Raw genomic sequence first — 1,153,433 nt, forward strand, 5'->3', positions numbered from 1 at the left:
CTGCGTGAAGCCCTGGTTTGATTATGGTTATTGAAGGACCTGTTGGACAGACACTAGGGGAACTAAGAAAGTATAATAATAGTCATAAAAATTTATGGCAGGAGAATTGCTTGAACCCAGGACTAGGAGGTTGCAGTGAGCTGAGATGGCGCCACTGCACTCCAGCCTGGCGACAGAGTGACACTTTGTCTCAAAAAAAAAAAAATTATTATTGCTACCATGCTAAACTATTAGTCGTAAAAGTATTAATGGCAACAAGAACTGTTCAATTCTAAGAGATAGACATAGTATTATTTCCCTTTCCCTTTCATAGATAAGAAAACTGAGGCACAGATTAGTTGGATTGATTTCCCCAGGGTCATACAACTAGCAGTTGGCAAAGCCAGGAATGGAACCCAGGTGCTTTATTTTATAGAAACCACTGGAACCAAGATTTTTACTAAAGTATAGGGTAGTAGAGGATAAAATTCAAAGTACAAATTCTTTTACTATCTAATATTTTATTTTCTAAGAAAAGGATTATATTCAATGAATACTTAATGTATACACAGAAATTCTCCTTTTAAGTTGGAAAAGTGTTATAATGTAAAGAGCAGTGTCATGGGGGGGGGAGGGGCACCACCATTCTTTCATAGACTAAAACATTCTTTTCTCTCTCCCATGCACATAGTACCAGGTGCAATGTGGATTTTGAATCAGCACTAGCTGAATTGACATGTTCTACAATACAATTTGCAAGGCACTGTGTGCGTGGCTGCTCAAGCATGGTCACACAAAGAGATGCCTGCATTTATAACTCCAAGTTTCTAAAGCCACTGGGTTAGTCTGCTTCATAGTTTCCTAATTGAAATGTATGTTTGCTTTTTTTTGTTGTTAGACAGTCTCGCTCTGTCACCCAGGCTGGAGCACAGTGGCCCACAATACCACAATATCTTGGCTCACTGCAGCCTCCGCCTCCCGGGTTCAAGCAATTCTCCTGCCTCAGTCTCCTGAGTAGCTGAGATTACAGGTGCACACCACCACACCTGGCTACTTTTTTTTTTTTTTTGAGATGGAGTCTCATTCTGTCATCTAGGCTGAAGTGCAGCGGCGAGATCTTGGCTCACTGCAACCTCTGCTTCCCAGGTTCAAGTGATTCTCCTGCCTCAGCCTCCCAAGTAGCTGGGATTACGGGTGCCTGCCACTGCACCCAGCTAATTTTTGTATTTTTAGTAGAGAGAGGCTTTCACCATCTTGGCCAGGCTGGTCTTGAACTCCTGACATCGTGATCCACCCACTTTGGCCTCCCAAAGTGCTGGGATTACAGGTGTGAGTGAGCCACCATGCCCGGTCAATTTTTGTATTTTTAGTAGAGATGGGGTTTCACTGTGTTGGCCAGGCTGGTCTTGAACTCCTGACCTCAGGTGATCCACCCACCTCGGCCTCCCAAAATGTGGGATTATAGGCATGAGCCACAGTGCCTGGACTGTTTGCTTTTTTAAAAAAACCAAATTCCTTGATTTTCAAGACTGCTCATTCAAAATAAACTCATAAAGAATGGCTCAAGAATAAGTACTTTCGGTAAGTTGTAGCCCTATTTGGGGGTGTGTTGTTCACTCAAGTTTTGGTGGGTGTACATGTGTTGTCATTTTGTGGGCTTCTTCTTTTCCTTGGTCCTCTCACATTTCTTCACTCCACCTTGGTCTGTCGGACCCCTGTCCTGGGATCAGAAGTTGAGGAGTGGGAGACTTACTGGATCTAGCCAGAGTTTAAACTCTTCTGTCTTCCTTACCTGGATGGATTTCCAGGTAGACTGGTTGTCATGTTTTTAAGATATAAAAGACCCTTTGGGTTTATGCATACATATCCATAGCCTCTTTGGTGTATTAGGAAAGAAGGCGAGAAATAAGCTGTATTTGCATTTATGTGTAAGGATTTGTGTAGGATTTCCTCTCTCAATCAGTAATTTCTTTTAGTCAGATGCTAGACCATGCCTTGTAAAACATGCCAAAGGTTTTGCTGCATATCTTTTAGTCAAATTTAAAAATGGAAATACTTAATGCAATTTTTTTTTTTTTTTGGAGATGGAGTCTCACTCTGTGGCCCAGGCTGGAGTGCAGTGGCACCATCTCAGCTTACTGCAGCCTCTGACTCCCGGGTTCAAGCAATTCTCCTGCCTCAGCCTCCTGAGTAGCTGGGACTGCAGGCGCATGCTGCCACGCCCGGCTAATTTTTTGTATTTTAGTAGAGATGGGATTTCACCGTGTTGCCCAGGCTGGTCTCGAACTCCCGAGCTCAGGCAATTTGCCGGCCTCAGCCTCCCAAAGTGCTAGGACTACAGGCATAAGCCACCATGCCCGGCCTTTTTTTTTTTTTAAAAAAAAAAAAAAAACAAAAAAAAAACACAGGGTCTTGTTCTGTCACTCAGGCTGGAGTGCAGTGGCAGGCTCATGACTCATCGTAACTTGGAACTCCTGAGCCTAAGCGATCTATCTACCTGCTTTAGCCTCCGGCATAGCTAGGACTACAGGCATGCACCACACTCCCAGCTAATTTTTAAATTTTTGTAGAGATGAGGTCTCCTTATGTTCCCCTGGAACTCCCGGTCTCAAGCAATCCTCCTGCCTCAGTCTCCCAAAGTGCTGAGATTACCAGCATGAGCACCTGGACCTGGTCCAATAAATATTATAAATTCGAATTACGCATTTCACTTTCATTTATATACAATATCCTTTCACAGGATTATTTGATAGTTATTAATGTATATTATGATTGAGTTTTAATAGTTACTTTGGGAAAACAGAAATTACTGTTCCAGTACTTACTTGTAAGTTGTAAGTCCACACAATGCACTTAAACTTTATCTTGTTCAACAGATTCTGTAGCACATGAAACACTTGAAATATGGAAGAGTCACTTCTCTGGGCACTTTGCTCATTTCGTCTGCTATTCATTCACTGATTCGACATTTTATTGATCGATTACTATCTGCTTGGCAAGGTGCTACAAATAGGAATACTAAGAAAAAGGTCAAGGTTCCTGTCCTCAAGGCCCTCTCTCTCAGTCCAGTGTTGTCAAGGCTTGATGAAACACACTAGTGGCAAACAAGCACGAGGGGCCTTATTTCACCGGTGTGCGGCCCTTCTTCCAGCTCTGAAATTATGTCTATCCAAACATCCTAAATCAACAAATCAGTGTTTCTAAATCATACAACTGCAGCTAACAAACTGGGAATAAGGCTTCGATTATTCTGACTTGATTTAAAACGATCACTGCCAATTCTTTGCCCTGCGAATCCTTTCTTTGACTACTAAGTTAAGCTTTACACACCTCACTTGCAAGAGGCTATGCTGGCTTTCTGGAAATCCGTAATTAAGTTCAGTGTTTGTGGGATGGAGTGTAATTAACGACCATTAATTAGAGAGTTTCGTTCGTGAGAGCCTGCCAGGCTAAGCAGCAGAAACACGAGAAACTGATAAAAAGCTTTCCTCATTTTTAAACAACAGTCGCACGGAAGTTCCTGGCGGGACAAGGGAACGTGGTCTGTCCTTACTACTCCCGTGGACGCGGGTGGATTGGGACGCTGGACCGTGTCTCCCCGCCCCCGCCCCCACGACTCCTCCGGTGCTCAGCCTGAGGCCTCCGTCCAGGAGCGCTGCCGCTGACCCAGGCTCAGGAGCTGGGGGCCCCGGCACAGACGCCCAGGTCTCGGGACAGGCGGCGACTGCACTCACGGAAGTGCGCTGAGCTCTCCCCTGTAGAAGGGCGCCTCTCCTCCCCCACTTCCTCCTCCAGCTCCACGGCAGCCTCCCGGGCCGGCTCCTCCTCCTTCCAGGTCTCCTCCCAGTGCCGCCGCGGCTCTCAGGCCCGAGGTGCGGCGCTCACCCCGGCAGTCCCCAGCCTCAGACGCTGCGTGGAGCGGCGGAGCCGGAGGGAAGCAAGGGGCCGTCTGCGCTGCTGTCCCCGCCCCGCGCGCTCTGCGCCCCGCGTCCCTGGCGGTCGCTCCGAAGCTCAGCCCTCTTGCCTGCCCCGGAGCTGTCCTGGGTTAGCCGAGAAGAGAGCGGCCGGCAAGTTTGGGCGCGCGCAGGCGGCGGGCCGCGGGCACTGGGCGCCTCGGTGGGGCGGGGGGAGGTGGCTGCCGCTCCCGGCTTGGCGTCCCGCGCGCACTTCGACGATGGCTTCTCCGCCGCGGCGACGGCTGCGCCTCGGTCCCCGCGGCCTCCCGCTTCTTCTCTCGGGACTCCTGCTACCTCTGTGCCGCGCCTTCAACCTAGACGTGGACAGTCCTGCCGAGTACTCTGGCCCCGAGGGAAGTTACTTCGGCTTCGCGGTGGATTTCTTCGTGCCCAGCGCGTCTTCGTAAGTGGCCGCGCTTGAAACTGGAGCCGGCCCCCTCCCCCACCGCGCGCACCCACCCAGCGTTTCTCCATCGGGATTGATTTCCGAGAGATCCCGGCGTCTGTCTGTCTCACCCATCCTACCCCTCAGAGTGGTTTATATCCTGGGTGGAGGAAATATTTGGGGAAAGGAACTCCCTTTGGTACCCATCACCCAGTTACACCCCGCTCCTCACCTCTTAAAATTGGTTGGGGGCAGCGGGAGAGCTTTGAAGCAGACCTGTGCTTAAAAATCGGGGAAAGTGGGAAATCAACAAAGGCTGGTCTTGCCGGACTCCCCGCCTCCTGTGCCAATGCTGAAGATTTGGTCAATATCATCCCTGAACTTCTTTTTCTCCTCTACCAGTTAGGCTTCTTGGTAGCCTTTTTCTGCTTTACAGGCTTAACGCCCGTCCTTTTCAGTCTCCCTAAACAAGCCCTCCCCCACTCTTTCCGCCTCTGTCTGATTCTGTTTCTCCTCACTCCTTTTGCAGACATTCTGATGACTTAAAATGACCATACTGTCCTATTGAATTCATTGTGTCTTATCTCTGGGACTGTCAGACATTTGCACATTTGAGGTTGAACAGATGAATTGAATGTGTCATCTGTTCTTTTTATAGTGATTCACTATTTAGGTCATTGTTCAGAAGGAACAAGGGTGTTTGCTGAGTTTTCACTCACTGCAGGTCATTTGAATACTGCAGTATTTAATAATTCAGTTATGTTTTCAAGTTGCCAACGTTCCGCGTTGCAAGGGCCGTCAGGATTTCTAACAGTTATTGCCATTATTGTGTTAGAAATTGTCTCCGACTTTACTGAATGCTGACATCATTCTCACCACCCCACCCCCATGTTAGCGTTAGGAGTACTGTTCTAATGAGTGTTGACTGTTTTTTTTAATGATGTTTAAATCTTGTTTTCAAGAGAGAAACTGTTCTTAGGGTGCCTTCTAAACGCTTAGACATTGTAACAACATATTTTTGTTTCCACATTTTCTGTATAAGATATCCCTTCGGGGTGAAGTGGAGGATAATTTTGACGGTTAGTACGTGGATAGGACCATCTTCCACTACACACATGCCTAATTTGAGGGTCGTCTCAATGTTTTTCTATGACTGTTAGGACACTCAGCAGAATTTAGTCTTAGTGTTTTTCTGAATGTTACTGAGTATCATTCATTTTGGTAACAACCTTTGCAGCAATACATAGATTGGATGTAGTTAATGGAAACTTTGTTAGTGGAGACATTATTTTATGTAGCAAGCTTAGTTTTATTTGTTGTTAGCAGTTACAGTGCTTTCTGTGAGACCTGGAGCACAGATTTTCCAACATGATAAAAATAATCATTATTTAGGCAACATTTACCAATTTCACATTCCATTTAGTCATTTTAGTCAGCATTATCTTTTTATTTATTGTTTTTAACCACAGGGGTGAATACCAAACGTTATCTTTAAACATTTTTGTTTCCATATACTTTCAAGTGTATACCTTTATGAGACAGAACATTTTAGTTGCTCCCAAGGGTTCAATTTTATATATAATCTGTACAGAAATTCTAATGATTTTGAAAATATATGCCTTCAGTCAAAAATTAGCATTTAAATACTTCAGGCCAGGCACGGTGGCTCACACCTGTAATCCCAGCACCTTGGGAGGCCAAGACGGGCAGATTGTCTGAGCTCAGGAATTTGAGACCAACCTGGGCAACATGGTGAAACCCCGTCACTACAAAAATATACAAAAATTAACTGGGCATGGTGTTGCACACCTGTAATCCCAGCTCTGCGGGAGGCTGAGATGAGAGGATTGCTTGGAAAGTTGAGGTTGCAGTGGAGATTGTGCCACCACACTCTGGCCTGGGCGACAGAGAGAGACTGTCTCAGAAACAAAAAATCAAAAACAACAAACAACAACAACAACAAAATAAAGTTGATGGCAGTGTTTTACAAATGTTACTGTTAATTCTTCAGCAATGCTCTGAGTTTAGTGTAAGATAAATGAGAGGGTGATAAACTTTTAAGTTTTCTTTTTTTTTTTCCATGGAAAATGCAGTAATGTTGAACTGTTCATGATATTTGCTACTGCTGATTACAAGCCAGGGTGACTAATCTTTGGCCAGTCATTATAATCAATGAATATGTTATGACCTCACAGGCTTACATGACTTCACTCATAGACCTTTAATGATAAAGTAAAATTGAACTTGGGTTTGGTTTCATATAATACTTTGAAATATTCATCAGCAACTTTGTTACTGATAGACTAGAGAGCTGTAGGTATAGGTAACTTAAAAAATGGAAACCAACCTTGAGTTTTTTTTCTTTGTTTTTTTTAAACAAAACGTATATAAACAAAGATTTTTACTTAGCTTTTCAGATTTAACAAAAATTTATGTAAAATTATGCTGAATTTTCTAAAAGGGCACTTTAAATTTAACAAGCATTGGAATCCAAGGTACATGGGATGCCATTTCCACTATTACCAGTTGGATTTATTGTTATTTGGTATTACCATAAACTTTTAAAAGAAAAAAAACCACATAATGAAAAAGTATTTGTCAATTCAAGAGCGCCTTTCTTCTGAGGGGAGAAGGATTCGTGAGGAGCAGTGGTTGTGACGTCCTCTCCTGTTGCTTTGTCCGGTTTTGGTGTCCACATACCTTGGGGAAGCTGTAGAATTATTTTACGCCTAATTTTTCTCTTTATAGAAAATTATTATTGAATTATCTGCATAGTTCATAGTTTTGTTGTGAAAATTAATGAATCAATATTTATTAAAGGGAAGGACAAAGTACTAAGCAAAATGTTAAGGCGGCCCCTCAAAAAATCACTCCAGAAATGAGTCAGGTTCGAAGTAAAAATTCACAAAAATAGTGATTTTCAAAATTATGAAAAATAAAACATTTGCATTCTGTTTTTTTTTTCTATAAGCATTTATTTATGCTATGTTGTAAAACACATAAAATTTAAAGATTGTATGCAGGCTAATAATTAAAGTCATACTTTTCTTGTGGAGACTAATTGGAAAAATTAAAAATTACATCCTAGGTTTAATTATAATGATGACATCTTATTTTGGTAAACATATTTTATAATTTGCTAAGCACTTATATCTCGTTTCATTCTATAGCCCACACCACCGGGGGGAAGTAAGGGGAAGCAGATATACTCATTCTTACAGATGAGGAGGAAACGGAGGCAGAACCGTTTGCAGTCTAGTTATTTGAGTAGGTTGGTGTGAGTAGAGGGTAAGGAAGGGAGGGATCTGAAGACAGGGTGTAAAATTCAAATCCCACTTTTTTTAATTCAAATATTGAATTTTTAAAGAAAATAACTGAACAATTTTAAAATTCATTCTTCAAATATATGTTATACAGTTCTCATTTTATGTATTTCTTTATTTTAAAATAATGCTATAATGAATAACACTGGATTCTTGCCTTTCCCCCCATTAAACGCTAATGGAGCCTTGTCTTAGTTGGCAATGTGTAGATGTGTGTGCCTTAGAAGCAGAAGGTCCTTCAATGGTTCTCAGTCCTAACTTCATGTTTGCAATATCTGGAAAGCCTTTTAAATAAAACTCTTGCCCTGGCTGTATCTTAAATCTAAAAGTAGATCTCTGACTTGATATTCCAGGGGCCTGGCCTGTGAATCATTTCTCGTTCACTGGCCTGTCTTAACTCAATTTGACTAAAAACTCTTCACCAAGAGATGTTAGTTGCACCTCTGTTTCTATTAATGGTGGCATCATTTTCTCTGTCACCTTGGAAATACTTTCATATTCCTCCCTCTCATGTTCTATTTTTCTGTGTTTCTCCTACTTCACCACCTTAATATCAGTCAGTGATTAGTCAACAGGCAGAAGCTCCTAGAAATTCTTCCTTTTTAAGGTTTTCTTGATTCCATCTCTGCTTTCTACTCCTTATTTCAGTATAGTTATGACAAGCACAGTCAGTGGCACTCAGGTCCTCCCCCATCCCTCTGCCCATCATTTGGCTCTTAAACCTGCAGAACGTCTTGTCTGTTTCTATTCATTTTATCTTTCTGTAACATCCTTTTTTATCCTGGTATTCTGTTGCAAAAATTTTCATAATAAAGCTTCCGTTGCCAGCAAGAAAGTTCAAACCGTTTAACGTGGATTAAGGTCACTTGCAATCTGTCCCAACCTGTGTGTATTTTTAAAACTTCATGTACCATTTCTACTCTTACCATTTTAACTGTTTTCACAACACTTTACAAAATGATGCCAGCTCATTTTTTTATAAAGTTCAGAGTAGCTCTGACTATATTGGTTGATTTTTCTCATCATAAATAATATACATGTATATTAAGGGACATAAAATTAGACTATAGTTTTGTTATTTAGAAAGCAAATCCTATATTGATTACTTCTGATTAAGGACATATAATGTTTTATAGAGCATTATGAAAGACAAGGGAAAATATGTGGAAATTGTAGTTACTGCTTCTGTTTTACATCATGTAGTTGTTGACTGGCATTTTTGTTTTTCTTTTGATTCAAAAAAGCGTTTTTTAAAAAATGAAAAGTTAATCTGAAACTGGAATTGTAGCTTTGAAATAACATTCAGTACTATTTCATACACATTTATTTCTATATACATGTGTGATAGTTTTTCAGAAGTTCCTTTTGGTGAAGGCTCATTGGTCAACTCAGAGTCAGCTAAATTTATTAAACATGCTTTATCTTAGAAAGGTCAGTGCTGAAAGCAGACAAACAAGTTAGTTTATTTGGAGGGTTTGAAAAATGGACTTGTCATTGTTTGGCAGGTTGCCCCTCCTTGGTTGTCAAGGTCACATTCCGTGAATCAACTGCCCTTCAAGTACACTTTGGATGGGGAGTGCATCCAAAGGCCATCCTCCTGATTGGTTCCTCTGAGCCTCTTGTCTGTCTCCCTCTCACTGCCTCCTCTGATACCTCTCCCTCCCTGTCTCTCTCTCTTTTCCCTTTTTCTGTCTCTTGTCCTTCCTCTCTTTTTCGTTTCCTCTATCTCTTTTCCTCCTTTCCATCCATCTTTCTGTCCTCTCTCCCAAACTCAATCCTTTATATTTTAGCACTTCTTGGTATGGATGTAAGCCTTAATTTTGAAGTCCCAGAGAGTTATTTAATGGCAATGTTTCCAGTCATTAAAAAAAAATGTTGAGGATGGGGATTCTGATTATGTTCTTGGACACACTTTTTGGAGGGAAATGGAGTCTATCAGGAGAGAGTTGCAGGCATAGGAAATTAAGTCACTCAGCTTCAGATTTACACTGCTAATCAGTGAAAACTCTTGTCAACCTTGCCTCACCTGGTGTGTTCTCCCCACCTCTCCACCATTGATAAGAAATGTTTAAGCTGGCTTTTCTACCCTTCTTTCTCTTTTTCTCCTTCATTTGAGTTAATCACTTGACCACTAATGGCCCTTTGAAAAAACTGAGGAAAGAAAAGCCTTTTTAAAGACAGAATTTAAGTTTTACATTTTCTACTCTTTTAGGGAATAACTTATTAATGGCATCAGTTGTTTTCAGGACCAAGATGATAATTAAATCCCAAAATCTTCTATTTTCATGGTGTTTCAGATTTTCTAAGTTTGCATTTATTTATTATCACCTTCAGAAAATTTCTTTTTAAAGTATTTACAGTGGGCATTGTTATCTCCATTCAATAGAAAAGGGAACAGAGATTCAAAGTTACTCCTTCAGTTGATTTGCAGTGTTTGTAAATTTTAATTCCAAAGTGTTTCCATTAGATAGTGCTGCTTAGATCACAAACTTTTTTTTCTGGTCTGTCAGTTCTCTTACCCTAATTAAGCTGTTGTACACATTCATTAGTCATTCTTAGATGAAATTCAAGTAACAATTATTTTTATGGAGTGTTTTATTAACTTTGTTTTTTGTAGTATGTGTTGCTTTTTTTTTTTCTTTTTTTGAGATGGAGTCTCGCTCTGTTGCCCAGGCTAGAGTGCAGTGGCACGATCTTGGCTTGCTGCAAACTTTGCCTCCTGGATTCAAGCAATTTCTGGCTAACTTTTGTATTTTTAGTAGAGATGGGGTTTCACCATGTTGGCCGGGCTGGTTTTGAACTCCTGACCTCAAGTGAGCCGCCTGCCTTGGCCTCCCAAAGTGCTAGGATTACAGGCATGAGCCACCGTGCCTGGCCTGTGTTGCTTTTTATTCCTTAATTTTTTTATGTAGCATCTTTTATCACCTTGTACCCAGTTTTCTATGCAAGTATTTCTTTTTCACTACACAACTCCCTCTTAAGACTTTAACATATGTCTAAGGTCATTTTACTTTCATTGTTCTCTTCAAAAAACTTAAATATCTTAATGATAGCTTTAATATTGATATGGCATTTTGGATGAAAAACTTCATTCATCAGCTTTTTTCCCTCACAAATTTAGCATGTAGATATTGACACATTCCTTTTATATTATTCTGCCATTTCTGTAGCATTTCACCAGTATGCAAGTCTGCACATGAAGGTATGCTTAGGAAAACTTAATGAACATCCATATTTGTACACCTGATTACCATCATTTCATGCCTGAAATGTGCAGATAGCCTGATGAAAAGCAACAGGCTTGTTCCTGGTCTTATCCAAGGAACTCAAGCTATGTGCTGCCAATAGAGTGGTGTTCTCATTCTAAAAACTCTCCTACTGGGCTCTTTTTCTCTGTCTTTGTTGAAGGCCTTCTCCTAATAACTTCCGAGCTCTCTCTGTCTTATAGTGCCAAGTAAAGAAAGTATCTGAAACCCAAAATTAAGTAGAGATGTTACATAAGGAAATTGTTTTAAGGATAATTTAAAGAATTGGATGTTTAATAGAGAATGCTTTCTGCATTTTTGAGGGGTTCAGACATAGTGGAAATGACTTATTTATATATGGATACTTTAAGATTGAGACATAGCTATTGAATTTACTTTGCTACTCCACTGTCCATTTAAACTTTCCTTGAGTTCTTATAATGTGGCAGGCGCAAAAGATGAATTAGAGTACCCTACATTCAAAGAAGCAATTTATCATAAGATAGGCAGAATAGTTTTGACCAAAAAGTTATAAAATATATTGTAAGACAGGGGTCCCCAACCCTCGGGCCATGGACCAGTACCAGTCCATAGCCTGTTAGGGACCATGCTGCACAGCAGGAAGTGAGCAGCAGGAGAGTGAGCATTACCACCTGAGCTCTGTCTCCTGTCAGATCAGCGGTGGCATTAGATTCTCATAGGAGCAAACCCTATTGTGTGAACCCTGCTGTGAAGTGTGCATGCAAGGGATCTAGGTTACATGCTTCTTATGAGAACCTAATGCCTGATGATCCGAGTTGGACAGTTTCATGCCGAAAGCATCACCCTCTATGTCCAGGGAAGAAAAGGTTGGGGACCACTGCTGTGAGCTACTATTTGAAGACAACCCAGAAGTGATTTTTGCTTGTAGGTTTCCAGGCAAAGCTTGAGAACCAGTTCTCCTATCCTGATGTAGAACCTGGTATTATCTACAACACTAAGAACGTGTACATACCTGTGCTTGTATTACTCTCATTAGGACTACTGTGGCAATGTCCCAAGCAAGCACTATTCAAGATATTGACTCTGAAAAGCAAACTTACCTGAACTGTTCTTTTGTTCTAGTATGCGCTCAAAAATCATTTAATTCTGATGAAAAGGGGTAGTTGTGTGATTTTGGGGTCAAATTTTAGACCTGTAGAAAAAAAATTGTATATGTAATAAATTTACATGTTATAATTTATACACACACACACACACACACACACACACACACACACACACACACACACAGAGTTTCACTGTGTTAACCAACTCTGCTCTAGAAAAAGAACCGATGGGGTTTTGATGACGAGCTACTCTCTTAGTCATGGGAGGTGGGGATTCTCTTACTTATAGCCTTTTTTTTTTTTTTTGAGACAGAGGTTTCCTCTGTTGCCCAGGCTGGACTGCAGTGGCGCAATCTTGGCTCACTGCAACCTCCACCTCCCAGGTTCAAGTGATTCTCCTGCCTCAGCCTTCCGAGTAGCTGGGATTACAGGCTCATGCTACCAAGCCTGGCTAATTTTTTATATTTTTAGTAGAGATGGGGTTTTGCCATGTTGGTCTCAAACTCCTGACCTCAAGTGATCTGTCCGCCTCAGCCGCCCAAAGTGTTGGGATTACAGGCATGAGCCACTGTGCCCAACCTGTTTTTTTCTTATGAAAGATTTTTGCTGAATGAAAACTAAGTTATTTTCTACCCAGAATCATTTTGCCGTGATGGGAGAGAGCCAACATTGGTGTTTTACTGATGCCAAATATGACTGCATGAAGCTCTATTAAACAGGGCGTGGTTTGGTTGGGAGTTACATCTTTATTTTGAATTTGTGGATTTTTAAGATAAGTGTCAGAAAGCAGGATTCTTTGTAACCCTGCAATTCGTACAGCCAGCTTTTGTCTAGTGTAGATGAGATTTGGCAGCTGCTACCCAGAATAAGAAATTGATTTTAAAAGTTCAAGTGAATGCATTCCATCTTTAAGATGTACATTCGTTCTAATTTCACAAAAAGGTGAAAAGCAATTGTAAATGTTTCCTTTGCCAGAATAATTTAAGTGACTTAGTATTTAATGAAACAAAATGATTATGGTGATAGCATTTTAGGACTGTTTTTGTCTGCCTGTATCCTGTTTTATTTCCTCTTATATTTCAATCAGTTTCTTGAGAAGAAAGACGAAAATCTTTTTTACTTTATCTTCTTTCTCCTTGACTCCTAAATGTTGTTGTCCCTGAGAACTCACTCATTGTCCCTCTTCTTTCGACGCTTCCCCTGGCTGAATAACCCCATCTGTGTTCTGATACAGCGTACTGTCTCAGGCAGGGCTTCAGACTACAACTGGATGACTCACAGATATCTCAAACATATTGATAATTGAATTCATGGTTTTCTGTAAATACTAATTTTATTTTATTTCCTGAGACAGGGACTCATTGTTTCACCCAGGCTGTTTGCTTACTTTGTAGCACTTGTAATCACAGCTCACTTGCAGCCTCAACCTCCTGGGCTCAAGCCATCCTCCTGTCTCAGGACCCCAGCTCCACCCCCAAAGTTGGGACCACAGGCGCATGCCACCACACCTGGTGAATTATTTTATTCTTTGTAGAGATGGGGGTCTTACTATGTTGCCTAGGCTAGTCTTGAACTCCTGTAAGTACTTAATCTGCCTTCTGCTTCTCTGCGCTCTAGGCTTTTCTCCCATCAATGCACTCAAGAAGGAAACCTAGGTGGCATTCTTGAATGTCTTTTCTCTCATATTCAGGCCTCCAGCAATTGCTGTTCTACTCCAGGTGTTTTTTTTCCATCTGTCACCTATCTTTCCACCCACCCTCCTGCTGCAGATCACACTCACCTGCTCCCTGAGCTGCGGCCAGTCCTTTGCTTTCCTTGTTCCATTTTTTTCTCCCTCTCCCTTAATGCTTTCCCCATAAGGCATAACATTTAGTTTTCTTTAGTAGATGATTTCATTCTTCTCCTTAAAATACTCAGTGGCTTCAAATGAACCTTGGGATAAGATACAAAGTTTAACCATGGCCAAAAGGCCCTGTTTGACTTAGTTATTGCCAGGTTCCTTGACCTTATCTTGTGCCACTCCTGGCTTGCCCTCTCCTTCAGCCATAGCTCCTGGAGATTCAATTCTTTCTTGCCAGGGTCTTTCTACCTCTGCCTCACGTATTTCCTCCATCTCTTCATTCCACTTCCCTCATCCCCACCCCCCACTCCCCTCCATCCTCCATACACAAATGCTCCTAGGCACCCTCCTTCTGATCCTGTACATCTTAATGTTGTGGTGAGTTCCTTAGAAGTAACTTCTCTGTCTACTTTATCTAAAAGAGAACTTTCTTCCCCATTCTTTAAAGATGATTTCCTTAGAGAGACTTCCCTTTACCTAGAGGAAATCTTTCCCCTCTCATCCTTAGAGATAACTGGTCTGTCTAAAGAAGGTCTCCTGTCTCTATTCCCAAAAATCTCTGTCAGCTAATTGTTTGCTTGCTTGGTAGGACTTGTAATAGTAATTTATTTGTTGGCTAGTTTCTTGCCTCTAAGGGAATGTAAGCTAAATTCCTCCATTAAGAGCAGGAACCAGCTGAGCACAGTGGCTCACACCTGTAATCCCAGCACTTTGGGAGGCCAAGGCAGGCAGATCATCTGAGGTCAGGAGTTCGAGACCAGCCTCACCAACACGGTGAAACCCCGTCTCTACTAAAAATACAAAAATTAGCCAGGCATGGTGGTGGATGGCTGTAATCACAGTTACTTAGGAGGCTGAGGCAGGAGAATCGCTTGAACCGGGGAGGCAGAGGATACGGTGAGCCAAGATCATGCCATTGCATTCTAGCCTGGGTGACAAGAGCAAGACTCTGTCTCAAAAAAAAAAAAAAAAAAAAGGCAGGAACCAAGGTTGTTTTATTCATCTGGTATCTCTAGCACTTAGGACCTTGCTTTATGTAGAGGAAACACTAATTCATACCTGTTATGAATGAATAGAAAACAACAAAAAAAGATCTCTAGAATTAAAAATTTGACTCCTGATTATTGTGTCATCGGTTTATTTTACCTTAATGACAAAGAAATTGAATAGTGGTCCTAATCTTTGACCAATAATTGATTAGATTAATCTTGTGATAAGAAATTTTTTATTAAATAGTCAACTATTAAAAAAATTAAGCCTAGGCAATGTAGCGAGACCCCACCCCTACAAAAAATTTTTAAAAAAATTAGCTGAGAATGGTGGCATATGCCTGTAGTTCTACCTACTCAGGAGGCTGAGGTAGGAGGATCGCTTGAGCCAGGAGTTGGAGGTTGCAGTGAGTTATGATTGTGCCACTGCACTCTAGCCTGGGTGACAAAGCAAAACCCTGTCTCTTAAAAAAAAAAGAATAAAATAAAAATTACAGCAATATTTCTAATGCAGGATAATTTTTCTAAATGGGAAAATAATAATATTTATAATTATACTTTGGAATAATTTACTTAGAATATATTTATTTTTTTTGCTCAACATTCAGAATATAGAAAATGCATAGTAATTCTCTCTCATACACACACACACGCGCGCACACACACACACACACACACACAACACCAAAACAAAACTTTCCTGCCTCTAGGCAGCATACATTTTTAACAGCTTTACTTAGATATGTGCCATACAATAAACTGCACATATTTAAAGTGTATGATTGACCTGCATAAATTCCTAAATGAATGTAACCCTGAACTTGCCTTATAAAGTTATCAGGAAAAATAAACTATATCAAATAATGTATGCATGCAAGACAGTACCAAATGAATAATGAAGATTATGCCCTCAGTGAGTAGCAAATGGTTTTAAAAAATATTTGTAGATAATATCAAGAGAATGATTGCTCCTCATAAATCAGAAGATATTGCTTACGCTTTGTTTCATTTAAACTTTGGTCTGCCCCTTTTGTATTTTAGCCGGATGTTTCTTCTCGTGGGAGCTCCCAAAGCAAACACCACCCAGCCTGGGATTGTGGAAGGAGGGCAAGTCCTCAAATGTGACTGGTCTTCTACCCGCCGGTGCCAGCCAATTGAATTTGATGCAACAGGTAAATATTGACGCGTGATTTTCTTTTCATTGATTTCATTTGATTTTTTCTTTTTGCAATTGGTTTATTTTAAATGTAGCCATTTAATACAATAATATAGATAAGCACCTCAGCTCCACAGGGAAAATTATATGAAGACAAATGATTTATTATATGATTTTTTCCTACAATTTTTGTGGTAGATGAAAGTATTAAAAGTACGTTGTGTTTCCATTGGTTCAGATGTCTCCTGCCGTAAACTGATAGAATCAACCCACAGAAATTTGGGGTAAACCTGTTAGGATGTTTTTGTACCTTTTCTGAGAATAGGGAGCTCATAGGCACAGAAAGGCATTCTGCTGCTTCTCTGTCAACCAAATTGAAGCATGACTCACTGATTATTGTAGAAGATCAAATCTCTGATAATGAATATATCCAAGGATTGGGCTGTGCTATAAAAAGCAGTTGAGGAGGCTGGGCGTAGTGGCTCACGCCTGTAATCCCAGCACTTTGGGAGGCTGAGGCGGGCAGATCATGAGGTCAGGAGTTCCGGACCAGTCTGACCAACATGGTGAAACCCCATCTCTACTAAAAATACAAAAATTTGCTGGGCGTGGTGGCACACATCTGTAATCCCAGCTACTTAGGAGGCTGAGGCAGGAGAATCTCTTGAACCTGGGAGGTGGAGGTTGCAGTGAGCTGAGATTGCACCACTGCACTCTAGCCTGGGTGACAGAGGGAGACTCCATCTTAAAAAAAAAAAAAAAAAGAAAGCAGTGGAGGAATCTTTTGCATTCAGGTAGACTTAGGTGACGTAAACAACACTTATCAAGACTTTATTGGGAAAATTATGTTTTATGGTTCTGATAACAGGAGAATTTTATCTTAGGGATAATTTTCAGTGTCAGGATTGTGGTAGCAAGGAGAAAAATAGCATGTGTAAGATGAGAAATAAGTTTTACATTTTTGTCAGTGAAATAAAATATGCAGAATTCTGTATACATTTATATTGGTATATTTATATATATTTGTGAAATCTTAGATAATCCTTAAGGAAATAGTGTGACATTCTTCTAGTACGATAGTCTTACGAGATTTTTTATTGATTCTGATTTGCTGGCTTTGACAGAGTGCTTTAAGATAAACCTGCACAAAATTAATCCTTTTTTCCATATTGTTATTTCCTGCCAGTACTAAAATATATTGATTCTGGGAAATATATCAGTGAAACAGGAATCATGATGTGGACTATTCCATTTGACATTGTGATCAGTGCCAAAATGATCGTTAGTCATTAAGCCAGCTGTTAATGGGAACCAGATCACATGCACACGTTTTCAGGGTTTTTTTTCCATTTGAAATTATCTACATTAAACTCTGTTGTTGTATTTTTCCATATATGGCTAATACTTGGAAAACTCCAAGAGTTTGTAAAAAGGCCCAATTTTACCATAAATGGAGAAATACCTGTGACTCAGAATATGATAGTTTTAGGGCATTTATTGTCTAACAAAATATGAGAACTAATAAAAGGAAACCACAGTTTAGATTTTGATAGGTCAAACTGTTCAGATGTTTCTGTACTTAACACCATAGGTTTTTGTGTATTGCAAGATAATTTATTGCTTCAGGTAATTCTTTGTTTATTGAAAATAATATATGCACATGGTAAAACAAATTTTAAACAGTCTCAAAGGGTGTACAATGAAACATACAACTCACATCAGTCTTCTCAGAAGCAATCACTTTTTTTTTTTTCTTTTTGAGATAGGGTCTTGCTCTGTCACTCGGGCTGGAGTGCAGTGATGTGATCACGGCTCATTGCAGCCTCCACCTCCCAGGCTCAAGAGATCTTCCCACTTCAGCCCCACGAGGAGTTGGGACTACAAAGGTGTGCCACCAGCCTGGCTAGTTTTTATGTTTTTTTTTTTTTTAAAGAGATGGGGTTTTGCCATATTGCCCAGGCTGGTCTCAAAACATCTGGGCTCAAACAGTCTGCCCCCCTCAGTCTCCCGAAGTCCTGAGACTACAGGTGTGGCCCACTGTGCCCAGCCTGAGGCAATTACTCTTAACAATTTCTTTTATCCTTCTATAATTTTCTTATTTCTGTATATGTATGCATCCTTGGAAAAAGGCAACTCAAAAATCTGATGCCTTCCTGCACTGTTCTAACAATAGAAATCTCTTGTAGATCTTTCCTTATTGGCATATGAATTTACCTCATTTTTTGTAAATCACTGATACTATTCTATTGTATATGTGTACTTAATTTTCTTAAATTATATTTTCTACTAGTGGATACTTCGGTTATTTCCAGTCTTTTATTATGAACACTGCTGTAGTGAAAATGCTATACACAAGTATTTGTACAAATATGTGAATATATCTGTATGATAAAGGAGATTTTTGGATCAAAATGTATGTATATTTAAAGTTTTGTTAGGTATTATATACTTTCCCTCACAGAAGTTTACACCCCTCCAGTTCTGTTTTGAAACCCATGGCAACCTCATTTATTACCGTATTTTTAAATCTTTGTCAGTTTTATAGGAGGAAATAGTATCTGTTATGTTAATTTGCATTTCTTTAATTAACAGTAAGACTGAGCGTCTTCATATTTGTTTGTAAGCCTTCAGTATCCCTTTTCCTGTGAGCTACTTTTAGTATATTTGCACATATTTTCTGTTAATTTGTGATTTTTAAAAAATGAATCTCAGTTTATGGCACTCCATCCTTTCAGTGTTTAGGCCAGAATCTGGAGCCATGTTTGATATTGAATCTGTCAGTAGGTCAAAATTTAACTGCTTCTTATCAGTCCACTGCTAATATCCTGGTCCAAGCCACCACTGTCTCCCACCTGCACTATTGCCCTAGATTTTTGAATTAGGGCACTGCCAGGAACGAGATGGCACACTTAAATTGGGGTAATTTGACTATTTACAGAGGACTGTGCAGGTACCTGGGGATTGATCGTATATCAGCACTAGTTAAAATGTGACCTCTAGGCCTGAAGGCAGCAATTACCAGAATCCGAAGACAGAATACTAGGTGTAGAGAGCCACGTGACAGGAGCTGTGGCTTTTTTCAGAGGGCAGGAGCCAGCCCAAAATGACCAGGGGATTAAAACAATGAGCTCACTCTGCTTCCTCCCTTTGATTCTCTGTGCTGTGCTGTGTCTCATAAACAGTAGGCACATTCCCACCTCACCCTTGCCTGGGCTATGTTTCCTGCCTGGAACATTCTTTCCCTAAATATCCACTGAGTATCTGCTTCACCATCGTTTTGAGAATTGCTCAAATATTATCTTCTCAGTGATGACCATCTTATTTAAAATTCCAACTCCCCCTTCTCACCTTGTATTTCCATCCTCTTTATTTTTCCCAGTAATGCTTACATTGTTATATGTTATTTATTTGTTTTTAGTGAATGTCTCTTTCCCTCAATTAGAATGTAAGTTCCATGAGGACGGTTTTTTATCTTTGTTCATTGCTGAAACTCCAGGGCCTAGAACATTGTCTGGTGCCCAGCACAAGTTAGTGCTGAATAAATTGAAGAGATGAATGTACGATAAGAGGTTTTTGTATAGTAAGGAAATAACTAAAGTCCTTTAGTTGTCGTAGATGTACATATATATATATATAAATATATTTATATATATAATACATATATTTTTATGTATATGTATATCTTTTGTCCCTGTTTATGATATTTCTGTAATCCTCTTGTGTAACTTCTGAGACCTCCCCAGTGGAAAAAAAATTAAGACTTCAGTTTTTTACATTAGTATTTTTATTCAAATCGTGTTTATTTGAATGTAAGAGGACAACATAGATTTAAATAATCCAGTCAAGAAAATGTATATCTAAAACAGCCACATTAAACTATATGGTATTGAGTTTCAAGGAAGAAATGCTTATAGCTTATCGCATCCTGCTAAACTTCCTTTATGTCACTCTTCCAAGGAACTCTTCATCCCATCTTAGCCCAAACATATAAGCATCCCTACAATACAAATGTCTTCTCTCTTTTATTATCTCAAGGGAGACAGAAGCTGAGCAGATATATGGGGTTTCTGAAGGCAGCCTCCCTGGGGCTCAAACCCTGGTTCTGCCAGTTACCAGCTGTTGATGTTGCATGGGTTACTGTTAGATTACCCTCATCTCCCTAGTGCAGTATTCTCATCAACCTGCTCCATGGGTGTGGATTACACTGCATGAGTTAACTTACATATAGGTGAAGACTTTTAAAGTGCTTAGGACAGGGATTGGCATGTTGAAATGGCTCAGTAAACATGAGCTGTTTCATGTTGCTATTCCTCCCTTTTGCCTTCTTAGAGACCCTCCCTATTCCTTCATTTGCTTCTGTATCCCTGCTGCATTCTCCCTTTTCCTTTCTTCCCCAACTTCGAAGTATGTTTAAAGTTTTTTTTACCTGAAAAACTAATGAAAAACTGTTTTCCCTTGAACATGTATCTTTTCTTAGTCACATCTTTCTCTCTTCTTTCCTTTACATCCATGATTTTTGAATACGTATTGTGTCTTCATCACTTGCCATGCTTCAACCCAATAGAATCACTGTTGGGTTGTGGCACCGACCCAACCCAGCAGTGATTCTAACTACGATTGTTGACAGCAGCCTATTTGCCAGCTTCAGTGGATGCTTATGGTCCCTCATCTTTTTGGAATGCTCTTATACAATTCACCCCATTGGCCATTCCCTCCTTAAAGTTTCTGCTCTTTGTCTGCTTGAAATGATCACATCCTTTTATCCCTCCTAAACTTCTTGATACTATTGTGGACTTTCGTCTTTGATTCTTTTTCATCACTCCATTATTTGTTAAACCTCATGGTGTCATGAAAAGGAATAGGCCTTGTAGTTAGACAGACATGGGCTCAAATCTAGCCTCTGTCGTTTTTTCTAACATTACCTTGGGAAAATTACCTGCCATTCTACATTGTATAATACATTCCAGGGGTGATCACGAAGAGTATAAATTGGTTAGTTTATTTACTTTATTGTGTTTCTGAGCCCAGAACAGATTTTAGTGCTTAAAAGTGCCCTGTCCTCATGTTTTTAATATTGAGGAAATAATTTAGTTTATGAAATAGTCTCAGGAAAATTAGCTGTAATTATATGATGTGGGAGATATTACAACACTTTGTCATTATTCACATTTTTTTAAACTTCTGGGAAGACCTTTGGTATGCCCATGTGACTTTTTCTGGCCCATAAACCATGAGCAGAATTGTGTCATTTCTGGGTGGCAGGGTTTAAGAGCTGGGGCATTATTCTGCCCCTTCCCAGATGTCACAGGGAGTAGTGATAGTTGAAATGGTAGAACTTCTGTCAACCTGAGGCCTGTGGTAAAGAAGACATAAAGCTTAGACTCTTACTCATATGTGTGTGTACAAAAAAAATCTATTGTTATTTTTAACTACTTGAGATTTGGGGGATGCTTGTTACTATAGCATAATGGGAACTAAACTGAATAACACATATAGGGATATTAAAATGGAATATTATCAATAATCATCTGCTGGAAAATGGTTATTAAAACCGCTTTCTATTCTGCATGCCAGTTTGATCTTCCTTTAAGTTTCTAGTCTGACTTACTGAGTATCTGAGTGACTAAATGACTAGGTATCATTGCTTATGCTAAAAATGGCCCCTGATGTTAAGTTGCATTTGGATTGGGAGAAACTATAAATAGACTAAGTACCTGATAGGGATATCATAGCTTTGGGGTTCCTTGAGTATAGTGACTTAAAACTGGCATGTGTTTTGTGGCGGCTCTGGAAGCTATGGCTATGGAGTTGTTACAAAAGATACCATTTCTGTGGGGGCAAGAGGCTTTGAAGCCAGAATGACTCCTGTGTCTACCAGGTTTCGTTTCTTCATATCTGAGCCGTCACCTGGCGGGGCAAAGAGAAGTACTTTGGACAGCTGGGTGGACAGCTGTATAGGAAAGTTCATGTAAGGATTCTCACCAAAGAGGGTATGTCTGGTTCTGTCCTGCTGGAAAGCTGTGGTTCTGTCCTACATCCTTGTAAATAGATTGGTGCTTCATATGGCCTTTGATAGTTTTGTGAGTTTGAAAGTTTAGTTGAGCCTTAGGAAGCCCCAGATGATTGTTGCATCAACATTTGAAGTTTGTAATTGTATGAAATACTCTAGGCTGGTTGCTGCATAGTCTGTTTCTCCTTTGAAAAAATAGAATAGTAACTGTATTCCTTCCTACAAAAAAGAACAAACCTGAGCTAGCTCTAGAATCACAATAAAAATTTTTACAGTAAAGTGCTTGGAGATACTATAAATGCTTGGCATTAAGTAATATTTTGTAAAATGGTCCTTTCTTCTCCCATTCACCTTTTAGGTCAGGTTCTGCCATACTGATAGTCTTAGTGCACTGAGTCTTAGTGCACTGAGTACAGTTCTCTTTCTTTATTAAGCTGAATTTTTTCGTTGATTTTTTTTTTCTTACTGATGTTATAGTATGTTTGTTTTCCCGAGTAGACTATAAGCTATCTAAAGGCAGGGAACACTTTTATTTCCACTCACCATTTATTCCACTTCCATATGGTGGGTTGCCTGTGTGTATGTTCCATGCAAGTTTTGGGCTCTTCATGAAAAGTAATAGAAATAGACTCTAGCTAAATTTAACAGAACAAGAATTTATTGGAAGAATGTTGATAACTTAACCGTTATCTGAAAAAATAAGCAGGAACCAAGAGAAGCTAACAAAAGAACAACTAGTGGATTTTATTGTTGCTGGAACTGCTATTGCTGAATGTGGAATAGCACCATGAGAATAATTTCTTATCCGTCATGCCTCTTTGCATCATTTTCTAGAGATTTAAAACTTTTATAGTAGTGTCTGTTTGGGTGAGTCTGAGTCTCATATCTGTGAAAGACCTGGAAAGCCTGTCTTATCTTGCACAACTAAGAAGATTATGAGCTTGTAGAGGGAACTAAAAGGTATAGGATTAAAAGGGTGCCTTTTTCTCCTTTTGACTGGAAAACAGGGTAATAGGAAGGAAACATCCCCCTTTTTATCTGATGGGCTAATTAGTAATTCATGAACTAATTTTACTTTGTGTTTACCAGTGAGGTCCCTGGATATTAGATAGTATATCATTTATTAAAAGGCTATTTAACTGTTGCTTGCCACATGCATTAAGACATACACTAGTAGCTAATTAAGAAAATCTGGATTTTGCTTTTAAGGTATCATAACACAACTTTCTTAGCTTTTAAAGAAGACAGATGGACACTTTAGATGTGCTTTCCTATCCTGTAACATGATTTTGGTGGTTTGAGTTGGGGGTAAGAGAGAGGCTTTCAAAAATATATTTGAGAGATCAGTCTAAAAGTTATTTTACTGTAATTCTGAAAAGCAGACATAAATAGATTCATACCAAAATAAAGGAGGCATAACTGGAAAGTATCTAACTTTGCCTGGGGACTTTGAAGAAGGCTTTCTAGATTAGTTGGTGACATTTGAGCTAGCTAATGAAAAATGAGATGAAATTCCTTAGATGTCGAAGAGGGTTCCAGCTTGAGAAAACAGTATGTGTATGCTTAGTAAAAGAAGTTAGTGAATGATAATCAAGTAATTCCATGTGCCCTACATATATGTATATGTATGTGGGCATAAGGGTTATACGTGTGTGGTGGTGGGGTTATGGTGTTGAGGGCATGATGAGGAATAAAACTGAAAGTAGCTGAGGAAAGATATAAATGAGTTTTTAAAAACATACTCTAAAGGTCTAGCCAAATAAATTTACCATTAAATCTTAATGCATATAGAGTATTATATTAGAGATAGAAGGATCTAGAGCTCCATAGGGACATCTTGGACTCCTGGTTCCTTGTAGATTTCACATGAACATTGCAGATGAACTAATACTTTCAGTACGCATTTTATTAATTTTCCTAGTCACTTTTTTGGTAAAATGATAGAAGTTACATGAAATAATGAATATTATATACATATATTCAAAATATTATAGACATGACTTTAAAAAATGTGGAGTTTCATGATACAAAGTTTAATTTAGTAGAAGGTACAATCCAGGATAGAAAAGTTACTCGCCGCTTTGATTTTTGAATAATATTTATGCTTTAGTGAGCCTTCAGGAGTAAAAGGAAACCTTAGTCCAAAATTTAGATTTGCAAAATTTATCTCCAACATGTGCTACCTTGTTAATTTTCTTTCAAGATCTTGACTCTGGCTTGTCATCTTTATTCTTCTTTTTCCCCCAGATTTGCTTGATAGAATGTATAAACAAAGCCACAACTAAGATGTTTTAAAAAGTTTCTTATTTTATATGTTTATGCAATGATTGAAATATTACAACTTGCTTTTGAAATAGCAGTTGCCCTCTTGGATTTGTAAACCTTTTCATCCAGTGACTCTTCATAATTTATAGACTTTAAGCAAGGTCTGCATAATGACGGAATAGTTTTTTTCCCCTAAATTGAAAGAATAATGTGAACTTTGATATGCTGTGGAATTAGTGAAAATGAAACAGTTATTTTGGGTATGATTTCTTTGTTTTAGTCTAAGATGATTGATAGGTAGAAAATTCACAAGTGGATGATTTAGTTTAGGGATTAATGAGCTATGTATTTTCAGTAGTAAAGTTATTCCAAACTATAATAGATTGCGATGCAAAACAATATTGAGACTATTCATGTAGCAAACCTAGACTGCTCATGTAGTCTGTTATCTGTTTTGCCTTTATGGCCGCATTAGTTTCCTGTTGCTTTTGTCATAAGTTACCAAAGATAACACATCTGTTATCTTTAGTTCTGGAGGTCAGATGTCCAAAATGGATTCACTGGGCTAAATCAAGGTGAGAAACTGTTTCCTTTCCATTTCCGGCTTGTAGAGCCATTGACATTCTTTGTCTTGTGGTTCCTTCCCTTATCTTCAAAGCCAGCAATAGCTACCGGGGTCGTTCTCATGCTGTATTACTTGAACATTGACCCTACTGCCCCCCCAACCTTGTGATTATAATGAGTCCACCCGAATAATCCAGACTTACCTCTTATTTCAAGGTCCTTAATTTGATCACTTCTGCAAAGTCTTTTTTTGCCTTACAAGGTCACATGTTTATGTGTCAGTTTCTGGGAATTAGAAGTTGAATATCTCAGGGATATTATTCTGCCTACCACGGTGCCCTTTTATGTATTTTCTTTTTTAATTATTTGTTATTTTTTTCTTTAAAAAAGAGAGATGGGGTCTTGCTATGTTAGACCAGGCTGGTCTCAAACTCCTGGCCCCAAGCGATCCTCCCATCTCAGCCTCCCAAAGTGCTAGGAGTACAGGTGTAAGCCACAATTGATATTGGTTATACTGCAAGCTATGCTGAGGCAAGAACCATGCTTATATAAGTAGGCATTGCTGTCTCGTTCTTTTTCCCTTGGCAGCTTTGGTTATAAAGAATGCAAACTAGATTTAGAAGATGCAGGCTCAGATTCAGACTCTGATACTTATTAAGTGTGACCTTGGGCAAGCACCATCCACAATTTCCCCATTTGTCAAATAAGCATAATACCTACCTCTCAGGGTTGCCATGTAGATCAAATGAGGTAATGTCAGTCAGGCATGGTGGCCTGGTGGCTCATGCCTGTAATCCCAGCGCTTCGGGAGGCAGAGGCAGGAGGATTGCTTGAGTCCAGGAATTTGAGACCAGCCTGGGCAACATAATGAGATCCCATATCTGATTTTTTTTTAAAAAGGTAATGTCTATGAAGGTATTAGGTTGGTGCAAAAGTAATTGTGATTTTTGCCATTACTTTCAATGCTTTGTAAACAAGAAAGCATTATACAGGTGAAGAAAGGATTGTTTATGTTTTACCCATACTAGAACTGTAGGGAACTAAATAAATATGGAAAAGGAAAGAAATAAAGATAATTGTGGATATTCTTAAATTGATTATAGCTTGGTTTGCATTTTAACTTCTGTTATTGTGACATTTGAGAAAATCCTCTTCTTATAACATGTTTTCCTTTTCTAGGGAAGCAGATACTACTGACAGACTGATCCTTGACCATGTTTCTTAGTAATGTGTTTTTTTTTCCTCACAAAAAGATAGACTGCTAATGTACATTGAGAAAAGAGACCATGTATCACTGCCCTACGAAAGTCTCTTTGCTTAGAAATGCAGGCTTACCTACCTGTTTAAGTTTTTTGTTTTTTGTTTTTTGTTTTTTTTTTTAAAAGGAGAAGCTCCTACCTTTATATTCCAAATACAGTGAATGGATGTCACCTACCACTAACCATTTCTGTCATACAGAAGGGCAGAGGTCAGATTACTCTTCTTCCTACCCAGAACAGCTTGCTGGAATGCTTGCCATTCGTTCCTAGAAGGGCCTGGCTGTAGGTTGAGAGCAAACCTTGGCTATGCCAGTTCTGTGGTCAAGAAAAATGCTGTGGAGTATTTTCTGGGTATAACTAGGCTTTGTATTTAATAGAGAATATAAAACATTTAGCTGTTTTCTAGCCTCTGCAGTACAGTTTCCATCTTGTTGCAATTAAAACACTCAGGCAGACCCTAAACTAACTTCCTTTAAGTTTTACTTCCTCCTGTTGATGAATTTTCTGTCTTCCAGAGTTGTGTCTCGGTATTTCTACAGTTGCAACTGTCCTGTAAACTAAAAAGTTAAAAAGAAAAGTAGTTTCCCTTCCCTTGTTAATACAAAACAAATTTATACTAAGGATTTTTTAAAAATAAAAATGTTTCTCCTGATATAATCTGTTATCCCCTGTTACAGAATTACACAGAGATCTGGTAAGCACTTTAGAAATCTTTTAGTCTAATTCCTTTATTACTAACTGACAGTCATACAGTTAGTCAGTATTTTAATGTTTTCAGTATTTTACTGAAACCAAACTCACAAGCTCTTTTAAAGTCTCTTCCTTTTCCTGCTCACTTTGACCTGACTCAACCCATTCTTTAGGACTTAACATGGGATTGGCTTTTTTTTTTAAATCCCCAGTAAAGAGGTTTTGTCTTAAAATGTTAGATGCTTTCAGGATCATTTCCTTTTCATGACTAGAAGGAAACAAACCAGCATTGATAAAGCAGTGAGTGTTTTCAAAAGGCCTGTATTCTTTGTGCTACACTCCAGCAGGACCACTGGAATTGCGCATGGAAGAAGAGGGAGATTTTGATTCTTTATTTGCTGTGGTAGTAATAACTAACTAACTCAATGAATACCAATCCCAGTGAAATGGGCTTCATTCCTGTTTTCCTCTGGTTGTGCTTTTCTGACTCTTTTTGTTTATTTTTGGGAAACAGCTGTATCTTATTTTATGTAAAAGATGTTTCTGGATAGTTCTATATAAATTAATAACACTTTTGCATGTCCATGGATTATGGTTGCAGAACTTATTTTTGTATATATAAATGATTTATTTTTCGAACACTTTGGATTTAGGGACCTTGGTCTCTTGGCCATTTTAAGTCAATACAGGTAAGCTTCAAGAGACATTTGAAGACACTTTGGAAGTTTATAAAGCAAATTGTCCTTTCATTAATAGTACTAGTTCTAATATCTTACCACTACTTATTATTTGTCAGAGTTTCTTAAATAAATTAACAAACTGTATTTCCTTACTAAGTCAACGAAATCATTAACCACCAGTTTAGTCTTCAGTAGTATCTAGAATTTTTATTTTTTAATTAGTTATTTTATGCAATATTCTACTCTAATAGTTTAATTCTTTAATATAGAATAGAGGTTCCTAGGAAGGTTAGTGCTTAAAAAAAGAAGGAAGAGGTTCCTAGGAACGCTAATGCTTAAAGAAAGAAGAGCTTGTGTGATTAAAATTTTTTCTTGAATTTTATGAACTAAAACTCCTTTACATGTAAGAGATGAAAATGTAAACAAAGTTAATTAAGAGGGGATGTGGGAGCTTCAAACTAAGCTTTTGTATATGAGGATTGAAGGATATTTATCCACATTACTTTTTAAAAACCTTTAAAACATTTTATAAATAATGCATGTCCATTGATGAAAATATGAGAAAACCAGACCTACTTAAATCTCACCACTCAGGAAACCAAGGGCCATAGGATATACTTTTGTGTGTGTATTTGTGCATGTACCTTATGGCCTGTGTATATTCTCTGTGTGTGTGTCTGTGTGTAAATATACAAAGTACATAAAGTTATAATTTACTCTGTCTCCTATTCTGTTGGACATTCTGTTTGATATGCTTATTAGTCTTAGTTCATATTACAAAAAGTTCTTTTAGTTAATTTTTAAAAATTAAATTTAGAAGTCATAGGAATGTGTTTCAGGATTTCTGATACATATTTGCCAAATAGGAAAATACTGACACAAGCAATCTTTGAACGAAATTTGATACTATCTTCCTTTGCCTGACAGGTGAAAGATATATCTTGTTTTAATTTACATTTCTGTCATTTCTGGTAAGCTTGAGTCTTTTTTCATATGCTTATTAGCTCTTTCTGGGTTTTTAAATTTTGTTTTCTATTATCCATTTACATTCTTGATCTATTATATTATTCATTTTTATTCTTGGTCTATTACTCTTCTGACACATCTATTTTTAATTAATTTTGAAAAAGTCATTGTATATATATATATATACATTTCTGTTCAATGCTACAGCTACTTTTTCTCCTGACAAATTTGTCCTTTTTAAAAACAGCTTTATTGAGATATAATTTACCGTAACATTGACCTGTTTTAAGTGTACAATTCAATGAATTTTTACTATATTTATAGAGTTTTATAGCTATTACTACAGTCTAATTCCAGAGCATCTCCATTACCCTAAAAAGAAATGTGTCCAACATCAGTCTCTCCCCATTTGTACCTCCAGTCCTAAGCAGCTAGCTATTAATTTACTTTCTGTGTCTACATATTTTTGGTTTCGGATATTTTATATAAACGGAATTATATGATACATAGTCATTCATATTGTAGCATGTATCAGTGCTACATTCCATTTTTATTGCCTAACAGTATTCAACTGAATGAATAAACATTTTATTTATACAAGCAGATGCACATTTGAGTGTTTTCTGCTTCTTGGCTATCATGAATAATGCCACTATGAACATTCATGTGCAAATCTTTGTGTGGACATATGTTTTCCTTTCTCTTGCATAGATGTCTAGGAGTAGAATTGCCGCGTCATATGGTAATCTATATTTACCTTTTTTAAAAGCTGTCAAACTATTTTCATAAGTGGCTGTACCATTTTACATTTCTATTAGTAATGTATGAGGGTTTCAGTGTCTCCGTATCCTTATGGACGCTCATATTCTCTTTTTTATATTATAATAACCATCCTAATGAGTGTGAAGCCGTATTTTATTGTGGTTTTGATTTGCATTTACCCGATGATGAATAATGTTGAACATCTTTTCTTGTGCTTACTGGCTGTTATTTCTTCTTTGGAGAAACATCTATTCAAATTCTTTGCTCATTTTTCATTTGGTTGTTTGTCTTACTGAGTTGTAGGAGTTTTGTTTTGTTTTTATATTATTTAGGATACAAGTTTTTAATCCAGTATTTGATAAGCAAGTAATTTCCCCAATTTTGAGGTTTGTCTTTCCACTTTTAAATGGTGTTTTTGAAGCACAAAAGTTTTTAATTTTAATTGGCTAATATATCTACTCTTTTATCATTATGCTTTTGGTTTTCTAAATCATTGCCTAACCCAAGTTCATGAAGATTTATTTCCTTGTTTTCTTTTAAGAGTTTTATAGTTTTGGCTCTTACATTTAAAAATGTCTGTGATCTATTTTGAGTTAATTTTCTGGTATGGTTTGAGGTATGGTTCCAAATTTTTTTTTTTGCATATGGGTAGCTAGTTGTCCCAGCATCATTTGTTGAAAAGACTGTTTCTTTGCCACTGAATTTGCTTGGCATCTTTGTCAAAAATCAGTTGACTGTGAATGTAAAGGTGCCTTTGATGTTAAAATGTACTATTTATGTACTACTAAAAATACTAAAAGTGTCACCATTATAAATATATCACTGTTGACTATTGTACACATTCAGATTTTAGGCATGCTAATATCTGAATATTTGCAGCTCTGAGTCAATGATATACCTTATTTCAAAATAGCATTGGGTTACAAATAAATGCATGATAACAGTAGTTGTCTGACCTCCAAATCATTTTCTCTCAAATTTCCCTTATAGTATTTATTGCTCTCTGAAAATATTTTATATAATTATATATTACTTTTCTCCTTGAAAAGCAAGGACTTACCTGTCTCGTTTAATGCTATATTACTAGCATGTAGACACAGGAGGTACCCATGATTTATGATTTATTTAAATAAATTAATGGATAATCTAAGAGATTTCTTCCACTCACCTGTCCATTTTTACCTAATAAATAAGCATGCTTTATTGGATTTTTTTTTAAGCAAATTTGTTATAGGAAGTACAACTAAACAAGTGATGTTTGAAGTAAAAAGCTGCTTAAGAAAGTCTGTGAATTGTCTATGAATGCAGGGTGGTATTGTTTTAATAGACTTTTTTTCCTTTTTTTTTTTTTTTGTTTTTTTTTTAGCAAAAAGTAAGTTAAGGACCTGAATTATTTCATTATTCATACAAGTCATAGTGATAAATAGGAACCAAGTGCCTAAAACCACATTTAGCTTCAAAATGGAAGTTTACTCTCTTGCTTTTCTAATGCTTTAGCATTCTTGTTCACTTTGGCCGTTTAACAAAAAGGTGACATAATCTTGATCCAAGGGATATTCTTTTGGCATGAAAAGAAGAAACAAAACATTTCGCTTAGGGTAAGAAGGTAATTGTATCTTAAAAATAAGCACTGCCCATAATTGTCCAGCAAGTTGAGTGCCAAATGTGTTGACAATGCCTTTGGAAACACCGGGGAAAAGAGTTGGCTGCTAATAAGGAGTAGAGTCGAAAGCTACGACAATCCATTTTTCTCATTTGCTTCTGTCCTCAAGCATGCAGTCATGGGAGTTTGATAAAATGCAAAGGACAAGTTTCAAAACCTGGCAAAATAAACATGAAATTTTCAAGTCTCTAGTGATTTGCTTTCTTATTAACTTCAAGTTTCTCTAGCAAAGTTTTCCTCTGTATTTTTGAAAGTGGTAGCATAGAGCCTTATGTTAATTTATATAATACAGAGCAATTTCTTCTCAACTTTATTAGAGAAAGAGATTTAAAGATTATTAAATAAAATAATATTTAAGATTTAAGTTATTTAAATACTTTTATTTATTTAGATAATTAAATAAAATTATTTTATTGTGTGAGATACTCTTTTTTTCTTTTTTATTTATCTGAGTGAACAGAGCTAATCTTCCAATGGGTTTTGTGACTATGCACAGAAATCTGTCTATTCTTGGCTGTTGCCGGAGAAAGCATTTCTTCCAGCCCTTGAGTTTCTGCGGTTGTCTGTGTCCTGTTTCCTTTTCAAGTGTGTCAGCATAGTCCGGGCTATCTGAGGAGGTCCAACATCATCCTAAATGCTGACTTCAGGGCTGTGATTCAAAATATTTACTTCACTCATGTGCCTCAGGATAGCTGCCAGTTTCACCCAGGTCATGAATGAACTTCTTGTCAGTTTGTCTGGAGAGCAGGCTTTCTTTTGCGTTCTCTTCACCCGCTCTATTTACACTTCCTCTGGGTGAAACACCTATGTAATGTTGAATCAAGGATTTTAAGACTTGGTCTCCAAAAAAACAATTTTAATTAGTAAAGAAAAACTTCCTAATGAGCAAACTTCTTAAAAAGATGGTAACATGAGGTTGTAACACTGTTGCAGCTGAAGGCATTGAAAGCACTGGATGATGTTATTCTTTTTGAAGACCATTGACTAAGTTTTGGGTGCCAATGTATGCCAATGCATTATATCCAGTTATACTGGACTACTTTGGTTTCCAAAAAGATATGTCAAATTCGTACTGATTTTGCATGAATTTTCTAGCTTAAGCTAACCCTGATGTCCACAAAGACAGATATCCATAACTGTTAGGGCAAGGGATGTTTTTGATACTTTTTTAAAGAAATAGAAAACAGAACATGGTAGCTTTGCAAGCCTATGCTGCTTGACAGTGCCCAGCAGCATCTTGTGCCACCGTATACAAATTTAAAGAGAAGTAACGTTGGTTAAGAAAAACATTCATGGAAGTAAATTTTCAAAGTGGTAGGGAGAGATTGGATAACCTTTAACAAAGAAGAAATTTCACTTTTCAGGAATATAATAATTAAGAAAAAATGCTTAGCATAGAAGGCAACTCAAAAATCCCATAAAGCCCAGTCTTAGCATGGCATAAAAGCTCTTGACAAAAGTGGGAATGTAAATTAATACAGCTACTATGGAGTACAGTACGGAGGTTCTTCTAAAACTACAAATGGAACTACCATATGATCTGGCAAACCCACTACCAGGCATTTATCCAAAGGAAAGGAAATCAGTATATCAAAGAGACATCTGTGTCCCCATATTTATTGGAACACTATTCACAGTCGCCAAGATATGGAATCAGTTCAGGTGTCTAACAACAGATGAATGGATAAAGAAAACATGGTGTGTGTGTGTGTGTGTGTGTGTGTGTATGTATGTTGCATGCATTAAATACATTATATATAATATATTTTATATATATATATATTTAGTGTGTACATATATTCCTGTCTGTGTTCAGGAATATGTATACACAGTGGAAAAATGTGGTGTGTGTACGTGTGTGTGTTCAGCCCTAAAAAGAATGAAGTCCTGTCATTTATAGCAACATGGATGGAACTGGAGGATATTATGTTAAGTGAAATAAGCCAGGAACAGAAAATTAAACACTGCATGTTTTCACTCATAGGTGGAAGCTAAGAAAAAGTTGATGTCATAGAAGTAAAACGTAGAAGATACTAGGAGGCTGGGAAAGGTAGGGAGAATGGGAAAATAGAGATTTATTTAAAGACACAAAATTACAGCTAGACAGGAGGAGTAAGTTCTAGTGTTTTCTACCACTGTAGGGTTATTATAGTTAAAAATAATGTATTATCTAATTTCAAATAGGTAGAAGGAAGGAATCGAATGTTCCCAACACAAAAAAGTGCTAAATGTTCAAGATGATGAACATGCTTATTACCCTGACCTGATAAGTATACATTATATGTGTTGAAACATCACTATGTACCCCATGAATATGTAAAATTATTATATTTCAATTAAGAAAAAAAGGCTCTTGGCCGGGCAGGGTGGCCCACGCCTGTAATCCCAACACTTTGGGAGGCTGAGATGGGCAGATCACCTGAGGTCACGAGTTCAAGATCAGCCTGGCCGACATGGTGAAACCCTGTCTCTACTGAAAGTACAAAAAATTAGCTGGGCGTGGTGGCATGTGCCTGTAATCCCAGCTACTTGGGAGGCTGAGGCAGGAGAATCTCTTGAACTCGGGAGGCGGAGGTTGCAGTGAGCTGAGATCGCGCCACTATACTCCAGCCTGGGTGACAGAGCAAGACTCCATCTCAAAAAAAAAGAAAAAGAAAAAAAAGGCTCTTGATAACCACTCCCTTCCTGACCATTCTTTCTAGTTATAGTGAACAACTCACCATTCTCTTAAAAAATTCAAGATTACCCACTCTTCTGCCTGTTTGCACAAGATTTTCTTTTGGCCCAGAAAACATTTCCTCACTTGTACTCACTTGTACTCATTTCCTTACTTTCCTATAACTCTTTACGGATGCCTATACTATTTTCCACCATAATTGCTTGTTCCTGTGATTATCTCTTGTGTTAGAGATATGTTTCCATAAGAGGCAGACTACCATTTCATCATGGGTTAGCATCGTGAATAGACAGACACACCTGAATTTTCAGTTAGGATTTGAATCAAGAGTGGAGGGAATAAAGTTTCCGGGCAAGAAGACCTTGGACACAAATGCCTGCAGGTGGGAATAAGCATGACTTGTTTCAGAGACTAGGGACGAAGGATAAGAGAACTCTTCCGCATAAAAATGAGTATATCAGCCAGGCATGGTGGCTTACACCTGTAATCTCAGCACTTTGGGAAGCTGAGGCAGGTTGATCCCTTGAGCTCAGGAGGTCAAGACTAGCCTGGACAACATGATGAAACTCTGTTTCTACAGAAAATACAAAAATTAGCCAGGCATGATGGCATGCATCTGTAGACCCAGCTACTCTGGTGGCTGAAGTGGGAGGATCGCTTGAGCATAGGAGGTTGAGGCCACAGTGAGCTGTGATCACACTACTGCCCTCCAAAAATAGAAATATTCCTAAATTTGAAATTGAGGGAGATGTAGGGGATTGATTAAATAAAGTATTCTATGGCTGTTTAATGGGCTACTACACAACAATGAAAATGATACTATAGGTCTGCCTTTATAAGTGCCATATTAAGGGAGAAAAACATACATATATTTATAAAATGATAATTTTAATGTTATCTTAAATATTGACTTAATATCAATTTTACATATAAAAAATATGCATGTATTCATGAAACAAGTCTTTAGGATAGATACTAATGTGTTAACAGAAGTCATTTCTTTATGGTGGGGTTGTGGTATTTAGATCTATCTTTATGGCTTTGTTTTATGTTTTGGTTTGTTTTGTAATGAATAAGACGTCTATAATTAGAGTAAATACAATAAAGTGTTAAAAGGGCGAGAAGGTACCATTGGTCTTGTACATATATTTTGTACTTATTGATTGCTATGTCTTAAAAATTATTTTGAAAATTTTCAAACCTATAGAAAATTTGAATGTCAGTAATACAATGAACAACGAACAATACACTTGTTCACCTAGCTTCACCCATTGTTGCAGATATTGTTACACTTATCCCTAAATACTTCAGCATGTATCTCCTAAAAACTAGGACATTTTCTTATGTAAGTACAATATAGTCATCACATATTAGAAATGAATTATTATGAATAATATTAACAGTAACAATGTAACTATTGCTGAATTAAACATTATTACTGTTACCTACTCTAGTTCACAATTCAAATTTCCACATTTATCCCAATAAAGTCCTTTGTAACTTTGAAAAAAAAATTATTTGGACATAAAATTCAATCAAAGATCACATCTTGCATTCGGTCGACATGTCTTAGTGGTCTCTTTTAATCTAGAAGTGTTTCCTACTCTTTTTGTCTTTCATGATATTGACATTTTTGAGGACTCTATCCCAGGTGTCCTGTAGGCAAGTATACTTATATTGGTAAGAATATAGTGATGTTTGGTCTATCCCAATGTATCGTTTTGTTTTGGACACTGGAATTTTAGTGTATAGAAATAATTTTCTCAATAGTGAGGGCTGAAGTAATAAAAATAAATGTTTGATTGTAGTGAGCCATATTGAATTCTTTTTTCTACCAACCAAATCAAGTTTCCTGGATTCTAATTCTTGCATTGTTATGTCATAGGCACACGTCTCAGTCTTGTCTTTTATAGCATTTTACACAAAGATGTTTCATAGCATTTAATTTTCATAATTGTCTTTATGCCCCACAGAAAGATCTTCTGGGGATAGGCGATCATACGTATTTGTTTAATAGTAATTATCTAACAGTTGAGCAACTGGAAAACTTTTTCAGTCGTGTATTATGATAATTAATGGGGCTAATAATAACACTGAGACACTTCTGGGTCATCATGTATTCTATGTTTCTGATTAGTTGAAAGTCTCTAATGTATATAAACTGTATATGAGAAAAATAACCAGTGGAATGTTTGATTAATCAGAGGTGTACTATTTCTCAACCTAGCTGGGGATAAAAATAAACTGTTATATTAAGAATAGTATATTCTTTGTGAGTGTCTTACCACTCACAATATTCTTTTTTAGGCAATAGAGATTATGCCAAGGATGATCCATTGGAATTTAAGTCCCATCAGTGGTTTGGAGCATCTGTGAGGTCGAAACAGGATAAAATTTTGGTAAGTCTTCTGGATATTTACTCACAGGTGAGTTTAGTCAGTTTATGTGGAGACACAGAAGGTTTTATATTTTCAGGCTGATAGTAAAATTCAGTATGCTCAAGGGTGCAGGGTATAACAACATAAGATAGCTCTGATCAAAGGCCGCTCTGTCCAAGGAGGCCATCTCTCTTGCCCTTCTTGTACAGGCTTTCACATTTTTTCACCCTCATTCCTACTTTGTTTTACCTGCCCCACTTGACAGTTCCTATCAGTTTATTTCCACCTAGCCAAGTATAGGAATAGTGTGGCTTTTGTTAACAAGTGCTTTAGTACTTCCTCTCTCTCTCTCTTTTTTTTTTTTTCTTTCCCCGAGACGGAGTCTTGCTCTGTCACCCAGGCTGGAGTGCAGTGGTGCGATCTCGGCTGACTGCAACCTCTGTCTCCCAGGGTCAAGCAATTCTCCTGCTGCAGCCTCCCGAGTAGCTGGGATTACAGGCACCTGCCACCAGGCCTGGCTAATTTTTGTAGTTTTTAGTAGAGACAGGGTTTTGCCATGTTGGCCAGGCGTGTCTCTAACTCCTGACCTCAGGTGAGCCACCAAGCCTGGCCACTTCCTCTCTTTGAAAATACGACACGATGTTGAAGTGCAATACAGAACAAAGAAAAAAAAATAACAACCTTCCTTCACCTCATCTCCCCCTATGCCACTGTCCATTCCTCTGCTCCTCTTCTCAAACACTTTCTGAAATGTTTTCTATGGTAACCATCGTAGTTCTTTACTTCACATTCCCTTTCCTATGTCATCATTGACTTTCAGGTCACTGAAATCCACTAGTGTTTATACATATGTGCATACATACACACCATTATGTTTTGTTTTCTCTGCTGGTATTTGTTTTTATCTTTATTGCACTCTCAGCATTATTCAGAAAGGTCAACATCCTTTTTTTTTAGAACTAAATTTTTCTTCTCTTGGTTTCTGTGAACTGTATTTTCCTGGTTTTTCTCCTATCTTACTGGCTGCTCTTTTGTAGTCTCCTTTAATGGCTCCTCTTACGTTCAGTTTCCAAATATTGGGGTGTCCTTGATCTCTATTTAGCTTCCTTTGCTTCCTCTAACTACAACTTTTACCTAGAGGTTCCTAGCCTATCCCATGGCTGTAAGTATAATCCCCAAATCTATACTTCTAGCTTTTAATTCTCCCTGGATCCTTAAAGACATATTTCCAGGCTACCTATTTGGCTTCCAAATGAACGTGGCCAAAATAGGACTCTTGTTTCCTTCCATCAAAGAAGAAAAACAAATAAAAAACTATTATTATATATATTTCCCAATTTTTTAGGAGGCCTGGCTTTCCGCCCTATTCACTGGTGAGCACTCACAATCTGCCTCAAAAATATATCTCACATTTATCAGTAGATCTACATGTCTGCTGTTTCTACCGTGCAACAAGCCACCATCATTAGCCCCTTGGACCACTGCAACGGCTCTTCTCATCCTGCTGCTGCTTCTCTTACCCTAACTGCAAGAAGGACCAGAATGAACCAGAGCATTTTACCTTCTTGATTAAAACAGTCAAGTGGCTTTCTGTCACTCTCTGCATAAGTATGACAAGCTCATACTGCCTTAAAAACATCTCCAAAAACAAGTCACTGGCTATGTCTTTGGCCTCCTCTCACTCCATCTCACATACTAAAGCCAGGCTTGTCTTTATTTCTTATACATTCCAAATCATTTCAGTTAGTACCTTAGTGTTTGTGTTTCCTCTGCTTGTATTAGTTGTCTTTATGATTTCTACTTGGCTAGCCCTTTGTCATTCAGATTTCAGCTGTCACTCAGATTTCAGAGACCGCTCCCCCTATTTTAATTATTTACATAGTATTTATTATTGCCTTTATTTTTTCATCTAATTATGCTGCATAGGGAAGGATTTGCTTAGGAGGTGAAGTTTCAGCAGACTTTAAAGGATGTGCCACATTTCAGCAATTGGAGGTGAAGGATGGGGTTAAGAGTGGGGATGTTCTAGGCAGAAAGAGGTGCAAAGAAGCAGGAGTAAGTAAAAGGAGCACGCCACCCACTCTGGAGCGTCAAGTACGTGTAGAGAAGTAGCTGCTATGACCTACTTTCACTGTTTTCAGGGTATATATACAATAAGTCAGTATTGATGTTCTGCAGTGCTTATGTTAGCACTTTGCTTCAAAAAGTATTATAGAAAATCAACCTTTTTCACTAAATGAATTGTTACACATTTGGTAGATTACTGTGTTGTTAAAGCATTCATTACTCTACTGCTGTATGTGGTATTACAGTCTAGAATGCTGAAAATAAAAAGGTCATGGTTTATTTGGAAAGTAAATAAAAGTACTGCACATTATTTTACTCTCTTAATAAACTATTTTCTGTATAATTTAGGGGGTGTATTCCATATGCATGAGTGTTACTTAGTTCAAAAGCTAATTTTGTCTCTACCTTTAGCATAGCATATTACATCAAGAAATATACTACCTGAAATAACAATTTTGCTAACTATTTTGAAAAAAAATTGGACTACAAATATGGTCTTCAGAATAATGTGAGAAAAAGACTTCATTCAATATCTTTATTTACCACTATGATAAGAAATTTAAGGTATAGGATAGGTTTGATTAATTTCTATGAATGCTTTGAAAGTTGGCCAGGTGTGGTAGGTATGGTGGCTCACAACTAGCACTTTGGGAGGCTGAGGCAGGAGGATTGCTTGAGTTCAGTTAGAGACCAGCCTGGGAAACATAGTGAGACCCCGTTTCTACAAAAAAATTTTTAAAAATTTGCCAGGCATGGTGGCATGCGCATGTGGTCCCAGCTACTCAAGAGGGTAAGGCCAATTACTTGAGCTCAGGAGTTCAAGGCTGCAGTGAGCCATGATCACATCACTGCACTCCAGCCTGGGCAACAGACTGAGACCCCATCTCAAAAAAGAGAAAGTGGTATTATATTCTGAAGTAGTATAGAGCATCTGAAACACTAAATTTTTAGAAAATCTTCATGTCATGGACTAAACCTTTGATTTTAGGCCTGTGCCCCATTGTACCATTGGAGGACTGAGATGAAACAGGAGCGAGAGCCTGTTGGAACATGCTTTCTTCAAGATGGAACAAAGACTGTTGAGTATGCTCCATGTAGATCACGTATGTATAGGATATTGTACCAGCTTTTAAGAAGAGGGGTGGGAAGCCTAGTTTGTTAAAAATGTATGTATGTGTGTGTGTGTGTGTGTGTGTGTGTGAGAGAGAGAGAGAGATTAAAAGATATAGACGTATTATGATGATAACAAAATGAAAACAATCCTACTAATGTAAAGATATTACAAATGTGAAGTAAACAGGTTTACTTTTTCTAAGAAATCATTTTCATCTTCCTTCGTTAGTATAATAATAATTACTACCTGATTTTAAGAACCTGTATTTTTGATGACTAATAGTCAAAAGATGCTCAGTTGAACTTCTCTTAACAGAGAAAATGTAGACCCCACAACTAAAGATTCTGATTCAGTAGGTCTACGTCAGGCCTGGGTACCTGCACTTTTAACAGACTCTACAAGGCAATTCTGATAGATACCAAAGTTTGCGAACTCCTGCTTTATATTAACAATGATGTTGAAAATAAAGAATATTATGTCTTAAATAGCTAAAGTTTATATAGGAGGATGAACATTGAACTCAGGAGTCTTGACTCTGAATTTTCCTGCTCTTAATCAATTTCTTTGTTAACCTGCTACCAAGCCCACTCCTTTTTGGTGATCCAGAGGATTTTATGCTCTTTGCTAATATTACTTGAAATTTCAAAAGGAATTAATATCATGGCTAAAGATGACTTCAAGCAATTATAATTTTGATTATGCTTTTCCAAAATCTCTGCATCTTCTTCTCTTTGGAGATTCCAGTCCTTTTGTGCCCCGCTACCCTTTGTTGAATTGGATACTGCTTTAGATCTTCCTTGTACCAGAAGCATAAAAATAGATTACTGAAATGCAGTATAGTGTTTATGCCTAAAGCCCTTAGGCCATTATTTTTTGGGTTCCACTGGTCACCACATAGTTTATTAGAGAAAATTAGTAACAAAAGCACAACATGTAAGACTCTTACTCCTACATTTGTTTTGTCCATGTTAGGTGACATGTGACACCAGGTCAAAGGAACTATTCTGTCCTCCAAATTCTAAGTAGCTGAACCTATGGGAAACTGCAGATTATTTCAATAAACACTTATTTTCTTAGCCCAACACTTTGATCCTACCTGTTATAAGTGGGAGGTGAACATTAAAAGAGTGATACCTACTCAGATCTGTACTGTGTGTTAGGAAAGAGAAAAAATCAAGTTAGAAAGCATACACTGCACAGGATGAGGGAAATTGAGGCTTTATCCTCAGTGCTTGGATGCCATCTGTACTGCCATCTTTATGTTGGTATTTTGGTTATGGTACTGTCATCTTCGGTGGTATGTAGAGAATCTGAAGATTAAATTTGTATTTTTAATTTCTATATTGCAAAAATATTCCTATTTGAGAAGATAATTTTATAGCTATGAAGAATGAGTTAACCCTTGTATGCCAAGTTTGTTACTTATTACTTATATGATGTACACACACACACAATACACTCTTATTTTCATTTGATGCATGTGGGAACTGAGATTCACATAGTTGAAGCAATTTTATTTCCACATCTCATGGGGTTGAGAGTGGGGATATTCTAGGCAGAAAGAGATGCAAAGAAGCAGGAGTAAGCAAAAGGAGCAAGCCACCCACTCTGGAGCATCAAGTACATGTAGAGAAAGTAGCTGCTATGACCTACTTTCACTGTTTTCAGGGTACATATAGAATAAGTCAGTGTTGATGTTCTGAATGGTCAAATGAGGATTTAAACCCAAGTTCGTCTATTTCAAAAGAACCTTTCCTCTACATTATTCACAATAGAAAATGTTTTCCATTTCAGTTGCTTCTGTATTAAGCACAGCTTTTCTACAAAGAGTACCTCCTGCTTTCATGACCTAGGTTTGGATAATTCCTGATATGTAAGAATACATGGAACTCTCCTGAAAACATGCATTCTAACGATGATTCCCTTGTTCACAGAATGCTTTTATTTGGTTTAGGCACAGAAATTATAAAGTCATTTAAAGCCATATTTTCTAAGGTATTTAACATCCAAATCAGGTCAATGAACTGTGGCTTGTGGGCCTCTTTTTGTGAATAAAGTTTTATTGGAATACAGCCACACCCGTTTGTTGGTGTGTTATCTATAATGATCTAGTACAGTTGTGAGAGTTGAGTTGCCACACCATGTGGCTCCTGAGCCTAAAATATTTACTGTTCAGCTTTTTACAGAAAAAGTTTGCTGAACCCTGATCTAAATAATAAAACCTCAATCTTAGGAAAAGCTTAAAGAACAGTCTCAAAAAACAAAAAAGCAAAGTGCATGCCTTTGTTTCTAATAGGCCTGACACTTTCAGTAACGCTTGATTATTGTACATGCTTTTTGATTCAACCTTTGAAATGTTAAGCCACCTATAATAGGCCTAAATTGTGAGGGGCATCTTGTTCAGAGAAGAAGACTCAGGAGTGGAAGTCTGAGAACCTGGGTTATATTCTGACTTTCTGCTGACAATTCACCTATAGCTGTGGGTAATTCACCTAACCACTCTGGTCCTTTGTTTCATCATTGGTAAAACACCAATTCACACAAAAAACTTCAGAGGTATAAATTTAGTGTTTTTTATCTGTTTCATACTTCAATAAATTATGCAAACCAATAATTGGTTTTATGATATGATGTCAGTTTTGTAGGACTACACTGCTAACTTTTTAATAACTTTGCTTGTCTTGTGGGTTGTTTTGTTTATTTGATTGTTTGCTTTTGGGTTTTTTTTTTTTTTTTTTTTTAGTGGTTAGTTAGTTTGGTTAGTTGGTTTGTTCTGTTTTTAACCTGACTTATATGGACACCCTGGACAAGGAACTTCACTGTCTGTCACTAACTTACCTTATTACTGATTACATTTGCTTTCAGCTTTTCATAACTGCATGATAAAACCTCAGATCTTAGGAGAAAAACATAAAAAACAACCTCAAACAACAAAAAAGCAAAATTACTTAGGGAAATTAAGTAACTTGACCGTGGCTAACCAGCTAGTAAATAAAAGAGTATAGACCTGACCCCACGTGTGTCTACACCACTATACTTCACTATCTCAAATCAACAATATACTTATCATTTCCTGAGTAATGACAAAGGACATTATGCAGTAGACCAGATGTTCTTCTGTTCTAAATTGCCTAGCCACGAATCATATGATGTGAATACCCTTTCAACTCCATGCTCAGACTGAATCTTTTGTTCCTTCTGTCTGCTTTCTGATGCTAATATTATTTGAACATAGATTTTTCTCAGTAATGATTTCTAGTTGGCTTTTCCTTTCCTTTTGTCATTACTCAGGGAATGATAAAGATATTATTGATTTGAAACAGTACAGTGTAGTGGTATAGACACACCTGGGTTCAGATCCTACTCTCTTACTTACTAGCTGGTTGGCCATGGTCAAGTTACCTAATTTCCCTAAGCATCAGTTTCCCTATCCGTACAAAGTATTGAGTAATAATGGTATCTCTTATCGGATTGGTATAAAGACTTAAAAAGATAATGTCATGTAAAATGCTTTAGCATAATACCTGACTCAGAGTAAAGGCTTAATAAACCCTAGCTGATCTTACTGTCAGAATCAATAATATTACTATTTGTAATATAATTACCAGACTTAACAAATGGGAGAAGTATTAACCATCTGCAGGAATAAGTACCAGAGCCTGCATCAAAATAGTTTATATTCAACATGAAGTCTTTAAATTGGCAACAGCACTCAGTTTAATATATACCTGTTAAGAAAATTTTAAGAGACAGTCATGCTTTTTAGCTGGATACTCTGGGAAACCAAATAAAGCAGATAATTGTACAGTATGATAATCAAAAAAAGGATGTCTTTATAAATAGCTTGAAATAGTTCCCCAGATGCAAATTGAATAAAGGAAATAAATAGCCGACTTGATCTAACTTGAGGTTAGAGCAGAATTCCTTAGTCTGATTCACTGGACGCTGGAAACCCCAGCCCCACATTTTCCCACTCCCTCTTGGTTAGAAAAATTTACGTTGGTTTAGCATTATACTCTTGAGGCTATTTTCTTTCAAAAAAAAAAAAAACTTTTTAAAAATTTAGATATTAAGTGTGTAATCTTTGGGCAGTTTCCAGGCTTTAAAAATGGGTTCAAAATTTCTGATGGGATTATTTGGCAGAAGTTCTTAGAAGTTTGTCCTTATGACTGAAAACAGATATTTTTGGTTCCTGTATTTGGGTGGCAAACAAAGTAACAGTACAACTTTAATGTATTTGTAACATTGGCCACAATAAGTCTTTGATAACTGAAGGATAGTGTTTTCCATTGTTCTGTTTTATCCTCAAAGTAAAATAAGGGGGAAGTGTTCAGATTCATCCTTACATGTGTTCTAGGTACTGTATTGCTCATGATTAAAATTAATTTAAATTAATTGGCTAATTGTTCAGAATTAATCCCTTTCTATGAGAACGACTAAAAAGGGAACAACTACAAAAGAGGAAAACTATTGAGCCTACTATGGTTGGAAAATACTTGAAAGTGTCATTTAAAGATGGTTACTTTAATTAGATCTCCATACTAAACGTGTGAGGATAGCTTTATATTTTACTTTTTGAAGAGCATTAAGTTCTGGTCTGTCCATTTCCTGAAATTCTGAGCCATGTTATTCATCTCTTGTTGTTGGCTCTAAAACGTATGTATCTATTTGCTGCTATTCATAATAACAAAGATCTTAGCAAAGACCTAGCAATCTTAGGGTAATAGGAAGAAAGAGGAATTTCAGATTGGAATTTTTAACTTGCAGATCACAACTTGTTAGTGTTTTACGAAATCAGTGTAGTGGGTCACAACCACTATAGTTTTTCTAAAAAAAAAAAAAGAATGAAATAAAATAGAAAATGTCAGAGTGTATTCTATATAATAATACAAATATTGTTTCGTAAGATTTTAAGTTGTTATCTATATATTTTATACACACAATGTGTGTTGGGTTGTGATACAAATTATAATCTTTTTGTGGATTTTGGTTAACAAAAGGGCTTAAAATTTATCATTTTAGTTGGTTTATTTGTTCTCTGGTGACTGGTTCAGGTATTTAATCTTTGTTTCCGTATCTGAGTAAATGGTGCTGATAAACATGCATACTCTCTTGGAATGTGGTAATAACTAAGTGCCCGAGTGAATGACCACTCTCAGAAATTGGTACATTGTCTTATGGTTCTAGTGATACCAGGTTTTCTCATGTTTTGTTTTGTGTTGTTTGTTTTTGGGTTTGTGTATATTTCCAATCTTTTTATTTTAGAAGATATTGATGCTGATGGACAGGGATTTTGTCAAGGAGGATTCAGCATTGATTTTACTAAAGTAAGTTGTCATTTAAGACCGAATGAGATTCACATCTACCTTATTGACTAAACTGTGGTTAAAAATAAACTGGTCAATACCTCAGCTCCTTTACAGCTGTTACATCTTTAATGAAAACAGTTAATAAAACGATCCATTCATTTTGACATTCTTTGTCTTATATTATTCCCTCCCTAGTAAACATTGCTTATTTGAAATAGGGAGACATCCCCCATCACTCTGGGAATGGAGGAAAGTAGACAATCTCCTCAGTAAATGATAGGTAACTATTATGACTTAATATTAAAATTTCCAGTTACATGAATTTATGGCATACTAAAGTTTTCTATTTTTAATTAAAGTTGTTTTTCTTACAAAAGCTATCAATGAGAGCTTTATTATAAAATTAGAGTTACATAAAAGCTGGGAAACATGTATGTTTGCCATCTATTATGTGCCTATAGGCACTATGTGAAGCTGACTTCACTTACATAATGTGTAATAATTGTAAGAAATCTCATAGGCAGGGCTCTATGTATTTTTAACTAAATTAATATTCTCTTCAGAATTGATATTTTTAATCTATTTTTTGAAAATAAGACTTCCATTTAAATGTTCAAAGGTAAATTTTCTGAAGTACTTTTCTTTATTTACTTTTCTTTTGTGTGTTTATTTATTTTGGTGGTGGGGGAGTATGCACATTTTGAATATCAAATTGAGAATATTTTTTCTAGAGAAGTCTAAAAAATATGTTGATTGATTATAGGTAGACCTTCCTTAGAAAGCTTATATGTAGGCTTTCTTAGAAATGTGAGCAAAGAGGAGTGCCTTAAATGTATGAAAACAACTGAAATTGAAATAATATGATGCATAAGAACTAATAAAGCATTTTCTTATTCTTTAAAAATTTGTAGGCTGGGTGCAGTGGCTCATGCCTGTAGTCCCAGCACTTTGGGAGGCTGAGGAGCAGGATCACTTGAGCCCAGGAGACCAGCCTGAGCAACATAGTGGGACACCATCTCTACAAAGAATTAAAAATTAGCCAGGCATGGGTGACATGTGCTTGTGGTCCCAGCTATTCGGGAAGCTAAGGCATGAGGATTGCTTGAACTGCAGTGAGTGAGGCTGCATTGAGCCAATGTTCATGCCACTGCATTCCAACCTGGGCAACAGAGCAAGACCCAGTCTCAATTTTTTTTTTTAATTTTATTTTATCTGTATTTTTATTTTATTAATTTTTTTTCTAGACTAGGTACTGATAATTATAATTAACTCTTCTTACTAGGTAATTTGTTTTTAATACTCTAAATTTCATACTATATTACTCAAAATTCAGAACGTAAGTAAGCCAAAGAGAGATAAAGTATATTAATAAATGTTAGGTTTAAACTTGTATGATACATTTCCAAATAGGTATTATATATTTTTAAAATGTATAATGTCCATCTTTTCTGTATTTATGCCTATACAACCATAACCCCAGAAGTACTCTCATACTGTGAAAGTCATTGCTAAATTAGGTGTTCACTTTCTTAAACACATTTCTGAGAAAAGGGTGTCTTTTTAAGGCAGATGACTTAGAAGTGTCTTTTATGTAGCCAAGGCAAAAGATTGTCTATTGAAAGCTTGGAAGGGCTATATGTACATTTGGAGGGGAAAAAAAATTTATCTTACCTCCAGCAAGAAGAGATTTCTTAAATATTGTGCTCAAACACAATATACCTAGAATTAGACACTTTTAGTTAGTTAAATATAAGAAATGCTAGGCATAATTTGTATATATATAATAATACACCCTGAAAATTTTATTCTCAACTTCACTTCTGTTTAGATCTGAGACACTAAAAATATTTCCTTTAGCAGAAAATTCTTCAATGATTATAGAAAGAAAATTTGCTGTATATAGTCACAAATTTAATATACAAAATTAAGAAGTGAATTTAAAAAATTGTAACCTGATAATACTTTGCATTAGTGCCTCATTTCAAATATGTGAAGCAGCCAAGATCCACAAAAGTGTATATTTTCATATACTGAATGAATATATTAAAACGTTTCTTTTAAATTTTATTTTAGAAAAGATACAGTGAAAACCACTGAAACTGAGTTAGATGAATTTGAGATTTATGATTTTGTTTGCTTTAATATATATTAGATAGATAGATAGATAGATAGACAGACAGACAGATAGATATAAATCTCAGCACTTTAAGAGGCTGAGCTGGGAAGATTGCTTAAAGCCAGGAGTTTGAAACCAGCCTGGGTAAGGGAAGACCTTGTCTGTACAAAAAAGAAAAAAAAGAGTATCTTATTAAATTTTAAAAAATATAATTAACCTGGTAATGATATAAAGATACAATACTGTATTGTTCAGTCATATATACATATACATATATATCTTATGTTTTTCATTGATTTCTATTTTGAGAGATATTTGTTCTTTAAATATATATCTTTTTGTTGTGTGATTTCATCTAGGCTGACAGAGTACTTCTTGGTGGTCCTGGTAGCTTTTATTGGCAAGGTAGGTTAATATTTTTTAAATTACAATTGGTGACTATGTGTCGCTGATTCACCTGGCTAATTGTATGCCTATGACATTTTACAAATTATTTTAAAGAAAGAAATGGAAATACAATTAAAGTATATAAACACTCCATTTTACACAGTGTTTTTTAAAATAATATATATAATATATATTAAATATGTGTATATTCCTAGAAGAAAATAAACTGAATATTTAAAAAGTAAATACATACTTTTATGTTAAATATATTTTAAAAGTAATTATATAAAGTAATTTATTTTTATTGTGTGTGATATATACTTCTCCATGTCTGTACTCTAGGGGCCATGACATAGTCATTAGGCAGTGTGCGAAACCAATCTGTATAGGCCAGCTGTGGCATTCTAAAAGTTGAAGGTTTTGAAAGTATTTTGAAGTTGCTCATTAGGATATTTAAGTCATTATTTTCTTATTACTGATATTGAGAATGATCTCTAAGTGTTTGGGGACTTCTTAAAAATTGAAGCTGGGAATGGTGGTGTAGGCCTGTAATCCCAGCTACTCGGGAGGTTGAGGCAGGAGAATCACTTGAACCCAGGAGGAGGAAGTTGTAGTGAGCCAAGATCATACCACTGTACTCCAGTCTGGGTAGCAGAGCGACACTCTCTCTCAAAAAATATATATAAAATAAAATAAAATTAGAGGATCTTAATAGGTTTTTAAAAAATAGTAAACTGGCATTGATATAAAGATACATTATTATATTATTATATTCAGTCATTCTGGGAGGCCTAATTAAATTACCATTTGAACATATGTACAACAGATTATTGTTGACAGTTTGAAAACAGATAACTAAAACTTTATTTGCTTTCTTTATGTTTCTTTATGTATCATTAGAGATACACAATTATTTATCTCATTAATATATTGACATGTTTAGTTTCTGCTAAAAAGTGGCATTTATGAGGTGTGAACTATTTTGTATTAACATTCTGATATTCAAGCATTGTCAGTGTTTGGAAGAATTAGAAAACCTTTGACTGGATTGATTTGAAAGTTTCAAATTTTACTCTGTTTTCTACACTATGCTTTCCTGACTTGCTTATTTGTAGAAAAACTCATGCTTGCTTTTGCCTTATGGAGAGGGAAGCTAAAGAAAGAGATTTGCTGGAGGATGACAGGATGGAAGGAGAATAAGAAGGAATGAAAACTAGGAATACGTGAAATATTGAAAGGGAAGGCAAATGAGGGAATAAAAAAATAGAAAATTCAGGCATCACAGACAGGGATCAGAATGTGAGACATAGCAAAGCTGAAAAATTGGAATTTCTATGCATTATACATCTATTGGGAAATAAAATGATTTAGAAAAATTATAATTGAGTTTCACCATTTTAAAACAAAAATAGCAGTTCTAAAGTACATATGAGAAAATAGGGGATATTAATACTTTCTAGTTAGATATAGAAATATGGGTTTATTTTTCTTCTTTATTGCTGATTATGTCATTCAGTGGAGGGGAAGGAAGTATCTGATGAGCATGCCTGGGAACCAAAACTGTCAAGGAAGCTAATTTTGTGATTCTCAGTTAGGACTACTTGTTAACTCTGTCTTTTTAAGAGATACAGCTGTGAAAATGTATGAACTTTTTTTTTAATGCCATGGGTATTGCATAAATAGGAATAATAATAAATAGGAATGTGTAATAATTAGGACACAGTAATAAATTAGGACAGAGAGGTACTATTAATATTATATTTATTAGAATTTTATTACAAGTTGTCTGTAATATGTAGCTAGCAGACTCAGTGAATTGGCAGATAGTATTTTGTTTTAATAAGATTAAAATCAGCAGATGTCACCCTGGATAAGTACGTTAGAATGAATTTTTTCACAGATCGCAGAATTGTTGTTGTTAGAATGGAGAAAAGAATAATGTTTTATTCAGAAGAAATAGTGAATTTTCCTCTGTTCTTCAATTCAGGAAATGTTTATTGAATTTCATATGTTCTTGGTACTGCTTAAGCCCAGATGATAAAGTAGTGACCCAGACAGAGAAAGTGTTTCTGTGCTGTAGATCCAATCTCTGTGACTGAACAGATGGGAACAGGACTGAAAATGTTAGCTGTTACACATTTCTTTCTAAAACAGCAGAAATGATAAGAGATTATTGTGTCCATATTGTGGAGACAACATTTGATAAACGAGCTATCCTTTCTTGGCATGGAGGGCAGGCTGATTTTTGTGTAGTCATCTAGATTTCTTGTCTGCTTAATAACAAGGTTGTGAACGAAGGTGAACTCATCCATTCAGGTTGTTTCCTAAAGATGTTTAAATTACTGGTTAAAAAAATATCAATTGAACCAACTATTCTGATTATAAAGGTAACAGTATTGTTTCAGTAAATTTTTCATGTTTTAATGCATTAGTTGGGTGATAGCCTTTGATTTTATTATTCCATGTATTTAACATTGCTTTCTAGTGATTTAAGACAAATCCTGTTTTCTTAAATTTTTATTAGCAGAGACTGCTTTTAAGTACTGGCTTAAGCAGAAATAATTTTAAGTTAAGAATATCCATTTTCAAATTGAGTATGATCAACAAGAGTTATGTAAGGCTAATAATTAGAAGTACTAATGTCTAATATTGTTTTCCTTCATGCAGGTACCATACATTATCTGTATGATAAAGTTCCCATTCGAAGGTTATTTGTTTTATATATACACCTTTTTTTAGGTCAGCTTATTTCGGATCAAGTGGCAGAAATCGTATCTAAATATGACCCCAATGTTTACAGCATCAAGTATAATAACCAATTAGCAACTCGAACTGCACAAGCTATTTTCGATGACAGTTATTTGGGTAGGTAAAACCAAAATTTACTCATTTTTGGAATTGTGGTATATTTGTCTTATATCTGCATATGGTCTTTTAAGTAGAAAAATATTTTATGTGAAATAGATTAGGATTTTTTGAAACATACAGAATATACAATTTCAAATTGTTAATGAGTACTTTGGCTATGTTATGTTTCAGTAATTGAAATTGAAGACAGTGATTATTTGTGCAGTGATAATAATAATAGCTAGCCTTTAAGATATGCTTACTGTGTTCTCGGCATTGTTCAAGGTGACTTGGTTTGTATTCGCTCATTTAATCCTCACAAGTCAAGCATACTGTATTATTGTCATTTTGTAGGTGAAAACACTGAGGCACTGAGACACAAAATAACTTGCCCAAAGTCACTCACTTGTAACTTGCTGTTCAGAGATTCAAATGGAGGCAGTCTAACTCCTGAAGTTTTATTCATGATGTTAAAGTTTTGGTCTTTAGGACTTATTAACATGTGTTCTCTCTTTAAATTTCTTTCTGATATATTAAAACAAGTCATATATGACAGAAATAGTACTTGCTGATTGAGAGAATTTATTTCTTCTTTCTTTTTGATGAGTTGTAAATTTGCCGTTTTTAACAGACTCTTTTGTAAAGTTAATAAGACAATTGTAGTTTTGTAATAAAAATAGCCTATTAGAGTATTTAACTCAGTTGTTTCATTTAAAATTCATGTGTCATATACATATGAATCTGTTATGACTAGGGGACAAAATATTACATAATTAAAGGAGTTTCTTGAAAATATTTTCAAGGAATGCTTACTCAGCAAGCCTGCTGAAGATAACTTCCTTGTCCTGATGGTTCTCCCCTTTGGTTTCCTGTTTAGGTTACTCTGTGGCTGTCGGAGATTTCAATGGTGATGGCATAGATGGTATGAAGTACTTGAACTATATCTAATCTTTAAAAAAAATAGATTAAGCATTTGAAACATGTGGCATTGAAAATTTTAAGCAGTTTGAGTGGCTGGGTGCTGTAGCTCAAGCCTGTAATCTCAGCACTTTGGGAGGCCGAGGCGGGCGGATCCCTTGAGCCCTGGAGTTCAAGAACAGTCTGGACAACATGACAAAACCCTGCCTCTAGAAAAAACACAAAAATTAGCTGGGCGCGGTGATGCACACCAGTGTCCAGCTTCTCAGGAGGCTGAGGTGGGAGGATCTCCAGAGCCCAGGGAGGTTGAGGCTGCCGTGAGCTGTGATTGTGCCACTGCACTCCAGCCTGGGCGACAGAGCCGAGATCCTGTCTCAAAAAAAAAAAAAAAAAAAAGAAAAGAAAAGAAAATTTTAAGCAATTTTAAACCATTGTTATGGAATATAACAGAAGAAATGAGGAAGATGTTAGCCACTGGTGAGAGTCCAGGCTAGGTAGGTGCTGAACTTCCTCTAGTGGCTGCTGAAATTGAGACAGCTACACTTGGCTTCAGTGCCTTTCCTTTCTGCTTCTTTTTAGCCCCCAACACTGTTAGTGATTTCTTTAGCATTTTCCTCCTTGTCTTCCCCAAATTTGTTCCTGTGGGAGAAAGAATTAGTGTCTTCTTTCTTTAGGCATCCTTTGTTACCTTCTGGGCCATCTCTGTATGGTTATTATCCCATCCTCTCATTGTCCATCCATCTTCCTTCAGAACTCTGTTTAGGAATCATAGTCTTTACCTGATTTTGATCACATTTTTGTGCCACAGCCACTTCTACCCCACTTCAGTTTGCTCTGTATTATTTTTCATTACTGTACTACTAAACTAAATGTAGTTTTTCTTCATTCTTAGGTTACTTTATCTTGTCTATTCTTGTTTAACAATATTACAAATGTCTTGAGGGCTTATTTGCATATGTTTGAGAGCCCTCAATAATTTGTATTTTGTAAATTTTGATTTTATAGTTTAAAAATGCTGGTCTGTTTATTACAGAGTAGCAATTTTTCTAAATCGATTGTTTTGAACTGAAGTAGTAAAACGTAAATCTTGCTGACATAGTCACTTGTGGTCTGCAACTTCCAGTGTTGTCCTAAAAAATGAATAATTTGTTTGTTTGTTTGTTTCAGACTTTGTTTCAGGAGTTCCAAGAGCAGCAAGGACTTTGGGAATGGTAGGACAGTTAAAAGGTATTTTTTAAAAAATCTCTAAGTTATCTTCTATTTTACCAGATTTCACATACTTCTGTTTTTCCTTCACAGGTTTATATTTATGATGGGAAGAACATGTCCTCCTTATATAATTTTACTGGCGAGCAGGTATGCTTCCAAAATATGATCGCCGTCTCCCACTATAAAAGCAGTATCTACTCATTGGAGAAAATTTGCGAAATAAAACTGTAAAAGTGAACTATAATCTCATCAAATAGATAATTCATTCAACTCTTATCATTTTGGTCAAACTATTATCATTTCTCTTTTGAGTGTGTGTGTGTGTGTGTGTGTGTGTGTGTATGTAGTATATAAACAAAAATTGGTTTACTCTGTATTTTTCATTTTTTCTTGCCTTTTTCACTCAGTATTTTATCATCAGAGTTTCTAATGTCTTAAAACTTTCCCTGGCAGTATCAGAATGGTTTAATGATTCCATAATATTCAATATTCTAGATATAAGATGGGCTTTAAATATTTCATCTTTGTTTTAACCAAAGTAATTTGGATATTTTGGCTTGTTTTTGTCTGCCTTTTTTTTTTAGGAAATGCAAAATCACATACATACAAAACCACAAAGACTTCCTTTTTCTTTACTGGTAACATTAAATTCTTTTTTAAGGATGATCTATGCCTTATAATTTTATTAGATGCAACAGAAAGCATGGCACAGATGTGTGTATTATAGATATTACAAGCGAACTTCATTTGTACTACATGAAATAAGATATTTCTCAGCAAAAAAAATGCTAGTACTTTTTAAGTATTAGACATTTCTCTGCAAATACAGGCATTTTATAATATTCTCTGTTGTATGTCTCAAAGAATTATACCATAAGTTGATAATGATGAATAAACATTTAAACAGTAGGTAGAGAAAAATCTTTCTCAAAGTTTGCAGATCTGGGATTCAAGCCTTTTTGTTCAGTTGAGATTGTTGGGCTTTGGGATAGGATTGATAGGCTGGCTGACTAGACTCATGGTCCCCAGAAACATCTTCCCATTTGCGTGGCAGTCAAGATTGATGCACAACCTGGAGGGCCCTGCAGTTGACAGGCAGTTAGGGTTGCTGCAGGGGTGGTCCCTTTGTTCCGTTTTGACTTCAGCTCGAGCAGCTTCTCCTGTCTGGTGACCATGTATGAGTCTGGATCCTACTGCATGCACTCAATGATACTTGCTTTATTCCTCCTTCCACTATTGGGAAGTGGGGGTGTCTAGAGAGGAGTGGGAAATGTAGCTTTTAGATGAGGACAAACCTAGGTTTTCCATGCTCAGTCTGTTATTGCATTGGATAAGGTATTTGCTGCTGAAAATCTATTTCTTATTTATAAAAATAGGGATGCTGGCAACTTCCTCATGGGACAGTTGTGAGAATCAAAAGAAAACATTTGAATCACAGTGCCCAGGACAAAATGTGTCTCAGTAAATGACATCCTTTCTTTACACTTCCAAGCCAAACACCGTAGGTGACTAAGGCCCATGAATATTACTCTGTTACATAGTCGGCACATCAACCTTGTACCCCAAACTCAGTATATTTTATTTCACAAGCTCTGATCTTGTTATTTAATACAGAACACACCTTTCATTTTCCCAATTACACTGTATCAACCCAAAATAGATAATGCAGGAATCTCCCTTACCATTCTCCCTTGATATCTGAGCCAATCAAATTTGAGAAGCATTGCTAACTTTCCTTTTTTGGTTTGTTGACTCATTTTTCACCTTACTTTATATTTAACCTGTCATCTCTTTTAGTTTTGTTTTGCACTTTCGGCTCTCTTTAGAGCTTTCCTTTTTCCCATTTATTTATAGCTAACCTGATCATCCTATGAAAGCCTGTGGTCTCCTGTGGTAGGGAAAAGGACATTTCTGCTCCCGGTGCATTATAAGCTCATAATAAACCCAAACACATTTGGACTGTGTGTGATTCAAAAGCAAAATCATGTGGCAAGTAATCGATAGAGATATGACACAAAATGAGCTCCTTTCCATATCTTTCCAAACAGTAATTTTTAAACAGTAGTAGTAGTTTCACATAGGGGAGCCAACTATTATCTGTTATTAATAATTATTATCTATTATCCTCATGACATAGGCATCCATATAAAACTTGTTGGGTTCAATCACAACATTTGTCTGTGACTATATATCTTTGTTAATGTGCTTGTGTCTGGTATGTTTTGGGAAGTAGAGAGAAAGGGAGATAATAGTGTAGGCCTGAGAAGGAGAATTGATAGTCCTTAGACTTAAATGTCGTATATCAACAACACCGGAATGATAAACATGTAATATATTGTGTCCATGATCTAGGAAAACAACAAGCCTCATTACCTGATTGTCATTGTGTTGGTAGAATAAACAAAAGACAAGACATTTAGATTGAAGCACTATATGCAGAGAAAAAAAATAACCCTTTCTATTTGGTACATATATTACAAATGTTAATTGTCTAAACTAATTGGATGAAATATAAACATTTCATTTTCATCTTTTTATCCAGATGGCTGCATATTTCGGATTTTCTGTAGCTGCCACTGACATTAATGGAGATGAGTAAGTTTAAAAAAAATGTTTCCAGAAAGTTATCTTCTCATGTTTACGAGTACTTTACTCAAACTACACATGTTTTTCTTCTGTTTTTGTATTCCTTTTCTGCTAATCTTTCTGTTTAAGGAAACAATTTGAAGCAATCTTAATCATGAATTCTAGAAAACCTCATATGTTTGTTCTGTTTTTTTTCAGTAGCTTATAACATGAACAAATAAAGTAATTTTATGAATTACTCATAGTTTCTTAAAAGAATTAAAGAAAGGTTCGAATTTGAAATGAGTGCTCTGGTAATTATTTTGTGTTTCACTGTGGGTGTGAGAGATGCTGAAAGAGGAAAACTGAGTTGTAGTAAGAAAGAAAATGCCTACTAAGAGGCATTTGATCTTGCTTTGGTGAGAAGATTCTGTTCTTCTAGTTATGCAGATGTGTTTATTGGAGCACCTCTCTTCATGGATCGTGGCTCTGATGGCAAACTCCAAGAGGTGGGGCAGGTCTCAGTGTCTCTACAGAGAGCTTCAGGAGACTTCCAGACGACAAAGCTGAATGGGTTTGAGGTCTTTGCACGGTTTGGCAGTGCCATAGCTCCTTTGGGAGATCTGGACCAGGATGGTTTCAATGGTAAGATCAAAGTTTAGCAGCTGCAGGTCCCTGATTATCTGTGTCCACCTGGAAAAGTTCTGTAAGTCCATCTGTAGGAGTCTACATGAGCAAATCTCCTTCCTGGAAAGGTGGATTGTGTGTAAGTGAGTAACACACCAAATTTAAAGACAGGTTGCTATTTTTCTTTAAAAATCAGAGCAAAGATTTCAAAAATGGACTCTCATGAGTTATTATTCACTCAGCCTCAAATTAGAAGGTCAAAATGATTACTTTCTGAAAGGAACCTTCATTCCCCTGGTGCCTACTGCTAGCTGGTGGCTTTATGTGTTTCTGCATCCTGCTTAGCAGCAGTGCCCTCTTCTGTTCATTTGGCTACAAGTGTTAAAAAAAAAAAAATGCTTCCAGGCACATTGTCAAGGCAATGCTGACTAATGCATACCTCAAAGGTATGATTTGCCATTAATATTTTTAAAGCCATAACTTTGTTGTAGCTGTCCAAAATGTTCTAAGAGATGTTATATCTCCCTTCATGGTGGCATAGTAAAAGTATAAGCCTATTCTTTTATAATAGTACCATTTTAATAGTTGTCGATATCTTTAAAAAGCAAAGTTAGCTTTTACTTTAGAACTCTTTTCAGAAACATGAAATATAGGTTACAAATTACCAAGTTTTTTTTTAAAATCTGTTAAAAACCTTTCTAGAGATCACAGAATGGATAGTTGAACTAGTTTGTGTAATCAACAGTATAGTAAGCCTATGCCCCCTTAAAACCTAAAGGAAAGGTATACATTAAGAAGAAAACTTTAAAAATACAGATGACTTGTTGTATGTCTCAAATAGTAGTGGAAAGGTAAATGTTGTTTGCCCTCAAGATTTCACACCTGTCTTGTGGGTAAGTGCTATCATTTACTGGAAGTGTCATCTGGAAGATTAACCCTAGACATTTCTTTTTCTTTCTTTTTTTTTTTTTTTTTTTTGAGGCAGGGTCTCACTCTGTCACCCAGGCTAGAATGCAGTGGTGCAATCATGGCTCACTGCAGCCTCGACCTCCCAGGGTCAAGAGATCCTCCCACTTCAGCCTCCTGAGTAGCTGGGACTACAGGCTCCCACCACCTAGCCCAGCTTATTTTTTTTTATTTTTAGTAGAGCTGAGGTCTTGCCATGTTACCCAGGCTGGTCTCTAACCCCTGAGCTCAAGTGATCCTCCTGCCTTGGCTGCGCGAAGTGCTGGAATTACAGATGTGAGCCACTGTGCCTGGCCAACCGGAGAAGTTTCAGTGGTAGGGAACATCTACTCAGAGGTACATCTGCTACCTAAAATAGAGGGCTTAAAGATTTTTACCACAAAGAGAACTTAGCATAAATCAAATGGCGCTATGGTATGAAGTTCACAATAAAATGTGAAAAGAACACTATATAACAGACCAAATCATTACTTAATCATAACAAAATCTACATAGGAAATACAGGGCTAAGTTTGAGGTTCCATCATGAATAAAGTTAATGAATTCTTTGCTATGTAGCTGGGCCTCTGTCTCCCAGGTTTTCTAGGAAGCCTGGTCATGTGTGATCTTCACCTTGTCTTGATGTTATTCCAGTTACTTTAAAGAAAGTTTTCACATTACTATGATCTAGCCAACATCTCTTCCAGCTTTCTAAGTTTTTGTTATAATATGTTGTCTGTCAGTAGAACAAATATAGACAACAGCTTAAAAAAATGTGAAGTTTTACAATGATTTTACAGAGGGGTAAAATATAGATAAAATCATCCATAGAGGATGATTATGGTCTCCCAAGGTTTCTTCTTGGGTCTTACTGTAGCAAATAGTAGATTGTGAATGATAATGTCTTTAGTGAAAAATTATCTGAGCTGTATTTATGTACAGTATTTAGCACATATGTGTAAATATAGTTACATTATACATATATATGTTCTATTAGTTATGTTAGATCTTTTGTTGTTGTTCATACATGAAGACATTGTCATTGTTCCTGTATTCCTATATTCCTCTCTTTCCACCTACCCCCACCCTAGGCAACATCAAGAGGGATATTGAAAACAAAACAATAAAGTTATGTTCCAAAATTTTATATAGCCCAAAGGTAATTATGTGCAGTTTTTATCAGTACTTTTCCAGAAAAAGCAGAGGAAAAAAGAAAAGCAGGAAAGAGCATCTAAAATGATCAAAGTAAGAAATCAATTGCATGAATGTATAGGATTTTCCAGACTCGACAGATGATAGTGAAGAGAGAAGATGATTAACATGTATAAAATAATGAAGAGTTTAGGAAAGTTACAGATAATTTTTATTAAACAGTCACTCAATGTTGGAGCCATCTTTTGTTGCAAAATTATATTTTAACGAATACTTTATTTATTATTTGTTGAGACAGGGTCTTGCTCTGTCACCCAGGCTGGAGTGCAGTGGTACGATCACAGCTCACTGCAGACTCAACTTCCCAGGCTCAAGCAATTCTCCTACCTCACCCTCCTAAGTAGCTGGGACTACCAATGTGCGCCTCCGTGCATGGCTGATTTTTGTATTTTTTGTAGAGATGGGGCTTTGCCATGTTGCCAAAACTGGTCTCAAACTCCTGGGCTTAAGCAATCTGCCTGCCTCAGCCTCCAAAGGTGATAGGATTACAAGCATGAGCTACTGTGGCCAGCCTGTTTTAATAAATACGTTATTAATGCATATGTCAGTAGAGAAGTTATGCTTATCTTTGGTTTTTTTTGTTTGTTTGTTTTGTTTTGTTTTTCGTTTTTTTTTTTAGACTGAGTCTCGCTCTGTCGCCAGGCTGGAGTGCAGTGACACGATATCGGCTCACTGCAACCTCCGCCTCCCAGGTTCAAGCGATTCCCCTGCCTCAGCCTCCTGAGTAGCTGGGACTACAGGCACCCATCACCACGCGTGGCTAATTTTTGTATTTTTAATAGAGATGGAGTTTCACCATGTTGGCCAGGATGGTCTCAATCTCTTGACCTCATGACCCACCCGCCTCGGCCTCTGAAAGTGCTGGGAATGCAGGCATGAGCCACCGTGTCCAGCCAATTTACCTTTAAGGCTTAAAAAAGGATAAAAAGAATACTTTTACATAACTTAGGTACTCATTTTTAAGGATAACAAATTCTTAGTTGGTGTTTACTGCAGGCGAGGCACTCTTCTAGGTGGTAAAAATGAGCATAAATCAGAGTCTACTCATGTCTTTAAGAAACTCAGCATCCAATGGGGGCAGCATATATGTTTTAAAAAAAAAAAAAGCACCTCAACGTGATCATCACAGTGTTTGAGATCCCAGGCTTAATGGTCTCATATAAAGGATGAGTGATCAAGGTATCTTGTTGTTTCAGGGAAGCCATGAGACAATGAGGCATGGCTTATTAAGGAGCTATGAGACAGCTCGTGTACATTAAGGAAATTGAGGCAATTTGTTATGACTGGTACGTAGGGTCTGTGATAGGCAAGATACGACATGTCCTTGGTCTCATGAAGCTTATGTTCTATAGCTTACTTACTTTGTGTAGTCATAGAATAAGTAAACAATGGGGAAATCCAGATAGTGATAAAGATGGTGGATTTTTTAGAAGGCAAGGTAATATAATAGAGTTTTGGGATACAGAGGGTGATAGAGAAAGTAGGGGGTCGAGAGGGGTGGCGCACTGCTACGTAGGGTGGCTAGGTAATAGCTTGCTGACAGAATGACAGCTGATCTAATGACAGAACGACATTGATCTATCATTTGGACAAATAGAAGGAATAGAGTTGTAAAAGCTCTGGAGCAAAAGCTGTTAAGGCAGAGAGAACAGCAAATACAAGCCCATAGTTGGAAACTAGCTTGGTGTGTTTAAGAAACAGAAAAAAAAAGCCAGGATTGCTGGGAAGAGTAAATAAGGGTAAAAAACTGGATGGCGTGGAGTTGGGGATGGGGAGAGGAATGAGATTTGCATGGTAAACAATGGAAATACCAGGTAGGGTTTAGAACTTACTCTAAATGCTTTGGGAATTGATTGAAGGATTTTAACATGGGGATGGGTGTGACATGATATGGTGAATGTTTGGCCCTTTTGAAGAGAAAGTTACAGGCAAGAGTAGAAGTGGGAGGCCACTTAAAAGGCTGTTTAAGGCCGGGCGCGGTGGTTCACGCCTGTAATCCCCCCACTTTGGGAGGCCGAGGTGGGCGGATCACGAGGTCAGGAGATCGAGACCATCCAGGTTAACACCGTGAAACCCCGTCTCTACTAAAAAAAACAAAAAAAATTAGCTGGGCATGGTGGCGGGCGCCTGTAGTCCTAGCTAATCGGGAGGCTGAGGCAGGAGAATGGTGTGAAGCCGGGAGGTGGAGCTTGCTGTGAGCCAAGATTGCGCCACTGCACTCCAGCCTGGGGAACAGAGCAGGACTCTGTCTCAAACAAACAAAAATAAAAAAGAAAAGAAAAGAAAAAAAGGCTGTTTAAGTGCAAAATATGGCAATGACTTGTCTAGGGTGGCAGCAGCAGAGAGAGAAGAGGGCAGATTGGTAATATATTTTAGAGGTAGAAAAGATAATTTGGTGTTTGGGATTTTTTAAAGATTTAAAATGTTATTTATTTATCTTCTTTCAGTGTAAGTTGAGCAAGATCAAGATGAAGTCACAACTTACGAATTTCTGAGCAGATTGGCTTCTGTTCAGAAAAAACAATACCATCCATAAATAAATTATCTAGAATTTTGAGAGTGAAAATAAACTTTAGATGAATCTTTTGATGTATCCTCCTCCATCCCCTACCCCTAGTTTTAATGAGGAAGCATTTGTGGTCCAGAAAGTTTAAGTGATTTGTTTAAGGTCAGAGCCAGATTATCTGGCTCTAAATTAATGTCTTTTCTGTACAGTTTTGCTTGAGTTTCCTTGAATTAGATTATTGCTTGTGGATAAAGAGTACCCTACTGAACTTTGAATTAGTATTTATCATGATAAATGGGTTCTATAAATATTAAGATCTGTACAAATAATTACAAGTACTGAAACTTTCTTCTCTTCATCCTTGCCCTCTTCCCTTCCTCATTCTTCCCTTTCTTTTCCTCCTTCTTACTTCTGTCATTCTCCTTCCCCCTCCTCTTTTTTTCCCCACAGATATTGCAATTGCTGCTCCATATGGGGGTGAAGATAAAAAAGGAATTGTTTATATCTTCAATGGAAGATCAACAGGCTTGAATGCAGTCCCATCTCAAATCCTTGAAGGGCAGTGGGCTGCTGGAAGCATGCCACCAAGCTTTGGCTATTCAATGAAAGGAGCCACAGATATAGACAAAAATGGATATCCAGGTGCTTTCTTATCAACTCATAGAGCCCTTAGATTTTTCAGTCCTAATAGCAAATAGTATTAGTTACTGTTCTTGATTTATATTATAAATTATTGCAATTCAGTATTTCATATGTTGATCAAACCTCTAAAATATTCAAGGCATCATTCCCATCACCTAAGGGGATATGAAGAAAAGTCAGCTGTCTTTCCTGGGAGTGTACAGTATACTCTGAGTTTCTCCTGTAGTCTTTAATGAAATGAGAAGAGTATTACAGAAGCTATAAACAAAAGTTAAATGCTCATTCTAAGCTGTTTTAATGTTAGCTATCTTTTTTATTTTTTTAATTATGTAGAATGTATGTACTTGACTAATAGTTGTGATTTTTTTTTTTTTTTTTAAGACAAGTTATGGCTCTGTTGCCCAGGCTGGAGTACAGTGGCACAATCTTGGCTCATTGCAGCCTCCACCTCCTGGGCTCAAGCCATCCTCCCACCTCAGCTCCCGAGTAGCTGGGACTACAGGCACGCACCACCACGCCTGGCTAATTTTTGCATGGTTTGTAAAGGGTGGTTTTTGCCATGTTGCCCAGGCTGGTCTTGAACTCATGAGCTCAAGCGATCCGCCTGCTGTGGCCTCCCAAAGTGTTGGGAATACAGGTGTGAGCCACCGCACCTGGCCTTCATTGTGATTTTTTTTAAAAGTATATTATTTTGTTTAATTCTGCCATTAATACATGAGTTAATATAAGCTCATTTTTATAGCTCATTATTATACCATTTCTGAATGTAAAAAGAGACTGAGAAAGGCAGTTTGCCCAAGGTTGCCCACTGCATGGGTCCAATAGAGCAAGCAAGACCTTTTTCTCGTTCTTATACACTTTGGAGCATTATAAATGGATCTAGGATCAAAACAGATCTTTTCTTTAAATGAAATATAGTGTAGAAAATTTAGATGACCTTTGTGTTGAAACACTTAATATGAGCTCAATATACAAGTATGTTGGTCTGTTTCCAGAAATAAGACATGAAGTTGATTCTCATAAATTAGTATTATTTTAGAGTTTTTTTGTTATAAATGCAATATATTTGTTATAGAACTTTTAGAAAATACATCAAAGCATATCTTTTCAATGTTTTTCCTGTGCAGTCACACACATTTTTTTTAAAAAGGAAATCATGCTTTTATATGCTATTCATAGTGTTTTATTCAATGTTTCAGAAACATTTCTTTATTATTCTTCTAAAACATGAATTTTCTGTTTCCCTTTGTAACAAATAGCTGTATCGTATCTTACTTACCTTATTTTGTGGCATTTTTATCTTTCTTTATAATTCTTTTGCATATCTCTGATTGTGTCATTAGGACAAGATTCAAGAATCACTGTGTCAAGTGTGTGCACTTCTTTTTTTAAGGTTGTTAATACACGTGGTCAAGTTACCATCCCACTCCCTCCACAGGAAGGTTTTTGTCAGCTTTTTAAAGCACTCACCAGCAGTAAATGAGTCATTGTTTTCCCACACTTGTGCTTCTTTTAAAATAATTTTTAACTGTATAACAGGTGGACAGTGTATTTTAACTAACGGTTTGTGATTCTAGAAATAAGGCATGAGTTTGATTCTTTTTTTTTTTTTTTTTTTTGAGACGAAGTCTCGCTCTGTCACCCAGGCTGAAGTGCAGTGGCGTGATCTCAGCTCACTGGAACTTCACCACCCGGGTTCAAGTGATTCTCCTGCCTCAGCCTCCTGAGTAGCTGGGATTACAGGCAGGCGCCACCATGCACTGCTAATTTTTGTATTTTTAGTAGAGATGGGGTTTCACCATGTTGATCAGGCTGGTCTTGGTCAGGCTGGTCTCGAACTCCTGACTTCGTGATCTGCCTGCCTCAGCCTCCCAAAGTGCTGGGATTACAGGCATGAGCCACAATGCCCAGCCATGAGGTTGATTCTTAACTATACATTAGATTATTAGTAAAAATAATCATTTTTATTTGTGTGTGTGTATATATATATATTTACTTCTGTGAATTTCCTTTTTGTGTCTTTTTTTTCTTTGCTACTGGGATCGTATTTTGCTTTTCTTTCATTCATTCATTTTTTTTTAAACTTTCACAGTGCCTTAAATGTTGCAAATATTAACTTCTTAACTCTTGTATGTATTTTCTAGTTTGTCACATTCGCATTTTGAGCATAAAGTTTTAAACTTTTATGTAGTTAAATCTGTTTTTATGTTTTTTTCATGTGCTTTTCTGTTTAGAAAAGACTTCCTCAAATTTAGGTTGGGTATACTGTGAGATAGCACTCTCATTTGACTTTTTCTGAATCGTGAACCAGTTGAACCAGTGGCATATGAAAACTAATGTGTTTCATTCTTGCTGATTTGAGTGCTATCTGCTATCATATTTTATATACATATATTTGTATATATATACACACACACATATTATATATAGGAAATAGAAAAGAAATAGAAAAGAAATTTTATAATAAGATTGTAAAATCTACAGCCATCTATAAAGCTTTTTCCTTTGGCAGTATGTATGTTTGGCAGGTGTATGCTTATCGTTGCTACTTTTTACTAAATATTCATTTAAAAGATTTATATCCACCTAGATGAAAGTCTACTTTATGATAAGCATTTTCCACTGGTGGTAGTTTGTTTACAGTTTTCATATATTTTAGCCTTTTATATGATATCTTACAACCTCTTAATGAATAGTTTTGAGAATTTGTTCAAGCCTTTTTATGTTCATTGAAAATTTTATAGAATAGTATATACATTTTAAAAACCATTATCATTATTAACATGTTTTTCCACTCTTTCTTAAGACTTAATTGTAGGAGCTTTTGGTGTAGATCGAGCTATCTTATACAGGTGAGCATTTTCTGTATTCTGTAGTATAGGAATATTCTGAATTATCTGAACATTTTTTAATTAAGTGTCAGTGTTTGAATTTTAGTTTAATTTTCTTGAAATAATGATAAAATTTGTTCTTTCTATTCATGATTTGCTGCAGGCAAATAGTATTATTTTTACTGATACGTAATAATTGTACATATTTATGGGGTACATGTGATATTTTGATACATTCATACAATGTAATGATCAAATCAGAGTAATTAGGATATTCATAATCTCAAACATTTATCATTTATTTGTGTTGGGAACATTCAGAATCCTCTCTTCTAGCCTCTCTTCTAGCTATTTTGATTTTTTATTTTCTTTGGAGACAGAGTTTCAGTGCAATGGGACCATCTCGGCTGCCTGGAACCTCTGCCCCCTGGGTTCAAGCAGTTATCATGCCTCAGCCTCCCAAGTAGCTGGGGTTACAGGCACATGCCACCACACTGGCTAATTTTTGTATTTTTAGTAGAGACAGGGTTTTGCCTGTCTGTTCCTGAACTCCTGGCCTGAAGTGATCCACCCGCCTCAGCCTCACAAAGTGCTGGGATTACTGTCATGAGCCACTGTGCCCAGCCAGCTATTTTGAAATGTACAGTAAATTACTGTTAACTATAGTCAATCTACGGTGTTATTGAACACTAGAACTTCTGTCTTTTATTTATTTATTTATTTTTTGCCCAGTCTGGAGTGCAGTGGTTCAATCTTGGCTCGTTGCAACCTTTGCCTCCCAGGTTCTAGTGATTCTCATGCCTCAGCCTCCTGAGTAGCTGGGACTACAGGCATGTGCCACCACACCTGGCTAATTTTATGTATTATTGGTAGAGACAGGGTCTTGTTGTCTGGGCTGGTCTTGAGCTCCTGGGCTCAAGTGATCCACCCGCCTCAGCCTCCCAAAGTGCTGGGATTACAGGTGTGAGCCACTATGCCCGCCCCTTCTTTGTCTTTTAAATTATGTTCAGAGGTATTCTCTTGTAGTTTTAATCTCTCTAAAAATTGTCTGGGTTTACATTTTCCTATAAGAAACAGGAAATTAACCTCATGCTTATGTCTTAGTATTCTCTGACCACAAGGTCAGTATGTAATGAAACCCCAAATGAATATTTTTATTAGAGCAATATGTATGAATTTATATATTTCTATTTCCCAATTTCTTATGTATCCCCAGTTATTCTCTGTATTTCATCAATTCCTCATGACTTAGAATATCAGTTGTCATCCCAAGTAGTTAAGATGTTTACATATCTGTGATCTGAGTTTATACATGGCAGGAGCACTAACATTAGTGCTGTGTAGCAGTTTGTGATGGGTCAATTTAATTGTAACTATACAATACTTAACAGATTTCAGAGATTTATCATTTTGAGACAGGCACATTGACTTGAGCCAGCTGTATTTTTGTGTAGGACTTAAACCTGTGTATCTGAACTCAGGAAAACTGTATTTATTTTAATTTATTGTTTTTAGTTTTTAAAATTGCTGTTAATTATATAATGTATGTGGTAAAAATGCAAACAGTGTAAGAAGGGTATATAAAAAAAATGTTTTACCTCATACCAGCTAATAATTTATTTGTTTCTTCTATTAGAAATATTCTATGCATTAAAAAATCATATTATGCATGTATGTATGTATATCAGTAGACATCCTTTGTACTTTTTGGGTTTTTTTTTCTCTCCCACTAAAACTATATGTTGGTTATGTCTTAGAGGTCATCCCACTCATTTTCTCCATGGTAGTGCAGTGAATTCGGTAGATATCTCACAACTTATTTAGCCATTCTGCTTTAGTGACTGAATTCATATAGGCCAGCCATTGTCCCACTTTGCCTGGAACTGAGCAATTTCCCAGGATGCAGGAGTTACTGTGCTAAAATTAGGACAGTTCTGGGCAACTGAGACAGTTGATCACCTATGGTTATGTTGTTCCTGTTCCTTTTACTATTACAAACAATGCTTTTAGTAGACATTGTACTGTATATGTAGTGAATATGAACCAAAAATATTTCAGTCAACCTAACTTCTTAAATAATTTTTTTCTTCATCTTCTTTTTTCCCCCCCTAGGGCCAGACCAGTTATCACTGTAAATGCTGGTCTTGAAGTGTACCCTAGCATTTTAAATCAAGACAATAAAACCTGCTCACTGCCTGGAACAGCTCTCAAAGTTTCCTGGTAAGGGTATTTGTTTAATAATAGTTATTATTGTGATTATTATTCAGGCATTGTAAGAACAATTGCAAATGAAGGTGGTAGGGCTGAAGTATTGCTAAAACAGTTTCTGTGAGTATACTGTTTTTTCTATTTTTTATTTGAAGCAAGGTCTGCCTCTGTTGCCCAGGCTGGTGTGCAGTGGCACAATCATGGCTTACTGTAGCCTCGACCTCCCAGGCCCTAAGTGATCCTTCCACCTTGGCCTCTCTAGTAGCTGGGACTACAGGCGTGTGGCACCATACCTGGCTAATTTTTAAAATTTTTTGTAGAGATGGGGTCTCCCTATATTGCTCAGGTTGGTCTCGAAGACTGCTGTGCTCAAGCAGTCATCCTGCCTCAGCCTCCTAAAGTGCTAGGATTTACAGGCATGAGCCATTGCACCTGGCCTTACACTCTATTTTCATGTTATAAATTGGATTATAGAAATAGTGCTCCAAAAAAGATATCTAAAGGCTGTAAAGATACTCTATAAATTAGTATGAAATTAATTTTTGAAGAATTATGCATGGTCAATGAATATTTTCAAAAAGAAAGAAAAGCTAATAAGATCTCAGTTCATTTATATGTAATTCCAAACAGGCCCATGAACACTTAAATTTTTAAAAGATATCTTGTTTTTCAGATTTAATATCTGTGAACAGCTGTATGAAAAAAATTATTTTGCTCTAATATATTAATTTTTTGCTTATTCCTTTACTAGTTTCCAAAGAAAAATATAATATTTTTTCATAAGTTAAATATCTGAATTCTTCTCTACTCCATTCTTTCTCTCATCTTTGTCATTTGTATGCTACTTGAGTAATTTTTGCTCTATTTTCATTATAGATATTTTTTAAGTTGTCTCATGCTTTACTTCACAGTATTTAAAAGCAAAATGTAGAAACCAGTATCTTTCTCATACATATCAATATAAATATAAAACTAATGAAAAATCTTGACCCGTATACTACCAAAATCACCATGAGTAGTCATTCATGAGTTCCCACTTTGGGAAACACTATTCATGTTCCTTACTTACACAGAAGAGTTGCAGAGGACTTATGATCAAGGAGAAAATGATTGGTACCTAGAAAAGTTTTACTTCAAAAGAGCCAATTAAAGATATTTTTCCTGAATTTGTTTTTGAATATTTTTGAATTATTGTTATGGTTATTAAAATTTTGAAATTTTCATTTATTTAATTGGATTACATTTAAAAATTCAGTAATATTTGGTCTTCATTTTTATGGATTGGCAGTGAAGTTGTTTTCAAGATTTTGCTGTAAGTTTTACTGCTTTTCTATCCTGCATATCTCTGTGAAGTTGCCAATTATCTGCTTCTAATTATGTTAGTAATTCAAAGGCTTCAAATGCACTAACTAGAGCAGTAACATCATATGATTTTTGAGTATGGCACATAGTAAGAAATACATTTTGCATTATAAACACATAAAAGTAATTAAATCAAGCATTTCAGAAAATCATGCTTACCTTTGGTACCTAAATCAGTTTTATTTATTTATTAAAAAATTTTTCTTAAGATGCTGAACACAACCCATTAAACTGATTTCAAAACCTGTTAATAAATTGTGAAGAACACTGCTGTAAAGGAGGTTGCTAATTAAAGAAAGTTTTGGTGGGTCCTTTTATCAATGAGACAGTTTTTAAAATCTGAACCATTGACTAGGCACAGTGGCTCACTGTAATGCCAGCACTTTGGGAGACCGAGGCGGGTGAATCACCTGAGGTCAGGAGTTTGAGACCAGCCTGGCCAACGTGGTGAAACACTGTCTCTACTAAAAATACAAAAATTAGCCGGGTGTGGTGGTGCATGCCTGTAATCCCAGCTACTTGGGAGGCTGAGGCAGGAGAATTGCTTGAATCCAGGAGGCAGAGGTTGCAGTGAGCCGAGATCCTGCCACTGCACTCTAGCCTGGGCAACAGAGTGAGACTCTGTCTCAAAAAAAAAAAATCCGAATTGTTATTTCCCTCATTTAGATTTATCAATAGGTTCTATAAGCTTGAGAGGAAGTTAGGACATTCTTTTTCTTTTTCTCATCAAGGTACCATGAAAGGAAATGTGCTTAAATTACTGAAGGATGAGTTAGGTTAGTGTATATAGTTTCATGTTTTTAGAATAATATTAAGACATGAAGAAAGATGTAAGGCTTCACAATACAAACTATGTATTGGAAATATGAGATGTGAGTGATAATAAAAAATATGTCTAAACTGGATTATACAATTTATGTATGTTTTTTATTTTTCCACAGTTTTAATGTTAGGTTCTGCTTAAAGGCAGATGGCAAAGGAGTACTTCCCAGGAAACTTAGTAAGTGTTCTATGAAAAATCGTATGATTTTAATGATACTGCATGCACAGCACTTAAAAAATATTTTAAGATATTCAAATAGTTACTTGAATTGTTATTATAATTTTTTATTTGAATGTTTATGCTTAAATACATTTAAGATTTCAACATAATTATATTCTTTGGTAACTCTTAAGCTAATTCAAAAATAATACACTTATTTATGGACATTATGAGCTAAATAGCCCACGGAATGGTAAACATGACCTTTAGAAGGTTAAGCAGTTATGAATGTGAGATAATGAACTCTGGGGAAATATGAATATTATTGTTTAGAAGTAGATGATCTGCTGAGAAGTCTGTATTTTATGTCTTTGAGCAGCCCCAAGCAATCTCAGGAGTAGAGGTGGTTTAGAAATAGTGAGAAGGAGGAGAAAAAGTTTTGGTCATGCAATTTAATTCACACAGCAAACTCTACTCTTCTTTTCCTAAAATGGTTGATGTGGTCCTGAGAGCAAGGTAGGAGTGTTAAATAATTATTGCCAGGGTTTGTCTGTATGTTAATGGCAAGTGGTAAGGAATAATAGTAAAGCAGAGAAGAAACTGAAACTGTTGGGTGTGTGTTTGTGTGTGAAAGTTTACATAGGGCAGCCAAGCAAGGTCTCCCTAGGAGACAACTTTTCAGTAGAGACCTGAAGGAAATGAGGGAGCTATGGGATGTGTGGAGGAGTGTTTGACACAGAGGAACTGGCAGTTTCAGCAGGCCTGAAGCAGAAAATGTGCTCACTGGTTGAGAGATAGCATGGAGGTCAATATGGCCTAGTAGAACAGAACATGAAGCAAAATAACCCCAGGTATTCACCCAAATTTGAAATAAAGGTCAACTTTTAGAGAAACTTGTGACGCGAATTCTGGTTTTAAAGATTTGCACTCTCTTAAGAAACTATTTAAAGAACTGAGTCTTACAAGGCAGTAATCCTAATTGCTACATCCTTGTTTTACAATGATTCTTGATGTGTTTAACTCTGTTTGATCACTTGCTTCCTGAAGGCATATTCATCTGACAATTTGATATGATAGCTTCACTGGAAGCAGGAGTTTCAAGTGGGGCAAACTGTTCATTCATCATAGTGTTTAATATGATGGTATGAGTACATATGAGCAAATACTTCTTAATCAAAATCAGCAAGACTCTTGCTACTTGAATTTATGGTGGAAGTCTTAATTCACATGTTTCATCCTCTGGATTTCCTCCTCTCAGCTTAAATTAAAAGATAGCATTTCTCCTGTCTGATAATTGGCTTACTACTATTCATTTTTTTGGGAATTATTTATGACATTACTTTAGGGAAAGTTTGATTAATTATTTAATTATTATTAAATATTTTTTCAGAATTAATATGTTGTAGTCTCATTACAATGTAATAACATTTTAAATTAATTAGAAGCAATTTACTTCTTAAGGAATAAAGACCTCTGTTTACATGAAAACTCTAGAGTAGGATAGATAGGTGTCCATAAAGAATATGTTGGTTATAAATCCTTTGGTTTACATAGATTTCCAGGTGGAACTTCTTTTGGATAAACTCAAGCAAAAGGGAGCAATTCGACGAGCACTGTTTCTCTACAGCAGGTCCCCAAGTCACTCCAAGAACATGACTATTTCAAGGGGGGGACTGATGCAGTGTGAGGAATTGATAGCGTATCTGCGGGTAAGAGATAACTTTTCCGCTACCTTGTTGTTCCTTTTTAGTCATTAGCTTTTCCTTTTTATCTAAATGATTTTCACTTTCTGTAAATTAGTGTTAGATCAAAAGGAAAAACAGAAAAATACATGAAGGAAATTTAGCTTTGTAAAGCGTCAAACCTGAATGATGGACTTCTACTTCTGGCAGATTGGATATTCCAAATGGCCTTTCCACAACAATACTACTGAACAAATTATGATAAACATATTTCTTAAATGCAACTGGACTTTCAAGACAGTAAAAGAAATTGCCAGAGTCCAAAAAAAAATGAGCAATCAACTAAAAAACTCCAGTGGCAAAAATCTGAATTGTGAGTTATAAGCAAATATATGAGCCAGAGTTGCTGGCAAAGGATGAAGCCTAAGGAGAGGGCAGGTAGTAATTGCAGACACCAGCACAGGAATTCCGACAGTTGTATAAAGCTAAGTGTTCTTAACGACAGAGGTGCATCGTGATTCCAGCAAGAGCCAAATGTAAAACCTTGCTGAAGGGGAGCAATCCAGTACGGGCCCCAGGATTTCCACAGGTTAAGTTTGATCAAATATGAATTCGTTAAACACACACACACACACACAAACATAGAAGCCACTAGAAGAAGCATCAGATTTTAGACCCGCAAAGGCCAGTTACAGAGCACAAATTTGTATAAAATGTTTAAAGAAATAAAGGGGCTGGGCACAGTGGCTCAAGCTTATAATCTTGGCACTTTGGAAGGCCAAAGCAGGAGGATCACTTGAGGCCAAGAGTTTGAGACCAGCCTGGGTGAGACTCTATTTTATTTAAAGGAAAAAACAAAACAAGACAAAAACATCAGTAAATATTTAGACAACAACATAATTAATGAACTTGATTTAACAGACTTATATAGAACCTAGGGACACCTAACAACTAAAGAATATGAAAACTGACCATGCATAGGCCATAAAGGAAGTCTAAACAAATTTCAAAAAGTAATTTTATAGAATACATGCTATCACAGTGCAGTTGTTAGAAATCCATAACAAAAAGATCAACTGGGAATTGGAAAGTGTGATTTTGAAATAACTTATGGGTCAAAAACAAGATCATAATGGAAATTTACTTGCAACCGTATTACAATGAAAATATGACATCAAAATGTATAGGCTATCACAACAGTAGAATGTAAAGATAAATGTATAGCCTTAAATGCTATTTAATTTAAATGAAAGTTAAGAAAAAATGAAGGTAAGAAAGAAACACCACAAAATTAAGAATTGAAATGCGACATTACAGATAAGGGAGGAATTAACAGAATATTATGAATAACCTTGGGCCAGTACATAGGAAAACTTTTAGACAAAACATGGAAATTCTTAGAAAAACAATACAACTGTCATAAGAAGAAACAGAAAACCTGAATAATCCTCTAAACACTTAACAAATAGAATTGGCAGTTAATCTTTACAAAATGACAAAGCCCAGATGGTTTTATAGGCAATATCTATCAAACATTCAAGAACAAGACTTCTCAATTTTAAATAGCTCTTTGAAAGAATAAAAAAAACAAAATATTTCAAAGTCAATCTCTGAAACTAGTGTAATTGGTTCCTGGACTGGTCGAGAATAGTACCAGAAGGGAGAATTTCATTCTAGTCTTACAATAGATGTAAAATTACTAAGCCATTATAAGCAAATAAGTCTTAGCAGTTTGTAAAAAAAGATAAATAAACCAAGTTGGATTTATCCTAGAGTGGGTTAATATTAAGTCTAAAAATGTAAGTTACTACATGAATAGATTAAAGAAGAAATATGTGACTGTCTTATTTAAGTACAAAAAAGTTTTAGAGTAAATTTAAAAAACTTCATGATTTAAGAAGCAAGACAAATACCCCAAGTTATGACTATGAAGAAATAGAATCTTACATTTAAACAAAGTCCACCAATATCTATTAATTGGTCAAGATGTGAATTAAGAATTCTTATACATTGCTGACGGCAGTGTGAATTGTTTTGAAGACTTTGGAAAATAATGTGGTACTACAAAACTGACAAATATACTTGTCACTATGTATAAGAATAATCACAGCAATTTCTAATAGCCAAAACAAAACCCATAAACAATCAAAATGGCTTTTGACAGAATGAATAAATGAATTATAGTATATTTACATGATGAAATAGTACTCAACAGTACAAAATTAACGTAGGCTACATGCAATAGAATGGATGGATCTTAAGAGTGTAGGACAGAAAGCAAGTCACAGAAGACTACATGTAATCCTATTGAGAAGGAATGCAGAGGGAGGAAGAGAAAGAAGTATTTGAGTAGCTTAAGCAGTATCAATAATGTTCTTATTATGTTGGGTGTGTGTGTTTGAGTGCTTATGTTGTTAACATGTCTCGTACTTTCATGTGAATCAAATAGTACATTGTAAACAAAAATTGACTAAAGGTTCTTACTTGATAAGGATAATCTTCTTTTGGATATTCTATTTCTACATAAGTATAATTTTCCAGAGAATTTTGTTAGAATTGAAGGCTCAGAGATGAATACAGCTGGCTTTGTAATGTGCACTTATAGATTTCTCCAGATAATTTAGGTTGATGTTATCATTAATTCAAAGCGTTTCCATTTCTAGGATGAATCTGAATTTAGAGACAAACTCACTCCAATTACTATTTTTATGGAATATCGGTTGGATTATAGAACAGCTGCTGATACAACAGGCTTGCAACCCATTCTTAACCAGTTCACGCCTGCTAACATTAGTCGACAGGTACTGTACTCAGTTTACCACTAATGTGATATTCTGTTATTTTTTTTACAATTCATGTTTTTAAATATTAGAGGAGATTTCCTTTATCATATTGATAGATGTTTAGTCAAAGTCAGAAGGTTAGGAATCTGAATTTTCTATTTTTTTTTCTTTTTTCTTTTTATTTTTTTGGGAATCTGAATTTTCAAGTCAGAGATATTTAAAGCCACTCAACATGGAGATATACAGAGAAAGACATTTCATATACATGAAATAGGAAAATAATTCAAGGAGAACAGCAAAGTGCCAGTTTGTTTACATAGTATTTTAGTATTTTGCTAAATATATTTTATATCTATGTTATCTTTGATATTTTAATTTTAAAAAGTGCATATATAGTAAATAAATAATTCTTTTCAGAAAACCAAAGCAACAAAATTTAATAGATGGTATTCTAGTTTTAGAAAATCTTATGTGTAATGTATTTAAATATTGTTAATTCTAGTTACTATTTCTTTTTAAATTACATGTTCATGTTTTTACATTAATATTTCTTCTTTCATAACTCTTTGCCCTAAGTTTAGTTTGTCATTTTTTTTTTTTGTCTTTCTAAGATCCCATAAGCTCTTTTTTTTTTTTTTTGGCTTGTTTTCTGTATATGTGACAGTAGCAAAAGGCAAATTAAAATATTTTTAAAAGTCTTTTCTAGTTTTTATATTTTAACAATTTCATATTTCATCCTGTACATTAATAATCATAGTATATGTGCCATTTTCTAGTATTCATTAACATAGAACTTGTAACCATACTTCTGTGTTTATATTCTTTACATTTTTTATTTTTAATGAATGCACAATATTATGTTGATTAATAGTTTCATAATGACCATCTGAGCCTCTTAATGTCTGTCATTCAGTATTATACTTTCTTTAAAAGTTAATTGTTACTTGTCCCTTTATATTATGTGCTTTCATATATGGGTTATGGTTATTTTCTGTTTATAGTTTTATAATTTTTTAGAAATCTTTTATTATCATTGTTATCACTACTTTTGATTAATTTTCCAGACTCCTCATCCAATTTCTTTAATGCCAATACCACGTTAAAACCAGCTAATCAAGTAGGCTAACTTTTGAAACCCCTTGGAGGGCAAGAATAACTGCAGTAATATTTGACTTCCTTTTTTTCCCACCTATTCTTATTCTTCATTGTTTGAAAAAAAATTTTTTTGGTCTCCTCTGTGTCCTACATTTGTTCCATTAGTGACATTATTAACTTTTAGGTATGTTTCTTTCTGCATTCTTAGCTTTGTTATTCACTCTTGTTCTTATGTTAATTACTTACCCACCATTTTTATCATTTCCTTTTCTCTAAAAGGGATGCTTCATTTCGCTGGTTACATTACAAACTCTTCTATGCACTCTCTTTTTGCTGTCAAATAGAAATACAAAGTTTTAGTTGTAATTTTAAATTTGTAATTTTTAATTTGCTGGTTAGCAACATTTTTTTAAAAGGTAGAAAAGGTATAGGTGAAATTTATTTTAAAAATATATCTATATTAGTTTTCTAGGGCTGTCATAACAAAGTACCACAGAATGGGTGGCTTAAACAACAGAAATTGATTCTCTCCTAATTTTGGAGCCTAGAAGTCTGAGATCAAGAGTCAGCAGGGCTAATTTCTTTCTGAGGCCTCTCTTCTTGGCTTGTAGACAGTCACCAGTCACCTTCTTGTGTCTTCATATGGTCTTCCTTTTGTGTGTGTGTCTGTGTCCTAATCTCTTTTTAAGCATCAGTCATAGATTAGGGCCCACCTTAAAGACTTTTTAACTTAATAACGTCTTGAAAGACCATATCGCCAAATACAGTTCCATTCTGAGATACTGGGGATTAAGGCTTCAACATATATATTTTGGGGGGACACAGTTCAGCCCTTAATGATATTTAAAATATTGTCATTTTTACATGGAATCGATTAAAAATTATCAGTGGAATATTTTGCATTCTGTTTCTTACTTTCTTCAAAATCCAGAATGTATTATATACTTTTAACACATCTAAATTCAAATATTTAGGTTTTATTAGAAATTTTTTTTGTATTTAGAATCCATGTAATTCACAGTTGAAAAAGTAGATTCAAATACTCAAGTTATTCTAAACATACTAAAAGTTTTGCAGTAAGAGAGTTAAGCATCAGCTTTTAACATTAAATTAATTAAAATTACATAAAATTTAAAAATCAGTTCCTCAGTGACACTAAGCCCATTTCAAGTGCTCAGAAGCCACATGAGGCTTGCAAGTGGCTGCTATATTGGACAATGCAGTTCTAGTGTTTCCCTTTCTGCTCCCTAATCCTTTGGTGTTAGAGATTTAGTGTTTTCTGCAGAAAGAGTTGGGTTTTTTTCTCTCATTTTTTTCATTCAAATACATATTAAGTTTTTTTTGTGTTTTTTTTTTTTGAGACAGAATCTTGCTCTGTTGCCAGGCTGAAGTGCAGTGGCGCAATCTTGGCTCACTGCAACCTCCGCCTCCTGTGTTCAAGCGATTCCCCTGCCTCAGCCTCCTGAGTAGCTGGGACTACAGGAACCCACCACCACGCCCGGCTGACTTTTTGTATTTCAGGAGAGACGAGATTTTACCATGTTGTCCAGGACAGTCTCGATCTCCTGACCTTGTGATCCACCCACCTTGGCCTCCCAAAGTGCTGAGATTGCAGGCATGAGCCACCGTGCCCAGCCTCAAATACATATTAATTTCTTACTTTGTGCAAGATGTAACATATATAACTGTAGAGATTTGGTTGTCTGAGCATGGAAGACATTGCTTTTCCATTTCTGAAACTATCTTTCCTGACAGCATATTTTAACACTATGGCTGCTTCAATGCCAGCTGAGTCCTTTTTTTCCCCTATAGAGTGATATCAGCCAAATATCTCTATATTACAGTTTTATTAATATTTTATACATACATCTCATGCAAACTTAAGATACTCATCTAACATTCTAACTGGGAATGTTATACATACCTTATCACTAGTTAATTTGTTATCTGCAAAGTCCACACGTCCTTCCTGATCTAATCAAGTGTTGATTTATATTTGGCATGATGTAAAGAATCACCATATAGTTCTTCTAATAGTCCTTTTTTAAAAAGGCTTATAGCAACTGCTTATATCTAGGTAATTGAATTAATTTGCATATATATTTGTGTTTCCTTCAAATTAAAACGACAGTTAAGAATCTCTGTCCAATATATAGCCACTTGCAAGCCTCATGTGGCTTCTGAGCACTCGAAATGGGCTTAGTGTCACTGACGAACTGATTTTTAAATTTTATTTAATTTTAATTAATTTAACGTTAAAAGCTGATGCTTAATTCTCTTACTGCAAAACTTTTAGTAAGTTTAGAACACCTTGAGTATTTGAATCCACTTTTTCAACTGTGAATTATATGAATTCTAAATACAAAGAAAATTTCTAATAAAACCTAAGTATTTGAATTTAGATGTGCTAAAAGTATATAATACATTCTGGATTTTGAAGACAGTAAGAAATAGAATGCAAAGTATTCCACTGATAATTCTTAAGTGATTCCATGTAAAAATGACAATATTTTAAATATCATTAAGGGCTGAACTGAGTTCCCCCAAAATGTGTATGTTGAAGCCTTAATTCCGGACATTCCTTGTGACTTGGAAGTTTACAATCATCATCCTTTTTCTAAAGGACTCTATTTTTCTTTTCCTTTACATCCTTTTCTCTCTTCTTTTTGTCTGCTTCTGTGCTTGAAGCCCTTTGGATGTTACCAATAGACAAAGCAAAAATGGCCTCATCTTTATTTTCCATTCTTTTCTTAATTTTTATGTTTCTTCTTTCACATCCTATCCAGCTCCTCTGCTTTTTTTCCACTTGTTTCTGTCTTTTGGGTGTTTCCATTTTGCTCTAGCTGAAACATTCTCCTGGCCAGATCTAGTGGGGAAAAAGTTCAGTTCTTTGCTTTTTTCACCTACCCTGATTGGCTAACTATAATGCTTCAATTTCCTTTTCCTTCATCTTTTTCCAAATGACCATGCAATGCTGGACTCATTTTATCCAGTTTCTTTTGCCCCTTGGTCTCTCTGCCTGTCTGAATGTCTACAGCTCCTTATTCTTTTATCCTCTGCAGCCCTATTTCCTGATATTGGTAGAGGCACAGTCCATAATGAGAAACTCTAGAAGGGAGTCTATTTTGCCCAACATCTCACAACTTAACTAGCAGCAGGGTAAAAATGAACCCTCATTTCTTACCTATTACTTTCTTTTCTACACCAGTCTTCATTCAAAGATGATAACAGCTTAATCTGAGATAAAACTGAAAGGTTCCAAGGAACTATATTATATTCTATGAATCTTTTTCTTCTTTCTCATTCTTGACTGGGTACACTGACCTGTTTAAAAATAAGTGGCTATGGTCTCTTTTGCGTTTGGGTATACAAACAAGCTGATGAGTATCTGAAAATATATACATGTGTACATATAGGCTTAACCACATAGATGTTGATAAACACTGCTTATGCCACCTGCATTGGTATTTTTCATGTAGAAAAATAAAATGTTTTTTTCTAGGCTCACATTCTCCTTGACTGTGGTGAAGACAATGTCTGTAAACCCAAGCTGGAAGTTTCTGTAGATAGGTAAGTTTTGCTTGAAATAATAATGTAGTAAGAAATTTAAATGGAAGGGCACATTTTTCTATTCAAAGGACTAACGTATTTTAACGAGAATTAGTTATACTGGAGGGTAATGCGTGATTTTCTATAATACTAAAACTATCAATATTGAGCTTCTAAAGAAAATATCCACTGTGTTTTCACTAGTTGCCTAGGTTGAAAGAGTTATTACCATTCAACTTTGGGTAATATCACAAAGTAATATTGTATCATTTTAAAGATACACTTCATCGTAAACACTCTTTGAACTCAAGGAATATCCTTACCATTTTGTAAGGCATATGAATTATAAAGAATATTGTGAGAATTATGACACATGATTAATTTAGCTTTTAGAAAAATATTGGGGAATTACAAAGTACATACAATTCACTTCAGCAATAGATATGAATGATAGTGATATATTAGTGGCATCAATGTTTATTTTTATTGAGAGAAGCATTGGATTTGCACCCAGTGTGCTCTTTTCTGTTTTCTATCAAGCTGTGAAGTAGTCTTAAAATATCTTGAGACGATGTTGAACATGTCAGTGCTGTGTATTTATCTCTTGTTTCTTTGAACAGTCATACTTTCCCCATGTAGTCTTTTTTTCTCAGTCTGGATTTGTATTGTTAACTTGTAGTGATCAAAAGAAGATCTATATTGGGGATGACAACCCTCTGACATTGATTGTTAAGGCTCAGAATCAAGGAGAAGGTGCCTATGAAGCTGAGCTCATCGTTTCCATTCCACTGCAGGCTGATTTCATCGGGGTTGTCCGAAACAATGAAGTAAGCAAGCTGCCTCTTTAAAAATTGAAATGCACTCACAGATCTTATTAACATTAATGAGCTGTTCCCCTATTTAGTGAAGCACAAGCTTAGCTATTCTGCCTAAGGCTAAATTGCTAGACAATGGAGTGCCTATCTTACATAATTCCTTTTAAGCCTAATACTTTGCATAATGCATTGATACGACATTTTTAGAATTGCAAGCCAAGTGCCTGGAAATGAGGTTAGATAGATAAAGTGTCTAAGCCTGTCCATCAAATTATTTGTCAGAGGCTGTATGGTTATATATGGTAGTCCTCTAGGGATCTTTCAGAAACACTTCTGCATTTCCATGTGGCAACTGTACCCAATTCTGGCTTTTTCCTTACCTCCTGGTTTGCTCAACTAGATTTATTTGCTTAGGACAAGAAACTGAAATATCTAACTGCATGATACTTTATTTCCTTTCATATCCTTTTTTTTTTTTTTTTTTTTTTTTGGTCTATCAAAGGCCTTAGCAAGACTTTCCTGTGCATTTAAGACAGAAAACCAAACTCGCCAGGTGGTATGTGACCTTGGAAACCCAATGAAGGCTGGAACTCAAGTAAGACAATTTAATTAAACAGTTTTTTCTCCCTGGCAAATAGAAAAGCATATTGTTCTCTGGGCTCATAGTAATTTTTAAAAATAAACACTTCAAAACAATGTCCTTAAATTGGTTTCGATATAATAGTTAAATGATTAGCAGAGTTTTGCTTAGTTTTAACTAAGATACGAAAACAGTTGGTTGTGCTCCTACACGGTTTGCAATCAGCTGCTCTTTACGCCTCCTTCACTTTAGTGAATGGATGAGAACGTGGTTTAAACTAAGGACTGAAGTAATAATTTTTGCTATTTTACACTGATGCCTTAATGGATCCTGAAAAGCTACTCTGGCAGCTACCAAGACTGTCAATCCTAGGTGAGCTAGATTCCATCACAGGCCCCACACAGAGGATCAGAGCGAAGGTCAGTTGAATCAGGCTCCCTTCAGATGGTGGAACAGGGTGCCCAGGAGCTTGAAAAGCGGCAGCCAATGGCTTGCTTTCCGAATCCTCTAAAAAGTAAACAAAATATACCTTGTAGAATTTCTAGTAGCAAGGACAAAATGGCAGTATATGTTGTGTGACTTTTTCAATAGAATTTATTTAATGACATATTGATACTGGTACTTTGAAGATCTGTAGTAATACAGGTCTAAATATTCCATATTTCTTTAGTATGTTTTCTATTACAAGTCATTAGTATTTCTAGATGTACGGTATCTTAAGGATGAGAACTTGAACAAATTACCCTAAGTTCAGTTTTTCACATGTATTCAATGTTTTATTAACAATGAGCATGCCTTTTATTTTCTCATATTCTCATTCTCACTAGCTTTCTGGTTATTATTTGGTTTCTGCTTATTCCAAGTAGCCAGCTCCAGGTTTTGTGGAGTGGGAGGCAGTACCCAGGAAGTACTGTTTTTATATGTCATTTATATGATCCCCAAGAAGCCTTCTTTTTTGTACCTGGTGGTTCAATTGTTTTATTTAAAATCTACCGATTTTCTGCCTGCAGGAATTAGGATATTTGGTGTTGGGAGTGTTATGAGAGGTGTGTGGAGAAATTCTGGTTGTGGCCCTACTCATGCCTTCTTTAGCCAGGTTCCCTTACTCTAGTAAACCATCCATTTCTTCTTTCCTGGACTATGAACACAGCACATACTTTGGTTGTTAGCTTCGTGTTATCAAATTATTGTACCCAGTTGCTCGACTTTCACTGGATCAACAAACATTTACTTTTGCACTTTTTAGAAAGATGGTTAGTATTATAAGGAGGTATAATTATGATTAATAATTGTTGTTAAATAGGCTCTCTTATGGATTGGCCCAGGTATATTAAGTAAAATAGGTTTGATAGAAAATAAGATTTAATTATCTTTGTTCAGTTTTATTGTAAGCTCAGAAAAACCCCATTTTAGAACATTATTTTTTATTTAGACATTGGATTTGAAATTTTGCTAGTTAGACATTGACTAGCATTACTATCTTTTCCTCTCTCCTTCAGCTCTTAGCTGGTCTTCGTTTCAGTGTGCACCAGCAGTCAGAGATGGATACTTCTGTGAAATTTGACTTACAAATCCAAAGGTATGAAAACAACTTATGTTCACTTATAACTATCAAATAAATATTATTTGTTGTAAATATACTATGTAATATACTTTAAATATAAAGTAGTACAGATTAAATTTTATTGCTTGATTATAGCATTTTAAAATCAATATTTACATTATAAGAATAATTTTATTGTCAGATTTGAGTTTGTAAAACAAAATTTAAAATCCAGAAATAAAATGTTCATCTTCTTGGAATTAAATGTTAATGAAAATAACTATTTTGAGGTATAAGCTTTACACTTGTTTCTTTTGTTTGTTAATTTTTAGTTTCACTGGGTTTGCCTCTGTATGTTTTTGGTGGTTATGCATAATTCATTTTTAAGTTTTTTTTTTTTTTCTTTTTCAGCTCAAATCTATTTGACAAAGTAAGCCCAGTTGTATCTCACAAAGTTGACCTTGCTGTTTTAGCTGCAGTTGAGATAAGAGGGTCAGTATGAATACTTAGTTGAGTATCTCATTCTCATGGTTGCTTTTTAAAGGTAACTATCAGGCCTTAGCCTCTTCTGGACAGTAGACCCTGCATGTTTAGTGGTGGTTTTACTAGGGCATTAGCTTCTGTAGAAATAAAATCCTAGGTGTGTTCCAAACCCCCAATACTGGGTGATCCTCAAAAGGAACAAGACTTGGCAACAACATGCACAAAATAATGTTGTTGAACTTTTACACAAATTGTCAATTCACCTGTTACATGTACATTTCATAAAAGCAGTTTTTGTGCATGTGTGTGTTCATTAGTTTTCTTTTAAAGTATTTTTTAAAATTAGATCTAATTTTATTTATTTGAGTAATGAATATGGGGTACTTTTGAAAATGAACTGACTATATCATTTTGATATTCATGGTAGGTTTTCTTTGGTCATTGTTTAGAGTCTCTAGTCCTGATCATATCTTTCTTCCGATTCCAAACTGGGAGCACAAGGAGAACCCTGAGACTGAAGAAGATGTTGGGCCAGTTGTTCAGCACATCTATGAGGTTTGCAGTTGTTAGATTTTACTCAAACCTAGTGAGCAAGCCAACGAAGAGAGGAACAACTAAGCTACCTTTAAAAAAAAAATTCTATGTAATTTTTATGTAAACTCTACATTGGTTAAGTATGTGTCAGAGATTTCTTTGAATATTTTCCCTATACATAAATTCATTTTTATTTGACAAATATCTTTGTTTAAATAAAGCAGTTTATATAATTTGTTGTTTAAAATCAATTAGTTCTACTTGAGTAAAAGAAATGTCATTGGTACTTTCTCATGGGCATTTTGTAGTTCTGGCTAAAAATTGAAAATACCTATGGCAAATAATCAAAACTATTTCTATAGGAAGAAATTTTCTTTGTCATCCTTCATTAATAACTTTTAAATATTTTGCCTTTTGTTTATTCATATATATATATATATATATATATATTTTTTTTTTTTTTTTTTTTTTTGAGGTGGAGTCTCGCTCTGTTGCCCAGGCTGGAGTGCAGTGGCGTGATCTCAGCTCACTGCAAACTCCACCTCCCGGGTTCAAGCGATTCTCCTGCCTCAGCTTGCCAAGTAGCTGGGATTACACGTGTGCACCACCATGCCCAGCTAATTTTTGTATTTTTAGTAGGGACAGGGTTTCACCGACAGGTTTCATCACGTTGGCCAGGCTGGACATGAACTCCTGACCTCAAGGGATCCGCCCGCCTTGGCCTCCCAAAGTGCTGGGATTACAGGCATGAGCCACTGTGCCCAACCTTGTTTATATTTTTATCCTGACACATATTACTCTGTGTTAGAGACAAATGTTGAGTTTGATCATTTTTGCATAAAAATGGTCACATTGTAATTAGAGGTTAACTGTGGAAACTGCTGTTATTCAAAACCTATTGCTAACATGATTTCTAAAGTTGATGTAGGGGAAGGATTATGGAATAGATTTTTGCCCAAGGTGTAGATACATTTTCTTTTTTCTCCTTAGCTGAGAAACAATGGTCCAAGTTCATTCAGCAAGGCAATGCTCCATCTTCAGTGGCCTTACAAATATAATAATAATACTCTGTTGTATATCCTTCATTATGATATTGATGGACCAATGAACTGCACTTCAGATATGGAGATCAACCCTTTGAGAATTAAGGTAATATGCTTAATAGCAGCTCTTCATTACAATGATATTTCATTGCCTTCTTTCTAAACCTATAAAAGAAATTCATAAAATAAAACAACTATTTTAGTATAAAACCAACTCTGCAAAAAATGGTTTAGTTCATAAGCAGTACACTTAGGATAAGTTCATTTGTATAATGGGTAAGAATTGATTCTGTGACGTCCTAGTGAACCACATCTTCATGGAGTGCTTACTGAGCCTCATGAGATGTCCTTCAGTGACTCAGTTTGACCTTGGCTCCATCACATTGTTGTTTGTTCAGGGCATAATATCACATCAAGGGTGTTTTGTTGTTAAAATTTCTACCTTTGGGATAAGCTATACCATTTTACTCATGATTATCTTGACTTTTGGATATAGTCATCTCCATCATAGATTTGCACTAGAAACTATTATACAGTGTGGTCTAAGGAAAGGTAAAGAAACAAAATAAAAGATATACCCATGATGGACATCACAAATGTACTGTGGAATTGCAGGCCATTTCTGTGTGTTTCATCAGTTTCTGCTCTAGCTAAGCAAGGGCTGAAAATAATGGTTAGGGAGAGCTAACTTTTTTGGTACAGATTAAAGACTCTAATCTTTATTTTCTGTCCTTACTGCTCACCATATACTGAGTGGTAAATATTCTGTCATACTAAATTTTCATTCACTATTTTTTAATCATATCTAAAAGTTTATATCAAAATGCTGATGTAAAATGTTTTTCATTATCATTTACCACCATTTTGTTAATGTGATTGCATTAGATCTCATCTTTGCAAACAACTGAAAAGAATGACACGGTTGCTGGGCAAGGTGAGCGGGACCATCTCATCACTAAGCGGGATCTTGCCCTCAGTGAAGGAGATATTCACACTTTGGTAAGTGCCATTTCAAATATGTGCACCATAGACATTTAAAAATATGTGACTATAGAACTGATGCCAAAGAACATTTCAAAAATAACAACAGCTGTGCTTGAACAACTACATTTATTTTTATACCATGCATTCCTCTTACTTTCCTTTTTCCTAGTCAGATTAATGCCATATTTTCTTCAAATGATCTATTTTTGTAGATGGCTAATAAAACTAGTTTATGTCCCAACTTGATTTTCCTACTCTAGTTCTTTAACTGTCCTCTTTCTTGGCCTCCTCCTAATCTCTGAGGCTTTAGTATGATACTAAAAAATCCAGAAGGTCCCAACAAAAATACATTGGAATAATAATTAGCACTTGATTAACCTTTGTTGAGTTAGCCTATATAATGGCTATAATGTTTTTAAAGGCAATTGTTTTTCTTTTTTCTTTTAATTAACAAACCTCCAGATCTCTAGTAGAGAACCTGGTATAGTGTTTTTTGTTTGTTTGTTTTTTGACACAGAGCCTCACTTTGTCACCCAGGCTAGAATGCAATGACACAAACACAGCTCACTGAGGCCTTGACCTCCCAGGCTCAGGCAATCCTCCCCTCTCAGTCCCCCAAGTAGCTAGGACTATAGGCGCTCACCCCCATGCCCAGCTAAGTTTTGTATTTTTTGTTGAGATGAGGTTTCACCATATTGCCCAGGCTGGTCTCGAATTCCTGAGCTCAAGCGATCTGCCCACCTCAGCCTCCTAAAGTGCTGGGATGACAGGCAGGAACCACCATGCCCAGCACTGTTTATGTTCAATAGTGATCACTAGTTACTTTTACATCACCAAATTCTGTGGTTCTTGTTAGTCCTCATCCATTCAATTGCTTAGTGGCTTTGGTTCACTTAATCACTTCCTTCTATTAACTCTCATGGCTGTAAATACCATGTGGTGTAGATGCTTTGATTTATATTTCCAGTCTGATCTTCTGCATTGAACTTCAGATTGCAATATCCAACTGCCTACTAGAAACTGCTTTTAAATATCTAATAGGAATCTCAAACAATTCTAAATATATACCCTTGGGTTTTCCCAAGTCTGCTCTTTCCATAAAGTTCTTAGTTGATTTTAGTAAATATCAACTTCATTCTCTAACACCTGGACTTCATGCTTGACTCCTCTCTTTCTCTCAAATCTCACGTCTTGTATTTCAGCAAATTGTATCAATATTTTCTTTCAAAATACCTAGAATCTGGCCCCTTCTCACCAGTTTCATCACTAACACAACCTAACCCAGGCTCCTTTCCCTTCTCGATTGGACTATTGCCAAATGCCTTGTTGGCCTCTGTATTTCTGCCTTTCTCCCCACTATACTTTGTGTGCTATAGAAGCCACAGTGATCCTTTTAAATATAGGTCAGATTGTGTCACTCCAGTGCCTTCCCATCTAACTGAATGAGAAAGCAAGAGGCTACAATGACCTTTAAGTCCAACATCAACAGGCCCTTCCTGCCTCTCTGCTTGCATCTCCTCTCCTTGCTATTCTCTTTCTCAAATTTTCCACCTTGCTTTCATTGAACAGATAGCCCCAAGCATATTTATTCCTCCATGCTTTGAAAATTGCTCTTCCATGTGCCTGGAATTCTTTGTCCAGATATCCTTGTGGCTTATTTTCCCATATCCTTCTCATGTCCTTAAAAGTAAAATTGTGTCAGAGAACTTCCCTGACCAACCCATGTGAAATAGAAACTGCCTTCTACCTCCCAACCCCACTTTTGATCTTGCACTTTCTGTCCTCCTTCAGAATGTTTTCTTTAATTGAGACAAAACTTACACAAAATTAACCATTTTCGTGATTTTAAAGTGTATAATTTAGTGTTTTTTAGTATAATTACAACATTGAACCACCATTACCACTATAAATGTAAACATTTTTGTCACCCCAAAAAGAAATGCTGTACCCATTAAGCAGTTTATCCATTCTCCCCTATCATCAGCCCCTGGTGACCACTAATCTGCATTCCTACTGATTTGCCTGTTCTGGACATTTCATACATATAGTATCATACAACATATGGCCTTTTGTGTCTAGCCTTCTTTCATGTAGCATGTTTTCAAGATCTACGTTGTGGCGTGCCTTAGTACTCCTTTTTTTTGAGACAGAGTCTCGGTCTGTCACCCAGGCTGGAGTCCAGTGGCGCCATCTCGGCTCACTGCAAGCTCCACCTTCCGGGTTCATGCCATTCTCCTGCCTCAGCCTCCGGAGTAGCTGGGACTACAGGCGCCCACCACCACACCCGGCTAATTTTTTTGTATTTTTAGTAGAGATGGGGTTTCACCGTGTTAGCCAGGATGCTCGATCTCCTGACCTCGTGATCCGCCCGCCTCGGCCTCCCAAAGTGCTGGGATTACAGGCATGAACTACCATGCCCAGCCAGTACTTCATTTTTATGCCTGAATAATACTCCATTGTGTGGACATACCACCTTTTGTTTATCCGTTCATCAGTTGATCAACATTTCGATTATTTCTACTTTTTGTCTATTTTGAGTAGTGTTGCTATGAACATTCATGCATAAATTTCCATGTAAACATGTTTTTCAGTTTTATTGAGAATAAACATAGGAGTGCAATTGCTAGGTCATGTGGAAATTCTATGTTTAACTTTTGGAGGAACTGCAAAACTATTTTCCAAAGTTGCTGCAGCATTTTGCAGTCCCAACCAGCAATATATGAGGGTCCTATTTTCTCCACATCTTTGTCAACGCTTATTATTTTCTGCTTTTGTTTGTTTTAAAATTTTTTAATCATCCTGGTTGGTGTGAAGAAGTAACTCATTGTGATTTTGATATGCACTTCCCTGTAGACTGATGATATTCAGCATCTTTTCAGTTGTATATCTTTTTTAGACAAATGTCTATTCAATATTGTATGGAAGGTTCTAGCCAGTGCAATTAGGCAAGAAAAATTAAGGCCAGGTGCAGTGGCTCACTCCTGTAATCCAAGCACTTTGGGAGGCTGAAGCAGGCATATCGCTTGACGTCAGGAGTTCGAGACCAGCCTGACCAGCATGGTGAAACGCCATCTCTACTCAAAATACAAAAATTAGCCAGGCGTGATGGTGGGCACCTGTAATCCCAGCTACTTCGGAGGCTGAGGCAGGAGAATCGCTTGAACCTGGGACGCAGAAGTTGCAGTAAGCCAAGATCATGCCACTGCACTCCAGCCTGGGTGACAGAGCTAGCTAGACTCTTTCTTCAAAAAGAAAAAAAAAGTAAAAGGTATCCAGATCAGAAATGATAAAGTAAAGCTATCTCTTTGTAGATGACAGGATCTTACATATAGAAAACACTAAATATTGAGTAGAAATGGCTTGATTTCTATTGTCTTATTCCTGACATTAGGGAGAAAGAAGTATGAAGTATGATATTAGCTGTGGGCTTTTTATCAATGCCCTTTCTCAGGTCAAGGAAACTCTTTTCTACTCCTAACTGTCAACAAATGGTACCACTACTGGATAGCATTGTCGTGAGGTGTATATATGTGATATGTCTAATACAGTGTGATCAGCATGTAGAAGGTGGTGAATATTTATTTCTTTTGGCTGCCAACCTTGAAGTTACTGATTAAAACATTAAATGTGTCAGAGGCCATCAGCATGCGATTTGATTTCTGTAGGCCCTCCATGGAAAAACCATTAAAAATTCTGTTTTCTTTTCCACAGGGTTGTTGAGATCTGGTTATTATATCTTACAAATATCACCATGTTCTGGGTTTGCCTAAAGAATATTGAGTTCTAGTCATAGAATGAATCTTTTAATATTATGGATCTTATCTTTCTATAACAAATCACGATAAAACCAACCCTTTCATTTACAAGGAACTACATGTGTGGCAAAAGAAGAAAAAGAAAAGAAACATACCAACCCCTTCACAATAAAAAGCATTCATAGACTCAACTATTAGCCTGTTTATTTTCGAGACAAAAGAATCTGGGTAATCTCTTTGGCCATCACACAAAAAGAAAAAAAAATGGCGAATTTTCAAATGTTGAAGAGATGATAGAATGACCTTTTCTTATAAGTAAAGGATTTGTTTTGGCAGGGTTGCGGAGTCGCTCAGTGCTTGAAGATTGTCTGCCAAGTTGGGCGATTAGACAGAGGAAAGAGTGCAATCTTGTACGTAAAGTCATTACTGTGGACTGAGACGTTTATGAATGTAAGTAGACAGGTGCAGCATTTAGCAAACATACCCAGTGTTTTCAAATAAATATAAAAGGCCTGATATCTGGGAAATCATCTAATTGTTATTTCCAAACAGAAAGAAAATCAGAATCATTCCTATTCTCTGAAGTCATCTGCTTCATTTAATGTCATAGAGTTTCCTTATAAGAATCTTCCAATTGAGGATATCACCAACTCCACATTGGTAAGTCATTGGTTTAGGCGAATAGAATAAATTTACTCAATTCAAATGCTGTATATGTTTTTATTTTGTTTTTAAAAAAACGACAGCTTAACTCTTTTGATAATTTAAACTAATGAAGTTATATGATAGCATTATAACCTAGGTTAATATTATCATTTTACTCCTCTACCCCGAAATGATTAAAGCTAGACCTTTTAGTTTAGCATCTTGTCCAGTGTAAGAGATTTCTTAGTATATACTAAATTATATTGGGGAAATTTTAGGAATTTTCCTTTACAAAGTTAGAAAGTTGGAAATTAACTGAAACAAGTGAGGCATTTTGAAGATATTTAAGGAGTAAAAATGGGATCAGCACATGATAAACTGGATTGGATTATTTAAAAAATCTTTTCAAGCTGGGTGTGGTGCCTCATACCTGTAATCTCAGCATTTTGGGAGGCTGAGACAGGTGGATCATTTGAGGCCAGGATTTCAAGACCAGCCTGGCCAACATGGTGAAACCCCTTCTCTACGAAAAATACAGAAAAATTAGCTGGGTATGGTGGTGCAGGCCTGTGATTCCAACTGCAGGGGAGGCTGAAGCATAGAGATTGCAGTGAGCCGAGTTCATGCCCCTGCATTCCAGCTTGGCCTACATATTGGGCAAGACTCTGTCAAAAAAAGAAAAAAAAATCATTTCAGATGCAATCAGAAGTCAGCCTATCATTGGGAGTTTCATGTGTGTATGTGCATGCTCTTGATATCAAATGTGAAACCACTAAATTATCATATGCAGGAAAAGAATATACTGTGAATTCCATTAAAATAAAATGTAATATTTACTCAGATATTTGTTGATTAAGTCAACGGACTGTTTTTAAAACTAAAAGCTTTTTTCCTCGATAGGTTACCACTAATGTCACCTGGGGCATTCAGCCAGCGCCCATGCCTGTGCCTGTGTGGGTGATCATTTTAGCAGTTCTAGCAGGATTGTTGCTACTGGCTGTTTTGGTATTTGTAATGTACAGGGTAAGTAACGGACTTAGAAAGAGAGAAAGAAGGAGAGAGGGAAAGCAGAAGAAAAGGGAAAGGGAAGAAGAAAAAGAAGAATGAAAAGTAAGGGAAGGAAGAAAGGGACTGTAATGATGATACTTGATGAGCATTACTTACTATATGAGGGAAGATAAATTGTATGAAATACAATTTAAATGTTCTTAGTGGTAATATAGTCACTCAAAAAATACTTTTCGTATTCTACACTGATGTGACAGTAATAATGGTTTTTCTTCAACTGACAGATGGGCTTTTTTAAACGGGTCCGGCCACCTCAAGAAGAACAAGAAAGGGAACAGCTTCAACCTCATGAAAATGGTGAAGGAAACTCAGAAACTTAACTGCAGTTTTTAAGTTATGCTACATCTTGACCCACTAGAATTAGCAACTTTATTATAGATTTAAACTTTCTTCATGAGGAGTAAAAATCCAAGGCTTTACTGCTGATAGTGCTAATTGGCATTAACCACAAAATGAGAATTATATTTGTCAACCTTCTCCTTATGAATAAGTTCAGACATACATTTAATAACATAGGGTGACTTGTGTTTTTAGGTATTTAAATAACAAAATCTCAAGGGATAGTTTTTATTCAATGTATATAAGACAGGTAGTGCCTGATTTACTACTTTATATAAAATAGTACCTCCATCAGTTACTGTTTCTGATTTAATTTACGAAACTTTATTTGTTGTTGTTGTTGTTGTTGTTTTAAAGCAGTCCAAATTTGGACCTTAGCAATCATGTCTTTTGTATAGGTACTTAACGTTAATACATATTACACTACAGTTTACTTTTCAGGATACTAAAGACTTTATAACTGCATGAACTTGGATTTTTTTAATCACTTATATGGTAGAATTTTATAAACACTTACATGATACCATCCAAATTCTTGCTTTTAATAACAAAGGTATAATATTTTGTTTTAATATGAAAATCTGGTAGATCCTATTACACTTTTGTTTACATTAAATCCACAATATTTTATTACATTTTCAACTTGTTTAAATTTTATGTCAAATCCTTCAAGCCAACCTATACTAAAAATTAGTTCCATAATCACAAATGCCGCTTTTGTGTAATTGTTTAATTTCACCTGAATATCATAATGCTTAAAGCCATATGGAGTTGGAAATTATTTCCAAAGCATATTTATTCCATTGTTTTAGTCTGGCTATTTACAGTACAAAAAAAAGCATTTTTATTAAAATACTGTGTAGTTCTTTGAGATAGTTGCTTATGCCTATAGTATTATATTCTTAGAGTAGAGCAGAGTTTTTAGTTAGTATTAATTTATTTTCCTCCATTCATGTACTTTTCCTTATATTTCCAAAACTGTTACTGAGCATGGGTCAAGATCAATGAGAAATCTTTACAGTTGACAGGAACCTGGACCCCTTACCCCAACCTTATGAGTAATGCTTGGAATAAAAACTCTTAAGGCAACTCACTGATTTACTTCTAGCAATAGCATGATGTTACAGGAATATTACCTCTGTTTAAGCAAGGTAATGTGTAAAATCAGTCTCAGCTATCAGAATAACTTCTAAAAGGTATTTTTATAAGCAGTTCAAGTTATTGAAAACCTTTTAAAGCTTTCTGAAGTTTGTTAGTATGAATTACTTTTCTAGGATTATTAATAAAAGCCACATAGGTGGCAAGTTGTAGTTTTATATGGCTCTGTAGAGTGGTGAACCTTCTAGAGGAATATAATTTATTCACAGTTCCTCAAGGCCTGGGGATGATGATCAGTTATACCTATTTTTGTGCAATTACATCATGTTGTGCATTAGAAATGGAGAGTTTAATAGCTCTTTAACTGCTGTCCTCATTAGGTAATGATAAATATTTCCCTTAAATAATTAACTATTTTGCTGTGTTTCAAAAATGATTGAAATTTATCTTGCCATATCTCATAATTTCATGCACAAGTTGACTGAGCTAATCTTGAGAATATATTCGTAAAATAGGAGCACATTTAGTTGAGGTATACAAGGTAGGACTCTAGACAAGACTCTATTTTAGCTTTAGTGAATTTCAAAAGTAATGGGTCTTGGAGTATAGATTTTTATTAGTAGCTTGAAAGAGCTTAATCATATGCAGTAAGTATTTTTATTACCAATAAATTTAAAACTTTTTAAGAAAAATATTTTTATCCTAGGGCCAAGTGTTGCCTGCTACCAATCAGTAAGTTAGTCTATAACAAATTTTACCTTAACAGTTTTACCACCTAGTAACAGTCATTTCTGAAAATATGTTGGATAGAAAGTCACTCTTTGACAAAAGTGTTAGGATTTGCTTTTGTGCCATCTATTCCTTTTATGGCATCTATCTTGAAAGTAATCTTGTATTGGAGATTGAAAGATGCTGTAATTTGGAAATTAACATGATTTCTTAAATTACCTTTATGAAATATAGTTTTGTATAATAGCATAGATTTTCCTTCAAAAAATGAACATTTATATATCTACAAAAATATGGAGAAGTGTAATTTGAAAGCCTACTTTCTGAAGAACATGGTGGGATTTTTTTATCATGATTAAATATCAAAAAATTGCCCTATGAAAACTTTAAATCTCTAAAACATTTGAAATACTACTGTATTTGTGATTTATTGAGAATAAAAATCCATTTTGAAATGTAAAATTCTTATGATCTGATTCAGTTTTAAGAAAACATGAATGAACTAGAAGATATTAAAAACATTTGACATTGGTAAGAAATGTTGATACTGATATTGATTTTTATGTAGGTATTTATTTCAGAATTGATATTTTGAGAAAAATACATGAGTCATTTTTTCTTTTTCTTTCTCTTTTCTCTTAACGATTATCACTGTAATTCTGAATCTGAAAGGTAAAACAATTAGTCAAAATATTATTGCCATCATTCTACCTGTCTTATGAAACTACTTATTCATAGTTAATTCTCATTAACACTTACATTTCCATAAAGAAAACTCAAGTATTAGTAAAAGAGACTTTACTGGCTTAAGAGGGCTATGAAAGATTTTTGATAGTGAATCATGACCCTAAGGGAGAGATTTGTGTGATAAAAGTATTGTATATAATAGATCAGCGATTTTTGTAAGGCAAACAGAATTTGTAAGTTGGTAGATCTTTCTAAGTTGCAAAATGTAATGATGAGCTTGGTGGAGAAGAATGAGTCGTTCTTGGAATACCTATGTGCAGCCACCACCCATCTCAATGTCACCTTGTTTGTATTCTTGGATAGCTTGTATATGTAGTAGTTTGATGAATAGTTTAAAAAAAAACACCTAAAATTTGAAAAATGATTGTAGGATCAAAAAAGATAGATGAAATTACTTAATACTCAGTGTTTTGGAGAGTATTCCTTTTAGTTTGTTGGTTGGCTGGTTTGAACAATAGAAATAGGCAGCATGCAATATATGCTTATATTTCATTTTAATTTCTGATATATAATGAACTTCTTGGGAGAGGTACTGAATCTTTGATGTTTTTTGTCATTGTTCTCAAGTGCAATATAACAATGTAACCAAATCTAGATAATTTCAAAGTTGTCATTAATTTAGTAAGCCTAATATAAACAAATGTTTGTATTATTTTTGTTAGCAGGAAAGAGTGATTAAGTGAGGTTATTTACCCCTAAACGGTCCATTCTGCATTGTATTTCAGGCTGGAAATGAATTATTCTTTACCAGTTTTGAAACACTTTGAAATATCCTAAGGTAACTTGGAGGCTGTGTAGTATATCAAATTAATTTGCTACCTAATAACATAGAAAGTAAATATCTTTGTGGTCACCCACATTGGGTGAGACAGAAAATGAATCTGTTCTAAAATTTGTAATTTGCTAACTTGATTTGAGTTAGTGAAAACTGGTACAGTGTTCTGCTTGATTTCCAACATGTAACTTGTGACTGTACAATAAACATAAGCATATGGTGCCACTTTTGTGTATGGGGTTTATCCATTCTGTGATGTGTTTTTGTTTTTTAATTACATGAGCTAGCAATAATGCGCTAAAAGGATGACCTCAGAGGTAACTTTCTCTAAAACTTCAAATCTTGAATGTCAGTTATTTGATGAAAAGAAACACAAAAAGAGCAAAATGTACCACATTAAAATTCATCCTTAGAAAAGCACATATGTATTTGCCTGAAATATAAGAATTATTTTATTTATAAACAAACATTTCTAAATTCATTACGCTAACCTTTATTATTTTTACGTTATCAGATTGCTTTTAAAATGCGCATTTACATCTTTCTTTTATAATTTTTAATTATAGTGTATATATGTCATTGCATATATGCACCTGCAATATACATATGCAATTCTAGTATATAAATACCTATTTTTATAAATGAAAAGTACTGAGAAGAAAATTAAATGTTGAGATGCTTGGGAAATTATACTGAAGTAGCATAATACACCACCGTAAATTCCTATGGAAATAAGATAAGAGTATTGCCAGCATCCACAAGCCCCCTTCTGTCTCTTTCTAATCATATCTCACCCTGCCCTGCAAAAGTAATCACTGTCCTTACTTCTAACACTATATGCTTAGTTAGATGTGATATTTCCCCTGGACCAGCAAGTCATAACTACCCCTATGCTGACCACCATACTTGATGTTTTGGCTCTAATTAAGATGTAAAATGTACAGCAACTACACATGGAAGTATTTTGAGTGAGAATTAGAAAATGGGCAGAGCCTTTCTGTCCTGCCTTACTAGTTGCTCTTTAGGATCAAATGAGATAACACATATGAAATGATTTTATTTTTTTGAGACGGGGTCTTGCCATGCTGCCCAGGCTGGTCTCAAACTCCTGAGCTCAAGTGATCCGCCTGCCTTGTCCTCCCAGAGTGCTGGGATTACAGGCGTGAGCCACCATGCCCTGCCTGAAATCATTTTGAAAACTGTTGAAACCACTTGGGTTCAAAGCTCTTCCCAGTCACTTACAAATTTACCCTCTGTGGAAGTATCTTGGGCCACAGAGGGTAAATTTGTGAGGGTTTTGTGAAAATGCAAGAAAAGGGGTCATCAAAGGCATATGTTGAGTGCTTATCCAGTAAGTCTCTTCCATCATTCACTTGACTGGTCCAAGAAGAAAATTTTGAGCCATGGAATTCTCTTTTCCCAGATTAATTTTAAACATCCTTCGAACCTTATAATGGTGATAAATCATTAATGAGGCAAGCCATTATAGAGAGTTGTATTAGTCTGTTTCACACTGCTATAAAAGAACTGCGTGAGACTGGGTAATTTATAAAGGAAAGAGTTTTAATTGACTCACAGTTCAGCATGGCTGGGGAGGCCTCAGGAAACATAATCATGGCTAAAGGCAAAGGGGAAACAAGGCACCTTCTTCACAAGGCAGCATGATGAAGAATAAATGCAGGTGGAACTACCGTCAGATCTCGTGAGAACTCACTATCAATAGAACAGCATGGGGGAAACTGCCCCCATGATTAAGTTACCTCCATCTGGTCTCTCCTTTGACATGTAGGGATTGTATGGATTATGGGAATTACAATTTGAGATGAGATTTTGGGTGGGGACACAGCCAAACCATATGAAGAAACATTCTTGAACAGGCCTGAAATATGATAAAATTCAACCACCGGCAGCCATGTTGGCAAAAAGTGACAGAACTGTATGCATTTTAGAAAAAGAAATTATACTACTTATTTCTAAGTAGTAGCTTTGGTTTTTTGCTTTGGTGATATGTCTATTTATTATGAATAATTTATATAATAGCTAATATAGATACTATATTGATACCCATTTTATTGATTTGAAAATCAGCTCAGAGAATGATTATCAAAGCTCTCACACTAGCATGTGGTAGAGCTTTGTTATGTCCCCAGGATGTTCTCTCTTAATGTGTTCTACAGTAGTGTCTTTCCTTGCACAAACCACCTAGCCCCTTCATACCTTTTTATTATATCCTATATAATGGACATTGTAATAGCTACCTCATTATGTAGTGTTATCTTTGGAAATATTAAATATATGCAAAGTACTTACATATATTAGTATATTAACATATTAGAAGACAGAATGATGGCTGGCAATATTTTCATATTACTGCCAAAAATAGGTGATAAGGGCTTAAATAAACCAGGCCAGTAACAATGGGAATGGAAAGAAGGAGACATACTTAAGATAATGTATGATGTAGAATCCATAGGTTTCTGGGTTGGGTGATTGGCTGGACTGAGAATTGAGAAAGGAAATAGGAGGAAAGGGGCAGAGATTTGGGGAAGAGCAGAGAGTTTAGGAGGGGAAAAGGTACATTACATTTGAGGTACTTATGGCATATCCAGATGGAAATTTCCAGCAGGTTCTTGTAAACATAAGCCTTGGTAATCAGGAGAAAGATCAAAGCCAGAGAAATAATATAGGTATTAGTAGAAGCTAATGGATGAGATTGTTCAGGAGAAATGTGTAAAGTAAGGAGACAGGAAGAAGGCAGTGCAGTGAATTTTTACATTTAAAAGGAGGATGGGATGGCCAGGAGCCAGGAGGCTTGGCTATAGAAGTCAAAAAAAAAAGTCAAGAGAGACTGTGACACAAGACCATAGAGAAACAAAGTACGATGAATGGAGAAGAGTAGGTTATTGGTGACCTTACAGAGAGCCATTTCAGTGGTGTGGTCAGGCACTAAACCCAGAATACAGTGGGTCAAGCAGTGGATAGGCATTAGGCTTGGCTTGGCTTAGAAAGGAAGAGAACGGGCTGTAGTTTGAGGTGAAAGCAAAAGTAGGAAAGTTTGTTTTACAGATGGAAAATTCTTGAGCAGTTTTATACATTAAGGGGCAAAACACATTTTAAAGGATATGATGTAGATAAGGAAAGAAGGAAAACTTCAGGAGAGCAGATCTAGAACATATTGGGAGAAGGAGGGTCAGGATTAGCATCAAGAGATGAGATAGAACAATCCCAGGGAATATCTTGGATCAGGAGCAAAATCACAAAGTTGCAAACAGTGGCCTGATGTTGTTTTGTTTGGCCTCAAAGTATTTTAAAAATAAATGAACTAGTTGGCACCATTAATGTATTATAAATACCCCCAAAGACAGAGATTCTGAATTCTAAGAGCCACAATATTCTTGAGGATAGGAGCCTGTGTTCTTGCTTGGATACAGCATTGGAACTGAGTAAGGTCTGCACTAAGATGGTCAAGCAATTTTGGGGTTACCATAAATCCTAGAGAGACTTCCGTTTATTTCACGAGACTAAGTTCTCATTACTCATTTGCCTAGCCATTGTAGGAATTTGAGTTTGTAACTCCTGATGAAGAGCCTGCTGAAATCATGAATGGATCAGAATTACCTGCTGAGTTTACCATACCAAACACTCTTTGGCTAGGTTATACCCCAAATACCCTTTGCATTTGTTCAGTTTGTTGCTTGTACATAAGCTAAATCTAAAAACAAGGCAACCAGCTGGGCACAGTGGCTCATGTCTGTAATCTTGACATTTTGGGAGGCCAAGGTGGGAGGTTTGCTTGAGTCCAGGAGTTCTAGACCAGTCTGGGCAAGACAGTGAGACCCCCATCTCTACAAAAAAAATTTTTTTTAATTAAAAACTTTCTTGTAAACAAAGCAACTTGATCACAGATATCCTAATACTTTGACATGCTTGATTAGAAAAAAAGATTATAAATAATTTTAGTGACCAAGAACAGAACCATAGGCATTTAAAGTTTAATAGGGGTTTCCAATTTCAATAATGGCAGGATAGCTTTTATCAGATAACAATGATAAATTCTTAACAAAATAGGGTGGAAAACAATCCTTTGAAGACATTGAAGTTACTGAAAGCAGGCAGAAATTGGAGGGGATTTAACTGTTAAAAAAGGCAGCTACACTTACCCCTGAGGTTACTCCCTATGGAGCGGATAGAATACAAGAGAAAGCTGTCTTTCTTTCTGGAATGATGAGACTGCCACTATGGCTAGAAATTGAGGAGAAAAATCCAGGAAAGGAAGCAGCCACAGGGTGGGAGGTGGGAAATATTTCCGTCAAATCCTTGGCTGAACCCAGCACTGAGTGAGGCTATAAGGGGCCCAGAGGAAAACAACAGAGGGAAGGCTGAAAGAACGGAGCAGTTATTCCAGCTACTACCGTCCACTGCACAAGAAACAAGAGATGAAAGTTCAAGTCTTACTCAGTTACAGGGCTTCAGTTACAGGGCTTCAAAAAACCCATCTTTCCATTGAAACCCCATTGGATCTATGCCTTAGGAATAAGTAGTACATCCAAAGATTAATTAATTCACCCTAGGATGAAGGACAAAGCCAAAACAGGCCCACCCTAACAAACCATAAAACCAAGCTTCCCCAAGTTTATGATACACCTGTAATTTAACTGACTGCTGGTAAAGACTTACTTTCAGAGGAAGATGACACAACATAGAGACTCTGCAATGTATCATCCACAATGTCATGGAGGGGAGGAGGGTGGGGAAGAATGGGAAGAAACAGGAAAATGTGAGAAAATATAACCCAGAGTTTTGAGAAAAATCAGTCAATAGAAACAGACCCACAAACAATTTAGCAGACATGACTTTATTTTTTCTGTTATTTTTATATTTAAAAATATTTTATTTTTCAATTTTTTTTTTAAATTTCAACAGCTTTTGGTGTACAAGTGGTTTTTGGATACACGGATGAACTGTATAGTAGTGAAGTCTGAGATATCAGTGTACCCTTCACCCGAGCAGTGTACATCATACCCAATGTGTAGTTTGCCATCCCTCACTCCCTCTCACCCTCCCCACTTCTGAGTCTCCAGTGTCCATTCTGTATGCCTTTGTGTACCCATAGCTGACATGACTTTAAATAACTACGATGAAAATCCTCAAAGGTCTATAGGAAAACATGAATATTATGGATGAAGAGATGGGCATTTCAGGAAAGACTGGGAAACTAATTAAATACACTTGAATGGATATTTTAGGATTAAAAGTAGTATCTGAAATCAGAAATCCATTGGAGGGGGATCAAAAGTAGAGTGAGGTAGCATAGAATAAAAGATCAATGAATTTAGATCAACAGAATTTATCCAAACTGAAGCACACAGCAGAAAAAAAAAAGAAAAAATAATTAACAGCCTCAGTGACTTGCAGGACAATCTAACTAGGTGAAAAAACAGTCTCAGAGAAAGAATGGGGCAGACAAATTATTTGAAGTCAAAAACTGCAAATTTGATTTAAAAAATAGCAACCTACAATTCTGGAAGCTCAGTAAACCCTAAACAGGACACCTTTTAGGCACATCAGGGTCAAACTCCTAAAAGCCGTAAGTTAGAGGAAGTTTGCCTCAACCCCTTCTTAATGTTAACAATGCCCAGATAATTCATTACTTGGCCAAGGCAGTTACTAGCAGGATTGGGACTAATGCTTACACATTCGAACTCCTGGTCCAGTATGCTTTCTGTTGTGCAACATCACCTAGATTACTAAACATAGCTCATAAAATAGAATTGCTGTTATCTAGTTAATAGGTTGCAATGCCCGAATATCAATTTGTGCAACAACAATATTTTTCCAAGTAATGTTTTATTCACTTTCTAAAGTGTTCTGACTTTCCTAGAAAGTTATTTGGTTATGGTCCCTTTCATACCATTTCCTTGTCAACCCTATTTTCCTGAAGCATAGCAAATATATAATCAGTTTTAATAAAAGTAGTGTTTAGGTTTTGACTTCGGTCATTACATAGTAATTTACCTTCATCACGTTATTTAAAAATACGTACTTTGTTTCAAAGTAATTAATCTTAAAGTTATTTTACTTCCTTTCTCAGATATTAGGGTGTTAAAATGGAGCCTTTAGGCGTTACTCTTTAGTTAATCCTGTATTCAGAATATTAATTAGTTATCACTAAGTTATTCAAAAAGTGTCAATTGATCTACATTATTATTAGTAGTTTTCAATTTGGAGAATTATGCTCTTCACCCGAGTAATAGAAATTATTTTTGATCTTGTGTATGGTACATGGTAAATTTTTCATAGAAAATTCTGGTGGCTTATACTTTTTTTCATCTTTGAACAATGCAGATAAAGTTGTTTTTGAGATTATAACAGACATAAACATCTTTAAAATTCAGGGATATTATCACCTAGTCTGCAGACAAATCAGTAATTTTGAATTTTTCAGTATACTTTAGTGAGGAACTAAAATTAAAGGAAAAAATTATTAAATAAGTAAATTTCCTATTTGATACTAATACCAATTTTGACTTTCTGACTTGCACCTTGACTATTAAACCAGACCCAGGCATTTCACCTGGTGCTAAATTACTAGCACAAACTGAACCAGAAAGGTCTTCTCTCAATCATCCCACAGGTATTTAATGATTCCCAACAAATAGAGATGACATACCAGTAACTAATTTTACTTTATTTCCAATGGACAGCCCTAGCCTTTCAAGGGAACCCTAAAGCAGCTGCAGTATAGCAGTGATTCAATGACAGAACTGAGAATCTGGTTTATTTACCATACAGAAATAATCCCGTCTTCTCACTTTTAATTCTCCAAATCCAGCTCTTCTCCCTACCGATTCTCTATCCTCTCCTAGTTGCATGCAGTCTTGTCACTGGATAAGCTTCATTACTTTATCATGTATTGAATGATAAATTAGTTTTACATTGCTGCCAAATCCTTTTAAGGCACTTTGGATTTTAAAGTCCAAACTATCTGTAAGGTAACATATTCACAGCTCCTGTGAATTACCTCATGGACATCTTTGGGGGGCATTTTTATTTCTACTGAAACCAGGCCAATTGTCCCATAGAACTGATATTTATTGTTTATTTTTAATAAACATAGAAATAGATCCTACCAGTCTTAAAACTTGAAAAATTTACATTTGTGTTATCTGAGTTCCTTTCTCAGGAAAGCACCAGCAGGCCTCCCAGAGAGTCAAGGAACTGAAACTTAACAGATCATGGCATCTGGACAATGAGATCTCAGACCTCTTACTTGTCATGATTGCCTAACCAACCATCTGTTTCCTGTTGATGAACTCCTCTTTCTTACTCTTCCCTAATCCCCGTTTTCCAACACATAGTTCCATTTCTTCCCTGCTATATAACCCTTAATTTTAGTCTAGTTTTTGAGGAACTGCCAAATTGTTTCCAAATGTAAACAGCAGCTGCACCAGTTTACATTTCCACCAGCAATGTATGAGGGTTCCAATTTCTCCACATCCTTGCCAACACGTGTTTTCCATTAAAAAAATTATAGCCATCCTAATGAGTGTAAAGTTGTATCTCATTGTGATTGATTTGCATTTTCCTAATGACTGTTGATGTTCAGCATCTTTTCATGTGCTTATTGGCCATTTTTATATCTTCTTTGAAAAAAACGACTATTCAAGTCCTTTGCCCATTTTAAATATTGTTATGTTGTTTGTCATTTTGTTTTAAGTTGTAAGAGTCCTTTTTATATTCTGTAGGTTGTCTTTTCACTTTCATGATAGTGTCCTTTGATGCATGAATGTTTTAATTTTGATAAAATTCAATATATATATATTTCTTTAGTTTGTTGCTTGTCCTTTGGTGTCATATCTAAGAAATTATTGCTGAATCCAACATCACGAAAATGTATCCCTATACTTCTTTTAAGAGTTCTATAATGTTAGTTCTTATATTTATGTCCCTGATCCAATTTTAGTTAATTTTTGTAAATGATGTGAAATAAGGGTCTAACTTCATTCTGTTGCATGCAGCTATGGAGTTGCCCATCATGAACATTCCCAGCTGAGGTCAAACGAGAAGATGCTCTTCCTTCTTGTTCAGCTCTTAAACTGGAAATGTGTCCTTTCTGTGGTCTATTTAGCACCATATTTTTCACAGCTGTGTGCTTTTTTTCCTGGTGATTTTGTTGTTTAAAATGGCTCTCCAGTATAATACTGGAGTGCTGTCTAGCGCTTCTTAGTACCAGAAGGCTGTGATGAGCCTTGGAGGCAAAATACAAGTGTTAGGTAAGCTTTGTTTAGACATGAGTTACGGTGCTATTGTCCATGAATTCAATGTTGTTGAACCAATGATATATATAATAAACCTGGTGTCTTTAAACAGAAACACACATAAAACAAGGTTATATATTGATCTGTTGACAAAAATCTCGTGACGAGAGGTTCACAGGAACCTAACTTGTATTTCCTCTAGGAGGAATGGTTCAGTATTTGCTAATTCAATGTTTACGGTGACTTAATAGATCATTGACTACCGACAAGAGGTTCACAGGAACCTAACTTGGTATTTCCGCTAGGAGGAATGGTTCAGTATTTGCTAATTCAATGTTTATGGTGACTTAATAGAACATTGACTACCGAGAAAAATGAGAAGTGATTGCATATAACATGCATTTTGTTTTGTTTTTAATTTTTTTCTTTTTATCTTCAGATGAGCATCATGATCTAGAAATTGTATATACGTATAAGATACATATAAACAAAACAGAACAATCATATACAAGTTTAACAAAATAAATAACAGTTAACATTTACCGAAGACTTCCTCTGGGCAGAAATTCTAAGTATTTCACGTTATTTTATTTTGTTAGCTCCTTTAGGTTCTATTATTTCTCCCCCTATACAGTTGAGGAAATTGAGGCCTAGAATCTCATGTAAATTACATCACTTGTGAGTGGTTGATACCAGAGCAGTCTGATGCCATGGTCCTCCACCCTTAACCAACAGTTCTGCCTCTTAAAATTGTTTTATTGATTTAATCAGCCAAGTAATCAATCAAACAAGCAATGTCAGGTATCATGGTAGGAGCTGCTGACACAGCTGTGAGCATAATGGTCCTGGCTCTTGTGGGGCTAGTAAGTGAGGATACAGACAAGTAAATGCCCATTTTAAATAATAAGATCAAAACAGGAAATGTGGGTTGCCACGCAAGCTCATAACAGAGGCACCTAATCAAACTAAGGGTGTTAGGGAATGAAGCCTGGAGGAGTAATATAAAACCTGAACTCTTCAGGCTCTAGGGGAACCTGCCAGTTAAACGGGTAAAGGAGTAGACTTCTAGGCAGGGAAAATTACATATTTAAAGGTCTAGGGGCAACTCAAATCTAGTTCAAAGGAATAGAAGAACCTCGTGTGTGTTTGTGTGTGTGTGTGTGTGTGTGTGTGTGTGTGTATGCAGGAAAATTTTTAAAATGAACCTGAACCTAGGTAGTCAGGGGACATATTGCAAAGGCTTTGTAAATCATGTTAGGAATTTTGGATTTGTGCTAAGAGTAATGAGGAGGTACCAGTAAGTTTTAAGTGGGGAAGAATTATATGTGTATAGTATTGTGCTTTGCTTTCTGATGGCTCTTGGGGCATTTTTCTAAAAATGATGAATTTCTAACCTTAATGATTACATTGTGTTTAGCATAAACTTTATCATGGACTATGTACCTGAAAATAACTTGCTGGATTAACTGGCATTTTTCATTCCTTTGTAAAACACACAGACAAACATTTAGGGCAAATGTAGTTATCAGCTTACATCTTCCTGAATGTCTGCCTATGTTTAGTCCTGTCATTTGGTTGTGCCTGTGCCAAAAGTCAGTTGTATTTTTCACAAACTTTTTCTTTTTTTTTTTTTTTGCCAGTTATATGTATGATAAGGAATATATACAATATGGATTTGAGATAAGTAAATTTTTCCTATTAAAACTAAGTTTAGGCCAGGTGTGGTGGCGCACGCCTGTAATCCCAGCATTTTCAGAGGCTGAGGCGGGCGATCACCTGAGGTCAGGAGTTCAAGACCAGTCTGGCCAACATGGCAAAACCCCGTCTCTACTAAAAATACAAAAATTAGCCGGGCGTGGTGGCATGCACCAGTAATCCCAGCTACTCAGGAGGCTGAGGCAGGAGAATCGCTTGAATCCAGGAGGTGGAGGTTGCAGTGAGCCAAGATTGTTCCATTGCACTCTAGCCTGGAAGACAAGAGCGAGACTCTGTTTCAAAAAATAAAATAAAATAAAATATAAGTTTAATACTAAGTATATGAGAAAATTCTACAAGCTTGGGAAAAAAATTGAACATAGAATGACTTGGCACTCTAATTGTGTGGCAAGGGTCTTTGAGAACTTCCACTTAAACTAAATCTGCAAATCATAGTGGTATATCATAATTGTGGTTTATGACTTCAAACTCTAGGATGTGGTTGAAATTCTTGGCCCTACATCAAAAGATTTGTGAACAAATATATATTTATTTATTCTAGGGTAAAATATGTGGCTTAAGATATATTTAGGATGTATTGACTTTGGTCTTTTGATGAACTTTTTTCATTTGCCAAGTACTATCCCCAATTGAATCAGATAATATGGCTTTTTTATATTGCACAGAAATTAAGCATAAACTACATGAATAATGAAGCACTTAAAAACTATTTAAATACTCTTGATTGACAACACTTATCTCTTAAAACAGTCCACAGTATTGAAAGATTTGAGGTCCACCCTCTACCAGGGTCCATGACCCAGTGGCTTTGCCTCCAGAAGGTCTGCTTCTACTATATTAAAAATAACTTGGCTACCCCAAGGCAGGATGACAGAAATCCTGGCAGCATTCCTTTCCTTCTGATCCACCAGTCAGGTTTTTGGAGCCATTTCCATTTTCTCCTTTCTTCTCTCCAGGAGCAGAGGTAACTTGGAAGAGATTGCCATAAAAACAGCTTGATGAGACTAATGGAAACTTGCTGCCTTCAGCTCTGGAGCCCCCTCCCCCAATGGCTCCTGCCTCACACAGACCAGGGAAAGAAAGTCCTGATGGAAAAATGATGTTTAGTGTGAGGGGCCTCACTTTAGTATCTATTTTCCCCAAAATTATGTGGTCCACATACCTTATTTTTGTTTTAAAATCACTAAAAAAGCAATACAAACTCATAGCAGAAGTCTCAAACAGTGCAGAAAGGTAAAGTCACACACTGTAAATGTAGCCTCTGGCAAGACACGGAGCCTCTCTGATCTCCAGTGTTTCCATTTGCTAAATAGGATAATGAGAGCTAATTTGTAGAGATGCTCTGAAGATATAATGAGATAATAGATGCAAAATACCTACTGTTATTTTATTTATGGTTATTGTGTCAGTCCATTTGCATTGCAGTAAACTTTGGGTGACATAAAGAAAAGCGGTTTACTTTGGGTCAGTTCTGCTGGCTGTACAACACAAGTGTGGTGCTGGCACCTGCTCTGGTGAGACCTTAGAAAGCTTACAATCATGGTGGATGGTGAAAGGGAGCCAGCGTGTCACATGATAGGAGAGGGAGCAAGCGAGAGAGAGAAGGGAGTTGCCACACTTTTAAACAACCAGATCTCTTGTGAGCTCAGAGCAAGAATTCAGTCATTACCATGAGGAGGGCACCAAGCCATTCATGAGGGATTCTCCTCTATGAACCAAAGACCTCCCACTAGGCCCCACCTCCAACATTGGAGGTCACATTTCAATATGAGATTTGGAAGGGACAAAACATCTAAACCACTAGTTATATATACACTATTTTCATTTGCTTAACCAAAAAATACTTTTCCAGTACTGAGAAGTTTGTTGTTTTCCAGCATATTGAAAACACTGAGAGGGACAAGGTAAGAATGATGAGGGTGGAAAAGGACAATGAACTACAATGGTAAATGGGGTGATGTCACAGCAGGTGACATTTATATTGCACTATGAGATGTCCCATGGGTACTCCAATTACAAAGAGACCACAACTGAACAAGCCAGAGCTCATTACTCTAGGCCAGTTAATGTTGATAAGATCATAAGCAGCCACCTAAGATCTCAATTTGTCGATTTAGGTGTCACACTAGGCATATCTCCTCCTCTTCCAATTAACCGTATCTGTTTATTGTAGTCTTATACACTGTGTCTCCTACTCTCTTCTTCTCCTTTTCAGTTTCAATGACCTTTGGCATCTCCTATGGGTTTTGGCAAACACCTCTAAACTGGCATCTTCTCTTCCAATTTATCCCCCTTTAATCCATCTGCCATACTGAGAGCAAAGTGATCCTCCTAAAAATGCACAACTGGTAGCAAGTTTCTTCCCTGATTAATTTCTTTCATTATCATCTACAGTGTAAATTTCAATTTCTGTATACAGCATGTAAGTTTATTACAGAAGTTAACAAATGTTAAGTACTTGAGCACACAGTAAGTACTATAGAAATGCTTATTATTATTTTTTTAATGACCTGGTCTCCACTCTCCTCTTCAATCTAAAACACTGTCATTCCTCCATTAGAATAATTGCTCACACTTTTCCAAGCCCACTGTGCTTACACACATCTGGGCTTCACACACACACACACACACTTCCACGTTCCTGATTTCTCCTGTGTGGAAGTCTTACTCTTTTTTATATTCTACCGCTCCTGGTGTTTCATAGCCCCTACATACACAAGATATTTTCTTCCAATCCTGAGACCTCTGGACCTGTAATGCTTTTCTGTCTGTAGCCACCACATTGGGTTCTAATTTGTTCCTGTGTTCCTCTCCCCTAATAGATGGTGAGCTCCTGGAATGCAGGGATTGTATTTTACTTATTCCAAGCACCTGAAGAAATGCTGGCACATGGTAAGCAACTAGTATTTAGTAAGATTTTTTTTTTTTTTTAACAAATGAAAGGGATAGGCTAGAATTAGACAAAATGTAATTAAGAATATTTTATGATATGGAAAGAAATTCCCACTAGGGCAGAGAAAAGAAGTTTAGTCAAAATCTGGCGCGCTGCAGTTTAACTTCTAGCTAAGCAATGATGGCGGTGATGCAGCAAAGCCTGTTTGGTTGAGATCCTGGCTTTTTGATCCGTTGGTGCCACCCATGCTATGTGCTGGATGGGGGTAATTAATATACCACCTTCTCTGCTACTTTGGGCTCAGGTGGAGGGAATTTTATTCCACTCTCTGCAAATCTTCCCGGTGCTTCAGTAGGAAGTGGAGGCTGTGAGGGTCGGCCAGCTCCCAGAGGGCCTCCCCTTTCTGTTTCCCCTAGGGCCCTCCACCCGGCCTGCAGCCCCAGCATCGCGTCCTCTCGGAGCAGCCTGGCCCCAGGTGGCTGCGGGGCGCGGCACCGCAGGGCCCGGCTCGCCCCTCCCCGCGCGTCACATGCGCGAGGATGCGAACTCCCCTTCCCTCCTCCTCCGCCCCCTCCGCCTCCCGGGCCTCTTCCTCCTCCCGGTGAGGGAGTGCTTGGCAGATTGCGCGAGGGGGAGCGAGCGAGCGGGCGCTGCCGGGAGCCCGCAGCCCTGGCGCCCGCCGCCGCCCGGAGCCCCGCAATATGCCGCCGCGGCCGTCTGGCTCTAGGCCATGGCGAGGCTCTGCCGGCGTGTCCCTTGCACCCTGCTTCTCGGCCTGGCCGCGGTGCTGCTGAAAGCGCGGCTGGTCCCCGCGGCCGCCAGAGCAGAACTCAGCCGCTCCGACCTCAGCCTCATCCAACAGCAGCAGCAGCAGCAGCAGCAACAACAACAACAACAGCAAAAGCAGCTGGAGGAGGCTGAGGAGGAGAGGCCAGAGGTGCCTGGGGCAACCTCCACCTTGACGGTTCCAGGTAGGTCCTGGCTGCCCAGCCCTGTCTTTCAGTCTCGGCCGGCGATCTCTTAGGGCCTCGCCGGCTTCCTCGCCCCTTCCCTGGCCATTCCCATCCTCGTTCGTTCCTGTCACCATCCCTCCCGATCTTTCTCCCCAGACTGGCTGCCCAGCCTTTGGTCCCTTGATCTGGTGTCGAGAATCTGCCCTTCGGGTAATGAGCTTTCTGAGCAGCTCAGAGCGCTGCGGTGGGTTGGAGAGGGGTCGGGAAGGCTGGGGGTGGGTGACTGCCTGGATTGATCTTTTTCTTTTCCCTCCCTTCTTCCTGAATTCTACCCTCCGCCCTGGGAATAACTGTACACACACACACACACACACACACACACACACCGTTCTTAAATCTCTTAAGCATTTTGTTCTCTATCCTTTTCTCTCCTAGAGACTGAGAAATCTTGCCATGGACACCCACACACCCCTTTTCACCATTTCTCCATGCCTGCTATATTTAAATTTAGCCATGAAGAGAGAAATCTTTATTTATTTTATTATTTATTTCTCTTTCTCCTTACCCCAGGAAGGGTTTAAGGGTTCAACTTATTGCAAAGAATGCTTTTAGTACAATGAGATGAAGCAAAACAAAATAGGAGTTTGTAATTGAAGGAAAGGGAAAAGGAGGGGGACATATAAGGTGAAGTCTGGAGTGTTATTAGTACAGCAAAAGCCTATCCCTAGAGAGGGAAATCTCCTTACTTGTTAGTAGAACTTAAATGAGGCAGATTCTTGACACTGTTCAATGAAGGTGTAGAAATACGGCTGTAGTACAGGTAGCTGTAACAGTTCTGCAGTTCCTCCCTCTGTGCCCCCATTAAAGCTCCATCGGTAAGCAAATAGCTGGATTATCCATGTATATTGCATCTCCCTACCCCGCAACCCACTTCGCTTCATGGCTGTAGATTCTGTCTGCTATTTGGAAAGAAAAAAAGCCTCCAATTTTCTGGCACGAGGGCTTAGGTTTTGTGAAACCAAAGTGAATTTTATTATGACGTTTGTTTTTGTTTTAAAATCCTGCCTGGTAACACTATATGAGTGCTGAAAATGAGATTTTAAAGAGTGGAATCAGCATCACATTTCGTATTGTTTGCTCATCATCAAAAAGCAGTACACAGGCATGCCAGCTGCGATTCATGACACAGCCAGGATGATTTAATTTATCAGAGTGCTCTGAGCATAGGATGAAATCACCAAAGTGTGCAGGAAAGCATGTGTTTCTGACACCCTCTTAAACCAATTAATAACACTCAAGTGTGGCTAAAAGTCTTGAAAGGTATACAGTGTATGGTGGTTTTCCTACCCAGCTTTTAATAACTGAAAGTGATAATATGGTTTGGGTGAGGCTGCTGTTAGACATACTGTTCGCTAAAGTTAAGGAAATTGGATATATCAGATTGATTGGCCTCATTAATAGAGATATTTCATAAATTCACTATGAAGCAGAAGTCTGAGAGAGTGTTGGTGGGTTTTATGGTTTGCAGTATGTTTTTATTTCAATGTACCTTTCAGGAATATTAAATGAATTTTGACTACTGTAATATATATATATATGTTGTGATTAGGGTTATGAATAACTGCAATAATATGAAACCTGAATCCAGCATGCAAATTAAAATGTTTGCTTTCTGATATTTGTGAGGGAATATTCTGAAAAAGATGATTGGGAAATTAGCAGTTTTTGTTTTATTTACCTATTAGATTGAAATAAAGGAACCACACTCTTCAATAGATCAAACTAGAACCTGAAAAGTAACCTATGATGATGCTTCTTCCTCAAAAACTCTAATTACCCAAGCCAGTGGCAAACAAGGGAGTAATTCAATTGATTGCTGTTTTAGCTATTGGAATATTGAGTCTTACGATGCAACACAGCTTATAGACAAATGAAGTTAAAATATTCCTTTGAATGCATTGTGATCTCTCCATTGAACTGGTCTTCCTGTTTCAACCTTTGTTTCCCTACTGTCTTTTCTCCTCACACAGCTAGCGATCTTTTAAAAAAAAAAAAAAAACATTAAATAGGATCACACTCCTCCAATGGCTTCCCGTCTCTCTCATACTAGATGCCCAGATCGTGAAAATGGCCTACCAAGGTCTAGATCCTTTGTATCCTCCTTTTCCTCCGGTCTCCTTTAGCCCTTACCCTAACTCTCTCCACTGTAGCCACACTAGCTCTGTTTTCTTTAGCTTGCAAGTGGACCCAAGTGTTTGGCCTTTGCACTTGCCATTTTCCCTGCCTGGAATTCTGGAACTTCACATTTTTCAGGTTTGCTCAAGCATCTCAGTAACTGACAGACCTTTTCCTGACCAGGTGTTTAAAATAGTAATCTGCACATCCTTTTTGCTGTTACCCAGATTCATTCTTCTCCATGGTACTCATTATTCTCAGCTGTTCTAATAAGCCTGTTTTCCCTTGATAGAACATAAGCTCTGTGAAAGCATGGACTTTGTTTTGTTCACTGCTATATTTCTAGTATCTCGAAGAGCACCTGATTGGTACCCATAGACATTCAAACATTTGTTGAATGGATGGATGGACGGATGAATGAATTCACTTTCTCAGCATTTGTTCTTCTTCATTGGAGAAATTCTCCATTGGAGTTTAGCAGGGGATTTATAAAAATAAATGTTATATAGGAAAATTTGTAAGTAGAAGTTATGAAGTATGTAAATTTTGGATCTTTAATTTTAGTTAATTTCAGTGTTTATCTTATGCTGACTACAGAAAACTGTTTGTTACCTGTACTTGGGCCTACTTATTAGGTTCTGTCAAGAATTTTGGGTTTTTTTTTTTTTGAGACAGGATTGAGTGCAGTGGCATGATCATGGCTCACCTCAGTCTCAGCCTCCTGAATAGCTGAACTACAGGTGCATGACACTGCGCCCAGCTAATTTTTAATTTTTTTATTTTTTGTAGAGATAGGGTCCTGCTTTGTTGCCCAGGCTAGCCTCAAACTCTGGAACTCTGGGCTCAAGCAATCCTCCCACCTCAGCCTCCCAAAATGTTGGGTTTACAAATATGAACCATTAATTCTTTACCTGAGTATACTTAATCTTCTTATGACCTAGGAGGATTTTAACATATATACCTTTAAATAGCTGTGATTGAGCTTGCGTTCATTCTTTACCACTGTATGATGCTTCTGATTCTTTGGACGTACCATATGAAAAACTGTAGGACTTTTCTCAGGCAAAATTTAGAAAACAAATATGACACATTCAATGACTGATATATGACTAAGCCTTATCAGTCCATAGTAGAGAAACTCACCATTGCCCTTGCTTGGTATTCTCTGGATTTTTATTCTAAAAATTTATGTCTCTGTATTGCTGAGAAACAAGAAAGCAAGATTAAAAAAAAACTTGAATGTGAAATTTTTTTAAAAATCAGGATTTAAAAAAGTACATTTCCATTTTCTCATTAACTTATAAAAACACCATCTTCAGAGAGCAGTGAAAATAAAGACTAAGGTTGGTATCCATCAAATCAATTGTTTTCTCCAGTGTATACAACAGCTCTTATTTCTCCATCTGTACCAGTATTTGTTAGAAATAAATATTTGAGGGTCCCGAGAAGAATTAATCTGGGGGCTATTGGTAGTTGGGACAACCATATTATATTCATTCTGATGGCCCATTAGATGGGAGGCATGCTGGGGCTGGGGGAGAGAGGAGCTGGGGAAAAATAATGAGCTCCATTTAAAATTCTCCATGTGAAGCAGAGACACAGGGAATCTCCAGGGATCATAGAAATGTCTTTTCGGTACAGAGAAAGCTTCTTGAGAGGCATATTTTCATGGTGTGAAAATTTTTGATTGCGTATTTCAGTGATATCTATTTTTAAACTTTTTATTTTGCAAGATGTTAAATATATAGAAAGTAAACAGGATAGTGTAATAAAAGCCTATACCTGTCACCCAGCTTAAACAATGGTCAAAATTCTGCCATTGTTTTTTCAGCCATACTTCTACTTGTTTCCACTACATGGGATTTGTTTTTAATTTTTAATTTTTATGGGAACATAGTAGGTGTATATATTTATGGGCTACATGAGATATTTTGATACAGGCATAAAATGTATAACTATCACATCAGGGTAAACATTTATCATTTGTGTTACAAGCATTCCAGTTATACTTTCAGTTATGTTAAAATGTACAATAAGTTATTGTTTACTATATTTACCCTGTTGTGCTATCAAGTAGTAGATCTTATTCGTTCTACCTGACTATATTTTTATACTCATTAACCATCCCCACTTCTTCCCCACTCCCAATACCCTTCCCAGACTCTGGTAACCATCATTCTAATCTCTATCTCCATGAGTTTAATGGTTTTATATTTTAGTTCCCACAAACGAGTGAGAATATGCAAAGTTTGTCTGTGCCTGGCTTATTTTACTTAATGTCCTCCTGTTCCATCCATGTTGTTGCAAATGAGAGGATCTGATCCTTGTTAATGGTTGAATAATACTCCATTGTGTATATGTATCACATTTGCTTTATCCACTATCTGTTAATGGACACTTAGGTTGCTTCCAAATCTTGGCGATTGTGAATAGTGCTGCAATAAACATGGCAGTACAGATATCCCTTCAATATACTGATTTGCTTTCTTTTGGGTATATACCTAACAGCTGTATTGCTGGATCATATGGTACCTCTATTTTTAGTTTTTTGAGGAACCTCCTACTGTTCTCCATAGTGGTTGTACTAATTTACATTCCCACCAGCGGTGTACAAGGGTTTCTTTTTCTCCACATCCTCATCAGCATTTCTTATTGCCTGTCTTTGGATGAAAGCCATTTTAACTGGGATGAGATGAGATCTCATTGTGGTTTTGATTTGCATTTCTCTGATGATCAGTGATGTTGAGCACCTTTTCATGTACCTGTTTGCCATTTGTATGTTTTCTTTTGAGAAATGTCTATGCAGATCTTTTGCCTACTTTTAAATAGGATTATTGGATTTTTTGCCTATTGAATTGTTTGAGTACCTTATATATTCTGGTTATGAATCCCTTGTCAGATGGATAGTTGGCAAATACTTTCTCCCATTCTATGGGTTATCTCTTCACTTTGTTGATTGTTTCCTTTGCTCTGCAGATGCTTTTGATGTGATCCCACTTATCCATTTTTGCTTTGGTTGCCTGTGCTTGTAGGGTATTACTTAATAAATCTTTGTGCAGACCAATGTCCTGGAAAATTTCCCCAGTGTTTTTTTGTGGTAGTTTCGTAGTTTGAGGTCTTAGATTTAAATCTTTAATCCATTTTGATTTGATTTTTGTATATAGTGAGGGATAGGGGTCTAGTTTTATTCTTCTGCATAAGGATATCCAGTTTTCCCAGCACTATTTATTGAATAGACTGTCCTTTCCCTAATGTATGTTCTTGGCAACTTGGTTGAAAATGAGTTCACTGTAGATGAATAGATTTATTTTTGGGTTCTCTATTTTGTTCCATTGGTCTCTTTGTCTGTTTTTATGCCAGTTACAATGCTGTTTTGGTTACTATGGCTCCACAGTATAATTTCAAGTCAGGTAATTTGATTTCTCCAATTTTGTTTTTTTTTTAGCTCAGGATGGCTTTGGCTATTTGGAGCCTTTTGTGGTTCCATGTAAATTTTAGGTTATTTTTTTCTATTTCTGTGAAGTATGCCATTGGTACTTTGATAGAGATTCCATTGAATCTGTAAACTGCTTTGGGTAGTATGGACTGGCTTTTTTTTTTTTTCTTCATCAGTCCTTTTAGAGGTAAAATGTACATATGTGAAATGTACATATTTTAGTGTACACTCTTGACAAATAGATATACCCATGTAAACATCACCCTATTGAGATATAGTTGTTTATATCACCTTAGAAAGTTTCTTCATAGCCCCTTCCCAGGCAATTCCTGTCCCTCACCTGGAGACGTCTGACGTGTTGATTTCATTTTCATCATAGATTAATTTTGCATTTTATAGAACTTCACAAAACGGAATCTATAGTGTGTGTCCAGCTTTTTCAGCTTAGTATAATTTCCACAGATTTTATTCATTTTGTAGCACATTTAGTAGTTTATTCCTTTTTATTGCTGAATAGTATTTCATTGTATGAATTACCACAGATCAGTTTATTGATTCTTCTGTTGAGGGGTATTTGGGTTGTTTCCAGTTTTAGCTATTCTGAATGAAGCTGCTATATTCTTATACAAATCTTTGTGTGAATATGTTCTCATATCTGTTGGATAAATGCCTAGGAGTGGAATTGCTTGGCCAACTTATACACTTTTGCGGTGAAAAATGTTTTTGTTCCCCAATATTCTGTGTAGCAGGAACTTACCTCTCTTAAGATGATTACTTTAAAAATAATGAAATTTAATGTATAGTATTACTGTATACTTTTCCTTAAAATAATTTAAACTTCTTTTTAACTTTTTTTTTTTTTCATACGGACTCTTGCTCTGTTGCCCAGACTGAAGTGTAGTGGCACAATCTCAGCACTCTGCAACCTCCGCCTCCCAGGCTCAAGTGATTCTCCTGCCTTAACCTCCTAAGTAGCTGGGATTACAAGTGCCTGCCACCATGTCTGGCTAAGTTTTGTATTTTTTTTAGTAGAGACGGGGTTTCACCATGTTGACCAAGCTGTTCTCGAACTCCTGACCTCAGGTGATCTGCCCACCTCAGCCTCCCAAAATGTTAGGATTACAGATGTGAGCTACTGCACCTGGCTAACTTTACTTTTTAATTGTATATATTATATTATAACAACATGATATTTTAATAGGCTTATACATAGTGAAATAGTTAACTATAGTCAAACAAATTAACATATCCATCCTCTCACGTAGTTACCTTTTTTGGTGTGGTAACAACACCAAAACCTACTCTCACCAAATTTCCAGTATACAGTACAATATTCTAACTATAGTCCTCATGCTGTACCTTAGGTCTTTAGACTTACTCATCTTACATATCTGCTACTTTGTACTTTTTGTCCTACATCTCACCATTTTCTCTTGCCCTTGGTAACCACTTAAATCTCCCATCCATGAAAGCACTTATTTACTTACTTTTCTCTGTTCAAGGAATTTGAAAAATCAATAGGAAAAGTGGGATTCGAAATTAACCAAGTAATCATGACTCAAAGGCCATATTCCCAGATGGGGTAATTATGATTTGTTTCCAGGATTTTAATAACCAAAAGGAGTTATTTCTTGGTATTGATAACAGGTTGAAAAACATATGCCATTGTGTTGAATTTGAGTCCAGTTTGTTTTAGTAGCAGTTTTATAGTGTTCTTAATGTGAGTAAGTAGAAACTGTACCAATTATTTTTCTGAAACAAAGCTCTTCCCCCAAGTATATAAATATTGAACTTGATTCTGTTTCAATGTTCTGTCTGATTAGTTTAGCTCTGGTATTGTTGTCATTCATTTACTTGGCTTAGTGTAATGTTTCTTAATTTCCTTTTGTCCAAGTTGCCTTAGCTAGGAAATGGATACACTATTTTCCATTTGCTATTGGTAAAGTTTGCTTTGAAATACTTACCTGGAAGAGTCTAAAACCATGAAAGGTATGTGTGGTAGTGAAATGCAGTCCTGCATTATTGAACAATAAGGACATTTTCTGAGAAATGCGTCATTAGGTGATTTTGTCATTCTGTGAGCATCATAGAGTGTACTTACACAAGCCTAAATGGTACAGCTGACTACACACCTGTTCTGTATGGTATAGCCTATCACTCCTGGGCAACAAATCTGTACAGCATGTGACTATACTGAATACTGTAGGCACTTGTAACACAATTTTAAGTACTTGTGTATCTAAACATAGAAAAGGCAAAGTAAAATGGTATTATACTCTTATGGGACCACCATTGTCATATATGTGGTCTGTTGACCAAAACATTAATTGCTATATAACTGTGTGAGCATAAGAAAACAGCTCTGTTTGCTTTGAAGATTCTGTTTGGAGATGCCTCTTTAATTGGCGTTTTGCATCAGCACAATTCACATGTCCAAGACATATCAGATTCTGTGCCATTTAATTTTTTTTTTTATGATTGTTCATGTCACAATGACTAGGCTATATTTTTACATACTTGTTAATAATGTCTGTGAATATAAGGCCAGTTTATTTGGGCCTAAAATGAGTGAGTGATTCAGAGTGCCATTTCAGGTAGGGCAGCGAGTGTCAGGGAAATGGTAATCACTTTCCATCATTATTAATCTGTCAAATATGCCTCAGGGACCTAGTGAAGCAGAACTGTAACATGCCTCAGTAATGTATTACTCTTCAAACCTTGAGTTAATAATGCCAAAGTTCTCCATATTAAGGTTCTATATCTTACACCAAAAGTAAGATTTAAAATTAATTTCATTTATATGTGACATTTCAATTTCTATTTAATGTGCTTCTTTTTTCCTCAAGCAGATTTCTATATCATAATAATTTAGGGAATAATTTAAAATTTAAGTAAATATTTCATTTGCCAGTATAATCACTTCTTGTTAGTTCAGTTTTGTTCCTGTTCAGTAAAGAAATATCATTTATAAATTATACAATATATATGTGTGTGTGTGTATATATATATATATATATACACACACACAAGATCTCACTCTGTCCCCCAGGCTGGAGTGCAGTGGTACAGTCTCAGCTCACTGCAACCTCCGCCTCCTGGGTTCAAGCGATTCTCATGCCTCAGCCTCCCAAGTAGCTGGGATTACAGGCATGAGACACTGTGCCCGGACAAATTATGTATTTTTAATTCACTTGTTAGCTCTGCTGAGATGTAGAACATTTACTTGGCTAAACCAACAGCAATTCATATGTGTGGATCCAAATGCTAGCTGGGCTTTACGTGAGCAGTTGACCAGTCAACTGGTAGAAATGTTCAGCTTCAACTCATGGCTCATGCTGTGAGGACCCTGAGCTCCGAAGACATTACAAAATTCCATATCCTTTGTCCTTTCTAAAATAAAATAAAACCAGTGTTTATGCTTTTATTCCCACTGACCTGTTCCTCTGCTTTTTAATAATAGGAACATGACACAAACAGAAACAGGATGGGTAGGTAGGTGATTTGTTTTTCCTGATGGATTAGCTATAACCAGGAGTTAGCGACAGCAGAAGTCCTGGAGTTTGTGACCCATTCCACTCTTGCCTCCTTTCCTGTGTTTTGGGAAAGGGTAAAAATTAAGATGTCAAATTATGGCTCAGTATAATTAAATGAATTATGTTTCTTTAAAACTTGAAACATGCTGCTAATGTTCTTTGACATTTGCATGAGTAGGGTTTGTTTATAAATGTCTGGGTGACTGAAACAAGATTACCAGAAAAATATCCATTTACTGTAAGAATGAAATAGATGAAGAACATGCTTTTGTGTAAGGGGAAAAAATATCACCAAAATAATGGGCATAGTAGAATTTATTTAACTATTTAAGTAAAACGAACCATTCATGGATCAATGATAAGGGTGTGTCATGCAAGGGATTATGGTTAATTCAGTTTGTATACCTGAAGTTAAAAAACCCATTTACTTATTTATATTTAAATGAACTGGTATTTTCAAATTATTTGTATTTAAAGACAAATAACTTCTCTTCATAAAATAAGTACTTCCTGAAGTATATTTTTCAATATATTTGTGCTGTTTATTTCTGGAGGTTTAGCAGAAAAGCTATGACTTAATACTTCTAAAAATTTCACTTTCTTTATATTAATCAGATTTTGACTATAAACATTATTTTTATAGTATTGTATGAAACAACTAATCTGATCTAATGCTATTTACAATAAAGCAATGCCTAATATTGATTAAAATATGTAATAATTTTTTTAAAAAACAAAAGTATTCCTTCCCAGGTTATACTAATATCTATGCTTTATAATAAACTTTCTTGGAATCATAGGCTCTTAGAACTAGAATGAGGTAGAAATGACCTTTTCTTATGTTCTTTGCACTGACAGTGTTTGAAAAGTGTAAGACACGAGCTAGAAACTCTTAAAAGACATTCTTATAAGGTAGACACCCTTAAAAGAAATTTTTCATTTTTCATTCCAGTGTGGTAACACTGGAAGTTACAAAGTCTCATAAAACTGTTAGTTAAAGATAATTTGCTGATTTCCTTCATAGCAAGTTTGACAAGGGTTGAGCTTGCTCATAATCTAAAACTTTCACTACCAACTGCTTCAAGTTTGTGAATCAGAGGAGTCAAAAGAATGTATATTTTAAAATTGCTTCTGTACCATAGTGTAGTATTTCAAATAGGAGAGAAGTCTATGCACCGATAAAGCTTGGCAAATGTAGGATGTAAAGATGTTGGGAGTGAAGACTTTGGAGGCTCAAGAGAAGAGAGAGGGAGTCAGGTAAGTCAACAGTCCGTGGAGGAGGAAGGGCCTCCCAAGTAGTGAATCTTTTTGCCCCCATGTATATGTAAAGGACTCTCATTCCTTTATACTTTATTGATGCAGAACAGGCAGGCCCCAAAGTGGGGCTTAGCCTGTGAAGGTTCTTGGCTTCGCCCAGGAAGGAATTCAATGGTGAGTCAGTGGTAGAGTAGAAGACAGCAGCTTGATTAAACCATCAGTGTTACAGCTCCTATGGTGTTATAACTTTGTGACTGCTCCTGCAGCACAGGGCTACCCCATAGGCAGAGAGTAGCAGCTCTGGGCAGTTTTGCAGTCATATTTTTACTTACTTTTAACTACGTATACATTAAAGGATAGTTTATGCAGATATTTCTAGGGAAGAGGTAGTACGTTTTGGGTTGTTGGGTCTTTGCCATGGAAAGGGGCGGTAACTCTGGGTTGTTGCCATGGCACACTGGTGGGCATGTCTTATGGAAAGCTGCTTCTGCCCTGTCCCTGTTTTAGCTAGTCCTCTGTTTGGTCTGGTGTCTGAGTCCTGCCTTCTACTTCATGGCAACGCAGAGGTTCTAGGAAGCCAATAGGGGGTTCCTGGGAACCCTGAAATTAATTAGACAATCTGCAATTATCTAATGTTCAATGTGCTTTGAGATTTTCAAAGGCATCTCTGACCCCTGAAAGGGGTCAGAAAACCTACCATGGTTAATTAAGCCTTTGTAAGTGGACTCAATAAGAGAACAAAGGTAACATTCAGACTCAAATAACATTTAGACTCAAAAAACATTGTGTTTTCTTAACATGTGAAGGTTTTTTTTTGTTGTTATTGTGCAGATATGATGGGTAAAATTAGCAAGCATGACAGCCATATAACCAATCCAACTAGAAGGCTCTAAAGCCTTAAAAGATGTGATTGCTTAGAATGCACGTATCTCAGTCACTTCTTTCAGCATTAGTTTCTCCATTCTGTTGGTGGAATGGCTGCCAATATGTAATAAATATCTTCTGATAAATCACATGACTTGGAATTGATTCATATCTAGGTTTTGTTATACAATACACAGGTGGGATACCTTATACCTGAAAAAACCCTTTGTTCAGAATTCATTGGCAGTCAATCCAGAAACTCTCTGCATTTTGGCTCATGGCTCTTCCACTGAAAGATAGTCACTGAGATTGAGTTAATCTTAATATGGGCTCTGATGATTTTCCAGTCATCTATTCCCTCCAGGCCTGATTATAAACCTCAATCAGTTTTAGCAGATGAGGGCTTACCCTGGTTGTTAGTAATTCCCAAAGAAGGCATTTATAAAACCTAAACCTTTTCCTCTCTCTTGAGATAAGTATTAATCTTTGGTCTCTAAGCTGTTTTGGGGTCAAAATAGTAATTTCAGTCTACAGTGATTTAAATGTGTAATTTAACTTGCTATTTTTATCACCAAAGCTGTTCCAGGCTTTTGGAATTAATATCATCTCTAAACTCAGTGAAACCCATATTTTTCTTTTTTTGATTCACACTTCTCATGATGTCACTAATAACTGATTACATTGGAAATGCAAGAGCCTATGAAGAGTGAATGGCAGAGAGAATTTCTGTACTTTGAGCACTAGCTCTATCTTACAAAATTTATCTTTCACTTGGAAATCCAAAAGGAGAAATTTGTATCTCAGCACATTCTGATGTTCCAAAGATAAATAATAGCATGTGTTGAGTTTGGAAAGCTGCAGCTTTAGAGAACAAGCTAGGGCATAGAAATGAAGGTGAAAAAGATATAGACACCCCTGACAAATCCCAGTCCTGTTGTGGTGATTGTGCTTTCTGTTTATAAGGAGTGGCTTAAAGATCAGGACACTCTGCAGCGACTGTACATGGGCCCATCATGGCTCTAACAACCTTGGCCCAATTTACTTCCCTTTCTTCTTTATCAATACTCCTTATCAATAGTACAGTAGAAAGTCTATAACTCAATTTGTTCTCTAATAATTACATTATATTGAAAATTATATATTAGTATAATCATAACATTTGAAACTAATATACAGGTCATTAAAATATCCTTACATTCTAAAACATGAAAGTAGAAACAAAATTTATTTTTCTGTTTAACATTCTGTGACTGTCTTCTCAGCCTCCTCTCCCCGAGGTGGTCGTATCCACTCCAGTTGCTTTAAATATCGTCTATATTCTAAGACTCCCCAGAGCTCACTCCTGAATATATCTACCAATTATTTTGATATCTTTATGTGGATATATCACAGGTATTACAGTTTAATAATAAAACTAGACTTTTGACTTCCTACCATGCCAGCCAAAATAAATATTTCCTTCCTTATTGTTACTAAAAACCAATAAAGTGCTCCAGCAGCCAGTGAGTGAGAATAGTTGGCGCTGTGCTTGCTACCAGCTCTACACTCCTCTTCATCTATCAGCAAACTCCATTTAGGAGTCTACTTTCTAAATATATTCCTCATCTGTTCATTTTTCCCCATCTTTACTGCCTCTGCTCTAGCTCAGGTTACTCTTAGCACTAGCTCATATTAGCACATCAACCGGCTTCCTTATGTCCATTCTTGATGCTCTGAAATCCAAACTCCCCATTGAAGCCTTGGGGATCGTTCCCCACCCTGCCCTTCTATGCTGATTACTATACTGATTATTTTTAAGTACACATTAGTTACATTGAGAACCAAGTCAAACATCGTAATGTGACCTGTAAGGCTTTGCATGATTCACTACTGCAGTCTCAACTCCAGCTTCTTTCCCACTTCATCACTGCTCCAGTTCTCTGTTCCTTGGGAGTGACAGGTTTTGTGCCTCAGTGTCTTAACACAGGTTGTTTCTCTGTTTTTAACACTACCCACATCCAACACAGGCAGTTCCCATCCCCCACCCCAGTCACCTGGATAATTACATTCAAACTTCAGATATTAGCTTAAATACCACTTTTTTTTTAAAAAAGGTTTTTCATTGACTTTCCTGTCTGAGCTAGGTTCCTCTGTTATGCACTCTCAGAGGCACGTCCTACTTGTGAAAGGTCTGTAATTAATTGGTGGCTAAGCATCTGTTCCATATTTCCATATTTATCTTTTCCTTTAGTTTGGAAGCCAGATCAGGCCAGGTGCAATAATTGCTTTGCTTGGGGCTATATCCCTGTATAAATATTTATTGAATGAATAAATGAAGGTCTTGGTATAGATAATTATTTGGGTAATTGAATATGTTCTTTTATTCACATGCTTGAGCTGGCTTCTCCAGAGTATATAACAAAAGGATCTTATGTAGGGAAAAGGCTGTAGGACCTTGGGACTGAAGTGGTCAAAGTATACAGGTTTTGGATGAAGAGCAATACCTGCTTTGAAAAGCAAAATTTGGCGTTTATGCAAATTTAACACATCATATGCCAGTTTATCCATGGGGTTGGTGAGAATATACAAGATTCCTACAAGACTGATTTCACTATTTTTTTTTTCTTTTTAAACAAAACTCATTGAATGTCTATTTGCCAGATACCATGCATGGTGCCAAATATATAGAAATAAAATACATTGTCACTGCTTGCAGAGAACACTCAGTTGGGACATAGATAAAAAGACCACACATAATAATAGTGTGATAAGTGTATTTGAGGCGTATATAGGCTACTGTGGAAACAGGTTTGGGGGAAAGTAATTTGGCCTGAGTTTCCCAGAAGAAAGCACACTTAAAGTGAGTCTCGAAATTATGTAGAAAGGAAGAAAAAGGAAATGATTTTAATTTTTGACTGAGATCTATTTTATCTTTCTGTGACAATAATAAAGTGGCAGACTTAAGCTCTGACATATTAACAACTATATTAAGTATCAGTGATCCAAATGCAGCACTTAAATTACAGATTGGAAGACTGGACAAAAACCAACCAACCAAAAGAAACATAACCCAACAATACGTTGTCTAAGGGAAACTACTTCAAATATCACGATATACTTAGGTTGAAAGTAAAAGGATGGAAAAAGATACACGGTGTATATTAAGCGATTCTTGCACTGCTATAAATACCTGAGACTTGGTAATTTTTAAGAAAGGAGGTTTAATTGGCTCATGGTTCTACAGGCTGTACAGGAAATATAGCAGCATCTGCTTCTGAGGAGGCCTCAGGGAGCTTCCAATCATAGTAGAAGGCAAAGAGGGAGCAGGCTCATCACATAGAGGAAGAAGGACCGAGAGAGAGAGAGAGAGAGAGTGGGAGGTGCCGCTTTTAAACGACCAGATCTTGTGAGTACTGGCTATTGCCAGGACAGCACCAAGGGCATGGTGCTAAACCATTCAGGAAAAATCTGCCCCCGTGATCCAGTCACCTCCCACCAGGCCCCGTCTCCAACACTGAGGATTACATTTCAACAAGAGATTTGGGCAGGGACACACATCCAAACTTCATCAAGTAGTCTCTAGAATTTTATATTTTATTTCCTATTTTTAGGGCTTATCATTCCCTATTAGAAAAGAAAAATAAGTATAGCTTCTTCCATAGTGCCCACATTTCTTGAAGAAACCAGACTGGTAATGCATCTTCCTTTCTTAAATAAGGAAACTGAATTCAGAATTCAAACATAAGCCCCATTTCTATCAATTTATTGGGATCTACTGTGAGCTAGCAATTGGTATCTTTTGCCTTTACATTGATATATAATAGAAATACTTTCCCCTGCCACAAAAGCAGTAGGAGTGTCACCATCTTGACCAGATTGTGCTGTTTTCTGAACATGTCAATCCTCAACACGAATACAACACAGACCAGTTATGTGTTGATGTCTCCTATAACCTCTCTTTCCCACCTGCATTAGCCTCCTGGCCATTTCCCCCAATGTATCATGAAACGACTTCTCTTCTTTCCCCTTCAGTGACCTCAAATTTCATTTCCACACCCCACCACAAGGCAGTGAATGATTTAAAATATATTCTGTTAATTATTGTGGTTGCAATATCTAAATTGAGACTTTTAAAAAATGTAATTGCACATAGCAGTTGCCTGGGCTTCTATTAAATTGGAAAGTTCATGAAAACTAATAAATATCAAGAATTTTAAATATTCATGAAATTTTCTTTTTGGTTAGCCTAGAGATACACTCATAGCAAGAGGCCACTTAGCTGGAAATTACTGAAGCAGAAGAAAGGGCATCACATTTATTTTAAGCTATATGCATTGATGTATTTTGTGGATGCAATTGAAGTTTGTTCTTATCACATAAAGCACCTGTCATGCAGTTTTTGCATTTTTAAAAATCCCTGAAATTCTGTAACTGTTCCAGGCTGGGGGAACTGAGACACTGAGACAGGTGGCTTAAGAGGAGAAGCATATGGGCTGACTATGGCTGTTCTCCCTCGGGCTCTAGCCCAGTGTTCTCAGGGTACTTGTGTGGTGTGTTGTCTTTTTGGGCTCTTAGAGACTAAGTGGGAGATTATGCCACTTGCACCACCATTCAGAGTGTGAATTGTGAAGAGGCAACGTATAAATCTGTTTAACGAAAGGTACTGTCTCAACCCAACAGATTTGCTTCCTCGTTAGACCTTATTTATTTCCACCATTTCTATACTCATCCAACTTGGAGGGCATGGAATCTTCATTGATTCTGTCTTCTCCCTCTTTTTTAAGTGTCCAATGACAGTGTTTTTAGTATCTGTTCCTGCTGTTTGATTTTTATGGCCACTTTCCCTGTCTAGGCCCCAACACCGTCTGTTTGGATGATTACATCTGTTAGGGATCCTCATTTTTTCTTCCCTGTAACTCAAACCATACCCTTGCTGCATCATCTTGCTGAAACATTGTTGTCTTTCCTAAATTTTCATTTTATTGTCATTTAAATTTGAAGTTTCCATGAGGCTTCTATCTGCCTCCAATTGTTTATAATGAATACTTTGAAATACACTGAAACACTGGAATTGGGTAATGAATATCCATATGCCCTCCACCAAGATACAACAGTTGTTAAAATTTCATATTTGCTTTATCTCTATTACTATCTTTACACACACACACACACACACACACACACAAAATATTGCAGAACCAACTGAAGCTTACTTATATACATGGAGTTTTCATCTCTAAAAGCTTCAGGATGCCTTTCTTAAGATCTGGATAATTTTCAGTGTACAAGTCATACTTTTTTTAAAAAATGGTAATGGTAAAACAATTATTAATAACTTTTAAATAAGTGATGTAAAAATGTGGAAAAAGTATAGAATTTCAAGTAATGAATGAATAAATGAATCTTATAGACTGGTCTGTGGCAAAAAGAAGGTTTACTTTGGCCTGTTTTATTTGTGCAAATAGCATACTTTATTTATATTAATATTATATGTAAGTCCAAGTGTTATATGAAGATAACAATTTAGCTACATACTCTCTTCCAGGCTTTCCATTTATTTTGTTCTTTGGTCATTTCCTACCAACCTGGGGTCATTTTCCATTGGTCAACTCTGCTCTTTGGCTGTAACTTTTATGGTGAATGTATACAGCATTGGCTGTCTGCTGCTACTTCCCAACTTTATTCTGATTATACCACCATCATCCTTCCATATTTGATGATGGAAATGGAAGATGTAAAAACTGGGAGTTGTCATCTGCCACAGTCCCAACCCTGAGGAGAAAACCAGCCAGGCTATTAATGGAAAGGATGAAGCCAGTACACAGAAATGGAGTTCCTGGTTCCAGTCATTCCCAAGATCTGGATGGATAGTTAACTTCCCCTGGCCTGCTTATATAACCCTTCCTTGTATTCCATGACTTAATAAATTAGTATTTTTTTTGGCCTCAGCAAATTCTGGTTGGATTTCCATAACTTTAAACCAAAAGTCTTAACTAACTCTATATGTTATTTCTTACACTAAGACCCAACTTCAAGCAAATTTTAAATCTGCTGACACTTTTCTCTCATTGACACTGCCCTACCTCTTTTATATTCCAAACTCCAGCAGAAACCAACTTAGCTGTGCTTTCTCCATGAGGCTTTTTTGGTCCGTGATTATCTTTATCTAACTGTATCACTTATAATCTGTATTTGGTGAGTCAATATTTGATAATATGTCATTTTAAAATTAGCTTCTAATTGTTTCTGGTGTGTTTATCTTGTCTTTCTCTTGAGCTTATGAATTTCTTTAAGGCATAGGTCCATTTTATGTCCCAGAATGCCTTGTGCTCAGTAAGTGCTCTATAAAAGCATGTTGGTTCATAATATGTTATGAATATATATATTAGGGGAAGTATCCGAGGAATTAAGTGTCTTTTGTTGTTTATGTATTTGCTCCCAAAATGTTCAGGATAATTTAAACAATATTTGCTTGACTTGTTATTATCTTCCTTTTTTTGCTAATTTTCCTAGAGTTTTATAATGTTTAATTATCTAAGTGCATTGCTATGAAACATAATCTCTCATTCTGCCTTTTTCTTTGTGCCCATAGTATGTCCCAACATACGTTTAAATGGGACTAATGGATAGTTGTCTGTCTCCTTGTGAGAGTAAGCCCCATGGACTGTATCTCTTTGTTCTTCTGCTGTATCCTCATGCCTCTCACAGTGCTAGACACATAATAGGTATTCCAACATTCTTTTTCATTAAAAAAAAATTTAAGATATATGAGTTTGGGGTAAATGCTGATGGTGTTAAAATGAATGGGAAGATGATGACTTGAGTAATACCGTAAGATGCTTTGAGTTGGAGAACTGTCAGTCAATCATATTAATATACTGAAGTATAATTCTTAAACCTGGGGCACTTTTTAGAGTCACTTTCTTTCCCTGTTCTGTACTTTTGTTTCTTTCCATTTCTGTCTTTATTTTTGTCTCTTATTAGCATGGAGTTTTGTCACTTTTTGGTCCGTGATGATAACCTTATGCCTTCTCACTCCTGCTCACATTCTTTTTCTCACTTTCATTTATTTGTTCACTTCGCAGTACTAATTTAAATGTCCTTGGATTCTGTCTTCCCAACATGAATCCTTTTTTTTCTCCTCAAAATACTGCCCAAGGGCCTCTGACTTATAAAAACACATTTCTAAATCTATATTGCAAACAAGTACATTTAATTATTCAGTCTTCAATAATTATCAAATGAAAGTTCTATTTTCCACAAATAGCATAACAAATGAGGGCAATCATCAACTGCTTTTTGGTACTTAAAAAAACTGGGTGACCAGCTAAACCTCAGTTCACGGTTGTGATGTTGGACAAGAAAGACCTTAGTGAGTTTGAGACTTGAAGGAAGGCCTGTGCGGCTGCCCTAGAGAGCATGAAGTGAGAGGGTGGTGGTCTGAGGGGTGGTTAAGGGAGGTGGGACTCAGGGATGGTCAGGGTTCTGTGCACTCACACGGGCATCTGCCATTCATGTAACCAGTAGGACTCATTCTAGGGCTGCATGGTTTGGTGGCTAGAGCATGGACTTTAGTGTGATGGCAACTGTAGTTTAAAATCTATTCTTCCCCTTCTGGGGGGTAATCTTGGGGAAACTCATTAAACTTCCTCTGGGATAGAATTACACCCTTTAGAGTTATTGTAAGTATTAGAGATAATATGTGTAAAATACCTAATTCAACAGATACTTATCAATAATTATTAGAGATTAGTTTTAGTAAATTAAATCAGAAGTACAAACCTTTTATTTCATTGATTTATATACTATTAGGGTTGAATAGGTAGGGAGAGAGAAAAGGTATATACCCATTTTATAACTTTCTAATAAAGGAGGCCAGATTTGTTTTTTAAAGAAAACAAATTGTGCTTCCTGTAAATTCACTTTAAAAAGTACATATGTTTCTGTAGTAAGAAGTATTAAAGCATATTGTGCAATAAAATTACTGTTTTTCTTTTAAAACAACCTAGAAACAATATTGTCTTTGGAACATTATCTAAAGCAAGAAAGCGAGAAAAATATATTTGAAAGCCAAAAATCAGTAAGGTATTCATCTGAGCTTTGACTTTTCACTATTGTTGATGCTTTTTGTTTTGAATTCAAACAATAGTTTTTATTCTTCTGTTCAGAAAATCTTAACATGAGCTAGAATATTCCCAGCATACTAATAAGCCAACAAATACTGGCTGTGGTCCTGTGGAAAACTTTTTATTGAAAAGATAATGTTCTTCTTTATGCGAAAAACAAGAATATTTTACAGCTGTCTTTTTCCTTTGCTAGCCTTGGCATTGTGTTGGACAGTGTGACTTTGAACAGTCTTTTTCGAATTCTGCTGTGGAGCAGATGAAATCTTTTTTTTTTTTTTTTTTTAATACTTACCTCAAAGGAGTAGTAAATTACGTTTGTCTCTAGTATTGCAGTTACCACTCCACAACAGAGAAGGGCATTAACATTATAATGGAGGCAGCGGATTGATTAATATATTGATTAGATCTGGAAGATTGTGTTCTGTGAAATTTGAGGCTGGTTGAGTTCTCAAATTGGTAGGGCATTTCCATCTAAATAGTTAAAAAATTTCCTAATGTTAACGATATTCACAAGTAAAACAACACTTTATGTGACTTTTGTTAAAAGATGAGATGAAAGAAACTACACGTTAAGAGAAAAGTGTTTGGAAATTATTTACTATTTATTCTCTGTCTACAAGTAGGAAGCAGAAGAAAGTCATGAATTATAAAGGACAAACAGGATCCATCAGGAGTTTACTAAAAATTCCTAGTCATGATATAAATTGTGTCCAAATTAAAGTAATACATCAAATGAAAGTTTAGCATTGGTGGGACAAAAATAAATCAGAGTGTTATTTAGGAATTATTTTTAGTCCACTTTAGTTGTAACTGAAAATAAAGGATTCAGTCACATTAAAATGATCTTTTTTCTCTGTGCTTCCAGAGCCTAGCTAATGGCAGGAAGGCATCACCCCTGGACTTGTATTGAGTTCACAGTAATTGCTTCCTGAATAGTTAGGCCAATGGATAAATATTTGCTTCTTGATCAGTTAGGTGGAACTGATTGACAAGTGTGGCAAAGGCTAATAAGGCAGCCGTGTCTAGATAGCCAGCTAAATAAAAGATTTGAAGATTGCTCAGTTCTTAACCCAAAGCAGTTTGTGTTCTCTCAGGCTTTGTCAGAAGAGCAAGAATTAGAAAAATTTACTTCAGAGGTGGTAATTCCTTAAAGTCTATAACATCCAATAATTTAAAAAATATGCCGAACTGCAGAATGGAAAATTATTCAATAGTCAAATAGAGAGATGAGCATAGAGTACAACTCTCACATTCAGTACAAGGGCAGGTAAACATTTACTACGCCCAGAATCTCTTTGGCTTGCTTTTTGAAGGAACTGAGGGGTTTTGTCTGTGTGTGTGTTTTGTTTGTTTGTTTTGAGACTTGAGTTTTGCTCTGTCAACCAGGTTGAAGTGTAAGTGGCACAATCACAGCTCACTGCAGCCTCGACCTCCTGCACTCAGGCCATCCTCTCACCTCAGCCTCCCAAGTAGCTGGGACTACAGGCACACGTCACCATGCCTGGCTAATTTTTAAATTTTCTGTAGAGGCAGGGACTCATTATGTTGCCTAGGCTGGTCTTGAACTCCTGGGCTCAAGCAATCCTCAGGCCTCCCCCTCGCAGAATGCTAGGATTACAAGCCACCACAACTAGCCGGGACTGATTTGGTTTCAAGGTACTGTTTATAGGCAGAGAGGACATAAACATAAAAATATAAGGCAGGATGTCATAATATGCTCTGTTAACATTTAAAAGTGCTGTGGGAACTCAGGGAAGGAGAGACAAACTTTCAATTATAAAGAGACTGATTTCCCAACAATTTACTATGTAATTACCTGCTTTTTGATTACCATATTTTGATCGCCTACATAACAGGGTGGCTGGAAAGTAATAGAAATTTTCTTTGCTATTTGTCTCTAGAGAGAAGTGTAGCTAGTAGAATTTAAGCAGGAAATAGGAACTAAGATTGGGTTTGTATTTCTATATTTACATGTTCAGCATAGTAATGAATTCTTCCACTTCTATTTTGTTTTTATTTTTAAATCTTTAATATTTCAAACATAGAAGCAAAGTTGATATGTAATGGGTACCTATGTGCTCACCACTGAGATTAATCAAATATTAGCTTTTTGCTCTTTTTGCTTCACATTTGTCTCTCCCTCTTTTTAAAATCAGAAGTTTAAATTTAAATTGTTTTTTAGAGATAGTCTCGATCTGTCTCTCAGGTTGGAGGGCTCACTGCAGCCTCAAACTCCTGGGGTCAAGGGATCTTCCCACCTCAGCATCCTCAGTAGCTGGGACTATAGGTGTGCACCACCACACCCAGCTGATTTTTAAATTGTTTTGTAGAGATAGGGTCTCACTATATTGCCCAGGCTGGTCTTGAACTGCTGGCTTTAAGTGATCATCCTGCCTCAGCCTTCCAAAGCACTGGGATTACAGGTGTAAGCCACCTTGCCTGGTCTCTCTCTCCTTTAAGAAATAAAAATCAAAGATAGAATCAAGCCTCATTTTCATCCCTTTTCCTTCCTTACCCAGAATTAATCACTGTCTTGAATTGGTGTCAGTCATTTTCTGTTTAAAATACTGTAATAGATGTATACATATATTATACATATCCTATTGCAGTTTTCTTCACTTAACATCATGTTTGAAGGACTTTCCCTATTGATATATTTGCATCTCATTAACTTACTATGATTACTGCATAATATTCCATTGTATATATAAGCCACACTGATTGTCAGGTAGGCTTTATCTTTGGCTTTGAAGTATGCTGCGTGCAATGATCTGTTTAGTAGGTATCTCCTTTTAGAGGCATATAACAATTTATATAGGGTTCATACAAAGAAATGGAATTGCTGAATTATATGGTATGTACATTTTCAACATTTCTAGGTCTGTTTAAGTTCCCCTCAAAAGTAGTTGTACAGTTTGCATTTTCATGGTTAATAGTGCAATATTTTTCATGTTTTTCCTCTTCTATTTTTCTTTTCTGGGAGTTTGTTGTTGTTGTTGTTGTTGTTGTACTTAACTGTAGTAATACTTCAGGACCAGTTACTGTTCTAAGCACATTGAGTATCTTATTTTATGCAATCTTCTGATAACCCTGTGAGGTATATCTGTTAGGCAGGTGCTGTCATTATCCTCATTTCATAGAATGAAATTCAGGCAGACAGGTAGTATAACTTGCCACGATGATGTGGGTAGTGAGAGATGGAGCCGGGATTAGAACCCTGTCTGTTTGGCTCTTAAAATAGACTATACAGCCTCTCTGGGAAAAGGGCCCATCCTTACTCATGAAGTCAGAACACATTTTTGAAAGTAGCAGTGGTACTTGAAACAATTACTCTTCTTTTAAAAAATGTGAAGAAGAGAGCATGATTAAAAATAAATAAAAAATAAATATTTAAAACCTTAGTTTATGGGAATCGTTGAGCCCAAGAAATTGCATGAAGAATTTTTGTGTATTTATGAGTGCATGCTTTTCTTTGTTGGGGGTGCAGTTGAGATGGGCGTGAGGAGAGATCCATACATAAATAAGATTCTCAAAGGGATTAAAGAATTACTGTTCTGGTATTAAGAGGAGAGATCTTTTACATGGAGTTACATCACTAAATCACCAAGATGGACTGACTTTAAAAGTTCATTTATGTTTCCTTCCAGGAGGACAGTAGATGAGTCTACTGTAATGGATGCTTCTGATCAGATGCCCCTCCCACTTCTCTGTCTCCTCTCTTGTATTCCATGCTCTAGTCAGGCTTTCCTCTCTGCAGTTTCTGCCAGCTGCTATGTTAGGCCTCAGTATTTTTTCTCTCTCTGCCTGGAAGTCTCTTCTGTCTGGACAGCTTCTGCTTGCTAAGGTGAAGAGCGACTTTCTGGTGTCACCTTTCACTTCTATCAGGAATCTTTCTGGATTTTCCCAGTCTGGGCTTTGTGTCTTGCTATGTGTTTCCAAAGCACATGACTTATTAATGCAAACTTTCTTCATGCTCAGTTGTAATGACATACGGATGTGTCTGCAACCTCCTGCTAGACTTTCCAGTCCTATGGAGTATGGTCTATTGCTATTTTGCTGTTTGGCTGATGGTCAGTGCCTATCACCTTGATTGACAATTATTAGGTGCTCAATAAATGATATTATAAATAAATGAATATTATTTGTTTACCTGGTTATTGAAACTCAAAAATCTCAGTATCATTTAAAATTTTCCCCATCTCGATATTGTGTCATTTGCCAGATCCGAAATGCTTTTGCTTCTGATCCTCCTTTGTCACTGCCTCTACTCTAATTTTGGTTTTCTTTTCTTGCTCCTAAACTATTTCAATAGCTATATCCAGTTTCTGACTGTCTAAGGCCATTTTACAAATTGCTCCCAGAGAGGTCTTTCTATACCAAAAAGGTCTTGTCACACACGGCTCAACCTTCCTTACATCAGCAGCAGAATGAAATCCAGTCATCTCCATTGTTCCCAGGCTTTTTTCTTGCTACAGCTGACTGTCATTCCCTTAACATGGCATTTATTTTTTCAAAACTTTTGTGCCTTTTCTCATGCTGTTCCTTCTTTCTGATGTGCCCTTGACTCAACTGTAGGTTTTCAAATCTACTCTTTCAAATTCAGTCTCAATTATTTGCTACTTGAAAATGTCCCATATTCTCTCATTTAGAATTCATATTTCCCTCTTCTCTATCCCTATAATACTTTGTTTATATAATTTTGTATGCCTTTCCCATTGGATTTTGAATTAATTCGGGCTTGAAATTGGGGAATATTAAATATACTTACATACACATCAAACATAGCTAGCTACTAACTCAAAGAAGGTGTTTAATAAATAGAAGCTCTTATGCCATATACTCCTACTGGACCTGGCATTTTACTTAATTCCTAGTCAGTATTCATGTTTACTGAGGCAAATTTAATTGATATCTTAATTTAAAAAAATACTGAGATGCTACCTACGGACTTTTATTTCGTATGAAATGTGTATTGCACATGTGTTGTGTCATATCTGCTTTTTCCTTTAATATTTTTCTTATTTTGCTTAAAATAAGAAAATTTAATATTTTTCTTATTTTGCTTAAAATTTCCAGGCCTTCCTGGCAATATAGTTGCTGTCTGCTAATGCTGTAGACTGCGTCTCATTCATGCTCTGCTATTCATGCTGTGCTACTCTTTAAGGCACTCAATGTTCTCATAGCACCTGAATTTGTATTTACTGGTCAGTATTCCTTTCAGATGTTAAATTACAGGGAAAACCCTACAATTTACTAAGGTGTCAGAGAAACATTGGAGAAAATGCTCCATCTAATTCTGTTTAAATCTAACCACTTTCCCCACTCTCCCAGCATAGTGTGTCTCATCTGCTTAAATGAAATGCTGACAGAAGGTTTCAAACCCTTTCTAAAAGACATGCTGAAGCTTGTATCTTGCAGTTTCTGAGTTCCATTTTTTCTTCATTGATCTAAATATACTTTGCGCATTGATAGAACAAGGAGAGAAAGGCTTCTGTAAAAGGGAAAAATGGATATTTCATTAAGTTTTCCCCACTTTATTTCACTGTAAATAAATTATGTCAGTTTACCAATGGAATCCGAAAACAAAAAAATAGTATATGGACTGTTGTTGCTCTCTATTAGGCTATTGTTTGTGTGTTTAGTTTTCTTTATAAGAAGCTCTCGTAACCTATCAAGAGACTGTTGTGAGAAAAAAACAAATAAAACAACAATCTTGAGAATGAAGGCTAAGTTAACGGAAAATATAATTATTTCAAAGCATACTGAGCATTAATTTCCCTGTTGACTCCCTGCGGAGACAGGAGCAGTCACATTGATATATTGACTACAGTAAAATAACGTAGGAATACTCTCCTGTTTACATTATAATTTGGCATCACATTCTGGAAAGCATTTTAGCAATGCACATCAAGAAGCTATGAACAGTTCACAGCTTTGACCTATTATTTCTCCCCCCCAGGAAACAATTGTAAATTTAGACAAAGGTATATGAAATATATTTTGATTAAAGCATTGTTTCCAAATGTGAAAAATTAGGTCTGAACATACAGTAATAAGAAAATAGTTAATAATAACCCATAGAATTTTCTTAAATAAGAAACAAGATAATTTTAGAAATATTTAGTACCATGGTTGTATGTTTGCAATATAATCTTAACTGAAAAACACAGCATATAATATTCTTTTTTTTTTGTTGAGATGGAGTCTCGCTCTGTCACCCAGGCTGGAGTGCAATGGCGCGATCTCAGCTCACTGTAACCTCCACCTCCTGGGTTCAAGCGATTCTCCTGCCTCAGCCTCCCGAGTAGCTGGGATTACAGGCACCCGCCACTATACCCGGCTAATCTTTGTATTTTTAGTAGAGATAGGGTTTCACCATGTTGGCCAGGCTGATCTCGAACTTCTGATCTCAGGTGATCTGCCCACCTTGGCCTCCCAAAGTGCTGGGATTACAGGCGTGAGCCACCACACCTGGCCATAATATTATTTATTGGCTAATTTTCTTTTTCCCCTCCTACTTAATACATGCTCACTGTAGTTGTCATACATTTTGGTGAGTCACGTAGTATCCGCTCTCCAGAATGGCTCCTACTGATATAGTCAATATTAACAATTTGGTGAGTTTCTTGAATACATTACCGTGCTTATACAAATGTAGACACAAGTAATCACAGGGACACAATATGATTTGAATTTTGTAGGTCTGCTTTTTTCAGTGTGCTTTTAAAAGTGCTGGATGGAAATCAAGTTAACTCTGAAAAATGGGATTAGGAAATATTTTTATTTTTCTCTATAGTTTTTTGTATTTTCCAAATTTTCTGTGTAGATCATGTACAAAAAAAAACCAAAAAACAAAAAACAAAAAAACAAAAAAAACCTCTCTAATTAAACATATTAAATGTACCCAAACCCTGAGTTAACCAGACATTTCTAATACGGGAAGGACACAGAAATAAATGAGCAGAAAATTGCAGATAACAGTAATTTGTTTAAAAAAATAATAATAACTATCAGCAGATCTGGTAGCCATCAAAGGTCAGCTTTCATTTTTGTCAGTATCTTACCTCTCTGATTCTCTGGGGTGCTTGTGCCTCTAGGGGTATGCATCAGGATTTGGGAGTAAGCCATAAAATATCAATGATATTGAAGATAAGCAATTTCAATTCTTACTGTTTTAGTAAGAGAAACAGAACAATTAAATATGAACCGAAGAAGATGGCTTTAGGTCATAGCCCTATCCCTTCAGGATATTACCTATTTATCATTTTAGGTCAGTGGTTCTCAATCTTGGCTGTGCACTAGAATCATCTGGAATCTTTCAAAAATATGCTTCTCTGGACTCCATCTGCAGTGATTTTGACTTAATTGGGACTTGGGTGGGGCCTGGGAAGGTGGCAAAAGGTTAGTCTCCTAGGTAAGTCTAATGTATAGCCAGGGTTGAGAATTGCTGTTCTGGGCCAAGAGAGTTAAGCATTCTAGAGAAGGTTAACAATAGTAACTCATTATGAAAATTGATAATCTTGAGGTTTTATAAGATTCTCATTCAACATTTCATTTATTCAAGCAATCAGTCATGCATTCAGAAAATAAACGTGTATTTAGAATACTAAATGTTTTTTTCAAAGAAAACATGTTTTCTAAAATGTTCTTACTAAGACAATAAAGTGAACAAGCACCTTTTAGATGTACACTAAGAGTTCATAAATGACTGATTTCTTGCTTAACATTGTTAGCCAGAATAATTTAATTATACAATTCTCTAAACTCTCACTTTACCTGTAATTTTCTTGGTTCTATCACTCTCTCCTACTGACTTGTAAACATATTAAAGGCTACTAATTTATTTGTGTCTCTCTCAGTGCCTAGTACAGATCTTGCCTATAGTAGGTGCTTAATAAAGTATGTAGCATTAAGACTGCACAAAACAAAGGCTCTAAAACTTTCTTGGTACACAGCCCCCTCAGTGTCTCAGTAGTATTTTGGTAACCAGACAACTTGATGTCTAACTTAGTAGTCATTTGAAAAAAAAAAAACAAACATATTTGCTAATTGCTTAATGGGATATGTATGCACAACTTTGCCAACGTGGAATAAGATTGAACATTTCCACCTTCATTTTCTGCTCAAATTTATTTTCATGAAGTATTTACTTTCTATCAGAGCAGTTACTGAAAACACAGCTTTACAAAGAACAATGTCATTTAATTGAACATAGTATGATCTAATGCTGAAATTGTAAATTCCCTGGAGTTTATGATGTCTAACAGATGTTAGTATTATTGTGCTTGCATGGAAAATTTGAAATATCTTCTGGCACCCCTGTGTGTTCATTATATCACCTTTGGTAGCTTTGAGCATAGTTTGGGACCTGCCCCAAATCTCAGGCTTTTGATGATTTTCTGTTCTAGGTATGACACAGAGTTTATTTACTAAGTTTTTGTCCATTATGTTGTTCGTTTTAGATGTTCAACTGACAAGCCTGTATACATTCTAAGAAAAGATTGATCACACTGTTTCTTTTCGGCATTAAAGATATGGAACCACTAAAAATAGGTACTTAAAGAAAAAGGGACTTAACTAGATTCAAGGCACTGTGCTTATATATGCTTTACAGTACCATTTTTTTTTTGATTCTGTGATCAACTGTTTCACATTTTAATATTTTTGAAACTTGAATGCATGATACACCATGCATTCATGTAGTAAATGAATGTTTACCAGGCAGTAAAGAAAACTTCCCTGCTGCAGGATAGAGAGGACTGGGTTGCCCGGTTGCATAGGGCATAGATAGAGATGATGGCCTTTGGGCTGTACTAAACAGTTCTCTTGGCAGGAGGTGGAGGTCACTGGCCATCCCAGTTGGTACAGACAGTTAACCCTATCTTAAAGCTCATTCTATTGAAAAGTGTTAACATGGACTCCAATAATGAGTTCAGTCTTACCCCACTTCCCCTGGCTCAGAGTTGTGCAGCTCAAAATGGTAATCACACTTTACAATTATTTGGTGTTGAGGATATTGCATCCTTTTTAGGAACTTTGGGGGAATATTTTTTTGTGGGCATTTTCAGTTTTGGACAATAAATCCTTTTCAGGGTATTAATTATATAAATAGTAATAGCTTGATTCTCCTTTTGGCCTGGAGATGATATAGTCGTCTCCAGACTTCATTCATCAATTATACTAAATTGGGAATACTTAGGGGCATTGAGTCATTAAGTTGCAAAGGAGGCTAGGGTACTCTGTATCCAATTCAAGTAATTCACACTTAATTCATCCCCAAGGGGGTATTGTACCCTAGCAAATGGATCTAACCAGATTTCCATTGTTACATTCATGAGAGGGAACATTCAGTAATTGTTGATTCCCCAAAGGTCCTTTTGTCTCTCTCATATAGTTTTATCAATAATTTGAAACACCTGGAGGACGAACAATACTGTTAAAAGATTCCCAACAAATGACTCTTTTAAATAGTAACTTATTAGAAATAGTCTGTGTGAAATAGATTTTGTAATTCTATATTCAAAAATTTGTTTTCTCAAATGAGACTTTCCCCCTTATGTCTGTTTTTTTTTTTTTTATTATTTTCAGCTGTATTATTCTCATTTTTATTGCCAACTTCAATTTTGGTTCTAGCATTTTTCCAATTAATTACTTAAAGTTGGGTAACAGATAAATGATGAATTTAATCTTCATATGTTTGTTTTTCTAAGGCAAAGCAACAATAGTGGTCCTAATCTTGCATTTTAAATCCTTTTTCAACCTCAAAAGAATTAGTATATTTACGGAAGAAGTTGCTGAAGGAAGAAATGGTAAAGAATTAAAGAATTTGTACTTTGCTTAAAGTACAAAACTTACAAATGTTCTGTGCCAGAAATGATTGCTTACCCATATTCTTGTCCCAACCTCTACTTCAAGGCCTTCTACCTCATTTCACACATTTGCATCTCTCCCTGCAATTATTAAGTGGTTTTGAGCCAGTAGTCCCATCTACTGGTATAAGAGTAAGGAGTTCATTCATTAATTCAAATATTCATTCATTCAGAAATAAGTATTGGTATTTGAGGATACAGTAAATAAAATGAGAATGTCCATGACCTTATAGAGTTAACATTCTAGTTGGGGAAACAGAAAATGAACCTAATGAGTAAGTTATATATGTGTTAAGAAGGTAGTATGGAAAAATATTATGGAAAAAATAGATCAAAGTTGAGAAGTGGATTAGCACAGCAAGTTTGGTTGCTCTATCCTTGCTTGTCATGAAGTCTGGAGCTATGATTGTCCTTGGCCGGCTTCTGGGAATGTGGCCCTCAGAGTGTTCTTTATTTTACTGATTGATGATGATATTTTATATATCTGGAGCAACGGGGTATGCTGTTCCAGCTTGTCAAGACTTCTTAGGATCATTTAGCAGGATCATGATATACACATGATTTATGCTGGGGGTCCTGTGTTTTTGCTGCCCTGGCTAGTTATGTTACAGGAATGTGTCCACATGACCAATGGCTTGACAGCTTTGGACCCTAAGACTCAATTGGCCTTCCCTATGCAGAGACACTTTGCCTGTGTCCCTGCAGCTCACAGCTAGAAGAAATATGTTTTTCGTGTTGTTTTACTCTTCATCCTTTACTATAATAAAGCATAGTTGTGAGTATAACCTGTCAAAGGACATTTGATTCCTTTTGGTGAATCACCAGCCTTAAGGTGGTCTTGGGACCCCTGAAACACAGGAAAGTCAGATTGGGAGGACAGGAGTCATGAGAAGTGTCATTTTGACAAAGACTTTTAGAAAGTGAGGGAGTAAGCCATTTGGATTTCAGGGAGAAGACAATTCTAGGAAGAAGGAATTACCTATGCAAAGACTTGGAGGTGAGAGTGTGCCTGTAGTGTTCAAGGAAGTGTAAGGAGGCCATTGTGGATCAGAATGGATGAAGATAAAGGAGGGGAAATGAGCTCAGAGATGCAGTGGGCTCAGAAAAGGACATTGAGTGCAGAGGATGATGTCAGTTAGCACATGCTTGCTGAATGAATTGCTAAATTCCCATCTTTCCTCTAAGGAGGAATATCTTCTTATGTTTCATCAGCTTATGTATTTCTATTTTTGGCAAAGCTGTTACATATTCTTCTTAACCTCTTTGTTCTTTCCTCAGTTTTTAAGAATTTTTGCTGAGTAGGCCGGGCGCAGTGGCTCACACCTGTAATCCCAACACTTTGGGAGGCCGAGGCAGGCGGATCACGAGGTCAGGAGATCAGGACCATCCTGGCTAACACGGTGAAACCCTGTCTCTACTAAAAATACAAAAAATTAGCTGGGTGTGGTGGCGGGCGCCTGTAGTCCCAGCTACTTGGGAGGCTGAGGCAGGAGAATGGTGTTAACTCAGGAGGCGGAGCTTGCAATGAGCCGAGACCGCGCCACTGCACTCCAACCTGGGCGACAGAGTGAGACTCCGTCTCAAAAAAAAAAAAAAAGGAATTTTACTTTCTCTGTCTTCTTTTCATCTGTTATGCCAAACATGACCCTGATCTTAGGTAATAACTCAGTTTGTGCTATTTCGATTCAAAGGAAGGGGAAATCAGTCATACCGTGCCTCAGCACAGAGAGGATATCTGAGCTGAGTCTTAAGGATAAGTATCTGTGACTGAATTCCCAGGTTCAGGGAGCTGTGCTATTCACTCCTTCCCCTCACACCCCATTTTCAAAACTCAATTCTGATTTTGTCTTCACAGAGGAGCGCTCTCACATTAATCTGAGGTAGGTGCTCAGTACTTAATGGCAGTGGTGACCAGTGCTTTTTCAAACACTTAAAATTATCTTGAGCTTTCCTCACTGGGCTGAAGCCTCTTCTGTCTCTCTCTACCTAGTGCCATCACATGCAGTATCCTTAATAAATGTTGAATAAGTGTCTGAGTGAGTGAATAAATGCTTGTGATTCTAAGGAAGGATGAAAAATCGGGAAGAAAAAACAAGTCAGGATGACAAATGCCTGTGGAGTGAGCTTGGACAATCTGTTTTAGGAGTTTGGGTCAGATTGATTGACTTCCATTGAGGAAAAGGGTCCTTTAGGTAGGCAAGAAGGACCGGAGTCCAAATAGTAATGGCTCAGCTCTCTCATTTGTTCTCTGTTGAGTTGTCTGTTGTGTGCTAGTTCTTAAGTTGTAAAGGCTCTTTTTATGTTATCCATTTCATTAGCTTTGGTGAATCACACTTATTTAAGCCTTCGGTCCTAATGGATAAAAAGTGTGTTTTATTTGCTCCATAACATTTTATACCTTTGGAGATCATGTCTTTATTCTCTCTCGTTAATTTCTTCTTAGAATTGACATTTTCTCTGTAATAAATATTAGTTTACTGCAAGTAAATTTGTTTTTTATTCAAACACGCACATATTTTTTTCTTTTTCTTTTAAACTTCAAAGCCAATAAGAGTTTGGATCCAATCTGGGGCTTAAGCAATGAAAAGGAGGCTTTTCTATTTTACTGATTTTTTTTAAAATTCAGCACCCTTTTGTTTCTTTAAAAGAAGGAGGCTTGTGTGTCCATATTTGAAATGCTGCAGAGAGTAAACTGATTAAACCCTTTCCACCCTACTTTTCAGAATGCATAATAATATGGTCCTTTTTCTTTATAAGCTCCTTCGTTGTCCTCAACTCCTTTATGAACTTTCAGCCCTCATTCCAATTAAATAGGGAAATTGTGCTAGTACCCCAGGACAAAGACTCGTAAAACTACTTTGATGATTTTTTTTATAGTGGTAAAAATGAAATTTTTAATTTACTGTTTGCCAGAATACATTTGCCTTATATTTATTTAGGAAGTTTTGCTACTCCCTAGTATCATTCTTTAGTCAAAACTGTTTTTTCTAGTCAAAATTTCCAGGTTAAATATTCTTATGAAAAAAATTAGTATTAATTTCTGAAAGGAAGAGGAATCTTATTATTTACTTCTTGCTGTAATTATTATAGTAATGTAAAATATTTTTCACTGTCAACTGTGGGATTAAGCTTAAAATTTTGTACCCAATACTGGGGCTGGAGAGCTGGCTGTAATTTCTGGTGGCCCCTGCCGAAATCCTGCAATTATCATTCCTTTTTTCAGGTGCTTGGCCACTTCTGATCTTTCTCCTTTTTCTACCTCTCTCCCTTCATTCCTTCTCTCTCTGCAACTTCTCCTCTTCCCTTTCTTCCCCCCGCCCAACCCCTCTTTCATTTAGTAAGTATCCACATGCTAACTCTTATTTAGCTCAAGCTCTAGTATGACTCATGGCTGAGTTGGAAATAATAGGGGCTGTCAAGAACCTGACTTTTGCAGAGAGAAGATGCACAGGAAAGGAAAACATACCAGAATATATCATGTGTCATTAATCTGGTCAGTAGAGAAGAGGAGATCCCATTTGGTTGGGCTAAGGGGACATTTATTTGAAAAGAGGGCATTTGACCATACTTTGAAGGATAGGTTAGGATTTTGACAGGTAGAGATTTTTAAAAGGGTATTTCAGATGCAAGAAAGAGATGAATAATTATGTTGTAGCAGGCAAGTGGGTTGTCTTGGTTAGTGACCAATGACCCATTTATGAGACAGTGTAGAACAGGGTTCTGCAAACTTTTTCTGTAGAGTGCCAGATAGCATTGTAGCAAACTTTGCCATTGTAGCAAGCGTAGCCATAGGTAATAATGTATAAATGAATTAGCATGACTGTGTTCCAGTAAAACTTTATTTACAAAATCAGAGTGGGTCAGAGTTGGCAGGCAGGCTATAATTTGCCCATATCTGATATGAGTATAATGAGTGGGGAAAAAAGACTGGAAAGGGAGGTGGTGGTCAGATCTCAGAGGATTTTGAATGCTAGCCTAAAACGTTAGAAAACAATTGATATTATGTTTAGTGAAACCATGATGGTTATGTTTCTACTAATGGTTTAAATACATAGACATTTAAATTTGGGATTAAATTAAATTAAATTTGGAACCAGATTTCTTCAGATATTTATATATATATAGTTATATATATATTATATTTATATAGATATAGTTTACAGGTATACCTACCTCTAAACTAAGATTTCTTGGTAGCTGAATATTTTGTGTGAAAATGGTGGGTAGAGAGCAAACTAGGCCTCTGAATAGATCCCAAAGAAGCCTGATTTCGGAGATAAGCAGAAGCCTGGTATCTTTTGGGTTCCTACCACAACATCTCCACAGAAAAGTCAGATCATGAAAAATAGGTGAGAATTCATGGGCAGGCCCTCAGATGATCTGGACCCAAAATGTTGACATTCTTCCTGTTAAAAAAATGATAGTGTAAACTGATAGCAAAGTAGATATTAGTGTCATTATTTTTTGATACTTAGAGGAATTTTTATACATATTCTAAATTAATTTCTACATAATTTCTAGAAAATTGTGTTAGATAGTATAGGAAGTTCTCTTGTCTGTTTCGATATTGCTTTTCTACCTCCTTTATTGTAATATCAGAAATTCTGTATTTTTCTTCACATGTTGTTTCCCCTCAGAATTATACATCAAGGAAAGTCTGTTTTCTATTGCTGTCTGTATCCCCAATCCCCATCTCATGTAGATCTGAGGAAAAGTAGGTAATCAGTAAACATTTGTTGAATGAATTCATGTAAATGAGCATTTCTATTGTTTCCAACCAACTATTTTATTCCACTATATTTTTGTGTTCTTCATTTTTCCTAGTTCTCAGGATACATAAACCTCAATAGAAATTTTGAATTTATCTCATTGAAATATTGTTTTAAAAATTTGACCTATAGTCTGTTTATAAAATCTTTATTTTAGCAATGTATTCCTATAGGAGATAAAGTTGTAGGATATGAAATGAAATTATTATAGATACTTGCTTTTGAAACATAATGGAAACAAAGTAGGTGAGTTTTTGTACTGGATAAATCTGAAAATGAGGTGGCTTCTCCATGTGTATAGTTGTAACCTACATAATGGTGATAACATAATAGGATGATGTCAGAGTCTCTTGAAAAGAAGTGGGATTGTGATATTTTCAGCCCACCTACATAAAGATGTAAATGTCACCTAAATATATGTAGTTAGCAGTATTTTTAAAGCCCTTTTGGACTTTCAGTTACCTATTCGTATTCTATAGGAAAACCGTAATATAGTATTGGTTTTAATATTTTTTTCTAGAATATTCCTTTATACCTATTTATTATTATTTGAATTTTAGTGATTCTGACTACTTAACGATGCTTGTAACCATCTGCTAAATAGTTAAATCTTCTCCAGCAACCTCAGGACCTAGCTCACTGATACGTATTTTATTTTTACTTGTTTCTCTCAACATTTAGATTATATGTTTTCTAAGGGTGCACTTGAATCATTTAATATTGAACCATTTTAAAATGAATAGTGATATGTTGAAAAGATGATTATGTGGGCAAGACATTATGATTATAATTAAGTGACAGAGAAAATAAATATGCTCATCGAAAGCTAAAAAAATACACTGGAGAAGGGTAGGTAGACAAAAGCACCTCCGGCTGAAAATCATATATTTAATCATGTAATCTGCCCTGTCTGAATGCCAAAGTATTTTTTTTTGGAGAGGAGAACTGGTAGAGGATTATTAGGGATGTATATTGCTTCTGGCTGACTGTGCTGCTTGCTTGATCAAGCTGTTGACACCGTGGAAATCGGAAGCATCCTGTTTAAGTCATAAGCTGCTAATTCTTTATAACTTTTCCTTTTACTTGAAATAGAAAAGAGTTGTTCATACCTCATTAATTACTTTGACCAGGCTTTCAGCTGAGGTTTTTTTTTTTTTTTTAAATGCTGCTTTTGCTGTGGCTTGTGCTGGGGTGAGAGACAAACCGAGTTTGAGGATGGGGAGAAGAGGCTCAGAGAGTCAGTGAATGAGAATTTCCTTCTGAGCATTGGTTGTGAGAAAATAAGTTAGTAAATATGATGAAAACCAAATCCCTAATGCTTTTCAGTAAGAGTTAATGTGGAACATGGGACATGGAGTCAGAGGGACTTGCCTGTGAATCCTGGCTATAACCTTATTAGCTGTGCAGTTTTTCGTTTTTTGTTTTTCATTTTGTTTTGTTTTGTTTGTTTTTGAGACAGAGTCTCTCTCTCTCTAGCCAGGCTGAAGTGGAATGGCATGATCTCAGCTCACTGCAACCTCTGCCTCTGGGTTCAAGCAGTTCTCCTCCCTCAGCCTCCTGAGTAGCTGGGACTACAGGCACGTGCCACCACACCTAGCTAATTTTTGTATTTTTAATAGAGACAAGGTTTCACCATGTTGGCCAGGATGGTCTTAATCTCCTGACCTCGTGATCCACCTGCCTTGGCCTCCCAGAGTGCTGGGATTACAGGCGTGAGCCACCGCACCTGGCCAGCTGTGCAGTTTTAATCTCAATTTCCTTGCCTTAAAATTGGGAAATGTCTTACAGGTGTGTGTTAGGATGAAATTGGACAATATGTGTAAAGTTTCCAGCACTGGGCTGGATATGTGTGTGTCACACAAGTAAACATGTATGTATGTATAAAACCTGTAATTTATTATGTCAGCTCTAACTGTGTGAGATTAAGGAGGAAACAACTGCAAGTCAGTTGTTTCCATTTTGAGCTAGAGAGGACCCTGTTGGTCAGGCCTGTATTATGCCCTGAGTCTACTAAGTACTTTGAGATATAGATATAGACGATCTCATCAGAGAGGGGGATTGTGATTTGGATCATCAAGACTTGACCTTTGCAAATCTATTTTTTTCTAAATATGATATTTTCTCACCAGATTTATATTAACATTATTGCATGTGAAAAAATAAAATCATCCATTCTGGATTAGAAAACGTTTTAGAAAACATTTTATAAATCAAATCCAGCTTCAGAATGTCAGGAGGGTTTTAGTGTGTCTTATTTTGGCAACTGTACTTTTACAAGGATGAAACAGATGGAATATGCAGTTTTTTTTTTCTTTTGCGAATTTAACTTAAGATCTTACCACACATTGGGATTTGTCTGTAAATCCAAAGGCTCTGAGAATTTCTGAAATTGATCTTTGAAACAAATGAATTAATAAAAATTCCCTGTTGAATATGCTGTTGAAGGAGCCATTGTAGGTACATTTGGTTTGCACAAGATCTCTTATTGAATTAGAATAGAGAATCTCAATTCCCTTATGAGTTAGTTATGTTCAGTTTGTCTCTCATATGGTTTATCATGTTTTTGGTACTCAACATTATCCTTAATTCCTTCACATTCTATAACGGTATCTATGTCTATAAAATAGTGGCCTAGTAAATATTATCCTTTATTTACAGTTGTACATATTTAATGTGCTTACTTAAGGAGCAAGCAACAGAAACAAACTCTGGCTACAAGAAATGAAAGGGCTTTCTAGGAAAGATTATTATGTAGTTCACAGATCAGCTGGAAGGGCTGCACAACCCAGCTTCTGGAAGGAGAGGGACTAGGGAAGCACTAGAAAGCACAATGGTAAGGCCTCATAGACTTTCCAAGGTAATTCAGTTCCAGCAACCATTAGCATCTCTGTAACTGTATTCACATTTTGAGGTCCTGATAGAATCTATCTGGCTTATATTAGTTGGGTGCATTATGCTGGTGGCTCAGTAAATTTTGACTGAAGGATTAGGGGCTGGGTGGCTGGGGGAATTATTTCAAATTGAGCAGCAGCCACTTTTTCTCTACACTTATAGTTTTTTTGTACTATCCAACTACTTATCCAAGAAAGCCCATCACGTCATATATATCAGGGGTCTGAGACCCCTGGGACATAGACAGATACAGATACTGAGACCTATCGGGAACTGGGCCTCACAGCAGAAGGTGAGCAGCAGGTGAGTCAGTGAAGCTTCATCTGTGTTTACAGCCACTCCCCATCACTCACATTACGGCCTGGGCTCCGCCTCTTGTCAGATCAGTGGCAGCATTAGTTTCTCATAGGAGCATGAACCCTATTTTGAACTGAGCATGTGAAGGATCTAGGTTGCATGCTCCTTATGAAAATCTAATTCCTGATGATCTGTCATTCTCTCCCATCACACTGAGATGGGACCATCTAGATGCAAGAAAACAAGCTTAGGGCTCCCACTGAGGGGAGTTGTATAATTATTTCATTATATATTACAATGTAATAATAATAAAGTACACAATAAATGTAATGCATTTGAATCATCCTGAAACTATCCTGTAACATGGTCCATGGAAAAATAGTCTTCTCTGAAACCAGAGCCTGGTGCCAAAAAGGTTGGGAGCCACTGATATATCTTACTATTATAACCTTTTTTTTTTTTTTTTTTAAAAACCCAAGTGTTATATTTTCCATTTGAGTTTGAGGACATGGTTTGGCATGAGTATGTGTGTATATGGCTAGGGGATGCTTTTTCTTTTTAATTGATGTTTTATAAGAATTTAAGTTCTCAATGATGATTGCAATCATATATTACTTGAGTTAATTTAGTAGTGTCACCCCAAGCCCCACTGTTCCATAGTTCCAAGATGGCTTTGGAGTCCTTCGTGGTGTTGGCAGTGGTGAATCCATATGGGTCTGCAGCCACCTCAGTTCTTGCCTTCTCAGAAGAAAGAATTCAACTGAGGGGTGTAAGGCAGAGAGAGACCAAGGCAAGTTTTAGAGCAGGCATGAAAGTTTATTAGAAGGTTTCAGAGCAGGAACAAAAGCAAAGTGCACGTGGAAGAGGGTCAAGCAGGCAACTTGAGATTCAAATGCATGATTTGATATTTGACTTGGGGTCTTATGTGTTGGCAGCTTCCAGGATTGCTTTACTTCTCTGATTCTTCCTGCAGAGTGGGCTGTCTGCATGTGCAGTGGCCTGCTAGTACTTGGGAGTGGCTGCATGTGCAGTGTGTATATTGAAGTTGTAAACATGCTCACTTGAGGCATTTTCCCTTACCAGTCAAGTGTTCCTAGAGGAAGGTCATATTTCAGTTAAACTCTGCTATTTTACCTCCTAGTGCACATTCTTGGGCCCACTCACCCAACCCCTGAGATCTCATCAGGAAGCTGCTGATCACCAGTTTCAGATTTTTTGTCTATTGGGAGACTCCCCTTCCCTGATGCTGGCTGTGACCAATTATTATTATAGAGAGACAGTTTAACAACTGCCTGACCATTGCCTGATGTTTGCCTGACATTCCTGGTGAGGGTGGGTCCTCTCCTGCCTTGCTCATGTCTGACTATCGACTGTAACAGTGGGTGTATTTGAAGGCTGATGTGGCCTCTTACCATCTGTAAGACTTTGGTCAATTTTCATGACCTATCTGAATCTTCATTTTTTAAAATCAATAAAATGGATTTGATGTTACAAATTTTACAAAGGTATATTGAGATTTTTGTGATCTATACATACAAGACTTGGGATATAACTGACCAATGGGTTCTTCTTGCCTGCTTCCCAGATAGAGCCGATTTATCAAGGCAGGGGAATTGCAATGAAGAAAGAGTTTAGTTCACACAGAGCCAGCTGAACAGAAGATCAGTTTATTTATTACTCAAATAAGTCTCCCCCAAGAATTTGGAGGTTTTTCAAAGACCATTTTGTCACAGGATCCTTGGGATGTCACTTTGCCAGCCAGAAACCTTTGTGGCTGGTGGCTCCTTTGCCCAAGTTTTGCTCAGGCCGACTGGGCTCGTTCTTCCCACTTGGCCCAGGAGGCTGCATTCAGCTCACACTACTGGCCTGGATCCCATGCCTGCCAAGGGTGAGCCAGGCACAGAGCATTGAGGGGTGCATGAGCGAGTGAGTGTGGGTGAGTGAGCGGTGTGTGAATGAGTGAATGGCCATTGCACACAGCCAGACATACCAACTGTGACAGGGCAGGCAGCTCCAGGTGCTGGCATGGGTGCTAGCTCCCTGCAAGGCTGTGGCTGGAACAGGTGTACCTCAAGTGGCTTCCACTACAGGCACCAGGGAACACAGTGGCACCTGGGAGCTTGGAGACTCCAGGAACCACAGAACCTCAAAGAGGGTATCTCAGCCTTGGCTCAGGGAGTTCCTAGGTCTGGGCTTCCTGAAGGACTGCAGCTCTTCTCTTTCCTTCTTGTCACCTGCATTGTGGTGAGTGGAGGGGCATATTTCAGCGCTGTATGTGTTACAGCTCTTTCAGTCCCACCATTCAGTGGGGACTGAGTTCTTATACCATATCCAGGAAAAATGAAGTACACAGACAACTGGAGGGTGAGCAAGGTGAAGAGGTACATTGTTAAGCAAAAGTACAGCTCGCAGGAGACTGTAGGATGGGTGTTATCAGTGTAGGTATAAATGATACCCCAAAGTGGGTAGCTCCTTTCCACAGGCAGGTCATCCCAGTAAGTACAGCCCTCAGCAGAGAGGAGACCTAGAGTGGGTAGCTCCTATCCAGAGGCAGGTTGTCTCAATGTCTGTAGCCCTCAGCAGAGAGGAGACCCATAGCAGGTAGGTAGCTCTTATCCACAGGAAGGTCATCCCGATGAGTACAGCTTTCAGCGGAGAGGAGACCTGGAGTGGGTAGCTTCTATCTGCAGGTAGGTCATCTCAATGAGTGTGCAGCCCTCAATGGAGAGAGGATACCTGGAGTGGGTAGCTCCTATCCATAAGCAGGTCATCCCAACATATCTGTGGCCCTCAGGTGAGAGGCAATCCAGAGTGGGTAGCTCCTATCCCCAGGCAGGTCATCCTGTCCTCTGCCTGAGTCTGGCTGAGTCCAGTGTTTTTATGGGCTTCAGACGGGAGGAAGTACATGCTGATTGGTCCACGAGTGGGCCAGGAAGATGCGCTGTAAGTTCTCATTCTGGTCTGTGGAACTGGCAGCCTGGCCCCCATGCTTCAGGCCATACCTGAGTGGTGCTGAGGGGTACCCACAATCCCGTGTGGAGCCACCCTCAGCCTCTGTGGTTTCCCTCCTGTGGCCCCCAAAGTCCGGAAGGGGCCTAGGCGGCAGGGGGCTGGCCTATCATTGCTGCCCCGAGTGTGTGCACTTCCAGCTGGATTGCAAAAGTGCCTGTTCTTGACCACAGCTTTGCTTTGCCCCAGGGCTGGCACCGGGAGCGGGGAGAGGTCAGACAGTGGAAGCAGGCGCTTTCAAGCCTGTGAGGGAAGGGAGCTTCCTGGGCCCCTGAAAGCAGAGGGATGCTGGGATCTGCAGCTGCAGCTGCAGCTGATAGGCTGCAGCTGTGCCCAGGAGTGTGGGCTCCTGCCCCACCAACTCGGTGGGGGCAGGGCTCCCTCTGGCCTTGTGGATTGTGCAGCCCCAGCTGTGCCTCCCCTGCTGCAGCTGACATCCTCACAGTGGCTGCTCCACACGGGCTGTCACTGCCATCAGTTTGGGGGAAGCAGGGGGCAGGGTGGCAGTGGCTAGGCAACAGGTGCTTTCTGCTGATTGGTTGGGTTAGAGATGAAATCATAGGGAGTCAAAGCTGTCCTCTTGAGCTGAGTTGCTTCTGGGTGCTGCCACTGGAGTGGTGGAGCCATCAATTCAGACATTAAAAAACCTGAAAAGACATCTCAAATGGCCAGTCCCTTAGGTTCTACAATAGTGATGTTATTTGCAGGAGTAATTGGGGAAGTTGCATACCTTGTGACCTCTGGAAGAATGGCTGGCAATCTACACCTTAGAATTCAGGCTCCTCACATCCTCATAACCCAATGATCTCATTAGCTTTACAAAGGCAGTTACATTTTGAGGAAGGGCTATTATTATTTTAACTATAAACTAAATGTCTCTCAATACTAGTCCAGCCTTAGCCCAGGAATAATTAAGGCAGCTTGAAGGCAACAGGCAAGAGGAAAGGGGTTGGCTAGATCAGATCTCACTAACTGTTATAATTGTGTTATAATTTTCGTAAAGGCAATCTCAGGCACATATGTTTATTCTTTACCTTCATCTTTTGATTTTAAATGGTTACAAACATTTATTTTATAACAAAATACTATTAATGGGCTGAATTTATGATATGATGGAAAAATAGTTTGAGGAACAGCTTAAGACCCAAAGCTTATTTGGCCTTTTATGACTGAATGTTCTTCAGTTTATCTCTTAAAAGTAATGATACTAATGATTACTCAAAGTAATTTGACCTCTCACAAGGTTTTCTATTATCATTAAAGATGCAAAGCAGATGTGTGGATAAACTTTACTTATCTCTGTATTACCTTGGAATCTCTTCCTCATATTTACATTTGAATATATATGAGATTGTTGTTCAGGAAATTCAGTGTTTCAGACAGACTAATGGAACCTCATTTTAAGGTATGATTTGATATAATCTTCTCTTTGCTTTTCTCAATCAATTCTTCCCATCTCCACACTCTAAACTGAGATGATAATTGCTTTTAAGAGAGTAACCAGGCAGATGTAGGGCAATGGTTTACAAGCATAAGCTTCGATGAGAGGTGTCCTGAGTTTATGTCCTGTTTCCTCCATTTACTGAGGGTTAGCCATGGTTCATTTTCAAACCTCTGCAACTCTCAGTTACCAATATGTATAAAATAAACAACATTATCTCTTCAATGAGGTTTTTTTGAAGAGTAAGTAGAATAACGCACTTAAAAACTAACACAATGCATGACTCATTACCGCCAGCACATTTTAGTTCTTATTATGGTTAAAATTTTTATAAGAGGAGGTATACTGAAATATGTTTGTGGCTGTGTATGTGTGTGTGGGGGAGAGAGAGAGAGAAAGAGAGAGAGAGAGAATGAGAATAGTGTTTGGATAACATTTAACGTTTTAGACCCTGGAAGGGATCAGATCTTTTTTTTTTTTTTTTTTTTTTTTAGTTTGGTGGATTGAACCTTCTCTAGGACTGGGTGATTATTACAAAGGTTATATTTGTATTTAAAATGTCTTTGTTATGATCCAGAAGCAATTTAAGGCCCAGTTTAACAAAGAACAGACAAGGTATCACAATATTTCGATAGCAATATTGAGGCTCAGTCAACATTGACTGGAATTTTTTATCTGATGTGCTGTTCTTGATACAAATTTTGGGTAAAAATAGGTTTACGCAAATGTATTGCAGCATAATCTTTATATTTCTTATCAGTGTACTCTAATGTTTGTGAAGTGCTCTCTAATTGTGGAACAATAATTTTTATTACCAATCACATTAAGTGATACACAAACTCTGTACTGGACACATTATTTCATTATCTCAAAGTAGCTATTTTCCTGATTTTACATATGAGCAAATGGACTTTGAGAGCTAACTTACCCAAGGTCACATGTCTAGGGAATGGCAGAGGTGGATGGTGACTGACTCCAGAACCCATTTACAGGGGAAGAAAAAGCATCTTTCACAGAGATGTGATACATGCTTACAAAGGCACTTTCATGGTGGTACAAGCTCTTAGGCAGACGTTATCAAGATCTGTACTTAAGGAGTAAGACCAGAGGTTTAAGTAAAAACAGGCTTTAATTTTCATTTTCCTCAACATATGTTAGTTTCTTTTCTTTCTCTTTTTTTAGGAGACAGGGTCATGCTATGTTGCCCAGGCTGGAGTACAGTGGTACGATCATGGCTCACTGCAGCCTTGGCCTCCTGGGCTAAATCATTCTTCTCACCCTCCCAAGCAGCTGGCATGTGCCAGTACACCCAGCTAATTTAAAGTTTTTTTGTAGAGACGGTCTATGTTGCCTAGGCTGGTCTTGAACTCCTGGCCTCAAGCAATCCTCCTGCCTCAGCCTCCTAAAGTGCTGGGATTATAGGCATGAGCCATCATGCTCAGCCTTGTTTTCTTACATACCTAATGGATAATGCTTTTTGATATTTTAGAGAAGGATTTTTGACATTTTGTATATTTGGAACTGAAAAACATCTTCTGCTTTCCAGACGACAGAAAAAAATAAAAGAGCTAGCTATGCAGTAGTGGCATTTTATTCTAAGAACTTTGACTACATTTGGAATGTGTTAAATCTATGTAACTTGAAAGTGTTACAAGATTCCTACAGTGCTGCTTTGACAACCAGAAATCTCTGCAGCTGCCTCTGTGTGGGTGTTGCACAGCCCAGCAGGCTGCGCTCGGCTCGCGCCTGCTCAGATCCCACACCCGCTGTGGCTCCACGCTCAGCTTGTGGCTGGACTGGGCATGCCACAAGCGGCTTCTGTGTTGGGTGCTGGCATCCAGACTAGGGGAACATGGTGGCACCCAAAAATTTAGAGATGCCAGTGATCACAGAGCCCCAAGGATGTTACAGCTCTTGCTTGGGGAGTCCTGAGGTCTGAGCTTCCAGAAATGTTGCAGCTTTCCACTCCCATAGCTTGGAGAGTGAGAGCATGTTACAGCTATTTTATTCCCACCGTCCACAGCCCATTGGGCAGAAGTTAGGGTTACAGCTTGTTTGTTTCTGCTGCCTGCAGTTTGGTGAGTTCCAGGTTCTTGTCCCATGCCCAGGAAGAATAAGGTACACAGACACAGGAGAATAAGTAGGGCAGAGAAGAATTTTATTGAGCAACAAAAGGAAAGCTCTCAGTGGAGAGGGGACCCTGAAAGCAGGGTAGCCATCTGTGAGGCTGAGTCTGGAGTTTTTGTGGGCTTAGAATGGGGAAGTGCATGCAGAATAGTCCATGGGTCATCTTGGAAAAAGAACCATTCAGTTGGTTGAAAGGCATCATCCAAAAGGAACCAATCAAGAGACAGACAGTAAGACAAAGATAGAAGTTCTCACTCTGGTCGTGGACTCTGTCCAGAACTGGCAGTTCAGTTTTCAGGTTTCAGGCTTTCTTTGGCTTGAAGGTTGGCACTGAAAGGGGCCCCATTTTTGACTGTCTAGGAATTTGTCTGTCTCCTGTTGCTATTGATAGCATTAGAGTTAGTGAAACACAATAAAAATATATTTTGCTTAAGAGAGAACCTCAGTCTTCCCATTATTCACTGCTGTCCTTTCTTCTTTTTTAATTGATAGGAAAAAATTGAGTAATATTGTGCCTTAATAACAAATACAGCCATGTGTAACTTAACAATGACAATACACTATGAGAAATGCATTGTTAGGTGATTTTATTGTTTTGTGAACATCATAATATACAAACCTAGATGGTATAGCCTACTGCACACCTAGGTTATATGGTATAGCCTATTGCTCCTAAGCTACAAGTCTGTACAGCATGTTACTGTACTGGATACTGCAGGCAACTGTAACATATTTTAAGTGTCAGTGCATCTAAACTTGTCTAAGCATAGAAAAGGCACAACAAAAAGACCATACAAAAGACTTTTTTTTTTAAATAGTACACTTGTAAAGGGCACTTACCATGAATACAGCTTGCAGGACTGGAAGTTGCTATGGGTGTGTGAATGTGAAGCCCTAGGACATTACCGTATACTACTGTAGACTCTGCAAACACTCCACAGTGGTATACTTAGGCTATATTAAATTTAGAAAAAAAATATTTTTCTTCAATAGGTTAACCTTAGCTTATTATAAGTTCATAAACTTTTTGATTCTTTTGTAATAACACTTGGCTTAAAAGAAACACATTGTACAGCTGTACAAAATTTTTTTCTATCCTTATTTGATAAGCTTTTTTCTATTTTAAAAATTTTTTACTTTTTACTTTTTACTTTTTAAACTTTTTTTGTGAAAAACTAAGACACAAATATAAACATTAGCCCAGGCCTACACAGGGCAGGATCATCAATATTATTGTCTTCCACCTCCACATCTTGTCCCACTGGAAGGTCTTCAGGGGCAGCAACATGCATGGAAGTGTCATCTCCTAAGATACCAATGCCTTTATTTTTTTTGGAATACCTCCTGAAGGACTTGCCTGAGTCTTTTTACAATTAACTTTTATTTTTGTATGTAGAAGGACTGCATTGTAAAATAATGATTAAAAAGTATAGTAAATTAATAAACCAGTAATGTAGTAATCTATTATCAAGTTTTATATGCTGTACCTAATTATATATGCTATACTTTCATACAACTGGCAGCACAGGTTTGTTTACACCAGTATCACCATTAACATGTGAGTAACACATTGCACTGCAACACTATGATGGCCATGATGTCACTAGGCAATGGGAATTTTTTAGCGCCATCATAATCTTCTGGAAGATTATATATGTGGTCCATCATTGACTGAAATGTTGTTATGGAGCACTTAACTGTATTGAAATTTATTTTGTTTAACGAAGAATAATGAATTCTTCATTATTATATGTATTTATCTGTAGTTCCTAAGTTTAACAACAGTTTTGTACTGTTATTTAGATATGTTGAATGACATTTAAAGACTATGACATATGCATTCTAGGATACAACATGCTGCAATTTCTACCTTTTTCTCTCCAGTGTCTGTATTTATGTTGAAAGTCCAGGTGAATGACATCATCAGTCGTCAGTACCTGAGCCAAGCAGTTGTAGAAGTGTTTGTAAACTACACGAAGACAAATTCCACAGTAACTAAAAGCAATGGAGCAGTGCTGATAAAAGTACCCTACAAATTAGGACTTAGTTTAACTATTATTGCTTACAAAGATGGCTACGTGTTGACCCCTCTGCCTTGGAAAACCAGAAGAATGCCAAGTAAGCACTTAAACAGTTTTTTTGTTTGTTTTTGCTAAATGTAAATGAATTTTTTTCTGTGTTTGGGGGATATCTTGTTCTGGTAAGCTGAAAATGGGAATGCTTAAGTCAATATAAGGAGGTTAGAAGGGAGTGCTACTTTGAAGAAAACATGGTCTTAGTCTTTTCGGGCTGCTATAATGAAATACCCTAAGCGGGTAGCTTGTAAACAAGAGAAATTTATTTCTTGCAGTTTTGGAGTCTGGGAAGTCTAAGATCAAGGTGCCAGCAGATTCTGTGTCTGGTGAGGGCATTTTTGTTTATAGATGACATCTTCTGTGTCCTCACATGGTAGAATGGGCAAACAAGTTCTCTTGGGCCTGTTTTAGTTCTGAGAAGCTGCTTGCAAGCAAGGGTCTTATGTCCCAACAGGTAAACTATCTGAAACCTCCCTAACATATTATTATAGATTTATTTTTAAAAATTGGCAAAAATAATCTTTAAAGAATAAATGTGTAAAGATACATGGGAATCTTTTAAAAATACATCTCCTAGGGGCAATTTGCCATTACAGACAACTAAAATATTATATATCTACAAAATTAAGAGTGAGTGATATTATGCTATAAGTTGTATTATGGTACAAATTGGACACTTAGTATTTATAAAATGTTATCTATGATAAGATGCCATTAGAAATCATTGAGAAAAGGTTGAATAGTCATTAAATGATAGATATATTTTGGTTAACTATTTGGAATAAATTAATTAGATCCATATGTGAAAATATATTGCTTAGAGAGATCAAATGTGGAAAATAATTATATTAAATATAAGAAAATAAACTATTTGACCTTTCAGTTAGGATGGTCTGTTTAAACTTAAAAGCAATAAAAGATGCCGTAAGCTATATATGAACATATTATTTTAATAAACTCCTGTATGTCATAAACATAAAAAGCAACTGAGGTTGGAAAAATATTTGAAACAGCAAGGCATAAAGTCCTTAATATGTAAAGAAGTCATACAAATCAATAAGAAGATGCCAAGACCCTAACTAAATAAGGTAAATGGACAAAATCATGGCCTATCAATTTTTGAAACAGGAAATACAAATGGTTAGTAAATATGACAACATGCTTTAATAATCTAACATCAGTACACCAAAGAAATACACACTTAGATTTTTTTACCTTAAAAAAGTTGTTAAATGATTATCTTTAATATTGTCAAACAAGATAGGATCAGTATTCGCAAACATTCTTGGTAGAAGTACAAACTGGCAAAATTACCTGGATAACAATTTTCGAAATGTATGTGTCAAAGTCTTCAAAATCTTCATAAACTTTGACCCAGTATTCCACTTTATGAATCTGCACAAATAAACGTATGTTAAAATATTAAATACAGTGGACAGGCGTTCATGCACCAGGAAGCTGATGCAGTATTTTTGTAATAATAGTGAATGGAAGCGTTCTAAATCTATGGAATTAATGCAGTAAATAAGTGAATCTTGATACCTTAATAAATGAAATATGTGGGTTAAAAATGTTATGAAAAGTATCTTTTGAGAGAAATACTTATTAAATGAAAAAGGCAGGGTAACAGTATTCTGTATACAATATCATAATTCACTATTTTAAAAAGTCACAGGAATACCCAACAAAGAGCTATAATAAAATATTATTAATGATTGTTCCTGTGGTGGTATTGCAATGATCATCACTTTCATCTTATTTTCTGTGTTCAAGTTTTTCACAGTGGGTATTATATCCCGTTTATAATAGGAAACAATTTTCACATGAAAAGAAATCTGAATGTGTTTGAGGTTCAGAAAGATTCTCCTCATGTTTAATAGAGGTGTGACTGAGAAAGTATCCAAATATGGAATAATCACCTTGAGGTTCAAACTGTGACCCTCCCACCTCTCCAATTTAATCCATTAATCAGTCTAAATGTTAATATATTCTGAAATTGAAATTACATTTTTATTTGGTAGTTCTCTTTTTCTATGAAAGGAGAAAAGTATATTTCATTTTAACTCCACCCATCATTGTATACTTTGTGTATTTTACTTTTTTCCATATTTTCTTTAAATTCTTTGAAATATCTCAAAATAATAAAAGTATTTCCATGCAACTGTGTTTTCTCTTAAGAGATTTGAGGATGCCATGCTATTTCTATTAATTTTAAATACACAGCATAGAGGAAAGATATTAAACGAGAACTCGTGCTTTGGGAACTCCTCAAAACTGATTTTTCTTTTGGAGGATTGAGAACTCCTCAAAACTGATTTTTCTTTTGAAGGATTGATAAGTTTGATTTGATCTTGCTTATAAAATGGTCTTTTGTCCCAGCTTCTTGCTCCAATCTTGAAATAATATCATTCAGGTAATCTGCACTTAACTCATCCCAACAGGTCGTTCAGCTGCCTATGCTTGTAGGCAGGTTCACCTGCATCCTGCATTACTACTAAAGGTTGCCTTTGAATCATTTTATGCATTGAATTGTTTCCTTCTCTGCCAACTCAGGATCCTTTTGGCAAACCACACCATGTGCAGAAGAGCATTGTGCTTTTATGTGGGAAGGTAAAAATGAAAAGTGAATATAGTTTGTATCTAGAGAAGCTTGAATCATGGAGCCAAGAAAAAAAATTTTAAAAAATCTTAATAAGTAACAACTAGAGAAAATGTATCAGGGGGTTATTCAAGCACTTAACTTGATCATTTATATCTGGGGTTACAGAACATCATTCATCACCTTGGTATAGACTACTACTGTCAAACAGAAAAGATTAGTAAAATAAATAGTGATAACCAATGTTTTCTTCTCACTTTATTGTGACCTTTTTTCCTCCATCGTATTTTACATTAATTCTTCCTCTGTTTTGAATTGTTCTTCCCATCAAGCATTTGTTTCCCCACCCACACACACTTTTTGAGACTTGCTGTTACAGAACTATATTTGTCCTAGTTTTTTTCCCCCTCACATTAAGTAAAATATTCTAATTGTGCTATATTTCACAGTATATTCATCAGTTACACTTTCACTGTTCCCGCAAAGCCAAGCAAATATATGGCTATTTGAAGACACTGTTTTAATTACTGGAAAATTAGCTGGTAAGTACCATACTTCTTACTAAGTAAACACTTAAAGTTATTGTTGTATAACTATACTTCTTCACTAAGAATCAGTGTGAATTATAACTTGAGAAAAATCTAAATTGATCAGTATGATTAGCACTGACTGTAAGTTGATCTGAACTGATACTTATTTTACTGTCAAATGAATGGTGTGGGTTTTTTGTGTAGCAGGAGTCATTTTTTCCTTTACTATTTTAGCCCCTCAAATAGGCACACTGTAGAGAACTTCTGTTCTTCTCTCCAAATCACATTTCTTACTGGGGCTTCCATGGCGGGAGAAATTGAGGAAAGGGCAGGACACATATTGCTCAGGCCTTTGGGGCTAATTTACAGATTGCCTCCTTCTTGCCTTCAGCATTAAATTTGTCGCTTTTTGGGAGATGCCTAAGACTTGGTAGTTAAGTATCTGCTCTGTAGACGTGATTTGCCTCACTTGTGTATCCTAAGGAGAAGGGTGCAGAAATCATATTTTGGGTACTGATTCAAACTGTGTCCTCCAATTCTGCTTTACCAACCATGCAGATGATTGTTTCATCCTAACTCCCCACATGCCTTAGAAACCTCAGAATTCTGTAACTCTTTTATTGCATATTTTAGGAAACCTCTATAAATGACAACAATTTGCTTGTTTGTTTTGTATTGGTAAATTAATGTTTAGGTCTAAAGTGTAATAGGAACGACTGATAAAGTGAGAAAGCCCTCAAGGTAGAGTCCAGTAAGAACGTCATGGTAAAAAGAACTCTCTGTGAAAGTTCTTTTCATTTTTAGATGCTGTCTTATCTATTCCTAAAGTATTCAACCAGAAAATTTACTATTATTTGGGAAAAAAATAAACTAGGGCTTGATGAATCTTGAAGCAACTTACTGAGTGAGGCTGTAGAATCTCTTACTTATGAAATACCAAGACATTTGAAATACCAAGACATTTGCCAGATTTTTTTTTTCTTTGAGACGGAGTTTCGCTCTTGTTGCCCAGGCTGGAGTACAATGGCACGATCTCAGCTCACTGCAACCTTTGCCTCCCAGGTTCAAGTGATTCTCTTACCTCAGCCTCCCAAGTAGCTGGGATTACAGGCATGTGCCACCACACCCAGCTAATTTTGTATTTTTAGTAGAGATGGGGTTTCTCCATATTGGTCAGGGTGGTCTTGAACTCCTGACCTCTGGTGATCCACTTGCCTCAGCCTCCCAAAGTGCTAGGATTACAGGCATGAGCCACTGCACCTGACCAGCATTTTTTTTTTTTTTTTTTTTTTTTTTGAGACAGTGTCTGGCTCTGTCACCCGGGCTGGAGTGCACTGCTGCAACTTCTACCTCCTGGACTCAAGTGATCCTTCCACCTCAGCCTCCCAAGTAGCTGAGACCATAGGCATGTACCACCACGCCTGGCTAATTTTTTATTTTTTGTAGAGACGGGGTTTCACCATGTTGGCCAGGCTGGTCTCAAACTCCTGACCTCAAGTGATCCACCCATCTCAGCCTCCCAAAGTGCTGGGAGCTACCATGCCTGGCCTTGCCGGAATTTTGAGCTAGTGATTTTTGCTGTGTATGGCAGAATGGTGGATGTGGAGCTGTGTGTGAAAGAATGGAAAGTAAATAAGAATCACAAGTATACAGAGAGGCTGTGTTTAATGCTGTTGGGGCCTTAATGAAATTAGCTTCTTCACAGTCCCTCTTCAGTGTTTGTTTTGATGCATCTCTACCCCTTACTGGCATCTTCAAACCCCATTAGAAATCATAGTTTCTGCTGGAATACATGAAATGGATCTGTGTGACCATGTCCCGTACCAATCCTTTACCACTGTACCAAGCAATGGTAAGCACTCATTTGTCTGGAAAGTACTGGCCATGCCTTGGCAGGTTTCCATGAGAACACTGTGAGTCCTCTTGAATTCTCAGGTCACTTCCTTTTACTGTCTCATTTTCCTAAAAGGTGACCCATTTGTAAGGCCAGGCAGGAAAGTATGACTGTTTCATAATGATGTTAAATCTTTCTGTAAAAAAGACATATCCTTACTGCTGAACTTCCATAACGTGTTTCATTAGGTTTGTACAGTGAAAATTAAGCGTGTGTGTTTATGTATTTATGGCAAAAGGAGAAACTAGAAAATTTAGGAATGTACAAAACCTTACAGAAGCTCAGCTAGACATTTTGCTTAGTGTGCATGTATTCAGTTGTAAGAAATGTGGTCTTCAAAATAATTAAGCCACATATTTTAAAAGAGCAAGTCGTAGGTAGTACCTGTGAATGATCAGAAGTCTTTAGATTGTATCCTCAACAACCAAACAGCATGTAATTATGTTACTTTTCTTAACTGTTTTCCAGGTATTATTTTTCTAGCTTCACACACACAAAAACTATAAACTGAGAAGTCTTACATTGTTTCATTTATCATTTATTGTCATGTAGCTCTTTAAAAACTGATGTCTTTTCTATTCTAATAATTTAATTGATTGCTTCCGTCTTCATCAGTGACCTTGCTGAAGTTCAAAGCAAAAGCTGATGTTTTTGATAATTTTCAGGTGTAAGAGCTGATCTTTGAATTATTAAATTCAAAATCTGTTGATTACAGAAATATCAATATTGTCACTGAATTCTCACTTGATAAATAATGTTAGAAGATACTGAGATATTTATACTTAGGAAAAATTCAGTTACTGAGATATTTATAAATTGAGTACCTGGCATTTGAAAGGCTTTTAATGCATGGTTAGTTAACTGATAGAGAAACTTACCCACTTAAGTATGTGACTGAATATCATCAGAGACTTTCTGTTGCAAGTTACTGAAAACCCAGTCCTAATCTAGCTTAAGCCCAAAAGAAGCATTTATTTATTTCTCTTATAGATGTTAAGTGTAGGAATAGGACGAACTTTAGACATGGCTCGATCAGGACTTCAGTAGAAATAATTGAAAACTGGTTCTCAATTACTCAACTCTCCACTTTTTGAATGCTGCCTTGATTTTTAAACAAGCTTTCATTTTTGATTGCAAGATGGCTGTTACAACTCCTGGATGTATACCTGCTCACATAAAATCCGGTCCAAGCAAAACACACATTACATCTCATTAACTGTGCTTGGGACAGGGCCCATCATTGAACAAATCACTGTGGCCAAGAGAATGAGATGCTTTTAATTGGTTTCAGCCCATTCTGGCATGCACCATCAACTCCACTACTGTTACAGAAATGAGACCCCAAATGAAACACATGGGCTAGAAATGGTCAGTGTGGGGTTCCCCAGAGTGGAAAGAAAAGGGTGAGGAAATTCTGGGCAGCAGAATCAATCAGTACAAAGGTGCCTTGTGTCATCTAAAGAAAGGAAAATTTCTTAGTTCTGCATTCAAAATAATTACATAAGAAGATGCTAATGATGTTTAGCAATAATTATAATTGCTTCTTTTAAAGTAAAACGTCCTAACCAATGCTGCTATGCTTAACATGCCTTTATCTCTTTGTTAATGAGGTTTCCTTTTTTTCAGATGCCAAATCTCAACCAAGTGTTCAGTTTTCAAAAGCCTTAATTAAACTTCCCGACAACCATCATATTAGCAACGTTACCGGCTATCTTACAGTTCTACAACAGTTTTTGAAAGTGGACAATTTTCTGCATACAACTGGAATTACTCTCAATAAACCAGGTATTATCTACTTTTTGCATAATATAGTTATAAGAAACATTAGTACACAAATCTTTCATCAAATATTTAGCTATTTATAATAGCTTATAATATATAAGCTATGGATAATACACATCATTTGAGACATAAATCTAGTTATTAAAATGTATATAATAAAAAATTCCCTTTAATGAAATATATATTATTCAATGAAGGAAAAATTCAACATACATTATTTCAAATGCATGGAAATTTTGATTTCTTTTAAATTTATTAAATTTTATTTGATCCAAAGCAGGTAAGGTATAGAAAATAGTTATGATTATTGTATAGCTTTGAAAATTTAATACATTTAAAAATTAAAATTCAGTTTGTATTTTTTTCATAATTTGATGTATTCATTTTTATCCAACTGATGAGAAGCATCAATAATTGAGATAGAAAAAAGTTTATAGATTGGAGTAAGCTATTGTAAATATTTGCTATTCTCTGTGTAAAATATAAATATTGAAAATATATGTATTCCAGAGTCAACAGCACTCATATATTTCTATAAGGCTGTCATAATATAAAAGTTAGTGGAACAATGGAATTTTACATTTAAAAATACATTCATAAATAAACCCTTTAAAAACATCATTTCCCTCTGTACATCCACACTTGTTCCACCTTTCTTTTTTTCTTTTGAGACAGGGTCTTGCTCTGTTTCCCAAGCTGGAGTGCAGTGGCATGATTTTGGTTCACTGCAGCCTTAACCACCCAGGTTCGAGTGATCTTCCTACCTAAGCCTCCCAAGTAGCTGGGACTACAGGCGTGCACCACCACACCCAGCTAATTGTTTTTACTTTTTGTAGGGATGGGGTTTCGCCATGTTGCGTAGGCTGGTCTTTAACTCCTGTGCTCAACAATCCACCCACCTCAGCCTCCCAAGGTGCTGGAATTACAGGCATGAGCCACCTCGCCAGGCCTGTTCTACCATTTTTACCACTCATTGTAACCTAACTGAAAATCCACTCTTTAAAATCACCTCAAACAGTCTATAATTCTGGTAGTTTCTTTTTTTTTCAGATATTTTGTTCATTTCATTTGAGGAACAGGCAGCAATGAGTGATAACAGGAAATAAGTATTTTGGTTAGATAGAGTTTTGTTTTGTTTTGCCTGTTGGAGTTGATGCTATCAGTGCCCCAGCCAGATGACACTTATTCTTCTGTTACAAACCTGCTTTTCCTACTGTACACCTCTGTGACTTTCTGAGGGCATTCCTTGGTTCCAAGAAGCAGACTTGGCCATCACATGGGGCAAGCTGTCAACCAATGACAGACAAGAATTGGTGTGGCTAGGACAACTCTGAGCCAGTGTATGTCCCCAGTGGAACTGAGCTGGAGTTACCACAGTGATAACCTGCTTGTTAACACATCCTGTATTGGCTGCCTTCCTTCCTGCTGAATTACGCTTCTGTTAGTGATAGGTGCTTCCTGGGATTACCTACCAAATAAACTATTTACACTCAGATTATTATCTCAGCTTCTGCTGCTTGAGGAAGCCAAACTAAGACATCTGCCAAGATTTTCCAGATGTAACCTACAGGATGCTGTAAATAAAAGCATTTACTAGAATGGTATCTGTATGCACTATCACAAATGAAGCTCATGGCGCTGGAGGATGTTCATGGACAAGACTCACTAGATTCAGTGGGAAAGGGTCAGAATGAACTCTGTTCCCCAGCACTCTATTACCTGCTTTTGAGAGTATTCATTAAAAGTTTTGATTATCCTGAGAATGCTACTATCGTTTAAAAAGTTCTAGAGCAGTGCTGCCAAATGGAAATATTCTTCTCTGTCCAGCATGTGGCTGTTGTGCTCTTGAAACATGACCAGTGCACTGAGAACTTAATTTAAATAGCCACATGCAGCTAGTGGTCACTCTGTTAGATTACACAGTTCTAGAGTTCCGTGAGGATAAAAATGTGCTTTCATAAAAGTTCTGTTCTCCGTCTCATTGTTTTCTTCAGTCGTTTTTTTCCTTGCACCATTCTTTTCTCCTCAGACTTGACTTTATCTTAAATGCTGGTGTGTCAGTTTCAATAGTTTGTAAAGCCACTGACTGCACGGAGCTGAGGGGTGAGGTTGAAGCAGGCACTTCAGAAAGCCAGCCAACTGGTTTTACTGAGTAATTTGATGTAGTTACTTAACAATTTATATAACATTTGATTTGTGCTTGCAGTGGTTGACTTACCAGCAATACCAGCCTATAAAATATGTATGGCACTGCTTTGCTCATTTAATATTAGTCTTTCAGGTAATTTAGTACAGTTAATTCTTATATTTAATTGAAAATTTTCAATAAGCCACTACTTGCCCTGTTTGACGGCTGAAGCCATTCCAGATGATAAGCAGTCACGATAACGAGGACTCTTTCTGTGGCTGCCAAGGCCCTCCACTCTTGCCTGTCTCCCCTGCTGCCCTCTAGCCCTGTGGCCACCTTTCTTTCCTGTACCTGCCAAGATCCCTTCTAATTTGGAGGCTTTGGACTTGTTTATTCTGCCTGGAAAGTTCTTGAAGGTTCTTCCCATTTGGCTGCAGCTCAGATGTGCCCTCCTCAGAGAGGAGGCCTTTCTTGACTGCCTAATTATGTTCCTTTTCTAGATTATCGTGCACTTACATTTGGGTGGGGGAAAAAACTGATGAGGAGTAAATACATGGGGGGAGAAAAAGGATATTTGATAGGAATTATTATGAAAAAAGTATTGCAGACAATATCAGAAATTATATATTTACTGTGTCTTTGGGGCCCATATGAGTGCATGGTGCTGGTAGGGACTTTGTAAATATTTGTTAAATGAATGAACAGAATTCTAGTTTTGAAGCCAAAGATTCAAAAGTGTAGACCAAAAGCAAATAGATAAAAAGTATACTTTCTCCATCTCTTTGTAGAATACTGTAATTTTAACATCTATAATATTTTTATTCTTCATAAATATTCTGGTATATATTATAACTTTGTTTGGCATTGCTAATATTTCAAAAGCAAAAGAAAGGCACTTTCTGCTCCCTCTCTCCGCCCAGAGTAACAGAAATCTATAGATAGTTCCTGATATTTAAGAAAGCATACTGTAAATTGTATAATTAAATCTTTAAAACCTTAGGCAAACAATATAACCAATTCTGTTATCTCCCTTTCTCCTACTTTTCAAGCTTTGAAGTCTAGTATTATGTTTAAAATCTAAGTTTATATTCTTTCAGTTGTATGAATAATCAAGTATATTAAGACAATTTTTATCAAGTAATATTACAGTGATTTTGTTTCACGTTTAATTGCCAAACCTATCCATTAAAAATTGTACTTTTAATCTGAATGCTTTTTATGTAAGAAGTGCAGCTGGATCTGTGGGTTCTAGCACTCGTTGAAACAGATGGTCTTGGAAAAGAGAGGGCGAGATATTTCAAATCCACGTCTGCATTGATGGTGTATGATAGAGCCTTTATTGAGTATGGTACTATAATGAGATGGGTTTTTTTTGGTTGTTGCTTTTTAGATTTATAAAAATATTGAATTGGATTCTAGTGCCCATTACATCAGATGACTTAGATAACTTAGGCTCATATTGATTTGTCAGTGTTACATTGCATAGCCTATATATTATATTATTTTATTATTATTATTATACTTTAAGTTTTAGGGTACATGTGCATAATGTGCAGGTTAGTTACATATGTATACATGTATATGTATACATGTGCCATGCTGGTGTGCTGTACCCATTAACTCGTCATTTAGCATTAGGTATATCTCCTAATGCTATCCCTCCCCCCTCCCCCCACCCCACAACAGTCCCCAGAGTGTGACGTTCCCCTTCCTGTGTCCATGTGTTCTCATTGTTCAATTCCCACCTTCCATAGCCTATATTTAGACAATATTTTAAAATTACGTTTAAAAAATCCTTAATGTGTATTCAGTATCTATTTGATATTAAAATAGATAACCCTTGGTGAAATAGAGGAACTATTTATTTTAGACCTATAATAATTAGGTAACTACCACCTCTGTTTACATATGATTTTAATAAACTGTCTTCTTTTGTAGGTTTTGAAAACATTGAATTGACTCCTCTTGCTGCAATATGTGTGAAAATATATTCTGGAGGAAAAGAACTAAAGGTCAATGGCTCTATTCAGATTTCTCTTCCTCTTCTACGTCTGAATGATGTAAGTGCAGGGGATCGCATACCTGCTTGGACATTTGATATGAACACAGGTATGTGAGCTAGGTTAAAATATTCTGAATATTTTACATATTTGTCAATTGACTAGCTGGATGTTTTATCTTAGAACTTGATACAGCTCTAGTTTTTTAGTAACATCACAAATGTATTTGTTAGGGACCAAAATTGACTTCACTTTGATTAATATAATACAACCATTGGGGAAATGATGGGAATACACATGTCAAAAAATAGCATTATTTATTCATTCCCTTACCTTTTTGTAACACCACCATTTTGAGGTAGAAATAATTTTTTAAAATTATCTCCCTTCTTAGAAGTTTGTTTTTCTTTTGATAAGCTCATAATACCTATCTAAAAGTGTGGTTTAAGGCAATTGGGGCTAGTTTCATGAAAATAAATAACATTATGTTATTAAGAGATAGAAAAAGTAATTGTTTTTCCAAAGAAACCCCTTAGATACTAGTTTTGTTTTCTGGGTTTCGCCTTCTAAATAGCAACTGGAAATATATGTATATTTTCATCCTCAGCTTCCCTTTGTTTTTGTTCATGAGTTCCCATGTAAATAAGGTAGGAGTGTAAGTTACCAAAAAAAGAAAGGAAAAGGAAAATGATCAGCCCACAACTGAAAAGTTTAGAGGTAGGACTTCCTTGGGTGAGTCATGCTACACTCTAGATAGTTTCACAGGGCTTGGGCTTGGTGTCTCTCCTCCTTCACTCTCATCTGTTTGCTCTGTATTAGCACCTTTCTAGGATAGGATTTCCCTTCAGACTGACAAGAAGGCTGTAGGTGCTCTAATGTTATACTTTGCCAGGTTGAAGGCCAGTAGAGAGATTTTCTTAGGAGCTATATATAGCAGAAGCCCTTGGACTCACTGTAGTTGTAGAGTGGAGTTTGCATGCCCGTCTTAGAACCTGTCTTTGTGACCTGCAAATTGAATGCACAGATTTATTTAGACTTCAGGTCACATGTTGAAGCTGGATGGAACCCTAAACTGATCATGTTGGCTGAGAATAGGGCACAATAGATCCTCAAAACTTAAAACAGGATTTCCTGTAGGTAATAAGTCCCCCAAAACACATACGTTTTCACTATAGAGAATATAAGCACTAATATATCTATGTTTTAAACAAAGAGTGGAAACTATATAACCACGATAGTATGCTACTGAAATCATTAGATTAAGAACTCTAAGATTTGGAGTCTAGTCTGTTTACCAGCAGTACTACTTGGAATAAGTCATTTAACTTATTTGGGCCTCAATTTCCTGATTTGTTGAATGAGGAAATCATGTTAAGGCACTTAAAAAAAGAATATCTGCTGTTTGAGTCCTAGTTGCTGATTGTTCTTTCTGGCCAAGGCATTTATCTCTAATGTACCTTTCAGTGACAACATTTTTTGAATTGATTTATCACTGATATAACACTTGTGGACTATTTAAAAGCAATAGATTAATCTTTTTTACATGTTATAGATAATTCACTATAATAAATCAATAAACCATAATACAAATATACACCAAACTCAAATAGCTTTGTTATGCTATTTATAAATAAAACTTCATAAAAGGTACAGGTTTTACTGAATTTTTTCTTTTGACAGCAAATTTTACTGGATGAGGTAACATTTATTGAAAGTTTAGAAGATCTAGTTCTGTAAGAACAATACCAACAGTACTAGACCGAAACAATATTTAGTAAAAAATTAAGACCATAAAACAGTATATTTAATCAGAATATCAGATAAGAGCTATCTTAATATGCACAGTTTAAATAGAATCTGGAGAGTCATGATTTTTCTAAGTATGTCTATGTCCTTAGTTTATTTTATTATTATTATTTTTTTTGAGACAGAGTCTTGCCCTGTCACCTAGGCTGGAGTGCAGTGGCACACTCTCAGCTCACAGCAACTTCCACCTCCCAGGCTCAAGGGATTCTCCTGCCTCAGCCTCCTGAGTATGTGGGATTACAGGCATGTGCTACCATGCCTGGCTAATTTTTGTGTTTTTTTAAAATAACTATTTTGTTTTAATATAAAATGACAACTTTTTTGGAATGACAATTCTTAATTGGTATGCCAAAAACATGTATTAATATCAAGAAATGTGAAAATTTAGTACTTTTTAATTTTAAAACTCACAAAATTAATAGATAAGTTTTTCATGAATTCCATGATTAAGGCTTTGTGATCCACTTATTTGAAGGTCTGATTCTAAGGTGAGTTTATTTCAGTACCTATTAAAATAATAGGTGTCATAATTGATAATTTTTGTGTTTTTAATAGAGATGGGGTTTCACCATGTTGGCCAGACTGGTCTTGAACACCTGATCTTGTGATCCACCTGCCTTGGCCTCCCAAAGTGCTGGGATTACCGGCTTGAGCCACTGCACCTGGCCATCCTTAGTTTATTTACAGTGTTTTTTGGTCACAACAAATCATTCTAATTATTCTATTACAGTATATACTATATTATAATATGATGTGATATATATTAGCCTATGATTATATATTGCCACAGTTTTCATAATCTTTGAAAAAGTCCCATAATGTATTCTATGCATGACCATCAGTTCTTAAGATATAACTGTAACTAGTATTTTTTACATACCTTTTTAGGTGCTTGGGTAAATCATGGTCGGGGAATGGTCAAGGAACATAACAATCATTTAATCTGGACATATGATGCACCACATTTGGGCTACTGGATAGCAGCTCCACTTCCAGGAACTAGAGGTATTGTAAAAAATGAAAGTAATTAAAACATGTAATCCAAATAGTCTTGCTGGAACAGGGATAGCAGCAGACCTCAGTTTTATTCTTAGCACTGCCACTTACCAGCTATATGAAAATGGGAAAAGAACTTCATCTCAGCTTATATTTTTTTTCATGTGTATAAGATTAAGCTCCACGAACTCTAAGGTCTCTTATAGTTATATCTGATGAATCTGTGAAGAATGAAGTTTGTTCAAATCAAGTATTTTCTTAGTTTACTTCTTTTTATGAATAAATTCTGCTCAAATCAGTTAGAGCTTTTGGTTGCAAGCAACAGAAAAAGATTTTGACTAATTTAAAAATATGCTATATTAGAAGGATGTAGGGAGTTCATAGGATCCTAGGCAAGGCTGAAGAACCAGATGCTGAAAAGCAGGACTCCTTGCCATGCCAGATGGCCTAGTTAGCAGGCCTGCTTGACTACCTTTGCCAGGTTGCTGCTGTGTGGTGGCTGGCTCTAACCCTTTCCAGTATTTTCCTTATACTGTTCCTGATCATTCTAGAGCTGAAGAATGATCATCCTATTGGCCCACTTTTGGGTCTCGAGCACACATGTTACTTGGTGGGGATTGAGGAGGAGAGGAAGGGCTCTTGGAAGTCTGCAGACACTATCATTCAAGAAAAGAATGAGGATGTATTAAATCAAGCTTGTCCAACCCCCAGTCCACAGGCTGTATGCAACCTAAGACAGCTTTGAATGAGACCCAACACAAATTTGTAAATTTCCTAAAAACATTGAGTTTATTTATGATTTTTTTTTGAGCTCATGAGCTATCAATGTATTTTTTGTGTAGCCCAAGGCAGCCAAAAGATTGGACACCCCTGTACTAAATGAAAATTGGTCTGACATTTTGAACAGAAGGAAGTTGGAGGCTGGGGAGCAAAACCATGAATTGTCCACTAGGGAAGATCTGTTCATATTCTAGGAAAAATGAGCATTTTATTTCCTTATATTTAACATATTGTCAAATTATCTAGATAATTTGTACCTCAGGAAACCCTACATTGATCTCAAGTTGTGTACATTCCTCAAAATATTCAAACATTGCATATTTTAGCCATTAAATTTAGAAAAAAGAAAAATTCTCTAACCTGCGGTAGTCTAGACCGGTTGCACTGTCAGCCTGCTACCACTTCCGGGGCCTTTTCAGTATGCGTTGGCATAAATCAAATTGCTTCTTGGCTTTCCCTACCACCGGCCTTGGTGAGTCAATTATGATAGCTTATTTTCCTTTATTCTTGTAGGTTTGTGTTTTTACAGAATAAAAACAAAGCAAAACATTTAGTGTTATTTTAGTGAAGATTTTAGAGTAAAAGTTGAATGCATGTATATCATAATCTTCAGTCATTTTTCAGAGATAATTCTTTTGGTTTATCAAGTGTTTTGGCTCACAGCTGAGGGGTAGTTGCTACCTGGGTATTTCATACTAATTAGGAATAGTCCTAGTACTTACCCTGATCCAGAACATGGATGACATTTTACATATGTTTATCTGCAGCATTTTGTCATCTAACATTATTATGACTGTCTATTATTTTGAAGGCTATCGGTTTTCTCTAGTTTTTAAAATCCAGTTTGATTTTTATTTTCATTCTGTGTTGGCAAGTTTGAATTTTATTTTTTGATTGGGTCTTGCTATGTTGCCTGCTCAGGCTGGGCTCAAACTCTGGATCCTCCCACCTCAGCCTCTTAAGAAGCTGGGACTAATTAGCCATATATGATCAAGAGAAATGTTATTTTTATTTCTATTTGAACTTAGTGCTTACAGGATTATTTATTCAGAAATCAGAGGGTGGTTACTTTTGCTTTTCATGATGCAAAATATCATACAATCTTGCCAGCTGTCTGGCCTTATCCCATTCTATATTTGCAACTATAATGAAATATTGATGAAAAACAATATTTAATTTCATACAACTCACTATGTTTTTAATAAAAATAACCTAAGGAGCATTTGAGTTTTATAGAGAAATGTACTTAGACTAAAAATATATCTAAAATAACTGAATTATATAAGATAGCTTTATGAATTACAAAAGCCAAAATTAATTTCTAAAACCACATGGAAGTTCTGTTCCAGATTATTTGTTGGAAAAGATGTTGTTTGGATGAGTACTAAAATAAAAGTATGGGATTCTTGTTTAGTTTGAATTAGAGACCTTCTAGTGATGCTTTTGAAGAATTTATTCTGCAAGCATATCAGTCAAAGGAATACTACATTAGAACTATGGATAACTTGATGATAGCCCTTACTTTGTCTGTAATTAACTGAGTGAGCTTGAAATAGGTGCTTACCCAACTGAACATTAGTTTTCTTGTTTTTAAATTGGGAGAGTTGGATATTGTGTTAGTCTGCTCAGGCGGCCATAACAAAATAACTGCAGAGTAGTAACTGGCTATTAACAGAAATTTATGTTTTCACAGTCTGGAGGCTACTGTCCAAGGTCAAGGTGCTGTCAGGGTTGGTAAGGCCTCTTCCTGGCTTCTAGATGGCCGCTTTCTCAAGATGTCTCCACGTGGCCTTTCCACACACCAACCACTTCTCCAGTTTTCAGTGGACGTTGATTATATCCTATAATTCAATTCAATCCTGACATTATCTACCTACAGTTAGCATCAGACCCCTCAGGTTAAGGGTTTAATCTCATAGGACTGCCCCCATTTCAGGTGTCCATTGCAAGCAGCAGGTTCTCAGTTTACCCATACCATCTGATTTGGCTTCAAATGGGGGGTCTGCACAATTCTCTCCTCAGGTTTGATAATTTGCTATGATGGCTCACAGAAATCAGGGGAACACTTACTTACACTTACCAGCTTGTAATAAAGGATACGGATAAAGAGCAGATGAAGAGGTACATAGGGCAAGGTCTGTAAAGGCCCTGTGTACAGGAGCTTTTTCCCCCATATAGTTGGGGTATATCACCCTTCTGGCCCATGGATGTGTTCGTCAACCTGGAGGCTTTACAAACCCTATACTTGAGGAATGTTGATGGAGGCTTCCTCGTGCAGGCATGATCAATTATTAACTTAATCTCCGGGTGGTGCTGAAAGCTACAAGCTTCTAAGCATGGCTTGTTGGTCACCAGCCCCCAAGCATGAGCCTGCCCAGAGTCAAGTTAGAACAAAAGATACTCCCAACACCCAGAAAATTCCAAGGGATTTAGGAGCTCTATGTCAGGAAACAGGGTCAAAGACCACATAACAGAACAAAAGACCCTCCTAGACTCCCTGTTGCTCAGGAAATTCCAAGTGTTTTAGAAGCTCTGTGCCAGTAACTAGGGACAGAGACCAAATATATATATATGTTGATTATGACACAATCCCTAATGTCCCTAAACATTTTAGGATGTATTACTATAAAAACAAAATTGTTCCTATGATCAGCTAGTGTTTGCAGAGCTGCTTTAGTTATAAATATGGTTAATTTGTTTTTTAAAGTTTAAATAGAATTCTAGAATTCCTTGGAAAAAATATTAAGTGCAAGAGATTAATTTTTCAGATTGCTGTAGGAGAGTAGGTGGTTGAGTACAGAGTTTAATAAACAAGTGTTTTAAATGTGCATTTTAAATATACTTGAATGAAAGGAATGCTTTTCTACCTAACTCCTTCTAGACATGCATGCACACACATGCACACGGATACAGATACATTCTCTTGCTACTGCCATACATATAGGATTTGGGGCAAACTCAATATGTCAACATCCTGTTTCCAAATGTGAGTTTTGTTGGATTCCTGTGGAGTGAACATTGTTAGCATTACTCCATTCTGGAAGCAAACTCATTTATGCCTAATTATAATCAAACCAGTCCTCCATACAAATCTACAGATAGCAGAAGGTTACTCTCATTTCTTTTTTGTTTGACAGAATTTCATATTGTACAGTGCTGTGCTTGTTTGCCTATTAAATAAGATAGAACAGTCACCATCTGTGAAATCATGGCCAATATTAGAGTGCCCATTTTAATATAATCTTAAAGCTTCATTCAACAATAGTGTGGTATAGCTAAAACTGAGTGCTTATCATGAGCCAAGCAATGGTCTCAGTGTTTCACAAGTATTTACTCATTTAACCCTCAGCAGCTCACATGGGTTAGATATAACTGTTACTGCTCTGCAGATAAGGGAACTAGATACAAAAGAAATGAAACTTTCCCAAGACTACATAAAAATAAATGGTGAGGTGAGAGTTCCAATTCAGACACTTTGGCTCTAAAGTCTACATGCATAACTGCAATACTGTTTCTCCAAATTTTTTATCAAATTAGTGCAAAATTTGAAAGATAAAATTAAAGAGGTGGTGGTCCCTCAATTTCTTCAGTGTCCTCAGTGCAGGTGGGAGCCTCATGCTGGATGTTTTCTCATGGTAAAGATGACCAGAAACCAGTTGCCCCACCACTCACTCTTCTTACCCTATCTCCCTGAATACATATTAGAATGTAATTGATACTGATAAGTAGACTTATTATATACCTTTTTGAGCACAATGAAGTCTTTGTGATATTGAAACAGATTACCTCAAGATTAGCTGCCCAATAGCATTCATTTTTATCATGTGTTTAAATTTTTTAACTTTATGGGTACATGAGCTATTTTGATACAGGCATACAGTGCATAATAATCATGCATAATAATCACATCAACATGAATGGGGTATTACCTCAAGCATTTATTTATTATAAATGTTTTAATTATACTCTTTATTTTTAAATGTACAATTAGTACATTGTCTGTGTTCACTCTGTTGTACTATGAAAATACTAGATCTTATTCATTCTAACTAACCATCCCTACTCCTCTCCCCCAATCCCACACTACCCTTCCCAGCCTCTGGTAAACCATCATTCTACCCTCAATTTCCAGCTGTTTCAATGTTTAGCTCCCACAAAGGAATGAGAACATGCAAAGTCTGTTTTTCTATGCCTGGCTTATTTCATTTAACACAATGTCCTCAACTCCCATTCACGTTGTTGCAGATGACAGGATCACATCCTTTTTTATGGTTGAATAGTACTCCATTATGTATATATATCACATTTTGTTTATCCATTCATCTGTTGATAGACACTTAGGTCACTTTCAAATCTTGGCTATTGTGAACCGTGCTGCAATGAACATGGGCATGCAGGTATCTCTTTGATATTCCTCTAGCACTGCTGGGTTAGGGTCTTCCCGACCGAGCTGGTCTCGGCAACTGAGTTCCTTTCTTTTGGGTATATATCTAGCAGTGGGGTTGATGGGTCATATGGTAGCTCTGTTTTTTTGAGGAACATCCTAATTGTTCTCCATAGTGACTATATCAATTTACATTCTCACCAACAGTGTATGAGGTTTCCCTTTTCTCTACATCCTCACCAGCATTCATTATTGACTGTCTTTTGGATAAAAGTCATGTGAACTGGGATAAGATGATCTCATAGTAGTTTTGATTTGCAGTTCTCTGATCAGATGTTGAGCCTCTTTTCATATTCCTGTTTGCCATTTGTTTGTCTTTTTTTGAGAAATGTTCTATTCAAGTCTTTTGCTCATTTTTTAATGGGATTATTAGAATTTTTCCTCTTGAGTTCCTTATATATTCTGGTTATTCTGGTTATTATTTTCTCCCATTCTGTGGGTTGTCTCTTCTCTTTGTTGATTGTTTGCTTTGCTCTACAGAAGCTTTTGATGTGATCCCATTTTTGCTTTGGTTGCCTGTGCTTGCAGGGTATTACTCAAATCTTTGCCAAGATTTATTGGAGAGTTTCCTCAATGTTTTCTTTCGGTGATTTCATAGTTTGAGGTCTTAGATTTAAGTCTTTAATCTATTTTGATTTGATTTTTGTATATGGTGAGAGATAAGAGTGTAGTTTCATTCTTCTGCATAAGGATATCCAGTTTTCCCAGCACTATGTATTGAAGAGACTGTCCTTTCCCAAGTGTATGTTCTTGGCACCTTTGTTGAAAATGAATTCACTATAGATGTATGGATTTATTTATAGGTTTTCTGTTCTGTTCCATTGGTCTATATGTGTGTTTTTACCAGTAGCATTCATTTTTATGTTGAAATCATCCTAGTCAGCTTTTACTGCAGTAAAGCTTATCACAATGGCATTCGTATACGTATGTTCTCATAGCAGGAGGATAGTGGGTCAGTTGTGCTCAGTTTACTCTAGAGCCCAGGTAGAAGGAGCTGCAACTCTTAATCCTTCAAGTCTTAGAATTTTTGGATTCTATTTCTTTAGACCCCTGCTTAATTTGGTAAATCCTTTTTTTGAATTTGTCTTTAAAATATTTAAAGATTAAATATCTAGATAAAAAATAAATGCAGCTGATAATCAACATTCTATCTTAAAATCTCTTTGCACAAAGCTCAAATTAGTTAAAAATATTTTCGCCCAGTTTATTTTACCAATTTTTTTTTGTTACTTGGGTCACCAGTTTTACCACCTCTTGAAACAGTTTTCTCAATGCCTGGCCTAGAAGCCAATGTCATATGTTTTAAGCTTTCTATAGCAGCATCTCAGCATCTTCTGTCATATCCATTGCTGCAGTAACAAACAACCCTGCTGTCTCAGTGGCTAACAGTATCAAACGCTTATTTGCTACTTACATTTCATGAGTGTTTCAGGTTGTCTGCTGCACTGTTGGACTTGGCTTCATTCAGTTCAACAGATATTCTCATTCTAGACCCCAGGTTGAAGGAATAACAACTCTCTGGGATATGCTATTCACATATTAGAAGTCTTGAGCAAGAGGGCAGAGCCACACCATGCAAACTCATTTAATATGCTCACATTTCATTGGTTAAAGTGAGTCAGTCAATTAAGCCAAAGGATAGGGAAGGTTTATTTCACCCACAGGGAAATCTGTCATGGGAGGGGAGCAAACAAATAAAAGTGTGTACACTTATTCAATTTGCCTCACCCAGGTTGTGACATAGTTGAGAATTTGATCTAAAATAACATTTTCTCTTTGTTTATATTGAACCATGTAGGTTCAGGTATAAATGAAGATTCCAAGGACATAACTGCCTACCACACAGTGTTTCTTACAGCCATATTAGGAGGAACAATAGTCATTGTCATTGGATTTTTTGCTGTACTACTTTGTTATTGCAGGTAAGAAAATGGCCATAAACACAGAAAACTATCAAGTTATGGTATCATTTCAGTATATTCTGTACATTGAAAAGTTTATTTGTAGAAATGAATTTAATCTTACAATATATCCTTTTTTATTTTTAATCTACATATCTCACAATAGCATTGCATGTATGATATGTAGATTGTGGAGTGATTTTTTAAAAATGAACCATTTGTGTCATAACTTTTAAATATTTTTTGCCTTCTCTTCTACTCTAGGGATAAGTGTGGTACTCCACAGAAAAGAGAAAGAAATACCACTAAACTTGAGGTCCTCAAGAGAGACCAGACAACTTCAACAACACACATAAATCATATCAGTACAGTTAAAGTTGCATTAAAAGCTGAGGACAAGTCGCAGTTATTCAATGCCAAAAACTCCTCATATAGTCCTCAGAAAAAGGAACCATCAAAGGCAGAAACAGAAGAAAGAGTTTCCATGGTAAAAACTCGGGATGATTTTAAAATCTACAATGAAGATGTTTCATTTCTATCAGTCAATCAAAATAATTACTCAAGAAACCCAACACAGTCTTTGGAGCCCAATGTAGGGTCCAAACAACCTAAACATATTAACAACAATCTATCTTCATCTCTAAGTGATGCTCAAGATGAAAAGAGGTATCTCACAGGTAATGAGGAGGCGTATGGGCGTTCCCATATTCCTGAACAGCTTATGCATATTTACAGCCAACCCATTGCCATCCTTCAAACATCTGACCTTTTCTCCACACCGGAACAACTACATACTGCTAAGTCAGCTACTTTGCCAAGAAAGGGACAGTTAGTCTATGGCCAATTGATGGAACCAGTAAATCGAGAGAACTTTACGCAGACCTTGCCCAAAATGCCAATTCATTCTCATGCACAGCCCCCAGATGCCAGGGAGGAGGATATCATACTTGAAGGTCAACAGAGCCTGCCATCCCAGGCTTCAGATTGGAGCCGATACTCAAGCAGCTTACTGGAATCCGTCTCTGTTCCTGGAACACTAAATGAGGCTGTTGTAATGACTCCATTTTCATCGGAACTTCAAGGAATTTCAGAACAGACCCTCCTAGAGCTGTCCAAAGGAAAGCCCTCTCCCCATCCCAGAGCCTGGTTTGTGTCTCTTGATGGAAAGCCAGTTGCACAAGTGAGGCACTCCTTTATAGACCTGAAAAAGGGCAAGAGAACCCAGAGCAATGACACCAGTCTGGACTCTGGGGTGGACATGAATGAGCTTCACTCAAGTAGAAAGCTCGAGAGGGAGAAAACATTCATCAAAAGCATGCATCAGCCCAAGATCCTTTACTTAGAAGATTTAGACCTAAGCAGCAGTGAGAGTGGAACCACCGTCTGTTCCCCTGAGGACCCAGCTTTAAGGCACATCCTAGATGGAGGGAGTGGAGTGATCATGGAGCACCCTGGAGAAGAGTCCCCAGGAAGGAAAAGCACTGTTGAAGATTTTGAAGCTAATACATCCCCCACTAAAAGAAGGGGCAGACCACCACTAGCCAAAAGAGATAGCAAGACTAACATCTGGAAGAAGCGAGAGGAACGCCCACTGATTCCCATAAATTAACTCCAACGGGGATTGTGTGTCTGCTGTCTCGTGCTGTTTATTCTTGCTTCTTGTTGTAAATTGCAGTATGAACTTAAGAAAATGAGACTGAGCAATCTCATGGTTCTTGGACATGTCTCAAGCAGAGTAAATGGTAATTCAGTAATCAGAGAGAGATACCAAGGAGTGCTCTTTCTGGCCTATTCATTTATTTTTGGGTGATGAATTTACAGTATCCAAGTTTTCAAAATGTAAAATAGCATCAAGATGTTAGTTATCTGAAAATGTTGCTCACCCAGCCAGTTTGGCCTTGACTCTCTTAAGAATAACAGTGAAATATATACTCCTCAAGTTGCCTCCAAAAATGTTGCCTCTACCATGGTGACTACCCCATGGAACATTTAGAAACAAAACTGACTTCAGGCATCATATTATTTTAAATGTTACTATTACGTCTTCTTCTGCCTATACTTAAAAATAACTTGATAAATGACTCGGACTGATGTTACTCTGGAGTTACCACAAAGAAAATGTTGTTTGGTCTTTAAAGAGCATGTGTATTTTCTCATCCCAAACGTAAATCCTACATTTATATAAGATGGGCAAGAAGCTACTTGGTCATTAGAGAGGGAGACACCAGCTCTTTGGTTGTTTTTGGATATAACTTTACAAAATAAGATGTTAATTTGTAATTTAGAAATTTGAGAAATTAATGCTCTAATACTGAGTTTTTATTTAAAAAGTATTTTTTCTTCCCCTCAACAATGAAGCAAGCTTAGCTGTCAAGGAAAACTTTTTACAAATCTGAAAAAAACAATCTATGACTTTGGTTTAAGGTTCACTGATACTTTTAGGCTAAATTGGTTTTAATATATTTCTTCTATTCTAAAAACCTGAACTCAGTCACTTAAAGGCTATGAAATTAAAAAAAAGAGTCAATGATGTGAAAGTTTCTTTTGAGCACTAAAATAAAATATGTGGAGATAAAATAAACATTGATTTATTTTTCTTAAATGTTGATGAGAAGAAAAAGAAATGCCATTTTCCTGAGGCTGAAAAATACCTTCAGGATAGTAGTTGTATATCCAGATACTGATTTTCTTAAAAGATGTTTAAGGAAAACAGTTTCAATTTCAGGGGAAAAGTAAAAGTTTTTCCCTAAGTCACTTACAGCCTTTGCAACTTCTTTTTTCAGTTTTGTAAGTAATATATCTGTATTCTTTTCATCATAGCAAGCATTCAATGTGAACAACTTTTTAATTAACTCTGATTTACCATTCATACATCCTAAAAATAAAAGCTCATTATTCATTAAAATCAACTGATCCCATTTTTCTTAAAATTTCCCTGAAGGCAAATGTCTGAAGCACCTTTCCCTTGTGGGGGTAAAAATCCTAAATTGCTTTATTTTTCATTCCCTAGTATTCAACATGGGAGCAACATAGAAACCCAAACCACGTAAACAAGTTCAGTGAACCAAAATAGCCACATTAGCTTCAGTAAAATTATAGCTAGATGTGCAATTTTTTCCTCCAACTTCTAACGTGTCAAATAACGTTCCTACTGTTCTGTGTTAACCCAAAGAACATAAAGACCGTAGGCAAATATTGCTATATATTACCCCAATCCATAGAAGAAATAAATGTTTTGGGTAATACCTAGGCTTCCTTTTTTTTTTTTTTTTTTTTATAGTGATAAGGCTCATAACAATTAGAGAAGGCTTCTTATTGGTCTTACACAGAAAGATACATCAAAAGCAGCATGACTCAAAATGATTTGGAAAAGGTTAAAGTTAGTAAGTTAGTGCTCTGCTGAAGTGCCTTTGATATAGACTTGCATTATTAGAAGGATATAACATCTTTTTTAAGTGTGCATTTTCTTTCAGTTAACCAAATTAAACAGATGTGCAGTTTTATTAAAAATATAGACCTAGTGTTTCATGTTGGAACAATAAATATTGCATGTGAGTAGTATTTCTTGTTTTTTGAATATAGTATATATTGATAAATTGTTTATGTGGGAATGAAGTTAGAAACTATATAGCAAAACATTATATTTTAAGTGTTTATTTTTCCCACCTTTAAATAAAAATGTTTCATCTCAGCTTGGTAATGAAATACACATATTGGTGTAAAGGTATACCATTCAGGTATGCCACTTATTTTATTCATTTTTGTGTAAGGGAAATGAGATGATGTATCCCAAGGGCTTTTCTAGAACTACTTGTTTGGTTTCAGAATAAAACCTTATTATTTTTTACACTGCACATGCTGTTCTCAATTGGTAATTATAGGCAATTTATCTTTTCTAATGATCAAAAGAGTGTGACTTCTCATTTGTGAGTAGTTCACAAATTTCCTGTTAAAAAGCTGAAGCCATCCATTTTTTCTTAACTCAAGTGATAATAAACAATATTCACAACTTTCTTAAATTTTTAAATTGAAAACCAAGGTTTTTTCAAAGATAAACCTAGATGATTTTGGTCACAAATTGTTAACATTTGTTGATCCTTTGTATATACTTTGGATATATATTAAAGGCAAAACTATCTCTCAACTAACTGATGGATTCATTTACTAAAGCACAGCTATATGTATTTTTGAATACATATTATGATCTTGAGACTTTATAGATCAATTTTTATGACTTTATGCAGTTGTATAGGGATTATGCCCTTTTATAATACATAATATACCACAAAGATCACAAATGTTGAGGAATGAAAGCACTTCTTTGCTTTGGCAATCATTTTTAGACCACTATGTGTTTGAATCCTCTGGTATCAATACGTATTATAGGGTTTTAGAGATCTGTGGGTCAAATGATGTCCCTCAAAACTTCCCAGAAAGGTGAAGCTCGAAGTCACACATTCATTTATAAGGCGCATGAGTTTCTCATTTTCCCATGTACCAGCACTGTAAAGGAATTCAGCTGTATTAATTTCTATTTCAGATCTAGAATTGACATTTTGCCTTCTTGTTTCCAGGTGTTTCTATTTTTTGTATTCTTTCAGAGAAATCTCATATTTCGGTGTATTTATTGCTGTTACTACTATATTTACTGCTGAAAACTAACAACCTGAAGATTTGTAAAATGTTAAACATAGTTCATTAAAAATAATAAAATAAATCTAAAATGTACTTGGTGCGTTGTTCAATTTTTGGTGAACTAGAAAACATTCCTCCCTACATTGCCATTTAATCTAGTAAATATTCAATTATTACTTTTTATTTATTCTACAGTAAAATAAACCCTTTTGTTTATATAATGAACTTGGTATTTCTTTATATTTCATGTCTCCAAAGTTCCCATTTTTACTATTAGAGCTGAGTGTAGACAAATTGTTTTCCATCCACTGAGGAGACTTAAGACAATCTGATCGAATCTAAAATAAATTACAAATCCCAAAACACCTAAGTGAGAAAATAATACAGTAAACCTTCAACCCCCTTTTAAAATATTCTTTGAACTCTAAACCTGAGTCTAAATGATAACACAAAGGCTGTTTATACTTAAAAAGAGTTAGCTCTTCAAGAACCTTTCTGCTTAATCAATTTAACAATACTTAAGTTCATGCAGTTTGTATTAGGGGACTTTAGAATACTTTGTAGAATTATCTTGACTGCCATGTTTTTAGACATTTCCTGTAACTTTTATAAATTAATAAGGTACTAAAAATAGCTTTGGTCAGTTCTAATAGGAATTGGACTCTGAATCCACTCACCAGTAGACATTGTAATTCCCAACACTGGCTTTATGATAAATACTTTCACTTGGATCCCTGCATGTGCCAGCCAAGCTATGGCTACCTTTGTTAGGGAGCCTGGTCTCCATCCAAGAGAGTCTTAGTCTTACCAGAAATGATATAGCCCCTGGAGGAGCCATAGGGGACCCTAACTCACATGGTACTGGTTTGTAACAAAACTATTCACAAATCAGAAACAGCTGGCAAACATGATGGTCATGAACTGATCATCACATTCTCATCTCAGAAGAGAAACTAATATGGGAAGACTGAAATGTAAGAACTGTAAGACAAGTAGTTGGATGTAATTAAGAGACATTTTAATCAGTTTATCAAAAGTGATTCACCTCTTGGTACTTAATAACTGGCAGATAATCAGGGATCCTTTCCTTGAAGTAAATGTTGGAAAAATATTTAAACTACACCACAGTGTTTGTTTACCTAGACCCCATGAAATCACCTTGTGGACCTCTCTTTATAGGTAGATTTCTTGATAGATGGATACACAGTGAGACAGCTTATATCGGTAAGCTCTCTCTAAATCAACTAGAGGGCTAATTTCTTCTGAGAAAACTGCCTTATTTTCTTAGTTTTGAATTTGTTTGCTCCATCAAAATAAATATTCTTTCTTTGACTTGTCTTTATTCTTTCATTTTGAGCTTCAGTTTATTTGGGGACTGTAGATTCCTGCCTATTAAGATTTTTAAAACATAACATCTTCAGAGTTTGACTAGAAGAAAATAGTCTAGAAGTCAACCACAATTTGCCATATTAAATGCTGAAAGCTAATAATCTCAATGACAAATTATGGAAAAACATTTTCATCAAGTATATAATGGTACATGTCTTAGAAAAACATAACTATTTTCTTTCCAAAATAGCTAAGCTTAAAGATTACATTTTAAAACTACCTGTGATGTTTGTTAAAATATTGCAATAACACGTTCCTGCACTTTGTTAGCTATAGTAGATGAATAGCTTCCTATTTCTTTTGGGAAAGTTTACATGATGATGTAAACCCACAGATTATTTTTAAAAAATAAAATTCACATCTTTAGAAGCATAGGCTATTTTATCCCCCTAGGTAACAAAACCTTTCTTAGTTGAAACCTATTATTTCCTGGTTTTGTTTTCTTTTTTTTAAATTTTATTTATTTATTTTTTTTATTTTATTATTATTATACTTTAAGTTTTAGGGTACATGTGCACAATGTGCAGGTTAGTTACATATGTATACATGTGCCATGCTGGTGTGCTGCACCCATTAACTCGTCATTTAGCATTAGGTATATCTCCTAATGCTATCCCTCCCGCCTCCCCCCCCACCCCCGCCACAACAGTCCCCAGAGTGTGATGTTCCCCTTCCTGTGTCCATGTGTTCTCATTGTTCAATTCCCACCTATGAGTGAGAACATGCGGTGTTTGGTTTTTTGTCCTTGTGATAGTTTACTGAGAATGATGATTTCCAATTTCATCCATGTCCCTACAAAGGACATGAACTCATCATTTTTTATGGCTGCATAGTATTCCATGGTGTATATGTGCCACTGTAAACTAGTTCAACCATTGTGGAAGTTAGTGTGGTGATTCCTCAGGGATCTAGAACTAGAAATACCATTTGACCCAGCCATCCTATTACTGGGTATATACCCAAAGGACTATAAATCATGCTGCTATAAAGACATATGCACACGTATGTTTATTGTGGCACTATTCACAATAGCAAAGACTTGGAACGAACCCAGTTGTCCAACAATGATAGACTGGATTATTTCCTGGTTTTCAAGCCTACCCCTGCTATGGTTCTGAATGGTATTCCACAGTCTTGCAAGAGTACCACAATTTTCCCATGAGTCGATTTTTTTTCTGTTCTTCAGGTTGACTGGGGTTTTCATAATTCATATGTTGACTAGTTCTAATCCTTGTAGACCTTATTAAAACACTAGACTAACTGCAGACAGTCTGATTCAAAACAAATAAGATAATTACATTCCCAAGAGTCTCTGGACTTATTACACTTGAACAGCTTAGCTAGAAACCTTTTCTAAATACTATACGGAAAGGGTAATAGTGGCTATTAAGCAATGTAGAGTAAATATCTCAGAATTATTTTACATATTTCCATATTTCAATCCAATAATGTAGATTCTTTTTTCATAGAAAAATACTTTTAAAAAATTCAGCTTAAAAAATTAGCTTATCAGTATCCAAAATTTTATAATAAAGACTATTTCAAAACCCTGATTTCTGATTTAGATAATTTCTGAAAGGTTTGTGTCCATAAAATACAAAAAAGGATAATTATTAACATACTTTTGCAGATATTTTCTCATTGTTACTTTTAAAAATTTAGTATTTCTGATTTTTAAAAGAGTTGCTTGTCATTATTCCTTGGATTATTTAACAAACCACTATTGATGTGAATATTGACCATTGAAGAGGATGTTAATGACAAGTAGACAAGATCTATAATTAAGGAGTTTACCAATTATTTCTAAGGGGTGCTTATACTTATAAAAGGAAGGGAAAAATTATTTCTCTGAATAAGTCTTTTTCCTTAATGTTTAAATAAAATGACAAGAAAAGAATCTCGAAAGTGAGTTTCATGCTAACAATCTTTAATACACACCTGTTTTCTGAAACTCTGGTTTCTCAAAAAGTAATGCTTGCTACTGTTCTATTATTTTCTTTTTTCACAATGAGACATAAGAGCAAGCTGTAATGAATCAGTGATAAGAGAATTTGTACTTACTCTTCTTGAAATTGGGACCTGTCTTTCCTGCCTTTTTTTTTTTTAAGTCAAGATGAGATTTGATACTATTAAAATTAGCCTTAGTAAGAAATTAATCTGAATCAGGAAATTTTGAAAATTCCATCTGCCCCAAGATGAGCTCGTTTCACTTCTAAAGAAAATACTGCCTGATTGCATGTACAAAATTGTTATGTTGATATCTTATGTTTGTCTTCTTAGACCATAAGATCCTTATGGACAGAAACCATGCTTTACAATTCCTCCAATTCTTAACAGTAGTATGTACTCAATAAATATTGATTAATGGAGTTATGAATCAGATGAATGATGATGGATTTTGTTCAATGGAATAATTAGAAGTGTTTTGAGAAGGGGAGAGAGTGACATCAGCAGGATGGTAAAATAGGAGCTCCCCTGCTTGTATCCTCTCAAGCAACAAAGGCAAAAGTGCCTTTGTGGGAGCTCTGGAATTCAAATAGGAGTTTGTGAAAACCTGCTGGAGCTCAAGACCTAGTAAGGCCATTCTAGAGGGTAGAACTGTGCCCACATAGAAAGCTCACAGGCTATGATCCCAGTTCCAGACCTGGAAATGGCCCTGTCATCCTGAGGACTCAGTTGCAGCCATGTTTGGCCTTGATCCTGCTACCACAATCACCCACCAATGAACCGAGGTAGAGTCACACCATTTATGCTTTGAGTGACAGGCCTGCTGACTTTGTTTCTTCCTGTGGACCCTGAAATGGCTAAGACACTTGTCTTCAGCTCTGTCAGCTGCAGACTGCAAGCAGTCCTGCCCCATGAGGTCCCCAGTGGGACACATGCTTGTCTGAGTTCCTGGAGGCAGGGCTGTCAACCTTAGTCTCAGCTGTAGAACCTGAAGCAGCCCTGCAACTGTTTAAGTCTCTCTCATCTGTGGGCTGGGGACAACACTGCCTGTCCAGAGAACTACTCAGTGACCCAGGGGGAGCCTTCCTAGAAACCCACAGGAAGCCACACCAGTCTGTGCAGCTGGTGATAGGCTAGTTGTGTGAGCGAACTTGAAGACAGGTAAGTTGAAATTACCCAATTATAAGAAGAAAAAGAATGAAGGAAGCATAAGGGACTTATGGGACACCATCAAATACAAATATATTATTAATTATGGGAGTTTCTGAAAGAAGAGAGAGAGAGAAAGCTAAAGAAAGCTTATTTCAAGAAACAGTAGCTGAAAACTTCCCAAATATTGAGAGGATCCAGATTCATGGAGCTCAGAAAACCCTAAACAAGATTGACCCTGTATTAGGCTGTTCATACATTGCTATAAATACTTGAGGCTGTGTAATTTATAAAGAAAAGAGACTTAATTGGCCAGTGGTTCTGCAGGCTTTACAGGAAGCATGGTGCTGGCATCTGCTCAGCTTCTGGTGAAGCTCCTCAAGGAACTTTCAATCATGCCAGAAGGTGAACGGGGAACAGGCCTGTCACATGGTGAAAGTAGGAGAAAGAAAGAAAGAGAGAGAAAATGGAGGCGGTGGGGAGAGGGTGCGGGCACAGGTGCCACATACTTTTAAGTGACCAGACCTTGTGAAAACGCACTCGCTCTCATGAAAACAGCACCAAGCCACAAGGGATTCACCTCCATGATCCAAACACCTCCCACCAGTCTAAGAATTACAATTCGACACGAGATCTAGGCAGGGACAAATATCCAAATTCTATCAGACCCAAAGAAGAATATTCTGAGACATATTGTGATCAAATTGTCAAAAATCAAAGACAGAATCTTGACAGCGCCAAGAGAAAAATGCCTTATTACACACAGGGGAATCTTCATAAGACTATCAGCAGACTTTTCAACAAAACCCTTGCAAGCCTGGAGGAAGTAAGATAACATATTCAAAGTGCAAAAAGAAAAAAACAAACTGTCAATAAGTAATACTATACCTGGCAAAGCTGTCCTTCACATATGAAGGACAGAGAGACATTCCCTGACAAAGAAAACCTGAGAGACATCATCACCAGCAGACCTGCGTTACAAGAAATAATGAAGTTCTTAGAGTTGAAACAAAAGGATGCTAAATAGCAACATGAAAACATATGAAAGTACAAATGTTTCTCAACTTATAATGGGGAAACATCCTGATAAACCCATCATAAAGTCACAAAATTATAAGTCAAACCAATGTAAGTTGGGGACCATCTGTACAAAATTCACTGGTAAAGGTAAATATTTAGTCAAATCCGGTATACTCTAATACTGTAATAATGGTGTGTAAATGACTTTTAACTCTAGTACAAAAGTTAAAAGACACGTATTAAAAATAACTATAGCTACAATTAGCTGATAAATAAACAAAATAGAAAGATGTAAAATGTAACATCAATAGCCTAAAATGTGGTGAGGAGAGAAGTAGAAGTGTGGGTTTTGTATGCTATTGAACTTAAGCTTTTAGTTCAAAATAGAATGTTATAACAATAAGGTGTTTCATATAAGTCCTGTGGTGAACACAAAGAAAAAATAAACCTCTAGTGAATACAAAAAGATAACAACAACAACAAAAAAATCAAAGCATGCACTCCAAAAATCTAACAAATTACAAAGGAGGAAGAAAAGAATGGTATAATGGAAAAAAGGAATGATGAAACAATTAGTAAACAACAAAATGGCAGAAGTTCTTACATATCGATTATTACTTTACATGCAAATGAATATATTTTCCAATCAAAAGACACAGTGTTTAAATGGATTAAAAAATATGATCTCAGTTGGAAAAAAACAGCAGATAGGAGACAGGACTAACTTCCAGCTCCCACTCAGAGCAGTGTGTGGAGGCTCACACTGTGAACTTTTGCTCCAAGGATTAGTGCAGTAAGATACCAAGAAAGCCAGAGACTCCACAAGCCCTTTGAAGGAAGCGGCTTGCTGTTGCAGGTTCTGTGAGACAGCCAAAAGAATGTGAGTATTCAAAGTGTAAAAGAGGGAACATCCACCCCCGAACACACATCCTCACTGGGAAACCTGAAGGTTCAGATCACAGGAGAAGGATTTGACCTTACCTGGAGCTGAGACAAATTTAGAGAGCTGAGAAAAATATGGGGGTAGAGGAAGCACAGGAAAGAGTCCTGTGGGCACTCTCAGTCCCCAGGGAAGCCATTTCTGACTTTATCTCATAGGGGTCCTTGGGGAGGGCTGGCAGTGGAATTGGGGAAAGATGACAGGGAAAGTAAACATTCAGCTGAACTTTGTAACAATTTCAACTCAAGGTGAAGTTTCCCGGACAGAAACTGGGGGAGGGAGTGACCTGGAGTACAGATATGAACATAGAAGCTGCAGAAGGTGGGGAGGCATGAAACCTGAAAGCCATGTGTACTTTCTCAGCAGGGAGGCTTGTAGCCTGGGGCAAGTTCTCAGCCCTGCTCACTGGCTGCCTGGAAATAAACTCAGTGTGGTTACGGGACACAGTGGGAGTGAGAGCAGCCTTTCCAGCTGCATGGGAGCTGGGTGAGGCCTGTCACTGCTGGCTTTCCCCCACTTCTCTGGTGACCTGTATGATGCGACAGAGGCAGCCATAATCTCCGGGGGAATGTAACTTCATCAGCGTGAGAACCGCACTCCCATCCCCCACAGCAGCCTAAGCATGCCCTGCCCAAGGAGAGTCTGAGCTCAGACACACCAGACCCTGCCCCCACCTGATGGTCTTTCTTTACCCGCTCTGGTAGCTAAAGACAAAAGACATAATTTCTTGGAAGCTCTGTGGCCCCACCCACCACCTGAGACACCCAAATACTTACCCAGGTGACCTTAGGGCAAGCTTGTATACTCCCTGTAATACTGCAGCTGATACTCTCTTGAAAGCATCACCTCCCGGCCAGAGGTCAACCAACACAAAACCAGTGCACTAAGCAAAACTACAACCAAGGACTCTCACAGAGTCCACTTCACTCCCCTGCTACATGCAGTGGAACAGGTTCTGGTATCCACGACTGAGAGACCTGAAGATGGATCACATCACAGGACTCTTTGCAGACGCTCCACAGAACCAGCCCAGAGCCCACTAGCTCTGCTGTGTGGCTGGATCCAGAAGAGAAACAACAGTCACTCTAGTTGAGCTCTCAGAAAGCCCCATCCCCAGGGGAATGAGGAGAGCACCACATCCCCATAAGACAAAAGAATCCAAACAGCAGCTCTTGAGCACCGTATCTTCCTTCTGACATAGTCTATCCAAATGAGAAGAAACCAGAAAAACAATTCTGGTAATATGAAAAAACAAGGTTATTTAACACCCCCAAAAGATCACAATAACTCAGCAGCAATGGATCCAAACTGAAAAGAAATCTCTGAATTGCCAGAAGAAGAATTCAGAGGGTTGATTTTTAAGCTACTCAAGAAGGCACCAGAGGAAGGTGAATACAAACTTAAAGAAATTTTAAAAATGTCACAGGATATGAATAGAAAAATAGATAAACAGCATAAGTAAAAAATAATCACAACTTCTGGAAATGAAGGACATACTTAGAGAAATGCAAAATCCACTGGAAAGTCTCAGCAATAGAATTGAACAAGCAGAAAAAAGAACATCAGAGCTTGAAGACAAGGCTTTTGAATTAACCCAACCAAATAAGGACAAAGAAAAAAATTAAAACAGGAGCAAAACCTTCAGGAAGTTTGAGATTATGTTAAAAGACCAAACCTAAGAATAATTGGTGTTCTTGAGGAGGAGAAATCTAAAAGTTTGGTAAACGTATTTGAGGGAATAATCATTTCACTATGGAAAACAGTGTGGAGATTGCTTAAAGAACTAAAAGTAGAACTACCATTTGATCCAGTAATCCCACTCCTGGGTGTCTACCCAGAGGAAAAGAAGGTATTATACAAAACATATACTTGCACATGCATGTGTATAGCAGCACAATTCACAATTGCAAAAATATGAAACCAGCTTAAGTGCTCATCAATGAGTGGATAAATTGTGGTGTATATATGCATTAGTCCCTTTTCACACTGCTAATAAAGACACACCGAGACTGGACGATTTACAAAAGAAAGAGATTTAATGGACTTACAGTTCCACGTGGCTGGGGAGGCCTCACAATCATGGTGGAAGGCAAAGAGGAGCAAGTCATACCTTACATGGATGGCAGCAGGCAAAGAAAGAGAGCTTGTGCAGGAAACCTCTCATTTTTTTAAATCATCAGATCTTGTGAAACTTATTCACTATCACAAGAATGGCATGGGAAAGACCTACTCTCCATGATTCAATTACCTCCCACCGGGTCCCTCCCACAACACATGGGAATTCAAGATAAGATTTGGGTGGAGACACAGCCAAATCATATCAATATATATCACGGAATGCTACTCAGCCATAAAAAGGAATGAAATAATGGCATTTGCAGAAATCTAGATGGAACTGGAGACCATTATTCTAAGTGAAGTAACTCAGGAATGGAAAAGGAAATATTTTATGTTCTCAATCATAAGTGGGAACTAAGCTATGAGGATGCAAAGGTGTGGAAATACGACCTTCGGGACCTAAGGAAAGGATGGGCAGGGAGAAGGGTAAAAGACTACACATTGGTACAGTGTACATTGCTTGGATGTTTTGGTGTATCAAAATCTCAGAAATCATCACTAAAGAAGTTATTCATGTAACCAAACACCAACTGCTCTCCAAAAACCTATTGAAATAAAAAAATTAATAAGTCAAAAAATATGATCCAATAATATTCTATGTACAAAATACTCACTTTAGGCTTGAGGACACATAGAAAGTAAATGAATGAAAAAAGATATTCTATGCAAATTATAACCAAAGAGAGCAGGGGTGCCTATACTTATAAAAGAAAAAAACATACTAAGTCAAAAACTGTAAAGCTGTAAAATTCTAATGTAGTAGTAAATGCCTGCATTAGACAAAAGTGTTCATATATAATAAAGATGTCAATTTATCAAGAGGTTATAACAATTGTAAATATATAGGCACCCACCATCAGATCATCTGAATATAACAGGCAGATATTAACACAAAGGAGAAATACACAGCAATATAACAGTGGCGGACTTTAATATTCCACTTTCAACAATAGATATGTTATCCATACCAAAAAGGAAAAAAGTCAATAAGGATGAAGTGGGCTTGAAGATAAACCAAAGGAACCTAGCAGACATATAGAGAGAGCATTTCATCTAACAGCAGCAGAATACATACCCTTCCCAAATACACATGAAACATTCTCCAGGATTGATCATATGTTATGTCATAAAACAAAACAAATTTAAGAAGATTGAAATCATCTCAAATATCTCTTCTGACCACAATAATATGAAACTAAAAAGTAATGATAGGAAGATTGAAAAATTCATAAATATGTGGAAATTAAGCAATAGGTTTCTGATCAACTAATGGATCAAAAAAGAAATTAAGGCTGGACACGGTGGCTCATGCCTGTAATCCCAGAACTTTGGGAGGCCAAGGCAGGTAGATCATGAGGTCAGGAGATCGAGACCATCCTGGCTAACATGGTGAAACCCCGTCTCTACTAAAAATACAAAAAATTAGCTGGGCGTGGTGGTGAGAACCTGTAGTCCCAGCTACTCAGGAGGCTGAGGCAGGGGAATGATATTAACCTGGAAGGCGGAGCTTGCAGTGAGCCGAGATCATGCCACTGCACTCCAGCCTGGGTGACAGAGCAAGACTCCATCTCAAAAAAAAAAAAAAAAAAAAGAAAGAAATTAAAATAGAAATTAAAAAATATATCAATACAAAAGAAAATGGAAACAAAACATATGAAAGCTTGTGGAATGCAGCGAAAGGAGTAAATGCCTACATTATAAAGGAAAAAAATCCAAATATGCAAACTAAAATTACACCAAAAGGGTCTGAAAAAAGAAGAACAAACCAAGAAAAAGTTTATATAAGGAAGATAATAAAGATCAGGCCAGGAAAAAATAGAAATTAGGAAAACAATGGAAGAGATTAATAAACCTAAGAGTTGTTATATTTTAAAAGATAAGTTGATATACCTTTCACTAGAAAAAAACAGAAGACTCAAAATCAGAAATAAAAGAGGAGCTATTACAACTAAAGACACAGAAATAAAAAGGTTAATAAAAAGACTATTACCAATTATACACCAACAAATTGGATAACCTAGAAGGAATGGATAAATTTCTAGATACACATAACCTACTAAGACTGAATTATGAAGTAGAAAATCTGAGCCCATCAGTAACAAGCAAGGAGATTGAATTCGTAATTTTAAAAAAATCACTCACCAAAAAAAGCCCAGGATCCGATGGCTTCACTGCTGAATTCTATGAAACATTTAAAGAAGAACTAATACCAATCCTTCTGAAAGTCCTCCAAAAATCAAAGAAAAAGAAATAACTTTCAAGTGAATTATATGAGGCCCTGACACCAAAGCCAGACAATACCATTACAAGAAAATTACAATCCAATATCTCTGATGAATACAGATGCAAAAATCCTCATCAAAACACTAGTGAACCAAACTTAACAGCACATTAAAATGATTATTCACTGCGATAAAGTGGGATTGATTAATGGGATGTAAGGATGGTTCGATATATGCAAATCAATAAATTGATATGCCACATTAACAGAATATAGGACAAAAATCATATTATCAATGCATCAAGAAAAATTATCTAACAAAATTCAACATCCTTTCATGATAAAAACTACCAATAAATTAGTTACAGAAGGAATGCACCTCAACATCGTAAAAGCCATATGTGACAAGCCCACAGCTTACATCATACTCAATGATGAAAAGTTGAAAGTGTTTAAGATCTGGAACAATATTCACTCTCACAACTTCTATTCAAGTAGTACTGGAAGCCCTAACTAGAACAATTACGCAAGAGAAAAAAAAAGTATTAAAATCACAAAGGAAGTAAATTGTCTCTGCAGGTGACATAATCTTATATATTAAAAGCTTTAAAGGCTTCAGAGAACTTTTAGAACTAATAAATAAATTCAATAAAGTTGCAGGATACAAAATCAATGTACAAAAATGAGTTGCCTTTCTAAACACTAACAATGAATTATCTGAAAAAGAAATCAAGAAAACAATCCCCATTACAATAGCTACAAAGAAAATAAAATGCTTAGAACTAAATTTAACCAAGGAGGTAAAAGATCTGTACACTGAAAACTATGTAAGATAATGAAAAAAGAAGACACAAATGGAAAGATATCTATGTACAGGGATTCGGAAAATATTGTTATAATGTCTACATCACCCAAAGAAATCTACAAATTCAATACAATCCTTATCAAAATTCCAACAGCATTTTTTTACCAAAATTTTAAAAATTCTAAAATTTGTAAGGAAGCACAAAAAACCTTGAATAGCCAAAGCAATTCTGAGCAAAAACAAAGCTGAAGCCACCATACTACCCAACTTCAAAATATACTGCAAAGCCAAAGTAATCAATAGAGCATGGTGCCAGCATAAATACACAGACAAATGGAAAAAAAATGAAAAGTTCACAGATAAATCCAATATTTATAGTCAACTCATTTTTTACAAAGGCACCAAGAATAAACAGTGAGGAAAGACAGTTTCTTCAGTAAGTGGTGTTGGGACTACTGGATAGAAACATGCAGAAGAATAAAATTAGATGCTATTTTATATCAGAAAAAAATTAACTCAAGATTAAAGACTTAAATGTAAGATCTGCAACTGTAAAATTACTAGAAGAAATCATAGGAGAAAAACTATGACATTGGTCTTGGCAATGATTTTTTGGATGACTCCAAAAGCATAGGCATCAATAGCAAAAATAGACAAATGGGATTGCATCCAACTAAAAGGCTTCTAATGGTAAGCAATCAACACAGTAAAGAAATAACTTATGGAATGGGGAAAATATTTGCAAACCACACATCTTACAAGGGGTTAATATCTAAATACATAAGGGATACAAAGAACTCAATAGTGAGTAAACAAATAACCAGATTTGAAAACTGGGCAAATGACCTGAAGAGAAGTTTTTCTCAAGAAGACACACAATTGCCAAAAGGTATATAAAAATATTCAACATAAATAATCATCAGAGAAATGCAAATTGAAATTACATTGAGATATTACCTCACACCTGTTAGAATGGCTGTTATCAAAAAGATGAAAGATAAATGTTAGAGAGGATGTGGGGAAAAGAGAAGCCTTGCACATTGTTGGAAGGAACGTAAATTGGTAAGCTATTATGTAAACCAGTATGGAGGTTCCTCAAATTAATAATAGAACTATCATATAATCCACCAAGTATTCTTCTGAATTTATAATCAAAAGAAATGAGTACATTGAAGAGATATCTGCACTCCCATGTTCATTGCAGCATTATGCACAGTAACCAAATTATAAAGTCATCCTAAGTGTTCATGGGTGGATGAATGGATTAAAAAATATGGTATATATACAAAATAAACACTATTGATCCTTAAAAAAAAAAAAGGAAATCCTGCCATTTGTAACAACATAGATGAATCTGGAGGACATTTTGCTAAGTGAAAAAAGTCTGGCACAGAAAGACAAATACTGTGAGACCTCACTTATACATGGACTCTAAAATGAAACTCATAGAAATAAAGAGTAGATGGTGGTTATTAAGGGCTGGAGAGTGGGAGTGGGGATTGGGACATGTTGGTCAAGATACAAAATGGGAGTGACATCAGCAAGATGGCTGACTGGAGAGGCTTGGTGCTCATTCCCCCTGCAAGAAAAGATCAAGACAATGGAAATACAGCTAAGAATTGACTTGGGTGTTGAAGGGAGAACACTGGAGTGCAGCTGGGGAGTGGAGATGTATCTATGGTGATTGAAGCTCAGGAAGGCAGTGTGGAGGCACCTGGCCTCTGAAGTCCTGTCTCCCCCACCCAGATCAGATTGGTTCAGACAAGAGGGACTTCCCCTTGCAGGGGCAGAGGAGGTGAGGGAGGAAGGTAAGCAGAAAAATCCCATCAGCCCCTACTGCCACCGTAAATACTTGAAGTCCTTAATACAGGAGTATCACACAGTTCTCTCAAAGCCCTGTGCCCAATTGAAAGAGCTGTTAGGGCTTCACATAGGTGCATTGCTCCAGATTAGGAGCACAAGATGTATACTCCCCACCCTACACCCAGTCAAGCCGCTGCAGCACAGTGCCATCTTGAGACCAGGGCCACCTCTGGAGTGTACCTTCCTCTGGGGGCAAGTAGCCACTGCACTTCTGATGCACTGGGGCTCCATTTTCATTGCATCAAGCCCACACCGGGTGGTGGTGGTGGGTGGGGGGCACTGACCACCACAAACCCAGCTACGTAGAGCTTGGGCCCAGGATCAGCTGTGATTCCAGTCCTGCAAAGCAGGGAAACAAACCAGCCACCACCACCTACACTTCCAGTTGGAAAAAAGTCTTGCAAACCCACCCAGGGTGAACTTACTCTTGAGCTAGCAGACTGCTGTGTGCCTCACTCCTCATTCCCCCAGAGGTCCCCCACTGAGCATGTGCCATAGCCCTAGGCTGGCAGAGTGGCTACATGTTCATGCCCAGTGCCTGAGAAACAGCCCTATGGCACGCCTAACCCCCATAGAAATGCCCCTGCCCTGGATTGCCCAAAAACTCTGCCTGCAATTCACACCTGAGAAACAGCCCCTGGCAGAAATGTCCTCAAGTTGACCAGTGAGCTATGCACCTGTGTTCTAGGCCTGAAAAACAGCTCCACATGCCACCCCTGACAGACACGCACTCAAGCCAGTTGAGTAGCTGTGCATTGACATCCTGGGCTTGAAAAACAGTCCTGAGGGCCATCCCTAAAACACACACCCTTCAGGCCAGCTAAGCAGCTGGGTGGTCATGTCCCAGGCTTGAGAAACAAACACATAGGCTACACCTGACAGACATGTCCCCAGGCTGGCTAAGCAACTGCATGCTTATGCCCCAGCCAGAGTAACAGACCCTCAACCCCAGTAAGCCAGACCCCTTGGCTGACCCATCATATGCCCTGACCTGAGAAACAGCCCGGCAAGCCTATTTCTGGCAAAGCTGCACTGCTACCACTATGTTTCTCAGCTTAAGCCACAGACACACTTGCAAACATTACTAATATAGATTATAGCTGAAGAAACTATATAGAGCCTACACTACTGTGTCCACCTAGAACCAAAGCCAACACACCTCACCAAACCAACAGCCCAATAACCATCTAAATGAATAAGTCTTTTCTACAACATCTACTTCATAAAACTGGAAAGGGTGACCCTTCTGCCAGATGCATAGAAATCAATGGAAGGACACATCAAACATGAAAAAGTAAGGAAACATGACACCTTTGAGGGACCACAATAATTCTCCAGTAACAGATCCCAATCATAAGGAAATATGCAAAATGTCACAAAAAATTCAGAATAATAATCTTAAGGAAATTTAGTGAAGATACAAAATAATACAGATAGACAATTCAATACAATCAGAAAAACAATTCATGAATTGAATGAGAAATTCAACAATAAAGTAGATATTGGATAAAAAGATACAAATATGAATTCCACAACTGAAGAACTCAATGAGATAAAAAATATAATTGAGAGCTTCAAAAACAGACTAGATCAAGCAGAAGAAAAAAGTCTCTGAACTAGAAGACAGTTATTTTGAAATAACAGAGAGACCAAAGAAAAAGAGATAAAGAAAAAAGAATGATGAAAGCCTACAAATTTATGTATAGGACACCATTAAACAAACAAATATTCACATTGTGGGCATTCCAGAAGGAGAAGAGGAGGGAAAAAGGTAAAGAAAACATATTTAATAAAATAATAAATTAGAAAGAATTTGAGTTCCAAATTGCTGTGCTAGCTGAAGCACTGCCTACCCTCTCTCTCTCCCAACCAACAGAAAACCAAAAATACATATATACAGCACTGAGATTAACACCAGAAATATCCCAGAACTCAAATATGAAGATGAGACAGTTTCTGGAACCATAATAAAGTGAAAAAACTGAGCGGCTCATTAAGAGAATTGAATTTCCACATGTATCATGCCCCTCCTGCAATTTTGCTGGTTGTCTACCTGATTCTCACTTTTTCCAAGTATGCAGAAAATTTTTTCTCAACTGTGGTTTCTAAATTGGAAAAAGTGAGATTGAGGTAGACAACCAGCTTCCCCATCATCTTGGGTTTCCTGGCAGGAGACCTGCCTTGTCTTAACTCACAGGAAGCATCAAGGGAGAAATACCCCTGAAGACAGAGACAAAGGGAGAAGAAAGAAATATCATCCCCAGCCTTGGAAACTCTGCCCTATAACTCAGCCAAAGAAGCTGTGAAATCGGAGTGGCTGTTCAGCAGCACTATGAAAGTTCATCCCACAGGTTCCCTGGGCACAAACCCCTAGTCAACCTTCTCATACTGCTAGGATATCAGGGACCTCCCTCATTCAGGAGAGGCAGAGCTCCACCTGAGGCAAACCTCAGCCTAAGATGCCACCTAGAGCCAAAAAGGAGTTAGGGACCTAGTGGTAAAGAACGTCTGAGTAAATACATTGAATAAAAACCAAAACAAACTAGAGACGACTGGAATAAATAATGAATCATTCAATGTGAATACATGGACATACAAGCATAAGAAACAACAGCAAACAGGGAATCACGGTCGTTCCAAATTAACAAAGTAAGGAACCAGTAATTGACCCTAACAAGATGAGTTTGTTTTTTGATTTTTTTTTTTAAAGCTCATCAGCTATCGTTAGTGTTTGTGTATTTTATGTGTGGCCCAAGACAATTCTTCTTCCAATGTGGCCAGGGAAGCCGAAAGACTGAATACCCCTGGTCAAAAGTCAAAGATAGGCTGGGTGTGGTAGCTCACGCCCGTAATCCCAGCACTGTGGGAGGCCAAGGTAGGCAGATCAAGAGATTGAGACCATCCTGGCCAATATGGTGAAACTCCATCTCTATAAAAGTACAAAAATTAGCTGGGCATGGTGGCATGCACCTATAGTCCCAGCTACATGGGAGGCTGAGGCAGGAAAATCGCTTGAACCCGGGAGGTGGAGATTTCAGTGAGCTGAGATCACACCACTGCACTCCAGCCTGGCAACAGAGCAAGACTCCGTCTCAAAAAAAAAAAAAAGTCAAAGATAAATGTTTGGTGTACTGATATGAAGATGAGAGAGTTTCTGGAACCACAGCAAAGTGAAAAAATGGAGCAACTCATAAGACAATTAGATTTCCACATCCATCATGCCCCTTCATCAATTTTGCTGGTTATCCACCTAATACTAACTTTATCCAAGTATGCAGAAAAATTATCCCCAACTTATCGTTTCTAAACTGGAAAAAGTGAGATTGAGGTAGACAACCAGCTTCCCCATCATCTTGAATTCCCTGGCAGGAGGGAATTGACCACATGTGACAACACAAAACAAGTCTGAAAAAATTTTAAAAACTGAAATCATATCAAAAATCTTATCTGACCACAGTGGAACAAAACTAGAAATCAATACCAAAAGGGACATTTGAAATCATACAAATACATGGAAATTAAACAACATGCTCCTGAACAATCCATGAGTAAGAAGAAATTGAGAAATAAATTTTAAAATTCCTTGAAAGAAATGAAAATAGAACACAACATACCGAATCCTATGGGATAGAGCAAAAGCAGTATTAAGAGGTAAGTCTAGGCCAGGTGCGGTGGCTCACACCTGTAATCCCAGCACTTTGGGAGGCCGAGGCAGGTGGATCACGAGGTCAGGAGATCGAGACCATTCTGGCTAACATGGTGAAACCCTGTCTCTACTAAAAATACAAAAAATTAGCCTGGCATGGTGGTGGGCACCTGTAGTCCCAGCTACTTGGGAGGCTGAGGCAGGAGAATGGTGTGAACCTGGGAGGCGGAGCTTGCAGTGAGCTAAGATTGTGTCACTGCACTCCAGCCTGGGTGACAGAACAAGACTCTGGCTCCAAAAAAAAAAAAAAAAAAAAGAGGTAAGTCTATAGCAATGAATGCCTATACCAGAAAACTAAAAAGATTTCAAATAAACAACTTAATAATGCATCTCAAGGAGCTAAAACAGCAAAAAAAAAAAATCAACATATTTGACAAATATTAATAAAAGAAATTAAGACCAGAGAAAAAATTAACAAAATTGATACAAAAAGACAAAAGATCAATGAAACAAAAAGTTAGTTTTTGAAAAAGATAAACAAAATTGACAAACCATTAGCTAGACTAAAAAAAAAAAAAAAAAAAAAAACAGAGAGAAGATCCAAATAAAGAAAGTTAGAAATGAACAAGCAGATTTCACAATTGATACCACAGAAATACAAAGGACCATTATAGAGTATTACAAACTATATGCCAATAAGTTTGAAAGCCAAGAGGAAATGAATAAATCTTTGACACACTCAATCTACCAAGATTAAACCAAGAAGAAATAGAAAAGTTGAATAGACCAGTAACAAGTAATGAGGTTGAATTAGTAATTAAAAGTCTTCCAACAATGAAAAAGTTCAGGACCAGATGGCTTCACCATTAAATTCTACCAAACTTTTAAAGAAGAATTAATACCAATTCTTCTCAAACTATTCCAAAAATTGAAGTAAAGGGAATGCTTTCTAATTCATTCTATGAGGCCAGCATAACACTGATACCAAAACAGATAAGGACACAACAAAAAAGAAAACTGCAGGTTGATATTCCTGATGAACATAGACACAAAAATCCTAAGACAATATAGCAAACTAAATCCAACAACACATCAAAAAGATATGCCATGATAAAGTGGGATTTATCTCAGGAATGCAAGGATGGTTCAACATACAGAAATCAATGAATGTCCTCATTACATAAGCAGAACGAAGAATAAAAATCATATGATCATCTCAATAGAATAAGCGTTTTATAAAACCCAATATCATTTATGATATAAACTGTCAATAAATTAGATATACAAGGAAATTAGATATACAATGTCAATAAATTAGATATATAATAAAGGCCATATATGAAAACCCTACAGCTAACAGCATACTGAATGGAGGAAAGCTGAAAGCTCTTTCTCTAAAAACTAGAACACAAGGATATCCATTCATACCACTCTTATTCAAGATAGTACTGGAAGTCCTAGTCAGAGCAACTAGGCAGGAGAAAGAAACCTAAATATATCTAAATTGGGAAAGACAGAAGTCAGATTGTTCCTGTTTGAACAATCTGTACATACAATAGTATGTACATCTTATAGTGCTGTACATACAATAGTATGGTCTTATATATAGAAAAACCTAAAGGCTCTATCAAAAAAGTCTTCAAATTAATTAATAAATACAGTGAAGTTACAGGCTACAAAATCAACATACAAAAATCAGTAGTGTTTCAATACATGAATACTAGTTGAAAAAAAAAAAAAAAGTAATCCCATTTACAATAGTTACCAAAAAACCCTAAAATACCTAGAAATAAATTTAACCAAAGAGGTGAAGGACCTATACAATGAAAACTACAGAAATAGAAAAATAATCTTAAAGTTTGTGTGGAACCGCACATTTTTAATTGGCACATAATATACGTATTTATGGGGTACATAGTGATGTCTTGAGACATATAATGTATAGTAATCAGGTTAGGGTAATTAACATATTTATCATCTCAAACATTTGTTATGTCTTTGTGTTAAGGATATTCAATATCCTTCTAGCCATTTGAAACTATATATGTTATATATATGTTATATTAACTTTATATGTTTTATATATATGTTATTATTTATATATATGTTATTAACTATAGTCATCTTATAGTGCTATTAATCTCAGCACTTTGGGAGACCAAGGCAGGTGGATCACGAGGTCAGGTGATTGAGACCATCCTGGCTAACACAATGAAACCCCGTCTCTACTAAAAATACAAAAAAAAAATTAGCCAGGCATGGTGGCAGGCACCTCTTAGTCCCAGTTACTCAGGAGGCTAAGGCAGGAGAATGGCATGAACCTGGAAGGAGGAGCTTGCAGTGAGCCGAGATCACGCCACTGCACTCCAGCCTGGGTGACAGAGCAAGACTCCATCTCAAAAAAAAAAAAAAAAAAAAAAAAGAAGAAGAAAATAATTAAGGTGATAAAATGTGCTTTGATCACTCTGACAGTAGTGTCAAGAATGCAGGGGAGGGAAGGGAAGATCCAGATTTTTTCTAGCAGAGAACCAACTTATACAATTTTAGGGGTTCTTTTTAAATAAACAAGATTCCAAATGTAGATATAAAATATAGGATGACAGAAGGTGGTCAACTAGAAGCAGCTGCAGTCTGCAGCTCTCATGAAGAAAAATGAAAACAGTGAGTGAATTCCACATCTATGACTGAAATTTCTAGGTTCTCACATTGGGACTGACTAGGAAGATGGCTCAACCCACGGAGACTGGCAAGAAGCAAGGTGGAGTGATGGCCCACCTGGGAGCAGCAAGGAGCCAAAGGAACCCCCACTGCCAGCCAAGAAAAGTGGTAAGTAATTGTTTGGCCCCACCTGGGAAACCATGCTTCTCCCATGGATCTTTTCAATCCACGGATCAGGAGATTCCCTTGTGAGCCCACACCACCAGGGCCTTGGGTCTGATACACCGAGCTGTACAGAGTTGTGGAAGAACAGCCATTCAAGCTCATACAGAAACCCGGGAGTTTTATACACTCTGGCCCCAAGAATCCTGGCAAGGTGGGAGATCTATTCATATACTCCCCTAGGAAGAGGGCTTAATACAGAAGCCAAGCAGCAACGTTCTGTGGGCACCACTTCCATGGCACCTCATGAGTTAAGACCCACTGGCCTGGAATTCCAGACAGCCAGTGCAACAGGATGGAAACTGCATGAGATGGATGAGTTCTCAGGGGGAAGGATGGCCGTTGTTTCTAAGGTTAGGTCAACTCAGCCATTCTAGCTTGCTGGCTCTGGGGAGTCCAGGCAGTCTGGATGAGAAGGGATCCCCCACAGTGCAGTACAGCTGCTGTGCCAGATTGTGGCCAGACTGCTTTTTTTAAGTGGGACCCCACTTGATTTCTCCTCACTGGACAGGGCCTCCCTGTGGGAATTTTAGCAACTCCAGTTAGGGTTATATAGACAGAATTCTGATCTCTTTCTTGGATGAAGCCTGCAGGGAGAGGGCCAGCTGACATCTCTATAGTTTAGTCAACTCAGCCTTTCCAGTTTGCTGGCTCTGAAGATTCAGGTGGTCCAGATGAGGAAGGGTTCTCCCAATGCAGCACACCTGCTCTACCAAAAAGCAGCCAGACTGCTTCTTTAAGCAGGTCCTTGATCCCATTCTTCCTGACTGGGTGAGAATTCCTAACAGAGGTCTCCAGACAACTCCTACAGGAGCATCTGGGCCAGCAACAGGTCAGTACTCTACCTGGGATGGAGCTCCCAGAGAAAGGAGCAGGCTGCCATCTTTGCTGCTTTGCAGCCTTCACTGGTGATACCTCCAAGTAAGGAAAAAACCAAGGCAAGTAGGGTTTGAAGCCACTCGCCAGCAAATCACAGCAGCCCTACAGAAATGGGGCCTGACTGTTAAAATAAAAACAAACAAAAAGCAACAACAACAATAACATCAACAAAAAAAGACCGCACAAAACCCTCAAAGGTTAGCAACCTCAAAAATCGAAGGTAAATAAGCCCACAAATATGAGAAAGAATCAATGCAAAAATGCTGAAAACTCAAAAAGCCAGAGTGCTGCTTCTCCTCCAAATGACCACGACACCTCTCCAGCAAGGGCACAGAACTTGGCTGAGGCTGAGATGGCTGAATTGACAGAAGTAGGCTTCAGAAAGTGGGTAATAATGAACTTCACGAGCCAAAGGAGCATGTTCTAACCCAATGCAAAGAAGCTAAGAATCATGGTAAAACATTACAGGAACTGATAACCAGAATAGCCAGTTTAAAGAGGAATATAAGTAACCTGATGGAGCTGTAAAACACAATACGAGAACTTCACAATGCAATCACAAGTATCAATAGTAAAACAGACTAACAGGAGGGAAGAATCTCAGAGCTTGAAGACTATCTTTCTGAAATAAGACCAACAAAAATAGAGAAAAAAGAATGAAAAGAAGTGAACAAAGTCTCTGAGAAATATGAGACTATGTATAAAGTCTGAATCTACAACTGATTGAGGTACCTAAAATAGACAGGGAGAATGGAACCAAGTTGGAAAACATACTTCAGGATATCATCAAGAAGAATTTCCCCAACCTAGCAAGACAGGCCAACATTCAAATTCAGGAAATCCAGAGAACCTCAGTAAGATACTCCATAAGAAATTCAACCCCAAGACACATAATCATTAGATTCTCTAAGGTTGAAATGAAAGAAAAAATGTTAAGGGCAGTGGAGAGAAAGACCAGGTTACCTACAAAGGGAAACCCATAATACTAACAGTGGATCTCTCTGTGGAAATCCTACAAGCAGAAGAGACTGATGGTGAATATTCAAGATTCTTAAAGAAAATAATTTCTAACCCAAGATTTCATATCTAGCCAAACTAAGCTTCATAAATGGAGAAAGAAGATCTTTTTCAGACAAGCAAATGCTGGGAGAATTCATCACTACCAGGCCTGCTTTGCAAGAGGTCCTGAAGGAAGCACTGAATATGAAAAGAAACCTTATGAGCCACTGCAAAAGCACACTGAAGTACACAGACCAATGACACCATGAAGCAAGCACATAAACAAATCTGCAAAATAACCAGCTAGTATCATGATGACAGGATCAAATCCACACATATCAATACTAACCTTAAATGTAAATGGGCTAAATGTCCCAATTAAAAGACACCAAATGGCAAGCTGGATAGAGTCTAGACTCATCAGTATGCTGTCTTCAAAAGACCCATCTCATGCACAAAGACACACAAGCTCAAAATAAAGGGATGGAGGAACACTTACCAAGCAAATGGAAAACAAAAAGAAGAGGGGTCACAACCCTAGTTTCTGACAAAACAGACTTTAAACCAACAAAGATCAAAAAGACAAAGAAAAGCATACATAGTAGTAAAGGGTTTAACTCAACAAGAAGACCTAACTATACTAAATACATATGCACCCAATACAGGAGCACCCAGATTTATAAAGCAAGTTCTTAGAGACATGCAGAGACTTAGACTCCCACACAATAATAGTGAGAGACTTTAACAATCCACTGACAATATTAGATCATTGAGACAGAAAATTAACAAAGATATTCAGGATGTGAACTCAACTCTGGATCAAGTGGATCTGATATCTACAGAACTCCCCACACCAAAGCAACAGAATATACATTCTTATCACCACATGGCACTTACTCTAAATTTGATCATGTAATTGAAAATAAAACACACCTCAGCAACACACAACATCACAACTAAAAGAACTAGAGAACAAGATCAAACAAACCCGAGGCTAGAAGGCAAGAAATAACCAAGATCAGAGCAAAACTGAAGGAGATAGAAACAGAAAAATGCTTCAAAAAAATCAATAAATCCAGGAGCTGGGTTTAAAAAAATCAGTTAATAGACTACTAGCTACATTAATAAGGAAAAGTGAGAAAAATCAAACAGATACAATCAGAAATAAGGGGGATATCACCACTGACCTCAGAGAAATACAACCAACCATCAAAGAACACTAAAAACACCTCTATGGACATAAACTAAAAAATCTAGAAGAAATGGATAAATTCCTGGACACATACACCCTCCCATGACTGAACCAGGAAGAAACTGAATTCCTGAATAGACCAATAATGAGTTCTGAAATTAAGGCAGTAACAAATAGCCTACCAACCAAAAAAAGCCCAGGACCAGATGGATTTACAGCTGAATTCCACCACAGGTACAAAGAAGAGGTGGTACAATTTCTTTTTGTTTTTTTAAAATTTTACTTTAAATTCTGGGATACAAGGGCAGAATGTGATAGTACCATTTTTGCTGGAATTATTCCAAACAATTGAAAAGGAGGGACTCCTTCCTAACTCATTTCATGAGGGCAGCATCATCCTAAGACCAAAACCTGGCACAGTTACAACAACAACAAAAAACTTCAGGCCAATATCCCTGATGAACATTATGCAAAAATCCTCAATAAAATACTGGCAAACGAAATCCAGCAGCACATCAAAAAGCTTATCCACTACGATCAAGTTTGCTTCATCCCTGGGATGCAAGGTTGGTTCAACATATGCAAATCAATAGATGTGATTCATCACATAAACAGAATTAAAGACAAAAGCTACATGATTATCTCAATAGATGCAGAAAAGGCCTTCATGTTAAAAACTCTCAATAACTAGGTATTGAAGGAACATACCTCAAAATAATAAAGTCATATATGGCAAACCCATAGCCAATATTATACTAAAGGCAAAAGCTGGAAGCATTCCCCTTGAAAACCAGCACAAGACAAAGATGTCCTCTCTTACCACTCCTGTTTAACATAGTATTGGAAGTTCTGGCCAGCGCAATTAGGCAAGAGAAAGAATTAAAGGGTATTTAAATAGGGAGAAAGGAATTCAAATTATCTTTGTTTGCAGACGGCATGGTCCTATATCTAGAAAAAAATCCCATCATCTCAGCCCAAAAACTTCTTAAGCTGATAAGCAACTTCAGCAAAGTCTCAGGATAAAAAATTAAATGTGCAAAAATCACTAGCATTCCTATACACCAACAACAGGCAAGCAGAGAGCCAAATTTTGAATAACCTCCCATTTACAATTGCTATAAAAAGAATAAAACATCTAGGAATACAGCTAATAAGGGAAGTGAAAACCTCTTCAAAGAGAACTACAAATCACTGCTCAAGGAAATCAGAGAGGATACAAATGAAAAAACATTCTATGCTCATGGATAGAAAGAATCCATATTGTAAAAATGGCCATACTGCCCAAAGTAATTTATAGATTCAATGCTATTCCTATTAAACTACCATTGAAATTCTTCACAGAATTAGAAAAAACTATTTTAAAATTCATATGGAACAAAAAAAGAGCCCAAATAGCTAAGGCAATCCTAAGCAAAAAGAACAAAGCTGAAGGCGTTACACTACCTGACTTCAATCTATACTACAAGGCTACAGTTATCAAAACAACATGGTACTGGTACAGAAACAGACACACAGACATTGGAACAGAATAGAGAACTCAGAAATAAGATCACACACATACGACCATCTGATCTTCAATAAACCTGACAAAAAATAGCAATGGGAAAATGATTCTCTATTTAATAAATGGTGCTGGGAGAACTGGCTAGCCAAATGTAGAAAATTGAAACTAGACCCCTTCCTTATGCCTTATAAAAAAATTAACTGAAGAGGAATTAAACACTTAAATGTAAAACCCCAAACTATAAAAACCCTAAAAGAAAATCTAGCAATACCATTCAGGACATAGGTGTGGGAAAAGATTTCATGATGAAAATGCCAAAAGTAATTGTGACAAAAATCAAAATTGACAAATGAGTTGTAGTTAAACTAAAGAGCTACTGCACAGCAAAAGAAACTATCATTAGAGTGAACAAAAAAATCTACAGAATGGGAGAAAAATTTTGCAATCTGTTCATCTGACAAAGGTCTAATATCCAGGTTTTACAAGAAATTTAAATTTATAAGAAAAAACAACCCCATTAAAAAGAGGGCAAAGGAATAAACAGTCCCTTCTCAAAAGAAGACATTCGTGTGGCCAATAAACAGATGAAAAAAAGCTAAACATCACTGATCATTAGAAAAATGCAAATCAAAACCACAATGAGATACCATCACACGCCAGTCAGAATGGTGATTATTAAAAAGTCTAGAAACAATAGATGCTGGTGACGTTGTGGAGAAAAACTAACACTTTTATGCTCTTGGTGGGAGTGTAAATTAGTTCAACTATTTGGGAAGACAGTGTGGTGATTCCTCAGAGATCTAGAGGCAGAAATACCATTTGACCTAGCAATTCCATTACTGGGTATATATGCAAAGGAATATAAATTATTCCATTATAAATATACATGCATGTAAATGTTCATTATAGTGCTGTTCACAATGGCAAACACAGGGAATCAACCCAAACACCCATCAACGATAGACTGGATAAAGAAAATGTGGCACATATATACCAAGGAATATTATGCAGCCATAAAAAGGAGAAAGATCATGTCCTTTGCAGGGATATGGATGGAGCTGGAAGGCATTATCCTCAGCAAGCTAACGCAGGAACAGAAAACCAAACACTGCATGCTCTCACTTATAAGTGGGAGCTGAATGATGAGAACACATGAATGCCTGGTGGGAAACAACACACGCTGGGACCTGTCATGGGGAGGGGTGGGGGAAGGGAAAGCATCAGGAAGAATAACTAGTGGATGCTGGGCTTACTATCAAAGTGATGGGTTGATCTGTGCAGCAAAACCACCATGGCACAAGTTTACCTATGTAACAAACCGGCACATCCTGCACATGTATCCTGGAACTCAAATGTTGAAGAAGAAAAAAAAAAAAGAATGAGAAAGGAAATCACAATATATTACAAAATTTAAAATCTAACACATAACACAAACATCACAAGTTCCAGAAAAACAACATTAAATTCCTGACCACATACACTCTCTATCCCTCTATATTTTTTCCCTTGGCCACACCACACAAGTGTTGGTTTTTTGTGTTTGTTTTGTTTTGTTTTTTTCAGAATTTTTCAAGTATCTTTTTCATGTCTATTTTTAAAACATTGCTGGGTATGGTGGCTCACCCCTATAATCCCAGCACTTTGGGAGGCTGAGGTGGGTGGATCACAAGGTCAGGAGATCGAGACCATCCTGGCTAACATGGTGAAACCTCATCTCTACTAAAAATACAACAATTGGCTGGGTGTGGTGGCACGTGCTTGTAATCCCAGTTACTTGGGAGGCTGAGGCAAGAGAATCATGTGAACCCAGGAGGCAGAGATTGCAGTGAGCCGAGATCGCACCACTGCACTTCAGTCTGCTGACAGAGCAAGACTCCGTCTCAAAAAAAAAAAAAAAAGAAAAGAAAAAAAAGGAAGTCATGCACAGTGGCTCACGCCTGTAATCCCAGCACTTTGGGAGGCTGAGGCAGGCAGATCACAAGGTCAGGAGTTCGAGACCAGCCTGACCAACATGGTGAAACCCCATCTCTACTAAAAATACAAAAATTAGCCAGGCATGGTGGTACATGCCTGCAATTCCAGCTGCTTGGAAGGCTGAGGCAGGAGAACTGCTTGAACCCGGGAGGCGGAGGTTGCAGTAAGCCAAGATTGTACCACTGCACTCCAGCCTGGGTGACAGAGTGAGATTCCATCTAAATAAAAAAAATTTAGTAATGTTTTATTTATGCCAACAGACTCAAAATATTACCATTTCAGCAATCAATATAATAATTATGAGTTATTTTACATTCTTTTTTCTTGTGTACTACGTTTTCAACACTTGATGTGAATTTTACACTTATAGCTCATCTCAATTTGACCTGGTCACATTTCAAATGGTCAACAACCATTGGTGGCAAGTGACTTCTATAGTGCACATTGCTGCTCCAGAGCATGGCCTACTGGGCCAGCTGGTCTCCCTATAAATATAATCAAGTGTTTTATGTTTTACAAACTGTACTGCTGAACAATAATAACCACAAAAACTCCTCTACTGCCCCCATTGAAAAAAAAAAAAAGCAGACAACCAAATAAAAAACAAATAAAGATGCATTGCTGGCAAGATGGCCAAATAGGAAGAGCTCTAGTCTGCAGCTCTCAGAAAGATCAACACAGAAGGCAGGTGATTTCTGCACTTCCAACTGAGGGACACAGTTCATCTCATATGGACTAGCTGCACAGTGGGTGCAGTCCATGGAGGGTGAGCTGAAGCAGGGTGGGGTGTCACCTCACCTGGGAAGTGCAAAGGGTCAGGGAATTCCCTGCCCTAGCCAAAGGAAGCTGTAAGGGACTGTGAACGGTGCACTCCAGCCCAGATAGTGTACTGTCCCCATGGTCATCACAACCTGCAGACTAGAAGATTCCCTCCAGTGCCTATGCCACCAGAGCCCTGGGTTTCAACCACAAAACTGGGCAGCCATTTGGGCAGACACCGAGCTAGCTGCAGGAGTTTTTCATACCTCAGTGGCACCTCGAACAGCAGTGAGACAGAACTGTTCACTCCCCTGGAAAGGGGGCTGAAGCCAGGAAGCCAAGTGGTCTGGCTCGGTGGGTCCCACCCCCCCATGGAGCCAAGCAAGCTAAGATCCACTGGCTTGAAATTCTTGCTGCCAGCATGGCAGTCTGAAGTCGACCTGGGACACTTGAGCTTGGTGGGGGGAGTGGCGTCTGCCATTGCTGAGGCTTGAGTAGGTGGTTTTACTCTCAAGGTGTACACAAAGCCTCTGGGAAGTCTGAACTGGGTGGAGCCCACCACAGCTTAGCAAGGCTGCTGTGGCCAGACTGCCTCTCTAGATTCCTCCTCTCTGGGCAGGGCATCTCTGAAAAAAAGGCAGCAGCTCCAGTCAGGAGCTTATAGCTAAAACTCCCATCTTCCTAAGAAAGAGCACCTGGGGGAAGGGATGGCTGGGGGCACAGCTTCAGCAGAATTAAATGTCCCTGCCTGACAGCTATGAAGAGAGCAGTGGATCTCTCAGGACAGTGTTTGAGCTTTGCTAAGGGTCAGACTACCTCAAGTGGGTCCCTGACCCCCAAGTCTCCTGACTGGGAGATAACTTCCAGTAGGGGCTGATGGACACCTCATACAGGAGAGCTTTGGCTGGCATCTGGCAGGTGCCCCTCTGGGATGAAGCTTCCAGAGGAAGAAACAGGCAACAATTTTTGCTGTTCTACAGCCTCTGCTGGTAATACCCAGGGAAATAGGGTCTGGTGTGGACCTCCAGCAAACTCCAGCAGATCTGCAGCAGAGGGGACCTGACTGTTAGAAGGAAAACTAACAAACAGAAAGGAATAGCATCAACATCAATCAAAAGGACATCCACTCAGAGACCTTTTCCAAAATTCACCAACATCAATCACCAAAGGTAGATCTAAGAAAAATCCACGAAATGGGGAGAAACCAGCTCAAAAATGCTCAAAATTCCCAAAACCAGAACACCTCTTCTCCTCCAAAGGATCACAACTTCTCACCAACAAGGGAACAAAACTGCATGGGGAATGAGTTTGATGAATTGACAGAAGTAGGCTTCAGAAGGTGGGTAATAACAAACTCCTCTGAGCTAAAGGAGCATTTTCTAACCAAATGCGAGGAAGCTAAGAACATTGAAAAAAAGTGAGATGAATTGCTAACTGGATTAACCAGTTTAGAAAAGAACATAAATGACCAGATGGAGCTGAAAAACACAGGATGAGAACTTCGTGAAGGATACACAAGTATCAATAGCCAAAACGAGCAGAAGAAAGGATATCAGAGATTGAAGGTCAACTTAATTAAATAAAGCAAGAAGACAAGATTAGAGAAAAAATAATAAAAAGGAATAAACAAAGCCTCTAAGAAATATAAGACCATGTGAAAACACCAAATCTACATTCGATTGGTGTATCTGAAAGAGATGGGGAGAATAGAACCAAGTTGGAAAACATTCTTCAGGAGATTATCCAGGATAATTTCCCCAACTTACCAAGACAGGCCAACATTCAAATTCAGGAAATACAGAGAACACCACAAAGATAATCCTGAAGAAGAGCAACCCCAAGACACATAATTGTCAGACTCACCAAGGCTGGAATGAAGAAAAAAATGTTAAAGGCAGCCAGAGAGAAAAGTTGGGTTACACACAAAGAGAAGCCCATCAGACTAACAGCAGATCTCTCTGCAGAAACCTACATGCCAGAAGAGAGTGGGGGCCAATATTCAACATTCTTAAAGGAGAGAATTTTCAACCCAGAATTTCACATTCAGCCATACTAAACTTCATAAGTGAAGGAGAAATAAAATCCTTTAGAGATAAGCAAATGTGGAGAGATTTTGTCACCACTAGGCCTGCCTTACAAGAACTCCTGAAGAAAGCACTAAACATGGAAAGGAACAACTGGTACTGCCCACTGCAAAAACATACCAAATTGTAAAGGCCATCGACACTATGAAGAAACTACATCAAGTAACAGGCAAAATAACCAGCTAGCATCATGATGACAGGATCAAATTCACACATAACAATATTAACCTTAAATTTAAACAGGCTAAATGCCCCAATAAAAAGACACAGACTAGGAAATTAGATAAAGGGTCAAGACCCATCAGTGTGCTGTATTCAGGAGACCCATCTCACATGCAAAGACACACATAGGCTCAAAATAAAGGGATGGAGGAAGATCTACCAAGGAAATGGAAAGCAAAAAAAGCAGGGGTTGCAATTCTAGTCTCCGATAAAACAAAATTTAAACCAACAAAGATCAAAAAAGACAAAGAAGGGAATCACATAATGGTAAAGGGATCAATGAAACAAGAGCTAACTATCCTAAATATATATGCACCCAATACAGGAGCACTCAGATTCATAAAGCAAGTTCTTACAGACCTAGAAAGAGACTTAGACTCCCACACAATAGTGGGAGACTTTAACACTCCACTGTCAATATTAGACAGATCAACGAGACAGAAAATTGGCAAGGATATTCAGGACTTGAACTCAGCTCTGAACCAAGTGCACCTAATAGAAATCTACAGAACTCTCCACCCCAAATCAACAGACTATTCATTCTTCTCAGCACCACATCACACTTATTCTAAAATTGACCACTAATTGGAAGTAAAACACTCCTCAGCAAATGCAAAAGAATGGAAATCATAACAAACAGCCTCTCAGACCACAGTGCAATCAAATTAGAACTCAGAATTAAGAAACTCACTCAAAAATCACACAACTACATGGAAACTGAACAACCTGCTCCTGAATGACTACTGGGTAAATAACAAAATTAAAGCAGAAACAAAGATATTATTTGAAACCAATGAGAACAAAGACACAACATACCACCATGTCTCTGGGACACATTTAAAGCAGTGTTTAGAGGGAAATTTATACCACTAAATGCCCATAAGAGAAAGCAGTAAAGATCAAAAATCAACACCCAAACATCACAATTAAAAGAACTAGAGAAGCAAAAGCAAACAAATTCAAAACCCAGCAGAAGACAAGAAATAACGAAGATCAGAGGAGAATTGAAGGAGACAGAGACATGAAAACCCCTTTTAAAAATTACTGAATACAGGAGCTGGTTTTTTGAAAAGATCAACAAAATAGATATACCACTAGCCAGAATAATAAAGAAGAAAAGGGAGAAGAATCAAATAGACACAATAAAAAAAGATAAAGAGAATCTTACCACTGATCCCACAGAAATACAAATTACCATCAGAGAATGCTATAAACACCTCTACACAAATAAACTACAAAATCTAGAAGAAATGGATAAATTTCTGGACACATACACCCTCCAAAGTCTAAACCAGGAAGAAGTTGAATCCCTGAATAGACCAATAACAAGTTCTGAAATTGAGGCAGTAATTAATCGTCTACCAACCAAAAAAAAAGTCCAGGAGCAGACAGATTCACAGCTGAATTCTACCAGAGGTATAAAGAGGAGCTGGTACCATTCCTTCTGAAATTATTTCAAACAATAGAAAAAGAGGGAATCCTCTCTAACTGATTTTATGAAGTCAGCATCATCCTGATAACAAAACCTGGCAGAGACTCAACAAAAAAAGAAAATTTCAGGCCGATATCCCTATGAACATTCGTGCAAAAATTCTCAATAAAATACGGGCAAACCAAATCCAGCCACACATCAAAAAGCTTATCCACCCCATCAAGTCGACTTCATCCCTGGGATGCAAGGCTGGTTCAACATATACTAATCAATAAATGTAATCCATCACATAGACAGAACCAGTGACAAAAACCACATGATTATCTCAATAGATGCAGAAAAGGCTTCCAACAAAATTCAACAGCCCTTCATACTAAAAACTCTCAATAAACTAGATATTGACGGAATGTACCTCAAAATAATCAGAGCTATTTATGACAAAGCCACAGCCAATATTATACTGAATGGGCAAAAACTGGAAGCATTCCCTTTGAAAACCCGCACAAGACAAGGATGCCCTCACTCACCACTCCTATTCAACATAGTATTAGAAGTTCTGGCCAGGGCAATCAGGCAAGAGAAAGAAATAAAAGATATTTAAATAGGAAGAGAGGAAGTCAAATTGTCTCTGTTTGCAGATGACATGATTATGTACTTAGAAAACCCCATCATCTCAGCCCCAAATCTCCTTAAGCTGATAAGCAACTTCAGTGAAGTCTCAGGATACAAAATCAATGTGCAAAAATCACAAGCATTCCTATACACCAATAACAGACAGAGCTCCAAATCATGAGTGAGCTCCCATTCACAACTGCTACAAAGAGAATAAAATACATAGGAATATAACTTACAAGCAATAGGAAGGATCTCTTCAAGCAGAACTACAAACCACTGCTCAAGGAAATAAGAGAGGACATAAATAAATGGAAAAACATTCCATGCTCATGTACAGGAAGAATCGGTACATGAAAACGGCCATACTCTTCAAAGTAATTGACAGATTCAGTGATATCCCCATCAAGCTACCATTGACTTTCTTCACAGAATTAGAAAAAACTACTTTAAACTTCATATGGAATGAAAAAAGAGCCCACATATCCAAGAAAATCCTACGAACAAAGAACAAAGATGGAGCTATCATGCTACCTGACTTCAAACTATACTACAAGGCTACAGTAACCAAAACAGTATGGTACTGGTACCAAAACAGATATATAGACCAATGGAACAGAACAGAGGCCTCAGAAATAACACCACACATCTACAACCATCTGATCTTTGATAAACCTGAGAAAAACAAGCAATGTGGAAAGGATCCCCTATTTAATAAATGTGTTGGGAAAACTGGCTAGCCATATGCAGAAAACTGAAACTGTACCCTTCCTTACACCTTATACAAAAATTAACTCAATATGGATTAAAGACTTAAACATAAGACCTAAAACCATAAAAACCCTAGAAGAAAACCTAGGCAACACCATTCAGGACATAGGCATGAGCAAAGACTTCATGACTAAAACACCAAAGCAATGGCAACAAAAGCCAAAATTGACAAATGGAATCTAATTAAACTAAAGAGCTTCTGCACAGCAAAAGATACCATCAACAGAGTGAACAGGCAACCTACAGAATGGGAGAAAATTTTTGCAATCTATCCATCTGACAAAGGGCAAATATCCAGAATCTACAAAGAACTTAATCAAATTTACAAGAAAAAAAACGAACTGCATCAAAAAGTGGGCAAATGATATGAACAAGCACTTCTCAAAAGAATACATTTATACAGCCAACAAACATATGAAAAAAAGCTCATCATCACTGGCCATTAGAGAAATGCAAATCAAAACCACAATGAGATACCATCTCACACCAGTTAGAATGGTGATCATTAAAATGTCAGGAAACAGATGCTGGAGAGGATGTGGAGACAGGAAAGCTTTTACACTGTTGGGGGGAGTGTAAATTAATTCAACCATTATGGAAGACCATGTGGCAATTCCTCAAAGATCTAGATAGAACCAGATATACCATTTGAACCAGCCATCCCATTACCAGGTATATACACAAAGTATTATAAATCATTCTACTATAAGGACACATACAAACATGTTTACTGTGGCACTATTCACAATAGCAAAGACTTGGAATCAACCCAAATGCTCATCAATGATACTGCATAAAGAAAATGTGGCACATGGAATACTATGCAGCCATAAAAAAGGATGAGTTCATGTCCTTTTCAGGGATGTGGATGGGGCTGGAAACCATCATTCTCAGCAAACTAACACAAGAACAGAAAACCAAACACTGCATGTTCTCATTCATGGGTGTGAGTTGAAGAGTGAGAACACGTGGACACAGGGAGGGAAACATCACACACCAGGGCCTTTCAGGGGGCTGGGGGCTAGGGGAAGGATAGCATTAGGAGAAATACCTAACGTAAATGACAGTTCAATAGTTGCAGGAAGCCACAATAGCACAGGTATACCTATGTAACAAACCTGCACATTCTGCCCTTGTACCTACCCAGAACTTAAAGTATGTGTGTGTATATATATATATATATGGCAGACTGTGTCAGGCCAGATTGTGTGAGTCTAGGGACACATCAGCTAGCCCAGAAGGAAGTAACCACAGCAGGTGCCTAAATGAGGTAGTACAGGCTGGGAGCAGGTGCTACCACCAGTGAGAACCTGGGCCCTAAGCCAGGCAGGAAAAAAACAAAAACAAAAGAAAAGCAAACAAACAAACAAAAACAAATACAGTTGGCTTGATTATCACCAAACTTGAATTCGGTACAATGGGGCCCAGAGGTGGGCCTTGATGATAATGGCAATCTTCACAAAAGCTTTAGTAACGATTTTGTGACGAACTGTACTAACCAGTTTAACTCTCTGTGTATGCTCCAGGTTAACAAGAGCAATGCATTAATTTATTGCTGGTTAGAAGTTCCAGTAAGTGAGGTAGGAAAAGCCAGTCAGTTTTCATATACCAGCAGCCGCATAGATCCCTCACAGTGGGACAGACAAGTGGAAGAAGAGATAATTAAATTTATTTTATTTATTAAATTAACTTTTAGTTTCAGGGTACATGCACAAGTTTGTTCTACAATAAATTGCGTGTCATGGGGGTTTGGCGTACATATTATTTCATCACTCAGGTAATTACATAGTATTCAATAGGTAGTTTTTCAATCTTCACCCTCCTCCCATCCTCCACCCTCAAGTAAGCCCTGATGTCTATTGTTTCCTTCTTTGTGCATATGTGTAACTCAATGTTTACCTCTCACTTATAAGTGAACATTTGGTACTTGTTCTTCTGTTTCTGCATTAGTTTTCTTAGGAGAGTAGTCTCTAGCTCCATCCATGTTGCTGCAAAAAACATTATCTCATTCCTTTTTATGGATGCATAGTATTCCATAGTGTATATGTACCACATTTTCTTTCTCCATTCTACTGTTGATGGGCATTTAGGTTGATTTCATGTCTTTATTATGTTAATAGTGCTGCAATAAACATATGTATGCATGTGTCTTCACAGTGGAACAATTAAGATTCCTTTGAGTATATACCCAATGATGGGACTCCTGAGTCTAATGTTAGGTCTGTTTTAAGTTTTTTGATAAATCACTAAACTGTGTTCTGTAGTGGCTGAACGAATTTACATTTCCACTAGCAATGTATAAGGATTCCCTTTTGTCTGTAGACTTGCCAGTATTTGTTTTTTTGTGACTTTTAATAATAGCCATTTTGCCTGGTGTGAGATGATGTCTCGTTGTGGTTTTGATTTGCATTTCTCTAATGATTAGTGATGATAAACTTTTTTTCATATGCTTTTAGGTCACATGTATATCTTCTTTGAAAAGTGTCTGTTCACATCCTTTGTAGGGACATGGATGAAATTGGAAATCATCATTCTCAGTAAACTATCGCAAGAACAAAAAACCAAACACCGCATATTCTCACTCATAGGTGGGAATTGAACAATGAGAACACATGGACACAGGAAGGGGAACATCACACTCTGGGGACTGTTGTGGGGTGGGGGGAGGGGGGAGGGATAGCATTGGGAGATATACCTAATGCTAGATGACGAGTTGGTGGGTGCAGCGCACCAGCATGGCACATGTATACATATGTAACTTACCTGCACATTGCGCACATGTACCATAAAACCTAAAGTATAATAATAATAATAATAATAATAATAAAAGAAAAAAAAAAGGAAAAAAAAAAAAAGAAAAGTGTCTGTTCATATACTTTGCCCCCTTTTTAATAATTTTTTTGCTAAGTTCCTTATAGATTCTGGATAAAAGACTTTTGTCAGATGCATGGTTTGCAAATATTTTCCCTAATTCTGTGGATTGTCTGTTTAGTCTGTTGATAGTTTCTTTTGCTGTGCTGAAGCTCTTTCGCTTAATTAGGTTCCATTTGTCAACTTTTTTTTGTAGCAATTGCTTTTGGAGTTTTTACGACAAAATCTTTGCCAGGGCCTATGTCTAGAATAATATTTCCTAGGCTTTCTTCAAGGATTTTTATATAGTTTTAGGTTTTACATTTAAGTCTTTAATTCATCTTGAGTTGAGTTTTGCGTATAGTATAAGGAATGGGTCCAGTTTCAATCTTGTGCATATGGCTAGCTGGTTATCCCAGCACCATCTGTTGAATAGGGAGTCCTTTCCCAATTGTTTGTTTTTGTTGTCTACTTTGTCAAAAATCACAAATTTATAGGTGTGTAGCTTTATTTCTGGGCTCTCCATTCTATTCCATTTGTCTATGTGTCTATTTTTATGCCAGTACCATGCCATTTGGTTACTGTATCCTTGTAGTATAGTGTTAAGTCAGGTAATGTAATGCCTCCAGCTTTGTTCTTTTTGCTTAGGATTACTTTGGCTGTTTGGGCTCTTTTACTGGTTTCATACGAAATTTTGGAATAGTGTTTTTTCTAATTCTGTGAAGAATGTCATTGGTAGTTTGATAGAAATAGCACTGGGTCTGTACGTTGCTTTGAGCAGCATGGCCATTTTAATGATGTCAATTATTCCTATCCATGAACATGAAATGTTTTTCCAATTTTGTCATCTCTGCTTTCTTTCAGCAGTGTTTTATAATTCTTGTTGTGGTGATCTTTCACTTGCCTGGTTGTGTTTCTAGGTATTTTATTTTTTGTGTGTGGCTATTTTGGATTTTATTGTATTCTTTATTTGGCACCCTGCTTGGGTGTTATTGGTATATAGAAACGCTACTGATTTTCATACACTGATGTCGTATACAGAAACTTTGCTGAAGTTATCAGGTCTAAGAGCATTTGGGCTGAGATTATGAGTTTTTCTAGGTACGAAATCACATCATCTGCAAACAAATAATTTGACTTCCTCTCTTCCTATTTGGATTCCTTTTATTTCTTTCTCTTTCCTGATTGCCTTGACTTGGACTCCCAGTACTATGTTAAATAGGAATGGTGAGAGTGGGCATTCTTGTCTTGTTCCAGTTTTCAAGAGGAATCCTTCCAGCTTTTGTCTATTAAGTATGATATTGGTTATGGGTTTGTCATAGATGGCTCTTATTATTTTCAGGTATGTTCCTTCAATTCCTAGTTTGTTGAGGGTTTTTAGCATGAAGGGATGCTGAATTTTATTGAAAGCTTTGTCTGCATCTATTGAGATAATAATATGTTTTTTGTTTTTAGTTTTGTTTACATGATGAATCACATTTATTGATTTCATACGTTGAACCAACATTGCATCCCAGAAATAAAGCCTGCTTGATTGTGGTGGATTAACTTTTTGATGTGCTATTGTATGTTTGCTAGTATTTTGTTGAGGATTGTTTTATCTATATTCATCAAGGATATTGGCCTAAAGTTTTCTTTTTTTGTTTTTGCTGTGTGTGTCTTTACCTAGTTTTGGTATCAGAATGATGCTCGCCTCATAAAACGAAATAGCAAGGAATCCCTCCTCCTTCATTTTATGGAATAGTTTCAGTAGGAATTATACCAGCTCTTCTTTATATGCCTGGTAAAATTTGACTGTGAATCTGTCTGCTCCTGGGCTTTTTTCTGGTTGGCAGGCTTTTTATTACTGATTCAATTTCAGAACTCATTACTGGTATGTTTGGGGTATAAATTTCTTCCTGGTTCAGTCTTGGGAGGTTGTATGTTTCCAAAATTTATCCATTTTTTTGTAGGTTTTCTAGTTTGTGTGCCTAGAAGTGTTCATCATAGTCTCTGAAGGTTTTTTGTATTTATGTGCATTGGTAGTAATGTACCCTTTTTCATTTCTGATGTTTACTTGGATCTTCTCTCTCTCTCTTTTTTTTTATTAGTCTAGCTAGTGGTATCTTATTCTTCCAAAAAAAATTTCTGGTTTTATTCACCTTTTTTATGGTTTTTTCATGTCTTAATTTCATTCATTTTGGCTTTGATTTTGGCTACTTTTTTTTTTTTTTTTTTTTTTTTGAGATGGAGTCTCGCTCTATTGCCCAGGCTGGAGTGCAGTGGAGTAATCTTGGCTCACTGCAAGCTCCGCCTCCTGGGTTCACACCATTCTCCTGCCTCAGCCTCCTGAGTAGCTGGGACTACAGGCACCCACCACCACACCTGGCTAATTTTTTGGTATTTTTAGTAGAGACAGGGTTTCACCATGTTAGCCAGGATGGTCTTGATCTCCTGACCTCATGATCTGCCTGCCTTGGCCTCCCAAAGTGCTGGGATTACCAGAGTGAGCTACCAAGCCCAGCCAGTTATTTCTTGTCTTCTACTAGCTTTGGGGTTGATTTTGTCTTGTTTTGTCCTAGTTCCTCAAGGTGTGATGGTAGGCTGTTAATTTGAGATATAAATTTTTGATATGAGCACTTACGACTATAAACTTTTCTCTCAACATGGTTTTAGCTGTGTCCCAGACATTCCGGTATGTTGTATCTTTGTTCACATTAGTTCTATTTTTTTTTAATTTCCACGTTAATTTCATTATTTACCCAAAAGCCATTCAGGAGCAGGTGGTTTAATTTCCTTGTAGTTGTATAGTTTTGAGTAATGTTGTCATTGATTTCTAATTTTATTGCACTGTGGTCTGAGAGTGTGATTGGTATGATTTTTTTCAATTTGCTGAGAATTATTTTATGCCTGATCGTATAGTCAATTTTAGAGTATGTGCCATGTGCAGATGAGAAGGATGTATATTCTATTGTTTATGGGTAGAGAGTTCTGTAGATGTCTTTTAGGTCTATTTGGGCAAATGTGGAGTTCAGATGTCAAATATCTTTGTTTTCTGCCTTGATGATCTAATATTGTCAGTGGGGTGTTGGAAATCTCCCATTATTATCATATGGTTATCTAAGTCTCTTCATAGGTCTCTAAGAACTTGTTTTATGAACTTAGGTGCTTCTGTGTTTGGTGCATATATATTTATCATAGTTAGGTTATCTTGCTTAACTGAACCCTTTACCATTATGTAATACTCTTGTCTTATTTGGGCTTTTTGGTTTAAAGTCTGTCTTGTCTGAAATTAGAATAGCAACCCCTGTTCCCATGGTTTTTTTTTTCTTCTGTTTGCTTGGTAGATTTTTCTTTGGTATTATTGCACGTGAGATGGGTCTCTTGAAGACAGCATACAGTTGGGTCTTGCTTCTTTATCCAATCTGGCACTCTGTGCCTTTTAATTGGGGCATTTAGTCTGTTTGCATTCAAGGTTAATATTGATATGTGTAGATTTGATCCTATCATCATGTTGTTAGCTGGTTATTATGCAGACTTGGTTGTGTAGTTGCTTTATGGTGTCAATGGTCTATATATTTAAGTGTGTTTTTATAGTGGCTGGTAAGGTTTTTCCTTTCCATAATTAGCACTCCCTTAAGGACCTCTTGTAAGGCAGGTCTGTTGGTAATGAATTCCCTTAAGCATTTGCTTATCTGAAAAGAATCTTATTTCTCTTTTGCTTATAAAACTTAGTTTGGCTGGATATGAGATTCTTGGGGTTTCTTTTCTTTAGGAATGCTGAGTATAGACCTCCAATCTCTTCTGGTTTGTAGGATTTCTGCTGAAAGGTCCAGTGTTAGCCTGATGGGGTTCCCTTTGTAGGTGATCTGTCCCTTCTCTACAACTGCCTTTAATATTTTTTTCTTTCATATTGACCTTGGAGAATCTGAAGAATGTGTGTCTTGGGCATGGTCATCTTGTATAGTATCTCACTGGGGTTCTCTGCACTTCCTAAATTTGAATGTCGACCCCTCCAGCGAGGTTGGGGAAATTTTTGTGGATGATAACCTCAAATATGTTTTCCAAATTGTTTGTTTTCTCTCCTCTTTCAGGGATGCTAATGAGTCATAGATATGGTCTCTTTACATAATCCCGTGTTTCTCAGAGGTTTTGTTCATTCTGTTTTACTGATTTTTCTTTATTTTTATCTGAGTTAGTTCAGAGCACCAGTTTTTGAGCTCTGAGTTTCTTTCCTCAGAATCTATTCTGCTCAGAGTCTATTCTGCTGTTAATGCTTGTGATTGTATTATGAAATTCTTGTAGTATGTTTTTCAGCTCTATCAGTTTGGTTCCTTCTTAAAATGGCCATTTTGTGTTTCAGTCCCTGTACTGTTTATTGCAATGCTTAGATTCTTTGGATTGGGTTTTTGCTTCCTCTTGAATCTCAATGATCTTTGTTCCTATTCATATTCTGAATTCTGTGTCATTTCAGCCTGGTTAAGAACCATTCCTGGGGAACGAGTAGGGCTGGAGAAAAGACGACACTCTTGCTTTTTGAGTTGCCAGAGTTCTTTCACTAGTTCTTTCTCATTTGTATGAGCTGATGTTCCTTTAACTGTCGTGTCATTTGAGTAAAGTCAGTTGGGTTCATTTCTGGATGTTTTCAGAGAGCCAAGGCTTTGTGCAGGGTCTTTATTTGTAGCTGAATTCTTGCCCTTGGTTTCAAGGGGTTGTATATTAGCAAAGTATTTTTGGTATTGAAGTTTGGGCTGTGATCCAGTATGTGGCACTTAAGTGTAATCACTGGTAGGTAGGCTCTTGCTCAGCTATGATTCTTTTCTATTTCCTAGAATTTGCAATTGTGCTCCTTCTCAGTGCTCCGAGACTGTGGGCTCCTCTCCCACTTCAGTGCTGGTTGCACTCTTGGACTGTACACTGCTTCCCTGGGGTGAGATCAGGCTTGTTACCTCCACAGAGGCAGGGACCTTAGCAGTGGTAATGGCAGAAGACCTTTCACTTGTCTCTTGGGGCTCCACCCCAGAGAAATGCTGAGCTGCTACCAAGTGAAGGGACCACCCTAGGGTGGGGCTGCTGTGTTGTGGACCCAGGCTGGAGGGCCCTGCCTGGTGATGAGCAGGGGGTTTGCAGGGAAGATAGACTGGTCTCTTCTCCTTGGGGTGGCTGCAGTGTGCTAGAGGTATGAATAAAGCACTCAGGGTCTTTGTTCCTTCCCCAGTCTAATGGCAGCAAGGACAGAACCACTACAATGGCAGAGGTGCTGTCAGTTGCCTCTGGGAGCTCCATCCTAGGAAAACACAGAGCCACTACCAGTAGCTATGGTCAGTGGGAGGTGGGACAGCTGCCTGCAGTCCCCAGCCAGGGGTCCTATCTGGTGAAGAGCAGGGGGTGGGTGCTCACAGGAAAACGAGACTGGACTCTTCTATATATGGTGGCTGCAGTGAGCTGGAGGTGCCAGGAATGCAACCAGGCCTTTTGTTCCTTCCTTAGCTGAAGGGCAGTAACAGTGGTACCATTGCAGCTGCACTGGGAGAGGTACTGTGGGTGGTCTCTGAGATATCCTCCCTAGGGAAATGCAGAACTGCCTCTGGACTCAAGTGTTCAGGCAAGGGCAGAGTGGTTGTGCTGGGGGCCCAAGTCAAGAGGCCCTGCCCTGTGAGGAGTAACAGGGGCAGGTAACTGTGTGGAAAAGTCTGGCTGCTTTTCTGTAAGGCAGTTAGCTGCACTATGCTGGGGTCCTGTGTTAGTCCTTAATCACTTTTCTCCCTCCTGAATCTGAGGGCAGCAGGGGCAGAAGCTGCAGGGCAGTAAAATGGTGGGCCTGCCTGCTACCACTGGGAGCTCCATCTCAGGGAAGTGCAGAACTGCTACCAGCTAGAGAGCTCAAGTAGGGCTGGGGTGGCCATGCTAGGGTCCCAGGCCAGCTGGCCTCATACACTGAAATGCAATGGAGGTGAGGACTGCAGTCTGTCCACTCCTCAGCCCTGTCATTTCAGCCCTTATCCTGGGGATGTGTGATGGAGTCTGGCCTCCCCTGTTGCTGGAGCTGCAGTCGCTGGTGCCTAGAGGTCCAAGGCCCCTGGGATTTCACGTGTACCTGAGTGGTGGTTATGCCCAGACTCCACATAGTTCTCCATGTCAGTCTGGAGGTCCTGGTTGGAGGGGAGTTCACACAAGATCTCCTGAGCTCAGGGTTGCAAAGGTCCATGGCAGAACTGTAGGTCCCTGGGGGCTCTCATTCATTCATCATTTCCCCATGCTGGGGAGCCTCCACTGGCTCCACGCCAGTCCCAGGTGGGCAGCTGTCCTGTCTTGCTTGTCTCTGATCTCCATGGGTTGTATTACTTTCTTGATGAATCCCAACATGTTCATCTGGACAGTCTAGTTCAGGAGCTAGTGTTTACTCATCACTCCTTCTCCTCTCCATTAAAGCAGCACACACTAGCTGCTTCTAGGCAGCCATTTTGGCCAGGAAATCCACTCTATATTTTTTTCCTTAATTTTTAGCTGTGCTTTTCACATGAAAATTTTGTAATACATTCTACAGATAGAATAGGAAGATAATCCAGTGTTTCTTCTAGTATGACTGCTCAAAATTTATTAGTGGTAATTGTGATTCATAAAGCATGATTTGAAACACATGTTCTCACACTTCGTATTACTGATACTGAGTTATATTCTATCAACACGTGCATTCTATTAAACATTATTGCTGCCTGCTAATCCACTCTCCCCCAAAAGTAATGTGTTTATAAATGTATGTGATGTATTTTTGAATATATTACTGAGAGGACACCTTCTGACCAGCCATTGTTTAGGACAGAATCCTCTGCTTACAATTATATATGGCTCAAAATTGGGGGAATTTTCCACAGAATAGCTTTTTGGCTTAGTATGTTTAAATTCTTTTGTTTCTTCCTCTAAACAGGCCGTTCTGAGATGAGGCATAGAACAACAGATTCAGACCATGCTATCACCTCTGGATATGAAATTTGATGTCACAAACTTGGGTGAGTCAGCACTGGGGTGGCTGGCAATACAACTCAACCTCCACTTACCTGGATCCCAAAAGTACCTTCAGCCACTCCAGTGCCTCTGACAAGTTAAGTATGATGAGTGAAAGTCAGAGTGGAGATAGTAGTCTTCTCACACTCAAAATATTTTTGCAAATTTTCTAAAATCTATTGCTATGTGAACAGAACAGTGCCCTCCACAATGTTGGAAGTGGTTTCTGCAAATGGAAGGCCCTGAACCTATATATCATTTGCTTCACAGCAAACACCCCTGAGGAGGGAAGGGATCAGGGAGGCAAGTCAAGACCATTTAGGAATCTCCTGAAATAACCTAAGAAGTGATGCTAGGTTCCTAAAGGAATGTCAGTGACAATGGCAAAGGTATATCAATTAAAATTTCCTCAGGGAGCTCCAACTTTCAGGACTGGATGTATTTTATGAAGTTAGTAGAGACAGGAGTCACAGATGACTTCCATTTTGTCCCTGGGGGTAACTGGGTGAATGGGGAAGTCGCTGATTGACTGTGGGGGAGAGCTTTCACTTTCTTTTGGATATTTCAAGTTATAAGTAGCGGTGGGGATTCTAGGAAATTTTCTCTGAATCAATCTTGGGTTTAGATGTTATGTGTGATGCAGGCAATAGAAATTTGGGAAATTCCAGGCAGTTCTTGAAGTTACAGGTAAAGAGTATGTAAGGTGATAAAATATTTCTGTTGATATTATTTGTTAATAACTTAAAATATTACTAAAATAGTCATTCTATTTAAGAGTATTGAGTTTTACAAACTGATATGTATTTGAGTTGAAGAAAAAAACAGTGACTTCACTGTCTCCTTTTAAATTTCATAAATATGACCATTTCACCTTACATCTCAAGTTCAATTTTTTTAAGTAGACTCTTATCTAAAAATAAGTGGTAAACAATTTTTATGTTAATTTCTCCCCTCATTATTCATTACTCAATTTTGATTTTTTTTCTATATTGCATTTTCACAGCTTTAGCACAGTGTAGAGCTTCAGTAAATATTTGACAAACAGGGGAGCAAGTTAGGAGATCTGAGTCTAAGTTGTGGTACTACTTCATCTCTCTAGTAAACCTCAGCTTTCTCCTCTGCTATATGGGTTTGACATTGCTCATGTTAGTTAACACCTCCCTTACATGGCTGATGTGATACATAAGATGGTACAAAAAAAAAGCATAGGCTACATAAATATTAGTGATTGTTCTATAATACTAAACTTGCTTACATACAAGAAGTCACTCATATGATTCAACATTATTAACCAATGGGGAAGTCTTCAATGAAGATCTAATTATCGTTATGCTATCAAACATCTATATCAGTGATAGTTATCAGAGTGTAGGCTTCAGATGTCAGATCATTCCTCACAGCCTCTTACCTTACACTTTTTAATCAGAAATGAGAACTATTAAAAATATTCAGAGGATTTATCAGGATTGAGATAAGTGTTGCTTAGCTGCTGTCATGCATAGTTTGTCTCCCACCCTCACATTACATGTCATATAACAACAACTGCATGGTTTTCTAATGATTTAGCAGCAACTGTGTAAGAAGCATAAAGAAGAGGGTTTTTACACCCTGTTATCAATGGCTCATAAATCAAAGGAACTGGAGTTATCCTTAAATCATGCCCCTGTAGCAGTTTTGCTCTAATTTTAAAAATAGAAAGTTTTAAAATGATACAATTTTATTTAGAAAAAAAAATGTTTCCAGAAAACTTTTCTTAATTTCTTCACTGATACTTCGGATGTAATAAAAAACTTGTAAGACAGCGGACCAAAGCGTGAGTAGGAGCTTTCCTGTTATCTTGGAGACTCAAGTCCATGGAAGAATAGTCTAGAGAACCTTCAATTATCAGGACAGCCACCTCCTCAAAAAGTTTGCAGAGAGGTGCCTTTTCAGCAGAATTGGTGCTAATCACTCACAGCACCCCAACCCCATTAATGTAAGAGGGGGACTGGGAAGCAGTTGATGTGCCCTCTGGAGAGGGGGTGTTGATGGAGGAAAGCTATCACCTCCCCTCACTTCCCAGGTGGTAAGTGAAGAAAGTGCTATATGGGTATCACCTAGAAACTTGTTAAAATTATAAACCCTTAACTGCTGTGCCAGCCATATTTAATTCATCTTTGCATTTTAACAAGTTCCCCTAGGTGATTTGTAAGCACAGTACGGTTTGAGAAGCACAATTCTAACAGTCCATCTCTGCTAAGCAATATCTTTTAGGATCTCAACTACATGCTATGGGAACTCGATTAATTATCTAGAAAAGGGATTGCCTTTCCACGTGAGCTCCACAGTCCTTTCTCTCCTTGGCCCATAAGAAAACCTTTCTTTCTACAACAGTTTCCTTCACTGAAACATTATTCTAGGCTCACAGTTTTTTCTGATCCTTGAAACTTCCAAGACTTTTTTTAGCCTTGAGATGTTGCTTTTTGTGTGTGCTTCCCTTTCTTGCCATGCTCCTGTTTCTGGTCTTTGTTATTTAGATCTTTGTTGAGTTCCTGAGACCTTCTCTCACCGTATCTAAATTGGCTTCTGATCCTCAATCCTTAGGTACTTCCTAACATATTATGTTCTTATTTTTTTCTGTTTTCTTTCACTATCTGAAATTAGCTTGTTTATTTTTCACCTTTCCTCAGTGGTAAGGTCCTTGAGGATAAGGATACTTTCTGTCCCTTGGAATAGAGTTTCAATCATATGGTAGACAGCAAATTTGTCTCCTGAACATTTATATCTTCTTATTCCTGTAGTTACTTATTTACTTCTTTAATACTTTCCTGAGAGCCCAAGGAAAAGTTTCAAAATGTATGTGTATACACACACAGTCTTTTGAGTTAAAAGTGTTAAGAAGCATGGAACCTCAGTGTAATATACTCAATGAAAATTATTTCAGAAAAGAAATAGTTCTTATTATATGAGATACCTTTCCAAGGAAAAAAGGACATGTCTTCAGTGGAATAATATTCATAGAAATGAACTACTATGTAAACTTTCTGGAAATTTATAATAGGCCTCCATCCACAACAAAGATGTTGTAAAATTTAAACTAAAATAACTTCATACAACCCATTTTGTAATTAAAATAATCCTTTGAAATCTTGTATAAAGAGAAAGTTAATCTTTAGTGCATTGTATGGAAAGCTACTAGGAATCATACAGCTAAATTACCATACAATACATTAGAGGTATGTTCCTTCATATTCCTTTGGTCACTTTTCCTCCAGAAAACACTTTAAAAAAATTAAATTATACAATTGTCATTGAAATGTAGGACTCTCTGGCTCCTGGTTAATCAGGTACTGTCAGTTTTATATTATCCTTTAAAATGATGAAGACATTTGGATAGCTAGAGAATAAATGTAGATATGATGAATTTCAGATTTTATATACACATATACACACATACATATATACACACATATTCATATATACACCTATGTAGAAATACACAAATATATACACACACATACACACACACATTTTAATCTGTAGAGGTGTGATCTTGCTGTGTTTCCTAGGATGGTCTCAAACTCCTGGCTTCAAAGGATCTACCTGCTTCAGCTTCCCAAAGTGTTGGGATTAGAGGCGTGAGTTACCATACCCGACCCAGATTTAATTTTAAAACATGTTAAACATCAGATAAAAGACCACTTATCCAGAAGAAATTTGGGTGAATTTTACACTGTTTATAACATAAGTAATATAATTTAAATTTTCCTATTGTCAAAATAATCAATTGAAGGTAAAAAAATATTACAGTTGAGAATTATCACTATCATATTCACACACCTTGTATTTTTTGCTCACAATTCCTTAGCACTCTACAGTCTACAATAAAATCAGGAAGTAGAATATTTTTAATTATGATTTTGAAAGGAGTTTTCTTGCAAAAAATTATTATAAATCAGTGTTGGTGTCATATTTTTCAAAATTGATGCCACATTTACAATGGTTTTATTATTTTATTTGAAAGTAACTACATAATTACCTTGATCTAGATTATTTCAATACATTTTGAGTACTATTTTAATAATTTACATTTTTTAAAAAATAACTTGTTTTATGAAATTTCACATTTGAGAACCATGACCGTTAGATTCTTATTGTATTTCTTCTGTAATGCATCTTTAAAATTTTAGCATCTTCTAAATCATTAGTTTTGTTATCCATATATCGAGAAAAAACTCATAAGAATCAAGCTGTGAAGATGTCCAAATAGGAACAGCTCCGGTCTGCAGCTCCCAGCAAGATCAATGCAGAAGGCAGGTGATTCCTGCATTTCCAACTGAGGTACCCGGTTCATCTCATTGGGACTGGTTAGACAGTGGGTGCAGCCCATGGAGGGTGAGCTGAAGCAGGGTGGTTGCATCACCTCACCTAGGAAGTGCAAGGGGTCGGGAAACTCCCTCCCCTAGCCAAGGGAAGCCGTGAGGGACTGTGCCATGAGGAACAGTGCACTCAGGCCCAGATACTACGTTTTTCCCAAGGTCTTCACAACCCACAGACCAGGAGATCCCCTAGGGTGCCTACACCACCAGCGCCCTGGGTTTCAAGCACAAAACTGGGCAGCTGTTTGGGCAAACACTGAGCTAGCTGCAGGAGTTTTTTTTCATATCCCGGTAGTGCCTGGAATGCCAGCAAGACAAAACCGTTCACTCCCCTGGAAGGGGGACTAAAGCTAGGGAGCCAAGTGGTCTAGCTCAGCAGATCCCATGCCCCCAGAGCCCAGCAAGCTAATATCCACTGGCTTGAAATTCTCACTACCAGCACAGCAGTCTGAAGTTGATCTGGGATGCTGGAGCTTGGTTAGGGGAGGGACATCTGCCATTACTGAGGCTTGAGTAGGCGGTTTTACCCTCACAGTGAAAACAAAGCCACTCAACTGGGCAGAGCCCTCCACAACTTATCAAAGCCACTGTAGCCAGACTGCCTCTCTAGATTCCTCCTCGCTGGACAGGGAATCTCTGAAAAGAAAAGGCACCAGCACCAGTCAGGGGCTTATAGATAAAACTCAGGAGAGCTCTGGGTGGCATCTGTGGGTGCCCCTCTGGGACAAAACTTCCAGAGGAAGGAACAGGCAGCAATCTTTGCTGTTCTGCAGCCTCTCCTGGTGACACCCAAGCAAACAGGGTCTGGAGTGGACCTCCAGCAAACTCTAGCAGAGCTGCAGCACAGGGACCTATTAGAAGGAACTAACAAACAGAAAGCCATAGCATGAACATCAACAAAAAGGACGTCCACACAGAACCCCATCTGAAGGTCACCAACATCAAAGACCAAAGGTAAATAAATCCATGAAGATGGAGAGAAACCAGCACAAAAAGGCTGAAAATTCCAAAAACCAGAATGCCTCTTTCTCCTCCAAAGGATCACAACTCCTCACCAGCAAGGGAACAAAACTAGACAGAGAATGAGTTAGACTAATTGACAGTAGTAGGCTTCAGATGGTGGGTAATAACAAACTCTTATGAGCTAAAGGAGCATGTTCTAACCTAGTGCAAGAAAGCTAAGAATATTGAAAAAAGGTTAGACGAATTGCTAACTAGAATAACAAGTTTAGAGAAGAACATAAATGACCTGATGGAGCTGAAAAACACAGCGCGAGAACTTCGTGAAGGATACAGAAGTATCAATAGCCGAATTGATCAAGCAGAAGAAAGGATATCAGAGATTGAAGACCAACTTAATGAAATAAGGTGTGAAGACAAGATTAGAGAAAAAAGAATGAAAAGGAATGAACAAAGACTCCAAGAAATATAGGACTATGTGGAAAGACCAAACCTACATTTTATTGGTGTACCTGAAAGTGACAGGGAGAATGGAACCAAGCTGGAAAACACTCTTCAGGATATTATCCAGGAGAACTTCACCAACATAGCAAGACAGGGAACATTCAAATTCAGGAAATACAGAAAACACCACAAAGATACTCCGCGAGAAGAGCAACCCAAAGACACATAATTGTCAGATTCACCAAGGTTGAAATGAAGGAAAAAATGTTAAAGGCAGCCAGAGAGAAAGGTCGGGTTATGCACAAAGGGAAGCCCATCAGACTAACAGCAGAACCCTCTGCAGAAACCCTACAAGCCAGAAGACAGTGGGGGCCGATATTCTACATTCTTAAAGAATTTTCAACCCAGAGTTTCATATCTAGCCAAACTAAGCTTCAAAAGTGAAGGAGAAATAAAATCCTTTACAGATAAGCAAATGCTGAGAGATTTGGTCACCACCAGACCTGCCTTACAAGAGCTCCTGAAGGAAGCACTAAACATGGAAAGGAACAACTGGTACCAGCCACTGCAGAAACATACCAAATTGTGAAGACCATTGACACTATGAAGAAACTGCATCAACTAACGGACAAAATAACTAGCTAGCATCATAATGTCAGGATGAAATTCACACATAGCAATATTAACCTTAAATGTAAACAGGTTAAATGCCCCAATTAAAAGACACAGACGGGCAAATTGGATAGTCAAGATCCATTGGTGTGTTGTATTCAAAAGACCCATCTCACGTGCAAAGACACACATAGGCTCAAAATAAAGGGATGCAGGAATATTTACCAAGCAAATGGAAAGCAAAAAAAGCAGGAGTTGCAATCCTAGTCTCTGCTAAAACAGAATTTAAACCAACAAAGATCAAAAAAGACAAAGAAGGGCATTACATAATGGTAAAGGGATCAATGCAACAAGAAGAGCTAACTATCCTAAATATATGTGCACCCAATACAGGAGCACTGAAATTCATAATGCAAGTTATTAGAGACCTACAAAGAGACTTAGACTTCCACATAATAATAGTGGGAGACTTTAGCACCCAACTGTCAATATTAGATCAATGAGACAGAAAATTAATAAGGATATTCAGGACTTGAACTCAGCTCTGGACCAAGCAGTCCTGATAGACATCTACAGAAATCTCCACCCCAAATCAACAGAATATACATTCTTCTCAGAACCACATCACACTCATTCTAAAATTGACCACATCATTGGAAGTAAAACACTCCTGAGCAAATGCAAAAGAGCAGTAATCATAACAAATTGTCTCTCAGACCACAGTGCAATCAAATTAGAACTCAGAATTAAGAAACTCACCCCAAACCGCACAACTACATGGAAACTGAAAAATCTGCACCTGCTCCGTTATTTACTGGGTAAATAACAAAAATAAGGCAGAAATAAATAAGTTATTTGAAACCAATGAGAACAAAGACACAACATACTAGAATCTCTGGGGCACAGTTAAAGCAGTGTTAGGAGGAAATTTATATCACTAAATGCTCACAAGAGAAAGCAGAAAAGATCTAAAATCAATGCCCTAACATCACAATTAAAAGAACTAGAGAAGCAAGAGCAAACAAATTCAAAAGCTAGGAGAAGACAAGAAATAACTAAGATCAGAGCAGAACTGAAGGAGATAGAGACATGAAAAACCCCTCTAAAAATCAATGAATCCAGGAGCTGTTTTGTTTTAAAAGATCAACAAAATACATAGGCCGCAAGCCAGACTAATAAGAAGAAAAGAGAGAAGAATCAAATAGATGCAATCAAAAATGATAAAGAGGATATCACCACTGACCCCACAGAAATACAAACTACCATCAGAGAATACTATAAACACCTCAATGCAAATAAACTAGAAAATCTAGAAGAAATTGATAAATTCTCAGAAACATACACCCTCCCAAGTCTAAACCAGGAAGACAAGTTCTGAAATTGAGGCAGTAATAGCCTACCAACCAAAAAAAGTCCAGGACCAGACATATTCACAGCCGAATTCTACCAGAAGTACAAAGAGGAGCTGGTACCATTCCTTCTGAAACTATTCCAAACAATAGAAAAAGAGGGAATCCTCCCTAACTCATTTTATGAGGCCAGCATCATCCTGATACCAAAGCCTGGCAGAGACAGAACAAAAAAGAAAATTTCAGGCCCATATCCCTGATGAACATTGATGCAATAATACTCAATAAAATACTGGCAAATTCAATCCAGCAGCACATCAAAAACTTATCTACCACGATCAAGACGACTTCATCCCTGGGATGCAAGGCTGGTTCAATATATGCAAATCAGTAAACATAATCCATCACATAAACAGAACCAATGACAAAGACCATATGCTTATCTCCATAGATGCAGAAAAGGCCCTTGACAAAATTCAACAGCACTTTATGCTAAAAACTCTCAATAAACTAGGTATTGATGGAATGTATCTGAAAATAATAAGAGCTATTTATGACAAACCCACAGCCAATATCATACTGAATGGGCAAAAACTGGAAGCATTCCCTTTGAAAACTGGTACAAGACAAGGATGCTCTCTCTCACCACTCCTATTCAACATAGTATTAGAAGTTCTGGCCAGGGCAATCAGGCAAGAGAAAGAAATAAAAGGTATTCAAATAGGAAGAGAGGAAGTCAAATTGTCTCTGTTTGCAGATGACATGATTGTATATTTAGAAAACCCATTATCTTAGCCCAAAATCTCCTTAAGCTGATGAGCAACTTCAGCAAAGTCTCAGGATACAAAATCAATGTGCAAAAATCACAAGCATTCCTATACACCAATAACAGAGAAACAGAGAGCCAAATCATGAGTGAACTCCCATTCACAATTGCTACAAAGAGAATATAATACCTAGGAACACAATTTACAAGCGATGTGAAGGACCTCTTCAAGAACTACAAACCACTGCTCAAGGAAATAAGACAGGACAGAAATAAATGGAAAAACATTCCATGCTCATGGACAGGAAGAATCAGTATTTGAAAATGGCCATACTGCCCAAAGTAATTTACAGATTCAATGCTATCCCCATCAAGCTACCATTGACTTTCTTCACAGAATTAGAAAAAACTACTTTAAATTTCGTATGGAACCAAAAAAGAGCCCATGTAGCCAAGACAATCCTAAGCAAAAAGAACAAAGCTGGGGGCATCACACTGACTTCAAACTATACTACAAGGCTACAGTAACCAAAACAGTGTGGTACTGGTACCAAAACAGATATATAGACCAATGGAACAGAACAGAGGTCTCAGAAATAACACCACACATCTACAACATCTGATCTTTGACAAACCTGACAAAAACAAGCAATGGGGAAAGGATCCCCTATTTAATAAATGGTGTTGGGAAAACTGGCTAGCCATATGCATAAAACTGAAACTGGACCCTTCCTTACACCTTATACAAAAATTAACTCAATATGGATTAAAGACTTAAACATAAGGCATAAAACCATACAAACTCTAGAAGAAATCCTAGGCAATACCATTCAGGACATAGGCATGAGCAAAGATTTCATGACTAAAACACCAAAAGCAATGGCAACAAAAGCCAAAATTGACAAATGGGATCTCATTAAACTAAAGAGCTTCTGCACAGCAAAAGAAACTACCATCAGAGTGAACAGAATGGGAGAAAATTTTTGCAATCTATCCATCTGACAAGGGGCTAATATCCAGAATCTACAAAGAACTTAAACAAATTTACAAGAGAAAAACAACCCATCAAAAAGTGGGCAAAGGATATGAATGGGCACTTCTCAAAAGAATACATTTATGGGCCAGGCACGGTGGCTAATGCCTGTAATCCCAGCACTTTGGGAGGCTGAGGCGGGTGGATCATGAGGTCAGGAGTTCCACGTCGGTGTGGCCAATATGATGAAACCTCATCTCTACTAAAAATACCAAAATTAGCTGGGCATGTTGGTGTATGCCTGTAGTCCCAGCTTCTTGGGAGGCTGAGGCAGGAGAATTGCTTGAACTCAGGAGGCAGAGGTTGCAGTGAGCCAAGATTGTGCCACTGCACTCCAGCCTGTGTGACAGAGCAAGATTTGGTCTTCAAAAAAAAAAAAAAAAAAACATTTATGCAGCCAACAAACATATGAAAAAGAGGTCATCATCACTGGTCATTAGAAAAATGCAAATCAAAACCACAATGAGATACCATCTCATGCCAGTTAGAATGGTGATCATTAAAAAGTCAGGAAACAACAGATGCTGGAGAGGATGTGGAGAAATAGGAATGCTTTTACACTGTTGGTGGGAGTGTAAATTAGTTCAACCATTGCGGAAGTCAGTGTGGTGATTCCTCAGAGATCTAGAATTAGAAATACCATTTGACCCAGCAATCCTATTACTGGGTATATAGCCAAAGGATTATAAATCATTCTACTATAAAGACACATGCACACGTATGTTTACTGCGGCACTATTCACAATAGCAAAGACTTGGAACCAACCCAAATGCCCATTAATGATAGACTGGATAAAGAAAATATGGCACATATACACCATGGAATACTATGCAGCCATAAAAAAGGATGAGTTCATGTCCTTTGCAGGGACATGGATGAAGCTGGAAACCATCATTCTCAGCAAACTAAAACAAGAATAGAAAACCAAACACTGCATGTTCTCACTCATAAGTGGGAGTTGAACAATGAGAACACATGGACACAGGGAGGGGAACATCACACACTGGGGCCTGTTGGGGGGTGAGGGGCTAGGGGAAGGATAGCATTAAGAGACATACCTAATGTAGATGACGAGTTGATGGGTGCAGCAAACCACCATACACATGTATACCGATGTAACAAATCTGTATGTTCTGCACATGTACCCCAGAACTTAAAGTATAATAATAATAATAATAAAGAATCCAGTCGTTATTTTAAAGAATTAGTGTCATGGGTATGTAAAATGTTGGGGAAATTGTATTTTACTGGCTTTTTAATGTGTAAAAGGAACCTATTATTCCTAGCTTGCACATGTTTCTCCTAAAGTTATAACTCATTGTAAGGAAAGAAATTTTGTCATTGTACCTTATCTTGTTCATATATATTTTAGAGACAGGATCTTGCTCTGTTACCCAAGCTAGAGTCCAGTGGTATGATCATAGTTCACTGCAGCCTTGAATTCCTGGGCTCAAGGATCCTCTCACCTCAGCCACCCCAGTCCCTAGGACTACAGGCATGTGCCACCATGCCCAGATAATATTTTCTATTTGTTTATGGAGACAGGGTCTTCCTGTGTTGCCCAGGCTGGTCTTAAACTCCTGGCTGTAAGCAATCCTCCCATTCCAGCCTCCCAAAATGTTGGGATTACAGGCATGAGCCACAGTGTCAGGCCCAGATACTAAATTATCATTGAAACATACCTCTAGTCTATTATTGACAGTTTTCAAATAAAAGGAACTATTCAAAACTTTTAAATTTTCTTTGTCCTTTTGCTCCTTTATACTATAAGAAGAATGCACTAGCATAAAGCTACTGTTAGAGCATCCAAGGCTCAAGCTGATCTTTAGTGTTATATCTCACTATGCTTTCTCAGTATTTTAAGTGTTTGAACCATACATCTTGGAAATGTATTTTAATTATAAAATAGATGGCCACAAAACAGAAAAGTTTATTTACAAACTGAAATTAAACTTCAAAACATAGAGCCTCTTTAGTGATTTAAACTTGTGTCATGCCCAATTGTCTTTTATGTGAATCAATGTTTCCTATTTTTAGCTTGAAAAATGCTCCTTCCACCCAAGAAAGACACCAATAATGATATTTTAATTTTAGAGAAATTGGTCAACTTCTTCAAAGAACACAATAAAAGTAGAACTTGTTTCACAGTAGTCACTTTCTTTTTTTAAAAAAAAAGAATTCCATCAGCTTTAAATCCTCTGATTGCTTTTGAAAATGTTCCTACAAATATGTACCTCTAAATATTTCATTTAATGGTTTCTTTGAATAAAATTTATCATATGTATAAGCAACAAACATTATCTATGTAGTATTTAATCGTATTAGTCATGGAGTATTTGCTAAGTATATTATTGATTAAATGTTAACTATACCTCATACTAAGAACAGTGTTTTGCTTCTGTGAGCTTCAGAAAACATTCTCTAGCAAAATTATCAGCAAAAGATTAGTTTAAAATGGGGTGGTACAATATTCCCTCAATTAAAAAGCTGAAAGTCAGACTAGGAGCAAGGAAATATGATTTTTTCTGTAGTTTTGGCTCCTCACTTGTTGTGTGACCATAGATGAGACGGTAAAACACTTTAAACCTCACTTTCATCATAAAGATAACAGAATTATCTCCAAAATTGCTTTCAGCTCTTAAACCCCGTGATTCTGATGAAGGGCTAAGAGAAATTCAGGGAACACCAGAAACGTATCTTAGTACTTTTGCCTAGATTCTTCCCCTCTCAGGAATGTTACCAGATCAATCATCACACATATCAGCTGTGTCTTAATGACATTTAAAAATGGTCATCACAGCTTTAAAAAAATATCTGGCTTTAAAAATATATCTGAAACAGATATTCCCACTTACAGCTATTGTTTTCTCTCTCCTCTCATTCATAATCCCCCTTCTTGAGTTATGTATACACCCTGCCTCACCTGCCATTCTCTCTTCAACCCAATCTAATCTGGCCTTTGCCACTTAAACTCTCCTAGTTATAATCACTAAAGCCTTCCTATTGCTAAAGCGAAACTGCATTCTTCACTCCCAAATTAAAACATTTCTCTTTCTCAACCTCCTTTGCTAGCATCTTCTCCTACCATTTTAAATGTTGGGGTCTTCAGAGCTCTGTCTAATGTCCTGTATTTACTCAGTATGCACTCCTTGGTTGGTATCAGCAATTCACATAGCTTTCGTCTACATGCTGTACATGCTTGTGACCCACAAATTTATATTTGCATCTAAACCTCTCTTCTGAGGTCACAACTTATATTTATAACTGCTTACCTCAAGGATGCAGGCTGATAAAGTCTCCATTATTTTGTTGATGTGCCATCTGTGATATGTGGCTCCCCAGTTACGATGGCTGGGGAAGAGTGGCTGGATTGTACAGCAGCTTCTCACCATCTCTGGCCGGAAGTAACGTTCTTCCCTTTCTCCCACATTTCATTGGTCAGAGCGAGTCACAGGGCTCTGCGTAACTCCAACAGTGCTGGGAAGTATAGTTTCTCAGACACCCAGAAAGGAACTAGATAGTATTGGTGAGCACAAGTAGTATCTATCAAAAAAAGAATTGTATTTGACTTCTTTTTCTCCCTTTTCCCATAACCATCACTTCCTAAATGTTTCTTTAGTATGTCTAATTTTCTCTATCTCTACCTGTGGCAGATGAGAGATGCACTGCCCAGATCAGCCTTCAAGAAAGGGCTTTTTGCCTCAGCTGCTGAAAATGCTTTCAGCAGACAGCCTGCAGCTGTCTGCTTTTTGAGGGTCTGTCTCAGCTGCATGGCCTCGGCTTGGGCACTATCTAGCCCAAGTGCACACGCTTCTTGAGATGGCCTACACCCCATGATTTATTTGTAGCAGAGTATGACTGGTGCTTTCCAACTCTCCTCTCTCTGTGAAATCTTGTTTTCTTTCTTCGGGGAAGGGATTAGGGTGAGGAGAAATGAACAAAATATCAACATTTTAAATACAGATAAGATCAAGCCCCTTCTTTGCACATGTGTTAATGTTTAATGCACAGCCTGCATAACAAATTCTATTTAAGTATCTGTTTTTGGAAAAAACAACCTATGCAAGTTGATAATGAGAAGGGTCTGAGAAAGTCGCTGATAAGATAGGGTTTAGGAGCAAGATCACTTTCAGCATGCTGCAATGGGGACCCTCTCTCTGGTAAGTGGAACATAGACATCTCTGGGCATAAGGTGGGTGGATGCTCTGTTATTAAAACTCTCTAGATTAGTGAGTCATGAAGGTGTGCCATTGGGGGTGGGGAGGGTACACGCTAGCTGGTGTGAAGTACCAGACCTTTGAGAAGCACTGGGGAAATAGTTACCATAATGATAACAAGAACAGATGGCGATTGCTAAGCTCATTACAACCCAAGAAAAAAATAAGGAAAAACTATGAGCAATTGAACACCAAACATGAAATCCAATGCACCTTTATGATAGCTTACGAAAACACTCTTGTGCTGCAAGAAGGCAGAGGAAGCTGAGGATCAGGAGTGAATGGTGTAGTAGAGCTCCAGATAAGGTTAAATGCCCCATTGAGGCAGGTCAGTTATGACAATATCAAGGCATGGCTGGGAAAAATGGGACCCTGACACTTGAGAAGAGAACACCTGGTTGTGAATGTCCCTAGAAATTTTGAACCCCAAACTCTTCTGAATTCAAAAAATGCAGAAGTGGGCCACCCCTTCTTCATAAGGGCTGTCCACCCACCTTACTTGAAGGTAATGAACAGCCCTCTCCCTCACAAAATAACATGTGCCTCCTGATATGGCCACTAGGCAGTAACACTAGGGTTAACTCATCACATAACCCAGCCAAAAAATGTGCTAGTTCTAATAGGGCTTAGTACCTTAAAGAAGCTGCAAGACCTAGCCATTGTGTATTGGCAGATACTGGAGGGGAACCTGTAGGTTTGATTCCTGAAAGTACTTAATCAAGCAGCCCCAAAAATAAAATTAGGCAAGTGAGAGTTTATTGATATGGGAGCATTCTTGTGAAATAGGATTTAATGGTTTGGTAAGGACTCCAGGTGATGGTACATACAAGATGGCTTCTGGAAGCATAGAAAAAGCAATGACCAATGCTATGTGAAGTTGCAATGTAGACAATATTTGCAGACAGTAGATAAAAGGATTTAAAAACCCATGGAAGTGGGCATGCTGGAGTAAATATACTTTGTAAAGCCAGGAGCCCCACCTGATGGTAATGTTCTATGGGAAGGCCTATAAAAGACACCAATTACCAAGGTCATAAACAATGTGCTGGTGTGGGGCACTGACATCAGTAAAAGTTCAGTGGTGGCTCTCTTCTATAACCCAGGGTTGATGGTAGGAGAGGCTCTTACTATTAAGTTCACTGATAGCAGTGGGTTGAACACCTAATAAAGGCCAGGTGGTACCATTTAACTGCCAAAATCTAAGTGAATGCAATTACTGTAATAAGTGGCAGGGTCAGAGTAGCAGCCAGGAGGCCTGACCCACAGAGATGGAAATAGTTTATTAAACCAATTGTCACTAGGGGCAAAACAGATGGGACTACAACAAAGGTACTCTAGCTTGCGCTGTCGGAAGAAATCAAGGATGAATGACCAGGAGACCAAGGGCAACTGCACTGGTTAAGAGTCATAATCTAGTGCCAAGTTGCTGGACATGAGGTAGCTTTCAGACCCAGAACCCACTGACTGAGGAGGCCAAGACTCCAGCAGGAAGGAAATGGAAATACATTAGCAATATACTTAAAAATGCATTTCCCACTCCTTCCACAAAAGTAATTTACTTGGATAATTTTTTGAATAATTGGCCATCCAGATTTGCCCAGAACTGAGGGGTGCCTTGGAACATGAGACTCTTGTCTTAAAATTAGAACTCTCCCAAGCAAACTGATTTGAGTTAGTCACCTTAGTGCCATACATTAAAAGGGGGACAGCCAAACATTTAAGGTTTGTTGGACACAGCCAGAAATGACAGTCATACTCAAGACTTGAAGCATCATTATGCCCCCTCTAGAGTGGGGCCATATAGAGAGAGACCAGGTAGTAAATGGAATCCTGGGAAACATCTGGCTTTTTTTGGGCCCACTGTTTCTTCAGATCTCTTAAGTGGTCATTTCCCTAGTCCCTGAAAGTATAATTGAGAATAACATACTAAATGCTACAAGCCTCACATTGGGTTCTTGGCCTGTGGCATAAAGGCAATCATAGAAGAGGGGGAAAGTGTAACTTTAAAATTGTTACACAAATTCAGCAAATATAATAAATCAAAACCAATATCACATCCCTAAGTGGATGGTGAAAATTAGTGCCATCCTCTTAAGAATCTAGAAGATGCAGAGTTGTTGGTCCCTATTAAATCTCCATCAAATTCACCAGCATGGCCCTTGCAAAAACTGGAAGGATTCTGAAAGATGAGAGCAGAATACTGCAAATTCAATGAAATAGTAATCCCAATTGCAGCAGCCATGCCAGATATGGTATTTTTGCTACAGGAGATCATTACATTCTCAGGTACATGATGTAAGTCCCTTAATTTGGTGAATGCATTCTACTCTGCTAAGGTCAGAAAGGGCTCTTGTTCACACAGAATAGGCAATATTATATATTTGCAGTTTTGACCTAGGATTATGTCAACTCTTCTGTCCTCTAAACTATTTGAACATCTTGCAGAACAGTACATTGATTTACTGCATCAATGCTGTTACGTTAATTGGGCCAGACGGGCAAGAAGTTGTTATCACAATCCTCGTTAAGACACAAGTGCTCTACAGAATGGAAGGTAAACCCTACAAAGATTCAGGGGCCTTCACATTATTAAAATTATAGGGTTCCTATGAACAGGGACATGCCAGGATATTCATTTCAAATTAAAGACAACTGATCACATCTTGTACTTCTCACCACAAAAAAAGAAGCTCAACATCTTTGAGTTATATGGGTGTCATATATCACTATCCTACATGTGGGATTATTGTTGTGGCCCATATGCTGGATAATACCAATGGCTGTCAGATTTGGGGGGACCCAGAACAGGAAAAAACTCGGCTGCAAGTCTAGACAGTGGTATAAGCAGTTCTGCTGCTTGGGCGATGCATCCTGGTAGACTCTATGGTATTAGAGGTATTGGTGGTAGGTAAAGATGACTTTCGGAGCTTCTGGAAAACCCAATATGGGGAATCACACGTATGTACCTGAAGTTTTGGAACAAGGCCATGCAATATGCCTTTGAAAAACAACTCATGGCATGCCCTGGTGGAGATGGGACACCTGACCATGGGATACCAATTGATTATTTATCCACAAATGCCCATCAGCAGCTGGGGTCTGTCAGATCAATTGCATCACAGAGCTGGCAGCAATCCATTATAATACAGAATTGGTAAGTCCAGATGTGAGCACGAACAATATCAGAAGTTAAGATGCTTGAGCAGAGAGCCCAGACTCCCATGTTATCCACCAGTGTTGGACACTGCCCCTTCTTTGGCTCATATCTACAATAAGCTTACACAGAAGGAAAAGACTTGGGCTTGGTTTCTGGATGGGTCATCTGGGTATGTGGGTACAATCTGAAAATGGATGGCAACTGCCATTGGTTAGAGCTAGTCCCAAAATCTGCCTAACTCCAATGATGCTGGAAAGTGTAGTTTCTCAAATGCCTGGAAAGGAGCCAGACACTATTGGTGAGCACAAGTAATATCTAGCACAAAAAGCATTTTTAGACTTGTTTTTCTTCTTTTCCTTACTGATCACCTTTCTAAATGTTTCTTTGTCTAATTTTCTCTATCTCTCCTTATGGTAGATGGGAGATGCATTGCCCAGACTGACCTTAAAACACAGTGGTGAGAAAATTTTTTTCCCATGGACAGAGCTTTTGGCAGTGCCTTCTCCCATATGTTCATCCACATGCCTTTACGCTAGACTTAGTTGCGTACAATCTTTCAATTTCTCCTCTTCTAGGCCCTGACCAGCCGGTCATATTATTCACCACTACCCAGAAGTATGTTTTATGCTGATCTCAGTCCATTTCCTTTTCCTCACAAATAAGGTAAACTTTATTCTTAGAAATCAGACAGGTTTTTTGCAATTTATTTTGTCTATTTAAAAAACTGAAAAGTTGTTTAACTTCTTGTTGAGTCACCTAATTTATATCCCCAACTCTGAGCAAACCTTGCTTATGTGGTCAAGGAATCATTACTGTATTAGTTAATTTCTACTCTCCTTTTATAATCATGAATATTTGGTATATTGTATATTACTGCAATAATAAAATTAAAATAAAAATTGCTGAATGATCATTAACCAGTTTGACTAGTGTGAGAATAGTATCCATATTATATCTTTCTCATAACTAAAAAATGAATTTTATGGCATTGTCTCAATTAGCATTCCAACTTTTTACTGTTGATAGCCCTATATGTTTTTTTTTCTAAAACACTGTCTATCCTTTTTGAAGGGTTCTTTTAAAAAGAAGAGTGAGAAACAAGCAATGGGGAAAGGATTCCCTATCTAATAAGTGGGGCGGGGAGAACTAGATAGCAATATGCAAAAAATTGAAGCTGGACCCTTTCCTTACACCTTCTACAAAAATTAGATGGATTAAAGACCTAAACATACAACCTAAAACCATAAAAACCCTGGAAGAAAACCTAGGCAATACCATTCAGGACATAGGCACGGTCAAAGATTTAATAATAAAAACACTGCAACAAAAGCAAAAATTGACAAATGGGATGTAATTAAACTAAAGAGCTTCTGCACAGAAAAATAAACTAGCATCAGAGTGGACAGACAACCTATAGAATGGGAGAAAATTTTTGCAATCTATCTGACAAAGGTCTAATATCCAGAGTCTACAAGGAACTTAAACAAATTTACAATAAAAAAAACCAAACCATCCCATTAAAAAGTCGGCAAAGGACATGAACAGACACTTCACAAAAGAAGACATTCATGTGGCCAATACATATGAAAGAAAGCTCAACATCACTGATCATTAGAGAAATGCAAATCAAAACCACAATGAGATACCATCTCATGCCAGCCAGAATGATGATTATTAAAAAGTCAAGAAACAACAGATGCTGGTGAGGTTGTGGAGAAAAGGAAATGCTTTTACACTGTTGGGAGTGTAAATTAGTTCAACCACTGTGGAAGATACTGTGGCGATTCCTCAAAGATCTAGAAGCAAAAATACCATTTGACTCAGCAATTCCATTACTGGGTATATATGCAAAGGAATACAAGTCATTCTATTATAAAGACACATGCACATGGATGTTCATTGCAGCACTATTCACAATCGCAATTGGTTGATTTGGGAATCAACTCAAATGCCCATCAATGATAGACTGGATAAAGAAAATGTGGTACGTATACACCATAGAACACTATGCAGCATAAAAAGGAATGAGATCATGTCCTTTGCAGGGACACGAATGGAGCCAGAAGCCATTATCCTCAGGAAATTAACACAGGAACAGAAAACCAAGCACTGCATGTTCTCATTTATAAGTGAGAACTGAATGATGAGAAGACATGGACACCTGGTGGGGAACAACACACTGGGGCTTGTCTTGGGGGCAGAGGGAAGGAGAGCATCAGGAAGAATAGCTAATGGATGCTGGGCTTAATACCTAGGTGATAGGTTGATCTGTGTAGCAAACCACCACAACACGTTTACCTATGTAACAAACCCGCACATCCTGCACATGTTCCCTGGTACTTAAAATATAAGTTCATGAAAAAGATTAAAAAATAAATAAGGAGAGTGAAATATCTACGGGAACATAAATAATATTTTATTAATTGGAAAATTATTTTGCAGTTTCCTTAACTCTATCTTTCAAGACAAACAGGCTAATAAAATTCTGAATTGCTGACAAATATATTTGGCCATCCATCTGTATGTCAGAAGCAAGACAAACTTTCATTCAATTTTCAAATGCAGCTCATATTATAATTAACTTTGTTACTGTTTCTGAATTACATTTTATTACTTTCTGTTTGTGATTAACCTCAATTTAATCACTTATTTAAATGCAAATGCTCTTTTCAAAGAATTTTGCTTGACATCTTCAATATTTGTTTCATAGACCTATGTATTCCATTATTACCATGATAAAAAATATCATGTGATATTTTTTCCTTGTGACAGATAATAAAAATCAATATAGCATCAATAATTTTAAAAATATTTGAAAAGAAACTGGGCCATATAATTTAAAAATAAAAAAAATGTAAGGGTTACATTTTTTCAAATGAACACTTTGAAACAATAGTTACTTTGAAAATAGAGCAGATTTTAAATAACAGATCCTTCGATAATAGTGATTGTATCAAGAAATTTGGTAGTACTTATATAAGTTTCCTGAAAATAAAGCATTAAGACCATTATAAATGTGACATAGCTGATAGTATTTCATTTTATTTTCATTTTATGTATAAGAAAACTCCTTTATGGAGTTTTTTAAGGTTTTTTTTTTAATAGGTTTGTGGTAATTACTAGTGCAAGAAAAATGCAAAAAGTACAGAAGTGCCAGGGAGTAATCCCTGCATGTTATGTGCTACCATGAAAAATATGTGAAAACAGTGACTCAAAGTAGGAAAAATCTATTTCCTTAATTTAAGTAAAACATTTCTAAAATCAGAGTAAAATAAGATAAAGTCTCTAAAAATTATTCATTATTTATAACATCCTGAATATACTCATGAAGACACCCAATGCTGTAAGTTGTACAAGTAATAGAATCATTTCCTTTAAGTGTAGTGAGCTGTTTATAGGTAAGTAGGCAAATTCCAACAGAGAATTTTATATACACTTGTCAAGACTATATGTGCTTTTTATGTTCTATAGAAAACATTTTTTTATATTCAACATTCAAATATTTTCAGATAGTAAACTTTTTCACAATTGAACTCCTTCTATTATTAAAGACAGCTCAGTACTTTTTGTATTTACAGAGTGAGACACAGGCTGTCTTGATAGATGACTACATTTTCGTGTAATTTCCCCCATACAGTTATTATACCTTTTAGACAAACTAAGTTTAGCTGTGCTCCAATTGACAATATGATTGAAATCCTCTGGAAGTAAAGTTGATCTCTTGTTGTCCTCTCTTATTTTAGTGCCAGGAGTCTTCTTTAGGTGGTGGTTATTACATTTACAGCCTTTGGTCATCTGGCTTTGACTAGTGTGGTATTTTCCACTGATGCATGGACTTTCCATTGCAGTGGGACATACAATATTCTTATGAACAACAGGAGGAAGAAGTGTTTGAGATGGTATTTTCCCAAATGATACAGTGGATAAATCTTGAAGATACCTGGGAAAATGTTGGCTAATTTTATATTCATAGGTTAATTTTCTTGAATTTGAATTATCTAATTTGATAGAGCATAGATTATCTATTGTTATGTTCTCATAGGCATCTTTTGGGCTTTGAGATGTATTCAATTTATCAAAATTACACTGAGGTATGCTAGGTAAAATTCCAAGTCTATTTTGTTTTAAGACTAATCCGGTACCAGGAATAAAAAGATCTGGTTCTTTCTGCTTTGATAGATGAATGATGTCTCTGTTTGAAACAGACTGATGTGCTTGTCCATTCACTGCTGAATTTTTCCAAGTTAAAGGGTTATATATAACTTGTCCATCAATAGGGCATGAATTGCACTTGTGGAATAACCAATTGTCAATACACTTCCTGTGAAACTTTAAAAAAAGATAAGCTAATCAGAACTATACCAATCTTGTTTATAATATTATTCAAGTAAATTTCCCCCAGTTTTATAATTGTATGATTAAAAATATTTAGCAAAATTGAAAAATAATTATTTATCAAGTTTTATGAAAATATTTTGAAGAAGTTAACTACTAAATATAACTATGTAGGGACTGATTTCCATTTTCAATATTAAAATGCAAAGCCTTTTATGGATAGCATTCATAATTTTGTTAAAAATTCTCTACTTAAAGCTATTAATTTCACTGCTAATTATTTCTAATGAAAATTATTTTAAAAGTCATAACCAACTGGGGTTGAAAATGGATCTGATAACAGTAAAATATAAAATAACAAATTAAATTTTTGGAAATGAAACAATTAGCCATTTTAAATAAGGATGACTCTAAAGCTTTATTACTGAAGCTGTTTGTTTAGTGAAGCAACTTCATTTCAGAAAAAAAGTTGGTTATCAACCACTATACAGTTGCTTATCAATTATATAGTGATCAAGTAGTATTATGCTGATTCTAATGACTTCGTGTGAAATAATAATTATGTCAACTTAAGCATTTCTGTTTCATCTTAAGAATCATAAAAATACATAGCAAAATATTAGTACTCTATAACCTTTTTTCTTTTTACAGATAACTAAAGTAGATAAAGGAATCTAACTTAAAGTACCATTTTATCTTTCCTAGATAGTATATACAGAAATGAGTACTAATCAATATAAATACATTCTCAGGGAGAAAGCTGCCTTCTCAATAGTCTCTGTGGTAGTTCTTTCTATATGTGCTGTGCAATGTGAACACCTCTGTACAGAGTACAACTCAAAAGTAAAAGGACAGACTTAAATTGTCACTTCATTTGTGAAAATTGACCCTACAGGGAAAGTAAAACTAAAATGATGTGACTTTTACCTTGTGAGTACATGGTAGCAATCTTGTATGTTGACCAAGATGAAATGCCTTCAAACAAAGTAGACACTGGTAGCCTGGAGCAAGCAGCTTACTATTCTTAGTAATCAGTTGGAGAGGCAGTGATCTTACAATGTGTTTTGGTGTGTAAACTTGGCTGAATGAGAATAAGCAGAGACATGAGTGTTTACATGTTATTATAGATCAGGAAGTGATCAATAGCACAGGTAAATAGCCTCTATATAAATAATGCAATCGAACCCTAGGTTTTCTTGAACTAAAGACAATAAATCTCATACATTATAAAGTTAAAAAATCTATTTTATTGATCCTGAACAATATGGATCCAACTTCATAAAGAACAAAGTTTTTGGCTGAGCGCGATGGCTCGCGCCTGTAATCCCAGCACTTTGGGAGACTGAGGTGGGTGAATTACCTGAGGTCAGGAGTTTGAGACCAGCCTGGCCAACATGGCAAAACCCCATCTCTAATAAAAATACAGAAAAGTTAGCCGGGCATGATGGTGGGTGCCTGTAATCCCAGCTACTCAAGAGGCTGTGGCAGGAGTATCCCTTGGACCCAGGAGGTGGAGGCTGCAGTGAGCCGAGATCACGCCACTGTACTCCAGCCTGGACAACACAGTGAGACTTCACCTCAAAAAAAAAAGTTTTAAGTAGTCATATCAAATAAAAATGCTAACCTAAAATTTTTGAGTTTGAGTTGCACTTTAATGTCAATAAAATCAGACCATATACTCAAATTATAATATTTTAGTCTGAGCCAACAATTGGGCAAGTGTTTAGAAAAATACAACCCAATTCACTCTGTATATTGGAGTGTATTCACTCTGTGTAAAGTGTATAGTAAGCCACATTAAATATTCCAGGCTACTATGATAAATTGGTAGATCATAAGAGATAAGGAAATTTGTTTTTGTTTGGGGTGTATTCTTACCACTTCAATATTGTTAGACTATGTTAATGTAACTCTAAAAATACCAGCTCTATTTTTTGTACCAAAAATACTGACATAACTAAGATGATATACTATGAATTAACTGCTATTTGATGCCATTGCAACTAGTAAAACAGATACAACAAATCTTTAAGAGAAAAAAAAGTTTGGTTAAAAGGTCAGATGTATTCCTATCATTCAAAAGTCATTCAGAACAAAGTTCAAATATATTCTTCAGAAAAGTTTGTACTTCTCATTACTCTACAGATATAGCCTCAGCATATTACAGAAATTGCTTTTACCAGGGTCCTCTAATTTCAATTAAAATGTATATTTTTAGTACTCTTTTAAGGTTGTTACCTACTGTTTCTTATCCTGACATTCTCTTTTTATGTATTCCATTTTCTCTGCCTAAAATGTCCTTCTTCTCCTAATGTTCTCCTTCTCAACTCCCTGTCCCCTAATATCGCCTAAGTCCAACCATTAGTTATACAACTTAGCATTCTAACAGGATGAAGTATGATGCCTGTGCAGGGAAAATGGAGTTGCAAAGCCTTTGTGTAGGCTCATTTTATGCCCCACAAGAGCTCTGGTCTCCAATGTGTGTGGAGTACCCACGGGCATGGGCTATATATCAACTGAAGTTTGGATACAAACTTACATATACGTGTGCATGTATACGTGTATGGGGGTACAGGTGTATTATATGTATATGTATAAATATATATATATATTTAATGAGAACAAGCACATTTTTTGTTTAGTTGATTCACTGAAATTATTATTTTTAGTTTCTATTTTATCCCATCCTTAAAAAGTTGTCTTTTTTATGTGTTTCATAATGTACACAATCTCTTAATATTATACAACATGCTACATTTTCTTTTTTCTTTCTTTTTTTTTTTTTTTTTTTTTGGGGGGATGGAATCTCACTCTGTCGCCTAGGTTGGAGTACAGTGTTGTCATTTCGGCTCACTGCAACCTCCGGCTTCCAGGTTCAAGCAATTCTCCTGCCTCAGCCTCCCGAGTAGCTGGGATTACAGGTATGAGCCACCACACCCTGCTAAATTTTTTTTGTATTTTTTTTAGTAGAGGCATGGTTTCCCCATGTTGGCCAGGCTGGTCTCGAACTCCTGACCTCAGGTGATCACCTGCCTTGGTCTCCCAAAGTGCTAGGATTACAGGTGTGAGCCACGGCGTCCAGCCTAAATTTTCTGTAATTGAACAGGACTGTTGCAAAAGGTCTGGAGACCTCTCCACTAATAATGTTCTTAGTCAGTGTTCTGAAATATAACCAATCTGCTCGGCACTCTTCTTCCAACAGGGTGAAATAGAGGTTAGAGAGAGGGGGAATGAAGCAAAAAAGACTTTCTTCCCCCAAAGGCCAATTATTTCAAATGAAAATTTCAAATATCTTTGAATCTTTTTTATTTAAACATAACCGATGTCAGTTTCAATTTTACATTTACGTCGATGATTATGTGATTACTGAGGAAACTATTGTATCCCTCATATCTAGTATAGTTTCTGGTCAAATTAAAAATAATAGATAACATTATTTGAATATTTATTGTGTGTATTAACTCATTTCACACTCACAAAATTCCTACAAGGTTGGTTTTAACAATTATTCTCGTTTTAAAGATGAGGAAAATGTGGCAGATAGAAGTGAAGTAACTAGTCCACAAGTCACATAGGCAATGTGTGGTTGAACTATGATTGGATTCAAGCAGTCCGACTCTACAACCCTGCTCTTCAATTGGATGGTATAATGCCACCTAGTATCTAAGTGCTTAATAAGAATTAAATAATAAATAAAGGAATAAATAAAACTTATTCAAATTGAAAAGTTATTCAAAGATTCTGTCATACAAGAAATATAAAATTTACTGGGAACCTCACCCTTGCTTTTCTTGAAAATGTGACATCTTTTCTTCTATCTCATTTTTAGTATCTATGTATTTTACAACTTCATCTGCTCTTTTTTCTAGTGATCTCCATTTTTGGTTTCTTTTCTGTAATAGGTGAAAAGTAGATGTTACTTTGCAAAGTCATGGATATTTTCATTTTGTGGATGAAAATTAGTTGGTTGCATATCAATAATGTGAATAATGCACAATATTTTAAGCATATATATTATTTTTCAACATGTTAAAGTACTTACAAATTATTAGTGAGTCTCGTATTGCATAGCTACTATAATGGCATTACTTTTTAAGGTAAAAAATAACAATAATTGTATATGTTTTATTTTATCTTGTCTGGTAAGTAGAAGGTAGTATTATTATTCAGCATCAGGAGATACTTTTTAAGTGTACAGTTTAAATTATTCCAGTAAAATTCCATGTTTCATTATTGCTTATGTAAGAAAATTTAAGAGAAAATCATAAATGTTTTGGTTTTACATTATAACCCAATTTGTAATGTTGAGAGCTTTTTAAAAACTAATATTCAAGTTTGATGGCTATAATTTCTGTTCCAAAAATTTATTCATAATGTCATCAGATGTTTCTTATTGTGTTAGATTTTATAAATTACCAGTGTAAGAACTGGTTGCTTTGTGCATCCTTATGAAAAAGAGTTCTCCTAAAAATATGGCTTTAGGTTTGTATTAAAAACCAATCAGCTCTGTTCCACAGTGTTATGTATTCTTCTTATTCTTACACTGACTTAGCTCTACAACAGGACAAATAGAAACACTGTATTAGATTCAAGATGGATACTGTACCTCACGAAATGTAAATGTGTGGGAAAGATGGCAGCAGCTATCAAAACATTCCTGGCATAAGTGATATTCTATGCATTCGGTACACCTAAAAATACAAAACATCAAAACATGCAAGGAAAAAAAATCCAATTATTTTGATGGTTTGGGGTGAAAAATTCTGACCGAAACTTCCTGGGAACAATCCAAACATGACAAGGTTCATCTCAAGTCACACTGTGTATTAGTTTCCTGTTGCTGCTGTAAAAATTTACTACAAACTTAGCTTAAACTGCACAAATGTATTATCTTACAGTTCCACAGGATAGAAGTCTGAGATGAGTTTCAATGTGCTGAAACCAAGGGGTTGGCAGGGCTGTGTTACTTTTAGGGGGCTCTAGGGGAGAATCTATTTCCTTGCTCTTTCCATCTTCTAGAGCAGGGGTCCCCATCCCCAGGCGCTGACCTGATCTGTGGCCTGTTCAGAACTGGGACATACAGCAGGAGGCGAATTGTGGGAGAGCAAATCTCCACCTTCTGTCAGATCAGCAGTGGCATCAGATTCTCATAGGAGTGTGAACCCTATTGTGAACTGCGCACATGAGAGATCTAGGCTGTGTGCTCCTTATGAGAATCTAATGCCTGATGATCTGAGGTGGAACAGTCTCATCCTGAAACCATCCCCCAATAACCCCTGTGGAAAAATTGTCTTCCACAAAACTGGTCGCTGGTGCCAAAATGTTTGAGGACTGCTGTTCTAAAGACTGCCTACGTTTATTAGCTTGTGACCCTTTTCCTCCATTTTCAAAACAAACAACGTAGCATCTCTCTGCCTTTCTTCCACAGTCACTTTTCCCTCTGACTTTCTTGCCTCCCTCTTCTACTTTTAAGAACCTGTGTGATTACACAAGGCTTATCCAAGCAATCCAGGATAACCTCTTTATTTCAAGGTCAGTGATTAGAAACCTTAATTTCATCTGCAATCTTAATTCCTCTATGACATACAAGATCTGGGCATAAGGATGTGGACGTTTTAGGAAGTCCATTATTTTGTCCACCACATACCCCTTCCATGATGCCTTCTCAGACTACCTTAGCTTTAATTTACCTCTTTCTCTACATTCTTACAGGATGTACAGTCTATTAGATATTCTGTCATTTGATTATCCAGTGCTGCTTTCCAGTTGTTTCATGAATGCCAGAGTTAGAGTTGGCAGCGTACTTCTTGAAAATAAAAATTATATTATTTTTTCCCCACAGAATGGAAAAAGGTAAACATATAAAAGATCTCAATAAAAACTATTGACAAGTCAAAAAAAACCCACTTTCCATAAAAGCCCAATCTCAAGGTTATATTGTTTATAAAAATTTTGTCACAAGTAGAGGATTTTAAATTACTTGCAACATAATTTACCAAACTGAAAATATTCTGAGCAGTAGTCAAGTAAACTTATTATTCAAGTTATCAAATATTTAGAAGATTATTGCCATGAGAAATTTAAGAAAATATGTCCCTCAGACATCTTAAAAGAAGCAACTGCTAATTTATTCATTATTACTCTTTGTACATACAGGGAAGATTTTAATAATTAACACCAATGGGTTGGACAAATGGTGCCATTTATTCAATACATCAAAGTATGCTGGGCTAAAAAAAGTTAAGCATCTCTGTATTTTAACATATATCTAGTAATTTTGGAATTAACCTCTTAAAAGATGAAGTAGTTAAATTCTGAAATTCTAACGAAGAAGGAATGAAGAAACTTTCTAGTTAATCTTGTCGTCTCCTACTCAATGTGTTCCTAAAAGAAATGGAAATAGTTTTTCAGACTGATGACTGAAATGTCAGTACTCGAGGGAATGGAAGATGGATGGAGTCACAAATATTGAAAAGGCATTCTTTAATTTGTAAAAGAGAATGGAGACAGAGATGAGTAATTGTTAGCCAGATCCGTAGAGGAGAAGTTATGAGACAAGAAAAGATTCTCAAAGGAGAGTGTAGGGTCCCTAGTGGGCAGGGGGCAGGATAGTGGGCCATGTGTTTACTTAGTAAGAAGAATAATGCCCCAGGACAGAAAGAGCAGTCAGAAAGCTCTGAGTGACAGGAGTGCACTGTCATCAACAACATACCTAAAATCGATATTTGTACTAAAGCTGCCTGTAAACCATTTGGGGAACATTGATTGTAAGCACTGAGAATTTTACACTGTGGCCGTCACATGTCCTTGTTCCCCCACATGTCCCAGTCCCCTCTTTCACATGTGACCTTAGCCCCTCCCTGACTGGTCCTATCCACCCCTCTTGAGAAAATTTAAATTGCCCATACGATGGCTGCTAATACCAAAGATCAAGTCCTTCCTTTTCCTGGAATCCTCTTTAACCAACATTCCTGAACCTAGCCGAATACCTCTTATTAAAAGTTTGTAAAAATTCTGTACTTCCTCCCCAAGTTAGAATCCTCTGTAGGAGCCTTCTCAGGCCAGCCATTTTCCAGGAAATACTTTTGTTAATAATCAACTTTCTTTTGTGTAACACATACAGAAAACAAAACTAAATTCAAAGGAGAAAGATATAATTTGCTGTTGGATGTGATAATGTTTTATGGTTTTATGAGAGAGTTTTAATATATATGTAAATTAAATTGGGCTCATCATAATGTAATTTAATAAACTGATACATTTCAAAAAAATGTGACAAAGATTGAAATAATGTTTTCTTCTTAATGTACTGTTAACTTAAAATTTTAATTAAGAAAATACAAATTTCCTAGGCATAGCAATTAATTTATGTTTTATCCTGAGAATTGTGGGAAAGTTTGGGGGTTACTCACAGTGAAAATTGTTTGCTCTAATAATTACTATGTTTTTGTAGTTGTTGAAGTATAAGATATGAAAGAAAACAAAACCTGTACTCATTGCAATTTGGAGTAGGGGGGACTGGATTAAATATTCAGTCAATCTAGTCAATGTCCCTCTGGCCCAATCTTCAGAATTTTTGGCAATGACTTCAAAGGTAGTTCAAAGAAAGTTGCAGAGGGTGAGAGATCCAGCAAGGCTCTGAGCTTGGAAATTTATCTAGGCTAAAGCCACCTATCCTGTGTCCAGAGCTTCTAGGACGGGGTGCTACTTCAGACCCAATCTAGACCAGAGCTCAAACCAATACCCTTGCACAGGAGAAGAAAATAAAATGATTGGAGTTCCTGAGATACTGGACTGAGATAGAGGTCAGTCTGTGAGTCCTAAATAAGCAATCGTCACACAAGTCAAACAGTATATGCAGGAAGAGGGAGGCTACAGAACGGGTACTTTAATGCTCAAAGTTTCCTGATGTAAAAAAATAAAAAAGAACACATGCTTATAATTTACGAATAACACTTACTTATAACACTTCCCCTCAATTGGAAATTGTTTGCAGTTGTTACAGGGAATCCCAAGGTGTTTGTCCAGTCTCTCTTTCTCTGCTGCAGTTACAAGTTTGCTAGAGTTTTTGAATTCCTCCAAAATCAGTTTTAATGGTGCAAACTCTTTCCTGCACAGAGGACATTTCAACATGGAAGTGTTTGATGTACTCTGATAATTAGCTAAGATCTTCATGCATTTTATATGAATACTGTTGCCACAGCCAAACCTATGAGAGATAAAATTGAAGTTTACCATTTGTATAGAGCAGTTTTATATATCCATTGTATATATATATTACATATATATTTATATAAATAAAATTTCCTGTGCTACCATCTTTATTCCACAAAAAAATAGATTCTGAACTGATTTTCAGCTATAGCTTGATTACATACACACACACACACACACACACACACACTCACTCATTCTCGTAATCTATCATCTTTAATACATCAGAATTCCAAACTTAAATTTTCCTTTATTCCAATGAAATGGTGAAAGATTTTGCATCATTAAAATATTTTCATTTGTAAAGTGAGAATGAATATAGGCTTAACACAAAGGAAAATAATAATAATAATTATTTTAATAAAATGCTTCACTGAGAGCAGGGGTGCCACCATACTTTTCCAGAAGTCACACAATATATGGTAGTACCAAAGAAATATCTGCTGAGAGAAATACTATTTTGGAAAGTAGTTAATAATTTTACAATATGCAATAGAAAGCAGACACATGAACAACTACAGTGTGGACAAAAGTTTTGTTAAATTATCAGAAGAAAAAAGAATGACCAGGAGAAAAAAATTGCAATGGAAAATGGCTGTCCAAATTTTTCAAGTCCAACTTTGTAGTGCTGTGAAGAAAGGTATGAACAATAGACTCTCAATAAAGATTTGTGCATATGTGAACATTGAATTATTTATGTTTAAAGATAGAATTTTGAAAAACTGAAAATAATTTTTGTAATTTCAAAGTAAAATAATCTTTACTTTCAGAAAAGTCTTTATAACTATAATAAACCATCGCATTTATTCATGTGTATAAAATAAAAACACAGGAATTACTCTACTCTTGTTACTTAAGGTGGGAAGAGGAATAATTGTGGAATTATGTTTCAGTTTTTACCCTTGTAGTGTAGCTCAGAAAGATTTAGAGTAAGAGCATATATTTAGCTCATAACATATATATACACACACATATATATGTTGTTTCCTAACATATATGTTATATATAATATATATATTTCTATTATATATATTTATATATAATATTATAGATATTATATTTATATTGTAATATATAATTATATATTATATATATATAATATATATGTGTGTGTGTGTTAGGAAATAAAAGAATGTTAATTAAGTATAAATTAGTGGTAGGTAAAGTTGTCTATTTTTTCCCTATCATGTCTCCTAAGGTAATAAATCACAAATATGTTTTAGAATTTTTAATTAGTTTTAAGAATCCAAATTAAAAATACATCACCTGCAAAAGGTGACAGGAAGCTTTTTCTCTAAAAGTAGCTCTTGACAAATAGAGCAGATATCCTCTGAATCAATTTCCTTCTGTTTAATGTACCCATCTTCTTCAACATGTTCATTTTCGTCATTTGTTCCTGGTTGGGGAGTTTGAACTCGATGTATCCCCCGAAGCAAGTCACTTATCTCTCTTTCTCCAAGACCCAATTGTAAAGCAGCTAGTGAAAAATCCCAAAGTATTAAAATTCAGTCACAAAATTGGAGCTACAGAGAGATAACAACTTATGCTGAAAGTTAGAATTTTCTTTCAAATATCAGAGAGACAGTTTTGATTGAAGTATCACACTGACATTGACCACTTATTTACATTTTTTTTCAGAGCCAAAATGTCAGAAAAGAGTCATTTAAAAAAATTTAAAAATTATTATTTTTTCTTGTAACTAAAAAAGAGTCAATGCAAACAGTGCACTTGAATATGATAGTGTTCATCCTTGGATTGGTGTTACAATCATGTCTTATACTTCGATCTGTTCACTTGTCCATAAACAAATATTTTGTCAACATATAAGAATATTAAAATAAATGGGACATGAATACATGGGGAGGAAACTGATATCTGAGTAACTACTGTAATTATTTGTTAGATGAATAAGTGAATTAAATAATAATGGAAGAGCAAGACTTAATTAATTGTGCCTATTTTCTGTTTCTGTTTTGTGTACCTACAAAAGAGTGTCTCATTAGTCTTATCCTCAACAGATTTGGTCAGTGTTTCTCAGGACAATCTATTAGTTACTATATTGCTTGCACCACTGGCATGTGCATTTTTTGAATTCTGAATTTTCTCCATCCTGTAATCCTTAAAGGAATGATGTTCTAAGTGCCTATAGTTTTGATCAGGGAATCCTAGATTCTTCATTCCTTGGCCCATCCCTTTGCTGCTTCCCCCTTCCATCTCCTACTCCTGAACATGTCATAATTTAAATGCTAGTTGTTATTGGTCCTCTGCCTTCTAGTCATTTTATGTATCTTTTTAATATATATGAATTAAAAATCATTTCAAAGATAATGAAACACTCTGTTTTTCTGGAAAGATCCCCTAACTAAACACTAAAATACTGAAAACATTACAGTTACATTTCAATACAGAAATTGCGGTTCCCTGTCTGAGGTGGTATGGCAAGTGGACTGTGGGAGGGCATCATACATTAATTAACCATTACTTTGGGGAAGAAAGGCTATTTGTCACAAAGACACAGCAACACAGCAACATCTGCTCTCTAAAATGGAGAGAAAAATAAAGAACAAAATATTGTGCTTTGGGGAATAAAGATGCACTGGGGCAGCAGAAATACTGAAGAATAAAATTTCATAAAAGAAGCTGGCCACAAACTGTTCTGTGTGGTAAAATGTGAATTGGAAAATAAAAGGAAGAAACAAACTCTTCTAAAGTGAATTTGGAAAAATTAATGTATAAGACTATGCAGGAATATTTTGAAAGAGAAGAGCAAGACAGCTAACCTGGACTGACATCACAATGTGTTGTACAAGTAATAAATGTAGTAATATATGAGATGCTCTAAATAATAAACATTGTTAAACAAAGAGGAAAAGAAGGATTATCCAATAACTGTTACTGAGATAACTGGGTGGCAATATGGAGAAAATTAACTCAAACCAAATACCAACCTCCAACTTATACCAAAACAACTACACACTGGTGCTATTATATAATAAAGAACAAAAATAATAAAATGAGCAGAAAAAACTCCAAAGGACTATTGATACTATGGAAGAAAGACAATTTTTAAAGGGTTGAAACAATAAATATGAAAATAACAGATGATCCGATTTAATAACACAAAAACTCCTATGTATAACAAAATTTAATAAAGCCATAGAGAAAAAACTTATAGCAGATTAGAAAAACATTTGAAAAAAGTAATGCTTATAATAATTAAGAAATGTTTGCAGTTTTATCCTAATAAATACCCAAAATACAATTCACATAAAACACAAATAGTAAACAAGGCAGTGGAAGATGTTCAATTTTATTTGCATCAAAGGCAAATGAGTTAAAATAAGAATAAAGCACAGCCACTAAAACTGACTGAATAAACACTGATAAATGTTACGATTTGTTTGCCTTATGTTATTTCTTTTGTATTTAAAAAAGTTATTTGAAGGCATTTTAGATCTTCCATAAAGGAATGTTAAATAAATATACCAGAGAATAGAAACGATTTTCTTATTTAATTTACCAGGCATGGATAAATTACTTTGAACCTTGTATCTGGTTTTTTCCTGCTTTGTGTGGCTTTCTTTCCAAAATTATAGAAATATTACTAACATGGCAAAATATTTCTATGTGTCTTTATTTTCATATTTCTTAAATATGCTGTTATCTTTCTTTGTATGCTTAAGTACTATAGTTAAAATGTGCCAAAAACATGAATCCAAAAAACATATAAAACTTAAAGAAATTGACATATTGCTGAAATCACTGTAAATCAGCAAAAGTATTCTGAAAACATATTTGGCAATACATGGGGGGAGACATAAAAATATTAACACTTCTACTCCAAAACACAATAAGACTTTAGGCTAAGGAAATATTTGAAAAGAACAAAAAGCTTCACGTACAAAGAATATAACAAGCAGTTAGAAATAAATGCCTAATAGTGGAAGAATGTTAAATTGCTTATAATATACCATATTTAGTGAAATATTAGCTAGCCTTTGATGACTTTCATTACAGAGATTATATAGCATGAAAATATAAGGTAACAGTGTGAGAAAAGCAGAACACAGAATTCTGACAGGCTATTAGGCTGTTTTATGATATATATAAAATCATAAAAGGAAAATAGAAAATAAAAAGTTTACATCTTTCTGGTGAGAATTTAGAAAAATTTCCTTTAATGAGGTTTTAATTTTATTCATAATTATTTAATTCCAAAAAGAAGATAGTATTCACTAGTTATTGTATTTAAAAGGAACTATCAGGTGGTAAACCTAGCTTTTGTTGGGAAAATGTTTATGAAAAAAAGAATGTTCAGTGTTCAAAAATTAACATTTTTCATAATAATATTCCCATATAATCATTTTTGTCAGTCTTTGAAAAGAGTCTCATGTTTCTTGTATGCAACACTGGAATGTAGATAATTGCTTCCAGATTCCTTTTAGAAAAGAATCTCTGAATGATGTTCAAAACATACCTCTTCCATTACAAGTAACATTCCCTCCACACTTATTTAAATACTATACACAATCCTAATGAGTAATTATTTATAGTTTTCTTTATTTTTCATGTATGTTTATTCTAGCTTTAATTTAAATGATAAATTCTAAGATCACCAAGACTTTCTTTGAATATTATTACAGTCTCTAGTATTACATTGTGCACATGGGATTTTCTCAATGCTTACTAATTGAAATTTCTTTTAAAGACAAAAGACACAAAAAATCTTTATTTCAGAAGGAAGTATAAACTTTCAAATTATATAGGATTAATTTGAAACATTAAAAAATTCCCTACTGTAGACTGAATGGTTGCTGTCTTCGATAAGTGCAAAGAATAATAATACAATGTAATATATTAAATTGATCAATACAAAATTGCTGTGTTTGCAGATAAAAGACATTCATATACTAGCAATACATACGATTCAATTTATAAAAAGCACCTAGCAGAGCTCCTGGCTAATATGTGGTACAATAAATATTTGTTGAATTTAATTGGGTAGAACTGCACTGTTGAATATGGTAGCCATTAGCCACAGGTAGCTATTGTGTACTTGAAATTTGATGAGTGTGACTGACAAAACAAATTTTAAATTTTATTAAATAAAAAATTTAGTTTTTAACTTAAAGCTGATAATCTATAGTTACAGAAAAATGTATAAGTATGTAACAATTTGGATATGTGAATCTATTTTTCAACTAAAAAGTTTGAGGAAGTCTATATACAGATCAAATATTTCCATTGAAAATATAGTGTCAGAGTTGAGATCTACTGTAAGTATAACAAACACGCCAGATTTTGAAGACTTAGTACAAAAAAAGTAAAATAGTTCATAACTTTTATATTGATTACATGTTGACACAATAATATTTTGATGTACCGGGTTAAGTTAAAATACATATTAAAGTTACTTCCCTGTTTCTTTTTACTTCTTGTAATATGGCTACTAGAAAATTACATACGTATGTTATATTTCTATTGGACAACCTCAGTATTGAAGCTTGTGAAAATGATATGGAAGAATAGTGTAGAGAATAAGACTTTGGAGAGATGGTCAACATTTAACTTCAGTGAATACAATGGAGAAGTCAAAAAGAAAACAATATGTATAAAGCCATACAACCTAGTCATCAGGCATGAAGGGACTGAGAGAGAGGCTTAAGAAGAGGCTGACATTTTAGAAAGAATCTGTCTATCTAGAGGGTGAAAGACAAAGTGCAAAGTTCAGGCACTGGAAACAAGGAGGCTACACAGAATGGTACTAAGGGCTGAGGAAAGTGGAACAAAGGTAAGAATGAGTATGGAGAAATAGAAACACTTGAGAAATATGTAGGATGTAAAACAAGCAGGATTTGTGGTATGGGTAGATATATGGCAGAAGAGGACGAGAGAGAAAAAAATCAGAGAGAATATCAAGGTTTATAGCTTTGAAGAGAAAATAAAAAGGAAAGCCAGTATGTGAGGTAGGGAAGCTAAGAGGGGAGCACAGATGGAGAAATTAGTATTTAAGATGCCCATGGGACCTCCAAATTGAGCTGCCCAGAAAGCAACTGGAAATATTGGTCTGCTGGTAAGATTGGGAATCACTGATACAGAGTTAACAGCTGGAGACATGGAAAATGGGAGACATTTCTAAAAAAATATGTAGAGTGAAAAAAGAAAAATCCCTGTGAAACACTAATGTTAATTTATTATCTGGTATAATTTTTAAAATATGTCTACTGTGATTGTAATTCTATAATAGCTAGGGGGAAATAAACTTGCCTAAATAAAACCAATTCTTTTTGAATAGAAAAAAATTTAAAACTAATTATCACTTTAATTATTCATGAATATCAGAAACATTTATTAATACTTTTAAAAATGCAGTTGTTAGATGGGTCTAGTATTGGTCAAACAATTCCTTAACTGCAGTTAACCCTTTCACAATGACAGTATCTTTATTATAAGATGTACAAATTTAAGTGACCTGTATTGCAATTATTTTTCTTTCTTTCTTATTTTTGAGAACTCTGGAATTTAAACTTATATAAATATATAACTGACTCTAAACTCAATTTAAGTACTCACTTAAAAACTACATTTTACTCTGCTTTTGTTTAGCAAAACAATTTCATTCAGCAAACATTTTTGAATAAAATAATGTGCCATGCCAACAGTCTATTTCTGGGATCTAAAAAAATCACATTCGCTATTTTTCTCACAATTAAAATAATTTTAGACACAGAAACCACTGTAACCTTTTCTTAGAATACGTAAATGTTTTTCTACTTAATAACTGGCCATTGTTTCATACCCGTTTTTATTAAGTGCCTAAGAGTTTGAAAATGACATATAAAGTTACATTTTTTTAAAGATGAAAAATGTTCCAAGTGTCTTAAGTTTAACAAGCTGAGCTACTGATAGTTACCAGATTCCCTAGAAAAGTAACCATCTAAATTTAGAAAATGTTTAATAAAAAATTCTTATATTTGTTAACTTCAAATTAGTAAAATAAAAAAATAAAACAAAAAACCCAAACCCCAAAACTTACATTCATGGTTCCTTGGAAGCTTGAATTTTTTCAACAAGACCCTAACATTCACAAGTAGAAAAAAAATTGAGACATTTATTTTTGACATAAACTCAAAAGACATTTAAAAATATTTAGAATAGAAATCAAATTATAAGATTTATATTACGGAAAGTGTTATGAATAAACTTAAAAATCATCAATTTTCTGTTATAATAGTTGTTAAACTTATGTTTTAAAATAAGTATATGTGAAAAAAGTATGATTAATGAAAACAAATGACATCTGGTGTCAACAGATTTGTCAGAGAGAGTCCATGTATTTCTTACGACATACAATTATTCAAAGGGAAAGGATAATGAGGGGATTTAGGTTTTTATGGTACTGCCTTTAAACTTCTCTGGAAAGGGAGTAATTTTCTGGATACTGTACCAAATGGCTGTTTTCCTACATATACCTCTCTAACGCATGATAGAAAATTTTTTTTTTTAATTTTACCAATTAAAATGGAATGCGACTTTTTTAAAAATGTGGGAAATGCCTATTAAATTATTATTCAAAGATACTAAATATACTTTAGTATATGAAACACTTTGATTATATTTCCATTTACTTAGTGGTTACAATATTGTATAACATGAGTTATATAATAATCAAAAGAGAATACCCTTCCCCTGACATAAAATGAAAATGGAAAAAAAACTATTTTAAATATAATCATAATACCAAATTGTAAGTTGTGAAAGGACTATATTTTATTTTTATGTCAACTAGAGTAAATAACTTGTGTTACCAGATGCTTAATAAAAAGTGATCAAAATAAAAGAGCAGAAAAGTTAGTAAAAACATTAGAAATAATTATATAACATTTTTTACTTCTAAAGAAAAGCACTAGAAATGTGAAAGTCAGTCATAATCTTTTCTTAATTTCTTATTTTTTCATGTTAACTATCAAATACATTAAAATAATATTAATAATTTGTTAGTATGAGTATAGGTAGGCAAAACAAAATGAGTTGATTTGTATTTAAACTTAAGGAACTTTTTTTTCATTTCTAGAGGTCAATTACCCTACAAATAGATTCTGACACTAGATGAAAAATTTCAGATTTAATAGACATCATCTTCAATAGAGTTCTACTTCTATCTTGAAAGATTTATAGTTAAAGTCAACAAAATTATACACTGGGGAAATGACATCCTATTCAATAAATTGTGCTGGGAAAATTGCAGCCATATGCAGAAGAATAAAAGTGGATTCATAACTTTCACCATATACAAAAATTAACTCGAGATGGATTAAAGACCTAAATGTGAGACCTTAAACTACAAAATCTCTTGAAGAAAAACTAGGAAACTCTTCCGGACATTGGCCTGGGCAAAGAATTTATGATCAAGTCTTCATAAGAAAACGCAACAAAAAGAAAAATAGTTTAATAGACTTAATTAAACTATAAAGCTTCTGCACAGCAAGTGAACAATCAACAGAGTAAACAGACAACCTAAAGAATGGTAAGAAATATTTGCAAACTACGTATTTGACAAAGAGCTAACATCCTGAATCTATAAGGAACTGAAACAACTCAACAAGAAAAAACCTAATAACCTCATTAAAAAGTGGGCAAAGGACATGAACAGACATTTTTCAAAAGAAGATATACAAGTGGCCGACAAACATAATAAAATGCTCAACATCACTAATCATCAGAGAAGTGATGATTCCACAATGAGATATCATTTTATACATGTCATAATGACTATTATTAAAAAGTCAAAAAACAACAGATGTTGATAAGGACCTGGAGAAAGGGGAATGCTTATATACTGTTGCTAGGAATGTAAATTAGTTCAACCTTTATGAAAAACAATATGGCAATTTCTCAAAAAACTAAAAATAGAACTACCATGACCCAGCAATCCTATTCCTGGGTATATGGCTACAGGGCAAGAAATCATTACATCAAAAGATAGCTGAACTCATATGTTTATCACAGCACTATTCACAACAGCAAAGATACGGAATCAACCTAACTATCCATAATGGTGGGCATAAAAATATACCACATTAATAAAATGTGTGTATAAACATATATATATATAATGTAATAGAACTCAACCATAAAAATTAATGAACTCATGTTTTTGTAGCAGCATGGATGGAACTGGAGGCCAATATCCTAAGTTAAATAATTCAGAAATAGAAAGTCAAATACTGCATGTTCTCAGTTGTAAGTGAAAGCTAAACAATGGGTCACATGGACACATAGAGTGAAATAAGACATCAGAGACTACAAAAACTGGGAGGGTGGGAAGGGAGTAAAGGCTGAAAAATCACTTATTGGGTACGATGTTCACTATTGCGGTGATTAGTACACTAAAAGTCCAGACTTCACCACTATGCAATACATGCATGTAAGAAACCTGAACTTTTTATAAAAAATAAATAACCTGAACTATTTATAAAAATACATGAAAATTTAAAGTGATTCATAGTCAAATGTTAACTGAAAAGGAAAATATTTTGAAACTTGACTGCCATAGGCCAATACGGAAAAGGTGAACACTTTCAACCTGTGTATACATGTAGAAAATGGAACATTTGATATTCAAGAAAACGTGATTTTGGAAACACAATTTGTGGAAGCACAGCAATATCTCAAATGAACCATATAATTATCAGCAGTGATGGGATCAGGATTTTTCCCCCATTTTATAGTTAGATTTCACATTTGTACATGAGAATCTAAAATTGATTTTTTCTATTTAAAAGCATTAACATTATAAAATGGTTCTCAATTTAAATGTTATTCAATTTTCAGAATAAAATGAAATACTGAAAAATTATTGGTAAGCTATGACCATTTTAACTTTATATTCCCCAAACACCAAATTTCTTTAATTGTGTTGTTATTGAAACCATGAAAAAGGCAAAATATTTAACACACCAAGATGTTCCTTCATGGAAGATCTTCATTGAAAAGTCACTTACCAGCAGATATGCTTACAAAGTTCCCCTCCTTTCAGAAATGTGGAACAGTTACAAACATGAGGATTTCCTAGAAAAACCTTTAAAAGAAAAACGCATACTTAAAAAGACCAGTAAAATTTGAGAGTTACAGCAAAACTGAGTTAATAAAAGAGATTTGAAGAGGTAATTTAGTTTAGGTGATTCAAAAAGGTTGAATAGATTCTACCGGAGAATCTTAACTCTTAATACTAGTCTCTAGGCTGATTTTTCATTTCATTATTTATCTTTGTTAGCAAATTAACAAATTAGGATGGTTTTAAAGTGACCTGCTCTTAGGCAGGTGAAAATAAATCTAATTCCCAAAGTCAAAGAAGAAAAAAAGCAAAAATCAACCCATAAATTCCTCACTGTAAGGAAATTCTACTTTGGGGTGAAGCTAAGCACCTTTTGTAAGGTAGCTCATTTTGGATTTTTGTTTGGTGCATTTCAGTCGGTGAATTTATTTAATTTTATTCAAGAGGACAAAATTTATTCACCAAGACTAGTTTGGCTAAAACAATTAAATACAATAAGTATTGAAGCAACAAAGTAAAAAAAAGATGCTTTAAATAAGCACAGACTAGTAAATTGCATTCAACTCTTAAACTTCATGGCACTAACGTAAAATTTTATAAGTCAACTCCTAGGAGGTAGTGCAGTGGCTAATTTTTGAGTGGTTAAGGATGGGATATGCAATTATGAAATATCTGTGGTCTTTCAGTAAACTTGAATTTTTATTCATTAATATCTTTCCAAGGTATTGCCATTTAAACCATCCTGTAATAGGGCCTTCATATAGTTTCAGAGTGAGCAAAGAGTAAAGGGAAACCTATTCATTTATTCAGAAAATATTTACAGTATGCTAGCAGATTGTAGAATTTTCATTTCGTTTGATTTACAGGACTAAGGACCACTAACAACAGATCCAAGAACACATGTAATGCGAACCAGATATTCATATAAAGCCTTTGACATTTTCAAGCCTAAAGATCAAGAGCCATCATCTTTCACAAGAGTTGCAGTTTGAAGTCTTAACCTCCAAAAAAGAAACTTCTAATAAATACTATTTCCTTCTGTAATTTCACATATTTTAGAGTCTGGAACACTCGTGGGAAGGCGCTTTCGGGAGTGAGGCAGCAAGTATCCGCAGAGATTGTGTTGGTGGCTACGCACATTGGGTATGCCAGTGGGGGAACCTGGTGGGCGGGGATGGTGGCGAATTGGGGGCGGTAGAGGCGGTAGTTACTCGGAAATCCATGTATTCCGGCTCCTCCTCCCTCAGCAGGAAGCCAGTGGGGCCCATCTCTCGTAGGAGGTAGATGCTGCTACTCAGCGCCTCGTCTTGGTGCCAGCTGAGCCTCTCGCTCAAGTGTCTTCGCCTTTCAGAGGCCTTATAGCCTCGGCGAAGCATGCTGGGTGCGGGCGGAGGCGGCCCCTCTGCTCGGCTCACTGAGGCGCCAGCCGGTCTCCAAGACAACGGCGTGCAGGCTGGTTGCCTTGGTGACGGTGGTTGGGCTCCGGGTGTCCCGGTGTGCCCTGCGCCGAAGAAGAGCGGGCGACAAAGGTGCGGGATGGCGTGGATTCCGCAACTCGCCCCAGGCTCCACTGCATTTTGAAGCGACGCCCTTGACTGAGGTGTGTTTTTAATAATCATCTGGCAGACTTGGAAGCTGGCGGCCGAAGGCATAGCTGTCAATTTTCTTGCGTTCCTTCTGCTTCCTCCGGGCAGAGATGGTGAAATCTACTTGTTAGGACAGTTGCAAACCCGATTGCCGTCTGGGCTCTGGATGCTGAAATTATACTGTGATGATTCATCATCTTTAACAGAAAGCCGAGGTTACAGAGCCCAGAGTGATTTTTGACGTTCCACAATATTCCACGAACGTTTTCTGATGGCTCACTATGAGCATAGAGTGACTGAGTCTCTGGGGGAAAGATGTAGAAGACAGGAGTTCTAAATCCTAGGAAGTGCATCACCCGTAGTGGCGCCGGCTGTAGTCCCAGCTACTTGGGAGGAAACCAGATACTTAAGTCATTTCTCTCTGCCTCTCTCTCTCTCTCTCTCTCTCTCTCTCTCTCTCTGTGTGTGTGTGTGTGTGTGTGCGTGTTGGAGGGGAAATGGTCTTCCAAGTGAGGGAACATTTTTTACTTGCATCTTTGGGTAGGGGTGGGTGTTGGGGATGGTACAGCCAGAATGATGGATGGTGGTACATCCTGAATGGTGGCACAGAATCCATTGACTGTGGGTACATGAAACTTACAAAGCTGTATACTAAGGAATAAGAGTTTCAAGGCATGCAATATTTGTACCTCCAATAATTTGAATTGTCTCTGAGGTTTGTTTACCACGTTTTAGGGGGAAAACTGTAATACAGTACGGGTCAACATTTTGAGTCATAATTACTGAAAAAAGAAGCCATATTAATAGAATCTCTGTAGGAAATTAAAAGCAGGAGACAGCACTACTTGGAGGCCCAGTGACCTTTGCCTTGGTGGCCAAAGATAGAGCATATTTGTCCTATTTTATCATGGGCAGAAATCATAACTAGATTATGTCAACAGCAGGAGAGTTCTCAGAAAATGGCAAAGGCAAAAGATGAAAGAAGATGATGGTAATGGCAGCTTTCACAGGTGAGACACCTGGATAAACATCATCCAACCCTTAAAATCTTAGGTCTAAGGTCTAAGGTTTTAATTTACTAAATTTTATTTTTACTCTCCTATTCTGACTATTAACAACTCACATTCATACTACCATACTCCCAACTTTAGAATCAATTTAATGGTACTAGATGTTAAAGAAATACATTATAACATTAGAAAAAAACTCACATATCAAGGGCAAAAGAAATTATAAATTGGATTAAATTATTTTACATATTGATATGTATAATTTTAAAAACTCAGTAAATTAATGACAATCCATATTTGCTATATAATATGATGAGTTGGGCTTCAGAGTGAAGACATTTTATTCAACCATCAATTTTTTTCTCTCTCCTTATATATATGTGTGTACATATAAAATAAAGTTATAGAATTTTTAAAAACAAACAGCAAAAATTGTTAAAGCTGTTGTGTTTTAGTTATAGCTAGATAGTGATACTTGTTTACTTGCTCCATGTATAAGTGATAAACATTTTCAAAGGGTCACATGTTTAAGACACAATAGTCATTATATCAATGGAATATAGGTTCATAAATTCCATTTTGGGGAATGGTAAAAATAATGGTGTTTATGCTTTCACAGAAGTTAAAAAGTGAAAGCACAGATTGCTAGACAGAACTTCAGTCTATTTGTAAGACATTTGTTTTGATATCTGTCTGTTATGACTTTAAAAACATTTTTATAGTCAGGTGACTATCCCATATGTTTGCTTCATCTCTTAAGAGTGTGTGATGGGGGTAATATTTTGAAAATATTAAATTGGAGAATTAAGTATCCTCCTTAAGGTATATTTTGTGGCATATTGCCCCATGTGAGAGGGAGGTGGTTACTGCAAAAAACAAAGCTGTGAGGGGCTGGGTGCAGTGGCTCATGTCTGTAATCCCAGCACTTTGGGAGGTCAAGGCTGGGGGGATTGCTTGAGCTCAGGAGTTTGAGACCAGTCTGGGCAACATGGCAAAACCCTGTCTCTACAAAAAAATACAAAAATTAGCTGGGCATAATGCATGGCTGTAGTCCCAGCTACTTGCGAGGCTGAGGTGTGAGGATCACTTGAGCCCGAGAGGTGGAGGTTGCAGTGAGCAGAGATTGTGCCGCTGCACTCCAGCCTATGTGACAGAGTAAAAGACCCTGTCTCAAAAAAAAAAAAAAAATGTTGCTTGAGTTTCATGGATTGATAAGCCTGAGTTTCTTGGATTAATTTTTAGCCTCTTTAGCAATACAATTGTCATGAAAGATAGGTATTAAAAAGTTATGATGGCTCCCGTTAAGACAGAAAAAGCTGAACCTAGAGTATTAGACCTTGGAATTATATGGAAAAGAATGCTCTAGGAAGTAGGAAGAAGAGTGATGGAAGTCACTAGAAGAAGTCAGCTTGTCAGTCTCCAAATGGGCATGTATGAGTTGGGTTGAGGGTGGAATATATAGAGTGATGGATTGAAACATTGAGATGAGTTTAAGATGACTGAATACCTGGGGCAAGTGTGTGTGTATAGCATACTTCTGTAACGGTGTTAGAGAGTTGCAGGCTACTAGGAAACTTCAGCTTTTTGCCATGTCTAACACATGGCAAGCAATATTCAGAGGTGCCTGTGGAAGACAGGTAAATGATCTGGTTCTCAAGGATTAAAAACATGAAATGGATACAAGAGTTTGTGTTTCTTTCTAGAGATTAGGCACAAAAGAAAGGCAGAATACTGGTATCTGACAAAGAAGATACAGAATTAATTGACTTCAAGACTGGAAGCAAATAGAACTAAGGATTCCAGAGGGAGGCACCAGCACAACCACCTTAAAAAAAGTCAAAACTCGCAACTCAATGTTCACTAACAAGGAACAATTCAGACTGCCCATATTGCAGAAGTGACCAGCAAGAGTCTAGGGGACACTGTGTGAATTTAAGGTCATCATCTTTTGTTATCAGACACGTGTTTACAGAGCTTTTATTTCCTCATACACTCATATACCTTTTTGAGATGAAATAGGGAATGAGTGGAAATCTAAAAGTCTACGCATTTTATCCTTAATAATGATTATGATGGTCTTAACATTCCACTTAGCTTGACTAAACTTTAGACAGATTTTTTTCTCGACTGTAGATTCTTGACCTCCCTTTTCTTAAAAGTATTTACTTCAGAAAACTTGGAATTATAAATTCTTTCTCTACCCCTTTAAGATGTAAATATTCTTGCAGCCTCTTGCAGGTATGACAACCAGTCATGTCTTTCTCAAGGACCTGGGAGGCATTCTTTGAAATAGAATCATCAATAAAAATAGTGCTCTCGTATCCTAGTCTTTGCAGCAGCATAGAAGCCTAATTTAGATAAGTGCCAATTAGCAAATACAGATGGCTTAATCACATTGGCCAACCTTCACCCTAAAGTCCTCCAGTACTTTTCCACTAGTTTACCTCCGGATGCAGCAAACCACCATGGCATGTGTAAATCTATGTAACAAAACTGCACGTTCTGCACATGTACTCCAGAACTTAAAGTATAATAATAATAAAAAATATAAAAACTGCCAGCTTTTGTTTCAGTAGTCATGTTTAATCTCACTCCATATTGCAGTAGACTTTAATAAAGTCTTCCTTGCTTGTTTAACTCCATCCAATGCAGTTTTTCTTTGATAGTGAACACCGTTTATCTAAAAGACGATTTGGTAATTAAGTCAGGTTAAATTATATTTTGCTGAGTTTTTTTCTTGTGAACAAAGAGAGTGAAGTCTATCAAAAGTGACTGGACCATTTATAGAGAAAATATTTTTAAACTTTTTGCACATAAAAGTGTAATATGAATAAATATATAACCCACTATGAGTGTGATTGGGACTTTAAGATGCCAGACTAAGTAGATAATGTTAGTTTCTCCCCCATTGACTAGCCTTAAAAAAGTCAGGTTTCAACCTCTGACAATGAAGAGAACTAAAGAGGGCTGAGGTAGGCAGAATTTTCAGAATGACCCCAGTGACCCCAATGACCCTTACCCTTGTATAATTTCTTCCTCTGTGAATATGTAGTGTTATGTGGCAAAAGAGATTTTGCAGGTATAATTGTGGTTACTAATCAGTTGACTTTGAGTTAATTAAGAGGGAGATAACTTTGGTTCGCCTAATCTGATCTCATAAACTCTTTAAAAGCAGTTTTCTCTGGCTGGTGACAGAAGGAGAAGTCAGAATGGAAGCACTTTTTTTTTTTTTTTTGGCCAGCTTTGAAGATGGAGGGGGCCATGTGACAAGGAATTCTGTGTCCTCTGGAAGAAGAAAGTGGCCTCTGGCTGACCACCAGCAAGGAAAAGGAGTCTTTAGACCTTGAGCAGCAAAGGACTGGATTTTTGGCAGCAACTTGAATGGGCTTGAAAGCAGATTCTTCTGCAGAGCTTCCAGAGAAGAGCACAGTCTGGATAACACATTGATTTCAACCTTGTGAGACAGTGAGCAGAGAGCCTAGCTGAGACTGCCTGTCCTTCTGACCTATATATCTGTAAACTGGTAAATGGATATTGTTTTAAGTCATTAAATTTGTGATCATTTCTTTTGCAGCAATAGAAAAAGAATATGGGGCCATTGGCAAATTAACAATTTCAACAACCTACTAGAAGAACAAATATGGGTGGAAGAATGCTGACTGATAAAACGGGGAGTAATTGATGGCAAGAACATGGAACAGATTATGTCTCATCTGCCAGCATTGAGTTGGACAATAGAATCACTTTAGCTAGTTTTACTTACAAAGGAATTTACTATAGGATGTATGTTAGCTTGTAGGCTGACTAGAAGGGCCCAGAATCAAGCTTTAATTCCACCCTGAAGTGAGGCATTCAGGAAACTTGTTCACTTATACCATGAGATATTTCCAGTGGAAATTCCTCTGAGTCGTTCAAAAAGCTAGGGACTAAACATTGTACCTTTATTCTCATTGTTGCAGTGAAAACAAAGGACTTCATAACTGTGATTGCTAGTTGGGCTGCATGGTCTCAAGAACTTTATTATTGCCTTTTAAGTCCTGGCAGAAGACAGTCATGTATTTACAATCTAAAAGTTAAAAAAATCTGGAGAATATGGAAAGGTGGTAGAAAAAAATTGGAGAGTTACCAAAATGGGTAAGGGGGCAGGAGAATTAAAACAATTTGACAAGCCAAAAGACCAAGATATTAAAAAGACAATCAGAATAAGAAGGGTTTTTTTGTTGTTCTAGAAATGATTTTTTAATTAAGGAACTCAACAGAAATTTTGAAAGATAATGTCAATTATCTAGATGTAGAGCAAAAAGAAAAAAAGATGAAAAATATTAAAAGAAAGAGGGCTAAGCTAAAATGTACAAATTTAGACCATTGTGATTTTCAAAAGGCAGAGTGAAGGGAAGGAAATTATCAAAGATGATAATAGAAAAAATTTCCTAGGATAATTGGGAGAACTATATCTTCAAATAAAAAGGGCTTGTCAAATGCTGAGCAGTACAAATGGATAATGATTCATACCTAGATATGTGGCTGAGAAATTTTGAAATGTTGAAAATAAAGAGAAAAACCTAGCCATTTACAAAATGAAAAAAAAGATACAAATGGGCAAAAACGAGATAAGAATTAGAGTCTTTATTTGCATCAGGGATCCTAAATGACTTGGAAAAGTTCTGAGGGAAAATGATACTGACACTAGAATTTTATGTCTAGCTATGTTATCAAACAAATGTAAGGACAAAATCAAGTCATTTTCAGACATATAGGATTCAGAAAGCTTATCCCCCATTCATGAATAACGAGTAAAGCACAGGGATATATGTGAGAAAAACCAGGAATGTATAATTTTATGTTTAAATGGTTCTTATTATCACCAGCTCTCCTTTTTATATCGTAGCTTCTCCATTCTCTTTATTTAGCAGATTCATTTCTTGGTTGGTTTGAATAACTTCTTGAATAATTTTTTGCAGAGAAAGCATGAGCAGTATACTTTTTGTCTTGAAAAACCTAAATTGTTTAAAATTGCTTTCACACGTAAATGACAATTTGGCTGGTTACGCAATACTTGGATTAAAATCTTTCTCCTACAACTGTAAAGATATTGCTATATTTTTGCAAGTGAACCATAATATATAGGGTATAAATCTGACACCGGCCAAATTTTTTAACCTTTTTGTATTGATAACATGTTTCTTCCTGGAAGATTTTAAATTCTTCATTTTTAAGACTTCAACCAAGATAATTTCACGAGTTGTCTTTCACTGATTTTTTCTGATATGTCATCAACTGACTTTTTTATTCGGTGACGTTATTGATTATTGCTTCTGTTCTATTGCTTCAGATTCTTTTTAAGGAACCCAAATTATCTTGTACTTTGTTCCTATTTTATTTGCTTGTTTTTAGTTAGTCTTATCTATTGTTTTATTCTTCCTCATTTTTTTTCTCAATCTTCTGCTTTCTGGGAGAGCTTTTCATGTTTTTCCTCTTTATCCTGATGCATTGAAAATTATGTCATTTGCATATTTATTTTAGAACACTTTAAAAATTATCGTTCTTTTGCTATCTTTGCCTGTCGCTCATGCAGTTTTAAAAAATCTCAGCCACTTGTTTAATTGCAGATAGTTATTATATAACCTTTTTAACTTTTTTATAGAGGCTATGTTTTAGCTAATTTTACTAATCATATAAAACAGATGTTATTAGATATAATATCTTTTTTAAAAGCACATGCCTTCTCTGCCTCTTGAGTGTTATGCCTTTTTGTTATTGTTACAGAATTTTTCCTAGTTGCATTTTTCTTTTTATTCATTTTTAATAGGGTCAATTCCTTCCAAGTCTGGTATTTGCCCCTAAAAGAGGACAGATGGAGTCTTCTTGTTTTGCCTCAGTTTCCACTTGGGATTATCAGAATCCTCTTGTAGCATTTTAGACATGTGGAATTGTTCGCAGTTCAGTGATCTGGGAATAGGAAGAAGCTAGGACTGTGGTCAATACTACTTGGGGAACTTGTCTCTGTGAGGTTTCTTCTTGTATTTTGTGAAACAATTTTTTCAGCGGTTTTACCCACTGTGGTCCAAGCTCCTTTCTAAATCTGTTGCCCACAGCATCAAAAAGAGGTCTGATGTTAAAGGGCAAAACTCCTTACTAATGACACTAGTATTTTGTTTTGTGTGGCTTTCTTTATCTTTAGGTTCTTGAAGTCATCTTGCTGTCCCTGTTGCTACTACATTTCACATAGTCAGGGTTCAAGTCATTGTTTTTTGTAGACAAGCTCCTTGATTACTAGCACAGTCTACATCAGGGGTGTCCAATCCTTTGGCTTTCCTGGGCCATATTTGAAGAAGAGTTGTCTTGGGCCACACATGAAATACGCTAACACTAATGATAGCTGATGAGCTAAAAATATTGCAATAAAAACCTGATAATATTTTAAGAAAGTTTATGAATTTGTGTTAGGTTTCATTCAAAGCCCACCTGGGCTGCATGCGGCCCATAGGCCATGGGTTGGACGCGCTTGGATGGTGTATCTTCCTGGTTCCTCTTGCACAATTCTCCTCAAATAATAAATAATGCAGATCAGTGTTCCAGGTTTTCTTCTATACTTTGCATGTAGTTCATCTTTATGTCATAAAGAAGTCAAGTAGGGTCAGATTCTTTTGTTTTAGCTGCCAACTTGATTCTGGGAACTACTTTTTTTTTTTAAATTGAGACAGGGGTCTCGCTGTGTCACCCAGGCTAGAGTGCAGTGGCACCATCTTGGCTTACTGCAACCTCTGACTCCTGGACTCAAGAGATCTTCCCACCTCAGCCTCTTGAGTAGCTGGGACCACAGGCTCACATCACCACACCCGGCTAATTTTTTTGTATTTCTTCGGTGGAGATGGGATTTTGCCATGTTACCCAGGCTAGTCTGGAACTCCTAAGCTCAAATGACCTCCCAACCTTGACCTCCTAAAGTGCTGGGATTACAGGCATGAGCCACAGCACCTGGCTTGGGCACTATATTTTATGAGGGGTTCTTAGAACATTTAAAAGGGCATGCATTTTAAAAAGACACACATATGAAAGAATACAATTTTGATCTATGTCATTCAAGAGGGCTTGATGTTTTAGAGAGACAGGCTTTGGCTCATTATAAAAAGGAACTTTCGAACAATTTCAGCTTTCCAAAAATGAACTGGCTCTCTTAACGCTGCTTGTAGTTTCCTATCACAGAAAACATTTCATGGCATTCTGAATGCCAATATTCAGGGATACTGTGGAAGGTTTTCTTGCCCAGATGGGAAAGTGTCCTAAATATCCTATCTAAAAGACATTTCAGCTTTAAGAGTCTATGATTATTTTGTTTTAAATTATATGACAAAGCTTTAAATGTTGTTTTGTTGTTTTAAAGCTTAAACTAGTTGCCTCTCATTGTTTACTTGCCATAGAAACTGTGTCTAATTTGAAATTTATACAAGTTTCAGTAGTATTCATGAATCTTTTCTATAAATATAAAAATGCAATATTATCTTAGTTACCATACTAAAAGAAAATCAATGTGAACGCATTTTGAGAGTTTTCTAAACATATACACAACTTCCAAAATTCAATGTGTAAATGTAAGTATCTTATTCATTGGAGGATCTTTCTTGTGGAACTCTTGGGCCTTAATGTCATCAGTGTAAATATTTGATGTTAGGGTCTATGTAAATAAAAAACAAATTAATGTTAAATAAATTTGTGTATTTTTTTGTCTTAATTGTTTAATCATTATCTTGGAAAATACATCCAGTCTATTTCTTCTCTTTACCATCCAGATGGTGATTTTTCTGATACTATATTGGTATTATTCTCAACTGCAAAACAGGGGTGAGTAGCTGATCTATAATTAGAATATATTATTGAATATTGCCTTTGTAACAAATGACAACACCTGCAATTCTCAGAGAAGAGCCAAAAGAATATGATTATAAATAGAAAAATATGACATTCCTTAAGCAAAAGGAACGGAAGTGTGTGTGTGTGAGTGTATGTGTTTGTGTGTGTGTGTGTGTGTGTGTTCAGAGTCAGCAAGAATACATTGTACTTTGACATGGGAGAAATGTTTTTTTTTTAAAACTAACTTCAACTTCTAATTTAGATGCTGGTGGTACATATGCAGGTTTATTATATGGGTATATTGCATGACACTAAGGTTTGGGGTAGAAATAATTCTGTCACCCAGGAAGAGAGCATAGTACTTAATAGGTAGGTTTTCAGCCCTCCCCAGTTACTCTGTCTCCTCCTTCCAGTATTCTCCAGTTTCTATTGTTCTCATCTTTAAATATCTAAAAGTACCCAATGTTTAGCTTCCACTAATAAGTAAGAACGTGTGGTGTTTGGTTTTCTGTTCCTGTGCTAATTTGCTTAGGGTGATGGCCTCCAGGTGCATCCATGTTGCTGCAAAGGATATAATTTGATTCTTTTTCATGTCTGTATGGTATTCCATTGTGTATATATACTACATTTTCTTCGTCCAATCCACCACTGATGGGCACCTCGGTTGATTCCATGTATTTCCTGTTGTGAATAGTGCTGCAATGAACATATAAGTGCGTGTGTCTTTTTTGTAGAATACTTTATTTTTCTTTGCATATATACCCAGTAATGGGATTGCTGGGTCAAATAGTAGTTTTGTTTTTAGTTCTCTGAGAAGTCTCCCTGGGAGAAATCTTAAAGTGACATGATGCCTCAGAGCAAATATTCATGTGAATATTATCCCATCTTTTGATTTCCAAAAATTATTTCCTGAGCTCCACTGATGTGGTTCTACATTGGTCTGTGCAATGTTGGCATAAGTAAGACAAAGAAAAAAAAAAGAGGGCTCTACTGAACACCTATGCCTATTTCTCGGTAACTCTCTCCTTCTCGAATCTCTGGTGCATAGGAGGTAGCATGCATCATTTTACCTCTGTTTACGGCTACTTGGACCAAGAGTGGACATTGTATTTAATGAGAGTTCACAGACTAGTCTGACTTCAGTGGCCTGGCTCACAAAGATGATCTAGACTTCCTTTGTTAGAAACCGAGCTAAGATTTGAGGAGAAGGGTTGTTCTCTTTTCTGGCAGGGGGTGTTGTCATGGGGGTATAGTAATAAGCAGATTTGTGAAGTGCTGCATGGTCACACTAATAACAAAGCACTAAAGTAAAGCTTTTTGGACTCCTGCTGCCAAAGTCACCAGAGCTACCATGAATATATGACACTCTCTAGTCCTAACCTCACTGAAGTTTATTTCTATTGTAGTCCCTCCTCCCAGATTATTGTGTGATTTCTTAGTTATTTACTACTGTAAACCTGCTTGTTTGAACTAGTTCAAGTGAGTCTCTGTTTTTTTGTGATCAAATGAGTAACAAAAATGATTCTCTGCATTAATTTAATGCTTGTAGAGATGTAAAAGAAATAATGGGTTTAAGGTGTAGAATCAAAATACCTTAGAAATCCATAAGATATGGATGATAGGGAGAAGGAAGAGTCAGAGATGAATCCCAAACCCTTGCCAATAGGTAACACAGAAGACAGAACAGGAATTGAAAGAAACATATCAAAGCCCAGGTTAGACACGTTAAGACTGTGGTGCCTGTGATTTTTTTTTTGTTGTTGTTTTTTGTTTTTTTTTAGAGACAGGGTCTTGCTCTGTCACCAGGCTGGAGTGCAGTGGCATGATCTCGGCTCACGGCAACCTCCACCTCCCAGGTTCAAGCGATTCCCCTGCCTCAGCTTCCCGCATAGCTAGGACTACAGGCATGCACCACCACGACCGGCTAATGTTTTTTGTATTTTAGTAGAGACAGGGTTTCACCATGTTGGCCAGAATGGTCTCAATCTCCTGACCTCGTGATCAGTCCTCCTTGGCCTCCCAAAGTGCTGGGATTACAAGCGTGAGCCACTGTGCCCGGCCGACTGTGAGATTTTTAATGGAGATGCATATTAAAAAGTTGGATATGTAAGTGTGGACTCACCTTCATGTGCTACTCTTTTTTTTTTTTCCAGGAAAGAAGGCTTAGTTGATATAAAAATCTTATATTCAATTATTTGTGATTAAGGATTTTGACAACTGAAGGTTTAACTGGTAAATTGACATAGACTGCGTCAAACTAATATAACATCATGCTATTAATGAGATCTCATTCCTTTAAAATAACCTCATTTTGGAGGCACAAATTTTGAAGACTTAGTCATGAATTTATGATGTCTCTAAGGTAATTTAGGTGTGGAAGTGCACAGCTAGACTCTCTAAATATCATCTTTGGTTCTATTGCATTGGAACTCTTATAAACCAATATCTTTAGTGTATTTTGGCTTTCCTCTCAGTGACCCAAGTGGCAAAAAGATCTATTAGCTAAATAAGCACACAAGGTTGCTTCTTGGTAAATTAAACATATCAATCTAAATAATGTATTTTCCAAAACCCCACTGAAGCTATAGTAAAGGAATATTATGAAAGACATGAACCCACAAGTCAAAAGGAATCAGAGTGGAGACAACAGCAACATAATTTTGGAAAATGAAATGATAGATAAGTGGTAAGCATTATAGCAAACTTGTGAAAGCTCTATACTAAACTTGTGTTGCAAAAGGTAAGAACCAGTTCAGTTTGCTTTGAAGAATTTTAAAAGGGCCAAGGATTTATGTGATTAGCTACCTCTGGCAGTTGGAGAGTCCAGTGGGATGTATTTTATAAAAAGGAAAACTGATTGAAAGCTGCTTAGGAAGGAGTTACATTCCCGGTTCTCCTTTCTCAGTCTGAAAATTTAGGTAATTGCCTCCATCCAAGTAAATCAGCAGAGATTTGTTCTCTGGAGGAGGTCAAACAAAAGGGCATTGAGGGATACCAAGCATAATTAGTGATATCTTTACCAAAAAAGTGGTATTGTTAACATGCATACTGGAGGCTGAATTCCAGCCCCTCCTTATTCTACCCTATAACTAGATTACTGGTTATCAGAAATTTGTCTTCCAAGAAGAAAATAGTAATAGTCTTCTCTAGAGAATCTGATGAAAATGTAAATATTAATTAGAGGGGCTCCCTGATGGCATGGTCCGGCCAGATTACCTGCAGTGATGTTTACAGTCAGAAAGCCCCACCTGCCCACTCAGTGTTTCAAACTGGGGTTTTTCGTCACCCACTCTAAAATATGAGCTGACAATCAAGGCTTAGAAATCTAACGGTGACCTTTAACATAAAAGATGCAGATCAAATAGCTAAAAGTAAAAAACTAGAGGTAGAAACAGAGATTCTGCAGAGAGAAAATCATAAAAATTTGCATAATCTTTTTAGAGAGATGTCTATTGAAACAAAGGAACAGAATGCTATAATAAAGACATATTAAGAGAATAAAAATGAGATTTTAGTAATTTAAATTATTACAAAGAAAATTCAAGATAATGGTAAGAGCTGAGAAAATTCCCTCCCAAATAATCAAACAACGACAACAAAAGACAACAAAAACTAATTCATCATCACCATCACCATCAACAGCAAAAAACAGAATAAGAATTGAAGTGAGGAAATATTGGAAGAGAGCACAACACTTTCACTACCCAATTAACAGAAATTCTGGAAAGAGACCAGATAAAAGAAATGGGAAGAAAATGTTAAAAATAATTTTGCAACATTTCCTGGAACTGATTCGAGGGCTCCTCAAGTATAACACATTTGCTGAGTACGGATGTATAGGTTGGGCATGGAACCACTCCAAGGAAGCACTCTGTATGCGTAAGTGAAGTCATGCAGTTCACACCTACAGGTAGTGGCTCTGTGTCCTACCAAGACCGATGGACATGAAATTTCATAATTCTGGGGAATCACAGAAGATCCTACACTCTGTGGGGGGTGTGTGTGTGTGTGTGTGTGTGTGTGTGTGTGTGTGTGTATGAGAGAGAGAGAGAGAGAGGAAGATAGGGAGAGAGGGAGAGAATGAGAGAGATGAAAGAAGCAGGAGGGAGAGAGAGAGAGGAGAGAAGGAGAGGGAGGGAGGGATAGAGGAAGGAAAGGGGAGAAAGGGAGAGAAACTAAAGGATCTAGAATCAGAATTGATTTTTACTTCTCATCAACAGCAATGAAACCATGAGACAAAGAGTAATGCCTTCAAAATTCTAAGGAAAAGTAATTTCTAACTTAGAGTTCTATACCTAGCCAAGTAGTATACTTACAACCTAGGTGACAAAATTATCTGTAAACCAAACCCTCATGACATGAAGTTTACCTATATAACAAACATGTATATGTACCCTTGAAACTGAAATAAAGGTTTTAAAAAAGCAAAAGCATAATAAAACAAAATCTTACATGTTTGAAAATGTTTCTTATCTGCATAATGGCAAGTTTGGGGAAGGGGAAATGGGATGTAGAGAAGGGAGGCCCATTTTTGTCTCAACAAACACTGATTATTTTAGCTACATTTAAAAAACCAATTTTGATTAAAATAAAAATGAAGAAAAAGCTACTGATTACTTTTAAAAACCAAATTTTTATAGAATTTGGTGAGGTATTATTTGAAAACCAACAGCATCTGCTTTCAATCATTTCAAGCAATTTTTCACTAAATTGGCACCAAGGCCGTCTTGCCTTTTGGCATATTTATGATATGTATGTCATATGAGTCTGTGTGTATGTGTGTATTATTTATTCTACAGCTTAAGGGTGAAAAGCTTAAAAATAGATTTCTTGGAAGCATTGAGATTCTATTTTTATTCCACTAGGTGTCAGCGTAGTACCGTGAACCTGAATGCTGTTGGGTTAGCAATCATTAAATCATTACTTGTTCATAAACATGTTTTTATTTATCTTTCCAAAAATGATGATATGAAATTTAGATTTAATAATATAATCATCTTCTGCATTGTAATCATTATTCTCTACTCAAATGTTCCTTTTTCCCCTACCTATTCAGATTAGTATGAGCTGCTTAAATTAGTTAACCTTTGGTGCTAATCTACATCAAGGGAATAGAAAAAGAAAACAACTGCTGACAGAAATGACAGCAATGAATGTGTTTCCTGCATCTGAAATTTGGGTTTTCAGTCAGTGTTTTTTTTTTAGTAGGTTAAGAGAGACATTTGGCTGACTGGGAAGATCAAAAGTATAACATTTCCACCATCTGTTATCTAGTTTATAAATATGCTTTAAAGGATATGAGCAATAATTGACTAGTTTAGTGCCATGGCGACTGATAAGCATTCTTGTTAAGAGGACATGTTGGGTAATTATTGTTAGCTATTTTTAACTTATTTATTCCCCCTCTGACTAATCACTGTAGCATCATTGGCTTTGGCTTTGTGTTGACTTGACCTTGACTCATCTCAACATCAGCTATACATATACCTATATGTATATATGTGGATGTATATATATACACAAACATATATAAACTCACATAGACACACATATAAATATCAACAAATACAAGGAGCATGTCTATCTTTATCTTCTCTTTATTATAATTAGAAAAGTGGCTGAAACATAATAGGTATGCAATAAATATTTGTTAGACAAATGAATTATTTAAAGACACAATTCGATAATATACATGTGTAAGAGATTTAATTATTAAGACTTGGTCACTTATGGATGCAGATAATTAGGAAATGAGAAAGTCCCTTGGGGTTTCTAATTTAGAAGTCTTGGTGGTGGCATTCATAACTACATGGGACTCCAGGAAGTGTTGTAAGTTCAGCAGGATAGATAATGAGTTCAGATTCTGCCATTTTGAGGCAGTGGAGTAGACAGCAAACTGAAGCTGTCTGATAGGCATTGGCTATAAAGCCCATACGTTTTGTAAAAATATTTGAGCTGGAGATACAGTAATTATCATGATGTAGAATGGGTCAGAGAGTAGATAAGTTTACCCAGGCAGGGTTTGTTCAATGAGGAGAGAAAAAGGCCAAGGGCAGAAGCCTTGCAGAATAACACTTTAGGAATATTGTACAATGAACGGGAATCCTGAAAAAGAAGCTGGAAAGGAAAGAATAAAGTGTTAAGCATAAAAAGTAGTGAATTTTGGACGGGCACAGTGGCTCATGCCTGTAATCCCAGCACTTTGGGAGGCTGAGGCAGGCAGATCATGAGGTCAAGAGATCGAGACCATCCTGGCCAACATGGTGAAACCCTGTCTCTACTAAAAATACAAAAATTAGCTGAGTGTGGTGGCACGTGCCTGTAGTTCCAGCTACTCGGGAGGCTGAGGCAGGAGAATCACTGGAACCCAGGATGCGGAGGTTGCAGTGAGCCGAGATCACACCACTGCACTCCAGCCTGGCGACAGAGCGAGACTCTGTCTCAAAAACAAGAAACAAAAAACAAGAAACAAAACCCAAACAACAACAACAAAGTAGTGAATTTCAAGAAAAATAGAATGGTTACCAGGGTCAAATGCTGCAAAGTAGTCCAGACATATAAGCAATAAAAGATAGCCACATATTTGTGCATTAGGAAATTGTTGGTGACTCTGCTATGGAGTTATGAGAAGAGATTACTATTTACAATATGACTGAGGATGACATAGGACATGAAACAGTGAAGATAGTGAATACAGACTGTAGACTCTATTTTGATGGGATGTGACTATTCAAAGAAAGGGAATAAAGAACTTGGCAGCTCAAGGTTTGCTAAGGCCAGCTGACCCAAGGTTGAGATTTTATGGAATAGTTAATCAGCAGTCTTCAAACTGAGATATGTACACTTCTTGAGGTCCATAAAGACTTTACCAAGTACATAGGGTTGAAATAATTTAGAGATTAATGTCTATATCCTTCATTCCACATACACTCTTTGCTAATATTAACTGGCCTTAGAGCTTTAAGTTAAAATATCACACTTGTTTTCTTTTCCTACTTTCCTTTTGCAACTACACTTCTCTTGCTTTATCAAACAAAATCACATATTATCTAATCTGATGTTGATCATCCCAGGGTATAAAATCATGGAGACATCAAACAAAAGAAAAATTTGTATTGATGATGAGAAAGTGAATTTCCTCAATGATTCAGAAACAAAATTTTTTGAACATCAGGGAGTTTTTAATTTTTTGCTTTCAAAACAATTGAAGGAACTGATGTATCATTAAAGTATAATTTTTGATAATACATCCCTAGGTGACTTTTGGCATATAACATGAAAGGATTTCAATAGTTGATTTATGTTGCTAATACCAAAACATCCATTTCCATCTGTCCTATCCCGCATTGTTACACAAAAAATTTTTCTCATATTTATAAAAACAACCAAATTAGGAATTAAATTTATGCTGAACACTGTCCTTCATCATAAGTAATATTTAGTCATTGCACATAATTAGAAATGAAACAAAAAAAGAAAAATAATCTCACAGGGTACAAAGAAAAGTGGGAAAGAGAAGAGCATTAGTACTCAGAACTGAAGGAGGATTGAGTAGAATGGAAAGGAGAACATATGAGAGGTAAGGTCAGCAAGGGGCTTGAATTCTGTGCTGGGCTGGGTAGACAGGGACATAATGGAATCAATGATTCTAGGTTTGAGAATTCTCAGTAGGGGTGGACTGAAGTCTCAGGTGATGTCCAACGAGGCCAACTATCTGTGACTCTAGTTTTCCCTCAGGATTCATGATTTTAGAAAGGCACTTAGGACAATGACTGTGATGGGATGAATCCTGAAGAGAACACTCTCATCAGATGGTGGGAGGAGATTCAATGTATCTGAGAAAACTCATCTCTTGAGGAGTAAGAGCTTGACTGCTTTCTTCACTACAATATTTTTAAAGCTTAGAACTCTGCCTGGCACAGGGTGCTCAGATATTTTCTGTTAAATGAATTAGCAATGACTGGCAATAGCCAAGACTCCTGAGTCTTCACTTAGTGGAACTAGAGTGGCCTTTTAACAGAGCCTATTTGCATTTACACATTATGTGTTCACGCTGTATAGAGAGGAACAAAAATACGCCAAAATACATATTTATGTTCATATAATTCAGTTTGAAAGTTCTCTTTCAAATAAATCTCACGTCTTTCATTAGCTAAAATAAGAGATAAAAGTGTTACATGTAATCCCCCCAAAAGAAAATAAATCATAACTCAAATTATAATATTATTAATTAAAATAAATTATATAAACTAGCATTAAATTATTTGCTATGGCAATATACATAAAGAAAAAAAGTGGGTGACAGCAGACAAAAAAGGGCTAAAAGCATTACTTAAACTTGGTGCCATGAGGTGATGTTGTCAGAGACTTAGCTTTTAATAGGCCAGAATAATCATGTAAGATAAAACAAGCAACAATCTTAAACTGACGTTCCGGGAACATGGGAATGATTTTGAAGTTAAAAACTGTTTTTAGAATAACAGTCTTAATGATATTTTCTGCCAGTTAAAAAGACTATAATTGACAGCTGTTTTAGTCAAGAATTGTTTAGTTGTATAGAAATCCTATTTTAATTAGTTTTAACCAAAAATGGGGATTTATTGGCCCCCAAAAACTGCACCCTGGAAGCCCAGGGTACACGTAGCTTTAGCACAGCTGGATGCAGGGGGGGTTAAATGATATCATTAAGACAATCCTCTTTCTTATTTTCTTGGTCTTGTTTTCTTTTGTGTTGCATTTATTTCTAGGTAGACTTTCCCTACTAAAAGAGCCTCAGGAGTCCAAGCTTGTATGGTACCTGAAGCTCTGAGGGAGAGTATACATTTTCCTGATAGCTTTAAGCAAAACAGCTGGGAGGGCTTCTGTGGGCTTGGTGTGGGCCATATATCTAGCATGAAACATTTATGATAGTCGGTACAATGTAGTCCTCTGAGTGACCAGAGCTGGGCTTTTTGTGTCCCTGGGGAAAAGGTTGGTGTCTTCACCTGTTTGTGCTGCTAAAACAAAATACCACAGACTGGGTAACTGATAAACAATAGAAATTTGTTTCTCTTGTTTCCAGAAGCCAGGAAGTCCAAGATCAAGATTCCAGCAGGTTTGGTGTATGGTGAAGGCTGCCCTCTTGGCTTCCAAGGTGGTAGCTTGTTGCTCCATCCTTTAGAGTTAAGGAATGCTGTCCTCACATGGCAGAAGGGAGGGAAAGGCAAGAAAGTGCTCCCTTTAACCTTAAACCTTAAACCTTTTTGTATGGGTGCTAAGCTCATTCTTGAAGCCAGAGCCTTCATGACTTAATCACCTCCCAGAGGACACACCTCTTGATACTGTTGCATTGGGGATTAAGTTTCAACATGAATTTTGGATGGGACACCATCATTCAAACCATAGGAGCTGGTGATAGAGGCATCCCTATCTGAACCCTTGGACCCTTGGATTAAAAATCCCACCCCTGCCCACCTCCCCCCAAATAAGATTGTCTCTGTAGAAGAATTCCAAAGGAAGGTAAGAAGTTCAGGGACTGTAGGTGGCTCTTCTCCTTAAGGTCAATCGGGATTTGAAGTTCCTTCCATTTTGTTGTTTCTCTGTTCCTTAATGCTGAAGCTATCTCATTGGCACCAGCCCATAAGAAAGGGGAAGGAGGAAGTAGAGGAAAGATAAAGAGGAAGGTAACTTCCATTCAAGGAAACGATCTGGAAGTTGTTGACATTAGTTCTTTTTCATATCATATGACCATTCCTGATCGCAGAAGAGGCCAGGAAAAACAGAGTTCTGTTACTAAAAGGAGGAAGGTCAGGATGTATAATAGGACAAGTAGTTGTCTCTGTACCATTTACTTCTTTTAACTTTCAGATATACAAACATTTAAAGATTAAATTTAAAAATTACTTTTACAGGAGGACATAGCTAAAAATGTGTCTTAATATGGGAAAATGGAAAACGAAATTTCTGTTCCGCATTAAAAGAATCAGTTGCAGTATAAGTGGTTAGTATATTTTAAAGTCTTTCACTTACGGCTGTACAATTGAGAGATGCTTTAATTTTTGACATTATTATGTGCATTCTTTCAAAAAGAATGGATTTTGAAAGAATGGTTATTGGTACTTTCAAAAGAATTATAAATATTTTTGTTTTGTTCTTTTAATGTCATTGGCTAGTATATCAATATTTTTAGAAAACAAAATTAAATATCTTGATTTTACAAAGAACGAAATTGTTCTACTGTAAAAGAGTAGACTAAAAATTCAGGTCTAATAGAATTGGAAGATTTTATCTCTTTCTAATGCTAAAAAGTTACTGAACTGGAAAAAGTATAATTTAATATGTTACTCACTTGCCAAAAAAATAAAAGATGCCTGCCTTGGATTTTATCCAGGAAGACATCTGTTTGCCTGGAACTAATAATAGCACAATCCTAATGATGTGCCAAACAAGTTATTTTAATAGAATGCTTTGTTTTGGGAGGTTAAGTTTGGTTACTCAGCAAAATGCTGTGTTTGTAAAGGTATTGTGTTTGAATCTTCAACTAGGGAAGCTTGGGAAAGTTGGTGGGAGATGCTGCACATTTTAAAGATAAAGCTAAACTGATAGGGTATGCTTCATTTCTAAATGACTTTTCAAGATTAGAGAATGGATGCAAGGTAGTAGCAAATCACAATTCAAGTTTTGGAATTGATACTGGAGATTCTCCATTGTTTCAAAAGGCAAAGATATTCATTCCAATGTCTAGTGACTGTTTCTCAAAACTTATTCAAAGTAAAAATTCTACTTAGTTCAGTTTGGTCCCTTTATTTTTCACCTTCAGCATTTCCCTAAAATTATAAAACATCTAGATGGAGGGAAGAAGAAATAGTTAAATATTTGAATGTTTGGTCTATATGACTTAAAATAGCTAGATGTTTAAAATCATAGAAATAATTGAATTTTTGATTTTATTTAAACTTGCTATTGTATATACTTAGCACATTAGCCACTGATGTAACTGATTAGTAACTGTTTTTTTGTATTACAAAAAACGTTACCATGTGAACTAAATTAAAAGAAATAATGTCATAGGGAAAGTCATTTATAAGCCTTTTTGGCCTGTTGAGTAATTTTTGTGATTGCTCTGTTCATTCTCATTGTGCCAACACTGCGTCCATTTAAGCATTAGGCCAATGGCCGATACTCATTAAAGAAATATGTCTAAAATTTCTTCCAATATGGCCTTAGGTGTTAATTCAGAGGCATCATCTAACCCAAAATGAGAGGCTAAAATGCTTCTTTTAACAAGATTAAGTACTAGAGAATAACTATTGTAAGAAAATACTAATTTATATTTTAGTTTTTTGAACTAGAGTATTAATGATATAGTTGAAGCAGTATAAAGAGGCTAATGCCTTAACAGTAAAATAAGGTTTTCTATGTAAGTAATTTCTACACAAAGAAATTTTGTAAGATTAACATTTTCTGAAAATTTTTTAGACTGAAATATGACTGCTATGATGTTTTATATAATAAATTTGTATTAATTAGCCACCTTCTAAAGGCACATGAAATTCTGAATGATGTATACAGAGAACACAGCCAGAAGAACATTTCCTGGCTAAATCTGGCTTCACACATTGCCATTGACCATTGGAAACAGATTTTGGTGAAAACAAATACTAAGAATATTCCAGGAACTTTCTGGAACACCTGGATTTTTTTCCTTAATTAACTAGTCTCTACTGAAATGATTTTCTAGGCCTAGGCTACTTTAGGGGTAGGGTCTTTAAAATACAATTTAATTCTAGTTCCCCAGATGGAGTTTCAGACCATATTGAATAGTCTCAAGGAGAAATATTAATGTAGGAAGTTGTAATATACACTACTAGTTGCCTTTGCCAGAGAAATTGCCCAACTATTTTTTTAAATTTAAATATAATATACACGTAGTAAAAGTAACCCCTTTTGGGTGTACAGTTCTATGAATTTTGGGAAATTTATACAGTTGTATAACTATTACCACAACCAAGACAGAGAACATTTCCATTATTGGAACAATCTCTTTCATGCTTCTGTAATCAATCCCCTTCCCCAATCCGGAGTCTCTGAAAACCACTGATCTTATTTCTATCCCTCTAGTTCTTACTTTTTTTAGAATGTCATAGATTGAATCACATAGTGTGTAGCTTTTGAGCCTGGCTTCTTTCACTTAACTTAGCATGATGCTTTTGAGATTCATCCATGTTATTATGTGTATCAGTAGTTTCTCTTCTTCTTCTTCTTCATTCTTTCTTCTTTCTCCTCCTCCTTCTCTTCTTCTTCTTCCTCCTCCTCCTCCTTCTTTCTTCTTTCTTCTTCTTTTCTGGAGACTCACCCCCTCTGAATGCTAAGGGAATCAAAGATGTGTTTGTGCAAACTTAGAAGCAGTCTGAGCCAGCTGGTCGCCGTGGCTCACGCCTGTAATCCCAGCACTTCGGGAGGCTGAGGTGGGCAGATCATGAGGTCAGGAGATTGAGACCATCCTGGTAACACGGAGAAACCCTGTCTCTACTAAAAATACAAAAGTTAGCCGGGCGTGGTGGCAAGAGCCTGTAATCCCAGCTACTCAGGAGGCTGAGGCAGGAGAATCGCTTGAACCCGGGAGGCGGAGGTTGCAGTGAGCCGAGATCGCGCCACTGCACTCCAGCCTGGCGACAGACCGAGACTCTGTCTCAAAAAAACAAAACAAAACAAAAAGAAGTGGTCTTAGCCAATCATGGCAATCCTATTTTCCTTAGTCAAGGAGTCCATTTCTCATCATTCTTTTCACCTAGGAATCACCATGTGTCTGTTCAGACAAAGGAGAAGCAAGGGGAAATCTGTTGGAGAACATTTAGGAAAGATGTCTCTTTCTCATATTAAAAAAAAGGAACAAATACAAACTTGTCATACTCCAGTCCCACTGGTTTCTCCCTCCCCCTTCCAGATTCCCGCTTCTAGACAAATTAAATCTGGAGCTATGGTAGCCATCTTGCAAGTCTAAAGGAAAGGCCAAGAGAACTGTAGAAAGCCCCCGAACTTTGTCATCATTAGCTCAACAACAAACCTTAAAACTGCCCACCTTCAGATTATTGATTATGTGAGATAATTGAAAGTGTTTGTTATTTTAGACACTTTATTATGTTATTTGTAGTAAATGGCATTCCTTGCTGAGAAAATTGCCATTCAGTCTAGAAACCAGTTCGGATTGCAATTGCGGCACACAATTATAGAATTTTGATTACCATAGTTAGAAAACCTGTACCACTACTTTCTACAGTAACTTCATATTGTACTTGAAATGAATTGGTATCTAAGCATTTTCCTGAGGAATTCCAACCTATCCATTCACTTGAATGATTACAGTTCCACCTCTTTGGGATTTGCCTTGGTGTTCACTTACTGTACTTGCTCCAATATTTTCTGTACTGGTTTCAGATCTCTGAAAACTATATTATTCACCGATTAAGATATTGCAATTATCTTCTGTAGTCAAATTTAGCATGATTTTTATATTATTATCTAGAAAAGAGGAGAGACTTAACTAGAAAATTTAAGGAGTTTAGATCACAATGTGTTAGCAATGCTATCATTAGAGTCTCACAATAGTTAATAGACAGTAACTCAAATAATACATTTTCTTAAGTTAGGCATAATATATAACCTTAAAATGAATAATAGGATATATCGTTTACTTTGTGGAACTGGGGAAACATGTTAATACCTTTAAAACAAAATAGAAAATGAATAAAAATAATTTCTTTAGGTAGACCCACATTTTTATTTGTAGTCTATTCAATATATGCTATTATTACTTACTATTAAGTACTTGGCTCCAAGTTATTCCAACCAAGGTCCTTGTAATTTTGCAGCAACTGAACAGGAAATCCTGTGCTTAAAGAATTGTTCTCTTTGGCATTAATGTAGGGATGCACCTAGTGGGAATAGCCTGAGAGAGTAATTGGCCCTACAGAAATATTGGACTAAGATAATATGAAACTATAAAAAACTATAAGATGTTTTTGTTAATGAAATGTACTTATGCTAATAATTTAGAGGAAAGAAGATAATTTCAGGTTTAAGTCTGTTTTATATTAAACTCTTTTTCAAGGAGGGCGGGGGGCCAATGTTACTGACTAAAGCAAGTGCCCATATGCAACGAGTTTATTTATCCAAAAATAAACTAGAAAGATATTTTAAATAAATTATTCTTCTGTATTTAAGACATGTTATGAAATATTTCTTGAAATAGTGCTAAGAATAAGAAAGTAGATTATATAAAGGATCTTTGAATTTGTCTTGAGCTTGTCTTGATTTATAACTCAGAATCAAAAAGGTCTTAGAGACGTCTATTTTTGTTGTTTCAAGTGCTCTGATTTACCCAATGATGTGCATACTTTTTTTTCTGAGTTGGAAGAAAAGAGGTGAAGTTACAGAGAAAGTAGCTACAATTGCCCATAATCTATTCCCATATCTCATCTGTGCTACAGTCCACAGGAGAGTGTTGCACTTGAGAGCCACCATCTGCTGTGGGTACATGGAGATAGAGTTTGAGAAACAACAGATCTACTGAAATTACACTACATATTTGAGAAAACCAGTGGTCAGAGAGGTGAAATAAATAACTTGCTTAATATAAAATAGCTATTCAGAGACCTAGGAAAAAACATCCTCAAGTAGAAATAAGTACACTTTGGACCTATTCCTATATGTGCCATTAACTTGTTAGAAATGGCAGTAGAAAAGTGACTCTAACTGTGACCAATGACTTACCAAATGTATGTAATTTATAGATTTGGGACACTGTGTCCAAGAAAGGTCACATTCCCTGTGTAAATTTAACATGGTCACATCTTCTATCTCAGAATCCTGACTGCAGCCAACAATTATTTTAGTCATTGGAGGAGAGTTAACCAATATTAACCAATAATTGTTTGTGCTGCATGACTCAAATAGGATGATGAGCCAATCAGGGAGAAGGATCAGGCAGCTGTAGAGTTTAGAGAGTTTAAGGTGGCAGCCACAATGAGAGAGAGTGATTCAATGTAGACACAGAAATAAGAAGAGACAGTCATATATGGAACACTTATTACATACTATAAGCATCATTCTAAGCACTTTACATCTCTAATGTCCCAACAGCTTTATTAGGAAGCTTCTGTTTTGATTCCCATTTTTCAGATGAGGAAAATAAAACTTATTTAAACTACTAGTTTATCTAAAGTCATATAGTTAGTAAATAGTAGAACAAGATTTTGGACTTCAGTAGTCTGACTTGAGGCCCATATTCTTGGGCAGTGAGAGAAGCTGAGATGTGACGAGCAGCCTGATACTACAAACTTTTCAGTTTTCAGGTCTGGTTTTCTTAAAGGCTGTGTTTTCTTCATTTTTTGTGTTCTATGAGATTTACCCTATACCCTCTTTCCACATTTTTACAAGAGCTAAGTTTGTTCCTTAAACAAAAAGAGCCTGTGCTAAATGTTGGGAAATTAGGTGCTGAGAGTAGAAGACTGCAGAAACAAGCTATTGGAGCTATTTACAGTGTATGAAATACCAGACAGGGTAGCATTTTAACAAAGACATCTCCAGCTGGAGGTAAGAGATATGGACTACAGAAATAATGCAAAGATGGAGAGAGTGAGGATTTACAAGTAATGATTATATTGAAATCCTAGAAATTCTGAGCATTACTATGTGCCAAATTTAGACTCAGAATTTTAACACTGTTCTAGAGTCCCAAGAGCTGGGAGTGGAGTGAAACGTCAGTTTTAGAAGGTTTCTGAAAAAATCTGTACTATTATCTGACACTTGTAAGATGGTCAAAATATGTTGAGTGTTGTACATTCCATGAAATAGATTTGTAATTTACCTGAGTAATTTTGAGAAAAATGGACAAGTTGATACAAATGTTGTCCCAATGACTATTCTTTGAATTTCTTTTTTTTTTTTTTTTTTTGAGACAGAGTCTCCCTCTGTCGCCCAGGCTGGAGTGCAGTGGCACGATCTCGGCTCACTGCAAGCTCTGCCTCCTGGGTTCACACCATTCTCCTGCCTTAGCCTCCCGAGTAGCTGGGACTACAGGCAGCCGCCACCATGCCCAGCTAATTTTTTGTATTTTTAGTAGAGACGGGGTTTCACCATGTTAGCCAGGATGGTCTTGATCTCCTGACTTCATGATCTGCCCGCCTTGGCCTCCCAAAGTGCTGGGATTACAGGAGCGAGCCACGACGCCCGGCCTATTTGAATTTCATCATTAGGTTGCAATTATATCTCAAACAAAGTGATTTGTGTGCTATGAAACTATAGTACTCTTTTTTTAACTAGCTTAACAATTAAGTACACAGTATAGTACAGTTAACTAGAAGCACATTACTGTAGAGTAGATCTCTAGAACTTTTCATATTGCATAACTGAAGCTTTATGCCCATTAAAAAGCAATTCTCCATTTCCCTCTCCTCCAAGTTCCTGAAAAACATCATTCTACTTTCTGCTTTTATGAGTTTGACAACTTTACCTACCTCATAGAAGTGGAATATATTGCAGTATTTGTCCTTCTGAGACTGGCTTATTTCACTTGGCATAATGTCCTCAAGGTTCATCCATGTCACATCTGACAGATTTTCTTTTTTTAAATGGCTGAAAAATATTTCATTGTATATATATATAAACCATATTTTAATAAACTTATATATTTTTAACTGAGAAATAAAAATTACACATATTATCACATAAAACATGTTGTTCTGAAATAGGTATATATTGTGGAATGGCTAAATTGAGCTAATTGATATATGTATTACCTCACATTCTCGTTTTTGTGGTGAGAACACTTAAAATCTAATCTCTACGAATTTTAAGAATACAATATGAGGGGACTTCAAAGAGTTTGCGAAAAATGAAATCAAAAGATAAAAATTAAAAATATAAACTTTATTTCTCAATATAAGTTCTATCAAGTTTAAGACACTTTTGTCGTGATAATACCAGCCGTTTAGTCCATCCCATTAGAACTGAGAGTCCTGGGAATTTAACCATATCAATGCAGTCTTTTTTTACATTAACTGATGAAAAATAAGTGCATTTTAAAGATTTTTTAAGATTAGGAAAAAAATAAGCCAAAGAAGCCAAATCAGCACTGTGAGGTGAATGACTAATGAACGGAATGAGCAGGAACATTGTTATGGTAGAGAAGGAATCTCTGGTGAAGATTTTCTGGGCATTTTTTGGTTAAAGCTTGGCTAACTTCCTCAAAACCCTCTCATAATAAGCAGATGTTATCATTTTTTGGCCTTTCAGGAAGTCAACAAACAAAATGCCTTAAGCATCTCTAAAATTGTTGCTATGACCTTTGCTCTTGACCAGTCCCCTTGTGCTTTGACTGGAACACTTCCACCTTTTGGTAGCCATTGCTTTGATTGTGCTCTGTCTTCAGGATAATACTGGCAAAGCTGTGTTTTGTCTCCTGATACAATTCTTCAAAGCAATGCTTCAGGAGCTTTCTTCTACTTGTTTAAAATTTCCATTGAAAGCTTTGCTCTTCTCTGCAGTTGATCTGGGTGCAATGGTTTTGGCAACCATCAAGTGGAAAGTTTGCTTAACTTTAATTTTTTAGTAAGAATTGTGTAAACTGGGCCAACTGAGATGTCTATAATGTTGGCTATTTTTTCTGTTTTAATCATTGGTCTTCTTCAATTACGCCATGAACAAGATTAATTTCCTCCTTGCAAATTGATGTGAATGGTCTGCTACTGCAGGCTTCATTTTCAACATTGTCTGATCTCTCCTTAGAATGAGTTATCTATTTGTAAACTGCTGATTTCTTTGGGGCAATGTCTCCATAAACTTTTCATAAAGCACCAATGATTTCAGCATTCTTCTACCCAGGGTTCACCTAAATTTGATGTTTATGTTTGCTTCAATTTTAGTAGAATTCATGTTGTTCAAATAGGGGCTCCTTTCAAACTGATGTCCTTCCTCATGCCTGAAACTAGGTCCTGTTCAGACATGCCGTAACAAGTTAGTATGAGTTTATTTTGGTGCAGGGAAACTTTGAAATCTATACATAGTTTTTGATAATACACATCTTCCATGAACTTTTAAAAGTCCCCTACTGGCCGGGCGTGGTGGCTCATGCCTGTAATCCCAGAACTTTGGGAGGCCAAGATGGGCAGATCATGAGGTCAGGAGGTCAAGACCATCCTGGCAAACACGGTGAAACCCCGTCTCTACTAAAAATATAAAAAATTAGCTGGGCATGGTGGCGGGTGCCTGTAGTCCCAGCTACTCGGGAGGCTGAGGCAGGAGAATGGCGTGAACCCAGGAGGTGGATGTTGAAGTGAGCCAAGATGGCACCACTGCACTCCAGCCTGGGCAACAGACTAAGACTCCATCTCAAAAAATAAAAGGTCCCCTCCTATGCTGTTATTAAATATAATCACCATGTGGTACACCATATAGATCTCTTGAACTTTTTTTCCTATCTAGCTAAAATTTTGTGCCTTTTGACAAACATCTACTGCCACCCTCAATCCCTGCTACCTACCATTCTGCTTTCTACTTGTATGAGTTCAACTTTTCTAGATTCCACTTCTAAGTGAGATCACGCAGTATTTGTCTTTCTGTGCTTGGTTTATTTCTCTAAACATTATGTCATTCAAGTTCATCCATGTTGTTGCAAATGACAAGATTTTCTTCTATTTTAAAGCTGAAAAGTATCCTATTGTGTATGTATATCACATTTTCTTTGTTTATTTGTTGATGAACACTTAGGTTGACTCCATATCTTGGTCATTGTGGATAATATTGCAAGAACCATGGGATTGCAGGCTATCTCTTCAACATACTGATTTCATTTCCTTTGGATATACCCAGGAGTGAAATTTATGGATCTACCATATAGTAGTTCTATTTTTAATTTTTTGAGAAATTTCTATTCTGTTCTTTATAATGTCTATACCAATTTACATTGCAACCAACAGTGTGAAAGTATTCCCTTTTCTTTCCAATCTTGCCAAAGACTTGTTATCTTTTTTGTTTGTTTGTTTTAGTGATAGCCATTCTAACAGATGTGAGAGGATTTATCATTATGGTTTTAATTTGCATTTCTCTGATTACTAGTGATTTTGAGCATTTAAAAATATACCTGTGGGCCATTTGTATGTCTTCTTTTTGAGAAATATCTATTTAGGTCCTTTGTCTATTTTTAATTGGGTTATTTTTAAATTGGGTTATTTGTTTTTTTTACTACTGAGTCTACTATTTGTTTTCTTACTGCTGAGTCTGAGTTATTTATATGTTTTGGATATTGACCCCTTATCAGATGTATGGTTTGCAAATATTTTCTACCATTCTGTAGGTTGTCTTCAATCTGTTGATTTTTCTCTTGGCTATGCAGAAGCTTTTAGTTAATCTCATTTGTCTATTTTTGCTTTTGTTGTCTGTTCTTTTGGGTTTATATTAAAAAAATCCTTGCCAAGGCTAATTTCATGCAGGTTTTCTCTTGTTTTCTTTTAGCAACTTTTACAGTTTCAAGTGTTACCCTTAAGTTTTAATCCATGTTAAGTCGATTTTTGTATCTAGTGTGAGATAAGGATCTAATTTCATTCTTTTGCATGTGGATAATCAGTTGTCCCAAAACCATTTATTGAAGAAACATTCCTTTCCTCATTGTATCTTGGGACCTTTGTCAAAAATCAATGACCATAAACATGTGGATTTATTTCTGGGATCTCTATTCTGTTCTCTTGGTCAGTTTTCATGTCAGTGTCATGCTGTTTTGATTACTGTAGCTTCATAGTATATTTTGAAGTCAGGCAGTGTGTTGCCTCCAACTTTGTTCTTTTTGCTCAAGATTGCTTTAGCAATTCAGGGTCTTTCATGCTTCAATAAAATTTTAAGTTTTATTTCAATTTCTGTGAAAATGTTATTGTTATTTTGGTAGGGATTGCATTTAATCTGTAGGTCATATTAAGTAGTGTGGACATTTTAACAATATTAATTCTTCCAACCTATGAACACAGGATATCTTTTAGTTTATTTGTGTCTTCTTCAATCTCTTAGATCAATATTTTAGTTTTCAATGTACAGGCCTTTTGCCTTCTTGGTTAAATTTATTCCTAAGTATTTTATTATATTATATTTTTAGCTATTATAGATGGGATTGTTTTCTTGATTTCTTTTTTGGATAGTTCATTGTTAGTGTATAGAAATCCTTCTGATTTTTGTATGTTCGTTTTGTATCCTGCAACTTTACTGAATTTGCTTATTAGTCATAATAGTTTTTTTTTTTTCGTGGAGTCTTTAGAGTTTTTTGTACATAAGATCATGTTATCCAGAAACAGGGACAACTTAACTTTTTACTTTTCAATGTGGATCCCTTTTATTTCTTTCTCTTGCCTAATTGTTCTGGCTAGGACTTCCAGTACCATGTTGAATAGAAGTGGTAGGTATGGGCACCCTTGTCTTGTTCCTGATCTTAGAAGGAAAGCTTCTGTTAGCTGTGGGTTTATCATAGATAGCTTTTATTGTGTTGAGATATGTTCCTTCTGCACCTAATTTGTTGAGAATTTTTATTATAAAAGAATGTTATATTTTGTCAAATGCTTTTTCTACATCTATTGAGATGATCATGTGATTTTTGTTCTTCATTCTTTAATGTGTGGTGTATCACATTTATAGATTTGCATATGTAGAACTGTCCTTGCATTCCTGGGGTAAATCCCATTTTATTATAGTGAACAATCCTTTTAAAATGCTGTTAAATTCAATTTTCTAGTATTTTGTTGAGGGTTTTTGCATCTATGTTCATTACAGTATTGGCCTATAATTTTTATTTCTTCTAGTGTCCTTGTCTAGCTTTAGTATCAAAGTAATCCTGGCCTCATAAAAGGAGGTAGAAAGTGTTCCCTCTTCTTCAGTTATTTGAAAGAGCTTGAGAAGAATTGATATTAGTTCTTTTTTTTTTCTTTTTTGAGATGGAGTTTCACCCTTGTCGCCCAGGCTAGAGTGCAATCGTGTCATCTTGGCTCACTGCAATCTCTGCCTCCCAGGTTCAAGCAATTCTCCTGCCCTGAGTAGCTGGGATTACAGGCTGGTGCCACCAAGCCTGGCTAATTTTTGTATTTTTAGTAGAGATGGGGTTTCACTATGTTGGACAGGCTGGCCTCGAACTCCTGACCTCAGGTGATCCACCTACCTTGGCCTCCTGAAGTCCTAGAATTACAGGCATGAGCCACCGTGCCTGGTGATATTAGTTCTTTACATGTTTGGTAGAATAGAGCTGTGTAGTCATCAGTTCCTTGGCTTTTCTTAGATGGCAATCTTTGTATTACTGATTCACTGTCCTTACTTGTTATAGGTCTGCTTCAGATTTTTCTTTTTCTTCGTGAGTCATCCTTTGTAGGTTATGTGTGCCTAGGAATTTATCCACTTTTTTTTCTAGGCTATTTAATTTGTTGGTATATAATTATTTATCAAGAATAGTCTCTTGTGATACTTAGTATTTCCGTGGTATCAGTTATTCTTCTTTCATTTCTGATTTAGTTTGATTCTTCTATCTTATTTCTTAGTCTAGCTAAAGATTTGTCAATTTTGCTCACTTTTTTGAAAAACCAACTCTTTGTTAATTTTTTTCCAGTTTCTATTTCATTTCTATTTCCATATATTTGTCAATTTTCCAATTTTTCTACTGCTATTGATATATAGTTTCATTCCATTGTGGTTGGAAAAATACCTTCATATGATTTCAATCTTCTTAAATTTGTTAAGACTTGTTTTGTGACCTAACATATGATCTATCATGGAGAATATCCCATGTGAACTTGTCAAATATGTGTATTCTGGTGCTGTTGGGTGGAATATGTGCATATATATATATATGTGTGTGTGTGTGTAGATGTATATATATGTGTATGTACATATATAAATTTAGTGTGCTAGTATTTGCTTGAGTATTTTTACATCTATGTCAAAAGTAGTATATTGAAGTCTGCTATTATTATTTTGTTGCCTATTTTGCCCTTCAATTCTGTCAATGTTTGCTTCACATACTTAAGTGCTGTGATGTTGAATGCAGATAGATAGATAGATAGATAGATAGATAGATAGATAGATATATCTTCCTGTTACAATAGTAACAAGTTGAACTTTATCTTAACTTGTTATTATTATATCCTTCTTTGTCTATTTGTGACACTTTATTAAAGTCAATTTTAATAAAGACATTTTATTAAAGTCAATTAATTAAAGTCAATTTTGTCTAAGTATGGCTATTCTTGCTCTTTTGGTTACCATTTGCCTGAAATATCTTTCTCCATCCTTTTATTTTCAGCCTATGTGTGTCATTAAATCTAAGGTGAGTCTCTTATAGTCAGCATATAGTTGGATCTTTTCTTCTTTTTAACCACTATATCTACTCTAGATTTTTTTATTGGTGAGTTTAATCCATGGACACTTAAAGTAATTATTGATAGGGAAGAATTTACTACCTCAGTTTTGTTAATTGTTTTCTATCTCATAGTTCTTTTGCCCCTCTTTTCCTCTGTCGTTGTCTTCCTTTGTGTTTCATTGATTTTTTTTTTTTTTGTAGGGACATGCTTTGATTCCTCTGTCATTTGTATATCTTATATTGGCATTTTCTGTGTGGTTACCATGATGCTTACATAAAACATCTTATAGTTATAACAATCCATTTTAAGCTGATAACTTCAGTTCAATTGCATACAAAAACTACATTTTTGCCCCCTCTTCATGTTATTAATGTCACAAATTACATCTTTTAATATTGTGTATCTATTAACATTTTAATACAGTTGTAGTTATTTTCATACTTTCGTCTCTTAACTCTATACCAAAATTAAAAGTGATTTTTGCACTACAATTACATTATTATTGTATTTTGTATTTGTCTATATATTTACCTTTATCAACAATCTTTATAGTTTTATATAATTGTATAGAAGTTGCTGTTGCTGTTTTATCTCTTTTATTTCAACTTGAAGGACTCTTTAGCATTTCTGGTAAAGCAGGTCTTACAGTGGTGAACTGTCTCAGCTTTTGCTTATCTGAGAAACTTTGTATTTCTCCTTTATTTTTGAGAAAGAGTTTCACCTAATCTAGTACTCTTGGTTGGCAGTTTTTTCATTTTAGCACTTTGAATATACCATCAATACCATTACACTCTCTTCTCATCTGTAAGATTTCTGTAGAGAAATATGCTGATAGTCTAATGGGAGTTGTCTTGTAAATCACAAGTTGCTATTCTCTTGCTGCTTTCAAAAGTCTTTCTTTGTCTGAATTTTGACAATTTGATTATAATGTGGCATGGCGTGGATTTCTTTGGTCTTTCTAATTTGGTTAGATTGGGCATCTTAAATCTAGATGTTTATTTTCTTCCCCAGATTTGGAAAGTTTTCATCAATTAAAAAAATACACTTTATGTTTCTCTTCCTCTCTCTTCTGCAGTTTCCATAGTGCATATATTGGTCCACTTGATGGTGTTCTATAAGAAGCTTAGGTCGTCTTCACTTCTTTTCTTCTTTTCCTTTTTGTTCCTCTGACTGGATAATTTAAAATGACTTAAGTTTAGTTATTCTCTTTTCTTCTTGGTCAAGTGTGCTGCTGAAACTCTCTAGTAAATTTTTTAGTTCACTCACTGCATTCTTCCTCTCCAAAATTTCTGTTAAGTTCTTTTTTATATTTTCTGTTTCTTTATTGAAACTATCTTTTTGTTCATGTATCATTTTTGCTCAGCTCATTGAGCATATTTATGGTTATTTCGAATTATTTGTTGGGAAATTTACATACCTTCATTTCTTTATGGTTGGTTTTTGGATTTTTTTTTTGTATCTTTGATTGGATTATTTTCCTCTTTTCCTTCATGTTCCTTGTAACTTTGTGTTGGTACCTATGCATTTAAAAAGACAGTCACCTCTCCTAGTCTTTACAGATTGACTTTATAAAAGAAAAAGACATTCACCAATCAGCTTAGTTAGAGATTTTGAGAATTTCTGAAACATTTTCTATGGATGTATCTTCTCTGAGCATGTTGCTCAGCTTGTTCTTGTTCTCAGTGGCCCGCAGGCATCTAGAAGATATTGGGTCTTATCAGCACCCCAAGTTTTACTAAACAGAAACCATTGCCTCAGGCATCCCCTCCAAAAGCTGGATCTTTGGATGCATATTCCACTCTTCTCTTTTCTCCCTGAGGGAGAGTCCACTGAGCTATATTGGCTTCTCTCTGCTGTACCATGGGCCCTCTAGAGCAGGAGCACATTGCTCAGCTCGTTTTTCTTTTCATTGGTCCCTAGCCATCTAGAGTATGCTGAGTGCTGTCCATGCTTTGAGATAAAAGAGACAGAAATCAATCCCTTAGACAGCTCCCCCAAAAGCCAAAACACCTGTCCTGTTCTTTTCTTTGCACCCTGAGCAACAGACCATAAAGTCATCAGCGTCTGCCTGCTGTACTATGGTCCCTCTGAAGCAACAGCATGCTATTCAGCTCGATTGTTCTTAGTGGCCCCCAGGCAGCCAGAGTATTCTGGGTCCCATCAGCATTCCAAGAAAGATCAGACAGAAGCTGATCCCCTTGGCAGCTTCCACTAAAGTCAGAACATTGGGCATGTATTTCCATCTTCTCTTTTACTCCCCAGGAAGAAGCCAGGAGCTGAGTGTTTCTTCCTGATCATGTGGCATTGTGCCAGGGAAAAGTACTGTGGCAAAAGAGAATAGGATGCTATGAATTTTTCTACTAGCTTTGATACAATTGGTTTCCTGTTTCCCTGGGGATAAAAAGAGCCTTTTAACTGATTTCTAGATTTCTCATAAAGGGAATGGGGGTAGGTATTATTGAATCAATATCTCCATGAGAGGAAGGAGGGTCTGGGGCTTTTTATTCTGACATCTTGCTGATGTTACCTATAAGATTTTTTTTTCTGTGAATGAGTTTTTAAAATATTATGTGTAGAAATTAACATTAGTGTTTATTCATTGTAAATAATTATATATACATTGATAAATTCGGTACTAATTTTACTTCTAATCATTCTCAAAAGTTAATGTTTATATAAAGCTGCTAGTTTTGACTATTCATGGACTTGATGAATTAGAAAATAGAAAATATTAGTAAAAAATTTATACATTTAAGGTATTATTATTAATAATGTATTTAATTCTCCAGTCTTAGATTTCAGTGGGGAACTCCTGTAAATTTTATCAGCACTTGAATCTGAAACTCACATCCCTGTTCAGTTACCCTTTGGCCTATCACATGTAGTAATGGAATGACGTATGCCTAAGGGATGCATTTGACCAACATACAGTTCTTTCTATGACCATGATTTTTAGCCCAAATCCCAATATAGTTTTCTTAGTGAGCAGAACTAGAATTCAAAGCAGTCTCAGAAGCACCTCTTATCCTTTATCCCAAGGTGCAAAATAGAATTGGCCTAAATTTCCCACTCTGTATTTCTTTTCTACTGGAGTTTTCTCTGGTTTCATCTGGCCCCAATCCAAGTAGAAGGAACCTCTAGGACCTATCTTACCCCATTAGCTTCAAGATACAAAAAACTCACAAGAAGTAGAGACACAGTTTACTTACTTACCACAAACTCAATGCAATGCTGAAAGGATGACTAATTGTGTGTCATTTAGTTCATCCCAGACTAGAGGTTGCAAAATGGTGGCTCATGAGCCAAGTTCAGCTAATAGATCTGTTTGTTTGTCTAGCCCAGTGTTTGTAAAAAGTAATTTCGAATATGTTGTCACAATTTTAAAATTGGGTTGTTTTATATAGAAATCTGGATTCTAGATTTCTCCTGAAAAATTAAAGATCCGAAAGAGTGGACTCAAATTCCTTAAGGTAATAATAAGTTGAAATTGAATAGAGCTGCCTTCTTTACCTGGGGAATACTTTCTTCATTTTGTCCAATTTCCCCTGTCAACTATATTCATTTACGTTGTCTTTCTAGTGCGGGTGGCCTTTTGGTTTTGTGACCCTGACATAACACAGCAGCATAGTTCTTTCTCTTGGGATAGTTTGAATAGAAGGATGTACATTTAAGGGTGGGGATGGGGAGAGGGCAAGGAGATTTGAATGGGTGACTATCAATATTCTGCCTAATGGAACCTCCTAAGAGACTGAATTAATTCAGTTGGGAATAAACCTATTCCCAACTGTAACTTAAATGTAGATAATCCATGTATTTGTATTTGATTAAAAAATGTATAAAAGTTTACATTAGTCTTTGACCTTTTTAACACTCAATGGAGTTGAGAATCAAATTCTAATAATTATAGTGAGTAAATTCTTTTGGTAAAGGGCATTGCAAGAGAGTAATTTACTGCCTGTTATGGTTTTCTTGTTAGTTTCTTCAGTTTCCCTTAGTATGGTTTCATTGTCTGGAAGGACTGAAATTTGCAGAAGTGATTTTCTAGTGCCATAGTAAAAAAGATTAGCAGTGACAGTTTTCTAAAATATATGTTTCCTACCAGAAGCAGCCTTCTCAGCCCATTTCCTTTAATGATATCTGGTGAGGATCTGATAAGCTTTCTTCTACTTGACAGAGGTCAAAGGGCATTGTCTTCCCCTTCAATCCAGCAGCCAACAACAAAACCAGGCATATGTTATCACCATCACACAGGAAGCTGCGGGCTTGCTTGTGTTAAACAGAGCACAAATACAGGAAAAGTGTCAGCCGGGTTAAAAGCTGGTAGAGCTGTGCTAGGAGAATACTGTGCTAATAACATTACAGACAGAACTGAAGATATATGATTAAATTTCAGCATACAGTAATTAGAAATCCTTAAACATTGAAAAAATATAAAAAGTGGCTGTGGCCATATTATTTTCCTTTATTTGAAATATAAGCCCATTTTAAAAAATAGGAAAATAGTTAAATAAAAAGTTATGTCTGGAAATAGCACAATTTCACAAAACATGCAATTAAAAAGTTGTTAATAATTTTAAAATTGTTTCCCTCTGTTTTGTATGATAAAAATTCCTAATTATATTATCTTATTTCAAAAGAAAAGACAATTTATTTTGTGTTAATGTTTTGTCATAAATACAAATTTGTGCCTTTTAAAAACTAAAGAACTAATTTCACTGAGGAAGGGGTGTGTGCCTGGTTTTAAGGTGTTACCTGGGTCAAGGTGGGTATATTCTAGAGATATATACCAATAGAGTTTTATGTTCCATATTGGACTTCTTAAAAAAAAGATCTGAAAAGTTTTGCATAATGTTTTCTAAATTCCTTCCATTAAAAATATTAAAAACTATGAATTACAAAAACCTCTAAAGAGAAAATAAACAAAAATAATACTATATAGAACTCTGCATTAACACAGTGACTGTGAACATTTTAATTCATTTCTATCTATATTTTTCAATATATTTTCAAGATTTCAGTCCATTGCATGTGTGTGTATAGACACATGTATACACACACATATATACTCAAGCACAAACATATAGATACACAAATACATTTATAAGTTTGAATGTCACCTTCTTTTAACAAATTAACATTATATCAAACATTTTCATGTTTTTTGTATTTGTTATAGTCTTCATTTTTAATAGCTGTATCTGGTTTCATTGATTGAACATGCCATAATTTATTTATTCAGTGAGCAATTGTAGGGGATGTACAAATATTTTTCTTTATTGGGACACTTACATTTCCTGAGTACCTTAGGGATAGTGCCTCTCTATATGTTGTATCTTCTAACGGCCATGATCAGGAAAGGCCTTGTCATGTGAATAAACTATTGGACATAGTGGACCTGTTGTAATGCACGTGCCCTTAGTATAAAGTAATTAAATAGTAAAATGTAAAGTTGCTGCTTCTAGGGAATAGTTAATGGTGTTGCATAGGAAGTATTGTGGTTCTGTACAAAAACATGACTCAGTTCTAGTTTGGATTCAAGAGTGTAATCTGTTGAAGAGACTTAAAATAGATATTGTCCAGTTAGAACAGAATTTTGTAGGTTCCCTGCCAAAGTAAAGACAGAGAAAACTCATGTTTGAGATAACACCAGGGTTAAAAACTCTGTCTTAATGAGTGCTTTCTTGTTTGGGTATGTTACATACCCTACTTGGGATATAAGTGATACACGTATGCCCATTTGTATTGGAAACACTATGCTGGTTTTGCACTTTTGCTTTTAGGACCCAAGAAAAATTCTAATAGTCATACATTGATTATTTTCTCTGAATGTCACTCATAAAGAACAAAACACAAAAGTCCTAATGCACAACACACCTTTATCACAGAGTGCTTGTCATCATCCCCAGGAATATTATTGTGTCTTTTCAGACAATAAAGAAAGAAAGTATTATTGCTTTACTGTCTTTCTCTCCCCCTTCACCTTTCCCTCCCTCCCTTCCTTCCTTCCATTTTTTTTTTTTTTTTTGCTTCTTCCTATTTTTGGTTTCTTTTCTCCCTTGCCCCACCTACGTGTCTTTCTTGGTTTAAAGGAGAGGACTCAAAAACCAGACTTTTTTAAAAAACATACTTTTTAGCTACTGAGTATCTTATGCCACAGAGGATAATATGAAATAAAGGATTATTTTGATCTTCATAGGAATAATGATGTTTTAAATAATTCTATTATGACTCTAAATTTCTGTTGACATTATCAGTTTTTTAACATTGGAAAATTCTATTTTTTCTAATTGTAGCATTGAGTAAATATATTTAATGTTTTTTCACAGAGAATTTTTCTTGAAAAACCATAATATAAAGAAAAGAGAAGCCTACTGCCCCAAAATAAACTCTGCCTATTTTTATTTAGGAAAATCATACACTGAAATATCAAAAGGAAGACAGAATATGATTTAGCTAGTTTAGTTTTGTGTTGGGCTGATGCTGGACATGACAACAAAGAGTCTTTCTCTGCTGCATCCAGATGTTACGAGGCGATTAAACTTGGGTTTAACCGACCCAGGAGAATCAACTGGCTGCTAGAGCAGCCCTGCTTCTGGCTTTGTGGAGATCAAGGAAAGCCCTTTCAGCATGTCTGAGAGCCAGATCCAGGGTGTCTCAGGCAAGCTGGGGAGCACGTTGGCAAAATCTCTAGGATTGTGCAATCTCTCTGTTTTTTTTCCCAACTTTTTCCTCTCAAGAACATATGCCTAAATTGGGCCATGCAGCTGTTTGAGGGTGGAGTGCTTACACTTAGAGCTCTTAGGTCTGAGGGTGTGGGGTCAATGGTACATTATTTCCTCCTCTCACCATCACCCTGAGAAACTTTAGAAGTAATCCCTTGAGGTTTGTTCGTAACCTGATTTTTCACCCTAAATGTTAACATAGGGCTTGCCTTTTCTTGATATTACACATATGTAGCTAGCAGCTCTCAGACAGCTTGAAAAATGTTTCACTTGCTTTCAGAAGTCTAATGACAAATGGCAGTGACAAATGACAAATGGTTTATTTCAAAGAAGAAACTTAAGTTTAGTTGTCAGTTTAAAGAAGTCTACATTTCTATAATATTATTTTAAAGTTTTACAGATACTTTATTAATCAGAGTATTGATTATAGAAAATGCAAAAATCTCATATAATTCTGTTTAAAAACACATTTTGAAATAGTCCCAACTATATCACCACTGGGTTTCTTTGAATTATAGAACAGATGTTTCAACATCCTTAAGGAAGAACTTGATTCTTGGGGCAAAGTTAATGTTGCAAGAGCAAGGAACAATTTGTTAGAGTACTTATCATGGTCCTCAGGAATATTATTCTGTGCCCTCTTGGACCCAAAGACATTACATTTTGTTATTACTGAGTCTGCTTGATTCCTCCTCCTCTTATTTTTCCTCCTCCTTTTCCTTATCTTCTTTCTCCACCTCCTCCTCTTCATCTTCTTTCTCCTTCCTACCCTTCACTACCCCCATCCTCCCTTAAAGAAAATACTTGATAATTAAATTTAAAAACTTTACATACAATGATGCTATTGATTTCCAAAGTATCTTACTAGGAATAGAATACTACAATAAGAATAACAAAAAATGTAACAGATTATTGATGATATAGTATTTATGAAACTATTGTAGTCAATATAATTTAATCTAATAGAATTCTATTTTTATAACTATAAAAACCAAACTTTAGATATTCTTCTTTCAATTTATGTTCCACTAACATATTTTTGTCACTGATGAATGGAAAAAATAATTGCTACAATTGTGTTTTCAGAATGGTGCATAGACATTTATTTCATTAGTGAGTTTCTTCTCATTAGAAACTCGGGGTTTTATACGTAGTCTAAGGTAACTTTTCATTGTCTATGAACCGGCTCAAGTCAAACCACAAGGGAAGACTATAAAATGGAAGATTAATCCAAACAAATTTACCTCTCGACTTTTTAAGAACATAATGAATACTTGTGTGTGTGTGTGTGTGTGTGTGTGTGTGTGTAACACAATTAACGAAGCACATTTACCTTTATTTGTTCATTAAGTCTTTAGCAAGCATTCTTTAAACAAATATTTATTGACCACTGTAAATTCACTTTGAGGCACAGAGATGCTTCAAAGAGCTGACAGTACTTTGAAAAGTTTCTCTCTTTTAATCCTCACAACTTTTTGAGATATATAAAGCCTCTCTGTAACCACGACTAATATTAGAGTTCCAAGTGAATGAAAATTAGTGGAATAACGGCTGAAGTTGTGCTTTTACATTTCCCTTAAATGATCATATTCTTCATATTCTAAAAGCAGTTACAAAGTAGTTAAGGTAGTTTCTATTATTATTATTACTGAAAAGAAAAAGATAAGAGAAGACAAGGAAAGTAGTAATCTAGCATTCGATGAGTATCTTAGAGGCTAGGTACTTTATAGATGTTTCATTCAATTTTTCCCACAGCTCTGAGAGTTATATACAATTTACATTTTACAGATGAGAAATTGAAGCTGATTGTGGTTAAATAACTTATCTAAGTCACAGAGTTGGAACCACAAAATGAATCTCACATTTTCTGATTATAAACCCTTTTTTTGTGACACACATTTTTCTTTTGGGATCTCTTCATATACAAATACAAACATGAAAGAAAGGGAAATGATAGAGAACAGAAGCTAAGTAAAAGTTAACCGTGAATTAAGGTTTCCTCAAGTTTAATCACACGGAGACATTCTGTACTGCTGTCTTAAAAACGAGCTACTAAGGGCATACATTAGTAAAAGAGTCTTGAATTTCACCATTTATTGTCGACCAGGAGCCTCTGGCAGAACAGTTCTTAATTTCACAATTCTATGATGAAATAATCTGATGCTCTGCAACCTTTGGTGTGACTCTAAATCCCAGGGGATGGGAATGTTGAATAAAATTCATATTCAGAAAATGAAAAAAGGCTTGTATATATTTTCATGACAAGGTAATAAAATGATGTAGTGACTATGACTAACAAAATTTATCTCAATTAATGTAGCAGATTGAATACACATTTGGTATGACTAGACTGATCCCAAATGAATATTCTTAGACACTCCTAAGTATTGATGAAAGTGAATATATGTGAGAGAATGACTCAGTCCTTAGATAATTATAGAGAAATGAAATTATTAGAATGATTTTGGTAGTAAGTAAAAGAAAATGATACTTAAGTGAAATATTTTAAAGCTATTTTTAGTATAGAAAACATGCTAAATAAATAAATATTGAGCATAACAAATTGGGTCTTTTATCTGTTAGATGAACCCTCCTTTAAACAAAGTATGTGTGATCAATAAATTTTTCATATTTAGTAATAATAACCATCTATTATTGAGAACCCACTCTGTGCCAGTCACTATTGTTTTGATTTTTATTTAATATTCATAATATTCCTAGTAGAAATTACTATTCACATTTCACAAATTAGGAAATTGAGGATCATATAGAAACCATAAAGCCAATTAAGAATGAATTAATATTGAACTCAGATTTATCTGATACCAAAGCCTGAGGTTTTTCCCTTTACACTGTGCATGAGGGGAATTTTCAGCTGACCTATTCTGTGCCAATCCTGCCTCTCCATGCTCCTTTGACTACCCAGCACCCTTGACCACTCATTACTCCCTCACCCTGTTTAGCCACAATTAAGTGGGCAGGGTCCCTGTACCTTGAAAGGTATGAGCCTAAACTCTGCTCTCTCTTTCCTCTTTCACTTCATAAACTCACACAGTAATTGCACCCAGGCCAATTCCTTCTTTTCTCAACTTTATCCATACAGAGTTATGATTCAGAAAGTGGCAAGATCTCAAGGTTTTTACTCAAGTTTGTTCGTATGAGTGGAGGGTGTGAAGGATGAAGATCACGGTAAGCAAAGGTGGGTGGCTACATGGCTTCTCCTTGGCTTAATTTCTGACAATATAAGCAGAGCACACCAATGGGTGTTCCTGTGCTTTTCTCTCTCTGTGTTAATGAAGTCATCCTTTGATTCTCATTCTCCTCTTGATCCTGGCATGCAGACCCCTCCTGCCATCCAACCAAGAATGATGCTGCGTAGTGCAAGATTTGTCCATTTCTGGGTATGTGCCATAATACCCAGGATATTAAAGTTTTAATATCTTAAAACTATTAAAAGATATTAAAAGTTTTAATATCTTAAAAACTTTTCTTCAACTACATCACATTGTCTCTCATTTTCTTCATTATGCTTGAAATGATTTCACTTTTAGAAAACTCAATGATATTTATTGTAAAGGCATTATTACAATAAAATAATTCTGTAACTACAGTAATTTATTCTGACTTTTTCTGTGTAAGTGAATTGGGCGGGGTAAGGAGGGGAGTCTTGATGTAAGTGTTCAATTATAATGTTCATATATCAATCACATGGAGATATCTTGACTGGCAGAAGGAGACCCCATTTACTTTCTGTGTTGTAGCTAATCTCTTCTTGTAAATACAGAATATCATTATGGAATTTTGGAAGCTTTGAGGTTGGGGAAGCCAGACAGTCAAATTCCAAGAGGTCAACAGGTCACACAGAGTAGAATTATGACATTGGTGACTTCACTCTGATCCAGCTTTAAAGGCCTAGAGACTCAATCTTGTCAATACCCTATAATTAGTCAGATGTGTTGGATGACTCACACTAACTAAATTCACAGGAGATTGAAGTGTATAAATCAGAAAGGCAGCATGTTATTTGACAATAAGGACTGTAAGAGCCAACATAATCCAACACTCCTGTCCTCTTGCCAGAGTGCTTTTTTCCCACAAATAACCAGAAATAGATTTTATGTACATGGGATCAGAATAAGTTACATATTTGATCTGAGGCTTTACTAGCATCTCTACAACAGAAATAAGTGTGGGCTAGTAAACAGTGTCTACTTATCTCTGCTTGGATGGACCACTGCCAACATTTGTCTTTCTGGTTATGTTGCTCATGATTAATACATTTTTCCTTGTGTTTCCAAATACATTACTCTAGTTACAATCTAGTCTTTTTTTGAGCATCTTTAAATAACATTCTAATATGTGGTGGATATAATAATGAAGTTCCATTTGAACACTGTAGGGAAAGATTTGTGCTGATTTAGTTTTTAACAACTATATTTATCCCGTGAAAACATACTGGGGAAATTGGATTCTATAATTATTGTTAGTGATACTTTCTTAGTCAGTCAAGTCATAGGGTATCAATGGATACACAGATAGAATTGACACTACCAAAAAGTCCCAGAGAAAGAAAAATATTTTAAAAATGAATGTAACATGCAATTTAGGAAACAAAGCAAGCGAAACATATCTATTATAATTCCAAATTGTGCACTACAATTTAAAGAGAAAATTCCAGGATTATATCAACCACATAAAAATTTTGTTGTAAGATGAATCAATCCTGAACTTCAACCAAAGCAATTTGTTTTCTGAAATGCCTAAAGGACCTCATTAGGATAGTCTTACTGAATGAAATGGTCATGTAAAGAGCCACAAAGTCACATTCTAATCTAAATATAAGCAGTTGCTATTATAGCACTGTCAAATACTATCTAGTGTTATATAAATATTTTCTCTCCAGTTGACCAACTGGTAGGAACTAGATGAGTATAGGACCAGATGAAAAATTGCTAGAAATATTTTCTTCCTTTTCACTGTTAATTTAGATAAAGTGTCTTGAGGTGGGTAAATAACAGGGAAGAGGAATACTCAGTTTCTTATTAGATAAATATAAGCTCTGAAAAAAGGGTAGGCACATTCATTTATGTTAAAAATTCATACCTGCAAAATGTCATTTTCCTATACAGACAACTGCTTCTGTTCTGTATTCTATGCTTTCTAGGTCACAGATGCAATACTACCTTTTTCCCCACTGAAGAGGTCAATGAAGTCCTCTGAATTGATTTTATCAATACCACCGATTTAGCTTTGCAGTTTATCTCATTTTATATTTTATACATAATAATATGAAATATATTAACATTTTATAAATTCGTATAAGATATTAAGTTTTAGATTTGTTTAAGGAGTTGTGTTATATAATTTGTAAAGTGAATCATCAACTTCTGGTTTCTACCTGTCTTTTAAATCAAAGATTAACTTAAACTAGACAACTGACTCCCCACTCCAAGTTTGGCCGTCACCTTGGGTAACATTATTTTCTATGTAGATGGCCCATCTGCTTCTCCACTCAGGTCTTTAATCCCCACATCTGTGGTGTCCTTTACTTCCACAGTACTTCATCCAGCTATTCTCCAAACTACATTCTAGACTTTTTTAAAAAAATAATTCATTACTTCTTCTCCTTTCCAATGTTAGAGCCAAACAACCAATTATCAATTCCATATCCATTACAGCTCAATGGTTCTCAGTCTTGGTTGCACTTTAGAGTATCTGGAGACAATTTCAAAATTTCTGCATTTCAGATTCATTAAATTGAAATCTCTAGAGGTGGGATCCAAGAATCAGTATATTATACAGCTCCCCAGGTGATACCAATATGCAGCCACAGATGAGAACCACATTTTAAACTCTTGCATTCAGTTATTCTCCTATGCCTGTTATGGAAACACTGAACCTTCAGCTGTCTTCAAGCCTCATTTTCCCCTGTTCTTTGCTCCACTGACTTCTTGTTTCATTCACCAGTGCAGCATCAACCCTGGATTAACCTGAAGGTCCTTGCATGCCTCAGCATGTGGCTGGCTGAGCACTGGTGGTGACAATCACAGAATAGATCAGGACAGTGCCAGCACTGGTTCTTCATTTTCAATTGCACCTGGGTTCTCAGTGTTAGTTATTTCATGTTCCCATTCTCCACAATACATATTTGAAACATGCTTTACTTTTCTCAGACTACAAATTACCTGGCTTTAAGAATTCAGAGTAACTTTATTTTTCCTGACATATCAAATGTTCTCATTTTTCCTCCCTTCCCAGCCTTAAACTTTCTACTTTATTGTTTTGTATCTCACAACTTGTATTTTCATTCAGTTACCAAAACCCAAACATCTCCTCTGAGTTATGTTTTCTCTCCCTCCTTATATCAAAGATCTCAAAAATCATGTGGTTTATATATTTTAAGACTTTGTCAATTTCTCAGTACTGCTGCAATTATGACCTTCAATTGGGCATCTACTTATTTTCTTGATTGCTGAAATAGTCTCCAATAGGTCTCCCTGCCTCTAGTCTGGCCTCTTTCTGAGCAATTCTCTAGAGTGATATATCCAAAACGCATACCATATTGTGTCTTTCATTTGCTAGTCAGTTTATCAGCTTTACCTTTATTATAAAGTCTAAATTGCCAGACACACTGGCTAATGCCTTTAATCTCAGCACTTTGGGAGGTGGAGGTGTGTGGATTGCTTTGAGCTCAGGTTCAAGATTAGCCTGGCCAACATGGTGAAACCCCATCTCTACTAAAAAATACAAAAATTAGCTGGGCATGGTGGTACCTACCTGTAGTCCTAGCTACTTGGGAGGCTTGAGTCATGAGAATTGCTTGAACCTGGGAGGTGGAGGCTACAGTGACCAGAGATCATGTCACAGTGAAGCAGCCTCATTGTCTGGAGTAACACTCGAGGTTTGTTGTCTCATAGCCATGAGAACAAGGATGCAGACACAAAGAGTGAGGTTGACAATGGAAGTTTAATAGGCAAAAGAAAGAGAATAGCTCTCTGCTGCACACAGGGGTCCCAGAAAAATGGGTTTCTGGATCCACAGTGAAATGCAGGGGGTTTTATAGATGAGCTGGTGAGGAGGAGGTATTTGATTTACATAGGGAATGAAAAACTGGTTGGAACAGGTGTGCCATTTGCATAGGTTGTGAATCTCTGGTAGCCCCCACCCTAATCTTTTATTATGCCTCTGCCTGAGCTGTGCCATGTTGCCCATTTCTTCATTACTATACACGTGGTAACAAAAAAGGGAAGATGGAGCCTCTATGTTGGACATGCCTTGCCCCTGGGTAGCTCTTTTCTATTGGCGTAGCTGCCAGCATTCCCCCGTGCAAGCTTCCAGCTTGCTTATCTATGTTTACAGCTTGATTTTTTTCAGGCTGCTCTTGTTAGAAAAGAACTGATTTGGGGGTTGCCTTTTGTTAGAGGGGAAGCTCTGCCAAGGACTCTTTTGCCCTCACTATCTGCCTAAATCCTTTCTTTCTACCTCCTGTATCAACTGCACTCCAGCCTGGGCAACAGAGTGAGACGCTTGTCTCAAAAACAAACAACCAGTTTAAATTGCGGACTTGGGCTTAAAGGTTCTCAATCTGTCCCCTATCTTTCTGCTGCTTCATATCAAGCATTGTACAAAATCCTGTTGCTTGTATATCTTAAATATTTGTTCATTTGTCAGTACGGTTCCCTCTGCCTGGAACATTCTTTTCTCCCCTCCTTCATTGGTGCAGTTTGGCATCCCTTTTCCTAAGAAGCCATTCCCTAAATAAGTCTGGGTCTAGGGGCCCCTCTACTTAGTGTCATTCTTCCTGGTTCTTCTACATCTACCATCATGATTATCCCGTTGTTTTTGAAGATTTTTTTCTCCATGTATATATTCCCCATAAACTGTAAGTGCTCTAAGGGTAAGGATGACAATAATGTTCACTCTGTCTCCAATGTTTAGCATATAATTGGTTCCTAATAGGTTTTAATAAATAATTGGTGAATAAATTCAAGTAAATGTTAAAATACTTCTAATGGTTATTATATAATAAGGTTCATTAAGAACTCCACGGAATTTCATAATGCAATAAAAAACTCAATAGAGAACTATAAATAACAATGAAAATCCTGGGGCTTGAGTGAAAATTAGGTTAGTGATCTCATGTTTATATTTTTATTTTTGAGAACTTTTTCCATATTTGATGCACTAAACATGATTACCAATTCACCAGAAAGATCATTAGGCATACATAGATACAGAAGAATGCAATATTTATTTGAGGTCTGAAAATCACTTGAAAAATCTGGGCCAAAAATATGTCCTTATTTGCTGAAGGTGAGCAACACAGGCTTTGGAGCTAGACAAACCTGTTTGTGAAAATTGAATCCACTATCAACCATGTAACCTTGGATGAATTACTACTGAAGCCTTAGTTTTCATTTATTTAATTTAATTTTATTATTATTTTTGAGACAGAGTCTTGCACTGTTGCCCGGGCTGGAGAGCAGTGGTGCGATCTTGGCTCACTGCAACCTCTGCCTCCCGGGCTCAAGCAATTCTCCTGCCTCAGCCTCCTCAGTAACTGGGATTCCAGGTGCCTGCCACCACACCCAGCTAATTTTTTTGTATTTTTAGTAGAGACGGGATTTCACCATGTTCTCCAGGCTGGTCTTGAACTCCTGACCTTGTGATTCACCTGCCTTGGCCTCCCAAAGTGCTGGGATTACAGGCGTGAGCCACTGCACCCAGCCTGAAGCCTTAGTTTTGTGCTTTTGTTTTTGTTTTTTCTTATACTTTAAGTTGTAGGGTACATGTGCACAACATGCAGGTTTGATACATAGGTATATATGTGCCGTGTTGGTTTGCTGCATCCATCAACTCATCATTTACATTACGTATTTCTCCTAATGCTATCCCTCCCCCAGGTCCCCACCCCTCGACAGGTCCTGGTGTGTGATTTTCCCTGCCCTGTGTCCAAGTGACAGCATTATTCAATTCCCACCTATGAGTGAGAACATGCAGTGTTTGGTTTCCTGTCCTTGCGATAGTTTGCTGAGAATGATGGTTTCCAGCTTCATCCATGTCCCTGCAAAGGACATGAACTCATCCTTTTTTATGGCTGCATAGTATTCCATGGTGTATATGTGCCACATTTTCTTAATCCAGTCTACCATTGATGGACATTTGGGTTGGTTCCAAGTCTTTGCTATTGTGAATAGTGCCACAATAAACATACGTGTGCATGTGTCTTTATAGTAGCATGATTTGTAATCCCTTGGGTATATACCCAGTAATGGGATGGCTGGATCAAATGGTAATTCTAGTTCTAGATCCTTGAGGAATCACCACACTGTCTTCCATGGTTGAACTAATTTACACTCCCACCAACAGTGTAAAAGTGTTCCTTTTTCTCCACATCCTCTGCAGCATTTGTTGTTTCCTGACTTTTTAATGATCACCATTCTAACTGGCATGAGATGGTATCTCATTGTGGTTTTGATTTGCATTTCTCTGATGACCAGTGATGATGAGCATTTTTTCATGTGTCTGTTGGCTGCATAGATGTCTTCTTTTGAGAAGTGTCTATTCATATCATTTGCCCAGTTTTTTGATGGGGTTGTTTGTTTGTTTTTGTAAATTTGTTTGAGTTCTTTGTAGATTCTGGATATTAGCCCTTTGTCGATGGGTAGATTGCAAAAACTTTCTCCCATTCTGTAGGTTGCCTGTTCACTCTGATGGTAATTTATTTTGCTGTACAGAAGCTCTTTAGTTTAATTAGACCCCATTTGTCTATTTTGGCTTTTGTTGCCATTGCTTTTGGTGTTTTAGTCATGAAGTCCTTACCCATGCCTATGTCCTGAATGGTATTGCCTAGGTTTTCTTCTAGGGTTTTTATGGTTTGTAGGTTTAACATTTAAGTCTTTAATCCATCTTGAATTAATTTTTGTATAAGGTGTAAGGAAGGGATCCAGTTTCAGCTTTCTACATATGAATAGCCAGTTTTCCCAGCAACGTTTATTAAATATCCTTTCCCCATTTCTTGTTTTTGTCAGGTTTATCAAAGATCAGATGGTTGTAGATGTGTGGTGTTGTTTCTGAGGCCTCTGTTCTGTTTCATTGATCTATATCTCTGTTTTGGTACCAGTACCATGCTGTTTTGGTTACTGTAGCCTTGTAGCATAGTTTGAAGTCAGGTAGTGTGATTCCTCCAGCTTTGTTCTTTTTGTTTAGGATTGTTTTGGCAATGAGGGCTCTTTTTTGGTTCCATGTGAACTTTGAAGTAGTTTTTTCCAACTCTGTGAAGACAGTCCTTGGTAACTTGATGGGGATGGAACTGAATCTATAAATTACTTTGGGCAGTATGGCCATTTTCACGACATTGATTCTGAGCATGGAATATTCTTCCATTTGTTTGTGTCCTCTTTTATTTCAGTGAGCAGTGGTTTGTAGTTCTCCTTGAAGAGGTCCTATACATCCCTTGTAAGTTGTACTCTTAGGTATTTTATTCTCTTTGTAGCAATTGTGAATGGGAGTTCACTCATGATTTGGCTCTCTGTGTGTCTGTTGATGGTGTATAGGAATGCTTGTGATTTTTGCACATCGATTTTGTATCCCGAGACTTTGCTGAAGTTGCTTATCAGCTTAAGGAGATTTGGGGCTGAGACAATGGAATTTTCTAAATATACAATCATGTCATTTGCAAACAGGGACAACTGGACTTCCTCATTTCCTAATTGAATACCCTTTATTTCTTTCTCTTGCCTGATTGCTCTGGCCAGAACTTCCAATACTATGTTGAATAGGAGTGGTGAGAGAGGGGATCCCTGTCTTGTGCTGGCTTTCAAAGGGAATGCTTCCAGTTTTTGCCCATTCAGTATGATATTGGCTGTGGGTTTGTCATAAATAGCTCTTATTATTTTGAGATACATTCCATCAATACCTAGTTTATTGAGAGTTTTTAGCATGAAGGGCTGTTGAATTTTGTCAAAGGCCTTTTCTGCATCTATTGAGATATTCATGTGGTTTTTGTCTTTGGTTTTGTTATATGCTGGATTATGTTTATTGATTTGCATATGTTGAACCAGCCTTGCATCCCAGGGATGAAGCTGACTTGTTCATGGTGGATAAGCTTTTTGATGTGCTGCTGGATTCAGTTTGCCAGTATTTTATTGAGGATTTTTGCATCAATGTTCATCAGGGATATTGGTCTAAAATTCTCTTTTTTTGTTGCCAGGCTTTGGTATCAGGATGACGCTGGCCTCATAAAATGAGTGAGGAGGATTCCCTCTTTTTCTATTGATTGGAATAGTTTCAGAAGGAATGGTACCAGTTCCTCCTTGTACCTCTGGTAGAATTCGGCTGTGAATCCTTCTGGTCCTGGAATTCTTTTGGTTGGTAAGCTATTAATTATTGCCTCAATTTCAGAGCCTGTTATTAGTCTATTCAGAGATTCAACTTCTTCCTGGTTTAGTCTTGGGAAAGTGTATATGTCCAGGAATTTATCTGTTTCTTTTAGATTTTCTAGTTTGTTTGCATAGAGATGTTTATAGTATTCTCTGATGGTAGTTTGTATTTCTGTGGGATCTGTGGTGATATCCCCTTTATCATTTTTTATTGCATCTATTTGATTCTTCTCTCTTTTCTTCTTTATTAGTCTTGCCTAGTGATCTATCAATTTTGTTGATCTTTTCTAAAAACCAGCTCCTGGATTCATTGATTTTTTGAAGGGTTGTTTGTGTCTCTATCTCTTTCAGTTCTGCTCTGATCTTAGTTATTTCTTGCCTTCTGCTAGCTTTTGAATGTGTTTGCTCTTGCTTCTCTAGTTCTTTTAATGTGATGTTAGGGTGTCAATTTTAGATCTTTCCTGCTTTCTCTTGTGGGCATTTAGTGCTACAAATTTCCCTCTACATACTACTTTAAATGTGTCCCAGAGATTCTTGTATGTTGTGTCTTTGTTCTCATTGATTTCAAAGAACATCTTTATTTCTGCCTTCATTTCATTATTCACCCAGTAGTCATTCAGGAGTAAGTTGTTGAGTTTCCATGTAATTGTGAGGTTTTGAGTGAGTTTCTTAATCCTGAGTTCTAATTTGATTGCACTGTTGTCTGAGAGACAGTTTGTTGTGATTTCTATTCTTTTCCATTTGCTGAGGAGTGCTTTACTTCCAATTATGTGGTCAATTTTAGAATAAGTGTGATGTAATGCTGAGAAGAATGTATATTCTGTTGATTTGGGGTAGAGAGTTCTGTAGGTGTCTATTTGGTCTGCTTTGTGCAGAGCTGAGTTTGGGTCCTGGATATCCTTTTTAACCTTATGTCTCGTTGATCTGTCTAATATTGACAGTGGGGTGCTAAAGTCTCCCATTATTATTGTGAGGGAGTCTAAGTCTCTTTGTAGGTCTCTAAGGACTTGCTTTATGAATCTGGGTACTCCCATATTGGGTGCATATATATTTAGGATAGTTAGCTCTTCTTGTTGCATTGATCCCTTTACCATTATGTAATGCCCTTCTTTGTCTCTTTTGATCTTTGTTGTTTTAAACTCTGTTTCATCAGAGACTAGGATTGCAACCCCTGTTTTTTTTTTTTTTTTTCTTTTCATTTGCTTGGTAGATCTTCCTCCATCCATTTATTTTGAGCCTATGTGCGTCTTTGCATGTGAGATGGGTCTCTTGAATACAGCACACTGATGGGTCTTGACTCTTTATCCAATTTGCCAGTCTGTGTCTTTTAATTGGGGCCTTTAGCCCATTTACATTTAAGGTTAATATTGTTATGTGTGAATTTGATCCTGTCATTATGATGTTCTCTGGTTATTTTGCCGTTAATTGATGCAGTTTCATCATAGCATTGATGGTCTTTACAATTTGGTTTGTTTCTGCAGTGGCTAGTACCGGTTGTTCCTTTCCATGTTTAGTGCTTCCTTCAGGAGCTCTTGTAAGGCAGGCCTGTTGGTGACAAAATCTCTCAGCATTTGCTTACCTGTAAAGGATTTTATTTCTTCCTCACTTATGAACTTAGTTTGGCTGGATATGAACTTCTGGGTTGAAAATTCTTTTCTTTAAGAATGTAGAATATTGGCCCCCACTCTCTTCTGGCTTGTAGGGTTTCTGCCGAGAGATCTGCTGTTAGTCTGATGGGCTTCCCTTTGTGGGTAACTCAACCTTTTTCTGTGGCTGCCCTTAACAATTTTTCCTTCATTTCAACCTTGGTGAATCTGACAATTATGTATCTTGGGGTTGCTCTTTGCGAGGAGTATCTTCGTGGTGTTCTCTGTATTTCTGGAATTTGAATGTTGGCCTCCTTGCTAGGTTTGGGAAGTTCTCCTGGATAATATCCTGCAGAGTGTTTTCCAACTTGGTTCCATTCTCCCCATCACTTTCAGGTACACCAATCAAATGTAGGTTTGGTCTTTTCACATCATCCCATATTTCTTGAAGGCTTTGTTTGTTTCTTTATACTCTTTTTTCTCTAACCTTGTCTTCTTGCTTTATTTCATTAATTTGATCTTCAATCACTGATACCCTTTCTTCCAGTTGATCGAATTGGCTATTGAAGCTTGTGCATGCTTCACGAAGTTCTCTTGCCATGGTTTTCAGCTCCATCAGGTCATTTAAGGTCTTCTCTACACTGTTTATTCTAGTTAGCCATTCAACTAATCTTTTTTCAAGGTTTTTAGCTTCCTTGCAATGAGTTTGAACATCCTCCTTTAGCTTGGAGAAGTTTGTTATTACCAACCTTCTGAAGCCTACTTCTGTCAACTCGTCAAAGTCATTCTCCATCCAGCTTTGTTCCATTGCTGGCAAGGAGCTGCGATCCTTTGGAGGAGAAGAGGTACTCTGATTTTTAGAATTTTCGGCTTTTCTGTTCTGGTTTCTCCCCATCTTTGTGGTTTTATCTACCTTTGCTCTTTGATGTTGGTGACCTACAGATGGGGTTTTGGTGTAGATGACCTTTTTATTGATGTTGATGGTATTCCTTTCTGTTTGTTAGTTTTCCTAGTCAGGTCCCTCAGCTGCAGGTCTGTTGGAGTTTGCTGGAGTTCCACTCCATACCCTGTTTGCATGGGTATCACCATAGGAGGCTGCAGAACAGCAAATATTGCTGCCTGATCCTTCCTCTGGAAGCTTTGTTCCAGAGAGGCAGCCACCTATATGAGGTGTCTGTCAGCCCATACTGGGAGATGTCTCCCAGTTAGGCTACACAGGGGGTCAGGGACCCACTTGAGGAGGCAGTCTGTCTGTTCTCAGAGCTCAAACGCCATGCTGGAAGAACCACTGCTCTCTTCAGAGCTGTCCAACAGAGACGTTTAAGTCTGCAGAAGTTGTATGCTGCTTTTTGTTCAGCTATCCCCTGCCCACAGAGATGGAGTCTAGAGGCAGTAGGCCTTGTTGAGCTGTAGTGGGCTCCACCCAGTTCAAGCTTCCTGGCTGCTTTGTTTACCTACTCAAGCCTTAGCAATGGCGGATGCCCCTCAGCAATGGCAGACGCCCCTCAGCAATGGCGGACACTGCTGCCTTGCAGATTGATCTCAAACTGCTGCACTAGCAGTGAACAAGGCTCTGTGGGCATGGGACCCAGCGAGCCAGGCATGAGAGAGAATCACCTTGTCTGCCGGTTGCTAAGTCCTTGGGAAAAGCACAGTATTTGGGCGGGAGTGCCTCGTTTTTCCAGGTAGTCTGTCACAGCTTCCCTTAGCTAGGAAAGGGAAATCCCCCAACCCCTTGCACTTCCTGGGCGTGCAACACACCTCCCACCCCCTGGTTCAGCTTGCCCTCCGTGGGCTGCACCCACTGTCCAACTGGTCCTAATGAGATGAATCAGGTACCTCAGTAGGAAATGCAGAAATCACCCGTCTTCTGTGTGCATCATGCTGGGAGCTGCAGACCGGAGCTGTTCCTATTTAGCCATCTTGGAAATTCCCCCACCCCCTTAGTTTTTAATCTGAAAAGCGAAGACAATTAAGCTTGCATCACAGGGCTGTCATGTAGGTTAAATGAGATAATGTATATAAAGTTCCAAATAAAGTACCTGCTAAAGTAGATGGTCAATAATTTTGTTCCTTTACAGTGGCACCGAAAATGCTATCATTATTTTGGATTAAAGTATATCTCCAGGAACTCCCTGTTAAATGCAATTATCAAACATGGCAAGCAAACATTTGTGTTTGTGCATGTGGTGTGTTTATTTATTCTTCTCTATTGTAATACAATTCTGACAGTTGGTCACAAAAAGAGTGAATAGAGTGTGTTATGGCCTTTTAAGAGGCATGAGAGATGGTGTGATAAGACATTGACTAGGGTGAGGTTTAAGCCTATACCTCAGTGCTAGGACTGTATAGAAAACATTGGATCCTTGGAAAAGAGGGAGATAAAGCCTCAACGCTGAGGCAGACAGCAGGGCTGTTGGACAGGGAAGAGTGCATCTAAGATAAGTTTCAACCTCCTTATATTTTAATTCAGACAAACTGGTTTATCTCATTTGGCTTTTGAGAACCCAAAAGGAGACATTTATGTTGAGGTTACCAATCTCTGCATCCTGGAGCATTTCTGTGAATCTGGGCCTTTCAATGTTTTCAGGTTAACAATTTTTTACTTCTGTCACCTCTCTTTGTTCATATTAAAGTACAAATACCCTGTGGAAACTATTCAGTAAAAATGTGGCCCTTTGAAACAAGTGATTTCTAGTTAAAATCATCTGAATAATTTTGCTGCTTAGTTTTTATCTTGCACTCTATTTTTGTGCATCAAGAAATTTAGACATTTAAAGATATGCTTGTTGAATTAAAATAAAAAAGAAACACAAAATAGTAAATTTTTGATACTAAGTTATGATGAATTTCTCTTTCAATACTTAAAATTCTCTTAAGAAGTGTGAAGTGTTTTCTATTAGCTGAATTGCATTTACATTTATAATCTAGCCAGGTTTGGGAAATTTCATTAAAAACCTTGTTAAAATTCTTATGCAGCATTTACATTTCACTTAGCTATCACAAGAGGGAGTAAGAGCTCTGCTTAATTTTATATATTTTCAAACTTTTCCCAAGATAAGTTGCATAAAAATAACCCCCTTGAGTGCTAATGATGAAATTATTTATCTTTTCCCTAATTCATCTAAGAATTCCTTTATTAGCACTTAATTTGGAACTGACATGACAGTGTAGTCAAACAAATAAAAGTTAAATTCATGAAAATATTAGAATCTTTGCATTTAATACATGATCATTTTGCAAAAGATCTGAGTGTATTTTATATACAGATTGACTAATCTGCCTGAGTTAGCTATCATGTTTTTAGCATTTAAGTTATTGCAACAAAGCTTTTTATTGACAATGATGCAACATAATAATGAAATATGTTTCAAAGGTGAAAAATAAGCTTTTAGGAGAAAAACTTGAAATTCCTTTTCTAGGATTTCTGTAACTTATGAAAGTTCACTGTTTTCCCTTCTAATTTTATTGTTTTCCTGAAAAAGCTGTGTGCTAAAGTGCACACAATCACTTCATATACTTTGACATTCCACACATCATTAGATGGTTTTGAGAAAAAGTGTAAAATATCTCCTATGGAAAGTACAACATTGCTGATCTTTGTAAAGTTTCTTAAGAAATGAAAATTTATGAAATCTCTTTTTCATCAGTATGTTTTTCTTATATTCTTTAATAGAATAGGTATAATTTCCCCAGAAGATTGCTTCTTCCAGCTTAAAAATAAACGGCTAAGACTTGAGAATCTGTTGCTATTTAAGAGCTTCCCAAACTTAATATTGAATGGGTAATGTATATGTTTTGCTTTATGAATATAAGACAGACATTATGATGAACTGATGCTACAACACGTTTTTAATTTGATTTATTTATTTTGATAGCTTTATGGGTATGAATGGTTTTTGGTTATATGGATAAATTTTCTAGTGGTGAAGTCTGGGCTTTTAGTGTACCTATCCCCTGGATAGTGTACATTGTACCCATCCATTCCTGAGGTACTTCACTTAGGATAATGGCCTTCAGTTCCATCCAAGTTGCTGCAAAAGACATTATTTCATTCCTTATGGCTGAGTAGTATTCCACGGCATGTATACACCATATTTTCTTTATCCACTTATTGATTGATGGGCACTTTGGTTGATTTCATCTTTGCAATTGTACAACTTTTTTTTAAGCTTGAATGTAGCTGTGGATTGTTTTCCTTATCTAAAATTCCCACAAAGATGTGGGAGCAAGATATTGTAGAACAACATGTGTAGAGCAAGATATTTATTAAAATAAATTATATAGCTTAATATATAAATCCTTTCTCACTTCTCATTAAATATATAGATATTAAATGACCTAAAAATTTTGTTTTTTGGAATATCTATGGAAAATATTCAATAAAAATGTGGGTCTTGGCTACAAGTCATTTCTAGTTAAATTTATCTGAAGAATTTTGCTGACTACTTATCATTTTTAAACTTTGATTTTACAGTAGGAACTCTGACCTGCAGAAGAAACACTTGTTATTGTTTTTAATGCCTTAGCTATTAACACATCAGCTAACTCCATTCAAACTTCTGGGAATCCTGAAAAAAATGGCAGAGCTTCCCCACCCCACCCACTGCTCCCAAAGTTTCCCACAGTTTTTTTTTTCCCTCATGTGGTTTAAGCTTATTAAAGTATGATTATGATGGGTCATTTGTAATAAAAATTCAAAAGAAGTGATTCTAAATACATAGCCTCAGAGCAGTTAGATCACAGTTATTTTACAGGGAGAAATACAAGTTATACTTTTATTTTAAATAGCACAATTCTAAAATCTCATATTAGTTAGTGAGTTGCTGAACTACTAGAATTAGCCTCTGGAAAAATTTCTTTTCATGTAAAATAGTACAAATATAAAATATAATACCTATGAAAGGAAGTTCTAGCACTTGGTCTTGTTGGGTCTATAACTTTTGTTATTGAACTTGTATTAGTGATAGAAAGTTAAAGAACACATATTAATTTACTTAATGTAAGGCAAGAAAATTTTACAACAGAAGCATATGTATAAATTCAATTTAAAGTTCAATAATGAATTCCATTATTTAATTATTGAAAAGATATTTGTCGTACACCTACCATTTGCTTAATCGTTTCAATCTAGCTTGTTTAAAAATGAATTTAAAGTGATTTACATCAATGTAAAAGATCAGAGAAGAGGAAATAATTGATATTAATAGAAGGGATGAAACAAATCAAAATATGAAAGAAAAAATAAGTGTGAAACAAGTAAATGCCCTCTCATCCTACTTTTTATTGTTTCTTTTTCTTCTAACAGTCAGTGGGACAGAATAGAACACAGTCAAAAATTTTATTGGTCATCCATTAAAAACAATCCAATTTCTCTAGAAAATCCCAACTATGGTATTGAGAGCAGAGAAAGTATTTTTCCTTTTGGTTTTTACAGAGACAACACTGTGTAAATGAACGAATAACTCTCCACGACATTTTTACAATGAATTACTACTTCCTTGCAATTGTATACTAAGCACTGGGGATTCAAAGATGATTTTAATCCAGTCCATGCTCTCAAGTTGTGATTTAGCTAAGGAGTTAGACATAAATGTATAATTAAAATACAACACAGTGAGTTATATGATACAGGCAAAATCAAAATATTGTGAGTACAAAAATATCCTGTGGGTGAAAATGTTTTTAATGAGGAGTTAAATGATATTCGTTTCCATTCAATAACATATAATAACAAAAGAAGTTCTATAGGTCATAACGTTCTCATCTTTAATATTTATTCCTGTAGCTACAGACCCTCATAGCTTTATTCTTGAACTAGTGTAATTGTGTCTCATCTGGTCTTATCCCCTTCAAATATTTTCTATATTGGTTCTAGATATTCATTGAACTAAAGCTCATAAGTGATCCATGATTTAAAGTGTATTAAGAAATAAATTGCAATCTCTTTATCTTCTATTTAATTTTGTATATGATCAGACCACAAAGTATACCTATAAATTATAACTTTTTTGAGAACAGAAAGTATTTAAAAAGGTAATCTTTGTATTTCTTCTATTTCCAGCATCTATTCTAGCATCTTGCACATAATATATGCTCAAAAATACTAGTAGAAAGCATTGGATAAATGAATTCAGCTGGTTTAATAATGGAACACTCCTTTAACCTTTCTGTTAGTAGGCATTTTGAGAAAATACCAAAAATTCAATAATGCTCTTTAATTTTGTATTGAAAAAATATGTCCATTAAATACAGTAATACATAAATTTTACTACAGTACAATTTTCTTAATACTGTTTGGTGAATACCTATGAAAGAAATTAATATTAAATTTTGATTTACTGGAAAAATCATGTATTATTTATATACATATGAAAGTATCCTATGAGATCTGTCATTTCTATGTCTATCACTATAGTATGTTTGTATGTATGTATATATATATATATACACACACATATATATAGACATTTCAAGCATTATCAGCTTGCTATAAAATCAAAAGACTTCAGCATGATTTCAAGATCCATTCAATGCAGCAGTATTCTATGTAAATCTTAATATGTTTCTAGGTGAATCCATGGTTATCAATAGCCATGATCTTAGCAGAGCAGCAAAATAAAGATCACATTCACATATTGGATATATGAAAGTCATATTAGATATTTAATAGCAATAATAATCTAATGTACTATATTACCTTTATTTCATAATGCTTTTAATATTATCTATTTTTAAATGATAGAATTACCTCATAGGTAGATTATTCAGAGAGTATTGAGCAAAACAGAGGTGGCAAACCTTTGATTAAAACTTGATTGTGGCAAATCAAAGCTCGGTGACATTTTTGAAGAGGTTAAATCAGAATTTATCCATTTAATTATGCTTTGTAGAATGCTGCAAGTTTTTGGAAAAACACATTTTGTGAATTTTATTTAATATCTAATATTAACTAAAATATATATACATTTATATGACATTCAGATTAGAATTAGCTATTCATTTATTACATTACAACTACAGCTATTGGGTATCTTTTGTGTGCTAGGCATGAGACAATTGTTGGAAGTAAAAATGCAATTTATAACTTCATGTCATCTTCAGTTCAGTTACAAAGATTTTTCACAGGGTATTTTATAATAAGAGCCTGGAAGAAGTGAAGAGAATTTGGGGAAAGCTTCCAGTGTTCTAGAAGCATATTAAAGGAGGTGTGGGAGATAACCAGTCAAAGAGGAAGAGAAGGGAAATGCAGGGTAAAGCAGCCTGGACTGCTTGGAAAATAAGAGGCCCTTTGATCTTGCCAGAGAACAAATTGCTAAATAAGGAGTGGCAGAAATGAGACCATTCCAGTTATTCATTTACGTAAATATTTAGTCAACAAATTTTATTAAGCGATATTATATAATTTGTTTAATTTTAAGACATGTTTATTATTAATATCTGCCATCATGGAGCATCTCTCCGGTATTAGATGACAAAGGCGTTTGAGTAACATATTAAAGAGGTTGTAATTTATCCTTTTGGCAATGGCACGTCATTCACAGTTTAATCAGGGATTTGAGTGGGTCAGGTTTGTGTTTTAGATAAATTACTGTGGTAATTGTGCAAGGCACACAAATGCAGAGGGAGAGAATTTACTTGTGGGGCTACTATCTGCTGTAAGATAGTCAAGACATTAACTAGGGCAGGGAAGGAATGAGAATGAGAAAGTAACCTATTTCAGAATTATCATATAGAATGACAAGCTTATAACTGCTTGGATCTGGGATATGATGGAGAGGGAAGAGTTGATGATACCTGTGTGTTTCTAGCTTCTTTGGTTAAATGGATTGAGGATGGCACCACCAACTAAGATAGTATAAGACAATTCAGTTTAGAAAGAAACATTTTTTTTTCTCCTAATAGCAAACCTATGGAAATCAAAAGGATATTCTTAAATCCATATGATATTCATGATTTTCCAGAACACTGAATGTTTTTGTTATTCTTTCTTTTATTCTCCAATTCCATTAAACAGTGTGAAATAGAATGGCAAAAATGAGAGAAGAACAAATGTAAGTGATAAATGGAGAGCTTAGACTTCCTATTATCACCCATAAAAAATCCACTTATTTGAAAATTATTTAACCAGGCCTTTAATACAAGCATCTACTATTGCATTGTAATTTGCTTATTGAATGTGAATTTTTCATTAAAATTTTTCATTGAATGTGAATTTTTCATTAAAATTACATTTTCATTGTAATAGGCAGAAAGTAGAGAGAAAAATATATTTTGCAGTGTAAGGATGTAGGCTTTTAAGTGCCATAGCTGGGGTCAGAATCCAAGTGGCCCGGCTTCTGCTTCATTTCCTTCCCCAATCAAAATTAGCTGCCTTGCTACCTTATAAACTGCATATTTGCTTGCTAATTTTTATTTAAATTATATAACCAACCCAGAGTTTGCAGTCCTTATGTTTGGATAAGTGACGCAGAACAGTTTAAAAGTTCATTCTTGTTTTTAATGATTTTAGTCCAAAACAACTCAAAACCTTTATACAGCTCTTCCAGTAGCTTTCATTTTTACCTACAATTAACTTGTTTCCTATAAGGATTAATTTATATAATGCTCATACAATAACTGATTACTCTGTGTAGCTTCTATTACATGAAATATTTGGAAATATTTTCCTTTTAATCTCTGAAACAGTCCTGATGATCTAGTTGCAGTTATTTAATAAAGTGGAGAGTTTAAATTTGAGACTGTAGAAACACTTCCATTTTTCATCTCTTCCTTCCTACCATAGAAATTTTTGTGAAAGGGATTCCTGGTGCTATTTCTGCCATTTGCTGACATACGTTTTGTTCCAAGAGGGCACACCCTGTGAGTGTGGGAATAAAACTCTTCTGGGCAGAGACTCTAGTGCTGCAATTATGGTAGATGAGGCTATGGGTTGCTTGATTTCTCCAGGGAGTCTGGTAATGTAGCTCAACCTCTCCTGTTGCACTTCCAGCGACATTTGTTTTCCAATGTGCAATCCTATTGTAATTATCTCACCTCTAACCTCAAATCACATGAACCTTCTAATTCTGACCCATCGCTGAAACCAATTTAGGAAAGACTTTATAATAATAATATTAGAGGGGAAGTTATGCTTTCAATGCTGCCTGTCAGTTGTAATACTTCTAAAATTCAAATAGAGATGCTATGAGAGACCCTGCTGCATTATAGAATAGGAAAAAGTTTGTTAAAGAGAACCAGTCAATGCTTTGACTTACAGTTTCCATTTCAATTACTGAGATTTTATCTTTTTTTTTTTTTTTTTTTTTTTTTTTTTTGAGATAGGCTCTTTCTCTGTCACCCAGGCTGGAGTGCAGTGGCACGATCATGGCTGACTGCAGCCTCAACCTCCAGGGCTTAAGTGATCTTCCCACCTCAGCCTCCTGAGTAGCTGGGACTACAGGCACATGCCACCACACCCAGCTACTTTTTTTAAAAAAATTTTTCTTGTAGAGATGGCATCTCACTATGTTGCTCAGGCTGGTCTCAAACTCCTGAGCTCAAGTGATCCACCCACCTGGACCTCCTAAAGTGCTGGGATTATAGGTGTGAGCCACCATGCCTGGCCTCTAGATTAAGATTTAATTGGACTGGATTAGTTGGACATATTTCTAATGCTGTACACATTTGAATACCTTTTAGTGCCAAGTTTAAATGAGCAATTCCCAATTCATCACTTTCAGCATTAAATAAAAATACAGAATTGTCAATACTTGGTATTGGAGCTAAAACTGAACTCTTAACATGATAATAAGCATAACTGTCATCTGCAGAAAGCTTACTATGTACCTTACTATATAGTATTTAGCTGGGTACCTGCATTATCTTCTTTAATCATCACGTTATGGCAATATTGTGGGTTCTGGAGCCAGTCTGCTTGAGTTTAAATTCTGGCTCTACCACTTATAAGTTGTGTGACTTTGATTAAGTTATCCAACCTCTTTGTGCTTTAGTTTAAGTAGGGTAGCAACACTTAGCTCACAGAGCTGCTAGGAGGATTAAATTAGTTATCGTATGAACAATGCCTAGGATACAGTAAATAATAAATGTTAGTGATCATTTTTCTTATTTTACTTATTGAATAGTTTAGGTACCTTACTTAAGATTAGATATTTCAAAAATGTTGATTTTGGGATATTGGGAGTTTGAGTTCTTGAACTTTATAGCCAGTGTACTTACCCACTAGGCTTTGTTATGCCAGTATTACAGAATTGTTTGTTTTGAGAGCACCTTCGGATATAAAATAAGGTGATGTAGCAAAATAAAAGAACAGATAGACAAGACTGGTCTTTTCTCGTCATGTTCTACTTGACTTTTTCTGATGTCAGTTGCAATAGAAATCTCTGTGTGCCAGGGATGGACAACCTCTGAGCTGAGAATATATATCAATAGAAACTTCAAAACTGTAATTCAGTGAAGTAATTGATACAATGGAGGGTCAGTGAAACATTTAGAGGGAACAAAGGAGAAGCATTCTGTACTGCTTAGTGAGCTCTGGGAAAAGCCACAGCAATTCAGCTGAGATCTGAGGGATGAGTAGGGGCTCGTCAGGTGGAGACGATGATGGAAGGATTCCAGCAGGTAGAAGAACATGTGTGAAGCTGAAGAGTGGGGAGCGAGCTTGGCATGATGGGGTTGTTTAGAATCACTTAGAATTGTTTAGAATCACTGGAGAGTAGAGACTATTCTGAAGAGTGATACGTGATGCAGGAAGTGGCAGGAGACAGTCAGATAGGCAGGCTAGTGTCAGATAAAAGATGTTGTATGCTATGTGGTTATGTCAGAGTTTTACCGTGAGGGGAGGTATTATGCAATAGAAACATAACCTGCAAAGGCAACTATAGATATAAACCAAGTCTGGGACACCACGTAGAAGAAATTCCCAGGCAAAGTTTTTGCTTGGCCACTCAATGGATTATATTTTGTGTCAGTATCAGGAATTGTGGGAAACAATAACACATGGTTACCATCTTTAATATACCAGTAACTCAATAGAGGAGCCAGGAGAGCAGCGGAGGCAAGGACAGCCAACGAGGCTGTGGGTGGCAGAGCCTGCCTCCTCTGTGCCCTTTAACAGCTTGGTCCTCATCAAGTCTGTCTTTTAGAGTGTCTGTATTTCATGGCAGCAGCTGCCTTCTCTCATTGTCTCAGGTTCTTAGAGGAGGAGCAGCCAACCTCCACTGGTCTTGGGTGACAAGAAAAGCCCTTGGCACAACCCACTGGGGGGTCCCGGTTCCATGTTTACACAGGCTGTGAAGACGGTGGACTTCAGGCACCCACCCTACCTTGGAATGCCAGGGAGGCCCTGGTTCTAGTATCAGTACCATGGAGTCCCCTCACCTTGTCCCTCCTCAGCCAGCAGGGGCCCAGGCCAGGCAAATGGAGGAAGTGGCTGGGGCCCTTCTTCACCCCAGAACCCATAAGTTAGTCAGGGCTCAACCCAGAGGCCTGTGACAGTGTCAATAAAGTTTAGCTTTGTAAGTAAAAGAAAAAGAAGATTGCGTATCATAACAAATAAATTGTCTTTTTATTCTACTTCAATTCCCCTTTATTTGTATTTCCATTATTTGGTTATGAGTCGGCATAACTGCTAACTGAGGATAAGTTTAGGGTGAACAAGAAGATGATATATTTAATTTACTGGAATGAATTTCTTCATATATAATGCTATTTAGTTTTCATATGAAGGATTGGATGTGGACAGGCTGGCTAGATTAGCTTTGTCTTAGATTTAATAATATTAGCAAATTTGAGGAAAGCAGCTTAAACAGAAGCTGTAGTTTAAATACTAGCAAAGTTCCACCGGGCACGGTGGCTCACAGCTGTATTCCCAGCACCTTGGGAGGCTGAGGTGAGTGGATCACTAGGTCAGGGGTTCGAGACCAGCCTGGCCAACATGGTGAAACCCTGTCTCTACTAAAAATACAAAAATTAGCTGGTGTGGTAGCGGGCGCCTGTAAGCCCAGCTACTCACGAGGCTGAGTCAGGAAAATTACTTGAACCCGGGAGGTGGGGGTTGCAGTGAGCCAAGATTGTGCCACTGCCCTCCAGCCTGGGTGACAGAGCGAGATTCCATCTCAAATAAATAAATAAATTAAATAAATAAATAAATACATACATACATACTAGCAAAGTTTGATAACATGGGCAATGGTGAGACTTTGACAATTATCTTCTAATCTACTAATGCTCTCTTTGAGTGCAGTCTAGAGTTTATTTTGACACTAGAATTTTTATCAGCTTAAATTTCTGATATCTAGTTTTTTCTAGCTGATTCTTCATGTCTACTTGGGTTTATTTTATTGCAGTCTATTTTTGTTTTAAACTTTTTTGCTTGGTTTAAATTGTTGTATTCTTTTGTCTATTTGAACACACAAAACATACTTGTTTTAAAATCTTCATGAGTCTGTTCCATAAAATTAATTTCATTTAGGGTGAATTCCTGTTACAGATTTTTTTTTGGTGGGGTTCTCTGAGTGTCTTAGCATTAATTTTGAATTGTCTTTTCAAATTTAAGATTGCAATCTAATTTTGTGTGAGAGTTCATGTTTTTGCTGTCTTATTTCTCTCTTTTTTTTTCTCTCAGATTCCCACTATTTGTTTTTCATGCACACCTTAGGCTCTGAGTCCAGTATGGGATCATATAATGGCATTTTGGGCTCTTGTTCTTCAGTGATGTTGGAGACATTACAGATCCACACACGGAGGAATTGAATGGCTTCAGCTCAGTTTCTGTTTGCATAGCTAAGCCTTCATTCCCTCTTCTGCCCCAAGCCAACAGAACAATAATCCATTCTGTTTTTCAGCCTCTTGTCATTAATGGACAGTGAAGCCACACTGCAGCCCCTACCTGCAAATAGTAGGCTGTTCTTGTCTTACAGAGGACACTTATAGTACTTCTCACCCTGCAAGAGCCCTTCTGAGCTGCCACAATCTACTTTTGGTCCATGGAATTATTTGTCCTGTGTCTGTCTCAGTGGGATGTCTTCTTTGTTTTCTCTTTTAAATTTTATTTTCTTTTACATATTCCTGATTATTTTTAATAGCACCGATTATACTAAGTACTTATTTATTTATTTCCGGTCTTTATCCTCCACTAGAATGTAAACTTCTATGGCAAGAATCTTATTCATTGTTAAATTGCAGATTTCTAGAACAGTTCCTTGGACATAATTGGCTTTGTAAATGAATTTCAACCCATCGCATGTTTTCTTTATAAGTGGGAGAAATAACTACCAGAAGAAATACACAAAAGCTTAAAATGAAAAAAGAAATTTCATATTTAAAAACATTTTTAGGAGATAAATAGTTTTACCTTCAGTTTTTGTTCTCACATCACCAATCTCACCTTTTTTTCTAAGTCGTCTCAGAATACATGACCTACTAATTCCCATCTTAGAAGGAAAATCTCCCTTCATCTCATATTTCCACATTCCTCTCCAGCTGCTCATATAATTTCTATACTATGCTTCACATCAAAATATTCCCAAATAATAGTATAGCCTCACTACACTTTTTACCCCATGTGTATTGTTCAACTCTATAATCTAGCTTCCTTCCTCATCCCTCCATTGACACTATGCTTGTCCATGTCAGCAGCAACCAGGGCCTCTTCTCTGTCCTCATCAGGCAGTAAGGAGCATCTAACACAGCATTCAACACAATTGATCACTGCCTCTTTTTGGAAGCACTTATCTCTCTCAGGTCCCTATAGTATTGCACTTCTCTGGATTTTCTATTACTTCACTGGCTGCTCCTTTCCAGTCTCTTTTCTATTACTTCACTGGCTGCTCCTTTCCAGTAGATGGTTCCTCATCTACTATTGGACCTTTAGATACTGAAGTTGCAGCCAGGCATGGTGGCATGCCTATAATCCTGGCACTTTGGAAGGCTGAGGCGGGTGGATCACCTGAGGTCAGGAGTTTGAGACCAGCCTAACCAACATGGCGAAACGCTTCTCTACTAAAGATACGAAAATTAGCCAGGTGTGGTGGTGCATGCCTGTAATCCCAGCTACTTGGGGGGCTGAGGCAGGAGAATTGCTTGAACCCAGGAGGCAGAGGTTGCAGTGAGCCGAGATCATGCCACTGCACTCCAGCCTGGGCAACAGAGTAAGACTCCATCTCAAAGAAAAAAAAAATAAGTAGACACAACTGGAATAAGACCATAGAGAAAACAAAGAAGAAATAAAGAGGGAGAAGTTACTTTCAATTAGGTGATCAGAAAAGTCATATCTGAGGATTCTTTAAGATGAATAGATATTTAACCTGAGAAGTAAACAAACTGCAAAACAACATTCATATAGAGATTTTAAGAAAACCAAATTGATACTCGGTAAAATGCTAAATTTTGTTCATTATGTAAACTCAAGGATTCTATTTTGCTTGTTTCTTCTGATTTGCTTTTCACACCAGTTAGCTCATCCATAGATCCCTTAACTGGCAAAAATTATACTACATATACAACCAACACAGGAAAGAATCCTTCGCTTTCATATTAATTGATACAAATTCATAGCTGTGAACTATATTTCTTTACAGATGTTGGACCTCAATATTTTTGTGAGTGACTAAATTTTTGTGACCGTTTACAAATTTATTAAAACCTTTAATTTATATTCTAAGATGGAGATTTATGATTGTTTTCAAAATGACAGTTCATTTAAATTTTAATTTATAAATGTTTTAACTGAGTAATTTATTTTTGTCAATACAAGCTCTCATAACTGGAACTTAGATATAACATGAGAAATTTAATGCTGCTTTTTAATTTAAACATCTCAAAAATATGTTTATAAAAATTAGTCTGTTGTTTTATAATGTTTAGATGCTTGTTTCTTCCTCTTGAAGACCTTTTCCTCCAGTTGAGTGTTATGTTTTGGCAAGGCTTAAATAAATTGAATCATCTGAGATTAGATTCTATTAAAAGGTCAAGATGATTTTAGATTTTAAAAGTTATGGCTTGAGCTATAATTCTATTAGAAATTTATTAAAATTCTTTAAAAAATGTATTAAACTAAATTATATGTTTATCCTGTATCTAATGATGGGAGAAGCTGCTCTTACAATACTATTAACTATTGTTAATATCCAAAAAGGATATATTGTGAAAACACACACACCACACACACGTGCACACACAAACATTCACACACTCCAATTTGTAGCTTTAAGGATTTCTTGTTTAGATGAGTGCTTTCAATTTCTAGGAGCTGGAAACTAACTAGACAATAGAGTTCTACATTTTGATTCAGAAAGTTTTCTCCTGCATAAAATAATATTGTTTTGTTATTATTTTATAAGTGCCATTTGTTATTGTTGTTAAAGCACTATTTAATGGATTTTGTCATCCAGAACCATATTCTTACAAGCTTTTATTTTAATAATGCCAAAATCAGCCAGGTGAAGTGGCTCGCACTTGTAATCCCAACACTTTGGGAGGCCAAGGCAGGTGGATCATCTGAGGTCAGGAGTTCAAGACCAGCCTGGCCAACCTGGTGAAAATTCGTCTCCACCAAAAATACAAAAATTAGCTCGGTGTGGTGGTGGGTGCCTGTAATCCCAGCTGCTCGGGAGGCTGAGGCAGGAGAGTTGCAGTGAGCCGAGATCGTGCCATCACACTCCAGCCTGGGCAACAGAGTGAGACTCCATCTCAAAAAAAAAAAAAAAAGAGAAGAAAAAAAAAGCCAAAATGTGAAAATACTCATGCCTCATTAACTAGCTACTGTTTTTATTGAGAAAATAATTTTAAAATAATACTTTTCATTTAATTTATAAAGCATAAATATACTTTATATAAAGTATACATTTAAATATACTTATTTTAACTGTATCCTAGTGTATTAGTTCATTTTGCATTGCTATAAGGGAATACCTGAAACCAGGTAATTTATAAAGAAAAGTGGCTTATTTGGCTTGCAGTTATGCAGGCTGCACAAGAAGCATATCAACAGTGGCTTCTTCACTTGAGGGCCTCAGGAAGCTTTCAATTACAGTGGAAGATGAAGGGGAAGTAAGCATGTCACATGGCAAGAGAGGGAAAAAGAGAGAGAGAGGGAAGTTCCCAGACCTTTTTTAAGAACCAAATCTACATGAACTTATTACTGTGGGGAAGGCACCTAGCCATTCATGAGGAATCCACCCCCATAACCCAAACACCTCCCACTAGCCCCCACCTCCAATATTGTGGATCACATTTTAACATGAAATTTGGAAAAGACAAATATCCAAACTATATCACCTAGTGATATAGGTAAGATACTTTTGAAGCAATGCGGTGAATTTGAGAAAAAGGGAGTATTTTATTTGAGTAGAAAATAGAATTGAGATCCAGAGAGTTCATTGCTATGCCACTGCCTGGCTTTCAAGAATAACATATGCTCAAGTAATCCATTATGTGGTATCCTTTAAACATCTGTTAGTAAGTCCCAGCTGCCCTGAAATCTCCTTCAAATTTGGAATTTGGAATGTTACTATTTTTCTACTGTTCAGACTCTAGATGTTTTTTAAAATAAAATTCAAAAGCCTCTTGAAGTAGTAAGAACTAAATAATAAGTGTTTGTTTAGTATGCCACAGTTGTTAGATAACAGCTCACTCAGGATTAGGACAATTTTTAGGCCATAGGGAAGGTAAATGAAGGTGGGGGAAAAAGTTAAATTTTGGGTTAGGATTAACCTTTTCTATGTGTAAAATGAAGATAGGAATGAACTGAAGCAAAATTTTCCCTTTCATCTTGCTTTGTATAACATGTGGCTGTGTTTACTTGGTGTTTCACACAAGAATTTTGTGAACTTCATAAGAATTCCTCAGCATGTTTTTAGGATTAGAGATATTATGATAACTGGGTATTGGAGTGATTAACTAATCATTCATACGTTTTCATGTGTTTGCCCTACATTTGTTAACTGATAGGCTTCCCGTTTAATTGAATAAAAATGTATTTTTTTGATTGACAGCTTCTGTTTGTGTAGCTAGATTGTAAGATATTATTCAGGGAATTCAGACATGTCATCACCTTGACCTTGGTGTCTATCCTCTTATTTGAAAAGGTTGATTGAACGGGAAATGTTTCAATTAGAAGAACAGATTTGGATGGAAGTACAATTAAAGAATCTAGTGTTTGAGTGGGAAGAATAACTTTTCTGCTCAATCATGAATCATGAATCCTGCTTTTCATCACTTAAAAAAAATAGGAAAGGGCAAGGTGTCTTACCCAGAAGTAGTATATTATTTATATAGTCCTTGATGTATGACCCAGAGTTAGTAGTTAATGTTCCATGAGCTGACCTAACCAGTTGTACAATGGTTTTGGTTCAGTAATGTGTGCACTTACCAACCTGCATTGCCATCTTCCCTGTAAACAAAACGACTGCGTCATGGTATGACGAATGCAAAGGAATTTATCTTTGCCACAGGGTTGCAAATCACATACTCATCCCAGATCTTCATCCATACAACTTGTTTTGTGAAAAGCAACTACACAGGTGCGTTATGCTGAACCCAGACACAATTGTGACTGTACCAGATAAATGGAACTAACAATTTTCTCAAGTGTTTATATTGAACACAATTATCTACTCAAAAAACCACAATAGTAGGAGTGTGTTTTTACAGAACCTCTTTCTATTTTTCATTTTTGAGAATTTTTTAAAATTCAAATGAATATCAAAGATTCTCATCTTTCTTACCTATGAAGGACTTGCCACTTATCTGTCAAATCATATTGCTTTTTCTCCAAAACAGTGACAATTGTTTATATTAGACCCATGACTAGACTGTCTTCCTCAATAGAGAATTCAGTACTAATATTTACGGGAGCATACTGCTACCTATGCTGATTTATTATTAGCATTTTTACTGTTAGACTTTTATTGACCTTTAAAAGTTTTTCCTCCCTTCTAATTGCAAGCTTCCCAGAAGGAGAGGGTTGTATATTCTGATCTAATGTTCATGGTTCTCATACGATGTAGTGCTCAGTTGCTTCCAGTCCCTGATGCCAAAAATATTGGGGACTGCTGTTGTATAGCATTCCTCTGGGGTTCTATCGTAACTCTTTCCAGTCCCGGTTGTGTAGCAGAAATGCTATTTACCTTTGATAGTCAGTGTCAATGTGGTCAACCAATAGCATACTTGTGATTTTTAGCTCTTTACCTAGAGACAAGAGGGAATCAAAATTATCAATAGTCAGCCTGTGTTTCTGATTCAAAGAAAGTTTTATTATGTTTATTGGTATACACATATCTTTCTTGGGTACTAAAGTTTATAGGAATGTCAATTCCTCAGCTAAAAAGCAAACAATTTATAAGATCCTTAGATATAATTATAGAAACTTCATTTGCACGTTTTCTCCTTCATACTAAAATTTGTGCATTTTCAGATAAACAGAAGCATATATTAACAGAGAGAAAAATGCATCCTGTAAGTTAGCATCCCAACTTTACAAAAAGTCTTGTCTGCAAACTGGTAGTGCAGCTAAGTTTATAAACTATCCTATAAGATTACTGCCCTTGGACATGAGCTCACTGATTTAAGATGTGAGGCAGGTACCTGGATTGGAAGTAATATTTTTTTGGAATGCTTCCTTGGCAATGAAAAGGCCACCCTTTAATTAAACAGTTGTCAGGTAGCTGTCTAGTTCCCTTAGGGTATCACGTTTGACCACCATTGCTGGCAAATTGGACATTCAGCAGTAGCAGCAGTTAACTCAGCTCATGTATAATGATCATTCTTGTTACCATAACAACTTTGTTTATAAACCTGAAGCCAACTGTGGAAGGAGTATGACTCATATTCACATTCAGCTTATACATCTGGATTAAGCCTCCTCTTATGTGGAGTAGAGTGTGTTCTGGTTAGAATCCACATGGGATACAAATATTTTTATGATTTGGACTTTTTTCAAGTATTCCATCCACATACTCCTTTCCAAGCTTACTTGTCTCTAATTCTTCTTCTTCTTCTTCTTTTTTTTTTTTCGGTCTCCAATTCTCAATCTCACTCTTTCCTAATTTATACTAGCAATTGCCCAACTACCCAAAATGAGAGTTAATTCTTACATTTAAGTGGGTGGACAAGAAAATTGTTCTGCTCAATGCTTTGTCCACTAGGAATATTACAAGAGTTATACTATGTAATAACAACTCAAAAGCTTTCAGTAATGTCTCTCTCACTTAATACTGAGAATATGTAAACATATGGGTATGTCTCTATGTGTCTATGTGTATTAACATGCACCATTAGGATCCAAATAGAACATTATATAATCTAAGGAAAAAAATCATCAAAAGAAATAAACTGAACTTTGAAATCAGAGAATTTACGTGATTGTGTTTCTAGCAATAGTCAAGTAATTTACATATACAAGTAGATGACAGAAAATCCACAATTAAAATATGAAAAAGCAAAAAGTGATCTTCTTTTACAGCCACAAAACAAGCACATTGGATATTAGCTTACCAGTCTGTCACTAAAGATTTTTGAGAGCTTAAAGTCAATGCATCCGAAGGCAATTTAAGCCCTAAGAGCTATGGAACAAATTCTTCGAATTAAATTTTACTTTTATTCTAGTTCTTACTTTCCCAGCTCACAATTTATTTTAATCTTATTATATTTTTTGAGCTCTAGACTCATTGATTACTCTTAAATTGTGTAAATGCTTCAAATAATCTTAACATATCACTTCTCTTACAGAGATATTTTCAGGCCAATGTGTTCTAATATTTTAAGATATCTTATTTAGAGTGGATGAATCACAACTGCCAATGCCCAGAAAAGGTAAAGAATTCCCAGGCAGAAGGGCAATAACTGTGGTGTCTCCACATCTTAGTTGTTCTTTTCTCTCCCTTGAGCCATTCTATAGTAATTCCATTCTGTGCAGGTAGAGAGTACCTGCTCAGAAACACTGTCCAAATCAAGAAAGAATAAGAAAAGTAAGATCCTGTAGTGAATAGTTTTTTGGGTAATATCTTTACTGAGATATATAATCCTCATATCATAAAATTCATCCATTTAAGTGTACAGTTAATGATTTTTAGTTTATTTACAAAGTTGTGTAAACATTTAATTTTAAAACATGTTTATCACCACAAAAAGAAATCTCCTACCCTTTTGGCTTTCATCCCCCAACCTCTTGATTTCTCCCTAACCCTAAGCAAACACTAACCTACTTTCTGTCTCTATAGATTTGCTTATTCTGGACATTTATATAATTGGTATCTGATACTATATTGCCCTTTGTGATTGACTTCTTTTAGTCAACAGTTTTGATTAGCCCAGAAAGCACTAGGTTAACCAGTCATTTAAAAAGTGTTGATTTAGAGCATTGTGTGGATGACATTTGGAAGCTATTGAAGAATTGTTCTTTCTTCTTCTTCTTCTTATTTTTTTTGAGACAGAGTTTCACTCTTGTTGCCCAGGCTGGAGTGCAATGGCATGATCTTGGCTCACTGCAACCTCCACCTCCCGGGTTCAAGCAATTCTCCTGCTTCAGCCTCCCGAGTAGCTGGGATTACAGGAACGCACCCCCTCACCTGGCTAACTTTGTATTTTTGGTAGATATGGGGTTTCTCCATGTTGGTCAGGCTGGTCTCGAACTCACTCTCGACCTCGGGTGATCTGCCTGCCTTGGCCTCCCAAAGTGCTGGATTACCGATGTGAGCCACCACGCCCAGCCAGAATTGCTGTTCTAAAAGGTCCCGCTCAGGCCGAACGCGGCGGCTCACACCTGTAATCCCAGCACTTTGGGAGGCTGAAGCAGGCAGATCACAAGGTCGGGAGTTTGAGACCAGCCTGACCAACATGGTGAAACCCCATGTCTACTAAAAATACAAAAACTACCCAGGGTGGTGGCATGCGCCTGTAGTCCCAGCTACTCAGGAGGCTGAGGCAAGAGAATGGCTTGAACCCGGGAAGCGGAGGTTGCAGTCAACTGAGATCGTGCCATTGCACTCCAACCTGGGCAACAGAGCGAGACTCTGTCTCAAAAAAAAAAAAAAAGGTCCAGCAGCTCAATTTCTACCTCCTGCAGGAACGCTTTGTGACTGCCAATCCCATTTGTAGTCAGCGTATCATGGTTAATAATCCTAATTATTACTATTAATTAATATTCCAGGTACCATATGCTAGGTACTGTGCTCAGTACTTAACATGCTTATTTTATTTAATCTACACTGTGAAGTAAATATTATTATTTCCATTTAACAGTTGATGAAGCAATTTTTTGAGACAAAAAATATATATATATATTTCTCTGCCAACCAGTTTAGAGTGCAGTGGCACAATCATAGCTCACTGCAGGCTCAAACTCCTGGGCTCCAGCAGTCCTCCTTCCTCTGCTTGTTGGACTGCTGGGACTGCAGGCACATGTCACCATGCCTGACTAATTTTATAATTTTTATTTTTAGTAGAGACAGAGTCTCACTATTTTGCCCAGGCTGGTCTTAAACACCTGGCCTCAAGGGATCCTCCTGCCTCAGCCTTCCAAAGTGCTGGGATTACAGGGATGAACCACCATGCCTGGTAGCGGAAACATTTTAAAAGAATCTAAATGGTTTTCCTAAGATTTCATAACTCAGGGTTCCTGGGCTGTTGGGTATGCACTATGAAAAAGTACCCACTTGTAATTGTTGTACCTTGAGTTCTTGTTTCACAAAGTTCCAGGAAGAAGCTCAGCCCCAGAATAACAAAAACAGGTTCAAGTCAGAGATGCATGAGTTGGAGATTGACTTTAGAGAACTCCCCTTATTATCACATGAAAATTCCTGTCCAGGGAGGAGCTTATCCGCCACTTTCTATACATAATGACATATGTAGAAGCAGAGCAGTGCACCTGCGCTGCCTTTACTCCACATCTACATAAAAATGACTCAGCAAAACAGCCCAATTAAAAACCCTATGTTGGCCCAGCATGGTGGCTCATGCTTGTAATCCCAGCACTTTGGGATGCCGAGGCAGGTGGATCACGAGGTAAGGAGATCAAGACCATCCTGGCTAACACGGTGAAACCCCATCTCCACTAAAAACACACACACACAAAATTAGCCGGGTGTGGTGGTGGGCACCTGTAGTCCTAGCTACTCGGGAGGCTGAGGTAGCAATGGCGTGAACCCGGGAGGCAGAGCTTGCAGTGAGCCAAGAGCGCGCCACTGCACTCCAGCCTGGGCGACAGAGCGAGACTCCATCTCAACAAAAAAAAAAACAAAAAAAACACAACCCTATGTTCACCATCGTGAGGCACTGCTTTAGGAACTATCCTGGGCATCCTCCTTACAAGTAATAGAATCCCCTTGTGAACTCCACCCTGGTTGTGGTCATTGGACTGTCAGTTGCCAAGTGATCGAACCCACTGGTTGTGTGTATCCAAGAGTTTTATAATAAATCATGAATTTTCAAGCCTAGGTCTATCTGATTACAAAGTTTAAGCAAGTGATTTTCAAGCCTATGTCTATCTGATTACAAAGTTTAAGCAAGTGTTTTTCAAACTGTAGTGCATATCAAAATCATCTGAAGGGCTTGAGGAAACAAACAAACAAATAGAAAACAGATTTCATGGCAACCCATCCCCAGCAGGTGTTACTGGGGTCTTAGAATCTGAATTTTAATAAGTACAGCAAGTGTTTCTGATGTTGATGGCTCACTGAGCATACTTTAAAAATTATTGGCTGCTCTTATTGTTCATGTTATACTACTGATTACTATTCTGTATAGCTTTTTTGATTTTTATTTGTACTACAATTTAACTTTTCATTAAAATATTGTGTGTGAGTGTGTCTATTATATTATAAGTAGGCTTTAACTGCTACAGTTGTCTTATACTTATTTTTCTATATTCTGTAGAACCCAATGCCTATCCTTGAAATATTGGGGCCTCCTAAATATTTGAACTGAATTGATACACGGCAAGAAATCATAATTTCCAGATGTTTGTTGTTTAGTAGAGCTATGTACCTGAAATCTGAGTATTTCAATGGCAGAAAGTAGTGAGGGTACATTTTTGGATAGACCTGTCTTGGTAAGGAGGTAAGACTCACAAAGCAGATTAGCAATATGAAGATTATATATATATATATATATATGAAAGTAAATATGAATAGAGTATAATGGCTATGTTTTAAAATGAGCTAAAATTGGAAAATTTGGAATAGAGGGTTCTTGATAGAGGACTTTGAATGCTAGGATATGGAATAAACACTTTATCTTAAAAGCCAAAGGTTGCTACTACAGGTTCTTGAGCAAGGAAATGAAAAGTTGAGAGCAGTGTGAGAGATTATGTTACTAAACTTCTGCAGTATTAAAACAAGGTGAAAGAAACAAAACTGTTACAATAATTTAAGAAATAGATGATAAAAACATGGAATATAATGATGTTTAGAAAAACACATCTTCAAATTTGGGGTAGTACTTAAAAGATTTGTCAGGACTTTGGTGTATTATCTTTTAACTAAACACTTTTTTTTTAAGTCGAGAGGCAATTTAGACCCTCAATTCATCTCTCAATTTTAAGGGTTTTTAAGAGGTAATTATGAAGCATATATAATTAACTAGCCATGGTGCTAGATAATATTGATTCAAAGATTAATACAGTTCCTGCATTTAAGAAGTTTACAAGTTGGGGGCTGGGCATGGTGGCTCACAACTGTAATCCCAGCACTTTGGGAGGCCGAGGCGGGTGGACCATTTGAGGTCAGGAGTTTGAGACCAGCCTGGCCAACATGGCGAAACCCCGTCTCTACTAAAAATATAAAAATTAGCTGGGCATGGTGGTGGGTGCCTGTAATCCCAGTTATTCAGGAAGCTGAGGCAGGAAAATCGCTTGAACCGGGGAGGTGGAGTTTGCAGGGAGCCGAGATTGTGCCACTGCACTCAAGCCTGGGCAACAGAATGAGACCCTGTCTCAAAAAAAAAAAAAAAAGTTCACAAATTGGAAGGAGTCAGACATTCTTAAGACATTGTGCATTATATATGTTTAAAAGAGAACATGAGCTAATTAACTAGACTCACATAAAAGAATTATCTCAAAAATGATATATTTTCAATGACATATGTAAAACATTTTGTCAAATTACTATTTATAAATTTATAGTCATTTGTATGCTTCAAAATGTTTTGAAATATACAATTTAATTATATATTAGTGGGTTTCATAGGCAAGAAAGAGGGAAGTAGCTCCCTTTACAGAGACAGAAGGAAGTGGGCTCCAAGCAGAGAGAGGGAACCCCAAGTGTGGGGGCGGGGGGTGGAGAGCAGCCAGTTATATTAGGAAGCTGGAGGAGGTGGTGTCTGATTTGCATAGGGTCCAGGAGATTGGTCTGACCAAGTATGTCATTCATGTAGCCTGGGAAAAAACTGGCCCCCCAACCTTGCCTTTTAATGTGCAAATGTACATTAATATGCTATTTGCAATGTGCTATTGCAAACCAAATATACCAAATCTCTTTTCTGATAGTTTTTAAAAAATGAGCTCAGGAAAATGTGAATCAAACGATAAAACAAAGTTTTTATTGGTCTCACTGATCCAAAAGCTCTTCCTATTGAAAAGTCTACTATTTGTATATTTTCATTATATGCTTCTTAAAAATGAAGTTAAATTGTAATAGTGAATGTACTCTGCTTGTCTTATGATTTTGTTGTTTAGCTTAAAACTTTTAAATACATGTAATGAGGATAAATTAATATTAAAATGTGTTTCCATGTTAGTAAACTAATAACCTGATAGGTCAATGTTTTAAAACTTTTAAGTTGGAATGAGACTTTATACTGTTTGTGGTAGAGAAACTGATTTAATAATTTAAATGAAAAAAAGGTTCAAATTCTGGAAAATCAACTAGATCAATCTATGTAAATAACTTGCTCTTAAAAGTTTAGTATGATTTAAATTTATGTACTAAAATTGTGTTATAAAATTATAATAAAAAATCTAAATTTTTGATGTATCTATATTTAATAATGTGTTAGCATTTGCTTTGCTCTCTAAGGCAATAATGATACATAAATCTTACATTCATAAAAACTTTGATATTTATAAAGTTCAAGGAAGTTATCAAAGTATGATATATTTTATTATAAAGAAAACAATGCAAGCAAATATATTACTCTGTAATAAAAGAAAAATTACTTACAATTTTTCCAATATGAACAAGTAAAGTAGAAAATTTGCAAGGTTATAATTTAATTGAGTTTAGAAATATGAATTATTCACTGTCTATGAAAATGAAATGGGGAACAGAGAAACTTTGACATTGTTTTAGGCTGCTGCCCTAGATAAGTTATAATGATGTTTGAAAGAAAGCCACTGTAGCTTTAAATAATTTACAGACTCTCTGGATAAATGTATCCTGCTGCTTTCGTCTCTACTGACTTATGAATAAAGAGTGACACGTAGCAGGAATTCAGTGCTGCAGCAGATGTTGAAGAAGAAAGCTTCAATTACAGACAATATTAGTGAGAGATTTTTTTCAAATTTATATCACAATCATGGTGCATAGCTCATAGTAGTTGTTCAATAAATATTTTTAGTGGAACAATGAAGAAGTTGGGAATGAATTCTAAAACCTATGACAATTAGATTATGAATTACCTCTAGCTCTCATCAAAGAGAAACAGGCTTTCAAGTGCACACTTGGCATAATCCCCATAGAGAAGTATATTTTAAAAAGTCCGAGGCGGGTGGATCACCTGAGGTTGGGAGTTCGAGACCAGCCTGACCATCATGGAGAAACCCCATCTCTACTAAAAACACAAAATTAGCCAGGCGTGGTGGCACATGCCGGTACTCCCAGCTACTCAGGAGGCTGAGGCGGGAGAATCACTTCAACCCGGGTGGTGGAGGTGCAGTGGGCCAAGATGGTGCCATTGCACTCCAGCCTGGGCAACAAGAGTGAAACTCCGTCTCTAAATAAATAAGTTTAAAATGTTTTATTTTAATAAAAGAAAGCCTCCAGTGAAATTTTTATAGCATTTTCCACACATGACTTATTAGTTCAATGATTATCAATGAGTAAAATCAATCAAAGTAAGGTTTATAACTTCAAATTTGATGAAAATCTTAAAAAGAATACCTTCTTGTTCTGTTATTAAAATTTAGATTGCAGCTATGACAAAAATATATGGGCTGTATTTAAAATTTTAGCTTTCTCTTCACACAAATGGTACAACTGTTCTTTATCATAATTTTACTCAGTTGAGTAATAATTACACTTTGGTGTATCTTTCCACTTCCTAAGGTTCTGTCCTTTCTTTTACAGTTTCTTATCAAAGCTGGCAGACATCCTACATCTGTCTTCAAACTCTTAGCAGAGTTTTGAAGTTTAGGAGGAGCTTTATTTGGGGTTATCTCTCTTTGCTTCTTGTAGTCTGAAGTAAAATAATTTGAGTGTAAGAAACACTAAAAACAAATAATATATTGTCTCATGCCCTTGGTTTGTCTTCCTTTTCTAAATAAGAGCTGCATTGTATAGTGTGCCTGTGGAATTTTACAGTTTCCTACCATGAGAGAAATGCTGAGGGGACCTTTACTATTTTTCAGACATTCTGCACCCTTAAGATAAATGTGGCATTTGCATTTATAGGCTGTTACAGTTTAGAGTGAGCAAGGTGATTTGTTAAAGTGCTTTGTAAAATTCAAAATTATTTTGTCATTGTTTGACATGCATCTTGTCTGCTACTGAAGTAAGGGTGAGAAAACTGGAAGACAAAACAGCTTGAGCTAAAGTACTTCGTGGGTCCATATTTTGTATAGGATTACTCAGTGTTGGGCAATGCCTTGCAAGTTTCAGATCAATCTACCTAGTTGAGAAATTTAATTTTAGAAATCATTCAGAAAAAAGGAAAGAAACACAATTGATTTTTTTTTACAAATGACTTATTTTTTCATTAGTTTTTGTGGAGTTGTATTTATTTCTCTGTTAGTATTTATTTCTCTGTTAGTACAAGCATTTATTATGTTAGTAACAGCATTTATTTCTCTGTTAGTACAAGCATCTATACTTGGCCTTGAGAGAGGTGAAACATGGAATGGTATGGAGATAGTGCTGTTGTAGTCCTGGTTCCTCCCCTTGTTAGCCATTGTACCGTCTGAAGAGCTTAGTCTCTCTCAGACTGTTTCTCAGTTAGATGGGGATAAAAATTCCTCCTTGCTTTCGTCATGTAGTTGTTGCAATGTATCCATCTATATTTTAAGACATAAATTTATCTTTAGTATTAGTAAGTATTAGTAACAATACCCCTGAACAAGATGAGCATTGTCTTTGTCCTCAAGGATTTACGAGTAAGGCATGAATACCTGGAAGGCTTTTTGAAGAAGGGTGTGATAAACACCACCAAGAAGAGTAAAGTCACTTGTAATTCTGCAAGCAAAGCTTCTCCTCAGGAATGCGGGGCTAAACATTATCCCTTGGCTTTTAGTTATGTCAGAAGAAAAACTAACAACAAAGATTTAATTGGGGGAAAAAAAAATCCCTCATCAGAAAGACTACTCTGTCACCCTAGGTGTGAAGTGGGCTGATTTAAATTAATTGTATATTTATTTATTTACTTATTTATTTTTATTTCAACTTTCATTTTAGGCTCATGGGATACATGTGCAAGTTTGTTACATGGGTATATGTGTGATGCTGTGGTTTAGGGTATGAATGTTCCCCTCAGCCAGGTAGTGAGCATGATTTAGATATTTCTTTTTCTTCCCTTCTCTTTTTCCCTGTAGGCAGGTTATATTAGGCATACGCCTTTACATATTGTTCAAATGGGAAGAACTGCCCCAATGATATCTCTTTATTTACAGCAAAGTTTGATCCTGCATTTACAAGGTATCTAATTGAACCAAATTATTTCATCTTAAGTAATTTGGATGTACCCTTTATGCAAGCGTTAGATTCAGAGGGGACCAAAGAAATGGTGTGTGTCTCTGGTCTTCTCCTAGAGGATAACGAACAATAACAGATTTCTAATTGAGGTGCATCATTGGTTCTATCACTGTATTTTCAATTTTTTCCTCAATTTATTTCCTTTAGGTATACAGTTTTATCTAAAATAAAAATAATTTTTGATAACTAAGATTGTAAACAACTTTTTGATGACAAACAAAAAGTTGAGAGTCTTAGTTTAATTACATCATCTTAATTTCCCTTGTTCTTCAAATGTAAAATTAGAGCATTTCATTAACTGATTTCCCCTCAAGATTTCTCTCCTATTAGTTTTGCCTTGAGTTTTAAAATTGGTTTCATTTTCCCTACTTTCATACTCCACATCTTACACTTGTAGTGGAAATTTTTATTCAACTGGGTAAAGAAAACTCTTTCTGGAGAAAGGGGGTGGCCAAGAGAAGGGAAAATGATGTGGCAGTGAATTTTTGGTGGTTCTATGGTTGTTAAAAAGTCAGCCTCAAGGTTATGGTAGAAAGGGTGATTAAAAATATAAAAATTTGTAAATCTAAAATCTAGGTAAGAGGAAGAGGACTCTTAGTGCTGATTATATTCTTTGTTCCCTATAGGTTTATCAACTGTGTTGTAGCTTTGACTTCTTATTTTTTTCCCAGAAAAACTTCTGATATTTTTAATTACATGACTTATGATTTAATTATGTTATATCCTGTTAGTGATCTCACAGTTTTTTATGTTTCTAATTTTAATGGATACGTAATAGTTGTACATATTTATGGGGTACATGTGATATTTTGATACAAGCATACAATATGTGATGATCAAATCTGGGTAATTGGGATATTCGTCACCTCAAACATTTATTATTACTTTGTGTTGGAAACATTCTAAATCTACTCTTCTAATTATTCTAAAATATACGATAAATTATCGTTAACTCTAGCTGCCCTATAGTGCTATTGAGTACTAGGTCTTATTCCTCTGTCTAGCTGTATTTTGTACTTATTAACCAACCTGTACCCATTTATTGCCAATTCCCTCACCACCCTTCCCAGCATCTGGTGACTATCATTCTACTCTCTACTTCCATGAGATCAATTGATTTTTGCTCCCATATGTGAGGAAAAATATGTGATTTTTGTCTTCCTGTGCCTGGCTTATTACACTCAATGTCCTCCCGTTCCATTCATGTTGCAACGAATGACAGGATTTTATTTTTTATGGCTGAATAATATTCCACTGTTTATATATGCTACATTTTCTTTATCCATTCATTAGCTGATGGACACTTCCATATGTTGGCTATTGTGAACAGTGCTGCAATAAGCTTAGGAGTGCAAATATCTCTTTGATATACTGATTTCCTTTCTTTTGGATATATAAGTGGTATTGCTGGGTCATATGGTAATTCTAATTTTAGTTTTCTGAGGAACCTCCATACTATTTTCCATAATGGCTATACTAATTTATATTTTTACCCACATCCTTGCTAGCATTTTGTTTTCTGTGTTTTTGATAGCCATTTTAACTGGAGTGAGAGGATCATTGTGGTTTTGATTTTCATTTCCCTGCTTTTTCCATCCTTCCTTTTTCTCTTTTACTTTATTGATCCTTGTGGAAGACTAAGATTTCCCACTATTCCATCTTCTCCTTTCTACCAGTTCTGAACACATGTTCCTTTTCTAATCTCCTAGAGATTACTCTGGAAATTTTAATATGCAAATTTTACTTAATAAGCTATACATTTAATAGATATTTTCATCATTCTTCCCCCAAATTTAACAATGTAAAAATGTTTTAGCTATAGTCATTCTTCTAAATATAATGCTATGATTATCCAATATTTTATTTATAGTTTATTTTAATCCCACAAATTGGACCTTATTATTATTGTTTCATTCAGTCAATGTTTGTTTAGATTTATCCAAGTGTTTGTATATTCTTAGCTTTTTATTCTTTCGTGCCTCACAACTTTCTTTCTAGGGCCAGCCTACTTTTTCCCAAAGTATCTTCTTTAGAAGTTCCTTGCTCACAGCCTGCTTCGGTGTTGGGGAAGCATTCATTGTGATTGATTGTTGTCCATGACAGTCAGATCCCCAAAGTCCCATGTGCCAGGCTCTGCCATTGGTTTCCATTGGAGAGCAAAATCATGGCCCACGTGCCACCTGAGCACCACTTGCTGGTGCTGTTCCTTATTCTCAAATCAGGCACCCTGGTGGTAGCCTGATTTACATTCATTCTGGCATTTTTTTCTTTCTCACAGCATCTTAAGCATAACAAAACTGATGCTTAGAGGAATTCGATAATTTGCTCAAATTGAATAGTGGAAAAACAAAAAGGACACGCTTGAGGTTGCATAGCATATTATATAATTTTTATGGAAGTAATGTTATATCCCAGGTTCCTATAATAAAAATCATCAGAATTCCCTTCAGGGCTCTGGTTGGGAATAAAGGAAAATGTTAAATACTCAAATTAAAAAACTTTAAGCAGGCTGGGTGCGGTGGCTTACGCCTGTAATCCCAGCACTTTGGGAGGCCAAGGCGGGCAGATCACGTCCTGGCTAACACGGTGAAACCCCGTCTCTACTAAAAATACAAAAAATTAGCCGGGCGTGGTGGCGGGCACCTGTAGTCCCAGCTACTCTGGAGGCTGAGGCAGAAGAATGGTGAGAACCCGGGAGGCGGAGCTTGCAGTGAGCTGAGATCACGCCACTGCACTCCAGCCTGGGTGACAGAGCGAGACTCTGTCTCACACACACACACACACACACACAAATCTTTAAGCAAATTAAAGTATAGTAGGCAGGCCATTCTTAATATCTCTGTATTTTATTTATTTTTATTTTTTTGCTCTTTATTTTCTAATAAAACCTTGACAGAGAATAATCTTCATTTGCAAAATAAGTGCTGGTATTCTTATAACATAACCCGTATCTTAGAACAGGAACAAAAATCTGGAATGGTTTCCTTTCTCTTACCAACAGTGCTGGCAAGATTGTTGAGGTTAGTGAGAAAAGGGTTTGGAGTTATCTGGAAATCTAAGGAGAAATCAGGCATGCATGTGAATGGCTACCCTTCAAACAATATCAGTTTAATGCTTTTTACTTTCTCTAGAAAACCAATGAGTAGTGTACCACCTGGAGGGTCAGGTCAACCACCTGGGACTAGGAAAGATGCACAGCAAGACTTTCACATACCCCAAATCTCTCATGGATGCAGTCTATAAATTAAAGTCTCACTTGGTGGCCAGTTCCTTTTCTGTAAATAAATTTTGGGGGGCTCACCTCCCATGCCCAGAAGAAAGAAATGTATGCACACAAGGACATACATTTAGACAGACAGGTCTTGCCGGGTTTCCCCACTCAGCCTGTTAACATTGGATTATACTTTTTTGTCCAGTCATATTTCTATGTGCTTGTCCATATTTTGTTAAACCTAAGCATAAAAAAATGAACAATTTCCTCTCTATCTTTGGGTCTTTATTCTGAAGACTCTCATGGATACATGTTACATAAATTTGTATGCCTTTTCTCCAATTAAACTGCCTTTTGTGAGTTGATTTTTCAGCAAACCTTCAGAGAGTCAAGAAGAAAGCTCTCCCTTGGCCCCTACAAAATGTCTCCTGGGAGAATAATTCTACCAGTTATTTCCATCTAAATTTCAATGACTTCATACATGGCTGAGATAAGCAACACCTGGAAAGAAGAGCATGATGAAATAGGGATCAGAATGCCTATAATTGAGAATAGGTGATAGGAAAATGTGACTATCTGTGATAAAACCAGTAAATTTTAAAGAGCTAAAGGTTCACAGTGGAGAGGGACCTAGGAACAGAGCTTTGAGATAGGCCTTGAAATAAAGAGTATTGACAAGGCAAAAAGAAACCATGCTGGTCAAGCCACTTAGATACTATTGCACCATTTTTCTTTGCATCTTTCATTAAACTGCCAGAGAATGAAATGCATTTTATCTTTATGGTGTATATTGTCTAGTGAAGTGCCTTAAACATAGTAAGTATCCAATTAATCTCTGATTGATTAAAAAGAAAAATGGCTAATGAACATGTAAGTGTCATCTAAATGTAACATATATTCCCCTCAAAGAGATGTAGGGAATCTTAACCTACAACAAAATTTCAGGCAATCTATGCATAAGAACACAACGTAGTTCAACAACAATTTTTAAATATATGCTAAAATATGAAAAAAACATCATTTGTCATTCATGACTGAGCTGTTGGAAAACTGACAAATCTCCGAGGGGTCAAAAATAACAATTTTTTAAAAAGTTGTCTCATTGGTACCTAATATCCTATAGCCTGAATTTTCATGGGCCATGCACTAGATGAAAGACAAACTTTGGACCTAGAAAATGAGATCAGTTTGGAGACCTCTTCCTAAAGCAAGAATGCAGAAAAAGCAATAGCCTTGATGACAGAACTCAGAAGTAATTTTCAAAATATTATCAAATATATAAAATGTATACTACTGTATGGCAACCTATATAGTAATAAACATTGATATATAACTCAATATAAAAGTAAACTTTAAATTATGTTTCATTTTATTCCCTTAGTAATTTAAACTATTTATTATATACTTCATGGTATGTCCACATTACCATACATAGTATGTCATAGCACAAATTAAAACGTTCCAGTAATTTACCATGTGTTAATTTTTAAGAATTGTCAGTGTAACCTTCTGTTTAACTGTTTTTCTACAACTAATTAAGTGATGCCTTTATTTGAAACATGATTTGACATGGGAAATCATAACATTCTGTGAAGGAATCCCCCATCAAATTGGTAGAATGTAGACAATCATTTAATTAACATTGTTTATAATAACAAATAATGTTTTTCATATTTATAATACCTATATTCAATTATGTCATAAAAATTACTCACTGGATCACATTTAATTAGGTTGTACCTAATCCTTCAGGTCATATAAAAAATGATACATTATGGCATTTAGAAGGATGAGTTCTGGCACCAGGATATCTGTTTCAAATTTCAGCTCTGTCATGTAGGTGTTTAAAAACTTCCTTGGGCCTCATTTATCTCATCTATTATAATGATGGAACTCACATAATTTAATATACATTTCAAACAGTACCCGGAACATAACAAGAGCTATGTGTAGTTCTCATTTTATTAATAAAACTAATGCTGTAAATAATTTTACTCCTCTTATCGCATGGAGATGAAATTAAATGTAGTGGAGAAACAGGGAAACCAGCCTAGTTCCCAACCATCCCCTGCTGCCTTTCTCCTGTTGCTAAGTGTATATGGTACCAGCAGAGCTCAGAGCACTCTCCCAGTGGCTGCCTGAGCTTTACTCTCTTTCTAGATCATTTGTAGCAATATTCCCAAGGTTGCTAAGTTTTCAATAAGTAGCCACATGACAGCAAAACTGATGATTGCTAACTGTCAGTAGGTATCCACAACCTTGGTATGTAGCAAATTTCTAGCTATTATAATAAGAATGGGTAATATTATAATTTTTAATTAAGAAAATTTCATTAAATAAGACCTATGCCATGATCTGTGAGCATATGTAATTACTGGATATAAAGATTTTTGAGAAAACACTCTAGAGAAACACATTATAATAATCAAAAAATATGTAATAATTTTAATGGTATTTAAAGAGACAATACAAATCTTGTTAAATTTTATTAAGTTTCCATATGCTAGAGATACATAATTATTAAGTATTTTATTGTCCTCAATTTGATAGCATGAAAATACCACAATTTCAGGGATCTCTGTATAACATTAATTTAGAGATTCATGAAGGATTTACTTAGTGAAATCATGGGATAAAGAAATGTAGGATATTCAAGAAGAAAGAGACAAAACAAGGGGGAGAAAAGAAAAATATAGATGTGTCTTATAGGGTGTGATTTGGAAAACTTGCCTCAAGGAAATTCAAATATCAAAAGGACTCAAGAATATCCGCATGAGTTTCTCTTTTAGTGAAACATGAATTTTAGGTATTGTTATTTTAAAAATGAAGATATGTTATAATCAATGCTTGATGAATTAGTGATAAAATATTTTAATTATTGTGAAATAATAAAATGTAAGAAAAGATTAAAACTTTAATATGTATAACAATATAAGAACATTTGTTTTAAAAACATTGATTTTGTTTGCATTTGTTTGAATTTTTCCCAGTATGAAATTTGTTTTTTATTTGAAAAAATTAGATTTTCAAAAATGCATAAATGAGATAGAAAATAATCATTTATCCATCAAATCAGATATAGCCATCAAATCAGATACAACTTCAAAACTTGATGCTAATTTTTCCAAATTATCTTTATTATATATGTGTACCCATGTTTAGGAACACATATCTTTTTAAAAAGAAAACTGCAGTGTTACAATTTTGATATACTGTTTTAGAACTTTAAAAAATGTAACCATATAATACAGATGCATAAAAGCACAAAACTATATTAACATTTTTCATAGTTTCATTATTGTTCAATGTAGGCATATATGTTCAATGTTTACTTAAATTATCCTACTTTGTTGGATATTAAGGTTAATCAAATTTTTCCCGATATACATTTTTCTTTTGTGAACATATTATTTTCCCACTAGTTTCATTGTCTTAAGATACATTTCTGGAAGTGGAGTTTCTGGGGCACGTGGTATATATTGTTTAAATATTTATTTAGGTCTATATCATCATTATTATTATCTATCTCTGAATTTACAGCTGTATCAATATAACCAAATAGTACTCCAGAAAAGCTGTAACAGTTTAAAGACCCATCAATATTATATATTATATGACAGAACAGTAGATATTTCCCTTTTGACTTAATTAATTATTTTTTTCTGGTCTGAAATTTTAAATGTCTGTGAAGTCTCATCTACCATTGTTTACCTTTATGGTTTCTGTCTCGGCATCATGCCTAGGAAAACCTCTCTTTGTGACTGAACTTTAATTCTATTTTCTTTGCATGAAGAAAAATATTATACATGTCTCCTTTAACTTCTTAATGATTTAGCAAATTTTACAGAAACAGCTATGCATAAATGGAAACTATGCTCTCTCCCTCTCTTTTTTTTAGACTAGCTGGGGTATTTCCAGTTATAAAATGTTAGTTAGTTTATCTTTATATTTAAAAAATATTAAACTAATAAGAATACTCAAACTGAATGAGATATTTAAATAGGGGTCAATAATCTGAAACGGTTTTCTTTAACCTAGCCTCTGTACTTAGTTACCATTTTGGGTTTTGGTAGGATGGAGAACAGGGACGTTAACGTTAGGAACAAAGAGTAAAAGGAATAGAATCATTCAATACCGAGAGGAAAACAGAGGAGAAAGAAAATGTTTGAGAAAAACATTGATTTTATTTAGGAGATATCACATATTATATTATTATCTCAATCATTGAATTCTACCAGTGAATTTTTTATACTCTAGTTGTTCAGATACCTCATAATCATTCCACATCTTAAGAGTCTGTATTCCCTCCCTCTCTCTCTCTGATGTTGAAATGTGAATTTAAAAAATGTGTGGCTAAATACTTTTCTTTCCTAGTAGTTTGGAAAATTAACAGTAGTTTTAGGCTTCAAAGTTCTCTTTTGCAGAGCGATAAATTAAATAATTGAAGAAAAATATTAATTTTCATGTTTGTTATCTTAGCCAAGTAGGGAAAAAAAGCATAACACATTCTAGCAAGAAATGACATTACAAAAATCTGCTTTATAAAGTCCCATGTTGAAAGGTCAGTATGAATCACAATTAATGACACTTCTTCAGAACAGAATAATGTTAACAATGTAAGTCCTTAAGCAAAATTTAGATCCCAGCAATATTAAACAAAAATAATTTTATGGCTTGACCTGGTCCTGAGAGATTATTTTTGCAGTAGTGTTTAGAGGTAGTAATAAACAATCTCCTCCAAGAGGGAAGCAAAGCTCGAACCACTCAAACAAAACTTAAATTAGCGAATGATTAAGATGTAAATGTGGTGATTTAATGATTCATTTATTCATTCAACAAATATTTACTGAGTGTATATCCTATACCAAGCCCTATTCTAGGGATTTCCCCTATAGCAGAGAAAAACACGCAGCAGATAAAACATCATAACCTTCTCAGCATAAGTTTTGGGGTCTAAACAATTTTTTTACTCTTCCTCAGATATTATTATTATATTTTCTTCTTTAACCCCGAGCTTCATATAAACACTAATGTTTAGATTTATCATTTACTCCCTTTTTTCCTTGTTATGTGTTCAATATTACATGTTCTGCCGATGAACTGAAATGCTGTCTGAAATTATTTCTTAAAGTACATTTTCTTTCATGATTTCTACCGTATATCTTCAATAATATCCTGGCAGCTACCTTAGGATGGAGTTCTGTATATTGGTGTCCTGTGAACTCACAGGTGAGAAGACATAATAATATTTTCCTGCAAAATACTTACAGCTAGTAATCATTCATAGCTTGTAAAGAGAAGGTGCAAGAGAGAAGCCAGGCAGGCATTATACATTTTTAGGTACAAAGTGGAGTCTAAAAGATCATAAGAAGGAAAACAGATACTTAAAACAGAAGCTAATATTTAAGGCAAAATGGGTAAAGAGAAATGGCTCTGTACATAAATGACAAGATTAGAGAGTCCATACTTGAATGGTTAGGAGACAAAAATAAGAAATTAAGTATTAATAGAAAACAGAATTGGGTCATCATTGTTAAGTAGGTTAAAAGCAGCATTAAGAAACAGGACAAAATGTGGCCTTAGATTGTCTGAGATCAGAAGAAACACAAGCAGAGAATTTAAGTGATCATGGATCACCGGCTGAGTTATGGGGTTTGTTAGTATATGAAACCTTAAGAAGTTTTATCTTTGTCTTATCAAAGCAGAAATTTCAATGTATAACACCTTCAAGTGGAAGGACCAGGTCTATCCACCTTTATGTCATTAAAGTCATGTCTGAATGTAAGGATGTGTTTTCCAGCTGGATTAATGACTCAGTACTGGGTCAGTGTTAGTATTCTCAAAACAGATAAGGTAAGTCAGATAGTGATGGGAAGATTTTTCTGTGTTTGATGGCTTGGTTTTATCTCCCTTTTTATGTATTCCTGTCACTCCATCTGGTATGAAGTGAGGTACTAGCAATGGAGGCGCTAATCTAAGACAAAGTGCCTGCTTTTACAATCTAAAAAGAATATTTAAGTGTGCATCTAATACATCTATGCTTTGGTATGTCTTTGGTATTTTCTAATATGTATGACTTCAGATATCATTATGTCTACTAAAGATTTATATCTTCTCTACACTCCAGCTAGTGTTTGAAAGACAGAGTTAAAGACATAAAATGGATGGGAATGTCCTATAGAGGAAGTTTCTTCCTTATTGATAGAAAAAGTGCAGGGAAAATAAAGTCTTATTTTGCAAACAGGAAACAAAAAAGTGTGTAGACTTTTAGTATCTTAAATCAATGTTGGCACATAGTGTAAGAATATTTCAGATTTTAATATATCTATTAACTTCATGTGATAATTATATGTTAGATAATAGAAAATTTATGAGAAATTTAATAGCCACTTCAAGATCATAGAGAAAATTAAAACTTATTTGAAAGCATGATGCTCTTAAAGGTACAGGAATTCCAGGACATTTGAAAAATTAGACTATTAATAATCTCAAATACCTGAGAGAAAAGATTAAGGACTCAATTGAAAATAAATGTTTATTTTAATGCTGTCAAGCTTTATATTGTAATTTCTTGTTTTCTTTTCTGCTTGCACTACTAGATTGAAGTTTTCTTGAAAGAAGGGCACTCTCTTATCGTTTATCAATCTGTTCTCAGAATCAGCCCAATGCCTGGCTCATATTAGGTGCACAAAAAATATTTGTTGAATTAATAAAAGTGTAGAGGAATAAATGGAAGCTTTAAAAATCATTAGAACTGCTAAGGGCTTTCCATTGCAAAATGAGTGAAAATGCCATTCATAGTGATGACATTTTCTCACCAAACAGCACACTAAGTCTTTGACTAACTAAATTTATTGTTAATTGATTAAAATAAATTATTTGAAAAACCAAAGCTATATTGATCAGTTTTTTTCCTTTCTTTGAGGGTATGGATTTCCCTAAAATTTATTTTTCCTTGTGTTTTCTTAATTTATTTTCAAATAGATATTTATAACAATTCTTACTGTTATTTAAAAAACACAGTAAAAAGTTATATTTTAACAGGCTAGTTGTGTAATTAGTTGTCTTATTAGCCACCTTCAAATTCAATGAAAGATCAAGTCTTTGTTGTTGTTGTTGTTGTTGTTGTTGTTGCTGTTGTTGAGACAGAATCTCGTTCTGTTGCCCAGGATGGAGTGCAGTGGCACAATCTTGGCTCACTGCAACCTCCACCTCCCAGGTTCAAGTGATTCTCCTGTGTCAGCCTCCCAAGTAGCTGGGACTATAGGTGCGCACCATCATGCCTTGCTAATTTTTGTATTTTTAGTAGAGATGGGGTTTCACCATGTTGGCCAGGCTGGTCTGGAACTCCTGACCTCAGGTGGTCTGCCCACTTCGGCCTCCCAAAGTGCTGGGATTACAGGCATGAGCCACCATGCCTGGCCAAAGACCAAGTCTTAAAAGTGATTTTAGATCAATGCTTTTGAGGTTAATCCCACAATTCACTAGACTGTATTGTGAAGTCTATTGTGGTTTCATAGTTCTCAAAACTTTGAGAAAATAACCAAAAATAACAGCTGCTTATTCTTACATTAAATATTTATCTATAATATTTATTATGTACAATATAAAATTTTAATCTTAAGTTTTGATGTTAATTATAATAATCACCACAATAAATATTTTTATTCATCTAGAATGTAGATGTGTCTAGAAAAGAAAAATCTAAGAAACTCTTCTGTAAATAATTATCAAATAAAATGTAATTTAAACACTTGATCAAATCTATGAAAATACATTTCTGAGAATAATCATTTAATTTTTTTCTTATGTTTGTAGCAGGTAATGAGTGAATATTTTATTATCAATTTGTGTCTTCATAAAATAAGCTTGACTATGTATAGAAAGAGCTAAACATAGATTGACTCAATCTCTTCATAACACATCTGTTTGACTTGACAAGGGAAACTGTTGAATGGATAGAGTATTACATGCAAGGCCACCTATGACCCATCTGTTTTCTTATACTGTTCAAAGTAGACACAGATCTCACATCATAAATAATCAGTGCAGTATGTTTTCCACAAAAGCCTGAAACACAAGTCTATTTCTGGAGTTATAAGGATGTGTGAAGATGTCATCATTTAATTGCTTTCCTTTGCATAATAAAGTTGATAGCTTCAAATAATGTGACCAATTTTCTGCTATTAACCTTACCCCATTTGCTTTCATGGAATGGAAATTTGACATTCAAAATCTTTAGGCTAGTTATTTGCTCAGGCTCATTAAATCAGAAATGAAAGACATTGTGTCAATTCCAGAACTTGATTTATGAGACATGAAAACTTAAAACAAGAAAATGAGCCATGTAGTCATTTTGGCATCTAGCTATCAGTGCTTCCAGCCATTGGCTGCATTAGTGAAAGCATTTTTTAGACATGTGATAAAACTGCATCACACTACACACTCCTACACATACACACATATACAGATATAAATGCATGAAAGAATGGTGAAACTGAATTATCTCCTATAGTCTAGTTAACAATATTGTGCCATTGTTAATTTCCTGTTGCTATTGTTCTATAATTATACAAGATGCATCACTAGGTGAAGCTGGGTGAAGGGTACATGGTTCTCTGTGTACTGTTTTTATTTTTTTCATGTTCTAATGAGTTTATAATTATTTCAAAATAAAAAGTTTAAAAAAAGGCTAAAGAAAGAGGGAGCCTATTTGATGAAAATGGGCCTAGGTTAAGAATCAGAAATCCATAAAACTTTGGGCAAGTGACGTAACCTCAGGTTTAGGTTTCATTCTCTGTAAAATTCTGGTGGATGCACTAAAAGATTGGCAGGGATACTTTTAGCTTATGATTAGGATTCCGATTTGAAAGACGGAATTGGTGAACATTTTTCTGATCCAGAAAACATTTTTCAGCAGATCAAAAGTTTTCATAAAATAATTTTCTAAAGGTAAAACATTTGAAATAAAATGCTGTAAATATATAGCAATTCCAATGTATATTTCATGAGCTTTCACCATATTTGCTATGTAGTTGAAAATGTGTATGAATGTGCTTATTGGCTATGTTTGCCTTTGTAGTTTAGTAACATAGGTAGCCTGTTAAAGTTGTGGCCATATATTATTAAAATTACATGTGATTAGAGAAAATTCACTAACCAGGTTTTAGTCTGTATATATATGTAAGAGTTGAAAAACATGTATGGCTCAAAAACAAACCCTGCATGCTTTTCAAAATTCAATGTTTAATTTTTAGAATAAAAATTTTTCCATCATTTATTTTTAAAAGTTACTTTTGGAAACAATAATGCTCTTATATCATGTTCTGACTGTCAGCAACTTTATGTACATTGTGTCATTCAATCCTCATTACAAAATATGAAATATACTTTATTATTCCCTGAAGAAGTGGAGAAGCAAATAAAGTTTAAGTCCTGTGACTAAGATCTCACAGCTGGTAAATGGTAATACTGAGAAGTCTTCTCTGACTTTGAAGGCAGTGTTTTTTCCACTGTACCACTTTGTCTCTGAGAATTTGAAGATATGACAAGTTTTTAAGTTTGCATTGTGATTTGTTTTTCAGCTTTTGATATCTCTTATAGAGATAGAAGAGCAAGACTAGGGTTCATGTACTAGTTTTCAGATATTGTAGTTTAAATATTTAGGTTGATTTCCTTTCAAAATACAATAAAGCATATCATTTAATGGTATAGGCTTTGTAGAAATCAGACATAGCATGAATTCCAGCTGGCCGTATCTAGTTGGGAGACTTGCTAAAAGTCTCAGTCTCAATTTCCTCATCTGTAATAGAAATTGTATCTACCTCAGAGCATTGTTGTGAGGATTAAAATAGATTAGTTCATTTAAAGGACTTTACACTATAACTATCCATACTACTCACTAACACCTGTGACTATATTTTTATAATTATTTTAATTATAATTATAAATGAGTAGTTAGAAATGTACTGTAGTATATCTATTATGTAATTGTATCACAGACATGAAATCTTTTACCAATAAAATATTTTCAGTTTTTAATTTTTCAATTTGTCCAAAACTAAGTATATGATTATGAAGTTAATTATGAATACACAGATCTTATTAATGTATTTTTGAAATGAAAAATATTTGGTCTTAGGCTGAAATTCCAACTTTAGAAAATCCACAGCTTTCTGATTATTTAAGGGCTGCTTTCATGGATATAACTGCAAAATGAAGGATATGTTTTCATTATCAGCTTTCATATTGTGGGCAGATGCCTTTTGTCCTTTAGTTTGCCTTAAGAAAGTCTTTGTAGGATTCAGTGAGTTCCAATGGCATAGGTTCCACCAGAGAAACTTCGCATACCGATTCTGATAGACACTGTGATGAAGACACATATGGCTCCAAAACATATTTCTGACAATCTGGTAGATTCAGTTCTGTGATTTTATCTTCTATAGCGGTTACATTTTTTTAAATGCACATCACCATGATATGGTTGTGAATCATGTAGATAATATTGGGAAATGATTTAATTTCCGTAATAGTTCAGAGTCTTACATAGCAAGTAAAATCATAACAAAGTGTCTTTTAGTAACAAGATGCACAGAAAGATCAATATTTCAGTGATGCATTTTAATCAAAGAGTGCATTTCTATATGTGAACTTCCTACTCAACAGCAACTGAAGATAAAGCACTTATTCTCCTGGCTTACCCACCTGGCCTTACTCTACTGACCTTAAACTCATGTCCTCACCAACCAGAATTGCCCAATTGATTTTTTTCTTGAGACAGAGTCTCGCTCCATCGCCCAGGCTGGAGTGCCATGGCACGACCTCGGCTCACTGCAAACTCCGTCTCCTGGGTTCAAGTGATTCTCCTGACTAAGCTTCCTGAGTAACTGGAATTACAGGCACCTGCCACCACGCCCGACTAATTTTTGTATTTTTAGCAGAGACGGAGTTTCACCAGGTTGGCCAGGCTAGTCTCAAACTCCTGACCTCAGGTGATCTGCCTGCCTTGGCATTCCAAAGTGCTGGGATTATAGGTGTGAGCCACTGTGCCTGGCCTCAATTGATTTTACCAAGCGAGCCTTACCCAGTGGTATTCACAATTAGTTCATTTGTTGTTGTTGTTGTTATTGTTTTGAGGCGGAGTCTTGCTCTGTTGCCTGGGCTGGAGTGTAGTGCCGTCATCTTGGCTCACTGCACCCCGGACGACTCCTGGGTTCAAGCGATTCTCTTGCTTCAGCCTCTTAAGTAGCTGGGATTACAGGCTTGTGCCACCAAGCCCTGCTAATTTTTGTATTTGCAGTAGAGATGTGGTTTTGCCATGTTGGCCAGGCGGGTCTTGAGCAGCCTGGGCTTACCAACCTACCATATTCACCTGCCAGGTCTCAGCCAGCATGATTTAATCTGCTGGTCTCACACCCACCTGGTGTTGACCACCTTGCTTCATTCAGCTGGCCTTCACCTTCCAGCGTTCCTCTCACTGTCGTCCCCGTCCAATACTACCCTCCTGTTATTATTTAGCTGGCTTACTGACTTTGCTTTAATGCTTTTGGCTGTTTCCCCTTGATTATTAGTTTAAGCCAAAAACAAATTGAGTGAAACCTTGCTGTGCAAAGTGGGGGACCTTAGGCCAGTGGTGGCATCACCTGGGAGCTTGTAAGAAATTCAGAGTCTCGGCCGGGTGTGGTGGCTCACTTCTGTAATCTCAGCACTTTGGGAGGCCAAGTTGGGTGGATCACTTGAGGTCGGATTTCGAGACCAGCCTGGCCAACAAGGTGAAACCATGTCTCTACTGCGAATACAAAAATTAGCTGGGTGTGGTGGCACAAGCCTGTAATCCAGCTTCTTGGGAGGCTGAGGCAGGAGAATTGCTTGAACCTGGGAGGCAGAGGTTGCAGTGAGTCGAGATGGCACCACTGCGCTTCAACTGGGTGACAAGAGTGAGACTCTGTCTCAAAACAAAAAAAAAGAAAAGGGAGGAGGGAAGAAAGGAAGGAAGGAAGGGGAAGGGGAGGAAGAAAGAAAGAAGGAAGGAAGAAAGGAAGGAAGGAAGGAAGGGGAAGGGAAGGAAGGAAGAAAGAAAGAAAAGAAAGAAAGAAAGAAAGGGAAGGAAGGAAGGAAAGAAAAAAGAAGAAAAGAAAAGGAAAGAAGGAAAGAGAAAGAAAGAAAGGGAAAGAAAGAAATTCAGAGTCTCAGCTGGGTGCTGTGGCTCACAGTTGTAATCTCAGCATTTTGGGAGGCTAAGGTGGGTGGATCACTTGGGGCTAGGAGTTCCAGACCAGCCTGGCCAACATGGCGAAACTCCATCTCTACTAAAAATACCCCAAAAATTTAGCCAGGGTGTGGTGGTGGTGCATGCCTGTAGTTCTAGCTACTAAGGAGGCTGAGGCAGGAGAATTGCTTAAACTTGGGAGGCAGAGGTTGCAGTGAGTCGAGATTGTGCCACTGCACTCCAGCCTGGGTGACAGAGCAAGACTCTGTCTTGGGAAAAAAAAAAAAAAAAAAAGAAATACAGACTCTTTCATACTGGACTAGAGCCTTAAAAAAATTAATTTTAAAAAAAGAAATGCAGAGTTTTATGCCCACCCAGACCTACTGAATCTGAATCTGGATTTCAACACACCTTCCAGGGATTTGTATGATTCATGATTGAGAAGAAGTAATTTTAAAGCTACTGGGTAGCTCACAGATTCTCCAGAAAGCCAGAGAGCCAGATTTGGGAATGTTGCCATCAAATATAACACCCACATCATTCCACAGAGGGGATGAGCCCAGTGCCTGGGTCACCAGGCACCGGGCAAGAACAGAAAGGCTGCACTGCTAACAGTGGGGAGCTGGCGTCACAGCAGAGCCGCCATCTCCTCCTCCCTCACCCTGGAGCCCATGTGGGCCTGGCCCCTTCTTCATTCTCTAGCTTTCAACCCAAGGCAGATACAGAAGGTTGCTGGGGCCCAGGCCACAGCCTGTCCCTCAGCTTAGGAGAGACCAAGAGAGGGAGTGGCATTTTCAGTTTAAGTAATGAGAGCAGAGATGTGCCTAAGGAGGGCGGGGAGGTTTCAAAACACAGGCAAGGGAGTTCAACTGCCGTGTGGCCAAAGACATAACAGACTCCACTCCCTGCATATTTTGGGGGCAGAAGAGTTGTGAAGTCCAGCTCTGCCACTACCTGCCTGGTTACCTTTACCAAGGACAGGAATATCTTACACCCTCTGTTTCCTCACGTTTAGTATTTCAGTATTTAAATATGATGCTTGCTGTATACACAAGGCTTTACAATTTACAAAGCTTCCCTTGCATGTGTTTTCATTTGAGCCATAGTATAACTCTTTGTGATAGATAAGGAAGGAATGCAGTGTGATCTCCATTTAACAGATGGGAAGAGAGAGAAGCTGGGAGTGACCAGCCTGAGTGCTGAAACTCCAAGTCTTCAGGTTCTTCGTAATGCAACCCTGTAACCACAGACAAGTAGTTAATGTGTGTGAAAGTAAGTGAAACACTGTAATGTGTTATTCCCCCGAAAAGGTGTTACTTATAGCCCTAGTAATACTCTATAAATACATATCTAACTTAATTGATTCAGCCACCAAGATGTTGACCCTAGAATCAGTAAAGTAATCCTCTTTCCCTTTTAGTGGCATTGTAAAACTATTACTAGGAAAAGTTAATAATTAATGTCAGTGGTGAGGTGCATATTAATGCCACAGAAACCCAGAAGGAAGGCATTGATTAAAATAGAAACTATTTTAATAACTCTTAAATAAGGAAACCTTATTAAGAGTCTTCTGTAGAAAGTAATTGAGAAAATCTCATGTTTCTTTTGAACTCTTTGGAGAAAATAAAAAGGTGATAATTTCAATGAAATTTTTAAGTTCTACAAAAATCCTTCATCCAGTTCTAGGAGATAAAATGGTAGCTAAAGGACAAGCACAATGACAAGACCAGAATTCAGGTCTTCTGTTCTCAAGATCAGTGTTTATTTTGAGGATTTGTTGTTGTTTGAGATAGGGCCTGGCTCTTTAACCCAGGCTGTAGTGCAGTGGCGTAATCTTGGCTCAGTGCAACTTGTGCCTCCTGGGCTCAAGTGATCCTCCCACCTTAGCCTCCCCAGTAGCTAGGACTACATTGCACACCACCGCGCCTGGCTAATTTTTGTATTTTTTGTAGAGACAGCGTTTTGCCATGTTCCCAAGGCTGGTCTCGAACTTCTGGATTCTTGGACTCCAGCCTTCCAAAGAGCTGGTATTACAGGCTCAAGCCACTGCACCTGGCCTTGAGTTTCTTAAATAATGAATCTCTTCAGCCTTTTTCTCTAGAAAGATATACAAATTTTGTTTCCTTTTCTCTCTCTTCTAATAGCAGGTCACACCCTATGGGTTTCATATTTTTTTTTAATCATCTGTCATGAATCCTCAGTCTCTAGTTCTCTGTTATCGATATGACATAAAGTGAAAGCCTTTTCAACACAGTTTTAAATTCAGGTATCAGATCAAATACGGTTGGCAAATCCTGCCCAGTGAAATAAGTTGTTAGCTGAAGCAGTAAAAAAAGAATGAGTGCTTTTTTTTTCTGTTATGACATCCCTGCTCTGTAAGTAAATGATGGTAAATAGTACTACAATGCAATCTAAACTGGAATAATTTTATTCACGTTCATTTTATTTGACTCTTTTGCAGGGAGAGGAATCTTTTCTATTTTAAATATATAAGCATTGGTATATATTTAACCATTTATGGAGTCTCTACCATATGAGAAGGACTGTGGTAAGCAATTAAAATATAGTATCTCAAATCCTCTTTGGTATTATGAGCATTTTACCATTGATGAATAACTATAACTATAATAATAATAATACTTGCTACTTTGTACAAGGTAGTCAGCAATATGTGAACTAGCTAAGCTGATTCACATATACTATCTTGTTGGTCCTAACATCTTCCTTATGAGGTTACTACTATTGTCATTTTGTCATTCCATTTTCCAGATTAGAGAAAAAGAGAGATTAAGAAACTTGCCCGTGGTTCCTTAATTAGTAAATGTTGGGACCTATGTCCAACCTCATGTACGTTCATTGCCAAAGCCTGTTGGCATCCCGAGAACAAGTTACCTCTGAATTTTGGTAAATTCTTCAAACACTCTTACCTTTGAAAGCCTAATACAGAACAGGCTCTAGCACCTGACAGGCCTGGCTTCAAATCCTTATGGATCTGTTTGGCAATTACCATCAACAGGGTTTCTCCTGTTCCCACAAGCAAGTCGTATTTGTAGCCAGTGGGAAGAGGAGAAAAGAACAAAAGCACATGCTCCTTTTTTATAAGAGCATGAATGACTTCTGTTCCCATCCCATTTGTCAGAACTTAGTTTTGCAGATTATCCTGGGGAGGTTCGGGAATGCTGATTTTAAACTAGGCAGCCATGTGCTCAGCTAAAATTTACAGATTTCACTAATAAATAAAGGGAAGAATAGATATTAGGACAACCAGGCAACCAGGAGTCTTTTCCTCCCTGAGTTTTGGTACTCTGTGACCTTGGACAAATTTCTGATCTTGTCTAAGCCTCAGTTTTGACCTGTGCGAAATGAGGTTAATAGTATCATGCCTGTAATCCCAGCACTTTAGGAGGCCCATGCAGGTGGATTGCTTGAGCCTGGGAGTTGGAGACCAGCCTGGACAACATGGTGAAATCCTGTCTCTACAAAAAATCCAAAAATTAGCCAGACACGGTGTCATGTGTCTGTTGTCCCAGCTACTTGGGAGGCCGAGGTGGGAGGATCATTTGTGCCTAAGAGGTTGAGGCTACAATAAGCTATGATCACACCACTGTACTCCAGCCTGGGCAACAGAGCAAGACACTGTCTCAAAAGATAAAAAGAAAGAAGAGTCTCTGAAGGAAGGCTGTATTTGAATAAGACTCTTCACAACAGCCAACTGTCTGAATTACAAGAAGCGATGGCTGAATCGATATTGGGCCCTTAAAATCCATATTGTGACTTTGGAAGTATCTGTAACTTAACACTTCTACAGAGTGAAGTCTACATAGATCATGGCCTTATGAGCATCAATAAGAATTTAAGGGATATGGCCGGGCATGGTGGCTCATGCCTGTAATCCCACTTTGGTAGGCCAAGGCAGGCAGATTGCCTGAGGTCAGGAGTTGAAGACCAGCCTGGTCAATATGGCGAAACCCCGTCTCTGCTAAAAATATAAAAAGTAGCCGGGCATGGTGGTGGGTGCCTGTAGTCCCAGCCACTTGGGAGGCTGAGGCCGGAGAATCACTTGAACTGGGGAGGTGAAGGTTGCAGTGAGCTGAGATCGTGCCACTGCACTCCAGCCTGGGTGATAGAGAAAGACTGTCTTACATAAAATAAAATAATTAATTAAATTAAAAATAAATAAATAAATGAAAACGCCCATGGCTTATATAAAGTGAGAAGAATGAGGCTAATGCTGACTTGGGTCCTGTAAGTAAAGTAGTCAAATCACCCTTGAAATCTCTTAAATCACTAGGTCCTGTGCCCAAGACTCCCCCAAACCAAGAATAGTACTAATTTTAGACCAGTATAACAGAGACCCTACCCAGCAACCCATGGTTCAGAGGGCTCCACTGTGGCCCTTCTCCAGTCAAACCTACCAGGGGTGAGGAGTCAGTCAGGCCCAAAGGATGTGTCCATCTGGACCTTGTACACCCCTGACCCCAACCTCTAGACTAACCTCAGGGGATAAGAAACTCTGAATTCCCTGTACAAATGGCCTGAGCCCACTTCCAAGGCCTGAATAGGCCTCTTCCCCAGGTCCAACTTTCCAAAGGGAGGTCACACCACCAGAGTGGGCCCCTCAGATCAAGCGGTGACAAAAGGCAACTGTTTGGTAATGTGAAAGGAGCTTGGACGTGTGAGCTGGGTGGCCCATGCTTGTACACAAAGCCCCTTGCCATGCAGACAGAGCCAGCAGTGGGAAGTGAAGAGGGTGGCCTATAGAGCTTGAGCCAGCTCTCCTGGTGCTGCTCACACTGCAGTAGAACTCTGAGGAGCCTGAGTCCTTTGACTTTGACCTGGTCTTTCATCCCATCTTACAGGACTATTTGTCACGGCAGGAGGACAGAATATATTTCTCTGTTAGCTTGATATATAACTTGTATATGTTTAAACATGTTAAGTGTGGATGTCTGTTTGTACTCTAGCCCAGGATCCCACACATGACAGGAGGCCTGGCCAAGAACTAATTGTTATCTTTTGAAACTGAGCCTCACTGCGTCACCCAGGCTGGTGTGCAGTGGTGTGATCTTGGTTCACTGCAACCTCCACTTCCCAGGTTCAAGCGATTCTCATGCTTCAGCCTCCTGAGTAGCTGGGACTACAGGCACACACGACAACGCCCTGCTAATTTTTTGTATTTTCAGTAGAGATGGGGTTTCACCATGTTGGCCAGGCTGCTCGAACTCCTGACCTCAAGCGATTTGCCCTCCTTGGCCTCTCAAAGTGCTGGGATTGCAGGCATGAGCCACTGTTCCCAGCCTGATTTGCATTTTAGTTTCAGTCTCTTTTTGCCTGAGTGTAAGGCCAGCAGGTATCACTTGCATAGGAGAGAAGGACAATGAGACAAAATGAGGCTGGGCACAGTGGCTCATGCCTGTCATCCCAGCACTTTGGGAGGCCCAGGTGGGCACATCACTTGAGGTCAGAAGTTCAGGACAATGAGACAAAATGATTATTTTTTCATCCCCCTCTTCTTTTTAAAAACATATTTGTTTACTGTTTTTCCCAACATCTTTGGTTAAATTCATGAAGGTATAAAATTATACAGATGATGTGTTTCCTTTAGCTGAGATCCAAGTAAGGGTAGTTCTTGGGGATCCCTGTCAGCAAAGCCCATGCTTAATTTTTTTTTTTTTTTTGAGATGGAGTTTTGTTCTTGTTGCCCAGGCTGGAGTGTAATGGCACGATCTTGGCTCACTGCAACCTCTGCCTCCCAGGTTCAAGTTATTCTCCTGCCTCAGCCTCCCAAGTAGCTGGGATTACAGGTGTGCACCACCATGCCAGGCTAATTTTGTATCTTTAGTAGAGATGGGGTTTCACCATGTTGGTCAGGCTGGTCTTGAACTTTTGACCTCAAGTGATCCACCCATCTTAGCCTCCCAAAGTGCTGGGATTACAGGTGTGAGCCACCGTGCCCGGCTCCATTGTCAAAATTTGATATGACAAAGTCTACTCAGTTTTCTCTCCATGTCTGTCTTCTCTGTATCATAACTACTGTCTTCTGTTATCAGGCCTGAAAAGGCAGGTGCAGCCAAGAAATCAACACTAAGAAGGTTTTTTTGGATGCTGATATTAGCTAGTGGAAATCTTCAGTGGTATATTCAAGCAAATCTTGGTTTTCTCCTTGAAGGCCATTTGGGAGGCCCAGATGGGCAGAGATCACTTGAAGTCAGGAGTTTGAGAGCAGCCTGGCCAACATAGTGAAACCCTGTGTCTACTAAAATACCGAATTAACTGGGCATGGTGGTGCATGCCTGTAGTCTCAGCTACTCGGGAGGCTGAGGCAGGAGAATCACTTGAACCTGGGAAGCAGAGGTTGCAGTGAGCTGAGATCATGCCACTGCACTCTAGCCTGGGTGACAGAGCGAGACTCTGTTTCAAAATAAAAAAGAAAAAAAAATGAAATTCAGAGCCTCATGCCCACCTAGACCTACTGAATCTGAGTCTATATTTCAACACACTCCCTCAGTGATTTGATTACTGTTTGAGAAACTGTTATTAAAAAGCTACTGGGGACTGGGTGCGGTGGCTCACACCTGTCTTCCTAGCACTTTGGGAGGCTGAGGCAGGAGGATCCCTTGAGCCCAGGAGTTTGATACCAGCCTGGGCATGATAGGGAGGCACTGTCTCTACAAAAAATAAAATAAAATAAAATAATTAGCCAGGTGTGGTGGTATATGCCTGCGGTCCCAGCTACTTGGTAGGCTGAGGTGGGAGGATTGCTTGAGTCTGGGAGGTTGAGGCTGAGTGAGCCATGATCTTGTCACTGCATTCCAGCCTGGGTGACAGAGTGAGTCCCTATCTCAAAAAAAAAAAAATTGTTTTTAAGCTACTGGATAGCTCACAGACTCTCCAGAGTCTGTGATGTGCCAGACTTGGTGATGTGCCATCAGGTACAACATCCACATCACTCCACAGAGGGGACGATCCCAGTGCCCGGGTCACCAGGTAAGAACGGATGTCTGCACTGCTAACAGTGGGCAGCCAACTTCACAGGAGCGCCACCATCGCCTTCTCACCTCACCCTGCAGCCTATGTGGGCCCAGCCCCTTCGTCATTCTCTAGCTTCCAACCCAAGGCAGATGCAGAAGGCTGCTGGGGCCCAGGCCACAGAGCCTGTCCCTCAGCTTAGGGGAGACCAGGAGAGGGGGTGGCATTTTCACTTTAAGTAATGAGAGCACAGGTGTGCCTCATAAAGGAAGAGAGGCTTCAAAACACCGGCAAGGGAGTTCAGCTGCTGTGTGGCCAAAAAAAGAACGACATGACAGATGTCTGCTCCCGGCATTTTTTTTTTTTTCTGGAAGAATTGTGGAGTCCAGCCCTACCACTACCTGCCTAGTCATCTTTACCAAAGTCAGGAATATCTCACACTCTGTTTCCTCATCTTTAATATTACTGTATTTTAATACGATGCTTTCTATTGTTAAAAGAAAAACTTCAGCCAAATTAAATTTAAAGGAATTCAATTGAGCAATGAACAATTTGCAATTTGGGCAGCCCCTAGAATCACAGCAGATTCAGAGAGACTCCAGGGGTGCCTTGTGGTCAGAACAAATTTACAGACAAAAAAAGTAAAGTGATATATAGAAATCAGAAGTGAGGTACAGAAACACCTGGGTTGGTTACAACTGGGCGTTTGCCTTATTTGAACACAGTTGAAACACTCAGCAGTATATGAGTGGTTGAAGTATGGCTTCTGGGATTGGTCAAGACTCAGCGATTGTCTAATAGTAACAGAGTTAAAATAGACACGTTATATATGTATATTATTTTAAAAAATGTTTTGGGGATATAATGTACATACCATAAAATCCACTTATATTAAGGGTATAATTCCATTATTTTGAATAAATTACTCACTTGTGCAGCCATTACATTTTCATCCATTAGAACATTTCCATCACCCCCAAAAATTTCCTCCTGCCCATTGACGGAATCCCCATTCCCACCCCTAGCCCCAGGCAAACACCAATCTACCATCTGTCTCTATAGATTCGCCTTTTCTGGACACTTCTTACAAAGGGAACCATACCATGTGTGGTATTTCATGTCTGCCTTCTTTCTGTCACTCGGCATGCTGTTTTTGAGGGTCATCCATGTTGTTAGATCAGTACTTTCTATTTGTCTGAAGAAGTAGTAGGTGTGGTAGAGAAGGCTTAGGCTTCAGAGACTATCAGACTTGTGTTGCATCCACACCTGGAAACTCAGAATGCCAGTTCAGTTACTCCACACTCCCATACAAGAGAAACAGAATCCCTTTACCTGGAATACAGATGCCTCCTCATTACTCTCTGGCATCTGCTTCCCCGGGGCTAGATTGAAAGGCAACTATACATCAGAAATAGTGTCTCACTGTCCAGGGACACAGATACAGGGCAAAACATCAGAACCTCACTGCGGCCCTCTGCTCCTCTCCTACTCAACACTTCATCACCCCTAACGACAAAGCAGCCACAAGTATCCATCTGGAACCATTCTTTGTCTTTTCTCAGGCCAGTGTATCTGGATGTGCTAAAGAGCCCTGGGATAAACTCCCCCAACACAGGCAACTGGAGGGAGATGGGAAGGCAGGAGAGGAAAGCAGCAGGATAATTCATAAATTAAATAGACAAGCAGAAGCAACAATACAGTTATAGCCCAAACAGCCACAGAGACAATAACTTACTTAGGATATAGATACCTATATGCAGGCTCACAAAGCTTATTATTTTCTTACCATTAAGTTTATTTACCCTGGCTGTTCTCATAGCGTATCAAATATTTACTCTGCTAAAAAATGATAAAAATAGTATTAAGAAAACATCATGATAGCCAGGCACACTAGTGTGTGCTTGTAATCCCAGCTACTGAGGGGGCTGAGACAGGAGGGTGATTTGAGGCCAGGAGATCCAGTCTAGCTTGGGCAACATAGCGATACCCTGTATAAAAACAATTAAAATTAAAATTACAAATTAAAAAGAAGACATTTTGATATTTGCAAAAAGCATTTAGATCCCGAGCTGAGGAAAACTGACAGAGGGAGATGCATCTGACATGCCCTATTCCAGTAGTCCCCAATCCTGGCTGCACATTAGAATCACCTAGGAAGCTGTTAAAAGGCTACAAATGTGGGCCGGGCATAGTGGCTCACACCTGTAATCCCAGCACTTTGGAAGGCCGAGGTGGGCGGATTGCCTGAGCTCAGGAGTTTGAGACCAGCCTGGGCAACATGGCGAAACCCCATCTCTACTAAAAATACAAAAAATTAGGCTTGGTGGTGCGTGCCTGTAATCTCAGCTACTCAGGAGGGTGAGGCACGAGAATCACCTGAACTCAGGAGACAGAGGTTGCAGTAAGCCGAGATTGTGCCACTGCACTTCAGTCTGGGCGACAGAGTGAGACTCTGTCTCAAAAAAAAAAAAAAAGTACAAATGTGGCCAGGCATGGTGGCTCAGTCTGTAATCCCAAAACTATGGGAGGCCGAGGCAGGAGAATCGCTTAAGCCTGGGAGTTTGAGATCAGCCTGGGCAACATAGTGAGACCCCCATCTCTAAAAAAGAAATTGTAATTAGCTGGGTGTAGTGGTGTGTGCCTGTAGTCTCAGCTCCTCCAGCTCCAGAGTCTGAGGTGGGAAGATCACCTGAACCTGGAAGGTCAAGTCTGCAGAGAGCTGTGATCATGCTACTGCACTCCAGCTTAGGTGACAGTGAGACCCTGTCTCAAAAAAAAAAAAAAAAAAAAAAAAGTACAAAGGCCCAGGCCCCTCCCCGCCCCCAATTGTATTAGTTTCCTGTGTCTGTCACAACAAATTAACGAATTACAAAAAAAAAAACAAAAAAACCCCGAACTTGTTGGCTGAAACCACACTCACTTCTGTACTTCTGTAGCAATTCTGGAGCCTAGAAGTCTAAAACCAAGGTGTCAGCAGGGGCGAGTTCCTCACGAGGCTGTAAGGAAGAATTCTGCCTTGTCTCTTCCAGCTTCTGGTTGTTCTGATGTTCCTTGCCTTGTGACTGCATAGTTGCAATTTCTGCCTCCATCTTCACGTGACCTCTTCCTGTTCTTCATGGGACTCCTCTGGGTATCTCTTACAAGGACACTTGTAGTTGGATTTAGGGCCATTGAGCTAAACTGTGATAATCTCATCTGAGATCTTTAATTATATCTGCAAATGCCATTTTTCCAAATAAGCTAAATTCATAGTTTATAGGACATGAACATATCTTTATGGGAATGACCGCTCAACCCACTATACATAACCAAGTAAATCAAGAGACTATAGGGTGAAACCTGGGCATTTGCTTTTTTTTTTTTTTTTTTTTTTTAAAAATACAGGGTCTCCCTCTGTTTTCCAGGCTGTAGTGCAAACACAGCTCATTGCAGCCTCGACTTCCTGGGTTTAAGTGATCCTTCTTCCTTGGCCTCCCAAAATGCTGGGATTACAGGTATGAGCCACCACGCCCCACCAGCATTCATATTTTTTAAAGGTCCTTGGGTGATTCCAAGGTTCAGCCAAAGTTGAGAATCATTGATCTACTTGAACTGCCATGTTGTGCCCAGCAGAGGTTCTGAGTACAAACAGACAAGAAGCCCAAAAAAGAGACCAAAGGATGTTTCTGGCCCCCAAACACATGCAAAACTGAGAGAGATCAAGTGGACTGCCCCATCCCAAAGAGAAAAGAGGGCTGTGCTTGGAAAGTGGGAATCCTCATGGAATAATGTAAGGAATGCCCAGTGGGATGGGGGAAGCTTCTAGGGTTTTTGTTTGTTTCTTTGTGGTTTTTGAGGGGTCAAGTTCTCCTCTGTCACCCAGGCTTGAGTGCAGTGGCACGATCATGACTCACTGCAGCCTCAAACTCCTGGGCTCAAGCAATCCTCCCACCTCAGCCTCCTGAGTAGCTGGGACTAGGGAGCATGGCACCACATCCAGCTAGGTTTCTTTTTAGAGATGGGGGCCTCATGATGTTGCCCAGGCTGGTCTCAAGCTCCTGGGCTCAATTGATCCTCCCACCTCAGCCTCCTGAAGTGCTGGGATTGCAGGCTTGAGCAGTTTCTAGTTTTTAAGGTTTAGAATCTATTCATAGGACATAGTGTTGCCAAAGCTTAAGGAGAAAGCCTTGAAGTCAGATTAATCTGGTTTCAAATACCACCTCTGTCATTTTCTTGCTGTGTGACCTTGGGCAAGCTACGTAACCGCTCCACGTTTTAGTTGCCTTGTCTCTCAAAACAGGACAAGACAGCAGCTGCCCTGATATGTTACTGAAGATGTAGTTATCAATGGGATTGAGAAATGATGACCCCAACTCCCAAGGTGTTGACTCTTCAGATACAGAAATAAATGGACAACCATGAGAAGCAAGGTAAAGTGTAATCCTTCAGTGATTTTTTTTTTTTTTTTGAGACAGAGTCTTGCTCTGTCACCCAGGCTAGAGTGCAGTGGTGCAATGTTGGCTCACTGCAACCTTCACCTCCCGGGTTCAACCGATTCTTGTGCCTCAGTCTCCTGAGTAGCTGGGACTACAGGCATGTGCCACCACACCCAGCTAATTTTTTGTATTTTTAGTAGACACAGGGTTTTACCATGTTATCCAGACTGGTCTCCAACTCCTGACCTCAAATGATCCACCCACCTCGGTTGGCCTCCTAAAGTGCTGGGATTACAGGCATGAGCCACCGCGCCTGGCTGCCTTCAATGATTTTTATCTGTAACAGCTAAAATGAAAGTAAAGGAGAGTGCTGGGGCAGATTCTGGTGCTTTGCCACGCTTGGACTTCAGCTGGTCAGAGCTATCGTTATTAGTCTCAGGATCATTCTCTATGGAAAAATTGTGCCTGAACAACAGATAACAGTGTTGCAAAGTCAGGATGGCAAGGCTGTGCAAACCCAAGAAACTACTAAAGCAGGGGATATAATGTGAAGGAATGTCTCATTTGTTGATGGATATCTGCAGCCTCCTGAGGAAGTTTTACCAAAATAGATCGTGAGAGTGACTAACTGAGGAGCAGCCTTCTAGATTTTGAATGCTGCAGAGCAGAAGAGCATGTCTGGATTGCTGCAGGACCCACAGTTTATTATGAAACAATCAAAGATGCCAGTATGTGATCCCAACACATGGCAGGTTGTCTCTGAGGGGTCAGCTAGCCTGCTGGAATGGAGAAATGCCGCTGTAATCGACATTTCCCTTCTTTACATGCTAAGTGACCTCCCCAGATGAGGCAGCTGATTTGTCACATATCAAATCCAGGCTGGACTGGCTTTATAATGATCAGGATGTTCATCGCCTCATATGTCCCTTACCCAGGTCATAGCACCTAGGTATTGATGCAGGTGAGCTCCCAAATTGGTGTTCAGCCCAGGAAAGTTCTTGGCTTCACACAGGAAAGAACTTGAGAGTGAACTGACACAGTAAAGTGAAAACAAATCAAGTTTATTAGACCAACAGAGTACAAGAAAATGGCTGCTCCATAGGCAGAAGAGGCCACCCCATAGGGAGAGCAGCACTCGGGTATCACTGGCCAGCTGTGTTTACAGCTACTCCCTAATTATAAGCTAAATAAGGGGCAGGTTATTCACAAATTTTCTACAAAAGAGGTTGGGAGTTCCCAGGACCGAGAGTTCCTCCCCTTTTAAATCATATGAAGTAACTTCCTAGGGCATTGCCATGACATTTGTAAACTGTCACAATTGCTGGTGGGACTGTCTTCTAGCATGCAAATACATTACAATTAGCGTATAATGAGCAGTGAGGGGAACTAGAGGTTGCTTTTGTTGCCAACTTGGTTTTAGATGGTTTTGGCTAGTTTCTTTATTGCATCTTTTTTTTTTTTTGAGATGGAGTCTCTGTCGCCCAGGATGGAGTGCAGTGGCACAATCTTGGGTCACTGCAGCCTCTGCCTCCTGGGTTCAAGCGATTCTCCTGCCTCAGCCTCCCAAGTAGCTGAGACTACAGGTGCGTGCCACCACGCCAGGCTAATTTTTTTGTATTTTTAGTAGAGACAGGGTTTCACCGTGTTAGCCAGGATAGTATCCCGATCTCCGGACCTCGTGATCTGCCTGCCTCGGCCTTCCAAAGTGCTGGGATTACAGGCATGAGCCACCGCACCCGGCCTACTGCATCCTTTTTGACCAGATCCTGTTTCAATCAACTGGGTTATGACTAGTGCTCAGAAAACAAGGCCTGCTAATCTCCCACCTCAGTGTGATTATGTGAGTTCCTCTTGCACAGGAATCCCATGGAAACTTACTGCTGCAAAATCAAGCACAGTTCAAATCATATGAGATTGGTTATCTCGGTTTCCCCTCATGGGTCTTACAGATGCCAAGAAAATGATGCCCATTCACAAAAGAATGGGCAAAGTTAAAGGAAATAGTCAAGAGACTTGTCCCAGCAGGGTGAAAACTTTCAAATATAAGAACTGGGATGGGCTGGGCGTGGTGGCTCACGCGTGTAATCCTAGAACTTTGGGAGGCTGAAGCGGGTGGATCACTTGAGGTCAGGAGTTCAAGACCAGCCTGGCAAACCTGGTGAAACCCCATCTCTACTAAAAATACAAAAATTAGCCAGACATGGTGGTGCATGCCTATATTCCCAGCTACTCAGGAGGCTGAAGTAGGAGAATCCCTTGAACCCAGGAGGTGGAGGTTGCAGTGAGCCAAGATAGCACCATTGCACTCTAACCTGGGTGACAAAGCAAGACTCCATCTCAAAAAAAAAAAAAAAAAAAAAAGAACTAGGATGAAAATGCTGAATATTGATGAATCAAAAGAAAAATCTTATCGCAGCACCATGGGAGATTCAGTGGACTCACAGGTGCCCCTGCTGGTGTCCCAACATTGAAGGGCCCTCAACAGATTCACCCTATTTACCTGAGTTTGCAGGAATTTGAAAAGACTGAAGGCAAAGATGAAAATGAGAAATCTGACCTCGAATCACTGGGGCAAGTGGTCAGGCATATTAATCAGGACAAACACTGATGCAGGGGTCAGGTTCCCTTGGCCTGATCCTCAACAGCAGACCTGGGGCTTGTGCATATGTGTGAGGATAACGAACATGGGGTGGAGAAAAACTTCTGAGAGTCCTTCCCACAGGATCCCAATGCATTATGTTATCAAAACCTGTTAGTGAAGTCATAACTGGGTGACAGTTTGCTAGGGAGCATCTGGGGATATAAAGATGGATGAGATGAAGGTGAAAGTTTGGATGAAAACTGGAACATTAGAACAGACTTCATGTGAACTGCTTGTGTCTCCTCTACCTAAGTGTATTATTAGATGGAATCATGTGTGACTGGGAGCACTTCCCATTCCTAGTATTATAAAATCAAAGGTATGTAAGTTTGCCCTTCTGCAATCATTAATTGGGCATACTAAATGGGAACCTATAGAATTGCCTGAGCCCACATAGCTTGTTAATTTGACACAGTGTCGGATGAATCCTCGTAGACAAAAAGAGAATACCACTTTAATTGCTGACATGTTAGAAGTTGGAGTGCTGATACTAACAAATTTTCTGTACAAATGTCCTGTGTGGCTCATGAAAAAGGGAAGTGTCTCATCAAGACTACAGTAGATTTTCCAGGCTTGAATAAAGTAGTCCTGGCTGGGCATGGTGGCTCACGCCTGTAATCCCAGAACTTGGGGAGGCCAAGGTGGGCGGATCACCTGATGTCAGGAGTTCAAGACCAGCCTGGCCAACGTGGTGAAACTCCGCCACTACTAAAAATACAAAATTAGCCATGCATGGTGGCAGGTGCCTCTAATTCCAGCTACTTGGGAGGCTGAGGCAGTAAAATTGCTTGAACCTGGGAGGCAGAGATTGCAGAGAGCCGAGATCGCACCACTGCACTCCAGCCTGGGCAACACAGTGAGACTCCATCTCAAAACAAACAAATAAACAAACAACACAAAAATAAGCTGGGCATGGTGGTGCACATCTGTAGCTACTCGGGAGGCTGAGGCAGGAGAATCGCTTGAACTCAAGAGGTGGAGGTTGCAGTGAGCCGAGATCAGGCCATTGCACTTCAGCCTGAGCGACAGTTTGAGACTCCATCTCAAAAAAATAAAAAATAAATAAATAAAAATAAATAAAGTAGTCCTGACTACAGCACCAGCAGTTCCTGATATGGTTTCAATCATGCAAAAAATACAATGTCTTGCAAATGTTTTTTCTTTATCACAATCTTGTAAAAGAGTCAAACATGGTTTGTCTTTATGTGGGAAGCATCTCAGCTTACTACATTGTATTGCCACATGGTTATTTGAATTCACCAGTTTACTGCTGTGTCAATACACTACATTGCTAATGCCACAATCACATCAGAAACTGAAAAACAAGCCAGGATTGACTTAATGCAGTAGTGAACAGTCATCACTAATACAGGCTGGTTGACCAATCTAGCAAAGATCCCAGAGTCCATATCAATGGTAGAATTCTCAGGAATAACCTGGGCAGGAGCTATCACATCCCACAGGCAGCTAAACTAGACTCTCTTGTTATCTACCACTGGAATTCAGTGAGAAGCACAGGGTCGGGTGGGTTGTTTGGATTTGGAAGACATATTCTGCATCTGGAAAGAGTGTTGAGCTCTTATCTATTAAGGCTGAAGGAAGGCTGTATTTGAATGGGAACCAACACAATAGCAGTCTATGACTGCATTTCAAGAAGTGATGTCTGGATATATATTTGGCCCTTATGGCCCACTCTGATATGATTTTGGAAGTTCAGTCAGTTCAGTCAGCACTCTTTTTTTTTTTTTTTTTTTTTTTTTTGAGACAGAGTTTCGCTCTCGTTGCCCAGGCTGGAGTGCAATGGTGCAGTCTTGGCTCACTGCAACTTCCGCCTCCTGGGTTCAAGTGATTCTTCTGCCTCAGCCCCCAAAGTAGCTGGGATTACAGATGCCCACCACCACATGGGCCAGGCTAATTTTTGTATTTTTAGTGGAGATGGGGTTTCACCATGTTAGCCAGGCTGGTCTTAAACTCCTGACCACAGGTGATTCACCAGCCTGAATCCCAAAGTGCTGGGATTACAGGCATGAACCACCTTGCTCAGCCTCAGTCAGCACTCTTATCTGCAGGCTTCACATCTCCTTGGTTCACGTTAACACTCCTAATATAGATGGTCAGCATCCTGTTTGGAAAGCTCCCCACTCTAACCAACTGATGGTAAAACAAATTGAAGAGGTTGAGAACAAGTAAGCTCAGTAAGCTGAATTGCATGCTATTTTCCTTGCAGTGGTGGAAGAATTAAACAACAATTAGAACCCTGTAGTCTAGGTGCATTCCAACTCATGAACATTGGCCAATAGCTGGCCACGTGGTCAGGAAGAGGAACAATGGAAAACTGGATTGTTAGTGGGGTGTCCAGCTGGGCGCGGTGGCTCATGCCTATAATCCCAGCACTTTGGGAGGCTGAGGCGGGTGGATCGCCTGATGTTGGGAGTTCAAGACCAACCCGACCAACATGGAGAAACCCTGTCTCTACTAAAAATACAAAATTAGCTGGGCATGGTGGCGCATGCCTGTAATCCCAGTTACTTGGGAGGCTGAGGCAGAAGAATCACAAACCTGAGAGGCAGAGTTTGTGTTGAGCTGAGATCGCACCATTGCACTCCAGCCTGGGCAACAAGAGCAAAACTCTGTCTCGAATAAAGAAAAAAGTGGGTGTCCATATGGAACATGGCCTTACGGAAATCACTATGGGAATTAAAGGGATGCATTAAATAGGACATGTTAATGCCCATCAGAAGAACCTTTTTCCCAGACTGGAAAGTGATTGGAACCCCAAGTGGATATCATGGTACATCCAAGGTGGCCAACTGGGCCCATGAAATGAGTGGACATTGGGGGCAGCAGCAATGCAGAGAGGGGTGATCATAGATACGTATTCTTCTGCACCCCCAGAAGCATAAAATGCCAACAAGAACTGTCCTCACTGCCCTCCAACCCGGTTCACATCCCTACTCACTCCCCACCATGCCAGCTCACTCTCCCATTTGGTGTCCCTTTTGTGTAGTATCTCTTTTCCCACTGTTGGACACTCATTAGCCTGGCTAATATGGCGAAACCTCATACCTACTAAAAATACAAAAGTTAGCTGGGCATGGTAACAGGCACCTGTAGTCCCAGCTACTCTGGTGCATAGGTAGGAGAATCACTTGAACCTGGGAGGCAGAGGTTGCAGTGAGCCAAGATTGCACCACTGCACTCCAGCCTGGGCGACAGAGCAAGACTCCGTCTCAAAAAAAAAAAAAAACTTCTCTTGGCTGGGCATGGTGGCTCATGCCTGTACTCCCACCACTTTGGAGGCCAAGACAGTAGAATCCCTTGAGGCCAGCAGTTCAAGACCAGCCTGGGCAACATAGTGAGATCTTGTCTCTTAGAAAAAAATAATTTTGTTTTTTGAAATGAAGTCAGCATATGCTGCCCAGGCTGGAGTGCAGTGGCATGATGTCAGCTCACTGCAACCTCCGCCTCCCGGGTTGAAGGGATTCTCCTGCCTCAGCCTCTCTAGTAGCTGGAACTACAGGCGCCCACCACCAAGCCCGGCTAATTTTTTTTTTTATTTTTTTTATTTTTAAGTAGAGACAGGGTTTCACCATATTGGCCAGGCTGGTCTTGAACTCCTGACCTTGTGATCCTCCCACCTCGGTCTCCCAAAGTGCTGGGATTACAGGTGTGAGCCACCGTGCCAGGCCAGAAAAATTTTAAAAGTAGTCAAGTGTGCCATGTGCCTGTAATCCCAGCTACTCCAGAAGATGATGGGGGTAGGACCACTTGAGCCCCGGAGGTCAAGGCTGCAGTGAGCCATGATGGCATCACTGCACTCCAGAGAGAAAATGTGTCTTAACAAAACAGGCCAGGCACAGTGGCTCATGCCTATAAACTCAGCACTTTGGGAGGACGAGGTGGGCGGATCACAAGGTCAAGAGTTCAAGACCAGCCTGACCAACATGGTTAAAACCCGTCTCTATTAAAGATACAAAAATTAGCTGGCATGGTAGCGGGTGCCTGTAATCCCAGCTACTCGAGAGGCTGAGGCAAGAGAATTGCCTCAATCCGCGAGGTGGAGGTTGCAGTGAGCTGAGGTTGTGCTACTGCACTGCACCGGGGGACAGAGCAGGACTCCGTCTTGGGGAAAAACAAAACAAAACAAAAAACATTCTTTGGTCTTCAGCTATAGTGTATTATAGAGTACCTTAAAATTCTAGCAAGATACTAGGAATAGCTACCCTTGAAGTGAGACTTTAACCTCTTTGTTTCTTGTTCCCAATATGTTTATTTGACGTGGTGGAGAATTACACATGGTTGGTTTTTGTTTGCTTTTTTAAACATGGTTTCACTCTGTCACCCAGGCAGTGAGGCGATCATGGCTTAATGCAGCCTTGACCTCCCTGGCTCAAGTGTCCTCCTATCCACCTCTCACGTAGCTGGCACTACAGGTGCATGCCACCGCATCTGGCTAATTTTTTTATTTTTATTTTTTGTAGAGATGAGATCTTGCCATGTTGCCCAGACTGGTCTCAAAATCCTGAGTTTAAGCACTACTCTTGCCTCAGCCTCCCAAGGTGCTGGGATTACAGGCATGAGATGTCACACACAGCCTGATAATTACTGACAAATTGAGGTAATATGGGAAATAAGAAAAAACAATCTATATCTAAACATTTCATTTTTAATTCAATGCTCTTTGGTGACTTTTTCCACATATACCAGTTTTTTTGTTTTTTGTCTTTTTGAGACAGAGTCTCGCTCTGTTGCCTGCGCTGGAGTGCAGTGGTGTAATCTCAGCTCACTGCAACCTCCGCCTCCCGGGTTCAAGCCATTCTCCTGCCTCAGCCTCCTGAGTAGCTGGGATTACAGGCAGGCACCATCATGCCTGGCAAATTTTGTTATTTTTAGTAGAGACGCCTCGGCCTCCCAACTTACTGGGATTACAGGCATGAGCCACCACATTTGGCCTTACATATATCTGTTTTTAAAAGCTCTTCACTCTAGGTTTTATTTATTTAGTTAGTTTTTGGAGACAGGGTCTTACTCTGTCACCCAGGCTGGAGTGCAGCAGCACAATCTCAGCTCACTGCAACATCTGATTCCTGGGTTCAAGTGATTCTCTGGCCTCAACCTCCCAAGTAACTGGAATTACAAGCACATGCCACCACGCTCAGCTAATTTCTTTATATATATATATATATATTTTTGTTTGTAGAGACCAGGTTTCGCTATGTTAGCCAGGCTGATCTTGACCTCCTGACCTCAAGTGACCCACCCACCTCGGCCTCCCAAAGTGCTGGGGTTACAGGCATAAGCTACTGCACCCTGGTATTATTTAAATTGTATACTTTTTCATTGTCAAACAATTAGAAAATTTACATTTGTAACTGATATGTACCTTGGCCTGCAGTGAAGCTTTCTGCTGTTGTTTATCAGGGACTAGGTTTCTCAAGTGTTGCTCAGAGAGAATTGGCAACAATGGCTTAGAGAGCCTATGGGGTTGGTGCCAGATGGGCTGGGGGTCGGCATTGTCTGAATTAGATATTGGAATTGATGACCCCTCACCCCCAGGCACCTTCTACTCAAATTATCATAGTTAGTGGGATATTGACAACTACTACGGAATCTCTTTGTACACAGCACAGGGCCTGGAAAACAGTCAGCATTTAATGAATATTTACTGGCTGGCTGAGATTCCTGCAAAAGCATAACTCTGCTACAAGGTTCTCAGGTGGATGCCGATTATGACTTTAAAGTTCTTGTACAGTTCACAAACTCTTTTCACATGTGCTACAGGTAATTTTAAGAATTCAAGGCTGGGCGTGGTGGCTCACACCTGGAATTCTAGCATTTTCGGAGACCCAAGCAGGAAGATTGTTTGAGTTCAGGAGTTTGAGACCAGCCTGGGCAACATAGGAAGACACCATTTCAACAACAACAACAACAACAAATTAGCCAGGTGTGGTGACAGCGCCTATAGTCCCAGCTACTCAGGAAGCTAAGGTGGGAGGATCACTTGAACCTGAGCAGTCTAGTTTGCAGTGAGCCATGATGGTTTCACTGCACTCCAGCCTGGGCAACAGAGGGAGACCTTATCTCAAAAACGAAATAAACTGTTGTATCTGTCTTCCTATAAAATTCTATCATTTGAACTTAGGACTCTTTCATCAAATCCTTTATTTACACCATCCAAAAAGAATTTATTTGATGGAATGAAACCACTGTGAGCGAGTCCCCTGTGGTTCTAGAATACAGCACCTTTTTTTTTTTTTTGAGACTGCAACCTCTGCCTCCCAGGTTCAAGTGATTCTCCTGCCTCAGCCTTCCGAGTAGCTCGGACTACAGGCGCCTGCCGCCACACCCAGGTAATTTTTGTATTTCTTTTTCTTTTTTCTTTTTTGAGACAGAGTCTTGCTCAGTCGCCCACGCAGGAGTGCAGTGGCGCCATCTCGGCTCACTGCAAGCTCCGCCTCCCACGTCACGCCATTCTCCTGCGTCAGCCTCTCAAGCTGCTGGGATTACAGGCGCTTTCCACCATGCCAGGCTAATTTTTTTTTTTTTTTTTGGAGACAGAATCTGGCTCTCTCGCCCAGGCTGGAGTGCAGTGGCACGGTCTCGGCTCATTACAAGCTCCACCTTCTGGGTTCACGCCATTCTCCTGCCACAGCCACCCGAGTAGCTGGGACTACAGGCACCCGCCACCATGCCCGGCTAATTTTTTTGTAGTTTTGAGAGGCGACATTCGTGCTGGCTCGCTCTCCGCGCCTCCTCGGCCTTAGTGCCCACTCTGGCCGCGCTTGAGGAGCCCTTCAGCCCACCGCTGCACTGAGGGAGCCCCTCTCTGCTGGCTAAGGCCAGAGCCGGCTCCCTCTGCTTGCAGGGAGGTGTGGAGGGAGAGACGCCGGCTGGAACTGGGGCTGCCCGCGGTGCTCGCGGGCCAGAGCGAGTTCCCGGTTGGTGCGGGCTTGGCAGGCCCTGCACTGAGAGCGGCGCGCCGGGCAGTGAGGGGCTTAGTACCCGGACCAGCAGCTACGGAGGGTGCGCTGGGTCCCCCAGCACTGCCGGCCTGCCCGCGCCCCACTTGAATTCTCGCAGGGCCTCAGCAGCCTCCCAACAGTGCAGGGCTTGGGACCTGCAGCCCGCCATGCCCGAGCCCCGCACCCCCGCCGTGAGCTGCTGCGTGGCCGCCCCCTGCTCCGCGGCGCCTGGTCCCCTCGGCCGCCAAGGGCTGAGTGCCAGCTAACAGCGCGGGACTGGCGGGCAGCTCCCACAGGCGGCCCTAGCGGGGGATCCACTAGGTGAAGCCCGCTGCGCTTCTGAGTTGAGTGGGGACTTGGAGAACTTTTATGTCTAGCTGGAGGATTGTAAATGCACCAATCAGCACCCTGTGTCTAGCTAAAGGTTTGTAAACGCACCAATCAGTGCTCTGTGTCTAGCTGATCTAGTGGGGACTTGGAGAACTTTTGTGTCTAGCTGAAGGATTGTAAATGCACCAATCAGCACCTTGTGTCTAGCTCAAGGTTTGTAACTGCACCAATCAGTGCTCTGTGTCTAGCTGATCTAGTGGGGTCTTGGAGAACTTTTGTGTCTAGCTGAAGGATTGTAAATGCACCAATCAGCACCCTGTGTCTAGCTCAAGGTTTGTAAATGCACCAATCAGTTTTCTGTGTCTAGCTGATCTAGTGGGGACTTGGAGAACTTTTGTGTCTAGCTGAAGGATTGTAAATGCACCCATCAGCACTCTGTGCCTAGCTCAAGGTTTGTAAATGCACCAGTCAGCATCCTGTCAAGATGGACCAATCAGCTCTCTGTAAAATGGGCCAATTGACTCTCTGTAAAATGGGCCAATCGGCTCTCTGCAAAATGGACCAATCAGCAGGATGTGGGTGGGGCCAGATAAGGGAATAAAAGCAGGCTGCCTGAGCCAGCAGTGGCAACTTGCTGGGGTCTCCTTTCACGCTGTTGTAGGTTTGTTCTTTTGCTCTTTGCGATAAATCTTGCTGCTGCTCACTCTTTGGGTCTGCACTGCCTTTGTGAGCAGTAATGCTCACTGCAAAGGGCTGCAGCTTGATTCCTGAGGCCAGCGAAACCACGAACCCACGGGGAGGAATGAACAACTCCAGATGTGCTGCCTTAAGAGCTGTAACATTCACCGCGAAGGTGTGCAGCTTCGCTCCTCAAACCAGTGAGACCATGAACCCCAACAGAAGGAAGAAACTCCGAACACATCCGAACATCAGAAAGAACAAACTCCGGACACACCATCTTTAAGAACTGTAACACTCACCCTGAGGGTCCGCAGCTTCATTCTTGAAGTCAGTGAGACCAAGAACCCACTAATTTTGGACCCAGTTTTAGTAGAGATGGGGTTTCACCCCGTTAGCCAGCATGGTCTTGATCTCCTGACCTCATGATCTGCCCGTCTTGGCCTCCCCTAGTGCTGGGATTACAGGTATGAGCCGCCGCACCCAGCCAATTTTTGTTGTTTTAGTAGAGATGGGGTTTCACCATGTTGGCCAGGATGGTCCCTATATCTTGACCTAGTGATCCGCCTGCCTCGCCTCCCAAAGTGCTGGGAGTACAGGTGTGTACCACCATGCCCGGATAATTTTTTTATTTTTAGTAGAGACGGAGTTTCACCATGTTGGCCAGGCTGGTCTGAAACTCCTGGCCTTAGGTAATAATCCACCCACCTTGGCCTCCCAATGTGCTGGGATTAGAGGTGAGCCACTGTTCCCGGCCTCCAGGCTTTTAATGACAAATACAACTGGCATAAATGGGTGTTGAGAATGAACGTGGCTGAGTCTTAGGCAGCATGCTGTTAAATTTTTCAGAACACAGATATACAGATTATCCAAAATTCTTGTCAGCCACTGGTGTTTTATAGGAGAGTGAAGAATGTCAGTTAATTTGGCCACCGAGGTAGTGGAGTTAGGACAGTGTCTGCTCTGTCCACTGTGTGGAAGTTGAAGTCGTTATCCACTCCCCTGTGGCCGGATATTCCAGTGGTTTCCAGTTCTCAAATGTGCACTATAATGATGATCCTTAGGATGAATTTCTGGAGGTGTAATTGTGCTATGTATGTACATAGATGTAGATGCTCCCACATGTACTTTGTCTTTGAGACAAACTGCCAGATAACCAAAAAGTGTGTGCCAGATTTCATCAGATTGTAGGAGAGTGTCCATTTTCATGTTCTGTTTTCAAAATTGAAAATTGTGACAGGTTAAATGTGGTGGTTCATGTCTATAATCCCTGCAGTTTGGGAGGCTGAGGCAGGAGGATCCCCTGAGGCCAGGAGTTTGAAGCTAGCTGGGCAGCATAGGGAGACCCCCATCTCTGCAAAAGTTTAAAAAAATATATTAGCCAGGCATTCTGGCACACACCTGTATGTGGTCCCAGCTTCTCTGGAGGCTGAGGTGAGAGGATTGCTTTACCTCAGGAGTTTGAAGCTGCAGTGAGCCATGACCACACCACTGTATTACACCCTAGGTGACAAAGCAAGACCTTGTCTAAAAGAATTTTTTTAAATTAAAAAAAAAAAAATTTTGTGACAATAAATCTACAAAACGTGCTCAGTTTGATAGGTGAAATTTTAAATTGCATCATTAGTTTGTATTTTTGATGTACAGATGCATATTTTTCTTTTGAAACATTATCCTTCTTTGTGACCTGATGAACATAACCTGTGTTCACTTTTCAGTTCAGGTGTTTACCTGTTTCCTGTTGGTTTGCATTCACTCTTTATTTACTTATATTTATTTATTTTTTATAGGGTCTCACTCTGTTGGCCAGGCTGGAGTGCAGTAGTACAGTCTTGGCTCACTGCAACCTCTGTCTCCCGGGTTCAAGTGATTCTCCTGCCTCAGCCTCCCAAGTTGTTGGAATTACAGGTGTGTGCCGCAACACTTGACTAATTTTTGTATTTTCACTAGAGACAGGGTTTCACCATGTTGGCCATGCTGGTCTCAAACTCCTGACGTCAGGTAATCCACCCGCCTTGGCCTTCCAAAGTGTTAGGATTAGAGCGTGAGCCACAGCGCCTGGTCCCACTGTTAATTATGGATAATAAACCTTATTCCATCACTGACAGCAAAATGTTCACATTATGTTTGCTGTTTTCATTGAGCAATATTGGAACTGTCATTCATTTTAATATAAGCCTAAGAGGACACAGCTTGGATTTTAACGTTTAATACAGATAATTTTGGGGTAGTTTAAATGTTTCTTTATTTGGTTAATTTATACATATTTGTTCATGTTTATTCAATGTGATCATCAAGATTCTTTGAGACCCCCATTTAAAACAGTAATTTGTATATTCTTGGAACTTCTCAGGTAAAGGATTATAGCATAGCATAAGTTGTAGCACATCAGATCTTTGCAGCTGTTGCATAATAGGTTATGTCCTCTGATTAAAAGTAACAATGACTTGGAGTGTTTTATATGGCTCTCTTTTTTTGGACAGGTGTTTCTTTGCCTTTCAGAAATATAAGGGTTTGAATTAGAATATTTTATGCCACCTGTGTTGCTGGAACCTAAATCATATTTGTAGGGAAGAAGGATGAAGAGGGAGATATTTATGGTGAGTGTTCAACCTCTGAATTTGTCTTCATGGCTGACTTTGGGGATCAGTCATAAAATCATACCTGTCTTCAGTCTGGTGTAACTTTTAAAGTGATTGAGATATTTATTAACCCAGTTATTTTTTCTTGGATGTTATTATAATTTTAGAGCTTTCTTTGAAAATCTGTCATTTGTTAATTGAGGCATCTTGTTTGAAACAATGTGCAGCATAACGGAGAAATCATAGGCCATCATTTGAGTGACATTTATTATATGTGGTCCATGATCCTTGAAAGTCTACTTCGTCTATGTCTTTTGAGCACTCCTTACCTTGGGCCCCTATTTTTGCTAACTTGGGGTTTAGTCTGAAACGCTAAAGGTGAGGAAATTGTGTGTTCCTTTATTGGGGCCTAAGCTTGCCCCATGGTGCATTTCATAGATTGTCATAGGCTCCCACTGCAGAATAAATGGTGATGGCCCACCGTAGCAGGGCTACCCATCCTCGGTCCTATGGTCAGACACCACCCATCTGGCAAGGATTATTGCCCCGCATTGACTCCAGACTATAGGCTTCAGGAAGCCCCTGGAGGACAGATTTGTAGGAAGGATGGGGGGGGGGGGTCACTCTGTCAAAGTGTGTATCCTTGAGTGACTTAGTTTTTGTTCAAATGGAAGTTTAAATTCTTTCTAAAAGGAAAAAAATTACATAGCAGATATGTTATTATAGTGCATTGCTATCATCAAATTTATCTAATGAAATAAATAGACTAGATAAACAGAGACTGTCTCTCCCTCTGATGGGGACATGTTGATGGTGTTCTCAGGAGAGGACCGTGTGGAAAACTTGTCTTTGAGGCCCCCAGGCCTAAGGTCCTCCATCCTCCCATGGAGGCTGTTTGCTGTTGCGCTGGAGGAATGATTTTCCTCTTAGGACAATCATGGCTTGTAGCAGAGCAGGAGACTGCATTGGTCAGAGGGTTCCGAGTGGATCTACATGGCTGGGTTTAAGTCCCAGCTCTGCCAATTGTCAAGGCTGTGATACTAGGCAAATACTTCTCCTGAGCCTCAGTTTATTCTGTAAAATGAGGGTGACAGGCCGGATGTGGTGGCTCATGCCTGTAATCCCAGCACTTTGGGAGGCCAAGGTGGGCAGATCACTTGAACCCAGGAGATTGAGACCAGCCTGGGGAACATGACAAAACTCTGTCTCTACAAAAATTACAAAATTACCAGGCATGGTGGCACACACCTATAGTCCCAGTTACTCGGGAGTCTAAGGTGGGAGGATCGCTTGAGCCTAGGAGGCGGAGGTTGTAGTGAGTTGAGGTCATGCTGCTGCACTCCAGCCTAGGCGACAGAGCCAGACCCTGGCTCAAATTAAAAAAAAAAAAGAAAGAAAATAAAAGAGAGTGCCAGGCATAACCTTCTTACAGGGAAGTGAGAGGTAAAGGAGAAAATGCAGCAGATGCTTGCCCCTGTCTCTGGCTGAACTTGGACAGATTCAAAAGAGGGAAATACAAGGTTTTGAAGAAATTTAGAGCTCAGAACAGGGCTGATTAGAACTCTAGGAGAGGCCGGGCACAGTGGCTCATGCATGTAATGCCAGCACTTTGGGAGGCTGAGGCAGGCAAATCACCAGAGCTTGGGAGTTCTAGACTAGACAGGACAATATGGCGAAACCTCATCTCTACTAAAAATACAAAAAATTAGCCAGTCATGGTGGTACATGCCTGTAATCGCAGCTACTCGGGAGGCTGAGGCAGGAGAATCACTTGAAGCCAGGAGGCAGAGGCTGCAATGAGCCGAGATCGTGCCATTGCACTACAGCCTGGGCAACAAGAGGGAAACTATCTCAAAACAAAAACAAACAAACAAAAAACTCTGGGAGAGACCTTCATTCAAGAGTATGGTCCAAGGCATTGGGTGCCTGTTGTGAGGGCTCAGAGCTCAGGAGTAAAGCAGCCCAGGCTATCAGCTGGGGTGGAGGGATAACCTGCGGCCCACTTTTGCTTGGTCTTTGTGCAGAATAGTCTGCATCTCAGGTCCATCCCTCTGACCTCCAGCTTGCCCTGAGTACAACTTAGAACCATTGTGTGGATGGTGGGCAGCAGGAATTGTCCTGGACAGGCCCCTCCCTGGTTTGGTCAGCCCTGCTTGAATGGGGTCTTTGCGAGGAATCTTTTCAGAGGCTGTCATCTCTAGAAGGTTGGCCAACAGGTGGAGATGAACGCAGCAGTTACTTTGGTTAAGAAAAGTGGCGAAAAACTATAGTGCAGCCCATTGCATTCTGGGTTAGCCTCTCATAGTTATAAAGAATGCAAAACCCTGTCCTATTGGAAGCGACTTGCTGGCAAAAGAATTCCTCCCTGTCCCCAAGTTTCCTCTGTTTACTGCTTTGCTATGTTGTCTTTCTGTCCCTCCACTGCCTGGCAGCTTGGAAGAAGTCAGTATGTTCCTACAGCTCTAACCCAGAGCAAATCTTCTCTGAAAACACCAGGAAGTTGGACATGAGCAAGAATTTTAAAATCATTTTGGAATTGTGAAAGTTGAGATGTGAATTGGCCTGTTCTTGTCTTACCTAACTAAAACAGAGAGGCTGAAAGTAAAATGCGCTAGGGTACATAACATTGTTCCAAGAATGCAATTCTCTGTGAGGCTGGCTGCTGAAACTGGGCTGTCACCTGAAACCAGTTTTATCTAATGGCTGCCGAAACCTGCTATGATTCTAAGAATAGTTTCACCCATTGCTGCCACTGAACAGTCAAAACCTGCCAGCTCCGCACATTCTTATAGTGCCAATGAATTTTTTCAAAGAGCAATACAACTTTTTTTTTTTTTTTTTTTTTTTGGAGACAGGGTCTCACTCTGTCACTCAGGCTGGAGTACAGTGCGTGGTCACAGCTCACTGCAGTCTCGACCTTCCAGGCCCAACCGATCCTCCTGCCTGAGCCTCCCGAGCACACCACCATACCTGGCTGTTTTTATTTTTGTTTTTCATTTTTTTGTGAAGACAGAGTCTCCCTGTGTTGACCAAGCTAGTCACAAACTGCTTGACTCAAGGGATCTTTCCACCTCGGCCTCCCAAAGTGCTAGGATTACAGGCATGAGCCACGGTGCCTGGCCCAACATTAAAAAAAAATAAAACCTCTAACCTTCTCTTTGTTCATCAGACATAGACCATCCAGTCTGTGCATATGCTTTGAATTGTAATTCTTCCCAAGTAAAACATTTTTCAAGGTGCGGTTGCTTATATCTATAATCCCAGCACTTTGGGAGGCCAAGGTGGGAGGATGGCTTGAAACCAGGAGTTCCAGACTAGCCTGGTTAACATAGTGAGACCTCATCTCTACAAAAACTAAAAAATTAATTGTATGTGATAGCACACAGCTGTAGTCCGAGGTACTCAGGAGGCTGAGGTGGGAGGATTGTTTGAGCCCCAGGAGTTTGAGGCTACAGTGAGGTGTGATCACATCACTGCACTCTAGCCTGGGCAACAGAGCCAGACCCTGTCTCAAAAATAAAAAATGAAGAAACAACAACAACAAAAATTTTAATCTCAGAGATTTTTCTTTATATTTTATTTGACTTCAACAGAACTATTTCATGTTGTCTTTTTTTCCAGGCAGTTTTGCATTTGTGCCTTTTGTAGAAGAAAGCATCATTCATTGTTTTTCTGGCAGGATGGAAGACGTTAAAGTAAACAATTGAGAGAAAATCAGTCTGATGATGGGTTAGAGCAGAGGCTGTGGGCTCCGTCAGTGACTCTGCAGGTAGAGTGGAACTCCCGGCAGAAAGAGATGTTGCATCCTACACGGGAGGCCCACAACCTCCCCTTGCCACCTGAACATCAGGCAGGTGGTGCCAGCAGTGTGACCCTCTGGAGTAGGGTGGCGGATCAGTGTCAATGATTCAGCATTTGGTTGACATTCAGGCACAGCTTGGTGGGAGGAATTGCATGAAAATGCTACTCTAGAGTTGAGTATGTGGAAGAGATAGGCTCCTGATGCTGTGCGACGAGGCTGAGGGAACCAGGAGGAACCATAGATTCACAGCCTTCCATAGGGGTGCGGCTGAGAGGGTCTAATCCATCTAAGGAGAAACAAGCTGAAGAAGGTAGCCTAGGTTGGCTGTTTGAATCGTAATCATGCTCATTTTGGAGGAGAGTAGAAAACAGCCATGACTATTTGGGATATGCATGACTTTTCACTTCATACTGGCGATGGGCCCACTCTACTGTCCTTGATCTGGGGTCTCCCCTGCTGTACTTCACCAGAATTTCAGAAACCCAGGCTGGTTCTCCTCCTGGCCATTCTAGCACCATTCAAAAGTAATCCCCCCACCTTCCTGATCCTCCACACCTGTTTCTCCCCTTTTCCTTCCAGACAAAAAGTCTCATTTTTTGTAACTATATCTCCCACTTCTTCAATTTCAGTTCTCTCCACTAACAAAGTTGCATTGTTTGTAAATGTATCTCCCAGCTCTTCAACTTCCCCTCAGTTACTGGCCGGTGCTCCTTGTTCCTTTTCTTTGTCATTCCTCTTGTGGGGGAAGATCAGCATTCTGTTTGCATTTGGACATTTTCTCCCCACCTTCTGACCTTTCCATCTCAGCCCACTCTCTGTCAATGGGCGCACTGACTGTTGCCACCATCTTGGTTGCTTTTCTGTGTGACCCTCAGGTCCATGGCTTCTCCCTGGTCTGTCCCTCACCATTACCCCGACTCCCAACTCATTTTGTTATGGTTGGGACTCTGTCTCCTGTTTTAGAAAATGAATTCACCTTATTGCTTTATCCAATTATGAAAATACAGGGTGATTTAAAAATTCACATAGTGCAGAAAGACGTCAAAAAGAAGTAAACAGTTGTCTGAAATCATAGGCAAGGTGGCTCAACTCAACATTTTGGTGATTGAGAGGATAACGTTCCAGGTGTGATGAAATTCTCACATGGATTACACAATTTTACATGTAACTTAATTTATTATCTTTTCTGCTGTTTTATTCAACAATTTGTCCTGGGTTTTTACGTCAGTAAATATAAACACATACTTTTAAAAGCTTTTGTGTCAGGAGTTTGAGACCAGTCTGGCCAACATGGTGAAACCCCTTCTCTACTAAAAATACAAAAATTAGCTGGGCGTGGTGGTGGGCACCTGTAATCCCAGCTACTTGGGAGGCTGAGGCAGGAGAATCAGTTGAACCCGGGAGGCGGAGGTTGCACTGAGCTGAAATTGTGCCACTGCACCTCAGCCTGGGCAACAGAGTGAGACTCCATCCCTAATTTAAAACAACAACAACAGAAAGGCTGAGCGTGGTGGCTCACACCTTTAATTCCAGCACTTTGGGAGGCTGAGATAGGTGGATCATCTGAGGTCAGGAGCTCAAGACCAACCTGACCAAAATGGTGAAACCCTGCCTCTACTAAAAATACAAAAAATTAGCCGGGCATGGTGGTACACGCCTGTAATTCCAGCTACTTGGGAGGCTGAGGCAGGAGAATCACTTGAACCCGGGAGGCGGAGGTTGCAGTGGGCTGAGATGGCACCACTGTACTCCAGCCTGGGTGACAGAACAAGACTCCGTCTGGGTGGGTGAGGTGGGGGTGTGGAGAAGCTTTTGTGGAACAGTTCAGAGGAACACAAGAGAGATTGTGCTAATGCCCTTCATCCCTGTTGCTGTCTTAGATAGCTGTCTGTGCATGGCCAGGGTAATCATTTCACTAAATAGTCATTAAATATTCTAGTTTGTATCTTTCAAAGAGAACTTTATTTATTTATTTTTGAGACAGAGTCTTGCTCTGTCGCCCAGGCTGGAGTGCAATGGCAAGATCTCAGCTCACTGCAAACTCTGCCTCCCTGGCTCAAGCAATTCTCCTGCCTCAGCCTCCTAAGTAACTGGGATTACAGACACCCACCACCATGCCCAACTATTTTTTGGTATTTTTAGTAGAGACAGGGTTTTGCCATGTTGGTCAGGCTGGCCTCGATCTCCTGACCTCAGGTGACCCACCCACCTCGGCCTCCCAAAGTGCTGGGATTACAGGCATAAGCCACCACACCCGGCCTCAAAGAGAACTTTTAAAAAATACCCCAAATAGTTAACAATAATTCATTATTATTGTCACATAGGCAGTGTTCGGAGCCCCCCCGCTGTCTCAAAATTGGAAAAGTTTGTATCGGGGTCTAGATTATTTTTTAATGGCTGTGTGGGTATGCTATTTGGATGTACCCTCATTTAATCCATCCTATTGATGGACTGTGAACTGAATGTCATTTACATGATGAAACCCTATCCTCCTAAAGGGATGGTGTTAGGAGGTGGGGCCTTTGGGAGGTGATTAGGGATGGATAAGGTCCTGAGGGCGGAGCCGCCACAATGAGATAAATTCTCTTAACAGAGGCCCCAATATGAGCTTGTTCTCTTTCCACCTTGTGAGGATGCAGCAAGGAGCCAGCCTCAGCAACCAGAAAGTGGGCTCTGATCATTGACTTCTACCCTCCAGAATCGTGAAAAATCATCTGTTGTTTGTAAGGCACCATGGCTTTGGAGCTTTGGTATAGCAGCCCGAAGAGACATCTAGGTTGTTTGCAACGGTTTGTCTTTATTTAACCATATCTGTGATGAGTATACTAGAATTGGTTTTGGCTCTTTTTTCCTCAGGCTGAACTTCCAGCTGCAGTTGCCCTAAAATTGTTGGCAGAGGAATTCCCACATGGGAGTGCCCCATTCCCTAAGGAAATGGGACTTGCTGGGACTCCAAAGAAGGAAGCACCAAGCTCCAGGGTGATTGGTTCAAAGTGTTCATTAGGGGAATTTACTGGGTGCTGTAGCATGTGCCCGGATAGACACCCAGAGAAAAGGATGTTCTGCTTAGGTATGTTCCTAAGCACAAGGGTGTCACAGTCCTGAGTTTATAGGAAAGGTTCAGGAATTTGGCTCAGGGCCAGCACCAGTTTCTTTCCACATTTTGGGTAACAATCCAAACGTCTTTGTTAGTGCCTGGGAATATTCACGGCCCCAGCTTGGGTTCAACCTTGTGCGAGAAATGCAGCTGCCCAGCTCACAGAGCAGTCAAAGCACCTGGTGTTTCTTGGTCAGGACAGGAGAGAAAGAGGGAGAACTGGGGGACCTCACAGCTCCTCTTGCCAGGTTCTAAGAGGTGGAGTTACAGGGTCACGGAGGAAGGACCGGGAGGGTTGGGCAGGAGCCTAGCACCAGAGCCGGATTTGTCTCTGCTTACATCTCTGTCAGACCAGCGGTGGAGGTTTTCCTTTTCATTTCTCTCAGTATAAATGGGATGGAATGCAGTGGCTTATGTTTTCACAGCTTAGCATCTTTTGTGTATTTTCCCAGGAGGAGTTTGTGCTTTAATTGACTTAACAGTTCTTATCCAAAGCGTGGTCTGACTATCCATTTGGGTAAAGTTTTTCTTTAGTTTTAAAAATAATGATACTCAGGAAAGTTTTAACATTTTGTAAATTTTGACCTTACATATAAGTTTATAGGTTATTATATATATTTTTAAGTGCTATTATCAGTGAGTTTTTCCCCATTGTATTTTTGCATTTGGTTATTATTGCTTTTATGGGTATTTGTCTATTTTTCTCGAGGATTCTTTTTTTTTCTTTTTTTGAGACAGAGTTTCGCTGTTGTTGCCCAGGCTGGAGTGCAATGGCGTGATCTAAGCTCTCCGCAGCCTCCGCCTCCCAGGTTCAAGCGGTTCTCCTGCCTCAGCCTCCCGAGTAGCTGGGTTCACAGGCATGTGCCACCATGCCTGGCTAATTTTATATTTTTACTAGAGACGGGTTTTCTTCATGTTGGTCAGGCTGATCTCAAACTCCTGACCTCAGGTGATCTGCCCACTTCAGCCTCCCAAAGTGCTGGGATTACAGGTGTGAGCCACCGCACTCGGCCCTCAAGGGTTCTTATGACTGAAAAAACCTGAATGTGAAGGTTCACATACTATAGAATGCACAGCTATTAAGTATAGAGCTCAGTGATTTTTAAAAACCTTGCACACTTGTGTCACTACCACCCAGGTGACGCTACAAGCCATACAAGATCCTCCCGGGCAGTGCCCTCCCTCTTGGGGGGTTCGCTTCTCATGCTCAATGTCAAGCCTATGAGAAGTCAACTATGCTTCTAACAGCAATACTTTGTTCCCTGAACATACCTCCTGTATCCGTTCTTCTACTGTTAAAGGAGTTTGATTATTTCCCATTTTTGGCAATGACAACAGACTAGTTTTGAACATCTTGCCACAGGCTTTGGTGTACATCTGCGTGTGCTCTTGTTGAGTATTTAAACAGGGCGGCACAGCGGGGTGGTAGGGCAAGTGGTAAGCCCATGGGGTCTCCCTCGAATGCCCAACAGTTTTTCAGAGTATGCAGCACGTGGGAGCCTTTTCCTGCTCCTTGGTTACCAGCATGTGGTGTCACTGCACAACAGCTTTTACCCGTTTTGTTTGGTGTGCCTTGGTTAGCACTGGGGTTTCGATTTGCATTTCGTGGTAATTAAACATGTTGAGCACTTTTTCTTGTGCTTACTTGCTTTGAAATGACCTTTATTGTCAGATGCCTGTCACAGTCTGTTGTCCACTTAAAAGAATGGGTTGTTTGGCTGGGCACGGTGACTCACGCCTGTAATCCCAGCATTTTGGGAAACTGAGATGGGATGATAGCTTGAGGCCAGGAGTTCACAACCAGCCTGGGCAACACAGCAAAGACCTCATATTGCCCATAGCCTGGGCAACAGATCCTATCTCTTAAAAAAGCGGGGGGCTATTTTTCTTTGTATGGTGATTTGTAGGGCTTCTTTGTCTATTTTCGACATAATCCTGGGTCATGTCTACGTATTGCAAGTATGTCCTCCCTGTCTCTGGCTTGCTTTTAATAAAATTTTTTTTGAGACGGAGTCTTGCTCTGTCGTGAGGCTACAGTGGAGTGGCACAATCTCAGCTCACTGCAACTTCCACCTCCTGGGTTCAAGTGATTCTCCTGCCTCAGCCTCCTGAGTAGCTGGGACTACAGGCACGTGCCACCACACCAGCTAATTTTTGTATTTGTTTTTAGTAGAGACAGGGTTTCACCATGTTGGCCAGGATGGTCTCGATCTGTTGACCTCATGATCTGCCTGCCTCAGCCTCCTAAAGTGCTGGGATTACCACGCCTGGCCTACTTTTAAAAAATTTTTAAGGGTTTATTTTGATGAAGAGGTTATTGATTGATTGTTCTGCCTATTTCTATTGAAACATTGCTTCTGCACTAGTCTCTTTTTCCTTCTTCCATTCAAATTACACATTTGTTAGGGCTTTTTACATCATTCTGTGTGCCTTAGTTTTTTGTTTTTGTTTTTGTTTATTTTTTTGAGACAGAGTCTTGCTCTGTTGCCCAGGCTGGAGTGCGGCATCATGATCTTGGCTCGCTGCAATCTCCGCCTCCCGGGTTCAAGCAATTCTCCTGCCTCACTTCCCAAGTAGCTGGGATTATAGGCGCCCACCACCACACCTGGCTAATTTTAGTACTTTTTAGTAGAGACAGGGTTTTATCGTGTTGGCCAGGCTGGTCTTGAACTCCTGACCTCAGGTGATCCGCCCACCTAGGCCTCCCAAACTGCTGGAATTACAGGCATGAGCCACTGTGCCTGGCCAAAAAAATTATTTTTAGAGAGACTGCATCTCATTCTGTTGCCTAGGCTAATCTTGAACTCCTGAAACCTGGATATTTTCTCTAGCTTTGTCTCATGTATAGCAGGTCCTCACCTTCATTTTGTTATAACACTGATGAGAAAACAAATCAGCTGTTGACCAGGGCCACAGCCACTCTCTGGGTTTTGTTTGCATGTTCTTCTCCTGTCTGCAAGTTTTCTTTTGGTACTCAGGTTTCCTCCCACATCCTAAGCTGCACCTGTCAGGTGAATTGGTGGGTCTCTGGTCGCAGTCTCGGTGAGGGTGGGCATATGTGACAGCTCCCTGCTATGGGATGGCATCTTGGCCAGGATCGGTTTGTGCCTTGTGCCATGAGCTGCTGGGATAGGCTCTGGCTACCCGAGACCCTGAAGTGGAATAAGCAGGTTGGAAAATGAATAAATACAAATTATCATCCAATAAAAATTCCTAAAACATAAGATAATTAATTATCAAATTAAACAATGTGGTCTGAAAGCATCCAGTCACCATATTTGTGATCGTGACTGCATGGTGTGGTAGGACGTGCTCCCTCCAATTGTGGCTTTGCAAACATTTATTTTATTTTTATTTTTATTTTTATTGTTTTTGAGATGGAGTCTCACTTTGTAGCCTAGGCTGGAGTGCAGTGGCACGATCTCGGCTTACTGCAGCCTCTGCCTCCCGGGTTCAAGCAATTCTCCTGTCTCAGCCTCCTGAGTAGCTGGGACTACAGGCGCGTGCCACCATGCCTGGCTAATTTTTGTATTTTTAGTAGAGATAGAATTTCATCATATTGGTGATCCACCCACCTCGGCCTCCCAAAGTGCTGGGATTACAGGCATGAGCCACCACGCCCAGCCTATTCTTGATTTATCCTACCACCACTACAATCGCCATCATGTACTCATTCACCAAAAATTCGGTAATTGCCTTGTATTTATTAATCTTCAGTGGATGTATAGCGCACATTTATTTTAATGTATAATGTTAGAGATGTTTTTAAACTTTCTTTAGAAGTTTGGTGATGTTTTTGTGACTAGAAGTATGCTGGAGGAATTTAACTCTGGTTTATATTAATTAGCCTATGGTAAGATTCCTTTTGTTATTTGTAGGTTTGCTTAAAGACACAGTTTCTATTAAGTGAGGATTTACTGTACAGTTAATGTATTTTATTTTATTTTTTTGCTCTGGAACTTCCTTTTGATGTCTTTTATGGCTTTTAGTTCCTTTGCTGAAATTCTCAACCTTAAGCTTTAATATCTTGGACATATTAATGATAGATTTTTTAGGGTTTACTCCTGGTGATTTCATTATCCTGATCCCTGTATATCTGTTTCTGTGGTTGTGCTTTTTGGTCATGACTTTTCCTTTCTGTCTGCTTGGGTATTTTTTCATTGCTTATTGAATATTTTATTTTATTTGAGACAGAGTCTGACTCTGTCACCCAGGCTAGAGTGCAGTGGCACGATCTCGACTCATTGCAACTTCTGCATCCCTCTTTCAAGCGATTCTTCTGCCTCAGCCTCCCCAGTAGTTGGGATTAGATGCGCCCGCCACCACACCTGGCTTATTTTTGTATTTTTAGTAGAGATGGGGTTTCACCGTGTTGGCCAAGCTGGTCACGAACAGGTCTTACTTTTAAGTATTTAATCTATTTGATTTCATTTTTGTGTATGGTGTGTGATAAGGATCTAATTTCATTCTGCATGTGGATGTCGAGTTTTCCCAACACCACTTATGAAGAGACTGTCCTTTCCCCATTGTGTGCTTTTGGCACCTTTATCTAAAATTAGATAGCTTTAAATGTATGGTTTTATTTCTGGGCCATTGATTCTGTTCCTTTGGTCTATGTGGGGACCCACCTCTGACCTCACCTAGTTCCTGGCAGAATTAGGTCTCTACTGGGCTTGTGGCTGGAGTCTCCCTCAGTTCCTTGCCACATGGGTGCCCCTGATAGGGTGGCCCATATCATGGTAGCTGGCTTCCTCAGATAATGTGAGCATACACCAGTAAGATGGAAGTTACTGTCTGTCTCTTGAGACCTGATCTCACTTTTGCCAGACTCTGATAGTTAGAAGCAAGTCAGTAGATCAGCCCTCACAAAGGGAGGGCTTTAGATGAGGCCATGAATTCCTGAGAGCAGGATGGTTGGGCCATCCCAGAGGTCTGCACAACTTACCTGTGGGAGTGAGATTTCTTTCAGGCCTGCTTTCCTCAGTGCCAAGGGAGCTACTGGCCACTCTAGGCTGGGGTTCTCACAGCTGAGCCCCAGAGCAAACCTCCCCTTCAAGAGCCTCATGTTGGAACTGTCTGAGTCCCTGGCCAGATAGAAGAAAGATGCCTCTTGTCTGTGGGCTGTACTCATTCTGGAGTCTGAGGGAGTGTCTAAGTGCCTATGTAGGCGCTGCAAGAATGGGTTAAGCAGAGACAGTTCTCACAAGGAGAATCCGGGTGCTGTTGGAAGGAGGGCCAGGGGCTCCAGTGGGGCACATACAACTGAGGCATTGGCATCAGGTTCCCATTGATGAGGCAGTTATTTGTAGTATTGGTCTGTCTCTTTTCCAGGGCTCCCCAAAATCTGTTTCTTTTTTCTTTCTTTTTTTTTTTTTTGACATGGAATCTCACTCTGTGGCCCAGGCTGGAGTACAGTGGCACAATATCAGCTCACTGCCACCTCCGTCTACTGGGTTTCAGTGGTTCTCCTGCCTCAGCCTCCTGAGTAGCTAGAACTTCAGGCATGAGGTGCCACACCCAGCTAATTTTTGTATTTTTAGTAGAGACAGAGTTTTGCCATGTTGGCCAGGGTAGTCTCAAACTCCTGACCTCAAATGATCTGCCCGTCTTGGCCTCCCAAAGTGCTGGGATTACAGGTGTGAGCCACTGTGACTGGTCCCAAATCTGTTTCTCAGCTCCTTGAAATCACACCCAAAACTTGTGGTATTGATTAAAAATGCATGTATTATGCATTTTAATTTGCAATATTAGTGTTTTCTGCTTTATAACATGGGATATATTTTTTCCAGTCATTAAATATGTCCCTCAGTGAAGTTAGGTAGCTTTCTTCTTGGCTTTGCATACTTTTTAATATTACAATTATTCCTGGGTATTTTGTTTTTGGATGGATATTGTGAAAATGATTTAATTTTTCATTTTTTCTACCACATTGTTGGTCATGTACAGGCAAGATATTGATATAATATTTTTTCTATTGATGTTCGTGAGGGCAAAGTGTGATGAATTTGCATGTGTCTTTCTGTTACCTTGTGGAACTGGTGCAGCCACCATCAGGTGGCTTCAGCATTCCTGCCTGTCTCAGTGCTTCTGACCTTTGACTAGTTAATCATGATGCTGGTTATGGAGCTACGATGTACATGTGGGTAAAAACTTGTTCAGTTAGAGTGGGCGTTAACCTTATCAAGTGCGTTCCTGAGGCAGTGTGGCCAGTAATATGTGCAGATTTCTAACGTGTCCGTGTGTGGCTTTGTCTCCAGTTCCCTATTAGTAGATGTTTTCAATGTGCCTGGTAATAAATATCTACAAATGAGATGGGTTGTAATGTTCTTGTTCTGTGGCCTCATTTTCAGATTTTTGTATCATTATTATACTTTTTAAAACCTCTCCTCTTCCATACTGTTATTTGGCTCCCGTCTTGGTGTTTTCTTACTTTCGTGCTAGAACATCACCTGCATTTCAGCTAGGAAGCCACTGCCTGGGGGCCAGATCCCGCCCACTGCCTGTTCTTGTCAGTAATTTTGTTGTTGTTGTTGTTGAGACAGAGTCTTGCTCTGTCTCAACACAGGCTGTCACAGGCTGTCTGTCAGAGGCTGGAGTGCAGTGGCACCGCCTCGGCTCACTGCAAGCTCCGCCTCCCGGGTTTACGCCATTCGCCATTCTCCTGCCTCAGCCTCCCGAGTAGCTGGGACAGTTGCCCGCCACTACACCCGGCTAATTTTTTGTATTTTTAGTAGAGACGGGGTTTTGCCATGTTAGCCAGGATGGTCTCGATCTCCTGACCTTGTGATCCGCCTGCCTCGGCCTCCCAAAGTGCTGGGATTACAGGCGTCAGCCACCACACATGGCCTCTTGTCAATAGTTTTTTATTGGAACATCGTTTTGTTAGAATTCAACCATGATGATTTGTTTACAGTCATCTTTGGCTGCTTTCTTGCCACAGTGGCATAGTTGAGAACTTGTGATGAGGACTTGAGGACCCTCAAGCCTGAATTATTTATGGGGTAGCCCTTTAAGAAGAAGTTTTTGACCCTCTGCTTGCATCTCCCTGACCCCTCCCAGGCCTGTTCAGTCTAGACTGCAGGGCACTTGCTTCAGCACTTTTCTTACCTGGCAAAATTCCTGCCCTTACAGTTTATGCTTCAGTGGGGGAATAATAGGTAATAAAGAATAAGTATAGTGTACAGTAAATTAGAAAGTGCGAGAAGAGTCAAGCTGGGAGGAGTGAGCAGAAGTGGGAGGCTCGCACAGGCCACACTGAGGTTCTGGGTTTGTGCCCAGTTTGGCTGCTCTTCCACCTGTGTGCTGGCCCCATATTTCTTCCCCACAGGGACCTTCCAGAGTGGACTGTCTTCACACCTCCTTTCATCAGTGCCTTCCTTGGTGGCCTATGGATCCCCAGAGGAATAGTCTCCTGGACTGAGCACATGGGCGTGGTCACCACAGGGCCATGTGGCCAAAGTGTTGAGTGGTTGGGAGGGGAAGCTGGAGGGGGGAGTAGTGGGAGACAGTGTGGGTGGGCACCATCTCCTTTCTGCACAGTCTCTTTCTTGCTTAGGAGTTTGCACCTGTTGTGTGGGCAATGAGCGCAACTTCAGGGTTATGAGAATTGTGGTCACTTGTGCATTTTTAAAAAAAGATGGCAGTAATAGGACCCTCTTCCAGGACTGTAACTGAACTTAAATCAGTAGCATTTGTAAAGCCTGGACCTCAATGAGCAGTAGAAAGATTTGCTAAATGAAGCAAAGTTATCATATTCAAATTTGTAGTTCTCTGCCGGGCACGGTGGCTCACACCTGTAATCCCAGCACTTTGGGAGGCCGAGGCAGGTGGATCACCTAAGGTCAGAAGTTCGAGACCAGCCTGCCAACGTGGCAAAACCTTGTCTCTACTAAAAATACAAAAAATTAGCCAGACGTGGTGGCGGGTGCCTATAATCCCAGCTACTTGGGAGGCTGAGGCAGGAGAATCTCTTGAACTTGGGGGGTGGAAGTTGCAGTGAGCCAAGGTCATACCATTGTACTCCAGCCTGGGCAACAAGAAACTCCGTCTCAAAAAAAAAAAAAAAAAAAAAAAAACACGCACACAAATTTTTAGTTCTCATTTTTAATTGCTTTGGCTTTTTCTAGCAGTGATGTTTTTTGGGAACAAGTGTTTTACTTTTATTGCTGCTACTAATGGTATAGTTTAATAAAAGATAGAAGAGAATAGTTAACTTTTATTTCTAGTAACTACAAACACAAATGGTTGAGCATGGTTTTTCTAAGAAAAATTAAGGCTAGTTCTAGCTGAGTACAATTGCCATCAGTTAATGCATTGATTTTTTTGACAGATTGACTTCTTGGTAGGTTTGCATCTTGAGTATAAATTCTTCATAGGAAAATAAGTCCAGAGCACTTATCTTTAAAATAATAGCAATTTCAGCAACTCATTTAAAAAATATAACAATTTGTGTTTTGATGCTCATTATCAAGTTCTTGTAGGTGATAGCCTATGTGCTACAAAATGTAAGGAAGAAAGACTCCTGTGAATGGCATGTTTCAGGTGGTGTAACGAATAATTTTTTGAAGTCCGTATTTGTGGTTGTATAATTGACTAAACATTAACCTGTAAGACTGACTTAACATTAAATCATAATGAAGCTATAATTGGATGTACATTCTTGTATTGATAATTGTGCTACTCGATTAAGTTGTTGGATGACCTTGGACCATCTTAATGTTTAAAGTGACAGTGGCAAACCAGACTCACATAGGACAGGACATGGGAGGTTACAAACCAGGGCCTCGGATTGCACGAGGCTCACACAGGATTGTCAGGAGCGCAGTAGAGCTCACAATTTTTTGCTGTGTAGATAGGTATTAAAGTTTTTTGCTTGGATTTTTTTTGTTTTGTTATTTTTATTGTGTTTATTTTTCCAAATATATTGGATCCAAGGTTGTTTGAATCTCAGGATGCAGAGGACCGACTCTATTAGAAACTGATTTCTGTGAGCAACAACATAATGGGATTTATAAAGCTGAGTACAACAGCAGGCATTGCTGTAGTCCCTGCGTGGGGCTGTGTGTGGACGCACTGCATCCTTGGGCATTGTCCCTCTGTGATGGGGCCCAACTTGCCGGAGTTCCATTGAGGTAGGCCTCAGCACTAGGTGGTGAACAGATCCCGTTTTTGAGGTGTCTTCTACATGTTCTGCTGCCACGGGGATGACGAGCAACCTCGGCTCCACCTGTCTGCAACAATGTGTAAAGCCAATTCCCTACTGAAGGCAGGGAATGCCACCACCTCCCACCTGCGGTCCCTGACCCTGTGCAGTTTACACAGTGTCCCTTCATTCGTAAGTTGTCATGGTGAAGAAAGAAGTCAGTAGCAAAGTGACCCTCTTATGGAGTTATGAAATGGGGTTGTTAGGGAAACAATGATCTGCAGGGGACCTGGGGGCTGGCATGGCCTTAACACTAAACACGTGAGAAGGCAGCCATCCTTTGACAGCTACTGTTTGTCCAGCATGAAGGTAAGTTAGTCCCAGTGACTCCAGTAGACCACGATGGTGATAATGCAAGAGGGGCACTAACTTGACATAATGGCCTTATATGTGCTGCACTAAGAGCTTCACAGATACTCACCCAGACGAATGTTCAGAGACAGGGAGCATCCCCATGAGAAGTAGAAGAAGCTGAAGATGAGGAGCTGATACCCTCACACTGTACAGTAGTCCCCTCTCATCCTCTGAGATGTGTTCCAAGACCCTGGAGGATGCCTGAAGTCACAGCTAATACCTCTAGATATACTGCTTTTTTCCTATACGTACGTACCTATGTTAAAGGTTAATTATGAAATTAAGCACAGTGACAGATCAACAAGAATGAAGTAGAACAATATGGCAGCATTACTACTCATTTGCTTTGGGGCATTTTTTATTTATTTATGAGGCAGGATCTCATTCTGTGTCTTAGGCTGGAATGCAGTGGCATAATCATAGCTCACTGCAGCCTTGATCTCCCGGGCTCAAGCAATACTCCCACCTGAGCCTCCAAGGTAGCTGGGGCCACAGGCATGCGCGACCAGGCCTGGCTAATTTTTTTTTTTTTTTTTGAGACAGAGTCTCTGTTGCCCAGGCTGGAGTGCAGTGGCCCAATCTCAGCTCACTGCAACTTCTGCCTCGTGGGTTTAAGCGATTCTCCTGCGTCAGCCTCCTGAGTAGCTGGGACTACAGGTGTGCACCACCATGCCCAGCTAATTTTTGTATTTTTTAGTAGAGACAGGGTTTAACCATATTGGCCAGGCTGGTCTTGAACTCCTGACCTCGTGATCCGCCTGCCTCAGCCTCCCAAAGTGCTGGGATTACAGGCGTGAGCCACTGTGCCCAGCCTGGCTAATTTTTAAAAACAATTTTTTGTAGAGATGGGCTCACACTATGTTGCCCAGGCTGGTCTCAAACTCCTGTGTTCCAAGTGATCCTAGGCTCATTTTGGCCTCCTGAAGTGCTGGGAATACAGGCTAGAGCCATTGTATCCAGTAATGCTGGACAAATGGATAATTGATGTCCCTGGCAGGATAGAGCAGGACAGCAAGGAATGCTGTAAGATTTCATTACGCTACTCAGAATTGCCTGCAACTTAAAAGGTATGAATTGTTTACTTACGGAATTTTCCATTGAGTATTTTTGGAGGCGCTTGGCCATGTGAAACTGAAACCATGAAAAGCAAAACTTCAGATAAGCGAGGAATACTGTAATTGTTGAACGTGGAACCCAGGTATGGCTCAGATCTGGCCCAAAACTCAACTTCTAGGACATGCCCACCTGATACTAACTTCCTGGCATTGCCCACCTGGCCTTAACTTCTCAGACATCTCCACTCGGCCTCAAACAGCTTATGTTATTTGCCTGATTTTAACCATCTGGTTTGAACCTCCCAGCCTTATACACAGAGCCTTCACAGCTGTCCTTAACATTCTAGTCTTACCCACATGGCTATAGATTCCTGGCCTTAACCTCTGGCCTTACCCATGTGGCCTCAATCTTTTGGCCTTAATCTCTTGTCCTTACAAACTGAATTTTACCCACCTACCTTAATCTCTTCAACTTACACACCTGAAGTTAACCACATGGCTTTATAGAGCTGGCCTTCACTTCCTGGCCTTATCTACCTGGCCTTAACCACTTGGCCTTATTTACCTCCCGGCCCAACCCACTAGGCCTTACACGCATGGCCTTATTACACATATGGCCATACTCACCTGCCTGGTCTCACCCAGCATGACTTCATCTTCTGGCCTTATACCCATCTGGTGTTAACCACCTACCTTTACTCAGCGGAACTTCACCTCTAAACAGTACCTGCTGTGTCTTATTCAAGTATAATTAGCCTCCTGTCATTTAGCTGGCTTACCAACTTGGCCTTGATCCTCCTGGAAGTTTCCCCATTGATTTACTGGCCTGGTAGTTTAACCAAATAGTTTTTTATTCACCTGGATTTAAACACCTGGTTTTAACAACGTGGATTTAACTCACCAGATGTTATTAACTTGATGGCCTTAATCACCTTATCTTATCCTTATAGTATTACTAATCTGGCTTTATCCACCTGGCCTTATTAAACTCCTGGCCTTACTCACCCAGTCTTAATTTTCTGGCCTAAAAGAACTGGGCTTACCAACCTGGCCATAACATCCTGCCATTATCCACCTGTTTATAACCAGTTATTCAATTTGCTGGCCTCATTCTCTGGTCAGTATCCAACTGATCTTACCCATGAGGCTTTACACCCTGGCCTTACTTGCCTCATTTTACTGGTCTGGGCAGATCCCATTAGCCTTCCCCAACTGGCCTCCCCTTGTGGGCCTTAATCTCATGGCCCTAACAACCTGGATTAGCCACCTCGTTTTCCCACTTAGTCTTACTGACCATACATGGCCAACATGGCCTTTATACTTGGTTTACCCAAATGTCCTTAACCTTCTGGTTTTATCTACAGGGCTTAACCCCCGGGCCTTACCCCCCTGGATTTATCTCCCTAGGTTGATTCCTCTGGACTTATCCCCCTTCCATTATTCTCTAGATTTCCCTTCCCCGGACTTAGACACCTTTCTTAACCCATCTGGAATTACCCAACTGGCCTTAAACTCATGGCTTTACCAACCTGGATTACCAACTGAGCTTAGCAACCTGGCCTTCCCACCTGGCTTTATCCTTCCATTCTTAATCACATGGACATCCTCCTGGCCTAAACTGCCTAGCTCTCTTAGCGCTACCCAATTGGAGTTATCAACCCACCTTTAATCAGTAGGCCTCAACCCACTGGCCTACTGATTAAAGGTGGGTTAACTCCAATTGGGTAGTGCTAATCAACTGGCCTTTTAAATTCCTTGGGTTCCTGACTTGGTCTTATGTTACCTTGGTCTTAACCTAGATCTACCCACCTGCCTCGTTAACCTCCTGGCCTTACTCATCCGAGTATTAATCCTGTGACGTTATGTCCCTGACTTATACAATTGACCCTATTGTTTAGAGGTGAAGTCCTGCTGAGTAAAGGTAGGTTGTTAACACCAGATGGGTATAAGGCCAGAAGATGAAGTCATGCTGGGTGAGACCAGGCAGGTAAGTATGGCCATATGTGTAATAAGGCCATGTGTGTAAGGCCTAGTGGGTCGGGCTGGTAAAACCTCATGGTTTTACCAACCAGAATTACTGAGATGATCTTGCCTACCCACCCTTACTCTGTTGGCCTTCACAATTTGTCTCAACCTTCTGGTCTTAGTCACTTGTCCTGGCTCTACTGGCCTTAATCTAGTGGCATTATCCTCTGTCCTTGCCTCTGGCCATACTTTCCTGGTCTTCACCTTTGGGCCTGACCACCTGGCCTTATCCAGCTGACTTTCCACACTTGGCCATTTAAACCTCCTGGATTTACCTGCTAGGTGTTAGCCACCTGGCCTTACTAGACTTCTGGCCATATTCACCTGGCTGTCCTCACCGAGCATGACTAATTTGCTGGTGTTACACCCATCTTGTGTTAATTACCTAGCTTTATTCAACTGACTTTCAGCTCCTCACCTTACCCTCAGTGTCTTACCCATGTGGTATTAGCCTTCTGTTATAATTGAGCTAGCTTGCAGACTTGGCCTTAGTCCTCTTGGGGAGTTCCCTGTTGATTTAGCAGCCTGGTGAAAATTCAATAGTTTTTTATTCATCTGGGTCTAAACAACATTTTTTCAAAAACCTATCCTTCCTCACTGGAGCATATTAACCTTACTATCTTAATCACCTTATCCTCCTGGTATTACCAATCTGGCTTAATCCATCTGACCTTATTAGACAAACACCTAGCCTTACTCACTTAATCTTAATTTTCTGGCCTGACATACCTGGCCTTGCCCACCTCATTTTACCACTCTGGCCAGAATCTATTAGCCTTCCCTACCTGGCTTAGCCCTATTTGCATTAACCACATGGCCTTAAAAACCTGAAGTAGCCACCGAGTGTTGCCATCTGGTGTTACCGACCATACTTAACCCACATGGCCTTCACAATTGGTTTACACGGTGGTCCATAACTTTCTGGTTTTATATACCTGGTCTTACCCCCTTGGCATAAGGCCCCTGGATTTATCTTTCTAGGTGTACTCCCCTAAACTTATCCCTGTCCTTACTCCCTAGGTATCCCCTCCTGTCCTCCTGTGACTGAGACACCTTGCATTACCCATTTGGACTTAACCAACTGGTCCTAGCCTCATGGCGTTACCAACCTGGATTACCAACTTAGATTATCTACCTGGACTTGCCACCTAGTGTTAAACTTCTGTTCTTAGTCATATGGCCTTAGTCTCCTTGCCTGAACTACCTGGCTTTAACTTCTTAGCATTACATAATTGGATTACCACCTAGCTTTATCCAGTAGGCCTTAAACTGCTGGCCTAATCCACCTGGGCTTTTAAATTCCTTGGCTTCCAGACTTGGTCTTAACCTAGATTTACCCATCTGCCTTGTTAACCTGCTGGCCTTACTCACTCATTGTTAATCCCCAGGACTTACACACTTGGCTTACCCATCTGGCCTTACCCTACTGGTATTAATGTCATGGCCTTGCCTACCAGAATTAGCTAACTGAACTTACCAACCCAGCCTGACCCAGTTGGTGTTCATAACTAGTTTCAACCTTCTGATCTCACTCACCTATCCTAGCCCTACCTGCTTTAACATAGTGTCATTATCCTCTGGCTACCCCTGGCTGTACTTTCCTAGCCTTCACCTATTGGCCTTACCACATGGCTTTAACTACTTGGCCTTATTAACCTCCTGGCTTTACTCACTAGGCCTTAACCACTTGGGCTAATTAAACTTATGGCCATGCTCACCTGCCTTAGTCACCTGCCTGGTCTCATCAAGCATGATTTAATTTGGTGGCCTTATATCCATAAGGTGTTAACCAGCTAGCTGTATTCAGCTGGCCATTACTTCCTCCCTTCCCCTCACCATCTTCTTCACCCAGAGATTAGCCTCCTGTCATTATTTACCTGGCTTACCAACTTGGGCTTAATCCTAAGGCCTGGGTCTTTCCCTGTTGATTTACTGGCCAAGTGATAATCAAATGGTTTCTTATTCAGCTGGATTTTAACACTTGGTTTTAATAACCTTGGCCTTATTAAATACTCATTAAATACTCACCCAGTCTTAATACTTTTTAATTACTTATTAATACTTACTAAATATGTGTTAATTACTCACCCGGTCTTTCCTGGCCTAAGAGACCCATCCTTACCCACCTGGCCAAAACTTCCCACCATTATCCACCTGTTCTTAACTACCTGGCTTTAATTTGCTGTCCTCAATCGCCCATCAGTACCCACCTGATCTTACTGATGAGGCCTTACTTCCCTGCCAATACTCCCTGGCCTTACCCACCTCATTTTACTGGAATGGCCAAACCCCGGTATTCTTAGCCTCCTGGGCTAACCCTATTGGCCTTATTCTTGTGTACTTAACAACCTGGAGTAAGCAACTAGTTTTCCCACCTGGTCTTGCTGGGCATAAATGAACCACATGGCCTTCACACTTGGTTTACACAACTGTTCTTAACCTTCTAGTTGTATCTACCAGGACTTAACCCCCTGGATTTACCTCCCTAGGTTCACTACCCTAGACTTACCCCCTTTACTTACTCCTTAGATATCCCCTGCCTGGATGTAGACACCGTGCATTACCCATCTGGATTTACCCACCTGGCCTTAACCTCATGGCCTTACCATCCAGGATTACCAACTTAGCTTACCTCCCTGGTCTTTCTGCCTGGCCTTAATGTTCTATTTTCACTCACATGGCCTTAACCTTCTGGCCTAATGTGCCTAGCTTTAACCTCTTAGTTTTACTCACTTAAACTCAGCCATCTGGATGTATTCAGGCAGGGCTTAACTTACTGGCCTTACCATCTGGCCTTTTAAATAGCTTGGCTTCCCGACCTGGCTTTAACCTTATTATTTTGCCAACTTAGATTTACCCACCTGCCTTATGAACTTCTTGGCCTTACTCATTCAGTATTAATCCCCTGGCCTTGTGCACCTGGCTTACCCACCTGGCTTTACCCTACTGGCTTTAACATCATGTCTTTAGCAACCAGAGTCACCCAACTAATCTTACCTACCTGGCCTTACCCAGTTGGCCTTCACAATTAGTCTCAACCTTCTGGACTTACTTAGCTGTCCCACCCCTACTGGCCTTAACCTAGTGTCATTATCCGCTGTCCCAGCCCCTGGCTTGACTTTCCTGGCCTTTGCCTATTAGCCTTCCCACATGCCTGTATTTTATTGGCCTTATCTACTTGGCCTTGTACAACTACTGGCCTCACCCAGTAGGCCTTCTGCAATCGACATTATTAACCTGACAGCCATACTCACCTGCCTTATTCACCTGCCTGGCCTCAGCCAGCATAACATGACTTAATCTGCTGGCTTCATACCTGTATGGTGTTGATTACCTGGTTTTATTCATCTGGCCTTCACCTCCTCACTTTCTCCACACTGTCTTGCCCACCTAGTATTAGTTTCCTGTCATTATTTAGCTGGCTTGGCAACTTGGCATTAATCCTCCTGGTAATTTCTCCATTGATTTACTGGCCTGGGGTCCCCCAAATAGTCTTTTCTTTGGCCAAATTTAAATGCCTAGTTTTAACAATCTTGCCTTACTCACCAGACCTTATTAACTTCATTGCCTTAATCACCTTACCCTCATGGCATTATTAAACAAGCTTCATTCATATGACCCTATGAAACTCCTGGCCTTACTGACCCAGTCTTAATTTCCTGGCCTAACGAATGGTATTGGCCTTACCTAACTGACCATAACTTCTCGACGTTATCCACCTGTTCTTACCCACTTGGCTTTAATTTGCTGGCCTCAGTTGACTGTCAAGACCTACCTGGTCTTGCCCATGGCGACTTACTGCCTTTTCTTTACTCCCTGGTCTTACCCAGCTAATTTTATCACCCTTGACAGAAGCCATTAGCTTTCCACAGTTGGCCTAAACCTATGGACCTTAACCTCATAGTCTCAACAACATGGATTACCTACCTAGTTTTCCCAGCTAGTCTTACCTATCATGGGTTTCATGCTTAGTTTACACAGATGTCCGTAACCTTCTGGTTTTATTTACCAGGGCTTAGCCCCAGGTCTCACCTTCCTAAACTTACCTCCCTAGGTTTCCTCCCCTGGACTTATTTCCCTGCCCTTATTACCTAGATTTTCCCCCGCACCCAGACATAACACACTTTACCTTTCCCATTTGGACTTCCCCATCCAGCCTTAACCTCATGGCCTCAATAGCTTACCAACCTGGCCTTCTCACCTGGCCTTAGCATTCCATTCTTAGTCAGATGGCCTCAACCTCCTAGCCTAATCTGCCTAGCATTAACCTCTCAGCCTTACCTAGTTGGAGTTCTATAGCTAGCTGTACTAGGTGGCCGTAACTTTGCTGGCTTTACCCACCTGGCTTTTTCAATTGCTTGGCTTCCTGACCCAGCATTAACCTCATGGTTTTGCCAAAATAAATTTACTCACCTGCCTTATTAACTCCCTGACCTTACTCACTCAGCATTAATCTGCTGGCCTTATGCACCTGGCTTACCCACCTGGCCTTACCCACTGGCCTTAACCTCATGTCCTTACCAACCCGAATCACCCAGCTGATTTTATCTACCCAGCCTTACCTATTTGACCTTCACAATTAGTCCTAACTTCTTGTCTTACATCTCCCAGCCCTACTGGCCTTAACCTAGTGGCATTATCCTTAGTCCTGACCCTTGGCCTTACTTTCCTAGCCCTCAACTATTGACCTTCCCGTGTAGCCTTATTTATCTGGCCTTACCCACTAGGCTGTCCCTACCCAACCTTATAAACCTTAGGGCCACACTCACCAGCCGTATTCACCTGCCTAGTCTCAGACAGCATGACTTAATCTGCTGGCCTCATGCCCAGGTAATGTCAACCCTCTGGTTTTATTCAGCTTGACTTAACCTCCTCACCTTCCCTTCATTGTCTTATCCACCTAGTATTAGCCTCCTGTCGTTATTTGGCTGGCTTGCTGACTTGGCCTTAACTCTTCTGCATGTTTCTCTCATTAATTTACCAGCCTGGTGTTACCTAAATAGTCTTTTATTTGGCTGGATTTATACACCTGGTTTTAATAACCTGGCTGCACTCAGCCAAAGTTACTAAGGCAAGAAGTTGCCTTCATCACTTCATCTTGTCCACGTTGTATTAGGAGCCTGGCATTATCCTTCTGACCTTATTAACCTCCTGGCCTTACTCAACCAGACTTAATTGCATGGCCTAAAAATCCTAGTCTTATACACCTGGCCATAAGTTCTGCCCACCATTATCCACCTGTTCTTACCTGCCTGGCTTTAATTTGCTGCTCTCAATCTCTGACCATGACCCACCTGATCTTGCCCCTGAGGCCTTAGTCCCCTGCCTTTACTATCTGGCTTTGCCCCCCTCATTTTACCATCCTGGCCAGACCCCGTTAGTCTTCCTCACCAGACCTAACCCTGTGGACCTTATCTTCATGGCCTCATCAACCTGGATTAGGCACCATGTTTTCCCACCTGGTCTTACCAACCATGCATGACCCAAATGGCCTTCTTGTTGGTTTACACAACTGTCCTGAATCTTCTGGTTTTATCTACCAGGACTTAACCCCTGGATTTACCTCCCTAGGTTTACTCCCCTAGACTAATACCCCTTCCCTTTTTCTCTAGATTTACCCTGACCCCTGGACTTAGAAATCTTGCATTAGCCACCTGGACTTACCATCCTGGCCTTAACCTCATGGCTTCACCGACCTAGATGACCAACATAGCTTACCAACCTGGCCTTTCCACCTGGACTTTACCTTTCATTCTTACTCTCATTGCCTTATCCTCATTGATTAATCTTCCTAGGCTTAACCTCATGGCATTACCCACTTGGAGTTAGCCACCTAGCTCTATTCAGGGAGGCCTTGACTTACTGGCCTTAGCCACCTGGCCTTTTAAATTGCTTGGTTTTTTGACCCAGTCTTAACCTCATAGTTTAGCCAACTTAGATTTGCCCATCTGCCTTATGAACCTCTGGGCCTTACTCATTCGGTATGAATCCCCTGGACTTATTCACCTGGCTTACCCACCTGGCCTTACTCTACTGGCGTTAAACTCATGTCCTTAACAAACAGAATTGCCCAGTTGATATTATATTTTTTTTTGAGACAGAGTTTTCCTCTTGTCGCCCAGGCTGGAATGTCATGGCACAATCTCAGCTCACTGCTAACTCTGCCCCCTGGGTTCAAGCAGTTCTTCTGCCTAAGCCTCCTGAGTAGCTGGAATTACAGGCACCTGCCACCAGGCTCAGCTAATTTTTGTATTTTTAGCAGAGACAAAGTTTCACCAGGTTAGTCAGGCTAGTCACAAACTCCTGACGTCAGGTGATTGGCCATCCTCGGCCTCCCAAAGTGCTGGGATTATAGGTATGAGGCACTGCGCCAGGGCCCCAATTGATTTTACCAAGCGAGCCTTACCCAGTGGTATTCACAATTAGTCCAGTTGTTGTTGTTGTTGTTGTTGTTTTGAGGTGGAGTCTTGCTCTGTCACCCAGGCTGGAGTGCAGTGGTGCTATCTTGGCTCACTGCAACCTCGGGCTCCCAGGTTCAAGAAATTCTGCTTCAGCCTCTTAAGTAGCTGGGATGACAGGCTTGTGCCACCGGGCTCGGCTAATTTTTGTATTTGTAGTAGAGACGTGGTTTCACCAGGTTGGCCAGGCGGGTCTCAAGCACCTAACATATTCACCTGCCAGGCTTCTGCCAGCATGATTTAATCTGCTAGTCTCACACCCATCTGGTGTTGAACATCTTGCTTCATTCAGGTGGCCTTCACCTCCCAGCATTCCTCTCACTGTCGTCCCCATCCAATACTACACTCCTGTTATTATTTCACTGGCTTACTGATTTCGCTTTAATGCTTTTGGCTGTTTCCCCATGATTGACTGGTCTGGTGTTACCCAAATAGTATTTAATTCAGGTGGATTTATACACCCGGTTTTAGCAAACTTGCCTTACTCCACAGACCTTATTAACCTCACTGCCTTAATCATCCTTAATTTCATGGCATTATGAAACAAGTTTCATTCTTGTAGCCCTTTGAGACTGCTGCCCTTACCGAGGATTAATTTTCTAGTCTAAAACTCGTGGATTACCCATCTGGCCATAACTTCCCACCACCATCCACCTATTCTCATCCACCAGACTTTAATTCACTGGCTTCAATCTGCCGTCAAGACCCACCTGATCTTATACATGAGGACTTACTCTCCTGTCCTTACACCCTGGCCTTATTCCCCTCTCTGGTGAAACCCCACTGGCCTCGGTCCCTGACTTACCCTATGGGCTTTAACCTCATAGCCTTAACAAATTGGATTAGCTGCCTGGTTTTGCCACCTAGTCTTACCAAACATGGCCTTCACACTTGGAATACACAACTGTCCTTAACCTTTGGTTAACCATGTCATTAACCTTAAGGCCATACTCACCCACCTTCTTCAGCTGCCTGGCCTCAGCCAGCATGACTTAAACTGCTGGCTTCATGCCCTACTTGTGTTTACCACCTGGTTTATTCAACTGGCCTTCACCTCCTCGCCTTCTCTGCACTGTCTTACCCACCTAGTTTTTGCCTCCAGTCATCATTTGACTGGCTTGGCGACTTGCCCTTAATCATACTGGGTGTTTCCCCTGTTGATTTCACAGCCTGGGGTTACTAAAACAGTGCTTTATTGAGCTGGATTTAGACATCTGGTTTTAAGAACCTGACTGAACTCAGCTGACTTTATTAATCTGATTGCCTTCATCACCTTATTTTATCCTCATGGTATGACAGACTTGACATTATCCATCTGGCCGTATTAATCTCCTGGCCATTCTCGCTTAGTCTTCATGACTGTGCCTAAAAACCTGGCCTTACCCATCTGGCCATAACTGCCTGCTGTGCCCACATGTTCTTACTCACTTGGTTGTAATTCTCTGGCCTCATTCTCTGGCCTCAATCTCCTGTGAAGACCCACCTGATTTTACCCATTAAGATTTACCCACCTGCCTTATGGAGCTCCTGCCATTGCTCCCCTGCCCTTGTTCTCTGGCCTTATTTGCCTCATGTTATGGCCCTGGCCAGACCCCATTGGCCCTCCCCACCAGGCCAAATTTTATGGGCTTTAACAACCTGAATAAGCCACCTAGGTTTCAGCCCAGTCTTAATGATCGTATGTGACCCACATGGCCTCCACACTTGGTTTTCCCAACTGTCCTTTGCCCTTTTTTTTGTTTTGTTTTTTGTTGTTATTGTTTTATCTAACAGGTCTTATGCTTCTGGATTTACCTCCCTAGGTGTCCTTTACTTGTTTTGTCATCTCCCTGCCCTTTTCCCCTAGCTTTACCCCCAACTCCATGCCCTAGCCCTAGCCCCAAATTTACACATCTTGCATTGCCCACCTGGCCTTATCCTCATGACTTTTTCAACCTGGATAACAGAGCTTACCAACCTGGCAATCCCACCATGGCCTTAACCTTTCATTCTAACTCTCATGGCCTTAACCTCCTGACCTAGTCTGCCTAGTATTAACGTCTTGGCATTACCCAGGTTGAGTTAGCCACCTAGCTCTATTCAGGAAGGCCTTAACTTACTGGCCTAAGTCACCCACATGTTTCAATCACTTGGCTTCCTGACCCAATCTTAACCTCATGGTTTTACCAACTTAGATTTACCCACCTGTCTTACGAACCTTATGGCCCTACTTGTCCAGTATGACTCTCCTGGCCCTATGCACCTCTCATACCCAGCTGACCCTACCCTTGTGCCAATAATGACCCATACTTACCAACCTGAATCATCCAGCTAATCTTACCTCCCCAGCTTACCCAGTTGGCCTTCACAATTAGTCTCAACCTTCTAGTCTTCCTCAACTGTCTCAGCCATACTGGTGTACCTGGTGTCAATATCCTCTGTCCCGGCCTCTGGCTTTGCTTTCCTGGTGTTTACCTGGTGGCACTCTTGGTGGTTGTATTTGCCTGGTCTTATCCAGGAGGCCTTCTCCACCCGACCTCATTAACCTTAGGGTCATATGCAACTGTGCTCTTCACATGCTTGGCCTTAGCCAGCAAGATTTAATCTTCTGGACTCATACTTATCTGGCGTTTACCACCTAGTTTTGTTCTGCTGGCCTTCACCTTGTCACCTTCCCTACATTGTCTTCGCCATCTGATATGACTCTTGGGTCATCATTTGGCTGACTTGGAGAATTGCCCCTTATCCGACTGGGTGTTTTCCTCATTGATTTCCCTGCCTGGAAATAGTCTTCTATTCAGCTGGATTTAAACAAGTGGTTTTAACAACCTGACTGCACTCAGAAGAACTTTCTAAGCTCATTGGCTTCATCAACTTAACTTATATTCATGGTATTACAAACCTGATGTTTATCTATCTGGCTTTATTAACCTCCTGGTTATTCTCATCAAGTCTTAACTTCCTGGTGTAAAAGTTCTTTCCTTACCCACCTGGCCATTACTTCCTGCTCACCATTATCCACTTGCTCTTACCCACCTAGCTTCAATGTGCTGGCCTGGATCTCTGGCGAAGACCCATGTGATCTTGCCTGTGAGGCCTTATTCCACTGCCGTTAATCCCTGGTCTTACCTACCTCATTTTTAGGGCCCCAGACATACCTATTAGCCTTTCCCTCCTGGCCTAACATTATGGGCCTTAACCTTATGGCCCTAACAAGTTGGATTAGCCACCTAGCTTTCCCACTTAGTCTTACTAAGCATACATTACCCACATGGCCTTCACACTTGATTAACACAATTGTCCTTAGCCTTAAACCCCTGTACTTCCAGGGCTTAAACCACTGGATTTACCTCTCTAGGTTTACTTCTCTGGACTTATCCCCATGCCCTTATTCTCCAGATTTACCATTGCTCCCCTACCTTTGAACTGAGCAATCTTGCATTAGCCAGCTAGACTTACTCAGCTGGCCTTAACCTCATGGCCTTACCAACCCAGATTACCAATATAGCTTACCAAGCTGGCATTTTCACCTGCCCTAAACCTCTCATCCTAACTCACATGACCTTAACTGCCTTACCTAATCTGCCTAGTTTTAACCTCTTATCATTAGCCAGATGGAGTTAGCCACCTAGCTATATTCAGGAGGCCTTAACTTACTGACATTACCCACCCATGCTTTTCAAATGCTTGGCTTCCTGACCTGGTTTTACCTTCAGTGTTTAGCCAACTTTGATTCACCCAAATGCCTTATGAACCTCCTGGCCTTCCTCATTCAATCCCCTGAACTAATGCACCTGGCTTAGCCACTTGGCCTTACCCTCATGTCCTTACCAACCAGAATTGCTCAACTTATCTTAACAACTAAGCCTTACCCAGTGGCCTTCACAGTTAGTCCATTTTTTTTTGAGATGGAGTCTTGCTCTGTTGTCTAGACTGGAGTACAGTGGCGCAGTCTCAGCTCACTGCATCCTCCTCTTCCTATGTTGAAGGAATTCTCATGCCTAAGCCTCCCAGGTGCTGGGATTACAGGCATGTACCACCTTACCTGGCTAATTTTGGTATTTTTAGCAGAGACAGTGTTTCCTCATCTTGACCAGGCTGGTCTCAAACTCCAAAACCAAAGTAATCTGCCCACAGTGGCCTCCCAAACTGCTAGGATTACAGGTGTGAGCCACTGTGCACTTCCCGCCATTACTCTTAAACTTATCATTCTCACCTCTCCCAGCCTTACTGGCCTTAAGCTAATGTCATTATCCTCTGTCCTGACCCCTGGCTTTATTTGCATGGCATTCACTTTTTGATGTTACCACATGGCCTTATTTACTTGTACTTACCCACTTGGTCTTGTTTACCTCCTTGCCTTACCCACTGTGTCTTCCCCACTTGACTTCATTAACCCTATAGCTAAATTCACCTGCTGTATTCAACTGCCTGGCATCAGCCAGCCAGCATAACCTAATCTGCTGGCCTTATATTCTTCTGTTGTTCACGACCTGGTTTTATCCAGTTGGCCTTCACCTACTTGCCTTCCCTACACAGTCTTACCCACCTAGCATGAGCCTTAGGTCATCATCTGGCTGGTTTTGCAACTTGCCCTTAATCCTACTGGGTGGTTCCCCTATGGATATGCTGGCCTGGAATTACCCAAATAGTGTTTTCTTCAGCTGAATTTAAATACCTGGCTTTAACAACCTAACCACACTCAATAGAATTTATCAAGCTCATTGCCTTCATCACCTTATCTTGTCCTCACAGTATTACAACCTGGCATTATCTATCTGGCCTTATTAAACTCTTTACCTTACTCACCAAGTCTTAATTTCCTGGCCTAGAAGTCCTGGCCTTGCCCACCTGACCGTAACTTTCTGCCATTATTCACCTGTACTTACCCAGCTGGCTTTAATTTGCTGGCCTCAATCTCTTGTCATGACCCACGTGATCTTGCCCATGGTTCCTTACTCTCCTGCCCCTTACACCTGGCCTTACCCAACTCATCTTAGGGAACTGGTCAGAATCTATTAGCCTTTCCCACCTCACCTACCCTAAGGGCCTTAACCGCATGGTCTTAACAACTTGTATTAGCCACCGAGTTTTCCTACCTAGTCTTAAAAACCGTAGGTTATGCACATGTTTTTCACACTTGATTGACACAACTGTCTTTAACCTTTTGGTGTTATCTATCAGGTGTGAAGCCTGGATGTATCTCCCTAGGGCCATTCCCCTGCCTTATTTCCTGTATTTACACCTTTGCTTACATATTCCTTTTGTATTTAAACACCTCCCATTAGCCACTTGGACTTATCCACCTGGCCTTAAACTCATGGTCTTATCAACCTGGTATGCCAATATAGCTTGTCAACCTGGCCTTTCCACCTGGTTTTAATGTTTTGTTCTTACTCAAATGGCCTTAACTTCTTGGTCTTATCTGCATAGCTTTTACCTTAGCAATACCCAGTTGAAGTTAGCCACCTAGCTCTCTTCAGGAGGACTTAACTTACTGGCCTTATTCACCTGGCCTTCAGAATTGCATGGCTTCCTGGCCTGGTCTTAATCTTATGGATTTACCAACGTTGATTTTCCCACCTACTTACTAGCCTCCTAACCTTAATCATCCAGTATTAGTACCCAGGCTTTTTGCAGCTGCCTTACCCTTTTGACCTTACCCTGCTGGTATTAACCTCATGTTCTCACCAACAGGAATTACCCAACTGATATTACCTACTTAACATTATCTAGTTGGTGTTCATAATTAGTCCTAACTTCTGGTCTTACTCTGCTCTCCAAGCCCTACTGGCCTCCATCTAGTGTAATTATTCTCTGTTCTTCACTCTAGCCTTATTTTTCTGAGCTTCTTCTGTTGGCCTTATCTACCTGGCCTTATTTTTAAACTTAGGGCCATACTTACCTGCTGTATTAACTGCTTGTCCTCAGCCAGAATGACTTAATCTGTGGCCTCATACCTATCTGAAGTTAATCACCTAGCTTTCACTAGGTGGATTGCATAACCCAGTTATGCAGCTATCAGGGTTAACCAGTTGGCCTTCACAATTATACTCAACCTTCTCGTCTTTGTCACCTCACCATCTTCTCCACCCGGTGTTATCCTCCTGTTATTAATGGCTGGCTTACCAACTTGGATTTAATGTGAATTGGATTTAATGCTTTTGGTTATTTCTGTTTGATTGACAGTCTTGTTTTTACCTAAATAGTCTTTTATTCAGGTGGATTTACAAACCTGGTTATAACAACCTTTCCTTTCTCAGCAGACGTTATTAACCTCATTATGTTAATCACCTTATCCTTATGGTATCATTAAACAAGCTTCATCCATGTGGCCCTATGAAACTCCTGGCATTACTGACTTAGGCTTCATTTCCCGACATAAATGTCCTAGCCTTAACCACCTGGCCATAACTTCCCACCATTAGTCACCTTTTCTTACCCACCTGGATTTAATTTGCTGGCTTCAATCTGCCATCAAGTCCCTCCTAACCTTACCCATGAGACTTTACTCTCCTGCCCTTACTCACTGGCCTTACCACCTCATTTTACCACCCTGGCCAGACCCCATTAGCCTCACCCACCTGAACAAACCCTTTGGGGCTTAACCTAATGTACTTAACAACCAGTATTACCTACCTGGTTTTAACATTAGTCTTACCCACCATATATTACCCACATGGCCTTTACACTTGGTCCTTAACTTTCTTGTTTTATCTACCAGGCCATGCATTCCTGGCCTTACACCCCTAATATTACCTTCATAGGTTTACTTCCCTGGACTTATGTCCCTGCCCTGATTCCTTGGATTTACCCCTCGAGCCACTTCCCACTAGCCCCATACACCTTGTATTATGCATCTAGATTCACCCATTTGGCCTTAACCTCGTGGCCTTACCAACCTAGATTACCAACTTACGTTACCTACCTGGCCTTCCCACCTGGCCTTAGCCTTTCATTCTAACTCACATGGCCTTAACCTTCTGACCTAATCTACTTAGTTTTAGCCTCTTAGCATTACCCAACAACAGTTACCCTCCTGTTATACTCAGTAGGCTTTAACTTCTGGCCTTTTAAATTGCTTGGTTTCCTGACCTGGTCTTAACTTCACGGTTTCATCAACCTAGATTTACCCATCTGCCTTATTAACATCCTGGCCATAATCATCCGGTATTACTTTCCAAGCCTTATGCACCAGGTTGAACACCTGGTAACCTGGACTTACCCTACTGGCATTAGCCTCATGTCCTTACCAACTCGATTACCCAACTAACAGGCTTAACCAGTTGGCCTTCACAATTATACTCAACCTTCAGGTCTTGCTCACCTGTCCTAGCCCCACTGGCTTTTACCTAGTGTCATTAGTCACTGGACATTCCCCTGGCCTTACTCTTCTGGTCTTCACCTATTGGCCTTTCCCACCTGGTCTTACCCACCTGGCCTTACTCACGAGGACTTAACCACTTGTCCTTTATTAAACTTACAGGCTTACTTACCTGCCGTATTCACCTGCCTGGCCTCAACTAGCATGACTTAATCTGCTGGCCTCATATCCATCTGAGTTTAATCATCTAGCTTTATTCAGCTATCCTTTACCTTCTAGCTTTACTCTCACTGTCTTACCTACCCAATATTAGCCTCCTGTCATTATTTAGCTGGCATAGTGACTAGGCTTTAATGCTCCTGGCTGTTTCTCCCTGATTGACTGGCCTGGTGTTACTCAAATAGTCTTTTATTCAGCTGGATTTACACACCTGGTTTAACAACCTTTCCTTACTCAGTAGACCTTATTAACCTAACTGCCTCAATCACCTTATTTTCCTGGCATTGTTAGACAAGCTTAATCCATGTGGCCCTATCAAACTCCTGGCCTTACTGACACAGGCTTCATTGCCTAACCTAAAAGTCTCGGCCTTAGCCACCTCGCCATAATTTCCTGCCATCATTCACCTATTCTCACCCACTTGGCTTTACTTTGTTGGCCTTAATCTGCCATCAAGATGCACCTGATCTTACCCACGAGCCCTTACTCCTCTGTCCTTACACCCTGGGCTTAACGCCCTCTCTGGTGAGACCTCAGGAGCCTCCCTCACTGGGCTTAACCTTATGGGCTTTAACCTCATAGCCTTAACAAATCGGATTAGCTGCCTGGTTTTCCCACCTAGTCTTACCAAACGTGGCCTTCACACTTGGTGTATACAGCTCTCCTTAACCCCTGGTTAACCATATTATTAACCTTATAGCCATACTCACCTGCCCTCTTCAGCTGCCTGGCCCCAGACAGCATGACTTAATCTGCTGGCTTCATACCCTACTGGTGTTTACCACCTGGTTTATTCAGTTGGCCTTTACATCCTCACCTTCCCCACAGTCTTACCCACATAACAGTTTCCTCTAGTCATCATATGACTGGCTTGGCAACTTGCTCTTAACCCTACCGGATGTTTCCCCTGTTGATTTCACAGACTGGGGTTACTGAAATAGTCCTTAATTGAGCTGTATTTAGACAACGGGTTTTAACAACCAGGCCGAACTCAGCCAACCTTAATCTGATTGCATTCATCACCTTATTTTATCCTCATTGTGTGACGAACTTGATGTTATCCATCTGGCCTTATTAACCTCCTGGCCCTACTTGCCCAGTGTTCATGACTTTGCCTAAAAATCCTGGCCTTACCCAACTGGCCATAACTTTCTGCCATTGTCCACGTGTTCTTACTCACCTGGTTTTAATTCGCTGGCCTCAATCTCCTGTCAAGACCCAGCTGATTTTACTCACTAAGGTTTACCCACGTGGCTTATGACGCTCCTGCCATTGCTCCCCTGCCCTTGCTTTCTGGCCTTATCCACATCATTTTATGGCCCTGGCCATACCCGATTAGACTTCCCCACCTGGCCTAACCCTATGGGTCTTAACCTCAAGGCCTTGGTAACCTGGATTAGCTACCTAGTTTTCCCACCTAGTCTTACTGATTATACATGATGAACATGGCCTCCACCTTGGTTTTTGCAGCTGTCCCTAGCCTTCTGGTTTTATCTAACAGGAATTAAGCCCCTGGATTTACCTCTCTAGGTTTTCTCCTTTGGTTTTATCATCAACCTTCCCTTTTTCCCTAGTTTTACCACCAACTCATTGCTCCAGCCCCAGCCACAGTGCCCTATTTAGACATTTTACATTGCCCACCTGGCCTTAAACTCATTACCTTCCCAATCTAGATGACCAACTTAGCTTAGTAAGCTGGCATTCGCACCTGACCTTAACCTTTCATTCTAAGTCATGTGGCCTTAACATCCTGACCCTGTTTCCCTAGTATTAACCTCTATTAACCTCTTCACGTTACCCAGGTGGAGTTAGCCACCTGCTCTACTCAGGAAGGCCTTAACTTACTGGCCTAAGCCACCCAGACTATTCAATCACTTGGCTTCCTAAATTGGTTGTAACTTCACGTTTTTGCCAACTTAGATTTACCCACCTGCCTTATGAAACTCTTGGCCTTACTCATCTAGTATAAATCTCCTGTCCTTAACCTTCTAGTTGTATCTATGAAGCCTTATAACCCATTGGATTTACCTCCCTAGGTTCACTCCTCTAAACTTATCGCCCTTTACTTATTCCTGAGATTCCTGGACATAGACACCTTGCATTACTCATCTGGATTTACCCACCTGGCCTTAACCTCATGGCCTTACCATCCAGGATTACCAACTTAGCTTACCTCCCTGGCCTTCCTGCCTGGCCTTAATGTTCCATTCTAACTTACATGGCCTTAACCTTCTGGCCTAATGTGCCTAAACTCTTTTCTTTATGCACTTAAACTCAGCCACCTAGTTGTATTCAGGGAGATCTTAACTTGCTGGTCTTACCCGTCTGGCTTTTTAAATAGTTTGGCTTCCTGACCCGGCTTTAACCTCATGGTTTTGCCAACTTAGATTTACCCACCTGCCTTATGAACCTCCTGGCCTTACTCATTCAATATTAATCCCCTGGCCTTGTGAATCTGACTTACCCACTTGGCCTTACCCTACGGGCCTTAACATCATGTCCTTACCAACCAGAATTACCCAGCTGATTTTACCTACCCAGCCTTACCCTGTTGTCCTTCACAATTAGTCTCAGCTTTCTTGTCTCATTTAGCTGTCCCACCCCTACTGGCCTTAACCTAGTGTCATTATCAGCTTTCCCAGCCCCTGGCTTGACTTTCCTGGCCTTTACCTATTGGCCTTCCCACATGGCTGTATTTTCTTGTCCTTACCCACTTGGCCTTGTGCAAGTACTGGCTTCACCCAGTAGGCCTTCTGCAACCAACATTATTAACCCGACAGCCATACTCACCTGCTATATTCACCTGCCTGGCCTCAGCCAGCATAACATGATTTAATCTGTTGGCCTCATACCCATCTGGTGTTGACTACCTTGTTTTATTCAGCTGACCTTCACTTCCTCGCCCTCCCCGCACTGTCTTGCCCACCTAGTATTAGTTTCCTTTCATCATTTAGCTGGCTTGGCAACTTGGCATTTAACCTACTGGGAATGTCTCCATTGATTTACTGGCCTGGGGCTACCCAAATAGCCTTTTATTCAGTTAAATATAAATGCGTGGTTTTAACAACCTGGCCTTACTCACCAGATATTATTAACCTCATTTTCTTAATTACTTTACCCTCATGGCATTATTAAACAAACTTCATTCATGTGGCTCTATGAAATTCCTGCCCTTATTGACCTAAGCTTAATTTCTTGTCCTTACTAAATGTCTTGGCCTTATCTACGTGCCATAACTTCTCGCCATTATCCTCTTGTTCTTACCCAGCTGGCTTTAATTTCCTGGCCTCAATCTGCTGTCAAAATCTACCAGCTCTTGCCCATGGTGCCTTACTGCCCTTTCTCTACTCCCTGGCCTTACCCATCACATTTTATTTATTTATTTTTTGAGGAGGAGTCTCCCTCTGTCGCCAGGCTGGAGTGCAGTGGTGCAATCTCGGCTCACTGCAACCTCCAACTCCCTGGTTTAAGCAATTCTCCTGCCTCAGCCTCCCGAGGGGCTGGGATTACAGGCCTGCGCCACCACGCCTAGCTAATTTTTGCATTTTTAGTAGAGATGAGGTTTCACCATGTTGGCCAGGCTGGTCTTGAACTTCTGTCCTCAAGTGATCCACCTGCCTCGGCCTCCCAAAGTGCTGGGATTACAGTCGTGAGCCACTGCACCTGGCCAACCCACCTCATTTTATCACCCTTGACAGAATCCATTAGCTTTTCACACCTAGCCTAAACCTGTGATCCTTAACCTCATGGTCTCAACAACCTGGATTACCTACCTAGTTTTCCCACCTAGTCTTACCGTGGGTTTCATGCTAAATTTATACTGCTGTCCTTAACCTTCTAGTTTTATTTACCAGGGCTTAGCCCCTGGTCTGATTTTCCTAAACTTACCTCCCTAGGTTTCCTCCCCTGGACGTATTTCCCTGCCCTTATTACCTGGATTTCCCGCCGTACCCTAACTTAACACACCTTACATTTCCCATTTGGACTTACCCATCCAGCCTTAACCTCATGGCTTCAATAGCTTACCAGCCTGGCCTTTCCATCTGGCCTTAGCCTTTCATTCTTAGTCACATGGCCTCAACCTCCTAGCCTAATCTGCCTAGCATTAACCTCTCAGCCTTACCCAGTTGGAGTTACCACCTAGCTGTATTCAGTGGCCTTAACTTACTGGCTTTATGCACCTGGCTTTTTCAATGGCTTGGCTTCCTGATCCGGTGTTAACCTCATGGTTTTGCCAAAATAAATTTACCCACCTGCCTATTAACCTCCTGACCTTACTCATTCAGCATTATTCTGCTGGCCTTATGCACCTGGCTTACCCACCTGGCCTTACTCTACTGGCCTTAACCTTATGTCCTTACCAACCTGAATCACCTGACTGATTTTATCTACCCAGCCTTACCCATTTGGCCTTCACGATTAGTCCCAGTTTCTGGTCTTACTCACATCTCTCAACCCTACTGGCCTTAACCTAGTGGAATTATCCTTAGTCCTGACCCTTGGCCTTACTTTCCCAGCCCTCACCTATTGGCATTTCCCTATGGCCTTAAACACTAGGCCTTCCCCACCCAACCTTATTAACCTTAGGACCATACTCACCAGCCATATTCACCTGCCTGGTCTCAGACAGCATGATTTAATCTGCTGGCTTCATGCCCAACTGGTGTCAACTCCCTAGTTTTATTCAGCTCGACTTAACCTCCTCACCTTCCCTTCACTGTCTTACCCACCTAGTATTACCCTTCTGTCGTTATTTGGCTGGCTTGCTGACTTGGCCTTAACTCTCCTGCATGTTTCTCCTATTAATTTACCTGCTTGGTGTTACCCAAATAGTCTTTTATTCAGCTGGATTTGTACACCTGGTTTTAACAACCTGGCCACACTCAGCCAAAGTTACTAACCTTCTTACCTTCATCACCTTATCTTGTCCACGTGGTATTAGGAGCCTGGCATTATCCGTCTGACCTTATTAACCTCCTGGCCTTACTCACCCAGACTTAATTGCATGGCCTAAAAGTCCTGGGTTTACACTCCTGGCCATAAGTTCCCACCCACCATTATCCACCTGTCCTTACCCACCTGGCTTTAATTTGCTGGCCTCAATCTCTGGTCATGACCCACCTAATCTTGCCCCCGCAGAGGCCTTTGTCTCCTTCCTTTACTCCCTGGCCTTGCCCCACTCTTGTTACCACCCTGGCCAGACCCTTTAATCTTCCTCACCAGACCTAATCCTATGGGCCTTAACCTCATGGCCTCAACAACCTGCATTAGCCACCATGTTTTCCCACCTGGTCTTTCTGATCATGCATGACCCAAATGGCCTTCACATTGGTTTACACAACTGTCCTTAATCTTCTGGTTTTATCTACCAGGACTTAACCCCTGGATTTACCTCGCTACATTTACTCCCCTAGCCTAATCTTCCTGCCCTTATTCCCTATATTTACCTCCCACCCCTGGACTTAGAAACTTTGTATTAGCCATCTGGACTTACCCATATTGTCTTAACCTCGTGGGTTTACCAACCTGATGACCAACATAGCTTACCAACCTGGCCATCCCACCTGGCCTTTACCTTTTGTTCTATTATTATTATTATTTTATTATTATTATACTTTATGTTCTGGGATACATGTGCAGAACATGCAGGTTTATTATGTAGGTATACACGTGCCATGGTGGTTTGCTGAACCTATCAACCCATCATCTACACTGGGTATTTCTCCTAATGCTATCCCTCCCCTAGTCCCCCACCTCCCGACAGGCCCAGAAGTGTGATGTTTCCCTCCCTGTTTCCATGTATTCTCATTTTTCAACTCCCAATTATGAGTGAAAACATGAGGTGTTTTGTTTTCTGTTCTTGTGTTAGTTTGCTGAGAATGATGGTTTCCAGCTTCATCCATGTCCCTGCATAGGACATGAACTCATCCTTTTTTATGGCTGCATAGTGTTCCATGGTGTAAATGTGCCACATTTTGTTTATCCAGTCTATCATTGATGGGCATTTGGGTTGATTCCAAGTCTTTGCTATTGTTAACAGTGATGCAATAAAAGTATGTGCGCATGTGTCTTTATAGTAGAATGATTTATAATCCTTTGGTTATATCCCCAGTAATGGGATTGCTGGCTCAAATGATATTTCTAGTTCTAGATCCTTGAGGAGTTGCCACACTGTCTTCTACAATGGTTTGCACTCCCACCAACAGTGTAAAAGCATTCCTATTTCTCCACATCCTCTCCAGCATCTGTTGTTTCTGGACTTTTTAATGATTGCCATTCTAACTGATGTGAGATGGTATCTCATTGTGGTTTTGATTTGCATTTCTCTAATAACCAGTGATGATAAGCTTTTTTTCATATGTTTGCTTTTTTCTTGTAAATTTGTTAAAGTTCTTTGTAGATTCTGGATATTAGCCCTTTGTCAGAGGGATAGATTGCAAAAATTTTCTTCCATTCTGTAGGTTGCCTGTTCACACTGATTATAGTTTCATTTGCTGTGCAGAAGCTCTTTAGTTTAATTAGATCCCAGTTGTCAATTTTAGTTTTTGTTGCCATTGCATTTGGTATTTTAGTCATGAAGTCTTTGCCCATGCTTATGTCCTGAATGGTATTGCCTAGGTTTTCTTCTAGAGTTTTTATAGTTTTAGGTCTTACATTTAAGTCTTTAATCCATCTTGAGTTAATTTTTGTATAAGGTGTAGGGAAAGGATCTAGTTTCAGCTTTGGGTAGCCAGTTTTCCCAATACCATTTTTTAAATAGGGAATCCTTTTCCCAGTGCTTGTTTGTGTCAGGTCTGTCAAAGATCAGGTGGTTGTAGATGTATGGCGTTATTTCTGAGGCCTCTGTTCTGTTCCATTGGTGTATATATCTGTTTTGGTACCAGTACCATGCTGTTTTTGTTACTGTACCCTTGTAGTATAGTTTGAAGTCAGGTAGTGTAACGCTTCCAGCTTTGTTCTTTTTTCTTAGGATTGTCTTGGCTATGTGAGCTCTTTTTTTGGTTCCATATGAAATTTAACATAGTTTTTTTTTTCAGTTCTGTGAAGAAAGTCAGTGGTAGCTTGTTGGGGATAGCACTGAATCTATAAATTACTGTGGGTAGTATGGCCATTTTCATGATGTTGATTCTTCCTATCCATGAGCATGGAATGTTTTTCCATTTGTTTGTGTCCTCTCTTATTTTCTTTTTTTTAAATTATTATTATTATACTTTAAGTTTTAGGGTACATATGCACAATGTGCATGTTAGTTACATATGTATACATGTGCCATGCTAGTGTGCTGCACGCATTAACTCATCATTTAGCATTAGGTGTATCTCCTAATGCTATCCCTCCCCACTCCCCCCACCCCACAACAGTCCCCAGAGTGTGATGCTCTGCTTCCTGTGTCCATGTGTTCTCATTGTTCAATTCCCATCTATGAGTGAGAACATGTGGTGTTTGGTTTTTTGTCCTTGCGATAGTTTACTGAGAATGATGATTTCCAATTTCATCCATGTCCCTACAAAGGACATGAACTCATCATTTCTTATGGCTGCATAGTATTCCATGGTGTATATGTGCCACATTTTCTTAATCCAGTCTATCATTGTTGGACATTTGGGTTGGTTCCAAGTCTTTGCTATTGTGAATAGTGCCACAACAAACATACGTGTGCATGTGTCTTTATAGCAGCATGATTTATAGTCCTTTGGGTATATACCCAGTAATGGGATGGCTGGGTCAAATGGTATTTCTAGTTCTAGATCCCTGAAGAATTGCCACACTGACTTCCACAATGGTTGAACTAGTTTACAGTCCCACCAACAGTGTAAAAGTGTTCCTATTTCTCCACATCCTCTCCAGCACCTGTTGTTTCCTGACTTTTTAATGATTGCCATTCTAACTGGTGTGAGATGGTATCTCATTGTGGTTTTGATTTGCATTTCTCTGATGGCCAGTGATGATGAGCATTTTTTCATGTGTCTTTTGGCTGCATAAATGTCTTCTTTTGAGAAGTGTCTGTTCATATCCTTCGCCCACTTTTTGATGGGGTTGTTTGTTTTTTTCTTGTAAATTTGTTGGAGTTCATTGTAGATTCTGGATATTAGCTCTTTGTCAGATGAGTAGGTTGAGAAAATTTTCTCCCATTTTGTAGGTTGCCTGTTCACTCTGATGGTAGTTTCTTTTGCTGTGCAGAAGCTCTTTAGTTTAATTAGATCCCATTTGTCAATTTTGGCTTTTGTTGCCATTGCTTTTGGTGCTTTAGACATGAAGTCCTTGCCCATGCCTATGTCCTGAATGGTAATGCCTAGGTTTTCTTCTAGGGTTTTTATGGTTTTAGGTCTAACATTTAAGTCTTTAATCCATCTTGAATTAATTTTTGTATAAGGTGTAAGGAAGGGATCCAGTTTCAGCTTTCTACATATGGCTATCCAGTTTTCCCAGCACCATTTATTAAATAGGGAAACCTTTCCCCACTTCTTGTTTTTCTCAGGTTTGTCAAAGATAAGATAGTTGTAGATATGCGGTGTTATTTCTGAGGGCTCTGTTCTGTTCCATTGATCTCTATCTCTGTTAACAAGAATACCTAGGAGTTGAACTCAGCTCTGCACCAAGCGGACCTAATAGACATCTACAGAACTCTCCACCCCAAATCAACAGAATATACATTTTTTTCAGCACCACACCACACATATTCCAAAGTTGACCACATAGTTGGAAGTAAAGCACTCCTCAGCAAATGTAAAGAACAGAAATTATAACAAACTGTCTCTCAGACCACAGTGCAATCAAACTAGAACTCAGGATTAAGAAACTCACTCAAAACCGCTCAACTACATGGAAACTGAACAACCTGCTCCTGAATGACTACTGGGTACATAACGAAATGAAGGCAGAAATAAAGATGTTCTTTGAAACCAACAAGAACAAAGACACAACATACCAGAATCTCTGGGACACATTCAAAGCAGTGTGTAGAGGGAAATTTATAGCACTAAATGCCCACAAGAGAAAGCAGGAAAGATCCAAAATTGACACCCCAACATCACAATTAAAAGAACTAGAAAAGCAAGAGCAAACACATTCAAAAGCTAGCAGAAGGCAAGAAATAACTAAAATCAGAGCAGAACTGAAGGAAATAGAGACAAAAAAACTCTCTTATTTTCTTAAGCAGTGGTTTGTAGTTCTCCTTGAAGAGGTCCTTCACATCCCTTGTAAGTTGGATTCCTAGATATTCTCTTTATAGCAATTGTGAATGGGAATTCTCTCATGATTTGGCTCTCTGTTTGTCTGTTATTGGTGTATAAGAATGCTTGTGATTTTTGCACATTGATTTTGTATCCTGACACTTTGCTGAAGTTGCTGATCAGCTTAAGGAAATTTTGGGCTGAGACAGTGGGGTTTTCTAAATATACAATCATGTCATCTGCAGACAGAGACAATTTGACTTTCTAGTTTCCTAATTGAATACTATTTATTTCTTTCTCTTGCTAGATTTCCCTGGTTAGAACTTCCAATACTATGTTGAATAGGAGTGGTGAGCGACGGCATCCTTGTCTTGTGCCAGTTTTCAAAGGGAATGCTTCCGGGTTTTGCCCATTCAGTATGATATTGGCTGTGGGTTTGTCATAAATAGCTCTTATTATTTTGAGATACGTTCCATCAATATTTAGTTTATTGAGAGTTTTTAGCATGAAGAGCTGTTAAATTTTGTTAAATTCCTTTTCTGCATCTGTTGACATAATCATGTGGTTTTTGTCATTGGTTCTGTTTATGTGATAGGTTACATTTATTGATTTGTGTATGTTGAACCAGCCTTGCATCCCAGGGATGAAGCCTACTTGATTGTGGCGGGTAACCTTTTTGATGTGCTGCTAGATTCAGTTTGCTAGTATTTTACTGAGGATTTTTGCATCGATGTTCATTAGGGATATTGGCCTGAAATTTCCTTTTTTTTTGTTGTGTCTTCACCAGATTGTGGTATCAGGATGATGGTGGCCTCATAGAATGCGTTAGGGAGGATTCCCTCTTTTTCTGTTGTTTGGAATAGTTTTAGAAGGAATGGTACCAGCTCCTCTTTGTACCTCTGTTAGAATTTGGCTGTGAATCCACCCAGTTTTGAACTTATTTTGGTTGGTAGGCTATTAATTACCGCCTCAATTTCAGAAGTTGTTATCGCTGTATTCAGGGATTTGCCTTCTTCCTGGTTTAGTCTGGGAGGGTGCATGTGTCTAGGAATTTATTCATCACTTCTAGATTTTCTTTTGCTTTTTCTTTCTTTTTTTTTTTTTTTTTGAGACGGAGTCTTACTCTGTCACCCAGGCTGGAGTGCAGTGGCGTGATCTCAGCTCACTGCAAGCTCTGCCTCCTGGTTTCACAGCATTCTCCTGCCTCAGCCTCTTGAGTAGCTGGGACTACAGGCGCCCACCATCACGCCCGGCTAATTTTTTTTGTATTTTTTTTTTAGTAGAGATGGGGTTTCACCATGTTAGCCAGGATGGTCTCGATCTCCTGACCTCATGATCCGCCTGCCTCGGCCTCCCAAAGTGCTGGGATTACAGGCATGAGCCACCGCGCCAGGCCTAGATTTTCTAGTTTATTTGCATAGAGGTGTTTATAGTATTCTCTGATGGTAGTTTGTATTTCTTTGGGGTCAGTGGTGATAGCCCCCTTTATCGTTTTTTATTGTGTCTATTTGATTCTTCTCTGTTTTCTTCTTTATTAGTCTGGCTAGTGGTTTGTCTATTTTGTTGATCTTTTCAAAAACCCAGCTCCTGGATTAATTGATTTTTTTTTTTTGAGGGGTTTTTCATGTCTCTATCTCCTTCATTTCTCCTCTGATCTTAGTTATTTCTTGTCTTTTGCTAGCTTTTGAATTTGTTTGCTCTTGCTTCTCTAGTTCTTTTAATTGTGATGTTAGGGTGTCGATTTTAGATCTTTCCTGCTTTCTCTTGTGGGCATTTAGTGCTATAAATTTTTCTCTAGACATTGCTTTAAATGTGTCCTAGAGATTCTGGTACATTGTGTCTTTGTTCTCATTGGTTTCAAAGAACTTCATGAAGCATACACAAATATCAATAGCTGAATCAATCATGTGGAAGAAAGGATATCAGAGATTGAGGATCAACATAATGAAATGAAGCAAGAAGACAAGATTAGAGAAAAAAGAGTGAAAAGAAATGGACAAAGCCTCCAAAAAACTATGGGACTATGTGGAAAGACCAAATCTACATTTGATTGGTATACCTGAAAGTGACGGGGAGAATGGAACCAAGTTGGAAACATTCTTCAGGATATTACCCAGGAGAACTTCCCCAGCCTAGCAAGACAGGCCAACACTCAAATTCAGGAAACACAGAGAACACTGCAAAGATACCCCTCGAGAAGGACAACCCCAAGACACATAATAGTCGGATTCACCAAGGTTGAAATAAAGGAAAAAATGTTAAGGGCAGCCAGAGAAAAAGGTCGGGTTACTCCCAAAGGGAATCCCATCAGACTAAGAGCGGATCTCTTGGCAGAAACCCTACAATCCAGAAGAGAGTGGGGTCCAATATTCAACATTCTTAAAGAAAAGAATTTTCAACCCAGAATTTCATACTCAGCCAAACTAAGCTTCATAAGCAAAGGAGAAATAAAGTCCTTTCCAGAGAAGCAAATGCTGAGAGATTTTGTCACCACCAGGCCTGCCTTACAGGAGCTCCTGAAGGAAGCACTAAACATGGAAAGGTACGACTGGTACCAGCCATTGCAAAAACATACCAAGTTGTAAAGACCATCAATGCTCTGAAGAAACTGCATCAACAGGCAAAATAACCAGCTAGCATCATAATGACAGAATCAAATTCACATATAACAATATTAACCTTGAATGTAAATGGACTAAATGCCCCAATTAAAAGACACAGATTGGCAAATTGGATAAAGGGTCAAGACCCATTGGTCTGTTATACTTAAGAGACCCATCTCATGTGTGAAGACACATAGGCTCAAAATAAAGGGATGGAGGAATATTTACCAAGAAAATGGAAAGAAAATAAAAAGGGGGTTGCAATCCTAGTCTCTGATAAAACAGACTTTAAGCCGACAAACAAAGATCAGAAGAGACAAAGGCGGCCATTACATAATGGTAAAAGGATCAATGCAACAAGAAGAGCTAACTATCTTAAATATATATGCACCCAATACAGGAGTACCCAGATTCATAAAGCAAGTTCTTAGAGACATACAAAGAGATTTAGACTCTCACACAATAATAGTGGGAGACTTTAACACCTCACTGTCAATATTAGATTAACGAGACAGAAAATTAATGAGGATATCCAGGACTTGAACTCAGCTCTGGACCAAGAAGACCTAATAGATATCTACAGAAATCTCCACCCCAGATCAACAGAATATACATTTTTCTCAGCACCACATCACACTTATTCTCAGATTGACCACATAATTGGAAGTAGAACACTCCTCAGCAAATGCAAAAGAATGGAAATCATAACCATCTCTCAGATCACAGTGCAATCAAATTAGAACTCAGGATTAAGAAGTTACTTAAAACTGCACAACTACATGGAAACTGAACAACCTGCTCCTGAATGACTACTGGGTAAATAGCGAAATGAAGGCAGAAATAAAGAGGCTCTTTGAAACCAACGAGAACAAAAACACAACATAACAGAATCTCTGAGACACATTTAAAGCAGTGTGTAGAGGGAAATTATAGCACTATGTGCCCACAAGCAAAAGTAGGAAAGATCTAAAATTGACACCCTAACATCACAATTAAAAGAACTGGAGAAGGAAGAGCAAACACATTCAAAAGGTAACTAGCTTTCTTCACTGATTTCCACCTAACAAAATCTGTGTCCTGTGTACTTCTTATCTCTCCAGACCTCTTTGATCTTGCCTTTGCTCTATCCTGTTAAGTGATAAATGTCTTAAACAGTAAGTTTCTGGAGTTCCCTTCCTTGACTTCTGGCTCTTCTTAAAGATGTCTGTTTGTGATTTGAAAATTCAGATAACACATTTTTAATTTCTGGAGGATTAAAAATGGCATCGAGAGGCCGGGTGCAGTGGCTTACACCTGTAATTTCAGCACTTTGGGGGGCCGAGGCAGGAAGATCACCTGATGTCGGGAGTTCGGGACCAGCCTGACCAACTTGGAGAAACCCCGTCTCTACTAAAAATACAAAATTAGCCAGACATGGTGGCACATGCTTGTAATCACAGCTACTCTGGAGGCTGAGGAAGGAGAAAAGCTTGAACCTGGGAGGCGAAGGTTGCAGTGAGCTGAAATCGCACCATGGCACTCCAGCCTGAGCAAGAGCGAAACTCTATCTCAAAAAAAATTAAAAAATGGCATAGAGACATTGTTGTAATGGTGATTTAATATTTGTATGGCTTTCTTTGAACATGGAATGTTTCAGTCTTGAAAAAATTTATTTTAACCATCACATCACTTTTCTGTTATTTCAAACACTAGATGTCTCTCTAGTGCCAGTCTCATTCTGCTTACTACTTGGGAAGGCTAGTTCAGCCTAGAATTGTACTGGATTCAGAGTAAGGAGATGTCAGTTTGACAGTGTTAGCTCTGAGAAGACCCCAGCATTTTCAATATTATGTGTACCCTCTCAGATTCTATGTGGCTAAATTTCAGCGATGATCTTTCCTGCTTAAAGAAACAATGATAATACTACTTTATCTTTGTATAGTAGTAGAATGTTTTTAGAGCCATCTACATGTGTTCATGTGCTCTGTCCTCACAGCAATATTGCAAGCCAGGTACTATTATTTCAATTTTTATAGTTGAAGAAACTGAGGCCTAGATATGTTACAGAACATTAATAAGTTGACATGGCAACTAGTTACTGAACCCGCATTCACTCACAGATTCTCTGATTTTAAATCCATCACTCTTTCCTCTACATAAAACCACTTCTGTCTATAGAAGCACTGTTAGTAGCTTGCTGATTTACATATGTTTTGATGAACAAAAATATATCTCTTCATATTATACATTACAACTTTAAACACACAAAATATAACCTTAGCCATCTTTAGGACAGATGTTAGTTCTTTCTTCTCCTTCAATAATATAAAGGTGTTACAGTTCCACTTTACTGTGATTAATTGTTTGTAAAACCCTAATGAACACTTGTCTTCTAGCTGCTGCTTATAGATTGGTTTACATGCTCTAATAATATGTATGGGTGAGACTGCTCCTGTCTTTAGTCTGAACCTTGGGTAACCCCAGTTTGTGATTAGCTTTGAAGAGGTATACGTGTGAGCTGACATTCCTCTGTGTACTTTACTGGCTGCCAGGAGAAACATTTAATTTCCTGGTGGGAGAAAATTATCTCTAAAGGAAGAGTCCCATTCTTTCTATTGTTACTTTAAGGTTCCCTGGATGGTTTCAATCTCAATAATGCACAAATAAGAACTCCCTTAGATTGTGGTTAAGTAAATATATATAGGAAGTGTTCTTCCTTGCTAGTTTGTGTATTTTACGTGATAATAAATCAGTCCTTTCTTAATATGTAACACCCATGGACATTTTTGAAGTTATGTCCTAGTAAAGTTGTTGGCATCTTACTTTTCTTAAAAAAGCATATCAAAATACAACAATATGTAAAATGAACTGTAACATTTGATCAGCAGTTCTATATACTTTACAATTATATATAAAACTCATAACTAATTTTGAAATTATGTTCAAGAAATGAAGAGGATCCTGTTATTTATTGGAGTTGAAAGTCCTGAACACTTAGTAAACCCTCCAATTTTTCTGGTTTAATGTAAGAGTAAATGTTGCTTTCGAGTTATAAAAGGGTAAATGTGATCATTTTATTATATAGGAAAGACATTTAAAGTAAAACGTTTACATTTTCATGAAGAATTCCAATTGTTATTCAAGTTTTAGTCTCATGTACAATTTATGTGTGTCATTGGCCAAAAATTTAATGATGTAAAATATCCGTAACATTCCTGGGGATTTTTGTTTATATTTTGGTTTTTTTCTTTTTCAAGGTGATGTAGATTCACATAGTTTCTGTTTCTTTTTCATTTTATGTAAAAAATGTAGTACTTTATTTTCCAGCTGATAGGTGGCTTCCCTGGCAGTCAAGAAATAACATTGTCTTTGGTGATAGACAGACTAATGTTTCAATTTCTATTTCTTGCTATGTGATAATGGAGAAATTTCCTGTCTATGGTTCTATTTCGTCATCTAATAAATTTTGATAAAAATGTCCATATTTTTGGAATGGAATGGCAAAATGCAAAATGCAATAACTTGTGTAATGTGTTCAGCTAAAGGCTTGTAATATGATGAGTTATCAGTAAAGGTCTCCATTGTTATCAAAGGCACTTCTCTAGAAAAACGTGACTATTCCCATAGTTGGTTGTTTTCTTTTTTCCACATTACAGGGTTGTTGCTTATTCATTCGTTAATAAAGAACATTTAAAATATCTCTTCAGAAGAGTATAATAAATAAGCTCACATTAATGTATTATTAATATGTACCTGTAATCTTTTAGGGGAATACATAATGACTTTTAATAAAAAATGTTGTAATCATTCTTGGGAAACTTCAATTTAGAAACCTATAAAACGTAATTTTTATTTTTTCAGAAAAAATTATACATATGTGTAATGAAGGGAAGAAGAATAACTTAATCAACTTTACAGCTAAATTGGCACTTTTAGTCTGTGATCAGACATTCAGTTGAAGTGATATTCTTTAAAAGAAGAGGAAGAATCAGTCGGAAAAGTGATCGTTAGTACAACACTACAATGTGTTGGTCATTAAACTAGCCTTCAAAATAAGAATTGAATAGGAAAATATATAGAGGGCAGATATAAATATATATAAATGTAAATATAAATATATAATATATATAAATATAAAGATATAAATAAGAAAAGGAAATACTCATCCAAGAAATCAGGGGACCACAGGGTTAAAGAGGGGAAAAAGAAACATGAGGAAAAGAGTTTAAAGACTAGAATGAACAAATAGGATTGATTGTTCTACTAATGTTTTTAGTGGCAGCAAATTCAATAATGAAACTCATCTCTCCTGCCTAAAATGAGTGGCTGTGTAGAGCAGCAAACATAGGGAAGAACATTCTCTGTTCCTCTCTGGATTGTCTTTTATGTCCCAAAATAACCCAGATGAAGTAATGAGCTGATATTCAACAATATCTTGAGTGTGAGATAGAAACGTTTAATAGTACCTATTAACCACATTTTTGGAAATACATGATGTTAATAGGTACATTATATCAATGATTAATTAAATATTTCACTATAATATTTTATATAATATAGTTATAATTAGAACATTAATTTTAAAATAACAATTTTCTAAAAATAAAATTAAAAAAATAAAGTTTTACCCAAAGAAAGAAGGATAAATCAGTTTGAATGTTTAACACTTTAGTTTTAGACTTTTGGGGGTATGTAATATTTCACATTCAGAAATGGAATACCTAAAAAGGAATCAATAAATAAAAATGTTACTTTTTAATTTAGAAATAGGATTTTAATATTTGATTTAACAGTAAAGCTTATATGGATTATATGATCATTTCTTTTGAATTTATTTCCAATTTGTCATATAAAGGTAATTATTTTCAGCAATTTGAAAGTTTTCTATTTAAAAATAAACTTTTTTCTTTTCTTTCTCTTCCTTCTCTCCAACTCAAAGTTTTTAAAAAATTGAAAAAAGTAACAGTTGATTTGCAATACTTTATAACTTTCTCCCCTCAAAATACGGGTTTAAATGCTCTTTAAGTTACAAATATTCAATGAGTCAGATGACCTGAATTTGCTCTTCTGTGACTTTCTGGGTTGATTTCAGAATTACTCTTGCCAACTCTATTTGAGAAGAGTCCAGTGATGAAATAACCAGAGTTGAAACCTGCTTGTTCAGAACATGACTTTAGCTACTATTGACATTTTCCTGTTTTCTTTAGTTAAGAAATTCAACGAATGTTAGCAAGGAGAGGAGGGACCCAATCTTCAAGACTACTAGGGTGTTATTGAAGCCAGCTGTAATTTAGTGTGTGTGAGTGTGTGTGTGTGTGTGTGTGGTGTGTGCATGTGTATGTTTATATGTTTTCAAGTGATATTTAAATTTTTTTAACCAACATATTTTATCAAACACCAAGATGTCATTATCCATTCTAGATATTTGATTTAAAAAATTTTTAGAGTCTAAAATTTGAAAACATTTCCACGATGCCATTATTTCAGATCATTAATAAAATATTAAATATGGATATACAAATTTATTTAAATATACTGGTTTCGCCCTCTATTAGGAAGATATGTGTCATTAACTGATAAAAGTCAAACTTTAACATTTGGCATTTTGATTTGACACTACATAGAAATGAGGGATAAATATAAGCATTTTTCACAATGTATAATTAATTCAAACAAAGAAATTACTCAAGTGACAGAGATGAGAAGATATTTTCAACTCAGTGTCACAAGTAGAAGCTGAAGTCCTGGGATTCTATTTGGTAAGGAGGTTAAAATAATATATACACCTTAATGACTGAAGTTTTGCATTTTAGCATCTAAATGGGTACTGGAAGTAGGGCTTCAACAAATACAGAACCTGTAAAATTTAGTTTACCTGTGAAAGGAGGACTAGCTAAACTTTGCCACCAGTCTAAGTAAGTAGTATGGAGTACTGTTATTTCAAAGTTATCTTCAATAAATTGAAAACTTAATCCATTGTGAAACTGTGAGATTGACTTAATTTGTGAGACACAACCCCAAGTCAAGGAATTGACCTAGGTGCCAGCAAAAGCAAAAATAGTCATTTGTAATCGTATACCATCTCAAAATGTTATTTAGGTTTTATTGGTTTATTGAGAAGAGACAACTCATTAGGAAAACACATTTTATTTTTAATAATTGTCTCTGATTGCAGTCTGGAGATACCCAATCCTGTATCTCTGACAGAGATTAGCCTATTAGCTTCTAGAGTTGCAACCATATAAATGGATGCTGCTTTGTGGAACACATTAATTGGTTCTTCAGGGTCCTATGAGTGTCTTTCCCTTTTTTGATGTGGAAATCTGAACCCCTGGTTCTAACTTCTTCCTTTTCTCTTTAGCTCTTGCCATAGTTAGTGGCCCACAACTTCATGAGGGTTTACCAAAAAGACAACTGATGTCTTTAGAAAATTGTGAGAAACTCACATTCTGTAATTTTTCCTGTTCTTGTTTCTACCTTGGGTTTTCCTGGCCAAATAAAGAGTTTTGCTAAGTTTAGCTGAGAAATACTCATACCTGACTTAGAGGGAAATAAGTGGTTTTGATAACTGCAAGTTGTTTTAGTGATCCTCTTTCTTTCGCCTATTCCTGTCTGCAGGAAGGGAAAATATTGCATTTCTTCCACATGGAGGGGTGTGTGAAGAGAAATAAAACTTTTCGCTGTGAATGTGCATCCCAAAAAAATACACCTTTTTCTAACTTTCATCTTGTACTGAATTAAGAGTGAGGGTGGTAGTTCTGGTTTTGCAGGAGAATTGCCTTTCAGCAAACCTTTCAACGGGTAGGTGACATGAAGAGCTGAAAAATCAGTGTATTAAGACTTGGGATGCTTACTGCTTTTCTCTCATCTAGGAGGCTCAGCATCCATTTCTGGTACCCAGGACCAAATAACATTTTGTTATAACAGAGTAGAAATAAAATTTAAAAATATCCAGTAAATTTAGAATTGAAAATAGTAATTAGTATTATTATTCACAGAATCTAAAGGAAACATCAAATTATGCACTTTGAAAAAGAAGGAGAGGGAACAATGAATAGGATGCAAAATCAAAGAAATTGATTAAAGTGTGGATTAACATCTCTGCAAAGAAATGAATTAACCTGTAGATGAATCTAAATAAACAACGAATGTCAAAAGCAATAATAAAAATAATGGTGATGACTAATTTTGAGTGCTTTAAAAAAAAGATGGAGCTCAACTTGAATGAAAAAAATCAGAGATAAATGACTAGAGTTAAAGCTCAACTTGCATGAAAAAATCAGAGATGAATGACTGGAGTTAAATCTTTCTCAAATCTCATTTTCTGGAGGGAGCTAGTGATAGTGATTAAATTTTCACTCTGTTAGGTCAAGAATGCATGTAACATATTTAAGGATAAACTCTATAGAAGAGCAATAGAATTTAAAACAAACACAAACTAATAAAAGACTCAGTTGTTTTAATAAAGGAAAGAGCAATAAGTAAATTTTAAAAAGATACTCCAAGCACTTGGGAGTTGAAAAAACTAAGTAAATAAAAACCAGGAGACATAAAATAAAATACAAAATGAGGTATTAAAAACATAAATGCTAATGATAAATTTACCTCTTAAAAGATAGGTAATTTCAAATTAAATTTTAAAAATCCAGTTGTGACCAGGTACAGTGACCCATGCCTGTAATCTCAGCACTTTGGGCGGCCAAGGCAGGAAGACTGCTTAACCCAGGAGTTTGAGACCAGCCTAGGCAATATAGTAAGACCTCATCTCTACAAAAAAATATAAAAATTAGCCAAGTGTGGTGGCGCATGCCTGTAGTCCTAGCTATTCAGGATGCTGAGGTGGGAGCATTTCTTGAGCCCAGAAGGTGGAGGTTGCAGTGAGCCGTGATTATGCCACTGTATTCCAGTCCAGGTGACAGAATGAGACCTGTTTTGTCTTTTTTTTTAAATCTAGTTACATGCCGTTTATGAGAAATACACCTACACATGATCATAATGAAAAGATGAAAATAGTGAAATGTGAAAACATATGCAGGCAAAGATGAACCCAAGAACTATTTTGCAATATTAATGAAAGGCAAAATAGGCTTTGAAACAAAAAGGACTTTAAGGAAAAGTAATGGTCTAATTCACTAAAAAATACAGCAATCCTGAATACCTATATGTTAAAAGCAAATAATATCCTGAAAAAATGCATAAAGTAAAAATCAATAGTATTAAAGTTGAAATGGACAAATTATCAATTGTAGTGGGAGATTTTGACATAATTTTCATACAATGACAGGCTGCATATATAGAACACTACAAACAATAAGTAGGTGAAGCAAATTGTTTTCAAACACCCACAGAGTATTTTAAAAATTTATTTTAAAAATTTATGTACCATAAATTTGCTCTTTTTTCATGTAGAGTTCTTGCAATTTTCTTTTGCCTTTTCTAGAAAAAAATATACATGGAATTACTCTGTATATTAACTTTGGAAAAAGGTTTATTTCTCAGAATAATAGAGTTAAGATTCATTTATTTCTTGCATGCATCAATACTTTATTCCTTCTTATTGCTGAATAGTATTTCATTATATGAATGCATCACATTTATTTATCCAGTCCCCAAGTGAGGGACATTTGTGTTGTTTTCAGTTTCTGATGAAACTAACACATTTGTTTTAAAATTACCATATTTGTGTGAATATGGGTTTTTATCACACTTAGGTAAATGCTAAAATGTGGGGTTATTGAGCTGTTTGCTAAGTGTATGTTTGACTTTATAAGGCATTGTTTTCTAGAGTGGCTGTGCCATTTTGCATTCTCTTCAGCTATGTATGAGAGTTTCTGTTGGTTTACATCTCTGCTAGCACTTGGCATTGTCAGTTTTTTTGTGTGTTTTCTTTTATAGGCATTCTAATAGATATGTAATTGTAATTTTAACTTAAATAAAGTAAAAGATAATTTTATAATTATCTTTTAAATATATTACTGGATTCAGATTGTTGAGGATCTTTTTTGTTTATGTTCATGAGAAATAGTGCATTGTAGTTTACATTTATTGTAAAATTTTTTGTTGATTTTGGTATCAAGGTAATCCTGGCTTCATAAAATGAGTTGGGAAATATATACCCCTCAGCCTCAGCTTCCTTTTCTGCAAGAAATTATGTGAAATTAGTATTATTTCTTTGTTAAATATTTAGTAAAATTTACCATCTGGGACTAGAGTTTTTATTTTTGGAAGTTTTTAAATAAAATATTTAATTTTCTACTAGATGAAGATATAGACAATTTACTGTTTAGTAAGTTTTGGTAATTTACATTTTTCAAAGAAGTGGTCTATCACATTTAAGCTGTTTAAATCATGGACATAGAGTTGTTGGTACTATTAGTCTTTTAATATCTGTGGAGTCTGTGGGAGTACATGTCTTTCATTCCTTACATAGTTAATTTTTGTTTTCATTTATTTCAAAATATTTTTCAAGTTCCCACTCTACTACTTGTTTGACTCATGGTTTATTTAATTTTCAAATATTCAGGTGCTTTACAGATTTTTTTCTGTTACTCATGTTTGGAAAATATAATGTATAAGATATACAAAATATAATTTAATTTTTTCTGAATTTGTTGAGGTGTTTTATGGTCTATGTTGGTGAATGTTCCATGTGCACTAGAGGAGAATATGCATTCTGCTACTAGTGGGCAAGAGTGTTCTACAAATGTCAATTAGGTCAAGTTGGTTGATAGTGTTGTTCATGCCTTCTGTGTCCTTACTGATTTTCTGTCTACTTGCTCTGTCATGTCCATTACATGTACATACATTGGAACCTTTCTAGAAATGTTATAAAATTTGCTTTCAAAAGTCATATATATTTTTATAAACTGAGAGGAGAAAAATATTAAATTATATTTATTCAGATACCCAACCATTTCTTTTGCTTTATCCTCATTCTTAAGGTTACAAGTTTCCGTTTGTTATAATTTCCCTTAAGTCTTGTTTGGGTTTAAACTATTTTTCTGAACTTCTTGAATTTTTTCTGTAAATTTATGTTTTTCACTGAACTTGGAGGAAGTTTTTCATCCACTATATCTTCAAATATTTTTCTTCACCAATCATTTTTTCCCTTTACTTCATAGATGCCAATGACACCACTACTAGGTTTTTTGAATCTTGTTATTATATTATCTACAGGCCCTAGAGGCTCTGGCCATTTTCATTTTCAATCTTTTTCTCTCTGTTATTTAGACTAGATAATTTTTATTGATCAATTTTTAAGTTTACTGACTTTTTCCTCTGTCATCTCTATTCCTTATTGAACCTGTCTAGGGAATTTTAAAATTTCAAGTGTTGTGTTGTATTTTTTATTTTTTAAATGTCCAATTTTTCCCTTTCCTTTTTCCAATAGTTTCTATTGCTCTATTATGAACGTCTTTATTTCCATTAATTTCAAGAGCATTCACCTTTGCCTCACGGAGCATGGTTATAATAGCTACAATAAAGTCTCTATTCCAACATCTGGTTCATCTTAGATTTGACATTTGTTGATTGTTGTTTCAGTGGAAAACAGGTCCAATTTTTTTTTGATTATTTGTATGTTGAGCAATTTTGCATTGCATCTTCAAAATTTTGAGTAATGTGTTGTGAGACTCTGCATCTTGTTAAAATCTTCTGAAGATTTTTTTGTTTACTAATAAATCCAGTTGGGTTCAGACCATGAGTTCTATCTTGCCTTCCACTGGTGCTAGTTCGAATGTCAGTTCAGGGTTTAAAGTCTTTATTGTTATCTGAAACAGTCAGGGATTAGTGTAAGACTTTGGAGCTGATTCACAGACAGTTCTTAAAGCTTTTGCTATGCTTCTTTGGATGTGTTCCATTCAGGCAGAGTTTGGGGGTACACCAGGGAATTTTCTTCTTCACTTCTTATTTATTTATTTTATTTTTTATTTTTATTATTTTTTTTGGAGGTGTTGAGACCTGCTTGATGTATTCCGATTATTTAATACACAATTACACAATTGTGATCCCAAACTGTGCAAAGTGAGCCTTCAACTGCAGCTGAGGAGAGGGCAGGAATGGTATACCTGGGGACGGTGGTGAGTCAGGAATGACGGGGAGGCGGCCATGATCAGGGAAGCCTCCTCCCCAGGGCCAGGGACAGGGGAGTGGCCGGAGGAGCAGGACCCAAGGGTAGCCCAGGGCCGGGGAAGTGGGCAGAGACCTCCCGTTGGCCTAGGTCAAGAGCTCAGAAGTGCCACATGGCTGAGGGGGTAGTGGCCCGGGAAGTGCCAGAGGCAGGGCCAGGAGAGCACCATTTCCTCGGGGGCTGGGGGCAGGGAGGTGCCCTACAGGAGAAGCCAGGAGGGGCCTCTTGTCCCTGTGGTGGGGGCTAGGCTGGAGCAGGCTGCAACAAGACAGACCTGAGGCATATGCAGGGCCTGAGAGCCTGGCTGGCTGGGCTGGTGTGTGTGTGTTGGGGGGTTCCCAGGGCATTCTGGCCCAGGGAGCAGTCCTGACTCTGCAGGCGATGCCTAGCAAGAGGCCGCAGACCCCTCAGAACTTCCCCTCCTTTCTCCCTGGAAAGGAGCTGGGGAACCTATAGTGCAAATCTGTGGACCACTCAGTTATGCAGGGAGGCTGTGCCTGAAAGTGGACACTGGGGTGCGCCCCTTCCACCACCTTGGGCTCCACCGCTGTCCTCAGTACAGCCGCTTCTCCTAAGAGTGCAGGCCACGGACGCCACCCTTGATCTGGGCCGACATGGTCTGCTTCTCAAACTTCAGTTCTTCTGAGTACATCATGGACTGAAGGACAGATAGGCTGCGGCCCGATATCCTGGCAGCCGGGCTGGATGCCCGCTATGAGGTAGGACACCAACTTATGAATGGATCCTTTGTTCTGGATGGAGCCCAAGACACCTTGCGCGATCTTCACCTTATTCCCCTCGCTGACGTATCCTTTCTGGCTGCTGCTGTTCTTCTCCATGGCATCCAGTGAGCCCATGCCCTGGTACTTCTTGAGCCGCACCCCATCTGAGAAGAAATACTCGCCGGGGTCCTACGTGGTGGTGGCCAGCAGGGAGCCCATCATCACTGTGGAGGCTCCAAGGGCCAGGGCCTTAACCACGTGCCCCACGGTCTAGATGCGGCCATCGGCTATGATGGACACACCAAAGCACAGGGCATACTCGGCCACCTTGTACAATGCAGTGCCCTGGGGCCCACCGCAGGCCATCACTTCCTGGGTGATGCAGATGGAGCCACAGCCCATACCTAGGCGCAGCCCGTCCACCCCAGCGTCAATCACGTTTTTGGCCTGGGCTGCTGTCATCCCAGTCCCCTGGAGGTGGGAGTACTTCTGTTTGATGTAATGCACCGTGGCAATCTGATACACCGAGTTCCCTTGGGACGAGTCCAAGACTACGACGTCTACCCCCGCCTGGGTGAGCAAGTCCAGGCAGTATTTGTTATCCTCAGGGGTGCCCACAGCTGCCCCGTGCAGTAGCTGCTTGTGGGAATCCTTGGAGGCCAGAGGGTAGTCTCAGTTCTTCTTCAGGTTGGTGCAGGCGATCATGGCCACCAGCTCATTGGATCATTGACGAAAGACAGCTTCCCTTTCTTGCTATGCTGCAGGATCTCATTTGCCTCTTTAAACATCAGGCCTGTTGGAGCCAGCACCAGCTCGATCCTTGGCGTCATCACCTCACTGAGGAGGGTGGTGTGGTCCTTCTCAGCAAGAAAGTTGATGTCTCTGGAGGTGACGATGCCTACCAGCTTGCTGCCTATGGTGCCCGTCTCAGTGATGGGGATGCCAGAGAAGCCATGCCGCATCTTGGCCTCCAGCACATCACCCACAGTGTGCGAGGGGGTCAGCACCACTGGGTCCGTGATGAAGCCCTGTTCAAACTTCTTGACCTTCCGCACCTCCTTGGCTTGGAACTCTGGGGTGCAGTTGTGGTGAATGAAACCAATACCTCCCATCAGAGCCATAGGAATGGCTATGTCGGCCTGTCACAGTGTCCATCCGGGAGGAAATCAGCAGAGTCTTCGGCGTTGATCTTCCGGGTCAGGGCTGAGGTCAGGTCTGCTTCATCAGCTATGAAGTCTATGAATCCTGGGAGAATCAGGAAGTCGTCATAGGTGAGGCAGTCGGCGCTGGCAAAGAGCTGCTGCGCGGGGAGCCAGTTATCTGGCACATAGTCGGTGCCGCCCCTGATCAGGTAGTCCGCCATACTGCCGCGAAACCATGCGACATCCGCGCGCAGCTGTCTGCTGCTGCTGCTGCCCCTGCGCTGCGGCCGTGCTGCCGCTGCGAGCCGGGCGGGCCCGCTTCTCTCTCTCTTTTTTTTTTTAAATAATTTTCTCTCACAGAGTCTGTCAGGGTCCTCTTTTCTCAGTCCCTCTGGCCAGGAGTCTTCTGTCTAAGTCTTCCACACAGTTGCACAGTTCTGTGTTATTGGATATACCCGGGGGATGAAGTAATGAAAGAAAAGACTGAAAATAAAAATGGGAATTCCTTCCACAGTCTTTACACACAGAGGCCCCTAGAGGCCCATTTTCCTGGTTCCTCTGTCCAGAAAGATGGATTTCTAGGGCTTACATTCATGCTGCTGCCTCTACATGCACTGAAGCTGGTCAATGAAGCTGGCCTTGGGGCAGAGGGAGAGAAAAACATATTGGGATTTCACCTTCAACCTCCACTTTCCACCTCTCAGCGTCCCAGTTACTTAGTACTCTGACAGAAAACCGGGGTTTTCTCAAAGTTTTTGCTGTCTGTTCCCATCACATTGTTCCCTGATTTGGCCCATCCTTAAGTCAAGACCAGATGATCTTGAAGGAAAATATCCTAGGAAACTCACTATTGGCATACTGATCATTTTTTGAGTTTTGATGTCCCTTCTCAACCTTCTTGCTATTATTTTGTTTCGGAATCACCCTCAGGTAAGTGTTTTAGTATTTTGTCCTGAATTTTTAATTGTAATGAGTGAAAGAGAAAGATTCTAGCAGGCTTACTTCATCTTGGCTGGCACCTGAAGTCCATCCATAGGATATATTTTTAAATTGTTCATGTACTTGGCCACAAAGAAAGTCTCTAAGAGTTGGGAACACACAAAACATGTTCTCTGAAAACATTGCAATAAAATTAGTAAAGAATGCCAAAATGTGCTTTTCCAAATATTTTATAGCTTAAAGCAGAAATTATATTGCAATTTATAAACTATTTAGATCTGAAAAACAAGAGAAGCACAACTGATAGACTACAACAAAAAGTATACTCACAGGAAAAATGTTAATCTTAAATGTCTGTACTAGGACAAAACAATTGGAAAATTATTAGCCAAATATTTAACTGAGGAATGTTTAAGTGAAGAAGTTAGAAAAATAGTAAATCTTAAGAAGGTAGAAAGAAGTAATAATAACAGAAATAAAGGAATTTAGAAAACCAAGCCACAATAGGGAGATTCAGCATAGAATAAAGTTTATTTTTGGAAAAGATAAAAAACTTACACAAACCTCTAACAACATTAATCAGGAAAAACCAAAAATAGTCTACATTTTCATATTAAATTATTGAATAGTAAATTATGTATTTATAATATTTAATATAAAAATATATATTTAATGGAATATTTTCTAGAGAATTAAACCTTATTAAAATGGATCCAGAAAGATATTTTAAAACTGAATACACTTACATCCATTAGGGAAATACAATCAGTTGGGGAAAAAAGCAGGAGTCCTAGTTATTGACATGCTTTTACCAAACTATCAGGGAATACATAACTATTAACTTTTAAATTTTTCTAGAGAACAGAAAATGTGTTCCTGGTCAGACACTTACTAACTGTATTCCTAGGTAAATGCTTAGCACTCTCACTGGCTTAATTAGGATAATGACCAGAGTACCTACCACATAGAACTGTGATGATTAAATGGCAAAAACAAAAGAGATATGCTAAGAGCACTGACTGACACATAGTAAGTGCAAAATAAGTGTTAGCTATTCTTTTTTTCTTATTATTATGGTACCAAAACCAGACAAGGTTAGTGCTTAAAAGAAATTCTTTAGACCAGTATTACTTAATATAGATGTAAAGATACTAAGTAACACATGAGCTAACTAGATTCAGCAAAATATTAAAAATGCATCATGGTCAAATAATGTGTATTCTAAGATTTCAAGGATGACTTAATATTAAAAATTTTGTTAATCTTAATATATTACTATGTTAACAGATTAAAAGAGAAAAAGTTTATGATTGATTCAGTAGATTCAGAAAACTCATGCAATAAATGCAGCACCCATTTGTAATGAAAACTTTTCACAAACTGGGAAAAGGAAGGTACTTGCCCACTTATCAAAGTGTATCTAAACCTGTAGCAGATACTATTAATGGTGAAACCTTACAAAATCTCCATTAAAGTAGGGAGCTATGCAAGAATTTTATAGGAGTTTGTAATCAATGCAATAAGACAAGGATAACGAGTAAGAAGAATGAGAATTGGCATGGGGGAAACTAAATTTCATTATTTGCATATGATGTAATTATCTATATATAAAACTGAGACGGCTTATAAATGAATTATTGGCACTAATAAGAGGTCAGCATGTTCCTGGATATAGAATGAATATGTAAAAATCATTGACATTCTTATTTATTCCCCACATACTTAAACTATTACAGAAACTAAGATCAAATTCATAAGAGGTACAAAAACTAAAAGGTACCTGAATATTTACTGAAGGATATGAGAGAATGCCAAAAACCTGGATATTAATTGACGGGAAAAGTTAATACTGTTAGGAAATAAATTCTCCTCCAATTAATTTACAAATCCTATATAGTATCAGTTAAACTAACTCTAAAATTTCTTTGGAATGTGAAAGGATCAGGAATATCTAAGCCTTTTTTTTAGTAAGAAAGGAGAAGAAATTCTTTGCAGATATGAGGACAAATTGTAAAAGTGTAAGTATTCAGCTGTCTTACTATTTGTACAGGCTAGACAAACCAACCAATGGAAAGGAACAAAGAACCCAGACAAAGACTTATGCATATATAAGAACTCAGTTCAGGCATTATTAATTGGTTGTGGAATAACGAAGTTTTAAATAAATGGTTCCAGGTAAAATTAATTATCCTTATTAAAAATTTGCAATTCATAACACATTAAAATAAATTCCAGATAGATTAAAGACCCCAATATGACAAAAAATTTATAAAGACTTTGGAAGGAGATATAGGAGAATCCCATATTTTAAAGAGGATCATAATAAGCACAAAACTTCAAAGAAAATTATTCATAACCTTGACCTTATTAAAATGCAAAGCTCTGTAATACAGGAGACATTGAAGAAAGTTAATAAAAAATAATAATTGAAGAAAAGCAATTTATGATGTTTGTAACAACAAAATATTGGTATCTTACTATAGTAAAAAAGTCTTCTGAAAATGAATATAAGCATAAGACAAATTACCTAACTGAAAATTGGGTAAATCAAACAAACTGAAGATTCTATTAAAAAAAGAAGCTGGAAAGATAGACAGCTGAAAAGATCTTTAATCTGAATAGTTGAGGGAGCATGCTTATGGATTTGAAAATGGAATACCATTTCACAGTCACCACTGGCAGACCTCTGACAACTAAAACGTTGACAATACTTAGCTTTTGGAGGTGTGGAGAAACAGTCTCTCATATGCTCTCAGTGGCTGTGTAAATGAGTCAACTACTTTGGAAAAACACTTAGATAATATCAAGGAAAATGGACTGTGAGTATAGTACCTATCCCAGAAATTCGATTTCTAGGTGGATGCTCTACTCTTTTATATGTGCATAAGAAAACATGTACAAGATTATTCCTTGTAGCACTGTTGTTGAAAGAAAAAAGTGGGATACCATCTAAATATTTATCAAAAAAGAAATAAGTAATTTATCATATATTTAGTAAACTACCATCTGGCAGTTAAATGAACTAGATCTACATGAATCATCTTTGGTACATTTTGAAACAATAAGATTAAATTAAAAATTAATTGCCAGGCATGGTGGCTCACACCTGTAATCCCAGCACTTTTAGGAGGCCAAGGCAGGTGGATCGCTTGAGCTTAGGAGTTCAAGACCAGCCTGGGCAACATGGCGAAACCCCATCTCTCCAAAAATTAGCTGGGCAGGGTGGCACACACCTGTAGTCCCAGCAACTTGAAAGTCTGAGGTGGGAGGATCACTTGAGTCTGAGAGGGGGAGGTTGCAGTGAGCTGAGATTGCTGTACTACATTTCTGCCTGGGTGACAGAGTAAGAGACTGTCTCAAATAAATAAACAAATAAATAATAAATAATTGGGCCAAGCACGGTGGCTCACACCTGTAATCCCAGCACTTTGGGAGGCCAAAATGGGTGGATCAGGAGGTCAGGAGATCCAGTCCAACCTGGCCAATATGGTGAAACCCCATCTCTACTAAAAATACAAAAATTCGCCCTGAGTGGTGGTGTGTGCCTGTAGTCCCAGCTATACTCAGGAGGCTGAGGCAGAATCACTTGAACCCAGGAGGCGGAGGTTGCAGTGAGCTGAGTTCGTGCCACTGCACTCCAGCCTGGGCGACAGAGCAAGACTCGGTCTCAAAATAAATAAATAAATAAATACATACATACATAATTGAGCTGCAAATATATATTCATACAAAATTAAAAATAATGTAAAATGATCCCTATAATTTTGCTGGCAAAATTTTATGTGGTTAAGAGCAATAAAAATCAAGATAGGAAGGATATATATTCTATCAAGATATTAGTCATGTCTGGAAAGGGAGGGTGTCAGGTAGAAGAGGATGAGTAATTCAGGTAAAAGGACTAGAAAAGGAAGTGAGAGGGGTTTTCTCTATCTGTCATTTTTCATTTTTTTTCCCAAAAGTTTCTGAAACAGTTAAAAATTTAACATTTTTTAGATCTCAGTGTTAGGTACAAACTTATTTTTAAGTGTTTGAAAGATTTCATAATAAAGAAGAAAAAATGTAAAAATTAATTAACAAAAGAAGATATAACCACTTTGTTTTCTGTGCTGAGTGATGCACAGCTATATTAGCTGTAGTGTTGAGCAGCAGAGCTTCACATTTCTGCTGACTTTACATGTGAACTTGAGCTGAGCCTCACAGAGGGAATGTGTAAGCTAAGGAAGTCAAAGTCAAGAGGGAGAGAGGATACTGCTATGACTAATTATTATTATTTTTTTAAGTAACCACAAGATTATCCACACAAACTCATGTAACTATGAGCCTTTTATAGAAATTGACATATTTTGCTATTATTTTTTATACTTCTTTTCTCCTCTGGAAAAAGGGGGAAAGTGCTGGCAAAGTAAATTTTGATGAAACTGCTGTTCTTTGTTTCCTTAAAAGCCATATGCTAATATATAGTCATAGGGAATAGTGTTGTTTTCTCTTGCAGAATTAGTTTATCTGGTATAATTTAAGGTATATAACCCAGGGAACATATTGGTGCTGGATTTAATCTTTGGATTTTTCTAGTTTCTCTGTATATGTTTGATTTTGAGAGTTTTAAAAATTTAGTGCTAAATTGCATTGACTACTACTACAGAATAAAATTGTAGTTTTTGCCAGGTAATCTCTTCCTCCCACCCCTAATACCATACATGCATACACACACAGTTTTTTTCCCATCAATTTTTGTTTCATTTTAAATAAAATTAAGGGATTATTTATAAAAATTAGGCACATATTAGCAATTCAGATCAATTTAAAAAGTTAAAATGGTTTTGTATGTCAACCTGAAGCAATGATTTTAAAAAGTAATATAATTTCATTATATGACAATATTAAATAATTCCTCTGGTTGTGAGAAGCAAAGTTAGGGTTAAATGGTGCAGTGATTAATTTTATGTGTCAACTTGGCTAGGCTATAGTCACCCATTGTGTGGTCAAACACCAATCTAGACATTTTTGTGAAGGTAGTTTTTAGATGTGATTGATAGCTAATTAATAGACTTTGGGTACAGCAGATTACCCTCCAAAATGTGGATGGGCCTCATCCCATTAGTTGAGGCCTTAAGAACAAAACAGTGATTTCCCAAAGAAGGAATTCTTCTCTATAATATAGAAATCCTGCCTGAGTTTCCAGCCTGTGGTCCTGTGGAACTTGGACTCAGGACTACAACAGCAACTCTCATTCGACTATACGTGCTGGCCTGGCCTATGTAGTTTGTACTTGCCAGCCCCCACAATTGCGTGTTACAATTCCTTAAAATCAATCAATTTCTCTGCCTCTTTCTCTGCCTCTCTATCTCTATTTATAGACATGAATGTATCTATAAAGATATCTAGATAGCTATTTATCCTATCTTCTCTATCTATCTATCTATATCTATCTATCTTTCTATCACCTATCTCTATCTATCTACCTATCTATCTATCTATCTATCTGTCTATCTATATCTAGATACATAGACACCTCTCTCAATCCCTTCCCCCTCCTTCATTTTATTAGTTCTGTTTTTTTTTCTAGAGAACCCTAATATAGTTGGCTATTAGCCAGTTGAAATTAGTCATCATCAATATTAGATTTTTCCAACTATTGTAACATATTCTAGGTATACAAACTTTTGCAAACACCTACGACAGTTTTTCTTCCCACAGGACAAATGAGCTTATTTGGGAATATGCAGGGTGTTGCAATCTAGGATATGCAGCCTATGATGCATCATAGGCATACCTTTGGGGTAGAAACTTCTTCGTCTTCATGTAAAGATGACTATGTAAGCAGCCTTGAAAAAAGGTGCATAGGTCACTGAAGCTCATTAAAGGAGTTGATGTTTGTTCATTGGTAGAAACAACCTTGCTAGGTAAGTATTCTTGTGCAGATGGCTAATCTGGAACACTGGTCTTGAGGAATGCCATGTGATAAGTCCTTTTACAGTCATGTGTGCATAATAGCTCCTCCTTATGCTTCCTGCCTCCATTTTGTTAGGGTTTTGACATGAGTCGCTCCATTTTGATACTGGCAACTTTCACAGGCTCAACTCTGAATACAACGAGGACAAGAGGGGATTTAGGGCCGAGGAGCAGAGTAAAGGGGTCAGTGGATGAAAAAATTACTAAGAGGTGACATTAAAGTTAGGGAGATTCTTGTTGAATTGCCTTAACAAGATTCTTGGTAAAGGCAGGCTAAGATGATAAGATAGCAAGGATCGGGAATAAGGAATTTAACCAGATATAGACGGCAATCAGGGTGGGAGGATGACAGCAAAATTTCTTGCTAAGACTGGGCTGGGAAGGCTTAGTTGACAAGAGGCCTCAGAGAAGCCTGACTAAAGTTTGGTCAAGGAGAGTTTCTGTCACGTTTAACGGGTCTGAGATCTCAATTGCATGTCTTAATGCAACCTGTAACCCAGATAACCATATTTAAGTGGACACTTCTGATTTTGATAAGGGTTAAATACTTGTGAGGTCTCTGTTAGGTCTGCCGCATATCTTTTATATCTGCTTCTTTCCTGTAAAGGCCAAGAGGGAGGTTGGGCATCAACACAGCCCTAGGGCTGCCCTGGCTTTATTTCAAGAGTTTACAGCTATTCTGGAAGCTGAGGTAGGAGGAATGCTTGAGCCCAGGAGTTTGAGGCTTCAGTGAGTTATGATTATGCCACTGCACTCCAGCCAGAGTGAGAGAGCGAGACCCTGTCTCACAGAAACAAAGAGTTTAAATTGCTGTAAGATTGGTGAAGAGACCATCTCCATACGTGCTTGGGTCACATGCTCATTCAGTCCCACTTGGTGCTTCTGAACAAAGCTGCCCTTTCCACTCTTATCTCAGCCCCCTAGTATGCATGGCATCCCCTTCCCCTCTCTGCACACACCTGTTTCTGCACTCTCCCCTCTCTGCACACACCTGTTTCTGCACTCTCCCCTCTCTGCACACACTCTTCTCTCTGTCCCATCCAGGCCCAGTGCCCCCCAATTAAGGGGCTGTGCTCCCTGTGTATCCGGGCTTGCATCAGAACCATGTCTAGGGCAGTTTTTTTAATGCCAAAAATAGTTGAACTCCATTTACTGCACTGACTGGAAAACAGTTGCCCACATTTGGTATTCAAAGTACGCAAGCAATTGCTAAGGCCTAGACTGAATCCCTCTATGTGACCCTCTCCCTGTAGCTTTCCACCCTTCCATGACAAAGAGTCAAGAGGAGGCCCTGTGTCCAGAAGGACGTCCTGGTGAAACAGAGCTGTAAGGAACAGGAACATGTAGTAGCATATATAAGGCTGTTTTACAGAGTTGGAAGGGATAAGAAAACAGAAAAGTGAAGAGGAAAGTGAGTCCTTGGTATGCTGGCTATTAATCATCAACATAGTAAGAGAGAAACAATTTTCTAATTTCTGTAGGACCTGGACATAAAATAGTGTGGCTTCCACACATGGATAATTCAATCTGTGTGTACTGAAGTAGGAGTGAAAAAAAAAAGCTTTGAACCCACTGTAGGAAGAAGGAGGATGTTAACAACTCCACCCTTTCCTCTGCCTTGTGCTTAAATCTTTCTTTGTGTTCTATTGTGTGATCTGGACACTTGGGAGATAATTTTTTCTGGAAAGAGCAACTGGGCAACTAGAATGTTTGCAGAGGGGAGTTGAATAATTAAAAATTTTAAATGGCAGACACATGATTTACTTGGGTTTCCTACACACCCAGTTCTGCCAATAAATAGATGAGATCCGTTTTCTCATCTGTGAAATAAAGGAGTTGGATGTCTTCACTAGATGATCTCTACAGTCTCTTACAGTTTAAAAATTTTATGAAAAAGTACAATGCAGAGAAAAAACAGTTAAGGTCTCTTATTCTCCTCTCAACCACAGGACAACCAGATTTACAATTTGGTTTGTTATTTCCATATGAAGAGTGGTTGTTACACAAAGAAAGAAAAGAAAGAGAATTTATTTTATAAACTAAATATACAAAGCACTACTGAAAATAGACTGCGGATACAGCCAGAAGTTTGATAACAGTACTTACCTGTAGTTTTAGCTTTTCAGAAATAAAGCAAAGTTCATATTAGTTAAAAGAGATCCTGGCAAAATATTTAATCTTAATACGGGGAATATAAAAAGTTATTTTAAGTTGTATTTTCTGCCTGTACTATTTTTGAAAACTATTTTTTATGAGCCTTATTTTTTCATCTTTAAAATTGGAATAACAATTTCCTAATTAGGTGCTTATAAACATTAAATGAAGTATTATATGTGAAACTCCCTAATATATCCAATGCTGACTCTTAGCTTGCAAACATTCTCTTCGTTTCTTCTTTGGTATTCCTCATCTTGATGATCTGTTCATCAGTATTTCTCTGTTGCCAAGCTAGAAAGCTAGAGTGACCATAAATCAATGCTTTTCAAACTGTGGTGATATAATCAATTTACACAGACAATATTTTAAAATACAAACAATGGAATATAAAAAATTAGAGACCATTGCAAATACAACAGTACAAATTGCAATAATACTTAGCAAAGGTATGTATTATTTTGTAAAACTTTGTTGATTAAAGAGTATATTTGTGTATGGGGAGGCTCAGGAGAGGGAAGGTCTTTTGATATAGAATGCATTTCTTTTTACAGTAAAAATGTCTGAGAAACACTATCCTAAGATATGCTGTGTCTCTCCTATGTGCAATTGTTCTCCAGCTTATCAATTTTATCTTCTGAAGAAACTTCAGATCTTTACCCCTTTCTATTTTCTGCCAATGCCTTAGTGTAAGCCTTAATAATTTTAGTTTCCTTGTCAAAATTTTTCACACTCCAAACTGCTACTCAAGATCTTCCTAATAAAATTTATATCTAAACAGGTGAACTCTACAGACAGATGCTATTTTTAGAGTGAAGAGTCAGTGTTTAATAACCATCACATGTATTGGGGTGTTTCAAATATACGGTTGTAAAATAAACTAATACCTCAGACACTTCCTGAGTTCCCCTCATGCCTTTCTCAGTTTCAAATTTTGTTCCAGCCTCAGCCTGTGGAACAGTTAGATCCTTGCAGAATTCTGTAACTCTCTGCAGTGACAATTACTCATCTCTAGTATGCATCCTTTGCTGACTGTCTAGCTGACTTAGTGCAGGGCAGTAGAGCAGAATCATCTTTTAAAACTGTAAGTCAGACCACTTCACTCCTCAGTCTAAGCCCTTCGGTGGCTTCACTTGCTGGCTCCAGTCCAAGTCCACCTCCTCACTCTGGCCTACAGGCCCCCATATGATTGATTCCTCATGTCCTTATCTCTTATTTATCAGCTCACCCTTCTCTTTCCCTTGATCACCGTTCCCCTGTTGGAGATATTGCCTCTGTATTTTTATTATTATTGTTCTGGATTGAGACTTGAAAATGAACCCATGTCTGACTCAGGATGAGAATATTTGGGAAGGCAGAAACTGAGTCTTGCTTACTTCTGTGATTTTTCACAGTCAATGGATGGGGTCAGGCCCACTCAGTGGGTTAGGATTCAGTCAACTGATTGAGTATGTGTTCAGCTGTCTGGGAGTGGGATAGGTAGTGTAAAGGTATCCTCATGAGCATCCTCCCAAACCCATCTGATAACAAGCTGATTTCTGCAAACCACATACCTTATCAGATAGGACTCTGTTGTCAATAAAGTTAATGTAGAATAGAGGCTGAAGGCTGAAGAATAGAATAACAGCTAATGGAAAAATAAAGATTCAGAACTCAACAAGCAGTGAAATGTTTATTTACAACCCTGGCTTGGGGGTACATAATCTCATCAACTCAGATAATTAAATGTTATGAAAAAAGATCGTGATAACAATAACTGATCTGAGGTAACAAATATACTCCTGGCTATGGTTAGAATGTTTGTGTCCCCTCCAAAATTCATGTTGAAACTTAATCCCCAATGCAGCAGTATTAAGAGGTGTGGCCTTTAGGAGATGATTAGGTCATAAGGGCTCCACCCTCATGAATGGATTAATGATTTTTAAAAGGGCTGAAGGGAACTAACTCAATCCCTTTTTTGCCCTTTCATCCCTTCTGCGTTGTGAGGAAGCAGTGTTCATGGCTCCATCTTGGAAGCAGAGACTGAGCCCTCACTAGACACCAAACCTGCTGGTGCCTTGTTATTAAACTTCCCAGCCTTCAGAACTGTGAGAAATAAATTTCCATTATTTATAACATACCTATTCTTAGGTGTTTTCTTATAGCAGATCAAATTAAGACATTCCTTTTGGTCAGGTAAGCATAGACACTTAAATTTAGGGAAAAAAATAAATATTTGATGAAGTAGAATAATCTCATAAAATCAATATTTGGGTTTTTTTTTTTTTTTTTTTTTTTTTGGACAAAGTCTTGTTCTGTCGCCAGGCTAGAGTGCTGTGGCACGATCTCGGCTCCCTGCAAACTCCGACTCCCTGGTTCAGGCGATTCTCCTGCCTCAGCCTCCTGAGTAGCTGGAATTACAGCTGGAATTACCACGCCCAACTAATTTTTGTATTTTTAGTAGAGACAGGGTTTCACCGTGTTGGCTAGGATGGTCTCAATCTCCTGACCTTGTGATTTGCCTGCCCTGGCCTTCCAAAGTGCTGGGATTACAGGTGTGAGCCACTGTGCCCAGCCCAGTATTTTGGTTTTTAAACATTTAAAATAATCATGATAATGATAATCCATACTGATTAAGATATATGAACTATTTGACAGAGTATAAAAGATCAGAAACACAGACGTATTGGCTCTGTCAAAATTTTAATTTGAAATGTTTAGGAGAATTTTATTTGTATATTTAAGAAAAACTGATTTACATTTATATTTGGTTCATTCAATTTACGAAAGTTGCTTAAACACCTAGCAGTACTTTGCTAGTTAGGCATTTGCATTAGTTTTCTAAGTTGCTGTAATAAAGGACCACAGACGGAAGGCTTAAACAACAGAAATGGATTGTTTCACAGTTCTGGAGTCTAGAAGTCTGTAGTCAAGTTGTTGGCCAGGTTGGTTCCTTCTGAGGGCTTTCATAGAGACTCTGTCCCATGCCTTTCTCCAAGCTTCTGGTGGTTTTCTGGCAATCTTTTGTCTTGTCCCTTGACTTAAAGAAGCATCACCTTGATCTCTGCCTCCTTCTTCACATGTTATTATTTCTGTGTGTGTTCCTGTGTCCAAATTTTTCCGTTTTATAAAGACACACCAGTCAAATTGGACTAGAAACCCACCCACTCCTATATAATCTTACTTTAATTATCTGCAGTGACCCTACCTCCAAATAATTTTGCATTCTGAGGTGCTGGGAATTTCTTCAACATATGAATTTCTGAAAGACACAATTAAACCCATAATAGTGTTTATTTGACTTATCAGAAATTTGAATTGTTTAAAAAAATCAGCTATGTTTTTTAAATGATAGAGTAAATTTTGCCATTTTTATTTTAAATAGACTTAAGATTTTAAAAATTTGCATTGACATGAAAAATTTAGATTAAAGATTTTAAATTTTAATTAATGAGGTAAAACACAGGCAGTTTTGTTTTATTTTTTGGTTTTTGTTTTTGTGTTTGGACAAAAGATATATTATGCAAACACTAACTTAAAAAACTTCCAGTGGTGGACACATGACTGAGGCCTGACTATTCAGCAGAATCCACTTCCCTAGCTGTAATGATTTGTTCAGTGAGGCACATGTGACCCAAGTCAGTCTAACCAGAGCTAATCTCAGGACTTCCTTGTGCAACTGAAAATAGGGGTTCCCTGTTCCCCTGGGGTTGCTGTCATTAAGAATAGTGTAAACCTGGAGCTGTCAGGGGTCACTATTCAGAATCTGAAAATGAGGCTAATACAAAGGAAAGTGGACTCAAGAAATGAAGAGACTCATGGCCCAAGTGATATAAGTTGAGCTCCCAGACACTGCTAACACAGGTAGTTTTAAATTTTGCTTTCCACACTTACATCTTCCTAGATATTAAACACTCAACCAACACTGTTTACCAGTCCAAGGCCAGCTGAGCATAATACTGTATGCCACGACCTTGGTCACCAATAATTCTTTATGTGCATTCAACTTGTACCTAAAAAATAAAAAACATACTGAGACCTCTAGTTCATTCCATAAAAATCTGAATCAGTGTGGGTTTATTTTTATTTCATGACTAGAACTAATTGAAATAGAAAACTAAGCTAGCTTGAAGTGGCTTATTTTCACATTGGAGACTGGAATCTAGAAATTAGACTTTTGCCATTATTATGACATTAAAGCAATCTGGAGTAAATTGCCTTCAAATATACAGAGTTGATAAAGTCAGTTTGGGCACAGTTTATATTATAGGACTGATATAATCATTCTGATTTCCCTGTGTACCAAATACACAAAGATTAATGTTTTTCAAAAAGTTATATAATTTTTCTTTAATAGTTTTTATATATTAGGTGTAAAAATTTACTACACCATTTTATAAATAGATGTTCTAAAGTAAACAGACTAATCTGATTAAAAACCATATGCCTAGGTTGATGTTATCCCATTAGTACTTTTAAATGTATTTTGTGTCTATTAAATAGAAAATAGAATACTGATATGGTTTGGCTCTGTGTCCCCACCCAATCTCATCTTGTAGCTCCCGTAATTCTCACATGTGAATTGTGGGAGGGACCTGGTGGGAGATAATTGAATCATGGATCTTTTCTGTGCTGTTTTTGTGATAAGTCTCATGAGATCTGATGGTTTTAAAAGTGGGAGTTTCCCTGCACAAGCTCTCTCTCTTGTCTGCTGCCATGTGAGACGTGCCTTTCACCTTCTGCCATGATTGTGAGGCCTCCGCAGCCACATGGAACTGTAAGTCCATTAAACCTCTTTCTTTTGTAAATTGCCCAGTCTTGGATATGTCTTTATCAGCAGTCTAAAAATGGACTAATACAAATACTAAAACTTGGTTCCTAGTCTCTTCACTTATTGCCTTCTTTAACCATTAAAAAAATATATAACTTCAGTACTGAATTAGTGCAATATTTTCACACTAAAAAAACCCCACAAACCCTTCATCTTTAATGTTATTTGCAAGAGCAAAAGAAAATTAAGTACCACAACCAAACAAGTCAAATAAATTTTAATATTAAATATACCTTTTCAAACCTTTTGAAGTGTATTATTGGATATACTTTTTCAAATGTTAGTATTAAATACAGCATTTTAAACCTGACATACTCCTCCCTGGTATATATGTGTGTGTAGAAGGAGGTAACACAGCCATTGTCTCTCTTTCTCTGTGTCATCAGGCTGAAAATCAATGAATTTGTTTAAATTGTTGACTAGATTATTATGGCAGCAGAGGTTTATTTTTATTTTTAAAAAATTGATGTGATTGGAATGTGAAGACGTCTGTCTCCTTATTTGGAAAGATAAGAATAGGGTCCAGGGGGAACATCTGTTAGTTTGAGTTGTTGATCTGAGGAACTATAAAGGTTTGTGTTCATCAGAATCAATATTACGGTAGTTACGGAAACAGAGAGATAATTGTGAGCTAAGGCCTTAGGGAGCTCTGTAAACCAGAGGGAAGAGCACAGAAGCTGAGGGCTAACGTGTTCTGAATTTGATGCATGTAATTCTAAGAATTTTTTTAGAGTGCACTACAATAATCGTTACTACATGTAAACATATAGCACAACTTCCATGGGAAGAGAGTTTTGCCAGATTTCGTAAAATCTATTGTTTTTTGAACTACATTTTTTTTTAACCTTCTATTGCATTCAGCGTTTTGCTCAGTAAAATTTGCTGTACAAATGTCCCTGAAATGCAGTTCTTATTTGCTCAGCAAACTAGATTCTTGCAATCTATCCTGGAGAAGTCATTCAAGAAAGTTGGCCAGTTCCATACTTTTCAAGGTTTATTTTAAATCTCTATTGCATGGCAAAGCAAGACAGAACCCGTCACACCCCCCGAAAACCCTACATCATTAAGAATAAAATTCAGTCTTCTGGGTCCTTCCTGATCTCAATTAATTTCTTAAGAATTGATTTAGTTCCCATTTTAGGGCTCTTCTCCCTAGAATTTTGTAGCCCAAGGCTCCATTCTAAGATGTTTGAAACTTATAAATAAAAATATTGTTCAATTCAGGATTAGGATGAATGATTCTGGGTCAGCTAGGTAACTATCTAAGTATGTCTTCAGTGAAATCTAAAGATGGTAATGAAAATGTTGATCTATTATCTTTATAATAATTTGACATTTTTAGGACTGAAGGTTTAAAAAATTCTAAAAATTTAAAGATAATAAAAGCATGAGTAGACCATAAATGAAAATTTCATTATCATAAAACTTGCTACTGTCTGAGGCAGAATTCTTTTGAGTCTCTTTACCACAGCAATTTTGTTGGGTATAATTATCTCGATTTAACATAGGAGAGGCCTGAAACCTAGAAAAGTGATAGAATCTGACAAAAACATATAGTTGCTTGAAGGGAAGACTCAGAGTTTGAATGTATTTCTCATTTCAAAGTCCCATTGTTTCCAATATACCAAGCTGTTCCCCAGAGGCAGTATTTAAAATGAGAAAATATCATTCCTTATCCCCTTGATATACTGAGTGAGTGACCATTTGTTTAAAAAGAGAACGTATCCAAAGCAAACACAATGAAGATTTCTTTCCTTTTCTGTTTTTTCAGCTGATGTAAAGTTTTGATGTTAAAACTAAAAATGAAGTTTTCATTAAATAGAAAACTTCTCAGCAGAGAACCAAGTGTTTTTCATGGAAATCTAATTTATTTATTTTTCAGTAATAGGGTACACTAACTAAAAATGTGGTCTTCATTTTTTCCTGTTTTTTTTTTTTCTTTTTTTTTTTTGTGCCAAACATTGATGGGGTGAAGTTAAAAGAAGAAAATAAAAGAAACCAAACCAAACCAAACCAAACCATAAACAATTGTTTTTTTATAAACTGTAAGCAATGGAGGGCATACAAACTTAAATTTACCTTTCAGGTAAATCTTATCTTTAGATAACTTTCCTGAGCCCATTCAGTTAAAGAAACGTACAGGAATTACACAATCATTGCTTGTGGAAGAAGCTTGAAGTAACTCAGATACATATATATTTTACTTTAAAAGCTAAGAGTTCTGATGACTATTGCTGAGTGCATATTTCAGGCAGTTTCTTTAGGAAAATATATATCTTTGTATGGTTTTAATTATTTTTGTATGTGTGTGGAGATGAGGGTGTTATTTTTCAGTCTGAGGGATAGGTTAGAATTAGTCTGAGTTAGAATAGCTGAAGTTCTTTATAGAATTTTTATAACAACTGTTATCCAATACGCAAAAACAGGTTTATTGCCCCACTAGTCTGCTTATATAAATTTCTTAGACAAAATATTTACATTGCATAGCTAAACCCATTTTGTGGCTAATATATCGAAGATGGACAGCCACTCTACTGGTCAACACATTAGGTAAGACATAAACAGAAAAGTGAGTATGAGGTCAACTCTAGACCATGCAGTTTCTCCGAACAGCTGGTGATAAGCTGTACCTCCATTTGTAGCTGAGATTTTATGCCACAGTCTTCCCAAGCAGTTTTCATATTCTAGGTGGGTCTTTTAGTACCTAGTAAGTAACTGTTAGAGGTATCCTTGCTCTAGGGGTAGGACAAATGGCTTGTGCCAGGGATAAATCCTTAAATTTGGACTCAGATACTGCTGGCTAGCTGCATATCTTTTAATAAAGCACTGCATTTCTAAATATGTCTAGACTTAAGTGTACTCTTGTCACTTCAAATACTAACTGAGGCAACCTGTGTCTCACAAGTGAATAGGAGCTGAGACAGAAATCTGTGTGAAGGTTAAACCTTCATGACATCATGCTTTAAGAGAAACTATAAAAATGGATTTGGACTGGATTTGGCATTTCTTAATGTGTACAGGACTACTGATAACGTTGTTCATAGTATTATTTAAAACAAAATTATCTGGAATAAACTGATAGATGATTATGTTCAGATGTAAATTTTCTCTGAGTTGATTATGTTCAGATGTAAATTTTCTCTGAGTAAGATGGCAAAGGCACACCCAACTTCTTGGTTTTTCCAAAGGCAGAATTGTGACGTTTTTAAACATCCTGTGAAGTGGCTCACTTTGAATTGGGAAAATAATGAGAAGGGAGAATTTAAACTACAGTTTTTTTTTTTCCTCTAAGAGTGTACCTGGAACTTGTATTATGGGCACATTTATGCTATGTTTAATCTCCTGATCATGGGCTTGAACTTGTTATATGAAAGTAGAGACTGTGTTTGTTTTATTCACTGTTTATTCATTATACTGACCTCCATATTATTTGACACATATATGCTTCCTTCCCCAAGAAAACCTTTTATTGAATTATAATTTACATATCAATAAAATATACAGATTTTTAAGAGTATAGTTTAATGGGTTTTGTCAAATTTATACATCTGTGTAACCACCACCCCAGTCAAGATACAGAATACTTCCATCACTCAAGAAACTATCTCCATGCCGCTTTCCAGTCAACATCTTCCCTTGCCCACCAGGCAACTACACTTCTAATTTCTTTTACTTTGGCTTAGTTTTGCTATAATAATAATGATATATTGTATACTCCTCTGGTAATCTTTTATTCAGCATAATGTTTTTGAGATTCATCTACCTTATTGCTACATCCTTAGGTGTTCTTTTTTATTGTTGAGTAGCACTAGAGTATAGGAACCCACAATGTTTTTATCCATTCACTTGCAGGAGCCTTTAGGATGTTTCCAATTTGAGGTTATAAATAATACCATTTCTATAAACATTCTTGTACAAGTATTATTGCAAAAGTCTGTTTTTATTTCTCTTTGATAAATATGTAGGAGCAAAATTGCTACGTAATTTGGGTAGGTATATGTTTAAATTTATAACAAATTTCTAAATATTTTCCGAAAATGATTGATTATTTTGTAATATCACTCAACCAAATATGAGGGTTCCAGTTACCCCACATTTTCACCAAAAATTGTATTTTAAGTTTTTAAAATTTGAGGGCTTGGTGAGGTATCATGTCGGTAATCCCAGCATTTGGGGAGGCCAAGGAAGGAGGATTGCTTGAGCTCAAGAGTTTGATACCAGTCTGGAAAGCATAACAAGACCATATCTCCATTTTAAAAAATTAGTTACGCATCCAGCATGTACACATAACCTAGCTACTTGGGAGACTGAGGCAGGAGGATAGTTGAGCCTAGGAGTTCAAGGCTGCTGTGAGCTATGATTGTGTCACTGCACTCCAGCCTGAGCAACAGATTGAGATCCTGTCTCAAAAAAAAAAATTAGTCATCTTTGAAGATGTGAACTATCTCATTGTGGTTTTGATTTACATTTCCCTAATGAATAATGGTATTTTTTCCCTATGTGACAAAATATCGAGCAATGAAAAATGATATTGAGCAGATTTCATATGTCTATTGATCATTCATATATCTTTCTTTGTGAAATGTCTGTTAAGGGTTTACCCATTTACAAAATTAGGTTGTTTGACTTTTTAGTTATTGAATTATAGAAGCTTCTAAAATATATTTTAGGCAAGTTCCTTTGTCATATATCTATATTGCATGTTTTCTCCCAGTTTGTGATAGGTCTTTTTATTTTCTTAATAGTATTTTCTATTGAATAGAAATATCTAATTTTGATAAAGTGTAATTTATAATTTTTTCTTCAACAGTTATGATTTTTAATAAGGCTTTGCCTGCCCATATTTGCAAATATATTCTATATTTTCTTTAAAATTTTTTATAGTTTTAGCCACTTAGTTTAGGTGTATGACCCATGTCAAATTAATTTTTGTGTATGGTGTGAGTAAGGGTCAAATCTATCATAAGTAGACAGGTAGAAAAGGAATGCCTTTACAGAAAAGACATAAATGGAACCCATAAACTCTAAGAACAATCATATGTGGTAACAATTTAAGTTCTTTAGGTTGTTTTGAATTCCTTTATAGTAGAGTGTTCAATAAAATCTTACTAATGTTACAAAACAAGGGACAGTGGCTCTTATAATGTCTTAAGAAAGAACTGAAATCAGCCTGAGTGACTCCAGTTCTTAAGTACAAGGGGAAAAAAATTTCAAGGATTCTTAAAAACATTTGGGGAGAGGCTTTGAGATGGCTTGCTTCCTCCACAAAAATATCCAAAACAGTGAGTTTATAATAACGCTTTGAATAGAGCATTGAAGAGAGAACACTAGAATTCAGCAGAGAAGTGAAGGGAAACAGCTAAGACACAGAAGAAGAGGGAAGTGAGGCAGCTGGCCCAGCTGGGATTGGCAATGTATTAGTCCATTTACACACTGCTGTAAAGAACTTCCTGAGACTGGATAATTTATAAAGGAAAAAGGTTTAATTGACTCACAGTTCTGCATGGCTGGGGAGGAACTTAAAATCATGGTGGAAGTGGACGCAGGCACTGTCTGCACAAGGTGTCAGGAGAAAGCGTGTGAAGGAGGAACTGTCAAACACTTATAAAACCATCAGATCTCATGAGAATTCACTGACTATCATGAGAACAGTGGGAGGAAACTGCAGCCATCATTCAATCACCTTCCTCCCTTGACATGTGGGGATTATAATTCGAGATGAGATTTGGGTGGGGACACAGAGCCAAACCATATCAGGCAAGGATATGATAGAGGTTCTCCAATGCAGGGAAAGAGTAAGTGAGATATCCCCCAGTGGTCCTAGTGCTTGAGCATGCTGCCTGGGTGACTGGAGATTACACTGTCCCATCTGTTGCTCTAGGCACACATGTGGACTATCAGAATGCCTGACAAAAGACCCAGTCCTACTTCTGCCAGTTCCCAAGAGTGCCATCCAGGAACCTGGAGATTGCCTTGTCCCATCTGTCACCTCAGGAGCATACATGCACCATTAGGATGTCTGACAAAAGACTCACCCCTCCCTCTGCACTCCTCACTACCTGCTGCTGGTGCCCAGCATGCTGTCTGGGGGCCTGGAGATCACCTCACACCACCCACCATAGCCTGTGCCTGTGTGTACCACTGGGGGGCCTGAAGACAGGCCCACTCTGCCTGGTACCACTTTCCCAATGACTGTGCACAGTGCCCTGGGGGCCAGGAAATCACTCTGCCCCACTGATATCTCTGGGTGTGCACACACACCATAAGAATATCTAATGCAGGCCCAGAATGCTTGCCACTGGCACCCAAGCATGCTCACTGGAGGCCTGGAGATCACCTACCACCACATTCCTATGCCCATATACATTATCAAGGGGCCTAAAGACAGATGTGCACCACCTAGCACTTCACCCACTGTCCAAGTGTATCATCTTAGGGTCTTGAAATCACCATGCTCTACCCATTACCATCAGCATCTGTTCACTCCTCCCAGGAATCTGGGGACTGGCTTGCCCAGCCTGTTGCTGCCACTACTAGTACCAGCACATGCCACTTGGGAACGTGAGGGTTGGGCTGCCACTGCTACTGCCATTGCCAATGCCATACATGCTGCCCAGGGGCCTGAGGATCCACCAAACTTCCTACCCTACTGTTGCTACTGCTAGCACCCGAACAAGCCATATGAAAGCCCAAGAGTTGGCCCACCTGGACCCACTAACACTGTTATCTGTATATGCCATCCAGGGGCCTAGGGACAGGAATGCCAGGCCTACTACTGTCACCACTGGAGCCTCAGAAGTAACCCACCTGGCATTACTGTACCCTTCAAGGCCTCACCGTAGTCTCCTGTGACACCTCAGATTAAGCCACTGAAGAAATCACAGACTCCACTGATTCTGGTTACAGCAGTAGAAATCATACAGAGAGTACACAACTGCATGCACCTAGGATCAAGGCTAATGTGTCCTACCCAATCAACACTAGAGATACAGCTACAGGAAGAAGTATTTCCCTATGAAAACATATTTAAAAAATATAAAGAGGTAACCATTACAATAGATGCACAGATGTTAATGTACAAACACAAGAAACATAAGAAAGCAAGAAAACATGACACTTAAAGAGGAACAAAGTATCTAGCAACAGAGTTCAATGAAAAATTTTTGAGATGCCTAAAAAAGAATTCACAGCTGGGCATGGTGACTCACGCCTGTAATCCCAGCACTTTGAGAGGCCAAGGCAGGCAGATCATGAGATCAGGAGTTTGAGACCAGCCTGGCCAACATGGTGAAACCCCATTTCTACTAAAAATACAAAAATTAGCTGGGTGTGGTGACACAGGCCTGTAGTCCCAGGTACTTGGGAGGCTGAGTCAGGAGAGTTGCTTGAACTTGGGAAGTGAAGCTTGCAGTGAACAAAGATCATGCCACTGCTCTCCAGCCTGGGTGATGGAGCAAGACTTCGTCTCAAAAAAAAAAAAAAAAAAATTCAAAATAATAGTATTAAAGAAGCTCAGTGAGATATAAGATAACACAAATAAACTATACAGAAAACTCAGAAAATAATTTAGGATATGAAAGGGAAATTCATTGAAGAAATAGATCTCATAAAAAAGAACCAAACATTGGGAAGCTGAGGCAGGCAGATCACGAGGTCAAGAGATCGAGACCATCCTGGCCAATATGGTGAAACCCCATCTCTACTAAAAATACAAAAATTAGCTGGGTGTGGTGGTGCATGCCTGTAGTTCCAGCTCCTCAGGAGCCTGAGGCAGGAGAGTCACTTGAACCTGGGAGGTGGAGGTTGCAGTGAGCCGAGATCATGCCACTGCACTTCAGCCTGGGCAACAGAATGAGACTCTGTCTCAAAAAACAAACAAACAAACAAAAAAGAACCAAACGGAAATTATAGAACTGAAGAATTCAATAAATGAAAAAAAAGTGCAATTAAGAGCTTCAATAATAGACTGGATCAAGAAGAAAAAATAATTTCAAAACTTGAACACATGTCTTTTGAAGTAACTCAGTCAGACAAAAATAAGAAAGAAAAGAATAAAAACGAATAAAGTCAGGCTATGTGACATATGGGACACTAGAAAGTGAACAAATATTCAAGTTTTTGGTGTTCCATAAAGTGTAGAGAAGGGAAATGTCATAGAAAGCCTGTGTAATGGAATAATAGCTGAAAACTTCCCCAGTCTCACAAGAGACAGCTATTCAAACACAGGGAGTTCAAAGATTCGTAAATAGATATGACCCAAAAGATCTTATTCAAAGCACGCTGTAGTCAAATTCAAAAGTCAATGACAGAATGCTAAAAACAGCAAGAGAAAAGTGTCAAGTCAAACATAAGAGAAACTCCATCACTCTAACAGCAGATTTTTCAGCAGAAACCTTACAGGACAGGAGAAAATGGGATGATATATTCAAAGTGCTGAAAGAAAAAAACCCAGCCAGTCAATAATACTATACTAGCTAACCTCAAAAATGAAATAATATTTTTAAAACAAAACAAAACAAAAAAAACTTAGGGAATTCATCACCACTAGTCCAGCCCTAAAAGAAATGCTTAAAAACGTCCTGCATTTGACAGTAACAGGATGAGATCTACCATCATGAAAATACACATAAGTATTAAACTCCCTGGTAGAAAAGTCACACAAATGAGAAAGAGAAATACCACTACAAAAAAAACCCCACACTCCAATGATAAACAATAAAAGAGAAAGGAACAAAAGATAAACAGAAACAATAAAAATGCCAATTAACAAAATGTCAGGAATAAGTCCTTACCTATCGATAATGACTTTTAATGAAAACAGATTTAAATCTCCACTTAAGAGATATAAACTAGCTGAATGAATAAAAAAAGGCTCAAGTATTTGCTGTCTACAAGAAATTCACCTAACCCATAAAGACATATAGACTGAAATTGAAAAGATGGACAAAGATATTTCATATAAACAGAGATAAAAAGCAAGCAGAAATAACTATACTTATATTAGATAAAACAGACTTTGAGTCAAAAGCAGTAAAAAGAGAAAAAAGATCATTATATAATGATAAATGGATCAATTCATCAAGAAGACATAAAGGTATATATAAATATATATATGTATATATATATACACACAAGATATAATGGTATATATACATATACCATTATATATATATACTCTCTGTATATATGTGTGTGTGTGTGTGTGTGTGTATATATACATATATGCATTCAACACCAGACCACCCAGCTATATAAAGCAATTATTATTAGATCTAAAGGAAGAGAGATACTCCAATACAGTAATAGTTGGGGACCTCAACACCCCACTGTCAGCATTAGAAAGATCATCTAGATAGAAAATCAATAAGAAAACCTTGGATTTAAACTGCACTTTAGATCAAATCTAACATATATTCATAGAACATTTTATCCAATAGCTGCAGAATACACATTCTCATTAACACATGTAACATTCTCCAAGATACATCATATTTTAGGACTCAAAACAAGTCTCAACAAAGTTAATATATATGTGTACATATATATTATATATAGTGAGTGTATGTGTATAAATATATATATATATATGTATAGTGTCTTCTCAGACCACAATGGAGTAAAAATTTGGGAACTGTACAAATATTAGTATATAGAAATTGAACAACATGCTCTTGAACAACCATTGGGTCAGTGAATAAATTAATTAAAAAATTTAACAATTTTTGGAAACAAATAAAAATTGAAACACTATGATATGGTTTGACTGTGTCCCTACCAAAATATCATCTCAAATTGTAATCCAAATTGTTATCTGCATGTGTTGAGGTAGGGACCTTCTGGGAGGTGATTGGATCATGGGGGCATTTTCCCCCATGCGGTTTTTGTGATAGTGAGTTCTCATGAAATCTGGTTGTTTGGTAAGTGTTTGGCACTTCCCCCTTCTCTCTCTCTGCTTCGGCATGATAAGACATGCCTTGCTTCCCCTTCACCTTGTGCCATGATTGTAAGTTTCCTGAGGCCTCCTCAATCATGCAGAGCTGTGAGTCCATTAAACCTCTTGTTTTCATAAATTACTGAGTGTCAGGTAGTATCTTTATAGTAATGTGATAACAGACTAATACAGAGAATTGGTACCAGCAGAGTGAGGTACTGCTATAAAGATAACCTGAAAATGTGGAAGTGACTTTGGAACTGGGTAATAGGAAGGAAGAGATTGGAATAGTTTGGAGGGCTCAGAAGAAAAGAGGATGATGTGGGAAAGTTTGGAACTTCCTAGAGATTTGTTGAATGGCTTTGACCAAACTGCTGATAGTGTTACAGACAATGAAGTCCAGGCTGAGGTGGTCTCAGATGGAGATGAGGAACTTGTTGGGAACTGGCATAAATTTGACTCTTGCTATGTTTTAGCAAAGAGACTGGTGGCATTCTGCCCCTGCTGTAGAGATCTGTGGAACTTTGAACTTGAGAGAGATGATTTAGGGTATCTGGTGGAAGAAATTTATAAGTGGCAAAGCATTCAAGAGGAAAAAAGCATAAAAGTTAAAAAAATTTGCAGCTGGATGATGTGATAGCAAAGAAAAACCCATTTTCTGGGGAGAAATTTAAGCCAGCTGCAGAAATTTGCATAAGTAAAGAAGAGCTGAATGTTAATCACTGTATTAGTCCATTTTCATGCTGCTGATACCTGCAACTGGGCAATTAACAAAAGAGAGAGGTTTAATGAACTCACAGTTCTGCATGGCTGGGGAAGCCTCACAATCATGGTGGAGGATGAAAGGCACATCTCACATGGTGGCAGACAAGAGAAGAGAGCTTGTGCAGGGGAATTCTCCTTTATAAAATCATCAGATCTCATGAGATTTATTCACTATTATGAGAACAGCACAGGAAAGACCTGTCCCAATGATTCAATTACCTCCCACTGAATCCCTCCCACAACACATGGGAATTGTGGGAGTTACAATTCAAGATGAGATTTGAGTGGGAATTCTGTCAAACCATATGAATCACCAAGACATGGGGAAAAATGTCTCTGGGGCATGTCAGAGACCTTCATGGTAGCCCATCCCATCCCAGGCCTGGAGGCCTAGGAGGGAAAAATGATTTCTTGAGCTAGGCCCAGGGACTCCCTGCTCTGTGAAGCCTTGGGATATGGTGCCCTGGGTCCCAGCTGCTTTAGCTCTAGCCATGGTTAAAAGGGGCCAAGGTACAGCTCAGGCCATTGCTTCAGAGGGTGAAAGCTCCAGGCCTTGGCAGCTTCCAGTGGTGTTAGTCCTGTGGATATACAGTAGACAAGAATTGAGATTTGGGAAACTCCGCCTAGATTTCAGAGGATATATGGAAATGCCTGGATGTCCAGATAAAAGTTTTCTGTAGGGGCAGAGTCCTGATGGAGAACCTCTGCTAGGGCAGTACAGAAGGAAAATGTGGTGTTGGAGCCCCCACACAGAGTCCCCACTGGGGAACTTCTTAGTGGAGCTATGAGAAGAGGGCCACCATCCTCTAGATCCCAGAATGGTGCATCCACCTACAGCTTCTACCATGCACCTGGAAAAGCCACAGACGCTCAATGCCAGCCATGAAAGCAGGCAGGAGGGGGGATGTACCCTGCAAAGCCACAGGGGCAGAGCTGCCTAAGGCCATGGTTGCTCACCTCTTGCATCAGTGTGCCCTGGATGTGAGACATGGAGTCAAATAATATCACTTCGGAACTTTAAGATTTGACTGCACCACTGGATTTTGGACTTGCATGGAGCCTGTAGCCCCTTTGTTTTGGCCAATTCCTCCCATTTGAAATGGATGTATTTACCCAATGCCCGCACCCTCATTGTACCTAGGAAGTAACTAACTTGCTTCTTATTTTACAGGCTCATAGGCAGAAAGGACTTGCCTTGACTCAGATGAGACTTTGTCCTTGGACTTTGGGTCAGTGCTGGAATGAGTTAAGACTTTGAGGGACTGTTGCTAAGGCATGATTGTGTTTTGAAATGTGAGGTCATGAGATTTGGGAGGGGACAGGGATGATATAGTTTGGCTGTGTCCCCACCCAAATCTCATCTTGAATTGTAGTTTCCATAATCCCCACATGTCATGGGAGGAACCCAGTGGGAAGTAATTGAATTATGGGAGTGATTACCCCCATGCTGCTGTTCTGATGATAATAAGTGTGTTCTCATGAGATCTGATGGTTTTATAAGGGGCTTCCTCCTTTGCTTAGCACTTATTTTCTCTCCTGCCACCCTGTGAAGAGGTGCCTTCCACCATGACTGTAAGTTTTCTGAGGCCTTCCCAGCCATGTGGAACTATGAGTAAATTAAACTTCTTTTCTTTATAAATTTCCCATTCATGGGTATTTCTTCATAGCAGTGTGAGAACAGACTAATACAATGATAAAAGCTGTCAACAAACTAGACATAGAAGGAACACACCACAATGTAATAAAGGGCATATATGACAAACGCACATCTTGGATCATACTGAATGTAGAAAACCTGAAAGCATTTGCTCTAAGAACTGGAACAGGATAAGAATGGCCACTTTTACCACTCCTTTTAAGCAGAGTACTGGCATCCCTAGCCAGAGCAATCAGGCAAAATAAGAAAAAAAGTTACCCAAATTAGAAAATAGGAAATCTAATTATTGCTCTTTGCAGATCACATGATCTTATATTTAGAAAAATCTGAAGACTTCACCAAAAAACTCTTAGATATCATAAAGAAATTCAGTAATTTTGAAGGATACAAAATCAACTTAAAAAATCAGAAGCATTTCTTTTCTTTTTTTTCTTTTTTGAGATGGAGTCTAGCTCTGTCACCCAGGATGGAGTACAGTGGTGTGATCTCGGCTCACTGCAACCTCCATCTCCCAGGTTCAAGCAATTCTTCTGTCTCAGCCTCCCCAGTAGCTGGGATTACAGGTGTGTGTCACCACACCCGGCTAATTTCTGTATTTTTAGGAGAGACAGGTTTTCACCATGTTGGCCAGGCTGGTCTCAAACTCCTGACCTCAGGTAATTCATCTGCCTCGGCCTCCCAAAGTGCTGGGATTACAGGCATGAGTCACCATGCCCAGCCCAATCAGAAGCATTTCCATACATTCATAGTGAAGTAGCTGAAAAAGAAATAAATAAGGCCATCTTGTTTATAATAGCTACAAAATTGAAAGTATCTAGGAATAAACTTAACCAAAGAAGTGAAAGATCTCTACAAAAAATACTGTAAAACACTGATGAAAGATACTTAAAAGGACACAAATAAGTGGAAAGACATTCCATAATCTTGGATTGAAAGAATTAATATTATTAGAATTACATACTACTCAAAGCAATCCACAGATTCTATGCAATCCTTATCAAAATGCCAGTGAATTTTTTTAACAGAAATAGAAAGAAAACAATCCTAAAATTGACCAAAAAAGAACCCAAATAGCCAAAGCCATCCTGACCAAAAAGAATAAATCTAGAGGCATCACACTACCTGACTTCAAAATATATTACAAGGCTATAGTAATCAAAACAGCCTGATATTGGTGTATAAGCAGACACATAGATCAATGAAACAGCATAAAGAACCCAGCAATAAATCCAAGCACTTATAGACAACTGATTTTTCTCAAGGTGTCAAGAACATACATTGGTGAAAAGACACGCTCTTCAATAAGTGACACTGGGAAAATTAGATATCTACATAGAGAAAACTGATACTAGACCCTTGTTTCTCACCAATACAAACAAACAAACAAAGAAAACAAAACTCAACATGGATTAAAGATTTAAATGTGACACCCAAAAGTAAGAAACTCCTAGAATAAAACATAGGGGAAACATTCTAGTACATTGGCTTAGGCAACAAATATTTGGTTGTGACTTCAGGAGCGTAGACAACAAAAATAAGAACAGACAAATCTGACTATATTAAACTAAAAACCTTTATATAACATAAGAAACAAACAGTGGAGTGAAGAGACAATCTGTCAAATGGGAAAAATATCTGCAAACTATTTATCCAATAATGGACTAATATCCAGAATATACAAAATGGCCAACAGGTATACGAAAAAATGCCCAGCATCACTAATCATAGGGGAAATGCAAATCAAAATCACAATGTGATATCATCCTATACCAGCAAGAATGGCTATTGTAAAAAAGACAAAAAATAACAAATGCTGGCAAGGATGAGGAGAAAAGGAAACTCTTGTATATTATTGGTGGGAATATAAATTAGCATAATCATTATGAAAATCAGTATGGAAATTTCTCAAGAAACTAAAAATAGAACTACCATACAATAATGTGGTTCTATTTGGGATCCGACTAAAAATCCCACTATTGGATATTTAGCCAAAGAAAAGGAAATCATTACATCAGAAGGATACTTGCATCCTCATTTTTATTGTGGAAGTATTCATAATATCCAAGATAGTCAATAAACCCAAGTATCCATCAATGGATGAATAGATAAGGAAAATATGGTACATATACACTATGGAATACTATTAGGCCATAAAAGAGAATGAAATCATGTCATTTGCAGCAACATGGATTGAAATGGAAGTCATTATATTAAAGGAAATAAGCCAGGCACGGAAAGACAAATATTGCTTGTTCTCACTCATATGAGGCAACTAAAGAAGTTGATCTCACAAAAGTCGAGAATAGAATGATATTTACCAGAGACCTGAAATGATGTGTATGTGTGTGGGGAGTTGGGGATGAAGAGAGTTAAGTTAATGGATACAACATACAGTTAGAAGAAATATGTTCTAATGTTTGACAGCACAATAGAGTGACTGTAGGTAACAATAATATGTTGTGTATTTCAAAATAGGTAGATGAGATTTGAAATATTCCTAACACAAAACATCATAAATGCTCAATGTAATGGATATCCAAAATACTCTGAGTTGATTATCACACATTCTATGCATGTATCAAAATGTCGCTTGTCCCCTATAAACATGTACAAATAATACATATTAATTAAAAAAATTGAGGCCAGGCACAGTGGCTCATGCTGTAATCCCAGCACTTTATGTGGTCAAGGCTGGTGGACTGCTTGAGCTCAGGAGTTTGAGATCAGCCTAGGAAACATGGCAAAATTCTGTCTCTACAAAAAATACAAAAGTTAGCCAATCCTGGTGGTGTGTGCCTATAGTCTCAGGTACTCAGGAGGCTGTGGTGAGAGGAATACTTGATTCTGGAAGATTGAGGTTGCAGTGAGCTGTGATCTCCAGCCTGGGTGACAGAGCGAGATCTTCTCTCAAAGAATACATAAATAAATAAAATAAAATAAATTTAGAGACATTGTAAAGATAAATTAAATCTTGCATTTAGATTATGGGCACTCCAAGTTACTGTAGCTTGGGTACTAATGGAATGTGACTTTTTTTTTTTGAGACGGAGTCTTGCTCTGTCGCCCAGGCTGGAGTGCAGTGGCGCGATCTTGGCTCACTGCAAGCTCTGCCTCCCAGGTTCACACCATTCTCCTGCCTCAGCCTCCTGAGTTGCTGGGACTACAGGCGCCTGCCACCACACCCAGCTAATTTTTTGTATTTTCGGTAGAGACAGGGTTTCACCATGTTAGCCAGGATGGTCTCGATCTCCTGACCTCGTGATCCGCCCACCTCCCAAAGCCATGGGATTACAAGCGTGAGCCACCGCACCCGGCCGCAATGTAACATTTTTTTAACTCTTTTGCCAGTGATCTTGAGCTCTGTTTTACATTACATTAGCATATGTTATTCCGTGCATTAATATATTAAGAAATGCATAGAAATTTAAATGCATATTCACATATCTAAGTAATAAAAGTTTCTCTTCATTCAACATTGACATTTTGGGGGGAATCCAATGATGATAATATCTAGTGTCTTAAAAATAAATTGATTATGATTTATGAGCGATATGTATGATTCAAACTGGAAAATCTCCACAGCAAGAAGTGCCTAGTTTCTTCAACAGATAACTTTCAAGGACCAGAGAGAGAGATTATTGATTAAATGATGAGATGTAACAACCAATTAAAGTGCATGAGCTTTATTAGGATCTCATTTCAAACAAATTATAATTATATGACAGTTGGGAAAATATAAACATTATTCAGAAATTTGATAATAGTTGAAGTTTCTGGAATTTTGAGGGCATGATAATAATAACATGATTGAGTTGGTGGTTGATAATAGGTAATATGTACATGATAATTCATTTATTCTTGACTCGTGTGTTTTTGAAATTTTCCATTAAGAAAGTAAATTGATACTAGAGAGATATTTTCATTTAGCAAAAATAAGTTACAGCTTTGATAAAACATGAAGACCTGGGTTTAGATTCCATCTTGAAATTCCTACTGAAGCTTACTATTAATAATGTGAAAACTTATTTTTATGGTGAATAAAATTATTATTATTAATTACCAATCAGAACTGTGGCTAAACCCATATTTTTACATGAAATCTCATAATTTTTCTAAAAGGGCCCATCTAAATGTGAGCAAATGCAATGCAGAAACCTCATACCTATTAAGATTTTTAAGTAACTGAATGATTTTCTCACATTATTTTCTTGGATAACTCATCTTCTTTGACTTTTTATATCAGTTTCTCTGAAGTAGGAGAAAAATAATTATATATTTTGCTTGTAAGACAGGTATCAGGAAATGTTAATAACAAAAATGTTTCTCAATTTAAACATTAGGAATCTGAGGCTGAGGTATTTGTGAGCAAAGGTAGACTTATGTCAGTTTTTTGTTCATTGGTTCTCCAAAGTTCCCTGTAACCCTTGACTCAGACTATAAGCCTATACCAGTTTGACCACATTGACTAAGATAACTGGTTTAGTGTGTAATTACAGTAAGGGAAATGATATAATCAATTAGTACTAAAAATTATTGGCTAATATTGATTGAGTGCTCATAATTTATCTAGTGCTGTGTTAGACATTTTTTGTTTTGTTTTGTGTTTGTTAGTTTTTTTACAAAACTCCATTTACCTCACAACAAACCAGTGAGGTATGTGCAATTCTTACCTACCTATAGATGAAACTGAGGCTCGAAAAAATTTTAAACAGTTTTTCTACTCCTGGCAGGTGATGGATTTTAAATTGAATGTAGATATTATTTACTTAATAAATTTTTCTAAAGAGTTTGCCATTGTCTAGGGTACTAGCTTTTTATCTTTTTAGAAATTGAAATTGGCTCAACCATAAATTATACTCAACTCAATTATATATCCCATAGTGAACATTTAAAAAAATTCTCAAAATATTAGAGAATAATAAGCCCTTCTAATACTCTGGAGAATTTTAATAATTGTCTGATTCAAGCAGAAAGGCAGAAAAAGCACATGGTGATTCAGCTTTTTTGAGTACAAGAATATGATAGATCACTCTTAGTAACTGTAGTCTTGAAGATGAAATAAATGTGAACATAGGGCATAAAAAGAGAGCAATTTCAGAGAACAGGCAAATCTGAAAAGAAAAGTAAGGGGTTTATACAATGACTACATTGATTGATTTTTATTTCGTATTAATGAGTTGAAATTTAATTAGCATCCTCATTCTATTGTTCACTAGCTCACCTCCAGACAAACTAGCTCCACAGTCTTTCTTTTGTTCCTAATCTATGTCATTGGATATCACATACCTTAGATCATATTAAACATTGTCCTCTAATTTGTTGACTTACTCATGAGCTGTTCTTTTCCTCCCTGCCTTGCTCTTATTATTTCTTTGTAGCAACTATTCTCAAATGTTCTGAAAGTACTATTTCCTATGGAGCTTTATGTCCACAAGAATGATTTCACCTCTACTTGTCCTCCTTGTACATTTTAATCATCCCAACAGAATATTCTGGATCTGATGTTTGCTGTGAACAGGGCAGTTGTAAAAAAAATTTTTTATTTCTTAGTATATGTTAATGCATATTCTATTATTTTTATTTAAATTTAACAGAGTTTAATTGAGCTTTGATTGGTCAAAACTTGGTGATTTGTACAAGAGTGAGTTACAGTTTGTTTACACATCCAGTTAGGTTATGATTCACTATATACAAAGAAACCTTTAGGCCAAACTTAAAATATGCACAGAGGCAGCTTTAGGCTAAGCTTAATTTAACAATTCCTCTTTTTGTCATTCTCTCAATTTTGAAAGATTGACCAAAATTTTAGGCACTGATGTCACTCTGTCGCCATTGTAAATGTGCCTATGTGGTCTTGAATCCCACTGGGAAACAGCAGAACAATGGGTTTTGTAAGGTGGTAACAAGGACTTCAGGTTATTATTTTTTAAAGGGGTTATAGTAGTTAGGACTACCTTGTGTTGGAATCTCCTGTTTTAGGGGCCAAAAAAAAACCCTGTTTTAGAAACTGTCTGTTTCCTTGAAGTTTCAGTTTGATTATGTTGTGTTTAACATGAGTGACTTCAATTTAATTTGGCCTGTTCTACTGGGGCCTGGTACACGAGCTGAGTCCAAAACAATGGTGTCCCATAATTTTGTTTAAAAAATTCCCCCCCTTTTGGTCAGATTCTCTCTTAGCTGAGAGTGTGACCAAGACATAGGTCCTTAGAATCACTCTTGGTTACCATCATTTTGGGTTCTGGTCTCAGTATGTCATTCATTGTTTATGATATCCTCATGGTCACGTGTTTTTTGAGTTTTTGTCATTGCCATTGAAAAGAGACAATTTGACATTCTACAGATGGCTTAGTGAAAACATTTAAAACTTGAGAGAATACAATGCACCAGGGAGACTACTATTATGATTATGAGAAGGATAATACCAAGAGTTTGGACTATGCTATTTAGCAAGGGACCCCATGAACCAAACCAACTAAAACTAGATATACAAAGAATGAGCTACAGTCTACTCATTTCAACCAAGCAGTCTGTTTGTTAATCCCCTGCAACTGAATCTCTATAATACCCAATGTAGTCTTCCATTTGCAAATAGAGGTGTCAGCAACTGCATAGGTAATTCTCTGTTTAGCCAATAAGTAATCTAGATTTATTCTATTATTTAGCACAACTTTTGCAACACAACTTAAAGTCTGTTGTGTAACCATAGCCTTTACAGTAGAATCTGCTATAGAGGCCACTATGGGGGATGACTTTCTAATCATTGCCTCATTTACTCCAAACTGTAAAAAAAAAGAGACTTAGTAAATAATGCCCATCCAGAAGTGTGAAGTTTTCCTGGCAATGTTCTGTTAACCTATGTAATAGGTTTAAAGAAGTGTACTGATGTTCTGTTTCTGACTGATTATGAAACAACAAATGTACCATTAACATTTTTCACCCATACTGGCCCTTCTTCTTTTGTCTATCAAGGCATAAATTTGTCCATGTATTAGGTTGGTTGCAAAATCCTCCACAAATAAAAGTACACCCCATAGGCACAAACAAGAGACCCGTTTTTTAGTTCTTTTGTTCATAGAGGAATAAGCAAAGAAAAAACTGTGAGATTAGGGTCTCATGCTACTGGGAAAGTCTTGAACCATTATCTTGGGAAAAAGCTGTTTATATCAAGGATTCTGCCAACTTCTCAGGAGAAACTTCTTTGGTTAGCTTTACCTTAAGATCCTTGATGGGCATACAGTTTCAAGATTCTGGAGGGGCCATTCTGACGGTGAGATTATGAAACTAAGGTCCAAGATCCTGAAGTTTTGCTGCAGTGTGGGTGGCAAGGGCAGTCCTCCTCTGATGTTGTTCTTAGAAGATCATCTCCAGGTTCTAGATAATGAATGGTTTGATTGTCCTCAGGCAGTGGACAATGAAAAGCTTTCTTTACCTGGTGAAAATATACTTTGGTATAATGCATTTAAGCCTTGTATCATTTAGTCATATCAGAGTTTAGTAGCGGAAGGTACATGAGGTTCTATTCCAGTGACTTTTTTAAAAGGTCAACTTGTATTTTTCGTTCTAAGTGGATCTCATTGCCATCAATGTGCCGTACCTTTGACCAAAGCAATCCAGTCTATTCAGTTAGCTTTGCTTAGTGGTATTATATCTGTAATACCTCACTGAAAAGTTTTAAAACTTGTCCAGTGAAGCAAGAACCTCTATCATTGCAGACTTTTTGTAGGAATGTCCCATGAGGGAAACACATTACCTAATGACCATTTAGCTACTTTTATAACATCATCCCTGTTTCATGAGAAGGCTTTTATACAACCAGAAAACATGCATTGAAAATGAGAGTTGAATGAAATCCCTCTGTTACATGTTTAAATGACCCATCAGGTGGCAGAATTGTACCTGAATTTTTTATTGTCTTCCCTGGATTATGGGTTTGACAAACCAATCGTTAATCGTAAACCATTTAGCAATTTGGAACAGTCACCATGCTTATATATATGTTTTAATTTGGATCTTTTTATCTCTTCCATGATGAGTCATGGAATGCAGAGATTTTAATCATGGAAGCTTTAAAGACTCAGGAAGGACCAGACAGCCATCCAGGCTCTCCATGTGTCCATGCCTAACATTGGACTTACGTCTTCTTAAATATCAGTTTTGTTTCTCCAATTTATGTGCATAGCACTGATAACTGAGGGATTATCATAGGTGATTTGACTTGGATCATGGAGTTCATTCAAATTGCATATCTAAATAATTTCATAACTGGTTGATATTAGCATGAAAATCTGGCAAAGTATTTTCTTGTTGTTTGATTAATTTTTGTCCTGCTTGGGTTGGCAGTTTTATAAACCAGTCAGTTTCTTTATTAGAGACCTGGGAATTCTTTCCAAGACTAAATCATATGACCTTAAAGTTATTAAAAACCTTTATTTTAGAGGGCTTATAAGGGTTCTTTCCATCCTCTTCATGTACCTTCTTGAAGACATAACACTAGGATTTTGCTGGCTTGCGAAGTTTTCAGAAACTGCATCAGAATTATGCAACTAGCTGTAAAAATGACTTAAAATGGTCATAATTAAAGACACAATTGATGAAGAAATTTGGTTATTTCTGTGGCCTACAACAATTTTACATAATAATCATAATTATGAATGAGAGCATATGCCCAAATATGTTGGAATTTTAGAAATTCCATACAATTTTGGAGCATGTATTAATAAATTTATTGAAATATAACTAGAAGGATAAACATTATTTCTTGTTTGACAATGCCTCCCATGTAATTTAATTTATCAAATAATCCTGTTTATCTCTGTTTTGGATGCTGCTGGAGCCCTCTGCATCATACCACAGTTAGAGGTCAAAAAAGAGACTTAAGTTTGAAGCTGAAATTTGATTTTTGGAAGCCTATCAAATATGCCAAATGTTTAAAACGCTCGACAAAAAAGAGGATCACAGGTTACTGTAAAATAATAGTAATTCTTTAGCCAAAGTGATAATAAAAAGAGATTTTAGAAAAAAAAACCCTTTTCTTTGACAGACAGTTGTCTGTTTTCCAAACAATCCAAAAACCTGAGAAAGACAGCTTGAGACAGAATGTGTTTTTTTTCTCCTGTCTTTCTCTCTGTTTTGTAGTTTACTCAAAAGGTGAACCAAAATATTTTACTGTCATGTTAATGTTACACAAATTTTTTTCAAAACAGAAAACCAAATTTTACTTTTGTATTAGTGCATTATCAACACTAAAGCTAATTTTAATAAAACCTTAAGATAAATCTATCAAATATGTCTTTTGACCACATAAAAATTTCATAATCATTTTATAATGTTTTATATATTTTTTCTTCTGAACTTTTTATGTTTATTTAATTTTATCTATATTTTTACTCCTTCAATTTAAAACAACTTTCAAATAACTTCTAGACAAAATACAAAATTATTTTTTAAACAAGTACATGTTTTGATGCCTTTCTAATTTTCCTCATCAAAAGCATATCTTGCTTTTGTTAATACACTCTGTATACAGAATTGTTTCTCTCATATCTAGTAGTTTTACTTATATATATTAACCATAATTTTAACTCTTAGTAACCCTAATTTGTAGTAAAAACTTTAGGAAAAATTTTTATACTCTTTCATATCAATATTTGTGATGAAACCATTTCAGAATTATTTAGAAAGATGTTTCCTTAAATTACTGTTTATTACTATATCTAAATATATTTAGCTTTTCCATACTATATAAAAATAAGATGACAAAGTATATAAACTTAAACTCATGTTTAATAATTTATTACAGTATTTTAACTTACAAATGACTCAGCTTCTATGATTATCTGTTATAATTTAAATTAACACAACATGACTTTAAGATTTTATATTACTGAAAAGAATTTTTAGACTTTGACACAGGTACCCTCCCTAATGTCTTCCACAGTCATTCTGGGTCTCAGGTAGCAATGCAGTACCCAAGATAGCTATAAAGGATACGGCCTGACTGAGTCCTGAGTTTACATACAAGGTGTAGCACTCAGTGCAGGAGACAGAGCTGTGAAGACAGTGCCTGCGGTATCCAACCCCTTCCAGAATAGCCAAGAGGCAAAACTGGGGCAGGGAAGAAGGAGCCATATCGGGCTTGATTCTGCCTTGTAGATACTAGTCTAGGCATTTCAATCTTGTCCGTAGAACTCATCATGGCCATCTGTCCAGGACTGGGAACCCAGAGGCTCAAAACCAAAAACATAAGCTCACAGTCAAATCAAGCAAGTACTGAATTATATTTAACTGATAATTTTGAAGCCATTCTTGTTTTACCGATAATTTAAAACTAGCTTTGTTTACCAAATATTACCACAGACACATAACACATATAGACATATATACATACAAACACACAGACAGAAACAGATATTATAGCTTACATAAAGGATTCCATTTGTTGGCTTTTAAATAGTTTTTCTTTTCCTCAGCAGACTATGAATCTTACAATTATCTGTTTCATTGCCTTAAGCAAGTGTTAACTAGGCAACAATTTTGCATTTTTAAAGGGAGAACTTTTAGATGAAACAAGAAAATTTATATTTCAAAAGCACAGAGCTAACACTTTAGGCCTAAGTATTGTAACATTTGCTAAAACAAAGGAAAAAAATGGTGTAAGTAAAAGTTCAGTTTAAACAAGATAGTCAGAAAGGCATCTAAACAAAAATATGACTTGTGTAAGTTCAAAACAATGGTAAGAGTTTTTATGTATACAGGCAGACACCTTACAAATAAAGATTTCCTTTATAGATGTAAATTTCTTTTAGAACAGGATTTCAAGATAGCCAGAAAATGCCAGAAAGATGTATTTCAGTTCGATAGGTGGTGATATGGTTTGGATCTGTATCTCCTCCCTAATCTCCTGTTCTACTGTAATCCAGTGTTAGAGGTGGGGCATGGCGGGAGGTAATTGGATTATGGAGGTGTTTCTCATGAATGGTTTTGTATAATCCCCTTGGTGCTGTCTCATGATAGTGAGTGAGTTCTCATGATACCTGGTTGTTTAAAAGTAGCAACTCCCTCCCCTTCTTTTGCTCCTATTCCGGCTGTGTTCTCCGTTCACCTTCTGCCATAATTGTTAGTTTCCTGAGGTCTCTCCAGAAGCCAAGAAGATGCCAGCATCATGCTTCCTGTACACTCTGCAGAACCATGAGCCAATTAAACATTTTTTCTTGATAAATTACCCAGTCTCAGGTTTCTCTTTACAGCAGTGCAAGAATGAACTAACACAAATGGTCTTTTTAAATTAGCTACTATTTCTTAGCCAAAATTACTGACTTCAGGGTGAAGCCCATTAAGAAACGGGGGAAAGAAAGCATTTTCTATTCTTGAATTCAGTATGGATAGATCTGAAAAAGAAGCAAGCCTACTTTACCCAAGCATCCACCTTTTGTAACTAAACCAAAAGGTTACCAGATTTATCTTTTCTTATCAATTAGTCACTTAAGCCTTTTATGTGCTTTCTATAGTCTTTATTTATTTATTTATTTATTTATTTATTTATTTATTTATTTATTTATTATTATACTTTAGGTTTTAGGGTACATGTGCGCAATGTGCAGGTTAGTTACATATGTATACATGTGCCATGCTGGTGCGCTGCACCCACTAACTCGTCATCTAGCATTAGGTATATCTCCCAATGCTATCCCTCCCGCCTCCCCCTACCCCACAACAGTCCCCGAAGTGTGATGTTCCCCTTCCTGTGTCCATGTGTTCTCATTGTTCAATTCCCACGTATGAGTGAGAATATGCGGTGTTTGGTTTTTTGTTCTTGCGATAGTTTACTGAGAATGATGATTTCCAATTTCATCCATGTCCCTACAAAGGACATGAACTCTTCATTTTTTATGGCTGCATAATATTCCATGGTGTATATGTGCCACATTTTCTTAATCCAGTCTATCATTGTTGGACATTTGGGTTGGTTCCAAGTCTTTGCTATTGTGAATAATGCCGCAAGAAACATATGTGTGCATGTGTCTTTATAGCAGCATGATTTATAGTCCTTTGGGTATATACCCAGTAATGGGATGGCTGGGTCAAATGGTATTTCTAGTTCTAGATCCCTGAGGAATCGCCACACTGACTTCCACTATGGTTGAACTAGTTTACAGTCCCTCCAGCAGTGTGAAAGTGTTCCTATTTCTCCACATCCTCTCCAGCACCTGTTGTTTCCTGACTTTTTAATGATTGCCATTCTAACTGGTGTGAGATGGTATCTCATTGTGGTTTTGATTTGCATTTCTCTGATGGCCAGTGATGGTGAGCATTTTTTCATGTGTTTTTTGGCTGCATAAATGTCTTCTTTTGAGAAGTGTCTGTTCATGTCCTTTGCCCACTTATTGTTGGGGTTGTTTGTTTTTTTCTTGTAAATTTGTTAAAGTTCATTGTAGATTCTGGATATTAGCCCTTTGTCAGATGAGTAGGTTGTGAAAATTTTCTCCCATTTTGTAGGTTGCCTGTTCACTCTGATGGTAGTTTCTTTTGCTTGCAGAAGCTCTTTAGTTTAATTAGATCCCATTTGTCAATTTTGGCTTTTGTTGCCATTGCTTTTGGTGTTTTAGACATGAAGTCCTTGCCCATGCCTACATCCTGAATGGTAATGCCTAGATTTTCTTCTAGGGTTTTTATGGTTTTAGGTCTAACGTTTAAGTCTTTAATCCATCTTGAATTGATTTTTGTATAAGGTGTAAGGAAGGGATCCAGTTTCAGCTTTCTACATATGGCTATCCAGTTTTCCCAGCACCATTTATTAAATAGGGAAACCTTTCCCCATTGCTTGTTTTTCTCAGGTTTGTCAAAGATCAGATACTTGTAGATATGCGGCGTTATTTCTGAGGGCTCTGTTCTGTTCCATTGATCTATATCTCTGTTTTGGTACCAGTACTATGCTGTTTTGGTTACTGTAGCCTTGTAGTATAATTTGAAGTCAGGTAGCATGATGCCTCCAGCTTTGTTCTTTTGGCTTAGGATTGACTTGGTGACGCAGGCTCTTTTTTGGTTCCATATGAACTTTAAAATAGTTTTTTCCAATTCTGTGAAGAAAATCATTGGTAGCTTGATGGGGATGGCATTGAATCTATAAATTACCTTGGGCAGTATGGCCGTTTTCACAATATTGATTCTTCCTATCCATGAGCATGGAATGTTCTTCCATTTGTTTGTATCCTCTTTTATTTCCTTGAGCAGTGGTTTGTAGTTCACCTTGAAGAGTTCCTTCACATCCCTTGTAAGTTGGATTCTTAGGTATTTTATTCTCTTTGAAGCAATTGTGAATGGGAGTTCACTCATGATTTGGCTCTCTGTTTGTCTGTTATTGGTGTACAAGAATGCTTGTGATTTTTGTACATTGATTTTGTATCCTGAGACTTTGCTGAAGTTGCTTATCAGCTTAAGGAGATTTTGGGCTGAGACAATGGGGTTTTCTAGATATACAATCATGTCGTCTGCAAACAGGGACAATTTGACTTCCTCTTTTCCTAATTGAATACCCTTTATTTCCTTTTCCTGCCTAATTGCCCTGGCCAGAACTTCCAACACTATGTTGAATAGAAGTGGTGAGAGAGGGCATCCCTGTCTTGTGCCAGTTTTCAAAGGGAATGCTTCCAGTTTTTGCCCATTCAGTATGATATTGGCTGTGAGTTTGTCATAGATAGCTCTTATTATTTTGAGATACATCCCATCAATACCTAATTTATTGAGAGTTTTTATCATGAAGGGTTGTTGAATTTTGTCAAAGGCCTTTTCTGCATCTATTGAGATAATCATGTGGTTTTTGTCTTTGGTTCTGTTTATATGCTGGATTACATTTATTGATTTGCGTATGTTGAAACAGCCTTGCATCCCAGGGATGAAGCCCACTTGATCATGGTGGATAAGCTTTTTGATGTGCTGCTGGATTCGGTTTGCCAGTATTTTAGTGGGGAGGAGCCAAGATGGCCAAATAGGAACAGCTCGGGTCTACAGCTCCCAGCGTGAGCGATGCAGAAGACGGGTGATTTCTGCATTTCCATCTGAGGTACCAGGTTCATCTCACTTGGGAGTGCCAGACAGTGGGCACAGGTCAGTGGGTGTGCGCACCATGTGCGAGCCGAAGAAGGGCGAGGCATTGCCTCACTCAGAAAGTGCAAGGGGTCAGGGAGTTCCCTTTCCTAGTCAAAGAAAGGGGTGACAGACGGCACCTGGAAAATTGGGTCACTCCCACCTGAATACTGCGCTTTTCCAACGGGCTTAAAAAACGGCACACCAGGAGATTATATCCGGCACCTGGCTCAGAGGGTCCTATGCCCACGGAGTCTCGCTGATTGCTAGCACAGCAGTCTGAGATCAAACTGCAAGGCGGCAGCGAGGCTGGGGGAGGGGTGCCCACCATTGCCCAGGCTTGTTTAGGTAAACAAAGCAGCGGGGAAGCTTGAACTGGGTGGAGCCCACCACAGCTCAAGGAGGCCTGCCTGCCTCTGTAGGCTCCACCTCTGGGGGCAGGGCACAGACAAAGAAAAAGACAGTAGTAACCTCTGCAGACTTAAATGTCCCTGTCTGATGGCTTTGAAGAGAGCACTGGTTCTCCCAGCACGCAGCTGGAGATCTGAGAACGGGCAGACTGCCTCCTCAAGTGGGTCCCTGACCCCTGACCCCCGACCCCCGAGAAGCCTAACTGGGAGGCACCCCCCAGGAGGGGCAGACTGACACCTCACACGGCCTGTGGGTACTCCAACAGACCTGCAGCTGAGGGTCCTGTCTGTTAGAAGGAAAACTAACAAACAGAAAGGACATCCACACCAAAAACCCATCTGTACGTCACCATCATCAAAGACCAAAAGTAGATAAAACCACAAACATGGGGAAAAAACAGAGCAGAAAAACTGGAAACTCTAAAAAGCAGAGTGCCTCTCCTCCTCCAAAGGAACGCAGTTCCTCACCAGCGACGGAACAAAGCTGGACGGAGAATAACTTTGAGAGCTGAGAGAAGAAGGCTTCAGACAATCAAATTACTCCGAGCTATGGGAGGATATTCAAACCAAAGGCAAAGAAGTTGAAAACTTTGAAAAAAATTTAGAAGAATGTATAACTAGAATAACCAATACAGAGAAGTGCTTAAAGGAGCTGATGGAGCTGAAAACCAAGGCTCGAGAACTACGTGAAGAATGCAGAAGCCTCAGGAGCCAATGCGATCAACTGGAAGAAAGGGTATCAGTGATGGAAGATGAAATGAATGAAATGAAGCAAGAAGGGAAGTTTAGAGAAAAAAGAATAACAAGAAATGAGCAAAGCCTCCAAGAAATATGGGACTATGTGAAAAGACCAAATCTACGTCTGATTGGTGTACCTGAAAGTGACGGGGAGAATGGAACCAAGTTGGAAAACACTCTGCAGGATATTATCCAGGAGAACTTCCCCAATCTAGCAAGGCAGGCCAACATTCAGATTCAGGAAATACAGAGAACGCCACAAAGATACTCCTCAAGAAGAGCAACTCCAAGACACATAATTGTCAGATTCACCAAAGTTGAAATGAAGGAAAAAATGTTAAGGGCAGCCAGAGAGAAAGGTAGGGTTACCCTCAAAGGGAAGCCCATCAGACGACTAACAGCGGATCTCTCGGCAGAAACTCTACAAGCCAGAAGAGAGTGGGGGCCAATATTCAACATTCTTAAAGAAAAGAATTTTCAACCCAGAATTTCATATCCAGCCAAACTAAGCTTCATAAGTGAAGGAGAAATAAAATACTTTACAGACAAGCAAATGCTGAGAGATTTTGTCACCACCAGGCCTGCCCTACAGGAGCTCCTGAAAGAAGTGCTAAACATGGAAAAGAACAACTGGTACCAGCTGCTGCAAAATCATGCCAAAATGTAAAGACCATCGAGACTAGGAAGAGACTGCATCAACTAACGAGCAAAATAACCAGCTAACATCATAATGACAGGATCAAATTCACACATAACAATATTAACTTTAAATGTAAATGGACTAAATGCTCCAATTAAAAGACACAGACTGGCAAATTGGATAAAGACTCAAGACCCATCAGTATGCTGTATTCAGGAAACCCATCTCATGTGCAGAGACACACATAGGCTCAAAATAAAAGGATGGAGGAAGATCTACCAAGCAAATGGAAAGCAAAAAAAGGCAGGGGTTGCAATCCTAGTCTCTGATAAAACAGACTTTAAACCAACAAAGATCAAAAGAGACAAAGAAGGCCATTACATAATGGTAAAGGGATCAATTTAACAAGAAGAGCTAACTATCCTAAATATATATACACCCAATACAGGAGCACCCAGATTCATAAAGCAAGTCCTGAGTGACCTACAAAAAGACTTAGACTCCCGCACATTAATAATGGGAGACTTTAACACCCCACTGTCAACATTAAACAGATCAACGAGACAGAAAGTCCACAAGGATACCCAGGAATTGAACTCAGCTCTGCAGCAAGCGGACCTAATAGACATCTATAGAACTCTCCACCCCAAATCAACAGAATATACATTTTTTTCAGCACCACACCACACCTATTCCAAAATTGACCACATAGTTGGAAGTAAAGCTCTCCTCAGCAAATGTAAAAGAACAGAAATTATAACAAACTATCTCTCAGACCACAGTGCAATCAAGCTAGAACTCAGGATTAAGAATCTCACTCAAAACCGCTCAACTACATGGAAACTGAACAACCTGCTCCTGAATGACTACTGGGTACATAACGAAATGAAGGCAGAAATAAAGATGTTCTTTGAAACCAACGAGAACCAAGACACAACATACCAGCATCTCTGGGATGCATTCAAAGCAGTGTGTAGAGGGAAATTCATAGCACTAAATGCCCACAAGAGAAAGCAGGAAAGATCCAAAATTGACACCCTAACCTCACAATTAAAAGAACTAGAAAAGCAAGAGCAAACACATTCAAAAGCTAGCAGAAGGCAAGAAATAACTAAAATCAAAGCAGAACTGAAGGAAATAGAGACACAAAAAACCCTTCAAAAAATTAATGAATCCAGGAGCTGGTTTTTTGAAAGGATCAACAAAATTGATAGACCACTAGCAAGACTAATAAAGAAAAAAAGAGAGAAGAATCAAATAGATGCAATAAAAAATGATAAAGGGGATATCACCACTGATCCCACAGAAATACAAACTACCATCAGAGAATACTACAAACACCTCTACGCAAATAAACTAGAAAATCTAGAAGAAATGGATAAATTCCTCAACACATACACTCTCCCAGGACTAAACCAGGAAGAAGTTGAATCTCTGAATAGACCAATAACAGGAGCTGAAATTGTGGCCATAATCAATAGCTTACCAACCAAAAAGAGTCCAGGACCAGATGGATTCACAGCCGAATTCTACCAGAGGTACAAGGAAGAACTGGTACCATTCCTTCTGAAACTATTCCAATCAATAGAAAAAGAGGGAATCCTCCCTAACTCATTTTATGGGTCCAGCATCATCCTGATACCAAAGCCGGGCAGAGACACAACCAAAAAAGAGAATTTTCGACCAATATCCTTGATGAACATTGGTGCAAAAATCCTCAATAAAATGCTTTCTATAGTCTTTTTAAAAATCAATAAAAATATTGTAATCTTTTCAGAAGTTTCTCCACATAAACCAGGCATTCCTAGATGAGACTAATTTGGGAGACCTCATTTTGAAAAGTGCACTTCTTAAGGTGCAGTGTTGTTTATTTGGAATGTTCCCTTACAATTTGTAATTACCTGTAGTATGATTTTGCCATTTCTATAAGTGTTTGCTGCTCCTAGTACCTAATGTTTATTCATGTAATTGTAGGCATAGCATACAATCCTTTTGGATTGTAGGGAACCCAAAAGTCGGAGTCCTAAGAAATTAAGAATCCCATTTTTACCTTGAATCTTGGCTTTTACTCAGATCCCCTTGATCAACTTAGTCAATAACTTTTCCCTACTTAAACATGCAAGAAAAATAAACAAAGGGAGTAGAACACAGAAATCCCTGCAGATTTCCAAAAGCCAAAGCTTGCACCCTTTGCAATATTGTCATTTAATACTGGTTTCTGGCTGACCTATTCAGACATCTGAGCTCTCTAACTGGATCCAAGCCAATTAATTATTTGATCCAATTTGATCCTGACCCAGTCCAGTTTCTGTTGTGACTTCTGAACACAGTTCATATAGAAAATTTACTCAAACTAGAAAGCTCAAAACACAAATCCATGGACCTTTGGGATCTGAGAGAAAGCTTACCGGTGATCCCCAGTTGACATGAAAAAGCAATGGATACCATAGGCCCAGTGGGTACCTTTCTTGGTAACTCAGTGTTCCTGGGAGTAACTAGAAACTGTACCTCAGATCCCACTTCTGACACCATCATATAAAAGAAAATAAGTTAGACAGATTACATTAAACAGAGTTTAATTGAGCAAAGAAAGATCTTCAAATTGGATAGCCTCCTGCGCCAGAATATGCTCAGAGAGACTCCCTTACTAGATTTTTTACAAATTTACTATACATTTCTATTGTAAAATATACATAACATATGATTTACCATTTTAACCATCTTTAAGTTTACAACTCACTGGCATTACGTATAGTCACATAGTTGGGCAATGTCATCACCATCCATGTGCAGATCTTTTTTTATCATCTCAAATTGAAATTTTGTATCCATTAAACAATAACTACCCAATAGTTCTTCCCCATATCTTTTGGCAATTTTAATTCTACTTTCTGTCTCCGTGGATGACTTTTCCAGGTACCTCACATAAGTGAAATAATATAGTTGTCCTTTTGTCTCTGGCTTATTTTACTTAGTGTAATGTTTTCAAGATTATTCTATATTGTAGCATGTATCAGCCTTGTTGATAGAGCTTTTATAAATGAAGATTTCAGAAAATGCAAACATTGCCAAGGAGACACTTCCCCTGCCTCAGAAAGTTAATAAGATAAACATTAGTATTTCTGATTTTGACTAGATATATCTACTAGGCTATTTAACTATATTTCAAAAGACTTTCTTATAATAATATGTTTCTGGAAAACTACATAGTGAATGACTTGGCCGCATAGTAAATAATTTAGTTGGCTAACATCTCTGGAGGAGGTAGTTTCAGAATGCCTATCTTTATAGAAATGGGCATAGGTCTTTGTTTGAAATTAGGAAATTTTTCAACATAAATATTATTGTGATCTATAGGCTGTAACCTTTAACTTGCTCCTTTTCATCAGCTATAAGATCAGATTCTTGGCACAATATAATAGCATTCCAACATCTAGTGAAAACAGATGTTTCTTTTATTAAAATAAAGAGAATAAAACTGAAATGTTTTCAGTTTTCACTTAACTTCTTAACTTTTAAAATATCTATCATCAGTATATTTGATTATGTGCTTAAAATCCAACAGTCTGTCATGTAAAAACCATAGTTTAATATATTCATATTGGAATACAGCTTACACATAAAATCATTGAAACTACATTTTCTTTGCTATTATATTTGTATTTTCCTGACATAAAATGTGTAAGTTATTATATAAATATATTTTAATTGATCGTTTGAATTGAATATTTATTGTGCCATATTACATTTTGTACATTTTTTTTTACACACATCATCTTATTTACTAGATTCATTCAACTAACTTTACTGAGAACCTTCACTATGTCACTTTATTCTAGAAAATTAAAATGCAATTGTAAAGAAGACAGAAATGGACCATCTTTACATAGCTTTTATTAAGTACTGGGGAATATAGACAAATAGATCATTGTAATGCAGTGTGAGATATGCTATGATAGGTACAGAGGGATAGCAGGCACATAGACGAGTGTACAATAAACATATTATATGAGAGCTGAGGACCCTAAGAAGAACATAATGACTGAACAGAAAACCGTGCTATTTTTGCTTTGTGGTAAACCAAAGGAGTAGTTATAGGTAGATCAAGATACTCTTCAGAAAGTTAATGTGAGTCTCCAGTTAATGGACAGATGGATAATGCATGACTCCAAGTTTCATTTCTTAGATTAAGTTATGTTTGATATAACTTGAGTTTTGAGCCTAAAAAATGTAAAACAATAAACAGGCATCCATCAAATGCACCCATTGTTACCTAGATCATGCACAGCTACTTTTAAGTGTACACACAAAACTGTTTGTGACATGTACTCCAAGGAAACTTCAGTGGCAGTAATTTTCAGATCACTTGGAATTTGGTGAGTATCCATCAAAGATGGTTACTTCAGCTTTAGAGTAGTTGCTGTGTTGTTTGTCTTTCCAGCAAGAACTGGCTAGTAAGTTTTATTGTTTATTTAGGCTTCTTCTATTCAAATTTCCCAAACCATGCAAGTTACATTCTATATTGGTGTGTGTGTGTGTGTGTGTGTGTGTGTTCAAAAGACAACCAGATTATTCAGACAGTAATTGTTTTATTTATTTATTTTTTATTGTTTTTTGAGACAGAGTTTTACTCTTGTCACCCAGGCTGTAGTGCAATGGTGGGATCTCAGCTCACTGCAACCTCCACCTCCTGGGTTAAAGCGATTCTCCTGCCTCAGCCTCCTCAGTAGCTGGGATTACAGACACCTGCCACCATGCTCAGCTATTTTTTTTTTTGTATTTTTAGTAGAGACAGGGTTTCACCATGTTGGCCAGCCTGGTCTTGAACTCCTGACCTCAGGTGATCCACCCACCTCAGCCTGCCAAAGTGCTAGGATTACAGGTGTGAGCCACCACGCCTGGCCTCAGACAGTAATTGTAAAAGTCAGAAAAGTAGTGAGAAATATGGTAACACAACTTTAGTCTCAGAAAATTTTAATTGCTCTGTCAGAAGAATCATTCCCCCATGTCTGATTGGTTTTTGTGTGTGGCAAAGGCAGGTTGTATATAAAAATCATATACATATATATTTAATAAGCATATAGTCCCTATTATGTGCCAAGAATATGAATATTGTCCTTAAAAGATAAACTTTGAACAAATAATCATTTGATGAGTAATACAAGGAGAAATGTAGAATTTTATGCAAAATAAAACAGGAAGACCCAACATGCATTCTCAGTTCAGAAGTTTTCCTGAAAAAATAAAGTAAGATGAGACCTGAAGTATTAATAGAAATTTGCAAATGTGAGATTGGGGGATAGGGTATTCTAGGCAGAGGAAACAACTTATAGTAAACATTCAAACAAAGAAGATAGAATCTCACATTTTAAGAATTTAGAGAGGAAGAATGCAGTGCCTTAGATGAGAAAAAGGAGCATCAGGAGTATCATCTAAAAATTTGACTTAATTTTAAGAGCAACGAGGTTCTATGAAAGCATTTGAAATGAAGATTTGACATGACCAGATTTTGTTTTAAGAGGTCACATTGATATAGTTTGAATGTGTGTCCCTGCCCAAATCTCATATTGAAATGTAATCTGCAATGCTGTCCCTGGTGATAGTGAGTGAGTTCTCATGATATCTGGTTGTTTAAAAGTGCTTAGGCCCTCCTGCCTCACTTTCTTGCTCTCGCTTTTGCTGTGTGAGGTTCCTGCTTGCCCTTTGCCTTCTGCCGTATTTGGAAGCTTCCTGAGGCCTCCCCAGAAATAGATGCTTCTATGCTTCCTGTGCAACCTGCAGAGCCATGAGCCAGTTAAATCTCTTTTCCTATACATTACCAGTATCAGGTATTTCTTTATAGAAATATGAGAATGTCCTTATCCCACTCAAACTTAAACTTTTGATGAGAGTAGGAATGGGGTGCAGTGTACTGATTTGAGACATAATTATGAGGTAAAAACCAAGAGGACTTGATGATTGGTATCATGTAGAAGTATAGTAATAGTTCCTGAGTGTGAAGTACTTGGGAAAAATTCTATAAGTGGATGGTGACCTAGCATGCATTCAAATAGCATATAGCAAATATTCAAAAGATATTTGCTGAATGAACACCTCATATATAGATCTGTTTAAAAATTGAAGATGATGAAGTTAGAATGTAGGTTTTGGATAAATAATCGAATGGATGATTATTGGAAAGTGAAATGGGCCACACAGACAATGTGGCTTCAAAAGCAAGGAAGAATTAGGACAGCTCCTTGAGCAATCCTACTTAACTGATCAGTAGAAATGGAAAGCAGGCAAAGAATTCTGAAAAGGAGTAGAGTAAGATGAAGAAAAACTGGGAAAGCATGTTATCATTAATAGAAAATTGAAACAGTGTTTTAGAAAGAGGATATTGTCAATATTGTCTCATGCTTCTGATATCTATTAGATAAGAACTAAGTGAGTGCTGACCAGCTCTGGAGATACAGAATGTTTGGTACTATAAATGAGAACATTTTCAATAGAATAGTGGAGGCTGCAATCAGGCTGGGTTTGAGAATTGAGTGACAGATAAACAATACTTGGGGAGAGTGATATGGCTAGGCTTTATGTCCCCACCCAAATCTCATCTTGAATTGTAATGCCCATAATCCCTAGATATCAAGGGCGAGACCAGGACCAGGTGGAGGTAATTGAATCATGGGGGCTGTTTCTCCCATGCTATTCTCATAACAGTGAGTGAGTTCTCATGACACCTGATGATTTTACAAGGTGCTCTTCCCTCTTTGCTCAGCACTTCTTCCTGCTGCCTTGTGAAGAAGGTGCCTTGTTTCCCCTTCGCCTTCCATCATGATTGTAAGTTTTCTGAGGCCTCCCTAGCCATGCTGAACTGTGAGTCAGTTAAACCTCTTCCCTTTATCAATTACTAGGTCTCTAGCAGTTCTTTATAGTAGTATGGAAATGGACTAATACAGAGAGCAACAGAAGATAACTCATTCAAGACATTTGAAAAAGAAATATAAATAAGAAATAGCAGAGGTTATTCAGGCAAGGCTGAAAATCCTAGCTTTGCCATTTATTATTTATACGACTTCTAGTAATTACCCAATTTTTATTTAAGCAAAAATTTAAGACTTTGGAATTAGCAAAAGAGGTTACTGTATATCTTTCAATCAAATACTGGAGCCTCTGGAAATTACCTGATTCTACAGGGATATGCATGTTTGTAACTGACTAAACTCTGTAGAGATATTTTTAATAAAAGTTTACTTGTAGAACACAGAATAACACAGATAATTCTTGCTTATAAACATGCAAATAAATTTGGTCTAGTAGAGATTAAACTTATCTATTCCGGCGAGAAAACAGTTTTTTTTAATTCCATGTTAAAATTCATATCACCATTCCTCTATTCCACATAACTTTGTGATTTTTGGACATCTTTGAATTCACTGTAACATCCATCTTGTTCCCTCATTTATCTAAAGAGTTAGATTAATCATTCACACATGTTCATTTTATATTTGTATAAAAGTTATGATTGTAACACTTTAAAAGGGTTTTTTAAAATAAGTATCAAATTTGCTGGCTGGGCAATGAGTTGTTGAGGGGGGTAATGAAAATACTGTAAGTGAAAATGCTTAACACATTGGCTTAAAAAGAAATATGAGGTAATTGCTGGAGAGGAATGTGCGGTTAAGTGCAGGTGTTTTGTTTTTAAATAGTGTGAGAAACTTCAGCATGTCTGAATCCGATGGAAAGGAGCCAGTAGAGAGGGAAAGCCTCATGGTATAGACAGAGGAGGAAAAATTAACTGATCAGGATCTTATAGGTGATGGGAGGAAAAGGAAGGTAGATCATTTGGGCAGAAACTGATTTTTTAAAAATTAAATTTATAACTATTATGGGTACATAGTATATGTACATATTTAAAGAGTACATGAGATATTTTAACACAGGCATACAATGCATGGTAATCACATCAGGGCAAATGGGGTATTAATTATCTCAAGCTTTTATCATTTCTTTGTATTACAAACATTCCAATGATACTTTTAGTTATTTCAAAATGTAGAATAACTTATTGTTTACTGTAGTGTTGCTGTTGTGCTATCAAATAGTAGATCTTATTCATTCTATTTATATTTTGTACCCATTAACAATCCCATTTTTCCCTGACCCAGCTACCCTTTCCAGTCTCTGGAAATCATCATTCTATTCTCCATCTCCATGAGTTCAACTGTTTTAATTTTAGCTCCCACAGATGACTGAGAACATGCATAGTTTGTCTTTCTGTGCCTGTGCAATTTGTCTTTCTGTGCCTGGCTTATTTCACTTAACACAATGTCCTCCAGTCCATTCATATTGTTGCAAATGACAAGATCACATTCTTTTTTTTATGGCTGAATAGCTCTCTACTGGGTATAGGTAGCACATTTTCTTTATTCATTTGTCTGTTGATGGACACTTAGGTGGCTTCCACATCTTGGCTATTGTGAATAGTGCTGCAATAAACAAGAGTGTAGATATCTCTTTGATATACTGACTTCCTTTCTTTTGGGTATTAAAATGGGAAGTGGGATTGCTGGATCATATGGTAGTTCCATTTATAGTTTCTGAGGAATCTCCAAACTGTTCTCCATAGTTTCTCTACTAAATTACACTCCCACCAGCCGTATGTGAGGGCTGTCTTCACTTCACATCCTCACCAGCATTTGTTATTGCCTGTCTTTTGGATAAAAGCCACTTCAACTGGGGTGAGATAATATCTTATTGTGGCTTTGATTTACATTTCTCTGATAATCAATGATATTGAACACCTTTTCATGTATTACTTGGCCATTTGTATGTTTTCTTTGGAAAAATGTCTATTCAGGTCCTTTGTCCATATTTAAAATTGGCTATTTGTTTTTTGCTATTGAGTTGTATGAGTTCCTTATATGTTTTGGATATTAATTCTTTTTCAGATTGATGGTTTGCAAATATTTTCTTCTACTCCATAGGTTGCCTTTTTATTTTAATAGTGGTTTCATTTGCTATGCCCAAGTCTTTTAGTTTGATGTAGCCCTACTTGTTTATTTTTGCTTTTGTTGCCTATGCTTTCAATGTCATATCCAAAAAATCATTGCAAAGACCAATGTGAAGGAGATTTTTACTTATATTTTCTTCTAGGAGTTCTAAATATAGCGGTATCAGATCTTATAATTAAATTTTTAATCCATTTTGTGTTGATTTTTATATGTGGTGTAGGGCAAGGGTACAATTTCATTCTTTTGCATATAGATATTCAGTTTTCCCAACATCATTTATTGAAGAGACTTTTCTTTACCCATTGTGTATTTTTGGTGCCCTTGTTAAAGGTCAGTTGGCCATACATGCATGGATTTGTTTCTGTATTCTCTATTCTGTTGCATTGGTCTATTTTTATGCTAATAACATATTGTTTTAATTATTATCATTTTCTAATATAGTTTGAAGTCAAAGAGTATGAGTCTCCCAGTTGTAGTCTTTTTCATCAAGATTGCTTTGGCTACTTGAGGTCTTTTGTGGTTCCATATGAACTTTGGGATTTTTTTTTCTATTTCTGTGACTTGTCCTCTTCTTTCCTTCAACTCTTTTGGAGTCCTAGTGTCTATTCTATTGTTTCCATCTTTATTTCTATATGTACCCACTGTTTAGCTCTCACTTATAAGTGAAAAAATGTGGTATTTGATTTTACGTTTCTGCATTATTTCACTTAGGATAATTGGCTCAGCTCCATCCATGTTGCTGCAAACAACACGATTTTTTTTTTTATGGCTGCATATAGTATTCTATGGTGTATATATACTATATTTTCTTTATCCAATCCAATTGACAGACACTTACGTTGATTCTATGACTTTGCTATTGTGAATAGTACTGCAGTAAACATGGAAGTGTGGTGTCTTTTTGGTAAAACAATGTATTTTCCTTAGGGTAGATATCCAGTAGTGGGATTGTTGGGTCAAAAGGTCATTGTATTTTTAGTTCTTTCAGAAATCTTTATATTATTTTTCATAGGAGTTGGCTAATTTATTTTCCCACCAAGAGTCTGTAAGCATTCCTATTTTCTCTGCTTTCTTACCAACATCTGTTATTGTTTGACTTTTTAGTAATAGCCATTGTGAGTGGTATGAGATGGTATCTTATTGTGGTTTTAATTTGCATTTGATCTCTGATGATTAGTGATGATGAACTTTTTTTCATAAGTTTTTTGGCCATGTGTATGTCTTCTTTGGAGAAGTATCTGTTCATGTACTTTGCCCATATTTTAATGGTTATTTTTCTTGTTGCTGTAAGTTCCTTCTAGATTTTGGATATTAGTTTTTTGTTGGATGCATAATTTACAAATATTTTCTCCCATTCTGTAGGTTGTCTGTTTTCTCTCTTTTTTTTTTTTGAGACGGGGTCTTGCTCTGTCACCCAGGCTGGAGTCTGGGGGTGCTATCTCAGCTCACTGCAAGCTCCACCTCCTGGGTTCACACCATTCTCCTGCCTCAGCCTCCCGAGTAGCTGGGACTATAGGGGTCCGCCACCACTCCTGGCTACTTTTTTAGTATTTTTAGTAGAGACGGGGTTTCACCATGTTAGCCAGGATGGTCTTGATCTCCTGACCTCGTGATCCACCCACCTCGGCCTCCCAAAGTGCTGGGATTACAGGCCACCGCACCCGGCCCTGTTTTCTCTATTGATAATTTCTTTTGCTGTGCAGAAGCTCTTTAATTTAATTAAGTCCTATTTGTCTATTTTTGTTTGTGTTGCATTTGCTTTTATGGTCTTAGTCATAAATTCTTTGCCTAGGACAATGTCCAGAAGAGTTTTTCTTAGGTTTCATGGTAGAATTTTTACATTTTCAGGTCTTAAATTTAAGTCTTTAATCCATTTTGCATGAATTTTTGTATTTGGTTAGAGGTAGGGATCCGGTTTCATTCTGCATATGGCTAATCAGTTTACCCAGCACCATTTATTGAATAGGGTATCCTTTTCCCCATTATTTATTTTTGTCAGTTTTGTCAAAGATAAGGTGATTGTAGGTATTTAGCTTTATTTTGGGGTTCTTTATTCTATATTATTGATCTATATGTCTATTTTTGTACTAGTACCAAGCTGTTTTTGTTACCATAGCCTTGTAGTAGTGTTGGAAGTCAGGTAATGTGATGCTCCTGGCTTTGTCCTTTTTGCTTAGGATTGCTTTGGCTATTCACACTCTTCTTTTGGTTTCAAATGAATTTTAGAATTGTGTTTTCCAATTTTGTGATAAATGACCTCGGTAATTTTACAAAAATTGCATTGAATCTGTGGATTGCCTTGGGCAGTATGATCATTTTAATTTATTAATTTTTCCAATCTATGAACATGGCATGTTTTTCCATTTGTTTATGTCATCTATGATTACTTTCTTCAGTGTTTTGTAGTTCTCCTTGTAGAGATCTTTCACCTCCTTGGTTAAATATTCCTAAGTATCTTTTTGTGTGGCTGTTGTAAATGGGATTGATTCCTTGATTTGGTTCTCATCTTGAACATTTTTGAAATGTTCTTGAACATTATTGAAATGCTGCTGATTTTTATAAATTGATTTTGTATCCTTAAACTTTACTGAAGTCATTTATCAGGTTGAGGAGTTTTTTTTGTAGCAATCTTTAGGGTTTTCTAGGTATAGGATGACATCATCGGTTAGCAGAGATAATTTGGCTTCCTCTTTTTCTGTTTGGATGCTTTTTATTTCTTTCTCTTGCTCTATTGCTATGGCTAGGACTTCCAGTACTATGTGGAATAAGAGTGGTGAGAGTGGGCATCCTTGTTCCAGTTTTAGGGGGGATAGTTTAACTTTTCTCCATTCAGTATGATGTCGACTGTGGGTTTGTCATAGATGACTCATCATTTTGAGATAGGTTCCCTTGATTCCTAGTTTATTGAGGATTTTTATCATAAAGGGATGTTGCATTTTATCAATGCTTTTTCTGCATCTATAGAAATGATCAAATGGTTTTTGTTTTATATTCTGTTAATGTGGTGAATCACATTTATTTATTTGCATATGTGGAATCATCCTTGCATCTCAGGAATAAAACTCACGTGATCGTGATAAATTACCTTGTTGATGTGCTGCTGGATTTGGTTAGCTCATATTTTGTTGAGGGTTTGTGCATCTGTGTTCATCAGTGATGTTGGCGTAGTTTTCTTTTTTTGTTGTGTTACTGCCAGATTTTGGTATCAGGATGATGCTAGTTTCACAGAGGCAGGAAACTCCTCCTTTAATTTTTACAATAGTTTCAGTAGGATTGGACCAGCTCTTTTTTGTGTGTCTGGTAGCAGCTGTGAATTTCTCTGGTTCAGGGATTTTTTTGGTTGGTGAATTTTTTATTACTGATTTGTTAGTTTTGTAACTCATTATTTGTCTGCTCATGATTTCAGTTTCTTCCTGGTTCAAGTTTGGGTGGTTGTGTGTTTCCAGGAATTTATCCATTTTTAGTTTGTGTGGATACAGGTGTTCACTGTAGTTTCTGAGGATCTTTTGTATTCCTGTGGTATCAGTTGTAATGTCATCTTTGTTATTTCTGATTGTGCATATTTGGATCATCTCTCTTCTTTGTTAATCTAGCTAGTGGTTTATTAATCTTGTTTGTCTTTTCATAGAACCAACTTTTGGTTTCATAGATCCTTTGTATGGTTTTTCAGTCTCATTTTCATTTAGTTCTGCTCTGATCTTTGTTATTTCTTCTGCTAGATTTATGTTTGGTTTCTTCTTCATTTTCTAGTTGCTTTAGGTGAAATATTAGGCTGTCAATTTGAGATCTTTATGTCTTTATGATGTAGGCATTTGATGCTATAAACCCTCCTCTTAACACTGCTTTTGCTGTCTCCCAGAGGTTGTGGTTTGTTGTATCTCTATTTTCATTTATTTCAAAACATTTTTTGATTTCTCCTGTAATTTCATTTTTAACTCAAGAAAGCCATTCAGGAGCAAATTGTATATTTTCCATGTACTTGTGTGGTTTTGAGAGTTTCTTTTGGTATTGATTTCTAATTTTATTCTACTGTGGTCTGAGAAGATGCTTGTTATGATTCCAATTTTTTGAATTTAGTGAGACTTGCTTTCTGACCAAACGTGGTAAATTGTAGAGAACACTCCAGTAGCAGAAGAGAAAATGTATATTCTGTGGTTGTTGAGTGGAGTATTCTGTAGATGTCTATTAGAGCCATTTTGTGAAGAGTCCAATGTAAGTATAGAGTTCTTTGTTAATTTTCTAACGTCAATGATCTGTTTAGTACTGTCAGTGCTGTTTTGAAGTCTGCTGCTACAATTGTATGGCTATATTTTTCTTTTGTTAGGCATAGAAGTATTTGTTTTATAAATTGTTGTGATCCTATTTGTGTGCATATATATTTAGGATGGCTAAATCTTTTTGTTGAACTGGAAACCTTATCATTATATAATGGCCTTCTTTGTCTTTTTTTTTACTGTTGTTACTTTAAAGTCTTTTTTATCTGATACAAGAATAGTAAGTGGTGCTATTTTTTTGTTTTTTATTTATATGATAGATCTTTCTCCATTCTTTCATTTTGAGACTGTGCATGTCCATACACATGAGATGTGTCTCTTGAAGGCAGGAGGTGGGTCTTAGTTTTTTAAAACCCAGTTTGCCACTCTATCTCTTTTAAGTGGAGTGCTGAGGCCATTTCCATTCAAGGTTTATATTGGTATGTGAGGGTTTGTTCCTATCATGGTGTTGTTGCTTTGTAGTCTCAATTATATAATTTGTTTATAGGATCTGTAAGCTTTGTATTTATGTGTGCTTTTATAGTAGCATTTCATTTCCATGTTTAGAACTCCTTTTAGTATTTCTTCTAGGTATGGCCTGATGGTGATGAATTCCCTTAGTGTATACTTGTGTGGAAAAGACTTTTTTTTTTTTTCATTTATGAAGCTTAGTTTGGCAGCATATGAAATTCTTGGCTGGCATTTTTTTTTCTTCAAGAAGGGTAAAAATAGTTCCCCAGTCTCTTCTGGCTTGTAAGATTTCTGCTGAGAAGTCTGCTGTTAGTCTGATGGGATTTCCCTTATAGGTAATCTGGCTATTTTCTCTAGCTGCCTTTAAGATTTTTTCTTTTACATTTAGTTTGGATAGTCTAATGATTATGTGACTTGGGGATGGTCATCTTATATAGTATCTCACAGATGTTTTTTGAATTTCTTCAATCTGGATGTCAACCTCTCTAGCTAGAGCAGGGAAATTTTACTGAATTATTTCCTCAAATATGTTTTTCAAGTTGCTTACTTTTGCTTTTCTTTCTCAGGAATGCCAGTAAAGTCAAAGGTTTTGTTACTTTACATAACTCTATATTTATGAGAGGCTTTGTTTGCCTTAACTAAGTTAATTCAAAAGACTGGTCTTCAAGCTTTAAAATTCTTTCTTCTGGTTGGTCTGGTCTATTGTTAAAGCTTCCAACTCTATTTTGAAATTTCTTTAGTGAATTTTTCAATTTCAGAGGTTCTATTTGGTTTTTCTTAACATAGCTATCTCATCTTTTACAGCCTGAATCATTTTTCTAGGTTCTTTGTGTTAGATTTCAACTTTCTTTTGGAATTTTTTTTTTTTTTTGAGACGGAATCTCGCTCTGTTGCCTAAGCTGGAGTGCAGTGGCGCCATGTCGGCTCACTGCAAGCTCGGCCTCCTGGGTTCACACCATTCTCCTGCCTCAGCCTCCTGAGTAGCTGGGACTACAGGCACCCACCACTACGCCTGGCTAATTTTTTGCATTTTTTAGTAGAGACGGTGTTTCACTGTGTTAGCTAGGATGGTCTCAATCTCCTGACCTCGTGATCCACCCGCCTCGGCCTCCCAAAGTGCTGGGATTACAGGCATGAGCCACCACGCCCGGCCCTTTCTTTTGGATCTTATTTGGTTACCTTGCAATTTATATTTTGAATTCTTTGTCATTTCAGACTTTTCATTTTGCTTAGGATCCATTCCTAGAGAGCAAGAGAGCTAGTGTAATCCTTTGGAGGTGTCAAGGCATTCTAGCCTTTTTTACTGCTGTAGTTCTTGCAATGAACTCTTTTTCTCATGTGAACGTGCTGTTTCTTCTTACTTTTGTATATGCTATCATTTGGGCGAAACTTTTTAATTTTTGTGTTCTTTTTCTCTTGAGAGTATGACTGTGATATTTGTTATTAGTGATTGTTTAGCTTCATTTCTGGGTGCTTTCAAGGGGCCAAGACTGCGTTACTTGGTTGTGGATAGCTTCTCTGTGGTGTCTTTATTGGATGCTGCTTTGTGGTAATGTATTGGATGTATGAGCTGACATACACTATATTATGTGAGGCTGAGGGTGCAGAGGACTCAGAAAGCTTATTTCATGGGCTTAGCACTAAGCCCCTCAAGCAGCAGGCTTTTAATTTGCTGGTGCAGTTCAGGTTGCAGTCCAGTAGGTGACACTTAAGAGCAGTAGCTGGTGAGCCTTCAGGTGAGATGATGACCAGTGGAAGCACCCATGCTGATGGGGTCATTGCAGGAAGAGATTGTGCTTGGGTGCTCTGAGATACCGGGGAAATGGATAGAGAGGTGCACAAGCTCTTCATCATAACCTGACAGAAATGCTATCTGCTTTCCTATTGTGCCTGGTCATAGGGCTTATGACCTTCAGTTCATGAAGACTTTGTCCTTTGTTTCCTGGCCACAGTACAGCTGTGGTCGCTGGATATGCCCTTCTGACACCTCCTACAAAAATAGTCTTGGGGGAAGAGACACTGCTCTCATTCTAGAGCAGGCAACTCCATGGCTTGTCTGTCCTCCATTGCTGGGATACTGCCCTCTGTGTAAGGAGGGGGAGTTGAGTTGTATACACCCAGGTGGCATGGGCTCACTTTCAGTGGGGATGTGGCTACTGCAAAAAGCATGAAAAAATGCTTTCTCTGAGTGCATACACACCAGCCCCCAGTGAAAAGGACTGCTGCTGCATCCGCAACAGTGGCTAAGGGAAGGGTTTGGAGATGTCCCCCTTTCCATGTCTGTTCCTGGGCATCGGTGCTGCCACCTTCACCAGCTGGAGCTGTGCTCCTATTTTCTTTGTCCCCAGAGGGGATTTGGTGAGCTGCAAGCCCCTCTTCCCTAAGCATGGCCTATGCTGAGGCTTAGATCTCCAGGAGTCCCACAGCTTCCCAGGGACCTGCTGGTCCACTGTGCTTACCAAAGTTAGAGTGGGTTGTAGGGAACGTTTTGGGGTGACCTGGGGGTGTGATGACTCAAAGGCAGATTCTCAAGCAGAGCAGTGGCCACCACAGCTGCACAAGCAGTATGGTACCTGTCATCTTAGTTCAGGTGTACAGGGAGTACAGACATGCCTGTGCAATCTGGCCTCCCAGTTCTTTGTCCTCCGGAATTCCCCAAATCATTATTGATAGTGTTGCTGTGGGTCACAAGAGCAGAAGTGCTTCTCAACAGTTTGGCAGTCAGCCAACTGTTGCAGGGGTGAAGACAGCAGAGATGTTTTTCTATCTACCCCTTCTGTGAGGCTCTGAGTTCCTCCGGGGTTCATCCCTGCCACACTCTTGCTGCTTTCCTTTTCTGCAACCCAACTTCTTTCTGTGGGCACTCTAATGGGTCCTGGCCCACTTTCCTTAGTTTTCCATGCAGAACTTGTCCATTCACCAGTAACTGTGATCTTCTTTCTGAGGAGAACTGACATCCAATGTTTCTAGTTAGACATCTTGAAAAAAAAAAAGAAATATATTTCCATTTATTTGTGTCTTCAATATCTTTTATCAATGCCTTGGCAAGCCAAGGCATTTTCTTTGAGGCATGGGCCGGATCCTTTTAGTTTTTGAATTTTTTCTGATGTGAATGGTGAGAAGCAATTCTTTGCTCAACTTTCTTGTTATTCCTGAATTGATAATATCATTTAAAATTCTATAGCTATAGTAATTTCTTGCATATTTTTATATCATAAACCTTTTCTGAACTGTTGTTACATGTTTTTCCAAACCATGAATTTTAATGGTTGTAGAATTGGAAAATAAACGTTTGTCTTTCTTGCCACCACTTTGGTATTTCCAGAGTCTCGTTAACAGAAAAATATATTTGTTGGAATCTGCTCTAAATAGAAGATTATTTTTCTTCAGGTTATTAACCACTATGACAATTTAAATTTTAGTATTAAATTAATTAATTAATTCAGAACTATTAGTAAATAAAAATACATTTGACTAGATTTAAAAAAATCCTTTATCTTTATGTAATTATTTATATATGTGTGAATATATCCAAAGAGACATAGAAAGAAAAGACTTACTATGCCTCTAAAAGTCATCTTACAATTATAAGTTAAATGCTTCTTATATGTTAGAACTATGGGCTAATTCACTCTATAAGTCACTAATGATTGCATAACATTAGAATGACCACTTCTTTTCTTAAGGTACATGGGGGTATAGTTGATAATTTTATGTGTTATTATATTGAGTACATCATTTAAAATAGCTTGCATGTAATGTAGCACAGCACCCAGTCATGCTGTTGCCATGACAACAGTATTGGTTCTTTTCTAATTAGCAGCATAGGATGCTGCTTAAATCTACTGGCATTGAGTCAAGTAGTAAGGGTATTGTCATTATCATGCTTTTTCTCAGCTCAGACAGTTAAATATACAATTTATAATTTTTTCATTAAATAAGAGGTCAGCTAACCATAGTCCATTGGCTAAATTTGGCCTGGTGCCTGTTTTAGTAAATAAAGTTTTATTGGAATATACCTATCACCAATGATTTACATACATAATGTCTATGACTGCTTTTGTTCTACAATGGCAGATTGAATATTTGCAAGAGAAACCATATGTCCCCCCAAACCAAAAATACTATCTGGCATTTTACAAAAAAGTTTGCTGACCTTGCATTAAATTTTAAATTTAGTGTTGTAAAAGACCTATAATTTTGACTTACCTCATGAAATTTCTTTAGGCATCTATGATTTTGACACATAATACATTTATGTTGATAACCATGTGCCCATAAGATTCTGGTTATTATTTTGATGTTTGACTACTGTTAAGTTTATTAAAAGATTTGCTAAAATTCATGGAACTCACATCTTCTGCCCTATTGTCATTCTAAGAATAGTCATCATGGTTTAATTTTTTAGTTACGTATCTATCTGCTGACTATTATAGGCCATAACAATTGTACAGGCATATCTTGTTTTATTGCTCTTTGTTTTATTGCATTTATCAGATATTATTATTATTATTATTATTTTAGAAATGAAAGGTTTGTGGCAAACTTGCATTGGGCAAGTCTATCAGTGCTATCTTTCTAAAAGCATGTGTTCACTTTTATGTTTCTGTGTTAGCATTTTTAAACAATGTTTTATAATTAATATATACACCTTGTTTTTTGGGCGTAGTGCTGTTTATTGCACACTTACAGTATAGTGTAATCATAACTGTAATATGCACTGAGAAACCAAAAGTTTTATGTGACTTGCTTTATTGTGACATTGGCATTATTATGGTGATCTGGAACTGTACCCACAATATTTCCAAGGTACGACTATATATTCTGTCATAATTTATCTTGACAAAATAATTCATAATGATTTAATTTTTCATTGTTGGAGGCCATATAACTTAGTATTTAAGACATTACCCTATAGTCTCAGAGAGATCTGGATTTGAGTCCGTACTGTTACTTATTTGATGTATGACCTTAGGCCATTTACATAATTTTTCTAGACAATGTTTATCCTATCTGTAAATTAGGTAAAACTATAGTCCAGTATACTCTAATGCAATAGATATTTCTAGTGTAAATTAGTTTATATGTGATTTTTAATAGGGGAATGATTAAGTATAAAATAAATTCTACTGATTGAAATGTAATTCTTTTAATCATATTAATTTTTAGCCATCAAGTGATGGTTACTGAATGCAAAGTATGCTAATACAGTAAACGTAGCAGAATTCTGCTTTCCTCATGAATGGGATGAATAATATTGTAGATATGTAAGACCATGTTTTATACATACCCATTCACTCCTTCACTCCACATTCCTCCTCTTGGTGACATGCTTTTTCTTACAAATGCTTTTTATGGAGCTCCCCCTTGATCTTGGCGTATTTTGCCCTCATCTCCATGACTCAGCAACTTCAATCATTCCTTATACCTTCTCCCATTATTTTTTTACTTTTAAGTCTTGTATTTTCTATAGTAGACAGTGTCAAGAGAATTAGCAGTTGGATTAAGCGCCAGTTGGAATTTGCTTTCAGTGAGGAAAGACATACTGATGAAGGAGATCTCCTAGAGTGAATAGGGACATCATATTCCGAGAGGAAGGACAAAAATGACAAGTACCTGAAATGGTAACATGGCACTGGCAGAATTAGAACTTGCCTTGCAATTAGAACAGACACTGAGACAACATGTCCAAATTCATTGATTGTGAATGAGCTTGCATGTCAACATAAATTGGGTTATTAAGTAACTTAATTCAAATGGAGTCTGAGATATCTCAGGCACAATGGTCAGGGATTGTCACAGCAGAAGATCAGGATATGCACTTACAGGAAACTTATGGGTCACCAAGTGTATGGAAATATTTAGTGAGGGAACATAACCTATTGTAGTGTACATTAATTGCATTAGTGTCACAACTCAGTGCTAACCATTTTTGTCCTATTGTGCAACTTATGGGTATTTAATAAATCTTAAAAGGACTAGTGTTTTTTTCTTCCCTTGAAGATATGTAGGACTTGTTCAAAGGCCCCTTCCACTAAGTGAATCCCCCTCTGTCAAATCATGTAATTTGAAAAAGAAATTTGATTATCAAATCCTGAAATAACAGACACATTGTGTCTAACCTACACTCCCAAAATATATGGTATAGGGAAAATGTAGACTTTATAGGTAGGAATAAAATAATTATACAGTAACTATGTCTAATTTTATGAAAATCAAATATTTAGAGCACTACATAATACTATCATGTGATGTAATATGGAAATTATAGATAAAATTAATATTTTAAGGCTGGGCGCGGTCACTCATGCCTGTAATCCTAGCACTTTGGGAATCCAAGGCAGGTGGATCGCTTGAGCTCAGGAGTTTGAGACGATCCTGAGCAACATGGTGAAACCCCATCTCTACGAAAAATATAAAAAAATTTTTTTAGCTGGGCATAGTGGTGCATGTCTGTAGTCCCAGCTCCTTGGAGGACTGAGGCAGGAGGTTGGCTTGAACCTGGGAGGTTGAGGCTGTAGTGAGCCAAGATCGTGTCACTGCACTCCAGCCTGCAGTGAGACCCTGTCTCAAAAAAATAATAATACTGTAGAAGCTAAAACAACTTATGATAACATTGGTGATGATCAAATATATTGGCAGATTGAATTAACCCCTCTGGACAATTCTCCTATGGAGGAGAACAGCTTAAGGAAGACTTATACTTGATTAATGATAAATTGATTATAATTCTCAGTCATTCAATAGATATATAAAATGTAGATATTTGTATATCAGGAAGTAAAAAAAAGTTGTAAAGATAGTGAAGAATAAGATAAAGTCTGTGTTGGTATTATTGGGTGGTTTGTCTGCTAGTTTAAATCATACCAACAATTCACTGATGGTTACCAATGGTTGGAATCTGTGTGTGCATTATGATTATTGATATGAAGTTTGATTGATATACAACAATGTAAGGCAATTATTGCTGCCAACATAAGAGTGATTGTTTTGTTGTAATAAGGCCTTGACCACAGTTCAGCAGGGTGAGCTGTGCTGTGAGGGATAATTCCAACAGGTCTGGAATTATCCCTAATTGTTCTGGAATAAGATTCACACCTCTGCAGTCTTGACTCCTGGTGAAGACATACAACACATGGATTTATAGTGTTGGTTTGTAACCATAGGTCTGAGAGGATTTAGAGTGGTTTTTACCAGTTTGTCAGCATATTTATTGATAGTGAGACTGAAAATTTGCATCTGGTCTCAGTGAGGCCCCTGGAAGGCTCTGCTGTTGTAGTTGGTTATGTAGGAAGAATATGCCTATATGATCAGTGAATACATGAAACTCAGGCTGAGAAACCATTTTGTGCTGCCTTCCTCAGAGGTGTTCTATGTCCACATTGGTGTTTCCTGACTTGAGAATGAAAAGGCATCTACTATGACCTTTCCAGAGGAAGGAAACTGAAGCTCCTGCCTGGTCTGTCTGGACACTGCTCTGACAGTCTTTGGCTGTTATATATCCTTAGTTTAGTGAGGTTGATATTTTGTGTGTTTTCTTATATATTTATAAGCATTGCCATTTTGGGTCTCATTAGTCTTCTTTAACAATCAACCTTCTTCACTGCCCCTGTCAGAATTCCAAGTGATGTTATTAACTACATGCTCTACACTTGGACATCAGGTCATATTCTACTTTGAACATGCCTCAAACCTAAGAGAGGCTTTTACAGATGCTATAAAATTTAATAGAAGAATAATTTCTCAGTCCTTTGTAACTTAATAAGAAAATCACCTATATCTGTAAGGGAGTGGGGATAAAAACTACTGTGAAAGAACAAAATAAACAATTATACATGATAATTTTACCCTTGTTCAGAGACTTCTTTCTCATCTTAAATTGTCTAATGGTGTGGTTTTAAAATTTATATTTCAATTAAGCTTTGGCCGTGCATGATGTTCATGGAGATGGGCCAGTCAGTCCTCTCACATTCAGACCTGAGGTGGAGAGTATCCTTGACTGACAGTCTCCAGCTCCTGCCCGCGTCAATGCTGAAGCCGGCTGTGTCCAGACTGCTCCTAGCCAAGATGGCCCATTCTGGCCCACTGAAGAACTCTTTCAGTGTTCATAGAGCATATCAAAATGTGGTCAAATTTTGGTCCACAAGGTAAATCTCGGTGAATTATAAATAAATAAATGAGTAAATTAAAAAATAGTAGAATACAATATTTTGATCTTGATACAGCAACATAAAACTAATAACAGGCTTAGAACAAGCCCAGAAAATAAAAAAAGCATTCCCTCTCTCAAAATGGTAAAAAAAAACCTTAAGAATGAAAAAAATTGTTACACTGTGATCTATGTGATTAGCTAATATTAGAACAACTGAATTTGTTTCACTCTCAAAATCATACTGTAATAATTGCATTACAAAACTAGAAAGAATGAAAATAAATGCCTCAATTAAAAATAAACGTTCTATTGAAAGACATTTAAAAAACAACAAGGCCAGGCGCAGTGGCTCACTCCTGTAATCCCAGCACTTTGGGAGGCCGAGGTGGGCAGATCACGAGGTCAGGAGATCAAGACCATCCTGACCAAAATGATGAAACCATGTCTCTACTAAAATAAAAAAAATTAGCCAGGTGTGGTAGCACCTGCCTGTAGTCCCAGCTACTTGGGAGGCTGAGGCAGGGGAATCACTTGAACCCAGGAGTCAGAGGTTGCAGTGAGCCGAGATCGCGCCACTGCACTCCAGCATGGCTACAGAGCAAGACTCCATCTCAAAACAACAACAACAACACAACAACAACATGAGAAAAGAAGGAAAGAATCAATAAAGATAAAAGGAGAAATTGAAAGCAAAGAATACAACTAATGCCAGACACGGTGGCTCACACATGTAATCCCAGCACTTTGGGAGGCCAGGGAAGGTTGGAGCATATGAAGTCAGGAGTTCAAGACCAGTCTGGCCTACATGGAGCAACCCCATCTCTACTAAAAATGCAAAAAAATAGCTGGGTGTGGTGGCGGGTGCCTGTAATCCTAGCAACTTGGGAGGCTGAGGCAGGAGAATTGCTTGAATCTGGGAGGCGGAGGTTGCAGTGAGCCAAGATTGCACTGTTGCACTCCAGCCTGGGCAACAGTGCAAGGCTCTGTCTGAAAAAAAAAAAAAAAAAAGAAGGGACAACTAATAAATATAAATACATTCAAGAACTGATTACTTGGAAAACAAAACATTAGATAAATTATTAGTTATCCAAATAAAATAAAACAAAAAAGATTCAAAGAGTAAAGATGGTAACCTCACTAAGCGTTTCTCATGTTCCTTCCACCCTGAAAATTTATCTGCTCCTTCAGAGAACATCTGGAACTGACTAGCAGCTGGCTGCGTGTGAGACCTTGGGCCATGGGAGGAATCTAACAGTCAAAGCTGGCCTACTGCTTGGGCTGAGACTAACATGGCCCCCAGGACATGTCACTCTGCCTGTATGACATTGAGGAGAAGTTGAACAGTAGAGCAAAGCCTGCTATGCCTGAGATTACAAAACAAGCATCTAGAGAAATAGAACAGCTGCAGGTGACAGAAAACAATTTGAGTAAAAACAAAAACAATATAAACTTTAATAAAATACAAGCACTGCGGAAAAAAGAGTTCTCAAACTTTTAAAAAATGTAATATTTTTATATAATATAAAAAAATAATTAATATAATTAATAATATAGAATATAATATATAATTAATATGTGATTATATATATTATTCAGGGGATCAGTAAAAGCAAAGTGATTAACATTAAGACCTAAAATAGTGGCAGACAGGAGTAGCTCAATAATAAATAATAATATAAGATAAAGAATATATAATAAAAGAATAAGTAATATAACATAAAATGTGAATAATAGGGTTCCACAAATGGAAATGCCAACAACTGGAGAAGAGACAATAATTCAAAAATTAATAGAAGAAAATTTTATTCAGATGAAGAAAGACAGTCTACATTTTTCATAATAAGAGGTATCTACTTAGTGTTTTCTGGTGCTACAAGTTTCATTTGCAAAAAAAGGAGAAAAGAAAATAAGAATAGTGTCTCATCTGCAACCTCAGCTGTTAGAATATATTTACAATAAATTACAGACTATTTGAAAGACAACTAGAGCCCAACCCAAGCCAAGTTTACCTTTAGCTGCCGGGAAAAAGGAAAATATTTGAGAATATTAACATATTTAAAGTGTGTATCATCCATAGAAATCATCTGAGGCAAACTACCAAGTAAATAACTAATTAAATAACAAATGAATCAAAACATGTTTCTAATCATGGGTGAAGAGGATGAGTAGAGGAAACAACTGTTAGGTGCTGAGGTTAAAAATGTATATATGTGTATAGTTACAGCTGAATGTTATAGGCTGGGAGTATGAGGCCAAACAGGAGCCCTTGAAATGGAGGAATATGCTGCAAGGAATACCATAATGCTATTCCAGAAAAAATAGTAAATGAAAAAGGATGAAAAAATAAAGTATTCTAAGAGTTTCATCTTATAAGGGTGTTGCAAGTAGGATGTTATGAGAGTTTTATATGGGAAAAACAGGATCTTTTTCTTTTAAATAGTTTCTGATTATTATGCTAGGAAAAAAAGAAAGGGACTGATGAAAGTATAGTAACAAAACTAAACAGCATTAATAAAGGACAAAGAAAGAAAAGGAAAAAACAATTAGATAAATCAGCAATATTAAGGAAAAGAAAAACAATAAAGAAAAATAGAAAATAAAATATGATAGAAGAAATAGAATAATATATATTAGTCATTATGTTATATATGAATGAATTGGATTTACCCATTAAAAGATAGAGTGACTCAAAAAGCAGAACTGACTTTCATTACATTTTTTCAAAAACATGGCTTAATAAATATACAAAATCTCTAAATCCTTAGATATGATTTTTAAAAAATTTTTTGCATGAATTGGTTAAAAGTTGAACACATATTGGTCTCAAAAATGCATTTTAAAGTATGGACATTTTTATAGGGCAGTTTATCTGTTCATATTCACATAAAATTAGAAATAGTTTTAATAGCTCAATCTTGATATATTAACCACCTGGAAATTAATAATCATTGTTCTAAATAATACATGAATAAAAAAGGAAATGATTTGAAAAATCATGAATGATCTAGGAAAGAAAAATAAAAATACATTACATTAGAGTCCAGCAAAAAACCTCACTTAACTACAAAATAGAAATACACACACACAAACACACACACAGGGCTAGGAGTGAAGTATGAGTGAATGAACTAGGAGGAAGTAGTTAATAAAGATAAAAGTAGAAATTAATGAAATAAAAAAGTATAAAGAATAGATAACTCCAATAGCTTGTTCTTTGAAGAAGCCAATAAAGTAGGTAAACCTCTTAGAAATTTTAAGGAAAAAAATGGGACAGAATAAATGAGAAAAGATACATAGCCAGAAAATTTGAAGTTATTAGAACATAAGACATTTCAACATACAAATCTATGGCAACAAATTTTAAAATAATGAAAAGCCAGTTGTCTATTAGCAGGACATAAACTAACCAAGAAATAAAGAATTGGAAATCTTGGATAAACTGCTTATTGCTGACAAGATGAGGAGATTGCTTAGTAATCTACCATTGAAAATGAAAGGAAGACCAAATGGCTTTTAGCTAACCTCTTCTAACTTTTAAGGAACAGAGAATTCCAATATTATTTGAGCTATTTAAAATCCAAGAAAAATCTGTAACTTTGCCTAATTTATTTCATAATGCTGATATACCTTTAGAAACAAATGTTTTATTTACAGAATTGTATGGGGGGTGGGACTGGTTCCAGGACCACCACGGATGCTCAGACCCAAAGATGCTATAGTCCCTTATATAAAATGATGTAGTATTTCCATATAACCTATATGCATGCTTCCATATGCCTTACATCATCTCTAGATTACTTGTAATACTTAAGACAATGTAAATGCTATATAAGGAATTGTTATACTATAGTTTTATTTGTATTTTTATTGCTGTATTGTTATTTTTAATTTAAAACTTTTTTCCAAATATTTTAAATCTGTGGTTGGTTGAATCTGTGGATGTGGAACCCAGACAAAGAGCACCGACTGTACTAAAATTTTAAAAAATTAACCAAAACTATACACCATTCTCTTTTATAAGTATGGAAACAGAAAATCTAAATAAAATCTTTGTAAAAAGACTCTAGCAGTGTACCAAAGAAAGTGTTGTGAATAAGAATGTTTATTGAGGGATGCAAGGGCATTTCAATATCAGGGGATTATCAAACTAATCCATTTCATCAAAAATTAAAGGAGAAAATTGACATATTTATATCAATTTGTTGAAAATGTACTTGATAAAATTAAAGCTATTCCTAATGCAAAGGCTATGTTAAATAGGAATTATATGAAACAAATAAAATTTAATAGTACCTATCCTGCAAAATCTACAGCAGATAGTATTCTAAGTGGCAAAACATTAAAACCATTTAAATAACAATAAGAAACTATAGAGAAATTCTTGAGGTAGTCTCTTGTTTTGGGGATTCTAGTTCATTAAGAAAAGAAAAATGCTTGGTAGAGACCTTGACAAAGGAAAGTTGAAACTAAACCTTTTTGTGAATGATATATTTCGTAACAAGAATACATAAAACTTCTAGTTAAAAAAATAAATTAATAAAATAATTTGGTACAGTAACTGCATATAAAATAAATATACAAAATACAGATTTTCCCTGTATTAGCAATAAACACTTAAAAATGGAAAGTTCATATTAGCAAAAACATAAAATAATTATGAATAAATTTTAAAATAAATGCAGGACACGTAAAAATAAAAAAATTTAATTAAAAAGAATAAAGTAAGATTTGAGAATATAAAGAGACATAATGATTGTGCAAACAAGATATCACACTTGTTTTCGCATAGAGAAATTTAACATCATAAAATGCCAATTCTCCCATAATTAATTTACAAACTTAATTCCAAATAGAGCTCAACAGAATTTTGAAGAATTGGTTAAAATGATCTTTAAGCTCATTTAAGAGTATGCATATCTTAGGGTATCTAACAAAAAACATGAAAAAATATTTAGGGACTTGCTTTTATCAATAAAATAACAATATGTCAAAGAAAACCCAGAGTGAAACAGTAGTCAAAGTAGTAAAAACAGATTTTATTTAGAAACTATTGCAATAGGGGAAAATAGACCTCAGTATAGAACTAATTTCAATAGCAAGGACAAGAAGGAGGCCTGGGGATTTATAGCCAAGAAGCAGGGTGGGAGGCTGTTGATGGACGAAAAATTACTAAGAGGAGACATCAAGGGCCGGGGGATTCTTGCTAAATGACTTAACAGGATTTTTGCTAAAAGCAGGCCAGATTGATCATATATCAAGGGTGGAGCGTGAGAAATTTGATTAGCTGTTGAGGGTAGAAAATTTTCTCTAAACTAATTAACAGCATTCTTGCTAAAACCAGATATGCAGGCCCACCAAGGACAGAGACCAATGTTGAGGCCTATTTGAGAAGAGGACTCAGAGGAGCCCATCTAAAGTTTGCTCAAGGAGATAGACTTTGTCACATGAAAGTAATATTGTGGTACTGGAATAATAAAAGAACAAATAATTAAAAATTGATATTCGTATACATTTGAATGTAATATATGACAAAGGTGGTGTTTTAATTCATGAAAAAAGATAATTATTTAATACAAAGTATTATTAATACTATACTATCTATCTGGAATAAAATGAAATTAGACCTGTATCTTATTATACCAATACAAAAATCAATATTAAACTAAAGCAACAGAAAATGCTGCCAAAAAATCTAGGATACTATAGGTATAACTTAGGGATGAGGGAGATCTTATTCAACACTAGAAACCCACAGCTATAAAAAGTGATAGATTCCTTTAATTGCAAGTTAAAGATGCCATTATAAGTCAATAAACAAATAATGGATTTGGAAAGTATATTCAAAGTGAAAAGATTAGAATGTTAATATTTATAATAAGCAAGAAACTTAAAAAGGTACAGTAAAAATATGATGTAAAAGAACAAAAATGATACACCTGTATAGGTCACTCATGAATGTAACTTGCAGGACTGAAAGTGAGTCTTGGGCCAGAGAGTGAGTGGTGAGTGAATGGAAAGGCCTAGGACATTACTGTATATTTTTATATGACTGGCAGTGCAGTAGGTCTGTTTACACCAGCATCATCAAAACACACGAGTAACGTATTCCACTATGATGTTAAGATGGTTACGAAGTCACTAGGTGATAGGACTTTTTAGCTCCATTATAATCTTGTGGGATTGTCATCACCTATGCGGTCCATCACTGACCTAAATGTCATTATGTGGCATATGACTGTATTGCTGTAGTGATGTTGACAGGAACAGCAAGCAAAGAAGAGACAGCTTTCTTTGTCTCCTCCAGCTTTTTAGTTTCCCTCCGGGAGACTCCTTATTGGCACATCCCTACAGGTAGCCAGCTGGAAAAGGGGAAGTTGTTTTGCCCTGCCCTAGCCCCAGCATCATGTAGCAGAGCATGGAATGGTGGGCCTAAAGGGGAAAGACACTATATTAATAACCAGCCAAACGTTGCCAATACATTTAAAAATTGGTAATGGAAGAGATGATTTTTAAGAAAAATACAAATTGCAAAAAGGTCCCCAGAAGAGAAATAAACACCAAAGAGGTCTAATGCCATTAAGAAATTAAGTTGTTATAGACCAACTATTTTAAACACACACACACACACACACACACACACACACAGGCATCTGCAAACACAGTTCACCAACTTTGTAAAACCTTCAAAGCACACAAAATTCTGATGCTTTTTAAGCTGTTCTAAAGTATAGCAATTAAAGGATGTTCTTTTAACATACTTTTTTAATACTAAGCTCTGAGAAATAAAGGAAAAAAAATTATATGCTAATTTTATTTATGGTTATTAATATATCTAGTGTCTTAAAATACATACCTGAAAAATTAGAGTGAATTGTCTAGAAAATAAAATAACTTTTGTCTGTGTTATCTATACTTCAAATGTAAAATGAGTACTTTCTATTCTCTCTTTTTTTTGCTGCGTGAATATAAACACAGTTATAAATGTGTACTAATAATGGGCTATGTACATTTGGGTTGAATTAATTTACTATCATATATAAGGTGGCTCTCAAATCCGGCTGCACATTAGCTTCACCTGGAGGGCTTCAAAAAATTCTGATACCCAGCTGCATCGCAGACCAATTAAATCAGAAAACTCTCCAGGGTGGGACTCAGGCCTCAGTATTTGTAAAACTCTCCAGTTGAATACAATGAAAGCCAAGCCGTCAATTACTGAACATGATAACATAGTAGCATAATTTTTAATTTAAAAAGTTTAGTGACTAGCAGCTTGATATTAGCAAATGAGTTTCTAAGTCAAAATATTTTGCAGAATAGACATCTAATATTTAAACAAATTTAAATTATTTTTCCAGCATAGGGAACTGTTAATAGCTGAAAACTTCAGGGAGCCATAGAAGTCATATTGACTACCCTATGAAGTCTGCAGCACTCAAAAATATTTTATTATTGAAATGCAACATTATTTCCAAAGTTTGAGTTAATTTTAATAAAATGTAATTGCTCATTAAGCAGTATAAATGAGCATTAAAATATTTATTATATTTTTTAAAAGTTTATAGGATGATTAAGATTATAAAGTGTAAATGTAATATTGGTATGTGTGATGGTTAATTTTATGTCACTTTACTAGGCCACAGTACCCAGATATGTTATCAAATACCAGTCTACATGTTGCTGTAAAGGTATTTTTTAGGTGAGATTGATATTTAAACCAGTAGATCTTGAGTAAAGCATATTGCCTTCTATAACGTGAAGAAGTGTCATCTAATCAGTAGAAGGTCTTAAGAAAAAATGTTGCCTTAGAAAAGAGGGAATTCTGGCTCCAGGTTGCTTTGTTTTTTTTTTTGTTTGTTTGTTTTTTTTTTTTTTTTGAGACGGAGTCTAGCTCTGTTGCCCAGGCTGGAGTGCAGTGGCATGATCTCGGCTCACTGAAACCTCCGCCTCCTGGGTTCAAGGAATTCTCCTGCCTCAGCCTCCTGAGTAGCTTGGATTACAGGTGTTCACCCCCACGCCTGGCTAATTTTTGTATTTTTAGTAGAGAGGGTGTTTCGCCATGTTAGCCAGGTTGGTCTCAAACTCCTGACCTCAGGTGATCCACCTGCCTCGGCCTCCCAAAGTGCTGGGAACCGCGCTGGGCCTCCAGGTTGCTTTTGAGCTTGAACTTTGGCTTTTTTCTGAGTCTCTAACTTGCCACAGTATACTTAAATGGGGCTCAATTGAGGGATATGAAAAATCATTTAATTCTCATTTTTAACCTTACTTGTGTTATTAATGTTTTCTAATATAATTGCAGATTAAAAATTTAAACGTTTCCCTTAGCTGTTGTCAAAAACATAGTGTCCTCAGCAACTCAGGATGTTTGTTGTTTTACAGGACACATTGGGACCAATTCCCAAGGTGGCTTTTTTTTTTTTTTTCCAACAAATCTAGCTCCTGGTTGGGAAGAGCTTGTACCTCTGAGATTTGTCCAGAGGGGGATTTTCAAAGTTTCACATAAATATTTTGATTCATTTTGGGAAAAGAATTGGGATCATGAGATTGCTTAAGTTTATTTTGCTTTCTTAAAATTTGTTTTTATTTTTGTATTTTCTTGTTTCATTCTTATGGGACTTCCAATTTTTTCTCCACTGTGTCTCGTCTTATAAGGAATACAAAACTATTGCCAATTAAAGGAATTACTCTGTTGTTTACATGAGACAATAAATGGATGAAACAATTTACATGAGAATATGAAGTAGAGAACTGAAGTTTCTTTGAGCTAAATTTGTTCTTTAACCTTGGGATCCTCTGGATGAGAGTTTTGGTGTCTTTGATTAATCACTTGTCCAATTACCTCCGTTATTCAATCCAAATTTATTGCTTCTGTGGGCGATGTTTCTTCAAATTGTTGGACCACACCCTCAAAAACATTCTACTTCATCCCATCTAACTCCTTTTAGGCAGTATGCCTCACAAGTTGAGAATCATCTTGGTTGGTAAAGAGAGAAAGAATATGAAATCAAGATAAATCCAGGAAATTTTTTCAAGCTTTATTTCTTTTTGGTTGTATTAAGGAAAGAAAATAAATCCTCTTCGGATGGACAAATATTGGGGTTCCTATCATTTCCTGGAATCTGGCACATATAAAGTTTGAGATTAGAAAGGTATTTTTAAACAATTCCTCAGGCTAGGGAAGGCAATGAATTCTTTCAGCATATGAATTAAGATGAAAAATATTTGCTAGCAGCAGAGTGATCTTTGCTGTAAAAGATTTAATCCTCTGAGGCCAGACTAGGGTGGTTTTGTCCACGTCTCTTCTCCATCTTTGCGACATTAAGGTTTCCCTCTCTCTCTTTATCTCATCTCCTATTCAGCTGCAATGCCTAGGAGAAGAAAGAAAAAGGCCTACAAAGCACTCCCTGGAGGCCTTATATCAGAGGAGGTAGAATACTACAGGAAGAGGGAAGTGCCTAATGGAATTGAGGGCTAGGAAGGGGAATGGAGAGGAAAGAGATCCTGGAGAACAACTCTGCAGAGAGCTTGGGATTTTGAGGTGTGCTTCCAGGGTCCTAAACCACCTGTGGGTATTTATTCACAATGCAGGTTCCTAAGCCTTAACTCTAGGCCTTATAAAGCTAGATTTCTGAGGAGGAATTTTAGAAATCTACAGTTTCTGCATATAGCTAGCCAGTTATCCCAGCACCATTTATTGAACAGGGAGTCTTTTCCCTGTTGCTTGTTTTCCTCAGGTTTGTTGAAGATCAGATAGTTTTAGGTGCATGGTCTTATTTCTTGGTTCTCTATTCTGTTCCAGTGGTTTATGTGCCTGTTTTTGTATCAGTAGTACCATGCTGTTTTGGTTACTTTAGCCCTGTAGTACAGTTCAAAGTCAGGTAATGTGATGCCTCCAGCTTTGTTATTTTTGCTTTTGATTTCCTTGGCTAGTCGGGCTCTTTTTTGGTTCCATATAAATTTTAAGATAGTTTTCTCTAGTTCTGTGAAGAATGTCATTGATTGATAGGAATAGCATTGGATCTGTACATTGCTTTGGGCACTATGGCCATTTTAATGATATTGATTCTTCCTATCCATAAGCATGGAATGCTTTCCATTTGTTTGTGTCTTCTCAGATTTTGATGAGCAGTGTTCTGTAATTCTCATTGTAGAGATCATTCACCTCCCTGATTAGCTGTATTCCTAGGTATTTTATTTTTCTGTGGCAATTGTGAATGAGATTGCTTTCCTGATTCCTTGGCTATTACTAGTATATAGGAATGCTGGTGATTTTTGTACATTAATTTTGTATCCTGAAACTTTGCTGCAGTTGTTTATCAGCTGGGGAAGCTTTTGGGGGAAGAATATGTGATTTTCTAGATATCGAATCATGTCAACTGTAAACAGAGATCATTTGAATTCCTCTCTTCCTATTTGGATGCCCTTTATTTCTTTGTCTTGCCTGATTACTCTGGCTAGGACTTCCAATGCTATGTTGAGTAGAAGTGGTGAGAAAGGCCATCCTTGTCTTGTGCTGGGTTTCAAGGGGAATGCTTCCAGCTTTTGCCTATTCAGTATGATGTTGGCTATGGGTTTGTCATAGATTGCTTTTATTATTTTGAGGTACGTTCCTTTAATACCTAGTTTATTGAAAGTTTTTAACATGAAGGGATGTTGAATTTTATTGAAAGCCTTGTTTGCATTTATTGAGATAATCATGTAGGTTTTTGTCTTTAGTTCTGTTTATGCGATGACTCACGTTTATCAATTTGTATATGTTGAATCAACCTTGCATCCCAGGGATGAAGCCTACTTAATCATGTTGGAGTAGCTTTTTGATGTTCTTCTGGATTTGGTTTGCCAGTATTTTATTGAGGATTTTCATATTGAGATTCATCAGTGATATTGGCTTGAAGTTTTCTTTTTTTTGTTGTGTCTCTGCCAGGTTTTGGTATCAGGATGATGCTGGCTTCATAAAGTGAGTCAGGGGGGAGTCCCTCCTTTTCAGTTCTTTTGGAATAGTTTCAGTAGGAATGATACCAGCTCTTCTTTGTACATTTGGTAGAATTTGGCTGTGAATCCATCAAGTCCTGTGCTTTTTTTGGTTGGTAGGCTATAAGCTGGACCCCTTATTTACACAATATACAAAAATCAACTCAAGATGGTTTTAGGACTTAAATGTAAAACCCAAAACTGTAAAAACCCTGGAAGACAATGTAGGCAATACCATTCTGGACATAGGAAAGGGCAAGGATTTCATGACCAAGACACCAAAAGCAATTACAACAAAAACAAAAATTGACAAATGGGATCTAATTAACTTAAGAGCTCTGCACAGCAAAATAAACTATTAACAGAGTAAAAAAACAACCTACAGAATGGTTGCAAACTGTCCATCTGACAAAGTTCTACTATCTGTATTTATATGGAATTTAAACACATTTATAACAGAAAAATAAGCCCATTTAAAAGTGGGGAAAAAGCATTAACAGACACTTTTCAAAAGAAGACTTACCTGTGACCAAAAAAATATAAAAAAAGGCTCAATATCACTGATCATTAGAGAAATGTGAACCAAAACCACAATGAGACACCATGTCACACCAGTCAGCATTGCTATTATTAAAAAGTCAAAAAATAACAGATGCTGGTGAGGTTGCGGAGAAACAGGAATACTTATACACTGTTGGTGGGAGTGTAAATTAGTTTGACCATTGTGAAAAGCAGCCTGGTGATTCCTCAAAGAGCTAAAAGCAGAACTCTCATTTAACCCAGCCATCCCATTACTGGGTACATACCCAGAGGAATATAAAGCATTCTACCACAAATACACACGAATGTTCACTCCAGCACTATTCACAATAGTAAATATGTGGAATCAACCTAAATGCCTATCAGTGACAAATTGGATAAAGAAAATGTGATACATATACACCATGGAATACTACTGATGTAGGACTTTTCTTCTCAGTCATTTTGCAAGCTGGGGACTTCTGGCCAGTGACACCCGACCTGGGCCCCATTAGGCTATGTTACTGTGCCCTAGCTCACCTGTGTTATAGCTTGTACTCACGTTTGGCAGTTCCTGAGCTCTTGTATCTTGCCCAAGAAGAATGGGCATATGCTGGACGTTGAAGGATGAGGAAAGCGGAGAAGAATTTTATTGATTGATGAAACAGCTTTCTGCAGAGTGGGGACGTGAAAATGGTCAACCAACCCAAAAGTGGGAAAGTCCCCTGGTATGGCTGGGTCCAGGATCTTTTATGGACTCATAATGGGGAGTGCATGCTGATTGGTTTGTGAGTATGCAAAAAAGGGTAAAGCAAAGACAGCACTCAAAGGTGGGCATGACAGTGTAGAAAATCCATTAGGAAAGGGTAGGTATATGTAAAATGGGTGAAGGTTGGGGATCAGTCAGAGGAAAGCATGCCAAACAGAAAGACAAGTTCTCAGTCTGGTCTGAGGATTTAACTTATGGCTTGGGTTTCAGGCTTTAAACTGTTTTCGGCTTTGAGGTGGGATTTCACTGGGGATCCGCCCTTATCTGCCTAGGCATTTGGCTGCCTCCTAACACTCTCACTATGCAACTGCAAAAAAGAATGAGGACATGTCTTTTGTGGAAACATGGAGCAAGCTGGAGGCTATTGTCCTTAGCAAACTGACGCAGGAACAGAAAACAAAATACTGCATCTTCTCACTTATATGTGGGAGCTAAATGATGAGAACTCATGAACACAAAGAATGAAACAGACATTGGGGTCTACTTGAGGTTGGAGGTGAGAGTAGGGAGAGAAGCAGAAAAAATAACACTTGACACTAGGCTTAATAGCTGGGTTATGAGATCATCTGTACAACAAACCCCCATGACAAGAGTTTACATACATAACAAACCTTCACATGTATTCTGGGACCTAAAGTAAAAGTTAAAAATAAAAGAAATCCAAATTTTATGCAGATGTTAAGAAATATTAAAGAAATATTACTCCATGGTTAAAATAAGACAGATGCAGTATGAATTGATTAAACTAAATAAATTACTCTTGACTTTGCTACCTTGAAGACTCTGTCTCCTTGTAGTCAAAATTACATGTAATGTTTCCTTGGTTTCATGTATGTGTATGGTTAGCTAAAAAGACCTATTAGTGTGCTTCATGTATGCTCTGTGTGTGTGTGTGTGTGTGTGTGTGTGTGTATACTAATAGCCCTCTCTTCTATAGTATGTGGGATAGTAGGAAGATAACTTCTAGTTAGGTAACAGCTGAATCTTCATGGCCTAAAAGCCAAAGGAGACTTCGTATATCTCTAGCATTATTTGTGGATTTTATTTATTTTTTGAATGTTATATTGTAATCTTACTTCCCCTGATGGAAGTAAGTAATGGATGGCAATAACTTTTCATTTCTTCTCCACAAATTGTTTGCATTATGTACTTCTCAACCTTAGTCCTAATGCCAAACTTTTTTGGCAAATAAAATAATTTGCTTCAAAATATTTAAATCCTTTCCCCACAAGTTGTTTGCATTTTGTGTATCTCAACTTTAATGCTAATGCTCACTTTTTCTGCAAATAAAATTAAAAATTTACTTTGAAATATTTTAACATTTTGCTCTAACTTGTCTTCACCATGACTGATATTATTTCTTAGTCATCAATAGCCAAAAATCTATCTATAGAACGTTTGAAAGTGTTTTCGGAAGCATACCATAAACATAATTTCTTCTCAATTTTTGTAAATAACCATTTCCTTTGAATAAAAATATCTACTTATTGTTGATCAGTTGAAAAACTCTGTAAAGTTAAAGAAGTAAATTAAAGTTACTTGTAAATTACATTGCTAATAGAATTTTAATATGTATTTATTTTTATATGTGTAGCATATATATTACTCACACAAAATTGTCTGTATTCATCAAACATAGATAGTGGGATTATACTATACTTTTGAAAAAGTATTGAGTCTTTTCAATTATCAGTTCATGGATATTTTTACATGCCATTTAAAATCATTGTAAGATATGTATTATAACTGCATAATATTCCATCATGTAGATTTTTACCATGCCACTAAAGTTTAAATTAGTAATACTGTCAGTATTGTAACATTTTAAAAGTCTGGTAGATGGTCAGCTCAAAGGCATCCTCCAGGCCCTATCCATTAAGGCTCTATCCATCATCATGACTCCTGTTTCCAATTGATTTGAAGTGTTTCCTAGTCACAGTGATCTGTGGGAGACAAAGGCAACAAAACAATCTTATCTCTAAGGCAAAATTTCTCAGCCTTGGCACTATTGACATTAACAATTCTCTTAAAAAAATTGTCACATAAGAATTGTACATATTTCTGAAGCACAACGTGGTTTGTTTTTCTGATACAGGTATACCTTGTGTGATGATGAAATCAGGGTAACTAGCACACATATCATACAGTTATCATTCCTTTGTGCTGAAAACATTCAGATAACGTCCTTAGTAAGCTTTTTGGCTGGATAAGTCTTTATTGTTGGGGGCTGTTATGTACATTGTCGGATATTTACCAGCATCCCTGTCCTCTACCTATATGATGCCATTAGCATCTCCTATTCCCCACCCAGGTGTGACAATAAAAACTGTTTCTAGACATTGTCGATGTTTTCTGGGCAGAGTAAAGGGGAATCACACTGGATGAAGAACCACTATTCAAAAGTAATTGGTCTTTAACTGTCTGTACTCATAAACCCATGCAAGTGGTATAAATGAGGTTCTCCTCAGGTGGGATCTTGAGAGACAAAACAAAAACATGGGGAACCACTGTTAACAAGGTTAAAGTCATGTTTATGAGATCTACTTGAGCAGTTCATTACTCTTTATGTTCATAATTACATTTTAGCTCATTCCACTTTATTGTGAATAACTGAAAAGCTTGAGGGAGGTAGATAATTGAGGAGGGATTCAGGTCAATCATCTTATTTGAAAACAAAATTCAAAGCATGTGTTTGCCTCATGGTGATGAGCATTGTTATTTACTAAAAACAGAGTTAATGAGCTTTTTTAAAATTGCAGATACTCTTTCTCTTGGTCTAGATCTTTATTCCCCCTTTTTTTCTCATAAAACTGTATGCATTATAACTTAAAATGACCAACATTTCAACACAGTTGAAATTCAAGTTGCTGTGTATAGTCACACGTTATGTACTGTACATCCAGGAGCTGCTTGTCATTCAAAACACTTCTGATGTTATTGTGTTTGCTGGAGTTGGGGGGAAAACCTGCTGCAGTCTTGGGACATTTCTCTAAATTGTACTCCCTTTTCTCCTGATAACTGCTGAAACTAAAATTCAGTGTTCGGCCAGGCATGGTGGCTCATGCCTGTAATCCTAGCACTTTGGGAGGCTGAGGCCGGTGGATAACTAGGTCAGCAGATCGAGAATATCCTGGGTAACATGGTGAAACTCTGTCTCTACTAAAAATACAAAAAATTAGCCAGGCGTGGTGGCACGAGCCTGTAGTCCCAGCTACTGAGGAGGCTGAGGAGGAGGATCGCTTGAACCTGGAGGCAGAGGTTGCAGTGAGCCAAGATCATGCCACTGCACTCCAGCCTGGGCAACAGAGAGAGAAAATGAAGGGGGGGAGAGAGAGAGAGAGAGACAGGGAGAGAGGGAGAGAGGGAGGGAGGGAGAGGGAGACAGGGAGGGAGGGAGAGAGAGAGAGGGAGGGAGGGAGAGGGAGAGAGGGAGGGAGGGAGGGAGAGGGAGAGGGAGGGAGGGAGAGGGAGAGAGGGAGAAATTCAGTGTTCTAAAATTGAATGATTTCTACTCTGTGACTATGCAAAAACATCTGCTTATTAACACTAACTGAAATGGCCTCTCACATTTTAGGGTGTAATTTGTTCACATATCTCATAGGATTGTGATTAGTTTAGAAACTGTTTCCCTGTACAAGGATATATTTCTTTCCTCAGCCCTTTCCTGCCTATAAAGCCAACTTTCTCCGCTAAGCTCATTGGAACCCTCATTCTATTTTGTGACTCTGAAATTGCAATTAAAAGCCAATTAGACCTTTCAACTCTATTTGCTGTATTTGTGTCTTTTGACAGTTCCAAGTCACTACTTGCTATTCTTTTGGCAACAGTGTAAATTTTCTGTTAAGAATCTACCAGATATTGCCTCTTCTATACATATGCTTGAGTAGGGCTCCTCCATGACTCAGGAGTAAAGCATGGTACCTGGCCCTAAAATAATCATTCCATTATATTTCCCTGGCTTCAATGGTAGGTTAAGGATAGACATGGAAGTCAATCGAAATCATCAGGAAACAACGAGACTTCTGCTACTTCTATTCTTTCTAAAAAGGGGAAGACAGACACAAAACTACAGGGCATTTGCCAGGAATTTCGGACAGTAGAATGCAGGTGGTAAAGAGATAAATTTTAAGGATAATGATTCACTGTAGATATCAGAAATTGTTAGATACATCCACTTTCTCCCACTCCTGTTTATTACCTCAATTTATTATGCTCCCACTGTGTATATGGTGTAGCACTAACATTTGTATGTATTAGATGATTAACTGAAAGATAAAAATTTTTTCAATAAGGAAATTTTTTCAAACACGGATATTGAATTTCATTCTGGTATGTGAAGTGAAATGGAAAATGAAAAATGTAAATATAGAATGGCAATGGTTTAATTTGATATAGCTTGACATTATTGGGAAACGTTTGTGCTCATGTTTTTTTCTTCACTGTAAGAATTGAACATACACGTAATTCTTACTGGTTTGTACTTTTAATCAAATGGGTGATCAGGAGGATAGAGTTTGAAAGAAGTTCAGTGATTATCAATGGTTAGCAAGAGGGCACTGAAGATGAAATAGACTTGAGTATATCTAAAGATGCCAGGAATCTGAGAACTAAGCTTAATTGACAGTATTGCCTATCCAGCTATTTGGATGATTATGTTTGCCATACATATTGATGTGGTTTGGATTTGTGTCCTTGCCCAAATCTCGTGCCGAATTGTAATTCTCAATGTTGGGAATGGGCCCTCGTGGGAGGTGATTGGATCATGGTGGCACATTTTCCCCTTTGGTGCTGTTCTCATGATAGAGTTGTCACAGATCTGGTTGTTTAAAAGTGTGTGATACTGCCCCCTCAGACCTCCTGCTCTGGTCATGTAAGATGTGCCTGCTTCCCCTTTGTCTTCTGCCATGATTGTAATTTTCCTGAGGCCTCCCCAGAAGCAGAAGCTGCAACACTTCCTCTACAGCCTATAGAACCGTGAGCCAATTAAATCTCTTTCCTTTGTAAGTTACCCAGTCCCAGGTATTTCTTTAAAGCAATGCAAAAATGGACTAATACATATATATACTAGACTTGTGAACAATATAGTTGAGTAATAAACAATAAAAAAATTTGAAAAACTTAATTTTTCTGATTGAATGTCAGTATAACAATACTTCCTTAATAATACTTGGTTTAATTGTGTCATGTCAATGAAATCTGTTTATTATGAGGTAAAACTATGGCTCCCGATCACAGGACATGCTATAGTATAAAGAGCAGATGAATCTGGAATCTTCATTCCCAATCTTAATTCCATTAATGATATACTATATCACCATAGTCACTTATTTCCTCATTTGCTTGTAAGATGTGGATAAAAATTTCAAGCATTTTTATGAGAAGAAAATGTTTGCAAAGTTGGTCAAGAAATATAAGCTACATAGAATTATTAAGTATTATTTTATGTCAGTAAAAGAAGTGATCAGTTATGAGAATCTCTAGATAAATTTTTCTATACATTACGTTTTATGAAAATTTGGTAGAGTGATTAGAGAAACTCAATATTTTTAAAGATTTCTCAGCCCCCCAAAAGGAAAATGGACCATTTGTTTTACATCACCCATTTGTTTCAGAGTGGAAACAGCTGAAGCATCATGCAGCCAAAGAATCATGTCATAATTCTGAAAACTACTCTGCATACTATTCCAAATAAGAAATAGTCATTTAATCATAGAATCTTAATTCTGAGAAACATTTTTAGGCCATTAAAAAAAAAAACTTTTACAAATGAGGAAACAGAAGATAAAAGGCTTACTGACTTATAGTTTTCTCAGATACTTCTGATTTCCAATTTTAGTTTTATTCACTGTGAAAAGTAAATAAACTGTATTCTAAATTCATTGTACACCAAGATTTAAGGGTGTTTGGGCTCAATTTTTGGGCAGTTGAAGAAAGTGCTCAGAATTTGGTGATATCCCATAGTCATTTTGAATATACATATACTGTATATGATTTTTGAGCAGTAATATTTCCACTGTAGCTTTCAGGCCATTATATCATCAATGGTCTGTCAACCTGGTACCACAACTTAAATGAAAGATACTTGAAATTGTTGTAGCATTTTTTCTGTGGACAACTGAAATTTAGCAAATTAATTAGACAAAATGGCTACATTTCAGGGCATTATGCTTGTGTCACCAAGACCTGATTCTCATTTTAAAAGAATATGCATTACAACGAGAAACCAAATGTTTTATAGTGATGGTATCAATTAGGGTTCAGTTGCAGATGTCAGGAATCATGTTTGCCAGTTTAAGTAGAAAGCCAGTAAACTTTTCATTGTTTAAAGATTATGGGTGAATAGTTCCAATAAGACCTGAATATTTGAAAATATAGTGATGTAGAGGAAGGTAAGAATTAAAAGACATAGAGGAAGGAAGAAAATAAGGAAGATATAAAGGAGAAAAGAAAGGAGGGAAGGATATAGGAGATGTTGGTATCCCTGCCAGATCCTTTTTATTGGATGAGGAAGCCATCCTCCAGCTGTGCAAGTGTTGAGCTAACTCTGGAGAATTGTCCTTGGCTGACCCGATTCTCATGGGCTAATTCTTGTGAGGTTATATGCCTCCCTGGGGCAGCCAATGAGTGACTTTACAAGATACAAAGGCCCAGCCCTGTTGCTTCCAGGTGACGCAACTCTGTCAGTGTGATTTACACTCTGGACTAGACTTTCCCTGAGGCCACATGGTTGCCAGCTCTTTCTCCTTTCCTCTCCTTCCCATCTTCTCGTATAGGTTTTTCCTAAAGAGTACTTCCACACAAGATCATATGTGCCTTAAACCCTGTCTCAGTCCCTGCTTCTAGGGCAGCCTACTTAAGATAAAGGAAAAAAGAAGTAGAAACAGAAAGCAAAAAAACCCTGTCATCCAGCCTTGAGAGACGTTTATGATACCATTAAACCCAGGAAAATTATATTACATGCCTTTGTCTTCCACTCTAATTTACTAGAGAACCTAGTCTCTTCCCAACCATTCTTTAAAATTTTTCACTGAAAACTCAATATGAGAACCCACTTGTAGCAAAAATATTGAGATCAATTCTACTGCCAAATGCAGATTTCTCATGAAACTCACACAGAAGGAACCAGAGAAGGAACAAACTTGATTTCTTTGTTGAAGCATATTGATTTCATTCGAAGGGATTAGTGTTAGAATAAATAGAGGTTGTTTTTACTTTATCCAGTGGGTCTGAATAAATACAATGAAGCTTGTCATGCGAGTAGGTTAAAAAAAAAAGAGAAAGCTTTAGAGAGTGTTTACCTAAACAAATGATATTCATGCTGATTAATAAAAAGAAGACAGAAGACAGAAGGTACATTTCTAATACGATGAAGCATTATCCGACATTCTAAGGACATTTACATGTTATTCCCTCTGTGTGTGTGTGTGTGTGTGTGTGTGTGTGTGTGCATGTGTGTGTGGTGGTAGGCAGAATACTACCCTTCACCCCAGAGATGTCCATGTCTTAATTGTGGAGCCTGTTGCTAGGTCAGGTTACATGGCAAAGGGAAATTAAGGCTGCTTATCTGCTGAATTTAATGTGGGAGATTGCCTGGATTATCCAGGTGGGTCCAATTGTAATTATAAGAGTCCTTAAAAACGGAAGCAGGAGGCATATTTGCCTTAAATTAATGTTAAAGTGGTGCTGTGAAGATGGCAGGGGGCCACCAGCCAAGGAATGCTGGCAGCCTTTAGAATCTGGAAAAAGGAAGGAAATGGATTTTCCCCTAGAGCCTGCAGAAGGAATGCAGCCCTGTTGAGATTTGATTTTGGCTTAGAAGACCTGTCAGACTTCTGACCTACAGAACTGTAAAATAATTTGTTTTGTGTTAAACCACTAAGGTAATTATAATTTGTTATAGTAGTGATGGGAACCTAATACAGTGTGTTTTTAAAAATGTTATTGTATTTTTTCCAACTATAACAATAGTTAAATGAGCACATGGTTGTTCCTATAAAAGAGAGAGATACAGAAAAATGTAATACATTTTCTTCTTTCAGCATCAGCACCTGAGCTAAGCAATGTTTCATGTCCTTCTCTAATTTTGCTATTGTTATACAAACATAGTCATGTGACCACATAGTTATTTTTATAATTAATTGTTTGCAAGAAATGGGATTATCTCTTCTTTTTTTCACTTAATGTAATATGGGCCTTATTCCAGGTCAACTGGTTTAAAAAATCTTAACGTTTTGTTTTTATAGTTTTGAAATTTTCCATAGGGTTGATATAGTTTACTTTACGCCATCATTTCTTATTGATGAATATTCATATTTCTAGTTTTTGTTGTTGTTGTTGCTATGTGTTTTTTTGCCATGATATACAATGCTGTAATTAATAATGCTCCTGTGTGCATATTTATATGTGCTGAAACTTTTATATTTATATAATTTGTTTACTGAAAATGAGAATGATAAATTTTGTTTATTTTTTAATCTGGCACTTATAGGCCAAGTATATCATCAAATGTAACAAAGATAATCTCTAAACCTCACTCTAAAATTAACTTTATCCTTTTATTTCACTACATTTAGGATTTCAGCTACTAACATGCAAAAAGAAAAAATCAACTGGTGATTTTTCTCTTATTCCCAAACCTATATTATTAAAAAATATATTAAAAGTGAGAGAATTCTCATAAAGGTGAGCAGCAAAGGAAAGCAAAATGCCTACGTATTTTCTTCTAAAATTCTAAGATTACTTGAGGATGTAGCATTAATTATCAATCTCTAGATTGTACTTGCCACCAGTAGTGGTGGGTTTGTTTTTTTTTCCCTGCAGGGTTCAGTTATAAAACATGCTGAGACCTCAATGGAAACTAAGCCGGAAGAGGTGTAAGGGAGTACATATTTAGGGAAAATTAACTAGAATTTAGAGCTGCCCTACTAGAAAAGTTGTGAAATAAATTACAATATCAAAACAAACGCAAGTTTTACAGGCTCCGATATGGGGAAGGGGAGGCCATATTTAGTAACAGTATAATCGGTATGTGAAATAACATGGTGGGACCGGAAAAAGATTTTAACATTTGCTGTCATTTTCTGTTTAAGTTTCTTCTATCACTAGCGCTTCCAGTGCCCATGGATGAGATCTTTGGTAGGTCTCATACTTTGTATAAGTCTCAAGTTTAAAAAAAAAAAAAAAGTTTGCTTCTCCCTCCTAATCAGAAAACCCCACTCATTTCAATGATTAAAATTCCAATCCCATGTAATGGGCAAACGACAAACTTCACTGTGCATTCATCTCTCTCTTCCAGTGCTAATGCTCATTCCAGCTAGAGGTTTGCATTAGGGATGGGGAAAGGTGATATCTTTATGTTCATCTGTATCTTCTTAGCACTGCTACTCCTATCCAAGTCTCTGGACTGCTGCTGCCTCTGCCATGGTGGGAGTTTGGAAGGGAGGAGAATTAAGAGTTGGAAAGGTCTTATGTGACCAGCTTAGGTTGTATCTGTTGTTGATTTTCTCTGGACTTGGCTATTGTTTAAAGTGACTCTCTCATGGCTGTTCAGGAAACCACTTCGTGATTTTCCTGAAGCTCTTTCTACGTGGATAGAAATTCTCCTTCATCTATTCATTTATGATTCCCATACAGCCTTTGTACCTGGCTATATACCTTTAGCCTCCCTTGCTGAGATTATCTTGCCCTTCACAGGAAGCCCCCTTGGTCATGATTCACCATCTCTTCAGGCTATGTCTGTCTCCCATGGACCCACACGTTGTCCTTGGGAAACCTGGCCCTAGACCCACTGTGACATGAGTCATCTGCTTTCCTAACCAGCCCTGTACTCTGCAACCACATGCTCTTTTAGTCAGACTCTTGCCCTTTACACAGCCAGGCTTGAGTTGGAGACTAGACTAGATGTCCTCAAACTCCAGGGAACTTTGTTTGTCAAACTCCTCAAGAAACAGTCTCCTTAATGTCTTGCTCATCTTACTTCAGATGGGGGCAAACTCCCTATGTGTCCCCACATGCCTTCTGCAGCCCTATAGCAACCATCTCCAAAGAAATCTTTCTGTTCTCCAATGTATGCATGTGCCTCTCCAACTACTTTAAAAAGTCAGAGGTGAGTGGAAATCTCACGTTAACAAAGCAGATTCACAGATGGCTCTTTCACAATCCTACTTAGGTAGTCTAGTATTTCACATTAGAAAATTAAAGCATTTGGCACCTACTGTCCTGGACTTCAGTAGAAACCAACAGAAACAGTCCCATTCAACATCCTATTACTTTGGTCAGACTTGTGGATCCTGGAAAGCACAGCCAGTGGCTAAAACTCTAGAAAATGAGAACCAGGCCCTGGAGGTGATGTGGCTGGCGGAATAAAGCAAAATATTGGAATATCATTCAAATAGGCTGACATTCAATGCAGGATTCCAGTGTTAAAAGAGGTGGTACAGTTGGAAATTTAGAGAAAAAACTAGTTCTAAGTCCTGGGCAAATATAGTAGATCTGGAAGGGAAAAATCAGCAGGCTTGTGTCCAGGCTGCTTATGGCACACACTACACACTAGTTGTTAATATAAGTGTTTTCTGTTGTTTCAAGGACTATATGAGCTGAGTCTGCTTTCAGGTATTAATGTCAGGTATTAATGATACAGGTGTTGAGTTTCTGCACTTTTTCCAGGTGCTTTGCTGGGTGCTGGAAGAATGAGGATGAGCTTCTGCTCCTGTGGAGCTCAGTCTAAATTGAGGTGTCTCTGAGGTCAGGTAGAAGTGAATGATGTTATTGCTACTGTTTTGTCTTTATCTTCCTAGATTCTTTTCCTTTTGATCCTATTATATTTATGAGTATCTTTAATTTAAAAGGAGCAAGGTAGACAGAATTGGTTAAACTGAGGTAAATTCTGACACATTTTAAAGCTTGGATGAAAGTTACATAAGAATCTGGATACAAAAAAAAGGAGTAAGAATTATTAGAGATTATAAATCACCAGTGCTCCCATTTGTATGAAAATTTTGTGTTCTAAATTATTATTTTTGTATTAATTGAATCAGAAAAAGTAGCAGTGTTTAATTGCTTTCTCTAAAATCTCTAAAATTAGGGGAAAAATTTTTTCTTTCTTAACCTTCTTACATTTCATTCTATTCTGTTTTAATGTTTGCTTCATTTCCAGACCAGCCTGTGGCAGAAGGCCAGCTGCAATCTGAAAGAAATCAGTCACGGTCTTTAGTGTATTAAGAATATGTTCATATTAATAGATTTCCTCTAGGGATATCTTACATCACCATTCCTAAGCCAAGTTTAATATATTGTGTATAGTATTTTGAATACTGAGATTTCATGGAGACAACAGGTGCCAATCTCTATGTGTGCGTCTTCGATTGCTGTCATTAAATGGGTTTAATTCCATTGAGTTTGAAAGTGACTCTTTGTTTTTGAGTCTCTATAAATTAAAATACTAAGCGACTAAGCATCTTCAGAATTTCTACTTTTTGTTGCTGCAATAGTATGCTGCATATCGGTGTACATTTGTTAAAGGTAAGCCTGCTTGGGGCAAAAGATACAAAAGAACACAGGCGCTATTCAGTGCTGAGGTCAGAGATAAAGATTGGATTTCTTCAATCCTATTCTTGGAAATAGAACTTATAAATCTTTAAGGTTGGGTGGGACCTTAGAGAACATGTAATCTAATCATCTAATTTTACAGATGAGGAAATTACACCCTATAATGGAAACTTAACCTTTCTTTGTCCAAATAGTTTTTGGAATATTATTACTGAGAATATATTACTGAGAATATAGTACTGAGAATTAATTTTGTACCAGTGGAAGCTAGAGATTATCATCTATATGGTGCTTATTTTGAAAAGTGTCATTGGTTAAATATGATTATGGTCACATACAAGGATCCTATATAGATTTAAAATAGTTTTTATATCAGTTATTTGACTGTGGTATTAGACTCAAAGTAATGATTTTGAAATTGGAAACTGGCTCAAAACTGTGTTTACCCACTCCACTGTAATATAATTTTAAACTAACATTTCTGAAGGAAACTGAACAGTCTAGTTGTGCAGTTTTCTTGGAAATGATTGGTTTAAACTTAAGTAAAGTGAATTTAATTAAAATATAATTAAAATTTAATTACAAAGTAAAATTAATAAATATTTAATAGTTAAGTCTAATTATTTGATATCTGGAATAGAAATCAAGGATCTACTGTTCTCTACATAGACTAGACAAAGACTGCCATATGACTGGGAATATAATTATTGCGTGAATGGATGGAAGGGTTCACTGCCTTGGACCCCTTTTCATATGGGCTGAGAGGCCTGTCAGTTTCAGGCTGTAACCCCTCACTAGGAAGCTGTCTGAAATAACAGTGCAAATAGAATGGTTTATGGTCCATCTGAGGGTGGAAATTAATGAGACAGGCAGACAATCAGGGGAGGACACAGTTTACTTTCCCTTGGAAATTGACATCCTGAATATTTACAATTTATTTATGATTTGCTCAAATGGAAACAGCCTTATTTTTTCATACCCTATCCTTTTTAGTTACTTTTTGATTCTCTAAATCAAGAATTGCTCTTTGCAAAAGAGGAAAGTAGAAACCTACCCCTGTGTTACGTCTTTTGACCACAATGGTAATCATTCTTCCAATTTTACTCTAACACTCCGGATATCTTAAGCATAAAGATCTTTAAGGTATTGTGTGCATATATGACAGTGTTATGTAAATCTATTTAAGATTTTAAGAGCAAGGGAAGATTCTGAAATGCTTCTTTTTGTACCATTGCAAAACTGACATATTAATCTTTTGTCTTTGTGACAGATGCTAGGAGTGTGGTAGCATAGATTGAATTTTCTTTTAGGCAGGCCTCCCAGTTCCAGAGAATGAATACATTACTAAAAATAAACAGTAGTACAATGAGAATATTTGTAACCTGGCAATTTTACATTCAAAGAGAGAGTACATAAATGTATTTAAGAAGGAGCTGAAACAGTCTTCTTTTAAGATACATGTATATATAATGTTGCAAAATAATTTTTAAAAACATGCAACTGAAAATTGCAAATGTAGTTTGAACTCATAAGTATTGGGGTGATGGGGAAGGAATAGATCTTGTTGTGTACTTACCATATGCAAGGTAAAGCGTTAGGTGCTGTGCAAATATTGTTTCCTTTAAATTTGACAACATCCCTGCACATGTGAAACAATTGCCTTTGGCTGTCAGATGAGGAATTGGAGTAACAGAAATTAAGTAACTTGCCTAGCTAAAGTCATAGGTCATGTAAAGATGTAGTTAGTATTGTAGATCAAGTTTGCCTGATTACAAAATAGAGAGTTGAATAGGGGAAGATGGGTGTGGGATCACCATTTTTTTCTTTTGCTCAGTAAAAAGATTCACTATGTAATCTGAAATTTTTTCAGAGTACTATTGATTGGCATAGCTTGTAGCTCAGCCACAGGCACAGGTTATACATGAGGCATAATGGAAGCAATAATTAATGGTACAGGATCTAATATGACACATTTCTTTCCCTTAAATCCTCGTCTTGAACACATGGACACAGGAGGAGAACATCACACACCGGGACCTGTCTGGGGATGGGATGCTAGGGGAGGGATAGCATTAGGAGAAATACCGAATGTAGGTGATGGGTTGTTGGGTGCAGCAAACCACCATGGCACATGTATACCTATGTAACAAAACTGCACGTTCTGCACATGTACTCCAGAACTTAAAGTATAATAAAAATAAATCCTCATCTTATCCATTACCAAATCTCTCCATTCTCTAGAAAGCACACTTCAAATATATTTATGTTTCTACTGTTTTGTTTTTATGAACCTGATCCAAATCACCATCACGATATTCTCAAGATTCTTGTTGATGACCTCAATATTCCCTTCTTTGGTCTTCCTTCTTCCATTCTTGCCACCTCCAATGTGTTCTCCAGGATTTAAATGAAGAAATTGTTTTAAGTGTAAATTAGAACTTCCTGATTATAACTTTTTATTGTCTTCTCAATCTGTTTAGAATAAAATCAAATGTTCTTAATGTGGTGGACAAGTCTCTTGGTTTTATGGCTTTTGGCCACCTCTCTATGCCCTTATCTAATATCACTCTCCTCAGTATTTCTTATACTTTAGCCACACTTGGTTTTTTTTTTCTATATAACAACCTTTATTCTGCCTTAGGAGCTTGTGTATGTCATGATTTCTGCCTGAAAGATTCTATCCCATTATTTCCATAATCTAAAAATAATCTTTTCTATGGCTTGTTAGCTTGAATGTCAACTACTCAACTACTCAGAGAGGTTTTCTTTGATTATCTAGACTAGTGTAAATCCCATTGTGCTTTTTCTTAATAGCATTTAAAATCAATTTGTCATATTATGGAGATTTTTTGTTTGTTTATTTATGTACAGACTATACTAAACTCTAAGTTCATAGACAATATACTTTGAGTTTACCACAGTGTATTCTCCCTTTAATTCAATGCTGGGCACAAAGGTTAGGGTTCAGTCCATATTAGTTGAGCAAATTGAATAAAATCAGCATAATCAACTTTACTTGTTTATTCTGTGATTCTTAATAAAATGAAAACCTGTGGATCAATTATTATATACATTAATTGGTCACTTAGTTACATCATAACAAGGGAAGTGTTTTTTAAGAGTGAAAGGTATCATGCTGTAAGGAAGACAAAAGATGGAGCAACTGATTTTTGCCTCAGAAAAGAATTCACTGAGATGGTGATGTAAACTAGGTTTTAATGATGAGTTACAATTTTTTAGGTTAAGAAAGCTAAATAGATTTTGGAGGATATTTGAGAGAATGGGAAGGTATAGATTGGCTAAAATAAAAAGCTTCTGGGTGCAAGGTAGGAGCACAAGCTGGTTGGAATAATGATGGAAGAGGAGCCTCAAAGTAAAATTGCTTTGAATATGCTTCTATTCGAGAATATGAAGTTTCCAATAGGAAAGTGACATGATCCCTATTGCTTTATAGGAAGGTAGTGTGTGAGTAAAATACACTGAAATTGGGAAAAACTGGTGCGAACAGTTAGGATGGTATTATGATATTCCATCCAAGAAATGCTGGAAGACTTAGTTGATTGATTAATTTCATTTTAGCTATGCAACAGAGATGATAATATCTGCTGGAATATGGAAATTCTGACTTCAAAAGAAGTAATTAGAAGTACTTATATATTATTTATCTAGGAATGTTTCCATCTATATTCTTTGTCAGTCATGTGTTTGATTTTTAAACATTTGTCTTTAGTATACTTTTTTCTAGAATACATTACATTTGAAAATAGGGTACTCCTCTAACAGATTTTATATTTATTATGCAAGTGCCAGGTACAATGAAATGAAGAACATGGTAAACTCTACAGTATTTGAGAATAGGTGGCAGAGAGACTTTATAAATCATGTGATACTTGAGCTAAGACCTAATATATGGGGGCAGGTTCACTTCAGGCAGAAGGAGCAGCTTAAGCAAAGGCACAGAGGCATGGTCTGAGCCAGGAAACACAATTAATGTAATATGCCTGAACTACAGAAATAATAGAAGTGAAGATTGTCATGTGTCCATTGATTGTGGACTTTGGCTGAGCAAACGAGAGCTTGGATGAAATACATTAATAATTTTTTTACCATTTTTGGACTCTGAGCATGTAGTCCCCTAAAAGTGAGACTGCAGACATATACATTTAACTGAGCAAGTTATAGCTATTTAAATGCTATTTCAACAGCTAGATTCTTACCACCACAAATATTCTAAATGTTCTCTTTTTCACATTGCAAACCTCAACCTTCAAACCCAACCTTACCTCACCAATGTCTTGTGATATATGGCTTTGAAGAGGGAGTCATCTGACAAGACATGATGCAACTTCCTATCTCCTGGCTTCAAAGCTTCTCCTCGTTTTGCCTATCTGACCCCTATCCCATGCTGTCTTTTCTGATCTGTTATCCCCATTACACTACTCTTTGAAGGAAAGAATAAATCTGCCATCACTAGTTTTACCTCCCACTCACCCTTAACCTCTTGCAATCCAGTTACTTTCCTTACTGCTCTTTGTAATTATTTTTGTAATTCCTCAAATTCCAGGGTGAATTAACTTTTTTCAGTCCTTCTAAGTTTTAGGCCCACTTGTTGACTCTCCATTCCCCCTTGGCCTGCATGCATGACAACCTCCTTGTTTTCTTTAAATATTCCCTTTTTGACATCTCATGTTTTGTTCTTCCATGTGGATTAATCCTCAGTTATTTCCTTTATTCAATCTCTCTTTTTCTCTAGATTCTCAATTAAACTTTTTTTTGCTGTATGGATAATTACCAGATTAATATCTACAAATCCAATTTATCTCCAGGGTCCAGATCGACATTTCTAAACTTCTGGTTAAAAATTTTTTCTTTCTTCTATATTCTGTTAGTTCTTCAAACTCAAGCAGTATTGCAGATTTTAAGCCAATAACTCTTTATTCATTCTGTCAGAGAACCAGCAATTTCCCAGTTGTTCATGCTTCTCAGGCAAGCTACTTTCTCTTCTTAGTCTTTCATGTGTAATACTGCCACTTGAATATTGAGACAATTTCTTTCACTGAGCTTATTTTAGTTTCTTCTTTCATTCTCATTGCTGTACCTTGGCTCATAGCCTTATTTCCCCTTGTCTACAAAAGCATGATGCCATGCTAACATGCCATGCTAACATGTTCTCACTTGGTCCTTTGAATATGCTGAAGCCAGACTATTTTAGACCAGTGGGGGAAAAACATCCCACCATTTCCCAGATAAAAAAACTTCAATGGCTCCCTATTTCCTACAAAATTTAGAGAAAACTCCCCAGTCAATATTTAAAAGTTCCCTGTTAAGTTTTATACTCTCCTATAAAAATTATAACTTCTGCTTTTACTTAAGTTATTTTAAAAACAATCCCTTTATTTTGTTTATGGATAGTGTATTAGTAATCTATTGCTGCATAACAAATTAACCCAAAATTTAGCACCTTAAGAAATACAAATATATTACCTCACAATTTCTATGGCTTGGGAATCTGGGCATGGCTTAGCTGAGTCTTCTCCTTCATAGCCTTTGATGAGGCTGCAAGGTACTGTCCAAGGCTAGAGTATCATCTGAAGGCTTGTTAGGGAAGGGATGCATTTCCAAGCTCATTTATTTAGTTTTGGTAGGATTTAGTTTTCTGAACGTTGTAGAACTGAGACCCTCAGTTATTTACTGGATGTTGGCTGAGGGCTACTCTCAGTTCCTTGCTATATAATCTCCTCCAACATGTCAATTTCCTTCAATCACAGCCATCAAAAGAGATTTTGCTAGGAAGATATAATCTATTCTCTTATGCATCCCAATCATAGAAGTGTCTTGTCATCCTATCACCTTTGACATTTTCTATCAATTAGAAGCAAATCACAGATTATGCTGATACTAATGGCAAGGGAATTACATAAGAGTATAAATAGCATGAGGAAGGGATAATTGAGAACATCTTAGAAGTCTCCTGGCACAGACAGATTGGATTCGTAAATGCATGCAAGCAGCAAATGGATAACATCCTTATTACAGCCCCAGTGAGAGGTGGTCTTGATAGAAAATGAATAGGGAAAATCCTTTCAATGGCCAGAAGTTCACATGATACACCTGGTTATCTACTTTTTGTGGAAGGAGAAATGGCCTGAGATTAGGTTTGTATAGACTTATGAACAGTGGCAAATGACTTAGCCAACTGTTCAGGAACCTGGAAGGAGACTATTTGGATGACTGAGGACAGAAATCTGGGACAAAGGCATTTGGTTGTATATATGGGAGTAGGTATACAGTTTTAAAATATTTAATTAAATATTTATGCCAAAATATTTAATTAAATATTAATGCCAATAAGAAAGCACCTACAAGATAAGAAACCCTAACCAACAAAGTAAACAAAAAGACTTGGACATCAACAAAATTTATCACCAGCCATCCTGGTAATAGCATGATAGGCACCCTAGTGCTAGCATATGTGTGAAGAGGTGCAGTGGTTGGGATAGAAGCTATGCATGAATCCAACAGTATGGGCTCTAACATACTAAGACTGATCTACCTCCTATTGCCACAAAATAACCACCCTGTCAGTAACAGATGACGAGACTAAGTCCCTGATTACGGCATCAACCTCCAAGCAGACTAACTGCCTACTTTGTGTCAAGTAGAAAATATTGAACCCTTTCATTCATAGAAAGGCCAGTGATGACTGATAATAGCAGAAATGTATTTTGGGGATGGGTTTGCATTTCCTACCTGTAGGGCCTCAGATTACACTAATATCTAAGTTAGGTTTACACAGTGTTTGATGCACCAGCATGAACTCCTAACAACATCATGTCCATCCAGATGACCCATTTTTTTGTCAAAGGAGGTGTGAGAATGGGCCCATTACTGCTGTGGTCCATATCTAATGACAAATGGATGCATGAATATAAGGTTTTTCTTTCCTGGCCCAACACAAGGCAATTCTGAAGTCTCTTTATAGTTCCAGAGCTCCATATGGGTCAGCTGAAGCTGTCTTTGGGACTTTATTGCAGCTCAACTTCTTCCTCTGCCCTGTCTTGCTATGGCTCTTCCCATCTCCACACAAGTTTTTGTTTCCAAAACTCTTCTTAATACACATTCTGCATGTTAATGTTTATCTCTGTCGGTGTCTGCTTCCTGGGATATACAATCTGGCCCATCAACATGCTAGCAAAGATTTCGTATTAAGGAAAAATAGTAGGAAACATAGTCACATTCCAAAGTATTATGATTTTAAAGAGTTCAAAAATATTTTTATCATAAAATGTCTTATGAAGATATTCATAAAATAAATGGATTCATGAAATTATAGTGTCAACCTATAATTATAGTTCTAAAATAGGTTGAATAGTTGAAGTGAGATTTTATGGAATAAATAGGCAAAGTATTTCACTAACTTTGAGATGAGTTTTGCAGTAAAAAATGTTAACAATAGAGATTTTTAAAATTCTAGAATTGACAATTAGTTGTGGCTACATTTATATTTGAGGAAAAGTAAAAAACTGACAAAATTTACAATGTTGTAAACATATAGGCAGTCATTCTGATTTTTTTAAAAAAATAATTAGTTGTGGGGTTTTTAGTTGATAAAATGTAGATCTCATTTTAAATAATATGAAATAGTTTTAAAATTCTATTTACAGTCCTTTTGCCATGTGATCTGTCATTTTATATTTTGAATACTTTTCTGTTATATTTGTCACAAGTCTCTATTTCTCTGATGCTAAGATAATGAATTGATTGACAGTTTTTATTGCATTGTGTTTTCTCAGCTGAAAGAAAAGAGTTTATCTGTCTTATCCCACAATACACTCTCTGTGTATAATATTGTAAGTAAAAAGACCTAAACTCCCAAACAAAGGCTCTTTTGAAATTATTTTAATTATTTGTGAACAGAGTGGCTAGTTGTTTGGAGCTTAAATGTGATAGAAAGTCAGACAAAAACTTGTAAGATGTTGTCTGGTATTGTATATGTGACTACACTCAGCAAGGAAGCTCTGATGTGGCTAGAATGATGTCCAAGATGACGATTTCATACATATGTCTGGGGGCTTAGCCCTGAATGCTAGATAGAATACCTCAGTTCTCCTCCATGTAGCTTCTCTCTTCATGTTGTCTTTCATCATTTATTATTCTGGCCTGAGCTTCTTTATATGGCAACTGGCTTCCCAGAGAGCCAAAATAAAAACTTGTAATATCCAGGCCTTGAAGTCACATAGCATAACTTCCATCATACTGTTGGTCAAAGGGTATCATAAGGTCAGCCCAGATTTAAAGGGAAGGAACATATCTTTTACCCCTTAATGGGAACAGTGGCAAAATTATGTCAATAAGGGGCATATTCCACAGGAGGAATTATTGCGTCTATCTTTGGAAACCATTTGCCACATCAGAGTTATAGAAAGTGGCAAGGCTTGCTATTATGGATAGAGTTGTCAGGGAAGTTATGGCTAAGGTGATGACATCAGACTAGGAGGTTCAATGAAATACATAAATGAACTATATGAATATCAGGGAAGAAAGAACCTTGTCTCCAAGGAAAAATCGATAGCAAAAGTCCCTAGACTGGAAACGAGCCTGGCGTGTTGGATAAATTCTTAAGAGTTTCTTGTGGTGGTTCAGGCAAAAAAATAATTGTCTCTTGATCTAATTTTTGAGATTTTTTGAGAGTGGTGAGTTCTTTAATTTATGTATGTTTTGAAATAGAACTGATATGATTTCCTTTTGGATTATATGTTAGGGGTGAAAAAGAAGAATCAAAGATCATCTATAAGGTTTTGGGTCTAAATCTAAGTAAATAGTGTTGCTATTTAATGAGATGAGATGAAGTTCTGTGGGAGTGGAATGGGTGTGCGTGACAAATAAAAACTCAGTATTGAATATTTTATTTGAGACTCCTATGGATATCAAAGTGAAGATGCTGAGTAGGAAATTAGATTTACATAAAAGTCTAGAATTCAGTAGAAAGAATAAGGCTAGATATAAAAAATTTAGAATTTCTCATATTTGATTTAAAAAATGTGATTTCATCCAGAAAGTGATTGTAAAAAGACAAAAGAAGAGGCTTGGGTACTAAGTTCTGGAGCAATCTATAGGGGTTAGGAAGGGCAGGAAGATCTGACAAAGAAGTTTGACATGGGAAGCAACTGGTGCTGTCAACTAGGGCAACAATGTCACGAAAGTAAGTATTGAAACTTTTTGCAAAAAGACAGAAATTATCAACAATGACAAATGATATCGAGAAGCCAAGTGAGATGAGAACTGAGATCTGACTGTTGGATAATTGTAGAACTTTGGGGAACAGAGCTGTTTCAGTGGAAGGTACAGCTAGGAAAGGAAGTGTAAATAGTATGTATTCAAAATACATGTTTTTTTCTGACAGTGGGAGGAAAGAAATGGGGCGTGCTTTTTGTTGATGGGAATCATCCACATGGAGAAAAAAAATGACGATGCAAAAGACGGGAAAGCAAAGTGTTTCAGATTGTAAGAGGAGTCGGGAGCGGTGGCTTACGCCTGTAATCCCAGCACTTTGGGAGGCCGAGGCGGGTGGATCACGAGGTCGGGAGATCGAGACCATCCTGGCTAACACGGTGAAACCCCGTCTCTACCAAAAATACAAACAAAATTAGCCGGACATGGTGGTGGGCGCCTGTAGTCCCAGCTACTCGGGAGGCTGAGGCAGGAGAATGGCGTGAACCCGGGAGGCGGAGCTTACAGTGAGCCGAGATAGCGCCACTGCACTCCAGCCTGGGCGACAGAGGGAGACTCCGTCTCAAAAACAAAAAACAAAAAAAAGAAACAAAAAACAAAACAGATTGTAAGAGGAAGGAGAAAAAAGATTCAGCTGGGACTTCGATAGGGATAAGTGCTTTTTATCCTCTTTAATAAGTGGATAAAAATAATATGAAAAGTATAGTTTGAGGCTGAAGAGTTACAACTTTGGTAGATTTAATAGTGGAAGATATAATTTTTTTCTGAAATTTCTATATTTTCTAAGTGAATTAAAATCAAGGTGATCAGCTAAGAGTGAGGTGGTAGTATAGAGTTTTGAAATTTCCAGAAGAAAGGGGTGAAAAAATTATTTTGTAGAAATGACATATGAATTGACTAAAGAAATGTATACAATCACCAGGCACCACTAACAGAACAGTTGAGGTTCATTGTAATAAATTTAAATTGGCTAGTATAATATTCAGTGTTTTTCTTCATGTACACAAAGTTACCTAGGCACAGGAGTAGAATAAGTGGCTTTTGAGAGTTGGGATTTTTCCAAATGATACGAAATGAAGGTAGGATAAAGGAGCTGAAAAACCACAATTTTTTTAACTACAGAGAATGGTTAAAATAATGAATCATGGAATCCAAGTTAGGCAAGGGAGGAAGTGAGGAAAATTAAGAGGGTATTGGTAAGTAAAAAGACATAGAATTAGTGGGCTGAAAATCCTGGTGAAATGGAACTTGGAAGGTTGTAAGAATATATAACTAACTTCCTTTCAGATCCCTGAAGATGTGGCGCCCCTTGGAGGGGAATTAGGATGAAGAATGACTACGGTAGCAGAGACCAAAGGTGGCACAAGTCTTGAGAATGGATAAGAGCATCATTGACCAGGATTACATACCCTGGCAACCTAGGGAATTGAGGGTAGTATTTAACTTACTTTTAAGCAAGAAACCAATGGAGAATTTCTTATACATCTTAATATTTATGTTTGTATGTGCATTTGTTTGCATTTCTGAGGATAGTGGAGTTTTGAAAGGGTTAAAGGAATTTTCCACTTTTATAAATTATAACATGCTCAAATGTTTTTAAAATGTTAAACATCACTTCAATTTGAAAATCAGAAAAGAAACAAGGCTTTACTGGCTATAACTTGAGTGCAATATGATATAAAGCATTAAGATATCTAAAGAAAGAATGTCTCAATTTGATGCAAGCTGGTTAGTCATGGGAGCCTTTAAAAAAGAATCATGAGGGCAAATTTGGCAGTTTTCATCCAAGCACTACCCAGGAGAGAAGGACATTTAGCCAAGAGACTGTGAGTACGCTGACTCCATTGGCAAGCCTATCCCTATTTTAAGATGAATTCATCAGCTGTCTGACCCTAATGCCATTAAACATTGGCTTCATTTAACTTCTTTGTTTTGGTTCCACATTTATTAAACAATCTTCTGATTATTATTTGTCTTTCTGTGTGTGTGCCTACAAGGACACAATGTGTTGCTCATATGGGCTTCAATATTTTAATTCCTGTAACAATTATTTCACATTTAAATGAAGTCAGATTCTGGTTTTATTTATCTACCTCAGGAGCTTGGATAATATGAGCTGGTTCTTGAGAAGTGAATTTTCTTTTGGAATGCTGACAAAAATCAGGTTATTAGGCATGTAAAACTACAAGCCAATTCATGGGCTATGGTAAACCCACCAAGGTAAAGCATGCCACCCTGTGAGGCCTCTTGGGAGGCAGCCAGCCTTTCCTCTGGCAAAGTCCCCTGCAGTTACTGTGCACAGTATCTATCTACACTTGGAACTCTAGCTCCAATTTTGCCTCGCCTGTGGTGTCTTCTCTGGGCCTTTCCTCCACTTTTAGCTGTTTCAAGGTGCATTTTATCTGTCATGCATTTTATCTGTCATGCAATCTTCTGGGATCCCAGAGAGGCTTGCCTGTTCAAAAATAAAAGTGTCCCAGGAGTCACTTTAGATTTCTTCTTATGGAAAGGATATATGACTTTCCACATATGAAGTTTTCCCTTAGAATCCCCCAGACAAAAGTTCTATCTTCATGTTTTCAGCCTAGAAAGCAAGGTTTAACCATATCCTTACTCAAATACAGTATTCTAGGTTCTTTGAGAGGGAGGGCTAGGGCCTGCATGCAGGTTATCCTCATAGTCTACTTTTGTGTAGAGGTGGAATAATGATCTTTGGTATAGACAAACACATCAGGATTTTGGATGTTAACAAAAACAAAAATTTTGCTCACTGGCACGTGGTAGGAGGCTAAAATGGAAATACTTACCATCCAGTTCTCAGTGGAAATACAGCTGTGGTAATTGATATTCCAAAGGAATCATTTATGCCAGTGTATATATAAGTGGGGGTAATGATATAATTTGTCACTTAAATGAAGCCACTTTGAGAATGAAAGTGTGTATTATTAATTATGCCAGGACAGCAGAAATAAACTAGAATTGTCCTGCATAAACAAATGTATGGTTATCCTACACATAGGATGGACTGATAACGAGCAGTTGTGGGTCAGTATAACCATACTGTTTGTTAATAGCCATCATCTGCTATGATTCGTCAGTACTTTATTTTGATATGCACTGTGTATGTGCTGTACTATTTGAAAAACATCTTTAAAACTATCATCCTGGCATATAAGGATAAAGTGTTTATAACTTTAAAAAAACCTGAAAATTTGCTTAAGCCTAATAAAGCTCAAGGGAGATTATTCTAAGTAATGAAGTGCAAGAGAAATAGTTTATTTATTATATAGAGCCTCACTATCAATAATGTATTTTATATTCTTTTTTATATGAAGATATTAAAAGAGGAAACATTGGAAGTATGTACTTTGGGGGAGGGGCTATTTTTTCAGTTACTATATATTTTTTATCTCCAAGGTAAAATAATATAATAAAAATCTTTTAAAAACATCATATTGCAAGCATATTTTATGCAATTTTTCATCTTTCTAGTCCTATTTTTAAGTGATTCCATTGAATTTCATTGAGAAGGGCATATTATCTATTCCTTTGTAGCTTTACCTTGAGACTCTTTCCCTGATTTGTATTTTTTTGCTATCATTAATAATAAAGCAGCTATTGCTAGAATGATGTTTTTACTATATATTTATAAACATAGAATTAATGAGAAAAATAAAACACTTCATACTCAACATACATTGTAAAATAGTTGTGAGAGATCATACTAACTTATACTGTTAGTAATTGTGAATGGAAATGAAGGTCACTTAAAATCTGTAGATCCCATTTTTAATAAGAAGTTTATCCCTTGTGATCAACTTAGAGAAATTTTTATATAAGGAGATATTTGCTTTTCTGCATAATAACTTTTAGTTATATCTAGGTACTAAATTTCTCAGAAATGAACTGCTCTTATCTTTAAAATCTTAATCAAAATAATACACATATTATTTAAACAATAAATTGCTCTGTTTAAATCAGTACCCTTTATTTATAAATTATGCATTTGTAAATATTATTTACAGATGAGCTATCTGTTGAAAGACATTTCCTTTCTTGTGCAACTTACTGTTTCCTCAAAATAATAATTGTCTTCTATTCTGTTTTAATCTTTTATGTATCTTTCATTAACTCATCCCCAAACACTACCAGAAGTGTAAATATCCACCATTATGTTCAAATGCATTCATTAATCTATGAGACATAATCTTTATTTTACTGGTCAGGAAATCTGTTCTCTGTCCTGGGGGGAGACACTATTTCTGTCTTCCAAGGCTATTGCTGTATAAACATCCTTGAAAGATAGTCTGAAACATCCTATCCTGAAAGATAGACTGAAACAGAAGCTGACATAAGACATAGAGAAATATGAGAGACTCATGGAGAAATGTCTTTCATTAATATACTTGAGTCTATTTCTGGGCTTTCTATTCTGTTACACTGGTCTATTTGTCTGTTCATGTTGATACCACATTCCTTAAATTATAGAGGCTTCATAGTATGTTTTAATAACTTGTAGGAGTAGACACCCTTATAGGTTTTCCTGGTTAGTGTTTTCCTGACTATTCTTACATTTATTACAAATCAACTTAGGGATAAGTGACATCTTTATGTTGTTGAGTCATTCCACCTAAGAACAGTGGGTGTGTATTTATGCAAGTTTACTTCTTGCTTTTCAGAAGTTGTCTAAATTTTTCTAACATAGTTTTACACATTTCTTGTTCTGTTTATTTCCAAATATTTAATCTTCTTTTTGCCATTGCAGTTTTTCTGCTTTAGTGCAATTTAAATGATTGTTTGCATATATGAATACTATTGATTTCTGTGTATTACTTTATCTTACTTATTGAATTCTTTTTTTTGTTTTGTTTTGAGCTAGTTTTATCATTAATTCTCTGGGTTTTCCAGGTATGCTATAGTATCTTCTTATTTACCAATTCCTATTCCTGTCATTAATTTATCTCATTTAAATGCATTTAATACCTCTTGTCCAGTGTTATAGATCGTGTCTTGCCTTGTTCCTTGCTTTAGAAGAATTCATTGTTTCATCATTAAGATGCTAACGGATTAAGTTATATATCTATATTTTGTCATGTTAAGAAAACATCAATAAATTTCTATTTACTTGAGTATTTTTAGAAAATAAACAAATTAGGAAATATTTCAAAGGTTTCTTTAGCATTTATGAAAATAATAATACAGTTATTTCTCCTTAGATCTACTTATATTACTGGATTTCCTAATATTAGACCAACCTTTCATTCCTAGAGAATATTCCACTTGGTCATGCAGTATTATTTTCTCAATGTAGTGTTGAATTCCATTTGCTAATATTTTATTTAGTACTCTTGCATTGATATTCATAAGTGATATTGGTCTATACTACAGTTTTCTTTTTCTACTATGTTAGGTTTACATATCAGTGTTATATTTGCTTGGTTAAAAGTAATTTGGACATTTTCTTTCATTTTCAGTGCTCTGCAACAACCTACGGAACATTTGATTATCTTTTTTTTGGAAATGTTGGAGGAGTTCCATAATGAAACTTTCTGTTTTGTGGGGCGTGTGTGTGTGTGTGTAGGGGTATTCCTCTTTAATCTACACTAATTGTTGTGTTTAGGCTTTCTATCTCTAATGTAATCTGTATTTCCCCTGAAAATTAGACATATCAAGTAGATTTTCAAATATATTTGTAGAGAAGTCTGAAAATCCGTTTCATAATCTACTTTAATATTTTTATGTTGAAATGTTTTTCTGTAATTTTGTATTTTGTATATTTGTATTTTCTTTTTTTTTCTGAGTCAAATAAGCTGGTGGCTGTATTTGTTAATTTAAAAAAACTCCAGGATTTTGGTGAATTAGTTAGGGTTACAATTTTTCTATTCTCTGTCTCATTAATTTCAATTTATCTTTATAATTTCCTTATGTTTTCTTTTGGTTAACTTTGTTGTTCTCTCTCTACTTTTGGCACAAAAATGAATTCATTTATTTGCATTCTATTAATTACAACATGTCTTTAATCTCATTTATTTCTGACTCCTGCTAAAAATGTATCTTTGTGTAAGTACTGTTTTCATTATCATTATTTTTAAAATTATTTAACTTTAGTTTGTATTTCCCCTTTCAAAAGTTACTTACTATAATTAAAAGTTCTCAAAAAGTTGAGAAATACTAATAAGTATCTTTTAGAGATTATTGGTTAGACTTGCAATTTCCTTACCTACTTTTTAACCCCTTGATCTATCTTGTACCCAGAGTGTTAAAGTTTATGAAAATATTTCTATTCACGTCTTCCTGCATCTTCTGTAGCTTTTTATTCACTCCAGAGAGGTATTTTCTGTGATATTTACTATATAGTTTATTTATAACTATTGTATCTTTATTGTGAATTATGGTTTTTAGCATTAAAAAGTAACTCCATTGTCATATTTAGTCGTAAATTGTGCTTTGTCTGACACCAGGATCATTATTCCTACTGTTTTTATTCACCTAGTATAATTTTGTTAATCATTATTTTTAATCTTTGTTTTGTGTCTGTCTCTCATATGCAGCTTATCGTTGAGTCTACCTTTTTGAGCCAAATTTAAATCGCTTTTCTTTTAATAGGTTAACTAACCTATTCATTTTAATTATAGTACTCACATGTTTGTTCCCAACTTTCATAATGTCTTATCATTATGTATATTTTATATTATGCTTATTTTTTCCTACAAGATGTATACTTTTTGCTCTTTACATTTTATTTTTTAAAGTTGTTTTTATATTTAGGAAGGCTTTTGTTTTTGTTCTAGTGCTTTTATACACTAAATTTTAAAAATGCCTTTAGTTCCCTGTTTTCTTATTTAATGTTTATTAGGTGTGTCTATTTTTAAAGGTATCTCTTTACTTCCACCTATTGCCTGTATATCAATCAATGAGCTAATTCTATTTCTTGTCCTCCATTTTTAGTATATTATTTTTATTTTTCACACCACATATTTCTGCGATGCTTTCTTTATCTCTCATTTTTGCTGAAATTTGTTTCCATTTATCAATTTCAGAAGAAATTCATCCTCTAGGAAATTCCTTAAGAATAGCTCATAAGTATAGAATTCTAAAGCTTTCATTACATTTAATATTTGATAGTCAACTTGTATGATACAGCATGCTTGGTTCATACTTTCTTTCACTGAGTTTTTTTTTTATTGCTGTTCCATTTCTGCCTTGCTATGGTTGCGTTTGACAAGACTTATACTAGTCCGGCACTTTTTTCCCTCTGAAATTTGATCTTTGGCTTAGAGGATCTGAGAAATTTTTGTCTTTATCATTTAAAGTCTAATAGTTTTACAGGGTTTTATCTGTGATTATTCTGGTACATTTTCTCATATACTTGATGGGGTAAATGTTGGTCTTTTTATTTCTGGACATCTTATTGAAACATAGTTTAAATATTAGTGCATTTATGTTGGTTTGCCTTTTTTTTTTCCTTTAAGGGATTTCAATTATACCCATGCATTCTTTCTTTTTCTTTTATTTTTTTCTTCTGGTTTTCTTTTTTAATGCTTTTCTTTAAGACCTCTTTTTTACGACTGTCCTGTGGGTATCCTGTAACTAAGTCTGCGTTTCTAAAAATATTTTATCTTTTTCTTCCATATTTTTTCTAAACTTAATATTTTTTATTTCTTCCTGTTTTATGTCCATCTTATTAATTATTGAAGTTTTGATTTAAATTTTTTTTCGCAAACTTCTCATTGGAATATATTTTATTCTCAGCTTGGACAATTGTCTTACATATTTCTTCTGCTTCAAAGTTGTTTTAGGGTTGGGTTTCATCAGTTGAAATGTGTTAAAACTTATTACCTGAATTATTTTTTGTAGCAACGTTGTATTGATTTATTTAGTTTTCTCCTGTTTATTTTGTGGTTTTGGGATAATTTGCAAGATTCTTAGTTCAATGGTATTCTTTTCTCTCAGTAAAGTAAAATCAAGTTTCTTTAGTTGATTTTACTTTTTGGTTGTAGTGGGGCAGGAGTTGTGTGCTTCTAATTTTTTGGTCTTTTATTTTTATGTTACAGATTGCTAAATTTTTTTAAAAACCGTTTTCCTCTTTACTATACAATTTCCAAAGTATACTTTTCCCTTCTTCTTTTGCATTTTTCTTTTCCAGAAACTATACCTTGCAAAGACTGCAGGTTTAAACCATGTCCATTTAAGTATCTTCTCTGTTATCACTGCTTTCACACACCAGAATATATTTCTAATAGTTTCACATTTAGCCTAAACTTTCTCTTTGTAGTTTTGGAGCAACCTTAGACCTCTTGCAAGTTCCATACTTCGTTCTGCTCCTGCAGTTTTTCACAAAATGCCCTTGTTCATCACAGAGGCTTGTCATGGTAGTGTGAGATGTCATTCACTAGACTTTTGTGTTTTATTTTTTTATTAAAAAAAGCATGATTATTTTGAATCTTGGCTATTTTGTGTCTTCTGTTTATCTGAAGAGCATGGTTTGTGTAGTTTTATATGTTCCTTTGTTCTGTATTCTTTTAGAAGGCTATATGGAGAGGGAACAAAGACATAGGCAGCCATCATTTTTTCTTGGCCATCCAAAATTTTCCCCCTTTTCCTTCATAGATAGGCTTAAAAAAATCCTACAACTTTTCCCCTCTTCCTCTTTATCCTCTACTTGGCGAGGTATCTATTGCCACAAATCCTGAACATTGAGCCTTTGCAGTGCATGTGAAGTTTGTTCTTGCCTTTCCTCACTGCCAAAGTCAGATCTGGATATTTTTTGGATTTGCTGTCATTTGGCTCTGCTAAGTCACACTAATCAGTGACTGGAAAGCATTCACTTAGTGACCTGCTTTCCAGCTACCAAACGTTATTGTTAACTCTTCTCCTATTTTCCCTACATTTGGGCATTTTTTTGCTTTGAACTATATGTACTTTTACATCTGTGAGTTTTAGAGTATTTAATTCTGGAAGGTGTGAGGGTTTATGAGTGTTCTTAATCCACAATCTTTATCCAGAGGTTTTCATTTGTTTGTTTGTTTGCTTTTGTTTAGAGACAGGGTCTTGCTCTGTTGCTTAGGCTGGAGTGCAGTGGGATAATTTTAACTCATTTTAACTTTCTTTTTTATTATTATATTTTAAGTTCTAGGGTACATGTGCACAACATGCAGGTTTGTTACATATGTATACATGTGCCAAGTTGGTGTGCTGCACCAATTAACTCGTCATTTACATTAGGTATATCTCCTAATGCTTTCCGTCCCCCCTCCTCCCACCCCACGACAGGCCCCAGTGTGTGATATTCCCCTTTCTGTGTCCAAGCATTCTCATTGTTCAATTCCACCTATGAGTGGGAACATGGCAGTGTTTGCTTTTCTGTCCCTGCGATAGTTTGCTGAGAATGATGTTCCCAGCTTCATCCATGTCCCTACAAAGGACATGAACTCATCCTTTTTTATGGCTGCATAGTATTCCATGGTGTATATGTGCCACATTTTCTTAATCCAGGCTATCATCAATGGGCGTTTGGGTTGGTTCCAAGTCTTTGCTATTGTGAATAGTGCCACAATAAACATACGTGTGCATGTGACTTTATAGCAGCATGATTTATAATCCTTTGGGTATATACCCAGTAATGGGATAGCTGGGTCAAATGGTGTTTCTAGTTCTAGATTCTTGAGGAATCACCACGCTGTCTTCCACAATGGTTGAACTAGTTTACAGTCCCTCCAACAGTGTAAAAGTGTTCCTATTTCTCCACATCCTCTCCAGCACCTGTTGTTCCCTGACTTTTTAATGATCGCCATTCTAACTGGTATGAGATAGTATCTCATTGTGGTTTTGATTTGCATTTCTCTGATGACCAGTGATGATGAGCATTTTTTCATGTGTCTGTTGGCTGCATAAATGTCTTCTTTTGAGAAGTGTCTGTTCATATCCTTTGCCCACTTTTTGATGGGGTTGTTTGCTTTTTTCTTGTAAATTTGTTTAAGTTCTTTGTAGACTCTGGATATTAGCCCTTTGTCAGATGGGTAGATTGCAAAAAATTTCCCCCATTCTGTAGGTTGCCTGTTCACTCTGATGGTAGTTTATTTTGCTGTGCAGAAGCTCTTTAGTTTAATTAGATCCCATTTGTCAATTCTGACTTTTGTTGCCATTGCTTTTGGTGTTTTAGACATGAAGTCCTTGCTCATGCCTATGTCCTGAATGGTAATGCCTAGGTTTTCTTCTAGGGTTTTTATGGTTGTAATGAGACACAGCTAAAGATTTTCAGGAAAAAGTTACCTTTGTTATGTATTCTGAGAAAATTATAATATGCAAGACATAAAGGATGTTGTTATCTAGTGTTTTAGAAAGAAAGGAGAATTTGGGCAATAATTCTTCATTTGTATGATATATTAAAATTTTCTTGGGATCTTTTGAAAAATAATATGGAGTCTTAAACCTTACTCCTGTAGTTTTGGATTTAGTAAGTCTTAGTTAGAACCTTAATATATATACTTAATCATCCCAGTGAATTCTGGTACTGTTATTTTAGGGATCGCACTTTGAGACATAATAAACTATGGGTAGACTTTAAAAAATAAATTAGAGCCATTTCCATATTTCTATGAATTTCCATGGTAATTTAAACTGTTATTGGTAACACTTACCTTGAGAGGCTTGGCTATGGTAGCTATTACTATTATTCATCAATATTCACTTCTCCTCTACTACTGGGACAAAAACGTTGTGTTTATATACCCTCTTAAATGTTCCTATAACAAAATATTAGGAAAATTAAAGCAGTTAAAATAATAATGTCTATTTCATTTGTTAATTAATTTTCATAACACACTAGCCTCTATGGAGCTGCTCAAAAGAGTAAATAAACTCTTACTAGTACTTATTCTGGAGGATTTCATGTGGGAGGCACCTGTATTGAAAAATCAATATTTTTATTTTTGGACATTTTTTCTTTTGATATTTGATTTGCAGTTGATACTTGAAACCATTCTTTCATTTTTGTTTGTGATGTTTTACTCTGCATACCATTTCTTCTTCTCACAGCTGTCATGGAATCCCTGTCTGTACCTCACCTCTGTTTTGGTTTCTCTAGATGATGAGTGACAATGTCTTTTTGGTGGTGGTGGAGTAAGAAAGGTAGGAAGATAAACCAAAACTCACAGATGTCACAGGTGTCTTCCCTCCCCTCCCCTCCCCTCCCCTTTCCTTCTCTTCTTTTCTTTTTTCTTCTTTTCTTTTCTTTCAACAGAGTCTCACTCTGTCACCTAGGCCGGAGTGCAGTGGTGCAATCTTGGCTCACTGCATCCTCTGCCTCCCGGGTTCAAGCAATTCTCCTGCCTCAGCTTCCCGACTAGCTGGGATTACCGGTGCCCGCCACTACGCCTGGCTAATTTTTGTATTTTTTAGTAGAGATGGCGTTTCACCATGTTGGCCAGGCTAGTCTCGAACTCCTGACTTCAAGTGACTGCCCCCTTAGCTGCCCAAAGTGCTGGGAATACAGAGGTGAACCACTGTGCCTAGCCAAGTGACAGTTTTTTTAGGTGGTCCCAGGTCTCCCTCTGTTCAGTGGAAATGGAATATGCTACATAGCCTACAGTCTATGTCTGTCATTTATAAACATATCTGCGAAACTTAGTTAAGACACATTCAAACATTTTTGGATGATGAAATAAGAAAGATATATCACTAGAACATGTTTATTATATGCTTTTTCCTGACATAGAAATATATTCTTTGTTTATTTAATAAATATAAAAAGAAGTATAGGAGAAATGAAGTGTGACCTTCAAAGATGAAAGACGATTGCAGTAGTAATTGATATAGTATTTTGAGTAGAAAACTGTTTAGTCACTGTTGGCAGAAAATGACTTTAAATTTTTATTAGAACAGCTCTGGAAGCATCTACACTCTTGTACCCAATTAAGTGTCTTTTGTTTGCTAACTTTTATTGGGAACTTATTATTCACCAGACACTGTTCTGATTCTCTGTATGGAAAAAGTCAATTAATCCTTATTATAATGCTGCGAAGTAGGTGCTATTATTATCTTAATTTTAAAGATAAATAGATGAGCATGATGAATATGGTTAATAATAATTTGTCATTTGATTAAAATATACTAAGACAGCAGATTTCAAGTGTCCTTACCCCCCCCCCACACACACACTCACACACAATGGTAGCTATGTGAAATGTGTTAATTTGTGGTAATCATTACACAGTGTACATGTGTATCAAATTACCACATCATACATCTTGAATATATTCAATTTACGGTAGTCAATTATATCTCAATAAAACTGGAAAAAATAAATATAAATAATCTGAAAAACAAGAAAATTAAGTAATTTGTCCCTGATTGCTTAGGTAATAATTGAAAGAACTAGGATTTGTGCCTAGGTGTCTTCCTCAGAGTTTTTTATCTTTAAAATTGCACTATGATTATTTATTTAACTTGTGGGAGATGGCATTATCCATCTGTGTCTCTGAGATAATTCAAACCTTCTAGCCTGGGGCTTTGCACACAAAATTTTATATTTATAGGCTATGTCTCTGTATTTAAACAATGCAAGGCATACTTACACTCTTTACTAACCAGAAGGCCATGTAGCAGAAAAAAATGTTTTGCCTCCTTTATTTGAATGAATTCAAAATTAGCAAAATCTAGTTACCTGTAGAAACAGAAAATTAGAAATATTGTAAATTAGGAAGCAACAGTAATGCATCTGCATAGCTCTTCTTAACCCATTTTCAAAGTTATAGTGATTTTACTTAGGAAATAGTATTCTCAAGAATACTATGCTTTGTCTGTTTGTGTTATTACATATTGTGTTATTACATATGTTTTTCTTACTATTCATGAGATTTCTCAAGAGGTATGCTTTCATAAACTGTGAATCAAACAATACCTATTGTGTAATGCAGAGATGGACAGCAGTCATGCCTTTATTGCTTTTCAGAGTGTATTATTTGGGGATTAAAGTGGAAGAAATCCAGATGGCTGCAATAATTTTGTCTTGGGTAATTTTTCACTTGTTCAATAGACATTACTGATACATAATATTGAAAGCCAACTTTTAAAAGAAGTTTGGAACCATCTCTACCAAAGGGAATTCTGCCATAGCTAGTTCACTATCCCAGAGAAAACAAGATGTGATCACAACATGTTCTGTCTTACTTACTGGTTCTTTCATTTGCTTGGGATGCATGTAGTTCTAAATATTACTTATTACTAATTCAACCAACGAAGCAAATATATAGCAGAGACTGGACATTAAAAATTTTTAGGTAAATATTTTGGATATGTATAGTTTTACATCTTCTTATTTATTTAATCAATTCAAATGGAAATTGAACCCCAGGTTAAAACCTTCAAGGTAGCAACTTTCAGAATTTGTATATCTCAAGTGGAAATCGATGTCTTCTTGGAGGCTCGTATTTTGTGAGATATATCTGAAATTCTGGCTTCAACAAGGATGTGTAAACATTATTGTAAGTGACAAACACTCTTTTCAAATACAGACTGCCTCTTGTTCTTTGTGTATATCCAGCATCTAAATCAGTACCTGGCGCAGAACAGGCAAATGATACACATCTGTAGAGTGAATGAATTAAACAATAATAATATTTGTCTCTGTTGGATAGTTTGTTTTTTTCCATGTAGAAAAATTTTATTTTTTTATTTTATTTTATTTTATTTTTATATTTGTTGCAGTGTCTACTTTTTTTCTGGGCTGTGTATTCTGTTGTATTCATCTGTGTGTCTGCTTTTATGCCAGTACCATACTGTTTTTTAAAAAATCAACTTACTTTAAATTGACAAATAAAAAATTATACAGCGGTCCGGGGACCCCCTTATCTGTGGGGAATACATTCCAAGACCTACAGTAAATACCTGTAACCTCAGAAAGTACTGAACCCTATACACACCATGTATTTTAATCCTGTAAATATATAACTACAGTAAAGTTTAAATTATAATTCACACAAAATAAGAGATTAATAGCAATAATAATAAAATAGAAGAATTAAGTAAAATAAGGGTTACTTGAACATAAGCACTAGTAACCTAGACTACTAGTTGACTGACATTCAGGTAGCATACACTTTGTAGGTATGCTGCACAAAGGAATGATTTGCATCCTGGGCAGGTAGGAGTTGGGGGACAAGAGATTTCATCACTACTCAAAATGGCATGCAATTTAAAACATATACATTGTTTATTTATGGACGTTTCCATTTAATATTTTGGACCATGGTTGGCCTAAGGCAACCGAAACCATGGAAAGCAAAACCATGGATAAGGGGGAACTACTGTATACATTTATGGTGTGCAACATGATATTCTGAAATATGTATACATGTTGAAGGGCTAAATCATATTAATTGACATATACATTTTGTCATACACTCACAGTGTATGTTTAATATATACATATCTCCCACTGGTCATCAATGAAAATACCATAAATCTCAAATTATCTAAATCTGACTTACTGAGGCAAAGAGCAAAAACTTGAATTTCAACAGGGTATAGGATGGTGAGGTATGTGTTGTTACTTGGAAGAAATCCTGAAATTGTATAAAGGGAGTATTTAGATTTGATTTAATAAGCTATTATCAACATTGGAGACAGTGAAATCTGAATATTGTTTTGGGATTTGGATGCAGAATATGAATTGTTCCAGAGAATGTGGAAGCAGAATATGGAAGCAAAAAAGACAAAAACACCTGTCTGTAGATATGGGCTAATTGTTTAATAAAGGGGAAAATAAACCTATATTTCAATTGTACACAATAACTTTGGAATTAATTTAAACAATGACCTCTCAACTTATGTTAGGTTTCGGGGTGTAATAATTCACTACGCTTTTCACTGATTCCAAGACAAGACAAAGATGTGACAAATAATTGGAGATCTGCTCAGTGTAAGTAGGAGTCATAAGCGAATCTAAACTATTGCTTGGGAGTGGGTACAGTAACCTCAGAGCAGAGGGCAATCTTGGTGGAGCAAGAATTTAATAAATGTGGGTTAGAAGCCAAGAGAAGAAGCACCTGTTACATTTTCTTTCCGTCTTTAATTATTTATAATTCCTTAAATACTTATCCATATTGAATTAGAATTAGAATAGTCAAAAACTCCAGATCATGCTCACTGAAGGTGACACTAGAAAATACAAAGTAATGATGACCTGTAAAGTTAAATGCTGAGGATAAAAAGAGAGTTTTGTTTTGGACTGTGTAGATCTTCACAGTGTGTCAGCATTCTATACTTTGAAGTAGTGAGGTTTCTAGAGCTCTGGACATGCCATAATTAATTTACTAGAGCAAAAGCACACCAAAAGCACACTGAAAGTCAAGCAAAAGATTTTTGAACTGGCCGATTTTTAATTTTTTTTGCCTTATTTACCACTCCTCCTCTCCATGTTTATTTGATCATCACAAACTACCAGTTTATTAACCAAAGCATTCCCTCATTGTTATGTGTATTGATTTTATGGTAATGTCCAAAGAAAAAAAAATAAAGCTTCTTAATAAATAAGCTCCCTGAAACCCCATGCTGCAGGTAATTATATTTGTTCTAATGCATTCTTCTTACGTTAAATAATTCTCATTGTTTTGGATATAAATTTTTATTTGTTTTCATTTGAAAGCCTGTTCAACACATTTTCTTCACGGCTTTTGAAATATCGACAAATTCTCAACATATATCATTTTGGACTCTCACGGATGAACCACCCTCTTTCTCAGAAGTTGGCAAAATCTACTTTTGTCTGATCAGCCAAATTGGCTGTATTGCTGCCTCTTAACCCTGCCTTTTAACAAGTGCCAAGACACTTTGCGGGAAAATTGCAAATGGGAGAAACATGAGCATTTGTTGAGATTCTACTATCTGATTAGGAGATTATGTTACTTGTCCTTTGTGGAGCAGAATTCTCACTTATAAAAATTTTCCCTATCCAGTGATTTTTCAATGTCCCCAGGAGAATTCCTGGGAAGTTAAACCTGAGAACGCTGTTACAGAATCTTCCTGAAGTCCAGGACTTTTTAGAGTAGTTGAATAAAAAATAACATGCCAGAGTACATACTTCGGTTATTCAGAACAACACAATCCATAAAAACAGAAAGAAATATAGTAAAAAATTTCTTTATGTACCTATTCACCTTTTGAAATGCAGTGATTAATTTATCTTAGCAAATGAGTCTTATAAGCGTAACTTGTCTTTACTTTTCTCTCTCAACATTCTCTCCTGTGAAATCTTGTTAAGACACTTATGGGCTCAACTGTCACCCATGTGGAAAATGTTTCTACATTTCTCTCTCTTGTCATGGCAACATTTTCTAGTCCAGTCTTTGTGATATTTTAAAGCCATATAATGGAATTTAATAATAGCCACTGCATTATTTTTACATAATACTTTTAACCTTTAAAACGCTTTTACCTTAGATTTGTTTTATATTAGAATAATGTCTTATGATACTAAAATCATGTTAATTTGCTATTCTGGCACTAGAATGTATTAAATGGAATTCTAACCAAATTATCTATGCTAGAAATAGTTATTTTTCACATGAAGAAAGTATTGATTCTTGCTTTAAATTTCTTGTTCAATATCTGGAATATTGTTTGTAGTCCATGATATTACACTGTAAGAGGAAGAAATGGAAGCTATCTGGATTATAAACATTCCTGCAAAGCAATAATATGAACAGTAGCTGAGAATGGTTAACTGGATAAAAGGAACAATTTGGAGTTCTGTGTGGTACTACAAGAAGTAATACCAATAGATTGAAGTTAAAGTGAGATGGAATTAAGTACAATTTAAGGAATACATTTTTTTGTGCATGCTTGTATACGTGGCTTGTATCCGTGTAGAGTGGTATCTGGCAAATGGCTAGCTCACAGGAAATGTTTGTCATTGTAGATGATCAAAGATGAATATATCAAGCTTTCTCTAAAAGGAGTGAGTTCATTGTCACTGCATATATCAGGCAGAGGTTGTATAAACTTTCATTGAAAATGTTGTAGAAAGAAATCCTGCATTGGAAGTGAGCTTGCACTACACGCATCACCTCTTAGTTTCTTTCCATATTTATGTATGTATAATTGTATAAATTCTTATCCCTATTGAACAGCCTTATGTTGGTGTCTCTATGCTATGTCTAACACTTAACAAGGTAAGAGTTTTCCTTTTAATATGAAGGTCTTTCTCCCTTTTTTGCAGATGTGCTTTTCACTCCCTCAAAATAGTAGGCTACTAATAGTCCACTGTTAACCAGAAGTCTTATCGATAACATAAGCAGTCAATTAAGACATCTTTTATATATGCATTATATACTATATTCTTACAATAAAGTAAGCTAAAGAAAAGAAAATGCTGCTAAGAAAATCATAAGGAAGAGAAAATACATCTACAATACTTCATTGTATTTATTAATACCATAAGTTTATATAATCCATTTATAAGATGAATTTTCTGTCTGAAATGTGGGGCAACTACAGCTGCAGACCTCAGCTTACTATACATATGAAGCAGTTCAACTTTTTCTTGTGATATCATGACTTTTCTCTGCTTCTTGGAAGCGCTTTCAGCATCACTAGTGGCACTTCATCTGGGTCCCATGATATTATTCAAGGCTTACAGTTTTGCACTAAACATGATGAAAAATAAGCAAGATCACTTTTTACTATGATACATAATTTACTGGAGAGATGAACTGCTCATGAGGAGATGATTACTGTCATCTTAAACAGATACTTGCAACACAAGCTCATTGTAATAGAACAGAGATTATGAAATTATTATAGCAGTGCAGTATGTACTTCAGTTCATTTTATGCAGTTATGATTTAATACTGCATCTTTACATTTGTTTACATTTCTCTCAACTGCTAATGGTATCATGTAGCTGTGTAGGTGTGTGTGTGCAATTTTTAATACATTTTAACTTTTTGTGGGATTGATGCACTACCTACTGCGCTAATGGAGACCCTAAATTTTAACATTTTATAGTAGATTTGTGTATATTTTATTGTAGTAAATTATAAAATAGTATATATATTTTATGCATTCATGACATACCTTTTTCTTAAGTTTTTCTATACTTCCAGGCTACACAGTTTAAATTGTTGCAAATCTCCAAAAATATTTCCAATATATTTATTGAAAAAATAATCCATAGATAAGTGGACCCATGCAGTTCAAACCTGTGTTCAAGGATCAAGTATATATAGGAAAATGATTGACTTTTGTATATTAACCTTATGTGCTGCAACTTTGCTATATTGCTCCTTTATTCCAGGAGTTTTACAAAATTGATTCTTTTGAATTTTAGTTTGTTTCAGTTTTATTGAGATAAAACTATATATATAGATCTATAACTATATATATAAAATTTATATATACATGAACCTGCCTTGCAAGGCATGTTAAAAGAAAATCTTTATATATATATAACTATAGATCTATACATATAGATCTATAAATATAGATAAAATTGATATATAAATCTATATATAACTATAGATATCTATAGATCTATAGATATATAGCATTATATATATAAAATAGATATATATATATATAAAGATTTTCTTTTAACATGCCTTGCAAGGCAGATTCATTGGCAACAAATTTCCTAAATTTTTGCTTGTTTAAGAAAGTCTTATTTTTTTCTTTACTTTTGGGGGATAATTTCACCAGGCTCAAAATTCTAGGTTGGTGATTTCTTTCTCCTAATACTTCAAATATTTCAGTTCACTCTCTTCTTGGCTGTATGGTTTCTGAGGAGGAGTTGGATACAGTTCTTACCTTTGCTCCTCTGTAAATAAGATGTTTTTCTCCTCTAGCTTCTTTCAAGATTTTCTTTTTTCTTTTTGATTTTCTATCTAGGTATAACATACCTAGGTATAGTTATTTATTTATTTAGGCATTTATGCTACTGGTCTTTTCTAACGTTCCTAGATCTGTGGTTCGATGTCTGACATTAATTTGGGGGAAATTAGTAATCATTGTTTCAAATATTTCTTATGTTTCTCTCTCTTTTTCTCTTCTCCTGGTATTCCCGTTGTACATGTTACACCTTTTGTAGTGTCTCAACAGTCCTTGGAAATTCTGTCTTGGTGTTTTATTTAAGTCTTTGTTCTCTTTGTTTTTCAGTTTTAGAGATTCTATTGATATATCCCCAAGCTCAGAGATTCTTCCTCAGCAGTATTCAGTCTAGTAATAAGCCCATCAAATATATATATTTTTTATGTTATGGTGTTCTTGATATCTTAACATTTCTTTTGTTCTTTCTTGAATGTCTATCTCTCTGCTTTGAGCATCCGTTATTTCTTGCATGCTGTCTACTTTCTCCATTAGTGGCCTTGGTATATTAATCATAGTTGTTCTAAATTCCTGCTTTGAAAACTCCAACTTTCCTCCTTTGATAATTTTCCTGCTTTGATAATTCCAACACTCCTGTCATATTTGAGTCTGCTTCTGTCAGAAGCAGACTCAAATATGACTCTGTCTTCAGAAGACAAACTGTCTTCTGAAGACAGTCTGTCAGAAGACAGACTTCTGACTCTGTCTTCTCAAATTATGTTTATTGCCTTCTTGTATGTCTTGTAACTTTTTCTTGATAACTGGGCATGAATCTCTGAATACAAGGAACTCTGTAAATAGGCCTTTATCTGTTTCTTTAAATAGGCCTTTAGTGATATGGTAGTAAGGTTTTTGGGGAGGATAAGCATTCCATAGTTCTATGATTAGGTCTCAGTCTTAGTGGGCCTATGCTTTTGGACTGTGAATTTCATAAGTGCTTCTCAGTGTACGCATCACTATTCCTTCGGTCAGACAAAATAGCTAGAATGGGCTGGAGTTGGTTAGTTTTCTTCCTTCAGGTCTGTTAGGCTCCGATAAAACCCCAGCTGGTAAGGCTCTGCTTACACAGTTTCTCCTAAGGGTAGACTTTGTTAAGAAAAACGAAATGCTTGAATATATTTTAAATGGTTACTTTTCCCCATTCTCCTTTTGAAAGCATCGGGAACTTTTCTCTGATTTTTATTGTGAGAACCTGGATGAAGTTCTAGAAGTAAAACTAAGAAAAGTAGGGAGATCCCCCAAGACTGGGTGCCCCTAGAGTTTTTGACTTTTAGGCTTGTCCACAATTTGCCTCTGGCAATGTATTAATTACAGTTTGGAATTTTCTACCTGTCAGTGATTCCTGTGGAGGCTTCTACTCCAGTAACTGGTGATTCTCTTTACTCATATGTCTGTTTCTCCCATTTGGGGGGCAAGAGTTTGCCCTGTGACCTGAGTTTTCTTGTGGATCTAAGAAGAGTTGTTGACTTTTTTTTTTTTAAGTTTGTTCAGCTTTTTACTTGTTTGGCTAAAGTGGCAACTTGCAAGTTCCTTATTTCCTGGACCAGAAACTAAAAGTCTGCCTGTGATTTTTCAAAGTCCTCAGAATATGTCAGTTTGGTGATGTTTTCTTCTCATGTTGGACCAGAAAATATTATTTTCCTTTTCAAAATATACTACTACTCCTGGTAAAAATCAACTCATTTTTTAAAAAAAACAATAAATTTAACACATTTTCTGTATTGTGGGATAACTTTCTAGTCCAAGTCAGTATCTCATAGTCTTCAGAGGATTCATTATTGGATTGTTGCTTGTTTGACAAATCACATGAAAACGATATTATCATAGTGTGTGTATTTTTAAAAATTTTAACTGTTGCATTTTTATCATCTTCTTTTGTAACTTTTTCTGTTGTTGAGGTAAAAAAAGTTTATAAACATATATTTCATTTAAAAGGTGCTAAATACATGCTATTTTTGATTGGTTTCCTCTAAAGAGCTGTTTGACAATAGGTAAGATTAGTATGCTACATCTTATGAGTTGAAATCTAAATGAGAAGCTAAGGTGATTTCTTCTTTTTTTAAGCTTCTCTGAGTAATTTTAGTTGCTGTTTTTGCAAACTAGATATAACTTTTTAAAATACGAAAAAAATAAGAAAGTGCTTAGTATCTATTAATACACAACCCAACTTTGTCAATTGAAGCAATTGCCCATTTAGTTTCAAAGTTGTGGAGGAGTAAAGCTGTAAATCAATGGGAACTATCATTACCAGCAAATCTAGAAACATTTAGTGGGCATTTGGTAACCACTAAGATATAGTAATCACCGCCATGGTATACATGGTATATTGGTTCTCTGGGGTCCTGTCACTATTCTGATTCTTGGAGTACCCAGATACAAATCCCATGGTGACTTGTACTTATATTCTTGAAAATCTCCTCCATCTATTGACAAAATAAAAAATAAAAATTAAAAAAAGAAGGTGATGTTTTAGAAATTTAGATAATGGCATATTATGCAACAATGTTTGGCAATTTAGTGATTCTTAAATGTTTGAGGAGGAAAAAACTTTTTTTGTTGTTTCTCTTCTCACTTTCTCAGATTTTTCAAATCTTTCTTGTCTAATGACAGTTGCCTAGATATCTCTTGAGATAAAAAAGTCCTCAAATAATATTTTAGTATATTCTCAATGAAATATAAAATAAGAACAAGTTATATTTTTTATGATTTTAAGAATTATTTATTCATTAATCCAGTTATCAGATATTTGTAGAAGACCAAATAATGCTAGGAACTGTCTATCATTTTGTAATGGGATACAAAGATTAAGGTGAACAGCTCTTGCTCTATAATATAGATTGGAGAGGGAAAAAATTAAACCCATAATTATAATAAATAACAAATTACTATAATATAGATCATAATGAATATGAAGAAGAGCATTCATCTCATTGCCTAAACGCTGACATACTAAATGATATTTTAAAGATGCTCATGTGTTTGGCAAGAAAACTGTAGGAAGGCGGTCTAGGCATGTGAAAAGACTGTGAACTCGAAAAAACAAGAGACTTTTAAGAAACTACAGATAGTTCAACCTGGCAAAAGAACAGTATGTGTTTGTGTGTGTGTCCGTGGGGTTTATGGGGGGTGTGTGTGTGTGTCTGTGTGTGTGTGTGCATAATAAAAAGAAATGAGACTGTAAAGGTGGGTAGAAGGAATATTATCACTTAAGCCCTGTTTTACATTTCTTAGGATCTGAGGTTTATCAAATAGACACATTACCAGATTTTAAGTAGAAGAAATATAATCAGATTTGTTCCTTTGGGAAGATTGCCCTGGTTTCAGTATGCTTGGGTTGAAGCATACTATGTGGAAATGGGTATTGGAAAGCATATTATGTGGAATTGGGAGTCGGAAGGCAAATTAACAGCCATAGAACAAGTTGATAAAAGTCTATACTATGTTACTGGTAATGGGAATGTGGGCTATGGGAGGTTCCAGATTTGAAAGATGTTTAGGAGGTAGATGACAGACATTTAAGAGCAATAAATGAAGGTGATGAAGAAAAGGAAGTGATATATATTTCTGGCCTGGGAAAATGGATGACATAAAATGCTGTTACCTTAATAAGCAATGAAGAACAAGAAACTAAATTTAGGGAAGAAGGTAAGTAATTCAATTTTTGGCATACTGAGCTTCAGGTGTTTGAGGGACAATTGGGTGGACATATCCAGAAGGCAGTTATGTATATGTTTCTACATCAAAGAAGTAGTTCTTGGATAGAGTTATAAAAATCATTGAAGAATGTGTGGCAGTTGAAATCATCACGGTGTGCATTGAGAAGAAAAATTGTGCAAGGTTGGCACTGTGAATAGCATTAAAAGTTGAAGTAAAAAACAAAAACATGTCGCTAAAAAGGAGTAGTGATGACAGTAGGAAAAAGTAAGTAAAAGTAGCATCATGGAAGCCATGAGTGAAAGAGATATCCAAGACTTATTTAGGAGTAGTAAATATGAGATGTTGTATTCAGCTCTAGGAGCATAAATATTGAAATAAATCTACTGGATTTATCATGTAAAAGATTGTTAGTGTCTCTAACTAAAAAATAATATTACAATGGTGGTAGAAGCCAAAGTCACATTCTGAAAATTCCACAAGCTAAGTGTAATAGAGTCCTAACTAATTTATAAAATGGTATAATTTTTTCAAATATTTGTTATTTTTCTTTTTCTTTGCTACATCAGAAAACCAAAATAGCCAGAGGTACAGCTAATGCTTTGATGCAGGTATTTTATCCTTTATTACTCTTTTTTTAAAGTAATAGCACATAATGTAACTAGACTTTACTTTCCCAGCTTTGGGCTAAGACAGTAACTTTCATTTCTGTTTCTAAGTGGTCAATAAATCTAAAGTGGAAGTGGAAGCCAAGCATAATGCACCATTGTTTATTTCTAACTAAATGCATTTGGTTTCTTAGTTCTTTTTGTTTTATACTTGGAGAACAAATTTTAATTATTTTTTTCAATTAAAGATGGTTGGTGCTCTTACACTTTGTAAAACTGAAAGCATAACTAAGTCCAGATGAATTATTATAAGGAAAGGAACTATTTTACTCTGTGACAACCTTGGAACATAGTAGAAAGATTTTTAATACAGTGATGTCTATTAACTGACTTTAAAGTCAACATTAAAAAATAAAAGCAGGGAACAATTTGTGGGTAAGAAGAGAGGTTTATGAGAATTTATGGAAAAACTATGATCTAATTCGAGTCTTTGTATATAAAAAGTTTTATTTTTATCTGTGGTGTTTGCTATAAAATTTTTGTTACAATATATTTTAAATAAAAACTAGTGATCATTAAAATAAAAGTTTTTGAATGATATAGCATATAAATTCTTTCAGGCAGTGACCAAATTCTCAAATAAGTTTAAATTTAAATTTATTATTTTACTTGCTCTCTCTTCCCTCAACTATGCAAATATTATTTTATAAAATAATGTATTTAGGAATGCAATAATATAGATTTGATTAGAATAGTAGTTTTTGCTTGTGAACTGGATTTGTTTTTGATTTTTTTAAAAGTCACCCTGTTTAATAAAAGTGCTTCTACAATTTGTGTCTAATTTGAACATGACTACTGAGAGACTGTATTTTATTTCCTAGTAGAGTTTCCATCAGGCAGTGAACAAAGAGAAAATAATAGATGTTTTTTAGGAAGGAAAACAAAACAATGTTCTTCTTGGTCAATGGAAATACGTCTCTTGGGTAATAATGGGTGCAAATTATGTACTGAAACTCATCATAAAACCTTCAAAAGCAAACTAAAAAGGCATATAGAGCAGTAATTTAAAAAATCAAAATATGTTCTAAAATATTTTTATAACTTAGATTGAACAGTTTGTACTGTGGAAACACATTTAATGTTCTTTCTTTTTAGGGTTTAACTATTGGTCAGGAAAATTAATATTTAATGTCACAGAAAAGACATGCCATTTCTAAAGTGATTGTTAATTCATAACATGGCCACTTTATTTGCAGAACTTAAATATAGTAAAACATGGTCTAAAACTTGAACCTAGAATAAAACCAAAGAAATTACAAATTATTTTTCCTTATATATATTTTTTATTTTGTAATATTATTTTTCTCTCTCTGTAAGATATAATGACAGATTAAATATCTTTCTCAGGTGATGATTTTCATTTAGTTAACAAATGTTTACTAAGCCCTTACTATGTGGTAGGCATTCTAAGTACAGAATGAATCGAAAAACATGGAAAACAGCAGTGAACCAAAGAAAGACAATAAATATCAGAATAATTATAACATTTCACATTAATAATATTCACTACCATCTACCCTAGGCAATGCATTTTAAATGCAAATATTTTAGATACAGGTTGGTAGAAAGTTGAACTCTGCTGACTGTATTATATAAAGTGAGAAAGCTTTACAGGATTGCTACAATAAGCGCTTCTCATGTGTCTATTTCTGTAGTCATCTGAAAAGGAAATTTAAAAAGAACTAAAAAAATAGATCTATCTGTATTTGAAGAACAAAATAAACAATGGAATCAATGGCTGTTCTGACTGTCAATGCTGTCAAATGATTTTTTTTTTCCACCTACACTCAAAATAAGCAGTTCTCTCCTGTGTAGGGAGTTGCAGAAAAATAGTTTTGCCACCGACTCACTGTTGGATAACTGAGGGAAGAAAAACCAGAAAACTTCAAGGAGTCCTTAGAATACTAAATAAATTATTTTACATTTTTCAAAACATGTTTTTTTTTCTTTCACTAATTCCTTCATTTATACGTTCTATGAGAGATGTGCTGATGTAGCAGGAATATTTTTAAACAAAGAAGTTCAGGAAATCCAAAGAATTAAAGCTACAATCTTCCCAGCTCATGTTTATTTGCTTGCTTCTTTTGACAAGTTCTCAAAAGCACTCTTACCATCACATAATTTATAGTGTTATATTTGCCGTGGGCTATTATTGAGATAGCTGGACCATCCTCAGTTTATTCATAAACTGCTCTTCTTTGATGCAGAGTCAAAAGAAGAGATGAATTTGCATATTTACTGCAATTAAGAAAAATAATCATCCTTTGACTCCCAATTAGAAGGCCTGGCCTTAATAAGATTGATAGGATCATTTTAGAGATTGTCTACATTTGGTTGCAAGCAATAAAAAATAACCCAGGCATCTTATCCAAAACTCAAAAGAAATTATTAAGAGGATACTGGGTTATTCAATAGGATCCGAGGGAAATTTAAGCAACTAGATTTTAGAATAGCAAAAACCAAAACAGTGCTATGACTCTTAGAAACCATAAGATACTCTACAGTTTCTTATAGGAGGGGCATGGGGTGTGGACCTGAAAAGAACACTAAAGATCGAAATGCTTTTTCAGTGCTTCATGCTCAGAGTCTATCCTACTAGTATACCAAGTAACTTTTCAAGGCATTTCTCCTTTCAGGCCAATCTCTCTTTCAGACCCAGATCTTAAAATTGACACACTAAAAATGGTTACTATAAAGGTAAGGAATGATAAATCCAAGAAAAGAAAGTCAAAGGAACATTGCCCAATGCCCAGAGCATAGTCTAAGGTGCACATGTTGGTTTTTCCTAGTTGGGGTACATCTATCTTATGAAAGTCTAGCCCTTAGTTCCATGATCCCTGCAACTATCACTGGACTTGAGCTGTCTCAACACTTCTTTTCCAAGGAGTGAAGTGGGATTATGGTTTAGAATATCTGCTATCTCTTTAGAGTTTAACTTATTAATAATCAAATGTTCATATTTTTGAAAAATAATAAAATGAAATTCTTCTTGAATTTCCTTACCACTGTTGCTTATAATCTTATGAGTTATGTTGTTTAATTTTTGTATTAGTTGAGGGGCTTATATGAATTTTAATTCCTGAAGGAGACATCAGAGAAGCCTTGTAAAAATATTTTATGCTCTTTGCTTTCCTGCCCTACACAGCTTCTTCCTTTATTTTTTATTTTTTAATCTTTATTTATTATTATTATTATTATTTTTATTTATTTTTTCTTTTTTTAATTATTATTACTATTATTATTATTATACTTTAGGCTCTATGGTACATGTGCGCAACGTGCAGGTAAGTTACATATGTATACATGTGCCATGCTGGTGCGCTGCACCCACCAACTCGTCATCTAGCATTAGGTATATCTCCCAATGCTATCCCTCCCCACTCCCCCCACCCCACAACAGTCCCCGAAGTGTGATGTTCCCCTTCCTGTGTCCATGTGTTCTCATTGTTCAATTCCCACCTATGAGTGAGAATATGCGGTGTTTGGTTTTTTGTTCTTGCGATAGTTTACTGAGAATGATGATTTCCAATTTCATCCATGTCCCTAAAAAGGACATTAACTCATCATTTTTTATGGCTGCATAGTATTCCATGGTGTATATGTGCCACATTTTCTTAATCCAGTCTATCATTGTTGGACATTTGGGTTTGTTCCAAGTCTTTGCTATTGTGAATAATGCTGCAATAAACATACGTGTGCATGTGTCTTTATAGCAGCATGATTTATAGTCCTTTGGGTATATACCCAGTAATGGGATGGCTGGGTCAAATGGAATTTCTAGTTCTAGATCCCTGAGGAATTGCCACACTGACTTCCACAAGGGTTGAACTAGTTTACAGTCCCACCAACAGTGTAAAAGTGTTCCTATTTCTCCACATCCTCTCCAGCACCTGTTGTTTCCTGACTTTTTAATGATTGCCATTCTAACTGGTGTGAGATGGTATCTCATTGTGGTTTTGATTTGCATTTCTCTGATGGCCAGTGATGGTGAGCATTTTTCATGTGTTTTTTGGCTGCATAAATGTCTTCTTTTGAGAAGTGTCTGTTCATGTCCTTTGCCCACTTTTTGATGGGGTTGTTTGTTTTTTTCTTGTAAATTTGCTGGAGTTCATTGTAGATTCTGGATATTAGCCCTTTGTCAGATGAGTAGGTTGCGAAAATTTTCTCCCATTTTGTAGGTTGCCTGTTCACTCTGATGGTAGTTTCCTTTGCTGTGCAGAAGCTCTTTAGTTTAATTAGATCCCATTTGTCAATTTTGGCTTTTGTTGCCATTGCTTTTGGTGTTTTAGACATGAAGTCTTTGCCCATGCCTATGTCCTGAATGGTAATGCCTAGGTTTTCTTCTAAGGTTTTTATGGTTTTAGGTCTAACATTTAAGTCTTTAATCCATCTTGAATTAATTTTTGTATAAGGTGTAAGGAAGGGATCCAGTTTCAGCTTTCTACATATGGCTAGCCAGTTTTCCCAGCACCATTTATTAAATAGGGAATTCTTTCCCCATTTCTTGTTTTTGTCAGGTTTGTCAAAGATCAGATAGTTGTAGATATGTGGCATTATTTCTGACGGCTCTGTTCTGTTCCATTGATCTATATCTCTGTTTTGGTGCCAGTACCATGCTGTTTTGGTTACTGTAACCTTGTAGTATAGTTTGAAGTCAGGTAGCGTGATGCCTCCAGCTTTGTTCTTTTGGCTTAGGATTGACTTGGCGATGCGGGCTCTTTTTTGGTTCCATATGAACTTTAAAGTAGTTTTTTCCAATTCTGTGAAGAAAGTCATTGGTAACTTGATGGGGATGGCATTGAATCTGTAAATTACCTTGGGAAGGATGGCCATTTTCATGATATTGATTCTTCCTACCCATGAGCATGGAATGTTCTTCCATTTGTTTGTATCCTCTTTTATTTCCTTGAGCAGTGGTTTGTAGTTCTCCTTGAAGAGGTCCTTCACGTCCCTTGTAAGTTGGATTCCTAGGTATTTTATTCTCTTTGAAGCAATTGTGAATGGGAGTTCACTCATGATTTGGCTCTCTGTTTGTCTGTTATTGATGTATAAGAATGCTTGTGATTTTTGTACATTGATTTTGTATCCTGAGATTTTGCTGAAGTTGCTTATCAGCTTAAGGAGATTTTGGGCTGAGACAATGGGGTTTTCTAGATATACTATCATGTCATCTGCAAACAGGGACAATTTGACTTCCTCTTTTCCTAATTGAATACCCTTGATTTCCTTCTCCTGCGTAATTGCCCTGGCCAGAACTTCCAACACTATGTTGAATAGAAGTGGTGAGAGAGGGCATCCCTGTCTTGTGCCAGTTTTTAAAGGGAATGCTTCCAGTTTTTGCCCATTCAGTATGATATTGGCTGTGGGTTTGTCCTAAATAGCTCTTATTATTTTGAGATACGTCCCATCAATACCTAATTTATTGAGAGTTTTTAGCATGAAGGGTTGTTGAATTTCGTCAAAGGCCTTTTCTGCATCTATTGAGATAATCATGTGGTTTCTGTCTTTGGTTCTGTTTATATGCTGGATTACATTTATTGATTTGCATATATTGAACCAGCCTTGCATCCCAGGGATGAAGCCCACTTGATCATGGTGGATAAGCTTTTTGATGTGCTGCTGGATTCTGTTTGCCAGTATTTTATTGAGGATATTTGCATCAATGTTCATCAAGGATATTGGTCTAAAATTCTCTTTTTTTGTTGTGTCTCTGCCAGGCTTTGGTATCAGGATGATGCTGGCCTCATAAAATGAGTTAGGGAGGATTCCCTCTTTTTCTATTGATTGGAATAGTTTCAGAAGGAATGGTACCAGCTCCTCCTTGTACCTCTGGTAGAATTCGGCTGTGAACCCATCTGGTCCTGGACTTTTTTTGGTTGGTAAGCTATTGATTATTGCCACAATTTCAGCTCCTGTTATTGGTCTATTCAGAGATTCAACTTCTTCCTGGTTTAGTCTTGGGAGGGTGTATGTGTTGAGGAATTTATCCATTTCTTCTAGATTTTCTAGTTTATTTGCGTAGAGTTGTTTGTAATATTCTCTGATGGTAGTTTGTATTTCTGTGGGATCGGTGGTGATATCCCCTTTATCATTTTTTATTGCATCTATTTGATTCTTCTCTCTTTTTTTCTTTATTAATCTTGCTAGCAGTCTATCAATTTTGTTGATCCTTTCAAAAAACCAGCTCCTGGATTCATTGATTTTTTGAAGGGTTTTTTTGTGTCTCCATTTCCTTCAGTTCTGCTCTGATTTTAGTTATTTCTTGCCTTCTGCTAGCTTTTGAATGTGTTTGCTCTTGCTTTTCTAGTTCTTTTAATTGTGGTGTTAGGGTGTCCATTTTGGATCTTTCCTGCTTTCTCTTGTGGGCATTTAGTGCTATAAATTTCCCTCTACAAACTGCTTTGAATGCATCCCAGAGATTCTGGTATGTTGTGTCTTGGTTCTCGTTGGTTTCAAAGAACATCTTTATTTCTGCCTTCATTTCGTTATGTACCCAGTAGTCATTCAGGAGCAGGTTGTTCAGTTTCCATGTAGTTGAGCGGTTTTGAGTGAGATTCTTAATCCTGAGTTCTAGCTTGATTGCACTGTGATCTGAGAGATAGTTTGTTATAATTTCTGTTCTTTTACATTTATTGAGGAGAGCTTTACTTCCAAGTATATGGTCAATTTTGGAATAGGTGTGGTGTGGTGCTGAAAAAAATGTATATTCTGTTGATTTGGGGTGGAGAGTTCTGTAGATGTGTATTAGGTCTGCTTGGTGCAGAGCTGAGTTCAATTCCTGGGTATCCTTGTTGACTTTCTGTCTCGTTGATCTGTCTAATGTTGACAGTGGGGTGTTAAAGTCTCCCATTATTAATGTGTGGGAGTCTAAGTCTCTTTGTAGGTCACTCAGGACTTGCTTTATGAATCTGGGTGCTCCTGTATTGGGTGCATATATATTTAGGATAGTTAGCTCTTCTTGTTGAATTAATCCCTTTACCATTATGTAATGGCCTTCTTTGTCTCTTTTGATCTTTGTTGGTTTAAAGTCTGTTTTATCAGAGACTAGGATTGCAACCCCTGCCTTTTTTTGTTTTCCATTTGCTTGGTAGATCTTCCTCCATCCTTTTATTTTGAGCCTATGTGTGTCTCTGCACGTGAGATGGGTTTCCTGAATACAGCACACTGATGGGTCTTGAGTCTTTATCCAATTTGCCAGTCTGTGTCTTTTAATTGGAGCATTTAGTCCATTTACATTTAAAGTTAATATTGTTATATGTGAATTTGTTCCTGTCATTATGATGTTAGCTGGTTATTTTGCTCGTTAGTTGATGCAGTCTCTTCCTAGTCTCGATGGTCTTTACATTTCGGTATGATTTTGCAGTGGCTGGTACTGGTTGTGCCTTTCCATGTTTAGCGCTTCCTTCAGGAGCTCTTTTAGGGCAGGCCTGGTGGTGACAAAATCTCTCAGCATTTGCTTGTCTGTAAAGTATTTTATTTCTCCTTCACTTATGAAGCTTAGTTTGGCAGGATATGAAATTCTGGGTTGAAAATTGTTTTCTTTAAGAATGTTGAATATTGGCCCCCACTCTCTTCTGGCTTGTAGGGTTTCTGCTGAGAGATCCACTGTTAGTCTGATGGGCTTCCCTTTGATGGTAACCCGACCTTTCTCTCTGGCTGCCCTTAACATTTTTTCCTTCATTTCAACTTTGGTGAATCTGACAATTATGTGTCTTGGAGTTGCTCTTCTCGAGGAGTATCTTTGTGGCGTTCTCTGTATTTCCTCAATGTGAATGTTGGCCTGCCTTGCTAGATTGGGGAAGTTCTCCTGGATAATATCCTGCAGAGTGTTTTCCAACTTGTTTCCATTCTCCCCGTCACTTTCAGGTACACCAAGCAGACGTAGATTTGGTCTTTTCACATAGTCCCACATTTCTTGGAGGCTTTGCTCATTTCTTTTTATTCTTTTTTCTCTAAACTTCCCTTCTCGCTTCATTTCATTCATTTCATCTTCCAGGGCTGATACCCTTTCTTCCATTTGATCGCATTGGCTCCTGAGGCTTCTGCATTCTTCACGTAGTTCTCGAGCCTTGGTTTTCAGCTCCATCTTCTCCTTTAAGCACTTCTCTGTATTGGTTATTCTAGTTATACATTCTTCGAAATTTTTTTCAAAGTTTTCAACTTCTTTGCCTTTGGTTTGAATATCCTCCCGTAGCTCGGAGTAATTTGATTGTCTGAAGCCTTCTTCTCTCAGCTCGTCAAAGTCATTCTCCGTCCAGCTTTGTTCCGTTGCTGGTGAGGAACTGCGTTCCTTTGGAGGAGGAGAGGTACTCTGGTTTTTAGAGTTTCCAGTTTTTCTGCTCTGTTTTTTCCCCATCTTTGTGGTTTTATCTACTTTTGGTCTTTGATGATGGTGATGTACAGATGGGTTTTTGGTGTGGATGTCCTTTCTGTTAGTTTTCCTTCTAACAGACAGGACCCTCAGCTGCAGGTCTGTTGGAGTACCTGGCCGGCCTTGTGAGGTGTCAGTCTGCCGCTGCTGGGGGGTGCCTCCCAGTTAGTCTGCTCGGGGGTCAGGGGTCAGGGACCCACTTGAGGAGGCAGTCAGCCCATTCTCAGATCTCCAGCTGCATGCTGGGAGAACCACTGCTCTCCTCAAAGCTGTCAGACAGGGACATTTAAGTCTGCAGAGGTTACTGCTGTCTTTTTGTTTGTCTGTGCCCTGCCCCCAGAGGTGGAGCCTACAGAGGCAGGCAGGCCTCCTTGAGCTGTGGTGGGCTCCACCCAGTTCAAGCTTCCAGGCTGCTTTGTTTACCTAAGCGAGCCTAGGCAATGGCGGGCGCCCCTCCCCCAGCCTCGCTGCCGACTTGCTGTTTGATCTCAGACTGCTGTGCTAGCAATCAGTGAGACTCCGTGGGCGTAGGACCCTCTGAGCCAGGTGTGGGCTATACTCTCCTGGGGCACCGTTTCCTAAGCCCGTCGGAAAGGCACAGTATTCGGGTGGGAGTGGCCTGATTTTCCAGGTGCCGTCTGTCACCCCTGGAAAGGGACTCCCTGACCCCTTGCGCCTCCCGAGTGAGGCAATGCCTTGCCCCTGCTTCGGCTGGCGCACGGTGCACTCACCCACTGACCTGCGCCCACTGTCTGGCACTCCCTAGTGAGATGAACACGGTACCTCAGATGGAAATGCAGAAATCACCCGTCTTCTGGGTCACTCGTGCTGGGAGCTGTAGACTGGAGCTGTTCCTATTCGGCCATCTTGGCTCCTCCAGCTTCTTCCTTTAAATCACTGGATGGTACATGCTGTGGTCACTGGCATCCTGCATGTTTGAATCAGAACTTCTTTCCTCCATCATACCACTTCTCATCTGCTTCTGATCTTTACATTTTCATGCTGACCTTATATCCAATCCTCAGTTTTGCCTTCATATTCTATTCTTCCACCTACTATCAACTCTCATCCTGTAGTTTTCCACCTTGGTTTGTGTTCCTGGCTTTGAACATGGTCATTCATTTTGTTACAATGTGAACATGCTTATTTTGCCTTGGGGAATTGAGGATAATCACTCTTCCTGCCCTGAAGAATCCCTGTAGATGATGTTTCCACTAGCATCACCCTAGATCCACAAGTGGAGTTCATATGGAACTGACAGGTCTAAAGAGGAATTTTTCAAAGAGTAAAGTTTTGAAACAATATATGAAGAGTTACTATAAGACAGCGATATTCCTTGTTTTTAGATTTTTAGGTATTCTGTTAAAATACTGTTTAAGAATTTTTTATATATAATAGGAAGTCAACTATATATAGATGATTTAGATATAACACGTTAGTGTCTAAACATGTACATCAGATTGAACCTCATGACCAATGACAATATTAACATCCAAATAATTTGAAACAGGCCTTTTAAATCTTTGAAATGGCTGTATTTATCATGCCTTATTCTAGTAATTTGGTTGCATTAATAGTGCTTGAGGTTAAATTGGTCATTGAATAGGATTTATCATTGTTTTAAGTTATCAGTATACTCAAATTTACATAATCTGTACCAGTACTACTGCATGAATATGGAAAGCATAGTGTATTTTCTCAAGTTGGTTTTCAGAACTCTGATTAATGTTTATATGATGAGAATACTATTACAATGTTAATTTATTGCAAGTATAATGTATTTACTTAAACATACTTTTAAAAGCATGATGTTACAAAATCTCCTTTTAAAAAAACTATAAGTAATATTTATTAATGGTTCCCAGGAGAGCAGTTTATTTCTTGTAAAAATATTAAATTCGGCTATTTAAAAAATTATGTCTTGCAGTATCAAGTTACATTGTTAAAAAATACAATGAATCTGATATATAAATTTGGTGAGATATAACCTAAGCATAGTTATTTCTAAAAGTTTCTATTTGATTCACATTTTTTTTTTTTTTTTTTTTTTTTTTTTTTTAGATGGAGTCTTGCTCTGTCACCAAGGCTGGGGTGCAATGGTGCAATCTCTGCTCACTACAACCTCTGCCTCCCTGGTTCAAGTGATTCTTGTGCTTCAGCCTCTGGAGTAGCTGGGACTATAGGAGCCACCATGCCTGGCTAATTTTTGTATTTTTTGTAAAGACAGGGTTTTTCCATGTTGGCCAGGCTGGTCTCGGACTCCTGACTTCAAGTAAGCTTCCTGCCTTGGCCTCCCAAAGTGCTAGGGTTATAGGTGTGAGCCACTGCATTGGCAATCCACTGATATTTCTAATATTCATGTTAAGTGACAGAAGACCACCAGAATTTGATTTCTAGCCACTTTGCTCTAGGGTGGGTGGTGGTAGGTAACTGAAATTTCCTCTGGCTTCATCTTCTTGGGGGTGCAAGCGGGGTCTCTGCAATTCATAGGTGAGTTTCCATTTTGTTTATACAGGACTTTATGCTAAGTGCACCTCAAGTACTTCAGAAATCCCAATGAGGTGAATCAAATGTACTGAGGAGTGAGCACAATCATTTTAGGCATTATAGTACTGCTCCTGGTACTCCTTTTGTCTGACCACTGCGATTAGTTCTTAGAGTACAACAGTCTCCATGGGCTCCAATGGGTGGCAATGTTTTTCACAAGGATTCACTGGGCTCCTTTCCATTGTATTGGCCACTACAGCCCCTCTGCTCCTATGCTGCAATCTTGTAATGGATGCTTTGCGTGTTTCCCTGATCACTGCACTGCTTTACTGGATTTTCATGACACTGAAGCTGTTTCATGGTCAAAGAGAAAGTGGAGACTGCATCTCTATTTACACTACACCATGTGAAAGGTCCTAAAACAGCTCTATTTCTACACCCAATGTTACGTAGTGTTTTTAGTTAAGAAATTACATAATTACTTACAATCTCTTTGCCTTTTGTAGAACTCAACCATAATTTGAAATCTGGGCTAGGAGACAAAGCTGGTGATAAAAATCATACTTTGTTTCTCCATTTCTACATTGATGCTTCCTTTCTGGGTCAGACTCCCCTTGTCTGGATGTTTCTTTTTTCATCTCTCTGGATGGATTATCTCTCAGGGTGTTAATTGGTCCTTATGAAAACAGATTTCTGTCGAGCTTATACCAGTTTACTAGACAGACTAATGTTTGAAACCTTTTTCAATTTTTTCTTCCCTTGTTTCTTTTTTTCCCTTCCTGTCTCTCCCTTTCTTCTTTCTTTTTTTTATCATCTTCTTATCATCAAATGTATTTCATATATGTCCAAGTAAAAATCACATACTAAAATAAAAGAGGTACTGTTAGCTGTAGAAGAGATCCGAGTTACCCCGAGGGGTTCTGAAGCAACTTCAGTCTTTGCCTCTTCAGAAGAAAGAAATCGTCTGAGGAGCATAAAACAGAAAAAGAGACCAAGGAAAGTTCCAGAGCAGGAATGGAAGTTTATTTAATGGGCTTTAGAACAGGAAAGAACCCTTGGACAAGATCCAAGTGAGTGCCTGAATGTCAAAGAGAGACAAAAAGAGCCTTTAACTTTGATCCTGAGACTTCATAGGCTGCCTTTTTCCCATGATTCTTCCCTTAGGGTGGGCTTTCTATGTGGGTAGTGTCTTCCTTACCCTTGGGAATTGAGCATGCGCAGTGTGTTTAGAAAGTTGTACGCATGCCTGGAAGTTTTTTCTCCTTGGCATCTGCATTCAGTTAACACGTTTAATGTTAATAGCTGTGGATCATCAGGAGATTGTCTTACCTTTCGGCTGCTGAATTATTTTTAGAGAGGCATTGTGATAATCCTGGAACCATCACGTTTTAATTAAAATATGTTTTTAAAACATTATGTAAATTGATGACAAGGTAGAATTCAAATAAGGAAAATCTTAATTCATTCAGCTAACATTTAATTTCTCCTACCTTTATTGAGAACCCATTTTTGATTCTCATATGTTTGAGTAAAATAATAATTCTATTAAGTTTTAATGGAAGTAAGCCCAAACAATGTCAGCCAAATAGAAGGCCATTTTGGAGGTGAGCAGCAGGCATATTTCCAAATTTGAAAGAACAGAAATGTGATCGAAAATCAGACTTGTTTTGTATTTATTATCCATCACTTTCAATGCCTTCACCAAAATTTACACTCTTACCTAGTCAGAGGGGAAAAATGCAAGTTGTAACAAAGTTCACCTGAATTTCCTGCCCTATCTCCTGGAAGAGACTAAAACTCACCCTAACTTTATGATAATTCCCCTTAGGAAATAGGAGATTCTTCTAAGCATGCAGAAATAATTTTCAAAGTGCCATTAGGAATGTTCCCATAACCAACTTTTTTTTTCTTATAAGGACCCAAAAACTATTTTTACTTCATAATTCAAATAGAGACAAATTGAGAAATGGTCTTGGTTAGTTTCTTACTGTCTGTTCACCACATCTAATTTTCAATTTAATTTATTGAACATTATGTTGAGTATTTACTACATAGATTATACTGTTTAAGTTTGGGGGGGAATTAAAAATGACAAAGGCATAATTCCTACTTCAAGGATTTCACAATCAACTGGAAGAGACTTTAAATTCATTTTTTTCAGCAAAGATCTATTGGAAGCTATGATATAAGGGACATAAACTAATTAATAAGGAAATTCATATAAAATATTGATTAATTCTGATAGGGATGATGGATATCCATGATGAAAGTAGAATTATGGCCTGTCTTTGGAAGAAGTGAACAGTTGCAATAGTTGAGTTTTTGGGGAGAGATAATCGAAAAGACAGTCTAAGTAATGTACACAGCTTTAGAAAAGCACTGATGTGAGAAGTATTAGGATGATGGATAATGTGGGAAAGTAGAACCACTGGAGTTTGGGAGGGTACACTGAAGGAAGGGACAAAAAAGGCAAATTGGGACTAGTTTGTGGAAGACTAAAATGGCATGCTGAGGATTTTGGACTTTATTCTCAGTGTATTGTGGAGGAATTGCAAGTTTTGTATCAAAGATACATGAAGAAATTTCTCTTAGAAAGAACAAATTTGTGACCGGGTGTGGTGGCTCATGCCTATAAGCCCAGCACTGTGGAAGGCCGAGGTAGGCAGATCGCTTGAGCCCAGGATTTCAAGACCAGTCTGGAAAACACAGTAAGACCCCATCTCTACTGAAAATACCAAAAAATTTAGCTGGGCACGGTGATGCATGTCTGTAATCCAGCTACTCGGGAGGCTGGAGTGGGAGAATCGCTTGAGCCCAGGAGGCAGAGGTTGGAGTGAGCCGTGACTGCTCCCCTGCACTCCAGTCTGGGTGACACTGAGACCCTATCTTAAAGAAAGAAAAAAGAACAAATTTGTGTTTTGATAAATTGGAAAGGCTGGAAACTGAGAATATGGTTTCATTATAAGTCTCTGTAATAGCTGAGGGAACCATAAGGTGCCAACTAGAATTTTTACTATTATTCCTGAATTGGCTGAGACCTAAGAACAGAAAGTGTTCCTCAATCTAAAGGAAGCATCAATCAGCCTACAGTTGGAGAAAGCCACCTCACAACTGTGCCAATTGAATGTTAGCCAGACTCCCAAGAATATTCTGCCACCTTCCTTTCTAGTCATAATAAGAAGGGTTAGAGAGATACGCGTCGTTGGCTTTATGGGTTGAATAGTATTTTAGTGGGAGTTTATTCCCTTTCTTTAAAGGGTATAGATGCTTTTCACAGAATAAAACCTCATAAGGAAAATCCTACGAAAATCAAGATTAGAGGTATCTGAGCTTTGGGCCCTGGCATCTCATTCTCTTGTTGGAATCATAATAAGTTGCTAGCATGTAGTACCACCCTGATGTTACTCAAATATCATAGTAGGTAGTGTGGGAGTGCTTGGGATTTAATTTTGGAGGCCTGGGAATATGGGGTAATTTTCTGTTTGGTTACATCCTACTATTATTGGAAAGAAGAGGGAATTGTTTGATCTGTTGGCATAAAATTAGTTGAAAATATCTGGAACAGCCAAAATGAGCAGGACATAAAGTTTAAGAAAAACATCTATCGCATTTTGACTATTTGCACTGTTTGAAGGACCCTACAATGTATGCATTGTAGAAGAGGTACCTCACTCTTCCCATAGCTCTGTGTGAAGGATCAACCATTGGGTAACTTGATGTCACATCCAACTTAGCAAATACATTAGAGGTGTATCAAAGGCAGACATAAGCATCCCCCTGAAGGAGTTTCTAGCTATGTCCTTTGTACAAGTTAGACAAAAGCACCACTGAGTGGACACAGCCTTGAGAAACAGAGTGGGGACTGGATTTCAGCATCCAGTTACCTCATTCGCTGGGCACCCTTGTGCATAGACTGCACAACTCCACATGGTGGTTCTACTTATCAGCAAGGAGGGCAGGGGTGACACTGAACACTGCCCCAAGAGAACCACGTACACCAAATCTGTGAAGCATAGCATGATTAGCAGAGATCATCAGCGTCAGACTGAATCGGTGAGTCTAGGAACACCTTTTATCGGTATGTGGGCAGTAACATTAAGACATCTTTGTCTTCTCTGTCCTCATTTCTGCCTTCTACAGCAGAGAAGCTAGTGCCTAGATAAAAAAGAAGAAATGTCTCTAAGCCAGGCCACCATGCACTCCCTCACTCTTTGGCAATCAAAGCTTACTCTTCAATGTGGAGGTGGGAGATGGGAGGACACAAGCACATAAACATAGAATGAAGTTTAAGAATAGTCTTTTTGAGAAAACCAGAACTGAATCTTAAAAATAAAATGACACAATGACAATAGCCAAATGTAACGTGAAAGGGATGGAATTTAGCCAAAATAATGTTAAGTGGAACAACATAGCATGGTTGAAAGGTTATTACTGGAAAAATTAAAATTATTTATCCTTGTACCCTGATGACTTGAAACTCTTTCGATAAACTGATTACACATTAAACTTAGGACTTGAATTAAAAAAAAACATAAGTGGAAACGTAAGTCAAAACAAATTGTTTAACCTAATTTGTAAATTTTCCAGCCATGAAATTTCTTCTCTCTGTTCTTCCTCCTTTGTCTAATTTTCCTTCCTAAATCAGAAGTTTTGGGGATATTGTGATCTATAGCCACACTTTACATCTACACATTGTCAAATTTGATATATTTGTATGTTTTCCAATAAGCCCTTTGAAAACTGCAGCACATTCAATTTCTACTTGCTCAGTCTCTGAAATCTAGTCATTTTAACTCTAGATAGCACTGTTTTTAAATATAGAAAATAAAAAATATACTCTTCTTTAAATGTCCTAAAAGACTATTTTCATGTATATTTCCATCATCCTTATTTCTCTGGTGACATATGCAGTTTCTTTTTATTGTTTACTTTTTCTTTAAAATGAGAGATGAAATAACATTATTTCAAGGAGCTGAAAAGTGAGTCTAAAATTATTTAGTGAATTTCATCTGTGAAAACATTTTTCTTTGGGTCATTTTGTATTTCCAGTGAACTACATTTTAGATTTCACAAATTAAAGATGAAAATATGCATCAGAACCTTTATTTAAAGCAAAATACTAATCAGGAGAACGATTTATTTTTTAATATAACTATTTCTCAGAATCACTGGTTTATATTGAGAGCTTATCTGGAGGTTCTAGCACAGTAGCACAACTACCAGTATACCCTGGATGACGAACAGTCCTCCTCTATCTGGGAAGGTTGCTCTCTTCAACTAAGCTCTCAGCTTCAGAAGGGAGGCACATGGAACAGTAAGGTTGGAAGGGGCACCTGCCTAGCCAGACAGATCAGCCCAAACAACCCTGGTGATCAATGGAGCGATGTTGCAGCCAGATGACCTTCACTAGTTTATTTTGAAATATTCATATGCATCACTAGATTTTTTTCCAAAGAAATTTAACTACATGTTAACATATACAATTCGTGTACCAGTATGAAAGTATATTATTGTAGTAAGTTCTACATTTTCATGAAGAAAAGGAAATTAAACGTATCTTAATTGTACAAATAGTTTAAGCCAATATTGACTTTAGAATACTAGAATTAGTCAAAATATAGGTCTTTTAAATTATTTCAGTACTAAGTTTCTTACTAGGCTTGAAAGACACCCTATTCTCATTAGTGATATATTTACTTACAAATACTAGGGTGGATGCCTGCAGTGTATCACTTATATATGCATTTTATGTTGTTTTTTATTTCAAGTTTAGAGTAAAGTTTTTGACATAACATCACATTCTGAGGTTACATTTTCTTCTGAGCTAATAGCATCCTACATGTTGGATATAGATGAAATGTTAAAATCCAATTCTGATTCTCCTCGTTAAGTGAATTAACAAGAGTTATATTATTGCTGTGTAACAGAACCAGAATTTACACGAAGGAATCCCCAATTTTCAGTTTCGGGTTATATTTCCCATAACTTATGATGTCTATATTTTAAGTAAACTTTTTTTCTAACAAAAAAGACTGATGTGACTCAGTTTATAGTGTGTATCCATTCTGTCACATGTAAATGATGTTGAAATTCTTGGAAAACAAGAATGAAGTGATGGAAGATCATCACTTGATATTGCTTATCTCTTTAGTTCTGTCTTAAAATATCTTTTGAAACCAATATTTTTTTCTTGATTCCTTTCAATAGCCAACACAAACTTTGTTAAGAGAGATAAGAAAAAAGGAAAAATTAGAGAAAATATTATTCCAGGGTGTCTTACGGCTGTTAAAAACTACTGAAAAGGATTTACATTTTCAAAGAATCAGGGATGTAGTCTCCTTCCTCATAATTATGCAGAAGAATACACAAATGGTAGTTATAATGTTAAATGATCTAGGAATACTACAGCCAATGGGGTCTATGGTATAATATTGTTATCAAAAATATGGAAAATAGTATTTCTAAAGAAGAATGTGGAATTCATTTTCTGGGAGTAGAAACTATGCATGACCTCAGTCTTCAAGAACTGTAAGTTTTGTGAAGTTTGTCAACTTCAGGATAAAATACAAATTCCTTAACTTAGTAAACAAGACATTTTGTGACTTGCCACTGCCCACATTTTCAGCTTTGTTTCTGCTATCTTCCCACGTTTTCCCTGCACTTTTGTCACTCCTGGGTATAGGTACTTTCCTAAACTTTCTTTTCTCTCTATTTTTGGCAAATGGTAGTATCTTAGTTTTCCCCCAGCTCAGTTTTCAAGACTCAGCTTAGGTGAAGTGTCACTGTGTAATTGTAAAATTCTCTGTAACCCACCATCCAATCGTTTTCAAAGGATTTTTTACCTGTGTTCAAAACTTAGTGAGCAAACACATTTTTAATACCTCTCTATTATTAATGCATCTGGTGCATAATTTCTGGTCATAAAATATTTATTCAATAAATAAATTATGTTAGAGTTAAGAAATAGAAATGTATACAAACAAAGCATATTTGCCTCAGTTAGGGGTTATTTGCCTAATCCAGTAGATCAGATCTTGCCTCCCTTCTGTGAGCATATCTTGTACTTTTTCTCTAAAAATTTCTGCAAGAAAAAACAGGACTGTGAAATGCTTTTTGCTTTCACACATTATTCATAAAATAATGACATTTTAATTTTTACAAATTGAGATGTCTTTTGTCACACCCAGTGATATCAGCCAGGCTCACCTCTGATGTCAGTGAGTTTACTACAGTTCATTTCTACATGGACGGGTCAGCCTCTAGTGCAAAAGACTCAAGAGCAGGGCAGGCGTTTTGGCTACACAGAGATGTAACAGGATCACAGGGCTTCACATCAGTTAACATAATCTGTATTCCCAGTAGTGAATTCCAATTGGCCTCAGTAAACTTGGAATTTGCTTATAATTAAACAAGGAAGGAGACTGAAAACCCAGACACAAGTTTACAATGGACTGACTCCCATTGTTAATTATCAGAGCTATCAGACTTTCGAATTGTAGTTTTTATTAAAATGATGTCATACAAACACACACGTACTATGCATGTATCTATCACGGATTTTTTTCTTTCTAGTCAATCTATTGATGAAAGATAGCCATTTTTTCATAGTTAACTTTAGCTAAAAAACACACAATCACAAAACAGAACATGGTCTCTATTTTTATTGGATACAGCCTCTTCGTTTCCAGGGGTAAATTGCTTACATTTGTATTTTTAACACTTATATATCAGAAATGTTTAATTAAAATAACCCACAGGTGAGGAATTTTAGTCTGGTTTTATTTTTCTTCATGCTATTGTCAATGCTGTCTTACCTGTGGATTTCACAGTTTGCCTTCCAGGAAGTCTTCAGGATTGTGTGATGAGAAGAGGGGAAAGGGAGAAAAGCTTGTAAGGCAACTTCAAGAGCTAGGAATCACTTCACAGAAATATAAAATAAAAGGGTGGTCATTTTTATCTTTGTCCGTTTACCCTAGCTATGTTTTGTTTTTAACTGATGAGTTTTTTCCATTTAGAAAGAGACCTAATACTCAAGCTTGATTTTCGTTTTTTGCCTTGGCCCAAAGAACCTGAAATCAAGGCCCAGGATGACTTTGCTTACTTTAGTGTTACCATTCTCATCTTAAAGATTTTTATTTAGAAGTGTCTAGGAACAGTTTAGTTATATTTCTCATGAAGTTAAAGGAAAACTTACTGCAAAGGCTCAATTATGAAGCAATTTATTACTTTTTAGTTCTGAGAAAAATCTTTTTTGTCCAAGGGTGAGATTAATTTAATTCTAAATTTGAACATCAAATTCCATGGCTAAGGAAGTACATATAATGGGCACATTTTAGAAGAATCTTTTATGTTAGATTCTAAATTCTAATTCTGTGATTCTGTCAATTTCCACTTGCAGTGTACTATCATGTCACATGAAGGAAGCCACTAAGGTTTAAATCTTAAGGCATAATTTTCAGAAAAGAGAGATTGTAATATAAATCTGAAGAAAGATGAATTTGAGTTGGGTTATTTGGTTTTTCTTTCTCCTTTTCACTTGAGTTATGCTTAAACAATAGGAAATAACATTTTTTCCTAATCTTTTTTTTTTCTAAGGAGAATGGTAGAAACAGTGATGGTCAAGACTAGAAAGAAGGAATTTATAGAGGAAAAATAATATCAATGTTGTAACCTCATAGAAAGAGTATCTCCTGATTTGTTGTTTTTCAATTTCTTCCTCTTCATTCCAGTGTAGGTTACTCTAAATAATCATTCTAGTTTCATTTGCTAGAATCATGATAGTGATATGTGAGTTGCATTATATTTTACAGGAAATTAAATGTTCCACAGTACTTTATAAGGTATATGGATATTGATATGTATTTATATTTCAGTACAAATTAACTACGAGTATACATAACCATGTGACTGCAGCTATATTTCCATAGATTCAAACGATATTAAATGAAGGTGTATTATAGCAGAATTGTAACCCCTACGTCATCAGAAGCTATGTTAGATCTAGAGACAAGAAACCCTGTCTGTTTCTGTCTCATGGGCATTAATAAATCTCCCTCCTTCTCTGTTTTTCTTGTGTTTCTGCAGCATTTTTTTCTGAATATCTGTTCTAATCTCCCATTACTGCTGACCAGTTGACTTCTGATTTTTTTCTTCCTAATCAGTTTAATTTTTTCCTGTCCTCACAGCTTCTGGCTATTCACAGTTTCTGCTATGAATTATGAGGTAATTCTGCTCAATTTTTATGACCTTAACTCCAAGTTTTCTCCGGGCTTTTAGCTCCTGCTGCTAGCTGCCTTGCTCTCTTCAGGTTTCTCATTTCAAATTCCAAAAGGGATTTGATTGGCCCAACTCCGCTTTTGGCATCAGACCACGTCATAAATCAATTCCAGTCTTTAAATTGGATGTTGTTAGGTCCAATCAATTGTAGTTGTTGGAGTCACATCATGAGATGCAATTAAATTTAGAAGAGACCACGAGTGTATTAAGAGAAATGTTAGACACAAAGTAGTCAACTCTGAAGCTTCTGGAGCAAGAGCCATATCTGTTTAACTTGTAAGATTTTTCAGCACAACAATACTAGGAAAAGGAAATTTATATTGTAATTTTGATATTCATCTATTCAAATAATATTATTTTTATATGTCATTGAATGACTACGTGCCAAGCACTATTCTAGGCTGTAAGGTTATATTGCTGATCAAAATAAAAGTAAACTGTCTGCTCTTATGGAGCTTGCATCTTCATGGAGAGAAACAACAATAAAAAATGAAAAATAAAGGTGGTAAGTGGTATAAGGGTAATATTAAATGTTATGGAAAAGAATAAAGGAAGTTAAAAGGCCAGAGACCTAGGTACGTGTCTAGGGTGATGGAAGGAATTGTTATTTTACATAACATTGTTAGGTTTGTTCTCTTTGAGAAGATTTGAATAGAGACATGAATCAAACCCTTCCTTGGCTAATTACCTCCGTCTATTCTCAAAGGAGTTTTCTCACACTGATATGTTTTAATATCCTTAAAACAAGAAGGGTTTCAGTGTTTTTTGTTTTTGTTCTTTGTTTGCTTTACACTGCTGAGAAAAAAGAATATTGACAAGAATATGTTCTCCTTTTGCAGTCAGTATTCAATAAAGTATTGCAGTCAATATTTAATCCCATTCCCAAGGATGGGAAAGCTGCCTATGGTCCTGTCCAGGAGAAAAATAAAAGAATCTGAGTCCTTAATGACTGCTGAAAAGAAAGCCGAGATTAAGACTGAATCTGAAATGAGGTCTCGGGTCTTGGGTATTCTTAAGGTCGAATGTTTGTGTTCCTCCAAAATTCTTATGTTGAAATACTAACCCCCAAAGTGCTTGTATTAGGAGGTGAGACCTTTTGGAGGTAATTGTGTCATGAGGACAAAGCCTTTATGCATGGGATTAGTGCCCAGTAGAAGAGGCTCCAGAGAGACCCTTGCTCCATCCACCATGTGAGGACAGAGCAAGAAGGCCTTGTCTATGAACCAGGAAATGGGCCCTCATCAGACACTAAATCTGCTGGTTGCCTTGATCTTGGATTTCCCAGCCACCAAAACGATTGAGAAATACTTTTTTTGTTTGTTTGTAAGCTACCCGGTTTATAGTATTTTGTTTTTACCATCCCCAAAAGACTAAGACATGTGTTAGTTATGTAATGGCTCAATAATATCTAGAACATAACTCATTTTATATTCCCATGTCGACCTTATGTTTTGATGTCATGTTGCACTATATCAAATTTCTCAAAGTAGAATCCCATATTCAACTCAATCCTATTTTCTCTCATGTTCCTTCCACATGCAATTAGTCACCAGTTCACATTAAACATCTGCAAAACATATTCTCTGCTTTGTTTCTTTTGCCATGGTCTTCATCCATGCCTTTGTAATTTTTACCTTAAGTTATTGCAACATCCTCCCAACTAGTCTCCTTGATACTAATTCTTTTCTATCCCAGAGTTGTCATCAAAAATAGACAAAGGTGATCTTTCTATACATTGACTTAAAATTAGCTGAAAGCTCTTCATTGCTTTGTGTGGAGATTTCAAACACTAAGCTCTGGTATTGATCAGACTTAGATTTGAATACATCTTTGTTTATCATTCCATGCCTTAATTTTCTCATCTCCCACCACAATCTCCCATGAATTGCAAAACTCTTACCCTTCCTCCAAGACCCATTTCAAGTGTCATCATTGAGGGGAAAGGGAAATACTTCCTACACATGCTGACTCTTTCCATGTGGAAGAATCTCTACAACAATCTCTACTTTTATGTTCTCTACTTACATCCTCTCTTGTCCCTCTAAGGAGAGACAGAAAGACTTCTGATTGGTTAGTTTGAGAGGAAGAACTGGACATGTGTGCTTCTGCCCTTTCATCTCACGTTCTCTGTGAGCTGGCTAATAAAGAGGACATGTTTTTTTTCTCATCTTTCTGCCATGTGGTGAGAGTAACCTGCTCTCATCTTTCTAATCTGAGGCTCAATATTACTAAGCCCATTTTTAGCACATATGTAAGGCACCTATAATAGATTAAGTACTCAATAAATTATTGTTAAGCAGATATTGAATGAATATGAAAAGTTTGGTTTTTCATTTACCTGAAGAGGTCTGTCATGGAAATGTGATGATTTGGTGTACCTCTTTTGAGTCCCAATAATCGACTTCAAGAAACTTTTCTCTAAAATCTTTGGTAAGTCTAAATACCTCTTCAGTGGATACTGAATTATATGTGCAGTAGAATTACCATGGAGTGCTAATGAAATTTTCTACAAATTCCTGGGCATACCCCTAAGTTTGTGATGTGGTGTATTGGAGGTCTAGGTCAAGAACTGATCATTTTAACAAGCACTGCAGACGATCCTTTAAATAGAGTTTGACTACTGTCTTTAAGTTCTTAAAGAACTTTGTTTATATCTCATTACTGTATTTTATTTATTCACACTCCTGTTTTCCCTAGTAGGTTATGAACTTATCCGGGATGTTTGGTCTTAGCATTTCAAAAACATAGTACAGAACCTGAAACCTGGTAACTAGCCAGTACATGTTTGTTAAATAAATGTTTGTTGATGAAGTCACACAGGAGGCTTGAATTTTCTATTTCATTTTTCAAGCAAGTATTTTGGGGTATTTAAAAAAGAATACAATGAAGACATCATTATTCCATTAAATAAGCTTACATTCGCTCATGAACAGTCCAACATTCATGTATTTTTTCAACTATGTAGCATTTGGCATGTTCAAAAAATATTAACCATCTTTTTTCATGCATGATTCATAAATCTACACTAAACTGACTTAAAACCTTTTTACAAAATGCAGGGTAAAATAATAAGTAATTACAAACCTATACTATGTATAACGTATTTAAAAAAAACGTTATCCTGTGATCTGGACACATAAATACATCAAAATGTTTTAGGTTGCCTAGCTTTCACTTGTATGTATTTTTTTCATCTAGCCACAACAGCATATTTGCTAGGCAACAGAAAGAAGAAAGTCTTTTTTAAAACATAAATCTGTGAATTCTCCTCAAGAGAGACATAGGCAATATTTGCTGCATCACTTAGGGAGTGAAAGGAAAGAGGGAAAAAATCAGATTAGCTTCTTTGCAGCTGTGTTTCGGTATTCAAGACCACACCTGGACCGGGTAAAGCTCTGATTATAAACCTTTGGCAAAAAGGAAAAGTTACTGCCTGAAAAAGCAGACTATTTCTTTGGGGATTCCTTTTGGCTATTTCAGTATTTAACAGATGAACTAGCTTAAGCTTTATATTTTGAAAATAGAATGGAGCATGGAGAAGCACTGCATCCTCTTATTGAAAAGTCTCACGGTAAATTGGGGTGTTTAAAATGTATTTAGAAATTGGCAATATATCACCCAGAAACATCTCCTTAAATCTCTTCATTTTATCCTGAAGTATAGCAATTTATCATGTATAGTTCTGATATGAGTATGATATTTGTATACAATAATTACAAAACTCATAATTTTGTAAATGTTTGCAACCTGAGGTTGGGATCCACACATATTCCAAGTCTGAAATACCAAATGACAAATATTGTTGTGATTATCTGTTTTACTTACATATAAGGCATTATCTTGAGGAGACGCGCACACACACACACACACACACACATACACACTTGGCTTCCTTAACTTAATCAGTCCCCATTATCAGGTAAAATAATCATATCTTTTTATTTTGTCATTTAAATACAACTGATAAATATTTTTATTGCACAATATTCATAGTTGAATAACAATGAAAAGACAAACAGTAAATGAGCTACTTGCCTTTCATAAACATTCATTGTTTTCACAGGAAGTTTAAATATAATTTACATGAAAATATTCTAGTGATACAGGAGTAACAAAGCCTATCTAATGGTAAATGCTATTTTAATGGCTTAGAGTTAGTTCATGGGACCAGTTTTTATATCCAGTGTCAACACTAGGAACTTTCATTAAAACCACGGTAATTCCCATGAGAATTATTTTATATAGATAAGCATCACACTTTAAAAAGTCACCCAGGAAGAAGTGCTGAAGTGCTCGTACTTATATTGCTAGTAGTCAATTGTATCTTCTATATCTATTTTGGGGGTCATAAGAAATATACGAAAATACCAGTAATATTCCATTATAAAAAGAGCAAAATCTTGCCATTTGTAACAACATGGATAAATGTGGAAGTACATTTTGCTAAGTGAAATAAGCGAGGCATAGACAATTACTACATGACCTCATTTATTTGTAGAATCTAAAAAAGTTGAACTCATAGAAGCAGAGAGTAGAAAGGTGGTTGCCAGGGGCTGGAGGTGGGGGAAGATGGGAGATGTTGGTCAAAGAGTACAAACTGCCAGTTATGAGATAAATAAGTTCTGGGGATCTAATGTATAGCGTGGTGACTGTGCTTAATAGTACTGTATTGCCCACTTTTTGATGGGGTTGTTTGTTTTCTTCTTGTAAGTTCTTTTTAGATTCTGGATATTAGCCCTTTGTCAGATGGATAGATGGTGAAAATTTTCTCCCATTCTGTAGGTTGCCTGTTCACTCTGATGATAGTTTCTTTTGCTGTGCAGAAGGTGTTTAGTTTAATTAGATCCCATATGTCTATTTTGGCTTCTGTTGCCATTGCTTTTGTTGTTTTAGTCATAAAGTCATGGCCCATGCCTGTGTTCTGAATGACATTGCCTAGGTTTTCTTTTAGGGTTTTTATGGTTTTAGGTCTTATGTTTAAATCATTAATCCATCTTGAGTTAATTTTTGTATAAGGTGTAAGGAAGGGATCTGCAAAGACTTGGAACCAACCCAAATGCCCATCAATGATAGACTAGATAAAGAAAATGTGGCACATATGCACCATGGAATACTATGCAGCCATAAAAATGGATGAATTCATGTCCTTTGTAGGGACATGGATGATGCTGGAAACCAGGAAAATATCTCAAGCAAACTATCACAAGAACAGAAAACCAAACACCACATGTTCCCACTCATAAGTGGGAGCTGAACAATGAGAACACATGGACACAGGGAGGGGAACATCACACACTGGGGCCTGTCCCGGGGTGGGGGTCTAGGGGAGGGATAGCATTAGGAGAAATACCTAATGTAGATGATGGGTTGAAAGGTGCAGCAAACCACCTTGGCACATGTATACCTATGTAACAAACCTGCACGTTCTACACATGTACCCCAGAACTTAAAGTATAATAAACAAACAAACACAATTTACTAAAGTTCTGTAGTATTAAGTGCTGATTTTCACAATTTAAAAAATCATATTGACTCATTTATCATCTTATATTCCTTTAAGTTGAAAACAAATTATTGACAATAAAAACAATTTTAACAAAAAGAGCACTTGGGCTTATTGAATCTGAAAAATTGAATCTAAAAATATAAAAAGTAATTGAATCTTTAAAAATAAAGTTCAATCTCTCTGTTTCAGTTTCAGCAACTGTAAAATAAAGGAGACGAACTACATAAAAAGTTCATTTATTTTTTAAACATTTTTCAGTCAACGTATTTATCAACTGCTTACTATATACCTGATTTCTGCTATGTGTGAAGCATACATGTAGGTATTGTGATTGTTGTGATAAAGAAGACTAAGTTCTACCTGCTTTGGAGTTTACATTCTGGTAGGGGAACAGACAGTAAACCAATAAGCGAAAAAGTACATGATTTCAGATAGCAGGAAGTATAACAGCAGGCAAGGAAGGGAATAGCAAGTGACTGCAATGGAGTGCTATTTGACTGACATTTTATCAGAGCCAAATGAGAAGAACCTAGTCATAGAAAGACCTAGTAAAGTGTTTTCACTGTGGAAGCAGGAGGAAGTTTCCCAAGTATGCTAGTGAATTTGGTGGGGTCAAGGAATAATGAGAAGTCCAGTATTGCTGGAACATGGTAAGCAAAAGAGAGGTAGTAGGAGAGAGGTGTAAAAAGTACATGGAGTTGGCCAGGTGCAGTGCCTCACCCCCAGCACTTTGTGAGATCAAGGCGGTGGATCACTTACGGTCAGGAGTTCAAGAGCAGCCTGGCCAACATGGTAAAACCCCATCTCTACTGAAAAATATTTAAAAAATTAGCTGGGTCTGGTTGTGGGCCCCTGTAATCCCAGCTACTTAGGAGGCTGAGGCAGGAGAATCACTCAAACCTGTGAGGTGGAGGTTGCAGTGAGCCGAGATCATGCCATTGCACTCTAGTCAGGGTGACAGAGTGAGACTCTGTTTCCAAAAAAAAAACAAAAAGTACTTGGAAGTACTTGGAGTCAAACTATGTTGGGTTTGGTAAGGAGTTTGGATTTTATTTTAAATGCTATGAAAAGCCATTGTAAATTTTAAATAAAGGATCTGATGTCAACTTATCTAACAAAAAGAATAATATGATATGTGGAGAGAACCATTCTGTGCTAAGTATTATGGACCAGTTGCATGTGTATGTGTATGGATATGAATTATGCATATATATAACTAAATATGATTTAAATCATATGGTCCTGTAAACATTTGTAATAATTGAAAATATGTCAATAAAAATATAGTTGAAAAACAACACCCAGTGAAAATCTTAATATGTAGAAAGACAGTGTGAGGTACTTATTGACACCTGGATGTTGGATGTCACTGTACCAGGGAACCATGGACCTGCAACAGTAGGAGGACATACTGCCTGCGGTTGTGAAGGTACAAATAGAGAGAGCAATGTTATTAGAGCTGGGTGAGAACTGGTGACCTGGAAGTCAGGAGACAAAGCTGTCAATATAGAGAAACATTTTCTGCCAGACCATAACACGAAATCACAGAGAAAGCAACGCAGGAGGCAATACCCTGATGTCTACTGCTGGTCTCTCTCATTGACTGAAACCAATTCAATGTCTGAAGGCAAGGGAGGCTGGATGCTGCAGTTTAGAGGCCAGCCTCCCAGGACACAGAGTGAGACAAAAGTAGAGATGGATTTTTGTGAACAGAAGGAGGTGAACCAGGTGTGTTTGTTTACATAGTTAATTCTCACGACAGTATATGGTAGGTGCTTTTGTTATCCTTAATTCACAAATGAGAAATATCCCTATGCCACAAACCACAGAGGTTACCTACTTTATCTGTGTAAGTGCTCAAGCAAAGATTTAATCCCAGTCTCCAGGGCAACTATTGAAAGCAATGTTTTCAGTTTCCCTGAGATTGAGTTTGAAGAAGGGCCACTTCTAGGCATGAGACTCATCATGCCTTTGGATGATACTACACTGCATTGGCAGCACTGATATCACAAATTTAAGGGAGATAAAGGCATCCTTTTGGAGGATATTCATGTTTGTGAATAGGAGTCATTCCTTAGCTCTCAACTGAAAAGTCCCAAGAAAATAACTTCTAAACTGTGGAAGAAGAGAAGACTGACATCTCCTTTCCAGTTGAGTGACTGCTTATCCACCAAGATTGTTGACCTGACTCATGATATCAGATTAGGAGGAGAGACCTTTGAAGATACAACAGCGCATTTTGATAGAGTGAATCAAGATCTGTCCCCTCCCTTAAATTCCTGGTTCCCTAGATATACAGAAGATAAATTATGCCTACTTGCAGTACTACATATTGAACACCGCAAAAGAAGTTTGGTCATAAGAGGAATTTATATGGTGTTACAATCTGTGTATCAGTTGCAAGATGTGACCTCATCTTGTCAGGGAACACCAAAACTTAAGGAAGCTACTGGGAATTGAGTTGTTCATTAATGATGCCTGCTGAGGTCAAACTGGTCACTCTTGCTCTGTAGGCAAGCAATAGGTTAGCGGTGATGACCAACAGAGCAGAGACTTCCACTTCACCAACAGCTAAAATGTGAGATGCCCTTTTCCTTTTGAATTGATTATGAAACTGAAGCTTTAAAATGAAGAGGACAAAGTCAAATTAATTGGCATAAGCCTTTTACAAAAGTTAGAAAATCAAACTGTCAAATCTTTTTAGAAGTCTTCTGTTCACCAGAAAAGTGGTTTGACAGAGCATTGCTGGTAAACATTATTAGAAAATGAAGATAATTTCATATTATAATTGAATGAGTTATATATGCTTTGATTTTAGATTATACTTTTGAATCACATCCTTTTGAGAACAAAGTGATGCATAAATAAGTAAATACATTCTAGTCGTCAGGTTTTGTTACTTATGTGTTTTATTTTTTTTAACTATACTTTAAGTTCTGGGATACCTGTACAGAACATACAGTTTTGTTACATAGGTATACATGTGCCATGGTGGTTTGCTGCACCCATTAACCTGTCACCTATATTAGCATTCTCCTAATGCTATCCCTCCTCTAGCCCCCCACCGCTCGACAGGCCTGGTGTATGATGTTCTCCTCCCTGTGTCCATGTGTCCATGTGCTCTCATTGTTCAACTCCCACTTACGAGTGAGAACATGTGGTGTTTGGTTTTCTGTCCTTGCTGTAGTTTGCTTGAGATAGTTTCCTGGTTTCCATCATCATCCATGTCCCTGCAAAGGACATGAACTCGTCCATTTTTATGGCTGCATAGTATTCCATGGTGTATATGTGCCACATTTTCTTTATCCAGTCTATCATTGAGAGGCATTTGGATTGGTTCCAATTCTTTGCTATTGTGAATAGTGTATGTAGTAATACTACATATAATATACTACCCAGAATTGTATGAAATGCTGAGAAATGGCTAAAGAGTTCTAAATATCTTTGAGCTACATTATGTTTTAAAATAAGGCAGATCATCTACCATTTTCCCTGTGAAAACTTTTAATATATCTTAAAATAGCAATAAAGTAAAGACACGGGAAACTCCCTGGGGATTAAGGGCTGGCTAGAATTAAAGGTCCAAATGCTTTCAACAACTTCTAATCAAAGATGAATCCTCAGGAAATGCCTTGTATCCTCATCATTGTTGTTTAATTAAAGTTCCTTACTTGCATTTAATCTGCTACCTCTTTATGGTTTGTTAATTGTTAATCTTGAGGCCTCTGTGATAAATGGCCTTTCTCCATGACTTCGTTTTCATACACTTGCCCCATTCCTAAACACGTGTCCTTGGGGAAAAATTAATGAATCCTAAAACACCCTACAAAATGTACATATTAATTTATTTCTTAACTGTAGAATAGTACATTTGTTTCAATGGTATTTAAAGCAAAATGCAATTAAAACTCTGCCTACCTCCATCCTGTAAATAACATCCTTGCCTAGTGTAATGACAATATCAATTTTTAAATCATCTTGAATACAAATTGCTTCTCCTATATAATTGTTTTTATAACTGTAAGAAAAAGAGCTAAAAGACAACAACCAAGGCAATTTATTTTACGTTTTTGAGAAATGAAAATCCTGACAGCTACTGAATAATTTACTCTCATCTGAATACCGACTGTAAATTTTATGTATGAGGGATGGGAATGATTTGTTTTCAAACTACAGGTAATATGAGTTTTCTTCCAGCCTCTCAGCAGTTGAATTTCCTTTGAGTACTTAAAAATACCAAGCCATCTTTAAGGTGTTTCCTTTGCAACTTGCCTCTTGTAAGAAATGCTAACACATGAGGGAAATAGTATACATATATGGTTTATTGCTTGAGAGTATTATTAGCAGCTGCTTTTTAAATGTATTCTTTAAAAAAATGTAGGTTGTAATCCCTTCCACTGAAACCTAGGAGTAGCTGAATAATGAGGCTAAGCTCAGGAAATGTCAGAGGAAGGTGCATCCTGGGAGTGTGTTAGTCCATCACTTTCAGGAAGGGACAATCTAGTCTTCTGTCAAGTTGGTCTGTTCAGGCTTTCTCAGTGTGGCAAGCTTCCTCCGATTCATGCCTCTGTAAGTAGTTATAGTTCAAATAGGAGTGGCTGTCCTAGGTTTCAAACTCCCCTTCTAGGAAAATGTTTCCATCATTCCCCATTTCCTACAATTGTTATACCTCAAGCTGAAAAAGCTATGCCTAGCTGGGAAAAGGCGGGATTCTGGAACTCTCCTTTTCCGGTCTATCACCTGAATTAAAGCCAGAGGGAGGGGAAAGGGATATAGCACGTCATGATATCTCCACTGAAATGGAATTTTACAAAAAGTTTTAGAAACATACAGCTAATTCCTGAATGCATGCTTTAATTTGCATAGACATAGAACTAACTAGGAAATTTGGTATTTCCAAAGTTAGGTTTATAATACTCTTGACATTTTTTCACCCCACCCCACCTTTCTTACATATTTGTAGCATTCTAAGTTACTTTATTTGAAAGTAATTAAACAGAGCTAGGGTGGGATCACATTCTTTCTTTTTCCTCTTGCCAAATGAAAGCCCAGCTCAATGGCTATCCAGCTGATAGGCTGCAATATGGAGTCTGAGCTGGACTGTTAAAAAGGGTGTTTGCACATTTCCTGGGCACTCTGGACTCACCTGTTTTTTCTGCAGTATTTGTTGATAAAATTGAGGTTTAAAAAAAAACAGTAGTCCATGAATTCTTCCCAGTTATCTTTTATCATAGGAATTTTCATAGGCTGCTTTGTAGGCATTTTTCAAACCTCTATCCATCACCTCCCATAAGGACACCACACTATCATATTATCCAAGAAAAAAAGACTTCTTATTTTCCATCAGAATGAAAATAATCTTTAAATCAAGGATAAACCTTGATATAATGCCAATGTAAACTCATAGCATCCATGCTTTCTCCCAGAATAAAAATAGAAAATGATATAAGATTAAAGGTTTTATGTTATTGTTATAGCAAGTGGGAATTCTAAAGAGCAAATATTCTTACTGTTGTTATAATAACTTCTTTTCATGGACAATTTTCACATGTAGGTAAAACTTAAAAGATTGTATGCTTACGTTCATAGCATCTACAACATAGACTAATAATGTTGACCCACATACAACACTAGAAAATTGCACGTAAAATTGCAGCAAAGATAAATTGCCTAGAAAATTCTTTAAGAATTTTGTTGCCCCTTTTAAAGATAGAAGGGAAGAAAATCATCCTTTCTGACTTGCTCATTCTCCTAGTGTTGAGTAGATTAGTTAAAATTATCAGTTGTGCAAAATTATCGGAGAGGAAAATGTAAACATTTCTAGGCAGTTCTCAAACTGTCTTCTTTTAGTTAAATATGGACACAAAACTATAAAATAGTTTTAAAAAGTATTTAAGCTCTGTTTTTCTGTCCCTCTTCCTAGTTGCCTTTTTTTTTGATGTTTCAGAGATTGTTTTTTTTTTAAGTATATGTTTTTTGCCATTTCTCTTATCTCTCTTTGTAAAATTAAACAGTTTTTTTTCACAAAGAGTTGTTTTGTTTAAACCACTCATGGGTGCAGGAGGGGACATCAGCAGTTTTGATGCAATTCTCATATTCAGTCGCTACTTTTGGAAGTGTCTCCAGCCACCAAGGAGAGACTCTAGAGGAATGTCCAAAGCTGCTGTCCTTCCTCTTCTGCTGAGGCTGTCTGCGCCACTGGCCAGCAGGGTGCAGTGTCTTTCTTGGCTTTAGCTTTATTTTTCAAGATATTTTCTGGCCTCATCAGGATCACTTTTTTTATTGTCAGCCAGCTTCTGAACTCTCAGGAACAGACATCCTCACAAACAAAATGATATTATGAAAAACAGACCCCAGATATTGGCACATCAGCAAAACAGATGGGGATTTGGGAAAGCAAAAAAAAAAAAAAAAAAAAGGAAAAAACTTCTTTGAAAAGATTGCCATTTCTCTACTATATACAAAATGTTGCTCCATACTCTACTATCCAAAGCATTACGAATTTTAACTTAAACAAGAGAATTCTAATGCAATTACATTAAAAGAGAACATGTTGCATGAGTCAATAGAAGGGATCCTATTGTAAGATTTTAAAGAATTTGCTTGTCAAAGTCTGGATTACTGGTTATGAACTTTTGTCTAACAACTTCAGAGGCTCAGCAAATTTAAATAACTGAAACAAAATTTCTTAATAACTATAAGAATTGTTTATATAAACTTTAAAGATTTATTTTGATTAAAATCCTTAGTCTTTCTAACTAACCTAACTTTAAAATGATTGATTAAAGAATTGTGAAATTAAATTTTTTTTCCAACATTGAGATCTAACATTTATAGAACATTTACAATGGGGGGAGACACTATATTTGTAAACATCCGAATTATCTCATTTAAGCCTCAAAATAACCCTATAATAAAGATAATTTGATCATCTCATATTTTAAAAGATGGAGAAACTGAGAAGTATGCAACATGGTCCAGCTCACACAGCTAGTTCATGGTGGAGCTGGACTGGGCTCCTGGCAGTCTGATTCCAGTCAGTGCTCTTAGCTACTAGACCTTACTAACTCCCGTTTCATTCAGTCCCTCTTGATGCCTGTGGTTCTCAACTTTGATTACACACTAAATAATTGAAGATTTAAAAATAATACCAATGCCCGAGTCTTATTTCAGAGCCATTAAGTCAGAATTTCTGTAGTGGGGAGATTTCATCTGGGCGTTAGTAACTTTTTAAAAATTGGGATTATTCTGAATTGCAATCAAGATTTAGAACTGCTGTTTAAACCAACAATTGTTTCAGGCAGTGAGGCTACAAGATGAAAATGATAAAAAGTTCCTTCCCTCATATGGGAGTGTATTCATTTCCTGTGGCTGGTGTAACAAATTATCACCAACTGAGTGGCTTAAAACAACAGAAATTTATTTTCTCACAGTTCTTGATGCCAGAAGTCTGAGATCAAGGTTATGGCAGGGCTATTCTCTCTTGGGAGGCTCTGGGGAGAGTCCATTTCTTGTCTCTTCCAGCTTCTGGTGGCTGCCAGCAGTCTTTGGCTTGTGGCCACACATGTGATTGCATTTAAGGCTCACCTGGATAATCTCCCCATCCAAAGATCCTTATTTAATAACTGTGCAAAGACCCTTTTTCTAAATAAAGTAACATTTACAGGTTGCAGAAATTAGGATTTTATATACTTGAATGGCTATTATTCACCCTACTAGAAGGAGTTGAACAACTGGAGAGAGAATTTAAACATAGATTTAAAATGCTATTAAGATAATGATGATATTTATAATAGTTCCAAAGAAGTTAGGGAGACAAAAGGAATTCACACTTTAACCAAAAGTTTTTTAGTTTACTCACCTGATAGTCTCTTAATACAGATTACTCTCCATTTGTTAAAGCTATGCTTTAAAGTGACTATTACTTCCCAGATTTAATTTTTATTTTAAAACAGTGGATCTCAAATTTTATCATGAATCAGGATTATTGATCTGGGATGGGATAATGGCAAAGAATGGATATTTGACTCATTTATGGTTATTTAATAATTTAATGATCTGGTGAAAAGGGTGAGAATATGTATATATGTATGACATTTTTATAAAATATTCTTTTATCCTTCTTGGGTTATTAATATCTAATTTTTTTATAATGCTTATCAACTCTTACAAAAATCATAATTCTTAAAAGGTAATACAGATATATTATAGAATGTTCAATGCCAGTACTTTTTTCAAGCTAAATATATCTGTAAATATTTGTTTATTGATTCAAACTTTTTAAAAAATAAAAATGCCATTTTAAATAGTAGATCTCTTGGAGCTTACCGAATATTACTCTAGCTATTGTGAGCATTTGGAATTGCCTAGAAATTGACAATAGATTTTTCTAATAAAAATGTGACTAATGATGTAAAACCTTCTCACTTCCAAAATTAATCTGCAGTTCAATGTAAAGACCACAACTTTAGGAAAGAGTATACCTCTGCAACTGGCCAGCAAAGTTGCTAACTTTAGCAAGTTACTTATCCTTATCACTCACATGGGATTAATAGTATTGATTCTTAGAATTTTTGTGAGGATTAAATGAGAGTACATACTTAAAGTTTCCAGCGCAGAACCTAATCTGGATTTGATTCTTAAAAAAAAAAAAAAAAAATTGTCAGTTGTAGAAAAGGTCAATGGTTGCAAGGTCACAAGAAATAATTCACAAGTTCTAAAGATGTTCATTTCTTGTTGGAATTGTTAGCATCTCACACAATCTTAGAGGTCTCTAAATGGATATTAGATATTGATTATAATTAGTCCTTGAACAGAGGATCAGAGTAGTGAAGTCATTGGTTCTACAAAGGTTTACATCTTAATGAATTTAGACATAATTTGACTTTGTTCTGCATAGAAAGCCCAAGTATACACTGTGAACTCTTTCTTACTGAATTTCACTGATATAGATCTTCTATTAAAATTTTTATGGTTATTTTAAACACTACATGTATGCTCTAAGTTGTGAGTTAGAATCCAAATCTAGTCACAATCATGGACATAAAGAATATAAGAATATCACATAAAGAATATCACATGGACATAAAGAATATCAATTTTATTTTCTGTGCCATCCAAAAACACTGTAGCAGATTTAATTTTATTTTTCAATAAAATGTATTTGATCAGCAAAATAAAATAATCTAAGAAACATTAACTTTATAAACATACAAATGATCTTTACCCTGTGCTCAAAGCATTTTATTTCCTGAGAATTACTGAACAATGTTTTCAGGCAATTTTAAATGAATTCACTTCACATAATATTGAATCTAGACTCTTTTTCAATGTATACAATGTTGTATATTCTGAAGGGAAAATGACATTATTTTGATACATTTCATTTTAAGACTTAGTTCAGAAATTTTATTTTGTACTATATACATTTTGAATGTCTTAAGCATAGAGAAAAAAATTGAATGTTCTACTAGGGCAGATATTTAAGCATCTAAAGTTTAATCCAATTGTTAAATGCACAGGTTTGAGCATTACTTCTGAGAAAATAAAGGTATAGATTTACAAAGGCATAGATTTACAAAGGTAAAGGCATCAAATTCTCAAATTTTCTCCAGAAGGAGAACTTCTTACATAATGTAACACATTTTATTTAGAAATGAAATAAGTTGCCTAATTTCACTCACTGGAAGTGACATAGCCAGGATTCAGTACATAAGTACCTTAGACTTTGGGATGCTCGCTCTTAACTACTTTAGTCTATGTATCTTTTTCTTAAAGCCCTCAACTTGTAGCATTTATCTTACTAGATTTACTTTCACCATTTTTATATTGTTATAAACATTGTGTGTGTGTGTGTGTATAAAACTGAGATCTCACTTGCCTTTTATTTTAAATTTTACCTCTATCAACCTTTTATTTTCACTTCATTTACCTTAAAATTTTTGTTTGTCTACTTTTGTCCCCCCCATGTTATTAGGCTATAGGAAACAACATTTCATGTGATTCATTAGAGAACATTTAATAGTTATTTAATAATAATCATGAAAGCAGAACCCTGAAGAATAAATGGGTCTTTATATAAAACATAAATATCTAAAAATAAGAAAATAGTTATATAATCTGTGTTGGTGGATATATATATATATATAAAAAATGGCTGAGGCATGAAGGGGATTTAGTTAATGGCCATTATATATATATATGTATATATCCATAAACACAGATTTATAATTATTGCTTTATGAATTTGTCTTTTAAACTGGATAGGAGATTTTAAAGAGTTACAAACAAAACACACATATTGTGAATTCTCCCAGTTTTTATCTGTAAATTTCTTACTTAATTATGGATATATATATATATATATAATGGCTAAGACATGGATGGGATTTAATTAATGGCTTTTGATTAAAAGGACAGTAACTAGAAATTTATAAAGTAATGTGAAAAATGAACACACACAAAAACCTTATAAACCATTATGAATACCATGGGAACAAAATAAAGTATTGGGAAAAATGGCAATGAGGAGGTAGAATGCTTTTATCTGAAAATTAGCTGAACATTTAAGGTATATGATCATAAAAGGAACAATCTCAATTAAAAAACAAAAATCTTCATGTATTGATAATATGATGTATATTGGTAAAATACTTATAATCTTGGTACAATTCTATTTTTGTTAAAATTTGAAGGATAACACAAAAGTTATAAACAATTTAAAACTTGAATATAAATTCAATAAGTTGGAATTTTATTTGAAGTGTTAACATTGTTTATAATTGCATAATTTTATCCTTTGCTCCATGTAATTTGAAAAATAATTATCCTTCAGGATTTTATAAATAATGAGGGGTATGCAATTTTAAATTGAAGGACGTTCTCAAGGCACCTCACCCTTACTTTAGTATTCATGAGTAAGTAATTATACAAATGTTGTTGAATGAGCTTAGATAATTTACTAAAATCAAGAAAATTACTGCCAAAAAGTAATTAGTATTTCCAATGCTAACTGAAATAAAAGTATCTTTTTCAAATATTGTTTCATATTCAGAAAGTCAGGTTTCACCTTGGAAAATACATTTAGGATATGATTTATTTATTAAAAAATTGACCAAGCTCAAACTCATTAATTTGGTCATTGGCAATGACAGAATAAGAACCTTTCAAAAATCTGCTCCTCCGTAAAAAAAAAAAAAAAGGCAGTACTATCAAAGTAGTCAAAATATAGTTTTCCATAACTCTAGAAATTAACCGAAGTCTTAGAATAATTAGAGGAGTATTTATCCAAGAAAAATGGCTGGGTCTTGATAAGACCTCAAGCTTTGTGGTAGTTTAACTTTCTCTATTTCCGTCCCACTCTCCCTAGCTTGATCACAATCTTGAAAATCAATAGCTCTGCAGTGGAAGTAGAAAATAGCTTATCGATCACTGCAGCGAGTAGAACAGATTTGGAGATCCTCCAAAGCATTATTCTCAATTAATTGTCATTAATTTTCTGGAGGTTCCCTAAAAACCCTTACTCACAGGACTTGTCCTTATTTCACCTGAATCAGCGCTTATTTATTGCAAACAGCATTTTCACTGGAAATATTTGTGAAAAATCAGTGATAATAGTTTGACATTATAGCTGCCTGAGGTGGAACTATCAGGTGGGCAAATAAGAAGCTGACCAGAAATATTAAAAAGAAAAACTGGGGAAGGAGATGTTGTCATAGGTGGCTTTAGCTCTAACATGTTTAGAGCTGTCTAAACTTCTAAGTATTAAAGAGACACCCCAATACACATACAGAGCCTGAGAAAACTGATTGGTTTGAGTAATTTAAGGATTTTTCTGTACAAAAATTGGCTGACCAGTAAGTTAACTGAGCAGAGATATCAGTGGCCAGTTTGGTAAAAAATATAGATTTTACAGAATTAGTCCAGGGAAGCCACTAAACAAACAGCAACAACAAATGACAACACAGGAATAACAACAATACACCCTTGGGAAGGGGGCTCTAATTTCCAGAGTTACCATGTTATATTATTTTAAATGCCCAGTTTTCAAAAAAATTATGAGACATGCAAATAAGAAACAATGGCCTCTACACAAGAATAAAGAAGTAGTAAATGCAAACTATTTTTGAGGAAGCTGTGTTAGACTTACTAGTTAAATATTTTAAATTAGCTATTTTTAATATATTCAAAAACTAAGGGAATCCATGTCTAAGAATTGAAGGAAAATTTGTAAGCAATGTCTCCCCAAATTTAGAATACTAATAAACACTAGATTTGAAAAGTACAATAATTGAAATGAATTCACTAGAGGTACTGAAGCAGATTTGAGTTGTCAGAAAGAGTCAGCAAACTTGAATAGTGGTCCATTGAGATCACCCACCTTGAGGAACAAACAGAAAAAAAAAGAATAAAAATTAAGCAAGCCTTAGAGACTTATGTGACACCATAAAATGTACAAACATATGCACAATGTAAATTCTAGAAGGAGCAGAGATGGGGGAAAAGAGGCAAAATAATATTTGAAGAAATAATCATTAAAAACTTTCAAAATTTTATAAAAAACAGCAACCTACACAGCCAGGAAAGCCCATGAACTCCAAGTAGAATATACTAAAAGATATTCAGATCTAGGCATATAATAATCAAACTATAGAAAGAGAAAGAGAACTTTGAAAGCAGCAAGAGAGCAGCAACTCATCAACATGGAGAATCCTAAATTGGATTTAACAGCTGATTTCTCATCAGAATCCATGGAGGTAATAAGGCACTGATGTGACATATTTAAAGTAATTTTTTAATGCTTGTCAACCAAGAATTCTAAGTCCATTAAAACCGTTATTCAAAAGTGAAGGAAAAAGTAAGAAATTTACAGATTAAAACTGAGAGAATTCACCCTGCAATACTGGAAGACACCCTAAAATAATTTCTTAGAAAACTCTTAACTAAAAGGGAGTCTTTCAGATTTCAAGGAAAGGACACTAAAAAGTAAATTGAATTCACATGAGAAAATAAAGAGCATCAATAAAGGTAACTATAAGGGAAACATAAAGTACAATATGTGTGTTTTGTTTGTAACTCTTTAAAATCTCCTATCTAGTTTAAAAGACAAATTCATAAAGCAATAATTATAAATTTGTGTTGATGGATATATACATAAATTTATATAACAGTAGAAACACAAAGGAACAGGAAATAAATGGAGACATATAGAACCAAAGTTTTTGTATATTACTGAAGTTGTTGGTATTAATTCAAACTAGAGGGTTATAGGTTAAAATATTAATTGTAATCCCAGGGAAACCACAAAAAGCTCAAAAATGTATAAAAAATGACAAGGTAGGTTAGAAAATATTTAATATAAAATAAAGCATTAGTGGAGGATAGAGAAACAAAAAATAAAAAAGCCGCAGAAAACAAATAGTAAAATAGCAGATGTAAATCTTATCAGTAAGTATATTAAGTATAAATAGATTAATTATTCCATCTAAAGGCAGAAATTGGCATAATAGATTAAAAAAACATGATCTAACTATATATTCTTTATAGGACATTTACTTTAGATTCAAAGACTCAAATAGATTATGTGTAAAAGGATAGAAAAATACACTCCAAGCAAAGAGTAAACAAAGAAGAGCTTGAGAGGCTATATTAATGTTAGACAAAATAGACTTTAGACACAATTATTATAAGAGATAAGATGTTGATAATGATAGAAGGCTCAATCCACCAAGAACATACAGCAGTAAAAACATATATCAACCAAAAAACAGTGCCTTATGATAGCAACCTTAAGAGAACTGGAATAACTAACTATATCAGAAAAATTGACTTTAAACATGAAATGTTATTATGGAGAAGAGCAGATATTTCATAATGATAAAAAGCTCAATCTATCAAGAATGAGCAAGAATTTACATATATGGCTCTAACAACAACTCTAATATACATGCAGCAAAATACTACACAACTGAATGGAGAAATAGACAATTCAGCTATAATAGTTATACACTTCAATATTCCATTTGTAATAATGGATAGAACAAATAGACAAGGGATGAACAATTAAATACAATACTGGAATAACACCATAGACCAGCTAGACCTAACAGACATCTGTAGAACGCCCAACAACCACAGAATATACATCTGTCTAAAGTGTACATGGAACATTCTCTAGTATAGACCATATGTTTAGCCATAAAACAAATATAAAAAATATAAAATGATTGAAATAACACAAAGCACATTACCTGAATAGAAGGGAATAAAATTAGAAACCAATAATGGAAAGGATTTGGGAAATTTATAAATATGTAAAAATTAACTTTGAGGTGAATATAAAAGATAATAAAACATACCAAAACTTACAGGACACAGCTAAAGTAGTGCTTAGAGAAAAATTTATACCTGAAAATGCCTTTCCTAAAAAAGAGAAAAAGATCTTAAATCTATAACCTAAGCAGCCACCTTAATAAATTAAAAAAGTGACCATAAACTAAACCCTCCAAAAGTAGACAACAGTAAGAATTTGTAGTGGAAATAAATAAAATAGAAACATTTTACAAGTAGCAAAAAGAAATGAAACCAGAATTTGGTTCCTTAAAAAGATCACCAAAATTGACATTCCTTAAAAAGATCACCAAAATTGACAAATTTCTAGCTAGATTTACCAAGAAACAAATAGAAAATACTTAAATTAGTAAAATCAGTAATGAAAGAGAGGAGTTATTACAGAAATAAAAAGAATTATGAGAGAATACTATGAACCATTGTATGATAATGCTTTAGATAACTTAGATGAAGTGGAAAATTCCTAGAAAGAAACTACAAAAACTGACTCAAGAAAAGATAGTAATTCTAAATAGTCCTACAAGAATTAAACTGATTAGTAAGACCCACCTACCCCCTTTCCCTGCCCAAACAAAACCATCACAGATGGCTTAGCTGATCAGTCCTACCAAATGTTAACCAAGATTTAATATCCATCCTTCATAAACTCTTATGAAAAATAGGAGAAGAGAATATTTCCCAACTTGTTTTATGAGATCAATATTACTCTGATACTTAAACCAGACAAAGACACCATGAGAAAACTATGGACAAATATCCTCTGTGAATATAGATTAAAAAGTCTTCAACAAAATACTAGCAAACCAAATCTGGCAACATGTACATTGTATTACACAATATGAAAAAAGTGGGATTTACTTCAGGAGAAAAAGATTGATTCACACATGAAAATCAATCAATGTAATTCACCATATTAATAGAATAATTAATGAAAACTGCATGCTTATTTAATATATGCAGAAAAGGTATTTAACAGAATCCAATATCTTTTCATAATAAGAACACTCAACAGCCTAGGATCTCCAATGAGGTAAGAGCATCTACACAAAACCCACAGCTAACAGCATGCTTAATGGTAAAAGATTGAAGATTTCTCCTTAAGATCAGGAACAAGACAAGGATGTACACGCTGACGAGTTGTATTCAACACTATACTTAAGGTTCTACCCAAGGCAATTAGATAAGAAAATAATGTCATCCAGATTGAAAAGGAAGAAGTAAAATTATTTCTATATGAAGATAACATGATTCTAAAAGCCTAAGAAATCCACCAAAAATGATTAGAACTAATAAGTGAGTTTAGCAAGCTTTTCCAGATACAAGGTCAATATACAAATTGCATGCTTATGATTTTTTAAGTAAAAGTTTTGTTATAGTAAAAGTGGTAGATCTAAATTCACAAAGTTATAAATGTTATAGATTTGTAAATAAATTGTGAGGAATCCATATGTTTGCATACTGTGGAATCATTAAAAATAAGTAGAATCTGTATACTTACTGAGATACAAAAATTATCAGATTACTAAGTATAAACATATGGTAGATTAATTGCATTTATAGCCCCATTTCTTTTCTTTCTGCATTTAATCACTTGTGATGTTCCTTTGCGAAGGGACCCCACCCTTTGTAATTTACCTTGGTCAGAGAATTAGGCAGAAATGTTAGTGTGCCAGTTCTTAGTCTTTAGGTAATTTTGCATAATTCCACTTGCTCCCTCTTGCATGTCTGTGATTGCAACCTGAAGAGCATGCTCAGATTGGCTCACACTGGTCTCAATTCACCTCAGCTGAATTCAACCGAGATCCAAAGACTCTAAACCCCAAGAAGAATAAGCACGCTAAGAGGAGGTTGGCAGAGCTGTTCATCCCTGAGCAGCTGAACCCTGAGATGCTCAAGAAATAAATGTTCATTATGTATGCTACTGAGTTTCTGAGTGATTTGTATCCCAGAAAAAGCTAAAGCATATGGACCTATTTTAGTAAGAAAAATACGCATATGGTCAAGCATGACAAAACATGTTTAGCGAGGTAAAGCAAATGATTAACTGTGGTTATTTTAGCATTATGAGTATGAGTAATTTTATTTTTTCTGGATAATCATGTATTATTTTGCTATGGGTGGAATTTTCAATAAAAATGATAATAGGTTAAAATTATTTATCTTCCTTTTTAAAGGGAATAAATCAGTGTTGAAAGTTTATTACTCCAAATTAAAATTTTTCCTTAGAAAGTTTGCAATGGTTTCTGACTCTGAGTAAGCTTAAAGTGATAGAAATGAAGGTATATGAATAAACTATTTAATATTATAATGCTTAGATTTAGTGGCTTTTACTGACTCTATTTTGGGCTGTATAAAAATCTGAAAGTATTGTATGGAATTGAAATACAGATTTTAGTTTCCTCTATTTTCTTACCAAAATGTGAATAGTGTGTTTTTTTGCCATTAAAAATGTTATCCAACTTCTTCATGGATAAAAAGTAATTTTTCCAGGAATATTCTCTCGAAAAAATTAAAACAATGTTTTGAAATGCGCCTACAGTACTTAGTGGATGATATTTGAGACAACGGCAGAACATCTTTGCTTTTGATCTAAATCAGGCGAGATGAATTCATCCATAGCTCTAAAATGTGCCTTGGGAGCCTTGTAGGTTTTGTAGTGTTAAGTTGCTTTCACAGATAACTGTTGAAGTCTGAGAAAATTTAGAAGTTATATTTCATATTTCTCTTTTCCTCAGTCTTCACATCCAATCCATCAGCAAGTCCTGACACTACTTTTCTTCACCTCCACTTTTATCATGATATTGTCAAAATATAATTTTTAAAGTTAGAAACATGACTTTCTTACAAATGTCAAGTAAGCATATGCCAAACATTGATTTAAATCATTAATAAAGGAGTCAGCAGGATGACAAAGATAGTTCAAGGGGCATTTGGAGAACAGAGACTGTTGGGAAAGGTATACTGAAATAGATTTGCTAGGTTGGGCACAAAACTGGTTAATACCTTGCAGAGCAATAAAGTATAACCTTTCTTCTGGAAAGAAATTATACATCTCCAATGGACAAAAACTACAAATGAACATATTACAGAGTCCTAGCTTTAATCAACAGTAAACAGCAAAGCAAGCAAAGGTACATACTAGGGAATTAAATTATTCTTGGGTGATCCTGTTAGATAATGTCCTAGTATGACACTGAAATAACATGCAGATATTATTAGCAATTCTGGGTAATTTTTTTTAACAGTTCTCCATTGTTATTATAAATAACCTTAATCACAAATAAAGGCCAGCCTTCTGGTGTTTGGGCCTAATTGACACAGATTGGGAAAAGGTATTAATAACTACATAAACTTTTTTATAGTATGGTCAGCAAGTATAGTCATTCAGTTTTGAGCAACTCTTATCGTCAGAGAATTAATTTCTTTCTAGAATTCGAGACATATCTTCCTGTGGCCTTGGACCAACTCAGTTCTGCCTCATTTCTCCTGTAGTTCTCAAGGATAATTGTAGAATGTAGAATGTGCTGGGAATGCAACATTCTGAGACAAAGGGGAAAAAGCCTGGCTCTGTTCCTGTTTCTCGGAGAAATAGGATTTTCTTGAACGCTTTATCCCAGCATGTTGTGTTTCTCCAGAGGTATAAAACCCAGGTGGGCTCCCTCAGCTGTGGTACAAGTGAGGCACATGCGGACAAGATTTCACCTATCCCGGACAGCTTTTCTGATGAGTCTTAAAAAGCTAGCTTGCCCTTGAATCCTAGGCTTCTGGGTTATTTGCTGCCTACTTATGAGTAATAAATTTGCTTTGCTTAATTTGTTGTATGAATGCTCCTTCTCATTGGACTTGTGCAAATAGTAGAAATTGCAGCCCAAGATGCAGTAAGCTGTAATTGTAACCAGTGCGCAGAGAACATTGCATGAGGAAAACACTGAAAATAATAAAGAATATACTAAAATAAATTGTATCGGATGAAATATAACTACAAATTCTTTTCTTTTCTGTTTTTTTCATCAAGTCTTTTCTTCCTCCACTTAAACTTGGATTGGTCTTGTGACTTTCTTTAACCAATACAATTAAGCAGAAATGGTGGTTCTGTGTCTGTCTTTGCACTACTGCATCATTCTGGAACCATGTCTGACATAGTATAGGTCCTCAAAATAAATATTTACTGAATAAATGAATAAAAATATAATGATATTTGTCTTAACACTATTTGCCTGGTTGACAAGTGAGTTATCAAGACGTATACATTTTACTGAAAGGAAACTGCATGTTTTACCTCTGTACTAAGACATTTTCTAAATAAAACTTCTTATTAGAACAAGCAGTATCCTGCTGTTTTTATGAGTCACCCTCTCTCCCAGAAGTTCAGAATTCTTGTGCTGGCTGTTTTACATCACAGCAGCAGCCTATGTTGAGTTCTTTACTAGCGGTGTCCCACTGTCTTTTAAAATACATTCCTTGTTTTTATTTAAACCCCTGGAAGTCTCTGCCATGGCATGACGAGTAATAATAAGTTTATCAGATAAATCAATCTCTGTCTCTGTATTAACCATGCAAGAGAAAACACAGAATAAAGATTAGGAGTTTGGAATCAGAAAGACTCTGATGTGAGTTATAACACTCAAGTTCAGCTAGTAAGGGTGGTGAAGTTAGACCAGTATGAATTTAGACCATTATTTTATTTCTTGAGACTCATATGTAAATTGGGGAACATAATACTACCTAGTAAGGTGTTACAAGGATTAAAAGGAGCTATGCATATATAGTTTCTATTGTATAGTAAAGGGTTAACTTATTGTGGCTATTATAGGAACTGATTTTTCCCCAAATATCATATTGACTTTTAGTAGATGTCTCCAAAAGAAGTTGAAAACTGTAATTGTGAGAGATAGGAGAAATCTTGGGTTAGGTGCCTCTTTCTAGATAGCCATTTCCATCTCCTTCTCCTAGGGCTTAACACTCCTTACTTTTAAAAAAGACACTTCCAGACATAAATGGTGAATTTTTGAACTATGGTTAACTAATTCTAGCCAAACAATTAAATTCTATTTCCAGGAATTCCTGTGATATTTGTATCTGCAGTAAATTAAGAATTATAAAATCTGAAATCATATTTATGGTAGCTATTTTACAGTTCTGCTTATATAATACATAAGCTTGATAGAATCTCTTGATGCGATTTTTTCTAAGCCCTACCTCTCAAATAATCATTTACTACCGTGAAAATCTACATGTCTAGAAGAGTTTTAAATATGGATTGTTTAACAAGTTTCCCCTATTCTAACAAACAATCTTCTTTTGTAGATTCTGCAGAAATGGAATCCGAACAGGTCACCTTGAATGTATGAGGTTCAGGTGAAGGTGAAGTGCTGGATGAGGAGTAATTTAAAGCATGTTGAAATAACAAATAGCAAAACAGACATAATATTCTTTGGTCCTTATGAAAAAGTAGTTATAAAAAGATTTTTCCTAATTCCTAAAGTTTCTATTATTTAAAAATGAACTAAAATCTTAGAACCTATTTCAGCTTACTTGGTTCATCTAGTCTCAGCTCAAAAAGATGTTATCACTACTCCTTCAATAGCAAATTAACTCTTACTTGCTAGAGATATATATTTATAATTGAACTTCCTTTTATTGAAATTAGCTTCTGCAAAATCACAGCTGATGAATTCATCTTATTTCTTTTTTCTTTTCTTTCTTTTTCTTCTTCTTTTTTTTTTTTTTTTTCTGAGACAGTGTCTCACTCTGTAACTGAGGCTGGAGAGCAGTGTCATGATCACAACTCACTGCAGCTTCGACCTCAAGGGGCTCAGATGATCCTCCCGATCCTCCCACCTCAACCTCCTGGGTAGCTGGGACTACAGGCACACACCACCATGCCTGGCTAATTTTTATACTTTTTTGTAGAGACAGGGTTTCTCCATGTTGCCGAGGCTGGTCTCAAATTTGTGGGCTCAAGACCACAAGCTGGTCTCAAATTTGTTTCGGCTTCCCAAAGTGATGGGATTACAAGTGCGAGCCACTGCACCTGGCTTTGAATTCATCTTCTATTACTATATTCTACAATTAAGAGTTTAGTTTTGAGGTTAGGTTTTATTTTTTTCACCCATAAAATTTAGAACATGGATTGTTAAACAGCACATTTGGAGTGCTTGCTGTTGAAATATATTGACTTCACTTTAGAAAGGGTAATTTAGGCTCTTTTGCTCTCCTGGTTTTTGGTTATGGCATTAAAATTATGCTTTCATGCTGTGAAGATTTAATTAGTATTACAGTGAATATAACCAATGTTGATATTCAGATTACCCTCATATTTTCTCCCTCAACAATTATTGGGGAGCTATATTATACTGGAAATCACATGAACTCATTCCCTGTATTTGGTTTAGGAATAGCCTAACATTGTTTAAAAGAGAATGGCTTTAGAGTGCTCAAATTTTCCGGAAAACTCTGTGTGCTCCATTTAAAAGAATCAGCTGTTCTACTTTTGTATGAGCTGTCCTCTGCTATGCTTACTCTGGTGGCAGGAATCACCTTTCTAAGGTGACACAGAGGCAGTAAAAGCCATTCAGTCAGTGCCAGTGGTGTTCAGGTTACCTCTGTGACTGATCTCATCATTTTCAGTGCTTTATTCTTGAAATCCATTATCCATTCAGTAATATCATAACATTGGGGGAAAAAACTATTTCCTTTTGGGCTTCAACAGAATAAATTAAAATTATTTAGTTTGTATGTATCTGAAAGATATCCTAACAGGTCTGGCTAACTAAGTCAGCTTTTGTCACTCAACCAGCACACAGTCTTTACTATTTACAGCATTTGTAGCTTTTCTTTTTCAGTCATTGCTTATAAATTAACCAGATCATAAAAAGCCTCAATGTTTAAAAATGTTATTTTGCTTTAAAAAGTCAATGTTTAAAAGTTATTTTGCTTCAATTGCTTTTTAGTAAAGATAATAATACTGTAGTTGACTCTGAAAGTTTTCTGATATCTAAAAGCCTGTCACAATGCAAATCAAACTATGTGAATCTGTTTCCAAAATAAAGTCAAAATAAAAGAAGCAAGCCACGCAGTAGAGATTCAAGGTGGGGTTTAGGGGAATTTTAGACTTTTCCCAATTTCCACTGGCACTTTTCACCTCACCCATGCACCCAAATACATATTCACAGAGATGACTTCATCAATAACTTTCCTTCTCTTGTGTAAAATATTATGCAATGCTCCATCAAAGCTAGTATTCTAATCTCATCCCCTTCCTACACTTCTTCTTCATAAAAATTTGGTCACTTCCGCTGATATCACCCTCAATTTCCTCCTATGTAGTCTGAAGACATTGAACTCGATGGCACATGATCTGTTACATCTTTACATTTCTATTATAAATGTTTTCATCCAGTGGTATGTCCAGATGAATAATGAGATTGAAGTGAGTTAAATAGTAAATGTAAAATTTTCTGCAAAAAGTATATATGCGTAGGAAGTGTACACTGATATTATTTCAGTGGTTTCTCATCCCTGAACTTGGAAGTGTTCTCTTTCTAGGTGGTGAACACTATACTAGTCATTGACTGCAATGAAACAAACATAGGAAACACATTCCTTGAAGGATATCACTTTCTAGTGGAGAAGAAAGGACAAATACAAACACTGTACATTGGATTATGAGACAGCAAAGAAGACTGGCCTGATATATATAAAACATGGTTCTTGTTCATAAGAGATACTTAATGAACATATTTGTTTATTTAATATTTTGGAGACATATATTTTGATTATTTTTTGTGTTCTGTATCCCAGAAAATGATATCATTATCCCACTTACTCAAACTAGAACCCTGGATTTCTTTGCTCTTTATTTCCTCCTTGTTCTTGCTTATTCTCCATAAGCATTCAATCACCTGCTGAACTTGTCTACTTCTTGCATCCCCACTCTACGACCATGCTTCAAACTATTATTATTTCACTCCTAAATTCTGGCAAAAGCTTAGCACAGTTTATCTCTGTTCCTTTTCTGATATTCTTCAATTTGTCTTCTAAGCTTCATTCATACTAAATTTTTTTTCAGTTTTTAGAATTCCCCATGTTTTCTTATTTTTATATTTCTATACCTCTTGATTTTTTTTTGTTACCAAGATACCACATCCCCTTCTTATGGTAAATTCGTTAACTTAGATATGACTTATTTCTAATATTTTTTGAGCTCTAAGATCTGGGTTAGGTGTCTTTCCTACGTGCTTGTACACAAAATTGCACTACCTCTATAGTTATTGTCCCCAGATTACATTTTAATTGTCTATTTGTGTATTTGTATCAGTAACTACACCACAAACTCTCTGAGACCTAAAAATCTGTTTTGTCTAGTATTGTATCTTTAGCATGTACAATTAAACCTGATATTCAGTCATCATTGATTGAACTGATAGATAGAGGATGAGGGTTGGCAAACTATGAGCTGTGGGCCAGCCAGCCATTTTTGTAAATAAATTTTTATTGGAACACAGTCATGCCCATTAGTGTATGGATTTTCTGTGGCTTTTTAGCACTGCAATAGCAGAGATACAAATTGGAGCAGACACTCTATGATCTGCAAATCTGAAATATTTACCATGAAAAGTTTGGTGACCATTGTTACGGGGCTATGCAAATTTTTTATTTCTTCTTGAGGGAGCTATGGCAGTTTGTATCTTTCAAGAAATTTTCTCTTTCAAACTAAATGATCAAATTTATTAACATAAATTTGTTCAAAATATTCCTAAATTATTCTTTTTAATATCTGAGGATCTGCAGTGATTCTCCTTTTATATCCCCAATATTTATGATTTGTATGTTCTCTGTTTTTTCATTATTTGACTAGAAGTTTATCAAATGTTTTGGTCTTTTAAAATAGCTAGCTTTTAGTTTCAATGATCTCATTAACTTTTTCTGTTTTCAATCTCACTGATGTAAGCTTTTATATTTATTATTTTATTCCTTCTGCTTGCTTAGGGTATAATTTGCTCTCTATTTCTAGTTTTTTTTTTAAGGATATTTATCTTGCTTGGAGTTCCATGAGTGTCTTACCTATAGTTTGTTGTTTTTCATCACTTTTAGACAATTCTGAGCCATTAGGTTTCAAATTTTCTTCTGATCTGTTCACTTTTTCATTCTGGATGTCAATTGCACATATGTTGGACCATATGATGTGGTCACACAGTTCTTGGATGCTCTTTTCTTTTATTTTTCCTCTATATTCCTTTTCTGTGTTTCTTTGTGTAATACTAATGTTTAAATTGGTAGGATTTTAATACAGCAGATTACTATCTGAAATGTGGGTGGGCCCTATTCACTCAGTTGAAGGACTTAAGAAAACAAAAAATGACTGAGATCCTTTGAGGAAGAGGAAATTATGCCTCCAGATTGCCTGTGGACTTGAATTGCAAAATAAATTCTTCTCTGGGTCCCCAGCCTTCTGGCCTGCTCTTCAGATTTCAGACTTGCCAGCCCCCACAATTGCATGAATCAAGTACTTAAAATTAATCCTATTAATTCTTTTTCTCTGGAGAATCCCAACTAATGCAAGCCAACACAAACCCGCCACCTAATCCCTGAGTCAGTGGTACATATTTTAGGTGTTTGTTATAGTAGCATCTCATTTCCAGTGCCAATATCTGTTTCATTTACCTATTTCTGCGAATCATCTCGAAATTTAGGAGATTAAAATAATAACCATTTTACTTGCTCACAATTTGCGTGTCAAAAATTTGGGTAAGGCAGGCCTGGATTATCTCTGCTCATGATATCTAAGACTTCATTTTGAGTGACTCAAATGGATGGAGGATGTTGGAATAGTTTGATTTAGACCATGTGTCTTCGGCCTTAGTCTCGGATGACAGGTAGATTTCTTCATTCTCTTCCATATATCAATGTGTCTAACTTGAACATCTTCACTGCATAGCCATTTCAGTGTCTCAGAAAGGTTTCAATATACAAGCATTTACCAAGACTCTGCTTGCATCATATTTGCAATATTGGTCTGCTCAAGCTGCCATAACAAAAGGCCACAGGTAAAGTGGTGTAAACAAAAGAAATTTATTTCTCACCATTCTAGAGTCTGGAAGTCTGAGATCAAGGTACCCTCAAGGTTGGTTTCTCTTGAGCCCTCTTTCCTTGTCTTTCCATCCTTTCTCTGTGTCCTCACATGACTTTTTGTCTGTGCACTCACATTCCTGGTATCTTTTTCTCTTCTTATAAGGACACTAGTCTTATTTGAATAAAGCCCCACTGTCTAGCCTCCAGAACAGAGAAAAATAAATTTCTACTGTTTATATATTATCTTGTCTAAAGTATTTTGTTATAGTGTTCCAAGTGGACTAAGACACTTTTGTGAAGGCCCAGTCTTCAAATATAGTTACGTTGGGGGTTAGGGCTTCAACCTGCAAATTTTGGAGAGCTGGGATAATTCAGTCCATAATATTTTCCAGTGTCCCATTTGGCAAAGCAGGATACATGGCCAAGCCCAGAGTCAACTTGGAAGGTAGACCAGTATACTGGGGGCAGGAAGACTGGAGATGTGGTGCAATAGGTTTCCATCAATATTGTGCCAGTTGGAGAAAGATATATTTACAACTCAGAGAAACTGAGTTTTCTGACAATCATTTTATTTATTTATTTTTTACATAATTGCTTTTGTGGTGTCCTTTTTTGCAATGTCAGTCATCATGACATATCTTATTTACCTTTGTGATTGCTTCACAGGGTACACATTAACCTACTACTCAGAGGTCAAAAATGTCCTATCAAGCAATTTATTTAAAGAGGGGAGCAATGAGGAAGTTAATTGATTTTTAAAGCAAATTAAAACTCTCTTGTTGCCATTACAGTGTGAGAGATTAAATAAGTACCTCTTCATATTTCACTCACAGAAATTATCCCAAATGATTTGGTCAAATTTTAAATTTGTGGAAAAGTGTAATTCAATGTCCTGGCCAAAGACTACCAGGAACACATCTGTATTTGAGCAAGGTGGGTTTATTAGTTATTGCAGTGAAGGAGAATGGACATCACAACAAACCACTGGAGTATTTTAATCAGGATGTTATACGAGAGTTACTTCAGCCTGGGCAACAGGGTGATACCCCATCTCTACCAAAAATAAAAAATTAGCTATACATGATGGCATGCACCTGTGGGCCCAGCTACCCAGGCAGCTGAGGTAGGAGAATCACTTGAGCCCAGGTCGTCAAGGTTGTTGTGAACCATGTTTGTGCCATTGCACTCCAGCCTGGGCAACAGAGCATGGCCCTATCAAAAAAAAAAAAAAGAGCATTACTACTGGATTTCGGCTTTGGTTTGGTGATTTGGGGAAGGGCCCAAGGAATTGAGGGTTTGCTATAGATTGGGTGTTGTCCAAAAATGGGTAACATGGAAATGAGGACTCCTCTCTGTACTTAATGTACTTAATCGTCGGGTACTAAACAGATCATATCTTTAAACCTGGGATTGATAAAGCATTCCTATTAGCTGGGAATGGGAAATGTTTGGGATTTTGCACTTGAACAATGTTCATATTTTCTGTGTTCAAACATCATTACAAAGTGGTCTTGTTTTGCCTTGATCTATCACGGTCAGAGAGTAGCCTTGTCTAGTGTTAATGTTCTGTGAAACTTCATGTTCAATAGGAGAGCACCAAGGCTGGCTGTCTGTATGTCAGGGGCTGCATTTTCTTTCTAGCTCATGTTATTTCATTCTAGATCAGTTGGGAACATAAACTTAATACAAACTGCTGTTTCAATATGTTCCAAGTAAATCTTTCATATGACAAATAAGAAACTATTTGGAGTTTATCTGCGTTAGTTCCATGTTTTATTCTTTTGATTTCCTGGCTTTGACACCAAGCGAGTTTCATAAAATCCATAGAGGAAATTCCTTCCAGGTTTGCACAGTCTGGATGGAGTACTTCTCCTTATTTTCAAGGAGTATAGTTTGGAGATTCATACGTTATGTGGCGCTGCTTCTAGGCAAAATTTGAGCAAATCAAGGCTTTTTATTGTGGTGGTATTACAACATTCCTTGTTACTTTTCTCTCGTATCATTCTGTGAGCACTCGTTTCTGTCACTCCAGGTAGTCAGAATCTAGACTCTGCCTCTGAAGCACCACCCTCAGCCTGTCCTTTTGAGCTGAGTGCTTTGGGCCTTTCCTCCTTAATTACCCATCAGGATATACTGGCCCTGCTCCATTTCCTCAGTTCCCACAGCTACATCAAAAATTTGGCTAACAAATCCTTGTTAATGCTTTATTACTTTTTTAACACTTCATGACAAATCTGGTTTTATTGTGGCTTCCTGGAAAAAAATCTTTTGACTTCAAAATATGAAGCCTTTCTGGACTGGATGTATATGAGTTATTTGGGTCAGACAGATCATTTTTCTCCCCCTCAAATTTCCCAAACAAAGCTGGTGGCTTTCTATCCTGTTCGTTCTGGTTGCTGACTATTCTTTTTATACAAATCAGAGTGAGAGGATTTGCTTATTAATGTTCTGCCAGGCCTTGAACTATGAAACTAGCATCTTCATTCTGGGAAGGGTTTAAAGAACACTTTGTACTTTGGAATACCAGTTTCTTATAGGGGATAAAGGAAAGTATCTTTCATTATTTAATTACTTATTTTCAAACAATAATCTTTCTCTCTCTCTGAATCATATTTTTTTATTTGAGATACAGGATTATTCTGATTTTAGTAATAAGTCCAAATAGTTACTTAACTCAGCAGATGGTTACTATCATTTTCTTCAACAACAACAACAACAAAAAGATCTCTCTTATCAAAAAGAAAATGCTCTGTGGAGAGGATTCAAAGAAAAAAATCATAATATTTATAGGATGATTAATTATTTTTATCAATTTGCCTTGACATCAAAGAGGATTTCACACATCCTGAGAATACCACATGGCCTCCCTAATTGTTAGATTTCTCTCCAGAGATGAAAAAATTTAAATAGTTTCACTACTGAGTAATTTATTTAACATGTGTGCTAGAATGATTTCCAGTGGTTATTGGAAGTTATCTCTTTGCAATATTAATTGCAGAAAAAGGCTTTCAATTGCTAATGTAGCAAAACAGATCAGGTGGTTCCCATCATTTGGAGTATGTGCTCTACTTGAGGGATGATGAATGGGCGGGGTACCTATCAAAGAATATATTAAAAGATGCATGTAATTCCTGACATTTCTAGGGAAGAAAGATGGCTTTACCATGGTTTTTATAAGAAGACTAAATAAATAAAAATGGGGACTTTAGGAGAGACAATTACTCAAATTTGAGTTTCAAAATACTTATTAATTGATGCAGAAAATTTGGGTAATACTAGTTAATGGTACAAAAATATAAACTTTATAATGCATTCATGAAAAGAATAAAGCTCAGAACTAACCTCCTAGACAAATGTAGGATGTCCTGTAAAAATATGCACCAAATTCAGGATTGCCTATATTCAGGAAAATCTAGCTGTTAGAAGTAAATAGCAAAGATAATTTTTATCACAGCTTTTGGAGGAATTAACTACACTATGATCTTATTGGGACTAACCTCAAAGTGTATAATGATTTGTAATACAAAATTCTCCAGGTCAAACTACAACCAAACTCCAACTAACACTGTTGGTTACCTGTGCTAGGGTTCTCCAGAGAAAAAGAACAAATAGAATATATAGGAAGAGATTTATTATGAGAATTGGCTCACATAATTATGGAAGATGAGAAGTCTCATGATCTGCAAGTTGGAGACCCAGAAGAGCTGATGGTGTAATTTAGTCTAAGTTTGAAAATCCAAGAATCTGGTAAACCAATGGTGTAAATCCCAGTCGAAGAACAAGTAAAGATTGATGTTCCAGCTAAAGCAGGAAGACAAGAAGCAAAAAGAGGCGAATTCATTTTTCCTTTACCTTTAGTTCTATTTAAGCCCTCAAGGAATTGAATGATGCCCAAACACGTTAGGGAGGACAACCTACTTTACTGAGTCCATTGACTGAAACACTAGTTTCACCTGGAAACTCCTTCACATATAAATTCAGAAATATTGTTTAAACTGGACACCCCTGGTTCAGTTAAGTTGACACATAGAATTAATCATCATATTACCTTTTTTAAACAGGAATATTATTGATTTACTCCAACAAATTAATTTTCTCATGAAATCCACTCTATATTAAACTAAAGTTTATAAAGATTTATATTTTAAATAAAATTTACATTTTCTTTAGATAAATAAAATTATGAAACACTTTTACATTGTTATGTGACATTTATTTATGTAATAAACTACATCCTCTGATTAATGAATGTGTCAAACATATTGTTACTTCACTTCTGGAATTCTAGTCTGAGGCATAAGGTTAATACTAATTTAAACTCAGAAACATATCCACTTTTGATAAAATATTCCATTTAGAAAAACACCCCATGTTCATTGAAGTCAACTGGTAAAAAAAATATAGGTCATCAAATTGGAGAATACAGATCTTGTTAAAAACTGCTGCATTATAAAATAATCTATATATATTTCATTATGTATTTTGAATTCTATCATTAAATTAAATTAGACTTCCAGAATGCTACAATTTTGAATAGGAATTTGCAGAAATATGTCTTCATCTAAACATTTTATTGATAGTGTATAGAGTTTTAGTGTCTTTGTGCTTCTTTTTTGCGTGGGCTTCTAGATGGTTCAAACCAAGTCCATACACACACATATATATATGTGTATATATATATGTATACACACACATATATACATATATATGTGTGTGTATACATATATATATCTGGGGAACCAATGGTATAAATCACAGTCTGAAGACAGGTAAAGATTATTATATACATATGTATATGTATATATATAATATATTCATTTTTTTAGCTTCGAGAAGTGAAATTTTTTAAGTGTGTAAAACACACACCAGCATTGTCAAACTATGTAGGCTCTCAAAGAAGATTACAGCACCTAAAGGGTCTATAAATGAAGGCATTTCAGTAGTTTTGATTGTTTAGTACTTTCAGCAGCTGCAACAAATACTCAGATAACAGTGGATTTCAAAATCTAGAATTTATTTCTCACTCATGTATAGTTTAAGCATAAGAAGTCCAGAACTTGAACTATGATTATACAAGGATCCAGAGTCTTTCTATCTTGTTGCTTTACTTTTACCTTGTGTATTGCCAAAGGTGTGCAAGTAAACTGGCTGTTTGAGAAAAAATTACTGATTTGTATTATTTGCTGATTTTTGTGGCATAAATACTCCCACAATAGCCAATTTTAGGGTGCCAATGGTTCAAACCCTGGATTGCAAAATTCCAGCTCTGGCATAAGTTAGCTCCAGCACACTACTGGGAAATGCCCTCAACCCCATGTTTAAGAAGGCTCATCAGCAGTCCCGCATTACAGCCAGAGGAAGAAGTCCTTTCGCTTATGAGTGTGACTTGATGTGGTACACATCATTTCCATTTACATCCTGTTAGTGAGAAGTCAATTACGTGTGCATGCCTAGCAGAAAAATAGGCTAGGAAATGTAGTCTTTAGTCAGTCTACTTGATTATGTGTCTAGCTAAAAACTAGATATTTGGTTCTTATGGAAAAAAAGGAAGAAAAGACATTGGTGAACAACAGCAGATTTTGCCACAAATATGCATTAACATCAGTGTCAATTTATAGTCATAATTATAAGAGGGACAATAATGACTGAAATGAAGCAAGTTTATATGAATAAGTTAATATAAGATACCTGTTAATTTCAAATGATTTTTCCATTTCAAGTAACAAAGAAATGAATAATAACCAAAGTGCCTAATTAATAACAGGCAAAGAACAGCGCAGTGCTAAGTTAAACAATGACAGAATGATAGATGTTCCAGAAGTTAAATATGATCTGTGTGCACTAATTATCATTATATGTTTTTCTGAAGGTTCTCTGATTGACATTTTAAAACATTTATTAAAAATTGCATTACAGCAGAACGGTTTAAGAAAAAAAATTGAACATTGAGAAGTCTTTCCCATTCCCCAACTGTCTGAAAACAAATCAACAATGACAGTTTGAGAATTTTATATTCCTAAGAGTTCAGATAGAAGAGTAAGATATCTATGAGAGGTTGTTTATAATCATAGTTGAACAACGGAGCTGGATTTGTTTATTAAAAAAAAAACACGAAAGTCCATGACAATCAGTACATTTCGTATAAGATTCTAGAGTTTGCATTAAAAGTACATTTATATTCCTGGATTACATTCTTCAGACCCACAAATCAAAATATCACCTCTATGCTAATCAGTGGTACTGCCTACAATGTGCTACACCACCCACCTTCAGCAAAACACCACCTATTAGACCTCCTCACATTCTGTAAACCATTAAACTATAACCTGAAAGAGTGGTTACATTGACCTTCTTTCCTTAAGAGATTTGTCTCATGATTCTCAATCACATCAGATGTTTATCAATTTATATGTTGCAATTCTTCTGTTATTTTAGGGGGAAATTCCAAAAAGGGGATATTTTATATGTTTTTTTTCACTTTCTCTTGTTGAATAAATTAAAAATAAAACTCTTCCTCCTAATGTAAAGAATTGACACTAGAATAGCTTTCATATATGTAAATCTGCTTTTCTTATATGTATGATTTTCTACACTCTCAGTTATTTTATCATTCAATTATTTTTCTTTTCTTTCTTTTTTTTTTTTTTTTTTTTTTTTTTTTTTTTTTGTAAGATAGTCTCGCTCTGTTGCCCAGGCTGGAGTGCAGTGGCGCGATCTCGGCTCACTGCAAGCTCCGCCTCCGGGGTTCATGCCATTCCCCTGCGTCAGCCTCCGGAATAGCTGGGACTACAGGCACCCGCCACCACGCCCAGCTAATTTTTTGTATTTTTTTAGTAGAGACGGAGTTTCACGGTGTTAGCCAGGACGGTCTCGATCTCCTGATCTCGTGGTCCGCCCACCTCGGCCTCCCAAAGTGCTGGGATTACAGGCGGGAGCCACCGCACCCGGCCATTCTGTTATCTTTTTATTCTGAGACTCTGAGTCACTAAAGGCTTAGAGATGCTATTTTCAGTTTTTAAAATCACTATCAAACTTTCATTATTATTATTATTATTTGCCTGATACAGCTACTCATCCTCCTGTCTATGTAATACTTATTTTTTGTGTGTTTTTAATAGAGTCGATCTTTTTAAAGACCACTGGACATAGACTCAGATATGAGTTCATGTCTGGCCTTACTCTTTTCTGTAATCTTGGCCTAATCAGCTGATCTCTCTGATCTCAGTTTCTCCATTTGCAAAATGGGGATAATAATACCTGCCTTAGTGATTTATAGTGATTTGGAGTGCTTACTTTAAGAATTAACTATTTTATTTTGAAAGATCATTTTATTTGGTATTCTGTTCAAAACAGTGACTGGAATTGAGATTATATTAAAAATCTCTGATCTTTCTCATCACATTTTAGAACACATGGAAATAACTTAAATTGTCTCACCACGCAATTTTTAAAAATCCCTTAATTGCAGTATATTAAGACATTGGAACTAGAATATTTATTCTAGGAAATATTATCCTGGGGACAATACTCTAACAATAACAACAACAACACATAATATTTATTGAACAGACATTAGATGAAAATCACTGTTTTAAGTGCTTTATAAGTATTAACTCATTTAGTCCTCACAAGAAACCTATGGAGAAAGTATTAAATGATAAAACAGGAATATAAGTTGAATGTTTAAGACGGATACTGCCAGTGCTGTCTGTTGAAATTCAGCCTACATTCAATGCTAGAAGGCAAATTTTTCTCCAACATGTTTATTCCATCTCTTTGTCCTTTTTTTTTTTTTTTTTTTTTTTTTGAGATGGAGTCTCACTCTGTCGCCCAGGCTGGAGTGCAGAAGTGCAATCTTGGCTCACCACAACCTCCGCTTCCCAGGTTCAAGTGATTCTCTGTGCTCAGTCTCCTGAGTAGCTGGGATTACAGGCGGGCACTACCATGCTCAGCTAATTTTTTTTTTTTGTATTTTTAGTAGAGACAGGGTTTCACTATTTTGGTCAGGCTGGTCTCAAACTCCTGACCTCATGATTCACCTGCCTTGGCCTCCCAAAGTGCTAGGATTACAGGTGTGAGCCACTGCGACCAGCCTTCTTTGTCCTTAATGTCAGACTCATTGGCTTAATTTCTCTGTGGCTATTAAGGAATATGCATTTTGGTGTGTTAACTGAAAACTCTTATTGTGTAACTTGGAAACTTCCAGTTTAAAATCTTTTTTGCTTAAATTCTCTCTTATAAAATATTACTTGGGCTATACAATTTTCACTTTTATTATCATTTGTCTGCTATAGCTTTCCTCCACACCGATTTTCTATGTAGTATTTCTTTTAAGTGTGTGTCTGATAGAGGGTGTAAAAGGATTATTTTTTTTTCCTAATTCAATTCAAGAATCTCTGTTTTAGTGGATGATATAATCCAGTTACATTTGTGTAATTACTAAATTTTATTTTCCAATTTGTTTGTGTTTTCTTTTAACCAGGCATTTCTTTGTCATCTTTGTCCTTTCATACCTTCTATTTGCTCACTTTTTGTATTTTATTTTCAGTCATTTTAACCATTATATGCAAATAACTTCTTATATTTGAATTTATTCTGCTAGTTTGTACTGCTTCTTGAAGTAGTTAGCAGTTTTTAAAAATCTGAAGCCATTTCTTATTCAAATATTTCCTTATCCCATTCTTCATCTTCTCTTCCTTATGAAATCCAAGTACCCGTTGGTTGACTCTTTCACCATGACTCATATATCTTTACACATTTTTCTTTATATTCCATTCTTTGTGCTTCAGATTGGATTTATTTTCTGAGATACCTTCCAGTTTACTGCTTCTCTCTTCAGATTTGTCTAATCTTTTATGTTAGACATTACTGAGTTCTTAATTTCAGATATTCTTCAGTTCTAGAATTACCATTTGATTCTTTCATATAGTTTCTAGTTCTTGGCTGAAATTGTTTGTTTTGTCATTTAATGCTTATGCATATTAACCTCCATTATTTTAAAATTATTACTCCAAATTCCAAAGTATGGATCTCCAGTGGATCTATTAACTGATTTCTCTCTTCATTTTATTTTCAGTTAATTCTTTCCTTTTATTTACACTTATTTATTTATTTTTCCTGCTGCCTGTTTTTTATTGAGTGTTATTGTATGTAAAAAATATTAGATGTGATTTTATGTTTTTAGATCACATTATCTTTCTCCAGAGAGGATTTTTCTTTTGACTCTGGTAGGCAGTTAAGTTGTAGCTGGTGCAGATTAATCCAATTATACTTTTAACTGATTCAAAGTTGGTCTTCAGTCTGCCAGTGTTAGTTTATTTCCAGCTCATATTTATTTCTAGGGTGTATCCTTTGGAGATACAAACTAAATATTCAGGGTCTATAGTAGAACCCCTCTTTCTTGGATGGTTCTGAGATTCAATTTTTGTCTTTAGCATTGAGAGACTGCCAAAAGTGTTTTTTTTCCCCCAGCTTCTTAGCCTCTCAGCTGTGCTTTCTGTTTTCCTGTTACCTTCTCTAGAGATATTGCTCTAGAATGTAACAATGCCTCTATGGGAACATTTAATCCTCCTTATCTCAACCTCAAAACTTCTGCTGTCTATTAATCCTCTCAGACATTCTCTGCTTTTTGAGGGGGGAAGAGCAAGGAATTTCAACCACTGTTCCCTCATTATCCTGGACCGTATACAACCTTCAAGCTCCATCTATCCTATGTTTCTCTAAGCTTTTCTATTCTGTTGGTCAGGAATCATGGTGTAAATGGTAGCTGTTTATCAGACTGCTATTTTGGAGTAATTTAGGATGCTAGGCTACAGTTTTCTCATGCTCTAGATCTTCCAATCCTATGAGATAAAGACCTATGCATAAGGGTTTCTATTTTCCCAGTTAACTCCCAGAGCTTAGCCTGGAGCTTAGGTCATTGAGCCTCTTTCTCAGATACTGACCAGGGCCTAAAATCCTGTCATCTTCTTTCTAATTTCCCCTTCTTTGCTTTCTTGTTCAAATCTTACCAATTAGAGACAGGAAACAACTCTTTTCTACTTACTTATTGTTTCCACTTTATGGATTACAAGTCTGAACTTGCTTTCACTCTTCATATTTAAAATCAAGCTTTTGAAATAACTAAAAATATACAAACAACTGTTTTCTCTCTCAAACAACTGCTCTTTTAATTTGAACCCAGAGTTCTCAAAATTATAGTCTTTACTATAGTTTTATAAAAGTCAACTTAAATATAAGTAATTTGACTTTTACTTTTTATCTTAAAGTAAGATAAAAGGCAGCATACATAAATCCTTGTTGAAGTTTGGATGATTAGAAGAGATAAGATTAAGAGTAATCTTCCACTAAACAGAGTGCTAACTCTGTAGTGTCCTGAGACAAATGATATAGCTATAGTGACAATAATAATGTCAGTCATTTATTGAGTGTATGCTGTGTTTCTTAAATGCCCACAATGTTTTGTGAATCTGTATGATTTCCTCAATAAGTTTGTGAATTTAGGATAATTACAAGTGAAAAAACTAAATGCTTTTAGAGGACAAGTAACTTGCCCAACTCACTAGTAAGTAGTAGCTGTGGAATTTAAGCCAAGGTCTGTCTGACTTCAAAGCTGTGTGTATTTGTTCTCTATACGATGCATAAATTTTTAGCTATTAATAATTATAATTTACTTTGTTCCTATCAATATAATAGTGGTAGTATGGAGTATCACCTGAAAAACAACTCAATTTATAAAATACTGATATTCAAGTGAAATTTTATGTTATACTTGAGAAAGTGTTTTATAAGCTGTTGTAATATTTTATTTTTTCTATGTATACCAACTTTATTTTCTAGATTGTAAGTTTCTGGAGATAGGAATTTTCTTTTTTCTTTTATGTCTCTTAATATATTTATTATGCTAAATCCCAAACAAATTTTTGATCATTATTGATTTCTGCTTTTTTCTAAAAAAAATAGATTACATTTGTTAATTAATTACTTTGTAGTTTTATTATTCTATAGACTATTTTAGTGTTTGATGTTTTTTAAATTAAACTTTTCATTTAACAAATGCAAACCTGAAGTTGCAATATAATTACAAGGGATTCCATATACCATTCATTTAGATTCATTTGTTGTTAACATTTTGCCACATTCACTTTATGTCGCTCAAGACATATTGATGTGGACATTCTTATTATTATTTTCTTTTTGTTCTTGCGTAATCTATGTGAGAGTAAGCTGTGAGAGATCATGACCTTCACTCCAAACACTTCAGTGTGCACGTCTAAGAAGCAGCGCATTTTTTTGTATAATCACAGTACAGTTATCAAATTCAGAAATGTTACTTTACTAGATACTGATTATCTAATATCTGACTTATATCCAAATTTCAACTTTTTTGTCCAAATTACTGTCTTTTATAGCAACATTATTTCCTGATTCAGGATCATGGATTGCATTTGTCAGGTTTTTTTAATTGCCTTTATTTTGAAATAGTTCTTCAGAATTTTACTGATTTTTATGACATTGACAGTTTTGAAGAGGCCCCTTCATTGTGTGGTTGTATCTGACTCCTTGCACCAGAAAATATATTGTCCATGTACTTAGCGATGACTAATGTTCCTTTAAAAGGAATATAAGGGCTTTTAGAAAATATAACTGCAGGTAAAATATAACTGCAGATAACACTAAGAGTTAAAGGGAATAATGTCAGACAACAAGGGAAAAGTTTACAAAGCTTTTTTTTTTCTTCACAATTTTACCCAGAACCAGCTCTGATGGTTACCATGGTCATAAGTTAAAATGAGAGTACCATTTTTTTCCTATTCTTACTGCAGACCAGGGTAATGAGATTTACCTCTGAACAATGAATGATCAAAGAGGCTTTTACCTACTGTTCTTTCAGGAAGCAAGTTTATCTTATGGTAAGCTAGTAGAGTATAGAAATCTAAATATCAAACTATAAATTCTGGAACTCAATTTGAATGTCAGAGTGGTAAGGGAAGGAACACTGGACTCAGACAGACTGAGAGATAATAATAGTATAGCAATAACAGCTATTTTTGAGCAATAAATATTTATGATCACTGTGCTAGCATTACCTTATGTCCTTCGAATAACTCAAGGTAGGTTTCATAACACCTGATTATAAGGCAGGGAACAGGTTTAGAGAGATTAAGTCAATTATCCAGCATCACAGCATCAGTCATTCAGGTAGTAAGGAAGAGAATCAGGATTATGTAATTATGTCATAGGCCTGTCTTAGCCCTAAGGGGTACTCGTTACTTACTACTAGGTTAACGTTGCCTCTCAAATGAAGACTCCACCAATATTATTTTTTATGCCTTTAAGCCTCCATTTTCTCATTTTTAAAATGTTGATAACAATCTTCACAGAGTGAAAGAATTGTGTGCAAACCAACTGACTCACAATAGCTATAAAACTTCTCTTTCTAGTCAGATTCTAGACTTTCAGTTGTCAGTATATTGCTAGATAATTTTAGCAGTCAAATATACATAACTATAATGCATGTTTAGATATTAGAAATAATGGTTTGAAAAAATTCCCAGGATAAAATCTCTACAACTTATCAGACGATAGAATAGGAATATGTATTCAGTAATTCATATTACCTAATTTTACCCAGATCTCTTTTTTGTTGCTACATCCTCAAAATAATAATTTGACATTCCCTTGAACTTTCTTTTTTTTTCAGTCATGTATTTTTAGGTTTTCGAATTAACAGGAAAAAAAAAATTAGCACTGTTCTCTTTTCTCCACAGCCTTCATTTGTTTCATTTCCTCTTTTGTCACCTATCTCCTAGGCAACAAAGCAAACAAAGGAAAACCTTTTATTATCAAAAAATTAAAATAAGGAATTCAGATAAAAATTGAGGAATTGATGAGAATTGTCTGTTGAGGCTTATGTAACTGAAAAGAAAAGCAAACACTTGTTTTTTTTAACTTCTTCCATTAACACACCAGCTGCCTCTCTAGGAACCCTCGGTGTGAAGCTGGCCCCAGAGGCCTCACTAGTGAGGGTTTGACAGTCTACAGTTAACGTTTGATCTCGAGCTTCTCTCCATTACACATGTCGTTATTTTTCTTTTCTTTACATGAAACTATATGTCCTGTCAGGATAAAATTACTTTACGTGTTCAAAGTAAACAAAATTGTTCATTCTAGTAAAACATTCCTCAGAAGTTTCTTCCAGGAAAACCCTAAACCAGACAAAAACTTTACAAGATTTTTTAGGTTATGGTTTCAATATGTCTGCAAGTGATTTACTTTTCATAGTTCTTAAAATTTTGCTTGAAAATTATTTGCTTTTAATTCAAGAAATCCCTGCTATAATTCTCATTTGAAGAAAAAAATGTGCCAGTGAAATTTGTTAAATAAAATAATAGTTCTGAAGTAAATCGATAGCCAAACATCTACAGTGGGTTTAGTGTGTAAAGGGTGGTTATGAGGCTTGGGTTATGTGGCCAGGGTGAAGCAGGATATTTCCCTGAACACTTCACTGGCAGGAAGTGGAATGCACGGGTACTTGAACTAGCCAGCCGATTCAGCACTGGCAGGAGTGAAGTCTCACTCAGACCTGCTGTGCTCCACCCCTCATGGGAAGGGGAGCACACAGGTGCGTGGGTACAAGAGCTGGGGTGAGTGCTTTTGGGTGCCAGCAAGGGCAAACTCTGTAGCAGCCCCATGGCAGCATCTGGAGGTGGAGGTGCCCATGACCCCTGAAGCCCCAGAAGTGTTACAGTACTGTTTTAGGTCTGCTGTCCATGGATGGCTTAAGTGTTAACAGCTCAGTGGAGCATCAGTGTGACAGCCTTTTGCACCTGCATTCATGGCACCCAAATTCTTGTCCAGCATCCAGGAGGAATAAGGTTGCACAAATAAATTGGAGATGGTAAATGTGGGGGATTTTATTTCCAATGAAAGTGGTTCTCAGCAGGAAGGGGAGCTGAAAAGAGGATGGAGTGGGGCGGTAATCTTCCCTTGAAGTCTGGTCATCCCCAGCTAGACTCCTCTCTGAAGCTATGCTATCAAGCTGTCCCCCTGAAGTCAAGCCACTTCTCTCCCATGTCCAGCTGTAGTCACTGACTTCCAGCTGCTTCTCCTCTCTCTGCTAGCTGAGCCTGGGTTTTTTTGGGGGAGGGGCAAAAGACAGGGGCAAGGTGGGCCATGGATGGTTTTGGAAAAGGCAACATTCGAGTGCAAAAACAAGGATGTAATTTCTCACTTTGGGCCATGGTATCAGGCTTTTCAGCTTGAGGGTGGGGCCCTCACCAGGAACCTGACATCTTCTGGCCAGAATTTCCCTGCCTCCTGTCCTTATAATTTCCTCACTCTGAAAAGGCACATCTAACTGCTATTAGAATATGAATGATGGCCTGGCATGGTGGCTCAAGCCTGTAATCTCAGCACTTTCGGATGCCAAGGCAGGCGGATCGCCTGAGGTCAGAAGTTTGAGACCAGCCTGGCCAACATGGTGAAACCCCATCTCTACTAAAAATACAAAAATTAGCCAGTCATGGTGGCACATGCCTGTAATCCTAGCTACTCAGGAGGCTGAGGCAGGAGAATTGCTTGAACTCGGGAGGCGGAGGTTGCAGTGAGCCAAAATCTCACCACTGCACTCCAGCCTGGGTGGCAGAGCAAGACTTTGTCTCAAAAAAAAAAAAAAAAAAGAGAAAAAGAATATGAATGCTGACTGGTCTTAGCTACTTCCTGCTGAAAGGGGGTGTTGTTTTGAGGAAAAATGGTAGTCAGATTCCTCCCAGAGGTTTGCCTAAGGGTCCCTGGAAAAAGGGAGCCATTGTCTGAGGCTCTGGTTGCCTAATCGTTTGGAGTTTGATGGCCTCTAGGTGAGAAAAAACAAGTTTATCAAGATTAAGTATGCATGGATCACATATGTGTATTTTATAAAGAGGAGTTAAAAGAAGAGTATTTCATGCCAAAGATTACTGAAATAAGAAGTGAAATATACTAATCATCCTGAAAGCAACATTGTACGCCTGTGGTATAGAACAAAATGAAGTAAGGACAGCAAGACTATAAAGAGGATATCAATGAAAGGTTAATTAGTAACACTAATTAAATAATAATTAAGTTTCATTATTAACACTAATCTTTTGTGATTTTTAGCTTGATGTCCCCAGTGTCCTTACATTGGTACTTTGGGTGCTCTTCAGGGTTGACAGAGGTAACTCTGTTGGCTTCCCAGGCCTTTACTCAGGTATAATGAGTCCATTAATCTATTCCAGTGACCCTCACTGCCGTAGGAGTAGAAAGAAGTACAGTATAAGGTCCCTCTCAATCTGGGTTCATAGAAGGAGAAAGGGAAGGAGACCAGTATTAGGTCTCCTGGGTTGAATAGAGGTGCCCCTAGTTCCATGGGATTGGAACTTTGATGGTTGTTTCAGTTTCTGTTGGAAATGGGCCAAAGAAGTTATATGTTTAATCAAATCGGAGGTTTCTTGGTCTAGCAAGAAATCATTGGTGAGAAAATGCTGTCCATACATCATTTCAAAGAGACTCAAACCTAGCTTTGAAGCAGTGTTTCTAATATGTAGTAGGGATATAGGGAGAAGGGTTGTCCAGGGGAGATGAGTAACCCGAGACAGTTTCCTGAGGTGCTTTTTGATAATATTATTTGTCTTTTCTACCTTTCCTGAAGACTGTGTCTCCAAGCACAATGAAGATGGTACCATATGTCTAGTGCCTTTGAGACCCCCTGGGTGACAGCCACCTTGAATGAGGGGCCATTATCATTCTGCAGGTACTTAAAGAGTCCAAAGTGAGGAATTATCTCATTAGTACTTTTATCACCTCAGAGGCTTTCTCTGTCTAACGTGGAAATTATTTACCTAGTTAGTGAAGGTATCTATACATACTAGAAGGTACTGGATGCCCCCTTGCCTTTGGCGTATGGGTGAAATCCATTGGCCAGTCTTCCGCCAGCTAGCCTACTGTCCTCTGGGTTCCTGGGGGAATAAGACATTGGTTGAGGGGATTGTTTTTAAGGCAGGTCTCTCAAGCATTAACAATCTGTTTAACCATTTGTATAACATTTTTACCTAATATAACAGTCTCTGGGCCAATTGATAGGTTTTATCCTTACCTAGGTGGAAGGCCTGGTGAAGGCTTTTAAGAACTTTCTATTAGTTCGTAGCCAGTAGATGAAGTTTGCCATTCTCTGATTGTAGCCATCCTGAGGACTGAAAGATGTATCCTCAAGAGGTGGCCCATTCTATTTCCACAGGAGAATATTGAGGTTTCATTTCTCTAATGGGCCCTTCCCTGATCAGTGGAGCTTCAAGTAGATTGGAAATCTAGGGCTCTCTCACTGCTGATTTAGCTGCTTGGTCTGCCAACCTATTTCCTTTGGCTATTTCATCCATCTCTCTTTGGTGGCCTTTACAATGTATTACTGCCACTTCCTGTGGGAGGAAAACCAAGGATAATAGTGTATTAATTTCCTGATGGTATTTAATGGGAGACCTGTTAGCTGTGAGGAAGTTTCTCTCTTTCCAGACATTGGCATGGCATGGACAACTAGGAAAGCATACTTAGAATCAGTATAAATGTTAGCTGCTTTCCTTGTGCTTAATTTGAGTGCCTTCTGATGGCAATTAGTTTGACTAGTTGAGCACTTGTGCCCGAAGAGAGACATACCCCTGCTCTCAACAGTATCATTTAGAGTAACTATTGCATACCTTGCTTTATGGATCCCTTATTCTACAAAAGAACTTTCGTCTGTGAAGAGAATACAGTCTGGGCTCTCTAAGGGGGTTTCCTTGAGGTCTTCTCTGGCTGCATAGGTTTGTACTACTATCTGTTCACAGTCATGTTCAAGCTCCCTAGTTTCCTCTGGGAGGAAGGTGGCTGGATTTAGGGAGGGACGGGTTCTTAATTGAACTGCAGATCTCTCTAATAGCAGAGCTTGATACCTGGGGAAGTGGCTATCTGTTAGCCAGAGACTCCCCTTAGAAGACAGCAGTCCTGCCACATTATGCAGAGTGTAAACAGTTAAGTTATTCTCCATGGTTAACTTAGTAGCCTCTGGTACCAGCAAGGCTACTGCTGCAAATGCTCGGAGGCTGGCTGGCCATCCTTTGGCTACCTTAATTAAGCTCCTTACTTAGGTAGCCTACAGACTGCTGGGCTGGACCCTGGGCCTGGGTTAGAAAGGCCATTTCCTTTCTTTCTGACACATAAAGATTAAATGTCTTCCCTATGGGGAGATTAAGGGCTGGTACCTTAAGCAATGCGTATTTTAGTTGGTCAAAGGCCTTTCTAGCCTCCAGTTCCCAAATTAGAGAATGAGTATTAGTCGAGTGGGTCTCCTTTATTAGGTGATACAAGGAATGAGCTATTTCACCACATGCAGGTATCTATAGTCTGCAGAATTCTGTAATGCCTAAGAACCCCCTCCAGTTGCTTCAGGGTTTTGGGGGAGGGGGAAGGAGGAGATTGGCTTAATCCTTTCTGAGCACAATGCCCTGGTTCCCTCTGACAAGATTAGGCCTAGGTACTTCACTGAAGTCTGACAGAGCTGAGCTTTAAATTTTGAAACTTTATATCCTCTGTTAGCCAGAAAATTAAGAAGAGCCTTACCACCCTCCTGAGAAATTTCCTCAGTTGGAGCACAGAGGTGAATATCATCTATGTATTGTAAAACTTTAACCTGAGGATAGAGGAACTTGGAGAGGTCTCCTGAAAATGCCTGCCCAAACAAGTTGGAGCGGTCTCAGAATCCCTGAGGTAACACCATCCTGGTTAACTGGGTGGTTTGGTTTGGTTTGGTTTGGTTTGAGAGTGATCCTCAAATGCAAACAAATACTGGGAGTCAGGGTGTAATGGTATGCAGAAGAAGCATCCTTCAGGTCCAGGACATGAACCATTTAATTACCTCAGGTATTTGAGCTTGGAGGGTATACAGATTGGGAACCACCGGGTGAATTGGAACCACAATCTCATTAACAAGGTGGAGGTCTTAAACTAGTTTTCATTCCATGATGGGCTTTTGTAGCCCCGATATTGGAGTATTACAAGGGCTACTGCAGGGTTTGAGGAGGCCCTGCAACCTTGATATCAATGACGGCTTCTGGTCCTTTCCTAACTTCTGGTTTCAGGGGATACTGTTTCTGGTTAGGAAAAAAGGTGGGATCCTTAAGGTGGACCCAGACCGCTAATGGCGGTTCTGGCTTGGCCAATTTTCCATTGAATGGCCCAAACTTCTGGGTTAATGTCTGTTTCCACTAGGGGGAGACAAAGAGTTTGTCCTGGGGCCATCATGATAGTGGTCCCCATATGGGAGAGAATATCCCTGCCCAACAGTGGAGTTGGGCTTTCAGGCATAATTAGAAAGGTATGGGTAAACAAGAGGTTTCTCCAACTACAACTAAGGTGTTGGGGAAAATATCAGGTTAAAGGCCTTCCTGAGAGGCCCCTCATGGTCATGCTAGGAGAGGAGAGGGGGCCCAGATTGGAGAGGAGAACTGAGAGACCAGCCCTGGTGTCCAAAAGGAGGTCCACTTTCCTTCCTTCGATTTCCGGAACTACCTGGGGCTCCTGGATGATAATAGTGGTCTGGACCACTGGAGCTGGGAAGAGAAGAACTAGGACCTGTCAGTCCTGTTGGGGCATTTGGGAGATTAGCTCTGCATCCAATGACCAGTGTTCTGGTGACAGTACACCTTCCAGTGGTCCCCATTGCAAATTGAACATGGTCAAGGCAGGTTCCTCATGCTGCCTGAACAATCCTTTCTAACATGTCCTGGCTTACCACATCTGTAGCAGTTAACAGGGCATCTCAGGAAATCTGGTATTTTGGGGCTTGTGTGGTTGCCATTAAAGCCTCTGTCTCTTTTCTGTGTTACCTCTCTCTCTCCTGGACCTCCCTTCTCTATTATAAAAGACCAAGCTGGCCACTTTTAGGCAGTTCTTTAAAGTACTATCTAGTCCCAGGGCCTGTTTCTGCATCTCCCTCCTGACATCAGGGACTTTGCCTGAGTAATACATTTGTCCTTTAGGATTAGTTGTCCCTCAGCTGAATCAGGAGATAGAGAGGTGTGCCTTACCAAGGCCTCCCCAGGAAGGCAGTGGGATTCTCATCAAATCCCTGGTCTATTATGGATAGCTTGGTATAATTGAGAGGTTGAGTTCTAGACCTACATAAGCCCTCCATTATGCACACTTGAAAGTGTCTCTTCTTCCATTCCCTCATCTCATCACTGAGATCCTATTTAGGGTCATCCAATGATACTGCTTCACTTCTAGCTGGATAAAGTTTTACTCCCTCCCTGACACTATATGTGATTCAAAGCTCATCCCCATATCTCTCTGCCACTTGCAGAGCAGCCTGCTTCTCAGTGTTAGAGTTTGATTCAAAAGTAACATAATATCTTTCCAGGAGAGTTCAAATACTTGGGTTAAATTCTGGAAAGCCTGCATATATCTGTCAGGGTCATCTGAAAGCTTGCCAAGATCCCCCTTAATTTGTCTTTAGTCCTGTAGCGAGAAGGGGACCTGGACCTTACTGGGGCCAAAATCACCAGGCATCTGTTGGAGGGCTAAGACTGAGGCTGGGGCTTGTGTAAAGTGAGGATTTCTAGGAGGGGTCAAGCAAGAGAAAGAAACTGGATAAGAAGGATGTGGTAGACCCAGAGGAGCAGGGCTGGAGGAACCTGGCTCCCTTCTGGAGGTGCCTGTGGGGTTCATTTCTTTAGTTCCCTGGGATTACTCTTGCAGCCTCTCCTGAGATGGCAAACAGGAGGGCTGGATCAATCCTACCATGTTGGCAAAAGGTCTGGATTACCCTTATAAGTAAAGAAAGCCTGTGCGTATGGGGCCTCAGACCATTAGCCCTCATATTTACAGAAAAGGTCCAACTACAGGATGGTATCAAAATGAATGATTCCCTCCTGAGGTCAAGCCAGTCCTTCCTGCAGATCATTATTTGGCCAAACCTTTGTTCAAAGGACTTTGAGGTGATTTTGCTCCAGAGTCTGAGGGTCAAAGTAGTCCCAGTGATTCAGGATATACTCCAGAGGAGTATAGACTGGGAATTGTGAAGATAGCTGGTGGCCCATTCTGAAACACAGGGAAATAGGCATCCCTTATTTCCCTTCCATCTTTCAGTAATAACCCAGGGTGTGAGGGAGAGAGAAAATGGGTGTTCCCACTTTCTTTTCTTTTTATCCCCAAGACCTGGTGATCTCAGACAGATACCTTCCATGGGTGACACTGAAGGCTGCACTCGTGAGACAGAGAGGGCCTCTGCCTCCATTCCCCCTACTGTTGGCAGCCTTTGTGTTCCCTGGGCCTTATCTATGCCATGGAAAATGGCCCCCTTCCATGAAGTAGTGGCTTAATCAGCAGGAATTAGTCCTACTCATTTATACTGCACCTGTGGCCTGGCTTTGGATTCCTCAGATCTGGTTTTCCTTTCTAGGGCCTCAACCTAAAATTTAGATTTGAGTTTGGGACAAAAAGATGTCTCAGGGGGAGCATGGATTTATGTAGATTAAGTTCCTGATAGGCCTTGCCAAATTTTCAGTTATTAGTTGTTGGGGTCATTCCTCTGTTTCCTCCCTATCATAAGCAGAGTGATGAGGTAGGAAAAGAACTCTGTTGCACAGAAAAGAAAGAGGGAAAAAAACAGCTTAAGAGAGGTGAAAGAACCTCTTGCTGTATGCAGATGGGTTCCTTTAATCATTGTATCCCTCCTCTGGTTTAGACCGGCCAGTGTTTCCTTCCTTGGCCAGGGGAGGAAAGACTCTATGGGTGGGTGGTGGATGGGGCCTGTGAGTGGGAAACACTGGCCAGCTGGCCGCATGGTGTCCCTGGCTCCTTAGGCTGCCCTGAGTCATTGGTGGGAGCTGTGGTTCTCTCCCATCCAGCGTGGCCATTAAGCATGGCACGTGCATGCTGCCAACATGCCCACGTGCTCCAGCTGGGAGGGGAGAGGGTGAGGAGGGCGCCACCATGCACTGCATGCACCTGAAGCTATTGGGGTGAGGGTGGGGATGGAACCTCTAAGAACTGACAGAAATCATATTGTTATGAATTGCATATCTGATAGCTGGGCCAAATACTCATTCTTCCTAGTAATATTTCTGCAGCTTGTAGCAAAACACTTCACGTTATAAAAGAAGAGATAGGACCCATTTCAAAGGAAAGTTACAACACTGAGCAGTGGCCTCTGTCAGATGCCTTCAGCTGACCCAGGACTTCATTCTGGTCCCACATGATGGCTAGACCTCCATAAAGGGAAACAGAGCCAGCATTCCTTTCATCCTAAAGAAAGAGATGGCAGGTTTGCATCCTGTCCTCTGCAAGTGGCATAGCTCAGACAATAGTCTGAGGACAAGAGACAGATCCGACAGATCTGCATTTACTTACACTTCTGGTGAATTCCAGGCAGACCCCAAATGAAGCAGGATATTTCCCTGACCCTTTCATGGGTGGGAACTGGAGGTAACAGGTGCTGGAACTAGCTAGCTGCTTTGGTGCCAGCAGGAGAAAATTCTACTCAATCCGATCTGCTTCACTCCACCCCTCGCAGGATGGGGAGCATGCAGGTTGCAGAGCTGGGGAGAGTGCTTTTGGGCACTGGCAGGGGCAAACTCTGTACCAGCCCCGTGGCAGCATCTGAGGGGGAAACCCGTGACCCCTGAAACCCCAGAAGAAGTGTTATAGTACTCTTTTAGCTCTGCCATCTGCAGACAGCTTAAGTGTTAACAGCTCAGTGGAGGGTCAGTGTGACAGACTGTATTAGTCAGGGTTCTGTAGAGGGACAGAACTGATGGAATATATGTGAAATATATATATATATATGTATATATATATATATATATGTGTGTTTATTAAGTCTTAACTCACGTGATCACAAAGTCCCACAATAGGCCGTCTGCAGGCTGAGGAGCAAGGAGAGCCAGTCTGACTTCCAAAACTGAAGAACTTGGAATCCAATGTTTGAGGGCTGGAAGCATCCAGCATAGGAGAGAGATGGAGGCTGGGAGCTAAGCCAGTCAAGGCTTTTTACGTTTTTCTGCCTCCTTTGTATACTGGTTGAACTGGCAGCTGATTAGATGGTACCCACCCAGATTAAGCATGGGTCTGTGTTTCCCAGTCTACTGATTCAAATGTTAATCTCTTTTGACAACACCCTCACAGACACACCCAGGATCAATACTTTGCATCCTTCAATCCAATCAAGTTGACACTCAGTATTAACCATCGCAAGGTCACCCCTTGTCAACTTGAACCCATAGATATCTCCTGAGCTCACACATAATCTTCAAATAATGACAATAATAAGGTCATAATTATGCCTAACATAATACAACTATCTTTCGTACAACTGGAAATGTACCAATTCCCAACTCAAATACTGTTACACAAATTTAACAATACTTAAATGCTGATGTGATGTCAATAAATCTTATGTCACACGATAAAAGAGAAAGGAAATAAAATGAAGATATTTTCTTCTTATGAGTGTATACATGCACAAACATGTTTTGAACAAAAGAATAAGGAAATACTCATGACAATTACAGTCCTTGTTTCTGTAGCTGGTCACATGGTTGTAGCTGGTATTGATGACTGCCTTCTTCTACTACCCTTTCTATATTCCCTTTGCCTTCAGCAAGCACCTCAGCAGGTCATGGTTTTCTTCCTGGTGGTGTGACCCAAACCTTCGTTCCTGAAGTGTCTGCGTCATTTGTAGTCCTGCCTGGATTGGGCTGTTGTAGTTTCCCATTGACCCTAATCACAGGGCATGGTAATACTAAAAAATGCCCTAATGGATCTTCTCTATTCCATAAATACTCTTCCTTGCTTCCCTTGTTGAGTAGCAGACTGATTTCATCTTAATTGTCTGGGTCAATCACCGCAGCCAACTCTGTAACTCCTTTTTTAGCCTGTTGACCTAAAGGTAGGAGAAGCCCAAAGTGTCCAGGTGGCAATCTTAACTTCCAGTTCAGTGGTCCTTGTTGTATCTCCTGGTGCAGGTTTCCTCTCTCTGGAACTAAGACCTCTAGGCCAGCAGAACAAAATATCCTAAAAACATGAAGTAAAAATTTTGCTAGTGCATCACTAGGGGTGATGGTGTGTGGTGCCACTTCCACTTCCACCCCTTGATTCCCGGACCTGTGAATTCTGGCTATGGGAGAAACAGTGCCATATATTGGATGCTGATTCATAGCATACACAGCCTTCTGGTGAACTTTGCCCCAGCCCTGGAAAGTATTGTCAGCTAGTTGCTTTAGCATTGTATTGTGACTTCAAAAGACCATTCACCAGTCTATCAATCCAGCTGCTTCAGGATGATGAGGAACATGGTAAGACTAGTTAATTCCATTAACATGAGTCCATTGCCACACTTCTTTAGCCATAAAGTGAGTGTATTGGTCAGAGGCAATGCCTTGTGGAATACCATGACGGTGGATAAGGCATTCCATGGTCCATGGGTGGTAGTCTTGGCAGAAGCATTGCATGCAGGATAGACAAACTCATATCTGGATTAAGTGTCTATTCCAGTGAAAACAAACCACTGCCCTTTCCATGATGGAAGAGGTTCAATATAATCAACCTGCCACCAGGTAGCTGGCTGATCACCCCGAGGAATGGTACCATATTGAGGGCTTGGTGTTGATCTCTGCTTCTGGCAAATTGGGCTTTCAGCTGTGGCCATAGCCAGGTCAGCCTTGGTGAGTGTAAGTCTAAGTTGCTGAGCCTGTGTAGCCTCCATCCCTGCCACCATGCCCACTTTGTTCATGGGCCCATTGAATAATGCCAGGGTTGGCTGGGGAAAGAGGCTGAGTGATGTCCACAGAATAAGTCACCCTATCCACTTGATTATTAAAATCTTCCTCTGCTGAGGTCACCCATTGGTGAGTATTCACATGGGAAACAAACATCTTTATAGTCTTAGACCACTCAGAGAGGTCCATCCACATACCTCTTCCCCAAATTTCTTTGTCATCTAGTTTCCAATTATGCTTCTTCCAAATCCCTGACCATCCAGTCAAACTATTGCCTACAACCCATGAATCAGTATATAATTGCATATCTGGCCATTTCTCCTTCCATGCAAAGTGCACAATCAGATGTGCTGCTCAAAGTTCTGACCACTGGGAAAATTTCTCTTCACTGCTGTCGTTCAGGGATGTCATAGAAAGAGGCTGTAGTACTGCAGCTATTGAACCTCGGGTGGTGCCTGCATATCATGCAGAACCATCTGTAACCCAGGCTCTAGTCTTCTCTACCTCTGTCAACTGATCGTAGGGAATGCTGCATGAGGCCATCAGTGCAGGCTGGGGGACAGAAGGCAAGGTGTCAGGAGTGGAGACCATGGGCACTTGAAACACTTTTTCATGCAACCTACTTGTGCCTTCATGACCTGCTAGAGCCCAATCATGTATATACTTCCATTTGATGATGGAATGCTGCTGTGAACAAATGACTTTATGGCTAGATGGATTAGAAAGCACCCAGTTCATGTCAGGCAGTTCTGGTCACATGGTGACTTGATGACCCATAGTCAAACATTCTGTTTCCACCAAAGCCCGGTAACAGGTCAAGATCTGTCTCTTAAAAAGAGCATAGCTATTTGCAGAAGATGGCAGGGACTTGCTCCAAAATCCTAGAGGTCTCCACTGTGATTCACCTGTGGAGGCCTGCCACTGGCATCCTATCTGCCACTGACACCTCAATCACCATTGGATTGGCTGGGTCATATGGCCCAAGTGGCAGAGCAACTTGCACAGTAGTCTGGACGCATTGCAGAGCCTTCTCCTGTTCTGGACCCCACTAAAAACTGGCAGCCTTTCAGGTCACTCAATAAATGGGCCAGAGTAACACACCCAAATGAGGAATGTGTTGCCTCCAGAATTCAAATAGGCCCACTAGGCATTGTGCCTTTTTCTTTCTTTCTTTTTTTTTCTTTATTGTATTTTTTTTTTAGAGGGAGTCTTGCTCTATCACCAGGCTGGAGTGCAGTGGCACGATCTTGGCTCACTACAACCTCTGCCTCCCAGGTTCAAGTGATTCCCCTGCCTCAGCCTCCCAAGTAGTTGGGACTACACCCAGTGAATATATATATATATATATATATATATATATATATATTTTTTTTTTTTTTGGTATTTTAGTAGAGATGGGGTTTCACTATATTGGCCAAGATGGTCTCAATCTCCTGACCTCGTGATCTGCCTGCCTTGGCCTCCCAAAGTGCTGGGATTACAGGCGTGAGCCTGTAACTTATTCTTCACCTTAGAAGGACTATCTCAGCAGGCCCCACACCACTGGACCCCTAGAAATTTTACTGAGACTGAAGTTCCCTAAATTTTAGTTGGATTTATTTTCCATCCTCCTACATACAAACATCCCACCAATAAGTTCAGCATGTTTGCTGCTTCTTGCTCACTGGATCCAATCAACATGGTATCATCAGTGTACTAGACCAGTATGTTATCTTGCAGAAGCAAAAAGCAATCAAGTTCTCTCTGAATAAGATTATGACACAAAGCTGGAGAGTTGATATACCTCTGAGGTAGGACAGTAAAGGTATATTGCTGGCCTTGCCAGCTGAAGGCAAATTGCTTCTGGTGGGCCTTACATTAACAGAGAGTGAGTGTCCAGTAGTCCCCAGAATGTCTCATCATTTCCCTGTCTCCAATGCACAGTTACCCTTGTAAAAGGTCAGAGGTCTCCTTGGGGAAGGATGTGAGAAAGATTCACTGCATAAATTGTTGGTAATGTAGTGGGGTCCTTCCTCAAGGGGACCTGGCCTTCCCTTCATTCATGAGGTTCTGGGTCTGTAAACTGGCTCAAGTCTGGAAATTGATTGAGGGGCTGTGATTCTTTTTTTTTTTAATAATTCGAATTAATCTTCTGTGGTTTCAATCTAGAAGTTTTCTGCTTATATAATTTAAGTAGGAATGCAGTAGGCTTCCTATCAATTTCACTTATAGGATCACTATGATTAATTAGCCAATGCCAGAGCTCTACATGACTCAGACTATTCTGATTGTCAGTTTCCCTCTGCTATCCATTACTGTTGCTTCATCCACCTTGCATTTGATGGTTGAGTGCTGCCACTTGGCCCTTGCTACCTCACAATCTAATTATTCTCATTGTATTTGAATTTTTAGTTGAGTTACTGTGGTTCCCACTGTTAGATCTGACATACAGAGAAGAGCAATTACAGGGCTCTTCAAAGGTGCAGGTGCTGCCCTAACAAATCTATTTCACATGGCATTGGTCAAGGTTATAGCTTCTGGACCCTCTCAGCTGGTATGAGTAGGTCTAAAGTGACCAATCCATTCCACCACCCCAATGTCCCTAAGCCTTTGGATCACTTCCTCAGGCATTTTCAGCTCACTCACAGTGGGCCATCTTTTAATCTATGTTTCAGCTAACCAAGCTAATAAACTATTAGAACTTTTTTTAACTCCCCGAGGTGCAACATTAAATGCAGAGTCCCTACTTAGTGGGCCCAAATCAATAAATTCAGTGTCATTCAACTCTATGTTCCTTCCACCATTATCCAACACCCTTGATATCCATTCCCATGCTTGTTCTCCAGATTTGTTTATACAAATTTGAAAACTCAAGCAGTTCTTTTCGAGTGTAGCACACCTCCTCATAGGTCACATTCTTAGCCTCACCTCTAGGGGCCCAATGGGACTTTAGTCTAGTTCTAGGACTAGGAGTAAACAGGGATGTGGGGGTGGCTTCTGAAGAGAATCAACATAATCTTGCCTGGCAACTGCCTCAGGAAGGCCATCACTGTTGCCTCAGGCAGCACAGGGTTTATCTCCTCAGACAAAGGTGGAAAGGCTGGTGGCAGCATGGGTTGGGGAGGGGATGTTGACACTACTGGGGATGGGAAAGCTGTTTCTTCTGGAAAAAAATATTCATCAGAGTTTAAAAACTCAGTGTCCTTAGCTTCATCAGGGTCCTTTCACATGGCCCCATTCCAAGTTGCAGGGTCACATTCTTTTCCAATCAATGCCCTCACTTTAACAGTAGACACCTGATGAGGCTGTGCATGCACCTTTCATTGCAGGTCAGCCACTTGCATGATAAGAGATTGTGTCTGCCTTTCCACAATTTTGGCTCTTTCTTTACAGGAGATAAGGATCTCACTCAGGGCAATCTTAGCAGATTTAAGGCTCAGTATCTGCTTCTGAAGTCAGGAGATCGAATCCCTGAGTTCATTATTTCATTTTTTTTCATTACTTGATCCACTGAACTTAGGAGCAACCAACCAGATTCATTATGTTTCTTGGTTCTCCACTTACGGTCAAAGGTATTATGTATAGAGTCATTAAACTCTTTGCCTCTCATGCAGGATGAATCAGGAGTGACGGATGCATTTATTTTGCATAAGCCTCTAAAGAGTTCATGCCAAGGACTATCTGTGTTCTCCATACTATTAGAAGTAAAGCCTTAGCATTTTGGGGTCTAATCATATTAATCAGACAACTCTAGAAACCCCAAAACCAATGAAAGAACTCCATCCTTAATATTCTGTTCCTCTAGAACCACTCCTGGTACAAAAACCTGTATTAGGGTTCTCTAGTGGGACAGAAGTGATGTTTTTATATATATATATATATATGTATATATTTTTATATATATATATATATATATATACACACACACACACACACACATACATATAAAGGGGAATTTATTGTCTTAACTCACATGCTCACAAGGTCCCACAATAGGCCATCTGCAGGCTGAGGAGCAAGGAGAGCCAGTCCGAGTTCCAAAACTGAAGAACTTGGAGTCAGGTATTTAAGGGCAGGAAGCATCCAGCACAGGAGAAAAATGTAGGCTGGGAGGCTAGGCCAGTCTCTCTTTTCACATTTTTCTGCCTGCTTATATTCTAGCCATGCTGGCAGCTGATTAAATGGTGCCCACCCAGATTAAGGGTGGGTCTAAATTTCACAGCCCACTGACTCAAATGTTAATTTCCTTTGGCAACACACTCACAGATACACCCAGGATTAATACTTTGTATCTTTCAATTCAATCAAGTTGACACTCAGTATTAACCATCACACAGCCTTTTGCACCCATACTTGTGGCACCCAAGTTTTTGTCCAGCATCCAGGAGAAATGAGGTCACAAAAATGAATTTAATATGGTAAATACAGGAAATTTTATTGCTGATAAAAGTGGCTCTCAGTGGGAAGGGAAGCTGAAAAGGGGACAGAGAGGGAAAATAATCTTCCTGGCCAGACTCCTTTCTGAAGCTATGCTGTCAAGCTGTCCCTCTGAAGTCAACCCACTTCTCTCTGACACCCAACTCTAGTCTCCAGTATCCAGCTGCTTCTCCTCTCTCTGCCAGCTGATCCTGGGTTTTTTGGGGGGACAGAATGTGAGAGGATTGGGCCAGGATGGTTTTGAAAAATTCAACATTTGAGCAGAAAAACAGTGATGTAAGTTCTCATTTTGGGATGTGATCTCAGGCTTTTCAGCTTGAGGGTAGGGTCCTCACTAGGGACCTGCCTGTTTCTGTCCAGAATTTCCCTGCTTCCGGTGCCTATCAAGGGCATCTGGAGTCATCAGAAAAGGCTTCTGCAACCTGTGTACAACATACAGCAATATTTCTTAATTTCTTTGACTCCTGTATACTGTTAGAACCTTTTAGCTATTTCAAGCCAAACTTGGCAAAAATAAATCAAGAAAACAGCAAGATACAGTTGCTGCCCTTTTATAACAGAGTATTGGCCCACATATTTTAGGACTGTACAATTTGTTTTTCAATATTACAATGAGAAAATAAACTACAGCATCAATTAAAGATTTCACCTTAGGAAATTAAAATATCAGCTGTCATAAATACATAATGTCATCACAAAAGAAATATTCCATTCCAAGCAACATTTCCATGTCAAGTTCAATTTGTACCTTCCACCTACCTTAGGCTAATAAAGAAGGACTTCCTCTGAAAACCGCTATGTACTATGCAATTATGTCATAAAATGAGTACCCTGTCTGTTATCAAATCACATTTTCCTCACATATGAGGCTGACAAGTAACCCGTTGATTATACCTATGTACTCTTATTGCAATGCAAACTTCTATCACCATGGCTACCACAGGTCAGGCTAGAATGCCTAGGTGGTACTAATACTAGAAATGGCTGGCGTTTCATGAGCACCTGCGAGGTATTAGGCTCTGCAGTAGGCAGCTTTTCAACATTTGTAATTAACCTTACAAATTTAGTATTGTTTTTGCAGTATGTAAATGAGAAAATTAAAACTTGGGAAGGTAAAATAATTGGCCAAGAATAGACAGCTATTAGATGGCAACATTGGAATTGAAATGCAAATCTTATTTCCAAATCTAGGGAATTTCTGCTATAAGTATTGCATATAAAGGCAGGTAACAGAATCATTGGAAGTAGAATAGGTGGAAATGGCCTTATTTTATGCTCCAAATATTATGGCATTCATTTTTGGTAAGTCATTTCAAGGCTGACACTTCTATTATTATTATTTTATTGTTAAAAGTCTTATAATATTGCTACCAGGTTTCTGACTTGGGTGGCTGAATTTGAAAATATAGGTAGGATATGCCATAAATAGCTCTTATTATTTTGAGATACGTCCCATCAATACCTAATTTATTGAGAGTTTTTAGCATGAAGGGCTGTTGAATTTTGTCAAAGGCCTTTTCTGCATCTATTGAGGTAATCATGTGGTTTTTGTCTTTGGTTCTGTTTATATGCTGGATTATGTTTATTGATTTTCTTATGTTGAACCAGCCTTGCATCCCAGGGATGAAGCCCACTTGATCATGGTGGATAAGCTTTTTGATGTGTTGCTGGATTCGGTTTGCCAGTATTTTATTGAGGATTTTCGCATCGATGTTCATCAGGGATATTGGTCTAAAATACTCTTTTTTTGTTGTGTCTCTGCCAGGCTTTGGTATCAGGATGATGCTGGCTTCATAAAATGAGTTAGGGAGGATTCCCTCTTTTTTTATTGATTGGAATAGTTTCAGAAGGAATGGTACCAGTTCCTCCTTGTACCTCTGGCAGAATTTGGCTGTGAATCTGTCTGGTCCTGCACTTTTTTTGGTTGGTAAGCTATTAATTATTGCCTCAGTTTCAGAGCCTGTTATTGGTCTATTCAGAGATTCAACTTCTTCTTGGTTTAGTCTTGGGAGGGTGTATGTGTCGAGGAATTTATCCATTTCTTCTAGATTTTCTAGTTTATTTGCGTAGAGGTGTTTATAGTATTCTCTGATGGTAGTTTGCATTTCTGTGGGATTGGTGGTGATACCCCCTTTATCATTTTTTATTGTGTCTATTTGATTCTTCTCTCTTTTCTTCTTTATTAGTCTTGCTAGTGGTCTATCAATTTTGTTGATCTTTTCAAAAAACCAGATCTTGGATTCATTGATTTTTTGAAGGGCTTTTTATGTCTCTATTTCCTTCAGTTCTGCTCTGATCTTAGTTATTTCTTGCCTTCTGCTGGCTTTTGAATGTGTTTGCTCTTGCTTCTCTAGTTCTTTTAATTGTGATGTTAGGGTGTCAATTTTAGATCTTTTCTGCTTTCTCTTGGGAACATCACACACCGGGGCCTGTAGTGGGGTGGGGGGAGGGAGGAGGGATAGCAATAAGAGATATACCTAATGTAAATGACGAGTTAATGGGTGCAGCACACCAACATGGCACATGTCTACATATGTAACAAACCTGCATGTTGTGCAGATGTACCCTAGAACTTAAAGTATAATAATAAATATATATATATAAAGATGTTAATCTAAAAAAAAATAAAATCTGGAAAAAAAAGAAAATATCGGTAGGATAACATGTTCATTTAGTTTAAATATATTTGAATATATTAAACTTATGGTACTTGTTTGATATCCATTTTATCTTTTCTAATCCAGTGGCAAGAAAACTGCAAGCAAGCAACAGCCAGGTACACTGAGAGGGTAGTGCCTTTTGACAGTACTCTATGTAAACACAGAAATTCTATGGTAGCCTTTTAAAATGTCTTTTGAGAATCAGAGTGAATCACTGTAAAGGGATAACCTTAATCACTTTTTAGAGCTGCCAGCTGGAATCTTAACTGGAAATTCTGCAGGAAGACAATGACTGACTGCTAATGCTTTCAGTTGTTGATGACCTAAAAAAATTGCTGTATCACTCATTCTTAAAAGATTATTATTATAACTGTATTGTTTTAGTGGTGTGAAGGTACATTTCCTATTTCTTGTGATTTGTAGCTCCATATTCCCATTAATGTAGCCATTTTCCACAGGCAACTGTGCAATGAAAAGGAAAGAATTAAATCAACATTGATTCTTATTCACACGAGGTAACTTTTATCTGTGCAGATAATAATTCCTTTTTTTTGGTAATTATTTTACTTGCTTGCTTCTATATTGTTATATAATAGGCTGATGATTTCCAATTATATTTCCCATTATACACTACAGGCAACTGTCCAGAGTAGAGCGAGTGATTCATTAAAAACAAAAATGCAATGCACACATGTGTAAAATTATAATGTGGCTATAAATTAAATTATCAAAATTTGAAATCATAGAAATCTGGATGTTTATCTCTGACTACTTTGCAATTTACTTTGAAAATATAGAATTTTTTGATAGTAATAAAAATATGAACTAGAGTTGCATTTTTTTGAATTGGCAGAGCACAGAATCTACACCATTCTATAAATAGTTCCTAAACATTGGATTAAACATAAGTAAATAAAATTTTTAAAATTATAACTTTTATAGCGTGTATACACACTAAATCTTTTAAGCCTATATTTTAATATAGCTTATATATATATATGTATATAGGGGCTTTATAAATATAGTTTTAAAATGTTAAAGCCAGTTCAACTGTATGTAAGAACAATTTTATCTTATTTAAAATATATTTACAGGACAGCTTTGGCCCTTTTGAGCTCAAAAAATTAACATTTCCAATTTAAATACTTTTTATCTTTTTTCATCACAGCAAAAATGTATCTAGTCATCAACTTTTCATACTGACTCACAACATGGTTTCATTAACAAGTTCATTTGAAGGTCATAGATGTTTTGCTTTCCAAATATTTCAGTCTCATTGATTGTACATTTTAACAGAAGTTTAAGGTAACATGAAAAAGATTTTATATAAACTTCAGTCAATTTTACATGGCAGAAAATATATGTTATATTAAATATAATGGCTTAATGTTTTCCATGTTTTATTCTGTACATTCATGTGAAATATCACATTTCAGATATTATTGTTAAAACATTCTCTTAAAAATAGAAAACCTAGATAGCACGTGTGATATGCAATATTCATCCTGAAAAAGATATGTGAGTGACTTTTGATTGGGTTACTGTCTCAGTAGCAGAATGTCTATTATGTGTACAACACAACACTTAATTAACATTCTACTGTGGTAAATGAACACAATTCTCCTAGAAATTACCTTCAGGGATTTAAAGCACATGGTCTTTATGTTTTCTGGGTCACAGACTCCTTAAAGGAGCATTTCTGACAATGCTATTCCCAGATATAGGCACCACCTTATGTACAATGGCAAAGATTTCAAGATCACCTGGGGACTGTATATCATCATGATGAATATTTATGTGCCTGAATGAAAAGAACAGACATCTCTTGGGTGCTTTTAGCTTTTGAGCCTATGAATCACATTTGGGGGCAACCACAATGTATTATGCCATGGATAGTCTCAACTACAAAAGGCAAAAGAGTCTCCTGCAAAATAGAAGCAAACTGAAAGTACCTTCTGCCTCTTAGGATTGGTTATATTCAGCCTCCTTCTTCCTCAACTTTTATTTCTCCATGCCAACCTTCTGGAAACGTTACAGGAGAAATAGCCCTTTTGTTTGCAAAAGGTGTGACAGGTTTTCTAGGTTACTTGATGATAGCACACTTTAGTTATGTCACTCTCCCAAGACAAATTGAGCTTTATTTTTATCTTAGAAAAAAGAAAGGAAGGGGAAATAGTGCATTGCCATCAAATGACATAATAATTTTTATTTAGATTAGCAAAAAACCCACATTGAAATGAGAAAATAAGAGCTTATTTTTATATTTTCACCCAAAGTTGTGCTTAACATTCTTTAAAGCAATATAAATACATTTTGTGAGGATATGCAGTTACATTAATAAGATTAGTTTCATTGTTTCTAGCATCATTTTTAAGGTAACCAAGTCAAATGCCTTAATTTAAATATCTTTATCAATCAATAAGGTATGAAGAGCAAGACTTTATCTGGTAACTGCTTCCCTAAATTAGTTAAGATGATTTTGCAACTGCTAATTAAGGCCACAGAATGTGCCAGAAAATGTGATATTCTTCCGGCCTTCAGAGAACTTAATCCTATGTTTAGATAAAATATGCACATATTAATAATTACTAAAGTACAAAACTGTAAATCCACTACTTATGGATTTACTGTTACTTATGAGACCCACATATAAACTGAGGGTCTCATCTTATGAGACCCACACATAAAGTGAGGTGAATTCCTAAATATTAACTTGTTATTGCTGGTTGGAGAAATAAAAAATAACAATTAAAGAAATGTGTTTGTGTGTGATTTATATGTGTTTTAATATGTGAACTACTTTGTACTTGGAATAATTTTTTTATTAAAAAATCAGGGAAAAATATTTCAATGTATTGTAAAACAGTAAGTGTGGGTTAATAAATTTTATATATCCTACCCATTACATTGACTCTGTACTTTCTGGATTTTTAACTGAGGTCTATGAGTGTTCTTCAGAGTATCTGTAAATTATCTGATATTTTAATTAAAAATGTATGTGCATGTGAATGTATATGTTATTTTTCTGGAAAAAAGCTAGCTTTCATTAGCTTGTAAACAGTATCTGTGACCCAGAAAATGTCAAGGGGTTGGTACATTACCTGTCCTAATTATTCATTGTAAACTTTAAAACAATGACTCTGAAACATTGATACGATTATTTATTCCCAAAGAGTTAGCATGAGATAATAGACTAATTAAAATCTCTTTTTGCTGGAATCAAATTACTGAAATGTTCAATGTAGAAAACAAACATTAGCCTACAGCAACCCGAAAACAAAGTATTTCATGAACTGAATAACGTAAAAGAAGAGAAATATAAGTCAAATATGATGAAATTCATTTAAAGTGGTGCTTTCCATGAGGAGAACCTTATCATACATGAACACAATTTCAAAATACTTCATGCAATTTCTATTTCTATTGGAATTATCTTTCTACACACTTTAGATAATGTGCCAATTAGTTAACCAGTATCATCTAGGAGGAAGTTAAGTGTGAAATTATTGGAGATAATTTATTATGTAGAATTTGTTCTTGTTATATTATTAAAATCTGCAAATAAAACTATGTTTTTAAATAATTATGACATATATTTATGGTTTCCAGATATGTTATAGGATGCCAAGCTAAGTGTGAATTTCAAATAATGAATAATTTTTAGCATAACTATGTCCCAAATATTGTATGGAACATACTTATCCTAAAAAAAAGCCATTCATCTGAAGTTGAAATTTAACAAAGCATGCTATACCTTTATTTGCTAAATCTGACAATCCTACATATATCAAATATTAAAAATTTCAGAAGCAACAAAAAACAGCAAAACTTGCACTAAATTTTCAGATAGGCAGTTTAAGAAAGAAATTCTCTTGAGAATCAATATTATCTTATCAAAACATAAAAATAAATGCTTTCTATCTCTTCAACTGAATAACAGATTAATATACAGAATTAAAAAGTCATAAAATTAAATTTTAAATAAAGGAATGTACTATTATCTTTGATTATCACATTTAATAGAGACTCTGTATCTTTTATATTATTTAAAAAATGCCCTCTACAAATGAAATAGTTTCCAGGATTGGAGCGACTGTATCAAGAAATGCTTACAGTGGGCAGAATGTATAAAACAATGACTGAAGTGTTGGAGCACAAAAAGTTATTGATATGATTTGGTTCTGTGTTCCCACCCAAATCTCATGTTGAATTGTAATTCCCAATGTCGGAGGTAGAACCTGGTGGGAGGTGATTGGATGATGGGGGTGGTTTCTAATGGTTCAGCACCATCCCTCCAGTACTGTCTTGTGATAATAGAGTTCTCACAAGATCTGATTGTTTAAAAAGTGTGTGGCACCTTCCAATTCACTTTCTCTCTCTCGCCAGCCACGTGAAGACCATGATTGCTTCCCCTTCACCCTTCTACCTTTGTAAGTTTCCTGAGGCCTCCCCAGAAGCAGAAGCCTGCATAGTCTGCAGAACTGTGAGCCAATTAAAACTCTTTTCTTTATAGATTACTCTGGCCCATGTACGTCTTTATAGCAGTTTGAGAATGGACTAATACAGTTAGTTATTAAACATGAATTTACCATCCTGTAGTCATAGGAGAAACTATCCTGTAGTCATAGGAGAGTAGTCATAGAACGGTCCTGATGTATGTATGTAGAGAAAGAAGAGAAAATACATTGGAGGAAGAACTGTTGAAGGGCACTTGAAAATTGGAAAAGGATAAGGGGCAAAAGAAAACCTTGGTGGTGAAAGGGCAAGGTAAAATCAGAAGTAGATGTGAATGAAAGCAAAGAGTTAAACTAGCAAGTTGGATTGAGACTGTTTTATTTGGAAAAGAAAAAGAAATGTAATTTTTAGAGTTTGTCCAAGTTGAAGAGCCAGTTGAGAAAGGCAGGCTAAAAGGTGAGTGAGGGGAGGAGGAAATATTCACGCAGATCCCAGATAAGTTGTATAAGTTAGCAACAAAATGTATAATTGCAAGTCATACAGTCAAAGATATAGTTGTTAGGAGGTAGATTCTGAGTGAGTGATGTGATGAGCTGAATGTATCATACACAGTGTCAGTTGTTGGAAATAGTTTAGTATGTTTATGTGAATATGATGACTAATTAGTGCTTGCTATTTGTGTTTATCAAATAATATTGTTTATTGGAAAATGTAATGATATGAGAGTTGTCTAAATGGCATTTGCTTACTCTCTTGCACATTGTTTGGGTAAAAGAAGGGGTGAAGCAGTTTCACATCATTACATAGCATGTGGAATGGAAAAATGTTCAACATATATTAGTTGAATGAATAGATGAATGAGAGAAAACAAACTCAGAGGTATTCACAAAGATTGTACTGAAGCAACTTCTTTTCCCAAATAGTTAAAGAACTTGTTCTTTGGCTGGAAGGTAGGAGAAAGAGGAGGATAGAGAGAGATTTGTTAAAGGATATAAAATTAGAGCTAGATAAGAAAGGTAAGTTATAGTGTTCTATAGCACTGTAGGATGACTATATTTAACAATAATACATAGTTTCAAATAGGTAAAAGAAGGATATGAAATGTTCTGAACACAAAGAAGAGATAAAATATTTGAGATAATGTACATGGTAATGATACTGATCTAATCACTATACATTGTGTATATCAAAACATCACTATGTACCCCATAAATATGTAAAACTAGTATATGTCAATTAAAAATTAGTCAGATGCCAAATAAGGACTTGTTGTTATATTTAATAATCTAAATTATTAAAAGATAATATTTAATAATCTATAGTATTAAAATGGGTCTGCTTTAGTCAGTAAGAAAAATTAGTTGTTTTTAAAAACAAAAAGTCTCTGCTCCTTGATATCAATTTCAAGATTCAGTGCCAATACTCATGAATAGAAATAGAGATATATAAACTAAGTAGATCTTCAATATAGCTAGAGCATTTTTGCAAATCACATTCAAATGGTAAAATATGGTTAAATCTTTTAAATTCTATAAGAAATTAAACTTTTTTTAAAATAAAGAAGTTTGTTATAATTTTCAAAAGAACGAAGAGGCATATAGAAACCCATACTGAGGCAATTATGAAGAAAATACAAATCATTTAGAATTAATATGTTCTTGAAGAGCTCATAATATTTTGATGTCTGAGAATAAATGCCCTTCTATTCAGATTCCTAGAGCTTCACAGCTGGTTGTAACACATATTCATTTAAATTAGTTTTTAAATATATTTTAATCTTTTTTAAGAAGTTAATTTTAATCTTTTTTAAAAAAGTTTCTATTAGGAGTGCTGCAATTCTAATTTAATTAATTTATACTGAAAACTGATTTATAAGAAAAAATTAAGATACAAGGAGATATAACTTTGTGCCCTCTAGACAGGGAAAAATTTAAGAAATCTGACTATCAAATGTTGGAGACTGTGTGTGGATCAAATTTGCTGCTAAGAGTCAAAATTTGTCTAACTATTTTCAAAACAATTGAACACTTTGTTGTACAAATATCTTTTGGACCCATGATTTCTAAAAAAATCTTCATTCAAGTGCACCTAAAGACAAAAATACAAGACTATTTCAGCAGTATAGTTTCCAAATGGAAAACATTGGAAGCAAACCTAATACACTGACAGAAAATTAACTTAAAGATTGTAATGTTTTCACAAAATGGAGCACTTCACAAGATTAATAAACTATAGTGTCATGAATGTGATGTGCCACCACAACCCCACTTTGTACCAAGACAATCAGTTTCAGCTGCCAGGAGTATTTTCTGCTGATAGTTAATAGCTAATTGCTCTTGGGGAATTACCTTTGGTCAAAGATAGCTGCTTCATATATGGGCAGTCCACATCTAAGAGGTCACAAAGTCTGGCCACCTTACTTCTATTTGGGACTTTTCTGAAGGGTGCCCCAGCTTCAGAGCCTCCCTTGGATTTAGTCAATGTCTCTCTTGCAACTGCACTGTAGTTCATTGTCTCCTTTACCCAATCCTCCTTTCCTCATTCCTTATAGATGTGGTTCCTGAGAGCACTTGCCAATAAATCACCTTCACACATGTTTTGCTTCAGACTCTGTTTTCTAGGAGTCTGAACTAAGGCAGATGATATGAAGAGTAGTGTTAGAAACAGATTCTAAATGGAAATTTTATAGCTGGGTCACCAGTTGGCTACTGGCGATGAAGACCTCATCAATGACAAAAACATTCCGTGTGTATTCATCCAAGTCATAAATTTTTTGGAGACATAATACTATGCGAACATCTATAGGAAACTTCCACAGGTGTTGCTACTTATTATCAAATATCCTAATAATCTTTTCCATCTCTTTCTTCTTTTCAACTATAATGTCTATTTTACAATATAAGTGGGCATTGGCAAAATTTATAGAATTGGTATAATTGCTAGATATTGCTTATAGTAGATAGAATGGAAAACTTCAGCTTTGACAGTGGCTATAACTTCACCTGGCCTGTCTTTTAACCTCTAGGAGAAAGAATGATTGCTTTGTTTACAAGATTTACCTTTGTTATGTCTTTTCTATAACAATGTGAATGCAGGATAGAACAATTATTCCATCAACTATAATTCAAACAGTTATATAGAACAATTATTTTATCAACATATACAGTCAAATCCATTAAATGATGCTTCTTGGTTTAATTATATGGAAAGAAGTACTGCATCAGTGACACTAGATGGAGTATTTATAGCACCAGGTATGATGTAGTAGAATAATTGCTAAATTTTGCTGGTTGTGAACAGAAAACAGTGTAAGTGATATACTACAAATGCAGTATCTCAATATTGGAAAGGTTTAGGGGAAATAGTAATTGTAAGGACTATGAAATCAGATGGCTATTGAGATTGGGAGGGCTTGGGGAAAATCAATGCATGGGAGAAAGCACATTTATGGTCTGGCCCTAGGGCTATTTTACCTTGCTTTCTTCTCTGTCAGATACAATTTGGAGGAAACTGGACATTCTGGAGAATATCACATTGACCCATTGTACCAATATAATGATGTTGATGATCATGTTAATCAATACGTCACGAATACTTTGGTAAGACACTTATAGTCAAGAGGATGGTAAACTTTATGAAGATGTAGGGGCCTGTCACAATCGTAAAACTTAACAAGGTTGGGAGAAGAAGTCCAATAGTCTGAAGGATTCAAGGCCATCCTGGAAAAGACACTTCTTTATTTAAGTTATTTGAATGACTCCTCCAGAATACCAATGGGCCTCTTTTTCTGGGGTACTTGTATAAGAGAATAGTTAGTACAACAAACCATAGTCCTTACCACTGCAGCTATTTTGAAGCTAGAACTGCTACTCTTGTTTTCTCCTATTTTATACATTCCACATTACCTTCACCATCAGCTATGAACTGATCAGCTGGCCTTAGTGTCTTAGCTAAGGGTGTCAAGTCCTCACCCCTGAGGAGTCTGAGCCCCTAGTCGCTATACACTTCCAGCTACTAACTACAATTGTAATTTACAGTCAAACTTGGGCAAAGAAATAAGTGGCACCCAAGTAAGTCATCTAGCCAACAGGTTTTTTTTTTTTTTTTTTTTTTTTTTTTTTCCGACCCACATTTTGAAAAGAAGTCCTACTTCTTCCTGATGATCAGGGTAGCTAACTCTTCCAAGATGGTGATGTCAAAAGGACACACCAGGATGAAGGGGTGCCCCACTGGCCACATCTGGCACAACTTTAGTATCATAGGAAATAGATACTAACAGATTTTAGTTCAATAAGAATTCATGAATCAATATAGAAATCAAACAGAAAGAGAGAAAAAATATTTAAAATGACTTAAAATGTTAATGATTGAGGAACTGTTGTATGGTGGTATATGGGAATTCTTTGGACTAATCTTGCAATTTGTACATTTAAAATTATTTAAAATAAGATATTAAAAGGCTAAACTTTTAAAAGTGAGACATGGAAGTTTCAAAACTAAGATTCAAAACAACAAACTAAAATAAGTTAGATCTGAGTTGTCTAGAAAAACACATAAGCCGGGTTCTTACTGACTTTTCAGTGAACTTCAAAACAGGAACAGACATTTTGGTTGCCTATTGATAAATAGAATTATGATGATCTGTGGTTTGAACTTACTTATAGTCTCATTTTGGGGTTCTTGTTTCTAACTTATTTACAACTTTGTAAACTCACCATGATTCATGACTTCTGATTCATATTGCCTAGTTTATGAGACTGCATTGAATTCAGAATGCGTGCTGTGATGCCAAATTTATTTTACTAGTTTCTTATTGAAGATTTAGGACTATTGAATTACTTTAAGGAAAAAAATAAATATAAACAACTATCAGGGGATGCAAATGTCTTAGATGAAAATTGTCTAAAGAATTTAGAATTTTCTAGAGAAATTTGTTTAAACAAAACTACCAGCTTCATGAAATAATACACTTTAAAATAACGAATATAGAGTACCAGAAGAGTTATCACTTTCAGACTCTGAAGTGATTCTGATTATGTCAAATCAGCTATGTAGTAATTAAAGAAAAAAACTTAAATGTCATAAATTATACTACTGCTATGTTAGTAAGATATGCCTAATAAGTTATTCAAATCATATTGCAGTCTTCAAGCACAAAAACCATTCCATGTGTATTCATCCAAGTCATAAATTTTTTGGAAACATAATACTATGCAAACATCCATAGGAAACTTTTCCACAGGTGTTGCTACATATTATCAGAGACCCCAATAATCTTCTCTTTGTTTTTCTTCTTTTTAACTATAATGTCTATTTTACAATATAAGTGGGTATTGGCAAAATTTATAGAATTGGTATAATTGCCAGATTTATTGCTTATAGTAGACAGAATGAAAAACTTCAGCTTTGTCAGTGGCTATAACTTCACCTGGCCTGTCTTTTAACCTCTAGGAGAATGATTGCTTTGTTTACAAGATTTACCTTTGTTATGTCTTTTCTATAACAATGTGAATGCAGGATAGAACAATTATTCCGTCAACTATAATTCAAACAGTTATATAGAACAATTATTTCATCAACGTATACAGTCGAATCCATTAAATGATGCTTCTTGATTTAATTATATGGAAATTTATATCAGCTAACTCTGAGTTTATCACATTGTAGATATGAAGCCAAAAAAGGGTAGAAAATCTAACATGGAGTCTCAGTGTGTGGCTCTGGGGTGGGGCCCACAGCATGTTTCAAAAGGTCCATAAATAAGATCACCTGAAAAGCAATGAAAAGAATGTTTGGTAGGAAGCCAGATTTTTTTTTTTTTAAGGTTTTCATAGCAAAGCTAAGAAAAAGTAGCAATAAATGCTCTTAGTTTTAGGAAAAAGAGACTAAAGTTTTTAATTTATTTTTAGTAGTCAGTATAATAGATTAATGAGGATGAAAGTCAAACAGGAGAGGTCAATGGAAGAGTTGGGGCAGAGAGGAAATAAGGACAATAGGAGTCAAAACCACTTTCCTCTAAGAATTGCTTACATACATTGACTAGTATCTTTCATAGGATTTTGTCAGCTAATTAGTACATATAATTCATCCATAAATCTTAATTACCGAGTCATATTATTCTGAACTAAATTATTCTCCCTCCGTGACTCAGTGCTATGAAAAACATAAATATATTGCTCACATCACCCTAATAAACATGAAAGGTAAGAAAACTATGCATTAAAGGAAGTTTTTAAGAAAAAAAACTTTTCAAGTCAGTTTCTATTAGGGAAAGCAACCATTGAGAATGTAATCTATATTACAAATGTTCCTGAAAATACAATTATACAGCAATTCAAAAAGATGTGTGTGTCTCATCATAGCATTTTGACCAGCTTTGATTTACAGAGGAGTTAACTGGTAAATCATAACAATAGTAGGAAGTGCCTCCTGATGAGAGACTCCTCCAGTGTTACTGTAATTTCTACAAAATGTTTCCTCTTTGATACTTCTTGTTTATGATAGATAGATTAAGACCATTCTTTGCACCAGGCATAACAAATGGAATTCCCTTTTTTATTTTCTAGTTTCTTAGAAGAAAATGTTTTAATAATATGCTTTGATTAATATATGCCATTTCATGTGAGGCAGTCTAATTTACTCATAAAGTACTTTAGATTCTGTTTATGTGTTAGTTTAACCTTTATTTCGGTTTCATGTTATAATGATCTACATATTTCTGTTTTCGCTCTTGACCAAAATCTAATTTTAGGTTACACTTATTTATTCTTTTTAAAGATTCTACCACTGAATGGAAACATGGCATTGTTTAATTTTATTTTAAGTGGCAAACCTCAGTAGGGATTATACACTGGTAATAAACCCATTTGGGAAATGAAATTGATTGTGAAAACATATCACCAATTTCTTTAGGCCAGTATCATTTAAATTATTCAAAGTGAGAATTTTAAACTGAATCATGTAGATCAATTTTGAACTTTGTTTATGAGAGGGCAAAATAATCTGGGTGTGTGAGCCAGGGACTATGTATCTTTAGTCCCTTAGCCACTCTTGTCCTCACTTGTCTCATTTACAGAGTGAGAAAATTGGAGTACATGTCTTCCATGGTCCCTGCAACTCTGTGATCCTATGGTTTGCTTTCTTTCTACTTCACGAGTGTGACTCCAATATGTACAGGCAAAAATATGTCAAAGATATAGCCCCTAAGTCTAGAGCCTTGTGAACTCTCCATAAATAAATAATTGAATCAGTAAATGAAGGATACTTTGAAAGGAAATCAATATAAATAAAGCCTCCCTGTCTAAATCTGCTCTTCCCTTTGCTTGGAATTTTTTTTTTCCCCAGTTCTTCATATGGCAAGCTCATCATCACTCTTATTGCAGATCAACTGTCACCTGACTCCTCTACCTTCTCCTTTGTTGCCACCTGTCCCAGGGAAATAGTGAAAATGCTTTATAAAGTTTCAGTTCCCTGCATTCCCCAAGAAAAATTATGTTCAGAAAACTTCTCCAAGAGATTTATTTTACTTATTTAGTTGTCCTAGTAATCATAAACACATTAGTTTGACATAATGAGTTAAACAGTGTACCTGAAGAAATTGAACATTCAAATGTAGTGAATTTAACTGATTAAAAGAGAGTGCTCTTTGGAGATTAAGCAATAATTGCAGATGTTTCATTTACTGCTTTAAAAATTCTAATTCGAGAGACTTAAACATTCAAAGCATTTGAATAGATTACTAAACATTGAGTCTAAAATATGCAAAACCAATTGATTCTATTTTTGGCCCAGAATGCAGCATTTATAATAAAAGCTTAATGTATCAGCTAAAGCCTTATTAAAGTAGTAAATTTACCCTCATAAAATTGGGAGAATCACTGTGATAGAATTAGGATCCTCTAGACTGTGAGTTTCCTTGTTTTTGATGATCTTGACAGTTTTGTGTAATGATGGCCAGAAATTTATACAATGCCCTCAATTGGGTTTGTCTGGTGTTTTCCTTATAATTAGACTAGGATTATGGGCTTTTTGAAGAATGACTACAGAGGTGAAATGCTATTTTCATGTGATAGAGTTTTGCATTCTGTTTACCATGATTAGATATCACTCCATCTAATGGTCTGAAATTATGTTATACAGATTACATGTTACTCATAGAAAATTTTTTATAAGTTGATTTATTTACCTAATATCTGTCTCTCACAAAATAGAAGGTAAGCTCCATGAAAGCAAGTATTTTCCTGTCTTGGCAATCACTCTATCCCTGGAGTATATGAAGAGTTTCAGACCCATAATAGGACTGTGATTAATATTTGTTGAGTGAGTGAATAAAAGAGCGAGAGAATGTATCTTGGGTGTAAGTAGCTGAATCCCATCTTAACTCCAGCTGAATGCTGTAGTCAAGGTACACTATACTGTACCAAGGTACTATATGAAGTCAGGGTTCTCTGGAGTTATAGAACTAATAGGATAGATGTATTTGTGCAGGGAAGTTTATTACGAGAATTGACTCACACGATCACAAGGTAAAGTCCCACAATAGTTCATCTACAATCTGGGGATCCAAGAAGCCAGTCTGAGTCCTAAAACTCAAAAGAAGGGAATCCAATAGTGTAGCCTTCAGTCTGTGGCCGAAGGCCCAACAGCCCCTGGCAAATCACTGGTGTAAGTTTAAGAGTCCAAAAGCTGAAGAACTTGGAGTCTGATGTTCCAGGGCAAGAAAGCACACAGCATGGGAGAAAGATGGAGGCCAGAAGACTTAACCAGTGTAGTCTTTCACATTCTTCTGTCTGCTTTTATTCTAGCCATGCTGGCAGCTGATTAGATTGTGCCCACCCAGATTGAGGGTGGGTCTGCATCTTCCAGTTCACTGACTCAAATGTTAATCTCCTTTGGCGACACTCTCACAGACACATCCAGGAACAATACTTTGCATCCTTCAATTAAATCAAGTTGACACTAAATATTAACCATCACAAGTCCACCCCTTGTCAACTTGAACCCATACACATCTCCTGAAATCATACATAATCTTCAAATAAAGACGATAGTAAGGTCATAATTACACCTTACGTAATACAACTATCTTTCTGACAACCAGAAACACACCAATCCCCAACCCAAATGCTATTTCATAAAGAAAACAGCACTTAAATGCTGACAGGAAGTCAACAAATCTTATGCCCCATGATAAAGAAAAAAGAAAAACAATAAAATGAGGACATTTTCTTAATACAAGTGTGTACATGCACAAAAATGTTCTTTACAAAATAAGGAGGAAATACTCATGAAGTTTATACTCCTTGTTTCTGCAAATAGTCATGTTGTCATAGCTGGTACTGATGACTACCTTCTTCTAGTACCCATTCTGTATTCCCATTGCCTTCAGCAAGCACCTCAGCCTCAACAGGTCATGGTGTTTTACCTGGTGGAATGACCCAAACCTTCATTCCTGAAGGGTCTGGGCCATTTGTATTCCTGCCTGGATTGGGCTGTTATAGTTTCCCATTTACCTTAATCACAGGGCATGGTAATACTAAGAGACACCTAATGGATCTCCTGTATTCCATGCATACTCTTCCTTATCTCCATTGTGGAGTAGTAGACTAATTTCATCTTAATAGCCCTGGTCAGTCAGCTCAGCCAACACTGTAATGCCCTTCTTAGCCTTTTGACTTAGAGATAGGAGGAGCCCAAAGTGTCCAGATGCCAATCTTAACTTCCAGTTTAATGGAATCATTGTGTCTCCTGGTAGCAGAGTTTCTCCCTCAAAAACTAAGATCCCTAGGCCAGCAGAAAGTAATGCTGTGGGAACAGGTGGCAAAAATTTTGCTAGTGGATCACTAGGAGTGATGGTGAGTGGTGCCACTTCCATTTCCACCCCTTGACTCCTGGACCCGTGAATCCTGCCTATGGGAGAAACAGTACCATATATTGGATGCAGATTCAGAGCATACATATACAGCCTTCTGGAGAACTTTGCCTCAACCCTGCAAAGTATTGACAGCTAGTTGGCATTGTAATTATGACTTCAAAAGGCCATTCCACTGTTCCATCAATCCAGCTGCTTCAGGATGGTAAGACCAGTGAATTCTATGATCACAAGCCCACTGCTGCACTTCTTTAGCTGTAAAGTGAGTGACTTGGTCAGAGGCAATGCTATGTGGAATGCCATGATGGAGGATAAGGCATTCCATGAGGCCAGGGATGGTAGTCTTGGCAGTAGCATTGCATGCAGGATAGGCAAACCCATATCCAGAGTAAGTGTCTATTTCAATGAGGACAAACCACTGCCCTTTCCATGATGAAAGAGGTCTAATATAATCAACCTGCCATCAAGGAGCTGGCTGATAACCCTGAGGAATGGTACCATATTGAGGGCTCAGTGCTGGTCTCTGCTGCTGGCAGACTGGGCACTCAGCAGTGGCCATAGCCAGGTCAGCTCTGGGGAGTGGAAGTCCATGTTGCTGAGCCCATGCATAACCTCCATTCCTGCCATCATGGCCAATTTGTTTACGTGCCCATTGAGTAATGATAGGAGAGGCTAGGGATAGAGACTGAGTGGTGTCCATAGAATGAGTCATCCTATCCACTTGATTATTAAAATCCTCTTCTGCTGAGATAGAGTAACCCTTTGGTGAGCTCTCACATGACATACAAATATCTTCAGTTGTTGACCACTGGGAGAGGTCCATCCACACACCTTTTTACCAAATTTCTTTGTCACCAATTTTTCAATCATGCTTCTTCCAAATCCTTGACCATCCAGCCAAACCACAGGCTACAGCCCATGAATCAGTATATAATGGCACATCTGGCCATTTCCCCTTCCAAGCAAAGTCCACAACCAGGTGCACTCCTCGAAGTTCTCACCACTGGGAAGATTTCCTTTCGCTACTGTCCTTCAGGGATGTTTTAAAAAGGGGCTGTTGTGCTGCAGCTGTCCACTTTTGGGTGGCGTCTGCATATCTTGCAGAACCATCTGTAAACTAGGTTCTTGTATACTCTTGCTCTGTCAATTGATCATTAGAGAACTCTGTATGAGGCCATTGGTGCAGGCTGGGAGAGAGATGGCAAGGTGCAAGGAATGGAGACTATGGGTATTTGAGCCACTTCCTCATGTAACTTACTTGTGTACTCAGGACCTGCTCTAGCCCTATCACCTATATACCACTTTCATTTGATGGAATTCCATAGAATGCTCCTGTGCATGCCCCACTTTAGGGCTAGATGGGTCAGAAAACACCCAGTTCATGATAGGCAGTTCTGGTCACATGGTGACTTGATGATCCATAGTCAAACGTTCAGATTGTACCAAAGCCCAGTAGCAGGCCAAAAGCCTCTCTTGGATAACTACTCTCTTAAAAGGAGAGTAGTTATCTGCAGAAGTAGTTATCTGCAGAAGACCTTCCTCCAAAATCCTAGAGGTCTCTGCTCTGATTTACCTATGGGGGCCTGAAAAAGGCTCCAAATGACATCCCTATCCGTCACTGATACCTCAAACACCATTGGATCTGCTGGGCCATGTGGCCCAAGTGGTAGAGCATCTTATACAGTAACCTGGACCTGTTGCAGAGCCTTCTCCTGTTCTGGACCCCACTCAAAACTGGCCGCCTTTCAGGTCACTAGATAAATGGGCCAGAGTAACACACCCAAATGAGGAATGTTTTGCCTCCAAAATTCACATAGGCCGACTAGGCATTGTGCCTCTTTCTTGGTTGTAGGAGGGGCCAAATGCAGCACCTTACCCTTCATCTTAGAAGGAATATCTCAACAGTCCCCACAACGCTGGACCCCTAGAAATTTTACTGAGATAGAAGTTCCCTGAATTTTAGTTGGATTTATTTCCCATCCTTCTGTACACAAATGTCTCACCAACAAGTCCAATGTGTTTGCTACTTCTTGCTCACTGGATCCAATCAGCATAATGTCATCAATGTAATGGACCAGTGTGATGTCTTGTGGAAGGGAAGAGCCATCAGGATCTCTCCAAACAAGATTATGACACAGAACTGGACAGTTGATATACCACTGATGTAGGACAGTAAAGGTTTATTGCTGGGCTTGCCAGCTGCAGGCAAATTGCTTCTGGTCAGCCTTATGGACAGGAATGCAGAAAAAGGAATTTGCCAAATCAATGGCTGCATACCAGGGACCATGAGATGTATTAATTTGTTCAAGCAATGAAACCACATCTGGTACAGCAGTTGCAAATGGAGTCACTGCTTGGTTAAGCTTACAATAATCCACTGTCATTCTCCAAGATGCATTCATCTTCTGCACAGGCCAAATAGGAGAGTTGAGCTGGGATTTGTTGGGAATCACCATCCTTGCATCTTTCAAGTCCTTGATGGTGGCATTAATCTCTGTAATCCCTCCAGGGATGCAATGTTGTTTTTGATTTACTATTTTTCTAGGTAGAGGAAGCTTTAATGACTTCCATTTGTCCTTTCCCACTATAATAGCTCTCACTTTAACAGTAAGCACCTGGCAAGGCCGTGCATGCACCTTTAGTTGCAGGTCAGCCACTTGCATGATAAGAGCTTGTGTCTGATTTGCCACAACTTTAGCTCTTTCTCTACAGGAGATAAGTTATTTCTCCCATTCAGAGAAATCTGAGAAGATCTGAGGCTCACTATATGCCTCTGGATCCAGGAAAGAGAATCTCCGAGTTTATCATTTTCTTTCATCACTTTGTCCAGTTAACTTAGGAGCAACCAATCAACTTCATTATATTCATTGGTTCTCCACATATGGTCAAATGCATTATGTGTAGAGTTACTAAACTCCTTGCCTCTCATGAGGGGTGAATCAGGAGCATCAAATGAACTTATTTTGCATAACTCTTTAAACAGTTCACGCCAAGGACTATCAGTGTTCTCCATACTATTAGAAAGAAACTCCTTAGAATTTTGAGGTCTAATCACATTAAGCAGCAGTATTAGTCTGTTCTCAAACTGCTAATAAAGACATACTTGAAACTGAGTAATTTATAAAGTAAAGAGGTTTATTTGACTCACAGTTCCACATGGCTGGGGAGGTCTCACAATCATGGTGGAAGGTGAATGAGAAGCAAAATCATGTCTAGTGTGTCAGCAGGCAACAGAGAATGAGAGCCAAGTGAAAGAGGAAACCCCTTATAAAATCATCAGATCTCGTGAGACTTATTTACTACCAGGAGAACAGTATGAGAAAAATTGCCCCCGTGATTCAATTATCTCCCACTGGGTCTCTCCCACAACATGTAGGAATAATGGGAGCTACAATTCAAGTTAAGATTTGGGTGGTGACCCAGCCAAACCATATCAGCAGCCAACTCCAGAAACCCTGAGACCAACTAAATAAATCCATCCTTAAGATTCTGTGGCTCTAGAACCACTCCTGGTACAAAAATCTGTATTAGAGTTCTCTAGAGGGACAGAACTAACAGGATAGCTGTATATATGAAGGTGAGTTTATTAGGAGTATTGACTCACATGATCACAAGGTGAAGTCTCACAATAGATTGTCCACAAGCTGAGGGGCCAGGAAGCCAATCTGAGTCCCCAAATCTCAAAAGTAGGGAAGTCAATAGTGCAGCCTTCGGTCTGTGGCTAAAGGCCCAGATGTGCCAGATGTGCCTCTGGCAAATCGCTGGTGTAAGTTTAAGAGTCCAAAAGCTGAAGAACTTAGAGTTTGTTGTTTCAGGGCAAGAAGCATCCAGCATGGGAGAAAGATGGAGGCCACAAGACTTAGCCAGTGTGGACTTTCCAGGTTCTTCTGCCCGCTTTTATTCTAGCCATTCTAGCAGCTGATTAGATTGTGCCCACCCTGATTGAGGGTGAGTCTGCACCTCCCAGTTCACTGACTCAAATGTTAATCTCCTTTGGTGACACTCTCACAGACACACCCAGGAACAATACTTTGCATCCTTTAATTCAATCAAGTTGACACTTAATATTAACCATCAAATCAGGAAGAACAGCGTTTACTCAAATTCAGTTATAAAGATCTGGCATGTATCATTTGGGAGGTGTGTCAAATTAGTATTCAATCAGAACATAGAAAACAGAGGCAATTTAAAGCAGGAATTAGCTACTAAGATATTAGAAGGCTGAAAAAGCCAAATCAAGGAAGGAAAAATTAGGAACAGCAGGATGATGCTACTCCATAAAGCTGAGGAAGAATGAGGGACAAGTTCACTACCCATAGCCCACGATTATTGTGCTTCTGGAGCTAAGTTGCCTGAGAGGAAATGGCACTTGCCTGTGTTGCTTTTTCTGCTTCTCTAGTAGCCACTGCTAGAAGCACTGCCAGAGCTGAAAAACAAAAAGGCCTTGTCTTTCTTCCTAACTTTCAATCTTGTTTAGTGCTTCCCATTGACAATAGGTGACTAACAGGCAGCCTTCGGGCAAGGGAGTCCAGGGAATGTATTCAAAGACTTCCCATGCCAGGAAAAGACAAGGGTTGATTGAGAGACACCAGTCACATTGAGCAAAGGAGGAATGACTGTAATATAGTTGAGATTTTATACAGTCAATAAGGTAAGTAAATTTTTGCTAAAAAACTATTATGAACAACACTTACAAGTTATAAACAAGGTATTGTGCTACATGTTTGGGAAACTCAAAATGTATAAGAAATTGATACAAACCTTGGCTACTATGGAGGCTACTATAGTGAGAACAGACACATACGTAACTTAAGATATTCAAAGCAGGTGGTGATAAATATCCTAATAAGAATATAAACCAAGTAGTAACCAAGGACAAAAAAAAGGACATTAACTTTATCCAGATGTTTCCCTAGTTAATGTTAATGACTTTCTTCTTTGTCCTTAGTTACTGCTTTGTTTATATTCTTATTAAGATATTTTCAACCCCTTTGTGCTTCACTTTACTCCTTTATAAAATAATAGTGAAAATAATAGCACCATCTTCAACAGATTATGAGAGTATGATGGAGCCATCCATCAAAAGTTGAAAGTAAAATATTACAACAATCCTCAGACAAAATAAGGGCTTGTAAATATTTATTAGTTTCTTATAAATGTCTTGATTGTTAATTAAAAAACAAAACAAAATGAAGAAAAGTAGTTGGGTACTTTCCAGTGATCTGTATCCTTTTAACATAACCTATGGACAGATGCTTTGATTACTAGACACAAATATTCTATGTTCTTTGCAAGTATATCTTACTAGTGAAAAATAAATTTTACAAATCACAAGTTGAAACTTGACATCTAATAAATAATTTACAAAAATCTTAAGTATATTAAAAATTTAACTCTGCTTTCAAGTGCATTTAATATTGCAGTTACCACATATTTGGTTAAAGATTGAATAAAATCACTAATCAGTTGTTCTTTTGTCTATTAAGAACTTACGGAATTTTAGATACAATGCAGTCTTTAAGGGATTTTTTCAAAGTTTATGAACTTTGGAGAATACTAGACAGGAAGTGGCATGTTCTGACTTAATTTTTAATATGGTTAATAATAAAGGGAAAGGAAATTTATGGAGATTATTGTAAAACTACTACAATTATTCAGGTCAGAGATGAAGTCAGGTGAAAAGTCATTGAGTTTTGTGTTTTAAAGGCAGAGCAGACAGAATTTGCTAATGGATTGGGTATGAGTTTGAAGGAAAGTGGAATTCAAAGATTACCCTCGAGGTTTTTAGCCTGAGCAATTAGAAGACGGAGGCACCAGATTTTAAAAGGAGAACATGGTGCCTCCATCTTCTAAGGAACTAGGAATGAGTAAGTTGAACTGGCAAGGAGCAACCTGCTCTCGCCATGAGTCTCTGGAATCCTGGCAAGAGGAGACACTTCAACCACCATGGACACTCGAGTTGGCATGGAGAGCTGCTTAGAAGTGTGCTAAGGGCAGCAAGGCAGCTAAAGTAGAGCCCAGGGGTTTGGTGCACGAGTATCTATAGTGGACCACCAGGAAAGCCCATCTCCCTAGGCTCGACTTGGTCCCACAAGAGACTTTAGCCCTGGGGGAACTGTCAGACTTGAACTCTGCAGGCCAGTCTTGCCCATTAGATGGGGTCAGTTTGTCCTGAGTACCCCTGGTCTGCTGGCTTCTCTTGGGGCTCCAGCCTCAGTCTACCTGCTTGCAGGGCAGCCTTGAGTGCCCTGGGGGCCCACATCATAACTTCTGCAGGGGCAGACCATGGCTGACTAGCAGAGAGCTCTGGCAGGGTGGCCCCTATGGCCATACATCAGCCTGCTCCCTCTCTACACTGCAGCTTCCCTGAGGCCCACAGCAAAACCCCACATCGTTTTGCCTGCACATTTGTGTACTGGTGGGTTTTGCCTTCCTTGTCTTGCCAGTGCACATGTATGCATCCACCCTGCCCTGTCACGGCTGCAGTGGGAGTGCACTATGCCTCCCTCCCCCTGCCAGACTACCATTGCAGTGGGATCCTTGGCAGACACAGAGCCTGCCAGCCCCACCCCTACCAGTGTCCCACCCTTACACCAACACTGCTGTGTGAGTGAAACTAGGCACAGAGAACAGCAGGCCCTCCCCCTCCCTAAGCAATTATCCCTGCCTACAGCCACAGAGAATGCACACAGACCTGTGCCTGCCAGCACTCTCTCCTGTGCTACCACCACCACCCACACAATCACATGCAAAGTCAGCAGCAAGGCTACCCCCTCCCCTCAAAGCCATGCTGTCTCTGCCACTGTGGTGAATGGCCACATGGAGGCAGGCACACTGGCACCTACTAGCTACCTGTTTCACCTGACAAGCATGTACTTTGGCACACTGCTGCTGCCACTGCTGGTGACTGTGTGAACAAGGACAATCCCGCTGCCACCACATTACAAAATGCTTTGGCCAACACCACCCATGGAAGTGTAGGGACCTGTGGTTTGGGAGCACCTCAGCCCCTGAACACAATAGAGTCCTAACCTCGAAGAGCCAGAGAACAAAGTTGGGGCCCAATACAAGTCCCCTAGAGTTAGAGCACACAGTCCAGGAATTGGGAGCTGAGCATTGGCCCCTTAAAATCTTTCAGAAACAAAATCAGTAGGCTGAATCCACCTTACATCACAAACCCTCAAAGTCATCAAATAGGATAAAATTTTTAAAAAAATTCATCCAAAGGTCAGCAACTTTAAAGATTAAAGAAACATCAGCCCACAAAATGAGGGAAAAAAACAATGAAAGAACTCTCACAACTCAAAAAGCCAGAGTGCCTTCTTTCCTACAAATAACTGTACTGCCTCTCCAGCAAGTGTTCTGAACCAGGGTGAGATGCCTGAAATGACAGAAATAGAATTCAGAATATAGATAGGAGTGAAGATCATTGAGATGCAGGAGTACTTTGAAACCCAATCTAAGGAGGCTAAGAATCACAATAAGAAGAGACAGAAGCTGACAGACAAAATAGCCAGTATAGAAAAGAACATGTCTGACCTGATAGAGCTGAAAAACACACTACAATAATTTCATAATGCAATCACAAGTATTAATAGCAGAATAGACCAAGCTAAGGAAAGAATCTCAGAGCTTGATATGGTTTGGCTGTGTCCTCCCACATGTTGTGGGAGGGACCCAGTGAGAAGTAATTGAATCATGGGGGCAAGTCTTTCCCATTCTGTTCTCGTGATAGTGAATACGTCTCATGAGATCTGATGGTTTTTTAAAAAGGAGTTCCCTTGCACAGATTCTCTCTGTTTGCCGGCTTCCATCCACATAAGATGTGACTTGCTCCTCCTTGCCTTCCACCATGATTGTGAGGCCTCCCCAGCTATATGGAACTTTAAGTTCATTAAACCTCTTTCTTTTGTAAATTGCCCAGTCTCGAGTATGTCTTTATCAGTAGTGTGAAAACAGAGTAATACAGTAAATTGGTACCAGTAGAGTGGGGTGCTGCTGAAAACATATCTGAAAATGTGGCAGTAACTTCAGAAGTGGGTAACAGGCAGAGGTTGGAACAGTTTGGAGGGCTCAGAAGAAGACAGGACAATGTGGGAAAGTTTGGGATTTCCTAGAGGCTTCTTGAATGGTTTTGACCAAAATGCTGATAATGATATGGACAATAAAATCCAGGCTGAGGTGGCCTCAAATGGAATTGAGGAAATTGTTGGGAACTGGAGCAAAGGTGACTCTTGTTATATTTTAGCAAAGAGACTGGTGGCACTTTGCTCTTGCCCTAGAGATTTGTGAAACTTTGTACTTAGGAGGGATGATTTGGGGTATCTGGCAGAATAAATTTCTAAGCAGCAAATAACTCAAGAGGTGACTTGGGTGCTGTGAAAGGCATTCAGTTTTATAAGGGAAGCAGAGCATAAAAGTTCAGACGATTTGCAGCCTGACAGTGCAACAGAAAAGAAAATCCCATTTTCTGAGGAGAAATTTAAGCCAGCTGCACAAATCTGCATGAATAATGAGGAGCTGAATGTTAATCCTGAAGACAATGTGGAAAATGTCTCCAGGGCATGTTAGAGGTCTTCTTGGCAGCCCCTCTCATCACAGGCCTGGAGGTCTAGGAGGAAAAAATGGTTTCATGAGTAGGCCCAGGGTCCGCATGCTGTGTGCCACCTAGGGACTTGGTGCCCTGCATCTCAGCCACTCCAGCTGTGGCTGAAAGGGACCAATGTAGAGCTCAGGCCATGGCTTCAGAGGGTGCAAGCCCCAAGCCTTGGCAGCTTCCACATGGTGTTGAGCCTGCAAGTGCACAGAAGTCAGGAATTGGGGTTTGGGAACCTCCACATAGATTTCAGAAGATGTAAGAAAATGCCTGGATGCCCAGACAGAAGTGTGCTGCACAGGCAGGGCCCTCATGGAGAACCTCTGCTAGGGCAGTGCAGAAGGGAAATGTAGGGTCAGAGCCCCAATACAGAGTCCCTACTGGAGACTTCTCACCACCTAGTGGAGCTGTGAGAAGAAGGCCACCATCCTCCAGATCCCAGAATGGCAGATCCACTGACAGCTTGCATCATACACCTGGAAAAGCCACAGTTACTCGATACCAGTTGGTGAAAGGAACTGGGAGGGAGGCTGTACCCTACAAAGCTGCGGGGGTGGAGCTGCCTCTTGCATCAGCCCACCTTTTGCATCAGCATGACCTGGATGAGAGACATGGAGTCAAAGAATCTCATTTTGGAGCTAAGATTTGACTGCCCACTGGATATTGGACTTGCATGGGGCCTGTAGCCCCTTTGTTTTGGCCAATTTCTCCCATTTGGAATGGCTGTATTTTCCCAATGCCTGTACCCCAATTGTATCTAGGAAGTAACTAACTTGCTTTTAATTTTACAGGCTCATAGGTGGAAGGGACTTGCCTTGTCTCAGATGAGACTTTGGACTATGGACTTTTCAGTTAATGAAGAAATGAGTTAAGACTTTAGGGGACTGTTGGGAAGGCATGATTTGTTTTGAAATGTGAGAACATGAGATTTGGGAGATGCCAGGTGTAGAATGATATGATTTGGCTGTGTCCTCATCCAAATATCATCTTGAATTCTCACACACTGTGTGAGGGACACAGTGGGAGGTAATTGAATCATGGGAGCAAGTCTTTCCCATGCTGTTCTCATGATAGGGAATGTCTCATGGGATCTGATGGTTTTTATAAAGAGGAGTTCCCCTTCACAAATTATCTCTCTTTGCCTGATGCCATCCACGTAAGAAGTGACTTGCCTTCTGCCATGATTTTGAGGCCTATCCATCCATATGGAACTGTAAGTCTATTAAAGCTCTTTCTTTTGTAAATTCCCAAATCTTGGGTATGTCTTTATCACCAGCAAGAAAATGGACTACTACAGAGCCTGAAGAAAGGCTTTCTGAAATAAGAAAGTCAGACAAGAAAAGAGAAAAAAGAATGAAAAAAAGTGAAGAAAAGCTCCAGAAAATATGAGATTATTTAAAAAGACCAAATCATTGACTCATTGGTGTCCCTGAAAGAGATGAAGAGAGTATAGCAACTTGGAAAACATATTTCAGGATATTATCTATGAGAACTTACCCAGCCTAGCTAGAGAGACCAACATTCAAATTCAGGAAACACAGATAACCCCATGAAGATACTCCACAAGAAGATCATCGTCAAGACACATAATCATAAGATTCTCCAAGTTCAAAATGAAAGAAATAATGTTAAAGGCAGCTAGAAAGTTCAAGTCACTTACAAAGAAAGGGTCATCAGACAAATAGCAGAAACCTTACAAGCCAGAAGAGACTGGGAGTCAACATTCAACATTCTTAAAGAAAAGAAATTCCAATCAAGAATTTCATATACAGACAAACTAAGCTTCATAAGCAAAGCAGAAATAAGATTCTTTTCAGACAAGCAAATGCTGAGGGGATTCATTACCACCAGACCCACCTTACAAGAGTTTCTGAAGGAAGCTCTAAATATGGAAAGGAAAGACCATTACCAGCCACTACATAAATATACTTAAGTACCCAAAGCAGTGATGCTATAAAGCAACCACACAAACAAGTCTGCATAATATCCAGCTAACATCATGATGACAGGATCAAATTCACAAATACCAATACTAACTTTGAATGCAAATGGGCTAAATGCCTCAATTAAAAGGCACACTGTGGAAAGCTGGATAAAGAACCAAGACATACTGGCAGGCTGTCTTCAAGAGACCCATCTCACATGCAATGACACCCATAGGGTCAAAATAAAGGGATGGAGAAAAATGTAACAAGCAAATGGAAAATAGGAAAAACAGAGATTGTATTCCTAATTTCAGACAAAACAGACTTTAAACCAACAATGATTAAAAAAAGATAAAGAAAGCCATTACATAATAGTGAAGAAGCATTCAGTTCAACATACTTAACTATCCTAAATATATATTATACCCCCAACACAGCATATGAAAAAGAGCTCAACAGCACTGATCATTAGAGAAACGTAAGTCAAAACCATAATAAGACACAATCTCACAACAGTCAGAACGACTATTACTAAAAAGTCAAAAAATAATAGGTGCTAGCAAGGTTGCAGAGAAAAAGTAATGCTTACACATTGTTGGTAGAAGTGTAAATTAGTTTAACCATTGTGGAAAACAATGTGGTGATTCCTCACAGACCAAAAAACAGAGCTACTTTATGACCCAGCTGTCCCATTGCTGGTTATATACCCAGAGGAATATAAATTATTCTATCATAAAGACCCATACATGCAAATGTTCATTGCAGCACGATTCACAACAGCAAAGACATGGAATCAACATAAATGCCCATAAGCAGTAAACTGGATAAGGAATACATATATACCACAGCATCCTATGCAGTCATGAAAAGGAATGAGACCATGTCCTTTTCAGGGACATGGATGCAGCTAGAGAACATTAGTCTTAGCAAACTAATGCAGGAAGAGAAAACCCAGTACCACATGTTCTCACCTATAAGTGGGCACTAATTGATGAGAATATATGGACACTTAGAGGAGAACAACAGACACTGGGGGCTACTGGAGAGTGGAGGGTGAGAGGAGGGAGAGGATCCAGAAAAATAACTAATGGGTAGTAGGCTTAATAGCTGGGTGATGAAATAATCTGTAAAACAAACCCCCATGACATGAATTTTCCTATAATTCAAACCTGTACATTTACCCCTGAATTTAAATGTTAAAAATACTATATTTATTTGTTCAGTCATATTATTAATGAAATTAAATATGTGTTTTTAAAATCTTCTTCTTTGGAAGACTTGGCTATAGGTGGGAAAAAGAATCACTTAAATTACACAAGAATAGTATTTGTAACCTCAAACAATGCTAAAACATAATTTACTTTTAATGTAAATATTATTTATTATTGCCATTCAGTCAATGTAATTAGTGCATGGAAACATGAGGCATGGAGGAAAAAATATATATATATATATTTCATATAAAATTAATTATAACTTATAAGACCTAACTGTATTTGTGTGGACAACATTTTATAACATTCCAGTTGGCACTGGTGTTAAGTTTCTTAACTGAGAAACCAATACAGAAAGGTAAGGATGTTTTATAGGGTTCCACCCAAAGCTACTACTGATTAATTTCAAAAGATTTCCTTTGCAGATTTTCCACTGCCTTAACAGTAGCTGTGAAGCACTTGGGACGAGACACCATTTCCTTTATTTACAGGAAGTGTTGCTAAGTTGGGGCTTCTATACTTACCATGACATTTTATTTCAGAAAGATAGAGAAAGAAAAATAAGCAAGGATTTTGGCAGATGATTTCTCTGTGATTATAAAACAGGATTACCTGAAAAGTAGTGTCCTAAGGAAATAGCATTAGTGGAAACATAGTACTTGTAAGGTAATCATTGTTTCTAGACACTTTGGACAATTTTTTAAATATAGAAATATCTCATTTTATTTCAAATGCTATTAATTATTTTAATAAACTAACATAAAATATGATATTAAAATATTAAATTATGGCTTTTTATGAGTAAGACACTGGCTCATTCAGCCAACTGACAATTTTTGATTTCAGATACCTCTGAGAAAGGCCAGGAGAGGTCACTGAGAGAGCAGCATTGACATAGCAACGAAGTTAAATTTCTTCCCACTGGAATTCTTCTCTACTTGTCATACAAACACATAGAAAGATTTCATTGCTTAAGGAAGAAACTCTATATAGAATTTGTAATCTCCAGGGCTAATTCTCTTGCTTTTTTTTTTTTTTTTGTCTTGCACGTGTTTAGCACCACATGCCAATACTACTTAGCTCACATTTTCCTGCCCAAGAAGCCACTTGGGTTTAATTTTGGGCTTTCCAAAGAATCATTAGCAACAAAAAATAAATTGAAAAAATGACAGACTTTTTTTCATGAAGCATTAATGAAATTGGAGATTATGTTTTCAATAAATATTCAACTCATATATTTTATTTTTATTGTAACATGAAATAACACTTCATATTCACCATAGTTATTAACATATATACACGAATGCTAAAAGGAGATAGCTGTGTTACTTAGGTAGACACTTCAATGCATTTATAATTTAAACTCTAGATTAAAATTTATCCTACATAGTGGAAAACTTAAATTAGATCTGCAAAAAGATTATACTAGATTTTCTTGGACACAACTGAGTTATAGTAAGCATAAGTACTTTAAAAATGGGTATAAAATGTATGAAGGCAAAACAAATTACGTAGTGGAGAGATCATCGAATAAGCTCAAGAACAGATTTTTAACCTCTCTTACAATATGTCATCACACAAAGAGGGTAAAATAATTTAAATCACAAAAGCATTAAGACTGATGAATATTGAAGGATCACTAAACTATCAAAATTGCCAGTTTGCAGAGATATCACATACAACCACGAACACAGAAAATTAATGACATAGGGACACATAAAAATTATTTTAGATTTTTTTCTTAGAAACATACATGTGAAAAAGCTAACTGAAAATTTCTAGAAAGACAAGAACAACTAAAAACATTGGACGGAGTGGAAAGAAGGAAGAGTAAATTAAAGAAGAAAGAATTACAAGAAGAGAAAGTTACAGCAAGAATGAGGAATAAAAAGAAAGAAAATGAGGGGAAAGACTGACTCTACTCTGTGCAAGATGGAGAGTTTCAAGTTAAAAATTCAGGCAAGAACCAAAATTTAAAGGAAAAGGAAGGAGAAAATATAAGTCATTTTAATGAGTTAGACTTGTGCATTTGGGCTTTGCCCTTCTGAGAGCAATTTATCCCTTGTTGCTTCATTGATTCATACTGTTTATAATAATAAAAATGGTGTTGAGAGCTAACATATGTAAGAATTTGCTAAGTTTCAGGAATTGTGCTAAGCACTTTACATGCATTGTCTCTTAGAACACGTAGAGTAACTCTATAAGAGTTTACAGATGAATATGTCAATGTTCAGTGCAATTAGGACACTTGTTCTTGGCCACATGGTTAGTAAGAGTTTGTAAAGACAGAAGTTGCATGCCTAATTTCTAATTCCAAATCCTGAGCCATTGAATTTGCTCTGCTGTCTCCCCAAGGCTCTTCCACAGAGAAGGTCAATTCTAAAAGGAATAATAAATGTAACCCACAAGGTACTTTTTTTTTTTTTCTTTTGGGATACTGCAGCACTCACGCTGCCAGCTTTGGCTTACAGTAGAATTACAATTTGGAGCCAAACATTTCCATACCTCTTCAAAAGTATCCCTGAGGTTTATACCACAAAGAATGTTTGTGGGCAGAGTGGGAGGAGGGACAAAGAGGCACTCAACTTTGCAAAATGAAAGAAGGAAAAAAAAAAAGAGAGAGAGGGAAAAGAAAGAGAAAAGGACAAAAAGAGAAAGAAGAAAGCAAGGCAGAGAAGCAAAAGTCTGAAAAAATTAGAGACACTAGACATTGTTAGAATATCAATTAGACACATTCTCTCACAAGAATAAGGGGCTTATATAACTGAAGTTTGAAACCAGAAGTGTGTGGTGATGGGATACAAAGAATGTTTGTGCAATAAAGCTAATATGTAACACATATATGAAGTAGACGCTCTTCTAACCTTGACAAATGTTACTCAGTTTAAAGCAAACCAACTTATATTCTCAGTCCTATTTTTACTCCACAGCTAAAAGTGGTAAAGGTGGGATGTGAAATGAGTGGGTTGTCTGCAGAGTCCATGGTCTAAAAGATCTCCATAAAATGTAAAACTACAATATTAGTAATATGATTAAATCTCCTTACTTTTCTCACTGAACCATAGTAGCTTTGGGCTAGAACAATTCTTAAATATTAATGTCTAGACAAATCACTCACAGGCCTTGTTATAACCCGGATTCTAATTAGCAGGTTTGGGTTGGGATATGAGGCTCTGGATGTCTAATAACTTCCTAGGTGATATTGATGCTGTTGATCTACAGAACAACACTGTAAACAGCAAAAGTTTAATTTCCAGAAGGGAATGGGGTTGGGGACATTGTGAAATGACAAGGAGAATAGTAAAGAACCTGGGACATTATGATTATGTGTATGTGTTGGTTTTTGTCCACGATTCTTGCTTATAACTCTCATGGCCATTGTTACAGTCTTTTGTTATAATGTTGAGCATATTACGTCCTGGGAGTAGGCCTCAGGAAACAGAATTTCTCTCTCTCTCTCTCTCTCTCTCTGCCCTTTCCTATCCTCCTTTCATTTGCCCATGACAGGACTCTAATCTGATTGTGGGTCAAAAGACCCTCCAGAAAGGGTTCTGCTCCATGTCTTAGAGGAAGAAATGCTACATAGAGGCCAAGAAAAATCTGAATAGACAGGCCTTGCTAGGCTTAGATCATGTGCTTTTGTCCAATTATATTTCCACACAGATATCAATCATGCCTAGGTAATGAAGCTTCCATAAAAAACAACAACAACAACAACAACAACAAAAAACAGGGTTCAGAGAGATTCTGGATAGCTGACCATGCTGAGGTTCCTGAAGGGTGGTGCACCCAGGAAGGGCAGGGACGCTTCATGCCTTTTCTCCCATACTTTGCCCCATATCTCTTCATCTTTATCCTGTGTAATATCCTTTATAATAAACCCGTAAACATTAGTAACTGTTTCCCTGATTTCTGTGAGCTGCCCCAGCCAGTTAATCAAGCCTAAAGTAGGGATCAATTGGATCCCAATTTGAAGACTTCATCAGAAGTTCCAGAAGCCCAGACTTGTGAATGGTATCTGGGTGGGGGCAGTCTTGGGGACTGAGCCCCCAACCTTTGGGATCTCCAAATAGATAGTGTCAGAATTGAACTGAAGGACACCCAGAGGGTGTCTGTTGCTTGGTTTGTGAAGAAAGACCCCCACACGTTTTGTCACAGACGTCTTCTTCTGTGTTGACTGTTATTTTGGTTGTAGTGTGAGAGCAGTGGAAAAACATGATTTTAGAGAGTTTTTCCTCAAACAGAATGGTTCAAGAACCAAAGTGGAGTTTAAACATATGATTGATAATGAATAGGCCTTTAGAAATGAAGTAGTCTTAGGGGTCATCACACTGAATAAATTTACTTCAAAGGACAGCATCCTTGAAGAGCTTGTGGCTTGGTTCCACAGCAAGTCAAGGATGAAAACTTGTGGCTCCTTTTCCTGTACTTTTGCTGTGTTCACACTGCCACAGCAATTCTGAAGATGGTATCTGCTTTCATGGTCTACCTCAGTCACGAAGGAGGCTTAATCATGCCTATTTTTCAAAAGGAATTTGAGAACATTGTATTCTAATCTTAATTAAAACATATCCCTGGCTTGAAGAAATGTGGATGTTACAAATTAAAGGAAAAAGCTTCGTATTAGCCAGTGTTTTCCAAAAAACAAAACTGATAGGATGTGTATATGTTTACATACACACACACACACACACACACACACACACACACACACACAGAGTGATTATAAGGAACTGGTTCATGAAATTATGTAAGCTAAATCTCAAGATCTGAAGTTGGCAAGCTAGATACCCAGGAGAGCTGATGGGTACTCCAGGAGAACCAATGGTGTAGGTTCCAGTCCGAAAGCCAACAGGCTCCACACTGAGGAAAAGCTGATATTCTATCATAGAGTCTGAAGGACAGAAACAAAGAAAGAAACAAACAAACAAAATGTCCCAGCTCCAGTCTAGCAGGAAGAATTCCTTCTTATTTGCTGGAGGGTCAGTATTTTTGTTCTATGCCAGACTTCAATTGATTAAATGAGGCTCACCCACATTAGTAAAGGCAATCTGCTTTATTCAGTCCACATATTCAAAGGTGATTCTCATTCAAAAACACCCTCACAGACACACTGAAAATAATATTTGACCAAATATCTGGGCACACATGGCCCAGTCAAGTTGACACATAAAATTATCCATCACAGGCCTTGAAAACTTGACTTAATTTATGAAAAGCAGTTTACAAAGAACTATGTTAGTTTTGAAGTCACACTTAGGTTTTCAATGAATCAAGGTTGCAGATGTCCTGACACATTATACCTGGTCTAATTTCAAAACTTTGATCAGCATTGGGAACACTATTATTCTTCACACGCCCAAGAGATGGTTCTGTGCATTAATTTACTACATGAGTACTAGGCTTATTATTATTATTTTTTAGTTGCCTCCTTCTGTAGTGAAAAATTAATACAGCAATCTTACTTTGGCAATACAAAAGAAGTTGATAAACTGGAAACTATTATTCATAAGCCAGTAGCTATATAGCATAGTAATAACAACAGAAACACTGAGACAGAAGATGCGAGTGCAAATATTGGTTCTCCTACCTCTAAACTTGTTCACTTTGATAGAGTTACTTAACTTCCCCAAATTGCAGTTTTTGCCTCTAAAAATATGAAAAGAAATAAGACCTTCCCATTGTTGTGATGAGTAAATGAAATAATACATAAGAAGGTCCCAAACCTAATACATAGTCACATAGGAATATATCGATACAGGCTAACTAATATTGCTATCATTAATTCTAATTATTTTTCTAAATAAATTGCTATTTTCATTATATTTAACATGTATGGAATATGCTGCTTTTAATACATATCCCACATTAGAGCAAAGTCCATGTCCTAAGTCCTCAAAGAATGTGGACCAGAAGAAAACACATTTTGTTGTTGTTTCGGTTGTAAAATATTTTTGAATAAATTTCTGTTTTATGATACTTTAAATGGATATTTTATCACAATATCTTTAATAAAATCTATTGTTCGCATGTATATGGCAGTTTAATACAATTGTATTTCTTGTGTGTAAATACTTTTATGGCTTATTTTTGCCATCAGTGATTTAATTCTGATCATTTCACTTCTGAAGGGAAATTTAAAATGAGTAAGAATATGTGATTTAGGGTCATTTTGTGTTTGACATTATTTAACTATGACTATTCTTGCTAAAGAATTCTGAGAATAAAGAACTTCAATTTGTGGAAAAGAGTGAAAAGAATGATTATCATGTTGTCTCTTTATAAAATATCTTGCAGATAATAATTAAAATGTCCAACTAATAACATAGTAAGTTTCTGTTCTTCTATTACACTTATCAGTTAAAAAAAAATTTCTAAATATATCTACCAGCAAGAACAATTCACTCTGTCATCTTAATGATTTTCTAATGAAGTGTTCAGGTTTTGTCAAAATTCCCTTGGGCTCTAGGAACATGTGACAGTAACTATTTTTCTATCACTTCCTAGTATAAAGGAAGTTCTTATAATGCACAAAATTGTGTTATTTCTTTACTCACTTGGCATTTAATAAAAAATCTGCTACTAATTCTTCAGGTAGAGAACTGAGTAAAATATACATCCAAAAGCAGTTATATAGTATTAACTAAAAAATGAACTTTGAACTAGGGATTTCATATTTCAGTCCTCTTATGCAAATCACTTACTATTTTCTCTTTTAAAAAACTTTATTGCATGCCTAAGGTTCCCCAGTCTTATAGAGATAACCTAATTATTAGCAGCATAAAATCACAAAGATGGGGAGAAACCAGAGCAGAAAAGCTGAAAATTCTAAAAATCAGAGTGCCTCTTCTCCTCCAAAGGGCCACAGCTCCTAGCCAGCAATGGAACAATGCTGGACGGAGAATGACTGAGGAGTTGACAGAAGTAGGCTTCAGAAGATCAGTAATAACAAACTGATTCAGAATGTAAATAGACCCTCCCTACCTACACCAAATCTTTGGTTTAAAAAGAAAAAAATAATGAAGAATAAATCTATAATGACATTGGAAAAATATCTCTTAGCCACAAATGTTGAAAAGAATTAAAGATAGTCCTGGTGGTGACAAAATCTCTCAGCATTTGCTTGTCTGTAAAGGATTCTATTTCTCCTTCACTTATGAAACTTAGTTTGACTGGATATGAAATTCTGGGTTGAAAATTTTTTTCTTTAAGAATGTTGAATACTGGCCCCCAATCTCTTCTGGCTTGTAGAGTTTCTGCTGAGAGAGCTGCTGTTAGTCTGACGGGTTTCCCTTTGTGAGTAACCTGACCTTTCTCTCTGGCTGCCCTTAACATTTTTTCCTTCATTTCAACCGTAAATCTGACAATTGTGTGTCTTGTGGTTGCTCTTCTTGAGGAGTATCTTTGTTTTTGTTCCCTGTATTTCCTGAATTTGAACATTGGCCTGTCTTGCTAGGCTGGGGAAGTTCTCCTGGATGATATCCTGAAGAGTGTTTTCATTTAACAGCATGAACAAAAGAAGATATTAAACTATCACATCTATAAAATGAGAATCATTGGAGAGAGATCAGTCATATATTTTAAAAATAAAAAAATCCCGGCTGGGCGCAGTGGCTCACACCTGTAATCCTGGCACTTTGGGAGGCCGAGGCAGGCGTATAACTTGAGGTCAGGAGTTCAAGACCAGCCTGGACAACATGGTGAAACCCCATCTCTACTAAAAATACAAAAATTAGCCAGGCATGGTGGTGGGCACCTGTAATCCCAGCTACTTGGGAGGCTGAGGCAGGAGAATCACTTGAACCTGGGAGGTGGAGGTTGCAGTGATCCAGCATCATGCCACTGCACTCCAGAGCAAAACTACATTTCAAAAAAAAAAATCATTAAAATTAAGGTTTGAAAGAAGGGCTAAAATAAGTACAGTTAAATAAATACAGTTAGTAAGTAAATATTAATTGAAAAACTAAACTGCAGTCATCTGTCAGAATAAATTAAAAAGAGGGGAAAAATGAAGTTGAAAGTGTGACATAAAAGTTCAGAGACATAGAAGATACTTCAAAAAGTTTCAGTGTATACCTCGGAGGAATTTCTGAAGTATGAAACTGAAAAATGGTAGAGAGGAAAAAATTAAATGAATAACACAGTTTTCCAGAAATGAAAAAAAAAAAAGAAAAGACATTAGCTAGGAATGGGCAGTATGGCATGGAATGAGGGTTGAGGGAGGAAACAGTATCCTGAGTAGAGTGAGTAAACCAAAGGGCCACACCTAACAAAGCTAAGCATTACTAACAGTTTTCAGAAAAAATGAAACAGGTTTCCTGCAAAAAAATAAAAAACCAAGCTGACATCAGATGTCTCATAAGTCAGACTAATTGTTAGAAGACAATGAAGCAGTATCAACAGAGTACTAAAGCAGACACTATGTTGTGTCTAGTTTCCTACACTCAGGAAAACATTGGCATTTAGGTGAAATGAAGAAAATAGAGATATTTTCAGCATTCACCACCCTCAGGCCTTACTTGAGATAATTAGATAAAAATGCACACCAGTAAAATAAGAAAATAAATTAAAGACTAAGGATGAAGTAGCATTCATGGAATAATGGTGAACAACAGGCAGTAACATTTAAATAGCTGTAAAATCTATAGTTATATCTAAGTTACTATTGATGCATGACATTAAAGGAAAATGGTAATAATTATTAACTAAAATTCTGGGTTACAGCATTCGAGTTGTGTGTACAAGTGAATGTGCACAGGTGTTTTGGAGTATTGGGTTTAAAGGCTCACAAAGACTTTTGCTTTATTTAATAGGAAGTCAAAGACTAATTAATGCTAGATTTTTAATAGAAAATACAAGATTAAGTGGGCATAAAAATTTTTGCTTAGCTACCATTAACAAAAGAAATCAAATATTTCTAGATAGGTAAGTGAAAAAATGAAATACTTTCAACCCATTAGAGGAAAATAAACCACACAAGATATATGTTATAGAATACACAAAATAGAATGGTTAAAATTAATGCAAATACACTGGTTATTGTATTAGTCCGTTTTCACACTGCTATAAAGATACTGCCTGAGACTGGATAATTTATAAACAAAAAAGGTTTAATTGACTCACAGTTCCACATGGCCAGGGAGGCCTAAGGAAACTTGCAATCACTACAAAAGACAAAGATGGAAGCAAGGAATGTCTTACACAGCAGTAGCAGGAGAGAGCGAGCACAGGGCTAACTGAGACTTTTAAAACCATGAGATCTCATGAGAATTCCCTCACTATCATGAGAACAGCATGGGGGAAACTGCCTCCAGGATGCAATCACTCCCATCAGGTCCCTCTCTCAACACATGGGGATTACAATTCAAGATGAGATTTGGGTGAGGACACAGAGCCAAGTCATATATTATGCATAAGAAATGTGGATGTGTTTAATTTCTACAAAATACAGTACTCTGAAATGAGTTCAAAATACAAACTTGGCTGTACTTTCTTTCTTTTTGACTATACAGTTTGATGATATGGTCTGGCTTTGTGTCCCCACCCATATCTGATCTTGAATTGTAATTCAAATTGTAATCCCCACGGATTTCATGAGAGGTGATTAGATCATGGAGGCAGTTCCCCCTTGCTGTTCTCATGATAGTGAGTTTTCACGAGATCTGATGGTTTTATAAGGGGATTTCCCCCATTTCACTCTGTACTTCTCCTTCCTGCCACCATGTGAAGAAGGATGTGTTTGCTTCCCCTTCCACTATGATTGTAAGTTTCCTGAGGCCTCCCCAGCCATGCTGAACTGTGAGTCAATTAAGCCTCTTTCCTTTATAAATTACCCAGTCTTAGGCATGTCTCCAGTAGCAGCATGAGAACAGACTAACACAGTTGGATTAGCCTAGAAAACTATCTTTTAATACCTATCACCCTACCCTATTTCCTTCATAAAAGTTCTGGGCCTCAGGGAAACATTAAACAGTTTATAGAATGAGAGATGTCTTGGTCTGTTTTGTGTTCCTGTAACAGAATACCTGAGACTGATTAGTTTATAAAGAAAAGAGGTTTATTTGGCTCATAGTTCTGGTGGCTGGAAAGTTCAATACGGGGCATCTGGTGAAGGGCCTCTTACTGCTTCAACTCATGGTGGACAATGGAAAGGGAGCTGGTATGTGCAAAGAAATCACGTAGTGAAAAGCAAGAGAGAGAAACCAAGGAGTCAGACTCTTTTTAACAGCCTGCTCTCTTGGGAAGTAACCTATTCCTGAGAGAGTGAGAACTCACTCTCTTAGGAGGGCATGAATCTACTCATGAGGAATCCATCCCTATGACACAAACACCTCTCACTAGCTACTCCTCAGTGCTGCCACATTGGAGATCAAATTTCAACACGGGTTTTGACTTTTGACAGGGGCAAACCAAACCAAACCATAGCAAGTGACAAGCTTTGATTTTTACATATTAACAAGGTCATTCGGGCAATATGTGATGGGGAGGGTTAAAGAAAAGGGGCAGTTGAAATGCTCTGGAGATTCTACTTTTGATGCATTTAAATATGTCATAAGTTACTGCTTCACACATAGTCCATCTGACACAGTATTTGGTGCATAATACTGGCAGTACTGAAGAATGTATACAGATCTTACTTTAAAAAATTGCATGTAAATAATTCTATTTAAATGCTATGGGGGAAGAGTAAGCTATGTGTGCTACAACATCATATAAAAAGAGGACTAGAATAACCTATAGGGTAAGGAAATTTCCCTAGAGGACCTAATTTTAAATAGTGTCTCCATGATTAAGAAGCATTGACTCAGGGAAATAGTAGTTGAAGAAGAGGGGAGAGTATTCCATGAAAAGGAAGAGGAGGTGGAAGAAACATCATTTTGGGACTGAAAAATTACCAATATGACTGTCATATGAAAAAAAGGGAAGGGGCATGAGATCAGAGTACATATTAATCTGGTGCAAAAGTCACTGCGGTTTATGCCGTTACTTTTATTGTAAAAGCAAATGCAAATTATTTGGTTGGTGTAAAGTAATGACTTTTGCACCAACCTAATAGATGTGCAGAGTTTGGGTTAAGGATTTTTCAAAACCTCTATTCTTAGAGAAATAATAAGTCATTGTCAGTTTTAAAGCAGGAGAGAGGTGACAGTAATAGAATTTGTCTGTAAAAGAATACTCTAATATCTATTATATACCTATATATACTCTAATATATTATATACTCTAATATCTATGTAGAGAATGGATAGTTCAGATGATATGTCTGTGAGGTGACTAGCAGTCTATGTAAGAGTTAATGGTGATTTAGACTAAGATGCTGGTTAATGAGATGGAAAGTGGGCAAATTAGAAAATTGAATCAATAGGAATTAGTGATGCAGAATATAAGTATGCTAGTTTTCTTTTGCTGTATAACAAATTACCATAAATTAACAACTTACAACAACACCCATTTATTTCCTCACAGTTCTTTATATGGAAGTCCAGAACAATGTGGCTGGAATCTCTAGGTATCATTAGGCTGAAAGCAGAAGTTTGTCATGTGTCTTCATTTATAAGCTCTGGGGAAAAACCCATTTCCAAGCTCATTAACATTGTTGGTGGAACAACTTTTGAATTGTAAATTTGAGGTCTCTGTTGTCTTCCTACCTGTCAGCAGGGGGCTGCTCTCAATAACTAGATAGTATTGCATTACTTGCCACATGACCTCCTTTATCTTCAAAGACAGCATCACAGAATCTCCCACCTATGGAATCTGTATTAGTCAGTTTTCATGCTGCTGAAAAAGACATACCAGAGACTGGGCAATTTACAAAAGAGGTTTGCTTTTTAAAACCGTCAAATCTCATGAGACTTATTCACTATCATGAGAACAGCAGGGGAAAGACCTGCCCCTATGATTCAATTACCTCCAACTGGGTCCCTCCCACAACATGTGGGAATTTAAGGTGAGATGTGGGTGGGGACACAGCTAAACCATATCATTCCACTCCTGGCCCCTCCCAAATCTCATGTCCTCACATTTCAACAGCAATCATGCCTTTTCAACAGTCCCCCAAAGTCTTAACTCATTTCAGTATTAACAAAAGTGCACAGTCCAAAGTCTCATCTGACACAGGGCAAGTCCCTTCCACCTATGAACCTGTAAAATCAAAAGCAAGTTAGTTACTTTCTAGATACACTACTGACAATATATCATGTCAATCTTTCTCCCATTCTTTCTAAAGGATATCTACAGCCTTTGACAAGGTTAACTGTGCACTGGGGAAAGCGAAATGATCAGACATTTTGGGGACTACTGGACACTGGCTCTGAGCTGACGTTGATTCCAGGGGACCCAAAATGTCATAGTGGTCCTCCAGTTAAAGTAGGGGCTTATGGAGGTCAGGTAATTAATGGAGTTTTATCTCAGATCTGACTTACAGTGGATCCAGTGGGTTCATGGACTCATCCTGTGGTAATTTCCCCAGTGCCAGAATGCATAATTGGCATAGACATTGACTTACCAGATGGCAGAACCCCTACATTGGCTCCCTGACTGTTAGGGTGAGGGCTATTATGTTGGGAAAGAACAAATGGAAGCCATTAGAGCTGCCTCTACCTAGAAAACTGGTAAATCAAAAACAATATTGCATCTCTGGAGGGATTGCAGAGATTAGTGCCACCATTAAGAACTTGAAAGACACAGGGGTGATGATTCCCACCACATCCCCATTCAACTCTCCCATTTTGCCGGTGCAGAAGAAAGATGAATCTTGGAGAATGACAGTGAATTGCTGTAAGCTTAACCAAATGGTGACTCCAATTACAGCTGCTGTACCAAACTTACTTTCATTGCTTGAGCAAATTACATCTCTTGGCACCTGGTATGCAGCCACTGGCTTGGCAAATGCCTTTTTTTTCCATTTCTGTCCATAAGGCTCAACAGAAGCAATTTGCCGCAGCTGGCAAGGCCAGCAGTATATGTTTACTGTTCAACCTCGGGTATATCAATTCTCTGGCTTTGTGTTATAATCTTATTCAGAGAGACCTTGATCACTTTTTGCTTCTACAAGATATCGCACTGGTCTGTTACATTGATGACATTATGCTAATGGATCCTGTGAGCAAGAAGTAGCAAACACACTAAACCTACTTATGAGACATTTGTGTGTCAGAGAATAGAAAATAAATTGAATTAAAATTCAGGGACCTTCTACCTCAGTAAAATTTCTAGGTGTCCAGTGGTATGGGGCTGTTGAGATATTCCTTTTAAGGTGAAGGATAAGTTGCTGCATTTGGCCTCTCCTAGAACCAAGAAAAAGACGCAATGCCTAGTGGGCCTATTTGCATTCTGGAGGCAATACATTCCTCATTTGGGTGTGTTACTCAAGCCCATTTATCAAGTGGCCCAAAAGGCTGCCAGTTTTGAGTGGGGTCCAAAACAGGAGAAAGCTCTGCAGCAGGTCCAGGCTGCTGTGCAAGCTGCTCTGCCACTTGGGCTATATGACCCAGAAGATCCAATGGTGGCTGAGATGTCAGTGGCAGATAAGGGTGCTGTTTGGAGCCTTTGGCAGGTCCCCATAGGTGAATCACAATAGAGGCCTCTAGGATTTTGGAGCAAGGCCCTACCATCTTCTGCAGATAACTACTCTCCTTTTGAGAGGCAGCTCTTGGCCTGTTACTGGGCTTTAGCGGAAACTGAACATTTGACTATGTGTCATCAAGTCTCCATATGACCTGAACTGCCTATCATGAACTGGGTGTTCTCTGACCCATCTAGCTCTAAAGTGGGGCATGCACAGAAGCAGTCTATCATCAAATGGAAGTGGTATATGTGTGACTGGGCTCGAGCAGGTCCTGAGGGGACCTATTATTTTTGTCCCTCTATTACTTCTGTCCCTCTAGAGAACCCTGATTAATTAGATAACCTAATTTTGGAACTAATCTCCCATCATATTCAAAAGTCTCTCATAGTCAGGGAGAGAAGATTATAAAAGGGTCTAGATCACTGGGGCTTTTTGGAATTCTTGCTACTACAAGGATACCCTGGTAGATGATGGTGCCATTTCCTGAGATTTAGTTTGATAGCATGAGGTAGTTTTGGAAATTACTGATTTTGAAAATTCTTGTAAAAGGAGCATCCAAGTGGGGATATTGATCTAAATATGTGAATGAAGTGTTCTGAGTTCTAAGAATGCCAATGTGCATTATGAATTTTCAAATGTGTACTACATTTTTCAGACATTTCATAAAAAAAATTGATTGCACAAAGCATTAAAGGACTAGTGCTATATGTGAAAAATTCCTTAGAGTATAATTCAGAAGAAAGAAGATAAAGTAATCAACTAGGAGCATCTGAAGATTATTTTCTCACCTGTGAAGAAAATGAAGCAGAAATGTTACAGAGTTACAAGAAGTTTGCAAGAATACTGTACTATTCAGTATATTCAGTAAAAAAAAAAAAAAATCTTAGAAAGTAAGAATGTCCTCAAGGAGCTGTCTTTTGCCCTATCTTGGCTCATTAAAGTGATCATATTTTCAAAATTTATTTCCCTAAACCAGTTTAAATACAGTGAATGTTTTATGAGACTATAGAGTGAAAAAGATTTCTGGTTTTTTTTTTAGGAAGCTAATATTTTGTTATTTGCTATAGCCTTTAGTATAACTGTTTATGGTTTATGAAAATATGCTAAAGTGACAACAGAAGAAAAATCCTAATGAATAAGTTCTATTAATTTATAAGAAATGTGTGAGGTGTTATATGGAACAAAATAAACCAAGCAAGAATAAATGAGACCCCCAGGATCTATTTTATTCTCTTCAAACGCATAAATTTCCTACAGGGAAGAAAAAGAGAATATAAAGAGAAGAAGGAGAGAATGTTCCAGCAGCAATGAAGCAACACCAGCTTTTGTGAGGGTAAGCCTTGGTGGTTCATGGGGCGGCACATTGCATGATTTTGCCTCTTTAACATAACTGCATACAAATAATACAACCTCATAGTGAAAGTGCACCCCCGATGAGAATGCATACAGGCAAGGAAAAAAAGAACAAGTTCTCAGCCCCTAAAATAACTTGAGTTAAAATTAGCTGAAGTCAGTTCACATTCAGTAATGGCAAATCCAACAAATATTTCTTGTATAATTTTTCTACTCTTTTTTTATGAAAAAAATAAGCCCCTATATTTGTATAAGCATACTTTATTTTCTCTGTTATGTTATAAACTCTAAACAAGCAAGTACAGAAAAAAATACATCTTTTGTAACTCTACTTTTTTTTTTAAATGCCTAAACATGAGAAATGGTAACATTTTCAAAACATTATATTAGGTAACAGCACTTTCATAACAAAATTCTAAAAAGGTAAATAAGTTTACAAAGTTATTTTTCAAAATTTTGTGATTCTGGGCCCATAGATGACTATTCTCATATTTCATTAATGTATTATATACAAATAGAATTGACAATGACTTTTTTGGATGAAGTATTCTATATCTGCATTAAGTACCCCTGGCAGCTTCTACCAATGTTAAGGGAGGTGATGACATTGACTAATTTTCATTTTATGGAACAAAATGTTGAATCAAGCAATAAAATTCCTGAAAACAGTTTTGATTGTTGTTTTAAGAAGTGCCTTAACAGTTGAATTGGTGATTTTATATCTTGATAAGTCGTGACAAGTAACATGGGCTGAGACTCTTCCCCAATAATTTAATAATTTAAGCTGTATTATTCCTGCTAATATTGACCTGGGCAAGAAAAAAGTTACAAAATGAAAAAAATCTCTGGGGCCTAGGTTTTTTCATACTTCAAATGGAGTTCACAGAACTGTTGTAAGAAATAAATGAAATAGTGCATGAGTATAATCAGGAATATAGTGATGTACAATAATAATTATCATTATAAACCAACATTTTCTCCTCAATATGGCATGCTTTTTATCCTACACACTTCCTGGTGATCACATACAAGTCTAATTACCATACATATTTTGATAATACTCAAACCAAACCATCTGCAATCTAGATCTGTTCTAAGATTTAGACTCATTTTTCATTTCTTTATGAATACATAGTTTTTTGGCTAGGAAATAAAACGAAAGTTAGCAATAAGGTTGGTATTTTTGTTGGTGGTGGTGGTTAGAAAAAGAGCCTCAACCCATCTTATTTACTGGATCCAAGGTTTTGTAGAATGTTTGTATATCTTACTCAAGGGCAACAGAACCTAACTCTTCATTCCTCCATGCTGTATTGTTTGGCATTCACTATAAACTTTTTTTTTTTAGTGCTAGAGAACTCGAGTCCTCTGACTCTATTTTCTTCATCCATTATATACAGTCTGTCACTGTGAATTGTTCATGGTTCTGCATGTGGTTTTTGCTGGTATAACCAAGAAAATCTCAAGATTTTTATACAATTTGTTACAAAACAAGCTCTTTTATTGGGCTTGGAATTACTGAGCTATGACACTGGAGCTCTTATTTCCACTTTGTCACCACAGGAGATGAAAATGCCTAAAAATAAAGCTCAATTGGGAGAAGAACAGCTGGCACACAGAAGCTGGGGATAGCATAATGGCATCATTTGTGCCTCTTATCAATTTGTGCTTATATCTGAGCTTTTTATTTCTTCTGTTTGTGGCATTCTGGGTTGAAATCCCTGTCACTTGAAACTGAGGGATTCCTTACTCAACCACATGATTTTCTATCTCCAACATTTCCACCTTAATTCAGATTTCCATTTCTCTCTTGGATTGCTCCAAAGCCCTACAACTGATTTCTCCTGCTGTATTAGTATTTTCTGTCAGCTCTCAACTCCACAGAGCTCTCAGAATGACCTACCTAACACACAGATCTGACTATGCCATGTCCCTGCTAAAAATATATTTTCTGACCACAGTGTAAAGAATAGTATCTTTAACATTGAGTGTAAAGCCCTATGAGATGAAGCCCCCTACCTAACTCTACAACCTAATTTATCATTTTTCCCTCTTAATATTTGTGTATCAGCAGCACTGAACAGCTAGTGTATTTCTCTTACAAACACACTGCAGTGTTTTTCAATACCTCCACTTTACTCAGGTTCTTTTGCCTAGAATACACTCATTTTTCGTGTCGTGGAGTCTAACTACTACTATTCATTCCCCTATGCACCACACCTAGGTGAGGTGTCCTTAACCTGTGTTTTAGAGTCCGATAGTCGTTTTTATCATTGTATGTACCATATTATATTGAATGGATTTGCTCATCTCTAATCAATGCCCCATCTTCCTGTTATCCAACCCACACATATGACCATGTCTTTTTAAATTTTTTTTTGAATCCCTAGCACCTTAAGAAGTTCCTGGAAAATAATGCCCAGTAAATGTTTATTGAACAAATAAATGTACAGAAAAACACTACCTTGCTACTTGGCTCTTTGTTTAATTCTTCAGAAGAGGATTAAGTATGCTGCCCCAGTTTGACAGAAGTTGAATTTGTATTTCAACTTTGAAACCAAGTTTACATTAATCTTCCATTTCAGAAGAATATCTCGTTGCTATTCATCAATTAAAGTCAAATTGATACTTCTGTTTTCAATTGAGCTAATGTATTGCATTAAATTTTCCTAACTTCATTACAACTTACTGACAGCCTAATGACTGCAGTATATTTCAATTTTGCAAGAACAGAAAGTGCAGGAACCCATTCTAAATTTTTATTTGATAATCTTTACCTCTCTCCATATGGTCACAAGAGCTTCTTTTTTTCCGCTGTTGCTCCAGTTGGGATTTTCACCCCTTCTTTCTTTCCATTTCCACCTTTTGTACATAGCAAAAGCCAATGATGTCCTACCTCCCCAATTCTTCCAAACCCTATCCATAAGACAGCCAGTCCTTATTCTTTATCTCAGCATTATTTCAGCACATTCTAGATTAGGGTCTGATAACAAAGGACTGGCTAGACTTCTAGATAAGAGGAAGGAATCCCACTTGGAGGTGTCTCTCTGGTACCAGCCTTTTGTCGAGTGCTACAGCAACCCTACTTTAGTGCCAGGAGCCACAGAGAGCATCTTCAGCATCACTCTATTTCTTTACATGCTGATTCTTACAGGATTATAGATAAATAGGACTCTTAAACTGAAATCAAAACATTACTCTTTTCTTTTTTCCCTTTCTTATTGACGTGCTAGAAACTTAGTCCAGATTATCTAAATGTAAGAAAAATGAAACTTCTCTTACTTCTCTGCCTTTCTGTAGTTGTTGCCATCTTCTCTCCTTTCCATCACATTCAAAAGCTGTCAAGGCATAGACTACTATCTCCTCTTCTATTTCTTTCATTCATTCTTTTATTATTGTTATTATGAGATACAGCCTACATAAAAAAAGCGTAGAAAATATATATGTTTATTTGGAAGAATAATGATAAAGAAAACACCCCTGTAATCACCACTGAAGTCAACAATAAGACATTACCAGCATCTTGGAAGCTCCCCAGATGCTGCTGTATAATCTCAAAGCCCACTTTCCCTCTTAAAGAAGTTATCCAGAAGTATGATTTTTAAAATAATAATTCTGTTACTTTTCTTTACAGTTTTATCACCTTACACAGAGCCCTAAAAGATATGCTTTAATTTTGCCTATTTTGCAACTTTATACATATGCTTCATGGACTACATATGTTTCTTTCACTCCATATAATGTTCATGATACTCAATTTGCCCTATATAGCTCTATGTATTTATTTTTATTGTTGTCTATATTGCTGCTGATGGACAAGATGAATGGTCTTGTGTATGTTTCCTGCTTCATGTACAAGAGTTTCCCTTGATTATATACCTAGGATGGAATTATTGGTGTGCATCTGCAACTTTAGTAGATAAAGCCAAACTGTTTACTGAACTCATTGTGTAAATTTACAATCCCTCTCTTAGTCTTTAAGAGTTACTACAGCTCCAAATCTTTACCAATATTACTTATTGTCAGAATTTATAAGTTTCATAAACCAGGGGGTCTACAAAAGTTGAAAACTATCTTAATGGTTATCTAAATGTACTATTCTTACTTCTCACCCCCTCCCCCATCTCTTTTGATGTTAAAGCAAAATACACAGAGAATAAAGGACACAAAGCTGGTGTAGTGGATTGAATGGTAGCCTCCCAAGTGATATGTCCACCAGAACCTGTGAATGTGATCTTGTTTGGAAGAAGAGTCTTTGCAGATGCAATTAAGATAACGATGACATGAAGAGATTACCCTGGATTATCATGGGCCATAAATCTAATGACAAGTGATTTTATAACAGAAGAGCAGGGAAAAGGACACACAGGAGAAAAGGCCATGTGAAAACAGAGGCAAAAACCTGCATTATGCAGCCCCAAGCCAAGGAAAATCTGGAGTCACCAGATGAGGAAAGATTCTCTTCTAGAGACTTCAGAAGGAGTGCGACCCTCCCAACACTTTGATTTTGAACTTCTGTCCTCCAGAACTATGATGGAAAAAATTTCTGCTATTTTAAGCCACCAAGTAGTAATTTCTATGATAACCCCGAGAAACTAATACAACTACTTAGTGTCTGAGAACTAGAACACCATTCTAAAATATCTAGTTGATGACTTTACTCATTATAAGACAACATGCCCCCTTTTCTCATTCCACATTCTTTATTCTAGCAGTTGTAACAAAACAAAGACAGGTAATAAGCAATGTTAATTCCATCTGCAACCTTAATTCCCCTTTGCCATGTAGCCTATGGCAGGTGAGCAAGCATTACCGCTGGAGCTCCACCTCCTGTCAGATTAGCAGTGACAATGGATTCTCATAGGAGCATGAACCATATTGCAAGCTGCACATGCAAAGGATCTAGTTTGCGCACTCTTTTTTTTTAAATTTTATTTTATTATTATACTTTAGGTTTTATGGTACATGTGTGCAATGTGCAGGTTAGTTACATATGTATACATCAGAATCTAACTAATGCCTGATGATCTGAGATGGAACAGTTTCATCCTGAAACCATTCACCCTCACCCCCAACCTTCATCCATGGAAAACATTGCCTTCCACTAAACTGGTTCCTGGTGCCAAAAGGGTTGGGGACTGCTGGCCTAACATACTCACAGGTTTTGGAGATTAGGATGTGGACATCTTCAGGAGATCATTTTTCTATTTACAACACTGTGAATCTCTTTTGTATTTCAACAAGGTAAGGAAGGAGATGCAGGTCATAGCTAGAAGAGGTAATGATAATGCAAACAGATAAAGTTGGATAAATAACAAAGTTGGATGAACAATTAAGCCTGGGACTACGGACTCTGGCAAGAAGCCTCACTCACCCCCCAACTCCCAACTCTGCTCTCTCTGCGACCTCACTCCTTCCTGATTCATATTCCAGGCTGCTGGACTTCCTGTCCTGCTACATAATATCTGCCACCTAAGTTTAAAATAGTCTTTGATCTCACTAATTAATTCCATGAAAATTGACCTTGAAAAAAATCTTTTCTATAAATTCATTTATCAAAAATTAATAAAAGAAAACAAAATTACTTGTGTATGTTTTATATTACTTCTCTAAATATATATCTTGTACTTTCCTATTTCAAGTAATTATTTCAAAGTATTTTATTCAAATATCGGTACATAGAGTGCTTTTGTAATTGCACTTAATTTGTTTCTTGATAAATTTCTCATCAAATAAATAGAAAATTAACATATTCTGAATTCGATCACTATACTGTTACCACCTCTGCGAATAGGAATAATTAGCAAACATTTTACCTACATTTTTTTGCCTTTTGAGACATGAAGAATTAAATTATGTTACTAGATACTGAATTAATAGGTCTGAGATCTAAAAATGTCTGCAGAAGAATGTGTTCAAATTAATGCCTCCTAAAAAGGTATTTAGACATTATGGATTTTTCCATTTATTGCAATTATATACAAGTTGGCTGGGCATGGTGTCTGATGCCTGTATACTCAGCACTTTGTGAGGCCGAGCTGGATGGATTACCTGAGGTCAGGAGCTCGAGACCAGCCTGACCAATATGGTGAAACTCCATTTCTACTAAAAATACTAAAATTAGCCAGGTGTGGTGGCAGGAGCCAAGTAGTCCCAGCTACTTGGGAGGCTGAGACAGGAGAATTGATTGAACCCGGGAGGCAGAGGTTGCAGTGAGCCGAGATGGCACCACTGCACTCCAGCCTGGGTGACAGAGACTCCGTCTAAATATATATATATATATATATATATGTAAGTTGTGAGTGGAATGTACATTGACTTAAGAACATTCATATGTGAGAAGAAATTAAGTTTCAGTAGGTGATGGGAAGCAGTCTTGGTTGACTAATCTCCTACCATTACCATCATTCCTTTTTGCAGAAATGATAACTATACTTTAGGAAATGATGACATGTAAATGAATCATCCCTCCTCCCTTCTCATGAATTAGGGAGAAGTTACACAATGAACCTATTTGCCCTGCTGCACTAGAAGCAAACTTTACGTACCCTGGCCTCTATGGAACTAGGAGGCTTATACACTGATATTAGAGAGATGAAGGACTTGTGATTGCCAGGAAACCACTATTTTCTCCCACCTGCTCATATCCTTGCCCCAACTCTCCCCCAAAACTGTGAGGAGACAGGTCTGAATGTCCCTCAGATGAGTGAAAGATGCTCAGCTTGGCTTAAGAGACCTAAGATCTTAAAGCTGTCCCTTACTGCTATCAGACTGAAGACAAGTCATAAAGAATATGTTGATAACTGATATTTGAATGGCTCTAATGTTACATGTATTTCATTATCTATTAATTTTTGCTTTAAGATGCATAATAAACTGTTTTCTTTTAGTAAATGGAACCATTTGAAAGAGAAAGGCATTTGTAAGGAAACACTGAGAATATGTTATTAGAACGTGTTTCTTTCTCCATTAGTTCATATTACATGGGTTCACATTATATGCATTTTAAATAAAATATGTTAAGATAATTGAAAATAGTTATATTTAGGCTTTTAGTATATTATACATATAAAAATATTTTGTAATAAAACTTATTTTGACATTATATAGATTTAATTTTGTTTGATCACAAATTACTATTTGTTACATTGTTTACAAAGAAAACAGTATGCAAAGTTTTGTATAAATTTTAGTTAAGTGCATTTAACTAAATTTTAGTTAAGTGCATTTTTTAATATGACCTGTTTTTAAATTGGGAACTATACCCTAGTTAATAAATTAACTTTTCAGTGGAGATGATTATTTATATTGTTTACTGATTAATGGATTAATGTTTTTAATTAGTAGAACTTATTTTTTAGAGCAACTTTAGATTTACAGAAAATTCAGCAGATCATATAGAGTTCCCATATACTCATTCTCCCTCACTCACAGCTTCTTCTATCATTAATGTCTTGCATTCTGTGGTACATTTCTTGCAGTTAATCAACATACTGAAATACTGTATTAACTAAAATCCATAGTTTAAATTAGGGTTCACTCTTTGTGCTGTGCAGTCATATGGATTTTGAAAAGCGTATAATGTCACATAACCACCTTTACCATATCTTGTAGGTTAGTTTCACTGTCCTAGAAATCGCCTGTGTTTTACCTATTTACGTCTCTTCTCCCAACTTTAACCCCTGGCAACCAATGATCTTTTTTACTGTCCCTGTAGTTTTGCCTTTTCCTGCAGGTCACGTAGTTGGAATCAAACAAGATATAGCCTTCTGAGACTGGTTTCTTTTATTTAGCAATGGACACTTAAAGTTCCTCCGTATTTTTGAGACTTGATAGGTCATTTCTTTATATTGCTGAATAATATTCCATTGTCTGAATGTACCACAATTTTTTTATCCATTTGCCCTTTTGAGGGACATCTTTGTTGCTTCCAGTTTTTGGCAACTATAAAAATTCATGTGCAGGTTTTTCTGTGTGGATATGGCTTTTAACTCATTTGGGTAGATATCTAGGAAAGCAATTGCTGGGTTCTATGGTAAGACTATGTTTAGTTTTGTAAGCAACTAGTTTTCTACAAAGAAAACTAGCTTTCATAGAAAGCAGCAAATATGCCTTTTGTTTTTAAATATGTTAAACCTGAGGGGAGTGGCTTTAAAACCCTACATATTTTACATAATTTTTTTTCATTATTTCAGTTTTTATAAAATTTCTTTTTCCCAATCCTGGCATACTATGCACCAGGCTGGCCTAAAGGAGAGGCCTTCTTTGCTTTCTATCTATAAATTTAATTTTTTTTTGACAAATTGATACACATATGAGTTTTGACAGAAATAGAATTGCCTTGATAACTCTTCAAATGTAAGTTTAATGAGGTAAGAAATTTATAGCACTAAATGCCCACAAGAGAAAGCAGGAAAGATCTAAAATTGACACCCTAACATCACAATTAAAAGAACTAGAAAAGCAAGAGCAAACACATTCAAAAGGTAGCAGAAGGCAAGAAATAAATCAGAGCAGAACTGAAGGAAATAGAGACACAAAAAACCCTTCAAAAAATTAATGAATCCAGGAGCTGGTTTTTTGAAAGGATCAACAAAATTGATAGACCGCTAGCAAGACTAATAAAGAAGAAAAGAGAGAAGAATCAAATAGATGCAATAAAAAATGATAAAGGGGATATCACCACTGATCCCACAGAAATACAAACTACCATCAGAGAATACCACAAACACCTCTACGCAAATAAACTAGAAAATCTAGAAGAAATGGATAAATTCCTCGACACATACACCCTCCCAAGACTAAACCAGGAAGAAGTTGAATCTCTGAATAGACCGATAACAGGCTCTGAAATTGTGGCAATAATCAATAGCTTACCAACCAAAAAGAGTCCAGGACCAGATGGATTCACAGCCGAATTCTACCAGAGGTACAAGGAGGAACTGGTACCATTCCTTCTGAAACTATTCCAATCAATAGAAAAAGAGGGAATCCTCCCGAACTCATTTTATGAGGCCAGCATCATCCTGATATCAAAGCCAGGCAGAGACACAACCAAAAAAGAGAATTTTAGACCAATATGTTTGATGAACATTGATGCGAAAATCCTCAATAAAATACTGGCCAACCGAATCCAGCAGCACATCAAAAAGCTTATCCATCATGATCAAGTGGGCTTCATCCCTGGGATGCAAGGCTGGTTCAATATATGAAAATCAATAAATGTAATCCAGCATATAAACAGAACCAAAGACAAAAACCACATGATTATCTCAATAGATGCAGAAAAGGCCTTTGACAAAGTTCAACAACCCTTCATGCTAAAAACTCTCAATAAATTAGGTATTGATGGGATGTATCTCAAAATAATAAGAGCTATCTATGACAAACCCACAGCCAATATCATACTGAATGGGCAAAAACTGGAAGCATTCCCTTTGAAAACTGGCACAAGACAGGGATGCCCTCTCTCACCACTCCTATTCAACACAGTGTTGGAAGTTCTGGCCAGGGCAATCAGGCAGGAGAAGGAAATAAAGGGTATCCAATTAGGAAAAGAGGAAGTCAAATTGTCCCTGTTTGCAGATGACATGATTGTATATCTAGAAAACCCCATTGTCTCAGCCCAAAATCTCCTTAAGCTGATAAGCAACTTCAGCAAAGTCTCAGGATACAAAATCAATGTACAAAAATCACAAGCATTCTTATACACCAACAACAGACAAACAGAGAGCCAAATCATGAGTGAACTCCCATTCACAATTGCTTCAAAGAGAATAAAATACCTAGGAATCCAACTTACAAGGGATGTGAAGGACCTCTTCAAGGAGAACTACAAACCACTGCTCAATGAAATAAAAGAGGATACAAACAAATGGAAGAACATTCCATGTTCATGGATAGGAAGAATCAATATCGTGAAAATGGCCATACTGCCCAAGGTAATTTATAGATTCAATGCCATCCCCATCAAGCTACCAATGACTTTCTTCACAGAATTGGAAAAAACTGCTTTAAAGTTCATATGGAACCAAAACAGAGCCTGCATCGCCAAGTCAATCCTAAGCCAAAAGAACAAAGCTGGAGGCATCATGCTACCTGACTTCAAACTATACTACAAGGCTACAGTAACAAAAACAGCATGGTACTGGTACCAAAACAGAGATATAGATCAATGGAACAGAACAGAGCCCTCAGAAATAACGCTGCATATCTACAACTATCTGATCTTTGACAAACTTGAGAAAAGCAACGGGGAAAGGATTCCCTATTTAATAAATGGTGCTGGAAAAACTGGCTAGCCATATGTAGAAAGCTGAAACTGGATCCGTTCCTTATACCTTATACAAAAATTAATTCAAGATGGATTAAAGACTTAAACGTTAGACCTAAAACCATGAAAACCCTAGAAGAAAACCTAGGCATTACCATTCAGGACATAGGCATGGGCAAGAACTTCATGTCTAAAACACCAAAAGCAATGGCAACAAAAGCCAAAATTGACAAATGGGATCTAATTAAACTAAAGAGCTTCTGCACAGCAAAAGAAACTACCATCAGAGTGAACAGGCAACCTACAAAATGGGAGAAAATTTTCGCAACCTACTCATCTGACAAAGGGCTAATATCCAGAATCTACAATGAATTCCAACAAATTTACAAGAAAAAAACAAACAACCCCATCAAAAAGTGGGCGAAGGACATGAACAGACCCTTCTCAAAAGAAGACATTTATGCAGCCAAAAAACACATGAAAAAATGCTCACCATCACTGGCCATCAGAGAAATGGAAATCAAAACCACAATGAGATACTATCTCACACCAGTTAAAATGGCATTCATTAAAAAGTCAGGAAACAACAAGTGCTGGAAAGGATGTGGAGAAATAGGAACACTTTTACACTGTTGGTGGGACTGTAAACTAGTTCAACCATTGTGGAGGTCAGTGTGGCGATTCCTCAGGGATCTAGAACTAGAAATACCATTTGACCCAGCCATCCCATTACTGGATATATACCCAAAGGACTATAAATCATGCTTCTATAAAGACACATGCACACATATGTTTACTGCAGCACTATTCACAATAGCAAAGACTTGGAACCAACCCAAATGTCCAACAATGATAGACTGGATTAAGAAAATGTGGCACATATACATCATAGAATACTATGCAGCCATAAAAAATGATGAGTTCATGTCCTTTGTAGGGACATGGATGAAATTGGAAATCATCATTCTCAGTAAACTATCGCAAGGACAAAAAACCAAACACTGCACGTTCTCACTCATAGGTGGGAATTGAACAATGAGAACACACGGACACAGGAAGGGGAACATCACACTCTGGGGACTGTTGTGGGGTAGGGGGAGGGGGGAGGGATAGCATTAGGAGATATACCTAATGCTAAATGACGAGTTAATGGGTGCAGCACACCAGCATGGCACATGTATACATATATAACTAACCTGCACATTGTGTACATGTACCCTAAAACTTAAAGTGTAATAATAATAAAATAAAAAAAAGAAATGAATAAAGATTATTTGAAATCTCAATAGAAATTCAACTATAAAAGACAAAATAGTTTAGATAAATATATAAAGGGGAAAAGTTGAAAATGTTAAGAATACCACATATTCAACATTCAGAAAGAATCTGTCATTGAACAATGCCTCCTGGAGAGAGCAACAATTTTTAAAAAACAGTGAATGGCGTATTATTGCTAACTTTGTTTCCCACAATTTATGTTCTTTTCCTAAACTGATAAAATATAATACAGTGCCTCAAATAATATTCATTTATCAAAACTACTTGATAAATATCTCTATTGTTTCTTGGAAAACTATATAGGAAAACACCCTACATTCTGCTTAATAATTTCCTTAGTAAAACAATATATTCTACTCAATATTTCTAAAATTAATTCCTAAACAAGGTGTTATATCTCTAATATCCCTAAACATGGTTTCATTAGCTAGCCAGGGTAACAGGTTGAAACCACACTAATGTGTCCCAGAAGACCTTGTTGTTTTGTATCCAGTGAAAAAGAGTCATGGCAATATTGTGTTCTGTAATATAATTAGTGAGTTTCTATATTAAAAATAAGCAAATTTCAAATAAATGATTTAGTCCTTGAGATACATGAAAAAAGTGTAAAACTTTCTTAAACTCGTGCTTTCTGAAATCATTGCAATCTCATTTTTCTCTCAAGCTCCTCAGTCATGTTCTACCAACAGAATTATTAATCTTTCTGATGTTTCTACCAGACAATCCTCTTTGATGAAACATTTTTTAAATAATCGTATGAAGATGTTAAAAAATTTGTTACAGAAAAAGAAAACTATTGTTTTATTTTTCTAATAAATGTGTAATATATTATTAAAATGCAGTACTACATATTTTTAGATACAAATAGCTATAAATTATCCATATTTCCAAGAAAGCAAATGATCACTATTCCTACATAAATTATTTTATTCACTGTTTAATCCATCATTAGGTTTGATAACACTTTGAAATAAAGTTTGTAAACAGTATGGGAGATAAAAAGATTCTCTAAAGACTGTTTTCAAGTTCCCCCTTTTAATACAATGTTCCTTACTATACATATTTGTTATGAGTTAAGAGAAGAAATAGTTTTAAATTAAAAAGAATGGCAAATGTCTTTACATTATTCTTTTAGCAATTACCCATTTTGTAGCAAAAAAACTATAACCCTTCAAATTTAGCTGCAGAAAAAAATCCACACATTCTGTTCCACATTTATCTAATTTTATTCAAAGATGACTGGCTTCCTGGGTTATACGTGGTGAAGATTTGAGGAATAAGGGATAGATTAGAAAGAAATAAACAAAAAGATATAATTTCTCCATTCTCCTCTTAGTAATAGCCAGTAAATATCTGAGAGAATTGCAAAAAATACAAACTCAATTTTCATTGAAATTAGTGATTGCAATAACAATTGTCCATATTTAAGCATTCCACCAGACCATGATATTTTAAGCATTGAAAAATGTATTTTTGTTGGTGTAGTAACATTATTTTGTCAATTTAAAATTTAGTTTCTAAATAATTTACATCTGTAGCTCAAGACTAATTATTTTGTTATTTGTAAAATAATGGGCAGTTTCAACCCAGACAGGTGTGTGCTTTGTAGAATTGTAGTAAGCAACTATGTTATGTTATGGCAAGTTTAAATTGCAATATAATTATTATTCTCATTCAAATATTTTCTAAACATATGGAATATGATAATATAGTATTAAAAGTTACATATTTAACATTTATATCAGAACTTTTACCTGTATATGAATAACTTAAGATGAACAAAAATAAATGCTTTTGTTGAAGCAAAGTTTAGAGGTTCTATCAATAAATATATTGTAATCTGTGTCTGCTATGATTTGGTCAGGAAAATGGAAACCTCTCCAAATATTTCAAACAGTAAGTGATTTAAAATAGAAAATTAGAAATCAATAAAAGTACTGGAAGACTATTGGTACAAATCTCAGGAAAGCCAGAATGGGTCCAGAAAATACAGGAATAGCAGGAAAAAACCTAAATGGTCTGTATCAACTGTACATACCCTTGAATTGAGTTATTTGCAGAATTAGAGATATTTTGTGAAAGGATTCTCAGGTATCACTGGCAATGTCTCATATTTGCATCTTCATATATTGGCCTACACTTCTTCAAATGCAAAAATGGCTTCTGCCTCGCTTCTTTCCAAATTCTGCATAATTGCTTCTCGCTGGGAAAATCTATTCTGGAATCATGCTACTAACCATTATGAGAAATACAGTTTCAAGGCTTCTGGGTCTTGTAATAGAGGAGAGAGTATAAATGGTGAAATTGTTACTGACAATTTCACAGTTCGTCTTTCTTTAAAATGTTCATAAAGATGTGTCCCAAATTGTCAAATATAAGAAAGAATTATTTGAAAATGAAAAAGTCAGCAGAAATTACTTGTTAATAACCTTAAACCATCTCATTTTCCCTCCCCCTTTATTCTCTTTAATTTTCATACTACTTTCGTTCTTAACTCTCCCATACTTTGCTTATTCTCATCCTACTTCCACAGTTTTAGCAGTTTTTCAGGTAAATGGTTTTGGAGAATACTGAGCCAAGTTAGATGAAAATTCCTAAACCAAGTTTGGAGTGTGGCTTTATGGAGAGTAGGGGGTCAAGGTGACAGCCAAGGACGGGTGGCCAGTTCTTAAATTTAACAAGCTGAAATATTTTTCCACAAATGAATCCTGGACAGGTCGCAGGGAAATCCATTTCATTGTCACTGACTACTTGAGTGGAGTTCGAGCAAGAGTGCTGGTCAGAGTGGCGCTCAGGGCATCCTGGTCAAGCAGGAGGCACAGGCCTATTGGGAACAGAGTACATCAGATCACCAAGGCCACAGCACATAGTCTATATCTTGATGATCTGCATGCTCTGAACCCAACAGACCTTTCTTTCCTGCTCCTTAGGCCAATGCTTTTTTTTTTTTTTTTTTTAAAAAAAACCCATTTAGTTTACCAATATATTTTTACCTATTTAGTTTTATTTGATGATTTAGAATATATTTATACCTTTATTTGTCAGAAATGTATTGCTTATTTAGTTTTACTTATTTCTTTACAAATTCTGAACAGATTTTTAAATAAAATATGCCAGTATTAACACTGATATTTTGGTCTAACCTGAAATAAAGTCTGACCTTCATATGATATTGCCATTTGACTCACATTGCAATTACTAGACAAAACCAAGTCCTGTCTGTAACCCTAAATTGCAAATGCAATACACTCAAAACACATTAGAAAATATGGCTGAATATGATGCCCCAACTGAAGGTTTAAAACAAATTCTGCAAAGCAAATTTCTCCCTAGTATGAGGCTTATACTCTGCAACAAAACTGACAATATTATGTTTTGGATAATGGGAATAGAAAAGTGAGAACAGATGAAGTTAGGAGCTTCTCAACTCTACTTTGGCCCAAAGGAAGCAGGATAAAATAAAATAAATGAGGATTCACACAGATTAGATATGTTTGCAATCTGGGGAAGAGAAATGGGCTCTGCTCTGTAAACTGCTGTCTAGAAGCCAACCTCTGCTGGCTGGGAAAAATAAATGCAAAATAATTTGTTCTCACACACAACTGCTCAGAGAACAGTCTGCATTTAAATAAAACAAATGAAATGAAAAAAAAACTTAGTGAATTAAGGATTCTAACCTGGGAGATAAAAAAAGAACTACAATATAAATTTGAAGAAAGTATAAATAAATAATTATTAATTATAAAATATTAGCCTAATGAAACAATGAAAAAATGTCCAAAATAATAAATACATTCAAGAAGAAATTTTTGGCAAAAGAGATAATAAAGTAGATGAACATTTAACTAATTTAATTCAAAAGTATTTGGAAAGCTGTTGAGGGTAAAGCAAAAACTACCAAAATAAGAAATGAAAATGAATAGCAAGATTAGTTGGCTCAACCCTATGCAAACAGAATTGAGATTAAGATTAGTATTTACCATCTTTATTTTGTTCATTATCTACTAAAGAAATAGATTAGTATTTCATCATTATTATGATGCTCTCTGTAGATTTTTAGTAGATATACTTTATCAAATTAAGGAAGGTCCATTATATCCTAGTGTATTTGTTTCTTTTCTCATGAATGAGGGTTGAATTTTATCAGATGTTCTCTTTTTTAAAAACAATCTTTATTTTTAATTTTTGTGGGTATGTAGTAGGTGTATATATTTATGGGGTACATGAGATATTTTGATACAGGCATGCAATGTGTTATAATCACATCATGGAAAATGGGGTATCTATCCCCTCAAGCATTTATCCTTTGTTACAAACCATCCAACAGATATTCTCTTGTTATTAATTGAGATGACCATATGGTTTTCTTTTTTTCTCTGTTAATGAATCACATTATTTTCAAATGTTAAACAAACCTTGCATTTATGGGACCCCCACTTGTTAGCAGCCTCTTACTGGCTTTACAATTTCTGTAGGAATTGTAGTGATAGACACTTTTTTTGTGTGACAATTTATTTCCTCTCTCACTTATTACTCTTACTAATATTTTTGAAAAATTCAAAATTTGGATTTATTGACTTATTTCTTCTTCATATTAATACTTTCTGTATTATTATATTATTGTTTCTTTGTTTTATTGCATTTTTTTCTTTTTGAGATTGAGATGGAAGGTTGAGATCATTGATTTTTTTACCCTTTTTTATTTTCTCTTAAGCATTGCTTTAGCAGCATCCTACATGCTTTAATACGTAGTTTTTCATTACATTTCAGTTCAAAATATTTAAATATTTCTTTAGAGATTCTTTCTTTGACTCTTGGATTGGGTATATTGATGTATTTCCAAACATTGAGATTTTTAGTTATCTTTATTATTTCTAGTTTAATAATTCCACTGTGGTCAGAGAGCATCATTTGTATGGTTTCCTTCCTTCCTTCCTTCCTTCCTTCCTTCTTTCCTTCCTTCCTTTCTTTCTATTTTTTTTTTCTTTTGACAGAGTCACGCTCTGTCACCCAGGCTGGAATGCAGTGGTGTGATCTCGGCTCACTGCAAGTATGGCTTTATTTCTATGAAAATAATTAAATAATTGAGGCTTTATTTATGGGCCAGCAAGCATATGGTTCATTTTGGCAAATGTCTGAAATGTACTTAAAAAATACATTGCTGTTGTAAGTAGAATGTTCTACATAGGTTGACTAGGTAAAGTTGATTAACCAATAAGTAAATCTCTAAAATTAATAAAATGTTCTCTGCTTGTTCCAATAATTACTGAGAGAAATTTGTTATCTTTTGAAGGTGTGTTATGAAATTTCCTTTTGTCTCTAATAATATGTGTTGCTTTAAAGAGCAGCACAGTGCAATAACCAACAAAACTTATCAAGCCCTTACTTTGTTCCACTCATCCTCTGAGTTTTCTGCATATATTAGCACAAAGCTAATCATCACAATTCTGTAACCATTGTAATATTTCAACTTTATAGATAAGTTAACTGAGCTTTAGAGAAACTTGCAAATGCACATATATGGTAGATGGCAGAGATGGCATTTGAACCCAGCCAGTGTAGGCCTAAATATTCCTAATATCTTTGGAACACTGACTTAAGCAAACGAAAATTTATGCTACATTATTTGATAGAAAGGCTCTAAAATCAGTTTGGTAATTTTTTCATTGTTATAAAGCAGAAACTAAATGTTTTATGCTTTTGCCACATATGATATTTTAAACAATCCTTTTATATATTTTTTAAAATTCCCATCTCACTGGTCATATAGGAATAGACCATTTGCCAGGTAAGTTCCATGGGCCATAGTTTGCAAACCCTTGCTCTACACCATGAGAATGTGAGTTCTCCCTGCCTCTTATGCACAATTAAATATCATTTCAATAATGATACAATTATTTGAGTAGGGAAGAACCGTGGAACCAAATGGTTCCATGGAAGAACCATGGAAACCAAAAATGTATTTCATATGTGAAAAATATATTAGCATATAAATAATATTAAAGCAAAAAAGTCCATCTTAGATGGCATGAAAGAAATACAAGCTGCTTAAAAACTTACACAAATAATTTTGAACACTTATTAGATAACACATACTGATCTAAGAACTTTTAATTCTCTTGTCTCATTTTATCTTTATGTTTTTATCATAGCTTGGTTAATGTCTATAGCTAGTAGATAATATAATATGGTTTAACACTAGGAAAACTAATTTTAGAGTCAGAATTATAGCTTTTAATTAATATAATTGAAAGTGCGTGCCACTATATGCAAGAAGCACAGCTACACCTTAGTAACTGAGGCACATTGCAAGAAAAACGATAATGAAGACCTAAAAGAAACATGTAAATCTAAATTAATTAGTGGTGCCTGGGTGTGTTGCCTCATGCCTGTAGTCCTAGCACTTTGGGAGGCCCAAGTGGGTGGATAGCTTGGGTTTAGGAGTTCGAAAGCAGCATGGGCAGCATAGTGAGACCTTGTCTCTACTAAAAATTTAAAAAATTGGCTGGATGTAGTGGCACACACCTGAAGTCCTAGCTACTCAGCAGGCTGAGGCAGGAGGATCACTTGAGCCTGGGAAATAGATGGTGCAGTGAGCTATGATTTTGTCATTGCCTCAGCCAGACAATGACTATCATTGTTACTATGATACTGATTTTCACTAAGATATATAATGAACACTAATAAAATAGAGTATTATCTTTTCAAGGGTTTATGCCTCCATTTATTTTATATCTACTAAATACAAATTATGCAAATCAAATTCTTTTATCAACGTGCATTTGAAATTCAACTTAGCAAGACAAATGAACCCCGATAAACATTCAAAAAGTAAGACCCAGATTAAAAACAACAAAAACAAAAACCCCAACTTTCTTCCAAATATTGGCTAATTTAATTAAGGGTAAAACATAATACAAAATGGTAGAAAATCTAGGAGATACACACACACACACACATACACACACAACATATATATATATATGTGAAAGTACGTATTATCTCAGTCTGTTCAGACTGCTATAACAAACATATCATAAACTGGGTGGTTTAAACAACAAACATTGTTTTCTCACAGTTCTGGAGACTTAGAAGTCCAGGATCAAGGTATTGGCAGATCTGGTGTCTGGTGAAGGCGCACTTGTTTTTTCATAAATAGTCATCTTCTTGCTGCATCCTCACATGGCTGAAGGAGAGAGAGCTCCTGAAATCTCTTTTATGAGGGCACTAATTTCATTTATGAGGACTTTACCCTCATGACCTAATTAACTTCTGAAAGCCCCACCTCCTAATACCATCACATTGGGGTTAAATTTTCAGCATACTAATTTTGGAGTCATAGAAACATTCAGTCCATAGTATATACATATTTCCTAGGATATATTCTACATTATATTATGTATTATATGTAAATGTATGTTCTAGGAAATGTTGTTTAAATTACATTCTACACTATGTAAAATATGGTTTCAGTAGAAATGTTCAGAGGAAAACTCATAGTGTTAATCTATAAAATTTAGAATTAAAAATAAGGCTGCTGGGCGCAGTGGCTCACAGCTGTAATCCCAGTACCTGGGGAGGCCCAGGCGGGCGGATCACGAGGTAAGGAGATTGAGACCATCCTGGCTAACACGGTGAAACCCCATCTCTACTAAAAATACAAAAAATTAGCCGGGCATGGTGGCGGGCGCCTGTAGTCCCAGCTACTCCGGAGGCTGAGGCAGGAGAATGGCATGAACCCGGGAGGCGGAACTTGCAGTGAGCAGAGATCATGCCACTGCACTCCAGCCTGGGTGACAGAGTGAGACTTCGTCTCAAAAAAGAAAAAAAAAATGCTGGGTGCTGTGGCTCACATCTGTAATCCTCTGGAGGCTGAGGTGGGCAGATCACCTGAGGTCAGGAGCTCAGGATCAGTTTGTCCAGCATAGCAAAACCCCATCTCTTCTAAAAATACAAAAATTAGCCAGGCGAAGTGGTGCACAACTGTGGTCCCAGCCACTAGGGAGGCTGAGGCAGGAGAACTGTTTGAGTCTGGCCGTGGAGGTTGCAGTGAACCGAGATCGTGCCACTGCACTCCAGCCTGGGTGACAGAGTGAGACTCCATCTCAAAGAAAAGAAATAAAAAAAATTAAAAATATAGCAAGCATTCTATTCAAACCATTAGAAAAAAATAAGAAAACCACAAAATGTAAGATAAAAGCAGACATTTTATATTTATATTCTTATGCTGATACATATATCATGAATGGCTTTTTGATGGAGTGAACAGGCATACTACACCTATCGCAATTAGGAAAAAGGAGAGAAAGCCCACATAGAAATTAATAATAGTAATTAATTAGAAAATTACCCAAAAGAGAAAATTGATGGAAATTTTAGTAAATATATTTAAAATTTTAGAGGAATTAACTCATTAGAGGAAAACATAGGGTAAACAAATTTGATCCCAGAGAGAAATTCTAAAGAGAACAGTTGTTATGGAATAAAACTACATTAAAGTCCTGCATCCCTAAAAAGACACCAGGCTCAAATATTTTATAGGCTAGCCCTGTCAAAACTTCAAAAACAAATAATCTTGTGAGATTTTAACTGTTTCAAGAGTAAGCAAAATAGATATATTTGTTTATTAAGGATCATCAGGATAAGTAAAAAAATAAAAATGTATGACAGTATTTATAGTATGCTCCTACTTGGGTTTACAAAAAGACATTCATATCTACTCATAAGCACAAAAAAATTCTGGAATTTTATAAAAAAGTTATCTGTTGCCAGTGGCTGCCTTTAAGGCATGAGCTTCAGAAGGAGATTTGCTTTTTTATTTTATACTGTTTTATTTTCATGAAGTGTGCATTTTTAAAGACGACTTTTTTCAATAAGCACAATATTTTTAAATAAACAATCCTAAGAGTACAATGACAAGAAGACAGCAAGAAGACAGATGTCTTGGCAATGTGATTTGGAGTAGAAAAGCTATACTGATAAGTCCAATGACCCAAAAAGTATAAAACAAAAAATTTTTCAAGTAGACATCATTCAGATATTTTCCCTTCATAATGCTACAATAAGAACATTTGAAAACCCTTGACATCTGCATATTTTGGCATCATGCAGTCTTAAGCCACCATCAGTAACCTTTTTAAACGTTAAAAATGTATCATTAAATATTTAATACCATCAAAATGATGTAAAGAATAATATCATAAATACAAACTTTTAAAAACCCATCACAGAGTTTAAGTAGAAATTATCAATATAACTAAAGTCTACTCAAACATACCCTATCTTTCTACTCATTAGATGTAGCCTTCTTCCTGACTTTTTTCTCTTTTTGTATTTGTAGTGTATATATATTTGTTTCTATATATGTACTTCTAAATATCGTTTACTTTTGCTACTTTAAAAAAGTACCAGAAAGTATTTATTTTATGTTACTTCAGTATTATTAATGTTCAGTATTATTGTGCTTGTGAAAGTTATTCATGAAATACAAGTGCCACTAATTTCTTTTCACTACCCTGTATTTTCTATTGTACTCTTTTGCAAAATTGAATTATCTTTCCCTTGTAAATGAACATTTGTGTTGTTTGAGGAATTATTTATTTATTTATTTATTTTGAGAGGAAGTCTCGCTCTGTCACCCAGGCTAGAGTGCAGTGATGTGATCTCTGTTCACTGCAACCTCCGCCTCCCAGGTTCAAGAGATTCTCCGGCCTCAGCCTCCCAAGTAGCTGGGGCTACAAGTACCCACCACCATGACTGGCTGACTTTTGTATTTTTAGTAGAGACAGGGTTTCACCATGTTGGCTGGGCTGGTCTCGAACTCCTGACCTCATGATCCGCCCACCTCAGCCTCCAAAAATATTGGGATTACAGGTGTGAGCCACTGTGCCCGGCTGAATTCCTTTTATTAAAAGCAGTTATTTTGTGACTATTGTTATAAATGTCTCATTCTATGTGCAAGCATATCTCTAGCCAGAGTAAGTTACAGTTGGATTGCTGGGATATTTTATCTTTACAGAGATGCAAAAAAAAAATGCATCTTAAAATCAATGAAATGTGATAGATAATGTCAGAGCATGATATTAAGCAGTAATGTAAATATACACAATAAGCTTATCAGAGTGTGGCTCTGTACCTGATACCAATATTTGGTATTATCAGACTTTCTAATTTTGGCTTGTCTTGTGAGCATAAAATGGTGTTCTGGTTGTAATCTTTATGTCTTAATTAATAAATTAATATTTATATTTGACAACTTATGTAAATTGTACATAATTTCTGATTTCTTTTATTTTTTATTATTAGTCTTGACATTCTACTATTCTTTCCAAAATGAAATTAAATTAGGAGTGTTTTAAATTTTTTATTTTATGCATTTTAAAACTACATACTAGTATCATGTTTTTGGGTTCTAACCATTGCATATGGGCAAAGAATAGATTCTTTGTAAAACCAATTCTCTGAATTTTGTTAAATCTTGTTTTATAGCTTATTCATGATCAACTTTGTATTTCAAGTTTGTTTGAGTCAAATGAATATTCTCAAGATATTGGGTAGACTATTCTATATATGTCTATTAGATCAAGCATGTGAATTGCATTATTTAAATATTCTATAGATTAGGATCTGTGAAAACAGCACTTTTTTATACAATAACTGAAGTTTATCCTTCAAGGTTAATTTGCTCCAAGTACAAAGTATTTTTGTAAACTGTAAGATTGAGTTTTAATACATTTTTTATTAAACAAGGAATAGCTATTTATCCTTTCAAAATTTCATTGTTGCTTTTTTTTGCAATAAGTCAATAATGCATTAAAATTTCAGAATTTGTAAAATGAGCAAATTTATTTTTTGTGTGAAAAATATAGTTCATAGTTGTTTAGGTGTTTATAGTTCTCCTTTTATGCATTAACAGTTTTATATAACATCTATATTTACTTTTTAATATTAGAGGAAATTTCTTGTGGTTCTGAATTGCATTTGTACTACTAGGTTCCTTTCATGAACTATTTTAATCATAGATCAAATGGCTTCTCAAAAGAATTAGCCACTCAATATCTTAATAAGGTGGGCAGTCATGCAAGGCATGAAAGGAGTCAAATTTCTTTTGCTTTCAGATATCTACAATTTTATGTGTCTCTTCTTTACAAAGCCCCAAAACATTTTACAAAAAGCAAATATAGATGAACAGAAAATTCAATGTAAAATTCAATAGCTGAACTGCCTTAGAATTTTGAAGGACATACGTATATCAGTGAAATACAATACAAGTAGTTATAGAAACAAGAAAGCAGGCTGGGGCATTGGTGCTAATTTTGTCTTTTATAACTAGCCTTCAAATAAATGGGTTAAGTAGTGATAAATTTCTGTACCACTTTAATACGTTTTAAATTCTGAGAAATTATACTGGGCAAGAAAGAATGTTAAAACCAAGGTTTCAGGAAATTACCTCATCTGAAAACATTTGAAAACAAAAATGAGGTAGTTTCCTGTATATCCTATATAGTGGTTAAATGTGTGTTAGGATAGAAATGATTTCAGTCAAGTAATTCCACTTTCTTGAACTCTTGGCCAATCTGTTTTAATTATTACCCATTGCTACTAAATGTTCTATGGAATCAATGTTATATAATGGATTATGAATATGCTATATTCAGAAAGAGTGGTGATTTCCTTCCATAGACTCCTAACTATTCTTCATGCTTATTTGATTTTCCCATTAGATACAATTTTCATTTTAAAGCAACTTATATATATATCAGTACTTTTTTAGTCCTCATTGCCTATAAAACTAAGTCTAAAGACACCAGTCTGGTATTAAAGACCTCCTATAAATAGCCTATCCATACACTCTGATATGTTTGAGATAGTCTATTCCAGTCTGTCTGTTGCCCTGGTATAATTATTAACCGTGCCCCTTTTACTCTAAAAGGTGTCCTATTTTAGATTATATAGTTATCCCATCCAAAATCAAATTCCAACCAATTTTTCCAATTTCATCTTGCATGAGAATGCATTTTATGAATTCAGTTCTCAAACCCAAATAAATAACTTTATGTTCTCTGTATGTTTTTCCATCTTTCCATGTTTTCTTTTTTGCCTCTGTTCTCCTGTCCTCTATGAAATGACCTTCATCCCCAATTGTTTTGGTTTCACCTTCGGTAGTCATCTCAGATATCAACTCTTTCACAAAAATTGTCCTGATTCCCAGTTGAAGATAATTTCATACTCTAATCTTTGTGTCATTTTACCTACATTCATTTAATGGTATAATTATCTGACTTTACTTGTGGTTATTAGTAAACTTCTAATCTCCACTGCTTGATTTGGTGTTTCTTGAAGGCTAAATCAATGTCTTCTAATTGTATCATTCATAGTGTCCAATATCTAGGACGTGCTCACAAAAACTGGTTGATTTAAGAAATGAAAAATTTAAAGTCATGCATTATGTTATATTAAAAAGATTCCACATCTAAAATAATCACATTAATCAGTGTAAAGGAATTGTTAAAATGACAAAATAAAATTTATGTTATTAAAAGTTGTATTAGATTTCTGTCTGTCAAATTAATGAGGATTTGGCTTTATAGTCTACATAGTATATTTCAAAATTTGAAAATTTCAAAACTGTTATCTTCAAAATGTTTAAGTCCTATAAAAATACTTCAATACAATTATTTTGTGATAGTTTAAACTTTCTCTGTCTACTGATCTTCACAAAAAATTATTTAGGTGAACAACCACTAAATTTCTCCCCTGAGGGGTTACTTTAATTTAATCATATTCTAAAAATGATTTACAACAAAATTTGAAGTTCTACATCAGTCTGAGGAATAGTTGGAAGTTCTTTCAATTCATTTATACATATTTACAAAGTTGCTTTACAAAGAAAATACTGTAGTAGTATTTATGAATAGAACAAAAATAAAGCAAAAAGGACAAAGCTATTTCTCTAGGAAAAGGATAGAAAATATGCGTTTGAGAAAAATTCCTTTTTTTCCCCTTTATTCTAATATTGACTTACCATCAGAGGATTAATATCTCCGTGGGTCATGTATTTGGAAATAAAGAAAATACCCTGGCAAAAATATGTTTTGAAGTGAATGATAATTTTAGAAAGTAGGGAATTATATTCTAGCACAAAGGGAATTGAGTAGGTTATTTAAAATTTTTTTTTAATTTTATATATAAGTATATATATGTATATATACACATACTTAAAGGTTAAAGCAAAATTACTGTTCTTTAAGTAAATGGGGAAAACATTGTAATGAATTATGCTCTTTTTAAATACCATATAAAAGATACAAGACAATAATTTTATTAACAATACTTCGTGATCTCATTTTCTTATTTACCCCTTATATGATGTTTGTTAACAATATTGTGCCATCTCAGCAAATCAGTTTATCTAGAGATATGTCTCTTCAGATGCAACCTTTGGTTGCTAAGATTACAGTCAACTCCATCATAGCTGAAAGAGAAACAGGCTATTCTCATTTAATTTAGGTTTCTATTTTGGCCAAAATTTTAATATTTTATTGAAATTTAAAATTACTGAAATGGGAAACAGTTTTTGTCATTGGAGAATGACAAATATTCACCTGAGTGTTTTAAACATATTGGGCCAGAAATAATGACATGTAAACATGTTTGGAAACATGTTCTGAAACATTGGACTTCATCCATTCCAAGGATTCATTTTTGCCACCACTATAAAAGCACTAACTTTAACAAATCCATTGGCACAGAATAACCTTATCAACAAGATTCCCCTCAAATGGTTCCCTGTTGTGTAAGGATCTTATCATATTCCTGGATTTGTTATTCAAAACCCTCTGCAGTCCAACTTCCATCTAGCTCTATAACTCAGTACTTCAAGCATACTTAGGAAAAGAAACATAACTAAGCAAAACAGAACAGATACATGCTTGCTCAGTGTCCCTTTGAGAAAAAGTACATTATATGATTTAAAACAATGGCAAATACTATAGTAAAAAAAATCTTTCAAATAAATATACAGATGCTCCTCAACTTGCAATGAACTGACATCCCATAACCTGTCATAAGCTGAAAATACTTTGAAAATGCATTTATTACACTTAACTTAGCAACCATCATAGCTTAGCCTAGTTTACCTTAAATGTCTTCGGAACACTTAAATTAGCCTAAAGTTAGGCAAAATCATCTAAAACAAAGCCTATTTTATAATAAAGTGCTGAATACCTCATGTAATCTATTGACTATCGTGCTGAAAATGAAATTCAGAGTGGTTGTATGAGTACTGGAAGTATGGTCCCTACTGAATGCATATAGCCTTTGCACCATCATAAAGTCAAAAAATTGTATGGTGAACTCATAAACTGGGGACTGTCTGTAACTGCTTTTTGGTAAAATATTTAGATAGTTTTAGGGAACGCATTGAATTTATTTTCCATCATTTTCCTTAGTACACTCTTTGCTCCAGCCAAATTGGCTAGCTGTTTGTTTGAACTCTCTTGCCTGCAGAGGTTGCCTTAAAATTCTCTTGTCTTTCTGCCATTGATGTAAGTCCTTTGCCCGCTTTGGAGTCTAATATACCTTACATTACTTTCCTGAGGCTAGTATTGACAGCCTAGATAGAATGAAGAATTATAGAGTCTATAATTTAGTTACACTTGGGTTGTGCTACTTTGTATTTATTATTGGTCTTTCTAGTCACCATTTATTCATTCAATAAATATTTATTGAGTGACTACTTTTTGCCAAAACATGGAGATGAAAAGATAACTGAGAACTAATTTATATATTTTGTCTTTTAATCCCCCAAGAGCAGGGACCTTGCCTAGTATCTTCACATACTCTCTATACTTTGCAGAGTCACAACTCAGTATCACTGCTGATAATGAAATTCCAGGTCTAGGATGTTTTAAATAAAAATCTTTTTAAAAGTTGTCAGCGGCCAACACAGTGAAACCCCGTCTCTACTAAAAATACAAAAAATTAGCCGGGCATGGTGGCGGGTACCTGTAGTCCCAGCTACTCAGGAGGCTGAGGCAGGAGAATGGCTTGAACCCCAGGGGCGGAGCTTGCAGTGAGCCGAGATTGCGCCACTGCACTCTGGCCTGGGCGGGCGAAAGAGCGAGACTCCGTCTCAAAAAAAAAAAAAAAAAAAAAAAGAAGTTGTCAGTTTATGTAACTAACACAAAGGTAGATATTTTGGGTTTTAAAAATTATGGTATTTAAATACTACTAGTTGTATTAGTCTGTTCTCACGCTGCTAATAAAAACATATCCAAGACTTGGTAATTTATAACGGAAAGAGGTTTATTTATTTATTTATGAGACGGAATCTCGCTCTGTTGCCCAGGCTGGAATGCAGTGGCGCGATCTCGGTTCACTGCAAGCAGGAAAGAGGTTTAAATGGACCTGACTCACAGTTTCACATGGCTGGGGAGGCCTCACAATCATGGCGGATGGCAAAGGAGGGGCAAAGTCACATCTTAAATGGCGGCAGGCAGACAGAGAGCGTTTGCAGAGGAACTCCTCTTTATAAAACCATCATATCGTGTGAGACTTACTCACTATCATAAGAACAGCACGGGAAAAACCCGCCCCCATAATTCGTTACCTCACATAGGGTACCTCCCACAACACATGGGAATTATGGGAGCTGCAATTCAAGATGTGAAGTTGTGATTTTATGTGGAGACACAGCCAAACCATATCACTAGCAACAGACAATGCTTCCTGAGGCAATGGAAGGAAGCCCCATTTGTCCTTACTTTGAAAACCACTGCTTTAGAGCATACCAGCCAAACTCAGCCTTGTAAGCTTTACTTTTAAAGGCATATTTCTTCAAGGCTTATGTTTTAAAAACTACTCAAGGTAGAATCTCTACAATAGATCTGGGAAGGTGGCAGTTAACTAATCCATTAACTCTTAAAGTCAATGAATACTAGAAAAGTATTCTAATTTGTTGTTTCTACATCCAAAGGCTTTCTCACATTATTAAAATCAGAGGAAAATTATATATAAAGTCAGAGGAAAATTAATATTTTGAATTTAACTATACAAGCCCCTAAAGTCAAACTATACCAGCTCCTAAAGTCAAATGATTATTATTTTTATGGTATCTTTTCTAGATGTATATATGTTTAGCTACACAAATGCTATCCATCATTTCAGGTATGTTAATATGTACCCTGTTTACATGGTCTCTGTAAGACTTTTAATACTCTTTTTTAATTAGTGAACTTCCTTTCTGTTTGAATGGCTTCATGTGTTCACAGACTATTGATCTTTCTTGCTCTAAGCCATAATTTCTTTTACTCTATTTTTTTTCTAGTTCTTGTGGAAAGCCTTTTCATCTGTTTCACATTGGCCCCACTTTTTTCTTTTTTCTTTTACAGAAAGCCATTCAGCTATGAAGTCCAGATCAATTTCTATTTATGAAGTCTTCACTGATTATTCAAAGTTAATGTAATTCAAGCATATTTATTGTGCATATAATATAATTTATTCCTTAATCATATCCAAGTTAGCAAGCACTCCATTTTATACCACCTTGCTCTGTGCTGTAATTCCTTCTTGTACATGTACAGTTCTTTAAAACAAGATTATAAATAATTAGAAGTTGAGGATTAAATGAACAGCATACCACACATAGGTTATTTCATTCCCTTTATATTTACAAATGTGTTTGACATATTTCATAGAATTTATATTATGCTAGGAATGGTTCTTAATATATCATTTCTGAGTTTTGGATAAGTTTCTTTAACTAAAAAACATACTTTTTTTAGAAAATTTACTTGGTATTCTTGTGTGATACTCTGACTAAGGTCCATGGATGTCAATAACTCAATTCTCTTATAATTTTTGTTAGGAATGAAGATTTATTGCTCCCATAGACGACAGGCTTATCTAAATGTCTATGTGTCTGGCCTGGAGATATGCATTTTAAGATGCCTGCCAGGTACATTTTGGACTCACTAAAGTTTAGAGAACTGTTGAAGAGATAATCCAATAAATTTGTTTTCTTAAAATTTCTTCAGAGTATTGAAGTAAATTGAAGTTGAAGTATGCAACCATTTTGATATTTTTTGATGAGTAGGAAATATGATACTAATAATTTACGTTTGTAAAGTGCTTTACAGTTAATACATATATGTTATATACAGTTATACATATACCTATATATGTAGTTAATATTTTGACCTTAAAACCATATACTTTATTAACTTTTACAGTATATTTGTGAAGTAGAATCTAGAAGCTAAAAAGATATAACTCTAAGCTAATTAGGATGAATTTTCAAATGTGTGACAGTTTATATCTAGTTATCGAAGGGCAATAAAACACATCTTCAGCTAATGTTACAAAATGTGACTTGGAAGTAAATGCCAAATGACCAAATTGATTTCATCTAAAATGAAGTATGTAAAAATTTGGTGAATGTAAATATTGATCCTAAGTTCATATAAACTGTTTTGATAAAACAAAATTGCAAGGAAGCAGATAATATCAAATGCGTAAAGTTTATCAAAAATAAATAGTTGTGAAATCATTTTTTCATTGAGAATATCTTAACATGATTTTATGAGATAAGGTCAAAAAACATTTTTCAATAAGGAAACAGCACTACCCAGAAGGGTGAGACAGAAAGGGTTTGGTGCTAAGCTAATATAGTCTCAAATTTTGAGAATAAATTTTTTTTAAAGACTATGTAATTATTATATTTTTGCTTTGTGTTTTAACCCTATATCTGTATATCTACAAGTGCAAAGTTTTAAAAATTTCAAATAGCTCCTCCTTAGTATAGAATTAATAGGACTAATCACTGTATCCGTAGACTGTCCTTTATCCGAAATGCTTGGAACCAGACATGATTCAGATCTTAGATTTTTGTTTTTGTATTTTGGAATATGTGCATTGTACTTACTAGTTTAGCATCCCAGATCTGTAAATCCAATCCAAAATGTTGCAATGAACATGTTCTTTGATTGTCATGTCAAATGCTCCAAAATTTTGGAGCATTTTTGATTTCGGAGTATTGTATTATGGACCCCCAACCTTATTAAATTCAAGAGAAGCTTCCTTAACACAGATTTTTTTTAAGGCAAGATTGCTATTAATAGCAACATAGACAAAGCACATTTTCTAGGGGAAGCAATTAGTATATTCATTTATATACTTATGCACTGCACAGCAAAGTTCCAGTCAATGAGGGACCACATGTAAGATGCTGTTTCCATGGATTATAATGGAGCCGAAAAATTCCTATCACCAAGTGACATTGTAGCCACAGTAACATTGTAGCACATCACATTTATATGTCTGTGGTGATGCTGGTGTAAACAAACCTACTATGCCACCAGTCCTATAAAATAATAGCACATACTCTTACATATAGTACATAATACTTGATAATAAACCATTATGTTACTGGTTTGTGCATTTACTAAAGTATACTTTTTATCATTATTATAGAGTGTACTCCTACTTACTAAAAATATATTAACTGTAAAACAGCCTCACATAGGTCTTTCAGGAGATATTCCAGAAAAAGGCATTGTCATCATAGGGAAAGAGAATTCTATGCCTGTTATTGTCCCTGAAAACCTTCTAGTGAAACAAGCTGTGGAAGTCAAAGACAGTGATGTAGATGATCCTGACCCTGTGTAAGCCTAGCGTAATGTGTGGGGTTTTGTCTTCGTTTTTAACAAAAATTATTTAAATGATAAAAGCTTATAGAGTAAGAATACAAAAAAGAAAATAGTTTTGAACAGCTGTACAATGTGTTTATGTTTTATGCTGTTATTACAAAAGAGTCAAAAGTTAAAAAAATTGAAAAGTTTATAAAGTAAATAGTTACAGTAAGCTGTTTAATTTATTACTGAAGAAAAATATTTTTCATAAATTTAGCTTAGTCTAAGTATACCATGTTTTAAAGTCTACAGTGGTATACAGTAACATCCTAGGCCTTCACATTCACTCACCACTTACTCTCCAACTCACCCACACAACAACTTCCAGTCCTGTAAGCTCCATTCATGGTAAGTTCCCTATGAAGTAGATATGGTTTGGATGTTTGTCCCACCCAAATCCCATGTTCCCAGTGTTGGAGGTGGTGCCTGGTGAGAGGTGCTTGGGTCGTCGGGGGCAGATACATCATGGCTTGGTGCTGTCCTCACAATAGCGAGTTAGTTCTTGCAAGATCTATTTAAAAGTGTGTAGTTCCTCCCCTAGCCCTCTCTCTGCTCCTACCCTTACCATGTGGCATGTTGGCTCCTGCTTCACCTTCTACATGAGTAATACCTCTCTGAGGCCTCCCCAAAGCCTGAGCAGATGCCAGCTTATACAACCTGCGAAGCTGTGAGCCAATTAAACTTCTTTTCTTTATAAATTACCCAGTCTCAAGTATTCCTTTATAGCAACACAAGAACAGCCTAATACACAGGTGTACCATTTTTTATCTTTTATGCCACAATTTTTACGATATATTTTATGCCACTATTTTTACGATATTTTTTCTAGATGTACATATGTTTATATACACAAATACTTACCATTGTATTATAATTGTCCACAGCATTCAGTACAGTAACATGATCTAAAGGATAGTAGTCAGGGAGCAATAGGTTCTACCATATAGCCTGGGTATATAGTAGGCTAAACTATCTAAGTTTTATAAGTACACTCTATGATATTTGCATGATTACAAAATTGCTTAATGATACATTTCTCAGAACATATCCCCATAGTTAAGCAATACATGACTGTATTTTCAAGTACTGTGCCTTATCTAAATAAGTGTTTTAGTTCACTCTTGCTCACTCTCTCACTTTCTCTTTCTCTCTCTCTCTATCAGAGGGCATTTTTTTTTTTTTTGTATAGTTCCTTGGGAAAAACAAATGTTGCTTTCATATTTAAAAATTTTATTTTCCTCTTTGACTAACAAATATGATTGGCAAATAAAAAGACCTGTGACCTCAAAAAGCTCTGTGTGATAGTGGCTTAATTAAGGTGTTTCTTTTCATTTAATATATGGATTACCATTTATGCCAATATTATAACCAGATTATTCAATCAACAATAAGAATTTATATTTATTATGAGAAAGGCATGATTGATCAAGTGTATGAATAACTATCCAACCATTACATGAGCTTGCCTTATACACGGTGACTATCAAGCACTTATGCATGTTAATTAGAGATGTTTTGTATTCTTCCTTATGTTTCATAAAACATTTATTTTCCACAATTTCTTCTGAATACCTTCTCTGGGTTGACAGTTGAAAGCATTAAAGCATTCCATGAGAAATATTTTAAGGTTTTTACCTGTTCTTTGGTGGAAATAAGAATTTTCTTTCTCACAGACTGGTGCACAAAGACTCCATCTAACAGCTGCCCGTATTTCTTGACAGTGACTCCGAAAGTTTAGTTTCTAAAAGTTTAAAAGTCATTTCCTTATATCAGAGCTTTTATCCAAAATTCATGCTGACTGTAAAAACATATATGTGTAAGGATGATTTACTTTGAAATCATCACAAGCAAATAATATCCGGAAACTTGTACCTTTAACTTGCTGGTCATATTTTCTAAATACACCTTAAATAAGCATACTAGTGTTCACTCTTTCTGAACCTATAATTATTTCACTCTCATTTGTGTTATAACAGCCATGCATGTTTGGTAATTTTATTTCTCTGATAGTTGGAAAAATATAATTTGTTCTATTGTATTTATTTATTATTTTCCAATGAGATGTTCAGTCATTGTCCCAGAAATACATAGGTTCAAAAGTTAAATAAGATAGAGAATTAACCATAACATGTAGTTGCCTTATCTGAAGCAGAAAAATATTTATTTCCTTAAAATAAAACAAAACAAAACAAAAATAATTTTCCATTCTTTACTATTTCTTTAATATTTGAGTTAGCTAAGCTTGGTAAAAAGGATTGCTGTGTGCTGTAATTTGAGGGTTTTCAGGACCTATTAATTAAAAAAAAGTCCTCCAAATATATAAAAAGCAGCTGCTCCAACCCACATGGCCTGATAATTTCACCCTTAGGACAAGTGAATAATGAAATATAAGAAAGTACTTTGTATTTTAGGGAGATGAGTACGGAGAGAGAGGAGCTTGGAAGTGGAGACAAATTTTAAAGCACATAAAAGCTTGGAGAAGAATTTTCCTTGAGATATAGGATAGCTTGTAATCATAAAACAAGTATAACATTTGCCCAGGGGTGGTGGGAAGAGAATAGAAGGGCTAGAGCAGCTCAAATAAACTGTTTCTAGGGCTAAATTTTCTTTCTTTCTTTCTTTTTTTTTTTCCCAGAAGTCTAGGATACTTATTATGGTATCTTCCAGCATAATGCTTTAGAAGAAGTTAGCAAAGTATCAGTGATTGGATGAGGGCAAGACCTCCTAAGCTCCACAGATACAGTGGCTAGGACATGAAATTGTACCATTTATTTCTGAAAGATCTAAACTTTGTATCTTTTTCTTTCTGTGAAAAGGATAACATATGGCCTACACTGTAAATACCTTGTATTTTAGTCAGGAGAGGCGAGGGCATTTGGTGCTTTACTACTATAGAGTGTTCTCATGGGAAAAAAAATAGCATTGACCCAGTGAATGAGAGCACCCAGATAAAATGATTACAACCTATTGTATAATTCCCTGATCCCACCCAGTTGTGTCATGGAACAGGATATCACATATGTATACAATGGAATTTGTATCCAACATAAGAAGCATTTGTTCTTGATTTTTTGAAGTGTATAAACAGTAGATATTCATTTGTGTTTGTTTTATTTTAGGTATCCCAATACCTAAATACACAGAAATTACTGGAAGAAATATTCAATCTGGTGTGATATACTAGGTGAATGTATCATAAGAATTTCTGTTCCTTACAAAATTGTGAATACAAAGTTTTAGGAATTATATTGGCTATATGATACTGATCTTTGATATCTTTGTACCTTAAAGCAAGATTTTCATAGTGAACACTGGCATTCACAGTATTGTTTTTTCTCTGGCTATATCAAGAGCTTTAGTTGTTTTTTGTTAAATGAAAAGAATTAAGAGACTATCTTTCAGGCTTAAAAGTTAAAGTTCTGTGTGCAGACTTTCATGTCATTTAGAAAAAGGAAATAATGGGGGTTAATTGGTTTTGCTGTAATTTTTATTCTGTGGATTAAAAAAATCTATGCTTAAAATACTATTTAATGATAATGGGTGACAATTTCTATAAAAATACAATTTTTGTTTCTTAGAAAGTTAACTTTTTTCTATATTTTATATAAATATAGCATTAGTCAGCAACTGTGTGTTCAGATGCCTAAAATGTATAGCTTTTTTGTTTGTTTGTTTGTTTCAAGAAGCTATGTCTTAATTAATTTAGGAGACTATAGGGTTGTTGGGAAGACACATATAAATGGAGAAGCCAGAAAAAGCTAGACACAAAAACAGATTGTTAGAATGGAGCTGTACATAGATATTAGAATTGGTGGCTTTTTAAAATAACTGAGACATAGTTGCACATTTCCATACTCCTGTGTTTACCATTGAGCTTTTTCACCCACTTTGTATTTTTCTCTGTATCATTAGTTTTCTTACTTATAATTTTGATACTCTTATAGCTTCAGTTTATCAAGCCCTGTACAACTATCCCCTCACTCTGTATTCTCTTTCTAATGACTGTTCGGTTTCAGCATCTATCAAATACCTTGATGCCTTCATTTGACAAGTCAGGTTCAAACCTGATAATCGTATTGGCTAATCTCACTTCCATGCTAGACATCATAGATGACTGTTAAATCTGAGGATTAGCTGCCTTTGGATGATTTGTCCACTTTTATTTAGTTCAGTCTGTGGTACAGGCTGGATCATGTGGGTCTAAATATGAGTTAAAATTACATTGATTGGAGATCTAGAGGTTTTCCTTTAGGAGAAACTATAGGCTTGGAATAAACAATAATTGGTACATTTGAGATTTTAAAAATTCTGTCTTCTATACGTACGGCCAATAAACATATGAAAGAAAGCTCAACATTACTGATCATTAGAGAAATACAAATAAAAACCACAATGAGATAGCATCTCACACCAATCAGAATGACTATTATTAAAAAGTCAAAAAACAACCAGTGTTTTTGAGGTTATTGAAAAAAAAAAGGAATGTTTTTATACTGTTGGTGGGTGTGTAAATTAGTTCAACCATTGTGGAAGACAGTGTGGTGATTCCCCAAAGACCTAGAGGCAGAAATACCATTTGATCCAGGAATCTCATTACTGGGTCTATACCCAAAGGAATATAAATCATTCTAGTGTAAACATGCATGCACATGCACTCGTATGTTCATACAGCACTATTCACAATAGCAAAGACATGGAATGCCCATCAATGATAGACTGAATAAAGAAAATGTGGTACATATACAACATGGAATACTATGCAGCCATATAAGGAACAAGATCATGTCCTTTGCCGGGACATGGATAAAGCTGGAAGCCATTATCCTCAGCAAACTAACACAGGAACAGAAAACCAAATACCACATGTTGTCACTTATAAGTGGGAGGTGAATGATGAGAACACATGGACACATAGTGGGGAGCAACACTCACTGGGGCTTGTTGGAGGACGGGGGTGGTGAGAGGAGGGGTGAATCAGGAAGAATAGCTAGTAGATGCTGGGCTTAATAGCTAGGTGATGGGATGATCTGTGCAGCAAACCACCACAGTTCATGTTTACCTATGTAACAAACCTGCACATCCTACACCTGTGTCCCTTAACTTAAAATAAAAGTTGGAAAATAAAAAAATAGCTGTCTTCTCTAACACAAGGAGCTATTCTCCAATATTATGCATCATTTATTCACTTACAACTTATTTGGCCATTCAATTCATTTTATATATGTGTGTGTATGTATGTATGTGTGTGTGTGTGTGTGTATATATATGTGTATATATATATAATATAGGAGAGAATATATTGGATATTGGATTTTGTGTCTCTTCCTAGTTCAAGGATAAAGATACTTTATGTGATTGGGTTATTAAAGCAAACTGTCAGTCACATGACTGCTTATATGTTCCCTTGAGGCCAGGTCATTTGACTTTATGTTCTTCATGTTTATAAAATGGCCCCCCTAGCCCATCTATAACCCCAGGAGCCTTACCTGCTGGTAGGGATGTATTTCTTACAGGATCACACTCCTTGGTACTTTGTAGGCTGGTATTTATTAGTAATACGCCCTGTAAGTGCCTCTGCCCAGTGGGCACTATGGTTCTTTCTGGTTAAGGTTCTTGGTATATTTGGAAGTGACATGCAGTTGATATGTGTAGTCCCATATTCTCATCACAGTTTTCCCAGTTCAAGATGTCCTTGGTATTCAGTGCTGCACAGATATTCTTTGTAATGAATGGATGACAGTCCTTAATTGATCCTTACGTGTTTGTTTCCCACAAAGTGAAAATAAGTCCTGTATGCAATATGCAATATTTTAACTTTTTAATTTCAAAACATTAATATGATTATTAATCTTATGATCAAATAAAGTGGTTATTAACTAGCAATTATGTGCAACATTCTCATATTTGATTGTATGAATTAGATATGTCACACAACATGTGATCTTAATCTTTCAATTATAAATGCTTGCTCATATATTTCTACAATGTTACCAAATTTCAATCTGAATTTATAATATGAATCAGTCTTTCCTAATTCTCACACCCCTAAAATGTCAGCTGAGTAAATTATTTACCAATAATACACTTACCAGTAAGATAGCGTAGCCTTAAGTTAAAGCATTACTTTACCTAACTTCTTTTCAACTTTCAGGTTATCCTAGTCTAAGCTGTTTACTTGGATTTTACTCTTTTAATTCTTGCATTCGTCTGTGTTGATCCTAGTATTCTGATAACAGATTCTAATAATTCCCCAACCATTCCCCAAAGCTGCCCCATATAGAAAAGCTGAAATAAAAGAAAAAGGAAAGTACTGTAACAAGGAAGGGGATAGAAAAGTCTTCATGTAGAAGAAGATGCCCAAGTGGAATTTTGAAAAATGAGTACTAATTTGACAAAAGTATGAAAGTAAAGGACATTTGTGGGTAACGCATATTTAAAATACTCAATGTGTAATTATTAATTCACTGAATCCATAAAAATGCTTTGAAGTCCTTCTATGTTTAGGTCTTATACGAGATGCTGGAGCTAAAGATTTAGAAAAGAGTGTCCTATAATTTATAGGGAGATTCATAATAAGTTCAGCACTTAATAAGATGAAAATAGAATAAGTGTTATGCCGAGATTGTATGCATGCACTCTGGATACTCACATATGGTCACATATCTCAGCCTGGGAAGAAAGGAGTTACTGAAGAGGTTCTGTATGAAATTATTTTGAAATGAATGTATTGAGGTATAATTTACATATAATAAAATGGACACATTTACTCTACAGATTGATGACTTTTGACATTCAGCTTTGAAACCTCCACCCCAATTAAGGTATAGAATGTCTCAATATTCTGTAAAATTCTGTCTCTTTGCAATCTTTCCTCATGCATCTTTTCTTGCTAGTCCTTCTAGAATAAGTAATTTTTGAAATGAGTTTTTAACAGATTTTTCAGTAGTTATGTAAGAAGAACAAGAATTTGAGTAGTTATTTTAGAAAAACAAGAAGAAAAAGCACCTTACTAAAAGCAGGGCTTCTGTCAAAGAGCATAAGAAAATGAGGCTAGAGAAGTTCATAATTAGATGATAAAGAACACTGAAAGAAAATCTGTAGTACTTCCATGGGTTTAAAACAGGGTAAGTCATAATAATAGCAGTAAAGTTAATGATGATGATAATAATAATATTGTTGAGTATTTACTCAGAGGTAGGCACTTATATGCATGATTTAATTTAACCTCGTAAAGAGGTTGCTTTTCTCATCCATTAAAGATTTGAGAAGCTAGAAACTCAGTAGTATTAAATGAATTGAAGATTCACAAATAGTAAGAGCTCCTGGGAGGTATTTACACAAAAACCCTTTTCGTTTTACTTTCAACATGATTTTTTAAAACATTAACAATAAATTGATGATAGATTGAAAGCAGCAGGGCTGGGGTCCAATTTGAGAGATAATTAGGAGGTAGAATCTACAGGGCTTAATAACACATGGTTGAGGGAAGGATTTGGTAAAGAGATTATTGAGGATCATTTTCAACTTAGATGAGTAGATGATGCAATTTTCCAAGATGAAGACAATTGAAATAGAAACAGGATTGGAGATGACAAGTTCAGCGTTAGCCATGCTGAATTTAAGCATGAATGTTACTTCCAAGTGCTGAAGTATGGCAGGAATTTGGAAATACAGCTCTAAATTTTGGAAAAAAATTTCTAGACTGTTAAAAAAGATGCGAAATCATTAGTATACACATTTTAGTTAAAGCCAGAAAGAATGTAAATAATTAACAGAAAAAAAACTAAGGATAGAAGAGCAAAACATTTATCTTTAAGGAATGTTGGGGAAAAACAAATCAAAGATAATATTAAGTAGAAAAACAACAAAAAACCCAAATAATAGAAAATAGTGTCTTGGAAATCAAGGGCTGGGTGGGTTCCAAGATGCTATTTTTTTAATGACATCATGAGAAGTGAAAAGAGAAGTCATAGAGAAGGAAAAGAATAAGAGTGATTAAATATGTACGTTGCACTTTGAATCCAGGCAGTCACTGGAAATTTGCGTGAAAGTAGTTTCTTTGTTATGGTGAAGAAGGTGGACTGCAATGCGTGGAGATTTGAATAAGAAAAAGGGACAATGCATGTAGAAAGCTCAAGATGCTCAACTTTGAGGAATGGAAACAGATGGGAATATGTTATAGGAAATCATAAAACTGAGGGAGTTGTTTTTTGCTTGATCCAGTTCCAAAAGAAATAGTCACAAAAAAAAAGAAGAAAAGAAAAACAAAAAAGAAAAGAAAGAGGAAAAGAGGAATTAATCATGAAGAAGAAGGATACTTAATGCAACAGAATCGTTGAGGATGTATGAGGGGTTGGTGTTTGAGCACAGGTAGAGGGATAATGTAACGAGGGTGCTGTAACATGGCCATTTGTTAGACTGACAGCGTAGGTTGGAGAGCAGGCATTTTTGCTGAGGCAATTTCCCCAGCCTTGTGTTTATGGAACTGCAGAGGGTGACTATTCTGTTGTGGGGTGAGGTGGAGGGCTGCAAGGAAAACTACACTCTGAGGCTCACTTAAGGCATGTGCTGCTGGTAACACTTGTGAATGAGGTGCAGATTTAGAGGCAGTAATTACGACATTAGCATCGCAGAGAGCCCAGTGAAAAGTTTTTGGAGGGAAGAAAATTGTTTATAATGATTGCTTTCTGTTTTAGATTTTACTCTATAAAACATTATTTCCAAAATCAGAAACATAGATGGCTTCTAATTCTTATTATTCACTGCTCAAGAACTGTACCTGTTTCCTCCTATTAAGTATGTTTTCTTGTGCTGTTCTGTTGCTTAGACAATTTTCTTTGGTTCTTCCTATTGCATTCTCATTGAGTTTTCTTATCTTTTCTCACATTTGTTTCCTTGTGATAGTGCAGGGCTGAGTCTTCCTGGTTCCTTCAATGGCTAGCTACATTACATTTCTTTCACTGAAAGCCTTCCCTTTTTTCTAGTGGAGACGGGCACATTGGTGTGGGAAATAGGAGAGCTGAAGAGAGAGAGAAGGGGTGTGAGTGGAAATAGTGAGTGGGGATTATATCAGTAGGCCTTTATCATCTGTCACTTTCTTTCCTGAAGTTTCAGTGATGACATTTCTGATAACATTCGTAAGAATGTAATAGACCTGTTTTTCCTAATTTTTAATATATACTTCAGTAAATTAAGGTTCACATCATACTATAAGTTCAAGAAGTCAAATGAGAAGAAACAATTCCCTAGTCAAGCTTGAGAATATATGAGAACTTAATTTCAATGCCATACAAAAATATTCTTTGTGTGAAATAGGCAAGAGTTATTTTTTGACATGTAGATAAAATATGTTTTACAAGCGTTGACAATAGACACATTTTATAACAGCATAAATATTATAAATAAGAAAGTCGAGTATAAAAGTATTGTGTAAGAGAGGTCAATGCCAGTAAGAAATTATGAAGTTAACAAGAGGAAGAAAAAAACTGGTGTAAATAGATTGAATGAGTTGTTCTGTTAAAAAAATAAAAATTTAAAAAAATAAACTTAGGATAGGTCATTAAATCTAGCTGTTTTAAATGTTTTAAAAATTGGAAAGTATAAGCAACATACTGGAGACTACAAATGATAATTTATCTTTAAGTATCATCAGTGATGATTGAAAGAAAATCATACAAAGCACCATGAAGTAAACATGACCTTTTTTTTTTTTAACTTGGTAAAGGACTTTTTATTTTATATCTCTCCAAAGAACGAAAAATGCAGACAAAAAGATGTTCAACGTCATGAATCATAAGGGAAATGCAAATCAAAACTACATTGAACCACCTCAAACCTGTTATGATGGCTGCCATTGTAAAAACAAAACAAGTGATGGGGAGGATGTGGAGAAATTTTAACCCTTTTTCAGTATTAGTGGGAATGTAAAATGGTGCAGCCACTGTGGAAAACAGAATGGTGTGCCTCAAAAAATTAAAAATATAATTCCTACATGATACAGCAATTCCATTTGTGTGTGTATACTCAAAAGAATTGAAATCAGGGACTCAAACAAGTATCTGTGCACCTATGTGCATAGCAGCATTATTCACAATAGTCAAAAGATGGAAGCAACCCAAGTGTGGATTGCAATTGACATGAATGAACAAGCAAAATGAGATATACACACACAAGGAAGAATTATTCAGCCTTCAAAAGGAAGAAAGTTTTGACAACATGGTATTACACAGATGAACCTCAAGGGCATCAAGCTAAGTAAAATAAGTCAGACACCATGGGACAAATATTGTATGATTTCACTTACAGAAGCTACTTAGAATAGTCAGAATCATAGGGACAGAAAGTAGAATGCTGGGGGAGGAGGAAATAGGGAGTTATGTTTCATGGGTATGGAGATTCAGTTTTGAAAGATAAAAAAGTTCTGGAGATGGTTCATGATGATGTCATGCTATGTATATTTTTTACCACAATTAAAAAAGTAGTTTTATTTTAAAAGGCCGAAGGGTGATGAAAGTCCTCACTGCTTTATCCATCTTCAGGAGTTTTCTTCTCCATTCAATTCATTAAAAGAACTTTCAAATCCTACAATTTTCTAGGAAGCTGTTCCTGTGCAGTTTGCTCTCCTGGATTTCTCCCAAGAGACTACTGTCATGGAACAGAATTCCACCCAGGTAACATGGGACCCAGCCAACTGCAAATGCCAACCAGGCATTTGTGTGCTGTCTTTAAGAAGAAATGAGCTGGATGCGCCTGAGGGTAAAGGAACAAGAAGGTGTGGGTAGGGGCTGAGACTAGCCTGAGTGTTGGAATTTGTCCTTGTCAGCTGTGGGAAAAGCCCTGTCAAGGCCTGCACAGAGGCTCCGAGTGCAGACGTATATGTGCATGTGCCCATGTATGCTTTCACTTATTTATGTGTTCATCTATTCATGTATTCAATGAACACAATAAGCAGCTGCTGTATGCTGGGTACTGTTCTATCTAGTAGTAAAACAGCCTGGCTGGGCTATGTCCTCATAGCAAAGATATAATGAACGAGCTCACAGGCAAGCACATGCGTGTACAGTGAGCCCACAACTGCACTCTGATGGGGTACATTAGGCAAGTCTCATTTCTCTGGTAGCCAGTGGGAGATGCATACAGATAAAGCCAACAGAGAATCAGGAGCAAGATACAGGACAAGTCGGAGATACAATTTGTGCTCACAATGCCGAGGCCCTTGCCAGCCATGCAAAGGTCTTAACCCTAGAGCAGCATGAAGCCATGAAGGATTCTAGGCAGTGAGAGGCACGGTGAGATTCATGTTTTGGAAAGTTCCCGCAGGCTAGTGTGAATACATAGTAGGAAGGCAGGAGGCCAGGTGAGAGAGGAGCTGGCCTGCTCCAGGAGGTAGAAGCCTCTGGAGGTGTTTAGCAGGTAAAGTCCACAGCATTTGGTGGTAGTTGGATTATTGGGAGGGGAAGTAAGAGGGGAGATTGAGACATGAAGCTGGAACAAAATCATGAAATTTGGTATCCATCAGTTCAGCTATTCCTACTTTTCCCTGTGTGATGTTGAGTTGATGTGCTCATAGTCTTAGTTGATGTGCTTTTAAAATGAGAAAAGGAGCCACCTCAGCCCCTCTTTCTCTAGAGTTTCTGCTACAATGATTGGGTGAGATCACGTGAATACAGAGCTTTGTCATCAGGGGCAAGGTGCTGCAGGTTTATTGATGAGAATGTGGATGGTGGTGGTGATGGAGAACATAATTCTGGTATTTAAGGGGTTGAGGAGTGCTGCATGTACTCCACGCAGGGCAGCATACTCAGAGCTTTATGCATATCATCCAGTAGGATTTTGTCCCACATTTGGAGATACATGTTACTATCCCCAAGATAATGAGAAAACAGCTCCAGAGACGCTTGTGCAAGGTCACCCAGAGGAGGAGGGTCAGAAGGCAGATTCAAAACATGGTTTGTCTGGATTTAAAACTCTTGTGAGCCCCACACCACCAGCCACTTAAGAAGGCAATTGTACTTTGAGATTTTATCAGTCTCAGTTGGCTTTGGGGCCAGAATGTGTGTTCATTCATTCATCAGTCCATTCAGAAAATATACATGGAGTGCCTAACATTTGGCAGCCACAGCCCAAGCCCATGAGAGGAACAGTGGACAAAACACACATCTTTGCATGACTTTTTTATTGTAGTTAAAAAAAAAGACATATCATGAATTCTACTCTCTGAACAAATTTTTCAGTGTACGGTATGTACAGTATTGTTAATTGTATGCACATTGTTGCACAGCACATCTCTAGAGCTTTTTCATTCTGCCTGACTGAAACTCTATACACATTTTACAACTCCCCATTTCTCTCTCCTCCTAGGCCGTGGCAACCACCATTCTACTTTGTTTCTGTGAGTTTGACCACTTTAAATATCCCATGTAAGTGTAATCATGCATCATTCTCCTTACGTGACTGGCCTGTTTCACTTAGTATAATGTCCTAAAGTTTCATTCATATTGTAGCATATGACAGAATTTCCTTCCTTTATAAAACTGAATAATATTCCATTGTATATATTTACCATATTTTATTTATCCACTCATCTGTTGATGGACAATTAGGTTGAGTCCACATCTTGGCTATTATGACTAATGCTGCAATGAACATGGGAGCACAGCTAACTCTTTGAGATCCTGATCTCAATTCATTTAGATCAATACCTTGAAGTGAGATTGCTGAATCATATGGTAGTTCTATTTTTAAAATTTTGAGGAAACTTAGTACTGTTTTTCAAAGCAGCTGCACCATTTACTTTCCCACCAACAGTGCAGAAGGGTTCCAATTTCTCCACATCCTCAGCAACACTTGTTATTTTCTTTTCTTTTTTTAAAATATTTTAATTTAGATGAAGAGATTACATGTGAGTGTTTGTTACACTGTTATATTATGTGCTGGTGGAGATTGTGCTTCTAATTCACCCATTACCCAAATAGTGAATGTTGTACCCAATAGGCAATTTTTCAGTCTTCCCTGTCCTCCCACCTTCCCCTGTTTTGGAGTAACCAGTATATATCACTTCCACCTTTACATCCATGTGCACCCGTTGTTTAGCACTGATTTATAAATGAGAACATGTAGTATTTGATTTTCTGTTTCTGAGCTAGTTCACTTGAGATAATGGCCTCCAGCTCCATCCATGTTGCTGCAAAGGACATTCATTCTTTTTTATGGCTATGTGGTATTCCATTTTATGTGTGTATGCGTGTGTTTGTGTGTATGTGTGAGTATACATGGTATTTAATATATATATAATACATATACATATATATGTATATTACATCAATAAATACCGACATTTATTGATGTGATATGCCATATTAAATGTGATACACACACACACACACCACACGCACACACACACACACACACAAAGACATTTTCTTTATCCAGTCAACCATTGGATAGACACTTAGGTTGGTTCTATGACTCTCCTATTGTGAATAGTGCTGTGATGAACATACAAGTGCAGGTATCTTTTGTATACAATAATTTATTTTTCTTTGAATAAATACCCAGTGTTGGAATTGCTGAGTTGAATGGAGTTCTATTTTCAGTTCTTTGAGATACCTCCATATTGTTTTCCGTATAGGTTGAACTAATTTGCATTCCCACCAACAGTGTATGAGCATTCCCTTTTCTCTGCATATATGCCAACATCTGTTATATTTGACTTTTAATTCTAGTCATTCTGACTGTTGTGAGATAATATCTTATTGTGGTTTTAACTTATATTTCTCTGATGTTTAATGATGTTGAGCAATTTTTATGTTTGTTTTTCACTTATTATTTCTTCTTTTGATAAATGTCTGTTCATGTCTTTGCTAGTTTTTAATGGGGTTTGTTGTTTGTATCTTATTGAGATTTTGAATTCCTTATAGATTCTGGATATTAGTCCTTTGTGAGAGGCATAATTTGCAAATATTTCTCCCATTCTGTAGGTTGTCTGTTTACTCTGTTGATTATTTCTTTTGTTGTACAGAAGGCTTTTAGTTTAATTAAATCCCATGTCTATTTTTATTTTTGTTTCATTTGATTTTGGGCTATTCATAATAAGTTATTTGCCCAGACCAATCTCCAGAGGAGTTTTTTTCTAGCTTTCTTCTAGAATTTGTATAGCTTCAGGTCTTACTTTTAAGTCTTTCATCCATATTGATTTAATTTTTGTATAATGTGAGAGATAAGGGTCGATTTTCATTCTTCTGCCTATGGCTAGCCAATTTTCCCAACAACATTTTTTGAATAGGATGTCCTTTTCAGATTTGTTATTTTTGTGAACTTTACTGATGATCAGTTGGTTGTAGGTATGTGGCTTTATTTCTGGGTTCTTTATTCTGTTCCACTGATCTATGCGTCTCTTTTTGTACCAGTACCACATTGTTTTAGTTACTAAATCCTTGTAGTATAATTTGAAGTCAGGCAATGTGATGCCTCTGGATGTGTTTTTCTTGTTTAGTAATTCTTTGGCTCTTTGGGCTCTTTTTTGGTTTTGTGTGAACTTTAGGACTGTTTTTTTCTAATTCCATGAAAAATGATGTTGGTAATTTGATAGGGATTGTGTTGACTCTGTGGATTATTTTGGGCAGTGTTATCATTTTAATGATATCAATTCTTCCAACCCATGAGCAGGGAATGTTTTCCATTTGTTTGTCATCTATGATTTCTTTCCTCAGTGCTTTGTAGTTTTCTTTGTAGAAATCTTTCACTTCCTTGCTTAAATGTGTTTATACGTATTTCATCTATTTGTGACTATTGTAAATGTGACTGAGTTCTTGATTTGGGTCTCAGCCCAAATATTACTTTTTTTAAATAGGAAAAGTTTCATGAGTTTGCATATTCTCCTCGCATGGGGACCATGCTAATCTTTCCTGTATCATTCTAATTTTAGTATATGTGCTACTGGAGAGAGCACCAAACATTATTGATGTATAAAATGCTACTGACTTTTGTACATCAATTTTGTAAGGTTCATTTGCTCTATAGTCACTTATGTCCAGAGTTCCTTTGTTGATTTTCTGCCCCAATAATCTGGTGATATCAGTAGGGTGTTGAGTTACTCACTATTATTTTATTGCTATCAATCTGTTTTCCTGGTCTAGTTGTATTTGTTTTATGAAACTGGATGCTCCAATGTTGGATGCATATATATTTAGAATAGCTAAATATTCTTCTTGTATTGAACCCTTCATCATTATCTAATATCCTACTTTCTATAAATTTTACTGATATTTGTTTATAGTCTGTCTTACGTGATATGAAGATGGCTGGTCATGCTCATTTTTGTTTTCCATTTGCATAATATGTCTTTTTTTACCCCTTTACTTTGTCTGTAGTATTTAGCCAAGAGTAGCTATCTTGTAGGTAGCAAGTTGTTGTGTCTTTTTTTCTTTAAAATACAATTTGCCATTTTGTATGTTTTAGGTAAAGCATTTAGGCCATTTATATTCAAGAGTAATATTGATATGAAAGGTTTTGTTCCTGTCATAGTGTTGCTAGCTAGTTGCCTTGGAGTTTGAACCGTGTGATTGCTTTATAAGAGCTGTGAGCTTTGTAGTTATGTATCCTGTTATGATAGTGAATATCATCCTTTTGTTTCCATGTTACAAATTCTTTGAGTATTTTCGTTTGACTAGTCTAACGGTAATACATTTTCTTTGTAGTTATTTTTCTGGGAAAGACTTTAGTTTTGCTTCATTTTTGAAGCTTTGTTTGGTAAGATATGAAATCCTTGACTGGCATCTTTTATACATAAAGAGACTAAAAATAGGCTCCTAATCTTATCTGCTTATATATATATGTGCACATATATATATACATATATAATATATATACACACATATATATACATATATATACATATATTATATATATATAATGTATGTTGTATAGGGTCTTTTGGCTTTGGTTCTGGGTACTTTCAGCAGCAAAGAGTCTCTATAAGTTTCTTAGTTGCAGATAGCCTTTTGTGGTGTTTTTTTCAAATACTGATTCCAGTTGTGATGTATGGGACATGTGGGCAGGCTCATAGCCTCTAGTGGGGCTAGGATGACAGAAGTCACAGGAAGCTTATCTCATTCTCTAGTGCTGTGCACTTGTGTCAGCAGATTTTCTACTGTGTTGTGCCATTCAACCTCCAGGCCAGTAGGTGGTACTTATAGGTAAGATTTGGCTGCAGCTAATGCAGATTGGTACATATATTATCCTGTTTACTGGGAGAAACTCTCTATTGCCTTAGGAAGAGGGCTGATTTTTCTCAGATGAACACTCTTTTCCCACTTTCTCCTCCCTGGGATCTGAAGTGTCCTTTGCTCTTCTGGTAAATTCTCATTTTCCTTCTTGAATTGAAGCTCACAGGCTTGATCTTTACATAGTATTTTGCTATTTCCAAGTGGTTGAAACTTGATAAAAGCCTCTAATCTTCATCTTGTTAAAAACAAATGAACAAACAACAAAAACTCAAAAATATCCCACATTTGTTATTTTCTATTTTCTTAAATGCCCATCCTATCAGATGTGAGGTGATATCTCACTATTGTTTTCTGTTTCATTTCCTTGTTGATTAGTGATAATTGAGAATCTTTTCATATACATGTTGCCATTTGTATGTCTTCTTTGAAGAAATGTCTATTCATATACTTATTTTGTGTATTTTTAATTGAGTTGTATGGTTTTCTTGTATATTTTGGATATTAACCACTTATACAGTTTAGAAATATCTTCTCTCATTCTGTAGGTTGCCTTTTCACTCTGTTGATTGTTTCCTTTGCTGCACATAAAATTTTAGATTGACATATTCCAAATTGTCTATTTTTGTGTTTGTTGCTTGTGGTTTTCATGTTACATCCAACTATTTGATGCCAATATAGTGTTATAAAGACTTGCCTTCATGTTTTCTTCTAGGAGTTTTATGGCTTTAGGTCTTATGTCTTTAATCCACTTAGACTTGATTTTTGTGTATAGCAGACGATAAAATTCCATTTTCATTTTTGCATGTAGATATTCAACTTTACCAAATCTATTTATAGAAAAGACTATCCTTTCCCCATTGTGTATTCTTGGTATCTTTGTTGGAGGTCATTTGACTATACATGTGTGGGTTTATTTCTGTGCTCTCTATTCTATTTGATTGGATTACATGTCTATCTTTATGCCAGTACTATACTCTTGATTACTACAGTCTTGTCATATGTATTGAATTTCAGAAGTGTGGGGCTTCCAGGATTGTTCTTTCTCAAGATTGTTTTGGCTCTATGGGATTCTTCATGTTTCCATATTAAATTTAGTATTTTTTTTCTATTTCTGAAAAAAAAGTCATTGAGATTTTGATAGGGGTTGCATTGACATTGTACATTGCTTTATGTAATAAGAACATTTTAGCAATATTAAGTCTTCCAAGCCACACAGTATGTCCTTCCATTTACCTATGTCTTCTTTATTCTTTAAACAATGTTTTGTAATTTTCAATATGCAAGCTTTTCACATCCCTGGATAAGTTTACCCTTAATTACTTCTTTTTGGATGCTAATGTAAATAGGACTACTTTTTAAATTTCCCTTTTAGATTTTTTTGTTGTTGTTGCAAGAAATACAACTGATATTTGTATGTTGATTTTGTATCCTGAAAGTTTACTGAATTTGTTTATTATTTCTAACAGGATTTTAAAAAGTCTTTAGAGTTTTCTATATATGAGATCATGTCATCTGCAAACAGGGACTTAGGTTTGGGGGCACATATGCAGGTTTGTTATATGGGTAAGTTGCATGTTGCAGGGGTTGGTGTACATGCAACTTACCCATATAACTATGCTAATAAGCATAGTCCTGATAGATAGTTTTTTTTATCCTCTACCCTCAAATAGGCCCCAGTGTATATTATTCCCTTCTTTGTGTCCATATGTACCCAATGTTTAGCTCCCACTTATAAGTGAGAACATGCTGTATTTGGTTACTGTTCTTACATTAATTCACTTAGGAAAATGGCCGGCAGCGGCATCCATGTTGCTATAAACAAAAGGCATGATGGTATTCTTTTTTTTGATGGATAGTGTTCCATGCTGTATAGGTACCACATGTACCACATTTTCTTTATTGAATCGCTGTTGGGCATCTAGGTTGATTCCATGTATTAGTTATTGAGAACAATGCTGCAATGAGCATACACCTGCATGTGTCTTTATGGTATAACAATTTATTTACCTTTGGGTATATATCCAATAATGCATTTTCTGGGTCAGATGGTAGTTCTGTATTAAGTTCTTTGAGAAGTCTTCAAAATGCTTCCCATGATGGCTGAAATAATTTAGACTCTACCAAGCAGTACATAACCATTCTCTTTTCTCTTCAACCTTGCCAGCATATATTAATTTTTGACTTTGTTATAATAGCCATTCTGACTGAGGTGAGATACTATCTCATTGTGGTTTTGATTTGCATTTCTCTAATGATTAGTAATGCTGAGCACTCATAATGCTTTTTGGTCACATGTGTCTTCTCTTGAGAAGTGTCTGTTCATGTCCTTTTTTTTTTATAAAGGGGTTGTTTTCTGCTTGTAAATTTGTTAAAGTTCCTTATACATTCTGGATATTAGACCTTTGTCAGATGCACAGTTTGCAAAATATTTTCTCCCATTCTGTAAGTTGTCTGTTTACTACATTGATAGTTTATATTTTGTTGTGCGGAAACTCTTTATTTAGGTAACATTGGTCAGTTTTCTTTCTTGTTGCAATTATGTTTAGTATGTTCATCATAAAATTTTTGCCAGGTTCTATGTTCAGAATGGAATTTCTTAGGTTATTCATATAGTTAGGCCCTGTGTCCCCACCCAAATCTCACCTTGAATTATAATCCCCATAATTCCCACATGTCAAGGGTGGTACCTGGTGGAAGATGATTGGATCATAGAGGCAATTTCCCCCATGCTGTTCTCATGATAGTGAGTGAGTTCTCATGGGATCTAATGGTTTCATAAGCATTTGAGAATTCCTCCTACATGTGCTCTCTCTCTTTTTCAACTGTGCCATGTAAGACGTGCCTCTTCCCCTTCCACTATGATTGTAAATTTCCTGAGGCCTTCCCAGCCATGTGGAATGAGGCTATTAAACCTCCTTCCTTTATAAATTACCCAGTCTTAGGTATTTATTTATAGCAATGTAAGAACAAAATAATATAGTTGTCTTCAAGGGTTTTTAGTTTTAACTTTAAGTCTTCAATCTATCTTGAGTTAATTATTGTATATGGTATAAGGAAGGGGTCCAGTTTCAATCTTTTGCATATGACTAGCCAGTTAACCCAGCACCATTTATTAAATAGGGAGTCCTTTCTCCATTGCTTATTTTTGTCAGGTTTGTCAAAGATCAGACAGTTGTAGGTGTGCAGCATTATTTCTAGGTTCTCTAGTCTATTCCATTGGTCTATGTGTCTGTTCTTGTACTAGTACCATGCTGTTTTGGTTTCTGTATCCTTTTATTATGGTTTGAAATCAGGTAATGGGATGGCTTAGCTTTGTTCTTTTTGCTTAGAATTGCTTTGACCATTCAGGCTCTTTTGTGGTTCTATATGCATTTTAGAATTTTGTAAAAAATGTCATCAGTATTGTTGTAGGTATAGCATTGATTCTGTACATTGCTTTGGGAAGCATGACCATTTTAACGATACTGATTCTTTTTATCTATGAGAATGAAATGTGTTTCCATTTGTTTGTGTCATTCCTAATTTCTTTCAGCAATGTTTCTTAATTCTCATTATAGAGCTTTTTCACCTCCCTGGTTAGCTCTATTTCTGGTGTGTGCATGTGTGTGTGTGTGTGTGTGCATGCGTGCTTCTTAGCTTGGATATTGTTGGTGTATGGAAATGCTTCTCATTTTTGTACACTTGTATCCTGAACCTTTGCTGAATTTGTTTAAAAGATCTAGGAGCTTTGGGCAGAGACTATGGAGTTTTCTACATATAAAATTCTATCATCTGTGAAGAGAGATATTTCAACTACCTCTCTTCCTATTTGGATGCATTTTACTTCCTTGTTTAGCCTGATTGCTCTGGCTGCAACTTCTGCTACTATGTTGAATAGGAGTGGTGAGAGTGAGCATTCTTGTCTTGTTCCAGTTCTCAAGGGGAATGCTTCCAGTTTTTGCCCATTCAGTATGATGTTGGCTGTGGGTTTGTCATAGATGCTTCTTATTTTTATGTATATTCCTTTAATGCCTACTTTGTTGAGGGTTCTTAACATGAAGTGATGTTGAATTTTATCAAAAGTTTTTCTGCATCTATTTAGATAATCATATGGTTTTGTTGTTAGTTCTGTTTATGTGATTAATACCATTTATTGATTGGCATATCTGGAATCAACCTTGCATCCCAAGAATAAAGCCTACTTGATCATGGGGGATTACTTTTTGAATTACTGATGGAATCAGTTTGCTAGTATTTTGTTGAGAATTTTTCCATCTATGTTCATTAGGAATATTGACCTGAAGTTTTCTTTTTTCATTGTGCCTCTGCCAAATTTTGGTATCAGAATGATCCTAGCCTCATAGAATGAGTTAGGGAGGAAATCCTCCTGCTCTATTTTTTAGAATAATTTCAATAGAATTTATATCATATCTTCCTTATTGTCTGGTAGAATTCAGCTGCAAATACATCTGGTCCAGATTTTCTCTGGTGAGTAGGCCTTTTGTTATGATTAAATTTCAGAACTTGTTATTTGTCAGTTAGGTGTTTCAGTTTCTTCCTTTTTCAATCTTGGGAGGTTGCATGTTTCTAGGATTTTATCCGTTTCTTCTAAGTTTTCTCGTTTGTGTTCATAGAAGTGTTTGTAATAGTCTCCAAGGGTGTTTTCCTGTTTCTGCAGGGTCAGTGGCAATGTTTCCTTTGCCATTTCTAATTATATTTATTTATATTTAGATTATATCTAGAAAAACCTAAAGACTCCACCCAAAAAAAAACTGAAGATGTGGTGAATGACTTCAGTAAAGTTGCAGGATACAAAATCAGTGTAAAAAAATTAGTAATATTTCTATATTCAAATAACGATCTAGCCAACAAAGACATCAAGAAAGCAACCCCATGTACAGTAGCTATGAAAAAGTAACAAAATACTTAGGAATAATTTTGACCAAGGAAGTGAAAGGCCTGTATAAGGAAAACCACAAAATACTGATGAAAGAAATTGAATATGACACAAACGAATGGAAAAAGATTTGATGCTCATGTTTTAGAAGAATTAATATCAATAAAATGACCATATTGCCCAAAGCAGTCTATGGATTTAATGCAATCTTTGTCAAAATACCAACATCATTCTTCACAAAATCAGAAAAAAGGCCTGAAATTCATATGGAATCATAAAAGAGCCTGAATCATCAAAGCAGTTCTAAACAAAAATAACTACATTGGAGGCATCACATTACCTGACTTCAAAATATGTGGCAAGGCTATCTAGCCAAAACAGCATGATATTGGTATAAGAATAGACACATAGACCAATGGAGCAGAATAGAGAACCCACAAATAAAGCCACACATCGAGAGCCAACTGATTTTTGGAAAAGCTAACAAGAACTTACACTGGGAAAAGGACACCCTCTTGAGTAAATGGTTCTGGGAAAATTTGGATAGTCACATGCAGAAGAATGGAACTGTACCTTGTCTCTCACCATTTGCAAAAATCAATTCAAATGAATTAAAGACATAAATTTAAGACCTGAAATTATAAACATACTAGAAGAAAACAGGGAAAACTCTCCTGGACATTGTTCTAGGTAAATATTTTATGATTAACACCTCAAAAAGCACAGGCAACAAAAACAAAAACTGATAAATGGGACTATATTAAACTAAAAAGCATATGGACAACAATCAATGGAGTGAAGAGACAACCTCTTGAAAGGAAGAAAATATTTGTGAACTATTCATTCAACACAGGACTAATATCCATCGTCTACAAGGAACTCAAACAACTCAACAGGAAAAAAATATATGTAATCCCATTATAAAGTTAGTGAGGGGAAGAATGCTGAGTATAGGCCCCTGATGTCTTCTGGCTCAGAGTTGCTGGTGAAAAATCTGCTTTTAGCTTGATAGAGCTCCCTTTCATGCAACCTGTTTCTTCTCTCTGGCTGCCTTTAAAATTTTTTCTTCCATTTTGACCCTGGAGGATTTGATATCTGTGTGTCTTGAGGATGGTTATCTCATGTGGTATCTCGTAGGGATTCTCTGCATTTCCTAAATTTGAACATCAACCTCTCTAGTGAAGTTGGGGAAGTTTTCATGGACAGTATCTTGAAATATGTTTTCGAAGTCCCTCTTTTTACAGGGATGCCAATGAGTAGCATGCTTGGGGTCTTTACATAACCCGTATTTCCCAGAGGCTTCATTTATTCTTTTTTATTTTTATTTTTATTTTGTCTGAGTTGATTCAAAGAGCCAGTTTTTTTGTGTGTGTGAGCTCTGAGATTTTTAATCTTTGTCTATTTTGTTGTTAATACTTCTGATTACATTATGAAATTTTTCGAGTGAGTTTTTCAACTCGATCAGATCAGTTTGGTTCTTTCTTAAAATGAGTGTATTCCACTTCAGCTCTTATATTGTTTTATTGGGTTCCTTAGATTCCCTCGATTGGATTTCAACTTTCATTTAAATCTCAATGATCTTGATTCCTATTCATATTTCAAATTCTGTGTCTGTCATTTCAGCCTGGTTAAGAACCATTGTTGGGGAACTAGTGCAGTTGCTTGCAGGTAAGAAGATACTCTGGCTTTTTTAGTTTCTTGAGTTCTTGTGTTGGTTCTTTCTTCTGTGTGGGCTGATGTTCCTTTAATCTTTGAAGTTGCTGTCCTTTGGATAGGAATTTTGCTTTATATTCTTTGATACCCTTGAGGGAGTGACTGTCATATAAAGTGGGTTCAGTCAACTGGCTTCAAGATTTCAGAGGATAAGGCTCAGCTGAGTACCCCTAGGCTGTATGCTTTAACTTTGAGGGGTTGGTACCAGCCCAAAGCTCTGTTCTCTGGCCCCTCTGGGTTAAGTACCTGCTGAGCTGGAGGGGTCAAGGTGTTTCCACTCCATGTCAACAGTACTGTAATGGGAGATATCATCAAAAGTTCTTTGATGGGGTTGGGCAGCAGCATCTGTATACAAGTGTGCATTAGTGGTGGCAGTGACTTGGCAGGGTCTTCAAGCATCAACTGGGTAGGGCACCAACCAAGGCCAGGCAGCAGCATCTGTGACTGCCGGTGCAAGAGTGGCAATGGTGTTTGTGCCCATGCACTCACACCGACAGTGGTGGGTGTGGTGGGGTGCGTGCTTGTGTGTACTAGTCAGGGCAGGGTGATAGGTCTGCTTGTGCATGCCAACACAATGGTGTTGGGGGACTGTAGGAGAGTGTGCTCTGGCAGAGCAGCAGGGAAAATTTTATTTATTTTTTTGAGATGCCCTTTTTTTCCCTATTGACTTCCTGTTGAATAAAAGTGGCTAGAGTGGGCATCTTCATCTTAGAAGGGCAGTTCTTCATCTTAGAAGGGCAGTTCTTCATCTTAGAAGAAAGGCTTTCAGAATTAATCTTGAGTTTGATGTTAGCTGTGGGCTTTTTATATATGGCCTTTATTACATTGAACTAGTTTATTTCTCCTCCTAGTTTGTTGAATTTTTTATCATTAAAGGGTATTACATTATGTTAATTTTTTTAGCATCTATTTATATCATTATGTGATTTTTAAAAATTCTTCATTAATATGGTATATCATGTTGATTTTTGTATGTCGAACCATCCTTGCATCCCAGGGATATATCTTACTTGATCAAGATGTGTGATCCTTTCAACATACTCTTAAATTCAGTTTGATCTATTTTGTTGAGTATTTGTATGTCTTTTTTCATTAGAGATATTGACCTGTAATTTTCTTATAGTGGCTTCGTCTGGCTTTGATATCAGGATGATGCTTGCTCTATCAAATGAGTTTGGAAGTGTTTTCTCCTCTTCAATTTTTTGAAAGGGTTTGGAAGAAAATAATTGGCATTAGTTTATTAAATATTTGTTAGAATTCACCAGTGAAGCTATCAGTTCTTGAGCTTCTCTTTGTTGGAGATTTTTTTATTACTGATTCTATGTAATTACTAGTTATAGGTCTGTTCAATTTTTATTTAGTCATTACTTAGTCTTGGTAGATTGTATATTTCTAAAAATTTATTTCTTCTGGGTTATCTAATTTGTTGGAGAATAATTATCCATGCTAGTCTCTTATAATCCTTTTTATTTCTGTAGAGTAAGTTGTAATGTCTATCATTTCTGAATTTATTTATTTAAGGCTTCTCTATTTTTCTTAGTTCAGCTAAGGCATTCTTAAATTTTTTTTTTTTAATTTATAATCTAATCCACTCAGAGATAATCACTGTTAATTTTAAAATTTTTTTATGTTTTTAAAAATTCAACTTTGGATTTTATTAGTTTTTTCAATTTTCTTTTAGTCACTATTTTACTTATATAAGTCTAATCTTTATTTTCTTCCTTCTGCTAAAATTTGTGTTTAGTTTTTTTTTATTTAATTTGCCATTTTATGTATTTTTTCTTTTCTTCCTGTTTTCTTTTTGGAGATGGGGTCTCACTTTGTTGCCCAGACTGGATTGCAGTGGCATGATCAAAGCTCACTAGAACCTAGAACTTGTGGACTCAAGTGATCCTGCCACTTCAGTCTCCCAAGTAGCTGAGAATACAAGTGTGTACCACCATGGCTGGCTAATTTTTTTAATTTTTGGTAGAGAGAAGGTCTTGCCATGTTCCCCAGGCTGGTCCTTTTCTTAGGTAGGTGTTTATCACTGTGACTTCTCTTTTAGTACTGCTTTTGCTGTATTCCATAAATTTTGATATGTTGTGCTTTCATCTTTGTTTAGCTTTGAATAGCTTTGGTTACTGTGGGTCTTTTGATGTTACATATAATTTGATGTTACATATAATTTGATGTTACATACAAGATATTTTCTAAATTTTCTTTTGATTTCTTCTTTGACCCAATCATTATTCAAGAGTATGTTGGCTAATTTCCCCACATTTATTTTTTTCCCAGTTATCCTTCTGTTATTGATTTCCCCTACTACTTTTCCCAGCTCTGGTAATCATCCTTCTACTCTCTATCTCCATGAGCTCAATTACTGTGATGTTTAGATCCAACAAATAGGTGAGAACATAGGACGTTTGTCTTTCTGTGCCTGGCTTATTTCACTTAACATAATACTCTTTCATTCCACCCATGTTTTTTGCAAATGACAGGATCTAATTCTTTTCTTTTAGAGTACTATTTTCATTCATCTTTTGACGGACACTTATGTTGCTTTCAAATCTTACCTATTGTGAACAGTGCTGCAACAAACATGGATGTGCAGATATCTCTTTCATTTACTAATTTCCTTTCTTTTGAGTAGGAACCCAGCAGTGGGATTGCTGGATCATATGGTGGCTCAATTTTTAGCTTTTTTGAGCAACCTTCAAATTCTTCTCAATAGTGGTTATAATAATTTATATTCCCGTCAATAATGTACAAGAGTTCCCTTTTCTCCATATCCTTCCCAGCATTTGTTATTATCTGACTTTTGCATATAAGCCATTTTAACTGCTGTGAGATGATATGTCATTGTGGTTTTGATTTACATTTCTCTTGTGTTCAGTGACGTTGAGCATCATTTCATGTGCCTGTTTATCATGTGTATGTCTTCATTTGAGAAATGCCTATTCACTTTTTTTGCCCATTTTTGATTGGAATATTAGACTTTTGCCTATAGAGTTGTTTGTGCTTCTTTTGTATTCTGTTACTAGTCCCTTGTCAGATGGGTAGTTTGCAATTTTTTTCTCCCATTTTATGGGTTGTCTCTTCACTTTCTTGATTGTTTCCTTTGCTGTCCAGAAGCTTTTTAACTTAGTGTGATCTCATTTTTCCATTTTTGCTTTGGTTCTCTGTGCTTGTGGGGTATTATTCAGGAAATTTTTGCCCAGACCAATGTGCTAGAGATTTTCCCCAATGTTTTCTTATAGTAGTTTTATACTGTGAGATCTTATATTTACATCTTTAATCCATTTTAATATGATTTTTGTATATGGTGAAAGAGTGGTGTCAAGTTCAATTCTTCTACATATTGATATCTAGTTTTCTCTGTACCATTTATTGAAGAGACTATCTTTTCTTCAATGTATATTCTTGGCACCATTGTTAACTATGAGTTCACTGTAGCTGTGTGGATTTGTTTATGGGTTTTCTATTCTATTTCTTTGGTTTTTCTATATTATTTTTTGGTGTGTTTTTAATTTTTATGCTGGTACCTATGTAACTGTTTTTATGCCAATACCCTCCTGTTCTGGTTGCTATAGCACCAGATTTGAAGTCAGGTAATGTGATTCATCCAGCTTTGTTCTTTTTGCTTAAAATAGCTTTGGTTATTCTGGGTCTTTTGATGTTACATATAAATTTTAGGATTTTTTTTTAAATTTCTGTGAAGAATGTCCTTTGTATTTTGATAAGGATTGTACTGAAACTGTAGATTACTTTGGGTAGTATGGACATTTTGATGATATTGAATCTTCCAATCCATGAACATGGAATATCTTTTACCTTTTGGTGTCCACTTCAGTTTCTTTCATCAGTATTTTATAGTTTTTATCATAGAGATCCTTCACTTCTTTGGTTAGGTTAATCCCTAGGTTTTTTATTTTATTTGTGGCTACTGTAAATGGGATTCCTCTTATTTATTTATTTATTTATTTTTTACCATTAGTATACAGAAATGCTATGATTTTTGTATGTTGATTTTGTATCCTGCAACTTTACTGAATTGATGAGTTCTTATAGTTTTCTTGTGGAGTCTTTAGGTTTTTTTTAAATAAAAGATTATATTATCTGCAAACAAGGATAATTTGACTTATTCCACTCCAGTTTGGATGCCCTTTATTTATTTCTCTTGTCTGATTGCTCTAACTAGGACTCCCAGTACTATGTTGAATAACAGTGGTGAAAGTGGGTATTTTTGCCACGTTTCAGATGTCAGGGGAAAGCCTTTCAGTTTTTCCCCTTTCAATATGATACTAGCTGGGGGTCTATCATATGTGGCTTTTATTATGTTGAGATATGTTCCTTCTATACCCAGTTGTTTGACAATTTTTATCATGAAGGGATGTTGAATTTTATCCAATGTTTTTTCAGCACCAATTGAAATGATCACATAGTTTTTGTCTTTCATTCTGTTGATGCGATGTATCATAGTGATTGATTTGTGTATGTTGCACCCCAGGGATAAGTCTTGTTTGATCATGATAAATGATAATCACCTTCCTTCCTTGCATCCCAGGGATAAGTCTTGTTTGATCATGATAAATTATCTTTACTTAGTGTATTGTTGAATTCAGTTTGCTTGTATTTTGTTGAGGCTTTTTGCATAAATATTCAACAGCGCATTGACCAGTAGTTTTCTTTTTTTGAAGTGTGTTTGTGTGGTTTTGGTATCAGGGTAATACTGGATTCATAGAATGAATTTGGAAATATTCCCTAACCCAATGCACAGAAATGCTTTCCACATCATGCCACCACTGTGGAGGAGTGAAGAACTGAGGTTGTGTGGGGTGGATGATATTGGAGGTTCAACTGTTTTTTTCTTCCCCTTCTGTGCCCCTTTCAGTGATGTGAAGTTAAAATCAGATACTGTGAGTACTGAATTTCAGTGCTTGTGAAGGTGCTTTTCTTTTGTAGTTGTTAAATTGGTGTCCTTCTGAGTGGGACAATCAATGGAGACTTGCATTCTGCCATCTTGCTCTGACTCCCACTCTTCTTCATTTTTGAGGGAAATTTTTGCCAGACATACCATTCCAATTTGCTAGTTTGTTTTTTTTTAACTTTAGCACTTTGAATATAGCATTTTCCATTCTGGCTTGCAAGATTTCTGCTAAATCTATTTTGTAAAGCATTGGTCAAGGGTATATCTGCTGGACCTTCCCAGCTGGGTAAGTAGGTTTAAAGAGACTAATCCACTCCACCATCCCGATCTCCCTAAGCCTTTGGATCCCTTCCCTACATTAACCAAGGGATATCAGGCATTTCCAGTTCACTCATGTGGGCCATCTTTTAATCCATATTTCAGCTAACCAAGCAAATAAACTATTAGAACCTTTTTCAACTCTCCAAGCTGCAACATTAAATGCAGAATCCCAACTTAGTGGGCCCAAATCAATAAGTTCAGCCTTATCCAACTCTATGTTCTTTCACCATCATCCCACACCCTTAATATCCATCCCCATGCCTGTTCTCCAGATTTCTTCTGATATAAATTTGAAAACTCAAGCAGTTCTTTGAGTGTAGCACACCTCCTCATGGGTCACATTCTGTACCTCACCTCTAGGGGCCCACCAGGACTTTAGTCTAGTTATAGGTCTAGAAGCAAACAGAGGTGTTGTGTGTGGCTCCTAAGGAGAATCAACATTATCTTGCCTGATAACTGTCTCAGGGGAGGCCATCACTCTTGCCTCAGGCATAACAGAGTTTATCTCCTTAGACAAGGGTGGACAGTCTGATGGCAGCATGGGTTGGAGAGGATGTTGCCTCTACTTGGATGGGGAAGCTGTTTGTTCTTGCAGAAATGGTTCATCAGAGTTTAAAAACTCAGTGTCCCCCGCTTCATCAGAATCCTTTTACATGTCCCTGTTGCAAGTTGCAGGATCCCATTCTTTTCCAATCAATGCCCTCACTTCAACAGTAGACACCTGGTGAGGCTCGGCATGCACCTTTCATTGCAGGTCAGCCACTCACATGATGAGAGTTTGTGTCTGCCTTTCCACAATTTCAGCTCTTTCTCTACAGGAGATAAGACTCAGGGCAATCCTAGCAGATTTGAAGCTCGGTATCTGCTTCTGAAGCCAGGAGTTAGAATCGCTGAGTTCATTTTCTTTCATCACTTTGTCCAGTGAACTTAGGAGCAACCAACCAACTTCATTATGTTCCTTCATTCTCTACATATAGTCAAAGGTATTATATATAGAGTCATTAAACTCCTTGCCTCTCACAAGCAGTGAATCAGGAGTGTCAAATGCATTTATTTGGCATAACTCTCTAAACAATTCACACCAAGGACTATTAGTGTTCTCCACACTATTAGAAGTAGAGTCCTTAGCATTTTGGGGTCTAATCATATTAAGCAGCCAGCTCCAAAAACCCCAAAACCAATGAAAGAACTCCATCCTTAGTATTTTGTTCCTCTAGAACCACTCTTGATACCAAAAATCTGTATTAGTCAGGGTTCTCTAGAGGGACAGAACTAATAGGATAGATGTATATATAAAGGGAAGTTTAGAGGCCAGGCGTGGTGGCTCATGCCTCTAATCCCAGCACTTTGGGAGGCCAAGGCAGGTGGAACACCTGAGGTTAGGAGTTCAAGACCAGCCTGAGCAACATGGTAAAACCCTGTCTCTACTAAAAATACAAGAATTAGCCAGGCGTGGTGTTGGGTGCCTATAATCCCAGCTTCTTGGGAGGCTGAGGCAGGAGAATCGCTTAAGTCAGGGAGGTGGAGGTTGCAGTGAGCTGAAATTGTGCCATTGCACTCCAGTCTGGGCCACAGAGTAAGACTCCATCTCAAAAAAAAAAAAAAAAAAAAAAAAAAAAAAAAAAAAAAGCCAGAGGAAGTTTATTAAGTAGTATTAACTCAGATCATCACAACGTCCCATAATAGGCCATCTGCAAGCTAAGGAGCAACGAAGCCAGTCTAAGTCCCAAAGCTGAAGGACTTGGAGTCCAATGTTTGAGGGCAGGAATCATCCAGCATGGGAGAGAGATGTAGGCTCAGAGGCCAATTTAGCCTTTTCACATTTTTTTCTGCTTGCTTTATATCCTGGCCACACTGGCAGCTGATTAGATGGTACCCACCAAGATTAAGGGTGGGTCTGTGTTTCCCAGCCCATGACTCAACTGTTAATCTCCTTTGGCAACAGCCTCACAGACACACCCAGGATCAATACTTTGCATCCTTCATTCCAGTCAAGTTGACACTCAATATTAACCATCACAGTTCCCATTTCCTTATCTGCAAACTGATGATAATAGTGCCTACCTCACGGTCAGGGAATTAGGTTAGAATAGGAGAGCTCTGTAATTAATAATACTATACAGAAAATATATTCTTATAAGACTGAATTATTATAAATGCATTATTTTCTTGAAATAAATTAGTACTTTGTAAATCATAAGCAAAATTATACTGCTTATACATGATGTGTGGAGAAAATAAATGTTGCCCAAAACTTTTTCAAAGCACAAATAATTTGAAAAACATGACTTGTGAATAGTGCAGTGTCATGTGTTTATAAAATGGGAAGCTCAATTCTACTTTATAATCATCTTCCTTTAAATCAATTTGTTTGTGTTACAGCAAGGGATACTGGGATTTATTTAATCTGAAGAGTAATATGAAAACCCTTGTTCAGAATATCTTTTCCCTTTCTTAACCTTACAGTGCCCAAGAACAGTTGTAATAAGTATGAGTTAATGCTTTGCTTCTCAAAATTTTTCCAATTAATAAAAATAACTCAAACTTTGTCCATTACAATTTTTCCTTAATAAGGAGAGAATAAATATAATAATATTTATAAAGGAAATTTACTAATAATACTTGACCTCATTATCACCTCTAAAAGTTAAAACTGTCTCATGCACTAAACATTTAATTCCTTGCTGAAGGACGTGCTTATTCTCTCCTTCATTACCCTATGTGTTTTTTTCTCTTTTCCTTTATCCGACTTAAAGAATAATTGCTTATCTTTTGATTTTGAATTATCTTTTAATGAATTCCTTCAATACTTTCTTCAAGCATTCATTAGACCAGGTATCTTCTCATCAGCATGTTAAAATTCTCACTTTCTAGGTCTCTCTTCTAAAACCAAAAATGTTTTTGAAAGTTCTCATGCAAAAAAAAAAAGGAAAGAAAAAGTTTTGTTCTTTCTACCATTCTTTGTAATCTTATTCTACATAAACTTCTATTCTTAATGAAGGCTTTTAATAGACTTGTTTCTACTTTCTTATAACTTATGTACCTATTTAATTTGGCTTTTATTACCACTTCTCTACTGAAACGAATTTCTGAATGTGTAATCTGCTTTACCTTCAACTTTCCTCCTCTGTGAACTCTTAGCAGAATTCATTACTGTTAACTGTTGGGTTAACAGTACTGTTTGATGGTGATTGATAGGGTTTGACTAGATCTCTGATATGCCTAAATCCTGCTTTGCCAGTTCCCTCTCTGCTGACATCATTTTCTAAACAAGTGAAGCCCAATGAGTAACGGTGAATGGGAAACACATTATCACTTTAGTTTCAGCTAAACCAGTGCCACTAACCTCCATGTCTAAGCATTTGTGAAAACAGATCAGTATATACCCCAACCCAAAAGGCTATAATCACCTATATACTTACCACTCCAACTCAATAGCAAAGTTGAAAAACTTCCAGATACCACACAGAGATACTAAAGTCCTTAAAATGAAACTTCTCTTCTCTGGATAAAGTAAAATCCCAAAGTAACCAAAGTCCATTGCTCTTCTCTCTTTTACTGTCTTATTTTGTCCATCTCTAAAATATTTTTACTCAGATATCTGGGTGGTCCAGATTCCTTCTACAGCATCTGCATCATGGGTTACTTTCACTGAAATGGGTGTAGCCATTTCAGCACATCCAAATTTGATTCATTTAATCCTGTTTCTTATGCCTTCCATTATTCAAAAATCTCAAGAACAATCAGGTTCACAAAAATAGCCCCACACCCGATACATTTATAAAATGTACACCTGATACAATTATAAAATACCAGAGATAATATAGAAATGTATTTTCTAAGCTCCATTTCCACTGTATCAATAGAAAATAATAGACCCTGAGCCCATTGAATGTTACATTTTGATTCCTTCATGCTTTAGTCTGTCATAGACTGAGCCAGCTAAGGCTCAGAAATATTTGGAATGAATTGGATACACAGAGAACATGTAATACAAACAAAAAATAAAAGCTTTTTGGTTTCTGCCTTTTTGGGACACTGGTCAGTTCATGTCAGCTATCCAAAAGCCATGACGTGATTTTAAACCACACTGGGAGAGGTCTCCCTTCAAAAAGCTGATTATCTTGTTATAGAAGCCCCAGCCTCTCTCAGCTTTAGGCAGCTTCCATAGGGAAATTCCAAACCTAGAGACTAAGATGAAATTCCAATGAAAGAAACACTACTTCTTCCAAAAATCTATTTCTTAGAGTTTTAATTTTCTGGGCTTTGATTAATTTTCACTGTGACTATCCTTTTCCACCCAGCAATTTTTTTTTCTTGCAGTTGCAAGACCTTATTTCCTAATAGATAAAAGTACCATTCCCACAATTATGTCTAAAGAAAGAAGGGGAAAAAATAAGAAACTAAAGCAAACGAACTTTAGATCATCCAATCTAGTGTCTCTTATTATCTCACATCACTTATAAAGATGCTAGTCCAAACCTCATTGACAAAATTTCTGCTAAATATTACTTCTTTAGTCTTTGTGAATAGCAGTCACTGTTGAAAATACATCTGTGTACTAAAGATTAGCATGATTTACGGTAAACCTTAATTTCTCTAACAAGGTCTTTAGTTCTCCACAAAGGGCTTGTGATTCAACCTCCCAGGCAACTAGACTCACTCAGTTCTCTTTTACCACAGATACTAGCCACAGTCACACCTAATAATACTTATAACAATTGTAAATCAGAACCACTAAATGCTTTTGAGCTTTAAATGTACCCATATAGTACTAGTACACAGATAGTAGTATCTGAATACAACACTAGTGAGACTATTTGGATATACTGGAAACAATGACAAGATTTTTATGAAATTCCAGCTAAGAATTACTCTTTCTCTGTGTGCCCAATAGTGTCTTATCTCTCATGTTTATCATTGTCCACTTATACTCTTTTATCACTGGTACTAGAAGACTGAAAACTAATTTTATGCTCGCTGGCTTCCTGTTAGGTTAAACTTACAGGTGGCACTGATAGTATATTGGAAGGAAAGAAGAAGAACCATTTCCTTCCAACTTCCACTATGCTATCCTCTGGGACTGTGGGCCTGAGCAGATAACTGAGAGCAACTTTGGGTTCCAACACATTGGTGACAGTTTTTACAATGTCAGTGGGTGTGCAGGCCCCTGATGTCTTGCTCAAAGGGCAGTTATTTGTTCATAAAATGGGAAGTTCTTATGTTCCTCCAAGAAGAACAGAGGGAATAGCAGCTTTCTAGTAATTCAGCCTCAAACTTGGTAACAGTTTCTTGAACTTTGGGTTAAGTCCTTCTACCCCTGTTGGCTTTTCCAGTATCATTTTTACCATTTGGTCTTTCGACAATACGAAAAGCTTTGTAACCAATTTCAAGACTTAAAATTTTTGGAACTTTGTTTCCCCCCTAACTGAACATTGACTGATATTGTGATTGGTATCAAGAATGAGGTCAGGAAACATATCTACAATGATAGCCATCTAGGATTTGTGATTTTATCTAATTGAATTTAAATACAGAGACAACCTCATTGCTAGTGAAACATTGAAAGCTGGTAGTCAGAAGTAGGCAGTAGCAAAATAGTCATTCATGTTGTTTGCTGTAGTTATCTGGTATGAAGTGCCCATTGAAGACAAAATTTTGGAAAGCCAAGGGTCTGTTGCTCTTGATCATAGTTGAGTAAATAATGAATAAATGGAGCATTAGGGTGGCTGCCTATGACTTAACTGGAAAGATTATGGAGGAAAAATGTCAAGCTGAATATTTTAATCAGCTCAAGTCGTTGTCAAACAACCAGAGTGCTTCTGGAATTGCCCTAAAATTATTTATTTTCTTGAATAGCCCCAAGGCTGCTGTAAATAAAATTTATACTAAAAGTTTGATATTGTGGATGAAAAATTTACAAAAAAAAATTGAATTAACAATACAAATGTTATTAACAATTCACCTGTTTTTATATGAAAATCTAACCTGGGAAGAAATCACTTATACGCAGTGTAATTGCACCAATTTTTGAAAAAAAAAAATCTCAGTTTTTGTTGGCAGAAATTTGAAGAATATGTATGGGAGTTTTCTCATAATATTAGACCAAAGAGGGTAAAACATAACATTTGCATCAAATTTATAAATATTAGTACACTGAACAGAAATTCTATTTTAAGAAGCAGCTAGGAGTGGCTCTAAAACTGTACTTAGTTGATTGACAAACTTTGACTCAAGGGTTTTTCATATTTAATGAAGCTTAGATCCCACATCTAAAGACTTATGGTGACAGAGATGTTAGAATAAATTTAACATGTATCACTTTTCCTCCTATCCCACAGTGGGTCCAGAGAACATTCTCTTTACCAGTGTATTGAAAAATCTTGGACACTTTTGCATTGCTTGCTCTCTGAAATTTGGGAAGTGATGCAAAATCCAGTTAAAAATTTTATTCCTTTATCTCAGTGGAAATGATTGAAATGGGAAAGACTAAGTGGTAGTGCTTAACGAACAGACAAGGTGAGCATAGTAGCATAATCACCATAAAGGGAAGGACTTGGGTAATGACCAGAGTGATTTTTCTGAGGCACTGGCTAATTGTTCAATTTCTGGGACTGAAATATATGGACAATATACAAAAATATTATTGATTTATATTAAAGAATAACTCTAAACATGACATGACTTGAGTCATTAAAACAGGCATAGCCTCTGACTTAGTTTCAAGAACTTAGACACTTTACATTCATTTGCCAGTACAAAGACTTAGAACTTCTTTTTTTTTATTTTTTAATTTTATTATTATTATACTTTAAGTTTTAGGGTACATGTGCACAATGTGCAGGTTAGTTACATATGTATACATGTGCCATGCTGGCGTGCTGCACCCATTAACTCGTCATTTAGCATTAGGTGTATCTCCTAATGCTATCCCTCCCCTCTCCCCCAACCCCACAACAGTCCCCAGAGTGTGATGTTCCCCTTCCTGTGTCCATGTGTTCTCATTGTTCAATTCCCACTTATGAGTGAGAATATACAGTGTTTGGTTTTTTGTTCTTGCGATAGTTTACTGAGAATGCTGATTTGAATGAAGGTGAGGACAGTAACCTAGAGAAGAGACCTGAAACATGACCACAAGTATGTACTGTTAATTTTCCTCTGTGTTTTTTCTGAAGATACTGATGGCCGTTTTTCAGAATTATTGTGCATTAGAAAATGGAAATACTCAGACCTTTATGGGAGTTTTAGAAAAAATGGCTTTGAATTGACCTTACTCACTGGGAATCTGAGCCATAATTATGCCCCCTGGTCAGACAGAGGAGTTATTGGTGACAGAAATAAATATTGATTGGTACTAATTCCATCTTATAGTGAACCTAGTGGGTCTGTGGAAGCAACCTGTGGATATTTTCCCTATCTGCAGTGAATTGTTGGAAGATCATATTTAATAACTGACACAATACCCACATGGCTTTCTATTCTGTGGAGTGAGAGCTATTAAAGAAAGAAAGATTAAGTAAAAGCTTTTGAAATGACTCTCCCTACTGAAAAACAAACTAAAAACAATGCCTTTTCCCTGATAGAATTGCAGAATGAGTGTCATGATTGAAAACTTGAAAGATGCATATATAATAACAATCATATTTCAATTTTACTCAATTATTTGACATGTACAAAAGGTGTGTAAGTCTTGCAAAATGACATTTAATTATCACAAAATTCATAAAATTGCATGTAATAGTGTAAGTATGACCTCTTTCCTAGAGAAGTCAACATTGTCCTGTTGGTATGCACTATTTTTTTACTTTCGTGATTCTATCTTCTGCATTCTTAAACAGCACTCATAACAGAAGCTCATTTTGCTATGACATGTCTGTGTAGCCTAGTTTAAACTATTCTCTTTCTCTCTCTTTTTCTTAATTACTGCTATATTGACTTCCTCACATTGGTGTGATACTTCAAAGTTTGCAAAGTATTTTCTCATGTATTTGTTTCTTCTTTAAAATCTATTTTAAAGTAGGTATTTTCTTCTCATTTTCCCAGTGAGGAAACTAATATATATTACTAGTGTTCTCAGACATAGTTAACAACTTTCCCCAGAGCAAAAGACTACTTAAGAGAAAAGAGGATACTTCAGTCCGAATTTTTTTGAGTGAATCCTAGGCCCTCCATGTATTCCCTAGGAAAAGTTCCAGGGGCAGGTGAGAGATGCACTGATGCCTGCACACTGCCTTCAATAGAAATGAACCTCTTGATGGAATTATGAAAAACAAGAAAGACTTCAAAGATTCAACCCACTCATTTTACAGACAAAGAAACTGTTATAAACAGTTTGAAAAACTTTACAAGTATATGCCAAGAGACAAAAATTTATTTTCCTAATCTAGTAAATAAAACTCTAAGAGAAAACCAGTTGTTATTCAGTCATTCTGGTACATGACTTCTCTTATGTGTAACTATAGTATATTTTTAATAATGTATTGCGTCTGAAATGCTGTTTCCTAAACCTTAACAATTATCATTATATATTATTAGTATTTATTATTATTTTTATTTTGGCTGATAATTCTAACTCTTTGCAAGTAAAAGAATACAACTGACTTTGAAGCACTCAAAACAAAGCAAATCCAACTAATTATTTTAGTTCAATATGTCAGGATGTCAATGATTAATTCTTTTTTCCTCCTTAAATAGTTGCAAAAAACTAAGACAAACAAATAGGAGTGAAATGTTGTGTGGGGAAGACAGCTGGTATTTGTTAACAGTATTCATGGGTCATATTAAAGTCAGTGGGGAGCTATGGGTGGGAAAATTTCTTTTCTTTTTCCAGATGGCTCCTGTAGCTTTGCCTGTCAGAATTAAAACCTGTTGATGAAATATGAGTATGTGCATTGAGGTCTAAGCTTCCTAAAGCTTTGAGTGGATGGGAAGATGTTCCTTAATTCTCTAGATCCATTTTTTTACATTCTTCATCTAAGAAGGCATTATGCAATTTTGGAAGAACACAGAAATTAGCGTTAAATGCCTAGGTTCCAATCCCGTCTGTGTGGTCTTGGGCAAATAATTTAACTACTTTAGGCTAAGAATCTTTTCTTCTTCAACTTTTATTTTAGATACAGGGGTACAGGTACATGTGCAGGTTTCTTACAGGTATATTGCACTCAGGTAGTAAGCATAGTACCCAATAGATAGTCTTACAACCCATGTTCCCTTTCATCCCTCTCTCTCTTGGTATTTAAGTGTCTATTGCTCCCATGTTTATGTATGTATGTTCTCAATGTTTAGTTTCTGCTTATAAGTAAGAACATGAGGTATTTGGTTTTCTATTTCTATGTTAATTCGCTTAGAATTATGACTTCCAGCTCCATCTATGTGGCTGCAAAGGATATATTTTCATTTTTATGGCTGTGTAGTATTCCATAGTATATATGTATTATATTTTCTTTATCCAATTTACCATTGATGGGCATGTGGTTTGATTCCATGTCATTGCTATTGTGAATATTCTGTGATGAACATACAAGTGCAGGTGTGTGTGTGTGTGTGTGTGTTTTTTGGTATAATGATCTATTTTATTTGGGGTATATGCCTAGTTCTGGGATTTCTAGGTTGAATGGTAACTCTGTTCTAAGTTATTTGAGAAATCTCCAAACTGCTTTCCACAGTGGCTGAACTAATTTATATTCCCATCAACAGTGTATAAGTGTTCTCTTTTCTTCCACAGCCTCTCCAGCATCTGTTAGTTTTTGAGTTTTTGATAGTAGCCATTTTGACAGAAACTATTAATAGAGTAAATGGACAACCTACAATATGTGAGAAAATACTTGCAAATTATGGATCTGACAAAGGTCTAACATTCAGAATCTATAAGGAACTTAAACAAATCAATATGCAAAAAACAAATAACCCCATTAATAAATGGACAAAGGACATGAACAGATGCTTCTCAAAAGAAGGCATACATTCAGCCATCATCATATGAAAAAATGCTCATCATCATGAACCATCAGAGAGATGCAAATCAAAACCACAATGAAGTACCATCTCACACCAGTCAGAAAGGCTAAGAATCTTAATCCATAAAAGAAAGTAAAAAATAAAACTAATGGATATATTATATGCCCAATATTAGACAGTAGTTATAAAAATAACTTTGTGAACTATTAGTTATTCCATGAATTTCAATTTAATGTTACATATACATTTATACATAGTGGACATGTATCAAGGATGCATATTTTCTGATCATTTCAAATGTATAATGGCAATTTCTGTTTCTGGAAATAAATAGTTAAATTTGCATTCCAACATTAATAATTAAAAAGATGGAGAAAATATATAAAATAACCATTTTCAGATTTTGAACAAAAATGTTGCAAAGCTATAATACCTAAGATAAAGGAAATAAATGAGATAAACCCCAGAATCCAGTTTTCTGCCTGGAGGCACGTTCTAAATGTTAACACAGAGATGGGGAGCCCAATAAGAACATGGTATTCATGCTGAGAATAGGAGACAGATTGGATTTTTATGGCTACTGAAGTGTCTGGAATTGGTGGGATATCAGTGGAAAGGAAATTTTGTAGAGGAGTACTAAGGATAAGAAATCATTTTACTATTAATTTCATACATTACTCCAAATATTTAAATCAACTGCATACCACAGGTAAAAATATATTTGAACAATTTTCTATTAAGGCATCATTAAAATAATTCAGAAATATCTAACCTTCTGGATTTGGAACATCCAAGTATCATACTCCTCATTCCTACCCTGACGTTTGAGAAAAATCTCAAACCATTGTTTTAAGAGATAAACAGGGTGGAAAAAAAATACCCTAGTTGTTCTAAACCCAAAGGATGGCTGCATCAACATGTTAAATAATCAGAATTTAGACATTTTTTATTAAAATACTTAAGATCCTACTCTTCATGTCTTGTAAAGATATACTTCTGTGAAACAGTGCCTAATTTATGTCATGAGAATGAAAGTCATTACAAACGTCCATATTAACCTTCTATCTATTCACAAATCATAGCACAAATTTTCAAAGCTTCTATGTAAACATTTTTTAAAAAGAATTTTATAAACTAATTTATATTCTGATTATTCTATGTTTTTGTATATTTTAAGAGCCACATTAAGCATGCAGAAAAATTGAATAAATAAATAAATAAATAAAATGTAATTTAGTGTAATGTAGTAACTAAGAACATGGCTTCAGGAGCCAAAATGCGTGCATTCCAGCCCAGTTCTGTGTTTATTTGCTGGGCGATTTGGGCTATCTTACTTAACCTATCTGCTGCAGTTTTTATTCTATAAAATAAAAGAGGCAAAAGACGTAATGGTGTTAGTATGGCTTTAATACACAGAAGCCATTTCATTACAAAATATTCAGTTTTGATAACTCTTTATATTTGGTCATATTTGCTTTAGATCTCTGTCTCATTTTTAAGAATTAAAACATAAGAGATGCAGTTTAAAGTTTCCTCATTTATTCCCTTTTGTCTCTCCCCAGAGGTGATAAGAGCTTGGTGTTTTTTTTTTTGTTTTTTTTTTGAGACGGAGTCTCGCTCAGTGGCCCAGGCTGGAGTGCAGTGGCGCGATCTCGGCTCACTGCAAGCTCCGCCTTCCGAGTTCAAGCCATTCTCCTGCCTCAGCCTCCCGAGTAGCTGGGACTGCAGGCGCCCGCCACTATGCCTGGCTAATTTTTTTGTATTTTTAGTAGAGACGGGGTTTCACCGTGTTAGCCAGGATGGTCTCGATCTCCTGACCTCGTGATCTGTCCTCCTCGGCCTAAGACCTTGGTTTTTATCGCTCCTATGCCTGTTATAATTTTACATGAATCTATAATTAATGTATAATATTGTTTTATATACTTAATTTGAAATTCCATGCTTATTTTGCAGATCTATTAGTGAGGATGTAAATTTTTGCAAAACGTGTATATTAGTTCATTTTCACGCTGCTGATAAAGACACACCCGAAACTGTACAAATTACAAAAGAAAAGTTTATTGGACTTACAGTTCCACGTGGCTGGGGAGGCCTCACAATCATGATGGAAGGTGAAAGGCACATCTCGCATGGTGACGCAAGAGAAAGAGAGCCAAGGGAAACAGACTTCCCTTTATCAAACCATCAGATCTCATGAGACTTATTCACTACCATGAGAACAATATGGAGGAAACTGCCCCCATGATTCAGTGATCTCCCACCAAGTTCCTCTCACGACATGTGGGAATTATGGGAGTACAATTCAAGATGAGATTTGGGTAGGGACACAGAGTCAAACCATATCAATGTGTTATTTAGATCACCTTTTATTTAAAAAATTGTGCAAGCCTATCTTCTACTGAAGCAAAAGTTCAGCCTTTTATCACTTGGTGTTTCAGATAAGAGATCTGATAAATAAATAGCCTTAAATTAATTATCAGAAGATCTGTTAATCTTTCATCTGTTAAAATATGTCCCACAGTTACAAAGTAATTAAAGTTCAAACACAAGTGTAGAGTATAACATTTTAGTAGCTTAAAACTGTCAAGCATTTGTTTGTAAATATCCCTTGGATGAATACAGTCAATTCTCATCAAGCTGAAAGATGGGGATGCTTTTGGTGTACACGAGTTACTGATGAGAAATTGAATAACACTGTCTGGAAAAAAAGAGCAATAAAATACCAAAATACTCTTAACTAATAGCATAGAGAGAGAGAGGAAGAAATAGCTTCCGCTAGACTGCCCAGAGATATGTCTCAGCAAAATGAGCTTCTGTTACTAGGGCTGATCAAGAATGCAGGAGATAGATATCATGGGAATAAGAAAAACAGTGCCTGAATGGTACATCAGCTTGACTTGATGGCCCTCTAGGGCTTTCTTGTTCTTCTATGAGAATGTGCTTCTGTGTTCATTCATCAAAGATGGCGCTATAGCATTTCATCATAGCAAAAACATATTTTTAAATTGAGCTCTCATGGAATCTGTTATACATGGTTTCCTCATATGACACTTATGATTTGATGTTTCTGCTTCCAAGGTAATCTTACGTAACTCACCTTGAATTTCATTTACTCTACTTGGCCACAATTATACAATACATGAGATTTTATATACCAGAAAATCGTTGACTAATGAGGTTTTATGAGTCAAAACAATGAAACTTTCCAGCTAACAAAGAGATTTATTTTCTCCGTTAACCTCATCATATTGATTTATTGTTCAGAATTATTTAAAACTAGACAGTAATTTGCCTCCTTCCACAACTTTTTTCTTTTTATCTATCACTTTGTTATTGCTTTTTGGGAATTCTTTTGGACACAGACTTGTGCCAGAAAATTCAAGTAGTTAAGAAACAAGTAACTCATATGAAGCATATTTTCAAGTACATTTTAGTATCAGGATAGAAGACTCAGAAATTCACAAAAAGAACTATAGATACAGCTTAAACATGTTAAGAATCTTATAGAGAATAATCAAGCTAGTATGACAACACCAAGAAAGAATAGAGCATATGCAGGCATAACTAAAAGGTTAAAGAAAGCAGTAAAATTAAAATAGTTCATAAACATTGATAGAAATTAAATTAATGGGGTTGGAAGAGGAGAAGGACAAAAAAAACAGTGATTTAAGGGGGAAATGAAATCCACTTTGGCTAACATAAAAGATTTAAAGAAGTAGTAAGAGAGTAAATGAGAACAGATCTTAGGGAAGTCTAAATACTCAAAGCCTGAATTTTAGTAGGCAAAGGGGAATGTGAAGAATTTGAACAGCTGACAGTCATATAAGATAAGCTTTAGGAACATCTTCTGACTTGAAAAATGTCTGAAATGTTCTTGGTGTCTTTGAAATTTAGAAAACTACATGGATATGTCTGAACATGGCATTTTTTTTTAACAGCTCTAAATCTTCTGTTCATTATTGCATTGTAGTCAAAACACAGTATTTGCTTCTGGTTTCTCATCTTGTTATGGCTTTCTACATTGTTCTACTTAAGACTCAAGATATTTTCCAAATGTGTCCTAATTATTTTGCTTTTGGCAACCCTATTCTAATTGCCACTGTCATGTCATCCTCTACTTCAGTACGTAAGTCAAGAAGTAGATATTCAATTCCAAAATGCAGTTTCGACCACGTTACTCCTGTACTAAAACTCTTTTAATGACTGCCTATTGTTTAATTGACTACAGGTTTAAATCTAAGATCTTTTACCAAGAATTTAAGTACCTTTGTGATCTGACTCATGTCTTTCTTTCCAGCCTTATTACTTGTCCTCTCAGAATTTTTTTCTGTGTAATAGTCATTAAATAATAATTTCTTTCCATGTCATGCCCTCATATCTTTGAATCTGCCATTGTTTCCACCCAGAATGATTTTCCCTCCTTTGTCTGTTTTTATATCTTCCATTCTTTCTTGATAATATACTATAAATATCCAGAAAGGCTTTTTCTTCTGACTTTTGCAGGCACAATTAATCTTCCTCTAAAATGTTTTCACATACCCCCTAGTACCACTTTTTGAAATGCAAATATTTGTTCTACTAGACTGTAAGTTATTAGAGTCAGTGCCTCTCCAGGTTAGTAGCGGAAATATAGCAAACATAAATTTTTGTTGAGTGAATGAATAAATAAAGTATCCATTCTACAGGATAGTAGCAGATACAAAACAAACATAAATATCTGTTGAGCAGATGAATGAATAAATAGGTATATCAGAAGGTTTTATTGCAAACAAATAAGAAAAATGTGTGTTTATGGTCATTAGTGTATAGCTATGCTTTTAACTCGAATCCTCCTTTAGTTATTGATCATTTCTGATAATTTGGCATAGTTGAGATAATTATGGACACAGGCCAACTTTTATTGCTGCCATTAATTTAAATGCAGACAGTTACAGTAATTTACCCTGTAAGTATTCATCTTCAGCCTGCTTAAATATTATAGAAAGAGCAATAATTGCTATAGGCAGGAATATTAAAAATGGTGATAGATAGTAGAAACGTGAAAAGAGTGAAATCCACAGAGATCTGAAAATTTGTTAGTTTGTCAAATCAAAAGCATAATGATTGTGTATCAGAAGAGGGCAGCAAAGTGCAGCCCAGGCCAAAAATCTAAACTTGACCAAGTGCCCTGATGTGAGATGAAGACTATGACTAAAGACCCCTGGAGAGTGAGTGCAACATTTAGCAATAGAGAAATGTAGGAGAACCAAGAAACTAATCCACTGTCTTTGTACCAAGGGCACTAGCCAATATAATATATAAAATTTTATAAGAATATAAAAGCAGTATTGTTTTCACTCTCATTATCACATTTTAATCTTTGAAACAATTCTCCATGGCATGGATAACTAGATACTGCCTGTGGGAAACAATACTCAAAGAAGGAACTACTAGGAGAGACCAGAGCCAAGACTACTCTTAGATAACCCAGTCTAGATGAGCATGAGGAGTGTCAGGTTGAGTAGAGGGAGAGTCTTTAAGGTTTCAGTCTAAAGAACAAAGGCCAAGAGCAGGGTCCAAGTATCACAGCAAAAGGAGAGCAGCAGGAAGCCAGAATTAGGGGACAGGTTGAGAGTCTGGATACATGATAGCTTTTGGATGGGATTGTGGGGATTAATTCTGAAGTCTTGGATAGCATTCCTCCTGATTAAAGATGACTTGTCATGCCTAGTATCAGTGTGAGAACTCACATGGCTGAAAGAGTTTTGTCCCATTGGAAAACAAATCTTTTGATATCTCTTCATTGCCCAAAGTTATTAGTATGGCATTTAAAGTTGAGAGTGATCTACTAATAACATTGCTATTTCTAGTCTTACTGCCTTCTTCCTATTTGATGCACTTAACAGCATTTTATATATCATTTCCCTTGTATAATTTAAAACATTGTATTAAACTTTTGGTTGATATATCTTTTCTCCCCGTCTTGTAGTAAGGTTGTTTCCAAGGGTAGATGTAGAATAGTGTTTTGGCTCTCCAGCATTTTTGTTGAATGAGTATGTTATTAGTACTTACCTCAGTATAGATGATTATGTTTTTTGCACTGTCATAGAGCATAACATTTTGCAACCAAATTATAGTTCACTGTCTACTTGTAACTAAAGTGATCATTACAGCCAAAATTAACACAAGTATTTTTGTATTGCAATGACAGAGGGATTCTTTGAATTGGGGCCTTATTATTAGAGGAAGTAAGTCCTAAGAAGCTCTATCGTTCCCATAAGCCTGTCAAAAAACTGCCGATGCTCAGGACTTTAAACATTTCTGCTGTTTTAATAATATTTGCACAAGAGCATAATCAGAAAGCCACAATTAAAATACACATTACAAGTGCTTCCCTACCCATCTTCTCCCCTGCCCTCTCTTTATTATTTTCGAAGCCCTAATGACAAAAGAGAAAATTGCTCCTACCAGATGAAATCCTTTTGGTTTCTTTTTTACTAACAAACACGTTTTTCCCTTGGCACTCACAAAATGTAAATATTTACTTTGTAGGTTATTTTAATTATTGGATTACTATCTGAATTATTTGAGTCACACTCAGTGCTTTCTAATTATTATTGCACTTGTTTACATTTCTCTTTCTTAAATTTTAATCAGTGTGTATTGTGCTCAGTGAAGTAGCATGTCTAAAACATCGCTTCAAAGACAGAAAATTAATATTGCTCAAAGATACAAAATTAATATTAATATTGGTTCAAAGATAGAAAATTAATATTGCTTTTAAAATTAAAAGTTAGGAGAACTACTTGCTGAAGGCAAGCTTTATGCAATCTCTTACTCATTTTAACTGATTTAATAACAGAGCCCATATACCAATATCACGGTTGAAAGACTTTGTGGAGAAATATTATTTTAACCACTTAAGTACCAAAAATAAACCTTCTGAAGCCATTGCTTAATTTCATATCTATGATTTAAAAGCATATCATAGGTCGTGGATGAAGCTGGAAACCATCATTCTCAGCAAACTATCGCAAGGACAAAAAACCAAACACCGCATGTTCTCACTCATAGGTGGGAATTTAACAATGAGAACACTTGGACACAGGAAGGGGAACATCACACCCCAGGGCCTGTTGTGGGGTGGAGGGATGGGGGAGGGATAGCATTAGGAGATATACCCAATGTAAATGACGAGTTAATGGGTGCAGCACAACAACATGGCACGTGTATACATATGTAACAAACCTGCACATTGTGCACATGTACCCTAAAACTTAAAGTATAATAAAAAAAAGAAAAGAAAAAAAAGCATATCATAAATTGTTATGGATTCATTCTTCTCTTGAAGAGTATTTTGCTTGATTTTGATTTTAGCTGATGTAACATAAAGTTCTGAGATTAATAAAAAGTACTTATTATAGTGTACCCCAAAATTTTTTTCTAATATTTTCTGTTTTAACCAAGTCTGTAATGCTTTCAGTGATTATATGGAAAGCAGCCATATAATTTAGATTTTTAAATGGCATAATCAAAATTTGCCCTTTGTTCCTAGAAAGACTTTCCATTTTAATAACAGTACATTTATGAATGTATGCTAAAGTATAAAATGTTCAAGTATAATATTTCTGCGATTTTGTTGACAAATTAAGGCTAACATAAACTCTGAAAATGTACTGTTTATTATTTCCACTTCCAGTATCTAAACATTTGAAGAAATGTTTCAAACTGGAGCAAAAGTATTTCATACTTGTTTCCTAAGTTTTCTTACAGACCATGACATAATAAATTGTATTTTCTATTAATTTCAGAAGTATATCTTTAACATTGCAACACAATTCTAAATAAACAGGGAAAACTAACCTGAAGAAAGAAAAACATATGTTTCTTTCCATTAACAAGTTGTATAGTAATTTAATTTTTTTTTTCTGTTAGGAGGATAAAGTGAGTAAAAATTACAAACGTCATGTTGACCTTAGAAATAACCATTCACTGCAATCTGTATTATTTTTAGAGTTATGATTTGGCAAGACTTCTTTGTATTTTTAAAAAAGCAAATTCATTTAGAATATACATCTGGACAACACCATTGCCGTTTAGAAGAAAACACAAAGAAGTGAGCATCGAAGAGTGCTTTTCTGTGTGTACTAACTTTGCATGGCAAAAGTTCAAAAGCAGCAGGAACTTCCCATCTGTTTGCAAGCTGTCTCAGACCACTTGATTTACAGAAATTCTATTTTGCTTTTGTAAAGGGACACTTCTCTAAGATTTTAAAAGAAATTTCAGTGTTGCTTAGGAGAAATGGGATCACAGTAGTAAACACACTGTTGGTGTGTATTATTTGTACACAGTAATAATTCTTAATTTGGTAATAACAAGAATTATACTTTCAAAACAAATGAAACCACTAATAGGTAGAATTACATTATTTATGAAAGAACTCAGAAGAAGCAATAAAAACAAATAACTTTGAATCATGTGAAAGCATAGTACACAGGTGATAAAACAGATTATAAAATATATAGTGGATTCAGTCAATCATTGACAGCTTTTTGGAAAGATATTGCACTTGTGAGCATGTGTGCACACACACACACACATTTCCTTTTCAGAGTAGAAATATTGCCCTTGTATTTAGTATCCAGTTTTATCCCATTGTTTTTGAAGACCAGGATGTGATTCACTCTAAAAATAGCTTCCCCCAGTATAAAGTGTCTGAACAAAAATAGTTTGTTGTTGTACTGTTCAGGAAAGTCTAAAGATCTTTGTGTGTGTGTGTGTGTGTATGTGTGTGTAACAGTTAACAGCCTCATAACATTTCTAAATAATTATAATTGAGCATGATATGCTAAAGAATTGTTTAATGGCTTCAGATGTTAGGAACATAAAAGAATAAGTTAATTCTTATATACAATGGTTAAGTATCAATTTTTGTATTTATAATTAAATGCATTTTTCTTCTTTATGTAATTTATTTTAATTGTAATAACTTGGTCATATTTTTAAGTGAACACTTAAAATTTTACAATTTTCTCTTTTGATATATACTGCATTTTGTATATTTTAGGTGAACCAACATCCCAGTGGGGAATGATTTTGTCTTTGTAATATAAAACACCTTACGGCAAAAAAGACAAAGCAATCAAATGAGAAATTGATTATAAATATTTGTTTTCTCTTGTTATTCTTGTTTGCCTTAAATGAGATTGTACTTAATTTTATTTTACAGCAATGGGTTTTTTAATCTATCTTTTTTTAATTCAAAAATACCATTAGCCAAAAACCTTAATGATGTTAGACACAATTTCCACATAGTAGGAGTTTTTTAAAAGCTTCTTGTTTTACACCTGTAATTATAATTAACTTGGTGACTCTACTTAGAAGAGCAAATAAGAACATTAATTGCCATTAAATTCTGGTGATGTTGACAATGAAGCACATCTTAATTTCAATAATTAAGGGTATGGTCTTCTACTAGTTTCTTCTGCTGAAGTCCAAAGGGAACATTTTTTAGTCTACTTCAGAATTCATTCAAGTGATTTTAAGATGAATACATATTCATGTTAATGCAATACACTGTACTTATAAGTGACAACAAAATTCTAGAGCAACAGAATATTATTTACAACTGCAAAATTTTTAAAAATTAAATTATTAAATGGTTTTTATAATTGCAACGGGTCATACTCAATCATTTTTTCTGTCTATACTTTATAGGGAAGTTTTCTTTCATTAATTCTCTACCAGTGTAACTCAGCATTCAAAAGCAAGAAGCAGTCATTAGGGATAAGACAAACTCTCTTATGCATTAAAAGAACTGAGTGTTTTCTTATCTTTGCAAATGGTGATGAATATTCATTAACCTAAGAAAAGATTTGCCAGCTGCAAGTCTTTGCAAGGTGCCCCAGTTCTCCAAGCCAAAAGGAAAGGAAAAATTATAAAGCCTCTATTTATCTGTACCACAAAGGATGAAGAAGATAAGCTTACAAAAGTATTCTCGGGAGAAAAAATATCTCACTTCATACACTTTAGAGGAATATGTGCATTTAAATAAAAAACTGTGGTTTTTAGGTTTCTCTAAGATTATCATAAAATGCCAAAAAGGGAAGAATATCTCATAATTATACTAATATTTAATTTTATTTTTTTCTGCTATACTATAGGGATCTAGATGAAGGCTAAAGATTTTTTCTCTTTTAAACAAAATGTGACTCTCTGAAATAGCCCATATCTTATGTTATATTTAGTCAATATGAATGGGAATGGAACACTTCTGCCTTGTAGGAAGCATATCTTTCTTGTAAAAATCTGGGTTGAATCCTTCAATATTAAAATATCCATTATTTCTGTGTTTTCTTGTGTTAAAATCTCAACTACATTTAAAGTGAAAAAGAAATATATATTTTAGAAAAATGTTAACTATATTTACTATCATATTATATTTTCAGATTTTGTATTTCTTTAGACAAGAATATTCCCACATTTTAATGCACAACCTAAAATACAAAATTTGAAAGTTTTGTCTCCACTTTTTCCCATAGTTCATAGTAAGAGTTACTAATGATCTGAAATCTATGATAATTTCTAATAAGAGAGAATGGATTTGTTTGCTTAAGTCATAATTAGGAATAGTAAAACAATTATTTTGTTATTAAAATATTAGTTTATTTCATTAAAAGATGTCCAGAAGGACAATCTTTTATGTGGATACCTTAGCACAAATTGTCAAAAAAGGACCATGGCCTGCTGTGGTGATTTAAATGCCTGGTGACTTAAATGATTTAAATAATATTAGTAATGTGGACATCTCCATTGAAAGATGTCCAGAAGGACAATCCCTTAATGAAAGTTGTCCACATTGCTAATGTTATCTTACTGGTGTCTTGGAACCATTTGGTTATGAAAAGAGGGGTAACACAAAGGAGTAGAAATGACTCATTTAAATCACCACGGCAGGCCATAGTCCTTTATTGGCAATTTGTGCTAAGATATCTACCTAAAATGGGAAGCATTTATCTTCCTAACCCAATGTTGTCCAAATGATTATTCTTGATAAACTGTCAATTAGAATTCTCTGATTTCCTGTAACTTTGTGGGAATTCTATGTGTCAATATTCTCCCTTCATGAAAATGAAAACAGATCCATTTCTGAAGAGAGGAGACCTCCTGCTAATAAAAGTATGCTTCATGTTCTAAAATTATACCATTAGATGATCCTTATCATAATAGCACAAAGAGATCAAAAGGAGTAAGTCACACTTATAAACATTTTTTCTTCTGTAGGATAGTTGGAAGATACTACTAATAAATTATTTTGGTTCTCTATAATGTACTTGTGGCTATGCATAATCATTTAGAGAAAATATTTTAATGTAATATAGTATATGTACAGTAAGCTGTTTTATTATTCAGGGTATATTCATTAGTAGATCTCAAGTTTGACTGAATTTCCAAATTTAGATCCCCTTATTGGAACAATCTTCCTACTGCCTCTCACTTGCTGATTTGGCTGACTGAGAGCTGATTCTCAATATGACTTCCTCAGAGAGTCCTTATTGAGCCTCCTTCCTCTTTCTCTAGGTAAGGTAAGACACCACTTATCTTCCCCCTTCTATAACATACTATACAATGTTAGTTATTTGATTGGTAGTTATATTCCACCCCTCTCAAAACAAATTCTAAGCTCCATAAAGCTATACACTTTCTGCATATTTATCTATTTTATACATACTGTAACCACAGCACCTAGCAAGTTGACTGACATGAAGTAGTCAATAAATATGTGTTGAGTCAATGAATAAATACATGAAGTTTTTAGTGTTTTCCATTAGAACAACACAATTCATTATATTGATTTTTAGTTTCATGCTCATACACTTTACTTGACTGGCATATCTTTACAAGTTGCCACCAATAATTGGTGAAACAAGATAATAGGTAGAAAATTATGGGGATGTGCAGCAAATAAGAATGACATCAGATACGTAAAACAAATAAATATTCCACATCATAGTCACCAATAATTAGTGTTTTCATTCATTTATTCATTCATGTGCTCAAGTGAGCTCCTATCATGAGACACTAATGAAACAGCAATTATTAGACAGAAAATATCCCTGATCTTATGGAGGTTACATTTTAGTAGGTGCAAACAGTCCATATAAGCAAATGAATTAAAATTCATAATGATTGAAGAAAACAAATTTTCTATATTAGTCCAGTCTCACGTTGCTATAAATAACTACCTGAGGTTGGGTAATTTATAAAGAAAAAATGTTTAATTGACTCACAGTTCTGCAGGCTGTACAAAAAGCATGGATCGAGAGGCCTCAGGAAACTTACAATCATGGTGGAAGGCAAAGGAGAAGGAAGTACCTCTTAGATGGTTGGAGCAGGAGGAAGAGAGAGAGTGAAGTGGGAGGTGCTATACACTTTCAAACAACCAGATCTCATGAGAATTCTATCATGAGACAGCACTAGGAGGATAGCACTAAACCATTAGAACCCCCACCCCCACATGATCCAATCACCTCCCACCAGTACCCACCTCCAATATTGGGAATTACAATTCAGGATGAGATTTGGGTGGGGATACAGAGCCAAATCATAACACAGGCTAATAGGATGGAGAGTAACTGGATGAGAAAGAGGGACAGGAAGAATCATTAAAGAAGGTGTTTGAACAGATTGCTCTGAGGAAGTAATATTTGCCCTAATTCATAAGGAGTCAGTTAATGAAATGGGTATATCAATAAAATACAGCTTCTTTGATATCTTCAAGAAAATCATTAACCACATGAAAAATATCTTAAGGGTGCTCTTTAGCCTACAAATGATGTCTTGCCAAAGAGAACCCTGAAAGTAATACTTATATGGTTTGGCTGTGTCCCCACCCAAATCTCATCTTGAATTGTAGTTCCCATAATCCCCACGTGTCATGGGAAGGATCTGGTGAGAGGTAATTGAATCATGGGGGTAGATCTTTCCCTTGCTGTTCTCATCATAGTGAATAAGTCTCATGAGATCTGATGGTTTTATAAAGGGGAGTTCCCTTGCACATGCTATCTTGCCTGCCACCATGTAAGATGTGACTTTGCTCTTCCTTTGCCTTCTACCATGATTGTGAGGCCTTTCCAGCCATGTGGAACTGTGAGTCCATTAAACTCTTTCCTTTATAAATTACCCAGTCTTGGATATATCTCTATTAGCAGCATAAAAGCAGACTAATACAAATACATTATAAATGTAAAAGTATAAGTTAACTTATAAATTAATGTAGGTTAAAAAAATCATTTTTTAGGATCATAGCAAAGAATGTAAGAAATATTCTTTATGTTTGTTTCAAAATCTGACACTGGCAAAATGTAAGATCTACTAAACCATAGTAGATTTCAGGAGACAGAGAAATGGAAACAGAAATAGAGAGAAATAAAGAGAGCGAAAGAAAGACTCTCCTTCATATAAAGCATAGATACTATTACCAGCTTTCTTTCATTTTTGGTGTTTCCCAGAAAGCCATGTTATCATCTATAGAAAAATATTTTTACTTAAATATAGACAGCCAAGAATAAGGATGTTGTCAGCTCTGGAATTTGCTTTGTTTAGTGGTCATGTGCAAAGTGCAGGAGATGAAAGATAGTTTAGTTCAGTTTAGTAACTGCTAAAACCAGAATAACTTTAATATGAGTTCTGTGGAATTAATCGCATTAAGGGAACTATTCACAGTACCTGACTTAGGGAAGAATTGAATGGTTATGTGTGCAGTGTTGCTTTGTCTGATATTTGTTTGCACCCTAAGCGTTAATTATAAATGAAATTACAGATGTTATATACTATGTTTCAATTGTCAGTCTATATTTAGCAGAAACAATTTTTATAAGAATTTGATCATTCTTTAATGTGTTGGTTATACCCATGTAAAATTGTGATTCAAAATTTTTATATCATTATTGCACCACAAGGAAGAAACCCCAATTAATTAAAGAAAAGCATAGAGATAATCACAAAACCACACCTGTTTGCCTTCAGAAAGTTTAAAAAAAATCCTGGACTAATTTTATGTGGCATTTATAAACAGTATACATTTCATTGATACTTGTATTTTCAGAACTATAGTTCTCATACTTCACCAGCGAACAAAAGAGCATCTTCTCTTCCTCTTCTCTTTGTCTGAATATTTAGGTAAATTCATGCTTGGAATATGTAAAATTAGAAATTCTTATAGTCTTTCTTGTCATTTCAGTGCTAGATATAAAAATATTAACAAGAGTTAGCTGTGTTTTTAGTTTAACTGCTCTTTGTTTTAATATTTGTAAAATCTCTTTTTCCCTCATACACTTCAAAAAATGAGTAAAATATAGATAGAAGCTTATGTAAATTTTCTCTGTACTTTGTTTGGTTTTGTTGGTAGGGAGTGGGGCACAAGTAGAAATGTAGCTCTTTATCCTATTTTTATGTTTTGTTTCTTTAAATGAATATTTTCTGTAGCCCAGACCTCAGCAGGCTTCTGAGACCGTGTTGGTTGAGACCATTAACTAACGCTGGTTAGTTAACTTGAACAGTTAGTCCAGAGTACCTCCACTCAAATTCTGGATCTGTTGCTTTTCATCTCTGTAACCTTCTGGAAACTGCTTGACTACTCTATACCTTATTTTACTCATTGATAAAATAAAGATCATAATATTTTTCCCACTTCATAATGTCATTGTGAGGATTGACTGAGTTAATGTATGTAGAGTGCTTAGGATACATCTTATAATATAGAAGCATTACACAAAATGCTAGCTGCTATTATTATTGTCACTTTCCTCCATCTGAGGGGAGAGAAATATGCATCCCTTGTGTCCTACTTCTGTCTTTGAGACCTTGAGTATTGCAAAGACAAGTGTAGGAATGAAATTATTGTAATATCGGAGAAGTTGTGAAGATTACATTGGAAAGTACTTAGAAGAGTATCTAAAATATAGACCACATTAAATAAGCGAATTTACCTAACTATATCTTTTTCTTAGTTCATAGAATTTATAGATTATTTTTGATTCATTTACTTTTTAACGAAAAGAGTACGGTGCTAAAAGGGGAATGAGTGGCCAAGACATTTGAGTTTTACTATTGCAGAAAGATATCTCAGCTTTTATTGAGCTAAGACCTTTTAATATATTAAGTGTTTTTATCCAGTCAGATCTGAGATGAATGCTACCTCTGCTATTTCTTAGTTATGTGATGTTAAGAAAGTTACAAAAGCTCCGTGAATTTCAGTTTTTTTATTTGCAAAGTGGAGTCATAATGCCTATCTAAAAAATATTTATTGTGAAGATTTAAAAGATAGATTTAGAAAACTTAGCATCATGTACAGAGCACAGAGTAGTACTAAATAAATGGTATTAAATGCTCTCTAATTTTTTCCTGTCTAAATTATAATTTACTGTTTGGTTGACCTCATCTTTTCACTGCTCTTGTGTGGTCATTCCTATTGCCTACCAACTTAAATGGGGCAACATGCAAATAAAAACGTTGTTGACACAGAATACACTATACTCATGTTATAATTTTATAATGAATATTAAAACTTTTCTGCTATGGATTATCAATATTTGATCTCAGACCATCTGTTTTCATTTCAATGTTCTCTCACTATCCCTTCTCTTTTGTGATTTTAACTATCATCTTTCCAGGCCCTTGGGCATGAAATTTCAGTCTTCCCCATCTCCTCCTTCTTTTACTCTTTTCATAATCGAACTGTTGCAAAATATTTCTGTGTATTTCTTTGAGAGAAAATTGATTTCATTTGCCCTCTCTTACCTAGCCTATTAGAAGAATTCCTGGTGAAAGTGTTAGTCACATTACAATGTTTTGGCTTTGTTTTTCACATCAATGCTCATTTGTCCTTTTATTAAAAATTCTCCACTTAACCTGCATATTCTCTTATACTTGAAATTTGAAATTTATTGCTGAAGACCTGGATGTTCTCAGATTTTTCCTTATGTGTATGACTTTTCTCTTTCTCTCTACTTCAGCGTATACCCCTCTTTTTTCTTCAATTTCCTTTTATAAATTGAATAATTTAAAAATTCATCAGGATTGTTGATCGTTTTGAACAGTAACAAATACTATAAATATAATTTTAATTTACATTGAATTAATAATATTGTTTTGAAATAAGGCAATATAATGATCAACAATTTTTTATTTGTTCAAATCTAGTAAAGTTCTAACTTTAGATATGTAATAATTATGACATATTTAAAATACGTCTTAGAAACTTATCTACCTTAGTGGTACATAGATATATTTATAATAATGTAATAACCATAGTTTTAAGCAAACTAATTCACATTTTTAAACGCATAAAATGCCACATATGCAAAAGGAAAGACATTTTCTATCTACATATGTACTTATTTAACTTGATGGACAAACAGTGGCTGGGAAAGTGCAGTTCACCCTGATTCCTTTAAAGTCGGGATGATTCCAATTTGATGAAACAAGAATGGAGGGTGGAGAAAAAGGAAAGGTTTAAAAAATGTTATTCCACTTGCATTTGTCTTCTTTGCTAATCTCAATTTTACTATAACAGATCCATAAACTTATGACATTCTGGGTTGGATTGAATTCAGCTGTTTAGAAAAAAGCAATTACAACTATTGTCCCCAAGCCAAGTAACAACACACCAATTATGACTAGCCAAGAAGCCTGGAATTCACAAACTGCCTTATATTTATCTATTTCTTCATGTTGGCTGTTTATCAGGAAGTGATTTCAGTAAAAAGGAGCTGTAATTCATTTATAAAGTAAGCTCTCAAAACTCTAAGAAGAATGGCTCATATGCTATATTAAAAAATGACTGAATAATTTTAATGCAAATATTATTGCAGTTGATTTGACTAGCACTTTTTCTAAATCATTTGGGAAAATAAGGTCATGATGACATGGGTGAATGGTTTTTAATGTCTTTGCTTTTGTTTCTGAAACATCTTATTGATCTATGTACAGTTTCTATGACAAAGGAGGGATATGTGTGTGTATGTATTTACACACACATATGTGTAAAGCATGTGTATATATATATATATATAATATATATATATATATTTAATTCTCCTCAATAGTAAATCCAATACAAATTACGGTTTTAGGCATCCTAAAATCAGGTTTCAATGTAAAGTTTATATGAATACACACAAGGCCAGTCTTGACTGAGATGATTTTGTTAGGTGTAGATTTAAAACTAACTTTCCCAAAAGTTGTTTGTAGCAAATGCTATTATTGAACACTTAAATTATAGATAAATACTCTATTTAAATTATACCCTTATCTGTATTTCAAGTATTAAACAAAACACTTAGCAAAGTTTTAGAGAGCCAATTAATTTTTTAATAAACTTTTATTTTAGAATTCTTTTTATTTTTAATTTTGGGCTTCAAAAGTACTCTTAATTATTACCTTGGAATTAATGGCCTTTCTGATCTCATTCATTGTCTCTCTCCCACCTCCTGCTTTTTAGGACCTTAAATTTTGGGGTGATTATGGATCCTTTTGAGAATCTGATGAATGTTATTTACTTTCTTCTCATTTAAAAAAAAATATATTGCATTTTAAACCTAGCACTTTGGGAGGCCAAGGTGGGTGGATTGCTTGAGCTCAGGAGTTAGAGACCAGCCTGGGCAGCATGGTGAAATCCCATCTCTACAAAAATTACAAAAATTAGTCAGGTATGGTGGTGCACTCCTGTATTCCCAGACACTCAGGAGGCTGAGGCGGGAGGATCGCATAAGCCTGGGAGGTTGAGGCTGCAGTTAGTGGTGATGGAGCCACTGCACTCCAGCCTGGGTGACAGAGTCAGACTCTGTCTCAAAAAAAAAAGAAAAAAAAAAAGTGAATCCTATAGTCTCTCCATGTTACCCACATAAAGAACACTTTTAAACAAATATTCTTCCTTTCTCACCTTTCTACCTAAATACATATTTAGAGGCAAAATAAATCAACCATAGAAACCACAGGATGAAGGAGTATGATGATCATGTTCATTGTAATAGACTTGAAAATTATAATTTTGGTTAACTCTTTCTATATTATAATTCTGGGTGGTATCTTGCATATATACTCACACTATCAGAGAACACTTATAATTTGGGGGCAAAAAATTAAGTAAAAGAAATTCCTTTTATTTATACATTTCAAATAAAAGTTTATTGAATTTGTGAAATTTGCCATTTCTTCCACATAGACAGTTTCATTGTGGAATTGCATAAATAATATTTTCCCAATCTCCTCCTATATACTCTTTAGAAATTTTATACTACATTTATTTGTTAGCTATTTTATCTACTGAATTCCCTACTTTATTTCTTTTTCATGATACTCAGTATACTGATTTCTTTTTTCATTTAAAACTTGTTTATTACAAAAAATCTTTTATGATGTGTTTTTAGTAACACAACACCTTGAAAATCTGTTGGCCAATAGGAACCTGATGTGAGGGGTAGGCACGGTGGCTCACACCTGTAATCCCAGCACTTTGGGAGGCCGAGGAGGGCAGATAGCCTGAGATCAGGGGTTTGAGACCAGCCTGGCCAATGTGGTGAAACCCCGTCTATACTAAAAATACAAAAATTAGCTGGGCTAATTTTGTATTTTGATTACAGCTGGGTGCCTGTAATCCCAGCTACTTGGGAGGCTGAGGCAGGAGAATCGCTTGAGTCCAGGTAGCAATGGTTACAGTGAGCCACAATCATGCTATTGCACTCTAGACTGGGCGACAGATTGAGACTCCATCTGAAACAAACAAAGAAAAGAAGAGGAGTGGAGGGGAGGGGAGGGGAGGGGAGAAACCTGATGTGAGAAGTCTGTAACGGCTGTGATGAGAGGTGCACTGTGGCCTTTAATCACCATGAATTGCATCTCTTTCAGGACCTTCACAGTACAGATATTGAAAGAGTTTACTCCATTAACTCAATGAATCAATGAATGAATTAAAGAAAACATGATTACGAAAACCAGGAAAAATTTTGCAATTGCTAGAATAGAAGCTAATTATGGTTCTTCCTAGTACACTGAGGTGGAAATTGGAAAGAAAGTAGAAGAGATATTTGAAATGCCCATAATATCTTCAGAAAACTCCATTACTAAAGTCACAGATTTTACTAACAGAGGCCAGTAGATTCTTCCTTGAGGAATATTTACTTTTTATAACATAATTATCACATACCTATAATCTTCAAGTCAAATCATATTTAAATGTTTAAAAAATACATGGATAGACCTGTAATTTGTAGACATAGCAATAAAAAGAGAAATCATAACTAATGGCCTGCTATGAAGGCCTGCAACACTAATCCCAAGAAGATCTAGAGTAAGAGATGAAATTTGATTTGATAAACCTTAGCATACTCATGCAAATTATATGATTATTATTTTTAAAAATCAGTTATTTAAATAAATAATTTATCTTAATTAAAATTACATAGGATTTACCAGCATTTTGAAATAGTGTAAATGATTATTACATTGATCACTATAATTTTAAGCTGAAAGAAGATATACAATAATTTTAAATGGATGTTTTAATAAAATTCTGACATGTAACATTCATTTATGCTTGTATAAATTCAAATTATTGTGCATTTATTGTATTTGGGATGGAGGGACAGAAAAATAAAACAGTACAGTGTAGAAGATTGACATCAAAACCAATTATTACTATCACATGTAAGCACTGCTATAATCACTGTGTGAGTACCAGTCCTTCGGGAGAAGAAAACAGAACAACTAATTGCCCTAGGGAGTGAGGAAAGGCCATAGATGAGGTACTTTTGAACTGCTGCTGAACGATGAGCAATGGTTTCTTAAGAGGAGGAGGTAGAGCAGGGTATTCCAGGCACTGTGTTCTGAAAGCGAGTGGTGTGTTCAGAGAACAGAGAGTTCAGTGTGCTTGGCATAAAATTCTAAAGCGAGAAATGGTGACTAGAGAAATAAGTCATGACCAGGTTACAAAAGACCTAACATTCCAGGGTAAAGATTTCAAGCTTTACACTACAGGTGATGGTGAGGCAGAGAGGTCTTAGGTAGAAAAGTGAAATGATCTGGGTAAAGAGTATTACATTTAGGGGCAGCATGTGAGTATCTACAGAGGGAGAGGAAACCTCAGCCAGAGGAGTTCAGATAGGAGGGAGAAATAATGCTCTAAGTGAAAGATTCTAAGGAACTGAACTAAGGCAGTTGAAAGGAAGACAGAACAGACATTAGTGAGAAAAAATTAATAGTTATAGAGATTAATTGAACATAGATACTCTGGAAAAGGGAGGAATGTAAAAGGATTTCTAAAATTTGGGCTTAAGCAAATACAGACAACAGTAACACCCATTAAATATAGAATACTGGGGGAGATCAATATCAGTAGGAAAAGTATATAGTTCTATTTTAAGCATATTGATATAAGATGATATTGGGATATTAGGTTGGTTTTTCCAACAGCTAATCCTACTTTTCTTTCTTTCTTTTTCTTTCTTACATTCTTCCCTCTCTCTTTCTCTTTCTTCAATATAAGTATGATATTTGATGCCATGACACTGATTTGGATCACCCAGAGAGAGCGACTATAATTGCAGGAGGTGAGCAAGGGAATCCAGTAAATAACCTGCATTTAAGAGATGTGTAAAAGAGGAACAGTCGGTAAAGGTGACAGTGATGAAATGATCACAAAAGTAGATGGGGAAACAAAAATTCAGTGATGTCTTAGAAGTTAAGGAGGAGAGTTTCATGAAGTCAAGTCACCAGATTTAGTAAATTCTTCAGAGACCAAAAAGTAAAAGAATATAGGCGACCTTGGCAGAAGCAGTAGGGTGAAACAGTTGAATTCATTCATTCATTTATTTATTCGACAACCATTTGTGAAAGGTCTTCTATGTACTTCGGCTTCAGACACAAATTGCTGTAATACTTATCATCACGTACATTGCACTGAAATAAGGATATATCTATTCTATCAACAGTTTTACTCGCAAAGTAGTTCATTATGGGTAGATGATCTTGGTTACATTCAGTCTTTACACTGCATTCTTTTAAAAATGATGTTTCTATCAAATATGTGTTTCATTATATGACACCTATTATTTTCTGGTCTATAACCTCTTGATGAATCAAAGACGTGAACCAAATGAGGATCTCTATCAAAGCGGTTACTTAATATTTAGATACTTGAAATAAAATTTCTACAGAAAATTTTCCCATTGATCTTCACCCTGTTCCCTCTCGCCCCACCACACACACACCCCCATTATCAGCAGCCACACATTATTACCTAAAATTCTTGGATAAAATGGAAATTGTACAATTGAACTTTTAAATTTAACAATTAGAAACACAAATGTTTCATTCATATTTTAACTAGTAGTACTTAAAAACAAATGATGTATTCAGTCATAATTAATATAAAATTCTAGTCTCATATAAAATCTCTCACATTCTCACTTATGGCTATATGACTCTTAGACAAATGACTTAAGTTCTCTTAACTCCCACATAAGTAAACTGGGAATTACAATACATGCTTTGCAAAGTTGTACATTAATGGGAAATAAACTAATATTTAAGAAATAGCTAAGAAAGAGCTTGGCACATAAAATAATAATAAATGGTGATTATTAATATAACAAAGTGCTTAGTAAAATATATAATACACAGTAGCTGTTTAACAAATCTAATCCTAAAACTATGTTCTTTGAAATGTCCTTCATTACTTAATATCCCAGTAGGCATTATAAATATCTTAACTGATTTAATTAATACAAAATTTATTTAAATGGTTATTTTTTCCTCCTTGCTGAATAACAAAAGAAATGAAGACTCAGCAAGTTTAGCAACTTGACTAAGGTGGGGAATGACAGAACTATGATTTGCATGCTGGCCTTTCTAACTCAAAATCCTGTGCAGCTAAACATTGTGTGATCCAGCCTGCTTCTCTTTTAAAACTCCTCACTTTCACTTCTTCCTCTACTTTCTGATTCATTCTATTTTCTTGTATTTTTTACTTCTCATAAATTGTTACCAGGGATCCAGAAAAACAACTAGTTTTCTAAAACTCCTTTAGTGTATGCTTGCTCCACAGTTCAGTTAATTGGGAAACAGCTTACAGTTTGACTATAAGCGATACTGTACTATAAAATCTTTCCAGGGGTATCAGTGATTTTTATTAGATTTGTTAAGATTTGAAGCCAGGTGTGGTGGCTCACATTGGTAATCCCAGCAGTTTGGGAGGCCAAGTGGGAGGGTTGCTTGTGTCCAGGAGTTGGAGACCAGCCTGGTCAACATAATGAGACCTTGTCTCTACCAAAAAAAAAAAAATTAAAAAAAACCTGCAAAAATTAGCTGGGCATGAGGGTGTGCACCTGTAGTTCCAGCTCCTCCGTGGGCTAAGGTGGCAAGATTACTGAATGCCAGGATGTTGAGGCTATAGTGATCCATGATCTTACCAGCCTGGGCGACAGAGTGAGATGCTGTCTAAAAAAAAAATTGATATGTCTAACAGTTTCAAATATTTTCGCCAAGATAAAGATTTTTTTTCCTTTCCTGACAGATACACTGACTAATCTTTTGATGTAACTGAAAGCAATCACTTTCAAATGTGGTTCCTATGGACAGAAAAATTATAATTAAAGCAAAAGTTAGTAATGCAAGTTTCAGAGCTGTATTTTTTTCTTTTCATGTCATGTGAAAAAGAAAAATATCAAATTAATCAAGTGCTTGGCTGTTATAATTTACTACTTAGTATCTGTTCATCCTCCCTTGTACTTGAAAAGGTTAGAAATGACAAAGGTTCTATTAATTCTTTCCCAAATGCTTTTTCTCTGAACTAGAATAAATCTTGGAACGTCCTGAAGATCTTGGATGCTGATGAAAGCTTGTATTTGTTTTGGTAGAAAGGAAACTAAGAAATCACTTTTTTTTATAGTTTAGCATCTTTATTTCAATCATTCTCCCTGCTGCTTCATCAGTAAAAAAAAAAAATAATGTTTAAAGATGAAATGTTCCAGACCTTATCTTTTGAAAAATCAAAGTGGCTTTTTACTCAGTTTCTCAATTCGAAAAGCCTGCTGTCAAATTTTGTAAGATTTACTTAAATTTACTAAACCTAGTTAATAGCTGATTTTCATTTATATTTAGCAACCTAGCTCCATTCTGACTTCTGTCAGCTGCCAATCATCCTGGGAAAATTGTTTGAGTATCCAAATGTCCTTTGCTTAACATGCATTATTAATGCCGGGCCCTTGTATTTTTTTCACTTTTGTGCTATCTATGTTTAGTAAAATATTATCTTGTCTTTTAATATGTAAGCCAAACATAAATGGAACAGCTGATAGGCAAAGAACATGTATACATTGGGTATAGAAAAATGGAATGATGTTAGAATTCTGAGCTGGACATCAATTTCTAGAACATAATTGTGTAGATAAACCATGTTTATTGATTCATAGTTACCCTATTTTTTTCTTTCAAATTTGTGCATGTCTCTTCCTTTTTTTAGAAAGAGTCATGAATGTATAATCTAATCCATTAACACTCACAAGTATAACTCAGAGGGGAATGTGGATTAAAAACCTGTGGTCAAAAGGAAATGAGAATTTATGACCAAAGAACTTTGTAAAAATACTTTTGCCTGAGAAGAAATAGACATGCTCAAGAAGAAATGAAAGACCCAGAGGCAGCTAACCTAATTTGGAGCAAGACTAACTGAATTATAAATGCAAAAATCAACCTTTAGAATTTAAATCAATTATAGATACAAAGATCCTTTCACTATTCATCAGTTCACATCAAGATCTATGCAATTGAATTTAAAATTTTTCTATCTTTAACAGTTTTCTGAAAAGTGTCCTGGGTGGGAATAAGGGGAATAGAATAAGTTATCTATCATCACAATGAATCACTCAGCACTCAGCAGGGAGACTTCATGTGCGTGGTACACTTAGAGACACCGGTTTTTGAAGCGGGTACACTTAAAAATATCAAAAGACAGATTTTTTTGGGTTAATTTCTTGAATATAGTATCCTGACTACTTGCAGATTTTTGTCCTTCATCAATGTAAAAATGAATTCATTCTTAATAAAGATGCTAGTGTTTTCCATTGATCTGTATTGTTATCGTTATGATAGGAGACCAGATTTTAAAGATGTAAATCTTCTTACGGTGAGCTTGCTACCCTCTGAAAGCAAAAAATAATTTGAGCATTTTTTTAAATGTGTATGATCTCCAAGTTCCTTTAAACTATTACTTCCCACCATTCCTTTAATATTTTTTAAGCAATTCTAGGCTTTGATTGTAACAGCTGCTATTCTTTCTTTGGAGCAATGCTGCTGGAGTCATTTTCAAAGTGTTGACCCTGGTCCAGGTACATCAGCATCAGCATCACCTGGGAACTTGTTTGAAATGCAAGTTCTCAGTTTCCCCAGACTAGCTGAATGAGAAACTATGGGGTGGACTCAATAACTAGTGTTTTAACAAGATCTCCAGGAGATTCTGGAGCTACACATTCTCAAAGTTGCATGTTCAACTTTGAGAATCACTGCACTTCTGAACTGAGCTCTTCAATGTGTTGTGTATCCTGAATCTCTTTGGTAGTATGGTAAAGCTCATGGATATGTTCTCAGAATAGTGTCTTTAAAAATCCAAAATGAAATACGTAGATTACTAAGGAAATAGGCTATATGGAAATTCAGTTATCCAAATATTAAAAACAAATTTGTGATACAATAATACATGTCCTTCTTTATAAACACATTTAACTAACAAGATCTGTGCAGGTCTAATTACTGTTATAGCTTTGAAATATTGGTAATCAATAAAGTTATTTTTAGATTACTGCAACAATCACAAAGTGATATGACTATACATATGATTTATACTGGTGACATATTCACAGATATTACAAATAATATCGTGATTTATGGCCACATTTTTAATGAAAAGAGAAAGTACATTTCAGCCAGCAGTTAACAAAAATAAAGATTTTCTTTTGCATTCAAGTTTATGGTTCCCTTGAATTTTGTCCATAAACTCCTACGAGAAAAGGACCCTTGCAAGATGGGTCATTCTCAATTCATCTAGGAAAAAAAAATGCTTATCTTGTAACCTGATAAATATGGTACATTGTAAAACATAGGAGACAGGATATGAATCAAGTGTGTTCTGGAAACCATAGAATAAATTGTTCTCCCCCAGGACACCTCATAACCTAACACCTGTGACAATTAAAGCGGAGCTGATCTAATAGTTTACTGGAAATTACTCACAATGCTCCACATTTTCCTGACTCATCATACATTTGTATTCATTATACTTTTAAATTTCTTTCCACATGCTTTGCAACTGTCTACTTATCATTTTATGTATTAATTGATAACTTTTGATTCTTTAGAACCATTTAAAAACAGTTAGTTTTCAGGTCCTCTCTTCATGTTGTTATGCCAACTCCATTTGAGGAAACGGATATTCAAAGATCACAAAAACAAACCAAGGTCATGGAGCACAGTTCAGTGTCATGACTCCCATTCAGTTCCATATTTCTGGTTCTGTCTCCTGGACTTACTGGCCATAGCTGCAAAGAGGCAGGGAGCCAATGAGACCTGACCACTATTTGAGAGAGCTGACTGACAAATCAGCTGAATGAAAAGAATTTTTTAAAAGGATTCCATTTCAGTTACTGCAGACAGGCTATTCAAACAGGAAGCAGAGTATAAAAGCATGGACTACTTTCATCATGGGACAGAAGAGATAATAGACTTTCAGAAAAGGAAGAGATCTATATTTTGTAGATTAGACTTTGTATAATAGGATTTTTTGCCAATTCCTTCTTTCAGAAGCCATTATTTTTATGCCATGTTTTCATCTTGAAGCTTGTTTCATTTGCCAGATTCTTTCCCCAAACCCTGGTTATCAAGGGGCAGTAGGAGGTTCTTTGAAGGGCTTTATTATAATGATTTTACTATGTTGTCTCTTGCTCGGATGTGCAGCCTGATAATCTGATATGAACACTGATTTTCCTAGTCTTAACTTTATAATTTGGTAACAGTGTGACATCGACATAAATTTTCAAATTATCTATTTCCTTATTTATTAACTGAGGATTATATTTGCCTTATTTTTTCAAATAGAAGGAAGAGAAACAAATATTTATTTACCACCTACTATGTGCCAAGCTCTCATAATACAGAAGAAGCCAGCAGTGTAAAACAGCAAAGAATGTAACACAACTAACTGGGCAGGCAGAGGTAGAAGAAAGGAGAGTGAACCTCTCTAAATGTTACAGCTATCAGGGAGTCAGATTTCAACAGTGAGGAGGTGTAGAAACAAAGACACTACGGTACAGGAAGAACCCATGATTGTCTTGTTAGGGTGTAACTATCTGCAAAATATCAGTGGTAGCAAGAATCACAGTATTTTTGTTATGCAGAGTGCTGAGTTTTCTTCTCCAGCTTTTTCTAGGGCTGTAGAAATGTCTGCAGACAGCTGCCAATAGAAAATTTAAGAAAGATGGAAGACAGGGAAAATCTGTCTAATGTGGAACAGAACGCTGCATTTTTATAGGACAAAGAAGAGGGAAAGCCACATTTACTGCCAGTTTCTGTATTTCATACATAATATCTACATTTGGAAGGTCAGACAAAAGCGGAAAGGAGAATTTCCCAGTTTCTATGTGAAAGGGAGTGGGAGGACCCTTTGAGTGAAGAAACTCTTCATGAGAACCAGTGTCTCCAGAGAAAGAAAAACTGACCCACACACTCTGATGTTTAATTCAATGCTTAGGAATACAGCAGATATTTATTTTTGTTTTTATGCCAGGAAATAAAGAATTTGAAATGACCTGTAGAACAACAGTGAAGCCAGACTCAAAAATGTGGCAATTAAAGAAGCTTATTATGACTTCTGGTGGAAATTTTTTGCAATTTCACTTAGCAAGTCAAAAACAAGGACTGTTAGTTACTTTCAGGAGTGGACCATGCCTCACAGGACCATGCAGTATAATATTTGGACTATATAAAATTAGCTATTTTCATGGCTATTACTAAGAATTATTAAGTTGTGTCTTGCTAAAATAGCAGGTAAATGTGAGATTTAGTATGCATAAGAAAAGCGTGAAATAGCTCTATGGCAAAAAAAGAAAAAAGTAAAAAATGCTTAACTATTTAATATGCAGTTTTCAACTGGGGACAGGAAGGAGTAGCCTAAGTGAATATGGGAACATCTAATTCATTATCCAAAACTGGATACTTTTTTTCTTTTTTCATTTCTTTTTTCTTTCTTCTTTTTTTTTTTTTTTTTTTCTTTTTTTAATTTGACACAGAGTCTCACTCTGTCACCCAGACTGGAGTGCAGTGGCTCAATCTCAGCTCACTGCAACCTCCACCTCCCGAGTTCAAGCGGTACTCCTGCCTCAGCCTTCCAAGTGGCTGGGACTACAGGCGTACACCACCAAGCCCAGCTAATTTTTGTATTTTTAGTAGAGACGGGATTTCTCCATGTTGGCCAGAATGGTCTCGATCTCTTGACCTCATTATCTGCCTGCCTCGGCCTCCCAAAATGCTGGGATTACAGGCGTGAGCCACTGTGCCCGGTCGAAACCTGGATACTTTCATTTGGTACAAATGTTCAGGCTCCTCCTTAGCATCTTTGGGGACTGAGGAAAGAGTACAAATGGAAGCTCATATATTTGACGTTTTTCATTCAAGTATATAAAAGAAGCCACATAATCATTAAATAGCTTTCTATTTCTGTCTTTCCTAATAATTATTCCTAAAACCCAAGAAAATTCATATCAAATTTAGAATTCCCAGAATCCTCAGAATCCCTGGAGTTTTGTGCAAGAACAAGCTGGTATAGGGTGAGCTGCCCTCTGATCCTTTACCCCTGGCCCCTTACTGTTCAACCCCAGCTCCTTGTTGCACTGGTGAGGCCCCTTGTGTTTATGTAAGTCCACACTTCAGCCTGTGTATCTAAGTTGTGTGCACTTCTTTGTGTAAACAGCCATCTTATGGCCAATCCTTGAAACTAGGGGTGGATATAGAAGAGGCATCATTTATCATCGGAAAGGTGAATCCAGGCAAAACATGCATGCAGTTTCTGAATATGAGCATAAGCCATTTGGGTTTTAAGCTCTGGGGTCCCAGGTACCAAGGATATGGTTATAAGTGTTATAAAACTTTAGGTGGACAGATTTCCTTAGTTTGAATAGCTCATCCATGGAGTGAGGGCCAGCTAGAGGAAGACCAAGGTGGGAATCTCTAAAGTGCACCGACAAAGGCAGGGGTCCTTTCTTCATGAATCTGTGGCTAGTACTGCAAATGCTAACCTGGAATTGATGCCAGAACAAGCAACAAACCTAGACTCTTGGGAAACTGGGATGCATAGTCACCCTAAATTTATGGTGCACATGCAGTATAAACTGCACTTTGGGTGAGCTTTCTGGACACAAAATCAGAAGGACAAAAACGAGGCTGACTGCACTTGTTACATGAACATGAAGAAATACAATTTTAAAGTGACCAAAGTGAACTTCAAGGAGAGAGTTTTCAAATTTGTGGAGATTGCTTTGGCTATCTATTTGGGCTCTCTTTTGGTTCCATATGAATTTTAGGATTTTTTTTTTCTAAATCTATGAATAATGACATTGGTATTTTGATAAAGATTGCGTTGAATCTTTAGACCTCTTTGAGCAGTATCATTATGTTAATAATTCTTCCAACCCCTGAGGCCAGGTTGTTTTTCCATTTGTTTGTCATCTGCAATTTCTTTTCTTTTTTTTTTGAGGCAGAGTCTGGCTCTGTCCCTCAGGCTGGAGTGCAGTGGCACCATCTCGGCTCACTGCAAGCTCCGCCTCCCAGGTTCACACCATTCTTCTGCCTCAGCCTCCTGAGTAGCTGGGACCACAGGCACCCGCCACCACGCCCTGCTAATTTTTTTGTATTTTTAGTAGAGACAGGGTTTCACCATGTTGGCCAGGATGGTCTCAAACTCCTGACCTCGTGATCCTCCCACCTTGGCCTCCCAAAGTGCTAGGATTACAGGCTTGAGCCACCACGCCCGGCCCCTCTCCAATTTCTATCATCAGTGTTTTGCAATTTTCCTTGTATTGGATGTCTATGAAGAAAACGAAAACAATCATAAACAATTATCCAGAGTAGACTTAAGCAAGATGACAACTTTTCCAGAACACTTGTTTTGGAAAAGAAAATACTATTCGATTTAGAGAAATAATGTATAGTTTGATTGTTCATTATTTTGTTTCATTATGAAGTAATGGGTGCACAGAAAATTTCTAATAAAATGATGGAGTGTTATGGATTGAATTAGTATATGCTATCATAATTTATATGTTGAAGCCTGTCTTTGTTAGTGCTACTGTGACAAAATATGTGAGACTGGGTAATTTATAAAGAACATAAATTTGTTTCTTACAGTCGAGAGGCTGAGAAATCTAAGTTCAAGGCACTGGCAGGTTCAGTGTTTTGTGAGGGTCAGACTCTGCTTCTCAGATGCCTTTTTGCCTTGTTACTATGTCCTCACGTGGCAGAAAGCAGAAAGCAAAGGGGACTAGCTAGTTCCCTCCAGCCCTTTTTAAAGTCACTGATGCCATTCATGAGGGTTCCATCCTCATTATTTTTCTTTTTTTTTTTTTTTTTTTTTTTTTTTGACACAGGATCTTGCCACGTCACCCAGACTGGAGTGCAGTGGTGCAATCACAGCTCAGTGCAGCCTTGGCATCCTGGGCTCCAGGGATCCTCCCTTTTCAACCTTTGTAGCTAAGACTACAGGCAGCACCCTCATGATTTAATCATTTGCTAAAGGCCCCATATCTTAATACTATTATATTGGGCATTAAGTTTCAACATGATTTTTGGAGGGGGACACAAACATTCAAACCATAGCAAAGCCCTGACCCCATTGTGACTTATTTGCAGCTGAAGTAGATGAGGTCTCAAAGGAAGTAATTAAGATTTTGTGCTGGGATTTGAGTCTAGTTATAGGTCCAGAAGCAGAGAGGATGGTAGGGGTGGTTCCTGAAGAGATGCAGCATTGTCTTACATGTCAGCTGCCACAGGGGGTGCCATTACAATTTCCTCAGGGAATGCAGGATTTATTCCCTGCTAGGAACTAGAAAAACCAATATTACTGTGGGTGGGGAGGCCTTTTTGCTGGGGTAAGAAGGCCACTTTCAGTAAGAGTGGGGAGGCTTCTTCCACTGGCAAAGAATACTTAACAGAATTTAGAGGCTCAATGTCCCCAGCTTCATCAGGGTCTTCTCACAGGTCTCCATCTCTTCTTACAAGATCTCATTCTGTCCCAAGAAATGTTGTCACTTTAACAGTAGACATTCTGCAAAGCTGGCAGTTTAACTTTTATTGTAATTCGCCCAATTGTAGGATGAGGTTCTGCATTTGATTTTTCAGCAATGTCAGCCATGTGGCTACAGGAAATAAGGCTTTTCCCCAGGGTACACCTAAAAGCTCTTAGTTCATTTATGCAGCATAGAATCTGGGAATTTGACTCTCTAAGCTCATTCTTTTCTTTTACCACTTTGTCATAAAACATAAGGAGCAACCAACTAATGTTATTATTATTTTTTAAGTTTTCCAAAAATGCTTGAAAGTATCATAAAGTCACTTAGTTCCATGCTTCTTATAAGTGATTTATTAGGAGTATCCAATACAGTCATTTTATGTATCTCTATAAACATTTCAAGCCATAGACTATCAGTAGTGTCTTCCTTACTAGAAATAGAGCCATTATGATCTTTAAGTCTAATCCGATTGGAGAGCCAATTCCAGAAACTCCAGACCTGATTCAGGAAACTCATTCTTAAAATTCTGTTCTTCTGGAATCACTCTTGGTATTAAAATTCGTATTAGGTCAGAATTCTCCAGAGAAATAGAACCAATGGAATATTGTGTGTGTGTGTGTGTGTGTTTATAGACATACATATATGTAATCTCCATACACACATACATATGGAAAGAAATAAATTTATTATGAGGGATTGACTCACACCATTATTGAGACTGTGAAGTTTCATGTTCTGTCATCTGGAAGCTGAAGGCCCAGGAAAACTAGGCATGTAGTTCCAGTCCAAACTAAAAGGCCCAAGAACAAGAGGGTTAGTTGGTGGTATAAGTTCTGGTCTGAGTCCAAAGACCTGAGACCCAGCAGCACTAATATTTCAGGGCAGGAGAAGATGAATGATCCAGTTTAAAAAGAGACAGTGAATTTTGCCCATCTTTCGTCTTTGTGTTCTGTTCAAGCCTTCAATGTATTGGTGTTGTCCAGCCACATTATTGAGAGCAAGCTTCTTTACTCAAATTATTGATTTAAATGCTGATCTCTTCCAGAAAAACCCTCACAGACACACCTAGAAATAATGTTTTACCAGTTATCTGGGTGGTATGGTTTGACTGTTTCCCCCAGGGTTCATGTGCTGGAAACTTAATCCCCAATGCAACAAAGTTGAGAGGTGAGTTTGTTAAAAGGTAACTAGGTCTTCTCATGAATGGATTAATTTTGGTATTCCAGGAGTGTTTTGTTATTGAGAGAGTACATTTAAGAGTGAATTTTGCCCTCTCTTCTGCACTCTCTTTTTCCACCGTGGAATGGCACGGTAAAAAGTCCTTGTGAGACACTGGCACCTTGATTTTGGTCTTCCCAGCCTCCTATGAGGAATAAATTTCTATTTTAGATAAATTACCCAGTCTCTAATATTCAGTGTCAGAATAAGACACTGAACATCCCTTAGCCCAGACAAGTTGATATATAAAATTAACCATTACAAGTGCACTCACAGGGTGAAACTCTTATCCAGTAGGATTAGTGTCTTTAAGAAGAGACACCAGAGAGCTTGCTTCCTCTCTCTCCACACATGCAGTAAGCACATAGTGAGAGGGTGACCACCACAAACTAAAAGAAGGGGCCTCAGAATAAAACCTACCTTGTAAACATATCGATCTTGGACTTTCCAGTCTCCAGAACTGTGAGAAATAAATTTATCTTGGTTAAGCCACTCAGTCTATAGTATTTTTGCTATGGTAGCGAGAACAGACTAAGGCATGAAGGAAAAGAGACCATGGACTGAATATATAAATATATTTCAGAACATTTAAGATAATAATGGATAGAAGATCACATATAGCTTGAAATAAGATGAAGAGAAACAGGTCAAAGGAAACTTAAAATGAAAATGTGAAGGACAAATTGAAATAGCAAAATATTCAAGAACCACCTTAAAATAAAATTATAGGATTAAATATTTGGAATTGCAAGAGGGAAGAGAGATCTATTCCATTTGGCATTTGAATATAGATGGAATTTAGAGACACTAGAAAATCCATTCAACTTTGCTGAAAATGTAGGCTGAGCTTTTTAGTTGTGGTTTAAGTACTCTCAGATTGCCCAGAGATGAGGTTTAGTATCCATTAACCTATTATGTCACTGAAATTACATGTAAAAATTTTATTTCCTTACAATTGTAATTCAAAGAAACAAAAAACTGTTATCTCTTTCCCATGCAAAAATTAACAAGGAGGATGACCCTTTCTATAGGCTTCAACACTTAACAAGTGACCATTTCAAAGCATTCTGGTCTTTTGGAGCCAAGATAACAATTAACAGCTAAAGAAGACATACATGCAGCCAACAAACATAGGAAAAAGTGCTGAACATCACTAATCATTAGAAAAATGAGAATCAATACCACAACAAGGTATCTCACACCGGTCAAAATGGCTATTATTAAAAAGTCAAAAAATAAATAAAATTAAAATAATAGGTGCTGGTGAGATTACAGAGAAAAGAGAACACTTATACACTGTTGGTGGGAGTGTAAATTACTTCAGCTACTGTGGAAAGCAGTTTGGAGATTTTTCAAAGAACTTAAACCAAAACTACCATTCAACCCAGCAATCTCTTTATTGCATATATACCCAAAGGAAAATTAATTTTTCTACCAAAAAGACACATGCATGCATTTGTTCATCACAGCAGTACTCACAATAGCAAATAAATGGAATCAACCTAAATGCCCATTAATGGTGCACTAGATAAAGAAAATGTGGTACATATACATCATGGATGACATGGTTTGGCTCTGGGTTCCCACCCAAATCACATGTCAAATTGTAATTCCCAGTGTTGGGGGAGGGACCTGGTAGAAGGTAATTGGATCATGGGGGCAGATTTCCTGCATGCTGTTCTCATGATAGTGAGTGAGTTCTCATGCGATCATATGGTTTAAGAGTACATGACACTTCTCCCACCCCTCGCTCTCTCTCTCTTTCCTGCTGCCATGGGAAGAAGGTGTATACTTCTCTTTTGCCCTTCTGCCATGATTGTAAGTTTCCAGAGGCCTCTCAGTCATGCTTTCTGTTAAGCTTGCAGAATTGTGAGTCAATTGAACCTTTTTTCTTCATAAGTTACCTAGTCTCAGGTAGTTATTTATAGCAGTGTAAGAATGAACTAATACAGAAAATTAGTACCAGGAAAGTGGAGCATTGCTATAAAGATACCTGAAAATGTGGAGGTGACTTTGGAACTCGGTAATGAGTAGAAGATTGGAAAAGTTTGGAGGGCTCAGAAGAAGACAGAAAGATGTGGGAAAGTTTGGAACTTCCTAGAGACTTTTTGAATGGTTTTGACCAAAATGCTGACAGTAATATGGACGATGAGTTACAGGCTGAAGTGGTCTCAGATGGAGATGAGGAACTTATTGGGAACTGGAGTAAATGTAACTTGCTATGCTTTAGCAAAGAAACTGGTGGCATTTTGCTCCCACCCTATAGATCTGTGAAACTTTGAACTTGAGAGAGATGATTTAGGGTATCTGACAAAAGAAATTGCTAAGCAGCAAAGCATTTATGAAGTAACATGCCTGTTTCTGAAAGTATATGCTCACATGTGTGAACAAAAAGATGACCTTAAACTGGATTTTGTATTTAAAAGAAACACAGAGCATAAAAGTTTGGAAAATGTGCTGCCTGGCAGAATGTGGTAGAAAAATAAAAACACATTTTCTGGGGAGAAATTCAAGCCTGCTAGAGAAATTTGCATAAATAAAGAAGAGCCAAAGGTTAATAGCCAAGACAATGAGGAAAATGTCTCCAGGTCACTTCAGAGACATTCACAACAGCCTCTTCCATCACAGGCCCAGAGGTCTAGGAGGGAAAAATAGTTTCATGAGCCAGGGCCAGGGCCCAGCTGCTCTGTGCAGCTTTGAGACATGGTGCCCTGTGTCTCAGCCACTCCATCCCCAGCCATAGATAAAAGAGCTCAAGGTGCAGCCCAGGCTGTGGCTTCAGAGGGTGCAATCCCCAAGACTTCGTGGCTTCCGCATGGTGTTGGGTCTGAATCTGTGCAGAAGGCAAGAGCTGAGGTTTGGGAACATTTGCCTAGGTTTCAGAGGATGCATGGAAATATCTGAATGTTTGGGCAGAAGACTGCTGTGGAGGTGGAGCCCTCTAGGGCAGTGTGCAGGGGAAATATGAGGTTGGAGCCCCCACACAGAGTTCCCACTGGGGTACTGCCTAGTGGTGCTGTGAGAAGAGGACCACTGCCCTCCAGACCTGAGAATGGCAGATCCACTGACAGCTTGCACCATGCATCTGGAAAAGCTGCAGGCACTCAATGCCAGCCTGTGAAAGAAGCCATGGGGCCTATACCCTACAGAGCCACAGGAGTGGAACTGCCCAAGGACTTGGAAATTTATTCCTTGTGTTAGTACCTCCCGGATGTGAGACATGGAGTAAAAAGAGATTATTTTGGAGCTTTAAGATTTAATGACTGCCTTGCTGGATTTCAGGCTTGTATGGGGCGTGTAACTCCTTTGTTATGGCCAATTTCCCCCTTTTGGAACAGGAGCATTTACTCAGTGCTTGTACTCCATAGTGTCTTGGAAGTAACTAACTTGTTTTTCATTCTACATGTGCTTAGGCAGAAGGAACTTGCCTTATCTCAAATGAGACTTTGGACATGAACTTTTGAGTTAATTCTGGAATGAGTTAAGATTTGGGGGTACTGTTAGGAAGGCATAATTGGTTTTGAAATGTGAAAATGACATGAGATTTGGGAGGAGCCAGGGGTGAAATGATATGGTTTGGCTTTGTGTCCCCACCCAAATCTCATGTTGAATTGTAATTCCCAATTTTGAAGGAGGAACCTGGTGGGGAGGTGGGTGGTTGGATCATGGGGGCAGATGTACCCTATGTTGTTCTCATGATAGTGAGTTAATTCTCACAGATATGATGGTTTAAAAGTGTGTGGCACTTCCCCCTTTGCTTGCTCTCTCTCCTCCCACTATGTGAAAAAGGTGCTTGCTTCCACTTTGCCCTTCTGCCATGATTGTAAATTTCCTGAGGCCATTCAGTCATGCTTCCTGTTAAGCCTGTGGAACTATGAGTCAATTAAACCTCTTTTTTTTTTTTCATTAATTACCCAGTCTCAGGTAGTTCTTTAGCAGTAATGTGAGAATGAACTAATACAATGGATAACTACACAGCCATTAAAAAAAAAATCATGTGCTTTGCAGCAGCATGAATGCAGCTAAGAAGCCATTATCTTAAACAAATTAATGCAGGAACAGAAAACCAAATATTGCATCTTCTCACTTATAAGTGGGAGTTAGACAATGAGTACACATGGACACAAAGATGAGAACAAATGGACACTGGGGACTACTAGAGGAAAGTGGAGGGAAGAGGGATGAGTGTTGAAAAACTAACTGTTGGATACTATGCTCACTATCTGGGTGACAGGAACATTCATATGCCAAACCTGAGAAACACAAAATGTACCCATGTAACAAACCTGCGTATGTACCCCTGAACCTCAGATAAAAGTAAAACAAAGGAAAACAGCTTTGAGCCTTGCCTATAAGCCCATTTATTACTCCTGGTGTTCCAGAAGTGGCATAATTTTAAAGGAGAAAACATGAGAAATTAAAAAAAATGCTTCCTGGGGCATAATGTCATCCTACTCCACCTTCCAATGATCATTTTTTGATTCCTTTCACTGAAAATTACTTCAAAAGCATGATCTACACACCTCTTCTCCACTGCTCTCTCTGTTTATTCATATGCCATTGCCACACTGTTGTAATTATTGAGTTACATAATGGTTGACAGGGCTTATCTCCCCCTCCTCTCTTGTTTATTTTTTAGAGCTTTCATTGCTATTTATTGTTATTTCTCCTCATGGAAACTAAAATCAGCACATCTGGTTTCAGAATAATTACCTACTCTCTTTTTTTTTATTTGGATCACATATATTTTATAATTTATACAGGGGAAAATGGACATCTTTATAATCTTCTTATTCAAGAACATGGTGTATCTTTCCATGTATTGATAACCTCTGCTGTGTCCTTTAGTAATATTTAAGATGTATTTTATATAGTTACTCATTCTTGTTTAATTTGTTCCTATGTATTTTATCTTCTCTAGTGTCATTATAAGTTTGCTTCTTTCTTTCCCACTGTATCTTCTGTTATACGTGTATATAAAAAATTGATTTGTGTACATTTATTTTATACATTGGTACATTTCTGAATTCTAGTGCTTTCTCCTCCTTTTCAAATTTTGTAATTCTATTTTGTTTAGCTTTATTTGTTTGCATTGTCTAATTACATTGACTGTTTCATCTAGTTGAATATTAAATATTAATTTATGATATCTAAGCATTCACATCTTGATCCTAACTCCAGGAACAAAGATTTCAATATTTCTGTCTTAATATAATACTGACATTGGGGCTGATTTAAGTATCTCTGATCATGTAACCAAGTTTCAGTAAATTCTTTACTTGTTTTTATTTTTTAAAATTAACTATATTGTTGAATTTTGTCAAATGCTTTTCCACTATCTTCAGTGATGGTTATTTGGTATTTTTTATCGTTAATGTTAGTAATATAATGCATTAAATTAATAAATTTTTAAATTTTGTTTCATCCTTGGTTTCTTGAAATAAATCTTACTTGGTCATAAAATATCTTGTAACATGCATTAAATTCTGTTTGCCAATATTTTACTTTTTTATTGATCAATATTCATAATCGTACCTTATAACTGTAGCCCTCTTAGTCTTTTTATTCATGTCTTTGTTTCTTTGTCACTCCATTAGGGAACCTACCTGATCACCTGACCAAAGGCAATACTCTTCCTTTACAATAAGTAGTTGCTGAATGACTGAATGAATCTGTAGGTAGATCTAAAGTTCAGGTAAGGTTGTTTATCTATTGTCCAACCACACTTTTCAAAATAAGAATAAAAATGAAAGAAAAAGAAAGTAAATTCCCTTTGCATTTGAGTTGAAATAGGTTGCTTGTTTGTTGGGTGTATCCTGCTTTTGTAGAGCATGGATGTGCAGCCAGGAATGCAGACTTTGTAAAACTCTCTGAAGTCAGCAGATATATGGCTCCACTGTGAGACCTATAGTGTTCCTACCATACACAAGCAAGTAAAGCAAATGGTCCATGTGAGGGCAACATGAGATAGATGTGGATTTCTGTCATCTTACTTGTTATAATTTCATCCTTTGTCTCTTGCATGCTGTAAGCTAGTTGCACACTAGTTTGCATACTCTTTATAACACTTTTGGAATATAGCATGGGAGTTTTCATCCAAGGGAGGTGTTGTATCTGGGTCATACTCTGAAGTTCTTTGATATAGCCTCCAATTGGAACACAGAAAATTTCATTTTGTGCTTGAAAACAATGATACCAGATCTAACTCAACTCCTTTAAATAACTACATCTGCTTCTGTGAACTATGTTGAAAAACTATTTGTGTAGTTTGAACTGTAGCTTTGAATGCTATCTTTCATAGATTCAAGAGAAAGTTGCCTAATGCAAAGGATTTAGTTTAGAAATGTCAGTTTGAAAGTAAACTGAAACATATTAGATTGTAAAATACCACTTAAACTGCTGAAGCCCTATGAAGGAATGCTTTCTTATATTGTAATGTTCCTACTATTGTGCTTTTGAAATAGAAGATGCTCAATACATTTTATTGATTTAAATTTATTTAATAATCTCTTCTCTGTTATAAGATAACATTATTAGCTGGACATTGGGAATTTATTACCGTTGGTTAGTATATATTATACTTAGATTTTGTTTTGTTTTGTTTTTTAACAAAACAAAGCTGACAGCAAATACACAATAGGTAGCATCTGTATTGACTGGTTGGTGCCTATGTAATACTACTACATATTTTCACTTTCCCCTCTGAATGCTTGAGTGTTTTTTTGTTTTTTGATTTTGTAACTAAATACAAGTACTTTGCTCTTATATGATGTTATTCTTATGTTATTTTTATCAAATATCAGCATCAGTATGTCATTTTAATGGTTTCCCTGCCTCCTCTGAGTGCTTACAGTCTGATTATAGTTATATTTATAGTTATATTTAATGCCTACCTTAATATCATAGACAAGTGTATTTAATTAACATTCTTGACAACAGTATGTACTAAATGTTTCCTGTATTCTGAATAGCACAATTATTTCACTGTCAGAATGATGTTTACCTTAAAAATAAATGTCCAAACCCAACTATGTAGATAATAATAATGCTCACATATTTTGTGCTGTACTTGTACCAAGTTTATATTTAAGCTGATATCTTTTCAGATTTGTTTCTTGAGTTTATGATATTATTATTTTAAATAATTCTCCATGTAACAAACTGATGGGTGTTTTAGGACTTACCTTTTTAAAAATAAACTCTAATAATTGCAGATGTGAATGTCTGATGTGCATAAAAGAAAAGTCATGGTCTTCTGAAGGTATTTATTCTCAAAGATTCCTAGAGCTTGTCAACTTGAGAAAATAGCTTATGTTTTTGAGCCACAGTATTATTACCTATGAAAAGAATGTAACATTTTAACAAGCTTAATACTATGTCGATAATATAGTAAATATCAATATACTGTGGCTATAATACATTGAATATCTCAAACTGACATTTCAAACTCATAAAATAGATCTGAAATAAATATTTTTCATATTCTGAAAGTGAAACATTAGATTTATGAAAAGCCTAAGACATAAGCATTTCTTATATATCATCAACAACTATATGAAAATCAATGGGTAAATTAGGGAGAATAGAAGAAATAAAACTCCAAAGAAGAATAGAGTGTCACAGTGTTGCGTGTTGCAAATAAACATTATCATATTGCAGATATCGGGAGCTAAAAATAATATCCACATGTAGAGTTTTTAAAGCATTGTTTAATAAACACTTACCCTTACTATCTGCATCGAGCTTTTATATTCTTACATTGTTCCTGTCCTCTCCACATGTACTTCTGTGAGTTAAAATGTAAGACTTTAAAATGGTGTAAAATTTAGAAAGATTAGGGGATAATTTCTAGTGCAACCTTCTGGGTTACCCATTTTTATTTGTTTATTTTCTGTGAGACATTTTACAACTAAGTTGTGAAAAATGAATAATAATACAAATGCAAATTCCTTGTCTTCAGTAGAATGCAATTGATTATTGCCCACGGATAGACATTTTTTTTTTTTATCTATTTGTCAATCCACTTCAGCATTTCTTATCTGCCTGTATATGTGGGGTATTTTGAATTCTCCTTGGAATGTTATAACATCTTACAGGCTCCCTCATTAGCTAATGAGTTAAACAAAATCTTTGAAATGTGTTCATTTTATATTTGCAAGAGAATCATAATTATACCTTCTTTTTAAGATGGATTAAAGACTTAAATGTAAGATGCAAAACTATAAATAAAGAAAATCTAGGAAAGATTCTTCTGCCTAGGCAAATAATTTGTGACTAAGTCCTCAAAAGGAAATACAACAAAACCAAAAATAGACAAATGAGATAATTAAACTAAAAAGCTTTTACACGGCAAAAGAAATCATCAACAAAGTAAGCAGATGACCTACAGAATGGGAGAAAATATTTGCAAACAATACATCCAACAGAAGGTAAATATTCAGAATCTCCAAGAAACTCAAACAATTCAACAAGAAAAAACAAACAACCCTATTAAAAAGTGGACAAAAGACATGAACAGACATTTTTCAAAAGAAGTCATACAGGCAGTCAACAACCACATGAAAAAATTGCTCAACAGCACTAATAATCAAAGAAATGCAAATGATAACCACCGTGAGATACCATCAGAATGGCCATTATTAAAAAGTCAAAATGCAACAGATGTTGGTGAGGATGTGGAGAAAAAGGAATGCTTATACACTGTTGATGGCAGTGAATTAGTACAACCTTTATGAAAAACAGCATGAAAATTTCTCAGTGAACTAAAAATAGATCTACCATTCAATCCAGCAATCACAGTACTGGGTATCTACCCAAAGGAAAAGAAACTATTATATCAAGAAGACACCTGTACTCATATGCTTATTGCAGCACTTTTAACAATAGCAAAGTCATGGAATCAACCTAAGTGTCCATCAGCTGGTTATTGGATTAAAAATGTGATATGTGTGTAGGTATAGATACATATATACATGCACACACTATGGAATACTACTCAGTCATAAGAAAGAATAAAATTATGTCTTTTGTGGCAACATGTTGGACATTGAGACCATTATCCTAAGTAAAATGACTTAGAAACAGAAAGTAAAAAAAAAAACATGTTCTCACTTATAAGTGGGAGCTAATTAATAGGTACATATGAACATGCAGGGAGGAATAATAGACACTGGAGACTCTAAAAGGTGGGAAGGTGGGAGGAAGGTAAGCAAAGAAATACTACCTATTGATTATAATGTATACTTATTCGAGTGATGGTGACACTAAAAGCCCAGACTTTACAATACATCCATGTAACACAACTGCACTGGTACCCCTAATTATAGATAAATAAAATAAAATATAATAAAATAAAGATTCTCTTTAAACACTTCTTTCTCTTTTTTTCTTTCTGCCATTTGATATAAAAATACACAATGGAATCTATAATAGAGAAAGAAAATAAGTCATCATACATTTTCAAGTTTCTGGGCTCCTTCCCCTTCTTTTTAAATAAAAAGGAATTTGCATGCATTGTAGTTTATTTGGATTTTTTAAGTCTTACATGTTTTTCAAGAAGATGAACAGTGGATTCCCCTGATAGAGCAGTATTATATGCTTTGACAGAGTAATGTACCTCATGGATGGTATAATCTTAGGCGTCTCTTTCTTATTGGCTCCGAGAAGTGAATCCTAAGAAGCAAAGAGATATTTTTCATTTTGTTTCTCTTTTTAAAAAATTTTTCACCTATCCCCTTTAATAATTTTGTGTTTGCTTGGGGTTTTGGTTTGTTTTCATTAAGAAATTATTTTGCATTGGCAGCAGCAGTGATTGGGAATTTAGTTTCACTCTCTGATATTTGTCAATAATTGTAAATGGATTAATAAATTATAGAGCTCTGTTCTTTATTGGATGAGAGACAAAGAGATTCTGATTTGCTAGTCATTTTTTGTTTTTGTCTATTTGTCTATGTTAACCCCAAATTATTTAACATTTTTGTGCCCATCTGGAAGGAGAATGGCTCTGATGGACTCTGATAGACTAATAAACTTTTGTTTTTCTGAGTTGCTTGTGTTTTTGGGCTGTGGCTAAAATTGTAGACTGAATCTGTACACTCTTTGTATGTCTACATATAATTCGGCATGGCCTTTACCTCTCCTCGTGTGAGTGTTTAATATTTGCCTGTCTTTGGGTATTATTAATGACACATTAAAATCTCTTAAATAGCTCCATTTTTATTGGCTTACAAAGATAAATAAGTACTTACATGAAATTAATATTTCAGAAAATAATGAAATTGAACTTCTAATTACTTTAAATGTGCTACACTTAATATCTATATTCATTAAGAAACTTGCTAAGAATCTGAGAAACTAAGAAATATTTAAAGAATGCAAGTTTCTTATTAAGGTAAATCACTGGCATATGATATTAGCATATTAATTTTTGTTCAATAAACACAACTGTCTTTTTTTCTCATTTATTAGTATTAATGATCACAGAGCATACATTATATTAACATGGGTTTGTTTGTCATAAACTTATTTAGGCTTACTGATCCAGTAAGCTAACATTACTTCTACATAATGTTTAAGATCATAAATATATATCTGTATTCTACTGAATTGAATTATGGTCATGGCTCATTTTTAATTTCAGTAGTAATTATATTTTGTGGTACATCAACTTGAAGAAAATTTCCAAGATCTTTAAGTGATTTAAAATCTTGGACTGATATTAAAACTTGGACTGATATCCATTGAGTTAATGGAAAATCACTGGATATGTGGTTAATTTCTATGTAAGAAAAAATTGACCAATTCCTTTCTAAGCATAATTTTAAGTTTTTGCTTGCCATTTTTATGTATATAGAATCATTTTTTCTTTGGGTCACATTCATTTTTGCCACTTTGTAATGGTGTAAAAGGGATGTATGTAGCTGTAGAAAATTATTTTATTTGTATTCATGAGCTTTTCTTATCTGCTAAATTGCTTGCATATAACAAACAGTTCTCAATTTTTATACCCCATTTTTCTCTGAAATAGAAGTTGGTTACTTTGAAAGTTACAATTAAGAAAAATGCTTGAGACTACAGTTAGGGGCAATAGTGACAGACTTTTGCTTTGTGTTTGCTTATTTTGTTTCTGGGTTCCTTTTTACTTTGCGGACTTACTGAGGACCTCAAAGAGCTTCTCTTTCTGGATTCTATTTATTGGTACTTATTGTATTAGTAAATAAAAGAGAAATTTTAAAAATATATTTATACTTTGATCAATTTGAAAATAGCCACGAGAAACACATTGCATATTAACAAAAATAATATCTTAGTGATAATATAAAATTGCTTATTACCTCCTGGGTTCTCTGATATCTCTTCTAAATTACTAGTTTGTACAGAATAATAAAGAACATAATGAAGAACAAAACTTGCAAAATAAATTTTATTTCCATTAGTTTATAAGACCTGTCTGCAAAGAAGCCACGGAATATGTTAAAATGTTAGCAGAGTTTGCGCAATGTTGTTTGCCCTCAGGGTTGGATCCTTGGTTTACTGAATATATTCAATATATTGAAACAATATATTCTTTAATTTCTGTGTAATCTGCCTAGACAGAATAGATTTCAAGTCTTATCAAATTAATTTTTTATACTTTAGGTTGACATTGCGTATATCTTTGATCAAACAAAAACAATAACAAAACCATAAAAATGACCACAAAATTTCCCCAATTATGAAGAGACTAAAATGTTTTTAAAAATGTGTTACCAGGTACTTCATTTTAAAATATGTACTGTTTCTTTGATTAAATAGGTAAACAAATATTGTTTCTCAGGCTCTCATAATCATATCTTAAATGTCCAAATTTCCTTTGATATCGTTTTAAAATTTTTGCCTTTCTAAAAATCTGATTATATATATACAAAAAGCAAAATAAAATTTCAAGACATATTTTACACTTAAAACTACTATTGACATTTGCCAGAGTGCCCTGGAAATTGCAAAAATGTTTTCTTTCACCTGATAAAAAATATGCAGGAGGCCGGGCATGGTGGTTCACCCCTGTAATCCCAGCAATTTGGGAGGCTGAGGCAGGCAGATCACCTGAGGTCAGGGGTTGGAGACTAGCCTGGCCAACATGGTGAAACCCCGTCTCTACTGAAAATACAAAAATTAGTCGGGTGTGGCGGTGCACACCTGTAATCCCAGCTACTCGGGAGGCTGAGGCAGGAGAATCATTTGAACCCGGGCGGTGGAGGTTGCAGTGAGCCAAGATTGTGCCACTGCACTCCAGCCTAATTGTTTGCTTTATGGAAAGTCCGTAGAAGTTTATCATTGCACTCCATTTCCATAATATATTTTAATCTTGGAGGAAGCACTGATAAAAACAATTTGCCAAGTTTTCCTCTAGTTATCACTGTTCTGGTAGTGCTTTGCCTGATGAGATTAGACAACAATAAAATGTTATCAGTCATAATTTCAGTTACTGTTTAAAACATTGTTTGGCTACAGTCTTACTTCTTTAATTTGAATCTAGTATCTATTACACCAGTGGTCCCCAACCTTTTTGGCACCAGGGACCAGTTTTGTGGAAGACAATTTTTTCAGGGACGAGGCAGGGGATGGTTTCTGGATGAAGGGATGAAACTATTTCACCTTACGTCATCAGATATTAGTTAGATTCTCATAAGGAACTGACAAACTAGATCTCTCACATGTGCAGTTCACAATCGGGTTTGAGCTCAGCCCCACCTCTGCCTCCTTCCCATGCTTGTTGGCACCCAAAGTCCAGAAGGGGCAGAGGTGGCAGGGGGCTGGTATGTCAGCGCTGCCCTGAGTGCATGTACACCCTGCCAGATTGTGACAGCACCCAGGCTTGGCCACAACTCTGCTCCGCCTTGGAGTTGGCACTGGGAGTAGCGACAGGCCAGGGAGTGGGAGCAGGCACTTCCAAGCCTGCGGGGGAAGGGGACTTCCCAAGCCCCTGAGAGTGTAGGGATGCCAGGTCTAGAGCCGTGGCTGGGCAGCTGCAGCTGCGCCCAGGGGCACAGAAATCCTGCCCTGCCTACTCAGTAGGGGGCAGGTCTCCTGCCTGTTCCTGGCTGCCATCGGCTTCAAGGATACCGCAGCCCCGGCTGCAGCCAGCATCTTAGCAGAGGCTACTCCAGACGGGCTGCCACTGCCATCACTACTACGCAGCCAGGGTTCCTAAGAGGGCACAGACCCTGTTCTACACCAGTGGTTCTCAACTGAGACAGACTTAGTCATGAAGGTTTAGAAAACTAAAGATAATACTTAGGTCTTATGCCAAACTTACTGCATCACTTTGCTTAATGTTCTTTGTATAAAAATACATCTCAAGATTATTATGTTATAGCTCAGTGTGTATTTCATTTTGTCTATTTTTAAAAAATGGATTTGTTGTTTTTCTTCCTAAAGGAACAACTACATTTTCTTCTCAGTTGCATTATTATTCTTATTAAGAACCTGCATTAGAACTTTTACTTTTGAAAATGTTCACTAATATATTAACCACAGACATTGTGATTTCTGTTATACAGATATTATATCTGATCATTTTGTTTTACACTGATGCTTTCCCTGATGCTCTGCTGTAAGCTATAGACAAAAGTTTTGGCTTTAATACTGAAGGATAAACACACAAGCCCTTGGGAAAAAAATTTACAAGGCACTTCAAACTGTTGGCATGTGAATAAACAGATGCATGAGTATGCGCTTGCACTTTCCATATAAGTGGAGTGAACCAGGATTTTGAGAGCATTTTTTCTCTGGTATCTGGCTTTTTTGGTCGCACAGGAGATGGCTTCATGAGATTGCTAATCTGAGATCCAGTTGAACAATAATTAATTTCATAAGACTGAAACAATTGATGAGGGCAATTTTATTGTGTTACTTGTGTGAAATGTTGATTTTGTTTTAATATTCTACTTACTGGATATATAGCTCAAACTCTTCTGTCTCATCTTAAGATCTCTAATCCACAATAATTTTATAAATATTGCTTTTAAAGTGAAATGATACATTTAGAAATAATAGTAGATTCTAACTTATCCTCAGAATTTTGGGGAAAAAACATATTAAATATCCTTACTTCTCATGATAATATAGTTAATTGCATAAGTCCAGTAAGAATGTACCTTCCTTTCTACCAGTATATAATAGGACAAATGGATTATACACTAAAGGACTTATGTGGAGTGTCATATATCAGAATAATGGTCATCAAATTATGCTCATATTGGGGAACAAAGTTTGACTATTTTATGGAGCCAATGCCCATAATGCTCTCCCAGGAAAAGTGGCCTGGTATCTAAATCGCCTGGTAACTAGCTACACGTCCCAGACTTATAGGTGATAAGGAAGGTCAATTTCAGGAATGCTAGAGATTACAACAAATTTTAGGGACTTTGAGGAAAGAGAAATATATTCAAATTTATAGACATAGCAGATGAAATCTGATAGACTTCTTGTGCATAGTTTATTACTGTCAAAGATAGCAAATAATATAGGCTTTCAAAAATCCAATTCAATATTCCGTTTTAAAACTTCCAGGCAGAAGTTAAATTTGTAACCATAGTGGTTGCTCAGTACTTTATAGTTAACAAATTAGATAAATTAGATGAAATGGACAAATTTCCAGAAGAAAACAAACTACTTAAACTGGCTCAAGAAGAAATAGACAATCTGAATAGATCTATATTAAGTAAAGATTAAATCAGTAACTAGACAACTACCTACATATGGCTAGGGCTAGATAGCTTCACCACTGAATTTATTAAAGAAGAATTAATACCAGTTATTCACAAATTCTTGCAGACCTGGAAGAGAAGGGACTACTTTCCATAACTTTCTAAGAAGTCAGTATTACTCTAATATCAAAACTTCACAAATCTCAGCACTTTTGGAGGCCAAGGCTGATGGATCAGTTGAGGCCAGCAGTTCAAGACCAGCCTGGCCAACACGGTGAAATCCTGTCTCTACTAAATATATATTTATATATTTATATTATATATTTATATTTATAATATATATACTATAGTATATATTTAGTATATTCTGCAAGAGATCCAGAATAGCAAAAACAATTGTGAAAAAGAAGAATAAAATAGAATTCATACTTTCTGATTTCAAACTCACTACAAACAAAGGTAATAATGACAGTGTGGTTTGAGCACAAGGATAGACATGTATATATATGTGTATATATATATATATGAAATAGATTTTTAAAATAAACCCATGAATCTATGGCTGATTGCTTTTTGATAAGGATGCCAAGACCTTTCAATGGGGAAAATGGTCTTTTCAACAAATGATCCTAGAACAAATAGCCACGTTCAAAAATATGTGAAGCTAGACCCTTACCTCACACCACATACAAAAATTAACTCAAAATGGATCAATGACCTATAATTTTCTATAAATTTCTTAGAAGATTTTATAGGAGTAAATCTTCATGATTTTGAATTTGGCTAAGGATTCTTAGATGTGACACTAAAAGCATGAGCAACAACAAAAAAAAGTACTTAATAAATAATTGTTACCTTTTATGCATCAAAGGACACAATTAAGAAAGGGACAAGACAATTCACAGAATGGGAGAAAGTATTTGCAAATTATCTGAAAAGAGACCTACACATATATATTTGCAGATATGTGTGTGTGTGTGACTATATATATATACATATTGATATATATATATATATCAATAATAAAAAGACAACCAAATTAATAATGGACCAATAATCTGAATAAATATTCCTCCAAAAAAGATTACACATGGCCAATAGATGCTTGACATCTTTAACCATCAGAGAAATGAAAATTAAACTACAAGGTACCATTTCACATCCATTAGGATGTCTAAAATAAAAAAGACAGATAATAACAAGTGTTGAGAAAAATGGAGAATTCAGAACCCTTCATACACTGCTGGTGGGAATGTAAAATGATCTGGCTGTTTTGCAAATGTCCTGAAAAGAAATGAAAACTTTTGTACGAACAAAAACTTGCAAACAAATGTTTATAGGTATATTATTTATAATAACCAAAAGGTAAAAGCAAAACAAACATATCCATCAACAGACAAATGAATAAATAAAATGTGGTATGTTCACCCAATGGAATAAAAGGAAACATTGATACATGCCAAAACATGAATGAATTTTAAAAACATAAGTGAAATCATTTAGTCACAAAAGGTCACATACTATATGATTACAATCATATGAAAGTCCAGAATAGGGAAATCTGTTGAGACAGAATGTAAATTAGTGGTGTTTATAGCTGAAATGAAAGTAGAGATAGAGGGATAGAGAAGTGATGGCTAAAGGATACACTGTTTCTTCTCAAGGTCATAAAAATATAATGAAATTGGCGATGGTAGCATGTCTCTATGGATGTACTAAAATATACTCTACTAATATACTAAAAACTGCTTTGAATATGAAGTATTATATGATATGTGAAGTATATCTCAATGAAGCTGTTAAAAAGTGCACTATGGTTCTAGATTTGTAAAACCAGCTTGAGGAGGTCTATATTGTAATTAACACTCTCATGTACCTATCTCAACAATAGGCCAAACCTTATGAAACTAGAAATATTTTTAATCAAGAATATTCTTTCTTCGAGATTAGTATAATCACAAGGAGGAGAGATTATAAGAAAAAAACGCAAGTGTTTTAAATGGGCATTTTCTTCCAGAAAACAGATAATGATGTACATTATTCTTGGTCATAAAAATAAAAATTAGTTATTAACTGGAATGCAACTGATTACTGCCCTAAGGATAGAGTGGTTTTGCACTTATTTATAAATTAATTTCAGCATTTTTAATATTCTCATATAAGTGTGATATTTTGAATTCTCCTTTGAATTTTTGTAACATCTTACTTGTTCCTTCATTAATTAATGAGTTAAACAAAATCTTTGAAACATTTTCATTTTATATTTGTGTGAGAGCTATGAATACGCCCTCTTCAAAAATTACCTTTAAATACTTATTTTTCTTATTTTTCTTTCTAATATTTAAACAAAACTACAAGATGAAATATAGTAGACAAAGGAGATGAATTTCTAAACATTTTCTTATTTTGAGACATCCTTTTTCTTCTTTCAGCATAGGAAGGAGTTTGCATCCATTGTAGTATATTTGGATTTTTTTAGTTTGAAAAACAAATCATGACTTTTTCTTAATTGGTTTATTGAATTCATTTACTGGTTTACTGAAGACTTTAAAGAGGGCAAAAGAGATATTTTGTTAAGAGATGTGTTAATTTTGAGAAGTATCCCATTGATTACTGTAAGAATTATGTTTATAAATTAGATTATTTGGCACTCTAGTAAATATCAATGAAAATAAACTTTAACTTATAACTTTAATATTTTCATACAATCAAAAAATAGAGATATACTCTAAGTAGGCATAACATAAATTGTTATAATTGATCAGGATATCTTGAATATATTTTTACAGATAACTAGTGGTTTCTACTAGCAGATTAAAACCAAGAGAAAATTAAAAGTTCACATTAAAAAAAATTTATAAGCAATAAATACAGCACTACAGCCACCACTAATTCTATATACAGTGGATTACATTTAAACAAACACTGCATTCCAGAATGAATATTTTATGAATAAATGCATTGGAAATTAACTTTAGGAAAGAAAATGACAAATTAGAATTTAGAAAATTAAAATATGACTTTCACAAGTAATCACAGTAAAATGCAGATCTACATTTTAAAAGCTAGAAATTCCCCAAATTTATTTTTTTGACAGCAAAGAAGTTTGCTTTAAAAAATGTGTCAGATTTACTTTGCTTTATGAGTATGATACAAAGATATTAAGTAGCATTCAGCTTTTGAGAAATGTAACATTTAAAACTATTCTAAAAATATATGGGTACAAAACTAACAGTGATTAATCATGAATAACTGCTATGCCTCAAGACTCTACAACAGACAAACCCTGGCTATAAAATAAATCTGATCTAGAATTAATATTATAAAAGCATAACAAAAATACTTGAAAATTACATGTTCATTTTAATATAATCTCTGATCATTCAACATTTTTTACTGTCACTTCTACTGTCAAGATGGTTGAGACTTGACAGTTTGTCTAGAAGAAGGCTGATATATGTCAACATGGTCAGCAAAGGATTTAAATATGGGTCTTTGAATAATAAATAGCTAATAATTGAGTTTATTAAAATGAATTTTTGTATAATTTAGGCAGTTGAAGGTCCAGAACAGCCTGCGTTCCTTTCTATGGCAGCTTGCTATGAAATTCATGTTTAAAACAAAACAATACTTTTTTATGCATAGATAAATTATAAATGTACTGACCAGACCATTCTATATGTTAATTCTTACAAATTTAGATAATTTGTCTCAGCAATTTGAAATAAGTTCTGAACTCACCATCTATTGACATATTGACAGCTTAAGAAACAACTTATAATGAGTAATTCATTAGTTTCATCCATTTTAATCAGATTGACACACTTAAAAAACAGATACCCATGACTTTTCCCAAAATTGACTTTTACTAATTGAAGTCATTCTTGTTCTTTAGAGATTTCAGCGGAAAATAACATTAGAGAAACTGAATCCCATACAAATTTCACTTTAATTCATTAGCAAGGTTTTCTTCTATCTTTATTTAATAAGGTCTGACAATAATTCAGTAAGATCTGACAATAATTTTTTCTCAATGATATATTCAAGTATTTCCCTGATTTATATTATATACAGTAGCTCTATTAAAATATTAAAGCATTGTATATGGTATATATTGTATCCTTCTAGTTTTTTATATTTCTTGAATAACCTGGGACATTTCCAAAGCTATATATCTTCACATAGTAAAAAGTCAGTAAAGTAATATTTTAATGGGGTAAAATCTATAAAAGTAGCAGATTGGTATTTATCACAGTAGTTGTTTAAAATTTCTGGATTAGAATGTGAGTTCATTGTCAAAATGAAAAAAGAAATATGTCAAACACACCTATTATTAAGGTATGAGTTATCAAAACAAATATAGTCAATAAAACAGTGACCTTGTGTTTTTAAAATAAATATGATAGATGTTTCTGTTCTCTTAGTTCTCAAACAGACTTCTGATGCTGGCATCTGGTTGTCTTTAAAATATTTACCAAATATAGCATTCCAGACTCTATTTTATTTAAAAAATCAGCCCAGATACAGTATCAGATATTAACATACACACATTGTTGCATTATATATTTGCTTTAAAAATTACGTAGGTTGTATGTATTTGATTTGAGACTATAAAATAAAATAATGGAGTATTTACATGCTCATTTTTCACAATTTCTTTTTACAAAATTCCAAGAAAATAAGAAATCCTTCATTGATTTTCTTTATATAAAATGATTGCTAATTTGTTTATACAGTAGAAATGGAAGGGACAAAATTTATATTTACAGGTACAAATTCCCTCCCACTGTGTGGTAAGACAGGAAGAAGTTGACAAGGTGTTTTGTGGCATCAACTAAGATGTTTTCCTAATGATATAGAAGTAGGATTGCATATTATACATCCTGTTCATCAAGTTTCCACAATGGATATGCCACAAGATATAACTGATGTGTCAGCAAATGAGTAGATCATAACAATTGTACTCAGTTGCTTTTCATAGAGAAAAGAAAGCCAGCAGGGATAATTCACTTCTGGTATTGTCCATTTGAGAGGGTAGTTACAAAAAGGACTACAGCACTCTCTGGGCAAAAAAATGTCAACTGCCCCAATCAAGATGGGATAAAGAGTTTTAAAACTAAAAGCTTATTTTCCCTTCATGTTTATAGGCCTTAGCTAGGTCTCTTGGGGCAATAAGGGTAGAATCATGCCCAACATGTATATTTACTTTTACAGTCATTTGTTTGTGAATTCATGCAATGGTGTGCTGGAGCTGGCTTACACCAGCTCAGAAAAGTTGATTGTTCTTTTCTCCAATTCCACATTTGGTGATGTCAGGTTAGTAGCATCACATCAGGCATAGTGGGAGTATTTACTGACAAACATTACAAACCAGGATTTCTTTTTTCCCACATAGAGCTGGATGTTACACTCTTATCAACGCACTACTAATTTCATGTGAGGCTTTTCTTTATGACATTCAAAAAGTCATTTAATATTGAAGTCTTCTGGCTATAGAGTCATGGGTCCAAGTCCTTGAGTTAGGAGTAGCACAAAACAGTGAGACAACCATCCTTCTATTTTCAATTATATAAATTTTCTGGTTTTAAGAGAACATTTTCAATATCATGGATGCTTTTTCCATTTAAGTGTTCACTAGGACAGTCATGACTATAACCTGGACCATCACTGATTGTTGACACTGTATAAGACGCACTACGAAGAGCTTCTGAGTTGGAAAAGCTGTTTCCAAATTGGATTTTGTATTGATTCCAGTTTCTTCTCAGAATTGCTTGAACCTATCAATCAAAAAGAAATGGAAAGAGCAAGAACAACCCATTAATTGAAATGAAGGCACTGTTTTTGAAGCACAATTAAATAGGTCTTTGAGAAGAGCTTTTTTTAAAAAAAAGTTATGTTAATTAGTGAATAATATAGCTTCATTTTCTTAATTTAAAAAATTAAGTGTACCATCTTCACATTAGGAAATGTATTACAATTACATTGTACTTTACATTCCATTAATATTTTTCATGGCCTGTTTTGTCTTCAAAGCTTTTATAATGCATATGTATTTACTGTTGCCAAACAAATAGGTAATCTGGACCCCCATTTACAAGATTTCATGTACAACATCGAGTTTTATATTAATGTCTTTATTAATAGAATGAGAAGACAATTCGTGACAGGATAAGAGAAAGATATACAAAAGAAAAGAAGTTAGGATACGAAGAATGCAAATCATCAGCAGCAGCAGCAGGGCAGTAGCAGCAACCTTTGTTTTTTAGTGATTCCCATATGCCAGAAATTGTGCTACATTCTAAAAAAGGGAGCACGATATTTGTCTTCATGGAGCTTACTACATAGAGGAAAGAAAAGTGTTGAACAAATAATTATAAATCTGGTGAATATTGTGAAAAATAAATTTAGGAATGTAACCACTCCATTTTTATATATTTGAATCCTCTTCTGCTGAATAAATTTGCAGTTTAATGATTTCCTTCCCCTCTGTTTGAAGCTAGAGATCAGGGGTAGGTGGGTCCTATACAGTAAAATATTGGTCATAATGGAATGTAAGGCACGAGAGTGAATTTTCTTCATTGTCAGTCAGTGGGCACAAATGAGAATATTTAAATACATCTCTAGCTAAGTACCTGGAGGACTTTTCCAGGTCTGATGAGTGAGCACACTGGCTTGGAGCAGCCTGCTTCTAGGTTATGAATGTGTTAGCCAAATCCTTGTGACCCGATCTATGTTTGCCCAGAGTGGGTTTGCTTTGAAAGGTCTTCCCCAAGCTCTCTATTGCTCTTTGGCTCTTTCAGTGCTTTTCCAAAGGGAATCTGAGCATCTCACAGCAACTTTCTGGTAATTCATTTTCTACGTACTGATGTATAATTGTTTAACTTTCTACTACTTATATAGAATTCCTCAACTTTCTCTTCACTATATCCATGTATACAAATCAATATTAAATCTTTAAAAAGGGCTTATTTCTTTCTTGTTATTTCCTAGTCTAATGGATTAAAACAAACACACACACACACACACAACCTCAATTCCTCCAATTACAAACATTCTATAGAAAATAGGTGTTCCAGGATGTCTGCAGCTTTACAGAATACTTCAGAGTTCCTGTTAAAGTATCTTATAGTCTGTCACCTAAAATAAACCCAAAGTTTTATTGTCTCATTTCATGTAGAAAAAAAGAAGGAGCAAATATAAAGCCAACAATGTGTTTAGGTAAAATTAAATGAGGTATTAAAATTACCAGTTAGTTTCACTCTACTATATAGTTTAAAAATTATATAATTAAAATGAAATAACTTCGTATTAAAAGTTACATTATGATGAAGTTCAGTAACTTCATGACTTTCAAGCTCAATTAAAAAAATATATGGTAACCATATCTGAAGAAAACAATTTATATTCATGTAAATATGCTTTGAAAATAAAAGCATTTATAAGGCAACAAATTTATTTATCTTGCAAAAATTAAACTTTCCTCTCAATTTAGTAATATAATTCTAAATCCTCCATATAAAATATTTAAATTAAGATAATTTAAAAATAACATCGGCATATGTAACAACCTCAAGATCATGAGCAAACTACAAATTGAATGGCTTCAGATTGTGAATTTTAAATACATATTCAGAGATTCAAAATAAAAATGACCATTGACCAATTATCTAGATACATCTGATGAGAAATATTTTTGATCCTTATTTTTTGTTTCATAAATTTCTCCTCATTTTGTTACTAAATGCTGAATTGGTTGAGTACATAAACAATATAGTTTCTGGTTGAGGGGAAGTGGCATATAGCTTTGTATAAAAAATTCTATATAAAGGATGAGAAAAAGCTGACAGGAAGTAATAGCTTAGCTGTGAGTCTAGTACTTATAGTCTTAAAAAGGAAAGCTTAAATTCAATTTGGAAGGAAAATGGCTATTGAAATATATGACTGTTTGTTCTTAAGATATCTACTTTGATTAAGGTCATCACTCTATTTCTTCCTTGCAACTAAATCATCAGAAAAACCACAGAAAGCCAATTTCCTGAACTGTGAGGTCTTACTATAGTTAAAAATAAACCTAATTAAAGATCCACAGGCCTTGTAGACTTGTTTGTTTGTTTATGTTATTTGCTCTAAGGATGTTACATTTTTCTTCTGCTTCCTCTAATACAATATCACACCTGTTAAATACGACATTAAAGCAGCTACTCTTAATAAACTTTTAATGAGAAAAAATCAATGGGGAAGAGTAACAAGCAAATTTCCATTGTAAGGGAAGATAGCTGGGTGTTATTAAAGATATGAATGTTTTCATTGTTTTATGCATGACCATGATATAAGTAGTAAGGCAAATGTTTAGAATGTAACATTACAACTTTATATACCCATTAACACCCAATAAGGAACAAACTTTATACTCCTTAATGGGAGTCAATTTAAAATATGTATGAAGCTTTTATAAAAAGTCTACCTAGTTCTCATTAAAGAATTTGGGTTTAATTGTTCTCAACAAAACTTTTTGCTCATCTTATGGGATATCTACCCTCAGGTGTTGTTAAATATAACCTTCTGATGACTAGAGTCCCTAGTTTATGATCACAGTGTACATTTTTGTCTGAGGGCACTAGGGATAAAATGAAAGTAATCCAAGTACTTGTCAAGTCACATTTATTTAACCAGTGAGAAATACTAATAGCAAGATGTTGGCTAAAAAGTACATAAAAGGTAGGAAAGAAAAAAAACACAAATATTAAGCTAAAAGCAGGCATTTGACCTAATGTGGAAAACAAGAAGGAAACTAAGCCTGAGCAAATGATTTTAAGAAGTACATGACATAGTTGGAACAAAATGAATTTGGCAGTTGTTTCTTCATGTTATGAGAGTGGGAAAAAGTAAGAGGCATTGAGACAAAAAGGGAGGGATCATAGTATTTCTTAAGAAAAGAAATGAATCATACTGAAACAGGGATTATATCTCCAGAGATGAAGAAAAGGAACAGATATTAGAAATGTTGTGAGGAACTGAAAGATTTGGCAACAGCCTAGCTCAAAGATTTTGTATTATTGTAATTTTCCAATGTCAAAATTTTCTCAATTTTAGGACATGGCAGAAGATCAAGGTTCTGTGTCCCTTTTGTTTACACAGATCAAGTGTAACAGGAGTGTTAGGCATTACTTTAGATATTCCCTGGGCACTCTTTCTAAATAAAAGAGCCAATTTGGGATTTTGATCCAAAATGATTAATGTTCCTGTTTGCACATGTATTTTTGAAAATAAGTGATTTGACAAATCAAATAATAAGTATACTAAGAATCTCATGAAGTGGGGCATGGTGCTAAAAACTTTATCTTTCTTAGCTTGTATTTATTTTTCTGAGACCTGTGTAGAGAACTTGATTTAATTTCCCTTTAAGAAAGATAGACACAAGCTCCTGAAATTTGCCAGCATTTGCCAAAATATCACAGCCAGGATGAAAAGTAGCATCTTTCTTGTTTAAATGTATTGCTGTGTTTATTCTACACTGCCTCCTATTACAAAATATTTTACTAGTGAGTGTGTTTTGAATATTTAAAAATTAGTTCATAGAATTAAAATCTGTTTCCATAGATACAGAGGTCTACCTTTCCTATTTCATGCATGTTCTTTAGCATGTTGTCCATATCACTCTCATCTATATTTAATTATTACATCCTATACAAGTAGCATTTAGGATTGTCTAATTCAGTGTCTATAACATTAAATTTATAGAGGTATATAATAAAATCTATTTGAATTTTACTATCAAACAAATGATTTATCTATTTTTTGTAACTGCATTCTCTGTCTATGCTTCTCATTGATTTCAGAAAAAGTTGCTCTTGTCTTCTGTATAGCAGAAGAATTATGGAAGTACCACTTAAATGTATGGGATATAGTCTACAATGTGTGGCAATTCTACACCCCATTACAAATAAATAAATATAGATAAATAAAATAAATAATAATAATATAAATAAATATGTGTTGAACCTGAAATATATTTTAATTAAAAACTGAACATTGAGTTTTATTATATGCCAAGATGAGGAAGTAAAAATATTACTTAAGCAAGAGCAAATAACATGTTATAGTTTTTCATGATGTGTGCATGATTTCCAATGTTCATTTGTTTTATAGGAATGGTTGTCATAGGTTATACCAACTGGTCCCATGTGTTCCCCATCTGAAGCTTTATGATAAGCTTCACATTATCAAGTGTCTGTGTCTCACTCAGCTGCTGTCTGGATTTCTAAACTTTGTTCAATTTTGCCAAAATCCTTCTACAGGTTAAATTGTGTTGAGCAGATTAAAAACATATAAAGAGCTAAGTCAATAGAGCTCAAATTACTGAGCTATAACACATTTGTATGCATAAGAAATATGTTACCAGTTTTCAAAATGCCTGAAACTTCCCAAGTAGGAAACTCATGGATAAAAATCTAGAAGTACTGAAGAGTACATGGTCATGTTATGAATTAGAGCATTCTCTTCTAAATTTCCTAACCCATTGAATTTCTTCCCTGTACAACCAAGAGTTTAATTTTTAAAATCCTTTTGTATTTGCCATAAAGTTGCTTCCTTAGGCTGCATTGTAAGACAGGCAAAAAAGAGAAAGAGGGAAAATGAGATGATCCTATTTCTTATTTCCTATTAGAGTGTATGTTCTATGAGATTTGGGATTGCCTAGCACTGTATCTGGGGAAAAGCTCAGACTTAATGGGACTCAAAGGTATCTCAAAAGATTAGATGAATAGCTTTTGAAATATTTTTAAGTGAGTTTGACTTTTCTCTAGCTTTAAACTCCAATATGACCTGAGCATTTGAGAAGGAGAGTTAAACCTATGGTAAGAGATTCTATGGTTCTTTCCCTGATGGAAATAGAATTTAATATGGTTGTTCCTGGGGAATTTATAATTTTATCTCATTTAAATACATGGATAGATAGACAGATAGTAAATATAATATAATAGAAGGAATAAAATCAATTATCATACCTCTCCATTAAAAAAGCAGAAAATGGTAGAGACCAAAAGACCCTGTAAAAGAAAAATAGAATGATCTGAATCCAAATGGAAAGATACATGTATTTGTAACCAAATAGCTGTACAAGTAGTCAGGAGTAAAACCAAAGCTATATGTATATTTAATACCAAACTTCTCAAGCTGCCTTCTTATCAAGAATGCCATACCTGGAAGTGCATAAGGATGTGCATGATGTAGTCATATACCTCCTCTGCAATCTTTCCTTCAGGTCGCCATGGAATCAACACAAATTCAATGCCAAGCAATGGCACCAAGATAAGAGTAGCTCTCACAGCTTTCATGTAGAGATTGGATTCCGCTTGGTGTGTAACTTTTAACTTGGTGATGAGAACGCGAACAATATTTAACAAGAAAAAAAGATTCACCTAAAAACGAAATAAAATGGCATCTGAAAATCATTTCATATTTAATATTAAGAAGCATTATTCAAGTATCTTCAATTGTATAAATCTTAAAATATTTTTAACGTACAAGAATATTTTTAAAGGGTATTATTGCCTAAGATATTAATTTATATTTCTGGAATTGTGATTTATCAATTTAACAAGTACATCAATTTTAATAAACAAGTTTTAAAAAAGTAAAATTAAATTATGGTATAATTACTGTGGAACAAATTCAGTTGAAGAATATTTCAGTTTTTCTCAGCTCATTTTCACATGCAATTTAAAAAATCTGTGGTCTAAAAACTAAAGATTTTGAACATTTTCATATCAAAGAAAATAATTGTTTATAGAAAAATGCTAATTTTTAAAGCATCCCCTCTTTATCATGTCCATATGACATACTTTCTAAATGTGTATTATACCATAATAACCATTTTCATCTTTCAAACCAAAAACTTTCCTGCTTCTTCTTGTAACAATAATCTTTACAACACCTCTCCAAAGTAGCACTGTAATCCTCTTTTACTTATGAGGGAACTTTGAACCAGCTGATCTTCATTCTAGAGCTAAAATAATTTGGCATTCTATAAGACCTCCTGTTAATTACTGTCTGCAATGACATAATATTCACTATTTTTGTGCCTTAACAACTTTCTCGAAGAGACAGTACTTTCTTTGGATGGGAGACATAAACCTTTGACACTCTAATGTGACTCAGCAAACAGGGTCCTACTGAAACATATTTATTTCTCTTTCTCTCGCATAATACAAGTTTATCTTTTTCTTATTTTCACCCAAGTTAGAGTTTATCTCTTTCTTATTTTCACCCAAGTCAATATCTTTTACTTTGGTCCATTTTCTCTATGCCCATTCCTTATGCCTTCCATAGAATCATGAATATTAATTCCAGAAGAGCTCCAGAGGGGCTAATTGCTATTCTCTTTTCTTTTTCCTCACCCTTAGTTCTGGCATCTGCCCTTTGTTTAATAATCTTAAATTTTCAGTCTATGCACCAAATATAATTTATATCCACACGGTTTGAAAATTGCAAAAAATAGTAGTTTCCCATTTATTATAGAAAAGAATTAACAAAGAGCATGCATTTGCTAAATTGTATCATAAAAATAACTGGGCACAAAAATATTCTACCACTATTTTTAGAAAATTTAATGGAACATATGCTTCAAAAATATACAGCTCACTATAATCCTAACGGAAACACATCTATGAAAAGCAATGTTTGTAGACACAGAAATACGATAAAGACAAAAGCAGAATAAGCCATTTCAACAGGTGTGAAAATGAAACGTGACAAATCAACATGTCAGCTGTTATTCCACTCATCCTAATATATTCCCTCTCTAAACACCCATTGCTCTTTAAAAAAAGATAATAATGCTCTTTTATCTGCTTAATATCGAATATTTTATAATCTTAATACTTTAAATCATAAATTATAAAAACGCAGTAGAAACACTGCAATTTAGATGATCCCAATTATATGAAAATTTTTAAATGCAAAGTGCTTCTCCAAATGGCAAGTCTGATTTAAAATGTGAAACTAGAAACTAGAGTTGACAATAGCGTTAATTATTCTATTAGCTATTTTATAAATAATTGTCTTAGAATGAATTGGATGCTATTTTCCATGCTGTTTTTCCACAAAACATTGTTTTGAGAATTATAATCCCCTCATCTTAATTTATTTTCTGTAAATATTTCCATTTACTTTAAGCAAAAATAAAAGAAGAATTTTAAATTTTAGAAGAACTATGTCTGAATTTCACCCACCCTCGAGCCAAACTAGTTCAGTAGAAAAGAAGAAACCTTTAACTGGCATACTCATAAAGTTTACGTAGCTAGTAGGCACATCAGGCTATTTTCATATCACAATACCACGCTTGGGTCATGACGGGAACTGGGGTAAATCTATACAGTGGCAGTAGGACAGTTTCTGGAAGTCATTCCCAAACAATCACTTAACTATGCACTGAAGTCACCTAAATATCTGTCACTGAACCCAAATTAAATGTGTCATCTCTCAACTTCCCCTCAACAGGATCTCAAAAATGCTGTAGTCACTCCAGTATCACCCTGCTCACGTGGAAATGGGATGGAGGAAGTCTGAGTGGAATGACTTGTGATTAAAATATCTTATTTATAAAAGTTGTGCAAAAACACATGATAGCCATGAGAACAATTACTAGGGCTCTTCTGAGGAGCTTGGAATTGGCCAGGACCAAGGAGGAGCTCTGGAGCTTAAACAAGGACAGAATGATTTATCCGGATAGAAAAATAGGTTCCTAATCTTGTTTTAGGCCAACAAGATGGGAAAGTTTTAGGCAAATAATGTGGATTTTCACTTCTTTTCCTACTGACCAGCTTGATGGGCTATATTCCTGTATTTCATCCTTACTCTTCTTCCTCAAAGTTTACATGAACAGATGTTTCCAAGGATTGTGTAGATGATGTTACACTTTGCATTTGCTAGGTGCTTTCACTTCCTGAACCTTACTGATTTAGAAGTCTGAATGATGTACCCCTCTGTGCAGCCAGATCTTTTGTAATAAAATATTGTCTTGCATTTGTTCTGGAATCTCCTGGGTAGCCCAAATGTTATATTATAGTTTCTTCGAGCTCTCCTCAGAGTAGAAGCATGGTATCATCCAGAAACTACAAGTGAGGAAACTTTGAAGGCATTTTTTCAAGAATTTATAATATTCTATGCACTAACTGTGCCAAATCACTTAACAGAAAGTATCTCATTTAATCCTTATAATACCCTGTGAGGTATATATTCTTATTATTCCATCATTACAGGTGAGAAAACAAAGACACAGAGAGGTTAAAAACAAAATAAAACAGAAAACTTGCTCTGAGATGATACACAGGCAGCTGTGGTAGAGCCAGGATTCAGTACTGACTCTTTTGTGCACACAATGCAAAACCAGGCAGTCTCAGGGTACAACTTAAACACAGTATGTCACTCACGCCCTTAGAATATCGGAGAAGGAAGGGAGGCAAGTGCCTTTGCCTTTGAAATTTTCACTACAATCTATATTAAGGTATATCAAAAAATGTTATGAAAGTCATAATAAATTCTATAAGAATGGCTTAACAATGATACATTTTGAGAATGGTTTGAACAGTGATCCAACACAACCATATACTAAACTGCAGCTAGCAAATATAGTTAAATAATAGAATATCTGTATTTAAAAAGAGTCTGAAAATAAGAATGAGGAAGCTTTGAATTTTACATGAAAAATATCACATACATACACGAACACATATATAAATAACTTAATCGCAGCTGTAAATAAAGGGTATTTGAATAGGAGGAGAGGAAGTCAAATTGTCTCTGTTTGCAGATGACATAACTGTATATTTAGAAAACCCCATCAACTCAGCCAAAAAACTCCTTAAGCTGATAAGCAACTTTAGCAAAGTCTCAGGATACAAAATCAATGTGCAAAAATCACAAGCATTCCTATACAACAATAATAGATAAACAGAGAGCTAAATCATGAGTCAACTTTCATTCACAAATGCTACAAAGAGAATAAAATACCTAGGAATACAACTTGCAAGGGAAGTGAAGGACCTCTTCAAGGAGAACGACAAACCACTGCTCAAGGAAATAGGAGAGGACACAAACAAATGAAAAAACATTCCATGCTCATGCATAGAAGAATCAATATCATGAAAATGGCCATACTACCCAAAGTAATTTATAGATTCAATGCTATCCCCATCAAGCTACTATTGACTTTCTTCACAGAATTAGGAAAAACTACTTTACGTTTCATATGGAACCAAAAAAAGAGCCTGTATAGGCAAGACTAAGCAATCCTAAACAAAAAGAACAAAGCTGGAGGCATCATGCTACCTGACTTCAAACCATACTACAAGGCTACAGTAGCCAAAACAGCATGGTACTGGTACCAAAACAGATATATAGACCAATTCAACAGAACAGAGGCCTTAGAAGTAACACCACACTTCTACAACCATCTGATCTTTCACAAACCTGACAAAAACCAGCAATGGGGAAAGGATTCCCTATTAAATAAATGGTGTTGGGAAAACTGGCTAGCCGTATGTAGAAAACTGAAACTGGACCCCTTCTTTATACCTTATACAAAAATTAACTCAAGATGCATGAAAGACTTAAAAGTAAGACCTAAAACCATAAAAACCCTAGAAGAAACGCGAGGCAATACCATTCAGGACATAAGCATGGGCAAAGACTTCATGACTAAAACACTAAAAGCAATGGCAACAAATGCCAAAATTGACAAATGGGATCTAATTAAACTAAAGAACTTCTGCACAGCAAAACAATCACCAGAGTGAACAGGCTACCTACAGAATGGGAGAAATTTTTTGCAATCTATCCATCTGACAAAGGGCTAATATCCAGAATCTACAAAGAACTTAAACAAATTTACAAGAAATAAACAAACAACCCCATCAAAAAGTGGGCAAACGATATGAACAGGCACTTCTCAAAAGAAGACATTTATGCAGCCAACAAACTTATGAAAAAAAGCTAATCATCACTGGTCATTAGAGAAATGCAAATCAAAACCACAATGAGATACCATCTCACACCAGTTAGAATGGTGATCATTAAAATGTCAGGAAACAACAGATGCTGGAGAGAATGTGGAGAAATAGGAACACTTTTACAGTGTTGGTGGGAGTGTAAATTAGTTCAACCATTGTGGAAGACAGTATGGTGATTCCTCAAGTATCTAGAACCAGAAATACCACTTGACCCAGCAATCCCCTTACTGGGTATATACCCAAAGGATTATAAATCATTCTGCTATAAAGACACATGTACACGTATGTTTTCTTGCAGCACTATTCACAATAGCAAAGACTTGAAACCAAACCAAATGCCCATCAATGATAGACTGGATAAAGAAAATGTGGCATATATACACCATGGAATACTATGCAGCCATAAAAAGAATGAATTCACGTCCTATGCAGGGACATGGATGAAGCTAGAAACGATCATTCTCAGCAAACTAACACAGGAACAGAAAACCAATCATTGCATGTTCTCATTCATAAGTGGGAGTTGAACAATGAGAAAATATGGACATAGGGAGGGGAACATCATACACTGGGGCCTGTCAGAGGGTGGGGGTGAGGGGAAGGATAGCATTGGGAGAAATACGTAATGCATGCAGGGCTTAAAACCTAGATGACAGGTTGATGGGTGCAGCAAACCACCATGGCACGTGCATATCTATGTAACAAACCTGCACATTCTGCACATGTATCCCAGAACTTAAAGTATAACAACAACAACAACAAAAATGAATAGCAGCTGTAACTAAAATACAACTCCTAAGGACTGTAATTGCATTATGATCTCTAATACTCTCTGAGACAAAGCATGCTAGATTGCTAGTTTGTATTAATTTACTTTCTCATTCAAAGAATGTAATACACTTGTAATCCCAGCAGTTGTGGAGGCCACAGCAGAAGGATCACCGGAGCCCAAGAATTCAAGACCAGCCTGGGCAGCATAGTGAGATCCTCTCCCTATAAAAAACTTTTTAAAAAATTATCCAAGCATAGTAGTGTATACCTATATTCTTAGCTTCTCAAGAGCCTGAGGTGGGAGGATCCCTTAAACTCAGGAGTTGGGGGCTGCAGTGAGCTGTGATCATTCCACTGCACTCTAGTCTGGGCAACAGAGCAAGACCTTTTTTCAATTAAAATAATAAAAATAATAATAGTGTAATAAAAGCATTGAATGTGACTTCTGTTTTCCTGCAATCACACTAAAATGTCTAATTAATGCACTCACATTAACTGATAATAATTATAATGTAAAATTTGCATAGGTATTTTGTTTTTTCTTGTTTGTCACCTCCCATCCTCCTGCTAGATTCATTCTCTATTCCTCTCTGTGCCACAGGAGGATGATGTCTGTGAACAGCTTCACCCAGACTTCCTTGCCCTGAGACATTTGCTGCATCTGGCTAATTGGAAAAGCCAAAAGATAACAGTATGGGAATAAAGATAAATTCGAGTCTTTGTTTCTGCTGCTTCTATTCTGCCAGGCTGTGGTTTTGGCAGTGGTTGTTTTTCTCTACTCAAGATCAGATCTCTTACTGGGTGACTCCTCCCAATGCTCATTTCACTGCACTAACACTTCTCTCTTCAGGTCTAGCTGTGATAACAGCATTCCACTGTTGGTCCCTAATGGCTCACCATCCCTTACTAATTAGTTCCTTTGCCTTTCCTGCCCATACATCAGATAGGATACCTTCACTAAACGCTATTCATTTAAGCACTGTGAACATGCATGTCCATCTGTGTCCACTGAAACCCTGAAGGATACCATAGGCCAGATGATTCAGAAATAAAGTTGAAATGTGAGCAATGATAAGGAAAGGAGAATTTGTTACATACCAGTAAAGCAGCACAAATTGGGCCATGGATAATGTAGAGGAGATGGGTATCAGAACTGATCCAGCAACTAGAGAAAACATAAAAACATTATGTTGAAAATTTTTATTTTACATTGTTCCAGTAGAAATAATAAAAAGAGATTTTCTTACTTGTCATTGTAATATAAGCTTCTAGCAATGGCATGTATACAAGCAGGAATCAGTGGAAATCCTGTAATACCAAAGAAAAAGAAAATAAATAGGAATTTTTTCTACAGATGGTATTTCGAAAATATGTAATTAAATACAAAAATTCAAAGATACTCTAGGAGCAAAAAAACTAGCCACTATATATTTGTTGAATAAACATTATTTGTATAGTCAACAATACACATTAGAAAGTATTAGGTATTTACATTTTTGTGTTTGTGTGTATATCTTCTTCTACTATAATTCATAAGTCATTTTGAATCAGTGGACTTTAGAGCTTAACTCTTAAGACGTGTTTCCTAAGCCACAAGGATTAGAAGAAATTCAGCATATTGTACTTTCTGTGAGATGGAATTGGCCAATATTTGGTACATTATCAGATGTGGAAAAAAGTTGAGAATCACAAGAACTTCCACTATGAGAGAGATTACTACTAGTAAGCCATTATTTGAAGAAGAGAAGAAGAAAAAAAGTGATTAATTTATGTACCAAAAATTTGGCAGGCTTTGAACATTCTAAATCAGCTCTTCCAAATATGTAATTAAGCAATGCTTTATAAAGTTAATCAGAATACACTACAATTGTGTGTGTGTGTGTATATATATACATCTCTGTATATGTATTTCTTTCTAGATATAGATGATAGTTTAGATAGATGATAGAGATAGATAGATATAGATATAGATAGATGATAGGGTAGATAGATGATAATAGATAAGTACAACTTCAGTTTTGTTTCTGGAAACTAGTCCTGTTAAATTCATTTCTGCACTTCATATTTTGTATTATTCTAGTTATTTTTAATATGTCAGAAGTATGTCACTGTTTGCTTTGTGAATAATACCACATCAGGAGATTGTGTAGAAAAAAAATAAATCCTTTGCATGCCTTTATTCAATTACTAATCCCTCTACTCTTACCATAAAATGACAATATTTTAAACAAATATTTTTAGAATGGAACTTCAAAGATGTTTAAACTCAATGCTCTCATTTTACACGTGGCAAAAATGAATATTCAGAATTGTACAAAGACTAAATCTTTAATTTATGATTCTACTTCTGTTGTTTTAGTCACTACATATTCAGCCAAGATACCCTATTCATTGGCATAGCCAATAGAAAAAAAGACACTATTATATATTGACTTGTGACTACTGAAAACAATGGATGAGTCAGTGATACTTTGCTTAAAATGTTGCAATTTACAATAATAGGCAAAAGTTAATCACCTGATATTCTTTAAAAATGATTACTCATTGGTATATTCGTATTACAAAGGAACCTGGCATCCTCCAAAAGCTTTTTTAATCAATTGAATCAACAAGTATGTATAATGACACTTACCCCAGCCAAGAAAATAATACCACATTAAATGTTGCTTCTCTGCAAACACGGCCACCACAATAAGTGTGTGTAGGTAAATGCCTTCACAGAGCATCCAAAAGTAATTACAGCCCATCAGGTAAAGATGAATGAACTGGGACACTTTGCAACTAACCTGTGAGGAAAAAAAAAACCCAATATTTACTTGTTTATGAATTCACATGTAAAACAATACTCTAGTTTAGCTCAGGAAACATGGAACCTTCTCCCCTACACACAAAATCCCATACATTAATGATTAGGATTTGTGGAATGCCAGTCTTCATATTCATGTAATGGTGCCTTTAGTTTTTAGCCACAGACTCCAAAGATTTATAATGGTATATCTTCCAGAAAAAAAGTGTAACTTCTAAATCTACTTTATTTAGTGAATGTGTATTTTCTGAATGTGTTTTTGTTATTATGTAATTATAAGTATAAAAGTGTCACACATAAATAACTTTACCCTTATTTACATCATCATGAATCCCTTGACTGTTGCATTCTGTTGGAAATAATAGTAATTTTAAAACCAATTCATTAGAAGTGCCCAAATACTTGAAAAGTTTTGCATATTACATGCTCCTCATGCAAATGATTATTAAATAATAATCTAATACATCCATAGGTTATCCTATCCAAATATGGGGTTTGAGGGCTTTGTGTAAGTAAAAGGAGGACAAAATTATGGTTTCCCTTCCATTTTTCCTGAGGTCTCCATTTTTGCTTCTCTACTTTTAAAGAGGCAGGAAGAGAGACACTCAAATTACAGTAAAGAAAACACAAAAGAGTGACAGTTGACTCCCTTAAACAGGAGAATACAATTAAAGCTTTCCCAAAAATACATGACCTGCTACTCCTATTGGCTCCAGTTTCTAGTCTGAAAATCAATAAAAGTTTAGTGGTAATTATCATCATTTTTGAAATAGTTTTTTTAACCAAAAATAAAATTGAAAAGAAAATGCACTGGATTGTTAATATTGGGTTATCACAGAATAGTAATAATGGCATCTGCATAGGAGTCAGCCTAAAATACTTTTACATATATTGTTTTATTTAATTCTTACGGTAGTCCTATGAGGTGTACATTATCATTAGGCATATATTTTATAGATAAAACTTAGTACCAGAGAAGTTAAATGATTTGCTAATATTTATACATCAATCAGATCTACAACCTGAACATTCCAATTTTGTTTTCATTATATACAATGCCTCCTAACTAAGGATATTTGTAAAACCTATTTATTCATTAAATGTATCTGCAGAATACGTAACATTAAATTTTAAATAATGTACCTTTATGTAAAACACAGTATTATATTACAGTTCACTCAAAGGTGAAAATGAGATAGTCTACTATATGGAGAGAAATCATAAATTTCAGCTTCAACTTTTTATCTAAAGAGTTTTTAAATATTTATATTTAATTGGGCTTCTAATTCTTGATTTCATTAAAAAAGTTAATCGATAAACCATTACAATAAAAAAGAATTAAGAGCATACTGCAGAAAAATATTTCTATGCAGGGCATTAGTAATACAGACAAAACAAAAATATATGACAATTTATAATGTGTTTATTAAACACAACTTTGCATACAAATATGAGATTTAGAAACTCATGCTCTGCAGCTTCAAGACAAAACTCTGAATCTCCTTGTCTTACAGAAATTCACTCTAAAATGGCAGGACATTAGCCAGATTTTTATGTTGCTAATTATACCCCAGTGTGTTTTCTAATCCAGTGACTTTAGAGTGGAACATATACAAGATTAAGCAATCCGGATGCACATGTGCAAACAATGCAGGGACTTTTAGAATTTTGAAAATTACTCTAAAAACACATATAAAACACACATGAGACTGTTTATTGACCCACTTGGTAAAAATTCTTTCCCTTCCTGATTTCAGTCACTAGATAATTTTTTCTTTTAAAAAACACTTTATATAGACACACACACACACACACACAAAATACAATAAATATCCCATAAACATTATAAAAGCAGATAATTTTTAAAATTTGAATGTATGTTTATGTATGCAGATATTGTAATTTAAACATATTTTACATATGCATATAGCTTACACAAAATATTTACATTTACATAAGTAAATTTTAAACTATGTTTTAAAAATATGGCCTGTAGGGCAACAATTTATAAATGTTTATTGAGACTGAACACTGTAGTTCTTTTTAAAACGTTATGCTATGAAGTTTAATCTTATGTAAGATCTGTACAATTCATTCTTTTCCTGGTTTTATTGACTTTTTAAAGTCAGCCTGATACAAAAAATATAATTATTTAAATTTTCCACGTGCATGTACTATTTTTTCGAATTACACAGAGTTCATTGCTTTGAGTTTTTCATTTGGATTGAATAAATATTATGTAGTGATAAACTATTATGTGCCATAGCGAGAGGACTCTACAGCTATAAAATGAAGTGAAGATATGTGTACATGTATAAATAATTGAAGCAAAGAAATTATTACACTTTTTTATGTTCACCCTTTATATCTTGGGGAATACTGAGAATACTCTGGGGGAATACTCTGTAGAGTATATGTAGCTATATTCCAATGTAGAAAGGTAAATATTTCTCAGTATTCCCCAAGATATAAAGACTTGAAAATATACATATATGTGTGCTTAATTATACACATTATGCATATATCAGCCATGTTCCCCCTTTCCCATTAGGCCCTTGAACCAAGGGCACAATCTTGGTTTACTTACAGGATTTGTGGCTACTAACGCCTGGTTGTTGGCCACTGCAGTGAGGTGAATGATTGTTACAACAGAGTTACAAACAAATGAGAAGAACAGATTTTTGTGTAAGGTAATCCTTTGGCAACTTAGGCTCCTAAAAAGCAAGAAAAACAAGTGTGTTGACATCATGAAATTTTTTTTATTAATCATTATTCAAATAAGATACATTCCCAATTTATAGCAGCTGCTCCACTTTTGAAACAATTATTTTTTCTCCCTAAGATCCACTCATTACAAAAATCTTAATTAGGGAAAACCTGTAAGTGCTTAAAACCTAGAGACAAATGAGTTGCTCCAGTAGAGGTAGATATACATAGGGATAGAAAATTTGCCTGTACAAGTCCTCTACATGACTTTCTCTATTAATTTCTGAACATAATTAATAGTTTAATTCATTTTGCAAACATTGGGATTCAGTAAAGTTAGATAATTGATCAAAACTTATGCAGCTAATTAATTTGAACACTTTGTATTTGCTGTCAGATTCTCATGTGGATAACTTTTTTCATTACACCATATATATTGTTCTGTTTAAATATAACTGTGTGTTTTGTTGTGATGGTGGTGATTACACAGACCGATCTGGGAAAAAAAGGTATTCAGAATAGATGAATTGATAAAAATGTAAACTTAGCAACCAATGAGATTTGCACAGCTTTACTGAATTTTTCTAATTGGTGCAGCCATATATAAGGTAAAAATAGTACCACCTTTTACTAGAGTTCCTCTTGTATAAAACAAAAGAGAGTTCACTGTGTGGAGTTCACATAGAAGTAGATTTCAAGAAAAAGTGCCCCTAATGATAACTGATGTCACTCTTAGATTGAATCCACCTCCACTCTAAGAAGATTGTGCATATATGACTGCCTGCCCATGTTCAAGCACTACCTCCTTTATAATGCATTTACTCAAAGGCTTATTATGGATAAAGTTTTAAAATAATAGCATGGGATCCACTTGAACCTGAATACTTAATGTCAAGTGTGAACTCATATGAAGGAAGACCTGAGGAATTATTTCACTACAGAGGCAAAAAATTTCATGATGTGTGTGTGTGTTTTTTTAAAAAAAAATGCTATTAATATGGTCAACCTATATAATCCACCATATATAATTCAAGCCAAAGGCTTCTATTTTGGAAACTTTAAGGAGATCTTTACCTAATTTTATCACTAAATGTCTTTATCTTAAATAGACTGTGTGCCCAGGATATTAGAGTTAGGATGGGATGCCAAGGTTTTCTATATTTAAAAATGCAGTTTAGAGTATATTGCCTCTGAAATTGCCTTTCTTCCAGCTACAGGTCTGTGATTCTATATATAGCTCTAGTAATTAAAGAGCCTGGAGGAATATTTGATCCAAATCAATATTATAAATTGTCAATATATGCCTTCTACAAGACTTCTATGAAAGGATTCATGGGCAAGATGGCTCTTGGAATGATTGCTGAGTGTGTGTAAGACATTCGTATGCCAACAAATATGTGAAATCCAGCTGGAATCCATCAAAATAGAAACAACTGGAACCAGCTAGTATTTTCATATTAAAGAGTGGTTTACTTTGGCCTGCCTTTGTAGTGTATAGCAGTAGTGATGCAGGCAGTAATCAGGCCTTATCTACAGATTATTGATTATATTCTATAGAAAAAAAGAATCTTTGAAACTTTTGAACAAAGGAGTGGCATGATTCCTGCTATTACTTAGGGAAATTCAACACTGAGAGAAAGACAATTCTATTTTTGATAAAATGCCACAGCAGTGACATAATTACTTTCTGTTCATTGAGCATGAAGAGAGTTAATGAATATCAGAAAAAGTCTAGTAAATAATGTTCTTTTCAAATCAGTTATATTATGTGTGGTTTATTTCTGTCATTCATCAGTGTTTCATGATGAAAGTTATAGACATGTAACATTTGTTCATATGGTCTCATTTCAAAATGCCTGCTTTGAGCTTACCCCATGTCTACTGAGTGAAAAGTATTGTTTAGAGAGAAACTGCTTATCCATGCAAATATACATGTTTTTAGTAATACAATATAAGTAACTCAGCTACCATCAAGGGAAAAAAAGTAAAGCATTTTTCTTAACTGGGTGATTTTGTCATTTTCTGCTGAGCACACATATATCTAAGTCCATTGGCTAAAACATATCTATAAACAACAAAATTTCATAGTTTTAAAACTGACGAAAAGATTGAGAAGGTTTGCTTAAACAGCAAGTAAGATATATTTGTAAGAAGTAAGTTGAAATAAAGGAAAGCAAACATGAAAGAAGACTTTCAAAAATAGAACTATTCTGCCTTAAAAAAATGAACTTCTCTCATTCACCGCATTACGGGTGCAACTGGAGGACATTACATTAAATGAAATAAGCCATGAACAGAAAGAAAGGCTGCATGCTCTTACTCATTTGTGGAAGCTTAAAATAAGTTGATTGCATAGAAGAAAAAAAGTAGAACTAGAGGCTGGAAAGGGTAAGAGGAAGGGGGAGATAGGCAGAGATTTGTTAAAGAATACAAAATTACAGCTAGATAAGAGGAATAAAGTCTAGTGTTCTATATCACTGTAGGATGACTATAGTTAATAATATGTAGTTTTAAATAGCTAGAAGGATTATGTGGGCATATTGCATGATAGTAAAAATTAGAAAAAAATTAAAGATAGCTAGAAGAAGAATATTGAATTTTCCCAATACAAAGAAATTATAAATATTTGGGAAGATGGATATGCTAATTATGCTGATCTAATCACTATATATTATAGATTTCTAAACATCACTATGTACCTCATAAATATGCACAATTATTTCATGTCAATTAAAAAAGTGAAATAAAATAAATAATGTGATAGAAGAGCTGAAAGATAGGAGCTAGGAACATAATACATTTATATTTTAACTGTTTATATTAATAATATTCACATGTGAAAAGACTGGAAGGGAGTAAAATAAAATGCTAACTGTAGTTAGTTGATAAAACAATTTAATCCTCTTGTATACAGTTAAAGTTTAATCCTCTTTGTATGAAGTTCAATGTCCTCTATGATGGTCTGTATTTCTGTTCCTCTCAGAATTCCATTTTTTTTTACCCTGCTCCCACCTCAATTTGTCTTGAAAGGTAAGTACTTAAAAATGAGCTGCTGGTATATATTCTCTTCCAAAAATGTCATTATTGTGAGTATAACCACACACACCCACACACACACACACACACGACATCTTATTCTCTTATTATGGGATAAAAGGATATACCGTATTTCCCTTTTTAAGACCCAAACAATATCATTATGGGCAAAGTTTTGAAATAATAGAATGAAATTCCCTTGAAATTTACTGAATGTTTAATACCAAGACAAAACAAGTTCTTAAGACGATGCATTAAATAATTTCATTACAAAGACATTAAAGTTTATTTAGAGTGCTTTATGCAATTATTGAAATAATGTGGTCAAACTAGATAATCCACCCTATATAACTCAAACCAAAGACTTCTGCTTTGGAAACTCTGATATCCAGTTTAGCTGCCCAAATTTTAGTAAACTGGACCATTGCCACGTCATTTCATTTTGTGTTGTGTAAATATGTCCTACTGCCTAAAATACTATTTAGTTTCTTCCATTTCTACCTCCAGGCACTGTGCAACTTAAACAAATGCAGACAGATGCTAAGTAACATATGGTTTCTATCAATATCTAGTGTAAAAATGGCACCGATTTTTCTGAATGGATCAATATCTAGTGTAAAAATGGCACCGATTTTTCTGATGATGCATATTGTTTTCTTCTAAACATATTCATTAACACATGTAAGTAGATTGGTACAAATAAAATCAACTTGTAAGTGAAAACCAAAAACATGTATTTGGTAAACACATGGTTTGTTCAAATGAAGCCCTAAAATATTTGTATATTTTTTCAAATATTAACCTGCAACCAATTTTACCTACTTTAAATTCTTAAATATTCTTATTTTATTCAAAATAGTAAAAGCAATTATCTTAGAGTCTTAGAGAATGTTTACAAAAATCCTTCGCTTTCTTTAAATATTATAATATCCCTTTCTATCCCCACATAACCACAGAACAGAAAATGTGATTTGTGGGTCCAGATTGTTTCTATTTCATATTTTTTACATATAATTATTTTAAAATGCTATTTCAACATGCAATTTTGGCAAGCAGAGTTACAGAGGCAGTTGATGTTATTGTGTCAACAAAATCATTATGCTTTATATGTAACGAAACCGTGTCTTTCAATTCACTTTTGGAACAATTTTAGAAGTAAGTAGCGTCAAGTCACTATGTGTAGTTCAGACAGTGAATCTGAACTCTGCCATCTATTGACGGTATGACTTTGGGTAAATTATTTAAGATCTTGAATCTTTAATTTCCTGATCTGTAATTTAGGGCTAACAATTGTACTTCATAGGATTGGCTTAAAAGTTAGAGGAGATAAATCACTTAAAATCTTAGCATAACATCTAACCCATGATAAACACTCCATGTTAAGTTAGCTGTTGTTTTTTTAACATAATTATCATATGGTTGATTTTAATCAAATGCTCTAATGGTTTTTAGGTACAAATAATAAAATAGCATCCAGGTTTACCTCAGTAACGTCAAACTTCCTCTACATTAAAATAAGTATGTTTTAAGTAACTCAGTCAAACAGAAAAATAGTCATTTTTTTCTTACCAAACAAGAATTATCATTAGACAGAATTTCCATATGATAAAGGGCAATACATAAAGCAACCTAAATTATCTTCCCAAGAAATTTCATTCTTTCTATAGTTGTTGCCAAACCAGGTTCTCTATCATGCAGATCCCAAATATTGTAGTACTTCATCTTCAAAGTTCTGCCACTAGTATGGACAATAACCTTACTTCTGTTTTCCATTTGCTTTTGACATGAGCTAAAAACTTCCAAACTACTTTTCTCAATACTAATTACGAGCAAAATGAATCATGAAAGGAGAAAGTACAAGCAATATAAGAATAGCACAGTCTACAAAGTATTGCTTTCTTATTCTAGCTTATCTAATTTAATTTCCAAATTCTCAGATCTTTTCCCCCAAAAAACATTAGCAATGTATCCAAAAGGAAAGCCCTGTCAATCTGAACACTGCCACAAACCATAGGCAGAAAACAACAAGCATATTAAAAGAATCAGTAGTGTGACTATCTTTTATCTATTCAATGGAACTCCCAAGTTGATGGAATCACATGTTTACATATGAGAAGTAGATATAACCTCTTTCAATAGCTCTTTTTTGGCGGCTGCTGGTGATCCAAATTAGATTAGGCCAGATTAGAAAGAGGGTGAGTATTTCAACCAAGGTGCTCAATGAAGGTCCTAGAAGAGAAATGATTGCTCTTCCTCCATTATGCTCCCTCTTCCCATGCCCTTGGGCTGCTTATTTAATGAAATATAGGAATATCAGGCTGCATAAGGAACAGCCATATTCATTTTGTATGGACAACTGATTTTCTACCGTTTGTGAACTGCTTTGGTAAGCCTGCTTTTCCTGGTCTTCTAGTGAGCAGGAAACGAAGAGAAGAAAGTCTTTCTGAATCCCTGTGATTCTTGGGCTCCAAAACCAACCAAACAAACAAAAACCTTTTTAGAGGCAAAATTTATAATAATAGCAGCCACGATTTTTGAAATCCTTAGACTATCCCCAGCATAGAGATAAGCACTTTAAAGTCGTTATCATATTTAACAACTCCTTGAAGTATTATTGTCTTTTAATAAAATGGAGGTAAGTTTCTTCAAGGTTACACTCATTAAAAGTGATCTATTGAGTCTGAATTTTGAAGTTCTCAAGGAAGCAATAAGGCTTCTGACTGCTTTATTATCCATCTAGTCACTTACTATTGGATAGTAATATTTTGGCCACTGTTACTAGAACTGGGGAAACAGTTGTGAATAATACAAAGCAAAACCCTGACCTTATGTGACTCATACTATAGTGGAGGGTAAATAGGCACACAAATTAAACAATGTAATCCCAGATAGTGGTATGTGCTTTTTAGAAATTAAAACAGGACTAAGGCATACAAAAAGAATGTGGCCAGGGTGAGAAGAATACTTAACATACAGTTGAAACAAGAGAGTATAGAGGAGAGTATTCCAAACAGGGAAGACATCCCTGTTTGTCAAAGCCCAGAGCTTAAAGTTTCTGAGGGGCAAGAACAGGCCATGTGACAGAGTACAAGGTAAAAGTCCACCACGGCTTTTTTTCCATTCTACAGAATGAGTAAATTAAATTCAAAGAACATAACTTACTGAATGGCTATTTGATTCTGAAGTTCATACTCTTTTGTGTTATATAGCTTTTTTAACAATTAATGAAAAATTGTTTACTTTTTTGTTTTTAAATTATTCCCATCTCTTTCATGTAAGACCTTCTTGGTTTTTGACATCTTAACGTTTCATCAGCAAAGATTAGCAGCATAATATCTAGTCATTCTGTTTTTTCTTTTTCCTAAATACTAAAAATATGCTACAGTTTTGAGAGTGTGCTTTGACTTTCTTCTCATATATGTCTGTGGGTATGATCTAAAAAAATAAACTGTCTATAATAATGGAAAACCCGATTGTAAAATATATTATGACTTTTGGGAGAAAAAATGTTATTTATTTCTATTTTCTATTTCAAATAACAAAGTTTTAATCTATTCAAATAATGATATAATTTTCAAAATTTATTGTCATTCTATTGCCATGAAAATTTAGGTACGCTTAAATTAAACAGCACATTTAATTAGCCCAAACAGAAAAGATGAAATTCACGATTCAGAAGTTGCATATTTATCAAATATATCCATAGGAATAAAGATATGCGATATTTAATGTGGATTTATAGCTTTATATTTTTTATATCTTAAGTCCAAATTATCTAATTCAGTTACTGTATTTACTTTATATTTCCATACCTGGGACTCTTCTCCATAAGCCAGTAATAGCAATGACCTTATAGCAGACAGGTTAATGTTAAAGCAGTCCATTACTTCTTGCACTACTCTGTCTGCATTCAAACCATATACTTTATGTAGAAATGCAATTATATTATTATACAACTAAAATGGACATATTGGAAACATTTTGGCACCATCTCACTTTATGGCATAAGAATGTTTTCACCTCTCACAACATTCAGTTTGAGAGGGATGGATTTTTATGTACACTAATTGATTAAAATTCATTAATTTGGAGATAGACTCACTAGGACCCAATAAAACATTTAAGAAAACCTATAGTTCTCACACCTGTAATCCCAGCATTTTGGGAGGCCAAGGCGGGCAGATCACGAATTCAGGAGATCAAGACCATCCTGGCTAACACGGTGAAACCCCGTCTCTACTAAAAATACAAAAAATTAGCCGGGCATGGTGGCGGGCTCCTGCATAGTCCCAGCTACTCAGGAGGCTGAGGCAGGAGAATGGTGTGAACCCGGGCGGGAGCTTGCAGTGAGCCAAGATCGTGCCACTGCATTCCAGCCTGGGTGACAGAGTGAGACTCCGTCTAAAAAAAAAAAAGTTAAGTAAGTAATATCTAATGTAAAGCTGAAGGAAGCCTGGGATACAGACCACAGAATAGGCTATATCTCAGGACCATAGTGTATAACAAATTTACAATGAATAAATGAACGTACCGTGAGTTAAGAGAGCAAGGGTGACGCTGGGTAGGCAGTGACAGGTATGCTGTTCAGGGAACACTAGATGACTACTTTTGAACTCAGTCCTTGTCAAACCTCTGACAGTGCAGTATTACCCGGTTTAAAATAAATGAAAAGTAAAAGTTCCAATTTGTCAAAACAGGTACAACATCAGAGTAATTAGTAGAGCAAACTCTATAAGTTTCAACGTAGGATTTCATTAATAGTTAGCTGTGTTTAAATATGGTTTAAAGATTAATCATGTGGGAGGCTGAGGCAGGAGAATCGCTTGAACCCAGAAAGCGGAGGTTCCAGTGAGCCAAGATCACGCCACTGCACTCCAGCCTGGGCGACAGAGCAAGACTCCATTTTTTTTTTTTTTTAAAGAGAAGATTGGCCGGGCGCTGTGGCTCACGCCTGTAATCCCAGCACTTTGGGAGGCCGAGGCGGGTGGATCACGAGGTCAGGAGATTGAGACCATCCTGGCTAACATGATGAAACCCCGTCTCTACTAAAAAATACAAAAAATTAGCCGGGCGTGGTGGCGGGCGCCTGTAGTCCCAGCTACTCAGGAGGCTGAGGCAGGAGAATGGCGTGAACTCAGGAGGCGGAGCTTGCAGTGAGCCGAGATGGCGCCACTGCACTCCAGCCTGGGTGAGAGCGAGACTCCGTCTCAAAAAAAAAAAAAAAAGATTAAGCGTGCACAATTTTCAGAGAAAAGTTATAGTTTAAAGAAAAACTATACTTGTTCTAATTGAAGAAAAATATGAAGAAACTGGAAATGAGATAACAGTTCACAATATTGGTTAAATATATTCAGATGTGATCTAAGAAAAAAATGAGAATTTTGGTCATTTGTACTGAGAAGCAGAAATACAAGCACTAACAGGTTATTTTAATAAGTTAAATTGAGAATGCTTTGGTCTACCAATTGGATAGAGGTTATTTTTCTGAATTTTATTTGGGACCTATGGCAAGTACCTACAAAAGATATCATTGTCTACATAGTTCCAAATATGCAACTTGGCTTTTAAATTGTTTGGGGTCAGTATCTGAATGTTAGCAAAGATGTTCTTTAAAAAAACAAACAAACAACATTTTCTTTTTTTTTTTTTTCTATAAAAGTTGGATAGATGTCACGTGCTCTCTTTTCTGTGGAAAAAGATGAAGCCTTTTGTCTAGGTTGTAAGAGTGAGATTTGCTCTGCTCTCTGATTTTAAATGGTAATTAAAATATAATTTGTAACTAATTCCAGTAAAGTTTATTTGTTTATTTTTTTATCTAAAGGGTTCCACTTTGTTTTTCCAAGAATCATTACGAGTAAGAGTCATTGCCTCTCAGGGCTTGGCAAGCCCTAAAGTTACGTCTCTTTCTCTTTTCGCCTCCCTTTCTGTTCCCTTTCTTTTTATCTCCTGCTCTGACTTGTTCCTTTAATTGGCTCTAATATAAAACTGAAGTATATCTGGTGAATACTGTTTTGTGTTCTCTGTTTCTAATTTAAAGAATGGATGAGTGGTAGACTTTTCTCTCTCTAAATAAAAAATAACAAACAGTACCCTAAATCAACTTTTTGTATGGTTCTTAGTTTTTATTAGGGTGGGTCAGTGACCCTCAATTACCAAAGAAGAGGAAAAAAGTTTCCCATACCGAGTAAGCAAGAATAACTACAGTATAAGGAACTGGGTTAAGAAAGAGAAAGGATCTGCTAATAGTTATTTTTATACACAATGAATGATTTTATGTGAAACATCAGCTCCTCTAGGAATTGTTTTCAGGTTAGTTGGATGACAGCTAATAATTTCTATTGGCCCTGACTCCACAAGAACATGATTCATGAACCATTCAAATTCAATATTTTCTGAGGGGGCCCTACTCTTCCTTGGATCTAGCTGCAGTCTTTCATCTTGTTTTACACAGATGCTTCTACTGATTTGAATTTTAGAGTCTTAGTCTAATGCCTTTCTTTGTTGATGGAGACAAATAAGGCCAGACAATCTTAAGGGACATGTTGAAGGTCACAATTAAGACATGGGCAAGTCTGTCCTCTATGTAAGCTTCAAAGCCAGTTCATGTCTTCATTTCTTAAAAATTTATTGAGTGCCTACTATGTTCAAGATCCTATGCTAAGCCCCGAGATGTGTAAAGAAACAAAGCAGAGGAGACTCCTGCTCTCACAAAGCTAGCTTTATAAAATTATTTTCATTAATTCTAGTGGCATATCTGGTAGATCATTCTATGGAATAAATGTTAGAAGTATCTAAATTCAAAGACTAAAAATTCCTTAATATTGATTCAAAAATGGAGTAAGCTACATGGTATCTTCTGGTCATAAAAAAATCTCATTACTTTTGACTGATTTACTTAACCATAGTTTTTCTAACATAATTATATTCTTAATTTTGTTTATAAAAAAGTTTATTCAATGTTTACTTATTTTTCTACATGAATATTTTCTTGATAAACATGGTCCATTTAAAACTAGAACTTGTATTATTTAATTTTGTTTTTAAAGATCTTAATGGTATAACATACCTACCAGGGTTAATATTTATATTCAAACCTTGTAATGGACTAATAAGAAGTGAGAACAATGCCAATCATAGATAACATTTTTTGAATCAGACACTCTGCTTAACACTGCATCTCACTGATAACAGTGTCATTATCTCAGCCTTTATAGCAAATCTATGATGTAGATACTAATATGATATGCATTTTAAATATGTATAACTGAGGATTAGAAAAATGAAAGAACATGTTCCACGCTACACAGCAAGTAAGTGACAAAGTGGAATTTGAGACTAATACTGCCTGTCTGAAGAACACTCTCAGGCTGGGCACAGTGGCTCATGCTTGTAATCCCGACAGTTTGGGAGGCTGAGGCAGGAGGATCACTTGAGGTCAGGAGTTTGAGACCAGCCTGGGCAATATAATTAAACCCCATCTCTAAAGAAAAAAATATCTTAAAAATTATCTGGGTGTGGTGGTGTGTGCCTGTAGTCCTTGCTACTTGGGAGGCCAGGTGGGGGAGGATTGCTTGAGCCCAGGTGTTTGAAGCTGTAGTGAGCTATGATCGTGCCACTGCACTCCAGCCTGGGTGACACAGTGAGAGCCTATCTCTAAAACAAGAAAGAAAGAAAGAACACACTCTCCTGTAATGACATCTAGATGTACAGAAAGTATTTAAAATGCTATACATGAGTTTTACTTGAAGACGGTTTCTCATGTTTTACCTAAGGCCTGAGAATGATAATAATAAAGGAAAATTTGCAGTTTTGCTTCTTTCTTTTCAAATTCTTCATTTTTAAAAATTTGTAGAGTCAATTAAAATAATGAAGTGAACTAGAACACAGATCAGGAGAAATCTTGAAAATGTTAATTAATTAGAAAATAAGTAAAATTAGGTGTGAGACTAGACAATCTCTTCACTGCTTATGGCTTATAATTTCTATCTGTTGAAGTTTTACCCATCATTGAAGTGTTTGCTTCAATTAGAGTATCACCTCAGGAATCTTCAGATTATATGAGTTAGAATGGTTCTTTCCTTTCTCAGTGTTCCCCAGGTCTTTGTAGCTCCAGAATAGCACTCATTTTTTTGTTTTGTTTTGTTTATTTTACTTTGTATTACTATTACGTATTTCAGATGACTACATAAATGTATTCTGAGTGCCTATATGATTGATATAGTCTAATGAAAAAATTAGTAACTCTTACTACTTATTGAGGGGCTCCTAAATGCTAGGTACGATATGAGTCTACTTTGCCCAGTATTTTAAATAACATCATGACCCACTATAAACACACACACACACACACACACACACACACACACACGCACATACACACACACGCATCCCTGGGGCTTATTTAAAGCAAAATCAGGCTAAGTCCATATTATTAGCAAGTAGTGATGACAAGTTTGGAATACATCCCATGTCTTAATCATTGTATTATACTATCTATTAAAATTAAGTTATGCCTGAATTCAAGTGCATACCTCTTATACTAACTCACCACTGAAGAATTCTTTTTTTCCTTTCAGTTCACTATATAGAATAAACAGTTAATTGTACTTTCAGTGAAAACTTCAAGTAGAAGTAAGGTAATTATTTGAAAAACATATTTTTTCTTTTATGTAGAGGTCAAATTTCTTATATTGGCAAGACACTCATTTGCCACAAAGTGTTTCCTATGTAGCATGTTATACATCTTGTTTAAAAGCATGGGCATTTAAGCAAATAACAAATGCATGTATTTATTGCACACAGTAATCTTTATTTTAAAAAATATTATTTTTCTAAAAAATTGGCCTGTTTATATGTAAAACATGAGGACAGTATTTGGGAGAACCAAATTTCTGGCCTCTCTTTTGAGATGAGGAATGTGCCTACAGGTTGCATCTTTAAAGTTAATAATTTCATAAATATATACACAATATCATTTTTAAAAAAGCACTTCTCCATAGATGAAATAAACATTCTCTCGTTTTAAATTTTAACCCTTCAATTAAAATTTAAAATTACTTGTGAATATCAGTTGAATAGTATTTGTTCTTGAATAAAACATACATAAATACAGATATAAAAATATCAAACATGATTTTATTCCAATTATTTATCAATAAGAAATACAGTTTATGTGTGTAGACTGCTTTAAGCTTGCCAAATACTTTAACAGATACCAACTTCCCTGATATGGAGATTATATATTTTGATTAAAAAGATAACTCTTTCATTCTAATCCTCTTTACTAAAGTACTGTTTCATTCGTAGATTCTTGGGCTTGGAAAGAGCATTAAAGATCCTCAGGTCCAGCTATGAACCCAGTATAGGAAAGCCATCTACTTCAACTTTCCTGAGTGACAGGAAGGCAAACGCAAGGTTCATTACATTTTGTTTAGTTATATTTGTTTTTTAAATTTTTTTAATTGAGCTATTTTTTTCTCTGTTTATTATACCAACTGTATTCTCAATTATAGTAATTTGGATTCTTGAAATCATACATTTTGCCTTATATATTTTGTCTTTTTCTGGCTTAACACTCTTGGTATGGTACCTTGATGCCCTGATCAGTTGATATTTTCTTCAATTTCTTCACTTGATAAGCTAATTTTTATGATATCTTGCTTTGCTCTCATATAGTGAACTAGGAGAATAAGTGGTCTGATTAGAGATTTAAAATTGAATACTGTACATTTGTTGGTATCATTTGGCTTGCAGCATTGTTTTCACTTGGCAGCCCTACTCTTATCTAATTAGTTCACAGCAAGCATTTTCCATTAAATCTTAGACTCTTTCACATGAAGGAACATAATTTTGCATTTGACTTTAGGAAATTGGTGCAGGACTTCTCTTATCTTTACTAAATACTAACTTGTTTGGGACTGTATGACTTAGAATTCTAGAAACCATTGTCCTCCCTGTAGCCACTGGTTTTGACAGGCAAATGTAATTGTTATACTTTGTAACTTTATCTTCTTCAAAAATTTAATGTGCTTGGATATTTCAACTTACGACATGCAAAATAAAAAGAGACCATTTAATCTGAAGACTCTCAGCTGTATTAGTTTTTAATTTGCAGAGTTAGTGGTCTTCCAAATGTTAATTAAAATTTTACCCTATGTCTACTATCGTTAATTGCAATTCTGGAAATATTACAGTAAATAATTCGGGAAGATTTCACTGAGGAAGTGATGCTAAAATTTAAATCTAAAAGATAAATACATTTAATTAGACTAGGGAGAAGGCAAAGAGAACAGGCAGGGCAAGTTAATGATTTTGATTTTATATTAATTACAATGGAAAATCTAAAAATTTTAAAGCAAAGAATGGCAAAATCGGATCAATATTTGATCTAAATATTTGAAACTATTATTCTGGCTGCCTTGTTTAGAATTAAATCAAGAGAGAAAGTGAATTTACTGAGGCTAGATAGAACAAGACTGCTGGTGATGGCAGTAGTGATCAGCAAATGGAATAGATTAGAAGGGTTTCAAAAGGTTAAGTTCACAGGTTATAAGGAAAGAGTGACAGAGAAGAAAAATGAGAGAAATGTATCACGGATTACTCTTAAATTTCTGGCCAATGTGATTGGATTTCTGGTAGTGTCATTTGTAAAGATGGGTCACTCTGGAAGAAAACCAGCTTGGGTTAGGAGGAGGTAGATAATATGAATTTGTTTTGAACATGTTCATTTTGAAATATTTTTGAGATGATGTGTTTCAAGAGCCATAAAAAGATATATACCCTTTGACCAAGAAATCCCAAGACTCTGGGAATGTAGCCTGAGAAAATAGTACAAACTATGGGAAAAGTTATAGTCGAAAATGTCCATTGCAGTGTTTTTTAATTGAAAAAAAATGAAAGCAATGTTAATGGTCAAAAATAGAGAATTTATAATGACAACTTTTGTACACCTACTAAATGAAAAATTATTTAGCTGTTCAAATGGTTGTTTAAAAACTGTTTAGTAACATATAAAGTGCTAATTATATAATGCTGTTATTAAAATAGTTAAAATATTTTAAATACTATAATTAAAACTGTAGAAACAACATGAAATAAAACTAGAAAAATGTAAGAAATTGCTTAATAGGATATTAAAATTATAGGTGTATATATATCTTCTTTGTTTAAAATTAGTAGAAGAAGGAAGTTGGAGGAAGAAGGAGTAGGAAGAGGAATAAGAAGAGGAGGAGGAGGAAGAGGAAAAAGAAGAACAAGAAGAAGGAGAAGGAGAAGAAGAAAGAAGAAAGAGAAGGAGCAGCAGTGGCGGTGGCAGCCACAGGAGCAGAAGGAACAGAAGATGACTACAATGCTGATGAAGAGACAATGAAACATAGCTACTTACTCTTGTCACGCTGAATTATATGATTATTGCTGATGATCAAAATTATGAAAATCATGTGAAGGCATAAAATAATGCATGCATGACTTAGAATTTAACTTTCTATAAATTTAAAATTGGTTGTTTATTGCTTTGTTCAAAAAATTGGAGCTGACTCTTCCTCCTCAAAACGGAGTGAATTACAAGTAAAATTGAAAGTACAATTAAACCTTTTTAATGATGACCCTCCAAACCAGGAAAAACCCTAAACAAAGTGTATTTAGATTATATTTTTGATGATATATGTTAAATGCCTTTGCTATTATTTGCACAAAATTCCAATTTCTAAAATGGACACTTATTCTGTTATTAAAATTGTCCAAAAGCTAAACACACAATTAAGAAGGCCTATACTATTTAACAGTTCCCAAAGCAAATACAGTTAGGTTTATATATTAGTTTGGACTCCCTTCTTATTATATGTCTTCACTTTTATATGCCTACTAATTTTGTAAAATTCAGGTTAAGATATTTCATCAGTCTCCTCTACATATTTTACAAAGCTAAGCTCAACTTATTTCAACTTATTTTAAACATTCAACTTATTTTAAACATTATAAATAATCTATATTTGTATATTTTGTCAGACATGACGTAAATATGCACATGATGGGGCATTCACCCAAGACATCTAGTAATTTTCTTAAAATATTTTAAATTTACTTACTTGAAATAAAAGAATATGCCAAGCGAGATAAGCAGTGATGCAATAGACAATCCGTGTCCAATTATGGTCAGGTAAAACAAATTTAGTGCAGTCTGTAATTTGTATAAACAAAAAAGTTTGGTTCATATCAATACTATAAGTATCTATAATCCTACACATGCAGAAGTTCAAATTCAGTTGAATAAACTATATTTTTAGAAATATGTGATCTGATAGCCTTACAATGATGAGTTTGCAAACCAATAAATACTTGAATGTGTCTGGAATGAAGAATATCTATCCAGTGAAATTATCAAAATTTATAAGTTGTATGCCTTTTTATTTTTTAAATAATTTTTTAAAAAATTAGAAGTCAAATATTAAATCTATGAGGCAAAACTTTCATTGATCTAGATTATATACTATATGAAACTAGTATTTTATATTTTGTGCACCTTCAAACAAATGCTACGTGATGATTTGTTTTGTTCAGATGTAAATGCCAGATAAAGGTTTCTTTTCAAACTGAGTTTCTTTCTCCTTTGACAAATTTGAAGCTCAGAGACAAATCTCAATTTGTTAACTTAGAAGATTCTATGATCTGTACAAATGTGTTCTTTCTCATGGTTTTCACTTTTTTATTTTTATTTGTCTGCTCCATTTATTTGTAACCTACCACTTTATTGTGTATTTGTATAATTCTCTTCCAATTCTTACCTGAATAAGCTGGGAATATGTTATTTATAAACATAATGATAGCTGGTAGTTATCAAGAGCTTACTATATGCTAATATTTTAAGTGTTTCCCTTGTGTTAAATCAATCCTTATGAAAATAATGAGGATGGAATCTATTCTTACCCTCATTTCATATATGAGGGGACTGAAGCAGAGGGATGTAAAATGGCTTTTTCAAGGTCAAACAGCTGGTAAGAAGTAGAAATAAGAAATCAGGTTTTAGGACTCACAGTTGTAATCACTTTGATAAGCTGCCTCTATTACAAACACATGCAAATACATGCAAGTGTTTTCTATCGAAGCTATATTATAGTGCCAAACTGTAATTAACCTTGACTCCAATGTGTAGTGTTTAAGGATGCGATAGTGCGAGTGACCTAAGAGCCAGTCAGAATGAGATCCTTCTGCTGAGGAAGAGACAGGACTCTTTAAACCCTGCTGCACTTATCCTGTTTACTTGAGCACAGTTTCAGAGGTCATTCTAGAAGTTCCACTGCAAATGAAAGATTTTCCTTTTCTTACGCTTTTAAGGTATGTTTTCTTTGGAAAATTTGAAACCCCAATACTGAAACATTGACTTGTAAATTACACTGTTACCTAAAAGGATTGCTTTTTCAGTGTAATGACAAAATCAATAATAATTTTTTCCACGGATATATTTCTTCTTTATTATTCTCAAATTATATTATGAAAAGGCTTTATAAGGGAATGGAATAATGACTTTATTTTCTTCAATACACTATTGGACAAACGAGCTGTTTAAATAGATACTGTAAGTTAAATTTCAATTCAGAATTATGACATACCTTCACTTTCTCGTGGGTGTTAACATTACACTGGGTATAATTTGTCCATGTTCTGTTGCTTGCTGGATGTCTAAACCAGTTTCCATCTTGGTCACAGATCTTTGTAACTTTTTCTTTAAAATTAAAAAGAAAAAAAAGGAAAACAGGAATTTAATTAACCTAGGGTTTATTAAATAGATGTCAAGGAGATATGTAGATACACTTCTGCTTTTACCTGATGGATCAAAGTCCTGAAAGTAATCAGGGCAGAGCTGCATTGATTCAGTTCCTGCTGCAACATCGTTCCAGCAGAGCCATCCATCCCAGGTTCTGTTGCAGTAAACGCCTTAGTGGGGAAATAAAAATTAGGGATAATTAAATCCTTCTACTTATACATGAAGACATAGTCTTAAAAGTGGTTTCACACTGATGTAGAGTAAAGGCTATCTACTGAAAATGCAGACATTATATAAAAATCTATATATAGAAATTATTTGGCTTCCCACCAAGTAATATTATAATAATTTCTGAATTAAATTCTAAACTAAATTTAAAAATATCTAAATATATAAAGTTTAGATTTAATTTTAATTGTCAAAGGTAGCTATTTGTTTAATAAATCAAATGGTCTTTGCTAGTTGTTCTTAGCCATAATGTAGTGATTAGTGTCCCTATGCTTAAAATAAGAAAACAGCGGTAAATTAGAAACATGTTTCATTTTAGAAACTATATGCTTAGGGCAAGGTGTTAGTATTTTCTGAAGCAAGCCAATAAATATTCCAATATTTCCTATTATACCATTGTAACCCTGAAAGATACTTATTTAGGCCCCTCCACCAAATTCTGGCTCTTCATTCCTTTTCTTTTCAAATAAGGTAGAATGTTCAATAATCTCACATTTTTCTCCAAAATTAAAGAAAGAACTTCTTACATTAAAATATATAAAGTTTTTTTAAGGCGTAGGTAAATTAACCAACCAATGTTCTAATGTTGTAACAGTCTATAATCAAAAAAGTAATTTTCTTTTTTTTTTTGAGACTGAGTCTTGCTCTGTCACCAGCTGGAGTGCAGTGGTGTGATCTCGGCTCACTGCAACCTCCACCTCCCAGGTTCAAGTGATTCTCCTGCCTCAGCCTGCCAATTGGCTGGGACTACAGGTGCCCGCCACTACACCCAGCTAATTTTTGTATTTTTAGTAGAGATGAGGTTTCACCATGTTGGCCAGGATGGTCTCAATCTCTTGACCTCTTGATCTGCCCTCCTCAACCTCCCAAAGTGCTGAGATTACAGGTGTGAGCCACCACACCCAGCCCAAAAGTAATTCTCTAACTTGTCAGATAGAGATAGAATCTTGATTGCTGCATGAGATGTTTATTGTTTTTAACAGATTTGCAAGGCAATATCGGCATTTATCTAGCCCTCATGAAAATAGAACAAAATTCTGATGGCCTGTAAGTTCAAGTAAATTGAACTAAAAAACAACAAAATTTTAATGTTTCCCTAGATAATGTTTTCTGCTATGTCATTTTTTGGACAATTATTTAAATAGTTTGAATCCATTTCTAGATAAAATACATTTTATGGCCTATTAGAAAAAAAATTTCTTGATGTAGTTTTAGAAAGCATCTCAGATATGTCCATATCACAGCTCAAAAAGTATCTAATTCACTACAGCATTGGTAATGTGATAGAGTGCAAAGTCCAGAATTTTTGAAATTGTGTTTTGTGGCATTTGAGTGGGATATAAGTAGGTATTCCATGAAAAAAGTTTCTCTGGTCAAATGGATTTTAGAGACACAAAGTTGAAATAAAAATAGCTCTTTATTGCAAGACTTTCTAGAGTATTTAAAATTACAAAGGACATTATGAAACTTCAAGAAGATGTATTATGCAATGATTCCAAACTTCTCTTACCACAGAATACTTTTATTATGAAACTTTACAAAGATATTCCTATTGTTCAACAATTAAATTTAAAATCTACTTTTACATAATATACAGCAAGAAGGCTTGGAAGGGTTTCAAACTTAAAAATATCTAAAGAGTGTTAAATTTAATTTTACTGTGAGTTTTACATTTGATATTTTGAAAATAACCCTTTCTTTAAGGTTGCCAGGTAAAATATAGGACCTGTTTTTGTTTTGCTTTATCTGGCAACTCTGCTTGTGCTACTGATCTTTTATCTTCAGAATCTAGGCAGGTATCTGGTGCTTAGCAGGCTCTCAATAAATATTACACAAAAAAGCAAAAGAATATCTTAATGAAAAGAGAAGCACTTAGATTTCATTAACTTTGCCACCAAATGTACTATGCAAAGTGTGTGTATTATGCAAAACAACACTTTTGTATTCATTATATTATTATGCAACCTCCTGTCAAGCAGTTTGTTAAAAAAAAAAAAAGAAATACACAATTACATAAACTGAAAAAGTCAACTGTCATTAAGATTTGTGTTTTTGTGTTAATATTAATACTTATTTAAATATCTTTGTACCATAAAAAGAATCATACTAAACAGATCACTGTCACACATTTTTATTGTTTTTAAAAAGCGATATAACATGATGTCATAAAATGTTCTTCAAACATAATTAAAACTGCACATATACAAAAAGGTAGCAATCTATTTTTAATAATGGACCTAAAGCACTTATAATGATATAATGGGAGTAGTTTTCTTTTAAAAATATGTCAAATGCATTTACAACTAAGTAGCCATGCTTACCTTCTGCTTGTTGAATGGGGTCTTGCATAATCTTTTGGTAACATTCATATTGAGCTGTCATGATTTTATTTCTAGTAACTCCCAGCTGAATTGAGTCCTCAGGACTCTCTTCTAATTCTGCTGTAACAAGAATCTAAGGGATTAAAAAAACAACAACATTAACTTCATGAAAAGGATTATGAAAATGTGTTTGTCAAAGGCAGTCTGTCACAGTGGAAAACAGCAAGTGCGGTGATGTACTGGAAGATAAACTGGCTCTCTGGGGAAAAACCCCCAATTTGTAGTGTTTGCTATTTCCATGGTATAAATATCTCCACCATGTCCAATTTCAAAACACCAACAAGATGTCACCATTGGCAGAGTGGGAAAGCACAGTTGGTTCTCAGAAGCCTGTGGTAGCCAGCTCCAGGACATTCCTTAATATGTCTACATTCTGGAATGTAGACAGAGATGTCTTCCAATCTGACCCTAATGTTTTTCCTGGCTCTATGAATGAAGGCAAGATATCGTCTGTCCCCTCCCCCAAAGCCTCTGCTTCCTTATTGTAAAATAGTATAAAATAGCATCAAGATAACAGAGGAGACGTACCTGGCACATGGAAATACTTACAATGTATTGCCATCGTCATGATATTTTGATAATCAAAATAATGGCAACATCATTTATGATGTTGGTAAATAGAACTATTTTTCTTGTATGCACATCAATAATGTTTTTGGACAAGGTATAGACTTATTTTCTTCCAATATAGTAGCACTATTTTAAGCTTCAATTCTACTTTAGTTTCCACATGACTTTTTTTCTGATTTATAATATGAAGCCCGAATAGAGCTCTTTTTAACACTTTTAGCAGTAATTGTTGCATAATTTCTATTAACTATATCCCATAAGCTGTTATCTTCCTATCCTTCCTTTGCCTGCTCATTGTAGTATTTCTTTTTTCTAGCAGGAAGTTGAAGTTAGTAAAGTCAAAATGACATTCCCTCACTGGGTAGCACCACTCAAGCTCAAGTTTTACCATTGTGTGACCACCATTTAACAATAACTCTTTCATTCCTTTATTGTTTTAGTTTCCAAATAAAGATTTATGCAGTGGTAGTGCTGCACAAGTAATACATGGAAATGTAGAACATCAAGAAAATTAATATATTTGAAAACCACGTAACTCCTGTTCTTCTCAAAAAGTCCATAAAATTGCATAAATCCATATGATTTTTATGCCTACTTGGAACACAGACTCTGATTTATACACGATCTTACATGAATTCAAGAGGAAGAGTCACAATTTCTTAATTACAATAATCAGTTGCTAATCTGTTACAGAATTACCTGCAGGAAAGTAATGTTCTATGCAGCTCGCTCAGTGGAGGGTGTGAGCTTAAGTCAACTTAAAGATATTATCTAAGAAGAGCAGGATTTGGACTGCTCCTAGACTTGAAAATGTTTGCTCCTAGACTTGAAAATGTTTTCAAATACAAATGCAGACAAGAATGTAGTCTTGTTTTTTTGTTTTTTGTTTTTTTCTCATTTAGGTTTTCTGTATTCTCCAAGTTTCTTTGTTTCCATCTTTGTGGTGTTTGCTTGGAAACACCTCAAGAAAATTCTTAGCTGCCACAGGATTAGATGAGAGTATCTCTTGGTTTCTCATGTTTATAATGAGATAAGAGCACAGTCACTGTTTTATTTTGAGGTAGAGAAAAATATGGGTAATTCATTACTATAATTAAAAATAAAATTAAGTGTATGAAGTATATGACTTCTCCAGCAGAGCAATTGAGTTTTTGTCTTATTTGCCTACCTTCCACCTTGGGCCCCATATCCCCATTGTATACATGTAGAGGGGCAGATGAGTGTGCAGACTTATGCACACACCTGCCCCAAATTTAACATCGATGTCTGCTAATTTGAATGAATGATTGAGGAAATTAATTTAAAACAAAGTGCATGGTTCTAAATTGCCTTGCAATCAAGATATGTCAATCAACTGGCAGAATGGGAGAAACATCAATGGGAGAATCAGTTTTTAACAGATCTAACTCTGAATCTACAATTCTGGTTGAAACTATTTTCTCTACTATGTACAACATATACCATAGAGTCATTCCATTTTTTTTCAATGTCTGATTACTTTCCTCTGGTGTCTTACTCATTTGTGTGTATTCATCTTTCCCATTCTGATCCCCTCCAATTCCTTCTCATTCTATACCTGTTATAGGACTAAAAGCATATACCGAAAGAAAACACATTATTTCTGTATCAATCGGATATAAAAATGTTACTAATTTCTGTATGTAGTAACTTCGTTAATATTCTTTATCAATTATAGGTATACTGGAAGCAATAACAGACATAATCATATATATTTTTATGCTTACCATAAAAAAAGGCAAGAGAACCAGAAAATACAGTGTACACTTTTTCTCCATCATTAAGCCAAAATGAAATATGCTGTATAACATAAACTGCAACAGAAAATAAAAGAAATATAATTCATCAATATTTATGAAATAAATGCAGATGATTCTCAACAGAAAATTTATTTTAAAACTATACAATAATTCAATAATTTTACTTTAAAGATTAGATAAATCATTTTTTTAAGACAAGGTCTCACTCTGTCACCAAGGCCTAGTGCAGTGCCACAATCTTGGCTCACTGCAGCCTGGACTTCCCAAGTTCAAGCGATCCTCCCTCCTCAGCCTCCCAAGTAAATAGATTACAGGTGAGCACCACCACACCCAGCTAATTTTTGTATTTATAGTAGAGACAGGGTTTCACCATGTTGGCCAGGATTACAAGTGTGAGCCACCCTGCCCAGCAGATTAAAATAGATTAAAACTGCAAATGTTTAAGAGCATTATGGTGTAAAATGTTAAGGAGCTTATAAATACATTTTAATTTAATTTAATTAGACTTACAAACAGAAAAACTTCTTATAGATTGATAGATAGATAGATAGATAGATAGATAGATGATAGATAGATAGATAAGTAATTAGAAAACAATTTGCATTTTTTGCCTTTACCAAAATTGGGATCAAATTATAAAGGTATTACAATAGAGTTTTTCATGGACATAAAATATTTTGATAGCATATTTTATTATAAAGCTTACCTTTATTTCCTGTAAGTATTCATCTCATTTTCAATTTTCTGACTCTTCAGTAATTTAAGGAAGGAAATTGTTCTCAAACAATTTCTTGAGAATCAACATCTATACATCATTAAAATGTCCTTATAATTTAATAGAAATTATTCTTCACTACTGAAAATCAATTTTTTAAAATTAGGAAATAAAAGATTCCCTAAGTCATCTACATTATTCAAATAAGGTTTCAGAGAATGAAGAGTATTGAATAAAATATTTGTTTGAATATTTTTAATACTAAATACAATTCTGAGCTAATGAAAAATGGCCTCTAAAATGCTACCCACTAGCTTCCTAATTCTAAGAGACAAGAAATGCTGGAGTGTTTTTCCAAATGCTTATACCCTGTGAAGTCCAGGAGCAACCTACTCTGACATATTGTCAGGATGTAGCCATAGAATATAATATTCATTTAACTAAATGATATGGTTTGGCTCAGTGTCCCCACCTAAATCTCATCTTGCAGCTCACATAATTCCCACGTGTTGTGGGAGGGACCCGGTGGGAGATAAATGAATCATGGGGGTGGGTCTTTCCACTGCTGTTCTCCTGATAGTGAATAAGGCTCACAAGATCCGATGGATTTAAAAACGGGAGCTTCCCTGCACAAGCTCTCTTCTCTTGTCTGCTGCCATGATGTGATGTGCGTTTCACCTTCCACCATGATTGTGAGGCCTTCCCAGCCATGTGAAACTGTAAGTGCATTAAACCTCTTACTTTTGTAAATTGCCCAGTCTTGGGTATGTCTTTATCAGCAGCATGAAAATGGACTAATACAATGAACACGCAAACAGTGTTTTTAAAGGAGAGAAAAAATTTCCAATCAAGAGATATTTGCCACTGAACTGTAAGCTTAGATTTAATTTTGTTAGGAAACTAGTAATGATTTTATGACAGGGCTAATTTGGGAAAAATAATTATAAAAACCTTTTTTACATGTTCACAGGTTTTGCTTATTATTTTTATGACATTCAATGAGAGCACACCATTAATTGTCACAGAATTTGTGCCATTGCTAGCCCTCGCCAATGACTCACCTAGAAGTTGTAGCAATCTTGTTTTATAGCAACCTTGTCAAGTTGTAGTTGACAAATTGAAGTTTGTAGCAGTCTTGTCAAGTTGTAGTAGTTTTCTTTTTAGTGGTAGCAATCTTTCGAATATTGTTTTCTCTTCTATCGGCTAGTATGGGTTTTTATTATTAGACGATCTTGAGAAAAATATAACCAAAATACCATGAATCATTGTATTAATTTTAATAAAAATAGTGTTGTTATAGACAGAAAACAATGAATCAGTTTCTTTAATTCAGTAATTAATAAGTTAATATTTTAGTTTTTATTACATTTTACCATGAGAAAATTTAATTTCCCAATACTTACATGCACAATTGTCTCCAGACTCAAATCACATTGTCTCTTGGATCATATTTGACATTGTCTTTAAGAATTTCTTAAATTCAGGGGTCAAGACCTGAAATATTGATGAATGTAATAATTTAATATTATGCTAATGACCAAAATTATTTCCATGATAAATTAAAAACTTCAAAGAAAATACTACTACTAAGATCATATTTTTATTGAACCATTCCAACTTTTAAAAGCCTCTTTTGCTTACAATATATTTGAGTTATTATATAGCATTATCATACTCACAGCATGTGATGTTTCAATATGAATTATAGATCTATATTATGAGAACACACTTGGTCTAGAAATGTACATATTTTCTATGAGTAAATAATTTTTAAAGAGTAATTATGTCATTTGCACTTGAAAAATTGTTGATTTTAGATATTTACATTTTTTTCATAGAATTACTAAAATGTTTTCCTTAGGCATTTATAAGTTAGATAAATATTTCTTTATTTATTGTATCTATAGTCATATAATTCCACAAATCATTCTAAATTATACTGCCTTTAAAAATAAATTTTGTGTTTTAATCTTCTCAGTGGAGCTTTAATTATTATCAAGTATTAATAGCAAGGTGAAAGAAAGAAGAGTTGTTTTGTTTTTGGTTTTGATTTTTGTACACATTTTTTGTGGAAGAGTTGAAAATAGTTAACAGATACAGTAACTCCTAAAACTCTCCTTATCATATTAATGATAATTTACTAGGATTTCTGTTAAAGAACAAAAAATTAAAGCAATTTACAATTCATTATTAGACAATACTCTTACATGCACATTTCACCTGGAAATGTGATAGGGAATGATACTGGACACTTTACAGATTTGTTGTGACCATTAAATGATTTTGACTATATTGTGGAGCCCTGAAAGTTCCCAACTCATGGCATACTCTTAGCTAAGTTCTATTTCCCATGCAATTTCATCTAACCTAATGAAATGCCAACCTATTCAGCTTTATTTGTTAGATTAATATAAAAATTTACTTTATAGATTCTATATACAAAATCACTTCTATATTTATGAACAGATATATTTTACTTTAAATTGATTATTTTAAACAATATCACATTCTTTATAATTATTCATTTTGCAAAACTATCATTTAATCTATCCCTAAATATAAAAAAGTAATTAATTTTTGTATTCATGGTTTTATATAGGCAAAATTGCTTTTGCAAATCACTATTTGGTGTTTAACATAGTACCTGACATAACCTGAGTGCTCAAGAAATTTTTGCTAAAGAAATAAGAGATTCAATACTAAATAAATGATTGATTAATAGAGATTTAAGGATTCTTTCTGATGGGCTAATTTCTTTCTGATTGTCTGCACTTTATAAATATATCACACTTTTCTCTATTACTTCTTTTTTTTTTTTGAGAAAGAGTCATGCTCTCGCTCTGTACCCCAGGCTGGAGTGCAGTGGCACGATCTTGGCTCACCGCAATCTCCGCCTCGCAGGAGATTTGCCTGCCTCAGTCTCTCGAATAACTGGTGTTACAGGCGCCCACCACTGTGCGTGGCTAATTTTTGTATTTTTAGTAGAGATGGGGTTTTACCATGTTGGCCAGGCTGGTCTCAAACTCCTGAGCTCAGGTGATCCACCCGCCTCCGCCTCCCAAAGTGCTGGGATTACAAGCGTGAGCCACCATGCCTTGCCTCTATTACTTCTTTAATAATCACTAGTATGTTTCTTAGTATGAATGAAGATAGATAGTAACAAGTTAATGTGGTAAACTCAACCATTTTATCCCTAAATATATAGAAACCAATGAAGCAGAGCTCACATTTCTGAAGTTATCACATTTTTCCATCTAGAACTTAAAGTATAATTTATATTAGGAAAGTTACAACAATATCCCAAACCAGCTAAGCATAGCAACTCTTTTTTTCAGATATATTTTATTTTAATATTTGGTCATAATTTTGTTACAAATGTTTGTTGTTTTTTATTAGATGGAGAAACTTACATCAATTTTCGTTTTTTCAGGATGGTGGGGACACTGGGCAATCTAACTGAATATTTTATTTAAGTAAATTTTAAAGAACTAAAGTATGGCAAAAAGCCTTTTGAATTAAACTATAGTTTGATCTTCCTTTGATTAACTTTCTTTATCTACTAATTTATTGGAATGTATGACTATTATTAGTAATGTATCTATTTCCCTTGCAGATATGGTTTCATATCTGATTTATCTTTGCATCCTTTGTGACTGACAGTTAACAAATGTTTACTGTATACATGAATGAGTAAATGAATTAAAACATGAACCAGTAAAGTACTTTAGGATCCTAAAGTCACAATCAAGAACACTGATCATAACTACTAATTGTAATTTATTTTATTAGAAAGTTTTAGATAGTGTTTGAATATGTACTGACAATGAAACTTGTGGGGATGTTTCTTATATCTACAAGTCTACTTTCTTACAAAATAAAATCCTGAAAACTATTCAGTTTTGAATTTTGTGATTACTTACATGTTAAATAAACAGTAGTTTTCTGTACTGCATTTGGAAGACATAAAGGTTAAGCCACATTTAGGGCATTGTAGTACATATTTAAGATATTAGTAGTTCATATTTTTCTGAATAAAAGTATATATATTTAAATATGCTAGTAACAATGTAAATAAATATTATTCTATTTAAAAATCAGATGTTTTACAAAATAATTTTTTAATGATTTACACATGAGTCAGGATTAAATTACCTTTAATATGCACATGAACTCCAAATATTGAGGGGCAAAGTGCTTCAAAAGTCATGTTTGAAGGTTTTCCAAACCCCACATATTTGAAACACATTTCATCCAACATTACCATTACTTTTGTTGCTTATCTAATAGGCTTCAAAATCAGAGTTCCAAAAAGTATCTTAGTGAAATATCTCTTAGTGGTAACTAAATCATCCTGACATCAATAATTAAAAAGTATTCAACTCACAAAATATTTATTAATGCAAATAATTCCACTTTTATAGCTTTCCTTCTTTACCCTATTCCCTAATGATCTGGAAATTGTGCTACTAGGAATAAGGTGGTATTTTTCACTGTGTAAACTTCTGTATTTCTAATCAAGGGGGCAGGTGTATGGCCCCTGGGTTTGTCAAAGATGGAGCAGCAAGTTTAGGTTAGCAGCCATTCAAACACATAGTGGGCACCTGCACACTCCATGAGATCTAGCAATGACCAAATCATTTGGTAATGCAATTCACTTGAGTCATCTACTTTGCAAAGGACCTATCAAAGTTTCCTTGCCAGCAGACACATGTGGTGAGAGGTAGTTATGGAGGAATCATCCCTTTCACCAAGAGGTCTCAAATTCCATAATAGATGAATCATGGTAAGGCATGTGCATAATGCCATTGCAAATATAGCTGAAAGTCAACTTAGATAGACTCTCATACTGGGAAATGAAATGATGACATTGTTCTCAGGAGAAGTATGTTTAACTGTAATCCTTGGTTTCAGTTCACTGGTTCTCTGCATACTGCCTTTAGTTGGCTGATTCAGCAAGTACTTCTCTCTATATATTTAGCTTTTTCTAAATATATCTTCACTAAAATACAATTGATGCTAGTTAACCAAAGCTGTTAAGCAAATCATTTTTAATCTCTTTCAGATCTTGTTAAATTATTTACTGATAATTGAACTGCATGTTACATCATGAAATATAATAGTTTCCATTTAATTTTGAGGAGAGACCAAGCAAATAATGAAAAGAGGTCAAGTTAAGTGCTTAAGCCAGCCAGAGAATTTTTCCATGTGTTCTAAGGTTTGTTCAGTAGGAAAAGAACTTCAGAGTTGTGAAAGCTCTAATTTATACTGTTAAGTAAATTTGTAATCATACTGGCACTGCTAGTTGTTACTGGCATTTTCTCTTCAAGAGCTGCTAGTCTCAGAGTTCCTATAAGTACTATTTTATTTTCCTTTTTCAAACTTAAACAAAGTGGTTTATTACTAGAAATGAGATAATTTTCTTTACTATGCAAAAATAATTTTAAAAGCCCTTTATTTCAAAATGTTTTCCGTGCTTTGGCCCCCAACATCTTCAACATTAAAATAAAAATGATATATTTCATCACAAAAAGAACTGTGAAAAATAAAAATGTCTTAAAATCTGAAATAACTTTTGAAATATTACTGCCTAGTCACTCAAAAATTTATGTAACTTACAATTCTGGTTTTATTTCTGAATATATTATACACCTACCAAGACAATTTTCCCAAATTCCCTCCAAGACAATTTTCCCAAATACTTAAATTTTAAGAGGGCAGTCTTCTCGACATGCAATAGTGTAAAAGCATGTTTTATTGTGCATAAGCATTAGAAACCAATGTGACTTAATCAACACTTATAAGAACACAAAAAAACATAAATCCTGAACATGCATACCAGTACCTTGCAAGCCTATTTCTTATTTTCTAAAATGTGTATTATTCCTATACATACTTTCCATTAATTTATGTTTCTTTATAATAATTCTTATTTTTCATTGAGTCACCTAGCCCTAATATTGAAAGTGTATGTTCACTCCAAGATTAAGAAAAATAATAACTTAATCTTTTGTTTCTGTATTTTTGAAATAACTTTGATTTTTACAGGCTCTAAACCATACTCTGTTTCTCATTTATGTATCCATTCACTAAAAGTTGGCTAACAGAAGTACTTTCTACACATATTTAATTTGCCATAAGGTTCACCAACCTGAACCTTTGTGTGAGTAAAGTTGAGCTATGTCCTATATATTATATTACATGCTTTCCCTTACTTATGGCATATTAAACAAGCTACGTATCTCTTGAATCAAAACAAGGAATAAACACTCTACTCCAATCCCAGAGTTCCACACCTGCATGACAAATGGAAACTTATTTCAATCATTCTACACAATCTAAAAAATGTCAAAGTTCAAGAGCCTAGTTAACTTATTTTTCTCACTGCTTATTTTTGGAAAACCTAAGTCTTTGTGCTAGAATTGTTGTTGCAATTTACTATCTTTACTTCCAACAGAGTCATTTTATTATTTTTTATTTTTTTTTAGAGACAGGATGTCACTCTGCCCCAGCTGAAGTGCAGTGGTAGGATCATAGCTCACTGGTGCCTTGAACTCCTAGTCTCAAGTAATCCTTTCACTTTGGTTCCCTGAATTGTTGGGATTACAGGCTTGAGCTCCTGCACCTGGCCTCCAATAAGGTATGAAAAAGAAATTCCAGTGTAAGGTTTTAGTGCCCACTTCAACCTAGGTTGGAATGTCACTCACACTTTTAATATATAAAGCAGTTAGTAAAACAAAACATAAAGTAGCTTCATTTTCCTGAAGACATGTTACTGATATAAGATTATAACTCAAGCTGTATGTCCTCTTTAGGATGTCATTTGAGTCATGAATTATTTTTTAAGCTATTGAGTGAGCAGGTGCCAAATCACTGATGTAGTACGCACCATGTCCTCAAAGTGTGAGGTTGTGGGCCACCTGCATCAGAATCACTCCCAAAACTTGGTGAAAATGTTAAAATGGCCAGGCCCCACCAAGGACCCTCTGGAACAGAACCTTTTGGAGAAGAATTTAGGAATCTGCGTGTTTAGTAAGCACCCAGATAAATTCTTGGCCTGTTATACTTGGGGAAGCACAATATAAATACTTTATTCTCACTGGGACATGCCGAAACCTGAACACATTTGTATTTCACTGTTTCTAGGTACTAGCCAGACTATTTTAAAAGCAACTATAAAATATAAATCAAGCAAAATATTCTGCAGTATTCCCAGGCATTATTAATGTCACAGAACTCCCAAAGCATGTTATTCAAATATCTATTTTAAAACATACCATGTAATCTTATAATTATTTCTTTATGTGTCTCTGCCATGAGACTGTGAGCACAGTAAGAATGGGGCAGGCAGCGTATTCATCTCCAGGGTGACACACCCTAACAAAGTGATCGCATAAAGAGGGTATACAGAAAGTGTTTTTAAAGTAGATTTTTTATAAAATAAATTTAATCAACTTGAAGAAACGTGATGTTTTTAGTTATTCCTAACCCTTTCAAGCCTATTATAATTTTCTGAGTCATAAAAAAAGACCACTGACTCGGTTCTACTCCAAAAATTTCTGATTCAGGTTATCTTGCTTGGGGACCAGGAACAAGCAGTTTTTCAAGTTTCCCAGGTGATTTTAATATATAGCTAGGGTTGAGGATACCTGGAATAGATAGACGATTCATGTGGCAGGCAGAATGATAGGCATACAAAACTTTCCATGCCCTATTCACCAGAATCTTTGATTACAGCTATGATTTAGGTTATGGATCTTAAAATAGAATGATTGACCTAGGTTATCTTGAATTATCCAGGTTAGTTTCAAATAATAACTTGAGCTCTTAAAAGAAGAAAAGAAAGGGTGAAGGGTCAAAGAGATGCAGCACAAGGGGAAGCAGAAAAGATGAAAGCATGAGAAAGAGTTGATTCCTTGTTGCTGACTGCTGTGGAGCCCACATGCAAGGACTGGAAAGTGGCCTCAAGCCAGCAAGGAAATGGGGACTTCAGTCCTACAACCACAAGGAATTGAATTCTGCCAACAACCTGAATGAGTATGGAGGCAGGTTCTCCCCCAGAGTCTACAAAAGGGAATGCAGCCCTGCCATTACTTTTATTTTGACCATGTAGCACTTGAAACAAAGAAACAAGCCAAGGCAACAGAACTGACCAATAGAACTGTGAGGTAGATAGTAAATAAGTGTTGTTTTAAGTTACTAAATTTATGGTCATTTGGTACAGCTAGGATAGAAAACTAATAAAAATCCTTACCTGACAAAAATTACATTTTCCATCAAAGCAAAGTAGTAACTCTGCTTCCCAACTAGCCAGTCATTCCTCTTAACCTTACAATACATTCATCCTCCTGCAAGACAATCCCATTAGCTAGAAGTGTTTCTTCTAAGCTGCTTCTAAATTGCTGTGTAATTTTAAGAAAATCAACCCAACTATTTTCTGCTTGGTTTACTCAACTAGATAATGAGTATAAAACTTGATTGTTAATTGAGCTTCCTGTTTTCTGTTGCATACTTATTAGAAGACACACACTAAAGTCAAAGAAACATATCTTTAATGCCAGTTCTTATACATTTAAACTCTCAACTGATTTTCTAACCTGAAAATTTGCATAAAAGTAGTGGCTGTTTTTAGAAGTTTAATGTGACCAGTAAATGAGATAATGCCAATCAATGCCTGGCTAAATCAATGTTGCCTATAACTTTTATCATAGCTCACATTGTCGGATTATTTTAAGTGTTAAATTACATGATAGATATAAAAAACTTGCTTAATATTAAATACACAATAAGCATTAGCTATTGCTATTTTCTGTGTCCCTCTATAATTCTGTTAGTCGTGGCAGTAATAATGTTGGCTGAACAAACCAGGCAAATCCAGCATGCAAATTGTGACTTGGCCAAAGTCACAAAGATGCTTAGGTCTGACTCCAAGCTCAGAACTCAGGTTTTCTGACCTTAAATTTCTACCCTTTGCCCTGTATCATACTGACTCGGACAATGGAGTTGTTTATTTGCATAAAGCGAAGGACACATTTCTGTTTTGCTTATTCAGTTATTTTGCTTAACCACCAGTTTTCTCATTACATATCACTTGTACTCATCAAACACATTTATACTTTTTCCCAACAATTTCTTCTTTTCATTCCTTTTCTTAGCAATGTCATATTCAATCCTTTTACAAAGCTTACATTAATAAATGGCTTGACAACTCATACTTGCCATTCTGGCAAGGTCCCAAAATAAAAACACATGTACTGTCTCGTTTTCTAGCACTTTAAAAAATGCATTTTAAATGAAGAAAACTTCTTCTAGAAATTAAATTTTTTATCCCACCCTATTTATTGAGCATCTACTTTTACCTAGTTTGGTAGGGTGAAGGAAGTGGGATATAAGTTCAGATTCCTGCCCTCGATAAAAGTATTTATCAAGTTGGAGAACAGTATTTTACTGCTTTTGAGGCTTACTTCATTGATTTCAAACACTCTCCATGGAACTCATTCATGAGGTTCTAGCGAGGGATGATTTTATCAACATTAAAACAGGAAGTTAGTGTCTTCCTCAGTCCTACCTCTGTCATTCATTGAACGTGGGCAAATTCCATGCCTTCCCAGGTGTTTCCTACTCATCAAACAAAGCATTAGGGTAAAAGGATTAAGCCTTGGGTAAGAGTTCAAAATTTATACAAAAAGAAAAAAATGATTGTTATATAGAAACAGTTTTTACTCCAAGTAACCTAAAGCCAAAATAGCCTTAAAACCAAATCTCTCCTGACACTGTTTTTTTGTTGTTGTTGTTGTTGTTGTTGTTGTTTTTCCTGTGGCTCAGGAAGATTTTGTGTATGTCTCCTACTACCTAATAGCTCAGGGGAAAAAGTGGACCATTTGGCTAATTTTTCTTTCATTACATGAGAATTCAGGGAAAACATATCTAGGCCAAAAAAAAAAAAAAAAAAGTAAAGAAAAAAATCACTTATCTTGCTCTCACCTCTTCATATACTGCCTCGTTTTAGAGCTATTCTTACTTTTGAAAGGCCATTCGAGAAAAGTCTAGTTCTCTCTTCTCCACTGCAGAAAGTCCAAATTAGAAAAGCAAGCACACTTCTTCATTAGCCCCCTCTCCAGATGTCTCCGAATGGAAGCTGGTAAGTTCATGTACCCTAAGCTAAACTTATTACCATCATCATTGGAACAGGCTTAATGCTCATAGGACTAGAAATTAACATTTTCTGAATTTTTGCTACGTTGAGTTTTTATCTTCTTTGCATTTAAGAGAAAATCACTAAGCCAAGACTTTTAAATATACAGAGTAACAGAAATTATAAGACACATTAAAAAATGATTCAACAATGCCTAAACTCAACAAAGTAATTTAAAAAAAGAAAATTATTACATTTAAGCCCTTAAATTCCTATGGATGACCTGGTATAGAAATTGCCAATTTTTAAAAGTCATCAAAAATTCTCATGAAAACTTCTAGAAAGTATTTTATTTTTGAAGAGATGCCTAAATTTAATTGTAACTACTAAAATCCACATTAAAATTCATATATAAGGAAGCATATATTGTTAATATTGTCTCACTGGTTAATGATACAGTTTTTCTTTTTCCAGAGAGATACTGAAATTTTTAAAGTAGTTTCCAACTGCTATTTAATAATTCACATAATGAAGGGATGATGTCTAATACCAGTTACAAGTAGAAACAGTAGTTGTACTGGTTATAAATATGAGTTAGACTTCTTGTTTTTAAAATCCAACTCAGTCACACACTAGCAAATTAAACAACTTCTTTAAGAATAGTTTTCTTTTCTGCAAAATAACTCCTACACCAGAAAGCCATTGTAAAAATAAAATTAGATAATATAAACTTCTTAGAACGCACTAAATATGACATTATACCACATTAAAATTTTTGTAAATATAAGTAAGCTTATTATACATATTTTCATTTATTTGCCGTAATTTCAGTAACACTGTATGTGGAAAACTAACTGTATTTCAAGGTGGTGGTCACATGCATCTTGAGTTTTTTTTATCTTCTGCAGAAATAATATGGTTCTTTCTTTATTCTGTCATTTAAGTAGTTATGAAAATATCAAATAAAGTGAATTGTAAGTATATTCCCAGATAGGATATCAATCTAGTTAATATAACTGCACAATTACTAATACTGAGCCTATATATAACCCAAAGCTCTAGCAAATTTTTTATAACATTGTAATCAAATATGGACTTCTTAAAGAATATAATGCTAAGTCAATTAAAAATAAGACATAAAACCTCCCAAATTTTACTTTAATTTTTTCTTTTTTATTTGTATAAATTTAAGGGGTATAAGTGCACTTGTATTGCATGAATATATTGCGTAGTTTTGAAGTCTGGGCTTTTAGTGTAACCATCACCTGAATAATATACATTGTACCCATTAAATAATTTCTTATCCCTCAACCCAGCTACAACCCTCCCACCCTTCTAAACCACCAATGTTTATTATTCCACACTCTATGTCTTTGTGTATACATTGATTAGCTCCCGCTTATAAGTCTGAACCTACAGTATTTGACTTTTTGAGTTGTTTCACTTATTTTAAATTGGCTATAATAGCCTTTCCTAACACTGTACTGGAACAACAAAAGAAAACATTGACTCTATGCTTACTTGCTTATTTGATGAACATTCCAGATTGAACAGTTGAATAACTATTAAAGAGATAATTTTGTGATTAAGTTTGGGACTTCACTTTACACTGTAATGTACTTACTCACGGGACTAATTTTCCCATTGTGGGCATAATTAGCCATTTTCCGGTGATTTTGGTCACCCTCTTTTTATTTGAAAGAGGCAAGCGGCCAAATCTCAGCCCAATTAGTAAAAGGTGGAAGGGAGCCTGAAAAAAATGCTTTGTACTTGATGGAACACTCTCCCTCCAGGAGATCTAATATGGAAAGAATTAACTGCTCAAAGAGCACTGAAACAAAACACATCTTTCCAGCTCTTTGGAATAAGAGCTTTATACCTATTTTCCTTCCACAAAGTCAGGAGTCAAATGCTATGTGAAAACACGTTTTGTTTTGTTTTTCCCACCAACAGTAAAATCAGAAAATATATAATTCTGCTATAATTTTAAGTTGCATACCAGTCCATAAGCAAAGTTATGATATTCTTGTTACATTGAGCTTTCCAATCATTCTCAAAATAAAATTTATATAGAACCTACTAGCACATTCCAACTTTTAGGAGGTAGAGGAACTCTGTTGATACTGTCTGTTTAGCACATCTTCTTTATTGCCCTTAATAAAATGAACCTTTTTCCCTATGGAGAATCCATTCTCTCTGGTTCAAGTAAGACCTCCCTCTTGATCACTGAAGTAGGAACTGATTGAAATCTGGTCAGACTAGCACAATCCTCTGATTAAATTTAGCTTGGTCATGGACATGTGTGGTCCAACCAACACCACTGGAATTCTCCCTGGGACATTTGTATTGTTGTTATTAGGGAAGATTTTTCTTTCTGCTGGGGTTGCAAAGCAAGTAGGGCATGAATATCAGACAATTCTCATGCATCCTTCCTATCATACAGAGAAAATGTTTGAAAGTGCGGTCAAGTGAAGGCAGTTAGCTGAGAGCTGAGGATTGGTGGAGAATCCAATAACGTTAGAGCCCTTTAATTTGGCCATATTTGAAGGCAGATACAATTCTAGAAATCCTCACAAATTAGCCATTAAATTATGATTTATGCCTAACTGATTTATTTGGAGCAGTGTAGTGGAATAATCACTATGTATAGAATAAGAAGGCTCCATTTTGCATTCTGATTGTGATTGAATGCCCTGAATAGTCTTAGGTTAGTCACTTTGCTGGGTCTTCATTTCCTGACGTGTAAAATGAGATGGCTTCAGGCACCTTTTCATCTTGTAATCTAGATATTTACAGATTGTTTTCTTTTTCACAAAAGAAGAACATCATTGTTTACACCCAAAGCACATTCCATGCCCAGCCAATAGGAGTTCAAAACTGACTTTTTTATCCAAATACATCTATGGAGTAATTGTTTTCTAAAGATGAAATCGTCTTAGCAGTATATGCTCTTGGATAATCCACAACTAATATGTACCTATGGCGAGATATTCATACCCAGCTCAAAAAGTAAACGCAACTCTTAGATGAAAACATAAGAGTAAAATGTTTGTCACCTCGGGTTAGGCAATGGCTTTATAGATATGACATTGAAAGCTAAAGTGACAAAAAACAAGTAAATTAGATGACATATAAATTATAAACTTTGTGTTCAAATTATACTATCAAGAAAACGAACAGACAACACACAGAATGGGAGAAAAAAATTGCAAATCACATATTTGAAAGCGACTTATATCTAGAATATACAAATAAAGCTTACTGCTCAATAACAAAAAGAAAAACAACCCAATTAAAAAGTGGGCAGAGAAGATATGGAGTCAATCTAAGTGTCCATCAGCAGATGAATGGATAAAGAAAATATGGTATAGACACAAAACAGAATACTATTCAGCCATAAAAAAGAATGAAATCTTGTGGTATCATGGATGAGCTGGAAGGACATTATGTTATGTGAAATAAGCCCAGAAAAGAAAGATGAATACTGTATGTTCTCACTCATATGCAGAAGCTAAAAAGTTGATCTCATAGAAGTAGAGTAGAATGGTAATTACGGGAGTCTGGGGTGGGTGGCAGGGAGAGAGTGATATGGAGAGAATGGTAAAAGAATACAAAATTACAGCTAAATAGGAGGAATAAGTTCTGGTGTTCTATAGACTGTGGAGTAAATACAGTTAAAAATAATTTATATTTTCAAATAGCTAGAAGAGAAGATTTTGAATGCTTTGAACACTAAGAAACAATATAAGTTTGAGGTAATTGATATGCTAGTTAGTCTAACTTGATCACTACACATTGTATGTATTGAAATATCACCCCACAAATAGGTACAATTATTATGTGTCAATTTTTTTTTAAAAATTGATGGGCAAAGGATCTAACAAATACTCAATAAGCTCATGAAAAAGATGTTCAATATTTTTAGTCATTAGGAAAATGCAATTCTAACCCATAATAAAATACCACTTCATACCCACTAGGATAGATATAATAAAAAAGAGAGACAATAACAAGTGTAAGAAAGAATATGGGAAATTATAACCATCATATATTGCTTATAGGAATGTAAAATAGTGTAACCATTGATAAATGCCTTAGTTGTTTTTCTAAATGTTAAACATAGAGTTACTATATGACCCAGCAATTCCACTTTTAGGTATAAACTCAAGAGAAATAAAGACAGATATCCAAACAAACGCTTACACATGAATATTCTTAGCATCATTTATAATAATTAAAAAGTGGAAACAGCTCAAATATTCATCAATTTGTGAATGGACAAACAAAATATGATATATTCCCTACAATGAAATATCATCTGGCAATAAAGAGGAAGTAGTACTTAATGCATGTTACCTACAGCATGAATAAACCTTGTAAACATTATGCAAAGTGAAAAAAGACAGTAAAAAAAAGAAACATATTATATGATTCCCATTTATATGAAATATCCAAAATAGGCAAATCTATAAAGATGGAGGAGCTATTAGGGGTTACCTAGGACTCAGGGAGTGTGGCAATGGAGAGTGATTGCTAATGGGTACAGGGATTTTATTCAGAGTAATGAATGTGTTCTAAAATGATAGTTGTACTATCTTGAGAATATATACAAACCATTGAATTGTATTCTTTTTTCCTTTATATTTTAGGCTCAGAGGGTATATGTGCAGGCCTGTTACATGGGTGTATTGTGCAATGCTGAGGACTGGGCTTCTAATGATTCTATTGCCCAAGTAGGGAACATATTGAATTGTACACTTTAAGTGAGTGTACTCATGAAGTGTATGGGTATATGATTTATAGCTTAGTAGAGCTGTTTTTAAAAAAGTAAATGCCAAAAGGCCATGTGTATCTAAGGAGAGACTTAATGCTGATCATTTAGTCTTCTCTCTCACCTCTCCTGCCTTCTTTAGTTAAGGGACAGATGATATTCACATTGTAAAACAAAACATATCGACCAAAGAACCTGCCTAGCTAACACAGCATATCATGCATGTAAACTCTGAATTGCTCCTTCAGTTGGATACATTATTTCATGTTCAACAACAAATTAATTCTATTTTATATATACAGAACTGTTTTTATTTGAAAAACATACATTTTTCTTGAAATTTATTTTCAACAACTAATTTTTAATTTATGCACAAAATATTGTCTTTCCTTTGATAAATAAATTTAAGTTTATAAAAATAACCATCATACATAGTTAGATCTATATACATACTTAGAAAATTTCTATATACATACTTAGGGAAAAGATCTATATACATACTTAGAAAATTTCCCTTAATTTTAGATAGGATCTATGATTGTTTATCTTTTTCTCCTGTCAGTGATTTCACTTTACAGATTTTAATTTCTTATAGGAGTGGAGCACTGACAATTTACATACAAAAATGTAGATATTTTATTATATTTGTGATTTCTGATATTTTAATTGTGTTATTACAAATAGAAACATCAAAAATACAAGAGAAATATTAGCAAGAAAAAATGTTGAACTTTGGTTTATTCTTGGAACTTGACCTAGGTTAGAAATTTTGCATCCGAACTATACTCCTTCTATGGAGCTATTACATGGTGAAAGAAAACTAAAGATGGAAAAAAGAAATCAAGGAAAGAAGGAAGGAAGAAAGGAAGAAGGGAAGGAAGGAAGAAAGGAAGAAGGGAAAGAAGGAAGAAGGGAAGGAAGGAAGGAAGGCAGGAAGGAAGGAGAAAAATCAATATGTGTGTCTCAGGTAAATGCACACTTTAAAAAATTGTTATTTTTATTAAAAGCAAATAAAATGTTGATATACTAAAATTTGTTTCTCTGGTGTGTCTCAATTTCTTACAAATACTAGATATAACTCCGTCTTAGTACCTTTTACTATATTAATATATTCATTCATTCAAACATTTATTTAAAACCTCATATGTTCCAAAAGTTATATTAAGTTCTAGGGATCCAGAAATGCTAAAATTTCTGTTTTCAGAGATACTTAAAACTTTGTAGGAGTAGAATGATATGTAAAAATATGAGTAATAAAGTATTATAGGTACTCAATTAAATTTTATGTGTCTAATTGATCAGCTGGAATGATGCATTTTACATGGAGGAAGTATGTTTGTGAGTGTGTGTGTGTGTGTGTGTGTGTATGTGTGAGAGAGAGAGAGAGAGAGAGAAAGAGAGAGAGACATCTATGTAGAGAATATGATACTTTTGTGGAGTGTGGACATACCAGGTGCTTGAGAGATGCAGGATACATGAGATGAGAGATGAGGCTTTCCAGTAAGACAGAAAAGAAAATTAATGGTACTTTCTGCTGTATTGAGGAGTTTTGATTTAATGCTCTAGGATAGATATTTTCATTTTGAATATCTACTCTGATTTACTGGTAGTGGCAGCCAGAACTGCTACACTGAGCAATGTTAAAGTTAATCTAGTCCAGTGAATCAGAAAGAGTCTCCTGATTCATTAACGATGTCTGCCATGGCAGTATCCTGAAAAGGAATGGCATGTATTCCATGTATTTGCTAATGCTGTTGCATAAAATGAATAATAATTGTAGGAAAATTATGCAGTAGAGCCATATGACAAGATTTTCATTTTAGAAATATGAAATATGATGGTATTTGGAGCTGGGGCTTTTGGGAGATAACTGGGTTTAGACGAAGTGATGGGATTAACATCCTTATGAAAAGAGAAAGAAAGAGATAGGCAATCTCTCTCTGCATGCATGCACCAAGGAGAGACCATATGAAGTTACAACCTTGAACAGGGTCCTCACCAAGAATCCAACCATGCTGGCACCCTAATTTCAGACTTCCATGCTCCAGAAATGTAAGAAATAAATGTTTGTTGTTTTACCCACCAAGTCTATGGCAATTTGTTACAGAAGCCTTAAACTGGTGTGATGCAGAAAAATATTTAAAAGTCAGAGTTATTTTAAAAGGTTTCATGTATAAGGATGTGAGAGCTTGGCAAGTGCAAGTAAAAAGTAAATGGATTCCTGAAATTCAATCGTGGGTATCTGAGTGGGTTCCAATCACTACTATAGAGAATACCATAGAATAAAATGGGTGGTGGGGAAATACCTGAGTGCAGTTCTCACATCTCGAAGAAAAAATTGTCCAGGAGGATTTTTCTGCACAGTTCTGTAGATCAGCAAAGGAGGGCCTTGAAATAGAAGTTTCACACCCATCCTCATAGGACACATTTGCAGTTAAAGAAAGGTGACATTTTGTTTGGAACGGCAGTGTATGCTAAAACATGTATTGGAATTGAATTATAACATATTTCAAAACATTCGTGTTTAAGGAATTCTAAGTTAGTAACAAGGTGAACTGGATAAAGGGTAGAGTTTGCTGGGTACAAGGAACTAAAAGTACAAAGGCATGGGTACAGAAGTGAGCACAGCTGTGTAACTAGAGGTAAAAGGACAGGCCTGTGAGAAACTTGAGGTCTTTGGGGAAATTAATGAGTGGAAACCTGGAAATGTGACTTCAGACATTTGCTAGACAAAGTACCATGAAGCACTCTATGAACTGCTGTAATTTTACACATACCAAACACAGCTTATTTTTAATCATTTACTACTGTGACTAAGTCTGGGTTATAATGTAAAAATAGATCTTCCAGTGCAAAAGAAGTTGCACAGGAAGGAGCTCCTTGCTGAATTAAGCTGTGCTTAAGTGAGAACTGCCGCTTAAGAACAACACGTTCCCTGTGAAAAAAGATGGCAAATCCATTTCAGTGAGCCTAACCTTTACCAAGTGCTATTATCAACGCAATTGTATGTTTTTTCCTGTTTCACAAACATGTTCCCAAAAGACTTTTAAAATAGCTTTCTTTCCTGCTAAATTGTTGTGCCAAGCACTTTTTCTGATTTGCAGCCTTAACTGGACCAGGATGTGTTAAAAAAAAAATGCCCTGTCACGCTTGGCAGAGTTTAATAGACCTTAACAACAACAGTGGAACATTTTCCTAATGTGACTGTCCCTCCCTCAACGAATCTTAAGACAGTGCATTTTTATCAAAATATAAAATACCCTGAAGAAACTAAAGAAGCAGTAGTGTCTTAAAAAGTTACTCTATTAAATCAAAACATCTAGTGAAAAATCTGTCCACCAAAGTAAGATTTTGTTTTCCTAACAATGAGAAAAATGTCACTACAGAAAATAAAGTTTTTCATAAAAGTTAAAATCATCTAAAAAATTAATGATATGAAATGGTTCCCTAGGTATCTTATAAACACTTTTTTTTTTTTTTTTGTAGAAAACACAACCATAACATCCTGAGGTCTATCTTGGTCATTTCAAAATGAATCCCATGCATTGCTGGATTATTTTTCTCAAACTGCAACTTGGCTCATAGTTTACCGTGTGTGTCTGTATTTCCAGTGAGGAGTTTCCTCACTAAATTCTTTCTGAGCTGCAATAACGATGGCAATCTCAAAAGAAAAAAAAAGACGACGAAAGTAAGTAAAAAAGAAACACCATCTGATGGACACTGGTGGAGGCTATGGCTAGAAAACTCACATGAATGAGGCTTTCTGGAGCAGGAGTCAGTATGGGTATGTGAATAGTATGCTGCTTTAGACAGCAGATAACAACAATGAAAAGTAATAGCAGTAGGGACTTGTACCAGAGGAAAAAAAAGATAGAGCAGTAGAAAGCGAGACACAGGGCAGAGAGCACAGGTTTCACACGGAACAGCTCTGGGTTTGGATACTAGGGTTTGGATACCAGCTGTGGAACTGCTGTATTTCCTAACTGGAATGTAGGCAGAAACCTAACCTGTAAGCTTTACCTTCTGTAGCTCTAAGATGGGGAAATACATGTCTCATAAGTATATTGTGGGGGTTAAATGTAATAACCCACACAATTCCATATCACAAGGACTAGGAAGTGATAACTGCTAAGTAAGTAGTGGTCTCTCCCCTGCAGCAGAAATGGAATGTCTTGGTTTGCTTTAATTGGCCTCAGTTAGAAGACTTATAATTTTGAGTAAAATTATATGTGAACATTTAACAATGCCAACTTTCCCAGCTTTCTGTAAAGGAGGCTTTGTGAGCTCATGAACACATGGTAGGATTTTAACATATTTTAGCGTGAATAAGGATGGGCACTGTCTCCAAAATCACTTGTTTTCTCACCAATGCTAATTGTCTCTGTATGCATAACACTCTGCTTTGTTACGGAGTACCTTTTAAATATATATTAACCCTCCCTTCTAAGAGTGGTAATAAACACCAGTGTTAAAGTCTGTCATCTTTTCTCATCATCCCGAGGACAGTATTGTTAAGGAGGTGAAGACATTTATGTCTTGTCACAAACACAGACTCTAAAATGACTTGCGTATTTGCATTATTACTCTTGATTTTTATTTGTTTAATCAATTCCTAGAGGAAGAGGAAAACCAGTGAAACTGAAGGTGTGGGATTCATTACCTGGAATTAGCAGTAGGTTATTAGTTCGAGATAAATTTGTGCAAGGAGATAAAATGCAAATGGCTGAAACAGAAAGAAAGAAAAGCTTGCAGCCATAAATTAAGCTTAGCAGGAGGTTTGTTAGTTTGGAGGAATGGCTGCTGTGTTCCTGAGATACTTAGCATGCAATAACTAGGGAAATCACTTAAGAAGTTTTGTCCTTATGAAGTACTTCCATTGGACTATTTAAGTCCTTTATGTGTATACCTGTGTTGTCTGTCTGTAGGGGTGTGTGTGTGTGTGTGTGTGTGTGTGCATTTACATGTGTGTATGTTTTAACCATTTGGGACAAGCCAATGTTGTGTCTGTTAATATAAAATAGTACCAATGTGGGGCTCTGAAGCAGTTGGGCTTTATCACCTCACTCAGAATGACTTGTCAAAACTTGACACCAGACCACCAAACCACCATTCCCAACAAACACAAAACAAAACAAAACAAGACAAAACAACTAAACAAAAACACAAACCTGATATGTTGTATGTGAAAAACATCAGTTCATCATCTAAAGTTATTGTTTAAGCTCAAGAGCAACTCAAATAATTTCTTGGCCTGTAATATTGCATATAATTTGTTTTAACTCTATTTTATAAAAATTATTTGTAAGCAAACATGTTCCTTGAAAAAAATGGAAGTAAATGTACTAGTGTAAATGTACAGAATATTTAATACACATTTCAAATTTAAATTTCTACTAAATATCGTCATCATAAAACATATCTTAGGTGAATTCTATCTCTGCAAATGTAGAACACCAGTTGGTGAGAAAAACGGAAAGGCAAGTAAATAAAGAAAATAAAAGAAAAGGAAGCATTGAGAAATCTAACTGTATATTTATTTATTTTTATCTATGGTCTTTGTAACTAACTATTGCTGGTAATGCTGTGGTTGGTACTCAAAATAAAGATCCAATGATTGTTAGAGAAAAGATGTGGTTTGGTCACTTTTTGCTGTGTACATATGAGAAAGAGAAAAAGACACACAGAAAGAAAAAGAAGGCAGACAGTCTTACTTGGTTTATTTCCTACTAGAATAGGAGTGATGGAATCAACATTATTAAATACACACAAATTAAAAACTGAAAAATCTTTTAGATATATGAAGAACAGAATTTTGGAAAAAATAGAACTATTTTGTACAATAATGCCAGTAGTGTTTGTGAAGTCTACCATCTATCTTTTTAGGACTTAACTATCATTCCCAAGAAACCTTGTTTGAACTCATAACTTCTTCAGTTTCGCTCCACCTTATGCCTACAGCACAAATAGGCTGAATGTGCCTTTTGTACGTGCCTTCTAACAGCACACTATCACACTAGATAAAGTTAGGTCTGTTTTTGTTTTGTTTTCTTTTTTATCTTCCCCACTAAAGGTAAAAGCTATTTGAGGGCATTGCCTTTTTAATCATTGGGATTCCCCAAGGTATTGTCGGGTATTCATTAATCTTCATTAAGTTTTTTAATGAATAAATAAATGAAATAATTATCCATTACAAATATGCATCCATAGTGATGATAATTAACATTGTTTTAATACTTTATGAAGTCTGATCACAGTAATTATTTAGGGAGAATAAAGACTGGTTAAGATAATTTGTTTTGTCCATTTGCAAATTAAATAAGGAAAAGCACTTGAACTACTCAAAGGAAGTGTTTTCTCGCACTTTTGAAGAAAACAAGCAAAAAAAATAGTAGGCGATAATAATATTGTGGCAGTTAAAATGGGAACATTGTAAACAATTTCGAATGAATTATTTCTTTTAATTCAGAAATTATGCATATTCAGAATTTTAGTAGTGCATTTTTGCCTATTAATCTTAGAAATTTGTGCTGACATTGACTTTTATATTATGAGAGAAAAACTTCAATTTTAAAAATAAAAGAATGAAGTCTTTGGGCATAAAGTAAGGACTGCTGTGCAGTGAAAGATAAATATACAAAGCACTGACACTAAATCTTTCTTTAGCAACAAGTACATATTTAGGTAACATATTGCATTTAAAAAATTCAAATAGCACTACATTGAATATGAATAAATCCAGGTTCTAATTTTAACTAAACCTGGGGATTACAGAGGAGACTGAATTGAGGCTGGTTCCAGCAGCAACAGGTGTGATTCTAAGACTTCTTTTACATGGTGCATTAAGCTTTGCTAATGTTCCCACCTCTATATGCTAAGTTTGTTTCTGTTACTAAGCAAACTCTACATAGTTTGAGCAAAATCACACCATTTATCTTTTGGTGGCCTCAGATTATTTTTATTTAATTTGTAAAATAAGATACTACACTAGATTCTCAAGGTCCTTTTTGTTCTTTAATTCTATCATTCTGAGGGAAAAAATGTCATTATTATTACATCCAAGACATGTATATTAATGCAAATACATTAAGTATTGAAAGCCAAAGTTAAAAAAATAGAAAACCTTTTCTGGTTAATTTACTTCAGATATACGTGAAACAAAATATTACAGTTTGCAACACAGTGCTATTTTCATGTTTATTTATATATTTATGAAACATTTTTGGATTTTGTTTTCAGCTAGGGTGAGGTTTTTCTTTCTCCTTCCAATCCCTTATTAATAAATGAATAGGGCAACATTCTCAGAAGCATGACAGTATATATTAAAGTTTACTTAAAACATTATTGAGAAATAGAGAATCTAGAAATAAAACCCAATGATGTTTAATATGATGTTCATAAAATTATATTATGTACTACATATCTTTCCTTTAAAACATTATGATGATACAGAAGCCTAAATGCCTATTGCATAAATAAATAAATGTGTTTACTCTAACCTTGTACTAGAGTCCTCTGTTCTGTACAGAAATTAATAGTAAATAATAAAACCCCCTTCTATGGCTGGTTTTGTTTTTGCTCTTGGGATAACTAAGAAAGGATTTTAATTTTATTGTAATTTGTGTACAAATTCTCACATCTCAGAAAAGCTACCAGGAAGATTTTAATGAAATAAATTAAGTAATTTAATAACTGTACACGGGAGATAATTATATTCCAGCCAGAGTTAAAAAATAGCTATACCAAGAAAAATAATATTTATAAATGCAGCTTTTTATCATTTTTATTCCATTCTCCTTTTCTCTGTGCTCTCTGTAGTCACATTGTGCTGCATAATATTTTATAGAAATATAAAACTTGCTTTTTCCTAAAAATAAGTAGCAATTACATTTTAAAGGGAGCATGAATAAGTTAATTCAGAGCACATAAAATGTTCACAACTACTCTTGGTTAGAGGTCTGAAGTCTTTCCTTCTTCCCTTTCTTTCTTCTAACACTGTAACAGTCCTTGTGAGCTTTTTGTAAAGAAATCTTTTACATGTGAATGCAGTTAATTGACTCCCTTTACCAAATAATGATGGATAATAGCCTTGGTCTCCCTGGGAAAGTGTTTACAACATCAAGTCATTTTTTTTCTCCCTCCACTGGGTCAGCCTTTCAAATATATTTGCTTTGATTCAGGGAATAACCTTAGTAGGATGTCAGGATTTCTCTCTAGATCAATAAAGGAAACGTTATTAAGATCTAAACATCTGTCAGAAGACATTTATGAAATATTTATTTTCTGATATTTTCTAAAATATTAGACTCAAATAACTGTAGGCAAAAGAAACTTGGTACAAAATATTTGACTTTATAGAAATATAAGTTTAGTGCCATGACTGAATACACCATTGAAGACAGCAACTGTCCAAAGCATAACCTGCAGTGAAATTATTAAATGTCATGCTGTACCTCAGAAAAGTTTAACTTTATTCACACATTCAACAAATGCTTATTAAGCCACTGGTATGTGCCTAACACTTGGCTGGGTGTTGGGAAAATAATGGTGAATAAAAGATTAGATGCAGGCCCTTGTGAAATTATAATAGGGGAGACAGGTATTAATCAAATATTCATACAAATTTAAAATGACAAGTTAAGATAGTCCTGTGAAGGAAGAAGATGACCTAATCTGGAGCACTTAGGATGGTTCCCCAGAGGAAATGGTATTTTACTCACTTGATATCTGAAATTTGAGTCCTCATCGACTAGGGAAAGACTGGAGGTGGGGCAAAGAGAGTGATTTGGAGGGATGAGAAAAACACAAGCAAATGTCTTCTATGGAAAGGAATGGAAGGCAGAAGTCAAGGGAGAGAGCTGTGTCAGGTGAGGTTGTGGAAGATGCAGGGGCCACACTGAGCAGGGAGTTAGAAGACTTGTTAAAGACTCTGGCCTTTGTCTTATTACACTGGCAAAACTGTGTTTTCAGTAGCTGACCAGAAAATATGTGGTTTAGCACTGAGCAACAAAAATCAGAGGGAAATGGGTTAAGAAGTGAGGGTGAAAACAAGAATAAAGAGTTCCTTTGAGATTTTGGTTTTGTAAAGTCAGAAAATGGGGTACAGTGGTGGATGTGGGAGAATCTGTAGGATAGAAAGAAGAGTTTTGTTTTTGAATGAGAGTGACATGAACATTTTAAAATATTAATGGGGGATCCATTTGAGTGGAAGAGTTTGAATGTATTAAAAGACATCACAGATATTCAATTTTTTACCAAATTGGAAGAAATGAGGTACAAGGCAGCAATGGCAATCTGTTTTACAGAAGAGAAGAGATACTTGCTCTACTTCACAAGTTGAGAAAGAAAAAAAAAAGGACACTGATTCTGATAGGCTTATAGGTGTGGAAATATGCAGGTGAGGGAGCTGTATTCTGTAAACCTCTGTTTTGTTTTGAAGCACTGGCTGTTGAGAGAGAAGGGAAAAATGAAGTGGGTGTTGGGGTTTTGTAGAAAGAACAGAAGGTTTGAAAGCCTGTTTTAGACAGTGGAGGAAAGTATTGACTAAACCAAGTAGGATTTCTTCGCAAGGAATAAACTGGTTTGAGCTAAGTTTAAAGTTTGCTGGTGGGTGGGTGTAACGTCAGTTCCACAGCCCACAGGGGAAGAACGTTAAGGATGAAGAAGAGCTGAAGGTGGGATCAGGGGATCATGAGGTACTATGGCTCGAGACAGAGGCGCATGTGGGCCTTGATAATCTGTGCCTTTGTACTTTGGGATGAGAGCATGGTTGAGGTAGTCTCAAGAGGCTCAAAGTGTGTGTGTGTGTTGATGTCGGGGGGCAGGGGGCGGGGAGAGGTAGATGGGGCCACAGGATTTAATGGGATTTAAATATTTTATCTGGCGCATTATCCTTCCGACTTTTATATAAAAGAGAATAAATAAAAGATTCATTATTTTGTCTGGTGTGTGATAGAAGAAGGAATTGCATGAAAGAAAAATCAACTTCAATTACTCATGAAAGCTTTAATAGTTGGAAACCTTGCTAACCAAATTTTCTCTTTTAAATAGTGCCCTTTTTACTTCTTGAATTCAGATCTCCCTAGAAATACTGAAAGAAACGTACTGAAAGCACATGGAGAAAAAAGACAGTTGAGGTAATCCTAGAAAATTAAGATAAACTCTATCGAAAATGGTACTAACTTAACATTATGTAATATCTCTATATAACTACAAATAAGACACTACTGTAAATACTATTAAATTGATTCTTGTTCATAAGTGTATGTACTAACCATGTTGATAACATTATCTGCTACACCTAAAGAGTTTTTAGGTGAAACAGCCTCACACATTGCTATAGTTGTTTAGTCAAGCAGTTACCTTATCCAACAGCAGCAATATATAAGGTAGTAAATGATCCATGATATGATTTAGTGTTACAAGGATGAATTGAGCCAGTTTAAATCTCTTTCAAAATTTTAACTGAGAAAAAAAATTATTTAGTGATGGATCATGAAATGGGATACCTGGATAAATGCTAAGATGTAGAATTGGTGTCAAAACTTAGGATAAAGGATACAGAATCAGGGCCATTAAATATTATGAGGTATTGTGACAAAGACAGGAGAAGCAGATAGAAGGATAAGTCAGGGAAGTACGGGGTGTAGTAAAAAGAATTACATCCTGCCTGTAATCCCAGCACTTCGGGAGGCTGAGGCGGGCAGATCACGAGGTCAGGAAATAGAGACCAGCCGGCCAATATGGTGAAACCGCGTCTCCACTAAAAATACAAAAAATTAGCCAGGCGTGGTGGCGGGCGCCTGTAGTCACAGCTACTCGGGAGGCTGAGGCAGGAGAATGGCGTGAACCTGGGAGGCGGAACTTGCAGACTGCACTCCAGCCTGGGCGACAGAACAAGACTCGGTCTCAAAAAAAAAAAAAAAAAAAGAAGAATTACATCCTGAGTGGTGCAGAGAAAGAATTAGCACCTTTCTAACGAGAGGCATTGAGGACAGAGATGCAGCGGAGGAACAAGGATCTGGGACAGTAATGGCACAGGTTTAATGAGAGTGAAGTTACTGAGAGAAGGTCTTCCTGCATCCTTCCAGTTTTAGAATTGAGTTTCAGTCTGCATGAGATACTGCTCTAAATCTTTCCTGATTTTCAGAAACATTCTTACATTTCCTATTTCCACTAGTCAGGATAGCTTGAGCGGGTGTCACTTCTTAAAATCCATAGTCTATGTGGAATGTTCATGATTTTTCTCTTGAAGTGGCCCAAAGACAAGAGAAATGATCCACAGGGTAGACTTGGAACCGAGTACTGAAAAGGGGGCTCAAGAGCATGGGCACCAGTCTTACTATAGCATCTGACTTGGGCAACCTTTGCAAATTCACTTATCTCTCTGACTCTTTTCTTTCCTCATCTATGAAATTAAATATTTAAGTGAAATGACTTCTGTCTCCCTCTAATTCTAACTCTTTCTGGTTTCACATGAAAAATCTCATGTTTATTGTATTAAGCAGATCTTCACAAAATATATGCCCGTATCTGGAATTTAAATCATAGACTATTATCTGAATTATTCAAGCTAAGGGCAGCCTCTGCTTGACATACTATTTTAAAACTTTTTTAAAAAATAGCAGGTGGAAGATATAAGTGTGAAGAGTGAGACTTGAATCAAGCCTCAAGGCCCTAAGGCTTAATCTAATACAAAATGGAATATTTAAATATCGTAAATAGCTTTCAGGTTTTAAAGCCTAGGACATCTCAAAATATTTGTCCTTTGGTGACTAATTCCACATATATCAATAACTAATTAGTTTTTATTGATTGTTTTCTCTCAACTGGTCCCATTATAGTTACTATGGATCATAAATATGCTTTGTTGATTGTTTTCACTCAACCAGTACTATTAGAGTTGCTATGGATCATAAATGTGCTTTGTTCTCTGCAAACTTACAATTTGTGAGGAAGACAAAATAAGCATAGTAAGCATTCAGTTTATTGGTATATAAGGATTTATCTCTGTACATTTTCAGGGAAGGAATTATCAAAGAAGGCTGGAATGCTTAGGGTTATGGAAATAGAAGCTCCAGGGAGAGGGGAAATCTAAGCTTGCCCTTAAAGAAAAAGTAGGAGAAAAAGAGACAGAGGGAGAGAAAGAGAATTCTAGATAGAAGAGGTAACATGAGCGAAGACAAAAGACAGAAAAAAAGAGTGAACATGATATGGGCATAGCACTTACATGTGAGGATTTCAACGAGACTGAAACATTCATTGTTTTCTTTGATATCATATATAATTATATGTGATAATTATCAGCTGTTATATTTTAAACCTTGTAAGTGAATCACTATTTTTATCTGACTGTTGCTCTATCTATAACTGTTATATATTTTACCAGTTAATGTAATTATATCTTCCCTCCCATATGAGAAAAGCAAGAGAATGCGATAAGACTATAATATAAGACATTGTAATTTACGTGTCAAAAAGACAAACCTAGGGGAAGACTAAGTTCCCAGCAAACAATAGAAATGATTCATTTGGCAATTCTGATAGAAAAACTCTGCAAAGTAATTGTTAATGGCCTGACCTTGAAATAATCCTCTTTATTTAAACTATAACTTGTAGGTTGACAGCACAAGGGCTGGCACACAAAAAACTGTGATTTATATTTCAGTAGATGTAAAATACCAGAGAGGGAAATCCAGAGTTGCTTTGGTCACATTTACATCTTAAGGGAAGTAAGAGTTACTTGGCATTTGCAAAGACTGGAAATTTGCTTCTAATTATGGAGCTGGACATTGATTCAGGCTGTATTGTGTTAAGCTATGATGTAAACTGAGGCTTTCTCTGTATCTATGTAACTTGGGCAAATTATTTTACTCCTCTAGCCTCAATATCTACATAAATTAAATGTGGATAATAATATTGTATTTCATTTTATATCCTATATGTGACTATTACTTGAAATATTGGAATGAGGAGAACCCAGAACATTTTCTGGCACACAACACTCAATAAATGTTAGGCATTACTATAATGAAAATTTCATATTGGATATCATTACCTGTCATCTAACAGGACGAAAAGAAAGCATCATATCTAAATTGGGACAGCAACATAATAAATATTTTATTTATGTACATATTTTATTTGTAGGCTGGAAGCTTTTGTCTATCATGTTTTATTAGGATGTAAGTATGGGAAAGGCATGTAATTAGAGTTACCTAAGAAAGTTAATTTGCAAATTTTTATCTAAGAAGGTTTCTGAATTTCTCAATAGTAGTCAACCCTACTCCATTCTTAATTATAAAAATAACTTTAAATTTAAAAAGTATAAATGCATGGCCACATTTTAAACCCATCACTCACACGTCTTAATGTAGGCAGCAGCATGTCATACTGAATTTATTTAAAATTCACTTTGCATTAAGAGGAGTTGTAATTATTAGCTGCCAAGCCTGGAATAGATTGAAAACATAATCTTTTTTTTTCATAATATAATAATGCCTAAACTCAAAGTATATATGTGAATCTTGGCTAAAAAATGACATCTGACTGGCATCCTATTCATGATGTGCCATCTTCTATCTTTATGCCAAATATAAAGGGATACACAGAATTTGAAGAAAAACATATGGAAATACTGACATTGAAGACAGATTTTCCTAGGACTGTAGAGGCATTCTTATTAATGTGAAACTAGACTAAGAAACAACCAGTGTCTACCCACCAGACAAACATTGGCACACACATCATCCCAAATGTACTATTTTCTTTGAATCTCAGAGAACTGAGCTGTGCCACCAGAAAATTATTTTTTTAAAAAAAAAGGTAGTCTATTTTTTTTTCAAATGTTTTTCCCCCATCCATCCAGAAAATGAATTTCCCAGAAAACAAGAAATACATTTTGTTTGTTGATTGATTTAGTTGGTTAGGTGTGGTCACTGGTGCTGTCACAATAATCTCTGTGGTTAAATGGTAATCCCACAAGTCAAAGCCAAGTAGGCAAGGAATAAAGTAGCAATATGTTAAGGTTCCTGCAGGAAGAGTTTTCTATGCATCCTACTGGTAAAAGTGTGAGAGCTCCAGATGATAAGATAAAGGGATATAGAATACATGAAAAGTCCACACTAAGTAAATGCTTAGACAAATGCTTCCTAAATGTTAGGACTTTTGCTAAAAGCTGTGCTTATATGCCTGCTTTTGAACTTCTCACATGAAAACAGGTTTTGAAAGAACGTTAGTGAATAGTGAGCATAGCCAAGGCAATTCACAAAATGTGCCTGTGGGCAAGCAGGTTTGTCTTCAGGCCATGATTAGCAAACAAAATAAAACAAACATTTAAAAGGTGGCATGCTTGAAAAATATCAAGACACAAAGGAATCAGAGGAAAAATATACATCTGAAGTGTACTTAATAATATTGAAATGTTATATAAACTTTTGTGGTATCTAACAATGTTTGGGACAGGAAACTGCCAATGTGTCAGTGGTGGACCTGACCTGCCGTCTGGAAAAACCTGCCAATTATGATGACATCAAGAAGGTGGTGAACCAGGCATCGGAGGGCCCCCTCAAGGACATTCTGGGCTACACTGAGCACCAGGTTGTCTCCTCCGACTTCAACAGCGACACCCACTCTTCCACCTTCAATGTGGGGGCTGGCATTGCTCTCAACGACCACTTTGTCAAGCTCATTTCCTGGTATGACAATGAATTTGGCTACACCAATAGGGTGGTGGATCATGGTCCACATGGCCTCCAGAAAGTAAGAACCCTGGACCACCAGCCCCAGCAAGAGCACGAGAGGAAGAGGGAGGCCCTCATTGCTGGGAAGTCCCTGCCACACTCAGTCCCCCACCACACTAAGGCTCTCCCCTCTTCACAGTTTCCATGCAGACCCCCTGAAGAAGGAGGGGCCTAGGGAGCCTGACCTCATCATGTACCATCAACAAAGTCCCTTGTGCTCAGCCAATAATAATAATACAGGTATAAAGTATTATTGAAAAATGCTAAGAGAGGGGATGTTGTTTGTAGCACAAAATGCATCTCTACTAGGTAATGCATATATTAATTGGATAGACTTAGTAATTTCACAATCTATAGATACATCAAAACCTTATGTTGTACATGATAAATGTGTATAATTTTATCTGTCAATTAAAAAATCATAAACAAATTTACTAATGGTAATCTAATAAAGTAATGTTTAAGCAGGACATTCAGCACTTATAATTTCTGTGTGTAAATATCTAAAATTTTTCATCTTGAATGATACAGAGTTACCACGTCATACTGAATGACACAGAATATCTTCTGTACTCCTAATTTCCCTGTTCTTAGTAATAGATCCAAATAGGTACAAGAGTGGCCCTGTTTCTTACACCTAAATAAAACTTATTAAACACAGATAATATTACATACATGAAAAAGGAGAAAAAATACAAATATTGGGAAATGTAAAGAAGAGCTAGAAATAAGACATTAAAAGGCCTTGTATTTTATTAAAAACTCTTGTGAATGAGGGACAGTCTAAAATTTTGAGTCTGATCCTTCTAGTAGATCAAGTTACCAAGTGTATGGTCTGTGGTATGAAATTAATCAATTTCTAGGAAGAAATGCTATTATACTCTGAACTAACTGCAAACAGAATATGTAGGATTCTCTCAAAGAGAACATTCTGTAATTCAATGTATATGTTTCTCACGTGAATTTCAATAATAGAAAATGTGGCAAGTTGCAAAGGGCTGTGTCAGGCCTCTGAGCCCAAGCCAAGCCATCGCATCCCCTGTGACTTGCACATATACGCCCAGATGGCCTGAAGTAACTGAAGAATCACAAAAGAAGTAAAAAGGCCCTGCCCCGCCTTAACTGATGACATTCCACCATTGTGATTTGTTCCTGCCCCATCTTAACTGAGTGATTAACCCTGTGAATTTCCTTCTCCTGGCTCAGAAGCTCCCCCACTGAGCACCTTGTGACCCCCCGCCCCTGCCCACCAGAGAACAACCCCCTTTGACTGTAATTTTCCATTACCTTCCCAAATCCTATAAAATGGCCCCACCCCATCTCCCTTGGCTGACTCTCTTTTCAGACTCAGCCCACCTGCACCCAGGTGAAATAAACAGCCATGTTGCTCACACAAAGCCTGTTTGGTGGTCTCTTCACACGGATGCGCATGAAATTTGGTGCCGTGACTCGGATCAGGGGACCTCCCTTGGGAGATCAATCCCCCGTCCTCCTGCTCTTTGCTCCATGAAAAAGATCCACCTACGACCTCAGGTTCTCAGACCTACCAGCCCAAGAAACATCTCACCACTTTCAAATCCGGTAAGCGGCCTCTTTTTACTCTCCTCTCCAACCTCCCTCACTATCCCTCAACCTCTTTCTCCTTTCAATCTTGGCGCCACACTTCAATCTCTCCCTTCTCTTAATTTCAATTCCTTTCATTTTCTGGTAGAGACAAAGGAGACAAGTTTTATCCGTGGACCCAAAACTCCGGCGCCGGTCACGGACTGGGAAGGCAGCCTTCCCTTGGTGTTTAATCATTGCAGGGACGCCTCTCTGATTATTCACCCACATTTCAAAGGTGTCAGACCACGCAGGGATGCCTGCCTTGGTCCTTCACCCTTAGCGGCAAGTCCCGTTTTTCTGGGGAAGGGGCAAGTACCCCAACCCCTTCTCTCCTTGTCTCTACCCCTTCTCTGCTTTTCTGGGGAAGGGGCAAGTACCCCAACCCCTTCTCCCCTTGTCTCAACCCCTTCTCCTTCACCCTTAGTGGCAAGTCCCACTTTTCTGGGGGAGGGGCAAGTACCCCTCAACCCCTTCTCCTTCACCCTTAGCGGCAAGTCCCGCTTTTCTGGGGGAGGGGCAAGTACCCCTCAACCCCTTCTCCTTCACCCTTAGTGGCAAGTCCCACTTTTCTGGGGGAGGGGCGAGTACCCCTCAACCCCTTCTCCTTCACCCTTAACAGCAAGTCCCGCTTTTCTAGGGGGCAAGAACCCCCAATCCCTTATTTCCACACCCCGACCTCTTATCTCTGTGCCCCAATCCCTTATTTCCGCACTCCAACCTCTTATCTCTGTGCTCCAATCCCTTATTTCCGTGCCCCAACCCTTTCTCTGCTTTTCTGGAGGGCAAGAAACCCCCACCCCTTATCCGTGTCTCTACTCTTTTCTCTGGGCTTGCCTCCTTCACTATGGGCAAGCTTCCACCTTCCATTCCTCCTTCTTCTCCTGTAGCCTGTATTCTTAAGAACTTAAAACCTCTTCAACTCTCACCTGACCTAAAATCTAAGCATCTTATTTTCTTCTGCAATGCCGCTTGACCGCAATACAAACTTGACAGTAGTTTCAAATAGCCAGAAAACGGCACTTTCCATTTTTCCATCCTACAAGATCTAAATAATTCTTGTCGTAAAACGGGCAAATGGTCTGAGGTGCCTGACGTCCAGGCATTCTTTTACACATCAGTCCTTTCCTAGTCTCTGTGCCCAGTGCAACTCGTCCCAAATCTTCCTTCTTTCCCTCCCACCTGTCCCCTCAGTCCCAACCCCAAGCGTCACTGAGTTTTTCTAATCTTCCTTTTCTACAGACCCATCTGACCTCTCCCCTCCGCACCAGGCTGAGCTAGGTCCCAATTCTTCCTCAGCCTCCGCTCCTCCACCCTATAATCTTTTTATCGCCTCTCCTCCTCACACCTGGTCTGGCTTACAGTTTCATTCCGTGACTAGCCCTCCCCCACCTGCCCAGCAATTTACTCTTAAAAAGGTGGCTGGAGCCAAAGGCATAGTCAAGGTTAATGCTCCTTTTTCTTTATCCCAAATCAGAAGCGTTTAGGCTCTTTTTCATCAAATATAAAAACCCAGCCCAGTTCATGGCTCATTCGGCAGCAACCCTGAGATGCTTTACAGCCCTAGACCCTAAAAGGTCAAAAGGCCATCTTATTCTCAATATATATTTTATTACCCAATCTGCTCCCGACATTAAATAAAACTCCAAAAATTGGAATCTGGCTCTGAAACCCCACAACAGGACTTAATTAACCTCACCTTCAAGGTGTACAATAATAAAAAAAAAGTTGCAATTCCTTGCCTCCACTGTGAGACAAACCCCAGCCACATCTCCAGCACACAAGAACTTCCAAACGCCTGAACTGCAGCGGCCAGGCATTCCTCTGGAACCTCCTTCCCCAGGAGCTTGCTACAAGTGCCAGAAATCTGACCACCAGGCCAAGGAATGCCTGCAACCCAGGATTCCTCTTAAGCCATGTCCCATCTGTGTGGGACCCCACTGGAAATTGGATTGTTCAACTCACCTGGCAGCCACTCCCAGAGCCCCTGGAACTCTGGTCCAAGGCTCTCTGACTGACTCCTTCTCGGCCTAGCGACTGAAGATTGACGCTGCCCGATCGCCTCACAAGCCCCCTGGACCATCACGGACGCCAAGCTTTAGGTAACTCTCACAGTGGAAGGTAAGTCCATCCCCTGTTTAATTGAAATGGGGACTACCCACTCCACGTTGCCTTCTTTTCAAGGGCCTGTTTCCCTTGCCTCCATAACTGTTGTGGGTATTGACAGACAGGCTTCTAAACCTCTTAAAACTCCCCAACTCTGGTGCCAACTTAGACAACACTCTTTTATGCACTCTTTTTTAGTTATCTCCACCTGCCCAGTTCCCTTATTAGGCCGAGATATTTTAACCAAATTATCTGCTTCCCTGACTATTCCTGGACTATAACTGCATCTCATTGATGCGCTTCTTCCCAATCCAAAGCCTCCTTTGCATCCTCCTCTTATATTCCCCCACCTTAACCCACAAGTATAAGATACCTCTACTCCTTCCTTGGCAACCGATCATGCACCACTTACCATCTCATTAAAACCTAATCACCCTTACCCTGCTCAATGCCAATATCCCATCCCACAGCATGCTTTGAAAGGATTAAAGCCTGTTATCACTCGCCTGCTACAGCATGGCCTTTTAAAGCCTATAAACTCTCCTTACAATTCCCCCATTTTACCTGTCCTAAAACCAGACAAGCCTTACAATTTAGTTCAGGATCTATGCCTTATCAACCAAATTGTTTTGCCTGTCCACCCTGTGGTGCCAAACCCATATACTCTCCTATCCTCAATACCTCCCTCCACAACCCATTATTCTGTTCTGGATCTCAAACATGCTTTCTTTACTGTTCCTTTGCACCCTTCATCCCAGCCTCTCTTTGCCTTCACTTAGACTGACCCTGACACCCATTAGGCTCAGCAAATTACCTGGGCTGTACTGCCGCAAGGCTTCACAGACAGCCCCCATTACTTCAATCAAGCCCAAATTTCATCCTCATCTGTTACCTATCTCGGCATAATTCTCGTAAAAACACACGTGCTCTCCCTGCTGATTGTGTCCGATTAATCTCCCAAACCTCAATCCCTTACAAAAGAACAACTCCTTTCCTTCCTAGGCATGGTTAGTGTGGTCAGAATTCTTACACAAGAGCCAGGACCACACCGTGTAGCCTTTCTGTCCAAACAACCTGACCTTACTGTTTTAGCCTAGCCCTCATGTCTGCGTGCAGTGGCTGCTGCTGCTTTAATACTGCTAGAGGCCCTAAAAATCACAAACTATGCTCAACTCACTCTCTACATTTCTCATAACTTCCAAAATCTATTTTCTTCCTCATACCTGATGCGTATAGTTTCTGCTCCCTGGCTTCTTCAGCTGTACCCACTCTTTGTTAAGTCCTGCAATTACCACTGTTCCTGGCCCGGACTTCAATCCGGCCTCCCACATTATTCCTGATACCACACCTGACCCTCATGACTGTATCTCTCTGATCCACCTGATGTTCATCCCATTTCCCCACATTTCCTTCTTCCCTGTTTCTCACCCTGATCACGCTTGATTTATTGATGGCAGTTCCACCAGGCCTAATCGCCACACACCAGCAAAGGCAGGCTATGCTACAGTACAAGTCACTAGCCCGCCTCTTAGAACCTCTCATTTCCTTTCCATCGTGGAAATCTATCCTCAAGGAAATAACTTCTTAGTGTTCCATCTGCTGTTCTATCTACTATTCTACTACTCCTCAAGGATTATTCAGGCCCCCTCCCTTCCCTACACATCAAGCTCGAGGATTTGCCCCCACCCAGGACTGGCAGATCAGCTTTACTCAACATGCCCTGAGTCACGAAAACTAAAATACCTCTTAGTCTAAGTAGACACTTTCACTAGATAGGTAGAGGCCTTTCCTACAGGGTCTGAGAAGGCCACTGCAGTCATTTCTTCCCTTCTGTCAGATATAATTCCTCAGTTTAGCCTTCCCATCTCTATACAGTCTGATAACAGACCAGCCTTTATTAGTCAAATCAGCCAGGCATTTTTTCAGGCTCTTAGTATTCAGTGACAGACTAATGGTCTATTAAAAACACACCTCACCAAGCTCAGCCACCAACTTAAAAAGGACTGGACAATACTTTTACCACTTTCCCTTCTCAGAAGTCAGACCTGTCCTCAGAATGCTACAAGGTACAGCCCATTTAAGCTCCTGTATAGATGCTCCTTTTTATTAGGCCCCAGTCTCATTCCAGACACCAGACCAACTTAGACTGTGCCCCCAAATAACTTGTCATCCCTACTATCTTCTGTCTAGTCATACTCCTATTCACCATTCTCAACTACTCATACATGCCCTGCTCTTGTTTACACTGCCAGTTTACACTGTTTCTCCAAGCCATCACAGCTGATATCTCCTCGTGCTATCCCCAAACTGCCACTCTTAACTCTTGAAGTAAATAAATAATCTTTGCTGGCAGGACTATGCTGAATCTCCTTAGGCACTCTAATCAGATGTCCTAGGTCCTCCCAGTTCTTAGACCTTTTCCATTGAGTTTTTCAATTCATACAAAACCGTATCCAGGCCATCACCAATACTTCTACACGACAAATGTTTTTTCTAACAACCCCACAATATCACCCCTTACCACAAAATCTTCCTTCAGCTTAATCTCTCCCACTTTAGGTTCCCACGCTGCCCCTAATCCCGCTTGAAGCAGCCCTGAGAAACATCACCCATTCTCTCTCCATACCATCCCCCAAAAATTTTCACCGCCCCAAGACTTCAACACTATTTTGTTTTATTTTTCTGATTAATATAAGAAGGCAGGAATGTCAGGCCTCTGAGCCCAAGCCAAGCCATCGCATCCCCTGTGACTTGCACATATATGCCCAGATGGCCTGAAGTAACTGAAGAATCACAAAAGAAGTAAAAAGGCCCTGCCCCGCCTTAACTGATGACATTCCACCATTGTGATTTGTTCCTGCCCCACCTTAACTGAGTGATTAACCCTGTGAATTTCCTTCTCCTGGCTCAGAAGCTCCCCCACTGAGCACCTTGTGACCCCCCGCCCCTGCCCACCAGAGAACAACCCCCTTTGACTGTAATTTTCCTTTACCTTCCCAAATCCTATAAAATGGCCCCACCCCTATCTCCCTTCATTGACTCTCTTTTCGGACTCAGCCCACCTGCACCCAGGTGAAATAAACAGCCATGTTGCTCACACAAAGCCTGTTTGGTGGTCTCTTCACATGGACATGCATGAAAGGCTGTTTCTTATGTTCATCAATAAAGACCTATAATCAGGCATAAAAAAGTATTCTATAGCAATTAAATATAATGTGATCCTTCAATCTGCTGATTTGACTTCACCTAGGAATAGACTTTGAATTATCTGAAAAAATAAATGCACTAAATATCCTTTGAGTAACCCTGACTACATATTCTTTCTCTCGGAAGACATTTTTAGTAAATATATATTTGATAAATACAATTCTTGATGAATAATGAGGATGAAGCTCTCTTACTGGAATAAGATTGGAAGCTTTTTGTGTCTGAAAATAAAGGCCATTTACTTTCTATACTCAAGTGAATTTTAAAATGTATTCCCAAGACAACATTTTTCAAAACTAATATATAGATGAAAAAACGAATTGATGTTTCAAAGGTATACTCAGAGTAGCATAGTTAACAACTACAACTATGACAAAAAAACAAAAAACAAACAAACAAACAAACAAAAAACAAACCCATAAACACACCAAAGGAAAGAAAAGAAATACTAAAAGCATCACTGGAACCCAGAAAAGCTACTTTTGGAATAGCTTCCAGAATAAACATCTTGTGACATTTATGCTGGTGAGGTTTATTATTGTATAGACTTCAATTGATTTCAATCCAAATCAAATGTAGATTTAAAATATTTGACGAAATATATGCCTGTGTTACAGATAATGTATGCTTATTTATTTTCCAATTTAAGCATAACTCTTAATAATTTTTAAAACAATTTTAACATGCCTTTGACCTGTAATGAACAACTGCAGAACCTGAAAGATGATTAAAGATTCAGTAGTAACATAAGTAATATTTGTGGTAAAATATTGATTTAAAAATAATGTAAACTACATTAAAGCTACTTAAATAGGCCACGGGAGTCAGGGAAGACAGAAGGTCTAAATATTTTTCTCTTCAATATTTTGTATTACGGAAATATTTTTATATTGAAATAATTGTATTTAAATTTAGATTTTGTTATAAAAGTTAATTTAAAGGTATGAACTATAAAACCACCACAGGAAAGAGGATAACGTTTCAACAGTTACTTGTTAATGTAACAGTTTATAAAATAAAAAGTAATCCACAGTATAGGATTTTTCACATTTACAAAGTGTCAGGTGTTTACTTCTTTATCAATATCGCCTACATTTTCATTATTTAACATCTTTGCCCAATTCCCACTGTAACCAAGTGTATTTCCATGCAGCCAAGTTACTATCCAGCTTAGTTTGAGGTTAAATGTAAAAAGCTTTGACGTTTTCTGTTCTCAGAGTCCTCTTGCAGAAGCCTTTTTTCTGACCTTTCACCCACACCCCCAGGACTTCTATTCACTAAAAATTTGGAATTATCCATGCTAATCCTGGAATTCTGGTCATTAAAAGAAAAAAAATTGTGTATATCATTCTCTGCATCAATTTCAAAAGTTATTCTTCATACCTATATTTAGAGATGCAGCTGAAGCTTTAAAATATTCAATTGGGCATATAATTTTATAAAAATAGAGCGTTCTAAAAGGAATTGAGAATCATGTAAAATTTAACCTGTTTTTACTGGATCTATAAGTCAATATAAAATATTTATTTTTCTGTGTACATTCCCATATCTACTTAATGATACTGTATCGTGTTGATTTTGTCTTTTTTCTTGCGTTAGCCTATATATTCTTCATGAGAGTAAATAAAACTAATCATGTCTTAAATATCGACTTCTATTGTTATTTTGAATCTCCTAAGGGTATAGATCAAGGTTTATTCATTCTTACCTTACCTTTTGTTTCAGCATTTAAGACAGCTCATAGTAGACATTGGAAGATTGGTTAAATTGCTATTTAAATGACCTAGAATACAATTGTTTAAGTAATTTACCAACCTTTGCAAAGCTGAATTATATTTGTGTATTCTGTCAATATTACATAATATTAAGGTTCTGAGATGTGTTCTTTATCTTTATTCAGCTTTTCCTATATTCTAGAAAATTTCACCTTCTTCATAATAATTTCTTAGAAACTTGTTTTTTTTGTTGTTGTTGTTGTTTTTTACATGGAGTCTTGCTCTGTCACCAGGCTGGAGTGTAGTGGCGTGATCTTGGCTCACTGCAACCTCCGCCTCCTAGATTCGAGCTATTTCCCCTGCCTCAGCCTCCCAAGTAGGTGGGATTACAGGCACACGCCACCATGCCTGGCTAATTTTTTTTTTTTTTTTTTTTTTTGGTATTTTAGTAGAGACGGGGTTTCACCATGTTGGCCAGGATGGTCTCAATCTCCTGACCTCATGATCTGCCCGCCTCGGACTTCCAAAGTGCTGGGATTACAGGCATGAGCCACCAGGCCCTGCTGATATTATGGACTAAATTGTGTCTGCCCCCAAATTATATATTTAAGTTCTAACCCTCAATATGGTTATATTTGGGCATGACACCTTTAAAAAGTGATTACGGTTAATGAAGTAATAATTGCGTATCCCTAATCTAATATGACTGTTGTCTTCACAAGAAGAGGAGGAGATGTCAGGGATATGCAAACACCCCCGTGAGGATGCAATAAGAAGGTGACCATCTGCAAATAAAGAAGAGAGGCCTGAGGAGAATCCACACCTGCCAACACCTTGATCTTGGACTTCCAGTTTCCAGAACTGTCACAAAATAAATTTCAGTTGTCTAACCTTCTAGTCTATGGCTTTCATTATGGCAGCCCTTGCAAATTAATACAGTTAGCTTGGGCCAGCTCACAGAACTTAACTCTAAAGTGAAAGCTGGCAAAAATTTCCAAAATTTTATAAGTGGAATTTTTTGAATTATCTAATTTTAAACACTTCCTTATTATTGAGTAGGCCATTTCATTTTTTTCAAAGATAAAAACAAAGAAATACATTTTAATTTGCAGAAGAGCAACTTACATTAACTGAAGAAAATGCTTACTGAATATGAAGTTAAAGTAAAATGTGTTAAAAGAGCCTTCCTTAAATTATTTTAGCTAGAAGCATAAATCTGTCTCTAAACATTCTATGATAGCATAATGAATATAAATAGCATATTATGCCATTATAAATAGCAGTTTTAAATGATAGATTAATAACTGTTAGTTCTGGAGCCATATGTTAATCTTTGTGGAAGCAGAAGCTGGCTCATATACTGACAACCTCTGTTCGCCCTACTAATAATTCAACCCCTAGTTGCTATTGTCACATTGAACTACAAATTCCTAACAGAAATTACTCCAAAACCTAGGAAATGAAACAGATGCTAACATTTCAAGAAAGCCTTCAGAACAAGAACATTAAAAAATCATTTTCATGTAGTGCTTGAAGTAAATCAAATCTGCTGGTATTTCATGTGCTTAAGTGATCACAGCTTTCCCAGCTGGTGAGTATCTTTAAAAGAGAGGTTTCTGTCTTTCATATCAAGTGTTATTTTGATTAAAATAATCATTTAATGAACTAGATCTGGAAGAAGTCAAAGTTCTTTTATAAGATTATGACATAATAATATCTTAGAAAAATCTCTTATTTACTGAACCACTTTTTTTTTCAAAGAATAAGAACATTATGATAAAACTCATTGAAGGTATAACTTATATAGGCTAATAGTTAAAATTAGATTTCTTCTTCTTTGATTTTTTTTCAAAAGAAAAAATTTTTTTTTAAGTTTTTTAAACGAACGCATTAAAACCAGTTATAAATTCTTGTCCACTACTGCCAGGAAAAACAATAGATCAGTACGGCCTCATGCAACTTATTTGGAAGTCCAAAATTGATGGTAAATATTATAATATGAATTTACATTTCAGAAAAATATATATTCAAGTACATTGTGAGTGAAAAAATAATAATTTTGAATTATGCATGTAAGAGATGTACTCTTCTGAGAGTAGAGGTGTAGGGAAGGCTAGGTTCAGAACAGAGGAAGAAAGAGTAAATTTTTAATATCTAGTCTTGGTTTATTGATACACAAATACAATAATAATCCATATCTAGAGTTTTACTTTCAAATAGATTTAACATATCTGAATATTGGATACTTTGCATGAGTTTTGTGAAAAGATTGAGTTAAAAGTTTCAAAGCCATTTGAGAATTTCCTTTGAACACACTAAAGGGTATCTGTGAATACTGGCTTATTATATCATGGCAGATTTACAATAATTTACGTGTTGCCTTTCTTAGCTGGAACTGTATGTGCCAGGACTAGATTAATCCTTATGGTTACATAGATCAGCAGCAAGACCTCCCACGTGGAAGTAGCTATATTCATCTTTCTCATCTGAAAATAACTTTATTAGAAAATATCACATATCTTCTTATTGCCAGCCAGGTGACTCATAGGAAAGTACAAGATAACTGAAATCAGCTACATAATCCTATAGTTCATGCACTATTTTCAAACACTTTGAAACTTACTGTTGGTAAGTAAATGTTTATCTTAATTATATCTAAATAATCTCTTCTATAATTATTCTTGTGATTGAAACCTTGTTAGGCCTCAGAAGACTCTGAATATCAAAATAACGCATACCTTCCTACTTTTATTTGCACCTCAGAACATGAGACTTCCAGCATCCTGGAAAGTTCAAGGTGTTTCTTAAACTCTCTTAAAGGGATGGTTTGCAAGCCCGTCTCTTTCACAGGACCACCATAGACCATTCTTTCTCTAACATTCCAATTTAATTTGTCCATGACTTCTGCCTTTATAGTCAACTGGAATGCCTTTACTCTTGCTACTGTGTACTATTTTATGCTGACACTATCTCCTGATGCTCTCAAAGTCATCAACTCTTGGGGTGCCAGAGTCCTGCTACATTCTGTGCACAACTGGTGAAAAATGGCCTTCAATTTTACCCTCTGCTGTGTTGCCATCTGGGCCCTATGGCAGCACAATTCCTGTCAAGTGTTTTATTAATTCCCTCATAAAAACACCATTTTCATCTTCAGCTGTCTAGAAGCTCCAAACCAGTTCAGTGTCCAGTAAGCATAGACACCATGCCACCCTTTGAGCCTTTACATTCTCATTGTCACAAGTTGGGTCTCCCAAACAAAAGAAAACCATCCAACTTTCTTTTCCCTCTTCAACAAAATTCAAAGCTTCTTGGCACATTATTTCAAGCATACAGATGCTGGCGAGAGTGTAATAGGAAGTGAACAAAAGGAAAGATATTTGGACCAAGTATTTTATCCTGGCTCCACCTTATGAATAAAAGGAAAGTAGACATTGTCAGGAATTCACTGATGTAGCATTAAAAAATCTATTACCAAGAGATCAAAGGTAGCTAGCAGGAAATAAGATAAAGGACTGACACCCAATTGTATCCACAGGTCAAGTGTTTTTATTGCTAAAATTCCAATAAAAAAATTAGTGTTTCTAGAAAATAGATATTTATATCTGGGTTCAGGCAGATTAAAAAATCAATGAGTTTTAAAAATTACATTTAATGAACAGAGTGCTTTATGTTTTTTTTTTTGCTTTACTAATGTGCCAGCTTGATGTCCCCAATAACAAGTCCGGCTTGATAGCCCTGCTAACAAATCCAGCTTCATCTAGTACGATAGAATATATTTTTTCTCAATTCATTTCCATTTACTGCCTGCTCAGTTTCTTAAATTAGAAAATAACTTGACTAATTCAATGGACAATGGATTGGATATGAATCTAAAATGAGGCAGTTTCCTGAAACCCAGACTTAACTGTATGTGGCAATTTGCTTTGGGGCATTGTGCAAGAGAAGGTTTCTCAAATTTGTATAATAATAGTGAGGCTCTTATAGTAAATATCACAGAATGCTTTGTTAAATTTGAAGTTCAACATCTAAGAAAATGTCCAGAAGAACACATTAACGTCCAGAAGACACTACCTAATCTTGTCTCTTAGAAATTATCAGCAACATTGTGTTGCTGATAACTTCTAAGAGACAAGATTAGGTTGTTTGTGGACATTTATGGAATAGTCAGTACAAATGTGTCGAAGAGAAATGGTATAATTCTGGTTGTGACACTAGATTACTATTCTGTTTCTTTTAACTTTCTTGCTTCTCAATTTTTAATGTAAAATATGAGGGGGCTATATTAAAAAGATAAAAGGATCTTTGTAATCCTAAGAAGCTATGAAGATAGTCTATTAGAAGATTTAAATATAGGGATTTTGAAAGCTCTGTGTTCAGAAATGGCATCAAAGCAATAAAGTTCCAATAGAGAAAAGGAATTACAATTCACATTACAATATTTAGATAGGACTGTAAGAGAAATAAATAGCTCTTCCTTATTTCACATTTAAAATTTCAGACAAATTGACCTTCAAAGATATAAGTCTGAACAATAATAATAGAACATAATAGAAAAATTGTTCTGACTGCAAAGAAATAGACCTTTCCCAATAGTCACTTCAAAATGCAAACCAGAATGTATGGTCTATATTGTTTTTAATTTAATGTATCTATGTGAACAAGCACACTTCTTCCTCATTTTCATTGCATAAATTTTTACTTGGAATGCCTTTGAAGTTAATCCAATGTGCTTCAAAGTTACATGTATGTATGGCTTTTTTTTTCACCAACTGTACATATGTCTGTAAATTCCCACCAAATATGGTATCAAATATGTAGAATCTGAGATGTTATAAAAGCATTCAAAATCATATTTTCCTCATAAAGGAAACACAAAATTGACCTTAATAGGATATTATTGAGGAATATTTTAATTATCTGGCTATAAAGATAAATTCTAAGGTTTCCCAGAATTTAGAAAACTTACTCTTTAATGGCAAAATTTACTCTAAAGTATTTTGCAATTGTGTGTGTGTGTGATAGTGTTTGAAGTGACAGGGAAACCTATGCGTCCTGGAAACCTATGTGTCAAGGCATTGTTTTCTGGATCATTTATGGGCATATCCAAAGGCTTGGGAAAAAATTTAGGATAAATAGAGAATAATGAGCTTTTTCAGAAATAAATAACTACGATTACTCCATGCAATAGAATCCCAAATGATTTGAAGTTAGACTTTATTATTAGTTATACAGTAAATGTGATAAACAAGTTTACCCTGTGTGATACAAAAAATAAAAAACTGCAGCAGGACCATGATTTTTTCTTTATAGATAAGGGGCTCTCATGCTTAAAGCCTGATTAACAATAGCCACATCTGATTTCAAAATGTAGATATCCCAATGAGGTAGTTCTTCACAATGGGAATCACTGGTTAGGTGTTAGTTACCCAATTTCTCTTATTTAAAGCTTAATGGATATTTGATGCCATATAGACAAAACATTTGGAAGAAGTTTCAAATTCCCACCTGGAGATAGGTGGCACATAAAACAGCCTAAAAAAAATAAGAATGGTTTAAAAGGCTTGCTCGAGTTAACTAATGGTTGGCAGATCCATTTGCCAGGCTTATTGAATCAAGCTTTAACCCCTCCTTTAAAGGCGGCGTCTGTTTCTCATTGGCAGGAATGTTTTAGATTCAGCATGTTAAAAGCTGCAAATATTTGTGTTGGGTTTTCCTTTGTGAGCTATCTACAGCAATGTGAGAGAGCGAGTACATTTAGCCACAGCAGGAACTTCCCATAAAATCACAGTAAATGACTGTGCTTTTCTTATAAGCCACAACCTTCCTAGGCATTTCTCAAATACTTTACATAGAAATTTGCTCACTTTAACAAAAATCAATAAATGCAAATATCATTTCATTTGTTTTCATTAACTAGGAGAAATAGCGGTAACATATTGTTAATTATATTAGCAGGACCCTATAGCTTAATGCAACAAGTCAAAAGGCATCTGGCCATTCCTAAGTATTGTGACTGATGGAGTAATATAGACAAAAAAATTGGATAACCTTGGAAAATATGTATAAAGATGTGCAGTTTACAAAGAACTGGCTGAAAATTAAGGAGAAATGGCAGATTCGAAACCGTGATAGGTATAAATGAATTGTGGTATGGCCTGATTAAAAATTTTACTTCATCATATTCATACTGGAGTCTACATAATTTGGGAAGAAGAAACATTTTGTCAAAACTGATATATCCCATAAAATATAACTAACATACTTTGCAGGAAAGCTTAAGGAAGGCGTGGGAGACAAAATGGATGACAAACGTAACAATAATAATATTTAAGTGCAATAAAGTTTTTTATAATGTCATTTTTTAAAAAATAAAGTTTTTTATAATGTCTACATAAGGGAAATCAACACTGCATTGACTATGAGAATTAGTTTGGGGGTCTAATGGACTATTCCTGAAATTTGGACTGAGGGGTCAGATTATTAACGGTAGACCTGAATTTGTCTCAAAGAACAATGTTTTGGAATCCAATAAAATCTCTTCAGATACTCTCTATTTAACTGATTGCTTGTTTCAAAGGTCAATTCATTTTGGAAAAAGACTATGGATTTTTCTCACATTTTATGACAACATAAATGTTGACAACTTATGTTTTTGTTAATGTATAGTGTTATTCATTATCAAAAACAAAAACAAAAGCAAGCTATTTGCTAATAGTCATGTCACAAATATAATTATTATACATAGAATTATACAGTCCCAGTTGCAATGGACCTTTCTTAACTTCCTTACAATTTATTATCCTTTTAAAACACAAGAGAAACCCATTTGGTATCTTCCACCCATAGCTTGAAAGTCTTGTATTTATTTGCTTATTAGTAGTACATTTCCATTTGATACATGTAATATTAGGTTGCATTATTCTAGATCCAATTTTTCCTTCTGTAAGTGAAGTTTATGAAATAAGGTTAGTTGTTCTAGGCACAAATGCATTGTACAATGAAAAGCATGACATTATAACTCACCATATTTTCATGATAAGAAAAAATGCATGCATATTTATTGATAAACGTATTTTAAGTGTATTCCTTATAGTGCAGGAAGTGCAAAGATGAATGAAACACTCCAGTAAAGAGCAGTGTGCTTCAGGTTTTTCTGTTGACATCTTGTGTAAAATAATTTTGAAAGAACTTCACCCATTTCAACTGACAGATCAGTTGCAAAGCATGTAACTTTTGGCACATTTTAAATGTTGACATTCTAAACTATAACTGTTACATCATTTTTAAAAATTCACAATGAAACATAAATATAAAAGCAGTTCAATATCTACCACTTTCATTTAAAATAAATGAATGAGTTCTTCAAAGCAGTTGGAAATAGTACTTCATTTCTTTCTCTCCTTGAAATCATATCCCAGTCCACTACCCACCCTTCCTCTTATATAATTTTATTCTATTAAAATGTATTTTTATACTTTAAATTATTTTTAGTGATACCCTGAAGGAGAGCCAGGAAAACTCATTATATAGAAAAAAAAGGAATAAAAGTAGCACGGAGCAAGAAAGAAGATAAAGTGACATGGAAATAGATCATTAGATGAGCAGGTAACACTTTAAAATCTGTGATGTTATGGTGTCTGTCATTTTTTTTTTTTTTTTTTTTTTTTTTTTGCAGATGTGTGCATTGCTGTGATGTAAATCTCTTCTAATCTTTTCTCGTGAAAATCTTTACCCTGCTCTAAAACGTTTTGCAACAAAATTTGTACATAGATTAAAATTTTATTTTAAAAGAATCCTGTCCAAATGGCAGCAAATGAATGTTTTTTAAAAAGTTCCTCCAGATTGCATTACCACTACAACTTTTATCAAAAATAATGGCAATAATGATCATGTTGATAATAATAGTGGCTAACACGTCTGGAAGGCTTACTAAGCTTCAAGCATGAATCCATACATTACCTATTTATACCTCTACTTGTAGCTATCTATTTATATAGAGTGTCCACCAAGTCTGGAAACACAAATGATATATAATGTGTGATTCACTGATATATATTAGATTGTAATACTTTTAAAAAGTAATATTTGATTTCCTAGAGTTACAATCACCTTATAACAATCATATAAGGTAGATACTATGATTAACCCAGCTTTACCTATGAGGGACCTGAAGCTCAGTCAGTTTATTAACTTTAACATGTGATTAAAAATTGATTAATTCAAGAGTTGAATCAGGCAGTCTGGTTTTAAAGTTTACACTCAAGATCAAAATGCATTATTATAGACATTGATATATAATTTGATTCATAATTCATCTTAAACACAAGTAAAATTTTATTTACCCTATATTATTTAATGAGATGAAGAAGGGGGAAGCTCACATGTCCTTTTGAAAGGAGGCTTGGCAAACATCAATGTATCCACTATCCTTGTCTCCTTGTTTGTGGCCTAGGAGATTGTTACACCTTCCAAAAATGCTCTCTAGTAAGATTCAGAATGGGTGATACAACACTTGGGTTTTTTGTGTGGGGAGGGAGAGGTAGGTAAAAGAGAAAAGGAAGATTGTGAAAAGAGATGTGGAAAAGGATAACTAGCTGGAAGCTTGTACCTTCGAAGTTTTCTCTGGCAGATCAGTTTTAGGAAGGAGATCAAATCGAGTTTTAGGATCAGGAAATTGATTTCTGTAAAACAAGCTGTTTCTGCCTATGTAGTAAGGGTATGGATAACTCACTTCATAGATCCTTGGTCTAGGGAAAAGTGTAACACAAAGTAAATGATGAAACTCAGTTCTATCAAAAATGAAAATGTTGTTGCATTTGAGAACCATTATGGTGTGCAATGTAGTAAAAAAGATAAGACATTCATCCTAATTTAATGTAAAACAAATTTGAAAAGAAAAAATGATAACCAAAGAATTTCATGAAGGTATTATCGTCACTGCGTATAATATGCTTTCTACTAAATTTCAATGAGTGTTTATGTTTACCTACCATATTAAATAATTACTATTACATTGGCATCATAATACCTCTTATGAGAGGAACTGTTCTTTCTGATAAAATAAATTAAAAATCCACTTACAGTAGAGCAGACTCTTGGTCATAAATGTTATCAGGTGCTCAAATATCAGGGGAAGAATTCTCCTCTCCATGAATCAAATTAGAAAATGCGTTACTTTTACTCATGCAACAGAAGCTGGAAAACGTGTGACAAAAAGAAAGAATGGGGTAAAGACACAATAAAGTAAAAATAGAGAGAGGCCAGAATAGATTATTGGGAGAAATAAGTGACATCTAAAAATGGTCATTTCTACTATTTGATTTGAAGTTGTTTGCATTGGTAGTATGTGAACCTCTCCCATATCTGCTATCGTGTAAATCTTTAATGAAGTCTACTATCTGTGTGGGTGGAATTTTTTACAGAGATCAACACCAGGGCTGTTTCAGGAATCAATGCAAAGCAGAACAACTTTATGCACTAAAGAAGAGTCTGATTAAGGGCAAATTAACAAGGACATTGCAGGGAAGGATATTCATGAGGAATTCCACCATTTTACAGAAATAATAATTATATGACAATCTTTTAGTGATGAAGGAGTACTGGTAGACTTTCATGGCACTTAAGATGAGACCCTCAAGGCACATGATCAAGGACGATTACCAATACTTACTTATTTAAGCCAGTGTCATATTTAAGTCCCAGCCTTATTTTGCTGTGGTACACGTAAGTTAACATAAATGACAAGTCACACTGACCTCATTTGGTTGAATTTTAATTACTTTAATTGGAGACACTGCTCATTATATAGCAAAATAAGAATAAGTATTTGTAAACATTCTATTAACAAAAATGAATCTTTTGAATCTTTAATTATGACCTACAAGTCATTAATTGTGTCTCTCATACACATGGGAGTATACCTAATTTGAACTCTAAGCAATAGGACAGTGTGATATAAAATTTTAAAGAGATAATAAGATGATCATTCATAAAATTGATTTATTAAGCACACTTCAAAATACTATAAGCAGCCAGGTGCGGTGGCTCACACCTGTAATCCCAGCACTTTGGGAGGCTGAGGCGGGCAGATCACGAGGTCAGGAGATCAAGATCATCCTGGCTAACATGGTGAAACCCCATCTCTACTAAAAATACAAAAAATTAGCTTGGTGTGGTGGTGGGCACCTGTAGTCCCAGCTACTCGGGAGGCTGAGGCAGGAGAATGGCGTGACCCCGGGAGGCAGAGCTTGCAGTGAGCCGAGATCGCGCCGCTGCACTCCAGCCGGGGCGACAGAGCAAGACTCCGCCTCAAAAAAAAACGAAAACAAAAAAAACAAAATACTATAAGCATAACTTTTCTGGAGTATTTTCATATAATTTACAAATATATTCTTAGTTTATGTAATATGATAAATATTGCTTCAATTTTAGCTGGATTAAAATTTAAATGCAAAAATGGATCTATTAAATGATTAGAAATTTATAAGTTAATATCTTTACTATTTTGGAGTCTGAAAGAACTTTCCACAAGATTACTAAACTTTACTGATAACTAGAAATAGATGCTTCTGTTGCCAGAATTCAAACTAGCCAGAGACATTTCCCTTTATATTTTTTTTATTTCCCACTTCTTACCCATCTGTCAAGTTTCGGTCTGCTGTATGATTATATAAATAAAACCATACCAAAAAAAAAAACCCTTCTAGTTAGAGGAATTGAACTATTACAAATCACATAGTTGGTTACAAAGAACTTCAGATGGTATTTTATGTTTAGCTACTATCTTTAGGTCAGAGAGTTACAGGCAGCTATTTCAGAAACTCAGAGCTGGAATGGACCTAAGAAATCTTACAGAAAAATCTTCTCATTTTAGAGACAGAAATTAGGAGTTCAGGAGGGTTTTGTGATTTGCTTTATATTCCACGGCAGTGGTAGATGAGCTAAGACTGGGAGCCCCTCCTCCTAAGTCTCTGTTCTGTACTCCTTTTATTATGTTAAAATGGAAACATATATAATTCAAACTAATATGATGGCAAACTGCAATCATAGTTCTCATTTTTAATCTCCATAAAGATAATTTTTTCTACCTCTTTCTTGCTGGAATTGAAGTGAATTTACACCTTAAACTGCACTATTAGAAAAAAACAACTCAAAAGGCAGCCATTAACTTCTCACAGAAAATCTTTCCAATGCTCTACAAGTTCTGTGAGACCAGGCTAATGAAGAGAATGCACCTTTAAACTTGGACCTTTCATTATCAGCTACTTCCAATTTATCTTCTTCAAACTCTCAAACATATGTTATAATTTATAAGTTGAAAAACACACTTGGAAAAAATATAGTGTATTCCTCTCAGTGTTCACATGAAGACATGACTGATACACACAGATAGTGGGAGGCCAAATCCAGTTCTTCCCTAGTAAGTGAATTTTCTCCCATTGTGCTCTCTTTCCTATATATCTTTATTAAGCAAACTTTGGGCCTTTTGAAAGTTAATCTGATATTACTTCACATAAAAACCATCAGGAAGAAAAATCCAGCTGTCAGATATAAGTTGGCATTTTGAGCATTCAAACCTTGCTCTAAGGAACAGTGAGTCATGTGAAATGAAATGTACAAAGGAAGCTGACACATGAAAGGACAGAACAACAATGATGAGTTCCCAAAGACATGCTGTGGGAGAAAGAACAATTATAGAGGATCTATTTTTGGGTCCAGCAGTATGAACTGGGAATTTAAAAATCACAGCTTAAGTACAGAAGGAGGAATGATGTCACCCAGCTTTAAATTTAGGAGAAAATAATTTAGTAGCCTTTAGTTTTAATTTAGGTTATTACCATTTATTACGATGATACATTATTGAATTGTCAAATGTTTGCAGTCTAAAAACAAGTTAATGCGGGACATTTAATTTTGTAGGAAAGGCAGCTATGAGGCGTAATATTAATTGCATAATTAATATTTTATTTGCCATGGTACTATAATGCCAAACATAAATAACAAGACAAACACGTCTGGAACAGTAGTCTTTCTGGAAGCACCAATGCCCCAAAAGCCTGTAGTTAATGCCCAGGATTGAAAATGAGACTCTCAGAGTGGCCAGGGAGTTCTAAAAATAATATTTAGAGTCATTTAAAGTTTTTTCTTTGCTTATAAATAAGGTATCATCTTATGTTCCAATTATGAAAAAGTTTTGCATCCATTCATAGGAATATAAGAGTGACAATGTGAATAGAAAATAAAGAACTCTATAGAGAAAAGGAATTTAGTTCAAATGAGCAAATTAGCCCTATTTTATAATGTTAAACATAATTTTTGTATATATCCATATAATTATGGTTATATGTTTTATATAGTATATATACATATAATATATGATGTATGTGGCTAATTTTATAAAATAACTAATATTAATACATCTACTGGACACATTCAAATTAATTTAACACTCCCGGTAGTCTGGCCAAGAGAACAGCAATATAGAGACTAAGTCCACTGCCAAGGTGCCAAGGAAATAATTTTGTAAGTTTGACAGATGTCCATAATTCCATCTTTATTAATATTTTGTTAGATTGCCTTTCAAGGTTCTCTTTTATTCTAAAGTTAACTATATACCTTTCCGTGAACTATTTCTCACTATTGTTAACATGGTCTTAACCTCAGCTTTACTGGAAATGCAACATGTTACTTTCATTAGGCCATGAATGTTCTTTTGTAATATATGCAATACCTGAAAGTAGGGCCATCCAAAGTTTTGACAGGTGGTAGCACAAGTGGTTGGTGTATCATCGTAGGATCCTAGATGACAAGAGAACATTCCTGTGAATTTGGTAATATTATGAGTGGATGGTGGGATTTCTCAGAATTTAACTTGAAGTTAAATACTAGTGTGTTTCTTTGTTAAAACCATAAACATATATATTTCAAATGATACTTTTCAATGGAAAGTTGGGAGGAGACATACCAGGTATATTGAGGTTGTCACCATGCTAACCTGAAAGTAATCAATAACTTTGATCTTGGCATCATATGTCCTAAGAATGGGAACCCCAACAGGCACAAACATGGAGGCAGATAGTGCCTGTTGTTTAAGGTCTGGGCCCTAGGAAGATGTGTAATCTATGTATGCATGGCTCTGGTCTACGGGCTGGAGATATGGTAGTCCCTGCTCTCATGGGGCTTATATTATAAGGAGAAAAAAAAGAAACAAATAAATATAAAAATGGCCAGTGTTGATAAGTGGTATGAAGGATAATAAAGCAAGCTAAGGGAGAATAGGGAGAAATGAGAAATGTATGATGGTGGTATACTAGATAGAATAGTCACAAAAAGCGTCTCTGAAGAGGTGGTATATGAGCAGTGGACCTGAAGTAAGAGAGCACACCAAGGAATGTTCAGGAGAATGGTCGTTTTTAGAAGAAAGGATGACTGAGTCAATGGTTCTAAGGCAGGAAAGACTTGGCTAGTTCAAAGTACAGAAAGAAAGTCAATATGGTCATAGTGGAGTGAATGAAGGCAAAGAGCATTCAAGAACTTGGTCAAAGAGGGAACCAGAGGCCAAATCTTGTCAGTAATGAGTTTTAAATCTCCATAAACAGGATGTTACTAACAAGTTAAATTCATTCCCTGTCAAACAAATACTGAAGTTACATAAATGTAGTTTACATACATCCTTTCAGGCTCAAACTAATGTTGAAAGCAAGACACAGCTAATTTACCTTGCTTTGCATTTACACACTGTTTGAATTTTAAGAACTTGAAAAATGTCAGAATTGCATTTTGTGAATTATTTACCTTAATTAAGTCATATTGACATTTGAAAGGCTTTTAATGACCTTGTGCTTATGGAGCATCAATTTTCTACTATACCTAACAATAATCAGATCTATTGCCAATAATTTCTTTAAAGTCAACAGAGATGTTTATGTAAACCCTCAAAAATATTCAGAAAGCTTATTATTAAAAGTAATCTCTGCAATTGAATCTTTTGAAAATCAAAAATCATTTCCAATTATTTTGAAAAATTATCTTGTAAATGTTTACACCTTCATGTGTTTTAAAAACATATGTCACTAGAAATTGACTAACACATTTTGTAATTAGAATCTTGTGGTCATATTAATTAGATGTGTATTTGTACATTGACAAAAAGTCTGCATATACTTTTTGCATTAGGATGTTTCAGTCAAAGATGGTCCACATATATGACTGTGGTACCTTAAGATTTTCATACTGTATTTTTACTGTACTTTCTATGTTTTGGTGTGTTTAAATACACAAAGACTTACCAGTGTGTTACAGTTGCCTAAAATATTTAGTACAGTGATTTAGATTTGCAGTCTAGGAGCAATAAGCTTCACCATACAGCCTAGGTGTGTAGTAGGCTATACCATCAAGGTTTCTGTAAGTACCCTCTGTAATGTTCACAGAATGACAAACTTGCCTAGTGACACATTACTCAGGACATATCCCAATCCTTAAGTGACACCTGACTATATTTAGAATCTGGGTTTCTAAAAGCTATTTCAGAAAAAATAAAAGTTCCTATTAGTCTCAGCCTTTATTGGCATACATACGGAATTTAGCAAGTTCAAAGTTGAAGTTTATTTTGAGTATTTTCCCAACTTGCTAGAAAATACCACTAGAAGTAGAAATACTCAGAAGCATTATTTTTTTTCTGCATGGTTCTTTTTTCATCCCAGCCAAAAATGCTATGAAAGAATCTTTCCAGCTTTTTGGTGTTTGGGATATGTAAATGGTCACTTCTGGCTATCAGAAAATGTATTGATGAGTTAATTTTGGTTAATAAACATGTTGCATATATTAATAAAATTACAATGTATGTGTGAACATGTACTTACTACCTCTTTCTTCTGAAAAATATCAGTTATCTGTGGTATCAAATTATGTACTAAAATGGATTAATATTCAAGAAGAAAGGACAAAAAGAAAACATTATTAAGCCCCAATGTGAAAGATAAAAATACCTAGAGAAAACTCAAAAGAAAGAGCTAATTTTGTTCAAGTAGCAAAACTGGCTGAAATGGTTGGACAATAAAATCCCAATCAACTAAATCTGGAAAACACAGAAAAGAAATACAGCAAATAGGTATAACACCTATACTTTCTTGATATAATGTTGCCATGGTGAAATATAACAACTTAGCTGAAGAAAAAATATATAAACCTAAGTATATTTATGAAGAGAAAATCAGAACCTTGAAGAAATATACTGGTTAAATTCAGCTGATGGCTATAAAGGCAATCAAGTGAATTAAAAAATGAGGAATTATGTGAAAAACACAAACTTCAATGCTTTCTATGATGTTTTGACGCATAAGAAATAATTTTTCACAATAGGTAGAAAGAGAGACACAATCACTCTCAGGAGATATGTAAGCTTCATAAATTATTGTAAATGTGCAACCAATTTTTAAAAAAGAACACATACACATCCCTGAATAGAATTATTCATTTTCCTCCTCTCTTTATTTTTCAAAGGAGATTTTGATAGATATTAGATAGAGTTTTTGAATAAGAGAAGTAGAAAGTTAGAGCTAAGATTCAAGACATTTTCTATCTGTGTTCTTGTTCATGAGAAATGCTATTCATACATATCCAATTTTAAAAGCAATAAAACATATTTTTGCTTTCCCTGGACCACCTAACCAAAGAGAGACACTTAATCCTTCTGTTAAATAGTTATAAGCAAAAAGTGACTTAATTATAACCCTGCAACATTAAGTCACTGCCATTCAATTAGAAACAAATGTTTCAGAGGAAAATTTTAATTCATTTAAAATTATGAGTTACAAATTCATTGTGACTCATAATAAGGAAAATGCAGATTAAAACCACAATGAGATGCTATGTTACACTCAGCAGACTAGCAACAATTAAAAAGTTTGACAATAATACACAGCATTAGAAAAGATATGACGCAATGGAAACCTCATACACTGTTGGTGGGAGTATAAATTGACATAAGCATTTTGAATTGCTAGGATCCTGAAATCCCACTGAAAACTATACCCTCAAAAAAACATGGACATATGTGTACCAGGAGATATGTTAACAAAATGTTCATAGCCTCATTGTCTGTAATAGCAAAACTGTGGAAGCAATCCAGATGTTCCCCAGCAGGAAAAAGGATAAATACATTGTGTTACATTCATACAATGGAACACTGTAATAGTCAAAGGAAAGAATCACAGCTATACCCATTAACAATGATTTATCTCAAGAACATAATGCTGAATGGAAGAAGCAAGTCTTCAAAGAATGTATTCAAGATAACTCCACTTTCATTAAAGTAAAAATAAAAACAGAAAAATAAAGTAACAGTTTGCCCAGAAACCGTATGTGGTAAAGTCATAAAGTAAAACAAGGAAATGATTAGTACAAGCTTAGGGTAAAGATTTACTTCTGAGGATGTCCGTGTGAGTCAATCAGGGAAGAACATGATGGACAGTCTTGGGTCTAGGCATACAGGAGTTTATTTATTTAAACAGTATATGTGTATGTGTTAATGTCCTTGTTTTGCTATAAAGAAATACCTGAGGCTGGGTAATTTATAAAGAAAATAGGTTTAATTGGCTCCTGGTTCCGCAGGCTGTATAAGCATGGCTCCGGCATCTGTTTCTGGCAGAGCCTCAGGAAGACTACAATCATGACAAAAGGGGAGCTGACATATCCTCATATCTCATGGCAACAGAGGGAGCAAGAGAGGGAGCAAAAAGGTCCTATACTCTTTTAAACAACCAGACTTTGTGTGAACTAACTAAGCGAGAACTCACTTATCACCAAGGGTATGGTGCTAGGTCATTCATGAGGGAGCCATCCCCATGATTCAATCTCCTTCCACCAGGTCCCACCTCCAATACTGGGGAATCACATTTCAACATTCAACCTTCATATGAGATTAGGAGGGGACAAATATCTAAACTATATCAGTATGGTATACATAATATTCTACATACAAGAAATTTTCTTAATTATAAAGGTTTTTGTAGAAAAGTATGCAGAGTATAATTCCCTCCTATGGAATGATGTATTTGTTATGAATCTATGGATCAAAATATATGAAATGCAATTTATTAGGGAAAGGTCAAGGGATCTGGATGGGAGATGGAGCTGCCTTATACAGTACTGATCCTATTTGAAAGTTTATTATGTGATTTAAATGTATAAATTATATTTGATTTCAAGTTTATTATTATATATACAAAGGAATTTTGGAACAGCAAAAATGACTAACCCTTGAATCAAGGTGTGTGTGTTTGTGCGTGTGTGTGTGTGTGTGTGTGTGTATTTACCCCTGAATCTGATGAAGGTGAAAAGAGTCTACAAATTTGTAATTTGGATTATTACCAAGTTCCTAAGATTTTTAAGCTAGAATGATTCAGACAGGAAAAATGTGCCACCAACTCACAGAACTAATCATTCTCAGCCCAGAATTAAAATGGGAAGTATTACATACTTCTTGTTATTTATGGGTAGGTCAATATACATTTATAGTTATTATTTAGTTATTTGTAAAGACAATCACTTGATTTAAACATGCGTCCTATTTACTGACTTATTTTGTTATTGTTAGTTTGACTCTATTGTGTTATTATGCCCTATTCACACAACATCCAAAATACAGAAAAGAGAACACTATGTCAGGGCACACATGCGTCATTTAAGCACCATCTCCATCTGACCATTGAGCCATCCTGGACTAATTTGGTAGGTTCAGAATAAGCAGAGAGATTTTCACTTTACCAAACAGCACTGCTCTTTAAATGTGGTATAATCAATGTAGCCCAACCTGTAGAGGTCCTGAGAGACTCAGACAGATTTTATGACCCCTGCACTTAGAAGCAGAGTAATTATCTCGACCAATTGGGTTCAATCCTGAAACACAAGTCAGTTATTACCACCCAGGAGGTGGTATTTACTTTTCATAATTTTTTAAATAAATACTTTTCAGCTCTGATCAGAAGTAATAACTCTGAGACTTAACACTTACCATGCCCCAATCGAAAAGGCAGATAAAGCTTTACCATCCAAAATTTTAGACCAAGCATCTGGAAGATATTTGCATCTCAACTAAAAATGGTACCCACTGACATGCCCATTGTCCATGGCCATGTAGGCTAAAGCATCTCAATTTATGTGATTCAGCACTGGATTTTTATAATCTAACAAATTATATAAATCTAGCAAATCAAATGTCTTATTGGACGAATTTATCTTCTTTTACAGCCTCTCCTTTTATCTTCTTTTTCTTTTCTTGTCTTTATTCTATTTGCTCCCCTTTTCTTTTAAGATTTCTCTTACTTTCAAATTTCAAGCCTCCCTCTGATCTTTTAACTTGGTGAGCAATAATTACTAAGTTAATTTTGTTCTTAAAGTCATATCTTTCTATTCTTTAGATGAGAATTTTGTTTGGATATACTTTGTTCTGGTTGGCTTTTCACTCTTTAATCTTGTTCCTTTCATTTCCAATTTCATTAATTTTTGGGTCAATCTTCCAAGCCTTCACATTGCCATTTGTAAAAGCCACTGTCACCAGACCTGAAACAAAATGCATTGCTCTGGATTTACTCAAAAAGAGCAAAGTTTAGGGTGTGCAACATTTTAAAATTTTAAATTCAATTTAAAAACATATTATTTAAAACTCAGATACATATAGGACGGGCACTGTGGCTCACGCCTGTAATCCCAGCATTTTGGGAGGCCAAGGCAGGCTGATCACGAGATCAGGAGATCAAGACCATCCTGGCTAATACAGTGAAACCCAGTCTCTACTAAAAATACAAAAAAATTAGCCGGGCGCGATGGCAGGCGCCTGTAGTTCCAGCTACTCGGGAAGTTGAGGCAGGAGAATGGCGTGAACCTGGGAGGCGGAGCTTGCAGTGAGCCGAGATGGCGCCACTGCACTCCGGCCTGGGCGAAAGAGCCAGACTCTGTCTCAAAAAAAAAAAAAAAAGCTGAGATACATACATATAAACATGGAGAGCACCTCTACTTTATAGACATCTGAAGTGAAGAACTAGTTAGCAATAGGAATTAATTAAAGCAGAACTTATCAGAGAAGTCTTAATAACATTTGTTTGTAAACAACATCATGAATTATAAAATTGATTTAAGGTTCTATTTCATGCTGTAGACTAGCCGGTTATGTCACTGGTGTTACTATCAATCTCTGGAATAGACATACTTAACACAGTCAAGGCAATCCAATATACAGAGAGCTAAAAAAAAAAAAAAAAAAAAAAAAAACTACTAAAAAAGGTTTGAATTTTATACATACCCTAAAATCCACTCTGCAACAAAGAGTAAATTGTAATAATTAGCAAAACTATTTAAAATTTATAGAAAATGTTTTTACATCTAATTTAGGATCAAACAATTATTCAGACTTCAAAATAACCTTAATTCAATCTACAAGTAGTATTTTGTTAGAAAAGGCTCTCAAGGATATTTGATGTCCCCACTGAATCTAGATGAGAGTGAACAAGTATTTTGGCACAGCCTTTTTCTAAACAAGAATATTGGGAGTAACCATTTGTTATTGCAGGGACTGGTACTAGCTTCAGAAAGTGTGAAGTGCCTCTTTACTGTGAAAAATTAGTCATCTTTGCACTCAAATTTTAAGGGCAAAGTATATAAATTCAAATTTCTTTCAAGGCTTTTATTTATGTAAAGTTTATTTTAAGTGCCTTTTACATTATTTCATCAAGCCTATTCAGATTAGAAATTTCCACTCTTGTCTTTGTAAAGACAGCCCTATTTTTTTTTTCTATTTTAAGCTCCTTAGAATAAAGAAAATGTGTTGTAGAATACTGAGTTATCTTGCCATGTATAAACTTACCAGAACAAATTGACTGGTTTGTTCTTTAAAAAACAAAATATAGTTTTTTAAAGGACATGCTTATCTTTATGTTTTGTAATAATAACTTTATCAAAAATATGCTGTTTGATAATGACTATCAAATAAAGTCAGAAAGTTTAGGGATAAGAGTTAAGAAACAGGAAAGGATAGTGGTAAGAAGAAGCCATCTGACAATTTTTAAAAATGTTTTGAGTAATAGTTCATCTAAGACAGAGAGTTATTTAATCCAAACCAGTGTGTTACTTATGGTTTAAAATCCAGTCAGTAGTGTGATAAGAGACTATGTAGAAAAACAGTAAAATTACAACTTTGACACATTTTATATACATATTTTATCTAAATACTATGGATGTATGTTGACAATTAGCATTTTTCTCAAAGTAAAGTCATTGTTTTACTGAATGACATACATATTTGAACTCAGAAGAAAACCTTAATAGTGATATTTCTAGGTAAATGAATAATTAGAATTCTGTTTTAAAAGAAAACAATAAAGTTAACACTGAATCTCAAACAAATGGGGAATCTAAATGGGAAAATAAAAGATGTATTATTATAATATGAGTTGGGTCCATTCAGAATATAACTTGTGTAAAGATCCATAATGAGGCTTTCAAACAAATTATGATTTATTTAATCACAAATATGTATTTCAATTTATAAAATAGTCCTTTGGCTGTAAGTTTAGAAAACTTCTGTAACAATACAATGAGGTAACGTCATTGACAGCTGGCATTGTTTTTAGAGTTATCTGTATACATCAACACTGAAAAGCTTAATAAATTACAGACTAACAAACATGTAACTTACTGTTTAGCAAACAGACGTAAAACTTTTTGGCAATTAAACAGAATTTGTATTCTGCTATAGATGTTTTTAGAAAAGATTAATTTTCTTTCCTTGAATTTTATTGCTAAGTTTTTTTTTTTTTCCTCCTTGTATAGGCTCTTTAGTGCTATTGTCCAGAAAAGCAATAAGTAACGGAATAAGGCTTTTGTTGGGAGGCAAGAGTTGGCAAGTCAGCCAGTTTCAACAAGAATTCTGCCAGTTTTAGCCATTGTGTGGCCATTTAGGGAAAGGCTTCAACATTTTATGTTAAAATACTGAGCAATCTTCTCATTTACCCTAATTTGAAAGGTCATTCCTTGGAATTTAGTAAAATCTGAACACTAAGTATATTACAGGAAGCATCCTTACTAACTTTTTTCCTTTCAAAGTCAGTGAAGAAATACATATTAGGTTGAAATAAGAATAAAAAAATTAAAATTAATTTTTGAATATTTTCTTTTTGTAAATATACAGTATTCTAACACCTTCAGTATTTTTACTCTGGCATCTCTTGAATAATATATAAACTCACATGAAGCCAATATCCAGTTTTCTGTGATTTAGACTCTAGTATAAAGAAACATTCATTCATTTATTCATTTAAATATTTAGTAAACAGTTTTGGGGCACCTAATATACAGGCATTTATCTAGGTGCTTCATATATATTAGTGAAATGAAAATCAGGCAGAAATCCTTGCACTGGAGCTTACGTGTTAGTGGGTGGATGGAAAATAAAAAATAATAGCAAGGTTGGGTGCGGTGGCTCACACCTGTAATCCCAGCATTTTGGGAGGTCAAAGTGGGCAGATCACTTGAGGCCAGGAGTTTGAGACCAGCCTGGCCAACATGGCGAAACCCCATCTCTACTAAAAATACAAAAATTAGCTGGGTGTGGTCATGCTGAGGTAGGAGAATTGCTCAACCCGGGAGGCAGAGGTTGCAGTGAGCCAAGATCATGCCCCTGCACTCCAGCCTGGGCAACAGAGCAAGACTGTGTTTCAAATAACTAAATAAATACTAAACAAAAAACAAAAAACAAAAAACAAAAAACAAAAAAACCAGTAAATATGTAAATTATAATAGATTGGTGCAAGATGATTAGTATTACAGGAAAAAAGGACAAACTAAAATAGATGAAAAAGAAAGAGGTCTGTGGTGGTATAGACCTAAGTTGATTTTAAATAATTATCGATGTAAGTTCTTTAGAAGAGTTCACATTGGAGCAAGATTGCAGGGTGGTGAGCGACTTAGGTATATGGATATCTGGAATAAGAACATTTTATGCTAGTTGAAAGAAACCCACAGGTAATTCTTAATTCTCCTTTAGAAAATGTGCGTATCTTTCTTTAAATTTGTGCCAAATGAAATCAGAAGTACTGGCAGTAAGTAAACTTGTCTAGAGGTGAAGGACTTGATAAATGGAAGAAGAGACATTTAAAGCTGGAATACAAGATCTATAGGTCCATAAGTAAGGAAGATTAGCATTCTTTTCATACGCAGATGCTAATGTGACGCTTATGTAGTGTAGAGAAAAAGACAAATAATAAACTTAGAAATTATTCAAATAAATACTCCCTGATACTATTACGATTATTATATTACTATTATAATCTTATATCAATAAAATTATATGATTCACAATGATCTTTGTTCCTTACCAAAAATTTAATTTCATTGCAAATAGTTTTTAAACTGGAATGGATATACTGTAATAACTGATGTCCATATGCATATTAGGTTGAACTAAAATGTCCAGACGAAAAAAAAAGCACGTCTGTTATAAAGACTGTTTCCCTTCCATGATGATAACATCACGCAACTATTTCTGTAAGGAAAAATGTAGACCAGAATGTAGGACAAGCCTTGAAGTCTAAACTATTTTGAGTAATTAGGGGTAGGATGTTGTCAGAGTGTAAACATGTAACATCTTTTATTTCTTTGAAAAAAGCACATGCCATTTCAAGACCTACACCATAGTTAGATTTAATGAAACATTGAGATGGAGTCTCCCTTTTCTAAGTTAGGAATCCATTAACTAAATTTATTTAACTTATTCAGTCCTCTAGCTTAGGAAGCCACAAGTCTTATTTAAGGTTTTGAACATATGTGGTCTTTTATGGTACTGGAGTCAGGAAAGTTGAGAATTTGCTGAACGAACTTAGCTTTCAGGATTAGTATGAAAAATTACACATTTAATGGATGTTTTTGAAGAATGCTTGTTATATCTAAACTCAAATATAAAGTCTTTGTTAATTTTGGTGTGTATTTACTTTGAAGGAAGTAGACTGGAATTTGGTTCATTAAATGTAAACATATATTAATTTTATGATCAAAATGACTTTCACACTGATAACATGGAACATAGAACAGGAAATCCTTTTGGAAAGTGCATAATTAAGGAAGTTAGCTATTGTGAGAAATTCAATTAATTTAAAAATTAAACAATATTTAGGAAAATCATTATATGAATTTCACTCCTGCCAGGTTGTTCCAGACCTTAATATTTGCTCATATCTCATTTGAAGGCCTTCCTATTCAAATTAATGAAGACAAATATTCATCAAAGCTTTATTCTTAGGAATATCACTTTCTTCAACCATGGTATTTGCCATGGAATTAGACACAAAAAAATATTTTTTGTCAAAGTAGGAAAGGTAAAAATTATATTAGAAGCAATTGAAAGGGAGATATTTCAGAATATCTCAACCAAGGAAAACATAAAATTGCAAACACAGTGAATCTGGTTGTTGTTTATTTCAGGTTTTTTGATGTTTCATCAATAACTGAAGGTTTGCTACGATAATAAATATATACATATTTATAGATAATATTTACATTTTTACAGATAATAAATATATACATATTTATTATATGTATTTGATTTATCTGATTTATCAGACATTAAAAGATCTGATTTACCAGGTTTTGTCATTTTAGAAAACACTCTAGTTAAGATACTGAGTCTTGATCTTGTGGCTAGATGAAAAATAGAGTGGCAGCCAGCAGTATGGAGTAAGACTTTACACTTTGATTGGAATTGTCTTTACATAACATGGAAGTGGTGGTGGTGTTGTCCAGAGCAGGAGACCTGTCTTTTTGGCCTTTGACACCTAGCATAGGGCCAGGCACCTCATAAGTACTTCTTATGAGGTACTTCTATGGACCATATTGTTTAATCCTAGTATCCCCTAAGGGAAATAAATGTATAATCATATGAGTTAAAATATAAATATTCTTGGAGAGAAATAAACTCTGGGATGAAAAAGTCTGCTTCTTTCCCCCAAATGAAATATACTGCAATATTACCAGATTTTAATTTGTTTAGAGAAAGAGCAATTTTAGCATACAGGAAAATATGCTACTCTTGACCACCTGAGGCCAGAATGCAGCTATTGGGCATATGGTTTGGAAAAAAGTGAACGTTAGATAGGCTAAGTGAGAAAACTTAGTGGAAGGAGAAGGATACCAAAAGAGAGATGGAAAATTACCAACTGCAGATTGTACTTACTGTATAGTTTTTCCTAAAGCCCTGCAAGTCATGCCCTCTGTCTGCTGGGAAAACTCTTGGCCATTTGTGTCTGATGTCCATGTCTGTCTTTTGAATTCTGTCCCTTACTCCCTGATCTATAAAAGTATCTGAGGTGGCTTAAAAACATTACACACACACACACACACACACACATATGTGTGTATATATGTATATATACACGTATATATATATTTTACCTTATTTTATAAGAGTAACTGTCACGTGAATTACCTGAAACATGGGTTTTTAAACTGAGAGTTGAAGAACTCTTAACATAGCTAACAAAAAAGAGATCCTATGAAACTCATGCAACTGTAAGCAAAATGAGAATGCCTTTGAATGTATTTTTTTTTTAATTTATGGAAAAAAAGTTTTTGGTTTCATTACATTCTCAATGTGGGTCTTAATTTATAAAATATTCAATGATAAATTCTTAAAATGAATTATGTTAAGCCAAAACCTAAATGTTTTTTTGCCATCCTATTGCACAGGCACTCTTTCTTTGTATTTTTGAAATATAATAAATAAGAAAATGTAAGTGTCTTCCATTAGGTGGCAGTAATAAGTTCCTATAATAAGAACTTTAAAAAAAAAGTCAAAAACAACTTGGAATCCTAAAAATTGAATTTATTGGATCCTTCTTAATGTTCTCATTTTGAGATTGTGGAGCTGCTATAATAATCAAAACTAAAATTTTCTGACAGATGTCTACATTTATCTCTACTGTAGTATAGTCACACAAGTAGCAAACAAATTTGTGTAAATAAATTTACTTTTATTATCTTGTGTTAGAAAAGATTTAGTTTGGATTTGGTGAATCATATCACTATTCAACTTTGCACCACTTCAGTAATGAGAGGTCTAATAATAGATAATACACAATAGTATAATGAAATATTTAGGATTTAGATTCATAATATATGTAGGATAAAACCAGAGTTTTGTCAACGAGGATTGTGCAACTTTGGGTTTCATTGAGTTTCATGTGTAAAGAAACACAGTAATTTTTGTTTAATACACCTTTTTAAATTGTTAATATGCAGGTATTTTTAAGTGCTCAAGTTCTATGGAGATAGTAATTATCAATATCAATTTTATTAGGTTTTGGCATGTATTGTATGATGGCAAAAGGATGGTCACTCTAACAACTGTAATTATAAATCACACTTGTTCACTCTTCCTGTCTTACAGATAGATTGCATTCTGTCTATCCGTATGGGTGTCGATGGTTTGGAATAAAATTTTGCATTGAAACGAATTATGTCCTCAGTCTCATTCACAACAGACTTAAGATGAACATGAAAATTTATTGCATATGTACTAAATGCCAAGAGCTAAAAAATTTCCATGTGTTAATTCACGGATTACTTACAAAACCTTATAAAGCAGTATGATTATCACTTCCACTTTATGGATGAGAAAGGGGAACTAATAAGTGGTAAATTTTGGGTTCATATGTGGATGATCTAAATCCAAAGTGCATCACAGTGCACTTCTATAAATACCATATACCTAAATTTCTAAAATAAATGCATATTTTTTCTTAATTTATGAAGTATATTGGTATATTTGTAGAAAAGACAGAAACAAATATACCATTAAAAGTAAAATTTTTAAGACATATGCACATTGACTAATAAAACATTAAACATGTTACTCTAATATTGTTTCCATTACTAAGTACAAAATAAAAATCACAGTTTTGTATTGATGACATTCTTTTCCCATGGTTTTAACCCTCTTTTTCTATTATAATGTTATTTATTGCTCTCTGATACTTACCAAAGTTTCTATTTTTCCTTCAAATTATCCTTGGAAGAAAGGCAAAATTGAGATGCATACGCAAAATATCTGCATAATCATTGGTCTCAGTTTAATTAGTGAATGCGGGTTCAAAATAACACTTATTTGTAAAATTTATGAATTTGGTAATTGGATACAAGAAAAATTTATCTTCATTTTGGTTAATAAAACCAAACCTGTGTGCTCACGAATATGCTATTGATCCTCCATGTGACTACGCTGTAAGGAGATGGGCACTTACAAACCATCTAGTTGCTATGTAACTAAATCATTGCAATTTAACATACCAAATGATACACTCGAAATTCACTATAATTTTATGAGAAACATAAATGAGCTTAGGTTAGCCTAAGCCTGAATAGAGAAATAACTACAGTTCTATACAAAAGTTTATGTCATATTAACACTTTTTAATTCAAAAAGATATGTTCTATGTTAAGGGAAATAAGATTTGTCTGAAAATTGGGCTCCATTCAGCAATGTTAATAAAATATAAAACTACAGCCCCAATACCATAGGGATTATTTATGTGTTCATTTTGGCTTATGCTAGATTGAACTGGGTTGGAATTTTTGTCTTTTTAATTTTTAGTAATGGAAAAGATGTATAACACATTTAATTTAAATCATGAAAAAATTAAAAAATAAAACTTGTTTAACATTTCAAAAGTAAATACACTATTTGGGCCATTTTTGCAAACAATAATATTTTGGTGTGTTAGTTTTGAATAATACTGTCTCTTAAGTAAACAAACTAATTGAAGAAAAAATGGAAGAAATGTGTTTTAGGAAAATATTTGCAACTTATTACCTGATAATAATTCTAGTAACCTAGGAAACATAGACCCTAACTCAGTTCACAGGCAGTGATACTATTTTATATTTTTGTAACAAGAAGTAAGACCTTATTATGTCCTTAAAAATTGAATACATTTCTTCTCTTTTTTGTAATACAGCGTATTATAATTAAATTAATTTGATGTTAAGATTATTCCAATAAGGAAAAATGCAGACATCAATTGACCTAATCTAATTCACATGGTCCATGTGAATAAATGGGAAAAGGATAGATCCATCTGGTTAGAATGTAGAGTTTATCTTGTATTTCTGGTAAGTTTTTATTTGCCCCCTATTTGCATCATAATATTTTTGTATATTAAATGAGAAGATGTCTTGAAATAATTTGTAATCCAGTATGGTACATGTACTTTGTCAGAAAAATAGAACATACCTGAGAAATTATGAATGTTTATAGTTTCCATGGATTTGAAAACCAGATACAGATAAATGTTTTAAATAGCTGTGTACCATTTGTCTATCTTAAGCGTATTCTCCAATATTCTGATTAAGTCAAAACTAAGATACGTTACACACTTGACTCTCATAAGAGTGTCTTTCATTAACACCGTTGCAATGATAGAGCTTGTGTTTATGGTTTAATAGCTTCTCTGAATGACAAGCATAAGACATGAAATAAAGCAAAAGATTTTAAATACTCTTTCTTGAACATATTTATATTCTGAAAAGTCGATACTGTAATCATTGTATCTCCAAAACCAGAATTATTTGTTAAAACTGTATTCAAGGTCATGTGTAGAGTATGAAATAAATTTTGTTTAGTGAATACGTTTTTGATCCTTTAAAGATTATTATATTTTTTCTATAAAGATCTAGAACAATCTTTTAAAATTAAGTTACTATCAAACTTTTGCCATGTAGATAAAATTGGTAGCAAAATATTTTTACAATGTTTCCAAATATGATCTAGTTAGAAATATATAATGATGCTATTAACTGAAATTCAGTTAGTGTTTATGTGATTATCAAATAATTTGTCCACATTAATCTGTAAAGCAAATAAGGTAATCATTTTACCTTTATATTGTTTTCAATTTTTTATTAAATTTTATTTCTGTTATGCATGAAAAAATAGTATAATATGTGCAGGTGAACATAAATGTTCTTACAAATATGCTAAGTATTGACTTCACTTAAAATTCATTACATGTTCGGAGTCACCAGTGAGAAAAGCATATACATCTTGCACATTCATTTAAAATAATTTTTAAAATTACAGACCCAGTATTATTTTAAACAATGTTTTTGTTATTCCAATTTTTCAAAGTGAATGAACAGTTTCATATATTATAAAAATCTACATATTTTAACTTTTAGTATAATGCTTTGGTATGTAAGATAGAAAAAAAAATCTTGTAACAATAACCAAAAACATTATCTCTTTAAGAAATAGGATATTTCAGGTAAAACATATTTCAGCTCACATTAGGCACATAATATTTCAATTCTATGTTTCATTTTACATATTTAGAATTGACTGTAGGCTCAATGCATTGATTTTATGATGCTATAAGGAAATATCTTCTAGCAAAGTAAATTCATTTCTTTGTGGCTGAAAGCATGCATTGATATTCTGATATTTTCTTATCATTAAATAAAGCACATTTTGAATACAATAATATGAATTTTTATTTCAAACTTCCAGTTATGTCCTCAAATATTTCCTTTGGCTAATGACCTTCAATGTTCATCGCCTAGTGTTTTTCAAAAATATTTTTGGAAAACAAAGATTATAAACCATACTGTTAGTAAACTCATAAAAATTTAATCGAATTACACAAGAAAATTATGGGTTTGGGACTAGCAATTAAACAAAAATTAAGGAAGTTTGGAGGGTTTCTCATGATAAAATATGATCATAATATAATACCGCCTAAGAAAATAATCTGAATTAAAAATAATGTTGTTTTAATTCTTGTTACTAACCCATGGCATTGGGTTAGTAAATGTGTTGTTTCCACTTTCTCCCCCATTTATATAATGGCTAAAGTCACATTCTAAAAACACTTTTCCCATTTCTACACATGTGTCAGGGAACTCAGTAGAATTGAAGATTGAAAAGAGAGAGAAATCAGCCGTGATACTCTTAAAGAATCACAAATCTAAGAATTAATTTAAATTTTCATTATATCGAGGATTTGTGGAAAAATTGAGTTGTAAATTACTGAGGAGTTACTCAGGATGTTTGTAGTCTGTTATTAATGTGCCAGATATAAGTGATTAAGTGCAGGATGCTTCCAATGCAGGACATCTTGGAAAGTATAACTTCATTTAGGTAAGAAAATATATAACTTAAAAATCATATCTATCAACATCATTTAAAATTTGACATCAAACTTTCTCCAGCAACAAATTTGTGATATATCTACAAAAATAATTTATTAAGCAGACACTAGTTTCTTAAATTGTTCAGGACAGTCTGTACTATCGGAATGAGCATTAACAGATGTTTTATCTCAACATTTCAGTAAGTTCCATCCTGGAAATTCTTTTTAAATAAATACTTTAATTTCTTTGTTTAATCGTCTAATATACTTCTTTGGGAAAGCTGTCACGTTTCTTTATCCACAGATATCGTGGTATCACACCCCCCTCCAAAAGCTTGCAGAGGGGAACCAGTCAAGCTGAAGTATTCTCTTAAAGATTTCAAAATTAAGAATTGTTTTAAAAATCTACATTTCCTAATCTCTAGGTTTTTTTTCTTTGTAGCCAACACCATCATCCAAATAAAGAGCAAACAGTTCAGGGTTAGCAGAAGAGAGATTTAAACACATCTGGCAACAATGAACAACAAAAATTAGTTCAGTAGTTACAGATATATGTGTAAATAAAGGTGAAAGGCAAATGTAATAAATGCAAAGTGATTACTTTTCAAAACTCTGCATTATGATCAACCACAGAGTAAGTGAGACTCCGAGACCCATTAACTAGTTATTCTTTCACCTCTTTCTTAGAGCTGATAACATGGAAAGTTTAAAGACCCTTCCTGGGGGAAAAATGTTTTCCAGTTGTCAAGATTCAAGCTTAGCTAATAGTAGAGCTAATTTTAAAAGACATTGTTCTCTGATTAAGGTTTTTGTTCAGAAATATGTCTTTTAATCCATTTAGATTTTTAATACTTGCTAAATTTATTTTCTAGAATACCATGGTAAACAATATTATCTAGTAGTATTAGATTTTGTATTCATGTTGGGGTAGTAGGCTGTATTTTCTCTAGCTTGTGAAATAATTGAGAATATGTTTCAACATTATTTCAATGCTATCTACTAAATTCTATAATAGAAATATTGCCAAACTATATGAGAATACTACTTAGAATAAATATATTTATTTTGAATGTGCACTTACCCAGTCCAGCTCTTAAGGAAATTCTTTGTGAAATATTCTTAGGATGGAACTTTACTTTCTGAGATTCCGCAGAAGAGATTTACCCACAAGCAAGGTAGGAAAGAGTGAAAGCTTTGCAATGTGATCCTGCAATCAGGATGAGATTCAGTTAGCAGAGCTCGATGGTCCTAAAGCAGGAGGTGACACACTCTGCTGGAGAGAGAGAGGTTGTTCTGAGTAGATTGTAAGTGTTGTCAGATTGTAAGTGATCAGCAGCAGAAGGGAAACATCAGAGCTTCCTGTTACATCACTCTGACCCCGCCTGCAGTTAGTGTTAGGTTACTTTCTTTCTCAAATAGCATACCCCAGGAAAGCAGTACTCCTTTCTTATTATGAGACAAGAGCAAGAAGCAGCCTGAACAGAGAGAGACCATAGGCTGTGTGAATACATTGTTACCGGTAAAAAGCTGGCTGGCTTTCACCTTGACTGAGTTCTGTTAGAACTTGCCAAACAAGCTACTTGTGATTTGAAGGAAATCTGAATATAGTATTCTGCTCAAAGAATCAAAGGAGTTAGGCGTGTGTGTGTGTGTGTGTGTGTGTGTGTGTTGAATTATAGCTTACAAAGTATCCAGGAAAAAAATATCTAACAAATCTGTGTTCATAGCACAACACAGAAAAAAAGTTAACTGTATTCATCATAATTGGTTTTGTGATTTGGCTGTTCTGAATTTGGAGCTCTGCTAATTGGGTGCTGTTCCTCCATCAGTTCCTAAGTGCAGTTCCTAATCAGTTAATTAGATCAAGAAACTTTATCCTGCAGTTTTTAAATCTTTTATTTTTTCCTTTAGCTTCTTCATAAGAACATGAGTATATGTGTTATAAATTCAACTTGTGTATGTGTGTGTATAGAGTGTTTCTTTTATAAGTATATATATTTGACAAAATAGCCTTTTGAATAATTCATAATTTTAAAATTATTGCACACATTTAAAAATATTTGGTATAATTATGTTATTTATAATATAAAAATAATTTATACCATAATATTTGTAAATCAATACAATCTTAAAGAAAATATAGATATGTTATAAACATAATATTATAAAATAATATAAATACAAAGCATACTTTATTTCTTAGAAAAAATTTCATTTCAAAGCATAATTTTTCCTGAATATGTTTAATACATCATTGGATATGATCAGGGGAAAATGTAAATTTGAAATGCTTTTATCATTTTTATAATTTGGTAAATGTACGATATGAAGCAATAATTATAATTCCTGTAACCTAAACAGCACTAAAAGTCACTAAATTTATCAGGGCATAAATTTTCTCATCTATAAACTAGAAGAGATAGATTTTATCTCTAAGGCTTTGAATCGACAAATTTCATAACATTTTGAAATAGATAAGATATGGTGAGGATCGTTCAATTCTTAGTAAATTGTTAGTGCAATTCCAGGATAAAATGAGGTGCCCATACACCTTGCAGGCAAACAAAGGAGGTAAAGGCAAAATAAATTCAGGAATATCATGTTTTTAAAGCAGGGTGCTCATGTTGACATTTTTGTTGTCTGCATTAGTGGAAGAAAATGTTTATACAATCTTTGATTTTAAGACCAGTAAGATCAATATTGATAAAAAAAACCAGACATATAAAAAATAGATATACCTTAATCTCTATAATTATGGTTAATAGAAAAGACTTGTAAGAAACTGAGTTACACTGATGAACCGGTTCTGATACTGTCTGGTGTGATCTTGACAAAGCTTTTTAGGCTTGATGTTGCCATCTTGAAATTCAGAGCAAAACAAATACTAGATTTAATATGAAAGTAATAATGGGTCATGTCTTCTCATCTTCCATGCTAAGTGTAATATATGAATCCTATAAAGAGATTAATGTATAGCTTTTGAATTTGATTAAATCATGGTAAACTAAAACTTTTCCCAATATGTTTATAAAAGCATTAATATTTTTGTCTTTCCATAGATTCATTTATTTCTTTCCTTCCTTCCTTCCCTCCTTCCTTCCTTCCTTCCTTCTTTCTTTCTTGACGGAGTTTTTGCTCTTGTCGCGCAGGCTGGAGTGCAATGACGCAATCTCAGCTCACTGCAACCTCCACCTCCTGGGTTCAAGCAATTTTCCTGCCTCAACCTCCCGAGTAGCTGGGATTACAGGCACCCGCCACCACACCCAGCTAACTTTTTGTATTTTTTTGTAGAGATAGGGTTTCACCACGTTGGCCAGACTGGTCTCAAACTCCTGACCTAAGGTGACCCACCCACCTTGGCCTCCCAAAGAGCTGGGATTACAGACGTGAGCCCCTGCACCTGGTGAGATTCATTGATTTCATTTGCCCAATACTAGTAAGGTCTACTGAAGGAAAAAAATTCATGTTTTGAGCTCATGTCATAAGACCCTTAATCCAATGCTCTTTCTTTTCTACTCTCTATCAAGTGCTATACTTTATGGGGTGTCTAATAGAAGTTGTATTATTTATATTTAAGTTGATGGACACATGGGCCCATGATTGTAGTCCATGAAGACTCCTTGATAAATTTTATTAATATCATCTTTAATTCTTATTTAGACATAACAGGAAAATTGCATCCTAGTAATCCTCAAGAGCTGCCATTTTATAAACTTCAGAAAAAATAAATGGTACAGGGACTTCCAGGAAGGCATTCAGGGTATTCTAAGTTATGTAGGAGCAAGTGATAAGATAGATCATAAAAACTTCTCTAATACCTACTGAAACATGAAGGCAAATGTTTGGAAAACTGTAGCAGAGCTAAATGAAAACATTTCAATGATCAATGAAGCGGTTTTGAGCCAACGTGGCATTATATGGATTTATATATTATAATCTTTCTTCAGAAGACATTAAAGCCACTTGCAATAATTTAATTAGTAGTGACCAAATTTGTATTTCGAGCTAGGTAATGTGCTAACTGTGTTTTAGTGAGATAAGTAAAAACAGCATGTTCCCTGCTATCTAGTCCTTTAATGAACAGATTGACTAGCACATGAGCAGTTAAGGGCCAAATTCTGTGAAATTAGCAACTGATGCTGCTAACATAGAGTCTAGATGTAATGATGCAGAGCACTGCAATAAGGTTTTCTGTAGAAGTGAGGAATGGTGTATAAGTGTAGAAATATATACATATAATGATGATCAGTCACACATTTTCATTTTAGCATCCTACATGCAGGATTTGTGCTTTTATTTGTGCTCACACATAAGGCTCACAAGCGACCTTTTCTTCCAATAGGGGATACTAGTTACTATGTGAAATGCAAGTTGACTCAAAATTAGGAGTAGGCTAACTCCAAGTTTCTGGGCTATTGTTTATATTGAATATGTTAGTTAAACCAGACCAAAATGTGGTTTGACAAATTTAATTTTCTACTGACCAAACTGACCACTTATTTTGAATTTGTATGGATACTGCCTTGGAGCATAGTTCTTGCCACAAGAACAAACAAAATAAAACAGAACACTTTTACAGGAAATACATTAAGGACAGACTTTCCCTAGTGAGAGTGCAAGAATAAGTCAAAAGAAAGACTTTAAAAATAATTATTATGAAGTTTTAAAAGTTATTATTTTATGTTAATAATTCTTCTGTGTTCTTAATTGTCTGAAAGCAATTACTTATACTTGGTGATAATTTATGCAGTCAGCAATATTATATATAACTTGCCTTATGATAAATGCACCAATAATTTAAGGAGAAACACATAAACTTTACATCAGAAGCTTATATGTTTAAAAGCTTTACATTAAAAAACCACTTCTCGCAAGGAAATAAGTTGACCCGACCTTTTACTATTTTACCTAGCAATTGCTGTTAGCATTTTTCAAGTTGCTTTTCAAAACAAAAATAAATTGCATTTAGTAAAAGAATCTGCATACAATGTCTGGGAGATGAGCGTGAATATGCTATTATCTATTACTAAAACCAAAGGGCCGTTTTTCACTTTAATTGTGCACATAGCTATCATTTTAAAGAAGATTACAATATTCTTTTAAAAGTAGGTACTATGAATAAGAATTTGGAAGGTGCAGAAAACTATGTTTGAAATGAACACTATATATATCAGGTCAGATATACAGAAATGTATACCAGGTTAATATACAGATAAATAAAACTATTTTATAGCCTATATGTAGAGTTTCTTTTAGTATTTAATAATGTATTTTCTCAAGAAAGCCAAGTAACATAAAAAATAATTGGCCAAACATTTGCTTATTTTAAAAATTCTTATATCCTGATGGATTTAGATCTTCCTGGGAACTTAGTATTTTCTTACAGATATTCATGAGTGTTGGAGGGGCGGATATTGCTAGAATAAAGTGCTAGTACTGGCTAGTGAGCTATGTCATGGACTAATTCAAATGGATGTTTAAATACAACAAAATTATAAATGCTTACTTTAAATGGGAGTACACAATGAACTTTCTGAAGGGAAATACCTTCAATAGGGTGATCATATGTCCTAGTTTTCTGGGGCAGTCCCAATTCATAATTTCAGGCTCAAAAATGCTCTGGTTTGAAGAAAAAATATACAGTGTATGATGAACCTAGCCATACTTATCAATAGAGCAATGACAAGTAGCACATAAATACTAAGAGTGTGTGAGTAATTTATTTGGAAAACCCAAATCTTCTTTCCCAGAAAAGTTTAAAATAGTTCTTACTATTTCTAGGATGGTTTTAGTTGGCATCAAAAAAGATGCCCTTTTTAATTCTGGATATGCATTTAATGGGGATTTATTCTGAAATGCCGCTTATTTGCTGAATATCAATCTTGATAGTGAAAATAAAAGGTTTATTTATATTTGTATTTAGGCATTTCGACTTAAGTAGTATTTGATTAAATTACCAATCCCTATACTTTACATAAATAATTTAATCATTAAGTTCTAAAGATGCCAAATAGTATTCATGTCTTTCCAGTATTAACGAACTATTTTCTTCAGCTATCATCATATTTATATAACTTGTAAAAACATTAACAACTTATATTTTTGTTTATTTTCTTTAAAACCTTATTCATATTTAATGTCAGTCAATAACATACAGTGAGACTTTAAATATTAATGACTATGGAACTGTATGTAATGCATATATTGAAATATATGATGGATTTGCCTAGGAACCCTTAACACCTTTGAGAAAGCGTCACATCGTTCTTTTTACAGTTTCGAGGAATCTATAATGTCATCCTGCCATCTAGTGTTAGACATTCTCAAATTACAAAAAGTTGTTCTCTGACCAGAATAAAAATGAAATTCTATTGCTTTTTCTCTAATGAAAATAATCTCAACAACTAGGGAAGATTTCTAAGAAAACATCCTGATGTACTTGATAAATATAGTTACAAGGGTCAGGTACTTAATATAGACTATACAAATTAAAGCCCATATAGTCGATGGAGAATATGTATTTCATCAAATTTTAAGTGCAAAGGAAAACAATGACGTAATAAATGTTAAATCAGAATGTAATTTTAAAATCACTAATTAAGATGGCATACCTTCTTTTGTCTTTCTATGTATTTATCACTCCATCTGTATTCATGATTCAAAGCTAGAGATGGCTAGGCCAAAAGAAGACTAACTCCTACATATCCGATCAGGAATACAAATCAAATCATTGAAAACTAACAACAGAGTGATAAATGTCTGTCATGTCTGATAAACAAGGCTCTCACTATGTCAAAGCATGGAAAGCATTTGTTCCACCACTATCTGTTGGAAACAAAATCAGTCATTAATTCACTACGATCTTGCTCTGGCTTAATGATTCCCAACCTGCTAACATTGCCATAGCCAGTACCTACTTGCATTTGCCACCTGAGGGCATGGGAACTGGCCCACCTAGTATGATGTAGCTCCTGCTAACACCAATGCATGCTATTTTGAAGCCTAAGGGTTGTCTCACTACTGCTACTGCCATTGCCCATACCACACATGATTCCCAGGGGATTAAAAGCCCACCCACCTGCCTTGCCCAATATTATCTCTACCACTACCTGAGCAAGTTGCTTGAAAGCCCCCAAATTAGCCTGTTTGCACCTGCTAACATTGATGTCCATGTACGCTAACCAGAGACCCAAGGACAGGAACACTTGGCCCACCACTGCATCTACTGGGTCCTGAGGACTGGCCCAAGCAGAGTCCCTGTTCCTGGCAAAATCTCACCACACCCTGCAATAACAACTGCAGCCTAAGCCACTGAGGAAATCACAAACACCACTGATGTTATTTGTAGCTGAAGATATTACACAGAGACTACATTCTCAAAATCAAAGCTAAAGTGTCCTACCCAACCAATACCATAGATATGTCTTCAGGAAAAAGTCTTCCCCTATGAAAGCCAGTTCAATGGACAAAAATGGAGAACCCAGAAATATATTTTCATATCAAACTATCATCTGGTTTTCAACGAAGGCACCAAGCACCTACATTGGGAGTGGACAACCAATTCAAAAAATAGTACCAGTATCCAGAAAACTGGATTATCATATACAGAAGAATGAATCTAGACCCCTATCTCGTATCATATATAAAAGTCAACTCAAAATGGATTAGAGACCAAAATATAAGTCTCAAAACTGTAAAACTACTAGAAAAAAATAGGAGACACATTGATCTAGTTAAAGATTTTATGTGTAAGAAGGCAGAGGCAATAAAACAAAAATAAACACGTGATACTATACTAAATAAAAAAACTTCTGTATAGCAAAGGAAACAATCAACAGAATAAAGAAATAACCTGTCGAATGGGGGAACATATTTGCTACCTTTTCATCTGACAAGGGACTAATAAAACAACTCAACAGCAAAAACTAATAACTCAATTAACAAGTAGGCAAAGAACATGAATAGACATTTTTCAATAGATGACGTACAAATAGTCAACAGATATATTTTTAAAATGCTTATTATCACTGATCATCAGGGAAATGAAAATCAAAACCACAATGGGATATCATCTTACTCCAGTTAGAATGGTTACTATTAAAAAGACAAAACACAACAGATGTCAGTGAGGATGTGGAGAAAAAAAAAGCTTATATATTGTCGGTGGGAATGTAAATTAGCATAGCCATGATAAAAAAACAGTATGGAGATTTATTTAAAAACTTAAAAACAGAACTACCATATGATCCAGCAATCCCACAGTATTCACAGGAAAGGAAATCAGTATATCAAAGAGGTACCTGCACCCTATGTTTATTGCAGCACTATTCATAATAGCCAAGATATTTAATCACCATAAGTGTCCATCAATGGATGACTAGATAAAGAAAATTTGGTTTATCTACACAATAGAATACTACTTGGCCATAAAAAGAATGAAATCTTGTCTCTTGTAGCAACATGAATAGAACCGGAAATCATTATGTTAAGTAAAATAAGCCAGGAACAAAAAGTCAAATATTGCCTGTTCTCTCTCATATGTGAAAGGTTAAAAATTCGATCTCCTGGTGATAGAGACTAGAATAATAGTTACCAGAGTGTGGGAAGGGTGGTGGGGGATAAAAAAAAAAAAAAAGAATGGGTAATGTTTACAAACATACACTTAAATACAAGGAATAGGTTCCAGTGTTCAAGGGCAAAGTAGAGTGACTAGAGTTAACAACAATGTATCATATATTTTTAAATGGCTAGAAGAGAGGACTTGAAATGTTCCCAATATAGGAAAATGGTAAGTACTCAGGTGGTAGATATTTAAATACCCTGACTTGATTGTTACACATTCTCTGCATCTAACAAAAGACCATATGTACCCCATAAAATGTGTGACTATTATAGAACAATTTTTTAAATATGTGGAAGAGGCATCAAAACAGAGTCTACTACAAAGGCTGTTGCCCGTAGACAAAACTTGCTCAAGTGCTATACTTGGATTGCTCCTAGAGCTTGGAGACCAGTGAGCAAGAAGAGACACATATGCGTACATGAGGACACAGAATGTAGGGCCATGCTGATTGGGGTAAGGAATTTGTATTTTACTCCATGTGCAAGGGGTCATATAATCCAAAGCATGTTTTAGGAACATGCTGGTGGGTCTGGATGAGGTGTGGGTCAGGAGAAAAGTACAAAAACTTTTTCTAGAAATTTTTTATGACTTTCTACAAAGCATTAGTTGAAGTTAATATCCTTAGTTTTAATCACAGTCCCTTATATATGATACTCTTAGAATTCATTTCTCATGGCATTTTTAGATTCAGAAAATAAAAATGCTACAATTAAAGACTCTCTTTTTTGGATTAATTGTAAGGAAGCATAAAAACAAATTTGATTTTGGATTATGTCAACTATTCTACAGTCATATGTCACTTAATAATTGGGACATACTTTGAGAAATGGGTTGTTAGGTGAGTTCATCATTGTGTGAACCTCATAGTGTGTACTTACACAAACCTAGATGGCATAGCCTACTACACCCGTAGGCTATATGGTGTAGCCTGTTGCTTCTAGGCTACAAACCTGTACAGCATGTCGCTGTACTGAATACTGTATAGGGCACTTATCACAAATGGAGCTTGCAGGACTAGAAGCTGCTCTGAGTGAGTGAGTGGAGAGTGAATGTGAAGTCCTAGGACATTGCTTCATACTACTTTAGACTTTATGAACAGTGTTCTCTTAAGCTACAATAAATTTGTAAAAAAATATATATATTTTTTTAAACAATAAGCTAACCTTAGCTTATTGTGTGTCTTTTACTCAATAAACTTTTTAATTTATAAAAAATCAAATTTGATTTTAAAAGTTTTAATTTAAATTTTTTGAGCTCTTTTGTAATAACACTTAGCTTAACACAACTTAGCAAAACACAAACTTAGCAAAACACAACTTAGCAAAACACAAACACGTTGTACAGCTATACAAAATATTTTTTCTCCATAAGATTTTTTCTGTTTTTAAAATTTATTTGTTTCTACTTTTTAAAGTTTTTGTTAAGAATGGAAACACAAACACACGCATTAGCCTAGGCCTACACATGGTCAGGATCATCAATATCACTGTCTTCTATCTTCACATCCTGTCCTACTGGAAGGTCTTCAGGGGCAATAATATGCATGGAGCTGTGATCTCTGATGATAAACAATGCCTTCTTCTGGATTGTCCTTCTTCTGAACAGCCTGAGGATGTTTTACAGTTAACTTATTTTTTACTAAGTAGAAGGAAGACACTCTAAAATAATAATAAGGTGGGATTTAGTGACTTACCCCTATAATCCTAGCACTTTGCGAGACTGAGACAGGAGGATTGCTTGAGGCCTGGAGTTCAAGACAGTAGTGGGACTGTGTCTCTTCAAAAAAAAATTTTTTTTAATTGATGGTGCACATCTGTAGTCCCAGCTACTTGGAAGGCTGAAGTGGGAGGATTGCTTGAGCCCAGGAGTTCAAGGCTGCAGTGAGTCATGATTGTACCACTGCACTACAGCCTGGGAAACAGAGCAAGACTCTGTCTCAAAAAAACTCCAAATTGGGTAAGTAAAAATTAAATACAATAACAGTAAAATGTATAGTATAATAAATATATAAACCCATAACTTAATTTTATTATCATTATCAAGTATTGTGTACTGCACAAAATTGTGTATACTATTCCTTTATATGACTGGCAGCACAGTAGGTTTCATCAGCTTCACCACAAACACAGGAGTAATCTGTTGTGCTATGACATTACAACAGCTAGGAAATCATTAGGGAATAGGAATTTTTTAGCTCCATTATAAACTTACGGGATCACTGTCATATGTGTGGTTCATCATTGACTGAAATGCAGCTCATGACAATATTTTCAAGTATTTAATATCTAGTAACACTGATGGGTCTCTGCTTTATTTTAGAGAAAGTTGGGACAGAAAAGTAGCATTGTTGAAAACCAGGATTGTTTCCAAAAATATGCTTTTTGGATATTTTCTTTATTTAATTCTGTGGAGATTTTATTCCCACTTTTTAGGTGAGGGAATGGAATCTTAGTAGTTTACGCAACTGGAAATTGGTAGAAGTGAAACTTGACACTCTAGGTGTTTCGTTATTGCAAGTGTCTTCCTTCTTTACAACATGTTACCACCAATTTTTTATTATTTGAAAAATATCTAATTTGGTAAACTATTTCACATATTTTTGGAAGATAATTATATGAATTATATGCCAAATTATATGGGTTATTGGGTCTTCAGTTAGATAATTCCACATTGAGAAAAAGAAAATTGTGAACATTAGCAAAATAGAAAAACATAACAATTTTCAGCAAGTTCACATTAAAACATTAACAACTAACTTGGTCATTTTTCTATTTTGAATTCTGATGTCTATTCAGATCATAAATTTCCATTATTATTCATGTATGAATAATGATGTAGGTTCTGAATATTTGGGAAGATGACACAAGCAATAATGATCATTTTTTAAACTTTTAAAACTTCTCATATGCAAATATTTTAAGATGAGTTTTATATAAAATTTGTAAATAAAAAGAACAATTTACTGATTTTTGGCCTTTTAAAACCCATGTTAGAAAAATTTTCCTACTAAAAATCTATTAGCACTTCCTAGACAATTATGTCAAAAAAATTTTTTTTTAAATTAAAAGTTATCTAATGCATATTTTTTACCTTTCCCTTAATTGATCCTGTTAACAGTACAACTACATCACATTTATGTTCATTTCTCATTTTATAGAATTACCTTATCAGACAAAATTTACCTCAAATTTTCTACTTTGACTTGTAATTGCCTAGCTTATTTGAATAACTATTATTACAGCTCAGAGACTGTATTCTAAAACATTGAAATATTAAACAGTCAGTAAATTGTATATACCAAATGCTACCATTTTATTGAATCTTTACTATGTAGTACTGTACTAAGCCCTCTTGTATGTATGCTCTCATTTGCCCTCACAATTATTTTACAGACAAAGCAAGAGGATTGATATGAAGGCCTATTGAATTCAAATCTAAGTTGATTTGAATCCAAACCCTGTATTCTTTATCATCATATTTGATTTGGTATTTGATTTTTCTCCCACTATAGTCATAAAATAGTCTTCATGTGCATCTGCCAGTTTATTAACAACCAGTGGAGATGAGAGAAACTGTGGAATGCAGTGGTTTTAAATATTTTCTCCCTAATTAAATGACTCTGTGTGTATGTGTGTGTGTGTGTGTGTGTAGCTTGTGAAGAAAGAAAATAGTTAATAAAGAATATGTAAAGAGATAAATAAAAAGTTTCCTAACATATACAGTCATTAGCTTTAGAATTTTAAATACTTTCTCATTGAACAGTGGCAGAAACTTTCAATAAAAAATGGTAATTGTTTATTTCGTTGTCTCTGGAGTAACAATTTCTTGGCAAGATGGATCATTTAGGTAGCTCACAGCTGTTCACATCTTGAAACTCTGGAAATTTCCCTAGAGTGATTTACAAATTTTGTGGAACATTCTGTTGACAGTGGGGAATATGTTTAAAAAAAAAAAAAAAAAAGACTGTTGGAAAGTCAAAGTTCTTGCTTTCTGATTCCAAAACTGACTAACAAGAAGGAAGTAGCAGTTTCCTTTGGCTTCTAATTTGAGAACACCTGCAGCTTAGAAAAAGAGTTCAATAAATTAGAATTGTGCGCCTTGTGCAAATACAGATTAAATATGGATTAAGTCCCTAAAGAAATTCAAGTTCATAATTTAGTTGGCTGATTTTATCTTACAATGAAAAAGAATAGCAAATCATCAACAATATTGACAGGAATGAGTTGATTTTGGCTACAATTAGGATTTGTCTAAAACTTAGAATAAATTGTTGATTGAGATAAAACATTTTGGTACTAGAAAAATCTAATTCTAGTTAATTATTCTTCATTAAATTTGGCTTGCTTTTTTAGAATACTTAAGAGACAAAAACAGTCTAAAATTATTTCAAAACTTCTCATGAGGTTGAAACGCCTTGATGAGTTAGTATAAATCAGATCCACATATATTATTTTCCCTACAATATATATAATATTAAGAAAGAAAAAGTTAATGGATTCAGAAATGTTTTTTGTTTATAAAACCCATTATTAAGGCATTTAGAAAATCCCACAGTATGTGGGACCTCCTGTAAGGTAATTACTTAGAAGCTTCTCATAAAATCTTTTGTTGTTTGGGAATTAATCAGGCACTGGAAAAGGAAATTGTAGGTATAGTCAGTTTGAAGATGTCAAGCTCCATCAGCATAGGCTATTTTTGAAGAATATAGAAGACTACTGTATATAACAACCTTATGCTAGGGGGGTTATGGATATTGCTAACAGTAGAATCCGGCCAATGTTGATTTTTATTTTTTAATCACAGAACATCTCTCCATTTTTTTTTTGGCTTAACGTATGGTGGTATTAGATACTTTTAAATAGAGAGTATTGCCATAAAATCTTAAAATTACCCAAACCAAAAAACTTGTTTATATAGCCAGTCTAGTCCAAAACACTCATTCTAAATATAAGTAAATATGGGGCTAGAGAAATTAGATGGTCAAAAAAATTCATCCACTAGGTTAGTATTGGTACTAGAAACAGTATCTCTTAGTTTATATTCTAAAACTTTTTACAAAGCCTCTTTCCCATCTTTCAGCAAAGCACTACACACACATAATTGAAAGATCAGTTAGTACAAACAGACTTCTAGCAAGTAAATAGCCATTCGCCATCCCTCAGACTTCTACATCCAACTATCTTGTGGCTTCCTTCCATTACTGTCATTGAAATATACAATTCCTTTTTATTTCTATTTCTTTGTATGTGACTTATCCCTCCACAGTCTCCTGTTCTTAGGACTTTTCTCTTCGTTACTAGAATTTGAAATTTCATGTGTGTGCAGAGGGGGCATGTCAGGTGGTTACCCTTTGTTGGGTACAACACACCATTTCAGTGAAGGGAATCTCTGTTATTCTTTTTCTGTAAGATGTCTCTCCCCTCTATTTATCTCTGCTATTTTCCAGATCCTTTGACACTTCAAGGTAGGGCACCTGAACTAATTGCGAAATTTTATCTTTCCTATCTTCTTTTCCATCCTTATGACTTCTTCTTTCCAAAGCTTAGAGATTTTTTTTAACTTTATCTTCTATTTCTTGATTTTAAAAAACCGTTTATTTCATTTTAATTACCAAGAGTTTCTTTCTTATAACCTAGTGTTATCATTGGCTGATTTCTCTATGAATACTAATTACAGAAGTTACAATAAACAGGAAAATATTTAGCTCCATTTATGTACTTCAATAACATATTTGAATTTTCAATATGAGATTTTTTATCTAAATGTTTTTAAAATCATCTTTTGTGGGATTTACTGCTGGGCACATTAGGGTTTCTGTTCTATTGTGGCTAGTACATTTTTCCTAGTGCACAGAAATGCTATTGATTTTGATACAGGAGTGCTGGGAAGGGAAGAGCATGGTCCCTTTAAATGATATGGAACGGGGGACAGGGAAGTGCTGGGTAGAGCAAGGCCGGTCCCTGGCTAGGGCTTCACCCTCCGGCTTGTGCCCACGAACCTAGGTGAGGACAGGCACTCCTGCCTTTGTGCCCAAATGTTGCATTTTCCAAAACCACCCTGGCCCACCATGCCCCCATCCTGGGCCTATAGAAACTGAGACCCTAGCAGGCAGATACACAAGCGTCCGGACGTCCAGAGGAGGTCAGCGGAAGAAGACACAAGCAGCCGGACATCGAGAGGATGTCGAGGGGAACATACCAGAGCACATGACAGACACTGGCAGGACAGCAGGCCATTGACTGGAGGAACGATGTGGAGTTTGGCGAGATCAGGAGGAGGAGAGCACGGGCCGCTAAGCAGAGGGACCCCTGGTCCATCTCCCGTCTGGCTCCCCCATCTGCTGAGGACTACTTCTACTCAGTAAAACCTTGGACTCATTCTCCAAGCCCACGCGTGATCTGATTCTTCCGGTACACCACGGCAAGAAACCGCGGGATACAGAAATCCCTCAGTTCTTGTGGTAAGTAAGGGGGTCTATGAGCTGGTTAACACAAGCCTATAGACGGCAAAACTAAAAGAGCACCCTGTAACACACGCCCACTGGGGCTTCAGGAGCTGTAAACATCCACCCCTAGTCACTGCTGTGGGGTTAGAGCCCTATGGCCTGTTTGTCTGTATGCTCTCCTAGAGGTTTGAGCAGCCGGGCACTGAAGAAGCAAGCCCCTCCCCCATCACATGCCCCCATCCGGACATGGGAACTTTTCCCATTTCAATTTCATATGTTGAACTTTCATATAGCAATCTTGCTAAACTCCAGTATTAGTTATTTCTAATTGTTATGCTTCAGATTATCTAGAATTTTCAATTATGATAAGCATATTATATAACTAAAATATAATGTAATATTTATATCTAATTTCTGTTCCTTGCCTTTTTGCATTAGTTATAAATTAAGATTGCTTGATTTTGTTGCATAGCACAGGTAGTGGACTTTAGTGGAAATGTTCTCAAAATTTTAACACTTAGCATCATGCTGTTGTATATTTTTGGTTGATATCCATCCTCATTATCAGGTATCTTTTTTAGTTTGCTAAAAGTTTTAATCGTGAAACAAGCATTAACTTTCATTAAATGATTTTTCTTTCTCCATTGATAATAATAATTTAGCTTATACATGTTAGTATTTTTATTATATTAAACAATAGTTAAATTTGAAATATTTTACATTTACTAAAAATTATTAGTATTACTAGTTTTTCCTTTTGCCTTAGATTCCAATATGACTTGGTTATTGATCCTGTCTTTTTAAATTCTGGTATTTTATTTATCATGGATGTTTGCTATAATTTTAATTTTTTAAACATGTTGCATTACCATATTATCTATCTTGGTTACTGAGATTTTTTAATGTTCCCTTAAATGTTGTGCCTGAAGAGATTACCTCACTTGCCTCACTCTAGTCCCAGCCCTGCTAGTCAGATTACAAGTTTCAGATAGTGTTTACACGAGAAAGATATTTAGGAGTGGACTTGTGAATCAACATGGTCAATCAAACAGTCATATCTCTCTAAACATGATGTTAGGTTCAAGGGTGACCTAAGACATTTGGGTCAATGAGCGTGAAGCCAGGACTTTAACTCAATTCTTTGAGGTAGGAGAATCCAAAAATTTTTAGAAGACTTTACCCTGAAAAGATGTGGACCTTAAATTCTGAAAGTCATATTGAAACCTTGTGCAACTAGAAAATAAAGGCAGAATATATTGAGCAGCAGAATCATGAGCCAAAGACAGACTGAGTTTTATTGACCTAATATGCGACCCTGAATCTATCTATACTAAAGTCAAATTCCTCTGGTCTTTTCAGTTTTGTGATTCAAATATATCTCTGTTTTATTTCAAACTGATTGGGCTAGAAATTTTACAATCTGTGGCTAAATTGATGAGGAAATCATATTCATTGTCCTAATGCTCCATTTTATTATAAGGTTAAAGTCTCTCTCTCTCTCCCTTTTCCTGGTACAATAAATTACCATGCACCTACTATCTAAATCTTTCTTATATTTATAAGTACTCTGAGTAATTCTAACCAAGAAACTAGCTATGTGGTTGTAAGTAGTTCAGAAACTGGAACTGCAGGACCAACAAAAGCAAGGTTTTCTGTTCTACCTAGCAAAATGTGGGGAAAGTGATTAAAGTACATCCCAGCCAAAGTCCCTGAGAAAGCACTTAAAGTCAGAAGTTGGAAACACTAAATAAAATTGCTAACTTGCTAAAAACCAGATAAGAGCAGGAGCCGCTGATGAAAGAATCAACCAATGGCCTAAATAGTTAGCTAGTTTAGTGTCATGATTTTTTTTCTTCTGATATGGAGATGGGCTAGGCCAAATACAATAGTCAGGATAGGAAGTTATGTAATGTATAGTTATATAACATATATTTAAATATACATGTCTATATTTGTACAATTGTATATGAAATGAGTGATGAAAATATATATGTAGCAGAGTACATTTAAAATGTATAGACTGTTAGGACATAGTGTACTAATTTGTTTGACGAATAAATTATAATATATGGATGTGTACTTGCAATTAAAAGGCAGCTATTAACAATTCCAATTGAAGGAAATAAAACCAGAGTGTGGGAACAATTATTTTTGGTCTTAAGATTTTGTACCTTTGTGATAACTAATGAGCATTGAATTCTTTTTTATGTACTAAAATCTTTACGAGTACAACAGCCAGGTTTCATTTTTCAGAATAATATATTTTACTTCTTATAATGTAAAAAATATAATCATTTGAGTGTTTTCAGCATGATCTGTTAATTTTGAATACAGAGAATGAACGAAGCAGGTAAATATATGTATATGCTGAATAATTCCATATACAATTCACATTTAGATGCATTTGATTGTGGAAAATAAAGGAAGACAGTAACATCAAGATCTTATTCCAAAACACGGTAAAAATAACGTTCACATGCATTAAACATTTCAAGCCATCTCAGTATATGTCTTTCTTAAGTAGTGAACCAATGGACCAGTGGTTATTGTTGGAGAAAACAATTAGGCAACTCATCAATGCGCTGTTTATACAATCTTAGTGACTATTTACCACTTCACCTAAGTAGACTTTCCCACTTATTTGAAGCTATTGCTATCTGTAAATAAACGGCAACAGGAAATGTTTCACAAGGGACTTTGATTTCCAAGACTCTCAAATTCCACAGCAAAGACTCAATTTAAGGAAATTATTTATGCACTGAACATTTGAATCAAGATGTAATATTTTCCTTAAGTGAAAAAAGCTGATACTATTTTGTAATGACAAAATTTGTATACCACAGTAGAAAATGATTTGTAATTATGTGTTAGGACTTTTCATATTCCATATTGAAACAGTGATTCTGTAGCTGGCATCAGCTGTACCCTGACTTCACATGAATGGCCTGGAGGGGATCATATTTTTAAACAGGAAATCAGTGTGAATTAGCTGAGTAATTAACATTCAGTGTACAGTGAGCATTCTTAACTAAATCAAAGTAGTCATGAAAGAAAGTACTATAGGTAAACCCAAAAATATACATCAAAATTAAATGGTGAGGTTGAAGGTTGTAGTTAAGTACCAACTAGTGTGAGTTCTGGAAGCATTTTGAAATGGTGGAGGAATGTACTAAATTTCTGAGGAATTAATACTGATGGGAAGGATGCAGTAAAGAGTAAAAACGGGGGCATTGTGGTTTATACCTGTAATCCCAGCACTTTGGGAGGCTGGGGCTGGAAGATTGCTTGAGCCCAGGTGTTCAAGACAAGCCTGGGTAACGTGGTGAAACTCGTCTCTACAAAAATTACATAAATTAGCTGGTGTGGTGGCCTGCACCTGTAGTCCCAGCTAGGTGGGAGGTTTCAGTGACCTGTGATTGCACCACTGCACTCCAGCCTGGGTGACAGAGTGGGACCCTGTCTAAAAAAACATAACAAGACAAAACAAAATAAAAAAAAAAAAAGAAAAAAGAAAAGAAAAAAGTAAAAAGCCTAGGGATTGGGTGAATTTTTTTTTCAAAAAAAAAAAAAAGCATAAGGATTTGGAGACTGTTTAGATGTGGTATATGAGGGAAAACAAGAAATCTAAATTGAGTTCAAAATTTCAATCCTGAAGAACAGGCAGAATTATACTATCATTGTTAGCGAGAAGTCATGAAGCTATACCAAATGAATGAAGTGGTTGTTTCTAAATCAGTTTCAATTCCAATGTCAAATTTGAGGTGAACACTACAGAAACTGATATGTCTTGGAGGTTGTTGAGGTTGTTGAGATGCCAGACTGCACATGGCTTGGCAATAAATGAAAGGTACAGGTCTGGATACAGCGAAATATTAAATCCCCAAGAGTGACTAGCACATGAATTTTCTAGTAGACTCTTCTTTGCTGATAATTTTCTCTTCAACAGAAATAACCTACTTTTTAAAGCATGAATTATTAGTTGCATTGTGTGCAAATCCTAATGATAACTGAACAGATTTCAGGAGGTTTAAATATTTTTGTTATTTTTAGTAAGAGAAAATATTTGGAAGCATAGTATTAGGAAGTACATATAAATAATTTCCCTTCGATTGCCGTAAAACTTCTTGTTTCCATAAAGTTTCTCGTTATCATGAGTTTATTTAACACACAATTATTCAATCATCTTGACTGATAGAATGGGCTATGGTCAAACAAAAAAAAAAAGTGAAACCAATCCAAATCAGGCAGGCACATGATGCAGAGTTGACTGTTCAAAGACAGTTTAGCTCAATATAGATGGAAGTACTGGTTAGTACAAAAGGATAAAAACTATGTCTAAGGAGGGAAGCATGTAATAGAATTCTGTTATTACCAGTCTTTTCGAATACACTTTATCAGAAGCAGGTGTTTGTCACCATTTTATATGTGAAACTCAGGAAGTTCTTGATTTTTTAAGAGCTGTATTCCTTAATCTGGTTACAGGCTATAAAGGAGATAATCATTTACATGATCGTATTCTCAAACAGATGGTCACCAAATGGAAACAAAGGACTGATTTGATGTAGCCGGTAGTATGATAATTTGTAGTTAAATGAAAATACAGAAGGATCCAGAGAATAAGTAATTTCCCAGTAGCCAGTTGATAAATTACAGACCTAGAATAAGCAATTTAACAAGATTAGAAAAGCAACTCTGATACAAGTGTGTTGATAACAAGTACAATAAGCATAGAAAATTTAATGAACATATTAATTAAAAGCATTTTAGTAGAAGAAAAATAGAAAATCATAGTGAAACATTTCATATAAAATATTTAGTAGAATTAATGTTATATTGCTATAACAAATTCACATATTTTTAACAAAAATTTCTTCATATGCTATTTTCACTCTCTGCTTCTTTCTTTTTCTTTTGGTTTTAATTAGGCCTCCTTTTGATATTCTTTGGATGAAACCTATAAGAGGAAGAGGAATAAATTAATGTGTGATAAAATAACACAATGAAACGTTTTATCTAAAATCTTCTCAAAGTACCTTTTAATATTTAAATCCAAAAGATGTTATTGATTTAAAAGCCTTTAATTTGTCCATGTATTCATGTAGAACAATTTATTTTTAAGGACGTTACTTTGCATATATGAGTTAATAAAAATGGATAAGCATGCCGTTCATTTTTATTATTAGTTCCTCTTCTGTTACAAATCCATGCTTGCTTTATTTTTAAATAGTAGAAATGTGGCTATATGTGGTTGATTAAATTACAGATCGTTTTTATTTGCATTTTTATACTCTTCTTAGTCTTTTATAAACATGCATTACTTTTATATTCAGAAGATATGAATAAATATGTTAAAATTTTGTGTATTACAAGAAAGCTTAAAGCAATTTTGGTATAGTCTTTTAAAGCGAATGCTTAGTATTTGAACATTAAAAGAATAAAATGTTTAATTTGTTTTAAATTGATTCTTTTTCTGTGAGGACATTAAAAGAAATTACAGTTACATATCTAGCAATATTATCTAAATGTAATTGAAGAGGACACTTATTAGCTAGATTATACTTTCTTATAATAAAGATAATTAATTTCATATCTTAATAGATTATCATTTCAATTCAATTGCCATCTTAAACACTAGTCAATTAATGGGAAGAGTATCTTCTATACCTTTTTTACACGCCCTCAGACATTCTTGTTTGGAAGTAAAATTGTTTTCATTTCCCCCACATCCACTGTACTTAAATGGGCGGCATTTCCCAATGACTGAATTGTAGTAGAATCTGTTCTCATTGGCACGACACAATCCTCTGTCTGCTGGAGTGAGACACCATGAGGGACCGTGAAATTCTAAAAACATCAGGAAAACGTGGTAAGCCATATGTGATAGTGAATTTCAGGCTTTCATTTTGTATATTGTTTATAGATTAATGTTCTTGCATGTGTATGTAAAACAGTAATCTGAATGAATAAAGGGGTATTTAATAAAATTCGTGCATTTCAATTCTAGGAAAATGCTTAACAAAACCCTGTGTCCAGTATATTGACATCTTTCTCCAATGAATTAAAAAATCTCATTTGCTAAAGAGAAGTGTTATGATTACTCTTTATATGAACAAACTATTTGTACATAATAAAAACCACTCTTCAACAATGTAACTGCTGAAAATTTCTTACAGACACATACACACACACACCACACATATATATTCATTTACATATCATTTGTTCACAAATATTTAGCTTTAAAAAATCCTAATGAGCAAAGTTTTTATTTGTGATGTAACAAAAACACTGAAGCTGAGGAAGAGTTACTTCTCTTGACTAAACACATGCTGACTGATGTAATACAAGCACAGTTTAAAGTGGAGGAATTCAGGTATAGCAAGTTTTAAGTTTCAAGGAATGAGTTCAGATCAGATGTTTGTCGTGGTAGCATTTTTTTTCTCATATTTGAAGCTTAGTTCTAGATGAGTTAAATGTTTTTGCAAAGGAAGCAATATTGATAAAGCCAGTGAAATGAAACATTGATTTGGATCAGACAGATAAGCTGGTTTGTCAATGGGATCAATCAATGGTTTTCAAAAACAGAAGAGAAAAATACAATTAGGGTAATAAAAGGGGCACTCATTTGCTAAATCAAAAGAGAAAACTAGTTTCAGCTGAATGTTAGTTTTTAGCTCTCTAGGAATTACTGTCAGTGAAGGGCACCAAGTACTTTTCGGTAGCACAGCTAAACTGCTTGATGTTAATAAACCAGTACTACAGGTAAGTTGTTGTATGGCAAGGAATCAGTACAAGAAAACTTTAATGGCTTTGTCAGATGGTGAGATGTGATACAAGCAAATACAGAGGAGGAAGATTTGCTAAATGTCCCATATTAGCAGAAAATAGAACTTCGAGGAATCCAGTAGTTAATGAAGGTGAACAGATTGTGCTTTAAGCAAGAAGCAGTCTTTTGGCAAATAAACCCCAGATGAACAGACTGTAAAAGAAAAGAAATAAAACAAAGTGAGAAAAAATGAAAAAAAATCTCAAATTGATATAAACATTTTTTACCACCTCCTGCCTTCTAGATATTTAAATAAGGACTACAGTGTCTTGATATAGTAACTCAGGTAACAAAAAATATTCTGGGAAATAGGAGAGGGAATGAATACTGTGAGAATAATTTATGAGACGAAATTTGAGACAGGTGATATTTTTGTGCCAAACTATATCAATAAGATATCAGAACTACAGAACTATAATCAAATAAAGAGTATTTAGTTTTACTTAGGTCTGACTAGGTATATATGCAGTGATTTTAAGAAGGCCTTCTAGGATTTGTATAATGAAAACATCGTTTTAAATCATATGTAGCCCTTTATGTTTTACCTTCTCCTATGTGGGGATTATAGTGCATGATTTTTAAAATAATTTTTATTGTGTATATGTGAGGCTTACAAAATGATGTTATGGGATATATATAGATAGTAAAATAGTTGCTATAGTGAAGCAGATTAACATATACATCTTCTCACAGTTACATTTTTGTGTGTGTGACAAGGGTAGCTAAAATCTACTTACATAACAAAAACCCCTAACACAATACTGTTTTACTAACTGTCGTCTTCATGTTGTACATTAGATCTCTAGGCTTATTTATCCTACATGCCTGTATTTTGTATCCTTTGACATGATGATATGCCATCATAAATCAAAGTTGAATGGTGAGAATGTGTGCTAGACATTCTAGAAATTATTGACATTTCCTGTCACTAAGAATCATTTATATTAGAGGAATGTTCTAGCAGTCTAGGAGAGTTATATTGTAATTGAGTTGTACTATTGTACACACTTTTCCAATGTGTGTGATGTGTATTATCATCCTTGCACAGTGTAGAATATAAAATGATTATTAATTGCCACCACTTTGATCTCATGAGCTTCCAGTTATCACCTATGTTCAGAAACAGAAAGAGATGCACTAGATGTAATTAGCCTAATTTGAGAAACAGAGAAAACAGAGGAAATTGCTATCCCTTTTTTTCCTGTTTAAACTCCCACAGTAACTTCGAAATAGATGTGTATGATAAAATGATACATGACTTATACATCAATTTCACTTTAGCATTTTGTATGTAAGAAATATATGCCCATAGTAAGTTGCGGATAATATGTGTGAATGTGGTTGTAAGTTGCATCCTTCTTTGCAAATGTTAGTTGTTACGTCTAAATAGCAATGCCAGACATCAAGCCCCCTTATTCCAGAACAGAGAAAATTTTCTGATAACAGGTAGCAAACTTCTTCTCTTTTCCAACATACAACCTATAGTAAACATGGCCCAATCATAAAATCAAGGTTATTTCAAAATGGGAAAAAGCTAGCCTAGTACATATGGGGCTACAGTCCCTAGATTGGATGTATGAGAAGAGGAGCCTCTGTTATCATAGACCAAGAACAGCAGGTGAATCCTAGAACCATTTGGGCCTTTCCATTGAAGCTGAAACCATGGAAGATATACCACAGATGTGGTGGAGAGACATACATTAGCTTCAGTCTTCCTTTGACCATCCAGTCATCCAACAAGGCCTGCCATTTACCAAATCCTTTCAGAAGCCAGAGGAGAAAGTTCCCCATAAAACCACATGAGGCAGGGTGAAAGCAGGGGATTGGTTTGAGAGCAAACAGACAGTTGACCAGCATAGATGCCAGCAGGGAAAACTTCACTAAATTATCCAAGGCATCAGATTGCCTCTACTGACACTCTTTATGACTTCTGAATCAGAGGGTATCTGGCATGCTGCTTCTGACAGCCTGGGATTTGGTATGCAGATGCACCTATAATCAGATACTTACTCCTACTTGTCCATGACTGATGCAATGTCAGTTGTTTATCTATCTTACTTCGCCTTGATTTCAACCACTGCTTATGTAGATCATCCAACACAACAGAGTTTTGACCCAGATCAACAGTGAGGTTCCTAACACTATAAATGGCAATATTTCGATAGTGCATTAAAATGTGAAGTTAATCACTAAGGATATTGTATTATGTGTAATTAACTTTTAGAGGTTTTTAAAGATGCAATAAATTATTGTCAGTTAAGGAATCATTATAAGGCGGTTATTCTTCAGAACATAAATTTTACCTGATATGTAAACTAATTCATTTATCTTAAGATCATTTTAACTCTGAGCAGTAAGACTATCTTTGGGTTACTATATCATAAATCACAGTAAAATTAAAGTAATGAAGCAAATGGTTTCTTAAGAACATTTTAGCTCCATTTGAATTTTTTTCACTTCTTGAAGAGAAAAACTTGATTGTTTCCAAATAGCAAATTTATTCTACATATAGATCAGCACTCATCTATTCAAAATCCAGACTTTGCTATCTACAATGAAAGAAAATATAAAGGTTTTGCGAAATGTGATTTTTTTAGTTGAGATTATAATTATTCACAGAAAGTTAAGATAGAATAAAAAAGACACTAACCTGACTTTTGTTCTTTTTCCAAAGGGAATTTAATAATCAAATGCATTCTGTCTTGATTCTGCCATTAAAAACCAGTTGTGTACCTTCTGTCTACAGGGTTTCTGATAGGTTTCAGAATTCAGGATCCACTTTTTTTTTTTTTTTAAATCAGGAACTATCATGATCTAGTGTGACTGCTAAACTGTAAGATGGTGCTCTAAACTCCGTTTTACAGGTAAAGTTGTTAATGTAAATTTGCTTTGAGATTTATACAGTAAACTTAGAATCATATATTCACTTTGAATCTTTACTGTGATATCTTTTTTATGATTCTCATTTGGCTTGCCTACTTAGGCTTTTGTTTTACTAAACAAACTAGGTTTTATGAAATATCTTACAACTTGTTAAGCACATTTATTTTTTTCTTCTAAGACTTTTTAGGGAATTGAATGACAAATCTTTTTTAAAGTTTTTTTCTCTATAATTTTGTAGTAAAGAGAAATATAAATTATTTACTGCAAATTATCTTTGTAAAACTTTGAAATAATATAAAAGTATAACAAATGCAAAACAAAATTTATCCATAATTTGATTCTTGCCCTTTAACCCTACCAATGGTTTACATATCTCCAAATTGTTTGCATATTCAAATGTATTATATTTATTACTATACTTGATAAAATTTTGTGGCTGTGTCTTCACATTTTTATATAGACCTCACTCTTTTTAATGTAGGTACAGTATTTCATTTTATCAGTTGACTACAGTATATTTAGTCAAATGGACATATAGATTATTATAATTTATTTTTTTCAGTACCAGACAATGGCTCATGAACACCCATGTACACTGGTTCAGGTGCTTCCAGAGGACATACTTCTAAAATTAGAATTATGCAAAATCTATATTCAATTTATAACTTGGTAGATGTTGCTGAATTTTCCACTGAAACTTTTCACAAATTTATATACCTACAATGACATTTAAAGTGCCTAAACCATTTAGCAAAACATGGACCTTACTGCTATGAATTTATCTACTATTCAACACTTTTTTTCTTCCCCATGCCAACAAAAGTAGAAGGGTACTATGTGGGACAAGAAACTGCTTATAGCTTGCCAAATGTTATATGAAATATCATTTACATGAAATCTAAATGTCATTAATTTGAAGATGCACTATTATTTTATGTACTACTCAGGAAGAAAGAAAGACACGGCCGGGCGCGGTGGCTCACACCTGTAATCCCAGACCTTTGGGAGGCCGAAGTGAGTGGATCACTTGAGGTCCGGAGTTTGAGACCAGCCTGACCAACTAGGTGAAACCCTGTCTCTACTAAGAATACAAAAATTAGCTGGGCGTGGTGGCACACACCTGTGGTCCCAGCTACTAGGGAGGCTGAGGCAGGAGAATCACTTGAACTCCGGAGGTGGAGGTTGCAAGTGAGCCGAGATTGAGCTACTGCACTTCAGCCTGGGTAACAGAACAAGACTCCATCTCGGAAAAAAAAAAAAAAGAAAAACATAATTACACTGTTATACACTATCAGTTATAAGTTTCATCATGATTAGAATCATGTTAAAAGGTAGAAAAACCTGCATGTTAGAATCAAGAAAATATAATAATTTATATTTTGTACCAACACACAAATACATACATATATATATATATATATATATATACAAGCACATATAAATGAGAATAGAATTTATATATGTATCCATTGGGCAAATATTTTAAGAGGACATGCAATCAGTTGGGAGGAAGGATGATTACTATAGAGATAGCTTTATTAGGTAGGGAGTTTAGATATTTGCTAGGTTAAATTTTACAAAAAAGTTACTTTTATGCTGAGCTTATTCTATATTGTTCAGGCTCCTCCAGCAGCTACTTTCAGTCTTGAACTTTATATACTTGTGATAAGTTGAAAAAAAATACAAAGAAATAGTAAATGAAATATGCTAGAATGCCAACAGTGATTGTTTCTGCATAATGTGGATACGGACAGTTTTTCTTCTTTTCTTTTCTTTTTTATTCAAATTCTTTGCAATTCTAATGCTTAAGATATATGATAGAAATCATATGTTAGAGTGAGTCCAGTGTCCTGAGGTAATAGAGAAAGGCTAGAGATTAGAGATTGGAATCTGTTTCTGAGTAGGAATGTGTGGTAAACTTGTCCCTCTCTGTAAAAAAGAAAGAGTATGAATACTGCGCTTTTCCGACAGGCTTAGGAAATGGGACACCAGGAGATTATATCCTGCACCTGGATCGGAGGGTCCTATGCCCACGGAGTCTCGCTGATTGCTAGCACAGCAGTCTGAGATCAAACTGCAAGGTGGCAGTGAGGCTGGGGGAGGGGCGCCCGCCATTGCCCAGGCTCGCTTAGGTAAACAAAGCAGCCGGGAAGCTCAAACTGGGTGGAGCCCACCACAGCTCAAGGAGGCCTGCCTGCCTCTGTAGGCTCCACCTCTGGGGGCGGGGCACAGACAAACAAAAAGACAGCAGTAACCTCTGCAGACTTAAATGTCCCTGTCTGACAGCTTTGAGGAGAGCAGTGGTTCTCCCAGCACGCAGCTGGAGATCTGAGAATGGGCAGACTGCCTCCTCAAGTGGGTCCCTGACCCCTGACCCCCGAGCAGCCTAACTGGGAGGCACCCCCCAGTAGGGGCAGACTGACACCTCACATGGCTGGGTATTCCTCTGAGACAAAACTTCCAGAGGAACGATCAGACAGCAGCATTCGCAGATCACGAAAATCCACCGTTCTGCAGACACCGCTGCTGATACCCAGGCAAACAGGGTCTGGAGTGGACCTCTAGCAAGCTCCAACAGACCTGCAGCTGAGGGTCCTGTCTGTTAGAAGGAAAACTAACAAACAGAAAGGACATCCACACCAAAAACCCATCTGTACAACATCATCAAAAACTAAAAGTAGTTAAAACCACAAAGATGGGGAAAAAACAGAGCAGAAAAACTGGAAACTCTAAAAAGCAGAGTGCCTCTCTTCCTCCAGAGGAATGCAGTTCCTCACCAGCAACGGAACAAAGCAGGACGGAGAATGACTTTGAAGAGTTGAGAGAAGAAGGCTTCAGACGATCAAACTACTCGGAGCTACAGGAGGAAATTCAAACCAAAGGCAAAGAAGTTGAAAATTTTGAAAAAACTTTAGACGAATGTATAACTAGAATAACCAATAGAGAGAAGTGCTTAAAGGAGCTGATGGAGCTGAAAGCCAAGGCTCGAGAACTACGTGAAGAACGCAGAAGCCTCAGGAGCCGATGCGATCAAATGGAAGAAAGGGTATCAGCCCTGGAAGATGAAATGAATGAAATGAAGTGAGAAGGGAAGTTTAGAGAAAAAAGAATAAAAAGAAACGAGCAAAGCCTCCAAGAAATGTGGGACTATGTGAAAAGACCAAGTCTGCGTCTGATTGGTGTACCTGAAAGTGACAGGGAAAATGGAACCAAGTTGGAAAACACTCTGCAGGATATTATCCAGGAGAACTTCCCCAATCTAGCAAGGCAGGCCAACATTCAGATTCAGGAAATACAGAGAACGCCACAAAGATACTCCTCGAGAAGAGCAACTCCAAGACACACAATTGTCAGATTCACCAAAGTTGAAATGAAGGAAAAAATGTTAAGGGCAGCCAGAGAGAAAGGTCAGATTGCCCAGAAAGGGAAGCCCATCAGACTAACAGCGGATCTCTCGGCAGAAACTCTACAAGCCAGAAGAGAGTGGGGGCCAATATTCAACATTCTTAAAGAAAAGAATTTTCAACCCAGAATTTCATATCCAGCCAAACTAAGCTTCATAAGTGAAGGAGAAATAAAATACTTTACAGACAAGCAAATGCTGAGAGATTTTGTCACCACCAGGCCTGCCCTAAAAGAGCTCCTGAAGGAAGCGCTAAACATGGAAAGGCACAACCGGTACCAGCTGCTGCAAAATCATGCCAAAATGTAAAGACCATCCAGACTAGGAAGAGACTGCATCAACTAATGAGCAAAATAACCAGCTAACATCATAATGACAGGATCAAATTCACACATAACAGTATTAACTTTAAATGTAAATGGACTAAATGCTCCAATTAAAAGACACAGACGGGCAAATTGGATGAAGAGTCAAGACCCATCAGTGTGCTGTATTCAGGAAACCCATCTCATGTGCAGAGACACACATAGGCTCAAAATAAAAGGATGGAGGAAGCTCTACCAAGCAAATGGAAAACCAAAAAAGGCAGGGGTTGCAATCCTAGTCTCTGATAAAACAGACTTTAAACCAACAAAGATCAAAAGAGACAAGGCCATTACATAATGGTAAAGGGGGATCAATTCAACAAGAAGAGCTAACTATCCTAAATATATATGCACCCAATACAAGAGCACCCAGATTCATAAAGCAAGCCCTGAGTGACCTACAAAGAGACAGACTCCCACACAATAATAATGGGAGACTTTAACACCCCACTGTCAACATTAGACAGATCAACGAGACAGAAAGTTAACAAGGATACCCAGGAATTGAACTCAGCTCTGCACCAAGTGGGCCTAATAGACATCTACAGAACTCTCCACCCCAAATCAACAGAATATACATTTTTTTCAGCACCACACCACACCTATTCCAAAATTGACCACATAGTTGGAAGTAAAGCTCTCCTCAGCAAATGTAAAAGAACAGAAATTATAACAAACTGTCTCTCAGGCCACAGTGCAATCAAACTAGAACTCAGGATTAAGAAACTCACTCAAAACCGCTCAACTACATGGAAACTGAACAACCTGCTCCTGAATGACTACTGGGTACATAACGAAATGAAGGCAGAAATAAAGATGTTCTTTGAAACCAACGAGAACAAAGACACGACATACCAGAATCTCTGGGACACATTCAAAGCAGTGTGTAGAGGGAAATTTATAGCACTAAATGCCCACAAGAGAAAGCAGGAAAGATCCAAAACTGACACTCTAACATCACAATTAAAAGAACTAGAAAAGCAAGAGCAAACACATTCAAAAGCTAGCAGAAGGCAAGAAATAACTAAAATCAGAGCAGAACTGAAGGAAATAGAGACACAAAAAACCCTTCAAAAAATTAATGAATCCAGGAGCTGGTTTTTTGAAAGGATCAACAAAATTGATAGACCGCTAGCAAGACTAATAAAGAAAAAAAGAGAGAAGAATCAAATAGACGCAATAAAAAATGATAAAGGGGATATCACCACCGATCCCACAGAAATACAAACTACCATCAGAGAATACTACAAACACCTCTACGCAAATAAACTAGAAAATCTAGAAGAAATGGATAAATTCCTCGACACATACAGTCTCCCAAGACTAAACCAGGAAGAAGTTGAATCTCTGAATAGACCAATAACAGGAGCTGAAATTGTGGCAATAATCAATAGCTTACCAACCAAAAAGAGTCCAGGACCAGATGGATTCACAGCTGAATTCTACCAGAGGTACAAGGAGGAACTGCTACCATTCCTTCTGGAACTATTCCAATCAATAGAAAAAGAGGGAATCCTCCCTAACTCATTTTATGAGGCCAGCATCATCCTGATACCAAAGCCGGGCAGAGACACAACCAAAAAAGAGAATTTTAGACCAATATCCTTGATGAACATTGATGCAAAAATCCTCAATAAAATACTGGCAAACCGAATCCAGCAGCACATCAAAAAGCTTATCCACTATGATCAAGTGGGCATCATCCCTGGGATGCAAGGCTGGTTCAATATACGCAAATCAATAAATGTAATCCAGCATATAAACAGAACGAAAGACAGAAACCACATGATTATCTCAATAGATGCAGAAAGAGCCTTTGACAAAATTCAACAACGCTTCACGCTAAAAATTCTCAATAAATTAGGTATTGATGGGACGTATCTCAAAATAATAAGAGCTATCTATGACAAACCCACAGCCAATATCATACTGAATGGGCAAAAACTGGAAGCATTCCCTTTGAAAACTGGCACAAGACAGGGATGCCCTCTCTCACCACTCCTATTCAACATAGTGTTGGAAGTTCTGGCCAGGGCAATCAGACAGGAGAAGGAAATAAAGGGTATTCAATTAGGAAAAGAGGAAGTCAAATTGTCCCTGTTTGCAGATGACATGATTGTATATCTAGAAAACCCCATCGTCTCAGCCCGAAATCTCCTTAAGCTGATAAGCAACTTCAGCAAAGTCTTAGGATACAAAATCAATGTGCAAAAATCACAAGCATTGTTATACACCAATAACAGACAAACAGAGAGCCAAATCATGAGTGAACTCCCATTCACAATTGCTTCAAAGAGAATAAAGTACTTAGGAATCCAGCTTACAAGGGAAGTGAAGGGCCTCTTCAAGGAGAACTACAAACCACTGCTCAATGAAATAAAAGAGGATACAAACAAATGGAAGAACATTCCATGCTCATGTGTAGGAAGAATCAATATCACGAAAATGGCCATACTGCCCAAGGTAATTTATAGATTCAATGCCATCCCCATCAAGCTACCAATGACTTTCTTCACAGAATTGGAAAAAACTACTTTAAAGTTCATATGGAACCAAAAAAGAGCCCGCATCGCCAAGTCAATCCTAAGCCAAAAGAACAAAGCTGGAGGCATCATGCTACCTGACTTCAAACTATACTACAAGGCTACAGTAACAAAAACAGCATGGTACTGGTACCAAAACAGAGATATAGATCAATGGAACAGAACAGAGCCCTCAGAAATAATGCCACATATCTACAACTATCTGATCTTTGACAAACCTGAGAAAAACAAGCAATGGGGAAAGGATTCCCTATTTAATTAATGGTGCTGGGAAAACTGGCTAGCCATATGTAGAAAGCTGAAACTGGATCTTTTTCTTACATCTTATACAAAAATTAATTCAAGATAGATTAAAGACTTAAACGTTAGACCTAAAACCATAAAAACCCTAGAAGAAAACCTAGGCATTACCATTCGGACATAGGCATGGGCAAGGACTTCATGTCTAAAACACCAAAAGCAATAGCAACAAAAGCCAAAATTGACAAATGGGATCTAATTAAACTAAAGAGCTTCTGCACAGCAAAAGAAACTACCATCAGAGTGAACAGGCAACCTACAAAATGGGAGAAAATTTTCGCAATCTACCCATCTGACAAAGGGCTAATATCCAGAATCTACAATGAACTCCAGCAAATTTACAAGAAAAAAACAAATAACCCCATCAAAAAGTGGGCAAAGGATATGAACAGACACTTCTGAAGAGAAGACATTTATGCAGCCAAAAGACACATGAAAAAATGCTCATCATCACTGGCCATCAGAGAAATGCAAATCAAAACCACAGTGAGATACCATCTCACACCAGTTAGAATGTCGATCATTAAAAATTCAGGAAACAATAGGTGCTGGAGAGGATGTGGAGAAATAGGAACACTTTGACACTGTTGGTGGGACTGTAAACTACTTCAACCATTGTGGAAGTCAGTGTGGCAATTCCTCAGGGATCTAGAACTAGAAATACCATTTGACCCAGCCATCCCATTACTGAGTATATACCCAAAGGACTATAAATCATGCTGCTATAAAGACACATGCACATGTATGTTTATTGCGGCACTATTCACAATAGCAAAGACTTGGAACCAACCCAAATGTCCAACAATGATAGACTGGATCAAGAAAATGTGGCACATATACACCATGGAATACTATGCAGCCATAAAAAATGATGAGTTCATGTCCTTTGTAGGGACATGGATGAAATTGGAAATCATCATTCTCAGTAAACTGTCGCGAGGACAAAAAACCAAACACCGCATGTTCTCACTCATAGATGGGAATTGAACAATGAAAACACATGGACACAGGAAGGGGAACATCACACTCTGGGGACTGTTGTGGGGTAGGGGGAGGGGGGAGGGATAGCATTAGGAGATATACCTAATGCTAAATGGCGAGTTAATGGGTGCAGCACACCAGCATGGCACATATATACATATGTAACTAACCTGCACATTGTGCACATGTAACCTAAAACTTAAAGTATAATAATAAAAAAAAAGAAAAAAGGCAATGTATAATTCAAATATTAATGATAAGCGTGTACAAAGAAAAAAAAAGAAGAAAGAGTATGTATCTCTATTCATTAATCAGGAGAAGTGGTATTAAATTGGTGGAAAGCGATATTCTATAAAGAAAAAAAATGGGGAAGGGAATGGAAAAACAAGCACTGTGGAGCTCTCTTTTTCCCCCGTATGTGTCTACTGGGCCACTTACCTGAGGATAAAATATAGAAGGAGGGTTGCCAGTGAACTTAAAATTGAAAGGTCATGAAGAATAGACTGAGTGAAAACCTGCCCAGACAGAAACTCCTTCCACATATTCAAAGGGAAGGAAAGAAATTGGGTAGATGTTCTCTGGGTTGGATTTCATTGCCTAGATACTGCGTAATCCATGGACAGAGTTCAGAAAGTCATGTTTCTTCAGGGATTTGTCTAAGCACAGCCACAAAGAAAGCAAGCCATGGTAAAATTATAGATTAAACAGCTATTGGGTATACTTTATTCTAAGATAATTGTGTCATATAGTGCATTAGAAAAACTTTCTTCATGACATATATGTAAAATTTTAAGCCCTACAAAATTTTAGTAAAAGTAAAAAAATTTAGTAAAAGTAAAAAATTAACATTTAGTCTGTTGATCAACATTTAGTCTGTTGATCAGCAGAGAATACAGAGAAGCATATGGGTGAAGGAAAGTAAAAACACAAAGGTCAGAATGTTTCTGGTTTGCTTGGGGGTACTTTGCAAACTCCAGGCTATCTGGAGAACATAACACATAAAAGAGTAGAGTGAGATTCAAGGCTGGAAAATTACATTTAGGTCAAATTAAGAAGATTCTTGAATACTTTTATATTTAGATTTTTATAATGCAGACATTAAAGAGCCACTGAAATTATTGAAGAATGAAAAGACAAGTTCTGATCTTGTTAAATACATGAAGCAAACTCAACCAGGCATGTTTAGGTTGAATCCAGTAACTTTCAATAGAGAAGAATATAAAATTACCACAACCGAAACAGTTACCATGGGAGTAGCTAAAATTAAGCACCAGATTGAATTTCGGCAGGTAGAGAGCTAGAGATGAAATAATTTTAGTGTTTCTACATTCAGAAGATGTAATACTTGTCTAATATGTTATGAAACATTATAGAATAAATTCTACTGATAATAGTTGTATTTTTTGTAAATTTTGGTGGCTTTTATTCACTGTGGCTTTACTTAGAAAAATATCTGAATATAAAGATGAAATTGTAGACTATGTCCATGGGTTAGCCAGCATCCAGGCAAACAAATTTGAAGTGGAAGATGAAGATAGAGCTCAAGTTTTGAGAAGATAGAATATTTTAATTTTGACATTGTTTAATGAACGTAAAATGTTATTGTGACTCTGTTCTCCCGTAACCCTTGTGCAGGTCTCTGTCTTAGCATGTAACACAGGCATTGAAGTCACCTATTTATTTATCTTCTACCCTATTTGACAAAAACACCTATAAAGGACAAAATTACACTTTTTTTATTCTCATACTCCCAGTACCTATGGTAGTTATTCCCATGTAGGAGACACTCAATGTTTGCTGAAATGAACTGAAATTAGGAAGTACACAGATCTGTACCTTAGGTCATAATATAAAGTTGAAAATATAGGTGTATATGTCTTTCAATTAGTTATAAGATCCAAAGACAAAAAATTTGTATTTTATAACTATGTTTGAATTTTCAAGTGCTATATATGTTATTTCAAAGAACCTTAGCATAAAATTTGTTAAATGAAGATATTTCAGATCAAGGTTACAGACTTTAGCTTCATTAAAAATGATCAATAATAAAATGTATACAAATAGTACTCATTATTTGACTATAAACCTCGAATGAAAATAGGTCATCATCATTGAAAACCTCAAAAATTAATACTTTGTGCTTTAATTGTGTGCTCAACAACTGGGTTAAGAATTTTATGTCTCATTACAGTTTTACAAAAGTTTTGAGATATTTCTTGCCACATATAACAAATGAGGAACCTGAAGCCGAGAGAAATTTTGTGATCTTTTTTTCAAGGCCACAGACTGAGTCAGCAAATAGCAGAACTGGAATTAAAAACCATATCTTTCTTTCTATAACGTCAATGCTCTCAACCACTAAGATATGTCATTCTGAAAACTAACTAGAAAATTAAGAAAATAATACCTGAGCAAAACTATTTTAATAATTTTATCAGACAAAAAGAAAATTGTCACAACTTCTCATTTAGAACTGATGTCCAAATTCCCTCTTTTCTGAAGCTCAGGTTCAGAACATGCTAAATGTACCACAGGCCACAGTTACAAACATGAAGTTGAAGTTTCCTAAGTTTGAACAGGAGAAAGAGTTCTAATCAAAATAGGTCATCACACAAGGATGCTAGAAACAAATCTTGGTGCGACAGTGCTGATTCAAACAGTATTTAGAACATTTGAAGGCAACAAATATTGAGTTGGCATGGTCAGCACGGACTGATTCTAGAAACAACCACAGCAAAGTTCCAGGCTTGCATCCATGTGATCATATCTGCACTGGTCACTCAGATCCATGTAATGGTATTAGATATAATCAAAAACTGGAAACCCCACTCCACTGTGTCGCTAGAAGAGGCAGAGTTGGAATTTTCCTGATCAACAAATTTTATTTATTTATTTATGAGAGAGTCTTGCTGTCACCCAGGCTGGTGTGCAGTGGCACAATTACAGCTCACTGCAGCCTCAACCTACCTGGCTCAAGCAATCCTCCTACCTCAGCCTCCAGAATAAGTCTATGATCACAGGCCACCATACTGGGCTAATTATTTTATTTTTTGTAGAGAGAGGGTCTCTGCATGTCACCCAGGCTGGTCTTGAACTCCTAGGCTCAAGCTGTCTTCCCACCCCAGCCTCCCAAAGTGCTGGTATTACAGGAGTGAGCCACTGCACCCAGCCACCATTTTGTATTAATACTTCTTAACTTCATTTCTGCAAAGATTTTCCATTACTCAAATAGAAAAAAGGTAGAGAATTACACACAACATAGAGTAGCTCAAGTTTGTCTAAGCTATTCCTACCACATTACCAAGCTGCCCTATACCAGTCACTATTAAATTCATATTACAATAAGGATTTTTCTTTTTTTAAGCAAAAAAAGTCTTATCAAATTAGTATTATTAATTTATTAGTTTGTAGTTTGCATGGTATTAATTTGTAAACAATTTTTGGTTTATAGTTGTATAATGATCATAATGAATTTATTCCTACTATGTTACTGGTTCATACAAAATGAAAGTTATTTTAAGTAATTTGGCTTACATATCGGAAGTCTGTGATTTTTTTTCCTTTTAAAGATATCTATATATTATTCAAGCTTGAGAAACACTTCTCTGGAGGACTCTTATGACTGGGGCAACAAATTATCTGTGTTAAGACTAAAGATGGTCCAGGAAGAAAGGGATTAGAAAAGTAGACAGTGGTCATCTAGGGTGACTGCATTTTGATGGCAGTGATTTTGGCAGAGATGAAGTGCCACATTTTTGTTTCTCATCAGCATTCCTGTCAGGAAGTAGAAAACTTGCTGGGTGCTGTCCAAAACTTGTTATCTATTTTTGGAAAGCCAACTTGTCAGAAAATCAGAATATGAGGCTCCAGATTTACTATGCAGGCATCTTTAGATTATGAGGGATGTTCCTGTGCTTCTTGGTCTTAGAACACATTATGAAAGGCAAGATATTTCTTTAGAGCTATGAAAGTAGACTGTGGATGAAGTGAGTTTTTTTGTTTGTTTGTTCGTTTTTTAAGAACTGTAAACAGTGCTTCTGATGACCTGTGGTATGCAGCTGGATGTGGAACTCTTTAGCCGGTGAGGGATAGTTTCTCTCCAGAAAGTGCTCATGGTTGCAGTATTCATCTACATGCAATCACACCTTCAACAAGAGGCCAAGGAGATAATAACAATCTCATGCACATTTATAAATTGACTATATCAGTGATTGTGTTTGGCTGTCCATTAGGCCCTTTGTGAACATAACACCTGTTTCAGAAGGCTAGTGATAACAAAAATCTTTAAAAAATGTATTTATATATGCATAGATTTTATTTTCTATTTTTTCCACATAAATGGAATGTATGTCTGGAGGTCATACATTGAATACATTCAGGAGAGGGATAGAGTTTCAAGTAGCAAAAGGATCTTCAGGATGTCATCCAATTACTTTCCCTGGACCTGGAGGCTGGCAGGAGGCATTGTGGAACTGGGTCAAGTATATGACTTTCTCAGTCAGTGGCCAAATACTAGAATTGGGTTGGCAGTAGCTTTTTAAATCTACCTGAATTTTCTTCCCCCCAGAATATCATAAAGCTGATGTAGTTCCAAGGCCCCTCTCAAGAATTGATGTATGGGGCCAGGCACAGTAGCTCACGCCTGTAATCCCAGCACTTTGGGAGGCCGAGACTGATGGATCATCTGAGGTCAGGAGTTCAAGACTAGCCTGGCCAACATGATGAAACCCTGTCTCTACTGAAAATACAAATATTAGCCGGGCGTGGTGGCACATGCCTGTAATCCCAGCTACTTGGGAGGCTGAGGCAGGAGAATTCCTTGAACCTGGAAGGCGGAGATTGCAGTGAGCCGAGATCGCGCCATTGCATTCCAGCCCGGGCAATAAGAGCGAAACTCCATCTCAAAAACAGCAACAACAAAAAACAAAACAAAACAAAACAAAAAAACAAATAGTTGACGTATGGAAGCAAAAGGATGTATAAAAATCAGGAAAAAAATGACTTTTTTTCCATGAATAGTTAGGTCCAGTCAAAAGACTCACAACTAGCACGAACTCCTGAGAATATTCATTTTTCTTTGCTAGTTAGACATTTACAAGTGAGATGCAGTGAGAAGACTATGTTTACTATGCATGTAAACATTAAAACTTTATTAGCAGTATGCTATCAAAGGCATCACGTATACATATAAATATTAAGGAAATGCCAAAAGCACAAATATTAACATAGGCATGAAATGCTATCCAATCCTAGAAAGAACATGGATGCATGAATGCAGAAGGCGTTCAGAAAGACTTGGTAAATATGAGCCGCATTCTTCCAACCATCATTTGTTCCTTCTTTTGTAACTGTGGATCACAAAATTGATAAATAAAAAATGTGAGTCATCTTTATGTGTTTAACACTGTGATCAATGCTGAGGGTGGGGGAAGTCTATAAACTATATAGTACATTATGTTTTTCTTCAAAAAATCTTGTAATCTAGACAGTGAGGCAGAGCAAACACAATATCTAATAGTACAAGTATTAAAGGAATCATAGTAAGAAGCCATGGGAGAGAGACAGAAAGAAGGCCTCCTTATGGTAGTGAAAAGGCAGATTGGTTAAGAAGATGAGGAGGGTCAGTCAATTTTAGGTGGGGAAAATAACATAAAACATCCTTTAGAATAAGAGTGAGTAATTTGTGTTTAATGATAATGAAGAGGCCAATTTGAATGGACAGAAAAAAGTCATATTTAAGGGACAGAAAATATCTGCAATAGATAGGGGACTAGTGGACAACGCAGACAAATTTAGGCAAGTGGATGAAGCTAAATTACCACATGATCGATGAATAGAAATAGGACAGTGATGTCAAAAAGGTCATGTATAATTTGTTACATATGACTGTTCCTTTTTCTCTCTCTCTCTCTAATATGCTTTAGTTTACTAATGTAGATATATAATTATATTATGTGTAATATATATACAATATCTGAGTTATATCTGAGCTTTCTGATATCTATTTATTTATCTATTTGTCTCATGTCTATACAGCCTGGTTTGCCTAAGCCTCTATTAGTTTATGCTTATTTTGGGGGGATATCACGGTCATATATATATATATATATATATGTATATATGATTTTAAAATACTGAAATACTTTTAAATATAAAACTATTATTGTAGAGTCACCAAAACGACAATTCCAATTTTATGTCAATGCATACATATATTTAAAATAGACGTATACCTTAATTTTTTAGCACCCTCTTTAACTATCATTAGTGTTCCAAATTGGATGACATGATTGTTTAGGGAATCTAACCATGAAGGATTGATGATCTGAACAAAATAAATAGGAATGAAAATGGAAGAGACAGAAATAAACATTTCATAAAAAGCAATGAAATTTAATGAATGACTGGAAGAATAGAAGTGATACGAAGAAAATTACTAATCATTCAAATTGGAATAATCAGAAAAACAGTAGAAGAACTCAAAAAGTTTGGAAAGTTGGAAATGTCGAAAAGATAAAGAACAATTATACAAATTAATATCTTTTGACCTTGAAGCCCCATGATACTTCTCTGTGACAATAATCTCAACTTGTTTCTAATGAACACATTCAAACTCTTTGAGTTTCCATATATGCATTAATTTAGTTCTAGTATGAATTCTCCTTAAAATATTAGTCATGAATTTGAGACTGTATGTTTACTGATGCATTTATCTGAATAACCAGAGACTTTATGAGTGTCTGAAATATAAATTTCTTCTGCAAATGGAAACTTACAAAGGAGTTGTTTAACAAATGAGAATCTAAGGCCTGGTGAGTTAAGTGTATTACTCTGAATCACATGGATAATAATAATGAGTAACCCTACATGAATTTACTAGATATCAGGCACTGTCCTAAGAAAGTTATGTATTTTGACAGATTTAACCTCACAACACAACCTATCAAGTTAGTACTACAGTATTACCATCCTCATTTTACATTGGAAAGATGAAACTCAGGTTAAGAAATATCTTGGGGTCACACAGCTATTAGTTGAAGCATTGGGAATTTAACCCATGTCTTCAGACTCAAAGGTTTTTCATCTGCTATATCATTATTTCAATCATGGGGGAAATCAAGAAGAACCAGTTGTGATGGTTTTCAATTCTAGAGTTTATGCGCAAAATTGCACACATTTAGGGAAATTGCTTTAGAAATATTTCAGGTGGAGAGAACACACATTTATTTTAACTACATGGATATACTCAATACAGCCAATCAAACTGAAATAATGCACTCACGCTCAGGGATATGCTTACAAATCATTATTTAAAATCTCTTTAAGGAAGAGTAAGACTGTCTTTGAGATTACCTAAATAACTTGTTAATATTGAAATGTGGAAATAAAAAGAAAAATTATACCTGAATCGTGCTTAGTAAGTATTCAAGTATCTTGAATCAAGAAAGCTTACTGGAAAAATATATCTTGAAAGCCATTTACAACATTCCAGTAATTAAAAATAAATAGCAATTTTTAAAAAGTCACATTATAATAACGTTTAAACTTCTAACATGCTTCCATAATATCATGAAGAAAAACATTAAAATTATATTTATAAATATTTCACTTAATAATAATTGAATTTTAGGATATTCAAATACTCTACTTAAAGATTGTTATTTAGTGGAAAGAATTTAAAGACTGGTATTCCATTTATGTTGTGGGGCAGATTATTATTCCTGTACATTGAATTGAAACTTTAAAGGATTTACAGCTTTTCAAAATAACCTGATCCCACAGAGAACTTTACACGTTTGATAAAACCCTTGAAAAACAAAGTTTTATGTAAACAAAGAATTGCATTTTCTTAAACTACAATAGAATGTATTAATATAATTGTAAGCAGTGACAGATGTAATTATATTTGATTGGGGAAATTAAGAGGTGTCTGTAGATCTCAGCAAACCCCTCAGACAGAAGTGACAAGGGGTCCTCTAGGTTTTAGACAGAGTACAGGGACATCTGCATTCCCACTTCTGCATCTTGGCTGGGGCAGATTAGAAATCACGTAGGTTTTAAGAAGAATGGCAACATAGCTTCATTGACAATCCACGTTATGCCATCCTTAATATCAAATGTCTCCTAGTTACTGCAACATTGTTTCATGTTTTAGATTAGGAAGGAAGAAAGGGAGGGAAGGGAGGGAAGGGGAGGGGAAGGGAAGGGAAGGAAATGCTCCTAGAAAAAGAGGAAAAGGGGTCAAATTGGCCAGAGGAATGTTGAGTTTGAGGCCAATATATACAATCAAAAATAAAACAGTTTTCTAGACAAATAAAGGAGACATTTGCCCTAATTTTAAATGCAGTTATGATAATATTATTCCTTAAATGTCTATTATTCTGAATAAATTCTTGTTAATATTGTTTTCTTTTAAATTCGCGTTGTCAATTCTTACTGCTTACTTACTTAATAATTTACTTTTACAAGCATTTATTTATTTGTTACAATTTTCAATGTGCATCTACATAATAAACTAAAGAAGACACATATCAGAGGCCATTTAAAACTCATTAATATTACTTTCTCGCACTTATTTTTATTTTGCCCTTTCTAACTTGGTAGTATGCTTACCAAAAATTTTAAATTTTATACTTCAAAAAAACTTAAGGCAAAACTATTCCCTAACCTACTCTACTCACTTTAATGATAAATGACTGCAGATCTCCACTTGAATTGGTAAAACAATTCAAACAAAAATATTCAAACATGTTGCAAACTGATTTCATACATTTCTTGTACTTACTGATATACTGTGCCACATGCATATTTAAACCTGTTAATAATTTTGTCATTCTAAATTTTCTTTTACAGCAGTAAGACTTAACGTGCTTTTGAAAATATAATACTTAACTGAATAAAACAAAATATGAGTGAAAAATACAAAGCTGGAAAGACATAAAGAAATAATGCAACGATAGTACTTAATTTTTCAGATAAAAAAATCAGAATCACAAAAGTATTAATTTTTACGAACGAAGTAGTATTTAAAAATTAGACTCAAGTTCATCTGGTATTCAATTCACTGCTCCACCTATTGAATGTAAGGACCTGAAGTCATTTTGAATATATCGTATTTTCCAACTCCCACTGAAAGTTTGCATCCCCTTAATGTCCTCTTAAGTTCTAATTGCACACTTACTGAATGCCTACAATTTAGGGAATTTATTAATCCCTGAGACAGCCATCAATTTTTTAAGATCTCACATAAGAAAGAAACATATTATAGAAAGGCATTTATACTGTAGTTCTCACACATTAATCCTCATGCTTAGGCTGGGTTGAGGGGGATAAGGGAGGATGGGGATGGGGGGCCTGGGGAGGGTGTGAAATAGGCAGGACTAAAGGGTAAGGCATGTAGAGAACTTAATTCTCCTTTCACATAAGGAGAATTATTCAATTATTAAAAGCACATATTATGCTCCCTTGTAGATCTCATGTCTCTTTACACTTTCCATTTCCTCTTTAATCATGTTTCACATCCTCCTTGTGATTTCCAAGGTGTGACATTCAGTGCTGAAGCAAGACCCACAAATGATCACTGTGGGACTCAGCTGAACATTCACAAACTCTTTCTAGAAAAGTCAGAGTCAACATTTTAATGCTTCAAATCCACGTGGGCAGGACTTTTGTTTGCATTCTGTTGGCTTGCTTGCTTAGTTGTTCGTTTGTTTGTTTGTTGTAAAGAGGAGTAGCTCAAAGCCAATCTGATTCTGATAAATGGCCAAGGTAGAGAATTCCTGGCCCAAACGCTGTTTCTTTCTTTATTATTATTATTATTTTAATCCTAAGATTGCAATTTTAATAGTTACAGAATTCCTCACACTCAGGCTAAGTTTATATATAAACATGCCAAGTTTACCTTTGACATGTTCACATGGACTACTTCTAAACAAAATCTTCAATATCTGAATAAGAATATGTGATTTTTATAATTTAGCTAGGACCTAATAATTGTATACTGGTAATTTTTAGCTTTTTATGTTATTTCTAACTGCCCAGATATTTATGGTTCCTGATTATGTTTTCCAGTATTTTCACTATTTTCTGAGCTCTGCCTTTTGTGGAAATATTTCCTGTATATTCGTTTAAATCTGATAAATAGGTTAACAGACAACAACATAAAAAAGAGTCCTGCAGAATTCAAAAGAAAATTCCCTCCAGAGTGACATAACATTTAGTCATGGTTATTCAATCAATTTCTAATCTGTCCTGTGAGTAACACCAGAGACCTTGCCTAGTGTCATACTGACTTTAAAAGCACTTTAGACTGCCTTTGATGCACTGCTGTGCCAGTACAATGATTTATCATCTTACACTGAGGCTGATAATTCCTAGTACTATTTTACAAAATAAATTTGGCATAGAGTTAAATATCATATGAAAGTTTTTCATGTGATACATAATCAAAAGCTTACTTCAAAGCATACTTTAAAATAGATTAGGAAAATTGTTGCTTTTATGAGATTAAATGTCTTAAACAATTTGAATCTCAGTATTTCAACAAACACCTTATTAAGCAACAACACAGGTATATATATATTTAAAGACATACTTCTAATACACAATCCACTTCATTGTTACCATGATAATAGTTTCCTGGAAGCAATAAAATCCACAAGATTCTTACCAAAAAGGCTGGGAACCTTCGTTGATTGTGGAGTCAGGGAGTTATTCCCAGCATTGAGCTGGGTTCCATAATTATCCACCTGGAAACCATTCGCTGGAAAAAAATACAGCCAATTAAAATAGATAAACATTGTCACAATCTCATATTTGGACTCATGAAGCATACAACAGTTAAAAAAGCAGATTTCTGGCAATTTCATTCACATTGATATGTTAAATTAGCAAACAGTGAATCTTTAAATATAATTGTAAGGTAATATTTCCATGAGTAACTGTAGTTCTTGGTCAAAAAAGCATAGCAGTTAATGTTTAAGTCATCCCTTTAATAAATGTTATAGGCAGATAAAACTAAGTGATTTTAGGTGGTAGTTTTCAATAACTATTTGCTCTCATATTGTATAAATGTGAAAGATTTCAGCAATTCTATTGTGCCAAAATTGTACTGCAGTATTCTCAGGAAGAAAAATTAAATAATGTAACATAAAAAATATTAGATCTATGAAAATAATTTCTTAATTTTCTATGCTTTTTAAAAAACTATAGTCACAAATCTCACATTGAATGCACACAAATATATCTTCATTTGCATGGCTCAAACAAAACCTGAGTAAGCTTGAATACCATCTGAGATGCCTTAGTTTAAAAGGATGCCTATAAATGAACTAAAATGAAATAAGAAATAAACTTACGACCATCTTCACAGGTGTTCTTGCATTCTTCCAGTGTCTCAAAATTGTTCATATTGCCCAGGCATCCACCATACTTGAAACGTTCACACTGTTTTGTCTGATTGTTATAAAAATACCTGGTAATATAACCTCGACATATTCCAGGATCTTCTTCCAAAAAGCAGAAATCTGGCTTTTCTAGAAATTATAAAAATGTCAGAAAGCAATATTCTTTTGTGTAAATACATTACTGATTTTAAGAAAATTTATAAATAGCTGGCTAAGTTATTGAAGGAGTACGCATAAATATTAAAAAGTAAAAAATCTAACTTTATCCACAACTATACACTATTAAAATTATCTACCATATTTTGGGATTGGCATTTCAAATTCTAAATTTCTCATAGTAAATTAATAGGGAATTAACTGTCATTTTTTTACGAATTTAAGGAATAAAAGATTATTTTACCATGTACCACTCTTGCTTTGAAATTACAAAACATTATGGCAAAAATGTGGTTTAATTATTTTTAATATGTTCATGTGTATTAACATTTAGGAAAGGTCTATGAACATTCAAGCTATTGAGGGTGGCTTCTCAGGAAAAGCATTGTAGTGCGTTGCTTCATTAAGAATAGTTTAAATTTTTAAAAGTTGAAAAAGAAGATTTGAGAGGTAGGAAGTTTTCATGGCTAGCCTTAGAAGTTCCTGAATTCTTATGCGGGAATTAATATCTGTACTAGGTAGGACATCCTCTACTGCTGTGTCATTTTTATTTTTTCCTTCTTCTTGTCATTGGAATGACTTCAATAATGCAGAGGCAGAAAGGAAATACATGTTCAAGGATTGGAGAGGCTTTTGCAAAAGACTAATACTTCTTCTTTGATAGTGCTCCAAAGCAGGCTAAACACAGCTGTCATAAAAGTTGTGCCACTGTGATCTACATCACCAGCTCTGTCTACATGCATGCACTGTGAAAAGAAGTGAGCTAATTTTCAAAATTATTATGCTCACAGGCATATTGGGCTTGAATTTTTAGAACAAAATTCCAATTTCTCAATTTTTTTTCCTGCAAGTGTATTACCATATTGGCAAAACTGAACTGTGGTAACCTTTTTCATCTTAAAGCAACTTGTTCTTCTATGTCAGGGAAGCAATACCCCCAAGTATTTTACAATAAAAAAGAACATGTATTTAATAATGTTAATGATTTCTGCAACAGTTGCAGATCTGCAAAAGAACCAACTCCTTATTAAAAAGTTATTTTATTAAGTAAAACTTCCTACTATAATATAGTTTTAAAAGTCTATTTTCTGTAACTTTTCAATGTATTAATTTGAAAGTTAACTTTGTTTCTTCTGTATTGCCTCTTGTTCTTTCAAATGAATGTTTTTATGATTTTTAGTTAAGTGTAATAATATGTGGGGGAAAGGAATAAAACAATTCTTTAAAATTTTATAACATTTTATAATGTAAAAATACATTGAATTACTATCATATGATTTGTTTTAGTCTTAATGTGTACTTTTTATGAAATTTTAAATGATCTGAACAGAGGATACAAGAACTTTATGTTTGCCAAAAGTGGATGGAGGAAAAATATTGCATATAAAAAACATAAAAGTATAACAAATTATGCTGATAAGAATAATTAAGAAACTGTACATGTACATAAATATATACACCTAATATATACCCACAAAAATTAAAAATAAACAAACAAAACCACAACAAACAATAAACTGTACAACTGAAAGTTGTTATTTTTCATATGAAACTACATTGGGAAACATGAACTTATGTGAAGACAAAGTTGAAAATGGACACGTGTAAAATAATCCTTTTTTTGGCCTGCAGTTTAAACTACAGTTGCAAATCAAAAAATTAATTTCCCATTTTCTTCAGGTAAATAAATTAACCTTCTTATTGAATTTGCATACATAACCCTTGCTCTAAGTTGGTGCTCAGTTGAACTTGAGTAACACAGAATGCAGACTGGATAAGCTAAAGCATTATCACTGTCAACTTTTGTTTGGGCCTGAATACTCGGGAGTTGTCTTGGACCAAACTTTCTTTCTAAGGGATTGTATTAAATCTCAAATCTCTTTATAATGGTCCAATGCTAGGAAGCATAATACAAAGTTAACTCGAAATTGATCAAGCCTTTGTTATGAATAGGTGTTAACATGTAAGCATTTTTAACATTCATGTGAACACAGCTTTATTCTCTCACTTTCATATATAATAAGAGATAGGAATGATTGAATTCTGAATTATAAATATATGCTTTACAGCATAATTTTACTTAAAAATAGTACCTGTATTTAATTTTTTTTCTAATTTTATGTTTTTGGTAAAAGGTCCTAATATTTCAAGGTTGGTATTTTCTTTCACAAAAATATTTATTTTCCTTTGTAGACAAAAACTTCTTTATTATAAATATGCCACTTTGATATTACAGATAAGGCCTTCATTTAATTAAAGTACTAAACATTTTGGTCAAGATTATTTTAATATTTATAGGAACCTATTTTTTAAAATTGTAAGTACATACATTTACTTATGTTTCTTGTACAAACTTTGCTATTATCTTTATTTTATACATTTTGATTCCAATTCTGGTCAGTGAATTGAGCCTAAAGATTATCAATGTGTCACAGAAATTTTCAACTCTTTCCCACATAAATAAATCAAAATAAATAAAATTAAAATGCACTTTGAATTTTGTGATCTTTCATGTTGTGGTCTTTCATGTCCTGAGTTAAACAATTTAATCTCTTTGTTCAATATTTTCTCATTGAAATGTAAATGCCATAACTGACAATTGGACCAAATCAGTTTCCAGACCTTTATTAAAAGGACGTTGGTTTCCCTGATCCATTGATAACATTTTTTCTTGTGCTGATATATTTGTGAAAAAGTAATTATTTTTAGCTAAAAACAATAAATGATATGATTTAAATTACACAATTAAACATACACATACATGCTAGATATTTATCTTTAAATATCTCCACTTACTTTTGCATGTATAACTGCTGACAACTCAGAGACATACATCCATTCAAGGGAATATTTGGTGAAACTTGCTAAGGCCACACAATGCCGAGATTAACAAGTGATTAGAGATCAGAGAAATAAAGTAAGACTCAAAACATCTAAATATCTATCTGGAAGATGTTAAAATAGCATGGGTGGCTCTGGACTATGATTGAACTAAAACTAAATATCATACTACATTAGAATTAGAGTAAATATGGTGTTTGGAGCCTCCTCTGACAAATATAATGTATATATTTTCCTAATTTTTGATTATGTCCATTGAATCACGCAATAAATCATTTCAAAAATGACATGCTCAATCTGTCATATGGGTTTATGATCAATCTCTTTTATGGGTTTTTTAAAATCAATCTCAGAGAAACTTAAGAATTGAATATCTATACTGAATCAAGGACCAGAAAAAACAAACAAGCAAACAAACAAACAAAAAATTGAATATCTAAATGCCTTACATAAATGCTTCAAATTTACAGACAAATAAATGTTCACCTTGTTGCAATGTTGTCTTTATAATCTTGTTTGCATTATCTGTAATCAAAAGAATATATGCATATCAATTGCCACAATTTATAATGTAATACTATGAATTTGAATTTAACAAACAAGAGTGACATATTTATTACCATTAAAATTATTATACAGAATGTCTTTATAAAAATTGAATTTCTTTTTCTTTTCTCTAAAAATTAATCTCTTCTATTTATTGTAACCATGAAGCCACTTCATTTCAATAGAGTAATGTTTTAGAAACTATGATAAAACTTTCTAACACACTTACAAAGCTGAGAATTCATAGTGACTATGTTTACTGTTCAGGATATCTATACTTAAAACAATTATTTTAAAAATGTGAAATATGAAAGTAATTCAAGCAGCCTACATTACAAATAAAAATAATTTGTTAGATACCTGGGAATAAAAGTGAAATTAACCAGAATTATTTCCTTTCCTTATTCTTTCCCCTGCTTCATTGTCTTAACCCAATTGCAAGTTTCATTATTATTACCTATGTAGAGAAGAAATGAAACAAAAGGCATCTGGGACACGTTGCGGGTTTAACATTTGATTAACGGAATCATTTCTCTCTAAAACTGGAATGTTAGTTGTCTTTGTCCTACCATATTCCAAGTATGAATTCTAAGTTCTAATTTAAATGATAGGTAATGAAATTTAAATTGACAAAATAAGTCTATGAAGTTTTAATTTGTTCGCATAGACATTAGGAAAGTTGAGTGATATTTATTTTGTTGTGGAATCATTTGTTTTACAGAGAAAATCTTTGGTCAAAGCAGGTTACCATTGGCTATATGGCCAGAGAGATAGAAAGGGAGTGAGAGAGAGAAGGGAAGAAAGAATGAGAGAAATAATATGAATTGGGTTATAAGTCTCTTTCAGCAACTGGATCATCCTACTTTTCTTGAAATAGTTAATTCTTCTATGGAAAGTAAAATGTCTATGAAAGGGAAATTAATGGGCCCAAACTTCTTTTCGAATTGTACTATGTTTTATTCAATAGCCTTTTAAAAAAAGAGGTGTGTGTGTATGTGTGTGTGTGTATGTACAGCTGTATCTATTGAGGTAAGTTTTTTGGTTTACTTTGTTTTCACTGCAACTAACCAACTTCATATTAATGTTTTCAACTAAATTGTAGACTGTTATATAACTGACATTAAAATATTTAGATATAAAACTAATATGTTATGATTTAATTGATAAGGAGAAGAAATGTATACATATAATGAGTACATAAGACTAGAACACTAAACAATTTTCATTCCTGATTTACCTATTGACTATAGTCATAAGCTGGGAATATATAAATGCTTGATTAATACAATTTTTAAAAGAACATCTATTTTGTTTGTTTACTGTTACATTCTAAGTAGGATTAATTTAGGTAATATACATGCCAACTAACTCAATGTGGTTTAGCACACTAGAATTTTAAGTGTATTTGTATTACCAATAATTATCTTTGAGGAATCTAATAATAATAACCTTGGACACGATAATTTGTATGGCAATAGCAGTATGAAAGCGATTAATAGTGAGAAAAGATTTATAGCAAATTATCAAGTTTTCTTAGATTTAGACAGGACGAAGCATTTATCAATGCTTTTTAAGGAGCAATGAGAGAATGTTAGACTAATTTCCATTCTAGTACTCTTTTGAATTTCAACTTCTATGAATTTGTTTTAATATTTCATTATGAATCTTAAGATGTAAGATTGACAAGCAAAAACATCCCAAAATTTGCATTTGGTTGACACACATTGGCATATGATATTTATATCTCAAACTGACTTATTGATTTTTGCTTCTAAATCCATTCGAAACTGTGCCAAATGTAAATAATGATATTTTCTTCTGGGTGTGCAAGGAGAGTGTTAGATAAATACCGATTGTGTGAAGTTGGTAGAGAGTGTTGTTCAAATCTTTTATATCCTTAGTGATTGTTGTTTACTTTTTCTGTCAATTACTGAAAAAAGGTGTCTTGAAGTATGTAAACTGAACTGAAGAATTGTATACTCTCACTTCTGCCAACTTTTTCTTTAAAAATTTTGGAGTTTTATAATTAGGACCATGCACATAGGCATTAAGGATTGTTGTGTCTTTTTTATTAATGGACCCTATTATAAATATCTTTCTTTCCACCTGGTAGTATCTTTTATCCTGTAGTCTACTTTTAATAATCATTCTTATGATTAGTGCTTACATATTATATCTTTTTCCATCCTTTCACTTTTAATCTCTCTGTCCTTATTTTTAAAAGGCCTTTCCTATAGACAACATGTAGCTAGTTCTTGATTTATTTTTGCATACAGAGTGATAATATCTACCTTTTAACTGGAGTGACTGGACCACTAAATTTTAATTTAATCTAATTATCATTAAAGTTGAGTATAAATATCACTAGCTATTTGATTTGTTTCTCATTTCTTCTTTGTTTCTGTTTCCCTCTGTTCATGTCTTCTTTAGAATTACTGTAATTGAATATTTTAATAATAATTTCATCTTCATTATGGGCCTATTTGTTATTTCTGTTTGTTTCATTTTTTTAATAGTTGCTTTAAGGATTATAATGTACTAATCCATTACAGTCTAGTGTCAAGTAATGTATGTCATTATCACCTGTAGAAACCTCAGAACTTTACAACAGTAATCTCATATTTTTCTCCTTCCTTCCTGTGTGCTTTAATTCTAAATCCTTTAATACTAATTGTACTGCTGCTTTACCAGGAATAAATTTCCCCAGATAATGCTGATTTGAAAAGCGCTTATTTTAAGAAGTAGATTACTGATTGGCACTTTTTTCTCTTTCAGTTCTTTATTTTTTCTTTTTAAAAATTTATTTCTTTTTTATTTTCATAGATTTAGGGGCTAGAAGTACAATTTTGTTACATGGTTATATTGCATAGTGGTGAAGTGGATTTTAGTGTAACCATAACCCAAATAGTGTCCATTGTACCCATTAGATAGTTTCTCATTCCCCAGTCGCCTTTCAACCTCACATCTTCCTAAGTGTCCATTGTCAATTATTCTACTATGCCCACATGTATGCACTATTTACCCCCCACTTATAAATTAGAACATGTGGTATTTGAATTTCTGAGTTATTTCACTTAAGATAACAGCCCGCAGTTTCATCCATGCTGCTATAAAAGACATGATTTTATTTTTAATGGCTGAGTAGTATTCCATGGAGTATATGTGTATATATAAATATCACATTTTATTTACCCAATCATCTGTTAATAGACACTTATGTTGATTTTATATCTTTGCTACTGTAAATAGTGCTGTGCTAAACATACAAGTACAGTTATCTTTTTGATATAATGATGTATTTGCTTTTGGGTAGACATCCAGTAGTGGGATTGCTGGAACAAATGGTAGTTCTATTTTTTAGGTCTTTGGGAAATCTCCATACTGTTTTCCATAGAGGTTATACTAATTTACATTTCCAGCAACAATGTATAAGCATTCTTTTTTCTCCTAATCTTCAACATCTGTTATTTTTTTACTTTTTAATAGTAGCCATTCTGACTGGCATAATATGGTATCTCATTGTGGTTTTAATTTGCATTTGTCTGATGACTAGTGATTTTCAGCATTTTTTCATATGCTTGTTGGTTGTGTATATGTTTCTTTTGAAAAATACCTTTTCATGTCCTTTGTCCATTTTTTAAATGGTTTGTTATTTTCTTGTTGAATTGTTTGAGTTACGTGTACATTTTAGATATTAGTCTTTTGTCCAATACACAGTTTGCAAATATTTTTCTCATTCCTTAGGTTATCTGTTCACTCTTATACTTCTCTGGCTGTGCAGAATATTTTTAATTTAAGTCACTTGTGGATCAACTTCAATTTAACTCTCATTTGGCTATTTTTGTTTCTCTTGCATTTGCTTTTGAGGATTTAGTCATAAATTCTTTGCCTAGGTCAATATGTAGGAGGGTTTTTCCCAGATTTTCCTCTAGAATTATTATAGTTTCAGGTCTTACATTTAAGTCACTAATCTATTTTGAGTTCATTTTTGTATAAGGCGAGAGACATTATTCCAGTTTTATTCTTCTGCATATGACTATCCAATTTCCCAACACCATTTATTGAATAGAGTGCCCATTCACCACTGTGTGTTTTTGTTGATTTTGTCAAAGAACAGTTGGCTGTAAATAAGTGTTACAGACAGGAGGGAGGCTGTACCCTGCAAAGCCACAGGGGCAGAGCTGCCCAAGACCATGGTAGCCCACCTCTTACATCAGCGTGACCTGGATATGAGACATGGAGTCGAAGGAGATCATTTTGGAGCTTTAGGATTTGACTGCCCTACTGGACTTTGGACTTGCATGGGGCCTGTAGACCCTTTGTTTTGACCAATTTCTTCCATTTGGAACAGCTGTATTTACCCAATGCTTGTACCCCCATTGTATCTAGGAAGTAACTAGCTTGCTTTTGATTTTACAGGCTCATAGGCGGAAGGGACTTGCCTTGTCTCAGATGAGACATTGGACTGTGGACTTTCGAGTTAATGCTGAAATGAGTTAAGAATTTGGGGGACTATTGGGAAAGCATGATCAGTTTTGAAATGTGCAAGTGCATGGTGCAAGCTGTCAATGGATCTACCATTCTGTGGCCTGGAGGATGGTGGCTTTCTTCTCACAGCTCCACTAGGCAGTGCCCCAGTAGGGAATCTGTGTCGGGGGTCTGACTCTACATTTCCCTTCTGCACTGCTCTAGCAGAGGTTCTCCATGAGAGCCCCACCCATGCAGCAAACTTTTATCTGTGCATCCAGGCATTTCCATACATCTTCTGAAATCTAGATGTAGGTTCCCAAACCTCAATTCTTGACTTCTGTACACTCTCAGGTTCAATACCATGTGGAAGTTGCCAAGGCTCGAGGCTTGCACCCTCTGAAGCTCTGGCCCTAGCTCTACGTTGGCCCCTTTCAATCATGGCTGGAGTGGCTGGGACACAGGGCACAAAGTCCCTAGACTGCACACAGCACGGGGACCCTGGGCCGGGCCCAGGAAACCACTTTTTCCTCCTAAGCCTCCAGGCCTGTGATGGGAAGAGCTGGCACAAAGGTCTCACATGCCCTAGAGACATTTTCCCCATTGTCCTGGTGATTAACATTCAGATCCTTGTTACTTATGCAAATTTCTGCAGCTGGCTTGAATTTTTCCTCAGAGAATGTAATTTTGTTTTCACTTGCATTGTCAAGCTGCAAATTTTCCATACTTTTATGCTCTGTTTCCCTTTTGAAACTGAATGCCTTTAACAGCAGCCAAATCCCCTCTTGAATGCTTTGATGCTTAGAAATTTATTCTGTCAATTACTGTACATCATTTCTTCAAGTTCAACATTCCACAAATCTCTAGGGCAGGGGCAAAATGCTGCCAGTCTTTTTGCTAAAACATAATGAGAGTCAGCTTTGCTCCAGTTCCCAACAAGTTCCTTATCTCTATCTGAGACCACCTCAGGCTGGACCTTATCGTTCATATCACTATCAGCATTTTTGTCAAAGCCTTTCAACAAGTCTCTTGGAAGTTCCGAACTTTCCCACATTTTCCTGTCTTCTTCTGAGCCCTCCTAACTGTTCCAACCTCTGCCTGTTACCCAGTTCCAAAGTCACTTCCACATTTTCAGGTATCTTTTCAGCAGCACCCCATTCTACTGGTACCAATTTACTGTGAGCAAGTCACATCTTACATGGATAGCGGCAGGCAAAGAGAGAGCTTATGCAGAGAAACTCCTGTTTGTTAAAACCATAAGATCATGTGAGACCCATTCACTACCATGATAATAGCATGGGAAAGACCACCTGCCCCCCCCCACCACATCCCCCATGATTCAATCATTTCCCACCAGTCCCTCCCACAACACATGGGAATTATGGGAGCTACAAGATGATATTTGGGTAGGAACACAGAGTGAAACCATGTAACACACATTGTTAGAAAAACCACAACCACTTCAGCTTTCTAATCTCTAATAGCCATCTCCTCTTTTCAGAGAGACCACCATGCTGTACTTGGGTTTCTTTCATATAATGGTGGTTCTGAATGCCTTCACACAGGAAGCAGGGGAGATTGCAGGGCTCATCTTATGTATTTACCTTCTCCCAGAGGTCACAGTCCTGCACTGCCTTTTGTTCAGTGTTTGCAAACAGTAGTTTTTTACATTTTGTCCAGTTTTACCGTTCTTTATGTTGGGAGAGAAAGTCTTGTTCTATTTTTCCATCATGGCTGCCAATTAAATTCTCTCCTTAGGTGCGTTTTTAAAAGTCTAGCCATATTTTTTCTATATACCAGTTATATCCTTATTAGCAGTCTGCTGTATAAAACACTCAGACATTCATACAATAATTGCAAGTGACTTTTCTTTTTTTTTTTTCATGGAGTCTTCCTCTGTTACACAGCTAGAGTGCAGTGGCACAATCTCGGCTCACTGCAACGTCTGCCTCCTGGCTTGAAGCAATTCTCCTGTCTCAGCCTCCTGAGTAGCTGGGACTACAGGCACATGCCACCATGCCCAGCTAATTTCTGTATTTTTAGTAGGGACGGAGTTTCACCATATTGGTGAGGCTGGTCTAAAACTCCTGACCTTAGGTGATCCACCTGCCTCAGCCTCCCAAAGTGCTGGGATTACAGGTGTGAGCCACTGCACCCAGCTTCAAGTGAATTTTGATAGATAATGAGGAGATGGGGGTAAGAGAGTTATATTTACATGCTAGCCAGAAATGATATTTTAAATGATGATAAGCAAGGCTATCACTGATGAGCAAAATGATTACATTTGACTAATCTTTAAAGAAAAGAGTAACTTTTGTACAATGATAAACCATAAGACTTGAACTATACACATATATAAAAAGAACAGGTATATATTTCAGGAAAGAGGCCAGTTGATGAAAATAAATAGCCTGCTAAATGAAAGAGTGGGGATTACAAAGAATGAGGCAACCAGGCTTCTAGCCAAGGTACTGACAACTAAGAATGATTTTCAACTCAACACAAAAGGATACTTGGCCCAATATGTATGGAAGAAAATGGGGTATAGAAATCTGTGATGAATGGGAAAAGACCAAGCAATCACAAAAACCAAAGGCACCACTGAGGAGCACTGAGCTGCCTAAACTGTGTTAGTAACATTCCTAGGGCATCTATGGAGAGGAAACAGAGAAATCAGTGCTGTGAGGTTAAAGAAATATATTCGTGTCTATTCTATTCTTTCAGCTCGGGAGCATACAACTAAACATCTTACAGAGTCACAGAGGAGAGAAGTTCGCTCTTTTCACCACATTGAGGTTTTCCTACAGGCCAAGAGCACCATGATGCCAAGGCTGTTTAGTAAAAGCTATTTAGAAAGCAGTAACAGAGTGAGAATGCAGAGCTGCCTGATTTGCAAAAAAACAAGACATCTAGTGTTACTAACCAGAGATATCATTTCTATATCACCTCAATTTTATCCAACCAGCTCTACGAACATGCTATAGTAGAATATTGGTCTAGAAACTAGGGAAATAAAAGCAACTCAACTTATTCTATCCCTTGAGTAACTTACAATTTGGAAGAATAGCCTGACATTAAAAAAAAACATTCAAAATTTTGGTCAGTAATTATTTGTAATTTATTTTAGTGAGAAGATATAAAATCTCATACAATAAGATAATTAGCAAAATTTGCAAAAATGTTAAATTTTAGTAGGATTAATGCAGAATAAAAGTTTAATATAATATGATGTACTTTTGAAATTTATAACTTAGTAATATTAATATAAAACATTGGGTTTAGTAAAGTCCACAAGGGTCATCAGGGATGATTTTTGTTTTCTATGGTATTCTATTTTTATTTCCTGTAGTATTTTAAGGTTCCAATAATAAAAACAAATCTTAAATTTCATATATAGTTCTACTATTTTATGCAGCTTAGAATTTTCTAATTAAGAGCCATAGAGCTTCAATTTCCAGATTCACGATCTTGAGAGAGGACAGTGATGAGACCATTGTGTTGACAAAGGAAAGACTAAGTCAATGTGACTAACGGTTTTTCTTCTGCCAACTGAGATTACAAGTCTGGGAGGCTGAATTACACCCACTTTATTTTAAAAATACTTCACAATTCTGTGAACATGAGTTGAGGTTTTTTTCTTCTGTCTTTATTATGGATAAGAGTATAAGACCATAAATGAGGCCTCATATATTTTATAATTCACTGATATGAAAAATGAAAAATGATAGTTGAATGTGCAAGTTGACCTTACCTAAAATTTGATAATTTGCTTGAAAATATCTCTCGGGCATATAGAGACTTTCTGGTACCTATAAATATGGGTGTTTCATGGTACAATTCAGAATTATCATTTTCCTTAAATGTTTTTAGACTTCCCTGAAAGTCTAAAAATGTGGAAATATAAGATTCCTTGGAAATATTAAAATAGCATGAAATTACTTTTCTCCCTAAATTATCAAATCCATAATTAGACTCTAAATATATAATTAGACTCTCAATAGCCCTAAAGGGTCTTGAGTAATAAGGGTTCCCAGAAACCTACCTCTTGTACACATTTTTTGGCACTCTTCCAAACTTTCAAATCGATTCTGATTTCCTTCACATCCCCCATATATAAATTCTTCACACTGGCGAGTGAAAATATTGAAGAAAAATCTCTTCATGAGTGCTTTACATGGGCCATCATCCGCCTTGAATGCACAAAATGAATGCATAAGTTTCAGTGGTGGCAACTCAGTATCTATAAGGTAAAAATAAAAGATATAACATGTAATCTCCATCAACACTATAGTAATGTTCTTTATTTCCTTTTTAATATGTCCTGATTTTAAGGAAAAGTGCAATAAAACATGCTAAGAAACTATAAAAAGTTATTCAGTTATCAAAATGGTAGATAAAGTTAATAAATTCACCAAATGAGACACAACTTCTAGACTCTTGTTAGAGAGGTATTGCTTAAATCGTACCAACCGAACTGGGAGGGAATTGAGTAGTAGTTGTAAGGCAGCTTCATTCAAGTGGATGTGTCCACAATAGACCTCTTCTTTTAACTCAGCTAACGGACAGTTCTTTGAATTTCTCTCCCTAACCCACACTTGTGTCACTTTTTACACATAAAACAACTCTTTAAAAGCAACAGCATATTCACATTCATATATATATCTCTGTATGTATACACACACATATGTATATAACACTATCTTAAACCATTCCCTAATTATAAAAATTTATGTGTTTGATGTTATGAAAAATGTACTTCATGGTGCTTTTTTTTTTTTTAACTTACCATACCATGCTTGGGTTTTAATAATGTTGAAATAATGTAAATAATGCTTTCTATGTTTTAAATAGAATGAGGCAATTCTTTTGACTTCAAATTATATATATATTTTAAAAATATTTAACTACTAATTTTCATAACAGAATTTTCTATACTGGGAATGGACATACACATAGAGGAAACTCAACTAGATTTTTTTAAACATTTTATTTTTTTCAAGTCCAATAAAATTAATAGAAGCCTAATATTAAATAAGGTCTATTTGTTTACCAGTAAAGATAGACACTGAAAATTGTGGGTGGTGCAACCAAAAGAATAATGACAAAAATACCATATAATACTTCTTGAATATTTTCTGCATATTGAGTCTATGTATTTTCTATGTCTTTGGCAATTGATTATTAATCTCTTATGGAGAATATTGAAACTTATAAATGACCTAAACCAATTTTTCCTCTAGAGGGCAGCAATATTATATTAAATTAAACAGATGAGTATAAATATCTTGAAAAAAAGTGTTTTCATGCATTCTAAAATAGTTTACTTTGAACAACAACAAAAAAATGAATGGATGAGACTTTGATATTTTCACATAAAATATTTTTAAAGCATAAAATACAGGACAAGTTTTTGGAGTATGATTGTCTCAAAAGAAATCAGTTTTAAATTTCCAGTAATTTCAAAACGTGAATTTTTTGAAAGAGAAAATATGTGTATAATAAAAGTTAAATTAGATAATTTTATTAATCTCATTCCACCCATAATATATTATTATTCTAATCATCAATTTTGAATTAATAGCAAGTATTGGTCTTATTTTAGTAATGTTAAAGCTCTTTGTAACAAAATGATTGAAATGATATTGTTAATTTTTTACATGAGTCATAAAATTGTAAGTAGTCTTTACAATCTTGGAAGGGTTAAAAATACAGCTTTCTATACATAAGTTGGCATTTTCATGCTGTTTGATTCACGTGACACTAATTATTTTTGAACATGTAAATTTTATCTCAACTACTAACACTGCTTTCAATTTTTAAAAATTCTAGTTAAATTTACATAATACCATCTCATTATTTTGATCTATTTGATAAGTTAATTGATTATTTTTTTCAATTGAAATGAATTGAGCTGACAGAACTGATGGAAGAGTATGTTTTTCAGGTCCAGAATTTGTTAACTTAGAATAACATATGACAGAGAATTATTATGATACGGGGATAGTTTCAGCACCAAGCACAGTTGTTATAAAATAGCTAATTAGCAAGTAAGAATGTTGATCAAATCTTAAACTAAAGTTGAGTTTTATGCACATATGCATTTGTGTGTCTTCAAATTTCTCTGGAGTTATATTCAATTGACAAAATATAATGTTTGTGTTTACCAACATGATTTTTAAAATAATTTTAACCAATAACAGTGTCACTAAATCCAATAAATATCTATAGTCTATATACAAATAATTGTATCAAAGTGAGTTAAGAAATATTGGTGAACGTTGACAAGTTTAAATGTCATTTCTTTTTTTTCAAATCCTTTATCTAACATTTTATGTTGATGAACTTATCTAAAATATGACAATTTGCTTTAGAAAGTCTCTCAGGCATATGGAGAGTTTCTGGTACCTGTAAATATGAGTACTTCATGGTAAAATTGTCCATTTTTCTTAAATTAGACACACAAGTACTTTTTCATAGAAATTCATAACAAAATGTAATTGAGGATTGCTAGAAATACTTTCTAAAAATCGAAAAATGTATGAACCAAAATGACTTGTTAAAACACATTTTCTCTATCACTGAAGTTATAATTGTCAGTTTAAATTTAAAAATCATTGAATTTTTTTTCTGAGTGGCACATTTATGAATAACTGTAAATGCTGTTTGTATTTTTTTGTCTTTACTTAAGGATTTTAGAATTCCAAGCTGACATTTTGAGTTGTTATGAGAACCCAGAAAATTTGGTGTGAAGACCCTAAGTGGTGCATCTGACTTACAGCAGGCCCACAATAAGTATCATCAAATTTCGTATCGTGAGTTTCTGAACTCTAGATATGTTTGTTCTGAAACCAATAAAAATATGACCTATCAGCTCCTTAAATATGGGACCCCACAATTCACATAACAAAGCAGGAATAAAAATATTCTGGCATTTGTAATTTTACAGCTATATACCATTATCTCAAATTGCTGTAGAAATTCTCATATAATGTGATGTTATTCATTCCCAAGTTAACATTACTTTAGAACTTTAGAGACAAGTTATTGAGGCAGTGTTTCACATAGAAAACTTGAATAAAGATCTGTATCTGCAGAACACAGGGAACTTTACCTAATACCTGCATTGCCATGTATATTCAGAGAAATCATTTTTTATAAATCGATAATTTTATCAGATACTAATTGATGATTTCTCTACTTTTTATTCTTAATATATTTGATAATGTTTATCAACAAGCTAAATCTTTTTTCCATTTTCTGCATTAAAGATCTAATCACCTCTAGTTCAAGCTGCTACTTAGGAATTTCGCCAGCAGGTGGTGGCAGTGCACCAAAAAGGCAAAAGCTGATAAACTAGCTGTAGTAGTCGTACCTAGCAACAATAGCTAATGTTGCTCACTGAGTAATTACAATACTCTTGACATTTTTATAATTGTACCCTTTAATGATCATAACCACCTACGGAGTTAGGCATTATTATCTTCATTTTATAAATTATAAAATAGCATTGCAGAAATTAAGTAAATAACTTAAATTCATACCATAAATGATGGGTTTAAAATTGATCCTCATATGGTTTTACAACAGCTCTCTCACACATTCTTAATAAGTGCATGATATTGTCACAGATATGTGACTGAGATTCCTAAAGTAGCATTTGGATCAAGCATACAGTTTTAATTATATAATTTCCACTCAATCAACAACTTTTTTTTTCAAACATTCACCTTTATGAAACTAAAAATGGTTTCAATAATGGAAGTAGGTGATAATTTTATAGAAATTTTCTAGGAGAAACACTAAGTATTAACTTTTATGAATTATATTTTGTTAATTATTAGGTGATTATTTGTCTTTATTCACACTTTAATGTATTTCTTATAGAAATCCTGTATTAGAATATTCTTTGTGCAGTGATCTTGCAGCCCACACCTAAGCACAACAACCCTGGACTCAAGCAATGAATGGCCAGGTGTGCTGTGTGACCCACAGTGCCATGCCACTCCACCGAAAAGGGATGGAAATCTGCCTTGGTTTTCATTTCTTATTTTGAATAAACCCTTTTGAATGTTAATAATTGGGTATTGACCATGCGTCAAGCACTGTGCTGTCACTACAGATATGACAGTAAATTAGATGACAGCAGCCCGTCGTTCATGGAGCATATAGACACTAAGGACTTACATAAACATTCAGAAAGTTCTGGGTGCTGTGCGAGTGAAGAGTAGGATACCTAAATTAGCCTGAAGGGGTCAGCGATAACTTTCCTGAGAGTCGAAATTGAGACTTGAAGGAAACGTTTACAGAGGTAATAATTATCTGCCAGCAGCTATGAGAAAGCAAAACACATACAGGGCAATCTAAAAGGAATTTAATCTGATCCAGTCATATAAATAGAATTATGGTTTATATTGAATCATTTGCATTTGATGTCATGAATTTTATGTCTCATAGTCTGAAGGTTACAATCCTGCCTTCCCCTCCTCTCCCCCCGCCCCAGTCCTGGGATGTTGGATAGAAGCTTACTATAATATTTGCTGCCTGAAAACATGTCATGCCCTTGACTGTAAGAATACTCATCCTCTTGGAACTTATTTGCGAATCTAGGGCTTTCAGGTAACTTACCATCTAAGAATCCACATGCTGCTAGACTCTAATTAAAGGATTTTATTTTATTTTATTTTATTTTATTTTCTGGCAGGGAAGAACAAACACATGTACCTTTTGCCTTCTCTGTGTCAGAAAATGTGCCAGATGCTTTTCCACTTTTTATATAAAAACCATAGGAAATTAGTTATTTACATTATTCATTTACAGCTTAGGACACTGGTAGTCAGAAAGTTTAAATAACTTATTCAGTCTCACAAAGGTACTAGGTGGCAAACTACACCTGCAAACTCAGGTCTGTCTGATTCTAAATCCTACAAAAGATACTTGCCTTTTACTAAATGTTCACTCTTAATTTTCTCTCTCCTAGCCCAGTGGAATTGTTTTAAAAAGCTTATCACCACTCTTTTTATTATCATTTTTGCCTTATCTAGACGTTAATTCTAGATTATCCTCCCTGCTGATTTGACTGTTAAAAAATCATCTACTATTTACTTGTGAGAGAAGCAATAAAATTTGATGTATTTTTCTATTAATAAGAGTACCTTATTTCAATTAAATAATATACTTCTATAAAATGATGTTATGATCTTAGCATCATGTGATAAATTGTGTCTCCAAAATAGAATTTTTTCAGATGTGAGATAAGGTTATTATAAAAATTAATTTTAAACAAAAACAAAACAAAACTAGAAAAAACTGCAACTAGTTGGTGAAGAGGTCTTTAAGTCTAGCTTAAATATCAAAATTCTTTGTTATCCACCTAGGTTTGGAAGCTACCTTATAGTAATTTTAAATTCTGGCCTAATTACTGATGACTTAATTCTGGATTATTGATTGACTGTGGCAGCAGCAACAATTTCAGGAACTTCCGGGTTAACCAATATTCATTTTCTCAGTCCAGTTGAGGAAAATTGGACTGGGACAATACAGGGAACACTTGGATCTATTTGCTTCTCACTTCCCACAAGTGAGACTGCCTGTTTTTTCCCTGTGAGGACTTATTTTATCCTCCACCTTCCTTGTTTCTGTAGCCTCCAGAATGTTAGAATTTTAACCCACCATCCTTTGAGAAAAAAGCCGAATGAGGGATTGAAACTCATAATGTTCAAATTCCTATTTTCAAAAGGTACGTTAGGGTTTTTACTAAATAATGCTTCACCTCTAGGAAATTTTTATAAGATGACTTCCCCTTGCAGAGCCCTCAGAGAACCAAGCTTGATTGAATCTCCTTCCTCTTCTCATCAACAGCAGCACTCTCCATGCTTCTGTCACTTTGTTTACTACTTTATACGGAAATAAACTGTCCACCCTTCACACTCCCCTAGGAAACGGCGAGATTCTTGAGCACCTCATCTCAGCCATACCTGTTTCTCTAGCACCTTCCACAGTTTCAGGCCCAGAAGATGTATTTATTCAAACTTTATTAAAGTACACTGAACACAGTCATTTTAAAAAGCTATTAGAGATATCAAATAAGAATGCATTTATGGAAATCTGTTTTACATCTTAAACCACTATACAAAAATAAGCTATCATTTTGTTAATATTCTCTCATTAATACCAATGCTTGAGATTTCTGTCAACAATTTACCAATTTGCCACAAAATGTTACTTTAAGAAAGGTATATATCCACAATAATCATCACCATACAGTCTTCTCCTTGCTCTATTTTTTATTGTTAATATTCTCATTTTTAGACACAAGAGTTTTATGGGATTAGATCTAATTTATATTACTAGATCCTTTGGTGTCCTGGTTGACTAGATTTTTATATTAGTCTCGACTGGGAAGTTTTGATTTTGGAAATATGGGGAAGAAAGAGAGAATAGCTGAAACCTCAGATGTCTGAAGTTCCCTTTCCTCCTCACACTTTTCCTAGCCAAAGGGTAGCATCAAATGTCATAGGGAGTTATTTTTACAACATTTTGCTCCTTGCAATAGCCCAGAGCTACTCCAGTGTTTAATATTGTATGCTAAAAAAAGAGAGAAGTGTTTCAGCTAAAGTTACTTGGTTTCGGACTGTTTAAAACACACATGTGTGTGTATACACACACACACACACATTAGGTATAATAAATTTCCAAAGAAAAATATCACTTCAATAACAACTAATTTCCCTCCACAATGGAAAAATATGGTAGATTTTTTAGATTAAAATTGAGAGCTTTAACTAGCTTAAAAAGATAAATGCTTCTAATATTTTACCTGTGATAATCGTGTGTTCTTCATCTTCCTCAGAATCAGCATTAAGAGGGGCAGGGGCAAGATTAAGCAGCAGGCATACGGAAGCCCAAAGTGCATATACCTTCTTCATTGTGTAAATCATCTCTGAAATACAGAACCCATACATATCTAATAAATAAAGTGTTAATATGCACTCATTTACAGACTAGTAAACATCATATGTGTACTTCATATGCAAATTTCTATGCCATTTTATGTGTATACACATACATTTCTTTGTGCATACTCAATGAGTCATACTTAAAACGTATATGTAGTATTCAGAATTATGGGCAAACACATTCAGTGCATATATTTATTAATATTCAAGCAAACAGGTCATATTTCAACTTTGAAAATATAAATAAAAAGGACAGTAATTGAGAGACATGGGTAAATGCTGATCAATATGGCGAAGTATGTATTAAAGTCCATTTCCATGTGCAGTTTTACTTTCCACATCTTTCACACAGCTATTCTTTCTCAGTCAGAACCAATAATTATTTAGGCATTTTTCTATTATTTCTTTAATGCAACTTTTAATTCCTGATTTATCCTTCCCTCTGCTCTAGTTCTTCTTTTAAAAAGGAAACACATTTTCAGAATTTTCATCTTTGTTTCCTTTAAAAAAATGTGTTATTTACATCAATTTCCTAACCAGGTTTTCTATGAGATAGCAGACAGCCAAAACAGAGGACAAAAGAAGTGTCTGACATTCGAGTTAGTCCTGTTTCCCAGTTCATTATTCCCCAGTTTAGGGAGTTATCTGATTCAAAAAGTTTCACAGAAAAGTGAGTCTAAGTGATAAGCCATCACTCTTACACTCTAAAGGAAACAGATTTCAATAGGCGAGTGAGACTTTTCCTGTTTCAACGTTGTTTAAAGATCTATCGCCAAAAAAGAAGAAAAAAAGAAAAGAAAAGAAAGAAAGAAAGAAAGAAGTCACCTCTATTTTTTTAAAGATGACTTCTTCTTTGGATTTAAAGGTGGAAGGAAAAGTGTAATGATCATGCAACACAAAAAAATAAAAGAAGGGAACACTTGTTTCCTTCCTGTTCTCAGCCACCAGTGCCATACCAGTCAGGAAGGAAAGCGAGATCTTATCAGCAAACATTCACAAATGCAGGGACAGATACTTCATCAAAAACAATCTAGAGAATTATCTGGTTTTGCCTGTAGCAGATCACAGCTGCAATATACACCATTGTGGGTAGCCATATAATAATGAAGTAATAAATGTTATTATGCTTTAAGTTTCATTAAAATCACTAGTGAGATATATAACCTTTTTTTCTCACAACACTTTGCAAGTGTTAATATACATTTGATTTTTAGTCAGTAGAGATGTCATATATCTTGTAAATCATACCATAAACCATTTGAATTCACAAATATATATACATATTTATATAGATACATGATTTTGAAGAATCTTTAAACTAAACTTATAATCCTTATCGCATTTTTGAACACATATTTTTCAGAGATTCGTTTATTTCCATTTGATTCTTTGAAATATACTATCCTGCTATACTTTGAGTATAAAATACAGAGTGTACTCTGCATCACACAGTTCAGGAAGCAGGCTGAGGTTGGGGGCCTGCTGAAGCCCTTGAGAGAGAGGGCTCTAAATTCAGCAAGTTCCTCTCTTAAAAAATGGCGGCCTAGGGTATTGCCTAAACTTAGTACTTTAGACTTTCGTTGGGTGCTAGGATTAGAAACCAGCTCTGACAAACTTGGATCATCAGTTTATTTATTCTAGAATATGTGGAACAATCTGAGATGACAAGGGCAGGCTTGCATTGGTTCTCAGAAACAGCTAGAGCTGGTGAGCTGAGTGACACCAGGTATCTCTCATTGTGGCTACACTCCTTAGACAGCTTTATTTTCTCTCAGTGTGACCCAATCTTCTCTGCATAGCATGACGCATGAACAATGGACTGTCCTGGGTTTTAAACCTTAAGAGTTTTTCAATCAGACTAGTGTGAGTACTTCTCTTTATGGTCCAGGCTTAAACAGCTTGAGACTTGCTCTGATAGTTTCAGCATGAAACAAAGGACACCTTTTGGACCAATCCATTTGAGTTGGGAATTGTAGGAGACAATCATAGATTTGATGGACCCAAAACCAGCCTGGGGTCAGGAATAAGAAAATGTAATAGCATGGCAAATATTAATGGAACCATATGGTTTGGGTGGTGGAAAGGGACAAGTGTAACTCCCAGAAGGAGGAAATTATTGCTTTCAGAAGGGAAGGGTGTTGGACAGATAAATGACTATATGACTATATGACTATATACCACAGCAAGCCATAGATAAATAGTAGCATATGTAATTTTTTTTTAAAAAAGGAAAAGCAAAAGGCAAATAAAGTACATGAATTGCAGGAGGAATCAAACATCTAAATTTTTACTCAAAAATTCTGTCTGGTTCTGGGTGATAACAGATTTAATGTAGGGATGAATCCATGCACTAACTTCTATATACCATGCAAAATCTTTTTCCTTTTGGAAAAATCCAACTTTCTTAAAATTAGAAAACAGAGGTTTATAAAACACCATTTGCGGATCTCCTCCCCCCATAGATCAGCAGAGAATTTGCTGTAAAGATCTGCTTGATAAGCCCATAATCCTGGCTTTCTAATAGAAACATCTTCTTTTAAAAAAATTGACCCTATTATTTAAAATAGTTTTAGATTTACAAAAAAAAAAAAAATTGAGAAGAATGTACAGAGACTTCTCATAAACCCCACACCCAGTTTCCCTATTAACATGTTATGTTAGTATGGTGCACTTATCATTAATATACCAAAATTGATACATTGTTACTAACTAAAGTCCATATGTTAATCAAATATCCTTAGCTTTTCCCTAGCACGTTTCTGTTCTAGCAACCCATCCAGAATACCAAATTGCTCTAGTTGTCATCTCTCCTTAAGTTCCCTTGGCTGTGACAGTTTCTCAGATTTTTCTTATTTTTGATGATCTTGACAGTTTTGAATAATACTGGTCAGGTATTTTGCAGGGTATCCCCTTACTAGAATTTATCTGATGTTTTTACTCATAATTAGACCAGGCTTATGGGGTTTGGGAAAGAAGATAACAGAGTTAAAGTGCCATTTTTGTCACATTATGACAAGGATACATACTACCAACATAATTTATGACTGCTGATATTGATCTTAAACACCTGAGTGAGGTAATGATTGTTAGATTTCTCCACTATGAAGTTGCTTTCTACCCTACCTTTCCATACTGTTTATTTATTTATTTTTTTATACTTTAAGTCCTGGGATATATGTGCAGAACATGCAGGTTGGTTACATAGGTATACACATGGCATGTTGGTTTGCTGCACCCATCAACCCATCATCTACATTAGGTATTTCTCCTAGTGCTATCCCTCCCCTAGCCTCCCACCCCCTGACAGACCCTGGTATGTGAGTTCCCTTCCCTGTGTTCATGTGTTATCATTGCTCAACTTCCACCTATGAGTGAGAACATGTGGTGTTTGGTTTTCTGTTCCTGTGTTAGTTTGCTGAGAATGATGGTTTCCAGCTTCATCCATGTGTCTGCAAAGAACATGAACACATCCTTTTTTATGGCTGCATAGTATTCCATGGTGTATATGTGCCACATTTTCTTTATACAGTCTATCATTGATAGGCATCTGGGTTGGTTCCAAGTCTTTTCTATTGTGAATAGTGCCGCAGCAAACATATGTGTGCAAGCATCTTTATAGTAGAATGATTTATACTGGGTCAAATGGTATTTCTGGTTCTAGATCCTTGAGGAGTTGCCACACCATCTTCCACAATGGTTGAACTAATTTACACTCCCAACAATAGTATAAAAGAGTTTTTATTTCTCCAGCATCTGTTGTTTCCTGACTTTTTAATGATCACCATTCTAACTGACCAGTGATGATGGGCTTTTTTTCATATGTTTGTTGGCTGCATAAATGTCTTCTTTTGAGAAGTGCCTGTTCATATCCTTCATCCACTTTTTGATGGGGTTGTTTTTTTCTTGTAAATTTGTTTAAGTTCTCTGTAGATCCTAGATATTAGCCTTCTGTCAGATGGATAGATTGCAAAAATTTTCTTCCATTCTGTAGGTTGCCTGTTCACTCTGATGATAGTTTCTTTTGCTTTGCAGAAGCTCTTTAGTTTAATTAGATCCCATTTGTCAATTTTGGCTTTTGTTGCCATTGCTTTTGGTGTTTTAGTCATGAAGTCTTTGCCCATACCTATGTCCTGAATGGTATTGCCTGGGTTTTCTTTTAGGGTTTTTATGGTTTTGGGTCTTATGTTTAAGTCTTTAATCCATCTTGAGTTAACTTTTGTATAAGGTGTAAGGAAGAGGTCCAGTTTCTGTTTTCTGCATATGGCTAGCCAGTTTTCCCAACACGATTTATTAAATAGGAAATCCTTTCCCATTGCTTATATTTGTCAGGTTTGTCAAAGATGAGATGATTTTAGATGTGTGCTGTTATTTCTGAGGGGTCTGTTCTGTTCCATTGGTCTATATATCTGTTTTGGTACCAGTACCATGCTGTTTTGATTACTGTAGCCTCATAGTATAGTTTGAAGTCAGGTAGCGTGATGCCTCCAGCTTTGCTCTTTTTGCTTAGGATTGTCTTGGCTACATGGGCTGTTTTTTGGTTCCATATGAAGTTTAAAGTAGTTTGTTTTTTCTAATTTTGTAAAGAAAGTCAATGGTAGCTTAATGGGGATAGCATTGAATCTATAAATTGGGCAGTATGGCCATTTTTCAATATTGATTCTTCCTATCCATGAGCATGAGATGTTTTTCCATTTGTTTGTGTCCTCTTTTATTTCCTTGAGCAGTGGTTTGTAAATCTCCTTGAAGAGGTCCCTCGCATCCCTTGTGAGTTGTATTCCTAGGTATTTTATTCTCTTTGTAGCAATTGTGAATGGGAGTTCACTCATGATTTGGCTCTCTGTTTGTCTGTTATTGGTGTATAGGAATGCTTGTGATTTTTGTATCCTGAGACTTTGCTGAAGTTGCTTATCAGCTTAAGGAGATTTGGGGCTGACAAGATGGGCTTTTTAAATATAAAATCATGTCATCTGCAAACAGAGACAATTTGACTTCCTCTCTTCCTATTTGAATAAACTTTATTTCTTTCTCTTGCCTGAGTGCCCCGGCCAGAACTTCCAATACTATGTTGAGTAAGAGTGGTGAGAGAGGGCATCTTTGTCTTGTACTGGCTTTCAAAGGGAATGCTTCCAGGTTTTGCCCATTCCATATCATATTGGCTGTGAGTTTGTCATAAATAGCTATTATTATTTTGAGATACGTTCCATCAATACCTAGTTTATTGCGAATTTTTAGCATGAAGAGGTGTTGAATTTTATCGAGGGACTTTTCTGCATCTATCAAGATACTCATGTAGTTTTTGTCATTGGTTCTGTTTATGTGATAGATTAAGTTTATTGATTTGTGTATGTTGAACCAGCCTTGCATCCCAGGGATGAAGCCGACTTGATCGTGGTGGATAAGCTTTTTGATGTACTGGTGGATTTGGTTTGCCAGTATTTTATTGAGGATTTTTGCACTAATGTTCATCAGGGATATTGGCCTGAAATTTTCTTTTTTTTTGCTGTGTGTCTGCCGGGTTTTGGTATCAGGATGATGCTGGCCTCATAAAATGAGTTAGGGAGGTGTCCTTCTTTTTCTATTGTTTGGAATAGTTTCAGAAGGAATGGTACCATCTCCTCTTCATACCTCTGGTAGAATTCAGCTGTGAATCTGTCTGATCCTGGGCTTTTTTTGGTTGCTAGGCTATTAGTTACTGCCTCAATTTCAGAACTTGTTATTGGTCTATTCAGGGATTCAACTTCTTCCTGGTTTAGACTTGGGAGGGTGTATGTGTCCAGGAATTTATCCATTTCTTCTAAATTTTCTAATTTATTTGTGTAGAGGTGTTTATAGTATTCTCTGATGGTAGTCTATTTCTGTGGGATCAGTGGTGATATCCCCTTTATCATTTTTTATTGTGTCTATTTGCTTCTTCTCTTTTTTCTTCTTCATTAGTCTGGCTAGCAATCTATCTATTTGCTGATCTTTTCAAATAACCGGCTCCTGTATTCATTGATTTTTGAAGGGTTTTTCCTGTCTCTATCTCCTTCAGTTCTGCTTTGATCTTAGTTGTCAGATATAAAAAGAGTTCCTCTTTAAAAGTTTGGCTTGTTTAATGTCCTTGCTCTTTGTTCCCTACTCCCAAAGCCAAACTACATTCCTTATCCTTTATGCCTCCCTGTTTTAGTTTCAGTAAACAACTTTTGTATCATTCCTTATCTACAGAGCCCACATCTGCTAATCAATCTGTAAATTACCCCTCCCATTGTCCACCAGTGTAATCACACCCCTGCCCCTTTCAAGTTAGCCAATCAAGTTCAGTGTCGATTGTACAGTCCAACTCCAGCTAACAGAGACTAGACACATGTCAGAGATGATAAATTCATCTTCAAAAAGTTTTAGTTCCGTGTTCTTCCGGTTCTTTGTTTTTCCAGTTTCTATAGTTAACTGTGCTGTAAACAACCCTTCCCACCAGTCCTAATCTATAACTTACATCTGTTCTGTTCCCTTAGTTACGCACTCTACAACTATTCTTCCTGCTGAAACTACTTGTCCTACCACTGTAACCCACATCCTTGCTCTATTCAGATTAGCCAATCAAAATTAGCTTAGATTATACAGTCCAACTCAGCCAGTAAAAAAAAGACACAAGAGTAAAAGCCTCTTGTGTTAAAAATAAAAACCCCTGCCCACCCCTCTTGGTGTGCTTTCAAAATGACAAGTGCGAATAACACCCTTCTACTAAGAGAGGAGACCACCCCTCATATTGTCTTATGCCCAACTTCTGCCTCCAAAGAAAGAAGTAAAAACTAAAAGGCAGAAATGAAATCCACAGGCAGACAGCCCGGTGCTGCGCCCAGGGTCTGGTAGTTAAAGATCGACCCCTGACCTAACCAGTTATGTCATCTATAGATTCCAGACATTGTATGGAAAAGCATTGTGACAATCCCTGTCCTGTTCTGTTCCATTCTGATTACTGGTGCATGCAGCCCCCAGTCATGTACCCCCTGCTTGCTCAATCAATCACGACCCTCTCACACAGACCTCCTTAGAGTTGCAGGCCCTTAAAAGGGACAGGAATTGCTCACTTGGGGAGCTCAGCTTTTGAGATGCAAGTCTGCCAAAATTCCCAGCTGAATAAAGCTCCTTATTTCTTTAACCTGGTGTCTGAGGAGTTTTGTCTACGGCTGGTTCTGCTACATTTCTTGGTTCCCTGACCAGGAAGCCAGGTGATTAACAGAGGCCGAGGCAGCCCCTTAGGCAGCTTAGGCTGTGGAGCATCCCTGTGGGGACTCCAGCCAGCTTGAGCCACGCGGATCCTGAGAGCGCTCCCAGTTAGGCATTTGCCCCAGTGGAACGCCTCGTCAGAGCAGTGCACGGCAGGCCCTTGCAGAGGGTCAACGCAGTAGCTAAACACCGGGAAAGAATTGGCACTTGCAATCTGGACATCTGAAACTTGGTACGACTGGTCTTTGGAACTTGCCCACTCCATTTGAGTGGAAGCATGGCCTGATCACCCACAGTGTGTCTGTACCAGCACTTTGGTTTTTGTTTTTGACTTGACTTGGATTGCTTAATACTTTGGTTTTGGTTTTGACCTGGGTTGGATTTCTTGATACTCTGATTTTGGTTTTGACTCTGGTTTGGTGTAAACTGTAAAAGTGTCTGTGTGCCCTTTTTACCTGTTCTTTGTTTTGCGGTGTGCCTGTGGTGTTTTGTCTCGAGGAAGCATGGGTCAGGCACAAAGTAAGCCCACCCCACAAGGAACTATGTTGAAAAATTTCAAGAAAGGATATAAGGGAGATTATGGTGTTACTCTGACACCAGGAAAATTTAGAACTTTATGTGAAATAGACTGGTCAGCATTAGAGGTCGGTTTCCCATCAGAAGTAAGCCTTGACAGGTCCCTTGTTTCAAAGGTATGGCACAAGGTAACCTGTAAGCCAGGGCATGCAGACCAGTTCCTGTGCATAGACACTTGGTTACAGCTGGTTTTAGATCCCCCCCTCCCCACAGTGGTTAAGAGAACAGCAGCATAAGCGGCTGACAGAGGCAAGGAAAGACCAGCAGAGAGAGAGAGAGAGGAAAGAGACAGAGAGGAAAAGAGGCAAAGAGACAGAGAAAGTAACAGAGAGGAAGAGACAGAAAGACAAAGAGGGAGTCAAGGAAGAGAGAAAGAGAGAGATATACAAGTAGTTAAGAAAAAAAAAAGTGTACCCTACTCCTTTAAAAGCCAAGGTAAATTTAAAACCTATAATTGATAATTAAAGGTATTCTCCATAACCCTATAACACTCCAATACCACTTTGTTGTCAGTGTAAACAAGGGAATACCCCAAAAGCACTGAGGCCACTGATAACCCCTAGACATCCTATCAAAAATCCTTGACCCAGTAACCTGCAGATGGCCCAAATGCATTCAATCTGTAGCAGCAACTGCTTTGCTAACAGAAGAAAGTAGAAAAATAACTTTTAGGGGAAACCTCATTGTGAGCACACCTTACCAGTTCAGAAGTATCCTAAGTTAAAAAAAAAAAGACAGAAAGGTAGCTTACTAACTTAAAAATCTTAAAGTATAAGGGTATTCTGTTAGAAAAAAATAAACAAGATGATTTAACATTAACCACTGAAAATTCTCTTAACCCAGCAGGTTTCCTAACAGGAGATTTAAATCTTAATTACTATACAAAGGTTCGACCAGACCTAAGAGGAACTCCCTTCAGGACAGGATGATAGATGGTTCCTCCTGGGTAATTGAAGGAAAAAAAAAAGCCGTCTATACCAATTCTAAGTTAATTTGAACTAAACAAGGTCTTATTAATAGCAAAGGATAATTGAAATACCAAACTTACAAGGTTTTCAACAAAAATAAAGTTTGCTAAAAGTTAACAGTGTAACATGTATTATAGTAACTTCTAATCTTGTGGTCTTAGACAGTCTAGTCCACAGACATAAAGGAAGTTTGCTTCGGAAAAGAATGGTTATCATCTTCAAAACAAAAAAGGGAAAAAAAGGGGAGGAGGCGCGAAATTTATGTAAAAAGAATGTTATATGGTAAATTCTTGTCCTGAAATAAATTAACTGGTTGTTTAAAGAAAGAAATGTTTGTAATAAGTCAGAAAGTTAAAGCATGTCAAGGAATTGTCTGTGAAAGTCATGAAAGAAAAAAAAGTTATAAAACGGAATTTATGCAAGAAATGTTGTATAATTTAAAAGTAATTGGGCCTCCTGAATGTAAAACTATTGAAGAAACAGTTTATGTGCAAGGTGTATAAGGAAAGTAAAATATACCTTTGGTAAAGGGATTATAAGGAGGCATAAGAATGTGGATTTTTACCTACATTAAAAGGTTAAAAAAAAGTTTCGTTTTGAAGGTTTAAGCAAGTTTTAAAACATTAATCATAAAGAAAATTCTGTGTGTAAACATATTAGCTAAAGTTAAAGAGGTATCATCCAGTTTTTCTGTGAATTAAACATTAAAATAAAAACACAATGGGTTTTTTCTTAAATCACTAACCTGCTCTTTAACAAAAACTATAAAAGGTTAAAAAGAGTCTATAAAAATCTTACATTATGGTCCGACATTAAAAATTGAATAAATATGTCTACGAAGTTTTATTAAAACTAAGTTTAACATTAATAACACACTAATATAAAGGTGAAATTTAGCTTATCTGGTATAAAAATCACACAGGAAGCATTGTCAAATATAAAATGGTGTTTGGCTTTCTTTGGTCTAAAAACTAATAAAAATAGGAGGTAAGAAATAAAAATTTCTCAGTAGAAATGCACAAAGGACTATAAAGTCCACTGCTGATGTCCCCACATTGAAACCAAAAGGTTAATTTCTTAAAAATTATGTACTTGGTTTATCTTCCACTTTCCTTTCTCTCAAAACTAAGTCTTTTAGCACATGTACCACCCCTAGTATTTCTGGTAAACCAGCACCAGCCTAAAGATCACGTAAGAAGGAAAACTCGAGCCAGCTTGTGAAGGAGCTTACCTTGTGCTGCTAACCACCGAGACTGCTGTTCGTACAATGGAAAGGGGATGGATTCATCACACCCAAGTCAAGAAAGCACCACCCCCTCCAGAGTTGTGGGCCGTAGTCCCAGGGGACTATGTAATAGGAAACTGCTTACTACTCCCTTGTTTGCTACCTGTACTCCTTCAGGTAATAAAAAACTTCATCACTACCTTAGTTCACCAAAATGCTTCAGCACAAGTGTACTATATGAATCACTATTGCTCTGTCTTGCAAGAAGACACAGGTAGTGAGGATGAAAGTGAGAACTCCCACTAATGAGAGAGGTTCTCAAAGAGGGGGGAATAAGGGAGGAGACCAGCCCTCATATTGTCTTATGCCCAATTTCTGCCTCCAAATAAGGAAAAAGTAAAAACTAAAAGGCAGAAATGAAATTCACCGGCAGACAGCCCAGTGCAACACCCTGGGCCTGGTAGTTAAAGATCGACCCCTGACCTAACCGGTTATGTTATCTATAGATTCCAGACATTGTATGGAAAAGCACTGTGAAAATCCCTGTCCTGTTCTGTTCTGTTCTGATTACTGGTGCACACAGCCCCCAGTCACGTACCCCCGGCTTGCTCAATCGATCACGACCCTCTCACGTGGACCCCCTTAGAGTTGTAAGCCCCTAAAAGGGACTGGAATTGCTCACTTGGGGAGCTTGGCTTTTGAGATGCAAGTCTGCTGAAGTTCCTGGCTGAACAAAGCTCCTTCCTTCTTTAACCTGATGTCTGAGGAGTTTTGTCTGTGGCTCATCCTGCTACACTACAAAAGTAAAATTGCCTTACTAAGTAATCTTTTATTGAGCACACGTTTTCTTCACAGCACCAAGCACTTGTTTCTAACCTTAGTTATTTCTTGTCTTGTGCTAGCTTTTGAATTTGTTTACTCTTGCTTCTCTAGTTCTTTTAATTGTGATATTAGGGTGTCAATTTTAGATCTTTCCTGCTTTCTCTTGTGGGCATTTAGTGCTATAAATTTCCCTCTACACACTGCTTTAGCTGTGTCCCAGAGATTCTTGTATGTTGTGTCTTTGCTCTCATTGGTTTGAAAGAACTTATTTATTTCTGCCTTAATTTTGATATTTACCCAGTAGTCATTTAGGAGAAGGTTGTTCAGTTTCCATGTAGTTGTGCAGTTTCCATGTAGTTGTGCAGTTTTGAGTTTCTTAATCCTGAGTTCTAATTTGATTGCACTGTGGTCTGAGAGACTGTTTGTTATGATTTCCATTATTTTGCATTTGCTGAGGAGTGTTTTACATCCAATTATGTGGCTAAGTTTAAAATAAGTGTGATGTGGTGCTGAGAAGAATGTATATTCTGTTGATTTGGGATTGAGGGTTCCATAGATGCCTATTAGATCCACTTGGTCCAGAGCTGAGTTCAAGTGCTAAATATCCTTGTTAATTTTCTGTCTCATTGATCTGTCTAATATTGACAGTGGGGTGTTTAAGTCTCCTACTATTATTGTGTGGGAGTCTAAATCTCTTTGCAGGTCTCTAAGAACTTGCTATATGAATCTGGGTGCTCCTGTATTGTGTGCATATATATTAGGATAGTTAACTATTCTTGTTTCATTGATCCCTTTACCATTATATAATGCCTTTCTTTGGCTCTTTTGATCTTTGTTAGTTTAAAGCCTGTTTTATCAGAGACTGGGAATGCAAACCCTGCTTTGTTTTGGTTTCCATTTGCTTGGTCAATATTCCTCCATCCTTTTATTTTGAGCCTATGTGTGTCTTTGCATTTGACATGGGTCTTCTGAATAGAGCATACCAATGGGTCTTGACTCTGTATCCAATTTGCCAGTCTCTGTCTTTTAATTGGGGCATTTAGCCCATTTACATTTAAGGTTAATATTGCTATGTGTGAATTTGATCCTGTCATTATAATGCTAGCTGGTTATCTTGACTTTTAGTTGATGCGGTTTCTTCAGAGTGTTGTTGGTTTTTACAATTTGGTATGTTTTTGTAGTGGCTGATACCGATTGTTCCTTTCCATGTTTAGTGCTCCTAGAGGAGCTCTTTTAAGGCAGGCCTGGTGGTGACAAATTTCTCAGCATTTGCTTGTCTGTAAAGGATTTTATTTCTCTTTCCCTTATGAAGCTTAGTTTGGCTGGATACGAAATTCTAGGTTGAAAATTCTTTTCTTTAAGAATGTAGAATATTGGCCCCACTCTCTTCTGGTTTGTAGAGTTTCTGCAGAGAGATCTGCTGTTAGTCTGATAGGCTTTGCTTTGTGGGTAACCCAACCTTTCCCTCTGGCTGTCCTTAACAATTTTTTCCTTTATTTCAACTTTGGTGAATCTGACGATTATGTGTCTTTGGGTTGCTCTTCTTAAGGAGCATCGTTGTGGTGTTCTCTGTATTTCCTGAATTTGAGTGTTGGCCTGTCTTGCTAGATTGGGGAAGTTCTCCTGGATAATATCCTGAAGAGTGTTTTCCAGCTCCTTCCCATTCTCACAGTCACTTACAGGTACGCCAATCAAACGTAGATTTGGTCTTTTCATATAGTCTCATGTTTCTTAGAGGCTTTGTTCATTCTCCTTTTTCGTTCTTTTTTCTCTAATCTTGTCTTCACACTTCATTTCATTAAGTTGATCTTCAACCTCTGATATCCTTTTTTCTGCTAGACTGATTCAGCTATTGATACTTGTGTATGTTTCACGAAGTTCTCATACTGTGTTTTTCAGCTCCATCAGGTCATTTATGTTCTTCTCTAAACTGGTTATTCTAGTTAGCAATTTCTATAATCTTTTTTTTAAGGTTTTTAGCTTCTTTGCATTGGGTTAGAATATGCTCCCTTAGCTTGGAGGAGTTTGTTATTACCCACCTTCTGAAGCCTACTTCTGTCAATTCATCAAACTCATTCTCCGTCCAGTTCTGTTCCCTTGCTGTCAAGGAGTGTGATCTGTTGGAGGAGAAGAAGCATTCTGGTTTTTGGAATTTTCAGCCTTTTTGCGCTGGATTTTCCTCATCTGCATGGATTTACCTACCTTTGGTCTTTGATGTTGGTGACCTTCACATGGGGTTTCTGTCTGGACAGCCTTTTTGTTGATGTTGATGCTATTCCTTTCTGTTTGTTAGTTTTCCTTCTGAAAGTCAGGCCCCTCTGCTGCAGTGCAGGTCTGCTAGAGTTTGCTTGAGGTCCACTCCAGACCCTGTTTGCCTGGGTATCACCAGCAGAGGCTGCAGAACAGCAAAGATTGCTGCCTGTTACTTTCTCTGGAAGCTTCATCCTAGAGGGGCACCTGGCAGATGCCAGCTGGAATTGTCCTGTATGAGGTGTCCATCCGCCCCTGCTGGGAGTTGTCTCCCAGTCAGGAGACACAGGTGTCAGGGATCCACTTGAGGAGGCAGTCTGTCTCTTATCAGAGCTCGAGTGGTGTGCTGGGAGATCCTCTGCTCTCTTCAGAGCTGGCAGGCAGGTACATTTAAGTCTGCTGAAGCTGAGCCCACAGCCTCCCCTTCCCCAAGGTGTTCTGTCCCAGGGAGATGGGAGTTTGATCTATAAGCCCCTGACTGGGGCTGCTGCCTTTTTTCAGAGATGCCCTGCCTAGAGAGGAGGAATCTAGAGAGGCAGTCTGTTTACAGAGGCTTTGCTGAGCTGTGGTGGGCTTCGCCCAGCTGGATCTGCCCTGGGGCTTTGTTTACACTGTAAGGGGAAAACCGGCTAATCGAGCCTCAGTAATGGCGGACGCCCCTCCCCCAACCAAGCTAGTGCATCCCAGGGCTACTTCAGACTGCTATGCTAGCAGCAAGAATTTCAAGCCAATGAATGTTAGCTTGATGGGCTCTGTAGGTGGTGGGATCCGTTGAGCTAGACCACTTGGCTCCCTGGCTTCAGCCCCCTTTCCAGGGGAGTGAACAGTTCTGTCCACTGGCATTCCAGGCACCACTGGGGTATGAAAAAAACTCCTGCAGCTCACTTGGTGTCTGCCCAAATGTCTGCCTGTTTTGTGCTTGAAACCCAGGGCCCTGGTGGGGTAGGCACCTGTGGAAATCTCCGGGTCTGTGGGTTGTGAAGACCATGGGAAAAGCATCGTATCTGGGCTAGAGTGCACCACTCCTCAGGGCACAGTTCCTCTTGGCTTTCCCTGGCTAGGGGAGGGAGTTCCCCAATCTCTGGCACTTCCCTAGTGAAACAATGCCCCACCCTGCTTTGGCTTGCCCTCTATGGGCTGCACCCCCTGTCTAACAAGTCCCAATGAGATGAGCCAGGTACCTCAGTTGGAAATGCAGAAATCACCCACCTTCTGCGTTGATCTCTGTGGGAGCTGTAGACTGGAGCTCTTCCTATTAGGCCATCTTGCCAGCCACCCGTACTGTACTTTGGAAGAAAGTCACTACATACAGCCAGCACTTTAAAAGAATGGAGAATTATGGTCCCTATCCTTAAGGTGAGAGTATCTATATAAATTGTTTGGAATACTTTTGTACCAGATATTTGTCTCTCTGTATTAAATTATTTAATCCTTTATTTATGTAAGTATGGACTCATGGATGTTTATTCTATACTTTGTGTTATAATTCACTATGACTTTACTTACATTATTGCTCAAATGGTCTCCTGGCTTTGGCAAATTTGAGAGAGCATTCAGTTGGCTCCTGTACTTCTTTGAGATAGCTCCATCAATATGAGTTTTTAATTTTTTCTGAGTGCCTTACTTTTTGTCACTACTAGATGCCCCAGGCTCATATTGTATATTTTATGCCCCACTCTTATAATCACAGACATTTCTCCAAGAAGCCCTGATTCCTTCTACTAGAGATTGGTATTAGAAACCCAGATCTGGGCACTAGGCATGCTTATTGTTACTGGGATGTCATTTCTTTTAGGCCTTCTTTTTGGCAGATTAAAGGAATATATGTGTGTATTCTACCCTATCTGTAAAGGTATACTATCTTTAAATACATCAATATGTTCTGTGACTGCCTTATTTTACTTAGTATACCATCCATGTTGTCACAAATAGCAGAATCTCCTATTTTAAGGCAGAATAATATTTCACTGTATATAAGTATTTACCACATTTCTCTATTCATTCATTTTTTAAAAGATGCTTGAATTGTTTCCATATCTTGGTTATTGTGAGTAATACCTCAATGAACATGGGAATACAGATATCTTTTCAAGACTCTGATTTTAATTCTTTTTTATATGTACCCAGAGGTGGAACTGCTGGGTTGTATGACAGTTTTATTTTTAATTTTTGAGAACCTTCATATTAATACCCATAGCTACTCTACAACTTTACATCCCTGCCAACAATTTGCCAGCATTCCAATTTCTTTTTTTTGAGACAGAGTCTTGCTCTGTCTCCCATGCTAGAGGGCAAAGGTGCAGTCTCGGCTCACTGCACCTTCCACCTCCCGGGTTCAAGTGATTCTCCTGCCTCAGCATCCTGAGTATCTGGGATTACAGGCACCTGCCACCATGCCTGGCTAATTTTTGTATTTTTAGTAGAGACACGGTTTCACCATGTTGGCCAGGCTGGTCTCCAACTGCGGACCTCATGATCCACCTGCCTCTGCCTTCCAAAGTGCTGGGATTACAAGTGTGAGCCACTGCACCAGGCCCAGCATTCCAATTTCCACACATCCTTGCCAACATGTTACATTTCGAGTTTTTAGAAAAATAGCCATTTTAACAGGCATAAACTGATATCTCATTATTATTTGATTTTCATTTCCTTGGTAAATAATGCTGCTGAGCATCTTTATATATCTTATTTGTATGTCATCTTTGGAGAAAAATGTGTTTAACTCCTTTGCCCATTTTTAAAAAATTTCTGCTATTGAGTTGAAGGAGTTCCTTATATATCTTAGCAATTATCAGATATATGACTTGAAAATATGTTCTCTCATTTCAGTTTGCCTTTTTATTCTGTTGATTGTTTCTTTTGCCATGCAGAGCTTTTTAATTTGATGTAATCTTGTCTATTTTTGCTTTTGTTGCTTGTACTTTTGGTCTCATATTGAAAAAATCATTGCCAAGACCAATGTCAAGATTTTCCCCTATGTTTTTGTCTAGAAGATTTACATTTTCAGGTAGTAACTATAATAGTTAAACTGATAGAAGAAGAGAATACAATAGTGATTGCTAGGGGCTGGAGAGTGGGGAAAATAGAGTGTTGTTCAATGGGTACAAAGTTTTAGTTCTGCTAGAATAGTAAATTCTAGAGATCTGCTGTGCAACATATTGTTTATTGTTAACAACATGGTATTTTGTGTTTCAAAATTTCTTAAGAGGGCAGATCTATTTTGTCTTCCTATCACAAAACAAACAGAAAATGAAAACAAAATAAAAAGGCGGGGCGTGGTGGCTCATGCCTGTAATTCCAGCACTTTGGGAGGCCAAGGTGTGTGGATCACGAGGTCAGGAGATCAAGACCATCCTGGCTAACTTGGTGAAACCCCATCTCTACTAAAAATACAAAAAATTAACCCGGGCACAGTGGTGGGCACCTGTAGTCCCAGCTACTCGGGAGGCTGAGGCAGGAGAATGGCGTGAACCCAGGAGGTGGAGATTGCAGTGAGCCGAGATCGCACCCCTGCACTCCAGCCTGGGTGACAGAGCAAGACTCTGTCTCAAAAATAAATAAATAAAAAGAAAAATAAAAAACAGAGAGACAACAAAACTTTGGAAGGTGTTGAATATGTCTATTATTTTGATTGTGTTGATGGGTATTTATTTGCATATGTACAAACTCATCAAATTTTACATAACAAAAAATGTGCATATGTTTCACTGAGATACAATCACTATACAAGGAACTGAACATATTATTGTCTAAAATTTGATGAGTTTGTGCAGTTTTTTAATAGTGATTATGTCTCAATGAAGTTGTTTAAAAACTTCAGTGAAATAAATAAATACATAAATAAGGAACCAACTTTGTTTAAGTGAAACATGAGTTCTTAAGCATGTGTTCAACACATGAATTATTTTAGCCCTTGAAACTCAACTATCGCTATCCACCAACTCTTTAATTAATTGTTCAATTAAAATATACATGTATAGCAATAGGAATATTGTGAACCCATATGTCCATGGAATACAACTTTATTAACTAGAGGGCAGTGTCTGTGTGCAGTTCCTTTTCCCTTTAGACTTACCGGCTCCACTTATTTTCAAAGTTATTTAGTTCAGCCCTCCTCCACCCCCAAACTCCTTCAGTGAGGTTGCCATATACATGCATAGCAGAGTGAGATTTTCTTGTTACAGTCTGCATTCCTTCCAAATTCCTGGCCTTTTAATTTATATTTTTTAAATTGTATAAATTAAGGTTCACTCTTTGTGCTGTAGCTGTCTATGGGTTTCAACAATTGCATAGTGACACATATCCACAGAATAGTTGTAGTATCACACAGAATATTTTCCTCTAAAATTTCTCTGTGCTTCATCCATTCATCCTTCTCCTCTCCTCTATTCCCTTTGAAGTTACTGATCTTTTTACTGTATCTATAGTTTTTTAAGTAATTCAATCATTCACAGTTTTGTACAAATATTATTACAGTCAATTTTAGAACATTTTCATTCCCCCATTAGGAAATTCTCCACCCTTTAGGCTTCACCCTCTTCCCTTAAAGTTCTCCATCTCTACATCAGTAGGAAGCAATTATTTGGCTTCTGTCTCCATGTATTGCCTATTCTGAAAGCTTTAGTTAAATGGAATAATAAAATATGTGGCCTACTATGTCTGGCTTCTTTCACTTAGCATACTGTTTTCAGGCTCCATTCATGCTGTAGCATATATGATTGCTTTCTTTTTATTGCTGAAAATATTTTATAGTATAAATATACCAAAATTTATTTATTCATTCATCACTTAATGAAAATTTGTGCTGTTTCTACTTTTTGCTTATTATGAATAATGCTGCTATGAACATTTGTATACAAGTTTTGGTGTGAACATAGGTTTGCATTTCTCTTGGGTATATAACGGGGTAAAATTCTTGAATCACAGGGCAATTTTATGTTTAACCATTTGAGGAATTTCCAGACTGCTTTCCAAAGTAGCTGCACCATTTTCCTTTCATATCTTTCATGTCTTCCTTTCTTTTTTGAATGACACTCATCACCATTTATATATTTATGTGCATTTATATATTTATGTGTGCTGTCTCTACCACTAAAATGTTTTCTATTCTTAGCACAGGCACTTCACATAGGATTCACAACTCTGTGTTCAATACCCCAAACAATGACTGATACAAGTAATACTTGATGAATAATTAATAAATTAGAATAAACTTTGTGAGTTAAAATTAGGCTGCAGTACAGATCTTTGGATATATGCCTGGTGTTTTATTTCTACCAATTCCACCAAAAAATAAAGAGATCAGAAACAAGTATTGTGAAATGGTGCCATAAATATTTTTAAAATTGTGTCTTGTACTGCTTCTTTCATTTTTTAAAGGTATGACATACTTCAATTAAAATTGTTTTAAAGAATTTGTAATGAAAATGAAACACAAATGACATAGATTTAACATTTTTTAAATGTTGCTGAAATGATAGGTATTTTTCAAGTCAAAGAAGACAGATAAGAATGATTGCTGAAATTCCAGCAAAAGAGAAATGTATCTGTGGGAAAGATGACTAAAGAAAGATGGGCTTAGAAAAGAGATAATTAGGTAGAAGAAATGCATAATGTGCTATTTTACTCTTTCTTTATAATATTAACATTAATATTTATGAGAGAATATGTGAAAGAGAGGTAAATGTTCTGTATTGAATCTACTAAGAGAGGACCCAAGAAAGGAAAGGAAAGAAAAAAGGAAGACCTTTGAGACTCACTTTTTTATGAACTCTTCTATGAACTTCATATGAACTATAATCCCCCAATAGTCCTAACCTATAAGAAGTATGATGTGCATCTTAAGAAAACTGAGGTTCATAAAAGGAATATAACCTTTCCAAGTAGCATAAAACAGACTAATATTTGCACTCATAACTCTGTGAATCCAGAATTCACGGACACTTCACCACACAAAGCTGACTTCCCAAGAATTACTTTGTCTCCGGCATCATCTGGAAAGCATTCTGCCTCCAGTTGTCTTCATAATTATTCTGGTTTGCTTGGCAAGTAGCTCCTTTCTTTCTCCCTTCCTCCCTTCCTTTTTTTCTCCTTTCTCCCTCTTGCCCTCTCTCTTTCTCTAGCTCTTCCTTTCTTTTTTAAGTTCGTTTAGTGGTTAAGAAGAGGGGGTTTGTATAAGACTGTTTTAGGCGCTGAATTGTGTCCCCTTTCAAATTTATATGTTAAAGTTTTAACTCCCAGTACTTCAGAATTCAACTGTATTTGAAAACAAGGCCTCTAAAGAGGTTACTAAGAATAAATGATGTCATTGTTGTTGAGTCCTAATCCAATATGACTGGTATCCTTATAAAAACAGGAGGTTAAGACACATAGAGGAAAGACTGAACATCTATAAATCAAGGACAGAAGGCTCAGAAGAAACCAATCTTACTGATCACCTTGATCTCAAACTTATAGCCTCCAGGACCATGAGGAAATAACAAATTATTCATTTTTAGCACTTTGTTATGGCAGCGCTAGCCAACTAAAGCAGACTATAAAGCTTCAAATATCAGTTCTGTAACTTACTAATTACATGAATTTGATACTATATTTACTTCCTATTTGTCTCTATTTACTTATCTATAAAATGAGTATTTTACTAGAACCTACCACATAGTATTATGAGGATTAAATATAAAAGAATTAGAATAGTGACTAGCTTGATAATGTTAGCTATTATAATTTTTATAAGTAATCCTTGAAAACCTCTTGGGTATGCTGTAGAAACAGAAGCTCAGTATTTATAGAGCTTATTCTGCATTGAGAATGTCATCTCAGACTTTTGGAAGGTCTAAAAATATAACTGAAAAATAGCACTGATTTGGAAAGAGTTTAGGGTCAAACCGAGAGACATTTTTGTTTGAATTTGGTTAAGCATGGGAGCTTAGAATTGAAAGACTACAAGTGGTAAGGTGAAGCAGTACAGGTCTCAATGTAAAAGGCATGTTCTAAAGATTCAGATCCATTGGAGCTAAAATATTTTGGCAATTTGGCTTTGGTGGCCAGAAGAAAAAACCTCAAAAGGAATAGCAACAGATATTGACAAAAATGAAATTTATGGGATAAAAAAAAAGAGCTAGAAGCTCACATAGAATTAAAGAGAGTAATAGGATTAAATCATAATATTAAATTTCCAGTTCATCATTTTGGGAAAAGCATGATACAACTAGTAGGCAGTTATTGATCTGTTTTATCATTAGTTTTGGGGTATACACATTATTTTATCATCTTTAAGTGAATCTAGAAAAAAATTTATGATGCTAACATGTATACTAAAATCATGGTACTTATCTAAAATTTCTAGTTCAGATTTTTCTCTCTTTATAACATATTGTTGAATTTTTTTCTTTTTTAAAGTTTTACTATTAATCTCTAAGCTCAATGAGTACTTTGCCATGTCTAAAAGAAGGAAATTTCATTTTAGCTGCTGATTTATGGTGTACCAGTGGACGACAGGAGAGACAAAACCTGACAACCAGAAAAGAAAAAAATAATAAATTGAAGAATCTTTCTAATTTTCTGCTCAGCAGTGGCTAATGTTGTTGTCCTCTTGCTGTTGATTACTTCCATCCACTCAATTTGGCTGATCTCCAGGGGGCCTACCCTTCTGTCCACTAAAACCTGGCAGCCTGTTTTTTTGTTTTTTTTTTTTATTTATCTTTAACTGATGTGCTTTCATTTTGTTTTATTTTATTTTGATTGTTTTTCATTTTGGGTGAGTTTACAGCACACTAATACCAAAGAAAACGAATAAAGAAGAAAACATTAGAATAAAACTATGGTGGAGGAGAAGGGGGACAACAAACTCTATAGGAATTCTGATAGCTTTCTATTTCCTTTTTTTGAAGTTTACTTTTTGTAAGTAGTATTCTCAATTGTAAATCAACAAAATATTGACAATAACTAGGATCTGCAAATGGATTTTTGTTAATAAACATTCTTTACTAGATTTCCAAACGTATTTCCCCAATGGAGAACTTGCATAATCTCAGCGAGAGGTTTGAGAGCCAGAGTTTTCTCAGGAAAAGAGTATTTCCTGAATAAATACATTGTGGGAATGCAAATGTTTGAGCAATTTCCCAGGGGAGGTTTAAGGTTGTGTGACTGCACATTTGCCACGTACCAAATTCTAACAAGTCAGCACAGAGCCTGCTTTATTTCTTTATTAACGTCCCTGTTGGGTCCCACATTTTTGGGATGTCGAGTCATCACTATAAAGATTATTTTGGTATTAAGGTTCGTTATATATGACATAAAATTAGAAAGATAAAATTTTGTAAATTTGGCTGTATGGTGAATATATACCACATTTATTTAAAGCAATAAAATTAGAAGTGCAAAGATGTATCATTATAAAACATCATTTTTTATAATGATTTACTATTTTCACAGTGGTTTCCTATCTGTTAGACTACATATTGACAATAATACTGTGCAAGTATGTTAAATAGTGCTATGCAGGTATGTTGAATTTATCTTAGAGCTACATAATAGGTTTTTCAGCATTATATGACTAGATGGCTAATAAGTGACAAAGGCAGAACTAGAACCTGGACTACATTATCCCAGAGCATCCTGAAAATAAACAAAATATATGAAATAGAGGCCAAAGCCCAACCCAGGAAAATATAATGAATAAATATATTAATTAATTAAATTTGTCTATATTTATTTTTGATTCAGTGAGTTGCCTAAATGTTTTTTATTTCTAAATTAAACTCTAAATTTCATTTATATTTATTATCATAAAGTTCTTCTACATCACTCTATCCACATATGTATAGGAATCTGGGTTTCAGCCCAAACCCTAATTAACCTCATTAGAGACGGGCATAGGTCATAAAGCTTAGAAACCTGGAGAATTGCCTCTCACACCTGGGAATAAGGCACAGAAGTTCACCCAACAGTCAAACCCTGAATGAATGGATTAGTACAAGAGAATGTCTAAAGAGATACTTGAAAATCTGTTAAGTATTATATTTATTTTCCCTTCAAACTTGAAAGGAAATACAAAGCATTTATATACCAGTTTTTTTTAAAAAAAATCTTGGCTAAAGAGTTGAAAAGAGCAAACCCTGTTTTATTTCAGCCTCCTTTCAAACATGTCATTATAGTCACTTCAAATTATCTGGGATGAATTGTTATATGAAGATTAAGTCTGTTTAGGTTTGCTCTGTAGATGCCATTTTATTACTATAGGAATGTTAAATTACAGTTTGTCCTTCTAATTATAACAATCATTATGTAAATAGCAGTTTCCATTGTTGAATCTTTATTATTATTGCTTTTCTCATTTGTATCTCATACTCACCTTAAAAGAATGTTATCTTATGCTCATTTTTTAAAGGTAAGAAACAATGGTTCAAAATAACAAAATAAATTGTCCAAAAAACAGCAGTATAACTATATTTGACCCTGAAGCAAATGCCTTTAATCACTGCTCTATGCTGTCAGATTTTTTAAGATAGTGTTGGTAAAAAAAAATTAGTAAAAATCATATTTGACACTGATGTATAGATTGAGTAGTGTGACTCCTTTTTATAAAAATGGTAAGAATTTGAAAAAGGTAGTAAATATTTGATACAGGCAGTCACCATCTTATAATGCAGTCATATTCCAAACTCTGTTGGTAGGACCAGTTTTTTGGAACACTGGACATACAATATTATAAATGAAATTTATGTTGATAGTTAAGTGGTAAAAACAAATGAACACAAATAAAAAAGCCTCAATGCATAAGGATGAACTAGTCCAGATTTGAAGTTTGGTAAGAATGCTGCATCAGACCCAGTTCAAGGTGGCTTTTATTTGCTATCACTTCCAAACAGCCAACAAGTCTTAGAATGGATCTTCACCAGGTAAGAATACAAGTGATTCTGTGAGTGAAGCTCTCAGGAGCTATCTCAGTCTATTAGGGTTGCTGTAACAAAATATCACAGACTGTGTGGCTTAAACAACAGAAATTTGTATCTCACAGTTCTGGAGGCTAGAAAATCCAAGATCAAGGTGCTGGTCCAATCGTTCCTGGTGAGGGCTCTCTCTTGGCTTGCCAATGGTGGCTGCTTTCTCACTATGTCCTCACATGGCCTTTCCTGTCCTGTGTGCACATGGAGAGAAAGAAAGAGATATCTCTTCTCTAAGGCCTTCTTTAAGGCCATCAATCCTATTGAATTAGGATTTAACATTTATTATCTCATTTACGTTAATTACCCCCAAAGCCTTACCTTCAAATACAGTCACATTGGGGGTTAGGTATCCAACATTTTGGGGAAACACAATTCAGAGCAGGAACATTCCTAGTGTTTCAAGGAAGTGTCTCTAACTTGGTTGCAAGTTTGTCTCGGAAGTGGGGGTCACTGCCTTTCTATCAGTAGGCTGGAGCTGAAGATACATCAGCCCTAGAGTGCACTTTCTAATGTGCAATTCAATTCTTTCCTTTCCGCATAGCTATAGACTTTGATTCTCTGTTTCTTGCGGCATCACTAACCTTTAGGCAGGACTGGTCATATCAATCACATTTCTATTGAAAATATAGCAATCGCCAACTTCTTATGTTGTACATTTTATGATAATTTGCCCAAACTATGGTGTTTGTTTATTCGTTTGTTTTTGGTTGTTCCTTAAGAGCGAAGAACTGGTCTGGGAAAGTGACTGTTTTCTAGAAGTGTTCTCCATTGAGAAAGTGTATTTTTTGCTCACAATAAGAAGGAAAGACTTGGCAGGGAAAACAGATCCTCACTGTCGAATTCCTTCTCTACCCTTATTTCTCAACTGTAATTGCAAATCACATGTAAGAGAGCAGAAGGCACTGCCCTGGAGGTCAATTCTTGTAACCTGAAATTGAGTAATATATTTGTTTTCTGATTCAGTTAGTTGTGCACACTAACTATGAAAGTACCCAGAAGGCTTGTTTTGAAATTGGAGATCTTTTTCAAAATTGTGCATAATAAAATTCGCATACTAAACGTTCTAAGGGCCCTAATCTAAATATGTAATATTTACCACAAGATTTTAGGAAACTGATCAGTTATTATCACAAATATGAAAAAAGGTGGAAAGACGTTCCCAATGGCAGCAGAGAGAAAACCTGGTAAATCCTACCCATATTGTCAACATTATCTCTTCACTTTTGGCATCGTCCCCTGACTTAATCACATGAATGGAATGGAAATATTGCTTCTATATAAAATCTCTACTCAAGTGGTGCCTTTCAGAGCATAAAACAGCTTGATGGTTATGTTCTCTTCCTTCCTATGCTTTTTAAATCACTGTACCTCTTCCTGTGTTACACATTATATATTTATTTGCTTACTCTGTCTTTTCTCTCAAATGTAAGCTCTTTAAATATGGGACTCATGTTTGTTCTTTCTGGTACCTGCTGGAACTCAATGGATATTTGTGAAATAAATCTTTTATGAATTAAAAATTCAGTAAAAATTGTTTTATTTTGTATTTTTTTTACAGAAAGTAAAAGTTCACTGGAGAAATTTAAAAAATATATAAGCTAAAATTATTTTAAATGGTATGAATAAAAGTGAATACAATGGGTAATGGGCCTTGAGTATAAACTAATCCTTTATTAGAGAAGACAGTTATTACTTAACCAATCATTTTTCCTTTCTTCCACCTTTGTTTCTCACAAAACCTGTCCATATTCTGTACTCATAAAATGTATTCTCAAAACTTCTATTAAATGGACAGTAATGGAGTCACAGCAGCATCTGGCCATGACTGACTTGCCAAGGAGTCAATACCTTTACAGACTCAGGCTAACTACTGTCTGTAGAATGGTGTGTGGTATAGAGTTCTACAGAGGGCCAGTACTAGAGAGGCTGCTACAATAAACTTAGTTGTTTATATTTTAGTTTCCGGCTTAGCTCATGACTGTAGAGTCTCTAATATACTCTATATTCTACCAAAGAATTCCAAATTGTGCTTTCAAGTTCTTATTATATAAGATGTTTATTGTGTCTGAATGAATTTAGTCCGACAATGAATCATTAAAATGTGATGTATTTTATCAGCACCTTAGTGATGTAATAATTAGTTTCTTTTTACAGTTATTACAAAAGTGTCAATAACAGAAAAATAGTCACAGAAATTTTTCTGTTTTTTGCAACCATTTGATTATAAATAAATTTTCATATCAATTTTTCTATTTAAAAATATTGATAGCATATTCCTCTTTTGATATGATTTATATGATCATGATAATTGTACAAGTTCTATGTCAACCAAAAATTTTATTTTTCCTCATCTCTGCAATGGGAAAAATTAAAAAAGGTTTACCAATGCAATCACCTAGAAATTGACCGTTTTATTTATGTTTGATGCCATTAACAAAAATAGTTTATTTTTCATGTAAGTGATACATTGACATGTCTAAAGACGGCATTCTATTTGATATTATTAAAATTGTATTCATTATAGTTAAATAAAATTTTGCTATGACCTTTTATAATACACTTAAATACTTTCTTCCAAAGGTAGAAAGGATTGAGAGAATGAAGATTTCTTACCAATTGCTTTTATTTAAATTTTTTTTCAAAATCAGAGTATTCTATTTATTTTTAGCTACATATTTAACTAACTGTTCTATTCTTTTAGTATTTAAAATATTAAAACTGTCTTTTTAAATTGGAAAAGTAATACATGTATATTTTTCCAAATCATAAAACATAAAGCAGAATAAAGAAAATACAGACTAACCATCAATCTACCTATTCAGAAGCAACCTCTGGTTGTATATGATTTCTTATGCATGTTAATATGTATAAGTGTGTGTATATGTGTGATTACATTTATATGAGCAGATGTGAATGATCATTGCACATATATTGTTTGGTAACCTCCTTTGTCATTGAATGAGATAATATTGATAACTTTTGAGTTGCAGGCAAGATGGCTGAATAGAAACAGCTCTGGTCTGCAGCTTCCAGTGAGATCAATGCAGAAGGCACGTGATTTCTGCATTTCCAACTGATGTACCCAGCTCATCTCATTGGGACTGGTTAGACAGTGGGTGTAGCCCATGGAGGGCAAGCGGAAGCAGGGTGCTGCATTGCCTCACCTGGGAAGCACAAGGAGTCAGGGAACTCCCTCCCCTAGCCAAGGGAAGCCATGAGGGGCTGTGCCGTGAAGAACAGCACGTTCTGGCCCGGATACAACGCTTTCCCTACAGTCTCTGCAACCCGCAGACCAGGAGATTCCATCGTGTGCTTACGTCACTGGGGCCCTGGGTTTCAAGAACAAAACTGGACAGCCTTTGGGCAGTCACCTAGCAAGCTGTGGGAGTTTTTTTTTCATACCCCAGTGGCATCTGGAACGCCAGTGAGACAGAACCCTCATCTCCTGGAAAGGGGGCTTAAGCCAGGGAGGCAAGTGGTCTAGCTGAGTGGATTGCAGCCCCATGGAGCCCAGCAAGCTAAGATCCACTGGTTTGAAATTCTTGCCCCCAGCACAGCAGTCTTAAGTCGACCTGGGATGCTCCAGCTTGGTCAGGGGAGGGGCATCCGCCATTACAGAGGCTTGAGTAACCGGTTTTCCCCTCACAGTGTAAACAAAGCCCCAGGGAAGTTCTAACTGGGTGGAGCCCAACACAGCTCCTCAAACCCACTGTAGCCAGACTGCCTCTCTAGATCCTTCCTCTCTGGGCAGGGCATCTCAGAAAGAAAAACAGCAGCCCCAGTCAGGGGCTTATAGATCAAACTCCCATCTCCCTGGGACAGAGCACCTGGGGAAGGGGTGGATGTGGGCGCAGCTTCAGCAGACTTAAACATTCGTGCCTGCCGGCTATGGAGAGAGCAGCAGATATCCCAGCACAGTGTTCGAGCTCTGCTAAGAGACACACTGCCGCTTCAAGTGGGTTCCTGACCCCTGTGCCTCCTGACTGGGAGACACCTCCCAGCAAAGGTCAACAGACATCTCATATAGGAGAGCTCCAGCTGGCATATGGTGGGTTCCCCTCTGGGATGAGGCTTCCAGAGGAAGGAATAAGCAGTAATCTTAGCTGTTCTACAGCCTCCACTGGTGATACCCAGGCAAACAGGGTCTGGAGTGGACCTCAAGCAAACTCCAGCAGACCTGCAGCAGAGGGACCTGACTGTTAAAACGAAAACTAACAAACAGAAAGGAATAGCATTAACATCAACAAAGAGGACATCCACACAGAAACCCCAGAAACGCCATACAAAAGGTCACCAACATCAAAGACCAAAGGTACATAAATCCAGAAAGATGAGGAAAAACCAGCACAAAAAGGCTGGAAATTCCAAAAACCAGAACATGTCTTCTCCTCCAAAAGATCACAACTCCTTGCCAGCAAGGGAACAAAACTTGATGAAGAATGAGTTTGATGAATTGACAGAAGTGGCTTCAGAAGGTGGGTAATAACAAACTCCTCCAAGCTAAGGGAGCATGTTCTAACCCAATGCAAGGAAGCTAAGAACCTTGAAAAAAGTATAGAGAAATTGCTAACTAGAATAACCAGTTTAGAGAAGAACATAAATGACCTGATGGAGCTGAAAAATACAGCATGAGAACTTCGTGAAGCATACACAAGTATCAATAGCTGAATCAATCTAGCAGAAGAAAGGCTATCAGAGATTGAAGATCAACTTAAGGAAATAAAGCATGAAGACAAGATTAGAGAAAAAAAGAATGAAAAGGAATGAAGAAAGCCTCCAAGAAATATGAGACTATATGAAAAGACCAAACCCACATTTGATTGGTGTACTTGAAAGTGACAGGGAGAATGGAAAGAAGTTGGAAAACACTCTTCAGGATATTATCCAGGAGAACTTCCTCACCTAGCAAGACTGGCCAACATTCAAATTCAGGAAATACAGAGAACACCACAAAGCTACTCCTCAAGAAAAGCAACCCAAAACCACATAATCATCAGATTGAACAAGGCTGAAATGAAGGAAAAAATGTTAAGGGCAGCCAGAGAGAAAGGTTGGGTTTCCCATAAAGGGAAGCCCATCAGATTAACAGTGGATCTCTCTGCAGAAACTCTACAAGCCAGAAGAGAGTGGGGGCCAATATTCCACATTCTTAAAGAAAATAATTTTCAAGCCAGAATTTCATATCAAGCAAAACTAAGCTTCATAAGTGAAGGATAAATAAAATATTTTACAGACAAGCAAATGCTGAGAGATTTTGTCACCACCGGGCCTGCCTTATGAGAGCTCCTGAAGGAGGCACTAAATATGGAAAGAAACAATTGGTACCAGCCACTGCAAAAACATACCAGATTGTAAAGACCATCGACACTATGAAGAAACTGCATCAACTAACAGGCAAAATAACCAGCTAGCATCATAATGACAGGATCAAATTCACACATAGCAATATTAACCTTAAATGTAAATGGGTTAAATGCCCCAGTTAAAAGGCATAGACTGGCAAATTGGATAAAGAGTCAAGACCCATTGGTGTGCTGTATTCAGGAGACCCATGTCACGTGCAAAAACACACATTGACTCAAAATAAAAGGATAGAGGAATATTGAACAAGCAAATGGAAAGCAAAAAATAAAAATAAAAAAGTAAAAAAAATCAGGGGTTGCAATGCTAGTCTCTGATAAAGCAGACTTTAAACCAACAAAGATCGAAAGAGCCAAAGATGGGCATTACATAATGGTAAAGAAATCAATGCAACAAGAAGAGCTAACAATCCTAAATACATATGCACCAAATACAGGAGCACCCAGATTCATAAAGCAAGTTATTAGAGACCTACAAAGAGATTTAGACTCCCACACAATAATAGTGGGAGACTTTAACACCCCACTGTCAATATTAGACAGATCAACGAGACAGAAAGTTAAAAAGGATATCCAGGAGCTGAACTCAGCTCTGCAACAAGCAGACCTAATAGACATCTACAGAACTCTGAACCCCAAGTCAACAGAATATATATTCTTCTCAGCACCACATCACACTTATTCTAAAATTGACCGCATAATTGGAAGCAAAACACTCCTCAGCAAATGCAAAAGAATGGAAATCATAACAGTCTGTCAGACCACAGTGCAATCAAATTAGAACTCAGGATTAAGAAACTCACTCAAAACCATACAACTACATGGAAACTGATTAACCAGCTCCTGAAGGACTACTGGGTAAATAACAAAATTAAGGCAGAAATAAATAAGTTATTTGAAACCAATGAGAACAAAGACACAACATATCAAAATTTCTGGGACACAGCTAAAGCAGTGTTTAGAGGGAAATTTATAGCACTAAATGCCCACAGGAGAAAGTGGGAAAGATCTAAAGTTGACAACCAAACATTGCAATTAAAAGAACTAGAGAAGCCAGAGCAAACAAATTGAAAAGCTAACAGAAGACAAGAAATAACTAAGATCAGAGCAGAAACGAGGGAGATAGAGACAGGAAAAACTCTTCAAAAAATCACTGAATCCAGGAGCTGGTTTTTTTAAAAGATTAACAAAATAGACAGACCGTTAGCTAGACTAATGAAGAAGAAAAGAGAGAAGAATCAAATAGACACAATACAAAATGATAAAGTGGATATCACAACTGATCCCACAGAAATACAAACTACCATCAGAGAATACTATAAAAACCTCTAAGCAAATAAACTAGAAAATCTAGAAGAAATGGATAAATTCCTGGACACATACAACCTCCCAAGACTAAACCAGGAAGAAGTCGAATGCCTGAATAGACCAATAACAGGTCCTGAAATTGAGGCAGTAATCAATAGAATACCAACCAAAAAAAGCCCAGGACCAAAGAAATTCACAGCCGAATTCTACCAGAGATACAAAGAGTAGCTGGTACTATCCCTTCTGAAACTATTCCAAACAATAGAAAAAGAGGGACTCCTCCCTAACTCATTTTATGAGGCCAGCATCATCCAGATACAAAAACCTGGCAGAGACACGTGCACAAAAAAAAAAAAAATTCAGGCCAATATCCCTGATGAACATCGATGCAAAAATCCTCAATAAAATACTGGCAAACTGAATCCAGCAGCACATCAAAAAGCTTATCCCCCACCATTAAGTTGGCTTCATCCCTGGGATGCAAGGCTGGTTCAACATACACAAATCAATAAACTTAATCCATCACATAAACAGAATCAATGACAAAAACCACATGATTATCTCAATACATGCAGAAAAGGCCTTTGATAAAATTCAACATGGCTTTATGCTAAAAACTCTCAATAAACTTGGTATTGATGGAATGCATCTCAAAATAATAAGAGCTATTTATGACAAACTCACTGCCAATATCATACTGAATGGGCAAAAGCTAGACACATTCCCTTTGAAAACTGGCACAAGACAAGGATGCCCTCTCTCACCACTCCTATTCAACATAGTATTGGAAGTTCTGGCCAGGGCAATCAGGCAAGAGAAAGAAATAAAGGATATTCAAATAGGAAAAGAGGAAGTCAAATTTTCTCTGTTTGCAGATGACATGATTGTATATTTGGAAAACACCATCATCTCAGTCCAAAATCTCCTTAAGCTGAAAAGCAACTTCAGCAAAGTCTCAGGATACAAAATCAAGTGAAAAAACCACAAGCATTCCTGTACACCAATAACAGACAAACAGCCAGCCAAATCATGAGTGAACTCCCATTCACAGTTGCTACAAAGAGAATAAAATACCTAGGAATACAACTCACAAGAGATGTGAAGGACCTCTTCAAGGAGATCTACAAAACACTGCTCAACAAAATAAGAGAGGACACAAACAAATGGAAAAACAGTCCATGGATAAGAAAAATCAATATCATGAAAATAGTCATACTGCCCTAAGTAATTTATAGATTCAATGCTATCCCCATCAAGCTATCATTTACTTTCTTCACAGAATTAGAAAAAGCAAACTACTTTAAATTTCATATGGAACCAAAAAACAGTCTATATAGCCAAGACAATCCTAAGCAAAAAGAACAAAGCTGGAGGCATCACGCTACCTGACTTCAAACTATACTATGAGGCTACAGTAACCAAAACAGCACGGTACTGGTACAAAAGCAGATATAAAGACCAATGGAACAGAACAGAGGCCTCAGAGATAATGCCACACATCTACATCCATCTGATCTTTGACACACCTGACAAAAACCAGCAATGGGGAAAGGATCCCCTATTTAATAAATCGTGTTGGGAAAACTGGCTAGCCATATGCAGAAAACAGGAACTGGACCCCTTCCTTATACCTTATACAAAAACTAACTCAAGATGCATTAAATACTTAAATGTAAGTCCTAAAACCATAAAACCCTAGAATAAAACCTAGGCAATATCATTCAGGACATAGGCATGGCTGAAGACTTCATCACTAAAACACCAAAAGCAATGGCAACAAAAGCCAAAATTGACAAATGGGATCTAATTAAACTAAAGAGTTTCTGCACAGCAAAAGAAACTATCTTCAGAGTGAACAGGCAACCTACAGAATGGGGAGAAAATTTTTGCAAACTATCCATCTGACAAAGGGCTAATATTCAGAATCTACAAAGAACTTAAACAAATTTACAAGAAAAAAAAACCCATCAAAAAGTGGACAAAGGATATGAACAGACACTTCTCAAAAGAAGACATTTATGCAATCAACAAACATATGAAAAAAAGCTCATTATCACTGGTCATTAGAGAAATGCAAATCAAATCCACAGTGAGATACTATCTCGCACCCATTAGAATACCAATCATTAAAAAGCCAAGAAACAACAGATGCTGGAGAGGATGTGGAGAAATAGGAATGCTTTTGCACTGTTGGTGGGAGTATAAATTAATTCAACCACTGTGGAAGACAATGTGGCGATTCCTCAAGGATCTAGAACCAAAAATACCATTTGACTCAGCAATCCTTTTACTGGGTATACACCCAAAGGATTATAAATCATTCTACTATAAAGACATATGCACAAGTATGTTTATTGCAGCACTATTCACAGTAGCAAAGACTTGGAACCAACCCAAATGCCCATCAATGATAGACTGGATAAAGAAAATGTGGCACATATACACCATGGAATACTATGCAGCCATAAAAAAGGATGTGTTCATGTCCTTTGCAGGGAAATGGATGAAGCTGGAAACCATCATTCTCACCAAACTAACACAAGAACAGAAAACCAAACACTGCATGTTCTCTCTCATAAGTGGGAGTTGAACAATGAGAACACGTGGACACAAGGAGGGGAACATCACACACCCTGGCCTGTCAGGGGTTCGTGGGACTAGGGGAGGGATAGCATTAGGAGAAATACCTAATGTAGATGATGGGTTGATGGGTGCAGCAAACCACCATGGCACTTGTATACCTATGTGACAAACCTGCATGTTCTGCACATGTACCCCAGAACTTAAAGTAAAATTAAAAAATTAATAACTTTCCAAACTGACTTGCACAACCTCATTTAATGGCTGCATAATATTTTTTGGATATTTAAAAAGGTATGTTACCATTCTCATATTTTTGGGCAATATCTATTTTTGCAATTATAAGTATTCATGCAAAAGTGTGTTTGTAGTCGAATATTTCAAAACTTTGAAAGTTACTTATTTATGGTAAATTCACAGGAGAATTATTGGGTCTAATATTTAAACATTTGAATAATATTAATATATATTGAAAATTGTCATTCAGAGATATAATATCAACATACACTTTTCTTATGAGCATATGAAAGTGTTTATTTATTTGTACCTTTGCCTAAATGGAGTGTGTGTGTGTGTGTGTGTGTGTGTGTGTGTGTGTGTGTGTGTGTGTGTATGTTCTTTCAAACTTTATCAATTGTTCATTTGGATTTCAGTAAACATTAAGTGGCTGCTACTGTGGACAGTACAATGTCTGTGAGTACATTAGAGAAATATTTTACAGAGTGTGAGAATGCAAATTAAGGACCAGTGATAATAAAGTTCTAGGTGTGCCCTTGTACACTCTTTTTTTTCTTTCAAAATAACTTAAGAATTAAAATGAGGTGGAGCAAATAAATATATTGATGTTATTTTATATGTAGGACAAGGTAGTGTGAAAAAATGAGATGGATAGAATGGACATAGGAAAGGCATTAAAAAAGATCTAATTTTACCAACTTTTTAATGGAAAAACACACTAACCATCTATAAGATTCAGTTTTCCATTTGTTAAATGAGGCTATTAAGCCTATTTGTGTTTATGATGAGTGAAGATAATGTGTAAATAACACAGCAGATAGTGTGTAACCTTAGTGCATTTTCCTCAGCAAAATTTAATCCACGATTGGAAACTCCAACATCTGTGATTTTTTTCCAGAAGTAGAAAATGGCTTCAGATAAAGTTTAATGAAAGTAGATAGAGAGCTAGAAAAAAAATTGGCCCATTTGTTTTCAAAAGGCTAGATGTGACTTATTCCAAATCAGACAACAACAAAAAAGAAATGGTGGAGGAGAGGAGGGATTGTTAATGTGAAAGCAGTGCCTAGTTTATCCTCAAACTGAATAAACATGTTTTGTATTCAACATGCTTATTCAGAGAATTCTGACATCTTTAACATCACAACCACCACCCATTACATCATCTTCTTTTTTTTTTTTGAGACGGACCCTCGCTCTGTCACCAGGCTGGAGTGCAGTGGCTTGATCTCGGCTCACTGCAACTTCCACCTCCCAGGTTCAAGCAGTTCTCCTGCCTCAGCCTCCCGAGTAGCTGGGACTACAGGTGCCCACCACCACGCCTGGCTAATTTTTGTTGTTGTTGTATTTTAGTAGAGACGGGGTTTCACCATGTGGCCCAGGCTGGTCTCAAACTCCTGAGCTCAGGCAATCCGCCTGCCTTGGCCTCCCAAAGTGCTAGGATTGCAGGCGTGAGTCACCACGCTCGGCCACGTCATCCTTATTTATAACCCTTAACTATTTGAGCTTGATCCTAAACAGAAAGAGTAAGATCCTTACCTCACTGCAAAAAAATTGCAAAATAAGATGAAAAAAAATAGTGTGTCAATAAATTATATCATACTATGATCAAAATCACAGAAGCCCCACTGCATATTCAGTATAGGGGGATTAATGCTGTTAATAATATGACAGCTGTGAACTGGAAGGAAATAGTATTTTGAAGATAGATCCTTGGTAAAGTGAAATATCAAAAACTTCTGAAAACTTGGAAAGAAAGCTTGATAAACTGGGACAAAGAATGAGCAAAATCTGTGAGAAATTTTATAGATGTAAGTCATACAAACAGATGACTTCTTTTATGTAATACATTTTCTTAAAAGAAAATAATAAACTGGCCAGGAGGGGTGGCTCATGCTTGTAATCCCAACACTTTGGGAGGCCGAAGTGGGTGGATCACTTGAGGTTAGCAGTTCCGAGACCAGCTTGGCCAATGTGGTGAAACCCCATCTCTACTAAAAATACAAAAACTAGCCTGGTGTGGTGATGTGCACCTGTAGTCTCAGCTACTTGGGAGGCTGAGGCAGGAGAATAATTTGATCCCAGGAGGTGGAGGTTGTAGTGAGCTGAGATTGTGTCACTGCACTCCTGCCTGGGTGACAGAGTGAGACTCCATCTCGAAAAAATAAATAAATAAAAAAGAAAAAAGAAAAAAGAAAAAAAAAAGAAAATAATAAACCCTTAATTGAAAAGGCAACTTAAGAGATAGGATTAAATAATGACAGATCATTCAAGATGCTTCAGATTCTGAAGCACAAGTGACCACAAGCAATATATTATGTAAAAATATTCAGACACATTTTCATATATCTACTCCATATTTCATAACATCACAAATACTTAACACACACACTCAAAAACTGTAAGACATAAAACTAAAAAGTTATCCTAACATGTACACTTGAAAGTTTTCACAGAGCAATTTGAAGTATATTCTGGAATATCAGAAAGCCAGAGTTTGGGGATAAGAATTATCTATGATTTGTAATGCAATATTGAAAATAGTAGCCAAATTTTTGAGAAAATTCAAAAGTAAATTCAAGAGACTTTTATGATTAAAATGATAAGGCAAGTGAGGAAGAGAGAGGAATCAAGGCCACCTACAGTGAGCATCTGACTTTAGCAAAGGAGTCAATTGATGGTTCCTGGCACTGACTTGGGAGCCTAAAATAAAAAATCATGTAGCCCTAAGAAGGTGATTAATTCAAGGTGAGGCAGTTTGAGTTTGAAGGATTTGTGAAACCTCCAGTGGAACTATGAAACAAAAAGCCCCATATGTAGATATGGAGCTCAGAATAGAGGTCTCTGCTGGAGACAAAAATGTGAGAATCAGGAGATAAACGATCATTGTTTCGTGGGGTGAATGAGATCTATTTATTTAACAGTATATATAGTATTTGATGTGAAGCAAGCACTCTCCTGAACGCTTTTACAAATATTAACTCATGTAATCCTCATAGTGACTATGGGGTGACTGTGAAGTTTGGGAAGGAATATCCTAGAAGTGAACTCTGAACAACCAGGAGAAAAACAAGTATGAGAAAACTGAGAGGAAATGGCCAGCAAAGCAGGAGAAAACTTGGGAAGCTGCAGTTACACAAACACTAGGGGAAGTGAGTATTTCCAGAAATTGTCATGAGTCAACAATGTCTAATGCACAGAGTGTTCCAGAGGGCAAGGGGTAAACACATGCATGGGATTTAATGACAATGGCATCACAAGTAACCTCGTAAAATATTTTAGCGTGAGGGGGCAGCAGCAAGTGAGATGGGGTAGGAACAGGAACAGAGGCTATGAAAACAGAAATTTAGGATGTTATTTTATAAATCTGTGCTGAAAAGTAACAGACAGAATTTGAAGGGAAAAATTTTATGAAGGTTATAGTTGTATGTGGTTAAAAAGGGAGAGTTAAAAGCTGTAAGAAAAGTAAAATAAATAGCAGATGCGATCCCAGGCACAGGTGAAAAGAGTTTAACTGTGGGCTGAATAAAAGATGTATTTTCCATTAAAATGATAGGTTTTCTTGGTGGGGGATACAAATACATTTTCAAAGTGTGTGTAATGAATGTGTGTGTGTTTGTGTGTGTTTTGCTAGGGGAAACAAAGAAACAGAAACAGAGACAGATGAGAAAGTTGCGGAAGAGCAGATAGGAAGACGAAAAATTTCTTGCTGTGATTAAATTTTGTGTATGAGAAAGAGATTGAGATTGTCTTTCAGAATGACAAGAAGCAGTAGACTTTTAAAAATGTGAAGGTTTGATGTGTTCTCTAGGTAAAATAAAATGGAGCATTAATAATTTAGCATTAAAAGATTTCTGGGGCTGGATGCTGTGGCTCACGCCTGCAATCCAAGCACTTTGGGAGGCCAAGGTGGCTGGTCACGAAGTCAGGAGTTTGAGACCAGCCTGACCAACATGGTGAAACCCTGTCTCTACTAAAAATACAAAAATTAGCTGGGCATGGTGGCGTGTGCCTGTAAACCCAGCTACTCAGGAGGCTGAGGCAGGAGAATCACTTGAACCCGGGAGATGGAGGCTGCAGTGAGCTGAGATTGCACCACTGCACTCCAGCCTGGGTGACAGGGTGAGACTTAGTCTCAAAAAAAAAAAAAAAAAAAAAAAAAACTAGGCTGCTGGAATCCCAATATAAATTAATAGTAACATCTGCTGCCTTAAAAATTCAGCATTTCTCCCCTCCAGATACAGGAATTTAACATTTGAATGATTATATTTGGATTTTATTAACTGGACAGAGATAAAGAACAAAAGAAGCAAGACTTTGAAAGGTGTTGGTAAGAAGAAATATATAAATGGATTAAATGGTTTATTACTTAATCATCAACTAATCATTTTTTCTACATGTGTTCTTTCAATGTTTAGAAATGTAGATAATACTTCAAATTAGTAATATCACACTTGGGAATTAAAAATATTAAAATGGCTATGTGCACGTTCATGTTTATTTTACTAGAGAAAATAAAATGACATTTTAAACAATGTAAATTTCCAACATAATGAAAGTTATTAGATATGGTGGCACATCCATCTACCGAATTTAATATATACTAAGTTAAACTGGCAGTGATAATGACTAGAAGATAATTTGGGAATAATCCACATGATATGAATTTGAAATGCTGTACACAAAGATGCATACTTTAAGATCAATCAAGTAAAAATTGGTGTTCATGGAGAAAAAGATGGTTTGGTAACAGAAAATACTTTAGGTCAATGAGATTATGAATTCATTTTCATAGTTTCTCTTCTACTTAAAAAAAGTTTAGTTATCTGGTTTGTTTGCTCATGAAACATTCTCTGCTACATTAGAGAGTGAGAAGACTCTTTAATATGTTCATAAATCCAGCTCTCAGAGAAGGTTAGCCTACACCTACCTAAGGAATAAATCACCATTAACCCACATTAATGATGGTGATTCCATTAACTTTATAGTGTTTGGTTTAGATATTTCTATATGAACTCTGGCTAACAACTTGAGAGGGGATGTAGCTGCATGGTTGGGGATGGGGTGATTTTGAAAATTCTCCTTGCTGTGAATGCAGCTATATGGGAAGAATCAGAAGGTATCTCCTCCTTCTATTTGTCCTGTCTGTAAGTGACACTTGTTACTGAAGCTGCTATCTTGTAACATTGAGGCAGACAAACTAAAAATAAAATTTATCTGCTGCGTATGATGGAAATAAAAATATAGGAAAAGCCTTGTTCCTTGTTGAAGGAACCAGTCTTGAAGTAGCTTACCTCTGTATTTTGTACCTCTAATGCAGGCTAATAAATTTAAGCTAATTATTTATGCTACCTGTGCTGTGATGTTTTCCTATCAGCAGCCAAATATAACCTCACAGTTGTTTTGCTGTTTTTGCTTTCACAAAAGAGCTATTAACCAACTTAAAAATGTTTTTTGATTGAAGGATGCTTAGGGGATGAGAGGATATCAACAATATAAGCCCATGCCAAATCCCCATTTCTTATCATTAAAACTGGCCTGACATTAAAGCAATGCTTAATTTTTTACCATGAGTGAAATTTTGAGATTATAATTTTAAAGTGTAAAATATTTACACTGAAATTACACTTATAATTTTAAAGTGTAAAATATTTACACAGATTAAAATAAAATATGGGAAACAATGAAGCAAAACATTCTAAACTTGAAAAGTAAATTGATATTACAAACACAGAGTGACTTAAAAACAAACAAAAACAACAAAAATCAAACCTCCGTTGTAATTGCAGATTTGTTGACTAAATGTTTACTAAAAGACTGGCTAGCTTGAGCCCAGGGGGCGAAGGTTTCAGTGAGCTGAGATCGTGCCACTGCGCTCCAGCCTGGGCAACAGAGCAAGACTTCATCTGAAAAAAAAAAAAAAAAAAAGACTCGCTAAAGGGAAATTTCTTTTTGGATTTGGCTCTTTTTACAGGAAGTCATACTTTTCTGGAGAACTACTTGATGAAAAATTTCTTAGCCTTACTTCATGAATCAAATCACAACTCTTTCTACATTTTAGATTGTGAGAATCTCACTGATAAGAAAAAAATAATTGTTTCTCTTGGCCAGGTGCAGTGACTCACATCTATAAAACCAGCACTTTGGGAGGCTGAGGCGGGCAGATCACCTCAGGTCAGGAGTTCAAGACCAGCCTGGCCAACACGGCGAAACCCTGACTCTTCTAAAAACACAAAAATAAGCCGGTTGTGGTGTGCGCCTGTAATCACAGCTCCTCGGAGGCTGAGGCAGGAGAATCACTTGAACCCGGGAGGCGGAGGTTGCAGAGAGCCGAGATCATGCCACTGCACTCCAGCCTGGGTGACAGAGGGAGACCCTGTTTCAAAAAAAAGAAAAAAGAAAAAGAAAAATAATTGTTTCACTCTTTTAAGTACAAAAGTAATTGTACATGTTTTTTTAAAGGAGGGAAGTCTCTTCTAAGAATAAAACTGTTCACTGTATAGAATTAATATTTTTGTTATTCATAGTATTAAAAAAAAGTCCCATAGAGAGGGAATAGCAATACCGGGCAAAATGAGTATATATTTTTATGTTATAACCCAATAGCATATAGCATATGCAAACTATTTATTTAAATAATTTTAAAGCTAAAATGGAGACGAGGTCACACATTTATACACTGCTAGAGCTAAAAACAATCATAGAAATTAGTATCTGAAATATCCAGGTTTTTTAAATACAAGAACTGAAGCTCAGGAAATTGATTTTTTCACGCCAGAGTCTTACATTTACATATTGGCAATGTTTCAACTCAGACATAGGAATGTGACCATTCAAGGAAAGGGCAACTGCAAGCTTCAAGACACACTATTCTCACAAATATTTTCCTTTTTATCACCTAAAGTAAATTTCAGATTACTTACAATCTCTAGAAATTAACATTTCATTAAACCATAACTAGGAAATGTTTATTTAATATTTGAGCAAAAGTTAAGAAATATATTTAAACTTAATTAAAACAAAAATAAATTAAAGAAAATTAATTAAAACAAATTTTTATGTAATGTTTTGAGCCAAAGTTAAGAAATTTAATGAAAACAAAATCATTTTTGGTGTTTATATTTTTGATAGGTAAAAATAATTTTCTCCTACCAAGTAACAGGAAATATTAATATTTATTGCCAATTAAGAGAGGAGTGTGGGCCCTGGAAGTGGAGAAGTGAAACTGAGAGGCAATAAGGGGGAAGGGGGAGAAGAGATCATTAGAAAATTAAGAACAAGGCAAATGTAAACATGTAAACACATTTCTTAAAATTTGCAATTGGAATCTGAGGAGAATGTGATATACTATAGATCTCCACTACTAAGAATACAACAAACAAATTGAAATAAAAAAGAAACACATAATAAAGGAAATAATGCCAATGTTTCTTTTTATAGTAATGAATAGTATTTTATTATGCCTGTTCTATGTATACTTGTCCATAACTACTAAAACTCTCTAAAAATGAATGGAATTATTTTGTCTGGGCTTTATAGTTAAATTTGTAAGTTTTTTTTTTTTCCAGAAAAAGATTACATTGTTTTCTTTGAATGAATTCACCTTTCTTCATCAAAATTACTGATTTCCATACTAACTCAATTTGTTTAAAAGCAAAGCTCTTTATGGTACGTTATTGTCATTTCCTTAAGAGGGGAGAAAAACAAATAAAAGTTAGCATTACATATCTGAACCAAATGGAGGTTTTCAAGAATAAAATTCTGCACAACTACAAAAGCTAGTAGCTCCAAATGAAAGGAAATGGAATAAAAAATGAATGCAAGATAATACAATGAATTTTTGGCATGAGAGGAAAAAAAGAATAATATATTAAATGTGTATTTCTGTATTATAATTATCATATATATTAGAAATGAGAATGATACAGAGAGATTGAGAGACCTGTGGCTACTTTTGGCTATTTTACCTGCTTTTTGTATTTGCTCTTCTAGGTACCTGTTATTGAGTTAGATAAGCAAATGGTATTTCAGGACCAAAACATCTATTTCCTGAAGAGTTGCTCCTTTAATTGTGTATCTACCTACCTGTCTATGTAACTCTTGGTAAATGAATTAATTTGCTAATTAAAATCACTCTATTAATTCATAATGAATGGGATATCTTGTGGGAGGTACGTGTACTTTGCAAATACATGGAAAGACAGTTGAGACTTTCCTAACAGGTTCTGGAATTCAGGTTGATATTACCTTTTTAAAAAATTTTTAAGCATTAATAGCTAAAAAGATCAAGTCAGTTTCTTCATTTCTCCTGAAGGCCTGTTTCCATCAGATTTTATCTCTGCCTAGACAAATATATTGGAGACTTCTCAACTTTCTGCTTCTGATGATCTCAACTTGTGGTACGGCAAAAGGAGAGCAAAATGTTCACCCAGGTATGGGAATTTCTCACAAAAATGTTACTTTATTATATTTAGGGGAAAAAGGGGGCAAAATCTACACTCATAATATCTGAGACTGGATTTCTAGAACCTTTTGGTTTCAGATTTATGATGAATTAGAAAAGTTTCTGATTAGAAAAATGTTATAGTCTCAAATATTAGCTAAAATTTTTATCTTTAAGTAAAATAAACATGACAAATAATGATCAATGTTTTCACTACTATTAAGGAGAGTATTTTTAGTAATAAAAATAAGCCTTAATGTGAAAAAGCTAAGAATTCATGATTGCTTCTAATGACAAGTATCTGGGAGGGGTCTGAGTTTGGTTCAAGAGAGGAACTGCAGCTGTTGGTGACTACAACCGTCTGCCCAGATGACATCGTGATCAACTCCTCTGAATCACTCTAAAGGAACGAGGAGTCCTGGCAGCTGAGTCATGATCCCCCAGGAGCCGTTAAGAAGTTCATCTTCAGTCACTTCCATCCAAACAGAAAAAAACCCACGAAGGATGAGAACTATGGGTCCTGAGAATGACAGGCAATTGGTGCCACTTTATTCACAGAATCCAATAAATAGTACTCTTCGATTCACATATTTAATGCTCATTATTGTATATTTTTATAAAGACCACTTAGTCTAAATTGCCATTCATCTCTTTCCTATCAAAATCCTACCCAACACATAATCATATCATCAGAAATCAGATGTTTTCTTGTTGAATGCCCTACCTAACTCATTCCATTGTAATTTTCTGGGAATGGTGACCAGAGATTTAATTTTTTTGTAAGTTACATCAAATCCTCATTACTTTATAAATGATTTAAAATTTATCACATGGTACACTTTTCATATCTTTCAATGGATTAATATATAAAAAGTACATAGTTAATGCTCAGCTTTAAAGACATTGAAGGACAGAGTTATACAGAAAGAAAGATCCAGAGATCTTTCTTTACTAAAGATATTAAAATTGAATCTGCTTATTCAAGTATAATGATAGAACAGAAAGAGATCTTCAAATGGTTTAATCTCTACCTTGGCTTTCAAAAATGTAAAGTCTTCTTCTTTATTGGAGATTTCTTTCTCCATAGAATATCTTAATTCCGCACTCCCCAACTTCCTCCCCAAGTTTTATCGGTCTTTAAAATATTTATGTTGTCTTCTTCAGGATATATCATTGATATGCACTTTTTGATTCTAGTTATATATACTGTTATCCTTGGATATTAAAGTAGGTCTCAAATATATCTTTCATGGTGGTGTGTAAGGTTCTGAGAGAGCTGGAAAAAAGGTATAAGCTCCCTTCTAAAGTGCAAGTATATACTTGCAGAGATATTTTTTCACTTACATTCTTGGGGATCATCCATGGTCTCCCCATGTCTTTTACAAAAGAGGCTTCCTATTAGGGAAGCTAGATGGTCACTTGTATCTTCCTTGTCTCTGTACTAGATGATAATATCGAATGCAGGTAAGTGGTGGTGGGGAGAGTAATATTGACAGAATAGTTATATGGCAAACATTGACACCTCAGAAATTTTTGCTTTTTTGAGAGCTCTTATCAATATTTGCAGACTTTAAAAAGGCTTGAAAAGTGTTTTATCCAGAGCTCGCCACATATAGAAAAACAGATCTCTCTTGTTATGGGAATTGAGGCTAGTCCAAATTCCCCCAGATTAAACATCTTTCCTCATTTGGCACATTCTTCAGCTGTTCCTTAAGAAAAAAACACACTAAGAAAAGTTAATTCTGGGAAGTCGAGAATTAGAATAAAATTATTACACTAAAAGGAAAGCCCAGATATCTCTTAAAAAATGCTTATCTTAATTTTTTTGAAAACTCACATTAGCACCAGATCATTTCTTTAATGCGTACTGATTTCCTTTCTTCATTGACTAAATAGCTTTGCTAAACGAGATTAAAACCACATAACTCAAATGAGACATATAAGATCTTGAATAATATTCACATAGCTATAACATCAAATTCCAATGCTAATATAAATTATGTCTACTACGTTTGTCATTTATTTGGAATTATCTGTTTGCCTCAAGTGGTGTAAAAAAATTGAGCAGGAACCACCTGAAGCTTCCTTTCACAACAAGAGAAAGTTGTAATTTGTATTTACTTTACCTAGCTTTCTTTATATGAAAGTAGCCAAGAAGCAGGGGAGGAAAGACAATTAGAAGAAATTGTGATAGGAAACTATTAGGAAAAGCAATTTGTAATTTCTGATAAAACTCTAGGTAAATAACCCTGAGCACTCATAGTCTGGCAAGTGGGAAGTACCTGTTGAACAAGTGATCATTTGATTGATTTTAAGCATGTGGAGCTCATTTTGTCATCTAAAATATAGAAGAGAGTGAGATATTATCTTCCTGAATAGCTATTGTTATTTAGAAAAAATAATGAACCAATAAACTTCTTATATAAGATGAAATAACTATTTTCTAGAAACAGTGATCTTATGTTCTTCATTGTATAAACACTTACGTACTCATATAACATAGCTCCTGGGATACAATAATCAATAAATGTATGTTTATCTTATTTAGGCAAACTAAAATTTACAGGCTCTGTGCTCTTAAATTTTTAAATTTATATTCATCTTTTGTTTTTTAAGGTGTTACGAAAATACAATTTTAAAAGCCCTTCTATTTCTAACCACCATATATTAACAGGGATTGGATTTTTCCACCCACCTGAAATAAGTAAAAAAAAAAAAGACAAAATATAAGAAATTATATTGGTCAGTGGAGAGCAGTGATTTCATAGAGATGAGAAACAAGTATTTAGCCCCACATTTTTACATTTGTTCCACCAGACTGAGTGGAGACTCAGTTTAATTTCTATATGAAAGCTCAGGGAGGAGGAACTCTACAAGAACCCAGTGGTCTCCCTGAGTTTGGGAGACAAAGCAGACAGAGTCTCAGGAGGTAGTTAGGATATATAGTACCGAACGTCAAAGAGGACAGAGTTATACAGAAAGAAAGATCCAGAGATCTTCAGATGGACTTCTAGGCTTGAGCTCAATATTGATCTGTTGCATTCATAAGAGAAAAGTCTAAAGACTGGGTGAAGCACCACCTAAAAGGGATAGAGGGGCCCACACATGTAAAGCAGGGAATATTTTTTGTTCCCAAGTTGCAAAACTCTCAGTTCATGGAGCATTAAGTATAGTACTCAGGTGTTTGCATCAGTAGTAGGAAAAAATTAACCATAGAATAAACAATTATCTGGTCTTGCCTAACAAATCTTAATAGCAAGACAACAAAATAGGAAACAGTTTCCAAGTACTTTAACTACATCCCAGAAGACAGCTCAAAGATATTTATAGAAATACAACATATACCAACACCCAATAAGGTAAAATTCATAATATTAGGCAACCACATCAAAATTACTAGGCATGCAAAGAACAGTAGAATATAACTCATAATGAGAAAAGTCTAAATGACAGAAATGACATCAAAAACAGAATTAACAGACAAAAATATTAAAAATTTAAAGTACTTTCCATATGTTCAAAAAACTAGAGAAAAGTTGTATTACATTTTAATATAACCATTGTGATTCATTTTCTGAGATGAAAATTAATCTTTGAAGCTTCCTAAATGGACTTTAAAATATTACCAAAATATTCATAATAAACACCATTATTCTGGAGACTTACCCTGTTTCTGAGATTTACTCTGTTTTTAAGCCTTGGGAAATGAGGAATGAGGAATGAAGTTATACTTACAGATGAATTATCATAGAATTCAAGGACTGAATAGAAATAGAAAAGGGTCAAGAAGAGGAGGAGAGATAGACTAGGTTGGCAGCAGTGTGGTGGCAGCACTTGAGGGTGCGGTATAGTTCGAGGGCATCAAAGGCACATTGTGCTTGGTAATAAAAACTGTTTACATTTTATCAGTGTCCTACTGATGAATACTTTCACATTTCTGATGTTGAAATAGCTTTCTTATGCCTAATCAGCAATATATAATATTTTTTACTCACATATTGACTGGGCAATTCCTTGCAATAATTCCAAGTCTACACAGAGACCTGTGGTCCATCATATGGAACAGTTGGGATAGTTGTATTGCAGCATTGGAACTTCTATTATGGGCCATGATGTCCTTATATTCTTTTGTTTCTGAAATAATTTTAACACCTGGTTGTTCCAACTAAGAGAGGACATAGCATCCCAGATAGAGGCTTAAAGAGAAAACAGTGGATTTGACATGGGCCCATACTTTCTGTTATTGTTGGTTTGAGGAAGAAGAAAAGTAGAGGTGATGAAGTTGCCTTCAGCAACTGGTAGCTACTGGTAGTTGAATCTCAGGCTGTGGTTCTACTTGGCACCTGACACTTGGAGAAGTAAAGACAGGGAGAGAAAGGTAATGGGAAGTCCGGGCCCCTGGAATTGATACATAACACCAAGAAAGCAGTCAGTGAGGATCTCAGAAAGCCAGGAGAGATGGTCTATTATGAAGAGAACTTGCTGGAAACACTTGAACACTTCCCTGTTTCTGGTGAGATTTGATATCCAGAAACACATGTCTATTGAATTCAAGTTTCTCCTAATGCACATTGTAGCAATCAGAAAGAATTATAGTGCTGCTGTATTTCTATGAAAGATAGCAGAATCTACCTTTGACACTAATGCATGAAAATATATTTGTGTTTTAAAAAGGCAACCTACCAAATTTAATTCCTAAAATGAGTTAATTGCAATAGATGGTAAACAAAAAAGGATGGCTGGTTGTAGAAGGCCTTTATTGAGAATAGATGAGTTGTATTGTAGTACAATTCTTAGATCATGTCCACACAGAAAAAATAAATTGATGATATAATTAACCCATTTTAACCTATATTATAATTCAATTTAATTAATTTGTACTGATAAGATTTTTTTGAAAATCCTGGTCTAAGTCATTTTCTTCACTTTTCATATTGTCTCTTCCTTTTTATTTTTTGTAAGGATGTTTACTTTGCATTTTTTTCTTGTATTAGGTAGAGATATCAGTTGAAAGATACCTTAAAATTTTGTGACACTGAATTTAATCAGCCAGCCACTCCTAAGGAATCGATAGCATATTTACTATTTGGTTAGATGGATAGGCACTCGGGCATTAAATTAAGTCTCTAAAGTTGGCATTTTTTCTCCATTAGTTTGCCATCCTGCCCACTTACCTCTTGAATTTGAAAGATACAAATAAAAGATTTCTAAAGATCAGAAAATTAATTTTTAAGATAAGCTGTTTTGAAAATTAGAGTTTATTACAAAATATGTTCTCATTTTATGTATTATTAATTTAACAATAAGTTTTATGACAGAAGATTTTAGTCAAAATAGTTGTACAATCAACAAGCAAATGATATATGGACAATCAGTCAGACCATCAAACACCAGTTGATAACATAATCCGTTTGGACAGGATCCATATTTCCAAAAGGAGTTTTGATTTAGTCATTGGTGGTAAAACAAAAGCTATCAGACTGTACCTTAAAAACAAACAAACAAAACAGAACAAAAACTTGTCCAATTCAGGATACCTAATAGAGATAGGAATCAAATACTAGTACATGTCATTAAATTTTTCCAACAAGATTCTGTGGTCACTTGAAGTAAAGAAACTTGGTTTTCCAATATAACTACTCAAATCAGTAAAAATAAATATTTTAAAGCTTTACTCTTATTTTAAAATTACTTTGTTAGCTATCTGTATTTACATTAATATTTTTCAATCTTTGTTGATCCCTAATTATATTTCACATAATTTTATTAAGATGTAGGCCACAAATTAACATTTCAAACTCAGCTAAATTTCAGGGACTATTCCCTCTTTAGTTTAAGGATTAGATGAGATATGGACACTATATATTGAAATAATCATGCACTAGAATGATGGATTTAAAATAATCTTTAAAATGTGTTAGGGAGATTTTGTCATGTTCAAAAATTTTGCAGTATCTCTCAAAATTGTCACAACTTTCCCCCTTTCATGTAAATATTATGCTTTTACATAATATGAAATATGACTCTCTGGGCAGTATGTTTCCTGCTTGAGTTTTGCCCTTTGTGTTTATATTATCTCATGTTATACAAAGTCATTTTGTGACTAATTTCCAGAGCACTGAGTCACAGTGTGGCTGTTGCTTATCTTTTCTTTTTTCCCACATGGTAGTACTCTTGGCACTTATTTTTGGTAATTATTTTATACTAATTATTAGTATAGTATTATACTAATAAAAATCTGAGTGCTTTTTCATAATTAAATAATTGTTTCTCTCATTATATTTCTGTGGTTGTTTAGTGCTGTATTATATGCTTTCATTTTTTACTAGAAGCAAACATTTTATAACCAACAGGAACATAGCAGTACATCATGTAGGCACGTTATCTATTGTTTTAATTTAAAAAATTGCACAACATAGACTTGATCGTAAGTATTCTTGTTTAGGTATCTCAGAATATAACCTTTGGTCTTCGGAGAATTGTAAAATATTTCCTTAGAGAGATTAGTTAATGCTGGCATAAAATATTCAATTTAGATTACAATTATTTTAATGTTTATACCTCATTTTAAATATCATCAACTAATAGTATTGAAAGATTATTTGAATAGAAGAATAACAGTCTCTATTTTATGTGTTACAAAATAAAATAGAAAGGTAAACCAAACTTTCAAAAACTTCCAATTAACCAAGCACAATTAGTAAAGAATTCTACTACAATCTTAAAATTATAAAAAAGCTACATACACCAATTAGTTACAAAAATGTTTATGGTTTAAAATCATAAACATTGCACATAAATTTGCTTAAGAACTAAATGCAAAATGCTGAGAACTCAAGTTTGGATTGCAGTTTGAGTTTACTCTATTTACAGGGAAGGGTTGATTTTCATTTTAGGCAAATAAACAGTGATCCTCCCCTATCAGTTCTTTGCCTCTCAGCACCCTGCTTTTCCCCCGAGAAAAAGAAATTAAAGTTATTTCTTATGGGCTAGACAGTATATTGCCAGGTACTCACAAGTAAAGTCTCTGATGAAAGTTCTTGGAATGTTTTTTTCAAAACTGAGTTGAGGTTATTTTGTTTTTCCTTCCAGGTATTGAAGACAGGATTTATCTTCTCTACTTCTTCTTTTAGAAACAGATCAAGAAACTGGCGATTGAAGAGTAATTAAAAGAAACACAATCTGATCTTACTAGCAGTGAAAGAGCGAGGTAAGAATTTAACTGTTATCCAGCCTAGTCGCTGCTGTCTATTAGAGCAGAGAGGGAGCCTCAGAGTCGGCTTCAGAGATCACTGGCAGTTGGGAATAGCCCAACTTCCTGTTAGGTCACTGCAACTCTGACTCTATTTAGTCTAAACTTCTTTTTTCTTTCTTTTTTTTTTTTTTTTAGTGGAGGAAACAGATGAAGGAAACAGCTTACACCAAGATTTCAGATAATATCATTTTGAATAGCTATTTCCTTTACTTTCCAGGATTGTTTTTGTAATCAGTTGAAAAAGAATGCTTTTTTCTCCCTAGAGTTAGGGTTTAAAAAAATTACATATTTATTATTACATTGTTAATAAATAAACTTTTTTGCAGTTTGTTTCTTCTTCAAGTTATTTCATTTGTTTCACCCACTGTCAATATATTTATTTTTTTAAAAAGTCTGAGGGCTACCATTGGAGGTCTCTCTTAGTGAGACAATATAATGCATTATCTATTGCAGGTGTCAGGCTTTGAGCTCTACCTTAGCTACTTGCTAACTTGGCTACTCAGCCAAGTTATTTGAATTCACTGCCACAGTTCCTTTGTTCCTAAAATGTTGATAATAAAAGTTTCTGGGCTTGATATAAGTACTAAATGGCTTAATACATAAAAAGTACTTAAGGCAGGCCCCAGCATGTAGTGAACCTCCAATACTTGTTGACTATCATTATCACTGTTTTCTGTATTTCTATTATTATTATTCTACAAAATATGTAAATATTTAAAGATGTCAACCAGAGTCTCTGCTGTATGTCCCTATCATTGAGGTTCATCCTTACTGTTTCTGTATTGGAATTATGGTCATATCAGACTAAGATCACTAGAGATCTAATAAATGGGCAGAATCTACTTTGCCAGGAAGGCTGAAGACATTTGGTCAGAAAATATATGAGTTTCTTGCTTCTCCATCTCAGATTCTTTGTGCCTTCAATTTTTCTTGCTGTCCTTAGACCTCTCTGTACAAGGTAACCTTTCATCTTGTGTGTTTTTAATACGTATTGAATAATTATTTGGTGACAGGAACATAAACTATCTGATTTAATTCTCACAACTAGCTTATAAAGAAGGTCCTCTGTGTATGCCCATTTCACATGTCTAGGAAGATTGAGTTCAGTATGTGGAGCTGTGATTCTAATGTCATGCAGTCCGACTTTAGAGCAAAAATGCGTAAATCCTCCTCCAAGTTGCCTTCTCACTCATGCTCTAGGTTTCATATCATGTTAATAACTTATCTCCTATTACCTCATGCCCTGCCCCTCAACCACAATCAAAGCTATCATCTCACTCAGATTGTAGAGGAAAGTCCTTTTTCCTTGGTACCACAATGGACCTTGATTAAACTTTTGACGAATCTGTAGCTCAGGTAGAGGCAAGCTCAGCCAATCAGATTTTCTTTCTTGAAAGCATAAAATGAGAACTATAGAAAAAGCACATAGTGTAGAAATAAAATAAAATTTCAGGACTATCTAAATTTAGTATGTCAAGGAAAAAAATTAAGCCCTGGAGACTGTCACGTAGCATATTTGCAATTCTGCCCCTTAGATTGTAGATTGGCTGTCTTCCTGATTGTTCTTATTCTAAAAATGACTAGCAGAGACCAGATATCAGACCTTCCCCTACTTCCAATTACTCATCTTTGTTATAGATTAACTGCCTCCTTTATTGTCTGGTACCTAATTCAGACCAGATGGCACCCAAGACCCCATGACTGTTACATCTTCAGTGTGGAATGTTAAATATACCTTTCCCAAAACAAAAGCACCACCTGGACCAACCAGCTAATTGTAACTATGCCATTAAGGCTTATGAAGAAAGATGCTGAAATTTTGTTAAGCTCCCCTAAACTTTGTCTCTATAAGTGATCCCAAACTTCTGTACTTCTGAACTCTGACTTCCATTCTTTGGAATCTGTCCTTCCTGAACAGCTTGTCCTCAAACTTTGTGGACAAGAGAATAAACTCTCTTTAAACTAGATTCTGACTCTTTTAGTTATTTTAGGTTGATAACAGTAAATGTCAGGCTCTTGACTAAAAGGCCAGATAGAGAAAGGGCTAATAGCCACAATGTCTGTGTGCAAGATGGTTATGTGGTGAAAGCTAGTTGATAGGATATTGAGGAACAGAATAAAGAAAAGAGAATAGGTAACTTCTAAGAGAGAACCAGGGAAAGAATGAAAGCAAGAGCAAGAGTGAGCAAATGATGTGAGCATGATGCCTGAGATCTACAGTGGCAGTACATGCCCAGGCCTAGTTCAAGTTTTCCGAAGTACTCAGGAGCATGCATCCTGGCAATAAATCCCTTTTTGTCCTAAAATCATTTAAAAATGTTTTTCTTAAAATGTTAAGAACCCTATCTGAAAGAGCCATAGCTGAGTGGTTTTATTTTTTTTTAACACCAGAGATTATCAATTTCATATTTAAGCTGTGCTTGGCATCAGTGAAAACTTCTCATCATTTTTAAAAATGTAACTTAGAAAACCTTCAGTATTCTTGTGCTAAAGAGAATACGAGAACTTGATGTTATGATATTGTTAAGTGAGCCAGATGCTGTAACTATGGACCCTGTAGACTCAGCTCCTCCCTCCCAAAGGCTTGTGCAAGGTCCTTTCTGTGCTTTTTTTTTTTTTTTCTTTTTGCTAGTTTACCATTTCATTGTGCATAACTCTAATTTATTTGGATAAAACAAACATTCTCACCAACAATTTGCGTATCTGCCTTTGTATCTTAAACCTCTCTGTATCTAATAAGTTTCTGTATCTTTTCATTTCTCACCATGTTTTGTTGTTTTTTCTTTCCAACTCACACATGTCAAATAATATTCTCAGCTCTTACTATAAGCTTTAATATTTCTTGACTGAGATATAAAAATAATCTTTTTTTCCTTTACTTGCCCTACCTATCAGGAGACATTTCCTAACTTTATCCTTTAAGAATGTTGGGTATTAAAACATATCTAATGTTTCAATACGTTCAGGTAATTCTAACTGATCGTGGTGAGAAGGTTACACATTGTTGCATGATAGAAAACACTAAGATTTTAAAACTTCAGATTAAACAGAAGTTTTGATAAATATCCGAAAAAATTAAATTTTATCACATCAAATATTCATTTCATGCTTTTTGGTCTACTTTAAAGTGGGTAAATATTAGATATTCAATTATTTCATATTTTAAACAATTACTTTTCATACAGAATGTGGCTGCAAAGATGTTTAACTGGATTGGGTGAAGGGTGAGTCCTTGAGCTTCACTCTTCATTCCAGTCTTCATCCTTACATGTAGAATCTAAGCCATATACTGTTTTTAGTTCACTTTTTCTGAAAATGGATTTCTGAAAATGGATCAGCAAATGAAAACAATGGATACTATCAGATTCCAGATGTAAAAAAGACTGGCCTCTAGGCTATATCAGATTATATTTATAAAAACTCTATGTAATAGGTAAGACACATGCAAACATGATTTTAAACGTGCCTCTATATTTATTTAATCATTACTGAAATTTATTTAGCTCTTAAGTCCCTATGTTTACTGATGTGGAAAGTGCAATCTTGCTTTTTCTAGGTAATTTATTACTAGCTAAATTATCAGTTAAAATTTGGTCACTTTGGGAAAAATCTAGGTAATTCAGATGTGTCCTGCTCTCATTCCTTCCCTTCTCCTGAGAGCACCTGAATCTTTGGGAGTGACTGGGAAAGGCCCCTGGCCCATTTTCTCCTCTCTGTCCTGACTACCCTCTGCTAAGAGGGCTTTTATAGCTTGGTTGTGTCTATAAGATTTAAAATTAAAAATATGTTCTCACTTCAGATCATAGTTCCTGCAATTTAAAGCCTTGCCTTTCAAGAAAATCTTTCCTGTGGGTTGAAACATCCATTAGGCAAGTCACATGAAGTTCTTTTTGCTCTTACCTTTATCTGCCAGGGATAAAAGGTAAGGACAAAAAGAAATGGAAAAACATATCATGTAGCAAATCAAAATACTACCAACTATAGTCCAGCCACCTTATTTTTAGCTAAATTTAATATCATGTTCATTTTAACAATAGTTGAGATACCTAACATTAAGTACATTATGCAATTATCTGCATGATTAATTTCTCTTTAGATAGTTGTTTCAACCATTAAGTATCTCAATTTTTCATATTTCTTAAGAATTTAAAAAAATCCATCTCACAGGGAATGAGGGACAATTAGATACATGTGAAGGAGAAGAGACATACTTAGCTTCTTTTCCTACTCCTCTCTGTGGTAGATTATATTATTTGTTCAAACATACATATTTGCTTCCCCTCCCTTTTTGTCCCTCTTTGGTAACCAGTGAAAAGAGAATATTTCTCTCCTCTCGAACGTAAGATTTCGCTACATTACTGGCTTTGGCAAATACAATGAGCAGAAATATATGTACACAACAGCTGGGTAGAATTTTTGTGAGCTTCATGACAAGTTTATGAGTTTTATGTTCTATATTTTTTTCCATTGTTTCTGCCAGATGATTGTTATGTTCGAGATAAGGGCTATTCTTTCATAATCATAATAAAGAGGAAAAGAAGCACAAACATAGATGACCCACAAAGGTGATTGAAAATGAACCCTTTGTTTGTAAAAGCTCTGTACATTTGGGAGTAGTTTGCTACCAAGCATAAGTTAGGCAGAAATGAACAATACACTATCTTGACTGCACGCATATAATGACATTATGTAACCCTGAACCACTGGACTAAATTGGACTGCTAGACCCCACGTCTTCCATCTCCCTGTGCCCCCATCTTCTTCCTACAGATTCCTTGCAGCATATGAAGTAATTTGGGGGAGAATCCTTTCCTGAATTTACCTGTGGTAAGCAGCAGCCTTCAACAATTAATTAAACAAGGATCAATTTGAAATATGTTGCAGATTAAAGTAAATTATTGTTAAGCAGCCTAGTAGTAACAAAATGGTTTTCAGGAATTTTCTATTCTCAAGCAAGCTGAGTCCATCTGTAGGAAAATTCCATCTTCTCAACTGGTTAAATTTTCACAATGATATCACAATAAATACATACATGCAAAGGTTGAGTGCCAGCATTGTTGTAATTTTTGTTTGATCTATGTCATATTTATTATTAATAAGATATTTCTTGCTAAGTTGAAAATGAGAATGGTTATTGAGAAGTAGTTGTAGCATGTGGGACTATGAACCTCTAGTCACGGTTTGAGGGTTACTTAGCCCTCACAGAAAAATTTTCAAAGAAGTATTAGTCATAAATTACATTAAGGTTTTCACAATAAAATATTGCTACTTATTTTTAATGTAATGTCTCACAAAGAAGAAAAAAATTTCTTCTGTGGACTGAAAAAATATTTTCTGTGTGAGATACTACATTTAAAAAAATTCTAGTTTTCTATAATCAGACATTCTTCTATATAGTATGGTGATATTATTTAGATATCACTTATATTAATGTAGTTTCTTCCTAATACTATTTCATTTATTTCTCTACCTCTTTCTGTGAGAACCTTGTAAGTCTATCTGTATCTCTGAAATGTAAATAAAGAGGTAAATTGATATACATAAATTGATTTACTTTTTAAAGGTGCATAACAAGGGTTTCCTATATGCTTACCTCTGATAAATAAGTCCTATACAAATGACATACCTGTTATAAAAGTATCACAGACTCTTAGGTCACAATAATTGATAAAAATCATCCAGCATAAGAAAAGTAATATTCCCACTGCACTTTGCGATCTCTTGCTTTCATCTGTGGACCAAACATTAGGAGAGCCTTGTCAAAGCACAGTGTGTTCAGAGGAGTGAGTCAAAAGGCATGTTATTTAAAGGATACACATTTAGACACCTTAAAAATATATGTGCCTCAAAATAAATATGAAGCAAGCTGGGATATTTAACTTTAGGAAGAAAAAGCTTGGAAAGTGGGGAGAGTATATATTCACATATTATATTACATTATTTTATATTACTGTTGCTAGAAAACTAGTATGTGGAAGAGAGTGTAAATATAATCTATTTTGCTGCAGAGAGAATTAGGTGAGTGATAATATTGGGCACACAGATTTTAGCTTAAAATCCGGATAACTTTCTTACCCATTGTAGTTTGCAAAGATTGGATGAGCTGCCCTACAATAGGGTATGTGCTCATTCTCAGGAGTGTCAGAGAGTGGTATGTGGAAGCTGCTCAGAAGACATATTGACACTGGTGTCTTTAGTCAAGGCACTTTGACTAAACTATAAGATCTGGAGAATTATCTCCATTTTTCACAATTCTTCTAGACCTCTCATCCCTTGATCAATAATAAGGATAATGTAGTTACATATATAAAAACAATAATACAAATAAGCGTGACAACAATAGTTAATGTTTACTGAAGGCTTACAGGGTACCAGAAATTATTCTAAGTCCTTTATGCCTTAAAATTGCTTAATTCTCACCGGGTGTGGTGGCTCATGCCTGTAATCCCAGCACTTCGTGAGGCTGAGGCGGGTGGATCACAAGGTCAAGAGATTGAGACCATCCTGGCCGAACCAACATGGTGAAACCCCAACTCTACTAAAAATACAAAAAAAAAAAAAAAAGCTGGGTGTGGTGGTGTGCACCTGTAGTTCCAGCTACTTGGGAGGCTGAGGCAGGAGAATTGCTTGAACCTGGAAGGCGGAAGTTGCCGTGAGCTGAGATACACCACTGTGCTCCAGCCTGGTGACAGAGTCAGACTCCGTCTCAAAAAAAAAAAAAAAAAAAAAAAAAAAAAAATTGGTTAATTCTCGCAACAAACATGTGAGACAGGTAAATAGTATTTTTCCCATTTACAGATGAAGAGAAATGATTAAATGATTTGTGTAAGTTCAAACAGCAAATAGAAAACAGTGAAATTTGAATCTTGACAGTTGGATTCTGAGCATACAGTCCTAAATACTATACCATACTACCCCTCTGTTTCAGTAGTTACATTACCTTTTATATATTTCACTAGCCATAATAATAAATATCCATTGACCTTCTACGTTAAAAAATTCCTAAAGCCAAATCTAGTAATTTTAAAATTATATATAATCTACAACCCAGAAATTATATCTCTAATATTCTAAAAAAAGTTGCACTCTGCATTTATGCACCAGTAAATACTAACAATGATATGCATAATATACATTTTTTATTATACTTTAAATTCTGGGATACATGTGCAGAATATGCAGGTTGGTTACTTAGGTATACATGTGCCACAGTGGTTTGCTGTACCCATCAACCCGTCATCTACATTAGGTATTTCACCTAATGCTATCCCTCCTCTAGTCCTCCAACCCCTACAGGCCCCAGTGTGTGACGTTCCTCTCCCTGTGTCCATGTGTTCTCATTGTTCAACTCTGTCTTATGAGTGAGAACATGCAGTGTTTGGTTTTCTGTTCCTCTGTTAGTTTGCTGAGAATGATGGTTTCCAGCTTCATCCATGTCCCTGCAAAGGACATGAACACATCCTTTTTTTATGGCTGAATATTATTCCACGGTGTATATGTGCCACATTTTCTTTATCTGCTGTATCATTGACGGGCATTTGGGTTGGTTCCAAGTCTTTGCTATTGTGAATAGTGCTGCAATAAACATATGTGTGCATGTGTCTTTATAGTAGAATGATTTATAATCCTTTGGGTATATACTCAGTAATGGGTTTGCTGTGTCAAATGGTATTTTTGGTTCTAGATCCCTGAGTAATTGCCACACTGTCATCCACAGTGGCTGAACTAACTTACACTCCCCCCAACAGTGTAAAAGCATTCATGTTTCTCCACATCCTCTCCAGCATCTGCTGTTTCTGACTGTTTAATGAGTGTCATTGTAACATGAGATGGTATCTCATTGTGGTTTTGATTTGCATTTCTCTAATGACCAGTGATAATGAGCTTTTTTTTCATATGTTTGTGGGCCACATAAATGTCTTATTTTTAGAAGGGTCTGTTCATATCCTTCACCCACTTTTTAATGGGGTTGTTTGTTTTTTTCTTGCAAATTTGTTTAAGTTCCTTGTAGATTCTGGCAAATTGTCTCTCTTTGCAGACGACATGATTGTATATTTAGAAAAACCCATTGTCTCAGCCCAAAATGTTCTTAAGTTGATAAGCAACTTCAGCAAAGTCTCAGGATACAAAATCAATGTGAAAAAATCACAAGCATTCCTATACATCAATAACAGACAGAGAGCCAAATCATGAGTGAACTCCCATTCCCAATTTCTACAAAGAGAATAAAAGACCTAGGAATACAACTCAGAAGAGATGTGAAGGACCTCTTCAAGGAGATCTACAAACCACTGTTCAAGGAAATAAGAGAGGACACAAATAAATGGAAAAACATTCCATGCTCATGGATAGGAAGAATTACTTTGGCCATACTGCCCAAAGTAATTTATAGATTCAATGCTATCCCCATCCAGCTACCATTGACTTTCTTTACAGAATTAGAAAAAACAAAGTACTTTAAATTTCATATGGAACCCAAAAGAGCCCATAAAGCCAAGACACTCCTGAGCAAAAAGAACAAAGCTGGAGGCATCACGTTACCTGACTTCAAACTATACTACAAGGCTACAGTAACCAAAACAGCATGGTACTGGTACCAAAAGGTATATATAGACCAATGGAACAGAACAGAGGCCTCAGAAATAACACCATACATCTTCAACCATCTGATCTTTGACAAACCTGACAAAAAAACCGCAATGGGGAAAGGATTCCCTATTTAATAAATGGTGTTGGGAAAACTGGCTAGCCATATGTAGAAAACTGAACTGGACCCTTTCCTTACACCTTATACAAAGATATGTGTAATATTTTTTATAAAATCAGAAAATTGAAAGCAATTAATTTTTTTGAACATTAAATTCAGGGGTACACATGCAGGTTTGCTATACAGGTAAATTATGTGTCATGAGTGTTTAGTGTATAGATTATTTTGTTACTCAGGTAATAAGTACAGTATCTGATAGTTTTTCACTCCTCACCTCCTTCCCAACCTCCACCCTCAAGTAGGCTCCAGTGTCTGTTGTTCCCTTCTTTGTGTCCATATGTACTTGATGTTTAGCTCCCACTTACAAATGAGAAAATGTGGTATTTGGTTTTTTGTTCCTGTGTTAGTTTGCTAAGGGTAATGGCCTCCACCTCTATCCATGTCACTGCAAAGGATATGTTCTGGTTCTTTTTTGTGGCTGCCTAGTATTCCATGGTGTATATGTACCAACCACATTTTCTTTATCTAGTCTTCTGTGGATGGGCATTTAGGTTGATCTATGTTTTTGCTATTATGAATAGTGCTGCAGTAAATGAACATGTGCATGTGTATTTGTGAAAGAATGACATAACAATTTAAAAATTAATCAATGTGGACTGAATAAATACATTTTGGTATAATCATTTGATAGAAGACTATTTGGATAAAACACAGTAATACAGTATTTAGATAAAATACAGTATACACATGGCCAGAACAAAAAATAAATCAAAGTTAAGAACAATATCATTTACATAATTTTAGAAATACACATAGCTATATATGCAATAAAAGGACATATAGTTACATTTGTTGGTTGTTCTAGAAAGGAGGGGAGAGGAATGCAATAGGGAAAGACTATAAAGAATAATGTGACCTTCAACTATACATGTAATATTTTATATATCTTATATGAAATACTAAATAATACTGTATTTTATACAAAACACTATATAATAAAATATAAATTATTACATATAACATATGGAGCAATTACAATGAAAATGCTAGTATTTACTAATTGTGGATGATTGTTACTGCATTTTTGGGATATTTTCCTTTCTACTTTTCCTCGATTTCAAATATTCAAATTAAAAATAAATTAGAACATATAACAACAACAGAAAAACATTAGAGAGACATTTTTACAGTTCATTCTTTCCAAAATGCTTAATTTTAAAAATTATAATAACTACCTAAATGAAAGAAAAAATAACCATTTTGTTATCAAGATAATATTTGTAAAAAAAAAGTCCTTTAAACATTATTTCATTTGATCATATTTATCACATCATAAAAAGGGCAGGTATTCTTTTGCTTTTATAAAATGATGTTATTCTCTTTTATAATGTAGTTTCCAAAGTCAATGTACATGAAAAGTAAAAAAATATCTTTCCTGGTTATCTGCATAAGATGCAATAACCAAAAACTTCCAATGTAATAACCATGTGGAACTAACCGCACTCTTTTTCTAAATGTACTGATTTTTCTTTTCAATAGCTTTTTCTCACAAAGCAGCTGACCATTTTTGGCAAGATTTAAGAATTTTAACCTGTAGCTCTCTTTAGCTGTCTGTGCGAGGCATGCATGGCAACAAATGCCTTCCGAATTTCCCTCAAAAGAAGCTTCTTTTTGCCTGTATTTTCTCTTTCTCTTGAGGAAAGCAAACAAACTTCATTTATGCTGTGCCTTTATTTTAAAAGAAAAATCACAGAATGTGAACTATGTAAACTAAATAAATTGAAAGCTATGATAACACTCTGTATGTAATCTTGACATCACTTTAAGTCTTGCAACATTAAATATAAATCTTGGAACAAATTATTTTGTGGCCCAAGAGAAAGCACACAAGAGAAATTTGTTATTTCCCTTTTTGTGTATGCTTTTTTTTCCGTCTGTGAAAAATGGATATTGGTTACGGGGGACTAGCAGACTAAATTTTTCCTGTTTCTTCCGCCTTTCCCCAACTCTATGTGAAAGATAAAAACTCAGAACACGGATTTCCTGCCGAGCTTGCTGCTCTATCCTTTCTGGGAATTTTCCTAAGTGAGAAAAAAGTCCAGATGGAAAAATGTAACCTCCTTTGAGAATTCAATAGGCAATTTAAAAAGTGCTCAAACATTTGTCCAATCTCTTCTCCTAGGTTCTGGCACGTGTGAAATGCACCTGATAAAGAAGTGTGATTGGTCTGCTCACCATATTCTCTTTAAGTTCAGATTTAATTAAGAAAAGTAATGTTTTACTTAACACAGAATTATAAAACCATTATTCCCCAAAACGATTATAAGCTACTACAAAATTTAACGAAGTAAACATACTTGATTTTCTTAACAATGCCTTAAGAGAGCACACAGGATGTTTAAATAACTTTACAAGTGTTAACTCCAACTCTATAATCCTTGAGTTTAACCATTATGAGGTATTGTTTCACTGTACTTTTTAGGACTAAGGGGTTTGCAAATTAAAGATCCCTTTTTGTTTGCAGTATGTAAGGGATCAGTTAATACACACAAAACCTTGGGTGAGTGAACACAAAGAGAGAAAAGACCATGGAAAGCAGGAGCAAAACTGCTGAGAATAAATTCGCAGACTTGTCCCTGAAAATTAACCACTGTTGTGCTCACCAGAGTTTTAGTATGTATGGATTTCATTTAGGATATCTGCCTAGAGACCCCCTTCAAAAAAAGTCAAATCTCAGGGGACAATTATCTTTGCTTTTATGGTTTCTACAACTCTCAGGACCCTGTTTGCTTCTGCATTGGAATGTTAGGTCTCAGAATTTATACTTTTAACCATTCTGTGTTTTATTCTTTAACGTTCTAGCCTTTAATTGTTTTGTTTTTATTTATTTTCTGTATTTTAAACTGGTTTTAGGCTTTTCATTTACTAGGCCATTTATTTTAATTATTTTGTAACACATTCTTAATCATTCATTTAATCTTTATTGCTTGTTGTATTCCACTGAAAATCATTTAATATTGAATCCTGTCTATAATATTTTATTTTTAACTAATTTTATTGTTTTCAGTGTTATTTTAACTCTTAGTATTTAAGTATTTAACTTAAGAGTTATTTTAACTCTTAAGTATTATTATTGGTGCTGTATTAATGTATATATAATGCATGATGATCATGTGTATGAATATAGCATGGTATAAACCAGAGAAGTTGGGCCTTTTTTCCCTTCTACTTAATATGGCGGCAAGCTTTCTATCCGCCTACGATGGACTACCCATCCCTTAGCAAAAATTGTACTCAAATACTCTGTGATCACCACATCGAATAATTTCATAGGTCCAGAGACAAAATTTTACCTGTCCTGCAAGGAAGGACAGTAGCAAATTGCATAAGAAGTTTGTCTTCTCATACAAAGCAATTTCATTCTGAATCTCCCAGGAAAATTACATGTAAGGATAGGTCCATTTTACTGCAATCTCCCCACCCAGTATACACATTTGCTGATTTCTGTCTCTTTATGAATCGAGTTTCAGGGATAATTACTTATGGCATAGATTATCTTATCTCTCTTATTGATTAAGAATGCTTAAGGAACTTTGACCTCAGAAAGAATTATGCTTACAATCTATTCCTGCTGTTTCAGACTGTATAAAGGGAACTAAGCCCTTGATGGATCCTGGCCTGAGAAAGCCTGACTGATTAGATAAAATAATCCTGCCCAGATTTTTCAGAGTGCATAAGACCAGCCAGTCATCTTCATTCTTTCTTTGATTATAACCTCTGAGCATCACAAAAGGTTCAACTGAATTGACTTATGCAGTTTCTAGACTCTGTTCATTTCTTTAGTTGAGAACAGAATTTCATTTTAGGAAGGTTTCAGTCCTGCAAAGCAGGTAAAAATGTAGCTGACTTTCTCTAACATATTGTCCTTCTCAGGAGTGAAATTGTATATTTGCCCTCAGGTATATTAACTTGGGCATTATTGACATTTTGGAACAGATAATTCTTTGTTGCAGTAGGTCGCCCTGTGCACTGTAGGCTACGTAGCAGCATTGCTAGTCTCTATACGCTAGATGCCAGTAAACAACTGCCCCTGATGGTAACAACTTATGTCTCCAGAATTTGCCTAACATTCCGTGAAAAACAGAATCATTCCCAGTTGGGAACCATTGTTCCACTTTGAGCCTCACTCTGCAAACCTGACTGCATCTGGGGGATTCTATTTAACTGTCTGTTCCTATGCTCTGTGTCTCACATTCTCCCTCTGAACTAATTATCTACCTGTGTGCTTTGGGGCTCTCAGGCAGCTTCTCAGAAAATGATATGTGGCCATTTCTCATATCAAAATGATATGATATGTGGCCATTCTCTCAACTGATTTTCATTTCAAATAAAATAAAATAATAAAATAAATACCGGTAAAATAAAATACTTGATTAACTAAGAATATCTGCTAATTATGGAAAATAAGAAAAGCATAAAGACAAAATTCAAATAATACATATTATTCGTATGTATTTCCCAACTATAGGCATTGCAAAACGTTATTCCATATATTCTCAGTCATGGAGAGCTCTACAGATATATGTTTCTGTTTTTTTTTTTTTTAATGGATTATATTTTGTCTATCAGTGTGTGGTCTGTATTGAATGACTTCACATTTTTCTTGTATTCTAACACATTACTTTTATCAGCCATGTTATTTAATTGCAAATGTTTGATTAGTTACTAAACCAACAATCTGTTGTTAGAAAGCTGTGTCTTTTAAATGACTATAAAATACCTGAATTTAATAGACAATATATTTTAGAAGGCCTGTATCTCTGCTACCACATTGGTATCAATAATACATTTTACTTCAAAGGAATTAAGCTGGTCCCACCTTATGAAGTCAGCCAGGTTGTAGCCACAGATCCAGGGACTTCTATATTTTATTAAGTGGCTACATCTTCCAATGGTAGTATGACACTATTAGAAGATTTATCTCCCAGGGAGGACAATTTAAAAGTATAGAAGTGTTTACCTGGTAATATTCCCTCTAGGCTACCACAGTCTCATAAAAAATGTGTAGAGGCAGAGTGGCATTGGTTGAGTATTGACTAAAGGAGTAAAGGTGCCAGATGTGGGTAAATTTATTCCAAAACAAGACTTAGACCAGAGTACAAGTTCTTCTGAGTGAGGATTGGACTAATTTCTATATATAATATGTACAGTGGTATATTAAAATGTATCTGCATTGTATTAGAGTTCAAAGATTATGTTCATGACCATATATCTCAATGATACCAGAGTATGAGTTCAAAAGAAATTGAATACACTTTGTCTTTTTTATTCTATATTCTTTCTGATCACTTGAATTTTCAAATGTCTTCTATGAGTAAGTTCGAATTATATATATATATATAATTATTATTATTTGAGAAAAAAGTCTCACTCTGTCACCCAGTCTGGAGTGCAGTGGCATGATCTTAGCTCACTGCATCCTCTCGGGTTCCAATGATTCACATGCCGCAGCCTTCCGAGTAGCTGCGACCACAGGCCTGTGCCCCCACACCCAGCTAACTTTTGCATTTGTAGTAAAGATAGGGTTTTGCCATGTTGCCCGGCTGGTCTGAAACTTCTGATCTGCCTGTCTCAGCCTCCCAAAGTGCTGGTATTACAGACGTGAGCCACCACACCTGGTCTGAATAATAATTTTTATTCAAAATATTTTATTTTTATTTTTGTCTTTCTTTACTAAGTATATATTTGTGTTTTCACTAATTTTTTCTAAGAGGAACCAGAAAAAAAAAAAAAAGACATTGGTTCATGCTCTTTGGAACTCTGAGGAAACATGGCTCACTAACAATCACAAAGCTAATGGTTTTGTGATTATCTATTTCCCTTTGTCTAATAATACAAGACACATCTACAAAAACAAGAATGGTTAGCAGACAGGGAATTTGACTGATTTTTGGTAAGAATCATAAAAATATTGCTAACAGATAATCTCTATTTTAGACATTTGAAAATAATTTCCTGTAAGTTTATAAACATTTTATTAAAATATTTTTACTTACAAGTTTCTTAGAAAAAACTTTAAAAAGTATGAAAAAATAGCACACAAACATATCACATAGACATATTTATTATGCACTAACTATATGACAAATACCGTTCAAGGATTTAAAAAAACAGCAAAGGACAAGACAGATAAAACCACAATAAAGTGAATTCTACCAATGATCACAACTTTTACTCTGAAGGAGGATTACAACAAACTGAAGAATGTCTCACCTTTTGATATATCTCCTTTTAAAGCTGCTTAGAAATAAGTTATTCATGTAAAATTCTGTTTATTTATGTCTTTTAATTTATAGAGTCATGTTGGTATATCTTGGGGAGGTTTTCACTGGTTATTCAACATCTAAACTGTAAAGAAAAAATTTTATTCATCTCATATTCAGATTTACTTTTTAAAAAATTTAAAATTTGAATCCCATGGTGAATAATTATATTTTTATGACAATTTTTAGTCACTTGCACTTTACAGTTTATGATAGTAAACTCCTTTAATGACACTTAAATTTTTTCCTCAGTTTTATAGGCAAAACCTGGCAAAATTTTTAATTTGCAGTCCATTGAGTAACAGCGAAGTTGAATATTAATTTTCTTATTGGATATTTTTCTTTTTCTTTTGTGAATCGTTATTTATGTTCTTTGCTTATTTTATATTACGTAAACATATGTACATATGTACATATATTACATATGTTACATAACCTTTTGTATATATTTTGCATATATGTATATATACACACAAGCTTAAGGATAAAATGCAATATTCTTTCTATTATTAGATACTATTGTCCTAACACAAATAAATCTGTATAATGATAATAGTAGTATAGTAATAATAAACATTATTTAATACCTAGTACTGTTGTATCTTTCAAATAACTATTTTAATCTTTAAACAATCCTCTAAAGTAGCTATTGTCACTATTTTAAATCTAAAGAAATTTGAGAATTATTAGAAAGCTCAATTAAATTGGCCAGAGTTTTAGTACTTACTGGCAGTAAGGAGCCAAGCATAGTTTAAACTCAAATCTGTTACTCCTTTGTCTGTAATCGTTCCAGTGGGCACTAATGCATCGACACCCACTATGCAAGTGATTAGAAGGCAGAGAGTAAGTGATATTTTGATTCCCATTGGCAAGGCCCCTTCTGTCATCATGAAATTATTTTTATAATCTTTCTTCTTTTATTATGTTTTTATTTCTAACCCAAAGGACGGATGTTGTTTGAAATAAGAAGTGTTTGGTAGGTTGAAGTCTTTGTTTGGAAAGGAGAAAATTGGAATGTGATCAAAATTTGTAGGAATAGAGAAGAAAATGGTGTTCCTTGGAATACTATGTTTCTTCAAATGCTATTAAAATGATTCATGCTTGCTCAGAGAACAAGGGATTACTTGTGGTAAATTACTGCCCTCTGTTGACGACATGATATATAAATTGTAATTCATGTTTTAAAAAGAAAGTTCAAATTAGAAGAAAACTCATTTATGAAGATTTGTAATTAAACCTCAAAAAATTCAAGTGCTTGCCCAAACACCTATATAGCTAGTTAATTATGGGGACAAGTGAGACTCCAAGTGTCATAAGCTATGATTAGTCTTGTGTTGACTAAATTAACAACAGTATTATTTTTGGCCTGAAAATATTTTCTTATTTTCTGAGACTCAAAAACAAAGGCTGTAGTATTCAAAATAATTCAAAATACATTTTACTTAAGAAAAATTTAAATACAATTTATATTCAGGTTAAAATAAATTATGCAGTACAGAAAAGTGGGAAGTCGAAAATAAATATCTTTTTCTCACTCTCTACTTGATCCCAGAGGTGACAATCACTAACTGTTTGTTTATTGTTTTGAAATGAATTCTAAATGCATAGAATTTTTTTCAAAACTAAAATACTGGTCTCTAACTTTTTTAAAACTTAAAATATATGTCTTAGGGTTTATTCCATATAACCACATAGAGATATAGCTTAGTTTTTAATATGACTGCCTACTATTGATACTTTTGAGGATTACAGGCATGTTTAGAATGCCCTTAATTTGGACTAACTTGTTACTACCACATAATTAAATTCAGGTGATGCGTATCTTCTAGGATCATTACAAAAGTGAGGTTGTTTTGTTCTCATTTCCTTCCAGCAGGGGGCACTTCATTTTGGTTTGTCTCGATCAATGTTCACTTCGATCACTGGATTAAGGTGTTTCAGGCTTTTTCATTGAAAGCTACCCCATTTTCCTGCTTCTGTGTACAAGAAGGATTTGAGTGGCAAAAGTGCTCAGCTAAGATAAAAAATAAGTAATTACCCTGTCAAATCCTTTGTCCCAAGTAACAGGAACAGTGGAATGGATCATAGAATGTCAAGCATTATTTTCCCAAAAGTGCTGAGTGTCCTAGTTTGATTCTAATTCCTTTCTAAAGGAACATACAAATAAATGAGGTATTTGTACCAATTATACAAGGAGGGGAAAGAAGCTTTTCCTATCTATATACAACAATTCATTTAACTCAAATTTGTTAATATATGAGTCTATAAGCAACACAGGAATTATAATCATGATTCTTTCTATTGGCAGCTAGGTGAATATTAGAACTGATGATGGCTTTGTTTTTCTTAAAACATTTAATAAGACATAGTCATTTTCAAATAATATTAAAGTTTCAGTTTCATTTGGCTATTTATTTTAAATTTTCATATTCATAATAAATTTGCAATTTGTATTTGCATTTTAATAAGTAATTTTGAATTCCTTAGAAGAAAAAAGTTATTAAGCCACATGCACACGTATGTTTATTGCGGCACTATTCGCAATAGCAAAGACTTGGAACCAACCCAAATGTCCAACAATGATAGACTGGATTAAGAAAATGTGGCACATATACACCATAGAATACTATGCAGCCATAAAAAATGATGAGTTCATGTCCTTTGTAGGGACATGGATGAAACTGGAAATCATCATTCTCATTAAACTATCGCAAGGACAAAAAACCAAACACCGCATGTTCTCACTCATAGATGGGAATTGAACAATGAGAACACATGGACACAGGAAAGGGAACATCATACTCTGGGGACTGTTGTGGAGTGGGGGGAGGGGGGAGGGATAGCATTAGGAGATACACCTAATGCTAAATGACGAGTTAATGGGTGCAGCACACCAGCATGGCACATGTATACATATGTAACAAACCTGCACATTGTGCACATGTACCCTAAAACCCAAAGTATAATAATAATAATACTAAAAAAGAAAAAAAAAGATGATGTTTAAAAATGTTTAGATTTAATTGAATTTACATTTTTGAAAAAATATTTCAAATTGCATGCACTTAAATACAGTACAACAAAATGATGCAATAATCATGCTTGCAACATAATTACTGGTTTTGCTGAAATGAAGGCAAGGAAAATCAATATGGAATAAACATATACTTATGAATTATCTATGTATTTTCATTTATTATTAATCCAAGCATCATAACCAATTAACTAAATACCTAAATATGCAGAAAAAATATATTTGATATGTCTCAATATTTTGTCAACTTTCCTAACATAAAAATTACAGCTTTATAACATATCTTTCAATTGTCTTTATGAAATATATTTGTCTAAATGGGATGGAAAATATTTTGTGTAACAACATACTAGCTTGATTAATAACTTTTAATATTTAAAATATAGTTACCATAATGACTTCTGCCTCTCACCTCACAATAATACAAAGAGTGCATTTATTGAATCATCCATTCACCAACTATTATCGGCCAACTGTTATGTGCCACTATTGGGACTATAGCAGTAAACAAACAAACAAAAAAGGAAAAATTCTGTTTGCTTGGAACTTACATTTTAGTACATTTTTTACCAAAGGAGAAAGGAGACACATTCAGACATAAAGCATAGCTTTTGTCCACTTTGTATCACACATAACTCTCTCAAGTTTTCTTTATTGGCATGATAGATTTTTGCTGAATTAATGTGGTTTTAGAAGAATATAGTCATAACCACAGATAGACTTACCAGAAGCCTGGAGAAAAAGTTTGGCCTTACGGGAAATGTTTAACGAGCAAATGACAGCAGAATAAAAATTTCAGTGTGGCCAATAATATGTTATATATTTAATGAGTAGAATTGAAAGTGGAAAGAAGCAAGGAAAATTGAAATTTAAATTGAGTTTTTGTTTTACTTTGGAGAAATATTACAGAAGTAGAATATGCTTAATTGATTTCATAACAGGTAATATACAATCACAAAATCATATCCTCTATGTCCCCATGGAAACAAAGTGATAAACAGCTGCTGTCCACTTTACAGGCACAGAAAAGCAAGGTTAATTAGAAGTACTGTACCTGCAAATTCAGTTCCATTAACGGCAAAATCAATTCAGAAAAGAGCGTTCTCACGGCATAATTTTTTTCCTAGTTCTATTAGTATTGTGTCAGATCCATATATTTGTGATTCATTAGAGAGCTTAGAAAGTGGGATGCCTGCCAAAGCCCACCTGGACTGGGAAGAAAATCATTTCAACTGCCTTGGCAACAGTCATTTTTCTTTCTTTCAATGTAAAAATCATTCAGAATCCAGGTGACATTCAAGATAACCCAAAGTCACACTAAACAATAAAAGCATATAGACAGTAGTCGGTCTTCCTCCCACCACAAATAAGTAATAAATCCTTCAATCACAAGCTTAATCTAGATTTTTCATATTTATCTTAAACTTAGGGAGTGTCTGTACCTTTCCCTTCACAAATAAGGATGACAACTGAGTAATGCATTTACTTTAGGATGATGTTTAGGGTTCAAATACCTGTGTGCCCCAAAGTATGGAAACAATCTTCAGTGAGTATTAAGATTCTTTTATAGTGCATGGGGTTTACAGCACAAGCTGTTTTTTGTCTTCAGATGTTTCTCCTGATACTTGTTCTGTTCATGCTTTGTGGATTGCAGTTACCACTCATAGTCAATATGAGCCCAAATTGATTTTACTCTGTCTGAGAATCTTAACTCCAGTACATTCTATAGTCTTTCTCCCTTTTTAGTAGTAGCCAATAACCAGAAGCTGGGATGAATTCTCCGTATGTACATTTGCTATCTATTTACAGAAATAATTTATACATTTTTCCTGTTTTAAAAGATACACAAATAGTATTACATTCTACTTATTCTTTTGTAATTTACTTAAAAAAATATATCTATGTATTTACCACTTGTTTTATTTTTGTTGCACCATGTTCTTTTCAATAGGAATTGCTAGGTTGTAGAATAAGCAGTTTTTCAATTATAAAACATGTTGCTAAATGGCTCTACAAAGTGTTCTCATCACAGCGCTCTGGAAGAGTATTTATTTCTTCACATACTTGCTAAAAAATGTGGTGAGAATTTTTAATTCCTGCCAAAGTAATATTTAAGAAATGATGTCTCATTTTTTATTTGATTTTCAATTCTCAGATTTCTTGTGAAGACGTGTTGATAGTTATTGGTTTCCTCTTCTGAGAAGTTCCTGTTCATATTCTTTGACCATTTACAAAATTTGGTTTTCTGGTCTGTCTTATTCTTGTTTCAAGAATAATTATTTTTTTATTCTGGACAAAACCCGTTATTGGTTTTATGACTTAATAACTTCTCCAAATATATGTATTGACATTTTAGTTGGTTTAGAGTAGTTTACTTGTCTTGTGGCGATTAATATTGAGGTAAATAACTGTATCAATCCTCTTAATGATTTATGCATTTTACATCTTATTTTTAAAATTCTACCTACCATAATATGATAATATAATTCTACATTTCCTTCTGAAATCTTACTTTTAAGCTTTTATCTTTGACATCGTCATCTTTGTCTTCTGTTTTAAGCATTTTAAAGTTCTTTTGGCTATTTTTGTACCTTTTACATCTTCCACGTGCGGTCTAACATTGGCTTACCATTTTCTTTGAAAAAAAATATTAACTAGTAGTTCATTGGATGAATAAATTAATTTTGGAAGAATATTGTTGATAGACAAGAAGAGCTTGAATTCAGTGACCAGATAGATGCATTCACCAGAGCTGGGAGAAAGGTAGCTTATCTATAAAAATAGAAGTCAGCCAAGGAGGGCGGATCACAAGGTCAGGAGATGGAGACCATCCTGGCCAATATGGTGAAACCCCGTCTCTACTAAAAATACAAAAATTAGCTGGGCATGGTGGCGCGTGTCTGTAATCCCAGCTACTCAGGAGGCTGAGGAAGGAGGGAGTCTGAGGTTGCAGTGAGCCAAGATCGTGCCACTGCACTCCAGCCTGGCGAGAGAAGGAGACTCCGTCTAAAAAAAAAAAGAATAGAAGTAATGGCTGCGCTAACAATAATCTTGATGGACATGTACTGTAGTCTCACCAGATGCTGTGCTCAGAGGAGACCTGTGCTTAGCTCAACTATCTATTGTCGCCATCTTGAAACTTTAACAAGGAGCCTACTTTTTCATTTTACACTGGGTTCCAATATCTTACAGCCAATCCTAGCAAGCAAAACATGGGCAAATAGAGTAGCTGGTATATATGAAAGTTTTCTTCTGTTGGCTTTTATATCTTTCAAAAAAAATGGGGAAGTAAAGGTCGTTTGTCTCCCTGTGCTGCATTCTAGGTTATTTTCCTAGGTCTCATATTCAATTCATTATTTCTTTCTGTGCCTTATCTGAAATTTGAGTGGATCAATACATTTATAATTATAATGACTATATTTTAATTTTAGAAGTCCTAATTAATTCCTTTTCAAAACTGACTTTTCTATAATTTTGGTGCTTTGGGCTTAATGATTTTAGTTTCTTGTTTTGTCTTTAATAACTCTATATACATTATTTTTCTACTCTTTCTAAATATGGTTTTTCTATTTTTTGAAGTTCTTAAGACTACTGGCTATGTCTGCCAATAATTACTTATGATGCTAATAATTTGGAAATGTACTCACCTTCACAGTGAAATTATTTGTGAAAATTCTGTCTTGGATTATGTATCTTTTCAGAGAGATTATGCATTTTTATATACTAGATATCCCAAATGACTGCTATTAGCCCACACGGGAACTTTTTGCTATCATTTCTACAGACAATGCATTTCATATAATTGTCATAATGTACTAAAACAAAACAACTTACTGCCAAAACTGAAAAAAAAGTAATAGAAAAAGTACAACTATAATGTCAAAGATATGACTCACTTCTCTTGAAAGTAATACCATTGTGCAATGCAAAGTCTGCACAAAATTTTATAAAGTTGTGGTCTTACCTGTTTTTAAGTTTTTTAATGAAACCAGCTTCTAAGCTTATTATTCCCTCCTACTGGCATTTCTAATCCATTGGAATTGTGCAAATTTGACCATGAACTCACCTAAGAAACATACTCATTGCTGTAAATTATCAAAGGAAACTTGTTTTTTGGCTCTAACCACAGCAAATAGTCTTCTGATCTACTTCTGTAGGTGAATAGAGATTTCCCTAGACTTCCTTTTCAGTAATTGTGTAACCTTTTTGTAGAGTCTCAGTATTCTGCAGTTGTGTCAGTTCTAACGTCCTGTGTCATATAGACTCAAAATGTATTTCCTGTCCCCATGAGTATGTAAAACCAAACTTAATAGCCAGACATAGCTGCAAGACCAGCTCACTATTTCCATTTTATCCCTCATTTTGTTTTCTTCCCCTGACCCTGAGGATTTTACATTTTTTCGTATAAACATAACAATACATTTTATCAGAAAAGTTATATTTCTATTCAGCACTTCGAGGCATTTGTAGCATAAAAGTTTAGTATTAATTTATTCTACCATAATTAATTTATTGCTTCCATCACAAAAATTTTAATTACATTCCATTAACTCAGGAATTTAAATTTTCTCTTCGAAACAAGAGGCTACAACCACTAGGCAAAAGTTTTTGAATACTAGCTCACTGTTAAAATATTTATAATATTCTTCACGTCCTTACTCCAACACATTTCTTTTTACTCTCAATAGACGATTTTATTTTGTTTTGGGAGAAAAAGGAGACAGCTAGATAATGTGTTACCAAACTTCCTGTTCCTCACCAACAATCTTTTCTCTATCCATACCTTTTTGTCTCAGTTGAATGGGTCATTGTTGAGTTGAAGCAAACAGAATGTAAGTAGTTTAAGGGTAAACTACTTACCCTTAAAAGAATGTAAGTAGTTTAAGGGTAAATGTATTTATTACAGTGTTCTAAATGGATTATAAATCATTGAGAAGGCTTAAGAAAGAGACATATAAACATCTAATAGCAGAACTGTGCTGCCAGCTTATCAGCAGCTCTTCCCAGAATAAGGAACTTGTCTGTTCATTGATAAGTTTTCTTCATAGCTGTTGTCTCCAAACACACACACACACACACACACACACACACACATGCACACACACACACGTGCTACTATTACACCTGCTGGATTCAGAACCATGCTGCCTCTTTTACAATACTGACCACCAATTAGAGAACCAGGCACTGTGCTTCTCTTGTCAGTCAATAATCTCAGTTGTAATTCCAAGTCTCCTGTGAGCTCATTTGATTATGGAACCTGAAACACATTTGGAATTCTAGCTGTGAGATAATCTGGAATTTGTTTTAAGCTTTCCTGTCTCTGCAACATATAAAGAAATACTAAAAGAAAGATGGGATACATATTGAATATCTTCCACTCACACTACTCTTGAAGTTCCTCTTTCCAAGGTTTTCATATTTATTAAGTCAAATGGACAATTTTCAATGACCATCTTGCCCTCCAAACTTTGACCTCTTCACATAACTTGAGATTAGTCACTGTTTCTTTCTAAAAATTTCACCTGATTGCCTGTCTCTGCCTTAGTCTTATTTCAAGTTCTTCTTTCTCTGCCTATCCATCAGTTGGGATTTTTCCCAAGTGTTTATATACTTCTTTCAGCTAATCTGAAGCCTACATCTAATTTATTTCTCTCAACTGTTGTTATCAAATAACCATACATGTATTGAATTACAAATATTGTTTTTCTTTCTAATACTTCCAAACATAGATGCTATTATATAATTACCTATTGCATATACACCTTGGATATTACAAAGACATATATAAAGCTGAACTACAACCCTAATTGTCTAAATCTATGATTTTTGTTGATATCCTAGTAGTTTTTCTTAATTTCTTATTTTCCCTTAGGTCCTGTGGGTTATAGCTCATGAATAGCTTTTCCATCTTTTCCATCTCTTTTATTCTCACAGCTACCACCTTGGTTCTTCATTTGTTATTCAGCAATCACTATAGTGGTCTCCCAAGCTGCAATCTTGGCTTCTAATCTAGCTTTCAAATTGATGTCAATATGATGCTTTAAAAACAAAATTCCAATCATGTCACTCTCTATGTAAAATTTGATGCATCAATTTACAAATATCTATCAAGCATTTACTATGTTCCAAGCATAATACAAAATAGGCATAGTTCTAGTCGCCTCAGAGTTTATCATCAAAAATACTGATTCAACTGGTCTACCTAGCATATGATACCAAGAATGAATTATTTACTTAACAATTCTCTCCCATATATGACAAAATTATTTTCAATAATGACCATGAAGTTAAATTATACATAATACTTGAGGCATCAGATATGCCAAACAAAATAACAAATATTCAGTAATTAATAAGTGAATTTTAATACAAGTGGAATTTCTGCAAAACAATTTAAGTTATATTAAATAACTGCCATTTTATTTATCTGTTATTTAGTTTTCCAGTAATCAATTAACAGTTATAAAAAAGAATGCATTTTAGTTTTAAATATGTATTTTTAAATTAGGTAATATTTTCATACATGGGATAAAATTTGCACTTACCAAAAATATTGCTCCTCCCAGTTCAGACTCTATTTCAGTGTTTAAAAATTTAAATGCATGCACGCACACAAACTCTGAGTGAGCAAATAGAATAACAAAATTCAAATAATGTAAGTTTTGTTTCCCCCTCTTAGAAACTTTTCTTTCATACTTTATTTTCAGTTTACTCTTTAAATGCAAGAATCGGCGGTTCTCCAGGGGTTGGAGACCAAATGGCCCAGAAGGGGAACTGGAATGATCCAAGATTGTTGTGAATTGGGTGTTCTGTATTATTAGGAGTTCTCAGAATTAACTTCCATGTAGAAAACATGGAAGTTTACTAAAGGATACCTAGCAAAGTTGAGCTATTTGAAGCTTACTATTCCTATTTGTTGATACATAACAAACCACTATTAGTGAGTGGTTTAAAACAATGACTATCTTTTATTTCGTTTGCAAACCTGCAATACCAGTAGGCTCAGTGAAAACAGTCTGTGTCTGTTCCAAGTGAAATCGACTGGGGAAACTAGGGAAACCAGGTGCTGGAATCTGAGAAGTCATTCACTCAGCAATCTACCAGTTGATTCTTGCTCTCATCTGAGACTTAAGCTGAGAATGAATCAAAGAGAAATAGCACTGGGTTGAGTTAAACAGGCAAAGAAGACTTTATTCAAGACTATTGTAGTAGGGATCAAGCCTATTGCAATACGGAGAGAGACTGAATTCAATTCCACTGAAACAAAAGGCAGGAGAGTCTTAAGCACTGGGGCGAACTAAGGGAACAGTAGTGGATAATGTTAGGGAGGAGGTTGGTTAACGTGATTAGCCATCTGTGTTTGCTAATTGGTATTTATCAAAGTTAGGCTCCTACCTAATGTAATCATTAAGAAAGATATTACTCCATCTCTCATAGAGACTGGGAGATGGGCTAATTTTTTTTTTTTTTTTTTGATGATTACATTTCAATGGTTTAGCTCTCAGGTCCTTGAGAAAGACTTCCCAGGACTGCAAAACTGGCAAGAGGCTGGGAACCAATGGATATTTCAAAGGGGCAAATAAGTGATTTACAATTGCAAGTTTTCTAAAGTAAATGCTCTAAGAACAAGAAGATCGGGGCTTACAGTTAGTAAGAAAACTGTATAATGCTTTGTCAAGATGAGGGTAACATAAGTGTTTTAAGTCTATCTTGGTCAAGTGCCATCAGGAACATCTACATGTGTCCTCTGCAAATGACTGCTTGGCTTCCTCGCAGTAAGTGTGGCTGGGGGTCAAAAACAAGCATTCCCTTTCAAGAAGGAGCTTCTATGACTTAACTTCAAAAGTCATATTGCGCATCTCTTCTGCTGCATTGTGTTTATTGAGACAGTTAACAAAAGTCTACCCAAGGAAGAGTAGAGAGGAAGAAGTTTACAGTTCTTGATAGGAGAGTGACAAAATTCTGGAAGGGCATATTATTACGTCTGTTTTTGGAAAATACAATCTGCCACCCTGGCACATATATTATTAAATATCAACAATAAGTGTAGAAATTGTTTGCAACTACACCAACACATTTTTTTTTAGGAGTATTGTCACTGACATAGTTTAGAATTGCTGATGCCTAATAAAGAAATGCCAACTAAGTTGATTTTTGTATTAGTCCATTTTCATACCACTATGAAGAAATACCCTAGGCTGGGTAATTTATACAGAAAAAGAGGTTTAATGGACTCACAATTCCACATGGCTGGGGAGACCTTACAATCATGATGAAAGGCAAAGGAGGAACAAAGGCATGCCTTACATGTTGGCAGGCAAGAGAGTGAGTGCAGGGGGACTGCCCTTTATAAAGCCATCAGATTTCCTGAGAGTTATTCACTATCAGGAGAACAGCATGGGAAAAACTCGCCCCCATGATTCAATTACCTCACACTGGGTCCCTCCCATGATACATGGGGATTATGGGAGCTACAATTCAAGATGAGATTTGGGTGGGGACACAGCTATACCATATCATTCTGCCCCAGCCCCTCCCAAATCTTATGTCCTCACATTTCAAAATCAATGATGCCTTCCCAGCAGTCCCCAAAAGTCTTAACTCATTTCAGTATTAACCCAAAAGTCCACGTCCAAAGTCTCATTTGAGACAAGGCAAGTCCTTTCTGGCTATGAGCCTGTAAAATCGAAGCAAGTTAGTTACTTCCTAAATACAATGGGGGTACAGGCATTGGGTAAATACACCCATTCTAAAGGGGAGAAATTGGCCAAAACAAAGGGGCTACAGGCCCCATGCAAGTCCAAAATCCAGCAGGGTAGTCATTAAACCTTAAAGTTTCCAAATGATCTCCTTTGACTCCATGTCTCACATCCAGGTCACACTGATACAAGAGATGGATTCCCACGGCTTTGAGCAGCACCACCCCTGTGGCTTTTCAGGGTACAGCCCTCCTCCTGGTTGCTTTCATAGGCTTGCTTTGAGTGTCTGTGGCTTTTGCAAGCTCATGGTGCAAGCTGTTGGTGGATCTACCATTCTGGAATCTGGAGGATGGTGGCCCTCTTCTCAGAGCTCTGTTAGGCAGTGCCTCAGTGGAGACTCCGTGTTACTGGGAGTAAGTGTAACACAGAGACTCTGCGTGGGTGACTCCAACCACACATTTGCCTTTTGCACTACCCTAGCAGAGGTTTTCCATGAGGGCTCCATACATGCAGCAAACTTCAGCCTGAACATCCGTGCATTTCCCTACATCTATTGAAATGTAGCCGGAGGTTCCCAAACCTTAATTATTGTCTTCTGTGTACCTACAGGGCCAACACTGCATGGGAAATGACAAGACTAGAGGATTGCACCATCTGAAACATGGCCTGAGCTGTATGTTAGCCTCTTTTAGCCACAGCTGGGATGCAAGGCACCAAGTCCTTAGACTGCTCAAAGCAGCAAGGCCCTGGGCCTCGCCTATGAAACCACTGTTTCCTCCTAAGCCTTGGTGCCTATGATAGGAGGGGCCGCTGTGAAGACCTCTGACTTGCCCTGGAGACATTTTCCTCTTTGCCTTGATAATTAACATTTGGCTCCTTGTTACTTGTGCAAATTTCTGAAGCAGGTTTGAATTTTTCCCCTGAAAATGGGTTTTTCTTTTATATTGTATCATCTGGTTGCAAATTTTCAAAACTTTTATGCTCTGCTTCCCTTTTAAACATATGCTTTAATTTCAGATTATCTCTCTCAAGTTCAAAGTTCCCCAGATCTCTAAGGCAGGGACAAAATGCTGCCACTCTCTTTGCTAAAGCATAGCAAGAGTGACTTTTGCTCCAGTTCCCAATAACTTCCTCATCTCCATCTGAGACCACCTCAGCTGAACTTCAGACACTATCCTTTTCAAAATGGCCATGGGCAAGTGGGAATCTGTAGTTTTGTTCACCACATGTTTTTGTGTTTACCAGTTTTGCTAGGTAAGCACGGCTTACATAGGACGTTAATCTTATGATTTATGCAGAGAAATCAGTTACCATTCTATTTGGAGAAAGCTTTATGTTCTTCAAATAATTATCCAAGTATCTTTATATACGCTCTTCTATAGAGACAGTAAATCTGGAATGCTTAATCTTTCATCACTGTTGTAATTATTTAGTATTTTAGATTCTATATAATCAATCTGTTTAATGGAAATTTTAACTGAATAACTTCTTTTTTATTTGTTTTTTTACATCTCATAAAGGCACATAGAGCATGTATTACACAGAATGATTTTTTAACACTTCCTACATTCAATAGCTTGGGTTATACACTCAAATAACTTGCTTATTTGTGAAATTCCTGTGACACATACTGAATGAAACTTTGTTTTTTATTTGTTCTCCCCAGAATGTTTTCAACTGCCCTTCTGCATGACTAAACATTTTCCATCTGTGATTTGCTCAGTTTGTTTTTCATGTTGTTACTAGATTTCCCGTTTTATTTATTGTTTCTGAATCAGTGAACCAAGGTTACCCACTTTCCAAGGTAGGAGATCCTTGGGGTCTGAATCCGTATGCTCCTTTTAACATCTTCAGGTTATTAATGAAGACATTTGATAGATATTAGGTATAGTAACAATAACGCATAAAGAAACTACAGCACTTATGTCTACACATCAAGTAAAATATTAGTTAAAGACATAAGTCAATCCCTATATGTAACTTGAAATCTGTATTAAGGTTATCCAGAGAAACAGAGCCAATAGAATATATGTGTATATATCAGTATTTATCACTGACATTGTTTAGAATTGCCAGTGCCTAATAAAGAGCAACTAAGTATATATATATATGCATACATATATAAAATAACTAAGTATATCTATTTTATATACACACATACCAAGTATAACCAAGTATACATATATATTATGTATATAAAATAAAATTTATTATGTGAATTGGCTCATATGATTATATAGGCCAAGAAGTCCACAATATGCTACCTACAAACTGGAGAATCAGAAAAGTCAGTGTTGTAATTCAATCTGGGTCTGAAGGCCTGAGAACTGGGAGCTCACAGCATAATTCCCAGTCCAAGGCCAAAGGCCTGAGAACCAGAGGTAGTGGGGGCAGCTGGTATAAATCTCAGAGTTTGAAGGCCCAAGAATCAGGAACTCTAATATCTGAAGTCAGAAGAAGATGGATACCCTAGCTCAAGAAGAGAGAGAATTTGCCCTTACTGCCACTTTTTATACTATTTGGGCCCTCATCAGATTGTATAAGGCCCACCCACATTGGTGCAGGTGGAACTTCGTTATTCAGTCTACCGATTCCAATGCTAATCTCTTCCAGAAACACCCTCTCAGGCACACCAAGAAATAATGTTTTATCAGCTATCTGGAGGTTCTTTAACCTGGTTAAACAGACACATAAAATTAACTATCACCATACCAATAAATCAATTTGGTCATCAAAGAAGCAAAACTCAAAGGACTAGACATGCAAAAGTTTAACTGGGGAATCACCAATGAAGAATAAGTTAAAGAGAGCAGGGGGAGGTAAGAAAAGCATTCAGACCAGGAGGCAGATCTAACACCTGTGCAAGGAGAAAAAGTAGGGAAAATTGAGGAGCCAGAGCTTCAGATCGCAGCATATTTCTGACATTAGCCACTGGCTGCTGGGGAAATGTCTGAGGAAACGTTGCCTGTTCAAAGAACCTTGTACTAAGCAAGTATCTTGATTCTAGGGTTCTGGACCTACACTGTACTCACTGTCTGAGAGCAGTTTGTAATGCCTCATGGATGAAAAGGTACAGTAACTGGAGAGTTTCAATCAGTTTTACTCTCTTATTTTGCATATGAAAACATCATATGCAAAAGACAGAGTATTGCCTAATTAAGATACATAGTAACTGCTTAAAAAACACTTTTGGAAGAAATGTGAAGTCTACAAAGAAACTTAATATAGTGTTTTGAAGAATGTATTTTAATTCAGTGGGAACTGGATTGTTTATATAATAAATGTTGTTCATGAGATTATTTAATCATCTGCTAGAAGAAAAGCAGGAATTTTACTTTATTTACTCATTTAAGAATAATTGTCAATCAAGTAAGTAACTAAATGAAAAGCAAAGTAGTAAATATATTGCAAGAATAATAGTAAAAATTTGAAGTGCTATAGATCTTCCTGAACAGAGAAAGTAATTCAGAATCTATAAAGTAAAAGATGGATATATATTTATGTATACTTGTTATTGTATGGCAAAGGATACCACAAAATAGCTTAAGACAAATAAATAACAGCTAAATATGTATATCATCATAAATTATACAGTTATTACTGCTTATAAATATGTCCTGTAAATTAATTTAAAAGACAAATATCAAATTAGATAAATGACAATTGTCACAGACATCATTAGTCACCATCAAATATTCACCAAGTGTAGCTCACATATTTCCCAGTCTTACTTATAGTTAGATTGAGGCCATAGGACTAGTCATTGTTAGAAGAAGTGATAGTTATATTTTGGAGCTAAGGCTGCCATGAGCTGTGTCTCCTCTATAATTCTTTGCTTCTTGAAAGATTATTATTTTCATTCTCTTAATGATTAACTGGTTTTTATTTTCAGCAAGTGATGTTTTAAGGATACAGTCTTAGAAAATTTAAAATAAACAGAAAAAAGTATGCAGTTAATTATTTAATAATGCATTTTCCTTTGCTTTTGGCAAATCTAAATAATATTCCTTGAATTAATCTGAGTAGTCACTGGATGTCACTGTTGCTTTACCACATATGACTGTTTTATTTATAAAGACAATTATTTAAGGTATTTTCTAAATAAGCACTTTATTAAAAGAAGCAAATCCACATCATAAATATCTGTCAATAATGTTTACGTCAAAGCCACATAAGATATCAAGAATTTTAAAACCTTTCATTTTTAAATTTATATACCATATGTTTCTTCCTAGGCTTATAGACATGCTTCAAGGAGCATTCATTGAGAAAATTTTACAGTATTAAAAAAGTTATTTGAACAATGACTGCTTTTTCAAAATAGAGAAATAGGCTTTAGGTTACATATGGTGCATGAATAACATTTTACAAATTAAAAATTATTTTATAACACACAAAACATTTAAAATCATATGTGCATGTATACTCAAATATTAGAAATGTAAATATTTAATATAAAATTGGAATAAGTTTATTCTATAGATATCTTTCCACTTCAATATGATATATTTACTGAAAATTTTATGTTTAAAATATTTTCCCTTAGGAAAAAAAAAAGTTTGAAGGAAAGTAGTTTATCACAACTACCATATAACCACAAGAGAGTATAACTACCAGATGAAACTGTGTATACAGATCAGCTTATTTTGCAAAGTGCTTTATGTAAAAACTGTTCCTACACTTGTGCCTCCATGCTTTGAACAGGCCCCACCCACCACCCCATTGTCTGGCTAAACTCTTCTCACCTTAATATCCTTTCCTCAGGGACTGCTATACTGAAACTCATTAGTTACATCACCTTAGAACATTACTTTTTACCTTTTTTTGTTTTTTTTTTTCATTTACCACCCAGGTCATTACCACTTGAATGTCTACTTACACTACTGGGCTGTAAACTTCCTGAAGGTGGCACAGTATCTGCTTTATTGATTGCTTATATCCAATAGCACATAAAAATTATACATAAACATGTGTTAAATAGTAAAATTTTGTGAAGCAATAACCCCTTTAGCACTGTAAAAAAACAGTTACACTAAATGTGATTTGTAAACATAAAAATATTACTAAAATTTGGAAGGGAGGGATTGGGATAAAGCTCTAAACCTGAAATAAATTACATTTGTCAAATAAGCTTTCAACTATTCCCTGGATTGAAGAACATGTGAATACATATACGGAGACTTTCAAAACTCACATCTTTTCATACAGCATTTTCTACTGTGTTCTACTTTGGATCATAGATCTACATTTGCCATCACTGAGAAAATAATGATAAAACATTGTTTACATATGCCAATGATCAATGTAAATAGGATTTTAATGCAAAATTTTATATTTTAAATATTCTATTTTCTTTTGCCTTTGAACATTTCCTGGATTTCAGGCAAAAGTTGTTCCAGGTTTATCTTGTATCTCAGCCCTAGAAACAGCCATTTTTTTCCACATTGCCACATTCCTTAAATTGGAATATGGTATTTAAAGTAAATGTATTGCTTCAATGTCCTCTCAATGTAAAGATCTAGGGACAATGCACTTTTTATACATACATGTACATATGCAACTATATTATTTGTGCATCTATCATTCTATCTATCTATATATCATCTTAAAAATCAGAGGATAGCACCAATATCTCTAATTCCAAATCAATGCCTCAGGGTTCATTTTACTTTTTTAGTAGACTGACAGTATTAAATTGTAACACAAAGAATAAAATAAATGTATGAAAATACATACTAACATAGACAAATGATAGAATAGATAGATCATGCTGGAGAAATGACAAAACTTTCTTACCAAAGAACAATATTCAAATAGTAAATGTAGACAGAATGAGAGAAATAGAAATTTACCATAGCAATATAAGTGTGTGAAACTTTAAAGAGAAACAGCATATCTGCAAGTGCTCAAAATATCTCCTTGAAAATATGTATTACTTACTTAGGTGATTTTTAACATATGTCCACAAATTATTTGATATCCCTCTCACAAGGAGAGGATACTTAATTCCCTTCCATGTGTGCTGGAGAAACCTGTCAGGCACCGCTTAACCAAGTGATGAAGGTTAATATCACTAGTAATAAGTCCTGTTGACATCATTCATATACCCCTTGATATGTGGTGAGAAATCCACTTTACCTTCCTGGTATTTTTCGTAAAATCCATAACTCAAGTCTAATCAAGAGGAAACACCAGACAAAGTCAAATGAAGGAATGATGTACAAAATACCTTACCAGTACTCTTCAAGTGAGTCAAAGTCATGAAAGAAAAGAGGACTGAAAAACTATCATGGTTTTGAGGAGACTAAAGAGCATTGTTACTAAATGCCATCTGGTATACTGGATTGGACTATGGAATAGAAAAAGGACATTAGTGGAAAAACTAGTAAAATTTAAATAAAGTCTATAGTTAAATAGCATTATGGTAATTGAGGTTAATTTATTAGTTTTGTTAAAGATATCATCATTATGTAAATATTAACATTAGGGAAAACTGAGTGAAGAGTATGTGAAAACATTCTGTTCTGTATCTGAATCTCCACTGGAAATATTTCAATTTCAAAATATTTGTAAGCAAGATAAGATTATTCCTGTTACATATCTATTCCTAAATCTGATATGAACAGCACATCTAGTATGTTATATTAGTTACATAACATAATATTACTGAGTCTTGCAAATATGTATACAAGCTATATTGTTAGGCACCTAACTAGATTTATATAATAAAAAAAAGGAAGCACTAAACATGGAAAGGCACAACCGGTACCAGCCGCTGCAAAATCATGCCAAAATGTAAAGACCATCGAGACTAGGAAGAAACTGCATCAACTAACGGGCAAAATAACCAGCTAACATCATAACGACAGGATCACATTCACACATAACAATATTAACTTTAAATGTAAATGGACTAAATGCTCCAATTAGAAGACACACACTGGCGAATTGGATAAAGAGTCAAGACCCATCAGTGTGCTTTATTCAGGAAACCCATCTCACGTGCAGAGACACACATAGGCTCAAAATAAAAGGATTGAGGAAGATCTACCAAGCAAATGGAAGACCAAAAAAGGCAGGGGTTGCAATCCTAGTCTCTGATAAAACAGATTTTAAACCAACAAAGATCAAAAGAGACAAGGCCATTACATAATGGTAAAGGGATCAATTCAACAAGAAGAGCTAACTATCCTAAATATATATGCACCCAACACAGGAGCACCCAGATTCATAAAGCAAGTCCTGAGTGACCTACAAAGAGACTTAGACTCTCACACAATAATAATGGGAGACTTTAACACCGCACTGTCAACATTAGACAGATTAATGAGACAGAAAGTTAACAGGGATACCCAGGAATTGAACTCAGCTCTGCACCAAGCAGACCTAATAGACATCTACAGAACTCTCCACCCCAAATCAACAGAATATACATTTTTTTCAGCACCACACCACACATATTCCAAAATTGACCACATAGTTGGAAGTAAAGCTCTCCTCAGCAAATGTAAAAGAAGAGAAATTATAACAAACTGTCTCTCAGGCCACAGTGCAATCAAACTAGAACTCAGGATTAAGAAACTCACTCAAAACCGCTCAACTACATGGAAACTGAACAACCTGTGCCTGAATGACTACTGGGTACATAACAAAATGAAGGCAGAGATAAAGATGTTCTTTGAAACCAACGAGAACAAAGACACAACATACCAGAATCTCTGGGATGCATTCAAAGCAGTATGTAGAGGGAAATTTATAGCACTAAATGCCCACAAGAGAAAGCAGGAAAGATCCAAAATTGACACCCTAACATCACAATTAAAAGAACTAGAAAAGCAAGAGCAAACACGTTCAAAAGCTAGCAGAAGGCAAGAAATAACTAAAATCAGAGCAGAACTGAAGGAAATAGAGACACAAAAAACCCTTCAAAAAATTAATGAATCCAGGAGCTGGTTTTTTGAAAGGATCAACAAAATTGATAGACCACTAGCAAGACTAATAAAGAAAAAAGAGAGAAGAATCAAGTAGACGCAATAAAAAATGATAAAGGGGATATCACCACCGATCCCACAGAAATACAAACTATCATCAGAGAATACTACAAACACCTCTACGCAAATAAACTAGAAAATCTAGAAGAAATGGATAAATTCCTCGACACATACACTCTCCCAAGACTAAACCAGGAAGAAGTTGAATCTCTGAATAGACCAATAACAGGATCTGAAATTGTGGCAATAATCAATAGCTTACCAACCAAAAAGAGTCCAGGACCAGATGGATTCACAGCCGAATTCTACCAGAGGTACAAGGAGGAGCTGGTACCATTCCTTCTGAAACTATTCCAATCAATAGAAAAAGAGGGAATCCTCCCTAACTCATTTTATGAGGCCAGCATCATCCTGATACCAAAGCCTGTCAGAGACACAACAAAAAAAGAGAATTTTAGACCAATATCCTTGATGAACATTGATGTAAAAATCCTCAATAAAATACAGGCAAACTGAATCCAGCAGCACATCAAAAAGCTTATCCACCATGATCAAGTGGGCTTCATCCCTGGGATGCAAGGCTGGTTCAATATACACAAATCAATAAATGTAATCCAGCATATAAACAGAATCAAAGACGAAAACCACATGATTATCTCAATAGATGCAGAAAAGGCCTTTGACAAAATTCAACAACCCTTCATGCTAAAAACTCTCAATAAATTAGGTATTGATGAGACGTATCTCAAAATAATAAGAGCTATCAATAACAAACCCACAGCCAATGTCATACTGAATAGGCAAAAACTGGAAGCATTCCCTTTGAAAACTGGCACAAGACAGAGATGCCCTCTCTCACCACTCCTATTCAACGTAGTGTTGCAAGTTCTGGCCAGGGCAATTAGGCAGGAGAAGGAAATAAAGGATATTCAATTAGGAAAAGAGGATGTCAAATTGTCCGTGTTTGCAGACGACATGATTGTATATCTAGAAAACCCCATTGTCTCAGCCCAAAATCTCTTTAAGCTGATAAGCAACTTCAGCAAAGTCTCAGGATACAAAATCAATGTACAAAAATAACAAGCATTCTTATACACCAATAACAGACAGAGAGCCTAATCATGAGTGAACTCCCATTCACAATTGCTCCAAAGAGAATAAAATACTTAGGAATCCAACTTACAAGGGACGTGAAGAACCTGTTCAAGGAGAACTACAAACCACTGCTCAATGAAATAAAAGAGGATACAAACAAATGGAAGAACATTCCATGCTCATGGATAGGAAGAATCAATATCGTGAAAATGGCCATAGTACCCAAGGTAATTTATAGATTCAATGCCATCCCTATCAAGCTACCAATGACTTTCTTCACAGAATTGGAAAAAACTACTTTAAAGTTCATATGGAATCAAAACAGAGTCCGCATCGCCAAGTCAATCCTAAGCTAAAAGAACAAAGCTGGAGGCATCACGCTACCTGACTTCGAACTATACTACAAGGCTACAGTAACCAAAACAGCATGGTACTGGTACCAAAACAGAGACATAGACTGATGGAACAGAACAGAGTCCTCAGAAATAACGCCACATATCTACAACTATCTGATCTTTGACAAACCTGAGAAAAACAAGCAGTGGGGAAAGCATTCCCTATTTAATAAATGGTGCTGGGAAAACTGGCTAGCCATATGCAGAAAGCTGAAACTGGATCCCTTCCTTACAGCTTATACAAAAATTAATTCAAGATGGATTAAAGACTTAAACGTTAGACCTAAAACCATAAAAACCCTAGAAGAAAACCTAGGCATTACCATTTAGGACATAGGCATGGGCAAGGACTTCATGTCTAAAACACCAAAAGCAATGGCAACAAAAGCCAAAACTGACAAATGGGATCTAAGTAAACTAAAGAGCTTCTGCACAGCAAAAGAAACTACCATCAGAGTGAACAGGCAACCTACAAAATGGGAGAAAATTTTCGCAACCTACTCATCTGACATAGGGCTAATATCCAGAATCTACAATGAACAACAAATTTACAAGAAAAAATCAAACAACCCCATCAAAAAGTGGGCAAAGGATATGAACAGACACTTCTCAAAAGAAGACATTTATGCAGCCAAAAGACACATGAAAAAATGCTCATCATCACTGGCCATCAGAGAAATGTAAATCAAAACCACAATGAGATATCATCTCACACCAGTTAGAATGGCAGTCATTAAAAAGTCAGGAAACAACAGGTGCTGGAGAGGATGTGGAGAAATAGGAACACTTTTACACTGTTGGTGGGACTGTAAACTAGTTCAACCATTGTGGAAGTCAGTGTGGCGATTCCTCAGGGATCTAGAACTAGAAATACCATTTGACCCAGCCATCCTATTACTGGGTATATACCCAAAGGACTATAAATCTTGCTGCTGTAAAGACACATGCACACGTATGTTTATTGCGGCACTATTCACAATGGCAAAGACTTGGAACCAACCCAAATGTCCAACAATGATAGACTGGATTAAGAAAATGTGGCACATATACACCATAGAATACTATGCAGCCATAAAAAATGATGAGTTCATGTCCTTTGTAGGGACATGGATGAAACTGGAAATCATCATTCTCATTAAACTATCGCAAGGACAAAAAACCAAACACCACATGTTCTCACTCATAGATGGGAATTGAACAATGAGAACACATGGACACAGGAAGGGGAACATCACACTCTGGGGACTGTTGTGGAGTGGGGGGAGGGGGGAGGGATAGCATTAGGAGATATATCTAATGCTAAATGACGAGTTAATGGGTGCAGCACACCAGCATGGCACATGTATACATATGTAACTAACCTGCACATTGTGCACATGTACCCTAAAACTTAAAGTATAATAAGAATTAAAAAAAAATGAATCCTCTTACTTTCTTTATGCTAGGGTCTATCGGTTTTATGTTTTTTAGGCACAAAAGCAGAAATAGTTGCAGTACAGGCTATAGGTTCCTCAGAATACAGATTAATGCAGAGTTACACAGAACTTTCCAAAGGATACAAAATTCCTTTTAGATGTTCCTGTTTTCATGAAGGAATTGGAATTCAAGTTTGGATCTCTGTACTGCATAGAAATGCAACAAGACCAAAACATCCTGGAATTTCCAGAACAACATTATTACAGAACGTTTATGGGCACCTAAAATTGACATAATAACAGGAACACAGAGTCGAAATGAAGAAGGTAAGTGAATACTTCAAAAGAAAATCACCAGGATTCAAAACACTCTCATAATATAAATGTTTTCTTATCTATGATCCTTTATTCTTTAATAAATATTCCATACAACAAGTAATTATAAATAATTACTATAATTAGTAGTAGCTAGAGCTAATGGCCTTGGTCTGTGGTGTGCAATATGGACACATGTACAGACACATGAAACATTGTCCTCTCTGTACACTGAAGTACCTATTAGTGGCAATCATTGTTGGTCCTTGGAGTATGATTTTGCAAGAGTCTTCTAAAATACAGACTGAAAAAATTGATATACTGTAAGTCATAGTTATAAAACATATAAGAAAATATGTATTTATGCACAATTAGATGTTTTGTCCCACTGAATACTTATGCTGGCAAACACCTGTATCTTAAACTAACAAAACAAAAACTATCACCTCACAGTTCTTTATCTACAAGAGACTGCAATAAAATTCACAGTACATGCCAGAGTTTATATGACAGAGTTATATAGAAAATTTGAGCTCATTTTAAAGACTAAATATTTTGAAATGGACAAAAAGGAAAATCAAAATTATATGAATTATTGTGTTGTTAACCTCAGTAATGTAGATGGGTCTTAAATCTGAAGAGATTCTGGAAGAACAGGTGTGCTTAACTTATGCAGCAAAGTGGGATATGCGGTCATCCCTCCTAAGATTCATTCTCTGCTAATTTTATAATAATGACGTTTTAAAACCAGAGTCATGTCTTTCCAAACAAAGATTACTTTTTCCAGCTTCCCTTAAAGTTACATGCAGCCATGTGTTTAATTCTGCTGTCTGGAATATCACTGGTGGTAAACTATTTTATATCAGATAGACAAGGGCATGAACTAAGAATGGCAAAGAGTGTGGAAGGAGCTTCATATCATGAAACGATATCATAACTAACATTCCTGATTTTTTATGGAATACAGTCACTATAACAGCCAAGTTTTTTAACAAGAGATAAACTTATATGTCTTTTTAAACTACTGTTATTATATGTCTGCCATCTGCAACTTAACTTATCCTCACATAAAAACACAAAATATAATAATATGCCTAACAGAACATATATAGCAAAGAATAAAAATGTATAGTAAAAATATTTTTTCAGACTATTCGAAATAGTAAGATGTATTGCTTTAGATAATTATTAATTTCTTTAGAGTAACAACCTAGGAAATAAGTGGAAAGCATATATCTGGGAATCCAAGCAATTAAATTAATCAATAAGATATGAAGTAATGTATTAGTTTTAGGAAAATTATGGTGACCAAAGAGTAACTGAATCAACCAATCTATATCTGTCTATCTATCTATCTACCTGAGACAAAAATGTTTTTACTAGAAAATTTGCATACTCAGCCAACATTGAATAGAATAAATTCAATAAAATTAATATGATCAAACATGTATGTCCATGTAGCTGATACAGGTTGTGTATCACTTATTCAAAAATGCTTGGGACCAGAAGAAACCGTTCAGATCTTGGATTTGTTTGTATTTTGTAATATTTACATCTACATAATAAGCTATCTTGAAGATAGAACCCAAGTCTAAACATGAAATACATTTATGTTTCATATACACCTTATACACATGGCCTGAAAGTAATTTTATAACACTATTTAAATAATTTTGTGCATGAAACAAATTTTTAACTGCATTTCTATTGTAACCCATCACATGAGATCAGGTGTGAAATTTTTTACTTCTGATGTAATGTTAGCACTCAAAACGTTTTAGATTCTTTTTAGCATTTCGAATTTTCGGTTTTCAGATTAGGGATCCTCATCCTGTATAATTAATTACTACCCTAATTAATGCTTGATTATATATTATAAAGCAGGAAATCAATGCAAAACATGTATAGCATTATAATGTATCTTAAAATGCAGCTTATGTTTTTCTTGAAGATTTATTTTCTTATATTTTGATAAGACCAATGCTAAATTTCTTTGAAGACTACTTTTGCTATGCAATCTATTATGTTCCAAAAGCCAGTCATTGTTTAGCCTCTCTACCCTCAAAATCAATCCCCATGCCTTATGTTTTATATAATCTTGTAATTTATAAAATGTTTTTGTATCCATACATGATCCTGATTGGTTGACAAGCAAGTTTCAAGCTTTGGCATGCATTTTATGTGTTTCTTCATACAAACAACCTAAACACGTTGGATTAAATCGGTGTCAACAAGTTTTTCTTTAAAGAGCCATATAATTATCTGCGGACCACATGAAGTTCTTGTTGAATATTATTGCTATTATTATTATTATTATCATCATCATTTCTTAGAAATATAAAACATTTAACTTTTCAGCTCAAAGTCCCATACATAAATAGTTTGCAAGTTGGATTTGGCATGTGGTTTGCAGTTTCCCAGTCCTGGTTTAAAATGACAGCATTTTATTTCCTTATAATTCTGTGGATTGGAAATTTGGGCTGGATTTAGCTAGGCTATTATTTTGCTGGTCTCACCTGAGATCACTGTTACGGCTGTGGTCAACTGACAGCTCAACAGTTACTGTATGGTCTCAGACAGCCTGATTCACATGTCGGGGGTTGGTGCTGGTTGTACAATGTGCTTCTTTCTCTATGTGGTCTCTCTCATCCTCAGGAGGCTGGCCCCAACTTCTTCACATAGTTTTCTCAGGGCCCTAAGAGGGAAATACAGGGAGCTGCAAGTAACAAGACTAACCTTGATTCAAAGGGTGGAGAAATGAACACCGCCTACTGATAGGAGAGTTCAAAGCCACATTATAAAGAAGTATGTATACATAGACAGGAGTTATTATAGTAGTTATCTTTATAAGCAACATTTCAATTTTTAAAGATCTTGAAACTTTATGATTTTTTTGTTTAGTAATAGTACATTTTCCTGGAAGGGAGTCATATGACAAACTAAACATAAAATCCCAATTTACTAATTTTCATAGGATTTATGACTGCTATAAATAGCTTTATAAATTCTATAAAGTCCAGAATGCTTGTGCCAGCCAAAATAATATTTTTTTCTCCATAGCCAATCAAAACAAAAGACTTTTTTTCTTAATTTTTAAGAAGGAAATAGGATTGTGTTTGAAGTGGGAGACATGAGGTATGAGTAGGGGTAGTTAAATTTTTTAGTGGTTACTATCTTTGGGACAGATGCTGTGAATTGGATCTCTCAGCATACCTGACAGCTTCCCATTAGCCTGTCTTCCCTTGCTGCAGAAGAATAAAACACTGTCACAGAATTTCCAGACTCCCCTGAAGCTAATGTCACCTCCTAACTACTACTACCAGTGCTAGAATAAATTGGGAATCACACAGGATGAGATTAGCTAATCATTTAAGCGCTATGATGATGGTGCTTCCAAACATACCTCGAAAAACCTCTGGCACCCAACCTGACCTATAAATTCAATATAATTAAAATGAACATTCCTGGAGAAGTTTTGTAGAATTTGTCCACTTGATTTAAAATTTTTCATTTCAGAGTTAATGCCCACAGGTAGATAAGAGCTTTGAATCAAAAAAAGATACTTTATTTATTTATTTATTTATTTTTTTTTTGAGACAGAATCTTGCTCAGTCGCCTAGGCTGGAGTGCAGTGGTGCGATCTCAGCTCACTGCAACCTCCACCTCCCGGGTTTACGCCATTCTCCTGCCTCAGCCTCCCGAGTAGCTGGGACTACAGGCGCCCACCACCACGCCCAGCTAATTTTTTTGTATTCTTAGTAGAAACGGGGTTTCACCATGTTAGCCAGGATGGTCTCGATCTCCTGACCTCGTGATCCACCCACCTCGGCCTCCCAAAGTGCTGGGATTATAGGCGTGAGCCACCGTGCCCATCCACTTTCTTTATCAGATATTAAGACATACTGCAAGGATATAATAAGAATAATGTCATGATATTTGCATGTGACCAGAAAACAAGAACAATGTAACAAAATAGTCTATAAAATTGCCTATGAATATAGGGAAATTATATGTGATTGGTATGCCTTAATAAATTTGTAAGGAAAGAATGGTTTGTCTTAAAAGGTGAGGATTGAGAAACTCGCTTCCATCTACAGAAAAATAAAGCTTTTCTGTACCTCACAACAGTATAACAGTGAACATTAAATGGACCCAAGACGTCAATGTGAAAGGTTAAACATACTTTCAATAGAAAAAAAAGACACTACCATAATGCGAGGAAGTATTGTTACTTAAGTCTCCAAGAATGAAATAGGTTTACTCGTATTTCTCTTTGGTGAAGGGCACAATAGAGAATTCAAGAGGTGAATTACGGACTGGGAGAGGATGATAGAAACAAAGAGACTAGAAATTAAAATATACAGGAAAATCTTGTACATTAATAAGAAAAAGACAGTAAATTAGAAGGAAAATGTGCAAAAGATATAAATACTTATCAGAAATATTTTCTGATGGCTAATCTGTTAATGAGAAGATGTTTAACTTCACTAATAATCAAATAATTAAATGTAATTAAAACATCAGCATTATAGGGCGACTATTCATTTAGGTTTGCTTAGTTTAATCTCAGCTTATGATTGCAATCTCTTTGCAGTTATTATCTCTTAACTATCAGAAGTGATCCTGCTTTGGATAGATAAAATATATATTTTCTTAATAGCTGTCATGTTCTATGCATCAGAAATGAAAAAATAGCAAGTGAATTAACACCAAGAGTTAGTGTAAATATAGAGAATTGAAAGCAAGGTTATCTTGCTGATATAAGTGTAAACTAGAAAAGCCATTATGAAGGGCAAACTACCAATTCTTAGTAGATTTGTGCCTGCGTGTTTCCTATGACACTGAAATCCTGCAAGAGCATATGGCCAAGGGACACTCTCATTATCTGTTATTCCATGGCTGTTTGTGGCAGCAGGGAACTGAGGGCACCTAAGGTGTCTTTAAATAGGAAAATGGAAATATGGATTGTAGTGGAATACTGTGCAGAAGTTAGGACAAAGAACTAGATACAAAAAGGATCTTAAAATTTAGTGTTGAATTTAAAATTTGAAAAAACATGTATAGGTGAATATCATTTGTCCAAATTAAAATCACATGCATCAAGTGACACTATTTTTTTAATGAAAGTACATGCATATTAAAATCTATACTAAACACATCAGTGTGGTTAGCGAGGAGAAGTGAGTACACAGGGAAAAACTAACGATGAGGGGAAAACAATTAAATGTGAGTGAAAGAGCCTTGTATAGATGATATTACTGTCACAAGAGATGAAGGGTACACTTACTTCTGCCCCTTACATGATGGTAACTTATGTATAGATAGTGTATATACGTATACATGTGACATTCACATATATATATGTATGGTTTATAATGTTAAATATTTTACTATGCAAGAAATTAATTATTATAAGTTTATTTCTTTATTTCATGAATTACTTAGCAATTAGCTTTTTTTTTTTTTACTTTTCTTGAGCTTTTACCTCTCAGTAGTAAGACTACATAGTCATTTATTTATTTATTTATTTATTTATTTTTCCATCAATTATTGAAACTATTTCTTTAATCTCTAATTCTTCATAAGATGCCCAGGAATAGACAAAGTTATTTTAAATATTTTTTTGAAACTCAATTTAAATTTTAAGAAAAACATAGTAGTATTGATATTTACTGTGAAATCAATTAATTACAGCAGACTAACATTGATCAGTTATAAGAATAAAACACTTTGAATTTATTTTTTGACAATGTAAATCAATTGCTGAAACACCAGCAATGAGCCTTACAGATTGATTCTTCTATATTTTAATTGGCTTGGCTGTGTTTGCATTTGGATTTTGTGAAAATAGGATATAATAAGGACAAGCACAGTTCAACAAGTAAAAGTATAAATGAGTTATTGACATCAGATTTCTCTAACTCAAAATTCTCGCAAAACATACAGAGTATGGTTGATACTATTCTAGCAATAAAACAAATATGTTCATACAAATGAAATATGTTCATTAAGGGGTTGTCTTGCTAATTTTTCTAACATTTACTGATCACCCAGCCTTGACTCTTCTAATTGCTTTATATTTATCACCCTTATTTAATCATCATAGTAGCTCAATGAATTAATGATTAGTATGAGTTCGATTGAGGACAAAGGCGATCCTTCCATGTAATCTAAGTGGAGATTTAATACAGAAAGTGGGTGGTTATAGACCTATGGAAAGGGCTGAAGAATCCGTCATTAAGTTGGGTCCCAAAGAATCACTTTTGGTAAAACAACGGATAGCCAGCTAGAATCACACTCCCTTAGTCACAATCTTGCAGCAAGGTAATAATCAGAAGAATTGATGGCTCTAGGGATCCACTGCCATGGCTGGAGACTAGGAATCAGAAAGCTGCTGACCAGCGGTTGACTTCTACGTAATCTACTGAAAGAAAACAGGCACCTTAAGCTTAGCCTATCTTCTCTAGTGATTTACTTCCTAAGTCTCAGTCACCAAAAAATGCATCTCTTTAGAATTATTTAAATGACATCCAAAGACATAGTTGCAGGGAATCTGGGAAATGTACTTTGTTACTTTCCTGCCTATGTACATTAAACAGAGGTTGGAAAGCATGTTAAGTACGCCAGTGCTGAGCAACAGGCTTAGAGAAGTTGTCAGTTGTCAAAACCACATATTGAGTTAATGTCTTGCAATTAAAACACATGTTTCTCTTATAGTAATTGTCACAGAAATATTTTCAATTGTGGAAAACTTTAATAAAAAGCACCAGTTTTCTAAGAGAGGCAAGACATTTTAAGATAAATAACAAAAACTATATTGATGACAAAAATGTGTTTATGTGTAAATGATTGACTAATATAAAGTTGGTTATTCATATAACCTCCTACTTTTAAAACTAGACAGCATCTGGAACATCCCAAGTTCTTAAAATGCTGCAATAAATAGCAGTATTTGTATATAAAAATATGTGACTTCTTAGCTTAAAACATCTATAAAACTAGATTTTAGAATATAATTTTGATTAATTTTGCATTTGCTAAAATTTTGACTAAAAACTAAGGCATTGATTGTTATTAACCCATCAAACTGATGTTTGTCGATTTCTGTTCGACTTCTGAAGTAGTCAATGTTATTTATTATCCTATATTTCTTTTTAGAAATTTAGAATATAAACATGGCGTAAAGTTGTACTTTTATTTTAAAGATGAGCTCAATTTGTTACATCAAATAGTGGCTAAAATTAAATGTTACATGTCTACATCTACACCCACATTCATATCTATGGCCATATCCATTTATCTTTCTATTTGTCTATCACTGTTCACACAAATACCTTCAATTCATAACATACATTGCTTTTGTCAATGCCATAATAATTTTTTTACTCTCTATTTAGTAATTGTGAGATCTACATGGAACACAGTTTAAAACATGAGCTATTATAGGATTTAATTATTTTTTAGGGAGTTCTGTTGAATGTTTTTTAAAAATAAACACTTGTGTAATAAAAGTTACTTTAAAACTCCTTGGTATAAGAGCAGTAAGTCTGTAGCTTTTTCAGAGATTTATTAGAGAAAACAGTTGGTTTAAGCTAAAAACAGTTGGTTTAAGTTGGTTGCGCTAGTTTCAAGAGTGCAAGCACCAACATAAGGGAAAATAAATATTATTTGATTTCTAAAATATGAGACATTACATTGATAGATAAAATTACATTATAAAACTTGCTTCGTATTTTGTGTATCCAGAAAGACAAAAATTGAAATGCAGTGGAATATGAATAAGGTCAGGAATTCTTAAAGCAATGTCAGGTTTTGTTATTAGAGGCAAACTAATTCTTATCATCTAGCAGAGTAAAAGTAAGTTGTTTGAGTTTCTATAAACTAGCTATGCTATTTATGAATAATTTACAGCATACCTATATATTTGTAAATTTTGTTTTTTTAAGAAAACATATTCTTCATAATGGAGCTATCAATTCCATCTCCAACTCAAATTGGAACACAAAATCTTAAAACACAAAATCTTAAGAGTAAAACACTGTATGGTCAGGACCAACCAGTTCTGATGATAAATCTATTAACCTGTCTCCTATTTACATGTACTTCTTCTGTCACAATATCTAAGACTTTTAAAAATTAAGACCTTATGAAAACAAACTTAAAAATGAAGAAGACGTGTTAATAATCACAACACTCTCAATAGCATTTAACTGTACATTAATACTGTATGAGCTAATGTAATAATCTATACTTATGTATAGTTCTCTCCACATTAAGAAACTAAAATACCCTTAGTCAGGTGTGAATACTAGAACAATCTTACACCACCGCCAGCGGTTGTTCTTTGTTTCTGAAATTAATAAAATGCTTCTGATTTCTTTTTGTTTGTTCTGTGTTGTTCTTTGTACATGCTGATTTGTGTGGTAATGTCTTTTTCTCGTATGGGAACCATTATTTTCAGCAGAAAAGTCCTTATAATCTATTACATCTCATTGTTTATTTTTAGAAAAATGTTTGTTAATTCTATTGTTCCAAGTTCTTGCACATACATATTCCCTTGACCAAAACTATATGTCTCATTAATTCTATTTAACATTGGTTTCTATATTTTTAGATTTTTATGGTCAAGTTACATTTTTTTAAAAAATTAGATGCTTTATAGAGAATATAAGCTTTTGATTTTTCTGAAATGAATGGAATGACTATTTTTAAAAATGAAAGAAGGAATATTTCAACAAACAAAAGGAAGGAAAAGCACAATCTGAGAATTAAAAAGTGATTATCTAAAAGGAATAATTGCAGCTTAATGAAAAACTATAGTATCATTAGTTTTCTTATTTTGATTTGAAATATTATTTAAAAATCACAAACACCCAACTGACATATTAGAATCACTGATCTGTAACATTATTTAAGATCATTAATTTGTCTCATTGCCTCATTATACCCCCAACTTGACATAACCCAAAACCGACAAATCTGTGGACATGGGCTCATTGCTATACTTCCTTTATCACAAAAGTGCCCTCCTGGAACTATTAGTTCAGGGGTGCCACTTATTAACATTTGACTCATAAATATAATGTATATTTGTGCTGAGTGATATGAGGGAAAGACAGTTAGCAAGATTTAAAAGAACCTATTAAAGCCTATTAAAGAATCTTAAGTATTATGGAAACTGTTTCATAACAACCAAATTGTTGGATAATTTGTTCTAAAAATTTTTATTTGTCTGTACCGTAATGGTACAAGACTGTAATGAAATAGGTCCCATCACACCTTCCTCTTGCTTGTCAAGTTATATAAAATTTTCAAATGCCTATACATTCTATGGTAAATAAGTTTAGTAGAACATTTGGATTTCCTAATAAACTCTGGCCCCAATATAGAATATTAAGACACATTTGTCATGAATTAGCTTTTTAATTTTTTTATTAAGGAGAGATAAATTTTACATTATTTATGCAATACCATGCAAGGGAAAGAGGTATTCTATGGAAGATTTAGTTATGAAATGAGCAATTTCTTGAATACTAAATATAGAACAAAATTGTGCTTATCTTCAAAAATAGGTCATTCATATGAATAGTGGGTTTTGGCTTTAAAACTCAGAAAGCTGTAGAATAAAAATTAATATAGATTTTCAGTTTCAAAATCTCAAATGCCCTATGATATAATAGTTAACTAGTGAATATGACACTGTGTTGCAAATAAGAGATGTAAGGATACATGATTTAAAATATATCAAAACAGGGTTTGTTTATGTGCCCTTGGAAAATAGCAATCTCATCTTCCCAATTGGCTTTACCTCCTTCAGAGTCCAGGCTAACTCTTATTCTTTTGATTTTCTCATCAAAAGCAATGAAGATCTGAAAATATACTCAATATCCTCTGCTAGGATTCTTCACAGTTGGTATTAAAAGCTTAAGGGAGAGAATATGAGTTTTTGAGTTTGACAGATCTGGGTTTTAATCTTGCCTTAACAACTCTGGGACCTCTGTCAAGTTACATAAACTCACTAAGACTGAGATTTCTGTCTGTAAAGTGAAAACACAGTATCAGGTTTGATGTCTAGCTTTAACATTCACCAGCTGTGTGACTTTGGTAAAACCATCTCAACACTGTGTGGCTCATTTCTTCTCTGTAAAATGGTGAGAATGATAGTACTTCCTTCCCTAGGCATTTTACCCAAGTGGCTAATAAAGGAAACCTCCAAGGTCCTAGATCTAATTGTATGTTTTAAATTTTATATTTGTTTTTAATAAAAAAAAAAAAACTCCCAATTGAAAGCTCCCAGGAAATCTGTATCATCTTCTGCCTACTTCTTTGGGAAGTTTTAATATTATTATGTTTCATAATGACTACTGTCTTTCAGGATTAGGTGGGTGACATTATGTATTGTGTCTAAATCAAAGTAGCTGCTTAATTAAAGATAGCTTTAATAATAATGTTAGCATTTATTATTATTCATAGTCTATAAAGACAAAGTCATCTCATCAACCCTGATTGTATAGTGTTTCTATGTGCAATTGATAATTCTTAAATTATTTACTCAAAGAAGGTTTCTATACCAGTTAATTCTCATTTGCAAAAGTATCTTTTTAACATACAGATATATATTTTGTTGGTTAATAAAAATAAAAATAGTAGTCTTTACTGTCATTATAGCATTATACTAGCACTTATTGAGTGCTTACTCAATGCCAAGCATTGAATAATTGCTGCCTGTAGTAATAGTAGAAAATAAAGTAACAGGCCGGGTACGGTGGCTCACACCTGTAATCCCAGCACTTTGGGAAGCTGAGGTGGGCAGCTCATGAGGTCAAGAGATCGAGATCATCCTGGCTAACACGGTTAAACCCCATCTCTACTAAAAACACAAAAATTAGCTAGGCGTGGTGGCTACTCAGGAGGCTGAGGCAAGAGAATCGCTTGAACACAGGAGGTGGAGGTTGCAGTGAGCCAAGATTGCGCCACTGCACTCCAGCCTGGCGAGAGAAGGAGACTATGTCTCAAAATAAATAAATAAATAAATAAATAAAATAACAGTAAGTAGTCCACACTGACTACTTCTGAAATTATATATTTTTTAATTTTCATGATGACTAGTGAAGTAACATGACAGTGTAACAGGGAATCGATAAATTAAGAAATATGACCAAAGTTCTCTAGCTTGAAGAGGCAAAGTCGGGATGTGAATGAAAGTGTATCTGATTGTTGAGTCTATATTATTAAAACACTACTCCATAATAGCTCTTCATGTTCACAGAAACCCTAAACTTATAACCACATCACACAGAAGAAGTAATGTACCTTAGTTCTGAAATATTTATCACTTTTGCTATTTAGTTTTCTCGGCATTCATTTCTCCCTTCCTTGGACACCCTGACTTCCTTTTCAGTGTTTACTTCCTTTTCACTTTGAGTAATCATAGTGGGGCTGCCAAACAAGACATCCTGCGCTCCTCAAAGTTTCTTTTAGAACTTTGTAAAACAGTGAGAACATTCTCATGAGGAGATTTGTCTGTCTAATTGAATTTGAACCATGTCCTTTAATTTCTAATAAACCATTTTGCCATAAATATGAGATTTTTAAACCTAAAAATTAGACATTTGATAGTCAGAAAGCAAGTCTTTATAACATCTTTCATTGTATGTGAATGATATTATAAAAGACACTATGTAATAATACATTATCTATCTGTGATGTAAAAAGTAGTGGAAAGTGAGATATATGGCAATTATTTCTGTTAAAATAGTGTTTCTTTAAAAAGTTAGTGATCTATCTTGAATGAATGAAAAAATGTGGTGTTTTTCTCTTAAGTCAAAAATTTATGACACTAAGACTCTAATATAAGTTCCAATTAGAAAGTAAAAGCCATCTGTATTAGTCCGTTCTCACGCTGTTATAAAGATACTACCAGAGACTGGATAATTTATAAAGGAAAGAGGTTTAATTGACTCACAGTTCCACATGGCTGGGGAGGCCTTAGGAAACTTACAATCATGTTGGAAGCCGAAGGGGAAGAAAAGACCTTTTTTACATTGCTACAGGAGAGACAAGTGCAAGCAGTCGAAATGTCAGATGCTTATAATATCATCAGATCTTGTGAGAACCCACTCACTATCATGAGAACAGCATGGGGTAACCCCTCCCTACAATCCAATCACCTCCCTCCCTTGATACATGGGTATTACGGTTCCCTCCCTGGATACTTGAGGATTATAATTCGAGATGAAATTTGGGTGGGGACAAAGAGCCAAACTATATCACTATCTTTTATTGAAGTGAAGCCTATCTTCTGTGATGCCACATACTTCATTGAAACAGTGCCATAGCTTGGGTCACCACATTAAGACAATAAACAACACCAAAATTATACAATAATCTCTGACACATGACATAATCCACTGGAAACATTTAGAATAATAGAGAACATTTCTCTAAGTAATCATAGAGAATTCTTTTGTCATGTCTGGCTGATGTGAATGAGCAGTGAAAAGGTCTTTAACCAAACTGTGTGATGTGTGAGCTTGGTAACTGCTGTGATCAAATTCTTTAAATCACTGCAAGGCTTATTTAAAAAGATCCAAATGCTTTTGATTAAAAGAGTCATGCTTCGGCAAATCTGCGAGGAGCATCCAGCTGTGTATCATTTCACATGGCTCATGGGTTAGTTTCCGGTAACGTGTGTAAAAGATTTAGATATGAAAATTCAATTAAAAAAGGGAATTTTGGTAGCAAACAGTGCTGACTTCTGGGGAATCATTAGCAGTTTTTATACCCCTCCCTTTTTTTTTTACCCTTTACGACATGAATTCATGCAATAATTTTTATCTGCAGAGTATGTTTAGTAGAGTAAATTTTTTCCTTTCATGTACAACAACCAGACACGCCTGCATACCATACTTTTCCGGCCTTAATGATTTAGAGAACACTCAGAAGTGACTAATAAACAAACTGCTTTTGATAGAAGCCAGTGGTCAATATGCCCACTAGTATAGATCTAAAAGGCAAGTAGAGATACTCTACAGATAGCTTTTAAGAATAAAAAGAAAACCTATTTGATGTATGACCTCAAACATTTTTGAGGCCTCTAAACATTACTCTGTTTTCAATAAACAGCATTTTGGAAATGATTTCAGAGAGATGAACACATTGGACAATGAAAATTAAGTGGAAAATTACAGAGCATCTATAATGTTTTATTTTAAAATTTCTCTAAAAATAAACTGTAACTTGTATTTGTTTACCTTATTTGTGCTCTTTCTCTATGACGTGTTGAGTATATGAACCATATGCATAGTGGGCATATGATTGGATTTGGTTTGTCTAATAAACTAATGAATCAAATTTGCAGGTTATTCATGTTAATATATTTTTTAACATAATAATGTTATAAAAATATAAATACCTTAAGCAAATGTTAACATATTTCTATATTAATATGTGCATTAACTCAATATCTATATTAATATCAACATTGTATAAATATTTCTTCAAATATATTTCAGCAAAAAATAATAGGTGCTTACAATTGGAAAATAATATTTTGTTTTTAGTAATTTATTGGTTAAGGATTTATTTTTTGAGCCTTAATAAGCACCACACAGAAATTATTAAAGACATTTTTGTATTTATGAATTATATTCTTAGTAACTCCAGTTTCTCTGGTGTCCTACATATAATAGTACTTAGATTTGTGGACAAATATCACATCCCTGTTTATCAGAGGTCCTTGAAAAACTCTCTTTATGTCAGTGTTAATCCTTTTCACGTAGTAAATGGTCTAAAAAGAGAAACAAAGAAATCTTGTAACTCCTTTGAAAGGATAAATATAGCCTAATGTATCACTATGAAAGAGAAGAGATAAGTTCTTCTCTGGAAATCACAGGTATGAAATGAGAAGACTAAGTTAGAAGGCTGTGTTAAAGATTTGTTTTTTACTTAGTAAATTCTCATCAAATACTCTTTGTAAGTTATATGATTCAGTTTAATTCTTTAATAGTATTGACATTTCCAGGGTTACAAAAGAAATTAGAGTAGTGATTATTTACACAATTGAATAAACAACTAATTTATCTTTCTAATAATGACTTGTCTAAAATAAACTTTGGTAAATTTATGTCTTGCTATCCAACAAGCTATCAATGTCTCAAAAAAAAATATTTAAAAAAGACTAGCTATATTACACTAATTGTTATTATACAGAAGAACTAACATTTCTGAATATTATGAGGGCCAACAGTCAGAAGCTGAAAAGTTTCAGCACTATTTATTTGTACACAACATCTATAACACTTAATCTAAAAGTAATAACTCTTTTATCAGTGAGATCCCTGTAGCTTTCTGATGCAACTTATTGTAATAGGTGAATTATCTCCTGGTTGTGAATTGCGGTAAACATGAATTTAGTATTGCAATTTTTGATGTGTGGGTTCTCTTCTTTCTAGTGTCTCATATTACTCCTTATTGGAATGTGAACTGAAATGGAATATACTCACTAAATCAGGGAGAATAGCTGCTTGAAGCAAAGACTGGCTTGCCAAAGTTAATAGCTGTTAACCAAGCATAACAAAGATAACTGAATAGTTCAAGTGATGAGAACAGCAAAAATAAAGGCAATAAAGTATGAAATTAAAAGTTAAGTGGAGTAGCTAAGATGGACAAAAATGGACTTCTTTTTAAATCACAGAGTAAAACCAATTAAGCTCATCAATTTGTTAACAATGAACACATTCTGCAGACCTCTGGTGATGTATTTCAGACTCTTTCCCTAAAATGTGAGGGTACAGCTGTGTATTTTTGCATCTGTTCCTGGAGCAAACGTCTAAAGCAGAGAACTTACAATATAAAGTATATCACTGCATTCCCTGTTTGAATGGAAATTTGATGCCCACAAAATAACCATAACATCATGAAGGCTTAGTGGGGCCAGAAGGGACACCTACCTCCCTGTACTTAGGTCACACACCCATGGTGTCAGAGGGCAGAGTTGGAAGAGGAAGTGGTATGGACATAACCATGAGCATGTTGGAAACAGGCGTGGAAGCACTTCTTGGGAGACTTCTGCCGGTCAGATACCACAGTCTGCTTCTTATGGGAATTCTGCCATTCATGTTGCAAGTACTTGCACTATAGTAATGAAGTGACTTTAAGTAAACCACTAGTGACTAACTAGAGTAGCAGAGCAGAGTGGTTATAAGCACAATAACTAGAGAGGTTTCCTGATTAATTACATCATAAAGACCCATTTTCCCTATTTTGGAAACTGAGGTTCATAATACTTTTCTCAGGGTTCTGTGCGGGTTAAACAAATTAGATAACAAATGTAATATTCTTTAGTTAGTGTTTGCCACTTGGGGTCATTGTGTAAACACACGTGTGCTTGGGATCCACATGATCTATTTTCTTTGCAGATTGAGTCTTTTCATATGAATTTTGAAAGAAGTTCCTGAGAGATTTTGTGAACATATGCATAATGAAGGAAAGCATAAAGGTGCAGAGGTCACAAAAGTGAACACTTTTTTACCTCTCCTTCCTGTGCCCACTGTTAAGACTTTTGCATGTCAAAGGAAAAAAAATGATTTAGATCACTGAACCTTTTTGTTTGAGACCATTACATTTCTTTGTATGCTGTTGCTGGCACAGCGATCCTTCTGACTTTGCAGCATTGCTCTGCAGTACTCTCAGTTAACAACCATCTATCAGTGTGATGGTTATTGGTTTGTAACTATTGGCTATTTTACCACTTCCTAGTTCTGGACTTGACTCTAATTCCTTTTCTGTCCTTTAACATTCACCTAGCCAAAGGATGGATTCTTTAACATCTTATCACACATTAATGAGTTCTATACCTCCTCATTAATAAGTCAACACTGATTCCCAGATCAGCAAAGAATTCCAGCTTTTAAATTTATGTCTAATGAATGCACATATAATTTAAAAATATTAGATACCAATATTTTTAAAGAAAACAGAAAATACTATAGATTAGATGTAATGCAAACTATAAAATATGCTTGCAGTCAGCTTAGAAAAAGAATAGATGAAATTTTAAGAGGCTAATTTGAAAGATTATGTGGTACAGTTCAGTTTAATGGCTCTCTAGTTTTACTCACTAAAATATGAATAAGTTTTATTTCATTATGATATTCAATGACTGTGAACATTAAAATTTCTCTCAAAAATGTTACTCTTAAATAATAGCAAATAATATTAAATATAAAGACATACTGCAAAGGCATAGTATGTGGTAACAGTAAGGAAGACTGAGTGCCTTAGTGAGGGATATGTCATAAAATCAAATGTTATGCACAATTAAATCTAACAAAAGACCCCTAAGCCAAAAACTACAAAACAATGCTGAAAGAAACCTAAAAGACCTAAGTAAATGGAGATATACACCAAGTTCATGGATTAAAGTATCAATTCATGCAAAGATGGATCAATTAAGGAGAACAGAGTCAAAGTACACACACACACACACACACACACACACACACACACATTAGTGATTGATACAAAATAAAGGTCATAAGGTAACTGAATGGGAAAAGAAAACTTTCAACAAGTGATGTTGAGGATGTAATAACTGCCTTTCAGAATTGTTCTGATGTATTATTTATCATTATTGTGTAATAAATTATTCCAAAATTTAACAGCTTAAATACAAACATATATTTTCTCACAAAATTGCTTAGAGTTAGGGGCCCAGGAATGGCTTAGCTGGGTCCTGTGACTCAGGGTTGCTCACAAATTTAGTTATCAGCCCAAGTTACTATCATGTCATTGCTCAACCAGGGCTGGAGAGCCCACTTCCAACATAGCTCACATGGCTGTTGGAAGGCTTCACACTCCTTGGCTGTTGACTGCAGGCATTAGTTCTTTTCCTTGTTGCGTTTCCATAAAGATGCTCACACATTGCAGCGGCTTACCCCAGAGTGAATGATGACAGAGAAGGAAGACAAAGAGTGTGTCAGGGCCCAAATGGAAGCCTCAGCTTTTAAAATAATCTAATCACAGAAATGGCATACCACCCCTTTTTCTGTGTACTGTTGGTCACACAGAACAAACCTAGTACAATGTAGAAGGGTACTGCACAAGGGTGTGAATACCAGGAGGTGAGGATCATTAACAACTATCATAAAACACTGGTTATCCCGCGAAAATAAAAGAAGTTAAATGTACAAAGCACTCAGAACAGTTTCTGACAAAGCAGAAACACTATTCGAGCATTGTCTATTCCTGTTATGACCTATACCAATTATTTTGATATTTTTGACAATAAAGTATCACATTTGAGATAATATTATTACAGTTTATTCCATATTTGTAATTATGATTTTTTTCTTCTTACATCCTTTGTGGGATGATTGGTTGTAAGTTCACTGGAATTGATGTTTCAAATGCAGATAAATTATTTTAGTATTTAATGTGAAGTTTTTAGGGTGAGATATATGAGTGAATACAGGGACTGTCATTTCAGTGTCAATGTGAATGCAGGGAACTGCCCTCATAATTACAGGCTGATCCTGATTGCATTATATCCTATGATGAAAGTCTCTCATTCTAGACTTTGATAAATAATGCCATGTGGCAGTTTCCAGTTTCAGCATCAGCAAGTAGAGCCAATGTGCCAGGTGCAAGCTGAGATGATGTTTCAACGCACAACAATTTTGATGCCAATGTTAGTGCTTTGCTTCCTCTGATTCAGCTCATCTTTCTGACATTGAGCATTACTGGGTCAGTGCTCTGGTGATATGAGGTCAAAATAAATGAAAGTCATTTTGGGTGATTCTTGCAAGACACACATCTTTGCACAAAAAGTTGTTAACTTTATTGCTGCTTAATATGTTCCTTTTCAAAATTAGAATCATGAACTCTTTGAAATTTCACATGTTGAGTGAGTGAATTTATAGCAACTGAGAATTATTAGGTCAACTTATAAAATAAGGAAACATAAACTTTAGATTTTTTGAGAAAAATAAGAAGACATGTTTTCTTCCAGCATAAATTTACAGTTGCCCTGACTCTGTTAAAAGGTGTAGCTTTTTGAAAGAATGCTTTGAAGACGATAAACAGGCTATAGAACACAGCACTCCAGGTCTCTTGCCTCAGATGCTACATTCCTTAAAAGAAAAATGACCCTACTTCTTGCCTTTTCTTACACGTAAAAAAGCCTGCCAAGTTTAGCAATTACGCTCCTGCAAACTATAACTAGTTGTACTCCTACAACCAAGCTCTGATATAATTTGCATGTACTGAATCTTCACCGCCTGAATAAAAACTATGAGCTGAAATGCTGCATCAGAGCTGACAGAAATTCTCTCAAAGACTCTCCGAGGTTATAATCCTCAGTAAGATGGAATAAAACTAACTTTAATTATTTAAAACCCTGATTTTTTCTTTAGCCAAACATTTAAATAGACAACTGTCCTTGCTTTTGTGTTGCTATCAAGGAATACCTGAGGCCGGGTAATTTACAAAGAAAAGAGGTTTATTTGACTCATTGTTCTGCATCTGGTAAGGACATCAGGCAGCTTTGACTCATGGCAGAAGAGGCAGGGGGCCACTGTGTGCAGAGATCACATGGTGAGAGAGGAAGCAAGAGTGGAAGGGGAGATATCAGGCTCCTTTCCACAACCACCTCTCAGGAGAACTAGAAGAGAAAGAATTCATTACTGTGAGGGTGGCACCAACCCATTCATGAGGGATCTTCCCCCACAACTGAAACACCTCTCATTAGGCACTACCTCCAATACTACTGAAAGCCAAATTTTAATATGAGACTTGGTGAGGCTGAAAAAACTAGACCAAAACCATAGCAACATCTGATCCAAAGCTATATCAAGTATGCTCCTCAGAGCTATAGTTCTATAAGATGTTAGTAGCTGCTGCATGATGTCACTGGCATATGTAATTTCTTGACCATTCATACTTAAATTTTCACAATAACCTCCCAAATACTTTTCAGTAAATTACCTTTCTCCCAGGGGGCATTTGAAAACAGAGGCTGACACAAACTTTCAAGCTAAAATTTTGTTGATGAATATCATTCAAAGGAAGAAAACATGGATGGAAAGGAAATGAGGTAGAGAAGAAGGAAAAGCAAATACAAGATAGTGCATTCCCAATCTCCAAGAAAACCAAGATGTTGACTCTGTCATGCAGAATACCTCTAGAGAGGCAGTTTAAAACCACTGCTCTTTGAATAGTCCTATTTCCTCTCTCTCATTAGTCAGTCCTTCCTGCACAACATTAAATCATCCACTCTTTAGAATGGTGTTGACTGTCTTCTCTTGACAGCATCTGGGAGAAGACAAAGCTGCCCCTGGTATGGTCTTCTCGACACTGAAGTTTCTGTGACTCCCAGAGTGAAGCTTTTAATGGAGATCATGGAAGCCCACTTCTCACCCAAGCATAGGCTGAGACTACTGTCTGTGTTATGAGACTGTGGCTTTGTGACTGAGAACTACTGCAAGAGCCTGCTGGCTGGCAAATTAGTCCATCAGAAGCCTGGAAGGCAGGTGGTGCTGAGCTAAGTTTGTGGAAGGTATAAACCAGGTCCAACCCATAATATATGTGTATATATGAGAGGTATTGAGAGGAGAAAAAGGGACTTCTACTGAAGTCGAAGGGACTGAATCAATCATCCCCTAGGCCTGTTTCAACTAGTAATAGTACAATAAATTCGGTGCTTGTCCATCTAGCAGAACTTGGCAAAGAAGTTTTCAACAGCTAAGTTTGCAACCCTTGGCTTCTCATGCACTTGAGGATATTAAAAACTATTCAGTTGAAGTGTTTTTTAAGATAGAGTTATAAATTTGTTGTGAGGGGATCATACCTTCCCCTTACCTCAAATGTAATGATAAAGACTTAAATAAGGCCACTTGGAGAATTTTAGAGGTGTTGCTAAAGTTTGAACATTTGGTGGACACATGAACTAGTGTTTCCTCACTTGGAAAAAGCAAAAGGTTTTCTGTGACAGCAAAGTCATGATCTGGGCTGGTTTGGTAAAGGGTGCGAAATGACTAGTCCAAGGGCTGGATTTACCACTAGGTAATGGGAGAGGGAGAGAGAATGAAAGAAAGAGCTAACTCCAGAGAATCTATTTGTACCAGAAGCTGAAGGAGGAGTGGAGTCACAAATGCCCAGGCAGATCTTGTGTCATCTTTGCCTTGGAAATACAGATGAGAGACCTTCACTTAATTCAGACTTCATCGTTATTTACTTATTTCCTCATATCTCTCTAACCTTGGTGTTGTTAGATTGGGTAGAACAAGAAGCTGGTCTAGCTGGGATAAGGAAGAATTATAACTTTAAATTTACTCTTTTATTAAACCTGTTTGGGTACATTAATTTTAGAGTGAGTCTATTTCAACGCTAAGGTGAGCAGGAAAGATTTGTTAGTGAAGATTGAACATCTGTGGAGCCTACCCAGATTTTATCCTGGATAGAGACAAAATGGTCTCAAGTAGTGAATTTCCAGGGGCAGTCTTAAGCAAAAAACTACAGTTATTTTATTTTGTTTTATAATTGTTCTCTATATCTTCTGATCTTCCAGTGTGCTGAAAATGTAATATTCATTTTATTTCTATTTGCAGAAATTACTTAATGAACTTTCCTCTTTGTTATCCTTTAATAATAAACTATCATTCCCTAAATGGGCTACCTTTTCATACTCTGTGCACCATTATTTTCATTAAAGTCTCCTTTCTCCTGTAAAATATTTGTTCCTGATTACCGAATAATCTATTATTAATTGTAACAAGTTTAAAAAGATAGACAAACCCTATGAAAAGTAAATTTTAAAAGGATAAAATAAATAAAAATAGTAAATAAAAACCAAAAATTGCACTACACAGACAAAATAACTATTATATTGTATCTTTCGATAGATATGCTCATATATAAAAAAATGAATTTTTACATACTATATTTTTAAACTAATTTTAAACATTACTTGTGGCCATTTTCCCCATCATCAATTTTAAAGCTTCTCTTGTATTTCATTGTATGGGCATTTCAATTTATTTAATAGTTCCATATTTGGGAACATTTTAGTTGCTTTTTAAAAAAATAGCATGATGAATATTATTGAAGAAGATTTTTACTTTGATTTCTGCAGTAAGCCTTCTAAAAACTTCATGTTTTATTATTATTATTATTACTTACTTCTTGTATTTGATGTCCATCTATTTTGTTTGTATCCATTGTTCTTGTCCTTATGGCATATTCTCTGACCACTGACAACTAGACTGCTAGTTCATTGATTTTCTCTTACTACTTCTGGATAAAGATAATTTTATCTGGTGTGGGTAAAGTTGTATTAGGCTCTGTAAATCGTTTAATTGAACACTTTGGCATCATCTTAGATTTTAGTCTTTAGGAACTGCCTCTTATTCAATGATCGGCAGAAGTAGTACTCAAAGAAGAATGTGGAGCTAAAGTATTCCTGGAGGAAAATTTGATCAATCTTTTTAATCTCTGAACTTAAGCATTACAAGCCAAAGGTCTATAATTAATTTTGTTTTGCATCTCCTGAAGTTGCATGTTATTAGTGTTAGTGACCTCTTTTTTATTCCACTATTAATCAGAATAACAAAGACCATCTGGTACAAGTCACATCACAGGGAAGTCCAATTACCCATGGCTTTTCCTGTGTGTAGTTCCGATTGGATTTACACCTGTTATGTCTAAATGATGTCGTCCACAGAAATGACTTTGCTCTTACATGCCTATGGTCTTCACAGCTGGGTTCTAAGGGCCATATAGAGAAAGGGAAAGAGAGAATTGAGCCATTTGCAATTAAGTCTTTCCTGGAAATTGTAAATGCTCTCTTAAATGCTCTATCTTTTTTAACTTTGGATATATTGATTTGAATAACAAAACCAAAGAAGACTATTTAGAGTTTTGTAATTATGTCAGGATATCACTCATCTATTCATTTTTCCTCCGTATAGTTAATTAAAATGGTTGTAGTAAGAACAAAGGTTTATTTTCCTCATTTATACTTCAGCTTTTTAATGGAAAGAACCTAAACAAATTTAATATTCTAGCAATCTATCCAATATTAAAAATGAGAACCTCAATAATAATCTCAATTGTTTACTTGTTCTCATATGAAACTTTTGAATATTTAGAGATGGCATTTCAAGATTTGTTTCTTATTTTTCTTCTTGCTAGTGAATATTATTTTCAAAAATACTTTATATTATTTAGTTAATTAGGTACCTAAACTAATTTTGATAAATGTCTTCTCTTTTCTAAAATACAATCATGTAATTAACTGCATTAACTGAATCATAATCTGAGTTTGCTTCTCATTTTCACCTTTTCTTCAAGTAGCTATTTTCAAATACTTTGTGAATTATACAGTTGTTCTTCAGAGCCTTAATAGTCATATCATTCTGGATTAAAATGCTTGTCAATCATTGATCTCAATTTCACATCTAATATCTAAATTTAGTTCACACAAATCACAATTGCAAATTATCTTCTTGATAGGGGAGAAATTTCATAGTCAGATACTGTACATAGATAACGGCCATGATTTAGAGACAAAATTTTGGCTTAATTTATTTATATTATTTAATCAACATTTTTCAAAAATAGTCTTCATTGAAAGCAGGAGGCTGGTGTGGTGGCGCATGCTTGTAATCCTAGCACTTTGGGAGGCTGAGGTGAGTGGATCACCTGAGGTCAGGAGTTCGAGACCAGCCTGGCCAACATGGTAAAATCCCGTCTCTTCTAAAAAAAATACAAAAATTAGCTGGGCATGGTGGTGGGCACCTGTAATCCCAGCTACTTGGGAGGCTGAGGCAGGAGAATCACTTGAACCCAGGAGGCGGAAGTTGCAGTAAGCTGAGATCACACCACTACACTCCAGCCTGGGCAACAGAGTGAGACTCTCAAAAAAAAACAAACAAAAAAAGAAAGCAGAAAATAACAGATTTCAACAGTCTGTTTAGATGGGAATAATGAAAGTATATCCTATAAATGCATTAGGATAAAACATTATAGTTAATTTAAAGATTGCATATAAAGACATTCTTCTTACTGAAGTTTTATAGATCTACACATTTGATAATTTGTTTTTTCTTACAATATGTCACTGGTATTATCTGAAGAATTCATATAATAAAAAATGATTTATCATACTTTAGATACATCATGTTATTCATGATTCTTCTTTCAAGAATAAATGTATAATTTCTCTCTCTTCTTGAGAGAAGACAGGAGGAACTCCAATGCTGAGAAAACAATAATATTAAAGGGCAAAAAAGATTTAGAGTTATATTTTAATATAGAAAGTCATAGGCCTCTTTCAGGTTGAGGCAGAAAAAGTTGTCTTTAGTAAATATAAGCTGCAAACAAATCACATGGATGGCTTCATTGAAGCAAAATGCTAGATATCTTAAGGAGATATAATGAGCTACATTTTAATAACACAGAGGATGCAAAAATATCTTTAAACAGATTACTCCAGATTTGAACAAAAAAAGTGTTCTGTCCTTGCAATAAAGATTATATTAGGTTGGCACAAAAGTAATTGCAGTTTATGCCATTGAAAGTAATGCCATTACTTTCTTCTTTTTGAGACAGAGTCTCACTCTGTCACCCAGGCTACAGCGCAGTGGCATAATCTTGGCTCACTGCAATCTCTGCCTGCCAGGTTCAAGTGATTCTTGTGCCTCAGCCTCCCGAGTAGCTGGGATTATAGACATGCACCACCTTACCTGGCTAATTTTTTGTATTTTTAGTAGAGATGAGTTTTAACCATGTTGGCCAAGCTGGTCTGGAATTCCTGGCCTCGGGTGATTCACCCCCCTTGGCCTCCCAAAGTACTAGGATAACAGGCGTGAGCCACTGCGCCTGGCCAATGCCATTAGTTTGAATGGCAATACCTGCAATTACTTTTGCACCAACCTAATATAAAGTAGCAGCATATAATGTAAAATGAGAAGAAATATGGAAAATATACATACAGCTAAAATGACTGGAACAAGTGAGTAGTATGTTTATTTATTAAAATACTATGTTAATAATTAAATGATGTTTGATTTGTAGATGAAAGGAGTTGCTACTAGAGTTAAATAATTTATATCCTAAATTTTGTATGTTAGCAGGGTGCTCTGGCATGTGCCTGTAATCCCAGCTACTCAAGGGGCTGAGGCAGGAGAAACCCTCAAGACCAGGAGTTCAAGACCAGCCTGGGCAACACCCTGAGACCCTGTCTCTAAAATAACCAACTAAATAAATAAATAAATAAATAAATTTTGTGTATTGTCATTTTTTGCATATTACTCTGCATTCAATGAATAGTATGTAGCATATCTCTTAAATGAGGTATACCTTTCAAACTTCAGTTCACCATTTATATTGCAAGGCATCAGGATGTGATGGACTGTGGTTCAGAAAACTTGAGCTTTAGTCCTAAGTTTTCTACTGATTCACTACGTAGAAGAAAAACACATCAAGAATAAAAATAACAACAAAAAAACCAACAATTTATTTACTCTAGTTTTGATGCTCCACATCTGTAAAATTGTTAGTTTAGTCTTGATAAGTCATCTCTAAGATCTTTTATATTTTTAATAATCTATTAGTTGAAAGAATGAGAAAAGTAAGCTAGTTCACAATCTATACAAGCTCTCACCTGATCAGAGGAACCCAATGCAATTGGGAAGAATTTTAGAATTCTTTCCTAAAAGGGCAGATATGGAGAATTCCAACTAAAGTGTAATTGCAGCAATTGATTATTGCTAATTTGGTAGGTAACCAGAAAAAATTTCTACTCAATTATTTCAAATATGGAATATTTTAATTTTATGTATTTTATATTAATTTAATTTAAAATATGAAATATTTATTATGCAGAAAATCATATAAACCTGTACTTACTACCTGATAACATATTTAATAATCACAAAAATATTTCAATGATGAAATAGTAAAACTCTAGAAAAAATTAATGGGCTGGGCGCAGTGGCTCACACCTGTAATCCCAGCACTTTGGGAGGCCAAGGCAGGTGGATCACCTGAAGTCAGGAGTTTGAGACCAGCCTGACCAACATAGTGAAACCCCGTCTCTACGAAAAAAAAAAAAAAAATGGCCGGGTGTGGTGGCAGACACCTGTAATCCCAGCTACTAGGGAGACTGAGGCAGGAGAATCACTTGGACCTGGAGGTGGAGGTTGCAGTGAGCCGAGATTGCACAATTGCACTCCAGCCTGGGTGACAGAGCAAGACTCTGTCTCCAAAAAAAGAAAAGAAAAAAAAATTAATGTTGGGGCAGATTTTTCAAAAAGTTTTTATCTTTCAGATATATTCGGTGGTACTGTCATTGTTCTCTGACTCATTGACTCTGTTGGAAGAAATGCTTATCACAGCAAACCTCATTTTTCAGATAGGAAATTGAACTCGCTGCTACCAAGAGGGGAAATGTAGAAGAATATGACAACTTCCATCCTATTCTTCTCATCTCCATATCTTTTCCTCATAAAGGCATATGTTGTTTGAATATGGAACTTGGTTTAAGATTTGACATTTCTAATTGAACTCTTCTGGCTTTTTTCCTTAGAAAATCCCAGTTCTCAGGAGCACACATTCTCTGCTTATATAGGTGTAAAGTGACCCAAAACAATCTCTAACCATGCAAGGAGACACAATAATTTTAGTGTTTGTTATGGGAAGAAGAGCATTAGCAAGCCCATTTGTCCTGAGAACAAAGCTTTCACCAATCACCTCTATCTGCATTTTCATCTCTGATCATCTTATTTCAAATGGTCTTAAACTATGTATTATTGGCTACCTGTTTTACATTTTATTTTGTAGTGTCATTAAAGCTCCTGTGCTCAGTTAGCACTTACCTATAACACTGTTCACACTCCTGGATCTTAGGAAAAAAAGACTCTGAGTGAGGAATAATTTGAGGAAATTCAATAATTTCATAACTTAATGTCAAGATTTTGAGTCAGTTTGCACTTGGTTCTTCTCTGACCTTCTCCCTTTTTGAGTAATTTGTTTTCAAAGGGAATTGATACAGAGGATGAATATTACAAAATGGTTTAACTATTTCATGTCATTCTTAAGAACTACATGTTTTTTTGAAACTTCCTTATTTTCCTACATTCCTCAGACTATTCTGGTGTCTAAATTCTTGTAAAACAAGACTTTTAAGGACAAATTACTTTGTGTTTTTGTTACCTGTTTTTGAAAACTTATTTCAAAGCATATAAATTTTTATTTCGTAATTGACATTTAAGCCCATTGTATATATAAAGCACATGAAGTACTTACTAGAGACACAGAACAAGAAATGGAAAGAGAATATACAAGTGAGTATAAGTAAAACTAAGATTTTAGAGAAGACTTTTTTTGAAATTATAGATAACATAAGAAATGCCTTTTTAAAATAGTAGAATCTTGCCATAATTGAATCTTAAATTTATTTTTCCTAAAAACTCCATGTATATTAATGCCTATTGCAAAGCCCAATTACTTTGAAATGCATATTGCACAAACAGGTCCACATATTCTCTAAAAGAGAAGGAAGTTTTATATTTGCACATCACAAACTGAGCTCTAAGGATTAAACGTCTATTTCATTCTTCCAGAGAAAGAAGCCCAGACTAACCCCTTCAGAAAAATGCATGTAAACTAAAGGGAGATCCATCCACCCTTCCCAGACAAGCAGAATTGTGAATAGCAATGAACAGATTCCTCTTTTTCCTGTGTACTCTGCGAAAGTGTTTGAGTAAAGAATAATTGCATTTATTTCTCCTCCTCCTCTTTTTTCCTTCTTCTTGTTCTTCCTTTTGTGGTAATTATTGCCAGATACAATTAGCCATAATTTGACATTATGCTTCATGGATATTACTACATTAAGTATATTCTGATCAATTAAGCCATGTGAGTCACAAATTAAAGAACACATCATCACATTAATTTATCTGGTAGTAAATTCTGGAGCTGCCAAATCTGCATAGAGTTCAAGGGAAGACTATGAAGACTTGACGATTAGCTGTTGAAAAAGATCATCTATAAACAATAGGCACAAACAGATCACCTCGATCTGTAGGATAAAGAGTAGAAACTTTCATCCATTTCAATGTATACCGTCTACGCTCTATAATAACCTGTTGTTTCCTCAAAACCTTCCTTAAGATTCATTATAATCTGATGCCACCTGGATAAAAACCTTGGTATGGTATGCGAGGTACTGAACAAAAAGAGATGGGACTTGGAAGATACCATCAATTGATGTATTTGTTTGTTTGTTTTTGACTTTTGTTTTGTTTTTCTTTGTGAGGGAGTCTCACTCAGTCACCCAGGCTAGAGTGCAGTGGCGAGATCTCAGCTCGCTGCAACCTCCGCCTCCCGGGTTCCAGTGATTCTCCTCTCCAGCCTCTCGGGTAGCTGGTATTACAGGCGCCCGCCATCACACTCAGCTAATTTTTGTATTTTTAGTAGAGACAGAGTTTCACCATGTTGGCCAGGTTGGTCTCAAATTCTTGACCTAAGTTGATCTGTCCGCTTCGGCCTCCCAAAGTGCTGGGATTACAGGTGTGAGCCAGCGCACCTGGCCCATGGATTGACTTTTGGTCCTGTCTGACATACAGTAGTTTATAAATGTAAATTATTTTAAAGCAATTTAATCCTAAATCATTTTCAGAAAATTACACTCTTGGATTAAAAATGAAACAAAAGAAATTTAAAAAACCATTGCTAGTATCATGAAGATGTTTCAAATGAAATCATGTATCAATAGTATTTTAAGGTCAAGAATGTTAGATGACCAAATCTGAAGATCTGATAATGACATAGAAAAGGGGAAAAGAAAAATTATAAACGCATTGGTTGTTATTTAGCCACACACATTTGATTTGCCTATTCAATTCTTTTCTTTATTGAAAACTGATTTTTTAAATTTAGTATAAATTTATATTTAGAATGAATAAATTTAGTATAAATAAAATGAATTATATAGCAATCATTAAATGGACATTGGTATTCTCTCTATTACCAATTTCTATCTGTGATCATGGTCAAGCCACTTAATTTTCTTATATGAAAGATTCTCTGTAATTTTAATAAAAATTTTAGTATCCTTTCTATAGCAGTGGTATGAACATTCATCAAGATGTATATAAAGTCAGTGATTATGATTAGAAACTATTTTAGAGAAATAATTTTTATAAATAAATATGTTACCTAAAGACAACCTTCCAAATTTGCGATTCATAAAAATTCAAATTTTCTATGATGAACTGCATTTATCATCTATATTAATGTGAAGCTGAGAAGCAGTTATTGCAAATAATCCAGAATACCCAGAACATCTTTCCTTGATTGTGAAAAAGACTATAATTGAATTGCTCTTGAAATATAATTGTGATACAAGGCATTGTCTATATGCATAAGATTGACTAATAGTCCAATCACTTATACTTAGCCATATGGTTATGAGTAGCTTGCAGCTGACTATGGATTTTACATTACAATTAGGAAGGACATACTTTTAAAACCTTCAAGAGGAAATTTTACTCATGATGCATCACATTTTAAATTGTGATATATCCAAATCCATATTTAAGAAAACATTAAGCTTTCATCATGTTTCTAAATTCAAATTTTAAAAAATATAGTTTTTATCACATAAATACTACATGCAGTACCCTTCAACCTGTCTAATCACTAGAAGGATAAGATATTACTAAAAAAGGGATGACGGGGCGAAATTTAAAACAACAAAGTGCATTTTAATGTGTGATATGGTTTGGCTGTGTCCCCACCAAAATCTCATCTTGAATTGTACTCCCATAATTTGCATGTGTTGTAGGAGGGACGCAGTGAGACATAATTAAATCATGGGGTGGGGTGGTTTTGCCTATACTGTTCTCATGGTAGCGAATAAGTCTCACTAGATCTGATGGTTTTATCAGGGGTTTTTCTGCTTTTGTGTCTTCCTCATTCTCTGTTTGCCTGCTGCCATTCATGTAAGATGGGACTTACTCCTCCTTGCCTTCTGCCATGATTGTGAGGCTTCCCCAGCCACATGGAATTGTAAGTCTAATTAAATCTCTTTCTTTCGCAAATTGCCCAGTCTCGGGTATGTCTTTAACAGCAGCGTGAAAACCGACTAATGCAGTAAATTGGTACTAGTCGAGTGGGGCATTGCTGAAAAGATACCCAAAAATGTGGAAGCAACTTTGGAACTGGGTAACAGGCAGAGACTGGAACAGTTTGGAGGGCTCAGAAGAAGACAGGAAAATGTGGGAAAGTTTGGAACTTCCTGGAGACTTGTTGAATGGCTTTGCCCAAAATGTTGATAACGATACAGACAATAAGGTTGAGGCTGAGATGGTCTCAGATGGAGATGAGGAATTTGTTGGGGACTGGAGCAAAGGTAACCCTTGTTATGTTTTAGCAAACAGATTGCTGACATTTTGCCCCTGCCCAAGAGATTTGTGGAAATTTGAACATGAGAGATGATTTAGGGTATCTTGTGGAAGACATTTCTAAGCAGCAAAGCATTCAAGAGGTGACTTGGGTGCTGTTAAAGGCATTCAGTTTTATAAGGGAAACAGAGCACAAAAGTTAGGAAAATTTGTAGCCTGACAATGCGATAGAAAAGAAAATCACATTTTTGGAGGAGAAATTCAGGCCATCTGCAGAAATTTGCATAAGTAATGAGGAGCTGAAGATTAATCCCCAAGATAATGGGGAAAATGTCTCTATGACGTATCAGAGGTCTTCATAACAGCCCCTCCCATCACAGGCCTGAGGCCTATGAGCAAAAGATGGTTTCATAGTCCAGGCCCAGGGTCCCATGCTGTATGCATCCTAGGGACGTGGTGCCCTGCATCCCAGCCACTCCAGCCATGGCTGAAAGGGGCCAATGTAGAGCTTGGGCCATGGCTTCAAAGGGTACAAGCCGCAAGCCTTGGCAACTTCCACATGGTGTTGAGCCTGTGAGTGCACAGAAGTCAAGAATTGAGGTTTGGAAACCTCCACCTAGATTTCAGAAGATGTATTGAAATTTCTGGATGTTCAGGCAGAAGTTTGCTGCAGGGGCAAGGCTTTCATGGAGAACCTCTGCTGGGGAAGTGCAGAAGGAAAATGTGGGGTCAAAGCCCCCACACAGTCCCTACTGGGGCACTGCCTAGTGGAGCTGGAGAAGAGGGCCACCGTCCTTCTGTCCCCAGAATGGCAGATCCACTGACACCTTGCACCATGCACCTGGAAAAGCCACAGACACTCAACACCAGCCCATGAAAACAGCCAGGAAGGAGGCTGTACCCTGCACAGCCAAAGGTGCAAAGCTGCCCAAGACCATGGGAACCTACCTCCTGCATCAGCATGACCTGGATGTTAGACATCGAGTCAGACGAGATTATTTTGGAGATTTAAGATTTGACTGCCCCACTGGATTTTGGACTTGTGTGGGGCCTGTAGCTGCTTTGCTTTAGTGAATTTCTCCCATTTCGAATGCCTGTATTTACCCAATCCCTGTAACGCCACTGTATCTAGGAAGTAACTTATCTGCTTTTGATTTTACAGGCTCATAGGTGGAAGGGTCTTGCCTTGTCTCGGATCATACTTCAGACTGTGGACTTTTATGTTAATGCTGAAATGAGTCAAGACTTGGGGGACTGTTGAGAAGGCATGATTGGTTTTGAAATGTGAAGATACGAGATTTGGGAGGGGCCAGGGGTGGAATGATGTGGTTTGGCTGTGTCCCCACTCAAATTTCATCTTGAATTGTACTCCCATAACTCCCACATGTGTGAGGGACTTGGTGAGAGACAATTGAATCATGGAGGCAGTTTCCCCCATACTGTTCTCATGGTAGTGAATATTCTCACTAGATCTGATGGTTTTATCAGGGGCTTCTGCTTTTGCATCTTCCTCATTCTCTCTTTTCCTGCCGCCATCCATGTAAAATGGGACTTGCTCCTCCTTGACTTCCACCATGATTATGAGACTCCCCCAGCCGCATGGAACTGTAAGTCCAATTAAATCTCTTTCTTTTGTAAATTGCCTAGTCATGGGTATGTCTTTATCGGCAGTGGGTATACAGACTAATACGGCATGATTTAAATGTTATACTCCTTAAAGACAGGAATAGGTCCTATTTCAAATATATATATATATATAATCTTTATAAACCTTATTAGATATGTATAGGTTCTTCTTCTCCTAAAGGTTGCATTCAGCAAACCATTTCAAATGTATTTTGGGATACAAATACAATGGTTCCCCCCACAATATTGAATCCCTACTTTTGTGTCTAATTTCACAGTCATCCTGCTCTTCATCTTCACTTCAGCAACACTGGTCTTTTTTTGTAAATCAAGCTGTCAAATCCTACAGCATGCAGTAAGCTCTTACCCAGAGGTCCCTCAAACTGGAATGCTCTTCCTTCTTTGTCTGGTTACTTTTGCATCAAATCTAACTCTTGATTAGTTTAATCCTTCTGATTCTCGAATTTGTTTATTCATTCTGACGCCATGATCTTGGTGTTTGACATGACCACTGCTCAACACTTGCATGATTTGTTTTTCTATATCTGTTGAAAACTTGTGTTATTTTATACTTAAAATCTCCCCTTTAATTTTTGATTAATATATTTACATCAAAAGGAATTGTCCACTTATTATGCAAAAAGGAATTTGATCAAATAAATGAACTTTCCACGAATATGTATTTTTAATATGTTTTTAAAAATATTACTTAGACATAAAACACTTCAGGGAATTTCATGTAATGAGTTGAGAAGACAGTAGCATCAGATCTCTTCCCATAGACTTAGAAATACAAAACTCAAGTAAGTCACCATAGTGATTTGGCCTGAAAAGGTATTCAATGCTATATGCCTTCTTTATAATCTCTTCCTTCTCTGCAGTTGTACCAATTGGCTTGCCTCACTGTTATGAAAATTATCACATGCATATTATGCTGATGTTATGCTGTTTCCCTTATTTTATTTTACTCTATGTGTCTAGTGGTATGCTTGGTCTCTTTTTACATATTATACAGTGGAAGAGAACTGTAGATGTTAGACACTCAATACATATTTAATTAATGCAAATTAAAAATTAAAATTACTTTTAGTTTTAGGCTTTTTGAAGATGGAAAGATACTTTTTTTAGAATCATAAGAAGACATTTATATTTCTCTATGATTGTCCTAAAAGCGCTTTTATTCCACCCTAAAACACCCACATGACTAGGGGTTGAAAACAGTAAGCATTTTATAAATATACTCTTAATAAATTAATGACAGTCATTCATCATTAAGTGGGAAATTCATGCAATGGTTGTTAAAATAACCAAAACAATTTAATGATAATTATGTCATGTCATTGACACAAAATGCATATTAAAAGGGGAAATGATATCGTGTGGAAGTAATTATAACCATGACAATACTGATCCCACTGACCATTCAAAGTTCAATTAACTTTCTAAATTTTAATACCATTATTATTCTAGTGAATAGTGTGCTTTCATTTTCAATAAATATGCCCAATATTATTGATCAGAAATATTCTTATTTATAATAAAATAAATACATAGAATTCATGTGGGGGAAATATTCTCAGTTGATTGATATGTGAATATTTAATGGTTTGGTAAAGTCTTGTAAACATCAATATCATTCTCTTAACATAAAATAATTTAATGATATATAGTGGAATATAATTAGTTTTCCTCAATTTTAGCAAAAGAATAAAGAAAACTGTAAAGTAAAATATGCCTTTGATGAAAGATAAGTCAGCATATTAAATGTTAAAACACACAAACATAGTCATTATAATTAAACACACACATTTAAGGACACAGTTTATTAAGTTTCAATACCAAAATCTTTCTGGCACTGTGTACGTTTTTTGATTGTGTCATACCTAATTACATTATTATACCAATACAGATTTATGAACATATATAATAAGTGTAATAAATTTTTAGAGCATAAAGCAAAAAATCAAAAAGATTTTTCAAAAAATCCTGCTTAATGATAAAGGTAAGGGAGTTAAAAAGTAAATACCCATGCTTTAATTTATGCTTGAAAAAGCTGATTCTAAAACACTGATGAATTTGATTCAGTTAAAACCCTGGAAAAGATCATATATGCAAACTCTGACTCTACAGAAGCCAAATTTGAAATCGGTAAGTTATTCAAATAACTAAAAAAGTAAAGTTACCTTAACAATAAAGGCCTTCCTGATAATTCTAGGACTTTTTAAGAACAATTGCCAACTTCTAGAAAAGTTGCACATGCAATAGAGAGTACTCCCTACCACCCCTGTCTCCAAACCATTTAAGAACAAAAGTTTAAAGCCTATTAGGCTATAATACTTGCTTACAAACAAAAATTTCTCATGAATAAATTTATTACAACCATCAGTAATGGGAAATAAATATTGATATATTACTATCATCTGAAACTCATGCGATTAAGGTTTCACAAAATGTCTGAATAATGCCTTTTCCAGCAAAAACTCCAGTTCAGAATCACAAATTAGTTACAGTTTATCATGTTTCTTTAATCTCTCTTGGTCTTGATTGATTCTTTATCTTTTCTTTCATTCTTTTTACCTTTTACATCTTTGAAGATCATAAGGCACTTCTATTGTGGAAGGTCTTTCCATCGGTATTTGTCTGATTATTAGGTTATTTATATTGACAGAAATATTGCAAAGGTGACACTGTGTTCTTATTGCATCCTATCAGTTGATACATGATTTTAATTTTTCCCATTATTGATTGTTTTAATGAGAGCAGATACTCTTGCCTTATTCTGAAAGTTAGAGGGAAAGTTTTCAACATTTTACCATTATGTATGGCATTTGCTTTAGGAGTTTTGGACCTTCATAATTTGACACCTCTGTAAGATACTAAAATTTTTATTCTACTTATAGCATGCTAAATATTTTTATCTGAAAGTTTTTTGAATTTTTAAAAATACTTATTTTGTATTTATTGAATTCATTGTATGATTCTTCTTCCTTTGATATGGTGAATGATATTGATGAACTTTTCAAATGTTTAATGAACTATATTTCCGTTAATGAAATAATTCTAAACAGGTTGTGATGCATTGTCCTTATTTCTGAATTCAGTTTGCTAGTTTTTTGTTTAGAATTTTTCATATCTATTTTTGTGAAAGAGATTGGCTTAAAGCTTTCTTTTATTCTTGTCAAGGTTTGATGTTAAGGTTATGCTCACCTTATATAACAAATTTGAAAATTTGGCTGGGCATGGTGACTCATGCCTGTAATCTCAACAATTTCAGAGGCCAAAGTGGGAGGATTGCTTGAGCTCAGGAGTTCTAGACAAGCATGGGCAACACAGTGAGATCCTCTCTCTACAAAATATAAAAAAATTAGCTGGGCATGGTGGCGCATGCCTGTGGTCCCCAGCTACTTGGGAGGCTGATGTGGGAGAATCATTTGGGCCCGGGGAGGTTGAGGCAGTGAGCCATGATTGCACCACTCCACTCTTGCCTAGGCAACAGAGCAAGACCCTGTCTCAAATCAATAAATAGATAAAAATAAAGAGTTTGAAAATGTTTCCTCTTTTCCTATTCTTTGGGAAAATTTGTTTACAATCTGCAGCATTCACTTATAAAGTGAATATGTCCTAGAGTTTTTTGTGATAGATTTAAAATTACAGACCCAAAGTTCTTAAAATTGTATTTTTGTATTGGATAGTCTTCCCTTAGATTCAAAAAAAGAGGAAAAAGAAAGAAAGATCCTGGGACAATGACTTGGAAGAAGGTAATTTAGTTAGTAAGGTAGCCCATAGAACATGAGTGAGGGACTAGGGAAATTGAGAGAGAAGGAGGAAAGCCGAAACAAATCTATATAATCAAGCTGTTAAGCATTCTAGACGGTTGTGGTTTGATCCCCTGGGAGTTGATAGGTTTGTGTGAAGACTGCACCTGAAAGTTGTCTGTCTTAGTCCTGGAAATGATAAATGTTCATTCATTAGTGTGTGCACCCATTGGTCAAAGGTTGTCATATGAGATGTTAACTTCCTTATGTTTACACTTCTGAGCTATACATACTTTAAAGCTAAGCTGGTTTCTGCTGTGTCCTATTGTTTTAGATAAAGACAAGGCAAAAATCAAAGATGAGTTGTGTAGGGCAGTCAAGGTGTTATCGCCACATGTTTGGGCACAGATAGTTGTCGTAGCAATGATTTTATAAAGAGGTTAACCCCGTGGAGGTGAGGCAGGGCAAAGGTATTTAAACAGTCAGGGGAGATGCAGTGGCTTATGCCTGTAATCTCAACACTTTGAGAGGCCAAGGCAGGGGGGTCACTTGAGGTCAGGAGTTCCAGACCAGCCTGGCCAACATGGTGAAACCCTGTCTCTATTAAAAATACAAGAATTAGCCAGGCCTGGTGGCAGGCACCAGTAATCCCAACTACTCAAGGAGCTGAGATGGGAGAATCGCTTGAACCCGGGAAGTGGAGGTTGCAGTGACCCAAGATTGCACCACTGTACTCCAGCCAGGGTGACAGAGTGAGACTCTGTCTCACAAATAAATAAATAAAGAAACAAACAAACAAATAAAAAATTTAAAAAATAGATTTTCTATTCCATCTCAAGTCAGTTTTGCTAAAAATACAACAACAACAAAATCCTTAATAATACTGATTTTCTCTGTTGTACTTTATAGGACATTTCATTAATTTCTGCTGTTACTTTTATTATTGCCGAACTTCTATTTCATAGTGTTTAATTTTTGTTCTTTTTCTAAGCTTTTGACATCAATGATTAGCTCTGGTTTTGTGTTTCTCTTCCTTTTCAGCTAGTCAGTAAAGATTATACAATTCCCTTTAATACGATATCAGTGCTGACCCTTTTGTTTTAATATGCTCCACTTTTACCATCATTCGTTTCAAAATGCTTTCCATTTTCTATTCAAATTTCCTTATTCACACATAGCTTTCTATTTCAAAGTTCACAATTTAATTTTCAACCTTTTGAATATTTTGTATCAATAGTTATATTTTTGTTTCTGAGTTCAAGCTTAATATTATTGTGGTAAGATAGCATACTTCGCATGATTTCATTTAACATTTGTTGAGGTTTGTATTCTAGCCCAGCATTTGGCCAATTCTGGTAAATATTCTGGTGGTCTTGAAAAAAATTGCATTCTACATTTGTTTGGTGTAATGTTCTGTACATATCTATCAGGTCAACTGGATTAATTTTATTCCTCAAAAGTGTTATATTCTTAATGAATTTTTGTCTCTTTGCTTCCTCAATTCCAGAAAAAGAAACTGTTTTTTCAATATTATTTTAGGTTTATATCCTTCTCCTTGTCACCTATGTCAATTTCTGAATGGTATATTTGAGACTATATTAATAGGTGCATAAAATTTTAAGGCCTTTTTACTGTTATCAAATATTTTTCTTTATTACTATTTTTTTGTTTAAAGTCAACTAACCTAAAACTCACTTAAGTTAATATTTTTTTAAGTCTACCATAGGGGCTTAGATACAGACATAGACCTTACTATTTTACAAATAGTCTTCCCTAGTAGCTTCTCAGCAATATAATCTCTAACAGATTACCAAATTCTCTCTCACTCTACCAAAAGCATCAGAGCAACATGTTAATCCTTTGTGGATTTCATAAGTATTTTTGGACTGTGTGGGTGTTAGTGGGCCTTGCATTTATTAACTTTGAAAACCATCATGAAACATCCACAAATTCTAGTATTTACTGAAAGTATTTGCTTGCCTGAAAATTTTCCCCCAATGAGAAATGGAAAAAGTATCTGATATTAGTATAGCTATTATCTTTTTGTTGGTTGAACATTTAAATACTTTAAAAATATGTTTGCTTTTCATATTCCTGTATAATGTACTTAAGATGTTTCTCTTGAGAACAAAATATCATTGAATTTTCTTGATCAGACAATCTTTTTCTTTTAACTGAAATATTTATTACACTTGCATTTATTGTACTTGTATATTTGTATATAAATTTAACATCTAACTTTTTTTTGCTATTTTACTCATCTGACATGTTCCGTTTTGTCTTTTTTATTTCATCTTTTTTGCACTAATTAGCCTTAGATTTCAGCTTTTTCTTTATTATCTTGTTTCCTTTACATTCTTTAACAATTTTTAAAGATTATGCTAGGGATTACATGTCATATCCCTGATTAGAATCTAATATATAAAGTGGTACTTTTATCACTTATTAAACAAAGCAAATACATAGGAACAGTTACTTCAACTCACTTAAATTTAAGATGTATTTTGTGTATTTTTACTTTTAACAGTCACTGAGGAATGGAAACATGCCATTCCAAGTACATCCTACTTTAATTTCTGGGTTTCAAAACCATGATATAATAAAATATTTTGGAGTTTAACAAAATTTATTAATAGCTAACTGGCTCAGATCAGGATACCAGAAGTGGTATGCTGCCATAATAGATACCTGAAATACGAAGCATTGTCTCTGAGACTCAGAGACAAAGAGAAGGTGGAAGGTCCTAAAGAACGCATAGTGAAAAGTTGAATGAAGTGAGAAAATCGTCATCAGTGATATGTGATTTGTGACTAGAATCTCCATAGACTTTGTTCTAGTTTGTGTCTACAATGACTATATTGCAAATTCATCAACTGACCCACATGAAACTGAACTTATTATCAAGTCAGAATGCAAAAGGGATTTGATCAATATAGGGAAGCATAACCCAAAATTGTCCATTATTCCTATGGTAGAATTACTAATTCATCAATAATCTGTTCAAACTCATAATTATTAACATCGTATCTTATTTAAACTTATATTTTTCATTATTTTTCCTAAATAATTGAGGGCAAGTAATGTTTTATAATTAACAAAAACAATGAAAGAGGTTATTGAAATAAATGGTCCCCTAAAGTCACTTCTATGTATTTCATATTTTAGACATGTGGATTCTGAAAAAATGGAACCTAAAACTCCTCTCTAAACATTTTTAAATTATTATTTTGCAAGAACAATTTTTAAACATGAACGTTCTGTCAATTTGATAAACATCTACATACTGACATTGGTTTCTTCTTAAGAATTGATTAGACTCGAGTATTATATATGTTAATAAAATAATGAAAATCAAGACAATTGCTATACTGTGTCCCCATTGCATAGTGCAAAAGCAGTGTTTTGGCAGATAGGATAAAAACAAAATTACATAAATACTAGGTTTTGTTAAAGATGAAGAAAATATTTCTACAAAAGATAAAGCACAATCACAAAACTTTAAGTGGAGAATCTATTAAAAATTTGGGGGGATAGGTGGTATTTTTGGGAAAGGATTTATGCTGTCAAAAAATAGTTATGCTCAGCCTTCTGAATACATTTAATATTATTCTGTGTTGAGTAACTGAGTTGTGATGCAAATCTTTGACCCGTTCTTTAAGTTTCTCTTGTTTAGTGACAGTGAAGCAGAAACTCTAATTAAACTAATCAAAAGGCAGTTGGGGATGATGAATTTTGTTTACGTGAAAACTAGTGAAGCTGCACTGGTCAGAAAATAATTTATCGGCTAGTAAAAAATTAGTCAAAAGGACAAATTTCTCTGTTGATGTCATGCAGAACATCTTTCAATAATTAAAGTTTCCTCCTTCCATTTCAGCAGATTTTACATTTTCTGCCATCTGTTTAGAGTAGACGTAGTGCTGATGTCTAATCAGCTAATGCACAACATTTTTCACATGTAGATTTCTCTGAGTCATCAAGTGCCTTTAGCCAACAGCATAATGGTTCACTGTTGATATTCCGACATTGAGCTTCAGGAGCAGTTCTCAGAAGAGAATTTGGTTACCTGCAGTAGTCATAATTGTTGTTTGTCAAATATTTCAAATACTCTAATCCCCAACCTCCCTACCTTCTAGGCCCATAGTAGTATTGCACTGCTGTCTCTTTTGTTTGGAAGTGGGTTGGTTTCTAGTTTAGGTCAATGAGTCATTAGCATTTAATTGCTGAAGTCAGAACTTAGCATGTACTTGCTACAGCAAGAACTCTTAGAGTCTTTATCTTTCCTCCGATATGGGAGCCAATATGATGTGCAAAGGTGACCACTGTGTCATCCAAAGTCTCTGAGTGATTGTAATAAACAAAGGCCCCCTGATGGACATAGAGCATAAACAAGAAATAAATACTTGTTGTTTAAAGCCTCTAAGATGCTGGGGGTTGTTTGCTACTGCAGTAATTCTCAACTGAAATCCATATCACCTATGACTTTCAAAGCAGATTTCTATTCTTAAGAGTATAGCACTTTGTTTTGCAGAAATCAGTGGTGCATTATTTATTTATTTATATATTGTAAAGTCTCCAAATGGTATATTAGTTTGATAGAGAGATATTTTCTGTCAAAAGCTCTCATTTCAGGTGAATTTATTATCTAAAAAGCACCTATATATCTTCATTCACATACACCAGCTGCTTGTTTCCTTGCACCAAGAAAACATTATATTGTCAAATGATATGATTAGAATAGTCTTTCTTTGAGTATGGTCTACAATCAAGAGCACCACAATTAATGACTTTCCTTATTAAAAATGCAGATTTCCCCAAAACCTTGCTCCAGGTCTATTGAATCTGAATTACAAGAAATTTGTGGCTGTACAGAAAATACAGAAAACAAACATTTCCAACAAGTTCTCCAGGTATTTATAATATATAGCAATATTTGAGAATCACAGCTTCCTGAATACTTTTATACAAAATTGTTATATTTATCTAGAATGTTAAAGTATCAGCCAATTTGTGTAATTTCTAGTATTAAGAGAATGGTGACTGACAAACTTAGAAAACTTGAACAGTAAACATTATTTTAGATGCAAATTGAATGATTGACTTTTTTCACAGCCTTAAAAGCTTGGAACAATTTTTGTGTTTGATTTAGCTTTTTGCTTACAACTAAATTGTTGAACTGTGCTGTGTATCTCTTTGTATCAAAGGCTGAAAAACAATGGCTGAGTTTACATAAAAATATAATAAAATCTGTTGCAGAATGACAGGTTTAAATTGTCTTCACGTGTGAGTTGCCAAATTTTCAAGATAGCACCATCATTTTATTTGTATGTGAAATATTATATGTTGCACCTCAACCTTCCATTTACAGAAGTATTTTAAGGGCTACGATATAATGATATTATCCAAATTGGTGTTGTTCTGCCCTGAAGAAGTCTGAAAAAATTTGTACAAGTTAGGCTAGATTTTATCAAAATTCTTTCATACATTTCCAAACAGAATCCACATTACTGGCATTCTTAACCTCAATTGCTCTCAAAAGTATTATTATCAACTAGCATGGGAATGAACGACCAGTGAAATTTTATTGGTGGAGAAAACAGATGCTTGTGGTGACAAATTTTTGCAGTTTTGTTAGCATGCCATGATAGACACTGTTATAATCTATTTATATACATTATATATTGCCATGCTAGGGAATTTTAAAAAGTAGTATTCAATAGTTACATGTCTACTTGAATGAATTTGGAATATGATTCCACATTAATGCCAGCACTTCTACAAATATCCCCCAAATAACTGTGCAGATAATCCTGTCACTCTTTCTGGTGTAATAACATAATAGCTAAAATATTGTTTTTGAGTAGCAAATACTATGTATAAATTGTGTCACTTGTTTCTTATAATGACTCTATGAGGGGCATACTATTACTATCTCCATTTAATACAAGAGCAAACTGAGGTTCATAGAAGTTAAGTAAATTTCCTAATTAGCTTATACTTTATTGTTCAGCTTTGTATATGACATTCCCCTTCCATATTGAAAACCAAAAGATAAATTATCCAATAGTTAGATGATCATTGATGGTTTATATTGGCAGTTCTAATGTCACATTATATACATAAATGCATATGCCTTTTCTATACAAGAAAAATCATATGGATATATTTTAGATAAGAGTATGTAAAAATGTATTTTTGACCATATCTTGAAGTAATATTGATCATTCGGTACTAATTCATCTTTTGATGATTTACTAATTGATATTTCTTAACATCAAACCAATACATATTGAGTATGTGCTGAGCAATGTTGCGTGTGCTAGAGATGTATCAGTTGAACCAAACAACAGTCCTTTCCTTTAAGGAGTTTATATCATTAAAGGTCAGTGATCTGTGAAAAAAGACATTTGAAAAGCATATATAATTTCTATTGCATATTATATAGTGATAAGAACTATGGAAAATAAGAGGAATAGAAAAGACTATACCGAATTATGAATACTGTAGTTGAGTGGTGAGAATGAAATTTAAATTGCAGTGCTCTGGAGGGTGCCACTGAGGATGGACATTGAGAAAAGACTCAAAACAGGCTAGGAAGAATTAGTTCTATAAAATTTTTAAATACCTGGCCCTACATAAGTGACAAGGATATATTTAAATATATTTAAGTACTAATATCTGTCTCTATTTCATAAAAGTTCATATGCATTTTCCCCACTATTAAACATCACTACAATATGGATACATCTTGCCAATAGTTGTTATGAGGATTACACTAAGTATAACTGTAAAGCCCTTTAATGTTGCTGTCATGTAGTAAGTGCTTTATAAGTACTGCTGTGCTTATTCTCTCTCACAATTCTTAAAAATAACATCTTGCTTCCAGCGTTTAGAGGTTTATTATTCCTAAAAGTATATTCATTTCAACTAAAACATTATTTTATATGATTACTTTGTGCATCCTTGGAAGATTTCAGGAGTTTTTATTTTTTCATTCTGTTTTGGAATTTTGCATATTATGAGTTGTCTTTAGCACTTTTAAATTTTTATATCCGTGCACTTTCTCAAAATTAATTGTTTTTCCAGGAGAGGATTGTCTCTATGTCATTGATGGCTTGCAGCATGAGATGTCTGATGAAGATACTATTAATTGAGAAGAAAATGTGTTATGATAAAAAAATGACGAGCAGAAAATAAAGTAAGATGTTAAAGTTACCACAAAATAAAATATCTGAGACAAGATGCAGAAGATAAGTTAGCATTTGAACTTTTCTCCATGACCTAGATGCCAATACATTTCCTTTAAATAATCCAATCCAAATTATATAAAGCGGTTAAAAGATAATCAAAGAGGTTTCTGAATTTCTTGTTTTCTTAAGATGTCCTCTACATTTCTGTTTCTAAAAACTTACGAATCACTTGATCAGTATTGGGCATTCCCCACTAATAAGCCTCAAAATTTGTAAGTATGTCATGGATTTTTAAAAATACATGGCAAAAAAAATTATTTTCCTTTATAACATACCTGTTTCATGAGTCACTATAATTTATATTACCATGAAACTTATTCACTTTTTGTGAGGGAAGAGGCTCAGAAAAATTAAGAAAGGCCCTAATCACATTAAAGGAAATCAATTATTTTTATCGGAAATTCATAGCTCTTATATAACAATACAAGCATATATTATGAAATTATGCCATACTCTGAACAGGATTAAAATACACTTTTTGGCATACTTGAAATGGATAGTAATTCTTTATTTATAATCTGTAATGCAGAATAGTTTCTGGAACAAAAAGAATGGTTATTTTTAATCTTAAGTATTAGCATAATATAAATTTTTGACTAATGGTGAAAATATTGATTCTATTTTTCTAACATTGAGGATAGGAATTGATGAGTCAGTGAATAAAAATAAAAGGCAATCAGCAGCAAGAATCAACAGCGAGGGCAAAATGGTTTTAATGCTTTTGCTTTTCTTATGTTTCCAGGAAATGATGCTCCCAACATGATGAGCACTAATGGACAACTGTATTAGTCAATATGGCTTTTATTGTTTTTAAATGAATCACAACGTGATTTCTCTGATAGCTTATAAAATATAAGTTTGAGAGAGAGGTGTCAGTACTATTGGGACTAATTTGTCTCCGTATATTATTTTCTCTGAATAAAGTAACAGAATTTTGTTGCTCACAAAAAGTGCCATGCATTACATTCATAAAACAATGCAAATGATGCCTGTGTCTGTGTACACACTCTAGTTAATAAAATCTAATTTGAAAATTATTAACTTGAAAACTGAGATGTATTTAACTTTTTGAAGGACTCATCACAGATTTTCTTCAGGTAGATAATTTTCTCTTTCAACACTTTAATTAAAACTTATGACACATTGGTCAAGATGGCCGAATAGGAACAGCTCCGGTCTACAGCTCCCAGCATGAGCGATGCAGAAGATGGGTGATTTCTGCATTTCCATCTGAGGTACCGTGTTCATCTCACTAGGGAGTGCCAGACAGTGGGCGCAGGTCAGTGGGTGAGCGTGCCGTGCCCCAGGCAAAGCAGGGGCGAGGCATTGCCTCACTCAGGAAGTGCAAGGGGTCAGGGAGTTCCCTTTCCAGGGGTGACAGACGGCACCTGGAAAATCGGGCCACTCCCACCCAAATACTGTGCTTTTCTGATGGGCTTAGGAAATGGTGCACCAGGAGATTATAGCCCGCACCTGGCTCAGAGGGTCCTACGCCCACGGAGTCTCACTGATTGCTAGCACAGCAGTCTGAGATCAAACAGCAAGGCGGCAGCGAGGCTGGGGGAGGGGCGCCCGCCATTGCCCAGGCTTGCTTAGGTAAACAAAGCAGCCAGGAAGCTTGAACTGGGTGGACCCCACCACAGCTCAACGAGGCCTGCCTGCCTCTGTAGGCTCCACCTCTGGGGGCGGGGCACAGACAAACAAAAAGCAGTAACCTCTGCAGACTTAAATGTCCCTGTCTGACAGCTTTGAGGAGAGCAGTGGTTCTCCCAGCACGCAGCTGGAGATCTGTGAATGGGCAGACGGCCTCCTCAAGTGGGTCCCTGACCCCTGACCCCCAAGCAGCCTAACTGGGAGGCAGCCCCCAGCAGGGGCAGACTGACACCTCACATGGCTGGCAGGGTACTCCAACAGACCTGCAGCTGAAGGTCCTGTCTGTTAGAAGGAAAACTAACAAACAGAAAGGACATCCACACCAAAAACCCATCTGTACATGACCATCATCAAAGACCAAAAGTAGATAAAACCACAAAGATGGGGAAAAAACAGAGGAGAAAAACTGGAAACTCTAAAAAGCAAAGTGCCTCTCCTCCTCCAAAGGAACACAGTTCCTCACCAGCAATGGAACAAAGCTGGATGGAGAATGACTTTGACGAGCTGAGAGAAGAAGGCTTCAGACGATCAAATTACTCTGAGCTACGGGAGGATATTCAAACCAAAGGCAAAGAAGTTGAAAACTTCGAAAAAAAATTTAGAAGAATGTATAACTAGAATAACCAATACAGAGAAGTGCTTAAAAGAGCTGATGGAGCTGAAAACCAAGGTTCGAGAACTACATGAAGAATGCAGAAGTCTCAGGAGCCGATGGGATCAAACGGAAGAAAGGGTATCAGCAATGGAAGATGAAATGAATGAAATGAAGTGAGAAGGGAAGTTTAGAGAAAAAAGAATAAAAAGAAATGAACAAAGCCTCCAAGAAATATGGGACTATGTGAAAAGACCATATCTACGTCTGATTGGTGTACCTGAAAGTGACGGGGAGAATGGAACCAAGTTGGAAAACACTCTGCAGGATATTATCCAGGAGAACTTCCCCAACCTAGCAAGGCAGGCCAACATTCAGATTCAGGAAATACAGAGAATGCCACAAAGGTACTCCTCGAGAAGAGCAACTCCAAGACACATAATTGTCAGATTCACCAAAGTTGAAATGAAGGAAAAAATGTTAAGGGCAGCCAGAGAGAAAGGTCGGGTTACCCTCAAAGGGAAACCCATCAGACTAATAGTGGATCTCTCGGCAGAAACCCTACAAGCCAGAAGAGAGTGGGGGCCAATATTCAACATTCTTAAAGAAAAGAATTTTCAACCCAGAATTTCATATCCAGCCAAACTAAGCTTCATAAGTGAAGGAGAAATAAAATACTTTACAGACAAGCAAATGCTGAGAGATTTTGTCACCACCAGGCCTGCCCTAAAAGAGCTCCTGAAGGAAGCGCTAAACATGGAAAGGCACAACCGGTACCAGCCGCTGCAAAATCATGCCAAAATGTAAAGACCATCGAGACTAGGAAGAAACTGCATCAACTAACAAGCAAAATAACCAGCTAACATCATAATGACAGGATCAAATTCACACATAACAATATTAACTTTAAATGTAAATGGACTAAATGCTCCAATTAAAAGACACAGACGGGCAAATTGGATAAAGACTCAAGACCCATCAGTGTGCTGTATTCAGGAAACCCATCTCACATGGAGAGACACACATAGGCTCAAAATAAAAGGATGGAGGAAGATCTACCAAGCAAATGGAAAACAAAAAAATGCAGGGGTTGCAATCCTAGTCTCTGATAAAACGGACATTAAACCAACAAAGATCAAAAGAGACAAAGAAGGCCATTACATAATGGTAAAGGGATCAATTCAACAAGAAGAGCTAACTATCCTAAATATATATGCACCCAATACAGGAGCACCCAGATTCATAAAGCAAGTCCTGAGTGACCTACAAAAAGACTTAGACTCCCACACAATAATAATGGGAGACTTTAACACCTCACTGTCAACATTAGACAGATCAACGAGACAGAAAGTCAACAAGGATACCCAGGAATTGAACTCAGCTCTGCACCAAGCAGACCTAATAGACATCTACAGAACTCTCCACTCCAAATCAACAGAATATACATTTTTTTCAGCACCACACCACACCTATTCCAAAATTGAGCACATACTTGGAAGTAAAGCTCTCCTCAGTAAATGTAAAAGAACAGAAATTATAACAAACTATCTCTCAGATCACAGTGCAATCAAGCTAGAACTCAGGATTAAGAATCTCACTCAAAACTGCTCAACTACATGGAAACTGAACAACCTGCTCCTGAATGACTACTGGGTACATAACGAAATGAAGGCAGAAATAAAGATGTTCTTTGAAACCAACGAGAACAAAGACACAACATACCAGAATCTCTGGGATGTATTCAAAGCAGTGTGTAGAGGGAAATTTATAGCACTAAATGCCCACAAGAGAAAGCAGGAAGATCCAAAATCAATACCCCAACATCACAATTAAAAGAACTAGAAAAGCAAGAGCAAACACATTCAAAAGCTAGCAGAAGGCAAGAAATAACTAAAATCAGAGCAGAAATGAAGGAAATAGAGACACAAAAAACCCTTCAAAAAATTAATGAATCCAGGAGCTGGTTTTTTGAAAGGATCAACAAAATTGATATACCGCTAGCAAGATTAATAAAGAAAAAAAGAAGAATCAAATAGATGCAATAAAAAATGATAAAGGGGATATCACCACCAATCCCACAGAAATACAAACTACCATCAGAGAATACTACAAACACCTCTACGCAAATAAACTAGGAAATCTAGAAGAAATGGATAATTTCCTCAACACATACACCCTCCCAAGACTAAACCAGGGAGAAGTTGAATCTCTGAATAGACCAATAACAGGAGCTGAAATTGTGGCAATAATCAATAGCTTACCAACCAAAAAAAGTCCAGGACCAGATGGATTCACAGCTGAATTCTACCAGAGGTACAAGAAGGAACTGGTACCATTCCTTCTGAAACTATTCCAATCAATAGAAAAAGAGGGAATCCTCCCTAACTCATTTTATGAGGCCAGCATCATCCTGATACCAAAGCCGGGCAGAGACACAACCAAAAAAGAGAATTTTAGACCAATATCCTTGATGAACATTGATGCAAAAATCCTCAATAAAATACTGGCAAACAGAATCCAGAAGCACATCAAAAAGCTTATCCACCATGATCAAGTGGGCTTCATCCCTGGGATGCAAGGCTGGTTCAATATATGCAAATCAATAAATGTAATCCAGCATATACACTGAAACAAAGACAAAACCACATTATTATCTCAACAGATGCAGAAAAGGCCTTTGACAAAATTCAACAACACTTCATGCTAAAAACTCTCAATAAATTAGGTATTGATGGGACGTATCTCAAAATAATAAGAGCTATCTATGACAAACCCACAGCCAATATCATACTGAATGGGCAAAAACTGGAAGCATTCCCTTTGAAAACTGGTACAAGACAGGGATGCCCTCTCTCACCACTCCTATTCAACATAGTGTTGGAAGTTCTGGCCAGGGCAATTAGGCAGGAGAAGGAAATAAAGGATATTCAATTAGGAAAAGAGGAAGTCAAATTGTCCCTGTTTGCAGATGACATGATTGTATATCTAGAAAACCCCATTGTCTCAGTCCCAAATCTCCTTAAGCTGATAAGCAACTTCAGCAAAGTCTCAGGATACAAAATCAATGTACAAAAATCACAAGCATTCTTATACACCAATAACAGACAAACAGAGAGCCAAATCATGAGTGAACTCCCATTCACAATTGCTTCAAAGAGAATAAAATACCTAGGAATCCAACTTACAAGGGATGTGAAGGACCTCTTCAAGGAGAACTACAAACCACTGCTCAATGAAATAAAAGAGGATACAAACAAATGGAAGAACATTCCATGCTCATGGGTAGGAAGAATCAATATCGTGAAAATGGCCATACTGCCCAAGGTAATTTATAGATTCAATGCCATCCCCATCAAGCTACCAATGACTTTCTTCAAAGAATTGGAAAAAACTACTTTAAAGTTCATATGGAACCAAAAAAGAGCCCGCATCGCCAAGTCAATCCTAAGCCAAAAGAACAAAGCTGGAGGCATCACGCTACCTGACTTCAAACTATACTACAAGGCTACAGTAACCAAAACAGCATGGTACTGGTACCAAAACAGAGATATAGATCAATGGAACAGAACAGAGCCCTCAGAAATAACGCCACATATCTACAACTATCTGATCTTTGACAAACCTGAGAAAAACAAGCAATGGGGAAAGGATTCCCCATTTAATAAATGGTGCTGGGAAAACTGGCTAGCCATATGGAGAAAGCTGAAACTGGATCCCTTCCTTACACCTTATACAAAAATCAATTCAAGATGGATTAAAGACTTAAACGTTAGACTGAAAACCATAAAAACCCTAGAAGAAAACCTAGGCATTACCATTCAGGACATAGGCATGGGCAAGGACTTCATGTCTAAAACACCAAAAGCAATGGCAACAAAAGCCAAAATTGACAAATGGGATCTAATTAAACTAAAGAGCTTCTGCACAGCAAAAGAAACTACCATCAGAGTGAACAGGCAACCTACAAAATGGGAGAAAATTTTCACAACCTACTCATCTGACAAAGGGCTAATATCCAGAATCTACAATGAACTCCAACAAATTTACAAGAAAAAAATCAAACAACTCCATCAAAAAGTCGGCAAAGGACATGAACAGACACTTCTCAAAAGAAGACATTTATGCAGCCAAAAAACACATGAAAAAATGCTCACCATCACTGGCCATCAGAGAAATGCACATCAAAACCACAATGAGATACTATCTCACACCAGTTAGAATGGCAATCATTAAAAAGTCAGGAAACAACAGGTGCTGGAGAGGATGTGGAGAAGTAGGAACACTTTTACACTGTTGGTGGGACTGTAAACTAGTTCAACCCTTGTGGAAGTCAGTGTGGCGATTCCTCAGGGATCTAGAACTAGAAATTCCATTTGACCCAGCCATCCCATTACTGGGTATATACCCAAAGGACTATAAATCATGCTGGTATAAAGACACATGCACACGTATGTTTATTGTGGCATTATTCACAATAGCAAAGACTTGGAACCAACCCAAATGTCTAACAATGATAGACTGGATTAAGAAAATGTGGCACATATACACCATGGAATACTATGCAGCCATAAAAAAATGATGAGTTCATGTCCTTTGTAGGGACATGGATGAAATTGGAAATTATCATTCTCAGTAAACTATCGCAAGAACAAAAAACCAAACACTGCATATTCTCACTCATAGGTGGGAATTGAACAATGAGAACACATGGACACAGGAAGGGGAACATCACACTTTGGGGACTGTTGTGGGGTGGAGGGAGGGGGGAGGGATAGCATTGGGAGATATACCTAATGCTAGATGACGAGTTAGTTGGTGCAGCGCACCAGCATGGCACATGTGTACATAGGTAACTAACCTGCACATTGTGCACATGTACCATAAAACCTAAAGTATAATAATAATAAATAAATAAATAAATAAATAAAAACAAAAAACAAAAAACTTATTTGTTTCCCTTCCTCCAACCCACCTATGTTGTCCTTCAGGCAACTGTTCAGAGATATAATGGACTTGGTCAGCCAGTACATTCCATCAGCTGATCCATGAAGATATGAAACTTAGATTTGATTAAGTTAATAATTAAGTTAGAGTTATTTGTTTTTGTGTGGTATAGCTTACAAATGATGACAACCCACACAAATGAACAAAGATTATAAAGCAAGTTTCACCAAAGATGCAGAACATCTTTAATAGAAATTGTTGCTTTTTTTCATTTATTTTTGAATAATGCGCTAATATAAAAATATATTAATTACTCATATTAAATTAGCCTCTCTTTTTATTGATATATAGTAGTTGTTCATATGTACAGGGTACATGTATTTTTTTGATACATGCATACAATGTATAATGGTCAAATAAGGGGAATTGAGATATCCATAGCTGCAAACACCATTTCTTTGTTTTGGGAACATTCCAAATCTTTTCTTCTAGCTATTTTGAAGTGTACTATAAATTCTTATTAACTATGGTCATCCTAGTGTGCTACTGAACATTAAAACTTATTATAAGTGAAATATTACAGAAATATTTTTAAAACTTCAAGGGAGGAAACATTTTTGAAAGAAAATTTTACTATAAATAATCATTTTGAGCCCACAAACTTTTTAATGGAGTATCAATTATACATTTAAACAATAGACTAACTTTCTTAAGAGGAATCTGAAGAAACCAAAAAGGATTTAGTGAAAAACTAGAGTTATCAAGGGCTTGACACAAAAACTTATGGAAAAAAATTACCCTATTGTGATTTTTTTCAGACATAATATTTGGGATATAAATCCTAAATGACATTTCAGTGTGTCATAGAAGGATATAACAAGAATGATAATTATTCCATTTTTAAATTTTTTATTCTTGATGCTACACAATCCTGATGAAAAAAAATCTTGGTAACATATATGTAAAGATAGGAATTATATAGTGAAGAATCAACTAAGAGAAATGAAATGCATTCTCTGGTAATGTGTGATTCCATTTTATGTAGTGCTGAGTGAAATCTTGGGATGCAAGCACATGTGCCATCATCTAAAAATATTCCATGTAGCCAATAGTTCCTCTAGATCACAGAGTGCATGTCTGAACAAAGCTTAGACATCCCAGGCCCAAATGTTACACCCTTCTTGCCAGCTCTGCAAGAAGCAGATATGGAAGACTATATGACATCTCTGAGAAGATGTGTCACTGAAATAATGTTCCCTGAATCTAATGAAACAATGTTATATGCATGCACATACGTAGACTCACAGACAATATTATCTGCAGATTGATTTTGGCTTTCATTTGCCTACTTCTTTTCTTCCTCAATCAAGTATTAATTCCATATTCATTTATTAATTACCTGCTTAATAAGGGAGCATATCACTATGCTGGACCTAAACTTAATACTAGAGAAAGTGAAAGTATGCTCTGGTTGAAAAGACACAGATACATACACACACATGCACACACACACACACCTCTTTATTTATATGTGTGTATATATACATACAAACATACACACACACATATACATATATGCGTAAGGAAAAAGTAAAAGCCAAAGATAGTAGATATAAAATGTACAAGTACTGAGAATTTCAGAGTAAGAAAATCTGTGTACCTGTGCATTGTAAGATAAAAACCTTATGGAGGCATTGGTTACTTGGAGGAAGTATTAGAGGAAGTATAAACAAAATTTCGAAGGTAAGCATTTCTAGAAAGTGAAGAGTTTAATCAATGACCCCAACAGGTAAGAAAAATCAAGATTTCAATATTATGTGATATGAAAATTGCTTGTTGGGGACAAATAAAATGAGATAAATGGTAAAGAGAGATCAATTACATACATATTATGTGTTATATTGAGATATTTTCTTCAATATCATTTAAGTAGTCAACTATGGGTGATTCTGATGATGATAGTGGTAACAATGAAATGACATATCAGTGAAATTTGCAATAAATTTGGGATTAAGAAAGCAATATGTACTTGGAATCCATACAAGGCACTAATGGTTTGGCAAGTTACAAAAATAAGACAATGCCACAGTGTTGCAAGATATAGCAACAATATGCTCCATGTGATTCTGTCTTCACATTTAAAAGCACTTTTTATTTGCAGCTGCTAATGTAAGCCTTGATATTTTCAGTATTATTTAAATTGCCTTGTAAGAATGTTATTTTAAACTTGTAAATATTTGTTAATTCTAAATGAAATTACCATCATGTGACACAATAAAATGCCTAATTTCTCATGAATAGGAAATCAAAGAAATACTGTGTGTGCAACTAAAAACAAAAAACTACAATCTAAGGATGTATTTTCAGATAAGTGAATTACTATAAATGAGTTGCTAATGAAGAATTCTAGATTCTCCATTGAAGTTCTGTAAAAAATTATCTGACTTCTAAAATTGCCATATAGGGAGTAATTATTTATATGGAACAAAATTAGCTCAATAAAAATCAATGATCTTTGTACATATAAAATTAGGACAATGTCAACTAAATAGCAAAGGACATAATTGTGCATATATAAGAAAATTTTGATAAGTAATATTGCTCAGGAAGTAATTTATTTTCTGAATGTATGTAACTGTAGATAAAAAATTAAAATTGCTGCTGTAAAGAAATGCACTATTTTTGAAGGAAAACCTAAAAATATCCAGAATACACTGAAGTACTTGTGCCAAAGAGATGAACTGAGTTCAATAGCATTGAAATTTTATTTCCAGCAAAGCAAGATATTATCTATTCATTATTGTGATCACATTTATATCTTTCTTTGTTCATCACAGGCCTTAAATTATAAATAATTAGGGATCACCAAGAATATACATAAAATAAGCATGGTTAATTATATTAGTTCTGCTATTTGTTAATTTTCTGCACTAAACAGACATAATTTAGGTTACTTTAGAGGGTGGGGCTTTATGTTAAGGATATATAGAGAATAGTTAGGAAATCTGGGAAATCATCTTATTGGCATAGTCTGCATTCAAGGATTGTTGGGCATGTTTAAGATGCCGCAAAAACTCTGAAAATGCAAATCCAACTTTGAAAGTTTTTAAATTTTCTTAAGTATCTTCTTTCTATCTTTCCTATATTGTTCCTAATAATTGTATTGATTGCCCCTTCTGTAGTCTGCTTCCTTTTATATCTGGCCTTCTGCTGTCTATATCAGCTTTTGCACTGCTGTACTCCATGTGAGTAACTTCTGCTCAAGAACTACAGAAGCAAAATGGGTGAGCTAGCAAGTCCCTGAATCTTTGAGCAGAATTCTAATGCTTGCCTACCCAGATGCCTTTGGAAACAAATCTCCAGTGAAAGCAGCTATGTCCAAGCAGGGATGCTTGCAGAGTTCAAAGTGTAAGAAGCTTAACATAGGGAGTGTATATACAGAATCTCATGATTTGACCAAAAAATAGCCATGAAAGTTTTCCAAAATAAGATGAATATAAACGTCTCCTCTGTCACTGAAAAAGGCATTACCAAGTCCAGAACAAAGAATATTACAAAAAGAAATTATCATATAAAAATGAACCAAACTAACAAGTGACATGACTATGAAAAATAGTTTTTTGTGTAAGAGAATACTTTTTCCACTGATATTTGTAACATTCATTTGAAAGATAGAGTGATTTCCTCTCTTTTGTCCAATCATGTTACTTGGTATTTCAATTGATATTATTTTCATTATGATTATCATTCAAAAATTGATTGTGTTTAATTAATACAATGAATGTCTGTAAGAATTCTCAGATTTCCTCAAGACTGTTCCACAATGAGCAACTCTACCACAGGAAGAGTAAATATAAGTAAGACAGCACAAAATTCAGACAAATAGACAACTCTAAATATAAATATACCCTCAAGTAAAGGGCTTTTCTATAATTAAATATTTTAAATATATTTTTAAAAACTAAATGATATTAAAAGTGACAAACATGTATTTATTAAAATTATATACAAAATAGATCTATATTTAGAATATTTGCTAACATATAATATATTCAATATATTATATACACTGTTTTTGGCCTAATCACTTTTTATTATGCTAATAATTGAAAACATTTTAATAATTTTGATAAAATAATATTTTCTATGCTAATGCTAAGAAAATATTAACTTATTTTATAGTTTAAAATAAGCATATTTACTGAAGTAGTGGACAAACATTAGGTCTATGTCCAACTCACTTTAATGTTACCATATTACGTCTAATCATACTAGAGTATGTCCAAAAAATGTCCAAATATGTGCAGCAGTTTCCTTGCAGTCTGAATATTTGAATATTTATTATGTCTTCTATTGCCCTAAAAAAATTAATGAAATGTCAGATTTCAACTTAAATGAATACCCATCATCCTTAAGGAAAAAGACTATCTATCATAAACAATGCCAGTTCCAGGAATAAAAATGTCAAAGCATTTATCATATAAAATGACTGCAGATGTGATTTAAAATAAAATGCTAGTAGCATCTTTGTTCTTCCATTATCATCTGGAGTGAGGATCGAAAGTAAAAAGTAAACTATTTTTAATAAAATTAATAGTGAGGTAATTTCTTTATAATTCACATTAATGAGCAAGTTATATTCTTAAAATGTAGTTCAAAATGTGATAAATTTCTTGGACTTCTATCTACTGAATATGTTACATTTTCATTGCTCTTTTCATTCAAAAGGAATTCTTGAATTTAGACAATTAGTCCCCTTTGTAAAAACAATAAGTACACTGTTATTAAAAACAGTATTCAAAATTACAAAAAAAAAGTAAATATTGCTAAAATTGTTATTTTTTAAACTTTAAAAGTATAGTTTTATAACATTAAGTTTGATTTTCTGATATGATTACCTATATATCTTAGACAACAGTTTTTAATTTTAATTCAATGGGTAATGATGCTTTTGATTTTTCTTCCAGCAACCCACAATGTAGTCATAGCCAGCAAGGTATAGGCATGTGGCTACTTCCCTGGGTGTGTAACAATGATCCCTCTACTTCAGCAAGATCTCTCTTCTGTGTTCCTTTATTTGTTCTGTGAAAATTTTATGACATCAACTGACAACACTGTTCTAGAAACAAGGGTTTCACAGTGGACATGCCCTCACATTTTAGTGTAAAGAGTTAGATAGTGAATAAGCCAACAACCAGACGAGATAATTCCACATCGTGATGACTGCTCATAAGACTCTTACTTCTTTTGTTGATAAGTCTATGGGGTATTGGGCTACAGATTGAATTTTGTGTTGAGAAGCTACATTAGCTTAGATTATTAGCTGCCTTTCTGGGCAGCTAATATTTAATTTAAAACCTGAATTTTAAAGAGTCCAGGACAATGAAGACTAGGCACAGGGAAGTATTCCATAAGAGACAGCAGATACAAAAGTCTAAAGCAGGAATGAACTTTGTGGATATGATATTTTTAAAAGTGGTTTGAGGCTGGTCTATGGGAAGATCTTTAGAGCTGTGTAAATCTACTGTAAGAAATTATTTACTGCTTGAACACATTATTCTCTGAAACTTTAGCGAACTTGTCAGGATGATGATGGACAAGCAATCAATAAACTGGTCTTCTATAGACATTTTACTCTTCTGCAAAATTACATTCACATGCATGCACATTCTCTCTACTTCTAGACCTCTTAGTTACTAGCATCTCCATTCTCCAGATGGAGAATATGTAGCATAACATCGAGGATTCATCTTGTTAGACCTACCTGTTGTACAGTACCCTCTGTGAGAAATTTATAATTGTGTAGCATAACATTGAGGATTCATCTTGTTAGACCTACCTGTTATACAGTACCCTCTGTGAGAAACAGGGCAACAATGAATGGGAGAGATTAGTTAAATTATGTCCAGTTACTAAATTCACCTGAGAGAGTTGCCACTCCTTTATACTTCTTTTGTTCATTCCTATACCCTTTTCTTTGCTTGCCTGAGTGCCTATGGTCAAATAACTGATTTTAGACTTCCACCAAGATGGTGACGGGGTAGAAAGATAGAGTGCATTTCAAATTATCACACATTTAAAAAGTAAAACTTCTTAGGAGTCTCCATTAGAAGGTTAGATTGGGAAAGAGTTATTTGCATAATGAAATATTATAAATTTATTTTTGGGTTCAAAGAGATCCTGCTATTTTTGACCCCAATTAACATAACTAATCAAGGACTAATCTACATATCACACTTTATTGACAGTCTTAGTAAGTGGCCAGTCAACATGAGTCACTGCCAATCATATTTATTTATTTATTCATTTTTATTTTTAGAGACGAGGTCTCACTCTGTCTCCCAGGCTGTAGTGCAGTGGTGCAATCATAGCTCACTGCAGCCTCAAACTCCTGGGCTCAAGCAGTCCTCTCACCTCAGTCTTCCAAGTAACTGGAAGTACCAATGCACACCACCACACCCAGCTAGTGCCAATTATGTTTCTTTGGCTCTCAACAGGCTATAACTTGTTATTCTGTGTGATGAACCCCATAAGTTGAAACTACCAAATATGGATAAATCTGCAGTTGCAATGAGATTAGAAAGTTAAAATATGTTGTTATAATGTAAAAGTCTAATATATTCGGAGGCAGCATTAAATTTTACAAAACATGGAATTTTTAATAAGTAACATCTACATATTTATTCACACATATACATATATTATTTCATGAGAAAACATAGGTATTTAGGATTTAAATAGTTTATGCATTTGATTTCTTTGTCTATTCAGATAATTCAAGAGACTTACTTTATATGAAAATTAAATAAGCAATTAAACGACAGCCTACTGTAACCTTTAAGAGGTAACGTTTAAGAGAGCTCAACAAAATTGGCTTTATAAAAGATTAATATATACAATTAAAATGTTTCTTTCATACATGCAAAAAATTAAAATATCTATTACAATATGTTTTCTGTTCAGAATTTAAAAGGACAAAAAGTATGGGGAAAACTAAAACTGCTGAGACCTAATAATGGGCAGACACACATACAACATCATAAATATTGAAAGTGGCATTTCAAATCAAGGGGCAAAGTATGGACTATGTAATAAATGATGTAGAGTGAGGCTCACTCCTGGTTAAGCCCTTAGGTGGCTGAGATTCAATGACTGATCAAGGCCAATACCAGACAACACTGATGGCTATTTTGGCTTCAGATCTCTCCCACTGGGTTAAGTGAGACTGGGATCTGCAACACAGCTCAGCTTCTCCCTCTGAACCATCTGGACTCCTTCTTTGCTATTTTATAGGTGTTGCCCCCTGATAAGCAACATCCATCACACAAACCAATACCTCAGAATCTCTTTCCCAGCAAACTCAATCTGTAGCATGCTCATAATCCAGACTTATGCCATATGAAGAATATTTTCTTACCTAGATGACAAGAAACATAAGGTATACTAGGCTTTCATAATTGGAAGTAGCTTGGCCACTTAATGATTAGACATAGCCCCATTTTTTATAAGCCAAATAAGACTGTGAACTCTAACTGAAAAGACCTAGAGCACTTACTTCTTTGTTCTAAAATGCACTCACTTCTTAACTCCCTTATGAAACTATCCCCAATAGGCAAAACTACCTATAGGAAATGATTTTTGGTAATATGGACTACAATTATGTCAAAGTTTTCATTAGAATAACTTACATTAAATAATAATCTGAATATTTTCATTGCCAAAATTAACTTACAGAGCAAATGGAAATTGGAAACTTACATATAAAAAAATCATCTTTTCAGTTTTTCTTGACAAATTAGATCTAACAAGCAGCCTACATTGCTACGTTGGTGGGAATGTCCTTTTCCATGGAAAATGTTTTTCTGCTTCTCCACAACCATTATCACCCTCTTTCAGTCACATATGAAGTGACCATATATCCCTGCTGGCCTAGTGCCATCCTGTTTTATCCTTGTCACAACATTTCATTCTCAAATACCAACATTTTCATTCTCACTGGTGTCCCAATTTAGATAGTAAAGTTCATGGACATGCTACTAATTTACCTTTCTGGCTTTTACTAAAGACATTTAGTTCAAATACCATGAACATGTAATGAGAGAGATTCTCAATGACTTCCTGAATCACCATTAATGCAATTTTCCTCTGGTAACAGACAATTGACTATAAAGAACCTTGCTTGAACACGAGTTCAATCATGAATTTTTTCATACTATAGATGGTAATAAGAGTTCCTTTATTATCTGTCAAGGGGATTTTCAGCATGTTAGTGTAAAGTTGTTTGTGGCCCTGTCCCCAGTGTGAAAATCAACACACAGAGAGAAGCAAGATGACAGACCAAGTGAGTCCTAACAGGAAATAAAAGCCTATATCCATTGCTACTGTCATCCAGGCTTTTTCTAATTATGAGGGCAATGTATGTCATTTTTATTCAGCTAAATGGGATTCACATTCTGGTAAGCTGCAAGTAAAATGAATCATTCCAATAGCTTACTTAGCTTGTTCATTTTTACTTACATATATAAATAGAATTAAAATAAAAATTTATACATATATATTTCAGTGAAATAATTTAATACTTTTTCTCTTCTTGCTCTTTTATATCTAATCTTAAGAATAATGATCTATTCCTTTATGTAACACTTCATGTTATATCCTCAGAGAGGAAGACAATTTAAATTTTAAAGTGTGAGAGAAACCTTAGAAATCATCTTCTACAGCTATGTCATTTTATAGAAGTCACAGAAATTTTCCATGACATAATTGTTCATATCCAATCACAATATAGCACTGACTATAAAAAGATTAATCTACCTTTAATCTCACTTATTCTTCTGCTCCTATTGTCAACCTTTATTTTGGCAGGGGTGGGGTAGGGGGACTAGTTGGTGGTGGTTAAGGGTAGAAGTGGACTCATTGATTTATTCTTTGAAAGAAGCACACTGCTTATCCTTATGGCTTTACAATAATGATAGCTAATTTTTACTGTGTACCATTGTAATGGTGAGACAGACAGATGGGAAGGGCTCCCTGGCAAAACTCCAGCCAGCCTGCACACTGGGTCGGAGGCACAGAAGTTCACACCTGTTTGCAATGGAGAGGAGGCTGGCCCCTCCTCTTCCTGGGTGGAACCAGAAATTCAAGCTGCAAGGAGGGAAGCCCACTAGCAGGATCTCTGGCCTTGCCAAGAGTCCCTGTTACCCCTTTTTTCCCTTTTTACCAAATAAAACCCTGCCTTACTCACCCTTCTGGTCATCTACAAGCCTAACTTTTCGTGGCTGTGAGACAAAGACTCCATCTTTTGGTGAACTAAGGAAATGGCCTGCAACATTTTTGGCACACGAGGTAGGACTTGAGAAGTGGTGAGTGAAATGGGAACTCAAAACCTCTCACTGTGGCTTCTAAGCTTTTTCATCCTAGTATTTCTGAAGGTAAGGGAAACCATGCCCCCGTCTCAGTCACTCCCAGGGGTCAGAGAGGTCGGCCTCAGTCTCCATGACCTTTCCTTCCTTTTTTGGAACAGACCAGCAAGCAGCGGCTCCCCTCCACTCCCCCCGTCCCTGAGGGAGCTGGGACACGTGGCTGAGGCACCATGGGGAGTTGGTTGGCAGGAATCTCCCCCTCCTGGGGCCAGCTCCATCCCATAGCAATTAAACTTGTCTCCCTGGTGGAGGAACAACTTACATTAGAATAAGAGGTTCCTCCCTGGGTATTTTAAAACCGTTTCTTTTCTTTCCTCTTCTCCACCCCATCAGCAGTTAACTTTTATAGGGTTTTTTTTTTCCCTTTTAGAAGTCTTTACTAGGCCAGGCCCCCCAACTATCACTTTATATTCTCTGTAAAGTGTTGGTGATGAAAAAGAATCTTGTGGGAACTGGGCTTTCTCCTTCCTGTGTCTGTGATGTGTGTACAGTCTGTAAAAAGAGCTCTAATTAATTTGGCCTATGAAAGACAAATGCTTGGATCAAATACTTTTTTAAAGGGAAGATAAAAGCTGCGGTACCTTTTATTTCATGTGACTTTAATCTTTGAGAAATCAAAACAGCCTTAAAGATTATTGGTAAAATGCAGGTGTCATTAAAATGTAAACAGGTGAACTAAACTATGCAGGACAGATGCAAGGTTTGCTAAATATTTTATGGTTATAAATTACTTTCTGGGTTTTGAGACCTATTTGACTTGCTGGTGTTACAATTGATAATGCTTAGGGACATAAGGAATTAACCACACCTTTAATTATGCACCTAGCACACAATTAAAACAACCTACCAGGTGTTACATTAAAGTTAAAAATTGCCAGGAGTTACCATTATAACATGTAATTGAGACTATTGGAAATAGATTTACATGCAAGGTGTGTAAGAAGAGTACAATGTGGATTTTTTTGTGAAAAGTTATAAAAAGACATGGAAATGTAAATTTTTGCCTAGGGTTAAAGGATTGTTTTGAATTAGATAGGATAAAGCTGAAGGTTCCAACAAGTGCTGGAAGGATTGTGGAAATAAATCTTGCAGAAGAGGTTCTCTGTGTGAACATATTAGCTAAATTCAAAAATGATACTATATGGTTTTTCTGTAAACTGATCATTAAAAGCACAACAAGGTTTTCTTAAGGCACTATGCTTTGGCAAAATTTACAAAGGGTTATAAAAGATTTTTGTTTCTTTAAAATTTCTGAGTCATCATTTTGGCAAAATAAGTAACTTAGGGTAATTTAGAATTCTATTTCATAATATCAAGTGTTTTAAACCTCAAATGTTTTAAGACTTTTTTTATTCATATGTATGTCTTAGTATTAAGGAGTTTTTTATTTTTATATTTTGTTTATTCTATGTTCATATTAATATAAATATTTAAAACTTAGTTTATGTTCATGTTTTCATAGACATATGCCATCTATTTTTGTCAGCTTTTAAGATCTATGTCTAACATTTAAATATTAAATAGTTTTATCTCCATTTTAAAAAAGCTAGTGTTGAATTACACATAGAGTTTTAGAAACTGTATCTTCCTCATGAAAGAACTTTTGTAGAAGTAAATTGTGTATTAAGTACATAGTAGTAAGTAGAAGAAGAAAGATGATGCCTGATGTGCTCCGAGATGCTCAACCTCTGACCCCCTAGTTCTTGGCCTCAGCAAAGAGTCCAGTGTTCCAACTGAATGCAGAAACAACTAGACAACTGGACTTCAAAGGGTGATGAAGCCTTGGCCAAAGAGCATTTCAGAGGCTATAGGTGATGAGGAGGTGAGCAAAGGCTGATGGACCTCTCTGATTTTTGTTGTGATGAAAATTCCGAGGAATTTTTCATCATTGTTACCATAGGTGGTTAAGATTTTAAAGTATCTGTTTTTAATGTTTCTAACTTAAATTATATAAAGGTATGGAAAATGTTTTCTTTCATATTTCAAAGCAGAAACAGGCTTTTAGAAATACTCTGAGTTTACAAATGAATAGGCAAACTCATGGATCAAGGTGTCCAAAGGAAAGTTAAATTTTCTCAATGATTTTCTAAAATCTGGATACTTTATATTTTTACTTATTTTTTTTTATTGGTAACCAGCATCAGCTCTTTTCTACCAGAAGCAGGTCTCTGTGAAGAATATCAGAACAGGGATGACAACCTTGGAGTAACCACTGGCATTCTCAAATCATATTACTAGGCATCCAAAATATAGTGTATTCATTACTCAAGGTCAGCTGCACACATGAATGTGGTACTGTTCCTTACTCAGACTTTTACATTGCATTTACAAATGTTGTCAATCAGCTAAAGTAAGCTTTATTTCTAGACACAAAATATAGTATATTCATTACTCAAGGTCAGCTGCACACATGAATGTGGTACTATTCCTTACTCAGACTTTTACATTGCATTTACAAATGTTGTCAATCAGCTAAAGTAAGCTTTATTTCTAGACAGATGAATAAATAAAGGAATTCTTTACCATTAATTTGAAGAGTTAACCTAGTTATGTATGAGATAGTTGTATGCACTTCATTCTAAGCAATTTAAAAGAAATTAGGGAACAGCTGACTGGGGAGCTTTAGAAGCTAGTGGGAAGAAAAAGAATAAAAAACAAAGAATAAATAATAGTCGCAGGGGAAACAGTATCGCGAATCCTTACTACAACTTTCTAGGATAATTATCTGGTGTACTTTAAAGATGTACACTCTTACTAAAATTATTTACATTTGAAAGATGTCTTAGTACCATAAAGCAAGAAAGATAAACAAAAGGCATAGAGTATAAAAAAGAAAAAGAGAACTTATTGTACTTATTCCCAGATTATATGATTATTTAAAATCCATGGAATCTACAAATACAAAACAACTAAAACTAATAACTGAAATAAGCAAGATCTCAGTATAGAAATTCAGTATCAGTCGTACTTCCATATATAAATAATAAATACTTGAAAATAAAAATGAAAAATAATGTTTATAATAGAATAAAAGGACATATGTAACATATGATACACAAAATTCCCACACTAAAATTAGAAACATTACTGAAAGCAGTTTAAAAGACCTAGATAAATGGAGAGGTAGTCTATGTTTCTGAATTGGAGAACTCAATATTGTTATCTCATTCATTCTTCACAAATTGATCAATAGAATCAATGCAATACCAATCAAAACCACATCCAGCTCAACTGTAGAAATGGCCAGGTAATTCTTAATTTATATAAAAATGCAAAGGTCCTAGAATAGCTAAATCCACATTGAAAAATAAGGCAAAACTGGAAGAATAACAACATCTGATTTTAGTACTATAGCAATACAGGAATTCAAGCAGGGTAATATTAATGTGAGGATAGACAAATACAACAGTGGAGGGAGTAGAGAGCCCAGAAACAGAATCACCAATTTGTGTTTGACAAGGACACCTGAAAAATTCAATAGGAAAAATTCAATGAGAAATAGTGCTGGAGGCTGCTCTGCCTATGGAGTGGCCATTCTTTTATTTCTTTACTTTCTCAATAAACTTGTTTTCACTTTAAAAAAAAAAAAAAAGAAAGTGTTGGAGTAAGTAGACATTACATGAAAAAAAAATGAATAAACTTTGAAAAACCTACCTCACACCATACACAAATATTTTGTGATGTTTTATAGACCTAAATATTACATCTGAATATAAAATTTTGGAAGAAAATATAAAAGACTATCCTCATGACTGGAGTAGGCAAAATTATCTTAGAAAGGAAAGGAAATCTCTGAGCATATTAAAAATTGGTTAAGTAGGACTTTATCAAATTAAAACTCATGTTCTTCAGAAGACTTTTAGAAAATGACGGCATGGATTCAGAGAAGATATTAAATATGTATGTGTATGTTTATGTGTGTGTGTGTTTGAGAGAGAGATTATTTATATTTAGAATATATAATGAACTCTTACAACTCTAAAAAGACACCACCAAATAAAAATGTATGAAAAGTTGAACACAGATCTCAGGCAAAAAGATATACAAATAGCCCGTAGTACAGACATGTCTCATTTTATTATGCTTCACTTATTGTATTTTGCAGGTGCTGCATGTTTTACAATTTGAAGGTTTGTGGCAACCCTGTGTCCAGAAAGTCTCTTAGCACCATTTTTCCAACAGCATGTGCTCACTTCATGTCTTTGTGTCACATTTTGGTAATTCTCACAATATTTCTAATCTGTCCATTATTGTTATATCTGTTATAGTGATCAGTGATCTTTGATGTCACTAAGATAATATTTTTGGGGAGCCACATAAGATGGTGAATCTAATTGATAAATGTTATGTGTGTACTGACTGCTCTACTGACTGGCCGTTCCACTGTCTTTCTGTCTCCTCAGGACTCACTATTACCTGAGACACAACAATATTAAAATTAGGTCAGCTAATAACCCTACAATGGCCTCTGAGTGGTCAAGTGACAGGAATAATCTCACATCTAGCACTTTAAATCAAAAATTTAAATAATCAAGCTTAGTGAGGAAGGCATGTCAAAAACCAAGATATACCGAAAACCAGGACTCTTGTACCAGTTAGCCAACTTGTAAAGGCAAATAAAAAGTATTGAAGGAAATTAAAAGTGCTACTCTAGGCCAGGCATGGTGGCTCATGCCTGTAATCATGCCTGTAATCCTAGCACTTTGGAAGGCCGAGATGGGTGGTCATTTGAGGGTGGGAGTTCATGACCAGTCTGGCCAACATAGTGAAACCCCATCTCTACTAAATATACAAAAATTAGCCAGGTGTGGTGGCATGAGAATCACTTTAACCAGAGAGGCAGAGGTTGCAGTGAGCTGAGATTGTGCCACTGCACTCCAGCCTGGGTGACAAAGCAAGACTCTGTCTTAAAACAAAACAAAACAAAAAAAGTGGGGGCTGGGCACAGTGTCTCATGCCTGTAATCCCAGCACTTTGGGTGGCCAAGGCAGGTGGATCACCTGAGGTCAGAAGTTCAAGACCAGCCTGGACAACATGGTGAAACTCTGCCTCTACTAAACATACAAAAATTAGCCGGGCATGGTGGTAGGCACCTGTAATCCCAGCTACCCAGGAGGCTGAGGCAGGAGAAATCACTTGAACCCGGGAGGCAGAGGCTGCAGTGAGCTGAGATTGGCCATTTTGCTCCAGCCTGGGCAATAAGAGTGAAACTTCATCTCAAAAAAAAAAAAAAAAAAGGTGAAACAGCCATATTGCAGATATGGAGAAATATTTGGTGGTTTGAATGGAAGATCAAACAGCCACAACATTCCCTTAAACCAAAACCTAATCTAGAGAAGAGCAACCTAATCCAAAACCTAATTGAATCTTACCTCTTCAATTCTACGAGGGCTGAAAGCGATAATAAAACTACACAAGAAAAGTTGGAAGCTAGCAGACATTGTTTTATGAGATTGAAGGAGAGAAGTCATCTCTGTAACATAAAAGTACAAAGTGAATCAGTAGGTGCTGATGTAGAAGATGCAGCAATTTATGTAGAAGATTTAGCTAGGATACCTAATGAAGGTGGCTACACTAAGCAAAACAAATTTTCAGTGTATACAAAACTGATGTCTATTGGAAGAAAGTGCCTTCTAGGATTTTCGTATCAAGAGAGGAGAAGTCGATGTCTGGCTTCGAAGCTTCAAAGACAAGCTGATGCTCTTGTTAGAAACAAATGCAGCTGGTGACTTTAAGCCAATGTTCATTTACCATTTTGATAATCCTAAAACCCTTAGGAATTATACTAAATCGACTTTGCCTATGCTTTATAAGTGGAACAACAAAATCTGTATGACATCCCAGCTGTTTACAGCATGGTTTGCTGAATATTGAATGCCTACTATTGAGATCTATTTCTCAGGAAAAAAAAGATTCCTTATAAATATTACTACTCATTAGCAAGGCACGTGGTTACACACGAGCACTGATGGTGATGTACAAGGAGATTACTGTTGTTTTCAGGCCTGCTAACATAACATCCTTTCTGTGGCCAATGGCTAAAAAGTAATTTTGATTTTCGAGTCTTATTATTTAAGAAATACATTTTGTTAGGCTATAGCTTCCATAGATAGTGATTCCTCTGATGGATCTGTGCAAAGTAAATAGAAAATCATCTGGAAAAGATTCACCATTCTAGATGTCATTAAGAATATTTGCGATTCATGAAAAGAGGTCCAAATATCAACATTAACATGTTTGGTAGAAATTGTTTCCAAACCTCATGAATGACTGAGGGATTCAAGACTTCAGTGGAGGAAGTGAACGCAGATGTGGTAAAATAGCAAGAAAACTAGAAATATGAAGTGGAGCCTAAAGATGTGACTGAATTGTTGCCATCTCACATTAAAACTTTAACAGATGAGAAGTTGCTTGGTATATGTGATCAAAGAAAGTGATTTCTTGAGATGGAATCTACTCCTGGTGAAAATGCTGTATACATTGTTGAAATGACAACAAAGGATATTTAGAATATTCCACAAACTTAGTGGATAAAGCAGCAGCAGGGTTTGAGAGGATTGATAGAAAGAAATCTTACATGAAAGAAATAATCAATGCAGCACACTTCATTGTTGTCTTATTTTAAGAAATTGCTACAGCCAGCCCAATCTTCAGTCACCACAACCCTGATCAGTTAGTCGGCAGCCATTTAAATAGTGGCAAGATTCTCCACCAGCAAAAAGACTATGACTTGCTGAAGGCTCAGATGATCACTAGCATATTTTAATTATAAGGTATTTTTAAAATAAGATAGGCATATTGTGTTTTTAGATATAATGCTACTGCACACTTAATGGACTACAGTATACTGCACTGGGAAACCAAAAAATTTCAAATGACTTGCTTTATTTTAATAGTCACTTTATACCACTGTTCTGGAACTGAACCTGCAATATCTCCAAGTATGTCTTGGAATAATGGAATAATACATTGTCAGGGAATAGTTATAGATATATATATATTTTTATATATATGTATGTTTCTTTATTTATTTATTTAAGACAAAGTCTCGCTCTGTCACCCAGGCTGGAGTGCAGGGTGCCATCTTGGCTCACTGCAACTTCTGCCTCCTGGGTTCAAGCAATTCTCCTGCCACAGTCTCCCAAGTAGTTGGGAAGCTTCACCATGCCCAGCTAATTTTTGCATTTTTAGTAGAGATGGGGTTTTGCCATGATGGCCAGGCTGGTCTCAAACTCCTGACCTCAAGTGATCCTCCAGCTTGGCCTCCCAAAGTGCTGGGATTACAGGTGTGAGCCACCGTGTTCAGCCAACAAATAGTAATATTTTGAAAGGAATTTTTTTTTTTTTTTTTTCTGAGCAGCAGTTCTCAACAGTGGGCTGAAAATATTAAATAATTTAAAATAATTTTGTCAGATAACATTAATAAACATTTCAGTGAATATCTCTGTAAACTAAATTCTGATTTCTCATGATCATAGTTTAGTTCCACTTCTGAATTCATAAATATGAAATCTGCAGTGCATTTTTAAAAAAAAGTTTCTCACTGCTTGCATAGGAAAAATAATACCTAGAAGAATACAGCAAATTATATAAATAAATTTATATAAAGACTTAAATCCTAAAAAAAAAAATACGGAACTCTTATCCTTTAAATTAACAAAGAAACATTACTCTTTTAGTTCACATTAAGTAAAATTATTTTACATCAGCTTTGCTGTAATTTTATCTTGATATTAATATTTCCAAACTCAATGCCTTTGAAATTATAGCAATGAAAGTTTAATAGCTAAATGGTAGGAGAAAAATGAATACATAGCCAAAAACCGTGATTGTAGCTTTCATGCACGTCCATGTGAAGAGACCACCAAACAGGCTTTGTGTGAGCAATAAAGCTTTTAATCACCTGGGTGCAGGTGGGCTGAGTCCAAAAAGAGAGTCAGCAAAGGGAGATAAGGGTGGGGCCCTTTTATAGGATTTGGGTAGGTAAAGGAAGATTACAGTCAAAGAGGGTTTGTTCTCTGGCGGGCAGGAGTGGGGGTCGCAAGGTGCTCAGTGGGAGTGCTTTTTGAGCCAGGATGAGCCAGGAGAAGGAATTTCACAAGGTAATGTCATCACTTAAGGCAAGGACCGGCCATTTACCCTTCTTTTGTGGTGGAATGTCATCAGTTAAGGTGGGGCAGGGCACATTCACTTCTTTTGTGATTCTTCAGTTACTTCAGGCCATGTGGGCTTATAGTGCAAGTCACAGGGGATGTGATGGCTTGGCTTGGGCTGAGAGGCCTGACATTCCTGCCTTCTTATATTAATAAGAAAAATAAAATAGTGTTGAAGTGTTGGGGTGGTGAAAATTTTGGGGGGATGGTATGGAGAGAGAGAATGGGTGATGTTTCTCAGGACTGCTTCGAGTGGGGTTGGGGCAGCGTGGGAACCTAGAGTGGGAGAGATTAAGCTGAAGGAAGATTTTGTGGTAAGGGGTGATATTGTGGGGTTGTTAGAAGAAACTTTGTCATGTAGAATTATTGGTGATGGCCTGGATAGTTTTGTATGAATTGAAAAACTAAATGGAATAAGAGAAGGAGAAAAACAGGTATAAAAGGACTAAGAATTGAGAGGACACAGGACATCTGATTAGAGAGTGCCTAAGGAGATTCAGCATAGTTCTGCCAGCAAAGATTATTTATTTACTTCAAGAGTTTAGAGTGGCGGTTTGGGGATAGCACCAGGAGATATCAGCTGTGATGGCTTGGAGAAACAGTCTAAACTGGCAGTGTAAACAAGAGCAGGTCATGTATGAGTAGTTGAGAATGGTGAATAGGAGGATGACTAGACAGAAGATAGTAGGGATGACAAGTTTTTTGGGGCACAGTCTAAGTTGGTCTGGTGTCGAATAAGACTGGGGCCTAATAAAAAGGAGCGTCTATACAGGAACTTAAATGGGCTGTGCCTTGTAGCATTCTGAGGACAGGCCTGAATTCTGAGAAGCAAAAGTGGTAAAAGTATTGTCCAGTCCTTTTTAAGATGGTGGCTGAGCTTGGTGAGGTGTGTTTTTAAAGACCTTTAGTCCGTTCTACTTTTTTTGAAGATGGAGGACTGTAAGGGATATAAAGGTTTCACTGAATACTAAGAGCCTGAAAAACTGCTTGGCTGATTTGACTAATAAAGGCTGGTCTGTTATCAGACTGTATAGAGGTGGGAAGGCTAAACTGAGGAATTATGTCTGACAGAAGGGAAGAAATGACTGTGGTGGCCTTCTCAGACCCTGTAGGAAAGGCCCTTACTTATTCAGTGGAAGTGTCTATTTAGACTAAGAGGTATTTTAGTTTCCTGACTCAGGACATGTTGAGTAAAGCTAATTTGCCAGTCCTGGGTGGGGGCAAATCCTCGAGCTTGATGTGTAGGGAAGGGAGGGGGCCTGAATAATCTGTGAGGAGTAGTAGAATAGCAGATGGAACACTGAAAAGTTATTTCCTTGAGGATAGATTTCCACGATGGAAAGGAAATGAGAGGTTCTGAGAGGCGGGCTAGTGACTTGTACTGTAGCATAGCCTGCCTTTGCTGGTGTGTGGCGATTAGGCCTGGTGCAACCACCATCAATAAATCAAGTGTGATCAGGGTGAGGAATAGGAAAGAAGGAAATATGGGGAAATGGGGTGAATATCAGGTGGATCAGAGAGATACAGTCATGAGGGTCAGGTGTGGTATCAGGAATAATGTGGGAGGCCGGATTGAAGTCTGGGCCAGGAACAATGGTAATTGTGGGACTTAACAAAGAGTGAGTACAGCTGGGGAGCAGAAAGTATATGCATCAGGTATGAGGAAGAAAATAGTTTTTGGAAGTTATGAGAAATGTAGAGGGTGAGTTGAGCATAGTTTTTGATTTTTAGGGCCTCTAACAGTATCAAAGCAGTGGCAGCCAATGCATGCAGACATGAGGGCTAGGCTAAAACAGTAAGGTCAAGTTGTTTGGACAGAAAGGCTATACGGTGTGGTCCTGGCTCTTGTGTAAGAATTCTGACTGCACTAATCATGCCTAGGAAGGAAAGGAGTTGTTCTTTTGTAAGGGATTGAAGTTTAGGAGGTTAATCAGACACGATCAGCAGGGAGAGCACATGTGTTTTTACGAGAATTATGCCGAGATAGGTAACAGATGAGGATGAAATTTGGGCTTGACTGAAGTAATGGGGGCTGTCTGTGAAGCCTTGTGGCAGTACAGCCCAGGTAATTTGCTGAGCCTAATGGGTGTCAGGGTCAGTCTAAGTGAAGGCAAAGAGAGGTTGGAATGAAGGGTGCAAAGGAATAGTAAAGAAAGCATGTTTGAGATCCAGAACAGAATAATGGGTTGTGGAGGGAGGTATTGAGGATAGGAGAGTATATGGGTTTGGCACCACGGGGTGGATAGGCAAAACAATTTGGTTGATAAGGTGCAGATCCTGAACTAACTTGTAAGCCTTGTCTGGTTTTAGGACAGGTAAAATGGGGGAATGGTAAGGAGAGTTTGTAGGTTTTAGATGCCCATACTGTAGCAGGCAAGTGATAACAGGCTTTAATCCTTTTAAAGCATGCTGTGGGATGGGATATTGGCATTGAGCGGGGTAAGGGTGATTAGGTTTTAATGTGATGGTAATGGGCATGTGGGTTAAGGTGGGGGGATATGAGAGGAAGACAGGAAGGAGGCTTTGGGTTGGGAAGAAGGGTGGCAATGAGATGTGGCTGTAGTCCAGGAATAGTCAGGGAAGCAGATAATTTGGTTAAAATATCTCGGCCTAATAAGGGAACTGGGCAGGTGGAGATAACTAAAAAAGAGTGCATAAAAGACTGTCGTCCAAGTTGGCACCAGAGTTGGGGAGTTTTAAGAGGTTTAGAAGCCTAGCCATCAATACCCACAACAGTTATGGAGGCAAGGGAAACAGGCCCTTGAAAAGAAGGTAATATGGAGTGGGTAGCCTCTGTATTGATTAAGAAGGGGACGGACTTACCTTCCACTGTGAGAATTACCTGAAGCTCGGCATCCGTGATGATCTAGGGGGCTTCTGAGGTGATTGGGCAGCGTCAGTCTTCAGCTGCTAAACTGAGAAGATCTGTGAAGGAGTCAGAGAGCCTTGGGCCAGAGTTCCAGGGGCTCTGGAAGTGGCTACCAGGTGAGTTGAACCGTCCGATTTTCAGTGGGTCCTGCACAGATGGGACACGGCTTAGGAGGAATCCCGGGCTGCGGGCATTCCTTGGCTTGGTGGCCAGATTTTTGGCACTTGTAGCAAGCTTCTCGGGGAGGAGGTTCTGGAGGAACACCTGGCCGCTGCGGTTCAGGGGTTTGGAAGTTCTTGTGTGCTGGAGATGTGGCTGGGGTTTGTCTCACAGTGGAGGCAAGGAATTGCAACTTTTTTCTATTATTGTACACCTTGAAGGTGAGGTTAATTAAGTCCTGTTGTGGGGTTTGAGGGCCAGATTCTAATTTTTGGAGTTTAATGTCAGGAGCAGATTGGGTAATAAAATGTATATTGAGAATAAGACAGCCTTTTGACCTTTTAGGGTCTAGGGCTGTAAAGCGTCTCAGGGTTGCTGCCAAATGAGCCATGAACTGGGCTGGATTTTTACATTTGATGAAAAAGAGCCTAAATGCTATCTGATTTGGGATAAAGAAAAAGGAGCATTAACCTTGACTATGCCTTTAGCTCCAGCCACCTTTTTAAGAGTAAATTGCTGGGCAGGTGGGGGAGGGCTAGTCACGAAACGAAACTGCAAGCTGGACCAGGTGTGAGGAGGGGAGGTGATAAAAGGATTATAGGGTGGAGGAGCAGAGGCTGAGTAAGAATTGGGACCTAGCTCGGCCTGGCAAGGAGCAGCCTGGGGAGGAAGGGAGAGGTCAGATGGGTCTGTAGGAAAGGAAGATTAGAAAGACTCAGCGACGTTTGGGGTTGGTACTGAGGGAACAGGCGAGAGGGAAAGAAGGAAGATTTGGGATGAGTTGCACTGGGCACAGAGACTAGGAAGGGACTGATGCGTAAAAGAATGCCCGGACGTCAGGTACCTCAGACCTTTTGCCTATTTTACGACAAGAATTATTTAGATCTTGCAGGATGGAAAAATTCAAAGTGCCATTTTCTGCCTATTTGGAACTACTGTCGAGTTTGTATTGGGGTCAAGTGGCATTGCAGAAGAAAATAAGGCATTTAGGTTTTAAGTTCTTGAGGACACAGGCTAAGGGAGAAGAAGGAGGAATGGAGGGTGGAAGGTTGCCCATAGTGAAGGAGGCAAAGCCAGAGAAAAGAGAGCTTAGAGACATGGAGGGAAGGGGTTCGGGGGTTCTTACCCTCCAGAAAAGCAGGAAGGGGGGTTGGGGCACAGAGATAAGAGGTTGGGGTGCAGAAATAAGGGATTGGGGCACAGAGATAAGAGGTTGGGGTGCAGACATAAGGGACTGGGGCACAGAGATAAGAGGTTGGGGTGTGGAAATAAGGGATTGTGGCACAGAGATAGAGGTTGGGGTGTGGAAATAAGGGATTGGGGCACAGATAAGAGGTCGGGGCATGGAAATAAGGGATTGGGGCACAGAGATAAGAGGTTGGGGCATGGAAATAAGGGATTGGGGGTTCTTGCCCCCTAGAAATGTGGGACTTGCCACTAAGGGTGAAGGAGAAGGGGTTGAGGGGTACTTGCCCCTCCACCAGAAAAGCAGAGAAGGGGTAGAGATGAGGAGAGAAGGGGTTGGGGTACTTGCCCCTTCCCCAGAAAAGCGGGACTTGCTGCTAAGGGTGAAGGACCAAGGCAGGCGTCCCTGCATGGTCTGACACCTTTGAAATGTGGGTGAATACTCAGAGAGGCATCCCTGCAATGATTAAACACCAAGGGAAGGCTGCCTTCACTAGTCCATGACCGGCGCCAGAGTTTTAGGTCCACGGATAAAATGTGTCTCCTTTGTCTCTACCAGAAAATGAAAGGAATTGAAATTAAGAGAAGGGAGAGATTGAAGTGTGGCACCAAGACTGAAAGGAGAAAGAAGTTGAGGGATAGTGAGGGAGGTTGGAGAAAAGAGTAAAAAGAGGCCACTTACTGGATTTGAAATTGGTGAGATGTTTCCTGGGCTGGTCGGTCTGAGGACCTGAGGTCGTAGGTGGATGTTTCTCATGGAGCAAAGAACAGGAGGACAGGGGATTGATCTCCCAAGGGAGGTCCCCCGATCTAAGTCATGGCACCAAATTTCATGCGCATCCGTGTGAAGAGACCACCAAACAGGCTTTGGGTGAGCAATAAAGCTTTTAATCACCTGGGTGCAGGCGGTCTGAGTCCGAAAAGAGAGTCAGCAAAGGGAGATAAGGGTGGGGCCATTTTATAGGATTTGGGTAGGTAAAGGAAAATTACAGTCAAAGAGGGTTTGTTCTCTGGCGGGCAGGAGTGGGGGTTGCAAGGTGCTCAGTGGGGGTGCTTTTTGCCAGGATGAGCCAGGAAAAGGACTTTCACAAGGTAATGTCATCACTTAAGGCAAGGACTGGCCATTTACCCTTCTTTTTGTGGTGGAATGTCATCAGTTAAGGTGGGGCAGGGCATATTCACTTCTTTTGTGATTCTTCAATTACTTCAGGCCATGTGGGCGTATAGTGCAAGTCACAGGGGATGCAATGGCTTGGCTTGGGCTCAGAGGCCTGACAGTAGCAGCTTAAATGTGCATAATGACATTTAACAAAACTTTGATATTCACATTGCTTTCATAGTATACTGAAAATTCAGAGGTCTTAAATGTTCCTCTTTGTAGCAACTGTCTTATTGTGACAATATGCTTTCTCTTAGTCTAATTCCTTCTTTTGTGCTCTGAGGGATTTAAATTGAAGTCTGAAATAGGTGAACAAAACATTCAAATAAAATCCTTCATTTGAAAATACTGGTACACCGAAAAAAACCTGGCACACATTGATATACGTGAAGCCTCAATTTGGAGTTTTCATTTTAGAAATTGTTTTGAGTATTATGTATTAGCAATTTTTTGGATATTACAAAAGCAGATTGTCTACTGCAGCACTTTGATTAAGAACATCCAGAAGCAAAGCTTGTAGTCAGCTCTGTATATATGTCATTTCATATTCTTTTTGTTACAATGAGGTGCTTATTTAATCCCTTGAATGCAAGTTATAGAATAATTTAACATAGGCATTATTTAAAACTTCCATTGTAGTCTTTTAAAGTTGCTTTACTTTAAAATATTTATTACTTAGGCATAGAAAAAAACATAGAACTAGTATTTTTTAAAAACCTGTAAACAACTCCAGTTTCAACAATGGATAGGTCACCCAGACAGAAAATCAATCTGAAAACAACAAACTTGAACGACACTATAGACCAAGTAGACCTAACGGAGACATACAGAACATTCTATCCACCAGCAGCAGAATATACATTCTTTTCGAGTGCACGTGGTACATTCGAACATTCAACAGGATAGATAATATGTTAGGTGCCAAAATTTAAGCCTGAAAGCATATCAAGTGTTGCTTCCGATCATAATGATGAAACTAGAAATTGATAACAGGAGGAAAGCTGAAACATTCACAAATATGCGTAAATTAAACAACGTACTCCTGAACAACCAACCATTCAGTGAAAGTAGAAATCAAAAGGGAAATTAAAAAAAAAAATCTTGAGACAAATAAAAATGAAAATACAACATACCAAAACTTACAGGGTGCAGCAAAAGCAGTTCTAAGAGAAAAGTTTTTAGCAGTAAATGCCTGCATTAAGAAAAATAAAAAGATCTTAAATAAACCACCTAACTTTACATATCAAGGAACTAGTAAAAGAAAAACAAAGCCCAAAGTAAGCAGAAGCAGGTAAATAATAAAGATCTGAGCAGAAATAAATATAGAGGCTATGAAAACAATAGAAAAGATCAACCATAGTAAGAGCTACTTTTCTGAAATGGTAAAATTGATAAACCTTTAGACTAGAAAAAATAAGATTTAAATAAATCAGAAATTAAAAAGGAGACATTACCACTAATATAACAGAAATACAAAAGATCACAAGAGACAATAATGAAAAGTTATATGTCAAGAAGTTGAATAACCTAGAGGAAATGGATAAATTCCTAAACATGTACAACCTACCAAGATTGAATAATGAACAGAAAATCTCAACAGAAAAATAATGAGTAAGGAGATTGAATCAGAATAAAAAGTCTTGCATTGAAGAAAAGCCCAGGACCTGATAACTTCACTGCTGGGGTCTGCCAAACATTTGAAGACCTAATACCAATCCTTTTCAAACTCTTTAGGAAAATTAAAGAGGAGAGAATACTTCCAAACTAATTTGATGACACCAGCATTATCTTGATCCCAAATCCAGACAAGGACACTACGAAAAAGAAACCATAGGCCAGTGGCCTTTTCACTGATGAACATAGATACAAAAATCTTCAACAAAATACTAGCAATCCAAATTCAACAGTACATTAAAAAGATCATTCACCATGATTAAGTGGAATTTATGCCTGGGTTGTAAGAATAGCTCAACATACACAAATCTGTAAATGTAATATGCTGTATTAACAGAATTAAGAACAAAAAACAATCATTTCAATAGATGCAAATCATTTGACAAAATTAAATATCCTGTCATAATAAAAATTCTCAACATTTAGGTAAGGAAGGACTATAATTCAACACAATAAAGGCTGTATATTACAAGCCCACAGCTAACATCATACTTAAAGGGGAAAGGTTGAAAATTTTTTCTCTAAATCTAGAACAAGACAAAAATTCCCACTCTCACCACTGTTATTCAGCATAGTACTGGAAGTCCTAGTCAGAGCAATTAGGCAAGAGAAAGAATAAAAGGATTCAGAACTGGAAAAGAAAAAGGTAAATTGTCCCTGTTTGCAGATGACATGATCTTATGTATAGAAAACCCTAAGGATTCTACCAAAGGGTGTTCAAACCGGTAAATCAATTCAGCAAAGTTACAGAGTACATAATCAACATATGCAAATTAATAACATTTCTATATAATAACAAATTATTTTTGAAAACCTGATTCCTCCTTATCTCTTTCTGGAACACTTAACAAATTTATGTTGAACGTTTTCATTTTACTTTCATGCCTTTCAATTTCTCCTTAGTTAAATTTCCTTAATCTACCTTCCAGTTTACTAATTTTATCTTCCTAACCTGAGATTAACCTAATGGATTAAAATTCTAATTCAATGAGTTAAATAATTGCAAATTCTGAATTTTTTCCCAAATTTTCCTATTATAATTTTATAGTTGTTGTTTTATTATAGTTTTAACTTATTTTCATGTCTGATTATTTAAACCTCTATAAGATTGTGTTATTTATTAAAAATTATCTTAGCTTTATACTTCCTGTTTGCTGATTCTGTGGTGAGTTATTATTCACATGCTTTATAAGGTGAGAAATTATGACTTCATCGAATGAAGTTGCACCTGTGATAATTAAGTTCAGCTTTGCATGAGCTTGTTTCCCTTGGGAATAACGTCTGGCAAATACCCTAGTTTGTCAGCCTGGGACCAATTTTATGCACATTTGTCAACAGCTAAGTTTGGAGACTATATGGATAATATAAATTCTAGACCCAAGGAAGAGATCCTTTCCCTCTCATATCCCAGGCAGATTTAGAAAACGGTCCCTTTAATTTCTCCATGCCAGAGGTTTCCTTGTTTCTAGAACACTGGAGACAGCTCTTTTAAAATTATTTCCTGCATATGGCAATTGCAATTCTAGTTCTGACCCTGAATAAACTGAAGGACATTTATCCTGTTCCTGGATGGGCATGAAATACCTATCTTGTGGTCTACCAAGTAGGACAAGTACCTAAACACATTCCCATGCACCTACACACACACACACACACACACACGGACACAGACATGGACACACATGCTCTAAAGCAGTTAGAGTTTCATTTTCTAGCCAGTATTGTAGAAATTTCAGCAGATGAGCTTTCAGGTTATTTAATTTTTTAATATTTACAAAAGTATATATAAAGCCATGTAAGCTTTACTAACTGCTATGTCACTTTATCAACAGCTTTTATTTAGTCCTATGAATGTTGTGTAAAAAAGGCATCATTTTATGTGTTGTGATTCATCCAAGTTTTTCTGATCTTTGCCAAAGATCTACTTTCTTTACATGTTTCCATCAACAGTGGAGACTTGCTCTCTTTCTGGAATGTAATGTTATTTTTTCCTTTTGCCTCATTAAAAAGGGGAAGACTGATTTGTATTCCATGTTATTTCCAAGTGACATTTCTCTAAAACTCATTTAGTGAAGTGTATGTAATTTAATTTGAACTAGCGATGTATTTGTTATTCCAAATTCTGAAAGTATGCCTTTCATTTGTTAGGTTAATTTAAAGTATCGGCAAAAAAGTGGGTAAATTTTGTATTGGTAAATTACAGGGCACAATAAAATTATACTAGACTCATTTGGCATTTTTGTGGGTAAAACTGATGTTTCTTTTGGTGTTACTTGAGATGTTGATGTCATACTCCTTTCTATATCTTTTCTTTTAAACTTAATGTAGTTGTTTTTTCCATTGTTCATAACAAATTATATAACAATTTGCTTATATTTAATGACTTTTGCTCATATTTGATAATTTCTATGCTATATATATGTTCTTCTGCTGACATCTTAGAGTACATCTTCATGCCTTTTACAAATATTCCTCTTCATGATATATACCATGGAATACCATGCAGCCATGAAAAAGAATGAGATCATGTCCTTTGCAGGGATGTGGATGAAGCTGGAGGCCGTTTTCCTTAGCAACTAACACAGGAACAGAAAACCAGTGTTCTCACTTGTAAGTTGGAGCTAAATGATGAGAACACATGGACACCTAGAGGGGAACAACACACACTGGGGCTCCTCAGGGGGTAGTGGGTGGAAGGAGGAGGAAGAATGGGAAAAATAACTAATGGGTACTAGACTTAATACCTGGGTGATGAAATAATCTATACAACAAACCCTCATGACACAAGTTTACCTATGTAACACATGCACTTGTATCCCTGAACTTAAAGAAAAATAACCTCTAGAAAGAAAAAATCTATTTTGTAGCATTTGTCTCCTTTGGTCATATAGGGATTACAGTGTTGTATTGATTTTATGAATCATTTATTCAAGGAAGTTTTACTACAAAATCAAATTTTTTAAATGCCCTTAGGCATCATACTGCCACAAAGTACATTAATTAATGACATCTCAGATTAACTGGTAAAACTAATTAAAAACTTACGAAAGAATAGATTTTACTGTTATTTCAAGGAGGCAACATTCAGAGAGGTCAATAACAGAGATGAAATTTTGATTTCTAACAGATATGTTCCTCCACAGTATGTCATATTCACTTAGATTTAGAATAATATATATATATCACATTATACATATATGTGTATATATGTGCATCTGTGTATATGCATACTCACAGACACATATGCACACACATAGCTACATATACCCACATTTACAAATACATTCAAGTATTATTTCTGCAGCAGAGTTTATAATTACCCAGATGTTTAGGTATTTACTAGGATTTTTCTTAAAAAAGTAAGACAAAGAAAAAGGTCCTCAGAGTTTCTGTGAGTTTTTTTTCAAGAGTGCTTATCTCTACCTGGGCACTTTGTTTGTTAGTTTACATGTCTCTCATTTACACTAATAGTGTATATTTTATGTTCTAGTGAATACACCCTATACCTCTTCATCTCGTATTCTTTTTAGTCCGCCATAGAATTTTAAGTAAGCCAGTCTTCCAAGACTCATTCTTTGTGAAAGAATATTCTTGGATTAGTGGTTCTGTTGACATTTTTTCTTACTCAGTGTTAATACCCATCAACTTTCCAAGTTTATACATGTTTGTTACTGGCCAGGTCCAGATCCATCCCACCTGCCTGCAGCAAGTCAGTCGTTGTGACATGGGTTTTGTAAAAGAGAAAATATTTTGTTCACAAGGGAACTGAGTGAGAAAGTGGGAGAATAGCTCCCAAATCCACCTCCCTGAAGATAAGGCTTAGCGACATTTATGGGTTAGGGAAGTGGGATGATCTAAGGTATGGGAAAAAGTAATTGGCAATGGGGATAAGTGAAGTGACAAGTTCATTCTGCCCAAGTAGAATGACTATCCAAATAGTATAGAATCTCAAAATGTAGATTTAGAAAAAGATACGAAATCTTCATCCTAATCTGTATGTGCCAGCTCAGCTTTTAATGTGGAGTTTTTCACTGAGGGTATTAGATTCTTGCACAGCTATTAATAGCTTTATTACTTTCTGAAATAGTTGAACGTGTTCCATCACTCTTAAAATCTTTTAAAACCTCTTCACCACTTACTGTTTTAAACAAACAATGGCAGTTTCCCAGAGGGGTTTCTGGCCCGGCTTCTCAGCACGTCTCTGTTCTAACCTGAATTTGATTTTCCTTTTTTTCAGTCTCATGCAGTGACTGAAGGGAATGAGATTGTGACCTCCCTCATGACACTAAATAGCCAGAGTTCATGGCATTTCATAGGACATATGTACAGAAAGTGGTGGCATCTATGTGATCTGGGGGTGGAGTTTTTGGTTCTCCCACCTCAAAAAGTAATCTCTTGGGAACTTGTGCAGGCCCAGTTGAAAGAGCAGTGGTCTCAACCAGTTTGAGCTGTCCAGGAGCTGGCCAAAATTTCTGAAAACAACTGAAGCAACTGTTACCATTGTGACTTGTGAACGTTACCTATAACATAGCCAGTGAAAAGTTTCAGCATTTAGTGGTGTGTCCTTCAGCTACTGCAGCCTTCAAGTTCATGAGAAAAGGGGAAAAAAAATTAACAAGAGGCAAATGACCAAAAGCAAGCAGGGCAGGCAGACCTGATCAAAGTAACACCTTGGTTTCCTATTCCCATATCATTCTTTCTTCATTGTTCTATTTATGTTCAATTAATTGATATGTTTATTTTAATTTCGATCTTTATTGCAATAACTACCATGAATTCTCAGGTCTGTAACCCTCAACAAATGACTCAAACTCTTTCTCTCAATATCTTAATTTGTAACACAGTAATAGAATCTACTTCAAAGGATTATGGCGAGAGTGTGTTTTCATATACATGTCAGTAATTACAGCAGTTTCCTGGCACATAGTACTCATTAAGTAATTGTAAATTATTATTATTTAATATTTATCATAAATTATTGGTAACTTTATAGCATCTATAGTGTTTATTCCATTGTCAGTTCTACCTGTGCAAGAGTTTTATATCTATCCTAGACATTTCTGTTTCCAGAATCACTAAATTCATCTAGTCTCTAACCTTTTGTGTAAGCTCTTACTTTATTTCTTGAAGTATTTCTTTGTCTTTAGCCTTTCCTATAAACCAATTATCTGTGTTATGCCCATAATTTATTTTTAAAACACCTATCTATTCATGTTTTCATTTTTCAAAACTTCAACAGGATTTTCTAATGATTAACTTCATCATCCTTAAGTAAGGCACACAAAGCTTTTGATTTTCTTGCATTGGAGAAATAAATAAAATATTATGCCATTCCACAAATCTTCTTGACAAATGTTAAAAAGAAAGAAAATAGTTTTATTATCAAATAAGCACTAAACCTAGTTGTGATTGCCTCACAGGCAATCCACTAAAGAGACTGCAAGACAGAAAGAAATCTCACATTTTTATATGCCAGGAAGATATAATTCATTAAATACAGCTTAGTTGTTTTATCCAAAGAAAAGTAAAGCTTCTCACATCTCCAAAACAAGCAAGAAGTTACAACTTGGAGCCAGGCATTGAGGCCAAAATTCCACAGATATAGGGGGAAAAGGCCCTTTCCACCCTGAGGTCCACATTTCAAAAAGATAGCCACAAAGTCTTCATAAAAGATTCCTGAGATTCAAAACCAGCAAAAGTATTATTTAACTTTTTTTTAAATTAACAAATACAAATTCTGTATATTTATGGTGTACAGCATGATGTTTAGGTATATGTACATATTGTAGAATGGCTGAATCAAGCTGGTAAATACATCCATTACCTCATATAGTTATGTTTTCGTAGTGAGAACATGTGAAATATACTATCTTAGCAATTTTCAAGCACACAGTATAATCAACAGTTAGTAGACAACCTACAAAGTGGGATAAAATATTTGCAAACTATATATCTGATGAAGAATTAATATCCAAAATATGTAACAGTTTTTAAAAGATTTTCTATTTCTTTTACTCTTGTCACAGTTTGTAACTTTATGTTAATTTCCTGGAAATCCCTTACACCTTCCTGAAGCACATTATATTTGTACCTTAATTTTCCATACATTTATGCCTTCATTAATGCAATTTATTCCCCATGCTGAATTGTCCTTCTTTTCTTCATCTTTCTAGAAAACATTTAAGCAGTCTTCAAGTTTCTGGCCCAAGTACCACCTTGTCTATGCATTGACAAATATCAAAACATTGCTATATCTAGTAGGAAATATTTTTTAAAATACCTAAAATAGCTAAAGATTTTTAAAACAGCTCTGTTTATTAAACAGAGATATATCATAACATACCATTTGCAAATTTATTATTAAAGAGATATTTTCGATAGATTTATATAGAAAAATATTGGACATTTATGACCAAGTATGTTAACGTAAACTGATATATAATGATCAAGTTTTATAGTATGTTTCTTTCTTATTCAAACCTCACTAAGCATGAAGTATGTATGCTGATACAGAAAAATAATATAAACATAGGTTGCTTGTTAAAATGCTGAAAATCTCCATAATTTGGAGGAGTGTGAGTCATGACTGTATCAACTGTGAGCAAAAGAGCACAAACAGCTGCTTCTGATCCCTATGGTGCCATTCAATTTTCCTACTTTAGAAGCTTCATAAACACAATAAGATGAATGAGGTAGGGACTCAGGGTTTCTCATTTTTCAGTAAGTCGTTATAAAAACGGTCTCTACAATATATTCATAAATTATGATTAATGTGCTGCAAATTCTCTTTGCAGCATAATCAGCTTCGTTTTAGCTGGAGAGGTGTTACTTGAGTCTTTTACTTTGCAGAGAGACCATATTTAAAAGTGAGTAGTCATCATCTAAACCCACCTTTCTTTTCAACTCTAACTAGCATCACATTAAAATCAGAAAATTGAGAAGAAACCAAGTATTTACTTTTTCAAGAACAAAATATTATTGCTTTGATAATATATTTCAGTTTTTATTGACCTATAAGAAATCTAAATGATTTGGTTTTTATCTTCATAAATATTTTCAAGTATTGGCTGGGCACGGTGGCTCACACCTATAATCCAAGCACTTTGGGAGGCTGAGGTGTGTGGATCACTTGAGGTCAGGAGTTCTAGATCAGCCTGGCTGACATGGTGAAACCCCATCTCTACTAAAAATACAAAAATTAGCAGAATGTGGTGGCATGCACCTGTAGTCCCAGCTACTTGGGAGGCTGAGACAAGAGAATTGCTTGAACCCGGGAGGCAGAGATTGCAGTGAGCCGAGATCATACCACTGTACTCCAACCTGGGCAACAGAGCAAGACTCTGTCTAAAAATAATAATAAATAAATAAACAAATATTTTCAAGTGTTAGTTGTCAAATGTCAAATGAGATATGTACTACTATGTATTATTTCACTGATGAACAAAACAAATACTTTATATTAAAACACTTTTATAGAACATTGAAACAACTGAAAATGTGATGATTTAAAATGATACATAATAGTCCAATTATGTATGCAACCACAGAACAGTTGCATTAGAATGGATTATAGAAGACCAGGAAGAATTTTCCCAGTGGTTTGAAACCATGACCCAATACCCCACCTAAAAGAGGAATAGATAAAATGGCATCTTAACACAAACCTGAAGGGGTGTTGTGAGAGAGTCACAAGGGTACAGTCCTGAGTCCAAAATAGGCTTCAAGCACTTGTCCTTGAAAATGTTGAATTTCATTTTTGTTGCACACACTTTTTCTCATTAGAGAAATCTTGTCTCCAAGATTTGTAGAGAACTGAAATGAGATTAAATGTATTAAGTGGTATCTCAGCTCCTGGAAAGTCTTAAGATCTCAACCAATCTTATTTCCATTTTCCTCATTGTCTAAAGCTTCTACTAAGAATATGTCTAATGTGTTGTACCTCAGCAAAAATAAAAGGTGGAATCATTCATGACAAGAAAAATAACTGTAAAGTGGATGATCCATACATTGTTAATTAGTAAAACTACAGCCTATTTATTTTATGTATAAGATGAAGGTATTTTTAAAAGTTAGCTCTGATGTTGAAGTTACATTGCATCTTTACAGTCAGAGCAAAACATGAAGAAGATCATAGTACCTCATTTGTAGAGTTATTGTAAAGATTACATGAGCTAATATATTTTAAAATATAAAAGAGAACAAAAGTCTAGAATATAGTAAGCAACCCATTAAGTGATATTTTGAATAGGTTTCTAATATTTTTGATTATGACAATACTGATGTCGATGATGACAAAGTTATCGTAATATCTTCAACATTGACTAGATCATTGACTAGACACATTATTTTATAATGTGTCTAGTCTTGAAGGGAGAAAAAAATTGATTATGTATAAACATGTATACATTTATTAAAGTATCTCAGTAGTTTGCCACTATAGTCTATCTTCCTTTTTTATTTTAATGTGAATATAAACAATCTCCCTCTTACCAAAGATCAGACTTTATAGTTGGTTGAGTTAGTCTGAATACTAAAACTTAGGGGCAAACATCCTAATTATAACATTAAATGGAGAAAAGATCAAGTGTATATATTCAATACCAGTTTTATGCTGTTGGCAAATTATTGATGTTTAATTGACTATTGGGAGAAAATGCTACTTATGCAACTGCACTACTAGTGATTCCAGTGAAACCAAATGAGTCTGCATGTCGTATTAACCCCTCCAAATGAAACCCTGAGCCTATTAGCTTTTCTCTTTCTCCCATGTACCTTTCATCATATATAAAAGGCATCTCCATGGAAACAAAAAGCATTTCCCTTAGAAGACAAGAGGTGAATGATTCCTGCCTAGTCCTATCATTATTCTTCAGAGACTACTTCATTTTATTACAAGTGAAAAACCTGCAACAGCAATCTGTACTCTGCAATTGAGAACAGGGCAGTTTAATCCTTGTAATAAGAATGGACCAGCAGCAGCTAAGAACAATTTTATTAACTTCCTAGAGGATTTGTGGCTGTACAACATTAAAGAAGGCCTCACAGTAAACTAATTTCCAGAGGGGAGAAGCAGTATATTTCAACCACACATGACAGGTCAGAAAAGCCTCCTGGAGGAGTACATGAAATATTCGGTCTTCTTAAGCACTGATCAACAAAATGACACCATATCATATCTGTGTTTGCTGCAGGCTGACACTCTACCTACTCTTATTTGTTTAAGACTGATTTTTAAGAATAACAAAAAAATGCTGGAAATGATTTATGGCTTTGTGCATAAACTTTATGTATTGAGAGCCACAAATCTCTCCTAAAAACGCATGAAGTTTTGGCACATTCCTAATTTCATTATTGATTTTACACAATCTTGTGATAAATTTTATAGAATAAACATATATGGTTTATAATAACATAAAATATTACATCATTCCATCTGTATGTTTTCAAAATCATACAAAAATGTCCATGACTTCACATCCTCACCCAAACATTTAAATAATTTGATTTTTTATAAGTGATTTCCTATTTTTTGCCTTCCTTTATTTTTTCATTAAAATGTATGGATAGGTGTGTGACATATCTTTTGCAGCAGATGTGAGAAGTTTAAAACCTCCTATTAGAAGGAAACCCAGAAAAATAATAAATGATGGTGCTTCACATAGACAGCTATCACAAACTTCACAGAGATACTAGACAAGTGGAGTTTTGAAAAAATGTAAATGTCTTTAAGAGTAGAGAAGAAGCATGTATGTGCTTGTATGTGTGTTTTCATATACATAGTGTATGTACATAAATGTATATATGTTGGAATATTGGTATATAATAATTATGTTCTTTTCTCTGTATTTATGTAACATGATTAGTGTCAATCAAAATTAGAAAGAAAATACAAAGAAAAATGTTTTGGTTTTCTCCAGTGCAGACGTTAAAAATTTAACCTATTATATTTTCTCATTTGGTAAAATGAGTTAATTATGTTGCATTTTCTTTTCCTTTTATTCAGAATCTCGATGCTGTGGTTAATGTTTTTTTCCCAAAGTTCAAAGTTCAAAGGTCAAGAAATATTCAAAAAGAAAATCAAGGATTATAAGCAAATGAATACACAGAGGTTACTACAACTCTCTCTCTTGCTTTAGTGATGGAACCATAAATTTTAGCTGAATGGTGGGGTACCAATAATGAAGACTAGAATTCCAGATTTTACTGCAGCAGGTGGAGGACATGTCACTAATTCTGACTAATGTTAAATGAAGTGGTAAATGCATGACCTTGTAATGAATGTACCCTCACAATGGCTAGAACACAGCTTTGGTTATGATTCCTTATGGACCAGGTAGATTTGAGTGATGCCCTCAAAATGGGCAGAGTAATAAATTAAAAGGAGACTGAGTTCCTGACATATTGATATTCACTATATCTCGGGTCACTGTTATTCTGATTCTTTGCTGTAGCAGCTGCACTTGTGTTCTCATTAATGTAGAACATAACTTTATATCTGAGTGCAAACATTCATTCACTCAATTAGCCAATACCTGTTGAAAGTCAACTATATGCCAGCAGATTCTTATAATCTGGTAATTACACTCTTGGGTGATATGCCGATATAAGCAAATATGGTATAAATATGTATGAATTTAAAGGCAGATTGTAATAAAGAGAAACTCTTCATGCAGATGTCTTCTCAAGTTGGACCACGAGAAAATTGGAGTTTTGAGAAGGTGCAAATGCCTTGAAGAGTAGAGAAATAAAAATGCTAAATAATAATATATGAACTAGATAATAACATATGAAGGGAATAAAAGTATTGAAAATATGATGCTGTCAGAAAGGATAGTCACAAGTGCAAAATAAATGATGGGCAATCAATGCCTCAAATTAATGAAAATAACTTTCCTGTGATATGACATTCAGAAATTGACATGCATATTTATATATATACATGAATAAATATAAAAGGTAAATTAGGAGACAGATGTATAATATTAAGCCAATTTAAATATATTGTATTACTTTAAATATGATTAGTATTTAATAAAAATTATAAAGCTATCAGAAAATATAAAATGTACTCTTTGATGAATGCATAGAAAATTCAAATTAATTGGACAAGGGTGAACAGATATAACTGTTATGTTTTTATACCAAACATGAAATTTAACATCTAAGGGAGAAATACAACTATACGAAAATGTAATATACTATTCCAAGATAACACTTGTATACATATATATCTTTGATATCACTATGTATTTATTTAGTGTTCAATTTTAACTCTGATCAATATTTACAATACTTTATTTTGATGAAAATAGTCCTTTGAACATTTAGCATAAATTGTATATATTTTCTCTGTATATCTGCTTTAATTTTTTGGAAAATAGGTTTTGACTGTTCTATAATGAAGAGATGCCTGAATATTTTATGAATCAATTCATAGCATGTATAAAATGAAAATAAAGTATTGACATCTTTCCAAGAAGCAAAATTAACCTCGAAGGAAATTCTGATTCATTAAGAAATCAGACATTGTGAAATTATATCATAATTCCTTCTACAGTAACTACCCTAAAAACCCAAGTAATTTTAGTTTGTGCTTTTAAATCTTTTAATTTAAAAAGATCTTTTTGCAAATTTGTCTCACTCCTGATGTTATGAATTGACTCTTTTATTTCATTGCCATAGTCCAGTTAAAACCTTAAAGCAGTTATACACAGATACAAAATCTAGTGGTTTCTCGTTAACCTTATTTTAATCCATGCTCTTGACAAGAAGCAATACTTATTCAGAAAGAATTAAAGGATACAGTAAATGTTCAGCCAATATTTGTTGAATGAGTCATTTTAATGCATGTGTCATGTCTAAACACTGAACTCCATTTAATTGTACTCAGCTATTGCTATATTGTTGAGATGGATCTTATCTTTACAGAGAATATGAGCAAAATATTTTATAGGCAGTTATTAATTTGCATTAAATTAGAAATATGTCTGAATGTATAGAAACCAATTTAAGACTTCTGGGTGTATACTTAAATATAGAATTATAAAATGTATCATATAAAGTTGATCTTATTGAAAGCCATTTCTTTCATTTGATCAGTAGATTTCATCCTCTTCTTCCTACTCAAGGATGTTAGTTCTATAATTAACCTCTCTCACATCATAATTTTCTCCTTCTCTATTGGACCATATCCCACTGGCATATAAACAAAAAATGTTAATTATTTTATTTTTTAAAAACACCATAAAATTTTGTTGCACTTCATTGTTTCTCTTTGCAGTAAAACCCAAAAGACTTCTTTACATTTTCATGCTCTAATTCCTCTCCCCCTATTTCTCTCTTCAATCACCAATAAAGGTGTTTTCTCTTTCCAACCCACTGAAATTCATTTAGTTTACAGTATACAGTAATTTATAAAAGTTTCTTCACTTGGCTTCTAGGAAACTCCACTTCATTACTTTTCATTCTACTACACTAGTTCACTGGGATTTTTTTTTTTTTTTCCCTGATTCTTTCTCTTCTCTCAGCACACAACATTGGAGTGATCCAGGCCTGTCATTGGCCCTTTTCTGTTCTCTAACTACACTCTCTCTTTTGCTGGTCTTATTCAATCTTATGATATTATATACTATCTCTAATAGCAATTATTCCCACATTTTCAGTCCAGACCATTTCCTGTAGCTCCAGTCTTATATGTCCAACTGCATACTTGATAAAACTGATAGGCAAATGGAACATACTATATCTCAAACCAAATAAGCCTGATACCTCCCTACACTGAATCTGTTCCTACCCAGAGGTGGCCCCATCTCATTGATGGCAATCCATTCCACAGGTTACTCAGGACAAAAACCTCACCATCATTCTTTTTTTTTTTTTTCTTGACACAGTCTGGCTACAGTTGCCCAGGCTGGAGTGCAGTGGCATGGTATCTCAGCTCACTGCAACTTCCACCTCCCGAGTTCAAACAATTCTCCCGCCTCAGCCTCCTGAGTAGCTGGGATTACAGGTGTGTGCCACCACACCTGGCTAAGTTTTGTAACTTTAGTAGAGATGGGGTTTCACCATGTTGGCCAGGCTGGTCTCGAACTCCTGATCTCAGGTGATCCGCCCGCATCAGCATCCCAAACTGTGGGGATTACAAGCATCAGTCACCACACCCGGCCATCACCATCATTCTTGACTTTTCTTCTTCCCTAATATTCCACAACCAATCTGTCATGACATTGTATTTTTCTCCCAATATACCTAAAATTGGTTCTGATATACCTAAAATTGGATTGGACCCCTCTTTTACGACTTCTGCTTTGTTTAAACCACTACCGTCCCTTACTTCACTTAGTTCACTATCTTCCTAACTGGTCTCCCTGCTTCCCAAGTTGCCTATCTACTTTGTATGATCAACACAACACTCACGCTGAATTTGATAAAATGTATATTAGGCAATTTATCCATCTGCTTTAAAATCCTCCAGGGACTTCCTGTTTGATTTACTACAAACATTGAGGCCCTGTAAGGCTGTCATGAGTTGGTCTCTTGCTTCTTTTTCTGTCTCATCTTTTATTGCTCCTCTATTGCCCAGTCTTCTCTAGTCCTTTGCCTTTGCCTTCTTCAAATATACCAAAATGCCAGGCACCACCATATGAACTCATTGTTCAAGATCACCTGCTCATTGAGGCTTACCCTTACCATACTATGCAAAATTGTTAATGAACACCCCTCCCTCCACCATATTTTTGTCACCTTTTATGGTCCCTGCTTTATTTACTGTATTTTTTCTAGTAACACTTATTAACACCCAACATACTTTTATCTATTATGTTTATAGTTTAAAGCCAGTCACTCCTAGCTAACATCCTAATTTCAAACAAGCTAGAATATGTGCCTATTTTGTTAACTGATGAATTCTAAGTACTTAGAACAGTGTATGGCACATATTGAATACTTGATAAATATTACTTGATTGGATAAATGTTATGTTAAATCACTTCAGTTTAGATTGTATAGAAATAAAATTTGTATTGCATTCAATGATTACTATCATTTGAATATTGTCAGTGGAGCATCATAATAAATGGACTTTCATTTTGTGTATGTTAGCTTGGCAACAACGTTGTTGTAAAGCTTGTACCTAAAATACTTGAAATTTCTACTTGATGCCACTTATAGAGAGATTATAGAAAATCTAATGAGACTATTATAAGCTTCCTTAGCACTGAAAGAAATATCTTACTTCCATCAGAGGGATTTAGGTGATCCAGGTTCTAACCCTAGGTCATATACAGGATCATTGTATAACCTCAGGCAAAGTACTTCAGAGTGAACATCTTTTGCTTTCGAAATAGAGAAAATAATTGCCCTGAAATTTTTATGTATAGTTGAAAGTACCAAGAGAGATTATGTTAGGGAAAATGCATTATAAAGATATATAAATGTTCTATGCATGTAATTATTCAAATTATATAAAGTATACATAAATATGTATAATGTTTCAGCTTTTGACTTTGGACTCTGATATATCAAAAGACTTCTCTAAATTCAAATTTGTTCTGTAGCATGAAACAATAATAAACTATGAAGATTTTAATGATTTATAAAAGTTTAGAAACATTTTCAAATGCGTTAATTCTTTAATTTAAAAATTCTGTTCTCAAGAGAGATTTATTCTAGCTAAGAAACAAATGAAGCATATTTATCGTTAAAATCATTCCAAATGTGTTTCTAATACAAAAGGAAATGAGTTTTTTTCACTGACATTATAGTACAGTAATGGAAAGAACAAACTTTAATGCAAATTGTGTTCAGTTCTGATTGCAACAATTATACATTATCTTAAGAATAGTTTGTAGTAGATGATCAATGTTCAGATTATCAAGGTAAAATGTAAAGGTTTGTAATGATTATTGTATAAATGATATCTAATAACAGTAATTTATTATTTTATTTATAGTATATGTATTTATATGTAAGAATAGTTATATTTATAATCATTATAGCATAATCCACACTATTCAAAACTCACAATTTAATTTTAGAATAATTTTATGCTAATATTGAGATTTATACAAATTACAAAATGTTTTTGAATATGTGATACTCTTACATTCTCAAAACTATTGATTAAAAAAAGGTATATTAATCCTATTTCAAGGATGAAACTTTTAGCAACATCACACAACAGCCAAGCTTACTGACTTTATATTCCTATATTCTATATTATGGCTCGTTATTCTTTATGTCTTTTCTTATTTATAAGATTTGTATATGGGTTTTACATGTGTGTATCTCCAACCTATATAATTTAGAAAATGTTTGTACACATAGCAAAGAGATCAAGACAATTGTTAATTACCATAAGTTAATTTACTAACCTATCCAGATAAAATCATTAAATGTTTTATCTCTACTTTTATAGATTAGAATGAATATGCTGCTAGTATAATATATTAAGAAAATAGGAAACATAATTAACTGAAAATAAATTGTAAGCTTTAACATTTTAAAAAGTCAAAATAGCAGAATATGGTGGAAAAAATACATATTTGTCACCAGATCAATTTGAATTTTAATAATGCTGTGACCGTTAGCAAGTTTTAAACTTTTCTAAGCCTTGAATTCCTCATGTGCAAAATGGGAAAAATTACCTTATATACCCTTACATTCTTGGAAAGAACAAATGAAAATTCTGATAAATATGTGTAAATTAGATGTAACAGTGTGCTACCAAAAATATTATTGCAATAATATTTTGATAACTACTAATCTATTTATATATGTATATGAATATGTTATGTATGAAATGAAACTCATTCCATATGATATATGTTATGTATTAAATGTTATATATAATATATATGTAAACACATACATATGTAGGAGCAGATAGAAGAATATACACATACACAATTTTCCTACATCCATGCTGTCTGAATAATAGCTTTAAAATTTGAAATATATATAAATTGTCAAAGATAGCATTTAATATATTTTTATACAAGAACACTTATTTCCTTGAAAATTAGAGTTTGGCATACATAACTTTCAACCAACTCATATTTACTAAACATTCAATTTCAAAAATGTTAATAATAGATATTATATCTTATACTTTATTTAACAAGCACTTTCATTTTACCCCCAGAAAAATCCTGTGTGCAACATGCTACAAGTGTCATAGTTATATGTCACCAAACAGGTTTATAATATAGCACAATTTGAAACAGATTATTCAAAAATTTTGTTTACTTTTAATTGACAAATGAAAATTGGGTACAATGTGGTATTTTGATACATGTATACATTGTGGAATAATTAAATCAATTTCATGTATCTAACATCTCACATACTTACCATTTTTTTGTGATGAGAACATTTAAAATCTACTCTGTCAGCAATTTTCCAGTATACAATACATTATTAACTATCATCACCATGTTGTACACTAGATCTCCAGAACGTATTTCTCCTATATAACTGAAACTGTTTACCCTTCGATGAACAACTCCACATTACCGCCCTCTTCCTACCCACGCCAGCCCTTGGTAACCAGCATTCTACTCTCTACTTCTGTGAGTTTGACTTTTTTAGATTCCACATGTAAGTGACATCATTTGGTAAATACACAAAAATTTGTCAGTAATTTTTCTTTTCTGTGTCTGGCTAATTTCACTTAGCATATTTTTTCCAGTTTCATCCATGCAAATGATGATATTTTCTTCTTTTTTAAAGGCTGAATAGTATTTCATTGTGTGTGTATACCACATTTTCTTTATTCATTCATCCATTGGTGGATATTCAGCTTGATTCCTATCTTGGTCATTGTGTATAATGGTGCAATGAACATGGAAGTGCAGGCATCTCTTCGACATGCTGATTTCATTCCTTTGGCTTTATACCCGGAAGTGGAATTGCTAGGTCACATGGTTGTTCTATTATATATTTTTGGGAAACATCCATAGTATTTTTCATCATGGCTGTACTAATTTACATACTCACCAACAATGTAAAAATATTTACTTTTCTCCATATCCTAACACTTGGTATCTCTTGTCTTTTTGGTAAAATCTTTTCTAACAGATGTAACATTATATCCCATTGTGCTTTTAATTTGCATTATCCTGATGATTCATGATGTTAAGCATTTGGTAATATATGTGCCGATCATTTCTATGTTTTCTTTTAAGAAATGTCTATTGTAGTCCTTGGCCCATTTTTAAGTCAGGCTATTTGTTTTCCTGCTATGAGCTGTTTGACTTCTCATATATTTTGTATATCAACTCCTTCAGATGTATGGTTTGCAAATATTTTATTCCATTCCATATGTTGCCTCTTCACTCTGTAAATTGCTTCCTTTTCTGTGCAGAAGCTTTATAGTTTGATGCAATCTCCTTTGTCTATTTTTACTTTTATTGCCTGTGCTTTTGGGGTCATATCTAAAAAATATTTGCAAACACAAATGTCAAGAGACTTTTCCCAATGAAAGGTTATTTTTTAAAAAAATAAACAGTGTGTTTTATGATACCATAGATTTAAAATAATATTTAAATGCAAGCAAAAGATGAACTAAGCTTAATAACATACTGCAGATGAATTTTCTTAGTACTTGATAAACTCAGAGTTGCAATTAATTAGATAGGCATAAAAGTCATCATTAGGAATTTTATATGAAATATTTTAACACAAAACATTCACCTTGCATTCACCTCAATCTATTTTACTGTTCTTTTATAGGCTGTGCTAGGAAAAATGACATAGGATCACTGAAAAATATTTGGTCATCAAACATGCCCCATGTTCTCCAGTGCAACTTATCCAATAAAGCAGAGAAGGGAGAGTAAGATATTTAAAAAGATTTTTTTATCTGAAACAAATATTCATTTTTTGAAAAGTTAAAGCATTTAAAAAGTTATGTCATTCAATATCCACGTAAACAGCAAATGATTAATCAGATTTTTATTGAAAAAATATTGTAGGTTTTAGTGATTTTAAGAGTAACATGCCATATAAATCAATTTTAGTGCATGTTTCAAATGATTTTTACTTAAAAACATTATATGTAGAATTTATTGTATAGCTTTAGAACAACACTTTATATTGATGTTAGAAATTGATCTGTACACATAAAAATGATATACACGAAGTAAAGACAAATAAATGTGGGCTCTAGGCAATGATTGACATCAGAAGAATCTAGTAGAAGTTTAAGAAGCTACAGTATCTTTCATTTACTAATTCTTTTTAAAGAAGTTCTCAAAAACTACAAAAGGAAAGACTAATGCAGGTATCTCATCTTCAGCATGTTTCTAAACACCATTGTGACAATATTCAATTTCTAATATTTATCACTTGTACTACTTCTACATCCAGAAAGAAATTGAGACTGATTAGCATTATAAATCTATTACAGAGTAGAAGTAGATACAAAAGCCAAAAATTTAGTGATTTGATTTTTATAAATTTTATAAAAGTAAAAAATAATAACAGTATTTTTTCACTAACAGATAATGCCTAAAATAATGATTAAAATTATATATGAGATTATATTTATGTTAATTCATTGTAATTCCATAATTTTGTTTGCTCAGAAAACTTACTGAATATAGCACATTGTTTACTCTGTTATAAAAATTGTAATTTTCACTTGAAGCACCATTGTGCTTGTTCTTTCATTAATGTGATGGCTATACATTTTAATCTTACCATACATAAAACCAATGCAGGAATTAATAGACAAAACCCTTATTATCTTTATCCATATTATAAAATAACATATTGTTAGAGTGGGCAGATAGCCAGAAATGAGCAGACAAGGGAGCCCCCTGGAAAAAGAAGTCTTAGAGGTGCTACCCACTGATAGTCAGAGCTGCACATTAACAGTAAGCAAAAGTGACAATGGTAATATGATTTGGCTCTGCATTCCCACCCAAATCTCATCTTGAATCAATAATCCCCATGTGTCAAGGGTGGGACCAGGTGGAAATATGGTTGACTCACGGGGTAATTTCCGCCATGCTGTTCTCATGATAGTGAGTTCTCACGAGATCTGATGGTTTTATAAGGGGCTTGCTCCTTCACTGGGCACTCACTCTGTCCTGCTGTCCTGCTGTCCTGTGAAGAGGTGATTTCTGTGATGACTGTAAGTTTTGTGAGGCCTCCCCAGCAATGCAGAACTGTGAGTCAATTAAAACTCTTTTCTTTATAAATTACCCAGTCTTGGGTATTTCTTCATAGCAGTATGAGAATTGACTAATATAGTAAATTGGTACCACAGAGAGTGGGGTGCTGCTGTAAAGATATGCAAAAACTTGGAAGCCACTTTGGGTAATAGGCAGAGATTGAAACAGTTTGGAGGACTCAGAAGAAGACAGGAAAAGGTAGGCAAGTTTGGAGCATCCTAGAGACTTGGAGGGCTCAGAAGACAGAAAAATGTGGAAAAGTTTGGAACTTCCTAGGGACTTGTTGAATGGCTTTGACCAAAATGCTGATAGTGACATAGACAATGATGTCCAGGCTGAGGTGGTCTCAGATGGAGATGAGGAACTTGTTGGAAACTGGAGTAAAGGCCACTGTTGCTATGCAAAGAGACTGGCGACATTTTGCTCCTGCCCTAGAGATCTGTGGAAGTTTGAACTTCAGAGAGATGATTTAGGATAGCTGTCGAAAGAAGTTTCTAACTGGCCGTGTTCAATAGGAAGCAGAGCATAAAAGTTTGGAAAATTTGCAGCCTAATGTGATAGAAAAAAAAAATTCTGAGGAGACATTCAAGCATGCTGCAGAAATTTGCATAAGTAATAAGGAACCAAATGCTAATGACCAAGACAATGGGTAAAATGTCTCCAGAGCGTGGCAGAGACCTTTATAGCAGCCCCTCCCATCACAGACCTGGAGGCCTAGGAGGGAAAAATAGTTTCTGTGCCAGGACCGGGCCCGCTGCTCTATGCAGCCTCAGAACATGGTGCACTGCATCCTAGCTGCTTCAGCTCCATCTGTGGCTAAAAAGGGCCAACATACAGCTCAGGCCATTGCTTCAGAGGGTGCAAGCCCCAAGCCTTGGCAGCTTCCATGTGATGTTGGGCTTGTGGGTGCACAGAAGTCAAGAATTGAGGTTTGGGAACCTCCACCTAGATTTCAGAGGATGTATAGAAATACCTGGATGTCCAGGCAGACGTTGGCTGCAGATGTGAAGCCATTCTGAAGAACCTCTGCCAGGGTAGTGCAGAAAGGAAATGGGGGGTTGGAGTCCCCACTAGGACATTGCCTAGTGGATCTGTAAGAAGAGGGCCACCATCCTCCCAGCCCCAGAATGGTAGATCCACTGACAGCTTGCACCCTATTCCTGGAAAGGCTGCAGACACTCAACACCAGCCCATGAAAGTAGCCAGGAGGGGGGCTGTACCCTGCAAAGCCACAGGGGTGGAGCTGCCTAAGGCTATGGGAGCCCACCTTTTGCATCAGTGTAACCTGGATGTGAGATATGGAATCAAAGAGGATCATTTTGGAACTTTAAGATTTGCTGAATGCCTTGTTGGATTCCAGACTTACATGGGGCCTGTAGCCCATTTGTTTTGGCCAATTTCTCCTATTTGAAACAAGTGTATTTACCCAATGCCTGTACCTCCACTGTATCTAGGAAGAATCTAACTTGCTTTTGATTTTACAAGCTCATAGGTGGAAGGCACTTGCCTTGTCTCAGATGAGATTTTGGACTTGGAATTTTGGGTTAATGCTGGAATGAGTTAAGACTTGGGGGGACTGTTGGAAGGGCATGATTGTGTTTTGAAATGTGAGGGCATGAGATTTGTGAAGGGCCATGGACAGAATGAATGATAGGTTTTGGCTTTTTGTCCCCATCCAAATCTCACCTTGAATTTTAATAATCCCCATGTTGCAAGGGCAGGACCACGCGGAGATAATTGAATCATGGGGGAGGTTTCCACCATGTTGTTCTCATAATAATAATGAGTTCTCACCAGATCTGATGGTTTTATAAGGGGCTTCCCTCTCTGCTCACCACTCACTCTGTCCCCCTGCCCTGTGAAGAGATGTCTTCCTCTATGATTGTAAGTTTCCCGAGACCTCCTCTGCAATGAAGAGCTGTGAGTAAATTAAATCTCTTTTCTTTGTAAATTATCCGGTTTGGGGTATTTCTTCATAGCAGTGTGAGAACTGAATGATATAAATGGCTACACTGGCTACTTCTGGACTTGCGGTTTGGCTCCTCCAGCCCTAAAAGGAATTTATCAGGCCCTAGCTGGAGATAACCATGCTAGAGATTTTCCCCGCTGAAGAGCATGGACATTCCTCCAAAAACTCACCTTAGAGTAGCCTTTTGCTTATTATAATACTAAAAAAATACATCCCTGAGTGGAGGGGTTTTTTTGATGGAATTTTGCTCTTGTTGCCCAGGCTGGAGTGCAGTGGCACAATCTCGGCTCACTACAATGTCCACCTCCTGGGTTCAAGTGATTCTCCTGACTCAGCCTCCTGAGTAGCTGGGATTACAGGCACGCACCACCACGCCCAGCTAATTTTTTGTATTTTTAGTAGAGATGGGGTTTCATCATGTTGTCCAGGCTGGTCTCAAACTCCCGACCTCAGGTGATCCACCCACCTAGGCCTCCCAAAGTACAGGGATTATAGGCATGAGCCACTGTGCCTGGCCAGGTTGAGCTTTTAAATGCTAATAAGACATGCAACATGTACTACTAGCATTTACAACCGTGGAGCATGTGTGTTCAAAGGGAACTCAAACATGCTTGCAAGTAACATCACCTCATGCCCTTTCAAAAATAATCATGTAAGATTCTCATAAAGAGAGTCCCCTAGCACTAGCTGCTGCTGGCTCATTCTTTCAAGCAGACTCTGTCCCATCTCTCAGAGTGTACTGTCTCTTTAAATAAACACTACTGCTACTATTTTTGCAAACTGACCAGCCTGGAGCTGTTTTTTCCTTCACTCTAGGAACGTACTTTACCTTCCTTCAACAAAACCTGCTACTTTACTCTTGTTGCATTTCTTGCTTGAATTTTTTCTTCCAAGTTAGACAAGACCTGAGGATTACCACAGTTCCTGGTAACAATATCACAAGGAAATAGTTAAAATTCAGACTATACATCTCTTTTCCTTTTTCTTCATTTAATAGTTCTGTATTTGAGCAAACTTATTCTCTTTAATCCACAGTTTCCTCATGTCCAAAATCATATTAATAATAGCACTTGCCTTATATGAAAGCCCATAGTCTGATACTTAGTACAGTATAGCAACTTAATCCAATTAATATAGATTGGCTGTGTCCCCACCCAAATCTCATCTTGGGTTGTAGCTCCAATAATCCTCATGTGTCACGGGAGGGACGCAATAGGAGGTAACTGAATCATGAGGGCAAGTTTTCCCATGCTTTTCTCATCATAGTGAATATATCTCATGAGATCTGATGATTTTATGAAGGGAAATTCCCCTGCACATGCTCTCTTGCCTGCTGCCATGTTGAGACATAACTTTGCTCCTCCTTCACCTTCTGCCATGATTGTGAGGCCACTGCAGCCATGTGGAACTGTGAGTCCATTAAATCTCTTCGTCTTTATAAATTACCCAGTCTCAGGTATTTCTTCGTAGCAGTAAGAAAATGGGCTAAGACACCAATCCTTCCTTCCTTCAACAGGAACTTTGTTACCTTCACATAAGATTACCACACAGGATAAAATTATATAATATATGGGATAGCATTTGTAAACTCTAAATTAGTACATACTCTTTAGAAATTATGATTATTTAGAATGCTTAAAACTTCCAGTGTTTACTTAACAAAAGTTAATATTTATTGATTCTTCAGCATGTGCCAAAGGCTTTTGAATACTTTGCTTGCTTTATCTCATTTAAACCCCCAACAGCCTATTGGGATAGATGTTATTAGTTATCTTTTACAGAAGAGGAAACTGTGGCTCAAATGCTGTTTAACTTGCTCAAGGTCATGTATCTAGTAAGCAGTTAAGTCACTGTTAAAATTCAGGCACTATGACTGCAGAGTCTGTCTTCCTAACAAATGTACCATGCTACCTAAAGAATCATGGCATTTCCTGTCATTAACTACTGTGATAATGAGCACTTTTGTTATTCCAATAAGCTTAGGCAATAAATATACTTAGCGTCACATAGGCAAGGCAATATTTAATAAGATCAATGAAATTGTTATGTAATAAATCAGAGTGAAAATTTATATTTCATTATATATACTAGAAAGGCATATGTAATTGAAACTTGATTGGCTATAATTTATACAGTGAGTCTTCTCTTAACATCATCAACAGGTTTTGGACACTGACGTTAAGTGAAAAAAGATTTAACAACCAATTTTATCATAAGCTACTCGATATAAACAACAGTCAAATTCCTACATCATATTTCTGGTCACAAATCATTACCAAACTTTAAACTAGGGCTCAAAACATCTGTAGTATCAAACATTTAAATAAATATGAGCTATACATACATTTAAGAAAGATTACCAAGTACAAGTAAGATCACTGTTCACATGCTTATTTCAGTTCAGAATTGCAGCTCAGTGTGCAAGGTAGAAATCAGCTGTGGACAGGATGCCTTCCCATTACAGGGTGTATACATGCACACCAACACTCACACAAACTGAGAACATTAGACACATGAATGAACCTAACGTGCACATCTTTGGGATGTGAGAGGAAATCAGAGTACCTGGATGAAACTCATGCAGACATGGGAAGAACATGCAAACTCCACACACTTCCAGCTCCAAACAGAAGAGATTATATCCAAAGGGCATTGAACAAAATGATGTTATTCAACTTGCTGTAATAGCTTTAATGAAGATTCTCATTTCATATTATTAAATAATATAAAATACTTAGCATTAGTAAAATACATAAAGTTAGTTGTGATAAAAAAGAGCAGGCAAACACAAATTTTAATACAAATTACTTAGGTTAAATACATATATTTGTAAATTTTGTTCTGCTATTGGAATTTTCACACTTTATTGAATTGGAAGAATTTATTTCAGCTAAAACCACACTGAAACAAATATCCGGTGATTAATAAGTCAATAAACAAATAGCCATATTCTGCACATAAATAGAAACTGAACATTTGTACTTTAAAATACAATTCTATCAAATTGCTTAACTAACATGAAATACAAAGGAAAATATGCAATTAAGTCACTTTTACAACTGTCATAAATTTTAATGAATAGTTTTCAAAGTACACTCCATTTTATTTTAATGTTTAAAGGAATTTTATTTCTTCATTGTACACTGCATTCTTGCTTCAATAATTCTGTATTTTCCTTTTGAAAAAGCAAATTCTGTTACACTTCCATATTTAATTTCTGTTCATTCTATCTTATTTTTACAAATTAACCCCACATTCTTTCATAAACCTTAATTATGCTACTTCTGTAAAATCCTTTATAATAATTTGAATCA

The 1,153,433-nt window shown here is 36.1% G+C and overlaps 5 protein-coding genes, 2 long non-coding RNA genes, 1 other non-coding gene and 1 pseudogene across 19 annotated transcripts; 4 read left to right on the plus strand and 5 right to left on the minus strand.

The window, feature by feature from the left end:
• The first annotated feature begins 3,839 nt into the window (after positions 1-3,839).
• On the plus strand, positions 3,840-92,194 carry ITGAV (integrin subunit alpha V). Its single transcript, XM_054477784.2, has 30 exons — positions 3,840-4,338; positions 15,847-15,977; positions 35,805-35,896; positions 38,931-39,045; positions 44,322-44,383; positions 46,841-46,886; positions 49,608-49,733; positions 50,593-50,637; positions 51,801-51,844; positions 51,933-51,989; positions 54,385-54,437; positions 54,850-55,052; positions 60,148-60,339; positions 63,146-63,191; positions 65,283-65,390; positions 67,682-67,740; positions 69,277-69,431; positions 72,068-72,205; positions 76,785-76,852; positions 77,511-77,658; positions 78,149-78,241; positions 79,726-79,805; positions 80,181-80,261; positions 80,702-80,807; positions 81,777-81,935; positions 82,715-82,828; positions 86,905-87,018; positions 87,121-87,228; positions 88,114-88,236; positions 88,506-92,194. Exons 1-30 carry the CDS (start codon positions 4,154-4,156, stop codon positions 88,599-88,601), a joined length of 3,147 nt encoding a protein of 1,048 aa, XP_054333759.1. The 5' UTR covers positions 3,840-4,153; the 3' UTR covers positions 88,602-92,194.
• A 12,530-nt stretch (positions 92,195-104,724) lies between these two features.
• On the plus strand, positions 104,725-177,226 carry FAM171B (family with sequence similarity 171 member B). 2 transcript variants are annotated; one of them, XM_063647675.1, is made up of 8 exons: positions 104,725-104,835; positions 151,448-151,681; positions 154,687-154,779; positions 158,288-158,446; positions 162,510-162,680; positions 165,266-165,382; positions 172,396-172,519; positions 172,763-177,226. In XM_063647675.1, exons 1-8 carry the CDS (start codon positions 104,766-104,768, stop codon positions 174,105-174,107), a joined length of 2,313 nt encoding a protein of 770 aa, XP_063503745.1. In that variant the 5' UTR covers positions 104,725-104,765; the 3' UTR covers positions 174,108-177,226. The 2 variants fall into 2 exon arrangements, with proteins under 2 accessions (XP_063503745.1, XP_054333262.1); XM_054477287.2 differs by lacking the exon at positions 104,725-104,835 and adding an exon at positions 105,314-105,807.
• A 61,442-nt stretch (positions 177,227-238,668) lies between these two features.
• Positions 238,669-260,304, minus strand: ZSWIM2 (zinc finger SWIM-type containing 2). Its single transcript, XM_054477288.2, has 9 exons — positions 260,088-260,304; positions 258,824-258,900; positions 255,856-255,896; positions 250,086-250,296; positions 248,566-248,814; positions 245,212-245,296; positions 244,386-244,498; positions 241,533-241,686; positions 238,669-240,599 (listed from the first exon to the last, which is right to left on the minus strand). Exons 1-9 carry the CDS (start codon positions 260,250-260,252, stop codon positions 239,793-239,795), a joined length of 1,902 nt encoding a protein of 633 aa, XP_054333263.1. The 5' UTR covers positions 260,253-260,304; the 3' UTR covers positions 238,669-239,792.
• A 114,882-nt stretch (positions 260,305-375,186) lies between these two features.
• Positions 375,187-831,186, plus strand: LOC134737700 (uncharacterized). The gene is made up of 7 exons (XR_010122859.1): positions 375,187-376,102; positions 378,477-378,594; positions 379,170-379,286; positions 642,988-643,084; positions 827,946-828,005; positions 828,676-828,783; positions 830,545-831,186. It is a non-coding gene; the product is annotated as an uncharacterized LOC134737700 (long non-coding RNA).
• LOC129031239 (inosine-5'-monophosphate dehydrogenase 1-like) lies at positions 436,220-437,751 on the minus strand (annotated as a pseudogene).
• On the minus strand, positions 724,663-724,769 carry LOC129032212 (U6 spliceosomal RNA). Its single transcript, XR_008501236.1, has one exon. It is a non-coding gene; the product is annotated as a U6 spliceosomal RNA (small nuclear RNA).
• Positions 795,374-907,587, minus strand: CALCRL (calcitonin receptor like receptor). 3 transcript variants are annotated; one of them, XM_054477290.2, is made up of 17 exons: positions 907,324-907,569; positions 889,805-889,872; positions 886,156-886,269; positions 840,207-840,297; positions 839,865-840,034; positions 838,056-838,142; positions 835,681-835,813; positions 833,191-833,301; positions 832,977-833,089; positions 831,456-831,547; positions 816,215-816,341; positions 813,454-813,607; positions 812,069-812,129; positions 811,920-811,986; positions 805,242-805,460; positions 805,047-805,088; positions 795,374-799,817 (listed from the first exon to the last, which is right to left on the minus strand). In XM_054477290.2, exons 6-17 carry the CDS (start codon positions 838,137-838,139, stop codon positions 799,602-799,604), a joined length of 1,419 nt encoding a protein of 472 aa, XP_054333265.1. In that variant the 5' UTR covers positions 838,140-838,142; positions 839,865-840,034; positions 840,207-840,297; positions 886,156-886,269; positions 889,805-889,872; positions 907,324-907,569; the 3' UTR covers positions 795,374-799,601. The 3 variants fall into 3 exon arrangements, with proteins under 3 accessions (XP_054333265.1, XP_054333266.1, XP_054333264.1); XM_054477291.2 differs by lacking the exon at positions 886,156-886,269 and having other exon boundaries at positions 907,324-907,576; XM_054477289.2 differs by lacking the exons at positions 886,156-886,269; positions 889,805-889,872 and having other exon boundaries at positions 907,324-907,587.
• LOC134737701 (uncharacterized) lies at positions 862,510-868,910 on the plus strand. The gene is made up of 3 exons (XR_010122860.1): positions 862,510-862,570; positions 863,754-863,839; positions 868,167-868,910. It is a non-coding gene; the product is annotated as an uncharacterized LOC134737701 (long non-coding RNA).
• A 15,963-nt stretch (positions 907,588-923,550) lies between the features above and the next one.
• TFPI (tissue factor pathway inhibitor) lies at positions 923,551-1,017,239 on the minus strand. Of its 9 annotated transcripts, none has more exons than XM_054477294.2 (9): positions 1,016,917-1,017,218; positions 992,045-992,166; positions 968,843-968,965; positions 962,069-962,266; positions 953,500-953,538; positions 949,969-950,145; positions 949,281-949,373; positions 926,975-927,154; positions 923,551-926,264 (listed from the first exon to the last, which is right to left on the minus strand). In XM_054477294.2, the coding sequence occupies exons 3-9, from the start codon at positions 968,961-968,963 to the stop codon at positions 926,158-926,160; spliced, it is 915 nt and encodes a 304-aa protein (XP_054333269.1). In that variant the 5' UTR covers positions 968,964-968,965; positions 992,045-992,166; positions 1,016,917-1,017,218; the 3' UTR covers positions 923,551-926,157. The 9 variants fall into 9 exon arrangements, with proteins under 9 accessions (XP_054333269.1, XP_063503747.1, XP_054333268.1 ...); XM_063647677.1 differs by lacking the exon at positions 1,016,917-1,017,218 and adding an exon at positions 1,007,230-1,007,358; XM_054477293.2 differs by lacking the exon at positions 992,045-992,166 and having other exon boundaries at positions 1,016,917-1,017,239.
• Positions 1,017,240-1,153,433: the final 136,194 nt, after the last annotated feature.

Source organism: Pongo pygmaeus, chromosome 11, assembly GCF_028885625.2.
Source record: "Pongo pygmaeus isolate AG05252 chromosome 11, NHGRI_mPonPyg2-v2.0_pri, whole genome shotgun sequence".
Lineage (NCBI taxonomy): Eukaryota > Metazoa > Chordata > Mammalia > Primates > Hominidae > Pongo > Pongo pygmaeus.

Bases quoted from the DNA above. Each gene is read 5' to 3' on its own strand.
- ITGAV (XM_054477784.2), top strand. From the start codon at position 4,154: ATGGCTTCTCCGCCGCGGCGACGGCTGCGCCTCGGTCCCCGCGGCCTC. The intron at 49,734-50,592 runs GTAGGTAAAACC...TTTCCTGTTTAG, and splicing joins TTTCGATGACAGTTATTTGG to GTTACTCTGTGGCTGTCGGA. The intron at 87,019-87,120 runs GTAAGTAGACAG...ATTTCCAAACAG, and splicing joins GGACTGAGACGTTTATGAAT to AAAGAAAATCAGAATCATTC.
- TFPI (XM_054477293.2), bottom strand. From the start codon at position 968,963: ATGATTTACACAATGAAGAAGGTATATGCACTTTGGGCTTCCGTATGC. The intron at 950,146-953,499 runs GTGAACATTTAT...TATAATTTCTAG, and splicing joins AAAGACAACATTGCAACAAG to AAAAGCCAGATTTCTGCTTT. The intron at 927,155-949,280 runs GTAAGAATCTTG...TGATGTTTTTAG, and splicing joins GAAGGTTCCCAGCCTTTTTG to AATTTCACGGTCCCTCATGG.
- FAM171B (XM_054477287.2), top strand. From the start codon at position 105,567: ATGGCGAGGCTCTGCCGGCGTGTCCCTTGCACCCTGCTTCTCGGCCTG. The intron at 154,780-158,287 runs GTAAGTACCATA...CCTTTTTTTCAG, and splicing joins AATTACTGGAAAATTAGCTG to ATGCCAAATCTCAACCAAGT. The intron at 172,520-172,762 runs GTAAGAAAATGG...CTTCTACTCTAG, and splicing joins GTACTACTTTGTTATTGCAG to GGATAAGTGTGGTACTCCAC.
- ZSWIM2 (XM_054477288.2), bottom strand. From the start codon at position 260,252: ATGCTTCGCCGAGGCTATAAGGCCTCTGAAAGGCGAAGACACTTGAGC. The intron at 250,297-255,855 runs GTAAGTTTTGGG...ATTTTTCACTAG, and splicing joins GCTTCCAAGGAACCATGAAT to CTGCTTTACAATTGGGTCTT. The intron at 248,815-250,085 runs GTGATGTATTTT...TATCTCTCATAG, and splicing joins CTTCCTGTCACCTTTTGCAG to GTTTGGCTGTGGCAACAGTA.
- CALCRL (XM_054477289.2), bottom strand. From the start codon at position 838,139: ATGTTATACAGCATATTTCATTTTGGCTTAATGATGGAGAAAAAGTGT. The intron at 812,130-813,453 runs GTAAGTGTCATT...TTGGTATTACAG, and splicing joins GTATTATTTTCTTGGCTGGG to GATTTCCACTGATTCCTGCT. The intron at 805,089-805,241 runs GTATGGCATTCT...TTTCTTTTACAG, and splicing joins ACATCCTTATGCACTTCCAG to GGTCTTTTGGTCTCTACCAT.